Here is a 1,153,433-nt window from a genome sequence, read left to right as displayed (position 1 = left end):
TTGTCGCGACGACTGCCGAAGACGCTAAGACGGATTTACCGGAGAGTAGCTTAACAAAGTTCGCTTGAGAGCGCGACGAGCGAGTCTCCGTCTTATCGGGGACTTGCGTGACTGCGTCGGTTATCGGGCTCTTGGCGGAGTTTACTAAGCGACCTTTTTCGGCAACGATCGCGAAGCGAAACCCATAACACTCCTTTTAGTAAATATGTACGTTTGCTGGCTTCATGCGTAACGCACATCTGTATACGTAAAAGATTTAAGAATCTTAAAAATATATAAACGTAAATGACGTTTACTAAGAAAATTTGTTTAAAATTGATTACGAATGTATCATGCAACGTTATTCGATAAAATATTATGATATCGTAAATTGGATAGTCATTCTGCAAAAATATTCTATAAAGATATAAAAAAATTATGCGTGTTTGTGCAAATTTAATGAAATGCGCGGATGCAAATTAAAATAAACCGAGCAGTCAATCACATCACACGGTATAAAATTTGCGTCTTTGATTATTTGGAAATTTTTAGAGCTGTCGCGATTTCATACATTCTAATAATACCGACGAATTCCTGAATGCGGTCGTTGGGTTCAATTCCGCTATTTTTTCGGGGTCCCGCCGTCGCGATATCTACCACGGGAGAGAAATCAGACCGACCTTTCTCCGTCTCTCTCTTTGTCTCTCTCTTTTTCTCTCTTTCGTCGCTCCTATATCTCCCCGTGGCGCGATATTGCGACCTAGGGGCGACGGTGAGCGTGCGTTTACAGGCTCATCCATCCTACTCTGCGGAGACGCTCCCTTTTGGCGAGAAGTGCGCGACGTACCACGGGCCCGGGTTATAAAAACGTTATTGTTCTTCTCCACGCACATAGCGAGCCATGTCGGCGGAGAATGAGAGAACACTCGCGCGGGCCCCCTTCGGGGATCGTAATGCCAACGGATGCCTTTTCGTCTCGAACGTGATGCTCTCTCTCCCCCCGCGTGCGCGAGTTTTATACGCGAACGCCTCTCGTTTTCCCGGCACTTCGCGCGGCCGACGAAATCGATAGCCACGCAATCACATCCCTTGCGAATTGTCCGCGCATCGACGTCCCTGGAGCACAAACAGCCAAAATAGCGCGGATGTTTCCAAATGCTTCTCTCAAGACGCTTGCTATTTTGCTCGATTTCTCTTCTCGCATAATTGACAAACGTGACTGCTTAATGACTGTTTAATCTCTCGTTTATATACAGTTATAGCAAGTTAGTTTAAACTCTGTTTCTGCTAACCTCCTAGACTAATTATAAATTCCGCTTTGACGCTGCCACAAACAAATTCAATTTCTATCGGTGTAAACAAATGAATATTTATAGGGAAAAGCGATACAGTATAGGTAGGCAAATTGAGAGCGTAGCGACACATATGTTATCGAAACAAACTTAATTTGATTTTTTTCAGAAAACATGGTTTATGGTGATTTTCCGTCTATGTATATATTATACGTACAGAATGTCGGCAGTTGATTTTTGCTCGGCATCTGCATATTATTCCGTACGCATTAAAGTAGAGAACAAACTATCCTTTCAAGACATCTTAACTATGTACCGGCGCCCTGAACCGGCCTCGCAACGCATCGCTGCTTAACGGTCTGGAAAGCGAAAGACCATTACGAGGAATCACACGCTCGATGACACTCTTCTACTTAGGAAACCATATTAGGTCGGCCTGCTGAGTGCTTAAATCACCGCGCGCGATTCTGAGGTGAAGGGTCGATCTGGATTTATGTGCGGTTACCGCGACCACCGTAAGCCGTTAGAGGGAAACTTGCTCTCCCTCCTGTTACACTGTAGCCATGAAAGATCGGTAGATGCCGAGATTTTTTTGAAAGAAGTTACGCCTCGTTGCGGTGGGAATATATAAAACTTTATAAAAAATTTTAGACCTCAAAGAACAATGTATATATTATGAAATTTCATAATTTTTCTTATTAAATTCTTAAAAAAAGTATTGTAATAATTTAAATTGTTAATATAATTGTTAATAAAATTGATTAATATTATTGCGTAGAAATTTCTAACAAAATATATAAATTCCGAATTTAACTATTAAATATAAAATAGATATATAACTTTTCAAGGAGACGCTTTTATAACTTTTTTTCTAAGATTATACCGAGGCTCGATATTCCCCCCGAGTTCATTGGTTCTGAAAAGATATATGATGCGCTCAATATGGTTCTCCCCTAAACTGTTCGACTGTCGTGTCACTTGGTAGATTGCCTGGATACCGTACAAATGCGTATGCGTGACACAATACGAATTACGCGTGTAGTCATGATGTGTAAGAAAGTAATGGGAATTACGAGAAAATATCATGTCGACGACACTTGATTGAACTATAAATTTAGCGTGTTGTATATATGCGACTAGTTGCCGCTGAAACTATCATTATAGAATTTTGGGTCGAGTTCTATCTTTGATCTTTGAAACGTTGATTGCACGAAGAGATGTTACAAATTAATCGAAAGTTACATGACATTTTACTACATCTTACATTACATAGACGAGACGAAAATAGCGCGAAATATCAGTTTTCTAAATTATAGCAATTCGATGAGGATGATTGATCGTCGGTGTCGAATTTAGCGAAGTTATAAATTTATTTTAAAACGCCCCGGTGAACTCTGGAACGACTATTACAAAACGCCCCACTTAATATCGATCTAACTAAGGTTGTAGACTCAAGAGTTCGCATAAGGGATTTCAGAGCGAGTATTGTGGGATATTCTCGCCAAAGATCCGAGACCGTTCCCAACGGCATAAGTGTTGCGGCGCACAAAAACTGAGAAGGAGCGCTTAACGACAATGGGTATGCAGATAGTATGCCCCGGTTTGCCAGAGAGACGATGTAATTAAGGGTGTCCTTTCCGAGAGCATGGACTGCCATTCGTTTTAATAAGATGTTCGCAGAACTTGAGTAAAGCGACGCCTTTTTTTAATTGCTCTCTTTTTGCGCCTCGGTTTTTTTCAAAAATTACGAATGTTCCCTCCCTATCAATGATGAATCTTGAGCGAGTCGGGTCGTGGTTAGGTAAGTGAATAGCCGATATCGTTTTAACTGCTGTAATTACTCCGCGAGGCGATTCGAATGTTTGTTTGGAATCGTGAATTAAGTATGGCTGGAGTTTTTGCGCAGGACGCGTGACCGATAAGTGAATCGTTTAATGGCCTAGCCGGACTTGACTACTGAGCGTATTTAAGGCGAAAAAGCAGGACGATTAAACCAATCGATAGCTTCTAATTAAAAGCGGAGCGACGTAGGGATATAAAATAAATCTTTCATGATATGAAACTGGAGAATTTTGCGAATCATTTCTAATCTTGAAACAAGATTTCTGATATTAAAGCGTCTTCATGAAAGATGACATTAAATCAATTATCTTGCAATATCTATATGTCATTGCAGTTTTCAAAAAGATCTTGATATAGATCTAGATTGCACATTAATATAAAAGATATGCATCTTACTATATAAATTACAATCTCTAATAGCTACGTGTCATTAACACTTCTATACAAATCTTTGATCTTGTAATTATACGAATATATCGTACATCAACGGCGAAGAGAGAACAACAATGTAACAACAATCCACTACCACAACCTACATCGTTGTTGTCGTCGCGCAAGGTTCATAATACGATGCGGAGCATGAGAGTACGACAAGGGTGGCACGCGCGATAAAGCGAGACGAAATACGGCTTTTCATAGGGCAGTGCGCAGGATGCAGATAAAGTTAATGGGATTTTATCGGGACGGGCGGTGCAATCTTAGGTTGCTGACCAGGCTGGACGCGAGCTTGGGGCGAGCAGCCCTTCCTCTTTTCCCTCTTTTTCGCCCTCCCGTGCGCGCGCTCTCGGACGCAATTAATAAAAGGACTCTCTCTTTTTCCATTCTTCCGACGTTCGCATCGTGCGTTGGCAATGGCCAACGTCGGGTAACGTGACGGCAGACACCGCTAATACAATTACGCAGACAGCACCCTATTGGGAAGCAAATGAAGACAACCTGCTAGATGCGTAAAATTGACAATTTTATCGCGAAAAATTTAAAAGTCTTGTAATTAACAAAGATGCGCACAATTATAAATATGTATACAATTTTCTTCTTTTTTTCATTATATAACAAGAGATTAGAAACAAGAAATATCGTGCAGAGAGAAAACATTTTTAAATTCAGATCTTAAATCTGAATTATTTTAAATAAATTCCGTAAGACTTTGATAAAAATCTCTTTTCAAAAGAAAAGAGAATAACTAAGTATTTTTTAGAAGAAAGTTATGCAGTATTTATTTTTTATGACAATTAGTATAAAATATTTCTACTTATGTCTTCTTATTCCTATAAGAAAAATGATACGACCGATCTCCTAAACTCTAATCAAAATTATATTAGTTTTCAATTTTTAATTTCCAACGAATTTTACAAAGTTGCCGCTCGGGATAATTAATAGGAGACTTTGAAAATCGGGATTGTTTATTCAGGCAAGGATTGACCGCTACCCGAAGGCACTCAACTCCCATCGTTCGTTTCGGCCCCGGTCATTCGTTCTCGTTGCGTCCTGCAGATTTCGGCAAAGGGTCGGTCGCCCTCGCAGCGACGAGTCGGAGGGTCGCGTAATTAATGCTGCTAATATACCTCGGATCTCTCTCGCCGGTTTCGACACTTGTGTTCGCCTGTATATATCGAGGCGCGAGGTAATTTTGCGAGGGAGGATGTTAATTGCATCGAACAGTCGTTTCCTTGATTTTGATAGATCGGGCTGTGTCCTAAAGTTATCGTCATCGATAAACCCGAGAGAATAATATCTTGAAACTGTCCGATCTAATCCCGCTTGGCTAAGAGATGTATGATGTTATGACCGCGTATTTACTCCGCATCGTTTCTCTTCGATGTTTACTTCGATGGAGCACTCGGTCTGCATCACGATTTCTCCTCGATAGAGGATAGAGGGAAAAGACACGATCTCTTTAAATCTCGAAAGCTAAATCGAATATTGGACACGATGAATAGTCGGATTCCTAAGCGCGGATTGAGCATATTATAAGATAGCTTAATAAATTTTAGTAAATATGTTTCCCGTAACCTTTTTAAAATAGAAAAAGTGTAATATTTATCTTTAATTTATATTCTTAAAAGAATCATCTCTCGAATTTTATTTGACGGTACGGTATAATTTTCTTACCCCTTGCGTCTTAACATGGAAGGTACGTTATTTCGAAGCCCCCCCATCGCGACGGATATTACAAACGCCGCCCGTAAGCTTGACATAAATATAACAGTGTCGTTAACAGACCTCTATCGTCTGTCAACTGTTTCAACAGAGTAATAAAGGGTGTATTAATAGACCCGGTTCACGGACGACAGGCTGCGACACCTCGTAACAACGTATCCGCGGCTCGTCGTAGCTCATTCGTTTCCTGGTCGGGTCTCTCTCCCTGCTCCAGGGTGAACCCGATGGTGGTGTGGGACGGCGAGGTTACCTTAAATTTCTCCGTAGACATCAAACGCCCATGCCGGGATTACGACGCCCTGCGTGTCGCCCGGCCCTTCGCGCGTATGCACATGTCACTTTGTACATACATATGAACTATGAATGCGGGCGCATGTCGCGTGTTTTGCCCTCTATTTCTCGTAGCTCATAGCTGTTTACGTCTCCGTCATACGACCGTCTCCTCGGTGTATGCGTACGCTCGGCGTGTATTTTTCCGCGGGGGGTCCGTCGCGCCGTCGGGAAAGGAAACGAGGGTGTCGACGGGAGATGGAGAAAAAAAAAAGAAAGGGAGAAGGCAAAAAAAGAAAATGAGAAAAAATATATAACGTACTGATGTATGACGCGCCGTGAATGTTTTCGCTCGATCGACTCCGAGCGCGCATCGATTGGAGTCTCGCGAAAACGAACATGCCGCGGTACGTGTGTACGGCGTGTTACAGCCAGAGATGCCTCCTCTCCCTCTCCATTCGGATGTGGAATTACTTTCGCAGCGATAAATCAGGCTCTCCCGAGCCGACGGTCGGCTGACGGTGGTTTAGAAGTTCGGCGCGACGGCGATAATTCGCGGACAGATTAACCCACCACCGGATACCGGGACGAATCTGCAACTCTCGGGATCAGGCACGTCTCGGCTAACATGCAGGCATGATCCGAGTTTGGGAAAACTTGGTTCGGATTGAGAGGGAGAGAGGGAGGGAGGGAGGAAGGAATGTCCTTCGCTCCCTAAATATATACTCGACTCTTTGAATATCGCAGCATCGACGTCGCGATTTGCGTGCGCTCGCGTCCGTATGACTAACCGTAGATATTTCAACGCGATACGAAAATTGATCCACGATCTTTAAAGTGCACAATCTTGTAAATGAGCGACGAAATATCGCGATTCTGTGACGTTTTCGCGCAAAGTTGCGAAATATGATTTATCCATTACAGAACCCGGGTTAATGTCCGACGCAGGATCGCCATCGCCGGCCCGTAACGACAATTTGCGAAAGGTATTTCATACGGGCGTAACAGCACGTATTTCGATACGCGAGCGGGCAGCGGAGAGCCCGGGAACTGCATGATACAGCGACGTGTAAAGTGCAGGGGTTTCAAAGCGTTATCACGAGTGCGCCGGCGTTTATTGCAATCTATCCGCACGCGTGACGTGCTTTTAACGCTGCCGGATAGAGTTGTATACATTCATCAGCGTTTTTTTAATATTCACCGACCGAGGCGAGCGAGCGAGGGAGACGCGCGCGATGCGCTGTTTCTCGCCTTCTCTAGATACACGATGGGATTCCTTTATCGACAACGACGCGGCTCGTTATAGCTCGCGATTTGCGCGCGAGCAACGTTGCTAAACGACAATCCTCAACGTCGATCGTGTCAATCCAAGTGAGCAAAATGCATGCAATGTGTGTCCCGAAGCGCTGCGTGCAATCGATCCGTCTGCATTCTTTATCATCGCCGGTATCCGTACGCTTTGACGGCGTACGCTACTTGTGACATATGCATTACGGGCTATTGACGTCCGTAGAAACATCCGCCCCTGCGTCCTCTCGTCCTTTCCTCCCGAGAGAACAAAGAAGGTAATCGCGCTCTCTTATGTTGAGCGTGCTTTCCAGTGTAGAAGTGCCACGGACAGGCGACATACTTCGTCATACGACAAGATGTACTTCCGGGGATGGGAAGATAGGGAAGGGAACGTGCATGCGCTCCGATCGTTTTCATGGACCGGCTTTCAACCTGCTCGCATACCCGAGTATCAATGCTTAAACATCGATCCTCGCCAATGACGGTGAATGTCTCATTCAGAGAGAATTGGAGAAAGTATATAATATATAGTTTCGTAGCTAACTTATCTATCTTATTCGATAGAATAACAGGTAATTGAAAAAAATTAAATCGATACAATTTTGCACTCGAATGATTTAATAAATAAAAGTAAAGTAAATAAAGAAAAAGATTTGCAAAATTATTTCCCCGTTTTTTATATTTATACATGTAAAATACTTTTCCAAGATTTTCAATTCTAGAGGAGAGACTATTAAGAGATATCTCATTTGTTATTTAACAAATTCAACATATTCCAGCTGCAATTATAAATGTTTAAAGAGAATGTTGCGTTATATTTCATAACGCTAATGCAGCCATTTGTCATTCTAAAGCAGGATTAACACTAAGCGTAGGCATCTCGTTTCCGGGCTCTAAACGCAACGAAAGCTCGGATATCCTACTGGAAGGATGAAGTTATCGAGTCTCATCCTGTCTCACGGATGGAGTAAGTTAGTACCGGTCACGCTAGGCGCGTTATTACAATGCGATATACAATGGATAGAGAAGGCGCGGAAAAGAGAGAGAGAAAGACCGAGTAGAAATAAAATGGAGGAAACGGAAAAAGAGGGAAAAAGGGAGACCGACGCGGATAGATCGAAAGAAGAATAGAAGAGAGGGGGGTGTGTGTGGGCCCACCTATATTCTCTCTTCTCTTTCTTTTTCATCCGCGCGAGGAACGTATTATGCGAGCAGATCGAATCGCGGTGGCTGCCCCTTAATGCATGACGCAGCTCCGAAGGGTGCGCGCGCTGCACCTTGTACCCTGCTGCATCCTGCACACGTATTCGATTGGATGCGCTGCGTCGCAACGCAATAATATCGCAACGATCCATCACACCTCCACCGTCAATAAAATATCTGGCAGTTTCTACCACCCTCTTTTCTCCCGCCGCTCTTACACTTTCTCCCGGTTTTCTCTCCAATTTTTTTTTGCCATCTATTCCCTTCATCTCTTTCCTTCTTACCTTCATACGCGCGCTTCTCTTCGCGCTTCCATCCCTCGATCTTTCTCTTTTTCCGTATTCGCCACGTCCGCCTATTTGATTTTTTTCTTCTTTTCTGTTCGTTCTTTCGCTCGTCCTCTCTCGTCCCGTCGTCCTTTTTTGCGCGTCTCATTTTCTCTCCTCTCGCTCGCCGTCTCTTTTCCACCCACTCATATATTTTTTCTATCAGCCTTTCTACCGCGTACCCCGTCCATTCGTTTTCCCTTCTGTCCTCTCTATCTCTCTTGCTCGTGTCCCGTGTCTACACCGCGTCGGAAAAAAGCATCCACATCACGAACCCGATCGACTGACTTTTTGTTCCTTTGTGGATCACCGCAGGTATTAATGATTCCGCCCGTGCCACGGGTCGAGACACGCATGCACGAATCTGCCCGAACACGTGCTTATTTGCGCGTCTGCTACCGCGAGAAATCGTGTTCATCGAATGTCAAGCGCAGACACGATCCTCACGTAAATGAGCAGTGAATTGGAATACTTTCGCAAGCGAATACACGAAGAGAATCATGCAATGGGAAAATTTTAAATTACCACAAATAGAGTTAATAACTTTTGTCTATTGTGTTATTGATAAAATATTTTAAAATATATTAACATATGATTACGATATCAATGCACGTGCATATTAATAAATAAATATTAAATTTTGCAAAAGATATTTCTGTTTATGAAAGATATACTCGGTTTACGCCGTTTGGTTATTGCCCGGATTATCGCAGCATGTAATTGACATTATAATTGCAATTCGATAATATAAACGAGTTGCTATCGAAAATATTAGAAATGTAATGAGAACATTTTACTCTTTATGTTTCTTAAAATAAATAATTGTTATTTATAGAGACAAAAAACCTCGTTTTGAGAGTTTTTCATTTACAATCATTTTTAAATTAAGACCATCAAATTTTTCGTCTAGAATTGCATGGGAATAACATCACTTCTCGCTATTAATATTTTGAAATTATTAAATGCTATCCATCTTCTTTTATTGGCATGTGTTAGTTTAACGTTTGTTACTGAAAAGTAGAACACAAGGTAGAAAAAGCGAGAGTTATTACTAGGTTCCGTGGCTTCTCCGTAAGTATCGGCATGACATATCTCATCTTCTACATTTCCGATAGAGGATAATTCCAGAGTGACATGACGAACGGAATAATACCATCTTTACGAGAGGATCGCGATCGCGACAATGTCCTTCAGTCCTTCTCCCTCGCGTTCTTCAAGAATTGTAGGTTCGGGGTCGATGATCCCAGCGAAATTCGCCGTCTAATATGATACGAACGCCTTACTGTGCGGAAATCCTGGATAAAACGCACACAGGAGCGGATAATGATTTTTCCGAAACACGAATTAATAGCTTTTGAACAAGAATATTAAACAAATTATAAGTATTGAAGCAACATACAAAAATGTACAACTCTATCATTAAAAAATTAATAAATGTTTTAATAAAATCATATTCTTGAGAATTTCCTTGAAGGATTAAAACTTCAATTTCATTAGTTTCCATACAGATCCACCCCTGAGAGCGTGTCCTTGAAAGGGACATCTACCGGTGTCGGCGAATGGGGAAAGGCCGGTCTCTCCGCAAGGATTGGATTCTTTCATTGAATTGCAAAGCAGCGTTCGGCAAATTTAACGTGGGGGTCGGGAAGATCGCGTTCTCAAAGATCGTCGTCGACGTCGGTGTCGACGGACGACGCGACGGCCGTGCGAACGTCGATGTCGTTTCCTCTTCGTTCCTTTCGAAGCGCGGCGAGAAACGAGGGTGGAAATTCAATCCGGAGTGCCAATTATCGCGGGGAATCGGATACCGTCTTGACGAACGGTCCGAGGATTGCGCGAGAGGCGGGAACAGAGGAGAGCGTGTTAAGATGACGAAGCGGAGACATAACATTTCGCGTCAGCGGGTCTCGGCGTCGCTGATTACGTATCATATAATACAACGGAAATTATTAATATCTCGTTTCTAAACAACGTATCTGTTTCCTAACGTTAATCAAGAATATCGTCGAGGTAGCATTGACTATAATAGTTTTCTGTCGACGAAAAATATTTATATCGAGAAAGTTATATACGCGTAAAATTCATGCCAAATATTGCATATTTATATAAGATTAGTGTATTATACAATTTCTTGTACAGTTCACTAATTTTCTTCGTTACAAATAACGAAAGACAATTGGAAAAAATTAGCATGATTTCAATTTAGGGAATGATACATAATAACTATCTAATCTATTCAAAATTAACTTATTACGATAAATACCCAGTAACAGCGTAAAAAAAACCATCACTTTCGGTAATAATTAAATTAAAGTACTTGCGTCAATGTTATATGCGACGTGAAGGAGCAGTAAAAAAGGTGGAAAGGTTGTCAGTTATGATTGTAAATCGGCTTTCTATGACGGCTCTCTCGTGTTCGCGACGACTTGTCATTGCGATGTTAATAATAGTTATTATCCGGCTCTTACTGTGTCGGATCACGTACACGTATCGCGACGCGAAAAAGCCCTCTTTAAGCATCACCGCCCGGTTTACTCACCGACTTCATCCAACTGTCGTGCGTACAGGTAAAGGAGCAAGCAGGTGGTAGTAAGCGAAACGGGTAAAAGGGTTATTCATGCAAAGGGCGGGGCGGAAGAGAAAGACAGGGAGAGAGAGAGAGAGGGAGAGAGAGAAAACACGATGCTGCCGACCTTCAGTAACGATGCAATAACATTACCATTGAGGTTCAAAGCCAAATGGATGGATGTATTCCATGTGTGCACGAGAATCCAGGAAGGCGTCCCCGCATACAGCAACGACGGGAGCGTGGAAAATAAAAGGGCGTGCTCCCGCCGCTAGAAAGAGCCACGTAATAGTCTGTGTTACCCCTGTCCTGCCGCTTCTGTCTGCATATCGCGCTTTCTCCGCCACTTTCGTCTTTTCCCTCCCTCTCTCTCGTTTCGTTGACGTTTTCTCCTTTTACCATCTTCTTCTCTTATACCAGTAGTTTGCTTAGCCTTCGTTTCCCATTTGTATGTGCTCCTTCGTCTGGTCATTTTGCCCATGCTCCAATTTATTCTTTATTTATTTTCATTAAAATGATTTAAATCTAGCGAAGAGAAGTGTTATTTTGTTTACATCCACAGTTATTTTATATATTGATGTCATTTATCGTGCTTTCTTCAAAATTTGAAACTTTTAGTGAAACCTAGACACGAGTAGATCGCCATTGATGATTCGAATTTGCCCGTCGATTTATCATCGTTCCAGCGGAATCTCTCTTTTGTCGCGACAGTTTCCTTCTCGCCGTATTGATAACTGAACATGAACATTTGTTGCTAGCGGGAAATCGTTTAGCGTGTGTACACGTCGAATAGTTCTCATTTCACTGTGCAACTGTATCGGGCGATGTGAGTATTTCGGCCGCCATAAAAGCTGGTCATGCATGCTGAATGCAATCGTCGAGGGAATGAGAAAAGCAAGCATGCGACGGTGCAAGTTCTCGGTTGCATTGTGCGCCGAGAAATGGATGCATTTTCTGTGGATGCGGCGAAGAGAATTAAATGATATTTATAGTATATCTTACGCACACGTGTGTTTTTCTAAATTAATACGCCATAGCCCAAAGTATGTATCACTCTCTCTCTCAAGTTGTTTCCTTTATATCTTATTTGACGAAGGTCGATCATGAGAATTTATCTTCACCGAGAACCAGTGATATCTCTCAGACGTTGTTCGTAGTTTTTCCCGTGGGCTCCTTTTATTTCGAGCTTGCGCTCGAGGTAGCTTGCGCTACCTTTGAAGATGTATCGCCGAAGGAAACGCGTCCCGTAGAGCCGCTTTTGCAAATTGTAATTTGCGTAACATCAAGGCGAATGTATACGTACAAAGACAGTCGGTAATGAAAGTGAGCATTAAATGTCGATGAAGAGACTTTTGAGTTACGAAAGAAAAACGAGTAGTAGCAAAAATATTATTCTATGCCGTTACCACCGCGTTTTCTGGTTTTTGAAGGGACGAATGTATTATTGCTCGGCGACGCGGTCAGAAGCCTGTCATTTATAAGGGTCATAAAGGCGAAATTAGTAGGCGAAATTGGAAGCGCGGATTATTCCTCACGGAGGGTCATTTCCATCCGCAAGATATGTCATTAAAGACCATTTCGAATTTTGTTGCGTGCGGCAAATGTTCCGTACGTTACGTATGTACGAAACATCGCGCGTATGGAAAGAAAAAAGATATTCGCGCTGTCTATTGCGGCTACGATTGCGATGAATCAGTTCGGGGAAATATGTGCCGTTTGCTCTTTCGATCACAATCGCACACGCATGCATAATTTTCTTTCGTCGTGCGAGAAACCAAGCCGTAATATGGTAAACCGTTACCCAGAACTCGCCGATAAATCACAATACACACCTTTACGTATCTGACACGATCGAAATTGACTTTCCTAGAATTTCTAATGACGATAGAAATGTTCATCTCACAAGAACATCATGTTATCGATGTTATGATTGCGATTATAATAATTGAGCATGAATAATAGTTGTTTTATCAAAAGATTTAAATGAAGGTAATTTCTGTTATTTTTTTCAAAATAATTATCTTGAATATTAATAATAATTCTTATTGCGTTCATGGTATATATATGTTTATTTATTTCGCGAATTTATTTCGAAAATAAATGCTTGTCGAACGTATAATTCGCCGCATTATGCAGATGCAGACTCTCGTTGGAATGTCACGTATAATACAGAAATATTTCTCAGAATTAATTCCGTTCCTTTTAACGGGAGATTTAATAAACACCCCACCTTGCGTATCACGGTCCCTTTCAATGTAAGTGTACCCCTCGGCGCCGTCCTTCCGCGCCATGGCTTCGAGGGGTTCCTTTAACATTAGAAGTCTTTTTTTTGTGGCGATTTTTATGGCGCGCAACTGAAAGCGAAGTGTGGGGAGATTGAGAATTCTCCTTCGAAGATGGACCATGAAAATGTTACGATTCACTTCCCATTGAGCAATTACGTCATTAAAATGATCTTGGGGGAGCATGATGGAAGATGAATGCCAGTGAGTGTCAATTCTTCGAGTATGCACGGAATGTTCCGTGAAATTGGTGATATATATGTATAATGCAGCTGCCTCAAAGATACGCACATTTATGAATGCAGTTAAAGCTAGGATATATGACATTCATGTTCTAAATATATTTTATTATATTATAATAAAATATATTTATACAATATTATACATAAAATATAAATCTATATAATAAATAAAAATATATATGTATATATTTTCCTAAAATGTGAGAAATATATTGCTAGACAATAATTTAATTCGTTTGATATATAAATATGTATCTAATGATAAAATAAAAAAACATGAAATAAGTAACTGAAAACTTTAGCAAAGTCACTCCTATATATCTAATAGTAATTTTAAATATTCTATATTTCGATTAAAAAAGATTTCAAGAGCTCAACTACCTAACCTCATTGTTTACGTTAGTTAACAGAATAAAATTTGCGCATATATAATATGAGTAACGTACGCGAGTCTGTGTAGTTTCCTGCCGCGACTGAGTAATTAGCCCATGTGCGTTTCATATTAAATTTAAGAAGTGTTAGCTCTCGCAATGCTTTCGTAAGCGCGTTCGGTATCACCGAGTATAATTTACCGATTTAAATATTTAATGTACACAAATGGTACATGCCGGTACTGAATAACCTGTTTATCTTTTACACCATGCCGAATCGAGCTTGCAAACGTTGGAATTTTAGTTTCTCTCTCTTCCCCTTGACTCCATTATTTTTACTCGCTAATGTTAATTTTTCATAACATTTATATATAAACGTTTTTCATACAAACATACGTCAATCAAATTAGCGCTAATTTTATTCCGAATATATTTCACCTCATTATATATATATTATTTTTTAGAGATATATAATTCGAATCTTTTTCTGATCGATTTCTGAAATGTGGATTCGCTCTTTCCCACTTTCTCGCTTTTATTCTCATCTGAAAAAGTGTATAGAAAAAGTGCTGGTGTGAAAAGTCCACTCGCAGCAGTTGCTAGTTGGCATATCAAATATTTCCTTAACCGTTAATGTCAATTATTACATGTCGGCGGATAAGTAAAAAAGCAAATACGCTTTCGCATACAGAGGAAACGAAACGGACCCGGCTTTTTCCGCCGCACTTTTAAAAGCCGATCGCGCTGAGTCCGTCATGGGCTTTTCGTGCGGAAATGAAAAACGAGGGTGGAGAAACGAATTGATAGACTGGCACGTACTGCGTAAAATCGCAGTTCCACCTGACAATTCGAGCGAAGGGGCTAACGAACTGATAGAACGTAAATGTCGTTTGTGCGGTGATCGAGTAATAATTTCATTACATCAAATTATAATTATGTTTTTGAGCTCTTGGTCGGTTCCATTTAATGAAGTCCTGTCTTTAATGGTATCGCTGTCATTAATGATTTTTAATTTTAGCTTGAGCTTCATTGCATTATTATGCTCATATGAGTTTTAACATAGGAATTTATCATAAGAGTATATAATATATAATCACTTAATTTTTTTTAAATGAGGTTAATATTATATATATATTAATATAATTAATAATATCATTTTTTCCAATAATAACTGTATTATTTGTAATTAAATAACTTTTATCGATTGTAGTTTAAAACACATTATAATATCCCAAAGTCACGCCATGTTCCAAATACAAGAATATTTTAATCGCATCATGTAATCGTGACTACGAATAATATCGCGTGATAACGCTATGTTTATTTCGTTTCGAATGAATTACGTGCTCCAATTTGTCAAGCGACAAATCGCTGCCGCGTTACTTAGAAGGATCTTAAATTTTTTATTATTATTCCGGCGGAGCGTAATAATTCGATGCTGCCCTTCATCTTCATGTCGAAAGCGGTGATAAAGCGCAGCGATCGTTGAGACTCTCGCGAAATAAATGTGGTCATTAGGCTTGATTAAACTTTTTATGGGGTGTCAAACGACCGCGTCGCATCGCACAATTAAAACCTATCTTAATGGCGGCTCTCTGTCGCACTTCGATGGTTGAATTATGAGACGCGCTTACAGAAATTGCTTATGAATATTCGAACCCACGACTAATCGATTTCATTCGTAATTTATGAAACGCGGCGTTATAATTTTTTATTTTTATGCCAAACAAAAAATACTAACAAGGAATATAAATTGTTATGCAAATGTGAATCATTGTTCCAGTATTATCAACATATAATAATCAAAGTCAACCTCATTTTATTCGTCGATTAAAATAATATTGCATCGTTATTTATATAATTATCGCTCTTATAATTATATATAATTTATATATTAAGATTATTATTACTACCGTTATTTTTCTTACTTATGCAATAATTGTAAAAATATATTATCATTGCGAAGAAAGATAAATTATCGCAGCGAGGTAGCTATGCTCCGCGGAGGAAACCAGACAGATAGACAGCCAGCCAGCCAACCAGCCAGCGGTATCTCCTACATTTGCAAATTTACGGTGGGATTTTATTGCAACTCGATTTTTGCCGAATTCGCAGGAGCCACTCGCTGGCATGCCGTGGTATCCGTCGCGGTCGACGGAACAGGAAAGAGTCGAGGGCGGTGTTACACGCGCGGCCCGAACCAGGAACTCTACGGCTAAGGGTCGTCTGTGTTAGAGAATCGAACTCAGCAACGCCAGATGTACCGCAGACGGCGACGCATAGTCTAACAGCGGCATCGGCGACAGTAACGAAAGCAGAAACAGCGACACCAGTGACATTACGATCGCGACATTTGATTCTCTCTCGTCCCTTCGAGTCCCACCCTCGTTCGTTTCACCCTCGTTCCGGACTTGCTTCCGACTCCGTCTATTCCACCCTTCATCCCAGTTCCGCGAAGGAAGTCGCTCCCGCGAACTTTGTCGAATTCGCTCTACGAAGGAGATGTGCACCGGTGTACCGACGCGGTGATGTAAACAGAAGCGGATAGAGATCCAAATAAGCGCCACTTGTGTATGAAGTTGGATGAGAGGTGTAGCCGCACCGATTCTCGCGCATAACGGGGAAGCTTGTCAACTCAAACAATACCGGCGTAGCCGCGAGACCATCTCCAAGTTGCACGAGTGGTTGCTTGCGAAGAGCGACATGAGCGGTGCAGAAGAAGCGAGAGTACTTGGCATGATATTTAGAACGAATAAATCTCACGGCTGCCGGAAGAGATGTTATATCATCCATGCAAGATCATAATTTCTTTCGTTAAATGACAATTCGATAGTGGAACCTTAATTGAGGAAAAAGTACTTCGCACAAGCAAATTCATTTGAATTGGAATTCATTTCGAACATGAAAATATAAATATAATTAAAGCTAGAAATAATTGTAGAGTTTATGTGCAACTTTCATATTTTAAATAGATAATATCGTTTAAATTTTTTTATAACTTATACAAAATTGTTATATTTCTTTTCCAATGATGATAAGAAATAATAAAAAAATTTTTTATTTGCAAACTTATAATGCAAACTTAAAAACTACATTATTATAATCATAATACGCGCAGCGACACTTATGTAAATATATCGTGTGCTTTAAAAATACTCACTTATGAGAGAACTGCCGCGGAAAGGACGAAGAGGGATTATATAATGGCAGGGCACGCTCTTTTCTGCGAGTTTTGAAGCCAAGTGGAAGCAGGCACGAACTGCAGGCTTCTGAATGTTTTATTCATCACTATGGCTTCGCAGCGACTGGAGAAAGATTCTTGATGTGCTCGGCGGAAAAAAAGAGTTTTCCCCCCCTCTCCCCCATCCGAGAGGAAAGTTGACTTCGTATTTGTACGGTACATTTGTCAAGGTAGCGAGTAAAGGCGCGTAATACTTAGTTCATGTAGTATATTAGTACAATATTCCCCCGCGCACAAAGTACCGCTATCTCGCGGCACAAAATGCAGAATCGCGGGCAAGTTATGTGTAACGAGCGTGAATATGTAGAATATGGAAATCGCACGGCTTGCATAATGATGCACTCACTTTCTTTCCGCTATCTTTACTTTCTCGCCTTTTCGCGCATTCTGCGAATATCTCTGTGCAATTTTGTACGTCGTGCTTGCGATAATACACAACCGCACCACGCAGTGTAAATATTATGCGTGACGTTAAATATTCAGTAAAACATGAGAATTAGCACAAATATTTATGTATATATATTTTCAGATTTTACTAAATTCCTAAATGAGAAACCTTTTATCAATCAATCGTGTATCAATATTTTCTGTGTCGAGTTTTGGAAAATCCGTATTCAATATATAAATTATGTCTTTTCTTTCGACTTTAATATCAATTATTTTTTATTTTTAGTGTCTTATAAATCGTAATGTATAAAAATTATACTATACATGTATAATACTATATATTTTTCATTAAAACGTTTATTCTAATCGATATAATAATTATTGCATTCTAATTTAGAAAAGTCAAAGAGATGAAGAATTTCGAAATATCTTTGTTGACGGGCAAAAAAATTAGTTTCATTAGACGCGTTGATGTGGTGCTCTCGAGTTCGATAATGACATATAAGGCGGCGTGTATAAAGGTTCAAAAACTATTTCGCGTACAACAAACAAGTATAATCTTGACCTAAATTGCGAGGTACGGTCGATGGTACCTGTTAGTTCGGCTCCTTTGTGTTCTCCAGAAGTCGTCCTTTGTCAAAGAGGCGAACGAAGACGCTAATTACAAAACAGGTTACTTCCTGATACCGTTTGCCCTCGCGCCATACAACACAGAACAGGTCGGGGACTGAAATGTCTGAGGAGGAGGGAGGACTATGCCGCAAAGCGGAGGTCCACATCAGCGGCCGGATGTTACCACGATGGGATGTCGAGATGGCTCGAGTAGCTTAGCCCACCCATCCTCTTCCGGGCTTTGCTCGTCAACTTGCGAACTACCGCGGAGTCAAAGGAAAGTTTTGTTTTAATCATTCTCGTTTATTTTATTCCTACCTCCTGGCTGACACTCTTCCATTTATTAGAAGAACGGCAATTAATCTAGCAAATTAGATTGGGTGAAAACATACGTCTAAAACTAATACTTTGTAAGTTGAAAATTTTTTAATATAATTTAGTTAATATTTGTAGAAAGTTATGATTCGAGTGTTTGGAAAATATATGCCAATTGCAAAGTAGTCTAATCTTTTACATATTTGTTTTTCATCGCTAGTTAACAATCTCAAAAATTATAATTTTATTGACTGATTTTCGTTCAAATGTGTTATCTGATAATTATTAATTTTCATGTTAGAATTCAAAATTGGTCTTTAATATCGATATCATGTGACTGCAGATAACCGAGAAACCTCAATATTTCTATGATTTTACAATCAAATTATTGCCATGGTATTAACTACGATAGCTACTACGCGAAACTGGATATGCCAATCAAAATGAAACCTCGCGTACTCTTCGTTTGATGAATTCGGCCATGTAATGTAGCTCGCAAACAAAATAAATGATATTATTATAGCGGTCTGAATAGCGACGTTCACGTTGGAAAAATACACGATATCGTTCACGTGATCGTGCAATTGAAGTTGAGCACGCGGGTTTGTGGTGCTGCTTGTATAATGTGGCATCACATTATACGAGTATACGCGGTCCAAAGGTTTCCATAATAACTACCGCAACGATCGTATGGCAGTGGTTGCGGGGTCAGAAACACGACGCGGGGAAACTGCACCGCGTTCTTCGACAGAGAAGAACTGTCGAAATAGGAGCGTATACAGGAAATGTTGCGGAAGAATAACGAGGGATCGCGTACGACTGGAAAAGAATCACCTACGTAAACGTACGCGTACGTGTTGTATGAATAAGATTTAATAAGAAGGCAAAACGAAATCACTATCGTCTCCCTGCGTTGTAAGAGAACATCGAAATCATGGCGGCTCGTCCTAAAGAGCCTTTTTGAATTCCACGTATCCCGCGGCTTCTCTGAATTTTCATTCCCTCCTCGTTCATTATCCTGAGAGATGTCGCGAATACTAACTAATGTTAATCAAGAAAACTTAACTCCTTCCGATATTTCTCAAGCGGACGGTGAAGTCTAAAGGAAAATGTGGTATGTGTGTGTGTGTGTGCATAAGCTTCCTGTTTATCTGAGCGTTTATTGATATTTTTCGCGAAAGATAATTATTGTCTTCGTGATCGTTGCTCAATTTATTTTTTATAATTACCATTAAAACGTTATCGGTAAAATTAATTTTTTACGTGTAAATAGTATCTCAAAGAAAGAAAAATTTTAGTCTCGGGAGCATTTCTTATAACAAAATTTTTAATTACGGTGGCGAAGTACAATCGATCACGCGTGCCTAGCTCGAAAACAACGGGATTCCTCGGTTGAGTAAACAATCTTTTATAATTGTATACGGTTTCCCTCAATAAGGTATTCGAGGCGAAATGTCGGCTTGGAAATGTATTGGGTTTCCCACTGGGCTCATCGTCGTTGCTGGTCCCGATGCGCAGCTTCCCAATCACAACGAACATGATTACTACTTTTAGTTACTTCGAGAAACTCTAAAAGTGCTGCCCCACGAGTTTCTACTTATACCAGTCTGCATTCGCAAAAGTTTTCCCGCGCATTTAATGAAGAGCAGAATCGTCTAGGATTTCAATCGCTGCATTAAGGCCCATTTATACATATCCGTTCCGTATCCGTTCCGTATCCGTACCGTGTACGTCAGTGCACGGATGCTAGATTCGATTTCATGTAATCAAATGTAAGTATTTACACTATTCCGTACCGTATCGTCAGTGTCCGTACCGACATCGCCGATATCGGTGGCGACCAAATTTTCACGGAATGGACGGCACTGACCGTATGAGTACGGACATGCACGGACAAGTATAAATACGCGTCCGTACAGCGTCCGTGTAGCGTTTAGTATTTCCCGAGTCTCATTTGGCGTCAGTCTGCGGTACCATAAGCATTCTATTATGGACAACGAAAAATTAATAGAATTAGTAAGACAACACAATGTATTGTATGATCTTTCTCATGCAAAATATCTCGATGGACAATATAAAGAGAAAATATGGAAAAGTATTTCTGAAGAACTTGATCAACCAGGTAATTCGAATATCATATCATGAAAATTATTTTACAAATAATATTTAAGTTTATTAAATATATAATTTTATTTCGAGAAAAAAGTACAATTTTCCATAAAAAGTTTATATACGTGTAATAACATTAATAATTATCTTCATCCAAAATTAATGCTATTACGGCCAATTCGTCTTCTGACAAACTTGCCATGATCACGGACGTCTCAAGACTGACGTATTGTTTCAAAAAATTCACGGATATGATCCGGACATGTATAAATAGTCAATCCGATTTTGCCGGTACGGTACGGATACGGTACGGATACGGATCGGATACGGAACGGATATGTATAAATGGGCCTTTATTAGTTATTCCAATTTATTTGATATTAAATAACTCCGAAATGTACATATATGAATTTTGAATCCTATATATCTGAGATAGAGATGCATCTCGCTTATCATTTAAATTTGATTTCCAACCAAATTTTATGATTTTACTAAACTTTGTGAAACTAACATATCTCGTTAGTAATTTTGAAGCAGTTAAATAAGGGTATACGATGATTTCAAGAAATCAAAGTACACAATATACATAAATGATGTGCCGAGACTAGATTATCGTCGTTCCCCCTCGCAGCAGGGCGTTCGAAAATTCTATCGCGCCGCACTTCATCTTACGCCGGCCCCTCTTTAAGTTTGGCGCGCCAGAGCAGATGTCGAGTGTCGCGACGAAAAGGATGGCCATAAAATCTTGAAAATTTATAATATACACAAGAGTTATTGTATTCGATCGGTGTGTCTTTCAAGAATATGAAAAGCACTTTGTTGGCTCAATGCTTCGCGGTAGTCTCTTTATGAATATAATTCGTTCGTGAAAATATGCGTGCTTATCTTGCAATAATCGCCATAAACTAAATAATGCATATCAGAGATGTGAATATTTTCATATTATTATGGATAACATGTGATTAAACAATAAAAAATTAGAAAAATACTCATTAAAATTTATGTCTGTTATATATGTAAATTTCCTTATAACATTATGCAACTTTTAATGCAATTTTTTTAAAGAAGATTTATTACAAAATCTGTGAGACTACTTCAATATTTCAAATATATGTAAAATATATGTTTTGAAGAATTTAGAATAGCGTTATATATGTATGTGTGTGAATCGAGTAGCAATTAATTTTCTGAACGTGAGTATCGATAGATACATTCGTTCAATTCGCAACTCAGTTAATCAAATTTACTTTTTGTTATGATCGAATATCACATATAAATGTTCGAAATTAAAATATAATAGATAAATAATTCTAATTATATAAACGAGTTGAAATGTTATATAATATCAGACATCAAGTCGATATATGGTTAATTCGAATCCAAAGGTGAATCAACTTTTCATCTCGTCAAAAGACACATCTCTCACTTGTATTACAGATTCTCTTTGGTTAGATTTTAAAAAGCCGCTCTGACACGAAGGCAGCGCGAGAAAATCTTTATTTATGAAATCAAGTTCATACGCCACTTTACTGAATCTATCATGTCTTTTTGCCAAATATGAAAGCAGCAATCACACTGATACACATCAAATATTGTTTCTATACAATTCTCTCTAGCCTAGTTTAAATTTATGCCATTTTACAGTAGCCTAGAAAATTTAGTAGAGATAAATAACTCTTTCAGAAAGTTTTATTTAAAATCTGATTCCCAAAATAAAAGGAACAATAATGTTACTTTTTACTTTTGTAGATTTAATTTTATGAATTACATCTATTTTAAGATTTGTCAAATGACAAACGGAAAGATAACGACTTCCTAGCTTCTTTTTTATTGTGTAATAATTTTTAAATACATCTTATTAAACAAAAAAAATATAAATCTAATATGCAGGAAGATACCATAAACTTACACGTGGGTTCTTATCCATACATGATACTCCCCGATTAAAATATCCAAGGCACTCGTGCGATCCGTCGATCAAATATGATGTATTGGCGGCACGCCAAACTTCTCCCGCATTACACAGGCGCCTGTATCGGGTCACACAGACGGTGCATAGCAGCGATGATTAGGAAGTCACAGTTTCGAAGTACGTGCGTACCATTCGAATGGAAATGATTGAGTTTGATCGAGAGAATTTCCGGGTGCTGGGCACTAGGTAAGTAAATCGCTCGGCCATCGGCAAGAAGATTTATCATGAACAATTCTTTTCACGTGGGATGGAGAAACGCCGCCCCGCACAGAGAGAGAGAAAGAGAAAGAGAGCGAGAGAACAAGTTCGGGAAGAGCAAAAGTTGTGGACGGGAAACGTGATTTCGTGGTTCCAACAGGAACAAACTGTTTCACACGGAGGGATTGCGAGGGAGGAGGCGAGAGGGGAGTCGCAAGAGACGGACAAATATAAGGAGCGGCTGCGGAGGGCTCTCGGATATACGCTCATATATCGGACGTATCGACAAATGGCGTCGGTCGTGTGACCAGAAGCAATATCCATCCCCGATTTATCACGTTACACGATTTTTCAGTCTAGGATAATTAACGTTAACGGTTGCCACTAGAGTGACGCGCTGCAAAATCCTTGGTGAGGGTGAAGCACGCTGAAAAAAATTTACGAGTGAGCTCATGCTCGACATGTGAAACGATAAAGCTTTCGACGGGACGCACGGGAACACCGTTGTTGGACAACGTTGACGTAACGACAACAAATAGTACATTGTGTCGGTAATGCATTTACTGCCGGCTCGCGATAGTTATCCCTATCGGACGAAGCTGTAACCGCTGACATATCTCAACGTAAAGCTCACGTGCGATAAAATGACGTGGCATTTTTAATCGGCAGAATCGCGCGGCGTCACATGGACGTCATTCCCTTATTAAGTTTTCGATTATCCGCAATCGTGGTTTAATACGGTTATTTTTGCGGGATTAGCTCGCGATTGAATGACGGGTAGGACGGACACGAGAATTCGAGCGATTGCAGGGGCGAAACGAGGGCTGTCAGTGGCACGTGCTAGATGAGCTTTGCTCTGATTGGTCATGTCTCTCTTTTCTTCCTGTTTCTCGCTGGGTTTCGCTTTCGCACACGTATCTCCTTTCTTCCTCTCGTCTCCTCTTCCCCTTCTTTTACTCTCGTTATTCCATCTCTCTCTGTTTGGTTCGGCGCACCGAGGCAACGGCCAAGATGAACCAACAAACCAAGCTGTAAACGGAAACGAGGCGAAACCGAAACGGATGATGGTTCTGTAACACGGGGCAGCGGTCGGGGCGTGTTTGCGAAATAAACAATTTCCATGGACTGGCGAAGAATAACACTCGCTCTGTCACGAGCTCTATCTCCGCGAGGGGCTACGTAGCGCCGGACGACGGGTCACACTCTGTTGCTCGAATTTTGTTGTGGACTCTTCGCAAGCTTCGATACTTTCGTAGAATGTACAATATTTCGACTCCAAACGCAAACAAACGTTTCAATACACACGATGATTCAAAGTTATCTTTTCTTTTAATTTTTCAATTTGTAGAAGTAAATAATTCGTTTCGTATTCTTTTTGGAAGATTCAGAAGACAAGCAATTTAATTGTATATGTAGAAAAAAAGGAGTAACACGTAGAAATTAATTTTCGTCTCAAGATTATCATACGCGCTATTTACGATGCTCGGTGTACATATATATGTATTTCTTGGATCTCGAGATGATAGCGTCTCGATCAGCACGTAATTCATCGTCGCAGCTATTTCTATTTTTCCATCATTGATTCTAAGTCGATGTTTGTTTTTCCTTCTCTTGACAAGTGCACTTGGCCGTTCGTGGAACACGTTACTGAACCGAGTGAAAGACCTTTGGCAAGGAGGTATGCGGTCATAGATCACAAGAGGAAAAAGAAGAACGGAAAAGAAAAAGAAAAAATAAAAAGAAAGAGAGAAAGCAAGGTTGGCTGGAGAACACAGTAACCCAAAGTCGTACTTGAGTAATTCTCGGAGCCATTATACCGCACTAAATCGTGAGAGACGCTGGCATGGGATACTGAGAAAGATATGCATCTGTGAATCATTTGAACGCGGGCCGCGTTACGTCACACATTTCGCGAGAGCACACGTACGCCGAATTTTTATGAATTCTCGGAATGCTCCGATATTTAACGGCTGGAGGAACAGTCGGAATCCATTTCGAGATTTAATACACGGGCGTTTAATTTCACTTCTATCATCGCGTGCCACTCCGATGCTAAAATAGCGCGATAAATCGCATCAGGCGTTATAGTGATTAATCTTGAATGCAAGAATCTCCTTAATCCTTTTAATTTTATATATATATATATATAATAGAAAACGTGATTGAAAGAAATAGAACAATAAAATCTATACAAATTCACAAATCTACACAACATTATCAATCTGAAATGGAAGAAAATTTCTATAAAAGAAGAATCAAAAAAGTTTTATATTTATTTAAAATATTTTAAACTTATTTAAATATATGATTTAATAGATTTACAAATATATACCATTATACAAATATATACCATATTTTATGCATATTAAAAACTTTTATATAAAATTTCATATAAAATTCAAATAAAAAATGTAGATTTCCTCTTAAACTGATAAAGTTGAATTTATTTAATTTACTTATTGACCGACTACCAGTTTTATCGGTTCATTTATCTCGTTCTTCTCCATCACCAAAATCACTTATATTCAGATAAAAAAGGAAAGCAGTCAGCAGGAAAAGAGAATCTTTCTTTATCCCTTGAATCGTGACGTCTCTATTTATTTGCAATTATAGCCCGTCTAGACTTTATCTCGTGGGAGGACCGGCACGTTTGTTTAGTTTCGAAGGGAGAGAGAATCATCTTGATTGACGGGTATTTTCGCGACGCCGGCTCTACACGCGGACGCGTCTGCGGGTCATTCTTCCTCTCTCTTTTTCTCTCGTGTACGTCACGGAGTTTCTCGGACCGCGACGGAAAAACAAAACGAGGAAAAAAAGACGAAGGGGAGACATTGTTCGTTCCGCGGCGAAACGCGGATAAATCTGTCTGGAGTCCACGACGGGGCCGCAGATTATGGAAATTCCGAGAAACGGGAACGAGCGCGAACGGACGTGAGACGAAACGACGGACCCCTTCAAAAGCTCCTACACTCTCGGCCCGATTCTGGCACTCGTCGTCGGCATTGTTTGCTCGCGGCGTTGCTTACGATGGTGGCTGTCATCGCGTGAGTGAGCTAGCCCTTCGCTCGTTCGCTTGCTCGCGTCACCTTCTCTTCCCCGGCCTTTTCCCTGGCTCGCTTCAGAGAGACTCGCCGCTTTTTTTACCGGCTATTGTTTGGAGCACACTTTTCATCAACACCCCACGTGTCCTCGGACAATGTCCGACGTAAGAGCGTCATACGCATGTGGATGCTACGATAATACTTTTGCCATGTGACGCGTGACTCTCAGCGCGGGAGCTGTAAGTTCTGTTTGCTAACGTGTCGCTTCAATAATTGCGAACAGTACGGACGTTGTCTCATGGTGGCGCGATAAAGGCTATGCCAGCTACACAAGAGCCTATTGAATCTCAAGTGGTACAGGTTTATTTTTTTACTTTTCAGGAAGCGAAGGTTTGCTGAAAATTCATATATGTGATGTGTGGAAGCAAAACTATTTTATATAAATGTTTCAAGAAAATATCTCAATTTTTTCACATTACCAAAGAAAACGTATTTTAAAAGAAATTTTAAAAGAAATTCCAAATATCTTCGCAAACTGTAAATAAGAATAACCATGTAATTTTAACCGTGTCGTAGATAATGCTGGACTTATGTCACTTGGGAGCTGAGGAAGGTTCGAATTGCCGGTATAGTCGAAAATTTCAATTGTTAATCTCATATACTGTCCGAGAAGTTTTCTTATCTGACTCTAGTCTGTGTATCAGAGATAGGTTCCGATCTGAAAATCCCGGTCTAATTCAATTTGCTTTTCTTTTCGGTTCAGGGGCACGAGTAACCTGATAGTTTCAGAATGGTTCGAAACTTTTGTCCCCTCTTCCCTGAGCTCCCCGTAGACCTGTAGCTTCTATTACAATGATTTGATCTGGCTCGGTAGAGAGTCCGCTTACATAACGAACATAACATGTTCATTCGGAATAATTATCAACATTTCTTATTAATGTCCATTTTTGGAAATAAAGATATGCAATATATATGATGTTTTAGATATGATATTTTAATTAAAAACAAGTTCTCATTATTATTTTTTTAATTTTAATTTAAAAAAAGAAGTATTAGAAATATTTTCCATGGATTGATTTTCACGATTTCTATGAAAAATACTAGCTCGAGTCAGTATTCTCATAAACTTTTCTTTTATTCTATTCTAACTATATCTTTTTTTGAGGTGTGAAAACAATCAACAATCACGATTTTATCTCAAAGACTAAATCTCAAAGCACTAGAAGGGATGCTTCATCCGCTAACGATGAGCTCTTTGAGCGCGGAGTGACATCGGAAGTAGAGACCTCATCGATAGTAAAAGAAAAAATTAGACGTGGATCACGTCGCATCAGCGAGGGAGTGAAATTTGAAGGGATAGATCAAAGAGCGTGCCTTGTTGCGAGGTTACGTGAAAAAATCCTTTCCGCACATTCTTATCGAATTCAATTCGCGTTCTACTGAATCGCATATTATCGTCGTCTGTCTCTTGAATATATTTGCGCAAAATTGACAGCTAGGAATGAAGAAAATAATAGCCAGCAGCTAGCGAATTTATTATACTGTAATTTCTTTTATGTTTCGGTCAAAGGTAAATCTGCTCTATCTGTACATTCCATATACCGTAAAAAAACTTTTTCACAAATTTTGAACAAGTTCGTAAAAAATTTGCACGAATTTTTTATCGATTTCAATTTATATGCAAATGTTATAAAATTTCTTTTTTATGTATATATCCATAATATGTTCGTGAAATATAATATAAACGGTTTAATGAATACTTTTCGAAACCAATTAATACGTGTGATTATACTATCTCCCATGTTACCTGTCATAACTCGGAGCGTTTTGCATTATAACATCAGTATTGGGTCACGTACCTGAAACAAAAAGAACAAATTTAATTAGCACAATGCCACTCGTCGCGATAATCAATTAATCAATCCAACAAAATCAATATGTGTTCAATAAGCAACGACAAAGATACGTACCATAATTATTTTACAATAATATACGATTGAATCAGTAATGGTAAAAATATAAGCTCAATTTGCGCAATTTTTCAACCGGATTAAAAAAGAGAAATTTCTATTGTGTGATTTTTACAAAATCAATAGTTTTCGTTTGATACGTTCCTGAATTCGCTGATTCAATTCAATGATGGATTTAGCGAGAAAAGATATCACGGGTAAAAAAAAAAAATAAAATCCTATCGGGACCCGATACAATAAGAAGAGCTTTGCGCGACATACTGTTTGATTCGTTAGTGAAACGGAAAAGATTACTGACGCTCCGATAGGTTCCCAATGATAAAGCACCCTTCGGGATTACGAATTCACATCCCGTATGCCTTATTTCGTCGGGAGGCTCGAAATTAGTTTTATCCGCGATACGTGCAGGTGTGCGAATCGGCGGCACGCTCCTTTCTCCCTTTCTCGAAAGAAGAAGGGGACACACGTGATACTGAAAAAAGTAATCTACTATGAACATTGGTAATAGCCCCGTATTGCGCACTCGACGCATGCGGATTTGTATGATAGCGCATTGTTAGATACGCGATAGCTACAATTGCAACTATAATCGCAGTGGATAGCAAACGGATATGCTTATCTCACGATACAAAAATGGAATGGAATGCGACCGATATGACTCGGCGTATTCATTCTCGACGACTATGACGGCAGACAACGGCGAGAACGAAGATGACGGCAACGATGATGAGGACCGAGAGGACAATAGCGGAGTACGGTGGTGTCGCGTGATCCGCGGAACAATGTACAACCACCGTTTAGCATTTAGCATTTAACGACCCGTTGCACGCAAAGACCCGGGCTATCCGCACTAGTAATCGAGACAGTCCCCCAGACGAGAGTTAAATCCCTAGGACTTTCACTTTGATAAGTGTGTCTGACAATGTTCACTAAGACTTTCTAGAAGATATTCGGGATAATTCATCTAATAATAAAAAAAGGGAAAGAGAAAGATCAAAGTCGTGTGCAAATGCACACAATTACTATACTACTTTAATATAATAACTATTAAAATAGAAAAAAAAAGAATTGCATTGTAGTGATTCAATTTTCTTTTAAATGAAGTTTTGTGTCATTTTCAGCATAAAATGATTTCAAAATTGTCGCTTTCGAAATTATTATATTTTTCAAAATAATCAAATATGTCTGTATGTGTATGTATGTAACGCTATAACGCTTGCTTATAATTTTTTAAAAATATGAAACATTAATTAAAATATCAAAAATTTTTTAAATATCAAATTAATGCATTTTAAAAAAGAAACTCATTTTTATAAATAAAATTTTTATAAACTGAAAAGATTGTAAGCATGAAGTTACAACACCATTAGTTCAATTCTTAATCAATGTTTATAATTTAATTTGACGTAAATTTAAGCAGGCATCGTGCAATGCGGCGCGAAGCGTAAGACAAAATCCTCAAGGTAAATACTTTCGGGAATGAGCACAAAGGCGTTAGTACTCTCGTCGGACTAGTTCATCAAGAGGATTATATAGCTTCCCCTCGTATCTTCTCAGTCATTGTAAATCCGTCATTTGCAATCCGTCAACCCTTCCTGTTACTATCGAGTGACAGCTCAGCCCCCTCGTGGATTAATGCTTCAAGAATTGTGGATCACTTGTAAAAATTACTCATATTGACAAATTTTGTGGTTAGAGTTTGATGAAAGGAAGAATTCAAGCATTTCAAAGGATTAACGATGAATATTGCGACTTTCTTTAGCATTCAGGAGCCGAGAACGATATTAGAATTAGATGTTTTCCGCGTGTAAAAAGCATTTGCGAAATATATTCCTGAATAAAACTTGAAGATAAAGAATCTGCGATTTAATCGTACATGCGCGCAAGGGACTTAAAATTTCAACTCGTATTTTCTAATGTATTATAATGTATCCTAAGCTACTTACAAGTCGTACACGACATGTCGTTTTACACGCTAAGTGACCCGAATATACGATGATGTACATTGCGACATTTAAATGATTCATTATCATCCGCTCCGCAAATATCTTTCTGTCTGGGAGATTACCATCAATGTCACCGGTAATGGCAAAGCGACGTGTGCAGGGCTCGCAGAAACACCACAAATTACTGCGAGCAGTACGTCTACCCAGATAACGTTCACAGAGGCTGCGCGCCTCGGAATAGTGCACAGAGGGAAACGGAGAACGATGATAGGTAGTGCTTTGTGCTAATCTTAATACCATGAGAGGGCGCGAAAGGCTGGAGAAGGAGAGAAACCGGGCGAAGGGAACGGTAGAATGAGACTAACGGAGGATAGGATGAACACAGAGAGTAGAACAAAGATAGACTATATCGCGGAACTACTTCGGATCATTCAGCAAACCCCCTCCTTTAGTGCTTTCAGCCTCCCTTTTCCATCTATCTGGTGCTCAGTGCATACGGGACCCCAACCACGATCTGCCATTTCGTCGTGGTTTGATCTTTTGCCACCCTCTCCCCCTCATCCGTTTCATCGCCCCTTTCCTCTTCCATTCCAACTTGTGTTACTCCGTTCATCTCTCACCTGGCCCCTCTTACCTTCTGCCTATAACCGCCGTTTTGCGTTCCTTGATCTGCTGGCAGAAGGTATTTCAGTATTTGAGTAATGAGGCGAAGCTTCCACGTGCTAATCCAGACCTCTATCCCCGTCGGCGGCGGCCGCGTGGGCTCGCGAATATCGCGGTAACATCAAAACCATGCGCCCGCAGAGACGGATCCGTAGCTGTAGATAGAGCAACAGATATCTTCGTCCGGAGGATTCCCGGGAATCTAATCCGCAAGCGGGAATTCTGGTCCCTCGCAATTTGCTGCGATTCGCCGTAATGCATAGGCGCCAGTCAAGCTCGCTTCGGCGCGTTTATTTTGTTCCGAATCTTCGGTCGGCCTTGACGTTAAGAGCGGCGCGAGCGCGAGCTTTACGTTCGCTGGATAATCCGTCTCGTATTCGCCAGAAACGAAAATGAGAGAGATATAATGCGCGGTATGCGTACAGAACGATAACGTCTCTCTTTTGTTCTATAGTAGTAGAAAGATATTACGAGCGCGAACGGTAAGAAGACTTTAATAGAGTTAATTTTCCTAATGGAGTTCTCGTAAAGTTTATGAGGCTCGATTAGCGTTAAAATGATTTTAAGCAAAATTATTGTACCTTGAACTTCGATTATATACTAGTTATAATTCAATTATTAAAACGTATAACGAGTTTCGTGTTATATTCTTTTCTTAAAAAATTTTTAAGAAAATCATTCATTAAATTTTAATCGACAAAATTACACGCTTCACGATATTCGGTTCGCGATATTCGTTTCGCTATATATTTTTTTAATCTTCTCATACAACTGTTATTCGCACGAATGCTGCATAATGCCCTTCGATTAAAGTAGGCTTTAGATGCATCGCGAGCAGTGCTCTTCTTCTCCAGCCGCCAACGCGTTGATTTAACATATCTGCCCCGGGGGAGTGGCCCGAATCTCTGTGACAATAAGCATCGGGTATATCTGACTGCTCTCCAGCGATTCGGCCTCGTTCATTACGGCCGGTTTGTTTATCTTTGCATCTGTCCGACCCGGTGAGCCCTTAATAACCCTCGAGTACCTTCGCCCGCTCCCTCTCATGTCCCGGACGAAACCCTTGAACCCTCGCGATCCCGAATTCAGCAGAGTTAACCTCATGGAAAATGCAGTATAATCGGCACTTGCGATGGCGATGTCGACGCGATGGCGACTGCAGCGGCGTCCTCGCCGCGCGGCCATGGGCCGCGTCTAATGGTTGCTTGGAATAAGAGCCGGAAGGGGATGTAAGAAGGGCGGCGGTGCGGAATGGGAGGCCGGTTGGTGCGAGACGCGACAAAGTTGGCTCTGAAATCCAATTAATTCAGCCCCGGTCGTAGACAATGCCGTCGCCATCTTGATTTGGAAATCTAATTTACCCGCTCTTTATTTATGATAACGCCCTGGCACTCAACGTACGTCGCGGCGGGTATAAGGGTTCGACAAAGGATTGAAGATGATAGGAAGAGAAGCCGTCACATTCAGCTCGACGATGCCAGACGCACCTCTCCCCGGCTCAGCTCCGCTGATTCGTTTTGCGCGTGCCGTTATCCGAGCGACAATGCTGCGGTTCGCCGAGCTCGATATTTGTCCTTGAAATACGGCGGATCTGTCCGCAAGCCACAATCACGATCGCGATCTCTCGTTTCACCGAAGCGCCGAAGCAATTTGCGAATCTCCGCACGGGCGCGTCTCGCGACGAGGAATTAATCGGTGTCGGTGTACCGAGATACTTTTGTCGTTTAATTACTCTCACTAGAGAGAGCGAGCATCTTAATTAATTTCGCAGCTCAGAAGTGGCGTTAGTGTCTGGCTAACTTATCGGAGAACAGAGCGCGAGGCCTGACTATAAAGAAGATTTGTGGTCTATAAAACACTCGAAATGACCCAATCGATGCGCAATCGCATTATTCGCCCTTTCGCCCTGCTTTATCTCCTCTGATTCGCCGCGTAGCGTGATCGCTCCAAGCGATCAACGATTAGATCTTATTAGGAACCAACGTTGAAGCCCACACATACAAGCGTTGTATTGACATGTCGAAGTGCGGAATTTTCTCGCCGGAGGGTTGACCGATCGTTGCCGATTACAATAAATGCACTCTTTCGTGAAAGGCGTGTCTGCTTGCGTAGGGTAAAGATTAAGCATCACCCTCCTGCCAACATATATATCATCACACGTAATCATCGTTGATAAAATTATTTTTTTTTAAGATAAATGTTTCTTCTATATAAACATTTGACATTTTGTGTATTAATTATGTTGTAAATATTGTATGCAAATTTATTTTATTTTTAGACATGGTTTTCTCATGATCTAAAAATTTTTAATTTTAAAAGAAATACGATACCATTACAAAAGAAATATAAAATTGTTTCTACATTATCTCGCCCATATTATTTTTATAAGGATTAAAATACGAAACAATATTGGAGTTTATGGCATTTGCTGCATATATCCATAAACTTGTTCAAATTGTTTGCGAATAGCAAATATAATACAAAGAGATTATGTACGTAACCATATCGTCGAATCGGATTCATACGATTATTCACTAAAGGTTAAATCGAAAGAAAGAGAAAGCGAGACGGATTCGCCGATCATTTACATTTTCATCCTTCCATTATTTTTTACGATCAAACGGCGAGGTCAGTTTGACCTCGGAAAATCCGATATGTATAGTCCTCAGGGTAGTTCTTAACTCCGTGCTGAGAGGCAGAAAGCTTTTATGGTGAATCGGTCCATGAGCGAGGCGAGATACTTGCTCCGCTCCTACGGATGGTCAGACGAGTTTAATCTCTTTCGGATTAATCATAAGCCCTCGCCGATCTTCGCTGCCGAGATAGATAAAGACCACCGGAGGTCTGAAGCAGGTATGCCCGACGTAGTGCCGAGAAGGAAGGGATAGATGGTGGAAAAAGATAGATAGATAGACAGAACAAGAACGAGAGAAAAGAAACGAGAAGAGTTGGACGAAGAAACCAAAGAAGAAGGAGGTGTGGAACAAGAAGGAAGAGACAGTGGCAGATGGTAGCGGTGGACGTGAAAGAGATGGTACTATCGGTGGTAGTAGTGATGGTCGAAGAGAGGAGACGCTTCCGGGAGCCAAGAAGTACTTTCAACCACTTGCGTTCAATTACTAGTGCCGAGGTTATGGCGGCCTTCTCGTGTCGAGGCCGTACAGGAATGGTCCGTTCTTCCTCTCCACTCTACGGCGCTTATAGTCCGTTTCTCTTTGTTTCCCTCTCTATCTCTCTTTTTCACTCGCCTCGACTCTCCTCGCGTCTTTGGTTCTGGCCTCTCCTTTTGTCCACGTTATACCCGGCCATTGCGTTCGAGGTATCGTTGGGGGAGCTGTCCAAGTTTGCCCGAGACTGCGCGCCATTTGAAGTACATCTAATTGACCAGGTCTTAATGAAAATGATCCCTTGAGCTATTTCAGTGACTACCTCATCGCGTTCCTTCTATTACCGTGGTGAATTTACGACAGCATGCGCAACATCGACTGTTCAGGTTGACGTGATGTCTGCTAAGCGACTGCACACATCTATTTGTCTCTCTAATGTCTCGTAATAGAATACTTTGCCGACGATCCCCACGTAATGATTGTGCAAAGATTGTGGCTATACATTGCAGGATATTCAGATTGCAGGAAATTCGATTATTATTATTGAGTTAACTTTTCTAACTTCGTTATCGGTCTTCGCATCTTTATCCGTTTTCTCTTTCAAAAATCCTTGCAATTTATAAAATATTTTAAAATGTATCGGAATTTGAAGAGAATCTAAATATATTAAAATTTCGTAATTTTATATCATATTTCAATGGTTATAATAATTCTAAATTTATCTTTCAATTTAGTTGGAAAAGCTATCATTTTATTATTATAAAATATTACGTAATCGATATCAGTTATTAAATAACACAAATATAATATAAAAGATCGTAATATCGATTCACACACACAATTATCGAAATTATATAAAATCTAACACAACTAATTTTTACAATAACAAGTGACACGATGTGATAAAATCCTTACGCTTAGTCGTTGAAAGAAAAAATTAAATATTGGTTTCATTGTTCAATTAAAAAGTAAGCTTCGGAGTTTCTGACGATAAGAATTAATTAAACAGCAGCAAGCACTTCATTATCTGACGCAACGATCGTAAAGTATTAAAGCCCGTTTTGTTGGCGCGAAGGCTCGTTCTGTTGGAATGTTACCAGCCTGAGAAGCCCCCTTTAATTGTTCGAGGAAAGTATTTAATAAAGCGCAGGAAAAACGACACTCAGGGTAAGATCGCGTTCCTACGAATCGCTGCTAACATCGGGGAATTCACAAATACCGGGCACATAAAACCCTCTGTAAGCCCACACCGTCGCGTCGAACGCAAGGTTCGGATTCGATCGGCTGTGCAAAATATACCTGCTCGTTTGAAATCTGAACGTGTCGCTTCCAGGATGATTTGGGCGTGGGGCTCCCGCGCGGAATAAACCGAGGGTCCAAATTTCAACTGTCGCGCGGCGGGAAATGTCACGAATTACAATAATTACACGAACGTCTAATAAGTGGTTTCTTCCACTCAAATTACAGCTCCGACCATCGCGAGCACCTGCAAAACCGCCGGTACAGTCACCAGCTTTTCTTCCTGTGATCGCAATCATCGGCGACCGCAAATTAGACGTTACAACGCGTCGTTAATGAAGCTCGCCCGCGCGCGTCGCATATATATAATATATAATTTATTTTCTTTGGATATTGCACAGACTTTGTATTTATCTAAATTATATGATTTATTTCTCGTTTCGTCAAAAATCATTTTCGAATGTTCAATGCAGAAAATGCTTTCGTTTAAAGTTTCAATTCCACGAAAGATTGTTTCTATAAACTCGTTAATTAAATCTTATGGAAACTTTCTATATACAGGGTGTCCCAGGTATCCCCCGTCCAAAAAAAAGGCAGATTCTCTGGCCAATTTAAAAACGATTTTTCCTCAGCGAAAATGTCGCGGCACTAATAGTTTTCGAGTTATAAACGATTGAAAATAAAGGGTTTTTCGCAAACTAAGGCTTATGGGAATAAAATATTAATAAAGTCACATTCTTTAGTTAATTTTAGGTAGAGTTTACTTTAATAGAATTTTAATTTAAGGCTTAGTTAGAAAGATACATGATGACAAAAATTGGGAATATGCAAAAAATAATGATCTCCCTCGACATTTTCGCTGAGGAAAAATCGTTTTTAAATTGGCCAGAGAATCTGCCTTTAAAATATCAAGTGGTAGTTTCGGGACACCCTGTATATACATATATTGCATATGCTTATGCCATAAATTATTTTAAAACATGGAAATGGTACATTACTGAAAGAATGTCTAAGATACTACAATATTGAGAGTATTAAAATTATTGTAAATATATAATTGTGGTAAAATATTATTTGCGTTTTTTAACGACAATTTTTTAAATTGCACTAGGTGTTTTCACTAGGAATTTTCTACCGTTATTCATATATGCGCATCTGCCATCCGACATGCGAATAGTTTGCATGAGTGGACAGGATGTCGAGCGGTAAGGGAACATTAAGGTTAATGATCATATATGATATTTCTCGGTAGTTGGTTCTCGTAAATCCTCTAATTAGAGATCCTCGGCGACGCCTCTTCGGAAAGCAATTTCTTGCTTCACAAAATCAACGAAAAGGCAGTCGGAAGGTGATGCGTAACGAAGATAGTAAGGACAGGAAGAAGAGAAACCGACGAAAGGAGAAAGGGCGAGGAGAGAGAAGTAAATGCGAGAAACGTCGGGAGAAGGGAAAGGAAGAAAGGATGAGGTAAAACGAGAGGAAGCGAGGAAGCATCAGCCGGCAATCACCGGGGCGTGGGTTCGGACCCTCCCACGAGACTGTAACGTCCAGTCTGTCATTCATTCGGATTAATCTCTTGAATGTTTCACCGACTATCATGCACACCATAAAACTTGCCGCTTTATAACCACGCCGCAAATAATAAAACACTCGAATAAACTCGGTGGACCTGTCGTGCAGCGAATCTGACTGCAGCGAACAAAATCAGCGAGCGAGCCGTATAACGTCGTCGTCATTCGGTATCGTTAGGAGAGAGAGAACGTCATATTTTACGGTTCGTTACAAAATATCGCCAGGGTCGTTTGCGAAATAGAGCGTATAACAGTTAATGGCACGTGACGTCGAATAGAATTACGCGAAGAAACTGTACGACGTACTTGAATCTAAATTTAAATAATCTGCAAGTAAATATGCAGATATTAAGTCATTATCAGGTCGCTTAATAAATAGGTCATATTTATTACATAATCATGCCGTAATTATTACATAAAAAAATATTCGCACGTGGTCGAAACATTCTTGTACAATCAGCAAATCTTAAAGTATTATCTAATATATCAGTTATCAGAAATCGTGGCTGAAGCAAAATGCTAGATAATTCCTTACGCTAATGCAAGTTGATATTCGTTTTCGAGAAGCTTTGAAGATAAAAAGTTAAATTTGTGTACACTTGATTAATAAGAATCGGATTTCACTATAATTATAATATTTTCATTCATGTTTATAAGTATATGATTTAATATGGATCAAAATAATACAAATTTTAATAACGCATTTATTTTATTAAATTACAAATTGATGAAAATATTATTCTCTTTGTCACACAAAATATCGGCGAATTAAAAAAACGCTGATTGTTTATTATCTTTTGCTTACAAATAAAAATAGAAAAATAGAAAAATTGTGTGTAACGATATCCGTTGAATTAATTCTCATTGTTAATCAAATGTATTCGGATTTTCATAATTGATTTTCTTGAAAACAAAACCTTGTATTAAAAAAATTTATTCTATATTTTCGACTTGCATTTACATGAAGAGTTATCTTCATTTCACTCTTGTACCACGATACATCCTATAATCATTAAACATTTCAAAATTTAATTTTTTATTTCATAATTTAAATAAGATAATAATTGCAAAGGATAGGAATTTAAATGAAAACAAAAAGTTCTTTATTCGTCAATCATAGTAGAATATCGTACGAAAAATAAAAGCAATCTTCTCTCCCTTTAGCGAATGTATCTTCGATCGTGTGCAATTTAGAGAAATTAATTGGAATGATTCAGTTGACTTGCTGAAGCCGCCGTCATGCTGACTCTCGAGTAACGGAACTCCACACTCTGCAACGGCAGCATCCCTATCGTGTTATAAATCAACTCCACTGACATGGCTACTTTGACCCTCGCATGGCGCGAGGGTGCCAATGCACTCCAAAACAATTTGTATTTACGAGTTTCGTTCGCGCTACCCCCCGAGTCCAGTAATCCCGCGCAGAATTCATGAAAAATCCCGCGAATTGTCTCGACAGTAGAGTAACGTGATTAATTTGGCATTTTAAGTAGACATTGTGTGAGATAGCGAATGCATAAAATACGCTATTTATTTTATTTCTTGACATCAAAACTGAAATATCCAACAATGAATGTTAACTGCAAATGTTCATTAAAAAAATTATGATGTTACGAAAATTTACTTTTTTTACTAAAATATATAAATATTTCTTTTTGACTTTCGTATATGTTTTTGTATATTTTGCAATATTACATAAATATTACTTATAAATATTATATAATATTACAAACGATAAACAATATAAAAATCTAAGTAATGTTAGATAGACATTTAATTCAAAATATGAATAAACAGAATTATTTACGAATATTATTTATGCATAACATCATGCCAAAATGTGAAATATTAAGTAAATGTTTCATAAAGTTTCCATAAAAGATTCATAATAAGAAATGTCTTCGCAGCTTCGTCCCCTTTCATGATAGATACATACTTATTCGAGAGACATAATGTATCTCATAAAGTCTACGCCCTATTTGTGATCTTACTAAGGACAAATGGGTCTGTAACAATAAAACTAAAACGACATGCATATAGTGGCAGATATACACTTGATCCTTAATCGATGACATGCATAATATAGATATACACTTGACGACAATATGCTGCAAAAATAAGCCGGCAGGAAATAATTAATTTTTAAAACACTCGAGCTTATAGTTGGAACATGACATTATTTGGCCTTCGTTGTCAATAGCGTTTCCTAAAAGATAAAGTTTTATGTCCAACGTTTATATAATAGCGAAAGAGAGAAAACATAAGTTTGGGTCAACGATTTTATTTAATATATAAAATATTGACTTTTTTATTACTTTATATATATATATATATATATATATATATATATATATATATATGTGGGAATATAAAAATTCTCCTCGTGTCATGTAACATTAAACTATCGAGTGACGCGTTAAAGTTACATTAAGAATTTTGATTAGAACGCAATATTTTAAAGAAAGATTTCGGACTTTTTAAAGATACGGTCGTTAAACGTCAAGTTATTACTCGAGTTTACGAAGTTGAATTTTAATTCCTCGAAAGTTCGAACGAGGTCACGAGGGAATACGATGAATTAGTTCGTAATGAACGTTCGATAACTTTAGTATCTACCATTAAAAGTCGTAGTGCTGATATCAAGTGTAACATAGAAAAACTAAAGTGTAAAGACAACTGCACATATTTTTAAGTTTATACAAAAATACGCGCACGCTCTCATATTATTATATAAATATTTTATTTTTTCTATAACAATCTTTTTATTACAATAACAAATGGCTGTATTTCTTGTTTGTAAAGTTTGTAGGAGAAAGAAGCAAAAAATTAAAATACATCAATAAATACATGCGAATATGGTCCCATATAGAATGATTATGATAAATAGATGCAATATAAAACTAATAAAAAGATTTAGTTTCAGTTATGAATAATATATATGTGTGTATATAATTAAATTATTATTTTCATCAGTGCATTAATTAAGTTCCTAAATATTAGGAATATAATTATATTAGATTCCTAGTCGAATATTTTCTTATAAGATATAGCTAAATTCTCTTATTATATTTTCTTATTATTCGCACAGATTATTGCATGTATGTGTATTTCTGAATGTTAAATCTCAAAACAGTAAACAGATCGACTCTCATTCACTTTCAGCAACCAAATGCACAAACAAGGTTTTAAGTCTACCTGTTGAAGCAGCCAGCATACAAAGCGCGGCGCTTTAGGGTTTCGGCTATATTTTATACTTCATGCACTCTCCCAAATTGCACATCGCATTCAGCAACGTGGCGCATGTCGTTCGCATCTCAAAGATCCTTAAGTGCAACAGGGCGTGCGCAGGGAAAATAATATTTTCTAAAAACAGGGCTTGCTTTGTGAATGAGACAGTTTGTAGTGCGTCTGTCAAAGAACAGATGTTAGGGACACACGAGTGGCGTTGAATCATAGATTTCTAGATTACAGGGTGACCAGGGAAAGCGGAAAAGGACTTCGTTGAAACGCGAGAGGAGGATGAGAGAGTGCGAAGTGTGGGCGAAATGAGAGGGAGAGACGGACGTGGAGAAACGGGAGGGACAGAGCGTTGATTTAGCAGGGTCTGTTGCTGACGAGTCGACTCTGTAATTTTGTTACTTCATTTTTCCCGAGGAATGAAATCGCTGGTCGAAGCGAAGGCGCAGGAAGAAGGCGTCGGGAATGTTCTAGATTTGTTCGAACGATCGCCGAGCGAAGGAAATATAGAACATTCAATTGGAACGAGTGGCGTACTGTTTTTCCTTTCCAGCGGCAAATTGACATTTCGAAGCCGTGCCCCTCCGTCTTTTATAATGATTTATTCTAGCAGCGCGCGTATATTTGCGCTTTCAACGAAATTAACGCGATGATACGCGAATGCGAATTAGATGTGCGCTAAATGTATCTTTCGTTTCGGTACTCTCTCGTCGGCATCGCAGTTTTTCGACTTTTCCTCGCTTCAAATTAATGTTGATTAATAAAATATAATTGGATAGCAACAAACGCCGCAGTAAATCTCCATCCACGTATACTTTACGTATAAATGAGATTTCATGTCATATATATGTACCTAACTCCATAAATTTTTTAATAAAATTTATCTCTGACGGTAAAGAGTGACACGGAGCAGCTAGTTTTTATTCTATTAATTATTGGATACCTGAACACCGGACGATTTTATCTGCCATGGCACCCAGGAATTTTAGCTAGCAAGCGTTTCGATACCAGCATATGGCACTTTGCTGATTGCGAAAGACCACAATGGTGAACCAACGTGACTTTTGCCGGAATCGACCGTCGTATTATGATAGTTCTCCGCGAGAAAGCTGAAATATTATAGCAATAAAACTCTCTTCCAAGGGGAAGTGTAATTCCATTGCGCTGTACATTGATAAGGAAATCAATATTTTTCACTAATTTTTATTTAGCGCGAGGTATAAGGGTCCTATCGTATTTTAATTCTCTTGTTTCTCGTAGTTACAATTTTATCTTTTTTTCTGCTTCGTTTCATTCGAATTATTTCAGCTGACGGCGGTTCATAAATAGTGAGGAGAGTGTCGAGTTTCTTTCGCATTCTTTGGCATGGCGCGTCGGACTGAATTTTTAAGCTAGCCTCTTATTTTCAGTCACAACGATTAATTTTCAGCTCCAAACGAGCTGATGAACGATGGAACGAGCGTAGTATGGCAACGAGAAGGACAGCGCGGAAAGAGGAAAGAACGATGACAGCAGCACTTTGATGTCACGAAACTCGATTAAAAATCTCTCCTCCCCTCGCAATGGATTACAGACGCGTGCGCACGTCGGAAGGGGTTTTGGATGAAGTTTATTTCTTCGCATGTTCGCGATGCGTCAGAAATATTTGAATTTATTATGCATATTACGTCTTTTTCCGCATGTCAGCGATAATGATAGGCGAAGGGATAATAGACGAGTCTCAGAAATATCTTATTCAGCGTACGAAATATATTAATGACAATATTTTTTACAAATGTTAATTTAACGTTTTCATCTCAATTTAAATGTACTTTCTCTTTATTATATTTTATAATCATTGCTTAAAGGTAAAAAAATAAATATATCGATAATGTGCAAGAAAAAATATGTCGAGAAAATATCCCATTAAACTAAATCAAAGTTCGAAAAATTGCAACACTGTTTAACAACAACACTATTTGCAATTAATATGAGAGATTGAGCGAGGATATCGCACATTATAATTCGACAATTTTTCAATCGTGCGCAGTTTATTCGGGGGATTTCATCGGTATAATTTTTGTGGCAAATATACGGCGATTATAAAACATATGAAGCATTGCCATTGTATATAATGAATGAAAAATACTCTCGCGCCACTACATACTGGCATGAAAGCGGAGCGTAGCTCGCAAGTGAAGGTACAACAAACGAGCGACCGGCTTCTGTTGGAATAATAGAGAAGCAAAACCTCGTAATTCTGGTCAATGTTATCTCTCAAAGCTTTGTTCCGCGGCCGTAGAACGCCCAAACTCATTTTCATAATTACGTTTTATAATGTATAACTTTTTTTTCAGGTACATTTCTGCCTTTGCGGCTTGCGCCGCAAGACCTGTTATTGTCGCACGTCGCGAGCGTTTAAACATTTTTCATTATTAAAAGTTTTACCCGGCGCTTGTATTACAGACAACGTATCATTTTTTCGTGATATTTCTATTTGTGAGATTAATTCTAAATTTATTCCCCGCTGCTGTGTACATAGCGGCGTACCGTGCAAATTACGCCGGACACTTTAAAACTGTTACATTGACAACTCTCATGCGCGCACGCGATATGTTTTACCTACCTACGCGACATGTATGGGACATATGGGTGATTTACTTTTCATGCATACGAGATCGATAAAAAATTGAAGCGCATGTACGTATCCACTTCCTTTATCGGGTGCTCTCCAGTTGCACCCTTCACGAGGTACATTTACATAAATTTAAATCGCGTTATATAAGACATCCGCGCGCGAGCGAAATCGACGTTGACTGATGGGCGCGATATATTATTTTAACGTTCCGCCGTCACGTCTATAGCACAGCGCGGCGGGAATAATTTCTTTAGATGAAATTATCAAAGTGATTACTAACCAAGTAAATGATTAACGAGCGTCGTTCTCGACAGTCGCGACTGCAATTAGCGAAAAAAGCAAAAAGCGAATAAAACCTCTGGTGATTGTAAATTGACGTTTGACGATCCTCACGATGGCGTTTCGATGGCGATGCACTATCAACGTCGGCAATTTCGTACGCACACTCCCATTTATACGCGAATTTTTTTCGAGAATTATTTTTACCGTAGTTGATGTGCTTCCATGGAAAAATCTTTGGTGTAGCAAATAGATGCCGGAAAATGATTTGTACTGGGTGGCGGATGACACGCGAATCGTGCATTAGGACTGAGTTTATATGTAAACAGCGGTAGGAAGTGGCAGATCGATGCCGGTGTCGGCGGAGGAAGTGAGGGAAATGGAGTTGTCGGGTGTGTTCTAACAAAACTGGCCCGGAACTACTTTCAACCGGGAACTTCGGTGGCCACCGGAAAGATTGGCTTTTACGCGTTCATTGCGAGAACTGTTTGTGCTGAGAAAATAAGTCTCGAGTTTGCGCAGGAGTTCTCGAGTACGCGTCTCTCGGTCGCCAATTCTCAGGAAAGAAAATCTACTTGATTATCCAAATAAAGAGTCATGCGTTTCGTCTACTTTACTCGATATGTTTCGCGTGATTGAATGATGACTTTTATAAATCGCAAAAAAACATTTTTTTGACTGTTTGATCGTACTATTATTCAATTTTCATAAAGTATAACATTTAAAGAAAGAAGCGTTTTTTAATTAATTATAATGTGTTTTTCTTTGTACATAGTCTCGCGCATAATAAAATTATGTACACGACAAAATTGTTATCCGCATCGATAATTTCAAATTTGTTTAGTTAAATATCCATACAAAATCGTGCATTATTAATATTGAATTCCATTTGCGCATATTAAATGTAACGACAATATAATCACTATCAATCATCGTCGTAAAGTGAAATTCAAGTACAATAAAATCAAAATCTCCACGTAGATCCCCGATGCATCACGACCGATGGTGAACGCATCAGTGCCGAATCGAGAGAATCGAACCTCCCATGAGTTTCCGTCTTTTCTCCTCTTCTTCGCTTTTCGTTTTTTTGGCCGGCGTCGCTCGACATTTCCCAATTCGAGTTCGGCTGGACGTGAAAATCTCTGCACGGTCAGTTTATTTTAGACGCGACGGAGTATCGGAGAAGATGTGAGAGGCGGGTGAAGTGGAAGGGTGGCGGAAGAGAGGAAAACGCGGTGGACCGGGGGAATGAGGGGAGAACAGGGGAACGCAGGAGGCGGAGGGTAACGTCGAGGGCACAAGCAATTTTATGGACAACACAGCCTCTCCGTGGTCGTACCAACTGTGTTGGTGCCCAAAGCCGCGCTACCAGGGTGGAAGAGGGTGGTAAAAGGCTGCACAACTACCCCATACAACGCACTTACCCGAACCCGCCCTTCTCTCCCTCCCTCCCTCTCTCTCTCTCTCTCTCTCTATCTATCTTTCTCTCTCATCGTGTGCGCTTGCATCAAGCCCGTCCTGACAGCAACGGTTAAAGGCATCGACGCGTTAACACGCGTGACAATTACGATAAAGACAAACATATTTTGAATAAGGTTTTAATACACTTCCACGGCATCATTTTGAATAAGAGAGAGATGGCGGCGAGATTGTTGTTATTGATAAACTTTTCAAAACTCGTATATTTGACATCGATATCGTTTAAAATGCTCAACATCATCGCGCGACACAATATTTTCATTTTCAAATTAAAATCGCCTGTTGATATTTTTTCAACAGAGTATAGCATCTTTTAATATAGATTTATGTTGTGCACTATTCACAATCACAAATAAAGTTTATATCAACACAAACTAAATAGAATAAGAAATATGCTCGAAACAATGAATGATTAAGTAATAATTGCATTACAAGAATATATTGACATGATAATTGTATTTATCGTTGTTAGGGTTCGTATATTAAAGAGCCACTGGCTAAGCACGGTATTGTTACTTTTTGGCCGATAATGACGCGCACTTACACGTAATAGCGCAATTCCTCTCACAGCTGTCGAGGGCACGAAACGCGATACAATAATGGTCGCGATACAATACTGCGAATTATTGAAAATGCAACTGTAACAAAAATGATTAGCTATTGCATTGTTCCGTTCTGAGTGTCGTTTAGCTCCGTATCCAGGATTGTTCGATTAATGCATCGTCATTGTCATCGCACCGCAAAACATGAATGCGGCGGTCTTTTTCAATCTGGCTTTTACGAATTTTGCTTGTTCTCTCAATGAATTAGCTTAAGATTTTATTTACTTCGAAACTAAATATGTAATGACAACGTATTACATTTGTAAGCAGTATTTGCTTATTTAACGCGTACTTACATTAATCAAAATAGTAAAATTAATATATATTATATATTGATTGACTATTCAATTTTATTTGACTATTCAAAATTAAATATTTATACATTTATTTAATCATAGATAATTATATTTCATACAAGTAAAATGAGCCGACGTTTAAAATATAATATGTAATTGCGTTATTTATGATATATGAGAGATATATTCGTGATAATAATATAATTTTCAAATATATGCTAAATTCATCGCCTGATGAGATTATGCTAAAGTGCTCATACGTCAAAGATCTGTAGCATTTTAAATATTAATTTTTGTCTTTATAGGTACGTAGCTATAAATTATTATTATGATTATTTAAATATACTTAGATAGAGATTTCTCTCCGTTTTCGTTTCAGCATTGAACATTTATTCGATATGATAAATGAATGTATTAAAAATGATCCTCTTTTTGCGATCATTTTACTGCTGGATAAAAATATTAGAATCGATTTATCGTTATTAATGTAAAGTGATATATATTTTTGCGTTCTTATATTAATTAATTAAAATGTAAATATAAGAGCTCGGATTCTCTCTAACGCAGATGATAGTGATATGATAAATAACCTTGTAATTTTAGTTTCCGATGTTTTTTTTTTAACTTATTTATAATGACAATTTCAAACACATAACATGATTAAACTATCATGTCGAGCTGTCATGGTAACTTTAAAAACGATATGCTTTCATGTACATCGGCAAAAGTGTAGCCGAAAATCGTTAAAATCACGCGTGATCAATTGCAAGTAATGCATTAACTGTCGACACCATTTCGTTACCAGCCGCTTCAAATCGATACTTTTGGCCAAGCTTTCACTTTCGGGGCCTTATTGTACCGACAGCGGTGTAATACAATACACATGTGAAATATTACAACGAGGGGACCAATTTTCAGCGTCTCTTCGCCACATCCGCTATATAGGGGTGCATCTGCGGAGCATGTGTTTCCGAGAGGGTACGTATTTGGGCATCCCGTGGCGCTCTCCGCCGTCAAATTTTTCGTGCTCAGAATTTGTTTTGGATTCATTTTCCTTACTAGCTCCAAGTGCTTTGCCCATCTATTAATACATCGATTGCAAATCCCAAAGTTCTGTCACTAACGGTCGCGTACAAGTGCTTTCATTTTTTCTGATGACCATCATACAGATTTTCGCAGTAGGTATATATAAAAGAATAGCACCCCTGTTGTTGCGCGCGCGTTTGTACAAGAGTGTTTTGTCATATGCTTAGATATTGTAGCGCGACCGAGAATAAGTATCAGAATAAAACACGGTAGCGGCGGGAGTTTAATAAATCAAAGCGCGGACTATATTTGTCTTCTCGTGCTTTAAATTGATTTTGACAGAGGTGTGAAAGGATAAAAGTGTTACGCGCGCAAAGATCTTAAATTTGTTTTTCATTTAATTTTTAACAGGCTACAGATAAAAGCATTGTCAGATCTAATCATAATGCATAAGCAATATCAAATCACTTTCGTTAAGAATTTTGTTTGTATCAAATTATGTATAAGCTATCTTGTCTATCGTATAATTATATTAACTTTATTTTGTGCAACTAATTTAACTCGCTATCCCTCTCAAAAGCGCTATTTTTTGCATCTATAGTTTTCATAATGTTAGAGGTGCGAATGTTTTTAACGTTTCACTCTCTTCGTTTTCTTATCGAATAAACCGTACATCCGAGTAACGTTGCATGTGTTGAACCGAAATCGCAATGTTTTCTCTCTGTCGCAATTTTCGCGTATGAAGCGTTGAAAAATTGATGCATGTACGAATTTACAAAATGGCAAGTGAAATGCAGAAAGCAGAAAGTACCTCATACGTTGGTAGTAACTCGGCGATATTTCTGAGTATTTCATAAGCTGGGCACTTTCGGAAAATAAGAGCAGACACGTAGTAAAACATGACGTCACCCTTCCCTTCAGCAAGGGCTCGGCCCCTTTCTCGCCTAAGGTATTAAATAATGAAGCAGGGTGACTTCTTTGAGCTTTCGAATTTTGCCTCACTCGTCCAGACATGTTTTTACACTTGAGATACTAAATATGTAAATGATTAGATATGAATGCTAATATATCGCATTAATATTTGAAATATGTTAATCGTCTCTAATTCTTACAAGCCTCTCTCAAAAAAAGAGAGAAAGAAAAAGAAAGTCGATTATATCAGAGCGACGATTTAAAAAGATTGACAGAAAACATCTGTTTGAAAAGTATTGATTATCATAAAAGTATTCCCCGACTATCGCACGTCGAGATTTAAGAGAGACCGTTTTATTCAAATTTTCTCGCGTTTTTGAAACAGTATCAAAGGACCGATCGAGCGAGAAAGCCGCGCCAACGTCCCACGGTTTTTCCTCGTGCAATTTATATTCCACACCATGCTCGACCAGGCGTCTGCTCAAGTACAGTAACCCAGAAAAACAGTGACGCAAGAAGGCACCTAGGGCATGAGAGGTTCAATGGATTCGTTAGTTCGAACGTGTATTTCGTGTTTTTGTCCCCTGTCAGAGTGACATGTTCCAAGAGGCCATCGTCGCTGTCCATACTTTGCATGAGCGGCAAGAGTTAAAAAGTGGAGGCGATAGAGAGTGGCCTATCTTGTTCGCCTCGTTCGCGTTCGCGTCTTGTACTCTCTCTTCTTCTCTTATGTTTCTCTCTCTCTTTCTTTCCCTCGTGTACTCTTAAAGCCTGTCAGTGCTTGCTGAAAATGACAGGCCCACACACAGAGCGGTGTAAAATGCACTCCAAAGCATTGGCTAATAGAGTTATGAGCTAAAAGCTTCGTCAAATTTTTGTCCAGACACTGACCCGCTCCCCTTCGATCTCGAAATGTTGTTTTAAAATTAAGTTATTTTTCGTTATCGAACGGGCCGTCCTGTCGACTGATCGGTTGCTTCGTAAATATCATTCTACGATGAGTATTTTCGTTCGACATAATCGAAGGTGATTGTTATGATCGATATGAAATTGAATTATTAAATTGTATACAAAAATGATCCGAATTTACTCTTATTTAAAGATAATAAAAATTAATTTTTACTCAAGAGAATATTTGTATAAAGCCAATAGAGAGACGAATAAACTAGCAATTTATTTTAATTTTTTTCAATAAAAAATAGAAAAAAATAAATCTAATAAAAGAATATCTTTTATAAAAAGAATATAAAAATTCATGTAGATTATGCAAATCAACGTAGTCAACTAATACTTTTAAAAAAATTATGCTGATTACAAGTGATTTTAATATTTAAGGCTCCGACACAATGATTCTGTCACGTACTCTTGACACGAAGTCTTCCATTGAGCTAGTGGCGGTCGCAATCGCGAAGAGCTTTACCACACGCAACGCAAAACAAAAGAGCGACCGAGGTAACGGCGGTTCTTTCACGCGGCCGAATCCGTCGACGCGAGAATGCAGAAATATCGAAGTGATGCGCGTTTGCGGGAAGTGCAAAAAGGAAAAGAGAGTCGGTACGGGCTTCCGAGAAAGAGGTGAAACGGGAGAAGAGCGAATAGGCTGTAGGAGTAGCCGCCTAAAATGAAGGAGGAAAAGAGAGAGAAGCAGAAAGAAAGAGAGAGAAGGAAAGAGAGAGAGAGAGAGAGACGGTCGCGGTAACGGCGGCTAAAAGGGAGGTTGGTGCGTTGAACCGAAATGAAAACAAAGGGTCCATTGGGTGGTACGGCGACGCGGCGCGATGACGGTGCGCTTGCATATAATGCGGTTGTGCACCCCCAGCATATGGCCGGCATTGGCCCGGGCAAACAAATACTCGAAGGCTCGTAACCGCGAGGCGAGGCGAGACGAGGCGAGGCGAGGTGAGTCGGGTCGAGTCGAATCCTGTGCCCCCTTTTCCCGCCTTATGGCGCGCGATTTCTAAATCATATTCACAATTCCTCTCGGGAACGGCATATCGAGATGTGCGCTCACAAGCATCATTGTTCGCGCGGTTCTCCCGCGAATTAATTCCCGACGCCGGAATCGCGAACAATCGGGCGCGGCGGGCACGATGCGGCCTATCTCGTCCGGTCACACCTCGCGTGCAACAACGAGATTGCACCGAGCAAGCGATCGAGCGAGCGAGCAGGTACGGCGACCAACAGCGCGCGTTTCTGCATTCGTGTGAATCGCGTGAGAAATAATAATATCTATAAGCGAGTGCGCGGTATATGTACGTTATCGGCGATTTTTAAGTTTGCGAGTCTTCCACTGCTTTTTACAATGCGTCGGAAACAACGAGCGAGCATGTCCTTTGATCATTAAAAATTGTAAATATCAAAAAATAAACTCGGATTCAAATAAGATTATTTTAAATCTATGATGGACGGGACGGTTGAAAGATAGAAAATATTATTTGAGGCTGCTCTAGTTGAATAATTTTATCAAAGTATGCTAATATATCATTAAATAGAGTAATTCAAAAATTGATATCTAATTTTTTTTTAATAGAAAAGAGATTCTCTTTTTGGATCTTGTTGGAAGCGTCATGAGAAGAGACATGAATACTCAAAAGTCTTGATTAGAGAACTTGAGCCAAGGGTGGCTCGATGAATTGCAAAAATGAGGTAAAATTCGGGGGTGACGCAAAGGGTTGAAATCAGCTGGCTGGATACCCATCTTTACAAATTCGGCAGTAGGGGTGCTCTCGGCGTTCTAGCATAACGAGACTTATGAACGGATTCAACGTATATAGAGCGTGCCCCTCGACAGATATTGAATAAACGTTTGAGGGCTTGTAGCATGTTAGTGGTTTGGGGCGAACGAACGACCGGGGTGATGAGAGGGATACGAAGCGGGTAAGGGAACTTGTGTTCATAGGTAGGTAGATAGGTTGGTGGGTTGTGCATAAGGTAGATACGTGGTACACGTCGCCTAACTAGCCATCTATCACATCCTGCTTTACGAGCTACGCGACCGATGCGGATTATATATACATAAGGGAAGAGGGGCAACATAGAGCGCCGAAAATGCGAATAAAACGTGAGCGCCCCAAAGCCGAATGCAAAGCCTTTAACTTTGAGAAGCACTCGACCGCTGGAATATTACTCAATTTAAATGCGGACCGGGAAAAAGAAAGTGCGATGTCAATGAAAGGGACTTTTATAGACAGACAGAAATGGCATCCCTAAAATATGACAGTCTCTGAATTTATCGTTTTATCATGATAGATTATCATTTAAGTTAAATAAATAAAATCTTTCTTTTAAATAGTAATATTAAATTTTCCCTAAAAACATATATTGTACCACAAATTATTGTGATAAAAATTGGTCGAAAAATTTGATAAAACTTAATCATGTATTATATCTATATTCTTGACATTTTCCATTTTTTCACATACAATTGCAATTTTACAAAATCGATATCATATGTAATCGTAACGGTTGAATAATCGTATAAATTTAAAAGGCGGAAAAAATCGACCAAAAGCAAGTAAATTTGGCTACTGCGAAAGTATTAAATTATTCGGCTAATCCTGAAAGCTTAGCCACCAGAGAGATTAGTCGCACGAATTTTACTAAATGGGGCCAAAAAGTATCTCTTGAGTCATGTAACACGACTTTGAAACTTTAAGACTGACGCGGAAAATTTGCACTAAAGAATGCAATCCTAATTTAAACATGAACAGGTCTGAAGGAAGTTTTAACGAACTCGTTGCCGAGGATACGGCTTTACGAAGAGTTTTCGATCGTCACAGACTCTGTGAGCTTAGGCAGTTGGACGTCGACAGACTTTTGAGATAGTGGCATTAATGTTCGTCCCAGTAATGTTTCTAAAGCTTATGTCTATAAAATATTACATACAACATATGAAGCGTATAAAATGAATAGGCATAAAGCTTATATATCTATGTTATAAAATACTATGTATATAAAATACATTCATAAATTATATATTTCATAGATGTAAATATTATCTTATATACATATATGTTCTTTATGTTTTTATAAAACATGGCCTTAGCTTCTGAAATTTTCGATTTTTTATTATTTGAAAAAAGAAGACATATAGAATATATATACAAAGTCTTTTTACACGCACACACACATGCGATATTATATATGGAAATTCATTTACGCGTATGTAAATGACGTAGCACCTATCTATTTGTACATATAACGAAGCAATGCTCCTACTCATCTTGAAGTTAAATTCCCCCTTTGCGAGGATAAAATGGCTTGATGGATGATTGACTGATATCGTACGCACATAACGTTTTGCGATAACGCCCGACATTGTGCTTCCATAGTTCTGGTATTTTTTCATCCTGCTCGATGACTCGTAGTTTCGGAAATTCACTGCAATGCCGCATTCCGGGGTTGTGTGAATGCCGGGAATAGAAATAACGTGAAATTTTTTTCCGCAAGGCATATGACGATGTCTTCGATTACCACAAATAACTGCTAGAAGCATGAAGTTTTGAGAACGATATCCTGAGAGCGAATCTCCCATATCTTAGAAAGTATGATTTTCTCTCTTTCTCTCTCTTTTTCCATTCTCTCAATTAAGGGTGATTGTCTTCAACGATAGTTGGTAATGCGTGAATACCTTACAAGATTGCCTTATAAAAATTCATCTCATTTTTGATAGTACTTTATGTGGCACATGCAATTTATTATGTGCAAAGCGGTTAGCTTTTTAAAAGGAAAATTTTTATCTAAAAGAAAAATTGTGAAATCTCTATTTTACATCACGATTGTGACCAATGATACTTGCAAACTGTATATTGTTGACAATACCGTTGTTTCGAGAATCGCTGTTACAACATGTCTGCGAAAATGCATGCATAACGTTATAGAAGTTTCGAATTGTAAACACTTTGAAACGAAATCAATTTTATGAGAGTTCGATCTTTCCGTGTCTCTTCATACGTTTGTTTCTTCTGCTCGATTCGTATGAACATAGAAACTCGTTGATAGAACGGTTTATTTTCAATATTTTGACATTTGTTCAGGTTTGAAAAAGCAGAAATATCTCTGTCGAAGGAATCTTAGAGGTATAATCAAATCTGACAGGGACCTTGGACCCTCCTTGTCGAATCGTATGACAAGCGCTGATCTGTCGTCTAATCTTTTTATTCATCGTACATATAAGTGTATTTGTTATTGGGATGAGCCTCTTTCTCGAATTCGCTCAGACTCCGAAAGCAGGACCCACGTTTGTTCGCTTGAAAGAGCACGCGGCGCCTTTAAGCACGGATGGAGTGCAACAAAGCCTTTAAGAGCCCGTAACATCTGCTACTTGAAGAAAACACAGTCGTATTGTGTCTCTCACATTGAAGATATACACATCGAGCAGTTGAAATCTTGCACGGAATCATATGATCGCAGCTGAGACTTTTGAATCGATAAAAATATGCGAAAATTATATGGAACGTAATTTAAGATATAGAAATCATTATTTAAAATATATAAATCATCATTTTTATAGACAGAATGTCAATTAATAATAATTGATCGGACTTTTTCAAAAGTAATTATATCATTACTTATGTTTTTATCGAATTTCCACAATTCTTGTCTTTATTTAAACATATATTATTAAACATGATTGCTAACTTATGACGAACCACTCTTGTCGTAGCCTTATTTTTCCTTTGTCATTCGCGTTAAATTGTACACACCACCTGACTACGCCGATTTGTCGCGGTGCAGTCCTGCGTATGCATCTACATGCCTCACGTAGCTCAACGGATGCATATATGCACGTATAGGTGCATGCACCGCTCCGCTTTTCGGCGCCATTGCGCGTGAAAAGTGATTTGCATGCTCGCGGAAGCACGCACGAACTGATGAAAGGCCTATGTTCATACATAAGTATATGACACGCGAGTTTGCGCATATAGATATATAAATACATCAGGTATACTTGTTTTAATCTACACACACAATCAATCGCGATGAGAAAAAAATCAAACATGGTGTACTTAAAATTCGCATTTTGCGTGAAAAGTATAATTGCTTATCATAATCGCGGTTGACGCTAATGTTTCGAGATAATCATTTAATAATTCAATATTAAATCAGATTATTCCGACTTTATACTCGCGCGCACATGTGAAAAATTATTCTAATTTTCCTTCTTATTATTTTTCGATTAGATTTCGCTTTCTTACTATTCGAGTATATATATCGAGAAAAAAATCAAGATGAAAAATCTGGACATTTAAATAAAATGCAAATTTATAACAGTGCAATGTACATTTTATTCGAAGGAAAACTATCAAGAAATTCATCCCGACTACGGGGAGAGAGGATAGGTCAGCCACATTAGAGACGTCTGAAATTTCACTCTCCACGCGGCGTTGCGTCGCGGCGGGAGTTCAGTTGCGTTTCACGCGCTTCTGGATTTGATTACCTCGCGGTACTGACCGGTGTGCCGGTGTGTCTGTGCCTGGGACAAACAGGTTGAACGGCAAAGGGAGTGTCGGCGCGAATATGTCGATGCGAGGACTAAAGGGAATTGCGAATTGCGAACCGGCAATCGAAATTCGACGCCGAGATTTTGGAATAGAGTGCATTAAGATCCTGCAATATAAATCCAATAATATATACTTTCGGTTTAAATGGAGCGAGCTACGTGGGGGATACTACTGCTATTGTGTACGCCGCTCCGTGATTCGACTGTCGGTTCATATTAAACCGTCCCCCTTCCGCTCTTGTGGGAACCGAGCGACGCGATTTACGTGTAGATTACCTATCGGGCATTGATTGGTTCTGCCTCGATGGTCTCTACGTCATTAAGGTGGCCGCGATTGTTGCAATATCGGACGGCAGTGCTGCGAAACGCGTATTATATTAACTTTCACGATATCACGCCGGTATCTCGGTGACATGAACGCACTATTTAATCGACCGCGTCAAAGCGTGCGATGCAGCTTTTGCGTACATGGAGAAATTATGGAGGAATATCTAACTGTTGACATTATGGTTGATTATTGGCACAAAGCATAAACCATCTCATACACGACATGCTTCGATAATTGTTGGGAGAACTTTTTTTTCAGGAAAGAATTGGATGCTGTACAAACCAATAAATCATTTCAACGCAGCAATGGCAATATTTCGCTAGGCTGTAAATTTTTTATGGCTCTCCGATTGTAATTGACATCGTATCCAGAGTCGGCACACTCGAGGATTCAGCTGTCAGTATGAATGCTGCGTGATTGAAGGTGTAATGAAGCGAATTACGAAGCGAACGAACGGAGAGTGAAAAGGGAGTCGAAAATACATCGCGAAATATCTCGTGTAGGCAACGCGATATCGATATTGGTTACGGTGGGAGCAGCGTTTGTCCCGCATAGGGATAGGTATGTTTTTTTTTTACTTCGATCTTTGATCCAATATCAGTAGAAAAGCGTTAAATGGACGATGACAATCTGTACCTGCCCACGACACGATACGAATGAATATTCGCTTATGCTTTGACTGTGTGCGAAAGGATGGAAATAATTATTACATTCAAGGGCCAGAAACAAGCGTATCGCAATATTGGATATTAATGCACTGTTTCAATTTTTTAAGAAACTAGGCAGGTACAAAATGTCTATAAAATTATATCTTATCAAAGTGAAAGTAAAATCAGGATAAGAAAGTAATTAAGATATGAAATAAGATTAATAAGTATACGAATATACAAGTAGGATTAATATGTATATTATAAAATATAAAAATAAAATGGTAGAAAATTTAAAATAAATACTCAGAATATTATATGATATGATATAATATTATATAATATTCTATGATATGAAAAATATAAAAAATCTTAAATTAAGTTCAAAAATAAAAGCTCAATTGTCATGAGAATGCGCATGTGGTTTTCGCGAATTCTCATTCATCTAGTAAACAAGGAACGTAAGTGAACGACGTGCGATGAAAAACCCATCGCTTTTCCGCAGGTGCTCACCTCGCTGGAACGCGAAACATCTCCGATGGGATCCTCATGGCAATGGAGTCCGACGCTTTTCACTTCGCCGAAAAAAAAAATCGCTTTCGGCGCCCCGGTGTGCGACGCGACACCTCGATCGGTCCGGGGTGGCGATCGCTGTTGATCGCAGTGGCGTTCAAAGTCTCGTCACTTTGAATGGTATGTGATTGGACGAGCAATGAAGCGAGCAAGCATAGAACGCGAGAAAAAAGTGAGGCAGCTTTTCGGAATTCTAAGGAGAAAAAAGACGGAATGCGGAGAGAATCCGAGTGTACCACTGATGAAATAGAGACGATGTACGAGTCTCTCTCACCAGTATATAAGATAATATATATTCTTTTCTATCTATCTATCTCTCTCTCTTTTTCTCATTGTTTTTCTTTCTATCTCTCTCTGTCTCTCTATGTGCGCCAATGTATGCGTGCACCTATATACCAGGACAAGGGAAATAGCGCACCCCTACTGCGCCGGGGTTACCCAGGTAACGCATCATTCCTCGTGTACCCATGGTAACCGGGTCGACTCCGATCTCTCGCCCATCAACAAGCCGTTTCGTATGCCAGCTCGATCTACGCGGACGTCAACGACGCCAAAGTGACGGCGGCAGCGATTGGGAAGTCGCGTGTATATCACATGACATATCTCGGGCATCAAAAGTTGCATTTCTTCCGTGTAATGGATTTTTGAGATTTATTGTCGCGTATTGTAGTAAAAGAGGCAAGTGGCACTTTTAAACTTTAGATAATTACATGTCTTATTTGAAGAAACAAGATCTATCGATTAAAAAAGAAATATCTATAAAGATTCATCGACAAACGCGGTATTAATAAAGATTCTTACAGTTCGTAATGTCATCATAATTACAATAAATACAATCTTCTCGGTGTCTTTAGAAATCTCTAAATAAAGCAGTTTACATCTTCGGACAAGGCAGAGTACCTAGATGATTCTTTCATCGATGCGCAGAGATCAAATTTTCAAACAATTACGAATAGTCTCCCGCTAGTTCGGAGAGTAATTTTCTCTCATTAGAGTAATTTTAGCAACAGTCAAACAAGGCATAATTCTACCATCGCATCGTCGCAGTCGAGAGCGCGACTTGATGGAGCAATTATTTTGATATCGGGACCACTCCCGTGTGATGTCCTTTCCTTCTCGTTGCTCCGCGCTCCCCGCGGCGTTTTCTTCTTCTTGTCGTTGATGGCGGCTGCTCGACTATTCCGCTCTTATTCCTGTCGCCGGCGCCAATTCTTCGTTAAATCGGACTTAATTACTTAAATCCCGTCGGGAAATGCTGATGGATCGGTTATAATTAAGAGGATTCTTGCCGGCCGACTTCTCTCCTTTCCCCATCCCCGTTGTTCCTCAATCTTTCCTGTATCCACGGAAGTAGCCCTTTTCCGACCAGGCCATGAGATTCTCGACGATTTCTCGAATACTAACCCGCTCAATATAATGGTTCAGAATGCGATGAAACGAGGGTTGAGGCTTTTTACTCGGATTTTGTTTGTCCTTCGCAACCGAGATTAATCCGATATTATTTTAATAAATTTCGTTGTAAGAGAGAGTAATAGTGTCTTCTTTTATAATGCACGTAATTACATTGAACATAATATTATACAATGAATTAAATTATTTTATTTAAATTAAAATAAATTATTTAAATTAAAATTAGATTATTTAAATAGATTATTTAAATTAAAATTAGTAAATGTGCGTTAATAGGCAACACTAAATTGTATCTTTTTCAATTGGTTTTATCTGCAAATGTTTGTAAATTTCGGATCCTCTAATTTTATGCAAGGTACACACATGTATAATATAATGACGACGAAATGGAATATCTATCTCTATAATAATTGAATCATACCTTTCTTATAAAATTCGCAAATTTGTTGTAAAATTACAATTTGACTTTCTTAAACATAAGTATAGCAAATGATATTCGATACAAAAACAAAATATTGTTCTTGCGCAACATAAGCCCTAAGCATATATTCATAAGCGCGAATAATATTACTGTAGTATATGATATATCTTGAGCCCTTGTATCTTATAAGAGCTTAAGCTTGCTTGTTTAATTGGAAAATGTGGAAATTCTCGGATGGTACGGTAAATCCATCAATGCGAAGAACACGCATCGCAATTGCTGACTGCAGCCGCAAGATAACGATGGTCCCGGGCTCGACGGGATGGGCACGTTCGAACGCATCGAACGGTAAACACACAGATTGACGGGATGCGTGCGCGCATCGTGTGTTCCGCGCGAAACGGGAAACGATTCACGATGTGGATCCATTTTAATTTCAATTTCGATCCCCGCGATATGTGTGCGATATCCGCGCCGGTCATTAACGTGCACGCGCGCGTAACGAACAAACGAGCCGCGCGGGCTTCGCCAATGTAAATCATGAATAAACAGAAGATCGATGCGATTCGCGACGCGTATTTATTTTGATCGCGCGCGATTTAGCCAACGGGCTGTTCTTTTCGGAGCAATGATGAAACTCGTTGCCTGTAATCTCGCATTACGCGCATATTGAAATATCTGCGCGACAATATTCGCGCGCGGGAGATCATTCTCTGACGAGCCTCTCGATATTCATATACATAACTATTGTAAATCGAATCGGAAAATGATAATGAGAAGTGCTACTGTAAATGCGACGAGAGAGAGAGGGAGAGAGAGAGAGAGAGAGAGAGAGAGAGAGAGAGAATAAATGCCGCTTTTATCGCGATATCGATGTAGCGTATACAAGGAGGAATCTCGATTCGATTATATAAGTAAAGCAGAAATGTAATTATCGATCATAATGAGCGTACCGCTATCACGGCAGAAGCAAATAAAATAGCGTTGTTAACGCACCGTAATCCTTTTCGCTTGTTACAGCACGACGGAATCTTGTTTAAATTTGAAAAGCAGTCGCTGGAAGCTCTTGATAGTTATGTGATGTAGCGTGTGCGCTTCTATTACGAAACGGCACTAAAACCAAGTTGTAGTCAATATAGTTGAACCGAGAAAGGAATGGAACGGAAGAGAAAGAGAGAGAGAGAGAGAGAGAGAGATAAAACGAGAGATATAAAGATAGAGCGATATAGAGGCATACAACGAGATTGGAGAGAGTAAGGCAATAGTATTTCCGGTATGGCGTCTATGTCTTCGCAACCTACAGCCAGAGGCTACCTTTCTCAATAATAAGTTTCGCATTATACTGCAACTCTTCTGTTTGCATCTCCGAGTTCAAGGGGATCGTTTTCCAGCACACCTCCTCTTTCTCTCTCTTCCTCCTTCCCTCTCTCTCTCTTTCTCTTTCTCGTTCCTCTCTCTATTCTCTACTTCCTCTTTGTACACTTTTCTCTTTTTCTCTTCCTCTTGACCACTTTCCTCCCTTTCCCTTCGGTTCGTTCAACGCCTCGATCTTTATCCAACTACGGACTAACTTTCACATTGGCGTGACGGAAGGAGAACGGCTCTCTGTTTATAATCCAAATACACGTATAGTTTTTTCTATCTGTTTTCTCTCTCTTTCTCTTCGCGCCCAGTTTTTTGTCCCGCGGCGTGTATCGCTTCGCTTCGCTTTATCATTGCATCGCTATTTTAAACGTGGAATAAAAGGTTCAATATGGTACAAGTATTTCGATAGTATTTGATCTGGCAACCTAGTTTGAAATGGAGTGTGACGACAATGAATCCAGCATGTCGCGTCTATCGATCGCCATGTATATTTCATTTAAATGCATACGCAATAAGTAAAAATGTTGGAAATTTAATATTCCGTACTTATCTAAAATTCAGCAGTAAAACATACTAATGTATCGTTAGTACGAGACCCAAAGCTGAAGTCACCGTTGTGTTTCTACGAGGATCGTGTATTCATTTCGTAGTAATTGTAGCTTTTCCTTCGACGTCCGTCGGCAACTTAAACGAGTTACCGTGCTCGAGGCATCGATTCACGTCGCGGGCAATGAATTACGTGAGGTCCATCTCCAAGGCGATATGCTGAATCGCTCACGATCGCGAGAGAAGTTAGCGTAAGCTCTGGATAGGTTACCGCTGTTCGTCTGGCTTAGCGTGCAATATTGGTTACCGTCGACGTAATATAACATCTTGTAACATGAAATGGATCATAATATTCCCAATGTAATACGGGCCATCTATCTGGATTCTGCCTTCCGCGCACGGCGGTTAATTCAGCCGTGGAATTACGTCCGAGCGCGCTTTATTCCACGATGTGTTCACAGAGTTACTCACGTTAACTCGTTCGAAACCCTAAAAGTCCGGACACGTGGATCGTCTCAAAGGCTTCGTCCACAAACGAGTTGTAATTCGCTAATGATCGCGCGCGCTTTGCCCGTGACATACACATGGCGTGATATAGCGCCGGATAATATAAATGCCAAACTTTTCAGAACCGCGGATTTTGCGCGAAATTTATACCGAACTCACCGACTGAGGCAATATGCCGAGATGAAAGGGTGCCTCGATTCGGTTTCAGACGTTTGATCCTGCACCCAGCACCGATAAAAACTTATAAATGAATTGAAATTTAATTCAGTTATATATATATATATATATATATATATATATATATATATAACGGAAATTACGAAACTTTATTTCGAAACTTGTCCGAGAGAGAAAGGGACAGTGCTATAAAGTACTTTTCCATTATTTTGTCAGACAATCAATCGTTAATGAATCGACTTTTTATCATTATTGCAAGCATACAGTTCTTATATGCAAGGATATTTAATTATATGTATTATATATACACATGTATATATATTTTCGAACTCGTAGATATTGTAAAAATATTTAAGTTTAATAAGCCAATTACATCAAACCTACAATTTAAGCAAAAACGTTATAAAATTAAGAATATGATGGGCACAATATTTAGTAATAATTCGCAGTTATAAATCAGAATGTGGTATTGCCACTTTGATAGAACCATTCCGTTATTTCATCAAAATCCAATGTCACCAGTCTGACTGCACATTTGCATAAAGTTCTGATGCAACTTGGTTCAATGCAAAGGGCGCAAAACAACGCGCGCGCGTCTCGTGCCCTTATTATAATGTATTCCCATCGGTCGGGGGTCAAACTCGCTTCTGTAGGACACGGGTAGGATTCAACAGTGTAACGTTTAGCAGACGGAAGTCCCGTGGGGTTAGCGAACGGTTCCGGACGGTTCCTCGCAGAACTGTAAATACGACAAGACATCGATTTCCTTCGTAGAAAACCGAATTTCCTCAAATCCGGATATTCAAAGACTTTTTATCGGAGACAATATGTGTGTGTGTGTGTGTGTGTGTGTGTGTGTGTGTGCGTGCGTGCGTGCGTATGTGTGTGTGCGTGTGCGTGTGTGTGAATAAGAACGAAAAAAAAGATTATTCTCTTTCTCTCTCTCTCTCTCTCATTTTTTATTTAAAGATTGCAAAAAATGTTTTAATATTTTCCCGCACACATCAATTAGCTCTTCCTTTTTTCTATTTCCATATATATATTTTATCATATAAATATATCAAAGTAAAGATCAGTATAAAAAAAGTGAAAAATGTGTGTATTAAATTTACAAACTCTATACATAAGAAATCTTCATGACGTTCTTCTTCTCGTTCTCACCGAAAACTTGCCTTCTGATCAAATCAATTTTCTAATCAATTATTTTTTCTTTGCCTTTTTCTGCGAACCCATGGTATGCGTTTCGGCCGGAGCGAGAAAACCTGCCCTTAATTAGGTACGGTAATCACGAGAGCCGAAGGGAGCAAATCCAAGTTTGATTTACCATTCACCTGTTTTATCTAGATGCAATTATGCACCCCTCGTGTATATCGGGGAATTCGTATATGGGCGGATTATGCAGAGAGGGGGGGAGCCTCATCATTCGTGGTACGACTAGGAAGGTAGCGGAGTGAAGGGGAGACTTTTCGCGTTTTGTGCCGCTCCTAACTCACGTACAGCTGCATAACTCCATTGTTATATCGATTCGTATGCCATTCTCTCGCCGGGCTTTCCGCTTCATCCCTTCGGCGAAGGGCAGCGCGATGGGTCGGAGAAGTTCGCTTTAACGAGCTTTCTCAAACTCGATTTTGACGGCGAATGCGCGGGGAGGAAACGTTGACTTCGACGAAAAGCATACACCGTGAAATAAACACTCGCACGCACGTATATGTCATCGATCTTGCTTGTCTTATAACGCGCAAAAATTCGCGCGAAAGATCGATGCGCGATATTGATAAGCCGAAAAAGTATTGCAACTGTTGTATAAATTCTATATCGCAAACTCTATCTCGCTTTATATATCTTTTCTCTGAAAACAATTGTTTTTGTAGCTTGTATGCTTTCTGTCCTTTGAAGACCATTTTGGCGTACTAACATACATGTACACGTTAAATTTAATTCTGTTATTTTTGTTTAAAAAACTTTAAAATAACATAGAATGTTATAATTTTCAAATTATTTCAAAGTGTTCTAACAATTAATTAAAAGCAATAAAAGATTTGTTTTATTGTTAATGAATTTTATTAAAAATAAATTATTTATTTATGTTTGTTGTGATTGATTTAAAGTTCAGAGATATGAGATATGTGTTTCTGTCCCTTTTTAGTTTCAGAAAATGGAAATTCTCTAAAGGAGAGACTTCTCGTTCCTATCAAGAAAGGTTGCATGCTTCGTTGACTTTAATTTTAGGGGACATGTCGGAAATATATTAAATATAGATCAAATTTGTGTATATCTAGGGAGTACTCTGATGGGCATATGATGACAGTGGTAAAGTCGGATAAAATTTTCCATCTCCATAATATTTCGGAAAGTATACTTCGATATCTTATTTACATATTCTTTGTATATTAAATTTTAAAGAAGACAAAAACAATGTCAAAATGTCTGACAGGTATTCTAACAAAGGTGTCGAGTTTTCTATCAGACAATAGATGCGATAATTCAATATTGCGATTTTTATGATGCAATAATTCTATGTCGAGATTAACATTTCAAGAGAATTTTCACTTAAAAAAAAGAAATAACCTTGCCAAAGCACCTATATTTGACTGACAGAAGATGCAAAACTTCTGATGTATCCTACATATGGTTATACAACTTATATGTAATACCTACATGTAACATCTTTATGTTTTAAGTTACACATACAAATGATTTGATTTACTAGCGCCCGGTTTACACAATATCTCGTCAAGCGGTCTACAGATGACAAAAGGATAGAGATGCATTGACGGCAGCAATCAATGCCGATAATTTGTCGTCGTTACGTAGATGGGAGATAAAATTTGAACGGGGAAAACGATTGCCAGAGAAACGATGAAAATCGCAAAAGCATTGATGTTTTGTACGTACTTGACACAATGACTTTTATCGACATTGCGTGGTTTTCAAATTCATCATCTTTGAAAAAATATACGATCGGTTTAATAGCAACAGTGATATTACTCGCATAAATATTTCTATATATAAAAGTCATATATCGATTCGCGTCAATCAAACGAAATAAAATTTTCTGATGTAGCAACAAATATTTTTTCATGTCTTGTACATTTCTCCAAATATTTTATATACTATTGATATTGCGGATGTTATTTTGATTTTGTCCATTGATTGCACTTGCTCAACAAAAAAAGGAGAAATTGAAAAATCACAGAGATTTTTTTTCACTTGCTATCTCTCAACGATATACCGTATATCCGGCATATAGAGACCGCCGTGTGCGAGCCGTGTGTTGGGTACGGTCGAGATAAATCGGTGTCCTCGAAATTGCCAGGCGCAACATTTCTGTACATCAAGGCTCGCCGGCGTTTTTCCTCTCGTTTAAGATAAGCCGAGGCACTTTAAAATAATTCCGCGGATCCTCGGGCGGCTCCTAATAGCTCGGAAGCGACGCGTCTCGAGAGACCTCTTACGCGCCGGTATGGGGTCGTGCGTGTGATCTAGATTCCGGCGTATCGCACTCTTGTGAAGGAAAAAAACGGAAGTCCCGACCCGGGTCGTATGCCGTAACGACGTGGAAGAGAAACGATTCTCCGAGAAGCTACTCGTAAATTCGTCGAGTTCATCGGTTTCGAATTTTGGCTGCTCAATGATCTGCCATATGTCAATATCCTCCTCTCTTCCAGGTTCCTACATCGGAAGAATGGAAGGACTGAACTTGTAGAGCCCTTTCAGACGCTCCCACACTTTGCTCGTTTTATATGCAAATTACAGTCTTGATCAATTGTTGAATTAACATCGCAAATGAGTTACTACGCCTGATAGCCGCCTCCTCTCTCGTTCTCCGTATTGTTTTTCTTTCGCTCGTAAAATATTTATGATACATTATTCCTTTGAAGTCACATGTATACATGGGAGCATTTTTCTTCATTTACTTTGATTATACATTCTCATTTGTTTTTTTGAACGGGTTAGTTCTGTATTTACACTTTAATACAAAATAAAATTTGCAGATATTACTAATGTGTATGTGCGTGTATATTAGTAATATATTACAAGTTTCACATATGTTTACAACTCTGTGTATATATGTGTGTGTGGTATTTATTCCTCTCAATAATTATTGTTATTGTGCTCCATATTTTCTAGGATTAATTTTCATCCATTTTTCCGTTCGGTCTTACGGATCAGTTGTTGCAAAACAATGTTACAAATTATCTACATCTCTTTTCCTCTTTTCGCTCTCTCCTTCTTTGTGATCTTTCGTCTTTTTTCATCGCTTAAGTCCTGGAAACGGTGAATACCGCGGCGCCGCGTAAAATAACGCTAATGTGTCTTTATAACGGGCCGAAATTAAGTTTTATTATGACTCTAGATTTCGAATATTCTGCGACTATCCGGCTTTAACATAAACATGTCTTATTATTATCTTTAGTCATTCATTACGAAGCGTACGGATTAAATTCATTGTATGAAATTACAAATTGTTCATAAATGCGGAGCTTTTTCTCATATAAAGTACGCTTTCCGATAAATTACACATGAATCGCCAAGATTAATAAAACATTAAAAAATGTGAATTCTGTTCAATAAAATACAAAACATATATATATATATACACACACACACACACACACACACACACACACACACACACACACACATACACATATATATACATATAGAGCTGCTGTATAATCAGTGAAAACAAGAACTAAGCAATTCCAAGCGAGTCACTATGTGCGGGTGTTTTCGAGCTAGAACGTGAAATGCAAAGCACAAAAAAAGTAACAGAGTACGCTGCATAACAGAGGATAAGAAAAACAAGATAAGAGGAATAAGATAGAAAGACAGAATAGGGAATAGGAAGGAAAGGAATCAGAGGAACAAGAGACAAGCGTGATATTAGAGGAAGAGCTTAATATGGTACTGCTCGATGTAATAGATGAACCAGGCAGCGACTCATCCTCTTTCAACGAAGAGAGGCAATTTTCTTTATTTCACAGCCCGTAATTATATTAAGCAGTAGTGACATCCTTTTCATAAAAGCGAAAATATAAAAGCCCCGAACTTTCGGGATTTCAACATAGACCGGACGATATGTACTCTGATGAAGCTTTTCATTGGATCGGAAAAACTCATGCGAGCCAATCGAGTGTGCCCCCTCGTCGCAAATATCGTTCGCGATGTTTCTCGCGTTTCATGGATTGTTTTTCGTTTCTTCTTGCTCCGTGCTCGGCGAGCAGTAATATCGACTGCGAAAAGCAGTTGATACTCGGCAGTCACGAGAAGGAGGGATTCCTTCGCATTCCCTTCGCATTTCGTTCTCAGGCTTGATAAATCTTCTAATGTCTTTTTCGCTCTTTCTCTGTGCCTCAATTTCTTGCGCCACATTTCTTCTTTCTTATGGTTTTCGTTGCATGTATCGTAACTGGTACGACAGTCTTCTTTTTTCCTTCTTTGAAATCCTCGCATGATAAGTTTGGTCTGAATTGTTCTTACATATATTGTACTGCAAAAAACGAATTTCAATTCTGATTTAGTCGCAACTGAATTGCTGTTAGGAACATTCCTATCGAATTAAATAATCATCGAGTATATCATAACGTTTAATAAACTGTTATATAAAAATTGAAAATAATTCCGAAAGTATCGCGCCGACAGAAATTTTCGTATTTAATAACGTTCTTCGCGTCTGATAATGATTCTATTTTCGGTTATTTGTCTTTCCTGAATTTCGAAAGTCATCTGAGAATAACTTTCTCTGAATTGTTGTTTGAAGAAGGAAGCTCACGAGCTTTGATCTCGTCCCTTGAGATCTTCAGGACTGTACGGGTAAATAAATATCCCGGTAATTCGATGCGAGCCCATTAGGAGAAAAACAAAAGAGTCTGAACGGCATGGAGAAATTTTCCGACAGATAATTGAAACTGGAGACGCATTACGCTTTTTCGAGTACCTTAGCCGGAAACATACTCCGCTTTCTGCGCGAAGTACAAACGAGTACAGGCTGTGCTGCTCGCTAACGGTACTTTTAGAAGTTTCTAAATACAACGATACAACGCGAAACAACAATCCACTGTTTTCCTCGGTGCACTCAGTTTTATATTACTTAGAATCTCCTAAAATATACGTTTCCATCAATTTGCTGTTTTCGTTTACTGTTCGCGAAGCTCTCTGTTATTTCATCAAATGAGCACAAAACTTTTCTTCTTCATCTGTTTGTAGTAATATTGCGAATAAAGAAAATTGCGTAATTGCAATTCTTCTAATTGGACAGCAGTTATGCAACGATGAGTTAAAATAATAATCATCATTTTGAAGTAATTTGTGGATGGTGAACTTTAATAAGCTCTGTAAAATCATAAAAAATTTTTTTTAACTTCTGCATATTTTCAATATTGCTAGAAGTTTTAAATATGTAGAGCTTAAATTGTTTTTGTTTGATAAAAAATTCAATATTAAATATAAAAATATAGTAAATAATGAGTTACTTTTTCTATAAGAGTGTTCGGTTTTTGCTATCAGATTAAATAATTATTTTGTCTTTTTGCGCTAAATGCACGAGTTATCGAACTTGATTTGCGCACAGTGCGCGAATGTAAGATACGTACATACTTGACATAATGCATGCTTTGTGTGCGAAGGCACAGTGCGCATACGGGCACACAAAATGCACAGCGACGTAATGTGTGGATCGTCGCGTCGGCATCAACATTTAAGCGACGTTTTCGGAAATTACGGCGGGATATAGTACGCGCAGGTGAGAAGGTTTTTGCATAAATTGTAATTAACATACCATCAATTATGATTATGACGGACACGCGTGTGGCAAGGCAGATTAATGTTTATGGGTAGCGAGCTTTATGGTCAAGAGTAATGCGAGGCGCGCAAGGTGCCAAACTGGAAATTAGATCGTAGCGCAAAGGATTTACGGTAGCCGGTAACATCAGGTAACAACGGTGTAACACTTGCTATGAAATTAATGCTAAGCTAGCAATCTCTGTTATACGGAATACCTACAGACTTATACGATATATACTTTGTCAATGCTGACATAATCATTATTCTGCACGAAATAATTTGCACGTGAAATAATTCTTAATGTCTCTTTTAAACAATTACATTTATATCTCACATCAAATGTTCTTTCTATTATGTGTCGCTCATAAGTAAATACAAGTCATACAAGATGCACAAAATTACGAATTATTAAATTATACTATTATATTGTTGAAATAATTGTATTGTTAGATTTACTGAATAACAATAGCAATATTGATCGAATAATCGTGATTTATATTTTATTACATATTTTTCGTTAAAAATAGAGCTGCTTATAGAAATTAATAATCAGGTCAATAATCACTGGATACCATCAACTTAATGAGCAACTATAACTATGTTACATCCGATAAAACTGACAGTCAGGCGAGGGACTGAGTTTATCGCGTATTGACAATATTTTACAATAAAGCGGTAATATAAGGGGGGATTTGCTTTATATTTGAAAGTTTCACCGTTATGGAGCGCGCAGTAGCTATTCTTATAGAATGCAAAGTTAAACCCACATGGAGTTCCTAGAGAAAATGGCGCTTCCACTCCTCGATCTCACACACTACCACACTTTATAGTTCATTTACATTGGATACCATGGGGTGTTATTAGAACTTTTCAGTCGTATAAATCTGTGCTCGCGACAATACGACTTCTCGCAAGAATGTTTTCGAGGCTATCGTAAATAGATCCTTTAAAAATGTGCATTAAATGAGACTTGGAAGACTTTCCAATGCTAATAAACTTCTTTACGTGAACATTTACAATTCATATTGGCAAATTTTTTTCATTTGAATACTGTCCTATGTCTTCGAAGAGATTATATTGAAATGTAACATTCACAAGCATTGATCGGAGTAATAGTTTTATGCACGTTTCCTAATACTTGCCGTCATACTTAGCTATCGATATACATATTAACGTATCTTGTACAGTAATTGTATGAGTATACAATACTCCCTTTCCTTTAGAATCTTCTTCGGTAAGGTTCATAATAAATCTCCGTTGGCGTGAGATAATATTGCGAGAAGGCGAGATTCACGTCCGTACCACATATCCGGGAATTTGAGAGCGAATGGTAGGGATTAGGGCGCGCGACCACGCTTTGAAACTTGGTGGTTTTAAGATGGGCGCGCGCGGTGCAAGAGACGCGTCGACCGAACGAATGGTCTTCCTGCTCGCGGAAGCATTTCATGCAAATTTGTCCCAGTGCGATGTCACTCGTACTTTCCAAGCCGCGCGGTAACCAGCGACCTACTTTCCGTTCTTGCGCCCTTCTCAAGAGAGACGCTCGTTCATCGCGCATACAAAGCACACTCCTAACATCGTCGGCTAAAGCGCGTTAGAATTCTTTAGACAAATAATTGAATATTATATTTAGGTTAACATGATTACTTTATCGAGAAGACATTGCTTTAAAATAAACGTGAGCATAAAATCAGGTACATCTCGATACATTTTTGAAATTTTATTCTGTACATATTTTATTTATATATTTTCTGTGTATATATTTTTTTATTTGTATATTTATATATTTATATATTTTTTATATAAATATTTAATTATATATTTTATTTATATCTTGTATATATTTTATGACTATTAATAAATAAATATATCCACATTTAAAATTATAATTAAAAAAATCTCTTTTCTATACGTATTCTTATAACTGCATCGTTATTTTCATTTTCATTTTCACTTTTTTTTTCATTTTCTTCGCATATTCGCGAAGCGCGTGCGTGTTTGCGCGACTTTCAAACTCCGAGTTTCTCTATTTAGCCCTGCTACAAGAATAGCCCGCAGCGTTTACGAGTGCGTCTTGAGAATTTTTCACATGCATAACGAAATAAAGCGTGGCAGGTGCGAAACGTTCCGAAGAGAATGCACGTGCGCGCACCTACGGCCGAAAATACTGCGACCGTATCGCATCGTGTCACGCAAACCGTCCGGATTTTATTAACGCACCGGTGCGGTATCCTCTTGTCGCGCCCTTTTTCCTTGACGAGTCACGAAGTGCGTGCGTGGTAATCTAAAATTAGGATGCGGTATATTTCCCACGTCCTTATCTACCGGTCAATTACCACTCTTGTCGAGTGTTCGATAAGGATTCTCCGACTAATTGCAGCGGGAGGAGCAAGCAAATTTAATGTATCGCCACTTTATAGCTGTTGTTTTATTCGTATGGCCTGAGTCACACTTTTGTCGCATCGTGCTTTGCGCGTATACATATGACTGGAAATGGAATCAGAACAGTTATTGTTTGAAAAACAATTTTATAAAAACACATTTTTATCGCTATTATTTGATAGATTTTCAAATTTGTGCTGTTTAAAAATCCATGCATTGTATTTTCATACAGCAATCGTTATATGACTGTGATAAATGATTATAGAGAATATTGAATTTTCATTTGATATATGTAATCCATAATTTGAATTTAAAATTGAAATATTGAAATGTTTAGACAAATAAGCAGGATACTGGGACCACTTCTCATACGCACAATAAACTGCATACTCAATCAATTCTGTATATTCAATCTTTTCAGTATCATTCGAGGAAAATTCATTTGAACAATTCTTTATAAAAATGATAATTTCTCTCGCTAATGTTATAATCCTTAATACTCTCAATTATAATAATTAGTATTAGATCCAACTAGTCTTACGAAAGTGTATCAAGAGAAGCAAATATCTATTTCTACATATTTTCTTGAACAATACTTCTGCATGTATAAACTGCTTATTTTTTTCCTCCTTTTTTTTATCTATAACTAAGTAGCTCGAAATGTTAAACTCGAGGGGTAAACCGCTGAGGGCATTGCGGTGTACAAATTTGAGGCATTACTGGGCATTGCTTGGGCATTATTAGGTTTTATTGAAGTATTAATGCGTATTATGAACGTTATTAAAGTATTATTAAGTCTTTTTTTCCAAATAATAATTTTAAATTTATTAAAATTAAAATTATTAAATTTTAAAAATTTAGCAGTAATGCCCAGGAATTGGGCATTAGTAGACATTAGTGTACATAATTTTGATCAGCGGTTTACCCCTCGGTTAAACTCTTAAGACTCTTTCAGAAGTTGAACATTTAAAAAGTTCAGAGGAAAAAAAATATTATATATTTATAAAAAAATTATAATTATATAAATATACAAATTTAATATGATTATTAATAATATATCACTATTCATGTTTAATAATTTAGCAAGGTCATCGCGGAAATAATCATGCAAAAACTTTTTATGTCTTGCGAACAGAAGCCGTAATGAGAGAATATATTTCGGGGAATAGAAAACATTTCTACAAACAAGAAAACATTTTAAATCCGGCTTCTCGTCCCGTGAAAGGCGCACCACCGAACGAGACTCGGTTCGGTAGGGCGGGTGGAAAGTTTAAGAGGAAGGGAGGCCCGAGTCGCGCGCAAATTGAAGCTGGGATTAAGACGTCGGGCGAGATTAAGGTTTCCATGTTGATTAATTTAAATAGTTCCGCCGTCGCTCCGCGAGAGACAAAAGCATACCGTAGCTGTACCAGGCGGCCCGAGTACATAGGGAAAGGATGCATGGTAAACAACTTACTTTTCACAGTGTAGAGGCGACCCGGAGAATTAAGGGACGTAATGCAGAGTTAAACGAAGCGCACTTAGGCGAAAGGCTCGGTCGTCGACCTGCTTTAACCAGGAATTTATTTGGATTGAGATGTACTCTTTTTATTTGTTTCTCGTCGTTTATGTAAAATTCCTGGAAAAATTGCGGAATTATTGTCATTATTAAATAGCTGGTGAATATAGTGATCTAAGAAAATTGGCATCGGGAAAAATTTGGTTTGGAACAAAAGATCAAAAGTTGAAAGGAAAGATATTGTATTCCGATATCTTTTGACTAATAAAGGTCCCTCGACGGCGTGCACCATAATTCTACCGTCATTGGACATCTCACTATAAAACTTGCTTTTGATACTTGAAGAAAAATGCGATATTTTTTTGTTCGATATGCTTTTGCGTTCATTGAGAAAAAATTACAATGTCAATTTAATATCTTTTGTTGTATATTTTAATATCAATTAGACTGCATAAGACTAATTCCTTCTCTTGTACATGTTTTTTATATATTTTTTACAAATTATTAAATAATTAAAAAAGTTTTTTTTAATTATTTAATAATTAAAAAATTAATATTTTAATAATTAACAAATGTTTTTATATAAACAAAAAATAATACACAACCGCACATTCAAAATTAAAAAATTTTCCTATTTAAAGAGATTATTTTGTAAAAAAAAATTATGGAATTTTTTGTATTTTATAAATTTAATACTTTTTAAAAGATTAATATTGACAGTAGAGAAAATCGCGCACGCGTAAAATTTAATTATTTTAAGTAACGTCGGAAAAGATAACTACTAAGCACAGTTACCGTAATGTTTTTCTGCGATAATACATAGCGATAGTTTATTTTTCTTATAAAAGTCGTAATATTATAGAGAGCTTCAGAAAAATAAATTCGATGTGATTTCAAAACTTTCTTAAGAACGGCGCTAATTTTTCGCAAGGAACAATGGCCGTCATCCGATCGATTCGCTAGTTAGAGAACGATAGGAAAGATAGCAAAGCGGTAAGAATAGATAAGGTAGAACATTCGAAGGAAAAGTAAAAAGAGGGGTCTGTGAAGCTGGCACGACAATCTACGAATTATAAAAAAATACTAAGAGTTCTGATAGCACTTTTCATAGTTCTATAGTTCCTGATAAAAATTAAAAAGAGTTCCGCATTCCTTATATTAAAAAATCGAAATCGAAAAAATGTCGTGCTAACTTCGCGAATCTAGCACGACACTCTTTCCTCTAAAGTACCAAAACGCGTTGAATATTATTATTTTTAGCAAGAGTTCCCGATAGTTCTGTTCAAGTTCAGCCTATATATGCAATTTCAGATCGATATTTCAAAAATTAATAATTTTTAAACAATTTTTAAGATTCTCGCCCAGCACGACATTCTCCCTCTAAAGTACTAAACCGCGTTGAAAATTATTATTTCTAATAACAGTTCTCGATAGTTCTGCTATAGTTCAGCCTATATAGGCAAATTTCAGACCGATATTTCAATAATTAATAATTTTTAACGAATTTTTAATGTCCTCGACCAGCACGACACTTAGTAAAAATGTGTCGTGCTGATGATTTTTCGTAGTTTTAACGATAGTTCTCGACAGTTCTATAAAAGCTCTATTCTTTGAAAACGTTTTTACGCAGAGTTCCGACCGTTTAATATTTTTTAAACAATTTTTTATTATTATCCAGCACGACACTCTCCCTCTAAAGTACTAAGACGCGTTGAATATTATTATTTTTAGCAAGAGTTCCCGATAGTTCTGCTATAGTTCAGCCTATATATGCAATTTCTGATCGATATTTCAATAATTAATAATTTTTTACGAATTTTTAATGTCCTCGACCAGCACGACATTTAGTAAAAATGTGTCGTGCTGATGATTTTCCGTAGTTCTAACGGCAGTTCTGGACAGTTCTATATAAGTTCTATCTTTTAGAAACATTTTTACGCAGAGTTCCGACCGATTACTATATTTTAAATAATTTTTTACAGTAACCTAGCACGACACTCTCCCTCTAAAGTACTGAAACGCGTTGAAAATAATTATTTTTGACAACAGTTCTCGATAGTTCTGCTATAGATCAGCCTTTATATGCAATTTTAGGTCGATATTCCAAAAATTAATAATGTTTAAACAATTTTTAAGATTCTCGCCCAGCACGACACTTAGTAAAAATGTGTCGTGCTGATGATTTTCCGTAGTTTTAACGGCAGTTATCGACAGTTCTATATAAGTTCTATCTTTTAGAAACATTTTTACGCAGAGTTCCGGCCGATTACTATTTCTTAAATAATTTTTTACAATAACCCAGCACGACACTCTCCCTCTAAAGTACTGAGACACGTTGAATATTATTATTTTTAGCAAGAGTTCCCGATAGTTCTGCTATAGTTCAGCCTATATATGCAGTTTTAGGTCGATATTCCAAAAATTAATAATTTTTTATGAATTTTTAATGTTCTTGACCAGCACGAGACTTAGTAAAAATGTGTCGTGCTGATGATTTTCTGTAATTTTAACGGCAGTTCTCGACAGTTCTATAAAAGTTCTATCCTTTAGAAACATTTATACGTAGAGATCCGACCGTTTATTATTTCATAAATAATTTTTTACAATTATATTATTAATTGTTGGAATATCGACCTAAAATTGCATATATATGCTGAATTATAGCAGAATTATCGAGAACTCTTGCTAAAAATAATCATGTTCAACGCATTTTAATACTTTAGAGGCAGAGTGTCGTGCTGGGTTATTGTAAAAAATTATTAAAAAAATAGTAATCGGTCGGACTCCGCGTAAAAATGTTTCTAAAAGGTAGAACTTATATAGAACGATCCAGAACTGCCGTTAAAACTACGGAAAATCATCAGCACGACACATTTTTACTAAGTGTCGTGCTGGTCAAGAACATTAAAAATTCATAAAAAATTATTAATTTTTGGAATATCGACCTAAAACTGCATATATAGGTTGAACTATAGTAGAACTATCGAGAACTGTTATTAGGAATAATAATTTTCAACGCGGTTTAGTACTTTAGAGGGAGAATGCCGTGCTGGGCGAGAATCTTAAAAATTGTTTAAAAATTATTACTTTTTGGAATATCGACCTAAAATTGCATATATAGGCTGAACTATAGCAGAACTATCGAGAACTGTTGTCAAAAATAATTATTTTCAACGCGTTTCAGTACTTTAGAGGGAGAGTGTCGTGCTGGGTTATTGTAACAAATTATTTTAAAAAATAGTAATCTGTCGGAACTCTGCGTAAAAATGTTTCTAAAAGAGAACTTATGTAGAACTGTCCAGAACTGCCGTTAAAACTACGGAAAATCATCAGCACGACACATTTTCACTAAGTGTCGTGCTGGTCGAGGACATTAAAAATTCGTTAAAAATTATTAATTATTGAAATATCGGTCTGAAATTTGCCTATATAGGCTGAACTATAGCAGAACTATCGAGAACTGTTATTAGAAATAATAATTTTCAACGCGGTTTAGTACTTTAGAGGGAGAATGTCGTGCTGGGCGAGAATCTTAAAAATTGTTTAAAAATTATTAATTTTTGAAATATCGATCTGAAATTGCATATATAGGCTGAACTTGAACAGAACTATCGGGAACTCTTGCTAAAAATAATAATATTCAACGCGTTTTGGTACTTTAGAGGAAAGAGTGTCGTGCTAGATTCGCGAAGTTAGCACGACATTTTTTCGATTTCGATTTTTTAATATAAGGAATGCGGAACTCTTTTTAATTTTTATCAGGAACTATAGAACTATGAAAAGTGCTATCAGAACTCTTAGTATTTTTTTATAATTCGTAGATTGTCGTGCCAGCTTCACAGACACGAAAAGAAAGAGTCTTTATTGTCGGTCGAGTGTAGCGAGTGTTCTTTTAGCCACATCGTTGCAGTTAATAAGCGATAAATACCGTAGAGAAGCGGTTGTTCTTTCGCGTATCTATCCGAAATACGACAAAGACTATATCCGTTTATTCTGGTTGGTAGAAAAGTAAAAAATTTATTGTTTTTTTGATACGTATATAGATCAATATCAAGCCTTTGATATCTTGTAATGAATCATAAAAAGAGAAAAAAGATAAGTAACTTAGTATCAGTGTACTACAATGAATATTTTTCTATCGCGTTCTCGATTAATCGCTTAACTAATCGTCTTTATCATCTCGACACAATAAAAGATAAATGAAAACTATAAACATGAATTCTAACATTTAAAGAGATACAATGACTTAAATTGATTAAAAAATTTAGACATTTTTCTACTAAAAAGTTGCATATTAAAATGCACATAAAATGTTAACCACGTATTTTAAAATCAATAAAGAAAATAAAGCAAAATTAAATATTATATACTGTATACACGTATAATATTTAATTAGAATATAAGCGAAATAAACGAAATTTATTTAAGTTTTCTAAAATATATGGCAAGTACCATCGTTTAGTAATATATTGAGAAAAGTTCGTAACTCTTTTTTGTACAGGCCGAGTTATCGTGACCAGTCTTGGCGGATTCGGTCGTTAGTAGTCTTAGAAGGAAGCTGGAGAAGGCGTAACGGATGAGCAAAAGGAAGGATGGAATGGTATAGGAGACTCTCCTTCGTTCTCTTGGACAAGGGCGGCGCGTGTTCTTTTAGCCGCGTTGCCTCAGCAACAGAGTACCTTCCGTCTCGCTGACCTGCTGTTTCCGGTGACACCGATGGTCCTTCCTTCTCTCGTCATTTTGCCGAGACTAGTACGCGTTTCCTCAAGGAGAAGAAAAAAGGTATACGGCTGGCAAAAAAAAAACTGCAAGAAAGCGTTAAGGGTCGGTGCGATTATCGTTCGAAAACGATATTCTTTGAATTAGATTTTCTGTTATCAAATTCTCTGTGATAATCTCGCGTATCCTTCGCGATTAAAATGGTCACGTAATCACTGTCGACAGATCGTTAAGACAAATTATGCGATGATATATCGGTAGAAGATCTAGACTATACCGAGGTAGAATTATCAAACAAGTGAGCTTTACATGACAGTAATAATGTCTTATACTCTGATATTTTGCTGACAGGGTAGGTAGATAGAATTCAGAATAGAGACGCTGTCGTATAAGTATAGAATGAGATCAATATCCCTGAACGGAGTTCAAGATCCTCAAGAAAAGATCGACGAACTCGCGTGACTACCTATGAATGTGTAATGTGAAACAAGAATCCTACAATATATATATATATACATATGTCAATCACTGCAAATAATTAATAATATATAAGATTATTCGAGACAGTCGTGTGCACATAGCTGTGCAGATATTCATAATTCGAGAGAATTTAGGAAATTAAGCGCGATAAGGAACGCATTAGCAATTCCGGCGAGAGAACCTCTTAATACTAATATACGACATAAATTGGATAATCCAAGCTACAAGCGATGTTTCATAAAACGTCAATATCAGACACTATATAACCGTATCACATAATTATACGATGCAAGTGCTTGTCTTAAGCAATCAGTTTCATATATGATAGATTGCGGTTATTTCTTTCATGATAACGATAGATATGACTTTAAAGTGTTGTATTTCTTTTTGCGAATGATTCAATTAAAAACAAGAACACTTATCGTATGTAATTATAAAATTGATTTATAAAACCATATAGAGTGAAATTGTAGTGAAGAATATTTACTGTATTAGTATGGTGAGAGTCATGCTCAAAAGTATTCCGCATGCGAGCAATGAAATATGAATTGCGGCACGTAGTAGGCCATTAGCTGCTTGAGAAAAGAAAGAAGACGGAATGTTGAAGGACGGCAATGAGGTAGAATAAAGAACGAACTAATTCGAAATTTCGTGCGCGTCACTGACGGCGATCGACCGGCACGCTTGGCGCGAAAAAGGGAGGACGAGGGAACGAAAATGGAAATGCCGAGACCGGGCCTGTTCAACATTCTAAATATTTTAAAAGTTCAACTCATTTGAATTGGAACATCTTTAGACATGTCTCGTTCTCACGCTCTGTACCTCCTACTCCCTCTTGACTGCCTCCCATCGGCTGGTTCGTCGCAGAGTTCCCTGTACTTATCGCGCTTCCTACCGCGCTCTCGACTGCTCGGCTTTCTTCTCTTCCCGGTCGATTGATTTAGATTCTCGAAACTTTTCGCACTCGAGTTTTGTCGCGAAGACATCCTTCGTGACCACTGAGAAAGCTTTTGGCTTGTTTAAGTCGGATAAAAATCGTTACCGAACATCAAACCCGTCTGACATTCTTGTATTTTCATTGCAATAACAATTTCAACATTAACAATGATTGCGACAAATATTTGTCCATAAATTCTGCATTCGTCTTTATAATGGGATTTATTTATTTACCTTTAACCGCGTAAAACCGAAGCTAACGCAATGGTGACAAAGTCTGTAAAGCATTAATAATTTATCGCGACACACAATAGCCGAAATTCAATGCGTTTACAATTTTAAGGTACATCAATCACGATCTATCGGTTCTTCATAGTTGCTGGAGCTTAATTCAACCACATAAAATCCAGCCAGCAGGTAAACCGATAAGGCTCACGCGGATTTGCTGGCCTAGCGACAAAAATCCGCTTATTCGTTCGCGCCCTCGCGAGAATTTACGTTATGTTACGCTGGTTGGAATATGGATGTGTCATATTCGGAGGTAGCATGAGAGACGTCGCATATTCGCGTATACAGATTTGCGAAATTCGCGGGTAGCGTACTAACTCACCTGGTCACGGTTGGCGTGGAAGCTACCCCTGGGGATCGCGCTGGATAACTCCGTGGACTTCCTGACATCAAGTACTCTGCAACATACAGCGAAACGTTTGTCCTTAATGCTCTACTGCATAAAGTCACACTCAGCGATCGGGTAGCGCATCCGTCTTGCATCGGTTAACGGAAATATAGACTACACGCCGTGAGTAACCACGAAGTGTGATTACAATTATACCCTAAAACGCTTTATTCAATCTGTGATATTAATATAACGATTTTTTACATATTGCACACACAAAATTGTGAAGATTTAAAATCTCAGAGACAAGAGATCAAATTGTATCTAAATAATTTCAGCTATTTATCAATTTATATAACATAAAGTATAAAGAGAGATAATTAATAATAAAAATTTTTAAATTAATTTGACAAAAATGACAATTCTCTATATTGCTGTAAAGTGTAATACAACACAAATTCTTCGACGATTTCGAAATTCTTCTACATTCCGAGCGTGTTCCAATTTTCTATATATTTGACTCATGATTGCTGCATATTGCGGCATTTCGCTAAAACATATGCTGTCGTAACTACTGCTTAATTACTTAGACAGGTAACAGGATCTGCGGCGGACGCAGATATTCCTCTACTCTCGGCAACTTGACCTGTGTCATGCAACGAGATAATTGAGTTTATTAAACGCAAATTGTTCTCGTATTCGCAAGTGCTTTAACCCTGTTTCGAGTATGGTGTTCGCGAATTATTTAAACGGCGCGATCAAAACGGATGCGTGCTTATATTATCTATATCTAATTATTACATATGTTTCGAAAAAAAGGTCTAATTAAAAATAAAATTAATTTAAAAATTTGAAAACATATGGAGATAATCGATAATGCTCGATCGTGTTAATTAAGTGTTGAGTATCCTTGTCAGAGATTTGTAGATTACGCGAATAGATAAACCGACAGTGATAAGCGTAAACGTCGGGGAAAGCGCAAATTCGTAGAGATTCCGGTTATCAACGGATAGCGACGCGCACGCGTGCATAATTAATTTTCAAACTTTCTTTTCTGCCCGATGGCAGGCTGACGTTGCTATTCGATTTAGCCTTCGTTCGCCGTGCGTGGTCCCCGATCTGTCGGTTCGTAACGTCATGCATATTCTAGTTGATGGGTCGTCGCGAACTGCCTTCCTTTTATCTGTATAGTTAATGCGCTCATGACTAATGTAACCGTCAGTGACGTTTTGCTATCGATCGCGAACAGTCGTCTGATCCTCGCTTCAGTCGCCGGCACAAGATCGCTAAATCTCTTTATCGAATGATTCCACTCAATTACGCTCAATATTTTCTTTCTACTGTAGGCAATAATATTAGAATTTAAGTCGATTTCGACAGCGGTCGATTAACGAACGTTATTTCGACCGACTCTATTTTGTTTTGGGGCTGGTAGCTCTCTCTCTTTCGGAACGGGAGTTATCTCCTCGAGAGTCAAAACCGTAATATGTCGAATTTGATCCCTACCACCGAGACTGCGACTAATCAGAGCGATAGAATTTAGCTAGCGGTAACAATTGGTCCGACAATTTGTGGTAGGGAGATTCTTCCCGATCGATCTATTTAAGCGATACTTTCGTGAGATCGTTCTCTCTTTTTCGTGGAAGAGCCTACCGAGAGCGATTCAGTCGAGAGGACGATATTTTTGGAGCATTCTCGTTTTCCGCAAAATAAATAATTTTATATTAACCAGGTTTAATTAACCTCCTGTATCCTGACATCCCCGACTAATCATTGAGTTCAGGCGAAGGACTAAGTCAAGCCATCCTAACTGCGACCACACTACAAACACCATCGGCGATAAGTTTTCCCGCGACACTAATTGCGTTTTACATAATATATGTTTATTGTATATGTAATTGATTTTTAATATACAAAAATATTTTTTAAAAATATTTTTCTGCATTAAAAAATAATCAATTGGGTATATCTTATTTTTTTTAATAGAAATAGTATCGAGTTCTCGAGTGACTGTAATGTGAAATAAATGCTTCTCCTACACCGAAAGGAAGACTTTCACACAACGCGAAAATTGGCTGTTGAATCAATAACGAGGCTGAACGGGACTTAGCGAGCGGAATCTAGAGGAAGCGGTAACAAAATATAAGAAAACAAGGATAGTTTGTTCGTTCGTTTACTTTGATATACCGATATACACTACATCGGTTTTAGCCCATAAGGTTCTTTTAACTACCGCTTTCGCCCTCTTATTTCTGCAGCAATTTGTCACTGTCTACGCTCTGAAAATCTTAACTATTTATACAATGAATGTCCGAGTATAACTTTCGAATATATTCATTACTCATTATTAATGGATTTTTTATGCCGATTTCTGCGTTTATATATTTACAGTGAAATATTGCATTATTTGAATCTCTTTATCGATATATAATAAATTGCTATGTTTTTGTAATTTCTTCAATCGTTTAATGTAGTATCGCAGCTATAATGGTAATGGAACAAAGCGCATGAAGATGACGTGCGGCAATTTTGACAGCATACGTACGAGAGAGGAAATGCGTTTTCGCATAAAGCCCCGTCAATCATAAACGCCACCGATCCGACCTTAGACTGGGCATGCTGCGAAATCTATGGAACGGGATCGGAATCGTCGTGTCATCGACACTACCGTGCCATTCGCTAGTCGCAAGCTCAAAGGCTCGCTCGCAACATATAGGACGGTAACGTTTCCTTTGTAATTCTGAGCATAAATTGGCGCGTGTCAGATGCGAATGACTCGATTCCGTTGAACCGCGCGCGTACAGTAGAGTAGATAGGTAGGTAGGTAGGTAGGTACGGAAACCTGTCGACCAGAGAGTCCTGACAGCTGGTAGCACAAAGCGACGGGTTCATTCTCGCAGAGCGAGAGACTGGTTGCCAAGCTGCCGAGGCTTAGCAGCCATCCCGGCTACCGTTTGTTTCATCCGGTAGCCATGGTGATAACACGGAGAAGGTGGGTGCGACTGATCGAGGGTTCTCCGATATCTCGCATATTTTCTAGTAGCTACCCTCTCAGTGAAAGCGAGGCTCCTGGCTCGCCGGACCACCCATCGAGAATATTAACGCCCACGAAGGGATACGCCGCGTGCCTCTGTCGGGGTACTTTCGGAAGAAATAAGCTGCATACCGAGTTGTGCAAGCGCGACTGTAGCGAACATATCTTCGACAATGCCAGCGAAATGAGAGCAAGCCCACCATTGTGTAAGGATTTACTGTATTTTCATATTGAGTCTTCTAAGGAGACAGTAATTCTTCTTTTGTGATCGCACTAACAACGGATAATACGCACGAGTATCTTTTTATTATGAAAATAGAACTGTTGATAATATCATTTTTCATACTAACGTTGACAGGAGTATGATTAATATTATTAATAATATTATTTAATTATATTTAATTATATTTAATTATATTTATTAATAATATTATTTATTAGGAGTATGATTAATATTATTAATAATATTATTGAATATGTTTAAATTTAAAAAAAATAAATAAATATAAATATTTAAGAAAATAAATATTATATAAATATATTAAAAAATGAATAATTATATATAAATAAATAATTATATAAATTGTTGTTTAAATGAAAAAAAATATAAATACTATAAAAAATATACTATATTATATTTAAAATCCTAACACACGCACACACGCATATGCATACGTCATACTGCCAATAGTAACTATTATTTTCCGAGATTACTAATAATATTCTAGAGACGCAGCAAAGTAGAATGCAAATTTAATTATTGAACATCGCATTATCGAAGCAATTGTGAAATAATTTCGCCAATCTCTCTTCCATTATCTTGACATTTTTTGAAGCACGTAAATTTCTTACATGCTAAATATTTCTGAAGAAGCTCAACGAATGAAACGATCAAGTTAGTAATGAGCGATCATTATCGTGCAGAGATTCTCAAGTAAAATAAGAGATTTTCTTTTACAGTCGCTTCAAGGATACTTTCAAAGTCTTTCTTCATTAGCATTTGTTTTGGCCGATTTTAGAAAAATTCTCTTCGGAGCAATCTGCTCAGAAACCGGGCAGAAAACGATCGATTGCGTTCTATCTACGGGAGCTAAAGTCTGGCCGACCCAGCCTTCGTTCGAAAAAGTGTCATTATCTGCTAATGGCGCGGCAGCAACTAGGTTGATGCGCTCGGTCGGTTAATGACGTGACTTTCGCATTTTGCCAATGGACTATACCGATTTTATCTATGTGCTCCAGTTTTACCTGATGTCTTCCCGGAGATTCGCGAGCTCCGCAACTATCCCCCGAGAGGTTATTTAAAGGTTAAGGTTGTTTTTATTGCCGTGCTGCATTCTTATCATTACTTCGTTACATCCAAGGATTCATTCGCTGTAGGGCAAAATATCTCCGAGAATTACGCGAGAGACAAGCCCGCGCGAAATATTCTCGTATAAGAACGCCGCTGACCTAAATACATCGCCGTCAGAATGTCGTCAAAGAGAAGCGAACATTATAGCCGCAGTCATGATAGCCGGACTGGAAATTACGTAAGCCGAATTAAGTAAGCGAGGAACATCCTATCGCGATAAAGTTTTTCCGTGCTCGGGGCGCTGACAGAACGTACCGACTAATAGCTCGCCTAAAAGCGCGCAATTTGGCAAATCGGGTAGCACTCTCGGATCGAGAAGGGCTTCTCCTCCCCGTAATCGAGGGTGTACGATCGATTAGTCAGTTCTTTATTTAATCATTACACACGGTTCTTTTAACAAGGATGGATGAGTGACATACCGGGTGGAAAACTGAACGTCGACTAAGAACGTCGAACAAGATAGTCGAGGGGAAACAACCGAAAATGTGGGCGAATTTAAGAAAGACAACGAAAGACGAAAATGATAACGAAAGTGATAACGAGAGTGATAGCGCAAGAGTGACAAGGCGTAGTTAAAGTGACAGCTGAAAAAGGGACTAGCGAGCGGTTGTAAAAGGGGTAGAAGCAGAGCTAGAAAATGGAATTTGAGGATGAGCCCAGGCGAGGCGAAACGAAGCGAAGATAAGAGCGAAACGCACGTAAAGACAAGAGAAAAAGATCAGAGATAGGTACGTAAGTCTCTGGATGGAGTGGATATAGTTGAGTCTGAGGGTTTCTGGTTGTTGGGTGTTTGGCTGTCGGCCAGAGAATCTTTGGAGCGCGACGGTTACCTTTTTCTCCTCCGGGAGGTTTCTTCGACCTTATACGTACATCACGATGAGCGTATCGTCTTTTCAGAATGTCAACTGTATGAGAGCATGCGAATATATGCGTGCGTCGATATATATTGCCAAAAATTATTATGGCATTAAAGTTCGCATTTTCGCTTATATTTCATTTGATTTTACATTTCACACGTTATTTAACTACACAGAATATATCGCCATTGTAAGTTAAAGCTCACATAATATTTGGCATGACGTATATTTCTTTAATAAAGTTCTCTCTTTTTTATGTGCATTGATTGTGTATCTCATAAATGATTTTTCGAAAGCAATTATATATCTCAAAGCGATATATTAATAATAAATATATGAAGCTACATAAAACTATAAAGCGATATACAGCTAAATTTCTTTTTACGAAGCAATCGCATGTTTTACTCCTTGGACAAGATCAATAGCTTGCATTCTATCGCTTTACGTTATGCGAAAAATCAAAGGAATAACTTTTCAATTTCTTCTACACCAGCCATCCGTATTGTTTCATTCCTTGAACAGAAGATTGAGTTCTGTTTCATTATGTGTTTCGCGCAATCATCTATCATCTGTCCGTGCAAGTTGTAAGTTTTTTCACTCGCTCCGCTTCTCGATGCCGCGTGTTGCAACATATATTATGATATTATCAAAGCGTATAACTGTATACCGAAAGTCATAAACATATATCAGATACTCGGAGCTGCGATTAAACAGTTTTACAAGAACGCTCAAGTCTTTATTTATTTATGAAAAAGTGACGTTGAAAAAGCTAAAGATAAAATTTCCCGAAACCGGAGTTGAGAGAACTAACTTCGAATGCATATATTTAATAGTTCCACGCCTTCGAGAATAAGACATAATAGTATGTTACATTAGCGATGTATATTTCTGGTGTTCAAATCTGACTTGCAATTTAATATCATAATGAATCGAATGACTTTTCGAGAAGTCAGAGGCGCTCATGAGCGAAATATCCCTCAGTCGTATATAAAAATGAAATAAAATATCAAAAGTAGTATAAAATAATATGCGTTGTGTAATCTAATATTCACTCTGCTTTTTATTTCGCGATCGTACAAATATATGCGTATTCCTCGGCACTTGAGGGACGTGTGTAATCAAGAGGTGCGAGAGTAACGGTGTGGGTAAGTCTGCGTAAACACAAAGGTTGATTAACGATAATGGCCATGTGGGGCGATTGCCGATAGTCTGTCTCTTGATCGTACGAAGCGTAGGGGTTCGAGAATGAGGAATACTTTAGCGGAGAGAGACAAAGAGAGAGAGCGAGAGAATGGACAAACTGTCAGCGCATTGTGCAACGTTACGAACGCCAACCCATGGGACACTGAACGAAGGTAATCCAGGGGGATGCGTGCCCGAGAATCCTGATCAGCGCTTTACCTCTTATAGTTCCCGCCAATGTGTTATTACTGTTAACACATCTACTTCGTGTAATGTCGCGCACATCATCGTCTCAACAACGAGAATGACCACGATCTCGATTCGCGAGGATTCGTATTCGATGATACGCCAGTAGATGCGGTATTAACAGACGGCTGTCGTTATTGCTTTCATTCCAAACGTCATACACATGCCGACCATGTCCGCGTTGTTTCAAATGAGAAGATAATATTTGCAAGATATCGCGCGGCGGACTGCAGGAATTGTACACACTCGGAAATGTAAATCGCATTCTTGGCGCGTCGCGTATTGTAAATTCATGGAAATTTACTCTTCACCGTGCGGCGCGAATACAAGAGATAGAGTTGTAAATAATCGAGGCCCGTTGCGTTTCATGTACTTTAATGCGCCTTTACCCCGTCAAAATTACGTATCGATAACGCCGAAACCGAGAATATATCGTTTCAATTTTCATCGCTCGAAATCATGCGAAACGTAATGACCTAGTTCAGTTTGCGCACTCATGGAGAAAGATTCCATGGAATTCCAATATTGCAGCCACATTTAAATGAGTATTTAGGGCTAGTTTCTCTTTCTGTCGAGCATAAATGTGTATTTTTCTGTCCGCGACACATGTATGCGCCGTGCATTGTCATTTACAATAAAGTTCTCGTTATAATGTCTCGATCATTTGTAAAGGGACGGAGTTTCGCTTTGCTCTAAGCAATCTCGACTTATCCTGATCAAACATTCGCCCTCGCAAACATCTCGTAGGCATACTTGGATCACTAATAAGTGTTTGGTAAAGTCACGTGTTAATCTCTAAACAATAAAAGCTTTCTTCAATATTTTTATAAATTTAACATTTATATTTTATAACATCATAAATGTTACAAAATCAAATAAAAATTTCTTGCCTATAAGTATATAAATAATAATGATTTTTCATTACAATATTACATAATAATTTTATATTCCTTTAGAGAATTATGGAATTGTATAATATATAAAATAATCTATCAGAAAATAAATATGTTAATGTCTTAGTATATGATCGATACAAGTTCTTCTCGTTTATCCTTTCGAGTCTTATTATCTAGTACAAACCATCAATGTTGCCAATATCTAGAGGGTTGATCTCGGCTTGGAGGGTAATGAATGTTTATTAGGGTAGGATCCGTTGACGGATCTCCGTAGACTCGAGACGGATCGATATGCGTCAGTCTAGACGTTCGTGCCTCGAAATAATTGGTTGACTCTGATCTTGCATTCTGTGTTCGTGAGAGGTAAACATTTGCGATTATATGCGCTTCAAATACGACGACGTACTAACGTGAATCAATAAAGTTAGTCAAAATTATTTACTCTCTTAAACTGGATTAAAAATGTCATTAATTGAAACAAGATTTTTACTAGTTTTCAGTAAAAACACTCACATTTTGCTCCTCCATTTCATGTCACTGTGATTATGACAGTAAGATTTTGTACAATTAATATTCAAATTCAAAATTAAACTACACTGCTTTATTCTTAAGACATAATAAACAAAAAATAATCTCTAGTCAGAGAGATATTGCTTTAACAAAACATCTTGCTGTGAATTTAATTCATATACATATAATATTATAATAAAGAAAACATTTTTAAACATTATTGATTGAAACGGTCATAAATAAAAAAAAATTGATTCTTTTCAGTGTTTTCAGTTCACTGTTTGCAATGCTATACTTATAAATGCAACCATTGTTTATCAGTGATAATAGATTTGACATCATTTAAGAGAATAAAGTAATTTCTGAATATTCTATATTTAATTCAAATTTCCTCTCTCTTTAAATATTAATAGAAGATAAAAAAAATTCAAAGTTTATATTGTAGAAATTAAAATAATATACGCTGATAATGTAAAATATTTTCATAAAACCTTAATAAAATTTCATGATAAAATATCTTATGTATGTATTATACATAAAAACGTACATTCAAACGTACAGATATTTAAATTTTTCTTTTGAATTTATTTATTAAATTTTAAACTTTTTAAGTAATCTACGCACATGTAAGAATATTTATATTTGCATAAACAATGTACATTCAATGTTTACTATTATGTACAAATCGGAAATAGAAATAGCTAAAATTTAACTAGCTTAGTAAAATAGTCTCGTTTTCTTCATCAACTCTAACTGCAGGAATTAGCTCCTGGCATTTATCCAGATTACTTCTATATCCCTCATATTCGCGTATTTCATCTATCTCATTTGAGATTGTGCGATTTTCATGATTTATTAATCTTGGAAATATTAAGCGAGCGATAAGTAATAACAAAAATGTTTTGGAATTTCAATTTCTTATAATTGATTTCGAAATCGATTTTTTTTCATGATATTCAATTTTTCCTTTTCAGGTAATATTTAATTCATATAACACGATAAATTAACATATTTAATTTTACTTTGAGCGGGCAATATCATCGCGCTAATGGCGTAATTATCCGGTAATGCTTTAACCGAGGGACGACAGAGTAGGCAAAATTACAACGAAATTGCTGTGAAAGAATTGATACGTAGGGCGTTAAATTTAGTTTCACGGTAGTGTCGGTGTACATTACGGCCAGCCGAATTTCTCATATCTGCCCAAATTCGAGTGACCAGGGGATAAATTGTTGCACGCTTTTGGCACAGCGGCTGCCGGAGAATTGTGCATTTGCGTCACGTAACCTGTTTTACGTTAGCGCTTTTGTTCCACATGAATCTTATTAGCGCCAACCATTTTACAGGAAATTGAGTTAAACAGTTTTCTGCATTAAAGCTTTCGCTTTCCTCTTTCGGGTCGCTATTGGCCTAGAGGAAGTCGTGCAGAAGATCGTGATTGGGCAGTTAATATATTTCGTCAATGAAGCAAAGAAGTATAATGTTCAAATTTGTTCGTTAAATATTGAGAAGAAAACATACATAATAGGCTATCATTGTTATATGTCATGGCATTGGTTTATCGGATTGTACACATAAATGTTTGTATGCAAATCACACCTATTATGTAGTAAAATTCTGCTTCAAAAAATCAAATAATATAGATAAAAAAATTATAGGGAAATTTATATATGGAATATAAACTATAAACACACAGATTTCCCGATACAATTTAAAGATAAAGAGCATTTCAAGTAAATATATATAATTATAGTTATATATATTAATATTTATAAAGATTTTATATAATATTATTTATAATATAATATAATATAATATTATAATATAATATTATTTATAATATTTTTTATATAATATTATTCTTTTAATTTATCTTTAATGCATACAAATAATATAAAATAATATAAGAGCTTGAAACATAATAATTTTCTTAAATTAAATGAATCAATTTAATATCCAATAATAACGCAATATCTAATGAGATATTGGATATAATTATTTTACATAAGAATATAATTATTTTTTATCATATATTGCATTAATTTAGTTTATGTTATACAATTTATGTGTATAACAATTACCGACATGTGTAATTATCTCGTTTAATGTTGTTATATTATTAGTGACATGTCTAAGTACTGCGGAGGATAATTCCTATCATCTTCATGAACCGCACGTATTGATCGTAACACGAGGATACGTGTGTATATAGGGTGGTCGGTAAAACATAGGAATAAATAACAAAAATATATTCTCCTCTAAAATCCTCTCTAAAATAATAAATATCTAATTACGAAGTTATGAAATATTGAAAATTAATATCTAAAATTAAATTTTAAGAATTAATAGATTAAAGAATAAAATTAAATTTTAAGAATTTAAGAACTTAAGAACATAAGAATTATGTATCTTATTGTAACTTATATTCTTATTAATGTATGAATTTTACTGCAAAGAAAATTTCAAATAAACTTTATTTTTAATGCAAATAAATTTTTTATCGCAATTGCTAAGACATGTTAAAAATTAAAAAGTTATAATATATGATATAATTGTTGATTAATTTTTAAGAAAAAATTGATTATAATATTTCTTCGAGAATATCTCTTACCTTTAATATCTACGTTCCATCGACTTATTCAATGTACGAATTCATGAAATCCATTTAATATCGAGGTGACAAATATATGCAATATGATTTTTGTTTGCCAAGATGAATTCTGCCGACGGTACAACGAGCAATGGTGGCATGGAAAAAGATTGAACTTGAGAAAGGGATGCGAATTGAAAGGCTCCACTTTAGCATTCCTGTGTCCCCCGTTCCCTCTACCTCCAATACCAACAATACTGCTACAGTTATAGTTGCAGCATGCTGCGACTGTATGGAACGCAAAGACGAAGCTGGGTTGGCGCGTTTTTATTTACGACCTCACCCAATGAAATAACGGCTGCGAAGGAGCGCGCAATTGCCTTCTCATCTCGGCGACCCACATAAGCACCCATCGGCTTTCTCTAAAAACGTTAATTGCTCGGTGTTAATAAAGGTTCATACTGCAACGTTCCGTCTACTCCGTAATTCCGTTCTTGCTTGAATTCTATTAAAAAAAAGGAAAAAAAAATTTTACCGTCTCATCTGGGATCCGAGAATTTTAAATTGCGATACAATTTTTCATGAAGAAGACAAATGAGTCGCCAAATTGTTTATCGTGTTTACGCATTATTCTGTCGAAGAGTCGCGACGTTATGAAGAGAGAATTTTGAACATGTCGCGTCGTTCACGGAGTTCTCCCGTAAGCGCGTCGCTTTTTGGGCTAAACGTCGGAGTTGCCTTGTCCGAAACTTTTCGACCGTGTTGTGTCGCTTAGACAGGTGGTAGGGGTAGCGAATTATTCGACGCTCACCGTCGGACTGTCATGGTTGTTTGCCGAAGTGAATGTAGAACGATCAATGTGAAGCTTCCTGTCCGCTGATGGCTGCACCGTTAGCCATTAGCGCTCTCATCGACACTCAAACTACTCTATTTTCCATCGTTCCTGTGCAATTTTTTGCAATTTTTTTTATATTTTTACTATATTACTTTAGTAGTTTTTAAAATTTTTTATCTGGTAATATGTATACATACCACTACATAATAAAATACAATATATAATTTTTAAGTTGTAAGACTTACCAATAAAATGTTAGTTTTATTTGCTATATGTACAGAAAAAATTATGTTTTTTATAAAATATATAAAAACTTTAATAGTAGTACTTTAATAGTATATAAATAGTTGGCAAATATAAAAGATTATGTGTGTACTTGCATATCACATTGATAAGTAACAAGAGGTATAGATTTTTTATTTTCAATTTCTATTACTATTAATGAATTGAACAATAATAGAGTCATAATAGAATCTATAATGATAGCGGTATTCATCCCGAAAGAATTAATTATAACAAATTATATGAAAAAGGTATACTATCGTATCCGCACAATAATTGCTATCAAGCATAATTTTATTTCAAATAAGAGGTTTAATTCTTTTGCTTATTTTTCAGTTTTTATTAGTAGATATTTTATTTTGCTATATTGTTCTAATTCGCAAATCTGATTATGTAATGTTTCAATATTAATAATATCGATGCATATCTAGTATTAAATGTAGAAAAATCTATATTTTTTTAAATTTCAAATAAAAAAGCACACCATGCGAACAATTAAATAATTTAAACAGTTAAAAAATTTGAGTTGTTTTATATCTTTGCACAGTTCTTCTTTCTCCCATTCTACATATATTCTTTATATGCACCCAGCTAAGCAATAAGCGGGTCCGATCGATTTTCCCAAATTCAATTAGACGCGACATATTGCAGATGCGGATCGTCGACGCGGATGGCCTGTGCCTCGATTCCGCTTCGAATCGCCTCGCGACCGTGAAAACGTTTACACCGTGAAAAACACAGCTGAATTTCGCCTCTCCCCACGAGATTGCATTAATTCCGCGCACGACACGTAACCCTAGCAATAAAGTGGCGTAATTGCCGATGTGTCCGTGCCCTTTGGGTGTCGAAGAGGAGAAAACCCCCGTCGGCATCGGGCGCAGAAAGTACGCGCGGGTGTACGCGAGGAAAGGGGTCGTCGATGTACAAATCCACCCCGACATATCCCACACGCAGGCGGACAGTGGATCGACTTATGCGAGCCACGTGCGCCATTCTAATTTGCTTACGAGCTACGGTCTTAAAGCACAATGCACCACAAGCTCCAGGAATACGTGCGTTGGTCGGCTGCATGGACAATGCACAATGTGCCCTACACTTTCGTCGCGGTATTGTTTCTCGAGTTCGCAGGTCCAATGATATCGCCATAGTTTTGTCATCTACGTCCGCACGATTGCGGTCCATTCTAGTTAGCGGAACTAATGTGAAACGCATGAGAAAGGAATAACTTATTTACGATCTAATTCGTGGTCGAGAGCAGTGACAATCAATTTTCACCTTAATCTCTCAACTATGTCATAAGTTTGCATCGATTTCCTAAGAGATCTTTAATGATTTCAAGAAACGTCTGACAATATTAATAGTAATTTATTTAAAAGCATCTTTCCTTTGTTTATAAAATTATTATGTTAAGATATTAAGATTTTTATATAAATTATAACACGGAAAATGTCATAAATTCATTTAAAAGCATCAATATATGTAAAAAACAAGTACTTTGTGTTTTACTGCACTCCCACGAATAATCGCCTATGAGGCGAAATTGTAAGCCGAAGTTTTTGAGCCGAGAATAGCACTAAGAATTTTATTTCATGTCCTCATTTCGTCCGTAACGTATCTAGTCCAATTTAAATTCCGAGTAAGATCAGCGCGGAAAGCCCGAAGGACCTAATATAATTCTGAATACAAGGGGCACCCGGTACGCTTGGGATCTAACTTGCATACATTTGCCAAATAGGCACGTTAACGTTAAGAATAGTATCTCTGCATGCCTTCTCCCAACAAAAAGAAAAAATATATTTCATGTCAGATATATCTGCATATCATAAAGCATATTATGAATATACACTTTTAAGATAACAGCGTGTTTATTCATATTTTAAAAATGTCTCTTATATTTCAGATAATTAATTCTAATAAGTCTGATAAAAATTAATTACAAATAATTTTATATATATATACACTGCAATAATGCGATAATGCAACACAGTATAGCTTGAAGGGAAATGAAATTTTATGTTTCGATTAGTAATTCCCTAAAGTTATGTATCGAACGGATCTGCAATGCAAATTATGATATTCAAGTTTGTTCGAACATTTTCATTGAATTTCATAGCTGCCTGTGCAGTTTTGAAAAATTATTTTTTAGTCTAAATTATGTTTTCTCAATTTAGTATGTATATATGTACATTAAAATTATAAGAGATTAATAAAAAAATATTTCTCTTTTTCATCAAAAAAAAATTTCCATTATTCAAATGAAATATAATTCTTAATATGAGGAAACCATATAATATAATTAATATAAATTATAAATGGTAGTTATATATATAAAAATTGGTATATGTATATAAAAATACAAAATGCCGTACACGCGATAAATAATTTTTAAAAATTTAGTTTAAATTATAATTAGATTTCTTGTTACGCTGTTTTAATTTCACGTGCAAATATCTTATTCGTTCCACACTTACCAACGCGATCTATGTCTTCTTGCGTATAGTAGTGATGCATCGTGCTGCTGGGTCGGCTTGCGGTAGCAATTGAATCACACGGGCGACAGTTTATGGCTGTACGATGATCATCATGACCAATACAGCGGTCACTTTACTCTGCTATTACTCACTTCCATCTCAAACAGTCGTACAAGCCACCCATTCGCCACTTCCGGCACGGTATTGTATCTACAATTTCGGCCGCGCAGATTCACGTAGAGGCGTGTACGTACACGCACATACACGTAGGATTCTTTTTAATTGCAATTGTTTCAATGTTTTCTTTGAAAATGGCGGAATCCACGTGAAACGAGATCGATATCTCTGAAGGAAAACGTCCTGCGAATATACCGAATGCAATCGTTCGAGCGTGTATTTGACAAAGTTAATCCACTATATCCACGAATTCAAGCACGGACATTCACCTTTTGCACTTCGCGCCATGATTTAACGCCCTAAATATGATGCGCGTAGTTATCTGATTTTTACGCCACAGAATTTGATACGGCTTTAGCGGAATACTTGTTAATTTCACAGTTTCTTTTACCTCGATGGTCACGAAAGAATATCTGTACTTTCGTATCGAAAGAATCTCCGGATATCTCTCGTAGGATGTAATATTTCCGCCTCGGGTGAAAAAAAATTTTTAGAAACTCGAGATGTGAGATTTTATGCACGACCGATATTACTTGCCGATGTTTCCATTATCCTGATTCGAGGTTATAATAGAAAAACAATTGGTCCAGAAGATAGCGCCGATGGCTCACCACAGCGAAACGTCGATGATGCGGTGATCCTCTCCGGAAGAAACGGAGAGCGCGCTTCACTCCGATGTATCTCACGCACTTTGTCCTCCCCCGCGCCCGCTCGTTTTTTCTTCGCTTCTTTTTTTTTTTACTAATCCAACGAAATCAACAACAACGGGGACACGGGGTAAAACGGTAAGCTCGATAACATTGTGGTACAACGCTCTTCCGCAAGCCGATTCTGCGCAGAGTGTCGGCCGTACATTCGGAGAAGCCGACGGCAGCCACGCTACGCGGAGAGGATGCCGGCGATCGTAGCGCCATCCGCGGCGGGAGGGGCGTCGGTGGTCGGCGCGGGGGTGGCACACCGGCTGCCACCCCCGCGACATCCTACCCGCCGCCACCTCTGCCCTTGTCCCCTCGCTTCCTCGTCGTCCTCTCGCTCTCGCACCGTTGTTCCTCCGTCGTCCCCGCAGCCCCATCGACCAGCCGTCTTCCCTGCCGCTGCACCCGCGCAGCACCCCCGCTGCCGCCCTCCGCCCACCGTTTCTCCCTCTTCGCTGTCCTTCTCGCTCTCTCTATCGCGGCAGCCACCACCGGCTGCGGTATCGATTGGCCCAGTTGTCCCTCGTCAGAGCGCGGCAGTCGCTCCAACATCCGAACACGGCCTACCACCGCCTTCTTCACCTTCATAGCCATCTTCACCTACCGCCTCCTGTTTCTCTTCCTTCGCTTCTCCTTCATCTTCGCGTTCACCTCTTTTTCGACGCGCGGTGATACAAATTGCAAAAAGGTTCTCCACGCTACTGTAATGCGGCGGGTTAGTAACGGGCAGATTTTTACGACTATCGCTTTCGCCGTTGATCAGAATGGCATATTTTTTACAAGAAAGAAGGAATAATTGCATTCGCAAAAAGAGAGTATGATGTGAGCGGTAAATGGCGATAAATTGGATTAACGGCCAATCGATTGTTTGGATAACGGGAGGGATGTTTTTATGACGTCGCGAGAACGCAGTAGTATTGATTAACTTCGTGTGGATGATCCCCAAAACTGATAAGAAAATAGGATTAAAAAGCTGTTTCTTTCCGTAATCTTGTTATCATTAGGGAGGAGCGGCAAAAATTTATGTGATCCAATATCCCGAAACTAGAATTATGTTATTATTTTGTAGCTTGTATAAGAGCAGAACGAAGAAAAGCATGCTTATATACTTGTATGGAAAGTGCTATTTGTATATTTATAAGATATTTTCATGTCTAATAAGGCTTAATTAACAAATAGATTCTTAAATTTTTATCAAATTCAATATATGTTATCAAACTAGCTGAAAAATACGATATACAAAATGCAATAAACTCAGCCTCGAAGTGAATTTGGATCGGCCTATAGTATATCTCGATACCGAGTGACCGGTAAGAAAGTTAACGCGCCACGACGGAAATACGAGCGAACAGGGTAATGTTCATCGGCTTTCGTGAGTAGAGCGTGGCGGAAAACAGGGGCGAGTATAAGCGACAAAGGAGCCGGGCATTATTATATGGCGGTGCTCTGAATGCATGACAATGCCAAGTGAGGCTTTCTCTCTTCTCGTCCGCACCCTCTTTGTCTCCCGATCGCGCTCCCGGTTACTCCCGCGGGCACCGCTCAAGCACCGCTGCGGGACCGTCGCTTCACAATGCTACGCTAACAAGGTCAGCAATTAATGAATCGTTGGCAATGCGTCGCCAGAAAAATACGCGCATCCAATGGGAACTGGTGTATCATTAAGAAAATGGCGTGCCAGGGTGAGCCGTCGTTTCATGGATCGTCGCTTCCGTTGGATGTTTCGACATTAGCAATCAGCAGCCTTTGAAGGATTCTCCGCATGAGACTGAATATAGATACGAAATGTGGCACGCGGCTTAAAAAAAATATATCTCGTTTATTTTATCTCTTTATTTTAGTAATTCTTTTTGATAGAGAGCTTACGCTGTAATTTGTATACAAATAATTAACAGTTTGCAAAAGGGTAAATTCTAATTAGAATGTTGACCGCGCGTAGAAAAATAATTGGTAGTAATATTATACGCAAATGTGTTCGAATCAATGGGCATGATGCAAAAGTGAAACAATCAGAGATCGTTTTTCCGATTCGCGTAACTTTTGCGTTGGCAAAACGCGCGCGAAAGCAACGCGTCAGTAACTGAATATTCGCTTTATAGCCTGTTCGCATTGCTATTACCCGCTCCACCAGATGTATGTTTCATAGAAGTTCACAGTTCCACATTTTCGAGGTAGTAATCCTCGAATAAAATTGTCAATGTTGATTCGTTTATGCTTCAATTTTATTTTGATCGTCAGCGAGTAAAAATACGATAGTTTCGACACGAAGAAAATTTAGATGCAACGTCTTTTATTTGTCAGAAAAGTCATTTCCAAGTAAAAAAAACTAATGCAATTTATAATTGTTGAATATGTTTATTGTTAGCTTTAGTTGAGATATAATGACGTTGAATGTTTCGTTTTTTTTTCAGCTTTGTCATATCGAGGAATTAAAAGAAACGCTAGACGCACATTCTCTCTCTCGATGAGATAGAAAGCTAGTAACTAACTATCGAGAAAATCGTAGAATTTTCCCTCAGGAGTACCGCGTTCAAGAAAAGTATATACCTCAAGGGCTCTTACAACGCACTTTTATAGAACGTAATGGCGAACATCGGTGGGCGGTATAAGGTCGAGTTTTAACCTTCCCAATCTTCAGATTGCTTAGCTGCTTTTAGTCGAAGCACTTTTTAGCCAATCACACAGTAGCGCTCTTCGTTGCATTCACCGAGTTCCTTCAGTGTTTGCAAGAGATTTATTGAAAATTCTCTTTTATTTTTATAGATTTTGCGATTTTTATAACGAGCCGCACACAAATTTATATCGATTAATATTTTAATTTCTTATATATATAATTTTTCGTTATATTACAAAAATTCCAATATTGTGCACTATGACACATTATTTTCAACGTAATCGATTGTGCGTAGTTTGCCTCATTCTTATGGAAACAAATGCTGATTTTGTTGAATTAAACGATATATTCTATTCTAGTGCGGATGGGCGATTCTGAAGATGTTTGAATGATGAATCCAATATCATCCCGAGTTAGGTCGCGGCAGAAGCGAAACACACCCTCGGGACAGAAACCGTTTCCCTAAAACAGACCAATGAGCCGTTTCTGCTCCACATACATTGGGGACTTTGGGACCGCGGCATGTGTGCGCATAGCGGAGCAATGCATCATACGTTACAGATTGGTTTTACGTAAAAGAACGCCTATATAATGGTGTGGATGTTTGACGCCGAAGAGGGAAATGGTTGGAAAATAACGAAAGTAAAGCGCCAGCTATCCATTGTCTCGCGCATTGTGTCCCATTCGCGCGATTTTTTATCGCTTCGCAGCTCCACACTTTCATGACCTAAAAATGTGTAGCCTAAAAAGGATCGATGTGGAAAATTGGAATTTAGATCTACATTTTTCGAAAATACTTAAACTTTCGTTTTATCAAAATGTTGTTTTTCTTGCAAATGTTATGTAAAGAATGTTATGTAAAGAAATTGTAAAAAATATATAAAAATATTTTGAATATTATATAAGATGTGCAAGAGAATATAGATGTGTGCATATTGTGTGACATTTTGAAATGTAATGTTAAATAAGTAATACGGTGAATAGTGAGTGGCGTATCTTTGTCACAACGGCGTTTCTTCGTGCTATAATATTTGCAAAGATATGCGCCCTCGGGAAAGCGACCCCCGTCGACGGACGCTGAGAAGTACACAGTCACTAATTACAAGGGACACGAAATTACATAACTTTCACGAGGTTGTATATTCTAATTTGGCGGATCGTTAAAGGTCGGTCGACTTATGCATATTCATTGGACATTTTTTAACGATCGTGCCACCTCCCGGCTAAATCCAGAAGAAGCTACTTCGTATGTCGCACGCTCTAATGACCGTTTTGTAAATTAATGATGGATGCGCGGCGTCATTCCATGGTTCATAGCTATATTACGGCTGGCGTATAATATGTCTACACGGTATCTGCAATTAACGCGCACGGTATTGTTACACATCAATGTACGTAAATAAACGCGGTAATATACATACATATGTTTCTTGGTTATGATCTGTTCGCGGAAGCTTGCAATTGTACATGCCGTTCGTTATACGCGATTCAATGACGGCAAATTATCTTTTCAGACATGCTTCTTTCTTATATATCTCTTTTCTGATTTACAAAATCTTAATATATCTTATAATTTATTTATCTATCATAAAAAATAATTTATTTATCTATCATCAAAATCTTAATATATCTTATAATTTATTTATCTATCATAAAAATCTATCATTTGTTTTATAATACTATTGCATATTCGAAATAATACCATAATATTAGCTAAAGATCGGATGCTACTTTTACGCCAAAATCTATTGCATTAAGTCTGTAAAAATAAGGAAAAAGAGAGTATATAAAAAAAAATATATTTAAATCATTTCTATAAAAATATAAATAGATATATTATGGATTCAAAATTTTTTTATACTTTCTTGAAAAAGTAAAAATCTTATTCAATATTAAATATATTAATTGTTGAAACATATTAAAAATTAAAGATTGAAAAATATCAATGTATTCGATAAGCATGACTATTTTAATTTTATTGTCAGACAGTCAATCAATTAGTCAGTAGCTTTAATTACACGGAAGATATTGTTTATTGCGTTATTGCGTCGGAATCGGCCGACCCAAATAGCGTTTCAACTTGCAATTTTCCGCGAATACACCACTGAACAGCAATCGCTGGAAAATACTCGAGTTATAAAATTCGTGACAAGCAAGGCCGGCCGAGGCTTTGTCGACAATCAAATCTTTCGGCAATGGTCGCGTCAAGGGTAATAGGGTTGATTAAATCAACGAATCGAAACTTTAAGGCGGGCCGTGGTCATTTAATTACGTCGAGTCGGAAAGGTTTTCAGATGGACCCGGCAGCGCTTGTCGCAACGCCGACAGCGCTATCGATGAAAGTTCTTTCCAAGGATAGATGGGAGTGGAAAACCAGCGAAGGGGCTAAGAACGAGAGCGCATCCACCGAATCACAAATGAGTTACGAGACTCGATTAAGCATCTTCTAGATACATTATTAAGAGCCGCAACGGAAGAACAAAGCAGAGAGTTGCGGAGTAAGAGAGAGGGAAAGAGGATAGGTGAGCTAGAGCTGGGAGCAACTAATGGGTTGTAACTAGTGTGTGCAGCGGATTATATCTTCTCGGTCAAGCCGGTACAAGCCACTATACGTAGAAACCTCGAGTGGGTAGATGGGTGCGAGGAAGATGGAGGAGAACGAGGAACGAGACGGAGAGAAGCAGAGAGAGAGAAAGAGAGAGAGAGAGCGTAAATGGAGTATGAGAGGGAAGAGAGAAAGGGCGGGGAGAGAGGCTTAACTCGAGACTTTATGAATGCCCGACTGCAGCGTAGGAGTTCAGGTAAGATAAGGGCTTTCTGCACCCTCTTCATCCCACCGCCTCAAGGGCTACCATGTCTGTGCCTCTCCTTTCGCCTCGTCGAAAACGCTACATCGCCACCAAATCCGGGCAACGGTTTCCCGGGCACGCAGCTACTCCCTCGCCTGCACTCACGTTCCGACCGCTTAACGCCAGATTTCGCAACTTCTGTCACGAGACAGAAACCTCATTAATATTCGAACGGCGATCTTTCATCGTACTGATGTCGCAACGACCTCGATATGCTGCGAAGTTCCAGTATCATCGTAGTGAAAACGGCACTTCAAATGCATAACACATGCTGTCGATTAATCGAAACCCTCTTTCTCGCTCGGAAAGTGACTGCTTCGATCGATTGGTTCAGTTTTGCAACTTAGTGCTGCGAAGTCATAAAATTGAGATCCCGCTGAGAGAGAATCAGGAAATTGCTTGCAGCAAAAATGCATCGCATCATATTTTTTCTAAAGTTTTTATAAAATTGCATGAAAATATAAATTATAATATTTTTAGTTACAAGATGAAAACAGTAATGCAAATTTTTAATAGATTATATTTCAAGTATAAACTCTCTCTATCGCGTGTTAATCGATAAATTATCGCTTGTTATCAATAAAAACAAAATCATGGCAACAAATTATAATGTAATAATTTAACACTTGAAATAGTAAAGAAACGTAATAATATCGCGCGAATGATTCAGACTTCAGCGATTTAAACGATGAATTTAGAAGAGGACTGGCAAAATAGTTCATCGACCGTGCAATCCGTCTCATTTTGCACGAGAGTACCTATAACTTGGACGATAGGTTAGCTCACGAAGGAAAAGTGCGCGCGAATGCCTCCGGAGGAAAGGCAGGATTTCAATTTCATGGCGAGCAAGGAGCCCATTGGAGCCTTATTCCAGCGTATAAACATAAACGGCGCAAAACGATAAAAGTCGCTTGTGCCGCATATAGCGCGGCACGAGCGCGAGAGAGAAATAACGTCGAAAGGAGGTCGAAAAAGAGAGAGAAAGAGAAAAAGAGAGACTGAAAGTGTGAGTGACTGAGCAAAGTAGAAAAGGGGAACAGTGTAGAAGAATTCCAGCGCTCTGGCAGATGCGAAAAGTGTTCGCGTTAGAAGGAGTCGGAAAGAGGAAGGAGGATTTGTCGAGAAGAGATGGGTGCGCGAGCGAAATATATTTCCCGGCGGGACACAAATTACCGTGGAAACGAGAAAAATAATGAAACTCGTTCTGAAATCTGTTAAAGTGAATATTATTTAAATCTGTTGGAGTAACAGGGATATCGCATGAACGATCACCTGCGAGCGAAAGCGATCGAAGGGAGCACCTATGGGACGTTCTTGTTACTGAGTAGCAGTGTCACTGATGCCATTGATAGTCGTATAGCTGATGTTGTAACTGTACGACACGGGTTAGATCCGATCAGAGACTGCTATGAGAATATCACTGGCACTAGAGTCGCAAGTTCAACCCGTTCGCTCCTGACTTGCAGCATCGCCGGCGGATAACCTCCGCTTCTAGTATTATTTCAGGTATGTATATACACGCATACGTTAATACACCGAGATCGGCCGCGTGTGCGTACAGTTGCCCACATATTCTGTCCTGTTTCCGCATGTCCGCTCCGTTTGCCTATCTACGTCCATGTGACCGTACAATCGGCGGTCGTAAAAAGCGATAGCGGCCGACGGAATATCTGCAAAACACGTTCCCGGAGCTCCTGCTCGCTTTTATTCGCATACGCCGACGCCGACGCCGACGCCGACGCCGCGGGGGTTGCCCGATGCGGTTATCTGCATGACGCTCGTCCGATATCAGCCGTGTATAAATGTGTCATTAAGAGAAGCGTTCGTATCGGTTGCGTATAAATGTATCATTAAGAGAACCGATGCGACAATTTACGAGAACATATATTTAGCAATCGCGTTATTTGCGTTACGGCGATCGTGACACGACGGCAACCCTCGATCCGATACCTATTTCCGGACGGACGAACGGCGGTATCTTACACTGCTCATGATCGGTTCGGCGGCCCGGATTATGTAAAATCGAATTTCTGTATATAGCCGCTTCGCGGAATAAGAGATGAGATCTGCCGCTCGTCCGGAATATAGTATGTACGTTCGGTTTTTGCCAGAAAACCGCAGATTTTATCGAGAGAAAAGAGAACATATCGTCACGTAAAATCGCGAAACAAACGAGCTAACGAGAGCAAAGCTAATTTTTCTTGCTGCCATTTCTGAAAAATTATAAAATGTATTGGGTTGGCCAATAAATCCGTACGGTTTTTTCCGACACGTCTTTACAAACACGGCAAAAATTATTGGAGCTGGGCTGGGATATCCTACCGCATCCTCCATATTCTCCAGACCTTGCTCCTTCGGACTATCACATGTTTCGCTCCCTACAAAATTCCTTGAATGGACGGCGCTTTATTTTCGAAGAAGACATCAAACGGCACTTAAAACAGTTTTTCGACAAGAAGTTCTACGAGCGAGGAATTATGAAGATATGTGCGGTATATGGTAAGGATGCCGTGAAAGAACGTGTGTGCCAGAAATGGTTTGCAAAATTTCGTTCCGGAAATTTTTCTATCCAAGACGCACCACGCTCGGGCCGGCCAGTTAAGATTGATCAAGACAAAGTAAAGACGTTAATCGATACCAATAAACGCTATACGACGCGAGAGATTGCAGATGTTCTCCAAATATCATTCCAAATATCATATTCATCATTTACATGTAAAAAAACCGCACGGACTTATTGGCCAACCTAATACTTTGTACAAAAATTCTTTATTCATGAATGCGCTCGTTAATTTTGTACAAAAATATTTTACTTCCAGTATTAGAAATAGCTATGTATGTTTGAACAGTAACTTGGTTAATTTTGTACATTTCGTCGATGGATAAGTTTGTCGCGTGTTGGATTAATTATGGAAGAATGAAGATTCGCAAACATGTTATAAAAAGTTTCACGAAAATAACGATGGATGATTATCACGATTCTGCTGTCGATGGAAATACGTCGACACTCGTAACGATGTTTCGGACATCGCTCTCGCGATATTATCTCGACACCCTCGGGAATTTCTTCTCGCCTCGTCGGGTGCCTTTTATGCCCGTAATATCGGACGCATGTTACGTGGTCCCGACGGCGGCGTCGCACATCGCCAAGATCGCCATTGACCGATAACGATATTCTGTCAATGTAACGCACAAATCGGGGACGAGGGTTGTCGGTTGGTCGTCATGTGCGTGCTACGAAGTAGAGGGACAAAGGGGGATGGAGGGTAGGTCGAAATCTTGATCGCGTCACATCGTCGCCACGTCGAAACACCCGCTATACATGACAGTTATGCACTGGAGATGCCCGATACCCTGTCATTACGCGAGAATAAATCTTTCGGTGGGGCCGCGCGGCTTCCAGATGTTCGTCGAGATCGCGTCACGGATGGACGGCCGCGGTGTCGAATATGAAACGCGACACGATGTTAACCGTGGGAGGAAGTGCGTTATCTGTGAACCGCTCTGCGTCCGAATATCGGTTTGTTTGTATTTATCCGCGTGCTCGATGTGTTGACGGTAATACGGGCGAAATGATTGGTTTGGCGAAGTTTGCATTACCTGGGTTTATCCCACATCCCGCTAGTGAACCGATTAGCCGCATCGTATTAGCAAATCGACACGAGTATTTGACTCGAGTGCCTTTGAAAATATATAGTTTTAGCAGAGATGAGACATAAATATAACAAATTGATTCAAATGCAATTTTTCTAATTATAATATATTCATCTCATTCGTATAATTTTGTCGTAAAATGTTGAATAATCTTTTTTTCTATACTATAAACCAATTTTCTTGTGAAATTTCTTTATTAAAAAAACTTAATTTCTCAACTACTTTTCTTTCTTTTTGTTTTTGATTCCTTACTAAAGCAAAAATATTTTTAAGGAATATATTTACACACGCGAAATAATATTTGCTCTTTGTCCTGCGATTGTGCATGAATCCTGCACCGACGTGAAAAAATCCAGGATATAGCGAGACTGCCCGGAAACACCAGTTACGATCCCGGCAGGCAATTTAGGATAGTGTCGACATGTCCGCCATAACCGTACCGGATGTGTCTGGACATATGGTATGCGCACGATTAAGCTAGGGTGACCAGATCTTCCTCAGTCACACTCCTGTGAATAAAAGTTTTCTCATTTCCTGTCCTCTGCATATCGCTAATATTCTCACGAAAAATGCCATGATAGCGTTAAATAATTGTCATAATTCTCTATTTTTCATAATAATTGTTTATTTGATTGTATGTAAAGTATTCTTATAAATTAGTTTCAATTCCAATGATTTCTAAAAACATTTATTTTTCGATTGTTATTTATTTAGCTATTTCATTTCGTGCTCTATACTTCCTATTAAGAATCTCAATTTTCAATTATTTTCTTTTTTAGAAAACTTATTATTTAACTTTTACTCGGCGCATCAATTTTTATATTTACATTATATTTCTCATATTGATTAAAGAATAAAAAAATAGCTGTATACAATAAATCAAATTTAGAAGTTATTTGATGGTTTGGTTCAAACCGCGTGAATTGGTTCAGTGGAGATGAATAAACGGAAGTAAAATTACGTTCTTTTCAAATACTCACTGAAAACAAGCAATTCAAGACCTATTTTAAAACCGAGTTTCCATCTCATAACGCAAAATTCGATAAGTTACAAGCTCATGCTTTCGAGTCAAATGCAGTCCGAGAAATCGCCGCCACAGTGAAATTACATAACCGCTATTATTTCCTTTATTATTACAGTTTGCCGCTAAACGTTTGCTACGTGTAATTGTGTGTTATTATTACTCTCTAACAATAGCAAAAGAAACAGTTGGCTGTAACTGCAGTGTTTACGCTCATTCGTTTGCCATACAGAAAATATGATGCACGAAACCAATTATGCGCAACTGAGCTTTATTTGAAATACCACATTCCCACAAGATATATAATTTGCATGTATCCTCTATTTAAATGTACGCATCACTGATACACAGATTTTCCTTTCATAATCGCAGAACACGATTTATTTCCCGTGAGAAAAAACTCGTCTTTCAAAAAAAAAAAATAATAATTCACCAAAAAGTCAATTGCATAACGATCGAGAATTGTCTTTATAGTTTGAAATATCAAAAACGAGAGTGAGGGGGAAAACAAATTTCCGTCCTCTGGTCTATAATTTCGCGCGAATATCATCGCCGACTAAAGGAACGATTTAAAAGAAGTGCGATCGTTCGCATATTCATTAAAACACAAATGAATTCCACGCGCTCTTCGTGCTAGCTAACTTGAACGTTTCGTCGTCTCTTTTTCCCTGTCTCTCTCTTACTTTTCTTCGTTACACCTTCGTTATAACATATCGAGTAAACGATTACGTGCCACTCGCGGGTGAAACCGGCATCGGCGTTGCTTCTGTCGCCTGGCTCTTTTCCGCCGACTGTAGACCGATGACGACGTTGTTCTTTGCACGGCAGTCGTTCGGTCTTGCGGACCACCGGAGTAACAATGCCTTTTTTTCCCCCCTCGGCCTTTCCTCGTTTGTCACACGCGCCGCACGATGCCGCGATATAGCTTCGTTTCATTTGCAACCGCATCCATTAATACCGCTCGTTGGCGTGGCCCATAGCTCCTCCATGCCGTGCAAGAAAATCGATGTCCATCGACTATGCCATCTCGGTGTTTCGTTTTTTCTTTCCAATCCCCAGTGAAACCGAGCGAGTAAATTAGAATCTTGAATCAAACTCCCGATCGGCAAGAGGAAATATGTAGCTTTCCAACGGAAGCGTATATTCTATATTTCTTTCAAGCAACCGCATTTGACCACATGGTCAAATATATCATTTCTTTTGTATCGCATTGCAAATTTATTCGCGTCGATACTCGCAAAAACTATGAGATAAATGAGTTTGTATAAACGAATAATTGTTTTACATTATCCTTAATTTAATGGTCGTGATAAAAGTATTAATCGAATCTTTTCTGTCAGCACAATTCAAGCAGTTGCCACAGAAACTAGAATAAATTTCCACGATTCTAGGATAATTCCACGTGAACAATTACACGGAGATAGAAATCTTTATCGCTATTTTTCGTCTGGTCGACACCGGTGTTCGAATATACGTTTTCTCTTTTTGTTACGTGCACCTTCGCCTTCTCTGCCGCCATTTGTCACACCTATCGTACGTAGGCTGCGATAGCTTCGTTTCATTTGCAACTGCGACCATTAATACCGCGCACGTTGTTTTCTGTCGTCCCTCGTGCGTACAAAAATCGATGTTCGCTGACCTCCCTCTTGCGATATACGATGGGTTATGCTTGAATGACGTAAAAACACGTGCGTGTATACGTAGGGTATACGTTCACCACATCTGTTAATGACAGACTCCTTGACAAATTTCGAAGAACTTTGATGAGAAACTATCATGCCGCAACTTTTTAATTTTCGAGATTAAATATCTTGGTAATCAAACTTTAAATTAAATTTCCGCTAAAGTAAAATTCAGTTCCAATTAACCGAAAGATAAGGTGGGTTTATGTTTTCACTTTTGAGAAGCTTAATTCGTCAAAACTTTTGGTTTTTATATATTAAATATATCTTCACAATTCATGCTATCAATCTTTCGTTAAAAAGATCGTTTTGAATTTTGCTGAAAAGTGGTTAGGAAAAAATGCACATCTGTTGGAACTTGTATATAAATCAAGCGAAGGGATTGCACGAGGGTTAATTACTCTCCTGTTATTATGTCAGAGCATCATCTCGATTTCCGGAGAAGTTGCGACGAGAGTAGCAACATTACGCAATACGGTAATACAATTTGAAGATTAATGATCATCTTCGGAAGATTGCAAGAAAAAAATACTTGATCATCTGCTGTCTGCCGCATACTCCGCGGTAAGTAGCAAGTTACTATCTGATTATACAATCTCCTTAATGATAGAAGTGCTACAAGTTTGCAACGTCGTCGTCTTATGATGCAGCTCGTTTAAAAATTCGTTCTCCAGTACATTAAGACTACCTTACTAACTATTAACTTTTTTACTATTTCTCCTGTGATACTGTATGCAGTATGAATAAGTGACTTCTCTTGCGGTATCGCAAAAATTTTACAAAAAAGTAGCGGAAAAAACGAGATGTTGCACGGTTTCGTAAGAGAGATACGACCAACGCGGCACAAAACTCTCTCTGACGAATTTCCCTCCCCCGATTCCCTTTTTCTTCTAATCCCTCTGTCTCTCTTTTGTGCCCCGTAGGATTTCACTAGAAAGAGATTACAGCCACGCGGAACCCGACGAAATACTCATGCCATCGTCGTGTCATACAATGCAGTTGGGTGCATTGTGAGATTGGCGCGTCATAATAGTGCCACCCGGTATTATTGTCGTTTTTTATACTCGTCGTTTTATTGACTTCCGCCAATCGGAAATATGATTTATCGAGACGCGCGTTCGGTGCGATGCATTGTAAGATATGAATTCGTGTTAGTCGATTATAGAACGAGCTAAAAATATTTCATGTTATTTTATTAAAGAAGCAATCGGTGAATTTGAGAACTACGATATTTTCGATTTAATGCATCGGTCGAAACTGTATAGAATAAAACTATTATCTGGAATCGTTTATTGAAAATTTATCGAATTTATATATATTTGCTATCACAAAGCTATTTTAGTTGTGTATGTATGTATGTATGTGTGTGTGTGTACATGCGCGCTTGTGCACGTCATCTTTATAAATATAATATTAATGATATTATAATTGTGCTTTCCTACAAATGTTGTTGATCAAAAAGTGTAATTGAATCATTCGCTGTAAAAAATACATCATTCATTCGTATAAGAATTGAACTATTGGGAAAATTGTCGGTTAAAAATCGATTATCAATTATTAAAACCTTTAATTTTGTCGTAAAATCGGAGCTCGTGCGTGCGATTGCACGATATAACGCGCAGATCGTTTACAACACTTTACAGTTTGCAATTCGCGTCCAAGCGCATGGCGCGCTCGCAATTTTCATAAATAGATTACACTCACGCATTGATCCGTCATTAAGGCCCAATGAGTATTTAACGTTTCAAAGTATCGAAATGTATTTACGTCGAGATTAATGCCAACCATTGTTAATCCCGATGTAATTACCGATAATACGAATCCATTCATTTGTCACGTTACGCTTAGCGAGACGGCCATCATATAACTGTATTCTCGAAATCACGATCGCAGATACGCGTATTAGATGACAAGGAATATAATGATAAATTGTTGGTATGTAGAAAATATGCATTCCGTAAATCGCATATCGAGACAATATTTGTATTACACGAATAATTGAAGAGATTCTATGATTTTTCAGTGACAGATAATATAACTAAGAATGGAATGATAAAATGGGACGCTAATATTGATTTAACCATTAAATGCTTGCGTTCGTTCGCCGAACTTTTTATACAGCGCATGTCGCGCATTAGGTATGCACGCGCAATTTCGTTTATTCTATTTTCGTAGCTCATCCATATATTCTGCTGCCGGGAGACTTGTCATGTCACGCAACGTTATTCGTCGATACCTTATCGAGCGGATCGATCCGCTCGGGGAATGGACGTGTCGTGCGAGCTGCATTATGTAGAGCAGTCGGTGTCGTTTCGTTTCCCATCGCGGATTCGAGAAATTCCCGGCTGGTAACTATCGGGGGCATACACGTCGATACGTAAATTCCGTCGCCTCGTTGACTTTCTAAAAACTTCCGCGATAAGAAAAAAAGAGAGAGAGAGCAAGAAAAAGGAAGAAAAAAACGAAAAAGCGAGGGAGAGATCTCTGCGATGAAAGGCCGCCGTCAGCGAGTTTCCGCTGGGTTCGAAAAGTCGGTCGTTGCTTCGCACGTAAAACCGATCGGACAGTTCGCGAATGCAAGATATCTCTATATGTGTAGATATACATACACGCGCGAGCCGCACGGGTGCGGAAGGAGAAGGTAGGATGGGACCGAGGGATGAAAATATGGGCGGTCATCCCCTAAACCAAAGTAACGACAGCCGACGGCGGTACCGTCCATACGTCTTCTCCTAAACCGGCCAATAAATCGAAGAAATCGATAGCTGATTGAATGGAGCGAAGTAGATTGCCGTACACTTTCTCCGCCTCTCCTCACCTATCTTTATCCTATCTATTTCCTCTCTCGTTACTGGTGCGTTGCTCTTCCTACATCTCGCATTCAAATCGTAAATGCGTAAGCCGCTACTCGAGGCGAAGTGCTTAGCAGTTAAACGCCGTAGAAATTGCGTGCGCCGATCCGACATTCCGAGAGAAATACGACGATATTATTAAGATTTAAGGAGGAGAAGGAGCGCGATGGGGGACGGCTTGTTTGCGGAAAAAAATCTCGCGATATCTCGCGAGAGCATTTTCTGGGTCACCGATCCCATAATTATCTTTGCCGGCTAGTTTATATTTAATCGAACTTTTTAAATCGTCACGTTATCGTGCGACGTCGGCAACGATTACGCGCGGCGGAGCTGCTATAATTTGAGCAGCTAAATGCGATCATAAAATGGTCTCGCGAAAATGAAGCCGCGGAAGCGGATTGTCGCTGAATGAATGCACCTGATTTGCGTGAGTGATTAAAATTATAATGTGTATAAGAAATATATTTCTAGTTGAGATTTTGTATAAATTAAAGCTATATTATAAAATAGCATTCTATTATTCTATTGTTATCTATTCTATAATGAACGCAATTCTATAATGCACACATTAGTGACAAATTTCGATACAGTACTCTATTAGAAATCTTTCTTGATTTCATTAAAATTACACGACACTGTTAATGGAATATAAAACCAAATTGCATTATTAATATTTACGTGAGGTAATTGGTTGGATAAAAGTTGCGGCTCGACCGGTGACCCGTGAGATGTTATTGTACGTCATAGAGCGGTACCGCCAACTTATTAAAAGCACGCAATCGAGTTAATTTTAATTTACGTTGTACGATAATTGAATGTGATTATTAACTTAAGATCGCGACGCACGCGCGACATTCGCGAATCGAAACGGGGGCAATTTCGGTTCATGGCTTCTGGCACTGTAATAGTACGTTGCACGCGATGCGCTACCATCGCCTAAATAAAACAGGACGGGAGCATTATGCGCGAGGGCATGTCAATGTCAACGTCTCCCTCTGGAATCGAAATTAGGAAGGGAGCGTGGAATTTCAAGGGGTTATGCCGATCGGCTGGCTGATCGTTCTATTGTAGCACCATATCGCTATTGCAGAAGACGCGGCGGGATAATTTTGCAGTATCCGACAAGGGTGAGCCTCCGCGCATATCTGTTTTGGATAATGCAACAGGGGGAAAGGACGCACACCGTGCCAACTATAAAGTTAAGAAGATAAGCAAGAGAGAATCGATAGCGCGAATTAAACAGGATTTCATGCGCGTCCATGCTCTTGTGTGGAAAAGTCTTTGAACTTTCGTGTTAGCATAATTGATGGACTATGAAACGCCACGTCGTAATTTATAATTCCTCACACGAATGTTCATTAACGCGCGATTTTTCCAGCAGCGCTGCGAATCCATTTAATAGAGATTGTTTCAGATTCCACCTCTGGCTATGGATCAAAATTATATTTCTCTTCTCTCACGGTAATTTGTGACGCATGCAAAATTGCTACGGAATATATACGCGGCGAAATATCAACGTGTATGCCAAATTCGCGACACGAATTTAGTTCATCTTGTTCCTGCGTTGACCAGCTCTATAGATCGAAATTCGGCGCTAAAGATCGGCCGGCAGGTGTCAATAATCTATACATTGTACGATTCAGCCTGTCCGTTTTTCACCTGAATACTAATGAGCCATTTTCCACGGTCCGCTTTCAGCGGACGAAGGGTAAAGCGGAATAGAGAGATATGTACCTGCCATTCACAGCCTGTCGAAAGAGCTACGAGGATGGCAGCAGAACGAAGTGGTTTTATATATATATAGAACAGAAAGCCTTTTTTATATCCGTTGAAAGTTTTTCATTAAATCGAGATTTACATTCAACGCTTATCTCGCTACTTTTCTCCATTTCCATCGCTTCATTCCACACTCGGGGATGCCGCAATTTTCTTACACTTCAATCATCATTAGTTTTGTCTATTACAAAAACATATCCGCGACGGATATAAATGTGACGGCGACATTACCGTATGTATCCACGTCGTTCGATATTTGCGATATACCTAATACTGTCTCTTGCCTTAAACGATGTATCAATATATTAAATGTATTTTATCAACCGTGCGAACGTACGACCGTAGACATTTATAATATATTGAATTTTATAAAAAATATATATTATGAAATTACAATTATATGACAATTATATTTGCAGACGGATACATCAGACGTTTGATTTTTGTAAATTTAAATATCTCTCTTTGTGATATGCAACAATGATTATTTATATGGTGCATTTATGGTGTCTATTCTCCAGAAATAAGTATAGAAAGCAAATATTATCTACTTCGTATTCTTCATGCTTTCCATCGATATCCTTCCGATCTCGATGTAATATTTCTAAGTTGCAGAAATATATTGCAACAACGCGGTAGAGGCCGGTATCCTATAAACCAGAGCGACTAAGTTATCCAGAGAAGAACGGAGAAAAAGCGCGAGAAGAGATAAAGAAAGAGAGGCAAATAGAGATATCGAATCTAGATCGGGCCAAACAGTACGAGTTGGTTGATATTGAGAAGCAAATTGAATCTGAACGTTGTCGTAAAAGATGGATATCAGTCTGCACGTGCATCGCCCTCCCCCAAATATTGTCTACCAATTCGTTACCAACTTTACTCCAGCCGTACGTTCACTACGGAGCTTTATCAATCTTTCCAGATGTCCAACGGGATTCACGTTGCGGAGAGAACTTTCGGATATTATTGCAAAGAAATTGCACATTGCGAGAACGTGAGATCAATATGCCAAACGATATCGAGATAAAGCTCGAGTACTTTTAAAGCTAAATACGAGAATGTCAATCAAAATAATCAATCAGAAAAATAAATCTATCGGATTAAAAAAATAAATAAATAGTAACTTTGATAATTATGAATAATAAAATATTAATTTTTCATTTCTCCAAACTTTGTAACAATTAATTGCAGTTTAATATTTTACTCTCAGTTAACCAAATTGATATGAAACAAAATTATAAAATATATTATGCATAAATAATTAAATACTTAAAGTGTATGATATCAAAAAATAAAGGATATTTGAATATGATATTTATGAAAACTAATTAATTCATATAACATAAAATATTTTTTGCGATCATAACAATTTTTACGTTAATTTATAAAGTCAAAAAAATTAAAATATCGCAATAAATTCATTTATAAATAAATTCGTAATGTTGTAATACACAGATAAACGCGTGTATCTGACAATAATTATCTGAAATTTATTACTGCACGCATACGTTTGAAAATGATTTTATCTATTTCGCTATTTTTTATGTAGCGCGTGACGTGAGTATAAATATTGTACTGGCTTTATTAATTTTTCACTTCATTAATTATTGTAAATTCTATAATGTTAATCATTGATTTAATTTTATTTACGTTATTATTTCATCTTTAATAACTACATTATGAATTGTGTGAATTTCATTTTTAATAATTATTTTATAAAATAATTATAAATTTCAAATAGTGTTTTTTTTTTACACAAATAAAGTAATATTATCCGATGAAATATTTACATTTATATATACTTTTAATGAAATATTACATTTTTTTTAATTAACAAAATGATGCATGAATGTAAGAAAACGATTGCATCAGATAGCGTTTGTATGATTGCTTTTATAAAAATTTCAACCATGTAGATTTTATTTAATCGACTTTGGTTTGTATTTTGCATGTTTCGGAGAGAATTCCGTGCTTTTAGTGCTTTGAACGATACGACTTTTTGATAGCTATTTTCACGAAAACGTCTAAGCTGGGTTGTTTTGTCGTGGCAAACGCGACTGTAACGTGTCCTGATTACGCGTAAACCACGTTTGCCGTGTACAGATTGCTTGCTCCGGCGATTATACGCGCGCAACGCCAGGTAACTCTGCTCGCGGAATTTCCCGGCCAACATCTGCCTCTCGTAACGCGATATTTTAACACCAAAGGATCGGCGGACGCGCGCTTGAAACGGCGTTGCTTTGTTGACATTAGAAGAGCCGGTTAGATACTCGTACTCATTGTCGTATATGAGATGAGCGTCGTGTAAGAGGATATCAAAATGGAAAACGATCGGTTATCTAGCGCGCGGAGCAAAGTGCGAGGCATTCACATGCGGATAAGTGCCCAGTTGCATCAAATGCACTATTGAGAAGCAAAATAAGTAGTAAAACGATTTCACGATTGACAACAAAAAGAAAAGAAGAAAAAAAAACATCAAATCTATACGAGAAATTTATGTCGGTTAATGATACACACGTCATAGCGCATATATTATTATAATAACAGAGTTTTCTTCGAAACTTTTTAAAATATTTCATAATAATTTTAATTTATATTACTTATTTACACAAATTAATTCATTGACTTTTGATATACATATATCATATACGCATTTGCTCATATCTACATTAGATCAGATGTCATAAATAACGAAACTTAGCAAAAATTGGTCGGAGCCGCGAAGGAATTTTGATGAAATTTCACACGCTTATAACGCATTTAAATGTGTTCCACGTGCCAGCACGCATTCGGTAATGCGCTGGGAAAAGACGTGCGTTCCCGTGACGTACACGCGCACGTACGGAGACGTAATTTATTGTAACATATTTAAAAGAGTACGTGGCACTCACAAGCGGCCCGACACCGACGATTGAAAAACGGTTGCTAGGCGTCCTCTTTTTTTTTCGCGCCATGTCGATGTGTGCCTCTACCGAGCGAAACATCGCTAGGGGGAGGTGTGTACCATGCAAAGCTACCGAAAAAGAGGAGAAAATTAGACTGCCTTTATTACTCACCCCTCGCGTTCGACAAATACGGATGCAAATGTAAAACTGGTTCGGGCTCAGCCAGACCGGAAACCCGTTTCATTCATATTCATCCCGCTCGCGCTCGTACTGGTGTGACGTATCTCGTGAAATTTCTTCCATCACGACAATCACATTCAATCAACAGCGAACGTACATATCTGGCTCGGGTGCGTATGGGACGCGCGCGCCACGCACACACACGCACACGCATGCGCACGCAAATGGGTGCGCATACGTTTTTATCCGTGCGGTTGTCTTCCCTCGCGAATATTTAGCGAAATATTTTACACATCGCGAGATTTTTACGCATAATACGCCCCTTCGGCAATGATGTATATTTATTTCGCTAGTCATTATTATAGAGACGGCGCGGTATATTGCAGAAATCAAATCGCTCTATTAAATACAGCCGCGCATTAATCTTTGTAAATTTGCCGATCGGAATTAAATCTCGCGTGATTTTATTCCTGGTTGGAAATTGTATGCGTGAACCAGCAATAGGTGGTTGTGTTAGAATCGCACGATGCGGAAATTTCGATTTGAATAAATTTAGCTGACAGTAGTTGAAAATATATACAATTTATTCATTTAGTCAATTTGAAATTTATCTGACAGTAGAGACACAGAAAATATGTATAATTTATTCATCTAGTCAACTTGAATGCAAAATAAGGCAAGATATAAATGTTGCAAAGTTGAAAATGGAATGTTGTTATTCATATAACTTACAAAACATATGTAAAGCAGTTTCAACAACTTATTGCAACTTGGCTTTTATAAAAAAGAGATATGGTATATAATTTTTCTATAAAGTATAAGAATATGATTTGTATTAATTATTTTTCAGTTAAAAAGTGAAAAACGATAGATTTTTTTATATTTATAGAAACCGGTGAATAATATACTATAAATAAATATCAATTTCTACAAATAAAACATTAAATTTAAAATACCTACATATTTAAAAATTCTAAATTTTTTATCAAATACTACTAGTAATGAGAAACTCCATTCATAGTACAGTGTAACATAAATATATTAACATATTATTTCCATGGACTATGTTAAATCCGTTTATCTGTAAAATACCTCGTCGTCATTCTTTTCACTCCCTATCTCTATCTCTATCTCTGCGAATGTCGAAAAATTAAATCACCGCTATTCCGAATTAAGTAAATACAGTGGCCATTCACCGTAGTCGAAACGCGCATCGGGATGTATTTTGTGCAACGCTTTACCACCTTTGGAAGGTCTAAAAGCGAGCTTCCCTGTAATTCTCGCTGATCCAATTACAGTAACGCGGGGAATAAGTTAGTGCGCGCGGCGGCGGAGGTGGTACAAGTGTGCGATTTCTAAACAAAGCACGAACCTGGAAGCGGCCGGTGCTCTGTACCGTCCATTCTTAAACCGCATCGAGTCGGCTAATTCGAAGTCAAATAAAAGAGTTCCCGGTAGTGTGCGCTTCGGCAATGGCGCGCTCCCCCTTTATATATCTTTAGCGCGCACCAAACTTTTTCTCCACTCTAAATGTTAGCTAAAGGTTACGCGACTCGGTTCCTTCGCTCAACGCCACCATGTAGACTTATACGTGCTGCGATTTAGCAGCCAATAAACCGACATTTATCGCACGAGTTTAGGAAAGAAAAGAGTTGGAGAAACCGACCACGCCAACGCGCGTTTTCTTTTCCTATTTACGAAAAAAACTTGTTAAATTGAGAATAGCATTATCGAAATCTTCCGAGAGTTAAATCCTTAACTTTTTTATCAAGACAAAATTCTTATTTATGCTGAAAAAAATGCTGAAAAATATTTACAGGTAAACAAATTTAAAACATAGCTTAAAATCAGTGAAAAGATTTTAAATTAGTCAGACTGTATTCATTCGTTTGTACAACATTCTTGTACATTAGATTAGTTCTGTTTTCGAACCACGTGTAACACGCAATGTAACTTGCAAGCATAGCTACAAATCCTGCATGCAAACAAATCGTGGGCTACGTGTACTGTGATCTTGGAATAAATAACGATTACTTACACGTGTATTTACATAACGATTATTAATGTCTGATTTTTAAGAAAAAACAATGTTTAATATTTATTATAACATCGCGAATATGGAGAATATCATCGAGTAATCAAAGTGTTCAATAAATCCACAGTCTGCTATAAAATATCAAATAACAAAGCTCGCGTCATACAGAATTTATGAAAATATTCGCAACGATATAGGATGTTCCATATTGTATGATTGAAAATACGTAAAATTCTCAACATTTTATAACACTTGCACGTATTACACCCAACGTTTGCTTGTACCGTCTCCCTCCTCCCTTTCTCGCGTTCCTCTCTCCATCCTTTATCCCATAAATAAATATCCATTGTTTTACATCATTTGCGGTATTAGTAACGAGTCTAACGCGTCATCGTCGGCGATGTTTTGTTACTTTTTCTCCCCTGCATACGCGCGGAATGAAATGTAACCGGGGCACAATGAACGACTCACGATCTCGTTTTTATTGCATTGCTGCCGCCATGTGTAACCCCCGCGAGTTACGTGTACATGAATACACGTGAACTTCGACGTACGTATACGCGGCGGTCGTAAATCCTTATAAACTTTATACCTCCTTAATCCTCAAGAATTAAGGGGCATATGTCGCCGCGAAGCGAATTGTAAAAAATTGTCGAAACCCCCCTTTGCGCGCGCGCGCACCCTACATCGTCATCGTCCCTACGTCGGGGCCATTTCCTCTATGGTCACCCTTCTTACTCGCATCTCGCGTCCCTGTTTCCATGGTGAACCTCTGTCCCTGTATTCTCGCGTCACATCCGTTTTTACGGACTTCTACATCCAAACGACAAGACAGACGAGACGATGTGCACGCGCGCACATATTCTATATGCGGATTGCCCTAAGAAAAAACTTAATCCGAATAACATAGTATCATTTTCTCGTATAATTTACATACGAATCGCCAAGGATAATGTAGCAGAATGCTCCGTTATTTACGACGTTAAAACAGTGAATAAATATGGCAATTTGAATAAATTGACATGCGTATAAATATAATATAGATTGAGTTTTATAGAATAAATTCAATAGCAATATATATATATATATATATATATATATATATATATATATATCAACAGCAAAGATATTGTATTATCGTATCATGAGAAAGGTATGTGCGCATTATGTATTTAATATATAATTTTGATACGCATCTCCTGTGTTACATGTTCATGTATCATTTACAGCCGGTCAATTATTCGACACTTCGGTTACACCCTCGGGACAAGATACTTTAAATGAATGAATAATGCGAAATATACCAATTGCTCAATGTTACCGATGCTAACGTACGGAATTCGATCTCGATAAAGAAAATACTGAATTTAATGATACGATATACACAAGGATCATATTTAAACGCATGCTAAATAAATATTAATTATAAGCGAACATAATAACTGAAAATTTACTCACCGGATTTGTCGCCATCTTTGTCGTCTCAACATGTTGAATCCTTTGGATCCTCGCACTGGCAAAGGGAAAGTCCTTAAGAAAGCTTCCGATGGCACTCTAATTAATTTCAATTGTCCGTCACTTCACATAAAACACTCCCGTATTGTATGACACATGATATACTTTGGACGAGCAAATAACACGAAACATAATCACTCAATGCTGCGGATGCTCCGTCACTCGCAAGATTCATACTCGACGAAAAGAGCGCGCGTAAAACAGATCGATTCGATAGCGTCTTAATCTCAATCTCGATACCCGGCATTTTACACAGTACTCTCATACGTCCAACGTCCTTTAGACGATATATAACGCAAAATATGCCGCGAAGTATAATAACACACAATGCTGTTGATTAATTGTCCATAAGACTGGAGCTTAACGAGAAAAATGTGCGTAAAATACGGACCGATCCGACATCGTCGAAAGATTCGCTGAAACTGCGAGAAGTGTGTTGTCGATTTGTAACTACACGAGTCAAGGACAAAACATACCGGCTTCGATTATCAAAACACACTGGCTGTCGCGTTTTCGAATTTAATAGATTAAAATAATTCACACACAGATTCATACTCGACGAAAAGAGCGCGAATAAAACACAGACCGATTCGATGGCGTCTTAACCTCAATCTCGATACCCGGCACTTTACACAATACTCCAGTCATACGTTCAACGTCCTTTAGACGAATATATGTATAACGAAAAATATGCCGCGAAGTATAATAACACAATGCTGTTGATTAATTGTCCACAAGACTGGAGCTTAACGAGAAAAATGCGCGTAAAATATGGACCGATACGACGTCGTCGGAAGATTCGCGAAACTGCGAGAAGTGCGCTGTCGATTTGTAACTACGCGAGTCAAGGACAAAACATAGCGGCCGATAACTTTCAATTGTCAAAACACACTTGCTATCGCGTTTTCGAATTTAATAGATTGAAATAAAAATAATTCACACACACAGTCTTACTTTAAAATCTATTATCAATGCGAAATAGTATATTTACGTATAATACGTAATATTCATCGTCCGATATTTTGTCGGCACTCTCGGTACTACACGTTCAATTGTAAATATTTATACTCATTAATTTGAACTCGGATGAGATGCCATTTAATTATGATTGTAACGATCACAGTATTAATTACAACGATTAACTGATTCCGTTTGACTCGCGATATATTTCATCGCTAATATATCCGCGCCACAAACATAATGACCCGTAAATGATCGCACGCAATACGCTGTAGACGGAGACGGCCGAACGTGTCGACTTTCTTCACGATACTCACGTAATATCCGGAATTTCGAATTGATACTACATCATACATCAAGGAGAAATACGAAAAATTAATTATAATTCTTATCACCAATTGTTAACACAAACGCGATACAATTTATATTTAATAATTGATATATATTTTTTATCACTGCTCTTAATATAACAATACAATACTTATAATATATAATATATACGTCCGTATATATATCATAATATGACGCGAAATTCGAACTAACCTTCGCGATAGTTGAAACAAAAAATTAAAAAACAAAGACATCATGTGCGTCGCGAGAAAGGGAAGCGAATCGACCTGTTTGTATATACATAATAGAGCGATTACGACTCTGTTTATTTATATTTTGAAAAGCATCGAAGTAAAAAAATATCTGACTATTTTGTTCATAGTATATGATAGAGTACAATTGTATGTTTATCGAAACGCTTCACGTTTATCGCCTTCCTCATAATTTTTTTCTAAGCTAAAGAAACGCGTTTTAAAGCCACGATACTAAACTCGATGAGAAAGAGAGAGAGAGATTTTCGAATGCATTTGTCTGAATTTTAGCATCATAGACTCGAGGAAAAGAGATTCTCGAAAGCGAATCCTTATAACGTGAACGCAAAATTTATCTCATTTTATTTTATCGCAGAAAAATTTTGATAAACACAATAAATGTTTTTAACAAATACGCTCCGCTTTATCCTTAATAAATTTCTACCTTACTTTTTATATTGTTGGCACCATACAATATATAATATTATTCCGTTTCATTTTTCCTAGAAATTATCTTATCGTTATCTTTTTTAATTCTTTAATCATCTCAGATTAAAAGATGAAGAAGTCGCCGAGAACGAGAGGCAATAATCAAATAAGTAAAACACAATAGTAAAACACCATAAATTATGTTATTTTCCCACACTCGCTCGAGAATCAGTGGACTAGACGTGGACGTTTTACTTCTCAAAACATAGATAAGCGCAGTCATATACTATTACGTGTTCTAAACAAGGGCTCAACTCCTTTTTCTCTTCCTCACGATACACATGATGTCCTTGAATTTATAGTTTCTCGTTTACAATTAGTGTCGTTTTGATTGCGAGGGTTAGTTTGAACTTTTACTCGTTTTTATTCGTGTCACATACGCGGATGCGTTAACACGTAATATTATTATGTTAAGAGTGATAAAAATCAATAATTTAATAAATTGTATCGCGTTTCTATTAATAATTGATGATAAAATTGTAATTAATTTTTCTCCTTGGTATTGTATCACGTAGTACCAATTCGAAATTTCGGAATCGGATATTACGCGAATGTCGCGAAAGTCGACACGTTCGGTCGTCTCCGTCTACGGCGTGCGATCATTTACGAGTCATTATGCTTGTGGCGGATATATTAGCGATGAAATATATCGCGAGTCAAACGGAATCAGTTGATCGTAATTAATACTGTGATCGTTACAATCATAATTATATGGCATCTCATCCGAGCTCAAATTAATGAGTATAAATATCATACAATTGACCGTGTAGCATCGAGAGTGCCGAAAAAAATGTCGGGCGATGAATATTACGTATTATACGTAAATATACTATTTCGCATTGATAATAGATTTTAAAGTAAGACTGTGTGTGAATTATTTTCATTTCAATCTATTAAATTCGAAAACGCGACAGCAAGTGTGTTTTGACAATCGAAAGTTATCGGCCGCTATGTTTTGTCCTTGACTCGCGTACGTAGTTACAAATCGACAACACACTTCTCGCAGTTTCAGCGAATCTTTCGACGATGTCGGATCGGTCCGTATTTTACGCGCATTTTTCTCATTAAACTCCAATCTTATGGACAATTAATCAACAGCATTGTGTGTTACTATACTTCGCGGCATATTTTGCGTTATATATTCATCTAAAGGACGTTGGACGTATGACGAAAGTATTGTGTAAAGTGCCGGGTATCGAGATTGAGGTTAAGACGTCATCGAATCGGTCTGTTTTATTCGTCGAGTGTGAATTATTTTCATTTTAATCTATTAAATTCGAAAACGCGACAGCCAGTGTGTTGATAATCGAAGGTCGTCGCTATGTTTTGTCCTTGACTCGCGTAGTTACAACACACTTCTCGCAGTTTCAACGAATCTTTCGACGATGTTGGATCGGTCCGTATTTTACGCGCATTTTTCTCATTAAGCTCCAGTCTTTTGGACAATTAATCAGCAGCATTGTGTTATTATACTTCGCGGCATATTTTGTGTTATATATTCCTCTAAAGAATGTTGGACATATGACGGGAGTATTGTGTAAAGTGCCCGGGCATCGAGATTGAGGTTAAGACGCTATCGAATCGATCTGTGTTTTATTCGCGCTCTTTTCGTCGAGTGTAAATTATTTTCACTTTAATCTATTAAATTCGAAAACGCGACAGCAAGTTTGTTTTGACAATCGAAAGTTATCGGCCACTATGTTTTGTCCTTGACTCGCGTAGTTACAAATCGACAGCGCACTTCTCGCAGTTTCGCGAATCTTCCGACGACGTCGTATCGGTCCATATTTTACGCGCATTTTTCCCGTTAAGCTCCAGTCTTATGGACAATTAATCAACAACATTGTGTTATTATACTTCGCGGCATATTTTGCGTTATATATTCGTCTAAAGGACGTTGAACGTATGACGGGAGTATTGTGTAAAGTGCCCGGGCATCAAGATTGAGGTTAAGACGCTATCGAATCGGTCTGTGTTTTATTCGCGCTCTTTTCGTCGAGTATGAATCTGTGTGTGAATTATTTTCATTTTAATCTATTTAATTCGAAAACGCGACAGCCAGTGTGTTGATAATCGAAAGTCGTCGCTATGTTTTGTCCTTGACTCGCGTAGTTACAAATCGACAACACACTTCTCGCAGTTTCAGCCAATCTTTCGGCGACGTCGGATCGGTCCGTATTTTACGCGTATTTTTCTCGTTAACCTCCAGTCTTATGGACAATTAATCAACAGCGTTGTGTTATTATACTTCGTGGCATATTTTGCGCTATATATTCCTCTAAAGAACGTTGGACGTATGACGGAAGTATTGTATAAAATGCCGGGTATCGAGATTGAGGTTAAGACGCTATCGAATCGGTCTGTGTTTATTAACGCACGCTGTTTTCATCGAGTATGAATCTTGCGAGTGACGGAGCATCCGCAGCATCGATTGATTATGTTTCGTGTTATTTACTCGTTCAAAGTATATTATATATCATACAATGCGGGAGTGTTTTATGTGAAGTGACGGACAATTGAAATTAATTAGAGTGCCATCGGAAGCTTTCTTAAGGACTTTCCCTTTGCCAGTGCGAGGATTCGAAGGATTCGACATGTTGAGACGACGGCAAAGATGACAACAAATTCGCCTGGTGAGTAAATTTTCAGCTATTATGTTCTCTTATGATTAACATTTATTTTGTTGGCGTTACGCATTTTAAATCAGTCATAGACTTGTTGCGTCCTTGTGTGTATCGGCGCATTAAATCAGTTTTCTTTGTCCAGATCGAAACGTATGCAATTGAGTATCGATAGCATGGATCGTCTCATTTCGTATTCTTCGCTTATTTAATGAACATTATGTCAAACGTGTCATCGGAGTTCTGTTCGAAGTTACAAACGGTTGGCCGAAAATGATGTTCGTATAAACAGAGTGCGTATCAAAAATTAGATATGCGAATGCACATAACCTTGTCACGATACGATGATATGATACGAGAGTACGCAACAAGTTTGTACACGTCTTTACACTGCTCTTGATGCACACACATTGTCATAAATAACTGTAATGCAATCTATACAATCTCTGAGATTCATTTACATATGATTCCATTGTTATTTCTCGCTGTTAAAAGCTTTCGAATTTTTTATTTTAAAATGATAGAAAAATTCAGATTTTTCAATTATTTTAAAATTATCTGTATGTTTCAATTATATGTATAACACAAGTTAGATCGCGTAATATGTTTTTTTTTTTTTTTTTTAATGTGCGCTTTAGATGACATGTGATTATATGTATATCTATAATTATAGAAAAATATAAATATAAAACTATATAATCACTCAAATAAATTTTATTTATAATCTTAAATTTGCATCTTATTTTTCTATAATTATAGATATATAATCATATGTCATCTAAAGTATACATTAAAAAAAAATAAAAATAAAAAAGAATAGACGTATATTACGCGTTCTAACTTGTGTTATATAATTTAAACATACAGATAATTTTAAAATGATTGAAAAATTTGAATTTTTCAATCATTTTAAAATTATCTATATGTTTAAATTATATTAATTATAATATATAAAATTTGAATTTTTCAATCATTTTAAAATAGAAAATTCAAAAGCTTTTAAGCTCATATTGATGCAGCATTTTAATTCGTTTTTTTCTTCATGTGTACATTTCAACTTGTTTTATTCTTTTTTATAATCCCTTAGACAATTTATATTTTCTACACTAATCAAAAGTTACGATAAAACATACTTGCCTTGCAATAAATATATGTATATGTATATATGTTTGTGATAAATATATGTATAACGTGACAATTTCGCAAGAATAATATCTGCATGAGTTATATTTATCACTATCAGGGATTAGATCGAACTTATGAGACACGAACAATTAATTATGATGCAGAGACTACTCCGTTTTGATTATATGTGATTAATAAGTATTGCTCATTAAGGGGGGAAATACATTTACAACTTTCAAAAAATGCATTTTTTTTGCATAATATGTTGGCTTAGCATTTCAAGAATGTAATCCCAAAATTTTAAATCGAAATTCGAAATAGTTTGGAAGTTACAGCTGTTGAACGGGACGCGCCTCTTGAGGCCTGGCAGCGCGCCGTAGATATACGGGCGCGCTCGGCGCAGAGCTCCCTTTCTTTTATTATCTCCGCCAATTAGCAACACTCGTACGCTATCGGGCTCGTGTGCTATCGCATCCCGTCCGGAATGTTCAATTGTTTATGTTTAGCAAGAGAGCGTTGGAACTCGTTTTACATTCAAGCGTCGTCAGTTTCGCTCCAAAATTCAGTCTGTTCAGACGTATTTTTTTAGAATTTTGCCAGATATTTTTGAGTAAATTAAAATGTCGTATCCGAAAGGTAATAAGGAAACATCGGATCGTCCATCAAAGAGACGCAAAAGAATATTTTTCGGTAACCAGTTTACTAAAAAAAGTGATAAAAGTGAAGAGGGAAGTTCAAGCGCGAGTGCTAAAAAAATTTTAACCGCCGATGCCACCGATATTCCGTGGACCCTTTTGCACGGTTATCGGCTAATTGAATTTTACACAGTTTTTGCAGCTTTGACAGAGATAGTTATTTGTCGCAAGTGCAAACAAACTATAAAATTTGAAGAAGCTGCAAATCGAGGACTCGGTTTCAAACTAGTTTTGTTATGCCGCTGTGGACGAAGAGACATAAATTCAGGTCCTTTAATTAATACTGGATATGAAGTGAATCGCCGAATTGTTTTCGTTATGCGTCTTTTAGGCATCGGCAGAGAAGGAATTAATTTATTTTGTAATTTAATGGATATCTGCAGCGGTATAAGCGAGAGCACGTACAACAATATCATCGTGCATATTCATTCGATTGCAGAATCCGTCTTCGAACGCCTAAGCAAGAAAGCTGTGGAAGAAGAAAAAAAAAGGAATGAACAACATGAGCGGCTCATTTTGAATTTAAAAGTGTCCGGTGATGGCTCTTGGAAGAGACGTGGCTTCAAATCATTATATGGAGTAACTACGCTTTTAGGCTACTATACCGGTAAAGTTATTGATTTAATAGTTAAAAGCAGTTACTGTCATGCATGTACACTTTGGAAAAATAAGAAAGACAATCCAGATTATGAAGAATGGTATGCAGAACATGAGGAGGAATGCACGAAAAATCATGAGGGCTCTGCAGGCAAGATGGAAGTCGATGCAATCAAAGAAATATTTTTAAGATCGGAGGAGAAATTCGGCGTAAAGTACGGAAATTATATCGGAGATGGAGACTCCAAAACGTATAAGGCTATATTAGATATAAATCCATATGGCGACGAATTGACCGTTATCAAAAGTGAGTGTGTCGGACACGTCGAGAAGAGAATGGGCACTCGACTTCGAAACGTAAAAAAAACGCAGAAGCTAGGTGGTAAAGGTAAATTGACTGACGCTTTGATAAAGAAGCTCACTACCTATTATGGCTTAGCCATTCGCAGAAATTCAGATAGTGTAGATAATATGAAAAGAGAAATAATGGCTACGTTTTACCACCTATGCTCAACAAATGAAAAACCGCAACACGACTACTGCCCGCCAGGCGAAGACAGCTGGTGTAAGTGGCAAAAGGGGAAAGCAATAGGAGCCAATATGGATTTATATGAGCATCCTCCTCCACTTGATAAAAAAGTTCAAGAATTTTTATTGCCAATCTATAAAGATTTATCAAAAGAAGATTTGTTAGTCAGATGTTTAGGTGGCCACACGCAAAATGCTAATGAAAGTTTCAACGCAACAATCTGGCGCTTGGCCCCTAAACATCTCCATTCTGGACTGAAAATAGTTGAAATCGCTGCCTTTATAGCTGCTGGTATTTTCAACGAAGGCTACACAGCAATTTTGCAGATGATGGCGGAGCTGCAGGTGACGATAGGCAGCCACAGCAAGAGATACGCCGAGGAAGTCGACGACCGCCGGCTGCGTCGTCAGGAACGACGCAGCTCTTTGTCAACAAAGGAAGCTCGAAAAGCTAAGAAGGAGCAACTCATTGAAGAAAATCAGTTTTACGAAGAAGCAGAAGGAATGTTATATGGCCCTGGAATTGCTGATTAGCCGGTGAGTTGGAAAAATCATGTAGTTTTCTCGAGTCAAAACTTTAAACACGTTTTTCTCGAAACGTGATTTTTCAAACTGGCGTGACGTGTAGCTCAAAAACTATTTAACCAATCATTCTGAAATTTTTACCATATCTTTATAATACTATTACCTTATCGATGAACCTAAATGTTTTTAAAGAGAATAAAAAAAAAATAGTTTTTTATTGCAAAAAAAGACAAAAAAAGCCTAAAAAATGAATTTTTATTTCAAACGCATATAAATATTGCAATTTTCAATTTTTTAAATCATATTTAGGTTCATCGACAAACTATGAGTATAAATAATAAGTTTCTTTTTGTTTTTTATGTTTCAGAAGTTTACAACAGGCGGTATGCGTCACGCCGTTTTTCTCCTCCGGCGCAGACCTATGGTATTCACACTCCAGCCAAGCCGCCATTTTTAAAAATAATATAATAAAAAAATTCATGTTTGTTCTTTTATATATGTCTAAATAAATCCCAAAGTTTCAAAAATGTACCCCTCTTTTTTTCTATCCAAAAAAATTCACGAAAATCATGTAAATTTCTAGCTTCTAAATGTATTTCCCCCCTTAATTTCCCATTTGCCGGATGTGTATCTTTAACTGGGACAGCAGACGATACGCCTGTAATTAGGACACGAGCCCGGGCTGGGTGTTCTGCCATATTTTACATTGTATTATGTCGGACTCGGTGCATCGCATGTCGCTACCATGTAACGCTATAACAGTAGAAATAGCACATGGGAATGCGACATCCGTTTCTCCATGGACAAATGCAATCCCGAGTTTATGCGCTCGACATACGATTATATTACGAACAAATTCTTACAATTATTCCACACAATATGTCGTGATTAAATCTGCAACAAAGATACGCGTCCAGTATTTCACAGCTTTATTCTTCGTACACCCATACCGTTCGAAATATTTAGCAAACTTTATTTTGTGGCAACGTGTTTCTTACGACTTGGATTTTATCGTACATCTAATTATTTCTTTTCTTTCGTACCAAGGAAGGGAAGAGGGCGGTGTGGCGTGTCGTTTCGATGTGTGCTCGGGCTTATTATTTTCGCTCGCCATGTCGGAAAAATGATCGTTACTACATCGCGCCGGCAACGGCAAATTACCAAGTATCGTTACGGTCAGGAAAATTCATTGCGCCGTATAGCACGGGTAAATATACTCGTCGCGCGATGAGCAAACACGAAAAAGAGTATTTTTTTGGAGATCAAAGGTTACGCGCAGCATTTCAACTAACCGAATCTCTTTAGTGTACATGAAACGATACTTCAAACACGTGTTTACACAAGCCCGGGGCCCTTTAAAAAAATATGATGACACGCGCTTTGTAGACGCTTGAGCGAAGTACTGTTTTGAACGCATCTGCGATGCAGCAGAAACGGCTGCTGATTTGTTTTCATAAAAGCCAAATGCACCGGGATTGCTCGGAATCGTTACTGTCACTCGCTTACCGGAAGAGTTATGATGTTGTTGACGTAACCGAATGGGCTTGCGAGACGCTCGGAATTCTCGCGTACTCGGATTCGACATCAAAGTTCAGCTAAGTTTGTTCGCCATGTTATCTAACGAAGGTATTTGCATCCCAGGAATTTCAGTAATTATGCATACCTAATTAGCCATTGTGTCCCATCTTACGCTATCTAGTATCTCGTGCGCGACATCTCGAACGTGTGTGTCTCGTGTTGAGTATTCGAGGAACGATCAATTTCTATGAGTAGGACGACTATGCGAGATGCGAGGGAACATCCATTAACATTATCCAAGTTTTAAGCAATTTAATATAAAAATTCCACAGCTTATAATATTATTATATTAGACTGAGTTCATGCAGAAATTATGATGAAATATAAAGAATATTTTATAATCTAGCAAAATATTGTAAAACACATAAAACCGCATCGCGCATCGTGATTCACGTTTCATAATTATATTCGCGAAAATCTTGCATTTAAAGTGTCGAAATCGAGAGAATTCTGAGATTTGTTTTTGCTGCTGATCAACAACGTCGATCATATCGATATCGAATGGCAAAGTTTCGACGGTAGGTGTAGGCCGGTGATCAGTCTCGCTCGAGCGAGTAATAAATTTCACCGCATTTGGTGTACCACGCGTGGCCACGTGACCCCGATCCTTCCCCGTGCCGCACTTCTCAGCACTTCCCCCATAATTCATCGACCATTTTATCGTGCGCGTCGAATATATATTCACGAAAATCCACGGTAATCGTCCCCTCGTAATTCCCATCACGACACTCGATCGAGTGAGAGAGAGAGAGAGAGATGCGGCGATCGATCGGACCCCCTCGACGTACTCGATAGGATGCGGGGGCTACATCGGTGCAGCGAACCGAGCATAGATTAGGATCCGGTTTCAGATTTGACCGGGATTTAGATCATTATCCGTCGACGGGACTTGGGAACACGTCGCCGCGTTGCACGATGTGTTCTTTGACGCGCCGCAAATCCCCGCGCGAAACAATTAACCCTTTGCACTGGCGTCACCGCTCGGAACGCGTGTAGCCGGGTACGGAATGATACGCCCTTCCCCTCCTCCTCGCAACGAGATAGAACTTTATGCGCGAGAGCGTCTGCATTCGTTACATAATCCTTTGTGACGGAGAATGTTGCGCGCTTATATTTTTCACATCATCTCAAACACATCGCTTTCAACGTGTTTAAATAAGCGACGATAATTATGTAATTATTTTTATTGATATAATCTTTCTATCTGATAAAGTTTTGAGATATTAAATTTGATATTATACAATTAAAAAGGAAAAATCGATAGCTTTTGATACGAATTATTATTTAGCGAAATACGTACGTCATTAAAGTGTTGTTCTTTTTAGCTGCTTTATTTTGAAACTTGCTTAGTTAGTGAATTTATATACACATATATGTATGTATAATTTTAATTACATAACTTATACTCTCGGATTTTGCTCGAGCAAGCGCTTACTAAGCGCGAAGTGACTTTCTGTTGTAAACGCTATCTAATATTCCACTATCTTGTATCTTGTTTACTCGGTGGACAGCATGTTTTCAGCTTTCTACGTACTTAGGTACGCTAGGTAAGCGTTTATGGTCGTTGCCAAGTTGTCGCGAGAGTCGGTCAAGTAGTTGCAAAATATTCACGCGTTCGCTGCGAGCAGGAAGAAAAAGGTTGATTGAGTCTAGCGAAAGTGTATTTGTACTCTGACGCGATGTAATTATCGACGAGCTATTGTTAACATTTATAATCTTTTTACGGATCGCTTTAACAAAACTCACGAGAGCGTGAAATATTGTCTCGAAGCGATCCCGGCCTCGAGATAATTAATACGAGCGGTGTTGTACGTTGAATCTGCCGGGCCGCGCCTCGTCAGGACTGACCAAATTACTCTCAAAATTGGCTTCGCGTGACGCGCCGCATTACGACATTCTGATATAACCCCGTTTGCACCTAACTACATTAAATTCCAAAACAAAATGCGCGAACGAAATTTGCATTTCCCCTCTGGCGCACACATCCGCGCGGCGCCGTTGGGAGCAACTCCCGGATAAAACGTGTATGACGCGCGCCGCGCGGTCCGGCAGCGCGGTTCTGCGCGGCATTAAAATTACATTATTTCGCCAGCTTCGAACGTACGCGAAGTATGCACCACGTTGATTATGAGTTTTAATGAATTTCTACGGGATCATTATAAAGCCGCTCTCGGAGCTGTGCGGTCGCACACGTGGCCTCGCTCGCACACGACTCGCGCGTCCGCGTGTTTGTGAAACACAGCACGGCGCCGTGTGTCACGACGATCCGGCTCTCTTTATCTCTCTCTCTCTCTTACGCGCGCGCACCATTATTGCCTCATGTACACGCGCGACTGTATTATATTCCCGGGGCTTTTTCACAGATAGAGTTGTACAGGTTAGAGAACTGACAAATGGAGCCGACACGTGTCACGATGCTAATGCGCGGTGAAAAATTATTTCGCAATATCGAACGATGCGACACACCCTTTTGAGTTGCGAATTATATCTCGCCTCGCCTCGCGTTGCCAAAGTCTGTTCCTTGGCTATTAAGCAGCAATAAAACAGTCGGAGGTCCTCCGGGGTAAGAAATAAACGATTACTTTTTCATTACGATCAGCGCTCCCTCGACGAAAAGTCTAATGATTTTCGGAGATCATCAGTTTTTTCCGCAAGATATTCATTATTTATTGATGTGGAAGGTAACTGTCGACGTATGTGGATGAGCGAGGGGAAAAGCTTATTTAGCGAACGAGAATGTATTATATAATTAATTAAAATGAGAGAGGTATATGAATCGGCAAAAATTAATTATTAATAATATCTTGGTATCAAGTTAATTATTTTAGCATAATAAGGAATTATAGATTTTATTTTTACTGTCGACGTCGTAAAAAAAGATCAGCGTAAAGTGGATGATTTTGAATAAACGATTAATTGAGCGAATAAAAATGAATTTAATTACGCGATGATATTATATGCAGATGCATTGAATCTCGACATGCCCTTCGATTTTATTCGAATAACAATCGTCATTAATAATCATTAACATTTTTATTTCTCATTGTTATTTATTTCGCGATGATATTTGACATTATTCTATATTACGTATTCAAACAAACTGTGAGATAGCGATAACAGTAATCGGAGTACTTGGGAGGGTGGCGGACACGACGTGTAAAGAAAAGGGATGGAGGGCGCGTGAAAGAGTCGGATCGTAGGGAGAACGAAAGAGAATGGCATTTGCACTGGCTCTCAGCCAAATCCCACCTCATCAAAATGTCGGAAAGACGGCTCGAAACGAGTCAAGGCAACACGGTCTGAATGTCATCCCTTGAGGAACTATCTCTGCGAGATTCGGCTTGGGTGACGAGGGGTGACCTCCACGACTATCTTGATATTTTTCGATGTAGTACGTAGGGCGGAAAGGAAGACGACAAATGCGAGGCAAATGCGGAAGTCATCGCTCATACTCGTGTAATATATGATACTCTGATCATCATAACTCAGGATCAACAGTTTTATCCCTGGTCCCGATTAAACTGACGAACGATCGTGGGCGATTCGAGGGGAAGCAATCGTCGACGGTAAATCATGACGATAAATTGGGTTATCAACAAACCAGCTAATCGGTTTTTATTATGCATTGTACCGGAAAAATTGGATTATTTCCAAAAGAAGTTAATGTAATTAAGTGCACCGAACGGGGAAAAAGTTTGAATAATAATTTAAATAATGAAATAACGCGCTAATTAAAGACATTTTCAATGATAGCGGTATGAAATACAACAGTATTTTCGTATTAATAATCATTGAAAAGTGAAATTGCTAAAAGGAAATTTGTATCGAGAGAAAACATTTCTTTTTTTCCCTCGAATAATCGAGAGTAATGTTATCAATAAAATTTCTCTGGAAATAGACGGTTGCATAGTACACAATAAATATTCTTCAGATTCTTATAAAAGAAATCTACAAGATAAATAAGTATTTTCAATTTACAATTATATCAGTCAAGAATTTATCACGAGACAAGCGACTCGGTTTTTCTTGCATTATGAAAAAGATTTTATCCGTGCTTCGGAATTTTTAATCTCTTTATAATCATCGGATTCTCTGATGAAACGAAACCAAGAGTATCCATAGTTCAAATCTACAAGTAGCTTGATAAAAAAAGAATGTAATTTATACTGTTGATATAGTGCGATTACTTGCTCTATGTTAGATAGTACATATGCATAAGGATGGTATCTTAAATGAATGCGTGCTGGATAACAGCGATTGTTTGCTCCGAACTTTTTTTTTACACGCGAGTGAAATTCACTCGAACGGCGAACCGTTATCGGATCTTTTTGAGTGTGTTTTGTGGCACGCAACGACATGCCCATTAAGAAAGCTCCATATCGAGATCTAGATGGGGTTCCCTGCAATTACCTTCACGTTTTTCGTCCGAGCGGCTTCTTTTATTTTGACCATATGATCGCGCTAGCATCTATCCGATAAATCGCCAGTTGGCCGTGACTGCAAAATCTGAGGCTTAAACTTCAGTTTTTCGCTCGATATCGATGAGATGGAAAACCTCTATGAATGTGAAAAAGGTCAATAATCAAAGATATTTTGTTCGAAACGATATTTTTGGCAATATTGTTTTTCCACGCTATTAAAGCATGCGGTGAAACGTTTGATAGGATACATGAAAATCTTGTTCGATCCCTCGTTCCGAGTTCGTGCATCGCGTTACTGTTCGGTTATCTTCCAATTCGATTCTGCAAACTTATGTTGTGACTAAAAGAAGTTAACGCAGATGAGGTAGAGGAGGCAATTGAAAGCAAATTTCAATGTAAGACATGTTTTTATGTATTTGTCAGAAATTATAGTTAGTTATCCTTAAATTTCAATAATTATCTAAGAGTCTATGGTTTCACATAATTATATAACTTTTATCTTCTAATTAAAGTCATGAAGTAAGTTTATCAACAATGAAAATTAAGCTCAAGCAATCATAAAAAAGAAACCAACTAAAAAAAAATACTTTAAAATGTTATAACAATAACTTAAATTTAATTTCATAATATAAGACGTAAAGCCTTTCTAAATAATAATGGTCATAATGTGATAGGCTTCACAGCTGAAAATTAAAAAGAATTAATTATCTGTAAGAGAGGTAGTTATTAGTTGACTCGAGAATAATACGATTGTATATGAACATAATGCTATATTGGCAAGCACCCCCTCTCCCTGTCGGAGGGGTCTGCACATGGCAAACAATGGATATCAGTCGTATAGAGACTGTTCCTTCTATGATTGCTCAGAGTCGAACTGGGACTCAACACCTTGCGGCAGAATACAAGAGTCGAACTGGGACTCAACACCTTGCGGCAGAATACAAGAGTCGAACTGGGACTCAACACCTTGCGGCAGAATTGAAAGGCTAAATTAGCCTTGGAGAGAGATATCTCTCACTCTTCCACCTTTCGGCACGTTTCCTCAGATTGCCCGAGAAAACTCAAAGTATAACTCACAAACTTGTCCCCAATTGGACTCGTATAGAGTTTCAAAATTCGGAAATTCACAAGTCTCGCGAGACACGTGTCGTTACGACCCAAAGACAAAATTCAACATGGCTTCCGTCCGACGCAGCCACGATCCTCCTCCTCGAAGGGAGCGGCCCCGCCGGGACTTGTCGCCCCGAGCGCTCTCTACATAGATTTAGCGTCGGTAATACAGTTCGTTTTCTCAACAGTTACAAAGGATCGATAATATGTAGTTAGCGATTCCCCGACACGCGGAAAACTAAAGTTTAAGCCATTGCATTAGGGAGAAATTGTCTCTTACATCTCTTCATATTTTGCGACGTAACATCTTATCTTTTAATTAACAATAATTTTTTCCTCTTAATCTTTTTCACAGTTTTAGATTAATTTTTAAACTCTCGTATTAGTTGTGCCGATAAATTAGCCGCTACGACCAATCGGTCGATCGGTGTTGAAAAATTTCCAGACGATCGGAATTCCCGTGGCTTTAAACCCGTCGACGGATAACTGCACGCGTATCGATAGCGTTACGTTAAAAAAAAATGAGAAGCCTGCGCAAACGAAACGCGCTATTTAATTCCAACCAACTCGCGCTCGCACGCCCCCGATTCACGCTATCGAGATAGCAGCCGTACGGGAAAAATTACGCGGAAAAATGAAACGGTTTAGGAAAATTTTCCATGCGGCACGACGACACGAGTCCCGCGGAAACCAATTTCGAAAAATGCAGTCGGATATCACCGCGATGGCATTCGCGACCGAGAGCGCTACGGGGGAAGGGAAGGGAAGGGAAGGACAGGAATATCGGCCCTTTACTCCATCGTGGGTGCCCATACGACCGCTGATACGCCGGTCGGTCGCTCTCGCAGCGAAACCCAGGTTGCCCATTACGCAGCGGTTAAGCCGGATAATCGATCGGTCGACGGCGACGGCGGCGGCGGCGGCGGCGATGGCGGTGGCGGTGGCGTGGCGGTGGCGGTGGTGGTGGTGGCGGCGGCGGCAGCGGCAGCAGCGACGACGATAGCGGTGGCAGCAACGGTAGCGGCAGCGACAGCGGCACACGCACCGGCACAGATAAATTAGACGGGCTGCCAATACCGCTCATTAGCGTGCCAGGCGCAGAAAACGCCGCAGGCCAATTATGAAAAGCGAATTTCTACCGACGGACAACCGCGGCACGACGGCGACCGCGGCGTTCTGTTCCGACGAGACGAGCGAAGCCCGACGGGAAAAAAAAAAGAAAGGAAAAAATGCATTGCCGCGCGGAAAAACGATTGGAACGTTGGCACGGGCGACCAATCGCGAATGAGTTTTGCGGTTTCCTCGCGCGTGTGTATGCGTGTGCACGCGTGCACACGTATAATATGACGCGGCGGGGAAGCCGCACGTTCGAACGGACGGATGTCAAAATGCGAGCGCGTTGCACGCACGCGATGACCTATCGCGACGCGTCCAACTATCGCGTTGTCGAAAACCGCTGTCCTTTTCACGCGTCCGACCGCCACTGCCGGCTACATCGAACTAATTGTTATCTAGGAAGCGGGGAAGAGGGGACGAGAGTTACGATTAACACGATAACAGCGAGCTTTCGCGTAATACGCGTCGAGAAAGGAATTAGGAATTGTTGGCTTACTCGTAACAAATTACTCGAGCAACTTAAACTTGAAGATAATACACTGACATAACATTTCATTATACCGTTACTTTATTCGCATAATTTCCGCCAACTTGCACAGTTCGCACTAGGCAACTCGAGCGAGTATTTTAAGTAACTGTTCACGTTCTAGTTCATTATATACCGTAGTTGGTTGCAGCAATGTGTACTTCCCGTAGCCAGGGCGAAGAATGCGTCGGTATCAGTTACAGAAACCGCGGAACTCAACATCGGCGTTTTTCATGGCATCGCCGCGGGTAATTTGCGCAAGCATGCGTCCGCGTGCGTTTGCGTACGCGTGTTCGGTCAACGTGTATATCGCGCCAGGTTCGCCGGGAATCTCGCATTAAATTCGCACCGCGCGGCAATCAGTCGCCATTCTACCGGCGTTGCGTCGCTGTTACGTGCGACGCTTACATACGTTATTACGCGAATATGTGACCACTGGCGCTCATCGTCGCTACCTTTTCTCAGCGCATCGCAGACGACACGTACGCTTAATTAAACCGCCATCGTCGTCCCCGTCTCCGCCGCCGCTCCATTTTATACGCACGCACGTGTCATCGCTATCGCAGAATAGCGGGTAAAATTTCTTGACGCGCGAATCGAAGGAACCCGAGCGTGTACCGATCGTGCGCCGTATGCGAATGTAGCATGGCTTTTGAGCAAAATGCTCGTCACGGTTGTGAATGTAGCTAATTGAAAATGAAAAGGGTATTTTCTCGCGACTTCGAGAGAGAGAGAGAGAGAGAGAGAAGCGCGATACTTTCGACAATTTTTTTATATTATAAGATTAAATTTAGAAATTGAGTTAAAAATATTTGGCTTACACCCTCGCCGAATTAAAAATTTAAAAAAAATCATACGCAACAAAGCTTTGCGCATTTTCAGGAAACGCGATATATTATTATAGTTTCTAACTAAAACCGTACAGTTCACTTGCAACGCTTTTACGAAGCGGATTAAAAGCTTCCGTGTAAGAATACGTTAAATTCGTGCTTGTTTAACCCAGCTTCTCTTACGTACTTCCGCTTTACTCAAAAACATTCTTTTTGGCTTACAATCTTCCTTCATTCTTGGCTTTAATTGTCTTGACTGCTTTTCATCGTACGTTTATTATTCTAGAAATGAAACAGTACGTATATGTGTGTGTGTGTGTGTGTGCGCGCGCGCGAGGACGATTCTTTTTGTCTTAATACACACATACATACATTGTACTTTACATTTAATTACTAATTTTCTCCCTTCATGTCGCAGTTCTTATTATTGCATCATATAAATATTATGTAGAAATTTAGCGTTAGTCGATTAATTTTAATAACGGTTTGACTTTGTAACGAAGCGTTTTTCACGCAGAAAGCAACGTTTTGCTAGTTATTTCACTATTTTGTAACAAATTTATTTTATAACGATGTTATTTTTTTATAACAAATATCCGGCAATATACTTGAAAAATGATGTTAAAAAAAGAGATACTGTCACCGCGTGCGCGTATACATTTCCATTTATATATGTTGGCCATTTATAAATGCACCAGGCGAATCGAGGTAGATGATACAACGAATCTTCTATTGAAATTTGTATGCGGTTATGTAACATATATTTTTGTATAGCTTCGTTACAGAGTTCATAGCTTCGTTACGAGAGTCAGGACGCCGACTCTTGTGAACTTGTTGGCAACAATAACCGTTTGATAGCGTCATGAATTCGGCATTCGATATTTTTGAATCGATATGCGATCTCGCCAATCCCGTCCATCCAATCATTACAATAAACGCTCGAATAATCACCGTAGAATCACTACAATATGCTCTGTTTTTAATAATCGACCGATAAAATTTTTTTCTTTAAGCGAATACAATACTTTTACTTTTTATCAGGACTAGTTTGCATCCGATTTGATTACTTATGGTGATAAAAAAGGGATTTTTTTTTAAATTTAATTACGAATATTATTGATTTCAAAGTCTGAAAATAACATTTCGGAAGAAAATGAATCGCAGCCAGAACCTCTGTTGGTAGAACAAGATCCTTGATGGTTGAAAGAGGGTTTCATATGACGAGGTTAAAGAGGCATCAGGGATCCTTCTTTCTTCGACAAGAAAGCAAGGTTGCCGGTAGACGCGCACGCCGAGCACGCCGACGATCCCGCTGTCTCCGTTCAGCACCTCGTGCATCTCGCACTCGGCTTTTTATCCGCTTCGCTGCGAGCGTCTCCTCCGTGCTTCCGTTCCTTCCGTTCATGTTTATGGTCCTCCTTCGGCTCGCTATCACATTTTCCAAGCGGTGTTCTTCTTCGAAAAGCGCTTTCTTATTTGCGACAACGCGCCGCACTTGCTGCCTTCTGCCCCCAAACGATGTACTCGAACGGCAGCTATAATTGAAGAATATTGCCCCGCATGGATCGCAAATAGGACGCGACTCTAATTTCATTATTCGCGAAAGAAGCGTGCATTTCCAGAGAGAATATCTTACGAAGGTGACTTTGCCTATGAGCTCTTCTTGTATTGCTATTAGAGCATGGAGATGAGATAACGAGAAAAAACTGTCACATGCCACTCCATAGAAAATGTATGATGCGATATACTGAAATAAAAAAAAGTAGTTTTAATCGAGCGATAGAAAGGAATCAATGATTGCGACGTAAAAAATTATCATATGAAAAAATTTATTTTATATAAGCGCACACACATTTTTCACTTAAATTAAATCACGACTTTTAATATTCAATTTGTTTCATAAAATTCAAATTAGAGACTGAAATAGAAGGATCAATTTGAGAATAAAGTATTCGAGAATAACATTATTTCATATCTAGAAACTCTTTCGTTATTATTTAAATCTCGTCCTCGGGGTATTCGTTTTATGAAAGTAGAAGAAGCAGTATAATTGATACTCGTAAGGCATTAAAAATAAATTACGCTCTGTTGCGCGTTACATTAATTCTTTTTCTGTACGTTCTGTAGCTTTCCTCGTTATCTCTTGAACGTTCTTTTACGAGACGTGGTTGCCTATAAAGCTGCAAATCGATATCTTTCTTCGCTCGACAAAGAGACTATTTACCGTATTACTAAACTTATATACCGAATGCTTCGCTACGATCTGTAGTATTAACTTTCTTTCTGTAACGCTTGTTGTATTTCGCACTCGATTTCACTACTGATGGATACTTTTATCTCGAGTGTTCGATTGTTAAAAATCGTTGCATACTATGAACTAATGAGCAATTGACCTAGACCGGCAGTTATATCACTTTCAATAAAAACTTTGTGACGTACATCGCGGAGAGGTTATTTTTTTCGGTGAAAAAATATTTTTTATATATAAAATACACAAATAGCACATGTGCACATTCCACGAACACATTCCCCAATTATATCTAGTTCAATATTGGTTTGACGGTAAATTCACCTCCATTTCGATGGTGAACTCGAGATAAATAAATATCGTTGCGTAAACACATATTGACTAATACGAATACACGCTAGTGCTTTTTATTCGTGCGTTATTAAAGTTTCATAAACTGTTCTTCTAATAAGCCGTTTAAGCTTTGTGTCAAGTAAATAATCATTTAATAGTTGCAAAATGCGCAGAATAGTTTTTGCAACAGTATATAAGCGAGTATATAATACACCTGAGATTACCTGCATACACTGAGAATCACGGTATAGCGCCCGCGTTCATTAAAATTAGCCGCAACACGATAATGATGACTGTATCTCATACCAGCGGCGTCGATTTATTTCCCGCCGACGGCGAGACGGAAGGAAGTATAGTCATCGATGGAAAACGGCTGTCGTCTGCTGTCTCCGTGTGTATCGGAATATGTACCGCCCGTGATGCGATCACACGAGCCAGGAGCGCGGACATTTACAGGCATTTAACCCTTTGACGAGCGGAAACACGCACGGCAAATCAGCGTCGGCGCGAGCGTTCGCGGTATACGCATTCGGAGCATGCATCACCATCCAATTATTACAGCTCGCTGACGCTAATTTCGAGCATTCAGATATCATTTCATCCGTCAATGGCGGCCTGATTATCAATTGTATAACTCTTTTTTTTTCTGCAACTCGCTCGTTCGGTCTCTCCCTCACGTCGGCACAATAGCCGCTTTCGGGCCGATCGTGCGGTCCGAGAGTGAATGCTATGCGCGAGCACGACGGCATAATATGCTTCGGAGGATGCCTGTCAATTTTGCAGCCCGCGGCCGTAAACACAGCCATTCTATCGGAGATAAAATTTCAACGTTCGTCAGCTAATTTACCTTGCGCGCAGCAATGACGAGGTGCAAAATTACATTACGTTAACGTTTTAGAGAACGCTTTGCGTATCTGCAAACGGTTTATTAGTTGATAAAAATCGCAACGTAATTAAACGTGGTTGCATATCGATTGAAAATGTGAACGGCATAGATGAAAAAAGTTTGCGTGTCTTTTTTTCACAATTAATGAAAGTTATAATCGAGCGACAGTAATTATACATCCTTTACGTGTAGTTTGGTTAAAAAAAGAACAATCTCTTGTATACAATAATTAAAAATTTTTTGAGATTCCTTTATTTTATTAGAGATAAATATATTTTAAATATATTTTATTTCAATGAAATTTTTTTGTACATTCACCTGAGTTATTTATCATATTTTTTTATGTGGTTATAAATTTTGTTAATACTTCTGCTTCAAATTGCAGTATTATAAAAAGCGCGTGTATGTAAGCGAAAAATTTAATATTATATAATCATAAGTTTCATAGAAGATCGGCCTGAAAGGAATAACGCGTTCTAAAGTTTGCGGTAGCTATTGTATGCGGCAAAAGGCTTGCATAAACTTCGTAATATTTTAAACTTTTTATTTTATATTGATAATAATGTTGCGTTATATATTTTAAAATTTATTATATATGGAATACATTTCATTATATTTTATTATATATATACATCAATTCATTACGCATAGAATAAAAATCGTAAATATCTCTAGAAATTGATTGATATTAAGTATAGTAAAACTAGTGTTATTTGCATAATAATATGAAGATTCGAAATATATAAAAGATTGCATATAACAAAAAATAATTTTACATTTCAAATCTCTAGAAAGTGAATTCCTCTTATCATCACATGAAGTTTGCTACGGAACCAATGGGGAAATCATCGCGCTATGTATATGCACAATGTAACAGCCGCACTAAGTAATGTCTGATTTAGGAATACGATCTATAGTAATGTCAACTTTACTGCGCCACATATTTCATTACATTAATATCGACCAGTATTTCAACTGTAGTATATTGCAGTATTCAATATAATTCATTAATATGAGAGATAGATATCTATATCTAAATACACATTTAATCATGCGCGTATTGATATTAATCCGTATAAAAAAGTAATATAGGTGACTTTGTAGATACTTTACATTAAAAGAGATACATGTGATTTTGACTTACTTTTTTCTTCTTTCTTTCTCACATCTCTCTATCATTTCTATCTTCGCAATCTTATTTGCCGCTATTTTTTTTATTCACATGCATATATATATATATATATATATATATATATATATATATATATATATGTCTCTTGCGATCGTTGGTCGTTTGATCACAAGCATTTCCGACACAAAAATTTCGCATGTCAGTCCATGCAATACGCAACCATCGGGCCAACCCATCCTCGCCGGCTTCCGCACTTATTTATTTTCACATTAATCTATTTTTATTTTATTTGCCGACGGAAATCCCGACTGTCGCCGGCTGTGCCGCAGCCGCGTCGCAACGCGACGCGACGTCAACTGTAAACAGAAAGCCATGCGGCATTGTGGCAATCCTATCACGTATGCGCGTGTCTACGTGCACGCGCCGTTCATATGCTCGTCGGAGCAAATATGGTAATGCATTCACGCGAAATGTTTTCACGGGGATTTCTCGAAATACCAAGTTCGCGCGAGGCCTCCCTAACGGTTTACAAACAAGTCTGATCGTTCTAGATGGTGGCGAGAAACCCTCATCTCCGCAACGTATTTTCCGTACCGCATGCATATACCGCGAAGCGTTGCAAATGCGCGCATGTTTGAGAAGGGTGAGGCATATATTATACTTAAAAGCCACGTCATTGCTTAATAATTTTTTAGGATGTTTGTTCAAAACTAGTTACGCGAAAATTAATTTTATATAATAGCAAATGATATATGATAAACTGTATGTTAATGCAATGTAGGATTAAAAACAATAAATTCGCGTACGTGTCGCGTAATCTTTTTTATCATATTTACTAATACAAATTTTTGAATTTGTAAAGAAATATTTGCTCGGATATTCAGCTTAATTAAAAATAAAAGTAAAAGCTTAACAAAGCTTTCGTAATTTTACAGATTTGCAAATTTAAATATTTTGCAAAGTAGATTGTATAAACATTCCACGAATTCATTAATTTTGTAAGCGAATCGATTCCCGAGAACCAGCTAAATTTTCGCGCCACGTTCGTCAAATTGAGACTTCGTAGTTTTCCATTAAATTCAACGGCGGACAATAAAGTAATGTCAATATTACCGCCGCTATTATCCTAATCGATGTTCGTGATAGTAGCACCGAGGGCTTACACGGATCCGATGGGAGATCCCATCAGGATGGCTCCGTTACATTCATGACCCTGGTGCGGCGATTACGGTCGATGATCCGTGGCGAAATAACCCCCGGTTCCAATCATTTCTCCACACCGGGACCGCAAGGCCAGATGGGTCGTGGTGGAGTCGCGAAATCCTCGGCTAAGCCGCGATCGGGGCCACGCGTTTGAAGTCGCAGACCGCGCGAACCGATCGGGCGGCGGGCGGGCCGAATCCAAGATTCACGGGCCATCTGTTGTTAACCGGGGAAAACCGCGCCGTCCCTCTATCTTGCATTACGAAATCATCGATGACGAAATCCTCCGACGCAATTAGCTGGAAAGCGGCACAAATCGTATCGCGGATCAATACTCCCTCTGATATGGTATTAGCTGTGGGATTTGAAACTTCTCATTCACAATGATATCTTCCTCTATAGTACGGATAAATGTTATGATTATCGTCATTCGTGTGCACACTTGGAAAAATATTTACAGGTATTTATATACCATGTTGTTTAATGTGGTTTTTATAAAGTATGATACCTTAATTTTCAACAAGCAATCATGTTGGATAGTTTCTAAAATTTATTTTTAAAAGTTTAAAATTTATGCTTCAAAGATCATTCCGTTAAATAAATAAATGCATGGATTAAATTCTTAAATCAGAGAGACAGTTTCATTTACTATTAGTGGACGTTTTTATTTTACTTTAGACGGCAGGATTGCGTATTTTTGAAATTTCACTTGTCAGTTTTATCGTGTCGCGCATAATTTTCGTTACGGGATATAGCAACATGCGTTCGCAAAACTTTACGGGCATATCGTAGTCGTTTATCGATAGTGAAACGGCCAGGCGTAAACGTCGTGATCTCGCGTCGCGCGCATTCGCGGGAAGGAGATAAAGATATCGGATGCGTATCGCACGATATTACATCGCGATCGACGCGATGGATGATGCACCACGCATCGTTACCGCCTTCGTCATCGCGCCGCACGGTAAATTCGAGCGCATCCGCGCGCGTATTTACTTTCGGAAGCGACGATATCCGCTCACGAGCGCGACACGCTCGGTACGTTCTGATTATCAACGAATAATTCCTGCGAGCGACGCGCTGTAGCGTGCAAATTTCCCGTCAGAGCGCCGCGCCCGCCACGGCCCATCGAAAATTGTTCCGGCGACACGCGGGGGGCAGGAGAGGAGGAGGGAAGGAGGGACGCGGCCCCGCCGAAAAAAAAGCGCTTTTCGCTTATCCCTTGAACTTTGATCCCCCGTGGCGTGCCACTGACAGGTTGTTCAATGTTTGCCCGACCGTTTGTCCTGTAGACCGGTATTTGGTTAATCAGCGAGTTAGTTGTCCATGGTCGAATTCCCGTCGTCGTTTCTCCCATCGTGCTCGGCCCGTTTACACGTAACGCGCGTTTTCTCTCGATTTCTCTCTCACTCTCCACCTGTCCGTTAGTTTGTTTATCTCTTTTGCGGATGGAGAGAGGCAGTCTCGCTGAATTCCGGCTGATCGGAATTTATCGAACGTGTTCGTGCGTTCACGTGTGCAAATATCCGGTGCGCGTCGAGCGAATCGGTCCACACTTCAGATGGTTCCCCCTTTTGGTGATATGAACGCCGATAGAATTTTCCTTAGAGGCAGTGGTCACGCGGAATGTAATTTATCCAAAGTTGGGCAAATCTCGATTATCCATCAGAGTTTTCGATAAGCTACATCTTCCGACTAATTAAACAAATTATATTGTTAGATTGTATCATTGTGCATACGCTTCTCTAGCGATCTGATAACTTATCTTTTAAATGCGTGGATTTTCTATTCGCGCACGAAAGAAATAGTTGAAGCGGAAAAGTTCTAGAATTCATGCGCGATGCTTTCTAATCCCTGCGAAATCTAAATAACATAGCCGACATTTGCACGCTCAGATAGATAACCTAATCCGATCCCCTACGACTACGCCGCGTATATCGCCCGGTTTCCCTGTCCGCTTGAAAACCGAGCGCGTCCTCTCGGCTTCCGTCGTCTCCGCGTCCTTCGATGTGTGCACGAAGTTAGTGAGTTTGCGTAGTTAGCGTTACTTGTGCATTAATTGAGGATTACAACAGCAACGAGATATGGGAGGGAGGAGCGGAGGCACCGGCGGGCAGGTTGTATAGCGTGAGGTGGAGTTGGCGGGAGAAGCCAAGGAAGGAATTGCGAGGACGAAGCGACGGGGAGGATGGCGCGCGAGCACAGGGGTTGAAGCGGATGGGATCGAGAGAGGAAGGGGGTAGGGAGAGGGGTAGTGCCGCGTCGGGGGGGGTTGAATGCGGCGGAGGAGTTGGTCGACAAGCGTGAGTACAAGCTCAAGCGCAGGCTTCGGTCTCAGACTCTCAGGCACATGGTAACTTTCCTAATCATCGTACGAAGCCCCGAGGTAGTCATCCGCTCAGCCATCATACCGCCATCTAAGTACAGCAGACACGAAAGCTCGATTAGAGACGTCGAAATCGCGTGCGGCATACGCGAATACCCTCGCTAGATACGTACACTTATGTCGATCCAAAGCCCAAAGTTCAAGCTCTTCGCGATCGCTAGCACGAACACAAAAGGAGACCGGCCGCGGACAGTTAATATGTGTCTCTGATTCAGCGGAGCGAACCGATTCGAGAGCACTCGCGAGCAAACGTGCTTTCCACACAACGCTTCGTTCGTGAGCATGTATGTTGCATTGCGTTTCGTCAAAGCTATTTCAACGGAAATTTGTATGCTTCACAGATTGCCACTGTTCCTTACCGCTGTTTAGTCTAGCTTGCACTGGCTCGCGTAGGTCACTGCGCTCTCTGCCCTCTGGTCTCTTAGGACATTAAATAAGTAAGTTAACCAGATTGAATAGCGTCGAGTTAATCCTTCGTCCCAATGCGATTTGTGATATAGTATTCTCAAAAGATTTGCTTCATTACGCTCTCTTGATAAGATATAGAGAGAGACAGAGAGATTGATAAAAAATTTATAAATTTTTGTACTTAAAAAATGATTACTTATGACTTTGTTTTCGATTGCTAAAAAATTTCTTATTTCTTTAAAATATATATCATATTATAATTTAATTTTACACATCTCGTAATATACTTTCAATTATTCAGATAAATATTTTTTTGAATAACTTTAAGAGACATAAAAATTATATCGTTTAAGCTCAAGACAATATTGATAATATAACATTGATATATCATAGAATTTTGATGAAATATATAATGGTCGCAATTTATTCTAATGTGAGAAAACGTCTGATTTCTTATAGTTTTTTCTACTTGAGATATATTATAGTTTTCCAAGTTTTCCAGTACATCTTCGCGCACATATAAAAATCTTACAAAAATTTCTTCCTATTTTGATTAATTCTAACGTCCAATCATATGCTCTAAATGTTGAAAAAACAATAGTATAAAGACACAAATAATCGAACCTTTGCGAAGAAATAATAAATAAGACAGAGCAAAAAAGATAATAATATTGAATCTTTCTCTAGGAAAACGATGATTAATTAATCATTATGATAAATATTCTTATTCTTTATTCCTTAATGAGTTTTAATGAGAAAATTTGCTGATTTTATTTAATACGTTATTACTATTATTATAACTTATTAATCTGACTGTAAAGCAAAGTTTACTGTTTGTACCAAACGGCACGAGATGGCTTGTTCATAAAATAATGACTGCTTCCTTTGTGCTATTTCTCGACCTCCTCTGCGTTTCAGTATTTTGAGAGAAAGAAACAAAGCACTCGTAATAACTAAGTACTTTGAAAGTATGAAGATAATATTCGCAACGGAGACAAAAAGGACAATATATCCGATACAAAACTGAAAGAGGACGAATCGTTATACTCCGAGAAATATGAAATAGGGAGAGACATTGCGTTTATATAACCATCTGCATTAGTTCTTAAAACCGTTAGAGATGCGGAAGCTCTGAATAGTTGCGTTAAAATCATACCAAAGTTGTGAAGTTTCAAGATATTTTATATAATGAGTCGTGGCTGTGTGCATTACGGTAAGCTCAGCTTTAAACTTTTGGACATGCTTACGAACATCTAAACGATATTACGTAATGCGCTGTAAAAGCACTGTAAAAATTCTTTTACACTAGCGATCGTCGTTTGAACGAACGCAAACTCTATAAACTTAAAATAGGTTATTTAATATGTGCGACCTGTTTCTAAAAAAATATCAAAAGCATTAGAAAATCACTGGTATTAATTTTGAACGACGAATATTTTGACTAACGATAAGTTGTGTGAAATCAATTTTTTTCGTAACTAATTTCAAGAACAACGAAAATCGATTTGTTAAAATTCAAATTCAGATTCGTTGAAATTCGAACATTATATATACGTGTATTTGTCGAAATGCAATAAAACTGATATAATGTCGAGAGAGTTTTCTATTGGCGCAAGATTTATAGAAAAGAAAGGTAACATAGTTTGATTTTTTTAAATATGATACTCGATGCCAACTTTAACCAATCGAATCTTCGATAAAGGACTTTTACCGAGTTTAGAGGTAAAGGTAAACGTTACTTTTGTCTCGAGAAAATATAATCTATTCTTTCCTTATTGCGTTCGGCGCAGAAAGAGATTTTTAAATGTAGCTAAATGCAGCTATAATGGAAACCATTATTCTTATATTCTTATAATGTGTGTCTTTTTAGATATAATAGGAAATGCAGATTTGATTGCATCTCTTTGAACATACTAATCATCCTTACATGTAAATTTGCTCGTATATTTTCTTGTAGATTTAAAATTTATAAAAATTATGTTTACTTTGCTGAGAGAGAGAGAGAGAGATATTCTAAAATTTTATCAAAATTAAAGTATAACAAAGATGAAATTTTTTGAAATTTTTAAACATTGTCTGGAGTTTTTTAATATTATTTATCGTTATTTTAACTTATATATATTTTTTATTAAACTTAATTATAATCGCCTTTATTAAAGAGATGTATTTAAAATGACACGCTGCGCTCGTATTTAAAGAAGCTTTTGATTATCGTTTCTCGCACCGTCGATTATCAGCTAACTCGCAGGAATATGAACGGCTACGTGATATCGTAAAACCGCACACAGCCCGTACCGAAGCCGCCCGTGCATCCACTTTATTCATGAAGCGACAATCGGTGGAAACGGAGGCATGCCTGGCGACGCTATCGTCGAAAATCGTTCTATATAAACACGGACTCTCTCTTAGCCGTTCCCCGTATCCCGCCGCCGGTCGGTCACCCCTTTCCCGATACAATGTAGCCGAGGCGAGATTGACCGGGGTTGAAGGGGGCGAAGCAGGGCGGTTGGGTAGGGTTGAACCACCGTGCTCCAGCATATTCATGAGCGCTGAGTGCGCGGGGTCTGAACCAATATACCGCCTCTGTTCTGCTCGTATGCATGCAGGCGCGTATGCATGTGTGTACACATACGCACGCGTGTACGTGTGTGTATACAGGTATGTAGGTATATGTAGAACGGCTAGTTTGGTGCCGTAAGTAAGGACGAACCGTTTATTCAGCAGCTTTTGCGCGGTTACGCGACAAGTCCGAAGAGATCTGAAAGGACGACGTGCCCTCCGGGCTTCCTTCCACGATCTAATCCGTAACACTTTGCAATTTTGCGAAGTCAAGCTTTCGAGCTCGCTTCGTGATGTAACACGTCAGTGGGGTCGAAGTTTAGATAATGACTTTGCGTTAAATTTTAAGTTACATTGTGTTCATTCTCTTATATAATTTCTACTTATTTTCCACATTTCGCTTACTATATTTTTTACAATATAAGATTTAAAGATATATTTTAATTAGTTATAATTAATTTCAAAATAATTTTTTTCTATATATTTAACGGATATTATTATAACCATAGAAAGTATAATTAGAGGTTTACTTTCGTAAATATAATAAATATATAAAATAAATTAGAAAAGTTAATGTTGAGATAACAGATTACAATTGTAGATATCACTTTAAATATTAATAGAAAAAAAATAAATAATTTGAAAGATATTGCGACATTATGTCCTCTCTATATATTTTTGATAGAGATACACAATATATATTATATCATTAATGTACTTCCCGGAAGCAATTTCCTCGGAAAACGTTTATTTTATGAAGCATCGAAGCAGCACTGCAACGTCAACATAAAATCGATGCGACTCGTATGACAATTGTACGAATGCATTACGATCGTTTGGAATGCGATTCTGACGAAAAAAAGAGAATGGTATTGAGATAGAGGATGTGTTCCGATGGATCCGTATATCAAATCTGACGTTTCGCATTTTACGTGGAACGGGTGCTCGCGCGCGCGTATCAGCCGCGGGGTATGTAGGGCATTCCATCCGAGGCAAAATCGGTCCAATTACACATCTATCGGATATGTGATTACTCAAAAAATATTTATTGGTGCCTATTCGCCGTTTCCCATTCGTACATCAGTATCCGGATTACATTTTAAAGGCAATTTTCGCAATTCCGACCCGGGCTAATTCACTCTTGCCGACACATCGCGCACGAGTGGGAAAGAAGCGAGAGAGGACCAAATTGATGGCAATATTAAACTTCCCGCACGAAGTATCAACGTTACTCTCCCACTCTTCACCACAGATATACACATATACACGCGCAAATACATACATACATGTACATAGGATTGTCTCGATTTTCATGTGTAGATTCGATAGCGGACACTCGCTGGAGGCACTTGTTTGCAGTGTCCGTCAGCGAGGGGGTATAGGATGAAAGTCCATTCGGGGTAGCTTGATGCAGGAATACCTATTGAAATTCTTTAATTAACCCTCACGGCGTTTCCTTTCCCGTATCGGTGCGCAGCTCGTTCAAAGGAGCAGAAGGACCGAGCGGAGGATTGATCGTGCTCAAACGATGTGTAAATTAGTCGTTTGCAAGCACCGACGGCGAATATCTCCCGCTTGCACAGGCATAATGCGAGCTACTGTGAACTTTGATTGCGCGATGTATGTATTTATGATTATTATTACGTAAAGGTATATTCGTGCGCCATCCGTGAATTCAAGGAATGAGTAATCTCTGATTACGACGACAATTGCTGAAATTCAACTATACACGTCAATGTATTGCTGTCATCTGTAATTGCGCGGACGCGATGATTTAATAGTACGCTCGTTCGGGTTACTGGATTTCACGATGCAGTCAAATTTTATAGTTTGCACAGTGGGGCGATATTTCCGTCAATATTAAACGTCATTGCAGCTTCATTGGCATTAACTAATGTTTGACGACATTAATCTATTTTAGGTAACCGCAGACCGTAGCAATCATAAACCATTTTGCATACAAACCATTCGCATTAGCGGCTGTTTTGGAATCGTTTCGTAATTTATAACATATGACGAATGATAGGAGGGTTTCACTTACGCGAGGAAGCAAGCACGCGTTGATTTATTACTAACATCTCTATTCCGGTAATTTATATCCATAAGCAGTGCTTTTCGAGATTACACTAGTTAAATTTTTGTAATTATCGTATCAAATGTTAAATAGATACAAGAAAGATAACAATCTTTATTTTTCCGTTTACGTATTTATTAAACTTGCGTTAGAGAAACAATGAATATAATATCGTAAACCTACACTTATAGATTAAAATTAAAATTAAAAAAAAAACGTATATGAATTAGAATTAAAAGAATATAATCTCGCTACCTAAAACGTCTAAAGCAAAAAAAAAAAAAAACAAGTGGAAAAGACGAGGCAAACTATACGAGGAAATCGACTGGCTGAGTGAACAAGCGGAAGAAATCGGCGGAACGAGAACCGAAGGAAGACGGATAGTTTTCTTTCGCGCATCTACCTTTGTCGCTACCGTCAAAGGAGCTATCGATCTAAGTCGGACAAAGGAGCTACTTTAATTATCGGCTGTGTTTCGCGCGCTGGCGCATCTACTTGCCTGTTTGGTGTCCTTTGTAAGAACCTCGAGCGAATGGGTGAGACCGCGCAGAAGGGGACGAGTGTATCTCGGGGGGCGGGAGGAGAGGATGGATTCACCCTAATGCTGGTTCGCAGACAGCCCAGTAAAACAATATGGGCCAGCCGGCAGGCAAAGCTTCGCACGCGCGACTAATAAGTAAATATGAATTAGCATTCCGAGTTCTTCGGCGATATAAATCAAACGAATTAATTACGAAGTGGAGACTAGAAAGCAGCGCGGTATGCTTGTCTCGAAGTAAAGAACGCAATGCGCCATCATCTGCTTTGCATATTGCTCAACGTAAATACTAATAAATCCCGGCCCGGTGCTCACGTACGTACGTCCAGCAAATTAAACGCACGCGACAGATACGCGAATAGCTCGATGTGCTCGATTGAGCGTGTCTCTTTTGTACGATTCGTTCCCGGGAAGAAGCGCGCAATGTTCGCGATGAAGACGTTACAGAGCCTTTGATCTTGCGATATCGTTTTAATTCGTTCGCTTAAACGGATATTCGGACATGCATAACTGCATCTACGCCAACTTGTTTATTTGCATCACGTAACACGGCATTGAGATATCGACGCGATGGGATATCAACAAGTGAAGCGTTGACTCTCTTGAAGAAACCTGCGCTATACATTGCAACATATAATAAATTTATGAGATTGAAGATATATAGAAAGAAAATTTAGTTTTTATAATTATTATAGAAGAATGTTTGAGCGTATTTTTTTTCTCTTATAGCACTTATATTACAGGAAAGATTTATAATACATATATCTGATTGCTGTGACAGGTGAGTATCCGTATAATGCTCATCTATGTCTGTGGATAATAGATCCGCTTTCAAGTCCATTAGGAAAATGCGAGGATGCGCATGATCCATGACGGATGCGCCGATTACAAAGGGAGATCCGCGTCGGACGGCGGATTACGCGTGCAATAAAGGGCGCGAAACGCACCGCTTCGCCGTAAAACGATTAATTCGCGCGCTGCCGGCTAGCCCCGCGGCGCGACTACTAAACGACATAAAGATCTTGCTACGTGGGATACGCAACGATTAATCCCATCGTCGAATAAACAGGGCACTGACGTTGCTCGTTTGTGACAAGCCGGCGTTATCTGTCATGTACACGCGCTGATAATGCCCGGGCCTGTATGAGTGCATTACGCGCAGGACGGTGCATAAACGGCTCTAGGAGAAACCGAGTGGAGGATAGGCTTTTCATTACTGTTTGGTATCGTGTTTCAGCCACCCTAACGAGTCGAATGAAGGGTTGTCGCGTCGCTCCGCGCGAACCGGCTGCGGCGGGCGTGAGGGTGGCAGGCTGAGGGACGATGAAGGGATAGAGGGGAGGGGAAGTGCGAGAGTCGGGGTTAAACGGGGATGAACGAGAACTGAGACGGGGTTGTTTGCAGTTTCCCTCTAATTTTGTTGGAAACATCGTTACACCTAGATCGTATCATCTTGTTTATGGGCTTATACCTAGATGCCGTTCGACGCTGCCCCTTCCCCCTCCTCCCTTCTCCCGCCCCGCATGTCGACCGCCATTTTATTATCGCCGACTAAAACGACGAACTCTCATCCCATGAGCGTTATTCCAAATGGGCTGTCTGCGCGAAAATGCGCCGATAATGTGATTTTTATTTGCGCTAGTAGAAAGAATGGTTTGTGATTGAATCTCGTACGAACATTGTACGAGCAATTTATGTGTGTTGATATACTACGCAAAATTATTGATGCAATCACGGCTTTTTGCAAAATATAGATGCAAATATCAAACATATGCAAGAATAAATATTTTTCTTTGATATCGTACGCAAATGGTAATTGTCTTATTAATACGATTGAATGTAAAGTTTCTCTGTAATTAATTTTTTCATTACCTGCTTAAAGATGTACCGCTACGTTTGCAACGTATCTATATGAGATGCTGGTTGATCTTCAAATTCTTTATCTATTTTATTTTCGTACAGTCCAAACCATATTCTTTCATTTTCTAAAGAATTCTAATAATTAATAGCGTTAATTAATTTCGTCATTAATTTTCCCTTTATTCTATATAATAGCACTTGATGAGATCTCTCTCTCTCTCAACCGAATAACGATATACTCATGCATATTTTTCGGAAGAATATCTTTGAAATGAAATTCGCCGATTGTGCAATGTTTCACTAGAGTGGAAAGGCATGCAGCAGAGTTTCGATTGTTACGCATGGCGTAACTAATTACCGGCTAATTGTAGACAATGACATTTTCCCTTGTACTTTATTTCGCGTCGTTGTTATCGCAAATGCTTGCAAATTAACGTTAACCTACGTATCGGAACCCAATTTCGCTCAATTAAGCAATTAACGGCCTTCGAGTATCAAATAACGCTCGCTTTTCCGCCTCACGCGCAGGGATCTCTTCCATTATTTGTGTCTATTTTGCTAGCGATAACTATCGCTGTGCGTTACGTTAAAAATTGTCATGCATCATATTTATATGATAAACTGGAAACAAAGTAAAAACTAAATTTGAAACTCGTTTTTTTGTTCACAGATTATATTATAATACAAAAAAAATTATATCAAATACTTAACTATTTTCTTTTTACATTTTTCTCACGTGCTTAAATTTTTTTCACAAATTCTAGACTATGAATAACATACATTGCTTCGGATCGAAATTTCGTTCATCTTACGTACTCACATTTTATTCACGCATCCATCGGAAATCACACACGCGTTGCGCATGATCCGCGTATAAACATAACCGGTGACACGTCCGCATACGCGTGTCTACGCACGTTTCACGGAGTTGTCGTGATTCGTTTTGCGTTGGTAGCAACGGCGGCGACTAGCACGTGGGAAGCGCGACGTACGTAGCGCACGTGCGGAAAAATAAATCTTATTGTTTCTAGAATCGAGTTTACCTGGGCGGTCCACCTGTCACGCTCGTCAGGCAAAGCGACAAAAAGTTTAACGACGTTATCGCGTTATCCAAACACGGCCAGTCCCACGTGAGCGCGTCGCGGCGCGCGCACGTGTGTACGCAGGGTACACAACGCGCGCGATGCACTCGTCATCGTCGATGCACGCGCGTGACAGACGCGTAAGTCTGCATACTGTTTACAAAAAAAGGGAAAAAAAAGGAATGAAATGACGAAAGATAAAGTGCGAGCGGGATACGGAGACGGAGGGGATGGCGTAAAAGTGAGATGCGCGGAATTTTTGCGATTCCGCTGACGAAATTGCATCCGTTCGTGCGCTGATGACGCGCATCGTCGCCCCGTAGCCGCTCGCTTTGTGCATGCGTGCACCCCGAAATGCGGGATCGATTCGAATGGAATTTCACGCAGTCAAGAACCTCGCTATCCTCCCGCCGCTTTTTTTCCGATGTTTTTTATACAGCCTTTTTCATTGTCACTCTGGAGGATTGTAGATGAGATTTTATATTAATCGTAGAAAATCCTATCTCTTATTCTGACACGGTCAAAAACCGATCGAATCATTGTCTGTCTGCTGTTAAAAAACTTCGGTTTTATTTAAAACCAAAATTTTAAACGGAAATTCGAAATTAAAACACGTTAAATTTTCTAGTTAATATGTAGATATTTTTTTAATGGGTGCTATATACATGAGAGAAAATACTGCGAAAATATTCGCTGAAGATAAAAGCACAGAGATGAGTTGTCCACACTTACATATAAATTATTTAATATTAGATATAATTTTTTAAAAATATAGAGTGTGAAAAAAACAATACATATTTATTATTGACGGAAAAATTTTTTTTGTTACGCCGCGCGCGCGCGCGCATATATATACGTAATGTGTGTATGTATATCTATTTAATCAATGCGAATGCTAAAACGCTCTGTGTCTCTCTCTCCCTTTAACGTAGAGATATAAATTTTATCGAGTGCTATATGCCGCTACACGCGCACGTTTTAAATAGTATTATTGTACCAGCATTTGCGGAACATGCACGTTCTGCAGATTGCATTTTGCGGAACTTCTATAAATTTGTTATAGTTAAACGACGAAGTAAACAGAGGCGTATAATGTGTTTCGTGCTTCTTGCGAACTTTTTCTTCTTATCTTCACAGGGTCAAGAATAAAGTAAGAACTCTGATTTAATGCAATTTTATCCGTTCATATTTATTTATGTGTACTATGGATTTTTACTCAACATTTACTATCGACATTTCTTTATGGTATGCCTCTGTAAATTTCATTCTAAATTCTAAATTCTATTTTATATATATATATATATATATATATATATATATAGCTTTTCGTATTATATATTAATTGCTCTATGCCCTCACAATGTCCATTGCCAGATCATCTCGTTGAAATTATAAATGGCACAAAAAAATTGAATAAAGATGTTGCTTTAAATGCACGTCAACTTTGCGAAATATCCTATAATGCAAACGCAACATCGCGCATTCTCGATTACATAGCGCAGATTACATATGCATGAACGTAGTATTAAATACGACGCAGCATATGGCATTGTATTAAAGTATATTGCATATATGTGCCTGGATTATTCTATTGTAATGCTCTCGACGCTCTATCCGCGTTGTAAATTACACGAAATTTGGAAACTTGAGATTTGATGAACATTACTTATGTCTCGTAAGTTTACTTCGACGAGAATCGAGAAATAACGATATTATATCGCGATTATACATCTTAACATGTGGGTCCGCGAATTTACATCACTCTTGAAACATACCATTTTAATGAAGGCGAGAGAATATCGAGTTTTGATAGAGTCTAGCGCGTATCTCGCTGGAGATTACATTCGGTGACGTTTGTTTGATATATGCATTGACGATATTGCCGTAATTTGTGCTACATAATGTATTGTTACGACACGGCGGCATGCCATGGAACGTACGTTGCATGTTATAGCGCTGGGAATAATCCGAAATTAGAGAATGCCGAGATTAACTCGCTGCGGGGCATCCACGCTGCGAAGAGTTACATTGTAAGGCACTATACAAAATAGCGTTTCCCGGATAGGCGATTATGGCAAGTGCGTTAAAACTTCTGTCATTATCGTGCTTATTCGAGATGATACCAAAGACAAGCGATTTCACGCTGTTATTCCAATGTAAAACTCCATCAATGTGAATATATCTGTACAAGGAATTTTCATGCTAAAGAGACTATGTTGCATATTCACATCAATTTCGTCGTCATATCGTGATAGTTTAAGAAATGTTGAATATTAAGTATCCACTTGACGAACATAATAGTCATATAAAAATAAAATCTATCAAAAATATGTTAATGAAACATACGCGAAATGATTCAATAAGCTTATTATATTTGATATTCCCTTTGGTATAGACGCAGAAAGAGTATGAGTATTGTCGTGTCGCGATGCTAGAAATAGAATTTGGATTAAAAGGGCATTACCCACCTATCCGATTGAAGAGTCACTGAAAAGGGAGCATTTTCAATGCCGTAAAACCCGATTTAAAGCTGTCAGTTCAGTGTATATATAGTCTGTATGAGGGGATTAGTAATGAAGGGCCATGTTACGTTACAATCGCACCGAACAAGTACGAAATACGCCGATAATAATTTCAAGAATGACAATGCATTCAGGTTCTCTTAGATATATGTAATTCGATCATGATGAATACAGTGCATCTAATACAGTACAAAAGTTTGCTTAAAAATTGAATAATTATAGCATAATTTCGATAAGTATTAAGAATAATATTAAAAATAATGATTTTTTATTTCTGTTTTTTTAATCTCTTATTTTTAATTTCTTTCTCCTTTAATTATAGCAAGAAAAAGGATAAATTTAAAAGTTTCGAGCTGTAAAATATGATATACGATATAATTCAATTCATAATTTCGAAATGTTCTCCTTTCTTTAAATAATTTTGGTTTTATTTAAATTTTTACTTGTCTTTCTTTGCTTGCAAAAGATGGTCTTGGTGCAAAATATGAAATTTAAAGATGGTCTTTGGTGCAAAATATGAAATTTAAAGCAACATTATTAATATTGATTCTGCAATTCTCTTATTTCTCATTTTTGCTAAATTAAAGTTGAATTGATTCTTTAAAGACTTTCGATATCTCTACATTCTTATAAGCTTTCGTCTTATTCAATATATTATGCAAAGTGTCAAATAAATCTGTTCAATTCATCACCTTGCTCGGTTATATTATACGATCCAATTAACAAGGATCTAAGGACAAAAGACGCATAATTCTTGTTAGCTCCTTCACATTTCATTGCTCGTTATGTGAGCTAATTAACTGCCCTTAGACAAATGGCTATGCGTAAAGTATAGCCACAGCCATCCATATTTTCTATGACTCTTTTGCATAATATTAATTAATACTAATTACATATTAATTTTAGTACTTACATATAGTGATTTCTATTTACATTTTTTATACCATTTATTATGTATGATGTACCACTTTTTTATAAATATATCACGTTTATTGAATTATTTTAAAAAAAGTAGAATTTTTTAAATATTAAAATATAGTTTTATAATTATATTGTTTTAAAAGAAATTTAATAAGTGGTCATCTCGGGCTTCCAGACAACAAATTTTTTCGGAAAGGTATTCAACCCATTGCGGCAATGTTGCGGAATTATCTCAAGATAATGACTCATCTTCAAGTGTTCGGTAGTGTATTATGCCAAAGTCGAAGTGGATGGTAGCGAGTCGCGCCTAAAGAGGATTCTGTAGAGGAAACTTGACACTTCACGTTGCGAGGTCTTAACGTCTAGATGATCGAGAGCCATGTAAGTAAATGTATAGAGCGTATTGCACCGAAATGGGTGCAGCTCCGTGACGTCAAGGGATCCTTCAAAACTCTCCCCAACTCACCGTTTTCATCGTCGCGTTTCCGTGCTGCGAAACACGCGTCTCGAGAGTCCTTAGCGAAAGTATCGACTTCCGATCGCAGCCGCCGCGTTGTTTAGCACGTCGACGTTCGTGTCGACGATTATACGATGATTGAAATTCTAACCAATATTACGCAACGAGTAAGAGAGAAATTGAAAGAAAGAGAAAACAAGGTGCGCACATTCTATTTTAATATACGCTCGCAATTTCAGCTCGCGGCTCGTCGCGATGTGTGCGGCTGCGTTTGTATCAATTAACGTGCCGCTACCGTGGTAGTTCACGGAGAAAGTGCGCCAAGAGGGACAATGATAAAGAATGGATAGGATATGATTTTTCGTGCCGGTGATACTGGTCGCGATGGAAGAAATAATCTTTGTCAAAGAAAAATACTCTGATTCTCTCTCCGTTCTTTCTTTTGTTCCCTTCTCTTATTTCTTTATCTTATTCTTACAAGAATGCGGCATACTTATTACTAGATTAATACGGCGATGTCCTTTCATTTACTTTAATCTCCCCCAAGATTTAACCTAAATTCAGCGTTAAGAATACAAATTGAAGTGACAACATCGTTTCTAATGGAGTTCTTCCCCTTTTCGCTTTCATCTTCGCGATCGTTTTCTTTTATTTCCGACTGCTTCGCTTTTTTCTATCTGTATCATGTCCGCACAGCACACGCATACATATTTGTATCCGTTGTGCGTATGTATGTAGCTATGCGCGATGGCACGGGTCGGAGGACTCCCGTGGGTGCGATTGTCGCGGCACAAATTACCATGCCCGACCGTCGGCGGGGTCAAACCTTCTAACCGTGGCGTAGTCACATGAGGCCCGGTCACCGTCGTTGCCAAAGGGTCGTTCCACGCGCACCAATTCCTCCCGACTGTCGTCGTTTTTTTTTCTTTCTTTTTTTTTATCCGCTCGCCTTGTTCGCCCCGCCGACGAAACGTTCGTGGTAGACATACCTTTGCCGCGTTGTAAAAATACCGGTGATGGCGCGTATTGTAGCGACTGAGACTATGGTACCATCGAGGATATTTAAAGAGACCCTTGATGGTGATTAAGAACGAAGCTTCACATTAATATAGCAGTAATGTTGAATCATGAGCAATTGAAATTTTATGCTACATTTGCTACTTGTAAGAATTTTTATTTCACGCTTCTATTATGTAATTGATGACAAACAGAATAAGTGAAAATAATTGCTTAAAAGAAGATATATATATATTCAATCTGTGCTATCCTATCGCTTCATAAATGTTAGGTGCTTTTTAAATTTTTCAATCGTAATTTTGTCTTTTGCTTATATTAATAAACTATAATGGCTGTGTTTAATAGTAATTGATACATATTTACATAGTTAGCGAAAGCGAATTGAATGAACACACATTATTGCGCGTTTGCTCCATTTTAACATACGCGTTGAATAATTGTAACTGTTGCATAATCGTTCGCGATTCTCGATTGCAATCGTCGGCCTTTTATATGTTGACACATTTGCACGAGCGCCATTGAAATGTTCGTATCCGAGTTGCGCGCATTTTAAACTGCAGTACACGCATACACGCGCATACACACGCATTCATACTACATTGACGCGCAACGTAAAAGGCAGAAAGACCCTTTCGCGAATAGTAATTTACGAATTTGTCGAGTATGAATTTGCCACGCTCTACCATGAAGTCAAGTGTTTTGCGAGGGAATTTGTCGGTGGCGCGCGAGTCCGATCTGGTGTAATGATCGTCGATGGTCATTGAACCTGCGAGTGAGTTTTCCGAGCATATTGCCGCGTTGCAAAATAATTGTTTGGTGCCGTTTCAAACATGAACCCCATTCTAGGATATATTAAAATTCTCTTTTTATTATAACATTTGTATCGTATGCTATTTTATGTGACATGTTTGTGTTCAAATTATTTGTACATATTGTAAAATATTTTCTCAATTTTTGCACCATCGAATATTAAGTGCGAGTTTTCTTCAAAAAGAACAATCTGTAAAAATTCGTATGCAAGTGGTGTATGAATATATATGCGGTAAAAAAAACACACATATGCTTATACACCTGTGAACACGGCCTACTCTTCATTACCGAAGTTCTCATTGCACGGTGCAAACGTAGAATTTCTCTGCAAAATTCATGCCGCTAAGTACGTAACCGCGCGGGATGCGCGCGAATACGAGTCCCAGCAAGATAAAATTGCTCCCGCGGGGCTCGCGGACGAGGCAAAAATTTGAGACTATTCTCGGAATGCAATCTCAAAATGTGAAGCTAAAAATGCGCCCTCGCAATTTCACACATATTACCGCAAGAATGCCATTGCCGTGGGGTGTAGGGCGATAGGGTTGTCGACGGTCAGGGGAGAGCACACGCGTTTTTACATTTCCCAGTCGCTGTTAAACGTAATGCAGCTCGCAAAAAGTCACGATCTCTTAATACCGCGGTTTTACGCATTTTTTCATTTGCACGTTGTGACTGTGTGGTGTGTCAGCTGCATGAATCATATATCGATAAGTATCATTGATTTTTGAATTTTAGATTAAAATCCTCTTGATCCAGATATCGTGTATAGAAAGAGAGAGAAAGAGAGAGAGAGAAGAGTACATTACATTGTTGAATAAATCGATATTCGGTTTAATACATATAATAGAATATAGCATATAAAAATGGAATTGAGTACTATCGTTTGACTGTGGACTTCTATCGTATACACCGCATGTTAAGATACGTTTAAATGTATTTACGACAACTTTTGTGATCCTATAATCTAAAGCAGTTTTTATATATTCTTACGGATTTTAGAAAATCATAATTTTTGATTAAAATTCAAGGATTTACTTATCGTTTTACTTATGCTTTAATTAAATTATAGTAACAATCTTTAGATTTCTAGTATATTTCTCGCCATGTAAAAAAAAAAGGAAAATTTATTTATATATACATCAGTGTTGGGGTTATGCGCGAAGATTATCAAAGAAAAATAACAATGTAAAAGAAGGGCATACAAAGAATTTGAAGTTTAATCACAGGCAAGGCATCGCCTTCTCGAAGTTTCCTATTAAGGAATGCTCGTTGTAACGACTTGGAAAGTTTGGGTTCCGGACGCAGTTACGTCTTCAGGTATTTTTATTTCCGCCGGAGGGAACCGCGTCTCATCAACTACGCTGTCTAACAACGAAGACGGAACATCCCGAATGAACATCTCATTGCTGGTATGGCAACATGACCACGCTAAAAAGACTTTGCCACTGCCTAATGACTGCCTTTTTTAGGCTCGTACTCTCATAACAAGTTAAAACACGAACAATAACTTTTATATTATACAAAGTTAGTAAGATTTAATAATCATCACAACATGCTGTAATTTAAAATAATTGAGGCGAAAACTTTATATAAAAATATTAGAGGTTCGCGAAATTATAAAATATTTCTAAATCTGTTTACAGTAAATCACTTATAATAAATGTTTTTACCTCTTATACGATAAAAATATCCCCCTAAGAATTCTTGTTTCTTGAGCGAGAATAAAATCTTCAAGGCCTATTTATTGTTATTTATCCGGTAAAACAAGTTGGTTATTTATATAGTATGATTATTGGTTACTTATATAGTAATTTGTATGGATATTATTTGTATGGATATTGGATATTTATATAGTAATTTATAAATGAGTCATTGTATAATAAATTAAAGAAATTTTTTTTATTTTATATTTTATTTTATTTATTTATTTCTCTCTCTCTCTCTTTTCTTTTTTTTCTCTTGAAAAAATTGTAATAAATCATGTAATAAAATTTTTGCAGTTAAAATAAAATTAGACTTAATATTATCCAGATAATTTTTAATTAGATAATAAAAATATTATTATATCATGTCATGCTTTTAATTTTTCGCTTATTAATACTTTCGATGGCTAGTTTTAGCTTCATGCTATTCTCATTCGTGTCATATACGGACACTTTACTCACATAATACTATCAAGAGCGATAAATTAATTATCTAATGAATATTGCCCGTTTGTTCATAATTAGTGATAAAAATTATAATTAACTTTCTGCAATTCTTATTATTATACCTTGTAATACAAACTTAACGGAATCAAAAATCGAGATGTATAGTCGTCTTTACCTACAAAGCATTTCTTGTAATTATTTATGATGTCGGGACGCTTGTAATGTAGATATAATAGTAGATATAATAAATGATCGTGAAATGATCGTGTGAATGAAATCAGTTGACCATTATGATTAATGCTATGATCACTATAATTATATTATGATATCATATATGAGCTGTGATTTTAAAAAGTTGAAGAAGTGAACATGTGTCAGAAATCTCGAAAAATGTATCAGGCAACATATCGTATTATGCATAACTGCAATATCTCGTATTAGTAGTGGGAATGTATTAAATTTAATTAAGACGATGACTAGCTAATTTTATTCTATATATCAAATTCGAAAATATAGCAATTGTGCCGCCTATTATTTGTTTTTTGTTTTTATTCACGTAGTTATTTTATAATCCAGTAGTATTGTAGCGTACTTTCTATAATTCGTACATTATCGGATTGTACCGTATTTTAAGCGTATTTTTGCCGAGATCGAATCCTGTGAGCGATTGAGCATCGGTAGCATCGTATGCGATCTCATTGTATTTTGCTCGTTTAAAGTACATTGTGTATCGAACCTATAACCATTCGGAATGCCATACAAAATGGCGAATAGTTGGCCAGCGCAAATGATGATAGTGTATACGAGACGCGTTTGAAAAAACATTTTAACTTTTTTATTTTCTTTTTTCGCAAAATTTTTTTAACCGTGTTTGTATTAAGATTTATTTAGCGCCTTAAGTGTTTTGATTTAAATTGATATTTTTTTAATTTTAATTTTATTTATTTAAAATAGTAGATTTTTATTAAAATAAATTCATTTGAGTTTGCAATCTTTTAATGTTTAGTATCTTTTAATGTTTTTATTTATTAATTAAAAAAAAAATGACTTTATATAATATAAATATGATAAAAGGAAATAATAGCCATTACACTTTGCATTTTTATGATACTTTCACAACAGTTCAGGTGAGATATTTTTTCCATCTATTTTTGTATCGAGATTGTTAAATTCTAATATAGATACAGTGAATACGATAAATCCCGTTAGCGTGGGCGTGCGTATGTGTGTGTGCCAAAATCGCCGACAGGCAACAATAACGCAATTTCCGTGGATCCACGGAAACGTTTTCGTTGAAATGTTTGAATAGATCACAGCGGTGGTATTTACGCAGAACAATGATAGAACAAAGTACAATATTGCTGAAAATCTAAATTAATTGTGCTTTTCTACTATTTGCTTTTCTGCTATTTAATATCGATATTGTTTGCTTCTAGTTTGTGTACGTATTTTATAAAGCTGTCATTTCTATAATTAATTATATACAATCTGTGCCGGTAATTAATTATCATATTTATTATAATACATAAATGCACTCTTTTTGTGTTATGCTCATTATACATAAATATATATCTAATGAATCAACAATTTTTTACGTTATGGTAAATATTAAATCGTATAACTACATTTTATGATACACATTTAATATAGTTTATATCGGTAATTATTAAAACATCATATTTAGATTGGTAATTTACGTATAATAATTTATTTTATGGATATCTCTGTTGCCAAAATTTATGAAATATTTTGTATAAGGGCAATGAAATATTATATTCTAATAATATTGTATAAATATATTCAAGATTTCATTATTATAATTACATTATTATTTTATGACATTGTTACAAAAGCGGAATCGCAACGATTGATTATCGAAATATTGGAGAGATTTGATGAAAATACGATATCAGCGAACAGTTAACGTTTCCTGGGGAAGACGAGTAATGTTTCAAGTAGTATCCGAGAGCTGCCAGATCAATTTCGTCCGATGTTACGCAAATTGTCCTGATCCTGGCGACGTTCTCATATTAATCATAGAAGCTACCCTCCGTTACGGCGTGAGCAACCGCTCCTCCAATCTCGAAATTTGCTTTCTCTCCCTTGAATTCTCGATCTACCCTCCTATACCTTGGGTTTCGTCCTTCTTCTCTTCAGTCCATATATTCTCCTTCATCTAGCGGGGCGCATGATATGTTTAACGTTGAATATAATTCGAAAGATAACCCAGCTTGCTTTTTGGCGTTTCAAAATTATGTTCGCAGGAATTTTCGGATTGGAAGCATTAGCAGGATTTATATATGCAAAATACAACGCACTGATATATTATTGACATTCTAACTAAATAGAATATATTATTGACATTCTAAATAAATAGAATAGCTTTCGAAATTTATGACATAATGTTATATATTCGCAACAATTTTATTTTGCGATTGTGCGATATAAAAAAACTTTATAAAAATTCTTGTATTTAAATATGCATTAAATCTTTAAGGAAAAAAAGAACAAGTTACATAGTATATATTTGATTCTCAATTGTTGTCAAAACTTTTTTAAATCGCTTACATTCACAACTTACAGTCACAACTTTTTTAAATCTTATACATCTCTCTTTGGATAGAACACTCGAATCGATATGCATCCTTAAGATTTTATCGGTTTTATTACGTAACCGATCGAGGTCGCTCTGTATAATCGAAAGAGTTCTTATGAATGCATATACATACATAGCAACTTGCTTTATCCGGTTTCTATTGTATATGCTATGTGCTTCTTTCTCTTGTTGTCTTTAATATGCATAAAAGCTACAATTTGAACCGCTTGTACTACTTATATTTGTTGCACGAAATTGAATTAATTATCTCATGTCAGTCTTAATAAGCATTTTTTAATGATATTTAAATAACTTTACATATATTGATGTAAATATGTTTACGAATTATATATGTGCGTTTCAAATTTAATGCTTCAGTTAAATTGCTGGCTGATGCGTTATAATAAAAATACATTTTTAGATAATATGACCATAAAGTATAATAACATAATAATTGCGATTAAAATCCAGCATAAAAACAATGTAAAAGTTTCGTATTTTTTACAACGTAAATGTTTTATAATATAGTATTTTTGTCGATATCGATATTAATAGATAATAATGATATCGATTAATAATGATATCGATATAAAATATGCGGACTTTAATTTAATTTTATTTATTTCGAATAATTATATATTGATTATAAGTAAAGAAAAAGAAAATATTAAAGCTCTCTTCTAAAGAGAGCTTTAGTATCTTATTTCTCTCTTAAAGAGTTTATAATAATTTTTATATAATATTACATTGCAATGCTGTCTACATTTTTTTGTAAGGAAACCATGCCGCAAAGATATGATTTGTAGAAAAATAACGATAAAAGTAATTGTTGAATTAATTATTCATTACCGAAAAGATATATTGAAATTATTAGTATTACAAATTTTACAACACCATTATCGTCATAGTTAGCGAAACAATAAAAATTATAATTGTATTGATAATGGCATTATAAGTAATCTGTTATTTTTCAGCTTGAAATAGCTGTATAATCTGATATTGTATACAGTAGTTGCGTTCACACCGTTTGCAGTCAAGTGCGTCCGTTTATTCATGATCGTATCTGCGCCCTAACTTTAAGCGTTACGTTCGCACAAACCCCCTATCACGTCTATATTCTATCCCGGACATCCAATACCCGAGAGTTTGTGGCACGGGTTGACCCAATCTGGCGACAATTTCGTGAGATTTTTATAGCGATAAGAATTCGAGCAATTTTATAGATTTTTGCGTGCAAATAATATTATTGTCAGTTGCAATGATTTTGCAATATACAAAATTAAACTTCAGAAAGATTCATAAAGACATCAAGACAAGCAATAACACTTTTTGATTAAATTCGTAGTACTGATAAAAATAAAGAGATGTTTGTTAATTATATTCTTTAAAGTTACGCGTAACGTTTTACGTCAGAATAAACATAGAAGAACATCAATGACAAATATTAAATATCTCACGATTTTAATTTTACAGAAATGGGTGGTGCAACGGTAATCAATGAAATATCATCAACAGAAAATCCGGAGAGACAATGGGATTTTATATCAAACAATATTCTGCGAGAACTAAACATTGGCTCATTTTTTTTTCGGTAAGTAAATACTGTCATGACACCAAACGAAACACAGAGATGGTAGATTCGAGGCAATTATTTTTAATACACTTAAAATTTAAAGCGAGAAAGGGTTATAGTGAGAGAAGGGTCTCGTTTCGTCTTTCTCTCTTTCTCTTTCTGTTACTCTCTTCCTGCTCTAGCTTTATCGTTTTTTTTTGTTCGTAAAGTATACAAGCGCAACTAGTTATCTCTACCCTTTCTGCCGTTTCCTGCGGGCACACGAATGGAAAAACTGCTTCGTGACGGCGCGGGCAGGCAGTGATTCGTCACTCGCCGAGTAGCCAGCTGACGCACATTCAGTGATTTCAGTTTGGAAATTATTTTAACATCTCGCAGTTTGCCGATGGCGATCCTTTTGTACTTTACTATTAATTTTTTATCAAAGGATTTAATACCTCTTTATATCACTCCTAGAAAATAACATTTTTAACTACAATCGAAATAATGCTGCAAAAAATTATTAATGTGTATTTATTTCTCATTATTAATTTAAACGTAAAAACGAAGGGAGATAACTATTTATAATTGATAAATTCGAGTAATTAGTCGAGTAATTTTTCCCATCTACGGAGCACATCTGCATTAACAATTTTTAAATCATTATTGAGCGGATTTAAAGATCATATTTTATGAATGATGAAATTAAAATGCGAATATGTTTTTTTAACCCGGTAATGAACAGGCAATAAATATTATCATGTTCGAATGAATGAATTTTAAATAATACTTAATGGCATCTCGTAGTACTTAATTAAGATTGAATATTATTGCAACAAAATACCATTAAAAATGTCTTTATAATGTGAAAATTTGTTCTACAACATAAAAAATATATTTTATTATGTATATTTGCTTTTACAAAATATTTTAAGATTAAGTTGAAAATATACATATATAACTTATAACTTTTACATATATATATATATACATATATGTATATATATATATATATATATATATATATATATATATATGATGTATGTATAAAATACATATATATTGAAGAAAACTTATAAAAACAATTTATGAGATCTGTCATTTGATAATAAAAATGTTAAATCTGATGCAGCTTCTTATTACACGGTACGATATATTGTTTGAATCTTTATTGTATGTCGAGAGGGTTCTATTAATTTAATCATTGCGCTTTTTAATTTGTGGGGGGAGATCTCCCCATGCAATGTCCTGAATTGTATGTCGCGCTGTAGATAATAAAATCTGATAATCTATTTATTAAATTTCGAATAAAATAATTCAACTTCCCTTCATTCTATTGATAATAAGAGTTTTTATTGCTAAATATCATGTTGTTTATCACGCAATATCATCTGGAAAGGCGTCGCGTAATGAAATTTCGCAGATGTTAATGTCATGCGCCTGACAATATTAACACAGCTAATAAAATTGCATTGTTTACAAATAAAATACAGTTTGAATTTGACATGAGAAATAATGAGTATGGGGAAAGTATGTCTATAAAGATGTACATATCAAATTAAATATATTGTACTGTTAATAAAATACGCATAAATTTTTCGATGTAAATTTATTGTTTTCACGTTTTTATTACACGTGTATCTAATATTTAATATATATGTGAGTGAGAGAACAAATACAAACATTATAAGAAAAAATTACATATTTTTATCAAAAGTGACAAAATAATTTTTTTTTTAAATGCATATTGCTCGCATATTCTTAATCTTAATTGAATAACATAAGATGCCATTAAGTGTTATTCAAAATTTATTCACCTAGAAAAAGGAAGAGAAAAGAAGAGAGAAAGAGAGAGATATGTGTGTATGTATGTGTGTGTGATTATATCTTATCTATTCATTACCAAATTACAAAATACATTCGCATCAAATACACAGTATTCTTTCGAAATTATCATTCAGAAAAATCAAAATACGAAATTACTTTGAAAAAAATTAAATTTATTCTAATTTTGTAAATTTTATAATTCTGATATACATACATACAGAGACAATACGTGTAATGGTAGGGGTAGTCAAAAGAATATACGAATTTAATAATACTTTTACACCGGCAAATTACGATCGTACCTCATCTCTCTTAATGCGATCCGCGTCCGTTTATTGCCGCATCGACTTTCCCCACCTGTCGCGAGTTGACACACCACGAAGCCATCATGAATAGAAGCCGTCGCACTTAGCACGACGATCGTAATCTCTCACCTCACTTTTACTGCCGCAATGAAAAGAATAGCGACCATCGTTCTTCGCACTTCATTGTCGCCGTCGCTAGCTAGCTAGCTAGCTGGGCTAGCTAGCTGGCTGGTTGGCTGGCTGGCTGTCTAGCTGGCTGGCTGTCTGCTTCGCTTACGTTGCAAAGGGAACCTGCGGAAAGGACGATAGGGCGCGCAAGGCGGGAAGGCCCAGAAGCCCTTCGTGATTTCCTATTAGCACAGATATTGCTTCACGAAGGACGAAAGTAATAATTTATCCGGGCGTAGGGTCGCGCTTTCCTCTCTCGCCCTTTTCTTTCTCGCTCTATTCATTTCTCATACTTCGCTTCTCTCTTTCTCTTCGTGATACCGCCGCTAACCGCCCCCGAGCTTAACCCACCGCCACGTCCGCCTGGTTCATTGTAGCGCAAAAATAAGTGAGTGTATGATGCACGGGCGTAGGGGGAATTATATGCTCTGTAAGTGGAAAAGGAAAAAGGGGGTTGCCACGGACAGCTCTCCAGGGGAAGGGGGAAAGGCTGAATACTTTACCGCGGCGACGCACATACGACGGAAAACGTGAATTCGTTCGTTTTCCTGGTAACCACTCTCTCTTTCTCTTTCTTTCTCTTTTTTCCCTTTAGGATTTCTTTTCCGGCTCCATTCTTTTTACATATACCACTTTCTTTCCTACATTCTTATTTCTGATTCTCTTCTTAATCTACTTTCTTCCTTCGCTATGTCTTTTCTTTTTCCTTTAGCGTACATCCTACTAGGCTGCATGCGGAAAAGAGAACTCATGTGGAATAGACGGACAGAGTTAATCCTTCGTGCGCGAGAGAAGCAAAAGGCGAGACTGCGCCGTCTCTTGAGTTTTACAGCGCTTTGGCGATTACGCCGGTAAAAAGAGGATCGTCTAGTCGAACCTTCTACAAGCGATTGTTAAATATCCAGATATGAGTAGTTTGAACTATATATATAGCGCGGGAATGTTCGCGCGCGCGCGCGCGCACGCATACACACACACACACACACACACACACACACACACACACATTAACGACAAACATTGATATTAATCTTAAACCTAAACTTCTTCTATTGTATATTTCTGTGAATTTTATTTAGATTATTTTTTGTTGTATCGGAAAAAGATTATTAAAATTGAAACTCTCGTTTTTTAAATTATAAAATTAAATTTTTTTCACTTATGATTGTTTTTCTAAATGTACTTTTGATCACGTTCTATCGATTACTTATCGGAGTTACTCATTGGAGTTCAGTTAATGTTCATAGCTAGAGAGTAAAATGCTGAGAAAATATCACGGAATTAAAGGTATTACGGAATTAAATGACTTTTCCCTACCAAGAAATCAACAAAGATTAAATATAATCCCAGACAGAGTTATTTGTCGATTTTTGTTTGGATTGCCTAAACTTTTTTCCGCAACTATAACACAATATCAGCAGAATAAATCTTTAAAAATATTAGAAAAATGTATATACTAGCATGTTTAGTAATATAGTTTCTATCGCACATTAGAAATAAAAAAATTACTATTTTAATTGCTTCATAAAATTATATGCTCATCTTTCCTTTGGAAATTAAACATTTGTTTAATGCCGCAAACATCGAAGGAGAAATATTGCAATATCATTCCTACGCGTACGCGTTATCTCGCATTTTCATCAGAAACGGCGCAAATTAATTAGCATCTTTCCTAGCACTTGATCGCGGCAACCTACTCCTCGAGGAGCAGTCTTGAATCCGTATGAAAGTTGTTCGACTTGTTAGTTTCGCGCGCGTGATAAACTGCGATTCGCGCGTTTCTTGAAATAACAGGTCGGAAGAAGGGAGAGAGGGGGTAAGAGCACAGGGGTTAGCGCGATAATTATTATTATCCAGTTTGTCAAACGGTTGGGGCAGATGTCGTCGTTCCGTGTCTCGCAAATGCGTCATGGATCGCGCCGGCTGCCTGAAGATGTAAATCCCATTAGCGAACTTGACGCGACTTCCTGGCCCGAGTATCTCGACGCAATGCGAGGTATAGGCGATGCGACGACGACGACGACGAAGGCGAGGGCGATGATGACAGCGCGATGGCGCTGACAGAATATACGTGATAACGATTCGCTGCACGAAATCGTTCGCTCCACCGTCGTTACGTGAAACAATATTTATGTTATAGTTGGCAATACAGTTTCTCCGCGCGGACTCCTTGTATGAACAATACACAACGCAAAATATACCATAACCAGGAGAACGTGCCGAGTTTCGAAACGTTACGGTAGGACAACAGTAACCGGATACATTCCGGAAATTGAGAGAAATGAAATTCCCTATGCCTGTGCGTGCGTTCATGTAATTTCATTTCTAGATATCCGTTACTTTCGAAGTATATAGACGAATTAATGAGAACAACATTCGTGCGCGCAGATAAATACCGGATTATATTTTCAATGAGATACGAATGATAATCAAAGTGAGGCCATTACTTTCGCTACAAAGTTAAACGCGGTTCGCAAATTAAAGGAGCACTTCGCGGATGCAATGTGAACATCACGGGATTTATTATATCGTTAGAGCGTGAAGCAGGGAATATTTCTCTCCCGGTACTGCCTAGGGGATACGTCACCCCTCTGGCCCGACACATCCCAGTCTTCCCCCCTTTATTTTATTACGAACGAACGAACATGTCGTCGACCCCGCAGTCCTAAAATCTGCAAATACATTACAGATAAAAAGGAGTGAAAATCTAAGAAAAAAACAATTTTATTTTTATCGTTTTATTTTTATCGTTTTATTCAAATTGTAATTTACAACATTCAAAAAAATATTTTGTCAACGTTGTCGCGTAAAATTTATTTGTGGGCGCATTTCTTACGGTAATACATTGTACAGCATTTTAAGAACAATATACATAGTGCAACACAAAAGCTTCGATCGTAATGTTCGTAATTGATCATGCGTTTCCGAGGGAAGATGAACGCGACGTCGAGCGTCAAGGGGATAAAATCTTACACGGTCGTAACTCGCTGTGCGCGTTACGTCGTCGTATTCCCGCGGCAGCGCGATGGATACGCGCATGTAACACACGTGTATCTGGTGCGCGCGAGAGGCGAATTTGCATGCCAATATCTTTCAAGAGAATAAATCCATACGTATGAGGGAAGAAGAGCTCCTTAAATTGGTAATCGCGGTCTACGAAGCAGCCTCAACGTTTATCCGTCACAGCCTAGGCGGAGTTACGCAATAGTACGACGTCTTTCGGTGACAATGCGTCGCGCAAACATTTGGTAACTCGATACTGAACGTTTCGTGTGTATAGAAGTATCTGTCTGCGCCGTGTTTTCGATTAATTTGTAAATTTAAATGCACGCACACCCTCCAACAATTGCGAATTGCAAAAACAATTGTTTTGAAGAAATTTTACTACGCATAGAAGTATGCCAACTTCTTGACGCTGTCTCTTTCATTAATGTTTCCTTAATATTTTGCGACTTATGACGTAATATTTTATTTATGATGTGATAGATTTGAAAGATTAATCGAGGATATTTTTTGTTCTAGCAAAATATGATATTTGCACACATTAATTGAATATCGTGCTGTTTAACAATATTAATATATGGCAGGTGATGAGATTTATATTATAATTATTGTTATATATTATTAAATATATTAATAATATATGTTAATATTTATTAATAATATGTATATTAAAACATGTAATTAAGTTAGGGTGTAGATATATTCAATATTTATTCTATGTTTTATTTAATAATGGATAGAAACATAAATATGTATGTTTTGTTTTATCATCTTACAATTGGGATAGCTATATAACGTAATTTCTATTATATATGTTATAACATATTATATATACATATTTATAAATTTATAAAAAAAAATTATTATAGCATAGTCAATTTGCAATTTTTTTACTACGCTATATACATATATATGAAATTACATATATGTACGTATCTACAATATGGCTTCAATATATAAGCGTACGTTAAATGCAAACTAATTCATAATTCTCGCAAAGGATGAGAAAGGTCATTACAAAATCGGCAATATTAACGTAACTCTGTACGATATACAAAGTTTCTAGAAACTAGATCTGCTATATGAGATCAGCTACGAAAGAACTGGGGGATTGAATGTAGCTCGTAAGCTGAGCCAGCGATGCTAACACGTATCTACGTAAAATTAGGGCACATGGCTAAAGCCTGTAAAGCGCGCATCTCTCTTCACTTGTACATGAAAATTTACGTCTGCATTTTACTGGAAAAGCCATTTGAAATAACGGCTTAAACTAATCATTTTGTTTTTTTTTTGTTTTTTTTTTCTAAAAACCATTTTAAATTCAATTTTTTATTAACGGAAAATGCACGACATATGTATATGTATATACGTGACACACATAAAATAAATGGAAATATTAAAATATATAAAATTATTTCGCGTGTTTATATAAGTTAAAATCAATTTTCAAATACATTTTTGCATGTTTTTTACGCATAAGAAAATAGAAATAGATGATAATAGATCGTTAATATATGCATATATGCATATATGCAAGAAAGAGAGATTTTGGTGTTAATCTTTCGCTCGCAAAGGTGCAGCTCTTTCTATAATGTCGGCACGCCGGAATCTATTTGCATAGAGACATCTAACGCGTCGAGCGTAGCAAGTTGCGAAAATTCTCCGATGTGTCCTCCGTAAATATTCATTAAAAGGGGGAGGTAGACTACTCCCGAGTCGCGTTGACAGTAACGTTAAAGAGGTTCTCTCGGGAGAAGCTTGTCGCTCGTGGTCCTGGTTGCCGGTATTGTGGAGAAGTGTGCCGATACCTTATTTCGCCGAGACGGCGAAATAATCTGCTATGCATAGCTCTGCTCTCGCCGCGCGCCACACACACATTGCCATTATATTTTAACCTCTACACGCCAACGGCCGCGCAACCGACGGTGCTAAATTCCGGTGGCAGGCTGCTCGGTAACGATCGTATCCCGGCAAACAGGCAGTTTCGGTCTCCTCGAATCCCTGGCGGGTCTTAGTCGGGAATCGAACGCGCCTACGCTGCGGCCTCTTTCCCTACCCCATACCCGTACTCGGCTTTTTGATTAACCTATGCATACTTGAAATCGCCTCGGCGCGATTTTCCGCGCATGAAAATTTAAATGGACTACAGTCCGAAAAGGAACCGCGCCGTTTTCTTCCGAAATGTAACTTTGCCGTCATCCCTAGCGAAGCAGACGGTCGTGTAATACGATATCAAATAATTATTTTTCGTGAAATTCAATCCGACAAATCAATAGGCAGCAAATCGGTAGGCAACATTATCTTGGTTTATATCGAATAGAGGTCTTTTTGAATCGTTTAAAGTTTAAAATCAAATTCCGTCAAATACAAACGCTGAAAATCAAACGTTATTTTTTCCAATTTTTTATTTTTCCATATCCATAAAATAATGAAATTTAAGAAAATATATAGAAAGTATCTACCTGCAATTTATTTGTGACGATCAGGTCATTAGTTTACCCGTAGCCTAATGAGCACCTTGGAGACGAATTGCGTCGACCGGCTGAGATATTGATGGAGGGCGTTCTTATTCTAAGCGATCGTGAAGCGGACGAGGAACATCAGCGAGGGTAGTAATCGATAAAAGGGCGTCTCCTCGTTAATACTGTTCGAAGCTTAGCTCATTATAAGCTTGCACGTGTTACATGTATAATGGCTGCAGAAATTAGCGAAATTAATGGTGCACCGAGTCCGCGAAGTATTAAATAAGTAGATTACTTTAATGGCCGCTACACGACGATCCGTTTAAGCTTCTTCCCGAATGAATTTTCATTGTTCAGTGTAGAAAAGGCGAAAATGGTGATTTTTCGAATATTTTTCAGAGGACAAAATTCGAGAGAAAGAAAAACGCCACGCGAATGTTTTATTGATTGACTTTTAAACAGTTACAAAGTCGATATTACATTTCCAAGCAAATTTCACATAATCTTTGCTTGAATGTTTGTCAAATAGTCGAAGTAGCAAAGCAAAAATTGCATAACGATCGAATGTCGTGTTCATATAGGAGGAAATTACGCGTACATACCGTGGAAAATTGCAGAAACGTGATTGCAAAAGAACCCTTTAATCGACGAGAGACGAAAGAGTTCGCGTATGTAAGGGGGATATCTAATAATACATTAATGAAAGGTCAGCCGCCGGTATAGTTAACCAGACTTGCAATAGAATGAAAAGAAATAACGAACAATAACGGTAGATCGCGTTCTTCGAATACTCCTGGCGGCTCAGATTCTTCGCGTTTATCGCCCCCGCGATTATATAAATATAATGTACTATATAAATACTTTCGTCGCCCGCGCAAGAAAGAATGTGAGGAGGCCGTATTCTGCAGTTTAGCGCCATACGTTTCGCAATTATTATCGCGACGATGCCACAGATATTTTTGCTAATTATCGCGCGCGATGCGGCCAATAGCATAGCACGAGACACACACACACACACACGCACACACGCACGCGCGCACACACACACACACACACGCACGCACGCACACACACGCACACGCACACGCACGCACGCGCGCGCGCGCGCGCACACGCACACACACACACACACATAGAATGGCCTCCAGAATGTGAATAACGGGCAGGGGAACTGTCGTCGGGAATAATATGAAGAAACCAGCGGGTGCGCGGCGAGGGTGTACGACGATTGAAAAGAAAGTGAAGGAAGAAGGAGAAAAGGAGGGATCGTGGGATGAGGACTGCGCGAGAGGACAATTTGCTGAGAATTTCAAGAACGCAACATTTCGATCGGCGCGAAATGAAATAAGCCAACGAATATTAATTCAGGACCGTTCAAGGGGAATCGCAGACGTGAACGCTCGATACAGATTATTTGACCTGCCTTCCGAACGGGAGAGATTTTCCGCTACGGAATCGCGTTCCCGAGACCCCGCTGCACCGTTGCACTGGTATTCTTCGATATTTGATATACAGTCACAGCCGTTGATATATAGATTGGTATTTAATAAAAAATTTTGTTCCTCTGATAATTAATTTACGCATTAATTTCCCCTCTTCGTAGTTATATCGATCTTTGTAGAAAATACATTTTTTCACAAATACCTTGATATTTACTTGGTAAATATTTACTAAACACTCATTTATTGATTTATAATTTATATTGATTTCATATTTTAACCTACACCATAAAACGGCAGCGATAACGTAATTTTATGTAATATAATATTCAACGGCGGAAGACCTTTGTTTCACGCAGCTACGGGAAACTTTATATCCCATTCCGCTAAATCGTAATGCGCATTCGCTCTCTTCACAGCGCTTTCAGGCATCGCGCGTAGATTATTCGTGAGTAGGCAAAATCTTTCGCCCCCGCAAGCGTGTTTTCGCGCAAACGAAATTCGCGCATAAAGCCCATCTGTAGAAAGCGGTTCGAAGCTCACTGAGCAACCGCGGAACTTGCCGTGTCATGTGTATGCGCGTGTATATGTATGTGGGCATATGCACGTTGATTTGCACATATGGGCGCACGTGTGGCACCTAGTAGTATAACGTGGTATGGTCACGCCATCGCCTCTGGGATTCTGCCGGTTTCCCGCATGCAACTTATGATCGTTACTAACGGAACATTATGTAACTCGCGATAAGCGCGTAATAGTTCATTCTAATCGTTATTTAAAACGCGCCCCCGTATCGTGCTGGACCTGTTAACTCCTCTGTAATCTTCCTGAAACGTTACTAATTGTATTAAGTCGACCCCTGGTCCCGAGACTGCTGCGCGTAAATTTACTACTCATCGTAAAAAGGAGCAGATCCTTTTACATAGCACGTTCGTACGCGAATATTTGGAGTTATTCGTTCCAATTAACGTTAAATAACACTACGTTCCTTCATTAACGTATGAAGGAAAATGACGTGTTGTATTAAACGGTTGGATCAATTCCCGGGGACGAACCTTGCACACGTCTAAAGCCGCGCACACGTTGGATGATTCATTAAAATTGTACGCTTTCCGTTCGATTAATGCATTATCGAAAGTATATTGTTGCGTCCTGCGCGAGATTTTACGAAGATGAGAGCAAAATCCGTCGTTTAATGTTTTACTCTGCAAGTTATAACGTCGCAAACTTTATTCATTGACGTAAATGATTCCCCTAAATTGCATTTGCGGATTTGCAAACAAAAGTATATCAAGAGACGAGGAGTTCTCGTAGGGGTTTATAAACGTTCAGGCAGCGAGAGGAATGGAGAAAGATCGAGTTATTAGTAATTTGAATATTTATAGAGCCGCGTGAGAGAGAGTTAACCGCGGATTTTTTTCATTTTAATAATCACGAGTCGCAAATTTAATTTCTGTTGTCTTCAGTGGTTACAATGAAACCGCAGCAACGCTCTGCTTAATGTATTTCAAAGTTATTCCGAATAATCAATGATAAGTGAATAATTTCAAACGGAAGCATTTGCAGAACGATGATCGTAAAAACAGTATCGTTTGACTCTTTACTATCGTTGCTATTTGCAGATATTACTCACATGGGATGGCGCGAAAACTCCGCGGATAACTGCACGTTTTTATTCGAGCACCGTATAGACGAAGAGAACCGATATAATATTGCGAACGACCGGGAAAGTCCTATTACTTTCTCCGCTATTACATAAGGCGTCGGCACGTTCGTATTACGATTCGTTTTGCCGGCTCATGTGCATTCAGCTATATGCCAATATCATAAGCTTCGAATTTACCTTCTTCGTGAAATCGGTACGCAATTTCGATACGGAGAGAGAGCGAGAAGGTAGATTCTATATGTATAACAGTTGGCCTGACGTGACTTCTTCTGCTTACTCGATAAACGTTACTTCTCTCGCATCCGCGCTCTAAATTGTTAATGTTGCATTAATCTTGCTTCGCTTAATCGTAATCATTTGGTAATTTGGATCATTACGTTGCATTTATATATACATTGACCGAACTTTTACATTCCTAAAAATTACCAAGCGTCATGCAAAATTAAAATCGACATCAACAAGTGTCATGAAGCATGAAATATTTTTGGTTTTATCAAAATCATTTATAGGACACAAATATACTTCGAATATGAAATCACGATTGTTTCAATGTACGGTAATATGATGAAAATAATTTGAATTGAGTTTTCTGAAATTTAAATTTTTGAGATGTAACCGGATAATTTAATTTTTTTTATTATCAGGGCATTCATAATACAATTGTAGGACAAGAGGCAAATCTTTATGCTTTCAAAAATAGAAATAAATGTAGAGAAATGATCACTTTCTAAATGGTGGCGTTAATGAAAATTAATGTTCTCTTTCAGACCGGTGAGTTTTCTATAGCTCCAGTTTTCGTCGTTTTATAATGCCATTCACGAAGGCATTTTAACGAATGGGATAGCTATTCTGCAATTTTTGAGGCAAACTGAAGAAAAACCATTATTCAGCTCTTAATATTCTTGCCAGAGATTGTTTGCAATATTAAAACAGCAATATTAAGGCATGTTTTTCTTTCGCGCTTATTGTCATGCATTTTGCCGATACTTGTTCGATACACAGTGAGTTTTAAGTTGTTACTTCAATCTCTAACGTCTCTTAATCTCAAATTAATTGTGTAATAATTTTTTGCTCTTTTATTGCTACAATATCGCATTTTCTTATTATTGTCTCATTCAGTTTCGTTTTCGTCGATTTTCAATCGGTTATTGAATACAGTTATGAATTACAATCAGTTATGAAACGCAGTGTCTAATTAAACATTATAATCATATATCTAAAAGAAAACATAGCGCAAAAATTCGATAAGATTTTCGAGGAAATGAAATATATAACGTTACTTACAGTTAACAATTGACAAATATATCAAAAATATTTTGGCAACGATAAATCGAAAGCGACAGGATATAAAAATTCAATTGTCTCGTGTATTTTTTTTCTCATTGAATGAAATATTTCACAGTAAATTTGCGATATGCTCATTTTGCCCGATTTAAATCCTAGTGCGAATTCCTGTTTCGAGCAATAAATCGCAAACGAGCGTCTTGCCCGTTAATTTATCCATCGAAATTCGATTATCGCGTATTTTGAATATTTGCGGTCTTTGCTCCGCGGAATATCGGAGTTTCCGCGCTCAAGGGATGGTCGTGAAGCTCGGAAGTTGGTTATTATATTAAGAAAAAGTCTCGGTTAGCGGAAATTGGATTTCACTTTTAACCGCGAGATGGAGGTTGCTTAAGAGTCTGCTTCGCTTGCTGGATTTTGATTGTAAACTATTCTATCTCGTTCCGCGGGCGGACCTTCTCGTGCCATCCGGCCGCATTCGAGCCATAGGCAGTCGTTTTCTGCGTACAGATATTATTGGAAAAATATATCGACGCTATAAAAGCCGTGGAAGCCTTTAAGCTGAAAATTGCTTTTAGTCGAAAGTGGGTGTTCCGCCGCTGCAATATTTTTCCGGAAACTAATATTCAATTCAAGGCGTAAATTCGATAATCGCGACGCGTAAGCGCACCGCATTAAATGTGGCATTAATGCCACCCCCGCTATTTCCGTATCTCTCGCAAGAGTGTACGCGTTACTGCATTTATAACATATAGCGGCATTATTTTTATCGTTATTTATTGATCGAAAACAAATGAATATAATTCGATGATCACAATTAAATAATTTCTATGCAATAGCCGACAAACATTTTTAGCTAGTCAAATTTACATTTATATTGTATTTTGTGGAAGCATAGAGCAAAAATTTGATATTTTTCATATTTTTTTCCTTTTTGTATATCTATAGATAAAAATTTCGTGACACTTGATACACATTATCGCGGGTAAAGCTCTCGTTTTAGTCCGCGGACATCTTATAAATTTTCAGACAAGTTAAGCGGACGATAAGTATTTCAGTTCTCTCAAGCAGCAGCGCTATTGTTGTCCGGACGATAAGATCTCGCGCTAAATCCAAGCCTGGCATCGGTACCACAAGGACAGTTTGAGTTATGTCGCTTGGTACCACAATGAGGAAACTCGGTAGGGATGGTTAGGTGGACGAAGGTTAGGGGAATATGGTGGACGAAGAAGAAAGAAGATGGAGACGGAAGAGAAAGAGAGAGAGGAAGGTAGTAAGGGTAAGATCGAGAATTTATAGGAAGAAACGCCTTACGCAAGTATACGAATATACCGTTAGACCTTGCATGGGGTATGTCTGAAATGCGACTGCTTTGCTCAAATGTTTGTCTTTAAAGTGTATACACAGTTCCCCTCTATACAAAAGGAATGTATTATTAATTTCCGAAAGTTATAATAGATTGGATATAACTAAAAAATATATTTATAAAATAGTGGATTAAATAACATTAAATTTGGTAAGCTTGTTACAAGTCTTACACCTGTCACACTTTTGCCATAGTGTTCTATACATAATCTTCTGCGAAATCATGAAAAGTTGCGCTCTCACATTTCATTATGTTTGTTACTTTCGACGCACACATTTCGTAATAATGGATAATCAATGAATGGAGTCGGTCCTATCTCTTCCGCGGCTTCCCGTAGAAACATCCGAGTCCGGTCGATATTTATCATAGGCTATAATTCTTATTAAAATAATACTGGAAACTTTCCGTTCCCGTATTCAACCATACATACATACGCCTTAGTATAGGAGAGCTTCTCTTCCTCTAAGTGTTGTTTCTCTTTTTATATGTGTGTATATATATATATATATATATATATATATATATATATATATATATATATATATATATATATATATGTCTGCTACCAAATTCCGAAATATCTCTATTTAAAGCAAAATAAGCAAAACGATGTAACCGTGGATGTGTGCGGTGTAGGTAATCAGCAGTGGCCGGTGGCTGCAAGAACGACGGAAATTGCGCGAAACTAGTGCGGGCCCTATACCGCCGGGATTAGTCTGTCTAATGCGCGTCCACCGTTACAGAAGTTCACTCGGATGCTCTGAAATATGAAGTGGCTTCTGCGCGGTTCCATGTTTATTCCACCGGTTATATCTATCTTATGGTCGAAGTGGTGCACCGGACGCAACTACATACAACATCGCGTTTGTCCGCTTTGAAAGGTCGTATCATTTGACGGGATCGAGTTAATCTCGTACTACTTCTCAAAATAACCTCCTTAGCTGTTTTAGCAATCTAGCATGGCTAAATATTGATTGCGATCGCCTCCCGCGCGCTTGTCTGCAGATTGAGAAAGCTTATATGTATTTTATTAGACGGATTTTAGCTTAGAGTTTGATACAAAATAATAAAATTTCGAAAATATATTGGTATCACAGTTAAAAATAAAATTTCGCAATAGTAATTACTAATTGTATGTAAAATCATAATGCAATTTTATATGCATAATTGTGGCAATATCTCTAGTCTACTCTGGAGTGCTGATAATTAACGCGGCATTTTTTTATGAGATCTTTCGAATAAAATATATGAGTTAATCAAATATTTATAAAGTAGAAAAGTCCATTAAATATAATTTTCTCAAACAGAATGACAAATTGAATAGATTGGTACAAAAATACATATATTAGAGAAATATACTAAAGAATTAATATATTAACTTATCATGTCTTATTCAAACGAAGAGAACATTGATTTCTTGACTTCAATTTTTTTATTATTCTTTATTAATGCATAGCTTTTGAGTTTTAATGTAAAATTATATGAAAATTATAAACATTTAATATTTGAATTAACTTGCCAATAATAACTACAATATTTAATCTGTAATTATGGCAACTTTAAGGTAAATACTGCTGAATTTTCAAGAGCGTTTCGTTTTGGTAAAGTGAGAATTTAATAGCCGATGAGACTGCATGCTCTTGTATGTTACTCCTATAACATCCTGAACGTTCTATAAATTGTGGAAAAGCGTCCTATTATATTCTCGTCGCTGGTGTGCTCGTTTTACTTATCGCCGGAGATGTATCTTGCATCCTTAAGCCGCGCAATAGGTTAAAGGCAATTTGTCACGGTACGCGTTATCGCCGTCGTAAACTTTCTTCTTTCATAGTAACTACACGCGGAAGCGGGCGTGCCTTTAAAATACATTTGCTATAAATTTCATTATTAACTTATTAAAAATTTAAACGTCGCATCTTTCCTTTTGATTAAATATGAGAATGTAACGCGCATTCATTATTCGACAATAGCGTGTGAATAAAACGTACGGAGTAATTTTTTGAGCTCCCGTGATACCTAGTATGCGAGGCGTAAAGGGACAATCTGGATATGAAAGAGGATCGATACGCGTTAAAGGCTCGAGAGGATCGAGTTCGAGATCGCTTCAATGTTCTTGCTAGCGCCGTTGCAAGATATGTATAATCGACGGCGTAACGAAGTTGCCTTGGAACGACGCTACGATGTAAGTACTCGCTCGAAGCGGAGCGATAATGGCGCGACTCGACGTGGCGTGCGCGCCAGTCTCTAATAAATAGTAATTAGCGAACCGGTAATTAATACAGAGCGATTCTAGCAGGCAGGCACAAAGCATCGCGCAGTCTTTGCACCCCTATCTGCGATCGACTCCCCGGTCAACCAATCAACCTCAAGGCCCACCCGCTATTTTCCGCACCTTCTCTCGTTCCCCTTCGTATTTTCCATCTTTCTCTCTCTCTTTTTCTCTCGTGTGTGCAATGACCTCGGTGCTAATGCGACGATTATACTAATAAAATTTCCGTCCACTTTACGACGCGCGGCGTCTATGCTGGGGCGAGACATTAGGAAGCGAGGAACCCCAGAAGAAGGCAAACATTTGCCCGCCTTTCACCCTCGCGCGAGCAAACAACGGCTCGTAGATCGAGTTCATCCTTCACAGGATGCGAAAGTTCGAGGAGGAGAAGGAGCGGTAGTAGAAATTCCTGTTGGAACTCGAAACGATTAAAGAGGCCCTTTGAAGCGTCATATCGCGGTGCGGCGCTTTCTGGGAAATCAGCCAGGATAAAGCGGCGTATGACGGTCTCCCTTCGTAGTAGCAGCTAATGACCTCGCGCTTAGTTTCGATGTAATTCGCGTTCAGTTTGATATAGTACGCGAGGATTATCAAACGACGTGAAACTCATTTTCAAGTTTGGTTGCTACTATAATACTTCACGTTTCCATTAACTAATTTCATTATTATTAGTTTTGGATTTTAAATTTTCGCGACAAGATGGCAATTTTTTCTATTTGATAATATAAATATGTCAACTAGTCTTGTGAATATATAGAATATAGTCTGCTATTATAAATAAAAATTATCGCATCAGTGATATATTTTATATTTAAAAAAAAATCCAAATGGAAAGTTTTATGTTCTATATACATATCATACATTCGATGCGCCGTCTTATTTGTTGTAAAGCTATTGGACTAGCAAATTTGATCTGGAATTGTATACATAATTATTTTAACAAAAACCTATTAACGAGAGAAAGAGATGCGTGGAGAGACCAAGTGAATATTCGCGTGCGCTCCGTAAACTTTACAGAACTATGGTGGCCACTTGTACTTAGAGCAAAGTTATGAAGCGTCATTAACTATAACTGTACGTAACTTCCTTAGTTTGGGTGCGTCTCCAATCTGTTCATTACATGACTTTCTCTCGCTACATTTACTTCGCCCTTTGTAAGCATAGTTACGTTATTCTAGCTCTATGGCAGCTTCATCTCTTGACATTATACCGCGAAGTGTCATGTATTTAGAAATTATATAAATTTTTTAAAATCAAATTGAATATCTTTTATTATGCACGGTGCATAACTAGGGAATTAATAAAACCGTTATCCTTATTTGATACAAATACAATCATTGTTATGGGGAAACCGTTTCAAGTCTCCCCGGAGTAATCCATTGTTACTTACTCATGTGAATTTTGATGAGCATATAAAAGACATTGAGAGAGTTATCTGTTATGCACGGCATCGCCATTGCGCGACACCGTTGCTCCCTGAGGTGCAACAATAATTATTTCTAATTTCCAGTTATGCAAAAATACGCAAAGCTTAAGTACTCTAGATAATAATATCGGTCTCTTCCTAGGTAACTCCCGGAAGTAACGTAAATTTTCTCTCACGAGAAAATATCTAGCCGACTATTGAAAGAAGAAATAATTTCGAAACATTTTCAATATAAGTCGAGACTATGTGATTTCTTATTTTTTCATCACACGTTTTAAATAATTCTTCCGATTTGAGTAAAATTTATTTTTGCAGTGGAGACACGCTCATATTTAATAATAGCGAAAAATACTGTGCTCTATTTGCAGATTTCCAAGAAATTATGTATGTGCATGTCTGCTGATACCGACCGTGAGATAATAAAGGATAAAGTTTCACATGCGTAATTTAGTATACGTAAAATACGAAAAATCTGATTAAATACACATGTATTGTAATTGTAACGAAAAATACGCTTAAAAAAATGCGCAGTGAAAATCGAACAATATGTACTGGCGAAAGATACTGTTTTAAAGTCGCAAAAAATATTATTTATAATATTTGCATAAGGATATTACAATATTCATGTCATAAGTCACCTCTTCTCACGATTATGATAATATCTGGAAAATATTGCATTTCACGTAACTTTTCGAACGTCACTATTCCTTCTAAAGTTTTAGTACTTCGACACAGTTCGACAAACTTGAAACAACGGGATTATAACATCGCCCCCATTTGTGTGCGTATATATTATCTATCTCTAGTGTGTATCCAGTGTCGTTGCACTGTGTGTGTATGTGTGGACGTGTGCGCATGAACGATATAACTTTCAATAATTTCCCGAAATAACAGCAGGTTTGGTATACTATGCTTCGAACGACGCATACATATTTTATAACGTGGGGTTACATTATATTCACATAAAGCACAGCGCTATCCCAAGCTTTGTCTACATATTGAAGTCTTTATAGCAGCAAGTGGTTTACATCAATTAGTAATTGGCATGGAAACCAATATGTATTATTAAATCGTGTTGCATCGAGAGCGCGCGTATTCTTTGCGCGAGAGAGAATCGCTGCCCGTTTGGCCAAAACTTTGCGCGCTTTCCGTTAAAACGATCCGGATTATCGAGAATGCATTACAATAAATTCCCGTGTAAGCATAGTGAGCCATGTGCACATTCGATATACTGGCGAAACACTTCGCGTAAAATCCGAGTGATCCCGTGGAAATAAAGTGCGCCGGATAGCGTTCCGTTGTATTTCCATCAAAGACCACGGGTTTACGCATTTTCAGACTATTTTTTTGTCCTGCACAAACTCCGCGATGCCAGCATATTTTTCAGTATTCAAATAATCCGTTATTCAAATTCATACACGTAATATATTACAACGATATATTATAACGTACAATTTTTTAGATGTGATTTTAAAAAATTGGATGCATATGTAGTTAACTTTTGCTCGTGCGGGAAAAAAATTACACGGGATAAAATACAATCGAACATTGCAAACTACGGGGTCGGCGGTCTCATTAATTGCCATCGCGCACGAATAATCGCGCTTGTCAATACCGCGTTTCTATTATTATACAAGTGTTTAGCGCAGCGGTACGCTGAATCGAATGCGATCGTACGTTAATCGCACATATGTAATCTTCATGCACATGCGCGCAGCAATGTTCAGGATCGTCACGACCAGCACAAACGATGTTTAGTCGTAGCAATATACTAATGGTATGTACATAGAAATATAGAGAAACGAATATACGCTGAGTATATTTACAATGAATTAACGGGTGCTTTAATGCAAACCTCCCCCTTTCGCCCCTTTTCGCCCCTCTTTTATGGTCTACAACCCATTAGTTTAAACAGATACCCCACACTGTCGCGCTCGCATCTGCACATCTACATAATCGGTACCGGAGTATGCACCAAATTAAACACTCTCCGTTGAAAACTGAACTGTGTTATATAACAGTATCCGCGGGTTAGCAGAATAGATTATATTACGATTCGATTTTCATTACGTTGCTCTTTTCATGGGGCGCTCGAACCATCCGCGTTTATATTAAATTATGAAGGAATAAATACGCACTCGTGCGAGTTTAAATTTTAAATTTTAAAGAGATTTCTTTTATAAAAGTGTGTGCACATATTTTATAGATATATTGATAGAAAATAACGTATAAGAGTAATCAAAAGTGCTATATAATTTGGGCAAATGTTCTTAGAGTATCAACTTGCAGTATCGTTACTCACCCGAATATGTCTCGGTCGGCATTTGATCACTTGGCACAGTGAAATTTCCTGCGTTTGGCGGGCAACCATTTCGATTTTGTTGCGTGCGTAAAGTATGTGTTGCGTGTAAAGATGGTCCACGTGGCGGTACTTCCGGCGGTGCGGGTTCCGGAGGCGAATCCCTACCAGTATCTGGAAATGCAAGACATTACATTTGTGTCTATCGGATGCAAGTTGTTTCTTGCAAATCGCATTTTTATAAAAAGCATGAATGAAATTTTATAAATGATATATAATAACATCTATATAGAACATTGTTTTTTGCAAACAAACGCGTGCTGTGTAATTGTACCATAGTTAAATTAGATCGAATATATATAGTGTTGAATCGATCATTTAAGAAACCAGATTGTTCTTATTAATATTCAATAAATTTAAAAAAATTTCGAAAATTTTTAACTTTCAAGAAACTTAATTTCATAATTTTAAGATAAGATAATTTTATATAGATTTGGTTTCTCAAATAACAGATTTATTTAACAAATTGATAAATTCAAACTATTTGTTTTTTTGTTTATCTTGTAGATTATTAATTGAACGATTGTATACGGTGTAATTCCATTCATTTTGCTACAGTATTCTCTTTTACATCGGATGGCATTCGCGAAATTCTAGCCTGGCTACATTAGAAATTCTGCGAGCAATTAAGCGGCATTAATAATTAGGCATCTTCTCGCTACATTTTATACATGCAAATTCAAAGAATCCATCTGCAATTGCACGACGAAATTGATTAGCCATTATAAGCGAAGGAGTGTACAAGGAAATACTGAATAATAATGGAGTACTATAATTGGGATATTAATGGCGTATTGCAATACTAGCATCATTAACCATAAATGCACATTAAAAGCTATGACACAATCCGTTATGTATGTCTCGTTTAGCAGATGTCAAGTAATCACGCATATATACATATATACATATGAGTTAGTATAACGGATGTATTTTCTGGGAATTTTATAAATTCTTGTGTTTTAAATATAAACTAATTAAGACAAGCTTTAACAGCAATAGTAAAAATTTTCCATTTCTAACGCCGTCTTCTCACCGTTGGCCCTTCGGGGCTCAGTGTTACGGGTTCTGCAGTTAAGTTACTTATAAAGTTGCTCAAACTTGAAAGGAACTTCACCAAAGAATAATTAAAGTTACCTAAACATAAAGAGTACAAAAGAACCCCTACCAGGCATGTCGAGGGCAACAAAAATATTTGAGAGTATACCCACGAAAAGTTCGTGCTTAGAGAGAGTCGGTCAGCATAATTGATATTTAAAAATAATAAAACATCGATTTAAATAATGCTTAATTAATATATTGAATATATTCGCAAAATAATGATTTTAATTTTTATATCATATATATATATATGTGTGTGCGTGTGCGTGTGTGTGTGTGTATTATCTTGACTTGACACATTTTAATATTATTTGTACATGTACCAGTTATGGGAATTAACCGAAACAACCGATAGTGACGCAATAAACCGATACTATGTTGAACATATATACATAATTGGAGCAATGTATAACCATTAAAGGTTGTTAATGTTACAGAGCACATTATTGTAAATCAAGTTTAACTGCAATACAGTGGTCTATCGCGCTTTCGTGAAGCTACGTAACTTGGTTGCGGTAACTCGGATGTGGGATAATGGAATTTCGGTCCCTGGTCCTGCGGATTAAAATCTATTAAGCGAGTCGTTATAACTTATGGATGTATGTTGTAGATGTCAAGACAATTACTCGAACCACATAGTAAACAGTAGTGAGTTTAACATATAATTATCGCAATTCTTTACATTAGCAAACAAACAACTTTGTTTAACAATTAACGAGCAGAAGTTTAAATAAATTTTTGCAGGAGCAATAATATACAAAATATATGAAAGATATAATCTTTTGCAAAATTATATAAAATAACGAAATGTTTTCATCTCATATTTCCTCGCGTCATATTTGCGTGATGCGATATTTTTATATAACGCTTATAAAATGCTAATGCACATCAATTTAAACAATAAAACTATATTTTCTACTGACCGCTTACATACCTGTAAAGTAAATAGGCCTGGGCAGACCTGTGTGCCAAGAAATGTGCAGAGAGAAAAGTGCATTAGTGCGGCGAGATTAGCATGTGCACATGTGAAAATTTCGACAAAAAATTGCATCATGCAAATGATATAATTTGCCAAAATTTAACTTTTCATATACAATAGATATATTTACATTACTGTACTAGCTTATGTTTAGGCAAATTTTCACTATAGAGTATTTTGAATGAAGAATTATTCAATCTCCCAATTATATGTATACTTGGGCATTTCATTAAGATTCTGCAAATAGTAACATTAGCTATCAATGTGGGATAACAAGTAATATTAATTGGTGATTTCTCGTCGATAGAATTATGGAGTTTCCATTAATTAATTAATGCGCAAAGTGAGATAGATAGGAAGGTGCTATTTCGTGATTAATTTAATAAATTCACGCGAAAGATGAAATATATCACAAATGCATATCAGAATGCGATTGAACCGAATGACACCGAAGGTTAATGCAATCGTCATGTATGCACGTGAATCATACAATAATGATACGAATGCAATGCGCTCTTTCGCTTCTTGACAACGCTTTGCATCGAAATTATTCAGATTTTTCGACAATTTTCGTTATCACTTGGCCAAATCGAAGTCTAATTAATCGCAAAAATTATAAACGCGATAGAGGAATTATTTCTGCGAAGTCACGTGGGAGCTGCATCGATATTTTCTGTAATAAGCAGTAATAATCGCTTAATTAAACCGGACCGTGAAATGCGCAATGCGTAGCTGTCATCGCCAGCCGCGTCCGTCGCATACCTCGGACAACTTTACCGTCGAAATATACATTTGTTCCAGTTATATTGAACAATTTGCCGGCACCGTTCGAGTGCTCGAAACACCTGTAACGCTCAATTACAAAGTCGATATCGCATCGACGATAGAAAAAATCTCGGCGCCGCGATGCTATATCGCAATAGGAGGGCCACGTTCCCCTTTGAATCGTGTTACTTTGTGCGACTTATACGCTTCATAACGATGTAGTATAAACTACGGAATACATTTCCGCTTCGTAATCGTTACACCGTTTTACATGCGTACGCGGCATGATGTAGTACCGAATTAAAGCCCGGGTAAAGGTACATATTTGAGGAAAATTCTTCTAAAATTGCGAATACGCTATGAATATAACGTTAAATCGCTGGAGTGCGGGCGAAAGAGTTAAAAACGTTTGAATTTATTTTGCCAAAAATATTTAAATTGCCAAAAAGAAAAATCTCAGCACCGAGTGCAGCGGAATTTTATGATTGAGTGAATTTTTTAATAAATCAATTATATCAACGACAAATATCTTTTTTTACGTATTCATGTCGATGTATTTCGATATTCTATCTCCCTTTATTTATTTCACATAAAAATTAATAGATTTACAGATTTTCACGTAAATTCTACTAAATGACTTATTGTGCTGTGTATGTAAATTTGTCAGCATAGCTAATTAAACGCAGCAAGGATAGGAGATAACATTGCCCGCATGTGAAGGTTAGATCAATACGATTCCAGCCAATTATGGCTAATACTGGTACATCATTGATCAGTGGTCAAACCGCGTTACTGTCTCTCATAAAGCATAGGTTAGCGTTTACATAACGCGCAAAATAAATCATGCAGTTTCTGATGGCGATAGGCGCAGCGCAATCTAATTTTGCAAAATGATAAACATGATATAACTCTATAATATAGATTTCGCTATTAACATCATATAGCCTATGATTGAATTTACATTTATTACACTCGGATTAAAATTCATTCATTTATTTATAAATTTAAAAAGGTTTTCTTTTTAGTTAAAAAAATTACTTTTCTTATTTTATATTCAATAGTCGTAACATTTAAACAGTTTTAATCACATGTTAAGTAGTTGTAATTATTATTAATTTTACTCATGGTAATTCTTAAATTTTCTTAATTTTTAGAGATGGCTCTATATATAAGTAATAAAATATATCAAAGCACAATTAAATTACTTTATATATTTTGTTTAAACATTTTTCAATTAAAAACTCTTAATTTTATTGATATGATATTTAGCGAAATTTACCGATATTGCTTTGGATTGTTATTACAGACGTGACACGCGTACACACAGAGCTATTTGGCGTTGGTGCGACACCTAATTGGACATATTATTGAGCAATATAACCGTCGCCGGGGCGGTATGTCTTGGCCAATCGTTGGGAGCCAATTATGTAGCGTGCGCATCACCGATACCGAGTTGAACCGAGTTACCTCTTGTCCGCGAGCAGCGAGAAGGGTTAGTCAGACAGTGCAAGGGGATGCAAGGTAGCCGACAGTGACTTGATGCGGTTAGCGATTCGCGTCTGTAATTCGATTTGTCGGTCTAACGCCTCCGCGTCGGAGAGTACACATTCATGTAAATACGAATTATTTGCCGACACTATACCAGAGCGCAGAGTATTGCCGCGATGGTACTAGGTGCTGTCCGATGACCAGTCCGACGAATCGTTCCGGCTTGACTCCTTCCGGACCAAACAGTCTAATAAACCGAGTTAGCATTCGTGAATGCTTCGTCCGAACTGTCTCGTACAATTTCTGCGTACCGCGTTCGTCGCCTTCATTCGCGCAGAACACACAAAATTTCAGCCGTCAACTACCATTTATGTACCATTGCTCAATCGCTGGAGCATAACAATCTTTTAACAATTTTTAACTATTTTAACAAAGTTTTTAACGATTTTTTATTGTATTTTCAGACTTTCAATATGAAAGTGACGTCGTGTTAACTCCCCTGTGCGTTTCACCAACGAAAGAGCCTCTAAATCTTTTTTTTTCTAGTTATCAAAAAAATAATCAAATATATTCGAAGTAGCATAAAATTCCATCCATAAAATAAACTTTACGACAATGAATTCACGAAGAAAGCTCATAAATATCACGTCGCTTGGAATTCGAGCATTATACGATAATTTATGACAATTAAGCTCGCATCGATCGATTATATTCTATTTGAATTATTTACTTTAACGTATTGCGCGGTGATAGTTAAAAATAATGATTTTCCAAACCAACTGTTGTAATGAAAAAATCATCTATAAACCTAACGTCTCGCGATTTTATTTCTCGCACATTTTTTTCATCGTCGCGCTCTATCTATATATTTTTATAACATAAAAAAATAGCCATTATTCCTCTTTCTATTATAATAATTAAAAGATTGCATTGCAAACGATTAAATGTAATAATAGATTCGCGGTGTCATAGACATAGATATTCAGCTCGGAAAAAGGTAATCTAAAAAGGAAAGAACGATAACGGTAATGGCGAACACGGACTATTGGCATAGTTCGCAAGTGGTGCTTCAAATTATTCCTATTCGGCGAAATCTGGCATTTATCCAGCACACTTGCATATAGCTTTCTGAATGGTCAGTGTAGCAAAAAAGTATTCGATTATAGTTAGAATTGTGATGGGAATTAAATATTCTTGATTAAATGTTTTCTTCTCAAGCAATGAATTATTTATTCTATCGTATTATCAATCGTTTATCAAATGTACTGGCGCGCATTCGTTGCGATGCATGGTTTTTTAAAAACTTTTCCTCGACTATATGAGTCAATTGATTTCGCGCGGATTTATTCCGTTCATATATATATGCAGCACATACTGCAAACTACCTACATCAATCGGACGAATTGATAGCATCAAGCTTGCTGGTGCGCGTGATTCGTTCCACGGCATTAAATGCAACAACCCGCATCAGAGCCCGTCAAAAATTACCAACCATCATTGAACGATTGCGAAAACTCGCGGAAAATTTATTTTTCACCGACGATGATTTGTTTTTTTTGCGTACATTTACGTGGTGTGCAATTATTAATTTTTATAAAAATTATACTTTTTTTACTAATTGATATAATTGCATATGTATCCTGAATTTAATAATTATTTGATATTCGGATGAAGTAATACAAATTTAACAAATAGTAAATTGTAATGAAATCATTTAAATATTATAACGAGATATTTTATTATATTTATTTATTTACTCAATCTTTTGTGTCTCTAATATCTATCAATCTTTATATATTTTGTACAGAATTAACGCTCATGAAGAATTATAGTTGTGCATCGTGTTAATTTTTTATCTTATGGCTATAATATGCTTATTTAACGAGGGCGTTTTATGTTTTGCGATAGTAAATTAATGTAATGTAATGTTATCGGCTTTCACACGTTTCACCAATTCAATAATGCGCTCCTAGACTAGGTCACATTAGACTACGGCGGTCTAATGTAATATCAATCGTCTTTCTGGCGATGGCGCGCACGCGGGGTTAACGCGGGTAAGCTCTGACCGTTGGGAGCCATTTGCTAATAGATGCCGCGACATGCCTCCATTAGACCGCAGGGACATACTGGCAAGCAATATCTCATCGGAGATTCAGACTCGAATTACTGCTTACGAGATCCTGGTAATTATACGTGGGATCTTGCCGCATCTTATATAACGCTGCTTGTCATCATCGGCATTCTCGTCCATTTAAGTCATGCGTACGTCGGATAGTTATATTGTGCGTTAAAAAAATTAAAACAACGTGGAAAAACGTGTCAATTAATTAATATTTCATTAAAATAATTTTGAAATGGTGATATTAATTGAAAATAAAATAAATAAATCTAATTCTAAATCACGCAAAGAAAATTAGAAAGGATGAAATATTTTTATTAATGAAATTATTTTTTAATGAAGAACCTCTCAAGACTATTCCATCTTTATGCATGATATGGTATATCCTTTCATATACTCATATATATATACGATATAGCTTTATTAAAACGCACGCGTTGCAAATGTCCACGAGTGAACGTCAGGGGGGGGGGGTTAATTTCGCATCGCTAATTTCTAACGCGTAATGCGATCGCGCACTCGGGCGGATGGGAGAAATACGGCCTTCGAAAGCTGAAATTCCAAAGATAACCATCTACGAGGTGCGGTGGAAGCTCGCTCCTTATCTCTCGCCTCTCGCGTACGCTTGCCAGCTTTCCATTCGACTACCCTTCAGCGTCCTTTCATCCACAATCTCGCCGTCTCGCGATATCGGCGAGACTAATTGGCAGCCAGCATCCCTTCGAAGCCGACGTGACCGCCGTCGCCGCATCGACGTCGCGTCGACACGAAATGAGATCCGGCGAAATTTCATTTAAAACTTAGCCGACGAGCGTAAGCCGCTCTCGTCGACCGCGACCACCGTGCCGGGTCCTCAAAACCGCAAAGCTACTTTCTCTCGTCTCCTGGCGGTCGAGAGTCGCGTTCTACGATGAGACGACGCTAAGATAGCGCGCGCGCAGACCGGCAACGATCTAAAATACTGTTGACGTTTCGAAACAATATAGTTGCTAGGGTCACCCTAACTTCGACAGGTAGCCCTATGCTCTCTAACTAACCGGGCTCAGGCGCCAACTGTTAATTCCGTTAGTCTCGGGCTCGAATCTTTCTCATTCTCTCCCGCGTTCGCGTTGCGCTCCCGTTGTCGTAACTGTTACCGACATTGTTGGTGTTGCCGCTGGTATATTACTGGTATCGGACAACAATGAATTTAACTGAGAGGTCCTATGGTTATTTAATGAGCCGGCACATAATGTAGTTTGTCGATTACAGCATTATTCGCTGGACGATAATACGGATTTCGGAAACGTTTGCCTTTGCCAAGATCTTTCGCCTTTGGCCGTTTCGCCAAGCTTCGCAGTTGCATGTCGGTGAAAAGTACGAGACAAGGGATGCTCGTAATGAGGTCAACATTCGTAGTTAGAATCGCGGCTATATACGCGTAAATATTTATAACTTTAGGACGAGATTAACAACAGAGATAGCACGTTTTTTCGCACGCTCTTCGAAGTTATTGCTGAAATAATCGTTGATGAGAATCTGTCATGATTAATAGTAATAACTATGTACATCTTGCACGCGGAGTTTATAAAAGATCGAGAGATTGAAAATGTACTCTATCTGTAGTACTTTGTTTCGTTGCAAACATACAATCTCGAATGATTGATGACGCTTACATAAGCGAAAGTCTTGGAAGGTACAAGAAAGTTTGAATATCGAATTCTACGTGTAATTTCTTTTTTTCCGCTCACGTTTCCGAATGACTATTAATATTAAGCTTTTAACGAGGAACACGTTTACTCGAAACCCGATTTAACTTCGGCCAGGGGCTCGATACCAGCTAGTAACTCGATTAGTCCGATAATCACATTTGAGGCATGGATCGTTAACTTATCGCACCGCGGCAAATTTTACGTCGTGATTTAAAGGGTCGATCCACTCAGGGCGATCGGTAAGAATTTATTCTAATTTTTCACAATCGAATGGATTTTTGTTGTTGAAATCTTTAGCGTAACATCAGTTTATACTTCTCGGTTTATTGAGATTCAATAATTACAATAATCGTCTAAAAACAATGTTACGAATGGCATGCAATATGAAGCAATGGTCATGCGTATGAGGTAATAATTGTGCAATAATACGCGCGAAGGAAGCGCGAAATGTTGCCTTACCATTAGTAAGATGTATGCGAGTGTGTTCATCGGGGAAGACAGTTTCAGAACGGTCACTCGCAGTAGAACTACTGCTCAAAGCGCTTGCGTGACCTCGGCGTGTTCTTCGACCTAAGGTACCACCGCCGGAAGCCGTCTTTTTTGCGGGCGCCGCGTAAACGGTATCTACAATAAAGAAGATACGAATATTTTTAAATAGTCGGATATATATATATATATATATATATATATATATATATAACCTAAAAGAACTTTATATATATATATGTAAAGTTCTTTTCTTCAGAAAGCGTCGGTTTTGCTAACGAGCGAGACTCGTGCCGCTTAATTCAATCTTCCATTAGCGCGAGGACAAAGAAAATTCTTGAATCATTTAATCCTTTCGAAATTACTTTTAAAAAAACGAAATTATTTGTAAGATTAAGCGAAAGCGCACATTTTTCATGTAAATTTACTTGTAACTTTCAACAAGTATATTGCGCCTTAGAATCATACTCTAAAATTTTTATGTGATACAATGAGATGACGTTAAGTATTTATATATATGGCAACATCTTTTAACGCAACTAAAAATATACAGTATTTAAAATAAATACGAAATATCATATTGGAACGTTAAATATCTATATATATGGCAACATCTCTTTTAACGTAACTAAAAATATACAGTATTTAAAATAAATACGAAATATATTTTAACGTTAATTATCTATATATATGGCAACATCTTTTAACGTGGTTAAAGATATATAGTATTTAAAATAAATACGAAATATCATACATATTAGGACGGGTTAAAACTGTAGCTGTCATATATTGTGTCATATCGATGTCATTTTAAATTGTCTCTCTCTCCCGGAACGAGCTCATCTTGCACGCATTACAGTTTTAATGTACAGTATAAAATTGCATTTGATGAGATTCATCTTGCGATGAGCCCATAAGTATCATCTTGCGTGCACATCAACCCGTTCACGGTTCTAATTAACTCCCTACCATTACCGTTGCGAGATCTCTCGGAAGATATGCTGCCGTTATAATGATGCCGGCGAGAGTTTGTGCTTTCGAGGGGAAATGGAGAAGCTTGCCGATGATTTGGTGTCAAGGTTGGGGGCGGTGTTGGGTTGTCCGTGGTTGCTGCGCCTTCCGTGTCGGATCCCGTACGGTACGATCTGTCTCCCGCATCTGCGCATAAATTAATCGCACGTTAATGACGCTCATTTTTATTAGCTCGATCTTCTTAACAAAATATATAACATATTCTTAAATTAATTAATTAAATAAAATCATGTTTTTACAAATGCGTTAAATTTTTTATCTCCAATACGGAATTTGTCGATAGATTAAACTTTCATCGTGTTTTATCTATTTTAATTTTTAATTCGTTAAATTCTGTTATCCTGTTAATTCGTTTTATCCGAGATTATATTATTTGTAAATGACATATATGAACGCACAGCTCACCTATCTTTTCATCTATTTCGAGAACACAAGGCCCTTTATAAACGTAACTATTATTCTCTGTTTTAAACAGATCCTCTACTGTGATGTTACCAACTATACCTCGCCTCTATCGCCAGTTCTCTGTCAGATTTGAACATTTCGTCGCGCGGCGCTACTCTGATCTGCATTTGCTTAAGTTGGCAGACGTCTAAACTTTTAAAGGCATTTGTCACCCACATAAAATTTACTCTGAGGGAGCGTGCATTACTCGGTGCGATAGCGAAAGATAAGAAATGTGGAATAGAGGAGACTTCTTTACTTTATAAGAAATACGGTATGTCAGTGCGCATACGCACGATGCGTGTTTGTATAGATACAGTTGTATTTTTAACTATGTTTACAAGATATACCGAGAGTTATTTCTTTGAGGTATATTCAAGGATACGCAGGGATGATGCTGAGAAAGATAGAGTGAAGCAATATAGTTAGCCGCGCTGAAGAAGGAATTTCTCTGTATGACGTTACATTTTCAATCACCCCTCTGTCGATGATAGAACGCTATCGTGAAATTACTTTTACTTCCAATTTTCAGAATTTATCTTTGCCGTATATATTCGATGAAAGATTAGTAATTAAGAAAAGTAGCGTCATACTTTGTAAGACATCCGTTATGGATATATATCTTTTTATTAGAAGCAAATGACTTTGCGATATTGTGTTCAGTCTGTTAATTGGCAGATAATTGCCGGTTGCAGAAATGCACGTTCTAATTCACTATTAAACTTCGTTGTGGCGGACAAAGGGGTAAAATCATAGTGAGAAAAGGTTGGGAGTTTTGTATGGAAGGGAGGACGAGATCGAATCTTGTCGGTAATTAATGAGTAAAGTTTTACAAATAGCCGAAGGCATAGTCACTAAACGCCTTAGCGAGCTCGTGAATCCCATTCACAAGCAGAGTACGCAAAAGTAAGTTTTTAATTGATAATTATCCTTTCTCGTGTGAGGGGAAAAGATAGGCAGCATCGAGCGATTCCGTTTAGTTGATTAAAAACGGGGGATGAATAAAAATATTTTGACGTGCAACAAGAGATTATGAAATTAAAAGCAAAGTATGTATCAAAATGTATCTACCGATGTAACATAGGATATCATTCAACTATACATATATTTAGTTAGTTATTTAAACTCGAGACATTTTGCGATTTAATTAAGCGCAAATGAAAAAATCGAATATACAAAATTGACAACCTCGTACATTTTCCATCATCTTTTGTTCCATCATTTCTCGCGATAATGAAAATCGATGTTTGAGCGATAGAAGAGGCTTAACAAGGCGTTAATTACATTTTCGCGTTGCGTTCTAAATGTTCGCATCGAGATGAACGCGTTCATCGGAAGTGACGCGCCACCGCGGATTGACAAATCAGATCGAGCGGGAACCTACGCGCGAGCGCGGAACAAGCTGGAGGCGACTCTTGCGGGTTACCTCGGGACATCAAAGATTCGAAGTGCTTTCTGCCGTCTTCTCCCTTCTCGAAGCCGTCGTTGTAAGCGCACTCACGATATAAAGAGAGATACGGCCAAGATGGGCACCCTGATAGCCGAGACGTCTGAGAGTGAGTAGCCGAGGGCCGGGGCAGTAGCGCTGATATTGCTCGCATTAAACTTTCATATTCAATCTTGCCACCCACCATTGGGGCCCCCTTTCCCGCGGTCCCCTCCTCTCGTCCCGCTCTGCCGTACGAAGAGCCCGGCATCAACCCCACATGTAATTGTGTTATGCCCTCTTCTCCCTCCGTCATCTTCCTCTCTCTCTCTCTCTCTCTCTCTCTTTCTCCCTTTCTCTCCCTTTCTCACTTTTCAGTAAACCCCAACTCTTCCTCCTCCTCCGACCTTTCCTCTTCTCGTCTACCCATTTCCCTTCGGCACGACCTCGGTCACCCTCCCGCTCACGCGATTCCGCTATGCCCTCGCGATGCTCTTCCTTTCTATATTGGATTTTCTAATCCATATGGATTCGAAAATGTCGCCGTAACGTTTAAGAGGATACGTCGTCGCGTCGCTCCTTTATCGGCCGCTTGCTCCATCGCTTTCGGACCGGTGCAACAAATGATTGCGATTACTATTTCTTTCGATTCATGTTCTTCATTGAGATAGCGAGATATTGGCAAATAGTAAAACGAAACATTTCGCAGACATATATATCATATCGCATAATAAAAACTGATAATCGACTTACATTTTCTACGTTTCTTTTAAATAAAAAGATATAATTTTTGAAACAATATTAAACGGATTAAACATGATACTCGATGTGAGAGCTTCGCGTAAACGCTATTAGTTTTAGTTTAAATTAAATTCTAAAATCGCATTCTCTCGGCTTGAAACTGATAATCAATATTTTGTAATAATAGTATAATAATACTACTTGATAATTATTAATTACGGCAGCGTTACAATATCTAAACGGAAACTCTCTCAGCATTCATCGATGCACTCGTGCAACAATGTGCATGCTCTCATCGATCGCGCGAGAGCGTTAACCACGTAACAACATCTCGCCGGCACGTCGACGTAGCAAAACGAACAGTCGGCGCTTATCTTTAATCGACCGTTAATCATCGGCGCCGATCGCGTGCTCACCGGTGTCCCCTTTCGACACTCCCGGCAGTCGTGCGAGTGCACGGGCTAGCCGGACGATTTATCTCGCAAAGCACACGGGGACCGCCGCCGTCCCCTCCGACACTCGCTCGGAATTTACAGTCGTGTCTCGTCCTGTCCGGTGGCATTTCTTCACCCCGGCAACGGTTCCTTCCGTGGCGACTAAACGCGCGGCGGGTGGGCACCGGCGCGACAAGGAAAACCGTGGCATGTCGTGTGCACACGATGCATTTTGTTTGTAGGGGATTGTTGCCATGGCAGCGAACTGCGAACATCGAATGCACTTTGCCCCGGCGCGGCGCGGCAGCACCGACACGGCTCGTAGACCACGAGCGAGCTTGCGGAAGTGTAAGCCTCCGGCTGCTTTCGCAAGCTCCGCGCAACGGCCCGTGTATACCTGGACACGGTAGACGACGCAACTTCGGGCGCGATGCGCCTTAATTTTCTCCATAATTTCGCTCGTGAACGGAGATGCGTTGCTATCCATAGTTAACACGCGTCTTTTCCTTCTTTAATGATTTTATATCGTGTTAAAATACGCGAATACAGGCTGTCGTATCAGTAAGATATTTTAGATCGCGAAATAAAACTCCATGTTATATCGTATTTATGCAGACGATAACCGCAAGCAGAATAACTCATCAACAAATGATATAGTCTGATATAGAAGTGCATTAGATATTATTGCAATATACAGTTTCTCTCGTAAATGCACCTTACAGGAACGGACATTTGTGACACACACATAACGTTGACATAAATTCTCTCTGAATATCATTTCAATATGCAATAACATTGCAATTTTCTTAGATTTTCTATTCAAATATTTTTCAACGTAAATTAATATTTGTATTGAATATTAAATCTTTTTTTATTTATGATTATAATTTATATCTTCTTTGTCGATTTTGGACACATTTCTATGCTTTTTAGTATCAGCTGTTACAAAAGGTGTACATGTGTCAAAGAAAAAAAGAAAAAAAACAAGGGATGCGAGACGCGTTTTTCGAACAGCTGTCGCACGCACAAGGAACAATGGGATACCTACGTCGCGACTCATATCGAAAACCAATTTCCGAGACGTCAACGAAACGAAATCGGATGCTAGAAGAGGGGGAATTTGTCGACGTTTTTCTAGTAACTGCCAGAGGTTGGAGATCACTTTGAGCGGGAGAGTTTGGCAAGATCGAGGAGTGGCTGTACCTTCAACAGGTGCAAAGTGTCTCCGTTGAAAGGGCCACTCTCCGACTGCCTCCATGCCTCTAACCGTCTCGCTCCGCGCCTCTTCCTTCCGCTTCTTAAACTGCAAGCTCTTTGATAGAAAGGCTAAAGCGACCCGTGTACTCGTACACTAGGGTGAGACGAGACGTATATACAATTACAACGGCTCATAATAAGCCGATGCTCCGTTTGAGAAAATAACGATGCTCGCTAATGAAGTAAGCATACTCGCCGCGCTTCGCATTCCGTTTACGACAGTGTGTTCCTTTATTGCGGAATATTTCGAGTCTTCTTCAATGCGAATAATTCTCCCTTGTAGCAAGAGCACGTCGTAGGTATACATCGAGCTTGTGAGAAATACGATGTGGTGGAAATTGTCGTAATGATATTACTTATCTCTCGCACGCGTTTTGGATATCGATATTGTACACATAACGTGTTCGAAATTTAAAGAACATTTACTCTCTCGCTTTACTATTTTTTTGTAGAGTTAACTGAAATATATGACAGATATTTAATTATTAAAGAATGAAAAGTATTATATTACAAAAGAATTATCAATTATATGAATGTTATCAGTATGTATGATTGTATGATTAAATAATTAGTATAGAATCTTAATAATATCTATCGATCTCATAAAATGTGTTTCTTTTTATTTTTTTATGAATATTATATAAGAATGGCTAAACTGCAATGATCAAAATTATTCTGTCTGTTTATATAAGATTAACTTGTCATAAAATATTAACTTCAGAATATTTCTTATTGAAATATAACACATAAAAAATAGATATTAATAAAAGTTAAAGTATATTATTATACATAAAAAAGTACATAGTACAAAGGAAATTTAAAAAAGCATTTATTATTATATTTAGTCCAGAACAAAATATAATTATTTTATATATATATATATATATATATATATATATATATATATATAGATGCAGAACATAAATACAATGCTTGAATATGTGTGATTTTTATCATAGAGATATTCTTGATACAATAGGTATCAAACTGGGGAAAATTTCATTGTTTCGAAACTATGTATAGCGAACTTAAAAAGGCATTAAAATTTTATCTTAATGAATAATTTCGTCTGCCGTTTGCTAGAAGCGACTGACACAATCAGACAGTTATGGAATGATATATATAATTTTAACACAAAATAAAATTTAAGCCATAATGCATCCAAGTGATCTAAACAATTAAATGAAACACGGATCAGAAACGCAACTGCTGTCACTGGTAACACTGAACATTGAAACGGAGAAACGAAGATAGAGAAATTTCACGGAATCCTTGAATAACGATGCCTAGGAGTTTTACGAACTTAAAAATTATAGTACATGTGATACAAATAATTATTCAAACTTGCTATAATTATCTAAGGTTTAAAATATTCGTTATTTTACATTGTTATTTTATTGTTATTTTACATCTATTAAAAGTCTTATGATCATAATTTGATCATAAAATATAGAAAAAATATAAGGAGAAAAATATGAATTATGACGAATATAATATACGATACAACTTCCACATTAAATAGTTCTATTCAGGCGAAGGGAAATATAAGCGATGGTCGATTTTTTCTCTATATCATAAAAAAGGAGAGTTTTCATGTTAAAAACGTTGTAAAGTAACTTTGTATTTGTCTGAAAGTTCGGTCAATCGAGGAGCGTACGTAATTTTTCATCTTTGAACTTTCGACGAAAAAATACCGGCGATTATATAAGCATAAATGGAATCTGCGGTTCGCATTCTATCAGTTTTTCACGCGTATTCGCATATCTTTCCATTAATTTATCTCACATACTCTTTATTATAGAATATTCTCTCTTATTAGATAAATTTTTTTGATTTTTTTTTATTGAGTAATAGCACCTAGAGAGTGCATGAGAGTTAAATAACAAAAATATTCAATTTATACATATATTATCAGTGGATATATTATAGATTTATAACAATTTTAGCATGCAAACTTGCTGAATTTACAAGAGTATAAAAAAATAAATTTTAATTAGATCAAATTATGATGAAATATTCAGAATAATTCTATTATTTACGCAATAACGAATGTACATTATTGATATGAAAATTTTATATCAATTACTTGTGAAAAAATAGCCTAAAGTCTAATATTCTAATATCTGTTAAATTTTTCATTGTGTCCTTATAGAAAACAGAGTCGTAGTTGACGACGAGAGGGTTCGAAGTTCAATGTTCTCTGCAGTATTCCTATCTACTTAATGTTTTGTTTTTCTCATGCGACCAGCAACTACGTTGAATCCCCCTTCGGCAGTAATGAATAGTATCCGTTATATAGTTTATGAACGACATGAGAACTTTTCTCATCATCCTTGAAACTAGGAATTACATATCGATATCTTTCGTTATTGACGACGTTGGCACAGAATAGCATACCATCGGTAGAAGATCCTTTAGCTTCAAACTTTCGATCACGAGATTTCCTTCGCGTTTCTCTTTTTTCTTTAATTTTTTTCTCTGTCACTAATTTTATACAAAATAAAGTAGTCTTTTAACGTAAATAAAAATTGTAATAAACACAGTGTAACAGTGCATCATATTCAATAATAATAAATATGTAAATATTTCTCAAGAGTTGTAAAAGTTTCATAAATAAATATATGTTGAAATATTTTAGCTAATATGCAACATTACTAATGCATAGTTAAATATTTCTATACTATAAACATATTACGTTATATTATATACTTAATACTCTTGTTAGAATGACAATTAATTAATTATAAATTGATTACTCATAATTTTATATATAACATTGCGAAATCAACGTCGAAATTAAAGTACAAAATGATGATGGTAATATTTTAATTGCCATGGATACAATGTTAAACTGTCGATTCGAGCAAATATGTGTATATCTCGTACTGAAAATAAATCAACGCTGTTTATGTATAGTGAATTCATTTGATATGCATTTATATTACATATGATTTAAGTAATCGAAACATCATGCGTAGAAATATGTATTTTTCCTGCTTTTCTCATGCATTTTCGAAATTAACAGCTCAATTTAATCCGATCGACTAATACGCACACGCATCCACGCACAAAAATTAATATATTGAAGAATAATATTAAAAATTATACATAAAAATTATACATTTTGTTATTATAATTTACACTCTCAAATATGAATAAAATAATAGAAAATAACTTTTTATAATCCTAATAAAAAATTTTACAAAATCACTGAAAAAACAAGAATTTAATGTATATGTATTGCAGTTCCATTTTCGAACATGAAATAATCTCAAGTTTTCTGGCAGCAAGCAATGTGTCAAATAGATAATAGAAAATCTAAGCCTCGAGTGCTACGCTGCGGAAACGCCGAGTTCAAAACATATTTCACCGGGTTATCGTTAGTGGCGAAACAGCGGCGCGATAGTGAGATGCGCATTGTTAAAGACCGACTGCGGTAAATTCATTACAACCCTAACTACTTGCACAGTCTACTGTTTTTTATTGCAGTCTATCTGACATTTTGTTATATAAAACTTGCTGAAATTTTTCAGGAGTATATTTCATGGCATTCATTAAACTGTTGTATTAATAAAGAATTATTCTAATATTGAAGCAAGAAAGTAATGAAAATTTTATTTTGCAACTTGAAAGAGGAAGGAAAAATATTAAATTATGTATAAAAATAAGATATTCATATGTACTTTTTCTTGAATTCCAAATCACGTGATAATAGTCTGAGATATTAATTTATTCCAACCATACATTATATATGTATTTTTAGTTAGCATATGTCAATTTAACTTGTGTTAGCTGACATTCTGCGAACATATATCCGGCATATTTAAAGCAGCATTTAATGAATATTTTGTACTAAAGTTAGCATATATAGAGTTACTTCTATCGATATATAAATTTAATATTGGCCATTAATATTTTCAGTTTAATAGGATTTCTTACAGTTCGGATTTGAAATAATAAGTGATTGATAAGAATTACATGGAAAAAATATATACATGTGCATGTGAGAGAATTCAAATTTAAATACATTAAATTTGAAATTTAATCAAAATTATCTCTTATCTAAATACATGATGAAATTTCCGACGTTGAAGCGACTTTACTAACGAAAATTCTCTCACACATTTCCCTTACGTCAAATAGATAAGGGTACGTGAGATTCTTTGAGTGATATTATTAGCAATAGCCGCCGACATCTTGGTTATTTTCACGCGAGACGTTAAAACCTTACGCCCGAAATTATGATCCACGAAGCGTGAATAATTCCGTCTGGCCACCATTCATTCCGCGGTTGGTGTAAATTATTGCAAGGAACGCATTAATTTCCTTTGCGAATAATTAACAACGTACCGGACAACGAAACCTTCGCGCACCTCCTATGCTTTTGCAATGGTCAGTCCTTCCGTCGGTACCCTCATACTCCGGACGTCCCCTCCCGACGTACTTCCCGCCATCCTCCCCCTCCCCCATTCACCTCAACCTCTTGGTCGACAACTGAAATATTAATCATGACTTACACATGGTGTTCCGGGACTAGGGGCATTCTCCATCTGCATTATTAAGTGACCTCGCGCACGAGTTACGCTAGGTAGGCTCAGCCCTTATTCCGCAAAACGAATATGGATGTGCGGTTTGCGTTGTTATTATTCCAATGTAAAGGTCTGTTGCAATATTTTGCCGATGTTCACCGAGCAGGTCGCGTAATCGCACGGTGCGAAGCTTTACTTCGCGAGCATACGTTCTACTAGCTGTGTACGCATAATTAAGATGCACGAATATAACTTTGATAAAAGTTGAATGAGAAATTGATTCATACACGCGCACATATGAAAAATTACTTTTATAACATGGGAATTATGGTATGAATTTTCAAAAAATTAGGAAAAATATTTGCATTTGTCATCACAATAATCTGATGCGTGTGTAATAATATATTCTTAATTTTTAATCTTCTTACAATCTTCATTAATTAAACATTTTACTGTTATATTTCTCGGTTTCTTTATGACTCGACAAATAGATTCAAAACGAAAGTAATAAATAGCGACGTTCCAACTCGATCCCGCCGTCTCTTTTACGCGAAAATAAAATTGTTATTCTTGTATTCCCAAAGGTTCGCGCGGAAAAATGAAAGTTCATTAAAACCAGTATGGTTTATCGGCTTTTCGCTCGGATTTCTCGGGTCTCTGGAGTGTTCTCGTTCTAGGAAGCGATTTATATCTCTTTTTTTTTCCTTTTTCCCCAGTGCAACGATACCAACGAGATAGTGGCGCAGACATACTCGAGTATTTCGATATCGCGTAACGTTTGTTCGATACTCGCGAGTTATTCCGCTCCGAATCCATTTGGACGGCGGTAATGCACGTTAAACGTCGTAAAATTATCTCGATATAATTGTTCGCTTTAAATAACGACGATTGCACCGGTAGTTGAGCGCCAGACGCGGTATGTATCCTTTCAGAAATTAATTCAGTATTCAGATAAGGATTACATCGCGACATCAAAGCGAGCGATAATAGGTGCGCTGCTTATACGTCTGACGAGGTATGCGACCGCACAAGTAGATACGATGATTATAAGTGATAAATCGACTCGCGAAGTAATAGAGGATGATGATGCGACGGACGATAGCAATCGATTTATAGATGGAAACAATGTACTCGCATATAGTACCCGTTATATTGTTACAATTCGACATCTCGATTAATGTATAGCAACTTCCTAGATGATTGCCACATTGATATCGATTCGTTACTTCAACTACCAACACATGCTTGTTTATCATTATGGATCAATATGAAAAGTGGTATTAATTTAAATTGCGGCGTATTACAAGTCAGTATCAGTGTATCTTTACTCCGATACAATAGTCACGAAAATAATTGTACGAAAATGAAGTTTGTGCCGTGAATGTCATTCGCGAAAATCTTCATGCTACAGAGATAATCCAAATTCTGTATATTATTATGAGCGTCTCACAATAGCTTTTCTAGAATTAAATCCGACCGCGCGCCACAACTAAGTTACACCTGCGCGTCATTTCGTGCGCCGCTACCTTCCTTGGATTCGATCCAGACGACAGAGGAGATGGCAAACTGCTAATAGGAGGGGAGTTTTAAATGCGCGTAACGTAATAACGCGTGCATTAGGCGACTACTATGGCGTCGGTGGCGTCTGCGGCGACGACAACGATAGTAGACCCATTCTCCGTAAGGGGTAGTTTGCTTGACAACTCGATTATACGATACTGCAGGGCTGAGTGGCAAGTGGTGATATATGGTGCGCATATACACGCCGGGCTGCCTCTGAAGTCACTTAAAATAATGAGAAACCCGGTATCGGGTACCACGCGCTTGTTTTCCCCTCTTTTTCCTTTTTCTTTTCTTCATCGACGGCATTTACTCGCGAGTATCGGATGCGACAAACAGAGTGACGGACTGGCTCGCTCGGCGAAACTTCGCCGTTAGTCTTTATACGCGTGGATATAATCGACGATCGTTTAGATAATCAACAGAGTGACAGGAAAGAATGAGCGTTTTTGCACCGAACATATGACCAATATTTTATTTTTGTCCACGATGCTATCGGTCGTACGGTTAGTTATAATTTTATATTCGATGTGTGTATATAAGCAATTTTCAATATTGAGTGGTCATATTGCATTTCTCTTTCGCTCTGTCCTAACTCTGCGAATGCGTGGTTTTCGGATGGACATTTAGATATTAACATTGAGGATCACGAAACGTTAATATACGCATTTCATGAAATCACATATATAGATCGTTAGTCAATATTAATTGTTTGCAGCGAGGTGCTTGACACTCTGTCTCAATTTCTCTTATAACTAAATAAGCGATAGTGCTATATATTCGTTACACTATCGAATTTTGCCAGTAGTTGATAGTTATAATTATATCACACAAATCGCATGTAAATTAAACATCAAAATATCATTATGATCTTCTCAAATATTGTTTTCCATTCCGATTATTATCTGTCTCATGTAAATGTCATTTACACAAAATATGGTGAAACAACATACAGCAATGTATTATAAAAATTACCGTTAAAAATCCAACGTTTGCAGGAAATAATGCCTTGGAAAGTTTACATACATGCAATATGCACATATACTAAGATTATTCTATTCTATGTGAATAAAAAAAGACATGACTTGATTATACCGATAATAATAAGTATAGGAAAACATTTTTAGTAGATCAAGGGGCACGATTCCCTCGTTAGGGTAACTTTACTTCCAACGTGTTTATTTTGCCGATGAGAAGCCGCATCTACGTAAAATGAGAGCGATATTTACGACGGGGTCGCTCATCAGTGCGTAATCCTAAAACGAGCTCTATGATCAAGCACTACAGTATAGGAGGAAAAGGAATTGGTAAGAGGAGATACGTATCCAGTTTGTAATTTGTGTGTAGTCAGTAATTTGGTTGCTACATTGAAAACAATGGCCCAATATTATAACTATCATTACTATCTAATTATTCATTACAGTTTTGATTTAATATATCAGACAATTTTAATGAAAACCGCGATTTTTAAAAACTTTAATTTGTATATATTTCTATCAGAACAATAGATTGGAGCGAAAGGAAATTAGACAATTGGATAACGTCAAAAGATGTTCTAAATCGAAATTATATATATATTTCTATTGATAATTGATAATTGATAATTTGACGATAGATCAAACAATTAAAACTCTTAAACGAAACAAAAAGAGGGAAAGATATGAATCATGGTTTACAAGTATAATCTACATATTGCTTTACATATTGCTATGTATTTTTTTACTTACATTTTACTCTTACACGATATATTATAAAAAATATGTAACATTAAGAACAATTTTGAACAATAAATGTAAAATTATGCGATAAATAAAAATATATAACATTTTATTATTTATTATTTATTGTGTAATTTGACACAATAATATGTTCTAATGTATAACATTTGTATGTATAATATTATTTATTGTATAATTTTACACTTATTATTTATATAATTTTATATACTGAAAGTTTTCTATTTTTGGAACGAATATTAGTATGATCGAACACTGACTCGCACTACTTGGGCTTCGTTTGCAGAACGTTATCTGTTATCAATTGATATTGATACTGACATGAATAAGCAATAATATTATTGATATTGATATTGATATTGACATGAATAAGCAATAATATTATTGAACATCTTAATAGTATTGAATGTTGAAGCTAATATGAAATATTTTGAATAAACATTTTTATGCGTATATATTGTTAACATTGTATTATTAACATTGTATTGTTAACATTGTATTATTAACATTATTTATTATTTATTGTTAACATTGTATTGTTAACATTGTTAATATTATACATGTATGCGTTAACAATAATTATATGCTTCACATAAACAGCAGTGTTAAGAACGAGACAACAGATTATTGCGTGATAGGGAGTTAGAAAATAAGAGAGATTTATACGTAATTTACGTACGAAAATTTATTGGTAATATATACACGTACATATGTACTGGCACAGCGTGGCGGACCATGTTGCGGTGGCGCCTGGTGCAGGATATAGAGCGAGAACATTCAGTCAAGCACACAAGCCCGTATCCTGGTACTTACGGTCATGTAGGCCTATATCTTACGTACCTCTTCAATCTTGATTCTACGTTATGCGAATATTACCGAACCTCTGGCTATGTAATGTTAACACTTTGTACACAGTATCAAATTACACGCTATTACATGCATAGTCGGACATATGATCGTAAGTGAAAGCCGAGGATAAGTGATTTTAATTATATCATGATATACTTAGAAAAATATATATAATATATAATAGTAAAGAATATTGATCACTATGCAAATGATGTTATAAATGGAGATTCAAAACAATATAAATTTAATGAATTCAAAAATTCTAGATATGACAGATATATCACAAGATGATCTAAAATTTTGTTCACGTACACAGAATTGTTCACATACAGAATAGAAATGCAATACATTATGTATAAGCTATATTTTTTCTGCAGGTATTTTATATCGATTCTATTTTTTGATTATAAGTAAATGGGACAGCAATATAATTTTTATTATGAAACAGTATGCATTATAACTTCGCAAAAATATGATTCTGAACATTAATGAATACAAATGTATGTCAAAAAACATTTCGTGATGTTTAATGCAAACTTAGTTTGTACACGAACGCGATCAGCGACTCTCTCAACCACCGGCAGCAAGTTCATCGACAAGATTTATTAGAATTTATCGGGATATTCCCGTTACGTTACGCAATTGGCGCGACAGGAATTCGATTCGCTGCATTTTAATGAACCATTTGTCGGCAATAGAGTGATTTAAATGGATTGACTGTCTGTAACGCAATTATTCAAGCGATCGCACGAAGAGAGAACCACCTTCCCCCTCGTAATTTGACGTTCAAAGCGATTCCTAGACATGTGAATTTCGATCATGCGATCCGACATCTTTAAATTATTCATTCCTTCTGATAGCTACTAGCTCTGACACTCGCTAGTGTGTGAGTTTCTCATGTGATAGAATAAGTAGAGACGTGTAGATCGTTGTTTTCTTTCTTGGTGAAACTTTTGCATTATCTTCTAATGACTGCTGTTTTAACCTATTTTCCAGACTCGTTACAAGAACAGATATCTAATCCTGTACGTTAACATCTTAGAGTTTCCAACGCACATACACACACAAATATATATAAATAATATATATGTGTATGCCGACTCGAGTAAGAATTTCATTATATAATCTTTGTATTCGTAGTTAAAAGTCTTAATAACATTTGTGCAAAAATAGCAATTCGTAGAAAATTAGGAATACCAAGTCAATCCCATTTTAATTCGTTTCTCGTTCAAAATAAGGAAAGATATGCTTTAAGAATTTAAATATTTCGAAACTTATTAATCTATTTTATATCGATATAATATACTAAATTAATATTACAGTTAAAATAACATTTTTTTTAGACGATTTATGTCGAGAAAATTATGAGTTTTTTTTATTGAGACTCTGTCATGCTCTAGCGCTATAATGATTTGGTTATATCTTCGTGAATTCCGAACTAATCTCTCTATCCGATATCTCGCGTATACCATACGATTACTTCGCGAAGCTGGAACTTCCATCTGACCATTAAAAATTTACTCATGGCTTAACCTCGTCTTCTGAAATCCTTGAGAATACATCGGAGCTAAGTCCGTGGTATGTAGTAACTTGAAAATGCTCGGAGGCCAGATGGAGAGCTCAAGCGCGGTTAGATCTCGAGTCTTAGCTAGAAAAGCAGTCGGCTTTTAGTTCTTGCTACCGCTTCCATTAATACTAAGAACACGCTTTGCTACGATATCTTCGTTTATTTTATTCATGTCGGTCGTGACACTTTTTGCAACCAATCGTTATTCGCAAAACCTAACAGGATGTGCGATTTGTAAATATTTGACACAAATATAAATACATGATACGTCTTGCGTGATTGTAATCTCAAGATTCGCGCTGTATCGGCTTATAAATGACAACAAGCTGCGCACACGCAGCTTTCGATCGATTATACGATGTATCGATTCTAAAACTTATCGGAATGGAAAAATGACTCGAAATATTGAACAATAAACATATATGAATCAAATGTATCAATACCTCTCTTCGTATACTGAATAACGTATAAACAATATTTGATTAACGCGAATGAAACGGTTCGATAAACAGATAGGCGTGCACTCGCGCAATAATCCCGGAGACTGCTATTGTATATATATATTTCATCATATCAAATTATCAATTTATATAATCTCTGGGGGTATAACGCAACACCGTATATGGTGTCATCGTATTGTGAGATTTCTGCGCACATTGTCATTTCGGTGGACAACATTTTCCGGAAGGTAGTAAAGCGTGATATGAACCGTTGCTGGTAATGAGCTGGCAATATAATGTCTAAGCCGACCTGGTCCAGCCGGGTAGCTTGGAGATAGGACTCCCACGCCTGGACATCAATATATTGATGACTGTGCGGACGGAGATTAAGAGCTGCCATCTATATCGACGCTTGGGCCCTCTTGTAACATGACACATCGGATGCCATTAATAAAGAGACGGTACTTTCGTTCATGTCTGATGGAAAGCTATAATAGGTATTTTGATCCTGGCTAAGAAGGCATGGGAACGAGGAGAGATCTTTTTCCATTATATCATAGAGATGATAATGACATGTATTGAGGAATCATAAAGAGGGTGAAACGTGAATATGATTTAGCAAAATATATTAAAACTGTTTTAATTTATTATCACAATACACTATCGGTTATATGAAGTGATTTTAATTATCGGTTATATGAAGTGATTTTAATTATCGGACTATTTTTATAACAATTTATTATCGACAATAAAGATCATAGACTAATGATTAAAATTTTAATATCTTATGACTCGAACCATACAATCGATATTACAAATGAAACCTCCTTGATCGTTCATTAATTAAAAAAAATTGTGAGCGAATGAAAAATGAATTAATAAACGATGAGATTTTGAAACAACATCCACGCGGCCATCCTTTCTAAAACGGGAAACGTCGGAAAGCTGCATAATATCGATTTACGGTAAAGTGCGTATCAAATGGGCGGACGAGAAGACGGCGCGCGGAAACAGAATTGAACAAGCAGGAGAAGCTGCGGGCGAGTAAAGGCGAGTCGTTACGTTGTCAGTACATCGCCTCTTTCGATACATTTCGAGTGCGGTTACGTGACACTACGCCGTGCCCACGAGTCGAGTGGTAGATGGATTCGAGGGAAGGGGTCGGGTGAAGATACAGGGCAGAGGAAATGGGAGAATAGGGATGAAAATGGGGTAGAGGACGACGACATGGGATCGGGACGAGGTGGACTCGGCGCGGAGAGGCAGCGCGGTAATCGGCAGCAAGTGAATTGGAACAAATGCAGACAGACGTGAGGTGGACTGCTAGATATTCTCTCTCCCTCTTTCGCTCTCTTTTCCTCTTTTTCTTTCTTTCTCGCTTGATACCACAACCAAGAAATATAGTATAAATCGAAGTATCAGTATTAATTGAGTTCGTCCCTATCGTCGAATGTACGCGCAGCGTTCCCTACTTTGTTCGACCTCAAGACGAATCGATGAAACGTGGGAATCGAGGTGCGGTGAGGGAAATGACGAAAGAGATATAGGGGAGCAGATAAGGGAATACCATATGAGACAACTTATCCAGGCTTATTGTATTATTCTTTGGAGCAGAATTCGTTGTATCATCGTTTGAGCTGAAATGTGTTTACATTGTACGAGGCACGTTCAGGATACACGGTAATATTTGTATAACCAGAATGTACGAAAGGGTTAATTTGTTGTTTCGAGTACATAATATGTATGCGTGAGTTATTGTTCGCGAGGCTTCATTTACTTTTCAAAGTGCTCGCTTATTATATTAGATATTATATTAGAAGAAGGTTACACTGTGCGCGCGCGCGCGGCAATCTTGATTTTGGTCTTCGAACGTAATATCCGGCAGTGCTTGTAGACGACGCGAGGAAGTAAAACTAATTTCGTAAATCCTTTAATCTACGCGTTTGGTGGAAAGCCGAGGCGAGATTAAGGGAAGCGATTTGAATGGGCGAGCTCCTGGGTGTTTGATGGAATATGATGAACGAGGTACGTAAAACTTGGTTATTGGTATACCGGATCAAATAGAGGAAAAAAAGCAACTTTAATCTGACGCGCCGCAATTAAAACAGTTGCTAAAGCTACGTCACGCAATCGTATACAAAAACGGGATAATCGATAGTATTTATTTATTATTTATTTATATGTTGCATTTATTTATATATATGCATGAAATCTAGTATTGAATTTCCACGGTCCTTGTTGAAATACACAACTCATTAAGTTTAGAGATTTTCCTCGTTAATGCTCTTTTAAGTCGAGTTTCAGGATAGTCTGATGGAATACAATTCAATCGAAGATACTTCAGGAAATATAAATTATTACATCAGTTGTACTTAAAAGCCCTTGACAAAATATTGAAATTATTCTTACACAGTAAAATTTACATAGTAAAATTAATTTATGTTATAAAGATTTTGTGCTTTGTTTAGCGGAAATTTAGCTTTATGTCAATATTAACGTAGCATATTTCTAGTTATTATGATTGAAATCTATTGAAATCTATTAGTTTGTATTATATCTGTTATTGAACTAATTATTTGATTTACATTTCATAATATTAAACGTTAAATAAAGGTATTCTCGAATATAGTAAAACAAGTAACTGGTTGTATCGATATATTAAAATTACAACTCGAAAAATCATTATATCGGACAAATATCATAATATTACGTCACTGGAGTTGTGAAAATAGGATCAACCGTAAATCAAAAATAGATATCGATAAAAAAAATCAACAACGGCATAGTGATGGCAGAATCACGTTTTCGGTACAGATTGCAAATATATACATATCGTTTCGTTTGAACATAACAAACACGGGACTATGACAGATTTATATATAATATGTAGCAAATATAAATGTAACTCGTATCAATATAACGTGTCTATTTCCTCGTCAGCTTATTCACATCAGCACGTGTTATTTTATATCGAATGCAACATAAATTTAAAACTAACGAAAAATAAGGAAAGTAAACGTATTTCAACACATAATATAATAATAAAATTGCATAAACATTTTCTGTAAATATCCGAGTGAAGATATGGACTCACTGTGCTAAATTTGTCAAAAAAAATTAAGTTTACCGAAAAAATTAGACTTCGTTACTTACTGCCGTATTGTTGTGCCAAAATGGAGGCAAGGACTTGACCGGGACTACGTGCGCCTCTTGCAACAGATGAACTCGACACAGACCCCACTGCGTGACGTGCGTTATCTTCATCATCGCTACTGGATTGAGCACTAGCTCCATAACCGCGCCGTTCTCTCCATTCCAGGGACCGTTGACGGCGCAGTCCACGGCCCCCATTTGCATGACCGCGGCCCAAAGTACCCTCGCTGTCCATCACTACAGCATCTGCAACAAGTGAGTGACAGCAGTTAAAGTATCAGCAAATATTAAATGCTATGAAAAAAGTATTAAGATTAAATATACGCGCATGTTCCTACAGATTTTATTATACATAAATAACCACGGCTTGTATGTGACAGCTTTTTTACAACTTGACATTTTTAGAAAAGAGATAATGTAGAGTAAATTTTACATTTTAAATTTCACATCCAAGCTATAGTAAAAATTGCAAAAAGGACATATGAAACTTTTAATACAGCTTCTTGTGCATTAGAGAATCTTAAGGTTTATATGAAAACGACAGATGATGAGCCAAACGCAACATGAAAATTGTATAGGGAATAACAATGATGCTATCCGCGCAACACCAATAGTAGTACGTCAGCGTTGAACAATGGCTCATTAGGCATTCACGGTCGTTGCTCAGAATCATTCAGGGACGAATGAAATCGAATTGTATATTCGACATTTGCTGATATTCAACGCAAATAATTCTGACTCGGATACTGACAAGCTTGTTTACGTCTGAGCCATAGAACGTTGATATTCACTGTCAGTTCTAATATATAATGGAGATAATATGGATATTTTTCTTATTCCGATAGTGAAAGAGAATATCTGATAAGCGGAAAAGCAGATGATATATTTCATATAAAACTATAAAATCGATTATCAGTTATTCACAGCAATTTTATTGTATTTTTAATTCGCGGTTTTTGATTTTGATGTAATATAATTAGCAATCATTCATCATTCGTTAATATTAATTCGTTAATAAGTTTTTTATATTTGTTAAAGCGATCCTAGATTTACGCAGAAATTTCCTGTTGACCCTCTCGTTCGAGTAGAGACCTCTATAGATCGATAAGATCTCGAATGTGTATGGTGGCAGATAATTGAGTGGTGGATGCCTCTCGAAATTCCCATGGAGACGTCCTCTCGCTTGCCGTTGCTCTCCCTTGATTGCAGGGGTTGCTGATTGATGCTTCAAGGTAGAATCGAACAGCGATGTCTTAAGATCACTCACTGTTCCTTGGACTATGAAATTTCAGTTTAGAACTGGTATATATACGTATATTACAAAAGGAATGGCCGTGTTACGTTTTCGGTTACGTCTTCGAAAAACAGCATTAATGTTGATCCATTATCGTTGTTATTCTCGAGTATAGAAATAAAGATAGCATGTCGATCATATTTTTACACAATTAATGATACACTATAAATGTAGACTTTGAAACGTGTTATAAATATGAGTCCGGTAAAAACAATCTCATGAAATGATTCCGATTCAATAAAAGACAATAAATACGGCCGTTTACCAATGGCTGTATCCGATAGAATTGGTCAGGGAATTTGTTCGGCAAATATTATATGAAAATTGAATGAGATTGAAGTAAATTAAATTCTGTATATATGGCAAACACACACAAAGTGCACCAAATCGATTTCGTAAAAGTACAATAACGATTGTAATACACACATATTACAAGTTTATCATTCATATTTGATAAACAACGCTTTCGCGCACACGTTCTAAAAATGAATCGACGAGCACCGTAATACTTAAATGCCGTAAATAGAGGAAACCATGCTGGGAATGACGAGCTTTATTCCGCTGTAATCCCGAATCAGAAGCTAAATGCGATGGTTCATAACCACGAGCATATCGGCACGAATTCCCAGAAATTTGCAACCGTGAAATTTATGGAGAGACATCCAACGCGTCAGGCGTCGCGTTAATAAATCTCAATGCTTCGCAAAGCCGGGCGAGAGATAAGCCATCCTCTGGAAACGCGCCCTTATGCATCGTCAGGCATCTCTCTCACAGCCACTTTTCTCACTTGCTTCAATAGCGACTAACAGGTTTCATCCTCTCTACACACCAAGGGTACTTTACGATGTGTGTTTTGTTTTGTCGGCCCTTCGCGCATCTTCCTTCGTTCGCGTAAGTGCGTCGAGAATGTGGGCGACTTGTCAAACCGTAAGTGAATCTCAAAACATCCGTGGTGCGAGTCGAGTTAACGAAGAACCCGCAAGCGCAGTCGAGTGCCTCTTTACGAATAAAACGAGAGGACTCCTGTCAGTCTTCGTGATTTCACGTTATTGATCGATATTTTTCATAACTCTGATTCTTAACTAACCGTAATGAAATAATTTAAACGACGCGTAAAGAGAGTGGCACTCCACATCACTCGTAAATGTGACACTCATATCCTGTGACTCTCTTTATTATTTGATGTGAATATAAGTTCGTTTCTCCGTAACAAATTTTATTTTATCAATCAATCAGAACAACGGAAGAGAGCTATTATAATTCTGATAATTTAAAATATATTAGTATCAATCAATGGATCTCGAAACTATTATATATCTACATATTGTTCAAGTATCTGATTTGAGGCGACGTTTTCTACTTATCTATTTTGAATTGCTCATTAAATAAATATTTAATTATCATGGAGCGCTTTTGGATTATAAACTGTCGTTAGCGTAAAAGTTTTCATTCCTTATTCTCGATAATCAACTTTAGTTATATCATTTCAGCTAGATAGTCTTGAATAAACGGATGCTTCAAAATTAGTTTCGCGAATAAACGATCGAAGAATAATCTTCAATTTACGTGCATGATTAGCGAAGTTCGAGATATAGCTTTTTGTGTCATCATAATAAAAGGAAAATTTCACGGTGAAAGAAACTAAATATAATCTAGCGCACTACGCTTCCATATTAGACAATGTATTGCCTATTTCGCAATAATGAACGGCATTTGTCGTTTTAATAGAAAATTTTTATAAGAGGTCGTAAACATAAAGCAGACCATCCAGCCGTGGGGAGCTCTTATTGCTATAACTTATAACACACATAGCTGATAACATAATGGGCTTGTGCAATATAAAGCGCTTTGCGAAGAGGGCTATCACGGATTTGCTGACTGCGAGTTTAGTATGATTCTGCTATTATCGCCTACATGTTTTTTTAACATAAAAGTTTGACATAATGATTTTGTGAAAAGGAAAAAGAGAATAAACTTATTGTAGAATAATATAATAAACATTAATTCAATGATCAATTTTCTAATTTTTCATTTCTTTAATTTTTTAATTTAATTAGCGAGAAAATAATTTTACTTTTTTGTGTAGATTCATTTATTGGAAAAGTAAAACTATCTTAATATAAAATCGGTACTAAATGCGGGAAAGTTTTATACGATAAAGATAATAGTTAAACCTCTAAAGAGAGAACGGATTAAATGTTACACGTTAAAGTTTTATCATTGCTAGTTATCATGATTAATAAGATGGCCGAAATGTCTCGGCGAATTTCAACGGGGCAAAATTGGTGCCAAAAATCATAATCTTACAAAGCAACGCGGTGTATGGGGAAGGAGAATATGTTGGCTGTATCCGATGTCAGATATAGAATGAGCAGAATAAAAGTTCTCAATATTGAGGCGCGTCTCTCTCTCACACGTGTTTATTATTGCCAAGAAATTGTTACAGTTCTGTAATAATGAACCAACGGAAATGCGAAAGTTTTTTATTACTTTCCAACAATAATACCAGCTGTTCTCTTGTAAAAGCAACAAACGGACACGGTTCTAAGTGGTACGCATCGTTTATTGTATTAAGTAAAAGAAAAGTTTTGTGTTCCACGAGGAAACGTGAAGAATGCGTCAGATTTTACGATACACTCGTGTGTGCATATATTCTTCACTCGGTAAATATAAATCTGCACGTGTCGTACGTAACCTCTTAGAAAGGGGTTAAAAATCCTCAGCCGCGCGCAATGTATGTGTAACCTGCACGAAAAGTCGTTTCGTAATATCTCCCCGTACTGAAGAATATAGTAGCACTCCGACTTTCAGACCACGAATTCAGTCTTAGAGAAGGCATACCATAAAAGGCTTTAAGAGTTTCCCCGTGTTCGTGCGAATTGAGTGGGATTTGCATACCACACCGCTGCGGAAATTTCACGAGAAATGTGGACCGGGTTTTTAAACGGCATCTAATGAAGGTAACAGTAGACGACATGGTTCAAGTCCACCACGTTGCCATTCGCCTTGAGATAGAATATAAGAAGGTCATCTGAATGCATGAAATATAAACTGGCAGTTGTGTAGTCAGATATGATTCGAGAAAGACTTTTGCATATTCATCGGGCTCGCGCGATACGCTTGTTCGTCAAGGGGACGCAGTTTTAAATATTAGTTCTACTCATCTAACTTTCCATTATGGATCACTTCTACTACCTCGATATCAGCCGGATAATTATGCAGTTTTAATCTTAATAACGTTTCCGAAACGCGCCCGTCGAGCACTCGTCGTCCAACTTTGATGATTGAGATTTGAATACGCGTTAATTATGGTACACATGTAACTATTTATAATTTAATTAACGCATAAATAATTTAGTTAACGTATAAATAATTTAGTTCATGCATACCGCAGCTAGGAATGAATTTACTTAATGTCCGGCGCGTGAATTTCTCAACGCTTTGAGGTATTAATTCAAGAATTATATTAAATGTAATGTGCCGAATAAAAGATATTACTTGTGCACTGGTTTAACATAATATTTTCGCTCTTTCTAATATCAATATAAAAAGATTATCAATTTTTTATTTCTGATTTTTGGCTCGAATATTCTCGTCTCGACCTGTATTCTTTAGGTAATTATTATTAGTCTGTATTATTAGTAATTATTAGTCTGTATATTTACAAAAAAAAACTATGATAACATGTATTATTTCTTCGTGGTAAATATTAAAATTTAAGAGAGTATGTGAAAATGTCGGCACACTTGACTGAAATTGTTCTAAACGCGGCTGTCAATCATCGCTTGACATCAGATAGATCCACGCGATGAAGAAAATTGCACGGTAGCGGCGGCTTCCGCGGCATTTTGCGGTGCAGAATGTCAATTAAACGGCGTGGCCGATTAACCATAACCGAAACCTCGACAAAGGCCGGAGCGTGCACGGTTTCGCACTCCGGCGGGTTCATCACGCGATAATTTATATGGTAATTCCAGGGACGTAATAAGTCCCCCTCGGCAAACTCCGGCTGCCACTACACACGATCCTCCGGTACGGCCGCCGCGTTCTGCGTTGACCCCGACGTGGCGTTCCATCGGGAGAGGATGGCCTGCCATGTACACATCATTACTAAAAGCGGTCATCGATTCATCGGAGTTCGACCACCGGCCGATCCATCGAACGATCCACCGTACTGGTGTTGTACGCGTCGGTGCATAAACGAGCTGACGTGTATATATATGTATATGTATTTTATATATATATATATATATATATATATATATATATATATATATATGCACTAGCGAAGGCATGTAGACGCGTCCATTGTCAAATTTTCTCACCCGCGATCGACCGTGCGAGATTTAATTAACACCATCTCGTTAACTTTTGTCGCGACCTATCGTGCTCGCATGACGTTATCTCTCATGAAGATGAGCTGCTTGCTCCATCAAGTGGATCGCTTGTATCGGTGAATTAACTACACACGTTGTTCTTTTTTTCGCGCTGTTCAGTTTGTTCACGTTATCTTAATAATGCACCTCAATAATGTGTGAAATATCACACTACGGAACATGCATTTTTTTCACGCAAATCATTAATTTTTATATTCTACTTATTTTCTAAATAATTTGTTTTGTTAGAAGTATCGAAAGAAATTAGATTAGATTTGAATCGGATAAATTTATTTATACGATATAACTAATATGCATATTGAAGCTTATATTTTGTTAGCTCACAATTTGTCAATTCAAATGAAATTATTTCTAGATAGCCTGTATGATAGAAGACTTCCATACATATTTCAAAATCTGTCACGCGATTGATATTGATCCATGGAGACGAGATAGAAGTTATTAAAAGCGGTGATAATCGATGAGGATGGATGGTATTATAACATTACAGTGAAGCGGTTTACTCATAAATTTTGTTTACTCCGCCAAAATCGAAAAACCGCGAGGCATTGCTAGGGCGTGAATATATTGACACGAATGTAGTTCCAGCATCAGAGCAATATTTATTTTTCCGGAAATTTTTACCACACGGTGAGCGGGTACAAGTATTGAATATCCGTCATATATGTATGTAGCACTCTTTTTGCGGACAAATTACAAATATATCATCTTGAAAATTCTAAAATTACATTTCTGCTCGTTAGCACTAAGTTGACATTGCAAAATATTTTATTATAACATTTATTTCACGGATACGCACGATTCTATTAATATTTCATGTGTATTAAATGAATTTTTACTAGATAATGATTCATTGCAAATTTATTTCTAGTAACAAACAAAGAATCTATTAATAATTTAATTTCTTCCGTAATAGAGATTTTTAAATTCTGAAGACTTAAAGATATATTCTTCTTTAGAAACAATGCAAAGTAGAGTAATGCTCGCGTGATTCTAGTGATGATAAAAAGCGGAGAAAGAGATGCGCTACGAAGGAAAGGTAACGATTTCCGTTTAATTTACCTCGAAAGAGAGCTTCCACGTGTCATAGAACGAGTGCTATCGAAAGTTCAAAGTAGCAGTCGATAGAAAACAAACGGGTCCATCGCCGCGCCGTTTATAGACGTCGCGTTCGAGATCAGAGAAGGAAGGCTTCGGATCCTAACGACCATTCCGTTCGATTGCAGTGATTACAAAGTCGATTGTTAGTGACTCTTTGAAGCTCAATTATTCTTGGTAATGGCTCCTCCATTTAATTACAGATATACATACGTAGCAGCGCCTTCGTACATTGCGATCTCGGAAGCATACTTTAGAGTTGGAATACATAATGCAAATAATTGAGGCAAGTACACTGGCGCAAGTACAATCTCAAAATAAATCTTCAAGCGAGAAATATTACTGTGTGTATACATATGCTATTTGCAATTATAAAGTGAATAAAATTCATGTGCGAACGCGTTCTGTCGTATTTTTATTGAAATCAGAGCAAGTATGATCAGCCATAGTCTATATCGACAGATATATTAAGATCTCGATATTAAGATCTCGAAACTCTCTTGTGTCCTTGCTTCGCTCGCGCTCCGTAATCTACGATGTAGTTTTGTCTTCATTTGCTAAATGATCGGTAAATCCTTGCGACGCGACGTCGTCACTGACTGTAGGAAAGATGGTTTAACATCACGGCATCCAACTATCATAGGGACGTTACGATGAAACTTAACTGCGATGTAAACCTACTTTGACTACGCTGGATGCTGCTAGATGAACATCGTTTCTCACTAATACGAAATCGCACGAACCATTTAACGATTCTCCGAGTGGAATTACGTGCCGCGACCATGATATGTTTTTGTAAGCAAATGTGGAGAATTTGTCTCACGACGTTGAACAAAATTTAATATGTCAGTTATAGTCTAGTATTAGTATTCATAAGAAAATAATAAATATAAGTTTTAAAGAGAGAGAGAGAAATCGATCTTTACTTTGTTTTTATATATATACAACACGAATTTATAATATTAGAAATCATAAATTGTATGAATTTTTCTTTTAATTTTTCTTTTTTTAATGTTTCTTTTAACTTTTATGAGTAATTTTTAAATAGAAAAAAGATTTATTTTTAATGCAATAGGCAAAAATACAAATTTGTTACAAAGCTTCATAAGCAAAAATAAATATTTTAAATATACGTCTTCAAATAAAATTAAAATTTTATTTCACGCAACTCTTTTTAACATAAAAATATGAATTCTTGAGATGAAAAAAAAATATCTGATATTGCCAAAAAGGAAGAAGCGCGAGACTTTCAGACTGTCACTTTCCCGACCTGCAGAAAACAACATTCTTGAAACGAAAGACTGGTCGTGGAAATTGGATTGTCCTTCGAAAGCCCCTGGGGTGTCATGCGTAGGAACGCGGGATGATTCATTCAACACTACATTCGTGAAATGTTCTGAAACGCGCGTTCTATAATCCTGTAGAAGAGAGTAAGCTATAAATAGAAACGAAATTTCGCGCGTGTTGGTAGATTCTCTCGCGAGAAGATTTTATGGATCGTTTAAAATGCATTCTTGCCATATGAAACATTCAATATTTCTTATCGGATTTATATCGGAATTGTGCATATTCTCATGTGCTCGCTGCAATAATAAGATTTAAATATAATATCATTGAACTTATATTTCTGTTGTTTATTATTAAATTATAGGAATAATCGATGACGATCTAATATCGAAGAAGCAGAAATTACATTTACATTTATTGTACATCAATATCCGGACATACATAAATGATGAACACCTGCTTGCAATTATGTTATACTAATCGAAATGGTGTACATATGAACAAATGTTATTACTAATATTGACACGCGGAAGAATAAATGTCGTAGATATTTTAAATGTAATTCGTGTTAGGAAAATGGAGAAATCCTACGAATACTCACGCGCGCGTAATTACAAATTGCCTCGGCCACTCGAATTTAAAAGTGAAATAACGGAAGTAAATAAAAGTTAGCGTTTGATGGTTGTTTGTTTATATGAACTTTTCTCATTATTTTGTTTAGTAGAACTCTCTCTCTCTCTCTCTCTCTCTCTCTCTCTCTTTCTCTTTCTCTCTTTCTGGCAAAGTTAGATTAAACATTTTAGAAACGCTCTGTATACGCCGGCTAATCATGGATATACATTCAACATTTATTCATGCAATTACAAGGAACAAGAGAAGCTACTCTTTAAATGGATATAAAATTCACGAGATTACGCGATACACAATTGTCACACACACGAGGATTTGTACCTTCTTGTCTCGCAATTGCGAGTAAATGCAATCTTCCGCGGTAGTCCTTTTGCGACTTTGACTTTGCTGCTTCTAATACCGCTACTAGTGACAAAAAAATTTTATCATCTTTCTTTGCTTCTTTCCGACGTTATAGCGCTCGTCGGAACGTACTCGCAAGAAAATACACCGACGGTGCCAGGATAAACTCGCGTCGTAGCGCAAATGTAAAATGACATGAACATTAAATAAAGCCTAGAATAGCGACAACATTCTGCGCGTCCTGCAAAGCCTCTTAGATAGAAGTAAATTGTAAGTCTCTTACCCGACTGGTCAACGCCATAAGCACTTTCGTTTGGTCGGCAAAAACAGCTTGGAGCGTAAGGAGATTAGAGTCGTTATAGCGTCAGCCCCAGAGGACAAAAGTGGAGGAAGTTTCATGCGAAAGTCGCGACCCTTGTCTAACGTTTCACCATCTCTCGCAACGCAAACCGTGCAAAGTGACGGAAAGCCGGCTACCGCTACAAAAGAATCACAGTCGGGATGTACTAAAGTACAAGTTGCGTAACGGTGCAGACGACGTTGAGCTTGCGCGAGAAAGGAATAATTCACGCGACGAAAATGCGAAGAAAGTCTCGCCGTGTCGCGGTGTTATACGGCAAAAGAATCTCGTCTGTGACGATGGAACACAGTCCGGATTTTTCTCTGCGTCTGAATGAAAAATTCTTTGTTAACTATTGTAATTATTGAAATTTGTGGCAATTAATATATAAATTAATTCAACGTTATATTTTCTAACATGGGATTATTCTTCGAAAAATACATTTCATTTCTAAGATTAATGTTAAATGAATACTAAAGATATATTTCAGATATATTGTACTTACAGTGATGCGTCAGACTGGTGGTCAAAATCTGCTTATTAGGCTCCGCGTATTCAGCAGAGCTGAAAACAGGAAATAAGACAATTTCAAATATTTGTTGATATTTGTAATTAATTCAAGCGGAAGTACCATTAATCGTCGATGTAAAAATCTTTTTTTTCTAAATAATTTCCGTCACATTAATATTAGTTATATGTGCAATAAAAATAGCTTAATAATTATGAAATTTCTCAGTACAGATAAATCTCAGTTTATACGAGTCTCGAGGATTAATGCAGCTACTTTTCTTAGAAAGCACGGTAGGAATGCTTGACTAGATATGTATGCAAAGCGACCCGCATTTTATTTTAGATGTCTGTTGCTTCTACACGCTATGCAGTAATCTACATAAAGATAATTTTAATATGTAAAACTTTTCGCGCGCGCGCGTGCACGTGTTTATCTTTACATAGGCAACGTATAATTTTAAGAAAGCGAAATAAAAGATGATAAAAACATATGCGCATAAATTTTTTACGCGCTAAATCGTATATTATACTAAATTATCTTAATTAAAAATAATGAACAATATTGTCGATATAATTACTCTGTTAAATTAAAAATATAAATATATAACGTATAAAATTAATTGCTGCAGAAATATAGAAAAAATATAATCTTGTAATATTTGAATAGGGTTTTTTTAATAATCCGATACATGATATAAATGAGAGATATATATCAGATTTCCAAACGGATGTCTCGGCTAACTCGTTTGTACCGGTGGTGCATGTTTGATGCCGGAAGTGGCTCGACTTCGAGGCCCCACCGTCATCCTCTCGCAGCGGTTTCCGCAAGCTCCGTAGGGTCATTAGCCAACCATTCATTATGCAACTGCGAGGCTGTATTGCGTCAATATGGGGGCGGCAGATTGTTGGCCCAATCGATAACAATGCGCCGTGTTTACCAGTCGAATAATCAACAGATGCAGCTTGTGCTGCCTCGCCTTCGAAGACCAAGCAAGTGGGAATTACGGTCCGCCTCGCTCCGAATGATATTGCGTTCCGGAAGTGTTACCTTTCCTCGTATCTCCCCGTCTGTCGGTGATCCGACGTCGATTGCTGCCGCCTCTCTATCTTGCAAGTGCCTTTTAGCCAGAAGCGAGCACGATTACGAGCTCATCAACGCTAAATGATACACGCGATCGAAAATCTATTTGGATTTGTAGCCGAATCGTGCAGATATCGTTACTTGTTTGATCGAATTATTCCGATATGATTTTCCACTCTGCAATTTACATGGTTGAAGTAATTTGGATGCATACATCGGCTTTGTAATCATGTATTTATAATTATACGGATGAAATGTACTGATTTTCTCTAGAGAGTTTACTCAAAGTGTTAAATGATACGTGTTAAATTACATAGAAAAATATGACGATATGTTAAACGAGATATTTAAACGAGCGAAAGAGCCAAAAATCGTGATATAAATCAGTAATAGTTTTAGAATGATGAAATATTTCACCGAGATTAAACTTGTGTCGTCGTATCACCGACATGACAAGCTATGTATTTTGATGCGTTCGTTATGAGCTTGCTTTAATCGCGATTGCAGGACGGTCGAGCGCGTTCAATCGACGAATCAAGCTGAACTTTGTACACGCCAGCGTCTGTGAAACGACCAAAATGGAGGAAAAGAGAGATGCCGGAAGTACGGGTGTCGTGAGATGAAACGTCGAGCGCGATATTCTCGCGCAGAAGGACGGCTCCCTTTGATCTAAGTTGCCGGGAATGCGAGGTGAAGGGACAGCATGCGTAGCTGCCGTCCAGAAAGTTGAGAGTAATTTGCTTAGTTGGATTAGATTGTGAATTTTGTGCCGCGGTGTTTGAGCCGCCGTTCGTCTCGTCGCTTCCTCTCCCCCAGCTCTGTCTTTCCATTTCTCTCACTCCAAGTCCACCACCATCGGTCCTTGCCCTCTTCTCTCGCGCTCCACCGCGCCGCCGACCTTATAATTACAGTACCATCTTCAGAGATGAGCTTGCCAATTCGTCGCCCGACACAACTACCGCACTTTGATCCAACAAGAAGCGGGTATTAGCCGGTAGAATAGACCATCAAAATTCACGACGATGCATAATATTAAACGTCCCTTGGATAACGCGGATGATTTCTGATTTTCTGCGCTTTGATCTGCTGGGTTAGAACAATCGCGACAGCGAAACCATGCAACTCGGAATACTATTAATCTATCGTCAAACGCGACGGATATAAACGAATCGTGCAACTTTCAGGATCGTAGGAGGATATGCAAATGCCGTCTACTGGAACGAGATGGATTTTACGCGAATAAGAGAAATAATATTTTCCTCTTCTTTCGATACAACGTTAGCAAAAGCTTTTATTTGTGTATTTTTAATAATTTACAATCGAGTAACAAAAAACTTTCCTTCAATTTAATTTACGTTTTATTAAATTTATATTACTTTGCAGCGGAGATTGCAGTGTTCGAATCTATTCCGTGTATAATCTTTGCACGCGCGAATCACCTTTTTTTCAAATAATCGCATGAGGTACGCCATGCGATCAGTCGCTGAGAGATCGGGCCGACCCAAATTCCATTAGCGTCGAATTATGCGTGGAGATTTCGCGTGTAGATCACGATACCGGTAGACGCGTACGTGTATACCCGGCCGGGTGCACGCACGCAGAGAGTCGGATATAATCCCGTCGAAACGGTGGTACGTTCCGTATGCACGCTCGCTCGGTGTGTATCTGTGAACGGCGGCGCGGGGGATACCTAACGGCATTGCGAATCCTATACAAGAGACTTCGGGCACGAATGGCGGATCAATGTTTTATCGATATTGCAGCAGACGCAGCACTGATGTACGTCTCGAGTCGGTGATACGTATATTGCGCGTGCTTTCTACCGTTTGCAAGAGGATTTATGGATTAGCGTTTGTTTATCGTCGCCCTTGCTACCATTTTCCTCGTCGGCCGCTCACGTTTTTTCTACCCGGACGATCCGCAGACGCGGAGAGGGGCATTAAAATAGGCGATCCGAGAAAAAGCGATAGAGACTCGCGACTCGATACGCCGTACACGTTGTGATTCCCCTTCCCCAGTGTCTTCCATTTTTTTGCTCTCTTTTTCTCTTATTAAATGGAGAATGCTATTCTTTATTTGAAAAGATAGATACAGAGGATGAATGTAATCTGTTTTTTAAATTTTTCCTGCAAGTTATCCTTAAATATACATTGCGTATCATTTATATTCATTTATTATATATATATTTATTTATTCGAAAATTTTATATAATTTAATATAAATTGCGAAAAATTATATACTCGATATCGAGTACTGGGAATAAAATGAAACAATTTTGCGATCATAAAATGAGGAAAAAACCGCCTGGCGAGGAAGCAGCAGAATTTCTGTAATGGGTAGAGAAGACATAAACGAAACATGTTAGAGTAGACAAAGAAGCAATGTGCCTAGCTCATGGTTGGGCCATGCATGAACGCGCGCCTAGAATCCGCGATGTCGACAGCAGAGAGAAGGTAGAGACGCCAAGGAGCGGAACGGAGAGGGAAGGCCAGAGAGAGGTTACCGCCGTCAGGAAACTTTTGTTTAAAATTGGAATTCCTTTGCGGCTCGTTGGGACTAGGAATGCAGATAGGGCGGAGGCGACGAAAACCGTGAGTGGGTGAGACGAGGTCGCCGGTGGAACGGAAGAAATGCGGGCGGTTGAAAAAGGCGACGTACGATATTGTTTCATCATAAAGGAAAGCTTCTTGCTCGCGGGGGAAAGCTTTTAAGGAGCGACGCCGTCAAAACTTAAGCGTGCGTTGACGCATGCCTCTGCCGCGTAAACATTTTCATATACACCGCGGATTTTACCCGTCGTGGATTTTCGCAAATTAGATCGATGTGCGCTTCCGCATATCGATCGTATGCAGCTAATAACAGTCGACATGAACGACTAGTAGTAACAGTCACAGCAGTGCCAGACCTGTTAGTAGTAACGAACGATTTTATTCGAACGCTTCGTGTAAAATTTAATGATAATATATTATATGATTTTAAATAAAAAAAAACGAATTATAGAATCATACACCAATACTTTATTGATGTTATATCACTTTTCATATCGCAGTTTTAGAGAATGAATAAGATTTGTAACCTTGATTTGCGTGGAACTTGTATATTTCGAATAACAATTAAGCAATCATGTGTTACTTGGCCCGTTGTATGACAATTGTTTAATTAATTTGCAGATATCTCACGTACATCTGGAATCATGTTCCTGGTACGTGTGCCGCTAACGTGGCTAAACGCATTAACCCATAATTATCGAAATTACAGATCCGTGCGACAACCAACCGAGGAGCCTTCATCCTGTGCCGTCTCCTAAAATTCTCTCTCGCCTGCTGTGCGGCCTACTGCGGATATTCGGGTAAGTACCCCATTTCGCTAATTATGTGAACGTAGCCGCCGTTCTCAAGTCGTTCTTCTTTCTCTCGCACTGGCTTAAGAACCGACGGACTACGACAGCTTGATCATTTTAAGAAAGTCACTCGCGAGGATTTTCTTGACGGTAATCAAGTCACGCTCGCTGCGTCAATTATGAGTCCGAGTCGTTGTTTGCGTAGAGCGAGTTTCAGGAATGTCGAAAGCGCGAGAGTTGCGAATTTTTTACAGAAAGTGGCACCTGGCATGGAAGACGCCTTTAATTTGCAGCTTGTACGACGTCGCGAAGGGGCGGGGATGGAGCGTCTCTCGTTGGAATTTCGCATCGGAATCGATCACCCGGAACTATGAAATATCGCCACCGACGATGACGTATTTCATTTCGCCTATCACTTTTTTTAAAGGCAAGCATCACGGATATCGACGACCTTTCAATGGAATAACGGATCCTCCGCGAAGAAATAAAAATAAAAAATTAAAATTCCGCCATGTTGCAGCCGTAGTATAATTGCGAGTGCGGTAAATACTTACTCGGCGCAGTGACAATGCGAGGAACGATTAGAGACGGTATAATTAAAAAGAGATTCTTTTTATTTTGCTTTTTGTAAAGAATGGAGTTTGTAACATAATGTAGTAATGATGATTCGTTTCGCGCATTGTATTTGTATTGTCTTCGAACAACCCGACCAACAGGATTTCCTCCTCTCCTCTTCCGCTCCAATGCGTATTAAATTAATTTTACGAAAAGATCCACATAAAGTACGAAAACTTAACCGGTCGCCAAACTTTTTCTATTAGGTATTATCTAGATCCCGGAACACCGCTTATTTCCGTCTAGAAAGTGTTTTATTTGTTAATGCTAGGCCGTCTTATCATACTCGTTATTATTCAAGAGTCACGAAGTACTGCGCACACGCGATCGTTACATACCGTAAAATGGTCTCTCGCAACCGTACTTCCTAACCGGATAGGTTTTTTCAAAGTTTGGCATTTTTGGCATTTTTTTTAAGCGTTACTATCGCGGCTAACTATTCTATCCTTGTTGAAAAGTATTTCTCAAATAGAAAATATTACGCATTGAAGATTCAGAAACAATAGGAGAATTATGTGATAATTTGGAGAGAAATGGTAGAATATCTAGAACTTATAAAAAATCACATAAATTACGTTAAACCTGTGATAAAAAGCGAACATAAGTGTTAATGTGTGGAGATGGAATAGTATTTTATATATATAAAAAAAAGAATCTTTTACTATCGCTTTTCCAACTGAAAAAGAGATAGAATTTTACTCTCTGTGTTAACTATTTCTGTCTTCCGACTTTTATCCTGATGAGTACTGGACGGGGTGCGGCTGATTCTGTCAAGGAAATTTAGTAGCGATTGTGGCGTCCAGCAATTAGAGAAAGTAGGTGCATAAAGTTTCTTTGACTCGTAACGAGAGCACTTTTATAACATTAATACGTAAGTGCTGAAAATTACGTGAAATATCTTAATTTTCTATGCTTAAATATTTTACTCTTAAATATTATTTAAAACATATTTTGAATAGAAAATAATATTATTTAGAAGGAAAAATACACTCTTATATAAGAAATATTATATATATATATATATATATATATATATATATATATATATTTATTTATTTATTTATTTATAAATCACTTGTACTTTTATATAATATCGCGCTATTAAAATTTGTATGATATTATTATCATATGAAAACTGTATTAAATTATTTGTTATTTATACGAGACACATATTTATTCTGTTTTGCTCTACTAATCTCAATATCGATGATGATTATTACATGGCGCAAGTAAAATGTTACAATAAAAAAATTATAAACACTAAACAACATTTAATTTCACAACATTAATTCTTATGAATTTTATACAAATTATTATATATGTAGCATTATAAATTCTCTTACGCGATGACATTACGTATTATATCAGTTCTAAATTGTGCTCTGAGATCATTGAATAACATATTCGTGTTCTAATAAAATTTATGTATATTTCGAAAAATTGGTTTTTGAAACAAAGTCAACACCCGGACGAAACGTGGCAGGCAAAACACTGTAATCGCGTAGTTCGCGCGTATGCACACGGAGTTTGACGAAAGTTTGGTTTCCGGGCGCGTTGGCACTCCAACGTAGAACTTTATGCTAATTCGACGCGCCGACTGTACAACATTAATAGGAATCCAACTAGCCGCTGCAACAGCGATTCTCACAATCGTGGATGAGCATTGCGCGATGTCTCTTATGAGGATGATACGGCCAAGTCAAAAGGATGATGCATCGATTGCAATAATTCTCGCATCTGCGATCGCAATTAAGAAACGGCGTGTAATATTCGTAGATTAATATTCCGCTATGCTTTGCGCATAGGAACGATAGGATAGCTCTAAATTGGTGATAACAACCGGCTTGCATCCGCATTGTGTGCATTTTATACATAGAGACGCAAGTGTATACGTGTGTGTGTTTGTTCGGTACCGTCGCGGAGAGAAGCGCGAAAGCAACGAAGCCGGGGGTTCCTTGCTACAGGCGTCACAACTCATCCTAATTACATCTACCCTCGTTTCCGGATTCTAAGGGTTTCCCGTCAGGAGAATACACTAGCACTTAATTAGTATTGCCAACCGGACTTGCCGGCGCGGCGCGCGCTGCAATTGAGACGTTTAACTATATTTCCGTCCCGGAGAATTATTACCTTCTGATTTACGGCCTGCGCAGGCATTGATAAAGATTTTTTTTCCAGTCACAAGCAGGAAATCAGAAAAAAGATTTATGGATTTAACGATATATTTGCAATTTGATTCTGTATCATTGATTCTCAATTTTAAAGGTCCGTTGAAGCATATAACTTTTATACGAATGCATTAATGTAATATTTCATTATTGAACAATGCAGAAATTGTAGCACGTTAATGGCAGTGAAATTGTTAATATCGTTCGTAAAAGCATTGTAAATTTTTCGTAAATTATTTGCTAATTAATCCGTTTCGCATAAATTGATATCGTTTGAGACTCAGCCTACTTTTAAATTTAATTGTAACAAATCCGGTGTGATTAACGAGCAAGTGGTTGTCGGATTGTCTGAATATATATGGTACATCACGAGGAGCATAGCGCTCCGGTTTCGCAAATCATTTATAACCTAGCATTAAAAGATCTTAACGCTCATGTAGCGTAAAAAATGAACAGGCCGACCGAGTCGGGCCCACTAGCAATTTTGTCTCCCCGGGACATTCTTTCTAATTACCAGAGATTTATTAACGTTGTCGCTGCACAATCCACTTCTTGCATCCCGTGCCACCTCCTGCGCGCTTCCCTTAAGCAAGTTCACTCTGCCCTATCCTGTGACGATCATTCCTAAAGTAATTGCTCTTGCCATGGTCTGAGGTAAAAATCAGAGACGCAAAACTTTCGTTAGATAGTCATTTTATTTTTTATCTCTATTATAACGTATCAATTTAATATGGTAATATTTTTCACACTTATATATATTGCAAGTAATAGAAACGTGTAAAAAATATTCTCTTTGACTTATATCTACTATTTTCCATTTGTAAGCATTTTTTAAGGCGTGAAATCTAATTATATTATAAGTCATGAAATTTAATTATGCTTCCACATGCTTATTTATTTCATATTCCAAGTTTGCTTTGTATCATATTTTAAAGATATATTTTGCGATATCTGTATCGTCAAATTTGATCAACCAATCGTGTCTTTATTTGTCGTAATAAAATAATTTACTTTTTTAAAACAGCAAAATTATGATGGTTTATTAGACAGACTGATCTGAATTGAAACGATAAAAGCATATAGCCTTGTTAGTATGAAGAGCGCAAGTAAGAAAGCATCAAGCTAAGTAGGACTAACCGAGCTACGAGGCTATTCCGGTGTAATGGGGCGAATCCTATTTGATATTTAACAACTTCCATGGTTGGGCTTTTCTTTAACTTCCTACTTCTTTTCACTGCATTAACACGCGCGCGCACGAGCATTCTGGAGATTTTAAATTAGCTAAATGTAAAAAAAAACATTCGCGAATTTTCACTTATTACGTTTTATGATATAATAACAATTTTACTTATTCATATTAATAATGCGTTAAAGATTAATTTTGTTTATATACATATGTTTAGTTATGTTTTGTGTTATTTATGCAGATAACATATGAATTGTGTATGTTTTGCAGTACAAATCGTACATTATACTGCATTTGGTATAATCATATTCGATTTAATTTATGGATGCAATACGGCTTGATGATGACATTCATGCTATCATGTCAGCTATTGCAACTAAATTCATATATTATCTTGCATTCATGCATTTGAAATAATTTTCGAAATCAAGAATAAGTGGCTTATTATATTGCAAGCTTATTGAGGCAGAATTATTCTGCTAAAAGTAAGATACGCGTCTTCGTACCACCGAGTTTTCGATTTTAACTCACAGCAGCTCATTGGGATGAGGCCGGATGACGGAGAAAAATGGGCAGCAATTTTCTTCAAGGGTAGTCCGACGAACGCGAAGTAAGAAAGTCAAATTGTTAGGTACGTTCTTAAAATCACGGATGAATCGAAATTGAAGGGCGAGAAGGAAATGAGCGATGACTTCATTAAATAATCTGAAAAAGAGAAGGAACGATTTTTCTCTTCTATATTTCACAAGATAATAACGTAATTCTTGGGGAAATTTCTTTGTCCTTCGAAAACCACAAGGACATGTATGATCAAGATTTTATGATTAATTACATCATTTTCCTTAATTAATTGTGAAATGCATTTGCAACAAAATTTGAAGATATTCTCGTAACTTATAATGGAAGTATAGATTTCTATGCTAAGTTTCTCTCAGTTTGATTTTACAGGTAAAGTAAATGTACAATCATTATTCTTTAATTATTACAAAATTACCTGTCAGTTTCACTTGCGCGATTCATTTTGTGCTACAACTTATTTTCCGTTCGTCTTTCTCTTCCACTTTTCGTGTCCCATCGTCTCTTTACTTCTCGCATTGAGGGTGACTGATTAAAGAAATCCACGTCAGATGCTCGCATCTTGGACAGAACGCCTGTCAAAAGGTTACGTTAATTGCCTCACGCTTGATTGATTAACGTTCTGATCCTATTAACTATTGAAAAAGATTAGAGGAAATCCTCTCGAGCGCAGATAGATAGTCCCAACGTTACGAAATCTGATTTGTTTCTATTGTAAGGTGAAAAATGGTTCTTTGCATCTCGGTAAGCATATTACAACAAATTGTAATGGATTAATCTGAAAATCAGTCATATTAATCTGAAAATCAGTCATATTATATAATAATCTTAAGGAATGTTATTATTCACATTTTTAAATGCTACGAATGTTTGTGTATTACCACCGAAAGATAATTATTTTAGCATTTGAAAAGATTATATAATTATTTAATATGTATGCAAATATAAAAAAATATATTTATAAAATATAAATAGATGTATAAGAAGCACAAAACAGTTACGTTGCAATATAATCAGTAATAGTGAGCAGAACAATAATCAATATGAACGACATGTGTACTTTGCATGAGAATACAATCAGTGCAATTCAGCTGGTGCAGGCACGAGAAGCATATCGCTGTGAAATCAGCTTCACGATGATATGCTTCCACTATACATATACCGCGCATACCGATGGTTAAGTCAACGATTGAGAATAGCAAAGCGCATAGTACTGAGAAGATGTATAAATAGATTCAATTTATCTTATCATATAATTCGAGAATAATTTGTTTTATTATCGTCACGTACAAGAACTTTATAAATTCCGAAGAAGCTCTATTTTTTTTTCTGTGAAAGACCGAAATATTCGAGAGCCGATGTTAATGAACGCAGATATATCGTTATCATAATCGTTGTATTAATAGACAACGGCAATTAAAACTTGCGAAGAATGATTCCGTCGACATACAACGATATGCATCGCGTCTGAACTTCATTCAGCGTATCTGGAGAAGGCTTGAATTCTCGGCTCCGAGTTATGCGAATTGATACCAGTAATTAAAACTTTCTTCGTCGTGCCATGATTGTGCTGTTAGCGCGAATCACATTTATCGGTACATTCGAGATCAGGCAAGAGTTATTGTTTGCGATCTTTATTGATTTTTCTCAAATATCAGATATATATATATTTTTTCTTTTTATTTCATAATATTTTTGTTTGTGTGGACCAAGTATTTAGTTAAAATTGTTATATGCAGTTAAATAATATTTTGATGAAAAACGATCCATTGGCTTCTCAACTATTCATGTAACAAATTATACGCGTATTTGTGCTGTTATACATCGCAAATTTGGTCGAAACGCTTAAATAATGTATTTCCGAGCCCATAAACGCAGAGAGAGGATACACCGATCATAAATCCAATTATAGGTGAAACTGTTTCCGATGACGTCACATCCATTCTTTGGCGGCTCTTTCCCTTAGTCTCGATCGGATAACAATTACGCCCATACTACCGCCTATACTCGCCCAGCCATCGATATATCTCATCCCTTTCCTTCGCCCCGACACTCCTTCGACAACTGACCAACGCCTCAAGAAAGGTCTCTCATTTCGCACTTATGAGACCATGCCTGCGCGCCATAAGTATTTGCTCGTCATTTAAAACAGCAGTAATATTTGATTTTAAAAAGTATCATTTTAATATTATTCACAAATTAAGTTCTACTTTGAAAATATAACACGATTTTCTTCGAATTCTTCCTTCAGAACTTATGTATTATCAATATTACACATATATTGTGTACAATCATTTAAAACTCGCATAATCATCTTGCACGTAGCTCTAAAAACGAAGGATGTATTTTTTGAAATAAAAATTTATCCCGGAAACTTTGTAATGAAAAGCTATTCTGATAATAGGTAAACATAAAGTATCATGTAATGACATGTATAAGACTATATTCATGTTACATGAAATTATTGATAAGACCAGTGAGATTATATTAGTAACTTGACAAAGGACTACTACAATATGAGCCTGTCTAAATATGGATGCAGTAGGAGAATATTGACTGGACTGACTACACGATAATAGACGGGCTGAAACAATATCTAATAGTAGGGATGTACAAAACACTGCTCATGTAACATACACACGACAGTTACGGCAAGAGAGAACTATTAAGTTGGTCATACAAACTGCATGTTTATTACCTTGCGACTATATTATGCTGTTAGCTCTAAATGAGCATGAAAAATTATTTTTAGACGCTGCTGTAAAACGCTATCTTAATTTTATCAACACATCGTATGCATTTTACATGTTATTATTACATGAATGTGTTGAATTACACGAGGCGATTATATCTCGCCATAAAATTGGAATGTATGTGCTTCTTAGCTTCGTTGGGCTTTAGCGGCTAAGAGCGATAAACCAGCGAAACATCACAAATTGGTATTAGCGGGCAATCGAGCACGAAATAAACAATCGTATTTAAACGTACATCTCTGCCATGAGCCGCCATCGTCCATTTGTCAGAGAATATCACATTTTTCCACTCGGCCGGGCACAAGGTACCGAGGACTCCGTTCGCTTGTGTGTGGCCCTGTTATGTGTCGCTGTTAGTGCGCGCGTGTATCATAAAATAAATCGCGGCAAATAAAGAAAGCGTCAAGATACAGGCGACTCTCTTTCTCTCTCTCTCTTTCTCTTTCTTTTTCTCGTTTCTTCCTTTTTTCTCTCGTCGGCGACGTTCCCTCGCGCCATCTCGATTCCGTCGACGTTCCGCGAAAGCCGACTCCTCCGACGACTTCTGGGATACAGAAGGAAGCCGAAGGAAGAGGCGGAAGAAGGACTGGGGGTGAACCTACCTTCGTATCCTTACTCTTTTACTCCGGGATGGATGTGGTATTGTACTCTCTTACGGTATTTCTAATAACTTCTTCTTCTACATTTCTCCCTCTTCTGCTTCTGGCTCGTCCTCGCTGTCTTGTCTATCTTTTCTCCACCTTATCCGCCGTTTCCACTCTCGTACCACTGTTCTTATACACTCCTTCACCCCGGTTGCTGTTTTCTCTTTTTCTTCCCCATGCCTGGACTTCACAATGCCAGTAGTAATCCGACACCGTCGAGTCTCTCTCTTTCTTTCTTCTTCCCTCGCCCGTGCACAACCCTCTTCCAGCTTCCCTTGCTCATCGTCCCCGAGTTCTCTCTGAACAACAATTATTCCGCCATATTGTCCGCTATCCTATATCGAAAGGTTGGAGGTCGAGCAAAACGAACTCGAAGGACGAGAGTGCGATGGATGGGTGGACGGATAAAGATGGAACGACGCGGTAGGATCAAGTTTTTAATCACTCTCCAATGTCAGCGAAAAAAGAAATGAGAGGAGTTTGACCTGCGCACATTCCTGCCCCTTTTTCACTACGACAGGCGAGACATAAGTATCGTCACTCTCTCCCTTTATCGTTTTTTTAAATGTGCAAAAATGGCACGCATGAATTTGCGAGATCTTTTACGCGTTGACATGATTCTGTCTTTTAAATATAATTAACATAATAAAGGGTTGCAATAATTAATAAATATAGAGCCATTCACATATTCCCGTACGGTAATATTAAAATTTTATATCTTTGCATATTTTTCTCTCTGTATTTCTTTCTTTTCGACTTACAATTAGTTTGCTAAATTGAATATTTTTTTTGCAATAATATCAACAACTTTAATTGTCGAATCAAATTTATTACAGAGATAAATGGCATATTTTAGCTCTATTAGTACAAAATAAAATTATCTTATTTCTCTGCATCAGTGACTATAAATAAAATATAAACATATACAAGTCATTTAAGTTATTTGTTTTTATTCTAGTAACATATTATATTTTCATAATATGTACAACAATTAAAATATAGTTTTGTTAAATATTTGATACTATATAATAACGATTTCTTTTGCATTATATAGTCAATACTATTGCACAATACAATATCTCAGAGTAATATCGTTATCGCCTTATTCGCTTGATTTATTTTATGTTTCTATTCATGGATATACTCTGTTACTCTTTATGCCATTCTCGCGTCTTATTTATAGTATATCGAATATTATCTATAAGTAGAAAATGTAATGGAAATGCATTACTTACAATTCATATATTCGCGATATTTGTATAATATAAATCTTCTATTAAATACACATTTTCTTATATTTAAAATGAAAAAGTTGTTTCAGTGCGATATTTATAAGGTATATATTATTAGTTAGACATATATTATAAGTCATATATGTAGAATAGCTACACATATCGCACAAGTTCATTTCACATTGTGAGATTAACAATTATTAAGCGAACCTCACCATATTGCTTATTTTCTTATGCTTGTTTATTTAAAACTAAAATGAAAACGGACCGGCGACATAGCGATGCCATTAAAACTGAACGAGAATGCATCAAGGGAATAACGTCGGTAGGCGATGTGACATGACGAAAGTTATGAAACACGCTGACAAGTATCTCGCAGCGCTTGCATCGTTTACGTATATAATTCAGAGTGTAAGTGAAGACAGAGCGATAATGATAACCCAAGGAATAAGGTAGAATGGAAACGTCTATAATACCGTGGATCTATCCTCGCTTGCGCGTGCACTTGTCAGAAATATCGGCCATTTCTGGCCTTCTGTCATATCTTCTTATTGCAGAGTGTCGGGCCATTATACATAAGAGAAAATGGCTTGGCACGACCGTCACTCACTTTTGACGTCTGACCCGACTTTGTCGGCGACCGTCGGCGGGAAGTGACGGAACCTCGCATTTACGAGTGGAAACGCTGGCACGAGCTAAGACACGTGCAAGAATATCTGCAGCCGTGCAATCGATATCCCGGAACGACGATGTTCGCGTCCGAGCTTTTACGAACAGCAGTAGTAAAATATACCACGCGAAATCACACAGTAGATTCACCCCGTGTTCGACTGATCGCACTCCAAGTGTTCGATATCCGAGAATTACTTCATCAACGCACACATTAAAACATTTATTTGATATAGTCGTTTATTCAATATAATATCAAGTGTAAATTTAAATAATTGGTCATACAATTTATAATATATTAGACAAGCATATATGCTGTGTTGAATATAAAAATTTTCTAATAAGTAATTTTAATAATGATCTTATTGTGATTAATAGCAATTTCATGCGTAGGCTATTATATTTAGAAGCCTCTAATATGGCGAAATATTTCGATGAAGCCTTATCGGCGAACGATTATATCGATAAACTGCAACGGATGTTACCGTTGTTGTTTCGTTACGGCAAAAAACTATCTGACTGGTAACCCCATCGCTCGAGTTTCACCCCAGTGCACAGTTTGCAGAGGATTGTGGAATGCTCCATCGGCAACGAACTACCCTTTGCCGCGAGACTTCCTTACCGACTACCTCGAGTAAAGCTACCCCTTATTATAGGGGTGCAATACCGATGTCGGTACATTGCGGTGCTAGTGTAATTCGCACGGTATTCCTAGCTCTAGTACTGCTTTACCCTCTCAGTAACTGTACATCATAGATATCGATGTATTTATTTAGATATACATTCTTATATCGAAAGCTGAATATCTTTCATTTTATGATATATCTATTAATAATATATATTTCGCTATAATTATATTATTCAAGATCAATCTGATAGTCAATTCTAATTATTTTAGTTAATTTATTATTTTATTAAACTATTTAACGCACAATAGTAATATAATCATTTTAATTATCTTTAAATTTTATCCTTAAATTTTATTCTTTTTAAATTTTTATAAAATACTACTGCTCGAAATATATGTAATGCGAAATGGTACTATTGCCACATACGATCACATTCCTATGTAAGCAACATGGTTTTCAAGTTTTCAGGTCAAGAAAACTTGATGCCTGAGAAGAGTGGCCAATTTTACCACTGATGAGCCACTACGTGATATGGGCTTCTAATACCGCGAGTTCTATGTAGCTACTGACGAGACACTTTTCTATATCGAGAATTTACCAGCAATTCTTTGATTCGTCAGTGATTGTAAGTATTCAAAGTTTCTTGTATATGTCAGATATATTGTTTGTTTTGTCATTTATTATGATAATTATAACAATTTTTTAAAATTGTGAAGTTTCTTTATATATTGAATACTTGATGTCGATGAAATAATACTTCATAAATTAAAATAATTTTTTTTTTAATGTTTATATATATTAAAAGTAAATAATAAAAATGCATGTGCCGGAAAGTATTTAGGAAAACGCATTATATACGTATTAACTCAAAATATTATGCGTGGAATAATAAAGAAGATCAAGAGAATATTACCGTTTAAAATATAATCGTACATACATAAACATAAAAATAACTGAAAAAAAATTAGATCTATTGTAGGAATGAATTTTGTAATATTTGTAATATCGTTAAATATGTAATCTCATATATGCTATAAATCTATTGTATTATATAATACATATATAACTAATCACATTTAATCGAAAATCGTAATCGGCGATTATTTTAATTGGAGAATTGATAATTCGCCAGCTTTCATTCTATTAATAATAGTCATACCAACCATGTATCAAAATCCTATCATCCATGGGGCGTGATATAAATAGCGATTTGGATTTCCATCGAAATGCACGGCGCGTTTACGTAGCATATTCACAGTTTTCGTAATATCGAATAAAGAAGGAAGTTATGTTCGCATAAATATAAATAATGTATCAGTTCAAACGCCTTATCCAATCATCTCGGATGCTGCGGGATGTTTGAAAATCATTGCACGTTCTATCGTTCCATAGAACATTCAGGCTCGGTCATCTAGACTGTCTTTTATAAGTTTCGCATGTTCCGTGTATCTCGAACATCTCAAAAAGCCTAAGGGGTCTACGTTGGCGAATTCGTTTGTATTGCGATGCTCCCACTATCGTTCGGTTTCTATCCGGTTTCATGGATTGTTTTCGGTCAGCCTAGACGGTAGACTGTAGAAAAACGCGCAGACTCGACGCGCCATATTGAAATTTACATACGTATTCGATGTACATAGTGTGCATCTACCTATCTACAGACGTGTGTACCTATATCGGCAGTGGAGTGAGAAAGGACTTAGGGTCTCTATTGGATTACAGAACAAGCGGCTAGCACTCAAGCTTCGTAACCCCCACCGTCTTGCTCGAGGCAAAGTAGTTTAGCTTTGGAGTATAGCCTTACCCATCTAGCCTTAGCTTGCCTGTCCATCCGTTACGTTATGTATCCAGGATCCACCCTAACGTCGTGTCTCGCCCTCCTTCTCTCCGCCGCCTCTCGTTCTTCCTTCCCTGTCCCTTCGTGCGTCGCGGCAACGTGACCGTCCCACGCAGGTAAGGAAAATAAAGGAGCGGCTCTTCTTCGCCTCAATCTGCACCCTTATAGGACATGTGTGTATACGAGCGAAAATAGCCTATCTCGTTGAATCATACATTTTGTTTTTCCGGATTTTCTTCGAGTCTTCTTTCGCAATTTCGCGTTTATAAATATATTATTTTCCAGTTTGTTAAATGTTAAATTTATAACAGTAATAATAAATTATTTCAATTTTTTAAAACAATGTATTTATATTTATAAATTTAAAATATATTTAATTTGGGATCTATTTTTCGAAATAATAACAAATAAAATAATTAAATTATTTTGCGTACATTATATGATTTAAATTATCAAAATAATGTAAACGATCTATGATTAAATTTATTTTAGTATGAAAATATATATGAAGTATTACATTAAATAAAGGATTCTTTACTTAATGAGCAATTTATATCGTTACTCCGAGCTTGCGGTTCGCGATTTAAAGCACATGTACTCGGATATTTCGTGCGATTCGTCAGTAGACGTGCGTCTCGACGTTTCACACCGCAGAAATATTATTGCTCGGGCAAGTAACGAACACCGCGAAGAGAACATCGTGTTGCGCTGTTAAATTAGCAATGCTACTTTCCGTTCCGACAGGGAACAAGTTGCCACGGTTGTTACCGGATTTACGTTTTACAGCCAACACGATACGCCGCGCGTATATACATGGTCACTAGCAAACAACGGGTACAACTTGACCCAAATATTCGAAATCGTTGCCGTCTGTCGGACAGAGGCTGGATAGAAGTTGGCGAACATTAGTACGCCGGTGGGCACGTGTATCCGTGTATATGTGTGTGTGTACGTGTACTTGGATGGTGGTAAACGCGATGTTATTAAAGTAGTAAATTTCATCCTCGCCAGGATATGGATTAGATTCCGCGTATGCTCGCCGGCTCGAAACGACGGTACGTCAGAAAACAAAGTAACGTTCCATTGTTTCAAGGAACAAGAGGGCCAAGCCGGTCTGCTGTGTGCCAGCGGTGGCTATTATTATGCCATGTGATACTGGGTCAGCTTAGAGGGACCTGTTAAAAAGAAAGAAAAAAAAAGGAGAAAAAGGGAAAGAAAGAAGAATTTGCTCGTAATGGGCTAATCCATCATCGGGGAGTAACGAAACGGGAAAGAACCAACGAATACTCCAAATTGCATTCTACAGAAAGGGATTTCGAACGATCGATAAGGTCGCGAGACGATATCAACGTAATACTCGTAATTCCGCTCCTCGTTCTTCGGATTTCTCTGCCCCGGCTGTGTATATATCCTATATCGCATAAACTTGGATCATAGTTTGCGATAGTTTCTAAAGCTCCACGCTCTTATGGGAGAGCCCACGGAAATCTTGTCGCATGTACATCTGCATACTTAATTATAGCATGTATGAAATTTATGTAAATCGATCCAAATTTGAGAAACTGTATTATTATTTAATAGCGAGAAAAGTCGCGCGCATACAATTTTTTGTTCGATATTTTTTAAATGGTATAATTTAAGAAAAAATAGATATATTTATAAGAAATGGAGTTTATATTAATGTTAAATCATAAGAAAAAAGTAATGTATCTTTCTAGCGATATACGCTACGTTTTTTTTCGTCGGTATCGCCAGACGGCGGGTACTTATGCCCAAAAGGCTGAGCAAATTGACTCGAGTTGCAGAATGAGTTAGTCTATCGGACAAGGAACTGGCGATGGGCCAGCTCATTAAGAGTAACATTCTTTTTAGCTCGGACCCTCCGAAAGACCATTTTGGTTCACTAAATATATATGCACATAATCACGGATATAATCGCTTATGCGACAGTCACGTTTAAAGAAATCTTGCACATTTAAAGGAAGGTCAAAGGCAAAATGCCAATTTAATGAGATCAAATTTAGTCCTTAATTATTTAAAGACGCCATTTTCACAGTGTGTAGAATTATGACATTATGAACAATACAATCCATTACAATTCATGGAAAATAAATTCATTTAAAAATATATCAATTTGCTATAATTCCGCCAACAAAAGATAATAATTATAATATTTGGATATTTTTATATGATTTATTATTTAATAACTCGCCTGTCGCTAAGTTTATAAAGTATATCTCATTTAAAATTTTGTAAAGAATATTATAAAGAAGAGAGGGAGAAAAAAAAAGAATCTTTCCGCGAGATAATCTATACAAAAGAAACATTTTGTTTTCAAGAATATTATTATACATATTTTTTCTCAGTATAGGAACTATTTACGTGACGATATTAATCCGCGAAGGGTTTAGACGATAAATCCTCCCTGCATCTCACGAAATCGCGAGGTATCGCGCTTCGATGCGTAGCGCAATAGCGGTGCTTAATGTCACGCAGCGCTACGCGTTTAATCTACAATCACGGAGCGGCTTATCCTCTTAATGCACACGACGTCTGTTGGAGGTCCTAGGACCTCCACTCGATTCGGGATTAGATAACGGCTGACTGCTAACACCTACGGTTACTCGCTACGGCGTTATCCGTAATTGGAAACTTCCGTATAATTATCCGCCCACGGCTTCTTGTCCGTCCGCATACGGCCGCGCCTGCAGCACGATAAAGCATCCTCTCATTCGTTGCCTGTTCTGGTAACCATCATTAATGCGATTCGCTCGGTCGACTACGAGTGTCGTCGTTTCGAGAGTGGCCGTGCGCCAATGTCGACGTAACGCCGCGAACGTGCATTCGGTTCGAGCGCTTTTGTGGCTACTATAGCGTAATCGCTGCCACAGAATCCGATTGTGGTTGTTTCGTCGAACGGAGGCACGTAGGTCACAAGATTCCTGGCACGTTCATAGATTCTATTGATTCTTGGTCATCGCGCTGCGCGACTTTCATTGCTAAAATACAATTGGCCGTTAATATATTGGTGCAATTAATAAATTTAATCTTCCGGCAAATGATCACGAGTCGATGGGGAACAAAAGTATTTTTTATCGAATTGCGTTTAATGATAATTTTATGATTTAATTAAACAATCGATACGTGCGATTTATACGAGAGAAAGAGACGTATGCTCGTAAATTTTAAATATTAAATCGATTTTTTGGATGAATAACAATATCTTACATCGAGATGAATAACGTGCGCAATTGAAGGAAACACAAAACGTCGATTTTAATCGACGCTAGTGCCATTTAATATACACTCTCGGGACCGCACGATCCAGAAGGATATAAAAAGAGCGAGAGCTTTCTCGAGAAAAGCGTTAGCCGTTAGCCGCGGGCCAGATCGGGATTGAGGTTTTATTGATCTCAACGAAGCTGTATTTTCGAGCGAGCTATAACCTAGACAACACACGACATTGCTTTTTACCAGATTTCTCTCCTCGGCGTTCTAGATTCACGCGTTATCCGCTTCCGCGGGCACGATTTATTCGCGGCCTTTTCACCGACAGCAGCAGCGCGGCAACCAACCTCGATCCCCTTTAAAACGGACACGCTCTCCTCCCATCCGTCGATTCCTCGATAAATTCGAGATAACGGTTCATCGCGTTTCGTCTTATAACGCGATTCCAAGAGGTCTATTCTCTCTTCCACAACCCCAACCGCGCAAATCGACCTAGAACAATGTCCGTGGAACGAGAGCCGATAGTCGAAGCAATGGGATTCGTTTAATATTACATTACGTGGTGGCTGCGAAAACATATACTACATATCTCCTCCCGGAAAGAGATCGGAACGGAAGGTATTTTTATTCGCCTCTTACAGTAGGATCCGTTGACGAGAGAGCGCGAGGAAATGTGCACGCGAAACGGAGTATCCGGTCCCCGGTCTCTATATTCCGGTGGCGTTTGGCGATGACCACCCTTCGATAACGTTTGGACACGTCCAACGTCGGAATTCCCGCTCAAGTCTCTTTCCCAAATCGACCGCCATCGCCTCGATATCCAACGTCGGCATGGCGGCAAACCGTTATTTCACGCCGCGAGGGACGACAACGGGGTGGGTGGGGGAGGGAGCGTGGGTGGACGACCCTGTGGCACGACGACGGGCGGAAAAATTCTCTCTCGAGCGCTCCTCGCCGGCCATTAATTCTATTGTCCTTCCGATCACACGGTATCTATAGTCGGGCTTTGTTCTCCGAGGACCTTACGAAAAAGTTGCGACCGAGCAATTCATTCGAGAGTCGGCGGGCTTACCGCGAGATAATAAATTGTACGGCACGGGACACGACACGACGCGGCGCGTCGTTTGCCTTTATTGCTCCACCTCGGTAAGTCGCGCGAAAAAGTAGCGAGTTTTGGGCACGTGCAGGCGCCGCGATTGCTTTCCTTGATACCTACGTCGGCGATCGCGTTTCCGCCACATCAATCGCGTATTTTCTGAATTGCCTTCGCCGCGAGTGCTTTCTTCGAACTCGTACGCCGTCGAAATCGTACGCCAAATGTGCCGCGAAGTAGCAACAAATGTATCGGCGATACTAACGGAATAATATTTAAAGGATAATATATGACAGAGAGAAAAAGAGAGATGTCGTTATATCGCATAATGCTTCTCTTTTTGTAACTATTACATAGTGTTGCATTTTATTATTTGCAAGTTGTAGGTATACGTTAGGTGTACTATTTTCAATCAATTTTACTAAAATTTCAATAAAATTTATTTATGCTTAAAACAACCGTTGATGAAGAAATGCGCGTTTAAATTAATTCGTCGCTAAACTGTCAACAGAGGTTTATTTATTTATTAAATAAAAAAGGAGGAATCGAAAAGCAATGTCAAGTTTTGGCCACAACAATGTTTTTTCACGAACATTGGAAGATAAATGAAAATAGTGAACACGACTAAGCGCATTTATGGCAAGTAATGAAAAAAAACGAGTTTAACGGTACGTTTGTGACCCAATTCCCATTTTACATTTTAAAGCGCCGCGACTCGTTTAACTCCATTACAAGGACGGTATTTAATTAACAGGAAAAAAATGTTGAATAGTTTCGCTGTAGTTAACTCCGAACTTCCTAGCAACGTAGACTGTCGTAAGAACCACGCTCAAGTCAGTTGACTCTTAAAATGTCCGTGGATCGAACTCTTTAAAGAGAGAGATTGGAGAGAACAAGAAAGAGAGAATTTTATAAATTCTTTAGCGATTGTACTCTTACACCGTGTCATTGTGTCGTATACCTCGAATTTTATTTGTAAAACGCACGTTTGCGGTTTTTCAATAGTCGGGAAATCACGCTGACGCAATTCTACAAACCGACATGAAAGTGAGCAAATCAAAATTTTCTTTTGCTTCTTTTTACCAACGCTTTTTGAAATATACTGTTGGCATAGGGAATGGGTGTCTCCCTATGTGTCAATATAACCTCATAGAAAATATGTCACATCTATTTCCAGAAAACATGTAACGAATATTTTTCATATTTTTACCTTTTGACTTAATTAAATAATTGGATTTATGCAAATGTAGCTAATTAAAAATTAATCTCTCATAAGCCAGGAAACACTAATATATTAATTCTAGATTTCTTTCTTAAATTTATCGGATATTCCTGAAATATTTTCTTACATTATTTTTAATTCGTAAAAAAATGTGGAATTGTGAAAATACGCGAAATTAGCAAACGATCCATTGAGAGAAGTTACCATCACCATACTGTTTTCTTCTCTTATTTCTACCAATCAATTTCATTCGTTTCACGCCCGGTCGTTTCTACTCGGCCGAATCAATTTAATTCTGATTAATTACGTTTTAATTAATACAAACGCATTTTCCGAACAATCTTAGGCTGCGTCTGGACCAAGGGAGGTCTGCGAATGTACATCGTTTTTTTCTGCTTAGTTCTTCGCTTTTATCTCCAATGAAATCGAGGCACAATTGTCTCGGAAATCCGAGTGAGAAAGGAAAGTGACTCTTCAATCCGGGGTCGGGTTTTTCCTAGCATAGCAGATTAATAGAAAATAATGACCGGCAACGTAGAACCGCGGTCGAGGAATCTCGTTATTGTGACTATGTCGAAAGACCATCGTTCATATTTATTTGTGACGAAACTATTCCAGTACAATCATATAGAATTCTATCCGATAATTGTCTGAACGCAATGACTACGATCCTTTCATATTGTCTTTTTTGCTATCACCGTAAGACACAAGAGCTACATGTATTAAAGTTAAATCGAGACAAAAATTTAATATTAATACAATCTAGACGAAAATTTTTCTGGAAGAGAGGTCGACGGTTTGATACGGAATATTATGCACTTGAAAGCAAAAGAAATAAGCAAAAATTTCTAAAAAGGAGAAGAGTATAAATCCCGACTGGAAATCTGCTGATAAATTGCTACATGATAAAGCGCGCAGACGACATTGCTTTAAAATTGCAGTTTTTTTGCAGAAAATAAAATCACAATTTCAATCGCAAAACTTTACAAATCTCGTAAATTGATATTGACAATTATATCGCTACTCTATCGAATTAGTTATGTGACTAGCGAAGTAGATATTATTTCTCCGTACATCTTTTTGCGCTTGTGCTTATATTATCGCGAATTTCTTCTGCATCTCATAATCGTATACCTTTTATATGTAACTGTGTGTGTGTGTGTATGTATACGTATTAAACGCGCAATACTCGCTTCTTCATATCCGCGCGATTGCGGGCGCGCTCTTTTCAGACTCGTTTCCCATTTCTCGCATTAGCGAATTTCTCCGCACGACTCGCAGATAAAATCACGTTATAACGATATTCAAAAGTCGAGAGCTCTCCGTGCCGCGGCAATAATTGTTCATAGCGGATGTCCGTGCTCCGTCTCTCGAAAGCGCGCGGACGATTTTCTCTATCTCGAAGGCGGCACGGTCGGTTATCAGAAGAAAACGCGTGCGGCAACTGCTCAACCTCGAGATTTCCCGGGAAAGGCGGAGAAACGCGGAAAAACATTCTCACAAAGAAACTCATCGTTTTGCAGCTGCAGGTAACGTCGGCGGTCCGCGTTGCGGTGTGCCACTCCCAAGATAATGTTAATATCCAGCTCGAGGTTTTGTAATTGGCAATTATTTTAGCTTACTCCGCTCTTTGTTCTCCGACGTTATCCCGGCGACGGTGCTCACCCGGTTTCCCCGAAGAATCCTCGAATGTACCTTGCACGCCACACAGCTGCGCCCTTTACGCAATCATTTCGCAGCTAAGCCGCCACCGACTCATATCACTAGCGGCCTGGAACTTCTCTTAACGCGAGAACGGATGTCTCGTTTTCCGTTGAATTTCTTATTATCGTTGGACGGCGGAGAAAATTCGGGATCAGGATTTTCCGAATATACCTAGGAGCTACCAACTTTTCCGCGAGACTTACGGTAACGGGACAAATATTTTCCAACGTTATTCCGGGCGAATCTTTCGCGTCGCGTCGATGTAAACGCAATGTTTGTTCGCGTTTGCTCGCAATGCGCGTCCACCCACAAGGAAGACTGATAGTCAAAAGCGCGGCATCAGGATCGGGGCGCGTTTTAGCGGTAAACGCGAGGCGTGGCTTCCGGACTTTCGCGTTACGGCGCGCTATCGAGGACAGGCATAAATCCTGAACGTCGACCGGCCGCGAACGAGCGCCGCTGAAGCGCACCCTGTACACCCTGAATCTCTCTTTCTCTCTCTCTCTCTCTCTCTCTCTCTCTCTCTCTCTCTCTCTTTCTCTCTGCGATGTACACGCACACAAAAGCGAAAGGTTATTAACGAGCCCAGATTAAACTCGATAACACGCCGCGACGGTATCTTTCGGTTCATGGCGATGCACGAGGCGCCCTTTGCCAGCGCCACGCGCACCACCAGCTCTCCCTCGTTATCCATTTTCGCCGTTAACGTTTAATGCATTTCCCATGCGGGGACGCGCACCCGCCGTGCCACTCGCAAGCCTCGCTTCCACAAATTTTACAAAACACCGATATAAATCGTTTGATAACGCGCGTTGGCTCCGAGCGTCGATATATACAATGCGGGAGTCGACGGCGGCAAGGGGTGAGAAAGGGTGCGGGAAAAAGGGAAGAGAAAGGGAAGGGGAGGGGGACGGTGGGCTCGCGCTGGAAATTTGGCGATACGCCAGGCGCATCGACGACGCTGCAAAGTGCGCACGCCAGCCGGTGCATCGCGTCGTTCGGCCGGCCGAACGTGTCGGATGACGTAACCGATATCACTAATTGCAAAAACTACCACCGCGGAACATCGCCCGCGGTATCTCGCACCGGACTTTTTAACCCGTGCGCGTCGCCCGGTTTTGAATTCGATACTATCGCGAGTAATTTAGACGTTTCTTTTAACGCGAAACCACAACGCCAGCGATGTTGCTATCACTCGTCGATGCGCGCGGAATTTCGTCAAAACTTTTCTAATATCCATCCACACACACGCACACATACGTATATGTACACACACGTGCATATATATATTTAGAGACGTGTTTTTAACTGCCATTGCCGTGTACCGGACGATATACACGATCGTGAATATTCCGACGTCACTTTCAATTAATATGGATATAGAAAAAAAGAGTCCGCGGATATGTATAAAAAGATATTAAAAAAATTTCAGCTCGCGGGAAAATTCATACGCGCAGTGCGATAGAAAAATATCAAAGTATCAAAGCATCGAATTTATTCAAACGAATAATATAATACGCTTTCTAAGGCAATATTAAATAAAACGGGGGCGCGTGACTAAAGCGTTGAAATAAATTTATATGTATGTACTTTCGTATAAATGTCGACGAAGAATTTCAATCTCCGCTAGCAGAAATCCGCGGTGGGACTTCGTCAAGAAACGTTTCCAAGGCCTGTGCAACGACGCGGACACTTACGGCAATTAAGCATCTCTCCTCTACAGGATCCGCAAACTCTTCGAGAAAAAACTAAATAAATAGAGGAGTTCGCCTTGCAGGCCGCGAAGGACGAGGTCGATGTGGATACGCGGCGGTTGGTAGTGCCAGGGAGCTTGTGCAAACACAAAAGCTCACGGCTGAAGATAAACAGCGAGACTGTAAGCTGCAACATACCTTCGGGCATTGCGCGGTAGATAGGTAGGAAGGATAGAGGTAGGAAGAGCCAGAAGGAGAGAAATACACGGACATTGTGCAAGGTTGTGTGCCTCTTTTAAGGAGACGGGAAAACTAAGACAGGCAGAGAGAAAACTCTGGCGAAAAAGAGCCACCTATAACGTTGACACCTAACAGCCGAAGGTCTCCCCGCCTCTGTAAACTTACGACATTAAACCGTCTGTGGAATAAACTCTCGTTTTAATAGCGTAAATATAAATGACGCGTAATCCACTTTGTCTCTCTGTTGCGGTGTCTCGCGCGAGATTTTTCCGTAACGTGGGAATGTCTCCGACATATCGTGAATCTTTTCAGGTCGCATCCGTTCCGGATTGCGAATTTTGCTCGAATGGTTGTCAGATAAAAGCGTTGTTCGTAAAACATAGACGAGAAATATATTTACATTAAATTTTATATTTTAATACGCAATACATAAATATTGAAATTATACGATGTATAATTATAATCGTGCATTTGATGGGTAATTGACAAGAATAAATCTCTAGGTAAATTTTAATTTGTATGTATGTGTGTGTAAGCAATTATATCAAGGCTAAAATATCTTACCTGATGTGGTTTCCGTTGGATAGATCAGAAATTGTCCTGCAACAGATACAGATATTTTTGCTAATTATTTATTATTAATACATGAACTAATAACAAAAATAATAATAAATATAATTATGCTACTGGCTTGGAAATAATAATATAATTAAATTCATTTACCGATCTGACTTCCTGTTTTGATAATATATAACATGTAAAACAAGGTAAAATGTATATAATATTATAATTGCAAATTATACACATATATTATTCTTAACGCTTCGTCACGTCTAGTATCGATATACATTTATCGTACATTTTCTGCATGCATTAATATAACTACAGTTTAAATCGAGCAATTTAAAGTAGCTTGGAGCAGAGATGGATAAGAGTATATTTTGGAACAGCTAATCTAGGTTCAGGTCTTAACTTGTAACTAGGTTAGTGGACGCGTGCTCATCGTCCGTGACAGAGGTTTGCACTTCAAAACTACGTGACGTGGCTTACGTTCTCGCTGCGTATTCTCGGAAAACTGACGCGTTGGTCATTACTTGCAGCAACGAGTACCCGATCGCAAGGGGAATAATTAATTCGAGCAACGTCATTAAAAGTACCGCGAAAGTTAAAACATGCTAAATGACACGTTTATCATGGTAAGCGTGTTAAAGCGACACTCTCGGCGTTGTAAACTCGTAGAAGGGACGCATGCAATTATACGGAATTAAATAAAACACATGATTTCATAAAGGAACGCTTATGAATCGTGTGCGCGTCTGATCTTTTTCGTTCAACGAACTGAAATAATTAATAAATAATCAATAATAATCGACAAATAATCGATAAATTGCATGGTATTTAAATAAAAGAAAATGAGATAATATAATTTTTTTTGTAGTGCACAGATGATAGCGTCAATAATTATCCATCGAATTTATCACGAACGTATTCTCCTGTGGCCTGCGTGTGTCGAGTTCGCGCATATAATTTATTATCACTTCGCGTTACACTAAAAATGCCTTTACTGATTCATTCGCAGACGCATAAAAACCACGCCGCCATACATTACTCCGTGGAGACCCTTGTACTCCACTTTACGCACACACAATCAACTGCGCTATAAAGCGCACCTCAACCTACCAATATTTTTTCCACTACTTTTGCGTTTTACAACTTTGAGCATGAATATAAGAGGCAACGGAAACTTCATCACTATATTCTTTCATCAACTTATCTCATTCCTAACATTTTACGACATTGTGTGTCTCTATGGTTAATTTTTCTGCACATGCATTACTTGTCACAGAGTTATTATTTTTAACCGAACGTTATCACTACAGATTTCTACTGTCGCGTTTATGATATTCAGAAATTTAAGTATATTTTTTTCTTACTTTAATGCGATTTCACAGATAGAGCTTTTGTTATCATATATATGTAAAGTGGCGTATACAGATATAAATAAAATTCGTTTATAGTATTCAGGGAGGCTAAGAAATTCAAAGCTAACTGAAGTTGTGCCGAGTTCGAAACTTGCTTCTCGAGGCATAGAGGCAGTAAGATCTTACACAATGCGTTACAGACTATAGAGCTCCCTTGTTAAAGATTAGCACGATTCTAGAAAAGCTCCTCGAGAGTGAATGAAAGACACGAACGGGGATATTGTTTTCTTGTCGCGTGCTTCAAACTAACTGCGAAGGATAATAAAGATACAATAGAATAGAAACAAGATATCGCTAAAAGAACGAAAGATTTTAAGAGCAGTAAAAAGAATTTTAATTAGGATCGAAAGTAATAAGATTTATATATATATATATATATATATATATATATATATTTATATATTTATATATTTATATATTTATATATTTATATATTTATATATTTATATATTTATATACACATATATAAGAAAAAGATGTGCGCGTGTATTAAAGGAGGCATTTGAATGTTTATGTTTACCATATGTGAAACCAGGGCATTTTAACATATGAGGAACGTAATAAATATAACGGTTCGACTACCTTTCGAACAACAAATATTTGTTCCATATAATTACAGCAATCTCCTGGGGAATACTTTTTATATTCTGATATACATAAATTGGATAAACCAGGCTCAACATACACATAATCGTTAGTATTTTATATTTTAAATCTCTTACTATATCGCTTGCTAATAAAATGTCAATCTGCCCTTTTTTTCGCCTTTACTAAATATATGTTACAATCTCTTTTGAAAATCAACAGGACAACTAATAAAATTTATATTTTGCACAAAAATAGAAATAAAAATTAAATAATTTTATTTAGTGTTATAAAATATTCGCGGTTACTGTAAAATTTTATAATTTTTATTATGTAAGTTTAATAGATATTATTTTATGGATTTAATTATTTTACAAACTATTTGTACTATTTTAATGATTTTATACTTATCGCAACTCTTATTTATGTAAAATGAAAATAAAAATATTTTTAACAATACATTTGTATTTAGTAATATATACGTACGCAAATGTATTGTTAAAAATATTTTTATTTCCATTATGTACGCATTTTACAAAGAATAATTGATATTGATATTTATTCGGTAATAAGAGCATCGATCGCGTGGCTTGTAATTATGAATATAAACGCTTCATTTATTTTTACCTATATGTCTTTTTCTGCTTATATAGTGCATACTGCAAATCATCCTGCTGGAACGATTAATTGGGTCAAAATCATTATCGGTCTCTCCATTGATATAATTAATGATCACGACTTTGAACAGTTAACTTCAATTATTAGGGATCTGTACCACATTCATTATTACCTACCAACTGTACGTACATACATATACATCTAGACGTAATTTCGTTAATGTTAGAAGGTAATGCTGAGACTGCCCTATTATTTAAGTTGTCAACTCTACAGAAACTATGCAATTTTAAAAATATAGCTTGTGTGCACAATATCATGTATATAATATAAATAATAATTTTTATATTTGGCATATAAAAGAGAATTCATCGAGAGAAACTTGATAAAAATATCTATATCAGTTGTTTAAATAAAATTCAGTTTTATATAGAAACCGTATGCGATTTTGTCTGATAAATATAATAAATATTTAAAACTCCAGAATTTTATTGTATTTTACACATTATTAAATATTTTTCTCTCTTTCGTATGTGAATAGAAATAAATCAATACATAAATCTTCTACTACATTAAATTTGCAATTGTATGAAACACAATTTGTTTCTCGGAGAGATGGAGCATGGTACAGCGTACATGCTTCAAAATTTAATAAAGCTAGAATAGCACGGGAATAGTATAAAACGATCGGAATAAAATGATTTTCCACCAGCTAGCCTGGGAAATTCCATAGAATAGTAGTGAGATTACCAATACATGGAATACGTAACGTATCGCGAGACACTCGCATTAAGAGATCAATATTTGATGTCACGGCAATCGATAATTGAACGTATTGTTTTCCGAAACGTGCTTTCAAACGTTCATGCTTATTTCGTGATTCGTCGGACTTGTGAGCGTTTTATTGTTAAGGGAAATGCGAAAAACTTAAGCTGGTGCACTTTCATTTCACGGATGTCAATGTATGGTGTTATATCCATTGCATCAACAAAAAGAATTCCTTCTAATTGGATGGAATTACATGATATGCTTGTACGCGTTTATCATTTTTGTTTTGGACCTTTTTATTCTACGTTTTACGTTGATACAATCAAAAAAAAAATAGCGCGTTCTGTACATAAAATAAGCTTGTTCAGGAATATTCCGATACGCAGTACCCCTTTACTGAGAATTGGACGAACGTAAATGCTAGGTTTCGTTCGAAGAGGGGTTGGGTCTCCAACAACTTGAACAACTTCACAATAGTCGTGGTCTTTGCACGGCCCGCTACGCGAAATAAACTTTACTCGCCTAACTTTAAAATTGATGACCGCGTTGTGTCGGCACATGTAAGTGTATTCACAAGACAAAAGTACGATGGTTGTCAATGAGAGTTTATCGGGTGCAATTTCAGATGTACGTTCAGCGCGATTTAGATCGGAGATAAGCAAGTCATCATTATCACGCTTATGAGAATTTCCATTCTATTTCGTATGGCTGACGTTATACACAGAGAATATAATTATGTAAATCGCGTGAGAAAGAGAGAGGGAATATGTAATAGAAAAGACTCTCTTATGCAGTCGGGCTCTTCACAACATGAATTCGAGAACACTTTTCCGCAGAACGAAACCAGCTTACATGGCGATTGTAAGCTTCTGCCGATGACTAGCAAAGCGATCATCGAGAAAATTTCAGATCTGCTCGAGCTAGCAACGAACCATTGGACTATGATCTCCATATTTGGTTTGGTTTCATTGTTACGAAAAGGGCATGACTCGCCGCGTTGCACTTATTGTTAGGTGCAAAAACGCGTGAATTTCAATGTGGAATCGCACTGTTTGAATCAAAGGGACTGGAATTTGGGGCGGACAGCCATGCGAGCTGGTATGTAAATGTATCTACTCTTTCTGTTTGCTGTTACACAGATGACATGGAAAAATTGTAGAGATGATTCTACATACATACGCGAAAACACATTTGATTTCACATTTCGTTGTAACATATTTTAAATCGCAAAAATGTTGAAAAAAAATTAAATATTATTATAGATAGATTCAGTTACTTTTAAGCAAAAAAGCTTGTTGTTTAACTTTTAATTTTGTCATGATTGCTAAATTGTTACAAGAAAATCATAATATGTGTTGATGTAAGTTAAATTTAAGAACTTGAAAATTATTATGGAATCTAATATCTATACAGAAATAGCTATATAAAATGCGTCACGATGAAAGTGATAACGTCAAACTTCTAATAAATTATTAAACAGGAGGAAAATATGTAGTTGGTTCTTTAAAGATCTTGTTTTTTAAATACGATGTTCCACTTATATTTGAATATTAATAATAAAATATAACATTGTTGTAAATCTACATCCCAGTGAATAAAACAAAGCTATAAAATTCTTTAATTATAAAAGGAAATATATAACAGGAAAGTAATATTGAAAAAATGTTACGCGCAATATTATATAACAAGGAAAAGTAATATTTTTCCATAATGTACATTTTTATCAAATTGCGTTAAAAGTTTATCAATGCAAGCTTCATATATTTTTTGGTGTAATTACAGTCATTTCGTGAGAAAAAAGTAGTTGTTAAAAGTCAGCCGTGAACGTACGTCAGAAACCGTATGAATGCGTTGTAATTTAAATTACTTATTTCAGATTGTTAGCCTGGTTTGCTTTTCTTCCGCTTTGATTAAATGTTTTAACGTAGCGTGGATATTTATGAGATTACTACGAGCTCGGCCAAGCATCGCTTTAAATGATCGAATTTTCCGGAATGTAGGATACGAAAAAGATAAACACAGAACCGGCCCATAGGAATTCTAACATAATTACGCGGCGAAGCGTGGGTCTCGCTACTACAATAAGTGTAGTACGTGCCGCGTTTGCACAATGCGTATTAATCCAATAATTACGTACTAAAACCTGCGTCCATCCGAGAAGCAGCTCTTACAAGCTACTACATTCTCCCAACATGCATTAACAATCTGAATATCGCGCATATATCGACCCATACATTTTACTACGTATATTTGTTTCCGCGGACCACATACATATTTTACATGTAGGTACTTTTTGCGAATTTTATTTTCTTTAGTCAACATTTCTAATGAATCCATTCATGCGTTATATATCGACCTTTGTTTCTTAAAACAATGTATCAATGAAAAGAGAAAATATCTTTTCACATATTAATGGAATTTTTCTTGCATGCTGTAAATTCGTGATAATGAACGATGGAATATTATTAATGTATAGTGAAAATTTTGATAAGAGAGAGGAAATAAAGAGAAATAATTTTTTAAAGAGAAATATTTTTTAATTTTATAATAAAGATTATTTGCTTTGTGTGTTATCATCACATTTCGGAATCGGTGCATGTTGCTGCGATATAAATATTAACTGTGACAATTGATTTTTCGTTAGTTAGAAAATTTTTTCATTAAATTATGTATCGGTTTTGCGCTGCTTAACGAAGTGAAATGAAGATAATGACAATTGTAGTTATGAATCACAGCGCGTGCATGTACATAGATATCCGAATTCATATTCATCATCAAGAAATTTTGTTTAATCATGTAATAAAAATGCTGAGTGTTTCTAATAATTGTAACTAATGGCTATAATATGCTGAATATGTAGCTTGGATTAAAATCGAATAAAATTATACGTCAATTTACTTTCAAATGAAGTCTGCATTATACATTATCATGTAGCGTGACATCACTCAATTATCTTAGACCATGCAAGGAGAAATTAAACGAGCATGGCGTCGAATAATCTCAGATATCTTCTGCAACATCCAAATGTGACAGGTAATTGGAGTTTATAAAGTAGAACAGTAACAAATTTCGCGCTTTATCTTCTCACGCTCAATCACAATAGGTGCGTTGCGGATTTTTCACTTCTTGCAAATTGCAACTTGTAAATCAGCAAGATGTAGAAATTTTATTAAAGATTTAATCTATTGTCGTGATTTAATTTGTGATTTTGATAATAACAAATAGTATACGAAAATTTTATTAAAGATTTAATCTATTGTCGTGATTTAATTTGTGATTTTGATAATAACAAATAGTATACGAAAATTTTATTAAAGATTTAATCTATTGTCGTGATTTAATTTGTGATTTTGATAATAACAAATAGTATACGAAATAATGAAATAGCAAAGTTTGACAACACGGAATAATGACATGCATATCCTGTATATCCTGCATGTTTGGATAACCGGTTGATTATCCAAATAATTGCATATGTCTATAATGATATATCAAAGCCCGAGATCTGCATTATAGCTGATATAGAGCAGAAACAAGACGATGTAGCCTCTAGTGATGGGCGGCGGGGGAGAGGATAACAGTTACGGCATACGGTAACGCGCCAGTATTGACAAACATCTTCATTAGCTCCAGTTGCTTGTGTACTATCTGCCTACAAACGTTGTGTATATGTGCCACGGAGCTATTCTCATACCTGAGCATACCTGCGCATACCTTCGGAGCTGTAGACACGGACAGTAATTTGCCAGGATTGCTACTTGATGCGAGTTAAACCGACACGTTCGCAGTGTTTCGATCTCTGCTGTATCTTACGGTATATTATCAAGGCTAAGCGAAATCGTTGGCAAATCGTGCAACGATTACGATCGTCCATAAATCGAGAAGCACTTTAATCCTAATTTAAGTCTCGGCACCGCGTATCGCTTATTTTAGAGATGCATTTATAAACTTGCCTCGAGAGCGACAGCCAATCGACACGTGATATCGTCTTTTAAGTTTATAACGATTATCGATAACCAATTAAAGAACGATAATAGGACACAAATATGTATAAATGTGTACTTTTAATTTGAAATATTAATCAATAAAAGATTAATTATTAAACTATAAAACATATATATATATATATATATATATATATATATATATATATGTATGTAATATATGATTATACAATTTAATTTGCAATTAAAATAGTGTTGTTAAAAATAATGTTATTCAAAAATATCAATGTTACATGTAATACGCTTGTTACCAAAAGTTAATCATGCTCTAAAATTGGTAGTATCGATCAGCTGGTGCATATGATAAGGCAAATAATTAATGAGCGCTTGTGTCGTAACAATTTATATAAATAGATCATGCATATTGTGCTTGTGATATATTACCTACAATAATTGCTTCTCATTGATTTTTAATTTATGCCTTATCATATTTATGATATATAAAAAAATTACTATTAATTATTAATAGAAAATATGATAAATAATTAAAAAGTATTTCGAAATACAGCGCGAACGCGTAACATCACAATTTAATACAATTTAAATTTTGAAACTTTACAACTACACCTGCAAGTTTCCTCGCTGTACAGAAACGACTGTGCATATTAGATTGAAATAACGCAAATTGACATGTTTATGCAACTTATTTATGCTTGATTAAAAGATTATTTTATTTATGCTTGATTAAAAAGATATTTCTTCATACATATTCCTTTATTTTTAAGAATCTCTCTGAAACTGTAAGAGCATTTTAGCTGGAATCTCATTTATTTATTAAGCAAATTTCGCGATAGAAATGAAATGTAGATTAAAATTCCGTATATTCAAAGATGAAAGCAATATATGTATAAATCGTTAAAATATACTGTTTAATAAAATATAATGAGATAACGGAATCACACACATATTGGTTTTCATTATGGATATAATGTAAACTCCTGCGACAAATAAATGCTATTACAGTGTAATTAAAATAATAATATATTATCATAAACAGAATAATCAGTTTTTTAATCAGAATATACATGAGTAACAAACATAGAATTACTTTAAATTGATCAATTTTCTGAATAGTATTAAGAGCAAATCGAATCATATTTTCGATACAAACATTTAAATTCGTAATTTAAATAATTTTAATAATTGTTTAAGAAAAGGTGCTCTTTATTGCGTATCTCTTTCAGGATATAATTTTATAAAAGCTCGTATTTTCAGGATGAATCAGTGCAACATATACTGTGAAATACTTTTTTTGTTTTATCTCAAATGATTGCCAACTGTTCAATTTTTAGATGTATGAAATACATTTTTCAGTTTTATTTGGTTCAAAAAATTCCAAAAGAAATAAAAAAAATTGAATGTATATTTTCTCGCGATAAAAACTAAAAATTTGGTCAAAGTTGCTTTAATGTAAAAAATAATATAAGATATAAATAATAATATAAGATATATATATATATATATATATATATATATATATAATATGATAAATGTTACATTAATGCAATATATATACATATATTTATGCTAATATATTTTTTATCTCCATATAATCTCCATATAATTATGTGTATATTAGAAATTCATTCGCAATTTTATCCTGTTATCTAACTGAAAAGACATAGGAGATTCGACGAGAAAGCTATTGTTGCAAACCAACTGAATGTCGAATATGTACGAACGTAACGTATCTGTAGATGCGGTGCAAAGAGATAATGGTCATAATCGTATTACCAATTCTATTTGTCGTAACAAACGAACTCCGTTCGGTACGTGCCGCTGTCGCGCGTGTCTCGCTTATTGTCACTAACACCGTTGCATCCTCTGTTTGAGAAACTGGTCGAGTCCTGTAATAATTAGATTCTCAATACGCGTGGTTTTTTTTAACCCTTAAGCTCTGAGAATTTTCTTTGCAAAAAACATAATTGATAATTACTTTTATGGTTGTATAATAGTTTTGAATTTTTGCGTAAACTGAATATATTTATAAAACAATTATTCACTGCTTACATCTAATTACTTATAACGTTTATTGTAACATTAATAAAAAGAAAATAAGAATGAAAATAGAATTACATTAACCGTTGTGATTATCAATATAGAAAGCGCTAATGTTTTCTCCATAAATGCTCTCGTTTCAATAATTTCGATATTTGTACTATTTTGTACTTTCGAGAATGATTAATAAGGATGTCAATCATAATTATTATCGTTACACGGATCGCTCGCACAAGAACAACGACAATAGCCATGATTACACCGAAAGTAATATTCATGGTATTAATAAATTAGTCGGTGATAGGCAAGCACGATGTAACAGCGTCGTTTATCACGAACTTGTCCATTCATCGTTACGAGGATTAGATTAATTACCGAAAAGCCCGATAAAACGGCATGTCTGACACCTAAGTGCAGCACGGCTCGTCAATCAAGCCGGGAAGTAATTCTTAGGGAAATTCCTACATTAGCAAGCGGCGAATGCAATAAAAACTGCAAATATATAATAAAGACAGTGAATTTAAGAAGATATGCAATGCATTTGACAATCTTGTCGAGTGAAATAAACTTTATAAATAAATCTTACATTTTTTGTTCTTATTTTCTCAATAAATCTCTTATTTTTTATTGTTTTTTTTTATCTTGATATTAAACTGCATAATTAAATGTCACAAATAGTTTATGCACGACACTATCGCTTCGAGCGATTTAATGGCAAGCAAAAAAATACGCTTTATGAAACGATGCAACGCATCGCGCGTTAAATGTCAACATCACGGGAGAGATCGCCCGGATCGGGATGAACGACAGCAACGACATATCGCAACCGCGCATGGTCAAATCTGGATCGGACGCGTCGATAGATGGTGCGGGGCCGTGCCATTATTTCCGAGAATAGAATCATTTTCGATGCTATTACCCTGAGTACGCCCCTACGTACGGCAGTCCGATAGATAGACACAATGGCGATGTTTGCGCCATGCGGGGGTAGGAACATGGCATACGTAGGCGAGTAGAGAGATTAGGCTGATAGGTGGTACAGGGCAAAGGTAGGTCTGGCCGAGCCACGATATGCTTACGAGATTGATAATGCCGACACGTCGAGATCGAATGGCTGCTAGATAAGTAGAACCCGATATATAGATGACGCTCTACTCAAGCGTACATAGCGCTATGCCTAATTGCTCGTAAATGACGGATCACGATGTCAAGTCGGGAGGTCAAGCGACTTCTCTATGGCGTTCCATCCGCAGGCCTCCGTCTCGACTAATCCATCCATCCATATTCTTATCTATTCGATTCTAAAGCCTGAAATCGGGGCGTCGGTTCTTCCTATTTCTCGTTGACGACTATGCTTTCCCTCTCTTTCTCTGTCACTATCGTTTCCAAAATTTAAATGTGGGTCATTCTACCCTTTGTCGATTACGGGCCAGTCGTTTCGACTCAATCGAATTCGTCGGCTCGTGCCGTTGGAAAAAAAATTTTGAAACGAAAAATCCGTACACATGTGTTTGATTATAAGAATGAACGAAAAACGATAATAAAAACATGCTATTAACGACGATTATTTAAATTATAAATATCGTATGAAACAATTAGAAGGAAGGGATGTAATGTTACACACGTATATAACGTAGATTTATAGAGATGGTTCTCTGGTGTTACTTTCATCCCGGTTTTTTTCAGAAAAGACTCGTAATTAACTTCTGTTGGTTATACGTAGCGTAAGAGCCACAACGCGGCGTGACGGGTACCAACAGCGAGAGTCTCTTTAAGAGCATTTTTACACTTTTATAGCGTAACTTTTATAGCATAGACTGCACAGAAATGCACTCTACAAATATCGCGCATATGCATTTTGAGCATGCTTGACCGTGGATAACGCGATAAATTTTACGACCTGAAGCTCGCCGCTCGTAATGGATTTGCAATATGTTGCAAACGGGACGCGAGATAAGCGATGTGTAACGCGAAAAGTGTGACGGTCTGCCATCGGACAAATTAATACAGATAGAATCACATTCGTTATAGAAACCTTTCAGTTCCAACGATACGATCTTATTTCTTGTATTCGTAATCACATGTACAAAACAGATATCAAATACAATTGCAGTTCTTCTCATTTTTTTAGTTTATCCTATTTTTGTTTATATATTACATCTTTCCTTGATTTTATCTTCTTTTCTTGATTAGCATTTGGTGCAAAGTACTATCCGTAATTTTGGAGCAAATAACCATGCTATATTACTCCTCAATTTCGTTCATTTGTATCCTACTACATTACCAACATTACAAGCATCGTCGCTGTACCATATGTAATTGATGAACATGATCGATGCATCAGAAGATTATGATACTCGTTGTACCTCCGATGGTCGTAGCGGAATGTTCAATAAGAGTATCCTTACCGTGAATTGAATCCATCTATCAAGTCCAGCCGTCATGATTGGTGCTTAAGGGTGGTTTGTTGCTCGGCTTAGAACAAGATACCTTGATTGAATAGCGGGTGATATACGAGCGTGGATAACGAAAAAGACGGCGCAAATCTGCAGGCTCAAAAAGTTTAGCCGATAAATAACCCTTAACGAGTATCGCGATATAGATACGAATTCGATAAAGTGCAATGCTCTTGAGATAATGTTGGTATGCGTAAAAAATGTTGTTTCAGTCAGAATTTCAGAAAAATTATTTACGCTAGAAATAAATAAAATATATCTCGATTGTGTAAGATAAATTAAACCTAATTGCATTGATTACATTAAGCTTATATTGAGAACACACTTTGTTAAATGAATAAACTATAATATCTTGGATATCAAGAATATAACTTGTTGAATAAGGAATAGTTTGTTATTTCTGTTAAGACTGAAAAATATTATCTAAGATATATATATTGGCGTTGCGATTAAATTTAAATACAATAATAAAAAGTAGATCAAATCTTTTTCTTTCTTTTTTTTTCTCTTTCTCACATTAACAATTTTTGTTTACAATTCTCGTATGATATATTATCGTTTAAATTTCAATTTAAATTGAATTCACATATTTTAATATTAGCATCTCTGACGTTGTGATAATTTTGATTATGCGTTAATCAAGATTTTTATAAGCGATCATTTTAGGCTTTATTTTTCCTAAAAAATAAAATTAATGTGAAATTAATTAATTTAATGTGAAATACATTACGTGTATTGATATAAGTACTTTATTATTGCATATTCTTACGCATCGAGTAACACTATACATATGTATATCTTTGATATTTTCCCCACTCGATATTAATTGTTCATACTTGTGATAATGTTGACAGCACTGAGAGTCTCGTTACCAAGTGCGATATGGATGCATTATCCTTTGTTCTAGGATAGAATATGCGGCTTTTGGTCCCGACCAGCATGAAGCAGTACATACGTCATTGTCCAACGGATGTTCTGCGGTAGTAATTGTCATTTGATCTCGGTAACCCTCTCATATATATGTAGCACCCGCAGTTCCTACCCGCCTCGCAGACATTCATCATTTACAGACAATTGCCTCAACTTGCCTTGCACGATGCGTAAGCTACTACTAGGTAACCCTAGTGAGACATCCATCGGCGTTCATTGACGCAATATATATTCCGTGTGCGATTGCAATCTCAAGACGACACGCGCATAACCGCGACATGCTTTGAGATGAGGTATCATCACTTGTAGAATATAAATAGTTGACTGCACCATCGATACTGGAAGGATACGATATTCGCGAAAAAAATGCCGCGCCCACATACACAAATAATTATACGTGTTACGGTTCTTTAAATATCAATATATCACTATTATCTTTTTGTGTGGTAAATACATAATATATTCCTGATTGTAATGAATCAAGAATACCGCTGAGAAACTTAACGGAAAACGAATTGAGATTTTAAGAGATCGTTTATTTAGCGAGAAATTTCTACCAGAAAGTTCTAAAGTCACTCACCTTAATATTATTACAAATTAATTGTAGCAGTTAACAAATTTATTTATGATCCAGTTGAACTTATTATCAAGTGGAATATTGAAGTTTTTACTTGGAAGAAAATACAATCAACCAATATATATAAACTTATTAATTTCGTAAAATTAATTAAATGTCGTAGAGAAAAAAGAATTATTTATTTAAACCGCCATCAATTCTTTTATCTTATTATAATGCTTGATAATTTATTCATGAACTGCATCTTACAAGTTTAAAAATTTGTTAATTAATGATAATTTTACAAAATATTAATGTTAGACATTTATTAGCCGTTTATTTTCTAGAGAGAAAGTGATTATAATATACGCATGTTTTATTTTTCAAAAAGGGTATAGCAAAGACAGGGAATCTCAGAGACTCTATCAACAGTCTATTTTATAAAGCTGTTAATTAAGGACAAGACCCATGGTCACGTTGCGCGTTAGTAAGAATATCTCGAAACGCCTTATGAATATTTATATACACATACTAAAGAAGGGCTTCTGGTAATTATACTGGGCGTTGCAACTCTTACCGTTTATGCTAACTGCTTCAAGGTTCGCCATCTTTTAAAATTCTTATTTCGGAATTAAAATATAAAAAAAAATTTATCATTTTTGCTTTGAGTTAAAGTTAGAGAATTATATTGAAAAATAATTTAATGTATACAGATATATTCTTCAAATAATTGATATAAAATTGACGTACTATAAAATAAAACGATTATACACTCACTTGTTAGCAAAAGATGTATATGATGTAAACTCGACGTTCTGAAAAATAACGTATTAAGCTATTGAGTTTAACTCGAGAGTGGAAAAATTATCACGAACAACGTATAATTAGGGAAGTAATTTGAAAGCTGAGGTCATAAAGAGGAAAGAGCAAATTACACGCACTAATTATTTGCATAAATATTTACGGTAGAGTTACTTGCTTGCAAGAACATGTATTTCGTTCGTATACCGGAATCCAAACCGCATATGCTGTAGGTAAATGGAAATTAGGAGAATGTAGTTCTGAAATTTTCGCGTAATAGGATAGCGAAAATCAGCTTACCGCGAAATCACCGTGAGATGCAAATCCAGATTTTTATAGTATGGGGATTTCCCGCTGAGATCTCGGTCCACGCGAAATATTCACCTTGGTGCATTACTAGTCTGACACCATAGATCTGAACGGAAACGCTCCAAGGCGCTAGTCTAAATCTACTGCGGTTTTGCCGTGAATCTCGGAGGTAACATACCGAGAAACTCTGTTTACAGCCGAATCGTGAGGATCGCTAAATCCAGGTTACTCATTTCCTCTACATTGACCTCGATGTACGTAAAGCGCGTTTTAATGAATTTTCCGCGCAAGAGGCGGGCCACTAGATGTGAAAATGTACGAGAACGATGTATATATATATATATATATATATATATATATATATATATATATATATATATATATATGTATTATCTTCAGCAATAATTTTACAGCGAGCAAAACTTATAAGGGTTTATAAGATAACAATTTAAGATCTTTTCGATATTAAAAAACATTAATATTATCATACATTACAATTAATAAGAACAAATATTTTATTATTTATGCGTTTCTTTCAAATGTCAAGTTAAAGAATCATCATTGATTTTGTTTCTTCGATAGCGTGTAACAATAAACTATAAAACTTAAATGCAATATAATGTCGAGGTTGTTGACTCTTTTGTTGCAATTGCGGAATATTATAAGGCTTTGTCCGGTTACGTGTGAAAAGTGCAATGCATAAAATCACTGATTTTCTCATGTAAGCTTATCCGAAAGTTATAAAGCCGGAAGTTATTATAAAGCGGGAACGAGAATAAATCTCAACGTAAATCACGAGCGCGAACATTCCTTGGAATTATTCGCATGGAGGATTATATGCGTTCGGAGTGGACGTACAGAGAAGGAAACTCCTTGCTCTCTCGAGTTATGAGGGCAACTAAAATTCATATCACGTCACCTGCATAATATCGACTGTACGACTTATCGCTTTTCGCCGCAACGCTGACCAACGTAAATACACACGCCCGTATCACCGGACACATCCGTTTCATCGTCCGACCGTTTCTATTTACCTTTAAACGGAGTCAAGAGACATTTCGCTCAAGATAGAGAACGTCAAAGCGTTGCTTTGCTGCGAGCAATGCGAGATTTTCTAAAATCACGACACATGTGACAGATGCGTTAAAATTAAAAGAATCGTATTGTTGATTTTATCAACTATTAGCTTTTTTTTTGCAAGTTTAACATTCCGTCTCAATATTTTTTAAATATAACGTCAAGTTATATATCATGCGAGAAACAGATATAGAAATGAATTCGCGTAATTAAAGAAAACATATACCTCTGCATAATTAAAACAACATCATTTAAAATGTGAAGTATGTATTTGTTGAAAAAAAATCATAGTGACATATAATGTATGCATGTTATGTACGTTATGAAAGAAAACAAGCCCAGAGTTAGCATTGAAATAAAAAAATTGAAAAAAGACCTCTATTCTTATACTGTCAGATAATAATAATCTTTAAATTTAACTATATATATATTGGATCTTATTGCAATTATACGGAATTTTGCAAAAAAAGAAATTTCTTGATGCAAAAGAATAAACATCCGTGTTGTAAAGTAACCCTAGAGGAAATAAGAATTAATAATGTAAAGAATCAACTGCTATTTTACGGTGAATGTATTTTAAAACAATAAATATAAAGCAAAGGCAGAAAAAGTACATATTTTCCATTGTAATATTTTGTTTCGTAAAATTTGTTGTTTTCTAAAAATAAAATATTTATTTCCGGGTTGTCGTTTCAAGATAACGATGCATTTATCTTTGCACGAGTTTTGTATTCTATGAATTTTTGAAAAAATTTCACACACACACACACACATACACACACACGTTTATCATATTTTCATATTTGATATATTTCATTAAATAAAGTCTTTATGTCAAATTATAATACTTTAATATCGATAATCAAGATAAAAAAAATGAGAAACAGCAGTAAATAATCTACACAATATCAATATCTATTCTCAGGATGAAATCTCTATTTGTTCGGAAAATCGATTGTGGCCCAGGCACCGCCACACTCGAACAGTCATTCTAATCTAAATAAAAAAGTCTGCATTGTCGGACTTCTGCTCCTGATATGCAAACATAAGCTCTGGTCAGAGAACTACATGTATATACACATACATATATCTATGTATCTATATATACGATAAAAGGGTCCAGCAGATGCAGGATTACTGTTGCACATTGCAAGAAGACTTACAACAGGTCCCGGAACGGTTTGCTACGGAGAAGAGTTGCCGGTGCTGGTTCGAATCGAAAGAGGGAATGAAATAGCGAGGAGGAACAGCGAGAGGGAAGGAAGAAGAGAGGAAAAGGAATAGAGTACGATTTCATCCGAATGCATCGATAGCACGGTGGCCCAGTTTTCTCTCTCCCCTCCCCCGCTTTTTACCTCCCCTTTTGATTCGTCTCATTTTCTTGCCATCCTCGTCTATCCACCCTCTTTCTATTCTTTGTTGCTCTGTCTACCGACATCTAGTCGCTTTCTCTCTCTTTCTCTCTCCCTTTTCCTTTCCCTCTCTCTCTCTCTCCCTTTCCCTTTCCCTCTCTCTCTCTCTCTTTCTCTCTCTCTCTCTCTTTGTCCTCTCACGTCGTCCTATACGAATTTATAGGTGACCTCGTCGCTACACATCCGCGGTTCAATAGAGTTACGACGATATGGAAGTGATTTCGGAAGTCTTTGAGAAATCGCACGCGAGGTAAATTTTCAAATATTTGTACAGCAAAACTTGTGATATTGTTAAAACTATTGTAATAGTGTTAGAGCGACATCTTTTTTCGAATTATACATTTTTCAGAGATTATATATATATATTACTAGTGTATATTATATATAGTTTACAGATTAGAAATATATATATAATTGACAAAGCAGGTGTTACTGTTCTTATATTAAATTGGAACATCTCTTAACTGTAAAAGAGACAAACATTTAAGTTGTTGCATGTATCGCGCGTAGTAATTGAACGTAGATAACATAACATGCTGTATACAATGACCGCAATGCATACGCTGGAAACACTTGCGATTAGAGTGGAGGTTCGCAATCGCCACGAGCACAGAATTATATTGATTACAACACTCATCAACAATTAATTTCTCAGGTGCTTTATCTATATGCGATGTTAGCACATATACTCCAATATTCCGTAGAGTACACAATTGCAAACCGCAATTCTGGTCTACTGAATAATTCCGGATCGACATAATATTTCCTGGTAATTGAACTTAACGTATGTTTGTACATGTCTTTGCAAAGCAAATATGCATAGTTAAAGAAAATATACGTGCCAGCGCATAGCTAAATAAAATAAAGTAAAGACAACATCATAAGGTATTCAAAAATATTATTTTTTATTAGTTCTTTTTTTAAAATCACAATCGTATTTATTTATTGTAAATTTATATAAATATTTATATTTAGATGTGTTAATAAAAAAATAGAATAAGAGAAGAATTTTATACATCATATATATTATTATAAAAACTTTCTGAAATATTTTTAAGCTTACATAAATGATTTTGAGCAGAAAATTCACAATGTGACTCATTATATTTTTATTCGTACAGGTTTATCTTTTCTTTTAAATATTTAACAAACTCACGTAAATCTTGAATTAACAGCGTAGAGACGAAAAAAAATATATTCAATGTTTTAATTAAAATCTATGACAGTTTGCGAATTTGCATCATAACGGTCTTACTATACGAACATTTGACAATGTTCGATCCGCACGTTGGACCGCAAACCTCGAGGTTACAAATTATTCGCAATCACGCAGAGTGGTTTCCCTATATCCTTCGATGGCATGTTCGTGGAAAATTAATTTGGTTCCTAGCCTTAGTTACAATGCTGTCCAAAGATTCATCGCGGCACATTCAAACTTATATATTAGGATTAATTAAACAACTGCTATTAATACAAGAAAGTTTACAAAAGAAAACAGCTTTCATGGGGAGAGCGTTCTTTAATGAAATCCTTTTCCAAATTATGAGTTAGAGACGATTTAAATATGCACATGAAAAACTCCGACCATCTACTTTGTTCTATTATATCCTCGAGATATTATCGAGACTGCGCTTGTCGTCGACTTTATTTTGCGCTATTCATAAAAAAAAGTGTACAATTTTTCGCTCTCCTTGATACGCATACGGTCAAGACAGCTTATGTCGCAATATTTGCGCACATATGTAGATATCTCCGTCGTATTTTTTCTTTCGTGATATCCGTCCTCTTTAGTGGTATCCAGTCAGCCGCGAGGCAGATTCCGAGGAAAACTGGCATTACCCGGCGCCGTACTTAATGGTTGTACCGAGCGAAGTTCTTCGCCGCCGAAGAAACGACCCGCTTTACTATAAATTCCAGATAAGCCGAGGTTTACGGGCGGTATGCAGTTAAGACGTCGTGCCTGCGCGCGCGAGAGCGAGCGCATCCCGTCCGCGTCGCGGAAAACAAACAGTCCGCGGAATTACTGTCTTCGTTCGTCGATGTCAGATTAGACTCGAGGAATCGAGGATGCACGCTACACGAGGAACACGTACACGGATGCGTTTCGAGTCTCATGATATAATGGCAAGAGACGTGATGAATCAGACAAATACAGTCACACACACACACACACAACGTTACTTTATACGTAAGAGAATTTTTTATAAATTTATATTGAATTTAGAGTAAAAAGTTAATACCCTGAAATTAATACCTGAATATTTCAACAAAAAGAGATGATACATGTATACTTCGTTTCTATATATTTAGATGTAGGGCATCTGAAATATATCATTTTCGTTAAAACGAAATATGTGAAAATCAAAGATAGAATATCAAAATGGAAAAATGCAGTTTATATATTGACCGATGTTTAAATGTTCCAAAATCGAAGACTCGTTAGAAGCAGAATGTCAGAGATAGAATATCAGAGTGCAGTTTATATATCGATCGATATTTAAATGTGCAAATGGCAGTCAAAGAGTCGTGAATGAAAATTAATTTTACCGTCGGCGTCTTTTCGTCAACATCGGTGCAACTTTAATCTAGAGATTTATTTTCGCCGGTGTCGACCGTAGTGAGATTAGTTAATCAACGTTGAAGATTGGCTGTTTCCGTCGCGGGTGGTGCGTCAGGCTTCCTTCAAGTTTTAGCGGCCAACGGTGTCTCCGGGCTACGTTCGCCTTCCCTTAAACCTGAATTTTTCATCTAATTCCAACGGGGGATCGAGCGGGCGACTACGCGTCAATTTTCGCGCGGATTAAATATTAGAAAGGTGAAGCGTCTTTTCCTTGCTTCGCAAGAGTCGCGGATGAAAAAAGGTTGGAGGGATCTGACACCAGAGACGAATAGCCGTAGGATGTACCGTGTGTTAGAAACGATATTCGATGTGAAATGGCGTTTAGAGAGTTAGGATAGTTTTCTTGATGGAAGCGAGAAGTAAAGTGGAGGGGTCCCCCGATGATTTAATGGCAACATAAATATTGCATCTCTCGAAAGTTTCGATGGCGCATCATACGTTATAATTTTTTAAAATGAATCGCGGTATCTCTAATATAATCAGTATTGCAAAATCAAAATCAAAGAATTTCGTTTATCGATAATAAAAATTCGCTAAATTAATATTGCATCGCGCGGAGAATTTTCTTGATACAAATATAATCCTTTCTTTAAATACATTTATTTTTTATAATTACGCAATATTATTTTATGTACATAATGAGTGACAATTTATGAACATGCCCTCGATTGAGAGGCACATTTATAAACTGAATAAATTGATTCAATCAACCGCAACAGTATTTACACGCGTGAAACCGTGCGTTTAACGCGAATTCGTTTAGTTAAGTGTTATTTGTGACATTTCATAATTCTGTCGATAGCTAATTACAAATATCAGCGCTCTGGTGGACACCATCGTGCGCACGTTATTAATTACGCGCCATTTATTGCACGGATATCATAGTGCGGGTGACAAACGACATGGATTTGACTTTGCAGAGTATGATTGGGTAAAACATCGACACGATGATTTGTTTTAGAAAAAAATCTAAGTAATAAAATGCATTGCTGACTGAATAAGCTTTTTAGAAAAGATTTTATCTTCATCTAATAGTGTAATTTAAAAATCGTAGATGCTTATAGTTGCAAAAATTATAAAATGTCCATCGCATTTCATTTGTTTATTGCTAAGATAAGGAAAACATCGACAAGATATTTTATATTTTGTGCTAAACATTCTTTCTTTTCCTCTTTCTCTTTTTTTACCAATGTAATGGGAATGTATGAAAGAGCATGCAGGCGAATCGTCCATCGCGCGTATCTGGGTAGGAGAATTGGTTTTTCCGGGCGGAAGTGAACGCCAATAAACGAAGCACAGCACTCAGTCACTCAGTCGCTGAGCGAAGTTGACCGAGATTCGGCTGGCAAAGCACAATAACTCGCCACATCAGTCCTGGGATTTTGCAGAAAGCGCGCGCTGCGAACTACGCGTGCACACATCTATATCTGTGGCAAGCTCTGCGAGCGTTTTCACGCTCCGACGAATCCCGCAGTCCGATTGAATCGAGATGTTCCCATGGCCATGTTCGTCCCTGGATTCGCGAATTTCCAATAAAAGATATTCGCAAGACAGGTATTCGCGATATCGAGCGAAGTTGAGACGGCGAGATTATTTAAAATCACATTTATATACCACAACATAAGATACATTAAATTTGCAATCATTTAATATATCTCGATAAATCAAATTCAAAATTCTTACATAAATTTAAAAAGACAGGAAGCTTCTCTCCTCTCTAGCGAAAAAATTGTCAATATGCTCGAAGTGGAACTTTTAATACATTTTAAAAAGATCGATATGCAAGATTTGAAATTTGCCTATATTATGGAAATTGTATGTATATGCATAACAAAATTTGACATTTGCATTTTAACCGACATTATTATTATTATATAATGCATATATCAAAACTTTTTAATTATTTATTATACTCTATAACGCTTTCTGTTACCTTACAACATAAACATAAATATTCAAGCTATATTTAATATTTTGCGATACTCGACGGTTATAATTTATGAGTAACGTTTTGTTGTGCACATGTTCACTTCATGGTCTTTTGCTAGAAATGCAAAATTTATAATTATCGAAATCATTTATGACTTTAATTAAGATGTTTTATATATGGCACATGGTATTCAACTATAAAATGTAATACACACACACACACACACACACACACACATATATATATATATAAATTTAATACATTTATTTTCCTCTACATATTTATATGTGTATAAAAAGCGTGTCCTAGTTTTCTGGTTTTTCCTATAAAATTTTTCGCTTTAATATCGCTGCCAATCAAAATTTCACGAAAATAATTGGTCCATTCATTATTTTTGTACGCGATAAATTATATGTATTGTAATTCTTTTATATATCATATTGCATTTAAATCGAGCTTTTTATATTACACTATATACTTTATATTATATGAACATGAAATTATTTTTGGTTATTGCAAAATTTTCCTCGTTACGCATATAATGCACGTTTATTTCAGTAATTCATAACAATGATCGAAGAATCGCGTCATTCAGCGACATTCGACGACACCATATCGTCACTTTAGCAATGGGACTTAAAAAGTTTACACGCCCGAGTATGTATTCGCGCTCAAAGTGCGCAAGGAATAGACGTGACATGCATTCATTACAAGCCGGAATTAAATTTCTTCCTCCGAAATGCTGGTGACGATCGCGCGCGCGGAAATGTTACTCTCGAAAGGGTCAAACAATAAATTACCCCGGTAGTAAACGGCGCTATTAACTTTCCCGTCGAAACGACAAATCCGTTTAACGCGCGGCTACGCCGACTGCATCGGTAATAAGTTTCATTCGCGTCCAGTCCAGAGCCACGGTACTCTCGAAGAGACTATTAGTCGTGCGTTTGTTTTACGGATGCAGATACGCAGGTATTATGAGGTGCAGTTGCGCCGAATGCAGAGAGGAAAATACGATAAATCTAACAGCACTGCGGTTGGAATTTTTTGAACCGACGTATTCTGGTCGTTACAGGATGATGAGACGTATGTGCGCGAAAATGATACGTATCTCGTCATAAAAACATGCATATATAATAACAATGCATGCACGTTGTTTACGGTCGACGAATAAATTTTAATTCGAGTACTATCATATCGAAAAACTGTATTGTCACGAAACACTAATGAGTAACGTATATGTATAAAAGAATTTAAAAGCGAGATTATAGTATAAAATTATTATGTGTAGAATATTGATCGTGCGTTGATAATGATAAAAATATCATGATATTGCTGAAAACACACGTGTTCGTGGCATTTGACGGATGGCATTCGCTATTCAAGGCGCGCGCGATCACTATACGCATTTATATGATCGCGAGAAACTGTGGTGGATTAAACGAGAAACATGAGAGAAACCGACGAATAAGCCGATATAAAATACGAAAATATATTTTCCAATGGAAAGTGGTCGATTCGCGCCGTGGCACGGAAAAAAGATGCGAGAGCAGGTTGAAAAGCAGGATCGATCAGCTGATACCCTGGGGTAAGCTAAAGTTTCGTTTACCGACCCCTTCGCCGATACACTGCAAATGGCGTATCTCTCGTGGTACCCGCGCATACATACATACATACATATACATATGAGCACCGCTCGTGTATATGCCACGGGAAGCAATATAACTTTCTCACCAATTAATTTCATAGCAACAAACCTGTACGATTAATTCGAAGTTAAACGGCGCCGGCGCAAATTCGGATGGTAATGAGGTCAGGGGGATGTTATAGGCTGGCAGTGGAAGGGGAGAAGGGGGTTGTATGCTCGCTTTCCAGATCCATATGGTGCTTTCCCGTCGTTTCGTTCTTCTTTTATCCCGCTCTCCTGAATTCTTCGAGCTCTCTACTCTCTCCTTTTTACCTATTTTCCTCTCCCTCTTCTTTCTCGAAATAATCTGATTTCAGTCGTTGTTAGAAGCTTTTATTCCGGCATGTTCTCGGATCCGTTCCGGCTTGTTTGGCAACTCATGCAACCTATTTTCGAATTGGTGAGCTTCTATCTTGTCAATTTCATTAATCAATATGTAAATTTTTTTTCGTTTGGTGCTTTCCCAGAAAAGATCGAAAACTTACATCTCTCCTGTGCAAGTTACGTAGTGAACAAAATTTGCATATTGCAAATTTGTTGAGCTTTTGTTTTTAAAACTTTTACGCTATATCAGAATCTCTCTTCTAATTGATTATGAATAACGCAAAATTAGAGTTATTTTTTGATGAGTTTTTTCAATTTGTTTTCGATATAAAAACTGCTCCAAATATAACGATAACATGGCTGAGAACTTTCACCAGTTCGCTAATAAAAGTTTCAAGCGGATTCTACCGCAGTGGACAGTGAGGTCCTTGCTTAGAACCACCTCTGCGGATGGCATCCTCGGCTACAACTTTCGCGAAGCCCGGCCTGAATTATTTGCATGGTACACCTCAAAGCCTTGACCAAGCAGTGCTTGCCGTTATCGTATTACTACAACACAGAGAAATAGAGGAAAAAAGGCAGAAGAAAGGCACAAAATTGAATACAAGGATAGAGAGGGATCGAGGCCAGATGGGAAACTTTATTCTCTGCTGATGGCATTAGCTGGAAAACGTCGAGAATCAAATAATCGTGTGCTTTTGCTGTCTTTCTGTTTTAACAGAAAAGCAAAATAGTTCTGAAAGCATTGTTATAATTTCGTAAAAAAATGTTTAGTCATCTATAAAAATATTTATCAACGCGTGTACACGGCTTTGTAATATTTTATATATATTCTTTCTCTTTGAGAGATAATATAAATTAAAATATTCCGAATATATCGCTACAGCGTAATAGTTAGTCGTATAATATACGACATACAGCATTTATTTACAGTTACCTTTAATCGCATCTTCAACTAACGTACTCGTCGTGCCATGTTTGCGTATAATCATTCTCGTACCGCGCACATATACATTTATACCACCGATTGTAACCCAACTCCCCGTCTACTCAAAACTGCAATGCACCTTCGCCGTGTGTTTTCTCACTGGTTCCGATTACGAATCCGGGGAGAAAATGAAAACGCGCGACAGAACGCTTCCCGTACGACGCGTCGACATCGAATCGTTTCTACGTTTCCCGGACTGTTTCCAACGACATCGCCTTATCGCCCCTGGATTTTCCAATGGGAGTGTTTTTGGAGCATCACAAATTTGCCTATCCCCTTCCTTTATTCCCCTGCCGTCTTCTTTTTCCGACGAGATCGGCGAGATGTAAACGACAGCGCCGCGAAACGAGGTACGGTTTGGTAGAGGAGGTCGGCGGTGGAGGAACCAACGAGGAACTTGCGTTTTCAGGAAATTTCCCCGTAGCCCCATGTGCAAATATTTATCGGGAGTATCGGGACCTGTGCGAGTCGCTATATGTATGTGTGCGATCGCGATGCAGCACTCACACGTGCTACGCGCCAAGGCTATAGTATGCATCGGGGAGCCGTGTGAATATATGCATAAAAATGTCTGCTTTCGCGTGTCTGCACCCTCCTCTCGGCATATCCTCCCTCCCTTAGGACCCCTCTCTCGTACCCTTCTGCAGCTGCCGTGTCTATATATCGGACCGACGTACCGCGACGACTACGACGTCGTCGCCGCGCGGCGCGAAAATGTCTTCGGATCTGGAACGTGCCAGCCGAATGTTAACCTTTCCGGCACGTCGCGGAATGATTACGCTCACGACCTACATCTGCGCGCGGTAGTGCAATCATGTATCCGCGCCACCATCCTACCCTTGCGAAAGGTAGTCAGTGCGGATACTTGTTCGTGAAAGAACTCTATAGACTTTGTTCTCGGGCAGGTCTATCTGTCGGATACCGATTCGTGTGACCTCTCACCGCGGAATTATCTGTCAGTAGGAGAAGTCACGCATAACTTTAGAGTATCGCACATATCGGCACCTGAATTTTTAGCTTTACCTTCTGCTTCTCGTCGACGAATATTCCGTAAAGATTCAGGATTCAGGAATCTATACATAATCGTCTATTTTTTAATTATAATATGTATTATATGTGCAAAGATATAATTAAATATGCACATCCTCAATGCATATTTGTCTCAGTTTCGACATTAATTTATTTTCATACTCCCACCAGCAACAAGTTTCTTGAAAGCGTTTCTTATTATTAGCGAATGATTTTATTGCGTGACTTTTGCGATCGTGAGTCATCGCGATTCGCACGGCTACTTGCATTCTACGGTGCAAAGTGATTTCTTATCGCGAAATGAGCATGCAGGAATATAATTTTTCGGCGCAAATTATGGCGTAGGTAGTAAGTACTCTGCATAAAAAACAATCCCTGGTTTTATGAATTCAGATGAATGAGTTGCATTAACTCTTTACTCTCATTATGAAAACTATTTTCGAAACGATATATCATTTTTTCGTTTAGGAATTCTATGTTATATTAAAAATATTATGCATAAATATTCCGTCTTATATAATCAAAGTTAAATAAGAGCTTATTATCCAAAGAATTAAGTTTATATAAAAGAAAAATACTGAAGCTCTTTCTTCAGAAATATTTTATTTAGAAGATAACTTTAGTTTAAATATTATGAGAAAATCTTAACTTTTACGTTGTTAGAACTAGAGTGAATTCAGACGGTGAATACACGCTAGACGTCATCGTGATTTTTCTCTTGCGATAGTTTTGAATTGCAGTGAACGTAAAAAGAGATTATATGATGTTGAAAACTTCTAATGACAATTGTCAGATCCGTCAAGTTCGATCGAATGCAACGAATCGCTACAATAATTTTCCAGCGGATGCTTTGCCGTGATCTGCTAACCCGCTTATAATAATTATATCGCATTCCGCGCTAACGAATCACACTGACACGCGTGCAGCACATATTGAACTGAGAGATGACAGAAAAATATTTTTCGTAATACATTGAAAACGTACTAATTGTTATATCTGTTTTGTACAGGTACTAGCATATCGTACATTCGTTCTTTCATATTTTATAAAAATGCAATTGAATCAAATACAATTAAATTAAAAATACAAATAAAGTTTTATATTATTTAAATGAATTCAAGAACAATTTTTTTCGACATCTTTACTGTTGAAAATTAACAAGTTGTGAAAAAAGAGTTAATTTTTAATTTTTACTGGAGAAAAGATTTATTCCAAGTTCTCCAAAATATTTTCATCGATTTAAAATGCTATAGCATGACTTTGCAGCAGCTTGTGTAAAATTTATTAATTTTTTTATTTTTTCTCTGGACTTTTCTTCCTCTTTTTCTCTTGTTGATCACGCGGCTCCGCGATAATTTTCAAATGTTTCTAACTCTGTGCAAAGTATCAGCGGACTCTATGGGACGAAACGAGACCGATATCGGTGAAACCACGAAAGCCAATCGTATCGTTGGAAACAGCAGCGCCGGGGAACTTTTGAAATGACACATGCACTCGTATTCGAGGCACGTGACTCACATGTACGGGACGAGCCAACTATTGAGAAACGAGCCACGCGCTTAATGTATTGACCCACTTCTCGATATGAATCTTGCCGCGCTCTGGTCGAAAGTCGCTCGTCGTTCGGTCACGTTGGTTTGCCTAGCGACGAGCAAACTCGCGCAATAAAGCCGAGAGAATCGTTCCCCGATACATCAATGACGATGATGCATTGTACGTTAGAGTGTTTCTCAGTTGGAACGAGATGAGCCGTCGTGAACTACTTCCGAGTTTTACGCCGCTGAAATTGCGCACTATTGAACACTCAATCTTCTTTAATTGTCACGCTTCACGCCTTAAATTCGCACTGTCGCAAAAAATACAGTTAAATTACATGAAAATTCGCTTGCCTTGTCGTGTGACAATTCCCACTTTTTCAAATTTTAAAAATAATGTCTCTTACATATAGGTATATATATTGCATTATACAACTGCATGAATCGTGTTTAAATTACTTTTGAAAAATAATTTTAAAAATGCAAAAAAATCGTAGAATTATAAATAAAATGTAATATTTCTATTGTACTTCAATTTTGAGTGTGATGTAAGAATACAAGAAATTTTATTAACAACCATAATTACAATTGCAAATAAATATGAAGCAAGACATTGCCACAGGTGTTCCTTGTGTAGCTTAACATTTAATACTCCAAGCCCTTCAATTAGCGGCGCACCCAACGGAGGGTTAATATCAAGAGCGTATAGTTATATTCTTCCTAAAGCCGACATAGGAAGTTGCCTTGTTTGAGTACTTGGTCTGTTAAGATGTAGCAAGTTAATGCATAGGAATTAATTAAGTACTCTAATATTTGATAAACCGAACAACCGTTCAAGAAAGATATTCTCAATGATGTTTGTGCGTGGAAGTCTGGCTGACACGAGTACTCCATCAATGTCGGCTCGTAAGAAAATAGGGATTTATATTCATGAACTGTTTGCTTCCGCTACATCTCCATGACGCAAGTATATCAATGCGAATGTCCATGCAAAGAGTTACAAATGCGTAACGCATGTTTTAGCGCTGACAAATTAGATTGGTTAGTCTTGGTTATTGTTACTTATTGCTTCACCACAACATTATTTCTGAAAACAAAATGTAATTTTAAATTTCACATTTTTCTGCGTTATTCTAACGTGGATAGTTTTTATATAAAAATTTCTGTCAACTCTTTATTAGAAACGAAAAATAAGCTTAAATAAAAACAAGTTTTTCTCTAGAGAAAAGAATCTGATACTATTTTATATTATATGAATAATAATATAAATTATATATTATATAAATAATTATATGAATAATTTACAGTTCAATAATGCAATTTCAAGTTAATTGTGTAATTAATAAGTATTGGATGTAAAATTCAATTATCAAATAAGTAACGATATTGACTTCTAAGTAACTTGAAACAAATGTAAGATTTTACAATAGATCAAAGAAAACTATACACAAATTCACAACACAAATTCTACATGTTCAATTAGCTAAAAGTTTCGGATTATTTGGCAACGACGCTTCGCAAATTAGTATTGTTATTCGAGTTGCGTAGAGCTCTATGTGCAGCTTCGTTGCAATAGAATGCATTTGCTTTGCTTCGCTTTGCTTCGCCGGTCCTACTTTCTGTGGAACGAGGGTTTCAGCGGGATTAAAGCGCATCGAGGAATCATATCTGTGTAGCAGGTAGATGTAGTCCTATTGTATATCACATTGGGTATACGGCATTGTGACTTGGCTCAAACTGTTTGTTTTGGCTCACAAGTCGCTGGAACCGCGACGATAAACGTGTACCCATATAAGTCAATTCCAAGTTTCGGCTTACTAGCTAACAAGAAACTGCACGAGGTACTTCGATTTATCGTAAACTTGAAGACTAAATTACGATGAACAAATATCACATCGAAATTGAAATTGAGAGTTTGCGAATTATTGTTCAGGTACTTATATCACTCGTTTCGTTTCGAATATTTTTCAATTTATTTTTGCACATACAGAATAATTCATAATACAATAAGAGGAACACGAATTAATACATTGCTTGTTGCTAGTTTTAAAACAACGTAAACTTCGAAGAGATAGCATTATATTTTGGGAATATCTCGAAAATAAAGTCCAACATTTTTAGATAAAATCAATAGATGGGTAATTTTTGAATATCTCTAATTTAAATGTATTCCTTTTAAGACTGTCTCTTCTTTTAACACACGAAAATATATTTCACAACCGGATCATTGAGTCTCATATAAATATATTGCTTTTTTATCTAGTAATATGTCATTATTTAATGTAAATTGCAACTGTACCGACAAAATCGATATTTACCACGATAGAGAATTTATTCCAATATTTGAAGAAAATTGTAAAATCTGTAATTTATTCGTTCAATCTTTTTTAATTGCGTATACTGCTTTTAATAACGCTTAAACGAGAATATTGGAAATCGTTTTAAACGATGTTGCGTACCCTTCGATTTTTATCCATACTTTTGCAAGGGAAGCAACCACGATGCGGCACGTTTCTAGACCGCCGGCTTGTCCCACCCCACTGTTTAGTTCTTCACCTTTTCCCTCGGCTACCACTTCACCTCTAAACTCTTGACACAGTCAAGATGCAATCGATAACTCTTGATATTTTATTCGCAAACATTTTAATTTCCTGAGAGCATCTCAACTGCGCGCCGAATGTCCCGCTTTTAAACGGTCATGCGTAAATATGAGAAACTAATAGAAAAAGAAAAAATTGCAAAATGGTCCATTGAGATTCGCTCGTGGAAATTTATTCCGCCCGGCAGAAAATTCCTACGACAGTTGGCAATCAAATATCGTGCCACGAAGAACGTTCGTTTGTACGAAAAATTCGTAAAAGCTAAAAAAGAATACATCTCTAAGTTTCTACCACATTCATATTGATCATAAAACGTTCATTACAAAGAGCAACCTGCCATTTTTGCAATACGTCGCATTTTTTCTTTTTTTAAATATGTCGTTTAGCCCGTTTACGCTGCGGCGAACGAATGATTGTTTTACCGAGAGACTGGGAAGCGCCATTTTCACGGAGGCAATGCGTGTCACCTGTCATTGCGTGCGGGCAGTCACGCGGAGACTTGTACGGAATAGCTGTCACTCAAGTAAAGCGATTTACTTGGTCGGTTGCTGGTGCTACCATCGGATCCTCATTTTCCATCAGGCGTTTCGCCTGGAGGCATGTCGCCTCCAGCGTCGACCAAGTTCCATACGCTTTACCACTGTCCAGGCAACACATGCCGCGCAATTTTCATTATAAACGGAAATGACGTGAAATGGATCGTCTGGCGACACGCATTTATTGCAAAGTGGCTGCCTTTGAGCGGGAGCACGCGCTTGGTCATGAGAAAAAGGAAAGGCGGAGTTCCAGTTGGTTTGTACAAACAAAGGAAACGTCGGACGCAAAGCGATATGCTTGCTATGTCGTCGTATGTACGTCGCATTCATTCTTCGATGGTCGACATATTGAGCTGTTCCTTTGTACAACGTTATATCGGGAGATTTACATTTTCTTTTTCAAGAGACCTACACACAGGCGTTGTCAAATGAAAGAATTCGAGATTCGTTTCTCAATTGATCTAATTACGCTTTGGTCGAGATCATCTCGCGCATTCATGAATCGTATCTTACCATCTACAGGTATATCAAGTGACCAAATTATTACAAGGATCTCTTGGAGCATTAAATACGCGACTACATACATATATCGCGACTAAGTTTCACAGAGGACGCATAAGCTATGCTTCATGCAAGGTAAAGCGTAAATATTTAAATAGATGTAATATCCCAGAGTAGACATGAAGGATACGTAGCGAAACGAGTTTTGATAGTAAAGTGACTAAAATACGGTCGCGCTGCATGTCGTTTCGCGTGTACCAAGTAAGGTTTTACATTTACGTATATGTAAGCATATGAAAGTATACGAACGTCACAGGTTTCACATTCGTGAATTAATATTTTTCCGATGAAATTATTTGCCTATTACCGCCATGTACAAAATATCATCCGATATGTATTATGCGCAATCGTCCTCTCTTAAAATTAATATTATGTGAAACGTAATATCTGATACATTAATAACTGTAATATCTCGATACATTTTCCGGATGACAACAATATGCGTATTTGCTGGTTCGTTAAAATATATTAGTAATGATACACAGCGTACTCTTCTAATGCAATAAGAGAACAAACTAAAACTTTCTTTTTATAATACGACTAAAGACATCAGAGACTTCGATGTGCTGTATATTCTCTCTACGTTCTTGTACAATTCTATGGGTAACGATACACACGTGAAAATACATACACACAAGCCAGAACATCCGATTACTCGTAACAAGAGGAAAATACCTCGTTACTGCTAATACCGGCTTTATCAATTGTTGTTCGCCAAAGAATCGAACGAGGAACATAATCCGAATCGTTTTTATTGAATCATCGCCACCGACCACGCGAACTGTCCTGTTAAATTTACAACGTTGTCTTGCATGTAATTACGTTGCCCCGCATTCGAGAAAGGGAGCTCGAGCTCTTTATTTCCAAGTAAGTGAAGAAACGCCGAGACACGCAGCGAGCACGCGAAATTTAGCGCGCGTTTAATTCAGCGGGCCGAAATTTAAAAAATGCTTTACATTGTAATGGAACCTTAATATCAATTTATGAGGAGCGAACTAGGATGGCATAATCTCTAGTTATACCGTCGTACACGGTCTACCTAAAGGGCTTACAGTTGCCTCACTTTATTACTGATATATGCGTGTACACGATCAGGCTATTGTTAGCGCGGTTATAGGCAGGCCGAACAGTTTTCGTAAGCATGTGCTAACTACACTTCATCCATTTTACCTAACCGAACGGGATACTACGGGAAACCCCTGATATTTATTCCTGCCATCGCCCATGGTTTTAACGGTGTTACGGTTCGCTACGAGACGCTAAAGCTTTTTAATGCTTCTTAATGGCCTTCTGTTTTCGCGCCTGTTGTGCGACTGCACGATAATATTAGCATTGAATTTCGATGGCAAAATGGAATCGAGCCGGCAACGATACAAAATTGTTTATTCATCGACGCGCGGCGTCGAAATACTTCTTATTCTCCGACAGAAACGAAATGAGGGTAATGTGACGTCGTCGTGTATAAGACAGTATTTTAAAAACATCTAGGAGCTTTTGTGCATTTATCTCGGGGAATCGAGCGTTTTATCGAGCGCACAAACGCGAGCGTTTCATGTCCGGTGATAATACCCGGGCAAATTCGAAAGCATCGATCGCCTTTTAATATCACGAATGGTCACGCGAAGATATTAATACGAGCATAATGCCGGCTGCTGTGTGTGACGGCGGCTACACACGAAATTAAAAATAAACCGCTGTGTTTTTCGTGCGGCGACACCCCCATAATATAAAGCCCGGCGCAACGACACGACACGTATTCAAGTTTTAACAGAAGGCACAATTGCGAACAATGGAATTACATATCTCGCCTCTAGTTAGTATTACATTGCACGTGCGGGACACATGCATTTACATTGTTAATAGATATGCCATATACGACGAAGCGTATATACGTACATCGTCGTAATTTCTTCTCCTAAATTTGCGATCTCATTTCGCATGTTTTTTTTTATATGCGGTCTTTTTTTATACGCGCCTTGTTAAATGTAGGCCACATATTCTATTGGTAGTGATGCAGACGCGAAAAGAAAGTAATTATCTGAAAGCTTTTATTCCGTACGCTAATTAATCAATTATCTAGCGATATTATCGAAAGCTCGTTATCGAAATACGTAGGCGGTCCGATAATAAGGTTACAGGCGTTGATTATACATGATCTGTACGCGTAACCTCGAAGTCATATAAACAATAAACAATATATTGTTACATGGGGCAGAAGACTAGTAGCCGTGCAAACGTTATTATCTTTCATCCATTGATCGAAGTTTGAATCATAATGTAAAATTCATTAAATCAATAAATGTTTATAGCCAGAATATTTTAAGCCGAAAAGAAATACGCATCTTTGAAAAATGTGCCGTTCAACCATCTTTGAATTTATTGCACCGTACGAACATTTCTTTTCGGCTTAAAACATTCTGGCCATAAACATTCACTTGTCTAACAATGAATCTCATTCTGATTCGCGCCTTCTACTTGCAAAATTTTGATAACTGCGCGCAACTCGAAGTTGGAATACTTTTCAATCACATCGGCTATTTCATTCGCTTTCTAAACTATGATCATGGAAAACAATAACGCTTAGACGGCTACTAGCTCTCTCTTCCATATAATAATACATAACCATGACTTCCAAGCTGCCCGAAGATATAGACCACATATAATCAACGCCTATGCCTTTATCAGATCGCTTCATATGTTATCATAAAATGACAGAAAGAAATCATGTATTATGCGATAAAATATTATATATATATACTTGCTTTATATAATATTATAAATCTTTTACATAATGATTTATTTACAGAGTAAAGTAATTTATATAATTTTTTTCTGTAAATGTAAAGATATTAAAATTTTATGCAATAAATAATTAAATAATTTCTAATCCTTCATCCTCGTGAAAAATGTAATTTCAAAAAATCGCACTGATACATATCGAACAATTTATGTTTCAAAAGAGAAGCTTAGCAGAGACTTTCATATTGAAACTGGCATCTGCGCATACGACGTAAAACCCAAATTTTATTCGTGCTCTTTCGGGTTCAGTCATATAGATATATATACTGAATAAACTATGCACATCTGTATACATTATATAATATATACTTGTACATATAGATATATAACATTTACATAACTTTTTTTCGAAAAAAGCATAACGCTAAAGATTCTTTATTAGAATTTATATATATATGTATGTATATATATATATATATATATATATATATATATATAAAATAATAAAGCGTATAATATGCTATTTAAAACAGTAATAATACATTTGCTTAAATTAATATAAAATGTACTTATGATGAATAGATTTTATATAATTAGTAATTTAAATTTACAAAGACTTAATGGACTAATATTACAATTAATAATAATTTTTAATTAATTTTAATATTTTAATTATGAGATCATCTTTTGAAAATAAGAACGTTTTTTCTCGCATTTCGGAAAATGCTTTAGGCAACTATAAAAAATATTTATCAATAAAAATATTTTTTTTTATTATAAAATTTTACGAAATAAATTTTTTTCATATTTTAACTCAATAAAAGTATTCATTAAATTATGTATAAGAATTGGATCTTTCTCTACTTCTTCTTTTAAAAGCATTAATACGTTTGTAATATCTTGACCTTCACCATTACTTCTAACAATGCCTCTTCGCTCCATTTCGCCTTTATAGTTTTTTTATATATTTTGCCCATAGTCTGTTAGAAAGAAATGTTATAATAAAATTAGGCATATTACCCCTAACGTGAGGTATTTTTGCATTTTTAAAGAAAAGTACAACCTCATACATATTCAATAGAAAAAGCATTTGTATATGATTATCTCATCGATTATATTTTATAAATTATACTTTCAAACATATAGTAAAAACATACATAAATATAGTAACAATTACTTTTATGGAATAAAAAATAATTAAAAATATTCACCAACAAATTTTGTAACTTTTAAAAATTATTGATTTTTTGTTAGTGTAAAATCGCATTCAGAACAATTCTGTGCAGTTTCTCAGTTGATGGTGTATTGTCAACTATCCCATTTCAATAACATTTATTGATAAGCTCATTATGTCTGAGCAATGAATGAGGCAGTTTCCTTGTCGGGCGTATTACACAATTTTATTCTATTTTATATGTATATTGTATTTTATAGATAATATTGCATATTATTAATCTGTATATATAAAAAATTATATCAATTTAAGTAATAAATTATTTTTTAATAGCTCTCTGTCGTTTCATATTTTCTTTGTTTTGTTATCTTCTCATTTAAAAGGTACATGAAAAAGAGAGAAAGCAGTAGAATGCATGTTTTTGCGTACTCCTAGTAATTATTAATTCATTATAAATGGAATACATAAAATGTTCAATCAACACTTCTTCTTATTCTTATTTGAACTAATTGTAATTACACAGCTGCGGCTTCGCTCTCTTACTACTTTCTCATGTTCAACTAGAGTAAATGGCGGAAAGAACGCGGAGAAACGGTCTGAAATTGCTGGAGGGTTGGCGTGCAGATAAAAATGTCACACTTGTATCTCCGGGGAGTAAGTGAACCCGTGAGTAACCAAGTGAGATGTAGATAGAAGAGACGTAGGAATAGCAGGGAACCTCGTGTGTTACTCAAGAAAACTATATACATTCGTTGCGTCAGCATTCACATTTGTGTTAACTTTTATACTTCATCTATCTCGGAGTGTGATCTTTCATAATCCTTTGATCCAGTAGTTTGCAAAAAACGCAAACACGTTATTTCATCTTGACTTCATCTTTGTTACCAGATTGCATTTTTCTTTTGATAATCGAATTTGTCTGACATTTAATTTCTTTTAACTAGAGAACTTGGAAGAATAATTTATTTATTACAAATAAATTATATAAATTTTGTAAAAAAAATGTTTTTTTACAATTTGCTAATTATTGTGTGTGTTTGTTATGCTAGATTTTCAGGATTATAATTTTGTTATTGAGAATTGTGATAAAAATTGTTAACGGTACGATTCAAGCGGAAGTTGAAAAGTCTGTTGTAAGAACGGTCTTTAATGACGTAATAAATAAATCACGAAATATCTTTTCGCTAGAGATTTTGCTCGTTTTCACCAATAATTGCATCCGTTTAACGACGTCTCGTTAACGATGGACATCTTCTTTCCCATCATTTCACTCGTTTTACGTTTTGACCATTAAAATTCTTCTCTCTATATATCTATCATACAGAAAAGTATTTCTACATCATTTCTTTCCTGAAGATCCACTGATTGATACGATCGAATAACTTTCTACATCGTTTGCTCGCATTACAATCAGAATTGTTATGGGTAACGCGTGTAATATTACATGGCTTTATTAAAATCTAAACGTGTATATCTCTGAAATTGATAAGTTAACTATAGTAAAGTTAAAATTTATATAGTGTTTAAAGTAGAAGTTTAATTCCAAAATCGAAGTTTAACAGTTTGCGAGAGAGTTCATTAAATATACGCAAGATATTAATACGTCATTATGGTTCTTGGAGTAACTTTGACATGTATAACTTTAAGTATATATTAATTAAATGTTATATATATATATAACAAAATTTATAACAATTATATACATATATAATAATCTTTAAAAAAATGTAAACGTATATAAAATATGTAAGAAAAATATGTTGTCTTTTATTATATTTCTTTAACTTTACTTTTGTTAAATGTATTTGCGCGTATAGACATATATGATGATATATTATAATCACTTCTAATTTCACACTAATTGTTCACCTAAATAGATCATCATAGATTATTTAGATAAAAAGATGTAAATTGTAAAAATCATACGGAAAAATGCATAGGTAAAAACATATGCGAAAGAAAACAGACACGAAGTTAACGTAAGAGCTTTCATGTCAAACGTTTCCACGCTCGCTTGGCTTTCGAAGAAGCTGAATCGCGTGTCAGAGACGCGTCCCTCGCCTCGCCACCACTTTTCACCTACGTAATCCGGTGTTATACGTTATACCACCCACGAGTATGCCTCGTATCAGGTGTATTACTGTTCGTGAAAGGTATAATTACCGATAATACCCGAGAAACTAGATACCATCGTACACGGTAGTCTTAAAGAGCTTTTCAATTTTTACTTGCTTTAAAATATAGAGCACGATAATATTAACTTGACGTGCACTTTTTCGAAATTATAGAAAATATTTTTAGTGCTGTTATAAATATTTGAAAATATAACGACAGACATATGAGAGCTATTAGACATGATAATATTTTAATTTTTACTTTTTAAAAAAAGACATTCTCGATTTGAAAAAAAACTTATATTTAAATCTTCTGAAACATTAAACATTTTATTATTAATGAGTCCAATTTTTAGTACATCTATTAAGACAGTGCTACGACTCTATTAATGCATTATTATAAAAGCATCAGAAAAATTTAATAGTTTCTAAATATTGTATAATTATATTTTCAATAATTTATATTTTTACTTTTATCTCTTAATATCTCTCTTAATAAAAACTCTTAAATATCTTTATTTTTTAATGTAATGTACACATATGAATATTTATATTATACTGTTCTAGACGCAAATTTCAATCTATGAATGCCACAAAATGCAACGATTGTTTAGCAACGGTTGTTCATATATAATATATTACTGAAGACCTTTAAATTTTCAATTTTGATTAACTACCTCTCGAGTATGTCGTTTATAACAAGCGCAATAATATCGCAACCAGTCTGAATCTCGTATCGAATGCGCGGCCTGTATTGCCAGGTATGATCACGTCCCAATATCTCCTTTGGCGCCGTAACACATGTGGTTAATTACGCCGAGAGTGGCGTAACGTCTCGCATAACGTAGCGACTTTGTTGGCGATAATTCATTTGTTATTGTAGCTGATAACGATATCTTTAATATAGCATATTAATGCATATTTAAATAGCTAAAATAAGATAGTAGCAAGTAGCATAAATAAGATGTGCTCCCAATTCTTATTTAATTTGAAAGAAAGAGGCCAACGTCTTTTACATCATCCCGTTTTATACATAATCGATATTTAAATCCGACGTGGATTCCATCGACATTATAAAAGTTGGACCAAACTCGTTACGCGCAAACTCATAATCTCATTACAAATGACGGAAATTTTTTCACGTTTATTCCTTTCATCGCGATATGAATTTCAAAATAATTTCCCTAATACCGTATTACTTACGACCTTGATATCATTATGCAAGCTCATTCTCTCGGATTAATTACGTGCATTCACTCTCGAGCCAGTTTATATGCGGAAACGGCAGATCTGTTGAAGATCAATCGCAAGTTCGCATACCTGCGGTCACTCGGTTCAATTACGGAGAATTCCGTGTAAATGGATCGTATCGGATTATATTGGATCAGACAATCTCGGCAATTAATTTTAGTACAATTTATATTTTGTGCACAACATACATGCAGTTTTTTAAATCGAATTACTTAATAGATTTATATTTAACATGCTGAAGTATTTCTAAAATCGTAATCTTTACATTATAAATTCATGTAAAGATATTTTGCACATATGTATTATATGTGCGTCATCGCGCGCGTATATGCTTTCTCGCGTGAAATTTATAATTTGCTGAATCTATTTATAATTTTGTTCTCTCATAAGGCTTATTTTAGAATGACGCAATTGTCACATTTAGCATTCGCATGAATATGCTTTCCACGTAAAGCATATTCATGCAAATGCTAAAAATGTACTTTTCTTAAATAGTTTTAGACGGCTGACCTTTATTACACCTGAAATAGTAAGTCGCCGTAGCGTGTTAACCGATGCTTAACGCATATTCGTATCTCAATAACGTATCTGACGAGTGCAGGTGTTTCTATTCTTGGGGACCATGCATATTAGATGGGAATCAAAAGAAACTGCGATTACAGAAATTACTTTTAGAGAAACATAAATTTAGCGTTATTTACGTAAAACAAAATTACTGTCTATTGAGAAAAAATTGATTGCTTCAAATTATCAAAGACTAGTTAATTAAAAACTCGATGCTAAGATGCACATCAAATCACTGAAAGTGAACTGGATTAAAGCAATATGCGCGTTTTCTGCATTGCATGCTAGCATTGCATGTCATATGTAATATCGTAGAAAGATAGCGATATTAAAAATAGCTACTCAAGATTGTGTTGGACTAATGTCATTTATCATAATTTCATTTTCCCGTACTTGCTAACGATACTGTAGATATACATGCAAATTCCAACATTACTTACGTATTTTAAAATACACAAAAATAAAGAGATTTTATAAATCTTATTAGAGAGGGAAGTTTCACAATTATACTAAATCACCTCCATCGATTGTAATGTTAGATTAACGCACGTTACAAAGAACTAAACCATCACTCAAGCTAAAAAATTAAAGATACTTTCAACCGATAGTAACGGTATTAGTTATACATTCAGTAAGTGAGAAATGTCGGGTAGCAATATGCAAGTAGAACAATCCGCAAGATTCCGCTGTTTGGCACTCCATTTGTTTCGTTATAGATCGTTCGATAAGGTGTCATTGTATGTTGTAGCTTTATTCACCAGTCAAGCGATATACACTTTTCTAGCTGTCCTACATCGGCAATGAGGGGACTGTCGAAATACATTTTCCCCACGTAGCTGTGCATACGAACATTTTGTCACATTCTAGCACGATGCAAGGACGTGACACAATTCCTGGATAACATCGTTCTCACCACGCGCCCGGTATATCCTTCCGTAAGAACATTTTTCTTCCTGTCGATAGGTTTTAATGAAAACGTTGCAAAGTCGCAAAAACGAGATTATTGCATGTCCCATTATTATTCGCGAAGCGCACGTAAATATCGGGATTATAGGGGAATGCTATACCAATCTATATGTATGCGTGTATTTGTAGACGTATATGTGAAAACGATTTACTGTGATTCACAGATGTGAAACATACACATCATTTAATCATATTGTATAATGATTATTTCATTCATCTTTTTTAGATTTTGTTTAACATTTTTTATCTTTGTAATTATATATGTACGATTATATGATAATTAATGAATTTTGACTTACAATCTCAAATCTCATTAAAAACTTGTAACTTTTTTTAATTTTGTGAATTTTATATGGCTTATTATATCGTCAAAACAATAATTATAAAATTCTGTTATTAATTTTTAATAAAAAGGAAAACAATTTTACATTTAATGAAATGCAAAAATAATTTATTTTACATTGACAGAGTATGTAAGCTATTGATTAAATTATATTCGTCAAATATATTTTATTTGTTGCATCGTGCATCATAATGTTTATATAACAAAATAATAATAGTGCTAATACGACCGATCCTATTACAACTCTATAAGCATTTCTTTGCAAAATGTAATATATTTTTCTCTGTAATATATTTTTCATTAGGGGGCTTTCAATAAGTCAGGACATAATCGAGACAAAACTTGGTGTCCATCCGACACTACCTTGGCAGGTAGTCTTCTCTGGCGTTTCACTATTGATTCCCGTTGAGGTGCGGGGATGAAATCTAGGGACGCGGCAGCGGGAGGAGGGACAGGATAAGGTAGCGAGGCAAAGTGGATGGTGGCAGTGTCGGCGGGGATGAAAGGGGAACGGACCGCGGGAGGAACTCGAAGTAGGGTAGCAAGGGAGACAGGCGGTCGTAGAAGCGCAAGAGAAGCTCGGTCGCCCCAGTTGCCGCCACTAATGTCTCCTCATACTAACTACCTTCTTATCCTCTCTCCATTCTATGCCTGGCTCAAACCGAGTGAGAGAGAAAGAAAGATACATACATATATATATATATATTAAAGACAGAGAAGCAGGCATGCGGAAGAAAGACAGATAGAGAGAGAGGGGTTGAGCGGAGAAAACCTGCGGCAGTTAAGATAAAATAGCTCGGAAGTGGATACTTTTGTCCTGGGGCATGGACAGACTTTTTTGTGGCCGATAGGACCTCACACGTATCACCACCGGCACTGGCGAATCCATGAACGCTGTTTATGAACACCGATTGCCAAGGTGGTTGGTTAATTCTCAAGGAAAAATAGCGTGCTCGCTGTGCGAGTCACCAGGGACTTCTTTCATCGTTCGCGGAAAGGAAACAGTGCCTGGTAGCGGCGTCTCGCAGGATGAGAAAAACAGCTGCATGATGAAGATTGGTTGAATCCAGATAATCAGCCGGGCGATCTCTTTCTTTTTCTCTCTTTAGCTTTTCCATCTCCATTTTTTTCATTCTCATACAACGCGCTTGGTATAGCTGCAAGGTTCGCTCGAGTGGCAAATTGGGCCGTTTTACCGCGTGGATGATTCTGTAATCTCTATCGCTAAGGTGAGCGGTAATAAGTACTGATAATAATCCCCGCGCTTGAATGGGGCAAGATTTTTATAGCGAGATGCAAGGGATGCTTGGGGAATATCGAGATACAAAGGAAACGATGAAGTTGAAATGCGCATCAAATAAAAAAAATGTTATCTTTTTTTCCACGCCAGTGTTTCACGTAATTGATATTAATACGTATCATCGTACTGGATAAAATAAAATAAGTATTATGAAAATGTTAAACACATAAATGTAATAAGCTAAATTGCTAATGTGATAATTTTGCGAATTAGAATCGACTTTGTAGTGACAATGATGAATGCATTTCAACACACAACCATTGATATTATTATCACAATCCGATTAGCGGATTATTAATTCAAGTATTTTTCAAATCTATCTCTTTCGCGGAATATAAAATAAAATTATCAGATGTAGCTGAAATCGTATTCATTTTCAGCGTAACGGTAAAATAGCGCTTGCATCGACAATAAAGCCGATGGGATGCACTTTGCATTGTATACGAGAATTTTTCGATATTTGCTTCGAAGCTTTTCCATGGAAATTAATTATGTTATTCTCGCGATCACAAACAGTAAAAGATATAAACCGAAGAAATATTCGCGCTCTCGTAATTCCTTGAAAAATTATAGTTACAAATAGTGCCGTGCACGAAATTTGACTGACATTGCGCGATTATTATGAAACAATAGAACAAATTGAATAAATTGTTATTGACTTATGGATTTGTAACCAATCGTGAGATTAATTTCAATATTCGTTCGTATATGCGACGCTGTATGGTTTCATCAAGTGCGCAAATCGCTCTACAAATTGAACTTGTAATCATTGCATTGTATAAATTATTTATGACATAATATATTTCAGATTGGTATTAACTCGGTATATATCAACACAACTGCACACGTCACGTTCGAACTGGCACATTGTTTCGCGCTACGCGATTCTGTTTAAACGCGTTATAATTGATTTGCACATTGACCAAGCTGTTGCACCAAAACAACGACCTATTTTCGACCGTAATGCTATATAGGCCCCAACGGATTTCACATAGCTAACCCTCATATCTTATGGCTATTTTCACGTGATAAACTTTAGCTATTAATCATTCTTGTTTCACCGAGCTGCATCACTTGAATAAGTATTATACAATCTTAGTTAACATTAATAAGTTAATGCAGTTAATAAGTATAACGTTGTACGAAAAAATTATTTACGAAAATGCTTGATGCAGATTAATACTTAATACATTAATCTCTGGTAAATATTACGAGTATTATTTGATGACAAAAATCTTAAAATTTAATGTAATTAACTGTAATGTCTTATCACATGATTGGCTACATGTTAAAGCGAAAACAATTAATGATTTGAATGCATCCATGAGCGAAATTTATCTATGTTATTTTTAATCAAACTACATTACATCTTTGAATGCTTACTCTGATACGATACATTTATTTATACTTTGTAAATATCAAGCAAAATCTGTTATCTAAATAAATTTTATGGATACAGACAATTGAATTATATTTTCATAAGTTTACATATATGGTATATATTTTGCAGATATGATATTGATTTATACCCAGAGATGCACAAACATGTACGTTTTAACTTTTAATCCGTTTGCAAGATACTCCATTGCTGAACTGGCTACAACTAGTACATCGCGTCGATCATTCGCGACTAGGACAAGGACGTGTCCTAGTCTTGGCGAAAGATTCAAACTTGAAAACAAGGACAATATGTATGAATGTATGAATATTATTTGCAATGAAACGGATAGCATATTTTGTCATTAACTTTACCAGTCACCGTAAAATACTATTGCAAGAGAGAAATTATCATTTGATATTTTCTCGAAATAAAATCATTCGTTTCAATAATCTCCAATTATTGCGAATTTCTCTATTCTTTATATTATATTAACATTACAATTATTACGAGACTGTTTTTTATATAATCCGTTTATTTATGTATACGCTATACACGTTGCGTTATTGCATATTTATTATAACAGAAAATGTGCAATTGCACGTTTCCTACGACTAATTGTATCGATCCAATCAATTAATAACTTGTTTATACTTAAACTCACAATATCTGAAGTGGGACAGATAAAGTTACCTTGGCGCGCGACGAGATACGTAATCTGGTAATTAACTCGATACTATCCAATATCCGACGCGATATAAACGCGCGATATGACGGTAAATCGAAAATTGTTATCAAAACTATATGTGACACGAAACGTAGAGCAGGCGACAACATATTGTATCGATCGGTGCCAAGGATCACGCTTGATTTAACGCGGCCGAACGCGTCCCGATGGATCGATAGCGGGGTAATCTAGCAGGACACACAAGGATCGGGACCTTTACAGGTCCAATTAACAAACAAACCAATTTAATTAGCATTATCAATGCAATTTCCGCACTGGCATCGGAACTAATATTGGAGGCGGCGGAATCCGCCGATGTACGTACGTAATGTACACGATATTGGTTCGAGCGAGAGGCGACGACGAACGGACGGGGCATGTAGTAATTCTGTAATATTGTGGGTGACGGTGGTTAGCCTTAGGGGATGGGCAAACAATGACATCCAACCTACGCGACTCGATTGCTACGTCGCACCGCCACCGCGTTGGCGTTGAATAACGATAACGTAAATACATCATATAATTATTTGCTCGGTGTTTTGCAAATTGCATACGCTACAAAAGCTCGCGAAAGCAAAAAAAGCAGTATTACATTCAACATAGATGAGTGCTGTTAATCGTAATTAAATCCATCTTTGATCGGATCGACAAAGCTATCATATGTTCATTGTGTATGTCGCATTAATGTTATATATCGCATAAATGAGAGAATATGGATCTAATTGTGATGTTAAACTAGCGTTCTCGGAACTACGTATATAAATAATAGACGATGATGAGGATGTATTGTATGAAAGCATGTTACACGTATCAATGTATGGAACATAATGTTTATTATATAGAATATCGTATGCATTCTCTCTCGTATCTCTACTCAACGTTATGATATTAGACGGGTTTATGCAGAAATTTCATAAGTTATTACAACGTCCATAGAAATTATTCAACGATGTAAAATGGCCATTAACTTCTACCGAATACTTAATCAGCTTTTACTGCGAGGATAATTTAAATATGTAGACACACGTTTATATAAAAGCGAAAGCCGCTCGTTGATCGAAAAAGTGAGTATTATGAAGCTGGAAACACACCATGCCGTGCACGGTAAATCTCACACATTCAAAATACGAGCTACCATTTATAATTATAGGAAATCGTTAAGCCATTATTATTTATTTATTTATCGACCAAGTCGTTAATGGATCAATAGCATTTCATTTTTCCTATTTTATCGCGATCCATAGAACGCGAGCATTAAAACGCATATGTGCGCGTGTGTCACACACATTGCCGGAAATGGGTGCGGTAGCGGCGCCGTAATACAGTCCAAACATTTGCGTTGTTTCATACTGTCCCTCATATTTGTCAGGAACTATCGTTAAACGACAACGTCTAACTCATTTACTGTGTATTAAGTCACACAGTTTCACATAATGATTCATTAAGGGGATTCTATTACTCTCTAAGCATTAATTTCAACATCGTTCTTTTCAGGATAAAATATATGCACACACACACACATGCATGACTATAATAATAATTAAAACAAGATATTATTACACAAAAATCGCGATTTGAATTCTGTGAAAGATATAAGATTTTAAATTTCATTGAAAATAATTTGTAGAGAAGAGAATATAAAAGAGAAGATGCAAATTCAATACTGCCTTTAAAAAACGAGAGAGATGCGTGTGACATTTCACTGGAATAAACTAATTTTACTTGGCCGTTTCGCGCATTCATTGAACATATTCAGAGATTTGATCAAATTTTTTACCCATATAAAAGGACGGGCCATGGAGCCTCGACTGCCATTTTAATTTCCTTTCATTCTGTAGATTTGTTGCGGATTCTCTTTTGTTCTCGCGCTAGCTACCTATGTAATACATATTTTAGCGTACATTATTCTATATTTTTATTTGTAGATAGAATGTATCAATTGACTAGAAAATTATTGTATATTACGAATCGAATCACTATGTGTCATGTGTCATGATATTTTTTTCATTTGCAAAATCAATCGAAATATAAAAATGATCTATTAAATAAAAATTATATTTCTGCTTGAATCGTAGATCATTACTTAATTCAGGCCACCGCGTTAGATTATCCTTGGTAGATTATATATTCTCTTATAATAGCGAATAAGGTCGAGAATAGACGGTTAAACGACACGATCCAAGGATTTCAATATTCACACTGCGGTTAAAGATCGGGACTAATCCAAATGCGATCAAATGCATCACGTAGGAGAAATCGCTATGCAGGAACTAGAAACGTAAATGTTTGTCTGGGACTTTACACATAGGGTTGCATTCGCCTTGAGCGTCGAAAAGGGTAGATGTCTAAGATTGTGCGTGGCAACTAATATATAATCTCAATGTCGTCCGATCAAACGAGAAGGATAACTTGTAGCCGATTAAATCCAGTGAAGTCACGCGCGATAAGACTGACACGTGCAATTGAATAGCAAGCAGTTGCATGATACATCGTAATGAAAAAAAAATTACCATCGTACAAGCTTCATAAAAAAACTACGCGTATTATCGCAATGACAATGTAAACGTTAATAATTCTCATCGAGTAATCTTCACGAAATAATCCTGTTTTGAAGTTTGTCTTTGTCGGAGCGGCTAATAGTTTACAATCTCGCGTTTCCAAATTGCAAACCATCGTAAATAAGCACGCTTATCTCGTCAAGTGTCGTCGCCAAGCTCAGTGCGCTTCACATTTCTGTGCGAATTATTGCATCGTCAAACCGAGTTTGCCCGCTTGTTAAGACGGGCATAGCGGCTCCGAGGATAGCAACGGCGGCGTCGCGTCGTATCGCGAATATGCCCGAGTACCAATGATAATGATTTTCGCTGGGAACTTGTACGAACGCTAAGTGGAGCAGATTAAGATATTGACGAGCGTCGCAGCGACATATATATATATTTATACCGTCTCGTCGTATATTATTCATGCGTTTTTTTTCCATTTGCACCGCGTCGCGTCGTTTCCGCGAATGTCAGAACGCGTCAGGAGGAAACGCGAGCGAAATTTCCTTTCGCGAAAGCGGGACGCGCGAGCAAATAACGGTTTCTTCGCCCTGTCATGTAGACAAGATATTAAGTTGTTGAGATGAAAGTTGAGAGAGCTTTATAGAGACCCGTAAGACTCATCAATTTCCCGGTATTTCCGATCGGTCAATCCTGCAGAGACAGCAACATCATTGCGCGCAATCCCATTGACGGTGAAGAATGAAAACTCCGTTTAACAATATCGCTTATTCAGGCGCGTCGGCACCGGTGCAGACTTTCTTCACCCATGGCGAGATGATCGATTGCATTCGCGCGCACAGGTCCCGCAGTCAAAACTGCACCCGTACTGGGGCGATCAATATACCGTGGCCATCCGTGTGTTTTTCGTATTCCGCGTGACTTCCCGCGGAATAATCTCTCTTGAAAACAACAGCGGCGTTAAAGTTGACGATGCAACGAGCGATTGACAGCGCGCGCTACAATCATTCGTATTCCCCTTGATTACCTCCGCTCTTGATTACATCATAAAACGCGACTAAGTCTGCAGTTATCTCAAGGTTGTATAATTTCGGTGATATACATGCATCAAATGCGTGTTTCGCGAGATCGATGTTATGTACGCGTTATTTTCTGTTTTACGTATGTCGCGCGAATAAAAGTTCCTGATTATTTATTTATAAAAAAGCATAATTTTATTGAAGAACTTGCTTATACGATTTCACCTCGTTATACGAAAACTTTTCGCGATCCTGCATGAAAAAGGATATAGGTAATATCGGGGCAACACGAGTAACAGCTGCAACGACGCGGCGCGTTAGCCGCAATAATTTCCATTTCGCGCGATTATTCGCGAATTGTTCACCCTGGCCGCGCGCGCGCGCATGCACGATAACGACGGAAGAGTTTCTTGTCGACGACGGGCGCGGCGGCTGTGTGGCCCTATTTGTTACCATTTGGTTCGTAACGCTCTGACAAGGCATAAATTTTCCTTTCATCCGATACGTCAGCTAGCGGGTCGCTATGCGCGCGTGGTAACGCGTGCGAGACCGTGCGTGCGTGACTAACCATGCCACCAGATATATCTCGACCACCGCGAGAAAAGGTAGGAGCGGTGTGGTATGAAAACGAGACAGAGAGAGAGAGAGAAGGAGAGAGAGAGGCATGCAACAAATTGCCAATCTCAACCGCGTTAACCAACTGCTAAGGATCTACCTGAGATCTTGCACCAACATTTCTCCCCGCAACAATTTTGCTATTTCAGACACTTGATGTTTCGACTATTTCACTTGCCATAAAAATCTAAAATAATATCGAATTATAAATTTTTTATTACGACACAGATATCGATGGCTATTAATATCAAACTGGAAAATTTCACTGCTGACTTTAATTAGGTATTTTATAATCCAGACTTTATCGATTATTCACATATTGATTTTTGATATCTCTTTTCTTTCACGGTGAACATTTCACTGATACTTTTAGATAACACATTTTATTTAGATGTATATATATATTTTCACTTACTTTTTATAATATATTGTACATTCATACATATTATTTCTTATAAGAATAATTATACATTATTATATATATATATATATATATATATATATATATATTTGTTAATTATGAGATTTAATGTGGTTATCATATTTAAACTTTATTCTCGTAAATTAACATATATATATTGTATATATATTTAACCAAGAACATTTTTGTACAAATTCGTCCAAAAGTTTATTCTATTTTGCAATAAACCTTTCTCCATTTTTAACTCTTGATTAATATTCATATAGTTATCTTCTTTACCTTTGGGTTCCCAGTTAACAGTTACATACTCATTCAAATTTGATGTAGGATTCCTGAAAATATCAACAATTAGCTTTCTGATTTTATACCCGCGATTATGTTCAAATTAATTTAGTAAACCAAAAGATTATTCAATCACTAACCCGTCTTTTGCAAAATTTGCCAGTAATGTGGTAAAAATACGCATCATCTTCTCCGCAGGCGAACCGGGTTGTGGCACATTTTTCAAAGCATCCGAATAAAACTCATATGTCATATCGTCACCATGAGCAACGCCTATGTTGAATAAAACAACAATTATGAATAAACAGAATTAATTAAATTAAATTTACTTACACTGCAGTATTGCGATATGTAATGTAATGAATTGTGATATATGTAGGAGCGAATATAATCTTTTTACAGCATGGAAGTTGTAACTCACCATCCTCTACTTGAAACATAGTTTTCATCATACCGAATGGAGCTTCGTAAGAAAATATATATTCGTAAATTGGAGCCGAAATTCGGGAGCTTAATATATCTAAACTGAGTGCGGTTGCGGCGTCAAACATGATGTCGTCCAACATCTAAAATGCACAAACAGCATTAATATGTACGTCATTAAACTTGAGGAAGGTGGCTGTTTGCACAAATTTTAACGATAGCGGAACCATATTAACGTTAAGTACTCACCATCATGAACTCTTTCGTCGTTTCCGTGGAGATCGACTTATCCCTGAAGTAAAAGCTCTTCAGGCTTTCACCCAATTCGTTCTTCTGCCCGGCATCGGTTACGTTCAAGTCGACCGGCAGAAAGTTCTCGAAATGCTCATTCATCTGATCAATATTGCCAAGCATCACTGGAAACAGATATTATCGTTTACATGATGCCGAGCACGATGTAACTGTCGTGTAATATCACGTTGGTGATTACTCTGCACGAAGAAAGCGGACTCATCGGCCGTAATTCCAGCCATAACGGGCACGTTGGCAATTTTTCCGGATTTCAGAAGCGTCCAAGGATCGTCGGGCAGAAATATCTCTTGTCCTAGATCAACTTCAACCGATGGAAGGAACGCTGCGAAGCGGCCGTTCATAGTGTTCTGCAATGACATAATCGAATGATTACCGGCACTCAGTATTCATTAGTGTAATTAATGCCCGCGTTGACTACGTGCGTACCGTAAACTTAAATTAATGTAATACTACCTATCGTATAGGTACGCGTAACGAGAAATCTAACTTACATTTAGCGAGCGCAATATAACGTTTAATGAATGTTATAAGGAAATTACATACTTCGGTCTTCATTACTTCATTGCTAGCCGTAATTAATTCTTTCGGAGAAAATTCCGCGAGTCTAGAAACCAACTCGGCAGAATCATTCGTCTCAATGTCGAGCTTATCTCCCAATTTGAAGGCAAATTCCCTAGGATTGTAAGAAATTGCCCACGTATTCACCGCGCTTCCGCTCTGCTGAATGGCACCATTGAATAAACCTATAGCGCGATAAATTATACGTTATTTTCTATCGATATTTATGTAATAATTCAGAATTTATTGCGATTAATATATTTCACCGTCCGACATAGGAGACATCATATGAAACTGGACGGAACTTGCACCCGCGTCTTCGCCGAAAATCGTAACTCGATTAGGACAGCCGCCGAAATAATGTATATTGTCCTTGACCCATTTAAGGGCCATTACTTGATCCTTTAGTCCGGCGTTGCCAAGTGCATTTTTGTCACCAGTATTCAAGAATCCTATAAATCGATAATTCAATTCTTATGAATCTTGAATATTTTAAAAGATACAAAAAATTACTTAAACGTAGTTCGATTAATGCATAAATGTTTTATAACATCACTTACCAATTGGACCGAGTCTATAATTAAGCGTTACAAGAATAACATCTTGCTCGATTAAAAAGTCAGGGCCATACAAGAGATCGTCTCCGAGACCACTGTTAAAACCACCGCCATGGAACCATACCATAACGGCTTTACGAGCATCTTTGTCCAACACCGGTGTATAAACATTAAGATACAGACAATCCTCTTCGCCAATCATGTCTTGTTTTATCATACAGAAGAATGGACAAGTCGAACGATGATAAGTTGCGTCATACGTGCCTTCCCAACCATCAGCTGATTCCGGCATCTTAAAAATTTAAAGCTCGAAATATGAATTTATTAATAATCATGGATATACAAGCCTTTCCCAATATTTCGAATCGCATTTTAAATATAGAAACATAATTTACTGAAATATATATATGTGTGTGTGTGTGTGTGTGTGTGTGTGTGTGTGTGTGTGTGTGTGTGTGTATGCAGGTAATTTTATAATTAACTTACCTGGAATTTATGAATACCGACATTCGGTTTTGCGTAGGGTATTCCTTTGAAACTATAGTACGGTTTGTTCTGTAAAACGGTATTGGCTTTTAGACCCTTTAAAAATCCCTGAGGAATTTCTAATTGAATATTCTGCTCGGCAATGGTCCATGCGACCATAAACGCACAAAACACGAACTTGTCAAACCACATTTTAACACTGTAGAATGATTGTTTTGTTGTCCACCTTTTATAACGTCGAAATACATGTTGCTGATCAAAAGAATAGATTATAGCGCGCACTATATTTACGCAATCACTACTCAGAGAATATAATAGCGTGAGCTTATGTGTAGCAATTTACGAGATGCCTTTATAATCTCGCGTGTCAACTATAATCGTAATATCGAGTCAAATAAAATCGTCAGGTCAGGATTTCCTCAATTTGTCTTCAACCTCGATACATAATTTTCATTACGGACTCATATATGCTTTCTGAAATTTATTGTAATTTGCAATGTAAGGTACAAATTGCACGGCTTTTAAAGAATTATAGATAAAGGAGTAAATTGTTCTTTATTGTTGTTTTCTGCAATTAGCTGCATAGATATATAAGTACGACACTTAGTAATTTTCTTTATTTATAAATAGTCTTATCATATTTATTGTCATTAATTCTAAGTAGCTATTATACAATATTATATTTCATTAAACAATATGATTCTCTTTTGCATTTCAAGAAGTATAGGAAAATTTTGATGAATCATCATTAATTATCATGAACCACTCTATCATTATGAATCAGCAAATTCGAAATTTTCCATACAATAACACTTTTGCACTTATCCATTAAGTCTGTTTACTTGTCTATTATCATAAATGCATAAATCTTATAAATTATAAATAGTTTTACAATAATTTTACATTTTAGTTATTTTAAGCATGATTGTGAATGAATTTCGATGAGCGATAACATTATATAATAATATTATGTTTGAATATGTCTCAGAAATACTGAGAGAATCGCAATATTATTGCTATGGCGAAAAATTTCAAATAGAATTTCAAGGCAAAGCATACAAAATGCACTCAGGAAATGAATGAATTCTCTATAACTTACTTTTATCGTAAATAGAATGGCAGATACAGAAATGAGGCGAAATATATATAACGTTGCACAAAATAAGAATTTGAATAGTATGCCACAATAACTAACATTATATACTTGATGTAAATTTTACGAGTCAAATAGTAATTTAAATCGAATTAAAAGGAAGGAATATTGTGGATACTTTGAATCAATGGTCAAATTTATGTATAATTAAAATTTGCGACAGCAGACACAATATATGTCAATTAAGACACTGAAAATATTATCTTATTTTGAGATTGTTTTTAAAATGGAAAAAACCTTTTCCATTGAAAAATTCAGTAACATGAGGATATTTTATTTCTAATGTTTAATCAAGAATAAAGCACCGTCTGTCGCGCGATAAATCAGCAAATGGCGTCGACGCAATTGAAAAAAAATATGAAATCGGAGTAAATCTCGTGCGCGTGATTTTCCGCTTTAACGAACGATCCGACGGTTTCCTCTGACAATCTGTTCGCCGGGGAGAAGAAAGATACGTTCCGTGAGCTATTGCAGAGCCGTCCACCCGGCGTTCCCCCGAGTGAACTTCAGTCTGTTTCGAGCGTGCCATCGAATTTTTCAAACTTCAACGTGATTTTCCATGAAGAGTTCCTCCGTCGACATCGACAATTCTCTTGAAAAAGCGACGGAGCGTTGCTTTATCATAAACGCAGCATCGCATTCAGATTCAACTAATGCAAAACAGCTGATACACACACGGTAGATACTCGATTCACTATTTTTTTCAACTATTTTAACCATTTATTATCTTTTTTTCTTTAAATAAAGTACTGTATAAAAGCATTTATATATTCGTCGATCCGAGAAAAGTGAGTATAGAAATAAATTAGTTTTACATATATTCAAACGAAGTAGATTCATAGGATTTGTAGTAAGGACGAGGACGAGCCGGAGTCGATAAGCAGTTTTATACAATAACAAGGTACCAACTTTAAGTATGCTTCCAATTTTTTCCCTAAATAGAATATCCGCTTACAGCAAGCTGCTTTCAATGGTTGTCGCTAGCCAAAAGACAAAAGGGTAGACATGGGACACTTGCGAAATATGACCACTTTGTCCACGCCCTGGCATCGACGGCTCTCGCTTCTACGCGTTTTCCACCTGAGAAACTTATGGCTCAGTTTCACGTTTCAAAGCAACTTTCAAGTCGAATTTTAATCAACATGCTAATTTTCAAGAAACAAGCGATGTGTGAAGGTAGCAGTTTGAGGAGAACGTTAATGCCAGCATCCGTCTCGAGTTGGCCAACTTAATCCTAGTCTATAGATAAAGATATAACAAAAACTTAAAATATACCATACTTCATCTCTTTTATGTATAATAAGATGAAACGCGTATAATGGCACATTTTTTTTATCGTTGACTGCTTCAAAGAAAAGAGTATTATTCATCTTTCAATTATATAATCAACACACATATGTATAAAATAAATTTGAAAAATTTTTTCTGGATTCATATTACTAACTTTATTTTGCATTCCACAAGACACAAACAGCTTATGAGAAAAAAACGTAATAAATTAATAAACAATAATTTTTTATCACAATATATGCGAGTGATTAAATGCTTAATCGTGCAGACGCGGTTGTACGGTTTGCGAAGCGTATCGCGAAAGTAATAAAAGAGACCCGCACGCGAATTTATGAACGTACGGGCGGACAGTCGTGAGCCGTTTAACCGATCGTTGTATGCTCGAATTACGAGTCACTGACACCGGAAAAATTTCGGATAATACGAAAACAACGCGACAACCGGGCGACCAAATGCCAAACACCGATGCACGAGTGGAATGAAACATTTTTTTTTGTTGCCGCTGCACACACTCTGTCACCATCGCGCGCCATCGACATCATCGCCTCTCCCCTGATGGTTCCAGCGGACTCGAACGGAGGACAAAGCACACGCGTATTTGACACATTTCCGTCGTACGAAAAGCATGTCGAGAGCATATTTTTACATTTTTTCTTCCGACGACCAATTCAACGAGCCGCCGTCATTCAAGTGTGCCATCATCTCTCTCGAGCTTTTCACTTTGTTTTGACCGTTAATTCTTTTGCTCTTTTCCTCTCGCGCTATATCTAGCACTATTTCTCCGTCCATCTTTCTCATCTTCTCTATCTCATTTCACTAGCTCGCTACTTTCATTCTCCTCCTCTCCTCTTTCTCTGTATCCATTTGTCCTTTCGGGCCGCTTCATTCCCCGCGCACTTGCTCTCTCGCACTGTCATTCCATTTTACGCATTTCGTTCGCCCGCAAACAATGTTGCGGCCGCCCTCGTGCCTACGTGCTGTTTTCACTGAATAAATTTAATTTAAATTTTCCTGTCGTTCGGGGAACGTTTATTAAGTAAATATATCACGTGGGAGGGGGAGAGAACAGAACGTTGTACACATTGATATTTTCCGCGGAACTTACACCACCAGAACCGCGAGATACATCGTATTGCATCCTACCATTGCCGTCATGGACGCATACATATGTCCATGATGCACGCACGGAATAACCAGCGAAATGCGAGTTCATGTTTACAGGATTAATTTATTAAGTTTCGCGCGCGAACCCTTTTATCCATCGTTTCATCGCCCCTAGTCGAGAATCGTATGGTATGCGAATTGGAAAATGTAGTTTTGCGTTTTGCTGTGGAATTATATTAAAGCGTATACTGTTTGTAACGCGAAACGCAATATAGTGGATGACATATGATTTTAAGGATCGGAAATCCCTCGGACGAGTTGAAATTAAAATTTTTTTGGAATGTCGATATATATATCATATTTATATCCATAAACATGCAATAATTGGTAAAAATAGATCTTGTTAGTGAAATGCAGAAAGTCGAATATTATTCGGGCAAATATAATACAATTGTGATTTTTAATTATATACACACATAGGCAGTGTAAATGCGTTGGCTTACGCAATAATATAATATTGTCATTTTAGATTGACGCGTTGAATAGATTATAATATAAAAATAAAGATCGAGAGAGGAAAAATATAATATTATCAAATATATGATATTTACAGGTAGAAAATATTTAGAAAATAGTTAACCACGCAAAATCTTTTTATCCACCTCGATTCATATCGAAAGTTACTTGTAAAGAGAGAATTTTGCGTAATATGAACTCTTAATGAAACTCTTACAATGATTTATATGATTGTTTTTCGAGATAGATATATAAAAATTTATCTTTTTACATTTTTCCGCACACATACATACATGGAGGATTGAAAATAAAATAAAATTTTATCCTAGTTGTGTCGAACAAGCGCACCTTTTTGTATTTGAGCAAGATCATACATAGAGAATCTATAAATACGCCGATTAAAGCGCAGTTACGTGTTACATGTGTGTTTACTGACATGCGCCAATATTTTTTAGAAATTGTCTTTCAACCGTAGTAAAATGTGAAAAACATTTATTTTGTCTTGTTTTTATGTCCCGCCATCGCTCGAATATTTTTTGCCGGCCTTTTACTGCGAAAATTAGTATCTGTATTAAGAACGACACACTGTGCATCGCGCTGTCGCTTTAACTACAGAATGACGAGGCACATTTACAATTCCCCTTGTAATAACACCATGGATGCTACGACAAAAATTCAAGCTTAAATCCATCGACATGTACAATTTTATCTAATTACTTTGTATCTAGGAATAAGAATATCGAGCTGATAAGAAAAATAAAAAAAAATAGACGCAGCAAGATGCGACAAAAGGAATTGCCATTGTTCATGGCGTTAAGTAGATAATGGTAAAATATTAAAGTAAAATAGCAAGCAGAAAGTCTGTTGGATTAAACTATCGTTCAGTTGGGATTAAACCATAGCGTAGCGTACCTTTAACCACGATGAGAGTAAAGCACTTCTAGCGGCGGTCCAGACCTTTTGATTTGAATGTAAGAGCGATTTTCCGTGCGAGGAGCTTGAAAATGTAAAAGCCAACCGTCCAAGATTCCTGGTGTGATGCGGAAGAAAGTGGTAGATAGAGAAACAGTTAGAGAAAGAGAGAGAGAGAAAGGGGTGGAAAAAGAGGAGAAGGAGAAGCAGAGGGATGGAGAAGACAACCAGAAGGGTTAGAATATCGCGACTCCGGTTCCGAGAAGAGGACGGAGTAACATAATTGCCTTTGCAAAGGAGGTCACAAATTCGCCATTCACAGTCGGTCAGTGAGGCTGAAAGTGTCCTTTCGAGCGTAAGGTTTTTAATACGAAGCAGAGAGAGTGCCGCTTCTGGTTTTGAAAGCATCTTTTGAAGACATCTCTCCCTCTCTTTCTCTCTCGTCCCTCTCCCTCTCTCTCTCTCTCTCTCCCTCTCTTTCTCTCTCGTCCCCCCCTCCCTCTCTCTCTCTCTCTCTTCAGTTCAGTCCCTTTCGATTTTTCTTCTCCTTGCACTCATGCGGCGCACCTTGCTGGCGTTGCGCGAACCCAAACCAAATCGCCTCTGGTGGAATATCGATTATCGATATTTATTGCCGTGCGGTCAGCATGCGTCGCCTATATATCCGACATTAGCTCGATCAAACGGCAAGATGTACGATTTTCGGAGCCAGTTGGACATCGTCGAGTGCATCGTCGGCTGATCGGAAGATGATTTTCACGTACTGATATCTAAGCTAATGGCGTTTAAGGACGGTATCGAACAATGCATGCGCGGACGCATTTATGCAACAATACGATATCGTTCGTTCCAGCTGCTTCCGCGACAACGCTATATCTGCTCTGCTTTGCATTTGGCGATAATAACGTCACGTGGTGTCAGAACTTCGTGTCGCATTGCCGGTTAAATCGGACATCGTGTTCGATGCATCGATGTTAGGAGAGAATGGCTTTCATAGAAGCAGACTATCTGCCATTATGAAAGAAATGGAAATTCTCAAAGAACCTAAGGCTGATGGTAAGCATATATATAGAGAGGTGTCGTAATCTTTAACATCGCCGTCGTTGATTACAGAACTTTCGACGTTGCTCGAGGCAACGTTACATCTCTTTATGGAAAGAACCGATTGAGATAGCAAACGAAGGAAGCTTATATGCAAAATTTCACAAAATTTAATGGAACACGTTTTTTATCGAAATATCGCCTTGATGCTTCGTCCTTATGCACCCTACGTCAAACAATGAGATATGAATGTTTACGACGCGACTTGTCGTAAGAACCGTAATTTACCGGTTGCATTTTGTAAAATGTCATACACCGCTGGAAACCATCTAAACCGTATGTCTTATGCGCCGTATTCTTTTTGCTCGTAAATGTAGATCGTCCCAGTGGTATCACTCGTCTTCCCTCAGGCTGTCACGGGAAACGTTTTGTCTAGCTATCGAATAATATGCGCGCGAAATGTGCCGAACATAATACCTGTGTAACGAAAACGTTTACAGAAAAAAAATGCGAGAAAGGTGATCGCGGCACTATATTCGATTTCAAGTTGTCTGTTCGCTTGAACATTCCGTTTTATCATCATACAACATGATTTTTACTTGTATCCGAGAAAGAGAAAGGAAGAGAAGGTTCTCAGAGAAAAGGAAGAGGAGCTCCATGCTTGTTACTTGTAAAGTTTTACCTTGATTTCTTCAGCAGTTTCTTGATGTCTAATGGGAGAGTTTCAAACTCAGTACTCATAATTGCATTACTTTAATCGATCATATAAATCGATTCTCACTCCGACGTGTCATTTTCAAAGAAACTGACGCGAAAGCTAGAGCGGAAAAGTGAAGAATGGAAACTTAAATCAAGTAAGTTTATAAAACAGTATAAAGTTTGTAAACCATGTAATAAAAGACGATATAAGTTTATAAAAGCAATATTGCACGTGCAGTGAACGTTCACAAAAAGGATCGCGTGTTAATCTTTGCATTTGCGTTACATGATTGAGTTTTAAGTGCTTCAAAATTTATACTATTAATCGTATTACGTTATAAAGTTTTTGAAGAATTCTTCGACGATATTCTTTATAATATCTTTTATAATAATAAAAGAATATAAGGGAGAAAAAAGCAGTTTCATCTTTTTCAATAGATATGCAAACGAGTAATACAGTCAAGAACTGTAGAAATAACGTCTTATAAGTTAGCGGTACAAAATGGGCGGAATCAATTATAATTGATATTTTTATTTGTTGCTCATTTGTTGTTAAAAAGTTGCCAAAGAAAAAAATTTGTTGCTCTGTAATTTAAAAAAAAAATCATTTTCCGCTAAAGGAAGATTAAGTTAGCGGAACAATATATATAACAACAAAATTATACGTAATAATAATATAAAAATTTGTTGCTAATTTGTTGCTAATTTGTTGCTCTTAAAATATTCAATTTGTTGCTTGCAAAATAAATTTAAACAGCGGAAAACTTTTCACAGCGAGCAAAGTTACAAGAGTAAACTATCAGAAAAAAATGTGTTGCTCGCTTAAATTTGGTATTGAGATATTATTTGAATTTGTTGCTCTCGAAATATCCAAGTTTCGAATTTGTTGCTCGCGCAATAAGTTTAAATAATGATGAGAAACCTTTCACAGCGCGCAAAGCTACAAGAGTAAACTACTAGAAAAAAATGTGTTGCTCGCTTAAATTTGGTATTGAGATATTATTTAAATTTGTTGCTCTCGAAATATCCAAGTTTCGAATTTGTTACTCGCGCCATAAGTTTAAATAATGATGAAAAACCTTTCACAGCGTGCAGAGCTACAAGAGTAAACTGTCAAAAATAAATTTGTTGCTCACTTAAATTTTATATTGGAATATAGGTTGAATTTGTTGCTTTCGAAATATGTAAGTTCCGAATTTGTTGCTTGCAAAATAAATTTAAATAATGATGAAAAACCTTTCATAGCGTGCAAAGTTACAAGAGTAAACTATCAGAAAAAAATTTGTTGCTCGCTTAAATTTGGTATTGGAATATAGGTTGAATTTGTTGCTTTCGAAATATCCAAGTTCCGAATTTGTTGGTTGCAAAATAAATTTAAAAAATAACGAAAAACCTTTCACAGCGTGCAAAGTTTAAATTACATCGAAAACATATTGACTGAATTTTTACTTAATATATTTGGCACAAGTATTCAAGGCCATATAAATCTTATTAATTGTTATTGTATCGTCATATACATATTCTTGTAATTTAATTTGTTTATTATTTATACTTATTGCAACAAATTCGAAACTTGGATATTTCGAGAGCAACAAATTCAACCTATATTCCAATACCAAATTTAAGGGAGCAACAAATTTATTTTTGATAGTTTACTCTTGTAGCTTTGCACGCTGTGAAAGGTTTTTCATCATTATTTAAATTTATTTTGCAAGCAACAAATTCGGAACTTGGATATTTCGAAAGCAACAAATTCAAACTATGTCTCAATATCAAATTTAAGCGAGCAACAAATTTTTTTCTAGTAGTTTACTCTTTTAGCTCTGCACGCTGTGAAAGGTTTTTTATCATTATTTAAATTTATTTTGCAAGCAACAAATTCGGAACTTGGATATTTCGAAAGCAACAAATTCAAACTATATCTCAATACCAAATTTAAGCGAGCAACAAATTTTTTTCTGATAGTTTACTCTTGTAACTTTGCTCGCTGTGAAAAGTTTTCCGCTATTGTTTAAATTTATTTTGCAAGCAACAAATTGAATATTTTAAGAGCAACAAATTAGCAACAAATTTTTATATTATTATTACGTATAATTTTGTTGTTATATATATTGTTCCGCTAACTTAATCTTCCTTTAGCGGAACATGATTTTTTTTAAAAAATTACAGAGCAACAAATTTTTTTCTTTGACAACTTTTTAGCAACAAATGAGCAACAAATAAAAATATCAATTATAATTGATTCCGCCCATTTTGTTCCGCTAACTTATAAGACGTGTAGAAATATTACAGGAAATGAAGAAGAGTTTACGAGGCTCAATGTCTGCAGAGATATAGTGCTATCTAGCATCAATCTAGATATTGTAAATTGCTTTTACAATAACAAAATAAGCACGTTGTTATTCATATGAAACGATAAAATTGTAAGATACATATCGTTCAATTTTTTCTCGAGTTTACATTAAATGAAAAATTGTTAAAAATGTAACTGGTTTTTAAATACATATGCGACTTTTTATTATTTTTTGTAGGGAAATTGTTAATTTTTATCTTGAATTTTATCGTAATAATTTTGATTTCTCTTTAATTGCCGAATAATTAAAACATATCTCGCGTATTTATATAATTTATTTTATATATATGAGAGAAAGGATTGCGAAGCATAATTGGAAAAACTTTAATGCGAAAAAGTATATCGTTCTATAACGTGGTTTCGTGTGAAAAATGTAAAATTGCTGTCCGAGAAGATATCCGAGTGGATCAGATTTACAGACGAAATCCGTATCTAGAGATATCTTTCCCTGGCGACGAGATTCGTGGACGAGGAACGGTACGCGCGAAAAATATACGCAGCACCACGTAGGGAAAATAAATTAGATGCCCTGAAAACGAATCGGGGAACTGAAGGCAGAATCAATTATCGAGGATCTCAGCATTCTCTAGAGACTATCTTTATATTCTAAAATCTCGATATGGAGATCTTATCTTTGCACAATTAGAGCGAATCAGATCATTTAAGAATGAGTTACTTAATTTCAGAAAATTATACTTGGACTAAAACTGTATTCTTTATAAGTATTTAAAACATTCAATATTTGTTATTTTAAGAATGAGAATATAGAATCGATTAATTAATTTATCTTTGTAACATTTCTTTTATTTCATGATCGTGAATGCAATATTACGCTTAATATATCATAAGAAATATCCGATTTGATCAAGGAATAATTTGAAGGACTACATTTCCAGAGAGAAGTCGAAATCTAGGTCGTCTATCTGCATTTGATATGTCACGTTTGACTGCAGAGTCTCGTACAATTGTAACCAGAGACAATTGTGATGTGGTGTCAAAGTGACACAAGTACAAAAGGACAAGCGAGGGTGAGTTTCCGTCTGTAACAGCATTCTTGTACGTGATATCGTGTTACAATCATCTATTGATTTGCTCAATGGTACAGATTACTCCTCATTTTGAATCGAAAATTATAATATTTTATGCAAGCTTACTCGTGTGAAAATCACGTCGCGGAACATTTTAATTTTGCGAAATTGGGTACATAATAAAATAAGTATATGGAAAATAAAAATTTCTATTCAATTTTCTATAATTACATTATGTACGAGAATTTTGTGATCTGCATACGTTCCTCACGCTAACATTTACCCGTGACTATACGTCGTTATCGGATAGACATCTCGTTTGCACGAGCTCGGTCGACGAACGGAAAGTAACATCGGTAAGCGACTAGAAACGCGCCAAGAGATAAAATCCCGTCGTAGCATGTGGACCTGACAGCTTCTTGTTCGTTTCATCGTTATAAATTTAAGATGCATCCGCATCTGCGCGAGCGGCGCGAAGAAGTAGGGCAGCAGTCGCGGTATCCCTTATCTGATTTTTGCGGGGGCAACGTCCATTTTATACCCTCGTATTTTCCGCCTTGACGTGGTAATCAGAAAGATCTATAGTTACATCGCCGCTGAAGTTCTATTCGATCTTATGTACGCTCTGCGATAAATAGACAGCCGAAGGCGATTACACACACTTTACCGTAATGAATTATCGTCGTATTCACGTTTATGCTATGGTTTCTGTGTGTACCATAATCATATAGAATTGAAAATCACGCGACGAGCTTTTCTAAGTTGCAAGCTTAAGTGAAAATACGATATTATAGCAAGTAGAAGTAGAGATTCGATCGGAGAGAGAAGTAGCTCTTAACTTAAACGAAAAGAATGTTTGTATTAAATCTCTTAAAATCTCTGTAAATGATTCTTAAGTTAAAACTTTAAGCTAAGCTTACGTTTCTGATCAATCAATCACAAGCGGCGAAGCGTGGCTGAATTTTTGAGCCGCTTCGTCGTCAAGAGAAGATTAAACGGTCGTCCAGGAAAAACGCACACCCTCTTTTCGAAATCTCGTTTTATCGGGTCAAGGAGAAACCTAATAAAGATTTGCTTGCGAAACTTTAGTTATTGAAAACCGATCGATGGCCGCCCATTTAATCTCGCCGCTCTCAATACACTCTACGAGAAAGACATCATTGCATGATACGTGTATAAATACTCGGGATCACATCGCTCGTGGACGAATGAATCGTTTGCACTGTCGTACATGAATAAATGCTATGGAGATCATCCTCTTCACGCTGTTATCAGCCATCGCATTACCCGCTTTTAACCGCGATGAATTCCGCAAACAGACGTCGAGCTTGAAAGAACACGAAGAGCTCCGCGCGTAAGTAATTACGAGATGTGCGGCGGAACCCTTTCCCAGATTCGCACAACTCCCGGGACGTTAGGTGCACTTTTCGCAGAAATCGATCTCGTATCCTTACTCGTCTGCAACACGGAAACGCTTCTTCCTTGATAAATTTAATTTACATCGGGTTAACTTTGGAACAGACAGCGTACTCTAACTTTCCTCCGAGCGCAATTGACGATTATATCTAGTCTCGACGGGGGATTCTCAGTTTTTCTCTAACAAAGTTTGAAATTAAATGAAAAAAATCGATTAAGTATATTTAATTAAAAACTGTTTCCTGATGCGCGCACAATGAATTTTGCGAGACTGAAAAATAAAATTTGCTTATAAAAATTTCACACTCGTACATCGATGTCGATAAAAGTGCCGCATTTCGTGCATCGGGATGTGCATTTTTAAAGCGCGACCGTTCTCAAAGTCGTTTATCGTCTATAAAAAATTGGCTGCTTCCTAAAATTCAAAACAATTACGTTAATTACATTCTTTCGGATATAACGTAGTAAATGATATAATTTATGGATGCAATTTAGCACGCAACGATGCGTGGGCAAATTTTTTGATCAGTCACGTGAAGCTCATTAACTTCCAGTCCTAACGAGGCGAAAAGTACGCAGAAGCGCGCATTAATTCGCGGTAACGTTCCATTCTTGCCAGATTTTGTTTCCCGCTTCCTAGTACGGGCGACAATTTTTCCGTCCGTATTAGTCTGCCGGAAAAAGCAATAACGTCTCTTTATCTCGACACCGTGAGAGCCGTGAACCATCTTCTCTGCCGCGAGAATATTTTATTCCTTCTATTCTCGAGAGTCCTCGCAGTTTCCGTTTTCTTTACACTGCGTCCCGCTCGCCTTGAATATTCTTTTCTCTTATTTTGCTTCCCGCGTACGTATTTCTCGCGTCCGGCTCTCGTGTGCGTGCTTTTCACATGAGCGTGTGTATACTATCAGCCTTGTACGTGACAGCGTTTACCATCGGGTCGAGTTTAAATCAATAATCCTGAAGACGGTGACATGAGACAGTTTGCCGGTGTAGTTAGCGAGGCAATGCAAGTTGGAAACGTCCACATCTAACCAAGGTAATTGCAACATTAAATTCAATTTGCCTATCGGCGCCCGTAGGGTGTGCGCCGCAAAATTGTATGTGCCCGGGACAAGGTTGATCCTGTGACGTAAGAAGAGAAATAAAAACTTTGTGGATTTATTTCCCATCGTCAAACTTTAAATTAATACTATAAGTTTAAATTTATAAGTGCTTTATTATTCAGACGCCAACGCTCATCACTGTCAATTATTGATGCGTGTTTCTATTGGATTTTTTAATTATAAATAATTAAGAAACACATTTAAGATTGCGAACGTAAGTGCATTCATAAATATTCCATATGGATGTATAATTTTATTTCTGTATAATTGCTTAACACACCGACATTAACTGATTAATGATTGGAGGAAATTATACTTATATGCCAGTAAAAACTAAGTTAAAAATCTAAAATAACAACTAGAACAATTCCGTGCATTGACAGTAAGCCATCGTCCTACTTGTTTTATAATGAACTTAAAGTCTTATTAGCTAACTTCTTCAGATCGGAGTGTCCGTTATTTTTAGGGTGCACTAAAATATGTTATAACGTTCGGTCGCTCAATTTCCCGTTTGAACAAGACTCTCGCGCAATTACCCCCGGTCTCTATTGAACGCACATATAATGGTGCTCGTGGCTTTTACCAGTCTCGAAAACAGGAAGCGTAAAGTTTTCATAATAACGCATCCTCTCCGTTAGATAGGGAGACCCAATTGCCACAGGATGCACACAGGGTCCGCCGGCACAAAGGTTCGCCTTTTTTCCTGCTTCAGCCGCATCTGCACGGAACAGCGAACGCTTATGCGAACCCTTACCCGCAGGGGAATAATTTTAGAAAAGATTTCCTTATTCAAAGGATGAAATAAACCATTTTAAACACTTTCCGTAAAACAAGAATATAGAGAACGTTTCAGCTTTACGCAGGATCCGCCTGAGATTAATCGAAACAGTAGCGAAACTGTATTCATTATGCAAAACTAAATGCAATATATTATGTTTAAGCGCGACCAAATTCCTACTTCGCGTTCCCATATGTTATATCTGCGGAGAAAAGAGGAAAAATATATTTATAGATCGTATTATATAACAAAACACTGAGGTAGAACGCTATAGGAATTGATTTAATCTTGATGAACCGTAAATCTCTTTCTTCCTTAGATTACTACAATATACAGCTTTACAACTATTAAAATACAGCTTTTTTCTCGCTTGTATAATTATAAATAGAATGGTGGAAAGTTTTGCAGAAAATCAGAAATTTAAAAAAAAGGGGAAAAACGCGTGACGTCAGACGGTAAATTATAATTATGCCTCTGTATGTCTCGTCCGGATGGAGACTATGTAGTCGTGCTTCCGCACGCCCTCTCGACAACAGATTTTAAAGTACCGCCAAAAAGAAAAGCTCGCGCCTCTGCGAGCGCGAGTTGCCGCGCGCGCCGGCGCAGCGCGCGCCACGCCACCTCATTGTGTTTTGTTCGCTCGTGTCGACAACGTGTACCGTAGTTATTATTTTCATTTTTTAGTCTCTTTTCAGGCTCTACCCATTAGAATAATGCCTAAGCACAAAAGCGCAAATAAGGGATCCTTCTCGAGGCACTCTAGGGACAGAAGAGCGTCCCGTAAACATTCCTCAAGGGAAAAATCGCGCGAACGTGCTCGAGGAGAGAGACATAGGAGAGAAAGATCTAGGGATGCTCATTCATCGGACAGCATCTCATCGAGGGATTCTTCGGTACGGCGTTCCCGATCCAGGGAAAGTTATAGCGAAATTCTCAGAGATTTTCGAGATTTTCTTGTGCGCCGCAACAGCTCACATAACCTAGACTTATGTCAGGTTAGATCGCCTATAGAGGTTATCCCGCCACAGGATGAGGGCCCAGCATCGCCCTTAGCAGCAATTAGACCAGGCGCCGTGGAGCAGAATACAATAGAACACACGGTCGCACAAGCTGACCGAGGCGTTGTACCAGGTATGTCCTCCTGTTGACCCAGCCCCCCCTCTGCAACTGGCAAAGGGAGGACATAACCGATGTGATTTCTATTCTGTCTCCTTCTTTCCATACATAGATTCGCCGACGATTCCTAGCGTCAATGAGGTGAGTGCCACGCCAACTGGCAGCGTATCCTTTGCCTCCCCTCTTGCCACAGACATTCCGGAATCCCAGGTTCCGGAAGTTGTTCCCGTGGCGTATACCTTGGTTGAGGATTTGTTCGGGAGAACTCAGACACCCCCTACGTCATCCTCCTGGAATCCTACGGTTCTGAATGCAATCCAGACGGAGTCGCGAGGCGGTCTCAATAACGAGGTGCGTTCTAACCTGCTGTCTAAATATGAACCTAAGGGGGAGCTATCATCGCTGGCTCCACCAAAGCTGAATAAGGAGCTAATCGCAGCGCTGACCCCGTCGGTCATTAAACGGGACGAATATCAGTCATCTTCACAGGCACAGGTGGCTGCTTCCCTCAACGCCCTCGGCTCGGGCATGTCGCTCTTGCTGAAGCCGGAGATCTTGCAAGATCTCAAGAATGAGGCAAGGTCGGCTCTGACAAATTTCTCAGAAGGCATTCATCTGCTAGCGGACCACCACTACCGTCTCTCACTGGCGAGAAGAGCTTTCACCAAGCCTTCTCTCAATATCGTTGGCAAAAATGCTGCAGAATCAGCTCCGATCGACGAGTTCTTATTCGGGCAAAATTTTGCCGAAACGCTCAAGGCGGCTCAGGTCTGTGAAAAAACTGCCCGTGATGTCTCCAAATCAGCTCCCCCGATAGGAAAAAAGACGTTACATCCGGTCCGCCAGTCAACACAATATCGATCTCACCAACAGGCGTCTAGGATTTCGGGAAACCGGAAGGCCCCTGCCCGTCCTTCGTCGGCTCGCCGAACAGGGGCTCATTATCACCAGAGCCAACGCCACCGCTCACGGTCTCAGACCAGATCTCGTCGCCGTCACTAGACAACGTAAGTTCGGCCGGTCGCTTACATAAATTCTACGAATCTTGGTCGAGTATCACCTCTGACCCTGTTGTATTGAGTGCCATAAGAGGCTACCGCATTCCTTTCACTATTTCGCCTCCATCAAGGGCTCATCTTTCTGAGCCCAACTTGTCGTTATCTGCTGCGCTAGCCTGTGACTTGGAAATAGATCGTCTACAGCGAAAAGAAGCCATCGCACAGGTTGAACCTAGCAAAGACCAGTTCCTCTCATCTTTCTTTTTGATAGATAAGTCATCAGGAGGGAAACGCTTTATTTTGAATCTGCGAGACCTCAACGTATACATCGAGCCTCCACACTTCAAATTAGAGGATTGGCGTACTGTGGTTCGCCTCATGCTTCCTGGAACGCATATGGCAACCCTCGATCTGGAAGATGCTTACCTGTTAGTTCCAATTTTTGAGGGCCATAGAAAGTTCCTTCGTTTCCAATGGCGCAATAAGACCTTTGAATTCACGGCTCTGCCTTTTGGCTTGTCCACAGCTCCCTACATATTCACAAAGATTCTTAGACCTGTATTTACCTATCTCCGTAAAAAAGGCTATCAATCAATAACTTACCTGGACGATTTTCTCCTCTTAGGTTCGTCCAACGAAGAATGTCGGGCTAACGTCAACGCTTCAGTTAACCTTCTTCACTCTTTGGGGTTTGTGGTAAATTACGCTAAATCGCATTTGGAGCCATCAAATAAAAGCAAGTATTTAGGTTTCATCTTCGATTCAAATGAGCAATCAATTACGATCCCTCCTTCACGTAGAGCAAAGTTACTAAGTTTAACAACATCGTTGGCCCTCAGAACAAGATGTTCCATTCGAGAATTTGCCAGCCTTATCGGTTCTCTCGTCTCAGTCTGCCCTGCAGTTCAGTACGGACTTCTTCATACGAAGAGATTTGAAAGAGAAAAGTTCTTAGCTCTTGTCAATAACAATGAGGATTACTCAGCAGAAATGGACATTTCTTCACACTTCCAGGAAGACTTCAGATGGTGGATCGACATCTTTTCCAATCCCAAACAGACGAACAAAATCCGCTCAGACAGATTTGTGCAAGAAATATTTACGGATGCATCTTTGAACGGCTGGGGGGCTTCTTGCCGCGACAGGCGCACTCATGGCTGGTGGTCTGAGTGTGAGAGGACGCTTCACATAAACTCATTAGAGCTTAAAGCGGCCTTTAACGGCCTGCTTTGTTTTGCAGCAGATCTTCACGACTGCAACATCTTACTCCGCATTGACAATACTACTGCTATAGCCTACATCAATAAGTTTGGCTCTATTCAATTTCCTCATCTCTCTGAAATTTCTAGACAAATCTGGCGTTGGTGCGAGGATCGCAACATATTCGTTTTTGCCTCTTATATTTCATCTATAGAAAACTCTATCGCGGATGCCGAATCTAGAACTTCGGATCCTGATACGGAATGGTCTTTATCGGTTACAGCATTTCGTCGAGTGGCAAGGGTCTTTGGTCCCTTTGATATAGATTTGTTCGCGTCTTCAATAAATAACAAATGTGATTTGTACGCTTCCTGGTATCCTGACCCGGGATCAATCTCTGTAGACGCGTTCACTTTTTCGTGGGAAAATCTAAACTTCTATGCTTTCCCACCTTTCATTTTACTACCACGTGTTCTCAGAAAGATAATTGACGACGAAGCAACGGGAACACTGGTAGTGCCTTGGTGGCCCTCACAGCCCTGGTTCCCGTTGTTTAGTCGTCTTGTGATTTCCGAACCATTAATCTTACCTCCTAATTATTCACTCTTATCGTCACCTTTCAGGACCTGTCACCCATCATGGAGGTCACTTTCCCTGGCGGTCGCGAAGTTATCAGGGAGGCATTCAAGGCTCGCTTAGTACCAGATACAGCAATACCAGCTTTACTAGCCTCCCTATCGGAATCGACTATCAAACAATATTCCTACCCACTTCGTGCCTGGTGGAAATTTTGCCAGCGTCATAGGTCACCGCTCTACTCACCGTCGGCTGCTCAGACCTTGCAATTTTTAGCCCAGGAGCTACCCAAAATCTCTTCCTATTCATGTCTGAATACGATGAGATCAGCGATCTCCTTAATTTCGCAGAACGAAATCGGCAATCATCCTATGGTTAAACGTTTCTGTAAAGGCGTTTCGGTAATCAAACCGCCCCGTCCGCGATACGATTTTGTCTGGGACCCCGCCCCCGTGATAGCTAAATTGTCCTCTATTTACCCATATGAAGGAGTTTCTTTGAAAGATATCACCAAAAAACTGATACTCCTCTTAGCTCTCGCTACTGGTCATAGAGCGCAAACGCTTAGTTTAATAAGAGTGTCGCAGATCTCTTTGGAAGAGAAATTGATGATTCGCGTTCCAGATCGGATAAAAACTTCAGCACCGGGTCGCTCTCAACCCTTTTTCCTTTTTTCACGCTTTGCAAACCATGAAAATCTTTGTGTTGTTCGCCTCATGGAACATTATATAGAGCTTACCAGGGAGTTACGCCCTTCTACATGCGATTTTTTGTTTATCTCTTTTTCTAAACCCCATAGGGCGGTTTCGTCGCAAACTATTGGTCGCTGGATTCGTCTGGCTTTGGAGGAATGTGGCATAAATACTTCCCTCTTCTCTGCACACAGTACGCGACACGCTTCAACGTCTCAAGCAGCCGCTAAGAGAGTCTCTATCGAGATTATTAAACGCGCGGCGGGTTGGACCGGCGAGTCCAGGGTCTTTGCAAATTTTTACAATAGGCCTCTTATTAACCCTGAGGATTTTAGCGATGCGATCTTAAAACCCTAATTACTTCTACCATGAGATCGCTACGTAAGACCATGTTGTCATTAGTCTTAGAAGTTTATTTTAATTTTAAGTTTATATGGCTCTTAGAACATGCTATTTTAATTTTTCTATAAGACCACAGCGTACTTTTTGTATACTTAGATCTATAAGACACTTTATACTTACACATCTATCTATTATTCTTAGATAATATATAGTACTCGCTCACAGTCTCTCATAATAATATTTATATTACTCCCACTGGCAAATCCCTAGTCTATAAACAGCTACATAGTCTCCATCCGGACGAGACATACAGAGGCATAATTGTTAGATTGAACGAACTTACCTGAAGTGAAGTTCGATCATAATTATGCCCTTTGTCTCGTCCGGATGGACACCCACCCATCAATTATTTCCCACTCCCAGGAAGGGTGATTTGCCGAAATGATTGGAACTTATGAGGTGGCGTGGCGCGCGCTGCGCCGGCGCGCGCGGCAACTCGCGCTCGCAGAGGCGCGAGCTTTTCTTTTTGGCGGTACTTTAAAATCTGTTGTCGAGAGGGCGTGCGGAAGCACGACTACATAGTCTCCATCCGGACGAGACAAAGGGCATAATTATGATCGAACTTCACTTCAGGTAAGTTCGTTCAATCTAACAATTTTATCTTGCATTTAAGTACATTGTAAAGCTTTTAATTACACGCATTTTTGTTCATCGCAACTGCACTTTAAATACAGCCTTTTCTTGTATACAACGTTAAATAATGAAAATGTATTAGTATATTAAAATTATTAAATTTTGAATTATATAGTGCAGATATCATTTACGGATATGGTTTATCTACAATCCATATGCAATCAACTATGATAAATTTTGTAAACCTATAAAATAAACATTGTATTTTATGAGCGAGCTTAAATATTACTTGTCATTTCCAAAGCATAAATTTATCCGCAGCAAATATAGTCGCATATATCTATTTTGCCAAATTCATAATATTTTAAACTATACACGAGCTTATATCTACATATACACATACATGTATATACACACACGCACACATCAAAATATTGTAGTCAATATCATGTCTAAATTTTCATATCAATTATTTTTAGATTTTTTATCAAATCCACATAAAAGCGAGATAAAATCGCACGTTGCAACGTGATAAGATAATTTCTTTTTTTTAATTTAATAGTTTTTATAAAATGTATACGAAATATACTTACATGCATATATATATATATATATATATATATATATATATATATATATATTCGTAAAAAGAGAAAAAGTTTCGTTAATAAAATATTTCTTGGAAAATGTCCAGGCCAATTATTTTTGTGCAGGCACGCGTAAAATATTGTATCACTTTTCAAAGCAGACTCTATATTGTTGTATATAGCAGTGTATAAATGGATAGCTATAGTTGTATAAATTTCATTTGATATGTCGTGCACCTGGCTAATATACTTCATGGATTATTACTTTTATTTTCAGCATTCGAGCATCACGGCTCGTCAATACTGATCCAGATGAACGAATTTTACCGATATTAAATTTACGGTCTCTTTATTAAAACTTTCGACGACACATACAAATTTAATGTAATGAAATTGGATTTCATAAACGAAGCATTACTGTATGGATCTTGATGTTATATCAAAAAACATTCATTAAAGCATGCTCGTTAAACATGCAAAGTCTGATAATATCCTTTCTCATATGAACGTATATCCACGTGTACGATTTTAATAGTACAATAAATACAAGCAAATGAACCAAATGCAATAAGGATCACACGTGATAATAAAAATGTACATTAATTATATTATATGAGCAACGCATAATTTATACTTTTAAGTAACACTAATAGGAACTTTTAGTTTCGAATCAATTTTTACACAAAACCGATATGAATAACAATATCACATTTTTAATAATGAAGGAAATGAATAAACCAACGATTCCGCGCGGCAGAAAAACATCATCTTGCATCAAGTTAGTGCGCGAAACTGTTTTTTGGATTCATCCGGTGTCATTTCCCCGGCAATCTGCCTGGCTGTGCAAATACATATTTTTTCCTCGCTGGATTAACTTTGCCGGAACGTAGGGTAGAGCTATCGACGATGCAATTTATATCGCGTGAACTACGACCATTTTGAAAAGCACAGTAAGCCTGTGATGCAATAAAAACTTTAACGTGGAATATTACGTACGCGTTTGAATCAATTTTTTCCCGCAAACTTGATGTCCTCTTCTTGCTCCAAACATTTTTGCATTTTCTCGAAGCCACCGACCTTATATTCGCATAATATGCTAATATCTCAAGGGATGCATATTACTCCGGGCTAGGACGCGCCCGTATTCATCGAACGCAGAAATACGAAGCGTATTACCGTTTGCAGAAATTGCCTGACCGATCAAAACTTGCACTTTGAATGTCCTTCGGGGTCGCATGATGATTATGCCCGAAGGCTCACTTCGCTGTGGTGGAACGTCAATTAGGCAAATGTGAGAGAATTTCACCGCAATCAGATCTATTGGGAGAATATCGATACGCTGATTTAATCGCGTAACTACTTTTGATAAAGCGCATCAATATTTTCATATTATTTTATAAACAGTTATATTGTGAAATATTTAACATACATTTTTATCATTATTATGCCAAAAATATACATGGTATCCCAGGATTTTCCGGATTTATCTTACCTTGCAGTCATATTAAAAACAAGACTGTTATCTTCTGTTCTTTCTTTTATATTTCATATTTTTGTTATAATTTTATAACAAAATAACCTATACATGTATATACATATAACGATTTATGTTCATATGATGTTCTTTTGTTATTTCTAATCGTACAACATACTAATGATATTTGACTGGAAGAACCTAAGACACTCTGTATATATATGTATTTATAGATAGCCTCTAATCGTTTATCCATCTAACTCTATTCCGATTACACACTAACCAGAATAATACACGCGAACATCGGCATACCAGAACGGCGAGTGCATCACTTGATGCCAAAAAGAAAACTCAAGTGCTGCGAAAGGAGCCGTAGTGCTTTCATCGAGGTTTGCTCACTGATCGATGGTTGTAACACGGTCGAGCATCATAGCGGAGGGCTTGTGGACGACGCGGCGCTTTGTGAAAACGTTCATATTTCTCGTTTGGGGATATCGTGGCTTCATTGAATTCGGTGCGGTGATAAGTTCGACGAAGAAACGAGGACATCGAGCGTAGGCGGAGATAAGTATACGAGGGGAGATCCGCGCTATCCTGAGGTCGACGGTCAGGTCCGAGCGACGCCGTGGCGATGACAGCGCGATATGTCAAACCATTGTCCCCCTTCGTTCTCTCGTTACGTCCCTCTTGTCGCCACCGTTCTTCTTCGCACCACGTAAGACCGACAAACTAACTATGCACATTGCTGCATGTGACAATATGATTGCGTTTCGATTTCCGATAAGATATGTTGTATTATTCGCAATGTTGCAATTATCACCGTCGATAGAAATTTACTTATGCGTTCTTCAAAGAAATCTTCTATCATTATCGGTAACGTTATATATATATAGGCAGTAGATATTTTAGTCGATTTAAAAAAAAATTCGTTTAACTGTATGATTTATGCTTGAATATTGTATAATAAATATAATTAATATAATTAATACCCTGTAACGTTATTATTTATACAAGATAAAATTTATATTGTTATTATCGGTGTCAGTTTTTATTGAAACAAATTTCAATTTATATTCATGAAACATACGAGATATGTATACGTAAAATTCATATTCGAATCAGTTTTTTTCACGGTAAGTAACAAATAAATTTGATAAATTTGATTTTTGGCACTTTTATTTTTTTCCACGAATCGCATCTATAAAGCTTTTCATCCTTCTGCTGTTTTCGCAATGAACGTTTATTTCGTTTTTAAAAGAGAGTAATTTGGGAAATATGACTTTTGCGGTAAGTTTTTTAAAGTTTTACAAGCCTCATGAAAGGTCGACTAGGATCAGCGCTAGGATCAATGTACTTTTCGAGCAATAAATAAGAGGCGGCCAGTTTGCTTAGAAATACGTAGCAGGGGTCTGAAAAGTTTCAACGAGCGGCGAAATGGTCCGTGGTAGAAAAGGGGTGTAGTTCCGAAAAGGTCAAACCCCCGATTTTGCTGTCATCACGTATACTTACGTATTTTGATGCGCTGATTACGAAAATGATAGTTAAAGTAACACGGAAAATAAATTCGTACGACTATCTGTTTTTATTGATATGATATAATCTTGGCTTTAAATATATAAAAAGAAATCTTGTGCATATATATTTAAATTTATTAGATTATGCGAATCTCTCTAACGAAACATGCATATTTAGAATATTATTCTATACTTTTAATATTAAATTAAATTAAATATAAATTAAATTAAATATTTTTAATATTTATTCGAATTAATTATTCCTGTGTTAGAGAAGTTAGATTAAATAGATTGTAACTAAATTACTTTATTCGACTTTTAATAAATTTCGCACGATAGCAAGTCAACAATAATAATCCATTAGATGGCGTAATCGGAAACGCACTTATAGCGCATGAAAGTGTAAAAGCCAGACTAGCTCTTCTGTTGGCAGGAAACGAAAGTTAGATCGAACAAAGCAATTATAGTCTTGAAGTCGCTTCGTACACTACCTGAAAGTTCTAACCGCATCTGGTATTCATCCGAAGGGACGTAATAAAGGAGAGAGTAAGACGGGCAGTATGCTTCGAGAAGTTGCAAAACTTTCTGTTCCCTCGTCGCATCGGCTTAAAAAGTCACCGATTGTCGATCGTTGAACGTCGCCTAATATTTGCCAACTTCGAAGGGAAGAGTAGCATGTTCTCGTTACATATTTACCGAAGTAAGACGACCTATGCACGCCGAAACACATGCTCGTGAACAAGACATGACGATGCTGTCTACGAAATTGCGGCGGAAGATGCGGTGCTTGTTCTGCCGTAAAACTTCCTTGCTTCTCGAAGCGTTATTAATTTTCCGTGATGCGTAAAGTAATATTATAATAGCTGCAGCACTTTAGTCGCAATATTATAATTAAAATGTTTCTCACTTGTTGAACTTGATGAATTTGGTAGACACAGAGTTTAATTCTTACTTCAAATTTATCAGTGATGATGATATTTGAAATTATTCAAATGCTAAATAAACTCAAAGATGTTGACGCTCTCTATTTTTTGCGAGATTACCAACGTAATGTATTTACGCATCTTTCGACAAAGAAGCATGTTAATTTTGGAAACCACTACGGTCACGAGAGTGCTTCCGCGCTTCAAGACACTATAATTATATTTTCCGCGAGGAACCTCGAGGTAAATGAAAGTTAAATCAAAGTCTTAGCTTGGGGCACATTGGTCGAGGAAAACATTGAGATAACGGAAAGTCTTTGCTGTAAATTTTATATATCGGTGTTACTTATAACATAAGTTACGAAATAATCTAGATATACGAGAGATTAAACAGAGTTTGTTAGCATATCGCAAGTAATACAAGATTGGATTTGTATGTTTGGAGATATTCAAATTAAGCTAGAAAAGTATATGATATATATATATATATATATATATATATATATATATATATATATACACACATTTATAAAATGTCATGTCAAAATTAATACCCTACGTTTCAAAATATTATTTTGCATGCATTTTGAAACGCTCTCAGTACTTTCATTTCATAACTGCATTAAAATAAAATATTTCGTTGTAAAAGCAAAATTTATATCATGTTTTACTACACAGTTACTTTGAACGTTTTATATATGTAATATATGTGAGAAAAACCATTTAAAAAATATAAGAGTTATATTAAAAATAAAAGTAATTATTTAGAGATTATTCGGGTTTATTCATTAATTGTGCTAAGATTTGAAAAACAAAGTTGAATGTGCAGAGATACTAAACCACAGTGTCATAGCGAAAGTTCGTGATGCAGCAGCCGCAGATAAAGGCAGCTATTTGTTACAATTAGGTTCTCTTCCGCGGGCTGCAGACGGTGTCCCCAGGTTGCACTTGCTCACTTCACCCCAGGCACTTCTTGTCACCGTCCTTGCACTCTGCACCCTCGTATGCATTCAAGCGACTCCGTCACCTCGAGCGTCTCAAATGGAATTACGTGAAATGGCGGTCGCGTTTTCGTAATATTCGGTGGCACCCTCATTCTCCTTACGCGACTTCCATTGTACGTTACCAACGTCGAGTACGTGCATATAATTGCTGAGTGTCGAGAGCAAGCTCTTCTAATATAGACGCAATTTGTTCTTCGAGATGTAGTCTGAACAAATGCCATTAATTTTTCATATAAAAGAATGATAAGTTGTATTGCTAGTAATATTTATTTCCTATTATCTTTGTTTCTGATATTTATTTTCAAATTATTTCTATCTTGCAAATAACACGTAAAAATAACACGAGCATATTTAACCGTTTATTCGCGAAGAAAACTTTGCTTTCTTTTTTTTTCATTATCTATATACTATGTATACGATTAATAAATTATTATTAGGAAAAATTATGCATTAGTGTGAGCAGATAAGTGCAAAATATATAATTTTTCATTCGACAAATCTGATTTTTCCCGATCAAGAAATTTATTCATTAATGTTATTATTTAATAATTTTATTAGACTATATATTAGATTATAATGCAATCTTAAAAGTGTAAACGTTAGAATAAAATATTTCTTTTATATCTTCAAATGAGTAGTTTTAGTAATCGTTTCAATAACGCTACTCCACTAACCCCAGCTTTTCTGCTAGCTACTGGACATATCGGCTTTCAGCTCAAAAGGCTCAATTGGCTTCGGCCCGAGCTTCCTCACACCACAGCATTCAAACACAGGATCATATCTGTCTATATTCATGAGCAATACCTATACGGAACAGAGTAAGATGCAAATGTCGTGCGTTTCCGCCTCAAGATCCGAGTACAATTTTCGCGGAGCCCATGGGAGGACATACGTTTCCTATCCTACGTCCGAATATATATTATAATGGAGCGTAAAGAAGGATTCCTTTCCTTTGCAGATTCGATTCCGCTTTCAAATGCAAAAATTTCCTGCTCGACACACTTCCGCGATTTTTATTTAGAGTTCTCAAATAACCATATTTGATCATTGATAATGATGGATAATTTTGTCGCTGACATTAATATATCTTTTTATTATTATAAAAGAAAAAATGAAAAAGAAGATAAAAATAAAATTCGTATTTCTTATCTATCATACATATATATATAATCAAGTTATATAAGATGTATTTTATTGATATATCGCGCAAAGTGGACAAAGTTTCCGACAAAATTCGAGAGTAAAGATTTTCTCGAGCGTGTTTGGCACTGACACTGAAGATCTCAAATACTGTCATTCGCTTAACAAAAATATCGGTTCTGTAAACATCTTTGAATGTGGTTTCTGTACATGAAATTTCAAGCAAAAATTTGTTCGTATATAGTTTGTAAAATAACTCGTATAGTTCGTATATAGTTTCATAAAGTAACTTGTCAATAAAACTAACCGTATATCTCAATAATCTCTGTCTCGTTATATCCTATATTTGCAATCTTGAAAATATTAGGAATTTATATCATAGTTCGTGATAAATAAAATATATAGGTGTATGTGATACTATGTATATATCCATTGATTTAGATCTTTCTCGCGAAATCTAAATCAATGACTATTTTTTATAACAGGCTCGCACAATGTATATATTCTCTTCAATAAATTTATCTTTACTCGATGTAATTCAACATGTATTGAATTTTATGATCGTTATTTCGTAATTCAACATGTATTGAGTTTTATGATCCGACAAATGATGTAGGATTGACGTGAGATTGTGTATGCAGAAATATAAATACATAGGAAATAAAGGATACTTCAAAAATGGATAACTGCATTGCCAGTCGCTATCGCAATGCTCTGGGATGGGTGAGATAACGTTAGCTATAATAGCAGGAAAACTGGAAACTGGTATTGGGGTAATCTCCTGTTCAGGAAATTTATCCGCCATCTCGGCAGCTTCCGCCTACATCGCTCTTTCCAACTCCCTGTTCGGCTTCGCCATTTTGCTAGGATTAATACTTATGTCCTATGGTACAGCTTGCTGAAATTTACTGCAAGATAAGACCGGTAAGATAGAGTTGTTCGTATAGTTTAGATTACATTATGCCGATATGATGCCACGTCAAGATTAAATCGTATTTAGGTAACATGATTGTACCATTTTCAAGAAGATGCTTAGCACAAATTAGTATTGCACTGCAATTTTGATACATATGCATAATGTAATAATACTATGAAGTATAGTATTAAAATATAATATTAAAGTATCAAAATAGCATAATTAAGTGGCGTAATTTTGATGATATCAATATGTTACATCGAGCCAAATAGCCTATCATGAATAATAAATTTCAACACTTTTACAAAGTTATTCATGCGAGGAATAATGACTCTCGAAAGATGAGTAGGGGAGAACGATTAATTTCCAGCCAAGTAGCTTAATAAACCTTGTCATCCAGTTGGAGAAATTATTAGGCATGCTAGGAATTTAATTGAATCTCAACCGTACAATTTCTACCTTCGAGATCTGCACAAGACAAGACAGATCCGTTATCTAACTGTGGCTTAAGGAAGTAAAAGGACATGCCGAATTATAAATTTCAATATCTTCTTGTTATAATACAACAATTATTCATAAATATTTAAGGAAAACTAAGAATATAAAAATATATTTTACAAAAAAAACTGTGCTGAAAAGACATTTCGTAAGCTTACATCAAATACCATTCCATTTTTATCACGGTTGAATATTGCAAGTCTTCGAAAAAACGTTGAGAGTCTTTTCCAACGTCTGCTCCCCGAGAATGTTAGGTATTCTTCTTACCTCTCGAAGACTGGTACTCAGAATTGCTGCTGCGAAAAGGTGCAGAATCCATCTAACATCGACAGAGAATAATATCACTATGGCCACTTGAATCGTTCAAGTACCGTGGTATTCTCGGATCATCGCTCTCTTGTCGATGAACAGATGAGAAAGAAAGAGAGATTTCCACAGAAACATCGGTGGTGATGCTACACGGTGATATTTGCTATCGACGTATCGACATCGTATAGCACCAAGTATAGAATAGACGTACAAGTATAGAATTACAAAGCTCATATCGCCGTCTATACTCAATGTTATTCTTCGAAATTACTTTAAAAAATAAACTTAGCAAAAGATGATTGAGATATACGACCAGTTTATTAAGATAACATCCTTCGCTACATGAAGGTCTTATATGTTTGAATCAAATTTTGTACATAGAATATATATCTTTGTTCTTATCGAAGTGTTAAAAGTGCACAAGGTAAAGATTAAACAAGATAAAATTTTCAATATATAATCTATTAAAAATTCTTTTAATAACTTTATAAATTTAAATATAAAATAAATTTATATTATGAAAGATAAAAAAATGTATATGTACAAAATTAACTTAAAAGGATCATAAAAGCAAACAAAATATATTAACACGTAAACCCCGCATATGGATGACTACACAACCATCGATAAAAGTACCCTCTAGCTTGAAGTAGCACGTTCAGAAAGCCGAACAACGCATACGTGTGTGATAGACGATAAAGTGTAGTATCGTAAATGTATACACAGGCTGTGAAGACCCGTGTAACCAACGATCTCATTGGATACCATAGAATATATTGCGATAGCTTTTATATACATATATATGGGGATATCTTTTGTCTACTTTGAAATTCGTCTATATTAATGCACGAAAAGTACAGATAGCATAAATAATCCAGTTGTATTTATATCATTCTGCTAGTACATCCTAAACTTGATAAACTTTCACACACACATTCTTTCTCGTCTATTCTATTTATTCCACCTCCATTTTACGGCAATTTCCACAAATTCTTTAGATTTCCACGAAATTACTGTTAAAGTAATTTATTTCGCCAAATCCGACGCAATTACTTATCCATTAATCTTGCAGTATTGTCGCACTCCGAACGTACCGTTGCACTGTATCGATTTGTTGGCTCCGTACAATACGCGGGACATTTTTGCATACGCCTTGAACCTCGGATAGCCGATATCGGAAATCTACGAGAAGAATCTCGCTCGCGTTCATTCCTGTCGTGGAATTATTCCGCCGCGCGCTCATCCCGGTCGTTGCACTTCCTAAGATGCAACTCGCACGAAAAGGAGCAAGAATGCGGCGCATCGGCGCGATTCTCGGAAGAGCCAAATTACAATTTAGACGCATGAATAGTTACAAACGCGGTCTAAGGCGCGGATTAACGATCCTCCGGCGCAAAGTCATACCGGCACATTCCAGGGAAGCCACTACAGGTAGATCATTAAGTCTTCGAGCTGCTATCGGTCGTAATACATACTTGGTACGAGCGCTGGAAGGAGCACTGCTAGCCAGCAACACCAAAAAAGCTCGCTCTGAGGAAAACGAAGGCAGCAAATGCCGGTAAAGAAGAAGTTAAATTCATCGAGATGATTGATAGTCGCAGCCATTAGTTATGATATGCATGTTATCATTACGTTCTCCCTGGTGTTTCTATCCCGCTGGTCTTTCTACTGAATCTGAAAAACCTGGCGCAAAATGAGCTTTGAAAATCGATGATTTGAACCGGTACAGCTTGTAGAAGGAGATTCGCGCGGCATTTGACGGTGGGCGGATAGATTGGTACGTGGATGATAGGGAGTATGGGGAGGACAGAGGAACGGCAGGGAAATGGGCTCGGCTGTCACATACACGTACTCCCCGGAGCTGCAAACTGATAGTGGACAGATACTGCGCATTCGTGGCGCACGGTTAGAATTAATTGCCAATGTTTGGCCCGGTACGTGGATATTGGGATGAATGTTCGTTAGCGGGCACGGTTCCCCCGGCATTATCCCGACAGAACGAGTTATCCTGTCAGACCGTCGGTACTTATGTTGGTTCTGATGCTCGGAAACGAGCATCGTGTTCGTTAATAATAGGACTACGATCATTAATCATATCTCATGTTTAATCAATGCAGGATTAAAAAAAAACTGATGAATCGGATTTTGAACGACAGAAAACGTTTATTCTGATAAGTACATTCGATGGATCTAATGGTTACAACACGTGACTTTATTGTTTGGGGAAATAACGTTTCGAGTAAACTGTCTAAGCGAGGCTATTGGTTAAACAGTTGCTTAGCATGATACATTCATCGCATCAGTGAAATAATATTGCGCGATTTATGAATGAATTTTTACATAATAGTTAATAATTCGATAGTTATTAGCGGCCAAATAAAAAGATATTATATTTCTTTTTTAATATTAGAATTGATGTCACTGTATTTTCATCGTTTTATGGTAAAATTTATTATGACTCGATAAATTGTTTTTGAGAATTCATGTATCTGTAGTAATAAAAATTCGCAGTTGACGTAATCATGCGCAAGATGAGATGATTCCTAAATATGCCGCTAATTGTCAAATATTACGCCGCAACGACGTAGGCAGATTCTTGAAACGATTAAGCTTTAACATTCTTTGCGTCATAATCTCTTTCTCCCTGCAACGTAGCTAAATTTCAGTCAGATAACGCGTGCGGTAGGATCTAAAACGCGCGGCCAATTTGAAAGTTAACGACATCACCTTATATGCGAAGATTATGTTAATGTGGCATTTCGGTAGATACGCTTCTCGAGCCAGACAGGCGGACGCGGAGGACTCGGCCTACTCTCATGCACAGACGCGGGCGACGCGCCTTTTGCGAATATATACAGGTGGACGCCTTAGACAGGGACAACCCCGCGAAGCCATAGAGTGTGGAAACGATTATTGCCCCGGGTATAAAACGTAACTACTTCCTTCCGTGGCGCGGCAAAGTGCGACAGTTTTGTAGTCACCCTCGGACTCTAACGGCTCGGTATAATGGTAAGTGAATGAAGTCCACGCCCAAGCGCGTCATGGTCGGTTTTAAATAAAGAAACCGGACGACGTAACGTGATTTCTCGACGCCAACGTGAGCCAACGAACGAGGGAAAGAGAGCTCGCTTTTATCCTCGCTTAAGGGGTCGTCGTAGACGACGACAGTACCGTAATTGCATCGTAATCCACGTTAACGTGCAATAATTGGCGAAGCTGCACGATGTCTTTCCAGTCGAACGCGAGCTTCGAATTTTCTGTTGCACGTGGAACGCGATCCGCTCCCGGCATGCCGGAATTCTCAAAGAAATTCCGTAGACTAGTCGGGCTTTTATTTTCGAATGCGTCGTTGGCGCGAGATATCCGATCGACGTAAGTATCCAATAATACGGTCGTGATTTACGGAATGCACAAATAACGTATATACCCCCTTTATATACCCCCGGTAAGGCGTATAATCCTGCGAAGAGTATGAGCTGCACAATAAGACTAAGAAACGAGATTTTCTATTTTTTCTTGCCTTTATCTAAACTAAAATTTCCGCTTTAATTATTTAAGAGAAATAAAGTTTATTTTTGAGTTCCCGTTTAAGTTTTAAGTAAATTGTTGCGTAACTTAAACTTACGGTGTCGAATAGAGATATAACCGAAAGGATTCCCGCGAAGTATTCTCGCCGTCGACGGAATTCTTATCTTTCGCACTTATTCTTTATCATTTCGAAACTTCTGAACTTTATCTTCGATGCAACTTTGTCGCCGATGTAAATGACTTCATTTTCAGATTATCTGGAACTTACCTGAAATTAAAGAAAAAAGTATTTTTTAAGTATTCGTTCTCTTAATGAATGTGAACTATAATTTGAGAAACATTAAAGTCAGAATAATTTTTTTAACAGATCGAATGCAGATACAGTTTTATGTGCATTCAATATTATTCTTATAAAGGACAAAGAAATGCAACTGCAAAAAAAGACTAATATTTTCATAAAAGTTGTTCTTAAAGCATCCTACAACACACGCAATATATTTCTACAGCTTCATCGACGCATGTTAAGCAGCTTACGTTATTTTAAATATTGTATAAAGATTATAATAATATGGGGTGCAAAGAAGAGATGACAAAGACTTTTTAAATCAATCTTTTTCCTTTATAAAGTTAGAGTTTTGTTCAACGAGTTTTCCGTCTGATATAAGTATCAAGTTAACAAGCATTGTGTATAGGGACTATATAATGCTGTATAAACGATAGATACAATGAAACGAAAAAATCCTTAGAATTTTTTCTTCAATAATAAGAAGGTATTTGCTGTTTAAAGCAGTTTATGTATTCTAGTGAAGATTAAAAGCAACAAATATCCTATTTCCGGACTTATTCAGAAACTAATGAATGTCAAGAAACTAATAAATTTTTTTTACGGAATGACGTATTTGATCTCCTTTTAACGACAATCTCCTTATCAACTTGAATCTTAATACACAAAAAATCGTTCAAATTAATCAGATTACACTAATTGATCATAAAATAAAAATATGAGAATTCTGCCAAAATTAATTACATTTAATTAATATTATCAATTATACGAATAAATTTTCTTCAACAAAGCATGCAAAAAGATGAAAGCATTTTTTTCATAATTGCTAATTAATATAAACAAATAGACTTGTCCGTTGTCAGCGTCTAATTATACGGATGCGCGATGCGCTGGTGTACGATTCTACTAACTGCCCAAGAAATTACACGAGCCACGTGCAACCTCGTTGGAGCCGACTGTGTTTCGTCTTCCTGCGCGTAGACGTACAAAGTTTCGCGTCTTGGCCGTAACAGTACGTATCGTCCCAACTGTAGGTTATGACTTGTGCCAGAACACATAATTAATCTGTCAGTTACGAGGAGGTAACAGAATGAAAAGACAGGAAGGAGTGCCTGGTGTATAATGGCTGAAGTGTTGGGAAAGAAGCTGCATCGGTCGCTGGCAGGCTACTTACAACTTCACCTGCTACTTCGTACACGAGAATGTAGAAATACAACATAATAAACGATAATCGTGAAACGCACGTTAGAGAGCGGATCTTGCGGCCTTTATTTTCTCCTTAAATGAATATCGTGCACTTATAAAAAAACGTATTCTCCCTTTTTGCTCCCGTTCTTGGCTTTTGTTTCCCCTATGGGGAAGCAAATGACCTTTCTAAGTCCATCACCGAATTCTCGCCCAACTAATTTGGAATGAATATTTTATGGTCGTGGCTTGCGAGATTCTTTTCTTTTGTGACTAGATAAAACGCGAAGAAATCTCGTTTAACTTCGTTGCCGCGTCAACAGGGAAAAGCCGTACTTGCCGAGAATTCATTCGCGATAATCTCAAGTTTATTTTGTTAAGTTGTAGAAAGATATTCACCGAATGAGAGTCCTAAGATTAATAAAAATTAATTTTTTCGTATATAATCATTTATTTTCTGAAAAAAACAATGTAGTCAATAATATTAGTTTGTTAAAAAGATTACATCACGTTAAATTTCCATAATTAATGCCTTATGAAATACTTAGAAAAAAGGAACAATAATAGTAATAAAATTATAGTTGTAAAATTATATTTTCCTCTTTTATTTGTTCTATTATTTTAACGGAAAAGTAAAATGTAGTAATATTTTTTATTATTTATAATTCACAGTTGCATTCATATAATTGATTACAGAATTCACATTTCATTGGTAATAAATACATGAATGTATTAATATAGTAGATCCGAAACGGATATTAGCGTGATTTGGTTTTGCATTTCTCATCACTTTTTGCGGTTAAAAGTAAATTAACCGAGCATGCATTCGCTGTTTTCAACATTCTTCTAACGCAGTAGGATTTCTGTCAGACAGCTTGATGTTTAACCTATATTTCTGAGCAAATGCGTGCTTTCCTTCGTTGAAATATGCAGCCATTAGTCAGTCAACAGTCTTTTTTTTATTGGTCATTTCAGACAATTTAATTTAATCATTATTGCTCCGAAATGTCGCACATCCGTAGTAAACGAATTAAGGATCGCAAATTTAATAAAAGTAGAAAATGCGTATATTTCATCCTGATGTTGGAACATTTGCATTTATTATTAATGGAAAATTATGTTTATATATAAAAATTCTAGTGAACTAAAATTCAACGAGGTACGAAAGAAATCGAAATAATAAATTTATATTAAGTGAATTTAGATGGCGAAAAAGAGAAAGATAATTGAAGATATAAATCTGAGCATTTTCGTGTAACCGATGTGTATTCCCTTTTAGGAACGAAAACTACTACTACTGTTGCTTGTTAGCGTCACGCCTGAAAATCTCAGGTCATACACAGAGGTGTTATAAAAAATCTTTAACCTGTCCTATAAGCGAGTTTGCGTCGCAGTAATTTCCACTTGGCTTCTTTCCACCCTTAGACCACCCCATTGACCCAAGGATATTCCCTTCGGTGTTACCTCTCATGCTGACCAACTCGTGTTTTTTCTCACCCTTAACCTGAGGTGAGAGCGTGAGGTTAACCGTGAGGGTAGAGGTAGAACAGAGTAAAAGGGAGGTCGTCTGACCGAAGCGAGGATAAAACGTGGATTCGGAGAAGAATTGGTAGAATCAACAAAGAAATGCCCTCACAGCGGACTCGAGGAAAAAATTCGATCTCTACTTTTTAAACGTACCTCATAAAAAAATTATTTAAAATATCCTCGATATATGCGTTGCAAACAACTATAGAGGTCATGTTCTACAGCAATTAATTAAATAGTGCATTGATAACCTCTGCAAGATGGGCGCGCGTATATAAATAATGTAAGAAAGTAGAACAAAGTTGAATAATGTCTACACTTTTCAGGGAGGAAAAATATTCCATGGTTTATGACTGGGTTTACGGCTGCAGAATGTTTTATCGATTCCCTTTTGCAATACTGTCGGAGACGGCAACGTAACATTTCATTCTAGTGTCATGACATCTAGCATTTTATTACAGTCGTCAAGCATAAACATTAATGCAATTTTTTGACTAATAATCACTCATATAAAAAAGCTCTTGTAATCTCTATGAATATATTTATAATGGCATATTATTTTTAATAAAAGAATATAAGAATTTTATAGAAATTAAAGAAAAAAGAAATATTAAAGTATATGTTGCATAAAAATGTATAGATAATAGTATACATATTTATCAATAAAATATTCTTTTTTAATAAACTTATTATAATTTAAATGGCTCTTCCGCGATGCTTTTATTTATTATGACATTGTACTAATGTTAAAATTTCGCAATATTGGAAATGAAAGGAGGAAATACTTTAGTGACATATTCCAAATGGATTGCATCTAATGCGAAGCAGATATATTTGCGAGATATTTGAGTCGACAGGTTTGATCTTCGTGGCCACTTAGAAAATGTCAGGCTTTTACTTTACAGAATTCAGGCCTGTTAGCGCTAAACGCTTACGAAGCACAAACTCTTATTAAAATTATATTGATGTATAAATAGTTGCAGATTTAACATATTATAGATGATAATAAAAATATTGTTATCACTTCTTTTAGTCGAAATTTTGTTTACATAATCTAGGGACATGTTATTTCGATATTATTCGATATAATTATTAATAAATAAGTATGCTTCGCTCAGGAAAAACAGATACATTATTTAGATGTAAAAATTAAAATATTAATTTTTTTATTTATAAATAGAATTTTGTGTGATATCGTCAGAGTAATATGTGTTTCATATATTTTTTTAGCTTGAGATTCTAAACATTAAAAAAGATTGTTTTATAAAAATATATATACACTCAGGGTCAACGTTGATAACTTGTATGACTTGCACGTGCGCAATAGAATCTATTTCTGTATTAAACAAAAAACGACGTTGCTTAATAGGTCAAGGTAAAATCGATAATTGTAGGATGTTGAAATGTGGACAAAAAGACAAAGCTACATGTACTCTTACTGTTTGAACATATTATGAAAAAAATCTTCAAGAAATATATATATCTTGCATCTCTCTTATTACGTCCCCAACAATTATATGTAAGAATGGTCATCTTCAAACATTTCCTTGGCCCTGTATTCCAACTCTCTGTCATCTTTCTTTTTCATCCGTAATTTTTCACCGACATCCTTTACGTCGGGCCTAAGATCGCGGCACACGCCATAACGATATCGCAGCGGCCTTTTTTGTCGGTAAAATTTATGGCGAGGTAATAGAGGGCAAATTAGAACCACATGACTGGCTACGCCATCAATCTCCGCGCTTCCCTCTCAGCCAATGGCCCTTCTCCTGACGCCGAATAAACTAAACCTAGCCGTCGCGTGCTTAGTTTCGTTGAATTCCTTGCAATTCTCAGCGAAGAGTTTAAAATCGTTGAACTTGCTAAGTGTTCCGCAAAAACATGAATTTGAGTTCTACGATTCCTTAATTAGGTGCCGAGCAGATTGATGCAAAAAGGAAAAATTCTGATTCAACAAACGTTGAATTAAGTTTAGTCACGATATTTTATACAATTAATAAATGTTAATATATGTTATTTTATCTTAATTGCGTGATTAAAATTCATTATACAAAGTATTTCTATAAATATATTTGTAATGCTGAACGATATTATTTGAACGATTATCAATTTTAATTATTGTAATTGATAGAGAAAAGATAATTGTTTTGATATTTCATCGTTCTGTTAAACTGTATCGATTAAGATTGTTAATAAATTTCATTAAGAAAATTATTTCGTACATCATTTTAGAGATTATTGTTAAAAAAGATTAAATATCTTGCACATTCTCTATTTTCGCGTCTTTCTCATTATATATTCTATTCCATAGCTTTTTACCAAGCAGTAATACCACCATATAAAGTGAGATGAATTTTCCGCTTTGTTACGTATGCATGAAAGCTGTGGCTCCTCATGGACGCATTAGTCGTAAGTAATAATTAATTTTTTATCCATCGTGCTATATACGAAAGAAAAAAAGAACTAACCTAAGTTAACGAGCCACATACTTGCGGTTAAAGCCTCTGTGGAATAGAGGAAGAGAGATTGCACACATATTATATCAGAACTTAAACATCATACAGGAACAGCTATTTACAAGAAAAAAATTTACAAAATATAAAAAAAAATACTCCCCCAATTATAGCCGATGTGATTTGACTACGTCTCTCATTATTATGACAAATTATATTATTTTTTTTTAAATTGAAAATTTAATGCAGAAGAAATGAAATCCACGCATAGCATAGAAATAAAATATCTAAATACCCAAGATAATTGCCTGATTATATAAAAATTATAATTCGAGAGAGAAGGTGAGAGAGATGGAGACATGTTTGGATTGTTGCAAAAAATAATAGCTTTTTTAAACGATTTTTTTTTCATCGAATTATTAATAACAGTAAATACTTCATCGCCAAATGTAATCTGTCTGAATAATGATTGAAAATCTATCATCATATCGTTAAAAATTGTTTAAAATTTAATCTTATATTTTGTTTATCAATATTTCATTGTATCTGATTGCAGAAATTGAAACTGCGAAATCGCTACGTATTTATATTTTCATAAAACTATCGATCGAATTGAATAAATATATAATAAACTTCTGCAAAAAAAAACGAACGAGCTTAATATATTCGCAACTATGCTGAAAATCTTCAAATAGGCGTTGCACGATATCTAAAAGTTTCACCATAGCTTCCAGGAGGATGAGCTTTATCGATCCAAGAATCTGAACGGCATGGTACCGTGGATAAATTTTAACTTTCCTCGAGAGCAGAAATGAAAATTAAGCGCGGGACGTAATCCTCCTACAGATGCGAAGGGCTGATAAGACCGCGCACAATTTAACTCGTTAGTTTGAAACAATCACTGTCGAATTGACAATTCTATATTTTTGCAGTGACGGATTCTGTGCTCCTGCTAAATACTCCGCAATTAAGCTCCCTCGGTTTATCGCGAAGAAATCGCGCGAAAACTATTTCTTTTACGTCTTGCGCGAGCTCGATAAATAAATATATCTTCTCTCGCGCTTTAGATAGCGGTTCGAAGGAGAGGATATATGATAACGGGAGGATTATATGATAACGGATAGCAAAAACTTTATACTTGTAATGTGCTCGATTTGCATCGACAATGAGAGGCAATTATCTTCGGAACAAAGGAAAACTATCCTGTAACAGAATCTTCTTCACGGGAGCCGTAATGCACTCTACACTTATTAATAGCGTCGTAATGGGAACTGCCGGGCGCATGAATGCAACTGCGCACGCAGCCGCGAATCATTTCGAGATGATGGGTACCAGGTTCTCCTTTTCGTCTTTCTTTTTTTCGAGGTACCCTCCGCGTCTCGTCTGACACTCTGGCCTAACAAACTCCGATGTACGGACCGCTGTGAGCACAAATATAAATTACATACGTACGTATGTACTTATGTATATGCATCTTTGCAGAGCTTTCCGATATGCCACGAATACTATAACCGAGACTACAAGTGACTTTTCTGATTTTCATCAAAAATCATGACGCCTCGCACAATGACAATAGCATCTCATGACGCTCCTAAGCGGAGCAGTAGATACATTATTATTCGATGTCAAATGGGATGTTCGCGAAAAAGAAACTTGCCGTAATGAATCTCTCGTCCTGAATGAATCATTCGCGAATAACATCGAAGTGTAACGAATTGCACAAAGTGGCAATTTGCATGATATTTGACGACACGTAAATTATGGAGCCGCTCTTTTGTACGAAGTAGTTACTTCCACGTGGCAGCGTTACGCTTAAGCGATCGCCTGGAAATTTCATTCGTAAACGTATATACGCGTGCCTACAGTGCGATGTAATGAAATATGCTTTCCCGATATTCCAATATTGCCGAAGAACAATTTATCTCCTTACGAATGCCCGACACGTAATGTGGATAATGAAAAAATCCGCTATAAAGCACCCCGAACAGTTGCAAATTTTTTTTCTATATATAAACTTATCTGGAAACATAAACAAGTGAATTATGCATATGCTTGAAACGCACAATTCTTTGGTTATAGCAAAATATATCTTATATCTCAACTTACTCGAAAATCTTTTTTTCTCTTGGTTTCCTCTTAGGAATAGATCCACACGTAGGTGGATACAATACTCGTAGTAATATCTATATTGTCGATATCAATCAGAAGTTTCCCAGTATCACTCAACGGAGATCCTCCTCGTATCCGAATAAAAAAAGATTTCGTGACCATGACCCACTTCAGGGCCTGGGATTCGGATAGTCTCTCGTTCCATTAGAGGCAAAAATTCCCAAGAAATGTTTCGATTTCAGATAGTGTTTCCTTCGTGGATAGTAAATATCCGTATCGCGCGCGCTCTCGATACTTTGCCCAGAGTTTCTCCGATATGCCAGACGATCCGTGCCAGACTGCGTAGAATGGTACACGGGAGGATACGAGGGGGAAAACATTTGGGAACGAGGTAACGCTGCGAAGGCATCTTACGAAGGAACAGACGAGCGCACTCAGCAAGGGATAGGTACCAGGCTGTCTCTGATCTGACACGACGGGATTACCGTCGAAAGAGGAAAAACGCGTACGCGCTCCTTCAGAAAAGAATGAATGGCAAAAATAGACTCCGGCTTCTACGGTCGGGCGGACTAAAACACGGAGGGAAAGTTACGAGATATATATATATATACGAGTGCGCGCGTACCTGCACGATAGATTACGCGCGGACGCATTATCCGTCGCGGAATATGCGCATAAATATGCATGCACGAACGTGCGGAGGATTTAATCCGGACCACCGAAAGAAAGGCGATGCGCGCGAGACGAGGTAATCGCTGTGCGGAACGTTGTTTGAATTTCGAGAAACCGACGAGATTCATATTTTCACGATATATTTCGAGTCAATTTAATAACGCGTTAATATCGCGTAAATAATCGACAGCTTGTGCCACGTAAAAGCTGCATACTCTCTTAAATTGAAACTGAAAGTGAAAATTAAATCTGTCACTGATTAAAGCAATGATTTCACCAAAGATTTAATTTCATTGATTTTCAGTGAAAATACTGATATTTTATTCTTCTTATATTTCATTTAATATAACAATTTATTTATGCATTGTAATTATTGAGGCCACATTAAAAAATCAGCCATTAACATTAATTTTTCTCAGTGACATTTCGCTGTTTCCAGTGCTATACTTATAACTGAGAAACCAGTGTAACAATAATATACTGATTCTATTTAAGAGAGTATATATGCATATAACGGCGTGCAAGGAAACTCTGTTACTGTTTTGAATAAGGATGCAATTTTCGTAGAAAATCGTTTATACAATGAGTTTGATTAAATCTGATTAAATTCATACTTCGACCCATTGTCACCGATAATTAATTTCTCATTACATTATTTTCATTAATTTTCCGCTACTTTCAGGCAGTTCTATTAATAATCCCCCTGCGAATTGGTGGTGACATGTCCCTTAAACAGGTTGAAACAGTGCAAGCAATTATATTGAGACTGCATATAATTTGAGAGAGAGACTTCTTTATCGAGAAACTAAAATTGCACATTGGAATATAATTACTTCGACGAGAACACACATGTGTACGATAGGGAAAGAATACGAATGTATGCAAAATTAACAAGCACCGTTAAATTGTTCGATTAAAATGATAACGTTAATCCGTTTGAAATTGTCTTGATTAAACGATGTAAATTTTGTAATATCGATGATATTAAATTTTTTTTGTGTTCACGCGCGTAAGAATGTGTGTGCAGCAATTATATCGCGTCGAAAATTTTACTTCTTTCTATTAACGTTCGATAACGAGCGGAAAAGGAAAGCTTTGACCGTACAATCGCACAAGTGTTCATATGGACGTGCACATGGTTGTAAAAGAGACTACCGTATACGCGCAGGATTACTTTTTATTGAAACCATACTGAACGAGCTCACCGCGTGCGCGCGGTATAGCGTGCAATGTGATATTTTACGCGAATTCTCGAGAGCACGGAATTTTATTTCTCCCGTTATATTATAGCTAATAGTAAACTCGTTTTCCCAGCTGTGTATTAAATTAATATCGCGCAACGTTATTTCACATTATCCCGGCTATGCACTTGTAGCAACGAAACATCTATATTGTAAACTACAATTTTCATTGTTCCATTAATTATTCAAGAAATAGATATATTCCTGTATATATATATGTAACAAAAAATAATATTTTATTAAAAAAATAATATATATTATTCAAGAAAACAAATATATCCCTGCCTATATTCGTAGCAGAAATAATATATATAGCGCACCTGTATATATCTAATCAAGTTACACCGCTCGATTTGATTATCCAATCGTACGAAAATACAGTTTTATAAATTTTTAATTAGACACAATGCTACCGTCGCGCAATCACATCACTTCGCCTCTAAACCGCGCCATCGCTTTGCCGAATCATCCGGCACCTTTCGCCATCGGAAACTATTCTCTTTCTGCGGTTCCATTCGCCGCAACAAGCTTTAATCTGCTTAGCCGCATTCAGACTACGTGGGAAACTGCACTCGTGTAACTAGATTGTGAAATCTAGTGTGTCCCTAAAATCGAGGCCGTGTTCCTGTCCCGGTGAGCTATAGCACCCTGTCCGCCCTCGACGTGTCTACAATCCTGCGCTACAGATTTAAATAGTTTGCGCGCCACGTGCATCGTCGTATTTTACGTTTTTCTTCTCACTAGGACTCTTGTAACTTCACGCTTAAATATCTGTTTATTCGTTCTCGAAAAAGTCTCACTAAAAGTCGTTTAATCCATATGAAACAATTAAAAATTGCATCGCTGTTAATCATCGTGCTCATAACTTATTCAGTGCACATGATGATTTTGCTGTGATATGTAACCGGAAATCGAAAATTTTGATACGAAATATTTCCGTTTTATCATGTAGCAATAAACATGAAAATCAGTTGTTATTGACAATCTGTTTCTTACAATAACGAAGGTACGATAAAGGAATATGGATAATGAAAAGTCAAGAAATATGTCTCACTGTATAAGATTGTTCTGGACTTGTCGTTTAATATATACTGTAGTTTAATTAATGCCTGCATATTTTCTTTAAAAAAAGGAAGTCCTGATATGAGAGATATTGTAATGCTTGCGATAAATGCGATTCTATTCTAGAGGAGAGATCTGGTACAGAAACTCTCTCATTCATACATGTATCGAAAGCAAATGCGATACGCTGCCCGACATATGTTCTCCATTATTAAATGCTTTAAGAATAGCATACAAAATATGTCACAGAAAATAATTGAATTCGGTGAGACTTGATTATACAGATAAGTTATGATATTAAGAATAACTTAAATTAAATGAAAATTGAATTGAGAATTATATAAAAGAGTAGACGTTGTATATTGTGACTCTCGATCAAATTTTCACGAGTTTTTCATTATCACAAAAATACAACGCAATATCTGATAATACTGTAGTTCTCAATAAATAGTATATTAGAAAATAATATTTTACGAAGTATGTCGTCTATCCAATACGGTGATGAAATACCAATCTTGCCACGACTCGCTGATTCAGAACGTCGAACTAGTAAAAGTGGTGCAAACGTTTCACGGATGAATCTACCAGTACACACGCAGGATCCCGACGAGCTTTAAAACTCGACTCAGCCCGGTCCAATCACCGATCGTTATTTCCTCTAGGGCTCGACACAGTGGATACATTCTCAACGACTAATCCAACGTCAATCACGTATCGATTTCTCGCTGACGTGGAAGCACGCCAGGTAACTCGATCGACGAAAATGCTTGAGACGTACCGAGTGCGATATGTAAGGTCATCAACTTTTCTGCACTAATACCTGCAAATTTGCGTTAATATTTGAAAATACGCCAACGTTTCTCTAAACAGTTGAAAATAACTCTATCATGAAGAAGAAAATAGCAGATGCATGACATAGAATAAAAGTTCGTGGCAAAATTTCAACTTTTTTTAAGGAAATGTAAAAATTTTTAATGATGCGGCGAAATCTATAATATATAATTTTTGTGCATATAATTTTTCTATCACATATTTTTGCACACATAAAAATCTTTATATTCATGAGAAAATAAAATTTCCAATCTAATTTTAATCAGATTTACTATAGAGTCTATTTTGTCTATTATGTGACACTTCCTTTCAAATATTTTTATCTCTAATATTGTCCGTCTCGGGTTTTCCTTCACGAGTACCTCCGTCTTTCGACCAAATGCAGTTTTTGCCGGGACACAAGTAAGATGTTGGCAACCTAAGAAGAACATAATACCGAACGCGGCTTATCCGAATACTGATAGAGCCCGGAAGGGAATCCTTCGTAAGCGCGGCCATACGTAGGCTTACCGCGGCTTACGAAGGGATGCTTCCTTCTCTTTCTCTCTCTCTCTCTCTATCTTTCTCAGCAGTCTGGCGTCCCGTTTCGCGAATTTCGCGAAATTCAAAAGGCTATCATCCGAAGGCGGAAAAATATTTTGGTCGATCGCACCGCGGAGAAAACGCACGATCCCGTGAATTCCGCGAGATGATGTAGCAAACGGACGTGAATCTGGCAAAATAAAGCGCAACTTAATAAACTAACGCTTCGAGTTAATTAATGCTCGATTAGGTTATTCGTATTCACTTTTTGCTAGAGTTTCGCACAAAACTTTCGAGCTAACGATTTCGAAGCTCTCGATACATCTCGTTTGACTTACGAAGACTGCCGCGAAAACTTACGAAAGTGTAGCGAGCATTCGTAAATCTGACAACTTTTTACGCCGTGTATTTATATCTTCTTTGATCTTTTAATCTGGATAAAGTGAATCGCGTACTCTGTTTATTATTTATAATCTCGAATATACCGTAGATTTAAGTCAAAGAAATTTTGCTGCAGAGCGAAACACAAAGAATTGAAAATAAATTCTATAACTTTTTATAACTTCAAATTCTATAATTTTTTATAACTCCAAATAATTTGCATTAAGTTACTCATTGTTACATCATGTATTCAAGGATTCGAGTAATATTTATAATATTTTATTTTTTTCTTACGGAAAGCACAAAACTAGTACAAAGACGATAATATTGCAAAAAAAAAGAAGCAAGACGCGCATCTATGTTTGTACTCATTATTTCTATATGTAACTTGATACAAGCGTTAATCGTCTTATACCCGTTTCAAATGGAAACTCGCGACATCCCAAGTTAACAGTCCATTAGCAGAGGTCACGCTGCATCGCGCATGCTTCACGCGATGCACAACGCGGAAACAGGCACAAGACGAAACTGCATTATATATTCCGGTGATTTGCAACACGCAATCTTCGCAGAAAGACGTATTACGGTCCACGTGTGTACGCGTATATAGATTATTTATAATAAAATATATATATACATATATCGTTAATAGAAATAATATATCTTACTTAATAAATTTAGACATGTATATATTTTGCATAAAAGTAATATTTGTTTGAAATTTCGCCGAATCTTTGATGAAATCTTAATTTGAGGTAAAACGTGGTATTCATGCTGCGGTATGTATCGTCGCGCTATTCCTTTGAAACAAGAGAAGCAAGAATCTTCGTCAAACCACTATAGTTCATTACGGTTAGTACGGAGCTGTGTTGATGCTGGTATCGTGCAAAGTGAGACGTGCAGCAGATATGAACTCCGGTACGATGACACGACGACATCGAGGCATACGTCTTCCTGCGAATTCATCGTGCCACACGCGCGACAAGATTAATGACCGGAAAGAGTGTGGGTCGTGCGAATTCACACTCGATAAAATTTGCAACGCCTCACCGTCCCATTTGTACGGCGTTCATGCTCTTCCTCTCTCCTCTTCTGTCTCCCTTTCTTCCTTTCTTTCTCTCTCTCTCTCTCTCTCTCTTTCTCTCTCTCTCTCTCTCTCTCTCTCTCTCTCTCTCTCTCTCTCTCTCTCTCTCCTTTTCTGAAAATATAACACCCTTGCCAGAATTCTCCCGTAAATATGCGTATTGGAAATCTCCTTCCACGCACACATCCAGCGTCCGTCCGTTCCATTTCCAGCCAAAGAATCGACGCGAGCGCACCGGGACGCCTCGCGCAAAATCGCAAAATTTGAAAGCACTTTTCCAGCAACACGTAAATACAGCCGTGCATGTATTTCCGCGTCACCCCCATTTACGTGCGACTACCGCGGCGCGGTGCTTCTCGAGATTTGCGGCAAACGGCAGCGAGAAGATGAACCCAGCTTTATCCGGCGCAATCGATGAGTTTCTGCGCCGGGAATGTGATTGAAATTTGCCATGCAACGTGCCGACCTTAATATAACGTCAGGGAAAGCGCGTGCGAAATTCTGTATCGATTATTAGTTTTTCCAATTACGCCGCGGGCGCTGCTGTTTGAACGTGTATTGTCACGTTAACAAGAACTGAATTTCACTTTGAAATTCGTCGTTGTCTGTATTATGCTTGTTATGCATGCTTATTATTTTACACTGTAATGATTCCGAATGCAATGTGCCTTTGAAAATTAAATAGTTTATTTCTTCAACTCTTTGCGATCGTAAGCCAGAGTAGAGTTAAATCGAGTTGATTCAAACATCCCGTATTACTCGCAAATAGATAATTAATCTCTTTCAGAGATGTTGTATTATGATTATCGAGCAAAATTCACGTGTATTTCTGGAATTATAAAAGATCTGGGACATGCATGCGAGAGATTAGCAGTAAAATTACTAATAATTCTGTGAAGGATAATTGCTAGAGTCGTTGCATGTATGGAGATCCATAGACGATTTGAAAACTTACTTCCAAAGTGATATATGCAACGCATTCGGTATGCCACATAATCCGGAAAGTTATGAAAGTTCGGGCAAGATCGGGCTATCATTCGATGGTTCAACCATACCTTTATGTGAATACCAACACATTTCAAGTTAAATGGCGCTACTAACAAAATAGTTTGCACCTTATTCGGCACGAGTCTCGAGGCCTGCACACAATCCTCAAGTTATGCTCATCCATACTGCTGAGGAAACTTTTTAACGGCTTGTGGAACTCTGTGCTTCGAGCTTTCACGAGGAATCTAATAGCGCTCATACTCATTCTAGACGCATACAAAAGACAATACTCAAGCTTGAATTGCAACTGATTATTACATATTCTATCGTTTAACTACCGTTAAAAGTAGATGTTATATTGCAGTTTCTGTGCGAATGTGCTCAAAAGATGATAAATTACTTTTAAAAAAATAAGATATACATATATTAAGAATATGTAAAAGGGACATGAAGTATGAAATATATTCAGCAAATCGTTGTTACATCATTCAAGATTTGAAAGATTTTGTCAACTAAGTATCTTGCTCTACCTTACTCCAGTGTCTGCCTATAAGTATACGACTGTCAGATGCAGTAGGTAGAGCCGGTAGAGAATTGCAATCATTCTATTAGAGAATAATAATACACGCGTATATTGGTGTAGATAGACCTGCCGGCAGTTCTCCGTCAATTCGTTTGTGAAAGCTTCCAACATCGAACAAAGGACATCGTTTTGCGAAAGCACCCGATAACGGACAAAGGATCTCACGAATAGCGTAGATATCGAATGAATGGATACACTGCGAATTGCTGTGCGCTATATGCCCTGATTGAAATGTAATCGTACATAAATTAAGGTAATCACGATGAAAATACGACAGATATTCTTGCGTATGATTCCCATTTTTTTCACATAATTATAAATCAAATTAAGAGCGCTGCTTTTTGCTCGTTCTTAATTTTCATATAATTGTCAGAACCCAATCCAATAATTTGTATCCAATTTTTAGAGAAAATTAAATGAGACAAAATACAGAATCAGATGAAAGTATTCCGCTGCTAAATATACGATAAGATTATGAGGTAAATATACCGTCCCATCGTGATATAAAAGTAAAGGAAATCGGTGAACGGATAAACCTTTCCATTAAAGAAAATTACCATATGATAGGTCCTATCAAACCAATATATCCTCGAATCCCCAGCATTCGATCGTCGCTCATTTCATCTTATTTTCAGTAGAGAACTCTTTCTACTTTTCCTACGTCACCCCGAGATTAAATGTAAAAGAGGGAGGATCCCGTATACTCTTTATTTGCGCTTCGCACGTTACTCTAAGTTGCAGAGAGCAGCGGATTCATATGATCAAATATGGGATATTTGCACCTTCGAGTGCGGATATTCGCTTTGATTTCGCGTTATCGACACGTCAGCTCATCGATCCGTGAATTCATTTGCTCGTAAAGGTTTTACTATTCCGTCGGGCTGAGATGCGATGGAGAGGTTTTCTTCTCTATGCGGTTTAGTAGCGTCCTTTTTATGTCTGTGCCAAAGTTTTATAACTTTGAAGAAATGAAAATGGAAAACTACAGTGACCCTATGTCGATCTGAGATTATGATATTGTTAGATTATTAATATATATGGTAGCCATTAAGAGAAGTGATGCTAAATAATTGACTAGTATATACATATATATGTATATAAATCGAACTATAGAAAAATTGTAATGATCCGACCATTACATAGTCAACAGCTCGTTAAAAGAATAAAAGCTTTTAAAAAACCTACGAATTTAGTAGATTTTATATAATTTCCCTATGTGTGTGGAAAGAGAAAAATATGAAAAAATATAACAATCATTATTTTTCAACATTATTCGGGAAAAATAGCCATCAGCAAAATAACAAATATTTTTGAAGTATCACAATGATTAATAAAAATTAGTTAAAAGGCTACAAGGACCAACGCAATGGTGGAAATATGCAAAAAATAATAAAACGGTTATTACAATAAAATAACCATATGAAAATGTTTATTTAATTTGAACATGACAAACGCCGCGTTTCAATCCAATTCGGATCCTTTTCAATGTCGACTAACAAAGTGAATAATAAACATTAAGATAAAATTAAAATTAACGGTCATAGGAGAAATGTATCACAATGATTGTATTGATACAAATATAATTGTTTTAATACAAAAAAGATTCTTGATAATATAACGAGTGTGCCTATATATATTACGCATATCATATTTTTGTACGCGCTTTTCGCACGGAAAACAAAATTTACATAACGCAAGCTTAATATAATTTATTAAAATGCGCTTACGTGGCGAGATCGGTATTAATTAAAATTATGAGATTTGCATTGATTATAATGTGCCACTAATTGAAAGCGACTTATCTGCACATTGTATTAAAATGTAAATCAAATCTCTGGCATCATAGACATTCACCATTTCGTGCTAACCAATAAAGAATGCGTAAGGCTATAACATACGCAAAACAAGTTTATCAAATTGTCCGAGTATATATGTATATATTTTAATGGAGATACGAAAGACAGTACTTTCTTTATTGGAAATTTTATTGGACATCGATGATACAAACGCTATTTATATCTGCATTATAGAAATGGGATGGAGAGAGAGAGATGTCTTCCAATCATAATTATTTTTTATTTTATTTCCAACCGATATACGGATATTCAGAATTCATAGTGTTCACAAAAAAAGAAATGAGGGTATAATTCGTTTGTAACAATGGAACTACTTTTTGTTGACTCAATCGATTGAATATCGACTTTATATGTTCAGATAAATTTTATTTCTATCGTACTTTTATTTCTGTCTATACTTTCCTACCCTATCGCATATTATACAATCGCGTTCACCGCATAAATGAAATATACTCTCTTTCCTCTACATTTAGATATTTGATGAACGCGATTAGATTATGATCGACCTCCGCTTTATTTAATTTTTATTAAGATAAATAGCTAATAATTGCCGCTCGTTTCAATTATGATGTATTTTCCAGCAGATTGTCGCGCAATCGCGCAAAACTCAATGATTTATAAATTTCACAAGTTGACGATAATCGTATTAACTTTCACAATGCTGCTCTTTGAAGCAATAGACCTGACGTTAAACTGAAAGTTTCATCGCGCGTATTCAGATGACTTTTAAGCTGTTGCAAAAGAGGAAGTCCGCAGTTGAGAAGGTATAATTCTTCGCGGAAAGTCAAATTGAATCGGGCAAAATCAAATCTCATGCCGGTACTTATATATATATATATATATACTATGCCGGTTCCCAGACCAGCCGAGGGAAAAGCAAAGATTGACCCCGCATACCGCATAAACTTCGGACACTACGCACAAATATCATCCAGACAACCGCACCAGCTCCCGATATTGCACGCTTTTACGGGTTTTAGTTACATGCCAAATACACACGAAAAACACGTGCATCCGATGTACTTTAGCGACATTTCTCGCTAAGGAAAGAACGTTCATTCGTGGACTTTAAGATGACGTGGCAATGCACCCAAGTTCGGATATAAAAGGCTCTCGGCTTCCACTCGCTTCGGCGGAGCGCGACACGGAGAAAAGATTTCTCGATGTAAAAGGACGTCCACGTGTCTATTCGAGTATTCTCGGCGAGCTTGTTACAACTAATGTTCTGAAGATAACAGACAAATAGTATTATGTACAACAAAATTATAATGTTGATAAGAATTTTATGTTTTTTCATCCTGCACAATTTTATTATATTTTTTAAATTAAATAAAAGATTTGCATTTTTTGCAAAAGAATAATTATTTAAATCCTAAATATAATTTTTATTTGATATATATAAAGAACAACTAGACAAAATACTGGAGTACATAGGGAATATATTTTTACTCCGATTTTCGTATTTTCTCGGATACTGTGAAATTAAAACGTATGATATATATATTTATCACGAAAAAAGTGGAAAAGGAGAACTTTTTTGTGCATATTTATTTTCCACCATTAAACAGAGAAAAACTCTCGTATATCCGAAAAAGTTTGTGTACGATGTACTGCCATCATCGCCAGGCAGTCGAGCGCCGTTTTAACTAATACATTCTCTTGAACTCCCCACGAGTAATCTAAGTGAATACGATAGCTTATTTAGCATATATTCATTTGACATGCTTTGCCGTCGAGCTGAGGCTAACGTTTGTTGATAGTCATGGAGTGTCGACAAGCAAGTTTGACGCTCAAAGCGTCAGAAATTGTTATTCATAGAGTATAACGATGCACCTCTAAATTAATATGGTCACCGTGAAAATTTATCTCGGATAAACGCAATTTTTCACCCGATATGATAGGCAAACAGTAGCTGTTCTTTATTTTGCAATCGATAGAAATCGAATAGAGTGAAAACGAACGTTCAGACTATATCTTGCTGGGATTTTATTTCGTCAACAAAGTAAGTTGTTTTATCTTACGAGCGACTGCCTGCGAAAAATTTCATCAGAAATCGATCGACCGCGCATCTACACCAGTCGCCGTTTTGTAATTATGTAAATCGGCTTTCCCGTCGTTATTTCACATATATTTTTTTCCGAAGGGAAAGGAGTAATGCTTTCATAACCAGTGACCGGTAAATCAATAATTTAAGAACTGCAATATCCTTTAATATTATTGAAATATACGTCGATTTTGACAACTATTCGATAAATTAAAAACGATTTTGATTGTAAATATAGTAATATCAAGCTCTTGTCTCCAGTATTAAAATAAAAAATATTTGAAATGTTAAAAGATATATCAACGCATGTACTTAATATCCTGAGAAATAACTGCAAAATATATCTCTCTCTTTAAAATATTTATTACATATATGATACACTGATTATATTTAACAACTCAAGAATTCGTTTATCTACAAAAATTTATGACGCGTGCGATATTGATGATTGCATATTTTACAGTGCTTCTGATATTATAGTAATAACGAGAGAGTGAGTGTTTCGAAGGTCGTATAACGCGGATGCACGTTCGTATACTACAACATAACAGAATCCTATAGGGCACTAACTTACGGTAAGGGCTGTACGCGCGCCATAACTCGAAACTTCGTTTATTCGAAGGCGTCCACGGGGACACGGTAGTGTCAGCGATGCGAACCTAACATTTAACTAGATATGGTTGCAATTCAATTTACAGGCACAAGCTTTGCTTAACCCGAACATTACGGATACCGAAGCTAGTTCAATGTACTCGCAGAGACCTTTGAGTCAATTCGAATAGTGCGCGTTGACAGTTAGTTTAATAAATAACTCTGAGAGTGCACGTCCTCTCGTGTACGGCTCTTTAATAACGACAACCTGACGACTACTAACGCATCGTGGCATTGAAACCGCTCGACTGTATTTAACGAACGCAATATAAACGATCGTTATCATGAAAAGATCACGCATATCTGGGTGATTCGCGATTGCTCATAAATTCGATTCTATTTGCACTAAATTGATACATTTTTTGGCGGATGTGATCGTGAAAGAAACAATGATTGTAATTAATTGATAGCGAATGGGATATATATTCTAATGTTAATAGCACTAAACGTTGTCGCGAAAATTTTCGACGGAATAACTATGATCTAATGCATCCCGCGAGCCGGTTCATGCGTATCTCTCGATCACGCTGGCGTAACTGTCGTATAGCGTAATGCATGCGCTGTGCATGGTTCAATATAAAGGATTGTTATTTACGGCACGGTTTATATTTCATCGGAATATAATGGAAAATGGACCCGGTGTTAGGGGCAACGCATAGTTTGCCGTATATATATTCTTCATCTCTATCGTTTTGGCTCGCACCCAGCACGGATGCCTTTTGACATTTGTTTGTGGTCGAAATACGCAAAATGCACATATTTCTGTAATTATTTGAACGTTATATTTCATATGCAAGTTGTCAGCGTCTATCTCGATTTGATTCATCCTGCGTAAACTGTTTATATTTACGCTGTCAAATTTTAATACCGAAGAGCGATAGAATGTCATCGTACTATAACAGTGAAATATTTAAGCTTTATCTATTGATCACATTGTATTGGCATAAATCATACGAACGATCAAAATTGATTATTATATTTCAAAAATGATCACTTTAATATTAGAGTAAGCTATTATGCAATAACGCTTGCGCGATGACAGATTAGCACAAGTGCAGCCCGAATGTGAATTATCATACTTGGAGCCGAGCAAAATTCATTCATTCTTAATTTCAGCCTTACTTCGCTCCTATGCGTCATAACTTTCCAAACTAGTAGTCTGGGAAACGGACAAATATATCTTCCGACAACATGGCTAAACGGCTGTAACTTTCTTTCCAAACTTTTCTCTACGCGTGGCATTTACGACCAGCTCAAAAGACAAGCTCTACTGCAGTGTATCAATTAACTTGACTTGATCGCTTTGGTAAACCTCATTTTATAGTGTTAAACGTTACACGTTTTTCCGCGAGGCAACGCGAAACAGAGCCAATAATCTAATCACTCGGAGATATCGAAACGAAATATCCGCGCACAACAATAACAACCAACCATATGTTTCTTGTGGTTTAGTGAAATTTCGCTCACGCCATTCTCGGGTCAACGGGACGTCGTTGCATCGTAAATGAGCTCGTCCGATGACACCGTCGCATTCGGTCTTCTCATGCTGGGAGATTTTTCAAACGGACGTTGCTCGCAACTTCAAAGATCGTCCCGTCCGGACGGACACGTCGTATACGCGAAACTTTCGCCGACGCGGTCTCCCACATCGTTCTTACGTGCTTCCATCTCGGGGGAGCAAAGTCCTACGTGCATGGATTTTTACATACCACTCTTCTTATCCCGCGGACAGAAATATGCAAGACTGCAAATACGCACAATCTCATCGGTCTTTTATCCGCGCGAGCAAATATCTCAAGCGCGCTATATGTAAGATTTACTCGGTGTAGACGCAAGAAGAATTCTCGCAAATGGACGTGGAGGAGAGAAATTTTTCGGGTCGCAAGTGGACAGACTCCGAACGGGATTCGGGGAACGGAAAAACTCGCGGGTGCTGCAGAATGCAACGAAAGGAAGGCTGAGGCAAAGGAGAAAGAAGAGACGGGAAGAGTACGAAAGTGGGTAGGAATTGTTACGGCAGCGGGTTTACGAGGTCCCGGTGGACAGGATGCCAAGCAAAAGGAGAGAAAGGGGATTGGGGGGCGCCTCGCTTCTCTCCGAAAGGGAGAAAAGCGTTATCTTGCCGTGTGTGACTCGAATAACGAGAATAAGCCTTCTCTTCGCGAAGTCTGATTCAAAATCGAATGTTCTATCGCGTAAACGTTAATACGATTCCTACTCGCGTGATTCGCATCACTATTCGATCTCTCGTCGATCAATTATAATCTGAGAAAGCATATTGATCTAAAGTGATACCTTCGTTAAGAATATCTACGAGAGGAATTTCACGTCAGAGAGTACAATTCTCTCGAAAAACGAAACTGCGCGGTGCTGTATGATAACATCTGTTTAATCCACGTTATCATACATCGTGAAATAAGCAGTAGCTCTGTAATAGGATGTGAATAATGATAGACGTCAAATGACTTCGTACCTGAAGCACAGCGACGGTTAATTCCAGAATGTCGAGAATGTCTCCTATATTGTAACTAAATAGACAATTTAACTAGCGTGGTGGATTTCGCTGTGAGCACTGTTGTATTACATGAACGTTTACAAATGTTGCAAACGTATATGTTCTATATTTCTATTCGGAATGTTGAAATTGACCGACAAAAATTCATAATTTGCTAAAGTTTTAAATATGAAAAGAGGAAAGATATATATTTTGTTAACAATGATTAAACAATAATTTATTATATATTATGTATTAAATTACCATATATAAAATTATTTCGAAGAATTAAACTTAAATTAATTCTGATGTCACAAGATGAAAAATATATTAAGAATTCTAAACATTGCTAGAAATAATAAACTCCACACTCGTAATCTTTGTTTATCATCATTTTGCAATCTTGATAATATTATAATGTTTCGATCACAATTATTTTAAATAATTTCAACGACGATTATTTTATAAATAATGCTAATCATTGAAGCAGTTCTCCAACACAAAATTAAGATTTATACATGTATTACAAAATATATATTTTTAATTAACATTTAATTGTTATTTTTGGCTATTACATATTTCATTAATACGTATATTTCATAATGGAACTATAATTGTTGAATGTGAACATAATGCGTTCATCAATATGTAGTTATAAAATAATCAATAGTTATTTAATAATACATAAAGGTATGATATAAGAATAATATATAAAATAGACAATAAGACACATATCGGCTAATGCATCATATATATAATCTGTATAATGAATTTTATTTATATAATTTTATGAATTATTTATTTGAAAAAAAACGCGTTAATTCCATAGAGCGAGAAAATAAAAAAATTAATGCTAAACATATTTCTTTTTCATAATATATTATATACATATCTCAAATGTGTGTCAAGTTGAAAGTTCCCGTAAACTAACAAATTTCTAATTAAATTTCCTACGAATTGCTGACATATAATTATACAAGATAGAAACATACGATTCGAGTAGAAGTTTAGATCAAAGTCTCTAAATGATTTAAAGCACAGTCGAGTTCGTTAAATAACGAAATAGAGAAACGAGGTAATCTGTTAATGTCTTGTGATGGTATTATATCTAATTACGTATACTAAAACGCGATTACTTTATTTATAAAAAATATAAAATTATTTATTTTTATTGAAAAGTGTGTTGGGAAATTTTATCTTTTCAAATTATAATTTCAATTACTGCGTGAAATATTATATAAAGAGAGAGATTCGATTAATTGTGATCAGTATTAATCAGTTCAATGAAAACTAAGGTAATCAACTTTGATTCCAATGCAAATAATTACTAGATTTGCATCATATAAAAAGTAAGCTGAAGCGCTTTTAGTATTAATTCCAAATGATACGAGTTTCACATGGTAACTCAACTGTATTTGGTATATTTACATTTAATCTCCGGCAAAATGATGGTTAGTCGCGTAATTAGCAAGAATGATTATCCGCTGTCAATACGTATATCAATCGTTACAATTATTTTAAAAACAGATTTGAAATGCGAACTATAGATCTAAAAGCCTTGATTAACAGTAAAAATTTTTTATCTATATTGTTAACGCTTTTTCTTTTTTTCTTTCCGTCTTTCTTTTTTTTTCTTTTTATTTTTCTTTGCTAAGTTATTATTTAACTGGACCTAAAATACTTTACGAAAAAAAGAGAGAGGAAAATGAGATTTAAATGAAAAATATATCAAATATAGAATTAGATAGATTTTTGCGAATTAAATATTGATATTTGTTATATTTTCTGATAAATTTTTTCTTGCCATTTAATATACATGATTAAAAATGCATTCTCGGTTTCACATATAATTATGCATTATTTATAATTTTAAAATTAAATAAATGAGCAATTTAATAGAAACTATTTAATTAAAGATATTTAATTAAATTTTAATTTTGAAATGCTGTTAAAATGATTGTATCAAATTGCATCGCAATAGTTGCTTACAATTATTATACCGGTTAGGGATTAACGACGTTAGAGATTATCTAACGAACAGCATTTATTAAAGAGTCGAGCAAATTCTAAATTTTGCAAATTGATTTTCCTATTTTCGTACACTCTTTATATGACACGTATTAATAAATTTTATTCTTGATTATCTGATATGAAGTAAATGATGACTGTTTGAAGCTGCTATATATGTTAATAATTTTAATGCATAAACTATGATTGACATTTCCGCGCTCTCTTAAGATTAAACTATTTTTTCGCATACAAATAGCGGATATAAGTTAATGCTGCTTACAACAGTATCAGAATTGTATTTCTGTTCCCACCATAAATTAGAAACATTTTTTCGTGGTACGCGAGACAACGATATTAAAAGCTTTACTGCAGATTTTTAATATTTGTAAATACGATGATAGCATATTTTTTTCGCACTTTCAGAGCTTTCCCAGCATAGCTTGACGAGTAATGGATCGCCAAAGCGGTAGAGGTGTTGTGATAAGGGTTGAAAAAATATGGACCGAGGTCGCGGAAAATGAGCCCAAAACTTTTACGGCAGATGCAAAGCAGCGCAGCTTATCGCGTGAATGTTTGTATGGTGATCTATCCTCCAGGAAGTCAGAACCTCCACCCCGCTTGGCCTACATACTGAGAGTTATGGCCGCAGCCGTGTCATACAACCGCACGAAGTCTCCGTGAGGCGTATAAGGAAATAGGAGCATTGCCTCCGCCAAGCATTATAACGTTCGCGCGGCTGTTGCAGTACGAAACAAGCATCGCTTTTGCACCGAGCGAAAATATTACGCGGCAACTGTAACATTCGATTTCCGTTCGTCTGCAATGAAAACATTGAGATCGGAAATAAAATGCTATATACTAATAACGAGACAGCTATTCACCGAATATATCGCAATAGCTTTTTTATAAAATATACATCGAGCGAAAGGAAGAATATATATCTCTCTGTTATAAGGGATGTAAATATTTTCGGTTTTAATCCCCCCTTCCTTGTTAATTTTTAACGTGCGCTTTTATTACTTGGATAAAATAAATATTCGCTATATGAATCTTGCTAAGTACATGTTTAGCATTTGTTAGCAGTATTTAGCTTAAAATATCGTCGTATGCTAAATACCTATGGAGAGTATATAGTCGTATCTCATGAGACAGTATGCGACAACCTTAATTCACACATGTGCACTTATTATGTACATATAACCCATAACAATGAGATATATCATTTGGATTGTGCGAATGTATTCAACAATTTGCGTTCTTGTTGAATGATGGCTACATATCGACTTAGCGGACCTCAACACGGGTGCATACGAGAATTTATATTCGCGTTGAAAGAAATGTTGTATGTGAAATTCAAACAAATTTGCATACACGAGAAAATCCAAAATCAAAAACCAAGAATTTTTAAATAAAAAATTGTACAATGTAGCCATCACATAACAGGGATACTGCTATTCTTATTAAATAATAACTTGACAATTATTAATAATATCAGAAATATAAAAAAAATGGACTATAGAATTGAATGGTATATACTGAATAGAATACACTCATAGTATATATCATCAAGTGAAGAGGTTTGATTATTATTTAATAAAAAATATATTTGTATGATCATTATACCAAATATCTATATAATATAATAGATATGTCAACGGGTCTGTATAACCGCTGTAACCTCTTCATCGGTGTGAAAATAACGATCGGTATAACGACTACCATGTGCGAAGCATGTAATTTTAAGGGGAAATGAAGACATGCGTTTATAATTCGTTGCTGGCAGGCAACGAACGAGTGAACGAGATAACGAGACTCATTGTCTCATTAACAGTCGTACTTGTTTTCAAAGAAAATCTTCGCTCGAGTTTTCTCATTCTACATACGATCTTGCGCCGCGTCATGGATGGCAAATGAATCTTCCCTCTGTACGCGGCGAGCGACGTTTGTAATTTTAGTTAGTCGTCGACAATTAGCGTAATTTCGGTATTTAAAAGACACATTATTTTTTTTGTGACACGTTCATATTTTATCACGTGTTTCTCGTCGTTGGCGCGCGTAACATGACTGTGGTGTACGAGCACGGTCATTTTAATCGATAAGCCGGGATATTAGCGATATTAGCGCACTTTTCTCTTTTTTTCCTCGCGGAGGGACCACTCATCTCTCCCTTCCTCTACATGACCGTAGCAATCTTATAAAATTTATGATAATTTCCGGTTACACGGTGACCTTTCTCTCGGCTCGTTCTCGGCTCTCAGTGGGCCACGGTTGCATAATTTTTCATCGCTATGGCGTCGCGCTAATGTGCGTAGTAATTCTTCGACTTTACTGGTACGCGAATAACGTCACGATGTAACGCTGAGAAACTGATGTTATACAATACGTATTATGTATTATGAGTTTAAACTAATTTTAAGCCGACATATTACACATGTACATACTCCGTACTTTTTGCTAATTAAAATCGGCTTAACGAGAGGAATGTAGTTAAAAGATTATACACATATGAAACAGATAATATTATTTTTTATATTAAAAAAGCTGAAGTAAATTGCAAAAGGCATGAACCTTTTAATAATATCGTTAAGGTAAATATGTAAAATGCAATTTGTAAAAGAATATAAGTATAAAAATGCAGCACAAGGAGAGAGATTATACAAACTATTATCCCCTTTAACAGAGTAGAGATAACCGCTAACCACCCCGTGCGGGATCGCATTTAAGAATGGTATCACGTTCCATAACTACCTAGTATACTACATATAAACATATGCTCAGGAAGAGAGGAGGGTGAGAATAACCAGATAGGCGTACCAAATAACGTACGTACTTATCTGAAACCATGTACTTTTCAGTGACAAGGGGATATGATTTATTGCCTACAAGCTTGCTACAATGACTCCGGTACGTGTTAAACTGACCACGTTCATCATTAAAATTAATGGGTATTGGATACTGCCCGGGGTAAGCGAAAGGAGAGAGGCAGAACGACTAAAAGTGTCGGGGAGTCCGATAGCCGAGGAAAACGTTGTTATTGTTCCAGTTCGATATTTTGTAGTATTTCGTAATAATCATCGGAGGAACGAAATATCGATTTTCTTTGCGATTTTTTTTTTATTTTTGCTAATAAATAATTAAATGAGTTTTACACATTAATGTTAAACGTAACAAATTTATCCGCATTTATTAATTTAATATACAAGGGATGTATTCTATTATATATAATCTGCGCAAATATCGATTTTCTTTGCGATTTTTTTTTATTTTTGTTAATAAATAATTAAATGAGTTTTACACACTAATGTTAAACGTAACAAATTTATCCGCATTTATTAATTTAATATACAAGGAATGTATTCTATTATATATAATCTGCGCATTCCATCTCGAAAACTGTAATTTTATAAATCTATGTAACCAACGGTCTCTCCGAGAATGATGATGTCCAGCGCATGCAGTAGTTACGTGCATTTTCACGTGTTCTGTAATTGTTCTGGGGTGTCTATTGTGCGGATGAGTGTTAAGTCTGCAGCCCGACATCCATTAAAATTAATGGGGATTGGGATAACGGGGACAGTCAGGCATGATACCGAGCGCGAAGTGAAGTGATGCATCATTCACAAAGAAACAATGTGAATAATTCGATAATCGCATTATAATTCATACGTTACAATATACGCATTATTGTTAAAGCGATGATTATAATATTCCGATTAGAATGTTAATGCACGCTTGATATTCATAGTATTCAGCATTAAATTTAATCAATCATTTTTCCATATAGCTATACTTGCTCGATATCAAATTCAGATTGACATATTACGCTCTTAGACACCTATTTAGATACTTACTAGTGCTTTATGTGTGCTTAGGACATTTTTATTTTTCTAGTATCTGTAATTCTAGTATCTGGAATTGTATGTATTTCAAAGTACCGCGATAATGGCTATCGCTAGTCAGGTGCACATGCAATAATCGCTTACAATCAATTCTATTTTGTGGAAATAAATGGTATTATAAATCCGGTAATCGATCCGATTTACAGTCAAAAGCGAGACTAGTGGCATTGCATTCGATCAATTTATCTATTTGTACATTTACAATGCCTTTATTGCGGTATAGAATCGCATTACCTATTGGCAGCGTAACAAAATATAATCGTATAAAAATTTCTTTCTTCTTTTTCCAGATGTCGACGAGAGAAGAATGTGAGCGAGTGCGCAGGCTCGCCGAGCAAACCAATCGTCTATCATCGATGGCCTTTGCGGGGAACGATAGATTGCGTTATCGTTAATGACATTTCGCGGCCAGTTTTCGCGGCCAGCTTTCCCAGCCGTCGAAGAATATGAGGTCGGCGGCGAGACAAGAAGGCAGGTCAGGCAAATCGATCTGTCGGCGACACGTAACGCACAGCTAAGTAACACGTTAAAACCCCGCGAGCGTCCCGACTATGCTTTCAGCATATTTGCATAGGATTCTCCTCTCTCTGGTGGCGCGGCAGCCAGCTACCTATCCATGGTACACACCCGCCGAACGTTTACGTAGCTACGCAAAATGACAGCGCTACCATTACGCATACCCGGAATGGTCGGGATATTTAATCGGTATTCCGATTACGCCTATGCACGTCGGAGCGTATCTTCGAATCGCGTCCGGCCGATACGCTGCATGTAGAACGAGCCTGGCGATCCTTAAAGCGATGGAGATCAGACCTCTCCGCTCGTCGACTTATGTCAAATATGTGACGTGAATGCTAATCACCGATTTGAAGGAAATTTATTTCAGTACCGATTTTTATTTCATGCGTATGTCTGTATATATGTATATATATATATATTTATGTTTCTTGCAACAGAATTGAAGCAATATTACGATTGCAACATTATTACGCTCATTCTTGAGAAAAATATCGCTTTACGTTACGCTGCGCTCGCGATGTAAGATTAAAATATTATTGTCAAAGATTATCGATGACAGACAAAACAAATTCGCTTTGTAGGTCCTTATTTTTTGTAGCTTATTCTCAATTTGAAAAACAATTCATGAAGTAATATCGTGTGTTGGAGCAAAAAATGTTTGATCAAAGACGTAAAAAGTTTCATTAAAACTTCTTTGATCGCTGAAACAGGTAAAAACAAAGTATGCTGCCAATTATGCACTCCAGTTACGCAATGACCTACTGATTATTAAGATTAAAATGTTGCAATTATGCAACAGAAGTAATAAATTTTAATTTTACGCGAAAACACTGCCATTATGCGCTAACACGTAGACTACATCCATTTTTATTTTTATTATATTTCATACAACTGTTGTTACCAATATTTTAGCATCAAATATTGTCTATTTTATCTTTTTTACGCTTATAAAAATGTATAAAGATCTTAAAATCCTATTTTTTTTAAATGAAGATGCATAAAGGGAATTAAAAAAAGAGAGGCGCACATAGAGTCGCGTATATTGTAATCGTCTACGTCGTAGCTTCACATAATATAGAAGGCATTCGTACATATCCAACAAGAGTTGGATTCTAAAGTACGAAAAGTTCCCGAGTTTTCTTGAATTTTCATTACGTACCATCCGGGAGCAAGGCGGAAAGGTCTCTAAAGGGGAGTCACGGTAACACCAGAAGCACAAGCGCCTCAGGTTCTATCTCTGCAGCGCGTAATTCGAGATCCTGCCCGCTGTTCGATTATAATTTCATTTGCACGGAAACTCTCACGATTAATGTGGCGGTGCCAACCTATTCCCTCTAATTAAATCCTATGTACCAACCGAGGTATTACGTCTAATTTTAGAATCGGGCACCAGACTCGGGTATCGAAGATGTGTACGTAGTGACGGTACGAGAATCGAACGAGACTCACCTCAGTTCGATGCCTTGGCTACGCTTGTCATTTATGCTAACGATCACGTCGCGTGGCTGTATCTTCTTATCACCGTTGCACTTCGGGGTAGTCACTTTGCCGCGCGAGTGTACGTCAGGCACAGACGATTACTACGTACGTTCACACATGTACACCTTGCCTGACGATAATGATGTAGTGACACCCGCTGATGATGAGATCAACGTCTATCTCTATCTATTTCTCCCTCTCTTTATTTCTTTCCGTCTTTCTGTGTATTCATGCGATTCAATTCACTGCAACGTGAGAGTTCCGCTCGGAGCACCGATGTGCATACATACGAGCAAACTCGGAGTTAAGTCAGTCACCTATCGTTGCAACTTTCGTCGCACACTGCTGCACTGTCACGGTTCCGCTGCTTTTCTAGCTCGTCGTTTTAGCGAATCCACGGCGATCTTAATCTCTCAATTTCTCGCGAGCGCGCACATCAGCGTGACTACCACAACGCGACTAAATCGGAAACACGGAACTCTTGAAACGAATTTACGTAAATTCAAAACACAACGGTCCGTAAAGTGTCACACGAGTTGACGCAAGAACGTCAGTCTAATGTCTCTCTAATTCGCGAACGAGCGATACGTCGAGATGTTTAATAGTTTAAATTTCGGAGATTCTGCCGTCGAAGGCGCGTAGTTTTTTAGACGCGTATTTGATCGCGATCACAAGCTTGGCTTCGCGAAATTGTTCTTTCACATTCGTAGAACGCGAGACATCACTCGCACGACGCGAGGCGAACAAGCGTCCAGCTGATCCACGCCGATCGAAAGGAGAAAGGAGTAGGAATGCGTGGGATAGAGCTACGAGTCTCGCGACAACGTGCGTGTTTACCCGCGCGACGACGTAAACACTCCGCACGAAAGCACTCGACTGCTCGGCAGGGGTGGCTGAGCGGCACAGTTCGGTTGCTCGCGCAGTAGCTTGGTAACGCGGCGCAACAGTGCGCAAGTTGTGCTTTTGTGCGGCGAATGCGGACTCCGGTACGGGGGCTAGCACCTATGATCTCGCTCTCTCTATCTTTCCCTCTTTCTTTCTCTCAATCTCCCCTTTCTTTCTCCCTCTGCACTTTTCGTGCTTTCCGCCCTTTTGTCTTTTTTTTTTATTTTTTCTTCCTTTCTTTTGTATGCCACCGTTTTCACCCCTTTTCGCTCTCTAGTCGCGTTTTCTTTCCCTCGCTTTTCTACTCTCCCACCGATTCTCTCCTACACCCTTTCTCTCCGTCTCACCAACTGACTAACTGACTGTCGTCCGTCTGTCTACCTGCGCCGCGGAAGAGCGGCCACGGTGAATCGCGAAAAGTAACTGGCGAGCCGGCCGACCCCGATTGGCTCGAGTCTGCGCCCTAGCGACAACTCGGGTACACCGGATATAAAATATAGACGCCTAGTGTGTACGTATACCTACGCGCCGCTCTGCGCGGTACGCGGCAACACGGGGGTTGAAAAGGAGGAAACTCTCCTCTCCCTGCGACCCCCACTGGGTCTCGTCCTCCCCGTTACCTGGTCTCCTCTTATTCTATTTTCACTCACTGTACCAGTAGTCTCTCTCTCTCTTTCTCTGTCTTTCCTCGTCCCTCGTATTCGTTCGCTACGCGCTTCATATTCTCTCCTTCCTCTCTTCGTCTCCTTCTCTGTCTCTGCGCGTTCTCTCATGTCGTCTCTTCGCTTCCCTCTCGCTTCACTCATCTTGTTCTCTCTCTCTATCCTCCTCTTTACTTGCTTCATTCGTGACTATGCGTCTTGTATCGCCTGCCGCAGCGGCGCCGATATACTGTTGCTAGTACGTTGTAACTGCTGATGAAACCTCAAGGTGCATACGTATCTGCATGCGAAAGAAAAGGACGCAGGACGCATGAAACACGAAGGCGAATATTTGTCTTAATTCAGGATACACATTAAATGGGTACTGAAATTACATTGTCTTGCAAAAGTATCATTAATAACATTAACTGCCTCGTTGGAAATGCCTTCGCGATAAAAAATAAATATGACATTTTTCTAAGCATTTATGTGCATATTTTTATCGCTGCAGGTCACGTGGATTATTATCACATATATCACAGGTAAGGTAAAATATAAGTAATGTGTGGCAAATATACTCCTAAAACTATGATTAAATTTGGTGAATGTTCTTCCTAGCTACGTATTTTAAGTTTAAAGTCTACATTGCCTATTTAGGGACTAATTGCGCGCTTGTTTCTTCACGGGAAATTACCTTGCGCTTAGACGGTATATCGATTTAGTGATACTATATATACGTGTATAATGACAATGTACATTAAGTATATGTATGTATTATACTTACATATATATATATATTTATTTATATATATTTTTTTTTTAATTGGCTATAAAAATATTGTGAAAATAAAGATATTTAGAATGTGTAACTTTCTTTAAGAAGCAGTTTAAAATGATACATCTATTTACATTGCACATAGATTCGTAATGTATGCTAGTCTAAGCTGAAATGCGCTGTTATGATAATATTTCTGAATATAAAAAGTTTTATGTCATGTTTTCGTTAAAATCACCAGTTGCGTCTCACTGTATTGTTTCCGTTGTGTTTTCAAGAAAAGAATAACGATTTTTCAAAATAATTAGATGAAAAACACTATCGGCAAAGTATGGGAATAAATCATATCTCATTAAGCACATGTATTTATTTAACAATTTGTTATCTACTATTATCGCAATTAATAAAAGCATCACCTGGGGCGATAAATTATATATTAGCATATATAAGTTGTTTTAATTTTGTATCATGCGATTTTTCAAAATTTGCATAATCATATTAATACGCTGCTGTTACTGCCGACAAATATCGACAGAATTTTTTATAGTTTTCTATATCGACTATCATATATATTATTGATTTCTAGAATGTTACATATTTTTGAATTAAACTATATAATTATATAATATAATTACCTGCTACTTTATTTGTGTATAATTAAATCCATATTCTATCGACAGTTATTTAATTAATTTAATTATAGATTATCGAAATATTGATTTCATCATATGTTATAAATTTTTGGAGCTATTTAAAATATAACAATCCGTTATCTTATTTTTATAGATTAAATTCGCGATCATTTATAATTGATGAAACTTGATTTTCTTTTGATTAAAGAGATCCTCTGATGCATCCTCAATATAAGATTATATTGTTATTCAAGAATAGAAATAGCAAGAACAGAAATAGTTTTACAAAGTTTGTCGCAAAGTCCAGTGTCTTAAAATATAGCGATAAAAATTTTAAAATTGGACAAGTCTGTCGATAGTCTAATTATTCATTAGAAGATTAATGTGATTCGAACATTATTCTAACAATAGCCAAAAATTTGGTGGCGGCTATTATAGCTGTTCGTATAATAGTTGTGTTTTCACGGCTGCTTTAACCAGACACGATAACAGATTTTAAGGCCCCGCGATTTCGTCTAAATTATACGCTATATTAAATTATACTCGGTCCGCGTCACCATTACAGTTTGTCGCTCAACAAAGTAGATGTGCGGAACTATTTCTGTTGGATCATTACCGTTATTTAATGGGCGCAAAACCACGCAGAATTCATACGTTAGCGAAACAACTATGTGCGCGCTGTGACACTTTGCATAACACGTCCTGATGATGTTTACATCCGCGCAGGCTCTTGCGTTATTCGCTGCTGCGTCAAACGATTTTGATTATTATACTTGATTTATATACTTTTCGAATTTTTCTTCAAGATATTTCTATATAAAATACATCTTGTAACATTTTTGTTGAAAAATAATATAAATAAAAAAATGAAAATGTATTCTATATAATATTGTTATACAAATTATACTTCTTATTTAAATACAAAACACGAGGAATAAGTTTTAAAATATGCATCAACTTATTATGTATTATGTGTAACATTATGTAGACACACGTAGACGCGCTTTTTCCCCTAACTCAGAGAAAGAAACAGTGCTCTCACGCAGATGCGAATCTACTCAAGTATTCTCGGGGGCAGAGATAGTGTTGATCATGAATAAACGATCGTAATCCTTCATTCAATCGTCCGTGCTCCACGCTCGGTGTAACGTAAGTATATTTTTTGCATAAAGAAGCAAGTAGCGAATGCTATATACACGTTTGCGTTACCGCGGATTCCAAAAGCTACGCCGGCGCACCTGTAACGGCTTGTACTACTGCGAAACAAAGGTCGGCTGCAGATGTAATATCTATCACGCTAGTCATAGAAGATAGCGCCTTACCAGAAGCAGCAGTACATCTTCCGCTAATTAGCATTCATCTAGCCGCGGTGAGCGCCGCGTAACGCGAATACGTTAATTCCGCCAACTTACTATCGCGTTAGCTTTGCCCCTTTGCTGTTTCGCCGAACCGTATTCCTCGATCGCACAATGTAAACGGAGCGCCAGCATCATTTCGATGCATCGAGTCTCGTGCCCGGAGAACAGCCTCCGTGCGTAAGGAATAGACGTGTTCATCGTGATAACCTGCCTCTAGGATGTATGGAATTACTCGATAAGCTCGCGTTCTCCACCAGGCCGGAGCCAATTCTAGATTGCGCGGGGGAAAACATCTCTATGCTGTCAGCGTTTCCCGAGAGAATTTAGAGTAAACAACATGACTAATGATAATGGTGATGCCCCAGTGTAATTTTATAGGATTAAACCATGCCGATAAATGCTTCTATAATAAAGCACAGTTAATTATCTATATCTATCATATAATAATTAGGAATATATTTATTTGTTGATTATTTTTTATAATGTTGAATTAATATTATTATTATCAATATTTAATCGTTAAAATGTATCAGAGATTATAATATAAAAATATTCTATCATTTTTACTATATACATACATATATATGGTGCGTTCAAATAAAATAGAGACTAAGATTTTTTATGGAACAATAATCTGTAGTACACGTTTCAGTTAAATGTATCATATGCTATACATTTTTATATTATATACATATTGCATATTATTTTTGTTTTCATTTATTCACTTTAATTCTTAATCTCTACATAGTGATATTAAGCTTGTCTGTTTTATTATAAAATATTTATATTTTTCATTTAAAATTCCTATCTAATACAAATTTTAAGGTTTGATAATGTACGTCAGATTTACAACACTCTAATTACATTAACGTAATCATTTCTTATCCTTTCATCTTATATTCTTAATTCTTAATTTAAATCTTAATTTAATAATATCTAAATTTTTCGCTGAAAAGAAATTATTTTTTCGACTAATATTTAAACTTGAAGAAATATGAGATCGTGGAATTACTTTTGCGATTGTATCAATCTTAATATTAATTTCAATAAGAAACTGCCTGTGTGTGTGTATTTCACACATTGTAATTATTTATCCTTCCTTTTCTTTTACAGCGTATTCGTTACTTATATTAATTACTGTGTATCTTTGCGCAATAACTATTATTTCTGTTTTACCTCGAGATAATTTGCCTCGACGTTACCTCATCCGAATTAGAGTTAACGTGAAATAGCTTGAGCATTTACGACTTGGTTTTTACGAAAGGAGGGTAAATAAAATATACTGTAATTTTCTTTAACGTGGAGGACGATGATGCCTACAACAGTCTTTGCAGACATGTGTAAGAATAATATTATATAATATATAGTATAAAATAATTTAATAAGGCTTCGAGACAAAGATATTAATGCACACTTTCTATTATTAGAATCATTTAAAAGACTTTATAAATATAAAAGAAGATTTACACGAAAAACAGTAACATATATAAAAAAAACAATAATATATTCACAATTCTTAACTTAAATATTTACAATTACAAAAAATTATGTATTATATTATTAAATTATGTATTATGCAGAAAATAGCACAAATCTTATAAATATATCGGAAAGCGGATTTTGTAAAGTTGAATCAGCAAATATGTTACTGTGATAATTAATCAAAGAATGTGCTTTGTAATACTCAATGCACACGATATTCAATACTCTCTGTTCGTTGAATCTGCTATCTTCGTTAAATTTCGCAGCACGTACTGCAAAGCGACGTGTTTATTATATTCGTGGAATAACTCACCCACCTGTGCGGATTATCCGTATGTAGTTGGAAGAGCTCGCATAATGTTTGAGTGAACGTCTGACCTGACATTTTCATAATATCTCTATTTGGATTGTCATGTTGAAGGAATTTTAGGAGCTAAATGAGAAAAGACAAGCATTCAACTCAATAATACATATATATGTATAATCAATTAACCTTAATATCTAACTGATGTCCCATCTTTTATTGGAAAATTGAGTATATATATAGCTTATATTTAGTTATACACAAATATTATTAGAAAAGAAATTGTTTGAGAATATGTCTAGAAAAAGTAGCTGTCAATAAAGAGAAAGAAATATAGGCCCGTATTTCTCTTTCGTTATAGTTAAGAAATATGATTGTGATTGCGTCTGGCGCAATAACATCCCTTAGACAAGTCGTGCATGGCATAGAGTCGGACTAGTCACTTGTTATGCATGATATATTGTGGCATGCTTTCTACGTGTCTTCGTTATATCCCTGTTCATATCTTCTCATCGTGCGATAGCACACTCTATTACGTGAATATTGAGAATAACATATCTCTTATCTCTTTCTCTTTTTCTTTTTTTTCCCCTTCTCTTTCATGTAACTAATATATAAACATTGTGGAATACGAGATGTGTTAAAAATATATGATAGGTAAATCCCATAATAAAGACGAGTTTTCATCAAGTTATATTAAGTATAAATTTAAGAAATTTCGTGCACGTCGATTATTGTCTGTCCGTTTATTTGAATCATTAACGAATAAAAATACTAGAAGAGAAATATTGAATAGTTTTAGTACATATTTGCGTTTAATTAAGATAACTTCTATTGAAATATATATTATGATCATCAAATAACATCAGTTACGTCACCTGAGTAAATGAAGGCAAACAACTACAGGCTCGTCCTACAATTTGCGTGCAGAATGGTCGTTATATACATGTATTTACGCTTTCAACGATGCTTCATAGAACTCGGATATCGATATAACGAAGAGATTGTACTTGTGTAAAGTATATATAGACAGTTCGTAATATTGCTCGTAATTATTATAGATAAAATATGAAATACATTGATTATGCTCGAAAACACAAATTAATTAGATTAAATATAACACAAATATCGGATTCTCTCTCGCAATGAATATATATGATGATATGTATAAATAGCAACTAATCAAATTAATATTTTAAAATGCTACATAGTTATACACATACATTTAAGTACATATTTATAAATACTAATGCAAATAAATGTAATCAAATGAAATTAAATGAAATATATGGAATACGTGGCGGTTTATTGCAATTATATCTGCTCCTCGCGTTTCTCTTTTAGTATTTTAAGTTTGTTTACCCTAACTTTAGCACAAAGAATGCATCAAGTGTGTACGATCCGTCTCAAGAGTTTTACGGCATCAACTACCACCGTTCGCTTGAAATACTCTGATTAAATGTCGACTGAATGTTTCTCTTCTAGTGTAAACAATAAACATTTCCGCGAGATGAAAATTATATTCTATGTTACGCTTCTCTTCGTGAAAATGCTGTTTTATATCTACTATCTTTCTTCCCCCCAATCGTAATAATAAACAGAAAATATATTTCTCCCTGAAATTTTTATACCGTTATTTATACATATATATTATTCTTTACAATAATAACAGTTCTATTATTTTTTTACATATTAAATAGATTGTGGGAGAAAATATATTTAATTCATACATATGTACATATGTTGATAAAATATAAATAAATCTTTATGTGTTCTACATTTGTATTCAATAACAACCTGTCATGGCGGAATTCGCGCGACACACAAGTCTGCATACATATATACAAAATACGTATAACAAAAGTTGGAAACTTATAAGACGTCAGAAAGTTTCTAAGATAATACAACAAGACGCAAACGCGTTCTGGCAGCGTCGGCAGTACTACAACTTTCCCAATTTGCTATCTATGACTACAACTGCAGATTCTAACTCAATATGCGCCCCTTAATATTCATCAAATTGGCCAAGCGTATAACGTCTTTAAGGCGTTGTCCAACTTAGCCTAGATCAACTAGATAATACTTGTGCGCTAACTTTTCCAACTAGACACATTAGACATACGTGACGTAGTTAGTTCGGAAGATATCGTAACGTTTTGCGGGAGAGATAATACAAGTTACGTAATGTAAATTATAACAGCGCTGTTCCGAGAAATTTCAATATTACGATCCGTTCGTCTCTCGATATGAACTGTACTCATTTGTAATTATAAATCTACTTCTAATTATCCACTGCAATTCGCACGACGCTTAAAGAGTTTGCCTAAATATAAAGTTAGATTGGCTTCGTTTATCTAGCCATGAACTTAGCTTTCAAACTATTAAATTCGCGAAGATTATGCCGCGGAAACATACCAAGTAAGTTTCTTTGCTTATGCCTGTACAGAATAAATGCATTCTCTGCTAATGGTTTTCGTTATGACATAATGCAATGAATATCTCATTACAGTGCGCATGGTATTATTGAAATCGATATCATAATCGATATACCAGAGTGAGAAATTCCGATATCAATACAGATGCTGAGAGAGAAGCACTGTAAATTATATAGAATGTCCTAAATATCGTCCATTTAGCTGCGACTATACTGGATAAACTTTGTGTCATCTATTTCAGTATTGTGTCATCTATTTCGAGATATTAATAATTTATAGAATGTATATGTGTGTAAATAATACCGAAATAAAAGCTCTCTATATATATTACACATAGTAATTTTCTTAAGTACATCATATTTCAAAATTTTCAATTATATTTTTAAATATTATTCCTATTATGGGACATATTATTACATTAATTCACTTGCTTTAACAGTGTGCTGTTCTAATTAAGAGTAACTACTATTTAATCAAAGTTGACTCTCTTCAAGAGCTTTTTGCCCGCGCATTGTATAGCGAATGCATCTCGCTGGATAGTTTTTAATTACGCGAGTATGCGAAAAGCATCGCGCTTGTACTTTATTTCAGCGGTCCTTCATGAAAGCATAAAGTATCCTGGATATATCATGAAGTTTTCATAACTCACGCCACTTACCGTGAATATATGTTCAGCTTGGCCGCATCACTGATATTACCCCTCGCGTTGCGCGACACTTTAGTCTACATTTATGATCACTATAAGCTAAGATCGTTATTCCCGTAGCCATATTTTTCATCATTATTGACTAATAGGGTCATAAATCGATGGACGACATGAATGAAAAAGTGTAGTGGCCACATGTCGTTATCGCGCGATGATCCACAACGAACTAACAAGAAATGCCAGTCGATCTAAATTTAAAACATTAGATTTTATAATCTTAGAATCAAAAGAATTGTTTTACAGAGTGATATAATGCATCGTTCTTTTCGCGTCTCTCTTTCTCTCTTTCTTTTATATATATAAAATCTTAATAAGTCAAAATGGCTCAATAAGTCAATTAGTGTACATAAATAGACACGACGATGACCATTATAAATGTAAACCCCTAGGAACGTCCGATATTCCAAGCGCAGTGAAATAAATTATGAACCATATTAGGTACTGAAATAGAGAATTAGCCACCGCGAGCCAGATAATCACTATTCATCGTTTACATCTAAGATTATAGCAGTAATTAGCCGCGCCATTCTCTCTTTTTCTTTCTCATTATTTGCTCATAAGAATATAATCGATATAATTAGCATCATGATAAGTTTACATACCAAATATGATAGAAATTGTTATCAAAATTATACGAACCATAATTTAATACATAATTAAATTTAATGGCAACAAATTTAAAAGCGAGTTACATGTATATATATATATCATACTTCTTTTATAATTATTCCAAATATATGCAATCCCACAAACGAAAAATATTCAATATCATGCATTAAATCGTGCAAGATATTCACGCATCATCTTCGTCTGATCGCACTGTCAATGATACATCGATGTACTTATCTCCTTACAGACGAGGTCTTAATCTGCTTTAAGTGCACTCCAACGTTCGGCGATTTCGTTTGAATTAAGACACGCAAGAACCATCGCCGAAGTCTGTTTGTCGCTACGACAGTGAAATACAGCGGACCTCGTTAGCCAAATTTCGGTATTATCAGCTCATTAGCATATCGTATTCGGGCCGAGATAGAGATATAAAAACGTTAATCCCCGTTAAGTGCACTCAAGTCCGTCGATTCGTTCGAAATAATGGCGGGGCGCGGATATACCCTCCCGTTCTCGTCCAGTCACGCCGCTTCCTGGTGCTTTGTCTTTCAGGCACCCGCTGGAGAATACCGCAAACGTTGCCCACGGCGGCTGCGGTACGGTTCACGATCCTGCACATAACGGCCTGCGCTTTGACAAGTTTACGACGTTTAACGGGATGCAAATGCCATGCGGAGGCGCGTCCGCACGCAGGTCCAGCCGGACACTAAAGAATGGAATACGCGAAATGTCGGGGAATAAAATGAGAGAGATGAAATTAGTGGGGGAGAGAGTGGGAGGGCAGGGAGGGAGAGATCGGCGTAATTACATGTGTACGAGAGAGGGGGAGCGCAATGTACTCTAATCCTCGTATAACGGACAAGAAGAGAGGCGCATCGGCACCGGAGAATGCTGGCCAAACGCCAACTGCTAGACAGTAGAAACGGTTGTTTCGGCTGCGAACTATATCACCGCGGTAATTCGCCGCGGATGTGACGCGTATGTGCGCGCGATGCGCGCGGAGAACACGCGGAAGCGAGCGTAAGTACTTACGGCCACCAGTTGCCTCTTCTTTGTCGGTTCCCGATAATTAATAATAGAGATTACCCGTTATAGATCTAATAACTTTATTACTGTAACGCGAAATATTATAAAAAATAATCGAAAACTTGGCCAAAATATTGGGAAAAGATATTTTTTGCGATCATAACTCTATTTTCACTCGAACGTAGAACTAGAATAGCATTTGAAAATTCATAGATTGAACTTGAAAATCGTTTTTCATTTGGCATCGCATGTGCATAAGAAAACAATGCAATATATCAATTTTAACAAAAATTTAATTATATATTAGACATGAATTATCTTGATTCTATTATACCTTCATAGCGCAATCGCGTATAGAGTAAAATAATATTAATACACACATCTAACTATTTTCATATAATTAAAGTTTTGAACTTTTATTTGATTTATTGCTACATTATTCAAACTATAATTACTTTATTATTTTATTAATATTTAAAATACGCAATTTCAAAATGCTCCACATTCGTGTAAAAATATAAAACCCCGTTCGATCGTAGCACTGCGCAAAAACCAAAGTGCTCGAAAATATTTACGGAGCTGTGTTTCCATAAGCGACCGATAGCGATGGCTTTTGGAATTGCAGCTACACATCTCTCTCTTACCATTTGGTATATTTACGCCAGTACTAGAGACCTTGCAAGCGAGTGTTTTCGTCTCGCTGACTATATCGTTGGCAGCTCACTGCGTATATACGCGGTGAACCCACATGTATGTAAGTACTTACGACCACCAGTTGCCGCCTCTTTCCCTGGCATTACATCCATCGAAGTATAAAGCGTCGTTCAGCAGCGTGGACGAGATGGTTTATTGATCATTGCGGCGGAAGCAAGAATTACCTTCGTTCGCGCTCTTATGTCGTAAATATAAAAGGAACATCACGGTTCTGACAATTGCGTTGAAACATGGTCTGTCAGAGCGTAAAATTAAAATTACCTGTATGAGTTAACATATGTAAAAAAAAAACAAAATATTGTAATAAAATATTAGGTATGTACGTACGTTCAACTGAAACGTGAACTAAGATTGTTCCATAAAAGTCTCAATTCACGTTTCAATTTGATCTAATCATATATAAAGCATCACACACACTTTCTCATATTAATCTTTTACGTTAGACTTTCGTCATCTCTACAGGATTGTCTAACATAACTATTAAATGCAATCCATTATTATATTCATTAAATAAGATACAAAAACATTTTCAAATTTATCTTGTGTCACAAAGTGTTGCAATGCTATTTGAATAACTCAATTTCGATCATAATCATTCTCTTTATTAGATATAGTGGCCAAGCGCAGTGATCTGTAAAACCTCGATATCAGTAACAACGAACGCTTATATACGTGCTATAATAATGTATCAGTATATTTTAGATAAATGCAATTTAGATTATTAGAGGAATGTAGGATAATATACTTGTAAAGTTTCTATTTTACACTGTAAATTTCAATCAAATTTTGATGCAATTATAGAGCTACGAATCAAAGCCCGTTATGCGTACGTAAAATGATGCACCTCTAATGAGCAACGAAACGTAAATAGTTATCAATTGGTAACTAACATGTACGCATGCATTAGAAATCCTATTTAATGATGTAAACGTTTCCGTCAATCCCTATCTACATAGTTGATACAGTAATTTCGCAATTTACAGCAATGTCTCTACGCAATTCAATAATTGATTACATTTCCAATAAAATATAAAACGATTCATTTCTAACACCGCTATTTCGATTATTTCAAGCTCGCTTTTCGGGGGAATGGTGCTTATACAAGATGAATTCATTATAATTTCGCTGGCCTTAATCCTGAGAAAAATGGACATTTCGCTTTTCCAGCGTAGCCTCTAACGAGATATTGATACAACAACGAGACTATCTATAACTTTCCCTAGGAACGCGTATATAGACTCTCCATAGTCACTCGTCGTTACATGGAGAATGGGCCACTGTAAATCCACGTTAGTATGTGCGGAGGGTTGTGAACGTACCCTGAGTAACCACCCTTCTTGTTCTCGAGCACCGTCTATAACATCGTTCCTGAGTTCCACAGAACATCGCTGGACGACTTGAAAATTTATTACCAGGATAGGAGGGAAAAAAGCTGCGGAGAACCCGACTTCCTGGCGATATACTTGCCTGCGCGTCTGACCCTTAATTCCCTCGGGACGGACAGAAGTAGTGACTTTAAATTGCGTACACCGCTTAACCGGTAGATTTTCCGGGAGTCCATAAAATGTTTCCTGTGATACTTCTTTAGTTTCCGACAACGATATCTGCGTAAGGAACGTCGCGTCCGAAATGCTTGAGAAAGTTCTTTCGTATTTCGTTTGTAATAGTTGCATTTGCGATATCGATACAAAGATATAAATGTTAAGTGTTTTCTCTTTGCGAGGCAAGATATTTCTTTCGTTTTTACTCATTTGAATAAGCACGGTTATAACTGTTTGTCTGTGGATACTTTTATTCGTGTATAGAAAGCGAATAAAATTGTCCATAAAATCTCGTCGTTACATCGAGAATTCAACGCATGAAATATATACCAAAAGGTTGTCTTTATATGCGGTGCACGCAAAGGTCTGAGCCCTCATAAAGCCGACTTGTATAAAGTGTTACTTAAATGTACCGTGAACAGATCATCCATCCTGCGAAAGCGATCCGCGATCTCCGTTTTGGAAGATACTTTACCATGATAATCCGGTCTTGTAGAGGGATCGATGGACATATACAACAAAAAACTCAATATGGTAAAAACAATCATGGATAAACATGTACTATTTCACTTTATATAATAATATTTATTATATTAACACTATATATAATAAAGAAATATTATACTATTATATATATTGTCCATTTATAACTTGTTGAGAAAAAAACATTTCGCTCTCGCATATAACTAGTTCAATATTTTTATATTTCGTGGAAACTAACTGTCAGTTGCACTAAAAATAAACTGACCATACTAAAATTCACCGGTTGTGATCTATACGACTCGCAAATCATACGGGCAATTATTCACGTCTCTATGAACTAAAACGTATAAAAATATGATGCATCTTGCATTTTGGATAATATTAATTTTGAAATAGACACGCAAATTAGTAAATGCATTTATATGAATCACAAGTGATTTCTTCACAAATTGCTTCAATAATGTACATTTAAATGTCATCTAGACTTAACTTTTCAAATTTAATCGACTTTAATAAATTATAACAATCGAAAATTTTTATATATACATACATATATGTATAATTTTACAAATCTTTTATATAAAACATATATAATAGTTTAGTAAAATTATATCTAACTTGATAAGATATCAAAAATAATATGCTTATATATCTATGTTTAAAAAATTGAAACAATATGATATTTAAATTAATTAAAAATATATTGCGAACATTTAGAAATTTCTTCATTATCAATATGATTAATCAGAAATAAAGTGCTGTCATCGTAAGGCAAAAAACTACACAACAAGCACAAATAACAAAATCGATCAAATGTTACCAGCAGACATTCTATTACATATCTCTGTTTCAACAGAAATTATTAAGTACGGATGTCATCTTACCATTTACAGATTAAAACGAACATCTTTTCTCATTCGGACAGTTTCTCTTTCAGAGTCTCTGGCCGATACTGTATCGTACGAGAGACTGAAAGAAACCAGAACGGGTCTGATCATCCATCAGCATAAAACTATGTACCGACTGCGTCGACTTCTCCATGAATCCGGCATGAAAGAGCACCGACTTCTCTTGCATCCAAAGAGATGCCGCCGGTGCAAACGATGTACGCTTGTCAAACGTACTTATAATGACATTTCTGTAATTAGAAATGTATATTTAGCAAATTCATTCTTTTTTTACATTGCCTTCAATTTCCATCACGTAACGATTCCACGATGCTTCGTGTGGAGCATGAATGTGAGCTCGAAGACACACACGAAGATGTACTCTTTCTTCCCGATCGCAGTTTCTTCCAAAAAGCCCTTGATGCTTTGCGTTATTTGCTAATGGCATCAGACAAAAATCCAGGCGCCCGCAAATATTTACGCAGTAGAGCTTCCATAATTTGGGAAAAACGACGGCATTTGCGTAATTATAGATATATTCTCCATCCATTCAGTATGTTTAGGTATCTTTATATATATATATATGTTTTATTAAAACAAATTTTTCTCTATAATGTGCCTAATATATATATTTATGTAATGTATATTCTCTTGAATAAAATATTAAATTAAATCAGATTTTTTTCTAATATAGATTTTGCTGGGATATCATAATGATTTTAACGATAACGTGTTTGCTACTGACTGTTCCGTATTATGCTGCCTTCGAAATAAACAAGCGTTCGCATAATTGGACAATTTTCAAAAATTTCCTGCTTTTTCTTTGTTGCCTGGATATAAATATTAATTTTATGACAGGGTAAATATAATTTAATTAATAAATATAAATAATCTGAATTTAATTTAATGCGTATCGATTTTTCTACAAATTAAAAATTAAGAATTTTATTCGTTATTGGACAGATATTTTGACACGATGCATCGCATTGTTGTGATGGAACCGAAAAAGATAATGAAGAGATACATGAAACACGGCATCTTTTTTTTGGATTTGCTGGGCTCTTTTCCAACTGATATCGCATTCGTTAAGATATGGCAAGAGTATGCAGTTACACGCGAGTTGATGTCTCTGATGTGTGGATTTCGCGTTTTTTCTCTCGCTTCTTACATGAATAAGATTGTCCACGAGTATAATGTTTCATTAGCCCTCTACGAGGTCTGCATCATGATATTTTGGCTAATAATAGCGTTCCAATGGCAGTCTTGCTTTTACTGGCTGGTGCCAATAGCGACGACTTCTATGTCTTTACCGGAGCGTCCCAGCAGCGACTCCTGGATGCACGAGTTCGATCTTTGGGAAGAATCTAAATCTCGACAATATCTATCCAGTCTCTTACGCGCCCTCACCGTTTTCCTTTCGTCGGGCTTCCTGCACAGAAAGCCGAAAAACGAAGCGGATCTCACGCTAATGATAATCTTACAAATATTGGGAAGTTTAACTATTTGGATCTTGATAGTTCGCGTGAGGCAACTTTATAAGGGTGCTAATAGCTCCAAGATCAAGTATCAAGACATCATGGCACAGCTCAAACAATACATGAAGCATCGGCAGCTGTCACATGCGACTCAACATCGTATCATAACCTACTATGAGTTTTGCTTTCAACAGCGCTATTTTCGCGAAACCGAGATCCTCAATACCCTATCCACATATATGCGCCAAGAGATCAGCATGCACGCCTGCCGCAAACTTGTGGAAAATGTTGCGTTCTTCAACAATCTGCCGCTTTCGTTACTGGCGCGCATCGTCGCTCTATTAAAATCTGAGATATTTCTGACGAACGACGTGATTGTACGGGCCAATCAGCCGGGTGATTGCATGTATTTTATCGCTAGCGGTACAGTGGCGATTTATACAGGTACCGGGAAGGAGATATGTCACTTGGACGATGGCGCATATTTTGGGGAAATCGCCCTAGTTATGCCTGACGAGCGAAGAGTGGCTAGTGTCGTCGCTATTGAAATATGTGAATTGTATCGTTTAGATCGAGCTGATTTTGCCAGAACGATTCATCCGTATCCTATGCTATGGGAACAAATCAAGAAAATAGCCGTCAAGAGACACGAAAGGACAACAATACTCAATACACAGTAAATATATATTGTACAAGTAAATATATATTGCACAAGTGAATATATATTGCATAAGTTATTTTACTCGGAAATATTATTTTTACAAGATGCGCTTATTTTTTTAAAAAATGGCACAAAATTTAAATTTTTGTACAATTTAAAATTACGATGTCAGATTATTGCTTTTAATATTGGTACTTCTTTAATTATTAAAACCAATATTTGTCTAATGACACGCTATATCGGGAGTAAATAACATTGAAAATTGCTCTGTGATCGTTATAATTATATTATTAAATTGTAATTGAACGCCGAACGTATTATTGAAACAATTGATCAAGCGATAAATTTAAAAAAAAACTCGATTATTTATCCTTGCAACGTAGCATTAGGATCCCGGATTTATCGATGAGATCATACTTTGGAACAATGCGTTCGCAATTCGTGCCTCATCCATAGTTGGTTAACAGATATAATGTGTTCTAAACTTACTGTAGCGCACTAATGTCAGGTTACAAGGACTGCCGTTGTTAGTATTAAAAGAATTGTTAATGATCGTTGACGATAATAGCGGAAAATTGTTAAAGAACCGATAAATTTCAAGACTCCGATAACTGTTTCTCGTAACCCAACATTAGGGCAGATTTATTACCCTGGACGTGGATCAAGAAGATCGCGATCGTGCGCCGCGGAAGACTACAATTTTCAATGTACTGTAGATCATCGGTAATATCATGTAGCAAGAAGAGAATACGTGATCACTTCTCTTAAGATGAATTCGCGATAATTACAGTTTAGCGTCGCGCATCGCGTTCGGTACTCGGGCTTGTTGTTTTGCGAACGTCAAAAATCAAATCCATTCGAAATGCATCGTGCGTATCAAATGTATCGAGCTATGAATCGGCAAGTGGAACACTTAATGTAATGAAACGAGAAACGGAAGGACGTTTCCCTTTGCTTTGTGGTTGTGCATCGATGTGCAACTAGCTCGCGCTATTAATACTTATCGGGATCTGGGATCATTATCTTTAACGCTGGTTGTAAGATCCGTAGTTGATTGTAGTCAATGTCCCGGGATATTACATTAAGAATAGGCGTGTAACGAGAGAAGGTCTGATTTACTTGACGATGCGTGCTTATCTAAGAAATTCGCGTCGAGTTAGTCCGACCGGTTCTACCTGAATATCTCCATGACACGATGCAATGATACGTTATCCGTTATTAATGAATGCAGTTTTCACGATAATTGTTTTTTGTCGTTCCAGGACGGACTTGTTCTTTCATCGGACGAAGAATTTCTAAGCCGGAAAACTTGGATGGTATGCATAAATGATTGGTATGCATACAGGCGTAAAAAAAAGGAATGTCATCGGAATTTTTTATTAAACGGTAGCGCGATAACAAGTTTGTCCCGCGATGATATATCTCACTTCTCTGTTATTAAATGCGACGAATATGTATTTTGATTATCCAGCGTTTGCAAAAAGCGACATAAATTACCGCAAAAGAGAGGAATAAATCCTGACTGTCGCGTATCGTCATAGTAGTAAAAACAAAACAAAGCGTGGAAATCGCGGACACACAAAGTGTCCAGTAAACATACATTAATTATTTTTTTAAGAGAGACAAAAAATATGGCGAATATATCAAGAAAGACCGATAGCTTAATTATGCGCAAACTTAACGACAAGTTATATTACCATTGCAATAAATACGATCGACAACTTGTACGAAGTGAAATTAATGTAAATAACTAATCGATAAGCCGGGCTATCAGATTTATCGTGTTAATCTATGAATTCTAACGAAAAGAGGGGGAGGAGAATTGCACCGCTAGATAAAACTAATTAATATACGCTACCAAGAACGATTATAGGCCGTCGACCGCGCAGAAATTCACGCCTCGCCCGATCTCACCGTGGAAACGACTCGGAGGCGACGTTATCCGACCACGGCGGGTGCGGCGAGCCGCCCATTCGACGAGAAACAATGGTTTGTGCGCATCGACGCATGGGCAGAGAGAACGCCGATGACAATGAAACGTTTAGGAGGGCTGGCCATTGTAATAGGCCGACGATGCGCCTGCTTGGTAGCTTCCAAGCGGTAGCGTACACGCACCGGCGTATCCCTACCGCCGCGCGCGCACCGGCTTCGGGTAGAAAGGGATTGCCGGGCGTTAGGATAGTACAAACGAGAAAGAGAGAGCTCGCTATTGTTATCAGCACGGTCGGTCGGCGAGAACGAGAGGAAACGTTCCCGTGGAGAACGAGTGACGATGAAACGAGAGGAGAAGCCGAAGAGAGACAGAGGACGAGGAGCGAGAGGGAAAGTGAAGGAGATAGAGAGAGAGAGAGGGAGAAGAAAACATCGTTGTGGCTATGGTTATATGGCCACACCCCATGGAGCCAGCCAACGAGCTCTCCACCGACCGACGACCCACCTGACCCCACAATGGGCAGATCCACGTAGCTACGCTCGGTGGCTATGCCATGCATTGTTCCCCTCCTGTGCGCGTCAAGTGATGTGCACGTCGTGGAAACGGGACGGAAATGCGCGGGTGGACGAGGTGTGCGTGAAGAATGGGAACGAGAGGGAGAGACGACGATGATGCGGCCGAAACGAGACCTCGGCTGAACACGTCATTTACGGTACGCGACACGATGACAACGTCGAAGACGCTGAGAACACGAAGCGTAGCAGGCAGCTTGGGATCGTTAACGCGTTTAACGGTGCATGAGTGATGCGGGATCACGATATGTTCTTTAGAATATACACCGAGCATGTCGCGGATAATTTGACTCGGTTGCTTCCATGACCGCGTACTTTCTTCTCTAATCACCTCCCTATCGTGTCTTGCGTGCGCATTTGGAGGATGAGGCGGAATACGCGTCAAGGGAAGAAGCGCGGAGACGTTGAGTTCGTTGCCCGGGATGCTTCAGCGAAACGTATACTTGAAGAGCGTCCGCGGTAGCGAATGTGAAAGTCCATAAAATAAAGATAATTTCAAGTTAAAGAGACATTAACGACTTACAAAGCTGTGTAAATCTTACATTTACGTATATTCCTGTTAATGGCTCGTATACATGTGTAGACGTATCTGGAGATGAAAATAAAAGCACGTAAACGGCGTATCCAGTTGCAGTCATGTTAGACGAGTAGTAAATCTCGAAGATTGAATAGCATCTATGTTGGAGAAATTGCAAAACATTCCGATCTCGACGGAATTAAAGCGTGGAAACGATTCGGGCTCGTATCGCAACGGCGTTGCAACGGCGAGATCGAGTCCCTCGTAGCGTCTTCGCGCACAGATATCTGGATAGACAGATACGCGGAGCGTGTACACACCTACATCAACAAAACCCGGCGACGTCGACCCTGGCGGCTGCCTTCTCCTCCGCGATGGGTCGATACTCTGCGAGCCGCCACCCTCCCCCGCGCTATCCTCGCTCCGCGTCTCGTGCCTCCTCTGTCTTTTGCCCCTACTGCCGCTGTTTCCGTTCAACCCCTTCCATCCTTCCTCTCACATACCCATCTTCACCCACCATCGTACCGTTCTCTCATCCCTTGTGCTTCCTACCCCTACGTCGTCCTCCGTTTCCACTTCCTCCTCCTTCACCTCCGGCCATCTCTACCTTCCCGCCGTTACCACCGCCGCCTCTTTTACCCTCGGTGGCCTCGTCCATAGGTGTACTAGTTGATTGATCGTTTATCGATACGCAGAGGGCCCACCCCGGCGAGTTGCGGGTACGTCCTACACCCGGTCCCCCGTCCCCGCGCTCCGACTGTTCCCGCTTTCAAGTATACGCATTACACATTTATAAGGGCGTTAAACACGAGCCGCATCGATGGCATAGAACGCTATACAAGGGGTATATATGCGTATTTCCCTCTCATCCTCTTGCACGTCCTTCCCTCTTCCGCGCCTCTCCTGATATTCTACTCCGCGCTACTCTTCCTACCTTTCGTTTCTACCTCTCTTTCTCTCTCTCTCTCTCCCTGCAAAGCCAACCGGCCGCCTGGCCAACGAAGCCCCCCTACATTGGTTTTGTGTAGGAAGAGCCATGCTCGATTGGTGTCGGTGTGTTTGTAAGCGCGCCGGGCAACATCAATGTTTCGAGTCGAGCGTCCGCCCCCATTATTTTACCCCCGGCCTTGGAACCGCCATCCCATCGACTAGCTGCTCTCTATATAACCTCCGCACGGCGCGGCATCTCCCTTTCTCCTCCTCTCTTCCGCTTCCTCCCTCTCGTGTTCTCCCTCGCTCGCTCGCTCGCGCGCACAGATCCCGATGCACACAACCGATACTTATTGATATGAGCTTCCGTTTACCGTTGACTACATACGTGACTTAACCGCCGGCCCCGTGCACTTCCGAAACTACTATATCAATTTTTAACTGCGCAGTCGGATTTATCGGAGCTTATATTCCACCCAGACGACTGCGCTTGTGCAGCTCCGCGAGTTTCCACATTCTTGTATCTTGTTTCGGTCCCATTAGATTCTTATTCCGTTCTTCTTCCTTAGTCAGGCAGAATATAAAATATATTATAAATATATATATATATATATATATATATATATATATATATATATAAATTTAATGTTTCCATATGTTTTCTGTCTTTCGAAAGAACGCTAATATTTGTCTCTTTTTAAATTGTTACATAATTAGTTACACAAGAATGAAATATATTATTGATATGTTTGCACTTTTTATTCCTTGTCAATTAAAAATAAAGCTAATAATGTTGTTCGTTAACGAATTAAAGCAAAATCGCAGATGGGAGAGGGGAGGGTGAACCCAACCCCTATCGAGTGTTGGCTTTCAGTCGTGACATCGCACCACAGTGTTGACTGTCCGTCACACATCCCCGAGCTCGAATGACGACGTTTATAAGCTAGTGTCAACAACGGTGGGTAATGATGTGCGGTCCCCATGTTCAGCAACCATAGGAGCTTCCCGGCGGGCGGTCGGGCACCCGCAACGTATCATCCCGTCACGCTACATTGAACGTCATTGTCCGAACTAAAGTCGCCGTTTATCGCTCAACGGGTGATGGTACGCGAACAGAGAAACTGAATACGCTTTGCCCGAATACGTATCGTTCGTTACTTCGCGGCAACGATGCAAAAAATCACTACTCAAAAAAACGGCGCATCGATTTATGCGTATCCCTAATCAAAGATCGCTCGTAGCTTCTATCAATTCTTGCTCCGAACGATTTATGATATGCGTGTATAATATAACAAACATTTATACTTAATAACATTTCTGTACTTTATACAAAGTGATTATTTGTAGCTACTGTTTTTTGAATGCGCAACAATATGTATTATTCTATAATTTTAAAATTATGTATAGCTAAGAAGTTAATGTGAACATTTTACATACACGAGATATATATAAATTTCAAAATATTTTGTATAATAATCCATAAGATACAGAAAACAATCTATGACGACGAAAACGCGCGTTTCTAACCCTCTGCACTTGACAGCTGATTTACATAATTCGTCATTGACTTCACTCGCTTTTACAATCACCCCTTGACTAACGAGACTACCCCAGCAGGGGGGATGTTTCTGCAAATTCACCTTCGCCCCGCGTTATACACTGACATTCGATTATCTTCGCATAGTTAAAGCATTCACTGCAACTCGTAGATAAAACGGAAAATACGATCGTGGCATGAATTGCAAAAGTTATTTAACTAGAAAAAAGTGTTATTAATCGACAAGCGTTGAAATGTAGTTTAGCGATAATCGTGTATTGACGATAATTAACATAGTAATGTGCACAGTTATCATATTGAAAGAATATAAGTTATTTACATCAGATGACGGTAGCCTGTCGATATCTGTTAGCAATAAATTTCATGATTGAATATGTGCATATCTTAGAAAAGGCACAATGAACTTGCTAAAATATGAATATATAATCAGCGATGCTTCGAGAGGTAGATGAAAAAACAAACGGAAGAAAATTGTAAGTCAATGCCTGATCATAATGTGTATGTGCCAAGTATTTATCTATGATAAATAATAACAATATATGATCGCCTACATCACAAAGTGTTACGTGTGTTCAATATGTATTCAATACGTACGTTCGACGTTATATAATGTACGTATTTTTGTTAACATTTCTCAAAGAACGAGTAAATGCGTTGTTAGATGCAAATTTAGTTATAAATGTTTTATGCAGCATAGATAAATATTGAAAAATTACAACATTAAAGCGCTACAAATATGATGAAAATAACATTGCATTCGAGATATTGATTCACATTTTTTTATTCTATAAATATAAAATAAATGCGAAAAATTATGGCGTTAAATTATTGCAACACGAACGTGATTAAAATTAAGGAAAGAATATAAAACAAGTGCATAAATAATCATTTGATCGACAACTCGCAGTACGTAGTGGAGGAAAGCAGGAAAAGTGTACCACGCGAGTCGGCGCAACTATACATATATATATTCAATACTGATTACTTTCATCTCACGTAGATCGTTTCGTTTCAAACGTGACAGAAATTACCCGGGGTGCTAGATTTCGCTTGCGCTCAATAGGCGTCCGGGTCTTTCGATCAACAAACGCTACAAATGTCGGAACAGCTAGTAAAACGGAAGGAAGCCGAACATTCGCAAAATTTATAATGTTTCAGAGCTGTAAAGGCATTTCTCTTTTTTATCATAGGCAAAGATTTGGATTTTCGTCGCCTAATGTATAATGAAAGCTTCTTTCTCCCCCGAATTTTCGCGGCTTTTTACTAACTGTGACTTGCACATGAACACCCTCGAAACAAATAAATTGTCGTCATTACAAATGGATAAAGTTTCAGTGGAATTTCCTTTAACTCATTATCAACTTCTTCGAAAAAAGGCCCTTCTAAACTAATTGACTCCTGTAATTTCTAACGCTAAAAAATACCTACACAGAGATAATTGTTTCACTTGCTTCATGATAGATCAACGTCCGTTAATGTAATAAAAAATGCAACTTTTATAATGCTTTAAGTATAAAAAAAATTTCATACACACGGAAAAAATGTCAATTATATTTATTATTTTAATAGCACACTTGCATATCGAATTTAAACTATTTGTGATTGAAATGTTTCACAAATTATTTAATAATTTATCGTTACCGTTATTTTGTAATTTGTATCATATTTCGCATCAAACGAGAATAACGAGAAAAATAAAAATAAAATGTCATGATTATGGTTATATTTCAGAGAAATATACCAGTTATAAGCTCTGCATATTTCACAAATTATAACGAACAGTTAATTAATTTCGGTTTAACCTTCGTCATGTGCATGCGGAGTTTTCTTTCATCGATGTACGACGTCCGGTGGGTTTACATAATTTCTTTCGGCGTATATGCTCTCTTATATCATTTTCGAGGAGAGCATGCAGCGAAACGGTTTATCATCCACCGTGGGTCCGAACATACCAGCGGCTGTGTGTCGATAACGATGCTCGAGGTGAAGAGAAGAATCGACTCCAAGAGACGGTGGTAAATCCAAGGCTCTTCATCGCACTCGTGCACGAAATCCAATGTTTCGCCATAAAGGAATTCACGATCAAGTTATGAGACATTTATCATTGCGATAATAACCAAACCTAATTACTTAGCCACTGTAAACACATCCTCCACAATATTTTTAACCAGAAAAATAAATGTTTGTTTTGTTAATGATAAATGCGAAATGATTGTCGTGAATATATCGTAAATGTGCAAATAAGTTAAAGTATCATAAAACGTCGGCCGTTATTTTTGTTGCGAAAACTTGTTCAGTTGTTGCACGAAGCAATAGCGTAAACAGATTGGTTGCGATTTATACAAAGCTCATCTAAACGAACCTGTTTTCGTAGAAATGTGGAATTAACCGTTACGATAGACCGAGTCGTATGATAATGAGAGAAAGAGAGAGACAGAGAAATTTCTCTTCAGTTTAGAAAATATTCGTATCCACTCTACGTATGTTCGTACACGTAACGAAACTACTGCCGGTCCCATACTGTACATTTTGCCCGGGTGAAGAAGCTTTCGATAAGCCCGACAATACTCGATTATTTAACCGACATGTACGACAAGTTTTGCGCAAATAATGTACGTAATATTGATTTGCCTGCGACGGCTTTAGCTAGGATTTTCGCGGACATTTTTCTATTGAAATAGTTAAATTTCTCGACTGTTATGCAACATTTACTCGATCATTTACAATACATGTAACATATATCGAATCCCGCGTATTTCTGCCTACGAGTTGCCACTAAATAACATCCATTATTCAGAAATTTATTCGTAGATTTACAACAGAATACCGATATTACGAAACGATAGACAAGCATCCTCTTTTATAGATGCGAGGGGATATGTACCTTGTTCCAGCTAGGATACTTTCAACTAATCCTCGACGGCTATATACGCGGATAAGAACATCCACAAACTTCCGTATTCATAACTATTCATATACGCGCAGCGAGAATATAGCTTACACAACATGCGTGTCTACAAAGGAATTTAAAAAGATAATTTGACAAACCACGCTTGTAAAAGATACAAAATACCTCTGTTAAAAATATAAATAAATAAAAAGAAATATTCAAAGGTTGTAAAATCGATGATTAATGTCGAAGATCAGAAATCCGATTTTGCGTAACTATTACTTGATTGTAATTTCAAATTTTATCTATTTCTTTCTATTTTCTCTCAGAATATATAAACGACGCGCGTGCAAATATATCCACACCCCGTATGTCGGTGCCACTATTTTGTAATATCGTTAGCTTTACGAGCAGATTTCCAACAAGCCTTCGCGAGATAACCCCTGCTGACGATGATAGTGTTAAAGTGGTAGCGTGACTGCTCGCCGCTTTCCCCTCCCCGTTTCCTGCTGCGACGAAAAAGCACCGGATTGAGAGAATCGAGCGAAGACACGCCGAGGCCGCGCGGACCACCCGATGTGCCGGGTATCTGAATTAATTATTTGTTTTAATATAAAATCCACGGGGTGTGATTTAGTTCGCCGCTACGGGGGCAAGTGGTCGGAGAGACGGGAGCGCATAAACAAGTCGCAGCGATCGGGACCCTATCTCTTTGCTCCTCACGAATGCGTTTCGCACCGACGAGAGAAGCGTTTGGATGCGTATAAGTGTGTATGCATGCATGTGTGCATATATATATACACATATATATATGACGTATACGCACTACGTGCGCGGAAAAAGGAGAGAGCCGGGCTAACGAGTCGCCGATGCCGCTGCAGTCACGCAGACTTCGCTGCAGCACGAGGAAAATTGTGCACGCTCGCTCGGAATCGGCGCGATGCCGATTATCGATGGCGCGATTTAATCAAGCATGTCGATTGCTTCTCGGCGTTTATGGCGAATTTCACTCTCTTCATGTCCACTGAATCATATTTTTTGTCGAGAGCAGATTGGTTTATGTAGTACGCGCACCTGATACGGGATACATCGTGTCTGACCGTCAGTATATTGGTTCCATTTGAGAATTTTTTCGTCCGGTGTATCACTTTGATTAGATATGCGACTCTAAAATATCGTCATATTTCTGCTAATAACGTCGTATATTTTCTGTATCCTCAGTTGTTCTTTTTGATGTTTCGTTATAGAGGGACAGAATTACTTTAACGATTGCGAATTCTCCGCTTAACACAAATACATGTGTGTACCATCTCGAATATGTAAATCTTCTGATATTTGGATTGCAAAGAAGAATACAAATGAATTTTTGTGACTTTAATCAATGTACGAGAGAGCGTAAGACATTTTATAATAATTACATATCATAAATATACCAAACACAATCAAGCAAAGTAACTCGTTATGATGATAAACTTAATTGTTAAATCGTATATGTCCAAGTAAGAATTTATTCCTCTTAATATATGACATCCTATAGCATCTCATCACAACAGGTTTCACACGTAGCCATTAATAAGGCTATCAATGCAACAAGTCAAGACTTTTAATTGCAAGTGTCAAGTGGATTAGTATAAGTAATGATTTTTTTTTATAGCCATTAATTGTACCTGATAATCTTCTTCGTGCAATATTTTTCAAAAAGAAAAAATATTCATTATAAGAATTAATTATTTCTAACACAACAAAAGCTCGGAATCTTATTATAAATAGAGAGAACACATAAAAAATATAAGAGCATATAATACACTATCGGCCGTATTCATAGATCTTCCTTGAGGAATAAGGAATCCTTATTCGCTATGAGTTTCATATTGTTTCGTGAAATGAACAAGAAACAGAGGAGCAAAAATTTCAATGTAGAATTCCAGTAAACTATATGAACGGATCTCCGAGAGATACCCTTTCATGTCATCCCTTTGTACCATGTCATTTCCGATTGTTTCTTTCATTAGTCTTTGTACTCAAATACTCGCCCATCTTTCCGTTTATTTAAAATCGCGTAATCTTTATTAATCTCCTATTAAATTATCTAAGAAAGTAAGACATTATTTTAAATCGATATCGTCTTCGACTATGATCGTGTTGGTAAAATTATTTAAAACATGCATCTCTAATAACGCATAACATGTATTTTATAATTATATTTTTCGTTCGTTACTTGTCCGGACGATTACGGACAGTGAACGAAAGTTCATAGATCACTTTGTGGGTTCTGTAATTCAGAAAACTCTTAACATCGTTTACGCGACTCGTCTGCGAAATCAAATTCGTTCCGGAAAATGAGCACCTCTACGGAAGATTATTTATTTTCATGTTCTTGGTAATCGGCGACGCGCAGGTAAATGTTAATGAATAAGCACTGACAGTAAATTGAATGCGCGCGATGAATCGATCCGTGGCGATGCCACGTGCGTTTCATTCGACGTGGCACTCCATCACTCGCTGACCTATCAACTTATCGTGCCGCACGAAAGAATGACAAGGAAACCAAGTCTCAACTGTTACAGACTGCCGCGGGTGAGCAATTAGAAATATTCAGCGCTTCGCATTTATAGAAACGATTCCATCGACGATGAATTATCGGACCCAATCACACGAATATCTGTAAAAGTTAGTTACATAAGTACGAACCTCCCGCGAACAATTAAACATTACGGTAATCACACATAGTGATACGATAATAATTACAATATTCTATTAATTAATTAGACTCTCGCGAAAATATTTTTCCATGTGATTTATAAATAATCGACGATCTATTTTCTCAATTATCTTCATTCGAATATTATAATTAATATATATATTCCGCCCAATCGAGGAAAGAAACTCGGATTTATTTTATCGCACAAAGACTGCCTGGAAGGATCTCGAAATTGGGTTACCTTAATTGGAGGCAGAAACGAACTCGCATGCCAAACCGTCCTCGCTTCGTCTGTCGCATTTCCGTATTCACGTGATCGGGGCGTGAATTCCACGTATTTAAGTGTCCATTGCGCCATGGTGCCTTTCTTTACCCCCGGTAATGATCCCTTTGTCCGGCGAGTGAGCGCGACTTTAAGTGAAAACGTCCATTCAAGCAGCGACAACGACGGTTTGCGCCCTGAATATATTGCACCGATTGCGAGGGGAAGATAAGTATACGGGGAGACTGAGATCCGTCGGTTCTTAGCTTCCGACGACTCCGACCGAAGGTGCTTCTTTTTCTTCGACTTGCTCGAGAAAAGGAGCTTACAGTTCGCTTTCACGCGGTCGAGAAGAAGGAGTTATTCACAAAGATAAGGACGACGTCGTCATAATACGAACTCACTGTTGCACCAAATTCGAACGAAGCGGCTCGTAATAAAGGGCGGCAATTATTCTTATTCGTGGAACTCATGGAACCCGTCCCATTCGTCGCCATCGCATTTTTCTCTTAACGCGACATCCATCGATGAAGCGACACGAAAGACCAGTCAATGTGAGAGCAATGCTATTATCGTGAGATTCTGTGAAATGCCAGCTTTATTGGAACAGCGCGTCGTAATAAATCGCAATCGTACGTCGGTGCTTATTTACACGCGCGGATGAATTTGACGGGCGTCCGTGTTGGACGCGAGCAACGAAATGCGCTTAAGCCGCATCGATCCGTCTTAATCCATGTGAATATTAGGGCACGGGATGAATGTTTTCGCGTCCGGTATCGGCGGAGATTTTCACCAACTCGCCTCGATGTGTTTACCGCGATATGCCCGGCGCGATTTTTTCAGAAAATTAATTAACACCCCTGGCCGCGCGCGTAAGCCGCTTATTTCCTCGATAATAATCCGCGATAGACGTTAGAATCGCAAACGCGTTAAGCGCTAATAGATGCAGTCGAGTCGCGCTGGAGTTCCAGTAAGTGTACTCGCCGAGAGTAAATAAGCGTATCTCAAGTGGCTCTATTAATAGGTTCCTGTGAGCTTATAAGCCGGAATATATTTTTTTCCGGGACTAGATATCGCGCGGCAATAACACGCGCATCCAGCGCCGGTCGTTTACAAAGCCGAAGGCACGTCGATCCAGAAGCCGATCTCTCATCGAGATAATAACAGGGAGATCGCCCTATGGCAGGCGGTTAAAATGTGGCCGGCAATAGTCAATGACCGAGATTGTCCTAAACGATCTTGACCTATCGATCGATTTCGCGCTCGTTTGCACGCGATTCTTCTAAAAAGATGAGTAATTTTTCCTGAATTAAGTTTTACAATCAAACTTTCTTTCTCTAACTTTACTTCCGTGACAAAGCGATATTTTGCACGTACTTGTAAATAACAGTTTTTAAGCCTGTACAGTATTAAAAATAATATCGATTAAGTTCGAAATTTTATTTATTCATTCTAGCACAAAAAGATTTAATTGGACAAATTTCGTGGACTCTAAACATTAAAGAGAAACGTTGGATTTCTTGTACGATCACGCAAGTTTCTTCAAGTTTCAACGAATTCCGGTTGGCACAAGGGACGTTGGAGAAAAACGAACATCGTATCTTGTGCAGGAATCATGGCAGAAGCGAATGTTAATTTGCGTTTCCACGGCACAAACAGTACACGGATAACGAAGGTCTATTAATATAGAAAGCAGTGCATGCCAGAAGGCGACTGTCCCTCTTTCAGAAACCAACCCGCGGCGGGATACTGCCACGCTATCACATATTTGCACGTACTTCGCAAACAGATAGGTGCTCGAACGAGTCGGTAATTATGGATGTGGCTCAAAATAATGAAAATCTATTAGTTGCTACAGCGTTTAACAGCGATGCTATCCGTTTACGAACGAGCACCACCACACATACACGTGCATGCTCGGGAATGGAATCTCACTCTAGGACAGGACGAATGAAATCCATCTTAGAAGAATGCTCGAGATAGAATGAAGGCTGCAGCGATAGGTACTTCAACAAGCTCTATTTCGTGTCTACCGGATCCTTGCAAAATTAATAGGCAAGAAGATGCTTTCTTCAAGATAATTTTAAACGTCTTTTATCTCTATCGGGTCTAGTTTAATATAAAATCGAGCAAAAAAACGTGTACTTTCTTATCTCATCTTTAAAGAGGAAATTATAAAATCTGTTATACAAGTCGACAGATGTTAAGAAAACTATGAAAAACTTCAAGTATACAACCTCATACTAATAATTAACTCGAAGTTAATGGTGGAGAAGAGAGAAATTAAAAATTTTAAAAAGTAATCTGTTTGTGTATGCGTGTGTGCGTAAGTGTGTTTAACATCGAAGCAAATTTAAGTGCAATCCATTTTTCCTTCGCTTACAATCATGTATGAGGTGAATCTAAATAAGTATATGATGCATACCGATGTATTCATAGTCAATACGAATATCTCTCTTTAAATATCTCCCTAAATATATATTAAAATTAAAATGAACATCTTTAATCGCGAATAATCAAATTTCCATATTTAGAAAAATATTAATAAATAAAACAAATAAGATAAGGAGGAAATAAAATTTACTCGAGGATCATACCTCCGATTACAGAAGCACCCAGAGCACATCGCGACGGGCACAGGGAGCCGATTAGAGCATAACGATAATAAACGATAATACAGTGTACGAAGAGAATAGATACACACAGAGAGGGCACCGTCGATGACTCGGATGCTGCGTAGAGGATCTTCGCGCGAAGTGAACGCCGCGTCTCACATCGGCCGGCTGGCCGGTCGGTCGGTCGGTCGGGGTCGCTGACTCGAACGGTTGCCGATCCGTCAGTCGATTACTCCGGGGATCTTACGTGAACATGGAAACAGGTTCTTGGAATCCGGTTCTCGATTCTACATACGACTCTAATCAACGCGGCTAGATTGCTGCATCGTATAGGTACATACGCTGCGCTGGACGCTCGCTCGATCGCATGCGTTACCTCGTTATTTCCTTCAATGTAACGCGCGTTGTTTGTTCGATTGGCGACGGTCGTCTTTCGTCCGATGCGTTTAGGACTGATTTTGTTATAATTTCTTTATTCGCGGTTTAACTCTGTCACATACACTCTCCGTTTCTTTAAATGATCAACGTGTACCCCGAGCGAGATTGACAGATATATATTGATGCGAATAGTAGAACCCTCTTGCGCGGGAGTGATTATAATATAAATGACTAGCACACTACAATTATGCTGGAGAACCAATTCTCGATTAATTAAAGAGAAAGATTTTGTCGTTTAAAATTTACATATTGAAATATAAATCATTATTATTACCTTATTGTTGAAATATACAGTGACAGTTAATCTCCTTAGTAATTTTTTTTTTTCGTTTAACAATAATATCCACGGCTAAATTGACATCGTTTCAAAGACGTTCTCAATTTTGATCATTTGCCTAAATGGACTTTCATAAAGCCGGACAAACAAGGTGTGATTTGTTCTTTGTGTGGATTGTCACGAAGATGTTTCTGTCTCGGCCTCTACTTATGATATGAAGCATACGATTACTCGAAATCGTCGCGCGGCATCTCACGACTCGATCACTCGAAAGCGATCGCGGTGCGTGTGCGACCCGAACAAACGACCAGCAGCTGGTGACTTTGTTTGCACACGTGGAACAAAGTCGGACATTTGCGTGCGCGTCAATGGCACCAGGCCGGTCTCTTTCGAATTGCGTCGAAAGGTCCGAAACGAGCAGATCACGCTGCGGGTACCGATTTTACACGGCCACGCCACGGTAGCTGCCAATTATCGTTAATTGAGATCCTGAAATGCAACGCCTCGCTGGCAGCTGCCGCGACGGAAACGATCCCCGTGATCCCCGGCGAATTTCGCCGGAGACAAACCGAGGATTAGGACAGCCGGGGTTCCTTTTAACCGTCGGATTCTCTCGCACGTAATAAGCGTCATTTTATGCGTATAATAGTTTCTTTTCAACTAAATATCTTAGGTTACACAATAAAAAATTTGCATTATTCTCCTCGACTTCTGTGCTTTGCATTCTACAAAATCGGAAACGTTCACGGCTATTAGAATGTACCTTGCTAGCGAAGCGCGACTAATAAACGCAACTAATTTCTGCGCATTATAATTTACATTCAGGTTGATATTATTAAAAGTGATGTTTTTTTTTTTCGTTATAGCACCTGAAAGTATCGAGTACATCGACAGGACTGGCAAACTACGAGAAAAACACGCCAATACAAGTTCGGAAAATTAAAAAAATAAAATGGAAAGCTAGAAACAGAAGCCGAAAAAGAGAAAGCAAGCAAGTATCACGATAGAAGATCTTAAAAGAACTTTCCATAATGGAAATTATTCCAAGTGGTTTACTCGCTACTCATAAACTACGTGACTAAACGCAGGCGCGGTAGGCTCGAAAAAGAATAATATCGGTTTATCGGTGTCAATGAGATGCGCGGGACCAGAGTCCTGGACCAAGGTCGTCCACCTGCCAAGTTATCTGTCCCGCGCGATCCAATGTCTCTCCAGCTAGTCCACGCTCTTGGAATACGACGCATGTTTACAACGAGCGAGCGAGAGAAGCGGGTCCTCTCGTTACGATGCTACCGTCGTCGAGAATGGAGACATCATCCTCGATGATGCCGCGGAATCCGAGCGGAGATTTCCTCTCACGGGGCCACCGCTCGTTCCGGAAGCGTTGTTCGTACATCTGACGTTCACTCGTCAGTTATCGATAGATATTGTAACGAGCGTTTCGCGACACGGAAACAAAACTCAAGGAAACGCATTATTTAAATATACCAAATTTGCAGCACTCTTCTTTCTCGTCGAGAAAGGGAAAGAAATAATAGACTTTAAAAAATTATCTCCATCCCTGTAATAATTTTAAATTTATATAGTGTTGCTCTTGTACATACATGTGCACAATTTTGTGATTTTTTTACATTTTACCTGAAATTTCTAGTATAAAATCTTGCCATGTATATTTATTTGCTAATTAAAATATGTTGCAAAAAAGATCGCAAAGTAAAGTTCCACATGACGAGACGCAAAAAGACTATTCTTGCCAGCAGAATTGCCGACGACCTTTTGCTTTCATCTCCAGCCTGCGGTTTTGGTATAAATACATTGCGCTTTCGCAATACTAATAAATATAAAATCACAAAGATTTTGTGGCGCACCGACAACGGCTAAAGGATATGAATGAACCGCGAAAAGAACAATTAATTTTCGTGAAAACGCCGCAAAAGATGCTACTTGTGTAAACCCTCTAATGTGCTATATTAGAAATGAAGAGGTTTACACAATCATCGCCATCCATAGCATCTCTACCTCGGTTCATAATTGACATTAACATCTTTTTGTGAGGTCGCCGCTTAGACAATTTTCATATATCATTCTCAATGTATGATTTTTCTAAAACTCTGTAATTATCATTGCATGTTGAGAATTTTTATGTGAAAATATAGTTTCTGCTTCTAATTAATAATTTATTTATAGCGTAAATTAATATAATTATATATGTATATATAAACATTCATACGACTCAACAAATATTGAAATCATCTTCAATTACAGAATATACCTCCTTGAGTGATTGGAAAACATCGGAATTCTGCCAGGAAGAAAAAATACTAGCAAGAGATACGTCTGTCAAGCTTACAAACTTGGAGGTTGCAGCAAAATAAGATCGGCTATCGGTTGTCCGCCGTACAATATTTCTCCATCAGAAGATAATCCCGTTGGGACAACGGAAAAAAATGCCGATAGCCAAATGCCATCGCTGCATCTCCTGACACACATACTGCGGAATGAAAATTCGTGCCAAGTCTGCAGTCGAGTAAGAAACAAGTAAAATGCACGTCTGATTGGACCGATCGGTACATATGTACAGATACATACGCAGATGCACCGGCAGGTGTTATCGCAATTGCGGGACCCAAGTTGTAATTTTCAAGCACAAATAATCAAGCAAATAGAGAAAACGATTGCAATGAATATACGCATATGTACATATGTGCACATTTATTGTGCGCACGTACAAAAATATATACTACATTGCCAGTTTAGACATCTGGAACGACATAAATTGCACGCGAGCTAGTTAATGCGATTATCCGTGCTTACTACCTAAATCATCGTACACGCCGAGATTGCTTTACGATTGTATAAATTCGCTCGCAAGCTTTCCTCGATTTCGCGTTGACGCGTCTTCGGCGTCAATTTAACGAGATTTTTGCAGAAAAAACGCTTATATACATGTATATACTTTGACGCTATGCTTTATGTATGCGTATTCGCGAAATTTACACGTTACTTTCTAAAACTCTCTCCAATGTCCTCTACCGTTTGCCATCGCGGGTAATTATTAGTAACCGCGCGACGTAAATGTTTGCACGTTCACAAAGCACTCGCTCCGAGAGCAGTTTGCAATTCGCTAATCACCAATTCGTCGGAGCAACCATTTAACGACTGTTATCCTGTCTCTCTGATGTTTCAACTTTCGCTAATCTGTTTAAATAGATTGCTATGTCGAGTCATAACATTATTTAATAATAATGGTTATTTTCTCTATCCAGTCGCATCTTATTATTGCATTATTTTTGTTTTTTTTTTTATAGAACTATAAAGCTTTAAAATTGAATCGTATATTAAAATCCCGTAATTGCAAAGTGAAAAGGCAATTACGAAATGTCAAGATTCTTCTTTTTTGCATCTGATGCATTCAATTAAGAATTACCTAAAAAATTGAATGGAAAGTTGAATTGAAAATATAGAGAATACTAAATGCAAGGAAGAATCAAACAAATTGATTCTCCTATCACATTACGAAACTATGAGCCATAAAGCTCAATGAAGCTTCATATACGATGCAGTCTTTTGCTAGAACGTTACATTCAACATTATTACGAAAATATATAATGCAAGAAGATGTAAAAATGTCAAGTCTATCATAATTGCAAAGGACTGCCTATACATATGCATCGAATGCCACGCAAATTAAAATCTTCAAAAAGAAGAAATATCGCAATTTTGATTTCGCTTCCCTATTTCTGTCAAACTTTGATTAACCGACGGCATAAACGGCGCTTGCGCGCGCGCATGCCGGCGTAGTATCATGCGAGGCTCGACATCGTCCGCGGAAACGGCCAATTTTGACGTGGCGTAGGAGGCTTCCGACACGACCCCGGGTCACACGTAACGCTCGAGTAAACACGTGCGCGCGCTGTCACGGGCTGTCACGCCGCGAAGCCTTGGCGTATCATTCGCGTATATATCTGTAAGGGAAGATAGACAATAACAGGCGGTGTACATCGGTGTACACCGCGAGGATGTTCGTTCGGAGCAGCCGTGGTATGTCGCGCACAGTCAAGATGAAGAGAGCGAGAAGCGCCGAGGCTTCGCGAAAGAAAGACGGGGACACAATTGTGATCCTTCCAGCGCGCGACAGCGCGAAGAGAAAGAGAGACGTGCCGAGGGCGAGAGGAAGAGGGAGAGGTCGCGAGAGAACCGACGGGGACGGCATCGTGCGTTCGAGCCGGTGGGAAAGAAGAGCCCGAAGAGTGGATCGAAGATGTAAGGAGGTCCGTGCATCACCTGTGTCGGCCCACGGGTATCGCCGCTGGCGTGCCGGTGTACCGTGGCGGGATGAAGGAAAGGGGAAAGTGAAAGAGAGGGGAACGTGGGGTGAAGGGGGAGGGGGAGGGGGAGATCGCGGTCGCGCAGGTAGGGAGAGCGTGGGCCTGACGCGCGAGGATAGACGCGGATGAGGAGCACGGCGGCGAAGATCGGGAAGGAGGGTTGGATGAGCCGCGTGTGTGACAAGTGAGGCTCCGGGTGGTATCGGGCAACCACTACAATCACGTGGACGACGCACATGTGCCCGTTCGCGGCGAGCAACGAACGGAGAGCGATCGACCGACGACGACGGTGAGAGACGAGTCGGATCGCACTGTGAGCGAGAGGGGAGAGGAAGCTGCGGCTGACGGCGGGAGGGACGGCGTATTCTCTCTTATACCGCGAGGGCAAAGACGGGAGAGGGCCTTCTGGAAGCGAGAGAGAAGTTGCGCGCGGCTGCCCTCCGGCGCTCGTCCGACGGCATTCCTTCCACCGAGCGAGTCGTCTCTTCATTCTTCTTATCGACTCCTCTCGCTCCCGCCTCTTTGTATCGCCGTGCGTCCTCTCCTTTCCTCTACCCTGATTCCTTTAAATCCCTTTCCCACCCCCCATGCTGGTCGTCCGGCCCCACCTGTCAGTCGTTCGGGTCCCAATTTTAGTCTGGAAAGACGCCTAAACACCCGACTTTGTCACCTGCCACGGCCCTTGAATCTCGCCGCGCTTTCTCTCTCTTTCTCCCTCTCCCCCCTTTCTTTTTTCCTTGTCTCTCTTCTCTTTTTTCGTCGTTCGAGAGGACGACATGCGATTCCACCAATATGATCAAAAAGAGATCCCTATTCGCCTCTCGTGTGAGCGGACCCATTGTTCCTTTTGTCATAAGCGCGACTCAGGCATCAGGTAACGCGAGTGCGATCATTCCGATCAATCGAATACCAAATGATATAATAAACTAAAAAAAGGAATCTATGAGTAAAGAATATTTATATTATTTATATGTCATGATTATTTATAAGAGAAAATCTGTTAACGGAAATGATACATCGTCGACATTTTAACTACGTGCGTTAATCGTCGCACTTGAAGTACACCTTGAAGATATAAGAAATTGAAAAAAAGCAGTTTTCCTCCATACGTTCGTTAGTATAGAAACGTGTTGGCGCGGATAAGTATGTTCATCATTGATATATAAAATCTGAGCAACGCGTTCGTGTAAATGAAGATTTTCACGGTACCGCGCGTCCGCAGGTAAACGGTATTTTCGCAGCAATTAAAAACGGTCGGTAATTTCCTTAAGCATTCCCCTCCCCTCCCCTCCCCCAGGTGTAGCGCCTCCTCCTTTTCCTTCGCTCGAACTAAATTTCAACGCCGAGATAACATCATGCCCGAGCGATAAGTTACGCGAACCCCTAACCGCAGAAAAACAAATGCGTTTCTGACGGCAGGATCATTATACGACGCGCGTTATTTATTCTTGATGATCATGAAATACCGGTTCCCCACGGGGCACGGCCGGCCGCGTACAATAATTAACGTACGATAGCAATAACGATAATTCGCGATCTCGCGCAGCATTCCGGCGCTACCGGACACAAGCGGTGCGAGGCTCGAGCTTCATTCATCGATCTCGCGTTTATACTCCGGTTCGGCTCGGCTCGACTCGGCTCGACTCTCATCTCGACATCCGTGAGTCCGTGAGTCGATCCAGAACATGGTATCAACGCCACAGTGGCGCGTTTCGATTCGGTATTATCTAATCGCAGTCGGCGTGCCCGAGCTACCGCTGGATCCCACTCCATCCTTTTTGCACGACCGGCATGGTGTGTAGCGTACTTACACACATGTTACGTATGCGAAAGTGTATTTGTACACGCGTACGAATATTGTCATGCACACGTAGCTCGTAAGACGAGCTAGCGCTCGCGCGCGCCGCGGGTCATTCTCTCTCGGCAGATTTTTACTCGCGGCAAATAATAAATTATCGAGCTGGCCCTCGTGCGTAATCGGTTCGGAATATAATCTGCGCATGGACAACCGTATCGCGCTGCGGTAGCAACGGAGGCTCCCTCTTAGCCTACAATCTGTCTTACATATTCATTATAGCTGCAGGGTGAGCAGGTATTATCTTAGATGGTCGGTTTGGAACACAACGTGTAGCTTGTAATTTTCAAGGGGCCTCTCTCTTTCTCTCGAACCTCATCCACTCTCTGCCCCCGCACGTTTCTCCATCCGTCTCTTTCCCTCCCCCGCCCTCTCTCTCGCCCTCGTCCATCTCTCCTACACCTCTCGTACATATATCCCAAACGTTTCTCTCTATTCCAGCATTCGCAACCTTTCCTTGCCTCGGCGTCGCGTATCCCCGATACCCGATCTGACCATCGTTATCTGCGGTGTAATGACAGTTCGGTACGCATGTACACGTGTACGTACGAACGTATGTGGACGCCTTCGCCTGATAATATTGCGGTCTGACCGTAATTGCCACTCGTGAGCTCGTCCTGCCTCGCCACAATGGTTCAAGTGACGATCCTGGAATTCCCGGAACCCCGAGCGGCGCCTTCTCTGGAGAGGAATCGGCGGCATTCGTCGTCTTGTTCTCTCGTCGTATTACGCACCGACATGCTATGGATACATAACGCCTGAATGCATCGACCATATTTGGTTGGAAGAAGAAAAGCTTTCTTATTATTCTCTTTTTATCGATTTTATAATAAAAAAATATTAAAATTAATAAGATGCTGTTGACAGTTCACTCTCTCTCAAATATTTTTCACTGATAAATTTTGTAATTGTTTCATATATTCTACTTACATTGATCGCGTCACTATTACCTTCCTTAATGAGAATAGCGGAAATCGTGGTGAAATTTTTCATTCCCTAACAAAATTGCAAGTTTTCTCACACTTCTTGATGTAAAGTTTTATATAAAGTGATCCGCGAAATAAAATCTACCGTGTGGCGGTTGAGAGTAGCGAAAAACGAACAGCAGTTCTCGGAGACTTAAGAGCGACGATTCCTTCGAGACTTCCCGAGCAGGATTACCCTTCAATTTTCAAGCTTCAGGTGGCGCATTTTCTTGACACTCTGGCAAGCATACTCGGCCGTTATAGCGGCACTCATATTTGCGCTTACCTGCTCTTCTCTTCAACAGCAGGTGTCAAGTAAAGTGAATGACTAGTGCAGTTATGACGGTGCCGAAGGTAGAGAGATGAGGAGAAAAGGGGAGTAAGATGGTTTAGCGAGAGCGAAGTGTGCGAATCGTGTGGGATAACGCGAGTTTGGTGAATGAGGCGAATGAAGTGAAACACGAAGTCGACGGCGCGTGCAATGAGTGGGTGATACGCTTTCTAATTATCGGAATTAACTCGACGGGAACCTAGACGGGCGTGCGCCAGCTTAACGCGCTTCGAGCCACACCGCGCGATTTTCCCCTTCCTGTTTTATAACGCGAAGACACCCACGCGCATATGTAATTTGTTACCGGTTTGATTTTTACCATTTTTCCCCGTGAAATAACATTAATTATATGTCAAAGGAATAGCGTTTTTAATTTTTCCGCATTATCGACGTTCTGTTTTAATAGCATAAATAAGTTGATTAGCATGAATAAGTTGATTAGCTGTATTATAAAATAATTAGTTGTCTAATTGTTGAATAATGTTGTATGTTGTTGTTAATTTTATTGCTTATAAATCAAATGTCATATTTGCGAGATTAAAAATATAACTTTATTTTCACATTATTATTACATATATTATTAACCTATATTGATTTTTATTTTGAATAAATTTTTTTGTACGTATTTTTATTAATGTGAAAGAATAAAACGATTTAAATGCTGATAAACTGGATAACAACGATTTTCGAAGCGAAATCCTGAGAGGTTCATCGATTCTGCCGGGTAAACGGCTGGGAAGGCGAGCCCCCGGAATCGGGGCACGCTTGTCGTACGTTAAGGCGGGGAGGAAAATGCACCAGCAACAATAATCAATGGAGTTACTGCATTGGGGTGTGGCGCGCAGTACCGGCGCCTCCTTGCTGTCCGACGTACTTCGATCGTACCCCTTACAACCCTGTCTTCCCCCTCCTCCTACGGTGACTCCCTACTCTCCCTCTTACCTACCCTCCCACCACCCTTTTCCCGTAACTCACTCGCTACCCCTCCGGCGTCGTAGGTAGGTAGGTAGGTAGGTATCGACATCCCGTCTTATGTCTCCTCTTGCTCCTACTTAGATACTCCTGTCTTACGGTCGAATTATTATAAAAGGAAACGCTTATCTCTGATACAGAAAAGGATCATCCTTCAGAAAGAGTAATTACAGATATCGATTTCTGGCGTTGAATTTAAAAGTTTCGCGTGTCAATAATCTTTATAAAATAGTTCTTATCTGACTTTTTGTTCTTTTGTTCACCTTTTCCTTGTTCTGTAATAAACTGGCGCAACTTTGATTTGTCAATAGAGAGAGAAAGGGAAACAAGTTGTACAACAGATAATCAAGATAGATAATTGTAAGCTGTCATTGCAATGATAAATTTGACATTTCGATATTTCGACATGATCGAGGCCCGGGCACGCACGGTGCTGCTTGGATCAGGGATTGGTTCCAGTATCGAGACATGGAGCGTGGGTGGAGCGCAGCAAGACGCAGTAGCGCGAGCACGGTACATTGCAGACTGCAGGTGCATGCGGTGAAAGAAGTAGCGTTGCGCTGGTCAGCGCTGACACGCCCGGTTGCTCATGCTTCCGGCGCCCTCGTCGAGGCGAGTACCCTCGGTCCTGAGCGGCGCCACGGAAATCGCACCATCTGCTGAGCTACATATTGCTTTCCCGTTGTAACATTTGTCAAATATCTGTTTCTCATTTATCATTTCGTCAGGAATGCCGCTCCCAATCGGATGATGCAACGCCAGCAATAATGCACGAGTGGTGAAGTAACATTTGTTGTATTCGATACCAGTGATAAATAATTTCCTCGATCAACAATAAAAAAGTTTGATATTTTTCAGTGTCTTGATGTGACACTTGAACCAAATCTTACTGAAGCAATTCTCCCAAGATTATATCTTGATAAACAAGTTTAAATGGCATACGAGAAATTAAATTTTTAAATACAAAAGATCGAAAATAATAATATAAAATACTAATGTTTATCATGGTTGGAATAATTTAGTCAGGCTGCTGATTAATGATTCACAAGATTGGGCGGTGCCTCATAAGTTATACAAACGGTTCTGTTTCAGTGCGCTATGACAAATTAATAATTTAATGGTAGACACCTATTTACGGAGAATTGCAAGCGACGGCGATAGAATAACATTTCGCTAGTTATAACTGTCGCGCATTTCCGGTGTCATTGACCGGAATGTACGGAATCGTATGAACGTCTCGAAGAATTTAATTCTCATCCTCCCGGCAGTTACCGATACTGGGGAGAGGATCGGTTGAATATTCTCTTACGGATATACATCACGTTCCTTAGATAATATATACGCTCAATGTAAATAATGGCGATAAAATACGCCAATGGTTGTGCGCACCAGCATAGTACGCTATTTGAGGGATTGTACTTTTTGCATTACTCGTAATTTATTCCGGTAGCAATTACCGCTTGCTAAAGCTATATTTTATGATCGCTAATTGGAAATCGACACCGTGCGACATTTGAAAGATATCGTCTCTTTTAACTACTGCGTTAATCATTTTAATCGCGACTCTCGATAATTGGCACTAAGTGCTGTAACTTTTCCTGTATAAATTTTTTCCTCCCCTCTCCTTTCTTTCTCCAACTCTTCTGTCATTAACGCCACTAAACGCAGACGATACGGCTCTACGATAACGATGACTTTCAGTGTAGTCACTGTCAAGTAGTCGGCGCACCGCTGGTCGTCGATATTTAAAGCAGCATCGTCATCCCTCGGCCGGTCCACATAGCTCATTCATGCTCGCTCTTCATTCAATCCTCCGAACAGGAGCCACCTGATCGCAGCTACCGTTTGTATCTACTACAGACACGGAATATATCGATGTTGCATTATTTATAGACTTCTCTAATCGTCTTACAAGTCTCGCAGCGTACAGTAGGAATAATCCTGGTAATCAACAATATCTTAAACATTGGCATTAGTTACGGCATAAGAATGCACCAATCGAAAAATATTTCGATTGGCGCGGGAAGAGTAAGCCTCGTCATCGATCAATCAACAAACATATTCGCAACGTCATGAAGTGTACTTTATTTCACAATCAATCAAGGAAAGTAAAACCGCACGGACAAATGCTCGTCTAACTAATTAAAACGTACAAGTTTCGATCTATCTATTTATCACGTATCTTTGTACGTGTATGCCGTTTAAATGTTTCTGTAAGTGTACTGCAGAGCAAGATCTTAGAGGCAGTCATTAAGAATTGCAACATGAAAGAACATATAGTTATTGTCCCCGCGTACATAGGTGGAAACTCGTTATAAAGCACTTGTTACGCATGACGCAATCTTCAATATGAGCTATATGTCATAGCACGGACGTCAATGCAATTCAATGCGGTAAAAGTCATTATTGAATGATATATAGACAGTCTCGCGGCTAACAAAATGGGACGTCTTACATCATCTCTCGCAGCAGAGATAATAATGATGTATTATTAAACGCGCATGTTATAATGACGAAAATATTATTTGCACATACATGCTCTGCTTCTCTCATAATACATCTTTTGATGCCCTTAGCGTATGTCAATTAGTTTGAAATTAGTCGGTATGTATTCCATAATTTGCATGCTAAGTTTCTCGAGGGAGTTACTAATCGCATTTTTTTCTCCTGAATTTCATTCCAATTTTTTAAATCAAAATATTTGTCGATGAAACATTTTGTATTTATAATCGAAAATATGTATCATTAAAATCTGCTATAATAATTTTTAATTATGATAATCAAAAAAGAAATATATCTCTTTGACATATATCGTCAAATTTAAATAGCTACAATTTTTGCGTGGATTAGCTCACCGTAGCTGCGTTAAAACCGATCATTCGTTATCTTCGAGACGATCGGAAAGGGGCAGTAATCCCGTAGGAATATTCGGTTAGAATTCAAAGCGTGTACAGTTCCCACGAGGACTCCAGGGACTTTTTCCGATTCACGATGAGTCGCTAACCTAAATGCTCAGTAGCCCGAGGATCCAGATTGTGCAGCTCGAAGGCATTATGCCATCCCGCGCGCATTGTGTGATTGAATAAAGAATATTTTTAGACACCACTTAGGGGTGACACGCAAGCACAACTCATCCTCGTTTAACATCTCTTCTTCCATTGTTGCGGAAGATCTTATTGTTTGGAATGCTTTTAGCTGACTAACTCATGCTAAAACTACAAATGGATATCAGAAAAATGATCGAACGTCAAAAACAGATGGCTGACAAGATATCGCAAAACTTTCATAATTATTTAAAAATATATCAAAGATATATTATTTCGGTTTAAAATAGCGCTGGATATACATATAACACGTTACGAAAAAAGATGATATGTACAGATGTAGTTAAGAATTGAGTTTGAATACGATTAAATTCTCCTAAATTTTATAATGCAATTTTCCTTATCGCGAGATAGAGATAATATATAATTAGAGGTAATGACTTTGATTGGTATATATTTTGATCACACGTCTCGTTAATTACACATTTAATGAAATGATTAGAATCATTACTAAAGATAGACGTCAAAGATAAATCATTTATATCGAAGATTATAGTTCAATTAGTGAATCGAAATACGAATATCACAGATAAGTTATAACGACAATTTTAGCTACATTGGATAAATTGTATTGACATCAGTAATTCGATAACATTGCACATGAGCGAGCATTTTAATTTGAATTAGAATCATGATATTCTGTTTCAAATAGATTGTCTCAGTTTTTCAATATAGTTTAAGTTAGATTTTCAAATCGTTTTTAATAAAGCAAAATAGAACCAATTTTAATATAGAGAGATGAATTATATTTTTGATATATATTAATTTATTTTTAGTCAAATATTGCTGCATAATCAACGAGAATATTAACTCCTCTAATATACAGCTATAAATGATTTATGTAAATATGCAACATCATGTTTACCAGCGTCGGTTCTACTTATATGTATTTCAAACTTTGAAATAATATGACTATACCTGGCTTACCGAAAGAATCGCGATATCGTGATATCGCGAGCCCGAACGCAAGAAAAACTCGAATTTCACGTTTTATTGCTTAAAATTATCTCCGCCGATGCTGATCAACGTCATTCCACCGCGAGCGCTCGGCGATACATGGGAGATTGTCAATTCTCGAAGAAAACCTGACGATAAGAACGCAGTAAAGCGATACGGTCGAGAGCTGCCGCCAGCTAAAACTTCGTTTAGCATCGCATCGGGGTGAAACAAACCGGTCGCGTGCGTGTTGGCTGCTTGCGACGAATAGAGGGGGCAGAGGGTCAATCTCCTCGCTTCTTCTTCTTGTTCTTCCTCTTCATATTCTTTCTTTTCCTTCCGCGTATATATAACCATTTCCTTTTTCTTTTTCATTATCTTCTTCTTCTTCTTCTTCTTCGCCCGTCTAACTATTCTCTCTTCTCCGCCTCCGTTTTCTTCGCGGCAGCATCCTTTCTCTTTGTCCATTTCTTCCCGCCATTATAATGTACCAAAATATCAAGTCGCTACCACCGCTAGCTTAAATATATCGTAAGGATAATATCATTTGTATTTTCCACTTTAAAGCGAAACCGAGCATCTCTCACGTTTACGTTATCACGAAAAGAGAAAACGATTCATCTCTCACTATTGAATAGTCGGTCTTGTCTAGATGTTTTATCTCTTTACGCATGGAACTGGTAAGCCATTGTGATGCCATGGAAGAACGGCGGTAACGGCGGAGTTAAATCGAATTACGCGCAAGCGTATTTGTACAAGGAAAACGTTTCATCTGGCCGCTTCTCGCTTTTATCGTATCCATCTCGCGATACAGTTTCTCAATCTCGAAGAGCACTATGTATAAGTAAAAAACGTTAATAAAAGCTACGCTGAATTTTTTGGACAAATATTGCTGTAGTAAATTGATGCGATCAAATTATTGACTGGCTATCCCAAGAGAGTTTATCGCCGTGAAACTAATCTGAGCTGAGAAAAAAAAAGGAGAAAACCAATACTCTTGCTTCTCGAGAGTAGAGAATCCTCGCCGCGCGCAACGTAACTTTAAACTTTATTAACGCTCATTTACGCGCTCGATCCTACGGCTTGTAATAGCTTTTAATCATCGATCGACACGACTTATCTCCAACAATAGACAGGGAATACCTCGTAAGACCGTTCCGTGAACTTTAAACGTGACGCGATACGCCGGCGCGACGGCTGCATGCACGTGTGCACGGCAATCGCCGTGAAACGCTAACGTTATAATAACGGTCGTAACAACAGCAAGAAGTCGTAATTTAAATTGAGTTTCTCGCTTGTCTACCCGTAATAGCTCTATTGCACGCCACTCGAACGAGAAAGAAAGAGAGAGAGAGAGTTCAAAGTAAGTGAAACAGCGAGTAAAACACAGTGATTCAGAGAGAAAGAAAGAACGAGAGAGAAAGATAGACAGAGAGAGAGAGAGACGATGAGAGCGAGACGCAAGGAGCGCGAGGGAGCAAGTAAGCACAATCAAGTGTCGGGTGGGTGAGTGGGTGGGTGTGAGAGATCTCTACGCTTGCGGCTGGGGCGCGTTGATCTAATTGATGCCTGGAGTTGGGGACTCAGAGAGCCAGGATATGACGCGAATCCATTGTGGCTCGCTCTCGCATTATTATAATATATATATATTGTACACATATATTCTCCACACACCACTGATACCGTCGCGAGAGAATGGCGTGACAACGAGAGCGGTGCGAACGGCGAGGGAGAGAGGCACGCCGAGGAAGAATGGGGACGGAGATACGAATGTAACAATCCGCCGACATTGTTCGGTCAGCCAGTTAGGGAGTGCGGTTAGCGGGAGTCAGACACTTTGCTCGATATATCGGCAATGATTTGTAGGATCAATAGTCGCGGTTTATGTGCGTAAGATTCGACAGTTTGGAAATCTGGAGAGGGAGGATTTTTTGCGAAGCTAGGTCTAGTGATCAAATGAAGAGTGTGACAGCCATGTGATTTTTACAGACTGAAAAAAAAACAGATAATTATTTATTATTGAAATTGCTGAGAATCGTGACAAATTAATTTAACGATAACGATCTATCTATATTTTATGACATTGTGCTTATAACGATAATAAAGAGCATTTGATGATTGACTCTTAAAATTTAATAGTTTCATTATAATATTATTATTTGGAGCACTATAAAGATTCTTAAGCAACGCGATTGGAAAGAGAAAATTCCTACGAAAAAATATTTCTTCATGCCGTGGGGTATCGATAAAGCTGTAACCGATGGTCCATCTTTCTGGCAATTCATTAAAGGAGATATTGGTAAGTCGTGCATGCTGTACAAGTAGCGAGTGAAATTGCCGGACGAAAACGAGCGCGGTTAACCGCGCTCTCGTAAAAATGTCTCAGTCTCCTTCTTGCGGATCCTCTCCGCCGCTGCATCGTTTCCAGACTGCACTCTCAAACTTATAATGAAGAAAATCCTCGAGACGCTTGTGTATAAGGGAGCGTCGATATAAAATCATTAAAGGAACCGCGCAAGTATTCTTCCTCTCCAGCCAGCGACATCCCTCCGCCCTCGCAGCTCTCGAGCGAGTCGATATTCAAAGTGTCCCTCTCGTTTCAGCCATTTCAGTGGATACCACTTTGACTCGTCCCCGCGATAACATCTAACGTTTAATTGCATTCGACTCCGCCGCCGGATATAACTTTACTACCGGAAATTAACAAACTTTGACTATCGGTCCCGCCCGAGCGCATGCATGGGCGTGCATTTAAAACCGGGAGCAAACGCGCCTGCGAGAGCGGCCCCGTTTGCGATCGCTCGCACGCCCGCTATTAGCGGATCGAGCCGAGCGAGACCGTCGCGTAGACCGATAATTAATATCTCGATGTTAAGGTGAGCAACGCGCGCCGGCAGTCAAAGTTATTACCGCTTATGCAACGCAATACCACGCGCGCGCGCCCGCTTGGTAGATCCTAATATTTCGTCTCTCGCTCGCAGCGATTCGGCCGCTTATTTCCGAGTCCCCGCGATCGATCATCCGGCAACGGATGCTCCTTCAATTTTAGACTTCCCGACCGAGAGAGAGAGAGAGAGAGAGAGAGAGAGAAAGGGAAAAAGAGAGGATTAAAGATTACGCGCTCCCGGGCGTTAAAGCGCGAGAAGCCCCGACCGATCGACCGCAGTCACGTAGCTTGTAAAAACGCGTCTCTATCTTATTCCCCGAGAGTTATTTAAAAAAATTGGAGAATATTCCATGAGCGCGTCACTCGTCGAGCATGATACTGCCCGGTCGTATCATTCTCGAGATCGGCAGCGAACATGACCGCGAGCGGTGGCTCGAACGGCGCGCGGTTCGAACTTATCGGACACCCGATGGGCACGGCCGGGGCCCGAAATAATTGCCCGCAGTGAAATATAAATGATACCAAGATTGTGGAGCGTCCACGGGAGAGAAGCGAGCGAGCCACGGCGTCGTCGGTGCGCGTCTTCCACATCGGCGGGTGTATGCGTGCATGCGTGCACGCGTGCGTGCGTGAGTGAGTGAGTGAGTGAGTGAGTGAGTGAGTGAGTGAGTGAGTGAGTGAGTGAGTGAGTGCGTGCATGCGTGCCTGCCTGCGTGCGTGCATGCGTGCCTGCGTGGCCCGTCGACCGGCTACTTGGTACGCGAGACGTACGCGCACGTAATTGCGTGCCCGTCCTGAAATTATTCATCTCCCCGACCGCGACTGATCCCAGGCGCACCATCGCACCGCACACGGGCCCCGGCCCCGGCCCCGACGCAGCCAGGCCCCAGCGGTATGATAATGCATAGAAGTGCCAGTCATTATACCTATACGTACCCGGTGTATCCAGTGCCCATCCTACCTACTCGGTACGTAGATTACACCACCTCGAGAGCCTCCTCTCCCCCCTACCCTTATCTTCATCCTCCTACCCTCTTTTCTCCCCCATCGCCAATCCACCCAGTGACTGCTTTCGCCCCCCCATCGTGCCGCATACACACGCATACGCGGTGCAACGCGCGCGAGTTACACCTACCTATCTCCCGCCGACCGGTATGCGCGATGCGCGTAAAAGCCTGGGCGCGAACGCGAATCTACCTCGCATACGCGCGCGTCGCGGGAACATTAAGGATTATCGCGAGTTGCGAGAAAATCGAGGAAAATTGGATTTCCAGGTAACACGCGATGAGAAGAGCGAGATGCGCGACTGGTTGATTGTAAGACGCGATCCGGATGCGCGTCGTTTAGAGGGGCTTATCTTCTTAGAAGGGGAGAGGGACGGAGATGCGATCTTAAAATCGACAACAAAATATATGCAGCGATTCGTGCCGAAAATGCCGAAAGAAATTCCAAGTTGCCGATCCCAGTTAAATCTCGTCATCTTTTTTCTTTATTCATCTATAATAATGGGATGAGCACGTGAGAACGTTCGGATTTCATTTCGCGGAATAGCACTTACCCGAATTGCGCCGAACGCGCTTTATGATTAACCGAATTCTACTTTAAAGTTATCTCCGGGCAGAGTCGCTTGCATTCAAGCCTTCTTACATGGCAGGTAAATACCATGCGTAAGAGGTTTTGAATCATTAAAAGTCGCTTAGGATAATATCCGGGCGATTCGCTTTTAAGCTGACTTTTTCGAGCAATTTATCTCGTATTTTCGCGAGCCCCTACGATGCCCCATGGCTGTCAAAAATGAATATTCCGGTACTCCCTCGTCGAATATTTCATGAATTTTCAAAGGTTTTGTAGCAATTTAAATTTTACCATTATCAAATAAATGAAAGGTACGCGTTCTATATACTATTTAACCTCTTTCCCCTTCTCTTTAATTGCATAATACGAATATCATTAGAATTAATGACAAATGTAGAGCCGGTTATAAATTGTTATTAAATTATATAGGTGGAACTGAAAAAAATTTGGGAAAAGGATATTATTTTCTCAATTCGCATAGTTTCAAATGGTACATATCTTGCAAATATTCCTTAAAGGAAATTAATGAAAAATCTTGTTATATGAATATCAATCAATTTTTTGAATTAAAAAAACATAATGTCACGTGTTTTTACAATGACGAAGATGACGATGTAATCATCATAAACGTCTGAAAATATTGACGTCATCCTTCCCGAAATTATCTTGATGCAAATATCGCGAGAGCGAGATTAGCTCTCGTTGCACGAAAGCAAATCACACCGAGAATGTCATTACGTCGCGAAAGAAATCTCGATCATAAAAGAGGGGAGAAAGAACGTAAGGCCTTCGCGGAACGGAAGTTCGCTCGATTCGCGATATCCGACGCCGCGCGCGGCCGCTCCTTTCTCTCTCTCGTCCGCTTTGTTTCTGGAGCCCCGAAGATAATGAGCACAATTACGGTGGGGTTTTTGTTCTAGAAATTACACAGTAGTGTGCGGATGCATGTCTGTGGCTGATTGCTATGCCCCCGCCGTCCCCACGGCGCGATACCTCGCGTTAAGCGCCCGTCCGTGTATATCGCGCGCGTGTATTCGTGTGTACCTGTTGCGGGAAAGGATCTTGAGCGCGAAAGGATCTCGGAGATTCGCGCGTGTGCGCGTAACCATCGTGCGTTTGCGAGGAAGTTGAAGGGACGACGTGGTAGCGCAAGGCTCAAGAAGCGGGGGCAGGGACACGGAGTAAGCTCTAATTGCATTCAATAAAGCAAATAATAGCAAGCTCATTAGAGCAGAGAGAGAAGCTGGCGAGTTGACCGCGGCTCGTATGCCAACCTGCCTACGCTACGGACGGAGGAAGAAGAGAAAGGGGAAGAAGAGAAAAGAGAAGATGGAAGACGCACGGAGGGTGAGACTCCGTATCGCCGAAGGAGGAAGGACTGGCCGCGGGAGGGAAGCAGGAGAGGACAAACCGGGCAGAAACCGGCGATCGTGCCGTCGCATCGTCGCGAGAACCACGGCCCAATGTCATTTATTGTCCGCGGTAGACGCGCCGTTCACCGGAGAACGCATCCCCCGACCCTTCCCCTCCTTCTCCTTCTCCTTGGATTCGCCTGCTTCATATGAATGGGCCATAGCCATGCAACCTCTTCGCGTCCTTCGTTAAGTATTTATCCCCGTTTATTATTATTCGGTTGTATCCCCTCGCATACGCACGACGTATTCACAGTGCTGCATCGGCGAACTCTATGAATTACGTTTTGCACATGCAATAACATGTCGTTTCCATCCGGCAATTGGCACTATTTTTTGGATTCATTCTTTCACTCGAAAATTACAATCGCGCGCGTTAAGATGCGGTCGTGCTAACAGCTTGCATTCCCTCGTTATGCGAAATAAGCAATGGAGTATCCTTTGCGGTTTAAGAGTTCTGAAGATTGCACTTAATTAGTGATGTACAGAGAGAGGCTTTGGCAAATTTACCAAGATCGTTATCAGAGTCATATTAAAAGACACAATGAGCTACGCCAACAATTACCATACACGATGAAAAGTATTCAAAGATGATCAATTTTAATGCTACATTTGCATATTTCGAGATATAGCAGAGTGCACAACGGTCCGCTAATCGTCTCGATCAGTCTGCAAATTATCATCAAAAGGAACAATATAGCCGTTAAAAGTGCATCGTGAAATCCGCAGCAGTTTGCAGGCGCCAACATTGACAAATCTGCTCTCCGCCCGACGATCCGTCTCTTCAGGCGCTCTTTCACTTATTCGCCTTCGTTAAGCGTGGCGTTGACTATGTTAATTCATCAATCCACCGCGCAGCATCTGCATGCGGAGATCAGCGTCGGCATATACATCGTAGTGTCCTCGATACAGGCACGATAAATAAATCAATTCTGTATGCCGGTGCAATTAATTTACTTTTCTCTTCTCGTCCTAAATCTAACGAGCAACGCGCGAAACGATTTCTGTATCGCCTCGTGTACAGATCGCGGGCACGCGTCTCAGGGAAAGACGAACGATGGACCATCGACGAGGAGCAGCACTACCGAGCGCGCACGATCGTCGGTGGTAGCCGGGGGTGAGGGGGAAGGGGAGAGGGGAAGAACAGCCGGAGAAGAATCGTCCGCCCCCGAGATGCGAGTAAACGTCGGTAAGAATGGCGATTCGGCTAATGTATTCCGCGGATATGCGCGCTCATTATTCAGCGATAATTAATTGACGGCTATAAATAAGCGGCGCGTCCGGGTACCGCGTAAATAAATGGTTCGCGCGCTGCGGAATGGTAATGGTGACTTTGACGGACCGTTTAAACTGGAATAAAGCAGGGTAACTCGTTTCCTCCGGGCACTCCCCGGGTCCGGGTCTGCCCATCGCCCGGTAACGAATATAACTCACCTGCCACCTCGCCGCGCCGTCTGTATAGCGGCTGTTCGAGAAGAACTTGCGACCCTCGCCTGGTTCCGGTCCACAGATACTTACTCCTCGGGGACTCTCTTAAACTTATGCTCCCCCTCTCCCTGAAAACTTTTAGCCCTCTCGCGTTGCAGTCGCCGCGATCACGCGCATCAGGTTGTTGTATTCATTTCAAAATGATACCACGCGTTGTCTTCTACAATTTTGCCTAAACGTTGAAAACATATGATTTACGGCCATTTTCACATTAAACTATTGTTTTTCATGTATCATGAAGGAAATAGAATGTCTCTCATTGCCATCAATAACGTATAAAATATTTAATTATGATTTTATCATACTTAAATAAACCAACACCATAATGTATATAATATTGTTAGCGTTCGAGCGTCGTAATGACTGGAGACTTCTTCCCTCGTTCACGCCCACAGTGCATTATACAATGCACGATTAATTTCGATTGTAATAAGTATTAACGAAGTTGTTAATCTTTTAATTAATCCATCACATGCTTATTATTGATTAAAGTTGTAGCTAAGTTTATAGATCTGAATTTATTTACAATTGGAATCTATCTCGTCATTTTATTCGACTTGTAATTTATATAAAAAAAATGTCTTTTAATTGTATCAGTTCGACGCGCACGATACGCAATAGACATACATATAAGAAAACGATTAACTTTAATGAATCGCTTTACGTGAATATTAGCTTTAATTATAAATAAAAAGAGAAAATGAGATTATAGAATGCACTTATTTTAATGTTACTAATGCTATAGGAAGAGATCCCTGTTTCTTGTTTATCATAATATTTGAAATCGATGAGGAAAACGCAATCATAATATAGGTTGTAATATCTCGCTGGAGTCGCGCTGAATTAAGAAGATGGCCGCAATGACGAACGTGTCGTTGAACCAGAAACGCGCAACCGAAGCGACGTAATTCAAGTTCTTACGACAGGTAGCGAGATACGCAACCGACAGCAAAGTCCAGGAGCCTCGGGCTTTAATTGCTACGGCGACGCCATTATTATTTGAAAGCATAGAAATTATAGTGTCTCCACGCGACAGATCTCGTAAACGAGCGCTCTAATTCTCGAGAACCTATACTTTAAAAGAGAGCCGTTCCCCCCTATCGAATGAATATAAATCCGCAACAATGTATGCCGCGCTAGCCACGATGCAGGCAACATCCTGCACTTGATGCAAGTTAATGCGCCGATGCACGCGCGAGGGACGAACGTCGGTTATTAGAATTCAGAAAGCAGCATGTTCTTACGCGTGTATTATTCCTCCCATTCGGGTGAAACACGAAGGCCGATCGAGATATCCTTGGAGTAAAGTAAAGATCATTCCGCGAGTCCTTTTAATTGGGCGCGCCGCTGCGTCCGCTGAACTTTTACCGCGTGTAGCCCATTTCGATGGGAGAAATAATACAATGTACCGATGATTCTTATCGGCCGGCATCTTCGGCGAACATGGAATCCCGTCTAATAACCTTCACGTCGATCGACATTGTTATGGCGCGGTCATTATGGAGGCGCGTTCCCAGTGGCACCCAAAAAACGCGGGACGCACCGTCCGTTTAACGGCCCTTACGCCGTCGGGTCTCATCGGCGCGTACTTATCTTAAGGGACTTGAAAATCCGGTCGCATTAAGATATCTATCGGAACAACGGATGTGCGCCATTAAACTTTTACTTTATTTAGTGCTCGGAGGAGAGCCGCGATCTGCACCGACAGTCTCGGCAGAAAGGAGAGGAGAGAGAGAAAAGAAGAAGAAGGAGAGAATGTGACGGTACGTGCACCAAGTTGCACATCGTTGGTCCATCAGTAACGTCTGCAGGTAGAATTCTCTTCTTCACGACTGTGTGATTGTTCTTCAACGTGTAATTATTATTTTCTGTTTAATGACTGTCTCTCTCGCTTTAGAATTGCTAATGCTTAAACGAAGTCGCTGTCAATAGACGGTAAAGCAATGCGCATAAATCTAGTCAATAGACCTAACTAATTGGATGCATTAATAAATTATATATCTAAGATCAACTTGGGGAACATGAGAAAACATTTTTAGAAATTCGCGTATCCTCGAGTCCATGATAATATCGCTTCAAACTCGAGAAGGCATTTTTCTTAGATCTTAATAATTTTCTTGTGTAACATTCGCACAAGGATCTTCAGTAGAAATCCGAATATTTTGCACGAATAAAAAGATTAACGTTTAACGACGATTATGATCGGAGAAACGGGCGTCATTCTTGCCGCTCTTCCTACATAAGCGATTGTTAACTGGTTATTTCCTCGGTCGTGAAGCTGGATGGTTTAAACAGAGAGTTACGACTTTGGAGCTCGTTATGCATGCATAGGCGCGAGCATAAAACACCGGAATTGCGCGAGCGAACGAACGCAAGCGAACGAATGGCACGCCAATTTCGATTCGTCGTTGCACTTTCATGTCCCTGATTTTCTTTTTTTTTGTGGTTTTGGACGATACGACGACGATATTCTTGCCCTTAACTGTGACTCGAACACCCGTATTCTCCCCCGTTTTAAAGGTGTCGCGGAACCACAGAGGCGAGAGTATCTCGCCTCGCGGCTACAGAGAACGTGCATCGAGAAGACGACGACGGGCGTCGTTACTCGCGCTGATTTAGTTGAAGACCGTGGATTTACGGATCTACCCTTGTTGGCACGTACGGTACGTGCGAGCCGCGCCGAGCCCTTTCTCGTTAGCCGCCTACATTATATTACCCATCGAGAGACGTACATCATTCCCTCTTTATGTAAGTATCTATAACAGGCCGAGAAACATTCGCAGCTCGCTCGCGCGGGACGCAAAGGTACGAAATGGAACGGCGCGGCTGCATCGCGTGGGCTGGGTTGGTTGGTGCCAGCGCGGGTGAACCGCTCGCGACCGCCGTGGAATTGATGTACTGCGTCCGGGGAACAATGCCTTGTACCGACGTAGAGACGCATCGCGGTGCGAGCTTTTCGCTCGCCGCATCTACGCCCGAGAACGTTATAGAAGCGCCCACGTTTAGGCCAAAAATTAAGGACAGGCAAGGAAAAATCTGACAAATGTGATTTACGACTCGTAAACGTTTCTCATAATAGCCAGTTAGGTGTATATTTAGTAAATTGACAAGACAAGTCGTCAATAATTTTCTCCATAATTTATATATGCTAATTATTATATAATTATTTATCAACGGATTTTTTCATGTTATGCTATTTAACATGATTTTGTCATGTTTGCTACTTAGTGGTATATTAATCTTGTTTAATCGCGACTGATACATATTCATTAACAATGGTAAATTTAACTAAATATCGAATTAAAATTTCGCGCAAAGATAAATTATAAATTCATTTATGAATTTATTAGGCGGAAATTACCCCGGGAATCGTATATATTCAGTACGGTGCATTGTTGCACACTGGTCAAAATGTTATCATCCCTTGATATTATCGTGAATTGTAAAACACCGCCGCGGCTCGCGGATGAAAACGGAAGAGATCGAAGAAATGTTCCACGTAAAATATATGTTCACTGGTCTTCTTTTATCTGGTCGATATCTTGTCGTTACTGTCGTTCAGGTAATTGTCTCTACTCAGATCCAGTCCAGCTGCTCGATGCTTAATGAGACGTCCGATTGCTCCCAATTTAGTATCCCTCGATAACGAATTGTCAGAGAGCGTAGCATAAATCTGCATCACGCTTCGTTTAAGCTATCAGGTTGCGCGAAATTTATGCGCGATAACAGTATTCATATTTATATGTCAAAGATCAGAATCAGAATCGATACTATATATATCATAATGAGGATTGTTGTTTTCAATTCGAAAATAATGAAAATATTGCCAACGAAATTTGCAATATTCTCTCTCTTAATAAATAATTTAAATAGATTTATTATTTACGAATATATTTTAAAAAACAGAAATTATTTCCTTTTCTCTCTCAAATTTATCTTACAATAAGTGATTTAAATATTAATTAGAATAACAAGCCAAATTGATATGGAAAGTACGATAAATTCATTCTCTCTCGAGAACCTTATGTAATATCCATAAACGCTCGGAGCATAAAATCAACACCATAAGACTTCGAAACTGGTATATCCCGAAGCATCGATTCCATCAGATGCATTAGCCGTTACTCAGAGCATTCACGTGACGTCCGTGTTATCTCATTATATATCGCGAATCGACGAGAGTGGGCACGCACGATTCGAAGACAAGTCGCTCAACGATATCGATCCCAGCGCATCAAACTTGGGGCCAGAAATGGTGCCTTATATCTTTTTACAAAGACAAAGGTAAGTGGCAGCAATGGCACGCACGCACGCACGTACGCACGCACGTTACCCCTCGGCTAGGAGGTAAAATCCTCCAGCGAATCTTTCGTCGTCGTTGCGTAGAAATTTATCGTCGAGCACGAAATGCATCTTATTGCAAGAGGCGTATTCGCGAACGACAACAACGAATAGGTACTTAAATCCTGTAAGATGCTCGCTTCGAGAACAAGCGTGGATTCTACCGGTTCTTAATAATTGTACCTCGTCCCCCTTCCTCTCCCTTCTCTGTCTCTCTCTTTCTCTCTTGATTGCAAAGCTTATCTCCGACTTCAAAAGCCAGTCGGCAACATGGTAATACCGGGATAGTCCTTGCATACCATTGACCGATACGCTCTCAACGTGCGTCTCGACGAGACAACAAAGCTATTCCGAATGCATTAGCGTCTTTTCAATATCTTTTGTAACCTATAATATTTGCAATTATATTACATGGTTATAATTATTAAATCACAAGAAAAAATTCTTGAATCATTTATTACAAAGTGAATTATTTTTTTATTTTATCGTACATTCGCCAGTATGGCATCATATTATGCAATTCTTAACCGTTATATATATATACGCAGTGTCATAAGCCACTCATTAATCACTCATAAATGGATATTAATAAACAGTTTATTAATATCCCGCATAACTATCAGCGACTTGAACATGTCAAGACAAACTGAAAATTATGGTATGATAATATTATTCACTTACGCGGGCATGTCTCGAACAGTTACACGTCATGATCTTATTAATCGTCTATCAATTAGATAAAGCGCGCCGTGACGAATTATCAATATCTCGGCGGCAAGTAATCTCCGCATGAGACGGACAAAATCGACAGCTCTCGGACAGTAGTATTTTTATCCCGTTCGCGCGGAGGGCTAATCGCGTCAGTCACGAGACGAAGGACCTTTTAACCGTGAAGTCCTCTCAGGTTGGAGAACGAGATAGAACGGCCGGCCGGGAACACGGAAGACGGGTAAAGAAAGAAACGGCGGGAAGGCGAGAGAGAAGAGGGAGACATGGAGAAGAGGTGGAGAGTGAGAGGGGCAGGAGACAAGAGACAAGAGCAGAGGAGTTACGAGAGAGTCCCGGTCCGTTTGACAGTGAGGTGTCGGGTGGTCGGAGCCCGGCTTGCCGTCAGCTTGTCAGTCTGTCAGCCCACGCACGTTGGCACCATGGCGACCGGTCTCGCGTGTAGATTCACATACCGACACCTCGCATCGTAGCCGCACACTCGACGTGCATTGTTACATCGCGGTATTCCGTATGCGTATGGAAAGTGGGAAAGAGTTCGGGCTGGAACGAGCCCCAATTCCGCGGGCATCATTAGTCGCAGAATCACTTCTGTCAATCCCGAGTTTTATCATAATTTATTCAAAAAAATGCTTTGTACGGTTTTTGATCAAGATTCTACAAATCGTACTTTATATCATGATAATGATGTCGATAATTGCAATTACACCTGCGCTATGTCAATCAATGAAATCACCTGTTCTGGTAGCACCACTTTGATTCCAATAATACAAAAACAGCGAAAGAAATCTTTTCTTTATATATTCACTGGTTATGGTGAGGCCTAAATGTCTTTGTCCGAGCGATCGCGCATGTGTCAATCCTCGACAGTCCATTCTATTCATTCGCTTTTAACGAGCCTCGCAGGCAATCGAGTGGACTTCCACGTTGACAGACAGGTGCTCCCATCGGATACCTTTAGGAAACTGAAGGTGAAGGGACAAGATACACTCGAGAAAATACAATCATTTTGAATAAATTTAATCGTAGAATTGCGATAATCTTACAGGATTCGCTGGATTAGATTCTTATTCAATTGTAGTTTTGACAGAAAATGATCGATTTTATGTAGTCATTAAAAAAAATATTAATCAGAAAATCAAAATTTATCTAATTTGAGAAACATTATTACGCGGTTCAGGATCGTACATAAGAATTTTTAATAATTCTTTCTTTAAAAGATTTCATAAATAAAAATTCATAAATAAATGCAAGATTTGAAACTGTCGAGATATATAACTATCTTTAATAATTGTTAAAGAAATAGCAATGTATAATTTGAATATAATTTTTATTTTTTCATAAAAAATTCTTCAGGTCTATCTTTTATATACATATATGTAGAAGAGACTTTAATTTACATCTACTTAGGAGAAAGTGTAAATCGTTTTAAGACACCATATTACAAATGCAGGAAGGGAGCGAGCGAGCATATCAGAATTACTGATATTATATTCGATACTCCAGTTGTTATCGTGATATTATACATTGTATCCGGCATGAAATTAATACTTCACCTGCAGCCTTGTTATCGCCCGATCAATCTGCATTTTTGTTATAATTACATATATGGAATGTATGATTTCTAGTTTCTCCCTAGCCGTTCTGACGTCAAGCATTTCTTATTCTCATTGTTGATACAACCGGTTTCAATATTACCGTGCCGAAATACATAGCGAAAGAAACACTGTTGCTAATTCTACAGGGCTAAATTGCACTTTCATTACAATTATCGTATGTTGCTACCGCAACCGGATGGTTACGCGCTACTGTCCTGAAAGTATATAATTTGTCTATATAGTAGGAGGGCGTAGCTCGCGCGAAAAACGTTTACTTACGATAGCGAAACGTTATATTTAAGGGAATGTTCCATAATGATAAAGACTCGTTCGAAATTGTCTCGGATGAGTATAAGGAATTACGGAGGCGAGTGCAATTATCGATAGTATATCTCGATTATATCGGAGTCGACGCATTATCATGTACGTCGGTGTAAAAGAGCGCAAAACGACGTTGCATTCCACCCAGGGAGATTCCGGTCATTATGCTAGATTTTCTGCCATTAAGGTTCAATCTTCCAGGCAGTAGAGGGAAGGATCATAGATCGTACCACGATGGCGCGCCATACGGGCTGCGACGCAAAAATCTTGCCGCGTCGCCATTAAAAATTCCTATTAATTTACAGCATATCCTCGGCAATTAATAGCGCTCGAGGTAATTAACAGCCCCATATGGCCGCTGCAACGCGACTCGATTCGGCTCATGGCGTCACGACGTATCGCCGTAAATTCTTCCACACATGCTGGCAAATCGCACGCGATTCCCGTTGTTTGCACGCATTATCGCGATGAGGCATTTTCGCGGGGCGCGCAGGATCCGGCTAAAGCTAAATGCACACTATACGTAACATCATCGTCGCTTCAATGTAACTGTCAAATACTTTTATAATGGCTCTCAATTGCAGCAATATATGCTGACCGCTACTTAAACACAAACCATCGCCGATATTTAAAACGCATATAAGAATTTTTGACATTTTTTGCATCGACATGACAGATGATATAGTACAGTGTGCATCTAGCTTAATCCGCGAGCCGGATTCTAAGCCGCAAGATCGCACGCAACCCCCAAACGTATTATTATCCGGTAACCCATCTTAATTGACCTCACCCTGAGCACACGGTAATCGGCGCGATTAAATCGGCTCGACCGCCGACGCGGGGAACGTATATGATAATTCAGTGGGCAGCCGAAGCCGGGGCGGTCAATGGTCGCGCACCTGTTCTCTAAACTATCTCCCTCTCGCTCGCCGCGTCTCCTTCTCGCTCGCGCCACCTTCTCTCTTATTATAGGCGTATGTATATTCGTCCCTCTCCTTCCCCAGCATCTCTCGACGGTCCTCCTTCTCCGGCGGGTCAAGGCACGTCTAGGCTGTTGGAAGGCCATTTACCCCTTAGCCCGGTACACAACACACCCGCGGTTCTCCTCTTTCTCGAATGTGTTTGTGTGTGAGTTACTTCGTCTCGTCATTGTAAAATGATACAATGTACGATAGGCATTGTGATTCGAGCGTGACATTTAAAAAATCTCCGCTTCGTTTTTTATAAGTCAATTAAAACATGAAACTATACCAATAAAATTAATAATATCGAGCCATGATATATCGAGTGTGAAATGCGTCTTCTGATATTTTCACTTTTTAATTGCATATAAGTCCGATGATAATAATTTGACATGACGGTTCATACCGAGTGGTAAAGACAAGTCGAGAAAATGACGTTAGAAAGCGATAAGAGTAACCAAGTACTCGCGACGGTACCGACTCACTCGAGGACTACCGTGCAACGCGAAGAGACGGACAATTTGTCAAACAACTCCGTTAACTTACGTAACCACTCGTATTATAGATCTTATAAGCTCACACACACACGCGCGCGCGCGCGCACACACATATATGCGCTGATCTCGCCGATCGTAACTATCGATGACCTTTCAAGCGGTATTTGACGGATCTAATGAACAGATTTCTATCGATATCGTATATACTTATGACGTTTCGCGTTACAGGCTTAAACAATCGAGGAACAAGGCGTGGGGCTTTTTACGTTATGTGAAAATTATATCGTTTCTGCTACACGATTGCGTACGCAAATGCATATTCACGGATACGCACACTCACGTGCGCGAATGTACACTTACTGATTAACATGTTGCGATAGACACGTTAACAACGTCACCGATGTCGACGTAACGCGTATAAGTATGCAAGAAAGCAATCATATGCCCTATGCAACTTCGGTAGGCATGCGCACGATTAATTATCCTTGTCGAACGGTTTTCACCGATGCATCGGCCAACTGCTAAGATTAATTGCCTCGAAACCAACTTTCTAGCGACAAACGGCGCTACGTCGTTAACGCGAGAGAAAAGATCTTCGTCAGATGTCCAGTTTTTCAACTATGTTACTTCTAACAATAATCGCGATTATCAATCATTCAGGAAATTTCTGAAAAATCAAAGAATCTGAAGCGAAAGGAAGGCTGTACGCGATACATCCTATATAAAACGAATCTCCTATACATCTTGCACATTTAATAAACATTAATATGCATTATACATATATACATGCATGTATCATCAATATGTATATACGATCCATTTATATTCCAAAAAACGTATATTCACTTTAATAGATACATACATGTATAAAATCGTTCTCCCAGACTTTATTCGGGAGTCGACGTACGACCGGCTATATCAATTTGTATAGACGCGTGTGCACGTACGGATCGTGTGTGCGTGAGCACAGGCAGGTAGGACGCGAGCACGCGAGAGAGAACACCTACACGATATCGTCCGGTTGCGCGCGGATTCGAGACCCCTTGTAGTCTCGTACTCCCCCCCTTGGCCCCTCTTCGCTGCATGCGTTATAATCTCGATATCCCATATATCCACGTACAAGACATGCCTCCCATTTTAAATATACCATCGTGTAATTCATAATAAATGACTTATAAATGCAATGTACTTTTTGTGCCGGAGCACCGCGCGCCTGTTGCGCGAGTAGCGCGTCGGCTCCCCTTCCCCCATTGCACGCACACGCGTGCACACACGTGCGCGCATACACGCGCGGTGGCGCACGCATGTCGGATCCCGGCACCAGGATCCCGGTCGCATCTGCGTGTTCCTGTTTTATTATGTGTAACACGCGTTATGCGAACCCTTGCGCACCGCAGCCCTCGCGTCACTTCTCCTCTGATTTAGATAAATCGAAGATAGCCGTGGCGGAGGTCAGGCCTCGCATACCTCATCTCACGCCGTTCCATTTCCGAGAGTCGCGCACCGCTAAATCTCGCCGCTCTGTAGCCGCGTTGTAGCTCTCTTCGAGGTGTCGCACAATTCAAAAGCGTCGGGTCGCGACCGGCTGCCAGGGGCGGGTGTCGGACAATATACGACACTCGAACAAGGAAACTCGTTCCACCGTATCCGCCAAGTCCCTCTCTCCGTGAACTATGATCTTTGCAATGTTGCAATTCAAAATACAACGCGTAATCTATAGAACGCGGGATATGAATATTTTATTTTCAAATATCCAGCGAGAGAGCGCGGAGGAAAAACGTGTAGTAAACGAGTCGCGCGCGAAAGGAAGCGCGAAGGGCAAGGCAAATATCCCTCATCCCTCACAATTGCCGTGTCATGTCGATTTTTGATGCGCACAAATTACCGTGGAGCCAGGGGGACGTTTGTTTTTTCTCGTGTCAGATTTCTCACGAAACGGAAGGCGCTGCGTGACCAAGGCCCGCGGTGAAAGAAACGCGGTAAGATTTATCGAAATCCGATGCGGTCAACCTGCCGCCGATATATATGTCCCGGACTCTGCTCGAAAACGCTCCGAAGAATCGTCCGATACTAAAAATAAAGGATCATCATCTTTTTCTCCCTCTCTCTCTTTCCCCGCGCGTCGACGATGCGATAGTCCGTACATACGCAGGGAGTCAGCGAGAGAAAAAGAAAGAAAGACCGGGAGAGAGAAAGAATATGCCGCGTAGCAGCAGGGGTGCGATTAATCGTCGTAAGCAATCGCTTATATTCTGGAATTTTAATTCGCAGTCAGTTAAGACCGCGCTTGTAGCCGCTAGAGACGAACAAAACGTCGTCCGCCTATATTGCGAAAAGCGGGATTCAAACGGCAAGCGCATCCGAGACAAGTCACCGATACCTAGCCGCGCGCCCATACTATGTGTACGCGAATATATTCTGCCTACCTACGTTACCACTTATATATACCTGGGTACCTACACTTGAAATCCGGCTAGTGCGGCTCCGGCACCTGCGCTCGCGAGCGCGACGAAGCGGTCGTACCAGTCGGCGATTGTAAAAGTGTCAACGGCCGCGTGCACCGAGTTAACTCGCGCGCACCATCACATCGCCCGTAATAGCGTCCCCCGCGTCCCTCGCGGTTTTTGAAGGTGTTAACGACATCACGAGCGAGAAAGTCTCTCGTCAACGAGCCGGATACGAGCGATTTTCAGCGCGACCGTGTTGGTCCACCGCGGTCGTCATCGTCGTCATCGCGTTACGTCGGTGCATCGCGCTTCTTTTTCACGTGACACTCGATTCACGTGAAAACGCACGCACGCTACGCGTTATAATAGATGGACGCGCGCGTGTAAGGCGCGCATGCACGGCTACATATCGCGGCAAGACGCCGCATCTCCCGCAGCGGGACGTCTCGCTAAATAATGCAATAACGTAAGAATTATAGTAACATAATGATATTTTATGTATAATCATGCGCTTGTGTACATTACAGAATCCTCGTTTTTGCTCGCGGATGGCAGAACTCGTTGCTTATTCGGATTGTAAATAGTTATTCGCACGCGGATGCGGTTTTCTTTTCTGCAAACAGGTACGCTGTGCGCATTTCGATGTCATCGTGTACATTGTAGATTACACTAGGAGTATAATAATGTCCATTTTCATAATTTTTAGTTTTGATACCTTACAGGGGACTAATGGATCCGCAAAAAATGTACTACTTTGAATAGTTTCACATATATGAAAGTGTATATAGATATATACTGTCAATTCTGATGAGAAATTTTGAAATGTATGGCTTACGGCATGTGGTTTACGGCAAGTCGGAATAATGACTGTGCAATTACGCGTAATGAAACAATATTACTTTATCGCCTAAGAGAATACCGCGGTTTATTAATTTTTATGAGATAATTTCCGAAATACCACTCATGCGTTTAATATCTCTCTCGCGAATCCATATAATTTGCCGCCTATCTTGGCTACCATATTACAAAGTCTCAAATACATACATGCGAGAACGAAAGGAGGCTTGGTGCGAGTGTGTCACGCAATGTAACGAGTGGCCGCCCTTCGAGGCTTTGATGAGTCCACCGACTTTGTGCGCCTTTTCACGCGAAAGGAAGGCCGGGAGCGGTTAATTTAAAACATGTTATATGCAAAGTGGTAATGGTCCCAACACTCTGTCGCGACCATCACTCTCGCGCCTTAAATATCCGCCGATGCGTGTTTGTCGTTTCAAAGGGAATAGATGTGTTTTATTCGCCGCTCCCCCCAAAAAAAGAAAATTGAAACGCATGTATATCCGCGAAATGTTTTATCGCGAATATATTCATTCGGATCTGTGTTTATGGAACGTTAAGACGTTGAACCGCGCGTCGATGCATCGCAGAATCCCGCGGTTAAAAATGGTTAATTGCTAAATTAACGGTTGCTCGCACCTGCGGAGATTTGTAATGCAATCAGTGTCGTCGGTCCCGCGTCTTCGAGCGACCCGACCCGATGGCAGCCGACCTCTGACTCGGCAAACATATTGATTTATTAAAGTGCACGTGCATACGTACGCATTACCACGATATTCCGCCACTGGCCGTCATGCCAAGGATATAATGCGCGGTTATTTTCTTAATAGATTTCTATTGCCCAAAGAAATGTTTAACCGGCTCGCCGGATGCCACTGTCCATGTGGACTGTCGTTTCAAATTGCAGCTTGTTCGCGGTTACAAAGTCCGGCTTATTGGCGCTCAATTGCTCCGGCCTGTCCGTTTGAAAGCGACGATAACGAGGCGGCGTCGTTCAAAAGTTTGACATAGGGATTGTTCATTGTTGAAATAATTTCACCGAGTTCATATTTCGATGCTACAGAGATACGCGAAAGTGATCTCTATTTTTTGCGACAATAAAAATGTGGTAGTTACCGCTCACTATTGAAAATATTATCGAAATTAGATCAATTTCAATCTTTTGTTTGACAAGATTTTATCAAGATTTCGTGAGTGGCCGAAAGTACGGGAGATGATCTTGGAAAGGGTTGATGAAAACAAGGATCGAGGGGAGCGTGAGAGAGGGTGACTCCAAGAGAGATTGGTAATTTATAATGTGTAATATGTAAAGTGGTAATGGGGGGGGACGGCTGATTGTAGTAGTTCGATGCAAACTGGGATTTCAAGTTGAAGGCGAGCAGAGCCGGGAAACCGGCCGCGAAGATGTTGTAAGGGGGCACCGTAGAGCGAAAGAGCGAGAGGGAATTCTCAGGGGCGTCGAATGGAATACCCGGCCCCAAGAGCGCGACGGCGATGGGGATGGGGAGAAAGAAACAGAGATGGCGAAGAGAGAACGCGACGAGGAGAAAGGGAACGCGAAACAGAACAGGAGAATGAAGAGGAGGAAGGGGGAGTGAGAGCATCTCAGAGCCGCCACTGCTTGCGTGTCGAGTCTTAATGAATGCAAACCACGATCCGGAGGCAGCCCGCTCGACCTGTTGTTTTCCAGTCCAGATAGCCTATAATTTTTATTGTCACGGGAGAAATAGCAGCCTGATGGAGGCACGGCTTATCTCCTCGGTCCTCGTTTTGCGTCCCAGCCGTGTTCCGTGCGTTTTGTTGCCCTCTCCTCGCAGCATCCTCCCTGCTACACCCTTGCCATCGGCTTCCCCTCTAGCGTGTCGCTCCGCGCGGTTTCTCACCCTCTTCCCCGCCTTTCCGCGAGCCTCCTCTCACCTCTCTCGCCATCTCCGCGATTCCGATTTCACATCTCGTTCTCGATCCTTCTCGATCAACACCACCGAGGGCGTTATGCAGGTCGCATATACGAAGAATATGATGGCGTATTACCTGCTCTATATTGCTGTGGTATGTGGTACATATGTAATATACACATCGCGTTCGCGTACATGGATGCATGTGAATTCGCCGAGGAACAGCCATCATAAATGATCGTTGCAACGATTCTCCGGCAGATGAAACTGCGCGTCAAGTAATAATTTGTTAAATTAATTCTACGGTAACAGGATGGAACGTTTCATGTTGCGATTTCAAAAATATTGTCATCGCAAACAATGTAATTAAAACGCGACGCGTAATTAACGACCATAATTACGATGCGTGTAATTAGAGTCACGTTTCGACGAAACTGTGACAAGTACCCGTTCGTCGTAGTCAGTTAGGGAGAGAGAAGTCGGGATATGGACCATCCTCCGTGGTTCGAAAGTATGTAATCGTTTCCGAGGAATCGCTTGTAGGTAGAATCGATGAAGACACGTCAGATCGCCCATAACGATTATCCGGCGGCAGGAGACCATTCCCGGCATATAACGACCCTTGTTATATAGCATGCGCCGATGTATTGTCAGCGTACACAAATGGTTTCATGGAATCGTACCACATGGTAGCCAACGATAATAACGACGTACGCGAACTAAATCGCGGGATGCGCGCGAACCTTTTTCAAAGAATTCGATATTTACTGCGTCGACAAAGTTGCGGTATGTAACGAGATTCGTCGTGTAATTCGAGGGAAATTTGTGTTGATCGTGCTGATTTAAATTTGATCACGTCGCGTTAGATGCGTCTTGCTTTTCGCATAAAATGAATCGCCATTATCCACTCACAGATTCATTAACGGCGCGAAATCACGGCGCACAATAATCTTAATAAAATAACCCACGGGATCGCGCCTAATAATAACCTTACGGTCGAAATAATCGGTCAAGGTAACCGTTAGCCATTTACTCGAATTTTTACGAGTCAGTAATGCGGTATAAATCTACAAATCTCCCCACTTTCGCTCAAAAAGAGTTCCGATCTTACGACGTCATTTGTGTATAACTTATGCTATTTAGATAATGGAATCCATCCGAGGTACACGAACACGAAACGTCCAACGCACATATCTTTTAGACCACGTTCTAGCGCAAGTGCCCGCGCGCGTGCAGAGTCCATTCCGCGAGGATCAGCGTCATCATCATCATTATCGTCATCATCGTCGGCTTTTCCACGCGTGTGTTCCCTCTCTCTTTCTTCTTCTTGACGCGGCAACAAGAAATTCCAGCGGGTGAACGGTATAGCGACCGCAGGGCAATCAGCGTTAACAATGTTTTATTGTTACGTCACGGATCGGGTTGGCTGTACACTTATACACGTACAAGACGAGCGGACAGGCGTGCATTAAAGCTTATCATAACGGTTCGCCGTTAAGTCGCCGTCAGGGCGATGCCGGAGTAGTTCGCGGACGGAAAAGAAAAAGGCAGTTCGAAAGTTGGACCCGACACGCGTTGTTGGGTCGAAGCGGACAATGTTCCGCGTGTCGAGATCGAGACGCGGACCGCCGAGAAGTCGTGGATATGCCAGCGTGAATATGGCGTATACTCGCGCTACGGGTACGCTCGATTAAAGGCGCATATTTACCGAAGCCGTACGAAAATAAGCCGCATATTCCCAGAACGGAAAACTATTAATCTTCCGTGGTACACGGCATTGGTTTGTGGCACCTTAGGTATGCAGAATATGCAATGAAGTTGCGTATGCATACGTTAAGAGTTAATCCATGGTACTGATTGCGGCTTTATCTAAATAATACAGATAGCCTTAACTGTATTATTATCAGTTATTTCTACATCTTTCGATATATTGCTTAACTTTGTATATTAAGTGTTGATAAAATTAATGGAAAGATACATGTACAATTTTAATAAAAAATTGTAAAAAAAGAAGCGGAAAACATTACATACGCGTACAAGATTAATTAATTTGTGCGCGTATTTATTTTTATGCACGAGCAGCTTGTATTAAGTAATCCCGTGTATCTGATACAACACTTTTGCAAACTGTACACGAGAAATTTGCCGCTCATTCTCTCATACAGGCTAATGTATGGCGTACGAGGTGAGCAGAGGTACGCCAAGGGAAAGGTGGGGGAGATGTATAAGGGTAAAGATGTAACGGGACCCCTGGCGATCTACGTATTCATCATGCGCGACCTTAAGCGAGAAAAAAAGTGACAACCAATTTATAACCGAGATAATTACAATATCAAGTATTGGACTTTTAATACATGCTTAATAACTGATAATGAGCGCATTGGTCGACGCACGTATTCGTTTTACGAGGTACCCGCGTTTCGGAAAAGGAGACAAGTGTTTCATTCTTCTAACTAACTATTTCTACATTTGAAGAACCATTTCAAGATCCTACCGACCGATATAGGACAAAGTACGAATGACTGGTACAACGCGTTAACAGTATAATTCACACGAATGGACGAATCCCACGGCGGAGGACTAATTGACAAACATTGACGAACGGTATGTACGGTGGTAGCGTGAAGTGTTGGAAGTGGCCTTTGTTGACAGGAGGACCTGTGCTTGGGCGACACGTACGGTATTTCCCACAAAAGCCCCGCTATTTCCACTCAATTTGCTCGTACGAGCTCCAGCGCGGATCGGATCGCTTCGCACGCACACGAGCGCGCTTATTGCTATCGGAGAAATTTCTCTCTGTCTACTTTATTGCGGACGATCGAAATGATTATAGCTCTTCGCGAGTTCTTAATTAATCGCGATAACTTTTCTCGTAACCGTTAATTTATTGCGCACGGCCGTTAATTTTCCGTATTAAAACCGGAAAGGCTTAGTGAATATCTGAACGCGCCTGTTCGTTTATAATCTTCCATCCTGCAACCGTTTCTCTGCTTACGTGGCAGTTCGAAGTTGCCCTAATATCGAAAGGAAATTCGATCAGCGTTTCGTATCGACGGCGACAAGCTTGCCAGCCGCGGCAGAGGAGCATTTATTTGCATAGGCGGCGAGTGCTATCAGCAAAGGATTTCTGTAATCTCATGCAAATTGTTAAAGTTGAACCATTAGCGAAAATTAATGCGATTTTCTCCGAGCGTATGGGAGCGGATGAATGTAATATTGATGGGTTTGACACAAGAGGGGGAGGGGGAGAGAGAAAGAAAAGAAGAAGAGAACGTTCGATTGGGGTGAGAGCGAGAAGAAAGCTCGCACCTCTCTCATTATTCATTAGATTAAATCATCGCTACGGAAGTGTATAAGCAAGTATCGTGCGTGGTAAATTCGCAAAAAAGTTGTAATATCTCTTTGAATTGTTTCCTTATATCGAATGCATTATACAAAAACTATAATCACTGAGATATAAATAGATTTTTAATTTCTTTGCCAGTAAAAGGTATCGCACTCATTCCGGTTATCGTTCTACATTATCGTGTTCTAGCCTTATTGCATTTTACATGTAATGTCGAAAATAAGTTATGTCTTTTATTAAATGCTTGAATGTACGTAGCAAGATACGATCTTAATAACAAAGTGGAAAAACCGCTCGACCGAAAGCAAAATGGATACTTTGCTTCAAAAAACAAGCAAGGAAGTTCGTTAAGAACTCCCGCGCTTCATCAGCAATCATAGTTTATTTTCCATCGCTTCTCAGAATATTATATGTTCCTGCACGGATACTATCAATCATCTATTTTAATTGCTAGACAAATGGACGTATATATACGTCTCGGGAGTATAAATAGTATTCAACTCTCAACTTTCCGCGGCACGCTTAATATTCTATTAGCTTAGTCGCGAGCCATCTTCTGCCCTCCACCTGTACTTTCCATCTCGCGTTTGCCAGTTAGTTTAGAACCTGGTAGAAAAAGAGACAGAGAGAGAGAGGGAGAGAGAGAGGAAGAGAAAGAGAGAGCGGTACTCTTGCACAACATCAAGTACAATAGTTTTGTTCAGTAGCCTTTCTTTTTCTCCGTCTCCTTTTCTCTCGTTTGACCGGCGTGCTCGACGAATCCAGGAATCTTTATGAAAGGCATAAACGGCTATCTTCCCTAACGGTATCGTCGAAAATGGTATTCATAATTATACAGTTGCGACATACACGCATTATTTGTTCGGAATTGTAATGGCCGCGAGTACTCCTTTGGCTGAATGAGCCTGCGAGCGGTATAAAACGTTAATCGCCGCGCCACGGAAAGATGTCTTTTACGACCGATTATAAATCGTCGCTTTCTCACTGCATTACTCTCGTCCAGTCCGTCAGAATAATTATAACCTGTAGCACGAACGGGTTAATAATCAGACACGATGATAAACTGATGGTCACTGATTGATCTTAACAAGCGGGTATTGTGATATCCTGAAGATGTTCGCGGAATGTATCGGCCAGCGGAATTTTCTCATTAAACGGCGTGATTACAGAATTTACTTCAACGCGATTTAATGCGGATGTAAAATAAATTGTGCTATATATGTATATATAAGAAGCGCTTTTCTCTAAGCGCGCTACGTCAATGCTCATTTCTCCCAACGTTTCATACGAGAGAATTCGTACATGAATTCGTACATAAATATTTTTACATGTATATTGAAAAAGTTGTCGCAATTATTTTAATTTTTTTATCTTTTTAAAATTAAAGAGAATACTCTTTTCTCCATTATAATAATTTACTATCATTTAAATTCTATATAAAACGCATTGAAAGGCCAGAATGTAGCCGCAAAATAAGAATGGATTATTGTTGCCAAAACCTTTTAGAATTCAGCTGGAAGCGAATGCCCGCAACGTTTCCGAGAACAGGTCTAATAACAGTGTATCTCCTCGTCTTTCATCGCCATCACGGCGCTAATGCACGCGTGCAAAGCTCCGCCGCCGACGACAAGCAGTCGTGCCTTTTCGTTCCGATATCATCGGTCCGGCAATTTTGTTGTCGATCGAGCCCAACGTCATTACCGGCCCTGCCGCGCCGAAAACGGTCGGCGTGAAAGAGTTGCGCTTCTTCTCGCAAATAATGCAGGTTCGTTGGCCGACATTCTCTCCCGTCCCATCCGTTCTCGCTCTCTTTCCCCTCAGCATCCCTTCTCTTTCTTTCTCTCTCTTGTTCCCACTTACGCTCCGACTTGCTCTCCGCGCCAGAGAACAGCCGTGTTTTTGTCGCCCCATTGTGTCAGCCAGGGTTGCTGCCTCTTCTGCCCGTCCATTGTGCGAATTCATCAACGTATTCATTCATTCCGCCAGTATTGTCTCACAGCTGCTCTCTCTCGCGTAAGGTTCGCCTCCCTCTCCGCCAACGTTTCTTTCCATCGCCGCTGATCGCCTTCGTCGTTATGTTGCGCATTAATGGCAACCTTCTCGCGGAGAAAAAGAAATAGAGAAGCGAACAAAAGAAAAGTTCAGATTATCAAAAGAATAATGAACGCGCCATGGAGCGCGTGGCGTAGAACAAAAGTTACTTCGGGCATCGTAGCAACCAATGCCATTCGTCGCGTAGCTTCGCGAACTTGTAACGCTTCATCTTAGCGAGAGAACAAAACGCTTATATGTCAGAACGTCGACTTGGGAAACCCGGCACGGGCCATCGATTTATCGTTCAATTTGCCGTCGCCGAAACGACATTGTCCTAGTTTACTCAATAACCTGTTTCTCGCGCCCCTCGCGTCCGGAATCCCTCGGTTTTCGCCGTGTAGGTAGGTGTGTAACGACGTCCGACGGCAACTTCCTGGGGCGAACTCCATCACCCCGCAAACCAAGCTTCTACGTATGTCGAACTCGTGGAAGGGTCCAAGAAGGGATGCGGGCGAGAGAGCGGCAACAATCGCATTTCCCGAGCGAGAATTATCGAGCCCACGCAATATCGTTGCGGATATTGTTTTCGACGCGAAACAACGCGAGGTTGAGACTAGGGTGGCGACAATGGCGAAAACACCGTTGCAAGGGAGAGATAGAGGGAGAAAGAAAGCGAAAGGGGATACGTGCGAGGGAAAACGAGAGAGGGAAATGTACGCGACAGCGAGTCGAAGGGCTGCGTTATTGTTGTCCACGATGCGGACCATTTTCTCGCGACTAGCAGTCAATCGGATCTCACGCCGGTGGTGCCGTTCGTTCAGTCAGTCAGTCAGTTAGCTTGCCTGCCAGCCACCAGCCGAGCCGAAGTAGTCTCGGTGGTTGCCGACCTACCGAGCATGGAAATACAATTACCACGCCGGGAACACTATGCCTCGCAGCTCTACCATTACGACCGGCAAAAGCGCGACCCCGCTGCCGTTCCTCCGAGTCGTAATGACGCCTGATTGTGTAACGCCGGTGGGGGATATTGGGTTAAATAAACAATATTAGATCCGCAAATCCGTGGGATTCGCGTCCCGTTAGTTATGTCTTGGCGACGGCGACGTTTGCGAGATAGACGGCAAATTCTTACGTTTTCGCGGCTTGCGTCATTTTAGTATAACGCCAAGTCGAACCTAACCGTTAACGGCTAAAACAATAAGCGCGAACATCTCCCCTTCTCTGACGGAATGAATGCGGGGGCCCGGGAAATTACGGCCGGGATGCAAAGGGTTGGAACGCGCCGCTCGCAATACGCTTAACGCGCCAAAGCGGAGCACGGTAATAGCTGCCGGTGATTTATGGGAGCGCACGAGAGGGCACATGCAGTTGCACCAATCGCGATTTTCGCTGCGTGGAGGAATGATTTATCAAGTCTCCTCGCGTTAAGTTACAAATAAAAATCGCTGTTCCCACTTATCACCGCCGTGAATCGCGTACAAGTGTACTATTAGCTGTTCCCAGCAATCATTTATCCGTATTTTCCTTAACATGTGAAATTCCGCCTATTAATTTATCCGTAATGTGCATATAAAAATTATTTAACATATAAGATTCCTATCATCCCCATAGATATATATGTAATTAAAATTTTATCATATATTTTTGAGACTATTTGAGACATCATCATTCACATTTACGAGAATTTATGTCCACGCGTGTTGCGAATGTGAAAACCGAATGTAAATAAGAAAGTTTGCGACTGCGTTTTTCAGAATTAAAGTCGACGGACGAAGATGTGTAATGCATAAATATATTAACAGTATCCAAAGAATTCTTTATCGCATAGCTGATAAGTATTCAACTTTGACGCTGTACATAAATTATTGTTAATCAAAGATTTCTATGTTTGTTTCTACAACGCTAAGATTTATCGCCGAATGCACTTAACCTACGATTCCATTAGAAAACACCACAAAGTTCTGGGTGTAAAGGTGTATTGGAAGTAATAGTAGAGACTTATTTTCATGGCGAATTATCTCGGCGTATCCGTCGCCGCGCCTACGTGAATAGAAAATTAATAACAATTTACAGAACCTCTCTCGACGCAGATCGCGACACTTTCGAAACCGTATGCATGCTAAAACAACAACGTACATGTACCGTTTACCTTCTCTTCGAAATGGTTGGACATAAATAAGAATGATAATAACAATTATTGCGGTTGTCCGCGGCTGTTGTTAAGCTCTCCGTTCTCTTCGCGTTGTCGGCATTAATTCCATTTAATTGCAGAATCCCAGACGACTCGAGTGCCGCTGTCTCAGTTTTCGCAATCGTCATTCTCGTTTACGATATTGTTGCCACGCAAAACTATAACGTTGTAAAAGTATAACGTTTACGATGCGGGTTAAATTTGCATATGACGTGTGTTTTGCTTTCGTGTTATTTTCGATCGATCACTACGACAGATGCAAAGTAATTTCGTTTCTCGCTGTAAAGACAGCACTTGCTCGGAGACACGCCGGTGATCGAATACAGAACTCTATTTTATTCCTTTTTCCGGAGCAGACTGACGTGCATCCGCACGCGTTTATTGGCACAAAACTGATAAAGAGATAAATCAAATGAGAGAAAGAGAGAGAGAAAGAAACTCATTTCTATACATGTATATCTTTAATTTTTATCTGGAATTTCATTATCTTTATATATTATCTTTTCGCTCAAGAGTTCGTTGTCCATAAACTTGAACAGAAGTGTCAATAATAATTTTACTCTCATTAAGGCGCGACGGAATTGAAGTACGGCTTCATGTAAATTTTATCGGATGACGGGTGAGCCATAGTTTTCGCATATTTTTCAGTGGCTCGAAGCGAGCGTCATGTCTCGGCGATATCACTATCAATTATTATCAATACCGGGAAGAGCCTCATAATTCGCAGCTGCTCGCAGAGCATATTATTTACGCAAAGCTCGAGGCACTTCGTGATTACGTTACCGCGCGGAGAAACAAAAAAGTCGAAGGACAACCCTTCATTTGCTCGTCTCTTGTAAATAGTTCCTGGCCCCACAATTCGTACGCACCAAAAGAAACTGCATTCAGACACTCTGGTTTATCATCAGTGTAAAAATATTTGAGCGACGTGATCTCTGCAAGCGTTAAAACCATCTTCCTGTCGTAATGATCATAATGGTCAGAAATGTCGGTTTTATTTTAAAGGAAAGCTGTTTTCGAGCCTGAGTTTTCTTTGGATCTGTACAGCAATCTATATTACTCAACTCAGTAATCGCAGAGTCAATCAAAGCAGATTTGGGACAGGAGGTCTAATTATTGCCGACATTATTAACCTCGATGAGAGTGGGGTTCGCGCGGAAGATGAAGGTTGGGTGAATAGGTGTCGGAGGGCGAAAAGGCGATAGATGGTTGCTCGGAGACCAAGGAACGTTCGGGGGCAAAGAGAAGGAAGTCAGAGGCTGCCGGCTTCGACTATAGACGCCGCATTATGTCTTCGTCCGCCTTACTTGCAACGCACCGTGTGACATGACGTGAGTGTTCCAGACAACCTAATTACATCACAACATAGCACACCGTCATGCGCTACCGTCTCGCGCGCGCTGCCTCCTCGTCTCTGCAGTCGCCTTATAAACCACCTTTCCTGCAAGCTACCCTCCCTTTTGCCTCCACCCTTCGGCATCCAATCGTCTCGCGTTCTACGACACCCTCTAACCGACGTGTCTTCGGATGAAACAGTCGCGTATAACGTTCCGCGTTAGACAGACGACATTCCAAATTCCGAGACGTTATCATAGCCTGCTCTGTGCTTATTCAAATATATTCTGTCATCTGTATCTATATATTGAACGTAAAAATATGTATATCATTGTAGATGAGAAATAATGTTTAAAAAATGATAAAATACGTTTTTCAATCGAACAATATGTACAAAACATGTCTATGCAGATGATAATAATAAACTGACATATTAGACACTAGCGTTATTAGTTTCACGGTATGCATATGGCATATTTTAAAAAATTGTTTTCCAATAAACAGTACAAGTCTATCTGGCATTTTGTGGTATATCTAGAACCGATCGTTATGAATGGATTTCCTTCATTTGTACGAGCACAAATGCTACATATGCTTGATAACGAACATTGTATATAACAAGCAGCTATGCAGAAAATAAACACACATCTACCACACGAAGGGGCGTGAATGGAGACCATTCATAATACGAATGATAAAAATGCATCGGGTTGCAGGCTAAGCGCCATGCCCTTTCGTTGCACTTTCACTGGCACTCTAATTGTATATCGAGTCAAGGGCGTTTGCGATAGGTCTAAATCTCGCTAGTAAATTATCACCGACGCTGCAGTCAGCGCCATGGGAAAGTATTCGAGATTGTTTAATATCAGCACAATATACAGACAGAGACTGCGCTCTAAGTCAGTGGTTACACGGCACGCTAATTAACAGCTCAGACATTCAACTGATAACGATGTCGCACAGTCATCCTCTTTTATATTCCTACTTATAGGCTTATCACTAGAGGTTTTGTTACGCACAATAAATTAATGCCCTTTCGCAGCTGACGATCTTATATCGCCGATCTTGAGTCGGCTTCTCGAACGACCCGATAAAGCTGACGATGCGATCGAGAATTTATAACAAAGTAGAACGTGACCTAGCCAATCACGTGAATTGCGATTGATACGTAGCGATTACGTGCCAGGGCTAAGATGATACACCTGCTGTTGTTAAACGTCAATTAAAATAAACCGATTAACGTGCTAATCAATGCACCACAAACGATAGAATAAATATATTCGAAATGATATATACGCGCTATTATAAATGCATTCCGATTACGCGGCGTCCAGGAATTATTCATCTGAAGCCAGTGTGATATCGACTCACAACGATTGAGAAGTAACCGACTGAAATGAATATCCATCATTCTCAGCACGTATCCGATTACCAGTATCTAAGTAAAATTACAAATGCCAGCGTAAATCGTCCTCTATTAATACTCTTCATTGATCTACAAGCTTATCTATCGTTCCTACAAACTCGAAGTTTTACTTCTATGGAAAGAACGTGTATTCTAGGCTGCCTTTATATTGCCATAATTAATGTGTAGCGCAAACGGATAAAGCGCATTAGTATAACTTAATAGTATAATCTTTTATGATTATAAGGTATAGCTTAATGATATTTTATGATAACCCCTATCGTACTATGTTGCTCTTTGCGATTTACTATTACACATCAACGTTAATAAAAATCAACATTTTATTCACAAAAGATATCTTTATAGCGGTAATTTATTGTCAAATAGTTCATAACACATATATTATACTGTTTTGCGATGACGATTGCATCCATGCTAATAAAATTTATCATAATTTATAGATAACTGAAATTGAAGAGAAGTAAAACGAAATAGAGATGACTAATAGCGAGCGGAGACACTTGAAAAATAGCTTGCTTATTGTAATATTTATTTCTATTTGCTCAATGTTATTAAATATCGATATTCGATATCTTATGAGATATGAAATTGTATAAAAGATACTTTGTAATGCGAGGTTATTTTTATGGAGATCTTATCGTGTATTTTTCTTTTTATTTTGCGATCTAAATGGCTACCAATAAAAACGTCTTAACGCATAATATTTCTTCTATCGACATGTTACAAAGCAGTACTTAGAATCGCGAAATGTTATATCATCGTTTAGAAACAGCCTATTAAAGTGATTATTGTAAATGTATTGACCTTTGGTCACAGAGGTGGGACGATTGTGTTATAAGTCAAATAGTCGATTGCATACTATGATAAAATGATAGTTTATGAGAATCTATGCCTAAGTTCTAATCATGAACCATGATGTTATTAAGAATAATTGCATGATTGATATAACGCCATAAATTAAGCAATTGATCATCTTATTAGTTATTTCATTCAAATACAACTTTGTATGCGCGAGCTCCTTAAATTATTCATATTGCGTATATATAAGCATATTTTGTATTTTACGAATAACATCTACATATGTATGCGCGATTCAACCAGAAACAAATCTCCGTAGAGTGCAATGAGGGAGCCTTTTTCGTAATTATCCTAATATTAATCTCAGTAAAAGAGCTCGCGTAGGTACATCGAGGTGAGTACACTCTTTCAACGAGCTATCAAGAACAGCGGAACCTGTTCTCGCAACACGTTTGGCCGACAGGTAGAACAGCCCGTTACTTTGCTTACCTTAATAAAGAAGTTTGCGGCATGTCGTACGAAATATGCGTACGAAATATATCGTTTGCAGTGTAAAAGTTACGCAGTCACGATGAATTTCGATGTGTTTAGAATAAGTCATAGATACTGTAAATATCGGCGACGACCATATAAGAGAAACCGCGGGGCGATATGTATATATTAAAAAAAAATACATTCCTTCTAAATAGACCTTAATGAAGCACTCGAGGCGCATCCAAAAGCGGAGCTATGTCCCACAGCAATCGCCAGAAAAGTATGCACTGGGCACACCACGTTACGTTTTATTTTCACACACCAACACGCAGCAGCGATAATTACTTACTCTATCCTCCATCCACGTGAAGTACATATTTTTCGCATGGAAAATCGTCGAAACGGCGGCCACGGCATATTCTCGGCATCGGCGCGTTCTCCTAACATGGTAACTCTCTTGCAGGTGATCGATGTTCTTCGGGCCGCTGCATATCTCGCCGTATGTCACATTCCGCGAGATCCGTCGATCGATGTGCGCTGAATATAATATGTAGCGCCGTGATCTTTCCCGGGTTGGCTGGGAGTCGCAGGCCGCAAGAAATTGTACGACGCTGCCATTCCAGAATCAGCACTCACGGTAGCCGTACGTCCCAACAGCTTGATTAATAGCTTTAATTAAGCTATTTAATTGCTTGTATTTTTATTTTCTGTCGGTGTATAATGGCGACGTCGCGACAGCGCCAGCGTGGAGAGATCAGGAGATGCGGCGAAGGGAGCGACGACTGCACCGGCTCTTCTGTGTTTGCAGAGGTCTTCTGGAAAAAAATAAACGTCATGTTCTTCAGATACACGTGCATCAACCATTGCGCATTTCGATTGTATGATAATACATTATGATATATTATATATTTCGCTGACACGCGAAATCGTCATGACTATCGCAATGACAATTAATTAGATTTCTCTTTTCTTATTTGTATTAGCAATTTAAATATTTGAGTCTTGCAATTTTCAATTATCAAATTAATGTCTTGAAAGAATTATATTTTGTATTGTATTATCAAAATTATTTTTATATAATCGCAGTATTTTAATTACTATTATTGTGCATAATATCCGAAATTGTTAATTCACTGCTACGTTTGTCGCACAACTGATAAACTTCAACACGTAGAGAGTAGTAGTCGATAACGTCGTAAATCCTTGATCCGTCGTCTGGCGGTAGCTTGGGACAATACGGGTAATCACGTATAAAGGAATCAGTGATTGTTTCATTTTCAATGTGTGAAGAGAGGGTAGGTTGTCCAAGCCTAGCGAGGAGCTAACTCCCAAGCGCGTGCACAGACATCAGTGTCTTCTCTGTCTCTGTCGTTTATCTCGGACGGTCGCCTTCGTGTTTTGTTCGTACACGTACGACGGTACGGGAGGACGAACCAACAGATGAATGGATGGATGGATAAATGGATGAATAGATGGACGGACGGACAGATGGACGAATGGACGGACGGATAGACGGATAAATATGCCAACTCTCGTGGCTCACCAACTGCTTTAGGGGTAGCTTCGTAGGAGTTGTGGGTGGGCGACGTGAGGCGCACGAGCCAGGCGTACGTGTGTGTTTCTGGGGTGCAGAGGAAACGTGTCGGTAGAAGCGAGAGGTGGTGGATGGAGCAGCTCTCAGAATGGAACAATCAGCCGAGAATCAAGCGACCACTTGTTCTATATGCAGGGACGACGGACGCCGGTCGCTCCTCGAAGTACTCCGCTCGGCGTCAACCCGAACAATAGAGACCGTGACAATTATTGCAATTATCACCGAAATTCGTCGGAGAGCGTGCGAGAACGGCAAGGATACACCCGGCGTTAAGCCATGCCATTTCGATGCAAATCTAAGCTCCTCGTAGCTCCTGCGTACAAACAACGTCTTTAGTGCGATCTTTGCATGTGCGCATGTACGAATTTTTATATAACAATAAATACGATCTCTCTCTCTCTCTCTCTCTTTCTATCAAGGATTGAAAGGAATTACACTAGAAAACAAGCAGTTGCAATGGTTTTCAAATAACAAACGTCTAATCACTGTCAATAAACCAGTTTGACAGCTCAGAGACTAGATATGATGTTGTATTCGGATCGCAATATACAAATTATAACATGTCAATATAAAGATAGAGATAGAGATAAACGAAGAAAACTGGTTTTACATATAAATGCCACATCTTATATATTAACCAATTCTAATCAATTTAATTATGAATATTTTAGCAACTTTAAAGTAATTGAAATTTATTCTATCGATAATATTATAAATAATAAATTTCTAATATCAGTTAATCAATAACCGCCTCTATTCGATTTTTCGATTTTTTTGAAGATATCATAAGCTCACTTGCTGATCTTTCAAGAAATAAGTGCTGTGTTTTATAACTGTTTTTTTTTTTTTTTAATAAAACCTATCATGGTTTAATTTATTAGAAATATTATAGATTGCTGATCGCAGTCTGTCAGAAAATGTTCTTAAAAATAATGGAAACATGAGCATGTATATCATATGATAACGAAGTAAGGCGTAAATGATTATAAAATAAATAATATAAAGTATATATAATTTATAAATTAAAAGTATGAGTTGTATTAGAGTAATATAGTAAAAATTTAAATATTTTAGGCAAAATATGATATATTTAATATAAAATAAAAGTCTAAAAAGGATTTGTGTTTTTACTATATTTCATATAAAAACTATGCTTATATAAGTTTTGAGAATACAGGTATTAGCAAACGAATAAATAAATATTTGCAAAAATTTTAAGAAACTTGAGAGAAGTTTACGTGCACCAACTTTTGTTTTTCACATACTATGCATCACAACGAATCTTTCATATATTACGAGGATTGCAACAGTGAAAATGATGTCACCGACGATGACTGTGCCCAAACTACAAAGAACAAGAAATAACGAAAAGCTACGTCGTTGCATCTCTACAGAAACAAAGGGAGAAATTTCTAAAGAGCGCACGTCGATGGTACGCATATAATGTGTCGTCGCGACTAACGATGGTTGAAGAAGGTCTGGTAGAAAGAGAGAAAAAAAGTAATGAAGAAAGACCGACGAAAAGAAAGAGAGACACCGATAGACAGCAAACTCTGTATATAAATGACAATGCTGGCTGCTGGTAGTGCTGATAAAGTGTCGCGTCGCTAACATAAGAGAGAGAGGAGAACGACCCTCCCTCTCTCCCTCACATCTTCGCACGAAGGGCGCCAACAACCCTTCACAACGGTTATTGTTGCGGTTAGCGGCAACCCTCCGACGACGAAGTTAATTGGGCAACGATTGTGCGCCGAATGCGTTGCTTTCTTTTCTCGCAAGGCACGTTGACTCTCGAACAACGAAAGTCTCGTTACGAGAATAAAGATCGTGCCTTAAAAGATCCTTCCTTCTTTCCTGAGGTTTCAGCAAACATCGAGAAATATTTTTTAATTAATCATATCGAAAGAATTTTGATAATTCGACAATTTTTTGAATTCATTCTGAAAATTTATTTATTCCTAACAAGGATTTTATTTTAGATTTTTTTCCTTCTCAAAGAAAATGAGCGTCACAAAAACAGAACATGATACAAATAATAGATATGATTTATTACTACGATTTTACTGGCTATCGATAATAACAAATCATTGATGAAATTATTGCTTGCAATAATCTACTAATGTAGCAGTTTATGGTATTGATTCATTTTTGCAAATTTCCGATAGATGAGTTCTATTATGTGCAAATTATAATTTTATAAACTTTCAATAATACACTGAATTAATCTTGCGAATTAATCCTTGAATAAACAAATATATAACAATAATAATCAAAATTTGTAACAAAATTAATTTATAAGAAATAAAAAGAAACTATTATATATTATAAATTACATTATCATTAACAATTAATTAATAAATAATTTTTAATCTAAATGTATATATTATCGATTAAAAAAAAGAAATTTTAACTTATTCTTGTTACTTTAATTATTAATGGAGATGAATCGATCGCACTGTGATTTTGCTTAAACAAAGTCGGTAGCACTTTTCGAGAACCAAACATAGCATCTGTCAAGCTCGATCGTAAACCTCCAAGCACTATTACTGCTATTGTTTTGTGCATTCAAGGAACCGCCGTCTGTTAACAATATTACTACTCCAAAATTGCGGCAAAGGCGATGCCAAGTGAAAGGCAAGGGAAGAGAGAAAGAGAGAGAGAGAGACAGAGAGACGAAAACAATCCATACATTAAACTAGGCAAACTTGTGACAATCGTGACAAATGACCAAGTGACGACATACATTCGCGGATGCATATTATCATCATAATGAAATACGCGGGCGCTCACGTGCGCTACTAACAAATTCTCGTTTAAATTATATACTTGCAATCCTTCCTCAATTTTCACCAATGGTTTATGCCAGTTACATAACTATCCTTAGCAACTCTTAAGAAACTCATAAATATATCGCCGAGTCATGTTCTTCGTCGGAAACGCATCTTGTTATAATTTTTTATTTAACTATTATCGTGCTCATTATATAATCATAATTCAAAATACAAAGCGACTGAATGTGTTTTCTGACGTTGAAAATCTGTGCACCTGGTAGAATAAAACTCGATATTCGCGAAATGAAATTAAAAACTGTCAAAAAAAAATAGAAGCACGATGATTTCTTTACTGTTTAGAATCACGATATGTTGCTGCATTTGTGATGGCATCATGGCATTATTTCTACTTTTAAATTTTATTTACTTGAAACCTAATAACGTCTTATTATTTTTAAAATATTAATTTCGAAGAAATAAAGAGATAAAATGCAATTAATATAGTAAGTGTAATATTTGTTTTATTATTTTTTCCATTTCACCTATTTCAAATGTTTATGCCTGAGCGATCGATACGAAATTCCCTGTTATTGATTTGTACGTAATTGCATTTACTCGGGCGTTTTCACGAAACTCAGTGACATTGACGTTAGCCCCTGGACTGCTCGACCAATCTCTATAACCCAATAACACTAACCCCTCCCGTCAGCAAGAATGGTCAATGAAAACTGACCTTCCTCGAGTATAGGCATTGTAATTGCCAATGTGTTATATCATTAAATTCAACGATAAATCAACTACTTAGGTAACGTACAGTAAAATACTACTGACAGATTTATTAATTAACGGAAATTAATTCACATGTTGCATAAATCATTATCCTGTCACGTTTCTTATTGTGTATTTGAATTATGGAAATAACTTTCACTGCAACGCTCCTCTCCCTCTTTCTCCTCATCACAAGTACATTCTTTGTTATAAGTAGTTAATATTATTAGATTTATTAAACCTTTTCAGATAAACTTTCTATAAGTTTTTCACAGCTGTGATTTAATAATGCTTCTGAAAGTTTGCATATTCCATAATAGAATAATTTTAAATGGTAAATTAATTTTATATGCTTATAATTATTTCCTTTACGATCATTATCCACAGATATTCAACATATTGTATATATAAGAAAGTATGAAAATTATAACATTTTTAATATTCTGCTTATAATAGCAATATTATTTTTTAAATGGCTTTTGTTATAAACATGTATTGATCATAGCTGCTAATTCTAATCATCATTTCCTTGCCGTACATTTCTTTGCCGTAGAGAAAGCAATTCCGATGAGGAAATGAATGGCTTAATTCTATCGGAAAAATAATAATATAAAACAACCATCGCGAGAATGCTGGCTGTGCTATAAAAACCACCCCATTTCGCTCCCTATATAATGAGATTTTTCTCATAACGAAATAAATATTTTTTTATTCTCGTTATTTTTTACAAATCATATTTTCCGTCTTATTTCATCCAACGTGTTATTTCGAAAAAACGTTAACTTTTAAACGACAAAACAGCGTTTCCGGCGCTTGGACAGAAACAACGATACTCCATCGTGTTTCGGCGAGACGAATTATAGCGACAGGAAGGGTGCATAACGACTAAACGGACAATCGTCGACGCATCCGGACGGATTGCGGATATGATGCGCCGGTATCCGTGGAAAGACGGAGAGAGGCCGAATCATCCAAAGAAGAACAAAGAGGAGAAACATGTCCCTCTCAGCAGGCAGCAGCTCGTTATTCGCGACCTGCGGCTCACCGTCTCGTGGAATCGCGTCTGCGGCTACCAGACACGATTGTACTACACGAACGCACACGCTGGTATATCGCGTACTCTTATATTATTACGTAGCAAATATCGTTATCTCTTTCTCTCTCAAGTTAGCCAGAAATAGCATCGGCAGCACATCAACGCATTACCTCGCTGATTACGATATTATTCCACGTGGATGATTATTTCTTACATTTGCACTCCTAATGTTCTTTTTAAGACTGCCCTTCTAAATAAGATTCATTTTCCTCATTAAAATTATTTAAGACAGTTTAGAGAATGTGTATGTTCGTACACATACCAAGATAAATTCCAATGCTTATATTGCTCGTGTTATGATGAAATCGAAAATCTCAATGATATCTAAAATAAAAATTATTATCGACCGAAAGCCTCCCCTTTAACATTTTCGCAATTAAAATTATGAATGTTTGTTTCGGCAACTGTTTCGGTCCTCGCGCTCACCGATATATCAAAAGGTCCAATTTTTCCCTTTTACGACTTCTTCTACTTTCTACACAGTGCTGGGATTTACTTGCAACTTTCGGCCAGATTTCTTAGCTTACGCCTACTGTTCCCCTCTTACCGCTCGCGCCTTAGCGACCGCGCCACCGAACGCTCGTAACTAAGGAGCGCTCAGGAACGTGCGCGTCACAAATGTAATGTGGCAATCTATCTAAGTTCTCTTTATTGTTTATTAATAATAAAAATAATTATTCTATTATTAATTACGTATATGTTCTGTAACAATTTAAAATATTTGTGTTTTGAAACGTAATTACAATAAAGAGAACTTAGATAGATAAATTGCCACATTACATTTGTGACGCGCACGTTCCTGAGCGCTCCTTAGTTACGAGTGGCGCGAGCGGTAAGAGGGGAACAATAGGCGTAAACTAAGAAATCTGGCCGAAAGTTGCAAGTAAATCCCAGCACTGACTACGTAATCGTCGGACGTCAATTTATGCCGCACGATGCTCCCGTAACGACCTCGAGCCGCGGGGATAAAACGAAACGCTGAAGCATCTCCCATGTTGATGGCGAAAGAAACCCTGTAGCGCGACGCCTAACGTATCTGTGCCTGGAACACGCGTCCCGGGCGCGGGCAATCGTACACGAGCGTGTGCATAAAGTCCCGTGGCGGTAATACCACGGTGGCACGCAAGCGCCGTCCGACGACTCCGCATTGTTCTCCGGGGGGGCCCGCCGCCGCTAATTGCGCATTGTATACCGTTGTTGCTCTCAGCCGGTTAACTCCTATATCGACCTGCTATCTTCATATAAAGTAACGCAAAACAACGTAATTAATTGCCAGTCTCTCGAGCATTGTTAGACGATAAATAACGCGCGACGGTCCTATGTCCAATTAAAATATTCAGCAAGACAAACAACAATGGGGACCTTCCTCCTCGACTCCCTCGACTGATCCTACCTATCCGGCTCGCCGTGGTCTTTCGCCTTTCGTCTTTTCTTCTCTTCCTCGCGAGATCCCTTGCATGCGTTCCCCGGCGGTTAACCCGCGCGCAGGTGGAAGAGATACGAGCCAGTACCTGCGACTTGCACAAAAACGAAACGTGATATTCCGTGCGGCGTAATCACTGTTATCCCCGGGATCGTTGGCAGAATAAGGATCTCCTTTTTATTTGGACGTACATACAATAGCGTACGACGTGTTGTGAGAATCGAAATGCAAGACGACATGTGAGCTTTTTATCGCTCTGCGCGTCACATTAGGCTTTTTCTCCCAAAAGTTTTAGTAATCTTAATTAATTATATTGGTATTACGAGAATTACATTTTGTAAACACGAAAAAATAGATATACAAATTTTTATTAATAATTTAAAGTGGATTTTATCGGATCTCATTCCAATTACACAGGTGTGCTTTCATTATGTTGTAAAATATCACGTTGAATAAACAAATATGATTAAAGTTTTATCTCGCTGGACATTAATGAGAAACTTAGCCTCGCTTATCATGCGTATGTTAAAGAAATTGCGTTAAAGGAAATCTAAAACTGACATCAATATAATTTATAGCTTTAATAATAATTAATTTACTTACGCAATGGAATTGAAGTAATTAGTAGACTTTTTTAGACGGATTTTCACATGCTTGTCTTGATTTACAGGTTGTCTGTCAATATCTTCTAATACGACGTATTTTTTTTTTCAATTCAACTCCGAGTGAAACTCGAAACATAATCGATAAGCGCATACCGTTCGTCGCGGTTGCGTAAGATAATTTCTCTCGATAGCCAGTCCAATATTTTTCCGAATAGTAAATTTTTTCGTATTTTCTGACCAAGTCGCTATGAAATCAAGATTCATTTATTTTTTCGAGATTCGTATCAAATAAAAGATAGATTTTATTCATTTTCTTTCTCTTCTTCAATAAAGATCTAATAACTAAATCATAGTAATTAGTCTATGATTGTGCCGTATGAAATACCGTACATAAGAAACGTTTTCAATGAGTCAATCATAAAATTCATGTCGCCTCGATATAAAGATGCTTCAATCTTCGCACAGCGCGCTTCCAGGGTACGTCCATGGTTCCGTAGCTTCCTAAGAGCGCTGGTCTCGAGCGCGATACGCATGCCGGCGACTTATATCAGCAAGAAATTGCCTTGAGGAAACAAGGCATTCTGCATTCTCGCACGCTCTAACGACGTGGGCATCTTTCGAGACGAGAGCTCGGGCACCTCTACCCGCGGCCCGTCCATCTCGTCCGGATTTACGAAGTAGCGGCACACCGGTGAATGCGCGTACGCACGTACATCCATTATCACACATTAGTGGAAGCTGAGACGTTCGCGGTCAGCCGCGGATAATGTAAATCCGCTCGCTCTCTCGAGCATTGTAACGCGCGCAAGAGGTTGCGGCGCGCTTTCTCTCTTTCTCCCTGTGTCTCTTCCTCTCACTTTGCGCCGCGCGCGGTATATCGCCAGTTCTATCCGCCGCATAATGCAAGCCTCTTCTTTATCTGGCGTTTACTACAGTGTTGGATTGAGCGAATGTGGTGCCCTAAGCGTAAGAGACGTTTACGAGTAAAGAAAATCTTTCCAACTCTTAGTTATTGGGTGAGAAACAATTTGATGATGCTAATATTTTACTTCTTATAGTGTGTATAATGAATTAATCTAAATATATGACATTTCATAAAATTTGGAATATACATAACTGATAAACGTGAATTATATATGCCCCGTGCATCCACATTGACAAATCCGTCACTGGTTTACTTGTTCCTCCATCTGTGCCCTGCAGCCGTTCTTCCGCAAATCTCATCCGCAGTTTCGCGCGTCCTTCGCCTGTTCTTTCCGTCTCTTCTTCCGCTCTTCTTCTTCTCTACCTCTTCATTCTCTTCATCCTCTCCATCCTTTCTTTTAGCGATTTCCTTTGCCGCTTCTGCGTCTTATCCATACGCTTCAGTCTCTCTTTTGCTCACCGACCGAGCGCGTTATTTATTGCCAGCAGCAACAGCCGCAAAACTTAAAGCCCGTACGCGTGTATACACTTTCCGCGCGCGGCTTTTTACACCGTGCATTACAATGCACGCGCATGTACGCATTATACTGTCCCGAGTGATTCATTACCAGCCGATCCTCCGGGCCTCGCTTGAGAAAATACGGAAACTATAATTGTGCGCGAGACTTATGATGCCCGGTACGGGCGTCGAGCTCGTTCTAGGATAAACGCGAACGCGCAGGCGGCATTTATGATCGCCGTGAGATCATATCGCTCAATCTCTTCATTCGGCCACTCCGCCGCCTTCGGCCTTCGACCGTTCTCGTTGAACGCGACGATTTGCGATCATTATTAAATCATACAAATTTTTATGATAAAGCATTTCGAACAACGCTGATAAATGCACGCAAGTATATGACATTATGCACTTGTAGCGTAATGAAAGGCTGTAACCATATATCTCTAGAATGTAAAAAAAAAGATAATCCTAAAATTAAGGAAGAGATGTATAGGTTTATAAAATAAAATAAAAATTCTTACGACTTCATGGATGTTACATGACAAAATACACTGAATACGTAGTGTTTAGATAATGATCATCCTCTTTTTCGATGCTTCATTAACGCTTAACGGAATATTCAGCTTTATAGATGTAATATCTAACTTCTAATATCTATAATTCATGGAATTTTTTCTGACGTAAGACGAGCTTTGTATTTACTACTGATCCGACAAAGTAGATTGGCGGTTCTGTCGGTTCTATAAAAAAAAAGAAGTAGTTCATTCCTGTACGTCACTTTTAATCTCGATCACGCCTATTACACGTAGCTGAGTTACGATGGACCAGCGATGACCTACTTTCTGCCTTCTGATGCTGTTCGTGCTTTGCCTGCGTTACAAAAAACTGGCATGCTATTTCTCGCGTGAATGTTAGATAAAACTTTCTTATTTTAATACGTTATATGTTTTTATTTGGATTAAAAATATGGTTATGATAACATATATATATATAGTTTCAATTATATTTTCTACAATTCTGCAGCTGTTGAAGCTTTAAGACTGGCTTTACTTACACATCTGTTTCGGTGGCACTGTAAAGAATGAAAACATATTTTCAACGAATGACATGAATAAATTGCCTGTATTTAAACACGCGCTTAGATACATCTGCAACTTATGCACGCAGTCATTATTGATATATGTATAAGAGTACAAGAGGATACGATTAATAATAGTCGATTATATATGATAGTAATAAGAGCCGACATGATATAATAGTTTTGTAATAGATTTCTCATTCTTCTTCCTTTCTCATATACTTTCTTTCTATTTTAATTGAATCTCTCTAGGTGGCATTCTTCTCTCAAAAGCATCTGGCTTTCTACATTTTAATCACTCAAGCGACAGAGAAAAAGAGAGAGAGAAAAATATTCTTTGAAATTCTCACGTAACACCAGAGATCTTCGTAGTAGCGACTCGATAGTGTCAACAATAAGTGACGACATCCGTTGATCCCAGCTGGTCGACGCGGCGCACGGTGATTAGATCGTTATTACAACAATTTCCGCACTGGTTTCCTTTCATTTCGCACGAACGGACAGCGTGTGTTTGCGATTCATTTGTGCGAATGCATGTTGGGCACGGATACAACAAACCCGATCTCCTTTTTCCTCTTTCTCTCTCTCTTTCTCTCTTTCACCGCATCTCTTTCCCGCTCATTCTTTCTACATATATGCATACATCTATAACCACCTATCTCTATCTGTTCGCCTCCTTTCTTACTTTCTTAGCTAACATTTCCCGCTTCTCTCTTTCTTTCGTTTTTTCTCTCTTTAGAATCATCAACATTATAATCAAGTGCCGCTACTTATATAACACGGTGGAGTCCATCTCCGGATTCTCGGAGGAAAATCGAATGGATGCAAACACGCACGGCGTTCGAACAACGACGGAGGATACGGCAAGAGTGGTTTCTATTTTCTACCATCTCGGTGTTTGTAAGCGCGTTGTTCGAGCCGATTTCATCGGGGCGGCGGCGCCGCATGTATGTCGATTTATAGCATCGTGGCCCATTAGAGATAATTGTTGTTGGCTGGAACTCGATGCGTGTGTCTCGAATGCAATGCAAAGTCGTTTTTTTCTCTTCCAATATACCGTGTGTACCATGTTGTACCACGATTCGAATATGCGACCGCCTATCCGGTGTAGTTGTTTTATTACGTGCGAAATTTTTCCCCAATCTTTTCCACGCGAGGGTGCGCACGCAGCATACATGTACACGCATATGCCAATATATATTGTATATATATATATATGTACGTATCATCATCAGCGCTCCTCGACTCGCGTCCCCTTGAACGAGCTAGTTTTATAGTGGTTGCTATAAACGCGCGCGCCGGGGGAACCCGGTTAATTGGAATGTTGCTCGTTCGATTAAACTATTAAAATAAAATCTCAATGTATATGGTGTCGGCTCGGGAAACTTCTTCTTGTCTACCTTTCTCGCTTCGCTGCGGTATTCGTGGTATCGTAACTTGCGTTTCAAAGTTTCTCGAAGAGAAATTTTTCCCTTTTTTCTCATTTTCGAGATAGGTATGATATCTAAAATGCCAAAAAAGCATTAAGATATTAGAAGAGCGCAAAAATTTTTCCTTGTCACAAATCACGAATATTCTCTCCAAAATTTTAGAGTATGTTAAAATATATTTAATATATCGAAAAGTAAAAATTTATGATTTCTATCCCTCTGGAAATTTTCCCTCGAGAAACATCAGCTTCAACTTCATTTATTATTAAAATCAGCCAAGATGCTTATTTTGTATCATTTACTTCCTTTTTAACTCGTCTTGTTTACGCAGCCTAAACGATCTATGGCATCCAATGGGGAAATGCAAATCGCGCCGTATCTCGATCGATTTCCTTCTCACTGTTTCCATGTTCTTTTTCATAAGCGAACAGCTTTTCGCTTGCGCGAACACGGCTACCGAGGTAGCGCCCGACGAGATCGGTAATCTCTCCTGCGCTGGTTATAGCGCAGGTATTAATCTTACGCAATTCATCTCGTTGAGCTTGTCTGGCTTATTAATCCTAATAACGACAGTGCGATTCACTTTTCGAGATTCCGCGTGCGGCAACCAGGCTGTTGCCATACATGGCGAACGAAAAATCGCACGCATTCGATTTTGTTGTTTTTGATAATACCGTAATATGCATGCAGAGTTCGCATGGCCGGTATCTTTCCGTAAAACTTGCAAAAGCGTAACGAATTGGCGGTATGCACGTGGCGAGATAAACATTCTTCCTCTTTAACTCGATGCGAAAAGGCGGAGAAGAGGAAATCGTTGCAATTATAGAAAAAAGATGCCAAGATAAGTAACAATCTTACGGAGCGTACCATTTTATATCGCGAGAATCAACAGAATCATCCTCTTATTCCGTACTTTTGCTGAAAGACCGAACTAATAAACGTTAACGTAATAACGCATGAATTACGACTTCCTGCGACTCGCGTTTTGAAACTTCGCACGATCGTCAACTTCGGTAAGTGCATGCGCGTAGATGAAAGAGATCGCAAATGCAAATAAATATAGATAGTATATTTTTGCTTAATTTCGCGATACTCTTTTTACGTGCTTTTCTATCTTCGTTGTTTAGTCCTGCAATATAAGTACTCCGACAAATCGTTGCTAAGAGTATAATTATAAGATAAATTTCTGTCGTTCCATTTACGCAATGATTTTAATTACTTCACGACTTTTAAATTTATAATATAATTAAACATGGATAAATAGTTTGCATTTTTTTCTAAGAAAAAGAACAGGAATAAAAATATTTTGTTAAATTTCCACATAATATATTAATTCTGTCCAACAGTTATAAATATGATTCGTGCATTTCAACATTAGAGTTAAACCGAAGTCATTCGCGCATATGAGAGAATATACAATATCTCGAAAAGGCTACGATAACGCAAATATATAGACACATTAAACCAGGACGCGCGAGCGGAGATCTCCGCATGTATCGCAGTTTACGCTTTCAGCAGGATAAAACAGCTTCCGCGCATCTGCCGGCCGTTTAAAGGCGACTGACAGTAATATTCGAGTGGCCGTAGAGAAAGTGCCCGTTTCCTATTTTCCCCCGTCGCACTTCAAAAGACCAGGCGCGCGCGGCGTCCTCGGTCCGCACTCCATGTGGCCATGTGGTGATTTTACTGTAACAATTCTCTTAAACCCGCGCATATATATATGTGTATGTGTGTGCGTGGGTTTATACATTCGCGATCCCGCACGAACGGGAGCCGGGCTCTAAAGGGGCGTCGATTGATTGATATTCGGTCCGCGTCTGTCTTTAGCCGAAAAGATTTTAACGTCCCTCTATAGAAACGCCGTCTTCCTCTCTCCGCTCGGATGTGGGCTGCCAAGAGGCCGAAATGTGTACTATATGTGCCATCTATTCGCGCGACGAGTGATGCACTCCATGCATTTTCTTTGCCCTCCCCTCTTCCTGCGTAAATATATGCATGATGTACATCGTTCACTGTCCGCTCCAGGAAGAAAGAGAAGCGTGACGCAGATTCTTTTTAAACCCATCCACAGGGGATAATTCTGAAGCGGATGTCCCTCTAATCAGGTCAGCTTGTTTGTAAGATAATGTCCTCGTCAACTGCTCTTAATGGAACACACGATGCTGAAATTTTTAAATTACTCTCGATATAATGAATAAGCATTTCCCATTCTTCCTTTATGTGCAATTGTAATTTAACTCCCTATCACAGTGAGTACTTTGGATGGAGGATCGTATCGAAGAGTTGTTCTCGAGAGCAGTTTGTTGTGCAAAATTGCTCGTGGATTCGCATAACAGTAGCGTTGCATCACCGCCAATCTCGCCACGACCATATACGCTTCTTTGATTCTAGTAGCTTCCTACATCTCGTGATAACGTTCTTATAAGGCTTGATCTTCTACAAACTTGATCGCGAGTCTAGACTAGGCGAAAGAATGCAACTATCGCAAAGTCATCGAACTTGTTACAGATGTAACTGAAAACATCTTTATTCACGACATATAAAAAATGTGTACATCTGTCGCAGGTACATGTAATTCAATAATGCATAATGTACATACGTATGATACGCGCGTAATAATATATTTAGTACGCGTAATTTAATGTTTTTCGTTGTAACAGATAATACCAGTCAATGGACTAATATCATATTACCAGGCATTTAAAATAATGCACAGCACTAGCCAGGACGCAATCGTCGCTTTTCATCTAGATAGCTTTTCGTAGTAACGTTATTTTAATGTCGGGAAGGAGTCGTAAGAGAGCGCGAAGGATATCTGGCAGGCACATTTCCACGGTCGGCAGTAAAGCCGACTAACAGTGGCACACGAAAGTAAATGTTATAACAAACACGGTGAGCAGAGGCCACGACGCCCCGCTATTTAACATTATTTAGTTTGCTTTGTGGACGTTTAAACAGTGCCTGCCTACTTTTTGTATGGATATTTGATGTGCCTCGCTCGGCCTCGAGCCATGGCGTGTGTATATACACGAGGATGCCGTGTTTGTTTTCTAGGTAGCGGTAGATGAACCAAGGATAGTCAAATCGCTCTCGGTGTGGTACATAGCGCATGCACCTAGTAATACGAATTGCAGACTTGCAATATGCTTATTAACGAGAACATCAAGAGAATGTCAAAATATTTCTCGTGTATAAAGTATCGGAGAGCGGAAAGAACGGAAGCTGGTTAATATTGATGGTGCTAATAAGAATGAGGAAATAATAAAATAAATAATAACGATAACTAGTGGCTTGGACGTAAACAAGAGTCGTGGGACAGAGATTTATGTATGTCTTGAAGATTCAGAACATATCAGACATCGCGATTCAGCGCGGTAACAACGTTGATGTAGGTATACATATATAAAGTCGCGAGCTAAAGTCGCGTTCGTATACTCTTGGGAAAACAACGATTCTTCCGATTTCGGTCGATAGCGACATATTTTTCTGCCTGGAAGTAAGGAACAGCCGGCAGGACCGCGCGCGCGAGGATTTACATGCGTATTAAATTACACGCGACTTCGTGACACGCAAAGGTGCTCCTTCCCCTGGGTGGAGTAGTATAAGACAAGGCGCGTATCGTGTAAGAAACCCGCGACTGCTCGTCGGGGCATAGAAATCAAGATAGAAAGCTCTCGTATACCTGCAAACGGTGGAGACAAATGGTTGTGACGTACGGCGTGGATTCTCCCGCGCGGGACTCTCGCTTAAATCACATCCGGAATATTTACGGTACGGCGTATCACGTTTCAATATATCTTATTGTGGTCCGAGCGCGCGCGCGGTCCCGCCGGGCCCGTAATGAAAACGTGTTTATGTAACGCCCGGTATGTCATATTCCAATGTATCAAGCGCGGGCAGGAATCGAATTAACGACGGAGTACGTTAGATTTATCGTCGAGCGCTTTGTTAGTTAATGAGAGAGCCTGCATCTTCCATTGTGGCGTCACGCGGCCGATACAAATGGTCTTGCTCGGGTGACATCGGTATTCTCGGGTGAGAGGAGACCGATTCCGCCGGTTACGTCTCAATGTCATAAATCTATGATTATGCTTATGATTTCGCGCGGAGCGAAAGGAAAATTAACGAACAGCGTTTCTCTCTCTCTCTCTTTCTCTTTCTCCCTTTCTCTGTCTTATCCTGCCATTACACATGCAAATCTTTCGTGTTAATACTTATAGAAGCACATACCGATATCTAACAGACGTCAAGTTATCTTGAATTTTTTCTTTCATCTATATCTTGAAGCGAAGTTGATAGAAATAATTTATTCAACGGAATCTTGGGAATGCCTCTAACATTCGGATATACAGCGTCTGTAAGATGTAACAAATGTTTCGCGCTACGGAAGGAGAATCTAACGAGACAATTTATATCGAGAGTCCTGGTGTGTAAATCGATCCGAAACTCTAAAAAAGGTCGCGATCATTACCAGGTACGAGAACCGCGCGCGCGAGAAAGGAGGCGACACACGTCTTCTGAATTGGAAGCGCGCACTGAGAAAGGAGAAGTACGCGTCACCAGGCTTTTACGTGCGGCGTTATATACCGTACTACCGTAAACGGGGTGCCAGCGAGCCCATTTTCGCGTTACGCAAAGCCTCATTAGACATCCTATTCTCGGACGTGCGTTTTAATCGAGCCGCGCTCGTTTCCCGGCCGCGAGCAGAGCGAACAAGCGAGGTGCAACGTCCTTTAAGCCTCTCTTCGTACAGGTATTCTCTCTTTCTCTTTCTCTCTGTCTTCGAGTTCTCTCCTTCCTCTTGTCTAGATTCATGGCCCGTTTCAGGCTAGCCTGAACAAGAGAAGCGAGGAGGGACCTACTTTCTATCGTGTGTAGTTAGCCTACTGTTACCGCACAACCGCGCGGCTCCAGCATCCGGCAGCGCCCGAAGCGAACCATCACTCTCGCTGTGCGAGATGAGATCTTTGCGAGCCAGGTGTCTACTATGCTTTTTCGACACGATTTTGCCATGTTTATCGCGTACACGTAAGTCGTGACGTTCTCTTCGATGCGCAACCGAAGATCTGATCCTGAATCGAGAAAACAACCTCTGAGGAGCGACCGCACATCGACGTAACTGTCATGCGTTGATATTTCCAATTTACGGGAAATCTCTCGACATTCAGTGGTCGCGTCAGCGATGTATTAGGATATAAAATGCATTATGTAATGAACAGCATCCATGTGACGAGAAACGACTGGTGCTTTCTTCGTGCTTAGTCATCGCGCGACGGTTACTTTTACGGAAAGCATCATATATTTATCGAAGGAAGAGTAGTTGGAAAATTTTGCACAATTTGTTATATATATTTATATTTAAATATAAAATTTGTGCTTATTATTAGTAAACGAAAAAATTAACAAACGCGAAAGAGAAATTTAATCCGAAATAATATTATAATGAGAGAAAGTTATGCAAAAACAAATTCTCGATATCAAAAATTGCAGAAAAATTGCGGAATTCGAAAACATGAAGACATGATAGTACGAGTTTAAATCGCAATTTTGCATGAATAATTAATTGCATTTCTTACTTTTATCTATCGCACATGATAACAGTATCGATACCATTTTCCGCCATATACTCGTAAACAGAATCGAATAACACGCGCATTAGCGGAACCTGCTTCGAGGCGAGTCACAGTATAACCTGATGGAAGATAGTAAAAAAGCTCGGCGAGCGATTTACGCAATTTCCATCTCGCGCGCGCTCCTGGTTTGTCCTCAACGAGTCCGCAAACAACCTCGAATAGGGGCCCCCGTGCTCGTTGAAACGTTAACTCACACGCCCCATAAACACGCAGTAGGCGCGGAATTTGTGGAGTGCAAAGTATCAACGTATGCCGGAGATACATTTACCTGCGGTCGCATGCGTGGTACGCGAGTGCGTGCGTGCGTGCATGCGTGCGCGCGTACGCGGAGGACGCTCGACTGGCCGAAGCGTCAATGTTAACTGCGTTTGGTTGATAGAAAACCGTTGGTATGCCTGGTCAGCCACAAAAGCCATTTCAGCGACCACAATGCGCGCTGAAAACACGCACGGCGTATACGCGTATCCACGGCCATTTAGGCGCATGCAATATACGCTTACCTGCTCGCGCGGCCGCAGAGGCGGGAAAAAAGGCCCGAGAAAAGTACTCGCGTAACCGCACTTATTAAGACGTCGTCGGCTGGGCGGAATTTAAAGTGCCTACCTTAACGTAGTGGTCGAGCACGAGCGGATAGATTATCCCGCACTGGCGTGCTTTACCGTATGAAAGTATCATCTTCCTGGTAGAAGCAGATGTCTGGTAAACGAAAAGAATCGGGGGATGCGAACGTGTAAATGCAAGTGAAGCGATAACGAAACGCAACTTTGTTCATTATATCTCGCATATCTGATACCTCCTGGCAAAGTATGGTAAATCTCATCTCGTTGCGTGTTTTAGTAGAGATGTTGAAAACATTTTGTGAGATTATATGCTTTTTTCTATAAAAAGTTATATATAAATTATTTTTCTTTCTCCTCATTAGGCAGCTAATATCTTGAAATAAGAAAACATAAAGGGCTTCTTCTTCCCCTCCTCTCCTATTTCTTTTCCCAGAAATATGCTTTTCAAAATTTTATATTGTTGAAAATAAACAACATATATTGATTCGCGAACCTCGATTGGGCGAGCGCCTAGAATGAAATCTCGTGCTCCATATGCAACTCCTGAATATTCCTTGGCCTGTCGCATGGTTGCCGCATGAAGTTGTCAGGTAGTGAAATAGAAGGCGGTAGATTGACGGAACGAATGTAAGAGAGAGAAAGATCGGCAAAGTGACGACGAAGGCAAGCACGGGGGCGGGAGTGGGACCAAAGCGTTTCATGGTAGTTCACATCAAAGAGTCGGCCTTAATAGAAAGCCTTAGAGGCGTTTGTTCGAGTCTCCTCATCTGGCTAAATATTCCTGACTGAGGAGATATCGGCGGGCCAAGATACACACAGCACGGTGCGGATCTTACGTATAGAACAAACAGCCCGGGCCCCGGGAATACGCTTCCGTTTCGTGCCTTCTGGGTAACGACCGCGTATTCGCACAAGTTTCCGCGAGTTCCTCGCAATCTGCGTGGATACACATATCGAGTCGTTGACTCCAACGTAATAACCAATGGGCGCGTTTCAGCGCACGCGTCTGCTCGCGGCGTATGATACACACATCGCCTTCTATCGCGCGGAAGAATCGGCGCGCCGCGTTTGGCAGACGACGGAATTCGACTAATTAATATCGGTGTTGACAGTGGGTCCCGACAGTTGCCGCGATGAGAAACTTGCGAAATTTCGAGTGACGAAGGAAGGTAGGAAGGCAGGAATTGAGTGCGCCTCACGGGAAGTTTGGATACGTTTCCTCGGTGCCAACCACGATAGTTTGAGATACGGTATTGGAAACGTCGTCTTCCTCTCTCTTTCCCCTTTTTCATATATTGAAAACTGCGAAAATGACGAAATTTGACTTTCGTTTTACGAGCTCACAAATTTTTCTTCACAAATCTTCGATCTTTTCCGAATTTCACACTGTTAAATCACGCGAGATAAATCTTTTTCTCATTATCTTTGCCTTCTTTTAACTGGTGCAGCTTCTACTTTGAAAACGTCTAGTTTCTAGTTACAAGATTTTTTCAATTTCTATCGGTAGATAGAAAATATAATCAAAGAATATTCGCGTGTGATTTTTAGTAAACATACTAATACTAACTAATCCAATTTCCACTAACACGTTGACATTTAGTCACACAAGCGTATAATTAATCTTCGATTGCATATCGACGTATTTGCTGTGAGTCATTAAAGAAAAAAAGCAATCCGCATGCGCACTGTCGATTAATACCTGCGAATATACAACCGCAAAACCATACGCGCGTTTGATTGATTTAAACAGTCCCCCTTATCCTCTGACAGATACAAATGAATCGGATGCGCCCGTTACTAAGCGCCGTACAGATGTAATCCTTTAAAGGGATATTCGGCCTGCGATTCGCTTCGGTTAAGCTATACAAATAGACGTGGGATGTTCGCAATCAGTGTTGGTCTCTCTACATGCTAGGGTGGACCGGCGCGGCTATTTATAAATGAATCCTCACGCAAAACACACCCTTTGACGAATCAGCAATCTTCCGTTATTATTCCACCATTCAGCACTCACCCGCGCGCACGCCATTATACAAACTTTCAAAATTATATCTAAAAATGTAATATTTTGGAGTGATATTATATTCATTATGCCTTACCCGGCGGACTGTAATTAGCGATACATAATGTTATCTTATGTTAGAGAAAAAATTATTTTTTAGTGATAAAAGAGCGTCTCTGTAATATTTTAGTATTTTGATCAGAATTCTGATGGTTTTTCTAGTCGGAGCGCGTGGCAGTGTCAAATAGGTCAATCTCGCGAGCAGCCTTTGCAAGGTACAAGCCACTAATTACTCCCGTCCCAGAAAGCGAAGCCTTTAATTTGAATATTAACGGGGGAAGAGCAACATTATGCTCAACAATTATTCAGGCGAGAGGCGGGCTCATGAATTAACAAGATCTATCAGTACCTTCTCCTGCCGACCATCTCCCGACACTCCACCCCCTCCCGACAGACTCTCATGGAGCAAGCAAGCACTGCGAATTATCGTGCCAAGCGACCTCGGTAATGACGAGACATCCGTCGTTTGTTTGTACGCTTACTTTACCGGTCCGCCCTACCCGGTCGTTCTCCCTCTGTCTCTCCCCCTCACTTTTCCGGCGTTCTCCTGCACCGAGTCTCTTCCGGCATTGTTTAAATACAATTTTGTCGTTTACTAATTAATGCGCCGTACATCAAAGAAGATGTTTATTGGTTCATGTGATACTAAAGAGACGGTAACGAAGAGGTAACTCGCTAAGGGAGCGGTTGAAGAAACCCGGGAAGGGTGGCCCAGGCACCGGCACTGGTTTGAGAAGCGGTGAACGCCCATGAAAATATCTATATAGACGCAGGAAAAGTGTTCCCTCTCTTTCTCATCTCGCCCCCTCCTCTCTGACGCGTCTCAGTCCTGTCTTTCTATCCGCCTTGCTAGCTTACCTCCTCCTCCGTCATTCGCTTCTCGTTTCTCCTCTCGGCTTCCCTCTTATTCCAGGTTGTTCGCTTTTCTCCTCGACAAACGACGGTAACCACCCACAGACTCATCAACTAACTCTGTTCCAGAGTTACCGGACGACCCCCTCCACCTTCCCTTCGCTCCCGATCCTTTTCTCTCTTTCTCTTTCTGCCTGCCATGTCTCGAGCTTTACGACAAGCCACGCCGCATCGCACAGCGGCACCGAATCAGTCGTAGTTAGCCGTGTAGTTTTCGTCCTCAAACAGAAAGCGGGATACAAACATCCTCACAAACGACTGTGAGGAGTGAGCGGCGAAGGCAACCGTGAAAAGTCAAGTTGTTCGATCGCCGTGATTTGCTCTCTACCTCTAGGTTTGATTGCATAATCTCTCTATTTAGAGGTCACACCATGAAGTTGAATTTTCTGTCTTATCATATATATTGATAAAAGGGTAGATTAATTGCGATTCTTTCTCGCATAAATACTCAATTATTTCATCAATATCTCTATATTTATTTAATTACGAGTAAATTATCGAAGAAGAAACTTTCGCGATTTAACGCGCTTTTTATTCTTGTTATCTTCTAACTACTTTTGAAAAAAAAGCTATGGTATACAACACATACACGGCGTATGAGCGAAAGAGCAGATTACAAAATGCAATCTCTGGGTAATGGGTGAGAATGGAAGCAACACTTCGGCGATAACGAGGGGGGAAGAAAATGCGGGATAATGAATGCAGGATCATAGCGTAGTGGTAAAGAGAAGGTACAAAGGCGGCTTAGAAAGCGCGATGGAACAAAAGCACATCGTGATTGATCAGGGCTCTAGATATAGCCTGTTGATACCGTCATTCGAATCGGTCGATGTAGCTCTCCGACCAAGCCGATAAGTAATAAAAGAAGAGCGATAGAGAGGGAATAAAAATGGATCGAGATACAGAAACGTGAAGGAAACGTGAATAAAATAACACCAATGAGAATATAATTCGCTCAAAAGAAAAGAAAAAAGAAAAATAAAATAAGGAAAACAGAGTTTAATGTAATTAAAAAAATTATTCGCAAATTCGTAGGCTGAGAATGCTCGTATCTTGTGAGAAATAAAACATTGCGAAAAGTCCAAGGGTCAAGAAAAATGGCGGTCGTTTTAATGACTTGTTTATCCGAGATTGTCGTTCCTCTCGTGCATACGATTTATGTTTCCAATAAGCAAATCCCAAAAGCATTCTGGAATTAAGAGAAGGACAAAAACAGGCAGATGAAGTAAGGAGGGGGAAACGCCAACGACAAGCGAGAAAGTGAGATATAAGGCTGAAGAACCGAGGGTCAGGAGACTGTGGGTCCATGTGATAATGTTGTGCTCCGCCGACCGAACGAAAACGGTACCGAAGGGCTCTCCTCGTCCAACGGGACGCATTATGCTCGACAGAACAGGAGGCGCGCGCGTTGGTCGTTCCGTGCCCTTCCTGTGTCAATAGGCTCGATTTCCCTTTCAAGTTGTCAACTCTTTTTGTGTGCCCGGCAAATTGTCGCCGACGATGGAGACGGGAACCGTGGTTGGCGCTCGAGAGAAAGAGAGAAAAAAAGAAAGAGAAGAAACGAGAGGAAAACGGGGAGATAAATTAACATTATTGTTGCGACAAAAACGGGGGGTGCCGAGCCCACCCAGACTGTTCTGTGCGCCCCCCGCGGGAGCCAAAGCTAGGTAAACAATTCCACTTGATGATCGGCTCGTTTGATGTCGCCTGATTACCCTGCGCAAACAATCGTCGATTCTCTCTACGGAATATTGGGATATATTTTCTTTCATTCCTTCCTGACTTTTTTTCTCTGTCTGCTCCATGAGAAAAATGCCCCTTTACACGCTCACTTTTGGGGACTGGACATTACGGATGTAATTTTCGGACAATGTAATAAAGAACTTTTGATTAAATAATATATATGTGAATAATACATGCATTTTTACTATCGATAAAATTGTTTCATACTTTTATGCAATTTTTATACAAAATGGAATGTTATATTTTTTTATTTTTTATAGAATTTTATAGTTTTATAGAATTATATAAAAAACACCGCCCCCCCCTCCCCCCCGTCAGTGATAAATGAAGTCATTGGAAGTTTCACGATTTGGAGATAGCTTTACTACTAAACTCGAACAAAAGTGCTTTTTATACACGTGAATTTATCGTAGATTACCATTGAATTTCCATTAATTTATTTCACTTTTACAACGCGTGCCGGCAAATTGTACGCATGTATTTGTTATCGCAATGTCAATCTGTAACATCATATCGCTATGAAAAGTTTAACGATATCGATCTTATACGATACCGATACGCGTTTTTTGTCGACCGCTCGATGATCAATCTTACTAATTAACACTCCTCAGAGTCAAGCCATCGAGAGCATAGCGCCTCTTTCCTTCTACTTTCCGTCATATTTGACGACGCAGACGATTTTTCCGTTCGGTCCATGATCACAGGGAAAGAAACCACATACCGTTCTGAAAGTCCTTCGACTTCGATAGCATGAAGAGTACCCTCGAGATCTTGGTTGGTCTTCCCGTGCCTACTTACACACGCGCGTCCTTAATTAGAGTGCCTCGCTCGTCCGTAGAATCCGCCTTACAGAAGAAGCGTCGTCGTCGGTTTTCGCGTCGTTACAATAGGCGGCGATGGGCAATCATAAAGAGATTTACCATTTTGGAGACGCGCGGGGGCACGAAGTGTAATCTGAATAAAATATACGATCGGGAACCGATGATAGATAAAGGACAATGCCCTTTTCATCGCGATGCGGAGGGATGCGAAATAGAGCGCGAGAGGAGGGAAGCGAGAGGACCGAACGAACGAGGAACACTCCGACTTTCAGCGCGAGTCGACAAAGAGGCTCCTTCTATGCAAATTAAATGCTGTTTCCATAACCATTCGTCCGTTCCATTGAGTGAGGTTCGGTTCTTTGTCATCAAGGTAAAGGGAACTTTCACAAGGGGCCGCGTTCGCTCGTTCGCTCCGACCAACCAACCAGCTAACCAACCAACCAACCACCCATCCACCCCCACACACACACCCGTCCACAAACTACCCTCTGATTTCAATAACCGAAAGCTTCAACGTTCCTCTGTGTAATACTAATAAAAAGATCTATTTTTTTTCTCGTCAATCTTGATGTCCATTTCCTTCTCTCTATTCTCTTTTTTCATTTCCATTGTGGCTCTTTGTGATGAAACAAACATTTCAGACCACTTAATGTTTGCCTACAATTCACCGCATTCAATATCTATTTTATATTATTAAAGATAGATAACGATAATTCTTGAATTGAAATGATTCTCGATTATGTTGTGTTGTCATCTTTATGTTGAAATAATTTGATGAATTGGATGTGATTATTAATATCATATTAATATAATATTAGTATCAATAGAAATCGCATAAAAAAGGAAAATATATCCTTTGGATTTTGATCTCTCAATGGGATTTGTTTTGGTTTTTACTCAAGACATTAATAAACTCACATTATTAAATTTATAACGTAGCAGAGAAATATCGCGAGTTAACGATCCACTAAATTGTCGCTCGCTTTGGTTCTGTTAGGCAAGTAACCCTATCAGATCATTAAATGCCAAGCCGTTAATACTCATTAACAGAATATTATAATGCTAATCGCAATGAGGCGGAAAAGGAATTAAAGCAACAACGTTATAAACTTTCGAAATTGGATAATATATTATTCCTTTCGCATGCATTGGTGCATAAAACGATTGCATAATCTGTGTATTTTATTTTTGCACATACATTTCAAAATCTAATTATATGTACATAACGCTATCTTTTTATAAACCACTTTAATATCGATAGTAAAAATTTTATACTCCAATTCCTATAGCAACATTAAATTTTTAATTTTAAATTATAATTTCAGTAAAAAAAATGAATTGGTATGTGTGAAATCTCATACAAATGTATTTTTATATAAATGTTGCTGTTGAATAAAGTTTTATATTATTATATTTAATTGTTTTATATTATTATATTTAATTGTTTATATAATTGTTAATTTAGTTGTTTTATATTATTATATTTAATTGTTTATAATCAAAAACCTTTCTTTTGGAACAATCATAATTTTTGTTAGTGTGTTTAATATAAAATTATATATGTCTATCTCACTTACAAATATATAATATTAGCAAATTAATGTCTGCATAAATCGCTTTCGTAATTGTCTTATTTTATTTCATAATTGTTTTATTCATATAATTTACTTTTTAGCTAAAAATAATACTATATAAATTATTTAGCATTAATATCAAAATAATTTGCGCAAACTACAATTAATGCTTAGAAAGATATCGTTTCATATTTTCTGACGATAACATCTCTGTTTTTGAAAGTACATTGTAAGTGAAAAGAAGAAAAAGATAAATAAGCAGAGAAAATCTCAAAATATCCGAAACGTTTACGCGCTCGTTCGAGCAATCGTTAGTCTCTCATTTAACTCGCGCTCGCCGACGTTTATGAGTTCAGAAGTCGGGCATTTTAAGCGCTTGCGTGTTGAACCTTTGCCATTAATAATGCTGTGAGTCAACGAGAGGGCACTCATTTCCTGCCGACGGCTTGGGTGTAACGAGAATCGCGGATATCGCGTCCCGGCCGATTTCGCCGACGATTTGATTCAACTCGACTGACTCGTCTTGATTCATCTCGGAGCAGCGAACGCGCGCCGATAGCAATGAAATTACACTCGGCACAAAGAGCGCCGGCGGGCGCGCCGGCCGACCACCAGTAATGATGTAGCACGTTTATGTTAAGGAAGCACACCGGTTGTATGCCTCCGAACAGAAGCAAGTTGCTCCTACATCTCATCGACTCTTCTATACGTTTGTAATTGTCCGCGCGTGTATGGACACTAACAACATGTGCAACTTATGCTATTCACGAGAGAAGATGCTTATCGAGAGAGCCGCTAATTCTTCCCGATACATATTACAATTATGTTGCATGTAAATGCCGCTTACGCTAATTAAAGTTATATTAAAATATGTAATTTTTATAACATTAGAAAGGTAAAATCAATCGATTTTATTTTGGTTCCTTTTTATACTTTGTCTTGCGAGAGTGTTAAAATAAAATTTTAAGACAAACGTAAAATTTAAAATAATATTCCCGATAATGATCTACCTAACTGGATACATGATTGAGAGAGATAAGCTGAACGCTACTGGTAATTAAACAATAATCAACATCTGATTAAAGTGGTTTTGAGTGGTGAACGAAGGCTACGAAGTGAGAAAGAAGAGAAATGGATAAAGCTCGTTAAATTTCTATCATCTGACTATGTCGAGAGGAAGAACGGCAAGACGAAGGACAAAGCACGCGGTGGAGTTACTGGTGAACATCCGAAGACTATGAGTGGAAACGTATTTAACCTTTCTCACCTACATTAACACCGTGTGTTACGGGGTGGTCTTTTTACGGTGCCAAGTCTCTGTGGGAATGACATCACCACTGCGGAACAGCGTAGAATGTTTTACGATATGCCACATCGTCGTGTATTCGATCATTTATATGATCGTATCTTTATGGGATTACATATGTGTACGAAAACCTGTCATGATTGATTCTATTTCACATGGGATAAGATATTGATGAAGCGAACTGAAACAAGCTTCTTTTACACGTATAGTTTTGGCAAACTTGTAAGTAAACCTTTCATCTAACTTTAGATTGTATTATTAATGTTTTTTTTTTCTTTACGAAAACGTTAAAAATATATTGCGATCTGTAAGACTTCACGTATGATTCAAGATAAATTTTCAAAAATGTTTTGAATTATGATAGAACGAAGAAAGATTCTACGAGGATAGAACAGGATATAAAACAGGATGGCTCCATTACAACGAGAACGTCGCGTTACCGAAGATGATCGCGTGGAAATTGAAGAAAATTATGACTGCCAGTCGTCGACACATGATTTATATTTGCATGTTCCCTTAGCTCGCGGCTCATTCCCTTTACGCTCGATGGTCGAATGGTTTTGCACCAAGGCTGTTACGAGCCTGAAGATGTTATTAAGCACGGCAGCGTCGCACCGAACGCGTAAACTCTCGATCGCGTATCTTATAACCATCTTAAATCAAATATTAATTGTTATGATATAATTCTTCACTTAATTAAATGCACGGCACGAGTTTGCAATTTAATCGCTAATTCGCGATTTTTATATTCAAAGCTAGCCGTAGACAAATTGTATACAGAACCGTTTTGTTTCACAGATCCATCATCTAGATATCATCTTAATATTTTTTCTTTTATTTATAACTCTTTAAATCACGAATGTTTATTCTATTCTATATACATATTATTTAATGTACACATGTACAAATTGCTTATTGTTATATTTATATTGGAATATTAATTTAATAAAAAAATATTAATATATTCACATAACATTTATGAAAGAAAATTATAAATCGTGAAAAGAAATCTATAATTATCGTACATATTTTGCAAAAAGCAACACGACGCCCGGAAAAATACATTATTTTATCATCGATATATCGCATCATGCAAATCCGAAGAAACTAAAATCGACCAAAGTACCGCTACAAAAACAGTCATAACAATATCTGCATAAGACATGCGTTCTACGACGGGGCTAGTTAGCGAGTTGTTTCATTAGGCAGATAAGGCAATCAAGCAACCCGCCATCTCTTATACTGAATTGTATACGTATAAATGAATGTGCATGCATGCATGCAGCGCATATACCGTCACGAATGCATTTTACGTTACTCGTACATACAACGCTTCGTAAAAATATCTATTCTAATAAGCCCCATTAAGACGCAGATCTGTTAGTTGCGGTATTCGCTTACCATACGAAATGTTCATCTCAAAGCGGAAGCCTGCTCTCGTAGGCACAGTGGAAATAAAATCGATATTAAGATTTCAATCTAGCTCTATCGCGAGGGAAATGCATTGACAGCTAATACGGGTATTTTATTCGAAATTTCTATCAAGGGTCGATATAACAATAAAAATCTATCGTATTGCACGCTGTCAGTTTTAAATTCTCTATCCGATATATAGTCGGTGCTTATTCTTTAATTACTCTCGATACGAGAATCCAGGATAACATTTTTAACAAAGACTAACGCGCAACTAAAAATACTTCTGCATCGTATCTCGTTAAGACAGAGATAAATTGTATTATCCCATTTCTCTGGCTCGATAGCGTAGATGCGGGTTATAAATGTCGGAATATCGCTTGCACCTGCTTTAAACTCGCACTTTGCAAATAAATGGCTTCGCTGGAAACGTGTTACATCGCTCGTCGATATCCTTTGTGACGCCTTATTAGGATACGCGTGCCAAATTAGTAGCTAGCTCGGTTATCCGACTAGTAAATGGAATCGCGTGCATTCAGGATTGTCTCGATATCTCGAGCAGCCCACATGAACAACTTGGGGACTTCAGGAGCGCATTACGCACGCCCTACAGCTTGTCTCTCCGCTATCCGTGCAGAGCCAGGATATCCCGTACGTCCCACGTAAAAGATTCAACATCCCGTAGAGACTTTGCATTCCGACGCATGCAAATGTTACACACACATACAAAAATATAATCATACATAATCTTAAAATATATTTAATGCTATAATTAATATTTGTGTGCACATTTCTCTTTTTATCTTATTAACATTTTCATCATAAACTTTTCTCATTTATTAGAAAATTAATGACGATGCTTTTAAGAAAATAATAAAATATAAACATGTTTGAAATATATTTCATTCATAACAGGCGATGCAGCGTATATGTATATTCGTATTGATACGAATCTATAAGTAGTAATAATTATAGTGGATATATTTCATATAGTGATATTGGGGTCGATTGCATGCTTGGTAAGTAAATATTCGCGTAGTCGTTTGAGGCAATGGTAAAATCACACAAAACTAAGACCACCACGACGAAAGCCGGTACTGAGGAATAAATCTCCCGATCGACTACCAGCTGCCATTCGCATACGAGCGAGCGTTCGTTCGTTCGTTTATGCGCACCTCTGTATTTAATATCATAAATTATGATCCGTCCGCGAACAGGCTGCCAACAAACCGGACGATCCGGGAATTACTAAGATGTAATTAAGCGTGAAACGCACCGAGTTCTCCGCGACAGGTTCACCTGCAAAGCGCGAGCGCGTTGCAAAAATACGCGCAATGGAAGCGCGTTCTAGGAGAACTGACTCTATCCAAAGGTTGCACGGTAATAAATGTACGCACCTTCTTGGTGGCCACGCATCGGTAAAGCGATTCATGTTTTCGATACTTTCGAGACATCACATGCAGACAAGACCGAAAAAGTTTGCGTATATCTGCTTTTCTGACTCATTTGCGACTCGTCAACAAATCATCTACTCATTTTTTTTCATGCTAGGCCGTCACACACAGCGGCATTATCTTTTCTACAAGCAGAAGCTATCTCTGTTCCATCATCGATAATAATCCATACATACATTTGCATAAGTTGATATTTACATCATGTTATAATGTATGATATAATAACGAATAATTTAGCAAATTAAATGATTGCCATCTTGATAGCGATAATTCTTTTTGACAATATTTGGATGTTATTAAAGTTTGACAAATATCAGATAATTTAGCGAAAGTAATTTTAAATTTTTAAATACTTAATGTTATTTGTTTGCTGTTCGCGTGAAGCAACTGTTTTGCATTCCAATCGTATCAGACAATAGGAGCTTTCCATTTACATCAAAACTCAGATAAATCTCACTTCTATCTTTCTTTAACATGAATGTTGAAGAAAGACAGAAGTGAGATTTATCTGAGTTTTGATGTAAATGGAAAGCACCTAATATATCTTATTTTAAATCGAAATACTGTATTTAAGTTACAAAAAATTCATTAAATAAATTATAATTTATTAATAAATTTAAATTTAAATTATAATTTAATTTAATTAATTAATTTTTAAATTTAAGTGATTAAAATGCAAAGGAATTAAAATTTAACAAATTATTACAATTTAATAAATTATAATTCCTTTGCATTCCGATCACTTAAATTTAAAAAATAGATTTTGCCACACTGATTTGTTTTAATGCGACAACAAAAGAAACAGAATCGAGCTTATATCGAGTTCATATCAGAGAAACGAGTGGGCCGCGAATTTCACAATTGTTTCACTTTAATCGGAGAGCGCATTCGTGACTCGACTAAATGTTTCTCAATTTCTTTTCGCACCTGACTCACGCCATTGCGCCGATAAATCAGTAAATCACGCCTAGCACGACACATGTAGGCAATTAACGTGTATCTAAAGACGATTAAGAATAACAAGTGCCTTCGTATGTTGCAGCGAAGTAGACGCGTGGGTGAACCAATAAGTCAAGTACGAAAAGGAGACGCGTTAGAAATTGTATTCGTCTATTTTCTTATCAATATATCGTAAATCATAATTTTGTTATCCTCTTATATTTCTTTACATACTCTCTAAAAGTGAATCAGTGTATTATCACTGTAATCAATGCTGTACATATAACTGCTTGTAATCAGCGAGTATTTACTGTTTTTCAGTGATAATACACTGATTCACGCTAGTGAAAGTATAATATTACAGTTATAATATTACAGAAAATAATTGTCTCTATTTATTTCTATTATGATTTAATTACTAGCAAATTTTAAAGAAGCAACGCTTTAATGAAGTTTCACATTTGTCATTTTAATCGCTCTCTTTAATGAATTTGTAAAATCAATAATAAGCATAAATGAAATATATACGATAATCATTGTAATACAGAAGGTAAAGAAATATTTCTGTATGTTAAAATTTTTTTCTTGATTCTAATAGGTCGTTGCTTGTACGGAAATGCTCATTTTAGCGTGACACGGCAAGTACCGTGGAATAATGTAGATACATTGCATACAGGCTTTCTTGAGTTCTTTTTGTACTCGCTGGATTATCCCGCGGCGCCATATTTTGCTTGGCCACGTCCGGCGCGTTGGATCTCCGTATCCAAGGATCTCATTCCGCCAATTCCTTCGTTTCCCATTCGCGGCCAGACAACACAAAGTGAGCGAGCATAAAAGCGCGACTTTCCACTAAACGCTTATTTCTCGTCGCACCCATCGTTGGGGTAGATATGTGTGTGTAAATAAATGTAGATATATAAACGCATATATATTTTCTCCTGATCTGGAAAACAATACACTACAAGAGTGAATTTATATGCACCGCAGTCCGAGGCAATAATTTATGGCGCGAAACGCAGCCTCTCTTCTTTGGTGTTTTCCTGCCTACCCCGGACGCGATCTTCCCTCTAAATAAGGATACGACGGAAATGGCTTCCCATTTCTTTCTTCCACGTCTTTTACGCGGTATCGATAATCTGGCGCCACCTCTCTCTCCCTTTCCGTCAAGTTAGCAATATGTCATCCTACAGATATTTCTAATAGATCAGCGCTTTCATGCCAAATACGTACATTTCTTAAATATCATTGATTTGGTTGTGCGTAAATTTAAAGTTATTATTCTAGAACTTTTATAAAAAAAGAAATTTCTAATACGTGATTAGAGTTACTCAAATTAATTCACAAAGAAAGTTAATTTATAAAAATATATAAAAATACAGTTTTTTTCAGTATATTAGGTATTGCATATGAAAGAATCGTTTCCTGCGGAAGTATTCTCGTAGGCATAAATTTTGATTATTGGCGTTGTTTATACCAGAGATATTCGGCAAACGGCAACGCGATAAATCTCAACACGCGCGTTCCGGCCTGAAGAATAGAGTTTCCCGACAAGCGCCGATTTGTCAAGAAGGGCTTCGAATACCTCTCAATGGCAACAAGCGGAAAGCTCACCCTTCGTGGCATTCCGGAGCCGTACAATGCCATGAATGTGCGTTCCTTATCCCAACGTTGGGGAAACGCTGGTCGAGATACGGCACGGAGGGGGAGAAAAAGGTAGAATAGATCCGTTGCTCTCCTTCCACCGCGAGATCGGAGAAAGCCTACAAAATTTACTTACGGCTCGTTCTTTTTCTCCGCCGGACCCTTCAAAGCGGATAACTGTATTACGTTACATTGTGTTCTCTCTTCTTAGTACCTTCGAGGCATCACCTGATTTCTTGTTGGCTCGGCGATAAAACGCGCGACGTATATCGAGAAAGCTGATCGATCGCCTGTCGAATCGATCATTATGAAATCTGATCGAATCTAAAATATAAAGATGCATTTTTTCTTTTTCTTGGCAAATATAAATATTTGATATTTTTTTATTGACTATTGGTACGTAAATGCGCTAATTTATGATGATAAAATCTCTTAATTAATTCATTTTCTAAATAACATCGATATTTTATCCATATTCATAAAACTTCTTTATATACTCAGCATATCTCGAAAATTGATTCCAATATTTTTCATGCACCGTCAATGACCGCAATTTAAATGGCAAAATATGGTGAAGTATCTATATCGTTATATGAGAGAGAGAAGGAGAGAGAGAGAGAGAGAAACGCATCGATATTTACCGGTCATTAATTACGTGTCAAATCATCGTTCCCTAACAGAGATGTACATACATGATCCTTCGTCGCGATGTGCATCGACGACCGTAAACGGGCGAACGGTTTCATTTGCGTGTCATTGTCTTTTCGATACCTGTCATCCGTACTTTCTCCAATCGATAGTCGATAGCCGATCCGCCGGCGCTCGCGTCCGCATAAGTCCTGTGGCAAGGATTTATCGCGCCCGTCGATCGTATATAATGGGTTGAACGACCTCGACTTTATCTTGAGACTTGAACCTCAGACCGCGCGAACAATCGATCTCGCGAGAACCCGCGGCCCGGAGAAGGACGAGCGCCCATTATAGCCGACGGATAGACCGTGCGTGCGAAAGGTCATGACTGCCGTCGCTTCGAGTACGGCATTTTTACACTTTCTAATGCTCAGATCGTCGGATCGCGGATCTCTCGCTGTACGGGGCTAACGATAGCGGACGATTCCTTCGCTCGCCGCCGTACGGATCCGCTTCGCTTTATTATACGTCATTACGGACGCGGCTCGATACGCTTCCGGTATCTTTCATCTAACATAATATCGCTTCGACCGTTTCATTTTACGCGATATCTTCCGTAAATGACATTCTTAAAAATTCAAAAGTTATCTCCTTTCAGAAACAAATCTGACAATTTATTTAAATTTTATCTCTTAACTATTTTTAATAGTGCAATAAAACATGTATACACTACATTAAATTATTATACACTTGGAAAATGTGTTTGTGGTCGGAAATATGTGTGGCATAAAAAAATTATTGAAAGTGACATACAGAGTTTAGATCAGTAGAAGAATTAATGCGTGATTAAAATTACGCTGTAATAGAGAAAACGAGAAAATCTCTGTTGAAAACACAATAATACACTTGTAGACACTAACGAGCCTCGACAATTTAATGGCATAATGTCGTTACACTCCCGGGGAGGCGTTGCACCGCGATAGAGAGATATAATAGGACTGGCGCTAATTAATAATTAATAACCCGGATCCAAATTAAATGACTTTAAGGGTCGAGGGTGGCCGCCGATACGGAGCGATGAATGCCGCGGCGCGTGGTATATCGGAAATGGCATTGGGGTGCTTCGGGATATGGTAGAGAGCCGAGAGCGACAGCAAAAGATAGAGGGAGAGAAGGGAGAATTCTCCTGTTCCGAAGGGTGTCCCGGGAGCTCAGGATTGCTCCGAGGGGTGTTGCATTATTTATGGCCGCCATCGATCATCGTCCGGCGAAGCAGGACCGTCGCGAACACCCCACTAATCGCCATATGACAACCGTATTTATTTTAAAGTCGCCCACGTCAACATATGATGCATTAATCTTAATTGTTTCATTCGCTCTCGCGACCGTGCCACCCTCGTCGTCGATGAAAAGGATTTTCTGGAATAAAACAGCCAGCGTACGATAAAAACGTGTTCTCGAATTCCCGATTCTAATGTTACGTTCTTCGAAAAATATCGATCTGATGCCTCTTACATATGTTGACATTTATTAATTCATACGCTTAACTTGAGCATGCATTCGTCACAAACAAATCGCTCATGACCCGCCACATCGTTCGAGATGATTTTTACGAGTATTCGCTTCTCCTAGCAGATAAGCTCATTGACCCTCGACCGCGATAGAGCCGCAGGAAGCGTCACGAAGGCAGCCGGAATACGCGAGGGTGGAAGTGCAGCGCAAGTAGTGCTATGAAATATGCATAGAGAGAGAAAGAGCAAGAGGAAGGCTCGGGGTATACCGACGGGAGGGAAAGGAGGAACCGGAGGAAAACGGAGAAGGTGGAAGACGAAACGCGAGAGCGAGGCGGGCGAGAGGAATAGCGGACTTGCGCTGTATTCGAAACCGAAGTCAGACGAGAGAGAGACAAGAAGACCGTTGCATCTCGACGAGCATCAGCGGTTAGAACGTAACGGAAGGAGCGCAACGTAGAGACGAGGGCGGGGGAGGAGAGGGAGTAGAGAAGGGCTGCTGCAGGATCGACGTACAGGAACAGCGTCACGCACGCCTCTGCAAGGGAACGCGTATGATGCGAAAGGAGATGGGTGAGATGAAGAGAGGTACGGGGTCTTTCGCTCACCCCGTGGTTGCGCGGTGACGGCGAGGGTCGTCCGTTGACCTCGTTCGCCTCGCTATTGCTTAACCCGCAACGCGAACCATTATCTTCGCACTGCGCAACGTGCGTGCATTTAAACGCGCATCCGTGTGAGAAAACCCGCGCGCGCACGTACCGATGGTGATTTATGACGCGGACGTCGTCGTCTAAAAGCCCGAAGATTGCAGTTCTAAACAAAACGTCGTGAATCAACGTTTTCTGTCAGAAATCCATTTAGATTTTTTCATTCGAGGAACATTAATAAAAATTCTTGTGGGAATAATCATTACGTAAAAGACACAATTATATTGTACAGTAGTAAATTTTTTTCATGTGCGGTACTTAATCTCTCTCAAAGAGAATATAAATTTATTAATAGTGCATTGTCCAAGTTATAAAAAAATATTGATAAAAAGGATTTTCAATAATATTATAAATATCACAATGTGTATTTTCCAATACAATAACATTTATGAAAGACGACCAGCATAATTCATCTTATCGTAATCTTCGTCGAAAGTGGACGGATATTTACATTCAATCGGTATCTCAAAAAAAAAAATGTCCATTCCCGCTAAGGTAATAATCAACAGGACGCTATAAAAGTCGAACGGAGATGCGCGCGCCGACCCTCGCTAATCCGGATATTTATTCGCAATGATTTATCAGCGGGACATCGGTGGCTAGTAGAGCGAAATCAATTTCCGTCTCTCCCACAACGGACGATCTTTCACGGTCGATCTCGGTGGCCTCTTCGACCGAGGCGTGAGGAGAAATCATACGGACAAGTCGCGCAGCGCTTGCGATATACAACGTAGATGCCAAGACATCCGTATACCGAAGGTTGCGCGAAGCCACCGCCGCCGGCACGAGAGTCGTGTAAGATAAGCACGGCTCTAAGCAGCGAGACTCGGACTGGCATAACTTGTTCAACACGTTCCTCGCGCGATGGGGTCATCGCCGAAGAAGAGGAGATGCTGCGCCGACCGTCGGGGTCATCGCGGGGTTGCGTCGCGGCAGCGTACACGTGGCAGACTGCCGCCGGCAATTCGGTTGCCAGCAATAGTATTACGACTGAGGAATATCTCTCTTTCTCTCTCTTCCTCTCGCGCGCGCGACCCCCCGATATAAATCACCCGAGATAATCATGGCCGTTTAATCGTAGGACACATCACCGACGCGCGAACGCGAGGAGCCCGTTCGATGAGCGCGCGCATGTTCCAGAGTACGTGATCCAAGTCGGCCGATTATTACAGAAGAGATATGCGCCCGCGCGATTGGACGATCGGTGAAAAGTTCAATCACGGCGCTAACCCGACGATACGTTGACCTCGGCGAGCGAGCAGGTGTTCGAGCAGATCGTACGTAGCTGGCAATATTATGTAGCGTGAATCTCGCTAAAAGACTAAAACCAGTTATGTATTCTGGAGGAAAATCCACGATAACTCGTCATTACAAGTAATGATAGTAATTGATATTCATATGGATATAAAATGAAATTTACAAAGTACAGTTATAATGTATCATATTCGAATTCAATAAATTATTACTTTGTAATCCAATGCTTAATCTTGTTTAACCGTGCGGTCAGAAACGCGCAAAAATACTATACATTGCCTGAGCAATTCTTCGCGAAATCAAAGAGCACGTTCAAAGACACCCTGTCCCTACTTGACTCGAATGAAGCCAGATAAGCAAGCCGGCGGGAAGGTGTCGCGATAATGCAGTTTCCACAGTTTCTGCTACGAGCGTGATTCTTTCTAATTTAGTGTCTTCTCCTCTCGTCCCGCGCTTCTCCTTCGCCCGGATAATATGAGAGCGCCCCGGAGTCGGAGGGCGGACGCGCCTCCGTTACTTTTCTAATGACAACGGCGCCAATCGGGGCGGTCCCGCGACAAAAGCAGGGTAATGAGAACAGAAGTAAATCATCGGCCATTGTGAGGTAATCCCCGTGTATTGTCTGCCGGTACGCGCGTGATGTATTATGTTATTGAGGCGAACAAACGAGCGCCCGTTGCAAAGACGCCGGAAGCGTCTTCTCCTCGTCGCCATGAGCGCACGTTTCTTTTAGATACGTTAGCGAGCCTCTGATTTTGCCGTCTTGCCGTCCGTCCTCTCGATCGATAATTCCGCGAATTGCGCAAAGCGATAATCACATTGGTCACGTTTCCCCTCGACAAGTGTTTTGCCGCTTCGAGAAAAAAAGCCATTATCGTACAGCGCCTATAAATCAAATTCAATTCCGCACGATGAAAGGTACTATTCTCGTCTACATGCTTGCCATTAGAATGTGTGATCAATGGGTCGCACAATGTAATTTTTATTGTAAGATGCGCAAGCGACTAGTCACAATATTGTAATTCTCGGCGCGCATTCGCAATCAGGTCGTAGTTCAACGAAGATGCGGAGGACGCTTTGTCGAAATGTTTGAAAAAAAAAAATTTAACCGCGCCGCAACTTGCCGACGTCATTGTTAATAATTTCTCGCGGGGAAATCGCGCGTTCACTCGAGTGTGTCCGCTGTTATCGCAACACGCGGATAGCAAACAAATCATCTCACGCGGGACACCAATCGACGCGTCAATGGTACTCTCAAGAGGCTTCAACCGCATAATGATGATGACATGCGATGAATTAGCGGAGCCTGACAATCAATAATTACTGCCGGTTCGGGAATGTGCCGGAAGCGCTCCCAGCGTTCGTAACCGCGCGGTCGAAGGGTATCTCGCGTCTGCGAAAGAAAGTAAACGTAACGATAGATCGATCGATCGATCAGGAGAGAAACGCGACCTCGCGGCAGCTCGTTCTCGTCGCCGGAGCCGCCTACGTAAATTAGAAATCGAGTCGAATGGGACGTGTATTTTCATGGCAGAGAGTTGAGAACTGTTTCCTTATTGGTTCATTTGCGCGATGCAAAAAACTATGCAGCGAACCATTACAATTCCTTCCTTCGTTACAGCGCGCTGCGAAAAGAATTCCTTGTACATGGACATGCTCTTAGTGATGCCAGTGAATATCTCGGCAATTCTTCAATGATATCAGCTTTAAATTAATCAGCGGATAATTTGCGATTGTGCCAGGACGTTATGACTTTCTGCGTGTTTGACGTCCTCGTTTTGTTTCATTGATTGCGAATGATTAAGGAACGCGGTAGTCATGCGACGTGGATCGTACGATAAATATGTTAACAGAAGATTCGCTGGAACGATCCCTCAACAATTGGCATACCTGTCGCAATCCCGTTACGTCGTGCGCGCGTATTTGATGCACCTATCAGACACAATCATAGATGTGCGATATAACGATCGGAGACCTCTCACTCGCAGAAAGAATTCGTCTGGAAAACCGTTATTATCTCGCATCATCGTCTCTGCTTTTCTCAAATCTGCCGAGTTAGTCGTACTGCCGTGAATATATTTTCTTTCGGACAGAAAGATAATCGCTCGAGGCATTTTGACGATCCGCGCGATCTCGCAAACGACTGAGATAACGAGCGATCGGTCGAGGATCGAAAGTGGAACGTCGAAAAGTATGTCAACGACAAAACAATTCAGTGCACGCATTATTTGATAGGCTTTAAACTTGATTGGCCTCGGTTCATCTCGCACGATGCAATCATTCGGAAATCGAAACCGGATCTTGATTTTTTGAAAATAATCATCTCTTTCTATATTTTTTACGTAGATATAATTTAAAAAATTAAAAAATATAATGTAGAAAATTATATAATTAAAATAATAATTAAAATAATATAATTAAATATGTGATAATATAATTTAAAAAATTTAAAAATATATGAGACTAAATATGTGTATATATCTAAATACATACTCGTTTTGTACCTCTCGTTTTGTATCTATTATATATATCGATAATTGATGTTGTCAAAATTTAGATAACAATTTAAACCTGATAGATAACAATTTCGACCTGAGTAAATATAAAAAGTTTAATTTCATAAATTTCAATATTATGCAATGTTATACCATACAATATTCTCTTTACATTCACTTATGATGATAGACAGAAATAAGACAAAATACATCGTATTTACAAAATGAAAAATCGTGCATCTAAAATTAAATCGAAATTATATCAATTTCCATTCCTCTATATAATTATTTTGGAACAAGAGATTTTTTCGTGATTGTCATATAACGAGAATTTTCTTAATAAGCATAGATATTTCGCGTCTAATGAAATGAGACTTAAATCTTCCAGATAACCAGACAGAAAAGAGATTAAGAGAGAAGATATATACAAAGTGGCGGTGCATCGAGCAGTATATAACTAGAAGAACTCACGGACTGTCACTGGGAGTACAAAGTGTAGGATGGTTGACGCGCCATAAAAAAAAGTCAGGAATATACAGGGTGACCCATTTTAACTTAGGCAGCCAAATAACTCGAAAAATAAGCAAGATAGAGAAAAATGTTTTAGACAAAAGTTGTATGGTTTCGAGGGGGCCATAAGACGGTATCATTGGTTTGACCTTGAAGAGTCATTTGAAGGTCACGTGAAGGTCACTTCAATTTTTTTAAATGGAATATCCTATATATTTTTGTACATTCTTGTAGCTTATTTCGAGAGCTTTCCAAAACACTATAATTAAGTACCTTTCCGTTAAGTACTTTTTGAGTTATGATGCTTGAAATAATTTCTTAATTTTACATAAACCGTAAAATATCTTGTAAAATATTCATTTTTCGATTATCTTACCTTAATACTTTTATGTACAAAATAATGAGAGGAATCAATTGGTGTAAAGAAAACACATAGTTGTTTTTAAGAAAAAATATGGAATTGTTAATTGCAAATTACATATTTTTTCTTCGAAACAACTATGTGTTTTCTTTACACCAATTGATTCCTCTCATTATTTTGTACATAAAACTATTAAGGTAAGGTAATCGAAAAATGAATATTTTACAAGATATTTTACGGTTTATGTAAAATTAAGAAATTATTTCAAGCCTCATAACTCAAAAAGTACTTAACGAAAATGTACTTAATTATAGTGTTTTGGAAAGCTCTCGAGATGAGCTACAAGAATGTACAAAAATATATAGGATGTTCCATTTAAAAAAATTGAAGTGACCTTCACGTGACCTTCAAATGACTCTTCAAGGTCAAACCAATGATACCATCTTATGGCCCCCTCGAAACCATACAACTTTTGTTTAAAACATTTTTCTCTATCTTGCTTATTTTTCGAGTTATTTGGCTGCCTAAGTTAAAATGGGTCACCCTGTATATCAGGAATATCTCGCTTCTCATCTCTTCGCTCCCATTATACTTATACTTCGTCGTTTTCAATGCCAAATTTAATATTGTTTATATAAAAAACTATTTATATTATTAAACCAACTATTAAAATCATTCCAAATACCAATATATATTTTGATATTAATAAATAAAATAATTTCATGATAAAAAATAAATTATATGAAAAAAGAGAGTGAGAGATATGCTTCAAATCTTATAATAAAATACTCAAAAAAATGATTGCTAATCGCATAATATATGTGATGTTTTGATATATATAATAATTTATTGATAGCCATAATTTTCAACGATACTTTATATTCGACCAGTTAATATTACATGGATAAAATGTAATCTTATTTTACAATCGCAAAAATTACACATATCGAATATTAATGATAAGTCTCATTTTGTTTACAATCAGGCATATATAAAGTGGCCAAATTATCTTCTCGCCGATCTTGTAGGAGGAAAACCTTTAGCAGATTTTATTACGCAAGCAACACACTAAACATTTACTGCTCCGGTATTTGCTCCTATTTTCAGCAATGCAAATGACGAAGGCTACTCCAGTTTACTGCTCAAACGCAGTAGTTACATCGGCAATATCGAACGCCTCGTTATCTATTTCGAGATATCGGTCTTGCGCCGATTTAGATTGCCTTTTGGTGCAAAACAAGACACCGCGCAAGATATACAATACCTTGACGTAAAATGAATTTCTTAGAACTGTTTGAACATTCATAAAAACTAGATTATAGAAATATAAAAATACTTTTATTTAATTGAAATTGTAATTTTGCAACTTTTCATGTATATACTAGAATGTATATAGAAATAGCATGTAGTAATAGCATATCCATATTTTTTCAAATTCTAATTCCTATTTGGTAATTTCTTAATAAATTCGTAGATACAATATTCGTAATAAATCAAACAATCCTGTTTCAATGACTGGCGAATATTGAGTAATCGCTTATTTGCTTCGTGACAAGTAAATTCACGAGACAGAAAAAAGGTAAAGGTGAATTAAAACGAAAACGAGTATGCTACCGTTATCGGATCTATGCGAGTTGGTTTTTCTGTGATGCGATAAACTACTGATTTTTTGTATGGTTAACGTGTCCACGGAATACACTCATCTTGGTTTTCATGAGCGAGACGAAAGAGCGAATCTGGTCTTGCGCACGTTCCTATCTATTAGAACATGTGTGTATATGTGTACATGCATTGCACTCAGGTCGATTGAATAAATTTAAACCGATGTTAGAAAATACCGTTACTACTACTTCGTGTCCATGATATAGTCGTTGCTACTGAAACCGCAATTTTGCATTAATATAATGTTTCAAAGAAACCTAGACGCGCATTTTGTTTCCTTTCTCGCATCCTGTATATTCTGTTATCGCGCTTGAAACTTGCTTTGACGTTAATGTTTAAGCATATTCCACGCTTCAGACTTTACGATGATACTCATTTCACTTGTGAAATTTAACAAGGACTCACAAGAATCCTTGCATCCTAGCAAGATATTTCCTTATCTTTACAAAAATTAAATAAAAGATATGAAAATCTTTTTTATCATAAATCTAACTCTGACGAAACTACTTTTATACACTTTTTGTTTTTACGATAAAATAATGTAATTTAACATAATCAATTTTAAAAATCGCAAGAGAGGATAATTTGACAAATCAGCCTAAGCGCGAATTTGCGGACCGATACAAGTGTAATTAAACGAACGGCAAGTTTGTATTTGCAATAAACGGGAAAATAAATTGTAAGAAAACGCAAGGATGGAGTTAAAAGTAAGGATATATCGTGAAATAGGAAGACGGCAGGGCAAACGGCCAGGAAGGATAGAGGCAGATTGGCAGTCAGGCGAAGGCAGAAAGGCAGGGTAGAGGCACGGTGCGGACCCGTAACGTTAACGCGGGCTAAACTACACAGCCTCGGCGGATATAAGTCGGGCTATTATCGGGCTATGCGCTGAGAGCCCTCCGCTTTCATCCGCTAATGGGCAGCTCTCCGCCTGTCTGCTCCTTTACTGCGTCATTAATACAAGTTGCACATGTCGAGAGTCGGTGCGCTACAATAATTTACATGAATGGAATTGAAAATTTTCTACTCTGCGGAAGAGAAAAGAGATGCGAAAGAGTGAGAAACGTCGACGCACCATGATGAGAGAAGAAGAGAAAGAGAGAGAGAAGACATGGATTAAGTGAAGCGATGAAGGGAGAAAGAGAATCAAGAGATGAGGAGGGGTTGTGCGGGCGAGCAAGGAGCAACGGAGAGGGCGAAAATCTTCTGGCATTTTATGTCAGTAATTACATGAAAGATGGTATAACCCAGCCAACCGACAGACCGACAGACCGACCGACCGAACCTACACTCGTCTGACCTCCCCCTCCTACCCGTCCTTCTCGTTTCGAGTCAACCAACCAACGCGCATCCTCCCTTTTCAGCCGCCGGTTGAATCCCCTTTAGCCTCCGTAACTCATCTCTTCGACTATGTCCTCTCTGTCCTTTCGCGGCTTTTTCTGTCTTTCCACATTCGTACAGAAAAACGAATGGCAAGCGTAGAAAACGAGAAAGAGAGAGAGAGAGAGAGTCGAGAAGGGAGAAAGAGCCTTTTTTATGCTTTAATTTGTGCATAAAATGTGTCCAGCTGAATATTCAACTACGTAATGCGGCTGAGTCCACCTTTTCCCTTGAATTCACCTTTACTAACCTTCCAAAGTAACAACCAAGTAGCAATCCTTATCTACGCGGCTTTCTCGGACGAGCTTCCAAGCGTAGATCCTACAAAACGTAATGTGACTACGAGCAAAAAAGCCAAGAGTTCGATCTTATCTATCGTTGACCCTGACACTTTATTATGCACGATGCTATGAGTTAGCGCAAATAATATCGTCGTAAAGCAATCATCCCAGTCGCGATCTTCCTACGCCTACGCGCGCAGACTTTAATACGAGAGCATCGCACAGAGAATGTACAAATGTAAGTATCTGTCTATGCATCGCCAAGATGATATGTGCACGGCATAAATTAATGGAAGCTCGTGAGCTCTATGAAATAAATTTGATTTTTCCTCTCTTCGCGTTCGCGGTCGAGAATTTTTATCCCCTGGCCACGGCGATAATTTATTTGGCCTACTCCCAATTTTTCGGACATCGTAGAAAGAATCTGTCACGTTACACATTGATATTTTCGTAAATAATATCACACCGTATCGAAAGTCGTGATTACACTCATATATAATTCATACCGCTTTAACAATGTGGCAAGGTCTTGTGACCTTTACGATGCTTACTTTCTCGTCTTTGGTTTCGATTATGCGCGGAACGCTATGCTACATTGTGTCCGTCTTTTTGCATGATAGTGGAAGTCACTTGAATACACGTTGCTCGATAAAGGTTGCACGGATAATCTTATAGCACGTTTAGATATTGCGTTTTCTGAGACTAAAATATATACTTCACAATTTTCCGCGACACTTTTGGACTCAAAGAAGGAGTTCCCATGTTACTACGTGAAAGTTGTATAATTTGCAATTCGAAAGCAACCTCGTGTTACGATACCAATCGACAAAATTTGTTTTTCCAAGTTATATTGCAACAATCTCGAAACATTGATCATATCCAGAAAAGTAGTATAGAAACTGTACATGCAAATTTGTACTTCAATCGATCTTTGAAGTCCCTGAGAAGTAATTATAATTAAACTTCTACGTCTCTCGAATGGCAATATAAATATATCATACGCTCTAAATATGCAATCGCGCTTTCGAATTAGGCAAAATAATTTACATATTACAATATATCAAACGGTCAAGAATATTCAAATGTATTTTTAATTAATCTACAGAGTATAAATTTTGTTGTCGAAAATTAAAATATTATTTTATTATAAATTTTATCGCGCTATTTTACACTCCCCTTTCCTTCTTCTTCTTTTCCCATGAGATTGCTGACTACGATTTAACTTTCCTAGCGTCGCAGACTTCGAACACTCCTGGTATAATATAGCAGATCGTTGCCAAGTTCTTCGCCGACATCATCCCTGGCTACTCGGTAGCTATAGCGGCCATACGTCAACGTCCATTACACTTCTACCCCGCTGCTGGCTTTAATGTTTTCGACTCGGGCACTCTTTATCCCACCTTGCAGCTAATTAGCGAGCACAGATACCGGACACACGCTCCCAGTGCTCTCATATCATACGGCATACAACGTTCTCTCTTTCTCTCTCTCTACTCATATCCACAAAGTCCTTCCACATCCGCCGCCCGTTTCCCCTTTATCCGCGCGTCCGCGTCCTTACTCTCACGCGAGGACCTTGTTCCTTCCCTCTCTCGCTCTCTTCCTTTCTCCTCTCTCGTCCTTTCGCGTTATCTGCGGTTCCTTCTCGTGCCCGAGGGACACGTCCTCCTCGTTCTAGCTGTCGCGGAACCGGCCCCGACTCCACGATTATTCCAAACTCATTTTAACTCATTACCCGGGTTCGCCGTTGCAGAATGGCACGCTGACAAGTGCGGCGTACGTGAGCACGCCACGACACGATGCTCGGAAAGCCGGAATATAAATATGAAAATTCGCGCGAGGGCGTCTCCTCCCTTCCTCCCTCCCGCTTCTGTCCTCCTCGCGTTCGTTCGTGACTGCTCTTGTACTCCGTGCCTTCGCGTATATGCGCGCGTGCGACGATTTCATTAAAATTTATTACCGTCGCGGTAGATTTTTGTTGGACACGTATCATAACTTTCGAATCGCTGCGTACCGTACCTCGAATGGAAAAGTGTTAATTATTGAAAAATGTTTTTCTATAAATTAATTGCTCTCATTAATTGAATCGAGTCTATTTTTTTAAACATGATTATTGATTTATAGTTAGTAATTATTACTTGCTTATATATGTGAAATGGTGTTAAATCGTAGGCAATCATTTTGCGAATACAAAGCTCAATTCGTTGAAATAATCGTTGTTCGTGAAATTTTTTATTTTGGCAAGAAGATTACGCGATCAGCTAAAGCGGCATTCAATTTCGATTTCTTCCCAACTCCATTAACTACTTCTCCAAGAGGATACTCCGGCAGGCAGCGATCTTTCCTACAGTCATGGGAGTAATTCCTCTCCGACTTTGAGCGGTGTGTACATGGCGGCCGGGATAAGTTTCGAGCTGATCATTAGGTAAGTTTAGAAAAAGAGCCACTCCGAGGTTTCATTAGGAAATGGATGAAACAGTGGATATACGAGGATTGGAAAGGAGGCGGTTCTGTACGTAACAGGAATGGGTAAAGCTTTGAAGCTCGCGATGACTCGAACTGATAATCCATTAGGATCCGTCTACTTAGAGTATAACATCTATTTGAATGCAAATCAATAGGGAATGGGAAAGGACGGTAGCCAGTAATTGGTCCGGCTTTATTGGAGCTCTCAGTGTCTCAAAGAGCATCTCGTTCGGTCATCTCCTCTCTCTGGCTCAGCTTCAGCGTCTCCTACCATTCCTCTCTCCCTCCCTCCCTCCCTCTGCGCTCGCCATTGCTCCTCTGTCTCATGATCTCTTTCCCTATGCTTCTCCGGAATTGCTCTTCCTCTCGCATTGATTTCACAAACCTCTGTCGCTTCCTCTACGCGCGCTCTCGCCTCACAAAGTATACATAAGACTCAATGGTAATTAACCGAGATCTCGTTCTCTTTAGCCCGCTTCTCTATTGGAGCATTCAGTATATATTTAAACTTGTAATAATTGCAAGTTACTACTTCTCTGGAGAGTAACTCTCTATTACGACTGTTTTTGTTAATGACGGATTGAGTTTGCAGTTTCAACAGCGAATATTGAATACAAGATTATGTTTCATGGCAATATTTTAATTTTCTATCATTATATATTTTGATAATTAAGTTTTAAAGCAGACTAAAATAATTCTCCAAAAATAATATTTCTTAAGTAAAAACAAGATTTTGTTGTATCATTAAAACTTGATAATTGCAACATTTTAAGAGTCAATATTTAATAATTAACGTCAGATTTGTCGTCGTATACTTTTAAATAGAATCGGTGAATTATTATTAATAAGTAATATTTTATAAGTATTGAAAACAATGATATCTCATTGAGAAATATCAATTAGTCGTATAGTGATTTTGAAAAAATCTTACCGCCACTATCAGTAAAACATAAGAAGCAAAGTATAAGTGTTTTATAGATCAATAAAATCAATTTTTGATGAAATATATATAATATTATCATATATTATCTTTGATGACGTATATGTAATATTTATATACTATTTGTTTTTACCAATAATCTTTTCATTGAAACTTTAGTTTAAAAGAGAAAGTAATTGCTCGGAGATTACTAATATCCCATACATAATTTTTCTTTGAAAGGCAAAAAAGATTTCGAAAACATAAAATTTCTAAAACATTTTCAACGTTAATGTTCGAAATGTAATGCTTTTTAGAATTTCGATAATCAGACAAAGAGTGAACTAACGAGGCAAGCGTCACAGTATTCTCGTCTTCGCAGCTCGCAACGGCTCTCTTTTCCTAAGCAAATGCAGAACGATTCATTCCCCGTCGTTGCGTGAGTGCTAACAGCATGGCGCGAGATGAAATTAATTCCAGCCACGTCCGAGCCACTCAATGGCTTCTTACTTTCCGTCGTCTTACCGTCGCGCACAAGTATCGCGAGTTCGGTAATGGCTTGTAAGAGCAAACGCCGAAGATTTATAGATTGCTACAACCAAAGTATGTGTGCGCGAGCCAACAATGCATCGATACAATATATACCAAGAGGGGTGGCGGCTGCCTGTATACATGACCTCCGACAAAAACGCGTACACACAATCGCACCCGACGCGATTGCCAATGGGAGTTTCTTTTCGTTCGACCACCATGATTAACGATTGAACGCACTCGACTTCCGATCCGAGACACTTCGACATTCCCTGAACGGTGAGGAACGGTCGCTTCGTCGCGCTCGTTCTCTCGATCACGTGCACGATTTTTACTTCCCTCTTCTTCGTACTACCCTGCCCGCATCCGCAAACGTTTCGCGCCTTCGTATTCATTGATATATCGCGAGCCATTCATCTCCTGTTTCCGAACAGCATCCCATTTTTCTGCCACAAAGACGAGAAAGGAGAAAAATCAATGCAATTTCTTAGCACGATGATCGTGATGTTTGCGGTATTCAAATATCATCTAAATACACGATGCAAATTTACTCGCCCGAAAATTTATGGTTGAATTTAATCATATCAGAAAAACATTCAATTGCTTATAAAAAATATATATATAATAATAAAATTTCATATATATTTTAAAATTTTCGAGTCAAATAAATAATGTATTATATAAGAATTTTAAAATGCCACGAATGAAACGAAACGTACGTAAATAACTTTCTCATCTTTCTTGTTCAAGATTATCTAAGCAAGATTGGAAGAAGAATAATGAGATCTCTATTAAAGTTCTTTGGACAGCCGAAGATTTAGTGTTTGTATTCTTAGCGTGACGAGCGCGTCTTCACGACTTAATTATGTTTTATTAATAGTTCTGGCGACTTTGTTACGATAAAATTAGAAATCATCTCTCGCACATGCACGTAAATCGGCATTTTGTAATTCCTTCAACTTTCAATCGAATGAAATAAATTGAACCTGCATATTTACATTTACTTATGGAAAAAAAATTAAACATTTCTTTTTTTATACATTAATTATATTCGCTTTAGAAAAATTATATTACAATTTTTTTGTTATATTATTATACCTTTCAATTCGCATTAATGTTCAATATAATCAAGCAAGCATAATTAAAAAATAATGATATTTGACATTTGATATTTTAAAAAATAGATATTGAATTTTTAAATAACTTCTTCAAAAATCACGAAAAATTATCTTATAAGTAGTACGATCACAATATAATGATATATTTAAATATAATAAGTATATTACATACACACACATACCTTCATAAAATTCTTTTTTAACACATCTTATTATAAAATATAATATTGAAAAAAAATTTTGTCTTATTGTTAAATTATATGGAAAAAATTCTTTTATGGAAACAGTGCTATGGATAATAAAGCACGAGTACGCACATGCAATTAAGCTTAATTAGTGTACTGCGAAATTAAGCGACACAAATGTAATTTGCATAAATAACAAACTCGCTAAAACCTATTGCGATTGATTGATATATAATTACCGCGCGAATGACTCGCAATCCAATCGGTTTTCGTTTTGTTGAGCAAGTTACGATCCCGGAATATACGTGAAAGCAACGTTCTCTGTCGATAGTAATTCAATGCTCGTAATAGATCTGCGCGAATACATAAAATTTTTCCTTGAGATTATAGACGTTCTCTCCTCTCTCTTTCTCGCACAACATCGATCTCATCTAAAACTGAACCTGTCGGTTAAATGATTCTTTTCTTATTATTAATATATAAAAGTCTATAAATGCCTCGTAGAGCAGTGTCGATAATTTTATTGGACCATATAGGATTTATTAAGGACAATATAATTAATATGCCAGCGAATAAAATCAAATTGTGCATATTAAAATTTGAACTGATTGTACGATGATGAACATTATTGCGTAAAAGAAATAATGGTTATGATTCTATTTAAATATTTGTAGCTTTCACTACATCATTTTTTTATATATCCAGCATGTGTATTATTTATATTTTCCACTTACTCGTAAAATACAATTTAATAAATATATTATGAATTATTATTGCATATCGCGATAAATTGCATTACGTAAAAAGCAATATTTTTGGTTAAGACTAGTGGTCACTAAATATTTACTTGGCTTGAGCCACAGACAGAATCATTCTCATCTCCGTCCCAGCTTATCGCTTACATTTTCTACTCGACAAAATGCAATATGTTTTCACAAACGTCATCATCGCTTGCCACATTATATTGCTAGTGTCACGAAATATCTATCTCGTTGGCGCCGTAGAATCGTTCTCATAGCAACCTGCTATATATCACTTCTAGTTTCCATGATTCTCGAGCTAATCCCCACAAGAAGAATGAACGAAAAACGAAACGACCGATAAACAATCACGTTATATCCCGCGCTGTCGTTATCTATCTGCCTTTGCCGACTCGCAGATTTCTTCTCGTCGCGATGAATTTACAATCAAATCGTAACGCTAAAGTGAAAGTTCATGTTTCGTGGCGTTATTTTTTTTTCCAGTTGTCTCATCACAGTGTAGAGAGAGAGCGAGAGAGAGAGAGAGAGAGAGAGAGAGAGAGAGAAATTGATGAACATTCAAACATACATCGCAATTGATATCGAACGATCTCTTTCTCCTCCGATATATGTATCCGCGAGATAAATTCTTACACTTCACGTGGCTTGATGTTATATGCTTATTAGTCGACTCTCCGTTCTTTAGTTTCATAGCCTATTCCATTTTGTTCGCGCAATATTTGGCTCGCGATGTGTATAAAGAATCTTCCTCTCTCAATAGTTGTTTCCGTTCCGCATGGATTTTTTTATACGCTGTTCGCTTTATTTTCATGCGACAAGTCTTACTACCGAATGCATCGCTTTTGATATGAATATCCCGCAAGAAGCGAAGTGGTTTCAATAAGAATGCTACAAATCAGGATATCGAACTGGTTTGATGCAAATGTAATCGACATTACATTAGAATGTAGTCAGTAAATATACATTTTAAACCTTGGTGAAATTGTGAATTCTTTCTGCATTTTATGTATGATTAGTTTTACATTACATGCATATTATTTTTTTCACTGTTATTTCAAGTTAAGAATCAAGATAATTAAAATTTTCGAAAAATGTTAAACAATATAAACATTTAATTTTTATAATCATGAAATAATTAAATCGCTTTTCAAAACATATACTCGCTCTGCTTTTTCAGCAACCAAATTCGAAATCATCAGCTGACCAAATTTGAAAATAATTTAGAAGATTCTAACGGGATGCCATTATGTGGTCTCAAGCAAAGCTCGCCACGTTTCGTTAACAATCTCTATTTCGCAACAACGTCCCAATGGAAGTGGCGAATCCCAGTGAAATAAGGTTTTACCGGCTGACGGAGCAATCGTTATACTCACGCTTCTTACGTGCTTTCTCGCGTAAAGTATGCACCCGGCTAATGGTTCCGTGGAGAACAGATATTGCATAAAGACGCTCGAGTCCCGCACAGGTAAGATACTACGGCAGGCAATTAATTCCTCCGGTCAGACTTCCGTATCGGAAAGAGATAAACGTTGAACGCTCTTAGTCAGGAGACTTTAGGATTGTATATTACATCGTGGTTTTTCAAAGCCCTCCTTCCAGCCAACTGTCATACGCTACGATTGCAATTTCGAAAGAGAAATATCCGCAGATCCCATATGTTCTATTTTTTTTTTACAAGGTATGAGATGCTCGAAAGAATATAATCGCTTAATAAAACGATAGAATTTCATATTTGAATGTGTATAATATTATGGTGAAGATATATATATTCAGATTTTAATGTAATTAAATTAAATGTATATATACATATAATTATTTTGATTTGCGATTATATCATTCGCAATTTCGATACATTAAACAAACGTGATAAACATAATTTCTTTATTCAAGAATATTTATCTTTTACTTTGAAAGGAGTAACGATAATTTGTAAAATTCTTGTTTTTCATAAACGACATTTACACAGCAAAATATCTCAACGAAACATAAACGTCTACCATATGCCCTTATATTAATTACATTAGAATCTTTGGATTTATATCTTCGCGGTCATTTATGCGCTACTTCTGCAACAAAGTACGCAGCTAGTTAAATCATACCATGTTACGATGTCGTATCTCGAATGCTCGCGTGCGCCTATTTATAGTCGCGTCCCTTAATCCGTAGCTGTACCTTTACCCAGATACATTATCCGTCGCGGTACGTGTACCTGTACCTGTACATAGTTACTTTGAAAACGTACTTTTACATGTCATCCGGTCGGGATGGTCCGGTTGCAGAACGAGCGGACTGGCGCCAAGTGGATGTCACCACCACGTATTTGGCCTCACAAGGACGCGGCATGTGCACGCGCACATGCGCGCACAAACGTGTCCCGCGTATTCCACCGGATGCCTTAGATTCCATGCGGGTAATTAACTTTGCTTTTTGATGAATCCCGGACTGAATTTAACCTCGCCGCGCGACCGCGAGGCTACAATTATCGGCTTTCCTAGATCAGCGTGCGCGCTGGTGGAGCGGAAAAAAATCAACGCGGTGCTCCTCAGAAGCTGCAGCGGCCATAATTGCTCCGCTCATGTAACGTCTTACTCTCCGCGTCGATCTGAATTACTAATCGTTCTGTTCCTTGAACGAACGAACGAGCGAGCGAGCGAGCGAGCCAACGAATTGGCGACGGTCGAATCATGCGGGAGTCGCTTTTAAGGAGATACGCGTTAGAGGCGCGATGACGGGGTGACAGGCGAAATGGATGGCGCGTAATTGCGTGCCACGATAGCAAGAAGAGAGTAAATTTACGGACGGCCCGGCTGTAAATTGTTCGTCGGCGAATTGTGCGGATGGATGTTGGTACGTGAGAAGTGCCGGTGCGTCAACGAGGCGATTTAAGCGGTGCGACCGTAATTGCTGATTAATGGAAGAGAATCGCCGATTTCTTGCTTTACATCGCTCCAATAATTCTAAATAGAAAGGTAGAGCTAGCGGAACAGTGCGGTCTACTTTTTGTTTGTCACTCAATTAAATAGATAATTCAATCTTATTTTATGTCATTTTTATGACAGTACATGCTTATTATTAATAGCAATCAATAGAAAAGACCTTATCTGACAGGTTAATTATTATTAAGATTCTTTAACGTGAATCAGTTTTGAAAGGGCACTATAAATTCTATATAAAAGAGACAAAAATATTAGAAAATCCATTAGATGTATATCGCTATGTTATATTACCTTCATTTATTTGAGATATTTTTTTCTTTCTTTAAATTAAAAAATCAAAGATAGGATGATATTCACAATTCAGGATAAGCATTCAATAAGATAAATCTCGTTATTTTATCAAAATATAGGTTAATAAGATATCACGCCGACAGTTTAAGATGCTCGAGATAAATATAAGTATTGAAAGTAATATTTAATTTCTTACCGTAATTGTCACTCTTCTTGGAAGCAAATATCTAGATATAAATCTATCAGAGCAAAATTACACCAGTTTGAATCCGTTAATATTTAAATGTCTGAAATTTCGTTTTTCTACAAAGTATACCGCACGATACATTACAATGCAAATAATTTACAATAGGAATCCAGGCAAACAGGCACAATTTAATTTCCATCTCCGTGTGCAGAAAATGAGTCATATATACTCTCTCTCACATCGCCTACACGCGCGCGATATCTTGATCGTGCGTGACACTAACAATAAATAAAAAAAGCTAGCTAGCTGGATTTGACGTTCTTACTGTCAATCGTACGTAGGTGCGCCGAACGTCTGTTAACTCGCGGACGAGTGCTTACGATGTTCGTGACATCCTAGCCACGATTAACATATTAATGTTATGGTAACGGATGCTTCTCGTGCGATTCTTCGAATGCATCTCTCGTTTGAAAACTCTTCGAGTAACGAGCGAGAAAACCACTGATTGACGTGATATATACACGCGTATAAATCATCGCGATAAACGATTCTTATTTATTAGATTTATTAGATAGTGATGGATAAAAAGATACTTATCACAGCTTCATTAAAATTTAGAGCTGTCTTGAAATTGTGTCACAAAAAATATATTAAACCTACACAGATATTCTCGATTAAACAAAGCTTCTGATTTTTAGTATATTGTTTATTTTTATTAAAAAAGATATGTTCGAAAGTATATTATTTCATCTTTATCACGAAAGATACTTGGACGAGCGAGAATTTTAAATATTTTTATTTATATCGCAAATATTTTTACTGTTCCAAAATCTTAACGATTTAATCTGTATATATCAGTATCTAGTGCGACATTATTTTTACAAACATATTTTACGACAAGATTAAAATAAAAAAGAATTTTTAAGACTCACCGGTATGTGATGGGCGACAGCAAGAATTGCAGCACACAAATATTGTACACAAGTTATAGATATTCAATCTGTAACAGAGAAATATACATAAATTATAAAGCAGTGTAAAAATAATTCAAATTTATTCAAAAAGTAAGTATAACTGAACTTGTTATTCAGATATTTAATAATGAAAAACTACACAGTTTGTGAGAGAAAAAAAAGAATTATAAATATAAAAATTTAAACATAAAATTTTATGAAATTTTTATTTTTATTTTATAAAGTTATAAATGCGCTTACCTGACGGTTGTTCCGCCATTATTCGACGTGGCTCTCGGGGCTCCTCCTCCTCTCTGATTCCTTTCATGTCACTCGCGACACATTCGCGGAAACACAAAATAATAATTAACTACGATCGCGCGGCACTTTTCACGGCACTCCCGATATTGCGTATATATTTATAATTCATATTTATTCGCGGAAATTAAACTTTTGAATAACTTTATTTTAATATATTTACGCGCATGAAACTACGATTGCATAAAGTTTTCACGATGATTGTTACAAATGTTCACATTATGGATAGTACATATAATACTTTCCGTACACGACGATCGCCCTACTTTTTTCGACACTCCCGAAGAGAGATATACACTATATGTATACTTGCTTACAGATATTTAGTTTTAGTAATTTAAAGTTATATAATTGAGATGTGATGAAATGGCAAACGATTTCTATGAATAATTGACTGTAATTCCTTTGATACTCACGACCGCGATTTTATCTGCACCATAAGCGACGCCATGAACTTTTACCCGCACAAACGAGACAACTAAACCTAACTTCCGACGAATCATCTTCCACTAGCACTCATTAGTACCAACTGTGACATGTTAATTATTCGAACGCTAGTTATTTTTGTCGACGTGATAATAACACCCGTGCAAATCGAAAAAAACGTAACATTAATACATGTATATATTAAATATAGAACGCGAATATCATAAAATAATTTTTATTACTAATTATTCCTAAGCACCTTAATATATTTATTATTTGTATCTCTTGACACACACACACGCACATACAATACACAATATTATAGATTGTGTAAGTAACGCATGTGAGACTAGCGACAGGTGTTAATTTCGCGATAATCGAGACGATACTGCGTCAAAAACTATGTATTTAGAAAAATATATACATGAAAGAATGCGTGAGAAGGAGAGGGGGAAATCTTCGGAGTCTAGGTGGAGCGCTTTGTTTACAATTCACAGTGACATCATACAACTGCTAATTCTTTCGAAGACAAAGGGAGGTAAGCCGTAAGAAGAAGGAGAGGGGGAAATTTTCGAAGTCTAGCCCAAACGCTTTGTTTACACACACACACACACACACACACACAATATTATTGTAGCGTAAATACAATTGTTAATCTCGAAATGTGCTGACATAAAATAATACATTAAATATGTAATAATGTTTATAATTGAAAAAGGTAAATTCTTTCTCTCTCTCTCTTTCTCTCTCTCTCTCTCTCTAATATTTTTCATAAAATTGGGGAAACATTTTTTTCTTTAAGTGTTTCTGTCCTCTTTAAGACTACACGCTTATCTTTTCCTAGAAAAAAGCACTTACCTCGTTTCACAGAATTACCATGTTCGATGTATTATTTTACGCACTACATTTTTAAACGGATTAGTATTTGTACTCGCGCTACTATACATATAGTAAAAACGCCGGGCTCGCTTCCGAGAATCTCCTCGCGTTACACGCGGCACACACTCGCATTTTTCAGTTTCTTGCTTAGTACTGTCTCGACTATCGCGAGGGTTAGACTGAGTTTTTCGCGTTTCTCATCGATGTTATATCCGAACGCGTTATTCACACGATCTATAATACAGCATCAAGAGTGATAAATCAATTACCTGACGAACAGAGCAACTCGTGTGTTAATGATTTGTGATAAAAGTTAATAATCGTGTTTTATATTCGGCATGCATGTGCGTATGTTTAATAGAAATTCCCGCTCAAACGATTCATATAATGAGCTATGTTCAAGTGTAAAATCTGAACGATGCAATCAGCCTATCAAAATCGGCGAATATGGTGGTTGTCTATGTTTCGCGCTCGTCTATGGTAGTCATATACATCGCGCCCGATAATGCGTCACCGGAACAATGCAACATCGATTAGTGCGGATTTAATCGTGTCCGAATATCGTGAGTGGTGAAAAAAATCAGTGCATCATCATAATCAATGCTGCGATTGCTGTCTATTATCTTGTCACGGTACGATATTATGATCATAAAATCTTATTTCATCTCGCGCATAACCTATCTAACGGTCCCTCTGCTCAGTGATCGATTTTAAGTTATTGAGAGTAAAAATCGTCTAGGGGGGTAAAGATCTTCTATGAATAAGTGTTTAGTATCGAAAATATCGAGAAAAGTATCTGGGAATTGTCGTATTATGTGTTAGATAGTATATTTCGTCGATTGTGAAAATGCGACAATTTTCTATGAAGTGAACTTCGCGCGAATTCGTAATCTTGAAGCATTGCGTGTTAAACGGATAAAGTTTAAATTATAAGAATAGTTTTTACTTCTCAAAATGTGTAATGTTTTGAGAGACTTCATAAAGTTTCTTACATTTAATCGGTTAAATTTACGCTCCACGCACCGCGACAATACTAAAATTTTTATTGCAAATGGTACGGTATATAATATACGCGCGTATTTTAAAACAATTTTATTTTCTTTCTCTTATCTTCTTTGTTTTCCTTTTCCTTTTCTCTCTTCTTTTAGACACAAAGTAAGTGACAAAATATATAAATTAATATAAAAAATAAATACCCGAAGAATGTTATATCCGCAAATTTATATAATTCTGCTAACTATTCGCGTAATACATTTCGTAAATTACGCGTAAAATATTGCGCTTTAATGAATCGCCGATATAAATGTCGAATTTTTGCTATGCAATTGATGGATATATAAAAAAAATATATATATATATATATATATATATATATATATATATATATATATATATATACAGGGTGACCCATTTTAACTTAGGCAGCCAAATAACTCGAAAAATAAGCAAGATAGAGAAAAATGTTTTAGACAAAAGTTGTATGGTTTCGAGGGGGCCATAAGATGGTATCATTGGTTTGACCTTGAAGAGTCATTTGAAGGTCACGTGAAGGTCACTTCAATTTTTTTAAATGGAACATCCTATATATTTTTGTACATTCTTGTAGCTCATCTCGAGAGCTTTCCAAAACACTATAATTAAGTACATTTTCGTTAAGTACTTTTTGAGTTATGAGGCTTGAAATAATTTCTTAATTTTACATAAACCGTAAAATATCTTGTAAAATATTCATTTTTCGATTACCTTACCTTAATAGTTTTATGTACAAAATAATGAGAGGAATCAATTGGTGTAAAGAAAACACATAGTTGTTTCGAAGAAAAAATATGTAATTTGCAATTAACAATTCCATATTTTTTCTTAAAAACAACTATGTGTTTTCTTTACACCAATTGATTCCTCTCATTATTTTGTACATAAAAGTATTAAGGTAAGATAATCGAAAAATGAATATTTTACAAGATATTTTACGGTTTATGTAAAATTAAGAAATTATTTCAAGCATCATAACTCAAAAAGTACTTAACGGAAAGGTACTTAATTATAGTGTTTTGGAAAGCTCTCGAAATAAGCTACAAGAATGTACAAAAATATATAGGGTATTCCATTTAAAAAAATTGAAGTGACCTTCACGTGACCTTCAAATGACTCTTCAAGGTCAAACCAATGATACCATCTTATGGCCCCCTCGAAACCATACAACTTTTGTCTAAAACATTTTTCTCTATCTTGCTTATTTTTCGAGTTATTTGGCTGCCTAAGTTAAAATGGGTCACCCTGTATATATTGTTTTAATTATAACTGTAATTAATTAATCGTTATTAATTAAACGTATCGCTCATTCGTCCTACATACGTGATTTTGTCAGTGATGGAAAAATTAAAAAATGATCGGCAATACTTGTATCTTTAATACCGTGCGATATTACACGAGTAAGGTTAATAACTGGTTAAAGTGTGATGAATCGTTGTGCAAAAATATATACAATAATTGTAGGAAATACATAACGCATTAAATATCTCTTCGTATTTTTGTCGCGTATTTAGAAAAATAAATGCGATATCATACTGTACTAGAATTGATAATAGCTAAGTAAAACACGGTTGGTTGTTCGAAAAATATATAATAAAATCGTAAGCAACAAATGTTTAACTTCCTACTTGTCATGCGATCGTAAATACATTAAAAAAAGTCGAGCGCCGAGTTTTACGACGTAAGCGCCTTATGTTTATATTCGGTCGCTTTGTTGTCATTCGGACGGTGTAACCCAAGTAGGAAACAGTGTGAATCGCTTCGTATCACGTAGTATCATTTTAGACGCGATCGGGACAACTATCGAACAAACAATTATATTCTTTATATATTCTTAGCTTATATATCGTTTTTTAATTAATTTAACATTAATTCTATATTCGTATATATATTTGTATCATAAAATTTCAAGTACATATGATGTTATTTTTTAATTTTTCTATCATTAAAAAATCGTTACATGTGAAAGACAAATCGGTTTTACGACTTTAATTAAGTTTTATTCGTAAGTTATATTCATAATTAACAATGTGTATTTTGATATTTTCGCGGCAATTTTTTTTGTATAGTGAAAACATATTTTCGGGAATTAGATGCTTTGTGTATTTAGTTTTACTTTTTATTATCTTTAATCACTTATGTTATAACGCGAGATACAAAACATAAAATTGTCTTAAAATTCGAGCCTATGTACATTCGTTAACAATGAAAATTTTCGCATATTGTCGCGGTAAATAATGCATAAATTTGTCTACGCGGTTTTGAATATAAGTATTTCGAGTAGAATGATAATAATATTTGCTTGTCTATTGAAATATATAATAAAAAACGCGTCCATTTTCTCGGGAGTGCGCGTACAATTTTCGGGAGTGACGTACAAAGTGACATGATTGTAATAAAGTGTGTCCGTGTATAAAATATTTGTCGCGAGTGTGAGTTCAAAAATAAGATAAAGAGAAAAGGAGGAAGCTCAGGAAGGGCATCGGGCAACGATGAAGCAGCTGAAGGTGAGCAATTTATAATTTATTTTATTTTATTTTATTTGTTTATATTGCGTGTAATTTTATCGCGATTCAATTTTGATATTATTATTATATAACATTTACACAATATATTTATATAATACATTTAGATAATATATAATATTTACATTATTATATAATGTATATGTGTAAAGAATTGTATATCCTATATTTTATTTTAAAATATTTTATATAGTATATCTAATAAAATTATTATTATATATTTAAAATTATTATTGATATTTTATTTTTATAGATACATAAAATTTCAATATTGTATTTGAAATATATATATGTATTTATATAAACAAAAAAATAAATATAAATAAATATAAATAAATTATTTAGATTATTGATATAAAAATATTAAAGTTTTGTTTATTATATAAAAGTATATATCTAAAAGAAAAAATCTTTTATAAACTATGTAATATTTTATTAAATATCTACTTATAAATAAAAAGAATTTTAAAGCTAAGCACAATGCTAATATTTTAAAATTCTAAATTAAAGAAAGAATTGATATAGAAATATACCGGTACATTAAGGGACAGAATTAGGGAAGGGAATTAAGGGACAGAAATTAGAATGGAAGAACGCAAAATTTAAAAAAAATTGATAAATATTATATAGCGAACTAACGTTTAAACGCGCAAGTGAGATTTCGTAATTATGCTGTATAATGTTTATTAATTTCTTATTTTGCAACATATATAAAGTATATAATTAAAAATCATTACATATAAGTAACAATTGCGCTATTTTATAAATATTATATATCGTGCAAAAATTGATATGATATCAGTTATCTCTAAAATATTTGAATGAAAAAAATAATAAAAAGAAAAAAAAACAGATACTTTAAATGTATCTAATATGTTTTAATAAAAAGATACATTCGATTAAAATATTAATTATCTTAAATAAACCGCTTTATAATTTGTATATATTTTTATGTATTACAGATTAACATCATGTATCACAACTTCGCTGTTGCGCATCGTACTGGTGAGTTCTATGTATATTATTTTTGTTTTTATCTCGAGATAAAATATATTTGTGAAATTTATATATCAAATATGTTTATAGAATTTTATAAGAATAAATAACATAAAAATGTATTTATTATTTGTCTTTATATAAATTGTTTGATATCTGAGAGAGAAAATTTATTATTTAATATTTAATAAATAAAAATATTTAATCTTCTGTTTTTGATAATTAAATGTTTATAATTTTGAATATATTACTCAATTAGCAATTTTGCTAGAAATTTAAATAAAGAAAAAAATTTGAAAATATTAGTAAAGCGAAATATTAAGTCAATATGTATAAAATTAAATATCAAATTAATATAAAGTTAAATTTTAATAAAAAGATTGTGAATAAAGAATATCAAGCATAAAATATCAAGAAAACATGCAATAAAAATATTCAAAAAAATTTATAATAAAATTCTATAAACAATATTAAATTGATTTGTAACGAGTATGATATTAACTGATTATTCATGTAATTATATGCATGTGCTGCGGAAAATGGACGATAATAGGAGAAACTCATTTCAGCTGAAACATTTTATGGTAGTTTTAGGATTATAGTAATTAATATTAATTACTAGAACGCATTTTAATGTTAGTTAATATTGAATCTATTTAATTGCGTTCAGGACAGATTTCTCTCGGTACGCGCCTCGATATCATTGATTCGCGCAATCATAAAATGGCAATTAATAACATGAAATAATTGTATCCAATCTGTCACGATAATTCGCGCTCATTATAAACTAGTTGATTTCTTTGAATCTCTTACAATTCACGCATATCACATCATTAATAATAATTAACGTAGGAAAATTTTTTGTGCATTTTTTTCATCACAATGACAAGTGACGCGACAAATGACGAACATGTGTATTAAAAGGAGAGTCGGTATTACACCTGTCTTGTCTCGCCGAATGCAATAACACGGGAATTCCGATTCAACGATCGTGAAAGTATCTTCCTCTTGCGTTTCTCTTGCGACTTGTTGTACCATCGGGAACATAATGCCACGCGGAGCGGATACTCATAACGCCCGGCCAACTTGTTGAGATATAGCCCGGATAGTGTTTCAATCGCCGGGCCCCCCCCAGACCACGAGCATCGACAATGATACGTGCACATATGCAAAACGTATTACAATATTGGATAGCGGGGCTATGCATCACGATAGTCGAAATAAATCACCCGGCAACAAGTACCGACGTGTGGCTAAGGAAGTCTTAAATAATTTAGCAATTTTTCGACGCCACGACCTTAAGGTCACGTCGAGCATCGCGTAAATCCCTTTGGCTGTGGCTCTTAAGGCCCTTCGCTTTTTTCCCTCCTCGCAGCAAGTACTGCGCCGACGTACTGAAAACCGAGGGAAATCGCGTGTTTGCTCAAAAAAGCGCGTATCCCACGTACTTGTGTCCGCGATAATAAAGAGTCGTGCTTCGCATATACCGCTGGAACGCTTCTCGCAAATCGAGCAATAAAACGTCGCGTACTGCGGCGAATATTATGTAAGCGTTTCAGCATGCAAAAATTAAACCTGTCCCTTTGCCTAGTTTACTCCTCTCGCTAAAAGCTCAAAAGCAACGAGAAAAATTTCTATCTTCTTTCACTAAAGAAATTTTAGTTCCCGGCGCGTTTCATCTTTTTTGTTTATATTAAAATTGGAGACACATAAGTTTCCATTTGCAAATGTACAGACTGCTGTCCACTTCGCTAAAATCAATATTAGCTTTTCTTCTCTATGCGTACGTATTAACATTAATTTAAAGGTAAAGCACGCTACTATTAGGAAATTTTAGAAAATATTATATTTAGAAAGAGAGAATATAACGGTAAAAAATCAAAATTACACGATTGAATATCGTTGTTGATTTTCGAGCATGTAATTATCTTACAAACATATTATAAAATAAACAATTATCGTATTGAAAAGCTATAATTTACTCGTTTATATGAGATTGCAACATGACATAACTAACATTGTGTCTAAAGACGATAAAATGCCACTTGATCTCTTGACTATCGCTCACGTGCGTGTATGTACGTATTCTCTGCTCTTTCTTTCTCTTCCTCTGCCTTTCTTCGCTCTCTTTCTTCTACCTACTTATAATGGCCAAACACATAATAAGGAGGGCAAAACGCGAGGCCGTGGTACGCGATATGTAGGACGGACAACAATGGAGCACACCTGAGTACGAGCCGGTGCGTTTGTGATGGCTTTGGGGAGGTAGAAGGTATCGCATGGTGCACCGGTATGAAATTTGGGGTAGGAGGAAAAAGAAAGAGAACGGGAAAAAAACGAGAGGGGGAGGGGGGAGACTTGCATGGAGAAAGGCACAAGAAAAACGTAACAATGCTTTCAGCCTCTCTGCTGCTGCTTCTTTTTCTCGTTTTTCTCCTTCTTCTCTTCTTTCTCCTCCTTTCAACAGCGGTTGATGCTACTACCCCGCGCCCCTTCTCCAGTCTCCCTTGTCGACGAGTTTGGGTGCCAATGCGACGCTCTCCGATTTGTTCGCAAAACACCGAACACAGGCGGTCACCTGGTATGCCCGGCATTGTTCAACACGCGTGTGCGTGACTTGTCTCACTTGCGTTTCTGTGTCTTCTCGCAAAGAGTCGATCTCGGCAGAATGTTGCGTTCTTTTGCGGATGATTAATAAAATTCTTTGATACAGCCACATATATTTTTATAGTAATAAATGTCACTGTATTTAAGAACAAATGAAACAATGGTCTCTCTAAATTTCTACTCGTGTAGAAAATTATTTTACTAAATATAAAAGCTACAAGTACAATTTTTTTTTGTTAAATTCATCTTGACTTCATTTATTTATATTCTTTATCTCAGGAATATCTACCTAATAGCTACGTAAGTGTAGCGTATTTAACTATATGATTCTTTAAATGTATTTGGCGTTATGTCTACAATTCTGCTTGACGCCGTTAATAACTTCCCTTTGATCAATTACTTCTCAAGTACTTTCGACATTAATGTTTTTCCACCGCTGCGAGAGATCATTAACCATTGCAGGCTCGCTGCTCCCGACATTAAAATTTAAAACGGCGGTGATATAATTACGAGCAGCGGCTGAGATTTGCTCTTGCTGAGAATTCTTCTGAATCGCCACTAATACCGTACTATGAAAAAAATTAATAGTTGTGTCTAAAAAAACTTTTATAACATACGGATACATATGTATGCATAGATATGTATGTGTATTTATTTGTGCATACATACATGCATAAATAAATACATAATGAATAAAAAATATTTTATGGGATATATTCGATAGGATATAATATTTTTAATTGTTGAGATTTTTACCGTAGACAAACATTCTGATGTTTACGAAGCATGTTAAAATGTTTATGTATAGTCTACATTCCGCTCTTCAACAACATTGACTATGTAAGAAAAAATTTAGAGAAGTAGAATGTATAGAAAAAATGAAATATCTGCCTTCGTTCGCAAAAGAAACAACTATGTATGCATATTCTGCAATAATATAATCATTATGCATTGGCATATCGTTGTGGCGACTATACTTAATTCTTGTAAATTATATTAATCCTGTTATTAAAGTCGCGGCGAATGAGAATTACTCGCGATGGAATGCTGTTGTAGAAGGAGAGTTCCACACATGCTCAAAGTGTACGCGGGATTCTCGGGCAAATCGTATAAGAGAGACTGGACGTAATCTAAAGTGTACGTAACGAAAGAAGCTTTCACGCGGTATCGGATTATTGCTCGACTAATAACTATCATCGACAAAAACGAACGTTGCTAATGAATCCGAGAGCCTCTTATGAAATCACGAGATATCTCAGTCATTCATAACTTATTCGAATTCAAAAATGAATTTTTTTTATTTGATAAAGGAGCTCAATCCAAGGAAGCTTTGATCCAGATTAAAGTAATAAAATTGTCAATGTATTTGCTTATAGTATAGCTTTTTATCTGCTAACGTATATTACTAGAAAACTTTGTTAGATATCGCTTACAACTGTTCTTTGCGCACGCAAGAATTATAACAAGAGGAAGATAATTAAACCTCCAGAGTCTCTTAAGTGCCGCTCTTTTCCCCGTCTCTTCGACGGTGTCTTCTTCTTAGTGCAGCGAGATAGTTATTTCCTGTCTGTCCATCCGTGCTACGTGACCCTCAAGGCCGACATGGATACGATATGAGTGATCTTGTCGGACGGACGTTTAAGGTGAAAATGCAGCTCCCTTCGATTAATATTTGTTTGTATCTCATGATTCGAAATAAACGCACGTGTTGCGTCCGGTTACATTTTTATCGACGGAAGCTGTTACGTCATGTTATACAATGAATCTATGTATATAAATCGCGTCGTGTACGACTTGCAAGTACGAGTCAAGGGTTATGCGTCAACTACGCTCAAATAAGAGTCATGTGTCGGATCGCGTAACGGTGCTAGTTGAAAGGCTTTCAATCCAAACGTCGTTTACGACAATTCTTTCTTCTATCCAGTCGTAACTTAACAGAATTTACGTTTATTTTAACTTGCGATTGTACGACGACCAATATAATCCTCGAAAAACTGCAAAGTGCAGTTACGATCGGTCGACGACACGGATTTCGTCGGTGAACAATAACGCTACCACGATGCGTATATCGCGTGATGGTACGGTCATAGTTGATAGTAAAAATCGAAGCAACCTGATCCAAGGGACCAAGGGCCTGTTGTATAATGGGAAGGCTGCCCTTAACAATCATGTAAAAAGACGCCGGGCCGTTTTAGATTGAGGAATATTGGGGCATTGTGAGGCCGCACGGTCGACATGCGTGTTCGTATGCGTGTGTACGTTACGTGCGTTGACAATGGGAAGCCCAGTGGGTGCGTTAATCCGGCGTGTGTGAGGCTGGACTGTGGGAATATTTCGTGGAGAGAGAGGAATAGAAGGAAAGAGAGAAAGAGAGAGAAAGAGAATGAGGGCGGCGGCGATGGGATGGGGGGAGGGGGAGAAGGGTAAGGCGGTCTTGGCTCTATTGTTGTATCTCGGCGATACTATCTGCCGGTACACGCGATGCCTCTGTCGGCTCGCCGACAGTGTTGACTCGCGTTTAAAAAGTCTCGTACATTTGTGTGCGAGCACGCTCCTCTCTTTCTCTTTCTCTCTGACGCAGGGCTCGGCCGGCAGTAATTGCCGCGAACGACGTACGGACCGACGAAGAGTCGAGGCAGTGATCGTCTCGCGGACAGGTCTCTCCGTTTATCAAAGTTGCACGGCGCACCTTCATCCGGAATCGATAAACTCATTGTCTACTATAACTCGCGATCTCGACTAATGTCTAATAATGGAAGAGGGAGACTCATCGGAAGCGTCACTTGCGTGAAAAATGGAAGGAAAGGCGCGAAGACAATCGGAAGATGAACGAAGCTTGTGAGTCATTCTATGTGCATGATTTTCTCATCAATATTAAATTTTTTTCTCATCAATATTATTACGTTATCGATTATTTCGCGACATGCTTTCAGCGACATATATCAAGTTATTTATGGAAATTATCGTTAAAAACGGAAGAAATATTATTTGCAGCAAAATTTTTTCTTTGAAGAGAAATTAAGTCCGAGCTAAGAACTCGAATCCGTCACTTTTCTGTTCATTGATAATAGAAATTTTGAATATTAAATTGTGAATTAAAATTTCGTAGAATCTCGGATAAACGAGAGAGAAATAATTATTTCTTGTATGCTATATAATCTTATATTTAAATATGATTATAGTAATATAAATTTACTATTCTAGAATATTATTTTCTCTTTTTGTGCAAATTTTTAACTTTAATTTATTATTTTCATTATAATTTATCAATGAAAAAATAATTTTATATACATGTGTGTAGTTTTTTCAAGTATTAGTCTTTATTTCTTATTACTACAAGCAACTCTTGGCTCTCTTTTTCGACACCGTTTCCTTATCGAGGGTTGCAATTTCATCCTTTTGGTCGAGTGGTTTCGAAATTCCAGCTCTGACGGGCGACACCCAACGACGTCTTCGCGCCTGTTAAGAGTCCCCGTTCTAATCTCGAGAGCGGGTATCGAGTCGGTGTACTATGTCGCCGGTGATCGGTCAGAGGATCGCTCTCTCGGAAAAGTGGCCGGGTATTTTTGTAGCCGTTGAACGTGGGAATGATTTTGAGACAAAAGCAGCGGGTGGGAAAGGGTTGGACGAAGATGAAAGAAGAGAGGAACCGGGCACCTGGACACCTCCCCGAGAGCCAGTCTTCTTGATGCACGAGCGTGCGGGCGAGAAGATCACACATACACGCGTATACAAAGCTCTCTCTCTTGTGACTGCCTACGAGGGCGCTCACGATGCAACACACGTGTCGTCTCGTGTATGCACGTTCATGCAGTTTGTAACGCGCGGAACAGGTATTCCCCCATTGAAATAAGGTAACGTCGCGAATATGAAATATACCCCCTTGTACAACTTGATAATCCGTGGTTACCATAAATCCTGAGTGATTATCCGCGTGTCTATTTATAAGCCTCATGGCGTCGCCCTCACCTTCGCAAGCCTCATCCCGCCTCCCTCGCCGCATACCACGCATCTCTCCCCTGTCTATCTCTTTTCTCTTTGTTCAGCTATTCTCCCGGTATTCTCGTTTTCTTCTCGACGATGTCGAGCGGGATTTCGAAAGAGTTCCAACGTTCCTACGTATGCGCGTGTCATGGTTTCCATAGTGCGTGCATAAGGCTTCGGAGATACGCCCGATAGGATTAATCGGCTTACGACGAAAGCTACGTTTTCGCGTCGAGAAGCGAGAATGATTTGTTGTTGGACCGTTTGTCCGCACCTGCGACAAAAATGTTGGTTGAACGAAGACGTAGCGTGAAGAAATCGTAGTGAAGGCAATAAGAAATAGACAATCATAATAGGCAATAAGAAACGGCGCGTTCTTTTCTCGTAGAATAATGCATATGTGCACGGGGCATAAAAATATGGCCGAGATTAATTGTCCAATTCTAAAGAATACAAGTGAATTTATAGTATGAGGACAGTTAAATAGAGCTGCGAGAGGCGGATATGTCTTGGCGCGAGTTCACAATCTAGCATCACGCGAGGCTAGAGAAAATGCAAGAAAATGTATTGAGTCAGAAGATAATAAATAATTCAGTTTGATATACGAGCTCCAATATCGCGAGATCTCACCGCGTGCCGTCCGTATACGGATATGTGCGAGTGGGTTGTCGCACATTTTGCCTCGTAGACAGATATGTGCATATCGATCATTCTGGATGCATTGACAGCTTCATTCGCGAGCATATTCCGTGGAATTACACCTCCGCATCCGAGTCCCCTTGCTCTCCTTAGAGATTTCAGAATATATTAAAATACCTTCTCTTCCATAAGATGACACAAACTTATCAAAATCAAAACTGTAACAATGCTCGTTTCATTATTTTCTACCATTTTATCTCTACGTGAAAGTGTAGAAAATATTGCTTGTAATGATAATTTAATTTAATTTAAATAATTTAATTTAATTTAAATTTTAATAATTTAATTTAATTTAAATTTAATTAATTTAATTTAAATAATTTAATGATAACAAGAGGTACTTGATACATTTCAATAATTCGAAAGAAATTTTATATAAAAAAAGAGAGAAGCTAGTATCACATTAAGTTATATTTGATATCATGCAATATAAAAATTATGTTCTCGTGTTACATCGAGAGTATTTCATACTTTAATATTACAATATCTAATTCATATTCACTCAAATTGTTGAGTGTGAGAAGATCGCGTAAACAAAAGAAACGTTAATACAAATTGCTAAGTTAATTCGTTTCCATTTATGAATCATTAATTAATATGTATTTTACCGCGCGTTAAAATGCGTTAATATTCAAGATATTACAATGCGAAACTCAAGTGTAACAGCGAATAGTTTGGAACGAGAGGTAATCAAGCGTCGATCTATCCGAGATAAAGACGGCGCTAAGCGCGAAGAATGATTTTCGGTTCGCGTTCGTTGAAGAGGTCAATGCTGAGAGAAGGCGAGGAAACCGGGAGTATAACATCGTCGCCATAGGCACTGTGCGGCAAGCTATTAAAAACCCAAGTTATGAATGAAAGCCGGGGCTGAAATAGAATGGCATGCCGGGTCCCGCCCACAGGAACAGGTACGAGCATCACGACTACGCACAGCCTCGGTTGAGACCAGAGTGTCAAAAGATTCCCAAATAGCTGCAGACGATTACCGAGTGTGATGCGCAAGTCGCCGCCTCGCGCGCGCAGAACCGGTAGTCGAATCTTCGGATAATTTAATTACTATGCACATGTCAAAATCAACTTGTTCACGTCAATACTCGTCGCTGGAGCTCTATAAAAAAAGATTGTACGGTAGAAATGTTTGCATAGGCGATTCATCGATGTGTTAAGAGTTCGTTATACGCTTCTTGACGCGTTTAATATTCTTCGGGAAGACAAATTTATAGAGTAGATTTATGAAGAACTTTGTAATCGAGCGTAAAATATATACACGCGAGCGCATATGAAGTGTAAAATTCTCTCTAAAATAATCTCATTGGAATGTGATTATTAAATACGATATATTTAATAATCACATTTTAATTTTTTTAATTAAAGTAAATTAAAAGCTAAATTTTTTTTTCAATTAAAGTACATTAAAAGCAAAATGTTTTTCAATTAAAGCACATTAAAAGCAAAATTTTTTTCAATTAAAACATATTAAAGGCAAAATTTTTTTCAATTAAAGCACGTTAAATTTTCAATTAAAATACAGATGAGCATTAATTCGGTGATAAATACATATAAAAATCATAAGTTGAATCGAAATTCGACGTTAAGATTTAATTTCTGGAAGGGATGCGATGTCCGACTATCTGTCACATTCTTGACGTTAGCAGCCGGTATCCGGAGAGCCGGTACTCGAGCGTCCTGACGATTCAATTAGGATTCAGGCACGCCAGCGAAGGTCCGGATCTCCTCTCGCCTCTCTCACCATCTTTTTTTCGTGGTATAATCGATCGCCGATTTCACAAGAGATCCGACCGATCGTACGCGTGGCCGTTGATATATGAAGTTTAGGAATCAGATATAAGTTTGCGTAAGATATCAGCGGATTTTCAAAATAGTTTGTGATAAAGTAATAAGCGCATCGAAAAAAAAATGATCTCTCATTACCCACAAATTATTAATTTTAAATATAATTCAGTTACATATCGTATACGTGGATTTTTTAATTATATCATTGATTATCGTCTCAGTTTACGCGAATTTTTTTCTTTTGATTTATACCTACATGTCGTTGCAATGAAACGAACAAGCTCTATGCTACGAGAACAAAGATCTTTAATCGTTGGGGAAGGGATTCTCGCCAATTATCTCGAAGTGTTATGTTTTACGCGCGAACAATGTCGGGAGTGTTACGTTTAATCAATCGCGAGAAGAAAACCCAGTACTACTACGTCGCGCACACAGACGAGTCGCCGACGAGACTAAGGAAGTGGGACCAAAGCATCAGACCAAGGGCTGAAAGCCTCGATGAAGCCATCGTCGAGAAGCGTCGCGGGGACAATGGAGCAATCAATAGGGTAATGTGAGGACACTTTATCGAATTATCGATGCGGTCGACACTGGCGTACCTACGGTCAATGGACACGGGTACCCTGCTTTTCGAACGAACCCTTACTCGCCTCATCGTCTCTCTCCCTCTCTCTCTTGTCTCTCTTTCTCTCACCCGCGTCTATCTCTCTGCCTCGCTCCCTCTGGTCACCCCGTAGTCCTCTCTTTGCTGCTTTCAATCTGTCTATCCGCGTCTCTTTCTCGCTGGTTCCCGTCAATGTTCGGCGACTGATAGAGCCGGAGCATCCGCGCCGTAACAAGCTCAGTCGCCCTTGACACTTTGGGCCGTTAATGTCCGAGAAGCACGCGATAAATCCGGCCCCGAACGAAGGCGTATTTCCATCTTACCGCGGTGCTATCCCGGGAGTGTCCTTCGGTGCAGGAATGAGTGCCTCCGCGGCATATGTCATCTCTCACACTCGCTAAAGATACTGGTTTGTACGCTTGTCCTATTTCTGCACGGTATGTTCCTACCACTTGCGACTCTTGCATCAAACAAATTGCAAAGCCCTCTTTTTCTCTTTGTTTTCCTACCCTTTTAATGAAATGAAAATAATTAATAGTCGTTGCATGTGACACGTCAACCAATAAAATCGATCGATCGATTTGTAAAACTTTATTCTACAAGGTTTATCGTTTCTACTCTTCCAACACACTTGTTCATGTATATAAGTTAATTCCTCTAATCTCCAATACATAAATCTATTTGTCCAATTGACAGGGAATCCGTAATGCAGAAGCGTCGCGGATGACAAGACGCAGCTAGAAAATCCGGTCATGAGTGGGCTTCGCGCCCGAGCGCGGCGAGCGTTAACAGGGACGGTAGTGGGCCGATATTTTTACGCGGACTCGGTGTCACATATTTCACGTCAGTTTGACTGGGATTTTTTCTCCGCGTCTTTGTATTGAATATCATCTCGCGCGTATACGCGTGTACGTGCATGCGCTTGTAATTGCCGCGGCCGGTCTTCGGTGTCCTTATCTTCTTCGCCTGGTCTCGCGTCGTCCCGCGTCGCCCCGTGTCGTGTCCCGCGAAGCACGCTCGATTGACCGCGTGTGAGAACACGATATCGCACGAATGAGTTATGATCCCTATTCGTGGATTTGCATACCGATTCATTATGCGCCGGTGGAACTGAAAATTGGAACGCAACGTGGCGCAACAGAATCGCACGCTGCATGTGGAACGTCGAAGGAGGGCGGCAGCAGAAACGATAAATCAAAGACCTCCTGCCTCGCGTGTCCCTCTCTCCCTTCCTCCGCTTCGCCTCTCCCTTTTCGCGAACCGTATGCAAATCGCGCTCACCTTAATGGCGAACGATGCAGCGGTCCAGGGAAAGAAAGGATGCATCACGCGTCCGAAAAACTTTCCGCGCATGGCTTTTCGCGCATGAGGTTATCGCTTCGAATGTGCGAATTCTCTGCTCGACGAAGGCCGTATGCACAGATGTACTAAATTACGTACAAACAAATCACTTTGGCACGATGTGCGCAAACACTGTTGCGTAACGCTTCGACGTTGGGTAATTCGATTTATATAACGGTAATGCTATTGTCGACGCACGTTGTTCTGTCTCTCAGATTTGGAGGAATATTTGATAATTGTTATTAGTTAGAGCATTTTGTTGCTCCGTTTTTCTTCAACGTATCTTAGCAAAGTTATCCACGCTATATTCTCGACCGCAAGTAGGATCGGGAAGATAAAATTTAATTTAATTATTATTACAAATTATTCTCAACACAATAGCTTCTTGTTTTCTCCAATAATTATCTTTTGCTCCATCAAAGAAATAAAAATAGAGAGAGAGAGAGAGGAAGAGAATACAGAGCAATGGTAAGAATGAGAGAAGCATTTTCGAAAGACGGATGAACGGATTGTCTGAGATAAGAGGAGATGACAGGTGAAATACGTGGGCAGAGACGAGACAGATAGGCCGATATATGATGCTGTTTACGTTGATATTCTTACAGCTATATTTTCTCTTTACCATTTATTTCTTTCATATATATATATGTATATATATGCTCATATTCATTTATGATTCACTAAATCTTAGAAAAATCAAGAGAAAAAGCTATAAAATATACGATCATTTGTGCATCTTCCTTACAACTATCTATTATACATTATATATATGTATATATGAAATACTTGTACACAATTTCTATAAAAAAATTTACTTTGAACATTTTATAAATTTTTAATATCAATTTTCTTTTAATTAGTAATATATTTAATATATTTGCATAATTGTTTATATTAAAAATAAATTAATCGAAATTATGTAGATGATGAAAAATGTTACACTATTCGTTCCATCATTGTCTTGATCCAAGTCTCGTCAGTTGAACGGAAAGCATACATACAAATCAATGAGAGTACATATCATCCGCGAACAATTCGTCATTCTGGCCTAAACGATGGCAGCGTAGATAGAGACAGAGAGATGAGCTCGCGCGACTGCGTTAAAGCGCGCGTATCCGCGGTTAAACAGCAACGGCAGCGGCATCGGCAGCAATACCAGAAGTAGCAGAAGCAGCAACGGACACCCCTCCATGACTGCAGGCTGTCTATCCTTTCGTCTCTCCTCTCTCTTCTCTTACTTCCTCTTCGCTAGCCCCGGCCCTCTTTGCTCTCTCTGTTTTTCTCTCTGCCTCTCTCTCTCTCTCCCTTTCTTTCCCGGCCGATTCTTCGCCTCTCTCGCTCTACCTCGATCTCTCCCCGTCACCGTCTTGCTCTCTCCGTACCTTCTCTCCCGAGTCTCTTTAGTTTTGTGCGCTACCTGCCTGCCTTGTGGCTCGCTCGTATCGTATCGTATGTAAGTGAAGCGAGATGCTGTGGCGCGCGCGCGGGACGAGACGCGGCCGGGGCCCCCAAGACGACGGGTTAGCTGTGTGTGCGGCACGGCATGGCGTTGTCTCCTCGCGTGTAGGCACACGGCTCTCTCACACGTGCTCACGCACGTACGCACATCGCGCGGCGTGGCGCGGCGTGGCGCGGCGCGGCGCGATATAACGGGGAAGACGAAAGCACTCTCGCGCGAGGGAGACAGCATGCCAGAGTGGACGGGTACGGGTCCGTACACCAGGTTCCAGCCGACACATACAGGTGCGTAAACGTGCTCTTCTGCGCTCTCCCGATTCCGCTCTCGCGATCGCGTGAGCGTAGTAGGGTACGTTGTGTGCGCGAATGAGAGAGAAAGGAAGAGAGAGCGCGTACATGTGTGTGCGTCTGGGGTACCGCGATTGTGTGCGCGGCCGGTGCACAAGAGCGTGGGCTCCCCTTCCTCCGAAACCACACTCCACCTCCTCCTCTCGGTCTCTACCTCCTTCTTCTACCTGCCGGCCCGGCCGACACACATGTGTATGTGTACCTTGGTCTTCAGTGTAAGATCTGAACCAGCGGAGAACGCACGCTATTGTTATATCATTATCATTGTCATCGTCTGTGGCCGTTCGTTCGCGCCCGTTTCCGCCGCGGCGGTATATCGTGAATATTTCGCGTCGACGCTCGTGCGGTACCGCGAGGGTGGTTGAGACGAAAATCTATTCCGATCTGGTCCAATCGGTTGGCCACGCGCGCATGTACCGGGCGCCGGGTGTGAGCCAGAGAAACGTTCCGCACGCATGAAACGTGTAGTGAGAGATCCATCGCATCTTCGATCTCGCGGCCGATACGCGGATCTCTGCAAAATCGAATGACGACATGGGATGCGTACTGGTACCGCGTTCTTTGACGGTACGTGATAGTACGTCGTAAACACGTGGAAAACACGACGGGCATCCGTCGATCGTCGTCATCATCATCGTCGGCATCATCGTAATCTCGATTCTATTGTCGAGATTTATCTGCAAGTGGTTTCTTAGGAAAGGACGGCCTTTCAAATTTTATTTTGCGTTAAGAAAGTTTGTAGATTTTTTTGTTAAGAAAGCGGATTGTCGAAGAATATCGTGTGTGTTAGATCGAACACGTTCGTGTCTATCATCCGTATCCACAGAATTCACACAATGATCGTAATCTAAAGCGTCTATCATCGATCGACGTTGAGTTTGTAACTAATCGACAGCGGTCGAATGCAATCGATCAAAAAGTAGATCAGGATTAGAAGGACCCGATGACGGAGAGGAAGCGGAGGAGGCTCCGAATCTTGACAGACGAGAAGGGCAGAATAGGTTGGAAGGAAACTATGGATGATGCTAATTAAAGCGATTAGACTTTGGGGTTAATTGTTCTGGAACGCCAAACTCTTGCATGATCCCACGTCGATGCTGCTGTCGTGCTTGTTATCTTTGTATCCCTTGAAGCAGAACTGAAAGGGCAAACGATCCACAACCGGGCCAATTTGATGAGCCTTGAATCTTTGTTGTTACTTACACAAAGCTGATCTGACAAGATTATTTGATCGTAAACGAGACATTGGGTTTGATATCTACCCAAAAATTGTGGTGTTAATTGCCTGTGTTGTAATGCCATTAGCTTTATTGACAAGAGCAACTGTCAAGAGCTTTCTATCTCGGTGGAAAACGTTATCGATCTTAAATATTTTTCTTTTCTAATAAAATAATTCTATCCAACTATTATATCTATTATATCTACAATTTTCTTATTTTACTATTTATATCTACAATTTTCTTATATAATGTTAATTTCTCCTTATTTCTATAGTGATTAAATTAAAATTGTTAATAATAATTAATCTCTTAATTTTACAATAATCACTTTAATGGTAAACGCGTAAAATCAATTCGATATATTACGCAATCGATATGATCTCGATGATTGCTCAATTAGTTTTAAACGTGAGAATACATAGTGTATCGTGAAAGATTCATCTGGTTTGTCTGGCTTTTTTGTGACCGCGCGTGATTAGTGCGAAATCTGATTGCCCAGAAACGTGAACTATATATATATAGTGTGGGTGAAACACCTTGACGAAAGTGCAGGAGCTTTAAAACTGTGTCAGGTGCCATCAAAAAGAAACAGCAAGCTAGTGCGTTTTATTAGAAATTGATTACGCGGACGAGTAATCGTGATGACGAGTGATTCGCACAATAGATTCGCTTCGCTTGTTCGGAAATAACCAGTTGAAACTGACGGTAAGCTGCAATTTTACTATAATAATCTGGCTTGTAATGAGAAATATTATTTTAAAAAATATCTTTATTTTGATTTAATTTCTTTTTCATATTTTGTTAATTAATACGCGATTTCATATGCGAATAGTAATTCTATGTCTCGTTGCATCACGCATTTCGTCAAAGGTACATTACACGTGAAAGATACAAGAACAGATTAATCTTCCGCAGACGTTAGTAGGAAATTCTTCGTGTCATTATGTCGGGAATAATCTCGACTCTCGTGCGCGAAAAGGAGGCGGTCCCTCAAAAATGTCAATTAGGCGCGAAAGCAATTCGCAGAAGCAGTCGATCTCTCACGATGGCATCTCGCGCGCACGGATTCTCAGGTAATAGGATAAATGGAACGATAAATCCTCCGCGATTGACAAACATCGATAATCGATCGGCGACGCGCACCGCCGTGAAACACGGCGAAAGAGAAACGATCATTGTTCAATTCGATCGGTTATCATGCGCACGTGATCGGCGGTCCGATTGATTCCCGCCGCAAATAGCAAGAATTGCGCTCTCGCTAAACGCGACTCGGTCACGTTTGCGATGTACATAGCTCGACTCTTGACGCGAGACAGATCTCGATCCGCGGCAGCGTTTTTGGCGCTCGTTGATTCGAAACTCGCGAATTATCAAAGTAATCACTTAAGCGCTCTCGCGACCGCGGAATGTCGCGCAAAACGCATACGTCCGTTTCTTCATTTCCAGGAGATCGTTTCTCGTTTTGGTAGACTATACCCGTAATGGGACCCCTATCGTAATACGCTGCTTATTTTAATTAAGAGCATGCAACCGCTTAAACGATCGCGGCTGCTACCGTGTACGGAACAATCGTCAATGGGATTGCGGTTACGATCGCGACGATCTACGCTTCGCGTAAGTGGCTATCGGCGCATCGCGACGCGTTCGACTTTCTCGTATTTTGCGTTTGTCTTCCACGTGCTTGCGGTGACGCACTTAAATCAGCCGTGTCACCGATAGACGTAAAATAAAGAAAACGATGATTACGCTCGGAAAGTTGCATCTGTCGGTTAGATTGTGTTCCTCGAAAGAACCCATAAGAGTTTGTGCTTCTATCGCTGCATCTTCCGCGCAAATTTATTAATATTAACTTATTATTATAGCCACACGTGGAGCGCGCGAATCTTATCTCTCCGCGACCGGACACGTCTGATAGTGATCAGAAAGTACAAGAGAGAGAGATAGGCGTGAAATGTTTAGAACGAGCATACTGGCTAAGAATTATTACGATCTTACCGATTGTTACAATGGGCGAAATGTGAGAAACATATTAGTCTTCTTGCCGCGTGTGTGTGATTACATTTTATAATTCTGGCACAATAAATTATTAATCAAAGCATTTAATTATATGTTCCTAATGCAACTAGAAATTTCCCGAGACTTAACGGTCACTGGAAATCACCTATAGCCCGTGTGTTATTATGTTCCATTACACGTACGCGGATACCCCAGATATAGAATGTGTACAATGTAGTTGCATCGAGTTATTAAGATCCCGTATCGCAGCATTTGCAGCCGGAAATTAGGATGTCGAATGAATGTGACGACGTGGCGTTTTCATTTTACACGTGTTCCTCTTTCATAGGCGCTCATTGTTTTACTTGCCTCTGTTCGTGCCTGGTTTTGTTCTCTTATTTTTTTTTTCAATTTAAATATACAGGTAATATAGTAAATTTACGTATAACCGGATGTAGTTATCTTTGACACCTGCCGCAAGTCTCGTATGAATTTCTTTCTTGCACGTTATACCTGTTGCGAAATCGCGTTCTCTCGCGTTGCGTACAGTTGATAGCGGTCATTTTTAGTGGCCATAATTTTTACTTAAAAGGAGTACCTGTCAGCAGTGATTTGGGTACCGCGTGAAGCGCCGCTTTTATTGTACGCACGGGAGGAGACAGTCCAATTAAGGGCACATTTGTATACTTAAGTGCACCGATATCGATGCATAAATCGGACCAGGCTCGACGATTTATAGCTCCACCGAATGTCGTAAAATGTCTACCGCGAGATACGCACACGGGGAAGCCGAACCTTCCTGTTCTTAGAATCCTCAATGGATACAGATATTTAGGCAGAAGATGTACAAAGCGAATTGCAACGCTTCTTTGATAAATCTATTGAAAGAATGACATCTAAAAATATCTATTTGGTATTAGATAGAAAATTTTAACAATTATCTTTAATATCATAGAAATTTCCATTAAATGAATATATCTAATAATAAATATTTCCTGCATCGGAAAAGGAGAAAAGATATTTTTATATGCACGCTAAATAATAAAAAATCGATTCATGTGTTGAAAAGACGCAAATGGTTTTTTTATGATATATACTAGCTTTTAATTATCTCGCAATGGATACATCTGACAAAAAAATCGACTTTGAATATCGCTAAAAGTTGTCAAGGAAACGTCTCTCGTGTTTACCGCGCGCAAAGCCAACCCCCGAAGCACGCAACGTTAAACCCTTTACGCGCTGCGTCACAAAGGAAAGCGAGTCGTTGGTAACCCTTACAAGATGATTTTCCCTCTCTCTCATTCTTCCGCGTCGAAATGTATGCGCGTGGCCGCGATGTAAAGTATATTTCCCTTGTCGTAAATCTTCTTCGCTTGTTTCTCACGTGCTCTTCAACGATCAGCGTTGAGTTACGTCGGTATTTCTGAGAGCCGTTTCGATGTGTTAGAAGCTCGTAAATGTTCAAAATGAAATCCTTTAAAGAGCGCGGCATATTCATTTTGTACGTAGCAATTTGCATGTAAATCCGCTGTGCTTGAACATAAAGACCATGGGATATCGTAATTTTCCGCATCAAGAGTGACATTTTTCATACATCGAGCAAAGATGCGCCAATTTCTATTGTATGAAAAGTCTATTTCTCTGTAAAAATATTGTTTGTTATAATAAATTATTTAGCCTTTTCACGTTTGACTTAAGAGACTTTAAATATCGAATTGAATTAAAAATTATCGTTTTAAACATTTTACGTTACACATTTTTTACGAAATAATTAAATCAAATGCTTTAAATTTTTTTTATAAATTTTTTAATATATATATAACAATCGAGAGATCTATATAATTTTTTTTTCAACACTCTTGACAGAGCTACTTTCGAATCGATACGTTCGATCAATCATATATACCGAGATTTCTCTCCGAATCGAGCAATATTCTCACACTTGAATATAGCCACGTGTCTGCGCTTCTCCTTTGATTTGTAAAGGCGCGTGCGATTTGATGCCAAAAGCATCGACATCGAATTTTTGCGAAACAGGTGGTTTTATCCATATAACGAATACAATACGGACTTGTCGTTCGCGTATCGCGCAATCTGTCTTCGTAGCGAATCTCGTTCGCCTTGGCATGGAAAATGCACGCATGCCCTAATAGAGTTCTTTGTTCAAAATCGAACTCAATTGTTACGGCTGGTTGTTCAGAGTGGAACAATGTCCGGTCAACCAGTTTGTCTCGAAACGCATGCGTCCTGCGTCCGCTGATCGCGGTATGCATGATCTTATCTCGCAACCCGAAGCGAAATGCAAATTGAAGTTTCTTCGCATAATTGGTCCTCTTTAAGCGCTTACCTATCTGAGAAACGCGCGTGGACGAACGAATTAAGTTTGTCGTCATTTTTATCGAACGTTGACGTGAAATATAAATATTGAAATGCTCAATAATCATAACACCTTCTCAAAGTGCACGCGACAAGTTAATTATCTCGTTACATCGCATGTCCGGTCGCTATTTACTCGGGAAATTTAAATCGAAGTTGCGTGTGTTTGAGGCAGAAAGAATTGAAACGCTTTAAAATAATTATACAATTAATTCAAATTTCAGTCACTTAAATTAAACAATTTTAAATGATGTAGATTGCATTGTATATAAAATATCTCGGAGAGAGCGTTGAACATTATCGAAATCTGAGCGTTATGAAAAAGAAATTTAGTTTTGATAGTTTTGCATGTATATGTTCATCATTTATACTTGGCGAAATGATTCGCGGCAAAGTTACCTGACCCGTTCGCCCACCCGGCCTCATCGAAATCCCCCATTCCACGAAATAAATATAAAAGATCAAAGCAATATTCACGGATTTAATGTCCGTGGGTTCGACCCATAAACGAGGCAACCGATGCTAGCTGGGAAATAAAATGAGGTGGGCATTCTCCCCGCATTCACGATAGCTTTCATATTATAGCCTAAGAGACAACACGCCCACTTGACGATTATCTGAAAACGATTCCGGTTCTCTCGTAACATCCGTATCTAAATTATATCGAGATTAGTGGTAATTAAAATTAAAGTTCTCGAAAGCGCAATTGTGTCTGATTAATGAAGCGTATTTTTTTATCTTGATCGATGATAAAATTTTCTAGTTTCTGTTTTTATATCGAAACACGAGGCGCGATTTTACTCGACGAAATAATATATTTCGCAAAAAAGCGACATCATATTTTACAAAATAAAGTGCAATTTTGCACGGTGCGCGATACACAATCAAATCAGGGATCCGTGAATCTCCAAATGCATCTTCCCATTTGAGACCCCTCCAAATTTCCGTCTAACCCGATGCATCTACCTGCGCGCGCAGAACATAACCTGCAGCTGCTTACGCTATCGATGAAACGGTCATTGACCCGGCGAACAGGTACCCTTCAGCCCTAACGAGTTTACTCCTCGGGCCCCAGAAAATGTCAACGAGAGCGAGTGTCAACGGATCGCCGATTGCGAGCGGTCATTTGTGCGGCGATCCTTAAAGGGCCACTTCCCCCTGCTCCTCCCCGTTTCCATTTTGCTCTTTGCAAAGCACGATTTTTTATAGTGGCGAATCTGGCCTCTGGAATCCCGAGGCATTTATCGGTGGAGTTAATACAGGTGAAAGAAGAGAGAGAGAGAAAGGCCGCGCACGTTTTCTCGTCGTAGTTGCCGTTGTCGTAATGAAGCGAGCTCTCCTTTCCTTTCGTCTCCTCGTCCTCTTTCTCTCCTTCTTTCTCCAAATGAATGGTTGGCGTTTCTCTGCCGTTCGGCGAAACACGTTGGTTTCTCGACGAAGAGAGGTTATTTCTGATGGGTGGAAGGTCGGTATCATCGAAAGGGGTGAGAGAGGGAGGGGAAAGGCCAAAGGAAGAAGGCAGGGCGACGGTGGGCCTAATTAGTCAGGGATATATCTGGAATCTCATGGAGGCTAAGTTTTGTAGACCTCCTTCAGTTTTATGTACGCAGGCGGATTTCTCTCGTGGATTAGCATACAAATCGATTTAAACTCGAGATAAATAGCCACTCACAGGCTCCTCACACGGAGCCGACTTCGGGCATTATCTTGTCCACCGACGAGATTAACGCTTAATGCTTTATACTTTACAGCCGGGGAGTCTCCCCGCGCTGCTTCCTGCGGGTACCACTATATACACTTAAGTACGTACCTGCGTTTTGTCATGACACCGTCAAGTGGCTCTTCATCTCTTCCTCTTTCTTTCTTTCTCCCGTCTCGGTGTCCGCCTCGCGCGTTTCACGCCAATGTTCCTTCGTTACCTCCGCGTCGCGACCGATCGGGCAAACTCGTTTCCGATTAATCGAAACGCCGGATCATCGTTTGTACAATGACGGCACGCCAAGTGCGGCGGATCGTTTACACTTTACATCCCCGATGGATTTCACGGGAGTACCCGCGGACGTTCTTTACGCACGCACGCGTGACGATACTGCAACGCTAACGCCGATGAAATGACTCCAACACATGCTATTATCGTGTTACGCGAGTTTATGCTTTGTCGCGCCGCACTACATTATCTAGTAGACACGCGTAGCGATCGTATCGCGCTAGTCTGATTAATGTGAAGAGGAAGGATAATTTGCATACGTCGAACAGAATTAAAATTCGCCTCGTGAATACGCTTCTCGATACCCTGATCTCGAGTGTCGCGAGAACACGCGGACTTTCGCGAAGTATTATATACATTCGCTAGCATTTTATGACGGTTTTACGCCCGCTTCTGTAGCATTTACCGCTCCTAATCGCCGGCATGCTAATAGTTACATTAACGTTTCGGCGCTTTAATGATTATTATATCCCTCCACTCTCCATAAGCGGAAATACAATGTTCGTGCGCGTAGACGAGTCGTAACTTTTGCATCGCTCGTAACGAAAGTATGTCTTTATTGGATCGTATACCGCGGTTATGCGTTTCAGAAGCATTTACAATTTCGAAAGACAACGATGTTTTTTATTATTGTTCCTCGTGGCGGTTTTATTACTCGGCTGATCAAAATCGCGTCGATTTTATGATTACGTTAAAATGGTCGATTTATGTATTTAGCCTTGAATGAATTATTCGTCGAGTATAATGCGAGCGATGCCGTTGACTTCAATGATAGAAGAGGAACGAGTTTCGATGCCGCGTCCGATTTCTCCGGGATGCACAAGGTGTTCGTTGTGTTTTAGCGGAATATTTCGATTATTCATGACGATTCAAGGTTTCGAATAGCAAATGTCGTTTGGATAGTCATTAAGGAAACGCGGATACACGTGGAGATACGAGAATCGAATTTCCCATGAGATTAGTTGTATCGCCGAAGAAGAGAGAGAGAGAGAAAGAGAAAGAAAGTTGCTCGTTTATACCTTACTCTTTTATACTAATTTATACCGTTATATCTCCTTATACTCGTACGGAACTTGTATTTTTTAATTGGCTGTTGCGTAAAAACTATAAAACTGATTCTCTTCGATCAGTATATCCATTCTTTATATATGCTGTAGCATAAATTTCCTTATAAAAAAAATTTATCGAAATATATGTCATATGTCACCAAATCCATTATTTATTTGATTAAATTAATTTTATCGTTTTCATTTCAAGATTATTATCTTCCAAATTTTTACATTAATTACAATTCTTTTATATTGGCGATACATTTTTATTGCTTTATATCGAAAAGGCAAAAACATATACTTGTAATGTTAAAATATGATATTGTACGATGGTATTTTTTGAGAAAAAATAAGCTAACATTAAGCGAGAGAGGCCGTAAAACAAATCTTGTCCTAACGATTATCATAATTTAGTTAATTAAGAAGAATTATTGGAAACTGCAAATAGCCTAAAGGCTGTTTAGATGATGATATCATGCGGTTATGCTTGGTCGCCGTAACGGAGAAAGAACTTATTAAGCGATTATACCATTCCACTTGCGTATTTAACAGAAAGTAATTTTCGCTACGGGGCACCACTCAGCGTCGTGTTATCTCCGTTGTTTATTCATTTTGCGTTCGTCTGTTGTATCTAATAAGGTTACAATCGACGCTACAATAGAATAGCGTGCGCTTTCGCGGACGTTCGTTAGCGCAACCGTTCAATTAGCGATTACTCTGTTTGTTCCGAAATTATCATCTCGCGTGTCCCGCTGAAATCATTAACGGCCGACTTTTAGCTTCGCGGCAAGCCGTCGAATCGCCCCGATTGATCTAACACGCGATCGTGTTACAAATACCGACCGCGCACATAATAAGAACGGCGGGGCTGCATTCGGGCAATTCGCATGGTATGCGTCGACTAATGAGCTCGCGATACAAAGATTTCTAATGCGATTCCCGATAGCCGGTCTCGGGACAATAATGTCAGCCCGTCCCCGATTGCTTCGTAAAGCGCGCGAGGCAGCCGGAAAGAGAGGCGCAAGTGGGCCACTCTTGAAACGGATGAGCAGGTGAACGGGCGTAAATCAGGGTAGACTTAAGTCACGGTACGGAAGGGGAGAAGATGAGAGATGGCAGAGAAAAGAGAAGGAGAGAAAGGGAGGACAGGAAGAAACGAAGGATAAAGAAAGACGTCGAGATGGTCGACAGAGCGAGAACGACAGAGGACAGAATGAAGAGAAAAAGACGGACAGGAGCAGAGCAGTTCTTACGCAGCACGGAGGGGACAGCAAGATTGGAAGCGTCCGAGGCTGGATCGAGACCAGCTGCTGTCACCGACCTGCCTGGTAGACAGCCGGATTATTGCACGAAGCCTCCATGGACCATGGACGCGCGCTGACTCCGCTACGTGTCTATAGCGGCGAGGATGCTGTGGTCGATTTTGAAAGACGACGTGGAAATCACACGCTTACTAAATCCGGATTTTACGAGTGAAAGCGTCTTTGAGAAATGCCGTAGAATTTGCATATAGAGATTGACCGAGCGTCAAAAGTAGTCTATTCGCGAATATATATTCGTTCCGGACATAAACAATTAAGGCATCTCGAGATGTATCATTTAGTAATTATCTGCAGAAACCTCGTTGACAGCTTGACACGGCAATGAGATGAATATTGCATCTCGCGCTATTAATATAAACTCTTGGGGACATCGTTAAAACCGCGCGCCGATGTACGGCGCCGTAACGTTCGCACCTTGCCGATCGAATTGTTGATTGCCACTTGACCTCGCGGTATCTCGCATCGCTCCCGCGTCGCTAACGATACGGCTCAAAGCCGCAAGTGAGACCAAGTACTTTCAGTACAGAAATGAATGTTGAGAGAAGGCGCTAAAGCAATAGAGAAACCGTCGCGGCTAATAAATCTCTCTGCTTACATTCCCGGCACATAATGCGGCTCCGCCGCGAGAATTATGCGCGATTGATAAGACGCGGCGCAAAAGTGTAATTTACGACATCGTTCGCACACGATGTAATTGACTATAAATGAAATTGTTAAAGGGAGGCTGCGTGCGGTGTCGATCCGTCTCCAAGTCGATACCCAGTCAAACGCTTTGCAAAGTTTTGCACGCGACTTTATCGGCCTGTAATTTAGCAGAGAACATTTCCTCTGACAGGCACGTATAAAATCCTTCATGCACGATAACGTATCGAAGTAGATCTCAATAATGCGAAAATATGAAGCACCGATACAATCTTCCGCGCATGTGAAGGGAATATCTCGAAATATCTCTCGTGTTGTGGACCACGCTTTCGATCGGTAGCGTGTTTCTTTTCGCGTGACGAAGTTTAATTTGGAAATCCCCTTCTCGAATATGGATAATGCGCCGAATCGGTGCTAGGCGGGCAAGGTGTTGAAGCTAAGGGGCTCGTATTTTTGTCGCCGCCAGAACTCGTCGTCGTCGTCGACGCGGCGAGCCCCTTTTCGGGCACGATGGCGGTAAATCCGTATCTTTATGAAACGCCGTCGGACATTGCTGCCTATAGTGGCTTCTTTTGTTCGGTTAAATGTTCCGTAGCTCCGGGCCGGCTGCTCTCGATCTCTCTTTCGCCTCCATCCGTCGATCCGGCATGCCTTCCACCGCGTTTTCTTGTGTAGGCATTGTATTTGAACCGCGCTCTCTCCGACACTTGTATCGATCTTTTTTTTCCGCAGTGCTACACGTGTTGCCAAAATTAAAATTAATTATTCTGAAAAAAATGTGCATAACTCTTAAAAAAATAATTGAAAAAAATGCGTTTGGTGATTTTTTTAACGAACAGATTAGAAGATATAATAATAGGTGATCCTTATTGGACTTCCAGTGTCACTAAGGGTTAATATTCGGAGAAAGTGTACATATTTTATGTGGCATTTAGCAGTCTCGAGAAATCGCGCGCCTGTGGTCGCGAGCGTTTTGCGAGCGATTTTACGGCTGCAGATAAGAGCCGAAAGTAAATCTGACTCAACGACGTAATTATGAATATTTTCGCGTTATTAATTTATTTCTAGGTGAAAGTGAACATTACGTAAACAGATGCTGGCATAGCGTTAATCGAATTATCTTTATCTATCGGACTTTAAATATTCGACAGTAAATATTCTTGCTAAAGATGACATGTCATCAAAAAGAAATTACAATAATACATACAAGTAAATTTCGATCTTTCACTTACGAAAATCAACTCTAGCCCTTTGTGGAAGCTGTTATCCAGCACTTAGATATTTCGTGTATCCATGTAAAGGCCCCGACGATCCAATCTTATCGTGACGAGGGACTCTGAGTTCGGTCGGATCCCATATAAATTATTACCACGAATTTCGAAACACTCCACCTCCATCTCTTTTTCCTCTCTCTTTTCTCTTTCATTTCGAGGCTCGCTGTCTGTTTCTCCAACAATCTGGTAGGAATTTAACGCGTTACGATCGTCGTGGCGAGGAGACACTGGAGATGGGGGAGACGGCACCTAATCAAAGAATGGCGGTAATCACCGAAAATAATGTCCCAACATTTCGTAGACCTTTAAAGCCTACGTACACGGCCGGTTTGAGCAACCGAGACGCGATGGGCAATAAATTGTTGACACCTACGCGCGAATACTGCGTGCTCGCCTCTTTTCTCTCTCTTTGTCTTGTTCCGCTAAGACGATTTCCGCTTTGTCCGTCCTTCTTTCTAGCCTCGTCGGCCGATCACCGATTCGAGACACCTTAAAACAATAATGAGGGGAGAGCTCGTTGTTAATGCGTTGCATTTTTGCGCGAGACATTTTGTGACAGATGGGGATAAATTTACGGACGGATGTGTCGTATCGACGACGTAACTTTCTTCGCGACGATATTTCAATCGCGGGCGACATTGAAATGTACGTGCGCGACATGAAAATTACGTCAAAATCGCGCGATATAAAAGGAAAAAGAATAATCGTCGGTCGAAAAAGCGTTCCGTCAATACGTCGTGTTCGAATAAAAGTTGTTTTTCGAGCAATTGTTAAATACAATGTAGTTTTATGATACAAGCAATGGACAATCGTAAAGCATAATGAGCACATGATGTAACGTTTCTCGAAATGACTATTACAATGTTTTATTCTTACGCTTACAAAGAAATACGCGACAATATATGCGCATATGAATATACAAGACGATTTGAAAAAGATGATATTTTATACCTAATCGGTAAAAAGCTACGTAGACCTATTGTATAAAATACGTAAATGACTCAATGTCTCAATGTCGCGCGAAATATGCATAAAATCATTCACAAAAATTGAATTTGTATTGATAATAGGATATAAGTTAAGCTGAAAATAAATATATAACTGTCAATGTTCACATTGCGTTATATTCTTTTATGCGTTTCCACAGACAATAATGACTGGCAGACGTTTTCATGAAAATTGCACATTTTGCAGACACATCTATACAAAGTAAATGCTTTGAAAGGACACATGAGGCAGTCTATGGATAGAAACAATATTTCTCTTTCAGTCGCTTTCTTTAAGTTAGATCAACGCAATTGAAAACAGACATTCTGTGGCATAACATAGAAATAGCTTTGAATTCTAAATAAATTTTATCAACGTTACTGTGCGTATTATATAATCATTTATTAGAAAAATAAGTAAAAACTGATTCAATATTAACCAGTTCACTGGTACACCCGAAATCAACGTTTTGTGCCAAAACTGGTGAGAGCAAATAAATTCGTATTTTACATGAAAGTTTATCTATAAAGGGTTTTTTGCGTCGCTGGTGACGAATCAAGGGTCGAAATTTCAAAATTCAAAATGGCGAATCCAATATGGCGGACTAATTTTACTTCATTATGGAGAAGATCAAATTCGATATGTTCGCGTTTTTCGAGTCTCTTATGACGAATCTATAGACAAAATTGCAAAATTTAAACTAGCAGATCCAATATGGCAGTTTCTAGTGATTAACTTTGATATTCCATTATGGAAATATATCACACTCGGTACGTTTTTTGGTCGCAGATAACGGATTAGTTCAAGACATTCAAACTTGAACATATCGAATTTGAATCTTCTCTAATGGAATAACAAATATAATAATAGAATAACAAAATTAATTCACCATACTAAATCCGCCATTTTGAATTTTAAAATTTTGATCCCAAATTTGTCATCAGCGACCCGAAAAATGTGAGTGTATCAAGTTTCATGCAAATCCGTTGAAAATTGGCAGTTATTCATAGTGGACATATATGGGCCATTACCAGTTGTGGCACTTTTTTTTGGCCATATATGGGCCATTACCAGTGAACTGGTTAAGAAAATATTGTATAATACTAAAATAATTTCTTTTTTATTTTTTAAACTACATATCCGGTATCAATTAATAATATTCGTTAAATTATTTAGTTTCTGTTTGTGGATTACGGCACAAGAAAATATTAGCAATTATCCAAAGTCGTTGTCTGGAAAGGAAAGCAAATATTAGTTCCTCGTCGCATCGCCGCCACTCGAGAGACGCAATTATCGGATATTCGTAAAAAGACGAAAGAAGAGGGCAACAAGACGGGCGTTGATGCGACCGATACCGTTATAGCGTAGTCTATAATAAAGTAAATAAAGAGTCCAACCGAGAGAGAGACAACTTGACTTTCCGCTAAGGTGAATCGTACTTTTATTTTTCCCTTCGTTCAACGGAGAAGGGACGAAAAGGAATCGCACATCCTCGAACCAGTTCGGAGGCAGCCTATTCGTTCTCCACTCGTTACCCATTATCATTCTTGATATCATTTGTTGATTATGTAATTGACAGCCAGTAAAACTTCGTTCTTCCCTAATTTTATCGGTCACCTGCCGATTCATCGCATGTGACTATTTCCTTTTTACAAAGCTCTTTTTACATTCGAAAGAATTGTCAGCAAATACAAAGATAAAATCATTTGTAAGCATTTTAAATATTCCGATAGAGTTCAGGTTTCATCCCTTCGTTCTTCTTTTAATCTTCATACCTTCAAATGTTTTAATAATTTTTTATAGAATCCGCAAGATTACGAGATCAAAAAAATTTACAAAAAGAATGTGAAAAGATGTATAAATCCTTATTCTTAATTATAAAATCATTAAAATTGCAGGATATTGATCCATTATTTTATTTTTCTTTATGTATAAATCTTGTGAAAAAAACGTAATGTTTATGATACTGAAAATAATATTGCTTTTATAGAGAGATTTTCTTATATCATTTGCCATTTTTCTTTGAAGAAAAGATATGTAAATTGCTCAATCTCACGATATTGTGTGTTTCGTATTTAAATATCATTACAAAGTAAATTATTCATGAACATTAATTTCTTGACATTTCATTGAAATCGAAGTCTTATGTGGCAGGGAAAGTAGGCATTTTCGCGTTACATAAGAATCTATCAAATCTGAAAATATGACTATTTATTTTTACAGGTAATAAATTTCCGGTTTAGCAGCTATTCTATTGCGAATTATTTCCTCTACTTTTCTCATTGATTGCAAATGGTTTTTTTTTATAATAGATTCTTTCTCGAGCATAAAATGCATTACGAGTAGAAACAGCGATGGAAATATACCATTAAAATTGCTCATAAATGCGCGAAATCGTTTTTATAGTGCAAATTTCGTTTTCTTTCAATCTAGTAATAGGTAAAACTATTTTTAATAACTTTTATTAATGCGAGTTTTGAGTATCAATATTTTTTTTTATACAAGAAATTATCCGATTTCAGTAAAAAAATTGTAATATACTATATGTATAAATTGCAATATACTATATGTAAATGTAAATTGTAATATACTATATGTAATTAAACCAATTTTATATCTAACACGATCGCTGTAAAATAGTCTTAATTCGATAATTCAGATCTATAAAGAGATAAACGTCTATTATGTTAATTTTATTATATTACTTGATGTTTCTGGCGAAAAGGCGGAAATGATTATTACACAGTCTGAAAAAAAAAAACATTTTATCTTACACTGGCAACTATTCAGCATCTATAATAAACATAATTAAATATTCAGAAACAGTTTATTAGTCAGGGAAAATTTTGACAAACAATTTTTAAGCCATTATATAAAATATCAAGAATAGTAGATCTATTACTTAATTTCGCCAGGCATTTTTACGATCAAGTATATTGTTCTTGAAGACAATGTGCAATGCAATACAGTTTTTATCGCGGCACACGATTTATGCCAGCTGACCACGCGACGAAACCCCATCAGTATTTGCGTGCGTTAATCGCTCACGTATGCTTCGACGAGAAAGGATTATGGGCATGAGAAGGCCATATCGCATGTCGTCGCTTGACGCGCGCGACAGTTACCCCGTCCAATTATCATCCGAGCCGTGACACACCTGCGGCGAGTCGGACCGCGCCGCCCCGATCCTTTCTAGCGAGTCAGACAGAAGCTACGCGCATTAATATCCTCACGCCCGGCGGCGCATTGTTCTCGTTAAATAGGGCGAGAGTAGCGGCTTCGCGAATCGCGATAATCACCGGCGCGACGGTGCATCTGCATACAAGCTGACCAGCGCCGAGCCGAGGACGAGCGAAGCGAGCGAACGGAGCGGAGCGTCCGGTGACAACGGATAAGGGGATCAGTCCGTAAATGTAAACTTGAACGAGCGGCGCAAAAAGTGCGCGACTCTTCTGCGTCGGGCGAAGGGCCGTTTGTCTGGGTAGAGGCCGGAACGAGCGGAGGCTCCTCTCTCGGGCTCTTCTCTCCCTCGTCTCGACCCCGGTGCGCGCTCTCGGCTCTTGTGCACTCGGTTCCCCGATGCTCTTCTCCACCGCTTGTAGTGTCTTCCTCGCCTTGCTTCCCTCGCGCCGTTCCTCTTCTTCCGTCTCTGCGCTCTCTCCGCTCCCCCTCGCCAATTCCGCCCTCCTCTTCCCTTCCCCGTTGGTTCCCGTCTCCGTCGTCTCTGTGTGTTTCGCTTCTTGCGCCGCTCGTACGCTCATCTCCATTCCGTCCACGCCGCTCATCCTTTTTCTCGCGGCGGTCGTCGCGATCCCGGAAAACGCGCGCGCGTCTCTGAATCGCCTTGCTCGTTCGCTCTCAGCCGCGACCGACGAGGCTTTCTCTACGAAACGTCTGTTTCGAGATCCGTTTAAGGGATACAACGCAGAAAAGACTTTTATGAAAAACATTTTTCTCTCTCTCTCGATGCTGCACGCGTATATACGAAGGAGAATTGAATTATATGCGAAAATTTGTTTTTGTATTTTTTAGTTTAAAAAATGAACATGGGAAAAAATATTGCATATGTGTTAATATTAATACTAAAGGAAAAATATTGAAATTGAAATATTCAGCACATTTCAGTGGTTTTTCGAACCTCATTTCTTAAGCACGCGTGAATAATTAGCTCGGATAAGAAACGAGCATGTTGTCAGTCTTTTCTCTTTACACGCTTTATTAACTCTCTAGTCTAGACATACGAAGGATACGAACACAGAAGAGCTATTGTGCATGTTGTTCGGCATTCAGCTTGTATGCCTCTGTAAGCTTTTGCGAGTGGGCATTTACTCGACAGTGCGCAATCTCGTTTTTAACTTATAATTATGCGCTGCACGTTATAGAAAATAATATTGCTATGGTGTGTGCTTGCTAAAGCAGAATGTGTCAGATCTCTTATCCATCATTAGAAACAAAATTATAAAATATCACGGCCGTATACGACATAATCATATTCGATATGACAATCAAATTGTTGAGAATTAGCAAATACTCTTCCATATAACCAAGTTTAGGAAACTATATATTCGCGGTTTTTCAATATTTTATCATAAGTTTAATTTTTTTAATTGATTCGCTCGTTGAATGTGATTTAATATCGATGTATATCCATGATATATTCCGCGTCTCCTTCCTTGTTTTCACTTTTCTTTTTTTATACGCTACTATTTTTTACATCGTACTTCTTCCGGCGAGAGAGAAGGCAGCAAAAGGCAGCGATGCAGTCGGTGGAGGAAGAGCACATTCGGTGAATTGAATTATTTAAAGCTCGCGCAAGAACAGGCGTCTTTTATGAGTGGCTCCACACAATGCCGGCTTTGTGCCTCTCGGATACACGTGTTGCGTCCGCGCGTTCACGTACGCGGCGCGGCCGCGTCGCCCGGCATGAATGTGCTAATAATGAAGGTAAATTTGTTCCGAGGAGTCATTAATTAAAGTATTTTGTAACAAGGCGACGTCCACCGCCGTGCGCATCGCCGCGGTCTCTCCATCCGGGCTTTCTTTCCACCCTGCGCGCGCGTTACATAACATACGGGGCGGTTGAGAGTTGCCGTTGGAGCAACCAGAATTGCCAGGGTATGGGCATCCCTCGTAACCTTTGGACAGTAGAAATAAATGAATGTACTCTCAAATGGCTACAATGAAGACACATGGAACACGATTGATGGTGATGTTTCTTTGAAAGAAAAATTATTCATATTCGTGCTTGTTTAAAGGAAAAGACCGTAACTCTGAAGCATTCTGTATATATATGTATATGTACGCGTGCTCGTAGGGTGTCTCTCTATGTGTCGTGTGTATATATGCGCGCGAATAGATGAGAGCCGGTGGCACAAGAACGGCGTATAAATAAAAGTGGCGATCGTAGAATTGCTAATGTTTTAAAAAGAGATATTATTCTTTTCAGAAGATGACAGGGCGCGCGTCACAACGCGAGACTTTTCAGAAAGTCGTTAGAAACGGGGTGGTGGGGAACTGAAAAAGGGCGTAAAGATGACGGAAGAACCGCGACGATGGGTCGACGTTGGCGGTGGTGGATAGTGGGATGGCCAACATCTCGTGTTTTCTCTTTGCGCGGACTTGCGTGGATACACGTGTACAAGTCCGCGCAAGCGAACTCGCACCGCCATACTTAAATATTGCTCACCGAGACATTCTGCATATATGTATATGTATATCTATATACACAACGGATACGCGCGCACAGACGGCCACAAACGAGCGAGTTTGCGTGAATACATTATATGTGTCTATACAAAACAAGCGGCCACCAGTAATTCAAAGGCCCCATTCAAGGCTCTGTCTCTATTCTTACTCTCGCGTTTGTAAACCATTTCATTTGCCCCTCGCCGAAGCGTATACTAATAACTAATAAGAAACTCTGCTCCCGGACTTTTAACCGCCAACAACGTATCACGGTGCTGCCTTCATTATACAAATAACCAACGCGCGGCCAACAGTTGCTTTAATATTGTCTCGACCAGCCGGGAAAGCAATAAGGGAAGCGTAGGAAGTTGATTCAAAGTGTAAGACACTATTCACTTTTGCCACGCGATGTTTCATACGTAAGGGCGTGTTCTTGGATGGCGAAAAAACGACAAGGCAATCATAATATAAAAAATTAATGAATTAATTTGATTTGTGGAGAAATATTTTGTGCACTGCTTAGATGTTGATCATCCATGGCATATCATATGTAAAATAGTTTAAAAAATCTCCATCAAACTTTATTACAGTTTTCCAGATTGCTTTGTTTTTTTAGTCTCTGTGATCTAGATGTGTCTCGGCATATCAAACTTAACGATACTCATTATCAATCAAAATTAGGCTTGTACTATACATACATATTTCATTTTTAATCGCTATGTTAAAAATTTTTGTGTTATGCCAATATCTGCTAGAATGATCGACGTTGAAAATACAGCACAAAGTTTAAGATAATGGTAATTTTTCATATAACTTGTATAGGATATGTATGCTTATATGTGTATTTTATATGATACTACTACTTATCAGCAAGGGCGATCTATCATCGACGCCATTAAGATATCTTTTTCGCAGAAAACGCAAAACTTACGACATACATTACTGATGTTTTATTCATAAAATGATCTACAGTCTACTGGTTTTACCAAATTAAATAAATATATTTATTTAATGAATTTTGAGATAAAGAGAGTTTTAATAAGAAAATATATCTGATCTTTTTTACAATTAATGTTATACTTGTTGGCCTAATTAAAGTAATAATGTGCATTATTAGGTATCTCTATAGAATATTTATAAATATTTATGTGTTTCTTTAATTGTTAGATAAAATCGTCTATACAAATACTGAAAGCGTAATTTATATTGCACATGTTGTTAAATTCATATTATATTTAATTACATGGCGTATTTTATATCTTGCGTATGTTATTCAAAATGATAATAAAAAAAGTGGTGGAAAAAGTATTATTTTAAACATCGTTAAGATTAAAAAAGATTTTCGACATTTCATACATTTCAATAATAATTAAATTATTAATAAATATAAATGTAAATAATTGATTACATACAATTAATCTTTTTTCATGAAAATTGATTCTTTCTTGTAAAACTTTTGTAATCTTCTAAAATGTGGAAAGAGAAATATATACGTGCGAGAGTAAGATTTTAATCTATTTTGCTGTCAAAGTTAATAAACGGGCGTGAAAAACGAGCTCATGTAATTACAGTCACTTAATTTGCTCTTCACGGAAGAAAGATTACGTGTCTATTTAGATTGATATCGCGATGAAACCATTGAGTGTCGCGAATATCTCGCGCTCACTTTTCGATAGATATCGACTTAGCGAGTATGCATTCATGTTCCATCGTAAGAGCGAAACTATGGACATCGCAAACGTGAAATCGCGTTGGTATGCGAGTTACGTCATCTGCGACGCCATCAGGTGAAGACACGCTCGGGACGACGAGGTGTCCTTGGTGGACACCTGTCGGGACTCCCCGTCGACGGGACGATTATCGAATGACGAGAGCGAGCACGAGCGCAGTTACGAAGGCAGGGTTTCGGAAGAGCCGATGTGATCTGAGGCAGGTGGGGCAGAATGAGGGGAGAATCACCCTCTTGCACTCCAAGTTCGATGAAATTTCAGTCCGGGCCGAGAGAAGATCGGCCGGTAAATTGACGAAGGGCGAATGCGCCGGAGGCGCCCTCTCCAACCCCCTGCCGCTAATCCACCCCTGCCTCTCCCCCCCGCCCCCGCGCAGAACGCAGTAAGCCACCGACCGACTAGATTGACGTCAGACAGAGGAAACGGCTCCGCGCCTAGTGATTGTCATTTTCCGGCCTGCATCCGGACTGCATGCTTTTTCTCCGTTCGCGCTCTTTTCCTCGCGCGCCTGCTCGTTAATTATTTTTTACGATTAAGTGTGCCGCGTCGTCTGTACGCCCGTTTCGGAACAGGATACTGATTGCCATCCCGCCGTAGATCGTTCTCGGCCTCGGGAATTGTCCCAAGCTCTCGAGTTCGATTTGTATTTCTTTCCTCTCTCGTTCTTTTCACGCGATTAAGTCGATTGCCGGATCGTATAAAGAGTTAAAGGGACGCGTTTCTGTTATTACAGTAATTTTTCTTAATCGCATTTTCTGAGACGTTCCGTGATTAATAAAATTTATAATTATCCGAGGCGCAATGTCTAAAGAAAAAAAAAACTGTCTTTATTCCTCGGATATAATCGCAGATTTTAAGACAGTTTTTTTTTTCTATTTACTGGAAGATAAATTTATCGAGGCTTTTTAGGGTGCTAAAAATACATTAAGCTATAATTCGAGTGCGGTCTGGCAAGACTTCCGTTGCGGAAAAAAGAATGATTCTCTTGGCCGAACGTTTGTTCTTCGTGGTAAAGGAGCAAGCAGTGATCTCTCAATGGAGAGACTCAGCTCCATAAATAACCCTCGCAACAAGGATTAGTTCCCCTTTTTCGTCCGGTTCATTGTAAATTAATTACCTGGAAATGAGAAATCTCCGGTATACATTTTTCTCGGCCGTCGACGCATTCAACGGGAGATAAAAGCCGTTCTTTGAGCCTGATCGCTTTTTCATCTATATATCGCGAAATAGAATCGTTCGCTAAGACTGAAACGGTAAGACCGAAATGTTTCGACAGAGTTGTTGACATGAGATGCACATGTGTTAGGATAAATTGATACCTTTGCATCACACAAATAGCACACACTTCAAAGTCTACAAACCTTTGCCGTCAAATGACGACCTACGAATTTATGTCTCTGATTGAATCAACACAACGGCAGACGCGTCATTTCTAACATCAGTCGGAGTCTATTTCGCTCGAATATTTTTTATCATATTATCTTTGTACATTGAACCGATATTAGAGACACGAAGATACTGGGAATACATATATACATACATGTATACGTAAAGAGATGAAAGAAATTGCGAAGAAAGCGCATACGCGAATCGACGACGGTCGCGACGAAAATTTGCAAGGTTCTACTAATTGAATTAGAGAACGATTGTTACCCGTCCTACGCGACGTATATATGCAGATGCATATACGGAGACGCGATTACGGAGGAGTCTCGCGCGTTTCAACGCACATATCGGCGCCTACGCAACTGCGCGCCGGCCATGGTGGAATTTTCACCTGCTCAAATAGTGCCCGGACCGTCAAGCTCGCCGTGTCATTGTGTTTACATTATTATGTTAATCACAACGTGCGGCAGTAACAATGCGTCAACCTCGATTTAGGAAGCGGCTCGAAAAGGAACATATAGCTGAACAAATATTAACTGAGCAAATCATTAGTTTCCTCCTCGCCTCCTCTTTTATGTCGGACGGCGTTTGTTCGAGGAGTCTCGAGGCACACGCATACATACATCGTGCCGTGCAATACATTGATTTCGAGAGACTCGTGAAGTAGTCGGCCCCATAATTTGCAAATTAAGCTTAGCTATTTGCGATGCCACCAAGTGCTATACCTGTGAAACCGCGGATAATACACAGCTCGGACGATTGCGCAATTGTGTAATTTACACATTTTTATTCTTGTCTACTCTTCGCGAATACAATTCAATACAAAATCAATATTTGAAAACATCGAAAACGTACAGTACCAAGATAAAATAAGATACAGAGAATAAGATGTAGAGAAGGATATTTTTACTCTCTTGTCCGATTCGTATTCGCTTAAGTTCTATTCATATACGTTGGTAAATTTAAAAAAAGAAGATAAAAATAAAATTTTTATTACACAAGAGAGCCAGAATCAATAGCAAATTCGCGAAAAATATGTATGTTTAAAAATAGCGATAAAATCTATAGTAAACACCAATTTTTAACATGTAACAAATATAGTCGAAGATGTACATACATCCGTATAGCGGAAAACCAGCCGCTCGAATAAACACAAGCTATTAGAGCGACGCTCGAACAAATCGCGCGTGACCGGAACACCGCGGTACAATTAAACGAGGCGAAGCCGAGTCGAACGAGAAGGAAACAAGAACGTCGCATCCAACGGCGAAATGGTCCTCGACCGACTAATGACGACGCGCGGCACGCGTCGTCGATACGCCGCGAAAAAACGATATCGATCGTGAATCCACCGATGCGAGACGCGCTCGAGAGACTCGTGGCGCTAATCACGTTAGCATAGCACTGCTGATCGTAGTGCGGCGGCCGAATGAAGGAGCTGAAAAGTGTACTCGGCGGTGGGTCCACTTGGAAGGAGCACTCTATGCGGTACAATACCTGCCGCGAATCTATGATACGCGAATTCCCATCGGCCGACTCTATTGGGATCGACTTTACTATGGCTAAAGCCGCTGATTCGAATTCTGGCTTTGAAAGAATTTTTTATATTTATTTTTATTTAAAAAAAACAGAAAATTGATTCGATACAGTGAAAAAGGTATCAATTTTATTTCATTTGAAAAATAAATATTTCGTTTGTGCGATGTATCAATAATAATAATAATGTAATAATTTTCGTCAGGTATTAAGAGTGGGAGGCATTTTAACCCTTAGGTTTCTCAATGCCGTTGATATTATCGTACTTTTTTTCTCATTCCAACGATAAGTCCGTTCCTCGCAAGCATCCCTCTTTTATCCCCGTCCATCCCGCTGCGACGTGTAACGCAATTACGATTGTTGTTTGAATGAACAATCAAGCACCCTCGAGGCGCGCCTCCAATCATTCAATTTCTGTTCAATCGACTTCTCTGCTCTCGCGCGCGCTGGCAGTCGGTTCCCGCGCCCCTTCCTTTCTCCTGAGAATCATCGCCGTGTCGGAAAGAGACGGAAGGAAAGGAGAGACAGGGAAAAAGGGGTCGGTGCGTCGAAGGATAAAGAGAGAGTGGGCGACGAACGCGCTCGGTCGCGGGGAGGATTGGGGTGCGGGCCCGCGATTATTGTCGCTTTCCCGACTGACAAAGTAACTGCGCCGGAATACTTCTTATTTCCTGCCGCTGACAGGGCGCGTATTACGAGAAAAGAAAGCTAATAACAGCCACCGCGCCGCCGTCTCGTTCGGCTACCTGCATTGACAGGCGCGCCTCGCAAACCCGTCCCGGGTTACATGGCCGTCCCCGACTCCTCGGCCCCCTTGGCCCTCGCTATTGATTTGTGCTGGTGGAATCGGGTACGCGCGTGTGTAGCGGGGACGAGCCTGTGAAACCCGGTTATTAGTTCCCTGCGGGAGAGCGGACTTCTCTCTCTCTTTCATTTTTTTTCGATTCTTGAAGATACCGTACGAAGCTTCTCGAATGAAGATGGAAAAAGACGGAGAAAGGTCGAGAGGCCGCCTATTATTTCATCCATGATGTCACTGCCACAAGCGTCGCGGGATATTAACATGAATGTGACGTCCCAAATCGTCGATAGGCTATTTACGCGATGGTGCTGATATCAGCCGCGGGGAGACACGCGATTAACTTGGCTCGTCATAAATGAAGAGTCGGGCGTGATCTCCATAAAATATGAATAATGAGAGGGAAACAATAAATTTCTTAAATAGGAAAAAACACGGACACGAGCGGTAAATTTTTTTTACTTCAACTAATCTTTCGTAATCTGTATAAAAAAATAGACATTAATCTATTAAATATTCCATTTTTACTTGAATGATATCAGTGTTAGTTTCGCGTCTTGTAACATATTAATTTAACGGGAACTTTGTAATCAAAGATCAAAAAGTAATTATCATATTAAAGCGAAATCGTAATACGATTTGATGTCATAAGACGATTTCTTTTCCGGATTCCGAGATTTATATAGATTTCGATATACGCCGTTAATATCCGTGTCAATAAATCGAAGGTAGATCGACCCGAAACTTGACAAACTCGTTTGAATCATGAGTTTTTATATCGCAATTTAAACAGTTAAAGAAAACTACATGGTATACATGTTTTTCAAGCTTCTACGTTATCGTGAAGCGATATGGTATAAGATATCTCTTTTCTCATTCCGATTTTGCTTTTCTCACATTATATCTTGCGCGTTCACAATTTGTACCTCTTTAAATCTCCAGTAAACATAACGATCATAAAGTGCTAACAACGTTGCCTTAATACTATCGTTTCCACGCTTACCTCATAAACCTCTACGTTTCATGGATTCCACGGAACTTTTACGGTATCGTTAGTATGTCGAATTTACATACGCCTCTATATAATATTCCGCGAACAAGACACAATTTGTCGCGCACGGACCCAATAAACGATAAAAATAAGGTGCAAGAAGTAGCCCTCTCTCGAAGGGGATGCACCCGCATCAAAAACGAATTCTTATAAATTAAAAAAACAAATTCTCGTTCGCGCGAGGTACAGAATGTAACGGGTTAATTATCGTGTTTACACGGGAAGTACAGTAACCAGCGATTCCTTGGAGTACAAATACCGGTAACTTAGTTAAGACGAGCGCTCGCGTTCGGATCTAGAGCGGAGACGCCGGAGGAAGGAGAAAAGGGGGGGAACACCGAGACGGGAGGAGAAGGAGAGAGAGAACGGATAAGAGACGACAGTTCAGAAGAGAGGAAAAGAGATTCGCGACGTTTGTGTGTGTGTGTGTGTGTGTTGTCTATATGAATACCTGTACATGCATACATGTGGCGACCGATGGCGAAGGGGCAGCCGGTAGCGAGGGGGGCGGGAGGGGCCAACGGGTGAACAGGTGAACGGCCTGCCGCGTCCTTGCGAGCCACCTGACCACACCGGCCGTGCCGCCACCACTCGGCCTCTCCAGCATCCTTCCAGCGGTTCGGGCTCGCCTCTTCCAACCGGCAAACCTCGTTCGTCCTACCGGGCTTCTACCTGACCGATCGCATACATTTACGGCTCCTCTGTGCCGATTCCCGCGAGTTCTCCCGCGATCGCTCCTGAATCTTTGACATGCCATTCTGGTTACTCATGACTTGTCACAAGTTTACCGTAATCAGTATCGAACTCAAATGCGGATCTCGTCGCTTGATCTCATCGGTGGATTCTGAAGCTACACTATTTATAATAAATCAACTCATTTTATCTTTCTGAACATCTTTTAATTTTTATACAATTTTTACAAAATATATTTTAACATATAAGTAAGTATAATGTTTATCATAATTCGAGTTTAATATCTGGATGAAGATATTGTATTACAATGATTTATAATGATAATTAATACATACAATAAGTAAATTCTTATGTTCACAACATTACAAAAATTTTGATAACAACAATATACAAATATATATCACAATAATACATATAAATCTTTAACATTTTAAAATGTAAAAGTAATATTCGCGATGCAAAAATAATTTCATTACATTTTTGCAGTCGGTTTCAAGTATTTGTTTCTCGCAACTGTATCCAAAAGTTACCCACCCTTTGTATCGCATGCTTCCTTATTTCCAGAATACGCCCACACATTATTAGCATGTTACTGCGATATCTTACCTTTCTCGGGAACTTCATGTCTGTTTCAACTTGTTTACTTTTTTCATGTAACATGCACGATACAATCTTGTATCTTTTGTATCGTACAATATTGATCGACCATTTAGCATTTATCCGTAGATATTGATTGTTCGAGTCTTTTTACTTTCTAATGAGCTATTTATAAAACACATTTTATCTATCTACGATATTTATAAAACATATTTTATCTATTTTTACGATATTTATGACGCCAAGCGATTTCTACATCTTACTTTACTATATTTACATTATTTAATCCAGTATTAAATTCTTTTTTATTCTCTTTTATCTCTTTTTTATCCGATGTTAATTATTTTATAAATACACCTGGAATTAACATAGTTTTTTTTTATTTTATGTATTATAAACCTATGCAATGTTCCGCTCTTTCTGTTTTCATTAAAAACTATATTCTTCTTGCGTCCGATCCAAAGATATTGACAAAATCATGATAAAGTCAAATAATCTCTATTGTAAATTATTATAATTGCTCGAATCCATAGTAAATATATAATCGTGAAAATTAAAAATAAAAGCGACATCTTTTTAACGAAGAAGAGAGAAAGATGCTTCATAATGTCTTTTCTTTTTACAGCTTATTATTATTTAAAATTTTATAAGGCGCATGTGTTGCGTACATGAAAATACAATTTACTTACATATATTAATTGCTATTGTAAGTAATTATAATATATGCTTCTAAATATTAAAACCGATGTGGGACGAACATTATACATGTAAAAATATTTTTAAAAACTATGTAAGAATTAAAAGTTATAATTCAAAAAGATTTTATATCGTGGTATAGATACATAATTTGTTGCTTTGCGTTTTTAACACGGCGGGAAATAAACTGCGGGATATTTATGTATTCATGATAACGTCTTCTCTCTTGATATGTCGAATCTTCATTATTGCAAAACACTCGCAAAAATATCGCAAACTTTTATGCCTTCTGTGCGTTTATATCCATCCGTTTTCGCGTAATCCAAACTGATTTTATATACGCTCTCGGAACATACCGTATGTCATTGACTGCAATCTTTTCCCTCTCGCAGGCCGATGCTCCAGTACCACTTTCTTACCGGGTCGAAAGTAGCTATTTAGCGTCTTTATGGCTCCTCACTGCCTAGAAACTGTAGTGCGCCTGCGGCTGTGTGGCTTCCACGCTTGCGAATTTATTAGTATTATATTAGCATAGTTCGACCACTTATTCTTATCGTTATTCTTATTATTCGCTGATTATCATACATATTTTTCTACATACATATTTTAATCTTTTTAGTGCATATTTCTTTTCATTTAATTTGTTAGACATATCTTACGTTTCTTTGATTTGTCACAATATAAAGAATATATGAAGAATATAAAAAGAAAAATTTATAATCATTAAAAATCATGAAACGTAAAGTTTTATTGTTGTTATGTAAACCTGCATCAGTGGATTGCAGTTTGCCTGATTTTTAAAGAAAATTAATTTGTGTTACGATTTAGCAACGTCACGATTGTGCGAGTGTTGTTTTTACTTCACGGACGATTGAAACTCAGTTGGACGATTACACGCTTCATGGTGGTATCCTTTCGAAGCATGTAACCAGTATTGGTTCGACAGAGATCGTAGGTTACGGAAAGATCCTTAGGGCTAATGATCCATCACCTCCTGATTCTAAAGTCCAAAGTGGCTATTTAACGACTTTACAGCTGCTTACTTATTCGGTAACGCCCACGTGTCAGGTAAACCACATCGACGCGCTTGCGAACTGATCAGCCGATCTATTAATAGAGCGGGAGCTACCTGCCTATCTTTCGGAATGAGAAATGATACGGGTCTACCTATTTTCGAGAAAAGAGTGGTTAAAAATCGGCAGCTTCCGTTCATCGAATCGCGTGATGAAATATTTTTAACGTTTTTATACGCATTATAAAATCAGATATTTTTTAGTTTGCAAAAAATTTGATAGATCTACCTTTCAAATTTAATTAATATGATAGGTATTATTCAATTATTTTAAATTGGTAAAAAAATCGATCATGACTAGCAATTTGAAGGTTTTAAGATATAACCGCGTGATGATATATATATATATATATATATATATATATATATATATATATATATCATAGATAATGGCAAAATAAAGCATTTTATAATTAGCGAATTATTATAAAAATATCACTGCAATTCTTAATACCAAATATTAAAGAAAATGACATCAAAAAGATTTTCGTCAGATATTTAAATGATCATCACGCGGTTATATCTTAAAACCTTCAAATTGCTAGTGACGATCGATTTTATATATATATATATATATATATAATAGCATAAATAATTGTAATAAAGTATATATATTTTATTACAATTATTTATACTGTATATTTAATGAAATAATTTCAAGCATTTGTTAAATTTAAACACTTTTTTATATGATTATAAATTATGGAAGGGAGAGAGAAATGTTTAGTGAACATTATATTTTCTCAAGACTCCATTTAACATCGTCGGATTCCATGCGGCGGTAGGAATGCCGGCGTTTCAACTCGAAAACATTAAACCATAGAAGCCGTTCGGGAGAGAAAGAGAGAGTAGCGAAGCGGAGAAGAAAAAGACAGTGACGTAGTACCTGCGTTCGAAGGAATCTCGTGTCATCTACCAGGTTCTTCTCTCCTCCTACCTTTGAATCATCGTCCTTTGTCTTTTTCCAGAATCCTTCGTAACCTGTCAGTAACCAACCGCAGATTGCCAATCTTTCGACTTTTATAAAAATGAATTCTAGGTAGCACATTTAATAAAATGTATGTTTTTTCTCATTATGGAATGAAAGTCGTTATGTGGCCATTATGATGCAGGATACACTCGCATTACCTCATAATTGCGAAAATTCATAAATTAATGTAGTTGTAGTATTGCTATAAAAATGCAAATTGCTATAATTTCAGTAGAGATATTGTGGTGCTTTAATTATCCTTTCTTTACTTGTGACTGGATAAATTAAGATTAGGAAGCATTAACACATATTCGTTGCTAAAATTCTTTACATCAGTTTGCTTTTGTTCTTGATGAAACTTCATTTACATTTACTTAATTATATTTCCTTTTGCGAAAAAAAATCTGCAACTTGTAATTCTTTTTTATTCTGTTCCTTGTTAGAACTGTACATTAGGTACAGTATTAACTGTACATTATTAAACACACAGTTATTTTTTCTTTACACCAATTGATTCCTTTCATTATTTTGTACATAAAAGTATTAAGGTAAGATAATCGAAAAATGAATATTTTACAAGATATTTTATGGTTTATGTAAAATTAAGAAATGATTTCAAGCCTCATAACTCGGAAAGTACTTAATGAAAACTAACTTAATTATAGTGTTTTGGAAAGCTCTCGAGATAAGCTACAAGAATATGCAAAAGCATATAGGGTGTCCCATTTAAAAAGTTGGAGGTGACCTTCACATAACCTTGACAACGCTATTCGAGGTCATAATAATGTTGCTGTGTAATGCGCCACATAAAACCCTATAACTTTTGTATGAAACATTTTTTTTTAAAATACGTATTTTTCGAAATATTAAGGGGTTTCCACACTTTTGCTAAACCCTGTATATATGTTAAAGATCCGTGTATAGTAATAAAAAAATAACTAAGTTTACTTTAATATGTAAAATTCAGTTGATGATTATAAAATTTAATATTTGATTATCGCGTACTATTCTTTAACATTAATAAATTTTATTGTCAAGTCAATAGTTTAACGAAATTTAAGAACGAGTTGTGACGACTCGCGCGAGTAATAAAAGTTAGAAGAATATTAGAGAAGTAGAATTGGAAATGTATTACGCGCCAGAGATTCTATCGAAGATTAACCAGCGCGGAATGACGTTTCGCATTATTCATCAAGCTGACCAAGATTTTTTTCTGTCCGCAGGATGGTGCGCTTCCTGATGTTCGCCATAATTGTACGACGGTGGACGGGGTCGATACGGCCGTAAACCCGATCAGCTGGAAGGAGATTCGAAGCCGGTAAGTACAAATGACACCTGCTTATTGTGCTTATTCATTCAGGATGTGGCTATCCAACCGTGTACAATGTGACTTAATGGGGAACCTATAAAGACCTTTAACATTAACTATGAAATCTATCATCGCGTACAGAGTTCAACTATATACCAATGCGATTTATCGGCGATGTAACTTATTCCCCCAGCGATGCATCTCTGCGTAGCATGTTCGTAGCGTGTTCGTACTCGCTTATCGAGCTGTTGCACTTGCATACAAACGCTTGTTACAAGCGTATTTCAATTGAAATCGTGTTAACGTAATGATATAATAGTACTTTAAAACTTTAAAAATCTCAGATACAATCTCATCAAATGGATTCTCATAGAATCTACAACATTTGACTCCGCGTCTTACATTTCTCTCCTCTCAATTTTATTTGCGTTAGACAAAAAGGATTGACATTTTATCTGTTGAAGTGTTAGGGTTATCTTATTCCGTTCTATGAAGTTATTAGATAGAAAAAATCTATAAAAAAATTGTCATGGCGTAGGGAAGAGAGAGAAAGATAGTTATGATATATCACTTCACTGTACACCTTCGGATACTGATATGCTATCGAAATGATTTATACTTTACACGATTACTCTTGCGAGCGATCGATCGAATTGTACGCGATACGCACGTTGTTTGACAATGCGAAACGTGTGAATGTTAATACTTCAGGCGACTAACGTGAAAAATAGAATTTACGTAGAATCGCGCACATGGCAGTATAAATGAGGGACAGAAAAATGCTCATCATATACTTGACTTAATGTTCGAGCTAAGTACATATTCAAACATGCGTGGACAATCACGAACGATGGGACGCGATTTTGCCGGGACAATAAGTCAATCCATTTTCAAGCTGCGCAAGAACTGCCTGACAAAAAAAAGAAAGACCCAAGCTGGATATAGTTATTGCGAGTGCACACGTGAACAGGTCGATCCGGTCGAGTGAGATCAAAAGAGAGATGCGGAATAAAGAACGAAAAGAGAGAGAAGAGTAGAATGGACGCGAGAAAGAAGAAGGCAGGGGGTCTGCGATGGCGACAGGAAAGAGGTGGGAGGGGGGGAAAACAGAAACGTATACGATGGTATCGAGGGCGATAAAGATGTGAGAGAGAGAAAGAGAATACCAGAGACATAGAAAGAGAAAAAGAAAGAGGTGAGGATGTCATACAATAATCGAACCCATTCGTAGCACAATGTTTACAAAAGAGCGATATCTAATCGGCGAAATGCTCGTCGAAAAGTAAACCGAGAACAGGGTGGAGCACAACGTGTCGTCTCCCTTCGTCGTTCACGGCCGTTTTCGTCCATCCGTCTCGCGCTCGCGAGCGCGCGAACGGGTTATGCGCGCCGCAGAACCTCTCCTGATGGCAATACCTGCCGCGCGCGGTGAACAACACACCTCGTTCGGTGATATCTATATATATATACATATATACACGCATTACACTACTTTGTATATCAGTGTGCATGTGCACACGTACTTGACGAGATGCGCGCGCGCGCGCGCACACACATACGCACACTCGCGCCGGTCAGCGCGTATTGGCGTATATACCATCGTCGAGTATTGTATAATGCAGCCATTGATAGCCGTCCTCTCTTTCACGCACGCGATATGCTGTAGTCGTTGCAACCCGTGTCCGGTGACAGCCTCCAGTGTCCAGTCTCCCTCCCGGTGAGTGTCCACAAGATTTATTTTCCCAGGCGATATATACGGGGTGGCGAAATACGTACGCGCTCTCCCACCGCGAAAACGGAAAATTCGGCCCACGATTCAACTCCTTCGCGTATAATCTTAAGGATCAAGCGAGAATAATGATTTGCCACGCGTTGTAGGTTTCAGGACGCAACGAAGAGTGCGATCTAAGCGGAAGTACTATTTAGTGAGGTGTACTTTGTGGGTGGATATTCTGCGTTTTCATTGTGTATCGAACATTGAGATTCTTATCTGTCGTCAAGAATGGAATCGATTAGGTACGTAGAAATCATAGTTTAACTATGCGCGTATTAGCAAAGACGCAAGTTGGAAAAGAAAATTAAATAATAATTATTAATTGTTGCACGTTGAATTTAAAATTTATAGAAGAATTTTGTTTAAAGTCTGATGTAACATATAATGATGAAATGAAATTAAAAATTTTGTATTTTAAATTAAACTTTAAAAGAACAGACGAATCGATAAAATAAAGTATCAGTTCTTAATTAATTTCAAGCAAATTTACCAGCATACATTTAATTTTGCATTTAATGACAAAGATATTTAATGATGAGAATAAATTTTTACTATGAACGATGTATCGTTCGGTCAATCAAAATTGTATGAATGAAAAATGCATTGCAAAAAATCCATCAACAACTGCAGTAATAAGCATATATTTTATACATTGCATGAAACGTTCGGGAAAACGTGTTTTTACTTTACAATTCGCTTTCCAGTCTGGCAATCTGTACTGTATCGCTCCTGTACACGATGAAGCGGAAGCGAGTTACCGTGAGCTTACGCAACGTTCAAGTTCCGTCATTGCTCGCGTAAGACCGACTTGAGGCAAGAAACGTGGCGAGAGTAAAACTCGCGGCTTTCGCCATTAATCGCGTACATCGTCGTTATTTTCTCGATCGCGATTTCGCCGTCTCCCCGGTCATCGTCTCTCTTTCCAGACACTGTCTTTCTCGGGACCCCATGGTACTTAACGAGCAGATCACTTTCAGTTACGGCGATATAACCACGATCGATTTACAAGCCCAGCGAACTGCTGCGATGTCAGGCGCGGAAGATTGCGATCGCCATTGCGATGACCGGTTCGACGAGAGAATCATTCCAACGATCTTTCCTAGGTAAGTGACGAGTTACGATTTGCCGGGAAAATATTGAAAACGATCGGGAACAATCGGGACACCCGTTGAGTCGCCGATCGCTCTGCCGTTCGAAATTGCGTAAACGGAATTGAATTACCGTCCTCTGCGAGAGAACGCGAAATTCGCGTGCACGGTTCGATTTATTGGACGATCGTTGATGGATAGCCACCGAATGGTTGTCATTTTGCGGACAAAAAAAATTGTCGACGAGATCTTCATTCGATGCGCGCGGTGGATGATTTTATCGTATTTTAATTGTCCGCGTTTGTGATTACGTACTTTGCAAGTTTAAAAATATTTACGAATGTTATAAAATATTACTCTCTAAATTTCTTAGAGTGAAATCTAACTCCAAACGAGTGAATATTCACTCCAAGTGATAGTGAAAATACTGCCACTCGTAATTAGTGAACATTCACTTTTCACAAAAGTGAACTGTTTAACTCTGAACGTAAAGTGAATGTGTCACTCGGTTTGAAGTGAATAATTCACTCAATCAGAGTGGAGTCATCACTTTCGTCAAGTTATTTTTCACTCAATTACAAGTGAACAGATTCACTCTTAGGAAGTGAGATTCTAAGCCGTCTTTTACTAATAATAAGATAACACGTTACGTATATGACGTGAAGCTTCGATTAGTTGAAATGAGAAGCAATCATTGCTTTTTACTTGAATTAATCGAAGCTGAACATCGCACACAGCATGTTATCTCATTGTCGGTGTAAAAGCCGATTAACCTCCTTTTTTCTTGTCACAGCTATATAAATATATTTAACGTTACACACACAAAAATATGTTTACATTTCGAAATATGTTAAAATAAAAAGATATATCCCTAAGAAGTTACTTTAATATGTCTTGTATACCAAGTACACGTGCGACGAGTTGGTAACGTCGCGAGACAACGATACGACAGTGTTGCTAATGGCGGACTCATGCGCGTTTCACATGCGCTTTATTCACTCTTCATGAGTGAAAATTTTCACTCTATATAGAGTGAAAATGCTACATAGAGTGAAAATATTCACTCTACAAAATAGAGTATACATATTTACTCTATTTTGCAGAGTGAATTTTTTACTCTACAACAAAAAGTGAGAAGAATTCACTCCTATGAGTGAAAAATCACTCTAACTAGAGTGACTTGACCAGTCACTCAATTTTTCGAGTGCATTTTCACTCTAAGAAATTTAGAGAGTAAGATCACTCTCGTTTCTTTAAATCGTAGGCATTTTCGTACAGTGATGTAATGCGAATTCACAGATTTCTCGAACATCGATTTCCATTTCCGAATACGGATGTCGCATCCGGCGCGATATTGACATGCCGCTACCAATGGCGGAACGCTAAGTAAATAGCGCGCAGCTACGAGTATCGTACTGGCTATGTATCATCGTTCCATCTAGCAATTGTCAATAAACTTGTATCAGCGTATCTCCCAAGCGATGATAAAATGTTACACGGTTTAGCTCGAGATTTTCGACGGTAGGAGAGAGCGCTGTTTAATCTTATCGCAGTTTTTGTGCAAATAGCACAATGATGATTACGCAATCACGCGCATCGCGAATGCCTGATGCGAATCATCGCGCTTCCGCTAATTTCGTTCCTCCGTTTCTTCGAGAAGAAAAGCGGGTCGAAGCGAAGAGTGCGTTAAATTGAGAGTAATTTGGGCGCGACGACACCTCAAAGACAAGTTATCTCGGTATATTCGTATAAACCTTGGCGAAAAATGATATTTTTCTCGGCATTTGTTGGTCGTAACTTTGATTCTCCCTCTTCTACGCGATTATTAAAATTGTTTCGCGTGAAAAGAGAAATCAGGGAAAAGAGAGGCGTAGGAATAATCCACATTCTATCTTGTTTGTGTTCTTTGAAGAGGAAAAGAAGCGTACCGCAGAAATGCAACAAAATGCGCTGCTACACGTGTTTGCGAAACACGACGTGCACCGAAATGACACGGCGAGGGAGATCTTTATTGCAATATTTTTATTTCCTCGGACAAAAAGATATCGCGTCATTCGCGTGCTCAGAAACGCGGGTAGCCAGTCACTGTCGCCCGTTATTATCGATAACTCAAATTTTTGGCAACGACAAGTGCTTTAAGAATATCGGACCTCGATGACACATAATACATGCTCGTATGTTTGAATCTCGATCATCCACAGATAGCGAGTTAAAATAACAACGAATTGAAGATATGCGAAGAACGCATTACGATCATATGTCGTGGATAGAACTGTAGAGACAAACGAGACGGGGAGGAAAGAAAGAAAAAGAAGTCAAGATGCGCGCTTTTGTCGGTACGTCATTACGACATCCGGTCACCGCATGGTCGTTAAAGTGACACAAATGGTGTTTCAAAAAATATCGCAAGCAAAATATGTATTTGATTAAAAATAACATGGCGCCATCGTTATTTGCAATGTCTATAGTTTTTTGTATTCATTACATTTGAAAATTTATTTCTTATCATCATGTTATTGTTGCATATGAAAACATCCTTATTGTAACTTAATAAAACAAAGATGCTAATTACAAATAATAACATGTCATCAAAAATAATGTCCGTATATTATATAATATTTACAATTTGCATGTTATAATTTATAATTTTTATATTAAAACAATTTCTCAAATGCATATATTGTTTACGGTATAATGAAAGAAACTACAAAGAGCATCGTCTTAGTCTCTTCGACGAATAACAACAAGCTGTTTAGAATACCTCGCCCAGGATTAACACACTCTCGCGAGATTATGCAGATCCTGAGAAGCTTGTCTATTTAATTCTCGATTTATGCGGAACTCGCTGGTCGTTCAGCGTGTACCCCAGCGGCCGTTGTCGACTTTAATCGAGGTCTGTGTGCGTGGAACAGCCGATCGTGAATCTGCTGTTGATGCCGAGAAAGCCCGGCTTCTTTGACAAAAAAAAAGTAGACAAGCATAATCGTAAAGTGCGAATGTTATTCTCCGGGCGATGAGCGAGGCCGCGAAAGAAAGAGCGAAGGGGCGATATTTTTTTCGACGCGTATAATGGAACGCCATGGAATAAGAATTCCACGTTTTTCGCAGTCGCGACAAAGATCTCGAGGGATATTCGAACCGGAGCTCGAAACCGACGTAGGTACCGTTACTGCACGAATTACGGTGATTCGCAAAGCGGCAATTAGTATCGCGTAATTAGTCGAATAAATTTTGCTATCATTCATACCGAGAATACAAGAACTTATTTCGTGTAATCGACGGCGAGATAATAATTCTCTCGCTTCAGCATTTTGCACGTCGGGCTGCTTTCATCGTTTCTTCGTTGTATTTGTCGATAAATTCGAGGGAAAGCTAAAGATCGGCGCACCCCTCGGCTCGATGTTCGAGCGTGGCGCCGTGGATTCCATCGAGCACGTCAATTGCGAATGATGGACGAACTAAAGACGACGAAACAGGGACGAGCTCGGTCGCCCGAATTGCACAAGCGGATTATACGTTTTCCTTCGTAATAAAACACGGGAGGTCTCAAAGAGAAAATAATGTCTCCCTGATTACTCGCCTCGATTCAACTCGCTACTCTCCTTTCCCTACCCGACGCCTCTTTCGCGCTGTTTCTCTTTGCAGGGATATAACTTCCCAGTCCTTTCTGTGCCTGGGACTTTGTTGAAATGGGGATTAAAACGATGTTTGCGCGAAATCCAAAAGCATTACCGACTTTATCTTTCGAATTGCACCGTATTACTTTTCCTTTTATCTCGCGACGCTTCTGTGATATTTGTTTTCTTAATTTCAATCGAGGACGACGAAGAAGGATATTCTCGGCTATAAGATTATATTTTAAAATACAAAGTCAGTTTTTACGTCAGTTAATACGCAACACGAATCACGCAAAATAAGATTATTTTTAACATAGAAAATTATATAAGAAAATTATATTTATAATATAATTAAATTTTAGAGTGTGCATTTTTTATCCAAATATCTTATCATAAATTTTGAATACGTCGAATATATCACGGCTTGAATCGATGTCGCGCATTAAATAAATTGATTTCACGTAATAGCCAGTTTTTGCGAAATCTTTTATCTTTTATCTGGCACGTTTCCTTATTTATGCACATTGATGACAATAATATTATAATTATTTAAATTTTGAGTATAACGACTCGAACGTTGGCCTATCGTCCAATAATCACAAACCGGTTGGACGACAATACAAAGTCCTACTTTTTAAATCGGTTCCAAAGAGAGAGAGATCTGTAAAATTTCATACGTCAATTCGTAAACATATAAAAAATCATTTATAAATAATCATTTATATGCTCTCTACGATTTGTGAAGTAGAGATTTTTCTCTCTATCTTTTATAACAGACATATTTATTATAAATTAATATTCACTAAAAATTCATTATTCGTGCTAATTATGCAATGATGATAATGAAAAATATAAACGACTTATAGCCTACTAATGTAGAAATGGCTAAAATAAAAGCATATGACATTTCAGCTTTAAAAATGCGTGATTTTTTAATGTATGTAATGTATACTTAATAAATATTACTGAAAAGTGCATATGATAACTAACAATAAGGATGATTGGTTATTGATTAGTGGCACATATATTAATAATCAAATAATAATGCTAATTAAGTAATCATGAAAGACAACATACGCACAGGATATACTTCTTTGTTCAACTATCATTTTTATAATTAATAAAAATTGCAATGTCGAATTTCGCGAAGCATACTCAACATTCGAGCTGTTTCCTCAAATATTTAAATGAAATGAGGTGGGAAGGACAAAAATATCGGTCCCTAATCCAGAAAGTCACGTGTAAAAAAAAAGAGAAAAGATGCAAGCTCAAGAACCAAACGGTCGGTCGAGGTGGATAGACGTCGCGGCGAAAGCTTGTCCATAATGTATAGAGCCCGCGCGAACATAAAATTCTCCAATTGCAAAATTGATGCGGCTTATGTTACCTCATCTGTCTCTTTCTCTCTCCTTCTTTTTCGGTGTCGCTGTATCCTCCTCATCGGTAGTCACTTCCTCGCGACCCCGCGACAGCATCGCGTCTACGACGATGCCACGGGTCTCGCGGGTCCCTTCCTCGTTTTACTGTAAAGCAACTCCTCATATTGTACAGGGACACGTAATTCATTTTTTACCGGACTCGGCTCAATTATTTATAAATTGCTGCTCCCTCGGGGAGAGGACGGGGCCGACCTGTCGTCCCCTCTCGATGCGACGCGTCGCGGCGCCGCGCTTCTATCTCTGATAGCAACCACACTACTGCGACGCGGAATAAAAAGGAAAAAGTGAGCGCTTTGGAAGCCCCGTATACAACCGGCCGGTAGCTACCAGACACTTGGAGCGATCGCGCGAGAGATGTAATTTGTAGTTTGGCGTGCTTTATTTCATCAAATGTATGCTGTCAGAAGACGCGAGTTTTTATTTTTAATCCGATTTCACTTTTCGATTCGTAATTATCCGCTATATATAATTGTTACGATATCAAGAAAAACTGTAGAAAATAGATTACTTTAAATTGCTCTCAAAAAAATAGTGCTATTATTGTGAGAACAATTACTAAAATATTACCGAAAATTATATTGAACGTGTAAATTTTTCATGTAGTTTGAAAAAAGAAATTTGGAAACTTGTAGACGTATATGATTTTAATAGGTATCTAATTCTTCGATTGCAACAATATTTAAATTAAAAATATATCGTCATTCCAATATACTTACATATCAAATCTATTTGACCGAGACAACATAATCAGATTTATTCAATTCAGGTTTATATTTAAACGTTCATCTCTTTGCGCGTAAGAACTCGCTAAAACCGCGGAGTGGACGGATAGGTCAATTAAACGCGAAGGCAACGTATGACCTCGCGCAGCACGCGCTCACGATCGTAACTTCGTAATTCACGATCTCCTTAATGACGCGCCGCTCTACATAAATTTACATATAATTGCAGGCTTTTTCGCGAACCTGGCAATTTCGAACTCAGGCGCATTAAGGCGCACGCACGCGACGCATTTGTTTAGCGGTAACACCCCCGCACTCGTGAAACAGGCTCTCAAATCTCTCTTATTATACGTTAGTTCCTAGCGGTTAGACGACCGTAACTCAATCTCACTTGTTGTATAGCGGAACTCGTTCCTTATGTGTGTTTATCGGTGAATATTTAAGTGTGTTACTAAATATTTCTAAAATAATTATATATAAAAATTATAGGTAGGACTGAACAAATAGAAGGATAATGTCCTCTTTTCACTTTTAAAGGACATTGTCTTAAGAGAGATTATTCTTTAAATTATTGTTCTTATTTATAATATTAATTCCAATTAAAGCAAGAAATTATCAAGAAATAATCCCAAGTTTCAAAGAATATGATTCTCTTGTTACATATATGTAATAATTAAATTTTTAATATTAGACTATAAATGTGTATGAAAATATTTGAAATGCATATATCAGAGCGAAATGTATTATTAGAGTCCAAACGTAAATTGGTGAATTATACGACGGTAATTTCGGACCTTATTATTCTCGTCGCGTTCATAAGCAACACCGCATCGAACAACGTTCAAAGAGCATCGTTCTTGGTTTGATGCCCAGAACATCATTATAGGGACACCGTCTGCTTTGACTGTTCCCTAGAGAACACAATCTCCCTTTCTGCGTCTCTGTGCTCCATCATCCTGGTTTCCTCTCCCTTTTGACGTGCGCGCGAATGCGATTCGTTGTTTACAAAATCGACCAGAGGACCGGGAGTTTCCTTTTTAAAGAGACCATATGTTTTTTAATTAGTCCCCTTCCGCGCTTGATTTCCTTCTATTCAAGTGAATCGCGAGAAGCATGACAAACTCATGGTTACTAAATTTTCTGAGAATATCTTTTTTAGCAAGTAATATTAGCTAAATTAAATATCGACTAAAATATATGAAAATTTTTATAAATAAAATTCAATATCATTTTCAAACAATATTTTTTTAAATTATTCAAAAGTATTAGATTGATATAAATCCACAATTTGAACAGAACCCAACGACAGTAACACGATACAATGACATGCGATTGCTCGAACACATGATTGTTCAACTATTAATTAAACAATTTATCTCGCTATTATAAATCGCAAGTGTTGCGATAACTGACAACGTATTTCTTAATGCGCGAAAAAACCGATCAAGTTGAATGTGCATCGATGTGTATGTAAATCTCATTTTTATTAAATTATCCTATTGAAATTACATCAAGAAAAAAAATATTCGCTCGACAATTGACAACGTCGTACAATTTGTTATATAATCATACGTACACTATGCCAAACGTGTAAATATTTATCATGTAGATAATGATTGTATTTTTAAATAGGAATAATCGACAAGAAAAAAGAATATGTCCTTGTAGATATTAAAAGCCTCTCCGAACGAGAAAACGTTATTGGAACGATTCGTAATTACATTTAAAATTGAGCAGAAAAAGATAAAACGCTCGATTTTTACAAGAAAGAAATCATCCGCATATTTAAAAAAAATTCGTCAATAAAATATAAATGACGCAAAATCATTCAGCGTGAATCCACCGTAAAAACCATTGTGCGCGATGCACACGAGGCATACGGTGCAAAATGTAACGTGTCATTAGAAAGCGCGAGGTCGTAGCTGCCGGGAGAAATCACCGGGACATCGCGGCTCTTTCCCTGCAATTCGTTAAAAAATCATCAGACGAACGTACGTACTCTGCGGAGAGCGACAAAGTCGGTCGACGTCCGCCGAGGAGCGGCCTTATCCTTCGCCTTCGTCGGACACAATGCTGTACTCTCCCGAGAGCGCGCATCGCGAGACGACAAGGAGGACAACCGCGGACGCTCATCGCGCGCGCGAGCGCGATCGGGGGCTACCCTTCAAACAACCTTGATATTAACCAGTTGTGGAGGGCCCATTGTCGGCTTCGGACTATGGACATTGTGCTCTTTGAGCGTCCCACAAAGAGGCAACGGGCTCGCACGCTCGGTGTGCGTGCGGTATTCAGTCAACGCGCTATCTCTGGTCCCGGGGCGCCCGTGTGCGCGCGTAATACGTGCACACGCATACACGCGCGCGCACTGAGTGCCGTTAGATTGCTGCTAAAAGCGCGGTGCCCGCGAGGCATTATCCATTGTGAGCGTGGCGCATCTCGAAAACATAACGTCGGTATCACAGTCGGCCACCGGTGGCAGGAGCGAGAGACGAGCGGAGAAATGGAGAAGAGGTGATTGTAAATTTATTGATATCGAACATTGCTCCGCGTGGCTAAGTCGAGAGAAATTAAATCGATATTTTTTCCAATAAACTTTTCGTAAAATTATGACAAATACTACAAAAATATAACGAAGCGCATTTAACAATTTCATTTTATTTCCACCTAATTTACATTTTCCAAAGATCCATGTATGTTCTATACAAATTCTCGTCAAACGGACAAATATAGGCACGGGTATCAATCTTCAAAGACGCGGGCCGAAGAAAGACGTCACAATAGATCCGCCGTTTAAGGCGCGAAGAATTTCCGACGGCGGAGATTAATTGATCGCGAGAGGTCGCACGACGACGAGCGATCCAAATTCGACGATATAGCGGATCTCTCTTGCGTGTATAATCGCACACACGTGCATCTCGGGAGATTTACCGGAGGGGGTGGGGGAGGGACGATAGCGCACATCGGTCGTCTACGGTCGCACGAAGCTCGTCTTAAGGCCCTAAGCTCCTTGTCGGAGGACGCGACTACGCATGCGTGCCAAGGACTAACGCACCAGCGGCGGCACAATACCGCCGCGATGAATGTGGGCATTAAACGATTATAGTCAGGGATTTGTATGAACAAATGGATGACAATGGCGTACGCGAATGGCCGCGCGGGCACGGAGCGGCCGGCGACGAGAACCGGCCTCTTGTTCCGCTCCTTCCTCTTTCGAGATTCAATGAGAGGCTAATTGGAGGCTGCGTCGTGTGTGTTGGCGTTGGCTGCATGCGAGCACGGTAGCGCTCCTTGTATCTCTTATACACGCGCATATTATTCTCCGCCTGACCGCCCGCGCTATTACGCAAATTGCGCTCATCGATAAACGCGCTCCTATTATTTTAATCTTCGTTGTTTAATGCGTATTAATGCGAGATGGATACAGATATATGATACATAGTTACCTGATATCTCTCGTGCACCGTCATTGTGTATATATATCGCATATATTATTCTAGATATCGTCGCATTTTCTTCCGTTTGAAAATATTGCGAAATTGGTAGAATTCCGAAAAATATCGCTCGCGTGATAAGCGAAAAGATAAAACATTCTTACGGATTATTTCGGCGCTATCGTATGAGATATCAAAAACACTCGTGTCTATCAATAGATGCCACTTACTCTTCGCGTCGTGTAAATCATATCGGTTCCATAAATCATTGGCTAAAAGGGATCTCTCGAGAAATCGCTTCGCGATTGAAGAAGCCTTATTGGTCCACAATAAGGCGTGACGCATATCGATGAACACTCCCGGCCAGATGTCTCGCAGAAGGTCTTTTTTGGCCGATAAATAAACCCACGCCGAAATATACGGTACATCGAGAAACGCGACATCGTCGAGTCGACACAAACCTCGAATTTCCGCGTGCTTTTCTCTACTTCCGCGAATCGCACGAGTTAAGTCGATAGCGACAAATCTCTAAACCGCGAGCGCGAAAGAGAAGAATCAGGGTCCAGAACCCAGAAGAAAGAGCGTCGGAATCGGCGGTGCCGGCCGGTCGGTCGGTTGATCCAGCAGCTACCATCTATCATGCAGCTGTTGCTTCCATTGTGTTGTTAGTCTTACGTTACGCGTCGCGACGAGAGAAGTCAAAGACAGAGAGAAAGAGAGAGAGAGAGAGAGACTCTCTCTCTTCGCGAGCGAAGGAGCCAGCAGCCGGCGAGTGTGCAACATGTGTTTGTCCCGCGCCCTCTTCCCTCCTCCTCCTCCGCCTCTGTTTCTATTTCTCTAGATCTCCCTCCTTTTTTTTGTTGCGTTATAATATTATTCTTTCGACCTAACTGAGAAGACACTGAGAACTGTGAACGTGATACGAGGAATGTACAGTCACGCGAGCGAAACAATGAATTAAATCTGTTCCTTTTAGTTACATTTTTACGTACATTTTTACGTTTGTTTCTCTACCTTTTTCGTTTTACAATCGTCTCGTTACGTTTTTCATTAAATCAGTGGACAATAGTACGAAACACATTATTATTTTTATAACGTATCAACAACAATATCTTTTCCATGGAATTCGTACTTGAGAAAAAAACCTTTGCGCAGGTAACTTACCATATCGACATTCTTTTGCGTAGATTGCAAGAAAGCGATGTATTAATTTTACGTAATGGACTAGCCGCGTATCAACCGATGCATTCTGTATCAAGGAGTCCAAGAGTAATTTATAAATGGTCATCTCTCGGAACCCCAAAGCCACGCGCGCGGCTTGAAGAGAAAGAGGCGACGGAAGGATGGGAGCGTGGGGTGAAAGGACGAGGAAACGAAGGAGAGAATCGTCGGGGGATACAGAGAGCGAGCTAGGCAGAGAAAGGGCGTAAAGGCCACGGAAAAGGGGCAGAGGGAGGGAGAGCGAGCCCGTGAAACAAGGAGAGAGAAGAAGAGGAGAGAGAATGGTAAAGAGGGAGAGAAAGAGAGAGACCGAGACAGGCAGAAAGATAAGTCTTTGATGTCTAGCGGAGATATGATGATAATCATGATGAAGGCTTCCGCTTGCACGCTACAGTGGAATCCGCACCTTCTACCTCCCCCTCCCCGCCATAAGCCGTCGTGTGCGCGCGCGTGGTTTCAGACCAGGTATCTTGTGTTCTCGCAATCAATATAACGGACGTACCTCGAGACGTTGATATACTCGCGGGTGACCTTACGTTAGCGCGTTACGCCCAAGTGGGATTCCAGATATGCAATGAGTCCGCCGTACAGGTGTGCGAACGGGTTTCGCCGCCGCGGCGTGGCGCGGCGCACATATACCGCCTTTTAACAAGAGGCGGTAGCGCGAAATGAGCGCCAATTAGCGTTAAAATGTTTCATGCATAACATCGGAGAATTATACGCTCGGTGCGCAAAGACAAATAGTGCTGAGTCGTGAGCTTGATCATTAGTAGCTCCAACACAATGAATAATATAGCGAAATTATAATAAGTATGTATGTAGATACATTAGAGCGCTCGAACAATCGAGCGATGAGATTTTAAATTCTAATTAACCGATAATTATCCACAATTTAGTTCCATCGAAAGGAGAAAAAATTTTAAATCGAGAAAATTAACATGATTTTCGAGAAAAACATCGGTATTAAAATAAAAATAGATGTAATGATAACAAGAGCTTCCTGACCTTTGCTACATACGCGATAAAGCCTTAAATTTGGAAAGAGGTAAAACACTTGGATGGTTACATGGATGTATCAGCCTGTCCGGTCAAGAAAACACAACGGGAAGTAGATACGTACAATGAAGACGATGACTCGCGTTGCGAGTATGCGCGCGTATACAAGAAGTGCGTCCTGCTTTCACGACAATCCAATGCGGGCGCGAGAAAGTAGTCGGTCCATCCGCCTTTATACATACCAATCGAATAGAAAGCCAGATAAGCTTTATAGTCGATCGAAATCGTAAAACGGCTGGACGGTAGAGTTTTAACGATATATATATATATATATATATATATATATATATATATATATATATATATATATACATTGCATCGTGACGGTCGCGAGAGACAGTTCGTGCCTCGCTACGTGCGCGATACGCTCCTTGGATGATCGGCGGAATTGCAGTCTTCTCGTTCCGGCGATTCCGTGAGAACGACGTGGCACCTTTTAAACGAGCCGAGTCCGCGACTAATAATAGATCTCATCGTAAAATCTCGAGAATACTTCAAGTATCGCGTAATCCGAGTAGAAACGGGCAAATTGATTCGTGGCACGGTTGTCTACCGGCGCGAAATAAATTCTTTCATTTTATCAGGGAACAGTGGACCGCGAAACGGACATTTTCATCAAATCAATGCTCCGTTCCCGGCTATTTGCATATGTATGGCCGATATATTCTCCGATTGAATATTGCTTGCTTTCTCGTACAAGATTATTCGGTTTGTACACGATGTTTTGCCACGAGTTTCTCCGATATAAAGATTAATATATATGTACCAGCGATAGCCTTATTCGCGTGCGGTATTTGCCAAAAAGAATCGTATATTGTGAGAATATGGTATACGCATACCATTGGTGATATAACAGAGATATACATTTGTATATCGCAAAAACATATCTGGTAAAATAATTTAGCGGCGAATTTTTTTGGCCAATTTAGAATCAATTTTTTGTAAATTTTTCATCCAAATCACACGAAATTGTATACATGTCAATTATGTAAATTATTTTTCAAAGTAGCACATTCGTTGTATCGATATTACACGCCTTGAAAACGAATTCTTTTCCGTCACATTGCATCGAGAAACGAATTTACTTTTAAGTCATCCGACATATTCTCCGATGCACGTGACCCCGGTGGCTGCTCTCCGGAGGGTTTTACCCACGAAATTTTATACCGTAAACCAGAAGAACGACTCCGACAGGGATAGGCGCACGTGCGCCGGACATCGTTACTAAAACATTAGGTGGCGCCGATAAATGGCCGCAATAATCCTGCGGTTCGACTCGCAAGCCGATTGTAGAGTAAAAAGCGACGGAGACTCTTGGCGGAGAGCCTCCACCCCGCCGACATAAATGATCGCCCTTCTTTCTTGGCTGCGTCTCTATACTCCATGGGCCGATAAATACAGGTTCGCCATAGGGCGGAGGCGAGGCTTGGCCCACGAATTATAGACGTTTTAAAAATATTGTTCCATCACTTATTCAAGCGCTCGGCTAAAGTATCGCTTTCCAATAGTATCCTTCGATCACAATTTCCCACCGGCTGTATTATTGAAGCTTACCCCAAAAAGTCGAGCAGTCTAGGTGCTATGCGGCGGATCGTCTACTTTGTAGGAATAGGTTGAGCGGATAAAAGGATGATGTACGATTATGGCAGCCCGCGAGAGAAGCTGCTTTCTATTTTGGAACATTTTAGCGTCGATCTCCATGAATCGAATATCGCGTTTACGTTTTCTTTGAAATATTATAATGACATGTATGGGTTCTGTATTGCTCTTGTATTGTAATTAAATATTATTTATTTATAGATACCACTTTTTAAAATTGAGATTAGGATCTGTTCTCAATGCTGTTTAAAATCGCTGATGTAAGCGAATTTGATTGCGATTTTAAACCGATTGGGAAACGCGTATCGATTATGTCTCTATGATATTTCGTGCAATTTGATTCGTGTTCCATGCTAAATGTGCCGGGGATTATCTTGTAATCTGTCACAAAACCGAAAGTTTTGATGATTTCATTAAAACTTTAAGACTTATTCTCTAAAATTATAACAATCATATATATAAGTATCATATGGAATTTGGAAATTTCAATATTTAGGGTTTCTTGATGAAATCTTTCCGAGAAAGAAAAACAGTTTATATAAGAAAAAAGCTTTAATTGTTATAAAAAATTGTTAAAGAAATTTACAATCTCAAAATAATTAATTTGATTATATTGTATATAATATATTTATATATATAATATATATAATATATATAATATATATATATATATATATAATATATTTTATTTATAATATTATTAAATAGAGCTCCTCATTAAATTTGCTACATATTTTTTATTATATCAAATTTAATATCCACATTAAGCACATTTTATACATATCTAGCTTTAAAAAAAAAATAACATTTCTACACAATTCATATTTCCTCACTTTAAGCGAATTTCACAATTTAAGGGGGACGAGTGACGATATAATTTATTACCAGGCGACGATATAATTTATTTATTTATTTATCTTTATCTTTGCGTAAAGAGAACAAGAAAAAGGGACAAAACATGAGGTCTACATGTGTGTTCACGGAAACTGCCGTACCACATTACGCTGCCCCCTCGCCAATACTCGTCGATTATAGGCTCCGTCCCTCCATTCTCGACCGAGCCGGCCGTTCCAGGCGTTAATGAGGACAGGCGGTCGGCCCCGAGGCATTACGCATACATTAGGAACCGCCGATCAACGGACGAGAGATGCGATCGGCGGGATCGCGACTGCATTCCGCGGGCGTAACGTTAACCGGCGTGCGGCGTCAAGAGTGGTTGTAAGAGCCGACGGCGTCGACGGCAGAAGCCGCCGGGAATGGGAACGAGAAGCTCAAGTGGCGGCGCTTTCAATTATTCTCGCCGAACAATCTCACCGCTTGTTTCCTTCGGCGATTACATCTCCGAGTATTTATTCGCCTCCCTGGTCTCCTCCCCCCCGTGCGCGCGCGCGCGGCTTCCATCGTTCCGCCGTATCTATCCGCTCGCTATCCCTTTGCTCTCTCTGCTCCCGCGATATGCCCTTGCTCGCTGTTCTTCGCTCGTTTCGAAGTGATCTTTACGTAAAAGCTACGGGAAGAGCGCGACGTTGGTCGATCAGGCTTGTCGAGTCGGTTACCGCAAAGCTTTCCGAACTTCGCGGAATGTAATTGCATCGCTGTGCAAACAAATACGTAAATTATTCAAAGAGAGTAAAGTGCATTCGATTGCAACTCTATATTTACAGATGACAAAGTTACATATTTAAGAAAGAGTATGCGAGAAAGGGAGAAATTACTAATACCTCGTTAAAAACGAAATGAATAATGTATGTGCATGTGAAAATTTCTTAAGAAAAATAATAGAAAGAGTATAACTTTTTTGGTAGTACAGTATATACGACAGATTCGTCATGAAACAATCATTACATATATAATCGTGCCATTAGAAAATTTGTGAAATTTGAGTTTAGGAATTTGTTCCGGTCGCTTTTGGTGATTTACATGTGTTGGTTTTAGGTTTAAAGCATCTGGCCGACAGCCTAATCGTTTAAGTAATTTCTATAATAATAACGTTCACTGCTTCATGTATTCGCGCGCAAAAATTACGAGATCGTATCCAACGATTTATGACATTCGGTAACAGTGTTATGAGCATGCACCTCGCATATTAGAGATGATTAAAAATACGAGGCGTTCGAGTAACAAGCAGAGAATCTTGTAGTCGTTAGCTTGCAACAAAAGCGAGGAGAAATTGTGAGTCTCGGCTTCCAATGTAATCATTGCTCTTTAAAGCAACCCATTAAGGAATTGTTCTCCATTCTCCTGTCTGCCTGGCTCGCATCACGAACCATTGGACTTGCCCGAAGATCCGAAACTGTGATTACACGCGCACGAATTATCGAGAGTTAATTGTAATCTTAATTAAGGTCTATACAACGCGACTGTCGGATAAGTTGCTCGATAATTTCTCTCAAGAGATAAATAAATAAATACATAAGGGCGGGATACTTAATGTGTATTTCGACCTACTATCTGTTATCTTTTCGATTCTTTATTTAATTAAACTTATGTTACAAAACATATATGAATAAACATATATATCGATTTATAATTTTTGCTAGGTATAACAATTCGTAAAGTAATAAAAAGTAATTCTAAACTAAATTTTTAATAGTAGCAGTTTTAGTCTTTGTTTATTACGTGTGTAACAGCGGCGGCATTCATAATTATCTCAAACTAAAAACGCAACCGGAAGTATGTGTTGTCAACTCTACCATTATCTCTGAAAGCAGAATACCGATCTTAGGGCGCAACTGCTTCACATTAAGTGCGAAGGTATAATCGAACAGCCTCGTGGCTCAAATGCCTGTTATGTCTATCTATCCTTGAGTTTTCTTCGCGAGCACGTATGGCTCACACGTGTTTAAATTATTATTGTCTGAAATATATGCGTGTATATATAGGTACAAAAGCGACCGTTTGAAACGCTGCTCATGGTTTAGAATTCATTATCTTTTCTACAGCGAGATATATCGCCATCTTACCAAGAGAATTCATTAAAACGATGTGACAATAAATTGGACGCAGCAATGTCATAAAATCACGGGTACATTAATAAATAGTAATATAATCTCACAATTATTTTGTCAAATGCAATTGTGATTTTATAGGCTGTTAACAGTTTCATCTTTAACAAAATTGTGCTACGCAGAGCATTGTGTGATACACATAACTTATGCGAATCATCGCAAACGATGATTGTAAAATTTGTTGGCTACATTTATATCTTTGAAGTAATATTATATGAGACATTATTTATTATGCGCACAATTAATACATACAAATTCATCTACAAATTTCGAGTTTCTCGTATGTCGTAGATTCGGTCACTGCTTCTTCGAAACGATGGCCCTGACCTAGCTCAATCCGCTACTCACTCGGGTTTCTAATTTCGAGCCGGTCGCATCCTTTGCCGGAAATAGCGCACGTGTGCAAGGGCTACTGAAAGATTCCGGAAGAGGGAGGGGAAGAAGGGGCAGGCAGAACATGTCATCGACACATGGATAATTAAGGGCAAGCGTAGGGATTCGTCGCGATTCGTCGATAACGTCACGTGGCGGTCAAAATTCTTTGTCCCCCTACATGTATGTACGACACGAGGATCCGATGACGTACCGGATGTCACCGTGTCGAATCCATACGACGGACGCTATGCGGGTGCATTTATTATGTTAGCAGCGCGAGACCGGTGCGCTCGCTTATGCCATCTCGGAGACGGATGCGCTGGCGCGCTCGCAATCGCTCACTCGTACGCGCGCAAACGCACTCCTACATCCGCGGCTCGTCCATCATGCGTGTATCGTTGCATTGCGCTGAAAGCTAAATTTACATTGTTAAATTGTGCCACCGCTTCCGTCAAGCTTCGCGCGACTTGCCACTTATTTGTATACTTGGTCGCCAAAGTTACAGATGCGTCCTCAGTCTCGCTACTATATTTATCTCGCGCTCCTCTCCTCATAACGTTGATATGCGCTATTAAATTTATTTCGCGTCGCGAGCGGCTGAGAAATTCAGCGAGGATGAAACAAAATTGTTGAAATTGCTTCCATCAATCGCGCGATCGCGGATATTAATCATCGTAAACTCGGCTCTTTATTATATTCAATACGTAATATTATATAAATCCGGCTTTTCTTAAACTGCTCAAAAATTATTCGTATCTCGTAATTATATGTTGGTGCTCTAACGGAATATGAAATCAAGTCATTAGTTACGAGTGGATAAACTCGTAACGTACACTTATAAGATTGCTATTCCATCATTATCACAATTTAAATATTTCTACACTCGATTACTCGAATGCCAGCAACACCTTCAATCTCTCTTCAATTTTCATTAATAGCGCGTAATTTCTGCGTGCGAATTTTTAGCAGCATTCCGATTCGCGATATTAAAATGTTGCCGGTGTAAAAGCCAACGCATCGTTTTACCGTTATCGATCACCGTATATGCGTATAAAGACCGCTAAATGTCTCGATTGCACCGCGTCGATTTTCCAATTATCTACGCACGCGTTCCACATTACGCTTATCGAACAACGGTATACACGCGGCAGCAATGAGGAAATGTCTTCGTAGCACGGAGCACTACTATTACTGTGCGCGCGGAAATGATGATTTCCGTCAGTATGACCTTGGACATGAAAGGAAGTATCGATGCCATGAGAGACGAAAAAGAAACAACGTTGTGGCTTTGCGGATTCTCTCCCAAGCTCTCACTTGCGAGCTACAGGCGCAATATTGCGCCGCATAGCGAATAAATCAAACCGTTGACGGTACTTAATGATCGAAATTATTGATAACGAAAACATTGTTAATCGGATGCCGCCCTTTCACGAGAGAAAGATCTTTCGATGCAATTTAAAATAGATTGTTAAAGAACATTTTATTTGTAATTATATCATTGCTAAGAATCGTGTAATAATGATATATCTCTAGTGTGACAGGCTTTCTTCTAGCTAATTAATAATGAGAATGATGCAGATAAAATACAAAGACTAAATGTTAATTTATAAATGAAAAAAGTTTTTTGTGGAAAGAAATATTATACATTCATTTTTCCTATAAATTTTTCTTTAAATTAAAAAAAAAATATATTAAAAAAGTAATTAAAAAATACATCACTGTCAATCCATCGTTACGTAACTTTGCATGCGCGCGAGAGGATTCGCGGTAAATGAAATCACTCCAAAAATAGCGATTGGCAGAGAATCAGGTGCACCGCTGTTAACGAGATGGAGGAAAGCGATTCTGCTAGATCGGTGCGCTTTCACGACATAATTTCCTAAGTGAAACGTACATTCAAGCGATTCACACAAAAATCATCGCTAGCACGACGGCGTCTATTTTTCTTCCGAGGTGCTTGACCTTACGGGGAAGCAGAGACACAGAGAAAGATCCCTGTCATGTAACCGAGCACCGGAGCTTCCATGCATAGTTAACAGCGCGCAATAGGAGATTCTCTGTCCCCCGAAGCAGATCTCTAAACGATAGTCGTGATTTTCATAGCTAGGAGCGCGTCATAGCGGTAGGAAGATGAAAAGAAAGATATTGTAATGGCCGCCTGGTGGCTACGAAAGCGACAGCCTACGCGAGAAAGAGAGGAAAGGAATGGAACAAAGAAATGGGAGAGAACGTCTCGTCGAGGATGGCACCGCGCAAAGCGAACGGAGACACGACCGAAGATATGGACGAACCGCGCGCGAATACTCGAAGGTGCGAGATTTAATACCTCATCTCTCTTACGCGCGCGAGCGGGTGCTTTAACGAGCGATCGTCAAATTAAATTAAACGATATCGGGAATCGTTGACACGGAAAACGACGGTCGCAGCGTTGACCGCGACGGATACACCGGCTGATCCGCCACGGGCGGCCGATGACGTTTCCTCGTCTCGTTCCTGCGTCCACGGATGATGCGATTGCGAGATGCTGACGTGTCATTGCTGCTGTCTGTTGCCGCGCGACCAATGACTCGCACATATCTGAGACGGGGGAAATAAATCGTGTCGCTTTCGCGAATGTCGCTACGCCTTAAATAAGTCAATTACATCGACAATTCGCGAAGAAATGAAACGTGCATCGCATCCTAACGATGCGGAGCGAAATCCTCGATTGTAATCTTGTAAGACGAGTTTTATATCGTGTCATTCTAAAATGTAAGCTATTACGTGATCATAATTTATTACAATATTATCTTTTTATACATAGCTTTAACAAAAACATAGCTTTATTCAATTTTTCAAGATTACGTGTTAACGATCGTTATGTCATCGATAGTAAATCATTTTTGTCGTTTCTTAAAAACTTAATATTGTATATTACTGTTGATGAATAATTGACGATCAATAATTTCGCGATGCGAGAAACAAAATTGCGAGTACGAAAACATATATACCATAATTTGACAATTGAGAGGAGACAGTCCATGATAAGTGTGCGAGCACAGAAGCGTTGTGCAATTTATACGTACTTACATACTCATATGCGGGATGTTTTGTGGCGGCAATTAATAGTAGATTAGCGGCTCGTGCATGGTGTGTAAAGAGGAGGACGATGAGAGGGTGAGCGCGGATCAAGCGTATTGGGAACGCACGGCAGGGGATGGGAAACAGAGTCCGGGGAAAGGTCGAAACGGGGGTTGCCGAAGGGCCATGGGACTAACTCGAGGAGAGCGAATCTTGGGGATGGGAATGGGGGAGGGATGAGATTACACACGCCGCCTCGGGGATTACCACACTCTGATTCTTCGATAAGAATGTCAAAATAAGCTGCCTCTCACCGCGCCACGTGTAATCTCTCTTCCCGCCCGCTTCTCCCCTCCCCCCTGTCGTTCCATCCGCTCGGTGAACGCTTACGAGCCGCGTAATTACGTTGTAACGAGCCTGGTCGTTCTCTCTACGGCGCTCTGATCCGTCGAAACGATCGTCCTTGCTACGACGAAGCCGTGAACCGTTGTCACGATTCATGTCTCACCATCGGTGATGACTCAAAACACTTCGTATAACTCGCGGACAGGTTCAATGTCTGAACACACATGTATAAAACACACTCGTATATCAATATCAGATATAAGCGGCATATTTACGCGTCGCAAAAAATAAATTAATTTCTTCAAGAATGAAATATGCATGCAAATTTACTTTATTTATAAAACGCACGTTTGCTTATAATATAGAGCGAAACTTGTAAAGATTTTTCATTTGCCTACATTATTTGTGATTTAATGTTTAATTCCAATTTATTGTAGATTTAACGCGCCAGTAATAATGTATTTGTCTTTTCGCGATACAATGAATTCGGCTCTAAGGAAGCTAAAAGTATAAATTACGCTTAACGCACACGCGCGTTCGCTCGTTCGTACGCACTGTCGTGTAAATCAGTCGGCCGACACGAAGGCAACGTACGTCATTGGAATTCTAAGTATCTTCTGAATACCAAAAGGCTCTGTTCAGAGCACGGATATATCGCCGGACAATCCGGAGAGCGTTTGACCACGCGTGTGGACCGGCGAGAGCGTAACGCATAAATTACGGCTTCGGATCTTCACACTAGCGAGGACGTGCTACTTTTCACGGGGTTCCGTCTAACGGTCGCGCGAACAATCCGGACGCGCGAATAAAAGTGAGGAAGAATGGGATCGGTCTGAAGGATTAGCCGCCTTTCAGGCCGACGTTGAAGAAGTACCGCGTCTTCGCCATACGAGGATTAATTCACGACTCTTTCGTGCCGCGAAAGAGAGAAAATCTCAAATGGCGAGCGTCACGGTTAGCCCGTTTACCATATCCGTAACACACAACTCTCACACCACGTTAACACACTTGGCGATTCTACCGCGTATCGTTATCTAAATACAATAAATTATTAAACATGAGTTTTTCTCCTGGTAGATTTCAAAATAAATTCCATTCGCGAAAACTGCAATTTCATAGATTAAAATCGTAGAAAATGTAAATGTTACATGAATTTCTCGTTTAGCTTTATACCCATAATACGTGCGAGAAATTCTACTTGTCGAACGCAATAAATAGTTATAATAGCGCGAACATATATGCACATACGTTATGGATGCGCACACGATCTTCAGCCAGGGGCTTTCGTAAGGAAACGATACAATAGTCGGGGAATGACGATTATTCAAGTCGGGGTGGATTATGAGACATTTATTGAGGCTAGCTCTCTCTCCTGTCCCCCAACGGATAGATAGGTGGAAAGGGGAAAAGAGGGAGCCGTCTTTTTACGCGCGTATGCGCCAACGCGGTATCCAAGTGCGGGGGGGGAGGATGTTGACACTGGCAGATCTGCTCGTGGATTAAAGCTTTGTGTCGTACAAAGCGCCGCCACAATGCACCCCCTGTCATTGTGTACGCGACCTCATATACTTCCGTCGATGCGACACTGCAGGGATGTAATAACTCGATCGATTCCCCATTAAGGTTTCAGGCGGACTCGAGAGACACGAGTGTATCTAGTGTAGTTGGAGAAGAGAAAGAGAGACAGATCTCACTTCGAGCGCTCTCTCGTTTCCCTTCTCTAGTTAGTTGCTTCAGAAAGCGCGTAGAAGTTTCGAACTAGAGTCAAGCTGATTTCGAGTGTCTTACTGTATCGAATGTCTTAGTTGCGTCAAATACGCATTCGCTCGGATATTAATTGAAAGACGCATACGGAAATTTCTCCGTCTTCGATCATTACACAGAACTTGCACAATTTCTGGCAAATATTTTACGAGCCGCAAAAGTTGTACGTCATGAATAATTGCGCCTTACAAGCGATACATATTTTCACGTTGTTTTTAAAAGACAATAAAATCTGTCATCGATGATATTCTAATAAAGAATGATAACCGATTGATCGCAATAGTATACTTTATGTAACTAATAAGAGTAAAAGCCTTGATATTTACATACAAGTATATATAATGCATGTATTTTTAATGATGGGAATTATAAAGTAGAGCATCTCTCGACCTCGCTCCCCCCAGATAGATAAATAGAGGAGAAACGTAACAATTTCTACGACGAGACAAAGTAATATCTCATTTCAACGGACATATAACACCCCGAGTTTACGAGTTTTCTGCGCGTAGTGTGCCCATTTTAATCTCAATCTACGTGAAATCCACGATCTCTTCGTCCTTCACTTAAATTGCGTTAGTGTAGCCCCTCTACGAAGCGAAGACAGCTTACGTCGAGCGTGTTGATCGCCGCTCACCCTCACGACGGGGTGATCTCCGTGTTTCTGTGTTTTTAGTATTTCCCGAAATGAAGTTGCGAAAAGTGAGATGGTCGGACTACGGCGCTACGACGATGGCTGCGCCCGGTGTTGGCGGTAGATAGGTAGGTAGCTAGGTAATATCTTCGTAAGCTCCGTCTTTTATGACAGGACTGGAGCGCCTCTCAAGGATATTGGTAATCTTCGAGCTGGCTGTAGTAATATCGGCGCCGCAGTGATCTCTCGCCCCGAAGACCCCCATCCACGTGACCCTCTCCGCCACCGCCTCTTTCACCACGTTCAACCCTACTCCCCCTTCTCTCCCTTTATTTCCCTTCCCTCCCCTGGCTCTGCGCGCTACAAGTCCACCAACCATCCTTTCCGTATGAGAACGAAGACTTCGAAGAACCGTCTCTATACCTCTCTCCTTGCCGTTCTGCAACCATCTCTTGCAGTTCTTGCTCTCTTCTCCTCCCCCTCTTTCTCTCTCTCTCTCCCTTGCTATCTTTCTCTCTCTCTTTTTCTCTCTATTTCTTTGGAAGGGCGGATGTATTGACGCGGCTTTACAGCCACATTCCGAGATAAGAACGTACAATATATACCCATTTCTTCTCCGGTCTTCTTGCCGATTTTGTTTTCTTATATTTTCTTGTCTTCTCGTCATATAACATAATCGATATCTATGATATTTAATCTTGCCGAAATTTTGCTCGTATATTTCGAGCAATTATGATGTCAGTTTTATCGCAAGATGAATTTAAATTGTATTATGTAATTGAATTTTCAGGCACATATACAGTGTTTGATTTATCACTCGATTTTACATCGCAGATATATGTCTATTAATATATGATATGTTATAAATAGATACTTCAAAATTTATTTCGATTTATGCAACATCACTCATGTCACTATTTGTGAACAGCTATTTGCGATCGGATCAGAAATAATCTGTAAAATATTTTTAATTAATGATTTAAGTGACTTATAAGATCACATCTTTTGACACAAATTCGTCACGCGATCATCGCGAGGAATATATTCGCATTGAAGCGAACACGCGAATACGGTTGCGGAGAATTATTTCTAACGCTTTCTAATCTTAAGCATCGCATAATATCGCGCCACTCCGTGAAGCATATACAAATGCGCTTAGCAATTCATTCTAGCGACGTTATTGCAGACAAGAGTTATGGTTCGGACATAACGAGCCGTCGATCGGTTCGTTACGTGGCCAGCTCTCGGGCGAGCCGAAGATAATTGGATAGCGTTCGATGAATTGCTCGTGCAACAATGGGATAGCAGCAAGATAAATCGCACTTCGGTACTTGCGTTATCTTATACGACGACACAGAGGTGAGCCGCCTCGACGACTACCTCGATTCATTTTGTCATATTCAATACTCCAATTCTTTTTATACATGCACACACTCGTATACAATAAATATGTTATATTTTTAAATTCTATAGAATATTTAAAAATGACCAAATGTCACTTTTTTCTATAGTATATTGAAAAACAATAAATGCATTGAAATATGGAATCGACGTTTCCATCGAAAAAAAGCTTAGTATAGAGCGAAAAATCTATTATAATATATACGCTCGTTATTGCACTATATTGAGATATAAATAAACTTGGCGATAAGCTAACCATTTATAAAAATTTGTGCAACTGCTGTGAGAATCAAAAATAAATTAATCGGCAATATTGGTATTTATTTCGCTGAAAAATAAAAGCGTATTAACAGCGCGATCTAAATATTTGTGTAATTACGACCCTAGATCTCTCGAGAATATTTATTCTCATTAATAAATTTGCTGTCCGCCGACTTGTCACAGTTGTTACTTTAAATCTCTGCAGATTTAGATTTCTACAAAAGCCTTTTCGTTAGCATTCTCCCTTGGGACGGACAGGAGTCGCGACGCTTAATTATAAAAATTAACGCCGGTGCAATATTGCTTCTCGGACAATTGTTGAAAACTAATTAGAATAACCATTTTATAATGCGACGCGTATAATGATCTCGTTCATTTCGTTTGACGCTGGCGCAAGTAGTACGAGTCCATCACGACATATCCTTTTTTTAATCTTGTGTCCGGCTTTTCTCTGTGACCGTACAGCTTCTTCTCGTCGTATTTGGTGCGCGAGCACCGAGTATATAAGCCGGAACGACCTGGCTCCGGTATCGCCCGCGAGAGATTAACGCGCGAGTAAAATAAAGGCCATTGAAATCCCCACGGCTCTACGAACAAAAATAGCCGCCAATGAGAAAGGGAACCTTACAGTTCCTCTTTTCAGGGCTTTCATAAAAATTTCTGAAAACTAATTTTCCTCTTACATACCGGGCGCCAGGCGGAGTAAAGCGCAGGCGGCGAGAGCGCGCTATATAAGGAACGCGGCCTTCGTCTCGGTTCTCTCACCCCTCGCTCACCCTTCGACGTTCGCCACCTCTGGTGTGCTTTCTCTCTCTCTTTTCTCCGCTATATGCGGTTATGTCGGTACATCTCTCTCCTTCAATACCCCTCCTAATATCCACTTCTACCACCGTCGTCGACGTCATCTCTATAGCCTTACTCCCCGGTTCTCTGTTCGCGCTACAGCACTTTTATACGAGGTGCTAATCTTCCAGACAAGCCCCCGCCACCCACGCCACTTCCATCTCTCCGTTCTTGCGATCTTTTTCTCTCGCTCTCTTTTCGCCGGTCTTACAAGCAGATCCCCGCCACTCTCCTCGTCGAAGTCAGTGCCGGGATTATAATATAATATCGCGTTTTTGCGAGGGGTGAGCATCGTCGCATCCCAGCATCAATGACGTTGCATTTCAACGTCAACATACGATTGTATCAATAATCTCTCGATAATATCTGCCAGTTTTTTTTCCTTGCACGAAGCTTATTATCATTTTCATTTATACAATTTGTTACATCGGAGAATATAAACGCGAAATTTCGCCACAAATTGTACGATATCGGTTATAATTATAAATATTTGAGAAAATGGTATATAATATTAACATATGTAATTCACTCTATGTATATATGTATATGCAAAACAGATAATAATTCAACATCAATTTTAGTATGTATTATATTTAAAACATTATTAAATATTTTTAAGAATTTTGAAAATTTATTTTTAAAAATATTTGATTTTTCTACAAAAAATTTTAGGCGTACAACATTCTCCTATCATGATATTTGTCTCTAAGATAAAAATTACATGAGAAAAAGAGAGAGATTTTCTTGCAGAGTATAAATAATTAAAACGATCAAAGAGAAATAATTGCAAAAATTGCTATATAAAGAATCAAGAGAATTTGAACAATAAATTTTTTTAAATAAGTACATGATAATGTATACATTGTATACGTAAATATATGTATATACAGCATAAAACGGCATTACCGCTTCTAAAGGAACGAAAGGCATTGCCATTTGGAATAAGTTGCTCGATAAAAATTTCATTTCCTCGTCGCTCGGGGAAATTCGCATCGCTCCGAGAGCGTGACGCTATTCCGTCGTTCATTATCGCCCGGGTCGCATAACTCGCGGCTGCACCGTCCCATGGGAAAGCGGCGGACGCGCGGGGAACAATGTGACCGTCTTCTGAATTATTCCCTTTGATTGCTCGCTTTCGTCCCGCTTCGTTCGATCCGATCTGACTCGTTGCGACCCCGCGATAAAGAGTTTTCGTGGCCCCGGCGCTCGTGGTAACACGACTCCCGTCGAACCTTGATGCACGGATCGCGGGGGTTGACACCGATTACACTCCCATCTCCCTTTCCCTCTCCACTATCGTTCGTGGTGAAGGGTATAGTGGGGAAAGCCGGGGATCGGATAGCCGGACGGACAGATGGACAGATGAACGGACGGACGGATGGATGGATGGATGGATGGATGGATAGATGGATGGATGGATGGATGGATGGCACGGCAATCAAACTCCCGTTAATACGGCTAAGTGGAAACGAACCTCCGCTGCGTACGTCGGCGCATACTCGTATATATCTGTTTACTCGTTCCCGCCGTGGAAAATTCATCAACCGGCCGATTGTCGACGGTACTGCGACGCGAAGTCACGTTCAACGTCCAATCGTAACGGAAATACAAGACGGTAGTTTTTAATAACCCATCATTGTTCCTTTTCTAATCAAAATCAATTTCTAAAGCTTTACAATTATAATGAGATACACTTAAATGTTTCACAGAGCATTTGCTAATTATAATTATGAATATATTATAGTAAAAAGAAATGCAGAAAAACATTATAAATATAGAATCAGGTTCGATCTAAAGTGCCCCACGTGTGTTAAATTTACACGTGCAAACCGAAACCGTCAATCGCGACGGCAGGCCACTCCGTCATACGGGCCACAAAAAGACCTTTATTGGCTGACACTGAACGTACCTATTATATTAGGTACGCGCGATCCATCTCTTGAGGACAGCTCAACAATAGCTCGATAAGGCTCTAACATTCGAATGGACGACGTCCGCTTACGCGGGGTGAATTGATAGAGGCCAAAGATGCAAACGCGGCTCAGTAGCACATTATTTGTATCTTGCAGATTTTCATTGATTTTCCGTCTCATTCTCTCTCTCTCTCTTTCTCGCTTTCGGCAAATTGCGACGTCGCGATGCGAAAACCTTAAGCCGAGGGGAGGGAACTGATTGAGGAGCGTCCGTCAGATAAGCGCGTAATAAATACGAGCTTCGTGAGTAAGCTGAAAACGCCGCGGGTGAGTCAGCCTTTCATCAAGTTGCCGAGATTTAACACGTTATCTATCGCAGATTGTTCTTTTCTCTCTTGTGCCTCGCAATAATAAGCAAGCAAACTTCTTTTATACACGTCCAGCGTAAAATAATTTACATTATTTTGCATCACATATACCTCTCGGAGAAGAGCTATTTTATTTCCGCATGAGACAAAAGCAAATCGAATAATTCTTTTTTTCGCGAGAAAAAATACGAGATAAAAGGCGAGAATTCGATTCTGTAAATTTGACGCGACGTCGAGGCACCTGAATCAGACCGGAGATGTCGGTTCGCCTCGCGGTGAAAGCGTTTATACGATATTTATTGAATGTTGTTGCCATAGGCGTTCTGACAGTTCGTGAATGGGGAATGAACTGAACGGCGCGAAGGGAGATAAAGGCATGCGGCGGAGGGAGGGGGAGAGAAGTGACGAGAGAACGGGGAATAGGGGAAGCCGGGAGCGAGAGAGCAAGTGAAAGCATACGGTCCGGGCATAGCGCGAATAGGCGAATCAATCATCCCGCGACTCATTAGCCACGCTGGTATACTTTTCCCTCTTCTTCCCGAGCCCCTTGACTCGCTCTGTCCCTCGTTCGCTCCGTTCCGTTCAGCCTCATCTTGCCTTCTCGCGCCAAGAGAGTTCTGTTCTGCTGTTTCTCTCGAGAGGATTTCTCTCTCGTCGCACCCGTTACGAGAAGACGCTCTCCGCTCGTATTGTATAAAGCCTCTATCACGCTCACAATGCGTGCCAACTTTTAAATCTCCTGCGCGTCAGGTAACAAAAAATTACGAAATGGACGGAGAACTATAGCCAAGTATCTTTATCCAAGAACATTATCGATTGCCAATTTTGATGCTAATTTTAAAAAAGAATGCAATTAGCATGGTTTGATTAATTACTCTACACATACGCATATATATTTGTATATTTTTGCGAGATATTATGTTTTTATTGCTATCATCTCTAGCTTAAGGATCAGAACAAATGTTAAGAGAATGAAAGATTAAGAAAAGAAAAGTCTCGAATCGCGAACAACGTGAAAGATCTCTGCATAAGGCGAGCCCGCTGATCGTTGGTTTAATAAAACGTTAATTAAGGGGGAAAGACCGCGCGCGTGAAAGTAGAGACCTTCGCTTCTCGCAATTAATGCTACGGTACATCCACCACTGACCGCGGCGCGGTTCGGCAACGATTTGCCTTCCGCAAGATGAAACGAGTCCTGGCAATACACATACACATACATACATGTAGGTGATTACACCTGCGTTACGTAACGCGTTAAGTTCGACCCGTTATTCCGCGGCGATTTGATCGAGCGAACCGTTTATCGCAAAACCGGTAATTTGCCCTTCTCCCCCCTTTTCGCCTTATCATCTCGCCCCCTTCTTTGTCAGCCTTTCTCGTTCTCTTTTCTCAATCAATTTCTGGAAATCATGCATAACGAACCGACGTTTTGTTCCTATCGGTGCACATACTTGGTCGTTTTGTCAACATCGTATATATTTGCGTGTGTGTTTTTATATCGTGTCTATTACGAAGAAACCTGTGTTGCCTGTCGAGTTTAACGCTTACTTTGTAATCACTAAAGTAGCAACTAAAAATGAGTAACATTTCCAACTAATTTTCCATTGCACAATATTCGAGGTATAATGTATTGTTTTTCCGTGAATAATGATATTTTCTTTTTACGTAACGATTGTATAATCATACATCGACGTTGGAACCAGTTTACATAATTTAGAGGTGTATTCAAGTAAAAAAAAATTTTTTTTTTCGCAACGTAAAATAATAAATGATAAAGTAAAATAATAATTTGCTAAATTTCATCCAACGCGCGCTTGGAACGGTTTAGACATGATCGAGATTATCGCGTGCGGGTCCGCATAGACTCGACAATAACTGCCAATATGCAGCGTTGCATAATACATCGCGTATGACGCGCGTCAAAGCCGCTTCTCTTGGCGTCGAAGTTCCTTCCCCGACATACAGGGACCGGACCCATTAGCAGGATATATCGAGTCCCGTAGGATTAGCCGGGTTGGCCCGCGGCGCCTGCCCCATCAGCTCAAAGGACAAACATAACTACTTTAGTCCCGGCCGCAAACTCAAGGGTTAAGCGAGCCTCCGTTACGCTTTACGCGAGCCCTCCGCACGCACCCCTCTCAGAACACTAAATTCTCAAATCTGCCTCTCGGGCTCTCCAACAGTCCTTCCTCACCTCTCTTCCTCCGCTCTTATTCGGCCCCTCTGCGAGTCTGCCTCTCCGCGTCCATCCAGAGTAGCACAGTCAGGATTGATTCCGCCTGAATATTTCATAGCCATCCAAACCCGAACTTGTTGCCCCTAAAGCCTTCCTCCCCCGTGTAGTTCATTAACGTCATTATTCTATGATGAATTTATCGTCCATCGTTGCCCTTGATGATGCCTGCCATATGGGTTTGCCAAACTTAATGAGCGATCGCTTTGCGATCACTAACGACTTGCTCGGGCATGTACAACTATATTTCGTCATTGATTTTCACTAGATAGATACATGTTTTCTTTGGTTTACTCACTTTTTTTTCCTAAGAACTATACGAGGAATATTAATACTTGCATTATTGTAATTATAGTTAATAGCCGCTCGAAAATGTCGATCAAAAATTATCTCAGAGATTTCTAGATTAATGCTTATATTATTTGCTTCGTATATCTATTTCTATTTGCGCGAATGCAATAGCAAATTAGCGTGATAGATGAGGTAAATTTACAAGGAAGCTCGTGAAGAGCCACAGGATTATTGCGTATTCATTCAAATGTCTCGCGTCATATTAGCGCGGCATTAGTAGCATCTATGGTTATCTTAGCCTGTTCAATTAATCACAACGACGGTACGATTTGGGACACCATGCCAAATAGCGACCTTTAACTGCATTATCGTAGTCGTTTACTATTGGCTACTATATTCATACTAGACAACGTTATACAGACCTAAATATGTAACTTGACGCGATTTTATTCGGTCGACATCGGCACTCGTATAAGAAAAGGGAATACAAAGTATCGCAAAGATTACAATTGACAGGTAATCGCGTGGCGATGAAAACACGTTATCTCTTACGTTTCTCCCGCTTGATTATGATAGTTATTAATGATCGTAATTACAGGAATCAGACATATCGTGTCGCTATATGTATAACGGAAGACGTCGATTATTTCGTATCGCCATGTCGATCGAGCTCCGCAACTCGCTGTTCTAATCAATAGAGTAGACGGTTGCCAGGGTATGGAACGTATAGCTCTGCGATGTCGTAATTATAATTATTAGGTAAACACACAGAGCGGCGTGGCTTGCACGCTGTGTTACACAGATGTATCGTACACGCATGTACTCTCTCTATCGCTCTCTCTATCTCTCTTTCTATCTTCTCTCTCTCCCTCCCTCTCTCTTTCTCTTTCTCTCTCTCTCGTTCCCTGTGTGCGCCAAGCATGGTTTTGGTGTGCCGTGTGACTGCAATATATCCCAGCTATGCATTATGCACGGAATCCTCTCATTGGCTCGTAGCGTGCAGTCGATACTCTGCATTCAATGGATGTCTACAGGCCCAGACCTCGCCCGATTCCACTGCGTTTGTTGCGATCGATTAAGCGAAAATATTCGCTTCGCGAATGCCGGTTCAAATATCAGGATTATATCGGTGCAAACATATGGAATCTATGCGAAAATCAACTACGCACGGTTTCCTATGATTATTAAAACAAATGGCGACTTCAGTGTATGCGGAAGTTACAGAATTCTCATTTTTTCTTTCCTCTTGTTTCTCCTTATTAATTAGATGTTTCGAAAAGTAAGCATATTTTATTTTGCTTTACTTGCCATGTTTATAAAGATCGAGTGCTGTTTATTTAATCCGTTAAAAGCAAACGTGCGGTCATTGACGACTGGCGAACATACGTGAGTCTCTTTTATCGCAGAGTTATAATTTCTCTAGCTAGATGTGTGTGAGTGTGTGTGTATATATATATATATATATATATATATATATATATATATATATTCCACTATAAATGGCTTTCCAATCGCGCGCGAGAAAATTGCCGTCGCTTCTCGATGGCAAATTACAAGTTTCGGAATGCGAGCCGCGATAGGAAAAAGAACGCGATCAGCAGGGAGCGTTAAACTTGCGGCGTACTCAATTTCAAAATGGCCAATAAGAGCGCTCGTCGTCATTTCTTAGGGGGTTTGCCGGTGTAGTCGAAACCAAATACAGCGCAGCTTTTCTCATTAATTTTTTATTTCGCAAGCACGAAAACTCTCGCCGCATGCGAAAGTTCATCCAGCGTCTCGTCTACTTCCCTCGCCACGTTTTCCCGTCCCTCCCATCGTACCCGGGTTCTTAAAAAAAGTGCGCGGACGGGGGCAGATTTCTAGACGATGTCGGAGAAACAAATGCGCGGAGATCAAAGTGCGCCCCGGGCTCATCGGACGGGACTGATTATTTTTATGACATTATGTCACAGGCGCGGGGTTGTCCAGGAGATGAGATGCCTCCTTCCCATCGACGATGTAACGAATCTTCCTCGGGAAAGAGAGCGCGCGATTCAACCCTCCTTGTGTTACTAACAACGACCTGTCACCCCGTGACCGGAATACATCCCGTCGCCTTTTATTTCTCGTCCTTCTTACCTTATTACTTACTGCGAGACGATAGACGACTCGGCGAATTAATGGACGTGGACATTATGAACGAAAGAGGGCACGGAAAAGGGGATGATGGCGATGATAAAGATGAAACGGTTCATGAGATATATATTGAACCATAGAACGTGATTCGAATAAATAATTTCTACGTTATTTTATATCCCGTTTTTCGTTAATTATAAGTATTACCTGAATGGAAGCTTCTGTTGTAACTTTTGGAAAGTACTTGAACAACATAAAATATTTTATTTCTCGTTTGAAGCAGAAGAGATGTCTATTTTCAGCGGTTTTACAATTTTTGTGGTGCAGGCCACGTGTACATATATATTTTTCAAGCTGTCAGTTTGAGACTAGGTCGTTTCGCGTCGATACGTGTGCCTTGTCTTGTTACACAATAATAGAACATTCGACAGGAACAAAGAGCGCCGACAGTGACGGGAATTAAGAGGCCGGGTATTATCGTGCAATGCGCCGTGCGACAGATTGACGGTGTTATTCTTAACCAAATGAGAAACGCGTCGACGAAGCGCGCATGTATGTTATGTGCGCTATGCGAGGATTTTTCATTTCGGTTCTCTCGTGTGTGGCCGCTTGCTTCCTTCGGCGCTGACAAAAAACCACCAGACTTCGAGATATGTGGTAACACTTTGGGATAAAATATACACCTGTACGCAATCGACCGCGAACAAAATGTGAAAGCACCGACAAATGAAGGAAAAATACTCTACTATTTACGCACACTTTACAAATGTAACAATTACCGACAAGTTAATTTTTAATTATTCCGATTAAATTCATACGATGTAACGCTGATTAATAAATAAATGATGCTACGATTAACGACTTGGAAAGTAGCGTCAATTTTACCCTTTTACAGAGAAAATTACTTGTCTTACAATGAACAACGGAAAATAATTGTACATGAAGTTATGAAGTCATTAGAAAGACAATAATTACTTCCCCGTAATCTTCTATGCTGTTAATGTTCGCTAATTGTCTACTATTGTTAATCTGTGCGAGCTTAAAGGCCGCTTGCCAGACTTGTAAGAAGCATCTATCAATCTACCACGTGTGAACGTATGTGCAATATGAGAGACAAAAGAGCAGACACATACGAGGTATTATTAACGTCAAGATTGAATTATGTAATCGGGACAGAGGCCGCTTTTAATGCCTCCTAACGTCGACTCGCGAAGAGGCATTTGTTAGCTCATAATTTCGCTCATTCGACAAAGTCGTGTGAGATTCTTTCTATCATCAACGAAATCAGATAAGACGGGAAAAAATCAGATAATAAATTAAGAAAAAATCAGATAATAAATTAAGCACATAATTTTTTCATTTTTTTTTTAAATTTTATTAATATCTTTTATAATAAAACAGGAAGTGTGATTATAAAATTGCAAACAAAAAGTATGTTAATTGAATTTCATTTTTTCTTCATTTTTATCAACTCTATAAAAGTGTTATTATTTTTTTAGCATTTTTTATCTGAAAATTATACCGTTTTATTGAAATGTTGAGTGATCGTGTTTTTGTCGCGTTAGATTTAAAAAAACTGAGAAAATTCAGACGGACATGATTGACAAAAATGTCTTAAATGATAGATGGGTTAGGAGGCGAATAAATTAACAGTGTCATCTCAACATTTGGAGAAAAGAGAGAAAAATAGGGAGAAAGGAGGAAAAGAAAAAGAGAGAAAAATGAGTTGTGCCTTTCAATACCGTGCCACAGCATCTCGATGTAGATAGATACCTCGTATGCTTATTCGTGGTTGCCCTGTGTCATTTCTAAAACGAAAATAACGTGCGATATTTATAGTTGTTTTGTATGTGAAAAACTTAAGTGCTTGTCGTAAGATTACATCAAGAATACATGCTAACTTAACAATCTGTTTCTCATAAAAAATATGTCAACTAAAAAATAATTTTTTTTTTAAATTACGATACGAATCTCTATCATTTTAACTCAGATATAGATATTAATTTAAAAATCACTCGATCCTTTTTAATAAAAATCTATACATCGATTACATATTGCACTTATACATCTATCTAAGCATAAAAACATTTTTTGTCAATAAATACTGACTCACTAAGAAAGTCGATGTATCGAATTATGTTTCTTTGATTAACATAATTTGATATATCATAATTATATATGCGAATGATATAATATAAAATTATATATACGATATCCAATTTTCGATCATCAACAATTTGTACGATATCAAATTATTTCTTAAGATACTATTCAGGTAAAACTCATGCAACTTTATAAGATTGTATAAAATGATATATGAGCAAAGTATTCACACAGATTCAATCAGTGATTAAAATCGCTGTAATTTTAATCAATTTAATTCTTGATGCTAGTACTGATACTTAGTTATTGAACAGATGATCATTAATTGCTAGGTTAGTGTTTCACGACGTTCTAATTAGAGTAATCATATCATATTTACTTACGATGTTCTTTCTCACTTCTTTTAAATATATATTTTATTTCTTTCAAAAAAACATAATTTTTCCAACATATTTTATATACATAGAAACATCCTCTATATATTACATGTACGTGAAAATTATATATTGCAGTTCATATATTTTATATATCTGTTTAATAAAAAGAACTGATATTTCTAAGCTCAATTTTTTTTTATAATCTATATTATTATCGATAAAATCATAGACATTATTTTCACTTATGTACAACATATCGAATTGACCGAAATTATATTATATCTCAATGCCCGGTTTTAAATACGCGTAGACGTGGAAAGAGATCACAGAGATCCGATACGCATCGTAGCACCGCTTACACACGCGCAATATAATTACAAAGTATATCGCACGCACCCACACGCAGCTTCGTTTTCTTTACGGATCCTCAACAAGACGTGCTTTATACGCGCTTTCCCCTCCCTTATATTTCTTAACGACAAAAGAAAAGGCATACTCGCACCCTCCGGTCGTTTCTTCTTCCGCTGCCTTCTTCACGCCCATTTACAGTGTGTAAGCCATTCCCCCACAAATATATTCACGTATATGTAATGCGTTAATGTGGGAAATTTTAATCGTAAAGGTTGTAATTCCGTAATGTATGCGTCTTATCTATCGATGAGTAAAGAGAATTAATAAACTGACGAGATTTTAATCTAATTTATTAAAGCTGTACTTTTACAAAGAATACTACCACAAAGTGTAGATTAGAGAATGTAAAAATTATACTGAGGTTGTACTCGTCGTATCATTCAATATATAAATTCTCGCGCCGATCATCATATTTGACATACGAAAGAAAAAGGAAACGATGCATGATCGAAGCGCTGATGTAATTGAGCTTGGTCACTCGAGTCAGCCGTCTCGTTTTCCGAGGTCCTCTTCCGCCAAGCACACCCATTTCAGCCGACCATTATTCGTCGCTGCCACTAATATGGACCACGTGTTTTGAATGGCGACTCTACGAAAGACGACGATGGTCTCTCTCTCCACGGAAAGGGACTGTCGAGTGTCGCGCTCCAATGGGCCTGCCGGTTGAATCAGCGCGTGCAAATCTTCTCTGACCTTCGGCATCCTCCTCCACTTCCTCGCGCTTCGCTTCGAACCATCATCCCGACGGCCATCAGCCTTTCCACGTCAAACAACAGTCTCATTGTGACTGGTCTGTGATTTACATACTCGTACATCGGTGCGTATGTGTGTGCGTGTGCGTACATCCTGAAGCAAATGTATCACGCGCCTTATTAATCGCAGTGTACGTGTGATTGTCACGCTTGTGCGCGAGGAGAGAATGATCCATAGTGTAACAGTGTCGAGCGAGTCTGTAAACGCGACGTTGAAATACAAAGTAGTTGAAATAAGATCTGAACCATCGGTTTAAAATATATATTGATATCGCGTTCTTTTGTCATTGATTGATAAGCAATTTATTTATCTAAATATTGATGCACTTATTACATTAATTGCATTTTCGTAATTATAGTAAAGATTAATGCAAATTTGTCATACAGTACATAAAATTAGCAGTGATTGTTTTACCTAATATTGAATAATTGGGCAAGCATTGTAACACCGAGCCTTCCTCGCGATTGCATAAAAGAGGGCACTCCCTTTTAGATGAGAGAGGTACGACCTTTATCTACCTAAGTCGAAGACAGATAGGAAAAGGGGAAATTATTTCTATAGAAACGTTAATAATAATAATCATAATAATTCTCTTCTCTTTTCACGACGTCTGTTCGACGCAGTCTTTTCATCGGAACGTGAATGGGTCGAACGAGTTGAGCCACATCCTCTTCGAGCTCCCTTTTTCCTACCTCCTCCACAACTCCAGCTTCACTACCATCTACCCCACCCCATGCTCTTCCCCTCTCGTCTAAACCCTCTCCCCCATCTCCTCGCAAGGAACATCCATTGGAGACCGCGGTACCGATTGTGCGCTTCTCGTCGATCTAGTAAGTCATGTATGAATAGAGCCAGTTTCCGCGACGTTCCTCGGTGCTCTTATGTGCCAAGAAAAACGCAAATTTGTGGTAGCCGATCGCATAACCAATTCGATACGGTCTATTCAAGTTTTATTCAGGCTCACATCATTATAATATATTTTTAATATAATATATATTTATTTTTATTAGCTTTAATTTTAATTGAAATAAGTTAATTGAAAGAGAAAGAGAGAGAAAGAGACAGAGAGAATATTAAAATTTCATGTCTCTTTTGTTAACCAAAATTAAAGAAAAAACAAGATTGATTGATTAAATTAAAATTAATCTTAATGAAAGCAATCATTGAAGAAGAAAAAATGTCAAGTTTCAAGATATTAATCAAGTTATTAATCCGAGAATAAAACTTGTGTACAGCACAAGAAAATCTTACATCTCAATTATTATATCTACTATAATGTTTTATCCTGTTGATAAAAGTATACACTTAGAAAAAAATCTTAGTTTTCATCTGGAAAGATGAATTTAATAATGCCAAACATCGGTCGTGCGACAACGAATTTTTAATTTTCTGTGGAAATAAAATTGTAAAAGAGCTTTAGTCATTCTCAGCACTATCTAATGTACTATTAATTTCCTATCTTCTTGATAACTAAATTAACTTGAGCATTAAATTATCATACAGCGAGCGACACATTTATAATTTTATTTTGTATGATAAATTGTTAATTTGTTCATTTTGTATGATAATTGTTAATATCATAACTAAGTATATACAGGGTGACCCATTTTAACTTAGGCAGCCAAATAACTCGAAAAATAAGCAAGATAGAGAAAAATGTTTTAGACAAAAGTTGTATGGTTTCGAGGGGGCCATAAGATGGTATCATTGGTTTGACCTTGAAGAGTCATTTGAAGGTCACGTGAAGGTCACTTCAATTTTTTTAAATGGAATACCCTATATATTTTTGTACATTCTTGTAGCTTATTTCGAGAGCTTTCCAAAACACTATAATTAAGTACCTTTCCGTTAAGTACTTTTTGAGTTATGATGCTTGAAATAATTTCTTAATTTTACATAAACCGTAAAATATCTTGTAAAATATTCATTTTTCGATTATCTTACCTTAATACTTTTATGTACAAAATAATGAGAGGAATCAATTGGTGTAAAGAAAACACATAGTTGTTTTTAAGAAAAAATATGGAATTGTTAATTGCAAATTACATATTTTTTCTTCGAAACAACTATGTGTTTTCTTTACACCAATTGATTCCTCTCATTATTTTGTACATAAAACTATTAAGGTAAGGTAATCGAAAAATGAATATTTTACAAGATATTTTACGGTTTATGTAAAATTAAGAAATTATTTCAAGCCTCATAACTCAAAAAGTACTTAACGAAAATGTACTTAATTATAGTGTTTTGGAAAGCTCTCGAGATGAGCTACAAGAATGTACAAAAATATATAGGATGTTCCATTTAAAAAAATTGAAGTGACCTTCACGTGACCTTCAAATGACTCTTCAAGGTCAAACCAATGATACCATCTTATGGCCCCCTCGAAACCATACAACTTTTGTCTAAAACATTTTTCTCTATCTTGCTTATTTTTCGAGTTATTTGGCTGCCTAAGTTAAAATGGGTCACCCTGTATAACATCTTATAACGTTTAATCGCCGACAGAGAAATTTGCGATCGATGGAGAGATATGAAAGAGGACATACACGTAAAAAGAAGGGAATTGGTTGGCATAAAAAGAGTCGCTTCTCGAAATCTACCATGTGCTGGCGTTTCCCTTTCATACCGACTTGTCTGATACACTCTTGTCGACGTATATATCTGTATACAAATTAGTCGCGTGTACGCGCAAGTGCATATATATCGCACGCAAATATTATAGCGCGCATTCCAAGTATGCGTTACATAGATCGCTCGACTCGCGCAGTATGATCCAATCAAATGCTAAAGTGGATACCGACAAAAAGCTATGCGATGATTTCGATTTCTATTCGTTGGCCCAACGAATTTCAATATGGCCTGGCATGCCCGAATAACCACTTATCCCGCGTAGGCAGGTATTCGTACGCGCGACTATGAAAGGCGCGACCGCGAATGATATGAATACCGCGAGCAGCGAGTGCATAGTCGTCTTTTCGAACAGATTCATCGGTGCATCCTCTTCAAAGTATTTTATTATATCCGCGTATCGCAATATAATAAAGTGACAAACAATAAGATCATGTCAAAATTGCTAATGTTTCAATTTCACGCTTTTATTATGTCTTGTTAAAACGCGGTTTTATTACGACGCGATTCTAAATGTCGCATTGTTTAATATCGGAGTGATATTTGTAACAATTTACATATGCTAATCACCCGTTACTTTTCATACGTCAATGTACGACGAAAGTAATTTGCATGGTTATAGGCTATACATTCTCGCTTCGCATTCTCACGATACATTCTGTTATATCGCATTCGTTTTTCCCGCGAGTGATCTCGCAGATTAGAATCATTTGTAATATCTGGTATCATTTATAATCATTAACTTGTCGCATCCGTACTTCGGCAACGATCGTATCTCGACGATGATCGTGCATTCACATGCGTCGCGGACAGCGACAAGGCAAAGATCTTTTTTTTGATGTGTAAGTGAAGATAATGTAATTAATATTCAGGAGGACGAGAACAATCAAGATTATTGATTAACATTCGCCACATGTGTCCTCGACGTTTCTTGATTAAAAACTCAATTTATTTGAGACTTATCTTTAAACTCACTTCGCAATACCAAAAAGATGCGGAAAGTTCGATAGCCTTGAATGGAAAAAGGGGATTGCCTATTTAGAAAACTGATGGCCTAAGGTAGGTAGCGTCACTTATCCGGAAGGAAAAAGACGGCGCTTAAAGAAATACGTAAAGCGACAGTAGAACGAGCAAGAAAATGGGTAGAAAGAACAGATAGGCGGAAAGAGGAGGCAGGTACGATCTTTAGGGGATGACGAAGATGTGTTTTTGTCGACGCAACTGGGAGGGCGAAAAGAGATCGCTTTTTCTTCTCCGTCCTTCTTGAGCAAGCTCTGTCTTCGTTTTTTTCATCGCTTTTCTTTCTCTTTCAAGCTGGCGCGTTTAAGAAAGCCCCACCCTGTCATCCCTCTTTTCGATCTTTCTCTCGCCCTTTCTTCTCTTTTATCGCTTGCACCGACGACGCCATCGTCCTCCACCGTCGTGATCGCCATCCTCTTGATTCACCCCGAAGAACACCGAGAGTGCGAGAACGAGACGGAGGTCCCATGGATGAGAAACGTGTTTGTCAATAGCCTGTTAATGCGCTAAGCCATTAATCATTGCGAGCGTTCGCTCCTGTCACCGCGAACTTAAACCATCCCCCGAACTCATCCCTCCAACGTTGGTAGAGAAGAAGCGAGAGTAAGAGCACGGGGGTGGCTGTGCAAAACACCAAGAACCGACTTGTGCGGTTCTTTCCGAGATCTCGTTTCTGGCATTTGGCCTCTCTCCATCCTCTTCTCATCGCTCGCTGATAAACAGTATTTAACTCCAAAACATTTTTAATCAAATTAGATTTATCGACTCTTAATGAGATGCGAAATGGCAGATGCATTTTAATAGTAAGATTCTATATGCTTTAAGTACTCTTGTTTCATTTATATGCTCAATCTGTAGCTCGAAATATTTACGATTGTCGGAAACATATATCATAACGTTCGTTTTGTGTGAGTACAACATAAATGTCTTGCGTGTCGCGCAGCGGTGACATAAGCACATCGTCCCAGTTAAATATATTTACGACAATATATAGAGTTTGAATATATTTTACAATTAAAACGGATACTCAGAAGAATGACATTCAGCAATCTCATACATGTAATTTCATTAACAATCCAATACAGGTATTTTCGATCTTTCATTTTTCAGTCAAAAAATGATATTGTTTCTCGACATTATATATAATTAATTCTTTATAATAATTCTTCGACATTATATATAATTAATTCTTTATAATAATTCTTTTGTAAAATTTTGCCCACATATTGTATACTAAATAATGGCGCATAATTTAAAATTGGACATTTAACTGCGCGAAGGGACATTCCAGTGGACATCCAAGAATATCCGTGTTGTGAGGCGGGACGAGATGCGCGAAATGTAGCCAGGGATTGACCTTTTCATTGCGACCCGAGTCGTTGTTGCTCTTAATTTCTGTACATTTTCGCAGAGCGCGGACGGCGCATTGGCGGCAACGGAACGCAGCGCGATACACGCTCGTCTTGTCATATCGGAAGGATCTCTGCGCGCGTTAATGTACCGCCACGTAATAATATCTCTCTAGCAACGTGCGAGAGAGCGGAGATTCGCTCTCTGAAATAACCGCGCGTTTGCGGCCGGCGTGCACGCGCGGGCGTAGAGTTTGTGGAGATGATGATCGGAGCGCTTCTGTAGAATGCAATAGAAAAGAGGAGGACGAGGAGGAGAAGAAGAAACAGCGCAAAGAGAGAGGAAGAGAGGAAGAGCGAGCGAAATTCGAGCGCGAAAGGAAGAAAGAGACAGCGAAAGGGAGAGAAGATAAAGCGAGAGCGGAGGATGGAGATGGGGCATTCCTATTTATAGCGTTCTATTCGTTTCGGGTAGCTTGGGATGCTGCACGGATCTGCCATGGCGGAAGGCATTATTATGGTAAACGAACGCACGACGCTCCGTTTATTATCTCCAAGTTTATTGTGCTTTCGCGGCCGATTAACTCGTCTAGTCTCGAGATCGGAACCGCTCGCAAGAGCTCGTGCGCGTAGAGAATCACACACGCATGACGCTCGTGCGTGCAACTCGTGCCGGTATCTTTCGTTCATCGGAGTTTCTCGAAACGTATCGCTCATTTAGAAATAATTATATAGCTTCTTCCATAGTGCAGTCTATAATGAATATAAAGTGGCACATGCTCGATGAATAAAATATGTGAGTAGACTTGGTTCAGCATTAATGATAAATAAATTAATAAGATAAATTAATGACAAATAATAAATAATAAGATAAATTAATAATTAATAATAAATAATAATAAATTAATAATAAATAATAAGATAAATTAATAATAAAAAATATAATGTGGATGACAAAATAATGAAAGATATAAAGAAAACATTTTTCTAAATAAATATACAACAGTTAATCTTAAATTCAAATCAGTATGCGTGCAATGAGCAGTTTTTATTTTATTATCACTCGTGTGACGCTTTGCATAATTGTAATTTGAGTTCTAGCGTTGAAGATTAGACGCTCGGTAACGAACCGCGGATAATAAACGTTTAGCGTTTAACGAGTACAGACACTATAATTCGCTTCGTGAGGCCTGTAAATGAGCGGCTATAACGAGAAATTTGCTCTCTCGCTCCGACGCATATATAAATTAACGTTAACAAGACGCAGTCCGTACGTTAATAGACATGTAACAATACCGTTCAGGTGCAATCTATGCAAGAATTAACGGTGACCGAGCCTCGTAAAACTACCGATTAGAAATCGCGCAAAGGCGAACGTATGTTTTCTTAAAGGTCAGATATCGAAAAGATATTGAATTAATGAAATGATTATCATTTCTAATTGCACAGCTCTATCTTTACTAGCCTATCAGCTGTTCTCGCTTACCATTCATTCGTTCATTCATTATTCCAATGAAACGAGAGACACGTTGGCGAGATTTTCTTCCATTCAATTTTACGAGTCCCTACAAGTATTAATTAAAATTAGGCGATTTTACCCTCGTCTCTTTCTCGAATCATGCTTAATAATATGAAAAAACAGACTCCCGAGGAGGAAGAGTCGAACGCGAGTTAACTTAAACTAATCGCCATGTGGGAACTGCCCGTGTCGTTCGCGCATTTGTACGTCGAGGATACGCGATACATCACCGCTGAGTGCACACACAATGTGCTTTCCCAAGTACAAACTGTTTATTGTTTCTCGAGCGTCGCGCGCGCGCTCGCTCGCTGCTGCGAGGGCTGAGAAGAAGCCGAGAGAGACGATAATAATAGCCATGCGCGCGGCCTCCTCGCTGCCGCGCCACTCACGAGAGCGGGGCCGTTTCCTCGCTCCGGCTTTATGAAATATCCTCGCCATTCTTTCGCGCCTGACTCATTCCTTCGTCCGTGCCGTGCTCCATTCATGATCCGCGCTGTGCAACCACACGTCGCTTTAATTGCGCGTGTACGTACACGTGCCGTCTACAACGGAGGAGATACTTGCGCTCCTTTCTGTCGCGTCGACTTTTCTCCCCCTAACAAACGTTCTCGTTTCTCCAATTTTGCGTAAATACACAACAGTCTAATTAAATTGAATGTTAATGTTTTCTTCAATTCGATCTTTCATGTAATTTTACACCGACGTTGGTTTCTGTATAGCTTTTTTTCTTATATAATATTAGTATTATTTCCGGAAGAGAATTTTGAATCTCCAGGAACAATTGACATTGATCCAGAGATTGATCTCGAATTCCACGGGACGTGAGTTCGCACGATGCGCGTACGTTGAGCGCATTGTAATTTCAAATATCCAATACAAATGTGCGCACGTGCATTGTCGGTCCCGAGTGAGAATCCTATTGTCTTGGCGGGTATCGTTACGAGCAGCGCGTGTTCCCGCAACCGGTTGCGTGCGCAAGAAATCGTCGTTTCGTAGTTATTAGTAATTAAGATTTCGAGCCGCGATGGGAACGGATGCCGTAACGTGAAAAAAAGGAGGAAAAACAAAGGAGGTTCTTTTCATACTAATTTTCTGCTAAGTGGATGATGGGAAGGCCGCTATTATCGGCCGCTGTTTGCGCTCGTTATTTCTACAGAAGTTAATGATACAGTTCTGCTAGGTTGTTTAAGTCGCGTCGTCAATCATCGTATCCCGCGATTAAGCGAGATTTCGCTTGCCGCAAATAGTTTAAATTATATTGTTTAACGCATACATTGTTACGATGTTTGAAATGTTACATAAATCTGCAAGTCTTAGAATATTTATAACAATTTTAATCTTACGAAAGAGATATTTCGATTAGATAATATGACGGAAAATATCTCACTATAAACGGATAATTATTCCGTTATACTATTATTTGAATATTTATATTACTTTTTAAATATAATAATTTATTGTGACGTAGATTTAATAAAATTACTTTTAGTAGATGTTATAAAAAACGGTATATAGTATACACATATATTAAAATTAAATTTAAAAAAATTATTTACTAATTACAATTTACTAATTACAATAATAATCGTACAAAATGCGTGTCCAAGTTTGCCAAGTCGAATATCAAAATCAGGTTTTGTTGCATTCTAACAAGTTATAGTTACATTTACGCATAAGAGAACCTGTTTCGAAACCGCTTCTTATTGTTAGTCATTCCCACTCTATGCGAGATTAGAGTACGTTTCGCAATCGCGAACAGATCGATCATCGTACGGTGTCCCTGAGTGCGAAGCACGACGACAATGCCAGCGCGTTCTCCGTTGTTTGTTGGCCGCGCGCGTCATAATTCACGCCCACGCACGTGCGCGCACATCTTTGACGCGAGAGAGAGCACGTAAAACGTCACCCGCGGGAAACCCATCGCCGTCGTTTCTCCGCGTGCATAAGCGTGCGGTGGCCTATTACGGGCGCGACCGCGCATACGCGGATTTTAATTATTCTCCGGGCCGGACACCTGTCACGTCACAAGCGCGCACGCGTGCGCGCTCTATTTATACGCCGTGCGTGCTTAACGGTCAGCGTTATTTCGCCACGCCACGCCACGCCATGCCACGCATCCGCGAGAGGCGAGAGAGGACGCGGATCTCTCGCGAGGAGGCCCGGAGGAACGCGCCGGCGCGGGACGAGTGTCGGCGCGTGTGTACGCACGCGGTCACTCGCGCGCGGGCACGCGCCCGGCTTTTCAGCCGTGTGGTCATTTTCTGCCTGCCTCCCCCACTCCTCGCCTACCTCCTTCTTCCCCATCGCTCTCCGCATCTTATCTTCTCACGCCAAAGTCTCCTCGATGCAACGACTCGATGCAGTGCGATGCGGTCGTTCGTTGGGAATAAATGCGTCTATTGAATTGCATGTACGATTAATTCTCTCGATTCATAATTCATTTACTTCATCTCATCCAAGGACCTCAAAGTCTGACGTTTTGTGAAAATAGTTTTCAAGTACAAGATATTTAAGAAATATATTGCTAGAGAGATATAAAGAATTGTAATTTGACGCGGTAGAAATTATGTAAGGGTTTGTTCCGAATAATACTGCATCTCGAAGTAGCGGTAGGCGGCCGTCAACGTCTCTTTTCGAGGCTTCTCGGCCCATTATATTCAGAATCTCTTATCCCACGCAACAGTTATTACTTTATCCTAGCTCACGGCAATGTAAGCGTGAACAGTTTAAGTCAGTTTAGAAAATTAATAGACAACTTAATACTGCCGAGCAATTCGCGGCGTGATAAATGCTGGGGCAAATCGGAGCAACTGGAAAACCCAAGAAATATGGGTGATCTTTCTTCAAGTTTTAAATAGAAGATTGTCAATAAATATCTATTATTAATAAATATCTATTCTAATCTATTATTTCCTTCGGATTTTAATATGCAAACGAGAATTAAGAACAATTGCAAATTGAAAAATTCTTGTTTGCGTAAGCGAATTATTCAAAACCGCGCAAAACCCTCGAGGCATCACCGCCAAATGGAGATGCGGAGGCGATGAGAAGATGGAAGTATAAAGAAAAGCGTCCGACAAAGGTTACTATTTATAATCGGCACGGTGTACGCCGCCGGATGAGCGGGCGGCAGTGACGCTCGAGAAAGAAGAAGAAGAAGAAGAAGAAGAAGAAGAGAGCCACGAAGAAGAAACAGGGCAGAAGAGCGGGCGGTCAGGCGCGGAGACGACGATATATTAATAATGGGAGCAACAAAGCGGGGAGGAAGAGAGGAATAAAGGAGCGAAGGAAGTATAAAAAAAAAGGACACTCGTGCGGAGCAAGGGGAAAGAGGGGGAGGGGAGAGTGAGCGATCGTGGCTCCGTTCCCTTCGTTCTCTCAGTTCCTGATCTAAATTCGTCCCAGGCCCCGTTGCGACCGTTTGGCTTAAGGCTAACGGTCCGTCCAGCCTCCTCTCTCTGTCATTCCTTCGTCCTTCTTCGTCCACTTTGCTCGGCACGCTCTACCTCTCTCTCTTTCTCTGTCGCGAGATTGCTACTCGATGACTCTCATTCATGAGAAGAGAAGGACGCGAATAGATAGAGGCTCGATCGGGGTGAAGCTACTGTACGAGGGGGGGGAGAACGGGGCGAAATGAGAGAAATTGCGAAGAAGGAAGAGAGACGGAGAGATGGAGAGCGGCCGGAAACGCCGCTCGCAAGCCAATGTTCATTCACAAGCCACGGCTGCGTTGTCATCCTCGTCGTGTTTTTCCCTTTTCTCTACTTCGGCCTCGCGCGTTCCCTCCTGTCCTCTTCCTCCTCCTACACGCAGACTCTCTCATCCGCGCTTCTTCTTCGTTGTCGTCGTCGTCGCCGTCGTAGTCGCCGACAACCACGACGACGATTACGACTACGACGGCGACGTCCAGCAGCGCGAGCAAAACGTTGCGACGCCACCGACGCCGCCGCCTCGCATAAATCTCGCTTCTCTTTCTTTTACCCTCTTTCCCTGTCTCTCTCTCGCGATCCCAATCGCCTCTCTCTATCTTTCTTTCCCTCTCTTCTACACCCACTATAGTGCCTGGCATACTCTGTAAGAAGATACACGAGCAATACGCGGAACGCGTACAACACTCATTGTTCTTGTCGGCTCCCGCACCCGCGACCGGTACCGGAATAGCATGGTATCTCGCGTGCCACCGCGTTAATACCGCTCTCGTGCAACGCATAACGATGGCCCATCTCGCGTCTCTGCGTTAAACTAACCGCGCCCGCCCGCGGTGGAAAATGTGTGGATTCTGATCTCGGCTTAAACGTGAGATGAAAACGGCTTGCGCACCGTTTCATCCAATAATGCGCAATATTTTACTGTGCTAATATCATTTTACCGAGTGAAACATCGCAACACACATTTCTGAAGTTTGAGATTATAAAGTTTATAATCATAATTAAATAGTTTATACGCGAAAAAAATGCCAATTAAATTTTATTCCTCAATATTTTTTACTTTGATTTTTGTATCAAGCAGATGTAAATTATTTCTTATTATAGTGCTATATAATTTTTTTTTATCATATTAACAACTAGAAAATTTGCATTTCGCACGTCATTTGAAATCCTTATTCAAAAAATGTAATGCAATAGAAGCAAAAAATTTTACGAAATTATGCAAAACGTAAAATGTTATGTTGATTATGACTGCAATGTGAATACTGTGTTTTTATTCTGATTCGAAATCATACGGTACATTATTCATTTCTCCATCCTGTCACGAAGAGGAAATTATCATGCGAAGTAATTACGAGAACGGTATAAATTGACGCTGAACCGCAATTGATCTTAATTGAGAGGAAAAGAACATCGATTTGCGGTCTAACGCGGAAAGGGTCAGACGGGATGCAACGGATGGACGAATTACGCGGTAGCCCCGGCAAAGTACGCTCGGGGGGACGGTAAGAGGCTCTAGTTAAGGGTGCGCTGGGATATTGAGGATACGAAAAAGAAGGGTGAAAGGAAAACATGAAAGAGATACGACCCAATGTCATTTTCTCTCATACGTTTCTTTCTACGGACAACAGTCGGGGGTTGCAAGGAACGCGACGACGCATACATCGACATGTATAACAATGGCGGGTGATGAAAGATCCAAGATTCTGTCAAACTGAAAAGTGCAATTTTTGCAATCTACATCTTATTAAATTTCCAAGTTATTTTTCGATTTGCAGCGCGACAAGTTTATCGATTTAACTACGACTGAGGTAGTAAGATTTATATCTAGTGCTCGCGTATTCGCGCTCGCTATGCAATTGCATAGCATAATGGCGATAAAATGCGTTGATCTCTTCCCGATTTGGGACCGTCTCGAGGATTTCTACCTGGGCGAGAGAACGCAGGGACGATCGGCAAACCCGTGGTGGAAGATGTGGGCGGACAGACCGACGACAACAATGAGCATTGTGATCTGCGCGGGTGTGCCTCGCGCCCCATTGGTCGATTCTCACCACCTCCACGAATCCGTCCCCGAGCTGTAAGCGAGCATGCCGGCAGAGGGTTGTACCGCCGCCTCCGAACCGAACAATACACAATGCGCGCAGCGAACCACCTGAGGCTGACATTGTCGGTGATAGCGACTTCACGACTCGGCGATTTCTGTATTTCTGTATTACTTGGATAATATCGTTTTTTTTTTTACGTTGTGTTTCTTCAGAGTGATACGATTATTTTTCTGCATTAGCCAATTGATAAACAATATTATCGAGTATAACAAATTACCATTTCGAAGAAAGAGGAAAGGATTAGTAACTGAATCGTAATCTGGCAAAACATTAATTAACAATTTTTTTGAAAACTAAGACTCAATTTCGATTATATTTTAAATTGAAAACTATATATTTAAATTAGACTTTACAGTATGCTCCTGTATCTTGACGCGAAAAAAAAGACTGACGCAGAATAATCACTGATGCAAATTTAAGCTGAATTCATTTTAATTGAAAAAACATCGATTTATGAAGAAAAAAAATCACACGTGCAATCGAGAGATCCAATAAATGTGTGTGAATTTTGATATTTTATTTTAATTTAATTTACAGAGACATCAATTAAATTAAATATTTAAGCTCTAAAATAAAAATTAAGATTAATTAACTACTTGTATCGTTTTTATTTTTTTTTCTACTTGACAATTTTAACAAAGTAATAGAATAAAAAAATATCGCGAACGCGAAATGCGTGAAAATAATTACAATGCGTCGCATACTTCGCACATAGATGTTATTTGCGCTCGACCACAGGTCATTTTGAAACGAATGTTGTAGCTACACGGCAGTACTGACAGACTGGTGCATTTTCGCGGACTTTTCGTGAAACGATGCATCCATTGAGTCGGTGCGCTACGCTTTGCTCCGACATCGCGGCGACGTATATACCGCATTCTTGTGCGCCACGTGACGCGCTGCGCGTTAATCTCGTTCTCCACCCGCTTGCCCCCATTGAGCGAGACACGAGATATCCCGGTAGGGGTGGTTCGGGAGAGGGGAAGAGGAGGGAAGGGGGGACAAAAAGGGGAAACAAGCGCAGCTACCGTAACGCGCATAACTGCCCATCCACGGTGCTACTACTACGCCCAACTACGAGTTGGCAGTGCCTCAGGATGGAGGAAAGAGGCCGGGGGCAGATGCACGATAGATTCTACCAAGCGCGCGCACACAGCCGAACGATCCGTCGGCGGCGTCAACAAAGACGACGAGGACGAGGACGTCGGCAAGGACAACGTTGGGAGTCGGCGGCTGGTGGCTGTAGTGGAGGCAACCGGTAACAGTGGTGGTGGTGGTGCTGGCGGCAGTGGCGGGCAAAGCACATCTCGGCGTGGGTGTCGGGAGAAAGGAGGCGGCGACTAGGCTCAAAAAGAGGCGTGGTATGCATGGCGGGATTCGCCGCCACGTACAAACGAGACGAGGCGCCTCCGCAACGACGGTGAGATGAAGAGGTGACGGGAGAAACGGCCGAAGGGGAGGGAGAACAGAGAGCGGGAGAACGAGAACAAGAGCGATAGGGAACAAGAGGAGGGAAGGAGAGGCTCGATAGCGGTCGCTCGGTGGAATAGAGGGAGACGGAACGTGCCGGTAACAACGGCAAAAGAGAGAGGGCTCGCGTCGGAACGATAGGGGACGAGAAAGGGTGCGAGCGGGACGCGAGAGAACAGTAGCGGGGCGCGAAAGCGGTGCGGCGCGCGGGCGCCGAAGCGCCAGCCGCCGCCACCGCCGCCGCCGCCGCCGCCGCCGCCGCCGCCGCCGCCGCCAGGCAGCGCCTTCCGAATCTTATCCCGGTCGGTCCTCGGGGGCTTCAGTCAGTCAGCCGACGCTCCGAGACGCGGTGATTATTTCCATTGTATGCTTGCCGTTCTCTTCGGGAGGGAGGAAGGGGGAGGTTTCCCACCGCACTCTCGCGTTACCTCGCTCCCTCTTCCGCGTCTCTCTTTTTCTCGCACTGACCTCTCCGCTCCCGCTCCCTCGTTTCGCCGCGCGTTACGCCGGAGCAGCCTCCGCGCGTCTCCTTCTCGCCCCCACTGACACGGACCCACTGACGCACCGCGCGACCGCCGAAGCCTTTCCGTCGTGTCGCAGAGCGCCTCGTAGCTCGCGGTAGTGATACGCGAAGCGGAGCATCGCGCCGTTATCGTGATCGAGATACCCGTTACATCTGTTCGCCGTGCGATTCGGCGGCCGGAGACCTCCGCTCGCTCGTCCGCGCGCGTGCATCGTCTGTCCGTGATTGGAGTGTTGAAGTGCGCGACCGGTACTGACGTAACCGGGTCGTGAAGTAGCGTGGAGGAATCGGTGCAGCTTGTCTTGGTGAACGCGACTTCGGTCGTGCGATCGTGTCCGCCCGCGTGCGAGTGTTGGAGCTACCGAGCTCGCTTGTTGTGAGTTACCGAGTGCTGAGAGAGAAAACCGGTTGGTTCCGAGAGAGCGGGTCCGATCGTCGCGCTAGCTGTCGATCTTCCTGAATTTGTCAGTGGCGGTTCTACTCATTGTGCGGAGGTGCGTTCTTTTGATACGTGACAAGTGTTCCGTCGATGGCAACGGGGTAGTCCAGGCTACCAGCGCGCGGCCAGGATGATATGAGCACGCTTGGCAGGTGAGTGAATCGAGCTAGCGTGTGCCCGTAGAATCGAACCACGTGGTTCTCTCGAAGCACGATGCGGGGATCGAGAAGCGGCGGTGAAATTATATCCCAACGTTTTACGTAATCGCACGTGCAAATTTGTCACGAGACACGATTGCTGGATAGAATTGATTTAAATTAACATTTCATTTTCGAATTTTTTATCTGTAAATATTTGTAATTTATACTCGTATATTCTTGGACGCGCAATTGCCAAGTTATAAATCATACGATTTATGAAAATCTCTACTAGCGACATAAACCGTGGAAAAATCATATAATCTGCAAAAGTCAAATCGATTTTAATTAATTCAGTCTATCAGTGCGATTTAAAACGCATTACTTTTTAACACTACGTTACATACATATTATCAGAATTATATAGGTTGAAGAAAATTACGATTATGTAAGCACGAAAATTATACGATAAATTTTTTGCTAATCTAGCGTTGTTGCTACCGATTCAGGGTGACGGTGGCGCGTGCAACGAGCGAAACGGCACGCGCGTGTGCTCGTGTAACGTGAATTACGATCTGTTATGAGCGAATGATACGCGTGTCTATCGGTGCGACGACCGTAAGGCTTCTTTGGTCGCAGCGTCCGCGCCAGGACCGAGCCAGCCGCCGACGCGACTCGAAACGAAACGCGGAATTACGCTTACACGAGCTACAATGATCACGCGTATGAGGAGTTCTCGCCGGTGTGTAATTGGAGTCACGTCGCAACATTGTATCTCGCGATACGCGACCGCCGACGTGATAGCGCGAGGGCGATCGGAATGTATGTGCAACGTATGCGACGACTTGTGTGAATACGTGCGTGCGTGAGTCGTGCTCAGGCGACCGGGTCGTAGGCCTGTATACACATACGGGGCCATGTGTTCGGTACGCGAAGAAGAAAGAGAGCCGCTTCGTATCGGAGGGTTGACGAGAGAGACGAAGAGAGGAGAGGAAATGTAACGAACGAGGGTTGAGAGAGAGAGAGAGAGAGAAGGGAACGTGCTCTTTACGCATCTGACCCAGTGACCCTCCCCGTTGCCTCTTCCCCTCGGCTTCTCATGCTTCTCTCTATGGGGTTCCATCTCTCCGCAGGCTTCCCTCTATCGCGGTATATCCCTCTACGCGACCCCTCTTGAAATCCGACGACAAATTCCTTCTTCCTTCGCGCGAACGATGCGAGAAAGAGCGACCACTTGATGCCCAGCTCGATCAATTAAAGCATACGACATATGGGACGAATTCTTCCAGTCACGAAACGATAAGGCAGAAGTCTTTGTCGATTAGGCGTGTGTACAAAACGGATTTCGTAATGTGGCCGGAAAGAGTGTCTTAATCTGCAATAATATTTACGAAAATTGTTTCTAGTCACGAATAACTCGAATGATGTAAGACGTTACAATTGAGTTGTATAATTGCTGTATCACTTATTACCTCATCGGGGTAAAATACGCTCGCTTGCATGTTGCATTAAGTGAAACATGATTTCGCAGTTTTTATCCCATAGCAGAAAATTCCGTCAATCGGTTATCTAAAGCGAACGCGATTAGGGATTTCGCTCGCAAATATATACTTCCGCATGCGATGTCTCGTTTAATTAGTGGCTCTCGGCATAAATCCTCCCACAAGTACGACTTGATAACGTGGAGGGTTGCTGAGTACGCGTTCGCGCGGAAAAAATATCGAATTGCACCTCGAGGACCGTGATAATAAGCGCGAGCGTACGGATTCCCGAAGGAATCGCATCCGCTCGATGCGGAATTGACACGTAGAAGACTGCATGCACGCATTTGCGTAACAAGAGCGCGTATCACGGAGCGATACGGAATCGAGAGACGGGGCGTTATCGAATTAACGCGCGAATGTTCGCCGCTCGAAGAGAGCATCCGCTTTATTTTTTACCGATTTCCCTGGAGCATAGCGGTCGTTTTGCTTCGGGATTTTGAAAACGAACGATTTTACAGACAAAATTATGATTTGCAACATTTGTCAGACACGAGATCGATTTTTTAGTTACTTTGACCATCGAAGCTATTTAAATTAATCGACAGCGCTAAAAACCAGCGAAAGTCGACTAAATTGCGAGAGTAAATTAAAATATATAATTGATGTTTAATTATGAGGTTTTTGGGGAGATTTCCAACAGAGAGAATTAACGTCACGAATATCTTTTTTCGTGAACGTTTAAAGAAATTTTCTTTTTTTTTAACGTGATTTTATTAATAAAAATATATTATTTATCGCATTCATTTCTACTAAAGATTTTTTTCATCATATATGCTATACTCCGAGTGGATGAAACATTAAAAATGCTATGTACTTGTTAAACTTACAAGAATACATTCATCGGCTTCATAGAATTCCACGTCTTTGACGAGATAATTAAAACGAAGATAGAGTATATTTGATACACATAAAAGCGCTTTGTAGCTAAAGGTGCAGCGTGGGTCATTATATATTATATTTCCGCTAGAGAGAGAGAGAAGAAAGAGATAATAAATTATTTCGAACGAGGTTACATCCCCTCGCTCCCTCCCTCTCTCTCTCTCTCTCTCTCTCTCTCTCCCTCTCTCTCAACTATAAATACAATATGCATTATATCGCATCGCGCTGCATAAAGATATTTCATATAACAATGCAATATCTGTCCGCGGTATTTTATTAAAGTCACAATTGCTTTCTAAGTATAAATCCAGTCGCTTGCTCAACGTGTTAGTGCGGTGTGACTCGAAATACCGGCACGACCTCGGCTGATATATGCAGACAACCCTATAATTGCGCGTGACACCGCTCGCTACGAAATGAATTCGGGTACGCGTGCATAAAGTCGACAATGGAGACATACTGCGCGCTTTGATTGCGTCATTAAACTGCGTGTTAGCGCACAGAGACAAAGCACGATTCTAAAGTGTCAAAACACGAGACGGTCAAGTTCCGACATTCCGACTCATTGGCGAAAAAGAGCGATAGTCTGATTCGCGCGTATTATATCGAATAAGAGTCTAAGTAGCCGGCGTGTATTGCGCAATCTCTAACAATATAAACGACACTGATAAAACTTTGATACTTGCCACGTGTGGTTTCAAACTTCATCTAAATGTAAACAGATTAATTATACAATTTTATAATGTATATTATCAGAATATACATATATATATATATATATATATATATATATATATCATATACAAGTATCATTGCAAATTGTAATTTTATCAGAATATACATATATATACATCATATATAAGTATCGTTGCAAATTGTAATTTTTAAAACGTCTGCTTGACTATTTGTCTAACATTACAGAATCACGGTACATTCACGGCCATTTTTCAATAGTGAAAAATCATATCTAAAATTTTCCGTGTAATTCTTCCTAATTATATACTTGCGCGTCAACAATTGTGATCTAATACCGCTTACATCAACGAAATTGACATACATGAGTTATATCGTTTTAATGATGCTTTCCTATATAACCACAAACGATATCGTACTTGACTTTGACCGATCTAACAAACGACAGGATGTGAACTGCATTTGCATTAGAAAAAGAAAATCTTTACTCATCAATGTGATTGCATATCCGTTAAGGTCAATCAACAAGTCATCAAAATGATAATATGAAAATAAATACGAATGCTTTCTTTTTGTATTCCTTCGCGTGTCCATAAATTCTCCATCTTGTTTTCATTTACCGCTGGGAGATATTAAAAATTTCGAAAAATCCTGGCTCATTATCTAACATAATGCATTTTTAATTATTGAAAAGCTAACAAGATATGTGGCAACAAGATACGGTAAATTAGATGGCTCAGCAAATTATGAATTACTAACTAGCGAACGCACACATAATCACGCGTACACATAATCATTCATAGAAATGTTACGAAAATCTCTAATTTCCAGATATAAATTCGATATAAAAAATTTAATGGATAACAATGGATGATAAGCGTTGGATTTGACACTAACAGTTCTCTCCAAATTTTTTCCAGATATGATCTCGTAACGTTACGTTAATCTTGAGTTTGATCAATCATACATAATGATTATACATACATATATATATTGTGATATTTCTACAATTATTTTCAAACAAGTTTACGCAAAAATAGCTACAATTTTTATCGTGTAATTTTTGTTTGTTGATAATTTTGTATTTTCTTTTATTAGAATTATTTATTGCGTAAATTTTATGACTATTAATGCACAATATTGTTTTCTAATTTTTTTTTCAAAATATTTCTATATATATATCGATGTTTTGTGCTAATTTGTAGAATTATTGCAACAAAAAACTGCGAGATTGCAAAACAAACTGGCACTGAAAATAGATGATAATAAATTATCTTGTTTTCGTTATAATGATACAATAATGTCCGTTTATACTGTACGATATACTTGGTGATAAGATCTACTTCAAGGTTCGACAGCACGCAAGTACGCAAGTACGACACGTGAACTTTTTTAAACAAGCTCTAAATAGATGGATACAATCGTATGACTTGCGGTCATAATCGATTATAATCGCGCGTTCCTTAGAATATGACAATAGATAAAAATGTTAGAGCCGCTTTATTTATTAGCATCTCACGATTCTACTTGCTAATTGGGATACAGAACTTTGTAGTAGGAAATTACAGCGGCAATTAAGCAGTGACATATAGTAATGTACGGTCAGAGAGATAAACAGAGATGCAAAATATATTATCCGCTGATCAGGCAGAACGAGAATATATTGTAAAAATTATCGATCATCAGGCCATCCTCTGATCCCAGGCTTTCCGTGTAGTTTTTTTTATTGTGTTATTTTAAGCGAATGAAACATTATTAAATATGTAAGTTATAAATATTAAATTTTAAAGCCGTAAAACCCTAGGTGTCTATCTATCTAAATTTTGTCGTTTTCTGGCATATATAAAAAACACGCAAGGAAAAATACAATGAAAAAGAACAGAGATCTCATTACTGCGCCACCAGGGTTGGCTTCCACCCCGAGAAAGCCGAGTTCTCGAGTTCGAGGATCGTCGGGGATCCCGCTATTCGCAAACCACACAATGCCCGTATCCCGCCGCGAGAACAACGAGAATTCACGGCGCGACCGGGATTCATCAAGACAGATGAATAGCGGCAGATAGCCGAAGTATGTACGCGGACCATCGCGCTATCGCGCGTGGTCTTTCGCGCACAGGTCCGCGCTTTGTTCGATGCGATGTATAGGGATCGTGTACGCGTTTGAATCCGGGGATGGCGGGCCACGAGAGAGATACAAGCGTGTAACGCACACGGTGGAGATGTCCATGTGTTTTTCGGGGTGGCGCGCCGTCGCGCGTACCCCACGAGCTTTTCTCTTCTTCTCTATCGTCTGGCCTTCCTCTCCTCGTAATCCTCACACTCTCCTCCCTTCTTCTTAGCATTTCTTCGTCGGTTCCTCTCTCAAAAGAACGTGCTTTTCCTCGTGCGTGCCAGTGTACGTGACGGTCCGTGCGTGGGGACGGTTGCGGAGAACTAACGCGTTCCAGATGTTGCGCGCTTTGTTCTCATCGACGCGAGATGCCTACAACTTTTCTCTTTCGACCGAAATCCTGATAAACGCGTACGGCGCTCATTTACATTCGAATGCCTATAAATCTTGTTTTTAACTCTAAATTGTCCAAATAAATATGTACAAGAGGGATTCACGGTGAATTTTTTAATTACAACTGCGATCAAGTAAATTAGATTGTTTCAAGACTATTTTATTGTAAAAAAGCAAAAAACATTCTTTTTTTTATTCATCTTTCGATTCGTTTATTGTAGCAAAGAGATGTATTCAGTTAACGTGCACAAATCTTCTAAATGTCGCCGCTTTTCGTTAGTTTTATAAACATCGCCCTGTTGTTATTTAACTCCAGACGACTATTTGCGTCTTTTGTCTACTTTAGTAGTCTCCCTCGAGAGCGCCAAATAAATTTCTTTCGTCTTGCTTCATCTCTCTCTTCCTTTCAGCCGACCCTTTTTCCTTCGATCTCGTTTATCTGTCTTCCCTTCTGTCTTTCTCTCTCTTTCTCTGTCCCTCACGGGACGGTATATGTATACGCGCATAGGAACGCGCGGTGGGTGCAACGCCTGTAACACGCTCCCTATCCTCTCCCTAACGAACGCCGTTATAATGCGGAGGAGGATCGAGGAAGCGATCTAAGGTCCGAGCAACTTGACACTGAACACATGGCCCCACTTCTCCTTAAACCCACACTCGGTCAAAAAACTCTCCCCCATTTCTATCCGTCTAGCTCTCTCGTCTCCTCAACAGCCTCATGTCCTATTCTCTCTTTCTCTGCTCTTTTTCCTTTTTTTTTTCTTTTATACGTCTCTTGTTCGAGGTCTTGCTTGATCAATCATGCGCTCGTAATCCACATCGATTTAATTTTTAACGAGTTCGTATCGATTATAATATTGTAGAAATTATTATGAATTGTTTTTTGTTTTTTTAATATGAGATAGAGGGAATGTAATGAACACATTATTATTATTTTGGACGTAAAAAGCAAGTATCCAGTATTCGTTATACATCGTGAGATCAAATATGGTATTATTTTCAGTTATTTCATCTCAAATTATTCGCAACACTATCCATACAATCAAAATCCATATAATAAAAATAAAATTGTATAAAAAGCATTGTAAGCCTCCGGAAATTTCTTTATCGCATCATTGCGAAAGTGTTCAATAAGTCACTTCTTTACGCAATAGTTAATCCGTAAAATATACATATAAACATATAAAAAGAAAAGATATAAATTCTGCCTCGCGGAAATAAGAGGAAAGTACAAAGTAACTGTCACAACGGTGAAAGGTCGAACTGATTTGCTAGTATCCGCTATTTCTGGGATTCACTTATCAGCAGGCGTCAAGTGGTTTTTTTCATTGGCACCTAGTAGCTGCACCGAGCAGCTGATCGCTGTGACGCGCACAGACTCTCTGATGTATATAAGTCTCGATTGAACGGCGACGAATCTTGCAAACTAAACGTTCGTTTCTTTTGATCTTGTTTCTCTCTGGGACCCAAGTTCAGTGGTACGCCGTTGCCGCTCTCGTAATCAAGTTACGACGATATTAATTACTCGACGGCTCGATGCGGCGCGTCTGCGGATTAATAATCCGACTTCACTTTCGTTCATTGATTTGCTTTGGCGCGATACGATAGCCAGCATTTTGTCGCCAGGATTGGAAAAATAGGATGTATCGCTGAATGAAAGTTTAACTTTTGCATTATTCATATATTGAAAAAATGATTTGCGTCAGTAAATTATCTATGCAATCTACTATTAAATTACTAGTACTAACATACACTACACATAACAATACACTTGATAATTTCAATCTTAATACATGCAAAAAAATTTTTAGATTATATGTTAGAGGAATAATAAAGAAATTAAAGAGTTTGTTCAAGAAAAACGTTCACGATTCGCATATTGTGCGAATGTTTATCGTCTTTTTGTGATATTTGCGTTATATCATTATGCGATAAAAATTTCGTCTTTAATTTGTTGATTTGATGCATTTATATGCGTAAATAAATCCAACGATATAAGTTTATCCGCGTACTTTCCCTGACTTATCCAAAAATTAATTATAATCTGCGTTATATGCGAAACTGAATTTATCGAAGAATGTTTTTAAGATGCTATTTTTAATGAGAGAAAAAAACAAAAATAATTTCTTTTTTTTTTTGATATTCTACACTTGGAATATTGAAATTCTAAAAAATACATAAAAATATGTACAAATAAATTATATTTATTATACTTCTCTTCTCTAATTTATATAAATATCTTTATTTTTTTTTTATAAATAACAATTTTGGACTTTTTCCAAGAGTCTTAATTTTCACCAAGTGCAAAGTTTTATATTACCATACTTCAAAGCGAAAGCCGCGAGTCTCATAGATAAAAGCGCACATTACATGAGAGGAATGGCAAAAAAATAGATTCGCGGCAAGAGAAGCGATGTTGAGAGGCAAAGACGGCAACGGGAGAGAGGCACAGGAAATAGTATAAAGGGTTAGAACAACTGGGAGACACCAAGAGACGGCTTTCCTTGACCTCTCCGCTGATAACGTACTCTAGAAGACAGAAAAAGAGCAAGAAGAAAAAGAGAGGACCGATGGAAAATTGCTTTTACAGTCCATGCGACGCGACGCACGCCGAGACGGGCTGTCGGTCCCTGTAAATATGTTTCGGTCTAGAATCGCGGCTTACGCTTCTGTCTCGCGTCGCGATGCAAAGGAGAACGGGAGGATTGGACGCGCGAGGAGGACCACTACTCTCTGGGACAGCTGCTATCTCCGGTGGGTGACGGTGGGCTGTTACGTTGCGGGCGGGTGGTTGTGCGGGGTCCGCGCCCGCTCATACATAAACAAGAGATCGGCCGAGAGGTAGCATCAAAAGAAGAGACGCCGGTACCGGGACTCCATTATGTAGAGCGTATCCCACGGTGGTCCTATAAAGAATACTAACGACGCGGCGCTTTCTCTTACCACGTCCAAGATTTTCTCGCGCAGGATCGCGCGTTGAAAATAGAAACAGCTATCGATATTTAGACTTTGAAAACTCTCTCTTTCTCTCTCTGTCTGACAACACTTTTATTTTTCTATATTTAATTATTTTGAACTTTCCTTTAAATATTAAATTTTAACGCTAGAGATGATATTTTAACGTGACATGTTGTGAGAAATATTAATTAATCGTGTGTGTGACCTAAAGTTGTATTTTTTATTTTCTCTGTCTTATTTTTTCTTTTTTAAACCTTTTTATTATTTATTTTTACCGTCTATGATATAATATTGGTGACAAAATTGGTGGAATATTACAGTGCAGCTATCAGCGTGTCAAGGTGCCTGTAACATGAATTGTATAATAAAGTGTTGATGATAAAAGTGTTTAATGATAAAAATTTGGCGGGATCATCGTGTTTTTTCGTATTTGATCTCTCTTACGACAGCTTCCAAAACTGTATGAAGATGATAATGAGAAAAAAGAAAATGAAGAACTGTACATTAATGATTTCTTATCGACGTTATATATTTCAGCCAAGGCTAGTGGTATAAATTTAATTAATAATGTGTATCTGCTTTTTTTCGCATCGTATAATCGACATTGAAACACTTAATTCGTTTAATTGCCCGTTTATAAAATACGAAATGAGATAAATTTATATACATTACGATAGATTGTTATGATTTATAATCTTTCGTTCACTCTTACTTAATAAGAAAAAAACACTTTTAGTAATAATTTATTTATTTCAATTTTTATATACAAATCTTATTGATATTTCGTTAAATAATTATGAAATTGATTTCATCGTAAAAAAGTAGTGTAAGAGAATGCTATTAATGATTTAGAATTATTAATGATTTATTGTTAATAGCCATAAAAATTCCATCTAAAATTCTATTATAAATCTCTTTTACATAACATCTTTTTAAGATCAAAATTATATACGACATAAATTTAACCAAATTTTTACTATGAGCATATTATTTAATATAAAAATTTTAATTAAATTGCCTATAATCCATTCAGCATGTCTGAGGGCCCATTTTTCTCTCAAAATTTCGTCTGTTTTTCACATCTGTTTCTCACAGTGGACCACTCGAAACATAGATCTCGTCCGTCCTATTTGCGTGCGCACTGACGGAAGTCGTAGCTCGCAATATCGGGCAACTTTCCCACCCCGACACTGAAACGCCACCCCTGCTTTGCTACTTGAGCCCGAACAGATGCCGCATCCCTAAAAAAAACCAGATTCCTATTGTGCCACTAATAGAAAGTCAAGCGTCGGCTCACACCCGCGTGGACGCGTGTCATTATGCGTGTAACTCTAGTTGTTGCTCGTGTAAAGATTTGACATTTCGATCATGATCTACGGGAAAAAAACGCAAAATAATCGACAATTTTTTTTATCTCGGAACACGCCTGTTATAAGTTAAATTAATTGAATTCTACATTTTTATGAATCATGATTTTTTGAAAGAAAGAATGTAAATAAAATACATATGTTTTATACATGTAACAGTTTAAATTATTTTGTATGTCGTGATAAATTTAAATATAGTCATAACATTGGTTTCAATGATATTTTATCTGTGAAGTAAATGTAATAATTGGGATGTTCGACCTTCCCGATAAGCAATGGCGGTCAGAGTTAATGTGTGGCATACAGATAATTGTATCGAGCTCTTCGGTGAGTTTATTTTGTGCCTCGAATGTCATAATTTTACGACTTGCATGCGATAATATGCCGCGTTAATTACAGCGTTATTTAAAACGTATACATAGTGTTTTACGCAGCGCATAAGTGATTTAAAAACGTTGCAATTTTTGTAAATCGTTGATAATTCTATCGCCGATGAGCCTTCTGAAATTGATTCTGAATTAGATTCTAATACATTACGTTTTATTTATATTGTATCATCATATACGATATTTTTTTTTACGTTACATTATGCATATATGTTCACAACATACGCGTAACATTATATAGATTATTGTTATAAAGAGTAAAATATCATGTGACTCTCTCATGCATGTAACATGAATTTTTTGCGGATAAGAAGTATATCATGTTGCGCTGCTTAACAAAGTTTTCGATCCACTGACCTTATCAGCAACTTTTCATGATAATAAAACGTATGAGAATTTAATTGAAGTTCGAGTCCAGAAGACTCGACGTCGACGATAGGATTATCAACGATTTATAATAATCACGATTCGCATAGCGGGAGATCGTTGCGGCGCGTGCGCACGAAAGAAAGAAAGAAAAAAATGCTTGTGTAATTACTTATCTTATGAACTTAATGAATCAATAACTGAATGAATAGATATATGAATAGATCATTGCGTGGGTGCGCGTGAAATGCTCATACAGCTGGGGGAGAAAGACTCGTTGTCGATTTATCTCGTTTTAACGAATTTGCGTGCTATCGATATCGATGGTATATTATCGAGCACGAATGAGAGGTCAACCACTACTCAAAAAATGTATGGTGATTACCATTTTTGGCAATAAAATACATTTTATTTATAACACTACATAATATTACATTTATATTGTCATTGTAATGCTTTTGTATCGTTAATAATGTTCGTATTATCATTTTATTATTTTACTGTCAATATTGCCAGTACTGCTGCAGAATTAAAAAGTATATTTCTAGTGCATATTACTTTTTTTCTCTTATATCACTAATATTATTTCAATAGTTATTTTTCTAAAACATGTATTTCCTAAAATTATATTTACTGTACTGCCGCAATATATGTATTTCTAATGAAATGTACAATATAATCGCCATAGTGGTCGACTCGAACTTCGAACTATATTTTGGCCAATTTTGTTCTGAAAGTTTACAAATCTCGAAACACGTAAATCTCGCTCTGAATTTCTTTCTGGTTGTATATACGCTTGTGCTCGTACAAATCCAAATTATTTTTTTTTCGTCATACAATTAATGAATCGTTCGAGACACGCGTTATATAGTATTCGCAGGAAGGGAACCCATCACCACCCGCGCGTTCCTGCACTGTCACTGGCGTTGATGATCTTTCACTATCCTCGTCTGTGATTTCAGTCGGCCGGACACGGTGGCATCTGGCGGTTAAAAATATATTTCTTCCGTGGACGTTCCGCAGGCGCGCGCGCTTTTTGTTCGGTTGTCTCGGTAAGCGAGGCTATAGTCGCGAATCTGTGCTCTTCGCGAAGTAATTATGCCGGGCGGCAAGTCTAGAGACAGAAATACTTCGCGTACCGAGAGCACGGTGAGAGTTCGCGCCGCAACACCAAGAACCAGCGACGGCGTATACGTGTATACGTACAATGTCGAGACGTAGACAATAGAAATAGAAAAGCGGCACGATAAACTCGGTATACGTTCTAGAAAAGAGAGAGAGAGAGAAAGAGAGAGAAAGAGAAATGTACAAAGAGAAAGAGCAACGGACTCTGTCGGCGAGATTTCTTCGCGCCCGATTGGACGTTTGTTGTACACTGACTGATGGCCACGACTGACAATCGTGACTTATGAGATTACTATTTAGCATGCGTAGTTATGCCGGGAACATATCTTTGCTAAGTACGTGTTAAGCTTATTTTAGCAGGCCTCGCCAAACTGAAGCTTATTTTTCGCGAGATTGTCAAAAGCATTGGAAGTATCTGTTTTCTCCTTGCCTCTATAAGAGAAAGCTTTTAGAGACAGTATCTTAAAAAAATGTTACGATTAGAAAATTATTTTTGTGAAACGTTTCGACTACTTCTTGTCGTTTGAAAGATAGTAAAAATAATTCAATAATAATCTATATGTATTCCTAAGAATAAATAAATGTCTAATTCTTTATAAAATTCTGAGATACGTTACGAAAGAAAAATTAGATGTTCGTCGACTTTATCTACGGGGTCATACGGCACGTGATAGACTTCCGATTGTAAAACGGCTCTTCCTCGGCTAGACGGGAAGTGAGTCGCGTCAAAATTCGCATCAAAATCAAATCGCGCGTCGCGATTTATCGTGCTCCGATCTTGCGCTCATATCGTCGTTATGCATAGCACTGGTGACACACGTTCGCGACATGTGCGCTCATGGCAGGCCACAGCACGTGGTCCTCGGCGAGCCCCGATCCGCCGCGACTCGCGATTCGCGCGAGTGCACGTGTGCATGTGCATCGAGCGCGACCGCACGTGCTTACACAATCTCAGCGCGCGCGGGACGTATTGCGCGAGTTCGCGCGTCGCAAAAAATGCGCTCGAAAGCGTGCGCGCGGCATGGATATTAATTGTTACAGCTATTGTAATACGCATTGTAATACGCGCCGCGTCTGTACGCTCCCTCCCACATTATCAGCCTGCTGACCGTTTCGGTCGGTGCTTTTTTGCACATGCGCATAATAGACTGCGATAAGGCGTATCAAACACGACCAGAGAGAGAGGCGCCGGATTAAGTAATTCTGGCTCTCTTGAATTCAACGCATGAATTAAGAGCGACGATATTTTTTCTCGTAAAACAAGGAAGATTATTAATTTGTATAAGTATAAATCTATAGGTATATTTATATCATTTGTTATTACCTATAAGAAAGTGTGTGTGTGTGTGTGTGTGTGGGTGTGTGTATGTATGTATGTATATATATATATATACGCTTTAAATGAAATAAGAAAATATGCGTATACATCCTCAAATACCTCACGCAACGCACGACACACACTATCAATCTCATATAAATATTATCTGTTTATTTTCACAAATATTATTTTTGTCTTAAATAGATTTCTGGAAATGAAAAGTTAGCTCATACTGATTGAAACTACCGAAACAATCCCATTAAAATTTCCTGATGCTTTTTTTATATTATTGGCTAAAAATATATTAATATTCTCGTCCAAAACATATTGATTCTTATAGATTAAGCCATGGACCAATCTAAATTAATGCATATATTGTCACAGATACTGTTTATATTTAATATGTCTCTTGAAAGATTAATCGATCGATTAATCCACATGTATTGTGACGAAGGATCATATAGATCTTTTTACGCATAACGCATCACATAAATATTATCTTTATCCTCGCGATACAGTTACAGCAGGCGTCTAAAGCGACAGCCGATGACAGCCACGGTATCGCATTATATATTTCATAACTTTATGATATATTGCTCCTATGTTCCGAGAAGATGCATGCGGCATTCTTAGCACTGTAAATCGTTTTCCATTATATGACTAACAAATGTCCGCGTAACGCGCAGTAATAAATCTCTCCCTGTAATTATACACATCACGAGACGATTTTGAACGCAAAGCGACATACGAAGCGCGTTTCCGTGGGATGAAAAGCCGTTTATGTCTAAAAGTCATTATCTGATATATATACGTAATGCGCACTTTACCTCTGCACATCAATCGTGCAGCTCAAAAATGTAAATCGAAACGCATTAATTAAGAGACATTGACGCGTTATCGAAGAAAGTGCTCGATTATTTTAGAAGGAACTAATACAAATTTTACACTTTCAATACACACGATATTTCATAAATTTGAAAATTAAAAGACAATTTGGAAAAAGAAATGTTTCAAGAAAAACTCGGAAAAAATCAGGAATTTAACAGCATTAGTTTCTTCCATCAAACAGATTACTTTCGTTGGAAATAAAGAGCTTTTGCCCGTTAAAGTCTGTATACGGCCCGAAATGCGGTTAAGGTTCATCTCACTTTTCATGAGCACCGATAAACGAAACCGCATTCGTTTCTGACCTGGCAATCTCGCTCGCACTCGCCAGTAGAAGATAATCAACCAACATAATTTTCTCCCTTGCTCCCCCTTTCTCTTTCTTTCTTCTTTTTCTTTCTTTCTTCATTCGTCGCGTCTCTCGCGCATTTTCGATCAATCGATTAATGAAATCTCGTTTCGATTATAATGATTATCGTGACACAACAATAATTCCCGCCCGATAATTGCGCTTTATTATTATGCCTCGTGTCCGGTTATGTAACTGTCATTCCTTGGTTTGCCCGTCCGCCGATATCTTCAACAACGATGTTGCCGCCGAATCGGCGGACGATCGGTCGATCGCGCGATTTGGATTTAGATTTGGTAATTTGTAGACGGAAATGAATGGACGAACTTGGGATAGTCCGTGTCTAAATTAACTCCGCGCCAGATGGCAGATAGTTTAGACGTCGCGCCCGCCGGGGACGTCCGGATGACGTAAGGAACAGCGTCGCGTCGCCTCATCGCTCGCTCTGATCTTTCACCTGAAAATGTAGTTTATTCCATTATTCTTTCGCGTTGCCAATAAAAGAAAAATCGGTAAACTGCAATAAGGGTGTACGTTCGATAAATAAAATCTGACATTTTGGATTTTTTTAATGTGTAAAAAAACAAGTTGTATCATCAAGTGTAAAAAGCATTTGAAGACTGACGTTTCTAACGCCAATAATCCTCCCCCCGCCCTTGCTTCCTAGTATACACCGCAATCAAGCAATGGCTGTTCACGCTACGAAAAAGAAAAAAAAACAAAAAAACAAAAATAGACAGCAAAAAGATGAAAAAACTCAGCAGTCTCTTGCTTGTGTTGCAGACTGAGGATGTCCTCAAAGAGGAAGTCGCCACCAACGAAGCTATCGGAGGGCGGGGGCGGTGCGGGTACAGTGGCAGGCGCTAACGAGGAGGAGGAAGACACGACCTCGCCGGTGGCCGGTTCCGGTGGTGAGGCAACCGTCGGTGAGGAGGGTGCCGCCACCCCCGTCGACATCGAAGAGTGCTACTCCCATCAGAGAGGCGGCGAGTGCGAGTCGTCCGGCTGTTCATCACCGGCGACCACCAGCGAGCCGGATCTGCGCGACTCGCCGTCGCCCTCGTTGAATTCCCTGCGGACGGCCAAGCGGCAGAGGCTGCTGTTCCTGTCGAGTCAGGACACCCTCGCGCCGTACCACCACCCTCATCATCACCATCACCACCACCATCATCACCATCACCACACGAACACGTCGTCATCGTCGGGCGGTGTATTGGAACCGGCGAGTTCCTCAGAGTGCGGCTCGCCGCCCACCCTTCTCTCCGTCGACTCTTACTATCCTCATCATCCTCATCACAACAATAATAACAATACCGTCACCCAAAACAACAATAACAACAACAATAACGGCAGCGGCACCGCCGCCGCGGGCAGCAAGAGATCCATGGATGACGTTCTCAAAAGGTTAACGTGCAAGATGAACAGTGAGTCTCTGTCTATTCAGGACGATACCACTAATAGCAGGCGAACGTCACCGCCGCTCTCTTCGACACCAACTGGCCACCACAATGCACATAGGTTAGTCCAGGTGATATTATATGCTGAGATATAGAGATTCTAGGGCAATATACTGAGATTCTTGTTTCACCCTATTCTTAATTGTTCAAATGAATTAAAAGAAAAATAATCATTTTTTATCGCACAGCTTTAAGCAAGATAATGAATGAAGGAAGACAAATGTAATATAGTTCTCTCGTTATATTCGTAAAAATATTTGGATATTAATTTACTATACATTTGTATAACTGTTGAGTTTATTATACATTCGCGTATTAAAAAAATATATATATTTCTTTATCTCATTCTCATTCTAATAAATACGAAAAAAAATTACTTCTATTTTTAAATTAGAATTTTGGAGTGCTTTAATTACTTCAAATCTTTTAATCGTAAAAAAAAATTCAAATTATTTTACGACTCGCGACCTTCTTCCATTTAATATTGGTCCAACTTTTATTAACATAGTTAAGAAATATTCGCTGAATGATAAAAAATGATAGAGCATCTTACTTTTAAAAACTTCTTTCTATTTTCCCGGTTGTTCAATCTCCAACGATTAATGTAATTCATGCGACGTATCTCGATAAGCGTCTCTTACGCAACTTAGTATATGCCATGTTAATTATATTCGATACTTGTTCGATCGACATTGTAACAGTGCACTATTCTGTTGCAATATCATAATGCGCCACCGTGTCGCCGAGGTTATCATATCTCTCCCACTTTACATAACTGATTAATATAATATAACGACAAATCTCAGAGGCGAATGTGGCTTTTTGCAAGCGAGCTACAATTTTTATTTTCGACTAACGTAATTGTTACCGATTATATAATCGAACAATGTAGATATTCATTTAAGTTTTTAATTCACTATAATGTTGATTTTAACAAAGAAAATTTATTTGCAAATGCAATTATATAAATTAGTGTTTATAAAACAACTTTATATTATATTAATGCCTTACATACAATGTCATCTTGATGATTTAATAAGAATATTTTGGAACGTAGTAATTGTTGTTGGGTACATTTCGATTTTTAATCTGTTTGAAAATGTCAAGATCTGAAATGGGAGGTTCAATTTTAGAATAAAGAAATTAAAAAAAACAAATAGGAAAAACACAAGATATACCTAAAAAAAAATCAACAAAGGAAAAATAAGCCGTTTATGTGTATCATAAACAAAGAAATTGAAAAGGCAAAATTTATTGAATGTGTTATAATTGAAAACCAGGTTAACAAGTATATATGTATGAACGTGTACAACTGTAGTTTCTAATATGAAAGAAAATATTTATGTTATAGTTATATGTTAAGTATACAAAAAAATGAAAGCAAATGTCCAAAGAAGTATTAAAATATAAAATATACTCGCTATTCAGACTAATATAATACCTGAAATTAAAGATTAAAATTAGTTGCTGTAAACAGTTTGGTTATAAACTAGTAGTAAATAATAGTAATAATATGTTTGAAAAATCGTATGAAAAAGAGAAAAAAAAGAAAAGAAGCTCGTAATGTATATTCTTATTAATTGAAAGAGACTTGTGTTATTTATATCTCAAAGTATATTCTTGTTTTCTCTCTGGAGAAGTAATACTCAAGAAAAATAGACTTTTTAATAAGACTAAGAATCATGAACTTTGGTCGATAAAGATTATAATAGACGTTTAATTAATGCGTAACGTTTGGTAAGACTGATTCCAATAATCATAAAATGTGGTCCTTATGACACCGTAATAGAAGAAGAGCAGAACGACGGATCACTCTGACCATACGTCCCTTTAGGTATATAGCAAAAAAAGACAAAGAGTCCCTGTGACTTTCGTCTTTGTGTGTGTGTGTATTCGTCCCAATGACCACGACACAATGATCCCAATGATCTACACATATGTATGTGTATGTAGGTGAAACAAGCTTGTTACCAGTGTACTGTATGTTATTATGCACAGTCTTACGATAGCCAAACCATTTGTTGATTGAGGCTCGTGAACAACAATCACTCAAATAGTGATCGCATCGAGATTCCTCCCTATGAGGATTACTGACGGCGTGTTAATGTAAGCAAGCGACTTTTCGTCTTTGTTTGGCAGAATGACACTACTGTGTCTTTATATTCGAACTAAAGAATGATATTCAATGTCCATCTCAATCACAGAATCTAATGTGAACCCAGTGTCCACGAAAGTAAAGAAAACACTCGATAGTTTCGATTAAAAGCTATGCACGTGCGTTGCGACAACGTATCTACTCGCGAGTCGTCGCCGCCATGTTCCCCTTTTTCTTTTTTCCGAAGCAAGGGCCTCCAAAACTCCCGCTACGCCCTCTATCGAGTGTGAGTCTTTTCGACTCCCCACTCTAACTCTCTAGGGTCCTGATTACTGTCTCTTGACCGGGTTTTTTGAACATTCCGCCCGCCTTCGTTAACCTTGGTTGACGAACATAGATGTTGAGTTCTCATCCGTTGGCAGGAGGCAGAGTTTTGTAACAGGTCGCCTCAATTCTGAGATTTGTGTCTTTACAGTTACTACTCTTGTTAGCCCGTCTGGGCCTGGGTGGACCTTAGTTACACGACCCAACGGCCATTTCGCCGGCGGATATCTTTCATCCACTACTAGTACCATTGCACCCTCTTTTATAGGTGGAGTGACTTTATTCCATTTGTATATAGCGTGATATCTTTGCAAATACTCTGAGGACCACCTTGTCCATAAAGAGTCCAATAACTGTCGGAGTAGTTGCCATCGTGATAGACGGGATAACTTTTCGTATTCTAGTGAAGGTTCTGGAATAACGGTTGGAGCACATCCCATGATGAAATGTCCTGGAGTTAAGGCCGTAAAATCGTCTGGATCGTCTGTCAAAGGACATAAAGGTCGTGAATTTAACACGGCCTCTATCTGAGTAAGGAGAGTAGTCATTTCTTCGAAAGTGAGTAGCGTGTCTGCAATGACACGTTTGAGATGAAATTTCATAGATTTTACGCCCGCTTCCCATTTTCCTCCAAAATGAGGAGCTGATGGAGGATTGAATTTCCACTCCGTTCCGTCGTTTGCTAGTAAAGATGCTAAGCGTTGAGATTCAGCAGAAGTTTCTGTCAACAAATTTCGAAGTTGCGTGTCAGCGCCCTTTAGATTCGTCCCGCAATCGCTAGTAAGAGTGGCACACAAGCCTCGTCGAGCTGAGAATCTTTTGTAGGCAGCCAAGAACGCATCTGCAGTATAATCAGTTACCAGTTCCAGGTGTACTGCTGATGATGCAAAACACACAAATAGAGCAACGTATGCCTTATAAGTACGGGCGTTCTTTCCTTTCCAGGTTTTGATAGTGAAAGGGCCCGCATAGTCTATGCCGGAATTAAGAAATGGTCGAGCCGGTGTGACTCTGTTAACAGGCAACTGGCCCATTAACTGTTGTGCTCTTCTTTGTCGGAATCTGGTGCAGATAACGCAATGTAAAATATGTTTTCTTACTGGGGCTCGACCCCCTACAATCCAAAACTCCTCACGAATGAATGAGGATGTAAGTTGTGTTCCGCCATGAAGTGATCTCAGATGAGCGTCTCTTATGATTAAAGAAGTGAATAATGAGTCCCTGGGCAGGATAGCAGGATGTTTAGTGTTCTCCGGCAAGCTCGAGGAGTGTAGACGTCCGCCTACTCGTAGGATTCCCAATGAATCCACGAAAGGTGTAAGTCGAATAAGGGAACTTGCCTTTGATAGTTCTTTGCCCGTTGATAGTAACTGTAGCTCCTGGTGAAAGCTACAACGTTGCACCTCGCGAGTCCAATACTCCTTTGCGTGCTTTAATTCCATGGCAGATATCGGAGTTGTATAAGAATTTGTCTTCTGTTGCTTGAAACGTGTCTTCACTCGTTGGCACATCGCTGTGATACGTAGAAGTTTGGTTAGACTTGAGTAACGCTCAAGTAAGGACCAGGGTTGAGGGATTCGAGCTTGAACGATTGAGACATTTAAAGGACTTTCCTCGAGATTCGCTCCGTCTAATTCTCCTGGAAGAGTTGACGGCCAGAGATGATCTTGTTGTGACAGCCAAGGTGGCCCCTTCCACCAAAGATCCATTGAAGAAAGTTGTTTCGCAGAGAGTCCTCTCGTAGCGAGGTCAGCCGGATTCTCACTACCAGGAATAAATTTCCAATTGGCGTTTGGCAATGACTCCTGAATAAAACACACTCTATTGTGCACGAAGTCCTTCCATCGTGATGGGTGATTATTGATCCACACGAATGTGATAGATGAATCTGTCCATAGATAAATCTTTATGGGACTTTTGTCAATAACCTTAAGTATTTGTAAAATCAGCTTGGTTAGCAGGACAGCTCCTGACAATTCCAATCTTGGAATGGTAAGTCTTTTGATCGGTGCCACCTTAGTCTTCGAACACACAAATTGTGTAAATATGTTTCCGTCTGAACCAATGGACCTGCTGAAGACTACCGCGGCCATCGCCTTTAAAGATGCATCGCAAAAGCCATGGAGTTCCATGGTACGAGATGATTTTGTGCCGAGCCACCGTGGAAACTCAATTTTAGGTACGTCTTGGCAGCTAATAGCAAAATTAGTCCATTCCTCTTCTACACTGGGTGGTAGGGGTTGGTCCCAGTCAATTTTTAAGGTCCATAAACTTTGTAGTAATATTTTGGCGACGACCACCACTGGCGTTAGGAAACCAAGTGGATCGAATATCTTCGCTATCGTTGATAACATAACTCGCTTCGTGACGTTGTTCATAGGAATCGAATCCAGCCTAAATTGAAGACTGTCTGTTGCTGGATGCCATAAAAGACCTAGTGAGTTAACGATCAGATTATCGTCGATATGTACATCTGAAGAGTCCAGACGGTCTTCCTTGGGGATAGAGTTCAGAATTGTGTGGTCGTTGCTAATCCATTTCTTAAGCGGGAAACCGCCCGCCATGCAGATATGACTTAATTGTTGGATTATTATTTGTGCTTGGGCGGTATCGTCCGCACCTCCGAATATATCATCTACATATCTACCTTTCATCATGGTAGCAACCGCTTGTGGATAACGATCACCCTCGTCCACCGTTAGTTGTTGTAAGACTCGTAATGCCAGAAACGGTGCACATACTAATCCGTATGTGACGGTTGTAAGTTCATAGGGAGTGAGGCGATTTTGATCATCCAACCAAATGATTCTTTGGTATTTATAATCTTCAGGATGTACTCTAATTTGACGAAACATCTTCTCGATGTCGGCTGAGAAAACGAAGCGATATTGTCGAAACCAAATTAATACGTCGAAGATATTTACTTGTAGTTTTGCTCCCGCATGAAGGAGGTCATTCAAGGACCGTCCTGTTGTGGTGAGGCTTGACCCATTGAAGACCACTCTCAATTTAGTCGTGAGACTCGTCTCCTTTCGAACTCCGTGATGTGGAAGGTAATAGGCGTGCGATGGTTCAGGTGTTGTGCTTGGAATCTGTCTCATATGGTCTAATCGTTTATATTCGGCCATAAAATCATAGTACATGCGAGCATACTGTGAATCGTTCAAACATCGTTTTATTAACTTGTCGCAAAGAAGGGTTGCTCTATGCTTGGACGTACCTAGGTTATCACACGAATGTTTAAATGGAAGTCTGACCATATATCTTCCTTGTTCGTCTCTAGAATGTGTAGATAGGAAATGAGCTTCACATTCTTGTTCGTCGGCTGTTAATGATGTATTGTGAATGACTGGTACCGATTCCAGTTCCCAAAACTTCTGGATAAGAGTATAAATGTCGTCGTCTACTGAGACACTATAACTCTGCCCAGATTGCGTAGAACTTTCACTAGTAGTCGGACCGAAGATAATCCAGCCCAGTGCTGTGCGTTGTGCTATGGGCGCGTCCGCTGGACCTTTGACGAGTCCTTCTAAAACAATATTCGCATAGACGTCAGCTCCTAGTAATAGATCAATTTTTCCTGAGGTTGCGAAATGAGGATCCGCAAGTTGGAGCCCCTCCAAATGAGCCCAGGAATCTCGCACGATATTCGTTGAGGGTATTTGTGAAGTAATATTAGGTAATATATAGGCAACTATCGTGTCTTCATAATCCGAATGAAAGTGTGGATTGATCTTTAGTTGGACCTTCCCCTTAGTCATTTGAGAAGATTGTGCTCCAACTCCCACCAATGTTACTAAAGATTGAAAACGGTCTAATTTTAGTCGTCGTGCTAAGCGTTCAGAAATTAAAGATGTTTCCGAACCTGGATCTATCAGTGCTCTTGTCTTGGTGACATTTCCTCTTGAAGAGCTAACATGTAATTTAGCTGTAGCCAATAAGACTTGAGGCCGATTGTAAGGCAAGCTTGAATGAGACAATAGCACTTGTGCTTTTGGTGGTTCCTTTGTTGACTTATCTGTTGACTTAGTAGATTCATCTGAGTTTTGTTTAGACACAGTATTCTGAGACATATCCGAATGGATGGTAGTATGATGTTTGTTGCCACACTTTTGACATCTTCTTGTTGAGGTGCAGTTGGAGGCTCGATGTAATCCTAGACAGTTAAAACATAACTTGTGCTTGCTAATGAGAGCGAGTTTCTGATTCCGCGTTTTAGAAGAGAATTGACTGCATGCAGCAGCATGATGCTTTCCGGAACAGATTGAACACGTATAGTTGCTGTTAGGGTTAGTCTCCTTCCCTCGTCCTTGATAATGTGATTTAACCACGATAGGTTGTGCTTTATTATTAAGTTTTCCAGATCGTGACCGTTCAAAAGCTTGGAGCGAACGAAGACGAGAAATCAAGAAATTGTTGAATTGTGTCCATGTCGGCGGTTCTGTTGAAGATCCTAAGTGTTGCTCCCACGCTTTAACTGATTCCGAATCTAATCGTTGTGTAGCGATAAATACTAGGAAATCGTCCCAAGTATCTACTGGCCTTTGTAGAATCTCCAAGGATCTATAGCATTGGAGAAGACTCGTATACAGCTGTTCCATCTCTGCGCCCGACTCCTTCGTCATCCTCTTGAGATTCAGTAAAGAGTGCAGTGCTGTGTTGACCAGTAACCTCTTATTCTCATAAAATGAGATCAGAGCCTCCCAGGATTTTTGAAAGTTAGCAGCAGTGAGAGAAGTATTTTTTAGTAGAGTCGCGGCGGAGCCCGTTATGCTTGTCTTCAAATATTGCAGCTTCTCTACTGCGTTAAGCGATGGATTTGTAATAACCAGCGACTGAAATAGATCTTTGAAGGACAACCAATCCGATGAATTCCCAGTGAATTTCGGAAGATTAATCCGAGGAAGTCGCGCTTGATGCGAACATGATGGTATAACCGCTGGTGTTGAATGTGTCGATTGAACGGAGATCACCTCGTTGATATTCCCGTGATCGTTGTCCAGTAGTGATGTCATCCTTACAACTGCCGAAAGATAATTCTCGTGTGCCACCGTATATAGATTGTCTCTAAAATAAGGATGACTTGTTATCTTTAATCTATCCTCTGTTGTTAACTTGCGTACAGCGATACCCAAAGCCTCATGCACAATGGAAAACTTTTGCCACTCTTCTTTTAATACGTTAAGTGTTGCAGTTATTCCATGAGAAGTTAGAGCAGGAGAGTCGACGTTGAGCAGGTTTACGTATGCGGTGGAGATAATGTTCATCAATTCGAGCTGTTGCTCAATACGAGCCTCGACGTGTGAGAGCCTCATGATTTTTGTGTTTAATATATATATGTATACGGATCCGGCTCGAAGGACCAAAATGTTTGAAAATGTCAAGATCTGAAATGGGAGGTTCAATTTTAGAATAAAGAAATTAAAAAAAACAAATAGGAAAAACACAAGATATACCTAAAAAAAAATCAACAAAGGAAAAATAAGCCGTTTATGTGTATCATAAACAAAGAAATTGAAAAGGCAAAATTTATTGAATGTGTTATAATTGAAAACCAGGTTAACAAGTATATATGTATGAACGTGTACAACTGTAGTTTCTAATATGAAAGAAAATATTTATGTTATAGTTATATGTTAAGTATACAAAAAAATGAAAGCAAATGTCCAAAGAAGTATTAAAATATAAAATATACTCGCTATTCAGACTAATATAATACCTGAAATTAAAGATTAAAATTAGTTGCTGTAAACAGTTTGGTTATAAACTAGTAGTAAATAATAGTAATAATATGTTTGAAAAATCGTATGAAAAAGAGAAAAAAAAGAAAAGAAGCTCGTAATGTATATTCTTATTAATTGAAAGAGACTTGTGTTATTTATATCTCAAAGTATATTCTTGTTTTCTCTCTGGAGAAGTAATACTCAAGAAAAATAGACTTTTTAATAAGACTAAGAATCATGAACTTTGGTCGATAAAGATTATAATAGACGTTTAATTAATGCGTAACGTTTGGTAAGACTGATTCCAATAATCATAAAATGTGGTCCTTATGACACCGTAATAGAAGAAGAGCAGAACGACGGATCACTCTGACCATACGTCCCTTTAGGTATATAGCAAAAAAAGACAAAGAGTCCCTGTGACTTTCGTCTTTGTGTGTGTGTGTATTCGTCCCAATGACCACGACACAATGATCCCAATGATCTACACATATGTATGTGTATGTAGGTGAAACAAGCTTGTTACCAGTGTACTGTATGTTATTATGCACAGTCTTACGATAGCCAAACCATTTGTTGATTGAGGCTCGTGAACAACAATCACTCAAATAGTGATCGCATCGAGATTCCTCCCTATGAGGATTACTGACGGCGTGTTAATGTAAGCAAGCGACTTTTCGTCTTTGTTTGGCAGAATGACACTACTGTGTCTTTATATTCGAACTAAAGAATGATATTCAATGTCCATCTCAATCACAGAATCTAATGTGAACCCAGTGTCCACGAAAGTAAAGAAAACACTCGATAGTTTCGATTAAAAGCTATGCACGTGCGTTGCGACAACGTATCTACTCGCCGCCATGTTCCCCTTTTTCTTTTTTCCGAAGCAAGGGCCTCCAAAACTCCCGCTACGCCCTCTATCGAGTGTGAGTCTTTTCGACTCCCCACTCTAACTCTCTAGGGTCCTGATTACTGTCTCTTGACCGGGTTTTTTGAACATAATCAAATATATTTAAATAAGAAAACTGTATATTTTTGTGTGTGCATTAAAAATATAAATTAAAATCTCTCGGATTAAAAGTTGCATATTTAAGTAATACTTTGAAAAAAAAAAAGAATTGTTGAATTTAGTTTTAGTATTAAAAAAAATTATCGATATTCTTCGAATATAACTTACAATGATATTTCACATTCTCCATCCTATGATATTATTGCCGGAAATTAGAACGGCTATAATTTTGTTTTCTGAAAGAAAAGACCACTGTGTCGGTTCTTGCTTCAACATTCTCAAGGCCTGGTATCTTGAATACGGTAACGTGCAACTAACGATCGGGCGGGTCCTAAAAGGGACTATTGTCCCGAAACCATAAGGCCAATCTAGCGGTCTTTTGAAATTGATCTCTATTGCCATACATTCAGTTGACAATGACCAGTAACCCATGAACAAAAAACAGCATAACGTTAGCGATAAAACAGTTCAAAATGATTATTATCAAATGAAAAATGAAAATGATCAATTTTCGATTTTTATGCTTTGAGCTTAATGAAAACTATTGTACACTGTTTCTACAATTCATGAACAATTAATCTTTTTAGAATATTTTTAATATATTTTCCATCGACGCGTATGATATATTTTTCATCGATGATTCTACAATACATGTTTAAACATTATGCGGATTAAAAAATATCTTGGAAAAATCTACAATATATGTATATGCAGGTGCACGCATATTTTGCATTTTAAACGATCATTTTACATCAATAATAATTGCTCTAGATAATCAGTTTGATCAGAATTGATTCGTTATGTCGACTTATTGATAATGTCAGACAATTTTTTTTATTTTAGTTAACAAATCGATCACACATCGATCACAATGTACAAAGTCGAGAATATAGAGCGTAAATGGTTTGCGCGTGACTAATTGCGATCATTATATACGTCATAAACGATGACATGATAGTATTATGATAGTGAATTATAAAATTATACTTTTACATTTGCTATTATCCGTATTATTGCAACACATGTATTATACATTGTAGAGGTTTGAATCAGTTGTTTTAATAGAGCGTTTACGCCAATCATTTGTGACATAATCGCGATCAAATTGTATTACATACATCCATGTTATTTTTCCTCAATCAAGATTGTCATTATTCACACAAAAAGTAGTTCACATATCTAGTTCGCTGTTACGACAGCAGGTTCGCGTGGAATAATACCTGGCAAAATTACATGGAGAATAAATAACAATAGAATAGCAGAATCATCTTTGCAAAAAGTATCGGACTAGATAATATGCAACGCGGCGCGTCTTATGTTGACACGAAGTCATTGAAAGCAAACGAGTGAACTTGGCAACGTGGAAAAGCGATAGCACAAGAACTGTGCCAGTCTGCTGCCCACAACCGAGCAGAGAAACGGCGGGCCAAAATTCTTCAAAAATTCAGCCAACAGTACAACGTGCACTTACGTTGACGTTCACCTTCTTTTTGGAGCACGTTCAATCTGACTTTGCGTACATCGAAATAACATGAGTGATTTAAAAATAAACGGCCAATACTCGCGATGTTATTATCATGACACATAATTGTATCCGTATAGTATACATGATATATACGTATAATATCAAATACACTTGATAATATCAGACATTAATTTTCATTAGTGATTTTATCAATTTATTGTCTAACAATAAACTAGATATTAATCTTTGACAAATATCAATTTTTTTCTTTTTCGCGAAGCTAACTTGGATGTCGAGAAGTAAGACTAAGATATGGCTTGACGATGCATTTAATTTGTACAAATTTGCGCATTTGCAACATATTCGGCGGAACGTACAAACAACTGCAACAACATTGTTACATAAAACGTCTCGAATCCGTACATCGTATATGCATTACTGACGTATCGCGCGCGCGAATCGTATTATGAGCACGCACGAGCAACATTCGGAGATACGAGTGAGTAGCAAGTAGAGTTATAGGGTGGACGAAAATATCGAGCATGTACATTAGCTCTCGGCTATTCTAAATATAGCCGGTTATTGGATAAAAACCCGTGGAGTAACCGTCGCATTATGGACCGGCGATAACTTCGAGATACATAAAAACTGATATTTTTGGTAACGAAGAGATTGACGACGTGTCGGTAAAAACTTTCATCGGCAGCGAGCTTAATAGCGTAATGCTATTAAGGTGCGGATAATCGAGCAAGGTATAAAAATCTAGAATCATTTTTTTCAAAAGTTAGAAATACAGTAAATGTATTATTAAATCTATTGAATTTATTTGATTAATCGAAATAGGAAGACTTTATTTATTTTTTACTTTAAATAAAAATCGTGACAGAAATAGAAATAAAATATAGATAAACAGATAATTTATTAATTTACATATATAGGATAATTGATTGATTGCATCAACTGATTCTTGCACCGTAAACATATAATTATCGACAGTCATATTTAATGATATCAATCGGAGTTTTGATAAAGTAGTACTATAAATCGAATGAGTTTCTCATCAAGATCTCACGTGTGAATCCTTGCAGGGAATGAGGTGCGAAAATTTCTTTATTCTTATTGATCTTATCTATACGATCCATGTGCCATCAATTTATCATACATTCCGCGTCCGTTAGTCCGCGTATATACATATGAGCGGATTGTGTACGTAGAATGTAACACAAAAGAGATGAGGCGACCATTTATCTTGGCTCGCTCATGAAATTAAACCCTTCAAATGTCTTAATATATGATAATAATAACAAGGAGAAAGCTCTTATTATTTTCAAAACCACTAACACAAACAAAATCCGAGTTGTATTATCATGATCAGACTGAAAAAAGTTCGTGTGGAATTAAGGTTTTCCGCGGAAGTCGGATCCGCGTATTCGTTGGCTGTCCATTGCACAAAATAAAGAGAACGGAGAAGAGAAAAAAAGATTTAAATGCTCAAGAAATATTCGAATATTACAGTTTAATTAGTTTTATGTAGGATTGTCTTTCAAATTAAATTAAGTAAATGTTTTATTATGTATATTTTTCTCTCTTAATACCGCGACTTTAATCATCGGAGGAAAAATTTATTAATGTACATAACGGATTTGATATTTAATATATTAAACCATTATATTTTAATTATTTAGAATTATTTAGACGCAAGTCCTAGTCTGGGGAAATTCAGGCAACATTTATTGAAAATCGGAAAACATTAGTTGACTAAAAATTTTTATTGATTGTTGTAAATAAAGAAAAAATATAAGATTCTCCAAGTAAGATTCTCCTCGGAATGGATGACTTAAACACTTGCTTCGTGTCATACCAGGTATATTGTAACTTTAATCATCGATCCTTGCCATGAGAGTAATCATGCTAAAGCCCGCTGGACTGAAGACGCTGGCCTATATTTTTCGCAGCGCAAGCTTTCTCGTTGTCAACATGGTTAACCCTCGTCCACCTCCTCGTTCGCGCAGTCTTTGTCCGACTTGTGATCTCCTAAGCGCCGCACAATAGGCCTGTATCACTTATTCGCGGACCATTTTCTCCGACATAAAGGCGCAGAGGCTCGAGGCTGGTTCCAGGCGAGCGCTCGAAGGCCGGGATGCGAACGGAGGAACGGAGAGGAGGGGGATTGATGGCACCGGGATATCCCATCACGGACGCAAACACTCGCCCTGTCGAGATTGCGCGGCCGCGACTCATCTATTATTCACCTGGCTTCTAGCATCGCGTACGCGACCATCACCATCCGGTTCTGTCTTAATACTGAAAGCCATTTCCTTCTCTCTCTCTCTCTCTCTCTCTCTCTCTCTTACGTGACGGTCTAGAAACATCTTTTACACGTCAGCGAATATTTCTAATCGATATCTATTTTGGATTTTCTCTTTTATATTACAAAAAAATATAAATATAATAATTATTAATAATATAGAGAACATTTTTTTTTAAATATATTAAGTCAGTTCTTATATTGATTAAAATATATACATAGGCGGAAAGATTTTTGCCTTACTGGCTTCTACCTATTTATTTTAGTAGTTCCAAATATAGATTTTTTCATTTGTCTGGATAATACTTAATACTTGATTACTTATGTTACTATCATTAATAAAATATATTTTTTAATTCTCATAATGTTCGAAATAGAAAAATCATTAGAATTTTATTACGATCAGATTCACATATCTTTTGAAAATTAATATAAGTATTTCATTGAATTCAGAAATAACCTTCCTTTAGAATATTCTCGACTTTTCTGTTTGGTAACTCAATCGCTCACACTAACTCGTTTTTTTGTAAGAAACATATATTATAAACACTCTATCAAAACAAAATCAACCGTCAATAGAATAAACGCAACGCATTGGCATACACGACCGACTGATCGCCAATCAGTTGATTGAAAATCGTATCGCGCATGGCAACTTCGAAATTTGACACGTCAAACCTCATCGGCAGCCTATCATGCGCGGCGCCCTGAGGTCACCGCTAAATTTCAAATTTATTGGTCCACGTGGAAAAGAACCCCGAAATCGCGCTTAATAAAAGGGGGGTGAAAATCCACGTAGACTCACTAATCGCATTCATACTCTCAGCCTCACCGCTTTAGTTACTCTGCTAGAGAACCTTGGTAAAACCGCTTAATTCTTTTCGACGCCTCTCATTCATTTGTACACAGATTCTCTCATACTCATTTTATATTGGAATTTATGACTTCTTTAATAAACTTATTTCTACACAACGTTACGTGTGACTAAGACTTTATTCGCGTACACGTTTCCTCAACTGTTGCGGTACACCGCTGTCTCTCGCGAACACGTAATCTTTTTGTATATTTCTTATACTTATTTTACAATCGTACTTTTTAAACGCTTAAGAAAATATTATCTCAGAACGCCAAATATAAATATATTGCCTTCTCTATCTTTTTGATCGAACAAAATTAACCGTGATTCAAATGCATGTATTACAGCGGAGTCACAACATCCGTGGCAAATAACGTAGCACTTTCGTCCCCGGATGCCGGAAGGATAGCAAACACGGAGGCGCAAGTACAACAAGACGGCGTAGCGGCCCTTCATAGGGTCCTGTGCGCCGAGAGTTTTGCTGAGAAGGAACGCCGATTATCGGAGATGATCCTGCAGCTGCAATTAATCAGGGAGCAACTGCTACAACAGCAGGATCAGTCGAAGGTAAGCAAACCTCATGGTATATAAGAGACGTAATCGAATTATATTATAAATACCGGATTATTATAAGATTATACTGAGTGTCCCAAAAAAATTCACCGCACTACTTTTTTCTACGAATATTTTAAAAAAATATTAAGTTATTTTTAATAAAAATGTTGAAGTGTGCCAAGATATATCGAGTTAAAATTAAAATGAATATTTACAAATTTTCACGGATTAAGCTATGAGGACTTTAAAAAGTAATAAAGTTATATATTTCTACTTATTGCGGAATGTGATCAAAGTAGAAAGTAATGATCGAATGATAGAAGTTGTCGCAACGTACATTATGATACAATTGTGACAGGTGCGCCAATCAACGTATCTACGTTACATCACGTCATGCGAGATATCGTTTACGATTAATAAGGAAAAAAAATAGAACGCGTGCCGTACGCGGCTATAACGGTGACGAAATAGAGAACGATGGATCGAGCTGTGTCTCAATACAAATCGTTAGCTAGCGCATGTTGATTGACGAGGGAAAGTGCATCGATTACTGTGGAATCGTAATTACGCGGTTGAATCGCGGTCGTACAGGTATCACGAGCAACGGCAGAAAAATGAGAAACCCGAGTTTCCTCGAGACGCGATGCGATCGGTAAATGCCGTTACTACTTTAACGTTTTTTCCCGTTTAAAAAGATGCCACGCGCGATGAAGCGAAGTATGCGTGACCACCTCGCGACTTCTAGAGAATCATAGAATAATTCATAATGTTCGCTAATGCACGATGCTATGCCTTTCTCTACAAACAACTTAAAAATTTTACGTGCGTTTCTTCCCGCGTCATTGGAATGTCGGGCCGTATTCTTCCGCTTAAAAGCATCCCTGCGATGTTCCTGACAATAACGTCAAGACCTCCTTCTTTCTCTCTTTCTCTCTCCCTGCGATATTACCGTACTAATAGCGGCGAGTCCGTTACACCTTCGCGAGTAACAGTACACCTTTGATGCGTCTGCATCACGCTAGAATGCAATTCGCGATCGCGCCATCGGACACAAGCGTTGCGGCACAATGGGATCTCATTGAAATCGCTCCGGTCTGCGTATCGGATTCGATAACCGCATCGAGATTAGTATCGTCTTCGCGGCGATGACTCGATACTCTTCGCGCGATCTCAAAAAGCGTGGGTCATCGCGTGGCTGCGGCGAAACACAACAGCCGCAACCACGCCGCTGTCTCCGTCGCCGCTCCAAGGAATCGCGGGAGACCGGAGGAACCTGTCTGCCCGCAAAAATGCGAGCGCGTGCAGATAATGCCCAACGTGTATTACCGTTATTATGCCAGTCATTTACGTGTTGCGGAAAAGATGTTTCTTCCACGATGTCCCGCTAAATTCGCCCGCCAGCGAAATTCTACGAATGCATTCCTGTAAATATCCGTCATGTGCGCGCGGCAGGTAAAGAGGCCCACATACTTGTACATTAATATACGGATTCGGGAGCGGTAACAACATCCGTAGAGCGTAAACAACAGATATTCTTGCGATCTCGCAGGCGGCCCAACACACATGTCACGATTCATGAGGAAGACAGATCGATGACACGTGTATTATATTTATGTGTATACAAGAGAAATGAAGATGTACACAACAACAAAAGTTAAAAATGCATGGATTTTTTTTCCCGACAGACTGGCTATTATGTTGATATATGAATCAATAATTCTTTGGAATTTCTTCAAAATAAAAAAGTTAATGATACAATAATAAATTTCTTTTGTACTAGCAAATTATTCTACCAAAAGAATAAAGTAATTTTTGAATTAGAGATGAATCAATTACAAAAGTTAATAAATCTACTATATTCAACATTAAAATTCTTATTTTCATGAACTTTTTTGTGTAGTTATTATAAAATTTTCATGGTATAGTCACTAAAAAAAGTTAAATTCGATATAAAATAATATACAATTTTGAGATTAAATTATATTCTACAAGATAAATCTTTATTTTAACTTATACACAAATTTATTAACTTTGTATTTATTTATTAGTTTTTTTTATTTTAAAAGGCTAAAACTGCTTTGCACAATGTCAAAGATTCATGAATCTCAAAATATATTAGATTTATTAATTTTTGACGTAGTAATCCGTTCGGTTTTTCTTTAATAAAATTTGATAAAATTTAGTTCTCCTATAAAATATTTTTCTGGATTATTTTAAACATGCTTGGTCACAATATATTATACATTTAACACCATAATTTTTTTAAAAGAGCAAATCCTTGTAAAAGAGAAAATATTTATGAGAATCTAAAATGTATCAATATTCCATTTTTATAGAATCTACGCGATCAATAGTTGAAATTATTTAAATTATATTTGCTATAGCTAATATAGCTTATGTAAGAACATCGTTTAATGTTAGATAATTAAGCACGCAACAAAAAAAGAAAGGAAGATAACGGAATTGGAAATCATTACGATCATCTGCAATTACGCTAATAATTGAAATCCGCAATCGAGATGCACTTTAATGATATGAAAAAGGAAAGCTAAAGGAAGATCGAGAAAGAACTTTTATCCGCGTGAAAAACAATCAATCTGATAATGAAGTTTCCCTTTTCACATTTTCTTGTGATTGATATATTTTGATTATTATACAACAGATTAAATTAAAAATTTTTAATATCTGGAAAAGTTTTCCGAATGAATTTGCAATTTGTCTATTCATATAATAATCAACTAATATATCTAATTATACGATAATTTAAATATATTGATTATGTCGGGGTCGACCATCAAACGTAGATATATGTGTAAAAGATATTATTCGGATGAAAGATCGACTTGATCAATCTTAACAAGAATGTCTTAGACGAATCCATGGTGGAGAACATTCTTTCGTCCGCCATTTCATCGGCGCGGAGTGAAAATGCGTTTGTGTCGGCGGCGTTTGCGCGCCAGGCGCCTCGAGTTAGTCGACATTAAAGCGGAAGTGCATCGGAGGCACTGTGGACAAGCGTAAAGCGGAGGGAAGAGGGACAAGAGAGGTGGGAAGGAAAGAAGAGATGCGGGGGCGGCAGGGACGGGCAGGAGAAGCTTAGGAACGAGCGTGCGAGATAGAAGCGAAAAAGAGGGAGAGGTAGATAGACAAATAGAGTAAAAAGGCGATAGAAGAGAGATAGAGAGACCACGAGAAAACGTAGGAGGAAGGCGGTAGTCTCGATGTTCTCCTCCTCTTGGATCGTGGAGGGCGTATAGTAATGTTCGAGTTGGCAGACTCGGGGTCGAGTGGGGATCTCCCTCTCCCCCTCGCTCTCTCTTTCTCTCTCTTTCTCGTCCTCTCCTCCCGGTGTGTCTCTCCGTTACCTTTCCACCTGTTATGCGACGCCGTGTTACGTTGGCACAGGTGTGCGCGATCGCGTAGCCAGCGACAGAACCCACACGCTCTCTTCAGTCTCCTCAGGCTCTAGTCTCCCTCCTTGCCGCCTTTCTCTTCTACTTTTTTGTACTTTATGCGTGTTAGTCTTTTTCTCTCCCTCCCATATATACAGGGTGACCCATTTTAACTTAGGCAGCCAAATAACTCGAAAAATAAGCAAGATAGAGAAAAATGTTTTAGACAAAAGTTGTATGGTTTCGAGGGGGCCATAAGATGGTATCATTGGTTTGACCTTGAAGAGTCATTTGAAGGTCACGTGAAGTCACTTCAATTTTTTTAAATGGAACATCCTATATATTTTTGTACATTCTTGTAGCTCATCTCGAGAGCTTTCCAAAACACTATAATTAAGTACATTTTCGTTAAGTACTTTTTGAGTTATGAGGCTTGAAATAATTTCTTAATTTTACATAAACCGTAAAATATCTTGTAAAATATTCATTTTTCGATTACCTTACCTTAATAGTTTTATGTACAAAATAATGAGAGGAATCAATTGGTGTAAAGAAAACACATAGTTGTTTCGAAGAAAAAATATGTAATTTGCAATTAACAATTCCATATTTTTTCTTACAAACAACTATGTGTTTTCTTTACACCAATTGATTCCTCTCATTATTTTGTACATAAAAGTATTAAGGTAAGATAATCGAAAAATGAATATTTTACAAGATATTTTACGGTTTATGTAAAATTAAGAAATTATTTCAAGCATCATAACTCAAAAAGTACTTAACGGAAAGGTACTTAATTATAGTGTTTTGGAAAGCTCTCGAAATAAGCTACAAGAATGTACAAAAATATATAGGGTATTCCATTTAAAAAAATTGAAGTGACCTTCACGTGACCTTCAAATGACTCTTCAAGGTCAAACCAATGATACCATCTTATGGCCCCCTCGAAACCATACAACTTTTGTCTAAAACATTTTTCTCTATCTTGCTTATTTTTCGAGTTATTTGGCTGCCTAAGTTAAAATGGGTCACCCTGTATATATATATATATATATATATATATATATATATATATATATATATATATATATATACATATACATATATACATGTCTCCCTTTATTCGACGTATCTCGTTTTCTGGCGAACAAGGAGACCTATCGCGCGTGGGCGGCGAGGATCCCGTTCTCCTCTATCCTGAGGCACTTTCACAGTCCTACCTGTGCGTCCGGTTGCACCTGCAACGGCAGCAGGGATATACTGTCACGCCCAGTAGTTTGATCGTAGTCGACCTGCTGCACCGCGAACTTTCTCCCTTCGGACGCATTCTCTTACGTCGAAGAAGGTAGTTTGGATTGCGCTTTCGCGTAATTCACGTGTGTCGGCATTTTGCTACTTATCGGCAAAATACATTTTCTTTAAACGAGCGATAATGAACGATAAATGATGCATATATCTGTATATAAGAGCCACTCGCGAATGAAAACAATAGTTTTTATTTCACCTGGTTAAAAATATTTGTGAGTAGCAGTCTCTTTTTGAGAACGAAATTTATCCTTCTGCGGGTGTACGCAGAAAGCAAATTATCTCCTCTGGCGTATATTTCTCTGAAATAAATTTTCGTTTCTCATAAATTATCAACCTGCCAAACACGCGACGCAGCTGCGCGTAAAATTAGTACATTAATATATTTTACTGTACTACCTTTATATGTTTTAATCAGAATTATGTGGTTGGCGTGTACTATCAATGAAATATTCACATTAAATTCGTGCGAAAATCTTTGTGATTTGAAAAAAAAAAAACGTTTCTGCAAATTTTATTCCTCGATCTAAACAGTTTGTTTATCAAAAGTGATTTGTCTTTTTCGAAAACGACCACATTTAATTTTGAATTCTCTTACGCAGAAATTTGTGCATTTTTATATGATAAGAGCGTATTTAGCGAATTAATTATGTGTATACTTGATAACAAAGTATGCTTTAAAAATAATTCAAGGAGGATCAGTGACGGTAACATATAATAAGCGTGTCGATAAAAAAGTGCGCGAATGTGCATAGCTTGGGATGATTAATGATATAATTGTATTCGGAACATATTCTCGTGTTATATATATATATATCTCATTATAGAAAGATATATAATTATGTAAATGTTTATGGACTTGTAATTATTATCTGCCAACGATTCCAGATCGTGACATAAAGCAACATGTTTGTTAAATTCATTCAACCCGAGACTCGACCGATCGAACAATCTATTGAGGAAAATATTATATAAATGTGTAATTGAACAAAGTCCACCGATAAATGGGCGTTTTTTTTTTAATCGCGATATAATTTTAGAGAAAACCATATGTAGTGATATACAGTAACGTGTATTGTAAAGATATTCATGTATATATTCATGTATATTTATATATACACACCCACGCATATTTCAATTAACAACAATATCGTTATTACGCGCGACAACATGGTCTACAAAGGCGGGGCAAAGCTATACGCGCAGGAGTATCTCGTTTCGCGCATCAAGAGCGACGGGGGTGACGGGGAAGAACGTGCGTGCGCTGCAGTGTTCCGCGCGTGCATGTGTACGTCCATATCCGTTTGTCCATTTGCGTATCGGCCGGCGCTTTATGGGAATTAGCAGTGCATTGTGGACCGTCGGTGGGCGGGCTGTGTGTGCACCGGTGCACGAGACGCAACCGCAGGCACGACCACCCCCGCGATTCGGCGGGGAGGATTGCAGCGGAATAGCCGAAGGGGATGGCGAGAGATAAAGAGAGGTAGGCGGGAGACACAACGATTATGGATAGTAGGAATAAGAGGGAATTGCCATGATCCGGGGGGGGAGGAGAGGAGGTATTGGGGGATGATTCTTTGTGTGTCTCTCTTTCTCTCGCTTTCTCTCTCTCTCTTTTCCCTTTCTCTTTGCGTACCACTGTTTGTCAATACGCGAGCGATATGATCACCAAGTATAATCACCGGCGGACCCGAGAGAGCGCCGGGCTTTCTGTCAATAGAATGTTACTTTGTGTGACCTCCCGCGCGCCATCGACCTCCGCACCCCTGCTTCTCTTCCTTCTCTACCCTTGTCGTCGCCCCCTTCCCGCGCATCTCACCGCTTATATATTGTATCAAACGCATCCGAGCGTCCGCCCTCTGAAACACATCGCATCGCCGCTCGTAAAATCCGTATCGACCACGGTAATGTGTGTATGCGTATTCACATGTCAAACACATACATATACGGAGATGCATAGACATGCACGAAAGCCTGTGGAAAATGCGTGGACCGTACCGACGAACAAAAGTGTGTCCTCCGTTCTGCATATTTGCGTAACGTGTGTTTTTGTTGCCGTTATATGCATGCACCCCCGACTCCATTTGTTTGTTTTTTTTGCTCGCGAATCTACCTCTTGCGCGAGCGGCTACAAAGAGAATCGCACGATAGTATCGCGACTATTACGATCGGGATATGCATATTACGGCTATGTATGGAAAAACGAGAAAATCAATATAAAATTATTACTTGTGCGCTTATCCGATAATTACGATATAAACCATCTTACTACACCTAATTAGCGATTATTGCTGGTAACGGAGTGTTTGATCTTTAAAAGTCACATACGTATATGGATCATTTTGGTGAATATTCCGAAGGCTTTAATCAATAAAAAATATACTTAAAATTTATATTTAAAATTTATTTATTTTTTAACTTTTATTAATTGCACACCATGTTGTGATCATTTTCTACAGATATCAAGGAAAGTATATAAATTTTTTTCAAGCATTTTGAAATAATTAAAACCGCGACAAGATATTATGATTCATATGTGACGAAGAACGCAGCAAAAAATGTGTGACAAGAGTCTGATTATTTTGCATATCATTAGATACTTTGTTACATGTTTTATTAATGACAAATAATTCGTTTGGATTCTTGAAAAATTAATGAAACACGTCACGATGCTATGACGACAATCACACGTAAATCGCAAAAAAACCCACTTGATTTGTATTACAAAGTAGAAAATAATTTTGCAGACGTGAAACAAGAAAAATTCCGTGTTTAAAAGACATTACTTTTATAATATTTTTATAGAAAATATGAGAGAGAAGAAGAGAGAGGGAGAGAAAGGACTGTTTGATTACTATTTTTTTATCAATTTATTGTATATTTAGCAGATTACCGTCGTTATCTCATCATTAATGACGCTTACAATGTATCCTTCGCTAACGAAGCTTCCGCAAAGTGCGCATTATCACCATGTCGCATCGTCGATTTTTGCAGAGCGCGATTCGGTCTACCGTTAAACAGGCTAAATGAGCGCGGTCGCGTTTCCGCTTTTGCCCCTCCGTTCGCTTTTTGAGCGAGAGACGCCGACTTACGCGAGCATCCGCGCGCGAATACCTATCTTCCTTCCGTTCAGTTCACCCCCGCCTGATTCTTTCGCGCGGGAGGGAGGGGAGGCCGTGCCGCCGCATCGGTCTGGTCGGTGTATCTTTTCGAGCGATCAAAGAATTACCGCACTCGAGTGGCAGGCCGACGGTGTTTGCCGTTTGATCATCGGGCAACGACGCGTAACTTTGCCCGCCCGTGTTACTTGACGTAGTGCTGCGCCTCGAGACTGGCTTCGGTTGAGCACCACGAGACAAACTTGCAAGCATTCTTCCTATTCTGAAACAGACAAAATAAATTTATTGTATTCATCTAGAGAAATTCACTCGAAACAAGCAAAAATGTACAGCAAATTATCTCTGTACAAAATTTATTATACAAATTAAAATTCTTTCGCGAAATTATAGATGCAAAAAATAGTGTTAAAAAGAAAAAAAAATATATATATATATACACTCAATAAAATACTACTTTTTAATTATGAGATTAACGATAAATTTTAACTGCTAAACTAATTGCAATTAATTGTTTTTTTTTTCAATTTTAATAAATATCTAAATATATTTATAAACAGTTCTATAGTTTACTATAAATTTATTTATCACTAAAATAAGTGTCAAAGTTATTAAATATGATGTTGGAATAGGAATTTTGCATTTTATAATGGCAGACTTTTTTATTGTTTCCCAATAAAATTCAGACACTATGATATGTTAATTATTTACGTATTTTTCATGTGTATTCTTTTCTTTCTACTTTTGTTTCTTCTGTTTCTTCTTTTTTCTTGTACCACTCTTTACTTTCTAACAGTCTTTTTCTGTCACCTCCTCTGATACATTTAATATCTCTTTCGGAGACTATATCCTCTTTGTCATATCGTGCTAATGCATATAATTACATCTAATCGCATTAAATTTGGTCGATGGTATTTCTTCAAATCTCTTCCGGTTACTCTTCCGGTTATCCCGATTTTTTTGTAGTAGCTCTAGCCTTTTTCTTTTTTTCTGTATTTTTTCTATATTTCTTAATCCTCGGCGATATTATATTAAATGCTACTCAAATTGTTTTCCAGGATGATAAAGCATTCACAAAAAAATTAAATTATTAAAATTTATAAACTGTACTTTTGGAAAATTACATAAAACTATCGATCTATATTTCGGTCTTGAAAAAATGCAATGTTGAAGGATTTACGCATAACTGGGAGAATACGCGAATGAATATGATATCCAGGTTGAATCCAGGAATATGCGGCTAACGTAAAAATTGAAAATGCCGATGCTGCAATAATTGAAGGTTTCAATCGAGTTTTATTGGCGCCAAAAGCGCGCATTCGGTATCGGATAAAATTGAATTACAGCTTGATAGAAAAAAAAAGAACGACACTCTTGTAACCCGATCGCTACGTTCTAGGTATCGAAAGCTGATCGGGACCATCGGCGTAAAACGCGTTCAATCAGCTCCGTACACGTGCATTCGAATACTCGGCATATCGGAAGTAATACTGCACTCCAAAAATCGACGATACGATTACGCGCCCGTATACCGTACATGTTTTCGTATTTTTTAACCATAAATGCAGCGACCCGATCCGTTATTCAACGTTCGATTGAATGACCGTAACAAGGTGTAATCTCGTTTTACTTTTCAATACGTTGCTGCATATGGTATCTCTTTCGCATACATATAACAGTCTAGATGCGATCAATGTTATTATCAATATAAATGTCAGATATATGTCAGTATTCTCCGGTGATATCGATTAACACACTGCTTTTCCCTTAGTTATAATCGTCACCGTCACATCGGTAGCCATTTGGCATCTTTGTTGGAGTTGTACTAATCCATAAGGATTATAATTAAATATTAAAGTTCTGTAATTAATATAAAAATAATATGTCGCTAAATATAAATATAATGATAATAATTAATTTTGACTAGAGGAAAATTGAAAATACGAAATGGCAGCCTATCTTTAGCTGTGTCTAGATGTCTCTTTTTCTTCGATATGCTTCGTCGTTTAATATAAATATCATTGGCATGCCATATTTAGTACAATTATATTTTTATATGATTCTCTCTTATGATTCTTAAATCACGGCGATTTTTTAATAGCGATGTCCATTTTCTGAGTTTAGAAAATTTTAGTATTTCAAGCATGTGATGCATCGCGATCGTTTGTCACGTGTATTTGTGATATTAATACAACAGACTCTTCTTTTCGCTTTTGTTTCATAAAACTGAAAATTTATCAAATGCAAAATAATCCACAAGACAATCCGTAAAATCGTAACTATTAATTTTTTCAATTTCCAATATATTCTTCATTTTCTGTTCTTCTATTAAAAGCGACATCCACGGCATCTTTAACGGGACGGTTAAACGCGAGCGAGCAAACATTTAAATTACGTGAGTTATTATTAAGTACGCATGCTAAAAGTCGTTTTTCTCTTGCACGTTCCTTGGGAATTGCTTATATCCTTTTGATATTCCGTTGAGTACTCCTAATCAGGTGACGGCTGTTATATTAATTACGAAATAATTATATTGCCGGACGGCTTTAAAGCTGCACCTTGTGTGAAATGTAAGAAACAGCGGACTAATGCATTCAAACAGTTCGTCTGGACCACTCGACTATAACATTACGCGAACCCTCTTACGTGATATTTTTCTTCTTGGCCGTTGCTGTGCCAGCTCCTCAACCTCTGATTTTCCAGCGACAGAGAAGAGAAAGATCTCTCGTAATTATTTTTCTCATTAATGCGCCCCATTGTTCACGCGCGTAGCAGCGGTATCGGTAACTACCACCGCGTCTTAATTAAATCCCCACGCGTGAAACGAAGCGTTAATCTAAAGGCGAAATTTCGTGGACGCTTCGTGGTTAATGAGCGCGGCGAGATCAATATAATCATTACGGATAATAATGTCTATCTGTTCAAAAAGAATTGTCGTATAACGTACTATTATCAAAATTATGAATATGAAGTAAGAATTTTTTTCTGGAGTAACAGTTTTATGATTCTCTTCGCGATACCATAATTTCGTAATAAGAACAGAAATTTACATTTTACTAATAATAGGCGAATATAAAAAGTTCTCTCGCTCGATATGTAATCCTATTAGAGAGAGTAATAAAATGCATATCGTCATAAGCGGGTATGATAATAAATGAGTAATTATCTACGCCGGTTCCTGCTTTTAGATTGTATAAAATCTTCGCGTTGAAAGAGAATGTACCGGAAATATCGGTGGATGATTCGAACGAATCGTCGCGCCTCCGCAGCCTCCGTCATCCTTATCTAAAGGCGGCCCCCACATTGGCGACACGGATTGTTAACTGAATCCGGGAGCCGGCATTGTTCGAGGGTACCGAGCGCGTAACAGTGGCCCATTGTATTCTCTCGGACACATCCGTCGGTTTTTCTTTCTCTCTGTCTCCGATAGTTTTTTCTCTCATTTCACGATCCGTCACCGTCGCGACTGATTGTCTCTCTCTCTCGAGTCTTCACCGCAACTTCGTAGCTCGCGCGTATTGTTGTCGCGGCTGCAATTGTCGGGCGACGCAATCTCCTTGTGAAAAGCTTTACCATCGCCTATTTCAGTTCGCTTCCCGTTGTTCACGCGTGTGCTTATCAATACTATCGGTCTCCTTCGCGAGTGAGCAGACGCGCTTTTAAGGCTCAAGCTCGCCTGAGGTCGTGATGAGCGGATATAACGCGCGTTTCGGCTTCGCGGTGCCGAGAATAGTTCAAAGTAAATACCGTGCTGAGAGAGAGTAGTGCCTTCTAATCTTTTTTCACGGGCGATATTCCGATTGCATTATGACCTAGCTTCGAACAGACGCTTCTCGAGGGGGATATTCTACGCTGATGTAATGCCTGGGGATTGTCATTGATGGTAAGCGTTAGTATTTGGCTAATCGGTTTGTCTCGCGAATGTCATCACGCTGTCAATTACGTAAACCGAATAAAGTACCAGAGAATTTTTCGACAATGAGGCATCGCGAAATTTGGTAAAGAAGTAAACGATTTTTTATATATTAAAAAATTTATACAAAAATATATATACATATATTCTCAATTTTTATCGATTTATCATTTTCTGCCTAGAATTTAAATCAATTTTCGAATTATTATTCTCTAGTAATCCAGGATCTACTTTATTACTTTTAAAATATTATTTTAATCGTTGTGAATTTTAATCGTCGTTCATCTTCACTTACGATGTATTTAAATTTCATTATCGTTATTATTATGTTTATTATCATATCTTCGATATTTACTTTTTAAATGCAAAGTTTACTTGTTGATCTGAACGGGAAGCAAGCAACAATTAGAAGCATAATTTAAACGCATTCGCTGAGATACTTCAGGAACAGAGTAATTGAGCGCGCGACAATAAGTGGGGATTTCGGCCGCAATATTTGAATCTAGATATATCTCGCAGCGATTGCGAGGACTACAGAATGAAGTGGAAGTAGGTACCCGGCGAGCATTGAGAGTGCGGGTTATACTTGTAACTTGGACGGCGACCCCGTGAGAAGGAGAGAGAGAGAAAGAGGAGGAGAGTGAGCGAGGAGAGCAGCCGCGGGCGCTGCAGAGTAGTAAGAATTCTGCCGCGCGCGGATGTGAATGAGCCCCGCAGCTGCCACATTCCTGTGTGCCATCACCGCGGTTTCCTTCCATTTTCTTTACCCTCCTCTCTGAATATTCCGCTTAGGTCTCGCAAAGGAGAGTCTAGATTGTGAATTGCGCTCAAATCTCAAGTTTGCCCGAATCCCACTCGGTCGTACGACATAATTTTCATGGCAATTCTGAATGAGCGAAAATCTTATCGTATCTTAAATGATCAGAGTTGCACATGTATGCATTATACTATCGCAAGAGCGATATTTGGCTGTATCGAATATAGAAAACTCGATATAGCTTGTATTGTTGAAATTAGGATATATGTTAATTATATTAAATAATACAAAATATGTATATTATAAAAATGGGATATATCACTGAAATTTATGTTTCCTGATTTATAGTCTTTTATCTTACTTAATTATTTTTAATAATACACGTCTAACAATACGGATGAACTGCATGAGATGTGAAAAGATCAATGACCGTACATTAATTAAATGCTCTATATACAGAATGTTATTTGTGCAACGGCTGTGCGCCAACTCAATTATTCTAATTTCCAATCGGAAGCTTATTTCTAGTCGATCTTACCGATGTAAATTAATTTTAATCGCAATTAGCTTGCTTTTCGTCTCTTTTCGGTTCTAAAAAGATGGAAAATATCAAATTAAAATTAAAAATAAGGCGAACTCTTAAATGAAAAAGATAAGAATTATATAACGCTTTATATTTAATCAATGTATCTGCAAAATAGAAGAATATACTTTTTAGCAATTGATATTATCGTACCTTGTTATTGTGTATGCGAATATTATCCATAATTTAATTAGTTTATATTTTTGTGAAACAAGATTAATGTGGTAGGTTTTCGATATCTGTGCGTATTTCTGATGTGTCGCGCGCCTCTTGTGTGTCGTCCGAATCTTTATTTCGGTTCTCACGTTTCGGCGCATGCATGGGAACGCGAGATGCAGCGAGAGTGCAGCGTAAGAGCGCCGGGATAAATATTGCACACTTCTGTGGAACGCGCACCGCGCCGTGAAGGTACCGATATCAGCTTACGGTACGTACGTACACGCACTGCGTAAACGAGCCGTTTCGGGGCACGCGAGCGTGCAACTTATTCGTTCTCTGATATAAATTCAGGTTGTCTCGCTTTATTATCGCACTAAACGGGCCTAAAACATACATTGCACGTCGTATTACGTTACATTAAAGATTGCGCATATAATTAAACCGTCGTAACTATTTATTTAAAGATATTAAAAACATGCGACATAAATGTGAATATAAAATTTTCCTACGTACTTACGCGTTTCCATATCTCTATTTGTTTCATACAGATGATGATCGAATAATTTATCGGTTCAAATATATCTTGTTTGCTGCAATTCTTGATTGTCATTCCTGCAGATTAATGATTTTTTAATGGAGGATGAATTAATAAACGATTTAATTTGCCTCGTAATAAGTCTTCGTGACACATAACATCTTTATACGTCACGAGTGTGCTGAATAAAAAATAATTAAACATTATAATTTTTTTAAATACATTTTATCTATTTTTTATCTAGTACACTTGTAACAATTAAATCCTTGTTGCGCAACACGGCTGTAATTAGATACAAAAACGTATATAACTCGTAACATAAGATTCACTGCACATCAGCATATGTGCTTCTTGTATGTACATCTACGTAAAATTATTCCGCTAAAATTATATTCAACAGTATTCATCAATGTGGCACATAATTCTTCCTCCGCAACAAAGAAGTTGCGAAGAATTTCAGTTTCCTTTAGCTCGGAACAGCCCGAGCTAAAGAACGTCCCCACGATTTTATTAATTGCCATAGAATAACTTGATTCCACATCGTGCATTTTGTAATTTTATGTGCATGTCATCTTGGATTCCAAGAACAGTTTTTTATCTTTCATCTGCGAATTTCTCAACATATAATACATATAACAAACAAGAGAAAATAGTATATGATAGATATCAGGTTACATATTATCATGGGGTAAAAAATCTAATTAATTCGTATTAAAATTGTGCAAGATTTATTTCCAGGAAGAGATATCCATTGACAAAAATACTGTTTTATTTAAAGTTTCTGAAAATTCTTTCCTTTTTTCTCTTTCAGTAATATTTAATTTGTGCAAATTGCACGAGTTAATTATTATATTTTTTCGCAAAAAATATACTTAAGATTGTAAATTATTGACCAACTTTTTTTAATTTATTCTTTTTTTTTTAACACAATTATGAATTTTATCAGAATTTAAGTTGTTATGAGCATTCCTCTTTGACAATAAAAATTTTGCACAATCGTATTCACTCGCAATCAGCGGCTAACGCAATGAATTAGAATCGCGGTTGCATCGTTCAAACAAGAGAGGAGAGATGAGGGGCCGCACCGTGGCACGTGCATCGCGCGCATTATTCTCGTTTCTCGAGTGGTCGGGTCTCGGGCCTCTCTGCAAAATGAGCGCAGAAGAAAAAAGCGGATCGGAATGAACGGGAGGATATGTACGACCGGCGCGTGCAAGACTGAGACCGCAAGAAGAAAACGAGATCTTTTGTTATGTGTATGTGTGTCTCATAATACATATAAAATTAATTAAAGTCGACGGAGATGCGAAGGAAATAACTTATTGTACTTATCCCGACTTGGAGAGCATGACGATTTTATGTGGGGTAAGGTAGAGAGATATATGTATTGTGGTATTGCTATTGCAGTAAAGCTTGTCGAGCTTTCATTTTACCTGCGTTTTATTTTCTTTTTTTTCCGTTACATTATTTTATTTCTTATTGGGATCATCAATCAGTGAAAGAGTGAATTGCGATCGGGCCGGTGTCCAGCTTGACTTGTTAAAAATTAATGATGAATTAATACATACGAACATATGCTTACATTCTTTCATGTTACCGCAGGCAGGATGATTTTAGCCGACGATCGATTATGCGACTTAAAGATTTGTGAGAAAATTAATGCGCTATGTTTGACATATGAACGTGACGAAAACGATATTCTTTCATCTCGCGAGCTAGAAACGTTCACACCGCCGCAGTATAAACCAATCGAGGTGTCGAAATGGTACGATGACAGTGTGTCGCGGTTGTCGACTGCCATGCACTACAGATAGAGGGGTCGCCAAGGGATCTCCTCTCGAGAGGGGTGATCGTTGATGGGAACGCCGACAACCGCGATAGAGACAAAGAGAAGAACACGTCAGACGGATAGACTGTGTACCCGTGAAACGAAAGAGGAGGACGTGAGAGGAACATATCTGTCTCTGTCGCTGAAAGAGAGAATCGAGCCGAAGGAAGCGACGCGAGAAAAGAAGATACGTCGGCAGGAAAGTAAGAGGGAACCGAAGGAGACAGCGGCGCGATTGCCCTCTTGCTTGCTTCAAAGTTGACGGGGGTTGCTTCGGACGCATCCCGACGTTCCCCCGGGGTCCCCGGGGATAGTCGCACACCACCTCAACTTACCACACACGATCCTCGCGGAAAGAACTCCCGGCGGGCGTAAGAAGCTGAGGACAATAATCCTGCTGACAGCCGGCTCATCGTCGCAGCTTATTTCGATCCCACGGTGGGCGCTGAGCCGCTAAGAGAAGAGCTGTCCGCGTCTCGATGGTGTACGCTGTCATACATGTAATATCAAGGTTTAATGCCATTAACGCACATTCGCGTATCGACGAATCGAAGACTCGTAAATCGGCTGAAACGCTAAGAAGAATACACCGAAGCTTTTTTGTTATCTCTCTAGCTGTGCGGGAAGATTATTTGCTTGACGCGGAATAAATCTGCAATAATAGCATCTTATTTTGATCAAAGAAAAGTACCAGATGATCGCAACTATATAATTATTAGTAATATAGTTATTGCAATATATGCACAGAGGTCAAGAGATATTTAACGTAGTTGTGAGCAAAGAGATAAAGATATCTTCTTGGGAAAAAAAGAATGGTCATATACAAAAATAAAATTGCTTACGCGAAAGTTTAAGATCTTTCAAGTTTAATAAATGCAAAGTTGTGTTCGATATTTATATGTATGTATTTGCATTCATGGCAAAAATTATTTCATTTTGTGCGCTGTAAGCGCGCTGCAAGAGATTTATATTTATATTTAAAAAGCCGACAAAAAACTTTAATCTCTTCTTTCTCGCTCCCTGGAGGTCTTATGCGGTGGGAGGGGGGGAGGACACCCAACGTTTCGATAACGGGACATTCATATGGCTGCGGGCTATATGTGTTAATGGCGAGAAATTCACCGTGTTTACGACCGATGCATCGTCACATGCATCGCGGTCGAATATTGTGCACGAAGAACTTTCATCGTCAACATTCCCATTGAGAAAAGAAGCAAATTTATGTATATGTGACATGAAGATATCATTTTTACTTATCAAGAAGATTAAACTATCTGACGGTATGTGTATTTTCTAATTGATCATTTATAGATGCAACTATCTTAATCTCTCTCTTTTGGATTCGCACGAATATGATCAATGTTGCGTTAGATATGTAAGTTATTATGGATGTAGAAGAGAGGAAGGTGCATCGTAAAAGATGGAGAAAGACCTGTCGTCGAGCATCGAGTGAAGGTTACTGTGCAATTTAGGGTGATGAAATGTGCTTGCTTATAGAGCATTTCCGAAGCCGTTAATGTCGCACCGCATATGAACTGCTAATGATTTCATATGCACTGGTTGTCTTACGTTTACGAACTTGTTAAAATGCGTGAAGATTCCGATATGTTTAATTAGCATATAGATCGCAACTGATAATCGTCAACACTAATCGCTGAGAGAAAAAATAAATTTATGTATATATGTGACGTGAAGATATTATTTGTAAGTCAAGAAGGTTAAACCGTCTGACAGTGTATATTTCCCCTAATTGATCGTCTATCAATGCAACTATCTGAATCTCTTTCTCAGAAGGAGAATTGTTGAACAATGATCTAACTATTGATCAATGAGAAACTAATGGCAGCGTGTTTATATGAAACTTACGACTAGTAGAAGTCTTACATAGTTAGGCATTATCACAATTGCTCGCGGAAGCGATGATGCGAGTTGGCTGGTAAAAGGAACAAAGTCGTCTTTGTGATGTAGGAACAGGATCGAGACGTACACACAGAAAATGTTGGTCGATAGCGGGCCGTTCATTCGAATAATGTCGGCGAACGATATCGGTTGGGTATACGAGTGAAAGAAATTATTAATATTAGCGCTTTTGCGAGAAACCGACTCCGATGATCGGCCGATTTGTTTATCCGCCGACGTGGAATATCAAAAGGATTAGAGGCGGCGAACAGATAATAAACATCGGCCAATAAAGATAGCCGAAAATAACGTGCTGTGCAACGCGTCTGTGTCTCTACACGAGTCCACCCGGACCGGTCTGATCTATGATTATGGATTCCGCGAGGTCGATACGGCAAACTTGTGTCTTTTGACGATCGCGCGAAATGTCTGCTCTGCCTTCTGCAGTTCCAGGTAGAAAAATCATATAAATCGTATATGATTTTGCCCGATACATGCCGTTGAGACGCACAATATATTATTGTTTTGAATTTCCTTGTGTCGAGTCCTCAACCGCTATAGCTATATCTAAAATAAGAAAAATACTAGAAGAGCAAATTTTGTGAAAATAAATTATATATTTCTTCTATGACAAGCAATCTATCTGCTACGCGAAAATTAAAATTTATTTAATAATTGATTTAGTTTTTAATAGTTTGGCAAAGCAATAATTCAAGGTAGAATTATATATATTTTGAATAAGACAGTACATATAATAATATGTTTTACATGATCTACATTTTAATATCTTTCGTACATATAATTTGATTTGATGTACATAATCTAGCTAATTGTATAATATATAAAAAAACAATGATTTTTACTTTAACTTAGATTACATATATAATGATAGTTTACATGCAGATGATTTTGTCCTTGTTTATTCATTACAAATACTTAAAGCGAAAGAGGAAACTTATCATGATACACGTGGCATAATGAAATTTAATTACGAGGATATAAATAACGTACTTCAAGATCTATCAGATTACTACATTGCGAAAGAAAAGATGATAATCCCGCGTGGATTAATATATACAGTGTTCCACGAAGAAAAATTCATATTTTAACAATAGATGATAATAATTTCTCTATGAGTTTTAATTTAATAAGAATAGTTATACAGGGTGACCCATTTTAACTTAGGCAGCCAAATAACTCGAAAAATAAGCAAGATAGAGAAAAATGTTTTAGACAAAAGTTGTATGGTTTCGAGGGGGCCATAAGATGGTATCATTGGTTTGACCTTGAAGAGTCATTTGAAGGTCACGTGAAGGTCACTTCAATTTTTTTAAATGGAACATCCTATATATTTTTGTACATTCTTGTAGCTCATCTCGAGAGCTTTCCAAAACACTATAATTAAGTACATTTTCGTTAAGTACTTTTTGAGTTATGAGGCTTGAAATAATTTCTTAATTTTACATAAACCGTAAAATATCTTGTAAAATATTCATTTTTCGATTACCTTACCTTAATAGTTTTATGTACAAAATAATGAGAGGAATCAATTGGTGTAAAGAAAACACATAGTTGTTTCGAAGAAAAAATATGTAATTTGCAATTAACAATTCCATATTTTTTCTTAAAAACAACTATGTGTTTTCTTTACACCAATTGATTCCTCTCATTATTTTGTACATAAAAGTATTAAGGTAAGATAATCGAAAAATGAATATTTTACAAGATATTTTACGGTTTATGTAAAATTAAGAAATTATTTCAAGCATCATAACTCAAAAAGTACTTAACGGAAAGGTACTTAATTATAGTGTTTTGGAAAGCTCTCGAAATAAGCTACAAGAATGTACAAAAATATATAGGGTATTCCATTTAAAAAAATTGAAGTGACCTTCACGTGACCTTCAAATGACTCTTCAAGGTCAAACCAATGATACCATCTTATGGCCCCCTCGAAACCATACAACTTTTGTCTAAAACATTTTTCTCTATCTTGCTTATTTTTCGAGTTATTTGGCTGCCTAAGTTAAAATGGGTCACCCTGTATATAAGCTTATTGAGATGTGGATTATTGATAAATATTTATTTCAATTGGAAAAAAATTCGCTTTACATGTCGTAAAATCTATCATAAAATTAATGTGAAGATTTGTAGGATATCTTGTATATAGAAAATCTAAGACACATACAAAATGATGCTTATCCCATCTTATCTGCACGATCTATGCCGATCCGATCCTTGCATTATATAGCGTCGTAGTCGCCAGCACGATATAGTTTGCGATGAAAGAGACGATGGACGAAGAAGACGGCCGCCTTCCGGCCGTGCATCCGCACGATGGACCATCCATACCCCTTCGCTACACTCGAAAAGCGGCGCCACGAAAATACCGCTTCCGGTTGCCCTAGATTCCCGCAATTCACGGGTACCTCCTTCTCTCGCTCTCTTTCTTCTATCGTTGCGGCATCATATGGGACGAGCGCGAATCCCGTTCAAAGCGCTCCAAATAATTTATGTATGCACAGGTCGCCCCCTCTTGTGTGTGTCGTCGGGGAGGCCCGTCTCTCCTTTAAAATTCCATTAAAGAGTGCAGCGGCATTTTTTTGTTCCTCGACTTCTTGTTTCGCGTACTGACCGCGAGAAGGACCGGTTTGCCCTCTTTCTTCTTCTTCTTCTGCTCCTCTCGATCATTTATTTATGAATTTCATAACGCGATATATTTTAAACGGTCGTGGTAAAATTGATATTTGGAGGCAGGAAGAGGTGAAGGGCCTTAATCCTATCTACGTGCGCTGTTCATGTCGGAGTGGTTCGCTCTTAGCAGCGCGACATAATTTTAGACAGTACCCGCAGTGACAGTCTTTATAACGCACGTGAAGTATGAACCACTTCCGGTGGATCTACGTCATCCGGCATATCCCCTTGCACTCTCACTCCAGTGGCTCCGATTCTAAATCTAGACAAGCAAATCTCGTGGCCTTTAGCCTCGCATCCCGCGCGGTGCGTGTCGCGCTCACAAAAATCTGCTCTTCTTCGTGACGCAATGTTGCAAAACGCGCATTGTCCGTGTTTGCCGTTAATCACGTGAAAATAAAGATTACATAATTATTTACTTTTATTAGTTTTACATTATGTTTTATTCAAACATGATGTTTTCTCTCTTTCTTGTTTGCTCTCTCCAGATTCTGTATCAGATCGATGATCTACGATAGATAATCGGTCGAAGAGCGATTATAGTGGCAGATAGGTATGTTTCGGTAATTGCGTGGCTAAGTTTAGGCGGTGCAGTTGGCGTCAATGCGAGGATGCATATTCAGAACGGAGCTCCTCATATTCTTATGCTCACTTACTAAACCGCCGCGTCGCGTGTGGATGTGAATGTGAATGGAACTTGCTGGCACCCCGCCTGTTTATATTTAGCCACTGTGGGCGGTATAGCTGTCACGGATACGTATCATCGGCATAACTGAACTGTGCAAATGAATAATGAAGTTCCAGTTGTCCCTTTCTCTGTCTTTCTCCTTTCTATCCCTCGCTTCTATGCCGGCCTATTATAGATGCCGTGAACCGAGGATGTTACCCGAATTGGCATTACCCGGTCGCGTCTCATTGTCTCTCGGTGGACAATCTCTTCGCGCCACCGAAGCGAACGCGACACATGTGGTCTCAATGAACGCACATGCGTGTACGCTCGCAGGAACATAAACGCACAGTTCGGCAGCCTTTGAGCGGGGTTCGCTGTACCGACGCATCGTAAAAGATTGTAACGTCAACGAATACAGAGAATGAAGAATAGTAATACGATACTCTTAATCCTATAATGACTGCCCTGTTAGTTCCGTGCGGTTTAATGCGACGTTAAAACAACATATATATACTTAATTCCTTGTACATCGAATGTCATTTCTGTAAATTATTAAAAGGAGGAGCGCACTCAGTAAAATCAACATTAACAATATAGATACGCATAAATAAGTACATACAGTAATAAATTTTTATTAAAATGTAATTTTGTAATAAGCAGAATTTTTTCTTGTAATTTTTCGATATATTTCTTGCTCCTTCTTAGATCATAATTTTAATTATAACGTGAAGAAGGAAAAATTAATTTTTTTAATTAATCTTGAATAGCATTAAATATTGCTGCAACGTTTTCTTTATGTAGTTTCTGATATGACTGAAAAGTATATTGCATTGTAATCATTTTGCGCGTCAATATCTACTAGAAAGTGTTGCTTCTACATCTTTTTCTTACGCTATCGTTTTTAACAATCCGCAAAGGCCAATAAGAAGTACTCGGCAATAGCCAATTGACGCGGAAGGTCACGCTTATCACCGCGCGTGCAACGCTGCATGTTTTGCATGGATTTTTAAGTCGCACAAACTTAGTTTGCAGTACCCTGCAATTTTTATTCCCCCCGCAACTATTTATAAGTCGGCTGAATTCCTACGTCGATTCTACGCCTCGGTAATAAAATTCCGAGAGCAAGTCGTGTCACTCGTAGATTGTTTTCCGCGAGGCATCGGATGTCGCGAAATTAATAATCGCGAGATTCGCGGGGAAGGGTGACACGGACGCATCCAGCGTCGCGCGCGCGCGCGCGTGACGTCTCAGCTGGTGCACAGGCTGGATGAATAAACGTCTTCCTTATCGTTTAAAATAAACTGCACGTATCTGGATCGTAGCCAGGATGTAGGAAAGTACAATGATATTCGTCGCGTAAATTGTTGCGTTCCTATGGAGAGTAGATTGGACATATTCCCCCGTCTAAATCCGTAACCGGCTTTATTTAACCAGTTAACCACACACATGCTTTAATGGTATTAATATATAATATTTTAATATATAATATATATGCATTGAAAAATTTTCGCTGGCGATGCATTTGGCCGTGATCTGTTCGATCGTGTTGTTACCACAGTCAGACGTACGTAATCAGAATTTTAATATATTATACACATGTTTACGAGATCTAACATCGTGATATGCAATATATTTCATATTTAAAACGACAATGTCGATAATTTAAAATTTATTAGTGCTTAAAAAACCTTTATATGTATATATTTTATGTTTGTACATTAACATGAAAATATGATGATATAATAAAAATGATGATATAATAAAAATATGATGATAAAATATAATGATGATAATAAAAATTAGAAAAAAAATTTTCCAATAAATACTTATCACTGGTGCGTCACTCTAACTGAGTAAAAAGTATTTAAAATAATTGTAACTGTGGGCTGAACATAGATTCTGCAATTTGTACTATAATATCGATAAAAATTAAAACGCAATACAAAAATATTTTCTTTTTTATTTAATTCAAGTAAAAGAAGTGAAACTCATAAAATAAAAGTTAATAAACAATCTCTTCAGATGTAATTATTAACTATGTTCAACTGAAACATAGACTAAGATTTTTATATTTTTATTTATTAATAATTCTTTTAGTCCACGATTCAATTGAAAATATCTGATATTTGTCAAATAATTGTTGCATTTGTGCGTTGTATTTAAACAATAAATTATCCATCTATAATATTTTTGGATATGTCAAAGGGATGAGAAATAAAAATGATTTCTTTTCAGTGCACAATCTTTTTCATTGAAATATCCATCTAAATATTAAAACATTCAAAAAATAAATTTTATTCGAGAATTCTGCATATAATATGTTTCGTATACATTCAATCGAGATAAAACGAATGAGAGTTTGAAACGATCCTTACACATCAAGTTAGCAACATAAAATGGCAATTGTACGTCGCATAATTTGTTTCATGCATTGTCCTGGCAACGTGTTCGGTGTATTTCATTTGCGGACAAACCACCGAACTGTCCTTCGCAATAGTTTCACGAATTTTCGCTATCAAGTTCCTCGTTATAATAGCCGATGCACAGCGGAGCTTTAATTAGTGGTCCATGTGCCTTTACAGTATCCCGCTCACATGACGGTCGACTCGCAGAAGCAAATCGAGATGCAGCGGCTGCAAACGGAACACTTGAAGCGACAGCAAGAGCACATCATGCAGCATAACATCCAGGAGTTGCAGGCTCAGATGACAAAGAATCAGCTGAGCATGTCGGGACCGCAGTCGTTGATGTTCCTGCCGTTTCTCGAGCAACTCAGAGGGCTACCTGTGCAGTCACCCATGCCTCCGCCGCCAGCAACGTCGACCGCTACCACCGGCAACAAGCACATCAACTCCATCGCCAATGTATGTGATCCCGTGATCCGTCTGATTATCGCAATTTTGACCAGTTCCGTATAAATATAATTGATGTTTTACAAAATTTCAATATCACATTTCACTTTTATGACACCGGTCATTTTAAATGTATTTACTCGTTTTGGGAAAGATATCGAGAGAATTATTTAATTAACAAAATTTAAAGAGAGAATGATCTGACATTTCCTTTAAAAATACGCTCTTGACATTATAATATTATTTCGATGATTATAATGACGATTTGCTAAGCATTATTGGGATGTTGAAGATTTTTGTTTCGTTCACAGATGATTAGCAGTCATCGGGAAGGTCCGAGCTGGGCGACCGCGCATCTCGCGCAGATGACCACGCAGATGGAGAAGGAATCGCCGTCACCGGCGCCAACCTCGTCCGCTGTAGCGCCGACGGCCCCGCCACTTCAGGATCTCGACGCGCCGTTGAACCTTACCAAACCCAAATCGACGTCCTCAGGCGCCACGGCATCCTCATCACCCGGCAGTGATTCGCACTCGACTGGTGCCGGAAGTAGCGGTCAGCAAGAACAGCCGTTAGCGGCGACCGCGCCAAAGCTCTTCCCGCCAGGACTACCGATACCGCGGAATTATCTGCCAACGCTTCCTTACGCCGGCCTACCGCCGCATCTCAGCACACTATCTTCGCCAAGTGAGTGAGACATTTATGATCGTTTGCTTTAACGTTGGTGAAATCATAAACTGAAATTACTTCCACTCTCAAGCTACGATATCGTGCCAAAACAACACGGATGTTTCGTGAAATTGTTGCTATTTATAAGGATTAAGCATATATTATAAGGATTTCCTGCGATGTTGTTACGCTATGCTTCGGAATTACATTTGATATTTTCCTCAAATTAAATGTTATCAGAACTCGCTGTTCTGCTAAGCCGGCTGTGCAACGCGTTCATCTCGCGGAACAAATGCAAATTAGCGATTGCCGCAAATGGGTTCCAGAGAAAAGCACGGTTCATACGCTCCGGAATAGCGATTTCATGCCGGTGATTATATTTAATCATCTTTAAATAGACCAGCTGATCTTCCTGTTGAAATTCTCTGTGGCTAGAATTTTTTCGCCTATTGTTTGTTTCGAAGAACCCATTTCACTTGTCATGGTTTTTGCGTGAATGCCGGCGTGCCCATAATCAATGACGCATAACGCGATTCTTCCTGAGAAGACCGCAACAAGATTTGCACAAGCGAAGAAGGAAAAAAAATCATCGGGATTTTTAGATCATTGTAACATCGAGGACGAATCTCAATCTCTTAATCCATGATATTTATATGGGATGCTGAAAAACATATGTGGATTTTAGAATTGTATTCAGAAATATCGAAAAAGATTCTGGCAAATATAGTTTAAAAAATCATTTTTAAATTATATATAATTGAAAATAATGAAACTTGTAACTTTCTTGAAAATGAACTTAAAAAATTTAATTAGCATTTTTAATTGATATTTAGCATTGAAACTTAATAGGACATTTAAAGAAAGGCGTCAAATAAAATTATTACTAAAACAAGATCGATCTTAAATCGAATATACAAAATTCAAGTATCATGTAGTTTTTCAATATCTTACACATCTCAATTAGATTGTAATTTCTCCTATCTTTTCCATATCTCCGTCGCGCGTCTTTCACGTCGTTTCTTCGTGATTCGTTACAGTGGGCAAAGTAATGGCCAAAGATGAAGCCGGCGGAGGCGGTGGATCCGTAGCGGCCGCTGCAGTCGCTGCTGTAGAAAAGCATTTCGCGATGCATGGGCTGTATGGATTACCACCGAATGCAGGTGCGATGCCACCATCGACCCAATCTCAAAGACCGATCAAACATTCTAGCTCCCGAGAAGAAACGCCTCAGGAGGAGCAGGACTTTCTTTCAACGCCTCACAGTAAGCGAATATTGGAATGAAGGAGCGCGTTAGTCGAAACGAATGTGCACTATAAAAAAGAAGATTGTTTAATATATATATATATATATATATATATATATATATATATATATATATATATATATCGACTTTTAAACATTAATTTTCTTTGACAAGTATGTACAAATATTTTATTTTGTTAGGGGATCAATGTGATTCTAAATAGAACATCCTATATAGATTAAATTAAAACCTAATGAGATTAAATACATGCATGTGGTATATAAAAATTTTACTTAAACTTATAAGAGAATTTCTATTGTTTATAGTAAAAGATTATATATTATATTGAATAGTGCTTTCTATAACGATTCTATACTAATATTATAAAGCATGTATATAATTGCTCTTACCTCGTGTATATGATTCTGTTTCGAAATTGCAGTGTGGCGAGATCCGGCATATAAAGTAGCGGAAGACATAACGGAAAAAGGTAAGCAGTTCTATGAGTAATGATTAGGCTGATATTATGTTCTTGTTTTTGAGAGCGCCAAGTGACGCCCTCACGAAATCAGATTCGTTTCTCACGAGAGTATCGTGAATCACGACGACGGCGTGACATCTAACGCCTCTGTCTTTCTCTTTCTTTCTTCAGCTAAAATGGTGAGGCAGCAGAAAAGGGAGAATGAGAATAAGCCACATATCAAGCGACCGATGAATGCATTCATGGTATGGGCTAAGGATGAACGTAGGAAGATTTTGAAAGCCTGTCCAGATATGCATAATTCGAACATATCAAAAATTCTCGGTAAGCACCTAATCCATATCGCCTTTTTCACATCCGATTATAATCGGTTCATCCTATCTACTAAATTCCCAATCGATCATTATTATTTGTACATAAAATTTCACGTAAATTTACATGTAAAAAAATATGTACTTAACTCGATAATATTACACATTTGTAATCAAGAATATAGTGAGAAATAACAATAAAAATCACCAAAGAGCGCAAAATTACTTTCTTCATCGTCGGTTATAGGTGCCCGATGGAAGGCGATGTCAAACTCGGAGAAGCAGCCGTATTACGAGGAACAATCACGGTTGTCAAAGCTACACATGGAGAAGCACCCCGACTATAGGTACCGGCCGCGACCGAAGCGTACGTGCATCGTGGACGGCAAGAAAATGCGCATCTCCGAGTACAAGTCGCTGATGCGGCAGCGGCGGCAGGAGATGCGGCAGCTGTGGTGTCGCGACGGCAGTAGTGAGATGACCTTTTTGTCACCGGTCAGCGCCGATTTGAACAGTGGCACGCAGCATCACCCAGGAGCGAGTGCCGGTCCGTCGGCGCGACCGTCGGTTTCACCGCCGGCGACGATGCTCAATGGCAGTGGTGGTGCTGGCCCGAGCTCGGATCATCCCTCGTTCTATTATCCACAAGACAGCCTCTCGCCGACGGACATGATGAATTTCTCACCCGAGAATTCCGGTTCGATCGGCGGCTACGACGCGAGTCCGCGGCATCACGACGAGGATTGAACCGTGGCTCCGGGTCAGCCACTTTGGCCGCCCGGAGCATCATCGTCATCGTCATCATCATCGGCAGCAGCTGTAGCGGCAGCAGCCGCGGCGGCCGCAGCAGCGGCGTCCACGTCGAGACTCGCCCATGAGCTCTTTTGGTAAGAAGAATCGTCTGACTCGGTGTATCTTGAATCATAAAACGTCGCGAGCCAATGTGCTCGAACCGCGCTTTTACGCGAGCTGGAAGAGAATGCTATTACAAAAGAAAAGTTGGGTGTCTTGAAACCTCATTGGAGGTTGTGATATATAATCTCTATCTCTGTGCCATCGTACACGAAACGCGAGGGACCTATTCGCGAAGCAAAGGCGCGAGAGCGTGTTCACCTGATCCGTCGTCGTGACGTCGCTCGATCGTCGGTCGTTCTTGTTCTTCGGTACCACTTATCGAAAGGATAGTCACAAATAACATCAGTACAATCTTTCAGTCAATTAGTTCGTTTGATTTATGTGAAAAATGTTTATCGGAATATCTCAATAACAATGTATTGTACGACTAATATAAATCAATAGGCAATAGAACACATTCAGATTCGCATCAAATATTTTGGCAGATAACGACATCATCTGGTTCCGGAAAGAAAAAGAGAGAGATTTCAATTAAATTGTCTTTTATACAGGGTGATTCAAAATAACCTATTGTCCTTGAAATGATACATTCTTGAGTCAATTCTAAGACGATTTTTCCATTGACAAAATTTCGTCCGAAGCTTAGTTTTTGAATTATTAAGAGAAATAGTTAACTTATTACGGGTTGGATACAAGAGGCAGGCAAGAGCCACGCGATTCACCATCAAACGCGGGTGCTTACGCGCCCCGCCTGTTTCGATCAGCTGGTCGCTACATACGATATACACATAAACACATGTGATTACATACATTCTTATTCTTTCTCTCTCTCTCCCTCCCTTTCTTTCTCTCATTTGCTCACTCACTTGTAGTCACTATTACTTTTACTAATTATTACTACTTTTTTCATTTTACTAGTTATTATATCTTTTTTTACGAGAGAGGGAAAAATGCATTTTATGCATACCCATCGGCTGACTCAGTGAGTTATGTGGGATTCGAGTACCAAGTCGAATTACCAACTCGGTACCCACTAAAAACCCCTCTCTTTTGTGAATTTTTTCTGACACTGTCTATTTAATCATCTCACATCTTTGAAATCTGTTTTCACACAACATCAAAGAATAGTTATTATTATTTTGTTCAATGACTTCTGACTATTGCTGTAATTTCTTGAGAAATGATCTATCAGAAAATTTATTTCTCGAGAAATTATAGCAATACATCAGGAGTCATCGAATAATAATAATAACTATTCTTTGGTGTTGTGTGAAAACAGATCTCGAGATGTTAAATAGATAGTGTCAAAGAAAATTTACGAAAAAAAGCGGTTTTTAGTGTGTAGAGAGTACCGAGTTGGTAATTCGACTTGGTATTCGAGTCTCACATAATTCACCGGGCCAGAACCGATGGGTATGCATAAAATGCATTTTCCCCTCTCTCGTAAAAAAAAGATATAATAACTAGTAAAATTAAAAAAGTAATAATAATTAGTAAAAGTAATAATGACTACAAGTGAGTGAGCAAATTAGAGAGACAGAGAGGGAGAGAGAGTGAGAGAGAATAAGAATGTATGTAATCACATGTGTGTATGTGTTTGTATATTGTACGTAGCGATCAGCTGATCGCAGTAGGTGCCCTGCGTAAGTACGCGTCTGACGATGAATCACGCCGCCCTTATCTGCCTCTTGTATTCGACCCGTAATAAGTTAACTACTTCTTTTAATAATTCAAAAACTAACCTTCGGACGAAATTTTGTCGAAGGAAAAATCGTCTTAGAATTGATTCAAGAATGTGTCATTTCAAGGACAATAGGTTATTTTGAATTACCCTGTACATATCAGCTACAACGAGATCTTTTTGCACTTGTATTATTTCGCATCACAATTTTCGCAGTTTTGGCTGCGCAATACAACGCTATTTCAAGACAATCGTAGGTGTGTTTATCCGTTTACAGAGGCAATTTTCTCGGCGGCCGCGATCCATAAAACTTCCTTGTGCACAAACATATTTTCGTTATTCAGACATTTTTAAGAGAATGAGATACTTTTCCAAATATATTTTAAAATCTGCTCAGTTTAAACTGAAACAGTGTAAGAGATATTTAAAGAACGTCGTAAAGCCAGCTGTCTGATAAATATTTCAATCTATCTAATCATGAACATGAAACGTTTTTTTTTGGTAACTTTCTTTCGAGTAACGACGAAGAATGGCGTTTTATACGCACGTCGGCGGTATTCTTTGCATTCTATTGTATATCTTATAATCAAAACTGCAGTTTTCACGAAATTCGATATCATCGGTAGCTAACGTGTAGAGGTACAATTAACCGGCGTTGAACTAACAGCCAAAATACACTCGTTGCACATTCAATATACATGCGCAAAGTGAGACGAAATGCGGAGGTATGCGCGCATTCGCATAATTTTTATAAAACAATCGCGTGTCGACTCGGATCCGCAAATTTATGCCGATCTCCTTATGAGGACTTGAATACGTAGCAAATATATCACATACGCGTTGTGACATGATGCATGGCCAAAAAGTCTTGTTCCTATTCCTTCTAGTGTGTGTGTGTGTGTCTATGATACGCCATTCCGATCGGTCGTATCGAGAAAAAAAAAAAGATGAATGAATAAAAAAACTGGTCTTAAAAAAAAAAGTTACAGCATCTCTCGCAACGATCGCGCGTGTCCACAAACACGTAAATCCACACATGGCAATCTTATCTTGCGACCGCCCCAGTCAGAGTTGTCTATAATATGTACCATCGTATATAAAACGACCACGTTCGATGCGCTGAACGATAGGTCGGAACAGAGTGAGAAAAAGGTAGAGAATAATCGCTCGCGCGATTAAATCCCGGTGCGTAGAGGTGTAATGGTTTCGCTTAATATAAATGCGTAGTACTTATAGTATTTTCATCATTAATTTATTGACCCTATATATAGAAATGGCGATAACTAAGGGAGGTAATAATTGACTGAGCATAGCAAGAAGGGAAAGTGCAACAAGAGGTGAAATAAGATAGACATGAGAAGCGCGAAATGTCGATATATTAGTACAACGTTATGATAAAAGGAACGGAAGAGAGATTAGTGTTATTTATCGAAAAATTAGCATGCATTCGGCGATCGAATCGTGGCGTGCGACACGTTGCATCTATTTCGGGGTGCGATGCAATGGTGCATTACATACGCGTATTATGTTTCTTCACTGTCGAATTATATTGCGAATATAGAAAGGATCAGAGAAGAGGAGGAGAGAGGAGAGATTAGTAGATTAGGAACCCAGGGGATGGGGTCGATGGAAAGATAATTACGGTATCGTATAAACCTGCTAAAAGCGAACACGGTTGTAACGGTAGTCTGTTAGGCGATTGAACAGGGCGATGTATAATGATTTAGAGCTCGATGTGATAATATTTATGTGCCAAATAGCGTTTTCGCGGATGGGGGTTAATCGAATAGGAACCCCTAATCCCGTGTCGCCTCGTTGGCTGGACGTGAAAAGCGAATTTTTGCGTCTCTTTTTTTCACGTTTTTTTTTCTTTTGTTATTTATAATCAGTGCAATTACATACACACAGTACCTAATATAATTTTATAAAGAGAGCCAGTATCCTCGATATATCTGCACCCGTTTCGTTGGGGCTCGACCGGTGTCAGATTAGGATTTAGCTTAATGTTGATAATAATTTATTTTATGTATATAATGGATTTGTACACACACACAAATGTGTCGGGAGATAATCATTGATCACGTGATCCGACATGAGCGTCAATATTATTAATGTACAGTGTAACTATATTGTGATGTATCTACGTAGATATATATGTAATTATTCGAAGTATGTAGATTAATAATGTTAAACAATACGTATTCTTATTTTCATTGTCATTATTATCTTGATTATTATTATTATCGATGACACTCATTATATCATTATCATTATTATTATAAATATTACAGTTATTAATATCATCGTTGCTTATTTAGTACTATTATTTAAGTAATGGCCTTATTATTTTTAGTAGCAAAAAAGGTTGTACGTGCCAGTTTAAACAATAACGGCAAGTAAAAGTTCGTTGTTCGTTAATGCTCGAATACTCAATCAAATATTTTAATGTCATATTACACATTTTCTTTCTCTGAGCTGTTTTTTTCATCTGTGATTTCGGAATACCGCAAGAATTTCAACTTATATCACATTCGTAAATTATATAAAGCTTATTTGAAGTTTAATGTTTTGAAATGTGGTTTTAAAGCATTCTTTTTTGTCGCAAATTAAATTTTCAAAGATAAGCTTGATATATAAAAGAAAAAAAATTATTTTTAATTATTTTACTATTTACATGCTATTATAGCAATTTTTTATTCATAACAAAGATAGTAAATATTTTGGGTGAAAGAGGTCTGCCTATCTTGCATTTTTTTCAATTGTGCCATATCTTTTCATTATCGTGAGCATTAAAAAATTTGTTTTAATGTTTGAAAAATTTTATATAGAATATTTGAGCTATATATATATATATATATATATATATATATATATATATATATAAAATGGCAAAATTACGCGTATGACAAAGTCCAGCCCGTATTTTTTTTTCAAAATTTTATCGTTTTATTTTTCACATGTTTGGTTTAATAAAAATCGGTTCTGCATTCCATCGATTGCGATTTTTATTTATCTGATCATTTAAATTAACAGCGTTAATTATAACATATTTAGTTCGTAGCAATCTTCTTAATTTTGGATATCACGATACGCAATAATCTCAATACACGATTATTATATTTACTGGCCTTTATATGCAACCAATGCGAATGCAAACTGTAAGAATAGTAAATTGTAAATCGAATTACACACTACTAATATTATAGTATATTTAACGTAAAGAAAAAAAGTGAACATTAACACCCGCTCTCAATATTCCAAGCATTCACTTCATTTACATGTACGTTGTTGTTAATGATATAAAAAAATATAATAAAATAACGCTTTACCGAAATTCAATCTTAGTTTTAGGAGTATACTATTTCTAGCTGAAACTTGTATGTATGAAGAATGTATATATAGTTATGCAATACAAGTGCATATGGTGGAAGGGAGATATAGTGAGCAAGAGAGAGAGAAAGAGAATGAATGATAAAGATATACAAAGTCAGATGCATGTGTGAATGAAATAAAATGCTCACGATCATCTTAATACTACTCGTGTCGTGATTATAGTGTACTATTGGTATCAATAGTATAAAATCAAAATAAATATTTAGGATGGTGGGTAAATCGCTACTGATAATAACTACTTTAAATTTTATTTATTGATACATACTCATAATGGAATAGTCTGTTTTCATCGCGGTAGTGTTAAGATGAACGTACAAAGCATACGGTAGAACAAAGGAAAAGTCATACTTTGGAACACACACAGCAGTGTATAATTGTCTACAAATAGTACTTTGCACCGCAGAAAATTTGTATGGAGACATTTTTTTATTAAATACAATTGAAGATTTTAATAGAATATTTCTTATCAAGAACGTACCACAAGTTGGCTGTGAGTCACGGAACTAACTTTTCTTCCATATCTCATTTTTTAAAAGCATATTATTGCTTAAGTAAAAAATATATGAATAAATATTAATAAATTGCAATTATTCATTTATGTTAATGTGACCACCCAAGATGACTTTTCCTCATAGATAGAAACATCAAACGCACTGTATCACAATAGAGAGCAGTACACTATTATAAAAATATATAAATATATGATTATATTTATTATAATAATTTGAAAGCTAGGTACTCTTTGTTGTTTGTATTTTACAAGCGTAATCATTATTATATATAAATAAATATAAACTATATAAATGAATAAATAAAGGAGTCTCATTTTTATATGCGCACATCTTATAAAAAAGACAAGATATTAAAAAAGTAATAGTTTTTTTTATTTAATGATATCGTAAATATATCGTTAGTAAGAACAAGGTTTCATCTATTTGTAGCTCTGTTATATTCAGTTTTTTAATCGCATTTTGCGCCTTCTCAAGCTGCTGAGTTTCAGATGGTGTCATCATTTCTGCAATCTGTAAAGAAAAAAACATTTTATTTAATCATTATTAATTTATAACTTTCTTTTTATTTCTATAATATAAATATATATCGATATTACATCAGCCAATTGTTGTTCTGTAGCGCCATGTTCTTTCATATTGGAAGAAAGTATCTGTACTCTTAATTGTTTTTCTATCATGCGCTTATTATTACTTAATTCATGGTCCCGCCTTTTTATAATATTGTACAACGCTTGACAACAATGTTCAATTTCCATTTGAACAATTTTAATTAGATCAATGTAAAAATGGAAAGGTCCTTTTGTCGGTGCTGCTAAAGTTCCAGCTTTTTTTATCTCTTGCATCTGTATGAAATTTTCTTGTGCCAAAACATATGTTAAGTATTTAGCTTCTTTTGCTGGAATCATTGCCAATTGTTGAATCTGATCTAGGTTAATATTTTTTTCAATACGCACTAATCTAAAAAAATGAAAAAAGTAATTATATAAAAGTATATATATATGATTATATATATTTTGCTCTTTCTTATGATGAAGTAAAACTTTGAATATTAGATATTTATTTTTACCTGAAAATTCTTGCAGCCTTGGAACCAAATCTTTCAGCTATAATATTTTCTATCGTTGCCCATACTAACTGTTTAAATGCATTTTTCATGTTAACACTATATTGCCCTCCACCAGAATCACCAACCCGTTTAATAAATTGACTACTATCTTCTTCTATAAGTCGTAGATACTGATCAAGATATTGTTCAAGCTCTAAAAAACTCAATTTTTTCACTTCCTCTTTTATTTCAGTATATGGAATTGGATTCGATGTAGCTGTCCATGGTGCAGTACGCAAATACATCAAATTAATTAATTGTCTCATTAATTCTCCAGCATTTATGTCAAATCTCTGAGTCATGGCTGATATCATAATTTTATCCCTAATATAAGTTATAAATAAGTTATTGACATTTTCAATAATAATTGAGGCTTAGAGGCAATCTTACCTGAAATCTTGTGTAAATCTGTCAAAATTGACCTTCCAATATAATTTATTATCTCCAGGATCAGCATTTTGTCCTTGTAATATATTAGAAATGGCTGTTATATTGAGATGTGGTAAATTGTATTCGGGTTTTTCAGTATTTTCTTTCATTGTATTAAAGGATATACTATGCATTAAAAATTGGTTTTTTACTAATAACTCAAATGTATTTTTTAAATTTGCGATGGAAAGTTGTTCAGCACCTAAAAAAATATTTAGATTGTTAACACAATACACAATACAAGTCTAGATTGTTAATACACAGATTCTGTTTATAAATATTATTATATTATAAAACTAAGGAAATAATTTGTAAATAAAGTTTCATTATTTCATATATATATATATATATATATATATATATATATATATATAAGAAAAAGAATTATATTGTACATATTTACTTTATTTAAATTATACATACATTTAGAAGGAGTTTCTTCAAGTCGTTTGTATGTTTTTATTATGACTTCAGAAGCTGTGATATATCCATGTTTTAATACTTCTTCTAACATGATTTCACCTTCATCTCTGCAGTAAGTTTTTGTGAATAACATATACCTGTAATATATATAAATAATGTTTTTCATAAGTAATGTATATTTCTAATATTAAACAAATCATATTTATAAAGGAGATAAAAATTTATTCAACTTAATAAATACCTTGGATAACGTAGAAGCATAATAATTTTCTCACAATGTAGGACATAGTGAACACCTTTTTCATCTTGTTGATAAGTGACGAAACCATATTTTATAAGGACACATAGTCCTTCTTTTACCTAAATATAATAAAATTATTTTTAAAGAACATGTAACATCAAAGAGAAATTTTTGATAAATACAAAATATTAATAAATATAAAAAAGATAATATTTTATATAGCAATAATTTGTCAGTATATAATATTTCATAAAAGTTTACTGTACCTTAATTAACGGTAAATTTGTATGAAGTCGTATAACATCTAATGTTTTTCTGCTATGTAATAAACTGTTCCCTATACACTGTACAATATTTCCAAAATATTCTTCTAATAATAACATACATAACTTGCTTTGAAAATCCTTCATCTTTATAATAATTTAAACAAGCAATTTAAACCTTGTATACTCACAAACACCTATAAACAAAAAATAAATACACATATTACATATTGCTTTATGTATATTCCAGTATATTGCATTTGGCGTTAAATAAATTATGATAAGTCAATTAAAAGAAAGAGAGATAAAGAGATCAAGAATTATAACAATATATATTTCATTTCAAAAACTCCTACCGAACCTATTCTTATATGTTATCCGTCAGATCTCTCAATTGAAAATAACGCTCATGCTCGTAAAAATGTGGCAATCTTAATTTTAGGTTTGTCCGTTTCGTTTGAATTTTCTCAAATTTTTCGTCCTTTTCTTCTTCAACTTTTTGTAGCAAGAAGCGGATAGTTTTCTGCTCACGCTGTTACGACTACAGATTAAACAAATGTGACGGGTGCACGTGTTGTGCACTGATTTTAACGGCAACTGGCGTAAACAATGTAGAAGCACGTACTCTTTTGGGCTCCTGTACTCAGGGTGCCTATTACGGTTCTTGAAGCGAGGTGAAAATTACAAAAGTGAACAGATTTACTAGATTTCGACAAGTGAAATTGTAGATACTCTAGTAAATTTCCTCACTTTTGTTATTTTCACTTCGTTTCAAAAACCGTAATAGACCCCCAGGTCGCGGCAACTCGTTAGCCAATCGCGTGGCAAGAGGCAACGCTATAGCCAATCGATTTATATCTAGTCCGTAAGAGCCAAAGATTGATTGGCACATACATCTCACATATTTTAGACTGCTTTGAGTGTGTTCGAAAATCCTACTTATGGTCCCGGGAGGAGCAAGGTGGGGAGAATGGAGTATAAAGTAGCATTTAATTGACCAATCGGGACAAAAGGAACAAAGATTTCTGTGTCTTGATTGGTCAGTTAAATACTACTTTATCCTAATGTCCATTTCCACAAATGTAGATTAATTTTGATTTTGGTTTAACTTACTTTTCGTTCCTTTTTAATTTTTAGAATTAAAATAACATGAAAAATAAGTTAAACTAAGATCAAAATTAATCTACATTAGTGGAAATGGGCATAAGAGTAAAGACTTGTTTATGAGGTCCGTAACTGTTAACTTATGCCAGAACCGGAAATTTTAATACTGAGATGAATTTAAAATTCATTATAAACGAGAGCATTGAAATCCCAATATTGAACTTTACCGGTTCGAACATAAGTTAAAAGTTACGACCTTTATAAACGAGCCTTAAAATTTCCAAGTGCTTCTTGCAAGAAAATATTATTTTTCAAACATGTTTATATATACAATAGTACATAGGGGGATATTTGATAAAAGGTGTCGAGTGTAAAGATATTCGAATAGATGGAAGAAAAATTGAAAAAAATTGATGACCATTTGAAATCTGCGGTACCGTGACAGCAGCACTTCCGGCGGAACAGCATTGTCGCAGATGATCACGTGATCGAAGATCGACTTCTTCGTTTGTGGCCACGAGGTTTTGTGGTGAAAATTAAGTTTACCGGGTGGAAAAAGCCCCCTATTTTTGTAGTTATACAAAAATGCCCTCCAGCAACCCATTGCCACCAAAAGAAAATGCCTTGTTTAAGCGAATTCTGGTGAGTAACGGCCGATGAAAATATTCTGTTTTGGACCCCACTCTCCGGCTAACAGGGTGCACTCTCATCATGCTCTAATGATAAAGCACTCTTCGGGAAAAACGGGAAAAACTCACTGGCGATCGCGAAACGCGGCGCCGTGCTTGACGTTACGAATGAAAAGTCGTTTCGCTCGGCGACAACCCGCGACGATCGGTGCACCGATTTTGCACGAAATACAAAATAAAACTCTTCAAATATCCCTTTTAACCCTGCGTTATATATTTTCACACCACGCGTATTTCTTACAGAGATGCTATGAACACAAGCAATACAAAAATGGGTTGAAGTTTGCAAAGCAAATCCTGTCAAATCCCAAGTTCAGCGAACATGGAGAGACCTTGGCGATGAAAGGTCTCACTTTGAACTGCTTAGGCCGCAAAGATGAAGCTTATGATCATGTACGTCGAGGCCTCAGAAATGACCTACAGTCCCATGTTTGCTGGCATGTCTATGGTCTCCTACAGCGCTCTGACAAGAAGTACGATGAGGCTATCAAATGTTATAGAAACGCACTCAAATGGGATAAGGACAATATTCAAATTCTTAGGGATCTATCGTTGCTTCAAATTCAAATGCGGGATCTGGAGGGCTATAAAGTAAGAAACTTCAAAGAACATATTATTTTGTTTATTATTTTATAGTACGCTGTAATTGTATGTTTTAATCGATTCTTTCTCTTGCTTCTAGGATACTAGATACCAGTTGTTCATGTTACGTCCTACTCAACGAGCCTCTTGGATTGGTTTCGCTATTTCATATCATTTGTTGAAAGATTATGAGATGGCATTAAAAATTTTAGACACTTTTCGAAATTCTCCAATGGTATGTATAATATATATGTAACAATTTTTATATAAATTTAATGACTAATTTTATGCAGTAAAGAAAATATAATAAAAATTTGTGCAGATTTGTTATGATTATGAACACAGTGAATTGTTATTGTATCAAAATATGGTCATCCAAGAATCAGGAGAATGTGAACAAGCGTTAAAACATTTAGACAAGTATAGTGATCAAATTTGTGACAAGGTCACTGTAAAAGAGACTTATGGTATATTGCAATATGGTTTTTTATACAATTTTCTTAATATTTATTACCTATAATCAAATTTTCTGTAATTTTTTCTTTGTTTTTCAGGTAAACTAAGACTTCAATTAAAGCAGTATGCAGAAGCAGAACAAGTATACAAGGAGTTATTAGATATTAACCCCGAAAACACAACATATTATACTAGGCTAGCAGAGGCTGAAAGACATACCTCACCAAGGGAAACATTGCATATGCTCCAAAGATATGAAGAGCTCTTCCCTCGAGCGTTAGCACCGCGCCGTTTACAACTCAATTATGCAATAGAAGATGAATTTAAAGTTTTAGTTGATCGATATTTACGGAAAGGTAATTTTCTTTTTATATAAAGCTATATGACAAAGCTTTTGTAACATACATGATGTATATTTAATTAAATTTATTTATTTTTTCTGCAGGGCTTCATAAAGGTGTGCCACCGTTATTTGTGAACCTTCGTTTATTATATACTGATAAAGAAAAGGTCGAAATCATATCATCTTTACTTATACAATATAAAGAGGCGTTAAAACTTCACGGCCATTTTAGTGATCAAGAAAAGGATAATCCAAGAGAACCAGCATCTGCTTTATTGTGGACATACTATTATCTAGCGCAACATTATGATTATCTCGGTGAAACAGAAAAGGCATTAATTGAAATTGATGCTGCCATTGATCACACTCCTACACTTATAGAACTTTTTGTTACCAAAGGACGCATTTATAAAGTAAGATTTTATATTTGATTACATATTTTAATTGTAAGAAATAATATAGGAAATGTATAATCTAAAAAAATGTTTGTTGATAGCATGCGGGAAATGTTCAAGAAGCTTACAAGTGGCTTGATGAGGCGCAAGGGTTAGATACAGCAGATCGATATATTAACTCTAAATGTGCCAAGTACATGCTTCGTGCGAATCTTATTAAAGAAGCGGAAGAGACTTGCGGAAAATTCACGAGAGAAGGCGTTTTAGCTATGGAAAACTTAAATGAGATGCAGTGCATGTGGATTCAAACGGAAGCAGCAAATGCATACAAACGCCTTGGAAAATATGGAGAGGCATTAAAGAAATGTCATGAAGTTGATAGGGTAAGTTGTATAATATATATTTGAGGTTTACATACATCATATATATGTTATTACGATATTGCTATTATTTGCAGCATTTTTCGGAAATCATAGAGGACCAATTCGACTTTCATACATATTGTATGCGGAAGATGACGTTACGATCTTATGTGGGTCTACTGAGGCTAGAGGATGTTCTTCGAGCTCATCCCTTTTACTTTAAAGCAGCGAAATGTGCAATGGAAGTTTATCTACGACTGCATGATTACCCTTTGCCAGATCCAGCACAGACACAAGAAATCGACACTGGTGAGTTTTATTATTTATTAATATTAAGTATCTTTTTTTATTTTAAGCATTATATAATTTTGCTTCTTTGCTTATCATTAATAAATTAAATTTATAAATTAAATATCGGAGAGAGATATATCTTTTAATTATAATATTAACATTAGAAGAGTTGAAATTATATTTATATCGCTATGTCACTTCTTGAGTAGTCGAAATATTTTATATAAACATTTAATCAAAATTATAAGAATTAATATTTGTGCTATATAAGAGCACTCAATACTATATAAGAGCACGCATTAATTTTATAGAAAGTACAAAAGTATATTGCTGACACATTTGCGGCTTTTAATATTTATAATAATAGAAATCGTATACATGTAGTTTTTTTAATATTGCAATTGAATGTTGTAATTGAATATTGTGATTTTTATTGGCATATTGGTACAATAATTTTCAAAAATATCTTAAATGATATTTAAAGTTTCAAATAATATTAATATGATATAATTTACAGAACATATTAATATATTTTTTCGGGATTATATATATTAATCCATAAAAAATTCTTTAAGATTCTCAATTTTTTTTGCATCGAATAGAGAGAAATTTGCGTCAATATTTATTATTTTATATATCTATTTTATTTATTTTTATTCTATTTTATTTATTTTTATTTGACATTATTTGAGAACAATTCGAAAAAAAAATTCGCAAAATAGCGCTATTATCTGTAATATATATAATAGCGCCATTATTATAAAGTGCATGCATTAGACGATTGACTAATGTTGTAATATAGATATATGTACATGTAATATTTCACCTCTATTTCATCATTAATCACAGACAATGTGCAAATACGCGAAGATGCGCATAACACAATTAGCATACGCAAATGCGATCGCATACCTATATTGTTCTAGGGCGGGAGAATCGGGTTACAATAATAAATTAAGCATTTTTCGTAAAACAGCGTAACTATAATTATCTAACTTAGTCACAATTCGTATTTACAGATATAATAAATATGTTAATACACGTGCGATGATAACATCGCATTGGACATCCGCGAGATTATGGCATCAATGCGATTGCCGTTGAAAATGCACGAAGAGATGCGCACTCAGACGTTAGCTTGGCGCCGTCTTCGTTTCAATAATCTCCGTCCTCTTGGCTTCGGATATACATATCCACTGTTTTGATCTTGCCGTTGCGTGATCGCCCGCGGTGTCAGGAAGTAAAAGTGACCGACGTCGCCGGGTAATCGGTACGCGAAGTACGTCTTCGGATCGTCCGAACGACTGTCCTGCAGCGAAACGGGATCGATGAATTCAGCATCGGGATTTATAGGCGGGCGTGGATTCCGATAGTTGACCTCTATGTCGTCCAGCAGCGACACGGGCTCCTGAATGTCTTCTAGCTCCTCTCGGGACTCGGAGAGAGGCACGAAATTGTTGGTATTTCCATTGGTCGGTTGTATTGTATTTTGCACTCTGTAACGAGAGGTCGGTCCGTGCTGTTGCACTCCTTGATTTTGCAATCGATAGTTATCCGTTTGCAACTCGTAGTTTGCTAACGGCGACGACTGTTTCGGTTGATGTTTAGGCTCGATTATCTCAATGAACTCACTGTCCGGATTTATCGGCGGCAAGGGCCTTCGATAATTCACGAGGGTATCGTCTTTGAGAGAGTAAGGTCGCTGCGACTGATCTCCATAGTGAACTTTGACATTGGGCGTTTTATAAGTCACTGGTCGATCAATCTTATAAACGTTTGACACATAAGCGTTGTGGCCTGGTTTCTCCGTGATACTCGACTTTCCATAGATCGGAGTTGTATTCGGTATTTCGGCCGATAATTTCTTGCCAAAGATCGTAAAATATTCTTTCGTAACATCATCCAACAATTTCTCGTCCTGCGATGTAAAATACGCGTGTTGCGGATTGGACGTCGTGTCTACGATCGGATAAGCGGTACTCGTAGAATAGACTGGATGTTGTATTTTATATGGTATGCGTTTCTGCTGTGGTCGTGATGGCAAATCAATATTTTCGTAATCATACTCTTGATTCGACTTGATGTTCTGATACTTGTTGTATGCGTCCTGTTCTTCTCTACTATGGTACGGTGATCTCTGATTGCCGCCGCGTTTCGAATAATCCGCCACTTGGAAACTATATTGATAGATGGGCTTAGACTTCATGCTTTGACGATAATACGTTTGAGGCTTCGGAGTCGTATAGTACGTTTGCAGCGGACGTGCAGGTACGGGTTGATAATATACAGGCGCTTCGTCGGCTAGCATATGTTGGCTCTGATCCCGCGGCGAGTTGGCATCGAATTTCGAAGACGTGACTTCTGAACTATCAGTATATTGGAACGTGTGCGAATTCTTCACGATGTTACCGATGAGTTTCGTTTTGTAATCTTTCGGGGTCTCGTCCGCCGTGATCGCCTCAACGGTGTAATAATGCTTCTTTTGCTCAGTCTGTCGAGGTCGTGACGTCTCCGTGTCATAGTATGGCGATTTTATAGTAGTAGTCTCGTAATAAATAGGCGATGATCTTGCAGAATTTTCGTCAGACTCCTCATAGAAGTAATAGGACGCATGATTACGAGATCGACCGGGTTGACTAGTAGTGATAATGCTCTTTATAGAAGCCGGAGTCACTTCCACTGATCGATCCAATTTTAGCGACGACTGCGTAGTCGAAGGATAATACGCGAGAACCGGCACTGTCTTGCTGGTTACTAAAGTGGACCAGTCTTTCTGCTGGGTCGTCGCTTCAGATACTTGATTTCCGTTTACAGAATTGATGGTGTATATCTCGGTGTTTTCGAGAGTGTGCGGCTTCCTAGCTCCTGTTGTAACTTTTGTATTAGATATGGTTTTTTGTTTAGGTGTAAAAGTGTCCGACACATTCCTATTCTTTGCACGACCGAAAGACACCTTTGTGGTTATCGATGAAGAAGAAGTTGTCTTGGTTATTGAGGTTGGTAGTATGGACGAAGCTTTATATTGTTTAGTTGTGAACTTTCTCGGTGGCAAATAGGTTGGTCTCGGCGAAGTTGTGGTCGTCGGCCGCTTCGTGTACTTCTTCGTGGTCGTCTTCTTGTCCTCTAGAGCGGAAAAGAAGTCAGGTGGTGGCGGCAATATAATGCCGGGTACTAGCGGTCCTGGCGGTACAGCTGTCGTATTATCTTGTGGATAATAGAAGCTATATGGTGGCGGATAATAAATGGACTGATCTTCCTCGTCGTAATCCGACTGATTACCTGGTGGTGCCACAAAGACCGCTCCAGGAGGTAGAGTGTGATAGAACGGCGGTTCAGGTTGCTCGGATTTTATTCCCTGACCATTTTTACCTCTAATCGATTTCTCCTCAATGGAGAAGTTTTGCGGGGGACCGAAATCCGGGGTGAATATTGTTCCATTCGCAGTGATAGCAAAGAACGGGCCTTCTCCCGGTAATAATCCTTTCGTGTAGAGAGGATCCGTGCTGTAATCGAGGGTGCCGTTGCTAATCTCCTCCGCGGTGCCGTTCGGCCCGATGATCTGTACTGGTTCTCCATCCGCGAGTTGTACCGGAAAGGGCGGCGGTACCTTGGGCCGCGTTGGTATTTTGACCTGCCGTTTGGGCGCCTTGTAATCATCGATAGGCGGCCATTTCGGCTGCGTGCTATCACTGTTCTGTTGACCGTCTTGTTCATGTTCAGGAAATTTCCCGCCTCTCAACACTAGCACGTGATTCTCAGCCAGCCAGATCTCCTCTTCGTCGAGACCACCTAGGTTGTCGATCGTATCTTTCGGCACCTCAGGATTGCCGAGATAGCTAATGATGCCGGGCCGTTTCGGCCGATTGCTGTAAATCTCGTTCTGTATGAGGCCGTACTTGCCCTCCTTGACCTGTTGGGAGAGCGTTTTTTTCTCGTCCTCGTCATCGCCGCTGTTGCCGCGAGTGCTTTTCCCCTCCTTGCCGTTGCCGGCCGCCGACATGAGAATTCCATCGTCCCATAGTGACTCGCCGCCGTCACGGTGTTTCGTATCGGCTCTTAGATGACCCCCAATCAGACGGTGAGACACTTTCCTTCCGGGTTCCGCGGTAATCTCGTTCGTCGTGCTGCTCGATAATCTCGTACTCCGATCGCTTGATGCGTATTCTTTGACCGATCCATGACTAGATTCTTCGATACCAACATGTCTCCTCTCCCTACTTGTCGACGATTCCGTTATCGCCGCGCATGCCGCTATCAGTATTAGAGCTAGTGGCAGCCTCCGTGGAAATAATATCAGACGCGTCATCTGAAAATAAAACGCACTCGTATTATTTATCTCGCTTTTTTTACATATGTGTATTTATTTTTGGAACACGATCAGAAAATAATATTTTTATCCCTCGCGATTAGAGAATAGTTATTTCTATTCCGCGCGCGGAAGAATATAATGGGAAAGTACGCAATCTCGTGTACACCTTGAAATGCATTTTATTATTCAGACTTGATGCGCTAATTAAATAATGCGCTTTATTCTTCATGCTGCGTGAAATGACTTTGCGTTTAATAGGTCAGTAAAAAGACTCGCACACACGATACAAACAGTTCGTTATTCACAATGACCGGAATTGCATATAGACGTAGATATAACGCGCGCTTTCCAACGTATGTCAAGGATCTAATTGCGTAACAATGCCAATTAAGTCATGAACAAAGTATATATTTATTCGCGTTCTAGCCAGATTACTACTGTCCTGCAATTTAATTTCATGGGAACACAGGAATATGATTCTCTATTATTATTTGAAATTGTGTCGCCAGAAATTTTTAAAATATTTCAACGTCTTGTGGATAGAGAATATTAAGATATATTTTAATAAATTAAACAAAATTATTAAAATATTGAATGATTCAAAATTTATTAGATGAATATAAAATGTTAGCGATACTGTCGCGAGATGAATTTCTTGCAAGTCGCACGAGACTTTTTAGTCTTCCGAGACTTTGTTCGTGCATTCGGAGAATTCGTTAATTCCGCCGATTGCAGTGATATGAGAATGCGATATTGTGGAGGGAGGAGGGAGGGTGCCACGCCTTTCCCTGGCGAATAGATCGGTGAACGGTCGACAAACATTCACGGGTCACCGGAGTAGATCAGCCAACTCTCGTAATGACTTGCGACTGAGTAACGAACCGGAGCATGAGCAACGTAGGTTTCAACGTAGGTATATACGTTGTATGTTCGGTTAGCCAGATGCATTAGTGGCATATACGAGCGCATTGCCGCAACATTGCAACGTGGTCGTGCAAATTTGCGGAAGTAACGCCAGCGTGAGCAACACGATAATGCGCTTCCGACAGTTTCGCGGACGTCGCACTTTGCCTATCTCGATACTTTTCTGAAAATTTCTAGTTTCCTCCGACGACTCGTTTATCCAAGGATGCGTCCTACGCTATTTTGATACACATCCAATCAATTATACTGTAGAATTGTTATAAATAGAAAGTCATTATATAAACAATGTTATGTATACAATTAAAATATAAACTCGTAATAGTAGTATAAAGTATTGCACATTAATCTTGAATTTAAATATTAATCAATAATTGATGTAATCTTTAATTTTCATAATTGCTATAACTTTTCAAATTTATATCTACGATTTTGATTTTCTTATAAATTCTAAATCATATTTATTTAATAAACGCGAAAATCAAATTGTACCTTTCTCCCCGCATCCGGAATGACAAACATTTACCAGGATTTCTGGTATGCCGTTGAATTGCTGTAATTGAACTGTCACATGCAATAATACGCTTCTTCCGAGAACTCGCAAGGTGGCTAGTCCAACGATAGAGACATAAAACACCTTACGTGAGTTCACTACTCGATTTCTCCCCGCAAATAACTACTTAATCTACGCGAACTATGTGACGGAACATCGGCGTTTATCCATGCAAGAAGAATGAGTAAAACACAAAATATTCGATCACTGATGTACGTGATCAAAGTCGTCAGCATATCCTTAACATTTATGAAAAGAATTTATCACGTGATTTATCATGAACATTATAACATAAATAGTATAAAACATTAGATATATAATATTTATCGACGATTTTCCACCAATATAATTTTATAATCACACTTTGTTAGAATATCAGTCTTAATTTTCAATGAATGTTCTAATCATTCTCGGATTAGTTAAAATCTCAGAAGGTAGGCGATTTTAAAGTTGTATAAATATCAAAACTCTCTCTAGGGTGAATTTTCATTAGTCATTTTTATTTGTTTTGCATCACACTTTGATTAATTCTGTGATTTAATATATTCACTTTCTGGTATTTAATCGACACTATCCACATTACGAACGAATAATTAATGTTTTATATATTTTATCAAAAATCGCGTCATGATACATTTCACGGATTTTCGATTGTTCTTAATCAGCTCGCGACACGCAATTTCGACATGTATCGTGCAGATAAGTCACGTAAAGTGATTTTCCCACGTTTGAATAAGTCTTCCAATTAATGTCCTTCAATATAAATGCGCGCATTGATCGTCGATTCTACACACTGATAGGCGGCCACGTGTGTTTTTGATATTTCGATCGGTGTGCGATTCGACTGGAAAAACGTGTCGGACTTTGACGGAATTGCGGTATAACCGTTCGTACCGGCATGGTACACGTGACTGACGGATTTTCATCACCCTTTCTCGGTGTACTGGACCCCCCCCAAGGACGTTCGTCGGGGAAGGTGGCATTTCCAAGCGGTAGCGATACGTGTACGCGGCTCGTGTACAATGGAAAGGAGGAAGCCGTGGTCGATTCGTACGATTAACGATCATAATTAGATCGTTGCTTAGTATCTATCTAGCATTATTTCAGCGTCGCTGGTTACACTGTCTTTGCGCGGGGGAGGGCCACGTAACTTCGAAAAGTACAATAAACGCGTAATATCGCGGGATCCTTTCACTTTTGTCGGGAATCCAACTTATTCGACTTGCTTACTTTTTAGAGCGATACTCACGTGACAGACGGCGAAAGAATTGCGTGCATTTGCTCGGATTATCCGCGCGATTGCCTAACCATCCGGTAACAAAAACTTTTTGTACCGGTAATAAGTGCGCTTTGCTCATAAATCACACCCACAATGTATATTCCGTTTCACTGTCCAGTTTTGCTGTCGGCGCAACACGCGATTCTCCTTTATAAAAGTTCGTATGAATAGGCAATTTTTGGTTCATTCACCGAAATTGCGATCTTGAATCAGTTCGCCGACTTCAACGCCCAGATCTGATATTAACATAGAGTTTTGTTGGCATGTTCGAATTGTGTCAGAGAACTTTGAATAATCTTTTTGTCGCTCTGCCTCGTGTATTTCACATAGCATTTCTGACAAAGCGTGTAATGGCTTTGTAAATGAGATTTATTGCAAATGAATAGAGATCATACACGTCGTCAAAATAAAGGCGACCTGGTTTCACGAGATGAAAGTTGAATGATTTTCGAGACATGATGCAAGCCTGCTGCGATCTCTGCTGGCAGGTGCCATTATATATATTATCTTTACGAGACCTGCTTTAGTAAGCGTTTGGAATCAGATTATTATAGTCGCCGTGGCGACTAGTAGAGAGAGTAGATCGTTTCGGAAAAAGTCGAAAACTAGTTTCGAGTAGACGTAATAATTACGTTATAATTATCTTGTCACGCGACAGCTTTAAAATTCGAAAAAAGAAGAATATATATGTTTCTCGATTAGAAATTATTTCTTTATTATAAAATTTATTGTAACTTTATACATATAATAACTAATATATTTATTATGTTATTGTTTCATTTGTTTCTACGAAATATTAAACGTTTTAGCTGAAAAATTCATATTTTATTAATTCATTGACGTATGCAAATCAAATTGTTCGAACATGGAATTTCCCCTGGCATAAATTAAAATCCCAGGATATAACGGAAGTCGGCCTTGGACGCGGACCATCGAAGCTGAGTATTCCATGATAAAACGACATTGAGCCATCGCACTAGTTCCGCGAGAGTGAAAGGTCGGGATGGCGGAACAAGATCTCTTTGCGAAAGAACTTCAAGTTGATTCATCAGATAGTTATCATTGGTTTTGTTAGGCCAATCGTACCGATTGTAACATGATTCACAACTACAATGTTATTTTAGCATCAAGTACTGGAAACATTTCTAGTTGTGTTACTATTAAAAGCACGATTATTTATCTTCGTATATTTTATAATATCTGGAAAATATTGATTTTTTATTAGTCGTACAACTAACATTAATCGACGAGTATCTTGTAACATGAACTTATACACGGACATCATGTAAGAGCCGCGGATCTATCCGTTATTTAATCGAATTTACGCTTTCAGTTACTTTCCTTTTTGTTTCGCGTTGTGCTCGCTGAGCAGGATTAATTTCTCGACGCAACGTCGAGTGATTTTCGGCACGTCGTTCGCTCGCTCGCACAATGATTTTACAACCACGCATAGAAACTTTTGGGGTACACGAAATCGGTCAGGCACACCTTTTTGCTCACAGGAAATCGATAATTGACTTTAACATCCTGTGCGACACGCCCCTTTGGGATACTTCTTTATTTAACAATCTTCTATCAGCAATTTATAATTACTTTATTCATATCTCGAATACTTTATTCATCGCTCGATAAATTACACGATAGATTATTGATAGCTATATAATTTATGTTATTTCTTCTAAACTCCCGCGCATTAAAGCGATAAAATCGGAGAAAGCTAAAACGAATGCGTAAAGTGCTTTGATATAAAGAAAATTATACCCATCACTGTTAGAGAGGCAAGGATAAGTCTGATTATCCGTGTTACCTAGACACTCAAATGGATACGCTGCACTTGATGCCATATATTAATGTGTCGCTTCAAGCTATGAGTACTCGTGAATTAAATTAGCATGTTGTGGATACGTCATTACTCCACTTTCTTCTCTGTATATATGTATAAATTATATTCTTAGATTATTTTCTTATATCTCTAAACCGATACAAAATATATAAATTTAACATCTTATTTGTTGTTCGCGTTGCATGAATTATTTTTAACGTATCAATGATGTGATGTCAATGTTGTATCAATTATATCAGTTTTATAAAAATTAAGTTTTGCTTCTAATGAAAAAATATTAAGTTCATTTATGTATTATCCTAATAATATTCCATTACTTAGCAAATATAATTGTGTGATTGTTCGCACGGAGATTAACACATCGCGCGGTAAAATATTCAATCTATAAATACGCTGTGTCACGTAGCATTCGTGTAGCATCGTATTTAATGATGATTATCGGCGCGTATCGTTCGTTGGAGGTGAATCCCCCGGCTCCATAGCACAGAAGAAATCAGCGCCGTAGAAACGACAGGGAAGAAGTAACACCCGGAGTGGAATACCTTGGCATTGACCGGCTTGCTTCGCCGAGGCAGACCGCGCGCGCTTGCATAATCTGCTCGTCTCGTCTCGCTCATCCCGGAGCACCTCTCACAACGGATTACGGCATCGACCGCATCTCGCAGTAGGCGGCGAGCATCTCGCTCTTGAGATGGCTCTTACCGGTAATTGTTCGCGCAGCGGGATAATCCTAACAGCGTGTATAAATACCCGAATGCAAAACGCGCACGAACGGTATTCCTTCGGGTCGACGACTGGAATTGCGTTGCAAATGAATTCCTCTTCCGTTTATCGGCGGAAAATCTAAAGACGGAACGACGGACGCGATGTCTTTCTTCGTTATTACAAGTTTCGAGGACTCAAAGAAGCATTATATAAGTTAATTGTAACTCTTTCTCTGCAAAGCAATTTCATTTCTTTATTTTGGTCTTATTTATTTGGATGTGATTGTATGATCTATCCTTCAGTATGGAATTATAGTCAAGGCGGGCCGGAAGTTTCCTTAAAGAAAACACTCTGAGATAAATTATTCTTTATTGCTCGTTAAAATAATTATTTATATAGTAATCTTGTGTATATAGATAAAATATTGTAGTGGGATGACATTTGGAGCAGATATATGATGTTGCGAATCGTAGAAAGTAGTAAAATAATATTATATTTTGCCATTTTGGCAGATTATTTGCATTTTTTTAATGGCATTTGATCACTGCTTGTATTTCGCACGTTACCGAGAAGTTATAATTTTCATTTTATGTTCGTCATGAAATTTGCTTGACATCGATAGTCCTTCGATATAATCTTATACGCATATAAATTTTTATAATATATTGTGCAAGAGTGGCAGAATATATAGAGTGCAATATACAGTTGATGGTGAATATGGATAATACCGGTTTATGTTCGTACCTGTCGTTCGATAAGGTTAACGGTCCAATTTCGAGCCACGAAACGATTTCCAACGATTCTTGCCTTGATACTTTCCGATAAACGTAATATTGAAAACTTTGGAATGGAAACTTTAATCGCATATCAAACGATCTTGATAGGTTGTATTTAAAAATCTAGTATAGTATGTATCGACACATACAAATCTCATAAATATTATTACTGATAAAATCTCATCTTTTACCACAAGAAATTACGCGAAATAATTACAAATCGATAGATTCCTGCAAAAAATTTAATTTTCCAGCTTTCACTTTTTAAGAAAAAAATAGGTAGATCATCAATATTCTTAAGTCTATAAAAATCTGCCAAAAATATTCTCAATTTTTAACAACAATGTCCTCTTCGAAGAATTTTTTCGTGCAATCATGACGACCTTCATGCCTTGAGGCAACAGATGACCAAACTTGATTGGAGAAAAACTCAAAGAAACAGGTCAAACCGCAAGTCCTCGAGCGCTAAAGCTCAGAGAATAGCCGCAAACCTTCGTGGCGTAATAATTCGTATAATAAATACGTCTGTGCTAATCTCATCAGTTAGTTAGCCCCGTGTGTTTTCAATTCGCCATTGGTCCGATCGTTCACCTTCAGGATATATAAGAACTGTAAATCTTGCAACACTCTCGAATGTACTTTGCGATGCAAAATTATTATTTGCGTTCCTTTGAGAATAAAAAATTGAGCATGTGAAAAATCATTTTACATCTCTCCATTTTTTAAATAAAAATGACGATCCCGAATTTATAATTGAACATTGAAAATGAAATAAAAAAGGTCTCTAATTTTGAAAAAAATGTTTTGGTCTCTGGAATTTTCATATCTGATTCCACTCTGGAAGAATATAATTAGAAGATTATAATTAGATATATTTCTCCAGTGATAGGTTCACTTTTCGATCGATCGCTTTAACATTGTTTAATTAGCACGTGCGTGTCGCGATTTTATCGTGTTTGCAAAACAGTCGGGCGATGAAACATGATCGTCGGAATTCGCATCGTCGTCATTCGGGATTCCTGTCGATTGTTCTCACGTGTTAATCGGCTCGTTTCTGACGCTAATCGCACGCCGGATTTCAATTCGAACAGGTTTATCCCACGTGGTGAATCACAGTTCGAGCATCCAGACGAATATGATCGCGTGTTGTATATCGTCTATTGCGACTCTTTTATCCGCATTCTTCTACTCGCGTTTCGCACTCGCCTTCATTTCCCACGCTTGCGTCAATCTTTTTCATTCGCTACAAGTTAGACGTTACCTACAATTAAGAACGAAAGGGGAAGCTGACCTGTGCAAGGTCGCGTCCAAGGTTCCGTTTGACGATCCTGTTCGTTATTTATTTGCTCTTCTTGTCGAAGGTCCATGATTAAAATGCACTCGTGAAAAAGACACTGTGCAAGATATTTTATATTTGGGCATGTGTCTTTTAAATCTTTGTTGTCTCTGTGAAAGTAGCGCGAGGTTTGTGCGCGAGACTTTAATTTATAATAATGATTATATTATTTCTCTCTCGATTGTGAGATATTTATAGCGTTTTATAAAAGAAGCATTCAATGCGAATATGATCATTTGCTTTCTCCGATTGCGCTTTACAATCGATAGCTTTCATGTTATTCCGTATGAAATACTCGATTATTTGCCGCATAATACGAATAATACGTTATATTTACGTCAATTTTTGCTCACACCGTACTTATACTTTGATACTTTGTATTCTCAGCGAGGAGTCGAAAAGTTACCATTAGTGATCTCGTTAAATATGCGACTTTCTCTGTATGGTTACTGTTTTTTTCGTTCGATAATTTCACGATTTATACACGAATTGCATAATTTGATAAGCAGCTACAACGCTAGAAATATTGTGCAATCAATACGATGCATTCGACCTCTAATATCTGCGATTCTCGACCTAAAGAAAAATATATTTTTTGCAGAAAAAGATTTAAATGTTCATTTTGTATCACGATTATTTTTGTTTTTGCTTCGCCGTTATTTACGCATTCGCGAAGTTATATAACATTCTCGTAAATGCAAGATAATGCTCTGACCGATCTTAATAATAAATTGTAAATCATTATGTGCGAAGATTATAAACATTATTTCTACCGGTTATATTCTTTTCTTTTGTCGAAAAAAGACGTGCATTAAATGTATAATTAAATAATATCGACACATCTTGAGCAAATTAATATCGATCTTTAAATTTCCTAAGAACATATCATTGCGATCGAAAGAAATGATTCGTTGATCCGTCTTGGATTGTATTTAACTTCCGAATATTTTTTTTGGGCAGACTTATGTCAAAGTGAAAGCGATCAGCTATTGACAGTACGTTATAATTATGAACCGAGATGAAAGCAATTAAACGCATTATGTTATTGCCGCGGTAAAGTCACCGGAAGTTCTAACTTTCGCAAGAGCGTGCTTGACCGGATATTCTGAAAGCCTGGAGCGAAATACGCGAGTACCGCGGGAACCATCAACGGCACCTTCTATTTCGTGGCACGATATAAGCTCGATTAATGTAATTCCGCATATACAAGTACAGAAGACGGTAGAAAGTCGTTTTTAGAAAAAAATAAAATTTTCGAGAATATTTTTTTCATAATTGTGGACATCTTTTGTACATAAAGTACATATACACGACTGTTTTATATTGAAATAAAAATTATAGATACACACACACAATATTTAAGAGTTATGCTTTTCATACACGGACATTAGAGAACCGTCCTCTCTATGGGTGACGATGGATATGCAATAATGACCGACATCCTGGCGCGCATGATGACCGTGCACGTTATAATTAATATTTCTCGGAAGACCTAAACCTTCGTATCGTTTAGATAAATGGCACAGTTACGCATATTAAGTATAAATGTGGATACATTGAGTCAATTATGCATTATCGAGAATATTGCGTAGTTGGAGAACAGATCAATAATTTTGAAAATTTTCATCTATGATATATACGTAAATATTGTTCTGCAATAACTACTTTTTCAATCCTAATTCTTACAAATGAATATATTTCTAGACATCTTCCTTAATATTTTAAAAGGCAAATTTAATTTTGTTCTAAAAGAAAAATAATATCTTATTATTTTTAAAAATAATCAAATTAAAAAGAAATACATATTCTCCAATCTATTGCTTCGCTTGAAAAATAAACACGATTTTATTGTTTATTTAGAATTTTACCTCACACGTGATTAAGTAAGTTACATAAGACTAAATAATTATCATAATGATTCCTAACACTGAGTCTTTCAAGTCAAATATTTTCTTATTGTATGTCAGGAAAATTTTTTTCTCGCGACAACTGCATGAATATGCACTCACGATCGTCTACAATGCCGTATATCGGCGTCCTCGGCTGGAATCTCCCTCGATGCGCTCCGAAACGATAACTGGCTGGTTTAAGCACATGTATCGACGAGTGTACGCGCAGAAGAGATCTCAACGATGACGAAGACTCGCTTCGGCATATATCCCTTCTCCCATAACACACTCTGCTGCTGCGAGTTGTACGTGTCGCGAGATGCATCCACTACACTTGGACGACGATGCACGATAGCTTCCTGCGCCGCGTGACCAGTGATCTTTATATCAGTGGATCCTACTGGCCCTGCGCCAGAGTGTCGTCCCACTCTCTGTGGTCCCGCGATGCGACGCAACCGACGCGATGCGACGCGACGTTTGCGACTCGACAGCCGACACCGGTGCACACCTATGCACCTCACTACTATGTTACCACCACGGTCTGTTGTGTGCCTCGCCGAAGGAAGGGAACGTGCCGCGTGTGCAATGTCGCCGGTCGTGCTTATGACTGCCGGCCAAGCCATCGTCCTGTTCCGTTCGCAGACCTCGCCCTTCCTTTTTCATGTCGGATTCGCGGTCCTCCTCGCGTCTCTTGCTCAGTTTCACCTGCCCGAATCAGCAGGCGCGATTGCGGGAGAGATCCCTTTCGTTACCCACTCTCAGATCCGATAGTTCTCTAGATCACGCTCGCGATGAGCCTGATTGGAGCCGATCAATTTCGCGATGCGTCGCATTCCGATGATCCGAGATCATAGATTAATGGATAGCGTATATCATTGACCTCTACTCTCCAATAAAACGCCATCGTGTTGAATTACTCGCCAATTTTATTTCGTTCTCTATTTGTGTTTCCTTTTCGAAACATCCGATCATATAGCGTTCGCACAGAAAAATAAAATTAAATATAATAAACGTGTATATATTAGGCGTCATCAGAAAAAGATATTCCTGAGATGTATGTAGATATTTATTGCCAAATGATCGTTTAAGCTATAAATATGCATAGATAATTTATTGCTTACACATATTATGCTTGTAAAAATCAAGGTCTCAAGGTTTTTGAACAGTTGTAGACGCTTTATATTATTTTGATGATCATTCGGACAGATGCGTGGTAATTTTTACTCTTCTACGCGAGCGATACGATCGGTCTGCTCGAGACGGAAATGGAAACGGGAAAACCTACTTCTTACCGGATGACGCCGTCTGCGCAAAAAACTGCGTTACGAGCTTAGCTAAAGGAATTTGCTAGGAATTTCATCTCGCTCTCTTTTTTGAATTTTTATCTCCAATTAATTTTTTATTATTAATTCTCAGTAAACGAGATTTTTTTATAGAATAATAAAAATATTTCTTTAGAATGTATAAGTAAGAAATATCACTTGTATTATGTCATAATTTGTTCATTTAATGTATTTATTTAATGTATATATATGTTATAACTTTTAATATCTGTTATATATTACATAATGATTATCTGATATAAATCGTTTGATAAGATGTACATTTAAATAAAAACTTTCTCAGCTTTCACTAAGAAGTCATGGTCCATTAATAGAAAGTAATTTGTACGTACAGCCCTTTTTAATAATAACAATAACAATAGGTAAATGAATTTATAATTGTGCGCATATTACAATTTTATGTATATTTAATTCTTTAATATTCAATACGAGTATCGTATCTAAATTTTGTCCAGAAGCTGATAATGAGCATAGAAACAGGTACAACGAATTTCTGAGTAATGGTGTCACTCATAAGTAATCACCTTGTGTGAACGTGACTTGCACCGATCGCATATCAATTGTCGCTAAAAGAATATTGATATCAAGTTAATTATAAATTACATTTTCACGTATTAGTATCTACATTAATCATAACAACAGTTGATCATAGAACACAAGATAGCAGATAGAATAAATCTCTATATTAAAGAACATTATATGATATTGATTTTTTAGTGATTCGATAATTTCAATTTGTCTGCTTTATTCGATCGTTTTTTCATGCCGTACAATATTTATGTACATTTATTAAAAAAATTTATTTGATTTTTTACAATAGCGAAAAATAATTATTCATTGCTTGTATACAAAAATATGGTATATCGTCTTCTGAAATTTTTGCTTGAAGAATCCTATTGGATATTTAAAGCGAAATCGAGACATTTATAGTAAAATATGAGCCTGTTTGCATATAAAGAACTAAGAAACGATACTTTGTCATTCTAGTCACACGCGACAAATATGGATATGCACGAAAGTTTGATCGGGTCATATGCTAATCATAAAAATTTCAGACTGACCAATATAAAATCGATTGATACTTGCAAAAATTGTGTAGCTAATATATTTTTGTCATATAAAATATATACACATATTTAAATATATATATTTAAATATAAATATAAATAAATAAATAAATATATATATATATATATATATATATTATATATAAGAAAGAAAAGATTGTTCCTATTATACGGTTATTATGTTTTTATTTATTTCTATTGTGCTTCTTGATACAATGCCGTATCTTCTAGATTGAGCAAACCAAATCAAATCGATTTGCTTTGCTCGACCGCCGACGATTATTTGCTGTCAATGCTGCATCTAATACTTTAATTAATCCTTTCACGCGACCAAATTTGTAGAACACGCAAGATCGAGCTTTTCTTGGTGACCAATTATGATTCCTTCTTTTGCGGTTGTTTTACGACGTCATCATTATATTCTCGGACTGTGACGGAATCATTCAAATGTGAGTCGTCACTGTGACGTCTTTTCTGATGCATCTGTCGGTCATATCCTTCCATGATGAAAAGATATTTTTAAGATATACGTTCATTCAAACGTGCATGTTTTTTTTTCCCTACGAATGCTTTGACTCAGCGAACAAGGTCGTCCGCGAGAGATTCGTCCTGAAAAGAGTTCATCTGCACTTCGAAGAAAAATTACCACCGTGATCGTTGAAAATTCTACGTAAATGAACGACGTATTTATTTCGGACCGTCTGACCGCGCGTGACTCATCAAGAGAAGAAATCCGTGGCATTATCAAGGTTGACATATGTCGTCCTTCGCCTTACAAATTTTTAGGCGCCGCATCATGTATTATAAGATCTCCGGACGCAATTTCTTTACGTTCTCAGGAGAACGCAAACATATATTAATCAGAGAGATCCTATTTGGAAAAAAGATGAGAGAGTATATCGCATGTCAAAAATCATCTTATTATGATCGTAATCAATCATTTATTTCGTTAATATACTTTATTTTATAATTTAATCCTGTGCTGCAAAATAATCTATATTTAGAAATATTTTAAAGAATAATTATCGAATTTTTATACACGATTAATTTTATTAACAATGCTAATTGTTTGATGCTGGTTCCATATTTGTGCTTTAATCATCTTGAATATTTTCGTTGCTGTTAAACTATATTCGAATACGATAGAACTTTCTAAAACGGGTAACGTCGATATTAAACGAGACATTTAAATCAGGGCATTGGTCAAAAGAAGTATTCTTTTATCATTCAATCGTGAGATCAAAGAGATGTTATATATCCATGTTAATTTGTTCAATACAGTTCGCTGAATATGGTTTTGAGGTTCACTGACATTTCATGGTTACATTGCTACAGGAGATTTATATGCATATAACGTAAACAACTTTATTAAAGTTAAGAGTTGTTAGTCTTTATTAAAAAGTGTAAACGAGAGACACAAGCATAAACTTTGAAGAAGTATAGGTATAATCTCCCTATTGTTTCAGTCAACCTTAGTTTCGTACTTATTAACACTCGAGGGGAACAATTTCGCTGATGCGCAATCTCGTCGAATTAACTTCACCTTCTAACGTCCCATTGTATTTAATATGATTTATATCGACTTTCCGATCTTAAATTTTAGACTAGAAGCAGAATGCGCTTGGAAAGTGCAAATGGAAATCGCGAGAGAAAATCATTCGAAAGATTTTCTTCTCAAGTACTTCCTGGGAATCGGGTTGGAATATGACACTTCAAGATCATAGTGAAATCGTGACTTTCAATGTCTTCACTTCCCACACCGTCGCGCTTTGACGCGATCATAATTCCTAATAAGTTAATGCGCTATTAATTTAATTATAATATTTAACTTGATCCCTAGCAAAACGTGAGCTGCATTATATACATATCCGTACATATTCGATTTGTATCAATTCTGCATGGTTGTACGAGACGCATTGCATACAAATATAACGAATACGTAATCGTTATGCAACTAAACGTTATACAACTAAAATTATATATCATAATAGCATAACGTTTGACGCACACACACACACACACACGATTTTTCTACTTTCTGTGTTTTCGCTTTTTACTTTATATCAGATTGTATACAATTAAGTTATGAAAAAACAGACACACTCTTTACCCCCTTTTTATTATTAAAATAATTATAATCTTGATATTTATTACAAATTATTAAATTTACCAAATCATAATTTGCAAATGACTCTTTTCCTTTCAAACTTGGAAAGATGTTATCGCTTGTTGTAAATCTATGCACTTTACTCGTTTCGGACGGTATAACACTATACGTTGTATGCTTTCAAACAAGCAATCTGCATTTTTTTGCCGGACATGTATGGCCTATTGTTCGTCATCACGGGCGTCATGCGCCTTTATTTTCCCGCGATTTTACAAGAAAGTGAGAAGGCGTTTTCTCGCGCTTTTTAATGAGCTCTGCTGGGAAGTGGGTCGAATTAATTTCAAGATCACGGCGAAAAGGTTGCTCCTTGTGACCGTGTGCCGTATGTTAAGGCCTTTAATCGAAGCTTTACATCTCTGCGTTATTTATTTGAGACGTCGAAATGTAAAATGAGCATGCGCTCTCTTCACGTTCGTTTTTATTCATAAAGACTTCATGCAAGAAACGAGATCAGCGAGTTTTCACATTTATCTAGCGCTGCAATTAACGCTACATGCCGCTGTCTGGTTTATCCGTTTCGTATAAAAATCGCGTTCAAGAGATACTATTTATGTTCGATGCTAAAGTAGATGTTGCGATAAGGCTAACATTTCAAGTACATTATTATCGAGAGAATTTTTTGTGAGAACTATGCTATCTTTAAATTTCTAATAATTATTTACTACATAAACAAGTGGCATCTAATTAAATGATTTTTTGATTTCTGACTTTCTAATGGAACGATTTGAGAATTAGCGATTTGAAAACTATAAAAAGTATGTCGAATCGTTTAAATTTTCTAACAAGTAGCTAGATCTTGAATTATTACGACACTGCAGCGACACTAGTTAAATCGCAGTTAATCGATTTCAGTAATAATCTTACGATTCGTTAGTTAACAATTGTAAAACTAATTGACTTGTTTAGTCATATAAAAACATAGTTATTGTTTTATTACTGCCTCGATTAGGATAGAACGGCCATTTGCGGTATCAATTTATTAGAATATAATGTTCGCTCATCATTGTTCATTCTTGTGGTGAAGTCACACGTGCCTTTTATGCATTTCTCGAATGATTAGCATTCGCGCAATTATGCGAAATGTGTTTAGAAGAATTCTCGGTAATTGTAATAAGATTAAAGGATGATGCAATATCGGTTTCAACAATTTACTGTGACGTGTGTTTCTATATAGTCTATACAATTTACTATGACGTGTGTTTCTATATAATTTATACAATTTACTATGACGTGTGTTTCTATGTAATCGCAATTACATTCATGTAGTGGAATATCTATTTAGAATATTATGCATAAGCTGCAATAATTATGGACAAAATGTTACGCCTGCGGCATGACACGTGCATCTATTATTTCTGTGACACGATTGATAGCGCAAAGTTCGGTTATCAAGCATCACGTTTCCGTGATTTCGAACGGAAATAGAAATACGATTCAATTATCAAGCATTATTTAGGTTAACACCAGATCGTGCTATTTTTTATCTTGAAAATAGCGACGGATGTCATTAATACACATGTAGGTCATTTCTTTATATTTATATGCATCTTTTATATGTAAATCCAATCGATTTATCGAAAAGTTTCATGCTTGTCACGCTCTCAGAGAGAAATGTTTAAGAAATAAACATTCTTCAAACTCTCATCGATTTCTTTTCTTTAGTTTTTTTTTAAACATTCTAAATATTTTTGTGTTATATTTTAGGGTATATTAATAAAAATATTAGTTGATAGATTTTATTTTTATTTTTCTTTAAATTATTAAAAGGATCATTATAATATCCGGAGTCTGATTATGATAATATGTAAAGTTCCTGTAAAAAGAAGCAACTTTCGGATCCTTCGCAGAAATTTCGAATTGCAAATTTTGTGTAGAAATTCCGAAATTGCATGCTCATCGTTAGCATCGTAAATTTCTTACGGTCGATTTTCCCTTTCGCTCGTGGAATTAGAAATTCGAGTTAAACGTGGCCCGTTTTGTATTCCGCTATTCATTACGAATTCCAGCGGCGCATTGCCAGTATTTTTACACGTGCAATGACCTTCTATAGGGAGAAGAGCATACAGCGAAAGTGTCATCGCCGTCGACACGCTGCACGTCGCTGTCACGTTCGTCGCTTTCCCCGTGATTTCCTGTGGAATTGGTCCTATTCATTTAACTCTCATATTTTTCTCAGAAATTTACGCGTTGATGTACCTGCGAGGAGAATCATCTTCGCGTGCTCCGGAGAAACTGCAATTCTTCATGGTCTTTGTTACCTTGCAACGGTGTCCTTAATCGGAATTCTTATGGAAGTTTTTATTTTATAAATCTATAAATCATTAATTGCAAAATTTTGTGATAAAATGAGTAACAAAAAGTGTTATTAAGTTAATTCAAAACGTTAGTACAATCTTCACTAATTCATATTGCGGTGACTTTACGGAATTTTATAGGAGAATTCATTTCGCGTAACGTTGCAAAAATACAAGTTCCAGAAGAGAAGTCGTTGCGTTAACCGCAATGGGAGAAAAAAAACCCGTTACCGGAGAAAATTGATTCATCCTCGATATCCCGTTGTTGTTGGAGTAACAGTTAAAGAAGTTATTGTCACTTGCGGAGGCGAGTAAGTGCTATGCCTACTATATAAGAAATGCTATTGTGCAGAGATTTGTTAGCTAGTAGTGATTCGAAGTCAAAGTATGTCATAAATTTTCTTAAATCGCCTTATTTTTGAACGTTAAATCGATTTTTTTCGACATAATAATAGAACTTTATGGCGAGAGAACCATCCTTATAAAACAATAGATAAACAGAAAAAAAGAAATGCAATTTCCAACATCACTTTTTTGGAGTGTAATAAAATCTTTTTTTTATAATTTTGATAAGTTTAGAATATATAAGACAGATAAACGTATCTTTTTTTTCAGTGAGCTTAAAACTTATTATAATATAAATTTATTATTTTAGTTGTCCTAGATTTTATTGAAATATATTTATAAGATGTAAATTATACTTAATAGTTAACAATCAAGAATATGTATTGAATTTAATTGATTAGTACATGTTTTATAGATATTTTAAATTTTATGTATCCTATATTTTTTACGTTATTTGAAAACTATATTTTTTCATTTATTTTATAATGTTGTTTATTTTTTATGAAGTATTATTTATAAAAATAATTATTTTCATCTCTTTTATCTATTAGTTTCAATTATACACTTATTCTTCCAAATAAGACAAAATTGGATTTTTTTTTGTTGAACCATCTGACGGATTATTCGCTACCGGTAGTCATTGTGTCATTTCGTAATACTCATTTGGTCGGTGTTTTTGTTGCTGACAAACAGGAAACAGAGAAGAGCGCACGTGTAATGCGAGGTAACACTTCGAAGAAAATGTACACTATGTTCGCATTTATAGTTTGATATTCGTATCGCGTAACCAGACTGCGGATATTAATATTCCAACAAGCCGCTCTTTTTCATCTTCTTTCCGGTAAAATATACTAAGAAAAACATTATGTAGTCTGTAGAGTGAAATATGGACTATAAATGGTCTGATAGACATCCGGAAATATTTTGTCCGGATATTAATCTAATCCACAAGTACATACCATGAAGCTGTGTTTTAACAATTTGCAATTCTCTTGAATCGTTGAGTCACCGCGATATTCTCGACGATCGTAAAATAAAATTTTGGCGCATGTCCGAGACGCCAGCTCGATTATTCCCGAATCTATAAAGATGAAATCAACTCCGGAATAAAACCGGCGCGAATAAATTAAAAAGAATGTCGCGGATGAATTTTAAAGAGGCGGTTCGTCCTGTAATGCTAGATCCGGATTCTCGATCGCGGCGTCTTTGATGCCGTAACCGCCAAAAGGCGAAGCCTTCTTACGAATATTTTTCGTTTGGGGCCTGGCTCGCGAGCTCCTCGCCATGGGAAGTTAGCATTCCGGTGCCGGCGCGTTCGGGCGATGTAAAGCCTTTCCAGTCATCGATATATAGACAGACATAGGAGTGTAACGAGCACGTACTGGCAAAGTGTTGCGGGCACACGGTCCCTTTCTTATTTCTCCAGCCACGCCTAGCCCGTTTGCCCCGTGCAACATTTGCGCGCACCCTTCACTGCAACTTGTACAACCGCCACACACGCTTAGACAGGAAACGTGGGCGAGAGAAAGAGAGATAGAAGGAGAGACTTTGGCATATCGATGTATAACTCGACCGCCGATGGTATCGCTCGTTCGGGCGCAAAAGGAGCGATTTTAGCCGCATTCGTTTCAGCCGATTCCCCGCATCGACGAACGCGCGAAGGCAACAATTTCAGCTTTGCCCGCGTAAGATCGCGCGCGATAATACACATATTGCGGAAAATGCAACGAAAGAGCTATCGCACACATTCGCCGGAATGTTATCATTAATACAGCCTGCGCCTGTTCAACGGAGGTATGAATTAGCAATTAGGCGGTTTCGCTAGCGTGCAGCTTATGTAACGCATCGCGCACGATGTTTAATGATGTTCCGATATTCGGGAGAATTAAAAAAAACTTTCGTACGGCAGGGTAATGATATGTTTACACGTGTCAAAAGTAAAACGCATGCGATTCTTTTATATGATTTTAATGCTCAAAGTATAGGACTTTTCCAGGTGAAAAAGCAATAGCTTTCCGAGTTGTCTCTCTCTCTTTCTCTCTTGTCCGATTATTAGTTTTCGCTCCATTTCCCGTTTTCACTGTCTTGGACGGTTTCATTAGAACAACCGAGTAGTTTTCTCCGTCTAACGAATACTTGGACGTTGATTGTTGCTTCAAAAAATGTTTAGCAGAGATCGAAATGTTTTAATATAAAAAAGTAATTCTATTCTGTAATTGCAATCGTTCTGATTCTGTTTTGAAAATTGCAAATAAATACGAATACTAATACGGACGTAAATATGACAGTTTTTGAATACATATTATAAAGAAAATCTTTTACATATTATTCTTTCATTAATATGCACATCTTAATGCGATTATTTTAATTTAATGTAATTCTTGAATCTCGAAAATATATAAAATATAAATAGTGTATTTTTATATATTCGAAACGTTTTAGACAACATTCCAAATATTTTGGAGCTAGAAATGATTTTTGCTAAGAATTTGCATATATGAAGCCAGATGCTTAAAACGCAACAACGAGTGAGTCACTGATTCTTATTTAAGCAGAGCTCCTTCGTGGAAACACGCGTGTGACAGTTATAAATAAATCAGCTTTTGTTTTTATATGTCATCAATATTTTATAAAGTAACGTTGATATTTTTACATTCTATTTTTCAATCAGAGAAGCAGTACTATAAAAATAACAACGGATTTGTTTTGATATATTTCTATTTCCAAAGTTGTTGATCGACAATCGACGATAGTTCTATTGCGTTTTTTATGCAGAGATAACTGGCTATAATCTATATTTACTCGACGGCTCTCTGATCTCGACCCAGGATATTGCGACAATGATCTCCATTTATCATGCACAGGAAATATGGGGTCTATATATACACATACTTAATCGTATTCAGATTTTCGAAAGAGTCAAATTTCTTCTGAAATCTATACTTAATCATTCTTGGATTACATTGAAATGAATCTGTAAACACACCGAAATAGAATCAAAATTAAAAACAATTGTAGATTTGTGAGTCACGTTTTTGACCGATCTGAAAATGATGTATGGCTCGACATGATAAATAGAGACAGTCGATAAACCATAGATATACTCGATGCTGCTCGCGTGTCGTGTGTAGGCGTACGTGAAGAAATTGTTCTCTGTACCGCGCCTTTATCAATTAACTATGCATCTTGAGAATAATCTAAACTCTATAAAAAAATGCGGCACCCTTGATATACCGTATAATGGACTAACGGAATATTTCGCAGCGTTAGAATTTATGGATCAATTTCTTCCGCGTTTTTTATTGCAAACCACATATCTGTTAGCTATTACTTTCCACTTTGTTCTCTCGTGAATGGTCAATGTAGTATAAATGTGTCTCGGTGAAAGAAATCTTTACAATGCTTCGAAGTAGAATGATGAAAGTATCTCTATTGCTTAAAATACGAAGTCATGGTTATTGCAAAATTTAAGAAGATAACAGAATAAGAATATAAAAAAAATAATTTTTCTTTTTGTGGTGCTTTGATATAGAATAAATTTTAGATATTTCTATAAATACACTTCTTAAGAAAAGAACTTATTATTTTTAGATTCAAGAAAAAGATAATTAGAGTCTACAAATATATTCTTTTAATGATACTAGTGGTTTTTTTTTTAAAGATGCAAATTCAGCTTTTCGAGAAATTAATAGGAAACGAGCGAATTTGATTGTCGAAGCACAAAATACTCGTCTGTCAAGTTTTACGTAATCATTATAAACGTGACTCGCGCGCGCGGGTAATAATAGCGATCGGACTCTTTGATGTAGTAAAAGAGCAAAGACGGTCTCGTATTTTTAATAGCTTGATTGAATTGTAGCGACATGTTAGCATGCGTGGCATATCATCCTTGCGACTGTCCGCTCGTTAAGATGACGTAAGAAGCATTAACGAGTTCGCGATCGACGATCATCGGGAGAATCAAAGCGTTTCATCAAGCGAGATACCGCTTTTCTACGGTATATCCTCATATAGATATTCTTTTGTGCTGTAAAAATAGTCGATGTAACGAAGAATTATTTGCATTTCGCAGCTATTCGCCAGAAAAATGGCAATTATACTGGTACATAACTCCTTTTTTTGCGATTACAGCCATTGCTGGTATTATTGTCGATTATTCTGGCATTATTAATATCATATAAAATATTAGCTTGTACAATTATAAGCTGATTGATTAGATCCTATTATACGATAAAAAATTATATTTTGCCAAATTGCCATATTATTATATTTGCTAATTATCATATTCTACTCATTTAATAAAACAGTCGTGTAATATTTGTGCTATTCAGTGTAATTAATCAATCGATGATTCTTCCTGTTATGCACGTTTTTTATATTGGCTTCGAAAGAATGTAATCTATCGATGAAAAAGTGGAATTTTTGCGAGTGATCTCATCGCAATATACACCGTGAAGGGATTGAACGCGGAACTGTAGATTGTATATGGCTATGGTAATAAATCGATGCGATTCATGTCGCGACGATTTCATGTTGTGAAAACGGTTTCTTGGATGCACTCGTTGAATTTCTGGTTGCCGACTCGAAGAAATTTCGTTGACCAATATCACGTAACATAACAATACATATGTACATTCAATCCACTCATTGACTACGTGAAACGTTTTTGGACTTTCGCTTGTTTAACAATTAAATCCATAGATGTATCGAGAATTTTGATAAAAAAACAGATAAAAATTAAATCATTTTATTCAATATATGTATATTTGCATATATATTTATATATGTATTTATATTTCAATGTGTTGATAAATTTTCTGATCCCCCTCTGTATTGTTTGAGTTTATTATTTATCGATTTATTTTATACACTCGCATTCGCCAATTTTCTGCAGTTTATGTTTTATGTACCAAGTAGTATTAATAAGATCAAGTGTATAACGATTATCTCAATTTCTTCGCCGCTATATTTATTGCACATCTTTATCAGACATGTTTCTAATTCAATGACAAGTTCTAAATATATTGCAAGAGGAAGGTTCTTTCCGCAAGATTAGCATGAGAAAGGACTCACTTTGCGAAATTGAAATGCATTCGAGTTTCCTGCGTGTTCAATTAAAAGACAGCGTCGGCGGTAGATGTCATTTGCGCGCTTTTTCTTTGTCTTTGCGTTCTAATGACGGCGTTTGAAGCGTGGCATCCTTTTCCAGTGTGCCGTCCTTGCCGCCCCCGTCATTTCTGCAACCCTTACGTAATCACAATTGTTTTACGCGGTAAATCCGGCTGAATTTGTTGCACGAAGCCGGTGCATCTTTTGTGCCGACCTCGGCTCGCAAATCGTGCCTTTGTTGAAAAAATCTCCGACGACTCATCTCGCCCACGCGAGATGATAATGACTGCGGGTCGCAAAAACAGGCAATATCTCTGCACGCGATTTCCACATGGAGAACACTTTTGTTTCGAATGTGCGATGAAAAACAATACGATTTACACGCTGCGAATATCCCGGATAGATGAATTCAACAGGATCCATTTGTCATAACATGATGTGATATGGGCTACATAGCAACGTATCGGGAAGACTACAACAGGTTACGTAAATCATCCTGTGGGTGTCATAGAGAAATCATCGATTTCTGCAATGTATTATTATATTTATAAATGAGTTGAACGTCTCTCGAGTTTCTTTCAAGAACTACACATCAGCATTTATTTCTATTTATTTCTATTCAATAAAAAATTACGATTGAGTGTTTTTAGAAGTTGTCGTTTAACTTGGAATATATATAACTTATAAGCTGTTTGTATCTTAAAGATTATTTCTCCATTATAAAATATGAATCTTGTAGATTATTTTTCCATTAAAATACAAAAAGAGAAAATAAATTGTAGAAAAATCAGAAACATGATACTTTCGCCATTTCGATTATTTATCTCGTTTTGAAATCGAATGAGCAATTATTAGCAGCGCGTATTGTGAATATATTGTTCACGTAGATTTGCCCCAGCAATCGCATAGGAGTACAAATCATTCATGGGACATAACGGTACACGTAAAGGTGCAGTTACACTTTGAAGGCGATCGAGGAACCGATTTAATTTTTCGCATGTTACATTGAAAGACCATACAAAAGCGCATTATGTCGCTTATAAATCAGAAGCAATACATCTTGCTTTGCATTGCGCTTTCAAACGTGACTGAAATTATTTGCGAAATTCGTTGCACATAAATTGCTGAATGGACAACATTGCAAGGAAACAATCTTAAGGTATCTTAAGGCTGCAATTATTCCGACAGCACGAGATTGAATCCAGTTTTGTAGATAATTGCGAGGATTTGCGGAAATCTGATCAATGACATGATGATTGAATTTTCATAATAATCGCGAATGATTTTAACGAAGGCCGACGCATTTAATTGTGTACGCATGCGAGTTCATAGAGGGATGCAATTTGCATGAAAGGCTTGCACGCCCGTTGCTCCACATTCCTGAGCACACTCGTAACAGGCGTGCAAGGTCCTTCTTTTTATTTTATCAAGGATGAAAAATCCATCGTTGATCCTTGTATACTTAATTAATAATGAAGGTGATTGCCCCACTATTAATCAAAGTCTTATTGAGTGAACATTAATTATAGGATATTACAAAGTGTCTATAAACTTTGATAAGTTTATATTGCAAGTTCTACACATTCTCATCTATTAAAATGAGATAAGATAATAAGTATTATCATAAAGAAAGATGTATAATAATTTCTACAAAAAATATATATATTTTTTTCGTATATATATTAATTAATTATATGAATAATATCATGGGTAATATGTAGGATAATAGCGATTTGAAATCGTACAAATCTTGCGCACAAATTACAATATGTATATCCAATGCCGAAATAACATGTAAATAATTCTTATGTAAGAGATAAGATGGAATCGCCTTTCAAGGAATCATGTGAATCCTTTCTGAGGTAACACCTACGCTATTTGCGAATTTACGAAGCATAGCAACAATTCTCTACCGCGTTCTAATAAAGCATCGACTAGCCCTTACATAATTGGAAAGCGCTCGTGATATTTTCGCGCTATCATATTAAATTAATACAGGTAATTAAAACGTTAATGCCTACTGAGCAAGCTAAATGTTTGCAGATTAGCGCAACAATCAAAACTTTTTGTCTCACTTTTCTTCATAATGACTAATCATCAAGGCAATTGATGGATAGAAATACTGGAAAACATTAAAAAGGTTGTTTTTTCATCTCTTTCTGATTTTCTTCTATCTTTATATATTCCAAGAATAATAAATCATTTATTATGCAATACTTCAAAATATTTTCACTTGAATATTTTATAATAATATGAGAAAACAGAGCGAAAAAAAGTGAAACTTGTGGCATTATTTTTAAAATATATCGCGTAAGAAGAATTTAAGATAACCTTTTCTAAGAATGCAGGATAAAGCTCTGAGAAATCTTTTGTATTGATAAAGGGGATCCTGCATTATCTTTTAAAGTTCAACAAAAGTGACCTTAACTTATCCGCCTGTCTTGTCATTACGTTTTACCGCCGTCTTACTCAATTACTGGCAGAAAGCCGACGTGATCATTTCCTCGGTAATCGTTTTTCGCAAAATGCTTGGATATATTTACGGTTTTCGGCGAGCGATTACGCAGCTTTGGCGCAAGGGGCTCCTTTCTACTTCTACTACCCGTCCCACGGTATCCGCCAGGCGTGCACGTGACTAAGGAGCACGCGAGGCACGTGCACGCATGCCAGACTTACTGAATAACTATCAATAAGCCTAGCCACGACCGAAGGCGAGGAAAAGTGGAAAAAAAGATAGAAAAACCGGCCGGACCGTATATTTTATCAACCATATCGTGAAATACCATATACAACCTTGTAAAGTACGTCAGCAAAACCGAAGAGATTACGCTGATATTTAAAAGCGATGGAAATTATGTTGAAACTGATCTCTCCTTCGTTTTTTTAAAAGTACCGTATACAATCTTATAAAGTACGTCAGTAAAAGCGAAGAGATTACGTTGATATTTAAAAACAGTGGAAATTATGAAACTGATCTCTTTTTTTTGAAACGGGGGAAAATCTTGCATAACGATGACAAAAATTCAAAAAGATATACACACACGTAAAGAATATACATACACAGAATTCCGCAATTTATTTTATTGAATAATCATGTGTTAAATCATAAAAAGAAATTCTTATTTATTCTTAATTCATTCTTACGTGTATAAATTATTTTGGATTAAATTGTAATATAATAAGTTATAATAATAAGTTATAATAATAATAAGTAAATAATAAGAGATATTTACAATTATGAGATAATTGTAAATATACAAAATTGATTTTTCGTTCTGCTGAATGAATAAATTTTTAAGTTTTTTTTGTCAATTACGTAATTTCTATGCATCTGCGTAGCAATTATTTTTACTAGAAATATAATGTTCTTTTTTTGTTGTGTTATAGAAAACTTGGCGCCATCCGAATTGAAGAAGCTAAGAAACAAACAGAGAAAACAACGCAGAAAGGCAGAATTGGAACGACAACAAGCCGCTCAAGCTCAGGAAAAAAGAGAGCAGCACAACAAATCTCGACAACAAAATGATCCTGATCTCGAACAACCCACACTAGACGAATTAATTCCGGAAAAGCTGGAAAGGGTTAATATCTTATAAGTGATATATACAATAAGTATCATTTCTTTTAATCTAACAGGTGTCAAATCGACGTTATTATTTAAGCGTCGATGATACTATTTAAACGTTGACGATTTTTATGGTAATTTATAAGTAATAAAAATGGAAAATCTATTCAAAAAAGAAATGAATCAGTGAAATTGACTTCGTTATGCATAATTTACTAAACATGCATAACTTAAATTTATTTTTATATATATTTTTCAGGTCGAAGATCCTCTGGAACAAGCAATAAAGTTCCTGCAGCCGTTGCAAGAACTGGCGTCGAATCGAATAGAAACACATCTTATGGCTTTCGAAATATATATTCGCAAAGGTACTTTAGGAATATGTTCAATAGTGCATGCACAAGTCGAATCAATCATTGACGAAAATAATTTTACAGAATTGATTCTTGTTTGGCGCGCAAGATAGTAAATGTCTATTTCTTTTACAGGTCGTACTCTTCTCATGCTACGCTCCATAAAACGCGCTCATAGACTGGATGCGAACAATCCAGATTTGCATACGTGTTTGGTGCGTTTTCTATTGCATACCAGCAAGGTGCCGTTGGAAGGAGCAGTAGGTGAAGTAGTAAAACGTCAGACTGTCGGAATCTTCTCCAGTACAAAGCCGGCTCAATTAAACTCCGAATACTTGAAGAAGAATAGGAATTCGCTGGCGCATCTGTTGCAAGCCGCGAGGATGTTATATGTCCTGGACCCGTCCGCACAGGCAAGAGCGCTATCCCTTGTGACAAACATCGAGAATCTGGAAGGTGTGACGTTGCAGAACTGCACAAAGGTGCTCGAGGCATTGCGTAACGGCGACTTTGGACACTGCGACGATACGATAGCCGATTACATGGCGAAATGTCACGTGCGGTTCCCATTCGCTACCGCGTTTCGGCCGCCTGAGCCGAAAACCAACAATCATCAAGAAAAAGAGAACTCGATTAAAAACTGATCCAGGCACGCGCTATTGCAGCGTCACTGAATCGCTATCGTAGTTAGCGAGTCAATGAAGCAGGTGTGCGAAGCGTCCTAATCTGCGTTAGAGAACTTAAAATCATATTTTAGGTGTCGTGACAAAAAGAAATGAAGCGAAATTGGCGAAATAACCAATCGAGTAAAACATGTGTTATACAAGAACTGGTTCCTCGAGAGTATTTCGCACGTAGTGCGAACAGTGCTAGAACAATGCTGGATAAACAATCTTAATAAATTACAATACGACGCGGACCCATTTATGATTTTTAATGTGGTCCGAAATGTTATGAGGATAAAAAAGGGAAAAGAGGTGACGACTTAGCTAAATATTAGTTAACAATCGAGATCAACTATTAATTTGATTCACGTTCTACTTATTGTGGGTGGCAACGCTAAACGCGAAGAGAGGAATGGAGATCAAAGCGGGAGGGATGTAGTCAACGAAAGTGCATTGTTTTGTGTACGAGACGTGCAGTGTGTAAAATAACGCGTGCGAGACTAACACATTGGTACAAAAAGACAAGACTTGTATACATACATACGCGCGTTCTATGCGAATATTTCTACTCGAGGTTAAGGTGTACAATTTCCAGCGATGCCTACATAATACTCTACTATGTAGAGGCAAAATGATCATCGAGCATCGAGTACTGTACCGTGCATGTCCGTCGCCGCATTTGGATGGACTCTATTCCCACATCGTGTACTAACTTCTGGTTCGCCTCACCCATAAACTTTTGATTTGAATGAACAAAATGACCTAACGCTTTTCCTCCTAGATACAGATATTTTATTCTTGCGTTTTTGCTCAGGGTAATAATCTACGTTTGGATTGGAGCCCTGATATTCCATCGAGAAGTCAATAAATAAGTAGTGTCCGTTTGCGAAAGTCTCCGTGAAAGTTATTATAGAAACGATAAACTGCGTATTGTATACGCCAACTACCAAAGTATATCTTAAATCGAAAAGTCGTTAGTGTGTTGATAACGATTATCATCATACATGTATACATCGACGGATTGCGGAAATTTTAATGAACATTAAAGGTTTAAAGCCTATTGGTACAAGTCAAGGGATATTATAATTACCTCATTTAATTTTCGGAAATAATGTGCTATTTATAAGTTTTCAGTTTTTTTCGTAAAAACATTTTCGATACGAAATGACCATAGGTACTACCGAGCTATTAATAATGTTTGTACATATTTCAAATACTATAAGTGTATATGTCTTACGACTTTCTTTCAATGAGCGACGAATGAATTTGCCGCTGATGAATATTATCTGAATGTTAATCACCTACTCAAACACGTCATAACAATAATCATAAACATATAATAGGTATCTATATTTTATTGTATTAGTTATATTTACCTTCTTATTTACCCGCAAAGTATATCATGCCGGTTATTATCGTAAAACCAGAAGTCGAAAATTGATGGAATAGTTTCATTGAAATAAGATTATATTGGCAATTTATTTTTAAAATATGATGCAAATTATATATATCCACAAAAATTTCGTTAAAAAACGCAATTAGACATCATGACCATATGTGTATCTGTATCGAAAATTTTAATCTTTTTAAATTTGTTTTATTTAGACTTTTTTTTCTACAATGAAGAGTATTGAACTCTGATTCCAAGTGTTCTTGAAATAGCTTACATATTAGTTGCTCCAATCTTTACCGGAGGTTGTTACCTCGATATAAAAACTTTGATCACGTGCATAGACACAAACATCAAAACATAGAAAATAAATAGTACTAATTACGAATTATATTCGAATTTGTCAAGAGCTGAATCTAGATTTGTCTTTTAATCCCCAAACATAATATTGTACTAGCTTGGGTTATTCTCTAGACAATATCTTCTCTCTTTCACTCTCACTCTCTCTCTCTTTCATCTCTAAGAATACAATTGGATTCATCACACAGAATTTTTTAATTATTAATAATCTTTATTAAATATATGACTCGTGCACTTTTTGCGCGCATACATATTTGATTTCATTATTACAATGAATAATTGAACATAAAATTTGTCATGTTATTCTATTTTTCGATATCACAAAAGTCTACATATATATATCTTTAGAATTTATTCAAATATTTTGTTTCATTAAACAAAAAGTGATTGAAAAAAAGTCACATAATAGCATTCATATATATTGTTCACGATATAATGATTGATATTATATAATGTTAAATATATGTCAAAAGTGCAAAAGTACTGATATAAAACATAATATCGACATTTTAATGACATAATAAATAACATTTTAAATATTCATTGATTTGACGATTCACGATGTATTATATGCTGATATGTAATTTTGATATGTAATTTCAATTTTCTGTAATACGAAAAACATTTCTATGTGATGAATTCTCAGATTCCGTAATATAATCATGCTCATGTCTCTAACTTTCCTCACATTATATTCACTGAGGAATAAGTGGAATAGCATTTTAATTGAACGAATTCGAATGTATAGTATGTACATAAAATACATATTAACATACATATATATATATATATATATATATATATATATATATATATATATCAAGTATCCTTATGTTTAACCGTTTCTTTTTATTATATTACATCACCATAATATTATATCATGTAAAACTAATCTATCATACTCCGCTTAATTCAAAGAGAAAATAAACATTGTTACATATTTCTTATTTCATATTTCATTACATATTTCTTATTTCATATTTCATTATGCCATAAGAAAATTATCACTAATTACATTTGTACAGCAGGTAAAATGCATAAAGAGAGAGTTGTGTCATATACTTAATTCTATTTTACAAGGGAAAGCTCAGAACTCAACTTTATCAATTTTGAAGCTTATGACTATAAAAATGAGTTTTACCTGAGTCTAACAATATTTTTATTCACTTTATAATCCTGTCAAGTTTCTTCAAAATCGATGGGGTTTAATTCTGTGCTTTTTCTTGTTAATCTCACTGCAATTGTTTCACTCTTTCTGTATATTATTTTATTTATTTTCTGCATGATCATCTTGTTAAGGCTACAAAAACGAGACTTACCAAATCTGTAAAGTTTGAAAAAAAAGAGCAGGTTTGCTTTGCCTGCATTTGTACCTACTCTTAATTAACTTTTATATGTAAATATTAATGTTTGATCTTTCAGAAAAATCAATATCCAATAAATACAATCACAAGTTGTACTTTTACGTGCTATCTGGTGATTAACATTACTTGGAAAGATTCAACTTATGAAATGTCAAATGAAAAAATAAATAAATGAATAGAAACATGAATAGAAAGAAAATTTGTTTATTGTACATGCAACCATTATGCGTTCTAATAGAAGAAACCTAATTTTTATTGTGTTATTCACAATTCTAAGAGGACTAGTATATTTTTATGTTTTGTACATATAATAAATTTGTTTAGGTAAAATATATTCTATAAAGAAATATATAAAACATATAAAAATAAGATATAATTTCTGTTATTAATGTTATTCTCACTCTTTCTCTTTCATGTATGATACAATTGATGTTTTTGTAATTTTCTTTTTTAATCTTCTTGTTTTGTTGGAGTTTGTGGTAATTGACTCATCTGATTCCAATTAATATCACTAAAGTTAATTTCTATTTTTTGATTTTTTGGAATATATTGCCTAAAAAAAAATTAAAAAATTTTTGCTGTAAAAGAAGATCTTACAATTGTAGTAGTAAATTAATGACAGCCATTCCAATTAACAATACCTATACTTTATACCAGCAGCGTCAAACATTTTCTTTGCAGCTATTGTCTCGACTTTATGAGCATTTTTATCGGACATGTATACTATTGTTTTTATGCCAGATTGTATTATTACTTTTGCGCATTCGTTGCATGGAAACAAACCAACATATATTGTACAATCCTTAACGTCACTTGAATTCTTGTTTAAAACTGCGTTAATTTCTGCGTGACATACTACAATCCAATGCCGTAATGAATAGTTAAATAATATTTATTTTATTATTTAGCTTATTAATATTAATATAAATATTATTAATATTTTAGTTTATTATATATATATATATATATATATATATATATTTGTATAAAAAATATTTATCATATATTGTACCATAAAGATATTTTGTATCTAAATCTCTGTTACGAGAGCCCTTTCCCCATGGAAATTTATCATCATCACATCCCATGGGCATTCCATTATATCCAATGCCAACAATTCGTTTATCATTATTAACAATACAAGCACCGACCTGGGTACAGGGATCTTTGCTGCGTTTTGCGGAAAGGAATGCTATAGCCATAAAATATTCATCCCAATCAATGTACGATGTTCTCTTAGAATTAAAATCTCTATATATAAATAAATAAAATAAGGTATTATAAATGATCGAATATGCTCTATTAATAAAAATTGAGCGTTTCTGTATTATAAATATATGCAACAAAAATTTTTGATACCGTTTGGACGATATTTCCGTCATTGCCAACTAAATCTTTACTAGCTTCACCGAAACACAGAGATTAGAGAATGTTATCAATTATTTAAATAACTTTATGCGTTTAAATATTACTAAATTTAAATATTACGTGAATAATAAAAGTCAAAGCAAAATAAACTTAAAAAACAATCACACCGGTGTCTGTCTAACCTTTAAACTTTAAACCCATACCAGAGAGAAGACTGAGAGATGTCATGGTCTGTTTTTAGATGACCCCTGAAAGCGATACTCCCTCTATGGACATTGAAAACGTGGACATGAACTACAAAGCCAATGTCTATGAATGTTCTCAAAGGGTAATATATAATGTGCACAATTTCTGGTTTTGTTCCGTGCTATGTGCACGAAATGCCAGTAGCACCAGAATATAACAATCATTATTTTGAAAATAATATATAAATATGATAAATAATAATTTTTATAAAAATAATTTTTATAAATTACTTACCTATATGTGTATGTATGTGTACCCATACGTTGTCCAAATGATTTTAAATATAAGAATAGACTATATGAATATCGGCATATGTTACCGCCGGCATAGCTCTCAGGTTCATGAGAGTACTGAAATCTCCTCACCTGGCAAATGCCTTCGTTAAGGCGGAGATACAGGGGAGGAAAAATTGAGGAGGAAAAACTTTTTTATTTATTTTTATTTTTTTAATAGAGTTTTTAAACAGAGAATATAATACATATAAAAAATATATATTACATAATTATAATATATACAACGTAAATTATAATTAATTTGCAATTACATAAAAAACACATTACAAAATATTAAATTATGTAATATAAAAATAATTACATTACAAATATATATATTACAAAATTTAATGCAGAATATATAAAATACAATGCATTAGAAATATGTATTACAAAATATAATACAAATTTAATATAAACTATAATTTTAAACTTAATACAAAATAAAATTTATTACACGAAAGTGTCCAAAGTATACGTATAATATAAAATTTACTAAAAATTTTTACATAGACCAGACAAGACTGATTAGTGATGATTAATTACGCGATATTTATTATTAATAATCGACATAGAATAATAGAATTTAATTAGTTTTATATAAATAACGTATAAACGTAAATAATCATGATCAAAAGAGTCATTAATAAAATTATTGATCATTTCTTCCATTGTAGAACAAAGTATTTGCATTATTGACGCATTTCGTGCAGACCATGAAAAGAAATATTTAAAACGTGTAAAGATAGAACAAGCTTTGATGTAAATCAAAGATTAAAATACAAAATAAATTGCGATTTAAAATTCGCGAGAAAACGCGACGAATAAATAAATCGACAATAATCGAATATTCAATTGCGAGATACGCATAATTTTTATAATATAATAATCGAATCAATAGACACGCATGAGATATAATTATTATCACACAAATGTTGATAGACGAAGATATTTTAGCAAACATTTGTGATCCGTATTGTTTATGAACATAAAATTCACTGTCCGATTTATTTGCGATTAATATATACGCGACTTTATACGAATTTCACGATTGAGAATAAAACACATATCCTATTTCGCGCATGATTAGCTGAATAAGAAGAAATGAGCTCTATAAGCTTTAAAATATAATTAAAAATCGCGTTGTGACCACGTTTAATAGAAAATAACGGAACGAATGATTTTCATTAATATAGTTATCGATCGTCTTTTAAATTATAGAAGAAAATATTTGCACTACCAGCATTTTGCACGAACTATTAAAAACAATATTCAAAGACGTGGAAAGATAAACAAAGCTTCAATGTATAAGTCAACGATTAAATTATAAGATAAATCGCGATTTAAAATTCACGAGAAAACGCGACGAATAAATAAATCGATAATATGCGGAACATTTGATCGCGATACGTATAATTTTTATAATATAATAATCGAAGCTCTCAATAGATACGTGCGCGATATAATTATTATCACATAAATATAGAAAATCAAAAATATTTCAACAAACATTTGAGGTCTGTAATGTTTGCGAATATACAATTCACCGACCGATTTACTTGCGAATTTTTATAAAATAAATCGCGATTTAAAATTCGAGATAAAACGCGACGAATAAATAAATCGATAATATTCAATTGCAGATACGCGAGTGACATACCAGTATTATCCGATAAAAAGAGGAGTGATCTTAAAAATGGAGAACATCTTGTTTCTACATCAGATTTCACAAAATCAATCTGCGAAGAAAAGTTAAGTGATCCATTGAAAGTCGGGAACTTCACTGTAGGAGGGAACGAATCTCGGATCTTCCGGACTATTCCCAATAGCAATGATTTCAGTAATAAATCAACGACAATTCCCTCGTCATTATCTTCAATTCACGAAATTGATATGCACGTCAGAAAACATGTTCTTTCATTACTAAGAAATATATTTTTTTATTGAAAATTAAATGGATATAACGATCTTTTTTATTGAAATGTGATTACGAACGATTATATTTATAAATAATAAAATACATGCATCACTGGAGTTTGTGTTAAATGTGCGAATACATATAATTTGGGGTACCGTTTGCGCGCGCGAGACGAATCGAACCCGATAACAGCAAGATTTAAAAAATTTCAATTCGATTAGTGTGCAAAATAAAATAAATAAAATAATTTTAAATATATAATTAATTCTAGATTAATTCTTTAGATTCTTATTCTTATAATGTTTAAATTAATAATTTTTTTCTTTTAATCAATATCTTGCTGATATAGGGGTACCCATTCGATTCGTCTCTAAATTTTTAAGTATTCGCACATATTATGTAACATTCATGTATAATTTCGCGTATATATAATATATCGTATTAATAAAAATTATAAAAATATTTTGGATACGTTAATTTGTGCATGTATTTTATTATACATATATATAAAATGGTATATATCTAAAAATTCAAACTAATATTCTAAAATGGCGATGGATGTCCAATACCTACAAATAGTTTCTTAAAAGAAACTAAAAACTAATATTAATATCCCCAGTACCTAGAAATAATTAATAATTAATAATAAAATATATTCGTTCGTAATCATTTTTATCAAACAGTTAATAAAAACTATTACAATATGAAATTACTTGAAAAATAAAAATTTATACACAACGCTATATCCATATTTAATCTACTATTAAACCTTTCTGGCATTAGACAATAATAATTCCAATCTTAATAATGACAGAACATATTTAACGAAGAAAAGAATAGATGCATTTCTCTCACATCTAAATATATATTACTTAAATTAATTCGACTTTAAAGAAGCGCATGGCGTTCGTCGTTGAATGACTACCGAAATCATTGCTGTCGGAAATTGCCAGGAAAACCTGGGATTAATTCCATTCTTACAATAAAAATTCCCAATTTTTAACAGGGCACCGAACTAGACGTCGCGAATGGATCTTACAAGAACCGATGAGAAATAATTCTCCATGATGAAAATCGTTTCGACTCCTCGGCGGTATGAGCCACGCAACTTTCATTAACGTTTATCTAACGAAAGGAACAACGATAACTCTTTTATTAAAATGATAATCTCGTCTAAGAACGTGAAAAGAACGCGGGAAAAACACGGTGTTTTCGCAACTGTAATTTATAATTTATTTATGAATATTTTTCGATACGAAATTCGTAAATACACAAATATAACTGTTACGTCCAGACCCTTAAAAGGTCGGGCCGTCTGGAAAGACGCAACCTACTTACCCGGTGACACACTTTTCGGGCGTGTGTATAGATCGGGTCGAGCGCACTGTCAGGGGCCTGGCACAGGTCAGTGACCAGAATGGTCCCTTTAACTCTGTGAGTGTCCCAGGCCGTTACGCTCGTCGGTCCCTTTTCGGTAAGAGAATCGAATCTCTTTTACTCGGGACAGGACCCTGTGCGATTTCGGACTTCAAGGAATGAGAACGGGTAGCAAAATTAAATGAAGATTTTATTATAAATTATCATTTATTCAATAATTAGTCGTTTGAGCGATATGAAATGTTTACATAAAGATCTTTTCTAAAAATACAAAATATAGTTGAAAATTTTATATGTGTGTTGTTTGTATGTGTGAGGGAATTTCCGCGGGTGTTACATTGGTTCGGAGGACGTCAGCCAGGAATAAAAGTGGTAAATCTAATCTTAAGTATTAACCCTGGCTGGAGATTATTACAATTTTGTTACTTTTAATTTAAAATTTGCTATCTAAACAGGTATCGAGTTTATTACTGTCTATACTAGTGGTCGAACGATTTACTGGACCGCCGATAGCCTGAGCCAGCCCTTCTCTTAACCGTTTGTTCCGGCGATTCCGCCAACGCCTATTGTTTGACCGCGAATTATGAGGCGACACTAGTAAAATTTAAGATACGCGATTTAAATACGGTAATTATTGATGAAGATAGATGATCGATCAGGTATATTAGGTCTCTATCAAGAAACGATCTTCAAGGTTTATTTATCGTTCAATCCTTTCATTTGAAATATATCCGATCACAATTTGAAGAAGTAATTATATATATATATATATATATATATATATATATATATATATATATATTTATATCGAGAAGAAAATTAAAGGGAACTAATGGGATAGATTGCTGTAAAGAATCTTTGGAGAGAGTGGGGAAGTATTCGTGAATTCCAATTCTGAAATCTGCAACGAATAGATAGGAGGAATATTCGTGAATTCCAATTCTGAAATCCGCAACGAATAGATAGGAGGAGTATTCGTGAATTCCAATTCTGAAATCCGCAACGAATAGATAGGAGGAATATTCGTGAATTCCAATTCTGAAATCCGCAACGAATAGATAGGAAGAATATTCGTGAATTCCAATTCTGAAATCCGCAACGAATAGATAGGAGGAGTATTCGTGAATTCCAATTCTGAAATCCGCAACGAATAGATAGGAGGAATATTCGTGAATTCCAATTCTGAAATCCGCAACGAATAGATAGGAAGAATATTCGTGAATTCCAATTCTGAAATCCGCAACGAATAGATAGGAGGAATATTCGTGAATTCCAATTCTGAAATCCGCAACGAATAGATAGGAGGAATATTCGTGAATTCCAATTCTGAAATCCGCAACGAATAGATAGGAGGAATATTCGTGAATTCCAATTCTGAAATCCGCAACGAATAGATAAGAGTTATATGGAAAGGGAATTGAATTGTTAAGGATAAATTACTATTGATGGTTATTATGAAATTCTAACTGATCGAGAGTATTATTGATTAAATTTTTATTATTTTAAGGATCTATAGTTCAAACTCTTTAATTACTTAAAGATCGTTTTTGATATCGCCAGTCGAATGGGAAAGAGAAATAGGAACTGAGAGAGAGAAATTTAAACTTACTACTTATTGTGAACGTTGCAAGGTGTTGAAAAAGAAATTTAATCCGACCGGAGCTGAAAGCGCAGGTGGGTGGCTGTTGGTTGAAGATGAGTAGAATCCTCAGTTGATCCAAAGTTCACCTCACTCACTTCACTTACTTATTGACAATGATTGAATTTAAACAGATACTCTGTGCTGCACGAAAGAGGTGTCGTAATTTCTTTAAAATGAACTGTGTTCTATGAACTGTGAACTGAAGTGTGTCCGCGTCTTCGGCTCGCAAGTTTTAAGGATTTTACTCCTCCTCCCTTCTGGATGGTGGGGAATCTTTTTAGGCGAATCAAATGATTTCTATTACTCCCTTCCTAAGGTCAAGGAGCTTGATTTTTTAAAAGGAGAGGGGTCTCTTGAGATTTTAATTGGTTAAGCCCTTTGGCTCGAGACTTAGCTCCATCCAGTAGAGAGTGGGAGTGAGCTGATTATCTTATCGCTTGATGATTTGGCGATTCGGAGAACGCTTGAGGGTGGCCTGTCGAACGAGCGCACGTGCACTATCAATTTCGAAAGGTTTTGTCTTACGTTTATTATTTGTCACTCTTCCGAGGACCAGATCTTTATTTTGAAAATTCTTTGGATAGAGAGGCTTGGAACATAAAGCCGTACCCATAGATACGGGACAGTTAGAATTTCTCATAACAACTTTTCATCATATAACTCGTAAATTTATTTAGAGTTTCGTTGACGCTATCTCGACTGGCCATTCTCAGTATTAGATTTGTTAAAGTTTAATGACGATACCCGCGGGTGAGGTTGCGTTCTTCTAAGTGCTATCTTTATTTCTAAGAAGAATCGCTTTGCATTCCGAATGCAAGTCGATCCTTGATTTCCTTCTTCCACGAAATCGTTTCGAGGAAAGAAAAGAATCGTGGAGTCCACTGGACGTAACATAACTAAAGAAACAAATTATTAAATTCATAATAATTAACTCGCGATTCTATAATATCGAAGGTGATCGTTAAATTTTGTGAAGCTAATATTTCGTAATAATCGTTGACTTATCACATCGAATCTTCACATTCTTATTCCATATTTCTTTATATTTAATTAACAATATTTAGCAATATTATCTGACGAAAGAGATAGCGATAAGATCCTTTATTAATTCAATCTCGTTTGAAAACGCAAAAAGAACGCGGAAAAAGCACGATATTTTCACAATCATAATTTATTAATTTATTTTAGAATTATTTAGTTACGCGCGATATGGAATTTATAAATAGATAAATCTAACGGAAAGCATATCATTAAATTTATAATAATTTGACTCGCGATTCTATAACGAAGGCGTTCGTCAAATTTTGTAAAGCTTATATCTCTTCATTAATTTAGCACCGAATTTTTACATTTTATATAAAAATTTTCCGAATTTATTAATGACTCTTTGATATGAAAATATAAACAGTTACTCTTTTATGAATATTTCAAAAATATATACTATAGAATCAAATATGTTAATTTAATGAAATTACTATTATATCATCATTATACGTATACTTTCGATAATTTTCGTGTAATTTACATAAGAATGTATTTACGTAATTTACAATCGTAAATACTATTTCATATAATATAATTATAGTTATAATTGTATTTTATACGCATTTATGTCAATAATTAAAATATCAATATTAGATTATAATTAATATACAATTATAACTATTTATAATTTACAAAATACAATTTACTAATTACAAATTATAATTTACAAAATACAATTTATGTTATCAATATCAAATAAATGTACTTGATTTATTTAAATGTTTAACATAAATAATTTGACATTGACAGCATTAACATTTGGACTTAATATTATAGCTATATATTAATTTACACATATATACGATATATTTTTAATTTTTAAAATAAAATATAACATGTTAAAATATATCTTGAACATTTATAATTATGCAATTTGTTTAATATTCTTGAAAATAATTTTGATAATTTAAATTTCATTTTTAAAACATTTTTAAAGTAAAAGTAAATTCAATTCGCGCATGATTAGTTAAATGAAATAAAATGAATCTTAAGACTTTACAATTTTAAATATAATTAAAAAATCACGTTGTTCGCCACGGTTTAATAAAGAATAACGAAATGAATGATTTTATCAAAGTCCCTCTCTAATAATTTAACTATCTAACTATATCTCTAACTATCGATGTATTAGTAGAGTTTAATAAGATTTAAATAATGATTTAAACAATCGCGATTAATCATTAACAAAATTATCGTCTTTTTAAATAGTAAAGAAAAATATTTGCACTACTAGCGCAGACTATAAAAGATAATATTCAAAGACGTGAAAAGACAGACAAAGTTTCGACGTATAAATCAACGATTAAATTATAAGATAATATTAAGATAAATCGCGATTTAAAATTCCCGAGAAAACGCGACGACTAAATAAATCGATAATATTCGGAATATCTGATTGAGATATGTATATCTTTTATAACATAATAATCGAAGCTCTCAACAGACACGAGCGCGATATAATTATTATCACGTAAATATAGAAAATCGAAAATATCTCGACAATCATTTGAGGTCTGTAATGTTTGCGAATATACAATTTACCGACCGAATTACTTCCGAATTTTTATAAGATAAATCGCGCTTTTAAATTCGTGATAAAACGCGACGAATAAATAAATCCATAATATTCAAAATATTCAATTGCAGAGGGACAGCGATAAAATTCTTTTGTTAAAACGGAAATCTTGTATAAGAGCGATTAAAAATTTTATATTTGATCACGCGATGTGTATATACTTAATATGTACATACTTTAGACGGCACTCCCGGTTTCGGTACGAGCGAAAATCCCATTTCACTTACGAGAATCAGCTTCGAGTCAATAGGTCGGGAACGCAACGATACAACGAGCAAGGATTAAGTCCAAACCGGAAAGAAGACGAAACGATTGACGGAAATAGAGGAAAATGAAGTTCACCAGCTCTTTTTCGCGCATAATTATCCTATCTCGTATCGAACCTGGACCCGCTAAGCACGATTTCAGGTGCTCCGCCCGGACATATTATGCCTCTCGCGGTTGCTATATGCTACACCAGGCTAGTAGACGGCAAAAGAAGAGGATACCCACATTTTTTAAATGCTAACATTCAGCAATTTAGAAAATGGGGAGGCAACCCCTTTTACCGAGCGAAAATCGTGCCTAGGGGAATCCACTCGACTCCTCGACAGGGTTAACACAGTGCGTGTGGCTGTAGACGAGCAAAGAGAAGGGACCCATTGACGACCATTCCGAGCAATCGATCGAGTTCTAATCAATTCGGGTCGAATCACTTGACGAAGCACGAAGTGCGAGTGTACGTTGCAGAACAACGTGTGCAAACTCGAACATCCCAGTTAATTGGCATCGGAAGTAGAGACTCGTGACAATAAATGAAATTGGGATTTTATATGAAAAGTCCAAAAGTTCCGCGAAAACACGACGACGCGAGAATACTACAACGCGAAAACGCGGTAACGAAGCGCTTGCCGTCCGCGGCACGTTGACGGCATCGACGACGCGAAAGGGTACTTAGCTTCCCATTCAGGCACCTTAAGATTTATCATAAATAGAAAAATTTAAGATAAACCTCAAGGCACCATCCAAGTACTAAGCCCTCCCACCGCGACAAGGTGTACCCCATGGGAGGGTTATATTATACATATATAATTTTATATATAATATAATATATAATTTGAAATTTATTTTGTAATATAGTACATAAATTTAAATTCGCAAATATAAACGATAAATAAAAATATAAAGGATAAGAGAACATCTATTATACAAAGCAATGTTCAAAATAATTGATTTTAAACCTAATTATTGCGCGCAATTAATTTTTACATTTTTACTTTTAAATAGATATATTTTAATATTATAAACTGCGTAATTACAAAATAATTTATATTTCTTAGATATAAACTTTTAAAAATATGATAAATAAAAAATTTCTATTTTTTAATATATGAAGTATTTAAATAAATATATTAATATGAAATATTTTGCAAAATATAAGAAGTATGTGAAAATATTAATTAATAAACATTTTATAAATGTTTTAATTATTTTAAAATAAAATGGAATATTTTTTATAAGTATATGTATTATATAAGTTACACAATTTAAAATCACTATTGAATCACAATCAAAGAAATAAAACGAAACGAGAAATATGTATATTTTGAATATATATATTATTGATAAATAATTTATATATTGTTGCGTCTGCGGAACGCGGTATATATCGAACGCGATATATATCGAATGCGCGCGACACATTCGGCAAAATACATAACATACGCTGACGCTCGTGCACTCGTAAATAATAACGCGATTTAAGGTGCACAAGAATTTTAATAAATCTCGAGTAATATACAAGAATTCAGAATAATCGTAAAACGGATCACAAATAGACGCGCGTCCGCACAACTTGACAGCTGGGCTTAGACTCTCTGACAGTCGTTGTTTATAACAATGAGCCTGTTCTTTTTAGCTACACTGTTGCGCTAGTGTAATTAGTTAGAGTGAAAGAAAGTATGTTTGTCTCTTTCTAACTTATTGCACTAGTGTAGCAGTGCAGCTAAAAAGAACAGACCAAATATCTTGACAACGCGCGCGAAAACAATCTTCTTCGAAAGAATTCAACGGGTGACGAATACATTCAGCGGGACGGGACGCGGGGACGCAACAATATAATAAATAATGAATGTGATAAATAATTTATATTAATGACTTACATCATATCTTATTGATCCATCCACTTCCAAAACCTCCTTTTTTCTTTTGCTTCCTTCGCTCTTTTCTCGTGGCACTTTAATCCTCGTTGCACTTACACTTATTCACGAAAAGTTCCTCGTTGCACTTGCAATTGTGTTTAGAGAAAGAATTTGATAATATATGAAACGTCTCATATCACTACTTCACTGCTCAAGAGCCACTGAGCGAATGATCGTAAGTCAAGAACATTACCGCGGTACTGTTTATATCGCCAGGGTCGACTATGGAAAGAAAGAATTTGATAATATATGAAACGTCACTACTTTATTGCTCAAAGTTACTGTGCGAATGATAATAAAGCCGTGTAACGTATTAACAATAGCGCGATACTGTTTATCAAGGTCGAACACGGTGTTATTGATAATTCTCTCGTTGCCGAAATATTTTCTGTAATATAAAATATTCGCGCGCGGAATATTAAATTATAGAAGTATTTTAATTTATTGATTTAAATTGATTATTTTTTAACAATTTATCATGGAGCCTTTCGTTATGCTATTTATTTGCATCTATAATTCGATTGTTTTATATATATATATACTTTGTATTTTCTCATAATCCAAATTATTTTTAGATTTTCAAGTAGAACGATAAAGTAACACGGATTAAGTATATTTGTGACTCTAGGTATTGAAATAATAATTATTGTCCGTAAAGATCGCAACGATCGAAGCAATTATTTAACATTTTGGATTCCTATAATTTAATCGATTCTCGATTAAATTGTACATTGTTTAGTTAACAAGGATTGTTAAAATTTAAAGTATTGGTCGAAATATAATTAATTCTAATATTGTTAATGAAATATAATAAGCATCAATGATCGAAAGTTCATAACATAATTAAGTCTCTTATCCCCTTTTATGTATATTTTGTTTCAATTTTTAATCACGGTAATGAATGATCGCGATTCGATAAAGATTTATAGTTGCGATACAGTTTCATGTCGTGAATTAATTTTTAATTAATTAATTTATATTAATATTTAAAGCAAATTATGTTTCGATACTAATCGTAATCGTGTTTAGTACAAAAATTACAATATACAAAGCGTTTCTCATCACTACTTTATTACTCGAGAGTCACCGTGCGAATGATGACAAAGCCGTAATGTAGCGCGCTACTGTTTATATTTTATATTGCCAAAGTCGAACACCGTGTTATCAATAATTCGTTGCCAAAATATTTTATATATTATAAAATGTACATTAACGCGGAATATTAAATTAATAAAGTATTTTAATTTATTGATTAAAATTGATTATTTATTAAACAATTTATCCTTTCATTATGCTAATTATTTGCATCTATAATTCGATTGATTTACTTCATGTTCTCTCACAATCCAAATTACATTTAGATTGTCAAGTAGAACGATAAAGTAACACGGATGAAATATATTTGTGACTCTAAATATTATAATAATAATTATTGTCCGTAAAAATCGCAACGATCGAAGTAATTATTTAATATTTTGGATTTCTATCATTTAATCGATTTTCGATTAAATTGTATATTGTTTAATAACAAGGATTGAGAAAATTAAAACATTGGTCGAAATATAGTTAATTCTAATATTAAAGCTTTAACATAGCGCGCTACTGTTTATTTTTTGTATTGCCAAAGTCGAACACCGTGTTATCGATAATTCGTTGCCGAAATATTTTATATATTATAAAATATACGCTAACGCGGAATATTAAATTATAGAAGTATTTTCATTAATTAATTAAAATTGATTATTTATTAAATAACTTATCACGGAACCTTTCGTTATGCTAATTATTTGAATTTATTTGATTATTTTATTTTCAAAGTCAAATTCTATAATATTTAGTTTTGCATTTTAGAAGACTGACTTAGAGCTAGCTAAATAAATAAATAAATAAATAAATAAATAATAAATAAATGATGTTGAGAAGAAAAAGAACACACATATATAAATAAATAAATAATAGCGTGGAAAGAGAGAACATACTAATATTTTTATATAATAAATTATTATTAATTATTATTAAATTATTTATATTTATTATTTTTATAAATTATTTTTATTTATATTATTTATATTATCAGAGAGACATATATGTTAAGAGAGAGAACATTCGTGGACATTGGCTTTGTAGTTCATGTTCACGTTTTTATGTCCACAGAGGGAGTATCGCTTCCAGGGATCATCTAAAAGCGGGCCATGACATCTCTCAGTCTTCTCTCTGCCCATACAACGACTTCATCTCATCTACTTTTGAGAGCTGGAATTATTTAGCCAAAGATATTTTGCGGCTGTTGATAAAATCACTATTTGGTGTGTATCCGTGCTAATAGCACAGACCCACGTAGAAAATTATAAACGGCCCAATACTGAGTCAATATCGCTGCCAGTCGTGCCAGTACCGGCTGCCGGTAGTTACCAATATTGGACAATGAAAGTCAAGTACAGGAGTGTAACACTATGCCATGATTTTTTATTATTATTTTTTTTTTATGGGACATTATAAACCCGAGAATTAACCAACAACGGGACAGCATTGTCTGCCAACGCTTGGCTGCCGATATTAAATCAATATTGGGCCTGTTTTTCAGCATCGGCATTTTTCACGTGGGGACATGCACCAAATAGCTTTGTCGGTAGTACCAAATACTGATGAAATCGTCACATAAATGATGCGGAGGTGGATAAACATAAATGAGCTTTATTTGATTGAGAGACATATACTGTATTCACAGTCCTTCCATACATAATTTATAGTCTTCTTTGAGAAAAACTAACAAAGAGATGTCACCGTTGACAGCGGCGCACCACGCTGCCCCTCCCCTCGCCGCGCGCCGACAAAATGCCTGACACCGTGACAAATATTGGACCGTGTAATAGCTCGAACGGCTGAGCGCTTTTCTAATTCGTTCGATTTTAATATTTCATATTTCTATTATAATTGGAAATTGTAAAACGATATGGGACCTTTTTGTTCAATTTACTGTGCTCTACCTCCTTACAAGTGTTTGTACATAGTGCTCTGGGACATCCTGTATAATGCGATGATATAAAATATATAAAATATATCTCTTTATTATTATTCTGGAATATTTATTTACTCACATAAAATATCAGGAAACAATTATTTTGATTTCTATTATCGCAAAAAAATGCGACCAGTACTCCTATTCTGTAACTTTTAACGATAACATCCCGTATTATAACGCGTCCTTGCATTTATTTTCCGATATGTTTTAATTGCACAATGTGTTTGAATAAGTATTAATATATATTTATTCTGGCAAATTATTATTAATATAATATATAATATATATGTAATATATAATAATGCGTGTTGAAATAATTAATTAAATAAATGTAGAGAGAAGGAAATTATTTATTATGATGATTAGTTGTAGATTATTTCGATAAAATAATTTAAATGATCACATTAATTTAATTAATCACATTTGTTGATATTAATAAGAAATAATGTAATATTTTTTAATTGCTTGTAAACAATACTATAAATAATTAATAGTACATTTTTGCATTTTACATTTTGACTAATTCCACTCATGTCAATTTTATTCTAGAAATAAAAAAGCTTGTAGTAACTTATTATGATTAATAAACTTATTATGAGAAATAGAAATAAGATAATGTTTAAATATTAATAAATATTAATAAATATTAATAAATTGTATTTTGACATTTTAATTACATAACATTATACTCCAGATGTAATATAAAAAATAATAAAATGTAACAAATGTAAGAAAAATAAAATTAGACTTAATTACTAGACTTAACAGTTATATATGCTTCAATAGTCAATTAATTAAATCAGAGACAACACATGTAAAATAAAATAATACATTCTTATGAAGAAGAAAAGAAAGAATCAATTTATCTTGAAATATTTATGCTTTCTTATTTATAACAAATAAAATTCTTTACATGCACGATATAACATGTGAAATCCGTGCACCATATAACAAATAAAAATATTTTACAAATATTGTAACATTTACAAATTTTGCAAAATCGTTGTATTGAATTTCAATAATTTTAATCGTCTTACTTTACAAATGTTTGATTATTCGTGAGCATATTGCGCCATTGTAGAAACAGTTTGACATACGCAAATGAGTTCTGTGTGTGTGTATGTGTGTGTGTGTATAGATTAATATAATTCTGTCAACTTATCGAGTTTCTGGGGACAAGATATCAAAAATAGAAGCATGGTACAATCGATAAACGCTGTAATAATCAGAGCATGGCAGAGCTTAGGACCGAATCTTTAGGCACGCCAACTGGTGACTCCTGGTACCGGTTCATTTTTTAGTTTTTATCCGTAAACTTGAATGCTTTTCCAATGTAGAACCATTATTTAGGATAAAAGAATACTCTTATTCAAGATAATGAATAGTATACACATAGTATTATTGAGAAAACATGCGAGGTAAAAATTATTATATTTTTTATATAAATTTAAAAGAGTATAATATTGAGAGAAAAAGAGAGAGTGTGTGTGTCACACATTGCAGAATAAGATATCTAAAAATATTTCGATTATTGAGAGAGAGAGACTTCTTTCTTTTGTGGAGTGTGTTCCAATTATACCGTTGTTTGACATTGTGATGCCACGATATTATGATTTTCCGCGTATGCACATTTTATCATTCCGCTATTTTGTATCCAGAGTCCATGCAATTTCATGATATACATATACATGTTATTATTTATGATTATAGAGAAAACGCTTTGTTAGCGGAAGAAGGCGTCTCTATCTTTCTGTAAAATGTAGTAACCTTACATTCCTTACATCGAGCACATTTTTCGTATATCCGCTTTTTTATGGTACAGCCCATTTTTATAGATACAATTACATCTACTTTCATATTTCGATTCTATTTTGGTCATTGCTGCGAATGCAACTTTGTCTGGCACTTCTCTAGTCTGATATGTATTAAAATGCATAACGATGCATGCATACGTGGCGTATGCTTATAAAGATACATACAGACCAGGGAAAATAATACATGTATGCATTGTGACTAACTGATCCACTTCCTGTTTTATGAGCAGCGTCGTGACAACCGTTCAGGAAACAATCGAAAACTAGAAATCTCTCAAATAGAAAACATTCATGGAACAACAGCTAATACTTAGCAATCGGCTTCCGAGTTCCGAGTGATTATGCTGCATGTATTTGCGGAAGGAAAAGATGTGTGATCGCATGGAAGTTCAATATTACACGGCATTTGACGGGCTGTTCTAAAGCAGTTATAAGGAAGCGAAAAGAAATCTTTCACGTCAAACTCGTCCTCGTCATCTAACCTACATTCGAGGTATATTTTATGTTTATATAAATTATATAATATTACATTAAATATTAATTTTTTATAATCGAATTGAACCAATATTTAATTTAATAGAATTCAATTTTTACGTAAAAAATTAATATATAAAGTTTAACATAAGAAATATATTTAGGAACATATCTATTAAAAATCATACATCCAATATTTCATAAAGTCAATAGTGCATAGTCTTTTTCTAGCAAATTTTATATTGACTACTTTATGATTATTTTCATGTCAATTAACTAACGGTTGATTCTACGAATGTATTTAAGTCAGAAAGGTCTAACATCTTTTGCACAATCATAAGTGCAATTTCTTATAATATTCACATAATTATGCGCATAGCAAGGATTCATTGCTATTGACATACATGCGAAAGACATATGAAGCTATATGTTTAAGATATTTAAATCTTAGACCCTTCACCTACGTGATCTTTAAACTGCTGACGTTCCTGCGTAGCTTATTAAATACTCATAAACGAACATGTGTGGGCGCGGCATCGTGGGCACGTTTTACAGCTGTATCTGATATTGGTAGGAAAAGGGACCGATAAACGGGTAGCCAATCATAAAACCAGCATGCAATCAACGGGCATTAGCGATGACTATCGATTTCAAATTATTATCTGATCAGTCGTGAGAAAAGTTTTGCCTATGGCAATCGCGTCTGAAATCGTTTTATTTGCGTACAAAGTCTATATTGCATTGCCATTTTTAGGAAAAAAATCTGATGAATATTTTATATATAATTTATAATTATATATATATATATATAATTATAAATCGCAATTATAGACATATATAATAGTATTGTACTTTATATTATTTTACAATATAAATTCGTTCAATTAATTAATGTTTCTAATAAAAATCCCTACCATTAATTGTATTTTTTGGGAAATCAGTAATCAATAATTGCTTGTAATATTTTATTACTAGCATTTAATTGAGGTCGCCGTCACTCGTGAAATCAATGCTTTCTGCACATTTTTCTCCTGCCAACAACATGTCCTTCGTAATAGAAAAGGGTCTTCGATACGAAACCCTAATCTTATCCAAAGATTTTTTTAATCGGGAAAAAAATCGCTTTCTACATAAAAATGAGATAAAATATTGATATTTACCTTTCAAATTTTTAATATTTGTTATAAACACAAAATTATCTTTATAATAATATATGGAATTCTTTCTTTTTTAATATAACACATAATGTGAGTATTTTCATCCTGTTTCTTTAAAATAAGTAAAAAATATGAAAATATGTTTCACAGTCGACTTTTCCTTCATAATTTCATACAATCGATCGATTTAAAAATAGAATGACACAGCTTGGCACTTTTTCGCGCAACGTTCTGTAGTTACATGGACCGTGGCGTCGAATTATTTATCTCTCGACGCGTTGCACACATACAAATCGCCTTTTACACCGACGTCTCGGCGGTTCTTTTGTCTCGACGTATATACATCCTATCCTATTACGAAACTTGCGCGCGGTCCAGAGAGGAGGACCGTGAGGATATTCATGGTCGACGCGGAGGAAGTCGAGTATTGATCAAGGGGGTACGCGCGTCGGGAGGAATTTCTCTCCTCGCGGGTCGGGGCGTCGTCGCTTTTCGTCGTGAATGCACGGGGATGAATGGGCGCGGTGGGGGTCGCCGTTTGCGCGACGGGGGAACCCGAGGGGAATCCGGGGGAGAAAGCGGAATGCACGCATCGAATGCGTCTGCGCTCTGTGCGCGCACGCAGTGCTCCGATGCGCTTGGCTCGAGACGCGCACCGGGTATATTTACGGTTCGCGGTTGCCGGGTCGGTGGCGGCACGCACGTGGGTATCTGTCGGCGAGGGAGGCAGCGAGGAACGGCGTGAGGCAAGATAATAAAACTGACGAGGGAGAATTGGCAGTCCCGGAGGATTCGCGATGCCGATTGATACACTCGACGCGTCGTTAGCCACCGGCGTGTCACTACCCTTCGAAAGGGACTCACTGTAGCGTGAGTAATCGCACGTACTTTACATCTTCTCTGGTTTCCAATTTTCGTTATTATAATACTTTTGTTATTATCTCGTAGAGCAAAGTGCTACGAGTATCAATATTACTCTGCGCTTCGAGAAGATACTTGAGACGTAGTTGCTGCGATATCAAATAAGTTAAGATAGCGCAGCTTATTATAACATTTCTAGCTAATCGGGACTCCTTTAAATTCTCTCTCATATTTTTTGTTCTTGATCACTTATTATTCTTTGTTTTTAATTAATCTTCTAATTAATCTTTTTTCTTAATCATTATTTTTAAAATTATCGAACAAAATATCGAAAGCTTGTTAATTTTAATTTTTAAGTAAAAAAAGTTCTTTTGACATAGATTTTTGTTACACAAGATTTCTCGAACCATTAGTCTTAAAACTCAAAAATAGCTCAAAAAATAGCTACGGACAATACTCAGCTCCCAAAAATTCGAGCTATGCTAGTGTAATCCAATATTTCAGGTACAAAATACAATACAGTAGGGGTTCAAGCGATCCTTTTATTTTAAGGATAAAGTATCTCTAGCCAGCCTGGTCCGTCTTGCGTTTTCGTGCGAGTCCTGTGCGTACAATAGCGGTTGTCAGAATTGCTTTCCGAGCGCGACGAGGTAGGGGCAGAGATCTCTGGCGACGATATCTCCCTCTCCGTCTTTCTCGTTCGCGAGTTCGCTCTCTTGAAGCGCCGGCATTGAAGGGCTGCAGTCGTGATCGGATGCTCAGCGTGTACGGATCGGTCGAAGCACAAGGTGCCCGATTATCAAGTGAATGAGAAAGAATTCGGAGCAGTGAATTCGCGAACGAACGACGCCGATGAGCAATGTTCCTCAGGAGTGTTCCTCAGGTAAGCGACCGGCTATTTTCGCAGACGTGAAATTTCGGTAGTGTTATTTGCGACGCGCGATCTGTTTATTGACATTAGACAGTACACGTAGAACTTATGCACATGATAAGCGAGACTTGTTAGCAGAATAATGATAACGTTTTTAAAAAGGCATTCGCGTCAAGAGTAGATTCTCGCACAAACAATTGTGTATAAAAATATGAAGGATTTTTAACATTCTACGATAAAGTAGAATTATATAAATTATTAACAAATATAAATTATTGAATATCGAAAAAGATGTAAATCTTTCGAGAAAAAGAGCTAATTTAAGTTTAAATAAAAATCTTAGATTGTTGCTTATATTATTGGAGCATTTCTTGCGTACTTTGTATATTATTACAAGTAAACTTCAACATGTGTACCATTAAATGTTATTGAGAGGCAGTATGTCATCTTGAAGTTAATTCGGAAATAATTCCTAACAATGTTTCTGCGATTTATGCGTGACTATTATATTTAATTTACGTATCAATAACTTGATACATAAATTAAGATATTAATTCGTTGTACGTTGTATCATTCTATATATATCTTGGTTTCGTAATCGAATCAATATTTGTATCTCTGCACGTTACGGGGAATTAAGTATCTCTCGATTCTGCGAAAACGATTGATAAGTAGCAGAAGTTGATGAATAATAAAATGATATAATGAATTTTAATTATCGCTTTTACAAACATTCGCATTTCTGTCTCTGTAAGCATAACAAGTGTGAACTTATTGCAACATAATGTATAATAATTTCAAATATATTGCGAAATTAAATTGTTTGTGAAGTATATTACATAATCGCCACATTTTTGTCATATTTTTTTTATTTTAGAAGTATATTTAAGAGTCGGGAACTATTTGTTTATTCTTATCAATTTGAGAAAGTGACAAGCCATGTATTTCAGTAACTAGTATGTGTATTGTTTGGTACTTCCTCATGTTCCTTTAGAGAGTTAATTACTTCGAATATAGTAAAGTTCATTATTCTTCGCAGCCAGTTTATCACTTTCATAATAAAAGTGGAAATAATATTCAGTGACATGTATGAGACACTATTCGAAACACGTAGTTGAAAAAGCATGCCAAGTTCTTAGACATCGTACACTTTCTCTCGATTATAGACTCTATCACGAATTTTTTTCCTCAATCAAAATTGAATAGACTGTGATTTATCTCTTTCTTAACTTATTCATTTTCATCGTTAACTATCTTGCCAATTAATTATCAAGGAACTTGTAACAAGGCAATTAAATTCTTATAAAAGGCTATCTCTAAAATCAAAATTAATTAAAATCAAGATTTTTTTTATATATTTTTAATTCTTAAGTGTTAAATTTAAAAAATTTATAATAATAAATAATTTTTTGCAACTTTTAATGTATCGAGATATTAAAATAAAAATATAAATTATTATAAAATATAAATATATATATATATATATATATATATATATATATATATAAATTATCATTTTTCTATGATCACCAATTATGAAGAACGCGTTTTCTAAATTCTGCATCCTTTTAAAGTCCTTACAATTGCGATAAAAATTTCATGACGATTAGTCTTTTTTTATTGATACGGTTTTATTGATATTCTCTTTGATATAGTTGTCCTTCTTTCTCTTGACATTTTGACGGACAATTGGTGGGCTCTTTCGCAAAACGAAGCTTAAATGACATGTCTCAATGTGCATACACTGCGATATAAAGTCATTAAAGAATTTCTAAGGCGTCAGGCAACAGCCTGCCTCCACGAAACTCATTAGCCAGATGTAGACGAGAGTATATCTGCTATTATACTTCGTGTGTATATATACAATGCGACTCTTCTTTGTCATCTTTGCCGCAATTAAGCTTGCCCTTAAAGTGCGTGCGACGTATGTACGACTTGAAGAAAAATTAGATATCTAAAAACGACAGTGATAAATGTTTGATAATCAACGCTATCGCCGAATTAGATAATTACTATAGTCTGATAATTTAGAAAACTCACGGTTTAAAAAGCACTTGTTTTCAAGATTGTCTAAAGTTCAACTTGTGGAAAGATCCTTTATTTTCAATTGTTCATAAGTGAAGAAGGAAGTTTTCCTCAGGCCTCGTTTTCTTTATTTACGAGCCGCTTATTGCCACGAGCCCGTTAAAACGTATTAAGTACGGTCATTATCTCCTGTAACAGCTGGTAATAATATTACGAAGTGCGAAACCTGTAATGATATCAACGACGATAATATCGAAGGAGCGAATCGTGCCAGATGTATTTTCATTTGCGTGTACAATTTTAAAATCATTTCCCGGAAGAGATGTACCATGTGAGCATTAAAGTGCATCAGCGGTTTTACTAACATTAAATCGCATACGGTGCATTTAATGAATTGCATCGCATTGCTATAGATCGTCGTGACCTAGTTTGTAAAAATATGCTTTATTTTTATTAAAAATATGAAATGTATTTTTTATGACATGTAATTATATATCACGCAAACGTATACGTTAGAAGCATACTTGTAGAGCGAATTAGTCTAAACTACGCGGTACTTCGTATTAGTCTTTTTACCGGCTTCGGTATTAGAGATGCTTAAGATACCCTAATAATATTAATAATCTATCTCCTGATACTGAAATTTTTATTCAAAGCAAATTATTATTATTATCGATTCAGTCGATTAGTCATCAGCTGATTTATACCAATTTACCGCTATCGCTGTCGAATATTTTTTAATCGCGAACGGAAATAAACACACGGCAAGTATCGAATGACTCGGCGAGATTTCCGCGCTATCGCGATCATCATCGCTCTCTTATTCATGATTCCACGTGACTGATGCGAGAAGTAAAGCGAAAACAAGAGCGCGCGCGGCATCCCCTCGCGTGGCTTTCTCTCGCCGGAAATGCATGGCATTGAAGACTTCCCGCTATCGCGTCGACTTATGCTAATCCGCGAACTTTCGCGCCGACGGCGGAACATATGTCGAATTTCGTTTGCGGAGAACCTCCGGTGCATCGCACGCGCCCGTCTATCTTGCCTCTCTCGACGCGGCTCGCGCGCGCGCGCGCGTGATTTTATTACCTGTGGAACTCATGCATGCGACGTACATATGTACAAACACTCCTACGCGCGATGGTCACGCTCCAAAACGATCACTTATTACCTCAATCTTATTATCGCTAACGGCGCATTACCGCGCCTCGAGGGAATCGTTTCTTTTAATCTACGTGGATTGCCGCTCTCGGAAACGCGTTGAAAGGGATCACCAAGAGTCCGCCCCGCCTCTAGAAATACGCGCTCGTAAGAGGTAACTTCCCGTTCGCACAATCGTAAAAGCGCAAAACAACTGTTCTTTATTAGTGCAATAATCGGAGCGTAAAATATCTTATCGCCATCCGCTTCCTAGGCTCGATGACATTTAATTTGTTCTGACGTGTCGTCGTAATTAAACAAATAAGTAAGTTGCCAAGTAATGTGCGATCGTGGTGTAGAAAGTTATGTTTGCTCTATGTTGAAGGGCCAAAGTTCAAATGCAGCGGACATCGAACTTATTCGATTGCTATACCTCTCGGAAAGCAATGACGATCACTAAGAGAGTGTGGCTCTTGTCAAGAGAACCCCTCTAATCTAAACCGTTTGGAAACAACGTAAACTGTCGATTTCCAATATATTTTCAGGACTTATAAAAGGGCGCATTGCAGACATGTAAATATAGAGAGGTCACCATCCTCTGATAAGAGGTACGAATTGAAGAAAAGATATACAGATACACAGATATGCCAGTTTCCATATTCTTAAAAATTACAAAAAAAGCTCTAGAAGTTTTCTCTAGAAGTTTACGATGAATATCACACTAAAACACACTTCTCAATTTAGAGTCAAATATTCTTCCGTATCTTTGGTTACAAATTAATTAATGTGAAAGAGTATTTGACTCTGAATTAAGAAGATCTAATGTGATATGCTCATCGTAAACTTTTAGAAAACCTGCTTTCATTTTTTTTTTGTAATTTTTAAGAACATGGAAACTGACATATCAACTCGTATCTTCTCTTATAAATTCATTAATGAATTAAAATCTTCACCGTAAACTTATAGAAAACTTGCCTTTATTTTTTATAACTTTTTAAGAATAAAAATTATCAAGTAAACATTCATCATAACATCGTCGATCAATTTCATGAAACGTTCCGTATACGTAGCGGCATTTAATCAGTAAAATATTATATGCTAACTGTGAAGCTTTTGATGATATTTTTAAATGAAAATCGATGAATCTATTTCATACATACGAATATCTGTTACGATCGACACATGTCTGAGACGTGTGTAAAAAGAAAGGTGCTTCATTAATCTTTCTTCAAAATATAAAATCCATTCCCTGTAACCGTATGACACATTCATCATTCGTTAAGTGCCACGTGTGTGCAGATATATGCGTGTAATTATGATTAAAGGCAGTGAAAGCCGACGTTACGGTTGTACGGTTGCGTATGAATTTGACTCTCTTATCGATCGAAGCTTCTCTCGTTTATTTCATCGCAAAGCTGTGTGACCCACATGCTGGACTTATTCTAGCTTATCTATCTCTACAGCTTATCTTATCTCTACATTTGTTTTCCCGCATCTTTCGTACAGAGGGAAATCTGTTGTCTCTCGGCATTCTTTAATTGACTTTGTAGGGCAAACGAATGAAACTCAACTCGCGACAGTACTTTTTAAGTGCGTTGGACAAACCAGCCATAGACATATATTCTTCGAGAACCGTAATTGGACGGGCACGCTCTGTTTGTGCGCTTTAATTAACTCGCGATGCACTGCCGACTATATTTTTACACATTCTTTTGATCTCTTTCCTGCGATTGCTATTGAAACGAAAAGTTCCTCCAGTATGATAATTTTTGACGATAATTTTTGAATTATTTTATGGATTTTTATGAATTTTATGGATTCATATCTTGATGCGATAAGATTCCGTCAATTTCTTTCAATAAAATGTTTGTTGATGGATCTAAATATATATGTTATGGGATATTAAAAATTCTTTTCTCATGTTAAATGTGTTTAAGAAATCGTTAATATAAATATGACATTTATGGAAGATCTTGCGAGATTATCGTTAACGAGACAAATACAGGGAAATTCCTATAAATTGTACAAGAAATTTTTGAAACTATCTATATTCGAAAGTTCGAAAGGAAATGATCAAGATATTGACGCGGTCCGCTGCATTCGATGACATTCACTATGCTAATTTTAAAAACATCTATTCAATATTTTCTCATAGCGAAGAATCTTTAATTAGAACCAGTGCAAGCAGTTCTATAAAGTTACTTTCTATCTGATAGGAAAAGAGTAACAGTTGTGCGTACAATTGCGATAACTAATGAATAATTTTGTAGACGCTGCACATACTCATATAAAACATTTGGAACCTGTTAGGTTCGATATTCAATAGAAATAATTGACACAATACGTATGTGAGACATTGGATATCGATTTTCATTAAGTGAGAACCTATGTATGACATATATAATCTAATATATGGAAGCACGCATTGATAAGAATAGGTATATATTCTACATGTTATGTGTAACTAAATGTATAATGTCGAAAGTTTGTTTACGTTATATATATAATACATTCATTTAATACAATACATTTATTTATTTTAAAGTTTTTAATTAAAGGAGAAAATATATATATGTATACCTATATCTGCATATATATACGAAATTTCTGTAATCTGACCAACACAATGATGTTGCTTTTTCTCTTTATGATGCGAGTGACCGCGACTTTATCGGCTCCTTTTAAGGAACATTTTATGACAGTACGTTCTCGCGCGTAACGATCACCTACACGCAGCATTGAGCCATGTGCAAAAAGTAAAACGACTAGAGAAACGCGCCAGAGCTGACCTAGCAAATCTTTCTCTCTTTCTGTGTAAATTTCGCGTAAATTATGTCGGAACTGTAGCTTACTAACATGATCAGAAAATAATTAAGTATCTATTTAAAAAATAATTATCATAATGTTCACTCATGATGAAATATTAATGATAAGAAATTAGCTTTTATACAGTAATTAAAGATAATTAAATGACTTCTGCTGTTAATCAATGGCTTGACAGATCATTAAACTAACGATCGTAAATGAGGCATTGGTGATTAATATCGATAATCAAAAACGAATAAACAAATGGATATAACACTAATACTATTGACGCATGGCAGACATACGACAGATAACTGTTTGAAATATTATTCGAAATTGTCCATGAGATCTGTCGAGGATCATCGTCGAGAGATTGTCACGCGATGTCAGTGTGTTACACGTGTCTTCTCGTAATGAGCAAACGCCCACGCGCTCGTGAGCCGGACGCGCGTTGATGGACGCCAGCTTTTGCCACACAGTTAATCTAGCGCGGTTATATGTATGTGAGGTCTCTAATGGCGATCCAATTCGCCGCTCATCCTCCGATTAAACTCGATTGTTGTCGACGGTCGTTGACTTCGGGCACGTACTTCGACGCATAATGCGTCAATTCGATTTTTTCCGATCGGGTAATGGACCATGTCGCAGTTCATTATTGTTTTATTAACTTCCTTTCACGTACGACTGCATTTTCTCATTCCGATGGCTCCCATTCGTGTTATCGATTTGATAGCAGCGATCAAAAAATGAGACAAATTTTTGAAAACTTATGGAAATTAATACAAAATGTACAGTCTCGTGTATTAATTTAACGTGAAATAGACCGTATTTTTTTTAATGAAGATTTTTATATCATAGCGATGCAGCAAGATATACTTAACTGGTGGCAAACTTTGAAATGCTAACGAGAGTGTATTAATAAATATTTTCTCAAATTATGTGCAACATACGTCAATTAAAATAATCTTGTCAATCAATTCATAAAGTCGCGGTCTATAAATCGAATGATATATTTTTTTTATTAAAATAAACTCTACAGAGCGTTACATATTGTTCGCATATCATTTGCGTAGTATTATTTTTATCAAAATGAGAAACACTATCGACAGTTGCTCATTGAAATTGGTATGGTAATTTCGAGGTAGGTGTAAAATAACGTTATGTTTGCGATAAGTATGTAATTATTTCAAACTATTGGATACATCGAGAGATCAATACTGTGTTCACAAATTAATGCAAAGGTCAGAAACGTATAAAATGATGAAGTTATGTCATCCTGTAGGCGAGCGTTACGTATCCAGAGAAAAATAAGAGCTTGATTAATAGTATCCACGCATCAGTCTCTATCGTTTAGTTTTTTAAGCGATGATGAAAGGCTCTTCTAATCTGATCGATTAATTTTAGAGCGCAATTAAATTGCTATTATATATCTCTACCTACAATGTTATATATATTTACTATAAAATAATAATAAAATAGAATACTTGATATTATATGTATTTAGATACATTTTTATTTTGATGAATTTTATATTAACATATCATTGCAAAATATCTTGCGAGTTGACTAAATCATTCGTTTAATCGTATACTAATAATTGCAATTGCCGGCTTCATGAATGATGTCTTTGAGAGCATCAATGAAACCGGGAAGTGGAGAAGTTTTAAATCATTCGTTAGATCTTATAATCAACGAAATTAGTATGTACTATGTGCTTAAAGGCACGCTTCAGGAAAATAAACTTGTCCAGATTTGGCAGCGGGCTTATTACCTACATGGGTAGACAAATCTTTAGTCAAGGATAACCATGTGTACGTTGCGTTTTCTTGTTGGCTGGTGCGTATAAACAGCGTTCGACTTAAGGAACTCGAGATGCTCAGCGTCTGTAACGCATACCGCTATACTAGTGGTCTTTGAGCTCGTCATGTTGTATACCGTATATAGGAATCTTTACGCAAGGGTTCTTTCTCTGTCCGTTTTTTTTGTGAAAGATTACATAAATCTGACTGACACAATGTAAATCGATCACTCGAAAGACGCTAATAAAGACTTTAGCTTGAGACGTTAAATAAATTCGTATAAATTTTCAGCTTCTTCTTTCGAAAGCGGATGTAATTGTTGTGGTTATAGTAAATATATTGAGTTCTTACTTGAGAAACATTGTCTTACGTAATTTACCTCATTCATATTGATCGAATATCGATTGGGTTTATTAAAAGTTATTGATATACATTTTCTCTTTGATTTATCATATTGTCATTGTTATTTATAATATATAAAGCAGCGCTAATTATTTAATTTTTAATTCTTGAAAAGATTTTAAATATTAAAATATGTAATAAATATATAATAAACGATTGTTATATTATTATAGCAATCTTATAATGTTAAGATAGATATAATGTTTATGTCAGAAATTAATGGAAGTTACGTTGAGATCTTAAAAAGAATTGTTTAGCGTACGTTTTATTTGACATAACTATAATGAAAATACCATTAATAGAAAACGCAAAGGATTGATTTATCGATCAGCGTGTGTTCGCGATTTATGAGGATGTCTACTGTGACGTATTTGAGAAGATATTTCGCGCCCACGTGCCACATGCTGATTACAAGCATCAAGCGCAGTGACAATCTCATCTGTCGATTGCACGCTGAGTTTCACCGGTTTCGCAAACTTGTCATTTCGTCTCGCTAGAAATTTCGATAAGAAAGTCGTCTCTCCTCGAGTGAATTGCTCTTAATACCCACGAATCTAAGAAACGCGTACATATTTCAACGCGGTAATGTATTACGTTACGCTAACAGGATAGAGATAGCTCAAGATATATCGAAGAACGTTCGTAGGTTTGTCCGTGAACATCATGTTGGGCAGTGATTTGTTTTCTTACGAAGACGAGAGATGCTGATGCATATCTTTTACATTAGCATTTTGACATTGATGACGCGATTAATAATTATGATCCTCGATCTCTTGTTCTTGTCGTTTGAAATATTTAAATACATAGTTGAATGTATAGATTTTAACTTTAACATATGTATGTGTCATACTTTAATATATTAATTTTAATATAAAACAAATCGCGCAAATGTATACAGTAATTGGAAGTATTACCATATCATTAAAAAAATGTTTTTTCTCATTGTAAAAACATGGAAAGGCACCTAATTAATTATTGGTGCGTGAGTTGCTAATCGTTCTACGTTTCGAGGTGATATGTTCCTTTGGAAGCGGAAAATAATACTAGCCCCATTCAAAAGATGCTATGTGCTAATATTTTACAGAATCCAAAATGGTATCCACTTCGTATCTTTTAATACAGATGATAGTTCGTATTCAATATTCAGATTTTTTTTTGTTCTTTAACTACTTGATTTTTACATTTTATTATATAGCTCCTTCATAAAATCGAAGCACGTGATAGTAACAGTAAATATTACAAATCATTACATTCGCATATGCAGACTTTATCCTTGTAAAATGATATAATTTTCTAACTAATAATGGATTATAAGATAATTTTTCTCCTTATGTAATTATATTTTTTATCTTTTTGATTTAGTTTTACTTTTACACATAATCGCTTGATCATACGTTATATTTTCATGACTGCTATAAAGTATATACTCTATGTTTAAAGCGATATTTTTCAAGCTATCTTGAGTCTGTGTCTTAAATTTATAGCTCTGAGGATAGCGGACATTTAAAGAAGAGCCCTTAGTCAAAGGAAATGAAATCTCATCGTTATGGTTTCCCAGAGAAATCGTAGAGAATTCATGCACGCATAAATGTGAGGCGTGTTTATCGTTTGTGTATCTCAATTTTTCTTTTTTCTTCCAAGAAGAGTTTTGTGTTACATCTTATCATCGCATTCTCACCTAACCTTCTACTAGCTTTCTCGGATGTCTAGTTTTCGAAAGCGACTCTAACTTGTGATAACGATAATGTCTTCTTGTTTCTCAGGCGCCACTTGATCGCGAGGCGTACGTTCCTGCACGAAGTCGCTCTTAAATAAGCTAGGAACTGTCGAAGAGAGTGAAGTGGGTCCTGGAAGAGGACCCGGATAAAGTGAGGAGAGAAACGTCGAAGGATCCGACGTGCAACGCCAGGACCTTCTACAGGACAGACTCCATGATGTCGTACGCCAACCGATTCCCGTCCTCCCAGCACATTCGTTATCGCAGTAGCTGGGGCCCGTCCTCGGTTTCTGTTTTCAATCGTGCCGATGTGCCACGACCCTCGCCGGAAGAGGAAGAGTTCGAGTTCTATCACGAGCGACTGCACTCAGCGCAAAGTCGTCAGCTGATACCGCTTCAGGAAGATCTGGCCGATTGGATCAACAAGACGTTAAGTGAGTGCATACATCGTTTTATTATAGATAGAGCATATTTCTGCGAGATGAGTATCGATCAGCAAGAAACTTTTACTTGAATGAGCTCGTGACATCGTCAAGGTCGGCGAGCATCGTTTCGTGAGAAATTTCGATAACCATTAGATATTAGTTTCGCTGATTTATGAGGAAAGCGAATAGCTTTTGCGAATTTATAGCATGCGAACTTGCAGGCCGAAATCAGAGCATGAGTCAGAGTATTATATCGACTTTTTCAATAGAATGCAAAATTAAACTTGACATCAATTGCTTCTTTCTAATTAATAGTTTCGCATTTGCATTTTGTCGTTTCGATGTCCGTATCATGCAAACTTTGTTGTGACAGAACAATGTATTGCGTGTTATCTTTAAGATATTATTTTCATGCAAAGTTATCAAGAGCTCTACTTTTGCAATAATCATTATTTGAGAAAACTGATAAGTATTTCGGGAATTTCAAATATTTATTATCATTGAATGTATCAAAAACGCATATATTTAAAAGTAATATATTTAATTTTTTATTTATTCTATTGTATGTATTTATTCTTTCTTATCTTATATTTTTTCGAAAGAATTTAAATAAATTTTTTCGCGTTATTTCAAAAATTTATTTACATTCTCAATATTTTAAAAAATTAAATTGAATACACGAGAGAACGTCACATAAAGCGTATTAGAATTCTAATCTTGCTACTTTTTCCATTTAACTCGATCGTGAATGCCACGTAGATGGTAAGGTGCAAAAAGAAATCAACGTGGCGTAATGTCGTGTAACGATTGTACTTTCGCGCTATTCTTGGCCATCCACCTTTTTTCACGTTGCTAATGTAAAGTCATTTTAAAAAGAACCGGCCTATGTTATACCACAGGATGTGGCGTGCATGTGCATGCCTTACACTTTGATACGTAAGAACCACACGAAAGTTAGCATCTGGCGCGACGTGGGAAAGGATATTCATAATATTTCGTTTTATATCTCATCGCGTGTTGATCAAACGGCCGTACAAAAATGTGTATGCCATATGCGTAAAATTTAGCGAAGCTTATATTGACGAGGCAAAAATTTTCAAGGACGGTGCCAAATAACAGTATATTACTTTACAAAAAATTTCATTACTCTAATCCATTTGACAAGCCATATGAAGGATGACTACATAATGATTTAAAAAATAACTGTAAAAGGAAGAGATGAGATTGATAAGCAATTAACTTATTTCATTGTGTTACGGGTATCTAAAGAAACAAGCCGCATAAAAATTGTGGCATATTTCCTTCAGGAAAACATATTTTATTAATACTAAACTTGAGGAATTTAAAGTAGGTGAAATTTCCACAACTTAAATTACATATGAAGATCGCACTAATTGGATTCCCGAAACGAATCTACAAGGTTAGTGCTATAAAAGTTTCCATCCGAAACTATCTAATCAAGGAATTATTGACAGTTGGTTCTTCAATTTTACCGTTTCGTACTACTATATTCATGACTGAAACTTGTTAGTCGCTTCAATTTGAAATTAAAATTAATCATTTTTATCGTTAATGTAATAATGCATTTTATATCATCATACATTTATGTTTTTTATAATATATTCTATGATTTTATAAGTTATCAAATAGTAAGTGTAATATCGCACGAATGTATGGCATCATATTTTTTTTAAATAGTTATTTGTATTTAAAGGTAGTTTATCTGCCAATGCTTTAAGAACCTTTAATTATATTAAATGCAACAAGAAAGAAAAGTTGAATGATGAAAAGAGCAGTGGTCCGTGATTCTTTTTCTACAAGGAACTGGAAATCGTCCGATGGCTATCTAATTCTAGGCGCGCATATGACCGCCTTTCTGAACTGCTAGTTTCCTAATACGGTACGAATACGAGTTGATGCGTAAAATAGAACTGCTACGGTGTACCGAGCGTCGCAGAAAGTAGCAATTTCGACGCTACGCGGTGTTTCACGTAACAAATATTCGCGACGCAGGCTTTTCACTGAACCATCGATTCTCTACCAGTTGAGAATCGATTCTCTACCATCGATTCTCAACTCTGACTTTACACTTTTGACGAATAATATTGAGAATTGTCACGTATATCTCTCGCGAAAATTGGTTTTGATATTAGAACATGCCAGGGTAAAGAGGATAAAATATTAATATTGTTAGATCGTATGTAATTAAATTGTATCGTGAACGAAAAATTAATAATAAAAGCATTTATTGGATTCGTTTCTACATAATTTGATTCACTTGCGATTGCAATACTTTCACCCCTGATTGCACGTTGTTTCATGTATGCGATTAAGCACATGAATGATCAAAGAAAATATATATAAACTGTATATAAAGTACACTGTCACTGATATAGTTTGCCAAAGGGAATGTGCGAAAACGAGTGTGGTCTTTCACGCGGCCTCGAATAATTCAACTCCAAAATGTGGACCACCCTGAGAGATTGCGACACGAGTGAGATGCAGGAAAAACGAATGATACGTAAACGAACATCCAACGTGTACGTATAATTAGCCACAAAAGAACAAGGTGATACACGAGTATGATTTACGAGATTCGCTTACATTATGTCGCTTAAAATACATCGACTTTGACAGAGATTGTCAGAGATGCTCAATAATATTAAATTAATGTCAAATGATACGTATATCGTTTTTATAATATAATTTTAGTTTGGTAAATACAAAGCTGATATATTAAATGCAGTTTTAAGATTTTCCAGACATTTTCTTTTAAATGTTGGACGACAATGAAAAAATTGAATTTATTTATTCACTTGAACACGAATATGAATATTAATGATATTTAAAGACAAGAGATTTTATTATACATCACACATTTTATTATACATACACAAAGATGCGCGAAGAAACCATATTCCTTCACACACATTATGCGAATGTAATGTGTGTACATAATATATGCGGTGTAATTTTGCAAATTGTTTTCCTTTTCTTTAGCTGGCATATAATTTTAGAGTTCACTCGAGAGAACTTTCCCTTTACCAAAGCATGAATTTATGTATATATTCATATGTATAATTTGCGACAATATCGATTATTTGCACTTTAAGTGTACAAATTAGACAGCTGAAAATTGAGTCCTAAAACGTTTTGCTTTCTTTTTATGAATATCGTTAACGAAAAAAAATTTAATATGTTTTTATTGCTAAATCATTTACGTATGGCATATTGTATCCAATAAGAAGAGTAGTTTCGAGAGAGATACTTTTAACGAGGCGTGAGATCGTAAAGGAAAAAAAACATTTAATGAGTTTCCAAAGACGGTGGAAAAGGTTGAAATTTGCTTGATCGTTCTTAATGTGTTTGCTCATTCGAATTTGTTTGCCGAACAGATTTGCTCGCGCAAATTTTTTTTTAGAAACTCTAGGAAGATCAGAATTTAAAATAAGCGATATATGTGTAAAAAATAATTTTTTAACATTAAAATTTGATATGACTGATTTTATATATATGATTACTCGCGTATATTGATATATTTGATATAAATATTTTACTTATAATGTATATTGAATATACATTATAAGTATTTTACATGTATATTGATTTTTGATATATTTGGTATAAATATTTGATATAAATCAAAGTAAGATTGAAAGCTCGATATAATGTTATTATAATTTACATTCATACAGCTACATATCAGACGAGTTCTTTCTAAGGAATTTATATAAAATGAAAAGAGAGAGAGAGAGAGAGAGAGAGAGAGAAACTTCTTTCATTGAAGCTTCTCATTGACATTCAAAGGTTGCCAAAGTATGATTGGCGACGTGAAAAAAATAAAACGACAGTCTTTCGTTACCCACGCGCGCCCTGCGGCTCTTGACAGTTGCAAAGCCTCTGTGACTCAACCGGAAGCTAGCTGGGCACCCCTCTTCCTTTCTTGCCACTTCTTCTCTACTCCCTTCATCACGGGGCACCCAAAGCCGCATTACGCATAATGGGCGTACGCCTTCCTAATACATTTGCGCATCCGCACGGACAGCGATCGTCGATGTGAGACGTCTTTTAAAGCGCGGAAATATTGCCGTGGCACGCGCTGCGGATGTTCAACCAGCCGTAAATCAGAAAGCGAAACCTCCGGATCGCATCGCGCTAATTTATCGTTGTCGATTATTCCGTCGATATGAACGACGTAGAGGTGATCGCGTTCACGGTTGTGGACTCGGATTTATCGTGGGATCCGGATTGCGATATGCACCGTTTGAGCGGCACGCTTCCGAGCAAATCGTGATCGAGCTTCGTGCCGTTTTATCTTGCCGCCGCTATATTGCGTAGCAAATAGTTTAAAAATGTCCGTTATACCCTCGCTTAGCTCGCCCTATGACACGAGTGAACGGAATAGATACACGTGTTTCGGTGTAATCGTTCTTCGAGAACAATTAGAAAATAAATGCGAAAGTATTGCCCTTAAAAGAAGTCAGTTCGCTATTAAAATAAAACGACAGTGCCATCAAGGATTTAACGAAAATACGGGTCACGGTGCACAATAATTACGTGAAGCCTCAAGTGTTAAGCAATCGTGTGAGGATGAAGGGCGGACGTCGGTACTAATAAAAGTCGAAGGAAGTCCTTCCTTTCGCCGCGGCGTCGTCGGTTATAAACTCGTCGCGAAATTTATGCGCAACCTGAGCAGAGGTTGAACCGTATATCTTTATTCGAGCCAGAGATGCAACACCTTATACTCGCTCGAAACCCAATGATCGATAACTGTGCCGATCAATGCCGTGTAACTATCATCGCAAATCGATGTGCCGGAAAATCATGGTCGATCTGAGGATAAGGCTGTAAAGTTTAAAATAGAAAAGAACCGTAAGGCGATTATAATTGACTATTAAAAAATAATTCTAATGTATATAATAAACTTATTTAAAAATATATATATATATACGCTCGCGAGCTCGTCTATCAACTTTTAATTTTTAATTCTCAAGTTTTATCTTCGACTTTTTACAAAGACGCAGCTCTTAACTCTCGATCTTGTACTTTGAGAGGATTCTCAATTCACACTTTATATTATCATCGCACGAAAATAACGCAAATAACAATGGAAAATGTAAATCGGAGAGATTAACGAGCCTTGGATACCTCTTGTTACAATATCGATGGAACTGTCTCATATTGAGAGCACAACGATCTGCCGGTGCTAGCTATTGTATGTATAGAGTTTATTATCCTGTAACGCGAAACAAACGAGCAATTCTCCGCGATATATAAGTACATCCAAGATATTGTCGAAGCTACATTTGATCATAACTTTTACGTTTAGATATTCGAGGAGAGTTTCTTTGACAACGAGATATCGCGAGCAATTCGCCGCGAAATCGTTTCCTCGATCCCATATGCGAATTCACGTATTGCATACGATTCTTACGGATATTGACCTCAGATCCGTTTGGGCGACGCTTTGGAAAACGATGTTCTAAACTTGCATCGCAGACAGGCAACGACATAATGCTACAGACATGTATCTCAGCCCGGTGACGGGGAACATGGTCGCTTTACGTAGTTCCGGGTGACCGAGTTCTCGCACGGCGGGAACTCTTCGCGCATCCATGCACGTGCTCGAGAGTCCGAGTCTGCTCAATCAATAATTTTTAACCAGTAAAAGTCATCTTCTACCCAGCGAAAATAATTCATTTAAAAATCTATGAAACAATAATTTGATAAAGGATTTTATGTATGATCGTATGTGTAGCTTGGATAGACTACATAAATAAAAAAAAGAACAATTTTACGCGGTATTTTCCATATCAATTATTTCTGATATTTTAAATAATTTTTAAATAATTATATAAAACAGAAAAAGAGAGAGAAAAGGATGCGCGTATCTTTTCAATTATATTATAGAGAATCAATTCTTAAGATTCTGAGATTTAAAAATTGATAAAAAAATTATTAAAAAAATATATTTCCTAATTAATCTTTTTAAATTATTTTATACTTATCAAATTACTTTATTTTTACGGAGAATCGAGATATCGATCCCCTATTCCTATGACTTATTGGCAATCCCGATGCACGTGGTGCCACGTGATGGATTCTGTGCCATAGACCCGCGTTCTTTTCGTCGTGCTCTTGGTGCCAACCCTATTGTTGTTACCAGATCGAGTCACGAGTCTGCGCTTGCGGGTTCTCATTACCATTTATATCTACGAAACACTATCGCTACGCCGGGGCCCAACCTAGTTCCTATTTCCCATCGTGTCCGCTCTATATCTATATAGATGTGTATGAAATCGTGTCGCGGTGACCCTGCGAGTTTTCCTTAGATCCATTTATCGATCGGTGATTCTATATTGGAAGAGAAACCAAAGATTGAGAGAGATATTCGGGTTAATTAAGAGTCGATTCACACTATCGATCCGCTCACGGTCCGATCACGGTCCGATCAAATATTTTTCCATTGTTTATATAAATGTATGTATTTACACTATGGATAACGCTTAGGTCGATAGCCCATAATGTGAATATAATAACATAAACGATGAATAGAAACAATGAAAGAATATTTGATCGGACCGTGATTGAATTGTGAGCAGACCGATAGTGTGAATCGACCTTAAAGTGCCTTTAAAGTCGGAGATTATGGATTATATCATATATATACATATAAATGGAATATAAATAATTTTAAAAGTATAACACTGCATAGTTTAAATATTATTCTTAATATTGCATAATTATTCGTTTATAAATCTCTCTAATTATAAAAAAATTTCTCTCTAGTTATAGACTAGTTATAAAATCTATTTCTCTAGTTATAAAAAAGCGTTTCTCTGATTTAAATATAATTGATATGTTCCGTTTTGATAACTTTTGCTTGTAATTTTCTATAACACATTCACGTTTCATGCTAAAAAATTTCAAATTATGAATGATGAATAATAAAAATAAATCACATAGATACACGTGTGACACGAGAAGCGAAGAAGTAAAAACTACGGAGTATTTTGAGAAAGGAATGATTTGCTTATAATTCGAATCCTGCTTTATAACCGGTGAAATTCAATTGCTTTAGTATCTTCAGCATGATAGATATGTAATCAATATCTCATGCATGATAGATATATAATCAGATCACAACGATCGTAATGTTACTACAATCGTTTATACCCTGAAGACAGGAGATAACGGATCGAAACAGGAGTTGATAATAGATAACGGTTGATGGTGAACGCAAATCGGCGCGCACATATGCTTACTCTATCATTTATGTGTGTGGCTGCATTCATGCATCAACTACTAAAGAATAATGAATGCACACTAGAGATGATAATGCAGATTGTAATAGATAGCATAGGCTCGGATTAATGTATATATGATTAACGAACATGTTAAAACTGAAGAATAGAAGAATAGAAATAGAAGCGTACACCTCGTAGAGAAAATTAAATAATTTTCTAGGACAGATGAAAATTCTCTTGTTAAAATCTGTATTGTAAGATGTATGACATGTATGAGGAGAAGAGACAAGTTATAAGAACGATAATAATAGCTAATCATGAGCACGAATGGATTGATGCACGTAATCAATGTTAAATAAAGAGGCTAAAAATAGAGAATTGTGTAGAAAAAATTGAATAATTTATCTAATTTAAAGATGAATAAGAATCTTTGTTAGAATTTGTTCTGGAGCAAAAAAAAATCAGTTGGTTCATTCCCAGAGAAAGTCAGAGAATTTTTTCATTAAATATCTGTCAGAAGATCTCATCTCTTTCCATTTCAAATGAATATTGGAAAGTCTTATTATTTGGAAAAGTGGAACGTGTGTCCTTGATCTGCTAGTATCTACACACGGCAGTGAACGAAACTAAAATGATTTTACAGTCACGCATGACTCGATCTATCGTGAGAGTATCGGGACCTGACTGCTTTTCGCTTGACCCGCCGTGTCAGATCGACATTCTTGATGCGCTTTCAAAGTATCATCTTTTTTCGGAAATCGTGGGACGTGATGAAAGTCGAGATCAGAATCTTGCAAAAGATGAGTCAGCTTAAGCCGTTGTCTCATTGTCTTCTCAGTCGTTTTGTCTCGGTTGGTCTTGCGATCGCTGATTTTAAACGCGTCGTCCTTGAGGATTGCATGCTATTGATTTATTGCACGATTATTCGAGGTAAATTTGTTTCTTTAAACAGGCCTCTCTTCGGCCGATTAAACCGGCTGGCTGATCGATATCTGATATATAGAATCTGAACGAATCATCATTGCACATCATTACACTTACTATAATAATACTACAATTATGTAGCTTATCGATTGTATCGAATGATTGTTTTTTGCAAATTTCTAAAAAGTTGTCAACTATTGATGTAATTCTAGTTTTATGAATTTTACTATAAAAACTTGCTTACTGTTATTATAAAATATTATAAAATACAAAACATTATAAGTAACGCATTATAATTATAACAAGAAAATAAGTAAAACGCAAAGTATAATAATTTGCAAGTGCAGTTTGATAGAGACTGAATAAGCTTGAACTCGTTATAATGTATCACTTTATTGAGCCACTTGAGTGTGTCATTGAAAGCTACTCGTGTAGTTTATGTCGAGAGTTATATTATCGTGAATGTGCGTGTCTGGATTATTACAGATGCGACAAGAGGAAGAGAAAGAAACAGACTTAATTCTGCAATTTTCGAATTTCAGATGTGGATTATATAACGGGTGACAATTTCTTCGATGTGCTCGATAATGGCGTGATTGTCTGTCGACTGGCAAGGGTTATCCAGGAAAAAGCGAGATCCGCGATAGAAGCTGGACGAGTTAAAGGAGTAAGTATATTACTAGTCATACACTGAGAAAAGTCTCATAATTTTATAAACCAATATTTTATTTTTCTGAGCACACATATTTTTCAGTAATTATATTTTTGCATCAAAACGCATAATGTATTCGTCATAAACAAAACTTCTTTCTTCGATATTATTTTATACAATAATATGACAATAAAGACAATTTTATGCAATAATATTAAATTATTCCTAAAAATCTGTATCGTCAGAATTTGTGATTGGAGAAAATATTTCGATACAATACAAATTCTAAACTCTTTCTATTTTTGCAAAAAAAACATGGAGAAACTATTGTTGCAGTCGGTACCAGTGATACGTGGCCGTTGCTGGGAAAATGCCGCACGTCGCAGCTTCTTCTCCCGCGACAATATGGAGAACTTTATACAATTCTGTCGGCGGCTGGGCGTCCACGAGAATCTCCTCTTCGAAAGTGACGATCTCGGTAAAGTTCGGCACAATTAATTTTAATGCACGCGAATTAAGTAGAGACTCATCGCCGCGCGTCGCTGTTCATTTTATCGGGCAACTTTCAACGAGACACAATTTAAGCGCGTACCCGCTTTTAAGTTGATGGGCGGTAATTAGGAAAAACACTGTAATCGACTCGCGCAATCCTGCGGTGGACGTGCATGTCGTATAAATTATGATCCAGAGGTATGCAAATCCGGAGCGATCGCGAAGCGAGAGTAATCGCTGCGCTGATTGTGCGCGATTTTGAGGAAAGTGGAACGGATTCACGCTTCTTTGAAGATCAGAATGCTTTCTCACTCGATCAACTTTAATTCATCGAAAACAATGCAATTACATAAATGACATAATAGTGTAATTAATAATGCAATAAATAACATAACAAGAAGGTCGCCTTTGAAACGAAAGCTCAGTGCATCTTATTGTATTATTGTAGCAACGTGGTGACTTGAATACAATAATAAATAATTATTAATAAGGATATATGTTAAATATTGTCATTTTGTACGATTAATCTCTTTACAGTCTTACACGGTCAACCACGGAATGTAGTGCTATGTTTATTGGAAGTCGCACGACTGGCGGCTAAATATTCTCTAGAACCACCTGGACTCGTGCAACTCGAGAGGGAAATCGCGGCGGAGCAAGAAAGGGATCTTCACTGTTTGTCTGACAGCGGTATATCTCACAGCAGCCTCTCTTGGCAACTTCAATCACCGTCACCGACCGCTACGCCCAGACCGCCGGAGAAGATCAAACACAGCAGGTAAATAAATCGTATATTTCAAGCCCATATAAAGTTGAAATTTTCGAATATCATTGCTTGATCATTCTAGTATGTAATCCGACAATCTCGCAACTGATCCCATCACGTATCTTCAACGTGTTGCGTACAATGGTAACGGTCGACAAAGCGATGAGAAACCGAAACTTAACCGTTACAGCATGTATAAGTTATTCGCTCGCATAATTTCTGTTTCGCTTACGCGCACCGCATTTGAAATGACGTCCAGTACTTCGAGATATATATTCCGGTTCGTTTACGATAATAGATTTCTTCGTCATGTTAACACCACTGTCTGAATGGGCAATTTTGCGAGGTGTGAGGAGAAGACGGAATCGCGTCGTAATGCAATTCCATAGGAGTGGCTGAATTTTATAGCATGCAAAATATTTTATGATACCAACGTCAAAAGTTGCGATAATTGCCACATTATGCTAGACTGAATAATCAGAATTAATATTCATTTATTGAACTGTTACTTTCCAGTATGGGAGATAAATTTCATCTAAACAGTTCAATAGAATGAATATTAATTCTGATATGTATAATATCTGATCATTTTATATTTTATTGTAGATAATGGAATTTTATTATTGTAGATATTGGCTATAATTGCGATTTATTTTTTACAATGACAATTGACATTTCAACTATCGTTGATATTTTTACAAAATCTGTCTAAAATATATTATTTCTTATCCTTTATATTTTTATGTGATTTCTCTCTAACTCTCAAATCATGTGTGATAATGAACCAATCATTGCGATTTTTATAAATAAAATATAAAAAGATATTCCTGAATTTATTGCCTATATTATGGGACAATTGGAATATTCTGTGGAAGCATTTGAGAGTTTTTTTATTGTGAATCGTAATGTTTAGCTCGGCGTCCGAAGTCGCGACGACGGCCACGCGATGGTTGGATCCCGTGACCGATGCTACGCACGAACCTGAAATGCGAAGATCCGTTAGCGACAATGGTCCGACTGGAAGTGACGGCGTGCCGAGTGACACTACCGAGGACGACTGGTCCCGCGGCAGCGCCGAGGATCCGGACGAAGTTCCATCGCCGTCGAGTTCGCCGTCACCTTCGCCGGCCGAGCCACCGGAGCACACTGGCCCGATAACAGAGCTCGATCGCAAGGTATCATAAGCAAAATGTTCTACTTTCACATGGAAGTTTCAATAGCAGACACTTTGAGAATTTCAAGTTTCGAGCTACAACTCTCTCTGTTTTCTCCATTCGATGATATTATCTTATCATCGGGCCTCTACGTATCGCGTTATATCTATAATAGTTTTCAATAAGAGTACCTCGCGAATAAATAAAATTAATTTTTTCCTCGGAAATAAAATTCCGATATTCAAAGATTAACGCGCGATATATTATGCGGAGACGATGCTTCCTTCACGAAGGAAAATGCACGCGGGTAAAATTGAATAATTTATATCTTCCTTATTAATGTTAATATTACTTCTGTAACGTCCTCGCACGTTGTTTCACTTATATGCTCGCGTATCTCGTGCGTGTCGTTGAGAAAATCTTGGTTTTACGAGTTGTTATACTCCCGTCTCGCGCTGCATTATAATTATTATCGTGCGAGAGGAAAAAATGCATAGTTGGAGGAAGGAACGATGGGAGAATCGGCGTTTTCTCGCGCACGTTTTCCATGCACGCGTGTCAAATACCTTCATGCCTAGCAGCGGAAGTTCCACTACGTATCTTTGACTCTTTTTACTCCTCGCTGCGACGACACGTCGAAGCGATTTATCTCGCGTGACATGATCAATCGCTCTTCGTCCTTACAACAGGCGACAACGAAGGCCTGATGCACAGAAGATCGTCTAAATATACTCTATATCCCTTCATTTTAAATGCAGTATCTTCGGCATCGCATGCTTTTATTTTTCTTCTTTTTGTCTACAGGTGCGAAGAGCTACCGAGGCCATCCAGAGACTCTGTCAATGCCCATCAGGAAAATGCTCCAAACTGAAAGTGCGCAAAGTCGGCGAAGGCCGCTATCACATCGCGGGACGTAACGTCTTCATCAGAGTACGTATATATCTTTTGACATTTTATATATATAAATAATAATTTTATAATATTAAAAAATTACTAAAAAATCGAGAAATTACTATAACAACAATATAACAATTTAAAAACTACTTTTATTCAAGGCGAATTTTACTTCTTCTCGAGTACTATAGCCTCTCGTTATTTAAGAACTGTAGCCCGAAAATCTCTCTCTTCTCTTTCTTTATTCATAACACGTCGCGGTGATCCTATAAACCTGCCGTTAACGACCACGACGCTGACGTGTTCGCAGCTTCTCAAGGGGAGACACATGATGGTGAGAGTGGGCGGCGGATGGGATACCCTGGAACATTTCCTGGCGAGGCACGACCCCTGTCAGGTGAGGGTTCTTAACCGCGAGAGCACGCCGCCTCCCGCCCGCGGCACCAAGCACGACAGCTTCCTGCACATTCGGGCCAAGTATCGCAGCCCGCCGTTGGAGCCGAGCCTCTCACGTCGGTCGCTGGCCTAAGAGCACGTAGTGCCTAATCATGCGATCACGCGACCCCTCGGGCTGCTCGCACGCGTGGCGCACATGCGAAATTGATATCGTGGTTTCCGGCACTCAGCTATCGCATCTTGCCGCGTACATACCATATAAGAGCACTCGATATTCTCAACTCTGATGAACACGTCGATCACTCGGCGTGTTAAATGATGCGACGAAACGTGGCAGCTCGTGTATTACCGTAATAAGAAGGCAATTCACGTGGTTTTCGCGCACGATACATTCCTTTTTTCCAGCATTACGCTCGATGAGCCGAAGGAGATGAGGGAAGAAAGACGCCGCGGATCGTCTCAAGAGCTTGCGGTTGTTCTCATGCACATTCCGATATTCATGTATGCTATTTGCGAGGTATCTTTGCAGGCCGAATCTCTCACCGGTATCGCTCACGTCAGTTTACACAATGCGATACCTCTTTTATTCTCGTATTTGCTATACATCTTCAATTGTGTCACGTGCATATATTTGTCACGCATGTATGTACGTGTTATTTGTAGGTCACGGTGTAAGAGCGCACACGAATCACATTATTTTTATTGTGTACATTGTGTCAGGTGTTTGAAAAGCGTGTCGAAGTATATCCTCGCTGATACGCTGCTGGTTTTTGAAGATGGCAGTGTGATTATGAATAATCAAAGTTTTATATCCAAGATTGTATAATTCCATAACTCGGGAAACTTTGATTATTCGATATTTATCAACGAATATATATATATGTGCTTCCATCTCTTGAATCACTTCTCTTCAGGTACTAACATAATTAACGTCTATATCTGGAAATTCTTCGACAAAGTCTAGAAAGTGTGTTGCACTCGATAATAATAGTGTTAAGAACGCAATGACCAAATTTTATTTTTAGAACTATGTCACATCATGATGTAATCATTATAATAATAATAATAATAAAATAGTGATTTGAATAAATATCCATTTAAGCTCAAACATTGTGCCCTTGTACGTGCAATAAAAAAAACAAAAGTGCAATTAAAGTCTCAGGTAGATAATCGTCTATATAAATGTATCACGCCTTAAAAAAGATCGATAAATTTTTTTCTCGATCAAATTTCTTTTTGCAATATTACTACAGTATTTTTCTTTAAATAATTGTACGAATTTTACAAAATTCTTATAATCATGCTAAGTTGTAAATTTTAATTATTAATAACGTAGTTTTCTTGACATTCAATCCTATTCGGCTTTCAACTTTGGTCATTGCTCTATACCAATATAGTCTTATAATGCACTGTCATATTTTGCGACGAGCACGCAAAATCAGACACTTATACATCGTAACAATCACACAGAATCGGCTAAATTTTTTTTTATATATTAGATTCAATATCTTGAATGTTTATAAGAATTGCTATTATATCTAAACTAATATATTACTAGTATAACTAGTATATTAAACTCGATAAATGAATTGTGCGTTATTATAAGCCGATATTTTGATAAAATTATGTAATTATATGATTATGTCTATTAACACATTTGTATTCCAAATTTCTTAAAATGTACATTATTTCCTTCTTTCTTTTTATTTAGATATAATAATCAATAATCAACTTACAAATCTTATTTTAGCCGATTCTGAAATTTATTGATACACTTTAGCATTCAATTAATATCTAATACAACTTGTATCGCCTAACATGTAAAATGCTTAATTGCCTCAAACGTATATGTTTTGTACTTTTATAAAATATTTAGAATAAGGAATATAATATATATACACCGGCGCATTTTCTGCCGAATTAATTAAATAGTATAATTATTCCACTTACAGAAGTGCAAGAGCACAGTATGCAAAGGAATACCAAAGCAGAGAAACACGCGACGAGTAATGTCAGCTCGTTGAAGCTAATTAAGTTGTGATTCGTTTATTTGTTGCGCTGAAAGATTGTAATTGTGTGTTTCACGAATCGATATCCTTTATGAATTATAAATAATCAATTCTCTCACTGCGTTCAATTATCCTTTGCGAAGCAGAATCAGTTAAATTGTGATTTGCACTGTAAAGTAATAAGCTTAGAATTTAGCGAGCTATTACAGGGCCTTACGTTACATAATATAATTATGTTATATAAACATAATTATACTTGCGAAGTTATTTCTTACGCGTAATTAAATCGCCCTGCCTAATTAAACTAATTTCGCCATATTATGTAATTGTAAATAATTGCCCCGACATATCGATAAATAGCTGATTTAAGTTAATCGTACCTGCTTTATACTGCGTATGTATATTAACGGATAAGTTACATGTTCTATATATTTAATAAGTTGTTTATATATGTTGTCAATGTCTTTTTATTAAAAATTACGTTATAGACATTCGATTTTTTCATTAAATACATGTACTTCGATGATATAAAAGAATATTATATAAATTTAGTTGGGGAAATTATTCTTTACAATAAGATGTTGGAACGATCTAACTGATAAATGTTATTTTAAAACAAGTTATAGTCTGCGTCAGTACGGCTTCGTAATTATTTGGCTATTAATCAGCATCGTAATAATATTATAAATGTATTAATGTAGACTTTGTTTTCGTAATTGTATTAAGCTTTTGTAAAAAAAAATTTTAATATATTGTCTAATATGTATACATTGTATACCACATATTATCTTAATCTATTCAACTAATTTGAAGCTACTATGTCGGTTGTTATATTTTGTTGAACAATAAAATATCTGACTGATATAAATCTCTGAAAATTACATGATTAATAAATTATCAACCATTTGGGTCAAATTCGTGTATTGCTATTCTTTTTTAAACAATCACATGGCGCAATTCAAGAAATATAAAATTATAAATGGTTTTATTTTATGTTGTATTGATATATTGAGTCAATGTAGTAAGTTTCATTTTTTGATAATGATTATTGATGATTATCTGGATAACTATACATGAAATTTTCTTTATTTTGTTCAAGTCTTTATTATACTTTAAAATTACTTATAATTGATAATTAGTTATAGGGAGATATATTTTTTACTTGTGTACTAAATATACATTTCATACAAATTCTATCAAATTTATTACAAATTAATTTGCGAACAAACGTTTGATTAAATATTTTCTTCTTATTGAAATTATTTCTACATAATAGAAAACATATGTGATTCGTATAATCCTTGGAAAAATTTTTGGTATGTATCATATAATATATAGACGTATAATATATATATCGCGCGTTCCCTCCCTCTCCTTTCGATAATATGAAATTTTAGAAAGCGAAAGCTTATGTTTACGATAGTTTCTTTTTTGTCTAACGACTCCTGGTGGGGAAAAGAAGTCGATCAAGTCATATGGCAGTGGCCATATTGAATTTTTGCCCCACTCTAGGTATTGACAGAGAAACTAACACCATGAAAACATGTTCTCTTTCTAGAATTTGTACAACTTTTTAGCTAAACACGAAGTCTATATATTATACATCTATGGCATGTATTTGATTAAATATACTATAAAATATAATAAAATTCAATGATATATAAAATATTTCAGTTATATAGTAATTAAAGTAATAATACTATTATTGAATAATACAATTAAAATGAATAATTATATTCAAATGGTATAAAAAGATGTGTTTGTGATAAAATACTTTTTACTTCTTTTTGCTTTTGCCTAACGTTAACGTATGATGTTGGGGTTGCTGCGCAAATTGCGCTTTTCGTCTATTAAATTCTAGTATATCATCCTCGAGTTTCTTACGACTTTCTTCTAATTTCTTTTTTTCTTCTGTATGATCTTTCTTTAATTTATCAAATTTACTGTGCAGCTAAAATATAATATGAGAAAAATTAGGAAAAAATGTAACAATTAGCAGCTATATTAAGATAATAAATATAATTTGGTGTATACTAATTTAATTAAAAATTTGCTACCTCTTTCTCTGCCTCTTTTAATTCAGCTTCTTTTTCCCTGACTCGAACAACAAACATCTGTCGCATTTCATCTTCTTTTTGTTGCAATTCTTGTAAATGAATGGATCTTTTTGCTTCACATGTCTGTTGAAAACTTACTGGCTTGTTATCACTATCAACGTCGCTGAAACCCATCTAAAAATTCATAACAAGCGGCAATAAGAAAATGTTCTCAATTAAAAATTTTGGTGTTTTCAACTTTTCAATAAACAATATAACATACTTGTTCTAATCTCTTTTTTCGATAAAGTTCATAATGGCGACAGTGAGTTTTTTCACGCATATCTTCCATATTAGTACTTATCAGCATCTCGCGAAGTTTTACAAAGTCACAATGAGATTCGTTTTCAACTGTAATATTAAATAAAGTGTTAATATATAGATATTTCTGATTTTTTCTTAAAAGTATAGACACTGTGAATAAAATTTATTGCTTTACCTTGAACTGTACCCCATGGATATTGACGGGAACGCATCATTTTATTTCCTACGCGAACGAAATCGGTGCTGCCAACAACGGCGAATGGTACATGGGTGTTCATAGTGGTATTTATATCTGATACAGTCTCATCATCAGTTGGAAATTGATAAATGTGTATTCCATTATTTTGCAATTCAGATATGATTTTGCTCTGAAATATAAATGAAAGCTTATAGTTTGCTTTAAAATTTAATAGAAGATTATAGTACAAATAGAATTAAAATAATCAAAATAATCTCAATGGAAATGCAACGTACCTTAAATTTCTGTAATTCAGTCTTTGATATTGTATCTGCTTTAGCAATAATTGGAATGATATTAACTTTGGTATCCAATTTTTTCATGCATACTAAATCAATGGATTTCAGGCTAAAAATATAAGTACATATATGAGATTAAAATAATCCATAATTTATTAATAATAAACCAATTTATGTAAGACTAATAAACTTACCCATGACCAGTAGGACATATGAAATAAAGGCAGACATGGATACGACTATCATGATAAGTTGCAAGATTACGCTTGATTTTTAATTCTTCTTGCAAATAAGCTTCAAATTGTGCATCTATATAATCAACTACTGCCTTGAAACTATCCTCTTTATTGATTTGATCACCATAACCAACTGTGTCAACAATAGTTAGCTTCAGTCTAACATTACTTTCTTGCAACTCATAGGTATGTGCTTTAAGCTTTACTGATGGCAAATTATGAGGGCTAGGACTAGATTCAAAACTTGTATTAAAGAGGGAATCCATAAGTGTGGATTTTCCAAGTCCAGTTTCACCTATTGAAACATATAAATTAATTCTAAATATATATCATATATTATTAAATAGACCTATATTAAATTAAATAAACATATAGCAGAATTATTAAAATCAAATTAATATTTGTCATACCAATACAGAGAATATTGAATAGAAATCCATTTTGTACTGATTTATTCACCAACTGACTGGGTAAACTGTCAAATCCAACATGACCTGATAATTTTAGAGTACGCAGCATAGACTCCATCTAATAATTGAAATTATATGTCATTATTATATTACAAAGAAGTAGAGAAAAACAGAAAGAGAGACAGAGAGAAAAAGAAAGTGTGTCCATAAATGGATGAAATAAATGCATTGAAGGAATGCTCAACTTGATGTACAGTTATGAAATGATTCCAAAGAGAGCCAACACCCTTGAATTTATGACCCACAGCCTTGTATAGATCTAGATATCCTGTTATAGTTACATATAACAATATTAAACATGCTTCAACAAAATGACTGTGTAGAAAAAAAATAAAAAGAAATTTAAATTTTAATTAAGAAATATGGATATCATTCTTTTAAATACTCTTAATACGAAAATGTATTAAATGAGGAGCAATTGCTTGATAGATCACATACATCGACATGATAGTCACAGATACACTCGACCCGATTATTTAACAAAATAATATGATGCTATGTTTGTAGCATTGGCAGAAGGAGGCTCGATGCAAAGATGAGAAAATCTTCGTAGTACCTTAGCACGGTCAATATCTTCTGTCGCCATTTTTCCTGGGGGTTCGTTGCGAACACGACGCGAATGAGTATGGGCAGAAAGAAGCCTAAGAGCGGCCATTCCGGAGCACCCCAGAGATATTTATCAAATCTCGTTTAATACCGCCATCTACATCTATTTCGGAGGCTATGTAGAATTACGTAACCGAAGTTACTTTTCGACACCATCGGTAAAATCATTGTTCGATCTATCAGGATCTATGTAGCACGGATTCACACCAAACAATGATCTTGCCAGCAATCTCGAAGAGCTATCCTAGTTACATAATTCCACGTGGCTTCTAACATGAATGTAGATGGCAATAATAAATGAGACTTGGCAAAATGACTGCTCTCGGCTACTTTAGACTGACATCGCGACTCACAACCAGTTCCAATTTGAAGTACGCATGCTCTTACTGCAGCTGTCAACGCGAAATATTATCAATAAGGTGTAGAGTATTTGTTTAGCGGCAATTAAAGTGGAGTGCGTAAATTGGTTCGATTCGGTTTGATTTGCGCATCGTAAATTCCATGCATCTACGATTTCTTGCCACGATCAGGTGATAAATAATAGCCCGAGATCATTATCGGACTAATTTGCAATTTAATTGTAGCATGAATCTAATGAAAAAATATACATATATTTGAATTTCTCATGTTGAAGAAAGTTTAAAAGCGTGACTTTCGTGATTATTATATTATCAGAGATCTTTTCTTTTTCCTTATACAGGGTGACCCATTTTAACTTAGGCAGCCAAATAACTCGAAAAATAAGCAAGATAGAGAAAAATGTTTTAGACAAAAATTGTATGGTTTCGAGGGGGCCATAAGATGGTATCATTGGTTTGACCTTGAAGAGTCATTTGAAGGTCACGTGAAGGTCACTTCAATTTTTTTAAATGGAACATCCTATATATTTTTGTACATTCTTGTAGCTCATCTCGAGAGCTTTCCAAAACACTATAATTAAGTACATTTTTGTTAAGTACTTTTTGAGTTATGAGGCTTGAAATAATTTCTTAATTTTACATAAACCGTAAAATATCTTGTAAAATATTCATTTTTCGATTACCTTACCTTAATAGTTTTATGTACAAAATAATGAGAGGAATCAATTGGTGTAAAGAAAACACATAGTTGTTTCGAAGAAAAAATATGTAATTTGCAATTAACAATTCCATATTTTTTCTTAAAAACAACTATGTGTTTTCTTTACACCAATTGATTCCTCTCATTATTTTGTACATAAAAGTATTAAGGTAAGATAATCGAAAAATGAATATTTTACAAGATATTTTACGGTTTATGTAAAATTAAGAAATTATTTCAAGCATCATAACTCAAAAAGTACTTAACGGAAAGGTACTTAATTATAGTGTTTTGGAAAGCTCTCGAAATAAGCTACAAGAATGTACAAAAATATATAGGGTATTCCATTTAAAAAAATTGAAGTGACCTTCACGTGACCTTCAAATGACTCTTCAAGGTCAAACCAATGATACCATCTTATGGCCCCCTCGAAACCATACAACTTTTGTCTAAAACATTTTTCTCTATCTTGCTTATTTTTCGAGTTATTTGGCTGCCTAAGTTAAAATGGGTCACCCTGTATATTATACGTATAAACAAATTAAAATATTTCTTGCAGAAAAGATTCTATTTCAGATATGCTAATATAATAAGTATAATAATAGTGTGATAATATAATGAGATGATAGAATGTAGTATATAAATATTCTTTTCAATTTGACCTTTCAGACAGACATGCACGATGAATTAAATTTCAATTAATGTCGATCACTACTGTAAGTAATTATGACATCGACTCGAGTCTATCGCTTTCTTCATAGTTCTCACAACCTGCAATTAAATTTCAATTAGCTTCGAGACGTTCGTTAACGTTTTCCTAGTACTGTGATTTCTATACCGAGATACGAGTTTGTATATTCCGCCGACGCGAGATCGCGCGCGGGCGCGCGCGCGCGCGCGACGCGTCGTTGCGGCGCCGAACGTTGGTATCGCCGGCATGCGCGCGTGTGTGCGGCGGTGTCCGCGGTGTCGCTGCCTAGGAACATTCGGGCCGGCGTGGCTGGCAGACCCCTCACAACAGTGCCCACTTTCTAACATGGCAGATCAATTTGTGTTGTATTATCATGTGACGGCGAAACGCTCCCGTTGATAGGACCGTAACCTCGTGCGAGAAGCGATCGTAGTCGACCGGTTAGCTCGCGAGTGTTGACGCGCGACGCGACGCGGTCGCGTTAAACGCCGTCGCGATGGCGGACCTCAAGAGCCCGCCGTTTAGTGACATCAAGCGGCCCGAGGAGGTGGTTGCGATGGCGATGAACGACAGCCTCAAGTTCGCCGTGCTGATCGGCCTGATCGAGGTGGGACAGGTGTCGAATCGGGAGGTTGTCAACACCGTGCTGCACCTGGTGAGTTGGAGTAAGCGCGTCGACGGACGAAGCGGCGCGGGATGCACCCGGTGCCGTCGTCGTCGTCGTCGTCGCAGCCGACGTCAACGTCGACGTCGACCTCGGCACCGTGGCTTCGCCCTGGCTGCGATTCCCGCCGCCTCGTCGTCGTCGCGACGACCAATCGACAGCAAGTGACAGCGGGCGAACTGTCAAACGCTTGCCCCCCGCGCTTGCGATCGTCCGCGGCGACGATCCGCCGCTTCTCCGGAGAGAATCGTTCTCTTCGATCGGAAAACCGCGGCTTCGATATATGCTCTTGGCCGCGTGTTTTTCCGATTTACCTTATATGTATGTCATTTATAATACGTCGATCGCGTCAGCAGCCAGCAGACCTTGGAAGTTTATTAGCATAGTTTCACCTTTACATTACGTCGATGACGTTAAACTTTTCTCTTTTTAATCCTGCTTCGATTTTATATTTGGGAGAAATATTGTCATTAAGTCTCTACATTTTAGCAGTACATTTGATAATGAATATTTGTTTAATATTTTAATATTATATACATCGTCAATATATGTTTATTGCGATAGCGAAGAGAACTTGGGGTCAATTATTAAAGCGGTAACTTAATGCAAACACTGAAACCCGATGTATTATTCCACCTCAGCGAAGGACCATATTCCGTCACTGCATCGTACATTAAGCCTCAAAATGTGCCGTATGATAATCGATTGTCATAATGGGCAAACATATGCTAGTATTGGCGGTTGCGTTTGCTAAATATGGGAAATGTGTACGGATTCGCATTCGCAACGAGACAAGGACGTCGTACATAATTACGCAAGCGTAATTATCATCGCATTTGCAAATGGATGGATGAGTTGCGAATTCGCGGAAGTATACGACACGCTTATGTCGATTCAGCCTACGTTGTCGCCTCGCCTACAACTTGTCGATTTTTTCGCGGAGAATGATGACATATGTACCTGTCATTAAAGAAAATGCCTGGGAATGCGAATCTCCGGAGGATGAATCGAGGCGTGAATCTTGGTCGTTTTTTTTTCCTTTTTATTGCCGAGAGCGATCGCGCGCTTTATTCGCGTCGCATCGCGTATATTGCCTCGCATTTATTTCAACGGCGTTGCGCGATCACGCTTACGTGGATTTTTACGTGGCCACGTAGAACGACGTGTTCTTATCAGCGCCGCTCGTCAATCGTCCTTCGCGAGTCGGACACGATATACTATCGAGTATTATTATCGAGAGATCGCGCGCCTGTTAAATTACTCGCGACGAATCGCGCCAAGTTTATCCATGTGACAGACGAATCACTCGTCGATGAGCACTTGTGGACACGGAAAGATCGGAGCACTCATAAACGAGCGTACGCGTGAACCCGCGGAACACTCGTCCGCAAATATCTCGCACGTGGCGCCGATTAACGACTAACGTCGGCTCTCTACGAGCTGCATTTAAAGTCACTTATGCTACCATCGGGACTGCCGTTGTTCGAGCACGCGTTTCTTCTCTCGAACTTATAGAGCCTCCCGTAAAATTTTTATATTTATATTTAACCTCGTTCGATGTATGTAGCCTCTCTTGTGAGCGCTTGGAAGGACGTACACATCGTTCGCGTGAACTGGAACACCCTCCTCTGTGAGGGAATACTCGTGTAAAATATACAAAAAGAATCTCCATCCACTTTTTGTCGCGGTTTAATTTTAAAATGTTGCCATTTTTACATAGCTTTCATTAAATTTAACGATGTTTAATTTGCAAGATTAATAACGTTAAAGAATGTTGGGTCACGTAATTTGTAGGTATTTGCTCGCTTCGAATGGATATTGTTATCGTTATTGGTAACTAAAATTGATTCCAACTATTTGGAATAAGTACACACAACTATTCATTCAAATTGCAAATGTATAAATTGTAATGTACGATGATAATAACACGCGTGAGGAATACTGGAATACCTCTGGTAAATTTACTACATTATATCTATTATATGCGCTCGTATATTTCTAAATTGTGTATTACAAATGGAATATATGTATTTCACTCGCAATTTGTATTCTCGTAAACATTCGTATTTCAACATCGGTTGAACATTCCATATTATCGATTTCGGTTATATTGTTATTCTATCTCTCCTCCTCTCCCCCTTTCCCTCTCTCCCCCCTCTCTCTCTCTCTCTCTCTGTCTCTTTTTCTTTCACCTTCAACATTTTTGGGAGTAAGCAAAAATTGATTTCCTATGATAATACATCGTCATCATTTAATAATGTTGCTGTCGCGATTATTAACGATCAGGCAGGCGTGACCATCAAGGCTAATATCAAACAGCAAGTTTCGAATTTGTTCGATCGAATTGGTTAGCAGTTGTCCGCAATCGCGCGGATTAATACCTATTGTATAAGCTGTGGTATTTAATCTTTGCGCGAATATATTTAGAGATTGTAGTAATTAAGTCGTTACATATGTAACATCTAATTGAAAAGCTATCAAATATTTATATTGATATATAATCGATCATTTTATTACATTTCACATAAATTATATAGCTCTTTTACAGTTTTAAAATAACACAGAATTGTTTCTCATAAAATTTTACTTTGATTTTATAATATTGTCATTCAAGTTTTGCATGTTACAGCAATTTAAAAACTGAAAAAATTTGAATGATATTACTTTATCATATTATATATATACGTGTGTGTGTAACGCTGTAGGAACTTAAATTCTATATTTATAGAGTAAATTATTTTATCGGAAAGATTAATATTAGCATCTTAAATTTAATATTTCAATTTCATTATATATTGTATACTTTTCTTAAATGATTTAAAATATTCTTTTGGAACATAAATTTTTTTAAATTTATGAATGTAATGATTTAAAGCTTGATATAATAGATTAACGATATATTAATATCAAATTACTATGTAGTTTATGTTCGCAGTTTGTAACAGTTATTAATGTGAACTGTGATACTTAAAAACATATTGATTTTAAAACGTGATATGTTTGTAAAAATGCTGTCAGGAGATTAAATAAATTTAGACTATGCCGTCAATATTTTTGATAAATGTTTTAGCTTCTTTAATGCTTCTTTGAGTTGTAACGTTTGACTAGTTTTCGTTATATTTGTGAGAGTATTTATATATAAATAATTTATACGTGAAGCAAAACATGTTAGAAAATATTAATTATGATATATATATATATATATATATATATATATATATATATATAGTATATCAATTGTGATAAAAAATTGTATAATAATAATCTATTTTATTCCAAAAACTCACTTTTTTGCAAAATGGCACGGATTTTTCCTGAATCCTATTTTTTTATCTGATGAAAATTCCTAATGGGTCATTGTACCATCAATTGACAATAGCTTCTACAATTGGAAATCGAAGCAATGCGTTTACATAGACGTTTACATATTTGGCATCGATCGATATGATGAATGTCCATGCAATAATCAGGTGCAAATTTGCGATTCCAATTCATCACCTGACATTATTCATACCAGCTCGATTGTGTTCTACATCATTGTTCCACATTACTTTATAAGTCACTTGTAGTAGTCACTTTCTACAAAATATTTTATTTATACTTATGACATAGTTTTGTGCCGTGTGCGCGTAGCTTTGACTATCGTGTAGTCGGTGTTAATCGATTTGACTGCACATATCGTCTACATGCAAGCTTATTTTCAACCTCGGTGGGGTTCGTATCGGTAGCTTCTATTTATTTCCCTCGATTTACCTTTAGCGAAACGTTTTACGCACGATATTCACTTTTGTGTTATAAAATATAAGCGCGTTGTATACGCGATAAATTTTTTTTTACTACAAATAATTAAAGATTTTACTCTAATTAAATCTTTTAATTGTGAAAATAAAGTTATGACATTAGCTACATTTTGGAGTATTTTCATAAATTTGTTTGTTAAATAGAGAGAACGAGGATAAATCTTTTTTCGATATTATATTTGCGGTTATATATATTTTAAAATTTATATTATATATAACATTTCAAAATATTATATGTAATATTTCATTATTATATGTATAATATTAAGTAATATACATTATAAATAACATTATATGTATAATATTTCAATATTAAACAAAACAAGAAAGAGAGAAAAATAATATCAGATTAATAATGTTTTTCGTTTATATGAATATCCTCTAAATTTTTTATGTTGTTTGTTGCGTTTCGTTAAACAAAGAAAATAAAAATGGATAATTTGTACATCCAACATTTTTGTTTGTTTATGATATCTCCAGTATCGCTACATCTTGGCATAATTTTTATATCTTGTTTCCTTTCATATTTATTAATAATTCTTTTAATTAATTGAGCGATAACGAACCGCACAGGTTGCTTGTTTGTTCAGTCCGCGTTTCTCGAATCTCTTAACGTCGAAGCAATGTATTATTCGGTATTAATCGTTTTACATTCGCCTACCGCCGTAATCTTCCGCGATAATAGATTGCACAGGTTGTCGTAGAGAAGTAGTTCCTCGGTCGAATAAGCGATAACCGCGATTTCACGTGCCGCCGATAGTCCGTTGCTAATTGATCGAACAAAAGCGTGATTTTGCAATTTCCATATAAATCGAAATGTAGATTTCGATGCAAGAGCGAGAATATACGATCTATTACCATTGCCTGTTTCTACTTGTATATCGGATGCGATCTATATATTTATCGATCACGGATTTCATTCATACATGCAATGCGACGGACATGCACGCGTTTTGCTCGTGTACCGGCTGACGCAAATTGTCCAATGGGTGTAAATGGTAGAGAAAGATAAATAGAGAAAGAGAGATAAAAGTGTAAATAATGTGCTAAATTTTCAAAATTTTATTTTACGCGGAAATGAAAAAGCGGCCACAAATGCTATAGATACAGACAGAAAAAAGAACGATATTTTATTCGTGAAGTGGAAAAGTATAACGAAATTTTATGATTTAAATTTATAAAATTAGCACAAGTTGCTACAATCTTATCTTTTATGGAATAATACATCAAAGTACTTTGATAATGTAATAATTCCTGCGTCTGTTTTAACATACATTTCTTTTTTATACGCGGTACGTAATTACATTTGTGCAACTGCAGAATCTCATTTAAAAGCGATTTAAAAAAATATACGAAATGCACGTTATATATATCAGTTAAATAAACGTTCCGTATATGTGCGTGTAAATATATCATATTTTACAAGTATAATAGCACGCTATAATAACGTAATATAATTATATATCGTTACATTATTACGATTTAATCAATATTGCAATATGTTAAATTCTTAAAAGAATACGTGGAATTTATTGATTCTTTGCAGTTCTGATACAATGCCATGATAAACGTTATTAACGTTATTAATATATTTATTGTAGGGACTTTACTAAATCGATTTTATCGATCGGTTTTATCGAAGCTTCAGATATTTGATGAGCGTTTGCACAATCTCGTTCGCTTGATATTATTTTTCCTCGTTGGACATACCTGATAGAAGAGCGTTAATTGACGTACGGTCAACGAATAATGTCGATTCAAACACAATCGTCAAATGCACACTGCGCATAATTGAATGTCTGTCTGACCGCTGTATCATTAAGCTCTGTATACACCTCCGGCCGATTCAATTCGCGCAATTTGACCAATACTCGTCCTAATCGTCATTTTGCGGCAACACTTTACGTATCCAACATTAATATATTTTGTGAATCTAATGAATCTTTAGTTAATTCGTCAGAATGGTTATTAATTAATTTGAAGGCACGTTTTTATTTATCTCGCAACACGAAATGATCGACAAGCACAATAGGCAAACATCGGCGTGGGCTGAAGTATCGATAAGAGGAATGTAGCTTTTTTTTAGTTTCTACAATTATATAATATACACATAAGGTACCTTACGATAAGAATAGCATTTATTCGTTTGACGGTTTAAACATTTGGACACATGGTTAAGCTGTACTATAAAATAATACGTGTTCAATTACGTGAAAGTTTCGAAAAAATGATTGCATAAATCTTGAATAAATACATTTCTTTTCTCTCATTTTTTCGCGTCGTTTCTCGAGCTCGATTCAAGCAAATATTGTGTGATATCCAAGCGACATTCACTCTCATATCTGCGGGATATACGATTTGCCTCCTTCCTATGCGCGTGGCTGTGACTTGCGTGTCACACATTTATTGATTATCTCAGTTCGGATCCATCGCGGATAGCATCAATTATGAGGTATTAAAAACGCGCGCATACGGAATGTTTGGAGAACGTACTAGGTGCCGATGGTATCAGCACATAGGAGCAAACAACGAAGGGCGAGTACCGCCTAACGAGTTAGTCTGTAAATTAAATTTTCCTTCGTTCTCTCGTTTTATGATGCACGTGTACCTTTGTCGACATGAAACTGCAGCGAATTCGTTTATATAACGAATAATACTATTACAATGGACCTGAAAATAAAGTAACATACACATGTAACATTATATATCGCGCATTGAAGAAAAAAAAATGCGCTTTTCATTTTTATTATACCTTAATTCATCAGTCATCATTATTTGAACGGGCAATTGATAAATATTGCTGCATGGAGATGAGTTAGAATATCTGAGCACCTAAGCGCATCACGTCAGTTAATTAGATATCCCCAAGAAAAGCGAAACGCGCGGCACGTGCATGCAGTCAGTGACATGACTGGTGTTGGAATGGCGATGACATAACTGCGTCTTAACTTGATAAATTAATTGTGGTTGCGGTAACAGGTTGCATAGCGGACGCCGACCGTGACTCTGTATTCGCAGCGCATACGTCTATACAGGCATTAAGCTATTATCAAATCATAAGCGTCGCGTAACTATAGTTTGGCAATGCCCTTGTTTGTCGAGACAATACTGCCGAGATGTCAACACGCTACACGCATTTCATATGTAAAGTTAGCTATATCGCCCAGTTTTCTGCGCAATGGCGACAGACAATAGCATAATAAATAATAGCTAATAATAGTTAAGTTAATGCGCCGCGATGTGAATAACGATACAAAGTTATAGTTATATAAGTAGTTATATAATATATCTTTTTTTCCTTATATAAAGTTTCTTATTAAAGTTTTTTAAAGATAGTTTTAGAGAGCGCGTAATATTTTTTCACAATAAATATTGCTATGAGTACGCATTTTTGATACGAATGTACTTTATAGATAAAAATTTAATTCGCAGACAAGGTAAGCCTTCTACTCTGATAAAGAATTATTATCAAGCGTGTTTTTTTGCCACAGCCATTCGCAAAGGACTCGTACGATGTGATTAATGAAAGGCATTATTTCCGTCCATTAATTTTCATCCCGCATGTGTATTTGTAGAAGCGCCATTCCAACAATCGCGTTTGCCATAGCGCGAATCATTAATTACGATTTAACGACAACGAACCGTATTTCAGTACGCGATGAGATATCGATAATGGCTGCTCTTATATCGGTGCGTATCTCCCCGGAGGAACGTTGAATGATAAGCAAAGTTGTTATCGACACGTAATCGCGATAATCCCGCGGGACTTAGCGTTGCACGTATACTTATTTTCCGATTTCGTGCAACCGTCTCATTGATAGAGTTGATGCCTAAATATATCACCCTTCTTCGCATGCACTCATCTATTTGTATCATTATATTTATGTATTCATTCACATGTGTATGGAATGACAAAGATTTGCTCATGCAAATTAAGCGCTTAAGGAAAAGCCTTCAATTGTCTACATGAGAGAGCAAATACGTATTAATAGTACCTCATGTTTTTGTAAAAATTAATGATTAATTAATAATTAATTAGTTGAAAATTGAAATTGAAAATTAATGATTAATTAGTTAAAAATGGAGATTGAAAATTAAGATTGATTAGAGAAATTATTATTTTCCATTAATTTGCAGTTGATTTGTGTAAAAACATAATAAATTATTAAGTATTTTTAGTAACCCGCCATGTAGTCGATTCGTTCCTTTCTTACTATTAATCATACAAAAATCACGTAATATCGATTCTGACTATCGACACATGAGCACTTGTACGATTAATGGTTCAAGTTATATTGACGGCAATCGATTAAACCATTATTGTTTTTGTTCTATCATTTGTAAAATATGTTATAATATCACTTTACAGTTTGTAAGATCGGCGACAAAAAAGCGGATGGTTGCAGTTCCTCAAGGAGTTTCTTGAGACACAGAGAGAAGCTCGTTGAACCTCTGCAATTTCCGGCAACATTCGCCGATTATATCAGCGAATATCCTAATAATATCGGTGCCGTCTGCTCGAGGAGGCAGGAAAACTCTCAACGAACGAGAGATAGCAAGCGCGCGGGGATGTAAACGTCTCTGCCTCTCATTGTCGAGAGCGAAAGGGGACGGTGGTAGTTAGTTGCGAAGAGATGAAAGGACTATTGAACGTTCAGCCTCAGCTTTTCAAAGCCGAGAGGCTATTGGCATTACGCGAAACGAGATATCCAATAACTTCGTTTTTTACAATTAACGAAGCGAACGTATCAAAGAATGGTCGGTGATGCGTAAGCTTCATTGATGACGATACTCGCGAGCCAATGTTCAATAACGTGCCATTACTCGAGAACTCGATTCTGTTGTTTCAACGTTCGAAATACTATAGCAACGTCGCGTATATCTAAAAATTATATGTACGCTGTAAACGCTAGCACGCTATTGTATGAAACTAAAATTTTGGCGGTTTGTTTTTTTTTATCGAAATCTCTTTATCTTTTTTATTTTATGTTATTTATTAATTATGTGGAACGAATAAATAATTATATTTATATTTTCTTTTGTATTTATGTGGTAACCCAAGCACTTATAAAAAGAGTTCTAAAATATTGGGACGAGAAGAGAGTGAATATTATGAATCAACTCATATGTTTATTTCAACACGCTTGTCCGCGATAGAGGAAATAGATTTTTATATTTTATTGCTCAAAAAGTATATACATGTTTTTTTAAATATTTCAATATAAATTGTTCAACAATTCATTTTTAAAAGAATATATATCGAAGTTTGTAGGATTTAGATAGAAAAATTGTCAGAGAAATAACAGTGCAGAAGATTTTGGCACCGGTCCATCTGCATTTACTGTGGCCCTTTCATCGTTTAGGCCAACGACTGCAAGGTTCATCAGTAGATATATGCGCAACGATGCATCATTGTGCAATGCGGTTTAGTTCGAATTGCCAGAAGCAATTTTTTCAAGCACTCCAGGTTCGAACTTAATAGACATTTCGAGCGAAGAGCCGCCTTTAAAACTTCAAAACCATTCCATTCTTGATTCCCGCAGAATCCCGAAATGTTTACTGTGGATGACAATATTCCGCAGAACAAAGATGACTTGTGCTCTACCTTAGATTGCTAGATATTATAGAGCATCGATAGATGCTCTTATTAAAAAAGTTCGAAGTTACGTTCGATATCATTGCAACAGTGGAAGTGTTTGGCACACTTCCAGATGAACTTCCTCCTCACTGAAACTTTTCCTCGCTTGTGCGTTTGCATGAAAATTTCAAGGGTTCTTTACCGTGTCATAACCTTTGAAAAATCGCTTTCTCTCATATTATTCGATTAATCTGCACCACTCGTTGTACATTATAGTCTTCAAGAGGAAATGCTAATAATATTATTCATAAGAGTATTAATACTGAAAAGATTATTAAGAACCAAGTCACTTTTTCGATGTTCACGAAATCGATATGACAAGAGACAAGAGACAAGAGATTTCTATTTTCTCGCTATTACATTTTCCTGAATTGACAGCAAAGAGGTCGTCATCATCATGGCAGATTTTTCCAAGATGATTTTGCGGCGATTCCATCGCGTTTTTCTCATAGTTCGTGTAATGCAGAAACGGGGATCAAAGTCAATGGCGCACAACTTCGAGTGGTCATTATCTACCTCGAAAAGATTTCGTGAGAAGATGCGTATGTCCGAGCATGATATAGCGAGCACTTCTAATTCTTATAAGATCACAAAGCATCTTGGAAGATCATAAGAATACTTGAGCTTTTAATTAAATCTTATTATATCTTCTATAATTATACAAAAAGTAATTATAATATAAAACTGTTTTTGAATTATGAAGAAAACAAAAGGAAGAACCATTATACTCTTTTACTTCTCGACACTTTAATTGGTCAGATGAATCGCTTAATCATGTCATACTTTCTTTTTTCATAATGTAAGCTTTTTATTAAAATTTTTTGCAGATTGCACTTTGATCTGATAATATTTTTAAAACTACCATGAAAATTTCTGACACTGCTACATGTACGGTGTTCTCTATGCGTACACATTCTCTTTGCATACACATTAATGCCTCGATTATGTTAACGGATGAAACACGTCTGATGGAATAAAAAGGTATTACATTTTATGCCATTTACGCACAAATAAAAGATAGTCCGTTCGAGAATGTCAATGGAATCCACGATATGGGCGTTCTGATATCTTTATGTTTTATATCTTGTCGTAATTTCTTGTCTGGTTAAATCGAGGACATTAATAATATAGTATGAAAGACGTTGCGCGCGGAAAAAAGGTATCAAACACATAGAAATGAATTATAAATCTTATTGCGAATTATGGAAGCACCATTTAGTTTTTTAGACATTATTTATTGCTAGGATTTAATCCACGAGTCATTGCATTGTTGGATATTATAGAAAATAATTGCAGACAAGCTCGGTATAATAGCGGATATTTTTCTAGAAATGTGCTAATACGCACGCATTCGTGCAGCTATAAACTTATTTTTGGTATTCCATTCGTTCTAGAATTATTTGATTATAAATCTCTCATATTCAGGTTGCATCGTGAAAAAGTAATCAGTGCTGATATTTATATATTATAATTAATAAAATGAGTATTTTTTTCGCATCGATATCGCTAACGCCGTTTTTCGAATATTCGTATTGCATGCGTGGATAATAATTTATTCAGATCATACGCCAACCTTCCATCAATTTGACGTATCCGGCGTATTCAATTAATCATTTTAATGAATTTATTGAAAAACGACATGTCGGTATGTGAAAATACTTATTTGGCATATTCGCGCATCCTAACGCGATACACAGATGAATTTCATAAAACAGTATTAAAATCTGACTGGGCAAAAGAATTCCAGGCTCAATAACAGCATTTTGCAAGTTATCCAGAAACTGCTGTTTGGAAACAGGGCTCTCGTGAATTATAGGGCGGATATGCTATACGTCAATTTTTTAAACGATAATTTACTTCTTTCGCGATTTTTATTACGGTTAGAAAGAGTTATAAGACGCGCCTAGCATCGTTATTTTTATATCTTTCCGGATCAATAGATCGTAACTTTCGCAGTTAGAAATTGCCGATGATGAAATGCTTTTGTATCGTTCCACGACATTGTGATATTGCACATTCTTCGCAATCAAAATTTCGACGATAATGTCTCGTGGCGTAATATATAAAATAATATAAAATATTATATCTCACAGCTCGCAAAAGTCGAAGAAGAGAAAAATGGTCAGACTTAGAGAAGATTCGCTTCTTCATCTCTAAATCACAGAATCATATCCATTATTCTCTGCTTTCAAAGATGTCGATATTATAACAACTAAAGTATTAGTAGCACTAAAATATTACATTGAATGACATTGAAAGTTTTAAATCATTTTTTTTTATACTCTCGGGAAAATATTAAATAAAAATTGTTTCTCGCAATGGCGTAGTTAGTCAAATACAATATCTTGATATAACTCCCGAGAGAAATCGTAATCGCTTTCCGAGTGCGAAGTCGACTCTTGATGTCATGCGGAAGCAGCTTGACGATACGCATACTTCCGGTGGGATATACTTCACATTCGATATACGATGTAAGGAGATTCCGATGTCGCGCGCATAGCATCAGACTGATGTATGCGATGCACCGGCTGTTGCTTGGATAATATTTCGAGAGAAAGAGAGAGACATGTAAGAAAAGTGATGTGTGGAAGGACAAATATTCTAGTCGCTGCATGTACACGCAGAATAACGGAATACAAAATTATTGGCACTGCTGTAATCGCTTATATATACACGAGATGCAAGGCTGTTTCTATGACCTATTTTTCTAAAAAAGCGAATACGAAATATATTTTTCATGTTTGATGTTGAGATATTTCTCTTTTGTGAAAAGTTTGAAGGAACAACGAAGCGGAAATGGTTGGGATTTAATTTCAAAGATCAGATGTGGAAAGGTAAAACTCTCTCTCTCTCTCTCTCTCTCTCTCTCTCTCTCTCTTTCTCTCTCGCTCGGTAATTCTTCGCATAAAGACAGGACTTGTTAAGTCGCATCCCCTAAATATGATGTGTGTGAAGTTAGCATCTCAAGTCTCAGCATCTCACAAATAAACGTCAGATTTTGTTGCATCCAGTATAGTTCTACAGTTCCTGATAGGTTTTAACAATAGTTCCGTCGAATTAATTATAAATATTTAACTTTTAAAAAATGAGATGCCAACTTCCGAAAACATCCAACAGCATCTCATCATATTTCAAATATCTGATCACAAAGCAGTAATATTCCGCAGAGTTCTATCGCCTACGCACATTCTGTCAATAGTTCTGACGATTAAACTTCGTAGAAAATAATTTGTCATCACAAAACATATTTACGCGTACAGGGGTGAGATGCTGGTCGTAAATCACAAGTTCTGACGATTTTAATTGTTTTTTTATAGTAAATTGATACTTCCTCTTTACGGTAGAAAAGAGTTCTCGATGATACAGATCTCGATTAATAATTAATTTTTTAAACAATTTAGAATCAACGATATGCCCGGCCTATACGTGTAGATATGAAATGCTATCCCTAAATCGGCAGTTCTAGCGATCTTAAATAATTTTTCTAGTAAATTAATATTCCCCCTTCACGCTTGAAAAGAGTTCTGGGCGATACAATTAGGATTTAATTCTTTTAAACAATTTAGAACCAACGAGATGCTCAGCCTATACGTATAGGTATGAGATGCTGGTCGTAAATCGACAGTTCCGGCGATTTTAATTGTTTTTTCTAGTAAATTGATACTTCCTCTTCACGGTAGAAAAGAGTTCTCGATGATACAGTTAATAATTAATTTTTTAAACAATTTAGAATCAACGAGATGCCCGGCCTATACATGAGATGCTAGTCCTAAATCGGCAGTTCTAGCGATTTCAAATGGTTCTTCTAATGCCCTGCTTGTGCGAATAGATATGAGAGGCTGGCTATAAATCGGCGATTTTTTAAAACTAGTTTTGCCTTTAAATTAGTTCTGCCTGATAATACTAGACTCTATCACACAAATATGAGAAAAGTCTATACCACACAAATCGTGAAATTTTTCGTCTTATTTCTGTCATTTTCTTATGAATGTTTCATGTAAAATGTGAAACCAATTGTTTGTGATATGCTGTAGCAGATGTAAATTCTAGTTCTACAAGTGCTCCAATCGATTTTCGTACTTGTTTTTCAAAATTTCCTATTGATTGCATATTTATATTTTATTTGTCGGATTGATTTTTCTTACTCTTTGCATGACCCGGAACCAACGACGGGGACGTGATAAGATTTGGCTCCATTTTTTCGTTTTTTTTGTTTTTTATTTAAAATTTTTTTTTGTAATTTTTTATATATATTTTTTTGTTTTTCCTTTTTAGTATTCTTATCCTATGCTTAAATATTTTATAAATTTTTTCTTTGGTTATCTTATAAAAGTTTGCTTTTGCTCTGAAGATATTCACGTAATAAAACTAAATATAGTTAACGTAATAAAACAAAATACATTTGCGTAATAAAACAAAATACATTTGCGTAATAAAACAAAAATTAATAAAAAAATTAAATAAAAATTTACGACCAGCATCTCATACCTATACGTATAGGCTGAGCATCTCGTTGGTTTTAAATTGTTTAAAAAAATTAAATCCTAATTGTATCGCCCAGAACTCTTTTCAAGCGTGAAGGGAGAATATTAATTTACTAGAAAAATTATTTAAGATCGCTAGAACTGCCGATTTAGGGATAGCATCTCATATCTACACGTATAGGCCGGGCATCTCGTTGATTCTAAATTGTTTAAAAAATTAATTATTAACTGTATCATCGAGAACTCTTTTCTACCGTGAAGAGGAAGTATCAATTTACTAGAAAAAACAATTAAAATCGCCGGAACTGTCGATTTACGACCAGCATCTCATACCTATACGTATAGGCTGAGCATCTCGTTGGTTTTAAATTGTTTAAAAAAATTAAATCCTAATTGTATCGCCCAGAACTCTTTTCAAGCGTGAAGGGGGAATATTAATTTACTAGAAAAATTATTTAAGATCGCTAGAACTGCCGATTTAGGGATAGCATCTCATATCTACACGTATAGGCCGGGCATATCGTTGATTCTAAATTGTTTAAAAAATTAATTATTAATCGAGATCTGTATCATCGAGAACTCTTTTCTACCGTAAAGAGGAAGTATCAATTTACTATAAAAAACAATTAAAATCATCAGAACTTGTGATTTACGACCAGCATTTCACCCCTGTACGCGTAAATATGTTTTGTGATGACAAATTATTTTCTACGAAGTTTAATCGTCAGAACTATTGACAGAATGTGCGTAGGCGATAGAACTCTGCGGAATATTACTGCTTTGTGATCAGATATTTGAAATATGATGAGATGCTGTTGGATGTTTTCGGAAGTTGGCATCTCATTTTTTAAAAGTTAAATATTTATAATTAATTCGACGGAACTATTGTTAAAACCTATCAGGAACTGTAGAACTATGCTGGATGCAACAAAATCTGACGTTTATTTGTGAGATGCTGAGACTTGAGATGCCAACTTCACACACATAATAAGCCTCTTGCGTCTGCATAAATCCGGCGTGGGATCGCGAACACGCTAAGAAAGCGTAAGTGAACTCGTTCTCGAAGTGATTCTTGCTTATCTAAGATACGTCAGCTACTCTTTGCTATTTATAGACGATTGCTATCAATTATTTATATAAATATCTAAAAGACATACACGGTTATCTCTTACGTATAAGTATAAATGAGCTATAAACTTCTAAAAAAACAGCAATAATATTTTCAAAATACGACAATAAATATTTAATGTTGTTTTTTCTGTATTCTTTAATATTCTTTCTATTTTGCTTTTTAACATGTTTTATATTTAAAGGCCATTTGGTATTATATTCCATCGCACATGATAAAAGTCACGTTTAATTAAACATTCTGCGATGCTTTCTCGAAGTTTGATCAGCTAATGATGCACGCTAATTAAATATCCTGTACACAAATAACGGGGTATTGACCAAAACGTGCTTAGGAACGATGTGATATGACTGAAAGCGAATTTTGCATGTGGAATGCTGCGCTGTAGATACGAGGCTAGTCAGGCGGATACCGGAGGAACATACATGTTTCATGTGTACACATTAAACTCGCTACAGCGGTTGATCGATCGTCAAGGCACACACGGAACGGAACTGACCGTTGATGTTGGCTGAATGACAAGATGCCCGTTTCATCCGTTGCCAGTTGTAAAGGGCCTGTGATGGTCCTTTGAAGCGCGGAAATTCCAATTTCACGCTGCAGTGCCGTCGTATCGCGACATCCTGGACTGCGTTTGTGATGACAATGTCAAAAAACGGCAACGGCGACATATTTCGTTCTTCGGTATGCTCGCGTTTTCGCGAAGGTACATCCGTTGACGCAGAAAATCTCATTGCACACAAACGTATGCAATGTTGCATCTCGTGAATATAAGTTTTCAAACGGCACGTCGCGCTATTTATGTGCGCTACAGTATTTATGTACTGCAGTTGTCTATTGACAAGTAAAGTAAAAGTTTGATACTTCCCGTGTAGAATCGCGATAGACGTGGCTTTTAGTTTAATAAAATACACGACATATTTCTTAGATCATTACGAAACGGGATGAAAAATCATGCGCGAAGTGCATGTCAGTCGCTGGATCGCTAGAGAAGAGATGTGGCCTAAAAACGAAAAGCACCGTCTAAATAAATAAAACCCGCGTTTCGCTCGACTAAAACTTTCACGTACACAATTTTATCTCGAAATTTTATCAGAATCGATTCTCAATTCTCGGCTGGAATTTGCGACATATATGTGGAACCACAAGTTGTATCTATTGGTGCCATATTGCCGTGGAAAAAAATGGATCGATATGAATGTAATGTAAAAGCTATTATGAAAATTGAAGAAAAATAAACAAGCAAGAAACGTGATCGATACTTAATGAAAAAATATTCTCCATTTGCATTTTCTTGATGGATAATGTTCCTTTTTTTATGTTAAAATCATGAGAAATATTTCGCAGTTTCATGATGATTGGTAAGTTTAGCAATTTGCATAATTTTATCATTAATGGAACTGTTTAATCCTTATGTAATATTTTTCAATTTCTTGAATATATAAATTTTGATGTTACTTTGATGAACGTATCATAGCTTTATTTTAAGAAAATCAATCGCGTGCAGCCTGAGTGCATCTGCAATTCATACATGCAGGAATATCATAATTATAATTCCGACCATTCGCCAATGAAACTAACGCGTATTCGTTTTTTAGCATCCAGTAGAGCAGGTACTGGCTACATTCGTGGCGTTCTTGCAGGTGCCAGGTGTAGTTTTCAGCAAAAAGTAATTCACATGTGGCATAATGCAAACTTTAGCCGTGCCGAGAGGATTTCATTTATGCGCGCGTGTACAATTTTGCATTTTGCATTGTATGTAATTATTGAGACTGTCATATTGCGCGTCTCATACAGCATCTGATATAATAAAATAATAATTCTAATATGATATTTTTTTTGATGATAGCATCAAATGCGTGTTTAATGTAAATTGATATTTAATATAAAGAATTTGATAAAACAAATTCTCTAAAGGGAGAGAAAAGGGAAACTTTTATAATCCATCTTATTTGTCAAAATTTTTAAAATTTTTGTTTGTTCCAAAATAGAATTAGTGGAATTCTAATTATAAAAAAGTTATGATTAAATTATGACTAAAAACTATGGTTAAATGAATGTAGGTGCTCGAAATCGTCCCTGTCCAAAGTTATAAATGTTCTAGATGTAACGTGTGTTAATATTTATGTATGGCTTTACATGTATAAATGTAAACATTTTTGAATGAACTGTACATCATGTGCGCATATAAACTAATTAATCATGAAATTTGACTTTTTTTTAGTGTCTGTGAAGCTGGCACGACAATCTACGAATTATAAAAAAATACTAAGAGTTCTGATAGCACTTTTCATAGTTCTATAGTTCCTGATAAAAATTAAAAAGAGTTCCGCGTTCCTTATATTAAAAAATCGAAATCGAAAAAATGTCGTGCTAACTTCGCGAATCTAGCACGACACTCTTTCCTCTAAAGTACCAAAACGTGTTGAATATTATTATTTTTAGCAAGAGTTCCCGATAGTTCTGTTCAAGTTCAGCCTATATATGCAATTTCAGATCGATATTTCAAAAATTAATAATTTTTAAACAATTTTTAAGATTCTCGCCCAGCACGACATTCTCCCTCTAAAGTACTAAACCGCATTGAAAATTATTATTTCTAATAACAGTTCTCGATAGTTCTGCTATAGTTCAGCCTACACTGAGAAAAAGGAATTGTTGAATTAAATAAATAACTTTAGTTGACTTCTATTTTGTTAATTCAATGCTAAAATTGTCTAAATAACAAAAAATGTATTTTAATTAACAAAATAAGTGATTGAGACACTTGAATCAATTAGTTGAATGGGTATAGTTACATGAACACCATTATGTGTTACTGGAACTAAAAAGATATGTTGAATGAACTGAATCAAAATCTGAGTAACTGCACATATTGTTAAACTAAAAAATTTGGAAAAACAATTTTGGTGGTTTGAAACAATCAAATATTCCATTTTATTAATCTTGTTCGCATGTTACGATGAACTAAATCTTCAGTTAGATACAAGATATATTACAACTAATAGTCTGAACTTGATATAACGAAATAATGATTTGAGAGAAATCATAAAACAATTAAATACAATTTATACATTTAGTTAATTGAATCAATTATTGTATTGAATTTTCTCGACATTGTTGTATCATTTCAAGACCAAAATTAATTGAATTAAATACGATAATATTCATATACTTCCACGAGCTTCACGCCTCGCCTCTAGATGGCGAAAAGGAAAACGCCTAACCCGAAAGTGACATTCATCTAAGACAGTAATATAAGGCCGCGACACAGGTCCCACGAATCACGGCTTATCGATTAAAGAGCGATATTATAGCCGCATCTCCTATAGCTTTTGCAAGGAGCTCCAGAGCTCCATGTAATTAAGCAAACGGTTAATTTTTTTTTAATTCCATCATATATGTATCTATATACAGAGAACATTAAATCGATCAAGTTTTTGAGAAATGACATTAAAATAAAAATTTAGTAGTTAGCTAACTTGACGAAAAATTATTCTGTTTTTAATATATATATATATATATATATATATATATATATATATATATATATATATATATTGTCATAAGGATTATATATTCGCTCAAAACATTGAGACATATACACAGAAGAACAACTCATTTACTTCGCTCAAACAGATTTCTAGTTCTCACTATATCTATTTCAGTTGATCTAAAATAATATTTAGTTCAATTAACTACTTTTCATTATTTCAAACAATTATGTAATCTTATTATTCGGCCTGTATATGCTGTTGGCAGCCCGTGACCGCTGGATTTAGTTAATTCAACAAAATTTTCAATGTTTTTACAAAATTTTTTTCTCAGTGTATATATGCAATTTCTGATTGATATTTCAATAATTAATAATTTTTTACGAATTTTTAATGTCCTCGACCAGCACGACACTTAGTAAAAATGTGTCGTGCTGATGATTTTCCGTAGTTTTAACGGCAGTTCTCGACAGTTCTATATAAGTTCTATCTTTTAGAAACATTTTTACGCAGAGTTCCGGCCGATTACTATTTTTTAAATAATTTTTTACAATAACCCAGCACGACACTCTCCCTCTAAAGTACTAAGACACGTTGAATATTATTATTTTTAGCAAGAGTTCCCGACAGTTCTGTTGAAGTTCAGCCTATATATGCAGTTTTAGGTCAATATTCCAAAAATTAATAATTTTTTATGAACTTTTGATGTTCTTAACCAGCACGACACTTAGTGAAAATGTGTCGTTCTGATGATTTTCCGTAGTTTTAACGGCAGTTCTGTACAGTTCTCTATAAGTTCTATCTTTTAGAAACATTTTTACGCAGAGTTCCGACCGATTACTATTTTTTTAAATAATTTTTTACAATAACCCAGCACGACACTCTCCCTCTAAAGTACTGAAACGCGTTGAAAATAATTATTTTTGACAACAGTTCTCGATAGTTTTGCTATAGTTCAGCCTATATATGCAATTTTAGGTCGATATTCCAAAAAGTAATAATTTTTAAACAATTTTTAAGATTCTCGCCCAGCACGACATTCTCCCTCTAAAGTACTAAACCGCGTTGAAAATTATTATTTCTAATCAGTTCTCGATAGTTCTACTATAGTTCAACCTACATATGCAATTTTAGGTCGATATTCCAAAAATTAATAATTTTTTACGAATTTTTAATGTCCTCGACCAGCACGACACTTAGTAAAAATATGTCGTGCTGATGATTTTTCGTAGTTTTAACGATAGTTCTCGACAGTTCTATAAAAGTTCTATTCTTTGAAAACGTTTTTACGCAGAGTTCCGACCGTTTAATATTTTTTAAACAATTTTTTATTATTATCCAGCACGACACTCTCCCTCTAAAGTACTAAGACGCGTTGAATATTATTATTTTTAGCAAGAGTTCCCGATAGTTCTGCTATAGTTCAGCCTATATATGCAATTTCTGATCGATATTTCAATAATTAATAATTTTTTACGAATTTTTAATGTTCTTGACCAGCACGACACTTAGTAAAAATGTGTCGTGCTGATGATTTTCCGTAGTTTTAACGGCAGTTCTGGACAGTTCTATATAAGTTCTACCTTTTAGAAACATTTTTACGCGGAGTCCGATCGATTATTATTTTATAAATAATTTTTTACAATAACCCAGCACGACACTCTGCCTCTAATAATGTCTATATTATGATAGGGTTTGATCGTGCAGAAATCTGTATGCAGAATTCGCTCCTCTGTGATTATTTATGCGCGTGTATTGGTTACGTGCTCTATATACTAAGCGGTTCAATATAAACCATACTAGGGAGCGGCCAAGCCCTATTGATTCCGAGTGAAACCGGTCAATCAGAGGGGACATTTCTTTGGCGCAAAGCAACCCCTTTGCATTGCTTTATAAAATTGTTGAAGCGTACAAAATAATTTTCATGTTCGTGTGTTTTCCAATGGAATATTTTGACTTTATACATGCAATTCGAAACGTAAATATTTAATAAATATTTATAAAATATATGAATGAGAAAGAAAATTTCTGTTACATGGCAAAAAAATTGAAGACATATTTAGGATTTATCTCGTATAATACATTGAGATAATTTAATATCCAACAGTTTCTCGTATTTTTCATCAGCGTTTTTAATTGCTATGAATCTATTTATTATTTCTTAGTATTTTAAAATACATATATGGCATTTTTTAATGTTATTTAGTTTTAAAAATTCAACGTCAAGTCTTGCACCTCTATGATGCAAACCACACTCTTTTCACTATTTTCTCTTGGATTCGACTTCATTTCTTCGTTTTCCGGAAGCGAACGAAGTGGGGCGATGGAAAATGCGTTACCGGTATAAATTCGATGAAGTGGGAAAGATAGGAATAGAGATAGAGAGGTAGAAAAAGAGTGAAAGAGAGAGAGGAGGAAGGGCTGTGCATGTCACGATCTGTACAACGTTATTTCGACCGTCAATGCGGAAAGCTGTTATAAAATCCATCCGCCTGTAGGGTCCTCATCGCGCCATGCCTTCGATTTTCTACAATAATGTTACTAACGAAAAATTGGAGCTTAAACGTTTGTATTTGCGAATAATTCGTACAACATCGGGATAATTTTAGTAAATCGATATATGAACTTTGAAGGAGATATAAATTTAGAAATATTATATTTTCAATTGTAATTGGTCTTTCTTCCAATAATTGATTCTTTATGTTTTATTTTGATTCTTTATGTTTTATTTCATACTTGTACGTTTTTATTACAGGTTTTGACACTTTTTTGGCATTAATTTTACTTTTAAATTAATAGAAATCATATAATGTAATAATTAAGTATTTCTTTTCTTATCCTTTCTTTTCCGACATTTTTTAAAATTTACGTAAAAGTAAATTATCAACAAAGGCTTTTAATCTGATTAAAAGTTAAGTACAGGAGAACGATGTTACGAGAGACCAGGAAGAAACTGCACTCTCCCACGCTGAAGTCGTACGTGCGATCACAAATTTTCTGTTAATTTTTCATCACGTTTTTTTTTCTACAAAAAATTTGATATATATCAAATAAAATTTATCGAATTTTATCGAATTTATCGAATAGTTTCACAAATGTATTAAGAGATTTATTTCATTTACAAATTATTTCACACATTTCGATAATTATATGTTAATATTTTACAACGTTCCTTCTCATGTCTTAAAGGCGTTGTATTATAGACGTTATGACTGTCATATCCTTAAAGGCGAGAAGTAGAACATTCTCGCTGCCAGATATTAGAAATATTTTCTTTTGACGATGTCTTGGCGGAGAAAGCACTTGTTCAAGTGCTTATGTATCGTACTTTTGCGAAAGCCAGTTGAGAGCTCACAAGATGGCTTTAAAAAGTAGCTTTAAGCTTTCGTAAAGCGTAGAAACTCTTATGTACGTACTCACGACGCGCTGAATGCGAAACAATACTCTGTTGAATTTATTCTGGATATTTCGTGATTTCTTGCTTGTCTGCAAAAGTATGAGTTCCGGAAGAAGGGGCGGTACTCGAGAGAATTTCCGACTGCATTTCACTATTTGCGATTGTAACAACCTCCACGGATCGATGCATAATCTTAACTTCTCCTGCGCTGCGAGAAGGCGCGATGTAGAAGGATTTGTTAATGTAAGGCAGTGCTGGGATTTACTTGCAACTTTCGGCCAGATTTCTTAGCTTACGCCTACTGTTCCCCTCTTACCGCTCGCGCCTTAGCGACCGCGCCACCGAACGCTCGTAACTAAGGAGCGCTCAGGAACGTGCGCGTCACAAATGTAATGTGGCAATCTATCTAAGTTCTCTTTATTGTTTATTAATAATAAAAATAATTATTCTATTATTAATTACGTATATGTTCTGTAACAATTTAAAATATTTGTGTTTTGAAACGTAATTACAATAAAGAGAACTTAGATAGATAGATTGCCACATTACATTTGTGACGCGCACGTTCCTGAGCGCTCCTTAGTTACGAGTGGCGCGAGCGGTAAGAGGGGAACAGTAGGCGTAAACTAAGAAATCTGGCCGAAAGTTGCAAGTAAATCCCAGCACTGATGTAAGGAGTCCCAGGAGAAGGATTCCGCCTGACGATCGAAGCACCGTACCTACTGCCAAGACGGTAAAGCTCTCGGAAAGACTCTTTAATGAACTCCATTTTTCTGATCCTGTTCTATTCGACGCTAAATATTTAGCAAGCGGCACTCAAGTTTTCTCAAAGACGCGATGACGGATAATGAAAAATAACGAGTAATATTTAAGCTGCTTGATGTATAACGTCGATAAAAATTTTCATGAGAAATTTTCAGCGATGCACTCACAGCGTGACACATAATACATGATTTTTCATGGAGAAAGCTTTTACATCGAATATTACTATCGTGACAATAATAAAAGTCCGATTGCATACATAGCTCTTCGCAATTTTTATATTTAGCGTTAGCTTTTCACAAATCGTATTTTTGTACGAAAATACGAATGAGATAAAGAATGTACTTTATTAAATAGCGTGAATCTCTCAAAAAGTGCACAGTTTAATATTCATTTGTTGGAGTCGTTGGCTATTATATTTATAAAGCATGTGCTTACCTATATAAATATTTTTTTCACAACTTTGTCATGTAAACTTTTTGCTTGCCGCGCGCTCTAAGGATCAAAGTAAGCATCTATGAGCGCGCAATCTTCTTCGAATATAAAAATGTAGTCTCTCCACAAAATTCCTCGCGTAGCGAAGAACGACAGAAGCAAAAAGGAGATAAAAATTGCATTTGCATGTGTGCGTGTGTGTATGTATACATATACATACACGATGATCTTTGTGTCGCCATATTAAATTCTCTTTCCTTTTCTAAAGAACGCGAACGTTCTTTATTATTGATACGCGTTATTGTTATGAACGAAGGGGAATTGTAGCTTCTATATTTCGGTATATTCGACTCCGATGAGATAACTGTCGATACATCCGACGCCCAGGTGTCCTGTACAGCAGCCAGCTCTCGACATTATATCTATTCGATATTCCGGCGGGAATGCGGGCCGCATTTGCATATTTCTGCAGCTAGAAGGCGGTCTAATGTCGGTGTGTTGCACTGACTGTGTGGGTCAGTGGCTGTTCTTCCCTTAACACGACACGCTGGGGTGTCGGTTCCCGGTAATCGCATTTACGGTGTTTATATAGAGAACGCGGCGCAAGAATATCGTTGTGGAGAACGGAATAAAAGCGTCGCGGACGTAAAAAAAAAGTCGGCCGTAACCGACTTTTCCTTCGCGCCTTATCGGTTTAGCTTCGCGCATCGGCTCGATAAAGGGCGATCGATCTATCGCTCTTCTCGTTCTCGGTATTGAAACGTTTAATGCGCCGCGCTTCGTCGCTCTCGCAGAAAAATATCCTTCGCCGATGCTGCCCTTTGAACTCGCCAAACGATTTAGCTCCCTTTGAGTTTACTCTCTCATGACTTTACCGCGGTGGATTTTATCAAAATTCGTCCGGCTTCATTGTTATTACCGCTTGTCAAAACACAAACGATTTAAAAACTAGTAAAAATTTTAAAATTTAAACATTTTCAATTCTGACACTGCGAATGGAGTAAACGTCGACAGTTTAAATATTATTTCAGAATTATGTGGATGTTTCGATATACATATAATAAAAATTATTTATTATTTAGTACGTCATTAAAAATAAGAGTTTCGAGATGTCGAATGTAAGATCGTTCTTTCTGTGTTTCTTCAGATTATCAATTTTTATCCTCTTTCATTTTTGCTTGTAAAATTTTGGTGCTTTATCTTGTTTTCTTTCATACTCGATTGTCGGCAATATGACTGTCTTGTATTAAAATGTCATTCCTTTCACGACATGTGGTTTCTACTGAGAGAATAAAATGAAAATTTGCGGATGTGCATCTTTGAGATTATAAAGCAATCGGGGTGACAACGTGCTGCTGCTTTGTGCATCATGTTTCTTAATCGAGGGAAACGAGAGAGCAATCTGTTCTTTGATATTCGTTTATAATTACAGTTTCTGCCATTCAAATTCCATAGATGGGATTCTTGGAGCGATCAGAGATTTGATTCATGTTTCATATAATCGAAAACGAATGGATGCTGACGTGCAAGTTTGATGGAAAGCTGTTTCAAAACAATGTTTTTTCGCATCAGATTCGCTTAACCGAATCGCATCGTTATCCTCGCACAATTGTGATACAGCGTCGAATACAACGAATCCACTCGATCTTGTCGGCCAAAACTGTCTGTCTGTTGTTCTCGATATCCGTTTATTTCCTATTCGGATACTTAGAATTGATATCAAGCACGACGACGCGAGTTTCAATTCCACTCATCGCATGTACGTTAATACGTTTGCCGCTTTGAGGGAATATCGCGCAATGCTGCAGGCTGCAATTGAATCATAATACGCAATTAGAACAAATGAAAAGCAATAAGCAGGGTTTATTGATGGTCTTTGAGAGCTTTTAATGGCGGCCATGTAATCAACAGTGCCGCCATTGAACCGCCGTTGCCAGTCTACGCACTGCGAGCGAAATGTGTCACGGTGCATAGAAAAAGCACCCACCGCAAGCGATCGTCGTGCGAGCTTATTCAAAATCGTAGCAGCGATCTGACGTGAATCCACGCACCCTTCACTCGTGCACGATTTCTTCGTTTTTCCCGTTGCTGCTCCTATTTCACGTAGTCTACGAGACGGTTGTAAAATATGGCATCGAGCTGCATGAAATGTTATAAGAGTATGACCTATGCATTTTTGAGAAAAAGCGCTTTAATACTCATCCGACTGAGATGGATGGTGACCTCGCCTCGTTGTGAAATTGTTCAAGAGCCTGGAAGCGATGGCAGGTATATCTCGCGATAATGAGTTTACTTTAAAGCGGCAAAGGCAATAAGGAACTTTATTGAAAATTTTATGATTTTCGACATCTCAAACATCTATTCTCTGCAAATGTTTCGAATGAGATTGCAATTTACGATAATTTCTCTCGTCGCTTTTCCTAATATATATATTTTTTACACATGATTTTTCCAATTAAATTGTTATGATATCAAGTAATTGATGCAAGATCCATCGTTCACCTCAGGAATTTTTGAAGCTATTGATTTATATGTAGACGGTGGAGCTATTAATTTCATTCAAAGTCTTACGTTACCGTCTTATGCGACCCTCGATGGAAATTTCATCTTGGAAATGAAAGGGCTGTCCCTGTGAAAAGACGAGCTGAGGAAGCCTTCGGCTACGATGACGGATAATGCAAGCACCGGAGCGTCTCGATTGTATGTTCCTCTTCGCTTCGGTCGTCACATACGGACTATGACTAATAGCTTCGGGTAGGATGATCCTGTACTTCCGCCTTCCAACGATGTGTCCACTACGGCGACATGCATCTTGCACTCGACGTGATTAATTCGAGCACTGAGCAGACTTTGCAGGAAAATTGTAACTCGCATCTTGGGAAAATCTGTTTACTTTCGAGCTGCTCGCCGTGAAAATCCTTCGTTCTCGCGTACGTCGAAGCACTACTAATCCGATGTTGTTGACCGAGATGCGGGTTTCATATGATATTAATAATCAGTCACGAATTTTATCATTTATCTATTATAGTTTCGCTGGATCATGTTTTGATAATTAGTATCTACGAATCTCGGAAGGAGGGTCTGAGAAATTTTTCTTCGAATTCGTACCGTATATACATTCATACCTATTCAATGCGCAGCTTATCTTCCCGGCTCTTCTAAAGAGAGTTGCAGAGTGAGCTGCTAAGATTAATTTGGAACGTTCACCTTTTCTCTTCGTGACTGTACAATTTGATTAACGCAGAACGATAACGCCAATATTTTCTCAAAAGCACGTAGAACGGTCGGTTTCAATATCTAGGGACCTATGCTTGCTCTAGAATACAAAGGAGTGAAAAGAGAAAAAAACTATCTTTGATGAGAATTCTTTCGTTCTACAGTACATTGATGCAGTGAACTTTGTTTTCGAACTTCAAAGGTAAAAAGCGACTACTAAAGTTGCGCCCGTAGCCCGGTAAAAACATAAAGTATCTGCGTCAAACAAATGTGTAGCAAAGACAATAAGGTCGCGTAGCGAGAGATGACGTCTGTTTAAAAATCATTAGACGGATGTGCAATCGAGATGCTAAGTTTTGCTCCATCTTTCATGATTACAGTAATCCTTCCTTTCTTGTCATTAGCGTGATGCTTCTTGTATAGTAAGTATTCGAACATATGCAGGCTGAGTCAGACGCCATCGTGTCAAGTCAGCTACTTCCTTGGAGGTATAATCATGTGATAACGACTTGAGAGAAAGGCAAGGATGCAACGTATTCTCGTAATTAACAGCGTAAATTAAATGGTTTCGTATATATTGTCGCTGTTTAAAGTCCTGACAGTAATTATGCGAGAGTTTCAACCTCTCGGTATATTATTGAGAGAGATAATTATTTTGCATAATAGATATGAAAAAAATTATGAGATTGATAAAAGAAAAATTTATTTTCTTTTTCTTAAAAGATTGTTAAATGTCGATTATATTTACTTGAAATGTGATAGCGTGCATCAAAGTACATTATGACATATTATACTGTAGGGTGCCATTTGTTACATCCCACGAGATACATATGCGTAATTACACAGCCGCTACATTTGTACAATGAAATGCGTCATAACCATGAAACATTGCAGACAGGTTTAAGGCTTATAAAAAGAAATATTCTCAAACTCTCGATATTAATTTTAATGACGGATTTTTTGATAAATTTAAAATAGATATTTTTGGAAATAATTCCGGGGTAACATGACAATTTTTGGATTGAAATGGAAAGAAAAAGTTCTGATTTTTGCCTTTTTAGATCATCATACAATTTATATCACATGCGAATATTGTATGGTTTCTAGATGACTTCATATTAAATTACCGATTCTTAAGGTCCTCTCTCTTTTCTTCGCGTGAATAATACATACATACATGACAGACACCATTCTCTCTTCCCTAGTTATTTGTATGTCGACATGCCCTGTTGTACAACTTCATCGTATAATTTTAAGTGTTCTCGCTACAGAAAACCGACAAAAGCCGACAAGCATTTTTTCAACGAAGAGAAATACATCTTCGAGAAGAATATTCACAGTTTCTTCGAAGCCTTCTTTCATCCTAGCTATATCGGATAAAATTAATGGAAGTGGAAACTCGGAACATGAGGGAGCCGAGCAAAGTTTGACACTGCCAAAACTTTAATTTTACGATACGTGGTAGTACGTGTATAGGGTATCAGGTGTCGCTATAACTCTAACATATCTACCCCTTTTATCGTCTACATTATTAATCACTTTTTCCAATATTGCTAGAAATTTATTTTTAATAGACTATTGATTTTCTGTTCCAGTGGCAACTGGCACATATATATACATATATGTGTGTGTGTGTGTGTGTGTTTGCACGTGTGTATGTATTAATTAATAATGTCGATTTAATAAGTATTATATAGTCATTATTATATGTATTATAGAATTAGGACACACACATTAAATTAAAATAAAAATATAATATAATTTTAAGAAAAGAGCTTTTTGTCGTTAATTTAATCATCGGGCAATAATTATTTAACTCAAGATTTTTTTACTTTAATAAAGATGATCTACAAAGTATATATAAAGCAATTAAAAATAACTCCATAAGTTCATATAAAATTTTTTTCTACAACGTATCTCTACTAAAATATTTGTCTTTAAAGTTAAAATTTGAGTAGCATTTTTCTTAAGTAACTTTTATATTTTTCTATAAATTTTAATAATTTATAATAATTATTTTTATGTTATGTAAAGATCTTTAAAATAGCATGATAAATTTCTTGATATCACGTCAAAGGTGGATCATCTACAAGCTTTCCTTAATATATCTTAAATATGTTTCTAGATTTCTATATCTTTTCCTAAAAAAAGGATATTTTTGTTTTATTTTGTCAAAACTAACTGTTTTCGAGAAAAACATTTGATCGATAGAAAATGATGATGATCACAGAAGAAAATTTTATAGGAATTTATACGTGCGCGCACGTGCGATTATTTTTACCCGTTCTACATCCACAAAAGATTGCCTATCTTTACCTCGAATGAGAAATACTGTATAATATAAATTGTCTAAAAAAATATTCGTGACATTCAAATTCTGTCCGCGTATGTTCCTTCTTTGAGAAAATGCTTTATACTTACTTAACTATTTGCAGATATATGTTTCGAAGATTATAAATCATATTATCGATATTTGGGTGCAATCGGAGAGTCATGACCGGAATCGCCAATTCCGCGGGATGAATACCGGATTGGCGTGATAGATAAGCGAGACGGTTGGGAACCATCTTCGGCAAGCGCCGATTCTTTTTCACCTCTGTTTGCTCGGATCGCCCCCGTCGGGACCGCCAGTTACCGCTGTGCTCGCACACGGAATCATTTATATGGAAGATGTATGTGCCCACGTCCGCGCCCATTCTCCGACGCATGTATCTTTCATGGAAGTAAGGTCCCGCGCGCGGAGGCGACTTCGCGTTTCTCTCGATTTCGAGCACGAAGAGCTTTTTCGAGTAATAATATTGATCTATGGCATGTCAAAATATCCAGCATCGTCTTGGGTTAGGCGAACGAATGACGCCCACTGTCTTCTCCGATTCCGAAGCCGCAAAGAACTTTATCCGATGAAAATCCCCGTCTCCGTTCGCTTCTAGATGGAAGGACTTTGATAAGTCCTTTTCGCGGCTCCTATCGGAGCAGATTCCAGGATCCGCAAACACTAATCTCACGTAGTCCGTTCACGAAATTTGCCATGTGAGAGAAAGAAGGTGATCCCCTCCGAGGAAACGAATTCGATCGGCTGCGCTATAATCTCCGATGTTTGCAGACATTTTCCTGGAACCTGTTAAACGTCACGTCTCTTCGTGTGCTTTACGTAATTTTCACGATGTAATTATATTAACAAGCGACGTAGTACTTTAACCTTTGAGTAAGAGGAGAGAGAAGTATGAATTATTACTCTCCTCGTAATTTAAAATTAATAGTCACTATATATTTAGATGCAGGATTATTAAATGAACGAATTCATCGTGCTGACCCATTTCAAATCGAGGTCTAAATAATTCCACTTGATCTCATACTTATTGAACCATTTTTTATAGCAAAACACGAATTGGAATCCTCGAATGTCGTTTCGTATAAGTATAGCGGAGATTCGAATTGCAGCTATATGCTCTGCATACTATGTGTTATTATGAACATAGCGAGAACACATATGGAATGAGGTAATTCGCAGAGAAGCACCGGATTGGTTTGTATAATCTCGGATGCATAGGTTTAATTAAGACGGTGCTAATACACCTGGGCACAAGAGACAGTCGTCCGTATATACTATTTGCCCGAAGGCGTGACCGCTCGCGCTAGTGTGAATATCATTAAACGGTAGGCGTTATGTTTGTTGGGCTTGGCTTAATCTTTAAATTATAGAATGCCTTATCCGTGTTCTAACCCAATTACGGCAAACCTCTATCTTCCGCATAAATCTGTCATGATTACATCGCTGTAACTCTTTCATTATTGATTTTTTGAATATATGTCGTCGATAAAATCTATTCGCTGATCTTTTATACTCAAAAGCAACGTGGCATTTAGCGAAAAGCTCTGGCCTGAATTTCAGAAGGAAATTGAATTAAAATTCAAATTCGTTATATGTCGATAATTTACAAATTTAATATAAAAATGCCATTTCCGTGCAGAGATATTTAATTATTCGCGCAAAAATGATGCAAAAGAACTCGCGTTAAATTGAAATTCAGAGAGACGCGATAAGGACAATGTAATTACCATTTGGAGTGCAACTTAACAACGTTGTTTGTTGCTTGTTTTACCATAGACGTTAATTGCAGCGCGCAGTGTGTTAATTTCTCGGGTCCACCATATCGCGTTGAAAATTTAAAACTGTCAAAGGACGCTCCTCTTTAAACATCTTGCGGAGAAACCTTGGCGTTCTTACATGACGCTCGGCTGGCGCGAATGAAGATAGGCCGCTCCAATTAGCGTCCCGTATTTGTGATCTTCGCGAGTTCTGCAAAACTCAGACGGCGGATTGCATCCGCGTACAATTATCTAGCTCTCTTTTACGAGGAAACCTTGAGTTACTACATCTTTCGTATTAAGACGACTTGTCCAATCTCACGCTGAATAATTCGCTGCAGTGAGAATTCTACCATCTCGCGGTCTTACGTAAACTTTGCAAAGTTAACACAAGTCGAATATCAAATAGCAATCCTGCTTTGATAAAATTGTAATTTAGCGATTGTTTACTTAAATAAATGGCATATATCAAGAGATGTTTTAATAACTTAAAGACCGTTATTTATTGTTAAATAGCGATATTACACTAAATCCTCTCTGATTAAATAATACTTTAACAAATTTCATTAATGATTTTACTTTGTGCTTTAATTCCTTAATTTCTTTGCCATAAATTCGATTAAAAATTACCTGAAGAATGAAATTTGATAAACTTTTGAAGCTTGATGCTAAACTATTCGATTATAAAATTCTACGTAAAGAAATATGCCATAGAGATTTTCTTTGTAAAATTTTAACGGTAAAGTTCTCATGGATCAAATAACGCTCGTATTAAAATATTTTTTTTTTTACGTTTCATTTTTATATATTTTTATACTTTTCCATTTTAAGCAGCCTTAAAATTCTCTTCATCAAACTAGGTCTCGAAAAGTTGGTGCAATATTAATATAGAAACGAGATGTCTTTTTTAGGGTTAATAAAAACTATGCTGTAATAAAGTAATCAGTTTATATTCCGGTTCTTTTCTCGGCTCTCTTTTCTGAAATATGAGAATGTAACAAAGCCAATTCGTTCGGTACGATCGGTTTAGCACTTGCTCAAGTAACTGGGAATCTTATTGGAATGCTGTCGTTGCGTTGGAGTATAAAATCGTAGTGATTTTCACCGAGCTACATCGACTTTAAGTGAGAAACGAGCTAAATGACCAGGTGTTATATCACGTGTTTCTTCGCGCTTGGACGAGATCGCGCACATTGAAGAATACGCGCGATGTAGACTCGAAAAAAAAAAAAAAATAAAACGAACTACGTTACCACGTTGCCCGTGACTCGGTGCAGTAAATAAACAAGCCGACGACCGCTGGAGATTTTAATGCGTCTAGCGGAGATCGAATTCGGTTCGTTTTCGAAACGTCAAAAAGGCTCGTATCGCGACGTCTTATAAGTTAGCGGAACAAAATGGGCGGAATCAATTATAATTGATATTTTTATTTGTTGCTCATTTGTTGCTAAAAAGTTGCCAAAGAAAAAAATTTGTTGCTCTGTAATTTAAAAAAAAAAATCATGTTCCGCTAAAGGAAGATTAAGTTAGCGGAACAATATATATAACAACAAAATTATACGTAATAATAATATAAAAATTTGTTGCTAATTTGTTGCTCTTAAAATATTCAATTTGTTGCTTGCAAAATAAATTTAAACAATAGCGGAAAACTTTTCACAGCGAGCAAAGTTACAAGAGTAAACTATCAGAAAAAAATTTGTTGCTCGCTTAAATTTGGTATTGAGATATTATTTGAATTTGTTGCTTTCGAAATATCCAAGTTCCGAATTTGTTGCTTGCAAAATAAATTTAAATAATGATGAAAAACCTTTCACAGCGTGCAGAGCTACAAGAGTAAACTACTAGAAAAAAATTTGTTGCTCGCTTAAATTTGGTATTGAGACATAGTTTGAATTTGTTGCTTTCAAAATATCCAAGTTCCGAATTTGTTGCTTGCAAAATAAATTTAAATAATGATGAAAAACCTTTCACAGCGTGCAGAGCTACAAGAATAAACTGTCAAAAATAAATTTGTTGCTCACTTAAATTTTATATTGGAATATAGGTTGAATTTGTTGCTTTCGAAATATCCAAGTTTCGAATTTGTTGCTTGCAAAATAAATTTAAACAATAGCTGAAAACCTTTCACAGCGTGCAAAGTTACAAGAGTAAACTATCAGAAAAAAATTTGTTGCTCGTTTAAATTTGGTATTGGAATATAGGTTGAATTTGTTGCTTTCGAAATATCCAAGTTCCGAATTTGTTACTTGCAAAATAAATTTAAACAATAACGAAAAACCTTTCACAGCGTGCAAAGTTTAAATTACATCGAAAACATATTGACTGAATTTTTACTTAATATATTTGGCACAAGTATTCAAGGCCATATAAATCTTATTAATTGTTATTGTCGTCATATACATATTCTTGTAATTTAATTTGTTTATTATTTAAACTTATTGCAACAAATTCGAAACTTGGATATTTCGAGAGCAACAAATTCAACTTATATTCCAATACCAAATTTAAGGGAGCAACAAATTTATTTTTGATAGTTTACTCTTGTAGCTCTGCACGCTGTGAAAGGTTTTTCATCATTATTTAAATTTATTTTGCAAGCAACAAATTCGGAACTTGGATATTTTGCAAGCAACAAATTCAAACTATATCTCAATACCAAATTTAAGCGAGCAACAAATTTTTTTCTAGTAGTTTACTCTTGTAACTCTGCACGCTGTGAAAGGTTTTTCATCATTATTTAAATTTATTTTGCAAGTAACAAATTCGGAACTTGGATATTTCGAAAGCAACAAATTCAAACTATATCTCAATACCAAATTTAAGCGAGCAACACATTTTTTTCTAGTAGTTTACTCTTGTAGCTTTGCACGCTGTGAAAGGTTTCTCATCATTATTTAAACTTATGGCGCGAGTAACAAATTCGAAACTTGGATATTTCGAGAGCAACAAATTTAAATAATATCTCAATACCAAATTTAAGCGAGCAACAAATTTTTTTCTAGTAGTAGTTTACTCTTGTAGCTTTGCGCGCTGTGAAAGCTTTCTCATCATTATTTAAACTTATTGCGCGAGCTACAAATTCGAAACTTGGATATTTCGAGAGCAACAAATTCAAATAATATCTCAATATCCAAATTTTTTTCTGATAGTTTACTCTTGTAACTTTGCTCGCTGTGAAAAGTTTTCCGCTATTGTTTAAATTTATTTTGCAAGCAACAAATTGAATATTTTAAGAGCAACAAATTAGCAACAAATTTTTATATTATTATTACGTATAATTTTGTTGTTATATATATTGTTCCGCTAACTTAATCTTCCTTTAGCGGAACATGATTTTTTAAAAAAAATTACAGAGCAACAAATTTTTTTCTTTGGCAACTTTTTAGCAACAAATGAGCAACAAATAAAAATATCAATTATAATTGATTCCGCTCATTTTGTTCCGCTAACTTATAAGACGTCGTATCGCGCCATTACGAGTGCCCTAGCTGGGCTCCATGTTTTTATCCCGGGGTCTCGTCAAAACACTCGAAATATCGGAATTAATGTTTCGGTGTTACACTATGCGTAACGTCGAAGCGAGACTGCCTAGGTATAACTCCCCCCCCCCTCCCCCGCCGGAATGAAAGTTTGAATTCGCTTCGCGATTTCAAACTCACGGCAAATATGATGCTGCCTTTTCCACGCGTTACTGGTGCCTCTCTTTGACACGTTCACCGTAACACGAATATTCGATTTCCATGGAAATATGGCGACAAGTGGTTTTTCATTCGCGCAGCTATATGTTACATTTGAACAATAATCCTAATATATTTTTAGCGAATCAATCATGTAATTTTATTTTGTCATATATATTTCATCCCGATTCAATTTAGATTTATTCTATTATGAAACTTGAAAAAATATTTTACATAATATGTTTTCCATTTCGCTTAAGCAAATTTTAAGAGTAACGAGTTTAATGTTAAGATCTAAATACATTATTTACCTAAGAGAAATGGATACTTCATTATGATTTCACCGAGCACAATGTAAGCTTCCATCATACAATATTCAGTAAAACGTTCGTGCTGTTATTTCGAGCATTCTACTTTGGGAATTTACAGAATTCATGACGAACATTAATTTCAGCGTAAGAAAATTTCCTCCGCCGTTTCCTACTGCGCGTGACACTTTGAAATACCTCTCAAACTTCCATCTCATTCTTCTCTGGTAGAAGAATCAACGTCTCCTGAAACGGGAAAACTTTGGAATTTTTCGTTAAAAACTTACAACGATGGCTCCATGTGGCCGACCGTGTATGACGATTTTCCATGTCGCTGGATATTCTCCTTGTGTCTTGTCATTTTTTATGGAAACACTAGGGAAGAAAAGGGACACTATTTTTATAAATTATTTACCTCTTTTCCCAAAAAACCGCTGAAGATTGTTGCAGTTCCAGATCTAAATCTCGTTTTCAATTGAAGGGCTTGCGTGTTTTAATAGACATTCAAAGATCGATATGTCTTTCACCGCATTCTGATATAAATAAAGAAAAACGAAAAATGATAGGGACTTTCAAGTTACTAACATAGGCACTCTTTAAAGGCAAGATTTTCTTTGTTATTTTCCGCGCAGTATTTTACAGATCCGATATTTTATGCCGTGTTCACCAGAGAAGCTTTCACAGGCTCCAAGTATATAGTCGCGATGTTGCTCTTTCATTCGTTACCAAAAGTACAAAGTTTCGTAGCTCTACGAGAGAGGCGATGGAAAGAAATAGATAAAGAGAGATAGAGACTGAGAGAGAGAAAGAGACAGTCAGTGAACTAACGAATGAAGAACTTGCAGCTTTATGCAATGCAATCTCGGCATGATGATGCCGGCGTAGAATCTAGTTTTCTCATTTTCTATCGAAAACGAGATTAAGAATTGAGAAATTTAACATTTTATCAGTAAATTCGCTACGATTACGTTGCCGATGAAAAATTAGTACTGGAATTTTATTACATGCTTATCACAGTTTATTTTTACAGCCTAAAATTTCTACGTCGGTGCAATTCCGCTATTGCCTCTGATATCTTGCATTCCACAGTAAATAAATTTATATGCTTCTTCCCTTTCTGTGTTCGCGTTTATGTAAATTGCGCAATTAAGGCATTGAATTACTTCTTTAATTGCATCCAATAATTTTCTCCGATTATTTAAATCCTTTCTAATAAAAGTAGTTATATGGAAATTAGGACGTTTAAATATGTGCCCATTTTTATTTCAATTCATATATATGTATATATATATATATATATATATATATATATAACATACATGTATCGAATAAAAATATTTTATACGGAGGTCTTACCATTCACAGCTATAGTTAATAAATTATTTGCGCTATATTTCGAGATTGGATGCGAAGACTATTTTCGATATATCCAGGATAAAAAGTGGATTTCGAGGTCACGTACACATTTTTAACTCTCAATCATAAATGATCTAATCTGGCCTACATTCTGAGACTTCCTAAACGAGTGTCTTGCGGCAATCGAATATCCGAGAATATCTCTCCGTCGAATTACGAGAAGCGAGTATGCGGGAAACGTCCACGGTTTCGCAATATTACAGTCTTTTTTACAGCTATGTCGTTTCGTCTCCGCGTTCACTCTTTCCCCCTATTTCCCTCCTCTATTTTTGTGCACTGTGCAACGCAACGTGCGCTGGGAAATGAATATTTACGACGCGCATCCCTAAGGCCGGGAGTCCCCGCGAGAAAACCACCCCTGTACCGAATTCACGGCGTTCTCTTGCGCCGCAGTAACTCGCTACGTATAAAGTTACAAATTTACAATACTGCCGTGCCGTGCCGCGCGTGCACATCGCGTTCTCCATGAATGAGAACTGGCCAGTCGGCCGCATCGCCGGCCTGCGCCATGTTTCGTGCACGAGAACTGAATTCGTACGCCTTCAAGGAAGCCTATGGACATTGATTACTCCGTCTACTCTCTCAGAGCCCGATCTCAGATCTTGGAAACTATGCGCTACCACTCTAGGATTGATGGAGCGACGTTTATATCGATGTAAGGGGATTTCAAACGTTGAATTTCCTCCATATTGAGTGAACTTGTGTACATAAGAGATTAAAGCGCAGTATGATTAAAGCGCAATGTGATTATTTGCTTACGAGAGAACTGCTAATCGAGGCAAAATGTATTAATAAACGATATGTAAATAGACTTTATAGAGAGTTGTTATAAATTTAAAAGGTTTTCAATTCTATATTATAACATATATAATATATTTAATCAGAAAAATTATATAAAATTTATCATCATCATCACACATCATATGCATATACGATATCAATAAAGGAGCACGAGATAAAAAGAGAAATCTATAAGAGAGATAAATTCTATGCTTCTTAATCTTCTGTACATTCAAGAAAATATCACGTACGTAAAATGAATCGCACTAAAATTATCGTGGTGCAAATAATTTTTGAGAATAATATTTGTAAAATAACATTTTTTTCTCTTGCACGTTCGTACGTATGCGATACATTGGTTTCCTTGCGTGTAATAAAAAGTATACTATTCCGCATTTATCAGAATTTTTATTGGATTCACTACGTCGTTACTTCTGATTTCTTGTCGTACGCGTTTCTCATGCGCTGCTTTCTCGCGTTCGAAAAGGCTTCGCGTTTATGAAAACTTATGCGTGAGACGTGGTTTCAGGTACCCTACTTGTCCTTATGCCAACCGTGCATAAGGCCAAGTGGTAACGCGCCTCGGATTACGTCGAGCGTATTTTTTACCTTCCAAAGGCTTTACGTATTGATGATTGCATTATGTAATCGAAGTCACGTGTCGGCCAATCGAACCTTGCATGACCGATATTGCAAAAGATTGTTTGTGATATGCTATTAGTAACTTTATATTAGTAATATTATCTATATCCTTGCACACATTACTTGTCTGAATCTCGTAAATATTTTTTATATCGTGCGTCGTTGCGATGTGCATCTTGCATTACAAGTTACATGACACCAGGTTTCCAGTTGCGGCTTTCGATCGATGATACTACGATGTCACGAATCACAACTACGGATGCGTTATAAATGGTTTATTTATTTTTTTCTACTCGAATGTATTAATTTTTTTCTCGCGGACAATATAGCTATTCGAGTAATATTTTTCAAGTTTCGTAAATTTATATTCAGCTTCTCTCTCGTTGAATGTTTGTGAATTTCGTTGAATGTGCAAATCAATCAAACATATATTTTAGAAACGCCGATTCTGCCATGTAGCGATAATGTTATGCCATTTTGCAGCAACGAGGTCACGGTGTGAGTGTAGTGTTGTTTGCCATTCATGCACACGAGTTTGGGACCAAGAGGAGCGTATATCAAACTTCCGGATATTTGCGTTTCCACATATAACATTTAAATGCCGAGGTAAATCCTACGACATTTCAGATGCGCGTCTTTTTGTCGCGGTATCGCTATACGTGTGCATCATGTTAAAAGATTAAAAAGAAGTACATAAGAATTTTCATCACTTACGAAGCAAAATGCATATTTCTCGCATTTTGTTCCAATATTTCATATTCAAACAAATTACGTTTTGAAACCAATAAATATCATGATAAAGCATTTTGATACGATATTCGAAATGATATCTCAAGTGTAATTGCTCGAATATAGACATACGACGAAATACAATAAATGCGTTTAATGGCGAGTGCAGCGAATGAGATACCGAAATGTAATACGAAAGCATTGGGCGTAGTCAAGTTTTCACTTTTGCGACTTAAGTGACAGAGGTTGCTTTAATACGAATTAAATTGTACGGTATGTTCAAAGACCCATTTCACACGTACATAATATACAAGTTTCTCAAGCTATTGTCATTCGTGCGACGAGACCGCTAGTTATAATTTATTCCAGGCGGTTTGGCGAGAATGGCGACGACAACGACGCGCCGATGCCGAAATAAACGAGTGTCCCGTAACGCGTTTCGTAATTCGCCTTATCGTTCGTATCAAGTGCTCTCCTCGGGGCCACTTGTTTCCCTCTCTCGCATTGAATATCGGCGGAGTCATCCGGATCAAAAGCGCATCCAAGGGGTGTCGAGGGTGAGTTGCGCGCACCGCGCTTGTGTCGCACTTATGCGATTCATTCCGGACGGTGCTTGAGTCTACCCGGATGAACCTCGTCTCGGCTGCGGAGGTTGCAGTCGAGGAGACCAAGCTCAATAACCGATGCCGGCGGAACGAAGGACAGTAAGGGAGCGCTAAGAGAGCGAGAAAGAGGCGGACGACCGCCACCGCTGTAATAGCACTGCTACTGTGTGTCCGCACTGTTGGTACGTATGAACGGTGGAACGAAGAGCGGATGAGGGGCAGACAGTACGAGGGGCGAGTCGGTCGATACGCGCCCCTTCGACGCGACGGCGGTGTGGCTCATCCTCCCGACCTGGAGAGGGAATATTCTACTCCCGTTACCGCTCTTATGTCTCTCTCTCTCTTTCTCTATCTGTCTATCTATCTATCTATGTATCTATCTATCTATGTTTATCTATCTATTATCTATCTACGTTATGTTTCGCTTTCTCTTTCGGTCTCTCTTCATAACCCGTTGGGATTACCCTTCATCTTGTCTTCATCAGCTTCGGTGCCTGTGTGATGTATGCGACACTGTCGGGATTTTAGTCAATGTTGATAGCATGCGGCTAATTGGCCCACTACAAACTCTATCCATCAAAGATGCACGCGCGATTGACCGTTCCCAGAGTATGTTAATGTTTAACATCAGTATCCAATTCGGCTAATTAACGAGGGGTGTGAACGCATCATTTGCGACCACACGAGAGCTATATCTATAGAGTTAGATCTTTGTAACATTCGATATTATCGATATTACCTCGTTATGCTGTTATACTGTCAATTTGTATTTTGTTACACATTATTTCTTACGTTCATGTTACACGCGTATATCCTGGCATTTTGCTTTCATTAGATACAATTCCAACACATACATGTATGTGTACTCATACATGTACTCTCTCATTTGCATTAGAAAATCATATTTGGCATGTCTAGCGTCGGCAAAGCCGTTGATATACTTCGTTACATAATCTCCGGATCCACACATATGAGTACCAACCTCTCATCCAGCAGTATCTTCTGTCTCTGTCTCTCGCTCATTTGATTCCTCGACGTACTACACTGCTATGTCGAGAGCTTTGTCGCTATCGATTATGAAAGCTCAACAAATTGATGTTCCACGATATTTTCGATATACTACTCGTATACTCAATTATATATACCATTCATACTATCGATTTTAGCTATCGAGTGCTCTAGAGTCCTTGCACTTTTATAGCGTATTCGAAAAATCTCGGCATGCATCCTATAAATACCACATATATTTCCTCTCAAATAGCTTGTGCACTCAATGTTGCGTGTATACGTCGTATGCTAAACACCCTAAATGTTCTTCATGTCATCCCCCTATACACACGTCACGACGCATATGAAGTTTTACAATACTTCAAACGTACGCTCGATGTATTGATCCGTCCTGTCAAACTTTCGAATAGAGCCACTATTGGATATGTGCATATACTCGTATGATTATGTACTAAAAAATAACACAGTCATGATTCCTATATTCTATCGTTACTAATTTTTACGCTTTAATGATTCTTTGTTAACTGTAAAAATCTTTTGCAAATTACATGTGTGTTATATTTTTGTTTCGTTTTTCTTCCACTCGATTCTTCTTTATATCACGCGCGACGTGATGTGTTGTATTTATTTATGCCAATATCTTTTTAACGTATTTTTTGCTTTAATAAATATATGCGGCGCTATACATATTTATATAAACAGGAGATGTATAGAGAAAATTTTATATTCCGTGATCTCCCTCCCTATTGTGTGCGTCAACATGCCACCCTTCCGTTCATCAACCCTTCTATTTTCAAGGGTTCTCCTCCCCCAAGGTCCGACGGAGATGTCGCAGTACATTTTCTCATTATCGATTCATCTTAATTAGCAACTTTACACTCTTCAAAGTTGCGTACGTAATTTTACGACCATTTAATACTTCGAGAGAAATTGTCGCGATACTTCGTTCGCAGATGCGCTACTACTTCCGTAGTCGCAATCAAGCGAGTATATATGGTGTACCGTGTGTTTCATATCACATTTTACTCGGGAACTTTTTAATCCGACTTTGTGCAATAGGATTGTTTGTGCAACTCAAGCGCAATTTAACAGCAAAACTCGTTAATGCACTTGCGCATTCAACCGCAATATGGGAAATAAGTTGTATAAAATAAAGTTACATAAAATGTTAAAATTACTTTTAAACATTACTTTTCATGTTTTGACAAAAATTGCAATATTTATGACCGAAACATGACCTGCGTGATACATATGCACATATAAAATTTAACAGCAATTTGTCATGCTTGCGGCAAATATTCTTTAATCACAGATGAACTTTATTAAAATCCTCTGCCGACAATTCTCCGCAAGAACAGTCCATTACGTTCGTGCAGAAATTTCCTCTTCGTCTCTTTACGACTTCTGATCGTAATCTGCGGATTCGAGAAAAGAGAGGCGGCAGTGCGGGGAGCGACAGACGCGACGAGAGATTGGAGTAATGCCGACCCCGCTTCTCCACTCGCTGGAAATTCTATCTTACAGTTAGATTGGTTGTTTGCCTGCTTTTCCCACGGTCGACTTTTAAACAGATTCCGGGTGACCGTAACTTCGTATCGATTCCTTACCCACGTTGCATTATTTCACTGTCTCTTTTTCTTTCTCTCTCGTCTCATCGACCATTCTCATTGTTGACCATCTTTTTAATCCTTCCTCGCTTATCATGATTTTCTGTCCCTCCTCTTCTTCTCTCACATATTCTCTTTCTCTCTGTCTCTTGTAATGTCAATACGGTTTACAATGGATTAGTGTTTTATCCGAGAATTGCGAGATTGTTTGCAGATTAGGGAGGTACAAACGCGGATGTTACTTAAGCTGAAAGGAAAGAAAATTGCCAAAGAACAAAAATTCTGAACAAGGGAAATGCGTTGTTTTCCTGTCACATTATACTAACGCTCTCATACGTCATCCATTTTACTGGAAAAACCGAGTACACGGTTTCATACGGTAGTTATTAAGGAAAATGTGGTGATGAACAAGAAGATAATATGTCTTTGACACTTTGCAAGGTCTGAAGAAAATACGTTACATCCGTGCGCGAACATTTGATTACACAATATCATTTTTTTATCTGACAGTTTTTAATTTATCCTATAGACATTTTATAAATATCTTTCTTGATAAAAAAAATATGAATAATGTGATATTTTCATCATAATTTTCTTATACTAATGTAATTACCAATATTTTTAATATTCTTCCGTGAAAAAAGAGCTGTTTACTCTTTAGTAATGGAAAAAATTTTTCTTACAAGACGCTTATATTTAACTTAGCAAAGAAAAAAGCCAGCAACCTTGGGAGAGACTATTGTAAATCAATCAGTTAATTTATACATTAATCAAACGGCTTTTTTCATTGCGATGTCAAGTGAGATGAGAAGTGAGTTTTGATGATTCAAGAAACTTGTTTTATACAGGCGTCAAGGATTTAAATGGCGGCTGTTAACTGCGCGAAATCAATTAGGGGAAAGGCGGGTAGCCCCGGACACTTAAATAAAACGCATAAAATAATATATAATCAACAGATTTTAATTAAATTACTCTTTTGCAAAATAAACTTTGAACTTTTTGGATTTCTTATTAACAAAGAATAGAACATTTTTCTTAAACTATCTTAGAAAAAAAAATCAATAACTTATTACTGCTATTTTTGAGCAGTTAAAAAATGGCGGGTAGCCCCGGACATATATTTCAACAATTATCTATTCGTTCCTTGTTTTTACAAACGTCACAATAAAAATATATATTTGAAGGATCAATGTCTACACATTCTTCGTGTGCCCATTCTTTGCATTTATTACATTGGATCCAGTCTTCTTCGAAGGTTTCTCCGCAAGCAATGCATTGAGTGTCTTGATGTTCGGGATTTTTAAATGCTCTGCCAAATTAAAAGCTAGTTTTAAAAATTCTAATCTAGTCAATGGCATGAGGCGATTGTCCAGATCTTTGACATGATTGTAAAGTTCCAATGAAAAATTTTCATTAAAAGTAGATTCAAATCGGCCTAATTTTGGTTTAAAAATTACTTCTTGACCACTCTTTAATGCTTTTATTCGATCTTGCAAAGTGCTACGTGGCACGTCATATTTTTCAGCAGCTAATCTTATTGTTAACTTCTTTTCTATAACACATATAATTGCTTCTTTTATATTAACTTCATTCCACTTGCCTCTATTGGTAGTCCATCCCTTAAATTTTGGCATTTTTATAATTGTATCTAAAATAAATACATTCATATTATTTAGTACATTAAAATAGTATAAACTGATAATTACAACAATAAAATGTATTATTTTTATAATTTAAAGTTAATAAATATGTCGGGAGGTACCCGCTATATTAATGTCCGGGGATACCCGATTGACTTGATTTAATATATTTATTAATTAATTTGTGTAATGTAAAAAAAATTAATTAAATGTATAAGAATCTTAAATTATATTTAATTATTAATATTAAAATCAATCGGACATGTAACAGCACTTACTTTTAATGAACAATAAGCATCGACAAAATTTGATGGGTGTCGTAATATCACTCTTAACGGGAATAAAATTGATTATAACATCTGATCCGCTTGGCGTACATATTATTACTGATTTGCAATTGTTCATGTGCTGAGACAGACATGTTTTAACGTGTCATTTGTTTTTTTAAGCAGTTTAGTATTAGAGATATTAAAATGTCCGGAGTTACCCGCTGTCCGGGACTACCCGCCTTTCCCCTACTCGTATGGTTTATTGTCTGACTTGATCCGCCTTATTAAACTCGCCCTATTAGATCAAAGTTTTGACAACGCACGCATTGTCTTAATTCTATGTCGCTTCTATTGCGGCGCTAAGCCGATTGGGAACTCCTGCTGTAATACGCGAGTTGCTCGTTTGCAGTGCCATTACAATAATTGTGCGCTGCCTAAGCCATTAAGCCACTTGCCCTGAAATCAAGTGAATTTGTACCAATTAACAGAAAATATATTCCAAATGTGTAGGGGACACGAACCCATTACATTATCATTACCTTAAGCTACACACTTCTGTAGTGTATAAATATCAAATATTCGACTTCATTTAATACATTTCCTATTTAGCTCTACTTAAAGATCACACAGACTTGTTAACAACACTAATAAATACATCATATATATTATTTTTCTTCGAGCTATATATCAACGATGCGTATCAACGATGTTAAAGATATTAACGATACGCAAGGTCGTTCTTTATCATCTTGAACAGCCAGATGGCTGAATGCTTTCAAAGTGCTTTCTAAGTTAATGCAATTCATTAATTCATGGAGATCTCTGTTTATTTCTTTGTACGAATTTCGAAGAATTTTTCTTCATTATTACTGGAGGATAAAAACATAATTTGCGATACTGTTACGACATGTAATAAGATGCATGCAACTGAAATATTGCATATCATACGAAAGAGAAAATGCGACATGTTTCTTGTTTCCTTTTCTCGTTATTACTATCGTCAGATTAAGTTTCTCGTTAAGCGGCTTTTCTAGTTCCTAGTCTCTATACGGACGTTTTCGCATCTACTGACTTACAATACTTACCAAACGTGTTTTCTATCGTTACGCGAACGCTCTCGTTTTCTCGCGACGTAATTGACCGATGCGAGACATGTAGTTTCTTTTTTTCTTATTACTTTTATCTTATTACTTTATATGTATATGTATTGATAGTCGCGTTTAATTGTGTGCGCTTGTAAAAGGATTTTAAACAACATCCACGAGAGGAATGATTCGTCGTTTATATTGAAACGTTGGATATTACGGCGATTTTCATGGAGAACCCTTGTATAGACCGCGCACTCTTAGCCCGGCAAGGAAAATTAATTAGTCGAAACTCACTGGATCGTTACGGGCTCAGACGGGAATAGAGTGGGTGCTCACCGGTTATCCTTTAATCACTTTTCTTTTCCTTCAGCGCCAGATGATATCTTTATCCGTGCATATTTTCCGCTTTTTATCTCAGTTTCTCGATCTCTGTCGTCCGTGCGCGCACACAATACCTGTCGCTTCTGTTCCTCTATTGGGACTATCTCATTCCTTTATGATATGAAGAATATTAATTCGCGATTGAAATTTTTACCCGACGAAAACAGGCAACGATCGTTATAGACGCGTTCTAAAGAGAATCTTTTTTGATGAGATGGAAATGAAACTGTCCAGGAGGCAATTTTAAATTAATCTGCTGTGCCTCACAATTGTGAAATGGTGGAAAATCTATTAAACGATGAATAAACGTCGACGGATTTAATTCACTTCATTATTTTTCGTGTCGCGCGAAATTAATGCTCAAAAAAAATGAGAAAAAAATCGATTATGGAGAAGTCTAGCTAGTGATTACTTCGCAACCTATTTTGTATTCATTAAACGTTAATTTGATCGGTTTTATTAGATATACGTGATCGAGAGCCCCCGCATCGTCGAAGTCACTTGAAACGATCGTCAATAGGGAAAGAGAATGCCTTTTCGATACGTAAAAAGCGATCGATGGAAAGGATAAAAAAAAAGATAAAAGGGAAAAAAATGAGAGTAAGAAAATACAACGAAAGCAATTGGGGCGATCGGGAATGCACAAGGCAGTATTTGCGCAAATAAATTGCGCTCACCATGCGGCTTCATTGCTTTTTCCATTTTCTCCAACGTGGGAGAGGAGGAGATTCGAGATACCGCGCAACCTCTTATCAATTCGATCGCACGGATATTACAATTGTATCGCGTGGAGTGTTCGCGAACGTTGTATTTGAATTTTTCAATCAAAAGATATTTATGATTTTAACGTATATTCTTCTTTCCTCGTAGCGTTATAGTTTTCAAAGATACTAAAATGGAATGCATGTCGTTCTAAGATGAAATCATCGGACTAGGGAGCTTGTTTTTTCCAAGCAAAATATTTGCAGTTGCAATATAATATAGCTGAAGGTTTGTTACATACACATGCACATAACGTTGGAATCTCATATATTTTCCATCAATCCCATGATACTCGACTCTTGTAAGATTCAGATGCCAGCATTCCGGACATAGTTATGCTCTTTCTAGCGAACCTGACATTGTAAGCTTTATCCATTGCAAGAGCTTTTGCAGATGTCCTCAGGAAAGACAGGCCCACGAAGGGTCTGATATCACAGACGTTGTATGAAGATAAATGGCTTTTTTCCTCGTCTATATTGTCGTTGTTACACACGAGTGGAGAAAATGCATTTTTTATTCTTATCTTTCATCATAATCGGAGGAATTTCTATTGTATATAATAGAACGCGTTCATGAAAGAAAATTTTTACTCTTCTATATTAAAAAAATTGTATACAATAGCAAAAAATTAAGTTAAAATGAAAATTAAGAGAGGTTAATTAAAAATAATAAAAATATTCAATTTTCTCGATTATGTTAAAAGTGTTTTGTCGAGTACTTTTTGAACTCATACTATCAAATTTCTGAATTTATTATCTCATTTCTACGATATTACAGAGACGCGCCCTGGGTTGGTTGTGCTTGAGGCTTGTCTTTATGTTACGAGTTTTCTCGCCTTGCTCGCTTTTCTCAGAAACTGAAGCTGCTTACTTTACACAAGCTTGTTCTTTCGTAGATATACAAGCTTACTTCTCTATCAACCGTTATCGCATATGCCTATTTATTTTCGCAGTTACGTGTTTTCAATTTTTCTGCTACTTTTCATCTGAGAACATCTCGTACCGCGGACTTGAGTTTTTCCATTAAAATTGAATGTCTTCCGGGTAACGGAGTTGTGTCGCGCGATTGCGCTATTTCCATCGTGGTGGTGCGAAGTAATCTCGTGTTATCGGATGCCGCATTGTTATGATGTATTTTGATGGAGAAGCGAAAAATGCCTTTCGGTATCGAGGAAATGAATCATTTTATCGGTGCACTTTCTTGTACCATTGGCAAAAGTTTAAAAATCTCGTTACTGCCAATACAGCACTTCTTGATTATTTCTTTTAATATTTACGATTTCTCTTCTTGTTTTTTTTTTTTTTACGCGAAGTGAGAAAATCGTAAAATTAAGTGCAATGTAGGAGGTTACAACAATTAATTAGATAAGAAATTGAAATAAAAAATGTTACGTGATATTTAAATTGGCTTATATGAAGCATGGCATTTTGACATTTCCATTAATGTCAATTGTCTGGCTTTGTGTGCCCGAATCGTTTGAATTCATTCTGCTCAGTAATGTTAAAACACACATTGAATTTGATTATTTACTCAATTAATCGAAATAGAGAAAAGCAAAGTTTTGCGAACAAATTATGATTACAATGGGAGTAGATTGTAACATGTGATTATTACATTTATATCAATAGATAATTGCTCAAAAATATATCGTTTAATTCGTGATATAATTTCAATGTTACATAATAGTTTCCAGTAATATTACATAGTAAAAATATATTATCAAAAAGTAATAATATTATAGAAAACTAGTCTTCTAAATATTTTATTTAATTAGCTTATCGTAATAAAAGTGCTAATTTTTAGAACAATATTATAATTGTGACATTTATATACATATACTGACATTTACATTCATCGTTTATTTATTCAATTGTGACTCTTTTTTATGTCAATTTGAAATCATTTGGACTTCTCTTGACTACAGTTTCATAAACATCATTTTGCTATCTCGAATCTTACACGATATTCCATAATATGATAATAATGATAAAACTATGACGTGCTATAGAAAAACGTGCTGAGCATAAAAAAAGCGTGCTTCTTACGCACATCGCGCGTCCGATGTTCGACAACTTTCCCTGTATTAAATTTTGGAGTTCGTAAAGTTGTATCTCCGCGAGCAGGGAATAAAGTGCGGACCGCCATCGTTCGAGCTATCTCTCGCGCAAGAAGCACGTCTTAGGAAGAGCTAAAGCGCGTAATTTCACTATTCTTCGTAAAGAAACTAAACTCCGAAGTCGTTAAGATCCTTCGTAACTTTACGCGCGCGTAATCCTGGCAAAATGAAATGCGAAAGATTTAAGCCGCCATCGCTACCGCGTTTGTATCGAGCAGATACGAAGCGTGGCTGCCATGCGTTCCGATGCGATCTCATGTATATATATTTATTCGGAAAATATAATCCGTCGCGCATCTGTATGCATCGCGCAATGTAATCTGTGATGAATTGTATTCATGGGGACAATATAACTAGCGTGGCACGAAGTTGCGATATGAGCTGATGTCGCTGCGTGGCCGGCTTGCAAAAACATTAGCGCGCGATATATACAATATTTTGGCCTTTACAGCATTTTCAACGTGCTAGTACGCTTCACAGTCGTATCTGACTTTTATTACGGAAAATGGATTGCCTCTATTCTTCACGTTCTGCTTTAATTAAAACAGAATCGTAGATGTGGTGAGAGAGAGAGAGAGAGAGAGAGAGAGAGAGGGGGAGAGAGGGGGGGAGGGAGAGGAGAGGAGAGGAGAGGAGAGAGAGAGAGAGGGAGGGAGAGAGAGAGAGAGGGGAGAGAGAGGGGGGAGAGGGAGGGAGGGAGGGAGGGAGGGAGGGAGGGAGGGGGAGAGAGAGAGAGAGAGAGAGAGAGAGAGAGAGAGAGAGAGAGAGAGAGAGAGAGAGAGAGAGAGAGAGAGAGAGAGAGAGAGAGAGAGAGAGAGAGAGAGAGAGAGAGAGAGAGAGAGAGAGAGAGAGAGGAAGAACAACAATGTTTTTAACAATTATCTTTAGCAAAAACGTTCATCAGAGATAGGAAGAATATTTTTATAAAGATATTTTCTCTCTCTCTCTCTCAGATATGTTTTCCAATACATTAAATGACTAAAAAATATTACACATTTGTTAATATAATATTTTATTAATATGTATCTTCGATATAAACGTGTCATTACATTTTCCGCTTTGTGCGTTAGAAAAGACAACTGGAAATTAATGTTGTGTTTTATATTATTGCGCTTTTTACTGGCCGCATTGAGGAGAAAAACATGTACATACATGTATGTACATGTATGTTGGTCATTAAATGAAATCCTTCGACGTAAGTGAAACAACGGTTTATAGGACAATGACTCTACATTTACAGATAGAACTGTGTTAGATACGTTTCCATGATATTCCATGCCACCATTTGGCATCAAATATTCGCGGATTCTCGTTTGCCAGTAATACTTTTTATCCAAGTAAATTTCGGCAAACTTTTTGTTTAATAAATCATACAATGTAATGATTTTAGTATAGGAAATTAAAAATTTTTTTACGAAAATATTTTTAATTTTTGTATGTTTAAAAGTTTATATTTTATATTATTTATATATCTAGTTAATATTGTAAATTATTATATTAGTGATATCAAAAAAATTGAATTAAATTGATAAGAAATTCACAATGATAAGAAATTAATTAATTGTCTCATAAATTAAATATATAAAATCATCAATAATAATATTATATAAAAATATTAAATTAAAACAGTCTTTTTCTGATTCTATTAGGATAATTCAATAAATAAAATAATATTAACAACTATACGCATATAACATGTCTTGTTATTTTATTTATTAAATTGTCCTCGTATAAAACATAATTTGCCATACCTTTTTATAATAAAAAATTTGAAATATATGTATTAATTTGTCTAATAATATTATTGGGCTTGTATCAAATCTTGTTGATTTTTCCAAAAAAATTTCTTGATCCTTCTATAGAAAAACGTATTAGCGAAATATGATCATTAGGAAGAAGAATTTGTACGTAATAATTGCTCCTCCGTACTGTGATGTATGCTCGCATTAGCAGTAGAAATGTAGCGCTTTAATTTTGAATAGATCGCGAGTGTGCTCATTGAACATAGCTCGCATTGAAGAGAGCTCTTGAATTCTATTCATCCGCCTCGCTTTTTTTACACTCGTCCTTTCTACTTTGCTTTTCCTTTTCATCCTTCTTGATTTTTTCCCTTTCTTCCGCGGTCCGTATACTTTCTGTTATCGCAGGTCGTTATTACGCGAACAATAATATATCGATGGTAATAAAGATGATTGGTGCTTATATGCGAACCAGTGAAATTTTTTATTTTTTTGCTCATACGCGTTGTCTATATACACATGTGAATTTATTAATTAATAACTCGTGGTTTTTTCTATTGAAACAGAGATTTTTTTCAATATTTATAATTGATACAATACGACAAGAGTTTGATATTTCAAATAACTTATGCTTTTATTTTAATTATATTGTAACTGATTAAAGCTTTATTATAAAATGTTTTCATCATCTGTTAAAGTTTTTCTGCACATAAAACAGAAAAGATATTCTTAGCCAGTAAAAATTTTACTGTTTCTATAAAACTTCTTACAATTAGTGTATTTCATGCCGATTACGTCAGAGCTGTGTATAGCGTTGCAGTCACCTTAGACCGCATTGCATCTCAGTGAAACGTACAGGTATTTTCGCTTCAGCAAGTTACATTGAATAACTAACATTCGTGGTCGTCTATTTGTCTCGCGGATTGTTATGTAACATATTAAAAGCGAGTAACCAGAATGGAAACTGATGGTTTTTTTTAGTTATTTTACAGATACGTATTGATGTGTATATTCTGTGGCAAATAAGAGAATTATTTTTGGCAGTAGAAACAGTAATTACGTATATATTACTGTGACAGGTCAATATTTGCGGTGATAATACGACCTATGGGATTAGTGACAATTTGTCGATCCAGCAATGACTGTTTGATATCTATCCATGATATATGTTATGCATTCGTCCAGTCTATATTTTGTCTCGCACCGAAATATAATTATCGGAAATGTAAGAGCATATGGAAATTTTTTCGAAAAATTTCCGCAGCTACGTGCTCGATGATAAATGGCTTTACTTCGTGGCAATTCAGCAACCGTTACCGTACGTCGCTACTCGGCATTTCTATAAGATGAATTTTTATTGCCGATAAAATTTAACTACATACACGCGAAATATACGATGAATAACAGAAATGTGAAGTAATAACGTTGAGGTGTAAAAATGCTACGGTTTACTTTGCAATTTACATTATGTATATAGTCGTCCTAATAGTATCGTTTTTAAATTTATAATTTCTTATAAGACAAATTTACGCGTAATATTTCAATAAGTCAAGAAAGTTGATGAATATGTCTTCGCTCTAAAAGAATTGAGTCTTCGAAGTGTCGTGAGATTCAAGTGTTCGTCAGCATTATCGACTAAATCCAGAGAATCAGAGAACTCGCTAACAAGTTCGATGTAGCTCTTCAAGCGTGAACGCGTTACATCACGCCTCTCTATAGAGAAAACGCGATAAGCTGCTGCCCGTAAACCAGCGCCCTATCGAGAAGGACATATCAAGGGCGAAGTTGGACGAATTTCACAGGTGGTATTGGTAATTTGTAAGCTGAAATTCTCGTACGTCTTTGCAGTCGAACGGCTGCGAGTTTCCCGAGGGTGGGCCAATAAATTTTCGGAAATCCCAGCTATTAGCCTGAAACAGGCGTCGAGCTACGCCCGTTACGTTGGGATAATTTGGCATAAGAGCAACCGAGAAGGAGGAATATGTGCGAGAGAAAGAGAGATGATGACAAGCCCCCAGAGGGTGAGAGAACGACCGACTCAACCCGGAAGAGCAAAAGAGAGAATATCGGGTTCTTGCGAAAGTGTAGCTACTCGTACCGCCAAAAGCCAATGGGATTCTGCGGACAGAATGCCGGCGGAATGTAACGAGGACACGAGGATTGGGTGCTGGCTAGGAACGAAGGAGAGAATGAAGTAATCCAGGGTATTGCCGCCGAGAACGGAAACGAGAGGAAAAAGGGGTAGTGACCGAGCGTGAATAGCGTGGTGCATTCGGAGGGTGCGTTTCGGCGAAATTTACCTGAGCCAAGATCGTTGCAAGAATCATGGTTCGAGGAACAAAAAAGTTCTGCTGGAAATTAATTCGCTCTAATGTCTACCCTTTGTTTCATTTCTAATTGGCCCGCGAAGGAATTAAAGTACGCCATGTGTTCAGGGGGAAATTCGCGACCTGCTAATTGCATGTAGAAAGGCATTCTCTGCCGAAAATAAACACTTTAGTGATTTTCAGCTGAATTCGGGAGTGATCTTCGTACGATGTTTGCTCTAAGCGCACTTTTGTCCATTTCGTATGAAATGTCATACGGTGACGCAAATACGTTTCTTCGTGTTTACGTTCTATGTGCTTTGTCTATTTATTCGAACATATTTCGGTTTATTCACAGCCGATTCTACCACTATTATTGCGGAATAACCGCACGCGATGTGGACCGCAAGATCGATCATGAAATGGAATTTCTGGCAATTTTGTATTTTATTTTATCCTGCAAATCAAAATTTTGTACTGTGTGTCTTGTTATATTTTAGAATCCGATTTATCGTCAATGATCATTAAAGATCGAAATATATTTAGGAATGCAATTAGAAATGGATATTAAGAATTATTAATTTGGAATTATTATTAGACTGCGAGTTTCTATTAAAAATATTGAGATCCTAAAATATTTTTATTTTTGATATTTTCTTTTCAAGAAATTTTTTCAAATTTTGTTAAATATGAATGCATTAATGTTTGATACTATTAGTCGTTCAATTTGCATTAAAATTGTATCAAAATAGTCTTTGCTGACAGAGACGTGACAAGTACGTGAAATTTTTATGTACGTCGCGTGTTATTAATTTTGATTACATCATCAATGATGAAAAGAGTGTTTTATGAAGGTCGACATTCACATTCGCGAGAGAATTGCATTGATTTTACGGCCGGTCTCTATTCACGCTATGGGCACGTTGTTCTTTCATTTCGACGTGTCGCGATGATGGATACCGATTTAATCTCCAAAGCGTCGCGATAGGATTGTCTTACAAAAGCTATGTATATTTCCATTGATTATTTTGTCTAACTCATCTCTTTTCTCGCTCTTTTATTCGTGCTGGTATCGAGATGATTATCTGATATCAAACATCGGCATTAATCTTTTACATCCAAGCAAAACAATTCCGTTTCATCGTTGTCTCTATTTACACTCTAGGTTTATTGCAGAAACATTAATAAGAGCATTATTAATGTAGCCTTTAGTAACATTTCACTAGCTTTGTTTATATTTAAACTGAAGCATTATTGGTTCACGTATGTAAATCCTTGTATGGAAATCCGTTCAGTTTTTATTTAATTGTCTGAACTCGTTGAAGATAGAGAGAGAGAGAAAAAGAAAGAAAATAACTTTTTTTCGATATACATACACTTCATCAAACATTTATGCTTCATAGCAGAATCCTTATATTTTATCGAATGTTTTCTCATTCGCCATCCATCGAGAAACCATAAAATATTCAGTGGTTTTCTTTTTCGTCAGGATAAAAGCGGATCTTCGTTAGTTGAAATTGTCCCATTTTTGTGGCAATCTCTTTCTCATCATTCGCGTCGTAAGTCTTCCTAAGAAGCGTGGATATACTGTAAGATACCATATCTCTTCTTTACCAAGTAATCGATTGACCTTAAATCTCTCGGTTAACCTGTCTCTTATATATCGAAAATCGATCTTGAACGAAAGAAATAGATTTTCGACAGTGTCTTGCAAGTGATATCATGATCATGATGAGCAGACAATCGTTCTTCTCGTACCCAGCCTGCAATTACATCTTTATATTTCTTAAAAATATACATGACATAATGTGATGCTTTCAAAGATTTAATTATGTAGTTTAAACTAGATCGGACGATTGTTTTGCCAACTTGAAAATATTCTATCAAGTTTTATTGTTTTATTGTAATAATTTCGATTGCATATCATCTAATCTTTTAAATTAACTATAGATTGTATGTGTACTATTTTTTTTAAGTATACATGAGATAAAGAAGATAAAATGCTTGAATAATATTATTTCACTGAAAATATAGAAATATCGTCTCGAAATTATATTCTTCTTATATTCTTCAGAAGTATATGCGTTCTTACATTTATTCATCTTCGGAAAAACTGCATCGTGCATTTTCTGTCACATGAATAGCTAGCAACAAGTAGAACAGACTTCTTTTCCTCGTGTTTTTGTTTTTATATGATACATTGATTATGATTGATTATGATATTAAAGCGTGAATTACTGTTAAAACAGGAAAATTCATAATAGTGAAAAGAAGACCAGTGAAATATCAAATGCAATTGTCAATGGGCACAATTAGTGATATTAGTATAAAAATTCAAAAATATGAAAAAACCGTCCACTTCGCATTCTCTTCAATGTTTGAAAAACTGTTTATTTTTGATCTGTTGAAGAGAAATGAAGTGGAATGAAACGCGATTTTATATTAAAGAGCCACTCTTTTTTTTCACTTTTTAAATTAAAAATATATTCGTTCTAATTTTACGAGATACTTGGTCGCGCGTACGCGTTATGTAAAAGATAATGACAAGCCAATACTATGTAATGAAAGGTCAACACAAATGCGAAACATACATATATGTATATCATTTATAGTTCTGGATAATTTTAGGTACAATGTTTCAAAATAATAGTAACATTTGCCGATTGCGAATGGCAACGCGATGTCCAGACCATACTTCGAAACTATCGTGTTTCAAGGATATTCTAGGCAAATTCCGAACAAATGGCAGTCGGTGGTGACACTTCGTGGTTACACCATTTTTTAGCTACCGCTCGGCGGACATTTAGGCTAATTGCTACACTGCCAAAACGGTGTATCCTATCGACTATTGCGATCGTAGGGATGGATATCCGGTGATTCACAATTCCATACAAGCGTATGCACTCGCATACATACACACACATGCATATATACAGGGTGACCCATTTTAACTTAGGCAGCCAAATAACTCGAAAAATAAGCAAGATAGAGAAAAATGTTTTAGACAAAAGTTGTATGGTTTCGAGGGGGCCATAAGATGGTATCATTGGTTTGACACTGAAGATTCATTTGAAGGTCACGTGAAGGTCATTTCAATTTTTTTAAATGGAACACCCTATATATTTTTGCACACTTTTGTAGCTTATCTCGAGAGCTTTCCAAAACACTATAATTAAGTACCTTTTCGTTAAGTACTTTTTGAGTTATGAGGCTTGAAATAATTTCTTAATTTTAAATAAACCGTAAAATATCTTGTAAAATATTCATTTTTCGATTATCTTACCTTAATACTTTTATGTACAAAATAATGAGAGGAATCAATTGGTGTAAAGAAAACACATAATTGTTTCGAAACAAAAAAATGTAATTGTTAATTGCAAATTACATTTTTTCTTTCGAAACAATTACATGTTTTCTTTACACCAATTGATTCCTCTCATTATTTTGTACATAAAACTATTAAGGTAAGGTAATCGAAAAATGAATATTTTACAAGATATTTTACGGTTTATGTAAAATTAAGAAATTATTTCAAGCCTCATAACTCAAAAAGTACTTAACGAAAATGTACTTAATTATAGTGTTTTGGAAAGCTCTCGAGATGAGCTACAAGAATGTACAAAAATATATAGGATGTTCTATTTAAAAAAATTGAAGTGACCTTCACGTGACCTTCAAATGACTCTTCAAGGTCAAACCAATGATACCATCTTATGGCCCCCTCGAAACCATACAACTTTTGTCTAAAACATTTTTCTCTATCTTGCTTATTTTTCGAGTTATTTGGCTGCCTAAGTTAAAATGGGTCACCCTGTATACATATATATCTTGTAGAGCGGCGGTAGCAGAGCGTAATAGGACCCCTTTCAGAATTGCAACGCTTGTTCGAGTATCCCTGTCTTGCTAAAATTATTTTCTTGCTTTCCGAAAATGTCTTTTGAAAGGGCGACAGCAGCAACCTAACTGCAAGACGAACTTTCGTGAAGACAAGGCTTCTAAAGCACGATCCACTCTAAACCACGTCGCCGCGTTTTACGACGAACTATATTTTTTTTCCAGCAGCGAAACCTACCACCTCGATAAAATATTCCCATACATAGAAAATCCACAGAGAAATACCACCTCTACGGAAATTCAGAATAGTAGTGCTACATTTCGTGATAATAACCGGAATTTTATTCTATTCGCCAAGCGTTCTATTTCTATTGTAATGTTATCATGAGTTATTTTAGCTGACTTAATGCTAAGATCGTGCCGTTGCTTGCATTGCACGATTACTTAAATTAGCGTTATCAAATAAATTCTTGTTATTATTATTTTTTGAATCAAGTTACAGTTATTGAATTATGATTAAAATTGTAGCTATTTTTTTACGACGCAGAAAGTACTTTCGTGGTATTCAACATAATAACTTTATATATTTGTGAATTCAATATAACAAATCGACATATTAATTTAAATACATTGCAATTCAATTAGAGTATGGACAAATTTTCTCTTTAACGAATCGACTAATGGAAAAATAGTTGTTAGATTTTTCGCTTTAGTATATAATATTATACAAATCGTCTTGTAAACTTCGGTGTTGTCGACCAACGCTGCAAACAAGTATGAAAATTCTAACGGTGCTGCACGTGCGAACTTACATCGGTTTGAACATACGAACACCCTCTATCGCAGCTAATATTACACATCGCGTTTCTGAACATGTCTGTTATCTAGATCATCGATGCACGCGATTTAGATCGATGGCCTTTTTCCTATCACGTTGAGTGCCTTGTTTATGAGCACTCTGCCCGCCCTTGAATCTCGTTAGCTCGGATATTACCGCGGCGATAATGTAAAGTGTCTTACAGTAAAGTTATGTATACCAGTATTTCGGAAGCACACAACACTGTCCCGTAAGCACTTCCGATCGCTTAACTTTTGATACACATATCTTACTGACTAATGGATTCCACGTTCGCATTATTTCGGATCAATACAATTGGGCGAATATAATATTGCTTCAGCTGCAAAACTCGATTACTAGATGCACCACGATGTACTATTACATATTCTATCACAAATCTTTTAATGCCTGATCATTTTAAATGTAGGTAAATAATAATATAAATAGTATAAATTTGCAATCGTTCTCTACAACACGTTACTATGATATTAATAAATAAAGACTATCTTTTAACAGATTATATATTTATAAAGAAATAGTAATAATTCCATATTGAAAGTGTATAAAGCGATTTTATAATTTTTTGTTACAAAATTTTTAATCGCATCCATATTTTTGTAACGTCATGTGATTTGCAAACATTGGAAATAAATTTTAACTGTACCCTTGTGTAATACAATATTAAATTGGGTTTTTATTCTTGTGATAAAGTCGCAGGTAAATCGAAAGATCCTCGGGCTACTCTCTCTGCGCTACTGCCAAAAGCTACGAGAATATAATTAGATTCATTAAAACTAACTCTACAGGATTGCTCATAACCGTAATATTCTAAAGACTGACAGTTCATTCTTTAGTGAAATGGAGTTAGATCAACGTAAGTAATTGAGTAGACAACTTTCACTATTAATAGTACTTTTCTTATGTTAGTACTGCACAAAGAATATATTATCGCAAAACTGCATTTTTTACATCCATTTTTTATATACATATTACTTATTATTTAATGATACATCTGTTTCGTATTGTGTGTGTGTGGGTACATATATATATATATAGTATTCATATTTCTTGTTTTAATTTGTGTATATATATTATAACATATTAATAAAAATTAATAAAAAATACTAATTTGTTATATTATCATTATGTTTGTTTTAGATTTTCAACAGCACGGTTTAATCTGCAATAATTAATTATTCTAAATTATTCATCAATTAATTATTCAATGTGTGCGAGAAACATTAATTAAAATATTATTTAAAATACTAATTGAGTCAGTTAAGTCAGGTTTTTAAAATAGACACAAATATAATAGCAAATGTGCAATTAAAAATGTAATTGATTTGAATTAAATTAAAAAATGTTTGGAGAAATTAGTTTTAATAAATGAGATACAGTTTGATTGATTAAGGTATCTCGAATGATAAAAGAGATGAATTTTTTGATTAGTCTTTCTTCAATAAATATTAAAATTCAGAGAGAGAGAGAGATCCTTCTGTTATCATTTTATATCATTAATATATGGTATTTGATAATATTAGAATATTACTAACGTAAGTGACATAAGTTGTGATGAAGGCAATGCTATTGAGCAAATAGAATTCAAAGGAATAAATAGAATTTTAAAAATGGGTTGATATTTTCTTATCTTTGTACTACTTGCATTTCATTAAGTCAAATAAAAGCGATTAATTTTCCTGCATTCAAGCTATTGTATTCAAACTTTCTTTCTTTTTAGATTATAAAGAAAATTCCGAATCTATAGTAATAAATCTATAGTAACTATTTTAAAAATAAATTATTTAATACAATTTCTAAAGTATCTTATATGAATATAACATTGCAAAAAGCCAATGAACAAGAAAATTTAGTAGAAAAATAACGAAGATGATAAAAAATATATGTATGCTTGTATGTTTGTACAATTTTACCTGGTTATGTAAATGCGAATCTAATTTATCAAAAAAAGCTTGTTGTCAAATATTAAACCTATGTGTGGTTTGCAAAAATATTTAAGCATTTTTATTTACCATAGTCTGTAAATATATCATCAAATAGTTTTTGAATAATTAAAACGCTGTATTGTGTTTACATCAGTATAACGAAGTAGTATAATTTATACATTTATAATTTATAACCAGTATAATTTATGTTAAGTGATTCAGAGGAATTGAATAAAATCCATTTAAGAGATTATAAATATTGTATGTAGATATATGATGTGCATATTTCTCACACTTTAAATCGTGTTTTAAATTTATTATGGAAGGATTATGTAACTGCCGATGAAAAAAGCAAGATAAGCGTACACGTATACAAATATAGTTTTCAATGAGAGCTTTCTCGCAAAACAATGCAATCAGATATGAGAGAATACAAGTTATATTTGATTATCTCGTTTATTTATTTTACAATTATTAAGGTGATTGAGATATATCCATTGAGAGAAATGACGAATACACGCAAATAATGCTATTTTTTTATTTTATGTAATCTCTTATAATTAATATTTTATAATTAAAGAATAATTTAAAAAAAATGGTCTATCGCATTATTATTGTATATACGCATATCTTTGTGATAATCTATTATTATTATGAAATATTATAAATGCAGTCTATAGATATGTTGATTGAAGTAATACAGATTTTGATATAATTTGCAGATATGTCAGCCATGGAAATTTATTACGTAAATGGAAATTCTAAACCAAATTAGATTTTGAAACTAGAATTGAATAGGATTTTGCCTGAAGGGATTGCCTTGTTAATTACAATAAATCAAGTTACATCACGCTTTAACGAATTATAATTATATCGCGATCAAAATTGATTGGTTTAACATTCAATACGTAAAATAAATTTGATAAAAAATAAGAATATTGTGCGGTATGTCATTTAATTTAATCAAATATTTGCTATAAAATACACGTTTAATTCCTGTCTTTGACGTATTTCCCCTCAAGAGTTACCTTCGATAAACTGCGTAGAGAAAATAATTTTCGCTGCAATCTGCTGCTGCTGTTTTGTTCTACTCGAGTTTCGCTTCATGCTTACAACTACAATTGCTGGCTAATGACTGGAAAACGTGGAATCGATACTGGAAATATACGAGCCGCGCGGCGTACGAGCCAAATCACAGCGTTGCGCGCATTCGCTATTCTCTCACCTCTAATTTCACCTGGCATCTGTTCGTACAATTAGCAAGATAATATATAAAGTAAACGAGTGTTTGAATATTTCCCAGCTTGAAATTCTGTGTGTTATTATATATGAATATTAATATTCTCTAATATATATACATACACGTATGCAAGTATTATTGCAACAATATGCACACATATAATATTAATATATATTTATAATAAATATTATGTACAATTTTTGCGATCAATTCAAAGGCTTTTATAATAGTAGTTTACTCATTAACTGTAACGAGTCTACATTTAACTAGTATAATTATTAATGAATCTGAGTTCATATCGCGTTGTTACGGATAACAATCGTGAGTGCTATTGAAGAAAAGATCTAGATATTATATTGTTCGATATTATTTATTGTACCGTTGCTTCCTGTTCGTACTTGAAAATGTTGAGACGCCATACGCGTTTATACTACCGAAGCACTAGAGGTAATAGACCATAGGCTCCGTAATAGCTTTGAGATTGTTGCATCTACGAAATTTCTCAGAGTTGAGCATGCACTTAAGCAGCGTGCAAGTATGCAGGTTACGTGAGGCGACAGATTTTCAAAATCACTTTGTCAATATTACCTATTCTTTAAGTAAATTACACATGAAGTATGACATTTAAAAATAACGAGATTAATTCTATAAATGTCATTTGCCGTATTAAGTGAATTATTCGAGTCATTCATAGCTATTTTTAATGCGATTTCGAAATAATTCGTTGAATCTTGATTTTCAAATTTAATTATGAGAAAAGGGAAGTAAGGAATGGATAGAAGATAAGTTTGAAGAACAGAGAAAAGACTCATAGACGAATACCGAGAACGATTTTTAAGATAAAAATTCACAAATTGAAAATGCTGAGAGTAGATGCAATATTACAATGTAAGATTCAATTTTTCTCAATTTCTGCTTTTTGCGTAAAATTGTTGTAGCTTCTATAGCCATTAAGGAGAATATTTCTGTAGTAATGTTATTTCATTGTGTTTATTTTGCTACATATGAGACACATTTCCCAAATGATTTCAAAAAAGAATCAGTATTTTCTTTAACATTATCAGTTTTTCTTTTCCATTTTTATAAGACGAACCAACAATATATTATAATGACAATGAAATGCTTGGCGAATTGAAATTTCTGTTGAAAACAAAAGAGAAATGTAGTTATCAAATTATATTTGTTCCTCTTTTTAGAATATTATCAGTTCTGGAATTATAGAATTAATTTCATTGTTTTTTTGCTACATCTTACACTTATTATTAACCAGTTTTGTAATAAACATATATTTAATAATAAACATATATTTTAACATATTTAATAATAAATTTAATATAAAAAATGTTTAATATATAAATAATGTTTTATATAAGTTAAAAGTAGTTGTTTAATAAAATTTATATAGAATTGCTATGAAAAAATGATTTATTAATGATACATATACACACACATATAGATATATATACAGGGTGTCCGATTCGTGAGGGACCAAACGAAAAGTGATGATAGATTGGGTCAAACTAAGAAGAAAAGTCCTCTACCATTTTGCAAAATTCGCAATAATTATTAAGTAATAAGCAAAAATGTCACATGAAGGTTTAATTTTTTAAATGGAACCCTCTATTTTTTATTATGTATTCTTATAGCTTATCTCGAGAGCTTTCCAAAACACTATAATAAAGTATTTTTTCATTGAGTACTTTTCGAGTTATGAGGCTTGAAATAATTTCTTAATTTTACATAAACCATAAAATATCTAGTAAAATATTCATTTTTCGATTATCTTACCTTAATACTTTTATATGCAAAATAATGAGAGGAATCAATTGGTGTAAAAAAAAAACATAGTTGTTTTTAAGAAAAAATATGTAATTGTTAATTGCAAATTACATATTTTTTTTAAAAAACAACTATGTTTTTTCTTTACACCAATTGATGCCTCTCATTGTTTTGTATATAAAAGTATTAGGTAAGATAATCGAAAAATGAATATTTTACTAGATATTTTATGGTTTATGTAAAATTAAGAAATTATTTCAAGCCTCGTAACTCGAAAAGTACTCAATGAAGAAATACTTTGTTATAGTGTTTTGGAAAGCTCTCGAGATAAGCTATAAGAATACATAATAAAAAATAGGGGGTTCCATTTAAAAAATTAAAGGTAACCTTCATGTGACATTTTTGCTTATTACTTAATAATATTGCGAATTTTGCAAAATGGTAGAGGACTTTTCTTCTTAGTTTGATCCAATCTATCATCACTTTTTGTTTGGTCCCTCACGAATCGGACACCCTGTATAATATGGAAATTAAAAAAGTTATAATTATAAGACATTTTAATCTTTTAATTTAATCATTTAATTATCATTATATATTTTTACTTATTTTTAGTGTTAAATAAAGTATTATGTTATATGTATATATTTTGTTGGCATGGTGTATGTATTTTTATTTCTTAGTTATAAAATATTATATGAATGATAAATGAATCAAATATGATAAAACACAAGAGACGACGAGAGAGATGTTGCATTTATTTTCTTTTATACATGCTTTATACATAGGTTTTTGTATGTAAGCGTATTATGACACGTGAGCTCAAAAAATAATAAGATGATTCCTTTTTTCTCTCTTTTTAAATCTCCCTTACTCTTTAATCCTGTTTATAGCTCGCGATTAAGATAAAAGTGACATTACTTTATCTTGCAGAGAAAAATGACATTATACGTATAGAATAAGATTTTTAGCGTAGCTCTTTTCTCCATGTTTTGCAGCACTAACATTATATCTCACAATTAAAATAAAAAATTACATATACGTTGTTTTATTTTATTTATTATTTAATTATTGATATAAGTTAAAGACTTATTAAGAAAAAACGTGTAGTATTATCATATCTCTGCTGCTCTACAAAGCATCAAAGTAACGGTATCTTAATTAACGACAATGTCGCAGGAGATGCAAATTCCTTTTACAAGAATTTAGTTTTCGCGACAAATATCGTGTCGCCAAATTATGCTAAACAACATTTTGCATCAAATTATCGTCCAGTCATGATATGACTATCATTTATGCATTAATGAAGTTTTATAAGCTAACAAGTTTTTAAGCAGCTTGTTGCTATCAAGCGAACATGATTTTTTACGCACCAATAATAACAAAATTATTATCTAATATTTTCTAACTATGCACCCGGTCGGATAATGCAATTTTGAGTGGAGTACAATTACATTTTCTACGTGGTGAGATAAATAAGATAGACCAACGTGACCAGAATTAGTTTTAGAGAAAATAAATATGTATTTGAAACAGCATATTTCTGAAAGATATGCGCTTTTCTGCAGAGTCTTTCAGCGCATAGAATTCACATTTATTTTTGTTAAAACTAAATATATGAACTGTAAGAAATTCTCTTGTTGTAATAAATTTTCTACTTTTTATTTTCTGCTTTTTTTGTGTCTTAAATTACAATTAAAGAAAAGAAAGCAAATAAGTATACAAACGTGTATAAAAGATTAATAAGCGGGAGAAGGTCAAAATGTCGCTTGGGGCGACGAAAGATCTAGACGTGGTTATGAGCGTGACTTGTGAAGCGAATGAGGTCACGACTTATCCACTTTCATGCTCGTCATTTTCATTGTCACCCTGCGCATGCAAATTATAAACGAGCAGCGTATATACATTAATCCCGAGACATCGCCTACGCGAAAGGCGATGACATAACCGCATCATATTTTCATATAATTCAGATGACAGATTTTTCTTACATAACTCGAGGTCATAGATCGTCATGTCGCACAAGTACTTCTTCGACACGAGCGAAGGAGGCTCGGACGTCTCCTTTTTTTTCGTTCTATCTATCCGTCTTCCGTCCTCTCACCTCTCTCCTTCGTTTCCTTATATCTCTTGTTGCACTACGTGACCGTTTCGGCAAAATGCGCCTCAATTTATCCGATGTAGCTAACGGTAGAGGAAAGATGGATAACATCCGCCGCAACGTATCCCACTTTTCGCGGCGGAAAGAAGTTTCTATTCCTATCGTCTTGGTGAATGCTAAAAGATTCCCAGAGGCGCGATTCCCGAAGGATAGTAATCAATACGAATCCCTTGCCCGATTAAGTAATATTCGATACACATTACCGTCAATATATGTGAAATATACACATCGTAACGTTGCCTCTCTCTCTTTGTTTTAGGTAAGTCCGTATGCCGATGTTTCGTTTGTAAAAGTCTCTCTCGCTGGCGAAATTACCTACTTATGCGGTGAGTATTAAATATATATATATATATATATCAATAAAATAAAATCGAGAATAAATGGCTTCAATAAATGTAAAGCAATGTACAATTTTTAACATTTGCTAAAATATTGCACATTCTGACAGCGACTATCAAGCTTTCTAATAATAACAAAACTTTATATGAAGTACCAATTTCCATATAGAGTACGAGATTGAATAGTAAATCTGAATCTATTCATCAGTTATATATAGAAAGTAAACTTGGAGTTAATACGGTATAGATATCGTTCATTCAAGGGTTCGTGTCATATATTCACACGATATATTATAGAAATCATAACTTTATTAATATGTTCGTATTGGTGAGTTTAGATTAATGCTGGATATATATATATATATATATATATATATATAATAAAAAATATTAATAACAATATATATATATATATATACTTGTGTATATATATATATATATATACACACAAGTATATATATATATATATATATTGTTATTAATATTTTTTATTATAAAAATATTTTTTTAAAGTATAAATAAATTAAAATCGTTATTACATTTTTATTAAAGAATATATTTGTTATTTATAATTTGAGAGATTTTTTATACGCATGCTTTGAAACGCATTTTTGTTGCTTCATATGATTGAAAAAATTCATTTGAGTAAAAAATTAATTTAGTTTCACAGCCAAATGAAGCTATACTTGGTCATTGCACCACATAAACGCGAACTGACCCGCGCTTTTATCTTGGTCTCTCATTGAGTTTCACGATCGATATTTAGTGATATTTATTTGCCCCATGCTAATGGTGGGGGGAAGGGGTGGGGGAGGGTTTGCTAGAATCTGATAAAACTGAGTTTATTGATGTTTACCACCGCACGATATTGAAAAATTTTATGCTTAATGAATATTTAAATTGATATTTTTATCGGGATATATTTATCAGTGTTATTATTGCCAATCTCCAAGTTCGTAATTAGCACATACGCAATTCGCGATTTTGCTTCCATGAATATATTTAGCCATAATAAACTCTGAAACAGGACTTAACAAACGCTTTTGTGCATGCTTTCAATCTTATTATAACATCGCTGCTTGACGTCAATTTTAATAAAAGATATGTGTTCTTGCACAATGTGCTCCATAACTAGAAGAAAAATGTGTGTAATAATATCCATTCTTTCCTCGCATTTGTTGATATCAAGCCATAATAATAAACATATTTAGAATCACAAATCATCATTAATGATCATTAATGTGCTACATGTTTAATTAAACAAAATGTCACACTGTATCAACATAACATTTGAGAGATGTGACAATTGTGTATTTTATTTTGTAATATCATAATTCCAAAATTTATTTTGTAATATCATAATTTCCACCATCCATAATTTACCCTCTCAGGACAGAAACCTTTCGCGTAACCTTTCCTATTTCCCTCATTGTACGTAGTTTTTGTCACAGCGACCTGCATAATATTGGAGTGAAAATTGCCCTTGTTTCGCTCATCGAGCACAAGTGGATCGCGCGCCGGACGATATTGGCTTAAAGTTTAAAGTAGCGATCGAAGCGGGGACAAACACACGCGGAGACCGGGGAGCTCGCTTTATGCACTCTGTGCCCCGCACGGCTCTTTGTGAGAGATGATGCGAAGTAATTAAAAGTCGATAGAACCCAGTGGCCTGCTCTAGTCCTTTCTTTACTCCGCTTTCCTTCCCTGTACACGAGCTATATCACACCTTTTCCCATTTCTCCCAAATTGCATCACCTACGTATGTCAGTCATCCGTGTGTCAGCGGAGAGACATTTGCGCTTTAAGCGGCTTACAAGATTCTGCGGTCCAAATCCACTTTTGCCCGGTTTTTAAATTGGTTAGCTTTAATCCTCTTGGCTGATACATGGATTAATCAACGTGAAAGTAATAGCGTAGAAAATACATCCTCTTCTTGTTGTTTTGCGATATTAATAGAAATGTTGTGAATATGTGTAAACAAGAAAAATTATTCTTTTAATAGATATAATTAATACATATTTATCCCTAGATATTTAAAGAATGTTATAATTATATATAAACAATTTCTTTATTTTTTATTTCTCGATTTTACACTATTCATATGTATATTTCTTTCTCAAATTTTTTAATACGTAGATATTATATAATTACATAATAATTTCTTTTTAATTTAAAATATTTCCTCGTATATATTGTTGTTATTTATTCTTAATCGGATAAATGATTACAATTATATTCATTATATTGTAATCATTTATTTTTGTAATTATGGATAATTTTATAATTATGAATAATTGTAATCATTTATCTGATTAATCATGAGAGAATAACAACAATAAATATATACAAGCAGATATTTTAAATTGAAAAGAAACTATTATGTAATTGTAATATTTACATATAAAAAAATTTCAACCAAATAAATGGTTATAAATATGCAATTTGTTTTTACTATGCGTATAACATAACGTTGTTTGATTCTATATGAATTGTTTGCATAACTTTTTTTTCATTTTCATTTCAAATGTATTTTATGCACGATATATGCTCATGCCAGACTTTGTAATTCGTTGAAAAAGTGCGCCTGTTACACTCTGTGCATTATTTTTCGTGATGTCTGCGACTTCTTTTTTTTCAAGCGGAACGTTGAAACCACAGTCTTCCGTTCCGCTAACGCGTCACGCGCGTATTGATTGCCACAATTGTATGTGTATATGTGTGGAAAACGTCCAAGGTCCTGCATATGACCACCGAGTGTGTATATATCGAACGGACCGGTTCTCAACATAAAATCGATATTTATTCCCAACGCGCTTAATGACATTTAATTACTTTAGTAGGTAGAGCCTATCGACCGCACAGCCACGTGGTTTAAAAAAAGTAGAAGAAAAATAGAGAATAACACTCCTATTGTATAAATTTATTGCAATTATCGTTACGCAAAAAAATGCATATGCGTTGAAATTTGCTTCAAATGGCGGAAGAGTCGCGTAGTTTTTAATTAATAATAGATTTGGCGGGTAATTGAGACACGCGAAACTAACTCCGTTTACTTGATCTCCTAGCAGATTTATATCACTATACATAGAATAAATTTATAGAGCATGTGGAAGCATGTATCGTACGACGGGAATTTATCGTGGATGTCCGGCTTCTCCTCGAGTAACCCGAATAAATTTCACCTGAAACAATCGAATCGCAGAGATTACTCGGTGCTAACGAACCATTTGTTACAGCGGCGGCTGAGATTTTTCATTATTACAACACACCTCGCTGTAATAGACTCTACATTTATTCATAGAAGTATGTGCTAATTAATCTAATCCATTTTTCGATAAAAAGATATTTAATTATAATGTCAAGATTTATTTAATATATATTTAATTATGATGCTTTTAAAGTGAATTGCAAATCTGGCATAATGTTATGTCTCAAAAAGAGAGACAATTATTTTCATATTATTCATTGTTTGCGATACTTTTTTATATTATTTTATATATTGATAATTATAGAATAAAAATTTCATTTATTGGTTTAATGATAAATTTGATATGTGTTAGTGTAAAAGTAGTTTTAATTCCTGCAATTAATTAGTCATGATCTATTTATTATATTTGAATATCCAATATTCATAAACGGCTCATTTATCATGATTCGATATTTCTATCATTTAGCTATCAGATAATTTCATTTTATTCCGCTTAAATTACGTTGCAATATGGTGAATATTATTTGCTTATGTAAAACGTTTATTTTATGTTTCATTATTGTGATAATGAACAGCCTTTACTGAATTATTATATTATATTTACCGTCTCGTTCTCGATGATAGAGAAATAATAATGTAGTACTGCTCCGCAGAGCTCAACTTCACAACATATTCAGAGTGTAATTTATTTAATTTGGGCGTCGTTCCGCCCGTCCAGTCTAGGTGTCACTAGGCACCGTCTCGCCCTCTATATCTTCATATTGTTTTGTTGTGCGACGATTTCACGACGTATTATAGAGTGTTACAGTAAATAGTCAACGAAAACAGGCAATTATGTCAAATACAAGGAAGAGAAAACGCTCAAGATCTCATTCTCGAGATAAATATAAAAGAGAGCGAAGAACGGAAAGACAATTACAAGAAATGCAAGACCAGATCTCTAACCTAACCAATACGGTTAGACAGTTGGCGGAATCACAGTCTAAGAATGGAAAAGAAAATCCAGAGGGTATGTAAAATTGAAACAAACTCTTCTGTTCCACACGAACGTTGAGTTATCAAAAAACCATGCGGTTTTTTTTTTGTAAAAGTGAAACAAACTCTTCTGTTCCATACGAACGTTGAGTTATCAAAGAACCACACGCTTTTTGATACTGAGCATTTGGTAAATAAGTTCAATAAGAACAAGAATTTACAAAAAACACACATTAAAGTATTACTCAGTTTGGTATTTTATTTCACTTACTCCCTCATAAGATGGCAAAAATCCACACGATTTAGTCAGCAAGTAAAAAAAAAAAAAAAAAAAGAAAGCACAAATAGTGCATAGTACAATACAGATGCTACTCCTTATCATTCTCCCATTAAAAGATGTTCGTTTTTTCAGATATGACAATAGAGACAAATACTAAAAAAGTTATTGTGCCTCCTAAAGATACATCTGTTCCCCTCGAAATAGTTGAGCCTGCAGTCGAAGTAGTCGAGGCTGCAGTTGACGCAGATCAAAAGGACATCAACAGAAATGAGATCCAAAAATTTCTGGGAATAGATCCTAGCGAATCTAAACAATTAAAGATAAATTTTAATGAGGAATTAAAAATCACATGGACAAGATGGATGAGAGATGGTCTTCCAGTAGAAAAGAAAAATCGTATTTTAGAAACGTACACACGCAAAGAAGATTTTTATACAGAGGCTCCGAAGATAAATACAGATATTATACCAATTCTAACAGATATTGCCAAGAAAAGAGATCAACATTTTGCGGACACTCAAAATTGTGTCGGAACGGCAATATCAGCGTTGGGAGCGGCAATATCAATGATGTTGGATGAACCAGAAGATGATATAGATCAGGAAAAATTCTCCGATCACTTATGCCATGTAGGCCAACTCTTGGCAGAGATTTTCCACCAACACTCACTCGCGAGAAAATCCTTCATCACTCCCCTGTTAAATAAGTCACTCAAGCCAACACTGGATACAACAATCTCGGACGAGTGGTTGTATTCAGAAAAATTCAGGGATGTGGTTAAAGAAGCAAAAATTATTGAAAAAGCAGTAGTTGGCCTTAAACAATCGGAAAAAACTCATAAGACTCAATCAATCCCTCGTAACCAGGGAAACTGGAAATACCCACCTGCGAATTGGAAGCAGGTGGGAAATTACTACAGACGACCAATGTTCAAATTCAGACCGAGAAACCAGGGAACCAAACGGGAGTCTCAACGGAAACCGGCAGCGAAAACGACGAGCCGCTCATCGTCGAAGAAGTGATTAAAGTAAAAACTATAGCTGGTCATCTCCAATATTTTAGTAACGCGTGGAAAGAAATTACGGATGATAAATTTAGTTTAAAGTGTATTAGAGGATACTCAATCAAGTTTAAGAATAATCCGACACAAGAGATAACTCCGAATGAACAGAAATGGTCAGCAAAACAGAGCGTAGAAATTAAAGTTGCACTGGCCCAACTAATAACAAAAAAGGTTATAGAAGTATGTGTAGAATCAGACGATCAATTCGTATCCCCTTTTTTCCTCGTTCCAAAACCAAATGGCGCTAATAGATTTATTATTAACTTAAAAGAACTGAATAAATTTATAGAGCCAATACATTTTAAGATGGAAGATATTCGTGTGGCTAGAGACTTAATTAGAAAGAATGATTTTATGTGCACTGTAGACTTGAAAGATGCGTATTATTTAATTCCGGTAAAAGAAAATAATAGAAAATTTCTGAGATTTCGTTTCGAAAAGAAATTGTACCAATTTAATTGCTTACCGTTTGGCTTATGTACAAGTCCATATATTTTCACAAAAATTATGAAACCTGTGATTAATTACCTGAGACGCGCAGGTATTTTATGTATTATTTACCTTGATGATTTTTTATTTATAGCGAATTCAATAGAGAAGTGTAGAAATAACGTTAAAAAAGCAGTGAAGCTGTTAGAACGACTAGGATTTATCATAAACTATAAAAAGAGTTCCTTAGTACCTAGTCAAAAAAGTAAATATCTAGGATTCATAATAAACTCAGTAGACTTTTGTCTAGAATTAGATAACAATAAAAAACAAAAAATTTTATCTCTGATAGAAAAATTCCAAGAAAATAAATGGTACAAAATTCGTGAAGTGGCACAATTGTTGGGCACATTAAATGCAGCCTGTCCGGCAATAGCGTATAGTGTCATGTATTGTAAAAGAATGGAAAGAGAAAAATTTCTAGCCTTGAAATTTAATGATAACAATTTTGAAAGAAAAATGCAAATAAAAAGTTCAATGGTTGAAGATCTCCAGTGGTGGAAAAGAAATATCCTAACGGGTTCTAACCCCATTAGAACCCAAAATTATTCGTTAGAAATTTTCTCAGACGCATCTCGGACTGGTTGGGGTTGTTATTGCAACAACATAAGCTCGCATGGTACATGGAACGAGGAAGAAAGAAAACATCATATCAATTTTTTGGAGCTATTGGCAGCATTTTTTGCACTAAAGTGTTTTGCTTCAGAAATTTCGAACAGAGAAATTTTGTTACGATTGGATAACACCACAGCGATCTGTTATATAAATAGAGCGGGCGGTATTCAGTTTCCACATCTAAGTAAGCTGGCGAGAAAAATTTGGCAATGGTGCGAGAACAAAAAATTGTGGGTTAAGGCCTCCTATATCGCATCCAAAGAAAACGTTGAAGCAGATGCAGCCTCTAGAGTCACAAATCTAGATACGGAATGGGAATTATTGGATAGATATTTCAAAAAAATTGTTAAAAACTTTGGAAGGCCTTCAGTCGACCTTTTCGCTTCCAGAATAAATAAAAAGTGTAAAAACTTTTACGCCAGATTCCCGGATCCAGATGCATCAGCAATAGATGCATTTACAGTTTGCTGGAAGAAAATAAATTTCTACGCGTTTCCCCCGTTTGCACTCATTTCACGTACTTTAAAATTATTCTCGATCAAGCAGAAGGGGTGGTTGTAGTACCATTGTGGCCAACACAACCGTGGTATCCTCTATACAAGTCCCTTCTTATTTAAAATTGCTAGTATTTAAACCGAATAAACATCTTCTAATATCACCTTACAGGGACAAGACGCACCCCAGAGCTTCCCACCTTTCCCTGGTGGCAGGGAGATTATCATATCAGCGTTATTAAGAAATGGCGTAAAAGAAGACTCTATAAATACCATGATTGCCTCAATCACTAACTCTACGTTGAAACAATACCAAAGTGCCTTAAAGATGTGGTGGGAGTTTGCCCATGTCAGAAAACTAGATATTTATAATGCCCCAACTCCGGATATATTAAGTTTTTTATCAAAAAGATTCAACGATGGGGCAAGTTATAGTGTAATAAATACAAGTAGATCGGCAATCTCACTTATCTCGTTAAGAGACATTTCTCAAGATGGTCTCATAACTCGTTTTTTGAAAGGAGTCTTTAAACAAAAGCCGACTAAACCAAGATACGCCAGCACTTGGGATACAGCCCCAGTATTAAACTACATTGAAAAACTTCCTCCAATGTCTAAATTAAAGATTAAAGATGCAGTTGAAAAACTAACAACCTTATTAGCATTATCAACGGCACACAGGCTTCAGACTCTAGCGTTAATCAATATTGAAAATATTTCAAAATCCTCTTCGGGAATTACAATAAAAATACCGGACCAAATTAAAACTTCAAGACCAGGGTCTTTTCAACCGGATTTATATCTACCTTTCTTTACGACAAAGCCTAGTTTATGCGTTGCATCTTGCGTGCTGGAGTATGTGGAAATCACAAAACACTTAAGAGATAGAAGTAACAAAAGGTTATTGATTTCGACAATTAAACCATATGGCCCAGCTAGTCCACAAACTATAGGACATTGGATAAAATCTTTGTTATCCAAAGCAGGTATTGATACGGAATAATTCTCAGCGTATAGCACCAGACATGCAGCGGTCTCGGCGGCATTTAATAAAAGAGTAGATATCGCAACTATTAGGCGAACAGCGGGCTGGTCAGCACAGTCTCAGACATTTATGAGATTTTACAACAGACCGATTCAATCATCCAATGATAGCTTTGCGCGCTCTGTATTATTATAAAAAAAAAAAAAAAAAAGATCAGTAATAAAGATTGAGTTATTGAAGACGCTAAAAATCTACATTATTATTTCTCTATCATCGAGAACGAGACGGTAAATATAATGGAATGATCGAACGAGCCCGCCGAAGGCGGGTGAAGTTCGATCGAGATTATATTTACCGTCTCGTTCGAAGATGATCCAAGTCCCCCCCTCATGAACCCAGGTTATTAATACCCAGGATCATCATCAAAAAATATAACTCAAACTTTACTATAATGTATACAAAAAACAATATGAGGATATAGAGGGCGAGACGGTGCCTAGTGACACCTAGACTGGACGGGCGGAACGACGCCCAAATTTAAATAAATTACACTCTGAATATGTTGTGAAGTTGAGCTCTGCGGAGCAGTACTACATTATTATTTCTCTATCATCTTCGAACGAGACGGTAAATATAATCTCGATCGAACTTCACCCGCCTTCGGCGGACTCGTTCGATCATTCCATTATTGCAATACATTATTTATACGGTATATCTGATGTATATATAATATTGCGCTCTTTCTCTCTCTCTCTCTCTCTCTCTCTCTCTCTCTATCTATCTATCTATCTATCTATCTATCTATCTATCTAATGTACATATACATATAATTATATTCCTAAATCAGTAAAGAACGACGTGTATAAAAACAATGCCAGTATCATAGATTTTTATACAAACTTTGGAATATTTCATTTTCATCTAATGATACAGAGTATTAAATTGTGTCAGACATAAATTAGCTTTTTCTTAGGGTGACTGCACTTGGACGCAGACAAAGTACGCTTTTTATCTCCTTCCCCGTGAGGATTAACAGTGGTATATTCCAACGATCTGAAAGTTTACTTTTTAGGTGGATATCTATTTTTCCGTTTGATTAAATCCCTTCCAGCTTTTTGCGTTGCATTTGTCTAGCAAAAAATTTATTTATCTAATTCATCATCTAGGAATATTTTTCTCTCTTCATATAAACTGAAAATTGACATGCATTTCTTCCGTGCATCGGCAATTTTACTTTTAAATAATTTTATATCCGCTTCATAGCTGATTCATAACTGATTCAATATTTTATAAAATTTTAGCTGAATTGCGCGAATGAAGATAAATTGTAATGTAAGCGCAGCTTTAGAGAGTATATCTGCATTTTTGATCTACGGTATAGTTTCATGCATGATTCATAACTTTTTTTTATCGAAACGCGGACCTTGAGCTCGTAACAATTGTCTCACGGAAAAGTCATAACTCGTCTATTACATTTCGTCTTAAAATTGATTTGTTTGCCGAGCATTCGTTATTGCCTCTTCAATTATATATCGCGGATAGCTCACAAAATACTTTTCCGATACGGAAATCGTTCTAACCCATACAAAAGACACAATCTCAAATATATAAATTTTTAGTTATGAGAAGCATAAGTTACAAAGAATTTATAAATTTTTTCACGTGAAATTGTTCTTGCGAAATGTGCGTTCAAAAGAAAAAGTAGTAATATTAAAGCAGAAAATTACAAATTAATCTCTAACTTTCTGACAGTGTTTTTAGTTGTTTGTTGCGTTTAAAACATTTTTTTAAAAACATTTCTTCACTTTACAACAATTTAACGGAAGCGTTTATCAAGACCTACTTCTGTTTCGTCGCTCGCTGAATTTGGATAATAGCAACGGCTCAAAAGTGCGGAGGAGAAAGTATTGTCTTGCTTGATGCGCGATTAGTGTAGCTTTTATGTTAGATTCCTATGGTGATGAGCTGTACGAAAGAGCAAAAGAAACGCAAGAGGATCTACTGTCGTTTTCCTTTTTTTATCTTTCCAGTATAATGCGTGTTGACATTATTACCAAAGTCATTGCTCGTGGCTCCTCTCCTTCTGCTGCTTTAGACAGCTATTGCCGCGTAAAGAAGTAGCACTAGATCCGACTGTTATGGCCAGGACAATAATTTCTGAGGCTGTCGAGATCCTTGCGCTTGACGTAACGACTTTGTGATGTTCCTCGGCTTTATGTAAATAACCATAGGCATCATTCGCGTGTATTGAATAGATACAATCGGGATTATCGATGGAGACGATAAGTATGAAATAATAATTATGTGTTTAACAATCTCGTTTAATGAGTCACAAGTCAGATAAGTTTCAAAAATTCACAATCAGGTTTAAAGGAAGAAAAAAGTTAAAAATCTTTTTCTTGAAAGTACTATTATTTTTTTTACCTACTAATAAACAATTTTAAATTATAATTATGCCTTCCATCTTTCGAGATTATACATGCTGATTATAATGTCGCCATTCTCAAGAAATCTGAGAAAAAAATCATATAATATCATTTATAAGAATATTTTTAAATGTTCATTTATTAATTCATTTATTTTCATTTTCATTTATTATGTTATTCATTTATTAACATATGATATTGTATTAGAATTTATAAATTATGAAATCTGTGCAATACAAACATATAATTGCAATTTTCTTTGTTTTTACTCTTTTTTTATCTATTATAAATATAATAATTCTCTTTTTCACCTGTGTAATTATTTTTTTTGATAAACGCTAATGATTATTGTTTAGGGAGTACACAAAATTGATATTAGTATCATTAAAATTCGAAGTTCATACTGTATACACATAACTGCAAGCATAATCACGCGAGTGCAAATTTGGCTTAGGCAACGATGTAATCCAATATACATCCGTTAAAGCATCTAGAAAGCTATTTGTATATATATATTGTCGATACATAGAGCGATATTAACCACGCCGCTACCAAACGCACGTGCTACATTCATGTCAGGGTATGCACTCGCAGGATAATGCGCAACTGCACCCTCTGTTACGTACACCCAGCTTTATCCGCGACCAACCCTCAGCCAAAATCCATGTTGGTAAAACAGGATAGTTTCCACCCCTGTTTTCCATCCCTATTTTCCATTGAATTTAAGCAACAATTACTTAACATTAATCGTTCCTTCTTTTCTCTAAGAGCCACTGTATACATTTAATTTAATTCTCATTAATTAAAAAAATCTTATATCAAATTCTCGATATATACCATGGCAGAGAGGGTTGTATCCTGTATCCTTTACACAAAAGGTAAGTCGCTATTTGCTTCGATGATATGATAGGTAACTTCACGGTAGATACCTTTCCACTCTTCATTGACAGCGTTATACAGAGCCCTCGTGAAGGTAAGATCAGACAGCTGACCAATCTGTGTTCTTTAACACTAGATGGTGATGAGATTTCGTATTTCGCGCAATCAATTTTTTCGAGTAATACAAAGGTTTTAAAATTTGGATAATTGAACAATTTTCCATTAAATTTTCTTGCCAAAGTTTATTAATAATTATCAATGCAATTTATTTTATTTAAAAATTTTTTAGAAATCTCTTGATTTTATATAATTTTTTGTCTATTCCCAAAATAAAAGGATTAAACTAATTTCGTCATATTTTATTATCATATAAAAAATATATGTATATATGTGTATATATGTATATGATATAAATTTTTTTGTGCTATGTACTAATTAATCTCTTTAATTAATTCATTCTAATACATTTCTGCGAACTAATAATTATGGTCTGTTGCTATTTATAAATATTATTTCTCCTATATCGATAGAAAATATAATCTATTTAGAAAATCTCTATACCTTTGTTTACAATTTCTATATTTAATCGCTTTTGGTATTTTTAGTCATAATATGAACTGCTGACCCTGAAAAGACTAGTCTACATCCCTGCAGAGGGAATACAACCAATTGCAACTCGAGCGATTCATTAAAATCCACAATGCGCCAGATGTGGTACTGTTGGGAAACGTGTTTGTATTTGAAAGCTCATAGTTATGATTACAAAGGTTTTCCGAGTTCTATCGGTAATACAAAGCTCGTATTTGATTATACTCTATATTCCGAATTCTCAATGTTTGGCGATCAGTAGCACACGGGGTGTGTGTGTGCAATCGCACAGGGGAATTGTGGTTTGCGGCATTTCAGTGGTACTTGCTATCATAGAGTGAGTGTTAGCTTGAAATTAGCGTGTCTAATTACGATCCTTTTCCTCAGTGTTACATCAGTTAATATTGCAGTGTTACATTGAAAGCATTCATCTTGGCTATTTCAGGAAGATGAGAATATGGTATAGTTGCGTCATCACAATTTTTTTTTAATAAATGTATAATACAAATTTTTACAATATAATTTTCGCAATAATTTCAATCGCTTCTGATTTTATGTCTTTTATATCTCGTTTATATCTCAGCGATAAAATGAGAATTTAAAAAAAGAAAGTTGCGAGAGTCGAAAATAGATTTACGTTTTTATATTAAATCTGAGAGAAGTGACATTTTTAACATTACGTTTTTTATTAACGATCAATCCTGTATGACCCATTTATATATGTATACAAAATTTTTTAAAAATTGTATCAAATCACAGACTTTGATTAATGTTTACCAAGCAGCTCACGATAAGTTTACCCATCTGTAATCATGTTGATGCTGCGTAACGCTCGGAGGCGTCGAAGACTGTTAAAGTTCAATTAAAGTTCCATAATGAGCTTTGAAACGATCAATAACTGAATAAGATCAAAGATTTGTGTATAAATAAAAATTCAAACTGGGATAGACTCGAGGATAATAGTAAGAGTATGCTACATATGTTCGGTTATATTATTGTTTGGATGTCTATCTATATTCAAGTTTATTAATTAATTTTCAAGTTTGTTAATAAATTCACATTATTTCGTGATTCAATATCTTAAATGCATTGTTTTGCACTTATTTATACATAGTATCCGCTATTTAAAAAGAGATATGATCATTGATACATTATATGTCTTTTCCAAATGAATATTTCTTTCTTAGCTTTCTTGCATGTATCCGGGCACTTTGCATACGAAAACGTTGAATATGATCGCCGAATTCAATGATAATGCCAAGAGCTAACGTGTAAATTCAGTCAGGTATTTGAGGAACGTCAGGAGGCAAGTCAGGAAATCTAAGCGGATTCTCAACTCGCTCTTCCTTCGTGCAAGCGATTTGCAATTCGAAACAGTCTTTATCTTTATGTTCTCTTTGCTCTCAAAGAGATAATGTAAGAGAGCGTTTATATATATGGGTCTCTACTTATATAATTGCTTATATCTGACACGAATATGTAAGACTTTCGATTATATCATAAGTTTCTGCACGATAAGATTTATACGATAAGATATCGATTATTAGATATTGTGTTGCGGCAATTTTAACTCTTGGTGTTTGAAAGATTATTGTTTTTTTCCATCAAAGTTTTTATATTTCTTTTTCATCTGACTGAACCTTCAAAGTTTTCAATCGTCATAATTCCATTAAAGATATAGTTACAGCAAAATGAAAAGTAAACTCTCGCTTACCTCGAACAAAAGTCCGCTAGTAATAATATAATAAACCTGTGTGTGTATGTGTGCGTTGTCCTTTTTATATTTATAAAATTTTGATTTATTTAGGACAATTGCGGTAAAGGGAAGTATAAATAAAATCTTGATCATTTGTTATTGCGTCTTGACCTCGCGAATTTATTCTACGCTCGTGACGGTGCTTGTAAATGCAGATGCGATAACTAACGAGTGGTATACCGAGTGCTTTTCATCCGCTTATTCGGTACCGCGGTTAGTCGGCGCGATACAGCTCGTTCTTTTTCACTGACAACGATGCTAATGAACAACGAACGTTCTAACAAGTGTTGCTCAGTATTACCATAACTCTTTGCTCACAATAACAATTATATGCAAATATAAACAATTACTTGGCCAGCTTCATTATTGTTGATGCCGTCGTTACACTTATTATAGGGGGTTGAATAACGTGGTAACTTGTATTATTTAAAATATATGTACGATATATATTTTATGATGATGTATTTTTAAAAGATTATGAATTCTAACTATGTTAAATATTTGTTTATTCTTCACATATTTGTCGACTTGTTAAGAATCCTAAAACAAAAATAAATGATCAATAGAATATTTTTTTACAATTAATAATATATTTGTGTATCGTGAATAAATGCAAAAAAACACTAAATCTTTTAAAGCATATCAAAGTGAAAAATTATAAGATTTATAAAGATTTATAAAGATATTTATAATTAATTACGTCGCATTTAAATATCATTAAACTTGCAACATTTCTTTGAATATAGTAGTTATACGCGCAGTATAATGATGCAACCGTGTAAAAAGGAAGCAGGCATCATTAGAGAGATGTTTTCTATAAGAAGTTTTCTTTCGTAATATTTTTCTTCAAAGATATTAATATTGAGATATCGATATTACAATGTTCTTGTAATGATAAAATAAATATCATTGCAATTTGTAACGCAAAAATGCATTGTTAGCGCGAATTGGCAGAAAAAACTTCGTTTGAAAAATTTCATATTTTTTGTAAATAAACAGAATCATCAAAGGGAAGGAATTGATTGAATGGTTCGTCGCATTTTCAGTAATATTGACAATAAATATTATTCTTGGCTCTTGTCGTTTCTCGTGTATTCGTAGCTGTTACATGTGCTCTGTGAAACGTATGGCATTCAGTTTGGGTAAAGTGGAGATTGCTTACAACCCTATAGGGACATCCTGAGATAGACAGGATTATGGGACGTCTGTGTTGAGAGAAACCGATTCAATATATCTACTATGCAATTACATAACTTGGAAACGAGTCCTACCAGATGCGGGAATTGTCACATTCGAATTTGCAGCAATAAACTTAAGCGTGTGTAATATTGCGCCGAAGGCAAAGTAGATATCATAATTTAGCGTTTCTCATTCGTGATTATTGTAGCTCTCGGCTATTGATATTATCCAGCATCAAATGAAGCTTGAGTGTGTACAGTGTGAATATATTGAACGAGAATCAAAGAGCAATCCATAGTTAAATTACTGAACTGAAATGATTGTCAAACACTCGTATATCTCGCATATCTCCTCTCGATTTCTCTTTCGAACTTTCGCTAATAGATCCCGACGTGCCCACTTGCATTGATTTTTTAAAGGGCATCATCAAACGCACAGACGGATGAACCGATGCACCTCGGTTATTGCCACGAGCGGAAAAATATCGGGGCTTTCAAGTTTGCGACCAACGCGTAAACTATTGGAAAAAAATGTTTTCATCTGCAAACGAAGTGAAGGGGCAATCTTTTTGCTGATACAACTCTAGTCTATCGATCATCGGGCTTCTGTCATTCGCAACGCGCAGCGTACATGACGCTTGGTTGCAACAATAGGACAACCACCTGCGTCAAATCGGCGTGACATTTTCGAATGCACGTTGGAAATCTAAAGGCAGATTAGTGAAAGCGCGGCGGGAAAGCGAGGGTGATAGGAGGAGGGCGGTGGCAGCGCATATTGTTCTGTTGTAATCTATTGTTTAATACGTCAACCGTGATACTCCGGTCTTTCCGGTTCGCTTCGCTTCTGATCGGTAGTTGTTGACGTAGAACATTGCCGTTGGGAGAACACAGATGTCAGCAAGCGGAATCAACTCTATGAAATATTTGCTTCTAATTCTATATAATTTTGTTTACTCAATTCACTCTAGTCAGTATATAAACAGTTTTATTAATATTTTTTATTCTTTTAACATTGTAGTTAACATAACATTGTAGTTAATATTTTCTGCAATCTATCTTGTTAATTCTTGGTATTGGCTGTATCAAATCTGGATCAAACGAAATTGAAAAGTGTCGCTGATTTATCCGAACGAAAAATTTGTCTAACTCGACTAGAAAAAAAGATTATTAAAATCGCGTGATTTGCTATTTTTTATTTAACCAGATATTATTTCAAATTCTCTTCGGAAAATTTCAATTTGTAGAATTTGTAAAATTTTAATTCGGGTTTGGAAATATTATAAATTTAACGAGAAATATATATTACACAAATGTAACATATCGTATTTTATAATTATTATTTGTAACCCTAATCGTTCAGCTCTGCGAATATTCGTATTCGTGGGTGAAATAAAATTTGTTGACGTCACTGTGACGTATTCTTCCACAACTGGAAGGTACGAAGTGCAATCGGAGGAAGGAGGATTCAAGTATAACCGGGAAAAAGGAAAAAAGCAAATGGCGGAAGAGCGATGAGAGAGTACAATGTGTGAGAAAAGCGAAGAGGAAAACGAGATGGGGGTTTTCAAGAAAGGAACGTGGAGCGCAGATCTCGGGCTTGTCGATATCAGATGCACATTTAACTAAAGATATCGATCCGGTTTAAATATTTCCATCAACCCTCGCGGTCCTCTTCGGTATAATTCATTTGAAAAACGTCGCTTTGCATCGCACGGTTGTAATAATGAGGGCGGCATAATTCTCAACAATTTTATCCGATATTAATTTTCCCCACGAAAAGTCCGATGTTCACGGCTTCATCGTTTTTTGTTTTTTTTTTAATCGAGATTGTACACTTGGACATTTCATATAATCTTATCTGTCGATCTCGACTGTCGATCCGGTCAAGATACAAAATTTAATTTAAAAAATCCTTTATTGATACTCGCGAAGCGCACGTGGTATCTGACAGTTTCTACGTTCTCTTCGAAATTCCTTCCAGGCTATGGATCCTACAGCAGACCACTCTCACGTAGCTGTCCCAGCTCCTCAACTCCTTTGTCGTCTGCTCTGCGCTCTTTAATTACGACGTGCCATCGCGTTTGCTCCTCTTACATTTTCATTTTTCATGTCTGTACTCGAACGCGCAGTAAGTTTCAATGGCGAAAGTTAAGCCGCGACTGTAACTGGCATTGGAATTTACCGCCGGCGAATATTGTCCGTGGATTCTGAACGTTTATTGGCCTTCTTAAATTCTTGCGAGTATTATGGGGCACTTTGAGTAATTGATCGTTAAGCGGAATGTGATTAGCAATTCCAATTCTCACTTTTTCATGAGATTAATCTCTGTTACATGTAACGAGCAAAATATCCCTCGTGTTTTTTTACAGAAATTCATTGCAACACTGGTTTGTTATCGATTTTCAACTCTGCTCACGATGTACTCTTCTCATATCTTTTTCTTCTCGCAGATACTCTTGCATTGATTTTATTGTCCGTGAACACGAAGCTTTTAAACGTTTCCCTTTCTTGACCAGTCGTTTTCCACTGTACTCGTTGAATGAGGCGCTCGAAAGTATATCGATTATATCTTTAAATTCGCCTCTCGGTGCCATAGAAGGTTTCTTCCTCTTATTTTCTTCAAACGCGCCTGTTCGACCGTGAATAAGATCGTTCGCGCCGAAGTCTGGGCATCTTCGATCGAGTGGAGTTCGTCGCCAAGTAGGTGAAAACAATGGCTCGTTCGACGACGTCTCTTATAGAGAAATCAAGAGAGCGAGACTCTCGCAGACACGAATCCACCTCGAAAAAGATAAGGTGCTAGCCTAACCCGAGCTGTGCTTAGCAAAGTCCGAAGTCGCGCGTTACTTTCTTTTAATTCTGTTTCTCTCGAGAGCTCGAGAAAGTTTTCTTGATCCTTCCAAAGTTTTAAGCTCGGCGCGATTACCTCCGAAACGAACTCATTCGGTATGTATAAGACGACATGCGCAACATGATCGATGTGTTTAATGAACCGGTTCCATAAAATTATTAAAATACTTAATCTTCCTTTCCTGCCAAAATTTATAAACACTACACAGAAAATTGATCGTTTCCCATAAGACAAACACTCTCGTAGAATGATTAATATAATGAGCATTTATAATAGAAACTCAAATATTTGACAGAGTCATAAACGTAACACAGGTGATTGCACATGGAAATCAAAGACCATTAATCATTATCTACGTAAATTTTCCGAGGTATTATCCGACATATTATCCATTCCTTCTGCTGGCTCTCTTCCAGACATTTCAACATCCATGATGATAGAAGGTCTTTGACGTCGAGCCTTTCTACAATATCAATGTTCAACTGCAACGCAAAAATGCGAATCAAAACGCAGTGGTGAAAAATAACACGTTCCACCCGCGCAACATCACTAACGGGCAGAGAGAACGCACGAATTTTCGTTCAGACCATCGCTTTCACATTCGTTTTAACTTTTATTATAGCAACTCTTTGTTCGCTCCCCGTGGAAATCAAATCCCTTCTTTTTCTTTGTTTCTTTCGTTTCATCTTTTTTCCCCTTCTGCTTCGATGATTAGGATAAATTGACGCTCGATCGGGAAAACGGCTTTTACTTGCCTTTAGCGCAATTTTGTGTTTTCATCGTTATTTTCCTGCGTATTCTTTTTCCCGACTATCCTCGCGGTAAATTGGCCACGCCGTTCAAAGTATTAGCGAATGCATTCTTGTGTGCGTCAATCGATAAAAGAGACGTTGCCTTATAATTTTATTGATAAGCAACATTCAGCATATAACGTCAATATTTTTTTTCATTACTATTTCTCTGTTCGACTGCTGTGCGCGTTTTTTCTCTTTCACGTTGACACGGCTTGTTCGTATTGTTGCTTGACTTCCCGTTCGTATGCGAAGGTATAAAAACTCGGAAATGCTGCTTGTAACTCTTGGGACAGGTGGCTATCAACGAGGCTCGTAAATTGTGACAATGCGTTTCTGTTTCTCTATAAGAGCGTGCGTTTTTTAATTATATACCGGAAAATATTTGTGAAATTTTGCATATATTTAAAATATTTAAATTTAAATTTTAATATTTTAGTACTTACATCACGTCTAAGTGAAACAAACGGCGAAGAAAAATTATTAGAGCGAATATCCCTTTTTTATATTTTTCGTTTCGTTTATAATTGATAAATCAAGATAAATTAAGATAAATTAAAAACGTATTATTGAGAATAGAATTTATCATCAAATATAATTTGCTTAAATCAAAAGATAAATGCGTTTAAATATTACTTGTTCCTTGAAGAATTTTTTATTATTTATTTATTTATCAGAGAAAAGTGTTTAATTGTCTCAACTTTATCGAAACAAAACAAGAGTATTGCTCAAAACAGAAAAATGTTTTTTTAATTAATATTACTTCATGTAATTTCCAACTTTAATTATTTTTATCAGAAATAATAAAAATATCAGATATATATTATATTATAGATATCAGATATAAATTATTTATTTATAATTAATTAATTTATTACGAAATAGGAAAAATTAAGTATGTGATAACATTTTTTGATACTTTTTTTTTAAATTAAATGACACTTAAATTAAATTAAATGACATTTTTACAGATGAAGCAATTGATTCTAATCAATATCTTAAATAGATTATACATTCATTAATCTTATACAATTTAGACAAAATTAAAAGTAGATGGTTATTTCAATAATAGAATTAATCGAAAAATTTACACGTGTTAATATCCGTTGAAAATATTAAATACTCTGTCTTTATATTCCGTAGCAACAACTGATCCTAAATTTAATCGTTTATATCAATTTATTATCTTTAGTGATTAGTGAATTAACAATTAATTTCGCGACTTAATAATTTTTCCTATCCTCTATTCTTTTCATCTTATTTTTTCTAATCTCTATTCTTTCGATTTTTGTCTCTTTATTGTTATCTTATTCAAAAATATTAATATAATAAATATAATTACGGTATTTCTTTTAGCCTGACTCTTCCTCTTTCAACTATCTGGCAGATGACTCTACTGGAAACTATGTTACTATCGCCGGCTCTCAAGTTTATTACTTAAATCTCCTCATCGGGCCAAATGCCTTCGTTAACATGAAAATACCATTGAGCAACTAAAATTTTAATTTTAACATTCAGTACACGTTTTTCGAATTTGGCAAGAAAATGAAATAATACAAAGAATATATATATATATATATATATATATATATATATATATATATAATATTTAATATATAATATAGAATTACGAAATTAAAATAAAATATATGGAATTAATTATGTTATAAATTTAATACAAAATAATTTATTATGAAATTACGCGAAAATGTCAAAATATTGATATAATATAAAATTTATTAGAAATTAAAATAGTTGAGGTTGATTAGCAACAATTACGCGATATTCATTATTAAAAATAGACACACACTTACAGAACTTAATAAGTTTTATGTAACGTAAACAACTGCGACCAAAAAAGTTATTAATAAAGTTATCGATCGTTTCTAACTGTAGAAGAAAATATTTGGACTATTGACATTTTGTATGCACAGACTTTAAAAGAAAATATCCAAGACGTAAAAAGATAAACGAAGTTCCGATATAAATCAACGATTAAATTATAAACTAAATCGCGATTTAAAATTTGCGAGCAAACGTAAGGAATAGGTAATATTCGTAATATTGATTACGCGATGCGCGTAATTTCTATAAAATCGAAGTAACGCATGCGTATTATAATTACTTTATGTATTATTTTATGCGGAGATATTTCGACACTTTTGAGATTTGTAATGTAGAACGTTTGTGAATTTAGAATCTGTCCGATTTATTTTCCAATACGAGATTTTATATAAATGTCATGATCGAGAATAAGGTACATATCCTATCTCTCGGTTTAGCTATAAACAAGATAAAATGGATCTTGTAAGCTTTGAAAAATATCGTTAAAAAATCGTGTTATCGCGTTTTATAAAGAACAATGGACCCAATATTTTTACTAGATCAAAGTCCTTCTTTCAGGTGACACGTTAATATCCGATAAAGAGAAAAACGATCCTAAAGGTGAAGAACGATCAATGTTTTGCTTCTACATTGAAGCCTGTAAAATCGATCTTCGAAGAAGAGTTAAGTCTAAGATCTATTATATGTCAGGAGCTTTATTGTAGGAATGATTCCAGGATCTTCCAAATTATCCCCAATAACAATAACGAATTGACGATAGTTGCTGTCATCATCTTCAATGCACAAAATTGAGATTTGCGCAAGAAAATGTTCTTTCACTATTAAAAAATATGTCTCTTTATTAAAAAATGAATATAACGAATTTTATAAAGTGTGGTTACTAAATATATTGATCGATAATGAAATATAAGTATCGTTATTGTATTGTGTTAAACGTATTTACAAATAATTTATAGGTATTAACTGCTTGAAATGAATCAAACTCAATAATATGAATATATATATTGTGACCGTTAATTTATTAAGGGCTAATGACATTAAATGACCGGTGATAATGGTCCACGGCACACCTTCGGCGCGGTCTTCTAATATAAAAGAAAAGTGTTTCTTCTCCAAAGTAAAATATATGGGCGCCAGGTGCGGGAATCCGCACCACTCTGATAAAATTTAACGTATCGGCAGTACACACACAAAAAAAATGCAAAGCTCTCAGAAAAACCGCGACGGACGCTCGGCTAGCCCCGTCTCGAAATTGGTAGAGGGGCGGTCCGTTTTAATAATTCACAAGGAAGGATCGAGAATACAAGGGGGCTGCAAATAAAACATAATATTTTAGTAACAAGAATTAATATATTTAACATATGAATAAATTTCAACGGCGGACAGACTCGCGTAGATGTAGAACGATTTGATAATATTGAGTATCAGATTATTAGCCGGCAGCGACGGGCCAACATTCGAGCGCGATCACCGCAGTGTCACGTGTCACGTGGCAGGAAGAAAGCGTAAAAGAAAAGTCCCGGAATTCCGCGCTAAACGAAACTTGTTAGAGTTTCGGCAGCTACGAATTCCCAAATAATTTTTAATAATGAACACCGCGGTTTTGGCTCCTTTAATGACATCCGTCTGTCGCAAATAAAATAATTAATTACTGTAGTAGATCTACTCGCCACACGTACAGTTAACAGAATCGATTATAGATGCGAGTCGATTATTCAGATCTACTGCTTTAACGAAAGAATTGAGCGACTACTAACGTATCTAACATAGACGGTTGAATCTAGACATGAAAAATTATAAATAACAATAAAGTATCAAACGATTTGAGCCTCGGAAATATGCGAACCGATGCCGCGACGTAGTTGCCGGTTATCGGATATCGCAATCGCCTTTGTGTGTGTGAGCTCGTCGTATCGAAAGTTAACAGGCAAAGATTTTCACAAAATCATAATAAACGCAACAAGAAAGACAATTAATTTGACTGTCGGCGCATACTCGGGAGAGAGGGCACTTAATCTTAGGAGAGCTCGAACAAAGTCTTTCGGCCGGCCGTCATACTCTAAGACGCAAATATCGAGAACGCGGGAAAAGAATTTCACAATAAATTTAATGACGGCAGCTATACGGCCCCGACATTGTTCGAGCTAATTCTACCTGATACTCTAAACGATAAACGGCCTGATGGGGTCGACGCTCGTCTCACCGATGACTCCGTGAGGTCCTCGGCGCTCTCGGCATCCGCTTGAGAAAATCGATGGATTTGGGCCGTCGTGCTCCTCGCCAGTCCGCCGAACAGTGACGAGCGGAAGGCCCGTCGGATTCACGCCGGCAAGTTAATGTGTAATTAGGCCACTTGTGGCGCTTCCGCTACCCTCAGGATCGTCACGCGTCTCAATGAATCCTGCGGCCTTCAGGGCCGTATTCGCGCCTGTCGCTCCCTGTCTCTTCTCTGATTATTTTTCTTGGCCCTCCTGTTGAAGCCCGGTGTGAGGGGTTTTTACGGTAGCCGCTCGCCGTAACTATTATGGTTCTTCGGTAGCGCTTAATTCGGCCGCAACGGCTCCGTTTTCGGGGTTCCGGAGTTCGATCTCATTTCTCGGTCGACCTTCCCCGATTGTTCCTCGTACCTGCTGAGTATAGGGAGGTTTACAGGGGCGGCAGCGAAGTCTTAAATTGACGTTACAATTTTAGGAAAGTAGAAAGAGAGGTACTTAGCTCGGCGTTCTCCTTCCGGTCGGCGCCTCCGCTCGTCCCGTATCTCTTGGTCCGGTCTTCTGCGCCGTGTCGAGTCACCGGGTGAGATTCCGCTAGCGTCCCCCATTACAGTAGCGTCTAATCTTAACATTACTATCGCCATAATAAAAAAAATAAATTTTTACGCAAGGGAGGCGGGTTTACTCCCGCCCCCAAAATCCGCTCTCTCTCCCTAAATCAGGGGAGGACGAGGGCCCAAACATTCCTCCCGGTTGGATCTCGCGATCCTTGTGACGTGCCGCCAGGCGTCACGTCACAATATATATATATATATATATACAGGGTGCGCCAAAAGTCTGGATACACCTAAATATCTCACAAACGGTGCATTTTAGAAAAAAATGTTTCAGGCAAAAGTTGTTTGGTTTCGAGGGGGCCATAAGAAGGTACCATTGGTTTGACATGGAAGAGTCATTTGAAGGTCACGTGAATGTCACCTCAATTTTTTTAAATGGCACCCCTATTTTTTATTACATATTCTTGTAGCTGACCTCGAGAGCTTTCCAAAACACTTATTACAAACCCCTTTTCAATAAGAATTTTCTGAGTTATGAGTACTTAAAGTACCGCCGGCATTAGCGTTATCCAAGATGCACCGCGTGGTTGCTTGGTCGGATTTACATCTCGTGTGTGTGTGTGTGTGTGTGTGTGTGTGTGTGTGTGTGTGTGTGTGTGTGTGTGTGTGTGTGTGCGTGCGCGCGCGCGTGTGTAAATAATTGAGCGAGTGAGCAAGCGAGTGAGTGAGTTAGAGAGAGTGAACAAATGAACAAGCGAGTGAATGAGTGAGTCAGTGAGTGAGTCAGTGAGTTAATTAGAGAGTAAGTAAATGGCGAGCAACTGAGTGAGTGAGTGAAAAAGTGATTGAGTATGCGTTTATAATAAATGTTCGAACTGTTGACCTTGTACAGTTTGACAGTGAGCTAATCGTTGATAAAAATTGCTACTAACGTTTTCCAACATATCGATCGTAATTAATGCCACTTCAGTAATAATTCGGTGTCGCAAATAATCCAAATTTCGAGGTTTTGTTTTGTAAACTCGGTCTTTTAAATAACCCCAAAAGAAAAAATCCAAAGGGGTTAAGTCGGGTGATCTAGGTGGCCACTCTATTGCTCCCCTCCTTCCTATCCATCTTTCAGTAAAAGTGTCGTTTAAAAAATTTCGCACTTCTAATCCAAAATGAGGAGGGGCACCATCCTGCTGAAACCAAACTGAATCAAAATTTAGACCGAAGATATTGCGAATGCTAGGAACAATATCATCTCGAAGCATAGTTAAATACTTTGCAGCCGTTAGAGTTCCATCGATGAAGAATGGCCCTATTATGTGCGTTCCAACTATTCCTGCCCATACATTTAGTTGTTGTGGATATTGGGAATTTGTTTCTCTCATCCAATGCGGATTAAAATCACTCCAATATCGACTGTTATGCCTATTTACTGCACCGTCTAATAAAAATGTGGCCTCGTCTGAAAAAACAAATCTTAAATACTAATCTTATTTATAAATTCGGGATGTTCATCAATTTTCTGCATCATAATTTCACAAAATTCTACCCGACGATCAAAATCATCTGCAACTAATTCCTGAACAAGATTAATTTTATATGGGTGAAATTTTGCATTTTTGAGAACACGACGTATGGACGTCTCGCTAGTATCATGTACCTGTGAGGCTTTTCGGGTACAGAGTTTAGGGTCTTCTATGAACGATTGTAATATCTCTATTGAAGAGTCCTCGTTCGTAGCGGTCTTAGGTCTACCCGATCTTAATCGATCTTTAACGCTTCCTGTATCTCGAAAACGCTGACATGTTTTCTGAACAGTGGCTGCAGAAATCTGTTGTCGACCGGCCCGAAACTCAATATTAAATAAATTACGGACATCTCTGAAAGACCGTTCCCGATCTCCGTATCCCCACATCATCAAAATAACTATACGTTCTCTTTCTGTAAGCGCCATTTCAATTAAATCAATGAACTGTAATATCTACATACATATCTCGAAGAGATTGATAAATTCTTTATTCGCAGTCTTTAGCAATCTTAAGCCTACCCGATGATCAAAATCGAATTTTTTACATTTGCTTTACATACATACATACAATTGTAACATTATGATGCCAAAAATTGCTATATCAATTTGCACACACACACACGAGATGTAAATCCGACCGAGCAACCACGCGGTGCATCTTGGATAACGCTAATGCCGGCGGTACTTTAAGTACTCATAACTCAGAAAATTCTTATTGAAAAGGGGTTTGTAATAAGTGTTTTGGAAAGCTCTCGAGGTCAGCTACAAGAATATGTAATAAAAAATAGGGGGTGCCATTTAAAAAAATTGAGGTGACATTCACGTGACCTTCAAATGACTCTTCAAGGTCAAACCAATGGTACCGTCTTATGGCCCCCTCGAAACAAAACAACTTTTGCCTGAAACATTTTTTTCTAAAATGCACCGTTTGTGAGATATTTAGGTGTATCCAGACTTTTGGCGCACCCTGTATATATATATATATATATATATACAGGGTGACCCATTTTAACTTAGGCAGCCAAATAACTCGAAAAATAAGCAAGATAGAGAAAAATGTTTTAGACAAAAGTTGTATGGTTTCGAGGGGGCCATAAGATGGTATCATTGGTTTGACCTTGAAGAGTCATTTGAAGGTCACGTGAAGGTCACTTCAATTTTTTTAAATGGAATACCCTATATATTTTTGTACATTCTTGTAGCTTATTTCGAGAGCTTTCCAAAACACTATAATTAAGTACATTTTCGTTAAGTACTTTTTGAGTTATGAGGCTTGAAATAATTTCTTAATTTTACATAAACCGTAAAATATCTTGTAAAATATTCATTTTTCGATTATCTTACCTTAATACTTTTATGTACAAAATAATGAGAGGAATCAATTGGTGTAAAGAAAACACATAGTTGTTTTTAAGAAAAAATATGGAATTGTTAATTGCAAATTACATATTTTTTCTTCGAAACAACTATGTGTTTTCTTTACACCAATTGATTCCTCTCATTATTTTGTACATAAAACTATTAAGGTAAGGTAATCGAAAAATGAATATTTTACAAGATATTTTACGGTTTATGTAAAATTAAGAAATTATTTCAAGCCTTATAACTCAAAAAGTACTTAACGAAAATGTACTTAATTATAGTGTTTTGGAAAGCTCTCGAGATGAGCTACAAGAATGTACAAAAATATATAGGATGTTCCATTTAAAAAAATTGAAGTGACCTTCACGTGACCTTCAAATGACTCTTCAAGGTCAAACCAATGATACCATCTTATGGCCCCCTCGAAACCATACAACTTTTGTCTAAAACATTTTTCTCTATCTTGCTTATTTTTCGAGTTATTTGGCTGCCTAAGTTAAAATGGGTCACCCTGTATAAGATGATATATCTAAAAACTAATCTACAACTAATATCCTAAACTAATATCCTAAAATGGCGGATCCAGTATCTGTAAACAATTTCTTAAAGAAACCTTAATCTTAATATCTTGAATATCCCCCTAGAAATAGTTTCTTAAAAAAGATAAAAAATTATATTAATTAAAAATTAATAAAATCATTCGTCACTTTTTTATCAAAAAAGTCAACAGAAACAAGCGAACCAATTGCAATTTAAAATTACTTGAAAAGTATAAACTTATACACAATAGCTATGTCCATATTTAATTTACTATTAAAATCTTTTAGTATTAACACAATACTAATACTAATACGACATTAATAATGATAGAACACTTTTAAAGAAGAGAAGAAAATATATCTTTCTTTTAAATATATTATTCAATTAATTTCTTAGTTTGATTTTAAAAAGGCGTGTGGCACTTGTTATTGAATTATTCTTGAAATTTGCATTCAGGAATCATTAGGTTAACCTGGATTTAATTCCAATCCTGGAACGAAAATCTCCAATTTTCAACAGGATTTTGAACTAGATGTCATGGATGAATCTTATAAGAATCGAGAAAAACTAGTTCTCTGCGGTGAAGATCGTTTCGACTCCTCGCCAGTCGAACCACGCACAACTTTATTAACCATTCAGCACACGAGAAAGACAGCAATAAAGCCCTTTCATTAGGACAGCAATCGCACCTAAGAATGTTTTTGCAATGTAATTTATTAATTTATTTTACAAATATTTAGTTCGGATACAGAATTCGTAAAGATATCAATCTAATATTGAAAGTAAATCATAAAATTCAATTTATTTATGATTCTACGATATCAAAAATGATGATTAAATTTTGTGAATGAGAAGCTAATATTTTTAATCGTTAACTTAACATCGAATCTTCACATCTTATTAAATTTTATGTTATATATTTAATATCAAAAGAATTAGCAATATTGCAATTAGCAAATTTGTAATATTTGCATAAAGTTTGAAATATATAAAATTTCTCGAATTTATCAACTTTTTGATATAAAAACAAGAGCAGAGATAAAATTTTTGAATATTTTTAAAATATATATTTTAGAAACAAATGTATGTTAATTTGATGAATTTCTACTATATTGTCATACATGTCTTTAGTATATTTTTGCGTAATTTGAAAAAAGTACATTTTATACAATTTATACATTTATAAATATAATGTTATATAATGTACACATTATATATAAATTATAACACAATTTTTTTTTATTATATTAAAATATTAGATTATAATTATGATAGTATTATAATTATAGTATAATTTATAAATTGATGATGTTATTAATGTCAAATATATGTATTGGATATTGGTATAACATCATCAATTATCCAAATAATAATTTATTCAAATATTTAATAATGCAGATAATTTGATACTGATAACATTAACTTATAGTTAATATTAATTATAATTTATATAATACACATATTTAATATATTTTTATTTTTTTAAATAAAATATAATATATTTTTTTAAACATTCATAATTAAACAATTTTTTAAAAAATAATTTTGATTTTTCTTAAATAGTTTTATAATCTAATTTTTAAAACTTTTTTATAAAAATAAATTTAATTTAATTGTTTAAAAATAATTCTGATTTACTTTTTTAAAATTTCCTTAAAAGTAAGTTTAAATTGGATATTATTTTTATATTTTAATCTTATTTTTAGCTTTTTTAATATCTTAATGATCCTAAGATCCTTAGAATACTTTTAGAATATTAAAGAAATTCTGAGGATTCTTATAGCTTTTATACAACCTATTTGTTTGTTAAGCCAGCGGGAATTCGTTATCATCCGAGATTTGGGGCGCATGCCCCTAATTGCATATTTTAATCATATGCCTTAATCACGTGCCCTAATCGAATGAATTGATAGCATTTCTGATGATATGTGTTATTGCACGTAAATATTTTATAAAATACGTAAAAAGTTTTCGAAAGATATTTTATTTATCTCTCGCTACGAATTTTGACCGCCTATGTTGTGGTCTATATTTATTCTTCGAGCCAGTTGGACTTTTTTTGTTGTTTCTGTCTACTTTCTAGCTCAATCTGTAACCAGAGATAAACACTCGAAAAAAGAGATAAACACTCTTACTCTATCACCGGCTATTTATTATCGTCGGCGAATAAACGTAAAGATTTTATTTACTTTCGTTTACATTAACGGTTTATTAGATGTGTTTAGATTGGGAAAGGAGAGAAACTTTTTTTGCCGACTAATTATCATCGTCAACAAATGAGAGAATAAAGAGGACATTTCTCGTTGACAATCGTGCAATTTTATGATCGTTCGTTAAACATTCATTTGAATAAAACTTTATTTTAACTGAGATAAAACCAAGTTATTAATCAAAATTGACTGATTAAATTTATATAGTAATATATAATTTATAATAAAATAAAGTTAATTCAACATTTATGTGTCATTTATTATTATATTACAGGTAATTTAATTGATTGATCATTTAGCTTTACATTAGTTAAAACAAAGTTTGAAAACAGTGTCTACAAACAAATTCTACAATATGGATAAGTTATAAGAAATTAGGATAAAATCGAGGTTAAGAGTGAGTTACCATCATAATTGGTAAAATCTTTCTCCATCATAATTGGTAAAATCTCTATCTATAATTGATAAAATTACTAGTACTCTTTGTTCATTAAAATAGATAAAATCTGCAAATTGAAAAAAAATATTTTCTATGGGATCTTCCTTCTTTAATTTATATTTTCTATGGAATCTTCCTTCTTTAATTTATATTTTAATTTACTTTTGCAATAAATGCAATGCATATCGAAAAAACTTGGTAGAAGTTGAACATACGCGGTATCATTACATCGTGCCGCAATATATAAGGTGAGAACGTTGTCTAGCAATGTCTCAACGACGCATCTCATTTAGTCGGCATCAGAAGAAACGCGACGACGCGACGCGACGAGCCATCCGAGCGGCACACCGACGACAGAAAGTCGACGACACATTAATGTACGTCCGACGCATTAAATGCGCGTGTCACATATAAGCTATTGTGCGACTCATGGCAATATTGTGCCTCATGCCATACATGAGTCATTCTACACGACTTATGGCGATGCTATGCTAATTGGGTACTTGGGATCCCCTTCACGATAAATCTTTAGGATAAACTTTAAGGCACCGCCCAGGTACTAAACCCTCCTATCATGTCAAGATATACTCGTTGAGAAGGTTATATAATTTTGTGTAATGTAATACATAATTTGTTTATTTTATAATTGTATGAGATTACCTATATTACAACCTTCTTTTTCCTCGATTAAAAGAGATGCGATATAAATATGTTATTAAAAAACAAGTATTAAGTGTCGATTAATTAGTTTTTTAATTAAAAAATAAATTGTAAGATACATTGTAAAATTATGTAAAATATAAATGTCAAATAATTCAAATTGTCAAAATGTTCAAATTGAAATGATGAATGCATTAAATTTATTATTAGTTATTAGTTCGATCGATTGTTACTCGCGATATAAGATTATGTTTGAATATAGGAAATATACGTGAGAACTATTAAATAAATAATGATTGCTTGTAAATATTGTATATATATAACGCAACAGAGCGTTAGTTAATAATTCTCAATTTCTATTGCTTCGATTTCTACTTCGAATGAATAAATTGCGCGAAATGTTTAATTCGATCAGTAACCACCGCTTTTTAATACGTTTATAAGTATTTAATTGTGGTGTTAATTACTTTTTCGGATTGTTTGTTATTATTAATTGTTCATAGATAATGATTTCAAGGCACATTATATAGAGCGTTTCACAATCAGCGTAAAAAAATAAAACTGTACTAATCGATTTATTAGCGTTCTATACATATATATTTTATTTTTTACGAAATATTTATGATTTTACGCAAAACATTTTACTTCTAAATTTCTAATTAATTATCAAACAGTAGACAGTACATCTGATACATATACTTTATAATTGATTTATTACTTATTAGTTATAAGATTAATGGATCTTTTTTCATCTTTACGATAGTAATCTTCTTTATTTATTTATGCATTAAATTATAGTGATCTTCATTATTTATTTATGCATTAAATTATTCAATATATTTTATCTTTAAAAACTTTTAAAATATTTATTTATAGAATATTTGTAATATTTAATAAATAAATTAATTTAATTCTGGCATATCGTATTATACAAGAAAATATTGATCATATATTATGTATAAATATAAATGATATCCTCTATCTGTAAAGCAAAGTGTTCAAAATAATTGATTTTGAAAAACTAATTACACGTAACTAATTTTTTTATTTGTGCTTTACATATAAACAGACATTTATTCTATAAGTTGCATAATCACCAAAAAGTTTTCTTTTAATATAAATTTCTAAAAAGTATGATCAATATAAATCTAATTCTTATATGTAAAATATTTAAATAATTATACTATTGTGAAATATTTTATAATATATATATTGATTGATTGTTTATTGCTGCCCCTCAGGGATTACAAGGCGCTTTTACAAGGAGCGTTCCCGAACCTTTCACAATCCAAAAAATTTACATCCCCCCGACCTGGCCCTTGTGCGACCGCTACATTATAATTTCCCACACCCTCCCTGCGTACCCTCCCCTTCCTTTCTTTCCATCCCTCACCCCCCTTTCCACTCTTCTGACCCTTCTCCTCCCAATCTATGCTTCCTCTCATGCCAGCACCGCTTTCCATCTTCCTCTTCCTCCTCTCCTTTTCTCCTGCGTTTTGCTTTTCCTATCCTGCCTTTCTTCCTTTCCTGTCTCCGTTTCCTTCTGCTCTAATCCTTCCTTTCCATTCTTCTCTCCTTTCCTTTTCCTTCCTGCACCGGACATGCCTGTACAAACTAGACAAAACAAAATTAGTCCAAAAAACAGCGGATATCAACTCCTCCTCTCTACACCCTCCCCTTCCACCCTTTCCCTACAGCCTTCTCTCCTATTTGTCCCCTTCCTCCCTTCTGTTGTATTTCCCTTTCCTACCTTTAACTCCTCCGCCTTCCTATCCTCCCCCCGTCCCTTCATTTTTCCGTCTATCTCCTTCATCCACTTCTTCTCCCCCCGCTTCCTTTCTTTCCCCCCCCTCTACACCTCTTCACACTATGTTCCTCCTTCTTTCCCTCCTCTTCTCCGCCTCCACCTCTCTCTCCCTTTCCTTTCTCTCTAACTCCTTCCTCTCTCTTTCCCTCTTTTCTTCAAATTTCCTCCATGCATCCTCTCCGGCCGTCCTCTTGCCCTCCCCCCGTAGAGCCTCTTCTTTCTCCCCTCCTCTTCCCTCCTCCGCCTTCTTCCTCTTCCTTCTCTCCTCCTGTTCCTCTTTCACCATCTTCCACCAATCTTCTTCTCTCTCTCTGTCCTCTGAACTCTCCTCTCCTCCACTTTCCCTTTCCTTCTCTACCCCCCTCTCCCCCTCCCTCTCTCCTGCCTCTTTCATCCTCTTCCCCTCCTCCCGTTTCTTTCCTTTCCCCCTTCTCTCCTGTGCCTTCTCCTTTTCTTCCTTCTTTTCTGTTCCTCTTCCTTCCTTCCCCCCCTCATTCCACTTGTTCCTCTTCTCCTTGTCTTCCACCCTCCCTCCGTCTCCTTTCTTCTCTCCTGCCTCCTTCCTCCCCTCTGATGTCTTCCCTTTCTCCATCTTCGGCTCCTCCACCTTCGCATCCTTCTCTCTTCTTTCTTCTTCCACTCCGCTTCCTTCCCCTCTCTTCTCTCTTGTCTCCCTTCTCCCCTCTGTCATCTTCCCTTTCCCTGTCCTTGACTCCTCTGCCTTCCTAACCTCCTCTCTTCCTCTTCTCTCTTCCTTTTCTCTCCTTTCTCCTTCCTCTCCTCTCTCCTCTCTCACATCTTCTCTCTCCTTTCTAACCTCCTCTCCCACGTGCTCACGACCGGCTTCCTCTCTTCTCTCCATCCCCCTCACCATCCTCCTCCACCAGCTCTCCACCTTCTGTCTTCCTTTCCATTACTCACTGTGACCCTGTCACTTCTCACTGACTACTCCGTCCACTATAACCCCCCTCATCGATCTCCTCATCGATCTACGCATTGATCTTACTACCTCTGCTTCATTCTTCTCACCCCTAGAGCCATCTATCTGCCGCCCGCATTCTTCCTCCATCCTCTGGCGCCATCTCCACTCACCGTCTCTGCCGCTTCTCTCGCTCCTTCTTCCTGCCTCCAGCGCCACCTTCACTCTCTCTCACCTCTCTCTTCCCGCCTCTCCCACCATCCTTCATATCCAACTCAGCACTTTTCGTCGACTTTTCTCTTTCGAATAACTCCCTGACCTTTTCTTCTCCATCTCTGCCTCCACATCCTTCCAATTCCCTCGTATAACTCCACCTCCTCCTCAACTTTCAGCTCCCATCTCCTCTTCCAACCATCCTCTTTTCCTTTTTCTCTTGGCCCACCTCTCCACACCTGTCACCTCAACCCTCGCCATTTTCCAAGGTTATAATATATATATATATATATATATATATATATATATATATATATATAAATTAATACAAAAATATTTTATTATATTATAGATATTTAAATATTTAAAGTTAAAAACAGGAATATTTTTATATACACTGTAATTATATACTTTTATATTACTTTAACTATAATTTTTTTGAATAGAGCACTATCGCGAAAACGAAGAAAAAGAACGATGTGTGTATTTTGAAAATAATATGATAGACATATACAAACAATATAATAATATATAATAAATTATATACTTACTGCATATCGTTTCTTCGTTCGTTGCTTGATGCTTTTCTGGATCTTCTTTTCCCTCTTTTGTTTCCTTTTCTCTTTGCTGTTTCTTTATAGCACTTATATTTACTCGCGAAAACACGGTTAATTACAATTAGTCAAATATGTAATGATCGCAAGACACTCTCGATTATGGAATAATCACACAAAACGCGCACTTTATTATATTGTGAGAGAGTAACACAAAAAAGTACGATTCGTTCGATATTTGCAGGCTAAAATCACTCACTACAGCAATGCTATTATTATTGTTACTGATATATGTATAGTATACGCACAATAAGAATCGTAAGATCGAAGGTAATGTCGTGATATATAATAATTGTTTAATTAATAATTAATTCATGCTCTAAGTATCATTAAAGATTCGGAAAATCGGGAATCATGTCCCGATACTTCTCGCGATCGCGTTTAGAAAGAAAATTGACGGAGTATCTTATACTACTACTTTCCTATTCGAATATCATCGTCCGAATGACAACAGGACTGAGCATGTAAATAATAGCGCGATACACGCCGCCAAGGCCGAACGTGTTATTGTTAATTCATTCGTTGGGGAACAATTCGTTATCAAAATATTTTACGTATTGTGATATATGTATATGTGCGAAAAATATTAAATTTATAGAAATATATTTTTTTAAATTATAGATTAATAATTTATTAAACTTGATTGATATATCATGAAGCTTTTTATTATATTCGATTTTGCAATTCAATTGTGTTACTGTGCGTTTTTAATCCAAATTATATTTAAATATGGAAAAGTCGGACAAAAAAGCATTGGATAGAACATTTTCAACTCTATGGGTCAGTTTCACCATCTCCGGTTAACTTAATCGGTCGATTAAATTTGTCATCAGAATTGCCAACCACAAGACGTCAACTAATCTACTCTTGTATTTTATAATGCTTTTAATTAATTTTACATACTTATTTAATATTATATGCACGTGGCAATAACAATATTACACACTTGCACTTAACAGCTGCTAATATGTATAATAAGATGTCTATGAGTAAAAATTAGTTTAAGTTTTGTAGTCGACAATTCTTAAATTTAATCGGCCGATTAAATTAACCGGAGATGGTGAAACTGACCCTAAGTATTGTTAGAGAAATAATTATAGTTACAGTTATCGCAATAAAACCATAATTTATAATTTTGATTTTTGTTACTTCGATTTCTACTTAATTAAATAAATAAACCGCACGAAATAAATCTATCGTCCCGATTATGTATCATTTATGAAAGTTCATTAATCATTAATTATAGCTAATTAATTTTTGCGATACTTATCGCGTTTAAAAAAGGAATTCGATGGAAACCTCTCGTATTATTACTTTCTAGCTTGAATGTCATCGTACGAATGATGGCAGAGACATGTAAATATTAGCGCGGTATAAGTCACAAAGATCAAAACATTATTATTACAAATTTGTTATCGAAATGTTTTGCGTACTATGACATATATTGTGTGCGTTTGTGTGTGTATATATATATATATATATATGTGGTATATATTAAATTTTACAGATGTATTATGTATTAAATAATGTTATTAATATATGATTAATGTATCTCTCACGAGACTTTTTATTATATTAATTATTCGAGTCTGCAATTCGTATCTATGCATCTTCTCAATTTGAATTATATTTAAATGGTCGAAAAGTTAAACAATAAATCATCAGATAAAATATATTTGACAATATATATAAGCATTTAAAGAAACAATTGCCGTCCGTAAATATCACGACATATATTAAATTAAACTTTTCATTTCGTTATTGTTTTAATTCCTATTTTAAGTCAATAAGCTGTGCGATGTATCTGCTTGGATTAGTCGCCATTTTGATACGAATCGTTAATAATGAAAACTAAAAAATCACACGTATTAATAACACAGTGAATTGTAGGAAATAATCGTGCAAACTATAGAATTAAAAATAATTTATTTAATTTTCGAAATATTTCGGGAATTATTAAAAGAGCTCGTAATAAACAATTTTTCTGTGCGCATGTTGTTCTATATATTATGTAGTTTTAAATGTACTACATAATACATAAATGTACATGATACAATGATAAATATATTGCAGTTTTTATTTAATTTTATGTCGTGTGTCATTGACGTCTTTTCTGAATCTGCAGCCTTCCCTCGGGTAATTAAAAACGCCAAGATTTGACATAACGTTATGGAATAATAAACGAGGAGCGCTCATAATAGCACTCACGCTAAAACATAAGTGTGTGTATATGTGTGTGGATAGGTGGGTGTATACGAAATGACGATTCCCGTTCCTAACGTCAATTTTGTATCAACTCTGCGACTCTGGGATTGCAGGGCACAATTGCACATAGTTATGTGAACCGAGCAGGATTAGTGCATAAATTTTCACCGCACAGAATGTGCATTAAATGTTACCATTATACAGAACGCGATTATACACTGTATTATGGAACAAAACATTTATTAATACAAAGATATGGAATAATTCTGAGTCACGCTTCACTTTGAATATGCAGATTTGAATTTTGGACAAATAAAAGATTAAATCGAAATATAACATGATATAATAGAGTTATCTATAACATTATTTTCCGTTGACAGACCGAACGATAGGAGAAAAATTATTTATTTTGTCGCATTCAGTTTAGAATATCATTATAAATTAGAATAGCATTGGACACTTCTGAATTACTGTTTACATTAAACAAGATTGCCTTCCTTCGAGTTTCTTGATAAGAGGCGCGTTTTCCCAGACATTACATCTCATGCAAATCAGTTTAACGTGTTTCTGATTAATACAAAATACTACTATGACACTTTGCCGCGATAATGTAAAAATAATTTTGAGAAACAAGTGAAAAATTCGCAATGTATCTCGCTTTAATAGTCTTACTGTCGTAAAATCTGTGAGCATAAAGTACCGCCAACTGTGCGCATCCTGTTCCGCTTGGATTATGACTGCTATCGTGCCAAGTCTGCTAAACAAACTTCTGTAATTAACGAGAATATATAGCCAAGAAGCTTAAATCAGTCCGCTAGAACGAAGGAAGAGCTACTTTGGGGACGTCAATACATATATAAACGCGCTTACATGAATGTGTATAAGGTTTTCTATTTCATTACTCTATAAATACAATTGAATATGTGCAGGATCTTTGTGCTTGTTATAACATATTCTATATTTGTCGTCCAAAATTAAACAACAATTAATAACAATAAAATTGCATTGATTTTTTATTCATATCTTTATCTAATTAAATAATATCGCATTTTTTGATCAAATAATTCGTGTTATCGATGAACCTTTCATATAATAAATACATAATGCATGAAAATGTATTTCTATCTCTGTAAACATTTTGCATCTAATTTATGCACCTCGACAAGCTGCCAGAGATGTTTCGAGCCCTGTATGTTCTATATAAGTATACCTCAGTATACCTGCTGATTTCCGTGACATAACTTCCCTAATTATAGCTGATGGCATACGTATTTCTCAAGGCATAGGTGAGTAGGAGTTCTATTTCAAGAGAATCCTGAATACTGTTAATATGCCTAAGTAGACGTACTCTCTCCTCGGGTTACCTGCTCAGAATGCTTTATACATCTACATATATGTACGATTCTCTCGGACCCTATGTACGCACAAACGTACGTGTACATATACTTCAACACAAGAAGATATCTACGCCCTCGAGATATGGTTGCAGTTTCTACTCGCGTATTCCGCCGACAGGATAATTATCACTGTGATATGCTTGGGCTTCAATTTGAGAAAGCTCCACTTCCGCAACCCCCGCGTGTCGACGCGTTTTCTACGACTCTCTCCCTTTCTCCCTCCCTCTTTCTCTCTTTCTCTCTCTCGCCCTTGTTAAACGAGTTTCAACGTTTCTACCTAAGCGAACAAATCCAATCACTATTTCCGCCGGTTGCCTCTCCGGTTGATTTGCATTACATGCACGTGCACGTGCACGCGTATATACGCATGTATAAGATGGCCCACACTCCTCGAACGAGACGTGGCTGGAGCACGATGCCCCGAGATCGTCTTAATTAATTCTGTCTGCGAAGCCGCGAAGAAGCGATTCCTTCAACCGAGTGACATACGGATTAGGGGTAGACAGCGTTAATTGGCCCTTCCTCCACCGTTATCAAGTTCGCGCAATACACTTCAAGCTTCGGACGTCTTCGACAGTTTCTAAGATTATTTCTTTTTTCTTCCTCGATACTATTCTTGTGCGGATTTTTTGTTAAAAAAATCTCGAAATATATTAAATTCTATATTATTTTATATTAAATTCTATATTATATCGGTGATGATATTTGAAAAACAAAAAAAGAAAAAATGGTACAAGCAAGAGATTTTCTCTTGCGGAAAATATATTAAACCTGTTAAAGTCCAATACCGATGTGCGAATAGTACCCGAGATGGAATTTTATTGCATATCTATGTAAAAGAGAGAAGACTTTGTATAATGAAACTCTTCATGTTTAGTAAAGAATGCCGCTCATACGCGCGAATTCCATTTGAAATATAAAATAATTGGGAATGTACGATATATGAAACGTAACGGATGTTTTGCGAGAAATAAAAGCATTCCATACCTGTGTAAAATATCTGTTAATTTTTTGCATAGCGCATATTCGTTATAATATTTGAATATTTTTTTAAATATGCGAAAAAAATGTATATATTAATATTTTATGTTACTTTTGAATTTTTTTTCAGTACCTTCTGATAAGTCGTTGCCATTGATGTGGATATTGCATTATCATGCTGTGTTTATGCGACAAAAAGTGCGGTGGTCATCAGTCAACGACAACCCGCATCATTTTTCTCTTCCGAAAGCGTCTTTTCGCTGTCAATTTTGATGAGATTGAATAGCGAACGATGCTGTTCAGATTATGGTATATAACGATCACATGTATTCCCTAGCGTCTAAAATTCTTGCCGCTCGATTATCATCCCTCAAACCTGCCATCTTCATCTTTCCAAAAGAAACACATGTACATACATATATATATATACATATATATATATATATATATATATATATATATATATATATATGTACATGTGTTTCTTTTATATATATATATATATATATATATATATATATATGTATGTATGTATGTATGTATGCGTGTATGCGTGTATGCGTGTATGCGTGTATGCGTGTATGCGTGTATGCGTGTATGCGTGTATGCGTGTATGCGTGTATGCGTGTATGCGTGTATGCGTGTATGCGTGTATGCGTGTATGCGTGTATGCGTGTATGCGTGTATGCGTGTATGCGTGTATGCGTGTATGCGTGTATGCGTGTATGCGTGTATGTGTGTATGTGTGTATGTATGTATGTATGTATGTATGTATACATTCCTCTTCCGGCTCTTTACTTATTCAGCAGAATCCAGATTAGGTTCATAATGCGCGTTAATGAGCGTACAATGTGCGTTGATGATTCTAATTATCCCGTCTGCCTAATTGTGAGTAATTACATGAACTTTTGTGAAGAGAAAGAGAGAGAAGAGAGAATTCTGACACATACGACACTTTTCCTAGATGAGTTTCAAAATGTAGTTTGCAGTGAATTACCGGAGGGGAAGCACCAGAGAAAGATTAATCCCGATATGCACATTGCGGTGCCATTTACGACAATTACGTGCAAAATTTTTACGTCGTTCGATCCAATATGTACGTTGGCATTTTAAGCCAGGAATTTCAGAAACGCGAAGCTCATATATGATTGCGCGCGATGTAGCGGCGGTTAATTATTCTGATACGACGCAATCGATTGATAATTTTACCATGCATCTGCCAGCTTCGACAATAGCGTTTCGCTAACGCGAAATCATCTCCTGGTGATTGCGCATTATGTCGCATGTCGCCGGAGCCGCGTATTTAATGTCCACGGGAACGCCGACGTCTAACAACGGCCGGCGAAACGAAGATTTGTGACAGATAATCGCGACTATTGTTTCGTACGGGCTTGATACGATTGGGATCGGCCGGCCTTTGTCCCGGTGTACAAGCACGAATTCAATTTCGGCCAGTGCGCGTCAGGCTGCATTACGATGGAGCGGCTCCGATCGATAGCCGTGTGTAACCATGCCTCCATCCAAGCGAAATGTTGAATTTCTCTCGGTACCTCTGGATCGACGTCGAACGCGATATAAAACTGTAACGTCATGGGATAATAAAGTAATCCCGGACGATACTGTATTTTGCGTGTATTGGCACATTGCTTTCATCTCTACAGATATTAGAGAATAGAAAAAAATAGAATCCATATCCAATGTATCGCGAAGTATTTATAATGCTTAAATTTCGCAAGAAATTATAAAAATTACAAATGGTGTATAAAATTAAATTGTTCCTCTCAATCTATTTGGATTTAAATCGTAATCGATTTTATTGTTAAAAAATCGATTACATTTAATAGATTTGCTTCATATATAACTCGCACGTAATATTTGCATTAATGTATGAAAATTGTAATATTGTAAAACGCACAAAATATGAAAAAAAAAATTTACTGTTAATACGGTTTTAATCATGATCTGATTGTAACCTGTTGTAAATAATCATCGCACATCGGTAACCTGTGTAATTCTCGGTTACGCAATTACGACGTAATTCATCGGAGGTAAATTGAATTTTAAAGTGATGCTAAGCACGCCATGTTGTACCACATCTAGTTATTTGTTTGTTATAAAAGCGGGTTATGCTGTATCTCTTAGCGCTTATACACGCGGTAACATAGGGCATAGTCCACGAGCATGCCGCTCATTAAGCGGATTTACGTTTTCTACTATTAATTACTTTTCGATTCTTATGCAAAATTTTAGAGGCGGTCAGCTTCACAAGAGCCAATTCCATCTGCATGGTATATAATAGTCTGTGATTCGCGTAAAATTTCCGCATTAAAAGCGAGCGAACTGTTTGCATTAAAATATATAAAATCGAGGTATACTGGAAAATCGCTTGAGTAAAAGTTAAAATTGTTTTTGGACTGCGTTAATATTCAACATTCGGAATCATCCAATTTAAAAGTTCAAGGGGGAACGCGATGCATATTATAGAAATTGAATTCTTTTTCTTCTTGTAGAATTTGTTTGAAGTCAAAAGTTTCATCGCGCGTAATCTACAGCTTTTTTTTTGTTATCAATTAATTATACACACACGAGTTGCGTTAAATATTTATTAAAAAATTGATAGTCAGGTGAGTGAAAAATATGAGAAATAATTTGAAACGGTATAAAGAGAAATTTTAATAGGACATCTATCATGCTTATGAATTCTGATGAACGTTATTAGATGATAACAATGTTGCGACGTTGCTATACAATATAAACTAAGGTAAAAACTATAAACAAGATTAAACAAGGCCGGTTATGCGCCTTAATCAGCCCTCCATGTCAATATGATTAATAGTGTTATGCTTAGCTTCGAGATGACAGAAGGGTAGTTGAGAGAAGGATGACGTAATAATTCTTTGCGCCTCGATCCAATCTGCGAGCAATAGCGTCGGGTTGTTAATACCGTAATAAAATTTTAGAATCCATTACGGTGAGAACTATCCAATCGCGGAGGTTATGGATAAATTAAGGGTTGCTGTGTGTCGAGTTTATTAAATTTAATGTCTCCTACATATACTGGGTTCCGGCACGTACTTATCCCGGTAAATCTCGCGATAGGTTATCATTATTCGGTCCCTCTATGTCCTGCAAAAATTTTTCACATATAAACGGTCATTCAATCTATCAATTGTCATAAATCAACTCTACATTTATAATTTTATGTGCTTTGCTTTCTTATCTCAAACTCGAGTTTGATAAAAAAAAGATTAATACACTTTCTATCTTTTTTGTATAATTATTTCTAATGTATTATTTTAACATAAACATATCTTTAATATGATACGATGCTTTAAAGATTGAAAAATACAAGAAAAAATTGTGCGCTGCTACTTGTATTGGTTAACCCTCTTACATTTGAAGCACTTTCTCTGTTACTTCTCGATCACGTTTAATATCTTCACTTAGTGCTTCGTTCACTCTGAGTGCTTGTCCTATTCTCGTTTTGGTCTGGTTGCTCTCTTTCATGCTCTTGCGCTCCCCCTATTTTGCATATCGAGTGAGCTGCATCTTTAATTCGCCGGCCCGTTGCGCATCCCGGAAGGAGTTGCGAGAGGAGACCAGAAATATACGAGTCTCTCGTCGGAAGAAAAAGGAAAAAAATCAAAAGCAAAAATATCAGCGACTTTTCGCGCAGCGGCAAAGCGAGACGTTACTATTCATGGAAAAAGTTTTAATTTGCGTGCTTCGCGCATGTTCGGGTTGGCATCCGGCATTATCGTTGCATCTATGTGACGGATCACACGTCTAAACTTTAATAATGACGTACGAAAAGTTACCAAAATTAATATCATCAAAATTATACCTGTCGCGATATAGGCCATTATTGCTGTAAAAATTTATTCAATTGAGCAATATCATCCATCAACTTCCATTAAGATTAATATACAGGGTGCGCCAAAAGTCTGGATACACCTAAATATCTCACAAACGGTGCATTTTAGAAAAAAATGTTTCAGGCAAGAGTTGTTTGGTTTCGAGGGGGCCATAAGATGGTACCATTGGTTTGACCTTGAAGAGTCATTTGAAGGTCACGTGAAGGTCACTTCAATTTTTTTAAATGGAACACCCTATATATTTTTGCACACTCTTGTAGCTTATGTCGAGAGCTTTCCAAAACACTATAATTAAGTACCTTTTCGTTAAGTATTTTTTGAGTTATGAGGCTTGAAATAATTTCTTAATTTTACATAAACCGTAAAATATCTTGTAAAATATTTATTTTTCGATTATCTTACCTTAATACTTTTACGTACAAAATAATGAGAGGAATCAATTGGTGTAAAGAAAACACATAGTTGTTTTTAAGAAAAAATATGTAATTTGCAATTAACAATTCCATATTTTTTCTTAAAAACAACTATGTGTTTTCTTTACACCAATTGATTCCTCTCATTATTTTCTACATAAAAGTATTAAGGTAAGATAATCGAAAAATGAATATTTTACAAGATATTTTACGGTTTATGTAAAATTAAGAAATTATTTCAAGCCTCATAACTCAAAAAGTACTTAACGAAAATGTACTTAATTATAGTGTTTTGGAAAGCTCTCGAGATAAGCTACAAGAGTGTGCAAAAATATATAAGGTGTTCCATTTAAAAAAATTGAAGTGACCTTCATGTGACCTTCAAATGACTCTTCAAGGTCAAACCAATGATACCACCTTGAAACCATACAACTTTTGCCTGAAACATTTTTTTCTAAAATGCACCGTTTGTGAGACATTTAGGTGTATCCAGACTTTTGGCGCACCCTGTATATTATTATTTATTTATTTATTTATTTATTTCCAATATTATATATCCATATATCAGAATTATATAAAATGGCTCTTCGAGATGATTTTTGTTATTAAAATGAAATTTATTTTTCAGTTGATTTTCTTAATTTTCATGGCTATAGAGTAAAGTGCGATGTACGAGTTTAATTTTGTGGAACATGTTGTTTTTTTTCTTTTTATCGATTAATCAGATATCGATAATGCTACTTAAGCCTTATTCGACTAAACAAGTTACGCGAAACAGCAGATAGAACGATGTTACTATTCATGAGAAAAGTTTTAATTTTCGATCCAAGTTCGCGTCTACACTCAACGACATTCGAAATCGGTTTACAATCTTCCTTATGGATTCGCATACGTCGAACTTGGATGACGACGGATGAAGTTTTCCGTATTAAATCGAAGAACTTGATATTCGAAACTTTTCGATTCTCTAAGAATGTAATAATGTTTGTTATGTGGTTGAGAATAAAAGCGTGATTCTTTTCGCGCATATTCCTGCAGCATCTTTTTCTACCGATTGAACGTTACAAAGTGGTGTACTTTTGTTGAATCCTGCGCGGTCTTCTCCAAGCGTTTAGCACGAATCGATCTCGCCGAAACGAGATTTCCGAGGAGACCCATGTATTTGCGAGAGTTTTTATTTTCGCGCGAACTTTCATGCGCGCGGATCACGATTTATGCGGTTCCACTTGGAATAGTCGCGACTTATTTTTGAAAATCGATGATCAAGCAGAAACTTCCTCTCGTATTGCTTCACGTTCAAAACAAATCTACTATCTCTGGCAACCATACTCGCGGAGAAAACCAAGCGTGAAAAATACATCTTTTGATGCAACTAGAAGCAGTTGACTTGAAATTTTCAAATTTTGATATTGAATGACTACAGTTTGATGCCTGGGATGCAATGATTTAAAAGATTTATCGATCTATTAAAAGACTTGAGAGACTGCAAAATAAAAATTCATGTAAATCAGGAGATTTTTGGCTTCATAAAATTTTCTTCTCAATGCAATTCGATCGCTACATAATTTTGTAGAGGCTGACTGTTTTCTGCATCGCAGACGAATTTTAGAACGTCTTTCCCGTGAATATTACTACGCCATATTCTGACTCTCTCTTTCAAAGCTCTCCAAAAATTTAATTTTATCGCAATATTATCTGCGCGAAGAACTTAAGTATTACCTGTAATTTTCTGCTGCCGCGTCTGTTTTAGCTTTTGCGCAAAAGCATCGCTCGGAGGGCATCGAAGCTTTGATGCGGCGTCGAAGATATCGATAGTCCATGGTACGGGTATAATGCGATGTTAACGGCACTCTGTCTTTTTGCTCACTAACGGCGGAACAGCCGCTACTTCTCCATCCGTCGCTTATTAACCTAATATCGGAAATTCATTACAATCGAACGCGATAAATTAGCGATTGAACCGACATTCTTTTTACCTTTTGTCGTCTTTGCTGTCATGTATTTCGCATTCCATTACAAAACGCCTCTCTCCTTCTCCCCGCTAAAGTTTAATTAGTTTCTTTCCCGGCGCAAGAAAGCAATTCCGTGCACTCTTGTATTTCGTTCCTGTTTTCAATGTGTAATTGGTACGCGAGAGACTGCTGGGAGAAAAGTGGATCGTTAACTTGCGGCTTTTAAGAATCTTCTGTTGCTGTCATTACAAAGACTAAATTCAATCAAAGTGAAACATACTTTAATTACAATATGCAACGACCAAGTTTTAAGCAAGATCCTTTTAATTTTATTTCATATAATTTTTAGAATTTCTTGAAAATTTTATATACATGTATATTTTCTTTTTTTTTGCGCAAGATTTAGTATTCTTTGTGATGTACTGTATATAACTATATATTAGCATCGCAAGCATCGAGAAACATTTAATGACTAATAACGACAACTGATGCAAACAGTTTGATAACTCTAGTTCATTACGACAAACAATTCGGCGTTCGGTGCGACAATTATTAACGCTTATTAGATCGCGATGAAACTCTAAAGACAACTCTTTTGCTCTCGCCCTTAGACAGTCTAGTCCTTAGAGACGTAGAATTTGCCAAGTCTGAGGAAAGGTAGCAAGTTAAGCGATTAAATGCAAACTTTCTGCATCGCGCAATTTTCATTTCTCACTAGATCCTAGGGGATGCAGCCGAGCGGAGGAAAATATGCTTTGTTTCGAGTCTGAATTTCCATCATTCCCCCTTCACTGCTTCACCCATCGCTTCGGCATTCTGGGGAGACCACTTTGCTAAAGCACGAATTAATGAAGCTTCAATTAACTTCGCTTCTCCGTGCTGTAAAACTCTTCCATCCTAGCTATCAGTTAAAGTCCGTCGCTTCGTCCTTGAGCAAGTTTTGTCTTGATTTGTGCAGACATAAAACTTCCTCGGCGCCTGAGTGACCGTCCGATGCAAAAAGGGGGCTTATCGTTTCACCTGCATCGCTCGGTGAAAAAGGGAAGAGTGCGGGAAGAGAGGAAAAATTATGCGCGCGTGTACCATAAGCTGTGTGCGAAAGCGTATCGAAAGCTGTCGCCGGTCGTCGTGTCTCAAAGCGTCGGATCTGCATCGATGCGACACGATGGCAAGGGTAATGCGGTACTAAAAGCGTCGGCCCGCCGCGAAATTTATGGGCGATACTACCGGGGAACGGAAAACCCGTATAGAAGGCGGGGCGGGTTTTAAAGCGACGTTTCTCACGCATGTCAATGAAGATTAAACGACATAGAGACGTAGAGGGCCGCGCGTGATACTACATCGCAACAATGTAGCCCGGGTTCGGCAACGACGTGAATTCCTGTTTTCGAGATATCTCTCAAAAGACGTGACTCGCGTTCGCGTCTCGTAAATGTCCTTCTGCGGTGCTATTGTATCTTTATGTTAGATTCTTGTATGTTCTCAATGGCTTCTTCGCGTTTTACTTCGTGCTCTCTTCTCGACGTTCATTCAAATTCAGCACTCGTTTGAGATTACTCGTAGTTATCACGTCTGAATGAGTATGCTTGCTGTTTTATAGAGACGTTAATTCGATTATCTAGACCTCCATCGCGACAATCGTCATATAACATTATCTTAAATTATTCTTGCTTTCTTCTGCACAGTTTGCGGTGTCGTATATATATCGGTACTTATCTTTATTGCTTCAAAAAGCCCAATCTCTGAGCGCGTTGCATCGACGTTTCCAGACACGTCGACAATGCTTCGACGGGGTCGAGTCATGCGGAGCATATGCTCCTGTTCGAGAAGGCAATTACTATTCCATTCGTGGTTTAACAATATCCTTGATGTCTTCCCCTCGCCCACCGTGAATCTGGGTATGCTAATTAGCCGTAACAAACGTTTAACAGTAGACTACCGGTTAATACCTTAACTTTCGGAATAAGTAAGCGCCCTGGCTGAGAAAAAACTCGATCTTCATAAAGTTACTGCAGCTTGTTTCAAATTCGATATTATTCCGAACGTTATTACGGAATAAGCTACGTGTTTTCCATCAGAGAATACATTACTGAAGCAAATGCAAATTCGATTTTACGCTCGTGCACGGTCTGATCAAATTGCGATGACGCCGCATTAAAAGCGTCGAAGGAGACACGGTATAAGTTTTTAATCTCAGCGAGAAGAATTTTCGTCATATTCTCATTCCCGACATTCTTAAATCCGTTAAAGCGACTTCTTCCATGTCAAACGTTTGAGGAAAATCTCAATTTGCTTGTTTAATATATCATTGTTACATGGATCGGTTAAATTGCTCACGATCTCCGATATGTACATACTTATCAGGTAATTCGTGTTCGTGAAACGAGAGCAAATTATTGCCGGTGAATATCTCCGAGTAAATATCGATCTGCAATATTACATTATTTACCTGACTCGTTTAACGTCATCCAAATGGAGTCGATTATTCTTGTAGATTTTTCAATTTCTTCTTCCTGACAGAGGTCCTCGATCTTCTCGATTTGTTTTTTCACAAACACTCCTCGCCAAGTATTTGGAATTGACATAATCAACTGTAAAGTTACTTGACGCACTCGTTCCTAATATATTATTAATGAATTCATTTCAATAATTAATTCGCCAAGTCAATATTGTAATGGTATACGAAATTCATTGGTCATATCAATCATTCAAGAGCAAATGATGATAATCGAGAGTTCGTGAAATATCCGCGAAATATTGCTCGAATATGGGAGCAAAATTTTTCCACATATAAACGCGAGTTTAATTTCCTTTGATATTTTATATTTTAAAATTAAAATTATGTTTTTTAATATTCCAAAAGCGAATAAAAATCGCAATAAAATTGCGATTTTACTTATCGATTTGTACGATTAGTCGATATCTTTAAATTTCCTCGAGTGAATATCGCGAGTAAAAGATTGAACCATTTCTATTTATGCTGTAACGTTTCAAATCGGAGAGCCCTTCGACAGAATCAGATGAAGACATTTAATCTGCTAAGCCGATATAAACCAGCATCATCTTTGTATGGCTGTGCAGTCGTGCTTGTAGTAGATCCCTGAACCAACGCACTCTGCCTGTGTGTAACATCGATAGGTGCGTTACGTCAGTGCGCATCGTATTGCATCTTCATTAGCGAATGATTGATTATCTATAACGTATCGGATATGTCTGCGTATTTGCCGGTGCGCACTATTATCGTGCGTTATAGAAAGTGGATTGACACGGCATTGGGCGAAGCAGGACCGTAAATCGATGTAAATTACCTCTAAATGACGTTACGAAGTATTAGACTGACGTTCGTTCGACAATTATTCACGAAACTCGACTGTTCTCGCAATTTCGTACTTGTATGGGGCGTATCCCCAATATGGTAGATATTCTTTTGACGGTATTACTATTAGATAAAAAATTGATAGTTTACGATAATTCTATCTGGCAATAATTATTCTATCAACGTTAGTGGTCTATAATTAATCAATACATCAATAGTCGTCTAGTCATTCTAGTCATCTATCGATAATCATTCTATAATATTGGTTGTGTATTCCGTGTATACCGTCCATTGAGCTTTCACTCACAATGGACAATTTATCATAATTATCTCACATTGTCAATAGCAGTAATAATAATGAATGCAGTCATATCGATAAACGCAGTTATTTGTTCATTAAATTACTCGCTATAAAATTTTAATACTGGATCGTTTAATATTATTGTTATACCTCTCAATATTAAGATATCTGTCATTTTCAAGAGTATTTACTTGTGAAATTAAAATTGAAATTATATTTACATTTGTTTTTGATTAAATGTTTACACTCTTTTAATGAAATTGATTCTTTAAATGCAGAGAAAACTAATATTTTATTTGTTTCTTTTTTATATAAAAAAATTCCTATTATTAATATGTTAAATTTATAAAATTACACAATAATATAACATGGTAATAGTCGACATCTACAAAAAGTGCATTGAAATAGAAAAACTTTGCTGAACAAAAATTTAGATACGAGTGTATTCTGCAGTAAAACTTTTACTGAAAAATATGCATCGATGTAGAACTGATGGCTCGCAATTTAGCCTATTGTTTATATTTTCTCGCGTTGGCGTTTCACAACTTTCATTCCAGACTCTATTTCTGCTTCTCGTCTTTCCGTTTCCCTCTCTCGGTCGGATAACAATGAGGTCGGTGAGATACGATTCGCTTGTCTCAGGAGAGAGCATTTTTCTTCTTCCCTCGTCTCGCGTGTTACTTTCGCGTTCATACACTGCGGCTTTGCGTTTGCGCAAAGTGTTAAGACTCTAAAAGATTTTTACAGATAAATTTTATATTAATGTACATAAAATCGATTGTTTCTAGAATTCGCTTTGAATATTCAAATCTTTCACATTTAGCGAGTAAATGAAATTGCAATACGTATGTAGCTATTGCGAATATGGAAATATCTCCTGATAGCAGTCATACGAGAGCAAGAGATTTAAATAACGATCCTCCAAGTGTTCCATGAAAATGTGCGATGCGAGCTTTGTGATTTGCGAAAATGTCGATCCATTGAGGCCGCGCTTGTATCTATTTACCGAGGCGTAACAACGAGCATTGTCGGCGAACTGTTCAGTCCCGTCGTCGCCATTCACCATCACCGACGCCGTGCAGCGACCAAGCGTTTTTATCCACGGCCCTCAATTAATTTCCATTCATATTGGCCGACGAGCCGATGGACGTGTTTACAACGTTCAGTAATTGCGTGATCGTGCGCTGGTCGTACCGCTCGATTGTGAGCACAAATATGAGAGTCGACGCTCATATACGACGAGAGGACACATTCTGTATACTTGTTACTATGTCATTATAAACGCTGGTCGCGAGAGTTGCACAACATCGATCGTGATTTATTAATATAACGATATCAATACGTAACAGAAATTCCATAATGATGGAATGTTCCGAATAAAATTTGATGAATTCCATGTTATATAATATGAGAATATATTAATAAAGTGCAGAGATTTAATATATAATATACGTCCTTTTTAATTTAAAAATGATCAGGTAAAACGCGTTTTACATATAGATACCTACATAAAAGATTCTATATAGGAAAATCAATTTCACAAACATTCATCACAAATCATCTTCACATTCATCAGAGAATATTAAAGAAAAATGATCGATAGACTAGAGAGTCTTTCTACTAAAATTTCAGCGCGTTTTGATCTCATTTATCAAGTTATTTGCGCGAGGCTTATTAAAGGTATTTTTTTGCGTTGATATTACATTACATCGAATGACTCTTTTTACCTTCGTTCTCTTTTGTCTCCTTATTGATTCTCGTTCTGGCTGCTGCACACATATATCTGACTCGCTGGCCGTACGACATTGCTTTTGCCAACGCGATTCTATAGAACGAAACCGGAAATTGGCGACGGTGAAATACAACGTGCACCTTCGGCAAACTCGGTGCTCGCTGTTGAAAGAGCTATTAAGTCAAGAGTGCGTGACGGGAGTAGTATCGTCCTTCTATAGACAGCCACCGATAGCTCGTTCTTGATAGAGAACTTGCATTAGGTTTGACAAGTTGGTTGAGATTTCTGACTATTACAATCTTATAATTAAAGTTTCGGACATATTGAATTGACTCTCTTTGATAATTCTTTGCTCACTCGTGCAACAGATACTTAACTGTACCAACATTTACATGCGATCTCAACATTTTATGTCAACGCATTGTAATGTCCGACTTGATTCATTAAAAATTTTTGTATTTTTAATCACTGCATTTTTTTTTAATTTTATGCAAATCTTTTCTTATTAAATGAAATTGAATAACTCGTTCAAATTGAAAATATATTGTAGAAATATTCTAAAATCTGTATTGACTCGAATTTAAATTGATATTTAATTATTAAACGATTTAATATTGAAGATTAATTGTTCACAGAAATAGACATATAAAAAATTCTTACATACATTTATCTTTTGTATGAGGAAATTTATTTCAAATTTGTGAAATGATATAGACATATAGCTGAAAATGTACGTTAGTTGTGAATCATATTACATGTGTACTAAATTTACATGTATTATATATATATATATATATATATATATATATATATATATATTACATGTATATTAAATTTATACATTATATTTATACATTGCAATTTATTAATAACATGTATATTAAATTTGTACAAAATGCAGCAATTATTTTATAAATACTATATATAAGTCCATTAAAATTCTGTTATACACGCCCACTTAATTTTACTCGTATCCCAGTATCTCTAGCGTTATAATATAAGCGTTATAACGTAGGCGTTAGGCAGCCGGACGTGAACATTAAATCAGTGAATTCAGAGAGACGGTGTTTCTTTCCTATGCTTCCTCCGGGCTTACGTAAATATTTGTATTCCGCTGCTAAGGCGAAAAAGTTATTTTTGAACACTGAAGGCGGATTGCATAAATATGAAATTTATTGTACGAGATTTTATGCCGCGAAAGTGGCATTGATATATAGAATAACGGCCGCGAGAAAAATTGCTTAAGAAAAAACTTAAAAGTGCCTTTTAGCATCGCTGACAGCGAGTCGCTGTGGGGAGTGAATCGCAAGGAGGAAGTGCATTGTGCACATCGCATATTCTTTAATCATAGTAATTTAATCGTGGCAATAGTGGTGAAATTACTATTTGGAAAATTTGTAGAAAGTTGTTTTTGAAACGGCACTGACATACTTTTGTGCCGCGTTTTAAAACGTTTTAGGACGAGCCAATTAAGCGATTCCCGGCCAAGTGTCTTGCAGCGATGTTTTCCCGTTCTAGAAACTTAAAACTTCCGTAGAATTTCTAACCTGGTTCTTCTCGATTTTCTCAATTTCCCTTCACTTCCGTTTTTCTCTTTTTGTTTGGTGCACACCAAACCTTTCGCGCACACCAAGCGCGACGCGCTCGCCCACAAAATTCAAGCACAATTCGGTCGCCCTCGACGTAGTTGAAGATGTCGTAGAGGAAACGCTGCATATTTATCGTGCCTCGCCAATCTTTCTCGTGGTTTCTTAGACTTTAAAGTCGATAGCACGACGTCCGACCAAAATGAATTATACAGAGAAATCTGAATAATTGAAAAACCGGACAACTATTTATCATTGTGCATCTGCAATAGGCAGCAATGATATATAAACTACATAAGAGATTATGGATGATATGTAAAATTTTTACATAAACTATGATAGAAAGCATCTTTTGCGATTCTGTGGTCTTGTCGGTCGTCGTATCACACACGGGGCGCTTGACCTCGTTTCCAGAGGCACAGCATACCCTACAGCGCTTTTCTGGTCGTCCACAAACGAAAGATAGCGTGTATGTTTACTTTTATCTCTCCTTCTTGCATAAGAAAGCCTTTGCAAAGCATAGAATAATCTACATACGACGGTAATTAATTATAAATTCTAACATGCGACGGTAATTAATTATAAATTCTAATTATAAATTCTAATTCTGACATACGTGCGCATATGCGAGATAACAAAATGTCTTTGGCAAACACGAAAGTGATTTGACATTGTCACAACAAACGATAAATATAGCGGATAAATGTATAAAATGAACGATATATTTTTTAATGTAAGATAAAAATATGGTAGCGAAGAATTTGAATATATTATCTTAGAAATTATAAAATATCAAATCCGCTAAAAATTGTCTTTGCATACTGCACGCTTGTATTATATTTCATTCATTTCTACGTTTGAATAGTGATTTTTTTAGAATTATAAGTCTACATTTGAATTTTCTCACTCCGTATCTATCTTCCATTAAGAAAGACCGTAGGGCACGCACAGTAGGATAAACATTCAGGTCGAATAACATCACGATCTATATCTGCGGAATAATTGTGGGTCTTTGAACAGGGGCGAACAATTCAATTAATTAAAGTCTTGCTGTACCGGGAAATTGTCTAACTCGATCACGCCAATATGAATTATCATTATAACTGCGATAAAGAAATGAATATCTTTTTAAGTTAATTATTAATTATTTTTCCAGACGGGATTAAGAATCATGTTCATAATTCATAGCGCTATAGCTATGTTTTATATAATTTTATTTTAGTTTTATAAATGTTCAAATATTTACGATAGACAAAACATAAAAATCAAATAACTAATACGAAAATGTCGAAACATATATATTGTGTCAAAAAGATTTAATATTTTTAGTTTTTATGCTAATGTTCATCTATATTATATGGCTCCATATTCGTGCGCGTATGCTTTTATGTCCTTTATGTTTATGCAAATAGGTAGCTGTGTTTGACAAATTTCATATCGTAAACATGTTAAGCGATAGCTTTCATCGAGATATTTTAAATACCGTGTTTCACATTATCGATCTTTTTACAATGTGCATGATTTTATGTATTATGTGCTTTACGCGCGCGATCGTGTACTTCTCCGTATTCGTGATACATTTTTGTAATTTTGTCGAAATATTTTTAACAAAATACGATACAAAAGCTGCATGTCAAGCTATTCATCTATTTTCAACAAATTTACTGTAATATTCGTTTAATATTCGTACATTTTGCTAATATCAACGGTATTAACTTTGTATTTATTTAACTTCTCTATCCCATGATATAAATGTGTTTGTCGAATTTAATTATAGCTCGTGCATATAGAGCTCTGAATATGCATGCAAAAACGGGAAAATTCCATTTATTAATTTACAATTTCATTTAATTGTATTTCGCGCCTCTTCCTCAAGATCATATTTGTAGTACCTCCCACTTACCACAGTGTCGCCACAAGCTTCAAAGCTAGGGAAAAAATTTCCCCCGCGGCGCGGTCCACGCGCCCTGCGTATATCTATCTATGTTCATTCTTTCGCTTTGTGTCAGTGTCGTTACATCGTTTGCGTAAAATATGGGAAAGAAAGAAAAAAGGAGAAGACCATCGCTCGATGAGGATAAGGAGAACAGAAGGCTTCGACGAAAAATTCAACGATTGGAGGAAATACTGGATCGACAGAAGGAAGAGCGTCGTAAGTAGAGAGCTAACCTCACTTTTACCAGAACAGTGATTACCATAGCGATTTGATCGTTACGTATGAAGCTTTTTGAAAAGCACAATTTCTTCGTAAAAAAAAAAAAAAAAAGGCCATAACCACGCGGGTTTGACTCGTAGGGCCTGTCAATTCTGACACTCCTTGGGAGTGCGTTTTTTCGTTTGACGAAAAACGACAGATTGGATTGAACCCACATAACAAGTTTAACTAACTGTGGTTTCACAGGTGATCGCTCTTTGTCTCGATCGGTGTCGAGACGCTTGGCGTCTCGAAGACGCTCACCGTTCCGATACTTGTCGGGATATTCGCCGCATAGAGAACGGTCAGCACCCCCATACTCGCCCAGGAGTTCAGCAGCTCGATCTGTATTGAGCTATTCGTCAGTTAGACGCTCAAGATCTCGATCTATATCAAGACACACGTCGCCTAGTATCAACGAGATACTAGAGGCGAGAGAAAATATTCTTGATAACCATGAGTCGAGAAGGGACGACGCAACACAGGCTATGGAGGCCTTAGCAGTCGAACCGTCAGATAACAAGACGCCGGAAGCATTATCGGCAGATCCTCCAAACGACGCCCCGCAAGAGATACTAGAGCACGAGATCGAACTTCAACAGGAAATAGTAGACGTGATAGGGGCCCGTCTAGAATCAGACAAAAAGACAGCAGCGGCGGTTCATAAGGATGTAGCTCTTCGCTGGTCGGAAATTGTAAAGAAAGGGCTCCCGCCGGAGGAAGTCAAATCACTTTTGGAAAAGTATCCGATTCCGGAAAATTGCGATTTTATAGCGGTTCCCAAGCTAAACGCTGAAATCACTGCAGCGGTACAAGAATCGACAATAAAAAGAGACAGACGTATTGTTGAGAAACAAGAGCGTGTTGCGGCATGTTTGGGCGCCGTAGGAAAAGCAATTTCAATCACGCTCAAAACGGATATTCCTGGAAAGCTCGAACTACTCGAGAAGCTAAGCGATGGTGGTAGGCTTCTCGCTTCAATTCATAGGGACGAGTCCCTGGCTAGAAAGAACATTATCATGGCCAATCTAAACGTTTCTATGAAAACAACGCTGTCAAACACGTCGGTTGACGAGTGGCTATTCGGAGGTGACTTGGAGGAGAAAATAAAAGTAGCAAAGAACCTCGAAAAAACAACAAAGACCTTAAAACCTCCGCAAAGATCTTCGCAGCAGAGCATCACACAGAGGAACACAAAAAACGTGAAAGGCCCGCCGCGTCAACAGTTACACAAGAGTCGAACGGCGGCGTCCGGCGGGCAATGCAAAACATCCCCCAGCAGCCATCGCAGAACGTTCAGCAGCTCGGATGTGAGGAAGACGTCACATCGCAGGGAGTCGACCAGAGATCGGTACAGGAGACGGCATTAAGAGCATCAGCAAGCGTAGGTAGACCAGCGGGTAGACTAAAATTTTTTAGTAACGTATGGTCAAAAGTGACCAAGGATTCTGTCCGACAATGGATTCAGGGTTATGAAATTCCATTTATGTCCCCGCCGACTCAGAAGAGCTATCCGGTTGAACGCACGTGGTCTGACAAAGAAAAATTATGACTCGATAAACAAATTAATAAGCTAATTGATAAAGGAGCGATTGTAAGTGATTGTTTTCCGTCACAAGGTCAATTTTTGTCAAACATATTTTTGGTTCCTAAGCAGGATGGAACACATAGATTAATATTGAATCTTAAAAAACTAAATGAGTTTGTTGCAGCGGAGCACTTCAAAATTGAAGATTGGAAAGTAGCAAAAAGATTAATCGGCCCCCATGACTATATGGCAACACTAGATTTAAAAGACGCGTACTATCTCGTACCAATAAAAAAGAAGGATAGAAAATTTTTGCGTTTTTTATACAGAGGAAAATTGTTTGAGTTTACTTGCTTGCCTTTCGGTCTGAACGTGGCACCGTATGTTTTTACAAAACTGTTGAAACCGGTAGCAGCATACTTAAGAAAACGCGGGCTTATTTCGGTGTTCTACTTGGATGATATTTTAGTTATAGGAAGATCGTACGAAAAATGTATTGATAATATCCAGAAAACAGCTACACTGTTACAGGAGCTAGGTTTCATAATTAATAAAAAGAAAAGTCTTACGGTTCCTACTCAGCGATGCAAATATTTAGGCTTGATATTTGATTCAGAAAAGATGTCTATAGAGTTACCGGAGGAAAAAATACATCGAACGGTGGATTTATTGAATAAATTTATTAAAACATCGTATTGCACGATAAGAGAATTAGCAGCGTTCGTAGGCACGTTAGTCTCTCGGTGTCCGGCTTTAAAGTACGGGATGATTTATGTGAGACGCTTCGAAAAGGAGAGACTTCGCGCGTTGGAAGAAAATCAGAATAATTTTGATGCAATAGTAAGCCTTTCGACAGAGCTAGAGGAAGATTTTGCATGGTGGAAAAAGAACATTCTACTTGCGTGCGCACCAATGACCGAACCCGTTTATAATTTAGAAATATTTTCTGATGCATCTCTTACGGGATGGGGCGTTTTTTGCGAAAATCAGCGTAGTCATGGGTATTGGAAGGCTGAAGATTTAGGTTTACACATCAATCTATTAGAACTTATGGCAGCGTTCTTTGGTTTGAAGTGCTTCGCAAGTAACAGGCGACGTTGTAATATCATGTTACGCTTAGATAATACATCAACAATTGCATACATTAACCGCATGAGAGACAGTCGTTACGAAGGTCTTAGTTCCCTTGCCAGGGAAATTTGGCAATGGTGCGAGCGAAGGGAAATTTGGATTTCGGCATCCTATATCCCTTCCAAAGAGAACGTTGAAGCAGATTATGAGTCACGGAGACTACAACCGGAAACAGAGTTTGAATTGAATGATAGCGCCTTCCAAAAGATAGTTAAAGTTTTTGGACAACCAGAAATTGACCTGTTCGCCTCAAGGGCGAACGCTAAATGTCGTCGGTACGTGTCATGGCGGAAAGATCCTGGCTCTATCGCCATTGACGCATTTACGCTGGAATGGAAACGATTTCTTTTTTATGCCTTTCCTCCTTTCTCGGTAATATTAAAAGTTTTAAGAAAAATTGAGTATGAGGGATTAAATGGCATTGTGGTGGTGCCATATTGGGAGGCACAACCATGGTTCCCTTTATTTTCATCATTACTTGACGCTGAGCCCATTATTTTTCAGCCGAATGAAAATTTGATACGATCTTCTTACAGAGAAACACACCCTTTGTGGCATCGGCTTTCATTGGTGGCCGGCAAGCTATCAGGGAAGCTTTCATCCGAAAGGAAGTTCCACTGGAATCGGTTGATATATTAATAGCGTCGTTATCAGAATCATCGCTCCGACAGTATGATTCCGGTCTCAAGAAGTGGTAGAATTTTTGTAAAAAAGAAAAAATCGATCCATTTTCTGGTTCCACGAATAACATATTATCTTTTCTTACGGAAGAGTTCAAAAAGAAAGCATCACTCAGCTCACTAAACTGTTATAGATCAGCAATTTCGTTAATCGTGGGACCAGAACTGGGAAAAGACGAAAAAGTTCAGCGTCTTTTTAGAGGTGTAGCAAAATTAAGACCGGCTGCTCCCAGATATGATTCGACGTGGGATCCTAAAATCGTTTTAAGACATCTATCGAGTTGGTACCCAAATAGAGAATTAAGTTTGGAATCTTTAACATTAAAATTAGTGACCTTGCTCGCCCTAGTCACAGGGCATCGTATGCAGACCCTAGCGGTGATCGATATAAGGAATATTTATCGAGCAAACGAAAATACGTTGGAGATAAAAATTCCGGACAGAATAAAGACATCCGGCCAAAATAAAAACCAGCCGGTGTTGAGGTTACCTTTTTTTACGCAGGATAAAGCTATCTGCGCTGCTACAGTATTGTTAATATATTTAGAAAAAACCAAAAATATACGCGGATTGGTAAACAAATTATTTATATCATTCAAAAAACCGCATAAAGCAATAGGCGCGCAGACGATTAGTCGGTGGATAAAAAAGGTCATGTGCAAAAGCGGTATAGATATTAATATTTTCTCGGCGTACAGCACACGCCATGCATCGACGTCTGCAGCAAAACGTCACGGAGTAAATATCGATCAAATACGAAAAACCGCGGGCTGGTCAAAAGACTCTGAAACGTTCGCGCGTTTTTATAATCGTTGCGTCATTGCGGAGAACACGCAATTTGCGGAAGCAGTTTTAGAAACCGAGGCTGTAATATAGCTTGTAAGGTTGCTGGAAATTAGAGAGACTAATACAGCTACAACTTTGTCATTAAGATTGAAAAAAAAAAAAACAGTTTAATAATGTAAAACTATAATTTTTTTGTTTATTTCTTTCTTTCTCCATCCTGGACGGCATTATTTATAATAATGTTTTTTCTATCGAAATACTACTGCCGTAACCGACTTTAAACACTACAAATATGATCTTGAGGAAGAGGCGCGAAATACAATTAAGGATTGAACGAACTTACCTAAGTGATGTTCAATCATGATTGTATGAGCCGCCTCTTCCGAAGAGATCAGTCCCTCCCTCCCATTTATCTCGAGGGAGATACCCGAATAGAAGTTACGGCAGAGCTTTGAAGAATGAACATAGATAGATATACGCAGGGCGCGTGGACCGCGCCGCGGGGGAAATTTTTTCCCTAGCTTTGAAGCTTGTGGCGACACTGTGGTAAGTGGGAGGTACTACAAATATGATCTCTTCGGAAGAGGCGGCTCATACAATCATGATTGAACATCACTTAGGTAAGTTCGTTCAATCCTTAATTGTATTTCATAAAGTAAAAAACTCGACACTAAAGAATTATTAATCTCTATATGATTGTATTGATGATTGATTTTGATACAAAAATATGCAAATATACGAGTATTGATATTATCAGCGATACATATATTTCAATGTAATATTCTTCCTATGTGTAAAGTCCTTTTTCGAAATTTTAAACTTTTAAAACTTTAAAATTTTTAAAACTTATTTTTTTAACGTCCATTCCACGAGCATTTCTGTTGTATATGTTTTGTCTAAAACATTCGTCGTTGCATATTTCACGAAATACCTCTTTTATTTTATTGAGAACATTGTTAAAGAATTTCATGCACGTTAGCAAAAATGGGACAACTTTCTTATGAGCGTACTAAAAATTGCATCTAAGTTTTTTTAATAAATCTCTCAAGCGCAGAAGCTCATTGAATAGGAGACAATCGACGTGTGAATAAAACTAAGAAAGATAATCGTGTTCGACCGCATTTTATCCATGACATTTTTTTTACTATGAAGATTATAATAATGCCTTTCATGAATTAACAGATTTTTCATCTTCTGTTGATTTTATTTTGTTATAAATCTAATGTTATAATTCTGATTAATGTAGAATAAATAGATTATTTAATTAATAGCAATGTTGATTAATTGCACACAATTGTTACGAAGTATTTTATGTATAAAATATCATTTTTTATGAATATATCAAATTACAAAAGAGGTAAAATATGTTTACGCATGTAGATACTTCATTTTATCTTGTTGAAGTACTTATATACGTGTTTAAGAATCGTGTCTCAGTAGCGTATCATGAATATTCAGCGTCCATTTTCTTTAGATTTCCGATTATATATTTCTTAAACAAAATATGAACAAATGTAATGCAGACAGAATAGCATTTGAGAAATTTATACGTTTATTTAACTTTTTATGAAGATAAAATTGTGAAAAATTGTACGTTATTTTAAAACAATAATTACTCAAAACAATAATTTAACTTCTCAGTGAATTTTATAAATTTATAATTTACATTTATTAATTGTTTTTAAACTTATTATATATATATATATATATATATATATATATATAATATACATATATATATTTTTTTTCTTTCTAAGAATATAAAAAAAGAATAAAATTCATAAAGTAAATAAAAATTGTTCACTTTTTAACAATTCTTGTGACGCATTCTTTATCTCCCACACGCTGTTATTTATAATTAGTAACATTTTCTTTTCCTTCTTGCTTTGTAGAAAAATTTCGTGCATAACGAGGTTGGTAATACACCGAGTTGTTGTTTTAGCCATTAACTTCCTTTCTGGATGCTGTATCGTCGTATATACGGCGTAACGTCGGTAGACACTTACTTTTTAATGAGATCAGTAATATCCCAATAGCTTTGTTCCAGAGTTTCGCATATACCAACGGGATAACCTATTGTATCTATTCGCATTTCTACTTTATTGTTTGCAATTAGAAAAGGTAGATGTAGTAATTTTTAATGCGTCATGTATCAACATGAAATACACAAAATATAATTTTAATTAGAATGCGCCTCTCTTTATTTTATAAATTTTACATGTAACTTTAATTTATAATTTTAATATTATGTACAATTTGATAACCAGTAAATGTATACCAGAAAATGTATATGTTAAATATTATTAAATATTATATACTAAATATTATTAAATATTATTTAAAAATCAGTTTGAAATTATAGATAGATATAATCAAGATATTTTACAATATTTACATTAAGTCGTTCAAATGTGAGTTATAATGTTTTTCACTGAGAGGAAAAAGAATAATAATATATTTTAATTTTAAACTTTATATATCTGAAATTATAGAGTTGTACATATAGTCAAAGATATTATACTGTATCAAATAATCGATATTCTCGTATATTATCGTAAATATCGACACAAAGGCTTTCTGCAGTGGATTTAATTGGTTGCGGTAATTAAATCGAGCGATGTTATGATAATCGTAGCTCTCTTTTTAACATAGAATGAACCTTCCGCAGTGAGATACTTGACTCGAAGCTTCTCTTTTCCTCTATCATGGTCCTATCGTTGTATCACCATTACTGTTCCGTTTTATCTGACTTCTACTTCTTCTTCTTTTCGCACACGCTTTATTCACTTTCCCTCCACTATTCGCGTCAGCGTCACTAACTCATTTAAAACTCCGGGGACAGCCCTTTAATTAAAAAAGTTTACGCTTCTTATTGGCGGGTCTCCGCGTCGCATTGAGGTCTAATTGAAATTACTTAAATATTTCATGAATAATTTTACATCATTGCGTATAAATGTGTAATCACATTTTGTGTCTTTGTAATTATTTAATATATTTAAGGATAATTTAATATCTGTGCAATTACACGTGAAATGTTAAAATAACACGATTAATGTGTGTATGCTAGAAATTATAATATTTTTTGCTAAATTAAATAAATTTAAACAAATTTATTGAAAATTAAGTAAATTTATTGCTAAATTAAATAAATTTATTGAAAAAAGTATTAATATTAATATTATAATATTAGTTTTTAATATTGTACACTTTTGATTATTTGTACACGATATTCTTAAGAAATCTATTCGGGGAAACATAAAATGGAAGTGAAAAATTTTTTGTATTGTACTGTTAAAGTAGTTTATTAATAATCCTTTTCTTAGAGAATTTAAAGATGGAGTATATTACACGGTATATTATATAACAGACGGAAATAGAATTATTTAACTTCTTTTCTCGATAAAATGAAATTACTACCTAGCCATTAACGCGAGAAGAATTTCATTACATTCATTCTTCAAAAAGATGAAAAAGCTACAGCAATGACTACGCTTCTCATAGATTTATTTCTCGTTTTCACAAGTACAAATAGCCGTATATAACGAAAGCATATACGTCTATGAATTGAAACATAAATTATCAAATGTACTTTGTGTTCATTTTTTGCAACGCAATCATGACGTATGTCACTTTAAAGGACTGAATACTCTCATACTCATTCTTTTAAGCTGCTTTTAACAAGTACAAGTCTCTATCATTGCCCGTGTCGAGGATAAAGCTTTAAATTCCGTCGGAATAAATTGCGGAATACCGGAACGATTATTCTTATTTTGTTCGCGCGTTTTCACTTTGTTACAGGGCGAATAAGAGTGGCACTAGAATGGTACTGGACAATAGTGACCGCGTATCTTCCGACGAGTTTGAATTTAATTCGTTCCTTGGAGGAACACGCTCTTTCAAATCTTCGTTTATTTTCGTCCGCTATCTTTCTCCATGCATACCTCGATTAATCGCGTGGAATTAAAAGCGTGAAGAGAAAAGAGGAATGTAGGAAAAATATAATAGAATTAATCTTATATTGCACTGGCTTTCAACGACGATAATTATTCGAAAAACGTGAATGAGTTTTTACGAAAGTAAAAACTCTGATCAAAGCATCTACATTGTAAAATATCATATTTCGAAATATTTTATTCGCTAAATTCCATCTTTGAGACTAATAAATTATTGCGATATTTCGTCCATTAAAATTACATAAAAATGCAAATAATATTGAAATATGAAAAATACTTCGCATATGATTTGATCAAAATTAGATTTAAGCCAAATCGTATAATGAAATTTTTTCATAGCCAATATATCAAAATCGGATTAACAGTCCATTAACTATGGTAAAAAATTTATTAAAAATTCAATGCTTTTATTTTAAAATAAAGTGCAACGATAAGCCATGTAATGGAACATCTCTACTATTGCAGATTGACAATTAGATTGAGATCACAGAGAAAGGATAAAGCTTTAGGAATCTGGAATTTCTCTCAACAGCACGTCGAATAATGTTGCTGTGGTTAATGAAAGTGGTAGTGGCCTTAAGCGTACGCGTACACCACACTTCAGTGATGTTGTCAACTTAGCAACTAACGGAAGCTACACATAGGTAGATAAATTGCTCTGGTTTTGGCGCAGCTACGGATCGTTATCTCAAAGTGCACAAAGTGTAGCAACAAATTGACTTTCGTCCTTGATAATTAATGCCAAATGCGCGCCAGATTTAACGGAGTTGTACGTATATATAATATCGGTTTATTAAAGTTATTACCATAAAGTTACATTAACTACGAATTAATTCGTACAGTTTCGAAATTGCACTTAAAGTGCCGACAACACAATCTAACATCAGTGAATATAATTAAGTTGAATGTTTTAATTGGCAGACTCGAATATATCTTTCTATCTCTCTCATTCCAAATTAGGTTTAGAGAGATTATATACGTGTAAAAGTAGTTTTATAATATTTTGATTAAATAGATAAAAGTTATATTTTTTAATTATATGATTTTTTAATTCTTCAATTAAATATATAATATTTGTTTTCAAACAATTACAATAATAATTCTACAACCTTTAATAATAGAATTTTGACTCTTTCCTCAATGAATTTAATCTTTTAATTTAAATAATAAAAAAAATAAAATTACACTTTTATTGCACCGATCAACAAATTGCGATTTTTTAACTGAAACCCCGCATGGTGGAAGTTTTCCGTACTAACTGCAATTTACGGCATAATGAATTGAGAATGCGACGCGGAAAGAAAGCGATTGTAGGTTTTAAACGAGACTTCGCCGGAATCTGAAAACTTCGAGCTCTCGGAGGTTTCTATGAAATTAAATGAGTAGTTTCACGGATCATTTCAACATACCAAATACTTCGACGCAAAATAATCAGTTATATTTAAGTTGCTATATGATTTCGCACATTTATACACATATATATGTATATATTTATATACAGACTTTAGATTTCATCTGTGATTAATTTTTATAACTGAGAAAAAGCATGATCTGTATATATGAAAATATAGTATGTTATACAATATTTGAAAAACAATATCTAAAGAAATTCTAAAGATTAGAATCGAAAATTTTAATACAAAAATATACAATTGTAATAATTGTTGAAGTATAAGTTATAAAAGTTGATTTAGATCAAAAGTTATTAAGATATTTTTTCTATCAAGATTTTTTATTTTTTAATTAATCTCTAATATATATACATATATAATGTAAAATAAAAATTTTAATATTAAGTTAACTAAAAATATCTAGAAGATTTATGCAAGGCAACGATAACACGAGTAACGCAAAATAATATTATCACAAAATGTTTGTGATAACGTGTTAAATGAATCGACGTGCTATTTCCTATAAATCGCATATATTGATCACGATGTGATCGATTAGTTCATTACAATGATAAAAGTCAGCATTTATCGCGTAATTTAATATTAAAATCTTTATAGTTAATTAGAGATTTTAACTCCGTGCGCGCAGAGCAAGAGTAACTGATAATAAGATAACTGACTTAAATATCGCCGATAAGTTCTCTCTTTAGAGCGCATTTTCTATCGTCCGTCGTCTCCTTCCGTCTCTCATTATACCGCGTCCTGTCAAGCCTATCGAGCCGTAATAAATTGCGTCCGGCTCGAAGACGAGCTTGTGATACGTATTGACTAGCGCAATCTTCCTTTTAATCCCATACTCGTTCCGACTTTCGTTGTCGTGTCGTGTCATCGCAGCCGGCGCACACTTTAGCGATCGTTTGGCAGACAATCTTAACTAAGGGAGTGAACAACTTCCGAGGAAGAGAGAAAGAAAGAGAAAGAGAGAGAGGAAGAAAGAGAGAGAGAGAAAGAGATAGCCGTTAAATGGTTTGACCTGATACAATCACCGGTCGGCGTGGAAGTTAACCGACTCCGCTAAACTCACTTGTTCACCATCGTCTTGGAGCTCGACGCCTTCGGGGACATACGCTGGACAAACTTGTCGGGATTGAAAGTTAAGGATGGTTACGATGGAATATAGAGCTCCGTTACCTTCATTTTACACGGTAGTTGCACAGTGAGTGGAAAACCATTTGAGAGATCACTAGAAAATTTTACAAAAGTTGACCTATTTCGGATAGAAAGAGGTTTCTAATGATTCTAAAATAATATTTTGAAATATCAATAAATATCAATAAATTGAAATATCAATAAAAGCGATTTTTTTTATTAATTTCGTTCAGATCCTTAAAATTAATGATCGTTCTTTATCATTTAGATAAAGAAACGTAGATTAAAAAAATATCCTTTTAATACATAATTATTAGATAAATGTAATTGAAAAATTTGTGTTTTTAACATTTTTCTAAAATTATCTACATAAATAATTAGTGATGTAAATATGTATTATTACGTATTGCAAAACTAAAATATTAGATTAATGAAACTGTTTTGTCCGCAATCATAACAATATTTTAATTAGATGAATGTAAAAATATTGTTTGAATAGACAATGCACCAGCTACATATTTTATCAAAAATGCCTAAAAAAAATAGGAATAAAATCCGAACAATGTATTTGTTTACTGTTATAACGATTAGCATGAGATCCGCGCTCGGATCCGCGATTGTATGATATATCATGTTTTTACTGAATAGCTCTGACACATAGAACAGAAGCTATGTAAGCTTAAAAAAAATAGACAAGGTAGACCACATCGTATACATGTGGATACATGTCTTATTCTCGACATAATATACGATCTTCTCCTTTCTTTTGACGTATAGATTACTAAACAATTCCTATGCAATCCTCTTCCGGATATCTGATTTAGTTTCGTGCGGTTTCCTTGTGGTTGCTTTTAGAATCGCTTTTAGAATCGCTTTGAGGCTATTCGGAAAATGAGAATGCCAACAATGGCTGAAATTGTATAAGGAGGGAAAAATATATAAACAAAATTTTATATATATATATATATATATATATATATACGAAATATAACGAAATTTTATAAATAATTTTTTATTTGTTGTTGAGTTATGTTTGATTAAAGTTTCGAAATTGTAATTTATTAGATCTCACTTTACGAGAACAAAAAGATATAAATGATATGAGGTTTAAGAGTTCAGGTATACGTAGTGTATACATACATACATATATATATATATATATATATATATATATATATATATATATATATATACACAATCAATATATTTCAGAGGATAAAGTTTGGTGCACAAAAGAATATAAAAAGTTTTGTTTTCGTCATATTTTTTATATAATCTTTTTTATACATATCTTTCACACACACATACAACACACACAATTCGACAAGGCTAATTTTTCGTAAAAAAATTCTTGAGTATCGACAACGTCAAAGTTTCTTAGATATGTGTGGATATGTTACGATCAAAGTAATCTTTGCAAATGGCGAAGCTGAACACATATAGCGAAGAAAAAAACACAAAATAAAATATTATCGCAAGAAGTTTCGCTACCAGGCAAGCGATTTATATCCGCGGTGTTCAAGAGCCAGAGAAAGCAATTTAAGCGATGCAGGCAAATTTACAATACAAATACGTATACCTGAACTCTCAAACCTCATATCATTTATATCGTATATCTTTTTGTTGTGAAATCTAATAAATTACAATTTCGAAACTTCAATCAAACACAACAAATCAACAACAAATAAAAAATTATTTATTTCGATAATCTAATCATTTAATTGCATGATATATATTTTACGTGATTAAAAAATAATCTAATATTGTAAATGAATCTTAAATTCGAGAGAGAAAGTTATATAATATTTCTGATTGATATACCCTATTTTCTAAGATTTAGAAATTGTAAATTAATCAATTAATAATCAATTAATCATTTGATAAATCAATAAATCAATTAATAAATTTATAATCAATTATTTATAGGAATATAGGGTTTAAATTAATTTATAATTATTTATCGAATGCTTCCATTTTCTTAAACTTTATTTCTTTCGGTCTCTCTTTCTTTCTATCTTTTTTAACATAGTAGTAGTATAGATACCAGTGAATTTCATGAGACAAAAATCTTGGGAAATAATACGTGATTTCAGGTCTTTACAGGATCTCGATAAGTTGAAAACACAGGCACGATAAGTTGAAAATCTTATATTACAAGAGAATACATTTGTTCACTTTAATGTTCCTTTTATGTATTTCATGTGCCAAGGATTTCAGGTTTTTCCTAATGACAAAAATTCTAATAAACTTTTCACGTTTATTTTGAATTTTATCGTTTATCTTGCATTTTGATCTTGTGATTTTTTAAAAATTGTTTCTCACAGATTCTTGTGCGTATTTGAAAGTTTATTTAGATAAAATATATTTCAAGTGCATAAATGTTTAATTCTATATATTTTTTATTAATTTAATTAAAATTATTGATTACTCAATTAATATTTTTAATATTATTTTTGTTGCAGGTATGTATTCAGCGAGTTCTTTTAGCCGGTTATTATTCAAATTTGTGCGTGAGTAAATCATCAATTCGAAATTTTTTATACTGGAACGTTATTCTATCATATTCTATCTCTTCTCTGGGAAAATCTAAATGGTATCCCTATTGTTTCGACTCTTTCACATTTTATCTGTATTGTTGTTTTATCTTTGTGTTCTCTTATCCCCTACATACTTTTTTATTTGACACCATTCGATAAGAAGCTAAAGAGTAAATGTAATATAACAAAAACATATATATATACTTACACATATACATACAAATATACTTTCGTTAAAGCTCAGTCGCCGTGATGTCTAAAGAAAAAAGCTGCGCTGTCATATCCTTTATATAAGGATAAAAGGATAACGTCTCCATTGATGATTTGTATGTTTCTGTCTCGGGATAAAAGCAGAAAGGAACATAATCTCTTCGCTATGAGAACGGTTTGATCCAAGCGAAGAGTCTGTCATTACATAATGTTTCATTTCGTTCCAACTTTACAATAACGTTTCCATTCGCTGTACCGTGTTCGCGACAATCAATCGTACTTTCGTCATCGGTAGTTTTATTGTAACAAATGAGGAAGTTTAATGACGACGCTATTACGTCAAGTGCTTTAATAACATTTTGCAGATACTATTTCCGTCGTGCTTCGCGCTAATTTCGCATCAAACTCTACTGGCGAAACTGAAGTTACCTCGACGCGATTACCTTCCAGAGACAAGGAAAAATACTTTTAAGCGAAATAGTTCTTTCGTTACATTCATCGCGAGTTGCGAAGTACACGTTCTTCAAAGTTCTATCTTTTTATTCTGTAGAACTTAACTTTCCGCGCAATTTTCATATTTTCTATCATTTTGTGCCGTTGCAATTTGCATTGCTCAAGTTATTGTCGCAAGTTTCTATTGTAATTGCGCTAGTATCTATGAGAAAAGAATATTTTTTTTATATTTAGTTACATACACATATATATTTATAATTTATATATATACGCTTTTTATACATGCATGATTTCCTATTTTTCATGTAACATAAAGAATACAGTCACATAATACATACATTAAAAATATTGATTAAATGATTGAATATCTTTAATTTGCAAAGTATTTTAATATTTTATGATGCTTCCCTCACATTCATTAGCTAAACCATCCATTTACGTCCAATATAAGTTATAAGATTGATGGTGTTTCGCGAATTTTTGAATTGTCATTTATCGATTCTATTCTATTATTACACAATTTATTTCTTTGGCAAGAATATCTTACGATGTGTTAATATTTTAAGCGGAAAAAGAGTCAACGATGCGATTTGCAATTGTAACACATTATTAAAAACAATTATTGAATAGTTTAAAAAATAATTTTCTAAATATACGATTTGCTTAATGGATGTTTTGCGCTAACAAATAACTGGGATTTGGACGACGGTCCAAAAATGTATTATTCACTTACTCCGAGCTCGAATGTAATTTCGTACTTGATTCTCTCTAAATTATCGTATCCATTGTATACGGCAATACACTATCGCGTATTTTTATGCATCGCAACATATGAAAACTCAAATAACCGTATTATTGGATACACATGCTATTTATAACCAAAAATGATTCTTGGCTATGGGAAATCATTTATTATATTGTCGGATGTTATATCCGTGCGCACACACACGTATTCTCAAAACGGGATCGTGGAGAATGTATCCACCTCCGTCATCCTTTTCTTACGGAATCGAGTTCTCGAGTCCGTGCCACACTGGTTAGGTCAGATCTCGCTGACGTGCGCTGTGTAACATCGGGATGCACGTTCTACCTGCAGAAAAAAAAAGTGCATAATAAATCTTTCGACCTTTCCGGTGGCACCGACTTCTCAGAGTGCGAGGGTCCGCGGAAAATGAGATTTCCCCGCGGCGTGGCGTGTCTCGCGCTTTCAAAATTCAAAGGACACCGTTGCTGCAACGCTCTATGTCGAGAGGAACACGGTTGGATAGTAGAAGCACGGAAAAGGCACCAAGGCGAAAAGTTGGACAAGGAAAATCAGTTCATGCTTAACGGAGAGAACTCGGCAACCCGTAACACCTTGATGGTGAGCATCTCCTCCTGTTGCTAGACTTCTATGACTGTTTTCGCTATTGTCGTACGTCGAGACCATTTCTTTCCGCATTTTTCGTAAATATAACTACGCTTGCTTACATATTTCCGAGTTCGTGTTTTTCTCATTATTTTCTCGTGACTATTTTAACGATATTAAATACGTATGTATTGCCTTGCCGGTTGACAATAATTTTAAAATTCTCTCTTATATGTTCAGTTTTTATTAGTTAAATGGAAAAAATAAACCTTACATATAAATATATTTTTTGTTATTTTATTAATATTGTTACATTAAATGATTGCATTATTGATAAAATTAATTTTTTATAAAAAATATGAAAAAAGCAAAAATATGTATTCTAATTTTCTCAATATATTAATTTTCTTTTTAAATTTTATTGTAAAAGAGTATTATGATATTGTTATTATTCCTGTCGTGATTGGCATTTTAATAAAATATTTGCCATTTATATGGAAATTGTATAATTTAATATGAATAAGTTTTTCTTTGTATGAGAAATGCATTTTAATAGAACGCCTGGCCTAATTTTATATACACTTTATTATTTTGATTGAAAAATTCAACCGTGGTTGCTATCAAATATTGCAATGCAGAAAATAGCATCTGGTGAAAACGAGAAGAGAAATAACAGATGCGCTCGATAGTGACTATACTTTTCACAAGCGGGAGCAAATATCTTGATTTAATATTGCTGCGACGTTGGAAAAAAAGGAGAATATCTGTCGATTCTTTTTCATTGGCAGAAAAAAATTTCGCGTAACAGAACGTCGCGCAATTTGTCTTGAGTCTGTCTTACGAAGAAAAAGAGTTTAAATAGAAAAAAGACATATTGTTTCCATTACGATATATGTTAGAGTTTCTAATTACTCAAGATATATATATATATATATATATATATATATATATATATATCTTTTATATTCTCACATATATTTTTCTATCACCAAGATAATAAATTGATAAGAATATTATTCTAACTTTTTTATTAATAAAAGTGTATATTTTATCTTATCTGTGTTGTTAAATATATTTGAGATATATTTTTTCTTATATGTATTTATGTATTATAGTTATACCTAAGAATACATCTTTATAGTTGACAATGCTCTATTATTTATTTTTGTCTAATGGATGTAATACAGATTACGCTGGTTAAGCTTAATAAACGTAATGCAGATTTCCTGTCTTTGTTCACCGAGAAAATTTCTCTCGATTTATCTTATAGTTTAATTTGATAGCTTTAATTGTATTCGCATATGTGATTATATATATGCATAAATATACATATATGCGTAAATACATATGCATAAATTACATTTTGCAATTGCAATTTACATATAAATATATATCGTGGTGCATATTATGCTGATAAATATTATTTTTTTTCGTGCGATATAAAAAATTAATATCTTTTAAATTATAATATTCAAATCATTACTCATTTTCCAACTTGTTTAATATTTTCGTGCGCATCGAGCTCTATTATTAAAATATCTATATTTGATATTACTTTGCAATTTATATTTGTCGATAATGTACAGGTTTATGTACAATATATATTTCTTTAATGCAGAAATATGAATCATTTAACGAGGTTTATACTCAGTTATTATACACTGCATATAAAATTATATCATTTGTGGTCAAAATGTGAATATAATGCAGCATATGACCAAATAATGAATTTTAGTAACGAATAAAATTCCAAACTTTTGATCAATTTGTTGTCCGTCATATTTGAAGTTTTTTCATCACATTAATAAAGCAAATAAATATGTAATACGTGGCAAAATTACCTAGGGTTACGATCAGCGAAAACCCCTTTCGGCGTATACATATTCGGAAGTAAGGGAATTTATAATCTAAGTCCTATCATATATTAAGCGAAGTAACTTAAAGTCGTAAATGTCGGAATATATCAATAGTTGAACGGGCTATATGCATGTGGTCGCGCACGCACAGGTAAAGATGCATTTTCGTGCATATATATCAAATGTGTCTTTCTTATAGCTGTGGCAATCTCTACCACAGTTATTGGTGAAATCGTTTTAGTTAGATATGCTGATCTCATTTCGTGACGGATTAGCTAGCCTTAATGCATACAGGGTAAAAATTGAAAGGATAAAAATTAATTATTCTTAAACTTTGTCAACATTGTTCTTCATCGTAGAAATTTCATAATAATTTCATAATAAAATTTTCATTTTGATATAACAGTTTAATGGCGATATATACGCATCTCAGTGCATGGCATAATAGATATTGGCACATTTGGGTCAAGATTGAACATCAATTGTGTCTATCTAATCAGCAAACGGTTGATCAGAGACCCCATGTGGTAATTGATTTAATCAACCCGAATTATATAATGTTCAAATCATATCAAGTACATATTCACTCGGTCATTAAATTAAAAGTGTTTTAATACATGTAGTACTTTATTAAAATTACTTTAGCATTTTACGATTTTTATTTTAAGCAGGATGAAAAAAAAGTAATTCATTAAAAAAATGAATTCTATAGAATAAAAACATACAGAGGACTTCGAAATACAACGTTATTATTCCTGATAATAAATTATTTTCACAAATTCAACGATGATACAATGAACAAAAGCCATAAAGAACAGAATAGTATATAGTAGAGCACTATATTTATGTGTGCCGTTTTCTATCGATCCGACTCGAATAAGCTTTTGTTCTCATAATTAATTATCCTTTTATTCGGCGCACGGTTTTAGCCAATAAAGCAGCACCATTTGTTGTTATAATGTGATGTAAAACTTATATTACGCGCATATCCGTATTCGCTATCTGCATAATATTCTAAAAAACCATTTCAGTTACGAACTACGTACATTTCGACGACACGCTGCGCACCTTAACAAATCTCTATGTCCAACACAGCGAAGAAACTTTCATCGTATTGGTTCGGAGGAAGCGGTGTCGAATGAAAGAGGAATTGAATCTGAATTCATGCCGTGGGATACAATATGCTTTTCGTAAAGATGGGGGCGCTTCTATTCCGAGAAAAGAATTTTGCAACGAGTTTTACATGCCTGCCTCAAACAGCGTTTGATAAGAAAAAAAAAATAAAACGGAAAAGGCTGTCTACTAGACATGAACGTACGTTCGCGAATAGAACTAGCTTTTATTGGAATCAAATATGTATCAAGACTATGTCTATGTATGTGTGCATTTATATATATATATATATATATATATATATATATATATGTATATACGGTTATCGTACACCGTGGGAGGAAGAAGTTAATATTCTTAACATGAAACCATATATAAAATGTGCACTGTAAAGTGATTTACGTATAATCGATTTTCCATTACTGCGAAATTTGTGCTAGGAAATTTGCAAGTGCATAAAGATAAATGCATAAGGTAATGTATCTTCGTATATTTAATGAGTATCTGAAATAATTAGGCGAGATGGAGGTTTGGTCAAACACATTCGCTCGCATAAATCCCCTACTATCGAAAAAAGTAATCATATCGCCGGAAATATGGAGCTATTAGATGGAAGTTGTTAGGAGAGCGCGACACTGGTGACCTTATCTGCTTTTCACAGACACCAATTATCGATTTGTTGATAGCGTGTAAAGCACTGACCCCTACAGTTTACCTGCGATTACGATGCTCCAACATAGTTCAGATTCAAGAAAGGGTCGTTGCCCACGACAAACGTGACGTGTTTATCCGTAAATTCACGCCTTGAACGATAGCCTTGGAATACGAAATGGGATCTGCGTAAATCTTCGAGTCGTTTTCCAAATGAAATAACCGTATCACAGGCACGGCATTTTCCAGATGAGCTGTGCCCGGTGATTTACTGCGACTTTAAATTGCGTTACCGGATACAACAAACATAAAGCAATCAACGCGCCATTTTCATATTGTCGTTGTACTATACTTTTCGCCATTTACTTCTTTGTGTAAACGTAAGATGGTAGAGAGCAATCTAAATAATCCAAGTCTCGTGAACCAAGCTATTCGCAGATAATGTCGACCCATTTTTCATGTATTCAGGAAGAGTAAATGTTCATATTGTTCCTTCACATTTAAGCGTTTTGTGTTTAAATCTTTTGGTGATTATATTTAAGAAGAAAGTTGAACTCTAAACGGCTAAATGATGATATTAAACTCGCTTCTCGATTACCTTCTTTCTCTGTCTTTCTCTCTCCCTCCCTCCCTCTCTCTCTCTCTCTCTCTCTCTCTCAGGTCACTCTTGGGACTACCCTTTTGTGTAAGTAAGGAACAAATGTTGGCCATGTGACGGGATCTCAGGATGAGAAAATTCTCCTCCGAAAAGGTTCTTTAACCGCTTAGCACCTCGCGCAACGGACCGCAATCGTTAATTTCGCGACTTCTCCGGTGTGACTCCCCGAACTTTATTAAAGCCAATTAAACCAGCTACAAACTTGAAATGAACAGTTGCGCCGATGGTATGTACCGTAAATGCAAACTCACAATTTGTCGACCTGGCGCACCTAATCTCGCGGGATATCCGTCGTAAATTCCCCGGTCATGATGCACGAAGTCGGTCGGTGCTCGCGAAAGTTCGTTAAGGATATATGGGCCATTTACCTCACTACGCGGCTTGACAAAAGCTTAAGAGGTTAACGTTCTTACTGTTCCCGTTTGATTGGAGATCAGCAATATATTTGCGCATATCATGCATCCGAGTAACATCTGTATTAAAAATATATAAATTTAATTACATAAAAAGCATATATAAACAGTTAATAATTCCGGAATAAAACAAAATAAAAAAAGACTTGAGAAAGAATTATTAAATAACAGATTATTAAACAGCGTAAAATGTTTACATTTCAACGAATTTAAAGATAATAGATGTATAAATACAGTTAAAAATTAATTAATTTATATTGAATGAATGAATTGTTGAGTGTGAAAAAGTTAGTAGAACAGAATGAAATAGGTCAGACAGACTCTGTGTATGTATGTGGTATACGCGCGCGCGCAATAAATGACAAAGAAAAGAGATAGAAGAAATTCTATAAGAAGAAAAATACGTCGATTTAAAATAATTCTATAGGAATTGCGATAGAGAAATCAATAAAGAATCTTGAGGAAAATAGGACAAGTGAACAAAAAGAGAATAAGCGATCTCGAGTTATAGAACGGAGATTTCGGAATGAAAGCCAACCATTGTACCGCGATGCAGTAGCGCGAATCATACACGATCATCGAAAACTCGAAATTCCATTCGTAATAAGAATGTAATTTGCAAGCCAGACGTGTATAAGATTTCGCTCGGACTTTGATTTCGATTTCGTGGGTCAAGAAGTTCCAGTACAAGAATAGTATGTTCAGTATGTGAATAATTCGCACTTGAACCGTTTAAATATGGATATAACACAGTCTTTTATTCTATATCAATTTTGGTTATAATCTTCGTGATTGTAATCTTTCTTTTTTTCTACAAGTTCATATCTATTAGATCATCTGCCAATGGAGAATAAACCATCCTTTTACAAACATTTCTTAAGAAATACGGATGATGCATTAACGCGATCGTCAGTCGGACGGCACAAGCGCATTCACCTTCTTGAATATATCCGATCTGGCGTAAAAATCGCCGCTGGCTTGTTGCCGGATCAACGGTGCAAGACGGAAGATACGCGATGAAGAAACGCGAAGCGCTCGCGACTTACACGCGAATGACACGAGGAATAAAGAATGCGATAAAAGAACGCGATAAAGCATGGGAGGGCAAAAGAGTTCGGAGTTGAAGGGAAAGAGGGAGCGTAGGAAGCACAAGAAGAGGGATGACGAAGAATAAGACCGACGTCGGTCGGCAGTATAGCCGGGGTGAAACGGCGAATAGCGCCCCGCGGACCAGGGCGGCTAAGAGGTGACGAGGGGGCGAGTGTTCGCGCGTGAGGACACGGGGGCGAAAGGAGAAGGGAGGGGGTAGCCGGTGGATTTTGCGAGAACGCCGCGCGCGGCAGGGGCCAAGGGTGGCGCCGCGAGCCGCGCCGTCGCCCAGCATCCCTCGTTTCCACCCGCCCACCCTCTCTCTTGTAAAGGCGCACCCTCACGCTGAGAGTATCTGCTAGTCATACGCTGGCCCGTTGCGAGCCCGCTGATATAACTGCGCTGCTCTCGTTCCCAGCGAGTTGCGTTTACATTGCATGCGTTCATCGCGATCTATCTCGATCGGATCGAGACGTGCTCGCGAAGGATCCAGTGGGGAATGAGATCTCATCGATCGGATCTCGCATCTTGTTCATCGTTTATTCATCGAAGGACGAACGTGAAAGGCGCGAAAAGCGTGTCGTGTGATTCTCGTGCGATCGTTTCCTGCAACTGAGTACGCGTCTCTTAGTGGCGTATCAATGCGGTTAAAGTAACGGTTGTACGTCGTAATATCCGGCGGACGGTTGCTCACATGGCCCATGTTTTGTTTCTGTGACCACCTTGCAACACAACTACGTGGCTCCCTCTCGATCGTTTCCGTTTGCGGCAACGAGCTGCCATCGTATCTGAAGCGCGCGCTTCAGCGACCTCGTGTGCGAGATCAACGTTCACCTCTTGCGAAAGGAATAGCTTGTGGGACGTCCCGCTAACGCAGGATGCTGGGACAACGGTGGGACCACCAGTGAGATGTCCGCTGATAGACGTAGCGATAGTAGTTGTAGGATCATTGGCACGATTTCCGAGTCCTTGATCAACGACGTGGCTGTCATCGGCAGCGATAACGCGTTAACGTCCGGCGTCTCGAGCGACACTTCTCATGCAGATGAAAGCGTGTGATTGACATTATTCCGAACGGCTAAACCTCTGTAATATCGAGGATTTGCTTCAGATTGCGTTCTCCATTTGCTCTCTCTCTCTCTCTCTCTCTGCCTTCCTACTAAACTTCGACGACGAAGCGAAATATCCGCGGACGGAAGTGCAAACGTTGCAACGTTAAGCTGACGGCGACAGCGTTCGCTGTTACGTCTAGACACGATATAAAGTGCATTTAACGGCTCCGTGATCATTGACAACGTAGGACGTTTTAAATGAAGAAAGAAATAGAGTAGAAACGACATTGAGAGAGATTTTGAGCAAGTTGAGTTTGAGATTTTTATTCCTTGAAATATTATTTCTCACGACATCTTTGACAAACTTACGGTAATTGAATAGGGAGATGGATACGTTCTTGATTATCGGCATCTGTTTCCTCTGCTATGAGATGTGCGATTTAATAAGACGCTATACCGGGCCGCAGCAGGCGATAGAAACGCATCACCCGGCGGAGACGACTGTCAAGGCATCGCCCCCGCAGAAAATATACTCGATTTCTCGCAAGATTCAAGGGCCTCGCGCCTGTTGCCCGCAATAGATCGCGCGTATGATTCTACAATTCGAATAGTTTCATCTATTTGTTTAACATCTGTGTTAGCTCGGGAAACGAACCGCTTTGTGCGAGCTACGGCGAACGAAAAGGATCTTTGCTTGAACCTCAAACGGATATAGAATTCTGCCGAGCTCAGCCCGAGCAAATGGATGGCTACACAAGATGGATTTACAGTTCTGCACAGTGATAACAGACGCTCGTCTCGGAGATTCATGATGTTTACGGAGGTTCAGGGCGGCAACGCGATCGATAATGATTTGTCAGCTGTAACGTCAACTGAAATATAGACCAGCAGATCGACCGGTTCTTAGAGTGATGAATTCATAGATACGACAATCGAAAGCAACAATTTGCAATTTGTGCTGATAAACGTGTCATTTCATTCATAAATGTCGCGAATGAGGCATAGAAGACGAGCACTAAGCTGAATCGATAAAGATACAGTGATAGGATTCATCGGGCGATTTCCTTCATTAACGAGATGTGTTAGAGTCGAAAGTGGTTGGTGTATTATTCATTATTCGCGATATGTGCGGATGTGCAAGCGATGACAATGCGCAACCGCTTGATTTGTTTGCGAATACATAAAAATATCGATAGCATTCTCAGCAACGGATTTATTCGGGTGGAATTGGTCGCTACAACGAACACGATATACGTTGCGCAACATGAAAAGTAAAAAGTAGGCCGTCGTTACGCTTTTGAAAATCGGTAAGTGATATTGATTGAGACATTGTGGTTGACAGTCATACGGAGCGAGAGAAAAGCAAATTTACTCAACGAACTTTTCAGTATGTGCTTGCGAAATGCAAACTTTATGACGAACGTTTAACGCTGAATGTCAGTACAACCGCACGAAATTGCAACGCATAAACAGAGAGCGAAGTTTCTTTTGAGCGTGTTTGCTAAATCGGTGTTGTCGTGTGAATAGCGATATATTGTTTCCCAAAATATAACACGGTATTGTGCCCGCATGTCTAACGTTCGAAGTAAGGAGAAGAGAAGCGATAACATCGTTTAACAGTGATTGTATATATTCACTGCCCGTAATTCAATCTTGACGTGCGGTCGGAAAGTTTCTATAGATTGTAATGAACTTATAATCGCGACTTACAGTCGCGGTTGATGCAACGGCTATGTTATAACAAAACATTTCGTCGAGATTGGAAGCGAAAAGGGCAGATATAACTACAAGTGTGTTAAATAAAATTAAATTATGGAGCGTCACTACATTTTGCAGTTGTTTAGAAAGGTTCAACTGACCTGACCTTTAAGGAACAGTTGTTGTTAATTAATAAGTTGAATATATTCGAAGTGACCCGCTATTAATGAAATGTCTTTCTAGAATTGAAACAGCGCTACTTTTATCTACAAAGTTCAGCGAAAAAGATCCAATTATGTCGAATAAAAAACGTCGAATAAATTAAATTCCTGCGATATATTCTCTCTGATGTCTATAATGTTACTCTTGGTGAATATATCAAAACCTTTTTCGATGATTGCGAGTGTTTTCTGATCAACTCAAGTGGTAGCTCTCATGCCGGAGGATTTAGCGCGACGACGAGAGGCGAGACTTGTTCATCGATACGACGAGGAAGGGGAAAAGACCATGACTAATGTTCAATCTCAACCTCAGAGTTCGATGTTCCGACGCTACGACGTGACCCCTTTTCGGCCGATATTTCGAGAGAGATCGAAACGAGAAAATATCAAAAATTAGAAGACATGGACTCGCTGGAACGTCTCATGAGTTCCCGTTCTCACCATCCGGCTCTCACGGCGGCCACACGATCACAAAACGCCTTTGTACAGGCCAATCTCTGCTCCGTGATAGGCCGTAAAGGACGACACCTCAACGGCACCTTTTGTTTAACCGGGGATACGATGGAAGGCATCATACAATGCCTGGTCTTCCTCAAAGCTTTCTCGGTAAGGGATCCGTTTCTGTTTCACTATGCTCGTCATGTCTGGCAATTTTTTATATTAAGCGATAAGATACTATAAAAGATTTTCTTTCTTTTGATGCCTTTACTTTTGTGATTTGTGTGTTAGAAGAATTGAACGTATTATCCGATGCAATAAATTATTCTCATATTAAAGAAACGATAAATTACGGGTCAATAGATATATGCTCGTGGAATTTAGAATTATTCCAATTATGTATGTGTGCGAACGATATTCTAATTAGATTTTAATCAGAGATTAACGAGGAATGAACGATTACTCATTTAAAATGGTTCGTAGCGAAACAACGCTACTTACACTGATTCTAAGGCAATAAGTTATTCCGGCAATTAATTCTCGTATGTTATCTCGTTGAACGCGTTTAAGAAACGAGGATTGTCTAATTACATACCATTTGTCGCGCACCAAGAGAGAGAGAGAGAGAGAGAGAGAGAGAGAGAGAGAGAGAGAGAGAGAGAAAGAGAGAGAGAGGGAGGAGGACTTAGATATCTTTATTACGTGTCACTATTGTTAACTAGCAATTACGATTTATTTGTGTTCTTTTACTCGCTACACTTAGAAGATTACTTTCAGCGTAATAAATTAAAGCACACTTCGTAGTCCATTCCATTTTGCGATTTCCTTTGCATTTACGCAAGTGCGTTTACAAGTACATAAAAGTGTAAGAGAATTGCGGGAGTTTTATATTGCGATTTACTTTATCACTGAGACGAGGAAATAAATAATTATATTAAGAAAATACTAAAGTAATTTAATAAATTACGATTTTCTACGGTTTAAGCGTTTAGTTCATTATCATAATTTATAATTTATTTTGTAATTTAATTTATAATTTTAAGTTAATTTGTGATTTTATTTTGAAAATTTTTATGTTTAAGCATTATATTATAATCATCGAGAAGTTGTTTCATAAATTTTAAGTATGCTGCAGTAATGTACAAGGAAATATTCTTTGCGCGAAAAGAAGACATGTCTTTGAAAAGACAAACAAGTCGGAGCTTTTATATAATTGATACCTTTTAAAATAACGAGGTGCCTTACATAACCTTCTCTTCAGAGAAGTAGATGAACAGCAAAGAACACACTGAAGCGAAATCGATAACGAGAATTTGGCGTGGAGCAAAATTATCTTGGAGTACCGTTCCAGTCGTAAACTGAAAACTGTCGGTATACTAGAAACAGTTCTCGGTACACAAATAAAAACATAATTTGCAATTCAACTTCTATCAAGGAAAAGTCAATTCGAGCGAAAATTTCTATGTTTGCATACTAGCGATTGTTTATTAGATAGAAGAAAAATATCATGATGATCGCAATTATCGCATGTTTATTTTTTTCTAAAATAAATTGACTCGCTATATATACGCGTCTCTACTATTATTCAACAATATACATCTATATTTTTAGTTTCTTTACTTACTTCAAAGAGCTTGTTGTGCTGTATATAATGAGAAGAAAATATAACAGATAATAAGCGAAAATGTTAAGCAAATATTAAAAATTCTGATATTGTAAAATATGCAAATATTTATCTTAAAAAGTATAAATTAGAAGATAGATTACTAGAATACTGTGAGAAATTAATAAATAAATTATAGTACATATTTATTAAAATAGTTCGAAGTTATCAGCGTGAAGATAATCTATGCTTTACGCGTTCAAAGAGGGAGATTGATCGATTAAACTTCAAATATTCATGAAAAGTGCCTCGTGAAATACATGTTTCCTTTTTATAACTGAATTGTTGATAGACGCTTCCCATATAAAACAGAATATTGTCACGATGTAGCTGCAATGTTTTGTGCTGTATGGGTTTATAGAAAGTTTCGGTCAAGCTATTAATATTAAGGTCCATATCGCGCTAATCGTTAACGTTATAAATTTTGCAGTCGATGTTAGAGTGGGAGGCGGTTTTCATCGAATCGATCTCAACATTGCCTTTCTACTGCGTAAGATTTTCAAAAGCAAGTATTGAAAGACGAGCATGCACTTTCTTGAAGCAATAAAGCCTCGATGTTGTTTTCGACTTGCACGCCGATACCTGGAGCAAAAAGCTTGAGAGTAGCGTCTCGAGAGAAATTTAAACTCGGAATTGCGAAAGGAATTGAGCTTCCCTTTGACCAAACTCTCCGCTGAATTGGCGCATAGTCGAGTCTACGGAACGTCGTTCTGTTTAGTATCGTCTCATCAATCTCAACCTAATTTAATTTACTAGTGCGTCCGTCCGTCTCGTTAAAGCTTGTGCGTTCTAAGTGCCTTTGATCAATCGCAGGAATTAAATAACATTAATAATGTCAAACCGATCCAATCAAACTCGCGCCAATCATCAGAATATTTTTATTTACACATGGAGGTATATATGTGTAAATATACACACATACATGTGTATGTAGCATTTATGGAGTGTTTAAAATGTAATTTAAATTTGCGAACATTTGCGCGACGCAAAAGATTTTCCCGCGCATTAAAATCGATAATTTTGCAAATAGATTAAGATTGAATAATATTTTCTGATGCATATGGATCATTAATCAAAGATTTTTTGCGAATCCATCCGGCTGTTACACGCGGCTGCTGATCGATGCACGCGGATGGCGTAAAAATTTACAACACCTCGAGAACGAACGCTCTTCTCGTCCATCGCGTTTATCGTCACAAGGTTTACGGTGATAACTTTTTTCCTCGGTACCCATGCCGTCCATTGTGGAAGTCTTTGATATGCGTCTTATATAATCTCTCATCGCTTTTGTTATCGACATCGTCGATGACGTGGCCGCTGTAGCATCGCTCTACGTCAAAGCAAATGTCGTTTTCGTCGTACGTCTGAGATGAAGGGCGAGATGAGGATTTGTGATAACATCTCTATGAAGATGCCTATGAATTTTTATCCGACTCACCCGTGGAGAAACGTGGAGAAGAAATAAGTACCTACATACACATTTTCCGATTGTGTTCTTGTGCGATGATATCGATGGCATTGTGCCATAACAAGGGTGTTTTTTGTGATTCTATCCGGTCAACGAGAAGGACTTGAATGTAAAGACAAGATATTGTTAAAGCAAAGAGATCTTTGATATCGTAAAGAATCGTTTCGGTGATTCTGGAAAATTTTGCTATAAGGACGATCTAATTCAATAGCTGAATACAATTATATAAATTAAAGCAGTATAACCATTAATTATGATAAATGATAATTTTGTTTTATTTTTATTATTTATATTTATTAATTATATTATTGCACACTGTTAACTCTATATATATTCGATTATATCAATCTCTCGTAATGATTTTATCGAACGGTCAACAATGCGTAATGAATCTTTAATCATTATCATATTCTATTTTAATTGTAATATATATGTTACACTGAAAGTACTTGCAAATATTAATATTGGATTAAAATTCAGCTTAATTTTATATTATTTTAATGTTAACGAGTCAAATTATATTTGTAATACAAATTAATAAGTCCTATTCAATATGATTTGCATTAGTATCTATTATTTACTTTTTTCTGTTATTATATTATTTTTTCTATTATTATTTACTTTTTTCTAATATTATTTATCATGTCATTAGTTCTGTTTTTACAATACATTATGTGAGAGCATTATAATTTGTATATTTATTAGGAGTATATTTTAAATTTAATCGAACTTCCTAGATCTAGATTTTGCACAAGTTTACATACATGCGAAATCGTTTGTGATTGCAGTGAATCCTCACCACATCGCGACATATCGTCTTGGCGACGATAAGTCTTGGAGGGAAGTTTATGCGACATAAGTTTTCGCCCTTCCGGGAGGAATATATCGGTCTAGCAGAGCTATAGAATATCCGAGGGCCGGGAATACACGGGCTCCAGATTTTCTGACTTCCCCTTGGGTTATGAGAGGATTTCACTTTCCCGAAAACTATTTCTATTAGGTCATGATGGTGTACTATTCGCATTCCCTAACTAAAATTTATCATGCTCTCCGGAAACAATCAATACATCGATATTATCAAAGTATTTCATCTTTCATAAATGATTAAAATCACGGAAACTTTAACGATGATAATATATTATGTGATTTCTGTGCTTTAGATATATAAAAATGTTTTGAGATATTATGATAGATTGATAAATAGAATATCATGTAGTTCTGAGAAACTTTTGAAATAAATAACGATATGTCGTGTGTATTATATATTTATTCTTTCAGAAATAAATAATTTTCTCACATAATTCACTCTAATTATTCGCTTGCATCAACTTTGCTTATCACTCATAATGTTTTACTCACATCAAGAACATCTACGTTACCATCTTTTGCGTGTTAGGTATTACTAATAATAATTTTTGCAATTAAAATTCCGAAAATAAAAATAAGTTCAAAGAGCATCTAGCTTCGAAAGTTATATATGGGGCCTGTGTTTGCTCACGAAATAATCCATTGGTCTATTACCAAGCGTGAATGATATCCTCGTCGACGTGGAATCTCGCTTTTCCAGGAAATCGAATTACACTCCGAAAACTCTCCTCTCACCCGAATATTCGATGGATATATCTCGTACTGTTTGGCGTTTATTTAGGAATTCAAACAACCCGCGTGTATACACATGCACATAAAATGTTATTTCGTTGAATGAGAAAAACTCGCATATTACGAAGAACTGTGTGTGTGTTTATACAACAAAAATTTAATAACGTGTAACAATGGTGAGATTGATTGTGCGAAGAATATCAGATTGGAGTGTGGAATATATCACTTTTGAGATATAAAACATACCTGGACGTTATCTATGCAATAAATAATTTAGAAAATATATATAAAAAAATTATGTGAAGAACAAAAGTAAATATCACTACAATTTAATAAGATAATAGATATAATAGATCAATTTAATTACAATTAAACCTATTTTCAAGATTGTTTTTTGGGCATAAATTAATTAGTATTATATACGAGTTAAGTATAAAATAGTATTGTATATGAGGAAATGGAATATATCACCTTTCAGATATAAAATATAGATATTATCTATATTTTATATCTGAAAGGTACTATATACAGGGTGACCCATTTTAACTTAGGCAGCCAAATAACTCGAAAAATAAGCAAGATAGAGAAAAATGTTTTAGACAAAAGTTGTATGGTTTCGAGGGGGCCATAAGATGGTATCATTGGTTTGACCTTGAAGAGTCATTTGAAGGTCACGTGAAGGTCACTTCAATTTTTTTAAATGGAACATCCTATATATTTTTGTACATTCTTGTAGCTCATCTCGAGAGCTTTCCAAAACACTATAATTAAGTACCTTTCCGTTAAGTACTTTTTGAGTTATGATGCTTGAAATAATTTCTTAATTTTACATAAACCGTAAAATATCTTGTAAAATATTCATTTTTCGATTATCTTACCTTAATACTTTTATGTACAAAATAATGAGAGGAATCAATTGGTGTAAAGAAAACACATAGTTGTTTTTAAGAAAAAATATGGAATTGTTAATTGCAAATTACATATTTTTTCTTAAAAACAACTATGTGTTTTCTTTACACCAATTGATTCCTCTCATTATTTTGTACGTAAAAGTATTAAGGTAAGATAATCGAAAAATAAATATTTTACAAGATATTTTACGGTTTATGTAAAATTAAGAAATTATTTCAAGCCTCATAACTCAAAAAATACTTAACGAAAAGGTACTTAATTATAGTGTTTTGGAAAGCTCTCGACATAAGCTACAAGAGTGTGCAAAAATATATAGGGTGTTCCATTTAAAAAAATTGAAGTGACCTTCACGTGACCTTCAAATGACTCTTCAAGGTCAAACCAATGATACCATCTTATGGCCCCCTCGAAACCATACAACTTTTGTCTAAAACATTTTTCTCTATCTTGCTTATTTTTCGAGTTATTTGGCTGCCTAAGTTAAAATGGGTCACCCTGTAGATATTAGGCCTATATAGATATTATCTATACAATAAATAATTTAGGAAAAAATATACAAAAAATGTAAGGATATTATAATATATAAAAAATAAAAATAAATATTACAATTTAAAATAAAATAATAGATATAATAGATCAATTTAATTATAATTAAATTTATTTTCAAGATACTGATTTTTGGGTGTAAATTTATATTTATATTTAGTATTTTTTTTTATACGAGAAAATAATTTAGAGTCTCGCGAACATAAATCCTCAAAAATTTTCAAGATTAAAAGAGAGATAATTTACATTTCGATGAAAATGTAATCGTAGAATGAATAGAAAGAAACGCGACGTCTTTGTAATATTAGGTGCTTGTACGACAAAATTTTCTTTCACTTACTAGCAATATCTACGATTTTCATACAAGATGCGCGATCCGCTTTATCGTCAACGATCTAAACGAACATACCGGATACGAGGGTAAGTTTTATCGTCATCCCGATATCGGGCATCGTACTTTATGCCAACTTTCAAGTAGTCATGGATCTGGAATTTATAGCTAGTCTACAAAGATGACTCCTATGATATTCCGCATGTTTCCAAAAGGGAAAATGTGAAGCAGTGAAAAGTTAACATTTCTTTCTTGCAAATGATCATATTCGATTTGTGTTTCATAATTTATAATAAAATATAATTAAAATTAATAGTTATTTATTTACTTTACTGTAAGACATATATATATATATATATATATATATATATATATATATATATATATATATATTAAATCACGAGTTCTCATTATTTCTTACAACTGGGGGGATCTGTGCTGACTGGAACGTAACATCAAAACTTTTCTATCATTTCACGAAGTTGCAACACAATAATATCTCATATCCATTCATATTTCATTCTGTCCTTGACTTAGTATAAATCTAGCAAGATAAATTCTATCCTGCAAGTAGAATTAATAGCATAGAACAGCTCACAGACGCTATGGTATTTACACAAATCGAATAATTAATAATCATGTCTCTGTTACTGTATATATCGATGTCAGTTAATATTCTCGCGTTTTTGCCAAAGCGAATTCGCGAAATGTCAGAATATGGGGACAGATGTATATATATGCTGGAAACGGGTATCATGTGATATATCGTCGACACTCTGTATAGACACACTAGAGCTGTTGTTTTTGCTGAACAAATCCGAGAGTTCGCGGTCGGGGTTTCATTTGGCGGGTTGTGCAAATACCGATTCCCTGTCAATAAACGTTTCCATTCCGATGCGAGTACACGAGCACTTAAGTATTCAAAGTCGGCTCGAATTCTATGGCACGTTATCAATGTCCGCCATCTGTTACCGTGAAGACTTGGCTTCGTAGCGGATCATCGTCTTTAAGATCCTCCCCAAAACCTAAATTAATATTCACTCGCAAGTAATTGCGAGCTAAATACGATTAAATTGTACGATGAGCCATAGTTCGGTATGTTTCCCGTAATTAAGTTAACAACAATTCAATATATATATATATATATATATATATATATATATATATATATATATATACATATATAAAATCTCATTTTAATTGTGAGAAAAAAATTTTTTCTGTATGTGATATATATCACATACAGAAGAATTTTTTTCTCAATTAAAATGAGATTTAATATTATCCAATATAAAACTGAGTATAGCTATCCTTTAACAAACTGCAAGCCAATTAATTTACAGCATTAAATTTTTTCTCTTTCAATAATATCTATATTACATATCATAATGTGTGTGTATAAATATAGAAAAATTGATATATTATTTTTTTAGTTTTATAATTAATTTTTATGAAACGTGTACAGTAATATCATTGTGTGCGTATGATTGAAAATATATCAAATTATATCTATAAATTCAGTTAATTAAAAAAGTTACTTTTTTTTTGGCTTTTAAACTTTGTCATAAATTGATATTAAAAATTATTAAATTTTTTAGTATTATTTTCATTTCGTCTGTTTTAATAAAATGTATCAGGATTTTTCTTCTTTCTAAGCGGTAGATTGTTACTTTTACCGAAATATATACGTGAACGCTTCTACATCCGGTATTTTACATATACGCACCATCTGTTCGGAGTTGAGCTTTCTACCTCTATGCCGCGCTTACGAAATATGGAGTCAAATAAACCGCAAAAACCGTCGCGTTATTAACCTCCGAATTATCAACTGAAATACCGATATGTAAAAAAAAAATTTATTTTCGAAAAATATATTAGAAAAAAAGTATGCCCGTGCATTGTAAGGAATTTTATAATAATTTTATAGAGTAGTCTCTCACAATGGCGATTTTTCAATTGAGCAGGTTTGTATATATATACAATATATATAAAAGGATTAATTTTAATTATGTTAGTTTTTTAATTATAGAGTTGAATATTTATTTATCATGTGCTGTTTTACGAATGACGCGAGATTTAAATTCTTAGTTAGGATGGTATGATGTCAGATGTCGAGAGAGTGAAATTATGCGGCATTATTTTTTGTCGCGTATTCTCACATTACATACTGCAGCCGCGATTATTGCGAGAGCTATTTAATTATCGATAAAGAGAAGTCAGAGTTTCAAAAAAAATTTGCATTATCAACGAAGCCATTGTATTGTATTGTCGCGTTATAACGCATTGCGGAAAATGCACTGGTATACACCATTCTGCCTACAGGGATTTGTATACACGATCGAACTTAATTACGAGATATGTACCGCGGATTACTTGCCACTGTGAGCCACGTGGGCATAAATATTCGCTGATGTTTCGTATTATTAATATTTAGGAAAATTAATCATTGTTTCGTGTCAGCCCGATAAAAAAATATCTGTTAATATATTTAACAATACATCGTTAATATAAAGCGTGGGAGCTACGTCAATATTTGCGATGCGTTAATGGGATCGTGAATCTGTTGTTTCAAATTTAATCTCGTTCGATCGTTATCGATCAAAATGTGTGAAAGATTTAATTCGTAATATTACTAATGTTTATATGACTTTAATATCGTGCAAAAGTGCTCGTGTATTGCGAATACTTATGTCTGATATCTACTTTGCAGATTATTTTTTACAATCTTTCTGACATAAATATTTAAAGACCTTTTGTATCGTAACTTCGTATCGAGGGATCATGCGCAATCATTATATCGCGCTGCTATATCTACTTTATATTTTGCGATTGTTAAAAGAATACGCGCGCAAAATTGACAGCGCTTTTATGTCAAGTTGCACATATGCCAGGTGCGGCTCGATATTTCGCATTATCATGACGCGAAAAGGCACATTTAAATTTTAGTAGTATTACCAATATCAACGTATAATCGCACTTTGCATATATTACAGTGTATGCAGGTGGATGATAACCGCATGCTGTTATTATTTGTAAAATATGCACGGTGGTGAGCGTGTGTACGTGACGCAAAACCTGATATCACTCTACACACGTTTACGTTGATCCCAGTGTTGTCTGCTATCAATTTTCGACAATATTCTATGCGTCACTGACGCGCAGCCATTTTCATCTATCTATATATAACGAGAATTATTTCACGAGAACACTTGTGTTTTCCATAAAATAAAATAGGAATTGGAACATGCAGCGTATCAAAAATACAAAACAAAATTATTATTTTGATACTATTAATTATTTTCATTTGCCGACAATAATGATAAATTAAACAAGTTTGAATTTTATCAATACGAAGATTTTATCTTAAAAATATTTCAATTCATAGATATATTATGCATGTCATTTACGATAATTGGTGCATAGCATCGTTCAGAAATTCATCTCTCGGTTACCTAGTCGCGTTGGAACAATACGACCTAAATCATGCCAATGAAGATGCTGATGGAGAAGATTAAGCAATCTCAGGCGTACGACATTGATAGAGCTTACAACCTTCATCGTCTTGAGATAACGCGAACTATGTACGTGATGAGGATAGGAGTCAATAGAAAGGGTGTGATTGTGATGATCTAGAAGGAGGGGGAAAAGAGGGAGAGGGTTGGTAAGATGCATCGACATGCTGCGGTAAGGAATGCTGTTGGGAGTGGCAGTATGAATAGCTATGCTGTTACTATTAATGGGGCACGCTTAATGTCCCTCTTAACTTTCCCGCTGTGGCCCTATACTCGAGATGCCATTGGACAAACCTGTCTGGCGTTGATTAAAGTGCATGAATGGAAAAGTGAATAGTTCTCCGCGTTCAAGGGTAACCCCGCGCCTCGTTCAGATCAACTGTCGCACTAAATGGTTTCCATCTTTCTAATTTTTAAATAGATAAGATTTTTGTTGATATTCTAATCTTTCTATAAATGATTATTCAAGAATATTAATAAGAAAAATGTGATATAATTGATTTAGAATGAAAATCAAAGAGATTGTATATACAATAATTTATAATTGAGCATATTCCGCTAAACAATTTAAGATATGTGAAAACGTAATAGATATAGTCTATTACGATATAAATTCAAGTATGTTAATTTATTTCTATTTCTATCTCTTCAATAATTAATTTATAGTATAATATTAATTAAATAGTTAATTTATATCAAATATTAATTCAATAGTTAATTTATTTCTATTTCTATTTTTTCAATATTATTTTGCGCTGAGAACACACCAATTGATATATATATATATATATATATATATATATATATATATATATATAATTAACCGTTATATATATATATATATATACATATATATATATATATATATATATATATATATATAACGGTTGATTGTTTTCGGTTATACATGCAACGCCAACAGCTTCAGGAAATGAAATTCGTTCATGGAATTTATAGTTTTGAAAGGACAATGTTTGGATCCTTTTAACGCTATCAGTAAATGCGAATTTTTTAGTCACCAGATATTATTCTTCGTACGTTACGTTTGCTATATTTGCACGTAGAAAGAAGACGGATCTACGAGACGATAACAACATGCATCCTCTCGAGTCTCGAATCAAGCGCGAAAATCTTTCTGCACGTTCCCTAATATCCGTATTCGTATCTAAACGTTCAATATGGCCGTAAATATAAATCATATAAAATATCGCTCTCTCGCTGGCAACTCTCCCGACTGGCTTAATCACCGGCGTTCCACTCCGTCGATTCGACGCGATTACGTTTCCATCGAATCTTCAAAATCTGAGCAGCCGTTTTGGTTAAGCTATTGAGCTTGGTTCATCAGATTATGCATTCTTCAGAGTAAAATTGTCGATCTTTCCTCTTTTCGTGAAGGAAAAATGTAATGCAAATCTAATGCTTTTCGTTGTTTTGACAGACACGAACGATGCACGCAAATATCGCGAGATATCAAAAAATTGCTCGAGTGAAATATATTTTATAACTTAAATACTTACTGTATTTATTAAATAAACTTAAATAATCAAATAAACTTGATGAACTTTAATATTTAAATATATTTAATAATATAACTTTAATATTTAAATATTTAATACTTAAATAAGTTTTCTAATATTATACAAATATAATAGTGGCTCTTTTTTCGATAATTTACACATATACATATTAGTATACATTTAATGGCACTTGTTAAATCAGTGATAATTGTTCTGCGTGCACGCTGCACCGCTATAAGCGCATGAAAATGTCGGAGATTTACGCTTTCAATCTGGACCACAAGACCACAAGCACTCGACGCTAGATTTATGATTCCCCTCGGAATACATGGAACCGCCCATTTGATGCTCTTTAGAGTTTAAAAATGAGAGAAACATTAAGGTTTATTATGCGTCGTTAAAAGCAAAAGCTTAGACAATTCTCGAAAAATGTATAGCTTTTGCTTATGAGTATAATGTTTTTTATCCTTAATATAATATTCTGGAACATGCTTTATATATAATATTAACATGCTTTATATGTGTAATATTTAATATTTTGAACATATTTTTATTATTTTATATATTTTTATTTTATAAAACTGTTGTAAATGTTTATCTTTGTTGAGTTTTAATATAATAAGTTTCTGGATCGTACAAGAGAACCACGCATTCCATAAGCGTATCTATTATACCACGTAAGAATTTTATGAGTTTGCGACATATCGATAATCCGATAATGCGTGTCATGCTTTCTGTTTGAGAGACCAATGTTTTAGCGCGTAGGATGAAATGTCAAAGGTAATTCTTATGTTGATTGGTATGAAATTTGTATCATGCTAATGCACACGCATTTTGCATTAATGACATGTTATTGAATATATTTTCGATATAAATTGATGATAATTTCGGACATCAAATTTTATAATAATATAACAAATCGAATATAATATGTATATATATAATATAATATCTAATACAATTTAATAAATTATAGGTAAATTAAATTTACTTATGAATATAATAATAATAATAATGTGTAATATACAATGATAAATAATAATAAGCTGTAAATCTACATAATTTAATAATAATAATAGTTCCCGTTTTATATATCAATTGCATTGTTCTGTATTCAAAACTAAAGATAAATATCATTGCATATTTAGCGTGCAGTATATTAAACTTTTGTCTGTCTGCTTTCTTTTAAATTTCATAAAAATAATACGACGATATATATTTTCTATAAAGGTGATTTTTTGTAAAATTTAATTTAAATTAAATTTTTATCATATTTCTCATATTGCAAGTAAAAGCAATCGATCGTTCATAGCCATAGCGCATGCACAAAATTATTTTTTATAAGTTTAACAAAAATACTCATAATTTAATAAAAATTGTATTCGCGACAGAGATGTATATACATATATTATATTTTATAATTACAAAAATAAAATAGAATAAAGGCAAATGAGCACCAACGCGACAAGTAGAGCGGATATTTTATTCAACTAACAAATTTAATCAATCACAAATAATAACATTTCGGTCTATTTTTCAGGTTATTTTCAGCGCAAATTTAAACAATATCAATGAAATTGCATATAAATATGTTATGCTTTGATATGCGTTGTTATGCGTTTACTCCGATATTTAATTTACGAACTTAATTTTAGAACTTTCATTCTTTGATGATACCTATACATATACTCAAATTTTATATATTACAATACATCCAAACCTTCTGGCTTATCAAAAGAGAAGAACGCATTTCAAGGATTAAATATAATGTTGAATTTTTATTTGCGATTAAATGATGTGAGAAATATTATTTTACTAGTCTATATTTGACAGCTTTATATTTCCGATGATGGACTTCATTTAATTTATTTTATAACATATTTATATGCGATTTCATCATTGATACTGTTTAAATTTATGCTAAAGATAGTCTGAAAAATTAACCGAAACGTTTGTTTGCGATTGATTCAATTTATTAATTGAATAAAATATGCGTTCTATCTATCTCTTATTTGTCTTTCTTCCAATTTATTTTTGTAATTATATTAAAAGAGCTTTCATTTTTTGCAAATTATAATATTTTATAAATTATGTATTTTCTGATATGTGAAGTCAAGCAGTTCTTGTCAACTATATATTAATGTTGATGATAATTCACTAATCCTAAACTTTTTCTAATATTAATATTTGCGCCATACATTTGTGCCCCAAATCCTATCTCGATATAATCGATGTTATACGCAAATACTAAGTGGTTCATGTCGCATTCAGACATGGCATTATGCCAGCAAGACCTCCTACATGTTCGAAGAAGTGATAAATAATTAGCTTTGTAGGTATGATTGGTGCGCACAATCGCGTGAGACATCCGAACATTTCGAGTCGTGGTTTTGCAGAAGACAAAGACCGCTGAAATATATGCTGGGAAATCAAGCAATTTGGCATTGTACTATGCAAAACGTATTTCTCTAAATCGATGGATAATAAACTTGCAGAATATTGGCTCTTTGTAGATTCATGGTTTTGCAAATATTTCTCTTTGACTGTGCGCGAAAAACTTTTCGATAAATATCACTTGCTTGCAAGCAAGCACTCGCGCGAATCTGGGGACGATTAATCGCGAGTTGAGAATTTGCGGTGTAACTCGGAATATTGCAGAGACACAGTAACCTTTGATCTCATCATCTGTTTGGAAATTCACAAATACTCATATCCCCATTTTGTATGCGCACTGGCCAAGTTTGTATATCTGTTTTTTTGCACATATACGCGTTTAAAGCTATCGATGCCGGATAAAAATTCACAGTAGTCATCATACGACAGAAACCATTTAATTAAAGATATCGCTTTCATCGCGCTAAAACAGTTTCGCGAAAGCGTCCTTGTCAACGCTGTGAAATGGAGATGAAACCTCCTATCGAATTGTATGCGTTAAAAACAAATCAGCGATTTAACAAAGAGACGAGATTGAATTATACCGCATCTTTTTGACCATTCCAGCGTAATTGCGATTACCCATGATTTTTTTATCAGCCCATGCGTTAATAAAAAGAATTTTTTTTTTCTCTCTCGTTGTCAAATCAATCAATCGCTGATTAACTAGACGAGTACAAGCCTGAAAAAAATCGATCTGTGTGGAATCGTACTTATATAAATGAAGACGAATCCCGCGTTTTTGTTGGTCATAGTACATCGGATCGGATTAGAGCGCATATACCGTGGAATCAATTGTCAACCTCAATTCCCGATAGCGAATCTGCTAGCGCGCAACTCCGTTAGATATAACGACCGAAATCGTACTAGACACATACCTACAGACTGGCTCGAACCCCTTGATAAAGGGTGTCTAATTGTTCGACCATCGTGTACAATGCAATTGCAATTAAATTCTGGCTACGCAGATATCGGAATTACATAGATTAAAATCGATTTGAAGGGTTGGCAAGTCAAGTAACGAATGGTTTCACACTTCATTAAGAAAAATATGTCAGAATGCTATCATTTGCATTTCTATTATACAGTGATTCATAAATTTGCATAATCCGAATAGTCCCTTCTTACAATTAATGCATTGAGATCACTTATTCTTGCAATTATCACAATTGAAAGACAAATAGGCTTCCTCGTGATGGCGTATTTGAAGTAAAAATGTAGAATAATTTTGTTTTTCTCTTCAAAAGTATCGCGAATGCAAATGCATAAAGTGAGATTTATAGATTTGCAGGCAATTCTATGCGACCTGATAGAATTTTATTATCGGTTAGCTTTTTGTGTGCGCATGAACGAAACTCATTTATATTTTATAAAAGTGTATTTACAAATTTTATAAAAGTGTATTTACAAATATCGTATGTGTAGATTTCTGTGGCGGTTATATTGCGCATGGAACTACAAGCAAATTGTAATTTTCAGTATGAACAAGCCTGTGATTCAGCGTCTCGTTACAATTTGAATTCCAATCTCGCCGTTTGCAACGATCGCTTTACGGCGAGTTAACTAGACCTCGTTCAATTATTGAGAGATGCATTCGTTTGACAACAGCCACATTAACAGTAACATTATACAACACGGGTAAACGTGATGGGAATTAAGGTAAATTCATCGGACAAAAGAGACATTTTATCGGGTGTTTTTAATTTCAAGTGGATGTGCTTCGAGTATGTCTAGCGCTTGTACATAATTATATTAAGGCATTACTATTACTTGGCACAGTCGTTTAGAATCGCCTGAAGACAAATGGACTGGAGACTTAAGATACGGTCTACGAAATCAATTGTCAGCCGCAATTTCCTGCCAGTAACACTGCTAGATTAAGATCCAGGTGATTCGCACAAGATATCGTAGCTACACCGAGAGCATACGGTTGACTGTAAGGCCTCTTTAATTGCTCGATCTTCGATTTCGTAGCAATTGGAACTTATGTTTCGCACACGGAATAATGCTATTGGAAAAGTTTCTGCGAAATTGTACATTATGAGGTATCGCAAAGCCAATTTTGTTACTTGAAAACGTTGTTGAAATTATCCTAGTCGCGTGTATTTTTCAAAAAGTTCTTTATTATTTCATCAAGATTAATGACACATAATTAAATAATAATTGTTAATATCTTTTTGCTATATAATTCTATATGACAACTTTCGAAATCAATCATTCGAAGATAGAAACTCCTTCTGCTGATAAAATATAAATCAATATACGTCAATATCAATATTACGTCAGACGTAAGTTGTGACATCGGAAATCGTTAAAAATTGAAACCAGGCGCCAGGCGATGCGGTAGTAAATCGTCAGGTTTAACACCCAAGATACCATATCGCATGGATTCTTCGTTGCATAAATCTTTCTAGCATGGTGTTTTATGCGGCTAGACTTCACAGTGCATTTTGCTGCAACCATCGATTTATATTGTTCATCGTGAACGTGGTATGTCTCGAGCACAATGCGATGATTCGCTCGAGACGACGATTCGCTGCTCCGACTCATCCGAAAGTCGATCGGCGCGTTGGATGCATCATAAATCGTCTTTCGCGATAAGTTCTTCCCTCGTTGAATGCCTTCGTTCTATGGGGGATCTGGATTCTTTCCGAAAACATTCTCCGGACATTAATGTCTTTCATCCATCAAGCTGCATTGTACGACCAAAGATCGCGAAATATATATCATTTTATTGAATTAATTGTAAGAATGCGAATCATTTGAACCATACAAATTTGATACAATACAATTACTGTGTAATAGAAATGCGAAGAATAATACATATTATGTATATTGTTATTACGTAAATTAACGTAAATTAAATTTAATTTTACAATTTTTCAATTTTGTGTTATCGCAATTATGAGAGAATTAAAGAAAAATGATATACTTAAAATAATATAAGTGAATTATTATGAATATATTTTTCACGAAATTTATATAAGTAGGTCAGATGCTAAGTGATACAAGTTTGAAAAGAAAGTTTTTAAAGAACTTTTGCGTTCGCTTTTATCATGAGTACATAAATGATTTAACTATGAAATCTAATTGACTTTGAAAATAGACAAATTCAATATAATTATTACTGGTTTATGATGGATGGATCGCATTATCTGTACCGCAAATTCGCTAACAAATCGAATTCGCTTAAAATCGAATTTGGGAATTAGACTTGTACTACTTGAAATTTGAATCACTTATTATATTATTAGCCATTATATATGTTGTTATGTTATTTTATGTAATATTATATTAACATTTTGTTTTTCATTATCAACTCTAAAGATATGCTTTATGTTTTAATCTCGAGAGAAAGAGAGATCTCCGTGTTTCGAAGTCATATAAATTTGATTAGATGTAATCAGACCGATAATCAAGGTAGAGTTTCCAAAGGACTTAAATTTCAATCCGTTCTCGAAGCTACCGGGTAGTTAAGGTTAAACGTCCCCCATCATACCCTCGTCTCGGTACGACCAGGTCGCTTCCCGCGATAAGCGATCGACTAATTAGGAACCTTGTTCCGCCGGCGGCGCGACGACGGCATTATGGTGTAATGGCGGCTTCAGCGTAGCAAATAGCGATCTGTCATCGACAGTTCATACGAGATCCAAAACCTTCCGGAAGCGAACAAACCGATTTTGCGGGACGCCACTCGTACTTCAGGATAATCCACCACTAATGAATTCTCTTGTCGTACTTAATCGCCTTTCACCGATTGTAAGGAACAGACAGCGTTCGTTATTGGGGAATCATCGAGCTAATGAATCCAGAGGATACCTAACTTATAACCAAACTAAATTGGCTCACAATAACAGTAAAATATACGAGAACTATATCTTTTCTTTTTTTATTATAGATCGGAAAAAGGAAAAGAGAGAGAACGTAATGGAAAAATTTTTTTTTATATTAAGATCTGAAATACACACATTGTAACGAATTAAAATGAAGTAGCTTGATCAGAATAGCAAGTTATTTTATGTACATATTCGTTATTGAAAATTTAATTTTAGTGAATTTTTATAGATTTATGAACTATTCCTCGCTATATCATTTCTTTATTTCCCTCTTTATACAAGTCTATGTACCTTAAAATCTTTAGTTTCATATGAATGTAATTTATTCTTGATGTTCTAAATGTTTCTTTTATAATTTTGATACTATTCCGATTTAACTAAATATCGATTTAAGCGCACAAGAACAGAATTAGACTTAGCATTGCACTTGCATTGTAACATTCTATTTTATGTTTGTAATTCTCTCTTGCATACTAAAGTCTATTTGCGCTTCGTTACGCTGAATTCATTATGAAGGATATATAAGAAAAAAATTAGAAAAGCTATTTCATTTTTGTTAGAATAATAAAAATTCTTAAGAAACGGTAGTATTATTTCATGCTAAAAGTGGTGAGCTTTGTAACAACAATAGTTACCTTTATCTCGATGGTTTTGCTCGGTATTGTTGTAAAAATCTAAGGTGGACCAATTTGCATAGCTTATTTCCTCCGATTATACGACGAAGGACATTGTTTCACGCCATCGTTCGGAAGAATAAAAGTCGGGTTCCCATCGTTCCGCATAATTCGCTCGTAAAGATAGGAGCGAAATGGTGCTTTCGAATGTCTCATAATGGCAGTTTCGAAGTGGTGCCCGCAGCACCGTTGTGTATTCATCAAATCGCGACACTTTTACGCGTTCTACATACCACTCGCATAAAATATCCTATCCTCTTGACTTTCTTCGTTCCTTTTTATCGTGCCATGCAATAGAATTAAACTGTCGCCTATCACACAGCGAACACACTATAGCTCTTCTGTAAACTTTAAAACTAATGCGTTTTTGTAAATTTAAAAGGCATTTATAAAAAAATATATTTCTATACAACTGTAAATTATTAATCGTAATAGCAGATAATATTTTATCAGAAATACTACTAGAAATACATCTGTTTTAAATTCGCGTAAAAGTGCTTTATGCAAAAAATGGATGACATATATTACACGAATAATAAATTTCATATGTAATATAGTATCGTGTTAAAAAATTCCACATGTTTGTTTGTATTTCCAGATGATTTACAATCATTCGCAATATCGGAGAGATCTAATCTACAGAGTTGTCATTCATCGTGGAACGAAAACGAATTTTAAACGACTATTCGTACAATACAAGCATGGTGATGTTGACATCGCTATAAAAAATTCCATAGAATTTTTAGTTTTCGCTAACGTGACGTGCACGGGAGAATTGTAATCACTCGCGATATCAAGCGCATGCGCCATTTGTCAAGTTGTGAGACGAGAAATTATTCGAATTTTTAACAGTGTTACATATGTATAAAGTTTACGCGGTGTTTCGACATTCTACGCGCGAAATACAATCTGTTTTTTTTTTTAGACCATTTGTAAAATAATTTGTGATATCAAATGTACGTGACGCGTGTAAACTTGAACATATTTCTAAATGTTGTATTATTTCTGTGTTTCAGGTATGTATATTCGAGTCGGGGGATGGCCCGCCGTTTTCACGCCGGATATGACATAATGTGTCGCGTAACGTGAGTATGGTCAGTGTGGTCAGACAGTGCCGAAGCATTAAAACGAAAGCTCTCAGTTAATACTATGTAAACAAAAGTAGAATGCAAATAAATCGTTTACCACACTACTCTTTTGCTCTCTATCTATCTATCTATTTCTCTTTTTCTCTCTCTCTTTCTGTCTACGTGTCTCTTCTTCTGTTTGCATTCTGCGTTTTTTTCTACAAGTTTCACGTTATTAGGTATACGTTACATATTGGATTTCCACGCATGATAATTGGAAATTACTCGGATTATTTATGCACATCGAAGTTAGCAATGTTATTTGAGCTATTAATGCATCTATATTGATACCCCTCGCGCCTCTATTACAGTCGTCATGATTAAATTACATTAATCGAATATTATTTAGAGAAAGTCGAAGAAATCAATTTAATTCCGAGCAGACGCTTCGCACTCTTGCTTCGATCTTTAACGAACTATTTCTCTGTGATACTTGTCGCTGAGCTAACAATCGTATTAGATAGAAATTTTGATGACACTTTGCTCGACTGCTGCTTGCAAAAAAAATTAGCTGCATTTCTCATTACATTGCTTCGCAAAAAATAAATACGAACAAGATTGGAGATTTCTTCAATATCATATTTTTAAATAAATTATATAATTATTTAATTATGATATTGATCTCGCGTACTTCATGAAATATGCTCGAAATGTTATTCTGGAAACTTGCTTCGCCGGGAATTGTTGATCCTCAATCGAATCGAGATAATCAATCTATTGGACGCTTATCTTCTGTCAGCGTGACAAACGCCCAATTTCCACGTCTTGAGCTCATCTATTCTAACGCCATTTGCATTCGTAACACTTCGATTCGCGCGCACGTGTGTGCGCGCGCACCCCCCCCCACACATACATACATACATACATGTAAATGTGCTCACAAATGCGCGTTCGTGTCTGTGTACTTTATCAACTATATCGTCCGTTAACAAGCGAGGTCGCGAGGGAATTAGGACGCGGACCGACAACGGCACGACGAGGGTTTCCCGTATTTTCGCAGGAAAAGGTGATACGGTGCCCCTTAAGTGACTTTATCCGATCCGATAGTCGCTCTCCTCACTCGACCGAAGTCTCGTGCGTTTCGGTCGGATCGACTTTCAGCTCTTGTGGGCCATTGGGAGCAGCGAAGCACGGTTACCGAGTCTTGCAGCGGGCTTCTGCCCTGTGCAGGCTGCTTAGATAAATAGGGTGGATGTACGCTCAATGTGAGGGAACTTTTGAAGCTGAGTGGAAAATAATAGTTATATAGAGCTAACATAAGCGCCACGATCCGAGAGAGTCAAGAGAGAGAAAGCGGAGCAAGAATGGAAAAAGGAGAGAGAGAAAAAGAGAAAAAGATAAAAGAAGTGAGTATAGAAATAAACAGTAAAAAATCGTCAGATTTGATGGCTTAGGACAGAGAGATTTCTCTACTACGGAATAACGAATATATTCTGCTTTTAAGATCAAATAGCGTACCTACTATCAATCTCCGCGATCCACGAAGATGCGGTCTCTTCTCTCAGAAAAATTCCCTTGTCTAGAAAAGCGCCGTTGACGTGATCTTTTTGTTTGTTTTTTTCGACATAATTGCGACAAACCCTGACTCATTGTCAGCGACTCTCGGGTAGGATGATTATATCCCGTTATATCTATAGTTACCGTTTGTGCTTTTTACATCGCCAACCTTTTAAAGTACTTTGCGAGTTTTCCAAGTCATTCTCGTGTCCGAAAATCAAGGATTCTAGATTCGACGCTCTAATGGCTTTCAGTGAGACGAGTATAGATGTTAGATCTAAAGCTGAGCTTACGTGGAATTTGCTTCGCGAGACTGAAATGTAATTCGGGTATTATGCATTGTTTTGGATTGGATCAAACTGTATTGTGTCCAGTTAGGATTACGGATTACGCGGTATACGTTGCCCAATGTACACATGTACGAAATGTACCGAGTATTTTATCTTTAATAAAAAGAGGATCTCCACTGTATCCTGTATTGTAATCGCAAATTCGCGTTTGCGTATAATTTACTCATAACAGAATACAAAACGTAAAATTAAAAATATTTTTGACACATTAATGTAGTTTCAATTATGTAGCTTTAATTCATGTTAAACAAACACGCATTCCGAAGCAAAATAAAAAAAAAATCGGAAATACATTCCTATTAAAAGCTTTATGCTTCCGATTCATTCGATTGACTCTATTTTCTTTCGCTATACAACTAAACATTAATGCATTTCTGTGTGGTCTGAGTGCATTGCGAGCTATTGTTAATTCACAGAGGATGAAACTGCCGCTTCATAGTACGTCCAGTGTACAGTGCTTACCGCCAACATCAGTATCACGACAATGGCGTGCGCACTGAATTTTTAGTGCGACACGAACGCATAGATATCACGTACGCGATACGCCGCTTGCATTAATATCGACTCTGCCGAAGTGTTCGACCGTTCGATCTTCTTCTCATCGTGATGTGTCGATCATCGCCGAAAAGAGAAGCGCATATCACGAGAAATTCCAATAGACCGCAGTAAATTCACTCTAAAAATACCCTGACAGATTACATTGTTCATCCGGTAAAACGAAATTTGATATTTAACTGTGTTTCATTATGTATTAATTTAATCCAATATACTGTAGGTGATATTTTTATAGAATTGCTAATGCTTGAGAGAGCATTTATGAGCATAAATATAAACCTCATAATTATACACGAGAATGTTTCTTTGGGAAATATTAATAGCAACAAAGTATAAACTGAAATCAATTTTTTCCATTATTTTTATTTTTTTAGAAATTCCTGGAAACAATTTTTTTAAATGTACTTTATACGTTGTGTAAATTCGTTCTGCAAACAATTGCTTTATTTGATCTATGTTAAATGTAAAATACGCACATCGTTGGATTCTGACGGAATTTAAATTTAACAACATTTAAAATATCAAGCTCTATTTTTTGTGATTTATTAACTGTTCAAGTTGTTTTTTCTGAAGCACGATTCTTAATGGCTTATCCTTTATTGCATTTAAATTTTGCTTTTATGTAAGTATTTATAAAATTTTCTACCAATTATCCGAAAATTACGCGATTTGCCATTATCTATTTAATTGATGCAAATTGTCATTATTTATTTATAATTTACATTAATTATATTTATTGTATTAAAATTGTATGCTCGTATATTCTGCAAGTAATTTTATTTTATTTTACTTGATAAATAAAGCGGTTTCCGGACAAATGAAAATTCGAATAAGCATTTTTTTTATAAATCAAAAACATGGTCTGATCAAAAATATGATTGTATTGTAAATTATACCGGAAATATATTATATTGGATTACAGTGGAAATTATACGTGGTGTGTCAGTTATGGATTTTAATGCGCTATTCGAATTTTCAATAGTGACGACTAATGCGACGAGAAACGATGTATCGGCGCAAATTTCGCGCAAATTGAAATGGGTATTTCAGTTTGCGGAAAACCTGTGAAATAAATCACGCGGCCGAATTTTCCCGCAAAGTGGATATTTCTGATCGGAATTTATATCGGACTCGGGGACATGTTTCCTTCTCGGCGCATCTATCTGCGTAACGTATATAGTACGTATAAACGCGTCCCGATGAACATTTCCGGTATAAATGGATCGCAGCGACAAGCATTGCGATACACTTACGGTCGTAAATTGAACCATAAGAGGATTCGCGCGTAACCTTCAGCTACAGAAGCCCCAAGCTATTTAACGTTATATTCGATATATTTTCAGTAGATCATATTAACCTCTTGCGTGAGTTTTTTGATATCGGATATCAAGAGCATGATACAATTTAGTGCGCAACATTACACACGGTTTGTATAAATTTGTAAATGTATGGGAATATACAAGATCAGTATTATACGATAAAAATAAATTAAACTAAAAAAATCAAAAAATTAATGATTTAATCATTTACATAATTTATACTGACATGCATGCAAGACACGCTTTTTGGAAAATTAAATACTGCAAAATGTTTATGAAAATTTTACAAGAAGACTGTTTGCAATGATGTCAATCATGGTTACTATGAATGATAACTAGAAATCAGTAACGAGAAATCGGTGAAATATAAGTTGCAACATCCCGTATATTTAAGGAAAATTAAAAAATATGCGTTACATATTTTTTCGCAAAATAAAACGCCGCATGTGCTCCAAAATTATATCTTGAACGAGAGTCACGTCTTTTGCCATCAAAGTGTTGCATCGGTGAAGAAACGGCTAGTCGCGCCCGTATTGTAAATCTCCCGTCGACGTGAGTGTCATTCAAATTGTCGGCGCAATGACTGCATCTCGAGACTGCTGGTTAGCGTTGCATATCGTCTGCATATCACGCAGTTATAGTTTCGCATTTCTCGGTGACGCGGCGCGGCACGAGAGTGAAAAATAAGAACAAAAAATATGTGCGATTTGCTAGCCCGTTCATCGGCGCGACTTTTTATTTTTTTTTTATTCTTCCTCAGCGCCGGAGAAACGTGCGCGGAATGATACGAGCACCACGTTTATCCCATTCGTGCATCCGCGAGACGAGAAGCGCTCTATATGCCACACTAAGCAACACGGCGATCTATAAAGCCCACCCGCACTCGTCATGCAGCTTTTATAGTTCCGCTCGTGAACTCCAACGTATTTTCGCGATTCGACTTTCCGCTGGTGATGCCGACATATTGCTGACAGATGGAAAAAATGTCGATTTTTGCATAGTGTATTTTTTATTTTAGCATTGAGCTGTCCGAAAAAATAAAAAAAAGAAATTTCTCCATAGAATTTTAGATAAAGCTGTGCGAAACAATGCGGTTTCAATCTCAAGAGAATATTCATAGTTAAGTATTATTGTTTGACTTATGGTATCATTAACTAATGCGCGCAGTTGCCAGTGATTTCATTCTGACTTAACATTGTCTTTAATTACTATCAACTGTTATTTTGTGTTAGCTTTATTTATTGATGATCTTTTTTTTATTTCGATTTCTACAGTTTTTAAAAGATACAATATAGGGATATTAATTGCTTAACACATGAATTTAGATATCAAAGTACATGTACAAAATAGATATATGTTTTATTATATGAATGCATACACATAAATTTATATTAAGATATTAATATTCTTGTATGCATCTCTTTTTTAAATGTACATTATTTTATCATTGTATTATTTTTTAAAGATACATTTTTTTTAATGTAAATTTACTGTAAAGATTGAAACTAACAAAAGATCATCGATATCTAATAAAATCAATGCAAGACAAACAATAGTCTAAAGACAGTTATAAGTTATAAAATTATATTTTATCATGTAATGAATTATATCTCAATTCTTTTCCATATATTATAGACATTATTTATGTAAATAGATGTGCAAAAATGTTAATCCTTCCCTTTTCTTAATTTCAATATTGTACATTTCTGATTTATATTTTTTCTTAGATTATTCTGTAAAAGAGGGAAATTACAAATGCCACGATAGCGGATATAAATTTGATTTGCATTAAATCCTCTTTCACGAAGCATGATATCAAGAAAGAATTTTTAGAAAAAAAAGAAAATACAAGCTGAGCTTTCTCTAGAGAGTACAGTTATTAAGTTCGTAACTGCATTACAATCTAAAAGATTTAAAAGTTAGCTGGACATTAATGCCAGTCCAATAAGATATCAGAAATCAAACTCGACTTTTTTATCATTCTATTACATATTTTCATTATTTCATTTTTTACACTACAATAGTTAGTATGTATATAACTTACAATAGTCTCGTAATTCAAATATTGAATAAGGAAAATTATGAAAATGACATTAAGTACTTATTACTTTAACTGTGATCGTATTTCGCTCAGATGCACTCGGGAAATTTGGAACGAATTTATTTGAGATGATTTTTATGATTACTACGACTTCAATTTCCGGTCGATCTCACAAGAAATCGTCGTTTTAGTTACATTTGCTGCATTTTTAGCCATTAAAAGAATTTAACTTCTAATAAATATGAGAAATAAAACGATATACTATTATTATTCGATCTCGGTGTTTGTCGCTGCACATTTTAAATTTATCTGTTATTTATGATCAATATTAATCGTTCAAATTGGATACTAAAGAGAAAACGAGGAAGAGAGAGAGAGAGAGAGAGAGAGAGAGAGAGAGAAGAGAGAGAGAGAGAAGAGAGAGAAGAGAGAGAGAGAAGAGAGAGAGAGAGAGAGAGAGAGAGAAGAGAAAGAGAGAAGAGAAAGAGAGAATACTGTGAGATCCCTCTCTATCATTGATTCTCGAATATAATGGATGAAATATAAATAATGATGAATTAAATAAAACGATGAATATGCTTTTTTTCTTTGAACTATAAAGTAGAAAATGCAAAACAATATATGCATATTTTATATTAAAAGAATTCAGTCTGTTTCATTGTATCAATGACGAATATCTCGCGTATCGAACACACATTGATTACACTTGGCGGCTCGAAAACTTCCACAGGATTTCACAGTTTCACGGCAACTTCGATGAAAGTCACGTGGAATAACTCGATCTGCGAGCAACTTTATTTATTGCATCGGATTATTTTTGAAACTCAACAGCGTACGAAGTCACAATTTTTGGACAAATTTTCCGTGCTATAACTTTATGAAATCTGTAGAAATGACAAGTTTAAATACCAAGTGCAATATATATATTCTCACGCAATTTTTTTCAAATCAAATATCTATCACAAAGTTAGGAGCAAAAATTTGAAATTTGCTGATATCAATCTTGCATAAATAGCCATTTATAATAGAAACATACGGTCTTTCTGATTTCCGACTTTTGATAAATTATTTTTTTTTCTATTGTAAAGAATTGATTGACTGTCACAATAATTAAATTTTTTTAGCATAATTAGCATAAGATACAAGGAATAATAGGAGAATTTCTGATTGTATACATACACATATATACGAGCGAGAATTTTAAATACTTTTATATGTTTTTGGAATATATATATATATATATATATATATATATATATATATATACAGGGTGAGTCAAAAGTATGTTTTAAAAATTTGTGAGCGTGTTCCTGGATAAAAAAGAAGAACAAATGTTCATATGAACATATGGTCGCAAATGCTTTGTTGTCGAGATAATGGACATAAATCAGCAGTATCAAATAATGCTTTATTTTGTTTTTTACAATAACAAAATTGTAAACGTTCAAATAAAGCATTATTTGATACTGCTGATTTATGTCCATTATCTCGACAACAAAGCATTTGCGACCATATGTTCATATGAACATTTGTTCTTCCTTTTTATCCAGGAACACGCTCACAAATTTTTAAAACATACTTTTGACTCACCCTGTATATATATATATATATATATATATATATATATATATATATATATATATATAAATAAAGCTTAAAAATTTAGTTATAATTACTTTCTTGAAATATTATTATAATATTATTATTATATAAATAATATTATTATATATAAATTATAAAACAAACTGTGTCTAAAAAATAAATAATATTTCAAGAAAGTAATTATAACTAAATTTTTAAACTTCATTTTAGCAAATATATAATTTAAAAATTTCATAATTTATAAAAATAAAATTTTTTTATACTTCAAAATAAAATGTAGAATAGTTTATAACTTCATTAAATTGTGTACAATATGTATTACGGATTATATTATAGATATGTGTGTATGTATAAATACGCAGGAAATATAATTCGCGATCGAATTTTTAATGACATATTTTATGACATTTAATGATAATTCAGTTTTTATCCAACTCCGTTACTTATTACGCGCGTGCAATTAATATTCTATAATTTTTACGTGTTTATTATTACCTATATGCACAATATACTAATAATTTGCTATGATTCGGTCAACAAAGTATTTTAACATGATTATATACGCCTAAATATATTATAAAGGAATAATAGAAACGGGAACACTATGTAATATACCGTGAACCTTAGCCTAAATACGTGAACCTTATATGGTTTCAATTTTATATGCTTCCTATTTAAAAAATACTATATAGCGTCTACAATATTTCTGTATATTTTCCGGATTTTTGTTTTGGTTTAGCTCGAAAATGCTATTAAAAATTCGGTCGCGAGAGAGATACTTTATATATATAATTATATATATATTTCTTACCTTATTACGATTGTTCCGCCGTTGCCCAATGCCTCCTCGAGTCTCCTCCTTTATTCTTTGTTGCTTTTCCACTCTCACTCACTCGTAAAAACACGATTAATTACGATCACGCGCGCACTAATCAATAAAATATAAATGATCGCGTAGTACTTTGTACGACACATGACGGCGCAACGTTCGATATGAAAATTCCGGTCAACTTCACACTCTACTTTCAGCGCGGTTAGTTTCACACAATGTCATTCGGTGCTACAGTAATTGTATATGAATAATATCGCATTTTATAACGTTATATTTAACGTCTCGTTTTAGTAGAGATAATACGACGGAGTGTCTGCTTTCTCGCTCGAGTGTCGCCGCGCAAATGACAACAAGGTGACCGTATATGTATACAACGCAGCACGTTTTACGTGGCAAAAATAAACGTCGAATTATACACGTGATTATTGCCGCCATGAAATATTTAACGTTACAAATTAAATGTGTACTTTGATCGTTCAATTTTGCAATGTGTTACTATGTGTTACTGCGTATTAATTCGGAAATAATGTACAAATCTAAATCAGTGAAAATTTCAAAGCGCGATACGAAATAAATGCCAGAATTAAACGGTGATCAAAAGATCGAATGATTGAAATAACAGAAAACCGCGATACATCAATCGTTTGTGAAATTCACGGAATAGAATATTCCGAATAAATTTACTTTATTATAGTATTTTAAAAATCTTTCGTCGCGACATAAAAGATATGTACATAAACAATCACCAAGTATATTTGGTCTTCGTTTTTTGCTAAAGCGCGATATCAACACTCCCGATGCTTATGATTCGTTAATCATTAATTATAATAATTGTAGAGAATAATCGCGTTTAACATTTTCTATTCGTCGCGATCACGTTTAGAAAAGTGTGTGTTACTCACTCGAGCCTCGCGTTATGAATGTCAAGGCTACCTGCGTACGATAACAATACTTGAGCCTACCGCGTCTGTTGATATCCAGTGATGGCAGATTCCGGCCTTCGGTAGCATGCAGTAGCATGGAGGGGATAATAGAAAGAGACAAAACATGATTCTCTCTCCCTCTTTTCTCGGCAGAGAAGAGCGAGAGAGAATCATGTTTTGTCTCTTTCTATTATCTCCTCCATGCTACCGCTTGCTACCGAAAGGCCGGAATCTGGATATCAACAGACGCGGTAGGCTCAAGTATTATTGTTATCGTACGCAGGTAGCCTTGACATTCATAACGCGAGGCTCGAGTGAGCAACACACACTTTTCTAAACGTGATCGCGACGAATAGAAAATGTTATAAACGCGATTATTTTCTACAATTATTATAATTAATGATTAACGAATCATAAGCATCGGGAGTGCCGTGTTAAGTGTCACGTGATCATTTATGTTCTGTTGATTAATGCGTGTTCGATCGTTAATCGTGTTTTCGCAAATAAGTATGAGTGGAAAAGGAGCAATAGGCGAACAAAAGGAGGAGACCAAGGGAAAGGCCAGGCAACAATGGAGCATCTCTATTGGTAAGTAATTTATAACTAATGTAATTTATTATTTTTAAAATTAATAGTTTTTATCTCTTTGCGATTTATTATTATATAATATAATATAAATTATTCTAAATTTTATTTTAAAATAGTCTTGAAATATATTTACTAATATATATTTACAATAATTAATATTTATGTATAGAAATATTGTATATGTATAATACAATATTTTGATAATGCGTATGAAATTTGTAATTATTTTGAGAAAAATTAATAACATTTTTATCTAAAAAATAGATTTTTATTTTTATAAAATGTTTTATATAAATTTTTTTTAAATATTTCTTTTTGTAAATTATGTAATATTTTTATTAGATATCTAGATGATATTGTACGTGTGATCTGTTTATAGATAAAAATTCCATTCACAATTATTATATTTTTAAGATAATAATTATTTAAACATACAATTTTATTTATTTTTTGTGTATATTTCTATGCATATAAAAAATACATGTTGTATATTATAACTTCGTTATTCTTCGCGCATCTCGTATCGGAGAATAAATTATTTTAATAAATAATTTTTTAAGTTGTTGAATTACCTTTTGTTTTATGTTCTCGAATACTTATATATATAAACAAATGAAATTGTTAAAAGTTTATTAATTCAAACAAGATCATTAAAAAACATGTATGTATTATATTTTTAATATAAATTAAAAGGAGATAAAAATTATTACGTTGAATATATAAAAATATTTAAAATTCTCATTTGTGTGCATATATACGTGATTAAAAATTCCTGGTGGCTCTCTGTATTGTATATTAAAAATTGCAAGTACCAGCATTCTTTTAGATCCGCTACGATAGAAAAAAAGATAATTTACCGAGAACTAGAGTTTAAAAGAATTTTGCTTACGTTAGTTCGAAATAATTACGTGTTCTTAAATATATTTTTAAAAATTTATTTAGACTTTTTTCTTTGAGTTTTATGTAAAAATATTTGTTAAAGAAAGAATTCTATTTTATTTATATAAAAAAGAATTTACTTGCAATTAGTTATAAAGTCAGTTACTTGTTTAGGATTGATGAATTTAAGAATTTTAAGTATTAAGTATATTTCAAATTGTGCACAAGAGATAAATTTGCAAAATTATTAAATATTAGTTATTGTAAATTTGTGAATATTTATCAATTATTAAATTGCCACACATAAATCATCGCACTTGAAAAAAGCTTTCTATAAAATATACTTTATAAATACAGATTGTAGAGTTCAATTTTGATTGATATTATGATTGTGCCAAGTTAATGTAATGCATTTTAATAATGCACAGCAAATCTTTTTTCCGAAAATAAGAGCTTTATTTACGCGATTCACAAACCATGCATTATAATTATTTGATTTTACTGAGAATATCTATCGTATTATTTAATAATATATATAATTATTATACATGTATAATATGTGAGCTTTATTGAATAATAATAATATTAATAATATTATATATTATTGATAATTAATTATAATGCAATATCATATATAATTTTAATCAAATTTGAACATCGCAATCCATCGTGAATATGTATTTTTATCTATTTCTATCCTCATTGCGAAATTTAAATCATCATGCAAAGGCAAATTAATTATTAATTGCTATGTGTACTCGTACTTCATCAGTTGTATACATATCTCTTCATCCATATATTGGCAACAGCTTGCAGCCAAATAGAAAGTCCTTAGAAAGAAAAGTCCTGCTTTTTTCCGAGGTAAAAAGCCAACCGTATATCGTTATACACATATATTTCTTCGAGGCGTTTGATGTAGGAAGCGCAGCTGGTGGCGTCTATCGAATGCCAAGCTAAGATAAATTGCTCAGATACATCGGTCTTTCCATTGGCAGTCTGGCTGGTTAACTTATTTTCTCACGTGGCGTAAGGAAGTTCGTCTCCTCTGTATTGTGTCTTTCTCTCCGTTTCTTCTTCGTATCACTCGCTCGCACCGAACCGTAGCTCTTTTCTTTTGTACGTCCATTTCGTGACTCGGGATTACGAGCTTTTACTGCAGCTGCGTCCCGTTCTCGCGCCAACTTCCTCTCTTCGTTCGATGTGTCGCGTGTTTATGAGAAATCGAGACTATCACTCGAGAAGCTCGGAAAGTCACGATCCCGCCTGAGGAGGCTATTATCCCCAAGCTCGTCGAGCAGTAGAGGGTGTCGTTTCAACCGTAGCAATCTGCTTTGCAACCGTTCACAGGTTGATGTATAAAATGGCCCGGAAAAGTAATGAACGTAAGGCGGTAAGTTCCGGTGGATCTCGCGGGAACAGTTTGCTGCGGACTGTGATTTATCGCTGTTGAACTATACACGAAGAAAGAGCACTCATGCGAACAGCAGCTGCGCTATTTATACAGACCTTGCCGCTGACCCCTGTAAAAGTACTCGATCGTGATAGATTCAACCTTATCGCCCTATCATTCGACCGTAAAGACACTAGAAATACATTATTATGTCCGATAATTCAGCATTCGAGCAAAAATATCACAAAAATATTAAACTGCTGCAGCTTGAACAAACAGGTCACGGTTAGTTGAATTTATAAGCATTAAAAACTGTACTCATAATTTATTATTGTGTCTCTTTAATTAATTAGTTTCCACTGACAAATGAAGCAAAATAAGTATAACAAGAGTAATATTCGTTATTCGCTAATTTGGTTAACTCAACCGTTCAACTGTTACTTTTTAATTAATATATATTAATTAATAATTAATAATTGCATTTGTGTATTATTATCAGGATTTAAAAATATAGAGGTAAAAATTGTTGCACAAAAATTAAATCTTTTAATATTTTTACAACGTAATAAAACTTTTTTTTTATTTATTTTAATTAAAATCGCTTGCGATTCCATAAATTTATAGGAAAAATCTGGCGATAAAATTGCGATAAAATTGTCTCTGTTTTAACTCTGCGGTTCATGGTGCGCGTTATAATTTCGAATATTTACGACGGAGTTACTCATGCTACGTGTAAAATCTTAATTACGAAATATTGTGCCCGCGATAGATTTCCTCCTCCACTACACCGAAATCTCACCAGAACGTTCAAGGATGCTGCGTCTGGTTATGCACATTCGCGTTTCCATTAAAACGGGAGGGTTTAACCAACGCGGCAAGCGCATTAAGCCGCGCTATGCGAGGAAATAGATATGCTTAATGAAATGCGCTTTCGGGAAGCACACGCTGCCTAACTCGATTTCTACCGCCGCGGCCCCGCAATGCATATATGTTACAGAATGATAAACATATCACCATATTTCCCACCCGATAAACCACGGAGATTCGATGCTTTGTTAACGCAAACGTATAGCGGTTCGAAAACTGTCTCTAACTTGGGGTATACTCTTCAGGATCGTTGTTAAGTCCGCGAAACAATTTCACAAATTGCAAGCGAGCCAAAGTGGAAATCGGTCGAACAGTCGTAACAGGAGGAAATTGCCGAGTGCAAACGGATATCCGCCTTCGGCGTATAATTAATCCCTTACATTATTCTAATAAAATACGCGAGCGCGGGAAACAGTGGGTCGGTAGGGGCCAGAAACTTAGTTAGGAGAAGTGAAAATAAGCGGATAATGATAATAGTTCTTGGACCATAGATTTTCCTCGAGTAAGATTAGGAGGCGTAACTTCCGGCAACTTTGAGGGTGCAATGACAACGACAGCGACGACAGCGACGATGACAACGAGAATACCGATGGGGGTCGACGACGTTCAATAAAATTTTAGAACCAATAGTTATCGGTTAATGTAATTTCAATGTTTACTTGGCTAGTTATCGTAAACTTGTCCATTTCTCGTGTAGTCGTTAACGCGAGAACAATCAGAAAATGAGTTGCGTTGTATCGGGAAAGAAATGTAGTCGATCAAGGTATTTATAGTCTTGTTTTCCTCGCCATGTTTTTGTCATAAAATTTTATGAGATTCGACATCGATTTTTTATGGCGCCTCGGTAGTAACGGATTATGCAATGTCTTATGACTCCAGTACATTCATTGATTATATCGTTATTCTAGACTACATTGCATCATAAACAGTATATTCAGTACTGTCGATATAGCGTCATGCAATTTTCATTTAAAGTGTAGTCAATTTTACAAAAACATTGCGCAAAATTGAATAAAATTGAATAAAATTATCTGAGATTTTTTAAACAATTTAAATAATAAAAAACAATAAAAAAATTTAATGTCTTTGCATTAATACTCTATAATTATTTCGAGCACGTAAAGAATTATTTGAAATGAAAAACCGAGAAAGATATTAGTACGATTAATTTACAATCTTTGAACAACATAAGCAACGAATGCGACACTTTGTGGTGCGATATCGGCGCTTTAGAATCCCTTAGAACCTCCCAAATCCTCCCATGTCGATTCAACGTATTACCATGACTTGAGATAAGTTAAATCAGAGGTGAAGAAGCGGAAGAATGCAACAAGGAACGAACAAAAGAAAGAAGACAGAGAGAAAGAAAAAGGAAGATATTGGTAAACCATCCCAAAGGAGCGAACAAGAAGCAACGAGTGCAGAAAAGGCGAAAGGTAGATGGATGAGAGAAAAGGACAGAGGAAGGGTACATCTACCCTTGATTTACTCGGAGTTCTTATTGAGCGGGGAAAAAAGGCGGGCAAACAGGTTATCCGAAGCACAGGATTGTCTATACTAGTAGGAGTAGATGGCACGTGACATGAATGCACAACGCCATACCAATACTCTTCGCTTTCGTCTGTGTCCTCTCGACCTATCTCTTGACTATGCTCCTTGCGTATGTGTTCTCCAGAAGAATGCAGTTGTCAGTGGTATTGCTGCGCTGCTACCGTTACCAATGCTATTGCTACCGTTGTTGTTACTGCCACCCGCTACCATCACGTCGCAATTCGCGGCTAGCAAGCTCAAACATCGACCGATATTTCCAGCATCTTCTGTATCCTCTCGATTCATTTCTCTATTTTCTAGCACTACGTGCACTTGTTCCCATGTCCTCGAGATCATTTGACAGTATTTAATGTAATTTTTCAATACACAATCTCGTTCTTTATTTCATTTTCCTTACTGTCCATTTACTTCTTCTCCCCACGGGATTTACGCGAGAGAAAAAGTAAAATATCCGAATCGAACTCTTATAATTAAACTATTTTCTTTCTCTTTTTTTCTTTAGACATAAAGCAAAACACATCATCTATATATTTGTATGGTATTGATCATACTATTGTAATTATCCACTATAAAATCAATAAAATAAATTAACAAAATATATCATTAAAATACAATAAGATCGAATACATACATATGTAGGTTTAAATAACAGTCAATTTTGTTTACAAAGATAATGGGATAATGAGGTGTCCAATTTGTTTATTGCATCAAATGTAAATGTTAAATGTACGTTCACTGTTGGAACCGCTTTTGCAGAGTTTATAAAACAAAGAAGAACGGTAATTTCTAAATTGATATGAGATAATAAAATAATAAATATACATGCAAGGTAGATTTTATTTAACAAAAATATAAATATACATTTGTTTATTAACAACATATTTCTACAATACGTAATATGAAATAAATAATGCTTTGTATGTAGATGTTTTCTTATGTATACACGATATGTTGTAATGAAAGCATCAAAGGAATATATGTATTGGTTCGCAAGATTAATCTTATGAGAAACTTTTCGATGCCAGATTACTTTTTATTTTACTGCATAAATCCATGCAAGTCTGGCGAGATTCAAATATTTGGCGATTTTGCGTTGACTATTATTGATTTATGTCGACAAGAAAATATCGCTTGCAAATTCGCACATAAAGTGAAGAAAAATGGAAAGCTAACCGCGCAAAATAAAGTCATTTTTATAAAAATGGCCACGCGCTTACATTCTTTTCGATTTGGGCGAAATTTCAAAGACATTAAGCTCTATATTGCGAAGTTTTTACAGAAGTTAGTTGCAGAAAGTTTTATCTCAAAGAAAAATCTATCGACTGTAGATCACAGTAATCTACAATTTCACCGATAAAGTTTAACATAAATCGGGAAATGAAATGAAAACCGAAATTACGTTGCCTCTTCTGCAAATATGTAATAATATCTTACCATCAAAGATTATTTCTTAAAATAATCGCGATCGCCTATGAAGAAGCCAATATCTATCAAGGAGCAGGAGGTATTCTATTTCTGATTTCGTGTTACAGATTCATCACGAGACTGCGATCGGTTAAATAAAATTACAACGAACATATTGTAAATTTGTAACAATGAAATTTCTGTATCAGACAATTTAAAGGGTACATTATTCGTTCAGTGAGCGCAATGTCAAATTCTATCATACAAAATTTATATCAACGCAATCTTCCCGTTCGACTTCTCAGGATATCAACTCGATCGATCCGTAAACGCGATGTTCGTCGGGAAAATACACGAGACACATGAGGTTTCTAGGAACAAAATTTAATAAAAGGTATCTCGTTACAGTATGTGGCGTGTGTTCCGGCGATGCTACGAGAGTGTCGGGATACTTGGCACCACTTCGACAAGAATATAAGCCATTACTATTCACAGCCGAGCGCGAGGACACGCTCTTCATCTCACCCTGCTATGACATACAAGCATATATGCATACATATAAATACATATATTTATAGACGTACTCAGAAACACGGTTTATATATGATCTGCCTTGGTTTCTTTTTTTTATCGGATGAATTATTCTGTCATCTTCTTGTAAATAACAATGAAACTAATTTTCATTTCATATGTCGAGCAGTTTCGGATGCGCAGAGTAATGTAAATCAATTATTACAGTAAGCACATAATTTTATATCTGTCGATGGCATGCTTTTATTCTTTTCTCTCTTTTTACGTGCGAATCGAAGACGATTTTTGCCTCTAACAGAATTATCGGCGATTAAAGAATTGAAAAGTTTGAAAAAGGTGCTATTGTAAACTTGGCAGATCGCCAATTCGTATGTAATTTATAAGAAAAATAAGAAGTTTTTGAAATGATTTTAAAAGTGTATATCTACGAGATATCATTTTATTGACATTAGATTTTATTTTGTTTTAGTAAATGATTTATAAAAATACGCGAGAAAAGAGGAGGATACAGAGGAAGTGGAGGGAGGGAAATAAATAGAAAGAGAGAGAAAAAGAGAGAGAATAATTGAAGCTGGCCACGTATAATTAAAGTATACCGCTACCAATATCTTTTGAGATAATTTCACTCTATGAAAAGATAACGAGCGCTGTTCTTTCTGATCAACTCTTTCTGGTCTAACGAAGGCAGTCGTACTAATATTTATTTTTATTTTTCTGTCAAACGGCTTTTGCGTTCAAGTAAATACGCGTTACTGGAGTTACACTCTCCAAGTATTTGCACAAAACAACGAGTTTTTTTGCAAACGTGAGTTTTCTGCTGCTGTGCATTTTTATGTGCAGATTACTGAGAGATGCTCATTTATATCCCAATTCAAACGAATCAATTCATGGAATAAAAAATAATACCAAAAAATTATATATAAAGTTGCAGTTATACATCTGTTTTAAATTGAACATCTCTGTCATGATTAATTATAAGTTATAACTCGACTTTCCCATCCATTATTTTTTCACACGATGACAGAATGATATAAAATAATAGATTTGTATTTAAACTTGTGTCTATCTGTATGCGTAAATATATATATATATATATATTTACGCATACATATATATATATATATATATATATATATATATATATTTACGCATACAGATAGACACAAGTTTATATAATTTAATATTTCTAGTATTATATATACATATAAAATAATAAAAAATAACATTTAATATAATTTTCACCATTGATTTATTAATTTTAAACAAAAGATCACTCTTGTAAAATTATTCATGGAAAATAATTTAAGAGTTTATAAAATGAAATAAGCGCAAGATTAATTTTGTCGCATTGAAATTAATATGTCAAGCTCGAATAAAAATGTCAGATTACGTGTCACTGCGCAAATTTTGATGAAAGATAATCGTAGTTTTTCAACTTGTATCACGGAATTAAACTGACGATTGCCTCTGGGAATGAAGTGGCAACTCATTTACGATGCTAATTACTTTGAACAATTAATTAACTCAGTTATATTAAACTGAATAGAACTTATCGGTCTGCTCGCTTGAAAAGTTCATTATGTATACCTAAGCACGGTGCGTCTTCGGTACTTTGCATAAAAGGGAGTAGCGAGATGCTAATTGCCTTCCTACGTAAGGAAGTTTCGACGGGGAGCGTTGAGCTCCCACGGAAAATATTATTATCCTTAATCGTGGCTCGATAAACATCGTCTCTCTTGCACCGTTTCCGAAGAGAAGAGCGTCTGCGATTAAATGGCTGTGCAACACAATTTCGTACGGCGAAGAACGCGATGCAGACAGATAGTCTATAGGTCCGCTAAAACCTTGCGCGATACAGTAATCCAGTTCCAACACCAACGTCGCGTGGTCTCATTTATTTTCGACTGTCAATAAAACGCAAATAAATTCTCGTTGGTTGCCGAAACTAAATATATTTTGTTCCGAATACCTCCATATCCCTGGTAACAGTCTCTGAGTTTTGTTCGCGGCAAGGGATTACGCATTGAAAAATCCAGCATTTTCGTTTCGCGCTTCGCGCAAACGTGGAAGATACGAGGGAGCACATTTATCGAGTTATTAATAAGTATTATCTGATGACTGTCGATAATCCGTATTAATAAGAATTACGAAATTTTACATTCTATCTAGTTTAGAAATTTATGAACGTGTTAATGTTACATGTCAATATTAATACTTTTCTTAATAACTTTGTTTTAGAGTTACGTATTTAAATTATGTAATTATTATAATAATTAATATAATTATAATAATAGTTATAATATTGTTATATAAAAACTTTCTGCTCTTTTTGTTTTTCTTTTGCATACTCGGAATATCGAGATTAGAAATAATAAATTGCTGTCATATAAATAATCGATAAGAAGATGCAAAAGTACATAACGAAAAGTACGTAACGATATAATATCACTATTTATGAAAGAGAATGACAAGTGTATTTTATGTGTAAGCGTTAAAAGAGAATATATAAATAATGACTATTTCAGTTGTCAATTCTCATATAAATGTGACGTTATTTTATGACAAACTTGCTTTAATAAATGCAATAGCCGTGAATACGTATCGATTTAAATCAAAATAAAATGCCGCTAGGTAGAATATGAATTATATAGTATCTCTGGTATTGCCGTTAGTAAAAATATTGACGATATATAAAACATATATTGCTTCGCAGAAAGAGCTGCTCGTATTGTAATTATATGTGTCAGAAAATATTAACCTATAGATAAAATGCATAAAGAAAATACGCTAGGAGGCTGATTTTTGCTTATGGTGGCTAATCGTTTCCGAGGGAATCTTTTTTTTTAATCTTCTCTCGTCCAGTACATGTCCATGTACGTATACTCAACGATTAAGTATTAGCGTTGTGAACAATATCTATACATTTATTTGTAGCCATCTTCAATTTTTGCATCGTGGCGGGTAATTGTAATGGTTGCACAGCAGGAAGATAACAGAATGTAGGATTAATACAAGTTCGTGTCGCACGACATCCGCACAACGTAGCCTCACGATATGTCCACATTACAATATAATACAGAATGCAGTGCAGCATCTACCGAGAACTTCGCTACGTGATTTGTTAACGAGATGAGACTGCACGATGCGATTTAACTTTCCTACAACGGAGAGATATAATGCAATAGCAATGCGTCATATGCAATAAAATTAATCTGTTCTATATTATATGGGACATTGAAATCAGACATTCCAGGTACATTTTTAATGTGATGCAGATTTCTAGTTAATTTAAAATGCAAAATGTTTCCATTGAAAATTACGTTGCTGTAAAAAGATATCAAGAAGAGTTTATAGCAAAAATTACGGATGTTTACGTATTTGAAATGTTTGTGTAATTTGATGGTAGCTATTTGATGGTAGCTATTTGATGGTAGGTTCTCAAGTATGAACTACGCAGATATTTGCAAAGCTGCGAAATGTATGATAACGTCCGACAAGCGCGGCGAAGCGTACATTCAAACAATTGAAGTCAGAATTAACGTGCTGGAAAATGTTGAAAATCCAGGAAGCATGATGATAAACGTCAATTTACTTATAACGGACAAGCTTTCCTGTTGGTTGCGCCGGAAAAAGATCGTCACTGAGCGATAATGCTGTATGAAAATTCACGGAAAATTAAAAATTCCGTCAAAAGTGCTTTCACGACGTCTATTTGAGTAGAGTTTCATGCACGAGTTTGTATTAGAATTAGAACGTGTCACGAGCTTGGTACAAGAACGTGATAAGAACAAAGCTGCGATAATAATAGAAACTATAAGTTCTTGGGAGACTTGCTCTTGTAGTTAAATAACGAGGCACAGGATTATATAAAGGCGTTCCGGAAACTTTCGGGTTCTCCTTTGAGCAAAGAAAAGGAAGGAATGTGGACAGCGTAAACGAAGGAAATAGAAGGATGCATATTTGTGAATTTTAAAACTGATTTCACAAAGCTGAGATTTCGAAATTATTCGCATTCATTAAGAAATTAAATCATTTTACAAGGAAGGATATTACCTCCGCATCGTTACACTTTAGAGAGAATTTAAAGATATATTTTGTCCTTCTGTATAAATAAATATTATTACCGTTCTTCGTTAACTTTCGAAAACACGACTTAAATATTCTCGTTGTCGAAGATGATAAAAGAAAACACGTCGAATCTCAAGTGTGTACAGATTGAACTGGCCAAAGTCTTTGAGTTTTGGTCAGTTTAATCGATGGAGCTTCTCGTTCTCATCATTTTCAAACTACTCTACGATGGACGTGCTCGTCCACTGCTCCAGGCAACCGCAAAACCGCGAGCGAAGGCTTATCGAGTTAAGCCCGGTCAAAATCACGGCTCGCCGCGTCTCGCCTCGGGCTACGGATATCTTCGAAGATACTACCGAAATATTCGGCAATTCCATCTAAACGAGAGAAAGCCGGTCGACCTTCGCGGCAAAATCCAGTTGATAGGTAATGAAGATAGGAGCGCGAAAGGAAACGCCGAAGGGGGAGAACGTCGAGAATTCTCCAATTAAATCCAGGATGTGCCCTAGCTATATCTATTCCTTCTATTTTCTCTCTTTCTCTTTCTATCTGTTTCTTCCTCCTTTGCTACGAATTGAAACTCTATCCCTCCATGACCTCATTGCTCTTGAATTGTGCCCCTTCGTTCCCTTTTCCCTTCTTTTCTCTTGTTATCCAATACGCTGCCGCCTACGACAGAAATCTAAATCCTTCTTCAATAGCACGAATACTCCGGATAGTAATTCCGGATTTGTAAATCGTTTTACGTGGAAGCGTTTTTATTTCTCGCCACTGGATAAATTGCGTTCAGGTATCTCCATGATCGGATAAAGCAGTTAGAAGCGTTAGCCTTTTGACTATCTCAATCAGAGAAGGGATCAGAATCCTGTTTCTGATTATCTTGTTATTTGTAATTGTTCTTAAAAAACCGCTTGAAGAGAAACTTTAAAATTAAAAATCTTTTGTAAAATTTATTTATATAAATATATGCTATATTAAATAGCACTAATTTAACGATTTAATTTTCATATTCTCGATGTCTTACTCTCTAAAAGTGAATCAGTGTATTATCACTGAAAAACAGTAAATAGTCACTTATTACAGCAGTTATAAGTACAGCACTGTAAATCAGTGATATTTTATTGAAAGAATCAGTTAATAATTTTGACTGTTTCAATCAGTAATATTTCTCAATATTAGTAATATTTCTTTCGTTATTGTCAGTAATATTAAACTACAATTCATCTCTCTATCTGTTTCATATAAACTTAAAAATTTTATTTGTATTTACTAAATATTTATTATATTACAAATTTTATTTTATTTATATTACATGCATATTGAACTTGTTATTTTAAATAGATAACGAACAAATAATTTTCATTAAGTCGCCAGACATTTATTTGTTCGACTTATAAAGATCGATTTAATATCTAAAGCCTCTCTATTGAGATTGTATCAGAAATTAAATCGAAGTAATACTTTTAATTTTAAATGTCGCTCTTTGCAAACTTTATATAATTCTTATGACTGAAATTAAATACGAGAGAGATAGCGATCGTAGCGGTAAACGAACGAACTAGCGATTACTGGTTTTACAGTAAAATTTACTGGTTTTACAGTGAATTTTATTTTAACTGACCATAATCAGTGAGATATAACATAAAATAACAAAAAAATAAGCGTTTCCACTGAAGATCAGTAAAATACTCACTGATCCTCAGTGAAATCTTATTTTACTGTTTAAATTAGTGATATTTTCACTGATTCACTTTTAGAGAGTACATATTTTAAAAAATTTTATAAAATCTATCGCGCGCGCATCCTTGAAACATTCTATTACAAAAATATAGATAATAATAACTTGATGATACTAATATAAACTTGATGATACTTATATCGTGATGCAAAATTAACGTTTCTGATGCATCACTATGTCCTGTGGAAAACAATTAAAGTACTTGAAATGCGGCATAAGTGACATAAATCCGCGGTTCGCAAAATTTCATTTCTGCCTTATGAATGCACTTCCGGGATAATGTGCGCGCTCGCGGGTGGCATGTATAAGAGCGGACCAGAAAAAAAAGGGAGAAACTGATAGAAGGGAAATGGGACGAGGGTGATGGCGGAAAATAGGGAGGACTACGCGATAGGGCCAGTTCGCGTGTGTAGGCCAGGAATCGGGTAGAAAGGGAAGTTTCGAGAGAAGACGGGAGGGGGAGGAGATACAGAACGTGATTAATCGATGTTACCGAACTAGACGAAGCGAAAGAGAGCGCCGTGACAAAGGTCGACTTTGCCATAGCACCTCTACGCACAGGGCCGTCGAATTACCGGGACGGTAACGAGTTAACGACGGAGGCCGGCTCTCGTCGACACGACGCGGGCCATTACCCATGACAAATACTGCGCTATGACGTTGACTTTTTCTTTCCATCCGCTCCGCTTTTCGTTCCCCTTTCCACCGTCCATCCCGTCGTATCATTTCGCGTCAGTCGAGGTGGCACTGGGCCGCGAGAATGAATTTTCGCTCGGCAACGGACTTTTGTGCGGCACGGATGCTAAAGTCCGGCCATTAACGCGACTCGTATATCTCATGCCAGTCGCAGAATGGTCGGACGAGCTTTCTTATAGTATATCTTGGAAACGAGGGATTTGTGCCCGGAACAGTTCGTCTGTTCCTTTTGAAACGGATAGCAATTGCTTAGGATTTACGTGTCGTTTATTCCGACAATGGCAAGTCAGTCACATAGATATTTGAGAAGTGCTTGCAAGAAATGTTCGAAATTATATTTATATTCTTTTGATTCAATTTTACGAGAAATACAGTTGACAGTGAGTCATGCTGTGAGAATTTTTCATTTTTAATAATGAATGTCATGATGTGACTCTTTTATCAGAACGTCTCAATGTTCAATATTGTAAAAAGTACCGTGACATAACGTATGTAAATAAATAGGTTGTCAGATAAATTCATAGAGAGTGTGTTTGAAAATGTCGAGATCTGAAATGGGAGGTTCAATTTTAGAATAAAGAAATTAAAAACAAATAGGAAAAACACAAGATATACCTAAAAAAAATCAACAAAGGAAAAATAAGCCGTTTATGTGTATCATAAACAAAGAAATTGAAAAAGCAAAATTTATTCAATGTGTTATAATTGAAAACCAGGTTAACAAGTATATATGTATGAACGTGTACAACTGTAGTTTCTAATATGAAAGAAAATATTTATGTTATAGTTATATGTTAAGTATACAAAAAATGGAAGCAAATGTCCAAAGAAATATTAAAATATAAAATATACTCGCTATTCAATCTAATATAATACCTGAAATTAAAGATTAAAATTAATTGCTGTAAACAGTTTGGTTATAAACTAGTAGTAAATAATAGTAATAATATGTTTGAAAAATCGTATGAAAAAGAGAAAAAAGAAAAGAAGCTCGTAATGAAAGAGACTTGTGTTATTTATATCTCAAAGTATATTCTTGTTTTCTCTCCGGAGAAGTAATACTCAAGAAAAATAGACTTTTTTATAAGACTAAGAATCATGAACGTTGGTCGATAAAGATTATAATAGACGTTTAATTAATGCGCAACGTTTGGTAAGACTGATTCCAATAATCATAAAACGTGGTCCTTATGACACCGTAACAGAAGAAGAGCAGAACGACGGATCACTATGACCATACGTCCTTTTATGTATATAGCAAAAAAAGACAAAGAGTCCCTGTGACTTTCGTCTTTGTGTGTGTGTGTATTCGTCCCAATGACCACGACACAATGATCCCAATGATCTACACATATGTATGTGTATGTAGGTGGAACAAGCTTGTTACCAGTGTACTGTATGTTATTATGCACAGTCTTACGATAGCCAAACCAGTTGTTGATTGAGACTCGTGAACAACAATCACTCAAATAGTGATCGCATCGAGATTCCTCCCTATGAGGATTACTGACGGCGTGTTAATGTAAGCAAGCGAACTCGCGTCTTTGTTTGGAAGAATGACACTACTGTGTCTTTATATTCGGACTTAAAGAATGCTATTCAATGTCCATCACAATCACAGAATCTAATGTGAACCCAGTGTCCACGAAAGTAAAGAAAACACTCGATAGTTTCGATTAAAAGCTATGCACGTGCGTTGCAACAACGTATCCACTCGCGACTCGAAGCCGCCATCTTCCTTTTTGTCCCGAAGCAAAGGCCTCAAAAACTCCCGCTACGCCCTCTATCAAGTGTGAGTCTTTTCGACTCCCCACTCTAACTCTCTAGGGTCCTGATTACTGTCTCTTGACCGGGTTTTTTGAACAGAGTGCGCTTTTTGAAAGCAATTTCCTTATAAATCTATCGTCAAGATTGACTTAAATAAAAAATATTACTGTGTAAAAATTTGCGATTAAATGCAGCACTTTCAATAGAGAGTTTCTTAGTTGTTCAACGCTACGTGTATATAAGAGCTGCCTAGTTTAGTCAGTATGAGATTATATCGCCAGACGGTTAATGCGAGCCCCTGAAAATCTTGGCGGCGCTATCATGGTAAGCTCATATTATCATCTTTGGAATATACGAGACGAGGGAGGTGCACGGTATAATTGAAAATACCGAAGCGCACTTGAAAATGTCGATAAATCCCTGATACCTCGCCATTCTGGCCGTGGTCGTGACGTGAGCCCGATTCGAGGGATACGGACGAGGTTGAATGAAGCGATCGAGAGCTGGTGGAGTATGATGGCGAACAGGGGATGGTAAAGACTGAATGGGGTAACCGCGCGTAACACGTGTATCGTTGATTGGATGGAGTTTGAGTTTGCGTCACACGCGCATAAATATAATAAACATATACACGGTACATTATATATTTTTTAATTGCTATGTATTATACGGTGCATCGTACTAGTATTTTCTGGTAATGACAGATTCTTTGATGAACGTGGTCAATTTTTCGTTGGTCAAAATTGAACGGGAGAAGCAATTATGGAGTTAGTTAATGTCGGAAATTAAAAGCTTCAGGCGAGCTTGGCTTCGAAGCTCTGAGTCGTGGACAGAAGACTGAATAAATTTTAAATGGATTCTGTTTTAACAAGTATTGGATTCAAGATTTATTTATGCCAAGGTATGTGATATTAAAAACTCAAAAGTTAATTGTCATCACACACACACGAAAAGGAATATATTTTATATACGTCAAAGAATGTGTCATAAGAGAAATAATGATAGGAACTTACAGGATATCTCGCGCGAGTGCTCTACTTTAAATTCGCAATGAAAAACAGGTAGTAGAAATTTTGACTGAAGAAATGAGATAAATAGACGAGTAGAAATTTGCACGTTATTATAATCTGAAAGTAATACCATACTCATTTGAAATATATAAAATATTACATGCAAGAATTTTAATCTTCACACCGCAGAGAGATATATTTTTTATCAAGCCATCAATTTCCTGTTTCAATATACACACGTGCTTTTTTTTAATAAATAAAAAAAATTATCTTAAAAAAAAATGAAACGAGATCATACATCTATATGACGTGGTTAATCATTTACACGTGTTTCGTATTTGTATAACATAACGCACAATCTAACTCGTTTTTAACGTCATACCGTACAAGCTATCCAATGATATTTACAACGATATAAAGCATAGAGGAAAAAAAATGTGCGAGTGACATCACGACCGCAAACCGTCGAGGCTCGTAATGATTTTTTGCAGAGCAACTTGGAGTCATATAGCGCGCGAAAAATGTGGACACTCGCGAGTAGGTACTCGCGTGCGTTTTACGTAGGAGAACGTCGCTTCGTTTACGGATGCAATACCTTCCGTCACCCACTGTCGAGGATATTTCCACGGGCGATTACGAGCTTTGTGGGCGAGATAACGAAGCGCGCAGATAGACGTGGAAAACATGTTTTCTCACTTCCCACGTGCTGTACGAAGGCAATCCCACGCAGAGGTAACACATACACGTGGCTTTTCTATAGTCCGCATAAAAATAGAATCTACAACTGTATCTCACAGTTTTCGTTGTTATGCAATGTTTATTTTGTATTTCGCGCGATATTCTGCTTTAACGAGTATAATTTGTTATTACGTATTTCACTGTATACGATATATATCATACTGTATATTTTTGTTTAAAAAGAAAACTGATAATTTCTCTGTATTATGATATGAATCACGTATAGATAAAAGAGGAAAAAATCTTTTTTTGTAAATTTATCCATGAATTTTTTATCAAAAGAAAGCAAATGTATGAATTATTATAATAAATAACAATTTTATTTGGTTACATAATTTGACTATATAATTTTATTTGACTATATAATGCAAGCTTTTGTTGTATAAAGCAACGCTTCTCGTTAGATATCAATTGTATACGGGATATACATAAGCTAATTGGAATTACATAATTGCAATTACTTTTACAATTCATGCCGTTTGCTTTGTCAACTTGCGCGTAACGTTTCCAAATTTATATGAGTAAATTAAAAAAAAAAAAAGAATTGTGCACGGAATTAAACGGATCGACGCAATGTACAATCGGTTGAGCGCGATTTAAATTGGGACCGTAGGGTTGCAACGATTCGAATTTCGCAACCGGACAAAAGCGATCGCTTGCAACCGACAGGTAAATCGATGGAACGATGCCGCTTTCATTGATTAGGATCCGGTAGTCTATGGCGCGTCCGAATCGGAAGCCGCAAACTCACGAAACCGCGAGCCAAACGAGAGCGTAGCAGCAGCTGTGTGCCCGTTGCTGCGTGTAGCTCTCTCTCGAAACGTATGTCGCAAATAGTGTGTCCCGCATATGTATCAAGCCAGCATTCTACCGGCGTACTCGCTGGGCACCACGCAAAAGTGATACAGATTGAATTGCGGCGGGACATAATTGAAACGTATCAACGGTGCCGCTCTTGAGGGCAGAAGGGGAGGGCCTCACAATTACGGCGCTTTTAAATGCTTTGTTCGTGGACGAATGGAAAGTACACGCGAGCTGAAAGAGGAGGCGACCGGCAAGAGAACAAGATTCACATCGTAGAGGGAATGAACCTTCGTCCGGTTTGTTGTCGCGATATCTTTGTTTATTCGTCCTCCTCTCTTTTTGGGAAACGGTATGTGTAGCACGTATTTCCTATCGGTGTTTCCTATCTCGAACGGTCGTTTTCTTTGCTCTCGAAGAGATGCGTCGAGTCTGATTATGCGGTATACGCGGAGCGAGATGTGAAGGTAGGAAAACCGCTCGTCGCGCTTTACGGTGACGATATTGGCTACTTGATATCGCACATTTGGATAATACTCGTTATTTCAAGATTGATCCACACTCAGAATACTCGGTGGAAATCAACGGCAGTGGTATGATCGCATTTTCGCGTAATTTATATGCATGACCGCGATATCACTCGCGATTCAATCATGCCGCGAAAATAGTCTGACATTACCGTATTTGATGAAGTTCACTGATAGTACTCGTTCCGCACGTGTGCGAATCTAAAGGTTACTGCATAACTAATGTTCTCTGTGTTGCCTTTAATTTGCACTTCCGTATGAATACTGCTTATGAAAAAAGGACAGAAATATATTTCTTCTTGCATATTGAAAATGTTATTTCTTATATTTTTAATCATATTTCGCGTAAAATAATAATATAACGTGAGGTAGCTAGCTCTTTTGAGATAAATAACTCATTAACAAGCATCTTCGCTTGACGTTGCTTGAAATATCGCTATTGTACACACAATATCGTTAACGAGTTTATGAGGCCCGACGATTATTATCTCGCGAATTATTACCATGCTCGTTGAAGCTATCTATGAACCCAATTACATAGCGAGTACATTGTACGGCGGAATCTTATACACGTTCTAAGCCTCCGTAAGTTTGTGCTTAGCCGAAGTACTGACCTATTTCTCTCGAAGCGTTTCTGCACCGTCTCGAATTATATATCGACTTCATTTTGGCGTTTCACAACCCGATAACGTCTGCATCCGGCATCCTTGCTGCCTGGGCGATTGTGCTGCGGAATTATGAAAGACTTTGATGAAAACTTTATCTCGACGGCATACGCGATGGGAATATAAATGCCATTGCGTCCAACGGAAATTTTACGTTGCTGAATAATTCTATTGTGTATTATATTATATATGCATAATAGATATATAAATTATTCAACGCTCTGACAATAATGGCATGACCACGGATGAGAGATTGATTTTTTTCCCACGTAGGGCGATTCATAACGATGATCTTCGTTCGTCTATCGAGAGAAAAATGTTTCATCCGTGTTTCATTCTCCCGACGACAAAGGCAACAAAAGAGAGGACGAAATGCAAGGCGCATACGTACATATGCATCTTGCATATGATCTATTTGAAGAGAAGTGTTCGATATATATGTGTGAAAGCATCACGCGTACTCGCAAAAGTACTTTTCGCTACAGTCGTCAGCATTGACCGGACTAGGTCGAATCTATTCAAATAGCTAGCAAACGATGAAAGTTATAGCGCTCAAATTCAAATGGTTGATTTTTATTCCTGCCGCTCAACTTCCCCCGGGCTTTCATTCGGATTTTTTCTCGTTACTTCGCCGTATGATTGCGAGAGGTGACGATAACGACCTATTGTACCATTCTCTGCTTCGCAGCAGCGAGAAATATATCTCATACGTGAAGCCATTCTTTAGCAGAAGCTTTTAAATATACAGGGTGAGCCATTTTAATTAACGCACGCAATTATTTCGGAAACAAAGCATTTTAGAGAAAAATGTTTCAGACAAAAGTTTTATGGTTTCGAGGGGGCCATAAGATGGTATCATTGGTTTGACCTTGAAGAGTTATTTGAAGGTCACATGAAGGTCACCTTCAATTTCTTAAATGGAACCTACTATTTGTCATTGCATATTCTTGTAGCTTATCTCGAGAGCTTTCCAAAACACTATAATTAAGTACCTTTTCGTTAAGTACTTTTTGAGTTATGAGGCTTGAAATAATTTCTTAATGTTACATAAACCGTAAAATATCTTGTAAAACATTCATTTTTCGATTATCTTATCTTAATACTTTTATGTACAAAATAATGAGAGGAATCAATTGGTGTAAAGAAAACACATAGTTGTTTTTAAGAAAAAATATGGAATTGTTAATTGCAAATTATATATTTTTTCTTCAAAACAACTATGTGTTTTCTTTACACCAGTTGATTTCTCTCATTATTTTGTACGTAAAAGTATTAAGGTAAGATAATCGAAAAATGAATATTTTACAAGATATTTTACGGTTTATGTAAAATTAAGAAATTATTTCAAGCCTCATAACTCAAAAAGTACTTAACGAAAAGGTACTTAATTATAGTGTTTTGGAAAGCTCTCGAGATAAGCTACAAGAATATGCAATGACAAATAGTAGGTTCCATTTAAGAAATTGAAGGTGACCTTCATGTGACCTTCAAATAACTCTTCAAGGTCAAACCAATGATACCATCTTATGGCCCCCTCGAAACCATAAAACTTTTGTCTGAAACATTTTTCTCTAAAATGCTTTGTTTCCGAAATAATTGCGTGCGTTAATTAAAATGGCTCACCCTGTATATTTGACAATAAATATCTCGTTACACAAATTTTTAATTACGGGGAATATTATAAATTAATAGTATCCTCCGTTCCTTGCTAATTTATTTTAAAATAAATTGTTGAATATCTTCATTAAAGGAAAGGTAATGATACTCTGAAATGATAAAAGGTCGACTCTGGAGAGTGACCCATTTGACGTACCACGGGAGAGCAAATTAAATGTTACGCGTAATGTAATGAAACTTTGAGAACCAGATTCCGTGTTCGTTCATAGAACGATCCTCTAAAAGGACAGACTTTCGTAGATGCGGAGGCATGCGGTAGCGATAAAAGCAGCAGAGGAAGTACGGAGAAAGGGGACACCAAAAAGAAGGGAGGTTACGTCTACGGAAATAGTAGATGTAATACGGGATAGTAGCCTTTCGACCCCGGCGCTTCGTTTGATCTTCCCTCAGAGACAAACCGTCGTCTTCCTACGTCTCGTCGACTTTCGAGTGTGGCATCTGCGTCGGCAGATGCAACCTAACTTCCTGTAATTGTGTTTCCTTTTTCTTTTGCTTTCCTCACGAGTTTTACAATTCTCGCCCACTACTTTCGTTGTCGATTTTTTATCATTCTCGCAACTGACGTATTTTATAATGGTTATTACGACAAATCAGGCTACGGATTATTACGACTCATTGCGACAAAAGATGTCGCATGATTTTGTGTGGTATTCTCAAGTATAATCGTTAAATGTATTTGAACAATTTTCGCACGCGGAAAATGCAATTAGTCGCAATCTAACGCAAACTTTACGTACATAACAAAATATTGTGATTTTGAATAAACAAGAGTTCGAAAACACATGTTGCGCGGAATATATTGTATGTAGGCTTTTGCGATGATGTCATTGTAAGAAAGTTATATGAGGGAGAGAGAGAGAAAATCATCATCGGCGAATATATTTCTACGATTCCAACTTATATTATTATACGGACATTTATCATTAAGTAAATCGCACGACTGCGCGTCAACACTAGCACTCTCGTCATTAAATCTGTGATTTGATTTACTTACATTTGCTCGTTATCATTTGTTAGCGCTTCGCGGAATTTTCCACCACGTACGTAGAAATGAAAATGGCATTGCAGAAGCATGAAACTGAAAAGAAAAAAAATGTAGGATAATGGTCGGTACGATGAATATGGCTTGTTTCAGTGTGTTGTTCAGTATGTATGTGACGCTCGTAATTTCTGAGGCGTAATAAACTATCCTTGGTGCATTTTGATTAAATCTACGCATTAACAAAGTTTCCATTATCATAGAAATATGGAGCTATCAGAATCGCAGCAAATTCGACTAATTAGCGTGTATATACGGAATTTCGCAGAATTCTCAGATTTGTGAATGTTCGAAACTTTCCCATTATTCTAACGACGAACCATTTTATAACGGCAATGTTATTAATTTATAACTTTGGAATTTTTTTAATTTTATATTTTCTGTAATTTTCTACGATTTACGATTTTTTTCTAATGTAAGAAATTATGTGTTTCAACTTTTGGATTTAATTCGCTTTTAAATAGCGCAGTTTATCTTCATTGCCTGAATATTATGAATTTAAAAATAGAGATAAGAATTATATTGTATTATTTTAGTTTCTCTCTGGCGAAACATTCGCATTTAAATCACTCGAATAAATAACGCATATATGAATTTTGAGTTTGGGTACACACACACATACACACAATTATTTGCGATAGCTGATAAATAGAATCATATATGCTATGAACTAGACACATTTTAAATGTAAAAGTCGAATAGAATTCATCCTATACTTTGCATTTGACGTTCCAGTAAATACAATCGTTGCGTCCTGAATTCGAAAGCAAACTGTCAGCACCAATATCCAGTATAAACTGGCATTGGACGTACATCCCAGATAAGAACTTGGTTCTCTGCTCGCCGAATCGATCTTGGTACAAGTCCTTACGCAAATAGTTTCAACGCCGCTGCATCATCTCTGCCGATACATCTTGATCAATCATTCGCACGTAGATAGCGAAGGTTGTGATTAACTCTTTGATTGTTCAAATTACGAGAATTAGTAGGCATCGAATAAAGATATTTGATGCTATTTATAAAATGAAAACAAATACATAAATATCATAAAAATTAATATTTTATAATTTGCCTCTTCAATAATATAAAATCGATTCCTTTAGTATTTTAATAACATTAGAAATTTCCCATGTCACACATATATATTTTACATTCATATATAGATATAGATACAATTCTGTTTATTAAGCATAGTCATGGTAATTATAAGTCTTAATAATTATTGTATTTTTATTTTATTGTACGTTATATTGTACATTATATATATAAAAATATCAAACTAACTTTTAAATACATGAAGAAGTAAAAGATATACAGGGTGACCCATTTTAACTTAGGCAGCCAAATAACTCGAAAAATAAGCAAGATAGAGAAAAATGTTTTAGACAAAAGTTGTATGGTTTCGAGGGGGCCATAAGATGGTATCATTGGTTTGACCTTGAAGAGTCATTTGAAGGTCACGTGAAGGTCACTTTAATTTTTTTTAATGGAACATCCTATATATTTTTGTACATTCTTGTAGCTCATCTCGAGAGCTTTCCAAAACACTATAATTAAGTACATTTTCGTTAAGTACTTTTTGAGTTATGAGGCTTGAAATAATTTCTTAATTTTACATAAACCGTAAAATATCTTGTAAAATATTCATTTTTCGATTACCTTACCTTAATAGTTTTATGTACAAAATAATGAGAGGAATCAATTGGTGTAAAGAAAACACATAGTTGTTTCGAAGAAAAAATATGTAATTTGCAATTAACAATTCCATGATTTTTCTTAAAAACAACTATGTGTTTTCTTTACACCAATTGATTCCTCTCATTATTTTGTACATAAAAGTATTAAGGTAAGATAATCGAAAAATGAATATTTTACAAGATATTTTACGGTTTATGTAAAATTAAGAAATTATTTCAAGCATCATAACTCAAAAAGTACTTAACGGAAAGGTACTTAATTATAGTGTTTTGGAAAGCTCTCGAAATAAGCTACAAGAATGTACAAAAATATATAGGGTATTCCATTTAAAAAAATTGAAGTGACCTTCACGTGACCTTCAAATGACTCTTCAAGGTCAAACCAATGATACCATCTTATGGCCCCCTCGAAACCATACAACTTTTGTCTAAAACATTTTTCTCTATCTTGCTTATTTTTCGAGTTATTTGGCTGCCTAAGTTAAAATGGGTCACCCTGTATATGTATAAATCTATATTAAAAAACGCGTTTTCAGGTAGATTTCCGATATTTTTGCGTAAGAAAACGAACATCTCGATGTAAAGCGCTGGCGCGCGCTGGAATTCGACGTCAGGCTTAGATATTCATGCGCGAATGTTTCGCATTCTGAATTGAAGCCCGTCGATTACTCGTCGTATCATGGCTCGTCGGGGTCGATTATGCGATGTCACGCACGACTGCCTTTCGCTAATGCTCCGATCTTGCAGTTTGTCAGAGTGCGATGCCGTAGCCGCACTCAAAGCACGCAGGTCATCAAGAGACACGGTAGTGTTACAAATTACAGGCACCCCGACGCCCGTCGGTGCCCTCATGTCGCGACGTAAAATTATGATCTCCCTCTCACCTTTAATTAAGCCGGCCGCCCACGCTTGCTTCCCTGTCGGCACTCGATCTTCTGAAAAGCACGGCGGGCGCCCTCGTGACGTCAACATGCCGCGGCCCTCAGTTTTGTTTGTCCCGAGATTTCCCCTACGCATATTTTACCGCGTAAAAGACGCCAGTAATTCTGAATCGTTGCTTCAACGTTATAATTCCATGTATTCTCTCTGTGACGTAAGTAATTATCGTTTAATTTTAGACATTGGAAACAATTTTCAAAAATCTACTAATTGACTAACAATAAATCGGATATTTATTTATAAAAATAGTTAATTTGAAATTTCATATAAAAATATAATGTGTAAAAAAAATATTAGATCTTTTTAATTTATTTCAGCGAGCGAAGGAATTAATCTGTACAAATTATGATTAACGCGCATTCAACAAAATCATGATAGAATAATGCAAGGGTTGCGCAGTATAACAACAGACGGATCGATCGAAATGCATATGTGGCCGAGAGGTTTCTATCGGTTGGAAATTGGTCCACGCTATAGGCATTGTACTTCAGAATTAATGATCCATATGTAGCCGACAGTGCTAACAACGAGAAACACAAACAGACCTCATATTGCCTACGGATTGAATCGCTAAATTTCATTGCGTCAAGATGAGTCACTCCAATCACGTTCAATTATGGGCGAAGTACTCGAATGGATTAGATCGATCCGCATCATCATTATCGCTTGATAAGAACGAAGCCCTCGATGAAGAAGAGGAACTGCCAATCTCGCGATATTGCTAGTTCAGATTTGAATTTTGTATTTATGCTATATCGATTAATCCTTCGTGTTTATATAAAGTAAAATACACATGAGTCTATTCAAATATTTATTATATTGCACAGCGAACATTTATGCAATAATTATTTTGATTGAAAAACGGAATTGCGTATGAAAGGATTAAATATTCGATACGTTATTACAAACATCAATTGTATATCCTTTTAGGCGAGTCGTATATAACAATGTCATCGTTCCAAATTCAGTCAGATCAATCATTTTTTGGTTCTCGGAATTAACAAACGTATTGACAAATTGTTAACCATACGTGGGAAACGGACATTCATGAAAACAAGATCAGCCCGATCGATTTTAACACAGCACTCTGTTCTCGATACGAAGCATGCTAACTCACTGTAAATAATGACGTGCACGGTTTTCCGACAATCTGACAGATCTGTAACTGGCACGTTTTTAATTAATCCATTAACTGATTCTCACACATGCACACACACAACACACGCGCGCGCGCACACACACACACACACAAAGCATTGCTAAAATTGTTTGAATAGATAGATTTGTCATTTAGAACCGATAAACTGTAATATGTACTGTAATAACTGCAATACCTCCAAAATATACTTTGATGATGAAAGTAAAAACTCGTATATACTTTATATCAGGCACATTGGTGTTTGTGACACACTAGTAAAGACACCAGTCGAGAAAGATATATCATGTTTAGCCAATCATATTATTGAACGCAGATGTTAGAAGATAATATGACCTAAAAAAAAACTATAAAGTTGACCATTAAAGATATAAAATAAACATATAAAGATGATATGGATTATTGTAAAAAGACTTTGATTCATGTATAGAATAGAAAATAATACAAATAATAATAGTGTTGTTTTTTTTTAATAATTTAGCGATAACAAAATGTATTTGGCATTTTAATTTTATAGCATAAATACACATGAAAATAATTTTTCAGCATTTGATTATATCATTTTATATCATTTACTGTAATGGCTGCCAGTTGATATATTGCAATGAACCAAATGAGTCGAGCGTTATTTGCACTGTGCGTCCACAACGAAATAATTAGGGGGGTGTCGGTCAGTTTTTTTTTTATCTGTGAACTAATTCTCATTAACAACACGAATTCATGTGTGTAATTAACAATTTGTTTAAAGGAATGAGTTTCCGCAGAATTAAACGATAATAAACATAGTATCGCATATATTTTAAATTTTCATTATCTCTCATTAATTGAAATGTTTGTTAATTATGAAAGGCTATATTTCCGAAAACCGACCAAATTCTAGGAAGGATATTACGTTGAGTATTTCCATTGACCTTTCCCTCTTTTATATTCTGCTGAATAATCTCTATGGGTTGCTATAACATTTTTCAACATTTTGAAACTTTTTTACTGCTACCGACATCGGGAAAGAGAGCAATACTTCGTGCTCGAACTCAGCATATTTGGAAACTCCCTCTCGTTTCAGAATGCAACTATTCGTAACTGGACAAGGTATGCAGTGTCGGAAAACTTCAGACTTCACAACACAACGAAGTAATATTTCTCTATATATTGTAGATCGGGTCCAAGTTCTCATTCACGAATAATATACTTTTTTTTTCATTGTTATGCTAAAACTCATTAATTAATCGTACATACAGGCGTTTATTATATTCGTACATGCTGTTAGTTAATTGTGATGTGCATGAGCGTGTTTGTAAAATGTTACGAGTTTTATATATTATGAATATTTTCCGAGATATTTTATATAGTTTGTGTAACATATTACGCCAAATTAAAGTATAAAATATCTGTAAATTATTCAAGTTTTGGTTATCCTACATAACTTTTAATGCTGAATATTACGAGGAATTGATTTGTATAAAAAAATTGGATTGTTTTATTTATCTAAAAAAAATTAGGTTGATTTTTACATAACTTTGACAAATAATTTTAACTTTTCTCTCTCTCGAAAAGAGAGAGAATAAATTATAAATTTTGTTTGAAATATTTTTTTGTATGACGTCAAGTTTCAGAAAAAACACTGTAACGTTTTATGTAAGACATTCTATATATATGTATATATATAATATTTGAGAGAGTGTGATCGGATATATAATATTTTAGTATATAAAGAAGTAGTTTACTGCAGCTCAGATTCGGAATTAATTACAACATATAGAGATTATTCAATAAAAGGGAAAAATCGTTAAAGATATATGTACACAATCTTTCTATTTGGAATCATTATCCATACTTGTCTTGCTAAATACTAGGAACTAATCGCGGGATCAGAGCTTTCATCAAGCACAAAGGAGATCATTACCCCATGAATAAGATCTCGCACAAACAAGACACCAACGCCGTCTGATTTCTCCCGCGACCATTCCCATCTTTGCTTCCTCTTCTGTCATCCTTTTCTCTCTCTCTCGATGACTTTAAACGATTCCATTTCTATTTCTTCTAACCAAGATTACCAATATGAGAGAGAGAGAGAGAGAGAGAGAGAGAGAGAGGAAAGGAGGGGGAGAAAAGGAAAAAAAGAGAGAGGAGGAGACAATAGAACTCCAATGGACTGTCATTATTTGACTTGTTTACGACTTCGTCAATTCTGCGTAGTCTTCTAGTATTCACTTCTAGTATTCTCATTAAAGCCGAAGAAAATACGGCACGCAATCCGGCAGGGTGTCACAAGTTTCATTAATTAAGGGGAGCATTTCTAAGAGAAGTGAGTTGACGTTTGCCGTACACGTCTGACAATGTTAAGTAGCATACAGAATACATGAGAAGAAATTAACATGTCTCAGAGATGATGTTGATAACATCCGTCAGATTAATGTATGACTAATGATTATTGAAGCTGACCTCCTAAATTGTTTACATTTGTTATACAGTTATCCGAATGTCGAGGGAGCAAATATTCAAGAATAAGTAATTTTGAAATGTTAAGTTTAATTTTAATTTATCTCACTTTTTATGCATTATTCACATAATTTTTTAATACATTTAGGGAGAAAAATAATTTATTTTATACATTTTTTCCACATATCATCAGAGTTTGGTTTTTTATTCAGAAATATAACGTAGTTTCTAAAAATTCTGTAAACATAGGTAATACATCTAGATAATTTGAGCATAACTTTAATGTATGTATGTGTGTGTATATTTCAATAGTCGCGTTTACACTCATAGATGAAAGAAAGATAATACCTACGTCATCTAAACGGTGACAGGTGGGGAAAACTGCTTTGTTAATTGTAATGTCGGACATGCGGAAACTCGGTTCGTGATCTCACTTTTGTGACGCTCTCCATGACACGAGCAATGGCATGGTTCAGCATTTACCAAACATGATCTCAACTCGAGATTCGTCGACACGCGGACATTGAGCTAGGAATCGTGAGATTGACCCCGACTTGAACATCGCCCCGAATGCAAATCGGATAGTTTACACCGGTGCAACTGCTCGAGACGGCTTTCGGATTATGCCTTCTGACGCATATTGAAGGACGCTTGACGATGGTACGACATCGGTCCGGTGTCAGTCCGATTTCGAGGATGACAGAACGTTTACGTTGGTGATGCTTCGTGGTCCCAATTACAACGGAGAATTTCTACCATTAATTTCTTCTACGACTCCGAATATCATAGTAATGGAGAATATTCTCAAACGTTGGCTTCAATGCAAAAATTCAATTCAAACAATAGCAAATTATGCGAAATCATAGAGAATTATTGAAATGATTATTATCGTTACTATATCATTAACGTGATTTTCTGTATATTTGAACAAACAATTCGACAGATACGATTCAATCAAACACGCGTAATGAAGCGTGCACGCATCATTACTGTTTATCGCACATAACATTTTCACCTGGATTATGCATACGAGAAAATTTACATTCAAATGTATTCCGATATTTCAAAATTGGTTATGCTATGTATGACCGATTACAGAGCGCATTAATTCGCGGACACGTATACGTCAAAATTTTCGTTTTTCATCGTTCTGCGTGTCCTATGATGAAAGCACTGTCAATAGGATGATTTCCATTAGCTCGCTTGACCTATTCACTAATGACCCTTACCTAACGACGCAATCTATTAACGGGCCAGCGCAGCGAAATCTCTCTATACTGTACATACATAAATGGCTGGCCTCCGTGTTGCGGGAATCTCGACGCAATGTATGTTACTGGATGTTATCGGATTGTTCCGGATAGTTTCAGGAGTTTGTGATTTTGGTTCTCGTAGTGATGTCACGTTTCCCATTCAAGTCAATGTACTGTCATCGACACAGTTGAAACGCGATATGCGTATTGCTAGTGCGTATTGCTAGTTGTTTGTTTATAATTTTTGAACCGTTCGACTACAAACGAAAAACAAAAAGCACTACAAACAACTACAAACGATTCTAAAGAAGACTGCGCAAGCGGATTTGCGATATCTCAATAAACAAAAAAGTTCACTCTTGGCCATTTGTTTAAATGTTTATAATTTTTAAACCGTTCGACTACAAACGAAACGAAAAGCACTACAAACAACTACAAACGATTCTGAATCGAGCCCCGCAAGCGGATTTGCGATATCTTTAAAATTAAAAAAAATTATTTTTTTCTAAATGTTTAAATAATTATTTCTCGGCAACGGTGCAACTACAAACGAAAGCAAAAGCACTACAAACAACTACAAACGATTTTGAATCGAGTCCCGCAAGCGGATTTGAGATATCGCAAAGTCGGGTGCAAGTCATTTTTTAAAACTTTTATATTTTTTACTCCCGACTGCTGCCAACCTACGGTTGGCAAAAAGACGGAGGGAGTATGCGTTTCACCGAGCTCGGATTGTTTACCAGACGTATTCTCGATAACTATAACGTAGTTCGATACCATCTTTTACATATTAGTTTCTTTTTAACCAAGGAAGGTTTCTAGTATATAATTATCATTATTTATTCTATTAATAAAAAGCGGAAAAATAATATTATTCCGTCTATTCGTTCTCTCATTGGCTGCGAGCGGAACTAAGAAGCAAAAATGATTCACCAATAAGATTCGTTCTAAGCATCCGTATAGGGAAATATAGTAACTTGAGTTGGAGACATGTCGAAGTAGCGGGAATAATAATTGACATAACCCTATATGTCAAATTATTGTTATTGTTAACTAATATCAATAAATTGTTGTCAATAGTAATAATAATAATAATAATAATAATAATGTGTTATAATAATTGTGTTATAATTGTGAAGTGTGATAATTGTGAAATAGTGATTTGACAGAAAAACATGGATAATATGGATATATCGGAAGAAAATGTTCCTAAACAGGTCAGCTTTTCTTTCTTTCTATCATTAATAATATTTATTTTTATATTTACAGCATAGTCATAATAATAAATAATATAACATAATATGAGAGAAAATCTTCTGCGTAGCCATATAATTATGATTATATAATATTTCTACAATCATTCTTGGCTACGCAGCAAATATATAAACTTCTATGATTGTAGAAATACTATACAATTATAATTATGTGGCTACGCAGAAGATTCTTTCTCTCATTATGTTATATTATTGTTGTATTATTTATTATTATGACTACGCTGCAAATAAATAAATTTTTTTACACAAATAATATAACATAATGTGAGAGTAAATAATTATGACTACGCTGTAAATAAATAAATTTTTTTACATAAATAATATAACATAATGTGAGAGTAAATAATCTTCCACCTATAATTATGATTATATGATATTTCTACAATCATTCTTGGCTATGCAACAAATATATAAACTTCTATGATTGCAGAAATACTATATAATCATAATTATGTGGCTATGCAGAAGATTCTTTCTCTCATTATGTTATATTATTGTTGTATTATTTATTATTATGACTACACAATAATAAATATAGTAAAAAACAAATAAAATAAATATAAAATAAAAGACGGAAATATATTATATATATATATAAACAAAAAATCTGAAATAAAAAATAAATTTAATGAAATAAGTTAAATAAAAATAATAACAAAACAAAAAAGTAAATAAAAAAAGATAAATTAAGTAATTGTTCTGCTGAAAGCGGGTATTATTAGCTCTTGTATTTTATACATATTTAAAACTCTTATACGTACAATGCATTAACGCGTTGTATTTTTGGCTCTACAGCTTTTAAAAGAATGAAATAAAAAAAGTTTTTTGAAAAAAAGTACTTCCGACTGCTGCCAACAAAAAGTATAAGATAAAAAAAACAAAAATAAAGAAAAAATCTAAAATAAAAAATAAAAAATTAAATAAATTAAAAGAAAAATTAAATAGAAAAATAAAGACAGAACGAAAAAGTAAATAAAAAGGAATAAAATAAAAACAAAAACAAAAAAGTAAATAATAAAAAACAAGAATTTAACAAATATTTAATAATAAAAAATGTAAGATTAAAAAAGTTTGAAATAACATTATATCTATTTGTAAGTACTAATAATTAATAATTAACTTCAAATTAATATTAAATATTACATTAAAAATTTATACATGAGGGAAGCAATAATTATTATTATTTCAATTTATTCATATTTGAATTTACTCTTTCCACATATAATTTATTATTATTAGTTCCACATTTTACAAGAGCAGTCGGGAGATGCCGCGTTAAAGCTCTAAAACATATTTAAAGTTCGTCAAAATTGGTGATCGCACTACCTGATACTCCTCTTGTAAGTGTGTTCCGTATGTGTACATGAGTGTATGCATGTATGTGTGTATGTTTTAAATCTAGCGCGGCGTCTCTCCCGACTGCTCTTGTAAAATGTGGAATTAATAATAATAAATTATATGTGGAAAGAGTAAATTCAAATATGAATAAATTGAAATAATAATATTATTACTTCCCTCATGTATAAATTTTTAAATGTAATATTTAATATTAATTTGAAGTTAATTATTAATTATTAGTACTTACAAATAGATATAATGTTATTTCAAACTTTTTTAATCTTACATTTTTTATTATTAAATATTTGTTAAATTCTTGTTTTTTATTATTTACTTTTTTGTTTTTGTTTTTATTTTATTCCTTTTTATTTACTTTTTCGTTCTGTCTTTATTTTTCTATTTAATTTTTCTTTTAACTTATTTAATTTTTTATTTTTTATTTTAGATTTTTTGTTTATTTTTTTTAATCCATTGAACTACAAACGAAATTAACGTTACTACAAACAACTACAAACAAAATGCTATCATTTTCCATAAAAAAAAATTAATTTTGTAAAAGTCGGGTGCCAGGTTCACACAGGTCTGTGAAACTCGATTTTCACAAGCATTGATGTGTAACGGACATCTCTTTGAGAAGAAAAGCTATCTAACAAAATATATAGTATAGAATTTTTACTGGGCGTTATTTAACAATAGATTTCCGCACTAAAAATTTTGCGTTTCTGAATATGAAGTTTCTTCCATTGTCAATGGAAATAGAATATGTTCACTGACAAGTAGAATACAATTGGATAAAGATATATTTTATAAGAGTTTAAGATAACAGCTGAAGGTTAGCTATCGATAAATGGCCTTAGCCATTTGTGTACAACTTAGATTTTTGAGTTATTATTTACATTTTTCTTTTTCGTATTTGTGCATAAAGCTACAAAGACTGAATATAGCATTGACGATTCATTGATGATTGACCGTCAATAATATAACTCGCTAAGAGAAGAACAATACTTGTGAATCTAAAATCATCCGACATGGGGCAGTATAATTAAAAGCAACGCAACTTAAATATAAAGACCAAACGGAAGTAGTACACAAACGTAAAGAAAAGAGCTGACTGTGGAGAAAAGTTAGTTACATAATTCATTTGGCGTGACTTCCTTGAAAAAAGATAAAAAAACTTCCTTGAAAAGACGAAACTAAAAAGGTTTCTTGAAAAAAATATAAAAAATATATAAAAATTTTATTTTAATTAAAAAATGAAAAAATTCTCAAAAATGGAAAGGCCAGTGTTATAGATAAATGCAAATATTCAGTTTTCTATATATTTTATTCACAGACATTCACAGATATTCTAATTTTAAAACGTAAAACAAAAATTATAAGTGTATATTTACGCAAAAATGTTTGAAAATTTAAAAATGTTTGATTAAACTACAATATAATATAAAAAGTTTATTCTACAAATATTTGATATAGGTACATTATACATTATATTCAACGAGTTCAAAATTTATTATGAAATATTTCTCTTTTTTATTATTTAACATCTACATAAATTTGTATTACTATCTAAATTTGACGAGACTTATGGTTTATATTTCTTGAAGTGGAAATGAATCATAACGCGGCGAAATGTTTAAGAAGGAGCAGCAAAGTTTCTGATTTCTCAACAGAGGGAGAAAAATATTAAAATTCTCGTCTCCCTACGTTATAATCGAATGACGTCAGAACTCGTAAAATAGCAAGATAAGATAAGCGGCAATAGGCACGTGGCCCAAAATTCTCCGGGATACAGTTTGCCCTATTGAAATAACTTCTGGCCTATAGCTTCAAAAGAGAAATCCCCCATGGTAAATCGAATGGCCACGAACCGCGAAGAAAATAACATCTATATATAGTCTGATGATTCGAGTGTGATATATATACGCAATATATATTCCACAGCTTCAATTCTCGATTTCTCACTTTGATGGAATAACAAACTGTCGAGAATTGGTTTGCAATAATATTGAATGATGAAGAACGAGAAGCGATAAAATAAAAAAAATTATTCGAATATGTTACTCCAATATTGATAGAAAAGAACATAAAGGTAGGTTTTGTGCCACATGATTTTTCGCGACTGCATCTGCAACTTTAAATAAAAAATAAATCGCGGAGTTTCTCGCTGTTATATTGCAGTTAGCATGACTGAGATTATTTCGACATGTATATGCAACGTGTATGTCATATGTGCGTCGTCGCACGCGATATTACAAATTCAAATGCAACACTCATATTGTCAGAGTTATGTTTCCCAGCGGTGACTTGTCACAGAGTCGACATTTCAGAACGCGTAACCGTAAACCCCTTACACCGATATGTAAATATTACCAATGGAGATCTCACGGAAGTCTCACCGGAACACACGGAATAGTGGACCGTATCATCTGCCGATTGAAATGCAGATCTCGATGTAGATTAATGACATCCCGAAGTAGATGCATGCTCATTGATCCGCCAGGCGTACTTGCTTACTCTGGCAGAAATGATATAACGGTCGTGACCCTCAGATCTCCCGCGAGATGATATACGTGAGCATAGACGTTGCATAGACGTGACTTATAATACATTTCAAAACGCAAAGTACTTGGTAAATAATCTATACATATTAGTTATTAAATTAAATCGTGTTTTTATTGTTTTATTTTTCATGCATATATAATACATTTATAAAAAAAATTTATATATGTTTATACTAATTCTAAAGTATCATATTTTATAGCAAATAATTTTAAAGCAAAAAGAATATCATATTCTATTTTCATTATAAGGCTTTTGTTTTAAGTTACAACAATGAATTAAGGCCAATACCATGTACAAATATAGAGCCAAGGAAAATACACTTTCAGAGGAAATGGAAGGCATCTTAAATTTCACAAACAAGATTTGTCGCGTTTCTAAGGTAACTCAATAAAGATTTTCTACACAAACAGCACGAACTTCCATTTACCATACTTCGTACGAATATCGACTCATGCAGAACTGACAAATCAATTTTCGGTAAAATTTATTTACAGCTATGCCGCTTTGTATAAAAAATTGTTGAGTTACATAATATAATGAAATAAATTTTGCCAGCAATCTATAAAAGAGCTACAAGCTGAGTTATTAAATTTCAACAGTAGAACACTAAATTGAATGAAATTAATTAATCGAGTGGAAATAATGACAATTATCTCTGTGTTGAATCGTATACAAGATACATGTGAAATATTTGATTCATAGAAAAAGATTTTAATATGTATGTCTTTTAGTGCATAGCAGTAGAAAAGAAGACTTATTAAATATATCATTACCAATTTAAAACAATTTGATACATCTAGCTTTGTAAGTTCGCAATTTTGCTTAATGGATCTCGGCGAAACGCAAGTTAAGTGTACGCTCTGCTTTGCACAGCTGTTTTTGTCAGAAGGATATGCAGGTGTAAAAGCGAGTGGTATCTAATTAGCGGTCAGCTCTGCCAGTCGACCTTAATTCACCAGTTGAGGCTCCCTTTTCGTTCGTCCGTTCTCTCGGTCGTGCGTATCTATAGCATCATTTCAGTCTAGTAGCAAGCGGTATCGTGTTTCAAACGAGCGCATTATGTACTTTGCATAACCGTTCATGCATTGCAAAATAAAAATGAAAGAAATTTTTTTGCTACATTCGACAAGTATGCTAGTGACATGAATTACATAAAAAGAACTTAGAAAAAATAGTTAAAAAAAATAGTTAAAATAATGTTAAATTATTTCATATTTGGATAAGTTTGTCGCGTTAAAGTCATTAAATTCTAGTGCTTGAACAACGAAGGGACATAGTAAAATAGGTACCTATGCGAAATTGCTTTTTCTGAGAAAGGGACTCAATGATGATACGACGACAGAGAATTGCAGATCGATCTCTTTTTACACAGGAAATGTTTTTTAAACGCTCCCTCGATTATCCTTTCGATTCTCGGCACACGGGCTGTTAAGATCCGCGCAAGTGATACGGGTCATCCGAGAAATCGCTTTGGCGGTGTCGTAACCCCTCCATCGGCAATAATGGTACTCCACCCCTTTTCTTCTCTTTTCTATTGCTCAGAGAGTTATTTGCCTCTGGGGATGAACGATTTCCGGCAACGGTCGTTACGTGATAATATAAACTTTGAACTACGCAAATCATGTTATTTCCTATCCCAGTTTTCCCGTACAATGATAAGCGTGCAATATTAATATTCATGAATCGATGCATAAATCTCTCCTCTTCTTGTCAATTTTTACTACTCCAATTACATAACATAATAAATATTTTTTACTCCAAAAAAAGATGCTTTTAATTCATAAATTGCTCGCGAAATATTTTTCCACTATTAAAACGCATGATTAAGTAACACTTTATTTTTAACAGTTTTAATATTTGATGGATAAAATAGCTAGCAACATATACGTAAAATGTAGAAGAATTAAATTAAATTGCCCCCAGACGCGGAAGTTATACTTACTTGATGCATCGCGTACGAAAAAATGTAATTATAAACGTTATAAATAGTTGAAAGCGTGTCAAACGACTGTATGAAAATGTTGCTTCACTTTATACCATTTTAATCCAATATATCTGTTTGTGCACAAAATTATAGCAGCATTCTAATCAGTTATCATCAAATCATTCTCTTGCAGAGATTATCTACGGCGTCGAGTTAAACACGGTGAAATGTTTGTTGAAACTGCCGGGGCTTTTAGTTTCGAGAGTTATGAGATTGAGTGACGAACTTTGTCATATTATTACGCGCAACATGAGCTTTTGCCATCGTAGTAAAAGCGCTAGGGAAAAGCAAGATAGTCCGAGCTGCTATCGAACGCGTTTCTATATAATGATTCTGTTTTCTCAAAGCTAGTTTACATCGGCGCTAATCATAGTATCAGTTACAAGTTTCATAAAAGAGTAAAATTCCTTTGTACGGAAAGTGCGCTTCTAGTCTCATGTGCTTCACAGAAGAATAGTTTTAGGAGTATTCTTTCGGAATGTTACGAAGTCGATACACTCTCTCTTCGCGTAATGCTAGTCGGGATTCAACTTCAACTTTATAATTTTAACAACTGCTCTCGGAAACTGAGATCTCCGGTACCGAATTTGATGAATGCTGTTGAATCGGGATGAGCTTCGTTTCAATTGCCGGCACAATCAATTTTACAGACCTTACTGTGTAAGTTATGAATTTTTACGAGCGATCGACGCTCGTAAAAATTGGTCATGACCCTTCCGCAGACACAGATATGGCCGTTTAAGAAATTCATGATCGATATCAGTACGTACGTCTGGAAGAAGACGAAGCAGGGGAGCAAAGAGAACGAAGGGGTGGAGAGATGCCGAGGATGAGCGCGAGATACTTCTCCGGAAATTACGCTCTCTCCGCGGAGGCAGCATTTCCGGTCCGGCTATATATAAATCGTCTCAGCAAGAAGAATAACCGCAAACGGACATAGCCCGTAAACTCTTCATACCCAAAATGTTTTGTCTGTGTAGTGTAAAAACACATCTTAGATAAAAAACACGTTATTACGCTACACAGTCAATTCAAATATGCTTAAAACTGCGTCAAATAATTTCTGTCTGTATTTTGTCGAATCGTCCGTGCAAATTGCGTGCATATATGATACTGTAAAATATTTACAGTGAGAAAAAACGCAAAACAAAAGCAGCTTTATTCCTTTAACATTAACTCTTCGTGCACAACGTATAATATTGTAATGTTTTTAAAAATATGCAATATGTAGAATTTCCAATGTAAATTTTCGTTTGTTTATGCATGTACTATGAAACGTTAATATTTATTAGTTTTAAGCGTATCGTATAAATTGAATACTGTTTTTAACATTGGACAAATTAAATATATTTAATGAACCGAGAAATTGTATACACAAGAGCGATATAGTATTCTGGTTGAGAAAGGTATGCTCTACCAATTAATATTAATAACAATACTGTCACGAGATAATCGGTGGTTGTTTGTCAAAACAGTATTATTTGTTTCATGCTGCGCATGGCTTACAGAATTTTGATATAACGGAATAACGTTACGTAACCACTCGTTTGACGTACATCCGGGTATCGAACGGGTCTTTCAGTTAGTAACATTTCCGTGATTAAATACGATATATACATTTCTCTCGCAAACTCTGGATTTGCAGAGTTATTATTTATGACTATCTGATATAGTTAAACACACAAAAGCCAATAACATATATTTAGTTAGAATAAACCTTGCTTGTCAGCATTATTACATATAAAACATTGTACGAGTCATGACTATGGTTTACAATTGTCACTTTTTTAACACGTTTTATATTTTAATGTGCAGCTCGTGGGCGGTGAATTCGACATGGAGCTGAATTTCGTGATTCAGGACGCGCAAAACATCAGGCACATGCTGGAGCTTCTCGATCATTGCCCGCCCAATCTCCAGGTAAGTGAACATCGTGACGTTAAACTAGGTCGAATTAATTACGTGCGGAAAATATCTGACGTAAACCCAAGAGGAATGCGGTGGAGAGTACGTGTTAGCGAGTACTTGTCAATATCGTAATATCAGTAATTGAAATTGAAAACCTATTGTATATACAGGGTGACCCATTTTAACTTAGGCAGCCAAATAACTCGAAAAATAAGCAAGATAGAGAAAAATGTTTTAGACAAAAGTTGTATGGTTTCGAGGGGGCCATAAGATGGTATCATTGGTTTGACCTTGAAGAGTCATTTGAAGGTCACGTGAAGGTCACTTCAATTTTTTTAAATGGAACATCCTATATATTTTTGTACATTCTTGTAGCTCATCTCGAGAGCTTTCCAAAACACTATAATTAAGTACATTTTCGTTAAGTACTTTTTGAGTTATGAGGCTTGAAATAATTTCTTAATTTTACATAAACCGTAAAATATCTTGTAAAATATTCATTTTTCGATTACCTTACCTTAATAGTTTTATGTACAAAATAATGAGAGGAATCAATTGGTGTAAAGAAAACACATAGTTGTTTCGAAGAAAAAATATGTAATTTGCAATTAACAATTCCATATTTTTTCTTAAAAACAACTATGTGTTTTCTTTACACCAATTGATTCCTCTCATTATTTTGTACATAAAAGTATTAAGGTAAGATAATCGAAAAATGAATATTTTACAAGATATTTTACGGTTTATGTAAAATTAAGAAATTATTTCAAGCATCATAACTCAAAAAGTACTTAACGGAAAGGTACTTAATTATAGTGTTTTGGAAAGCTCTCGAAATAAGCTACAAGAATGTACAAAAATATATAGGGTATTCCATTTAAAAAAATTGAAGTGACCTTCACGTGACCTTCAAATGACTCTTCAAGGTCAAACCAATGATACCATCTTATGGCCCCCTCGAAACCATACAACTTTTGTCTAAAACATTTTTCTCTATCTTGCTTATTTTTCGAGTTATTTGGCTGCCTAAGTTAAAATGGGTCACCCTGTATATATATATATATATATATATATATATATATATATATATATATAAAGACACATATGTGTGCGTATGTGTGTACATAACGCGTTTTTTATAGAGCACTTCTCAAGAGTACAGCACACACGAAGATAGAAGATAGAAAAGTGATTGCTAAGATCTTTCTCGGATATCACCGAGTAGAATTACATTGCGTTGAAGTCTCAAACTACTCATTTCTCTTCCTGTATTAACGTTTTTTGCAATATAAAGAAAGACTTCAATTTTTTTATATTAATTTGTAAGATTCCTTATACCTCGCATCATTCGAGTCATTTAATCTTTTTATTAGTCGATATATTTTACAAGTAATCGCGGATCACGGTTTACATTGTGCAATAGTTGGCGTGTAATTAAATCTTAATTTAGAAATGATCGATTAAAATATATGCATTTGATGAGAATTGTTCAATTCGCGCGTAAGTGTTTAATACATACGTGATTATTCAAATATCTACGTTCAGCGCAATCAACGTCTTGTCTGTCACTATCGCGGAACTTACTACTTTGGCTATTTTCTTATATTGCAGCAGAGAAATTCTGCTGTTGAGTGCAAATTGTCCTTAACGAACGAACCGATCAATACCATGCGTCTCACGTACGCAATAAATGCGTTAAATAAAATCACGATAATTAAAACTATGCAAAAAAGCATATGATATTTTTTTTACATTGAAATTGTAATGTTGACATGATAACGTACCGGGAAGGAAAACCGTAAAGTAAAAGGAAAACCGTAAAGTAAAAGAACACATATATGAATTTCTGATTCTTTTCTCTTCGCCTTTCTCTCTCTCTCTCTCTCTCTCTCTCTCTCGTTCTTTATTTGATGATAAAAAAGAGCATACCGTGTTAGGATTCGTACAATCTTGACATACAAAAGAATCGGAATCCATTATGTGGCAAATTTTCCTCGGGTATAAAATTTTTTTTCGATCACGGAGCATGAGATTTGTTGTCGCTTTGGAGCATTATTCGTACCCTCTGTTTTTCGTGTTCGTGAAGTATACAGAAAGGCATCGGTTCAGTGACGAAAAAATATGATCTCGCGATTTCGCACTATCGCGATATCGATTGAAAAATAGTCTGGTTTAATCTAATCGATATTGATCGATGTAGACATACGTCGACTACTGACACATATAATAACTGACCAGAAAAGTGATTTGTCAAGATATTATTGACAGAAATAAATCACCCAGTCCATTTCAGCAACTTGGTCATGCAAGTTCTTTGTACAAAATGATGTATTTTCTTCTATCCGATAATTATGTATTTCTGTTAATCGATAATATATTAGAGTTCAGTTGCTCCGTATTTATCGATAATATAATTTATCCTGCGTTTCTGTTTAACTTGATTTTTAACAGAAAGTAAATATTACTAACGAAGTACTTAATTAAAAACAAATATGTAACCGCATAGCTTGTGGAAAATATCTTAATTGGTTTTTTCCCCACTAATGCGTGTATATTTTACGTTTGATACAAACACATCTGTATATGACTATCTCTTGTCCCATTATATTTGGAACAAACAACGTATTGGCCTCGGGTGGCTTCAGCTGCCAAGATTAAAGCAAAAGACTTTCCGCAAAATACACCACCTGCTGTGTATCTTCGAAATTCGTGTACGTCCCGCTTCGTTAAAAGCGATGTACGACTTGGCGAGAAAGGAAAGTAAGGACGATGAACTTTTGTAAATAATAACGGTTCCTTAGTCGCCATGTCGGGTGGAAGAAAATCCGTTTACGCTTTAGTCGCTCTTCGCAAACTCATACACGACACTTGAGCCTCTGCTGCAAACTTTTGGCGTGAAAGTAAATAGAAATTTAAACTAGATGGATGAATAGATAAAGTTATGAACATCCTGTTCTTTCGCTGATCATCTGCGGTCGTTCGTCCTTTTTGTGTCAACAAGAACGACGGATTGTCGTGCAACAAAATGGCAAAATCAAATTCAAATTAGATTTATGCGAGCTCATTACATATCTGACAAAAAAGGCTTGCTTAGCTAAATTTCTAGTCATGCTGCGAAAGCTGGTAAGCCACCATATCTGACACAGCTGTTGCTGAAATGAAAATTAATGTGTACCTTGTATGACACTAGAAACGCTTATTTCAATGTGACAGGATTGTCACGTGTAAATGTTAAGGTGTACAGTTGATGGCAAGCACAGCAGAACTTGAGTTCATCTATTATATACAGAGTGTTTCATTATTTTTGACGCGTTTCTTTTATATATTTTTTTTTTATATAAATTTGTAAAATGTTTATAAAATTTTCAAATTTTAATTGTAAATTATAAACATTTAAAAAATTTTATGTATGTATTTATTTATTTATAACTCTTGACATTTTCTTTGTTAAATTAAATTCATTTGTGAAATTAATTGAAGGGACGTTTTAATAGTGCTTTCTGGTATACATATAATCATAGGGGTTGTATTGGTACCAGTTGATATAATCTGTTACTGATCGGCTCCTGCCTAGCTCTATAGAGTCTAGCTTGAGCAGTCTGAAATGTTAATGCTGTTAAGGGAGTTTCCACGTCGCCTATCCTCGACCGTATAGAGACCCTAAGTTAGCTTGCTTCCGTCTAGCTTCTCTTATACGCGATAAATGACTAGGAAAATACATATGTGCGCGTATATACAGATTATTACTTTAAAACTATTGCTTCATAATTTAATGAAGGCTTATTTAGGCTTTACGCAGGTAAAATTTTGTTTAAATAATGCTTGCTCCAAATTAATCGGAAAGAAGAAAAACATATATATGAATGTTATATATTTATATTTACATAATTTTTTTATTCGTACAAATCTCTTGATTTTCTATTCTCTTTTTTATAATTCAAACATTATTTGATGTAAAATGATTAAAACATCGCGTTATTTTCCTAATATCTGTTGTTAGAATCGCTGGTTTTGAAACTCGTTATATATTTTACTGTATGTTTGTTGGAGCCATCCATCTCCTTGAGATATAAGCCAAGCATAATGGACCAACGTAATGCTCGCGCGTGAAAGCGTATTCTATCTAAATCTCTAGTACTTTTCTGTTAGAATCTTCGAGTAGACGAATATTCTGCAGAAACCGACAAGCATAGCGACGACCGCGTTAAAGAGACACAATGCAGTTTGAAAGTACCATTTGCGACGCACTCGTATTTACGTCACTTTGAGAAATCGACCGAGAGCTTTGTAAATGAAGAGCTTACTATATATATTCTCTCTTCTCTCTTTCAATTAATATCCTGAAAGTTTTCATTTCATGGAGAATTGCGAATTTCTAGGAATAATGTGACGCAGTAATAGATTTTCAAGAATACGAAGTAAGCAAAAATAGCACGATTATCGAACTTACACGATCATTTTGATTACACTTTCAGAAACATTCTTTAAAGAATGGAATAAGATTGAATGCAAGTTTCAATACTAAAGAATAGAGAATCTCTCAAATTAAATTTTCAGTGCCGTAGAGCAATTTCAAATATATATTTCCGCGAAGAAATAAATTAAAATGTATGAGACATCATCTGGAGGGAAAGATTAGATATATAGACATCTTCACTCAAATGTTATTCCAGGAAATAGCGAGAAAATGCAAGTTAAGACACATTTTGACTGTTGTTTGGATTGATTGAATATACAGTAATTCGAATTTTGTGTAATATGTCATCATCTACTTGTTTAATAAAACGCGATCGTTTATTCACCCGTAATAAAACTTATAGCATTTTCCCTCTTTTTTTCCCCATCATATCTGAACGCATAAGATATACAAATGAACATTTTTAGAAAATTATTTTTTATCAATTTATTTTTTGGAAAATTTAGGGGGAATAAAGAATATGTAAAAGATATTTAGTATAATTATATATAGGCCATTTGTATATTTTAAATTTACATTTAATGAAAATCGAGAAAAAAAAAATTTGCTTTATTATTATCAATCTATTTGTTCGAAGAACTGTTTGCGATTTTTATTTTTACTGAATAATGTGCGGATAAAAATATAATCTAGCAATTTTTGTGATAAATTTGCAGCAGGCGTAAACGAGAATATCAGTTTTTCAAATGCAGCGATTTGTAACGAGAAACATAAACGCTCGTGAACTCGATTTTATCCTGGTATTATGTCGCATTGTTATTTTGATGAGATGTAAAGCCGGATTACTGTTGGTGAACATTGCACTCTACATACGATATTTTACGTATATCATAAAAAATCAATGACATATTCTACAATAATATATGTATAGTTAATCGGTACTATACTTCAAGAGGGAAATACTTTAATAAATAATTAGTATATATTAAAATAATAGAAAATAAAGTTAAAATATTGTTTTTTAGCTCAATTAACTGCTTAAAAATTATGTATATTTAAGAAATTCTACATAAATTGGAAAAATTAAAATATTTTTAAGCAATGCCACACAATATGAGCCTTTGCTTTGATGAGACATTTCATTATAAGTATTTTTAACACGTGTACTAATATCCAAAACTTCGTCATCGTTTCTTAAATTTGAGATAAAAAAACGAGCCAAAAATTATTTCTTATATATTTTCTTATTTTTAATATTTTTAAAATTATAATTATTTAAAATTTATACATAAATATTTTTTGCAATAAAATCTTAATAATTATATTGTTTTTTATAATTAAATTAAATCTAATGAAAAATTATATATTAATGATTGATTAACTACTAAATATTACACAAGATTATTAAAGCATAACGTAGCCTTTAGAAATTTGGAGCTATTATTCTCCTATTATTTCCCTATTATTTCTCTATTATTTCCAATTGACAGGCTCCGTGAACTTTCATTACATGTTCCTATATACTGCATTCCATTTAGTTTACGTACTATTAATAGCATTTAAGAGTAATCATATGGATATCGCAGAACTATTTGCAATCTTCATAAATTGCGAGATGAGTTATTACGAGACCAGATATTACAGGAAACGCATATAAACTGTAATTCCTCCGAATATATCATTTCTTTCTTCCTACAAAAAAATATGTCTGATCGGCTAACAAATTAATATTTATCAATATTTCATGAAAAGAAAATCTCCAATGTGCACATATGTTTAGGAATCAATGTAAATAATTTTTGCTGATTTATCGAATAGATATAAAAGGGAAAAGATTTTTATTATGTACAAGAGAATGCAAAATTTTTCAGAGAGAGAGAGAGAGAGAGAGAGAGAGAGAGAGAGAGAGAGAAATGTTTGTATGTTATATACAAGTTAATAAATAAAGTTGATAATAAATTAGTTTTTTTTTAATAAACATGCAGAAAATATTTGCTATATATATTGGATAGATATATAAAATTAGAAAATTATTAATTGTACTTATATATAAAATAAACATTTCTCGAGCATACGATCTATATCTGGCGTTATATTGTATATTCGCGTTTCTATTTAGCTTATGCATATAAAATTCAAGTGAAGCTTCAGATAAATATCATCTGCAAAGTTGAAATCGGTAGTATTTGCTCGTATTTTATGCCAAATACAGACATTATTATATAGACATTTGGAGACTCGTGGATTATTACATTTAATTTATTTATAAGCATTCACAATGACAGTGAGATCAACTAATTGTATATCATTACCGCAGGAAATTGTACATAACTATCTACAGCGAATAATTCATGCTATTCGCGAGAGAGATCCGACGATTTCCGTGATGCAATTTCCACCTACACGCGTGGAGTTGGAGATCAACGGTGAAATTAAATGTCAAATATTAATGCGCGCGATTAGCAATGAACTGTAACACAATCAAGTAGCAAAGATCGCATACCTTGTCTTGTCACGATGCATTTGTTCGAGTTAGATTATGCTCCATTGAATAGGTTACACAAGTTTCATCTATGACAAATTATCAAGCAGTTAATTGTTCGCAGTTAATAGGTTCGATTATTATTGTATCATTACAGAGATATTCTAGTTCAAAGGAAGCATTATGCATATCTAATTTAATAATGCATATCTGCAATTTCCTGGTTTTTATCAAATTATTTGATTGATTATTCGATTTTATCAAATTACTGCTCTGCATCGTTTTACAGTCATTTCACACTAGTATATGTCGAATTATTAGTTATTGGATTGATATCAGTAAAATACATATCGTTTTGATATTGTTTTCCAATATTTGTGACATTTATAATATTTATATATTTTTTATTTCTTTATAATCTTATTTTCGGATAATGTTACATATATGATAGGCATCATAAAATATTATTATATATTTAAAATTAAAACCTATTATTTTAAAACTATTTATGCGTGTTTAAATTCCGTTTCCAAGAGCATTTCATTTTCACGCGAGAGCTCTCCTTTTAGTTATCTTCTTTTTGTAATAGAACTCTCTCGCTTTAAGTTTAAAGATATTTCGATTATCTACATAGAAAGGCAAATTTGCGCGAGAGTTAAAGGAAAGGCTTCATCTTTCCAAAGATAGAATTCTACGTTTATATCCGATGAGAGAAGAAGCATCGACGGGATTAACAAAGGTGTGCCTTTACACATATAGAACTCATTAAATTAGTTATCCGAATTCTCAAATGTAGATTATAGATACTAGACACTCCAGTCAAAGAGTTCCATCATACTACTCGACTGCGCGTGTACGTCGTCTAATTATCATATATCAAGTCGAGCAAAGTATTCGCGATTTTGCGGCGCGGAGGTTTACGATGTGTCGCTAGCGCAGGAAGCTGCGAAATGTTGGTGATCGGATGGCACTTTCTCTCTCTCTCTCTCTCTCTCTCTCTCTCTCTCTCTCTCTCTCGTGGTTATAATTTTCATCCCTGCGTCACACAATTACATTTCCCACTCGTATTACACGCCGACGACACATTTATGCGCATTCCCGTATACACGTGTCGTGCTTGTACGCCCACGTGTATGAATACCTTGGGTTATTAACCCGGGCGGAATATTAATCCTGGTTAGGGGCAAGTGCCGCGATAATGGTGACACTTGCGTCGCGATCACGCCAGAATTTATGCCGACGAATCTCGTGACGTGGCTTATATTGCAGCGAATCGACCGGCGTCAATTAATCGTACGGTTTCATTCCGTTCGGGCACAATTAATTGAAGTTATATGATCGTTTATTTCAGTTTTTCAATAAAATAAATAGAGACGACAATAAATTGATACTGTAATTATTTAAAACAAATATGAGATAGCTAAGAAAAACATGTGTACATATATCTATATATAACAAAATTTTTATATCAATTTATATTTTTATACGATAGAAGGTATAGTGATATTTAATGCTACTAGTCATGACGAATTTTACAATCGCTCTCCCTCCGACATTAAAAATCGAGTCCTATTAACACGTATGGTTGTTGAAATAACAATTGTGTTAGAAAATACACCGCGAGCTTATTGATTTACGAAATCTTGGAAACTACTTTCTTGATTACATTAAATGCAACAAATGCAAATTCCAAATTTAACTTTGTATTGGTCTAACATATTTATCCAACTTAAACATTGAAAGTTTCACGAAAGAGAGTCAAGTTTCTCGCGCTTCTGGAATATATCATTAACAATTGAAGAGGGTTATATGTGTCAAGCTTTTAGACCGGGGAAAGTTTTCGTAACATTTTCCACATAAAGTTACATGTTCTACTGATATTCGCCAGCCGGCTATATTTCTATAAAAATTTCATAGCAAGCTATACTATATATTACGCAGCATGTGCGCTTATATTTTCCTGCACTGCAGCAGCGGCAAGAGAATGATTTCTTGCCGCAACAGTTCTGTGAACCATATAACATCCCGCAGAAGATATTTACAATAAGCTAAATATAGTGAATAGACAATGTTCATTGCGACACAAATATTTTTGAGCGAAGGAAATCTAAAAATTAAAAAGGAAAATGTAATATCCCCTTGTCAAATACAGATTATTCAATATCAAAGTGTAGCATGAATTTTGATCTGTGTCCGATATATTCTCTCTCTTTGCTTATCAACGTCATTCAGAGGAAAACTCCTGTGTTATTGATTTACGAACGTTTGCGCTATAAATCATGGAGATCCGTTTGAACCAATTTAGTAGACGGTCGACAAGTTTTTGAATGAGCACTCTACGTAACAAGGGTACCATTCGATTTCATCCCTCGAGTTTTCATAACTGCACGCTGCTGCATTCGCAGATTCTCTCTTTTTCTCTCTTTCTCTCTCTTTCTTTCTCTCTTGCTGTTTTTCTTGCTCTCTCACGAAGGATATTCTAGTATCGAGCGCTCGCCAATCCAGATGCAGATGTACGCACAGGATACTCTCGAATGATTCGAGTTGAAAATATCCGCGGGATGAAGGCGGGATGAAAACAACGAGGAGGCGATCGAGTGGACATGCTCGAGCGGAGATTCGACGTCGTTACGCCATTGCGTGAGCAGAATATATTGATTTATCACGGCGTCCACCCCGATCACACCGTCGTCTCTTTCCCTCCCTCCCTTTCTCTCTCTCTTTCTATCTATCTCGCCGCCGTTACTACCGCTGCCTCTCTGAATTTCTCTTCGTCACTTCCAACTCGCGCGCCCGACTCTGTCTTCGATTGTGGAAATCCTCGTTTCCCGCCCGCGCGCGCGAGCTGTACTTCAACTCCGATTCACCCCTATCGGCGTTCCGTTCGACATCCGTGCGGAGCATTATTGTCCCTGGTATTGACGATGTCGCCCTTGTTATGTCCGGACTCTGCGCATTGATCCACGCAGAATATATCCATATCTACACACTCGTAGCCTGTCGGTGATATTATGCCGCGTGACGAGTCTTCGTATCGCCGGAATTTCTTTCCACTTGTCGTCGAAAGATATCAAGAAATACTACATCCACTCTCTGTATTACTTGCAATAACGACAAATACGATGGTATAGGAAATCGTCTATCTTGTCTTTCATGTTTACTACATTCTTGATGAAAGATTATTTTAATCAATATAATCGAGTATGGAAAATATTTTTTATGGCAAAATATTTTCTATGGCATTTTTTCTCATAGCATTGCATTCCTTATTTTGCTAGCTAAATAATATTACACAGATACTGTTAATGTGACTTAATTTTTAAATATAAATTAAGAAATAAAAATATAAAGTCGAGACAATAAATATAGATTAGAATTCAGATAATAAATATAAATATACTAATATCTTCTTATCTTATTATAAATTACATTTTATAAAGTTACTTCATATTAGTGATTTTTGCAGTATTTACCGATATCATATCATTAACAAGACGTTTCTTTTTATTTCTAATGTGTTTTCTTGATTGAATGAGAAACGTTAATCTTCCCATGTAGAGAAGATTATAAAAAGAGAAAAAAGCTACACTCAGACATTGATGATTGATGTAATTTACTATGCTGGCATTGCGTCTTAACTACAGTCGAGTGTTATCGCGAAAATTCAAATGGCAGGAGCCCTCGAATTTCAAGCGCCTAAACATTCCGTGGATGTAATCGAGTCGGTGCAGCGGAAAATCGGAAATTCGTGAAACACCACGTGACGGCCGCGTACTTCCATTTTTAGCGTACATATTCTCGTGTAATACGGCCTGAATGATTAGTCGGCATCTCATATAATTCCACGGCTCCAAGTTGCTTATGTATGCGTTGTTTGCCTGAAAGTTTATCTTCATTACTGAAATACCGTTCCAGGATTAATCATTATTGCAGATGTTTAGCGAATTTTATCAGAAACGTGCATCAGAGCTGCTTTGCGTAATTATAGCAGACAAAGAAAGTAATTATATAATTTATACAGCATTAATCAAACACAATGAAAGTAAAAAAAGAGAGAGAGAAAAACGATAAAAACATGTAGTCTTGATGTTCTTTTCTTTTCTCTTAATAATTAGAAAAATAAAGAAAGAGAGAGAGAGAGAGAGAAAGAGAGAGAAGGAAAGAGAATACTTAATATTTTAGAGAAAGGAAAAAGGTAGTCTAATATCATTTGCATCGAAGGACGCGTAATGGCTCCTTGATGCTTTATTAGCGCGCTCAAAGCCCGTTTCACGTAAGTAAGACGAATGAGTATTAATGAGGAACAATTCGTCGTGATTTGCGCATAGTCTCGAAGCGCAGAGGTGGGAAGATAATGGGGCATCAGCATGCGAGATAGTACCGCGATTGCAGCCTCTTTAAAACTAGTTTGTTCTACATCGTGTATAATGCTAGTCTTGGGAAGAAAGCAGAGGCGTTAAAATTTAAAATGCTATGTCAACGCGTGAACAATGCGTAACGTAACAAAATTCATAAGTTATTCACGGATCATGCGTCCTATTTTTATGAGCTAAGCGCTCGAGCAGCTTGGATAAACAGAGAAGAAAAATGCGACGGAAAGAATGTGCGCGATGGCATTTAGGAAGTTGGGATCTCGGTAAAGGGTACGAGGATGAAACATTGTTCGCATAAAACCTAATATAATTTCCATTCATTCAATTATTTCCCATCAGTACGTTTAATAAGATTTTTGGCTTTATGCACATCGCGCAAACATCTTTTTTATGGTTGGCTTTTTAAAAAAATTATATGCGATTATAAGATATACGGAAATACCCTAGAAAGTAATAGACTGCTTTATATTTAATACGAGAATGAACCTATTTTCGCTTTTAATCTTAAAACAAGATTAAAAAGTCGTATAAAATCTACAAAATCTGACATCTTAATCTTCTATAATGAACGATTGAACGTATCGATTTTTAAAGAAAGGAAGCAATTTCGTTTACGATCAGCACGTACATAGCAAGAGGCTAAGCCAACGGTATATCGATATGCTGATGAGGATTTAGTTCCACATCACGCTTCCGTGACATTGTATCCATTGGCATAAAGGGAGAAACGAGCGCGCGGGCGCGCCATCCAGAAAGGAAGCTGTTCCCTGCTTCGGTATCCGACCGGGATGATACTAGGGTATCCTTGCCCTCTTCTTCGCCTAGTACCATCTACTTGCCCTTTCCTTCGACGATAGTTCGCATCGATCCATCGCACTGGAAAATTATTCCATAGAGGGGCCACCCGGGGGAAGCTTTGCCATCGAGTTTCTCGTGACACCGAGATGCGAGATCCCGGCGAATCGGATGAGCGATAACGCGACCCACGTTGACGTCACTGTCGATAACTTAGAAATTCCCGTTCGGGCTGCATGCACAGTCAAGGCACTGGCCCGGAAAAGCGTGAGACAGAGGGCTTTGCAGCGTTTAACGGGGGTTAAAATTATCGGAGCGTCTGCTTCGCTCGCGCTATCGATCTCGCTTGCACACGAAGAACGTACGAGAATAACATCTCATATTATAAAATATGCGAATACCGAGGCTAAACATACAATGTGCATTTTATTTACAAACCGCTCCCACGTTTTCGAGAAACACTGAGCGTTGAATTGTGAAAGAAGATATATGAACTGCGATCTGTCAGAAATGCATTAGGCTGGCTGCATGAGTTATCCTGCATCGTCGATTCTTTCATATTTCTCGACAAATCTAGAAGCGATTTTTCACATTTATGAGAATATCTTGTATAGTAAATATTTCAATATTAAATATTCCGTATGATATATATTTTTATTATTCATAGAAATTTAAAAGAAATTATTTTTTAAAATTTAATGCAGCAGCAATATATAGCGCTTTAAACTTGCAATATGAAAAGCAATATCTCGTACTTTGAAACTTACGCATAGAAATGATATCAAACTTGCTTATATTTGCCTAGGCTGATATTGGCTTTTGGCATTTAAAGCTTGAAATTTTCGACATTTCGTTTCGCGAGGCTACATTACGAGGACATATTTATCGAAATGCTCACGCTATAAAAAGAAATATTACATATTGATTCATAAATTCAATTCAGTCGTTGCGCTTTCCACACGCGCAGCGCCATGAAAGCCTTTATCCATAAAAAACGTGGCCTGAAACGTTCTATTATGATATCGCGCGAAAACATTATAAAGATATTTTGCAAACATGTTCGTCGAATTGAATAAAATATTTAATAAAAGTGCAGCAATCTCTGGTGCAAATTATTCCGTTCATGCTTCATGATATAAAGATAATTAAAAATATAAATATATATCATGACATTATAAATTTCTGTTCCAATAAAATCATAATTATTATTAATTTCGCATGAACAAGATCATGATAAATGATCCTTGTAGTGAGATTAAATGCTTCCGAAATTGAAAATAAGTACGATGAATGCAATCTGATCGCAGTTTACGATTAAGACCTATTAAGATTGATTTATTGAAAATCGTAAAGCTTCAGTTTTCATTTGAAAAACAGACCACGGCTTCCATTTACTTCACCTTCGACGAACGTCTTGACCTGCGCTCCGATCATGCCCGTGTTTTATTGCCAATCAGAGACTAGGAAGAGAAATGGTGCTCGTCAACTCGCGAACGAAACGAAGTGAAAATTCCAGCACGGAAGCGATCTCTACTTTTCTTTTTCTTTTTACGATGCACTTAGAAAAACGACAAATAGTATGGTCTGTAATCTGCTGTAAGGCATTCTTTTAATTAATAAGACTTGATGCGATCAAACTTCCGACACTACATGCAGAAAAAACATCAGAAAAATTGTTTTTAACTTTAATATACACTTTGTGACGAATATAATTTAATTTCACGCAATAAAATTCTCGCGTTTGTATTTATAAAATGATACACACGCACGCACATACACATATCAATTTTCCAATGAAACACGATCAAATGGTTCTCTTCTCTGGATAAAATAATTTTTTACTAATATATATAACACTTTTTTTGCCTTCAATAGTATGCTACGTATAAGGGAACGGATTACCGTGCACGAAACGCCCCGTGTACATCATCTTGCGCGATTTCAATTTTCCGCCCGACCCACAGTACGCTTTTGCGATTTTCCCCGCAACGGCGCACCGCTGATCGTTACGCGTCGCTGCACAAAGAGATCCACGCTGTTTCACTCACCCTTTTATGTTTCTTTTTATTTCCCCGCGAAAGCGTATCTCCATGTTCGATTGAGCCGCGGCAGGGGCAACGGCGATGACTCACCCTGCCGACAACCCTTGATATAGTAGTAGTATGCCGTAGTCATATATCGCGACCTTTATCAGCCCGTTGTCGACGGTAGACTTAATTAATGTTGTTTTATCTCGTCCTGGTGACCGCATACTTTATGTCGGCGTCTGCTTTAATTTAACGTACTGCACTACTCTGACGCGCACGTCTCGGAATAATAATTCATTATACCGAATGGACTGGCTACGAATCGCTCGTTGAATCGAGTACGTTGCCTTGGAGATCATGATCGCAGGAAGGATTTTTTATTATTATTTGCTCGAGCATACCTCTTCCTTCGAACATGGACGCTTCCGTTGGTCGGAAAAGTTTGCACGATTCTCTCGACTACCCCGCGGAAACGATACGAAAAAAACAGAATTGCAATTACAAACATTCGAACGAACGGCAGTTATATATCCGCCGCTGCTGCAATCGATGCGCCATTTAACGATCAGAAAAACAGTATTTGCAGCGTACCGATTTTACGGCATTCTACACATTCCAGAGGGCATTCATAGTGTGTGAATTCAACCGAGCGATTCGCTATTCTCATAGAGGCAGCGAAAAAATTGCGGAAACTTTATTCGCGTAATTAGAAGAACGTATGTCTGGCAGAATTTTATTTGTCGACTTAACTACTTGAATGCGCGAAGAGAAACCTGTATCAAGAGTCTCTTAAAGTTTAAGTATCTCATCTTTTCTTGTCATAAGAGTTTAGTGTAACATAAATCGTTTGTGTGATGACACACGTCCATTTTGGTGAAATATTTCGGAAGACCTATTAGAGTCTAGAGTCCCGTAATTCCATAAAACTGCAGTATGTCAAATTACTGTCCAAGTAACTCGCTGTCGACAGAAAAGAATTTGCGCGTAACAGCGTTACTCAACGTTGCGGTTGAAATTCCGTTGTCGTTGCACGAACGTCATGCTATACAATAATTTAACAATGAAATTGCACTTGGCAGGAATTCATCTAATTCACCCGGAATTATTGCATCAATTGCAGTAACAATAATAAATAACAAAAATGAAAATTTCGAGTGCGTGCAAGATTTGACAAGCCCCCATAGATAGCAAATCCAAAGCTCAAAAAAATTGTCGCAAATTTTGCAAACTAATATATCGATCATAAATCGTAAGTTTTTTTCAATAGATTACAAGGTAAAAAACTAACTACAATAAAAATCTAAGATATTACACATTTTATAATAATAATATTTAATAATAAATAAGCATATTCTGACAGTAATAAAAAATCTGTTTTGCAAATCGTCTTATAAAATTATACTATTATGGCGTCGTTACTGCATAGCATGGCTTATATGCAGACTAAATTATATATGATAACAGGGTAGACATGATATAGAATATGCACATAATTATTATGACGTAATATCTAAAAGCAGGTTAACATTGGATTATATTATATGATGAGAATCTACTAACGTTGCAACGTCTACTTATCTATACCATATACAAATATATTTTAATATGAAATGATAATTTTTTTTATATGGATAAATGAGAAATTAATTTCAATACAGAAATAACTTTACAGAAATCCTCTTATGCGCGAGCAAAATTATAGATAATGATAGTTAATTACAAGACACGGATAATATCCATTAGAAGTAACTTTGACGTTGTTGACGGAGTCCAGTAGACGCTGTGGCTTTAATACCTCTTTAGGTACTCTATCATTGGACCAATACATCAAGCTTGACCTGTTGGAACTTGGGTAGTTCTCTCATTCACCAAAGATGAGTTTGCTCGTTGGGCCATTTGGGACAGAAACTCGTCGCACAGGAAGTTTAAACTGCATCGTGGAGACGTAGGCAGACTTCTCCTGGGATAGCAGTCCCGCGGGATCATTGTTTTATTCTGCTCTTGAGCATTCGTGAACTTACATTTCAATCCAAAGACGGAAGGGCAGTGTCAGGTGAGAAACCCGAAGACGCCCCACCGTGCACGGAACATTCGTCAACGTGCTCGGAATTGCGAACGGCGTTCAATCTTATTGAGTTTATCTCCATAAATCCTCGTTAAATTTGCGCGTGCAAAATCTCAGCGCGTGCGTATAAGAACTGTACACATCCGAGCAAAGTGATACCCAAGAAATCTCCACTCGTCTTAAGATTGACTGAGGGAGGGAACAGCGAGATTTGCGAAACGAGAAAACGCTGGGCAAAAGGGTGGGAAACCGCAACGAAATTTTCTGCTATAGGATGAAGAGGAGCCGAGTGAGGCTTATGGTTCCCTCCTTCGTGTATATCAGTCGTATCCCCAGGATTATAGGGAAAAGTGAGTTTACTTTGAGAAGAAGCCCCTGATGAAGACCTAAGTCCAAAGTCGATCGTGATCGATTCGTCGCCTAAGCGAATGTAGCGACACGAAGTGAATCGGTGTTACTTAATATCGATCGATTCAGTAACAAATATTTCAATATTATAACATCGTCAAATATTTCGTAATCATTATATCTCTTCTAATTATTAATGATTTATTTTATATTATTATTGTTAAATACAGAAAAAAATGGAAAAATATAAAAATGTAACTTGCTTTCACGAAATTGATCTTACAATGTCTGATTAAAAATTTAAAAATATATAATGCGATTTATTATTAGGAAAACATATAAAATCCGAGAACAATATGCGATAAGACGAATATGGGTCAATCACGATTTAGTTATCAACTCTTCTTATTCATCTTATTAATCTGAATCATTTCGCGCGCGACACAAAAATCAATCTTCTGTAAAGTTCTTTGAATTTACGAACCATTAAGTTTAAATTGCTCGAAATATGTTTTACATTTTTATGTACTCTTACGATATCTGAATGTAATAATTAAATGTCACGACAATTATAAAATAATAGAAAATAAATATGATATATATAGGTATTGATTTTATATAGAATTTAGCACAAACTACGGATGTACAGACAAGTTGTCTATTGCCTTGGTTTGGAATATATCACGCAGCTAAGTTTTCGAAGAACGCAATCAATTCATGTCTACTCTCCAGGTACTCCATATATATTACGTTAGTTTGTAAACTCTCTTCACAGCGACCATTCGATAGAGAATCGCCTACAATCCGGTTGCTGGATCATGCTTCTCTAATTAATTATGGCTCTTCCTAATATAAATAAACATAACATTTGCGTCATTAATTAATTCGAATCAAGTAATGCAAATATTAACTCTTAAATATACCATTAAAGCAATATTAATGTTGATGCAAGTAGTAATATCTCGCGTTCGTTTAAAATGATGCTTATGAATGCTATAAAAGAATTATATTGCCCGTAATATTTATTTAATCATACAACGTTCTTTGTCCTCTGCATTCTACTTTGACTTATTAGCAATGTAACACAATTTCACTTTTAGTATGTCGTATTTTCTTCGAATAACAATGACACTAGGCAAAGCTTTTACTTATGCAAATTAAAGTATTCTTAACCGAGTGCTATTTCCGAGAAGTTCTCGAAATAAGTACTTTACGAGAGAGTATTTCGTTCACCCATTGATAACATTTCTCATCAGAAACAATTGTGCGAAATCTCGCACTGGCAAAGTTTTGCGCGTGTTGCGGTAGAAAAACACACTGCAAAAACTTTTTACATACGACATAAATATAAAAGTTTATTACTTCTTTCAAGATATCTTTCAAGATATATTTTATTAATATTGCGTAAAATAGTTTGTATTAAGATGATTATAATTACATTTTTTTAAATTTGCACAATATAAACCGAATAAAATATAAATATATCTTCCTGTTTAGCGTTTTACAAAATGTACTCGGAAAAAAGATCTTAAGTACTGAAATAAAAGAGAGAGGAAGAGATTTTGACTAAATGTACCTGCTGTATTCTGCTTGCATCAGGATCATATTATGTAAAGACGTCAATATGCTTACATACATTTCCTTTTTTACTGTTCTTTTTTCATGGCCATTTAATCTTCAATATTACATCTTTGCCTGCGGAGATTGTCAGATTAAAGTGGATATTCCTTTTCATTTTTCTTCAATGCGCTTCAAACCGTACGAATTTGAAGCGGTAACGAGCGAGATCGTTTTTATTATTCCTGCACGTATCTCAATGTTTTGCGAGCTTGAATGCAAATACATTTCAGATAAGGGGCAGAACTACCATAGTAAATGGCAAAATCGGCGCAAAGTCTCACTTATGGTATTAACGTTGCATTAACCCTTGTATGTCATGCGAATAAGTTTTTAAAGCGTTTCTACGCCTCGGAGAATTTTATGTTTCCTCCTCGTGCAGGCTAAGAAATCCCGCACCGGTTTTTATGGTTCCACGCTTTTCTCGAGTACGCCCCGTGCGAGCTTTCTCATCGAAATAACTCTCGGCCTCTTGTTTCTATCTGTGTCTTTCTCTTTCCTTCTCTTTCTCTCTCTTCTCTCTCTTTCGTTTTTCATGCTCTCGTTTCTCTTAACCCGTTTCTAGTGTGAAAAATTGTGGCTTTTGAGTGATGGAGCTTTTTTTTGGTAAATGGCGAAGAAGCAACTATTTGAGCTGGTCGTAAGATCTCATAGATCTTTTTGCTAAAATGAAAGCAACTAGCTAAGCGATTTCGTGTATATTGTAAAAATTTGATAAATATTCTCTAAAAGTTAGTTATTAATAGTTTTTTCAAACAACCTCGTGAAAAAAGAGAATATCACCTCGTGAAAAAGGAGAAAATATATATCTTTAATTTATTACAACTCATTTATTCAATATTTTTTTGATAATGTAATTATGATATTTTGAATATAATAACAATTGTTATAAATACTGGTACCCGAAATTAGTGCCACGTCGTTTATATTTTATTCACTATTCGCTGAATATTTTAATTTTAGATATTTTTTAAAGTATTTTTAATAATACATCATTTAATCATACATATGCAAACTTACATTGTATATTTGCGTAGTATGTGAGCCACAAAATTTACCTTCTAACGCACACACATAATAGCCATATATGATATGAATACTTGGATTCAAAATATGTACATAGCTACTGAAGCCGCATATTATTTTGTGCGCAAATATGCTGCAGTCTGTGTATTCCAAGATACTCGCGGATTCTGTTTAATTAGCGGTACTAGTTTCATAAACGTCGTAATGACTCAGTGTTGCTGAAACATGACGTGAATTTCACGACTTTCGGTTCGATGGGAGACGGTGCGATGCGCGGTGGACTATCACCCATAAAATTCCCGAAATATTTGCTTGGCCCTCACGAAATATCCTCTACGCGATACGAAAACGGAATAAGTACTTACGCTCTAGATTTTGCCAAGTTGATCATCGGCTCTCATTGTTATTTATTACGCAGGTTCCAATATCGTTGCGGATATATTGCTTTATCGTAGTGACGTTCTACGCATCGCAATTTCCTTTTTAGCGCAGATAAATTCGATATATGAGATCATTGGAAGACAATAACTAAAATAGGCGATCTTACAATCGAAACTTCAATCAAATCCGGAAGAAAATCGAATCTTGTATCCGAACACTCCGACCCGCTTGCGTCACACGAAACTGATAAGATAGAAAGTGACGGGATGATGAGATCAGGACACCGGAACTGGGCAGTCCTGCGTGTGATAGCCTCTCACTCGATTGCATTCTAATCGAAACGGCTCGCCCAATGGCACTGCATGGTGCATTGAATTGTGACATATCGAAAGCTATCAAATATCATCCTAATATCGTTGCTATGCAGAGTAAGCATTCTAGTGAATATTTATTATTTCATCAAATTCTCTTTAAAGAGTGAGACTTTGCATATCATGCGCTTTTTTATTTCTATAATTGCTGCTACACACACAAGTAAAAGTTATATAATTTAAATTATATACTAATTTTCTTATAGCTCTTTTAGAAATGCTTATAGATCAGAATTTGGCAAAGATATAGAAAATAAGAAAAAAGCTGCTAAAAAAACTTTCTGTTATATATTTAATAATAAATAAAAATTGTTAAAAAATATTATTTATATATAAAAATTATTATAATAAATCTTTAAATGTTTACATATAAAAATAATAATAAATTAAAATAAAATAAATATGTATGAATAGTTCGTACGTAGGGCACGTTATGTATTAGTTTTTGGAGTAAAAAAGTATTAAATGTATTTGTATATAAAGGAAATATTAAGGAAATATTAAGTTGTTATGTATATTAAGGAAATATTTTTTTATAACTACTACATATTTTCAACAACAAATTAAAAAAAAAAATTTAACTGTTGCGTATCAATTTATGGAGCCGTTTCCCATGAGTGACCAGCAAATGGTAGAGATTACATTCTTAAATTTTTACGCGGGAGCAATTCTTGGTCGACATCGATTGCATTAAGATAATGGTTGTTACCTATCGTTTCCAGGATTGTAGAAGCATCTTTTCACCTAAAAGTCTATCTTGCTACGATAAGAAGAAGAAACGTCAGCGATCTTGTAGAAAAGCACGAGGCATCTTGTCCTCTATAATCCACAATATTGCTCGTCGCGATAGCCTCCATAGATTTCAGAATAAAATTCAAATTGAACCTTCTTACATTACACTCTGCTTAGCAGCGGAAGGGCTGACATAGACGATCTCTATAAATCTCGAAGAATAGGATAAATTCTAGCTGATCATTTCGCTTATGAAACCACTTGAACGGACGTTTCCAATATGAAACGACTTTTAGGTCGTTTTAACACTTTTATACCCTCACTTTTATCTTCAAACACGCCGCGGTTCTACTATTTTCGATTCCTCATCGCGTACTTCGTCATAAAATTTAACGCCCTTTTTCAAGCACTTTTACGAATGTCAAGATCGTAAGAGATTTCTTTTTCTTGCTTACGATGAGAAACGCGACGGTCAGCACTCTGATTCATTGTTATCGTTTCTCTTTCAACGGAATCGTATCGTTGCATTCGTATCGTGTACAGGGCTACGGAGATACCTATTCGCTTTTCCGCAATGCGCAAGTTCGCGGCAGCCGATTATTCGCGTTGTTCTTGTTTCACCAGAAAAGTTTCATAGTGCTCGAAGAATGTCATATAAATAGATAATTATTGCTCGGCATTGTTCATTATTATAATTTAAGATTCGATGAAGTTTTATTCATACAAGTCATAATATAAATTAACTAAGTAATGTATTTACATTAATTAAGTAGTGTAAATTAATGTAAATTAATGCAAATAATTAAGTATAATTATGTGTTATTTAACATGAAGAATATATCGATATACATAGTACGCGAAAGAAAAGTTTATACATAAGTGGATGAAAATTTGTTTGCGTAAGCTTTTATATTTTTTGTGCATATTAAAATTAATTTTTAGTTTTAGAAAGTATAAAATGCTAATTTTTCTTTTTTATTTGCAAATTAAGATGAAGAGAGATTATTCCTGAGCTTTCTTTATTTCATTGGTTTATGGAAATAGAAGAGATCTTTGAGGTTTCTCAGAGAAGAGAAAAGCTGACAGAAGGATCTCGAATGATTGATCGCTTCGTTGAAAGAAGGGTAATTCGCTCAGGAAACTGACGTTTCGTATAAGAGATTATTGGAAAACAACGTAAAAAAGTATACTATAATTTGCATAACTTATTGATTAATAAAATAATTTTTTATAGATAAATATAATTTACAAAATTATTTCCTTTTAATTTGATTGAGTTTACGATGTTCATCGCATGTGAAATATACACGATTGCAAATTATGTAACGAGTCATGTATACACAATTACGATCAACAACGGTTTGTTACTAATTATTGTTTGGTCCATAATTAACCGTTCCACGTGTAATTTCACCTAACATATTCAAATCGTACGACCAACGATATTTTTTGCGACGGCTTTAATTATAGCGAATCATAATGCCAAATCTGCGTATTAATAGTTATATACATATGTATCCAGAAAAAGTAGACCACATCGATGGAAATGATACTGAAGAAGATGCTTGTGTTATTTTGTGTGTGTATGATATATAATAGAATTTACTTAATTGATTTATTAGAAAGAATTTGTTTTATAATATAATTTATTCTTCTTTTTGTGAGCACTATCTGTGATATTATATATACACAACTCATTTATATATATTTTATGATAAATATGCATTTGTAATATACATATGTGTATATATTTAATATACTATGTAGGCTTAAAAATACTATATAAACTTATGCATGTTTAAACGTCTATTATTGCAAAAGCAGAGGGTTTTTTTGAGGGATTTTTGTACGAGAGAATATCGATTTTTCTTCAAAAACAAAGATAATAGTTCACTAGTCACAGGAATAAACTATCAGAGAAATGACAGCTTCGATTAGCAACGTGACATTGTATTCTGACGAACAAATTCTTCATTTTTTTGCCAATCACATACGGGTGCCAAATTCATACCCGTACATTTTCAACCTTACTAATAAGAATTTCCATTTCGCTCAGCTATGACGGATTTTTTCCCTGACTTGGCAAAAGAGTTTCACAACGAGAAAAGCGGGTGAAAGGGGCACAATCGCGCCCAACAAAGGGGAGAATCCAGTTTCGCGAAAAATCGACAATTCGGTTCGCAAAAACGCGGCATGTAATCTCGTTGCATGTGTCAACTAGGTCGTCTGTGATTGACCGATTTGAATCACCGTCGAAAGTAGCTCCATTATTTCGCGGCACGTATTTCCTTGCTCTTCTGTCGCCGTTCTTTATTCACTATACCGCGCTTTTATCCCGACACACACTTCTCCCTTTACACAGACATATTCGCAAACCGCTCTATTTTCTTCCGAGTTATCTCGTTATCGTTTGACAGGATAGCGTTTGTACTTTTGGCCTCTGTTGGCCTTTACGTGTTGAACATTTCGAGAATTTTTTTTGTGTGATTTCATAACATATAACACATATGCGCAACTCTTTGTTCACAAAGCAACGAAGTCATAAGAAAAAAATTTAGCATATAAAAAATTTTCAACATCAATTCTTCCATTTCAGTTTGCGAAATATTGTATTCAAATGGGAACTGTTTTCTACACAGAAATTAGAATTTAGAATTTAGAATTTAGAATTTAGAAATAGAGAATTGCATTTGATTAAAAATTATTTCTTTCCTCCAAGACATATATTATTCGAGATATTAATTTCCTACAGAGAAACCACATATGCGAACCGATTCACCTGTATAATCTTCGTGAAAGGCTTCATGTCTCTTCACTCTCATTTACCTCCATTTACCTTTGCGTATTGCGAGATGCAATAGCGCGATAGCGGGTGGGTCTGTAAATATATGTCGGCGAGAAGTGGTCCTGGTAATAATCCAATCGGCGTGCGCAGGACGGGCGGCAACGTCGGGATATTTGCAAATTCGCGTAGCGCGATCTCTGCTCATCTCATCCGTGGTAACGTAATGCGTCGGCGGTAACGCGGAATCTCAATTTACGGAGATTGGAAAACCGACAGAGGGTGAGAGTCGCGGAAAATGCGGGGTCGCGGTGGATTCGTGAGAAGAAATGAGAACCGTCCGAACGAAAAGCAGCCCGGGATTTAAATTATATTTTGCTGACGATGGGTTTGGATCGTGTATCATATTTATCTAGCTTGGCGATAACTATAACGACAACGACGACGACGATATACTTGCTAGATAGACAGATTTAGGTAAATTCCGTACATTGCGAATTCACGGATCCGGTGACGCGGTAAAAGAAAATCTGAGATAGATTAATAATTGAAATGGCGATCGCGACGCTTGCGATAATGCGACGTCATTTTCTTCTGTCTTGACAGAAACGTCAATGGACCAAGTTTGAAGACGGATCAAATGTGCATTGAATAGACGTCGCGACATTTTCGTGACGTTATATATTTATTCGCATCTCTGTCTTTCGACAAAAACGACAGGACGAGGGTGGCACAATGATTGTGTCGAGAAGGGCGGGAAATAAAAAACGATAATGTGAATGTCGTGATGAGAGTGGCGGTTATGTAATAGCATTACACGGAACTGTACATTGAGAAAGCGGATATCACCGTAATGAACCCGTCGTTCGTAAAGCTGACATAATTAGAACGTTCTCTCTGATAACTGAGGTAAAAACATTTTCTCAGTATAGAATTCTCTTTGCGCAAGCTAAGCAGTAATAATGCATCATTATTAAATGTTTTTGGATAATCCGTCGCAATTTTTTATTTGTAAAGCAATTATCTAAAGATTATATTAATTGGTAAATTTTTATTGGAAATATGTTTCTAATTAATTTGATAACAAAAATTCCTTGTTTCTGAATTGCAATATCAACCTATAAAAATCTGTTCATCATCTCATTGTCGAAATTTATATTCTGGCGTGCGTACATTTAATATATTTAATATATTTCTTTATTGATTACTTTATAATATACATATAATACACTTTATAATATACATATTTAAAAATATTAGAAAAATATATGGAAGTTACTATCTTTTTTATTTAATAAAGTTCAAAGTATATGATGCGTAGATGGAAAATTTACAAGTCGCGTCATAAAACGACCTGGCATGCTGGCGATTAAATAAGAGCACAGGTCACATAAGCAACTTCAAAGAAACGTCGTGGTTGCCGGAAAATATCTCAGCGAAGATGCACGTTGTGAAAGTGAACGTAAAGCTGTTAGACGACTCGCTCGCATGTCTCGGAAAATCATTTCCTTTCTTCTGGATTACCATTATTCTCGCACAGCCTTCGCTTGGTCTCTTATGTACAATGACAAAGATGCGATAATTTTAAAGACGTCAGATAAATAATGCTGAGAAAAATAAAATTGGAATATATACGTATTCACGTGATAATCGTGAGGAGTGCAGGAATGCGCGGTATGTTCAAGCCAATTCACGGTTGCTTCGAGAAATATCGCAATTGCCCCTCTCCTCTTCCTCGTGCTAACTTTAAGTTATGATACGTAGTAGTATCCCGTCTGGTATTTCATTGTTGTCGTTTACAAAACGAACGTTTTGTAGCTAGGTACGCATTCGCAGCGAAAAATCGCGGGTCACACCATATATATCTTCTCGGGCAAACCTCAACTGGCGATCGCGGCTTTCGTCGGAAATGGTATCATTTATTTTGAAGAAAAAAAGAGAGAGAGAGAGAGAGAGAGAGAGAGAGAGAGAGAGAGATGGTTTATTGAAACCGGGCGAGCGAAAGGAATTTCGTTTTCCGGCGGAAACACGGCTTTTTCGTGCACGACACTCGATGGTCGTGCATTCGTAGATAGTAAGCGCATAAAATCCAGGGATAGGAAGCAATAATAAAAGCAGAGAGATTAAAAATTGACAAAATAAAATTTTCAATATATATCTTAGGCTAATCCCAAAGAAGACATAATTTTTTTAGTAGATACTTAAAATGAAAGAAAGGAAGAAAGAAGCAGATTACTGAAATAGATTCTTGAGAGGAAACTATTCAGTGGGGTTTTAAGATCATTAACGTTTTATTAATTATTTGAATATTTTATACTATAACTCTTATAAAAAATAGAAAAATTGCAATCGGCAATAAATAAATTATCAAGCAACTTAGATACAGAATTGCGCAATAGCGTGGAAAGTCAAAAGTGAAATGTAAACGTCGTTAAAACGAAACAGTCGACATAAAGCAAAAGGCAGAGCATGTCTTGTGGGGTGCTATGTCAATGTTTACAAGTAGCAGAAACTACCGCCGATTTTCCGCTCTACCAATTCCTCGACATTCTCCTTGAGTGCGCTTCGCCATTTGCATATATTTAGGTAACACCGTGTTTCTTTGCGACTCCAAACAACCAAACGTCTGGTTCTCCAGACTCTTGTCTGTCCGTTCTTATTTTCGAGGTTTTCGTTATGCTTTACTTTTCGTATGCTTTACTTTTCAAAAACAGCCAAAAAGATTATCAGCACGAATAAATCAATAATTTAACCTTGCAGTTGCAATTTCAAAAGTGATTCTCATTTCAATTAAAAAAGAGAGTAATGTGCTTTAATAAAATTTAGCTAATTAAAAAAGAGATGACATTATATATGAAATGTATTACTGTAATAATTTATTATAAAAACAATCTCAATAAATCAATGACATTTTAATTGAGAAATTAATATCCTAAAATATAATAGAACAATCCGTTCGCAAAGAATAATATTAGCAATCTATTCTCGTTGACGCTGTACAAGTGTTTGGCACGATATTAGCTGCACGCATTTTTCTTTTTAGCTATCATTTTTATCACAAGTAGTGCTATATTTTTCCCCGAGCTCCTGGGTACTTTATATCGGGAAAATATTGTTTCAGCTTATTGCTAATCTTCACTTCTCATAGTCGCACACGTAAGCCGTGGCGGAAGAAAAACAGACAATTACATTTAATACATATAATGTTAACATATAATAAAATGATATTTATGGGAGATAGATAAGCTAGCAAGATAGATAAATTCTTAATAACCTGAATATTATCATGCGATTTTGCGATACTTAATAATTCTGCATAATAATATAAAATAAACATTATTTTCTAGAATAAATTTATTTATAATTATTATGTGTTTGACATACATATTTAATATTTTTTGAGAAATTTTATAGTTATAATTAAAAATAGGAAAAATACACAACATGTAATTATATTATTGTTTAAAAGTTTTGTAAAATAATAAATAATAATATTTTAGAGGCTGAAAAAACTTGTTTATTATAGTTAATGTTTCTAAACTATTTGTTAATTGGTTTGTCGTGTTTAAATTTAAATAAACGTTTTCACATGGATTGCTACATGAAGTGAGATAACCGTTCTACTTTCGCATACATTTCACCAATGCTTTGGTCCTTGAAGCCTTTTAACTAACTTGTGTATTGTTAATTGTAGTTTATAATTATAATCGGATATAATAATTAAATTATAATCGGAAATTTAATTGTATTTTGCAAATGTTTCGTCTTTATTCGTAATAAATCTGTCCGTTTAATGCTTGGCGAGTTTCAATGTAGTATCAACACTACGTATAAAGGAGTATTATGGGGTCAACGTAAACTATAGCCGCACTATTGTCGAGAAACATGTAACAATGCGAACGGAATGTCAATATCCCAAATCTTGAGCTGCACAGAAATTAACAGGAAGAGAAATAGAGCAAATTATCTGAAATATATCCACCTCTTAACTAATCGTAAAATTTGAAAAAATGAGCATTACGTCGCATAACGAAACGTATGTTAAAAGAAATCGAATGAAAACGTATGCTTTATATTTGTTTAAGTTTTTTCTGGTACATCAGAAGGGGATTGCGATAAATGAAGGGGAAAGTGTAGAGTCTCGGTGAAGTCGATAAAGTCAGAAAGTTGGTCAAAGCATGCCATGACAGTGTACTTCATAGAACGAATTCGGAGATAACATCGGAGAGGGTTTGTCCGTTTCTGCAAATGAACTGACTCTACTCTTCTCCTTATTTCAATAGTTGCTCTTTTCCTACGTGACAGATCTGCTGACTTAATGTTTTTATTACACTCGTTTGCAAAATAAAAATTCGCGCTATTGTATCGCGTTTTTACGACATATACATATGTTTTAAAGCGAAAATATGAAGCGCTTTGGGTTATACGCGAATTAATAAAAATAATCAGAATTTACACAAGTTTTAAGATAACAAACAAATAACATACAAATTTAATTTTAATTGGAGCAATAAATACATACAATGAAATAATGTACATATATTAAGATAATGCTATCTGCTGAAGTTATTTCTTTCATTAATCAATATATTTATTGATTTACATATCTATTTTAAATCTGTTATACACATTTAGCAATTGACAACGAATACTTTCGATTGTCCTTTTTTTATTTTTTCTTCTTATACATGTACTCTCGATCCTTTGGTACAGAATCAAATAAGTGCACGGTTAACCTAATACCACGATTGAAGCCTCATGCTAAACGGATTCAAATTCAATTGAGTTGGCCGCTAACCAAAAGCTGAACCTTTGAAAGACTTGAAATTCAAAGAAGCGATTGAGGAGAGGTCTTTCTGTGGCATAAACACTTTACGCGTCTTTATCGAATGGAACTTCCATTGTACGCATAAGCAGTTTGTGCTCTCGCACAGTCGCCTTTGACCTAGAATCTCTCTTTTTCGACTCTAACAAAGATTACATTCATTATCCTTACTTGTTCTTACAGCATTAAAGTTCAATATAATGACGTTTTTATGCTACGCTCAGCTTATGATCATTTTAATTAGGCGTTAATAATTAATCAACAATCTTTTTATCCACTTCTCACTCAGTTTCTTCTATCCGAGTAGATATTACGCTAAAATAAATAAAGAATTTCATCATATTATATCTGGGAATGCTCACAAAGTAGAAAAGAAATATCATAAATTGGTAAAGAAATAATAGCAGAATGCCAAAAGACATAAATGGAAATTTCATAGAAATACAGATAGAAATTGTAGAATAAAAAGGTGCTAATTTTCTTGGCTCTCATTATGATGCATTTAAGAATTTTTTATCTAAGAAAGAAGGATATAAATAAATGAAAACGCAGCAACAACAATGCAATAGTCCGCGAGCGATAATTTGCGGACAATTTCAAAGATGAAAGACATAGTGATGCAACCATTGCATTCAGTCGTCGTCGTCGTTTATCTTTACGTAATCTGCAATTTAACTCCGAAACGACGTCCGGGAAACTGAAGAAGAATGAAATGAAGAAGATAAATCGGATTAAGTCTCGGAACGGCACAAAATGCTGTGCAAATTGAACGAATCTTGGACGAAAAGCTCTATTGATTCTATAACGAATTAATTAGTTCTGGCACAAATACTTTAGACTCGGTCTTGCTCTTTAACGTGTAGACCAGCTTTGACTGTATTATTTTTAAGTCCATTGTGAATATTTTCATGCCATTCTCTTCGATATCGAAAAAGATAAAAAAACTTTTAAAAGAACTACCATGTTTCTCAACCATGTTTCTCACCTTTCTTTTATACACATTAATTTTTAATAAATTCAAAGTTGCTTTTTTTCTAATAAATATAAAAATTATGACTTACATAAAAATAACTTTGACTTTTGCATTCGTTTCTGGAGCCTGAAATTAATTTATAAATAATTCGAGACCGAAATTTGCGTATATGCGTATGAAAAAATGCACAGAAAGATATTTTTTCATTCGGCAAAGTGAGAAAGTACAGGCTCATGCCTTTTTCTTTCCTTCTTTTCAACATTGTAGTCGCCTTTAAAAGCCATGCTCTGACGGTGGCTTTTAGTGCGGCACAATTGTTGAACGGTACGTACCAAACTGGCGAGTACGTTTTAATGTAGCGTAATGGATGGCTACAATGAAATTGAACGATCCCACAGAAAATGCGATTCTGCGAAACTCCCCGTTAGGACGTCCTAATTTTGGCGGCTCATGAGATTCGTCTGTGACAGCTTAGGAAGAATTAGTATCATTGAGAGGTTGCTGCCGAGGAAAAAATGATGAAATACGATGAAATACGATAAAATACGATGAAATACGTCATATCTCGTGAAAAATCGATAGAGTCTATCCTAATGAATGATTCGCAAAAATATAGCCGAATGAAAGTGACGGTTTTATTTTGCAATAATTGTTTTATAATCAGATATTATAATAGATAGTTTTTAATTTAAATCAAAAGCTGTATAAATGTTAATTAAATCGATATAACATGGATGCATATTACAAATGATAAAATTGTTGTCTCGCACGATTTCGCATTTTTCATGTATTTTTTCATGATTTCTTACACGATTCAATGTTAATGACAGCTTTTCCTGTATAGAGATGATTAGATTCCCGATGTTGCAACTTAACGATGTTCGCGCGTGCAGCGAATTATTCACGGCTGCGCCAGGTACTCGGATTTTAAAGGTTCGCAAGCCCTGATATTATGCAGGATTATCTTATCCCACAGTATCCGCCCCAAGGATCACGCCTGAAACATTCACGGAAGTAGAGACTCATGGGAAAACCGCGTATAGAGTCGCCCTTACATTTTCTCTTAAATGCTATCAGAAACTACCAACGATAAAACCGCACAAATTATGGTCGAGTGATTACATTTATACATAAGCCTCTTGCTTTTTGCTTTCATGTCAGATATTTATGATTTCAGATATTTTGCATTTAATATGTTACTCATTGAACTGCTTATAATATGATAAATATATAAATGAAAATTTAATTAATTATAATAAGACTCTCTCAACATAAAAAGTCTCAAGAGTATTTGTTTTAGAAATTAAATAATTCTAAAATTTTTGTTTTACTATAAAGAAAGATATTATCTTTGAAAAAATATAAATTTTCTAGGTTGTGATAAACTAAACATACTATTCGTGCCATACGCGTCGATTTTGTGCGTCAGTAGTTCAGTCGCGCACATAGTCAGCCATTAAAATCCTTTCGGTGGGCCGTAAAAGATCTAGTTTACGTCCATTAACATCCTTTCTATAACGGATGAACTATGACGAAATAGTTTCGTTTTGCAAAAATCGGCTTTATTTATACTTTTTAAAAATGTATTTCTTATGTGAGCAGAACTGACAAAAACACTATAAATTATGAAATAACAGTTTTTTTTAGAAGAACATGTAATAATGTGCTATTTTAGCATTAAAAATTTTTGTAAGTAATAAATATTCGATAAGATTTAAATATGAAATTTTAGCTTTATAATTTTTATCATAAGTGTATTTAATAATTACCTTAAATTTAATTATGCTTAAAATTACATTATTTTTTGTTTGATATATATTAATTTAATACACAATAACATCTTAAATGATAAAATCCGAAATGTTCTATCTTGCATTGATTAATGGACTTTCGTATATGTACAAAGTTAAATGAGAAAGTTCAATGGATTTAAACGAAGCAAGGTGATTAATTCTAAAGCAATATGTATTTTAACTCCTCCATTTCCAGAAGTAATTATTTTAACATTTTCCTGTATTATTTCTAACTTTGCAATATTTTAAAGAATTAATTATATTATAAAGTATATAATATGTATATTTGAAAAATAATCACATTGCACATACACACACACACACACACACAATCAGAAATATAGATGAAATAATCAATATCGTAACAGCTATCTATTTTTTGCCGTTTGAAAAAACAGGACTGAAAGTAAGTAATTAAATTTTTGGCAATTTCTCTACATCAAAATATATTTATATTTCACTCAGCGAATACACGGGAACAATTTCGACATTGAATTTATTACATGGCGTTTGCTATCGAGATGACGTACTGCTCAAATTAAAATATTATTTCCCATTTATTTAAATTTTTTCGAAAAAAACTTTTCGATAAAATATGTGAATATATTATTTAATTCTTAGAACAAATGTATAATATAAAAAAGCATGATAGTTATATATAAACAATGTGAGATACCCAGATTACAAAATGCTGCGCAAATTAAATAAATCTATTTTGAATTTCGATTCTTTTAGTAATCAATTTGTATATACTAACTAAATTAGTTTAAAAGTTTTAAATTTTAATCAGAATATTTTGCTAATAATATATACAGAGACTAGGAGAATTAAATGTTTCTTTTTCTAACGTCTATCACATTTTAGCGTCCGGCAGACTTTTCTGAGTATATAGGCAGACAAATCGACTGTATCAGTTTGCATGGCTAGTCATTTATCACTTTATTACCATAGTGAAGAGAGAGAAAGAGACAGAGAAAAATAAAAGGCGACTAATCAAAGCCTGCATAAAAAATGACAAGCGAAAATGCGCTTTATTTAACGCTGCACCGGTGATTTGTTAAAGTTATTAGCTTATATATGGATGGATTACCGTATTGCATCCACAATTACTTACGAGTATGGTGCTCGCGTATCTGTTATATTATATATGTTTATTTATATACGAAATAAGTACATGTACATGTATTAAGAAATAATAATAATAATATTCTCACACATAGAAGAATAATAATTAATTCATCGCTGCAATTATCTTGTTAACTGCATCGAATGCTATGTTTTTTCAGAATCGAGGAATTATTATTATTATTATTTTATTATTATTATTATTATTATATATTTCTATTGACTTAATTTTAAGCTTTGTCGAATGTAAAAATACACATTGAAGTAGTGCGCGACTCGCAAGTTGTCAGCAAAAATATATTTTCCGTGGATGCGATCTCATAAAATAACGTTGTAAAGCCGACATTAATATTATAGTAAGAAAATGTCTGCGACACCGTCTGAAAGTGCAACATCTAAAAGGACAGATAAGCAGCATTCTTTAGCGCGAAGACGAGATACCTACCTACCTACCCAGCTCCGAAGATCAACTTGACTAACCAGTGCTCTCGCGATTCAGGGCAATTTATCACAGTCGAGCGACAGTTGGAAGCTTCCACGACATTACTCAGGACGACTCTCTCACTCTCCCTTTCTTTCTCCTTTTTTCTGTCGTTTTTTTGCCCGCGCTCCGGCGGATTCATTCGCAACTCCGATGTAGTAAGCCGACAAGGTGTATAGCCGCGAGATCATTACTCCGGAATTATCCGAATGCCCATAACTTCTCCTCGCTAAAACTCCGGCTCGCGGAGCCGAAATTCCGACTGGGGGAATTCCAGCGGCATTTTCGGGATTTCTCTGCTATTCGGCGGTTACCCCGCACCCGTAGTTATCTCGCTTCGTGGCCTACCTTGCATATCAGCAGGGGATTACGCGGGTACACGAACTGCGGCGTCGGTAGTGTGTGGTTGTCCGGCTATCCGGAGAAGTATAATAATTTGAAGATAAACTGTTGCAAAATCATTGGAAGTTGATCCACACTACATAAACACGCTGAATGTCTGTTGTCTGTATATTGAAATAGTTACCGGTTAGTTTCTAATAATCCGTAGCTTTGCAGACTTCATGTATTCTATATAGATATATGGATAAACGAGAACCGGTTATTTGACCGTATTAAACACTTTCCGTAGGAAAAGCTTGTCTTGTTTTGTTTGGAATGTCCAACTGAATTATTCGCAATTGCTTACAAAAAACCTCTTTAGAGCATTAACTTTTTCTTACGGGAAGAGTATGCGGTTTTATTAAGCCATCCTTTATTCGCTTCGAAAAGCCACTACCATTTTATTTAACTTGGACAATTCCTTTTTTAGTTTAGTTTTTGCCTGGACATAATTGACAAACCATTATTTATATAACCAAGATATAACTCGATTTCTATCTATTTATATAATTCGATTAATTGAATCGGTTCAGATAGGTCATATTAAAATAGTGCAATTATAAAAATAGAAGAGAGAGAGAGAGAGAGATGACAATAATTTATTTATATTAAAGCAAAATATTTTCTGTAATTATATAAGATACATTAAAATAAAGTATTTATATAAATTCAAATGAAATAAATTAATTCATTTTGATACATTGAATAATTACCTGCAAAAATAGAATTGCATAATTATATATGAATAATTAGAAGAATACCACTGTAAAATCCTTTATCGATAATTATCATACATATTGAAAAGAGCAGAAGTAAATTATTTTTTTTATAAATTTATTTTTTAATATTATTTATTTCCTAAGTAGAATAAAATATATTGTTAAATTAATTTTTTATAAATAAAATATAATTTCTTTACGCAAGCGCGTGTGAACGCACAAATATATATATAAGTAATATATGCTTTTAATAAATAAGGCAATTTTTAATAAAGTTTGAAGTTAATTACAATTGATTAATATTTTATCAATTATTATCGAATAAAAACACATTTTTGTACAAACAAGCATATAATATAGCATGTAATATTCTTTTAATTAATATTTTGCTATTATCTGGCCATTATATGATTTTAGCAGGCGATGATAACGCACAATGAAATTCCATTTAAGCTAAATTATTAATTGCCTAGCTTACTCGCGAACAAAACATATATCCTCTGATCTCCAACAATTTATTTTTATGTTACACACTTAATAATACAAAATAAACTAAATATACTAAAAATACTTAAATATACTAAAAAGTCTTGTATATTATACTTTTTCTATTATTAGAGCAGTTATTACAATAATGAATGTGTAAAATAAATTATATACATGTGATATTATATTATCAATTGTGTTAGAGAGTTAGAGTGTCATGAAATAAATAATTTTATATATAATATTTTTTGTTGCAGGCCGAAATATGGAGCGTCTTTATCGCGATCTTGAGAAAAAGTGTCAGAAACTTACAAGCGTGCACGGATGTAAGTCTCATAGAACATGTTCTACATCGATTATCTCGTGCAGAAACTGTTGTCGCCGGTAAGTATATGTTCAATATTAAAATCATACTATCATTGAATAAAATATAATTTAATTTTAACCGATAATAATTTAATTTTAACGATTTTAACGATTTCTCTGTATTCTACTCACGATAATAATTACATATCATTATATCATATTACATATCACTACATCATTACATGTTACATATCATTATGTTACATATCATATATAGAGAACATTTTATTACTTTTTTAAGTATATTCTTTAAGACATATGTCATTTTATATTGTGACAGACTTATTAATCGATATGCTGGGAGTGCTAGCAAGCTACAGTATAACGGTGAAAGAATTAAAACTTTTGTTCGGCGCTATGAAAGCTGTTAAAGGAAAGTGGGTAAGAATTTTTAAGATTTTTTTTACAAATTGCATAATGACAATTTGTGTAAATATTATTATAAGGATATATTGATTATATTACGGCCAATATATCAGACACGATAAAATTACCATAAAATAATAAATTAATAATATAAATTTCTCGTAGCCGCGGCATTCAGCGAAGTTGTTAAACGTCCTGCGCCAAATGCCACAGCGAAATGGGCCCGATGTATTTTTCAGTTTCCCTGGTAGGAAGGGGTCGGTAAGTTGGTTTCTTTTCTTGTTTGCCTCTTTCTCCCTTCTTTTACTTTACAACAGATACTTCTTACTTTACGACATCCCAAAGGACGTCGTTCGATTTTAAACTCGATCAAAGTTCCGATAAGAGAATTTACTCTTCCCCGCAAGATTTCGCTACCAGCTTACATTTTCGAAATCAATCACGGCAAGGAACTTCCTTGAACATCATTACTGCATATACTACCAAGTAATATAAGCTTGTTATATATAATATCCCCGAATGTTTTTCAATTTAAATAAGAGAATAGATTTATTAGTATTATTGCTATTAGTAATATATGTAATAATAATCCTTCTCATCTCCTTTCTCTTCTCTTTTCGTTATATATCTAGATCAATTATATTCTGAGAAGAGACAAGTATATATGAGCATATATAAGAATATATGTATAAAACCTCTTGAGCATAACAATATATAACAAGCACTGTTATAATTTTGCTCTTTATTTCATATACAGTAACGATGTTCTAAAATAGTTATGAATTTTATATGATGTTACGATGTTCTAAAACAGCTATGCATAATTAATAATTAAATTATTTATACAGTTCAGAATCTAAAGTTTTCAAAAGCTTATTACATAAAATATCAAGGATTATAATTTGGTAGTAGAGGCAGAATATATGATAATATTTATAATATTAATATTTAGAAATTAAAGAACAAAATTAAAGAAATTAAAACTGAAGTTAGAATATTTTTATGTATAGCGTAATTTTTAATGTATATTTATTGAAAATTATTTATATTTTTATTATTTTTATGTAAAATATATTGTGCAAACTAGAAACGGTATAGCATAATTAAATAACCATCAAAAATTGGAACTCGTTGAATTGTCAATATTTACTTAATCTTTCGATATTTTGCCAAAAATATATTTTTATAATTTGACGAGAATCGTTTCTCGTTTCCCGCAGGCGATTGTCTTGCCGCCGCTTGCAAAGTGGCCACACGAGAATGGATTTACCTTCACCACATGGTTTCGCCTAGACCCTATCAACTCTGTTAATATCGAACGAGAAAAACCGTACCTCTACTGGTAAGTGCTCTCATATCAAGCACCCTTGCGCACTCTCTTCAGATGAAAGAATCATCTATGTTTCTTAACTTTGAAGAAAGCAGAGATTCAAACTGAATTCATTAAGTGTGATTTTGTTTGCATTTCAAAGAAAACAATGTTGATATTTTTTAAATTATCTCATGTTTTACTCCAATTTTATATTTACTTAGCAATAGTTTATCTGTGTTATATATACATAATTATAACTACCTTTTTATATAATAAATTATGTTTTTTTATATCAAAAAAAAAGATAGAAGAACAATGAAAGAAAAGTGAGAAAATAGCTTTTAAATGTAACAAGAAAGTAATATAATATTTTTTCATTATATTTTAGTTTTAAGACAAGCAAAGGAGTAGGATACTCTGCACATTTCGTAGGCAACTGCTTAGTCCTGACGTCTATGAAAATAAAAGGCAAGGGCTTCCAACATTGTGTCAAATACGAATTTCAACCACGAAAGGTGAATTAATAGCTCTATTATACTATTAATACTTTCAAAAATGTATATCTAGCACATTTAATATGTGGAAAAAATTTTTCTATTCTCTAAATTTTTTTATCTCGTAGTGGTATATGATCGCGGTAGTGTATATATACAATAGATGGACGAAGAGTGAAATTAAATGTCTGGTCAATGGTCAGTTGGCGTCGAGTACAGAAATGACATGGCATGTTTCGACAAATGACGTGAGTGCCTGCAAATATTTTCGGTCTTTTCAAGCGATATTCCCTTCTTGCCGATTTGAAAAAAAGAAAAATATTGTTTTACAGCCTTTCGATAAATGCTACATCGGAGCAACTCCCGAACTGGATGAGGAACGCGTGTTTTGCGGGCAAATGAGTGCAATATACTTATTCAGCGAAGCGTTGACAACGCATCAGATATGTGCGATGCATAGATTAGGTCCGGGATATAAGGTAGCTAAATATATTTATATTAACGTTAGAATGAATATATTTATAGGACGCCAGATATATTTTTATAAATTTTCAATTGTGCGATCACGAACTTTACACATATTCATGGACGAATATTTACCATCATTTTTTCGACCCGTGCATAGAGCCAGTTTCGTTTCGACAACGAGTGCTACCTGAATCTGCCCGACAATCATAAAAGGGTGAGTGAGCAGGATCTCTCTACGAGCATGGTGGACCAAAGTATGCAAATTGTAAGCATTTTGATTTTATTTTCCCGTTAACATATGATTTGTACTTTGTTAATTATTCTGTTACTGCGTTCGAGTTCACCTGAGGTAATTAATCAATTACGATCATATTTTCTTGCCGGCTGTTGCAACTGAGTTTATTATTTTGTTTTACATTATTTGTCTTGGAAAAACCGGTATTGTTAATACAAAACATACATTTTGTACTATGCCTGGTATATTATGAATGTATATATTTGTGCGTATATATATTATATTTGTTTCCGTTGCCAAATGCTTATCTTTCTTAATTAGCGAATGCCATTTTTTGCAAAAACTAATTTTTTGTTATAAGCATCGCTTTGACTTTATATATAATATATCACAAAATTTTCTTATATTACCTGATCCTTTTATGGATATTTTGTAGTAGCAATATAATAAGCAGTTGAATCATTGATTATTAGTTTTAAGCGAGATATGTATGTCTTTTCTGTGTATCTTTTATTATTTAGTTAGAAAAATTCGAGATGCTTATATGCTGGTAAGAGATTAAACTGATGTAGTTCATTGATGTTATGTATTGTAAAATATTTACAATAATTTAATATCTTGAAAACTTTAAGGAAAATTTATAATTTTGTTAATTTTTTTATTTTATATGATATTTTAGGTACTTTATGACGGAAAATTGTCGAATGCAATTGTGTTCATGTACAATCCAGTAGCAACAGACTCACAGCTTTGTCTACAGAGTGCACCGAAAGGCAACGTCTCCTATTTTGTACATACACCACATGCCCTCATGTTACAGGTATAGTTTATTATTTATTATTTACGGCTTCGAGAATAAAGACAGATTTAACATTCGCACCATATAGTTATGCGTTTTTTATTTATTTTTATAAATTTTTTAAATAATTTTTTAATAATGTGCGAACAACACATGTAGAATAAATTCTAGATATAGCACGTAAAAATAGACAAGGAATTGTTATTTTGGTTTTCAGGATGTCAAGGCAGTCATAACATATTCGATTCACAGCACGTTAAATTCGATAGGTGGTATTCAAGTATTGTTCCCATTATTCTCACAGCTAGATATGCCTTATGACTGCATAGCACCAAATGACGTTAAGCGTGATCCCACGTTATGGTAAATCATATTAATCGTTGTAGCTTTGGAAAGACATGTATTTTAAAGAGGCATTAACGAGAAATGTCGACGTCGTTTTTTAGTTCGAAACTGCTCGGCTTTATTTGCGACTTGGTAGAGAGCTCTCAAACAGTTCAACAACACATGGTACAAAACAGGGGATTTTTAGTAATAAGTTTCATGCTACAGAAAGCGAGCCGAGATCATCTTACGACGGAAGTTCTCGCATCCTTCTTGGAGCTCACGAAACATTTAGTGACTTGTCTCAGCGCAAACAGCGATTTATTATTGAAACAGGTACCGATCTATTAATTAATAATCTATTATTACTTTGTTAGAAATTAATGTAAATATTTCGATAAATATAGTTATAATATAGTCTATAATAGTATAGTCATAGTACAATTATAGTTAAGATAATGGTGTTTTATTTTTGCCCTTAATTCGAAAATAATAAAAATAATCTTAATTCGAAAATATACAGATATATACAGATATTAAATTTCTTAAATATATTTTTTGTATTTTTGCAATTATTTTAATTGAAGTAATATAAGATGCTTACATATAGATTTAGAAAGATTGAGGAAGAATGTGAAATTAAATGACATTTGTGATATAAGAAATAGATTTAAAAACATTTTCTATACATAGATTAGGTAGTCTCAAATCGAGAATACATAGATTAGAAAAATAAAATTATTAGTAGAGAAAAGATATTTATTACTAGATATTTATTGTGATAATTATAAAATATTGTGTTGTTTAATCATATCCTAGCAGTCATTTTTTATTTAAATAGTAACATTAAAGAAAATATTAAATGTCCAGCATACATCATCATTTGTCGATTTAATTTCTACATAATTTAAAACAAATCTTTATCCATAGATGTTTTTTATTTTTATATAATTTTTATTTGCCTTGTGTATGTGCTTATTTGATTTAAACAAATGCATGTGTGGATTATATTGAATTTATGCTCAATAAATATAAATGCATTCTCTTCTATTAATTTATCTTGTCTATATTGTGTTATGTAATAGCTTCCATGCTTTCATCACACTTGCTCTTATTAAAATGTTTGCAAATATCCTATTCATCCATAATATATGTGTATGCATTTTATTTTGTATCCTCCATATTCTCTCAAGAATTTGCCAACAAATCTGTTGAGCATGCTCACTCATTTTCTTGGACCGTTATTACATTAATCAAACTTCGGATCGCATGCAATCTACCGACTTTTAAGCTTTCTGATTTGAAAAAGTGGCTACGCAAAATTTTGTTTATAATATGTCGCTTTTATTTCAAAATTTATAATTCTTATTTTGCAACTTTAAGAATTTTCATCTATCCCTTGTGCTATCATAAAATTGATTATGCATTTTTTCTAATACGCACTATTATCAAAATCCTGTTACATGGCACATTATTTTTGATTGTCATATAAGTGTTTTCCAAATCAAAAAATTAATTCTATTTTTCAAATATCAAACCACACGTTTAATACACATATTAGATTTGTTTATAATTTAATATAAATTTACAAGATCGATGTTTCTTCTACATACATTTAACATAAATTTATTACAAGATCGATGTCTCTTCTACATCACTTTTTTTAGAATGCAAAATAATTACGTTATTAATTATACGAATTTGACGGTATTACCTAACTTGCAAAATAAGTACGCGTCTATGTATGTACAGCCCTCTAAATTTACGTTTCTTAATATTATTCTTCAAAATTTCTTCCGATCATATATGCACGAATATTTATCCACATCGTGATATTCTCTATATCCATCTCGTAATTTTTTTATAATAAATGTTGTTACAAAAATACCATCTGCATATCGTTTTCAATCATATGCTTAATAATTCATATGTTTGCGTCTATTATTTCTTCATACAATTATTAAATCTACAATGTTCAGATATTTCTAGCATCTCTCTCATAAGTATAAATTATCAAAACTGAAAATAATAATTTAAAACTCTTACTCACATATACTTGCATAAATTGTCAAAGTTGAAAATAATAATTTAAAACTATCGTGAACAATTCTACATAAAAATATACATGCACATCTCTGAAGTAACATTTTATTTTTCATTTGGATCAATACCTTTTGGACAATTTAATCACGCTAATTACACAGATTAAAGTATCAAGATAATAACATAAGATAGGGATAATATAAAAGTCGGCTAGATTGGTGTGTCCGAAGAACAGGCAGATCCATGGTGATGTAGTTGTTTTATTTTTCATTCCTAACATGGCAGCTACTGGATCACGTTCTTTTTAATCCTGCTCTGTGGATATATACGCCAGCTCCAGTACAAACACGACTTTACTCGTATCTGGCCACGGAATTTCTTAGCGACACGCAAATATATTCCAATGTAAGACGTGTATCGACAGTTTTGCAAACAGTACATACACTGAAATATTATTACTGGGTAGCTAATCCTCGAGCTAAAAGCGGAATAACACCAAAAGGAGTTGGTATGTTATTATATTTAATCAAATATCAGCCATGGTAATTTTATTGCTAATACGTAGAGAATACAATAATATTTTATATTAATCAATTTTTCATAGATGGACCGCGTCCACAACAAAAAGACATTCTTACAATTCGTTCTTATATCTTATTATTTTTGAAACAATTGATAATGATCGGCAACGGAGTGAAAGATGACGAATTACAAAGCATCCTTAATTATCTGACAACAATGCACGAGGTAATTCTAAAGAATGATGCATCATGCATGATAATAATATGAAAAAGATATTTCTTAAATTCCGTGACAATTTTTAGGATGAAAATTTGCACGACGTCTTACAAATGCTCATATCTTTGATGTCGGAACATCCATCATCAATGGTACCTGCATTCGATGCGAAACAAGGCGTACGAACCATTTTTAAACTCTTAGCAGCTGAAAGCCAGTTGATACGTTTGCAAGCGTTAAAACTGCTAGGATTCTTCCTTAGCCGCAGTACACACAAGTAAACAATCTTTTATAAATTACTTACACTTACGTGAATAAAATATTTTTAAGAAATTTAATATTTCTATATAATGTACACAGAAGGAAATACGATGTCATGAGTCCACATAATCTATATACGTTATTAGCTGAAAGGCTCTTATTAAACGAAGAAACACTCTCATTACCAACATATAACGTTTTATACGAGGTATTTACACATGTTACGTTTTTTAAATTATGTTAAAAACTTTTTTAACATTTATATGTAAAAATTTTAATTTTAATTTCAGATTATGACCGAACACATCAGTCAACAAATATTGTATGCTAGACATCCTGAACCTGAATCCCACTATCGTTTAGAGAATCCGAGTAAGTAATTGATTTATAATTATGTAAATAAATAAAATATTGTCTCCATACTAATATATTAAAATTCTTTTAGTGATTCTGAAGGTGGTCGCGACATTGGTTCGGCAATCCAAGCAAACAGAGCAATTGTTAGAAGTGAAAAAATTATTCCTCTCGGATATGACACTGCTCTGCAACAATAATCGAGAAAATCGACGAACGGTTTTGCAAATGTCTGTATGGCAGGAATGGCTTATCGCCATGGCTTATATTCATCCCAAAAATACGGAAGAACAGAAGATATCCGATATGGTGTATTCCTTATTTCGCATGCTTCTTCATCACGCTATCAAGCACGAATATGGTGGTTGGCGTGTATGGGTTGATACACTGGCTATCGTGCATTCTAAGGTAAGTTTGCATTCTAAGGTAAATTTATGATAACTTAAAACATTAATGTTTTCTTACGACGTCGATTGTGCAGGTATCCTATGAGGAATTCAAACTTCAATTTGCTCAAATGTACGAGCATTACGAGCGACAGAGATCCGACAATATTACAGATCCCGAGCTAAGACAGCAGAGACCGATTAGCACGATTTCTGGATGGGATCAACAGCATTCCGGAAGCAATGGCTATAACAGACCAGCGGTGTGGGGAAATCAGCAAAATCACGAGATACAACACATGGAAAGGAATTACAAGGTAATTTTAAAATTCGTAGAACTTTTATTAAATTTTGATATAGATTTTTGTTGTTTAAAATTTTTCTCATGTATAATCTCATGTATATTTTAATATTTTTTATTGTTATAAAATCTACATATGCAGAAATATCAGTGACATATTAATTGATTGTCATATCTTGTATTATGATGCAGGAATTCGATGCATCCGAAGCAAACGATCGATTAGAAGAATCTTGCAGTTGCGATCTCAATTCAATAGACAACACCGAAAGCGACGGTAGTCCAGCTATCGTGAAATCGCGCAGCGAGACTTTGGATACTCTACAATCATGCGAGGTAGTGTCGTTGGATTCTAGATTAAGCGACAAACCGGAAACACCGATCACTGCGCGCGAGACTCACACAGAAACACCGACTATCCTCGAGGAAGCGAATAGCGAGGCTGTCTCGCTACCGACCACGCAGGAGACCAGCGAGGTGATATCGATTGAGAGTTCAAGTGACTTCTACAGTGAAGTGCACAAAATCGAGAGTTCCAGTCCTGACTCGATGATTGTTCAGGATACACCGAAAAAAGAAAAAGATGCAACTTTGGAAAAAGAACCAGTTGCTGTTACCGAATCCTTTTCGACTGAACAGATTAAGGAGAACACGGAAGTGACAGCTGTCGAATCGAATGATACGACGGAAACTACAGAAGTTACTAATGTCTCAGATACAACTTCTACAGCAGTGGATAAAGTTGAAAATATTTCGGTAACGGATAAAGAAACAAAGGATCAACCCATCGAAGAAAATAACGTTGCAACCGATGACAGTAATACACCAACTAACACTGAAGATTCTGACAAAACTACGACAGCAATCGAAAACGCAGATGAAACTTCTGTTGTTTTAAAGACCGATATCGACACTGAAGAAAATATTGTGCCAATTGTCCCTTCTGACGAAACACGAGAAGCATTGACAGTTAAAGTTATTGAAAAACTTCAACTAGAGAATGATCGTGAAATAATTGATAGCGATACATCAGAAGCATATTTAACGCCAACCGAGAATCAGGAAATCTCGTGTGAGATGAGAAGCAGAATGTCTGAAAGTGAGAAAATCGATGATGATATCGTCGAGAAGAAGGATATTTCCGAAGACGGGGACGTTACCGCTGAGACTGTTGAGAGCGACGAAGGGAAAACCGAAAAAAATCATAATTGCTCAACTAGCGTAGTAGAAAACGGCGAGACTTGCGCGGAGAAGGCAGTAGATCTAGAAAACGAGAAGGTGGAGACAGTAATAGTGAATAGTGCGTTAAGTAGTGATGAACGCGCCGTGGATTCTTTAACGGAGGACAAAAGTGCTGTTATTAATGATAGCGAAAACGCGAAGGTAAATGAGGAACACTCAAGGGAGCCGTCCACTATTTCTACTAGCGTAAGTGATAATAAGTCAGACGTTCCGGCGACGACCGGCGAGGTAGAAGTAACAGATAGTGTTTGTAGTAATAGCGATGTTCAAAGTTCTGTAGATAATGTGACGCAAGTGCCAAATCCTAAGCAGCAAATCCCAACAATATCTACGGTCTGTGATGCAACTAAAAGTTTATCCGACGGTGTGCCTCAAATCGTTAGTTCTAATATGGTTGCCAGAGACAATGCGTTATCGAATGACTTACCTCCAGATCACGTAGACGCCCATCGCAGATCCAGCCTGCCGATCGTATCTTCGGAAACGGTCGCGGACGATAATGGTCACGAGCCACCCTCCTTGCCTGTGCCCTTACGAAAGACATCGTCGCCTCAGAAACGACCAAGGAGTGCCTCAACGTCCACGCAGGTGGATCCTAATCATTTCGGTGCGTTACAAAATCAAAATTGATTACTCATTATAATTTAATTTAAATGTACTTCTACTTTTTTTGTTCCTGTATTTTTTTGCATTATAGAAGCCAAAAGATCGAAGCAAGGAAATCCTTCCACGCGACCAATGTTTAGTCCAGGTCCGACGCGACCTCCATTCAGAATACCGGAATTTAAATGGTCTTATATACATCAACGGCTACTATCGGACGTTCTATTCTCCTTGGAAACGGACATTCAAGTGTGGAGAAGGTAGGAAATACAATACTGCATACTAACGCAATGTTTCAACTTTGTTGGAATTCTATGTTAATCTCTGCATTGTAGTCACTCGACGAAGTCTGTATTGGATTTCGTGAACAGCAGCGAAAATGCCATTTTCGTAGTGAATACTGTCCATCTAATTTCGCAATTAGCCGACAATCTCATAATAGCTTGCGGTGGCTTGTTGCCCTTATTAGCGTCGGCTACCTCGCCGAATGTACGTCAACTATTATCGCATTATGCATCATAAAAAATTTTTACAATTTGTTTTTAATTAATATCTGTATATTTTTAGAGCGAATTGGATGTAATCGAACCAACTCAGGGGATGCCAATCGAGGTGGCAGTTTCTTTTTTGCAAAGATTAGTCAACATGGCCGATGTACTTATATTCGCTAGTTCATTAAATTTTGGAGAACTAGAGGCTGAGAAAAATATGTCGAGTGGTGGCATACTGCGACAATGCTTACGACTGGTTTGTATTACTATATATAAGGTATTTTTTGTGAATTCAGAAATGATAATACGTATGTTTAGAATAGATAAATAGTTTTGATTTTATTATTATGCAGTTTAAATCAACAATTTAATCACAAATTATTTGTGTGGATCTATTTAGGAAGATGTACTAATATTTAGTGCATATTTATGTTTAATTTCTGCATTGATGGGATTATAGAATTTATATAACATACAAAAAATTTATTCTAGAAAGAAATTTATCAACAATTTAGAAAATTACAAACATAAAGAAATAGTATGTCAATATAAAAGAATTATTTTTTTTTAGTTTTGCTTTACACGATATGCACATTATGTATGTGATATTTTAAAAAAAATATAAGATATGCAAAAAATATCTAAATATATAAATGATTTAATGTACACGAATAAAAGGTGCAGTTGCAATATAGTATAGTCTGTGTCTATATCTTTATTTATTTTTTTTTAGTGAGAATAGGTGGCATGCACACACAAAACTTAAAATTATATACAATACATCGAATACACTTTAAAAATATAAAATATATCATATATAAAAAAATTTGTATACTTAATCTCATCATGAAAAGAAAAAATTTCAAATTGAATCTTTCGATACAAATTACAATATAAAACTTGATAAAAATAATTAATATTTTATATATAAAGAGAGTTACAATTTAAATAAAATTAAATATTTTATATATTTGTATATCTGATATATTTAAAGATTAATGAATAAATCCGATATCAAATATGATAATATAATGACTTGTTTAAATAGTCATAATTTTCGAAATCATATAGGAAATAATTCTGTATATAAGTCTGTGTTCTTAGCTTCAAAATATGCTACGGTTAAATATTTAATATTTCATTTAATAATTCATCCACACAACATCTCTTATTATATTTATCTAATAAACTGCTTCTATAGGTCTGTACATGTGCCGTTAGAAATTGCTTAGAGTGTAAAGAACGTGGCAGATCGTACAGCATGTTAGGTCGGCAAATTGGTTCTAGTAATAAATCACAGCACATACAATCGCTCATACGCGGGGCACAAACATCACCTAAGGTACGTTTCATCCGATCGAACTTATTTTAATGCTATAATATTGTTAGGGATAATAAATACATTACATTTTTATTGCTTAATTTCTTTTACCAATTTTTAAAGAATTTGCTAAAGAAAAGTTTTGTTCGTGTATGTAGCTCTATTCTTTAATATATTAAATATTATATTAAAATATTTTTTATTTTTATAGAACATCGTGGATAATCTTTCGCATCAATTAAGTCCGGTCAAGGATCCCGAGAAATTGTTACAAGATATGGATGTAAATCGTTTGAGAGCTGTAATATACAGAGATGTTGTGAGTATACGAAATTTTATTGCAATAATATGAGTGGATATATATATAATTCATCAGATGGAAGAAAATTAAATCACTTGTATTAATTTTCAGGAAGAAACCAAGCAGGCACAGTTTCTGTCTCTAGCTATAGTTTACTTCATCTCTGTATTAATGGTTTCGAAATATCGCGATATATTAGAACCACCAATATCGCAACGTCCACCGAGTCCAGTGCAAACGATACAGACAAATGGCGCCGGTCTCAGGCCAGGTAGTCCTTCAGGTGAGATCCTAATATTTTATTGACATAAATAAATAAATAAATAAATATATATATATGTGTGTATATATACAGGGTGTTTCATAAGTGGTGGGCAAAATTTCAGGAATGAATTCTTCATGCTTAGAGAAGAAAAAAAAGTTAATCAACATAGGTCCGGAAATGATTAGTTTTTGAGTTATTAAGATTTTTGTAATACAAAATTTTGTCTCATTTCTCGTCTTAGAAGTCCTTTTACAGGCATCAACAATGTTTTTTAAGTTCAGCGGCCTATGTTTACGTTAGCGCGGTGTATTATTCTTATTCTTGTTTACAATTCCATACATTTCCTCTAATTGTCCAAAATCTTAATAACTCAAAAACTAATCATTTTCGGACCTATGTTGATTAACTTTTTTTTCTTCTCTAAGCATAAGGAATCCATTCCTGAAATTTTGCCCATCACTTATGAAACACCCTGTATATACATACATATATACAGGGTGACCCATTTTAACTTAGGCAGCCAAATAACTCGAAAAATAAGCAAGATAGAGAAAAATGTTTTAGACAAAAGTTGTATGGTTTCGAGGGGGCCATAAGATGGTATCATTGGTTTGACCTTGAAGAGTCATTTGAAGGTCACGTGAAGGTCACTTCAATTTTTTTAAATGGAATACCCTATATATTTTTGTACATTCTTGTAGCTTATTTCGAGAGCTTTCCAAAACACTATAATTAAGTACCTTTCCGTTAAGTACTTTTTGAGTTATGATGCTTGAAATAATTTCTTAATTTTACATAAACCGTAAAATATCTTGTAAAATATTCATTTTTCGATTATCTTACCTTAATACTTTTATGTACAAAATAATGAGAGGAATCAATTGGTGTAAAGAAAACACATAGTTGTTTTTAAGAAAAAATATGGAATTGTTAATTGCAAATTACATATTTTTTCTTCGAAACAACTATGTGTTTTCTTTACACCAATTGATTCCTCTCATTATTTTGTACATAAAACTATTAAGGTAAGGTAATCGAAAAATGAATATTTTACAAGATATTTTACGGTTTATGTAAAATTAAGAAATTATTTCAAGCCTCATAACTCAAAAAGTACTTAACGAAAATGTACTTAATTATAGTGTTTTGGAAAGCTCTCGAGATGAGCTATAAGAATGTACAAAAATATATAGGATGTTCCATTTAAAAAAATTAAAGTGACCTTCACGTGACCTTCAAATGACTCTTCAAGGTCAAACCAATGATACCATCTTATGGCCCCCTCGAAACCATACAACTTTTGTCTAAAACATTTTTCTCTATCTTGCTTATTTTTCGAGTTATTTGGCTGCCTAAGTTAAAATGGGTCACCCTGTATATATATATATATATATATATATATACTAACACTAACGTAAAAAATAATCAAAATAAATATTATTAAAGCAAAAGATTTATTAAAGTTAAATTTATTTTTAATAAAATCTCACGTAGATAATGAGAAAGGTAAAAATTATGTTATTATGTTATAATTTATAAATTATTGTCACAAGGTATATATACATATATAGGCATATATACATATATGCAAAATTATTGTTTTAGCCATAATTTTTACAAATTCTATTACAAGATCTACTACTGAGAGTATATGCACTCTGCAAAGAACTTATAAATTACAGAACAAAATAATAAAAAAAAGAAACAGAGAGAGACAGAGAGATAGAGAGAGAGAGAAAGAGAGAGAGAGAGGGAGAGAGAGACAAGAGTAATACAATAATAATATGCTATTTTATGTTGATTAGCATGTATATGCTTTTATACTATAATTTAAGGTTTTTTAAATTAATAATTACTTGCTATTTTTAATTATACTTAGATAATCTATTATTTACTTAAGATATTATAAAAGATTAAACCTAATAATTTTTCTAGTAATCTTTATGTTACTTTATATACTATAATTTGCACGTTGACCATTTATTCAAAAAGGAGTATCATTTCCCTAAAAATATTGAACATTTTTAAGGAATTTTCTGTTTACTCAAAACTCTTACGTGTCAGATATATATTCTCTTAACTTTCTTTTTATATATATAGAGAGAGATCGTGGTATATAAATTTAATTCAATAAGTGAACGTTAATGTTTTCGATATAGCATGTCTGCAGCTATACAAAATGTAAAAGAAAAATGTATCTCATAAAAACATAGCTATATACTTACAATTAGAAAATGTAGAATTGTTTTTTTCAAAATTTTAATTAATATTATTATTAAAAAATTACTATGCCATTTTTTAGTAAATTTTTAGCTAACTAAAGAGAGAAAATTCTATGTTACAATAATACTACAAATGAATGAAATATGATGAATGGTATAGCTTATATGTACAAATATGTAGTTATTGTGTTAAACACTGTGCACCAAAACAATGTAGCTGCAACTAAAACAACAGCACATGACACCAGTAGAACGCATGTGTTATTGCACTGTATGAAATAAACATCTTATATGTATCTGACAGTGAGAGTTTTGATGTTTGCCGAATGTGTTTGCACTTTTACGTTATACAATTGTTATATCATTATGTTTGTATTCTTGTGGATGTGGAACTTCTTTTATGTGGGAGATTTTAAGAAATAAATGTCTCTATATATAATTGCTACGTTATACGATTATATAATATTTAGATGTTTAAAAAACTAACAAATTGTCATATACATATATATGAGAGAGAAAGAAATAAGTTCTTTTAGAATGTTATACTCCCCATGCTTATTACAAATATTATTATAATAATACGTTACAAATATTGATATTCTTATTCTTATTATTATATATATCATTATTCTTTCTCATATCAATTAAAATTTACATTATGGAACAAATTAAAAAGTTGTATCATTAATCTATAATTATTTAGAATTTACAAGATACTTTACAAGATAATATATGATATTATATGATCAAAATTTTTTTATATACTGAATTTCACTCTATGATTTAATAAAACATTTAAAATTTTTTTAAAAATATTTTTTTTCTTTTCTTTTTTCAAATTTTCAAATGCATACAATAAGAATAAGAATTTTTTAAATAGCTATTTATAATTTATGTAGATACATTGAAATATATTTTAAACACACACATATTTATAATATATTTTGTAGAAATGATTTTTCTAAAGAGGCACTTAGAATTATATATACTGAAAGAAAATGATATCAAGATTATTTTTAAATTTGATATAGGAAACTTAATATTTGATATTGTTATTAATCTTTCGCAAGATATCTTTTTACAAGAGTGTTGACACGATTCGCATAATTTCGTATTTTCAAATACCGATCGTGATTATACTGCTTGGTCCTGATTTTATTCATCGAGCGCATAGAGTGAAAGACAGTATTAAGAATATGCTATGGATAGTGCAAAAGATAAAGATGATAGTGCACACAATCCGATAACGTGGTAAATGTGGTTCCTCGGCAGATGGGAATGGTGGTGGAGAAGGGCGGCCCCTATTTCCACAGTGGTCTCACCACGTGTACCCACAGTTCCTCCCAGGATCTCACCCTAACGCCAATGCGAATGTCAATGCCAATCACCACATCAACCAGCACCATCACCAGCACCCGCTACCGGCTGCCAGGCACTCTAATCGCCAGCCACCCTCTAATTATTATCTCCCGAATCATCATAACAATCACTACAACCATCATCCGAATAACCATAACTATCATCGTCATCATCACTATCATCATCACAATAACAACAACCATCACCATACGCTTCAAAAGCATATCGATCAGCCCCGAAATCTCTGTCATAGAAACTCCGGTGTCGGTCTGCAAGGTAACTCGAAAACCCGAAAGTTGTTTCACAAAATGCTCGAGTTCTTTTGGCCTGATTTATTGCGCAATTTCCTGTTTGTTCGCAATCTGCATGACGCTTATGGTATGAATGAGTTTTTATCCCTCCATGCGCAATTTCCTTGATGTTTTCTCTGTTATATAAATCTTGCAGATCCTTTTCATATAAGAACCTATTGAAATTATCTTAAGAAAAAAGTATATACTAAAAAAGTATATACTCAAGTATATAATCAACTCGAAAAAGCAAGAAAAAAATTAATTAATTAATTCTTTATTTCAGAAGGAGATTTTTTTTTATATCGAACGACTAGTTGATCAATTATTGGGATTATTTTTATTATATTGTTATTAAAACTAACGATATTTTATTTATACTATTTAGTTAAAAGTTAGAGAGATACGCACAGCATGTTAGCACAAGCAGTTCCTTACCTTATTGTTGTGAAAAAGAAAAAAATTTTATAAGTGTCATATAGCATGTACTTTAAATGTGCATTTCTATTGTGAGAAATATTATGTTTATTATTTATTTATTTATTTATGAATAAATACATGAATATATACAAAGATATTGCCTGCAAATTAATAAACAATTAATGATGCGAATAAATACGCAATTATTCAAAAAATAATTTATTGTAATTAAATAGTTTTATATATGTCAAAAACAAATTTTACTTTTGTACAATTATTTAATCTGTGATTGTATTTTTTTAAGTCTTATATGTTTTTCGATAAATATAATTCAAAATTTGAGGAACATTGACTGTATTAAAAATAAAGATAAAGATATTTATATATATGTAAATTTATATTCTGTTAAAAATACATTAAGTATTAAGAATATATTATAAATATATTAAATATAATAGTATATAAAGATTGCTTCCTTATTCTCATTGATTGAAGAACAGGAATGCTTTTATAAATATTGATTTTATGATTTAATTTAATGAAATAATTTTGCGTTGCTATATCTTTGTATTCATGCAACATCAATGTAAAAAATACTTTCTTATTTATTGTATATAAATAATGTAATCTGTTAATCTTATATTTCTTATACATTTCTTTATATTAACGAATTGTGTGAATTCTAAACAAGATAATATTATTTTTCACACATAAAATGTGAATACAAAAAATATTACTCTTTTGAAATTGTTAAACGCATGTGTATATGGATATATTGGTTTTGTAAAAATGAAAAATTATTTATATTTTTCGATTTTTAATATCATATAATCCTCGTGTTCTCAGGTAGCGGAGGTATAATGAGTCAATCAGGTTCTCAAGATGACGGAGAATACGAAGTAATCATCGTCGACGAAAATAATTCTTCGATTCTGGCTGATCACGACGTTACATCGTCAGGCCCGCCATCGACCAAGGTAAGTTAGCGTCGCGAAAAGGTCGCAATGTTATTCGAAATTTCGATACGATCTGAAAAAATGCGACAGACAGTTGTCCTCTGACCGAACAAATTCGAAAGAAGTGTACAACGAGAATTATAGAACCGAAAATCTCAGGTAAAAATCTTGTAAATTCCGTCACGTATGAAACTCAATTGAATATAGTGACAGCATATATATATATATATATATAAACTGATTGATATAAAACAGTATTCGGCTCTACGAAGTCATGATTAATAATTTTACTTGAGACTGCATGCATTTCGATAGATCGATAACGTAGACAAGATGTTTCAATTTTTACACAGCTCTGAGTAGCGAGTGCGGGTCTTTTTATAACGTTATAAATTAAACATCTATTTCTTTCAATACTGTCATAAGTATCTGTCTTTTTATGTTCGATAATTTCAAGTGATATTGATAGCAGCAAGATTATTTTTTTTTATCACGCACGATCTTGCGGGGTATTCACCGTAGTAATGATCAGAGATATTTGTGCCATCGCACAATGCTTTGCATTAGTTTATTACATGGATTGTTTGTCACGCGATAATGAGTTACAGAATTTTTATATCAAATTATTTGATATACTATACTATGCAATTACAATAGATTGAAAATAGTTATATTAGATTTATATAAAATTTGAGGTAAATCAATAGACGCACTTTTACTATTGAATGTTATGTTAGGTTTAAAAAAATATTTAATTTTTCAAATTAACACAGTTTTATATAATTTTCTTTATTATCTATCAACCATTCGAAGCGTTTTTAACTATCTGAGTTTTAAGTGTAATATCCTATGAATTAATCCTGATACAATTAATAATTAATATTACTATTAATTGATTTGTTGGATTAATCAAAATTTTGTTTTTCTGAAATTTATCGTAGAAGATTTCTTGCAACATCCAGCATGTTGTGTTTACTTATCAATTGGTGTCTTGCATCTACGTAGTCCCAACGTAACAATCGTTCTATTAATTACAATCTCTCGTAACTATCTCTCTCGCACGTAATATGTATCTCATTATAAACTATGAAATTTAAGCGAGTTTATATATCAAACCGCGACTTTCGGGCACACATTTGCACCACCGAAACGTTCGTATCACATATTTATCTGTAATTCTATCGAGCATGCGATACTTTGACTCTCGAATTTCTCTGATTGTTAACTTCCTCTGCTTGCATTGCTATGCGTACTAACTACTGGTTCTGAAGGGAGGTCACACTGGTGTACCTCGGCCGCGGACTATTCTCGAGGATTACACCTCATCAGAACCAACGCTTGGCACTTCTACAAGGTCCGAACCACTGCCACGAAATCTACAGGTAAAATTTGATTTGAGTACAGATCCGAGGAGACGGGAATTCGTTTCCCGCATTATATCGTCACACGATCGGCCGTATTTTGGGAGTAATTAAAAAAAAAATATTTTGCAATTTTCTTAAAAGAAAAAAAATTGTAATCCTACATCGACAATCGTATAACAGAATGCGAGAAGATATATAGCAATGCCCATTTGACGGGTGTAATAAAGAGAGAGCGATACACTTGACTTGATTTTCTCTTTTGATGCTTATATACGTAACGTTATTATAATATGATATGTAGCGGCTCTTATACGTGTACAACTATGTGGTCTTAATTTGCGTAGGATCACTAATTTTGCTATTGAAGCTTACATATATGAATAATAGGCTTGGTTCTTTCTTTCTATGATACATTAGTTGATTGCTTAGTAATGGTATACTACTAATTGCATGTAATAAAGTAAGTACATGGCACGCGAGAGTTTATTATGAAGTATGATTGTATGAAATTATCTTATAAAACATTTCTATAAAAATATATAGCTAGGTTTTTGTTAGTAAAAGACTTCAATACCGTAGTGATATTAGTATTCCTAGGCCTGAAAGTATATCTGAATAGTTTTACACAATGTAATTAACATTAGGAAGTTTAATAAAATAAAATTCAACAACGCGATAAATAAAAAAATCTTGAATATTTTAATATATGTACAGATTAACAAAAAATAATTTATTGAAATTTTATCTCATCTATTTTTCAATTAACGTTTTTTATTTAAAATTCTAATATTCTTCTAACGGTTTATAGTTAATCAAAGTTGGTGTAGAAACTTGGATATTTCATGTTTCCTTTTTTGATCGACTTTCTCCTAGAGCAACGATTCCAGCGAGGAAACAGTACATCGCAGCAATATCACCGCGGACGCGAGTCCTTCTGAAATTACTACCGATAACGAAAATAAACACAATTCGTCGGAAGAAGCCTGGACAGACGTAAATCTCAATGAAGATGGCGATACGATGCCGATTACGAATCCAAGAGAAGACCCGCGAAATATTCACAATATCGCCCATTCGCGTGGTAAGAGTTAAATCAATTATAGCGCCATCACTTGCGTCTAATAAGGGAGCTTATTAAATGAATTAATTCGTTATTAATTTGTTACGTAAAAGCAAAGATGCATAAATATTGTGAAATTCATAGGTGACATGCAAGACAGTGAGGGCAATGTTCTGGAACAAGATATGCTTGGCAACGCGGAACGGGGAGAGAAACCATCGGCGGAGATCTCGGTAGTTCGAGTTCCTGATCGACTGGTGGTAACCGCGGCATCTCCGAGAGCCGAAGAATTACCGATCAAAGGTCTGGTCGATCACTTACCGGTACCAACACCTTCCCGCGAGGCTTCGCTCACACAAAAATTGGAAATGGCCTTGGGTTCGGTTTGTCCTCTCCTACGAGAGATCATGGTGGATTTTGCCCCCTTCCTGTCCAAAACACTCGTTGGCTCCCATGGTCAAGAATTATTAATGGAAGGAAAAGGTACGAGCTGTAAGGGTATGTCGAACGTGCGGTCATTTTTCTATCTTCAATGTGTGCATGAATCTGTTAAGGAAACATCTCTATTCCGAGTAACCAAAAAAAAATCATTTTTCAAATTCATTGATTTTGAAACAATTTTTATAAATTGCTTCGATAATATACGGGGACATTATTACACGCTTGTAAAATCAAATAAAAAAGAAACACGTTCTGCGTTTTATGCGTATTATGGAATATCTAAAAAAAGCTCGATAAATAAAAAGAACATATTTTAGATTTTATTATACGGGGAATAGTCATAATATGGTCTGTTTTCTAAGATGCCGAGATACATATATCGCGCTTACAAATAAAAAAGGAATTGTAAAGGTTAGGAAATTAAGCTTCAGATATATAGGTAGATTCATAGATACAATATATTATATATTTTCCGCGAAATATTATATAAAATTATATATATATTTTTATTATGTTTTATTGCTATATTGAAATATTTATTATTGAAATATTTAAAAATATATATAGCTCATATTTTTTTTTATCTCTTACACTTTTATTGATCATTTCACATAATTATCATTTCTGAAGTTCTACCTCAGTTCTACCTCACACTTTGTATTCTGAAAAAAATTATTATTTGAATCTTAAACGCGCGCGTCTAAAAAAACATTTAAAAAAACGTAGAAAAATCTCCGTAATCGATGTATTATGTGCTCATTAGTAGATAAAAAGATCATAAAGATAAGAATTCAATTACTGCCGTGTAAAATATTTAAAATTATGCATTTAAAAATGCTCGCGTGATAAATAAAAATTTAAAATCTGCTCGCATAGATGGGCGTATTTGGCGAAACTTTCGTCACTTTTATGGATTAAATATTTCTGCCATCTCACACCGAGTATTCAAATTAGTCACTTTATGATTTCACTTTAGGAAGATGGCCAGTGTATTCCGAGTTATCGCTCACCATTAGTATTCAACATGTAGAAAGTCGTGATGACTCTCGCAGATTTTATATTCAAGGAACGTGGCATTTGATAGTTCTACAACGTATCGATGCACTTTATTTTCAACAACACTCGATGCACGATTATAATGACGGTCTTTTGTAAATCACGACATTGTCCATTTTTTCGTTCGTCACATTTCTTCACTATATCTCACTTTCACTATCATTGTTATTTATCTACATTGTTACTTAACGTTCATTCATTTAAAGATTTCCTATTTTTAATTTGCCAGGTTTGACAACATTTAAAAACAGCAACTCCGTCGTGGAATTGGTTATGCTCCTCTGCTCTCAGGAATGGCAAAACTCTTTGCAGAAGCACGCGGGTCTTGCTTTCATCGAGCTCATTAACGAGGGAAGGTAAGACGTTTATTACTGCTAGAACGCGTGCAAACAAAACAAAATCAAACTCTTCTCGTTTCCCTTCATGAAAATGCTTCCTTGCGTTTACACAGATTGCTATCTCACGCTATGAAGGATCACATAGTAAGAGTCGCAAACGAGGCAGAGTTTATTTTAAACAGGATGAGAGCGGATGACGTGCTGAAACATGCTGACTTTGAGGTACTGCATTTCTTCTCTCGCAATTTTATTTCATTGTAAATAGATCCAACCAGTTTTTGTTGCCTGAAGGTTCGCGCGCGAGTTTTTTAATACCGTAAATACAATAATCCTTTCGTGTAATTATACATTTGATTAATTATAGAAAAATGTTATAACAAGTAATATGTTTTTTGTGGTTTTAGTCACAATGTGCTCAGACATTATTGGATCGTCGAGAGGAAGAACGTATGTGCGATCATTTGATTACCGCAGCACGAAGACGCGATAATGTAATCGCCAGCAGGTTGCTAGAGAAAGTTCGTAATATCTTGTCCAATAAGCACGGTGCATGGGGATACATGGATCCAATGGCTGCAAAGTAAATGCAAACATTATCGTTACTTTAAGTTATCTCTTAATTCTACAACAAATATACATTGCGTATTTTACCATTCACAGATTAGCCGAGTATTGGAAGCTGGACGCTTGGGAGGATGATGCACGTAGACGCAAGCGTTTCGTGCACAATCCACTAGGCTCGAGCCACCCCGAGGCTACTCTCAAGGCGGCTCTAGAACACGGTGCACCCGAGGATGCGATACTTCAAGCACGTGAAGAATTTCACGCGCATCTCGCAGCCTCGCGTGCACACCAACAGCAATTGCAGTCGACGGATCTTTTAGATGACAGTGAATTGCTGTCAGATGACAGGGATCTCGACAACGACTTGACAGGTTGGTCAACGTACTGTTTCTGATAAACGAGGAGCGACATTTTAATGGCATATCACAGGCCAAGCAAACCGGTTTTATTTCGCGATTTTGCGTTGCTTTTTTCGTTGAATTCGTTATTTAAATATCGGTCGTCAATTGTTATTTGTTATTTTAATTTCTGCCTTTAATTTCCAATTTCTATGCGCTATATATTGCGAAAATAGCATGTTACTGATAATTTGCAAGATGTATGAGTTATATATATAAGCAGAAATAAAAGATTTTGATATCCGTATTTTTAAAATTAAATAAAAATAATTTTACACACGCATGCAGGCAGTATATTTTTACAGTATTCGCATGCATCAATTTCATTGCTCATATTTTTACAGGTCCAGTGAACATCAGCACGAAAGGCAGGTTAATCGCACCTGGTATCGTGGCGCCCGGCATCATTTCCGTTACATCTACGGAGCTGTATTTCGAAGTGGACGAGGATGATCCGGAATTTAAGAAAATCGACAATGAGGTAAGTAATTTACTTAAAAAATATTTAAAAAGATATACGATAAATACACACACATACACACACATTATTTAATGTGTTTTTTATACGACACGCGTTGTTTATATAGTCTACAGTAATTAATCGCTTTACCTTGTTTTTTTCTTCATTAAAATGGAATTGGAGCAACTTGATATATTTGCAGTGCTATCTTTTTGAAATGTAGTCACTGCGTGTCTTAACGATAAGATTATTTATTTAATGAAAAAGTAAAAGAGAGAGGTCAACTAAAAAGAAGCCAAAGTCAAGTCTGTTTTAACATTAATGTTTTATAAAGTAAAATACTATATTAAAGAAAGTAATATACTTTTAAAATAAGATTGATAAAGATTCGCTACAAAAGAATACAATTTTCATAATGCATTTATTTAAATTATTTTAAATTTATGAAAATTATCTTTTTTTTCTTTTATTTTATCTGTTCTTCCAATTTTTTCTATCATCTATCGTGGATGTATCTTTATCACAGTGCATGCATTAACACTGTATCTATAGTTTAAAAATGTATGTACTAATAGCGATGCACATTATTTACATATTAAATGTTTGAGATAATATTTTATGCTCCTCTTTCTTAAACTGACGAACGCGAGAGCCTGAGGTAGCCGCTCATAACGAGGAGTATCAATCATTTCGGCCGTCGTAGAATTTGAATAAATGTGCGTCGTAAATGATGAGACGTGGCGAAAGCTTCTACAGCATCAATGGTGGAGGTAGATTCTGGTTAGAATTAGTTCGGACGTGTCCCTGTCTATCAGTGTTTATAAGGCATCCTATATTCGTGAAGCTTACACAATTAAAAAAAAACTGAGATAAAACTAAGATAAAAAACATGAAAAGTAGTCAAGAAAAAGAGAAAGAGAGAGAGGAGAACTGGAAGAACTAGAAGGACGATTATCATATATCGGTCGTAGATCTCGCGTTTGTATAACTAGGGAATAAAACAAACAGAGGAGGGCCCCATGGGGTCGACCGATCTTCAGGGTCGGCAATTATGAGCCCCCCGCGGGGCCCGATATCTGCCTGCCCGCTCTTCCGTCTCTTCTCCTCTCTATCTTCCATCGCCTCGCCACGCACTAACCACGCATCGGTGGCATAGGTGAACAAACAGCTTCTCAGGAATGTACTGAAACTACCACACTTTCCCACCTAGTCGAGATAAACATCACGCAGTAAAGTCGCGTCGTGGAATCTGAGTCTCGATGGCGCATATCAATGATGTAAATACGTAATACGTTGCTCGATAGATCTAATCATATCTTAGGAGCAACGTTAACATTTTCCAAACTACCAAAGAAAGAAAATTCTTGTGCATTTTTATAATAAACATTATCACAAATAATACGTTGCTATAAGATTGAATTCTTTTTTGACGCCTGTCAACACTGATGTCTTTAGTTATGCAATGTGAATATGTGTCCTCTGAGAATTTCAATAATCGTCAACAATCCTACTGTGTTTTTCGGGGGGTCATGCCTAAAGATTTTACCGTGTCCACCTGTCGTCCCCGTTACATCTCGACGGACTTGCTCGTGAATAGAACGTACGAAAACTCATTCGGGTTCTCTTAATTGGAATCCTTTTTAAGAAAGAAGTTGAGCGCATCTGGAAGTGAGGAGGAAAAGAGCGTAAAAGAGAAAGATAGAGAGAGAGAGAAGGGAAGACAGGAGGAAGAGAGGCAGAGAGAAAAGAGGAGGTGAAGATGAGGATAACGGAAAGAAGGAGAGAAAGAGAAAGAGAGACCGGTCGTTCACGATCGAGACACGCTCATTAGTCGAGGATGTCCCGAGGGTAGGCGGGAGGCTTCGTCGAATTCGTAGGCGATGGATCACTCGATAGTCGAGCCGAGACTTAAGCGATCGTAATGCGCGGCCGCAGAAGAGGATGCATCCAGGAGTGGCCCCAGGAGAGACTGCATATCGGGCCGCGCGCTGCTGCACCCCCTTTGTGCATATCTCTCCTCCGCTGACCCTCTCCTCGCCGCGATCGCGTCGATTCCTCCCCGTTCTTCTTCCTCCGCCTTTTATAATGGTCCAGGCAAACGTATTTATCGTGATTTATCGTTTACACGGGTCTCTCCTTCCTCCCCCCTCTCCCTCCTTCTCCCTCTCTCCGTTTCGTCGTTTCCCTTTCTTTCTCCTTTTCTTTGTCTGTTCTGTAGCATCGTAAAGATGGAGGATGCACACCATGCGATTACGTCGAGAATGAATTATTGATAGTCCATAAGGAGTATTCATATCTAAAATAAGTAATTAACGATATAATATTCCACCAATATAGTGCATAGATTTCGTTTCAAATTTGATGAAAAAATCGTGCAGTTCTTCTGCAAAGCAGATACATAAACTTACGCAGTAGTGCGTTTACCTATGGGCTTTTGGGGCTGGAGCCCTAGGGCGCCAAAGCGCCAGGGGCGCCATAGCTTTAAAAAATGAAAAATTAAAAATGTACGTTTCGATCCTTCTTTCGGATCATCCTCAGCAAATTGTGAATCGGATCAAGTAATGATGTATATTTTTGTATGTAGTTTTTGTAATTTGCTTTGAGCCCCTGAGCGCAATTTTTATAAACGCGGCCCTGAACTTACGACTATATCTCGTAGTGAATAAATGGATTATTCATGTCGAGCATCTCATATGTATTATTTTGAAAAGATTTATGTCATGTAATTGCTCGTAATGATGTGTAATAACGATATGCCGTCATCGCGCATCTGCATATGTTAGAAATTGAGTCGCCATTCGGGTTATTCGTGGAGACAGCAATTCAGTATCAAATCGTAAAAATAATGATTGATTTTTTGCATTCCTTATTAGCATATGAGCTCGGAAGCCGTATATCGTAAGATGTATATCGGTTTTATCAATGAAACGTGTAGATACTTAATATGATGTGATAGAAAAACATTTAGTTACATTATTTAGTCTTAAAAAATTACATTTTCAAATAATATATTGTTAATTTTGCGTCTCTTTCATGTATATTCTATGGATATATTTGATTTTATATTCGAAGAGAATAAAGCAGATTCGTCTTTAGGTGAATCTAACGGATTGTTCGTCGCTTCGGGAAGGGTAGGTCACACGGGACATTAAACTCTGCCGTGTCGCAGTGGATCGGGTAGCTCGCATTTTTATGGAAACCTGCTCTGTGGCGCCTAAAGTCCCCCTTTCCTACGTGGTATAGTTATCGCAGACACATGCTGCGAGTATCCCTATGGGACGCCCGGTGGAAGAGAGAAAGAGAAAGAAAGAGAAAGAAAAAGATAAAGAGCAAACAGGAGGAAAAGAGCGAGGGATACAAACCGGACAGGTGGTCTGTGCTATACGTTAATGCACGCTCATTCGCAAAGAAGATACCATTAACGAGGGATATGTGAGCGCTGTGAAAAATCCGAGACATCGGGCCGTTTATCAGCGATCGCAAATAGAAACTTCCTCGTAGATCATGCAGAGCCAGAGATTTCCAAGTTCACATAGCTAGAGGTATTCCTGTGACTCACTTTACACTCGGGATCATTTATATCATATTATTATTCATACGTAAGTGCACATTGTGTAATGTATGATTACGGAGCCGATATGATCTCTTTCTCTCTTTCTCTATGAGATGTCGATGTAAAAAAATTTTCTACGCGAAGCAATACATGTGGAAAAGATTAAACAAGAATGACAGGAGGCCGGACTGCGACCGAGCATCGGTTGATTGTTATGCGGCCTTCTTAGATGATGCATATGTATGATATCGTTTTAATATAGTACAAGTGACGTTATAATAATGCAACTGTAATTATTTTGCAGTCTTGTCGCCGCGATATGTCGTACGACAGCGTAAAGTTCCTGTTCACCTCGCTTTAAACACAGCCATTGGTATTTCTTTCCATTAATTTTGCCGCGTTATCTTTGCATCTTGCGATTATAAACACGTGTCAATAAATAATAAAGCCTGTCAGAAGTACTTGCGGCAGATTGCCATGCTGTCAATAGCGTCTTCGATAAAGAGAGAGACTCGCTTCTCCTCTCTCAAACGTGATACGTTCATAGTCATTCTTTGAATTATGTATCGCGAATTTTTCGAAATAATAACTCTTGTCGAGTTTGATAAATAAGCTTATAACTCTCGATCGAATCTAATGTCTTGTGCTCGCATATACATCACTAGCTTATTATTAATAAAAACGGCACGAAGACTCGAAAGGCAATAATTACTCTTCCAACAATCTCGTTGCATTTTCTGCCGATCGCTCAGGGTACGTGGATGCGTACCCTATCGATACAAATTTGCATATTCCGCATAATTTAATCGATCCACGCTTTCGATGAGATTCAACGTTGTAGTAGCCAATGACCAGGGGGCAGTTTGCGCGAAAAGGATGCAGTTAGTTTGGTAAACATTCATCAATTCATGGGCAGGGTACAGCGCGAGGTAGAACGAGGCAGAACCCGAAGAGCAGGCAGGCTGGAAGGAGCGGGCGGGTTCATTCTCAACAAGGCAGGGGTAATCACTGCTATTAGTGCAGACATTACTCCGGTGGTCCGCCAATCTCCGTAACACTCCATCATATCGGCCGCAAGATCTTTCAGTGGTATAGAAAATGGATTTTCCTACAGATTATACGGATCATCGTCGCGCAAGGTTTTATCAGCATCCGCATAAACTACTCGTAATTGCGCGAAGATAGCTTCTGTTCCGAAAAAGTAGCTCTATAGTATTATATTATTATATATAATTAGAATGTATTAAGAGAAGTAATCATACGTATAATTATAAGCATATTTAATTAATTAATTGAAGCATTTATTTGAAGTTTGATGAATGTATCGTAATTATTTATTCGACTCTATTTTAGTTTAAACTATGCGTGTACAATAGATGTATATATTTTTTCATCGGCGACTTCGATGAATCGCGGAAGTCAAAACGTGTCATCTTCATCCATAAAAGTGCTAACGACACAAATGAGCATCCGAAATCTCTCTTACTATAGCAAATGATTTCTCTCGCGGTGCCGGTTTCTTCGGCGGTCGTTATAGGCGTGACGACCGATTATCCTCGAAAGGTATGATGATGGATATCATAGGCAACTGTCTCGTGCCACATCAGTTCTGTCAGCGACTGCAGGTAGGCGGAAAGCTCGTGGGTGTATCCGTTCTATAGATACGCGAACCCAGCTCAGTGTTGAGAGTTTGCCGGAAGGTATATATATATAGGGTGTCTCAAAGGCATTACTTTACCTTTTAATAACAGGTTTTCGCGTACCGAGTTTCAATCCCATACATCGCTGTTTGCTCATGTCACATGTATAATTGCTAAGAATGCGTGCATTTCATCTCGCTCTCTGTACTGATATAATACAAAGCTGTTGCATATTCCTCTTGTTTTCTTTTCATACACCCCATATATACATACGTACAATACGTATCAAAGGACGATGTTGCCACAGTGTTAGACGTTGATCAAGAATGGCGCAATTTAGGCAGTCGCGTTATGACTAAGAATGTGAGAAGTTAATTACTGGCTTCAGCGACGTCGACTCAGTCCAAAGAGAGCATACTTTTCAATTCTTTTTAGGAAAATAATATCATAACGTTATTTTTGACCAATATTAAAAAGAGTCGCAACATCATAATATCATCTTGAATAAATATTGAAAATCTTTCGTTGCGTTGAGCCGAGACGTGTAATCACGAATCGAATTATGTCGCCGATTATACAACACTTGCCATTCTGTGGATCACGGGTTCCTTCGTTGCCCCATCAATACGGACCTGGAAGAGAACTAGTCGCTGGCAATATAGGCGGGGCAAGGCTGGATCCGATTCAGAGTGTGACGGATGGCGCCCACCTGTGGATTCATTCACTAATCTGCTCGCTAAGCAAACAGCCTGAACACACCCCGTCATTATCGCTGACGGCGTAAGTAGCGCCCGATCTCGTCCTTACCCGATATTTATTATGCCTTCTCCGGCTCTCTCTCGTCTCTCTCTCTTTCTCTCTTTCTATTTATCTCTCTTTCTCTCTTCACTTCCTGTACGATCCCCTACAACCGGGGATCGAGCCCATTTTCGCATCACCCTTTCGCCACATTGATTTTCGAGCTCTACGGGTGCACGTTGCCTCGCAATTATCGATGGGCGCCCGGTGTATCAGTGGTCGCGTGTGCCATCTGGATACGTGTCTGGAATGGAATTTCAGGGCTATACGTCGCGCAAATAGCTACTTTTGATTCCGCGTGTGCATGGAAGCGAGCTCGTCTATCGATCGTTTCGCGATACGTGCACATTCACGTTCTTCTCCTTATAATCTGCCTGAAGATTGTTTTAAGATATCCATTCACCTATCTATTAGAAAAAAAATTTATATTTATTAATTTATTATAGATATTTATAGAATTATAAAATTATTATAAATATTTATAGAATTATAAAATTATTATAAATATTTATAGAAGAAATATTTATAGATTTATAAATATTTTTTATAGAATACCTGTTTATAAAAAACCTGTAAATTATTTTCAGATTAATATGTACGAGTTAAATTTATATTTATGAAAATCCATCTGTTTAATCTATATTATTTTAGTAAAAATTATCTGTAAGAAAGCTACTACTAACTAAGTAAAATTAATGACCGTAATTTTCATTCGCGGAAACAAAATGAATAATTAACAGATGGTTCATGGTACGTGAAAATGTTCTATGTTTCGCGCAGCATACGTGTTTCTACTATTACTCTGCAGAGCTTAACGAGCATCGCGCATAGTAATCTTCGAGAGGGAAATTCAGCTTCTTACGCGCGCCATTAAAAGCGTACCACAAGTGTGCAAAAATGGATAAATTTCACCTGACAATTTCCTTGTCACATGCGTGACGGCGGTATTTAATTACTGCATTTAATTACCTCTATCTCTATTGTCAGGAACCATTCGCGATGATAAGTAAGGCCATCATCGCGCCGAGCATTTCGCGACGTGTCTTGTCACAGCATAACGACGAGCAAGCAGAGATAAGGGAAAACCTCTCTACCTAAGGCCCCGTATGCCTCTTTCCCGCCTTTTCTACCATTAATCACCGGCGTGTCTAGCACGAGGACACGCGACGGGGGCCCGAGGCGCATTTTCAAGCGCGTTGCAAAATAAGCGCGAGCCGCGTCGCTCTATACGAGTCGATTAATATTAATGAAATTGACAACGCGAGCGCGCAAATCACGCATCAAGGAAGATAAGCACGACAAAAACATATTTATTGCATAATATTAATCCCAGGTGATGATCGCCATACATTATTTCATTCGCGCGAGAAAAAAGCGCCAGAGATGACATTATTCGGAGCGAACTGGTCGTATCGATTCATCAATTACGCTTCGTCGATCATGACGATATCGTGTTGCCCTAGATCTGACGAACAAAATCTGTAAAAGAAGACGCGAATAAATGCTTCCCATTAGACTCCGCGTATTCGGTGCGTGAAATATATACACACACTGAAGTCGTCCAGACATAAATTTGTACTATACGTTATCGAGATGCCTTTTCGACCGTTTCGCGGAGTATTTGGCCGATAAGCGTGAGAGAAAATCTGCATACCTGGAATAATCTTAAATTGGTCATCACATTGCCTCGATAGAAGGAGATACGGACTGAGTGTAGCGTGAAATCATCGGTATTGCGTATCCGGTTTTGCCTTTAGAAGTGCTGTTCGATGAAGCGTGTAATTTGTTGCTCGCGGAGAGACAGGTTTTATTTCTCAATTATGCAAAAATGGGACCGGATAACAAGGAGAAAGGATCGATAATACGGGAGGAAATAGCCCGCCGATAAGTCACCGTGTTTAATCCGTTGATGCGCGATAATTGCGTAACGTGTCGTTGTCACAATTATATTATCTCCATCGCATTCCGTGCTAAATCTAATCTACAGGCTGGAAGTACTTCCCGTTAATTCCGATCTATCATAACGAGCGAAGTGACGAAAACCACAAATCCCGAGTTCCTGTTGTCATCGCGGAGAAACTGATGAAAATTAATGATCGCACGTTCGGTCGTGTGCCCTGTCGAAAATTTCGAAATAAACTATTAATGCGCGTCGCGCACGTCGATCGCTCACGTCCGAGCAATTTTTATTGTCCCATTAATCATGCATAAACTGATGACGTTGGGAATGGGCGCGTCAGCTGTCCCACACGATTTTCATTCACGACGTGCGTGCCTGTCGATTCGTGTGCGGCGAAAAGAACGCTGCAAAAAGAAAGAGAAACTGAGAAGGCTAGTTATATATCGACGAGAGACCAAGATGGGACGAGCGGATAGGCAGGAAACGGGAATGTGTTACTGACCCGGGAGAGCGGGCTGGTAGTTAAAAGTGTATGCATCCCATAATTTAGCGATTATTTTGACAAGGGTATGATCTCCTGACAGGTTGTTGGCCTTATGGCTACGCTCTGAAATATAGCTATTTAAATGGGCACTTAGAGATTCCATAACGAAATCCATACTTTCGAGGGAAACGTCGCGAATTGTAGCGAAATGACCGCATCTTTTTTAATCCTTGCTGAATATCTTTATTTAGAAAAAGAATTATTGATAGCAATTGAAGAGAGAAAGAGAGAGAGAGAGAGAGAGAGAGAGAGAGAGAGAAAAGACAAACGCTAAAATAATGTTCGCAGAATCAGTTAACTCGTGAAAGCAATGTAAACTGATGAATTAGCAGTTGATTATACACATATACAATTATCGATAATTCACGAGAGCGTGCGTGAAGTAATTTATAAACTATTGCATGTGTTTCGCAAGCTCCGTGTAGATAATGACACGGTTGATTACGGTCGCGTGACCGAAGGTAAGGAGTGAGAAAACGGGCAAACGCGCAATGAAAAAAATGCGCAAATTATTATTCTAAGCATTATTCATGATTTTTCAAATACAGATGAATAGATAATATCCTTGAACATGTTCTCTTACCTGAATGGATACATGATTTCCCGATAGTAAGTAGGAGCAAAATCGAAACGTTCTTATTAATTTCTAGTCTACATTTAATCCGCTTATTTGCTCCTATAAATCGACAATGAGAGGAGAAATATAAGAGTGTGCAATTCATGTCAAAGTATAATACGGCTTACAATTGTTACGCATCTCACCTTCGATTAATTCTCGTTACACGGGATTATTCTTGGCTGATGTCGTTTTAAAACGGCAATCGCGAGCGAATTAATATTTGACACGCATAAATCATACATTGTGCGTATACAAGGAGATACGAACGGCAGGCAGGCGATCTCGCAAAGGAGTATGTACATACTTCTTAGCGGCCATAAAAACGCCATGAGCCATACCGCTCGCAGATTATGGGATTTGTACTGAAGTCGTTTAGCGCAGAACGGTGTAAACGCGTGATGAAAAGAGAGAGGAAGAGAATGAGAGAGAGAGAGAGAGGGAAAGAGAGAGAAGGAAAGAGGGAATTTCGTTGGACTTTGCGAAGAGATGCCGGTTGAGCAAGAGATTGCCTCTCAGCTCCTACGGCAACGATTATACGGTTGTTGGTCGACCGCACGAATCGATGGAAGAGAACGTTGTTCTCTGAGTCTGCTTTCGGCAGGCTGTCATGCAATATGCAAAATCAGTTTTCTTCGACCATGAGTCAATTTAATGCAATAATCGAATCTCCATCTCATGTCTTATCCATGATACATAACTTTCTCTATTTGCATTGGCTTTATCGAATCTGCGTTATTGAATATCATTTTATTTAATCTGTTTTCTTATTTAATTCATTTATTATAATTTACGCTAAATACTTGAATGGCCAATAAATCAAAATCCGAGCATCGTATATTACATTATTCATATTATATCGCTGCATCATACATGTGGATTTTGTGGCGACAGACCGCGTTTTACATCGCTACGCGTATTCGGTAAACCGCCGAACGGGTTGCGGCATCTTTATTCATGCGCGTCGTTACAATGTTTGCTTTTAATGGTATTTGAAGGAGCGGTAATATACCACACTGTAAGAGCAGGTCTACATTTGTGAATACACAAATACCTTCCCCGTGAGTGTAAGTGCATGCGTGTAGAAGAAGGGAGGTCCGCCCGCGGCTGGAGGCGCGACGTATGCTGAGTTATGGCGCAGGTTAATTATACAAAACATTCAATTATACTTCCCCACGAAACCCACACGAGTTGGACTCTACACGGATTTTTGCACACCGACACGCGCGCGTATCCCCAAACCCCACTTGGGCAGATTGGACGACATTATAGATTCGCAAAAATCGAACCGGCTGTGCGAAAACAGATGAATCAAATCGCGATTCTTGAACTCTGTCAACTGCAGGACCACTATCGGCGAACATCGAACTCTCGAAAATCCCACCTTCCTACCTCTTCGCGTCGTGTCGTCTTAAAAGCGCCGAGAAAAAGCGTGGCGGATCCCATCTCGTTTTTCGCTCATCTCGGGAACCGATCTCGTTCGAGGCCGACGAATTCTGTCGCGGCCGGGGAACGTGTCGCCGTGTCGTTGCACGTAGTTTATCGATTGATCCCGTCCCAAAGGGTACCATTTATCACGACCGCTAGATCCTTGGGATGCCTTAAAACAAAAGCCACGGAGGAGTAGCGGCGTATCTTCCAAGGTGGAGGATGACGAGGCGCGCGAGAGGCGAGGTGGCGGACCGAGGTGGTTGCCGGGCCTCGACGTGGTGTGAGGCCCCACGACCGGGTCCGGTCATCGGCGGTGCGCGGCAAGGGGGAACTCATAACGCAGAGATTTTACGCGCCGGCGCCGGCGCCCCCCGCGGTCTCAGACACCGCGATCATAATGCCGAAGCCGAACCAACTTACGAACGACGGGTATCTCCGAGCCTATCACTGGTGCTCCCCGAGGGCCAGCTTCTCTCTCTTCCTCCAACATTCAACAATATATGTTTATATATCGATATGTTTGTTACATAATGTTCGTATCGCGGGACTCTAATCGAGCTCGCACCAGTTCGGTGAAAATAATACATTTTCGCTAATTTAATTCATTTAACAAAATTAATTAATTAATTTAATCCATTTCATTTTTAATTAATTAAATTAATTAAATTCATTAATTTAATTCATTTAACAAAATTAATAACGCCATTTTATATACTTCCAATCTCTTATTATAATCTTATTTTTCGACAAGTTTTTATTTTCGATATTTTTTATTGCTCAAAATAAAGCACTGTTCTGTGATTACGTGTGAACGAAACTATCTTCCTTGTTGAAAATTCTTTAGAATACCGATCACACGGCATGATCGGTTGTCATATATCTATCGATCGTGCATAACGGTCCGAAGGAATCGTGTTTGAGAATGATCGTGGTTGATCATTAATTATCTGAGTTTATTAATGGTATGCGTGAGCGGTATCATTGTACAAATCGCATTACGACTGGTTTTCTTGATTATACGATTGATTTATTCTTTGACCTTGAATTCTTTTCATGTCATGGTAAGTCGGAAGAACATGAAGCGTTCGGCATAAGTTTGGTCGTTGTTGCCGTGACTACTGGATTCGAAGAATGGTTACGAGACAAAATCTAATAATAATCGATCATAAACGCGCTATATTAATATTAATCGTTTTTGCACCGTTATATATGGGTTTAATTAATAATATAAAAACATTTTACAAAACTAGAATGGTTTGGTTCGCGAAGGTGGGCTAGCATTACTGAAGATACTTCATAACATCATCGAGAACATTATAAATTTTGTAAAATAGCATGTGTATATATGTGCATGGTAATGTCAGAAAATTATGGACGCAACTCTATCCCGAAAAATTATGATATATACATATGCTGTATGTCTCCTTAATTTACCGCGAAGTTCTTAGGAATCCCGCTATCAAAATATATCTTCGTCGCGTCGCGCGGACGCAAAAGCAGATAAATTGCATTCGCTCGCAAGACGGAAGATTGAGGATATTAATTTCGCAAACGAGAGCCCGCGATATAAAATTTGTAAATTTGTAAACGTCGGCACGATACCAACGCAAATTATCACGCAAATCTCCGCCGATAGACCATTATGTATGTCCGTTCTCCGCTCGTAATAAGAATATATTCGCGCGGCGTGATTCGCGATTCCGGATCAAGTCCGGATAAGGGATCGTCCTGGGAATCTTATACCTACAACCGAATCGTCAACCGTAAACTATGTTTTCCGAGCAGCGGCCGTACATGTGTGCTCCGCGACCAACGGGCCTTGTTTTCGCCTCGATTTGCGCGCGGTCTCCACCCATTACCATGAAACATTCTCCGTCTGAAACAGGTAGAATACTGGCGAGGAGATACTCTCGACGCTCGAGAGGGTCGATGTGTCTCGGGTTTCCGCAGGCTCGGAACAGAAACGGGTCCTGAGAATGGACATTCCCGGTTGTCCGACCGGAACGCAGTGCTCGAGGACTGACGCAATCGCGCGGCATCGCGTGGGACCCACGAATCAGCGGGGCAGCTCCCCGTACGCAACCCCGACACCGTAAACATGATATATACCGCGGTCTCGGACACCGATATGCCAATGACGACGATGACCAGGGCCATCTCTGCGCGCGGATACGATTTCCCCGTATCTTCTCCTCTTGGCACTCTCGAAATCTACCTACCTCATTGTTTTATAGGAATCGTAAAGATGTCAGGCAATTAAAAGATTCGCTTGATTTGTTGCGTGGGCGCGACGGTGTCGACAGTAGATGCGGCGTCTCTCGAATAGCGACGATGATGATGGTGGTGGCAATGGTGGCGATGGCCGACGTGTGGGTGGATAGTTCAAGTAGGCAGACGAGTGCTCCGAGAAAACGATGGTGTCCACGTGTACGGAGTGTCGCGAGGACACCTGACATTGTACCGACGTTGTTCTACAAAAGATGCCTTCAGCTACGCTCATAAACGTTCCCTTGTGATATATCGCGAGTTGTCTGTTATGCCCGTAACGTACAGCGGTTTCGAGATAAACAACTATCGTCACGTATATTTCGCTTTGATATTGCTTATTATTTTTCGCGGGCCACGCATTCGATCACAGATTCCTCGACGCGAACGCGATATAATAACGAGATAAGCGGCGAGATTCTCTAGCATTTTCACATCATTTCATTTACGCACGCTCGTAAAATCATTAGTCAGCCATTAAATGATAATGAATAATAAATACACTCGGATGTGTAGATTTTGTATTCTTTTTTGGCTATATTGAAAATATAATTTGCAAAAAAATTTTATTACGCGCGTGAAATTTGCATTTATCAAGCAAAATCTTTTCATGAAATATGACTGAAATTCCATTACGAGCCATTACAGAAAAGTGATATAAAAGTTTTTAATGAATCTTCCTGCAAATCTTTTTCCATCATTTCAATCTTTAATGATCATTAATAGTTCTTATCGTGATACCAACACGGATACTCCAATATCGCGGGAACCTCATAAGTTCCCATGACCAGATTAGGTAGAGAGATCCCGTGACCAGACCCGCCACGTCGCCGACGAATGAAACCATCGCGTGGCTTATTTAATTCTCGGATGGCGACGTAATCAATCTCCGCGACGGACAACAGGCCGCATCTTTGCCTGCCACCGATGTCTCTAACCAGAAACCGCCGATGGTATCTCACAAGAGTTCGTGGTTACTCGTCCGCCGTCGGCGACGACGGGGACGACGAGAACGACGGCAAGATAGCGAGGTTGGTCGCGACGATGTAAGCTGCATAGTAGAGAAAGCCCGAAGAAGGAGAACAAGAAAGGAGGGACGACGACAACGACGACGATGACGATGTTTTGGTAGGAGATTAAAACAATGCGGTCGGTCAGAGAAAGAAAGAGAAAGAAAGAAATAACGCGGGTGTGACAGCTCTGCGCTGTATCCACGGGCCGTGGACTCGGATGGACCTTAACGAGAATCTCCTAATAAATAACCGGCAAGTTTGAGCTCGTTTTCGTTTCCTTTTCCTGCGCTACATGTCTCTCTCTCTCTCTCTTTCCGTCTCCTTCTCTCTTCGAACTCCTCGTGTTTCGAGAGCCGCACGAGGATGGAAGGCCGAAGGGATGGAGCCAAACAGGCCCCGAACATGAAGATGGATGTGGTCCGAGGCGCCGCCGTCACCTGGCAGGCCTTCCACCAGACTTCCAGTTGTACTTCATGGCAAACGAAGAACAGCTTAGCTGCGACACCTCACCTCACATCGAAGGAAAAAACTGTGAAATGTGTTTGAACGTTCTTAGTTAGATTCTTTGGAAATGCCGATGGACGATGTAAATTAAGAAAAAAAAGGAATTACTACTTCTTAGAGTCGCTTCTCTTTGCTTAGAACTTAACAAATTTTTTCATCTTTCATCCTTTTTCACGGATAAATTCTATATAAAATCCGCGATAAAAATGTTATTGATTTTTAAATTTATGACGGCATCTCATTTATTCTAAGCAAAATTATTTAACTATTAATTGTACTTAGTCTTTTTCCTTTTTCCTCATCGACGTTGGCTACTGACGATGTGCGTTGTCGGTGCATTTTCGATACCTGCTTGACTCGGTAACCCAAGGGATTCACTTATCTTCCACCCGATCGTCTTCACGCATATTACACTCCGAGGAAAACAGCGCGAGTAAAAAAAAGGGAACGCACATCCTGCACGGCAACTCGTGAGTTCTGCCGCGCGAATAACAGGATCAGGTTACTGTGTTGGAAAAAGGAAAAGGGTCGAATGGTGTTTCTTAAGAGATCCCGATTGGCGGTGGTAGCTCAAAAAGATCTTGGCAAAGAAAGGGTTAACCTATCGTTTTCCGCGAGATTGCACGCGAAACATTTCTCGGTACATTTTCTTTCGCCCTTCGTGTGCGTCTCTCTCACACGCTATAAAGTAAACGCAGGATTCGCAGACAAGCGTTTGACAGCGTTGTATCGTGTCCATCGCGATGCGTTGCTTAATGGCTTGTACTGTGAAGTAAATTATATAGTAACAACATTGAGATAATCATTTCTAAACAGCAAAGGAAATAATTATCGGACAAAATTAAAAGGGAAAATTCCTAAAAAGTATCTCGTTCCTTTCGAAGGGTGACTGCATCCGCAATTCCGCGGCACACACCGCTATTAAAAATCATGTCTCCGTTTCGGGCCCACCCTGTCTACCGATAGGAAGCATAAATCTTCGCCGGATCGGATGATTGACGTCTATTTAATAGAAACGCAACTATACAAGGATGATGTGGAATAACATTAACTTGTCCGGGAGTCGAGGGGGCTGGTCTCGCCGCGACGGGTGGTCATTGTACTTCGTGGACCCCTGCGAGCCTCGGCCTTTCTCCCATTCTTATGCCTGCCAGCTCCCTCGTAAAGTCAAACGTTGACACTAGCTGCGGGACACCGACTTGGCTCGAAACTCTTTCTCTCTTTCTCTTTTTCTTATATCTCTCGTGTACTTTTCTTCTGTTATTCCTTGTCGCGCGAGTCTTGTTCCACCCGCGAACTCTTTCTTTCTCTTTCTCTCTTTCGCATGTTATCCTTATATTATTATTATCAAACTCGCGAGCGCGACATCGCTCCGATTTACGATAAAGAATCATGGATTATTTTAGTTGTTTGTGTGAAAGAATCGCTCAGATATTATTAAAAATATATAAATATATATTATATATTTATATTAATATATAAATATATAAAATATATAAATAAATATATAAATATTAAAATATATAAATATATAAAAATATATTAAAAATATATTTCTTAACAATAATAAAACTAATAATTATTAGAAAATATATTTAATAATATAAGGAATATAGAAACACATTCTGTAGTTATGGGAAATAATATTCCGTTGATTTAATGACATGTAAAATAGGCTCTTCGTGTCTATGCATACAAATTGAAGGATAAGCAAGAATAAATAAAAATTAGAAACACTGAGATTGCGTGTACTTTGAGTTTACAAGTTGCAAATTGCAAGAATAATTTTAACAGTTAATAATAATTATGCGAGCGATTTTTCTTTTGCGTGCCGTCATTACATTGTTCGCAGCGTTTTATTAATATCATTTTCTTGATTCTATTTTTACCGAGTGTTATTTTCCGTTTTATAAATTGCAATTGGTAAACGCTGCTATAAAAACGGCATGCAACTTTGTGTGCGAAACTTTGAGAAAATTTTAAAAATAAATCGCGGTTGGTTTGTCGCGCTCCGCACGTGAATGAGGCACTTCGGCATCGTTCGTAAAATTAGAAAGTTTACGGGTGCATTAGCAAACTTAACGACCTAATCAGAGCAGTGCGGCATCAGAGGAGCCGCGATGGAATTGACGTGAGCATCTTGACGCGGGCTCGACGCCTCGGGCCAAGCCAACAATGTCTTTTATCTTTCCCGATCCTTTATACCATCCTGAAAAATTATCTTTTATAAATGCGGCTCAAAGCTATATCACGGTCTCCCATTTTTTCGTTGAATCGTAAAAATTTCTCCAAGTTAAGGCGCGTCGTTATCAAGTAATTGAAAAATACTCCTCGAAAAAAACACGCCTCGAATTTAATATATGATATATATTCGCGCGAATATATATTATTCGCGTGTTTTATGCGCATTCGAAAAAAATTTCTCTCCTTCTCGTACCTGCTCCAATAAAATACTCCGTAACATGATATCGGTCAACGTGGTTCCGCGTAATCCAAGTTGTACTTTAACGTCAGCTGCCTGGCCCGGGGGAGCTGCGGGCAGGAGAATGGAGAGAGCCTTAAAAACAAGAGGAATATGAGATGCGAATAAGACGAGGCGAAGAGGTAAAAGAAAAAGAGCGCGGCCGAGGAGGAAGCGAAGGAAGGGATTTGCTTTTCGCTTCGTCGGCGAGATCAAGACGGCGCCACGCCTCCGGACCGCCTCCTCTAATCATCGACTCATTACTCATTAGTGCTAATGAGCCACGCGTACCATCCATAGCCTACCTGCCTAGGTACAACACATCTAGGAAATCGTTCGTGTACCTGGCACAATAGCTCCCGCCGGAGTAACCGAGCCACGTCTGGGAGCACCTTTCTCTCGTCGCGCGACGATAACGTGCACGCAACCCGGCTAGAACATGCACGATCCATCCTCGGGGATCGATAAGGCCGCAACATCGGTTACGTCGTGAAATGGAGCCGCCTCGCGGACGGTCAGGTGACGATGATTAACGACAACGCTAATGGAAAACATCTCCGTCGGTTTATTATGGAGATCCGGTCCGGAGACTCGATATCCGTGCGTTTCAACGCACGCTCGAAATTCCTGGGGAGATGATCGCGGATATGGTTCTCTAAAACACGTATGACACTCGTGTAAAATTTACCGATGATTCAGGGTCTGAAGTAACATGTGAAGGGTCTAGAGTACCTGTGAAAATTTGATATTTCGTGAGCGAAGTTATTTTTCGAGATCCATATAAACGCACGCTTCATTTATACAAACATTAAAAATAGAGATACAATTTTTCGAATTGGAAAAAATTTTTTACATGCATTTGCACAATATATTTATAAGACTAAATTTGTTACATTTTGAAAGTTTTTTTAAGACAAGGTGATCTTTTTATAAACTATAAATTAATGTAATGTTCAAGTAAATGAGTCATTCTTTATAGAAGTATGTATTTACTCAGAATTTGTTTTTAATCTTGCGAGTATACGCGTGATCCTTTGCTGCGTGACACGACGAAGGGGATGATTTTTGGTCCTCCCATGCTCGCAACATCCCCGGTTTCCCATAAAACAAGCCGTGACATCGTGCCCAGCGAAGCGACCACGTGTGACGAACGCTCGCGCAGAATGCTCTCAGAGCTGCGTCTCGTTACATCCGTCACAGCCGTCGGTCCGTAAAATTGGCGCCACCTGCCCACCCTCTCAGAATCCGGCCTTTCGTTGCTGGTGGAGATTCTGACTCATCCCATCGCCTCCAAGTATTTAATGCATTTATAATACGCGACTTAATGATCCTTAGCCTAACCCGTCATCTTCAGCGAAATTTATTACGAATCCAACAACTGCCTTGTGCGCGCAAGGAACTCGCTTGCGTTATTCATTGATTCCCCCCCCGTTTCCTCTTGTATGCCTTATGGCTGGCGAAAATCTGTGATTTCTTTTTTCACTTGAGAAATATGTGTGCGCGATCATTTTGATCTATAGCATCAAGAATCGAATGTGATTCTCTGATTAAACGAAAAAGGCAAATTGTTGAAAAGAAAAGAAATTTTTGAAAATAAAGAAAGAGTTTTTATGCTTTATCTTAATGCAGGAAACGACTTAATTAAAGTAACCGAATTTAGACGTTTATTTGTTCCTAGCTTAAAGGAATAAGGGATCATTACATTACATTAGTCCGACCAGTCGGAGGGGAATCTGATGTCGCGAAGTTGTGAGGGTAGATGGGACTTGATGTACAAAATATAATGTGATTGTTTCCGAACCAACGGCTGAGCTGGGGATGCTCTGCTGATGACTTCATCCCCCACCCCATCTGATTGTCATTTTCTGTCCATCTCGGAAAACCGTACGCAGTGGACCGATGCTAAAAACGAAAGAAGGATAATAACAAAATTACTTCAATCACATAAATTTACACGAATTTTACAATATTGAAACAATATCTTATGCATAAATTGTCGAAAAATTCAATACAACAAAAGAAATAGAAAATAAAATATTAAATATTAAAAATAAAAAATATAAAAAATCGCATGCATATTTATTTAACCGTTTATTTAATATGATGTTTTATTCTACATTTTACATTTGACAATCGTTTTAAATGTTCGATATTAAATCAGTACCGGAAGCGTGATGCTCTTAGAGCCTCGCGATGTACAAATACATGTATAAGTGAAGCTAAAGAGAGCCCAACTAAGATCGGCAAGAACAAAGCTCGCAGATAGGCTTGTATTGTCCCATGGTTATTTGCGTCCATTTGTCCCGGAGCAGACGTCCGGCACGCATTGTACCATTCGATGTTCTCGCCGTGCATTGGTTCCTCTCGCCAACTGCGAGGAAAGGATTACTGGAGAAATCCTTTAATGGCATTGTTGGCATTTGAATAACACGAAATATGATACGAGATCAAGCCTAGATCCGCGTCCGCCTCTCCGCCTTCCGCTTCTGCTCTCTAAATTCGAGCTTGGGGGTTCGTGAGTATAGGGTTACACTGCTCTAGGTTGTTGTTCGCCTGGATTAATTGTTGGCAGCTTGTCCATGAACGTCGTCGCAGCATATAATGGTGGAAAATATTTGTGCAACGTTAGCAAAATACTAACATTGATCGGTTGGTCGCGATAATACAATGTATTTCTATAATACATGAGGAGTTAAAAATTCTCTTACAACAACTCGATAATTATACACTCGTCAAAAAAATTATCGCAACACGCAATTAATATTAAAATTTCACCTAAATTCAAATAAGCGTATCTCCGCGAAAAATTATCGCATTTGAAAAATTTTGTTTTTGTTTTAAAGGGTAAAGTCTCCACTTTAAGAAACTTTCGTTAAATTTTGATTTCATTCTCTCTCCCTCTCTTCATCCCTTTAAAAGTAAGGACGTGTTTTTTTTTTCAAAAAATTGCAAAGTTTGACGAACTCTACGGGGTGTACTAAATTTTTTTCGTCAATATCATCATAACTATCATAAAATATGGACTTTTCTTTACAAGTTTAAAAAAAAATTGAAACCCGTGCGATTTTCTTTCGCGGAGTTACGGCGTATCAAAATTATCTATGCATTTTTGTGCAACTGCCAACATTTGTATTAACCGATGGGCACCACGGGGAGGTTGTTGATCGGATTTTGCCCATCATGTGTGTGTGTGTGTGTGTGTGTGTGTGTGTGTGTGTGTGTATGTGTGTGTGTGTTGGAAAAGGGATGTATGTTGTATGTATTTAAAAATGTGTATTTCCGCCTCGTCTTCGGATGACCTCTTGCAGGCGCTCACGCATATTAATGCAAGCTCTAATTGTGGCCTGCGGAATTTCGAACCAAATTCGCTGTAGAGCTGCTTCCAATTGCTGGAGATTGGTTGGCTGCCTCTCCAAATCACGCAGCCTTCTTGCCATTATATCCCACAGATGTTCGATGGGATTTAAATCCGGGCTCATCGCTGGATGTGGTAACACCTCGATGTTGTTTTCTTCGAAGAAGTCAACTGTAATCCTGGCAGTGTGTGGGCGAGCATTATCTTGCATTAGAATGAAATTGCGCCCCATTTGACGACGCATCGGAATTATGTGAGGACGCAAAATTTCCTCCACATAGCGTATCGCTGTCATTCCGGGAGGTACAATTACGAGATTTGTGCGTCTATGTGTGGATATTCCACCCCATACCATAATTGAACCACCACCAAATGCTCGAACAGGTTCGACGCAATTCTCTTCAAAACGGTGTCCCTGACGACGCCAAACACGAACTCTTCTGTCAGAACCGAAGAGGCAAAATCGCGACTCGTCAGTGAACAATACGTTGTTCCATTGTCTTGCAGTCCAGTTCTGATGACTGCGTGCATATTGTAAACGATTACGTCGATGAGCCACAGACAACATTGGTACTTGAGCGCGAACTCGCGAACTGAAGTTTCTTTCGTGCAGACGATTCCTAATTGTTTGATCGCTTATTCGTCTGTACGGCAGAATGTCATTAGCGATTTGTCGCGCAATTATTACTGGATTTTGTATTGCCGCGTTTACGATGAGACGATCTTCTCGAGCTGATGTTGCTCGTCTTCGACCTTGTCCTCTTCTCCGACGAAATCCGCCTGTTTCTTCATAACGAGCCCAAACTCGAGATGATTGAGGCCCGATGCACACCCATTCGCCTTGCAACATGTGCCTGACTTGCCCCTTCTTCCAAAAGAGCAATAATTTGCGCACATTGATTTTCGTTTAAACGAGGCATTTTTGTTTCCCGAATGAACAACACAGTGTTTTTAATACTATGAAGTTTTGTACGTACTGAAGTAAGTACAGTACATAACTTCACAGTGTATACTGTGTGAACTTCAGTATTGTGAAGTTATGTACTGTAAGAACTTCAGTACTGTGAAATTATGTACTGTAAGTACTTACTTCAGTACGTACGAAACTTCACAGTATTAAAAATACTGTTGTTCATTCGGAAAACAAAAATTCTTCGTTTAAACGAAAATTAGGAGTGGAATATCCACATATAAACGCACAAATCCCGTAATTTTATTACCTCCCGGAATGACAGCGATACGCTATGTGGAGTGGTCCCCGTGGTGCCCATCGGTTAATACAAATGTTGGCGGTTGCACAAAAATGCATAGATAATTTTGATACGCCGTAACTCCGCGAAAGAAAATCGCACGGGTTTCAATTTTTTTTTTAAACTTGTAAAGAAAAGTCCATATTTTATGACAGTTATGATGATATTGACGAAAAAAATTTAGTACACCCCGTAGAGTTCGTCAAACTTTGCAATTTTTTGAAAAAAAAAACACGTCCTTACTTTTAAAGGGATGAAGAGAGGGAGAGAGAATGAAATCAAAATTTAACGAAAGTTTCTTAAAGTGGAGACTTTACCCTTTAAAACAAAAAAAAAATTTTTCAAATGCGATAATTTTTCGCGGAGATACGCTTATTTGAATTTAGGTGAAATTTTAATATTAATTGCGTGTTGCGATAATTTTTTTGACGAGTGTATAATTAATTAAACTCATCTCAAATGCAAAGAAATTTCATTTAATCCATCAGTAAAGTTGAATCGAACGTTGGTAGAAATCGACGTTAATTTAATCTCTTGTCGCCTCAGGCTCCATTTCGCCGCGTACCGCCTATTCTTTAAAGAATAATACTAATGTTTTTATAATATACGTTCATTTAGATTCTATCCAATGGTTGAACTTTTATTACACGATCCTTTGCCACACCTAATCTCGCAAATAATAATTGGTTAAGAGGGTATAATTTATATTTAATTTAATTGAATTACAGTTTTTACTCCGTCTGGAACTATTATTTCAGTATAACGTATTATTGTATGCAACGTTGTTTTTTTTAATTATTGTACATTATAAATTTAAAAATCTTTACATTTGTGTGTGTGTATATATGATTTTTTATAATATTTATATAATAACATTTTATGGATAATACATGTTTTGTTAGTAAAAAATTTTAATATTGAAATAATTGACAAGAGAGATCATACATGAAACGAGTCACGGATTTGATAAAAGTTTGCGTAATCAAAAGTCTGGCTATTTAAATTACTTGCAAAGCAGCATTAAGTTGTAAACGTCGTTTCGTACGTGAATGACTACTGGTCACTCCATCGCATTCTGACTATTTTTCTTAAAGAACGTTTATAAACCGGACACTTTAAACGTCTAGCAGGTATCACGATCTGTTTGGTATTCACAATGTTGTAGAACGTGCAAACGTGAAACGAATAATCCATTGTGATTATAAAGTTTATTTTTACTAGTCACGAGAAAGGATTGATGAGGTGACTCGCGTTGAAAGACGTATCTCGTTGAAAAGGTTACTCCAATGAGCGACGCGTGTGAAATATTTTAGAGATGGAAATTCACGACTTAAGTCTCTATCCAAACACACACTTATACTATAAATTTCAAACAAATAATTTAACAAGTAGTTTGTAATCAAATTTAATAGAAAACCATCACTCAAATTTTATTTTTTTTCTATTTGCAGGTGAGTACATAGACATATCATACAGCAATCAGTCGTTCTCTCGAGCCCTGTTCTCTACAGCTATCGGTGAGTACTTTACTTATCGCAAAACGAGGCGACGATAACAACGTAACGCTAGTCGCAACGCGTAAAGAAAATCATGCCATGTGTGCTACGCAGTTATAACCGACACTTAAAGCACAGCCAAGGCATGTCCTTGCAAAGGGTGTTTCATAAAATAGCTCAACACCCGCCGTCTTTGAAGTTATGAGCGTAAACAGACGATACACTTGACATTATTGGAGAATGGTAGCCGGACGAGGCGCGAAAAGTAGAAAAAGACGAAAAGAAACGAGATGAGGGGGTGGAAGGGGGACGAAGAAAGTCGTAGGACCTATGGCAATAATTCAAGCAAAAGGATGCATCAATCCTACGGGCCCTTCGCCTCTCTCATCCCGTGGCACTCCCCTGCCCAGAAATAGAGTGATGTTCGTGAACGTTCTGTTTCTCTCGCCTGTTCTTTCTCTCGTCGGTGTTCCCACAAACTCGCACTTCCCACTCTCCCTCGGGAAAAGCCGGCTGACTGCCGATTTTTCCCGCCCCCGCTCGGCCGCGGAACATCCCTCCCTTCCGCTTCATCGTGCAACGCGCACTTTACAAACATAAATCTCCGCTCGCACGCGTAGGGGTCGACGCCACCCCCGGAAACTAATCGAATTCGGATTCGCGTCGATTTGACGTGATGTATCCCGGTTCGTTCAAACACGACAGGTTGCCATAGATTTTGCAAAGAAAAAAATATCATTACACATGCGTCCAAATTATGAATTAAATATTTTAATTAACACGATTTCTTATACATGATGATATATATCCTAATCTATCACTAAACTCAAGAATTGTTTTGTGTATAACCCGTATTATTAGTGAAACATCGCATTTAATCAAAAATAGAAACAAAGATTGAATTTCTAGGTTGATAATTTTTTTAGGATATTTCAGAATTGAATGGCATAATTGAAAAGTAAATTGATTTAATGCCGGCGACGCGAGTTAAGAGAAATTAATTTATCGCGATGATAAATTGTGTCTCGCGTGCACTTAGACCGTTCTTTACCCCTTTCAGTATTAACGATATTACAGAGGTCGCAGTAGTCCGGGGAGAACGATTAAATTTCTTCCCTCTGAATTACGGGTAAAGACGCAAAATGTTTTAGCAGAATGTCTATTAACGTCGCAAATATGAAGCCCCAGTATATTATAAATATACTCTGTTTTGCGGAATTATTTATCCTTTAATCTCGCGTGAAAGCTTTGCTTATTGGCAAAGTACTCTGTGTGATAAAACTTTTCTCGTTGTCCAGACCACCATCATAACATTTTTGTCCCCGGATACGTTTTATCGGATTGAGAGAGTCGAGGTGGCGATCATTTGTATCAATTTGCCGCGACTTACAAGAATTTGCTCCTGAAATATAGCTATCATGGGTTCCTTCAAGTTTTTATGGAATTGCTTCTTCTAAAAATTACAGAGGCACGTGACCAAGTTTATAGTTTCTCTTCTGTATTCCTTTGAAAAATTAATGTATTCGGTAGTCGATATAAAAAGTGCAAAATTTCTAAAATGAATCACAAATTATCGCTGAAAATTTTTTTTAACACTGAAGATGTCAAACTTTAAGGACGAAGTGTAAAATCTTTGATTTTAATACCGCTACTCTCTCAAGTAAAAGGGAAAAAAGAAAGAAGCGGCGATGTGTTTCTTTCGGAAGTAGCAGCACTTAATAGCGCGTACGGTTCGTTCGGGAGGTCACAACAAAGTTACCACTTACAGATTTAAAGTCAGCATCCGGAGGTTCTCGCTTTCCATCCTCCCATTTGATTTAAATGTGTCCCAAGACATTTTCGGCCTAATACATTTCGGACACGGCAATGCATATAGTAGAAAAAATACTCGAATCCATAGAAGAAACCACTTCTCCTAGAACAAAGTTCGCCGCCTTTATAGGGGCATTGGAGATCTTCTGCATTCTCTCTCTTCCTCTCCGTTCAAACGAATGGCTTTCTCTCCTTTTCCCCTCCCTCTCTCTCTCTTTCTCTTTCTTTCTTACTAGGATGTTAACCAGATCACCGGATGCCCGGGACACTTTTCTCACCCACTCGACGTCGTTATCTACGCCATTGGAAGCGGGATGGCTATAAAATGAGACCTGTTTCGTGCCCGGATCTTATTGAAAAGTCTCATTAATTTCGCATTCCTTAGAGCAATAAAGAACACATCTATCGACGAACCAATTTGGTATAACGTACCTATTGCGAGATAGACCCGGGACGCAATAAGGAGGAAAGGAACTGACATCGATGGACCGCAAGAAAGTCATTTATCGCGGTTACTTTGTAGTTTTGCCGTCCGGCAACTCTGTCTCGCGGTAACCGATGCTCGTTAAGTCCGTACGCAAAGTGGTGCGATTATTGCTACCGCGATAACGCCTTCCGTCGAACTTCATAAAGAAGAGATTACCTAACGGCTTAGCATATTTTATTAACTCTCGATATACCTTCCGTCGCTCGTTCTGCTTATCTTCTATGTTAATATCGAACCACTTACATCAGATGCAAATCTCTCGTCGCTCTCACGTGTATAGGTGATTATGCGTTTCTCGCTGTATCTCTGCGCGTAAGAGGGTGTAATAACGTAGTTACAGTAGCGTAAAAATGGATTTTAATAGTCAAACATTGAATTCTTTTTGTTGGATATAATCGATGATTTTCAAAATTCAGTTTCAAAGATTAGTATTTTGCGTTTTCAATTTTTTTTTCACGAACAGATCTATCATTACATTAAGAATCATACAAAACGCAGGATTTTTAATAACGAGATCTGCTTGTGAAAAAAATCACTTTGTGTTTCCTTAATCATTCGTAAAGTCCTTCCTGCGATTAGAGAGACTTGTTCGGATTAGACACATGTAGACTTACGTAAGGAGCGCGTCGGATTCGTACCATGATTCCTCGTTGCACGAAACGCTACCCTTCGCGGTGATCTCGCGTGCCGACGACGTTGCGACGCACATTCGGGGTGTGCGATGGTTCCCTCGCAGTCCTCATCAATGTTGCAGATCAGCACGCAATGGCCCTAGCCAACACGGTCGCGATACACTAAGTGGTTTTGCTCATAAAGCTGTAACGGTTCCATAAGATAATGCCGTTAGTAAGTGCTCCTAAGTACGGGAGTTAGTACCACGGGTACAAGAGCGCACATGCGACCCGGGAAGAAGAATGTTTCAATCGAGATTACTTTCATCGCAAACAAGTCAGGCTGCTATGAATCTTTACGGTTTAATCATTTTACAAAATAAATCGATCGATATAAAAATTTTCGGAAATTAAAAAGAAATATATATTGGAGAAGAAAGTATTTATATGATATTTTCCTTTATTTTTAAACGCGATATTTAAATTATTACATGGTTTATTTTTTATTATTTATTATGCTTCATTTTTAGCATCTTTTTTTTATTAAACCTGCACGTGCAGCTAATTTTAATCTCGTTACTTCACGTACAAGATTTATCGTACTGTGTTAATAGATTCTTTGGTCTACGTCGTCGCTGAATTTCAAAATTTATAAATAATTTCTATAAATGTGCGTTCAACGTAAATACATTAGAGAGTAACAGCTATTCGTACACATTACTAAAAAATATCTCAGGGGCGATAACAATCTATAAATTCGAACGATTTATGCAAAATCGTTTTGATTCGTCGTCTCTTCCGATGTAAATTACGCGATCTTCTACAATTTATTAAATGCAGAAGAATACTTCACAATTCCCCAAACGATAAATACATTTTTCTTCTGACGCGATTTGCGAGCGCAGCTTAGATGGGGTCAACTAACGCTCTCGCGTTATTTTTACAATCTCGTTTCGGCGCCTACATCGCGACAGTTCTCGTGGTGTCTTACAAACTCACGCATGCATAAAGAGGAGAAAAAGTTCGACGGGTGGTATCGCGTTACCGGTAGGTAAGACGCTTTTCTCTACCTTTTTTTTCATTTTGAAAGGAACGCTCGATCGAGGGTCTAATAAAATTGAGACATACCAAGAGTATGATAAATAATGGCTAAAAAGATTCGAGCTAATATATAAGATCTCATGCTTTGAAAACTGAAGTATAAAATATAAATGATTATATGTACCTTTCGTGAATTAAGAATTCCAACTTCGTTAAAAAAAATGAAAAAGAAATGATGTACAGAATAGTTGAATCAGACCAAATTTGCACAGGCATTTCTAGTAGTTTCAATTTCTTTCGCGACAAAAATTTGATCGCTTGGGTATTATTTTAAAAATATCATAGAATATAAAGGAAAGGCAGAGAATCGAGTATCATTTGTTCGCCTTCACATCCGTTCACCTCTTGAAAAGAATCTGAAAAATTTTGCATTGTGTACAATCACGAAGAACAAAAGGTACTTCGCGATCTCCAGGGAATTCCGCTTGTTTCTTCCCCATAGAAATCGTCGAGAGACAAACGACGATCGTATGGCGCGTGTACGCATCTCAATGTTGCGATAAATGTAAATTACGGATACATAACGCACAGTAATCTCGCGCGCAACGTCCTTATGGTACGATCGAGTCTATGCAGAAAGGAGATTCTAATGAGAACTCGCTCATTCTCTCGCAAGATAAGCGTCGCGGTTGGGTAGCCCGTAACACGACGCATTCGTCCGTGCATTCCTGTCCGGTTTCCTCCTTTTCTGACCGTCTCCCTGTACCCTTCGTTCCCTTTCGTTCGTTTCGTGCGCCGCAGCATCCACTGCAATACGGCTCTTCCTCATCCTGCCCGATCGCACGGGCCTATCTCTCCAACCTTCGTTTCCTCTCCTCGCTCTCTCTTTCTTCTTTCGTTCTTACCTGAGAGATCCCGCTCCTCTTTCTCCTCGATCCTTCCTTCGCTTCGTCGTCGTCCACCCCCGGCATCTTTTGTCTTATTATTTTGTCGGCGCGCGCGGCCGGCAGGTATATCTCTCCTTCTACACGGCACTTCTCTTTCTCTCTCTCTCTTTCTCTTTCTTTTCTCCGCTCTCCCCGCATATAAACATCGCGGTTTTATCTGAACGTTTTATAGCGTCCCTGCCGACCGAGGGGGCCGGGATCACCCCGAAGAAGTAGGAGGAGGAGAGCCAGATCGGTGCCGACTTTCTCGTAGCAAGCGCGCGCGGAGCGGAGAACACGGATCCGCAGCCTACGCTCTTCTTCAACTTCTTCTTCGCGATCTTCTCTCTGTCCCTGTCTGTCACCGTCTTTCTCTTGTCCCTTGCCAATTACAATGTACGCTTTCGCGAATTCTCTGCCTTTGTCTCGCGCTGCCTGACGCGATCTCCGTTGAATCCGATAAACAAGCACCGTTCGTAAAGGACCCGATGCAATGATAAAGCGTCCTTGCGGCCCCTTGCAGGACATCGCCATAAGAAAAACGAAAGAAACGACCAAAGTCATTTGCATATTGCGGCCGAGTCTCTTTCTCTTCGGTCTGTCCGTTCTTCCTCTATTCTTCTTATTGATTTTTTTCTACATGCAATACTTGAAACGATCATACTTGTCGTTAAAATGATGAGGAAATAATGTAGTGCTATTTTTTGAATATGATAATATTGGTTCAGCGATACAATTGTTTATTTCAAATTGAATTTTATCAATGAAATGCGTAGATTTTTTCGCTGATCATGAATCTCGAATGCCAATTGTATCATTGAGCGACATACTATTTATAAACAGCCATTGAATTGGGAAACTCGAAATCGATCGTGGTTGCAATATATTAATAAGTTCACGTATACCGAATCATTTAATTAATGACGATCGCATTTTATCATGTTGCTAAGAATCCAAAATTAAATTTATCATTCAAGGAAATAATTTATTATAATTATTCTGTTTCTCTAATCAGTGTCATGGTGTTTTTTATTGTTTTTGCGGTTTACGAAGCGGTTGCTTATCAGCTGCCTTGAAAGTTGCAATGATAAGCATGTAAATTCGTACAACTCGTCGTGACGGTCAAGCTACGTGATATGCAATCAGCGCATGATGTCCGAAATTTAAAAACCCTACGTTTGCGCGAGGTGTATTTTTGCAAGATATTTTATTATCTCTCGTTGTGTCGAGAAGCGTAAAATAAATAAATGTAATATATAATAATGCCGTATCTTAAAATATTTATTTTTGTTCCGCATCGATGTATTTAAAGAAATGATACGAAGAGACTTTAATAGAACTGGTAAATTAGTTAAATTCTCGTAAAAATATATTATGCATAAAATTAAATAATTTTTTTTTCTTTTGAACAACATATTTTACATATATTTAACGCATGCGAAATTGTTATCAATGTAAATTTCCTTCCCTTGTATATTATCGGATAAGTCAACATATCTTTTTAATTTGTTTTCGTGTTTTTGAAAGATTCTAGTATAATTTGCGCGAGTGACTCGTTTTACTGGTTTAATTAATGCTTTCTAATTAATTATTCTCGCATTCATTAAAAAATAAAGGAAAATAACTGCATTTTAAAGAACAAGGCCTCATGCTTTCATTCGTACAACTTACATGATTTATGTTTCTCTCTTCCTCTTCTGTCACTCTTTTTATGTAAATAATGTTTTAAACATTACTTAATTTTTCATTCTTATGTATTCGTTTTAATATTTTGTTGTTTATAACTGATATTTGGTTTTTGGTCGCATTGTGCATATGATCTATGCATCTGTTATGCTTTATAGCACAGAGATTAATTCAGGCATCACTATCTCTTAGATCCAGAAATCAGCGCTAACACTAGAAAATTTATGTCAAATAAACGAGAAACTTCGTCCATTACTTAGAGATACTGTCCTCAAAGATCGCGTTCAAAGATGAAGGTATTTGAAGTTTCTTTGATGCCTACAGTAAACACGTTATTAGTAATTGTTGTTGAATGAATGCCAGTTGTATGCTCGTTTATGCCAGTTGAAATGAGTCTTTTACAACTGACGCGTAGTTTCAAATCTATTATGCGTACAAAACCATTTGTTAGTTCCGTTTAGTCTTTGAATAAAGTGTCTGTGAAACATGGTTGTTCACGTTACGCCGTAATGTTCGTTAATTGAAAATGATCCAGGACGAGTCTTACGTTTCATAAACTCGCTACGTTACATGTTAATTATCATTGTGTATTTAATTAGTCGTCTGACAAACTCAATTCTGCTCAAGAGATTGTAATTATTATATTAAAAGAAACGCAATTTGCTTAATAGAAAAATGATTAAATATTCTCGATTATCACTATTTTCGAGAAAAAAACTACATATATATTGCATTTTTATACAGACACACATACATATATTTACATATATATTTGTCATTATCAATTTGAAATCGTTAATTGCAGTGAAATTTAATATAATATCCAAAAAATGTGAAATTGATACCTCAGTATATTTAGATATAATTCTTTTTCGATTCCTTTTATGAAATATCTTTTATTATTTGTATAACAGGGTTTTAGATACTTGCGTTTATAACATTTAAATGTCACATAAAACATTTAAAATAATAATAATAATAATTTTTAGAGGCCCCGTTTAATTATCACTATATTGCATTTTTGTTTGCACAAAATATTTTTGTACAACGACAGTATTCTTCTACATATTAGCAGCAGCTGTTTAAAATCCGTCTGACTCGCCGCAAATTATTACATAGGCCGTCGCGCGTATAAGTAACGTCCGCGGTAAAACATTGAGATAAAATCCAATTAGCTTATCAATAAGAAAGGTAGGTCAAAAACAACGGACAACAGTAATTGCATTTCTGTGTCAGAAGACTATAACAAAACCGACAAAAAGATCGTAAAGAACTTTACGAGTGTATCATCCTTTTGTCACGGACTCATAAATAATTATTTATTAATAATAGCCGGGCTCGGAACAATTTGCATTTGACGCATATCTTGGTGCATTACTTAAACGTGCAAAATTGTTTTCTAAATGCCGTGAAACGACGATAGTGAATCGTCTCGAACAACAGTAAAGTGCGTGAGAACTAAATATAAAAATACTCTGTTCTTCCAGTCCTCGAATGTTAGATCTGCTTGTAATATCCTTACCGTCGCTAGGTTTCGTGACACAAAGAGAAAAATGTGCGTGCATGATGTCGCTTCGCGATTCTCTCTGTCTTGATCTCCAATGGCGATGCGAAGTATAAAAAAGTGCGAGAGCGACTGTAAAATTTATGAGGCCTAACTCGCGTCACGTTCATCGGAAACGTTTAACGATCGTCGCATGGCGACTATCAACGAGATTCGGCAATATTTACGACGACCGATTTTTCGGACAGCACATTGTGTCGGGATAAGGAGTGGGTGTGCATGATGTGTCATCATCCGAACACGCGTATGTATAAGCTTCCATATAAATAGTATTGTATTTCACATTTCGTTACAGTTCAATAAATATCTTTCCAATTTTATTTACATAGGCGGCGGGGTTTGCGCGAGGGAGTTAATAAGAGAGAAACGTCAAACCTTTAACTGTGGTCGCGATCAAACTTTATCAAAATTGTAGGGTAAAATTTTCAATCGATACGTAGAAAGTCTTACGTGAAAAGTGTCATTAATGACACACGAATTTATCTCATGTTGTAACCCTTTAAGTGCTGAATTGACAATGTTTGAAATCACAGATTTGAAAATTCGGGAAATTGTTGAAATATAAAACATTATGCTTAAAAATAACTAAAACAGATCATACAAGGAAAAATTTCTATTATTTGAAATGTGTATTTTTTTCAAATAATCGCTCGATGTAAATTTGAAGCTCTTAAAGAGTTAAACGCAAAAATAATTCTTTTCTTTCACTTAAAATTTGACAAGACTTTTATTATATTAGACCACAGGTTAAAGATTATTTCACACGCATCAGTACAGTATTGTAATCCGACGTTACAACGAACTGGCCATGAGCGATGATTCTCTGTGTGCTATCTATATAATTAACAAATATTTCGCGCCAACAGTAGAAATGAAATTTGTCTCTAACGTCAAAGTATTTATGGCACTAATTCGATCGTCTGCGAGCAATCACGTGTTCACCAAAAACATCACATACACGCGTAAATATTCGCGTGAAAATTGCTGCTGACACACACTAAACATTCTTGGGATACCGAAACGGGATATATGAAATCTCCAAAATTCGGAATTACGCGAAATTCGTAAAAATGCAGATCGAACTTATCGTTGACTTGGCAGTGTGTTATGTATGATGACAACAACAGAAATCCTTTCATATTACTAATCTTGAGTCAACGATGATATTTTCGCGCAGTTTTTACATAATCGTGTTATATGATTAAACATATTTTATTCGCGCGTTGAAATCACGATACTGCAACCGCGAGGAACGTGCGATGAAATTGCAGAGATCAGTTCACGAATCATATGACGAGCACTCGTACCGTCGGTCATTATAGTTTCTCAAGCGCGCGGCTATTCGTCAGCAATTCTCTGGTGAGTCTCCACACTTGCTTCGCAGCGTTCTCCAGACCGCTTGGCGATTTTCCCTTGAAGAGATCGAGATTCGGTAGAAAATAGTGCGGGCACCTGCGGCACTGCAAGCAGGAAATCAACTGCAGAAAGATACCGTTTATCCTCTCGGCCAGGCAACCCTCGTCCCACTCTGCCTCGTGAGGATGTTTCTCGCATTCGTAGAGTAGAAGAGTTTTCATATGATAGCTAGTGACCGGATTTCCCGGCAGATCGAGATGCCGATCCCTCAAAGTCTTCAATATACTCAGACAACGCCTCCTGCTCGCGCCTTGCAACAGTCGATTCTCCGCGTCGATGAATGACAACGCCCAGGCGTCGCCCTCCATGGCGGATTGCTTGCCCTGTAGACCTATGCATTCTTTCGAGAGCATGTCGAAGCCCTCTGCTTTCACTTCGGCGACGATATTCGGATGCGGCCAAGGTATGTGCGCGATAGGCCAGTGAGAGGCCGACCTAGGCCAGAGCCCGGCGCATTTAAAAGCCGGCGTGATCTGTACCACGTAACGCTCTCGTATCCGTAGCTTCACTTCAGTAGTGTCGGCGATCATCTTTACCGAATCCCGATACGTGCACTTGTCGCAGGCCTGCGCCACTAGAGTCTGGAATCTCGAGCGTATCTTTCGGGCCGACAGATAGCCAGACGCGGTGATGAACTCAACCCAGAGGGACATGGACCGTTTGCGGCCGTCGCTGAGCTTCAATACGGCGCAGCCCGGCAGGGTGCCATCGTCCACGAAATTCAGCACGCCCATTTGATTTAAATAGATGACAATCTCGAACTCCGTCGGCGAGATGACATCGAGGCCGTCGAACCGGCCGTTGTAGTCCGTCAGGGACGAGATGAAGCGAGGCTCTTGCACTTCCACCTCCTTCAGAACGTCCTGCACTACTCGGCATACCTCTTGGATGGTCTTTGCCACCTGGCTTTTTCTATTCATCACCCGTTCGCCGAAATACTTGTTGAATTGATAGACCATCCTGGAGTGGGACGAAATCATATCAGGCGGTACCAGCATCGTGGACCGCCTGTAAGTCCACGGATGGTTATTATGCGGCTTTTCAGCTTCTTCGAATCATTGCGTCCTTACATACGAGTCTTCCGTTGCTTCTTGACCCGGATATCATGGAGTAACCCCGTACGATCTATCGTATTACGAGAAATGCGCGAGGTCTGTAGACTAATGTTAGATTTGACCTTGAATGTCGTCTCGTGAGTCACTAGAGGTACAGCAGACACACCGGGATGTCGGAAACACCGACGAGGCGAGAGAAAGAGTTATCACGAGCGTCTCCGTGCAGGAGCGGATTGCCGACTGCGCTGATGTCTACCTTCTCCGCATCATTCACCCTCCGTGGCAAGCACAGGCGTACAACGTTGTTGGCACGCCTTCTCCAACGGATTACGCCTCTCGGCAAGATTTTTAGACCAATCGGAGGCTCGCCATGCTGTTGAAGCGGGGGTTAGCTGTGCCAGACCGACAGAATCGATCCGTCGTGGGCACACAAGGCGCGCTCCGCCAACGTTTATGTATAGTGTGCACGATACAGGAACCAAGGTAACGCGAGGCAACCCTTCGTGGTAGCCCTTCTTCCTCCCCATGAATTATGCAGGAACTGCTTATAGTTTATTTCTCATCCGTAAGGGCTCCATCCCTCCTCCCGGAGCTCCTTTAGTTACTCCGAAATTTTCGACATGGTGGACCGCGATCGTGCCGCCGGATAGAGTTACCTTAAACTTTATCCCGTCAAGATTTTGTCGTATTATTTTGTTTCCATTAGAAATCGATAGCAATAATTATTCTTCGTTATTGTAACTGATTGATTAATATTAGAATTATCATCAAGAGAAATGTTGTCCTGGGGGAGCACATGTATAAATTATCTTAAATATTCCTAGACGCAGAACAATTTCTAGGTGGAAAAACAGTTGATGTAATAAATATATCAATATTAAAAAATTACACATCATTTTCATAGCAACAATAGTTACAACAAATAATATAACATTATTATTGATAATGTCTGTAGAAGAATACTCCATAAAAGATAGAAACGTTAATATCTTAATATACATAATGATAAAAATATTACAGTTTTTCTTACAGTGAAGAATATCCATTAATTTGAAATTCCATAGTCAATAGAGATCTTTACTGTTCGTGTTAGAGTGCAATAACAATTATCGTACGCATTTGGAAGTGGTCGAATGTGTAGTAAAGCAAGGAAAGTGAATGGCACCGGTTAACGAATGTCATCGTCAGGAAAGGAAGACGCGGAACGTTAAGGATAAAATTAAGATAAGGATGTGATATTTTATGTAGGCGTATAATGATTGTCCGCCTCGCTGCCAGCGAGTTATTTCAGGCTCTTATACACAAGCTAAATACAAGTTGGCATAATAATTGTACATTTATTATTATCTGATATATAAACACTATTACGAGAAATATATCTCTGTATTAGAAGAGCGACTCTATAGAAAAATAATTAGAGAAGGGATATGCACATATTTCATCATATATTACAAAATATGGTTTACAAATCATACAACTAATAATTTTAACGTCTTCTCATAAAGAGTTTGTCAGACTAAGTAATATTTGATAAAAAAGAAGTAAAGTGTTTCTTTTTATGATACTACATTAAATAATTTTGATATACCGTAAAAGTATACCGTAAACTAATTATTTATGCCGGATGTAATTAATTAACATATTTTTAAAAAATCATATAAATTCTATTATATCTGGCACATTTTATTAATATTAATGCGATAAATATATATTAAATCTTTTAATTGCAATTATATCAATTCAGAATAGGATAATATGTTTTAAGGATATATAGTTATTTAATTGATAGTGATAAATGCATTTATTAATTATTTACATTTCACATGTTTTAAATAATTGATCCAAAATTATAAAAAAATAAATATTATTTAAAAAATATAAAAGTATCTATACTACATATGTATATGTATATATAATAATGATATACAAATTCCCGTCGGAAGCTTTTTGTTAACCGATTATAAATATTAAATCACGCGCGAATAACAAATTATATAATATATTACATATAGATAAACATAATAATTACAATAGTTAATTAAAATAAATTACTTATTTTATATAATTTTACAAGAAAGTTAAAATACTAAAATGTTACTTAAAATGTGTACATTAAAATATATTCAATGTGTAGAAATTTGTCTTTATAAAGAGTTTTTTATTGTATAGAACATTAAAGAATATCAAAAAATATTGTAAAACATTAAAGAATATTAAAAATTGAAGACATCGTGTGTCTTAAGAAGTTATCTTTTCGTTTTATTGCGATTATAATTTTGATATTGATTTGATTGATTTGTTTGATAATCAAGAAGAAATAATTATTATCACATTAAATGTTTATACGAGATATTCTATTCGACAAAATTAATTGCACAAATCGCATGTATTGCAACGTGACGTATTATAATAACTATCTAGATATGCTACATACTTAACATTTAACTAGTCGCACGAGATAACTATCATGATGCTTATCTTACAGCAATATGAATTGTTTGGAGTAAAGCATTCATATATATTATTTTTGAGAAAAATCTCGCAACTTGCCGAAATCTAAGACGGAATCGTGCTGTACGTATATTTCACGGTATATTCAAATTATTAAATTAATCATAACTTTCTTTTTTTGGATATTTACAATTCGCACAAATCTATTTATCTATGTATATGAATATATACTTAATCCTATACATAATCCTTCTCGTCAATCAATTAAACTATTAAATAATAAATAAATTAATTTTGTTTTATTCCTATAGTTTGGTAAAGTTAAACTTATTGTTAGTTTTATTTCTACATTTAATCGGCAAAATTTTTGAACATAGATAATATAAGCAATTTTAAGAAAACGAAACATAATAGTTTAACATGAAAAAATAGGAAATATTTAATCAATAATAATAAAGTTACATTAGATTATCTGAATATAAAAAAAATTAAATATGTGATTATTTACCTAAGAATTATTATTAATTTGAATCATGATTGTTACTAAAAAAAATGCAAACTAAAATATTAATATATTAAGCTGACAAATTAAGAATTATTTGTAACAATGCACCATTTCTAAGCCCTCGACACAAGCGTGTATTAAGTAATAACTAATTGTTCATGATAGTATCGAATAAACACGTAATATACGGTTGCAACAACGTTCTGTTACACGTGTCATCGAGTGATTTCTTGTTCTTCATTATCGCGCGTTTTCGGATGTTCTCGAGATGGAAAACGCTAAAGTTTCTCTAGCGCGCGGCTGTTTGTGAGCAACTCTCTCGTAAGTCTCCAAACTTGCTTCGCAGCATTCTCTAGACCGCTAGGCGATTTTCCCTTGAAAAGATCGAGATTCGGCAGGAAGTAATGCGGACATCGTCGACATTGCAGGCAGGAAATCAACTGCAAGAAAATGCCGTTGATGCGATCGGCCAGGCATCCCTCGTCCCATTCGGTCTCGAGGGGATGCTTCTCGCATTCGTGCAGCAGCAGTGTCTTCATGTGATAGCTAGTGACCGGATTTCCGGGCAGATCGAGGTGTCGGTCTCTCAGAGTTTTTAGTATACTGAGACATTTTCGGCGACAGCCGCCCTGTAATAGTCTGGTTTCCGCTTCTGTGAAGGATAATACCCAGGCGTCGCCCTCCATCGCCGATTGCTTGCCTTGGAGCGCGACGCTCTCCTTCGATAACAAGTCGAAGCCTTCCGTTTTGACCTCTGCCACTAGGTTCGGATGCGGCCAAGGGATGTGCGGTATCGGCCAGTGAGCGGCAGATCGCGGCCACACGTTGGAACATTTAAATGCCGGTGTAATTTGCACGACATACCGCTCGCGTATACGCAGCTTCACCTCGGTAGTGTCGGCAATCATCTTTACCGAATCTCTGTAGTTGCACTTGTCGCAGGCCTGGGCTACCAGAGTTTGAAATCGCGAGCGTATCTTTCTAGCCGACAGGTAACCGGATGCGGTGATGAACTCTACCCAGAGGGACATTGACCTTTTGCGTCCGTCGCTGAGTTTCAACACAGCGCAGCCCGGCAGGGTACCATCGTCGACGAAGTTGAAGACACCCATCTGATTCAAATAGAGGACCACCTCGAATTCGCCTGGCGAGATCACCTCGAGGCCCTCGTAGCGGCCGTTGCACTCGGTCAGAGAAGAGATGAAGCGCGGTTCTTGCACTTCGACTTCCTTCAGCACATCCTGCACGACCTTACACACCTCTCGTATAGTCTTCTGTATCTGGCCCATGCGAGCCTGCACCCGCTCGACGTAATACTTGTTCATCTGATACAGCATCTTCGATGGGCCACCCATGATATCTTGTGGAACCAGCATCATGACGAAATTGTCTGCTTCCAACGATCCTGAGGATGTTCTTCCGCCTCGGACGAATGAGCCTCATTCTCTCATATGCATATTCACTCACCGATCAATGTACTATCAGGGTGATTGTTATTATTGTCAATCGTTTTTCCGTGCATGATTTTGACAGCTACCGCTTTGATGATCTCGCCTCAATTTTCGAGTCAGGGGTAGTTCGGGGGAGCGTACGAAACTCGCAGTCTTAAAAAAGGTCGCCAAAACGGGTTACGGATAAACGAATCGTGCGTGCCTAATCGTGCGGCAGGTGTTGTACGTGCAACGAGGTATCGGCTCGAGGTATCCGGCGCGCGCGACGACAGAGAGAACGCCGCTGACCACCGGCTGGTTCCACTTCTGTTGTAGTTGTGTTCCTAAAGTCCCGCCTCCAGAAAGACAGAGTCACATGGAGCGTGCGCGTTGGTACCACGCCTCCCTGTACCTTTCCTCCTCCACTGTTCCTTCTTCTGGTCGCTATCGATAGACAGTGATAAACTAAGCTATGCGAGTTGCGGAACCGTCTGATATTCCATCACTAGTAAGTCGATTTGTAGTATATCGATTTTGAGGATATTTCGATCAAATTGTCCTAATTTCCATACAAAATTGCAAATTTAAAAAAAAATAAAATGTAAAAATTATGTATCACGTTACACCCCTAACATCATGTGTAAAGCTTGATGATGATGACGATGATGATGATGCTGATGACGTGTGAAAGTAGCAAAAATATTATAAACTAAACTAGACAATGTAAAATTTTATTTAGATTTAAATTTTTTTATTAGTCAAGATATAAGACAGCAACATAAATTAATATTTTGCAAAATGTTTGCGGTTATTCATTGTATTTAAATCAGTAGTTGGTGTTACTTTCACATGCCATGTATATTGGTAGTTGAGACATTCTCCGCAAATGGGTGAGCCCGATTTCATGGTACGATAATTCCAGATACGATCAAGTGAATAGATACGATAATGCTCTGTTGAAAGGATCATTTGAATATTGAACATTGGCATATGCATACTAATATATATATATGTGTTTGTATATGTATGTATATATGTATGTATGTATGTGTATATATGTGTGTATTTATGAGAAATATGTGTATGTGTGGAAAGTGTCGACGAATGTTTCCTGCTCTCATTCGCGCACGCGAACATAAACGTGCAGCTTCAATTTTGATGAGATGCACACGCATGCATATACACACATATATACATGCACATATATATACATACACATATCCGCAAAGGCAGGTGTGCACGACGAAAAACAGCTTACAAACACGAGATACTAAAGAACCTCCCTTTTATATTACGATCATAAAAACTCATGCCATACAATTATTCACCGAAGAATACCGATCGACCAGTCGGATACGTCAGATATTCAACGCGCAAGATTTCGCCGATTAGAACCTCCATATCTTCGGCAAATATCGTTTCCCGACCGCTCTCGCTCTTTTCAATCCTTTAGGACAGAAAGCAATCGTTGTTGTCAATGTCATGTGTACACAGAGATATTTTTCTATTCGTTAACGTGAAAAATAAGTTATTTAACATTCTTTATCATTTGTTAACTCCTTTTTTCATTTTGTGCTTAGTTATCAAAAGTACAATCTCAAATTTTAACACTAGGAAAATAGCGATATTTTTATTGCATTTGATTTACCCTATTACGTCATTCATCATTGTCCGTTGTTTATGCTCCGATTGCTAAAGCTGCGAAGCGAAACGGCGAGTTATGCCAGAGAGTCGCGCCACGTTCAATTCGTGCTCCTCGTTCGTGGATAATCGAATAAAGCTCGGGAATCCAATCTACTCCAAGTTGAAGTGGTAGATTGGTACCCGGTGGTCCCTACTTCGCTTTCGCTAATACGACTTGATTCATGAGCCGAGCACGTGTGTCGTACTCGCGCTCTCTGTCTCGCTCTCCGTGTTTCGCTCTCCCATCTTGTGTCGGTGAGTCGAGGGGTCAAACGTTCTGCTACATCAGCCCTCGCATTAAGGCAGAACCCGGGCTCCTTCCGCCCTAAATGTGCCTTTCATCATCCCATTTCGACTTAATTCGTTTATCATCTGAATTATTTGTATACCGATGTTCTCGCGGCCTTGCTGAGAGATGACGCTCTGCGAAATTAATTTCGATCGGAATCCATTGGATATCTTGGAAAGATGCAAAATTTACATAACTCGAATATAAATTTGCTAATATAAAAATAATGTTAATTTTTTTCCTTATAAAAAAAGATCGGACTTTATGAGTTTGCATTCGGCGATGACTCGGAATCACCCGAATGTGCATAAAAGAGCAAGTTCGGGCAATCGATGCACGCCAAAATATTTCGCTTGGTATTGTGTACGTACAACAGGCGTAAGAGCACTTTTGGTTTCCATTGCGTAGACTCTCGTGTTTCCATTGTATAATATTTCTATCGGGGATCGTGACGTATCTGACGGTCGCTTTGGTCTATGCAGACGGCACGCCGAGTCGACCTTGTAAATCAGCTCGAATGAACATCCCCGCGTAATCCCGAGTAATCCGGGACTCGCTCGTTGAGCTTCGGCAGCCGGTAGAAAAACGATGGATACCTTGGAGTACGTATTTCACGGTTTCTTTGTCAAATGGCACGGAAAAAAGATCGTTCCAAATGTCGAGATTTCATCTCGAAAAACTCACCCCAATCATTGCGTAAATCCATCACTGAGAGAACTACCCGCAAATCATATGATCGAATAACATAGAATTCGTTTAGAGAATACAACACATATTTTTTATCAAACGTCATGAAAAACGATTACATCCGGTCACATGAGTTGCGATAGAGTTATCATGAATGTTTCAAGTAGTTGAAAACTGCGTAACATTTAAATACCGATCGTTTACCATGCAATTATCAATAGCAGCGATAGCGACGCCGGCTGTAATCTCTTTAGCATACACGGACTAGTAGTTTAGGCGAGCCGTTTGACGCGACAGCCGGCTTGCTCGTTCGCATCTGTTTTACCGGAAATAAGTCGTATTATCTACTGTTTTATGATACCTGGGAAAACCTCGCGGGTACGGGTTAATTAAATGGGAAAAACACATCGTTTCTCCGCTGTATATCGGGCGTCATTAGGCTTTATCGGCTCATTGCCACCGCGTTCCGTTCGTGTTCATTGGCGATTTCCTCGTTACACACGTGAAATATATATGCGTGCGTTGTACTTTTTTATTTATTTTTTTGTTCTCGCTGCGGCAAATTTAATGGAACGCGGGACGAGTCACGCCGCACGATCGTTCTTTGTACATTACATGCCGCGGTGCATTATCTCCCAGCGATGCTGCGGTAATAAAGGTATGAGAACGCGCACGTGTCACGCATAACTCATCGTCGCTTGGGATCGCCGAATGTCTCGAGCATTAGTCGCCACATCCACGGAAACAGATGCCGTCTATTTCCGTCAATACGATCTCGATGAGTATGATTTTGTGAAATTCGATGTTCATTTCCACTGCGGTTTACTTACAACATTGAATTTGCATACACAAACAAATTCATATCTCGCATCTTTAAAACATTGCGAAAAATCTGGATAAAAATGAGGAAAAATTAATTCAATACTCACTATTAATGTGTTTGTATTACAAAGCAAAGATACGATTTACAGATTATTTCATACTTTATTCAAAATATTTTTTAAGCTATTAATAATTATTATACTCTCTTTTATACAAATTATCAATCTAATTTATTAAAAAGACGGATACAAGACAAAAGCTTTATGAAAAATTAGTAAACAACTGAGAAGTATACAAACGTAACATTCTCCTTCATCAATCATTCATGCGTTGCACTTTTGCCGTTTGCATCGTGATTTTAAGAGAAGCGGCACTCGAAGCGGGGAGGGTTCTCGTAGGCGTCCAAGTGAGCCCGACGAGTGGAGCGCGGCGGGTCCATTATTGTCCGGCGCTTAATCTGTTTGTTGTATACCGCCGGCGGGCTGCTAAGTGGTATCCCATTCTATGGTGCACCCCTACGGTGTACGTAGGAGCGGCGAGAGGCCCCCTTGCGAACGCGACACATGTTGTTACATCACGTCGCCCATTGTCGTCGCGATGCAACCCCGGCGCTCCGCTGCGTCCGGGACGGTTTCGGTTGGTGAGAGATGAGCACGGAGACATGGGGAGCTCTAATCGCGTATCACTTGACACTCCACGGCCAGGACCTCTCTTTAACCGCGTGTGGTCTTTGCCACCCGGTCGCTGGTTCCACGTTTTGCGACGTGGAAACGTATTATTTTACGTTCCATCGCATAAGATGCTCTTTTTGAAGTGCGATCACAAGTATGTAGAATGCTGGGAAATGAATATGCTACATATATATGTATGCACATATATATGCGGATGTGCGCGGAATATCTCTCATTTTTTCCGTAAAATCGCAAATACATAATATTTTATAAATGTTTTTATTTTACGTATAAAGAGACAAATAATGTTTATATTTCTACATGTGTGCGCATAATTATCATTTATTCGTTTTTTTTCATATTTTTATATTTCATGTTATATTAAAAATAATTCACAGTTATATATTTCATAAAATATCATAAAATATATGTTTTGTCAAAAGCTATTTAGTAATTCTACTGATTAAACACACATGAATGTCATAAGAAAAGTTTCGTTAAAGAATTATTAGATGTTTCGTTGATTAATGCGATCGCAAGAAGGCGGAACAATACGTTGTATCTTGCGTGCACGGGGGTTAAACGACGAATGAGCCTATCTAATCCGTGACAAGATTTAATGCAGAGTACGTGATATATCTATAACTGCGGCAGCAGGTATCCAAATAATGGATTCTGAGCCGCGACACGGCCGTTATCAATCTTGAACAGTGTTTGCGGAGAGCTTGCGCAGATCGCCCTAGGGGTTGGCTTTGTGCGTTCGCTCCCCCGACTGGTCTCCGACCTTGCGCGTTGTGTTCATCGCGCACGATGCTTTGAGTAAGATCGCATGACTCTAAAAATCGCGAAAAACAAGAATAAAAATGTTCTTTACCTTTAGATAAATATGTTCCATACCTTTTACAATAATTACATTCTCCTTACCTTTAATAATAATTGCAGGAAGCGTTATATCCGTGTTGCACCCCCAATTCTCGCCGACACTCGATACTTTATTACAAATCAATCATGACACTTGTAATCCCGAGAGAGATGAGAGTCCACACATAAGCTGCTTACAAAGCCTACAGATTATAATTTTGACGTGCGTGTGGCAAACCATCGTTAGCGTTTAATATGCAGCTGCTGATTTAGAATATTTTGATATATTTCTCTTTTTCTTTGTTAACGATGTCAAGTTACTTTTCAAATTCATTCAATATCATCATGCAGTTTACTTTGATGACTTAGCGACGATATTTTTGCGTGAAAATATTATAAAATAATGATAACTCGTTATTATTAAAAAGTTCAGAGCAATAAAAATAGATGCTATATAAGCAGGAAAGATAGTTGATAAATAAACATATTGTTATATAACAATGTATTTATTTGTCAACCACTTTTTCTGCTCGTATTGATCTATTTTTATTATTCTGAATTTGTTAAAAAATAAATTAATATAAAGCATGAGAATGTATATATTAAATTCGAGAGTCTTTCAGAGTTGTATGAAATATTGCATTTTATTAATAATATCGTTCTTTATTGATGATGGTTTATCTATTCACTGAAGTTATATTTATTAGAACTATAAAACTGCTTATCAAAATTGAATACTATGTATCTATACACTTATCGCTTTATTAAGCTCATGACTATATCATTTAAAAATTTTAACATTTACTTTATAATATTCTTCTCTTTATAATTTTTATATATACAAATTTTATATATATAATTTTTATATATACAATATTATATATGTGATGCATGCGTCTTTGATTGAAATCTCTGTTCCATCGCTATAAAATTAATCAAGATATTCGTAAAACATATATTTAATTAAGGGTAACTATAAGGGTGACTATCAAATTAAAGAATAATAAAATAATCATATATAAATATTATTATTTAATAACTTTTCAATATCAAAGAGTTTTAATACATAAAGGTATATTTTTAAGATTATTACGATATTAAAATTAATTCCGTAATTGTCATTTCCGTAAACGGATCAACTTGAACAGCAAAAGTATAATTATCTAGTGATTTTATATCTATTAAAAAATATAGACAAGAATAATTCCCCTCAAACTCGGCATTCTAGGTTTAATTGTATTTCGACAATATTTATGATTATTTCATTATTTATTACGATTATTTATCATTTATTTAATCGATATTGAGATATATTCGGCTTAGTACGCTATTACTATTTTTCTTCTTTTTTTATCAAAGCGTAGTTGACAAAAATAAATATTAAGATGTTTTCGAGTATCGATGCCGACATTGATAAATCCAACAACAACATTTCTGTGATTACGTTTATATTTATAATAGTCATGTTTTTATCGCAAAGGACGGCTTTTACAAGATTGTAGATAAGATCTTATTGACATTTTTTGATCACAGACTTTTCATAATCAACTGAATGGTTCATTTCGGCGGATTATTTCGAGGATAATTTCATTCGCCGCGCGTAAGGACATCGCGGCGGCATGGTACGTCCTCATTAAGAGGCAAAAATTGAAGGCCTTGTTAGGGGTAGTAAATCGGGATCCTTTATTCTGTCCCTCTTCTTCCCCCTTTCTCTCTTTTACCGTGTTCGCCGATCTTTTTCCTTCCATCCTGTTCGTTCTCTCGCCGAATCTTGTTCTTTTTGTTCTCCACCTCTCCCTCTTTTGCCAACGAGATGTTCACGACTCGTTCGAGAGCGCAAGTCCATGAGGTCCTGGGATCGATTCTCGGCTCAGCAGGGGAGGCTCCTCCTACCATGACGGCCATCTTGCAACCAGCAAGTCTCACTATATCACATCACACTTCACTGCATCGAAGTTGCATACTTATATCCAGCCATGCGCTCGTATCCTCGGACCATCCTGTTTTGGTCCTCAATCGGCATTTCTGTAGTAATGTCCATGCACACTATCATATCTTTGTCGGAAAATGATCGTTTAATTAAAAAAGGTATTATTGCAAAAAATAATTAATTTCTAAGTCATATAAATATTTTTTAATTTAGCATCTTATAGAAATAATAATAAATAATTCGACAGGATCTCCACAAAGATCGTCTTCGTGAAATATGCAAGTTATAACTGCTACATCTGCAAGATGAATTTAATATTATAAATGAAATTTTGCGTAACACAGTCGTAATACTAGATAGATAAATAGAAAGAGACATAATTATTTGTCTTTTCGAAGTTTGATTTGAAAGAATTGATAAAGAAAGCGCGTTTTTATTTTTGTTGCAGGTGCTGAAGTATTGCGACCATTTGCACGGAAAATGGTACTTTTCCGAAGTACGTGCAATCTTCTCGCGACGTTACCTGCTGCAAAATGTGGCCATCGAAATCTTTCTCGCCAGCAGAAGTAAGTAATTCCTCTCGTTTCGCTCGTCCTCAATCAGCGCGTCGCTTTCGAGAGCGCATTCCATTTCTTGTTCGAACTCCGAGCCCTTCTGCGTTATTTCGCGCGACAACGACACGGTTTAATCTGGCGAATGGCAATGGAATCCCGAGCTCGTCGCAAGGTGTGCGCGCGCGCATTACTTTTTACATAATAAATATCTCGCCCGCATTACGGTATGCTTTTTTTTCTAAGATCGGTTCATTATTCGCTCCCATAAGCGCATCTGCTATCATTGCTATACTTTGCGCAGCGTTACATCGTAAGTGCAGTTTAATATATAAACAAATTTAGGATGGCTCTAAATTTCAGCAAATACCATCTTTAATTAATATAATATGCCGCGCTAAATTTATACATATATAATATTAATTTAATGATAAATATTAAGATGATAAAATTTCGCGTGCTAACAAAGTCATTGAATTCGTATTCACGTATTAATTATCGACAATGACATTTTCGTTAACATCGTCTTTGTTCCCGAGGTAGATCGCCGTATCCTATAACACACCAACTATACACGAGAGAATTATTTATACCTGCCTTTCGAGGACTCCACTATCCCGCTGATTATTTCTCCGGGGCGCAGATAAATTCCCAGGCGTTCCCCGATTCTAATCTGATCTCGACTTTCGATGCGTCGCGCGGAAACGTTAGCGGTGGAATGTCATCCCTGCGAGGAGCCTTCGTCGTTCATTAAAAAATCAGTTGAAATGCGCGTTCATTAGCCCGATGTTGGATCGCGTTTCTTCTCGATAAATCGTCAAATAATAAAATAGAGAAGGGATTACTTTACAACGCGGTCGTGATGTAACTTTTGATTGCTGGATATTTGTACACCATCATCGCCCAAAATTATCAATTATGTATGAAAAAATTTTCTTGTTAACATAGTAAAATTTGTTGATCCAGTAAAACATTTCTTACGATTCTTGCTTTTTGATATACTATACTATCCACTCATATATCTTACGTTATCGAACGTTCGGGATGTCATAAATAAGGAGTTTCTAAGATAAAATGTATGATTGCATTCAATGCTGGAGCATCTGCGCATATTGGCAATACCAGTATGAATTTAAAGAAGAACAGCTGAAGAAGCGCAATATACATGGAATACTTTATAAATAAGCGCGGCCCGCGTGCATAAGAAATATTATAAAAACTTAATATCTACGGAAATATTGGAAAAATCGATTAAATTAATCGATTTAGATTATTCGAAAATGTTTATGCGATATTTATTAAAATTAAGTATAGACTAACATTTTCTACTTGTTAAAAGGAAGAAGAATATTAACTTTATGTAAAATAAGAACATTTGATTTGATTGTTTAATTTACGGTATACATATACTGCATACATATAAGAGTTGAACGATTAAATTTCCTTCATTCTTCATTAAAATTAAATCATATATATTACTTTTATTCAAATAATTCGATAAATTACAAGAAAGTAGTTTATAGTCTTTTTTCTCGGACATTACTCTTCGAACTCTCGTGGAAATATCGCAAAACGCATTCTAAAAAGAATCGAATCCTTTTCTCGTTTTCTAATATTATTATTTGGAAGATACAAATTAATTTATTGCAAGCGTAGTTATTATACAATAAATTACACAATGTTATACTTATTAATTTATTAATTTATTATTGCAGCATGATATTTTAATATTATTATCATAATTATATATATGATTAAATAATGATAATCTGGCAGCATTTAAAAGACTAATATTCGTCAAAGACTAATAATCACTTTATATTTTTGTCATCTTTATTAAAGTATAATTTATACTACATTTTATCATATATTCTCTTTCTCATAAATATATGTCACACTAAGAAATTGAAAAAATAGATTATAATAACAAGAACTCTCTCATTCATTCTTTAAATGATTGACATAGCTAGAAGTCAGACTCCCTTATAATTCGCCGTTTAACGCCTTTTTGTCCACAGCCTCGATCCTGTTTGCGTTCTCGGATCAGGCGACGGTGAAAAAGATGATCAAGGCGCTACCGCGAGTCGGCGTTGGCATCAAATACGGGATACCCCAGACTAGGTAAGCGATAACTGCCTAGAAACGAGAGGAAGGAAGCGTTTCTGTCATTCCATGGTGATCTCGGAGTCTGCTCCCAAATATGTTCGTCACATCCCTCGTTTCTTTGTCCTTTTCGTAAAGCGACTCTGCTCAGGGACGGATTCTCTTGAGAAATGCTTCTTTCTACAAATATTTATCATTTCCGAAATCTACAGTAGCATATAAACGTAAATACGAATGTGAGGATAAATTAGTCACAATCAATAAATCGAGTGAAAAAAAGTTTGAATGTAGAATATTACCTAGTGCTTCTCTCTTTCTTTCTCGGCTACTTTAAAAAATGGCAATAAACATCGGTTATATGTCACTAAAATAAACGATAACTACATTTTATGCATAAAAATATTTTTTACGATATTTTTTTACGATATTTTAATTACAGATGCTGCATATAGATTTATATATTTATATATCTCTACTATATTCTTGTAGAGATATTTTTTGTTTAGCAAGTATTTTTCTACACGCTAAATAATGTATTATTTATTAGCACATATATTATCTCTACTTTGCTAGGCGTTGTTAAATATAGAGATGTATCGCTTTATAAATTAAATATATATTAAGAAATCAAGCTATTTATATGCAGCAACAGCGAAATTTATATCTGTGTCGCAAATTTATATATTATATATTTTCATATTTATTTTATATCTTATTTTTATACTTATCTTATACTTATCTTATACTTATTTGTATTTTCTCATAATACTTACTATACATTTAGAAAAATGCAATTGCAACTATAACAACAATTTTGTAGGTGCGAAAAATTAACTGAGGTAGATAACTGATTAGCAAATATCGCATATGCTTTGCACTTAATCATTCTAAATGACAGAGATAGAATTTACATCTGAACTGTTCATAAAATTTAGAAAGAAAGTCTTTCTGTGATGTCTATCCATGTTAAAGCTAATCATTTATTCTGAAGTTTAACCGTGGTACATAGAAAAATCGTTTCTCATAAAGGTCGCTCGAAGTGTAGTATGGAAATTCATATTTAATTAATACAATGATATTTGGCAATGGGACTTAAATTTGCTAGAAGATATTATTAGAATTTGTGGCTATAAATTCTACATGTTACACACAATATTTTAACGAATATAAAAAATAGTCATAAATTTTTGTTGTGACATCTAGAATTCTACTTACATCAACAAAATAATTTTTTGAGTTTGAAAGAAAGAAAGTATGATAACATATAAGCGAATATAATGAATAATAGCAAAAGTGCGAAATTCGTCCCTGCAAAACGTTCTTATATTGCGAAAGATCCTCGCAGGATCTAACCAAGCCTCCAAAGTCGGCAAAAGTTGGCGGCGACAACAGAGGTTCGCGTATCCTTGTTTCGACTCATCCATTAGAGCTCTCCTATATACGAGATAGTCGGCGAGAAGAATACATCGGCCATAAATATACGACGGCGAACTCCGACGTTTCTGATCTTGAGAAAAGGATTCCTGGTTAAGAAAAAAATAATCTCTCTTTCCGTCGATATATAAAATCCGCGCGTTATAATGCAGCAAAAATTGCGTTGTAAAATAAATTCATAGATAAGAAAAACTTTTTAATTAATATTCAATTAACGTATCGCATTATTTGACATTATTTTGAAAAAATATACTTTTATCGTTCAATTAATTTAAAAATTGCAATCTAATAGAAGGTTCAAGTACGCATAAAATTTTATCATAATCTTAATTATTAATGTATGTTTTTAATATTAAAAATTGAAATCTCATGCAAATGTTGCAAATTAAATCATCAAGTCATAAAAAAAAAGATTTTTATTAAAATTTAATGAGACGAGCATATAAAATGCTCGGCATAAGAATAACAGCTTTCCAATTTTATATATCAGAGCATGTCGATAAGAATTATTCATTACTATATATAATGATAAATACGATATAAATTAATTCATGTAATGACTTCGGGAGAATTATGGAACGTCATGTCGAAAAGTGTAGTTGCTGACATGCAACTGTAAAGAGTTATATTTAATTAAGCTACTGTGCCTTGAAGTCATGAATTAATATACAGTCTTAATTGGTAAAAGATTCTACTACGATTATTATTTATAAAGGGATCGAAATTTTTACGCAACGGAAAAAATATCAAGGATATAATTTCGGTATAAAGCATTGGCGTTTATATCTTTATTTATTAACATCGTAATAAATCGATAGTAATTAGGCATTTCCTTTAGCATATCAGTTACATGTTAATTTACATTTACTGGCCTTGCTGTGAACATTAATCTACTCCACAGGTAGTGCGAAGGATGTAGAATCTTATAATCGAGCCTCATCCAGGCGCGACAACTCGTTGTAGATTTATATACATACTTCATATACATTTATTCCAATTACGTTCGTTTATTTTATGGAAAAATCTAACAAAAAATATACTTGATATCTTTTCACAAGAGAGAGAAAGAGAGATTACATCTCGACAATTATGCTTCGAGAATTGCAATCGGTGTTTCACCGATCGCAATGGAAGTTTTCACGCTTGCATGAAATTTACGCGAGATGCGTCTCAGGAATTGAATTTATGCGTCCGGTCGTCATCATACGTGCTCTTTTAACGCGTCCCAAGGATGGACGCCCGTTAAAGTCCCCGTATAAATCCTAAATCAACGATCTCCGCATTCATAAAGTCGCACGACGAGCTTTATGGCGCGAACGCAAAGTGCGGCGAGCGCGTTCTAACGTAATTGCTCTTACGAATTGAGACCGACTGGTCTTAATTGCGTATCAAAGACGATGCACTGCTCGTTTGATTCGGCAATTAAAACGGCGAGATGCCGAGCAGCGACACTGTGGTCTCGCACTGTGGCCTGCAATTTAGCATAATTATGCCAGTTTCGCGCTAAATTATAAGTCGTTTCGATTATGAACATATACTTCATTGTTAGTGTAGCATCGATGCATTTAATTACATGCGTATGGATGCTCTTATTTTCATGCGCCTACGTAATCTTTTATGCTTTAATGAGCGGACATTTCAGATACAATGATAAAAGTAGGTTGAGATAAAGAGATAAATTTTATATTATTAATAAAAATATTAATTATCAAATTTAAATTTTAAACGACATTAACGATGAAAGACATTGTTATCATTATTATGATAACAAATGATGGAGCAAATGTGTCTACTTGCTTATTACTTCTATTGGAATTGAATATTAACTAGCAATTGAAAAATTATTATGCTTAAATTATTACTTATTTACACTTGCTTTATACATCAATTATATATTAATATTTTAGACATATCAATTATACATTAATATTTTAGATTTGAATATATTATATGGATATTTATAATTTGTAAAATTTAATTTATTTTACAGACGAGCATCGTTGATGTCACCGCGACAATTGATGAGAAGCTCTAATATGACTCAAAAGTGGCAGCGTCGAGAAATATCGAACTTTGAATATCTAATGTTCCTGAATACAATTGCCGGTAAGTATCTTTACATAAATATAAATCTCGATTGAGTGAAATAGTCGACTGATTTCTGTTCGATAGAGAAATTTCGAGCGAGAGTAGCGAAGATGTCGGATTTTTTATGGTTGCACACGGACGGATGGAGACTGTCGCGCCGCATTAGGGATGTTCTCAATCAGCCCTGTGTTCCGTTAGCTACCCCATGCGAGTAATCCCAACCTCGTGGGCCTCGGTAATCCTCTCCCAAGGGACCCACCACCGCCCCTCCTGCCCTGCTTTGCTGAGGGCGCGTCTTTGTTTCTCTTCGGTTTAATATCCGCTCCCTCGCGCGCTCATCGAACCAAATCACGAAATTCAAGATGCCGCCGTCGTTTCGTGCACTTTTTAATGGGACAACTTGGACGCCCCTTCACAGATCACGACGGGACTCAGCCAAGCGCGTCGCCATTCCAATCACCTTGTTGGCATTTCTTTTTTCCATCGAAGCGTGCTCTTTTTCTCGAACGCAACACTTATCGAATATTTAATGATATTTACGTGCAATATAAATTTACTCACGTGGTGCTTTTATCATCTCGTATTTGTGCATGATGGGATAATTTATCTTTACTTTCACGGAAGAGAAGATTCAACGCGCGCATCATTTGTCTTTTATATTACACGCGGCAAACTTGGGAGAAACAAACGTATCATCAAACGATTCTCTTCACGTGCCGCAAGGTTCATCGACTCCCGGGAGTGATCGATCTCTCACTGCCCTTCTCTCCCCGGGCAAAGTTTCTTCGATAATAATCGTCGGCGCGATAGTGCGATCCGGGCGGCACGTCGATCGTCGCTGATCGCAGGGATATTAACCGGCCGCAATTTTTGTAAACAAAAGTCCGGAGGTTTTAGGCCTCTCTCGCCCTTTATAAGTTGTACCGCCCGCATGGGATTTATGCGCGCCCACGCACGCACACGGTGCTTAATGGCGGCGATGAACACGGATGCGTAATTATTCGCATTTCGGCGCAGCGCGCCGCGATGCCCGCGGGGGTGGCCGCGCCGGGTATTTACGACGGTTATATATTAATTGCTTGAATAAATAGCCGTGGGTAACGTTGCTGCCCGCAACGTCGAGAACGGTCGATCTGCCGCCGCAGATCGGCGGAGGAGGTAAGGGAATCGAATGCGAAAACGAACCGGTCGGACGCGCCGCGCCGCATCCCGATCGCGAGGTTTATTTGCTCGCGCCCGCGCATCGGTTTATTAAAAATTAATGACAGTGAATCCGATGTAAATACGATAGCCCGCACGTGTAGCGCAGAGTGGACCGCGAAGAGCGATCGTCGAAGACGGCGGCGATCGATATTTCTCTGTAAGAGAGAGCGTTGCTTGAAACTCGAACGAGATATGCTATCGGAGATAGAATGACAAATGGTTTTTGCATTAAAAATATCTCGACAGATATTCCAGTTTTAATTGTTCCGAGAGATAAAGTGCTCGAGAAAATTAATGCTTGGAGAATATTTTTATAAAAATGATACGAGTACCGTTATATCAACATATATACATTTCAAGTTTAATTCTTTTCGATATTCAGTTTCTTCAGGTGCATTTTGCGGATGCAAAGGTATTTTTAATGAATTTCTTTATATTCATTTTTAAATCTATTTATATTTTTTTCAAATAATTATTAAATAGATAAATAAAAAGTGTAGATATAACCCGGGATATTAATTAATTGATATTGCAACAATGCAATAAATATATTGACGTATACTAGTACTTTTGTATATAACTGCCGCATTTATTTTCCGAAACGTGGCTCTTTTCATATATGCCGAATCAGGGATCTCTTTGTCCCAGGTAGATGCCAACAGGTCGTCGCCTTCGTTTTCGATCGTATCTAGGCTGGTTCTGGTTTGCAGTGAATTATTGCCAAGGATGCAGTGACAGCGCGATAAAACGACCGACCCACCAAACCATTAGTACACACATGTCTATAATTACGATACACAAAAGCAGTTTACTCCAATCGAAGTAAACTCGATTAAACCTAATTTTACAATTCTTTCGCGACTATTCTCGTTAAATTACGCATTGGATTTTACCTTAATTAAAAAAAGAAATTAAAAATATAAATTTGAAGAAATTAAAAATTATTTTGCTTATTGATAATAATAAAAGTTATATGTCATGCGCGAGTTAGATTATTTTGTTTAGTAAAAAAATCTTCCCAAATTATTCATATTTCTTTCGAATCGAAGTCGAAGAGGGGAAAGTAAGGGTAAGATCCGAGTCTCTGGAACGAGAGGAGCGAGCGGCCAGGGGGATGTGTATGTGTCGCGAACATTCCGCTGTCGAGGCGCGTTCCTCGAGCGCTCACTCATGCCGACGCTACCATTAATAATCACTTTGATGCATAACGCGGCCTCGCTATTATTTACGCTCGGCCGTCGCTCGCGCGACCCCCACGATTTACAGGCGTATTGTAGAGACGGCGGGACTTATGCAGCGGTCGGCGCGGTACGACTTTGTCGTTGTATCGTCTTTTTTTCGTCCCAAGAATTAAGTATCCGACGAATTCATTCTTACAATTCAACCTAACAGTTCTCGTCAGTTCGCGATATCGTAGCTCGGTGACAAATACCTACGCAAAATATGTCAATACGTTGAATACGCTCTAATAAAAAAGACAGACGTATTTTAATTAAAAAATATTTTGAGCAGCTTTTTTCCATGAAAAATAAAATAAAAAATTGCACGATGGTGCCTTGAATTTCCTAGACATATCGTATCTCTATTTTCCATTGTACAATATTTATTAAACAATATATTGCATGTGTAGAGAGTCAATTTTTCCGGCTCGTTTAATTACCTAATGACTTCTCTCTCGCGCGATTATCGCGAATAGAATGTTTCGCCGAATAGGATCATTTTTTTCACGAAAGAAAACGAAGTAACTGAGCGAGGGAGGATAGTAACACACGTGTATCCGTCACGAGGGCGCCGAGTGACAAACTCGCTGACGTGCTTTAATTAGCGACAGGGAAAGAGATTAGAACTCAGCCTTGGGACCGGCGTTGCCGTCACTAATGCACCTCGGGATGGGATTCCGTGGAGCTCGGCAGGGAAACGAGCACGAGTGAAACCTCTGGGAGTGACAATTTCAGGAGCGATTAGCCGTCACGCCCTGAGTTATGCGCTTACTAAACGGCGCGCCGCGCCCCATTGAGCCCCGCACGGCGCGTTTTTCTTAAAAATAGAATTACGATCTCGTGGCCGCTTTCATCGCTCCTTAGTTAATGGCGGGGGTGGCGCGGGATGAAGAGGAGTGACCGTGGTTGAGACGCAGGGTCAAGTCGAAGAAAAAAGTAGGCCGGCGATTATCCGCATTAAAAGCCGAATGCGCAATCTTCTCGTCTATTCTTGGCAATACGTATGAGGAATTTAATTTAAGCACTCTTACTATCCGTCTTATGACTTTCTTTCGGTTTTTTCTCTTGCCCGGGATACTGAGCGATGATTTAGACCGTGTCAGGAGGAAAGCACATATGTAATCTTAGCTTCGTTGAAGGGTTGAATGAATTTTGCATTTTTCTGCAATATTCTCCAATATTTGACGACAATGCGAAACAAATTGACCAAATATTTTGATCTTGAATTTTGAAATATACTTGTCTCTTTTCAGGCCGCACTTACAATGACTTGAATCAGTATCCTGTATTTCCTTGGGTGTTGACGAACTACGAAACGAAGGAACTTGACCTCAGCTTACCGAGCAATTATCGAGATTTGTCAAAGGTATAGCTCTTCGCAAATTTACATATGTACATTTCATATGATAATGAGAAAGATATTTTATAGATTTTGTTTTTTTTTCTCACGCATGCCGGACGCAAAATACTATCGATGCCTAAAATATTGTAAAATTTTATAAAAGAATGTCTACGTTTTTTTTACAGCCGATTGGCGCATTGAATCCAAACAGAAGAGCTTATTTCGAGGAACGCTTTCAAGGCTGGGAACACGACACTATACCACCTTTCCACTATGGCACGCATTATTCTACAGCGGCCTTTGTTTTAAATTGGATGATACGTGTCGTAAGTATTTTATGAAAATTATATACGGTTTAAGATAAAACATACATACACACATTGCTTAATTTTGTTTCGCCCACTTATATCTATGAAAAATAGATAGCATATTTTTAATAATCATTTAAATATTTAATCGATAGAATAAATTTACTACATTTGCTAAAATAATAATTGTTAAATAAAAGTACTCTCTAATTGATACTTTTACATCAGTTTTTTTACAAAAATAAAAAAGTTTAATTTAACGATATAAAACCGGATCTTTTTTTATTTATGTAATGGGTGTGTAATTAACATTCAATCGCTGATTTTTGGTCTTTCCATTTACGAAGCGTGTCCAGTCTGCACCATAAATTTAAGCGACACTTTTAGTACTGCGTGCACACTAATTTGGGGTCGTCGAAACGCCCTCGTGCCAACGACGCCCGCCTTCTCGTTAAATATATACATTTGTTTTCTGCTGCATTTCCTCGTTCACTTAAAGTTGAGGACATAACTGGAAAATGTCTTCTTCTTCCTTTGTTCTTTCTAACATAGTATATGTTTGTGCAATAATGTTATTTCGCTTTATAAAATTATCAATTGTCATTTTCATTTATCAATTATGGTTTCATATATCGTCAATTTAACATTAGCAATAGTTTCTGATCATGCCGCTGTTAGATTTATATTTAATCGGCTTTATGTGTATAAATAAACGTTTAAACATGTTTCTACTTATTGCACATATTTAAATGCAATTTAGGTATATTATATATCTAAATAGCATTTAAATGATTAAAATATTGCATTGTAAACAATTTATTTATCTATAATTCCTGTGCTTATGATTTCGCCATTTGTATGCCGGTAGATACGTTAATGACCTTGTTATAGCAGTATCTTGGGTCTCCCATAAAGAAATAGTTTCAAGCTCGCGCGCGGATCATTTCCATTAAATTTCGAAATTCGGTTTTATATATTCGGAGCATAACATGAAAGTGCATTATGTGTGTGTGGTCTCTCACTAATGTTTTCATCTTGTCAATGGAACGGATGACTGACCGGGAACGAGAAGGGCTCCGCAAAAGCCTGTGCAACACAAAAGGTCTACAAAGTGTCCCTAAGTGGCGTTTTAGAACCGCCTTTTCTACGCCTCTATCACACTTTATGCTTTTACGTTTATCGTTATTGACGTTCTGCGGAATTTATATGCTTGATACATTGCAAGAGGCACGATTTAGTCTAAAATATTTTCTCTTGTCTTGTTTATAAATAAATTATTCTTTCGCAGGAACCGATGACAACCATGTTCTTGGCGTTACAAGGCGGCAAATTCGATCACCCTAACAGACTTTTTTCGTCTATCGCGCTTTCGTGGAAAAACTGCCAGCGTGATACATCCGACGTCAAGGTTCGTTGCATTTAATTAAGATACTCGTAGAATTTACATTTTAACCACGCCTCGGTGCACTTAGTCGCATCTCCATTGTTATCCTTATTGCATAAATTTTCTATCGTATGCATTGCTAAACTTGAGATATATGAAGATTTATAGACGAAACTAAGTTCGTCTTTTCATTAACAGGAATTAATTCCGGAATTCTTCTTTCTACCGGAAATGCTCGTGAATAGCAATCGCTATCGTTTGGGCAGACAGGAGGACGGTAGTTCGGTTGGTGATGTTGAATTACCACCTTGGGCTTCGTCTCCTGAAGAATTTATACGTATAAATCGAATGGTATGGAATTATTTCTTAGAGTTTATGTTTAGATTAAATTAATGTAATATATTACAAATTGAGTTAAAAAATAATATTTAAATATGTATATGTATATACTTTTTTTACGATACGTCTCATTAAATCGCATTTTCTTCAGGCACTCGAATCCGAATTTGTATCTTGTCAATTACATCAATGGATCGACCTGATATTTGGTTATAAGCAAAAAGGTAAGATTAATTTTAAAATTGATGATATATATGTGTGATAATTTATTAAATTTTTTATACTTATTAAAAATAACAAGAGTTTGTTCTATAAGTATAGATAAATTCATTACATTGTACGTCGAATACCGAAACAAAGAACATTTCTATCGTTTTATATAAAATGATAGAATTTTATTGAGATATATTTATCCCGATCGCGAAATTGTTTTTGACATCAAGTTCGGACAATAACCCATGAATTGAATCAATGGAATTCGCACAATGGAAGGCGCCGTTCACGAATACCCTAGGATTGCGCCTTGGGTGTTGAGACAGAGGTAGTCGAGTCAAATTAAATTTCCACCGATGGTAATTGCGGATGGCGCCTCTATATCCGGCGCTTCTCCGAAGATGCTGTCCCAACATCGGGAGGGCGCGGGAACGAGGGAAGATGGCATTGGGCGCGTATGGAAGGAATTAGTTTTTAGTTAGCTTCCTCTCTCTCGAGCCATGTCCCGACCAATTAGGCACGTGTGCCGAGCGCGACAATGCGTCCCACCCATAATATGCAACACGTTTACGCGAACAGCCGGTAGCAGCACGAAAGTAGAATCAACCGGAAATACCGGCCACAAGCAATCGCCGGGAGACTCTCTCAGAACCGCTCTTGAGGAATGCATCATGTCGCGCGATGTGACAAAGAAATGAATCATAAAATCGTAACAAAAAGCAACGCGTTAAAATCTTGGGGTAACATTTCGAATATTCTGCCCTTGCAGGTCCAGAAGCCGTGCGTGCGACCAACGTTTTCTATTATTTAACGTACGAGGGTAACGTGGAATTAGACACGATCACCGATGCCATGATAAGGGAAGCTATAGAAAATCAAATTAAGAATTTCGGACAGACGCCGTCGCAGCTCTTGATGGAGCCGCATCCCCCGAGAAGTTCGGCGATGCACTTGGTAAGAGATTTCTTAATATATTACATATATATTAAATCTATTGCATATGTATGAAAAATTTGACGTGATCTTAAAAAATAAAAATATATTTTCAGTCACCAATGATGTTCTCAAGCATTCCGGACGACGTGTGCATGACTATCAAATTCCCATCTAATTCGCCGATCTGTCACATCTCGGCTAACACTTATCCTCAATTGCCACTGCCATCGGTTGTGACGGTAACCACCGGACAACAGTTTGCTGTTAATCGATGGAATACCAATTATGCAGGTAAATTTTCCACACGTTTCAGCATTTAAATCGATTCTGATTATCTTCTGCTTACTGTAATTTTAACTTTTCGTAGCCTCTGTGCAATCTCCGAGTTATGCAGATACACCTCAGGCCCAGGCTGCCAATCAGCCATTATCTATGGATCCCGTTCTCTGTAAATATATATATAAATATCTTTATATATAAATTAAATAATATATATATATATATATATATATATACAATATTGACAGTGCTATTTTATACATTTTTAGCTCAAGCGGCAAATAGCTCAAATCCAATGTTACAACGTCGACATCTAGGCGATAATTTCAGCCAAAAGCTTAAAATTCGCAGTAATTGTTTCGTCACCACTGTGGACAGTCGATTTTTGGTGGCCTGTGGATTTTGGGATAACAGTTTCCGTGTCTTTTCAACCGAGACAGGTGAATCTTGATGTCCTATAATTGATTAATCGCGCTAAATATGCGATAAATGAATAATAAATAAATAGGCAAATAAATAAATAAATAATAATTGCTTGCATATGACAGAACATTAAAAAATAAGAAATTGTCTTTTGTAGCGAAAATCGTCCAGATAGTCTTTGGTCATTACGGCGTCGTCACTTGCTTATCGCGCAGCGAGTGCAACATTACTTCTGACTGCTACATCGCGTCCGGAAGCGCAGATTGTACCGTCCTTCTCTGGCATTGGAATGCCAGAACTCAGACCATCGTCGGCGAGGGTGAAGCACCTGCACCACGCGCCACTCTCACAGGTCACGAACAGCCTGTAACAGCCGTCGTCATATCTGCCGAATTGGGATTAGTTGTCTCGGGGTCGCATTGTACGTATTTAAAAAATAAGGAAAAATAAATCCTAAAAGAAGTAAAGGGAAAATATTTCTTCTAGAAAAATTCTATAATTGTTGATTCATATGCGAACTGTTTAATGTATATATGATTTTGATATCCGGTGTTACAGACGGCCCAGTACTTGTTCATACTACTTTCGGCGATCTCCTAAGATCGCTCGAAGCACCCAACGGATTTTCGTCACCGGAAAACATTGCGATGTCACGCGAGGGTGTCATTGTAGTGAATTATGAGCGCGGACACATAGCGGCGTTTACCATAAACGGAAAGCGTCTTCGCCATGAGAGCCACAACGATAATTTACAAGTAATTTTCGATTGTTAATTTTTTTTATAATTTATGATATGGTAACATTATGATTCTTTTTATTTAGTGTCTACTACTGAGCAGAGACGGCGAATACTTGATGACAGGAGGCGACAAGGGTATCGTAGAAGTTTGGCGAACTTTCAATCTTGCTCTACTTTATGCTTTTCCTGCATGCGAAAGCAGTGTGCGTTCTCTCGCGCTCGCTCATGATCAAAAGTGAGTATATAATTCGATATTTTAAAGATATGTTTTTAAAATTGTTTAATAATGTGACGCAATGTTTGCATATATTTTATTGTAAAATCAAGTGCTATATCTTATCTTTTATTTTATAGGTTTCTTCTAGCTGGTCTGGCAAATGGGTCCATTGTGATATTCCACATCGACTTCAACAGATGGCATCATGAGTTCCAGCAGCGTTACTGAAATTACGATTTTCTCTTCGCCTAAGAAACTAAGGCGTATCCCATAAAACATTAAAACAAGCTTTTGCGCTTATCTTTTTAAATAATATGACAATTTTGAACCTACATGTGTATCTCGGACAAATAGCGCTTTGTTCGTGTGATTCCCGTTGATCGTGAATCACTCACGAGAGTTTACGAATGTGCAATAGAAACGAATATTATTTGTGCGACAATTGTACGGGCCAGCTTCTCGTCAGACATTAGTTTTAGATTCGTCGCAATTTATTCAGTATGCAAAATAATCTGTCAGTCATTTCGGATTAAGTGTAATGAGCGGCAATGAAACGAGTGCTGTATTTTTCAACGTAATACGCTCTGGATCTTAACGTTCAGCAATAAACTCGCTTTCGTGGCTGCGTGCAGTGCTTCCGTAAGGAGAAGCTCGAACGAGAAGGAAGATACAGGGCGCGAGATGCAATCAGATTTCCAAACCCATTATCTCTGCGCGTAATTTTACCGAGTCAAATCCACATTGCAAGCTAATAAAGCGTGAAAACTATACGCGTGTCGCTCGAAACGCTAGTCAATTAACGAAGACTCGGATCTACTTATCTACATTCGCAGCTGTTTGCGGATTGTTCGCGCGGGCGTAAAGAAAAAAATACGCTCTATCGGGGAAAATAACCGTTGATACGAAGTGAGGAACCGCGTCGACGGGACAGCGGAGCTGTGTGAACATACGTTATTTTTATGCCTGAAACTGCACGTGGATTTGGCCACGACACTTTAGCGTTAATGTCCAATGTAAATACGGATATATTCTTCACGTTATATACATATATACATATATTATATATATATACATACACACACGTACATACACATGCGCGCGCTTACTTCCGTATATATCAGAGAGAATGAAGGAGAGAGGCGTATTTTATCGCGAGAGATTTGCATTGTATTCTTCGCAGACGTATTAATATCGCTCATGTCGAACTTTTTGGCTAAGCACCTTGTACGTTCAGTTTGGACTACATGCACTGCGAACGCACTGCGTATCACTGATGCCGATGCGCCGGAATGAATGCTGTGCGGAAACACGTCGGTAATCATTCTCCGGATCACGATATCAGTTCCTGCTACACTTTCTACACCCTAATATTCGCGTCCTTCAAAAGAGATCCTAATTTTTATCAAAGCCGTCCAGCTTAACTTTCGCGAGGATATTTCTTAGTATTTTCGCACGCGACGTATATTAATCAGCAAAGCAAGTTATTTAGGCTAAAGTAACATCCCGAATTCATCCTTAACATTCCGCGATTTGTCAAGGATCGTTTGTGTGTAAATGCATCATCTCTAGGATGACTCGAATGACGATAGAATAGAGTATACGAGAAAGAGAGAGAGAAAGAGAGAATGAGCATAAATGTGAATGAGAAAATGCAGATATACACCTTACATCAAACAACGATGGGGAAGAAGATGCTTGATCATGCATAAGTAGTAGAATTACTGGCTTGATTTTTTCGTTCGTACGTCATCGTAGAACGTGTGATAGCTGTCTTGTAAGCATTACTACTAAATACTATTGTCATTCTGAGCCCTGTTTCGCGAAGAAGTCGTAAAACACGAGATATCGTATAGGTATATCCTTCAGTTGTTTGTACGTATTCTGAATATAGTGTCTTGTCGTCATCTGGGTTAATCTTGTGTAACAAGTAATTATTTATCTACTTAAGGAGAAATTATTCTGTTGTCACTGTTTAATAGCCATATGACTATAACGGATATATTTCTAAAGTTATCGCAATAGTAGTCAAAATATCTTTGTGTATACGAGAGAATGATGAGAGATGCAAGGGCGCGAAGAAAGAAAGAGAGAGAGAGAGAGAGAGAGAGAGAGAGAAAGAGAGGAGAGAGAGAGAGAAAGGAAAAAGAAAGAGGAGAGAATACGATAAGGAAAAAAAGAGAGCATAAATGTAATCTATTTGGAGCGAATGTCTTACGGATCGCAGTTGATTATCGCGATGTTTTAAGAAGATACCGTAAAATAGATTGTATTACATATAATTATTATTATACAATTATATTTATATTATACAATTATATTATAAATTGCAGCGAATGAATTAATCATTATTTGCTGTACTTAATTGAATGGGGATGATCGATTCTAGCAACGATCCAGTTAATTATCGGACTCAAAAAGTAATGTGAAAGAATCTGGAATATGCATGTTGTAATATTAATAAAAGCAGTTTATAGAGTTTTTATAAAATAACCGAAATCTTTCGCATTTTTAACAATTTTCATAAATGTTGAAATTTTTAATATTGGGAAAAAATCAAGTTTTAATGGCCAATATCGAGTTTGATACTACGGCATGAAATAGATTTTCGATACTTTGATATATGTTCTAGTCAAGAATTACCGTCGACTAACCGTCGCGAATCATCTGCGATCTTCAGCATTTATATAGATATCGATACATTAAAAAAAAAATGCCGTACTGTTTATACGTGTAGATGTATAAAGTAAAGTAAAGGCATAGTGCCGTCGTTTTCAAGCGATCAATCACCTTGAGTTTGCGAGATCACGGTAGCGTTACGATTGTAATATCGACTCCTGCTGTGCATCGGACGATCAGGTGGCAATCCGCTTGCACAACCGATAATCGTACAATTTTTAAACGTATAGGAGAATGTTACGTGTGCAACGTGTTAATAATGGTGTATTGTCACTCTCGTTATGGGCGTGCTTTTGCATGATCGTTAATACTGTTCTGTTGGTTTCGTTCGCACGAAAAAAAAAATTAAAATGAATGACCGAGAAAGATGGCAATCAAAGAATAGAACGAAAGGGATAAAAAACCAAGGGTTGAGGGTTGTGTCTGAGTGCTTTCAATAATATCGCTAACTCTGTCGCATATGTGTGGAAAAGAACTTCTGTCATGCATTTAAATGTTTACGTGTATTGATGTATAGACGCTACTCTCCTATCGACATTTTATTTTTATTATAAAATTACAGTTATAAACGCGAAAAAGAGAAGGACATTCCAACTGCATTTCTTGCTTTTTATTAATTTATAATTGCATTTGTGCATATATTCAGATTGATTAAGCTAAGAAAGAAAGAAATAAAATTGGCAAACCGCTCCTCGTTCATAAAGTCGAATTAAAAAAAAAAATAGTGACACATACTTGCAAGTACGATGTGTTCGATTAGACGGCACCCATTTTCTCATTATTATAATGAGCGCGAAGGCAGCGTAATGGGTGAAAATGCATCGGAGTGACAAGAGGTCACGCATAAAAAGAGTTTTTATATTTGTTTATAGATGTGTGAGAATGTGCTGCACTCTTTAAGCAAGTTGTTAGTGAATTCCCTCCATATTGCTAATATATATAAAAGAAGTTAACTCAAATCGATTTCTGTCCGCGTACTTGAACATTTCAGTACATAAAAAAATATCGCTAAATATTTTAAATAACGCTAAGTACAACGCTACAAGAGTTTGCCTATATTATTATTACGATTTATTGTCATTATATTATTATTAATATTCTTATTATTATACGATTGTGTGGTTACACATTAACGTACTTAATACTAACGATTATCTATACAGGAGCATAGATTTGTATATTCGTCGGATAAGGCTCTTAATGTTTGCGTGTTAAGTGATAATAATTTACTTACCTACATTACTATTACGAGGAAGGCGCGAGAAACTGTGTAAAGTTTTATCCGGTTCGTTCACATATACCGAGCTGCCCATAGAGAAGTACTTACATCTAGATTAATCGATGCGTCTTTAATGTTTTATAAGCGTAATCACGGGCTGGAAACGAGAGATGAACGACGCTGCAAAACACACGCGACACGGATATAACACTTAAGCGCTTACTTATTAGGCTCGTATTATCTACCTAAGTCTGGTTTAAGCCTCTCAAAAGGGACTGTTTAAAAATGACGCAGGAGGGAGACGGAGAAAGTAATTAAAGCCATAGCGAAGAAGCTCAACAGGATGGTAAATTGACATCTTGGTCATCTCATGAAAGAGAGAGAAAGGAAGAGAAAAAGTGTGTGTAAAATCAATCGAAAAAGCTTTTGTTATGTACGATCATTTTTTTACATCACACACAAATAGTCAATATACACCCGTAGTCCATGAAAAATGGAGCAACCACGTTCGCGCGGATCCAATGGAGGCTCGCCGTATATCGTTTGTGCCGAATAATGTTTTATAAGCATCGTTGACTCCGAACAAGCGACGCGATCTAACTTTTGCGTCCCATCCGCGCCGCGCGAATCATGGTTGAGCTCTTCCGATTTACGGAACATTAACGTGAGATTACATCACGTCAGGATCGAGCCTCCTGCCGATACACGGACCATTTCGACGGTGAACGTTTTTGTCATCCCTAATTGGAGAGATACACGCACGCAGCGAAAGCACGACCAATCGATCGCGTTCGTGAACGAAATTGTAATTAGAGGCCTAAGATTGTTTTGCCGGTCAAGTTACAACGTGATTTCCGTGACGATTTAATCGGTGAATGTAGGATGGCCAGGGCGTACCGTCGAAAGAGCGTCGACACTTGTTTCGTATGATTTCCGACAAAGCCAAATCACGTAATCACGGGCATCGACGATCACCTCGTCGTTGACGGGATATACACGGTACAGATTTATTCCCGCCACTTTTAAGAAGTACTACTAGGTAGAGAAATACTTAAGTCTCGTTGCTACATACCAGTATAAGCTCTATCGCTTATTTTATACTTAGAAGTATTGTAATGTTTCGATTATAGAGATAACATAATGGGAAAGTTGTATCTTAGCATAAGCTAGAATAATCTGTAAAGATAAGTAGTCAAATAAATGAAAAGTACATTTGATGTTGCAGACGATCCTTTTTCTTTATAACTTTGACCGACAAATTCGATATTTTAATTATATAATTTAATATTATTGGAAATAATTAAACATATATGGAGGTAAGAATGGAACAATAATCTGCCTTGTTACGATTTATTTGTATCATTCACGAACATAACAGAAGAGCACTGTGTGCTCGAATATACAATATAGATATGTACTCGTTAGAAAAGTATACACATCGTCCATATCGGTATTATTGTTACTTGCCCATAAATTAACTACGTGTGTGAGAACACGATCGCGTTCATAATTAGAGTAGGTTTTAAACAAAGTATGTATTCATAAGTTCAAACAATTGTGATAAATTAATTATTAAATATACGTGCATTCATTTATATATAATTTATTTTACGCAAATTCTAAATTCATGATAAATATGTATTAAAAATTTTATAATCCAGCAGGAAGAGAGTTCGCATTTCACTTTATAAATTATAAGTTGTTCGTATTTGAAGTAAATAAAAAGCGCATTTTTCACTTTTTTACAAAGTGTACGTAATAAAAATTGAACGAAAGTTTACTTTAGCTTCGTATCCGGAAGAGATTTAAATAATTTAGCAGCATTAGCATTGGGAGTTCACATTTTAAATCACGTTCTTACATAAGTACAGGTTTCTTCGGATTCGTTTAAGCGCTACTCTCAATACGAAGCAACTGAATTCACTTACTACATAGAGTTTATTTGAGAAAGAGAGCTCAGTCCTGTGGTATAGAGTGATCCACTTGTACAAAAAATACAGCATGTTCTCTTTTTTTCTATTTTTTTACCTCCATGGGCATCGCTGGAATAATGGAGTAGATGAAACATTTTCAAGGATTTAGAAAGATGTTCCTTACGACTTACAGGCAGGCATATAATCGAAATATATTGACTCGAAATATATACTTATTAGTGGGATACTCTAGGATTACTATAGCGAGCAGACTAAAGTTTCTATATTAAGCATGTGTGATTGGAAAATCTATTACTTTTAATCATACTACTGCTGCTACATTGTTATTTTTTATTGGCACATTTTCCATTAATCAATACGTCACTCGAAATATATTATTAGTTTTGATATTATTTTTACCTATATATTTTGTATAATATATAATTCTATATATATATGTAAATTACGTATATACTTTTTCCGTAGTATAACTTATATCTTTCATTTTCTTTATGCGATTGACAAGCGCTCGATTAAATTTAAATTTAAACACATTTCAATATTTTAATGGAAAGAACATAACACATATTGTACTCAAATCAAATCCTTATTTCATAGAAAAAATTGACTTATCCAATTATCAATTTATCTATATTGTCAGCCATTTTCCAGAAACGCCCATATTTCTTATATTCAGATTCCTTCCTGTATATCCCGTATATATATATATATAATCGTCATCAAATAAATGCATTTTAAAATATATTAAAGTACAATTCTTTTATAGGTTTAATCTCGTTAAAGAGACATTCACAGATCCGATCATAAGCGCAATTTTCAAAGAAATTAAGTAGATTTCTCGCTGAAATTTATTTATATTAAATTTATATAGAGAATTATTTTTCGATTATATTTTTAAACATACGCATATACATAAATTATATATTTGTTATATATTAAATTATAAGAGGATTGTGTGTGTTCACACATCGCGCGCGTTTTTGTTCTTTTTTCTTCTACAATATATATAATTCCTTATATGATCTAAATATATATTATTATTTATTATCAGGTTCACAATCCAATAGTCGCATCGATTACAAACGTACATGCGTGTACAAAGCGACTACTGATATATATGATCGTCAAAATCACGTTATATATGTTGCTTATACGTGTATATGTATGTTACATGCCAGATACATTATCACAAATAGTGCCCATTGTCGGGCATTATATCTAAACATGTATCACGTTAATAGAACATTTACGCAGAAATTCTAGCGAGCGTGAAATAATAAACGATGCATGTAGAGATCCAACGCGCGCGTTCGGTATCTGTACTATCTTAGAAATACTATCGATATTCAGTACTTGTACTTTGCTGCTAATGCAGTTAATGATCTGTCGTCTGAATCTTACCTGCGCTCGTTCGGTCTCGCCTTTATCGAGGGTAAGGCCTTATTTATCCTCGCTATATCCTCGTTTATGTGTTTTCTATAAAATATCTGTATGTATACTTATGTATATCTGATTTCTCGCGTATTAATCTAAAAACATTTAAGCTATCGTCATGCTCAACATCACGTATGACAGGGAATTCTACGGGAGTATTGTGAATACAACTTGTGTTTAAAATGGTGCGGGACCAGCCTGCACCCAATCGCGAGCATATTATCACGATAGAAAGATAAAGCAATGCAAATTGATCTCGTTTCCGTCACGATCACCATCGGATCGTTGGAATTGAGCAACGTATGTTTCGCGTATTATCGAGCTTTCTACTACAGTGGATCGTTTATTATTTTATGCCTGTTGCACGAGGTAAGGTTACAAAGCACAGAATTCGCCTTCCGGCCTTTTGAGACAGAGATTGTACTTAAGTCAGTCAAGCGATGTGCATTAAATGACGACAGAAGGAGACAATGTCCAAGCCGACGTCCGACAATATTTGCGAGCTTCCGCAATATTTATTTTCCGTCTCTTGTCTTCATCTGCAACGCCAAGCTTTATCAGAATCGTTGAAAATAGAATTTTATAGTCTTATCGTGCAAGAATTAATTTCCATTTCTACTAACAATAAGAGAAGAGGTGTTAAAACACTTTAATTAACTGCTATGACGCGGATGAGATTTAATTAACTCACCTACCTGTTTAAGCAGCTCAAGCTTACTGGAAGTGCGTCCGAATCCATGGCTGGAATATGGCCAGATATGGTCTCCATCAATGGATACCATTGCGCTACCGGTTTTCTCGGATTATCCAACATCTCTAGCCAGTGATCTCGACCGATCCCAATGAAGCTCGATCCAATTGCCGTACATCCCATCAGTTCATTCGAACCAATCCTAGTATTTAAATTTAATTTTTTATTCAAAAATTTTCTACATCATGTGCCGAAAATTTTCTCTTACCTATCGTAATCGATCACTTTTACTATCAGACTGACGTCCTCGATGTTATCCGCCGGGACATCGAAGACAAGTGCCTCATTATAGATAGGATAAAGAGTATTCTTCTTGACCGTCGTCTTTTTTTTCTTTATCCTTTTACCTTGGCATAGCAGGTAAACTTTCACGTAAGGATCTAACGAAGAGATGAAACAAATTTAATCAATATAAAATATATTTTCTTTTATTACAAAAGACAAGTAATCAATTTGATAATATTAAAAATTTCTGAGAGATTATATTTTATCAATAATGTTGTGAAAGAGGATAAAAGAGGATCAAATTAGATCCGATTTTGTAGGCACCTGATTTGCCTGTTATATCCATCGCTTTAAGATTCCTGGCTTTGACCACGGTTAATGTCAATCGACCGGCTGTTGGTAGATAGCACAACGACAACATCAATTCTCCTAGATCTACTTTTTCCTGTAAGTAATGTTGAAAAAAGTTATAAAATTGCGATCAAAATAACTGCTTTAAAATAATTAAATGTTTATTTCACACTCTGCTTCGGAATAATTAAGTATTTATCTCATTATTATCAAAAAATAAAGCTACCTGCAAGGCGCAGAGAATATCCATCGTATATTCAATTTCTTGTTCAAGATCGGTGCAATCTAAAAGTCCTTTAAGAACTACTTGTCCAATGAGATCGTGACGTGAAAAGCGATCAAAATCGTAGACTGAGAATTGTAGATAACGTTCTCGTAGTTCTTCATATGACACGCTGACAAAATAAATTATACATCAAATTTTTAGCTCCAGTTTTATAATTTTTTTTACATAATTATCATTTAATGCACGAATAAGTGAATGTTATAAATCTTTAGAGATGCATTGCATTGTAAATATATTGTCTTACCTAAAGATGAATGTTTCATTGAATATTGGGTTCAAATTCTTTCGATGTACTTTTGTTTGGAATTTTTTCTTTCTATCTGGCAAGAGATACACCTTGATGTACGGATCACTGCTACCTGTTACATCTTTTATTGGCAATTCACGAGCTTCCAGAACCTAACATCAAAGAATCAAATATCATCAAACTTGATGAGTTTCACATTGAAAAGAATAAAAACAATACCAATATTATACTTTCAAAGAAAGATGCAGATGGAAATAATATTAAATGCTATCTTTACCTTACATATCTAAATTTATACTTAATAGTAAAAAAGATTGATTAATAAAAAACTTGTTACGTCATCGTAAGTATTATATAATCAGAATACAAGACCTGATTTTCTCTTACAAATAAACGTACGCACGACAATTTTAAAATATTGTATTTCTATAAAAAGTTATGTAATGCAAAGAACGCACGGAAAATGTTGATACAACAAAGGCCGATAATAGCACCGTATGTTTAAATTTATCTACTATGAAACATAGCCTGTATATGTATATATGTATAACTAGTCTTAATGAATTTGAATTCGTCACGTACAAGAATAGCTTAATATAACTGACATTACTAATTCGCGTTACCACGCGGTTAATGACAGTAGAGCAGAGGATATGTGTCCATCATAAATGCAATATTCTGATACTTCATTATCGTTATCCAATATCTCTCATTTGTGCTGAATATAACCTAGATACATATTTTCAATTCGCAAACCTAGTTTAAATGCAAACTTACTAATTCGTACGCGTGGAAAATAAGAGATATTTCTATTTATTATTATTTTTTATTAGTTGGCTAAAATTGCATAGTGTTAAGAAAATTAAATCTATCTTCTTTAATATTTTTTATGTCTTTAAATCAATAAATAAAATTTAAATTAAAATAAATAAATTAATTAAATCAATAAATCATTAAATAAAATATATATATCAGTTATAACTTTTTTATTGCCGTGTTATTCGAATAAACACATTCAGTCATATTATTTATAATATACTACCTAATATTTATTTTAATTTAATTGTGCTTTGTGATAGCTCTTAAATATATTAGTCTGACTTACTTTAACAACAAGTCCTTCGATTTCCTTGTCATAGCGAAGAGCGAAATGTAGCTTTCCGGCATATTCCATCTCTGTTGTACTGGAACTTTCAGCACTTTCCTGTCTCACGAGCTCTTTTTTATATAATTCCGGCTGCGATATTAATGGTTCACATCAATATAAAATAAATTATAAATAAAAAATTCCTAATTTTAGTTAACTAAAATATTTATTTCAAATATTTATACCACTGATTATTACCAACAATAAGTAAAAGATGAACAGGAAATTGAACTCTGTATTATATGATAAGCTTGTTTAAAAAAAAATCAAATGGCAATTCATTGATGTTTGCATTTCGATATCTATCATAACAAAAATGGAATATTAGCTAAATACCTTGATAAGACCAAGGCTAGAATCGCTGCGATTTTCGAAGCTACAAATACTGAACTTAATGTTAGGCAAATCAAGGCGATGCGATAGCTGACGTTGAAAACTTTGATGTCTCATTGGTACGATGGGCAGAGTGGTTTGACGCAACACCTGAGACGAAATATTAATATTGAGACAGCCATAAAACTGAGAAATGTTAGAAATGCGGGATGTCATATTGATTCGACTTTGCCGACAATACCTTCTTATTCTCTTTTTGCTCCTGAACATATTCGTGAGTGATCGGTTCCGATTGTAGGTCTGGGAGAGAATGGCTGATTCGGATCGCATTTTGTTGAGTCTGATCGGTCCCAGTATCTTCGATATTCTCATGTCGAGTCATGTTTATCAACCATCGCCAAGTGGAAGAGCATTGGAAACTCACCGCAGCTAAGAGAACTAGACCAACTAGGGCCACTCCTGCCGCTATCAATAGCTGATAGGGAAAATTCTCGCTCCATTCCTCTGTAAAATGGAGCACTTTTTACTAATACTTTGCATTAAAATTAAATAAATATTAATTATAATCATAAAGCAATTAATCATGAAATTATAAATAAGCATTTAATTATACATATATATATATAAAATTGTATTTTTATGATATTATATATATATGTTATGTAATATATAATTAGTGATATAGTTACACGATATAAAATCAGTGTTTGATATATTTTTACTGGCTTCTTGTAAAATGAAAAACCATTTAAACGTTTTCATGGAGTGTTACGTTTGTGCAGACCGTAACGCAGTGAAAGGGTTGAATAAAATATTCACTGCATTCGTAGTGCCATGAAATGTTAAGGAGAGAGCACGTGATTTAAATTTAAGATAAAAAAGTCATAGTTTGTAATTGTTACTAATTATATGGGGGTATCATACTTAAAATCGTTATTTTTTAGTAGATGGAATATCTCTGTTGCTGAAGAGAATATAAAAATCCTGTATGACTTTTATTAAACTTGTGCAATAGAAAAAAATGCAAATAAAACGTAAAGTACGCTTTAAGTAAATTGCGTATATTTGATGGGAAATACACTATTGTGCGCATTCTACGACAAAAAAAGAGGTATTCTTAGTTTGGTTGGCGCAAATGAAGAAAAGCACACCATTATTCTTCGTGGTTGAACGAGCTTTCCGTTCTCGTTTATGTAGGGAACAATGAATGTCCTACTAATGACAAGAATATCTTTGCTTTTACTTTAACGTGAAATGAATCATGAGTTACATGTACATACACACTATATAATGTATTTCCTCTTTTGGAATATTTTATGCTTTATCTTAATATCACAGGTTGTGCACTAATGATGGTCATCATAATTATCTTATATTTTATGTATTGCCTTTTTCTAAAAACAGATAAAATTTTGTGTGCAAACTTAATTTTTAAAAAGAGATGACTTTTTCAAGTTTTTTGTTCTGAAAATATTGAGCATATTCTCCTGTCATGTTCCCATTTAGTGGTATTTCCATTTTCTATTTTGTGACATATTTACCATAGAAGATTATTTTGCACAAGCGAGGCACCACGCGTCAAAGATTGTTGAAAATATTACTACACATGCCATATGGGAAGTGACAGGAAATCGATATGCAATTGATCACACAGGACTTTCGACTGACTAAATTGCGCATGTAGAAGTTCATATCGTGTTTTTTCTCCTTTGTTCTTTTTACGTATCATGATGGTTTAAAAAATAGAAAATGGTACGCAGAGTGTGTCTTTTATCTTTGAAAACAAAACCGGCAAACAAAACAACATACATAGATTTTTGCTTCATGACACTTGCAATGCATACGGAGCAAAATATATAAGAACGACGAATATATAAGAATGCTCATCGGTTTATTGTTATATTGTTAAAATTTTTACTCGTTATTGTACGATAAGAAATATCTTGTATCGAGTTAATTTTTGCATGCGTTGCATCGAGTCATTTTATTAATAATATCCCGAATACAATCGCATTGCAATTCAATATAACAATTTTTTTTTATAAATAAGAATATTTATTAGAGGAGAGAAAAAATATATAAAAGATACTCTCATGAAACTTATGAAAAAACATCTCGCAATAAAAATCTAACAATGTTACAAGAAATTTATCTCTATTTAAATTTTATAATTTAATTTTTTAGTATTTATTTTTATAAATATATAATTCATAATTTAATTTTCAATTTATTTATTGTATATTTCAATATTTTATTACATATATTTTAATAACTGTATCCGAAAAATGTATATCTCTTCATCATTTTATTTTTTATTTTCTTTTTAAAAGCCGTTTTATACAGTCAACAGGAAGATTAACAACAGCTTTTAATGGTGTTGAAAACGAATGTCATCGTAAGTTACTATGTTGTCCAGTGTGTTTTCACATTGTGTGTGTTTACATTGCAATAGCCCATATTCGCGTGATGAACCCGAAGTTTGCAATGCGCGTACAATTTACGAGATACTTCTTCGTCTGTGCCGTGCCGGACGCAACGATGTATACGGTAAAGTGATTGATGAGCTTTAGTGAATTACGGGGTTACTGCCATCACATATAACTTCTAATGCTTGTATCTCGCGATGGTCAAGTAATAACTAAGTTATGTTTTCTTGATGTCTCAAGAGATTTTCCTGCTATAATATTTTTCCCGTATAATAAACAAATTACATTAATATTATATATTTTATATTTTTTACATATTTTATATCTTTTTAAATCTTTAATTTTATATATATTTTATATATTTTATATTTTAATCTTTAATTTTATATAAAAAAGAAAACTTTTATTCAAAATTCACAGTTTTGAAATATTATAAACGTTAATCATCTTTTATATAGACACTTTTAAATTAAAAAAATTATATTCTTAAAAATAAATCAAAATAACTATTAATACAGAATTAATATAAAATTGTAATAAATTATACTATTATTATTATTTTAATTAATTAATTTTAATTAATTGTATTCAAATTGAATTTGAGGAATTTGCCGCCAATTGTTCCAAATCATTAAATTCACCGTTCTTAATAAAAAATGAATTGTTCTTAAATGTATACATTGTTCTTAATTAGAAATTATTAAGACAAATTTGTATAATTTCATTATAAATTATTTATTATTAATATAATCTCTAAACTTTGAATTCTAAGACATAGGCACTTGAATTAGCAATAATTAAAAATAGATTATTATATTTCTTTATTCTATTAATTCCTCTTTTATTAATCGAATTTTCATACATTAATAGACACATTTAATTATCACATCAAAATATATCAATATATTTTTATATTTAGCGCTTTTTCATCTTTTGTACGGGATGCTCACTGACCCTGACCCTTTTTCTATATTGCGAGGGTGATATGGACCTCGAATAATGGTTCGCGTGCTTTGTTAGGATGCTCCTTACAAGGCTAACATGGAATTTACATCCTTTGCCTACGTGACTTTACTGTGATCCCCAGATAAAGCGAACGACGTTAGATGATTCTAAGGATTCCTGTTATTTACGTGAATTCAATTACTGAAAAATTATAGCTTTTTTGATAATGACAATTTATAAAATTGCGTTCAATATGTAGATAAGAGTGTTCCAAAAACGAATTTAATATAATTTATGTAGAAAACATTGCTGTTCAAAGATATTTTGCCGAATGTCAATGTCCTTGACCTTTTCCTTTTATCTCCACCTCTCGTTTCAGAGACTCTTCAGATCCTTTGTGTCTTTTTCTTCTCCTCACGTCTTCTTGTCAAAATACGCTGCTGGAATGTATTATTTCTAAAGTGTTTTGCGCTGAGTTGTTTTTGTATTACTGTTTGTATTACTATTTAATATTACCGTTTTGTATTACTGTTGCTATTTTATATTCATGTACAATAAAAATTTATTTAATCTATTTATTAAAGTTATTCGTTTATTTATTATTTATGCAGACGATTCATGATTATACATTCGAGTTATATTTAGTTATATTTTTGCTGTATATAATACAATATTTTACAATATTTGAAAAACACACACACACACACACACATATATATATATAAAGAATAAATATTAGAACTAGAGAGAAATATTTATTTATGTGATGTGTGTGTATGTGTGTGTGTGTGTGATAAAATTAAAATTAAATTCTGTTCTAAAATCGCATAAATTATCGCATAAATTATATAAATCGCCTAATAAAATAAACTAAAAATAAAAAAAACTAAAATAATTTTATAAATTAACCTAAATTTTCATTTAAAAACAATAGATACTTTTATATATTTGCTGCTTATAATTTCAATTCTCGTCTAAAATAAGTAAATAGCTTCTCTCAAAGGAATTGTCCTAGAATTGGAAATGTACACATGTCTCAGAATCGTATTAGAGAGATTGACAATCCTCATATTTCCTTTGTTTATCTTCCTTATACATATAATCCTCAAGCGTAGCCTTCATGCCATATTCATTAATCTCATTACTAATGATGAACGCATTTGTAATGTTTGACCTGATTTTGCATGCATATATATATATATATATATATATATATGTGTGTGTGTGTGTGTGTGTGTGTGTGTGTGTGTGTGTGTGTGTGTGTGTGTGTGTGTGTGTGTGTACATCTTGAAATTAATAATCGAATATTAATTAACATCGGTTAAATCTGGTTTTATTATCGATATAGATATATAAAATATCTTACATTTTTTCTTTTACGTTTTTTAATCTCAGTAGTCATTAACAACTGAGAGTTAAAATCCTCACATTATCTTAAAATGCGCACAATAACAATATTATTATAAAATTCAAGGCACTCTATATATCACGTATGTATGGATGCAATGTATTTTCTATTGGATTGAAGTTGCAACTAGTAATCTAGAAATGTCATTTGTAAAAACATGTCTCGCTCTTATATAACTTTATACCCCAAAATATCATAAAATATTTATATGATATAATAGTTATATATGTCTCGTATTGAACATGAATAGCAAACGAAATACATCAATAATTGAATCAACTGCCGCGGACACTTTGGACGATCTATTTGGTTTCGAAGCAGCTCGAAAACGACAAGAGGATCGTAACTTGAAAACTGAAAATATGAAACCGCATTTTAAGCCCTGGCGTGTTTTTATTAATCATATTGATAGCTATCATGGAAAAATATTAACTGATGTATGTATTTTTAATAATAAAAATATTTAAATATAAAAATTTCATATATATACATTTATTTTTTGTTTAAAATTACTTAAGTTTGTATTAAATGAGCGCTTAGAAGAAGTTATAAAAATAATATTTTTTTTCTTCGTATTCACAGTTTTTTTATATTAATATTATTTCAAAATATCACATATGTAAGTCTGCAATATGTTAATTACATTTCTATATCAAAATCATTTAATGTTTGTTTACTTAATCTCTTTAAAGATTTGTAAATATTACGTTTAATCATTGTTCTTAATATTAGAAATTACTATTTAAGAAATACATATTTTTCATATTTAAAGCATTATTATAACAGTATGTATACATATGTTATCTTAAAAAGAAATACAATTAATAAAAATGATGCTAAATATATTATTTAAAAAATCAAAAGAAAATATATAACGAATAAAGCGATTCTGTAATTTAAAAAGGGATTTGATGATACAATAATGTTTTTTATTATTTTGTTTCGAATCAAGTGTACTTATTAAAATATGCGAATATTGTGATAAAATTACCTTCAAAGATACGGAAAATATTATTTTTTGATGCTGAAAATATAATAAAATTATTATATATAATCATTATATAATTTAATCAAAAGAATACGAATATAGGTACCTTTTGTCTAAGATACATTACAACATTACATGTATGATATTATCCGCATTGATGTGCAATATTCAAAAAGAAAAAAACAATTAGAGAATCGTTCCGCATTTCTGTTTTAATTACAACGATTAACATAATAATGATCATCGTTGTATAAAGCTGCTTTATGCTTTTTGCAAAATATAGAAATTATGTGAGAAATGATCAGATGATCATTATATTACTCTTGCGATTTAACCGAAGAAATTTTTGTAATATTTTCCTGGAAGCTTGTAATTTTTAATCATAATAGTATAGTTTTAGCTTGAAACAAATATTTATGTTTGTTCTTCAGTAATTAAGATAACTAAAAGTATGTCGATAAATTGTATCGTCAGACGATAGATAAATGTAAATATATATATATTTTTCTATATATAATTTCTATATATTCTATTATATATATATATATATATATATATATATATATATATATATATATATATATATATATTATATTTATTTATTTATTTTAAATAATATCATAAATGTGCCAACGATTTTTAAATATAATTTTCAAACATTAATTATATTATATAAATGTTTTTTTTATAAATAACGTCAATTTTTTTATATTAAAACTTAACTATATGATTTAAAAGATGAAACTTTCAGGTATTATCGGATACTATATATATGGATCCGCTGAGTACAGACGTTTTGCCGAACGAAGAAGATGAAAAATTCCAAGATGAATATGTCAAAGAAGAAGAAAGAGAAAAAAGAAACTGGCCCAATAAGAACGCAAAAATTTCAAGAAAATACAAAGTGATCGGTACAGTTTTGGACAGCAAAGTAACATCTTCAAGTTCTTTTAAAATTCAACTTTCAAATTAAAAGTCTTAAATAGTCTCTCCATTTTTCAAGATAAATTTGCCTTAATTAAATATATTGTGTGCAACTGGACGGATATTTTTACTCTATTTATATTTTATAATTTTACTATAAAATCTAAATACTTATATAGGGATTCGATTAATATATATATATATATATATATATATATATATATATATATATATATATATATATATAATAGTATTTTTGCTTGTTTGCATTTATTATATTTCTTTGCAAATCTTGTGTGTACGTGTATGTGTGTGTGCATACGTGCGTCGCGTGATGCGAATATCAGAATAAAAAGAGAGAGAAAATGCAAAAAATAAAGGAACCTTACGAAGAAAAAGCATATCAGATCTTTTTGCACATATATTATTTGATTTTTGTCTCTATTCAACAGTATACATGTCCAGAAAATGTAACCATGATTAGCTCGTTCGACAAGGGTCTTTTCTTGTCCGAATTGATGACCTGTGGTATCATTATCTACGACATTACACAGGAGCCAGGCCAAATCAAGGAGATATGCTGGGTCTTGAAAGGTGCATTAATACAAATACAACTTATTTAATACTAAGGTCGTAGGAGGAAAAATTCTTTAAATAATTCATCTTTTATATAATAAAATAGTTCGCGAATTTTATATCAATATAAAGTGCGCATGAAATAAAATTTACAACCTTTAATTTGGAATTCCGTTTCATGCGAATAGCGTCACAAGACAGATACAGAGTTTCAAAGTTGAACTTTTTAATCAGGCAAAGACGGTGTAATTTCATTATCTTCTTCAATTTATTATATATTAACAAAAAGAAGAAAAGTTAGAGTATACTGATTATATTAGAGATCGTATATACATACATATTTTATTAAATATATTTATATAAACATTTTTCAACTAAAAAGGTATGTATCATAATAGAAAGATAATTTCGAAGATTAGAAAAAGTAGTAAAAGTCTCACCATTAGTAAAAATTACAAATGCTTTTAAATTTTTATTTTCTCGTAGGATATCTATATTTTAGCTAATTACTGTATTGTTTAATTAAAAAAAGTTACCCGTGATGCAGTTATGACCGTTATTAAAAAGTAAAAAGTTCGGAAACTTTAAAACTTATGGTCACGTAGGGTTCTTATCGATATAACGATTAACCATTTCCGATTTCCAGAGATCATCCACGTGCTGGAAAATATGGAGAAAAAATCGCCAAAAACTTTCAAACGAAATGAGCCAATACGACACATTATTTTGATCTCCACTATAATGACATGGGCTCTCACGAAACCATTAGATCCGACAGATCCAGATTTACCATTCACGGAAGCCGATTACCGAAAGCGGAAGCCCCATCCGAATTACAAGGAGCACATTCGATGCGAGAGGGAGATCGTTACTGTAAAGATGATTACTAATTTAAAAGACCAATTAAAAACCTTGGTCATTTGTTGCGGTATCATATACGGAGAAGAAGAAGGTCCGCTTCATTATCTTTTTAAAATGGCTTGGCAAAACGCACCTTTTTTACCGGTATTTAGCAAAGGATGGAACAGAATTCCTCTCTTACATGTTCGCGACTTGACTGCGTAAGTAAAAAAAAAGGAGAATATAGACATTTATCTTGCTAGAAAAGTTATGATATATTGGCATTTGTATACTTAATATTCACAGTTATAAATCTTGGTATTGCTAGGATTGAAATTATATAGAAATAACAATACAGTGAAAGTAATAGCAAAATGGTTTCTCAGCATTATCTTCATAGTTTGCATCATGTTTTAAAATTCTACCCTTTCTATATAACCAGTAAAAGTTTAATATTATATCAAAGTATACATGCCGATATTAATGCAGGTCACTTGGAGCGGGCTGGAATTCTAATTGTTCAGTTGACCGGAGATCCGTTTACCGTTACAGATCATTTAATTTTCAGAATTGTGGTTTCGGTACTACAAAATTGGCCTCCGATGCGGTATATTGTAGCGGTGGAACAAGAACTAATCTCACAAAATACGATCGTTAAGGTACTACAAATCCGTTTACATAAAGCTTGTTTATATATATTTTTGTATACAAAGTTTACAATTATTGACTAAACACACACTAAATTATTATTAAATTTAAACTTATATAATTATATTTTATTCATCATCATATTTTAATCATATTCTTTCTCTCTCTCTCTCTCTCTTTTCCATCAATATAAATTTGTAAAAATAATAGAATTAGAGATTAATAGAAAACTTGGAACAGAATATGCACTTGCAATGAAAAAATAATTGTAAACTTATTATTCTATCACAGATTTTATCATTTTATTATTTTCTTTTTGCATAAATATATCATGACCTTAATTCTTTCGTAATAAATGTGTTGATTTCAGTAATTTGCTTTATATTCCGTTTTACAGGCATAAACCAGTTTTTGAAATATTCTTCGTCCTACTTGTATAAACTGGTTTATGCAAGTAATGTAAAGAATCAAGTATTTTGTGTTGGTTTTTACGAGCACATCAAAAGAGCAAGAATATTAATTCTTCCTCAAAACGTATAAATCCATGTCCTATATTGCAAAGATTAGCATTGCGAATCTGTTTTATAGTAATTTAAAAAATTTTGTAATATTGTATATATATATATATTTTTTTTTAAATAATATCTTTTTTTACTGCATTATCATTTTTTTATGTAAGTAAAAAAATACGCTTTTATAATATTAATTTTATACATATTTATAAATAAAGTATACTTTTAAAAAATATATTGTATATTAAATTAGAAGAATTAAAATTATTAGGTGTATAACTAAGTTCTCGCCGTTTTTTTACTTGAAAAATGCATAAGAAAATGAATTAATATATTAATCAAAATATAATCCATTGTTTTCTATGACTTTTTCCCATCTTTTTTACAAAAGTTGGATTCCGCGACGATAGAACGACTTGTTTTTTGAAGCAATCCATTGATCGACCCATTTTTGGACTTCTTCGTAATTGGAGAAGTGTGTATCGGCGAGCGCGTTTTGCATTGATCGGAAAAGTTGGTAATCCGATGGGGCCAAGTCTGGAGAATAGACTGGTGCGAGGGAACTTCGCATTCGAGCTCCAATAGTGTTTCTTTTACGATTCTTGCAACATGAGGTCACGTATTGTCATGCAAAAGAATTACTTTACGTCGATTACTGCTCTTTTTCGCATCAATCAATCCTCAATTTCGCATCGTTCAATCGGTATAATTGTTGTTAGTAGCAGTCAGCCGTGATTGTTTCAGAAATCAATCGATGAGCTTCAGCTGCAGTTTTATTTAAATCAAAGTAGTGAAGAAGTACATATCGAAAAAAATAACTTATCACGTTTTATTTTAAATCGATTCAAAAAATATCTCTTTCACAAAAAATGAATCTTTGACCACTCAATTTTATTGACAAATGCCTAAACAAATTTTTTATTGACAAATGACTTTACTATATTTGCAGCTAGAGCTATCTAATTATGAGCGGCGGAAGCTTAGTTATACTCCTAATAGATATACTATGGAACGTAAAATATTTTTTATCCCTTAATTAATATCTTTAAACAGAAAATCAGTCAAGGCCTAACTACCGGTAAGATAAAAAACATATCAAAGGAAGAGGCTCTTCTGCTGCCAGAGGTTTCACAGCAGGTATACGATCAAATGACTGTGGACTTAAACATCGATCCCGTATATATCATTGACCGGATACATTGGCATCTTGACATGCCATTTCAAAATGTCGTAGACATAATTATAAAGGAATATAAAGCAGCGCGAAACCTACGTCCAGTGAAAATAATCGTTCTTGGTCCGCCGGCATCTGGAAAGACTCGAGTTGCTCGATATCTCGCGAATCATTATGAAATACATTATATTCATGTGAAAACATTGATTTCTGATACAATTCAGAAATTGGTAAATATATAGACAGAATATTCATATATAGACAGAACATGTTATAATACTTTAATTTGTATAAATTATAAGATGAACGATATCGAAGCTGCAAAATTAAGCAAAGGACGACAAAATGATGATCTGAGAGATATGGCAGCAGATGGCGACGAAGGTGATAAAAAGGATCAAGAAGAAGAGGTAGAAGAACAAGATGAAAAAGAGGTCATTGTAAAGTTGCAAGAGCAGCTTGACGAGATCCGAACCAACATGGCAGCAAATAGTGGTTGTCTCGACGATGCCGTCTTGAATAAGTTATTAAATATTTATACGTCAAGTTCCCTATACGCGCAAGAGCTTCTCTATGTCTTTCCGCAACGATGTATGCTCAAGCAAAATGTCACGAACGTGTACATTTGGAAAGCACTGTTCGCATTGTTACTCGCTTCATTTCCTGCATTGCGGTCGGTGTTGTAATCACATCGACACCGAAACATTATCTGATTTACCAGGTGCTCTTCTGATAACGGTGCAATAGCGTAGTTAATGCTAAAAGCTCAAATAGGACTTGCTTCCCTCGGCACGCTAATTGCATCAAAATCGAACACATTTACGCGCTCTGTTACACGGATTCGTGTTCAATTTGGACCAAAGTGTGTGGTAAAGTAACGTGTAAATTTGTGTTGAATGGACGTGTGTATATCTTCATACATGTTCTCAGTATTCTTTCTCGTCTAAATAGCGGAACACATGCGAGACATTTCCCACATGTCTCATTAAGATATATAACATTCTTTTGTTGTGTATGTGCGAAAGAGTTTCATAATATATATATGCTACATAGATTATGTGATATACGCATCAAAAAACTCCGACGTAAAAAGCGCAACGTTAAACAAATTTTATTATATGCTGCAAACTACTTCATCACAAATTCTTTTAGTCAAATGTAACATTTTAAGAAAGTAATAGAGTGAGAGCTTTATACTCGAAAGTACTAGAATCGTTTTCTTAAAAAATGCTAATTCAATATTTTATTAAAATATAAAAATTTGTAATATTAGTCTTGAAATTTTTAATTAATTGTTTTTTTTTTTCATTAATGAGAGTCTTATCAGGAAATATTGTATTCTTTAAATAATATTAGAGATGATATCAATTAATATTGAAGATTGTTCCTGAATCGATTGAAGTCGAAAGACTGTTTAAACCAAGGATACGTGATGGATGGATACCCGAAAACTATCGAACAAGCGAGAAAGTTATTTCTGTCCGACAAAGAGAATTTAGAGGAAGAAGAAGAGCAATTCGAGGACGAGAATATTGAAATCAGGTATACGATCTTGCCAGAATTGGTCGTAGTTTTGGAAGCGAGTGATGAGTTTCTAAAGGAACGAGTTATCAATCTACCAGAGAAAGAAATACAGAACACGCATTATACGGAGGAACATATGCTGCGACGTTTGAAGGAATATAGGTATTAACGACACATATTCGCGACAAAAAAAAATCAGAAATATTCACATCCTTTTTCTTATGGCTCATAAAAAGCATTGTAATTTATTCATACCGTAATATTTTTAACAAACGAATCGAGATATTGAAGCTACCACGTACAAATGGGATTGTAAAACGCGCGTTAAAGATTGATCACATCCGCAATAAAAAAGAAAATGTAACATTTTTAAAATATGTCAGTAACAGAGAGAAAAAGAGAGTTAAAAGTTAAGTGACAGCAATAAGTTCGTTATCGTTTAAACAAACTTATTCGAGGGATTGTAAGTCGATTAAAGGATTTAAAAGGATTTTCGACTGAGAGAAAGCTTTTTATGTCGAGTCATAATAATACCTATTGATAAGAAAGCTTAGACCCTTATCCTTGCTATAATTGCAAGGATTATCAATATGTTTAGATAAAATAAATTATCATCGAGAGACATTTTTGCCTTCTACATTTGTCAAATAAACAAAACTGTGCAAACGTAGTTTGCTATAAGCTATTATTTTCTAAAATAGAGACTTAAATTTATACGAAACTTATGCAATGCATTGAATCACTTACGCCAGTGCTGGGATTTACTTGCAACTTTCGGCCAGATTTCTTAGCTTACGCCTACTGTTCCCCTCTTACCGCTCGTGCCTTAGCGACCGCGCCACCGAACGCTCGTAACTAAGGAGCGCTCAGGAACGTGCGCGTCACAAATGTAATATGGCAATCTATCTAAGTTCTCTTTATTGTTTATTAATAATAAAAATAATTATTCTATTATTAATTACGTATATGTTCTGTAACAATTTAAAATATTTGTGTTTTGAAACGTAATTACAATAAAGAGAACTTAGATAGATAGATTGCCACATTACATTTGTGACGCGCATGTTCCTGAGTGCTCCTTAGTTACGAGTGGCGCGAGCGGTAAGAGGGGAACAGTAGGCGTAAGCTAAGAAATCTGGCCGAAAGTTGCAAGTAAATCCCAGCACTGACTTACGCAATTCTAGAGAGAGAAATATGGATGACAATACGCCGTTACAATTATTCGACGAAATAGAAATCCACCCACTCATCATTTCTGTAGAAGCTGACACTTGTCCGGATATGTTTCCCACGATTTATCAATGCTTGGAAAAGCTCGGGGAACCAAGGAATTACGGTATGCGCGATGATTCATACCCTCCTGCAATTTTATATATATATCATCTTGACTTTTTCCACAACTTTTTCACGATATGCATGTCAATGTCTTTGGTTCGTTTCAATATTGTTCCACACATAGTGTTACTACGTTCATTTTATTTCTGTAATAGAGGCATTTATAAATCGGAAAAAGGATAAATGTCATAAGGTAAATTTCTTTTATTGTCTATGATGAAAGTTTCTGCAGAAAATTATTTCCTGATAGAGATATAAAGTAGTTCTTTTCAAGTATTCAAGTAATAATTTGGAATACAGTAGCCTCAATTTTTAATATGATATTTCTCGTAAACTAAAAGGTCAATCTCTTTACTGCTAGTAAACTGCAATCTTGGATTGTTGTGTATTTTTTTGTTCATATTATAATTATACCCTGCCATCTACAAAGAGAAAAGATGTTCAGTTAAGTTTAATTAGCGTTATAACCGACATCGAACAATTGATTCTTATATACGGTTTCTATGAAGTATAATAAAATGATAAAATGATATTAAGCAATATAATAAAATAATATTAAGCAATTTGCACAGATTTATATATTATAATGAAGTTAGTGAGAAGAACTTTTTTTAAATAAAGAACTTTTAGAATTAAAAAATTTTTGGAATTATATTATATAATGTGTGTGTGTGTCAAAAAATATTCTTTTAATTTATTCTTCGAAATCCTAACAATAAAATATACTTATTTTTCCGACCAGGACTAACAGCTGAGGAAATGGAGGTGGCACGGAAACGCGCTGAGACGGAAACACGAGCTGCTGAAGCTGCAGAAAAATTACGGAAGGAACGAGAAATTTTGGAATGTAAAAGGCAACGTAAAGAGAAAATGAAGGAATGGGTTCGTAAATTCTCTTTCAATATTTAGAAATCAATTGAACTAATAAATTAGTTAATTATCAAAATTACTTGCATTGATGTTTGTAAGCATCGCATTTGTATATGTATGCCGATAAACAGATTATTACACACATGGACAGAATCAATCTAATAATGATTCAAATTGCTAAATTAATCTTTTGATTGTTGAAATAAATAATAAATTAATTTAATATACATAAATCATCGAGAATATATAATAAATCTATTTTTGCAATAACTAACGATATGACTCATGGGAAAATTCACGTACATCTACTTTCTTGTTTCTTCGATTTGATATGGATTTGGATTACAATACATTGATACGTATCTATCCTGATTTAATTCGTTCGATATGTCAGAATTCATTCGAATTATAAGAGCAGATATGAAATTTCTGCTTAACCGGACGTAATTTCGGAACCAGATATTCTTTTAATGACGAATCAAATTATCCCTTTAAACGTGTTTTGGATTCCAACGAAATTTATACCTGCAATATTGCTTTTATCAATATATATTTCTGTTATAAATTTCCGTTATTGCGTTCGCAATATCCGTATTATGCCAATTACACCTCCATGCAAAGTTTTCAGATACAAAAATTACTTTTAAAAGCGAATTAGTAACTCATAAGCGGATCTGAGGATTAAACGAACTAGATGAGCTGAAGTGCTCGTTTGCAATATTAATCTATTTTTTTGCGTATGTCTGGCAAAAGTTACGCGACTGACCGGGATTAGTCGCGTAACTTTTGAAGTTCACGGAACTTTTTTACATAAAGAACTTGTAACTGCAATACATGTATTAGCAACTCAAGTCACCGATAAATGCAAATGCATATCGGATCACGGTTGGCTGCTTATACGACGACATGCTTTTATACATGCAAAATCATAGACAACTCGACAAGCACTCGACTAGAATAACGTTAAGCGAAGTTAAACGGAGCGCATTAAAAATCAAGAATAAATTTTTGAAAAGAACGTTAAATATAATAAATACACAGATAACACACAGAAAACTTTCTGTTCGTATTAAAAATCTATTTTGCGATATGAATTATTCTTATAAGTCCATAATTCATTGTCAGATATCACTTTTATTCTTAATATAAGTTTATGAGAAATAAAGATGATATTTCTTAAAATGCCATTAAAATTGTAGTAGACTTCAGATTATTAACAATAACACGATATCATAGATAATACAATGGAAAAAATATTATCTTTTACAGACCAATTTGTTGGAAAAGTTGAAGCAAGAAGAAGAGGAAAGACTTTGTATTTTGGCGGAGCCATTGCGACATTATCTCACGAAGTACGTATTTCCAACATTAACAGAAGCTTTGATAGAAGTTGCGAAACTACGGCCAGAGGACCCAATAGATTTTCTCGTTAGTATATCATCGTTTGTTATCTTTTATCACCGCATTTGTATTATTCTCAGAAAAACACTCGCTTATTATTCTCATTTATTATATACACGGTCCATATCGAAAAGAAATGATAGTGAAATATTCACTTCCATCGCACATGTTACCACTTACAATTTCATCGATAGTAATAGCTTGAAATAAAACAACACGTGTGTAAGACAAAAGTAGGAAACCTGGCACGAAACGTGCGGCAACAAATGGATTATGGTCTCTACATTCCGATAATTCCATCAGACTAAACGGATTCAGCCCATTGTACTAAAGCAGCCTGAGGGTAATTACGTCAAGTGACCGGTTTTTAATTCGATTAAATTCACAGTTCGTTTGGCATGTTCGGGTATACGGCGCAATATTTGATAATTATCTCCCGTCAGATGAAACAAAATTAATGCTCGAGTAGTAAGGCAAATTAAAAGAAGTGACAAATTTTTTTTTTCTGATCAGCTTTGCAAACCGAGATAATACTGTTCATGGCAATGCATATTGTGTCGAGTTTCGTCTATCAAAATAATAATAAAAAAATTAAAGATTTGTATATAAAACATTTATTAAGATATATTACTTATTGGTAACAAAGTTATATTTGTATATGTATATTGTGTATGTATGATTATTTGTATGTAAGAATTTAAAATTATCAAATGTGTTATTTTTTTCTATACGAAAGGGATATCTCAGAAAACGTATTGGAAGAGTATTATATTTTAATTTTTATCAGAAATCAGGGGAAATGTCCGAGAAACATCTTAGTATAATATATTTGATATTATAATAATTTGATTAATCATATAACTACAAGCAATTATAAAATAATATTTTGTTAAACAAACATACAAACGTACAAACCTACTTTTAACATTTTATATGTTTTAGAAAAATTTTAAATAAATAATTAATGAATGTAAATGAAATTTTAAACAGCAATTTCAAACAATTCATATTTTATCAGTTGTAATATTTGGCTAGAATAGCGACTTATTTCAACTAAAATAATGTTTGATTAAACTTATAAAACCTTCGTGCAGTATGCACTTGCCTGCACATGCCATCCCTAAAAATAATGATTTGCGTGCGTTCATGTATTAATAATTGCAATTAACGAGAGTGAAAGCGTTAGATCCGAATGATAAATAAAATTCCGTCGCACTTGTCCAATACGAACGTACATTTTAAGGTATCGTCAAGTTGGCTAATTTCATTAGATTTTTGCCACATAGTTCGACAATCGCCGCGAAAGGAACATGTGCGAATGCGAGAACAACTTTCACACTTCGAATCCCGTTCTCGTGGAAATCGATAGGTTGCTGCTGCTCACGATTAGACGCCGTTCCATTCCGAAGCCACGAGAGGAATAGGAGCATGACCGTTCTCTTGGCTCTCTGTCGACCATATCGGGACTGTCTATCTATAATTTCGAGCTTCGCCGATTTTGATCGGTCCGTTATTACGGAGAAACGCAAAGGGCAGAAGCAATTTTTTTCACTATCGGCTTCAGTAATCGTTTTAATTCGTTCTCTTATTTATGAACAATCTCTTTAGAGATTGCTAGTACAATCTTATCGTTTAAGGCCTATCATCGTGAACTTCATATTGATGATTATATTGATATTAAACTTAGTCATATATTTAAGTATACTTTAAAAAAAGATCTTATATATATATATATATCAAAGCTGAGATTAACATTATATAATATAAAATTATATATATATATATATATATATATATATATATATATATATACAAATATATATATATATATACAAATGTCAATCTCAGTGTGATTTTGTGATGTTGCATTATAAAATAATTTATCGACGTAATCTTGAAATAATATGCAATTTCTCTGGTAATAATTTTTGGATTTCATCACATGTCTCTATTTTACAATTTATCGTAACTTTAAAATTGCTTACGTAAGAATTTTTGAAGCTTTGATTCAATAATTATAACAAAGATTTTTATAATAATTTTATAATAACGATTTTTTTATATCTTTTACGAATTCGATACAATATAATGCTAAATACAAGTGCTAAATAGCGATTTTTAAAAATAAGTAATAGTTTGCATTGTATATACATAGTGTCATAAATGGATAGATAAGACGTTAGAGAGAAGCTAAGAATACATAAAGAGGAAAGAGTAAAAGAGAGATAAAAAAGAAAGATACAACGTCGATAAAATAAATTCGCATTACCTTCGAGATCTCCCAATGGATTTGATGAAATTGGTATTTCGTAGTAGTACAGAGCAACGTATAAGTGTATATCTAACCTTCAACATTCATTTAAAAGACAATGAATTCAGATAAATACAATCTTAAGACACATTATGAAGAGAGTAAAGAAAACAACGTGCAGATATTTTAAAGTGTTCTTCAAAATTGATACTTTTTGAAAGACTTATTGTTTTTTGAAGAAATATATTATCGCCCTTTGAAAGACAATATTCGATCACCGATCTTACTTTTTCCAGTAATAAATTGAATTTTTTTCTATTTATGCGACGACTCGACAATGCTCGCTTTCAATATTCAAATGTGATCTTCCTACCTCTTTATATGATCGTCGACTATAAATTTGTGATATGATGACACTAATCTATGTACTAAACTGCTCGAGAATTTCAATAATATCTTATTGTTAGCAACATATATAACAGCATATATAATTTTTCCATCGACAATCCAGACCGATGAACCGGTCTAGATGAAAATGTTGGCTGTCTGATAAAAATTTCATCATCGCATCAGTTCGATCGATCACTCAGATACCAGTCATGTACATTAGTCTCGAAAAAATTATTTTCTCTCTTGTATGAAAATATATTATGATGTGAATATATTTTCGTCAATAGATGTATACATTATATACTTAGTCAATCCAATTCATCATACAAAGTTTTTTTGACAGTCTGATTGTCTTTTTTCATATTCTTTAGATTTTAAACTTATCGCAAACTCGATTTACAGAGATTTACTCGTATCGCGTGTTGTAGATACATTTATGAAGTATTTTTATGTACTATTTCATGTAATTACGAAAGAAACGCGAGCATTAAGATTGCACATGCAGATGTATTATTTTCCAAACGTTGCAATGAGTTTACGCATACTTTGGAAAAATAATATTTTCTGCAAATCATGTACTTTCTATTACATATTACCAGTATGTGCACTGTGATAAAAGCGCTCTATCTATTGGACATAACTAATGTGACGATTTCTATGCAAGTTGCGTGCAAACAAATCAGGATTCTAACGTTGTTTGGAAAATATTGAGACACCAGCGGATACCAGATTGCGAGGTAATAGAACACGATAACGCAACAATAAGCTAGTATCTTTAGATGTTCTTGCATAAGAGCATGCCGATCGCGTAAACCGAGTCACAAAGGAAAATTAATAACGAGGTTGAATGCGCGATATGCGCGACGTCATGACTGTGCTAAAATTACGAGTACAACGTAACATTCGCATAATTACGACATAAATACGACATAAAAACGAGCGACGTAATAAACATTATGGAGTTTCGCAGATTGCATCACTATGACACATCTCGATAATTTTAGCCGGAAGTATACGTATATATAGCGCGAATCGTTTTATAATACTATGCTAATTTTGTTATTTATATTTTTAATACTTATTCCTGTGCAAAATAAGGAATCTTAAGAAAAAAAAGAATAAGAGCATTTCTACATTGTGTGAGGTTTCAGCTTTCCGATCACGTAACGAAGCTCGCCCTGAAATTTAAGTTTGAACTTGTAATAATAACAAAGTAATAGTCGATACGTTCATTAAAAAGTTATTCCGGATTCTCGAGATACCAAAGAAAATTGAATAAAACACATTAAATAGCACATAGATGCTATCTAAGAAAAGTGTGTACATGTATGTTATAAAAAACAAACTTACTTTATCTGATTATTTTTAATTAACATCACGTAGTCACTTTTTTCTATTAATAATTCTTTTAATTTTTTTAGCTTATTCGTGTGTTGTTTGAAATTTTTTTAATTATGTTTGGATTATCCTAATATATGTATATATAATATGTGATATCTCATTAATGATGATATTTGTCACATTTCCATTCGCTAAAGCATATATTTTACAGCGTAGATGCTATATTGGTTCTATTATACTCTGTCACCGCATAGATATTCATATACGTGTAAAATATAGAGACGACGCTTACTATAATGGTAACTAATTTATCGACAACGAATCTCATGCAACACCGGTGTTGATATTTGTGTGTATAATAATTCAATATTAGAACAATACAAGAGCATTATTAAATTCCTATTATTAGTAATTATTAATTATTAAACATGACAACCAGATAATAACTGAAAATATTGAAATTGAATACAGCATTTAGCTTTTTCACAATATAGTATTGCACAATAACCTATATAAAATTATATATATGTACAAATATAATAATTTCTTTTGCGTACACTCTAATAATTTTTAGATACCGTACAGCGTTGATCAAAACTCGCCGTTCCTGCTATTGTCGATCCCACATTAAGTAGCATAACTATATATAGCTGCACTGATAATAGCTGCATTGTTGTGCCAATCATTGTTGCAGCTATGCGGGTTGGTACAAATAACACAACAGCATGTTTTTACGTGATATCTGAAAGATTGAAATCATTCGAAGCAATGCGTATAATGCAAAGCGCGTAGGCTGTCCGATATTACGTTGCGAAAAGAATTCTGCAAAAATAAAAGCAAAATAGAACGAACGATATTAAAAGTGAAAGTGGGTCGTATCGATTCTAGATGGTACATGACCTGTTTCTAAATAGATTATGAGATCGAGCCTACATTCCCCCGTATTCCCGCATTCGAGTGGAGAGTTACACAGCCACAGAAAATTGCACACACATACATACATACATACATACATACATACATACATACGTGTGTGTGTGTGTGTGTGTGTGTGTGTGTGTGTGTGTATAATTAATTTTAAAATATCTACTTATTTTAACTTTTCCTTACAATTATTTATTTTTAATTAAACAATGCTATATTGTGTCTCTGTGAATATATCTGTGAATTGAAAATTAATCTACTAAATACATTATCTTATTTTATTCGCAAAAAATTCGAATACACCAAAATATTTCCTTCATTGTTTCTCGATATCTAAATTTATGGCATACATAAGTATTATATTGTTGCACTGATGCATTTGCATATTCTAGGCCGAGTATTTATTCAAAAAGAATCCTGAGGGAAAAATGTTTGAGCCGGATTATACGGAAACAATGAGTATGCTCTTGGATATTATCGGACGGCAACAAAACGATGTCCTTCCCAAAGAAGGATTGAAAGCTGACGTAGAGCAATTTCTGAAGAAGCAAGATGAATTATCCACCGCGGATGAAATAGAAAAAAGTGAAACGCAGGACGTGTGCGGAGAGATAAAAACGATATCAATCTCTGAGCAGACTTCCGAGTACGAAGAAATTGATGATTTTGAAAAAGAGGAGTTGAATTTTGCTGAACAAATGATCGATGAATTTGGAGGAAAAGCTTAATACATTCGTCAAATCTATTTTAATACAGGAACTTTTTATGAATTTTATGTGAGTTGAAAAAGTATCTCTAATGCTTGTGATATTTCACTAATCATTTTGACTTTACTCTATTTATTTTACTTTAATGCATTTTTACGAATATTTAAATAAGAGACACTCAATGTAAATTCTTCAATATCAACTTCGTGCATAATTGCTTTGTTAACTTAACTGTGACGATTTTTTTATGCAAACGCTTTTTTTTTAACTCAATAATGCCCATGCTCATCCAGACGTAACTTTCTCTTTAGACACGTGCAATGTAAGCTAAATATAACATAATGTATATAAACAATCTTATTATATACTTTTTAAATTAAATTACATTTTTGATACTCTCTCATAAAGCATAATACATAATTGTCATAATCTCTCGTTGTACGGAGCATATAATATTTATTTTATTTTTAATGCGAATGTCTGATTTTGCACTTATATAGGTATTCAAGTTATTCTACTGTGCAACAAGCAAGCGTTTCAAGCTGAACGTTTAAAGTGACGCCCACGATTTATCTCTTGCATCAAGATGGAATCTTACTTGCTGGAATCTTGCCTTACATGCATTATCAGCAAATAAAAATAACAGAAATTTAAGAATCTTCTATCCTTCTTTGGGATATTTTAATATTGTATTTTAGTATTATAAGATAACTCTTTCATCGAAAATTAAATGCGTGAGAAAAGTTTAATTAAAGAAAATCTCTGTTTACAAAAGTTTATAATTTATACACGTGCCATTTCCTGAAAGGGCCTTCAGAGACCAAAGTTTATAGTCCTTGACTAAGAAGCGTAAGTGTGAAAAACACACTTTAATCATGTTAAAAGTTGCTATAAATATGAAGAACGCAACGCAGGATATTAAATTGATCGTTTTATGGAAATCAAAGGAAGATATAATTGTTTTTATTGTAGAAATCAAAGCTTCGATCCTTTAAAAAAAACATTCTGATACAAAAAATCTTATTTTTTCACGGTATTCTTTGATTGTCGTATTTTTATTATTGTTTTTCATATTTTATAAATTTAAATAATAACGTTAATATAATAATATTATGCGATGAGAGAAGAAAAAGTTTGCATTTTATTGAAACTATAGTAAATAATCAAGTGATGCCTCCCGATTGACAGAAGTCATTTTCTAAGTAGGCTTTGAGTCGTATCTAATTTTCAGTTCGTTTAGGGCCTGTTGATATGTAAATATTAGTTCGTCTAGCTTTATTCTTCTCTGCTAATATGTGTCTTTGATCGTGGCTACATTATAAACAGATGATGAATACTTGATTTAACACGACCAACCAGCACATTGCGGCCTTTAATCACATAAATTCTCGTAATGGTTATCATAACGATAACGTGTTGTCCCGATAAAAGCGGAATAATAACTCGTTACTATAAAAATATACACAATCGCCGTAATTGCAAAAGCGGTGCGTAATTTGCTCGTTTAGAGAGTTACATCAATTAATTAATTGATGTCATTATAGTTCAAATTATACGCGTATGCTTTCCACGCGTTGCAGTTTAATTACGCAGTAATATGCTAATATCATAATATAAATAGCAGATTATGCATCACACGAAATTATTCAATCTTTCGATATCTCGCTATCAATTTCACTTATGACCCCTGAAATGCGAGCATGTTTAAGTTTAGTGTCTTTCAGAAAATATTGCGAAAGTTTCCAAACCAAGTACTTGAATAAGACCAAGGGCAAAGATTTCAGCTCCATATCTCTTATTCTGCATATATGTATATATTTTCGGAGATGGCGTCTTTCTCGTACTATTTGTATACAAGCAATATGAATTAAATGTACCTGCAGCAACATGATTTACCACATGATTTACCTTGAAATTAATATAGGATTATTTTTATACCCACGCAAGGTCATAATATAATTCATTACAAAGAGAGAGTTACCTTGCTTTATTATAATTATTGTAATTCCGCAACACGTATGGAAATGCTTTTCTCTTGCCAGAATTAAACTTGTAAATAATTCGAGAAAAATGGGTAAAAAATTATAAGATAGAAATAAATTATGCATTCAAATGTGCCACATGTAAGAGTAAACTCAAAAATTAAGGAAATGTATGCGGCTGATTAGCTTACAAATGTTACGTAGCTTTAATTCACGGCCTGTAATCGATTCGAGCCTTACACCTACCAGTAGAAATTGGGTCAGTTTACAGTAACCTCGTTTTGATCAATATTATGTAATATCCGTATTGAAAGTAGATCCCTGGATCGGAGATGTTTGTTATCGTTGAATGATCGGCAGACAATGTTCTATTCATTCTACCTGTCAATTTCTACCGACTCTATCACAGAACGTGGGCATGGGAGCGAAGTCCCCATATTCTTTGTGAAACTTTATCGCGGCACTTATCGATTCTTACAAATATAAATAGTGCTAAAGTGTCGCTTTTGTATACATATATACTAAAAGCAACATATATGCATCATACAATATTAGCAACACAATGTCGATGATAATGATATATAGCTTTAACTTTGACACATGTCATGGTTTATGAAAATGATATATCAATATGTATTTACATGTATAAATACATTGTATAGCATTCAATTTGTACGCTTTGCAATTTATTAAAACCCGATGCACAATCAGTGATTAGCCACTATATACATACGCGTATCTCGCGATTCAACATCAAATTTCAAAAAACTCTTTGAGAGCTTTCTATGTTTATAATATATGTATTTAGTCTTTTTTAAATAAATCAATTATATTAACGTTTGGAATATTTCATCTATCTTTAATATCAAATAAAAATAAATATCTTAACAATCTATCTCAGCTTGGATCAAAATTTGAAGCTGTTCCACTTATTTAATGCCAATTGATTGATACTGATCCTCTGAGCAAGCCGCGATCATACGAGTGATCTACATAGTTAGCATTCCTTAACGTGAAGCAATAAACCGGGAATTCAAGCTAGCGATCGCAAATATAGTTTAATATTACAACGACGCCGAAGATCGAATTTGCCCGATGGTACTGGCGCATGAAAGCACCGCGGGCTGTATATCTGTATCTCCAAACACCTGTTAGCAGTAGCTCTTGAGTGGGTGGCTCGCCACATCGCCTTTAAACCGGTGGCATCGCGAGCAGTAGGAATTCCTGCGTCCCTCTTAAGCTGGGCGAACGAGCGAACAAACGGCCAGCGACCTTGATGGTTCTGGCATCTGATAGCATCGCTCGTTCTTTTCGCGCGTAAAAGTATATAAATCAATTCACACTTACCGGCGTAACCCTGCAGCGAGTAATTCGCTTCCTCACTCGGCACAACTGTCTCCTCGAGGATGCTCTCCGAGGCCGTCTTTACGATTCCCATCCTCGGTGCACGCCGGATGCTGCGGACTGACCGTATCAAGGGGATAGACACACGATGATAGTTTTTTTCTTTCTCTATCTTAATTCCTCTTCGATCCCACGGCGATTATCACGTCTCGATTGTGCCGCGTTGTCTGGCGTCGTCGGAATGCTCGGCGCCGTTTTGTCCGCCTATTGCGTCTGCGTTCGCGCCTGCGTTCATCCCCCTCGCCGTATCTTCGTCCATCCCCTCGCCTCCATACCCTTCTTGACCCTCGTGCATCCCCCGTTGCCACGGTCGGCACCTCACCCTCATCGAATCGTCACATAGGAGCAAGGCTATTCCTCTAGGCCAGGGTGAGCGCAGTAGGCAGGAGGGATTGTGGCGTAGTGGTGATGATGATATGACAGTGGTAGTGGTGGTGACGGTGTCCTCTTTATATCGTGAGACGGCAGGGGTTGCTATTGCTGCTGTTTTTGCTGCCGCTGCTGCCGCTGTTGCTTGTGACGGCTGGTTCTCCTACCTGCCGCTGCTGTTTGTAGGGCGGGGTGCGACGAGCACACGGCGCACAGGGGCAATGTCGACCTATCTCGGTCTCGGTGAAGGTCTCTGCTGGTTACTCGTGCCGGATAATACTTCCCTCTTGCGCGCGTTGCGTTTTCATCTCACGCTCTTTCCGGCGTGTTCTTTCTCTCTCTCTTTTTCACTCTCTTGTTCCTTCCCTCTGATCTCCTCTCTTTTTCGGCTTTTCCGGCTTTACGGTCTATGTTTTATTTTAATTTGTTAATTCGTATCCTGCTGTTGCCACTAGCCTGAGTTGATTCTTCTCTTGCTGTAGCGTGATGTTATATGTTATAAATTTGATTTTTATACGAATAAAAAAATTTAAAAAACCGAGGAACTTTGCGAATTGCAAATATTTCGTTATTAACTTTATTTTTTTATATTTTTTTCCTTCTTTGTTCTGAGTTTCATCTTTTTCTGCATGTTGGCATTTCGACGTTAAAATGAAGCAAGGGATCTAAATATATAGAAATAATTGTATTATCTTAAATAATTCTATATCTTATAAATATATATACTTTTTATTGCATAAATACTGATTAAACTATAAAAATATTAGATGAAGCTGTCATGAAACATAAAAACATGAAACATATGGAAAATAATATTAACATATATTATATAATATATACATTTGTTACAATTGTAATTCTAATATATATATATATATATATATATATATATATATATATATTAGATTGTACAACATGATTTATATATATATATATATAAACCATGTTGTACAATTCTAATAAAAAAATCTATATTAATAAAAATAAAATATATTAAATATAAATAAATTGCATTCATTTTTTTTCAGGGAATAGTATTCTTTTTATTACTGAAGTTTTCATCATTTTTAGCATTTTAATACTTTATTCGTGTTGATATTCGGCAAGTTAAATAAATGTTGTTATATCTTTTAACCAATTGAATGAATTGTTATAAATTCAGTAAAAACTAAAGAACGAAAAAAATACAGAGAAAAACAGAGAGAGAGAGAGCGAGAGAGAGAGGGGGGGGGGGAGAGAGAGATATTCAGAGAGAAAGGGAGAGAGAGAAATAGGAGGGCAAGAAAGCTTGGATATATCTCTTTATATCCATATGTATACATGCCGAAAATCGGAGCTTTCCGTCGAAACGTTCGCAACACGTGTTTGCCCTTGAAATCTCCCACAACCAGCGCGGGGTGCCTCGTTGAACGCAAGGGGCGATCGTTAAATCACACCCTTTACCATGTACTCGCGCTAGAAATCTCGGAATCCCGACTCGCCCGTTTAACTACGCCACGATGTCTCGAATAATCCCCGCATCTACCTTAATCCTTAGTGTCTCCTCGTACGACTCGCTTTGTTCATAAATGTGTGACACCTGCGTCATAGAGTTTGCTTCCGCTTTATTGAGTGTACCGCCTGTGAGATCTCGGCTAAAGGCTTTTCGCCCCTCCAGACTATCCTTCTAACAATAATTGTCGCAGTCAGACAGCGAATCGGATTCACGCAGATATCTCACGTTGCTAGAGACTTGTATAAGAGTCTTGTTGAGAGCTCGTGACTTATATCTCAATGAATATAGTATCTTGCGACTTGCGATATAATATAGAGAAAGATCGGAGTCTAGAAAATAACGCATCGTATTTTACTTATCAAATTTGTAAATACATTTTATTATATATATATATATATATATATATATATTTAAAAATTCTATAATATTAATTATTAACATAAATTAGATAATATTAAATGCAAAATATATTTATAATAGTAAAAGAAAAAAATAAAATTGATAAATTTCAATTGATTGAGAAATATGTAGTAATATGCAAATGATATATATTCTCACCTATAGTTTCGTTTAAATGTTACATTAGAATAACAAGTTTTCAATATTTCAAATCATGTTAATAATTTGAAATATTGAAATGTTTATGATTAATAATAAACCTTTTTATTATTAATAAACTTCTTTATTATTTTAATCGGTATATAATAACATAATTATAATAGTAATAATTATAATAGTTATAATTATAATAACATAATTATAAGTATCCTGTATAAATATTATTATGAATTGTATTATGTAAATGTATGGATATTTATGTATATAATTTTACATATACAATAAGAGATATTAAATATTCTGTTAATAAAATTAGTTGAGTTAGCAATTGTGCTTTCACGCGTTATATCGATTCGTTAAGACCTTGTTGACTTTCTATTCTATTTATGATAACAGAAAAGAGAAAGAACTATCCCATGCTTTTAAGTCGATTAGACTTTTCACGTACGTGCAACATTTTTTCGTCGTCAAATAATTCCGTTGTCAATAATAAAACAAGATAAGTACATTAACTTCTACTCCAAAGTCATATGTGTAGGATATAGTTATAGTGAAACTTGTTGCATTGCTGTGTTATTTTCACTTGACTATATGTCTGCGAATCGATATCTCGCTTCTATTACGGATTCTAGCTTAAGCCGATTTTCGATTATCATGCTAAATAAACGTGCACATAAATTCTTCAAGAACTTGATAAAATGCGCTAATCAAATATTTTCTAATAATCTTCTATCCCGTTTTTTCAAAAACAGACTTTTTCAAACAACTTGAATTCTTTCGATTATTTGATATCCAAGATTGTATTATTTATTTTATAATATATATTGATCATTTTATACGAAATGGAGCTTATGTAGTAATATTAAGGGATATCATATTAAAGGAATAACATTATTAAATGGTTTTGAATTTGAGAATTGAAGTAACTATGTACATTCCAATAAAATCATATCATATATTATGTATATAAATTAATCGTTGAAAATGAATTCGGAGAACAAAAGGGAAATATTCTATATAAAATAATTATTATAATAAAATACGATAATATAATAACTGCGCACATACGTGGCTGTAATTAAACTTTCAAAATCCAAGCACATCATAAATTATATAATAACAAACTTAATTTTGTATACCATATTCTGCTAAAATTCTTTAAATTTTAAATTTACGGTCATTTATAATGAAGTATTCAAATAGCATTTTAGTTGATGCGTAAAATAATTTAAACTTATAACATAACTTTGCAATGTATAAATTTTATATCTCTCTGATTTTTATTTTTATATACTGCATATATCTATTATATGCATATCTCTTTTATATACTGCATATTTCTTTTATTTTTATTTTTATATACTGCATATAAGATGCAATCATATATGTGATCCGTGATCATACATATTGATTCTTGAATGCTTAATTGTACGCGTATCCCAGGTGGCTAACTAGCGATCGATTGGAGTTTGCTGCATATCTGGATTCAGCAGCATTTCTTTGAAATATATAGAATAATTGGAATAGGACTCAGTAGATATATGTAAATTTGCTTTCATTTCTTATATCTGTACTAAATATCAAGTCTTAAATTGGTTTTTTACGACAATATAATTAGAAATAATATTTAAAAAAAGATGATTGTAAAAGAATTAAAAAAAATTTCGAATAGCATAAACGACAAACATAAAGAAGCAATTTATACGAAATTATCGCAAAATTGCTAATGAAAGAAAAAGTTTAAATAAAAGGATTTATATTTTATATATATAAATTGAAATTTTTTTTTATATTAAAACTCGATATAATTCTTTAAAACGAGCTATTTTTTCTGACCGATATAAAATCTAAACCAATCAGTCTTTTTAAGCCCGTTTAAAGGATTATATCTTTTGGAATGGTCACTGCCGTTATTGATTTAACTTGTTGCACATATAAATATAGATAACCAGTCCAATGTTATGCTTGACTAGCCTAATATAGTTCACACTAAATCATCAGTGTATTTTATCGAGAAATTCAAGCTATGTGATTAAAATGTAATTACTACGTAATTAATATGCGACTATCTCTGAATAAAAGAATAAATATGCGATAAACTGACTAGTTACATATATATAAAAAAAGAATAATTATATATTCAAGTTAGAAATTTCGATTTCAACATCAGGAAACAAAAGTAAATGTGTATAGAATTGACGAACCATATAACATTTTATTTAAACGTACCGTATTGTTATTTATATATTAATAAGTTTTAAATATTTATAAGTGAGTTTAAACAAAGATTATATTAAGTTTTCACAGCAATCTGTCTTGCTTTGTGTGTCGATATGTTTTGTTTTATTTTATTTTGTAATTCTCAATTGCTAATAATTAAATGCGATAGAGCATAAAGGATCCGTTTTGATGGAATATTTATCGCGCGCTTATTTTTTTCTATTCAAAAAAGAAGTGCAAAAGCATTTTTCCCTTGCATATTTGATTTAACGAAGCACAATACTGCATCAGCATATTGTCGACCTTCAAGCATACCTTTTCAGATTTATTTTTCCTATGCACATTTTTCTATCTATTTTCTCAAACAGGTACTATAATATTATATTAAACGCGCCGTTATTTTGTCTCATTTAATATCCAGTTTATAAATATAAATATTAGCAAATATAAATATCTACCATTTCTAATATATTTTATACATCATTATGCGAAAAACTGTATCGCATACTTTATTGTAAATAAAATTGAAGATTAAGATCTCTGCATGAAAAATGACAATATCTACAGCAATATATTAGAGCCAAGTTTGGTCAATGGTTTGCACTATTGATTTTTTCTATTATTATTATTGGATTTTGTAGGAATAAGCATCTTAAAAAAGAATCATATACTTACGTTTTTTTTTCTTTTATTATGAAAAAATATTCTCGTTCGTGTTCCATTTAATTATCAGTGATCAGGGATGACAATAGCACAACATGCCATTATTTGCGCCTTCTTTTATTCATTATTTATATATTCATGTATTTTATTTATTTTATTTTAATTATTTAATTATTATTTATTATTAGTATTATATATATATATATATATATATATATATATATATATATGTAAATGTTAAAAGATTTATTATAAAAATTTTTACTTTATTAAAGAATAAAAAATTTTTAAAATCATTTCTCAATAATATTTTTTTGCTCCTTAAATCTTTTGATCAAATTCTAGTCTAGAAGAATAATCGGCATAGTCTATAAGCCTAATCGATATTATTTTGTTTTTGAGTTCGTTATGATTTATAATTCATTCAAATGGCATTTTTAATATTTCTGCTTAAGTAATTTTTATTTGATTTTATGTTTTATATTCTATAATTGTATGTTCACCAGCGAAAAAAAGGCCGTAAGTGAACGTAGCCATTGATTGATCAAAGATTTAATTTTTCGGTTTTAGGGACAATCTCTAATGGGGTGCACAAAATTACAAAACTTTACACAAAGTTTTATTAACCAATATTTTACAATATGCGACAGCGTAGCTACGCAATTAGTTAGTGTCTGTAGGCGTTTCGTGTATGTTTTTGCTTAAGGCATAGCATAAAATATACTCTCGTAGCATCTTAAATACAGATGTAAGTTAGTAGATGATCATAGATTAAGAAAGAGAGAGACAGAAATGTGTGATTTGAGCAGGTCTATGTGGATTCCCTCGTGGAATTTCCTCAACAATGCGGGCAGCGTATCATACCAAAAACATCACATTTGGCGCACTTTAAGGCAACGAATTCCACTGTAAACTCATTGCGATGTACTGATCTCTTGCTGCCGTGACAGACGGGACATAATAGTCTCTGGAACCCACCACAGTAGGTACAAACGGCGCATGCATCCTTACACTGAAACGTACAAACGTTTTATAATATTTAATTAATCTTCTGATTTCCTTATAATTTTCAAGTGCATATTAAATTTACTGATATTTACTGAGCTTGTGTTAATATATTCAACACAATAACATGTTTAACATGCAAAATATGATTTTTAAAAATGGATTAGATAAATTCTGCGTGACAACGATGTTCGCCCAGCCTTCCATCGAGCCTTATTTAGCGTTACGAAACTATAGTTTTCACTTTCACTTTGACTTGCCACTGATCGCAAGTTTAATGTACTTGAAATGTAAATCAATTTTGCAGAGTATATAAGGAGTTCGTGTAAAATAACGATTACTCTCTAAATATTCGTTTGTCGAATATCTTCGTGTTTATCAAATAAATATCAAAAATCTCCTTTAAATTAATTAAGTATTACTACACCTTTCAAATATTATTTCTAACTATACGGAAATAAATAAAAAGAAAGGCACTAATAAACTATGTAAATTAATCAACGTATCATTAATCCTTTCACTTGCTCGGTAAATTTGATTTCATTAAAAATTAGAAAACTGTATTGCATTATTAATACTTCGTACATTATTCAGAAATATTAAGTCACGTTAATCTTCTATCTATCCTCTAATTTTAATATTTTATGATTTTATCATTGTATTTATGAAGAAAATAATTAATTTAAATCAAAAGAGTGAATAAAAGCGCTACGTACATCTCGTAGAGATCGGTTCGAGGAATTTATACGTATAACAACGCCGTTGGCATGCGACAAAAGTAACAATGGCATATATGTAAACGACCTTTAGTTGCAGCAAGGTAAACCTGAATTGCACGACATCGAAATTTATGATCTCGATGGAAAAGGAGGCGGCAGTTGGAGAGAGAGGGTTGCAGATAAAAGTGAAAGGACCGTACAACCTTGCGTTCACAACTTGTATTGTGTGTAGACGTTTCATCACGGTCTACTGTTCTGTCTACTTTAGAGAGCTGATTCTGCGTATAATAAATGCGAGCGTATAATGTTATTGTACGAATTATTTAAATTGCAATGACACTTTTATGACAGCGCGTAAATTTAGATTAAATACCGATTTTTTATTTCGGTTCTGGATATCAGCATTTATTATTTGTTCATAAAAAATTTATGAAAGACAGTAATAGATAGCGTATCGAAGCTTCTTGTCATTTAAACTTTTTTATAAAAATTTTTAAATTTTATATTTTCAATACAAAATTAATACAATTAATTTGTGTCTGCGTAAAATTGTTACCAGGATAATTAAAAAATGAGATAATATTATCTGCATGTAATGTTAGAAATTACAAGTTAAATCTAAATTTATAATGCAGGCGGAAATTATATATAGTTTTTCGTCTTTGAATTAATTGGTTATGCTAGGTTACGGTTATGAAACCTTACGTGAGTTTATTAATTAATATTTATTACGACTGATAATTATATAATTAGTTATCTGGCTGTGTGCTATTCATTTTCTATGCATTCACGTATAGTTTAATAAAATAATGTTTAACACATTAAATGTAACGTCAATCGATAAATTCCGATGATAAATGATTAATTCTACGCTCTGGGGGGAGGGAGCGTATCCATATTAAATGTATAGCCCGGAGCGATAAAGATATCGAGGCTCCACAAGCTTAACAAAATCAATTCACCTGGTAAGGTTCCAGTATGCGGCGTAATTCTCCCGACTCGTTAAGTCGCTCGACGGTGTCGACACCCTGTAACAAGTAAAAAAAAATTTATGAAATGCAGGCATTTAATGGCATAGTATTTAAACCGTTCGAGCTATTCGAACGCTTTCTTTCCGCCTCGTTCATGTCATCTGTTGCTGACAACAGTTATGCTGCAGAACTTTCCTGCTATGTCGCATACGTTAAAAAGTTTCTGTCGAATAAAAGAAAATTGCAAAATGCGTCTTGCAAGACGACAACATAATATTCTCGACGAGAAGTACAGCTGCGAAAGAATTTTATCATATTTCTCGCTTTTCCTCGTATACATGTGCAGCACGGCTATGCACATCCGCTATAACAGTTTATCACGCATTTTCATGCTAGTGTTAATGAGACTCTTAATATAGCTCGCGATATCTATTTTGCAGGTTTAACGCGCCTCTAATTTATTTAAAAGAGGAAATTTCGTTATATATTTTATCCCAAAAATCTTTCAAATTATAACAGATAATTGCCTAGAGATAACTTACTATGCATCTGATGTTTGACGCAAAATTTTTAAGATTATAGTAGATATTACGGATTCGCAAACGCAAGCTGTAAAATAATGCGACATTCCGAAGGTTCGTCTTATAATCTTATATCTGATGTAACGTAATACAAGTTTTATTGCGATTGTAGTTACGATGGTGTATTCCTTTCACCAAAGACGACGTGGAGCTGTCAAACGTGCGAAGATGAGCAAGAGTGAAAGCAAAGCTATGTATAAATTGATAAAAAAAATAGTAATAGATAAAAAACAAACATTTTTCGAATATTTTCGTTACGAATCGGCTATATCATACGAAATAATTGCATGACGCTGGCAGATTGGAATGCAGTTGGGCTAGCTTTATGTATATACACTTGTATGCTAGACATCAGCCACCTTAAGGCGGTGTAACGCAGGCAATCTTACCTCGCGTTCTCTCCAACGGCCTTGGATCAAATAGCTTGACATTTCACTTACGCATATATTTGTTCTATCCAACTATCGGTTGTTGAGAATAAGTCTTGAGAAACGGACACTGCGACGTAGACGAGAAAATCAATTTATAGCATGACTGACTTTTAGAACTAAAAGTGTGTTATTTACTCAATGTATTTCTTTTTATAAGAAATATATAATTACTATTTTTCTGAGAAAAGTTAATATTATGTGTGTGTGTGTGTGTGTGAGTTTCTAAAAATTTCATATATGTATTTAAAAAAATAAATATATCTCTAGATTGTGTAAAATAAAGATTTAAAAAAGATTATAATTTTATAATATATAAAATTACACACCCTTATGTTTGCTATATTAAAAGATTTTATTAAAAAATTATCTAATTATTTAATTAGATAATTATTTAATTCCATATTGAACAATTTATAATTTTAACATTTCTTACAAAACAGATCAGATTACATTCTATAAAAATTTATTATGCAAAGTATCCTGATTATTGGAAATATATATAATTTATAACTATATTACACACATGTGTGTACATGCGCGTATAATACTCATAACAAGATCGAAGTATATCGCTCATTTCATCATTGGAAAAAGCGTAAACACAACTGAATTATGATTACGAAGATCTTTACTACATTGCAATAAAAGTAACATGCAATTTTATGAAGATATGACGAGATATCCTATAAGATATCTCATCATGTATGATGATACGAACTTGTATTACTTCCGTCGTGAATGAGAGCAATTACGAACTATACACAATGGGAGAATACGTAGGTTTATTATGATCATTCCCAAGTACCGTAACGTTTAAGTGATTACTACGATAATAATTGTTCCTTGTCATTAATTTATACTATCTCATTCTATCGATTAAGTAATCTTTATTACGATTAGTATCTAATTGAACAGATTGATATTGCGCAAATCGTAACCTGATTATACGAGCTTTTTTTCAAAGTGTCTGAATGTTTAATGAAATCAATTTTATCGATTTATATGTATAAACACCAAAAGTTTTATTAATATATATGCATAAACATCAAAAGTTCTATTTTCGACGAAAAAAAATAACGAATTCTCTAAAATTCGATACTTTAGACTTATATAATTTTTTCTTATTATTTCTCTTTACTTAATATAATCTTCTTTCAATTTTACGACAGATGCAATATAAGAAAACCTGTGAAAGACGATATTCTACACCTGAGAATTGCATGCTGAAACACAATACTTTGCTATCTTCCAATAATATTTTATCACTATATAAAAATAAACACTTGTGTTCCAAAAATACAATTTCTTTAAAACAAAAGATTTCACACAATTATTGATTCTGATTTATTTTATTATTCTTATAGTTAATTATTGCGTTTGATTTAATTAAAAATCTTAATAAAATTATATAAAATATTTAAGAATATATGTGTGTAATTTTTTTTTATTGACTCATTCGTCTCTATGCAAATTAGAAACAATCCAATCTCAAATTTTCATTCGTAAGTTTAATTTTCGCTCATCAGTCAATAGTTATATTTGACATTTCACGTTATCCATCTCCCGACTTTCTCGATGTCGAATATTCGATTGCATAATGCTTCGGCCTTGTATAAATTCTTCGCAAGGCGTAACACGATGGATTCGAAAGGATCATAGAGTATTCATAACTTGAATGCTAGTACGTGCGCATTCTCTCTTTTTCTTTCTCTTTCTCTCTCTCTCTCTCTCTCTAACTTTTCTTAATAGAAGTTATTCTATTTGTTAAAGAGAAAGAGAAAAGAGAAAGAGAGAAAAAGAGAAAAAGATCAATATTGCTATTAAGGACAAAATAACTTAGTTGATAAACGTCAAACGCAGATGACGGAACGTTCAACGCCAGCTACTCATGCTTCATTATCTAATCCTCCGTATATAAAATGTTTATATTGAGAATACATATTTTAAAGCGACAACAAAAGTATATCACATACACAATTTTTATATCTAAATCATATGTCTTAGAAATAAAAGAAATAATAAATTAATATCGTTACATACTACGCATTAATGTACTACAATAATAGCCTATAAAAATATAGGTATAAATATTTTTAAGAGAACTTTAAAAGAATCTAAGGTTACGAATCTGCTTATTTTTAGATTTAAACAGAACCTTATGCGTTTTATTATGTTATTTAGCAAAGACTTGGCACAATATTTTCTCATATTTAATTACTTATATATAACATTAACATGTTTAACTAGTAAATATAACTGAAAATTATATAAGTTGCAGTTTACATTCGTAGTATGATTAAAAAAGTTGCGCCATTAATTATCTCAAAGCAAATATTTTCATTAAAAGGTACATTTTACTTGCTATTTCTTCAAATTTATTCCATTGACATATGTTTTCTCTCTTTTCTACAGTTTTAATATGTTATAATTAAAAACGCATACATACCCCGATATGCTGTCCATCGACGAAGAGTTGCGGCAATGTTAAGACTTCCAAATCGATCCGATCCCTGAGTTCGGTCTGTAATTCCGTATCGCGGAATAAATCTGCTTCATCATATTTAACCATGTTCGTCCACAAAATTTGTTTCATCTTCATACAATTAGTAAAGGTTTCTCTAACTATTCCCAACGATGTCGTATAAAGCACCACTTTGCCTTTTTCCCTCTCTACGTAAGCCTGAAACAGAATAAAATGTTATTGAAGATTAAGAAACAAAACTATAAATTTCCAGCTTGAGCAGAATACAAAATGTATTGAGATCTCCTATAATAAAATATTGAGATGATTATTCTTAGGATCTCTTGCACAAATAGCATATCTTCATACTTCATTATGTGAATTATCAATATACTATTGATTAGAAATATATTATGTGTCGTTCTCTAATTACACTGCAAAAGCTTTATGTTGTGTTGTTAGTTTTTCTATGTGCTTCTATGTAAGAAGCAAAAAATACAAAACAAAAAGTGTCATTAAAACCTCAATACCGACTATTTTAATGAGAAATTGCAATTATTTTTCGGATTCGGTCATTGCTTCTTGAAAAATAATATATAACATTTATAATACCACTATATTTTGTAATTAATAACAAGTTTAGAAAAAAGAGGAAGAGAAAAAGTGTATATACATAATTGGAGTACATATAATTGGAATTACTAATTTTATATAGATTAATGTGACAGTATTATAAGCGAGAGAATAATAACAAAATGGAATGATGAATTAATAAAATTTTCAAATTAGCGCTAAACACAAAGTATCCTCTCTCCTTTATTGGCAATCAATTCTCGGATAGACACAGACGACAATTTTCACACGGAAGAGAGTAACTCTTTATGGTTCGACGATTCAATCGCAATCGCCGTTTGAACTTCGGTTCTTGCTTAACAATGCGTGCATTGGTCACTTGTTTCTTTAATATAATCGATTTTATTGGCACGTGCATAACTATCATGCTATATGCATCAAGATATTGCGCATATTTAAGCTTATAGAAAGAGTTATTTTTAACTGTTATAATATTGTTGTCTACTATTCATAGTAGTAAAATACAATTTTTATTATGTTAATTATAATATTTGTGAAAAATTAAATATTTATATTATTATTATATTAGAATAGTTTTTATTCATAAAATCTGTATTTGTTTAATTATTCGATTAAATCGTCTGACTCTTGAAAAGTCATAATTTATTATAATACAGCATCACATAAGTTTCAATAGATCGCTATACTAGAAATGGACACAATCTGTATATTTATAAAAGAGACAAATATTTCTTATTCTCAGATGCAATCTTCGTAATAATCTAGCTGTCTTCTAAATTGCCTGCTTCTCGTAATGCCTAATATACTTTCCAGCTGAATTATGTAATGTCGTTTAGGCAGTTCTCTCGAGAAAGACGAAGAAGAATAAGAAGAAGACGACGGTAAGTGGCAGATGAGACAGAAAAAGGAAAAGGAAAATGTTAAATTAGCTTTCACCGCTCGTGCAAGGTAACTCAGTATCGCAGAATTCCAATATAATTTTTAAGAACTTACGTATTATTATTCTATGCATTCTCTATATTTATTATGTATGATTAAAAAGTCGTGGATATTACTGCGCATTTGAAAAGTTCCAATATAAGCTCTTTACCATATAAGTTTACGCTTTTTACCATAAGTAGTCTGAATATATCAAACGAAAAAAAAAGAAACATTTTACTGTATAAAAACTCTATTATCTCTTTATTAATGTCTCATAAAAACCTCAGAGACTGCCATTTATTACGCTTAAAGCGTAACGCATGAGAGATGCTACACGTAATGTGAAGAATATTTATTAAAAATGTTCTTTGACACAAAGCAATTGAAACTTTTCGACATTTACTTATAGGACATTCTCCTTAAATATGCGGGAAAAAGTTTTATTAGAATTAAATTTTCCAAATTGACGGGATACTCTCTTGAAAATATTAATGTTATATTAAATTAAATTAATTTATATTAAGTTAAATTCAATTCCTAACATTCGCTGAGTTGGATGAAATTTCTGCTTCTCGATATGGTCGTTCCACGCAGAACGATCACGTCCGATTAGCATTATGGATCACCACGTGCTCGCTCGACTGCTAATGAATGTGGGTACTTCAACGGGGAAACCAGACTTGGTGTACCAGGTGCATGATCTGCACTATAAAAGCATGCTACCATTGTGGAAGTAAGATCTCGGCTAGCTATTACTAACTTTTTGCTAACCTACTTGTTCCTACCCGTTACCCTACGCAAATGACACGTATAGTAATTGCCTTCGATCATAATTACGTGCCGTGTTGAGAAGGCAGAACCAATACAGCCACGTACACGCGAACCAGATGGCTTAACATATAGAAAACTTTGCGTCATAAGTTATAAAGCTGAAGAACGAACTTTTTGTATTCCGTGTATCCTGAATGATAAATTAAGATTCTAATTAAAATTTATCATTACCTGATAAAAATTATGATTAATTTATTTAACTATTGTTTTCGTATTTTTATATTAATCAAAAAATTATTTTCTTCTTTGCGAGGCACATTAGGTTGTTATAATTAATTGTTAATACTGTTCACAACATTCCAAAAATTAAATATATATTATCTATTTCTTTCTCTTGGTTTCGTATCATAAAATATATACAAAATGTTGATTAATTTAAAATGATTGTTAATTGTATTTTTACTTATTGGAAATTATAATCTTGTTATAAATGCTTAGTCGTCATTTATAACAAGAGTAATTTAATATTTTTTATTTTAAATGAATATCAAGAATGCACGGTTTTCCTAATATGATCGATGAGAGAGAGGGAGACTTCCAAGAAAACAATTTATCCATCATATATATACTTCTTATAATGGAACATGCGTGAAACCGGTGCGGATCATACGAGGTGAATAATTTTTTGTGCGTCGCGACGATCCCACCGACAACATTATGTCCACGCCCTGTAGATCTTACGATCCCCAATAGAAATCTCTTCGAATAATAAAGCTATGATAAAAAATATACTATAGGGGTTGGGGCAATGGGGTACGAAATCGCATTGTATAGTACTACATATATTGGAACGAAAAGAAGTATAAAAGATAAAAGAAATTATATACTAAAAATTGTTATAATTAAATATTATAAAAATTTTTATAATTAATTATTATAAAAATTGTTAAAATTGTTATATTGAATCTAAAATATTTTGGAAAAAGAATCTTCAAATGTAAAAGATTGTGTAATAAAAAAAAATTATATAAATATATGCAATTAAAAATAAATGTATACTTATAACTCTAAACATTTGTTTTTATATTTCTCCAAAATGATATTAATTTATAATAATTCAAATTTTCTTGTGTGTAAGAAAAATTGTTTCTTTTTAATTTATTACAGAATTAATTTATTGTACAAAATTCTTCATACTTTTTTCTAAAATGTTTTTGTTTTATTTTGCCAATTTTTAATATCTGTTTATTTTTTATTTAACTCTGGGAATGATTTAGATTGCGGAATTGCATATGACTATCATGCGATTAATTAAATGTAAACATTTATAATATCGTACACAACTCAGACAGTTTAATGAGTATCAATTTCACAGTATGATACAGCACAGCTATAGTGCTGTACGTTCTCAAAGACGAGATAATTTTACGAGCGCTTAATGAAAGCTGCACCTAGCCGTACGTGTTACATACGAAACGACGGTATGCTTTGAATCAGCAATTAATTGTGAATGACTCTAGCTGGTAATACAGACAAATCGAGGCGCCGAAGACGATTTCTCCGTAACTGGGGTAATGTTACGAGAGATCAGGTCGCCCACTGACCGGAATTTAGTGTTTTAAGTTTCCTGGCAATATTAAAAATGCATATTACTAGAATAATGAACTCCACACGCGTTGACACATAGCAACTTGCATCATGCAAGAAATCCATTATAAAGAGTTGGAAAAAACGTAAAATTAAGTTAATTAAGTTCTACGTTAAATCCATAATGTAAGATATTTATTTTACACTTCTCCTCATTTATTTAACATTTTTTCTTCAACTTCTATCTAGTATCAAATTAATCAAATAATTGTCAGAAATCTCTCGTCTCGATAAATTGAATCATCGATCAGTCTAATTTACATGTTGACATATCTGTCTTTGCGACCTAGCACTTAATGGCATAATGATGAGAGTGAATGGCTACCGTCGATTGCGGAATTGATGGTAGCCGTCTAATACGATTCAGTTTCTGAAGAAGAGTGGGAGGCGTAATGAGAAAGTCGCGGTGCGTTATTCGTCATTTCTGTAATGATAATTTCATGTGCCATACGGACTTTCACAACGAGTTCATGACGAGAACGAGATTCGAGCCCGGAAAGAGTCAAAGAGAAAAGAATACATGGAAGGGAAAGGGATGTAAAGAATACAGCACGCGATGTAAAACGATGACGGTGCGATTGCGGCAGCCTCTTCAGGTTCTCACGTGCGATATCGTGATTGCACAAGACAATTGGCATCTGCAATCGCGGAGACATCGCGATCGGCAATAGCATATTGACCAGGCAATCTAGGAGGCAAATGTGTGAAAAGGTGAAAGCGTATGTACACCTGCAACTATTCGCCCAAGCGAATCGCCGCAGGACCTCCTGGACAGCGATCCCGTCAAGGAAAGATAAACACTTTTACACAAGGATTGGCACACGCATCTAAAGATGTGAGTTTAATATGACTTCAGACAGATCTCTATCTTTGATATCTCGTTTTATTTCACGTATATGAGTGCCTTCGATTACGTAATGGCGAGTTTCGCGAGCGGATGGCGTGGATAATAATGTAATCAAAGTCACGCGGCATGGATCAGTAGAATGTATGGCGCACGTGACCACTGGATGAAGAAAGAAATCTGTCGTTCCCCTCGCGACCGATAGGACGTCATCCGCGATCCGGCCATTTTCCGCTTCGCGATGCATGACACAAGCGCCGAAGAAAGAATGATTACTTCGTCGCATAATATATTTATGTTGCCGCGTGCATCGCGATGATATCAGATCTGACCTTTGTTGGGATAATTGATGCAAATGCGTCGCCGTCCGATGAATGCATTCTCTCTGCTAGATTTCCCTCTTAAGCTCTACGAATGTGAGCGTGACGTAATTTTACATGCATTTTCCATCGAAGTCGTGACGTGCGATCGATGAGCCCCTCGCTCGAGAGTACATCCGGTCAAGCTCTCGCCGCAACGTGGATCATATTGTCGGCATATAATTTGCCTCGTCTTGCGCTCTTCGGTTTGACCTACGTCATTGATGAAATGTCGACCGCGAATCTATATGCAAGGTTACGTGCGGTTCGTATGGGAGAACCGTCACATGTTCCGGTCGATTATTAAATCGACTAATTGTGGTCGCAAATTGACCAAACGGAAATACGAGACGTTTCTTTTAATCTCTGAATTATTTCGAAATGTAAACTGTCGAAATGTTACATTGGTATCAGTCTCGTTATACATTTTTCGTCTCATTTAAAATGAAAAAGTTGAAGAATTATATAAGCAAAGTAAACACACTGTATATAAACAGTCGCATAGCATAGAAATTTTATTCAGAGCGAACGTTTTTTTCTCTTTCGATTGAATATTGTGAGACTACTTTTCTACTTAAGAAGAATTTCTTTCCTTTTAAACATGTTATATATCTTTTATCGTATATGCTTTTACACAATGCATATTTTTTGTTTTGACAATTTTAATTTATGTATTTGCATCTCTTCCAAGAGAAATTATGATTTACAAAGATTAAATTTAACTTGTATAATTAACAATAATTAATAATCATTAAAAATTTGTCATATTGATTTATATCACATGTTGTTCATCATTCTTATTTCAGTCAAGAAACACTACATATATAAGATAGAATTATCTATATGATTCCTTTCCGCCCCTTAATTGATATTCACGTGCACGAGCCTAAGCACAATGATTGAGCCAACCTGACATCAATTTAATTTCATTGAAATTGAAACTAAAAGCTTTCACTGATCATTATATGTTCAATGTAAAAACACTTGTAATCTCCGCATTAATTTCCGGATCAATTTCCAACTCGTACTCCTTTACTTAATTTTATTATTAAAAAACCTTATTGAATGATAACGTGTAATTTATATGTAATTTAATGTTTCTTTTTAATTATGTTTCTCATATATCTTTTTTAGTTATATTTTTTTGAGAAATTCTGTCTGATTAATTGTAGAGTGAGTTTTATAATGATGCGTTCTTTAATAATTTTTAAATTAAAAATTAAACATTATGATATAGCAAAAATAGTGTATTATTTTATTTTTTTATTTTATGAACTTTTATTATTTTAGAAACTACAATCTTTTAAAATACGATATACAATGACAAGTGCACTTTTAATAATGTTTGTAATCAGTAATTCTACATCTCGTATGCGATGTACACTTCCTGTTTTCCAGCTACTCATTATGAAAACGGGATTTCTCAGTTACTACGTGCTTCTATTTCAAGATACATAGCGAAGCTTAATTATGCGACATTAAACAACACATCATTATAAAATTAACGATGAGAAATCAGCTCTTGCTCATCTCTGATAATAAAATATACATATCGAAAAGCAATAATCATTTTGGAAACATTGGTTACGTGTCGAAACAAAATGCGAATCCGAAGAAGAAAGTGCGCTTTCATAAGTATATTCCATTATTTATGTCCGATTGCAACCACGCGTTTATCGTAGAAATGTCAATGATCTTATGGCTAGAGAGAAATGTCATTGCAGCGTCGATATTTTCACCATAAATATTGCAATATAATGTCAACATTGCGGAAAAAATATTAATTAAAGTAATCAAGGACAAAATTTTGAGTAGAATTTTTCCTATATTAAATTGTTAAATTATATGAGACTACTTTATATATGTATATACACAGAAACGGTTAAGTATACTTTTCCGGTTTTCTTCTTAATAAGGCCATCTAATTATATCGTACTTGTAAGTGTAGCTGCAAGCAAAAGTTACGCACGGATTACGCTCGCAAGGGACTTTTAATTAATTAAAATGGAATCTGCATTCGGAATCTGCAAATGGAATTTGAAAGCTGCAGGTATCGCGGTAGGCAAATGAGAAATGGATCGTGGATGCGTTTTGTGCGAGTTTAGAAATTTTCTTAAACTCAAAGAAGAAAATGAATACATTATTTCGTGTGATAACATTTACTCGCATTTGCATGTGTATTCTTATTTTTCTGCAAACATCTCATTTTAACAATGTATATCAATATATTCTTTAAAATTATATACAAATTATTTAAAGTATGCACGCACACACAAACACACACACACACACGCGCGCGCATAGCTTTTACAGAATATATCTATATACATTGTTAAAATGGGATGTTTTGGATTGCAGAAAAATAAGAATTATGACGTCCACTTAGATTGTGGTAATATATATTAATAACATGCTATTCCCGTTACAGCTTTTGGAATAATATGAGATTTCCGTTATACATATATAGATCTGATAACCGGTTTTGTATGGAAGGAAATTTCCCAAATTTTGGGTTACCCGTGTCACACGAATATGGGCACACTATATGTAAATGCACATCTGTATTTTTCCATCATTTAAGTAACGGTAACACTAATTTTAAATTTTGATGTATCGATCTGCAGTAAAAGAATGTTTCGTTACTGCAGTAAAAGAATCGTTTCGTTACTGTTTCTTAAACAAAATGCACGAAGTAGATTACTCGAAGTAGTTTGAATCAGATGGCTGATGCGATTAGACCCTCCCCACTATTCTGTGTGTGTATGTGTGTGTGTGTGTGTGTGTGTGTGTGTATGAATTACTCTCAAGATAGAAATTATTGTTACCTTTATAGAGAATATTGTGAAACTAGTCATTATTACCGGATATGATTATGATTACGGTTATTGTTGATACACTGAATGAGATTTGTAAGCACATCTATATATAGTATTTTTATCTTTTCGCTTCAGAGTCAAAAACTCAAATACCATACAAATAGTTATATTTTTAATAGGTATATATCACATATCTCTTTCTGTGCAATAAGTTTTATTTTTTTTATTTAACTTTTTAAAATAATTTATTAATTGCAATATACGTATTTATAAAATATTTTCTATGTATATTTAATTATATGATAGCCAATCGTATTAATAATATCTCTCGAGAAATATAAAATCTCAAAATGACGGTTAATAATTTTTTAGTAAATATTATATTACATGATAATTCGAAATAAAATGATTATAAAATTAGTCGTATAAGCAAGTGTTTACTTAATAACTCATTCGTAAATTCAATTTCCGCATTACTTCGTTGACATGAAATGCTTTTGCGCCAATATCACGTGTCCTATTATTAGTTAATTGGAAAACAAGATACTTGATAAAAAAAAAAAAGACGAGATCACGCTGTTACGGTTTCAAATTTCCCGATAAACATAGTGGTCGTGGGCAAGAAACCTTATTTAGAAACCTTTTTTAGAGGTATGTGCAAGAAAGAGAGTGTACGTGTGGGTGTATGATAGACCTAAAGAGAACACAAGACGTACGAAAAACTCGGGTGAGAAAAGAGTGAGAGAAAAAAAATAGGAAAAGATGCTTCGAATCCAAGAGGAAGCTAAAACTTCTCTCTTTGCCGTTGCTGCTGTCACCGTGGTGGCCTCTTTGACCCGCTTTCTCTTTTCCCACCCGATTTGTCTCGTGGACATGTCTACCGCATTTTCTTCAACCGGGAAATTCATGAAGAACGACCTCTCGCTACCTGCCACGGCGGTTAGAGACCTCGATGAATCCATCTCTCTCTAAAATACGCGGAATAACAGACAACATCGTAAAAACGGAAGTCGGCAGACAAAGTAGGTCGTTGGTATGTTCATGACATCAGCATCGCTTCGTTAGCAAAGCTAATGTGAGATATTAATAATTCGGGTATACTTACATAAGTCATTTGCGCGTTAATTTGGAATTTTGAGAATGTTGCGAAAGTAGATTTACATAAAACGTGGTTGCAAATGTACCGGATTTCGAAAGGCTATTATTAGCAAGATGCAACCTACGACATTTCAAACTATACGACAGATGAAATCTATCAATATTACGAAGTCTATCAATCTGATCGACGTACATATTGTACCGTAGAAATCTCTTAATCCCTGCAGCGCAGTTTCGAATAACGTTATATCGGACAGTGAGATTGATCTAGTTATGTCGAGAAATATGGATAAACGTCCAATCGCGACACGATGTTGCGTGAATAATTTTCGTAAAGAAAGAAAGTTGGCTCGCGAAGAAAGAGAGACGATAAAGTAGGTCGTATCTGTGCGACGCGTTTATAATCGGTCATTTCACCTTCTTTATTCAATGGTCGCCAAGATATCGAAATGGGTTGCATGCATGCACGTGCGAATCAGCTTCATGAAAATTTATACTACGAACGAGAGTAATGCTACTTAATTTGCGATTTGCATACGTAGTCGTGGATACCGCGTGCATGAAAAACGAAGCGCGATGAAATTACGTGATGGGCCAGAACAAAATGTAGTAGATGAGTTAAATGTATGACGATGTTATAACATCTCAGCCAACAGAATTTGATAAGAGCTATTGTGGAAAAGAAATAAATTAGTAGTTAAAATATTTCATGATTATTTTTTCTGTCTCTTATGTCGAATTATTGTTAATTATTTATCGTTCTACTTTTATTCGCGAGAAAGTATATATTTTGAGAAAATCAAACGTTCTATATTATTGCTTGAATGCGTCCAATATTTTTCTACATTATTACTCGTAACAACATAAGAACGTAATTATGCAATCTCTTGGTAAAATAGGTACGACCAAAATAGAAAAGAATAATGACTAGTTTTCTTATAAAAAAAATAAAGTTTTATTTTTCATTAATGTTAGTTGCTCGCAAAATAAATAATTTAACTGATTTCACATGTACAATCGCATCAAGATTGATAACTTTAGTTTATATTTATTATATTTGAGAAATTGCCAATCATTACCCGTTATCATCGCGGTTTTATTATATGTCGTGCGAAAATAATATTCTCAGATTCTAACTTAATTATCGTATAGTGCCGTAAGCAACAAATCTCTCTTAAGGCTCTTTCTCTATGAAAATACTTTAATGAAATACACTATTAAAACCAGCTGCTCACCATAATACGGAACCCTAGTCGGAGCATACACCTCTACTTACTAAACAAATTATCTAGCTATTAAATGTGTAACGTTTTAATTGCGTGTACTGCTTCGCACAATATATAATCACTCGTCAAGAAAGCACATGCGAGAAATGTGCACTCGCGCAAGTTTCTATAGATATATGACATGCACAGTTTATTTTTCATATATTAGTATTTATAACATCGTAATCAGTAGAATATAATGTCATTTAATAAGAAAAAGATATTTAAAATTCTATTATAAGATCGAGAGAGAGGATAAGCATGTAAATATATTTTTTAATATATAAATATATAATTTTTTTTAATAATTAGAATATATTTGACAATTTTTATTTATTTGTTATTAAATAATATGTACGTTAATATATGTATAATGTTTAATAACATATTCTTTTTCTTATAATTTATTGAAGAGATGCTAGTTTAATGTAGCATACGAGATTCAATCAACATACTAGGAAGATAGGTACTTTCTCTGTATGAATTTCGTTCTCAGAAGTTATCACGACGGTTTTAGGCACGAATTTCATTATGTCAGTCGCTTTGATATACTTGAAAGAGACAGAGAAAGATAAAAGCTATATTTTGCTGTGTCCTAATTAGACGAAAATAGATAGTCATATCCTGTTGCACGTTTTTGTTTTGAAATCGTCCAAATTTCATTAATAATAATCTTATACTTATCGTGAAAACATGATTTGCATATATCAAAATCTTGGAATATGATGTAAACAAGGACAAAGATCTCAGACTCGGAAATAATTTCACACTGACTATTGCAATTTTGAATATTCGTCCAAAACCGCAAGAATTCTTATTATGTACAGAATATTAAGCAATAGAAGAAAACTGTCGCAAAGCAAATGTCTAGTATAAACATGCCTCTTGCAAGCCAAATTTGCACAATATTTCCGCGAAAGCGATAATTACGTCATATGAAATATTTTGCGCGACATGTTTTATAGAAGTGATCAAGATATAAAAATTAACTTTAAATAATATTACATTATTTGTACAAATATAATATATATAATTAAATAATTTTATACAACTTGAGATATAATTTTTTATAAGAATTATTAATCATGCTTATGTATTAAATCGTTAATTTTAATTAAAATGTTTAATGTGAAAGTTAGTTGTAATGGAAAATTAAACATGATAATGCATCTTTCCTCGTGATACAGTGTACACGCTGAGATAAATCTGCGTGCTTCGGTGTGCAATGAGGAAGTGAGAAACGACTTATATAGGACATACCACACGGTGGTTTACCCCAAAGCGATATTTATGATTTCAGGTCGTAGTGTACACTTACTTAATTTTTTTTTATGTGAAATCAAATTTCTTACATACCGGTCAGTGGCGCGGTCTGCAAAATCAAGCATGACATTTCGGTATCGTAAATTGCGGTCGACTAAACGTGCGGTTAATGTATCAAATCATTAAAAATTTCTATTGGCATGTAGATATATGTATATGTATGGCTGCGATCCATCAAATTATTCGAGCTTGAAGTATACGTTCCGAAAGGGCAAGTTAATTTTTTTTTAAGAATTCGAATGTATTGTCGGTTGACCACTGCATAATTGATTACATTTTCACAACTTAATTTATACAATTAATTCTGAACGCTGTTACTTCGATATTTGAAGCAAACTATGATTCATCTTAATAAACTCTCTCTTTATATATTAAAAAGACATAATAAAAAAATATTATTTCTTCAAATAAGATACTTCTAAAGATCGATTTTGTAAAAAAGTCTTTTCTAACAGTATCAATAATTACCAGCAATTACCAGGAGATGCGATATAGAACGTATCTCATTAAACTGTCATCGTTTGTATCGCGAATGTCGATTTTTTATGAGGGGGGAAATGAGGATAATCGCACACTTGCAGGGAGTTACACGTGAAAAGCTCAATCGAGGCGTGCCATGGAGGTCTCAAAGGCAGATTTAGCCGCGAGGATGTGCGGGATTACTTCTCAGCCGTTGCCAGCGCATTTGCGTGCAAGCGAGGTATCCTCAGTCTCTCTGTAATTTCGCAAAATAGGCCGCGCGAACGGGGTGGATAGCAACACGGGTATCCGATAACAAAGAGGAATACCAAGAGACCAAAATGTTGAACACACGAGGACTTGTGTCTCGCAGGCGATGCATCTCAATATGTTGCATACGTTGCATTTCTTGGTACGCTGCTGTAATATCGTTTTATAGAATCTACCGTTATGTCGATCCGTTCCGCATCGACGGCATGAACGTCATGTACGCACGACGTTCGCATAGCAACACCGGAAATCTCGCAATAAAGACGCCTCTGTACGTGTATATATATATATATATATATATATATATATATATATATATATATATATATATATATATATTATGGTCGATTGGCTTGAATTTGATGAGATCTTAATAGTAGATTTCTCGTCCGAACCGAGACGAATTTAATGCGAAACGCATTATCGAACGACCAGCGGCTAATAAATAGGCATAAGTAAGCCGATTAACGCGACAGAGAAACGCGTTCAACGATAAGACGATAGTAAATATTTGTCAAAATATGCTGCGAAGATATTATCATTCACGGTGAATCGCGCGCCATAGCGTCCCTTGTACTGTCTGAATACATCAAGAAACCTGTTCTGTCTATTTACGTCACTTCTCATGTAATATTTTATAGCAAAAGTATGAAAAAGAAATTCTCCTTCCTAAATGGTTTCGGACGGATTTCAGATTTTCATAAACTTGTACTGCCATATAAAAAAATAAATTAAATAAATTAAATTATTCAGTTATTAATTATTCTTTTCCTTTATAACAATAATACATTTTATTTTGTACAGCTTTGCTATTTTATATATAATGACTGCATTTAAAAAAAAAACTCATATTTACTTTAAATAAATTTATTTTATAAATCAATGATATGTAATATATAAACTGTTTACCTTAAACGTTTAATTCATCGTTATGAATTATTATGGGATATTAAATATCAGAAGCATGGCTCATTGCGTTTTGAAAGATACATATGGAATGCGAATTTGAGTAAAACACATGATATCGTTACCAATCGATGCTATCTGATGATTCAAAGTGGCGAGCAATAGAGGACGGCGCGACTATCTAACTGTAAATCTAACGTTTTAACGTTGACCTGTAGATTATGCGAATCAAGTGCACCTAGTTTGATGTACGGATTTTAGCGTGCGATCTGATGGGCTTGCATCGATACTGATTCTAAGCTAGTCAATACGCATCTCAGGTACTTGCGGTACCCGTACTTGATTTGCATAACAAGTCGACCCATCGTTTATCGAGAATTCAATCCTATTGCATTGTGTTTATTGATCGATATTTAAAATGCAAAAAGTCGCAAATATAAGGAGAACGTTACATAATTTATATTGCAAGAAAGTACCCTTTTTTCTTTAATTATTGTATGTGTAAAATTAAATTGCATATATATTTATAAAACATAATATTTTAATAGAATATTTTTAATAATAATTTTCACATCGATCTCCATTTAAAATTTATGCAATATTTTTATTTTTCATGTATTAAAAAATTTAGCTTTTTATTGAAAGAATATTATTGAAAATATTCCTGAATTATAAATTGCGTTTTTTATCGTAGTAAATGTGAAAGAAATTCAAATATTATTACATTGTAAATTCATTTACAATGCTTATTTATAATGCTCTTCAGCATTATATAAATCTTCCTTTTATATAATATACTAGAAATTAAATTATTGGAACAAACCTTGGAGGTGGGTGATTGCAAGAACGTTGCGATGCCCGCTCGTACTCTATTCTTCACACCACGCACGGTCCCTTTGGCACTTCGTATGGCTTCCTTATCGTGAATTTTATAACCGACGAAACTCTCGTCATTCTCGGCGACGCCATGTTCGCCATTCGAGTTCTTATTATTATCGCGCAGCTCATTCACGTGGAAATTATAATACCTGTCATCCTCGTACAGATACTTGTGACCGGTCGACCGATTCTGAGAGACGTCGACGCACTGCTCCTGCTCTGTCCTCTCCTGTTCCAATTGCTTCCTCTCTTCGTATGTGCACTCTTTGACGACCGGCGATGTCGATTTACCGTTCTGTTCGATCATCGGTTCAGGACTCCTTATCCGCGGCGTCGAGGACGCTTTCGACAGGGAAGACGTACCGGACAGCGACGATGAAATGCTGATCGATGACGTTGGCGAACGTGTCGCGCGATCGAGCTCCGCCGAAATCTGTTGATGAATGTTGCTAGATTCTTCGATGCGATCGTCGATGCTGTTTGTCGAAAGCGTGATCAATTTCTTAACGGCATCCATGTTCGCTTCATCCTTCGATGTCGTCTCGTGTACTCGATACTCGCTTGCATCGCCGCCGTTCAAGGAGTCGCAGCTGATGTTGCTCTCGTTATCATCGCTGTCGACCTCGGCACCGCTGCTGGTGATGCTGCCGGTTCGGTTGTGCGTGCTGTTGGCCAGTATCACCGTGCTAGCGTTCTTCTTCTTCGGCAACGGCGGCGGCGTACCATCAAGGTCGCTGCACGTACCGCTGTCTAAGGTATCGCTAGGCGAACATTGACCGCTCGACATAACCATGCCATTTAATGGATTCTGGTAGGAGTTGTAGTAGAAACAGGCGTTCGTACGGCTGCCTAGGGTGGTCGAGTTCAGAGTCTCCGTAGCACCGCGGTGCACCATGTCTCTGTTGTCGTCGTCGTTACTGTTTCGCTCTTGATTGTCGAACGCCGGGTCACCGCTGAAGACACTGATCCTCACACAGCCCTCACCGGCACCAGCACTCGCACAATGTTGCTCGTTCACGAGGTTCGTCGCACTCACCACTACAGCACCGTCACCGCGTCTGCCCGAGCGCTCGCACGCTTTCGTCTCGACCTCGTCGCGATTCCGGTCGTTTTCATCCAGGGTCAGGCGTACCGTTGATATCACCCTGCTGTTCTTTTCGCCATCCGGATTGATCTTGATCTTCACTATATGCGCGGTCTGCTGCTGATGCTGCGACTGCTGCCACCGCTGTCGCGACGACTCGACAACGTCACTCCGTTCTTCGTAACCGCCGTTCGCCGATTGTACTTCCGGGATTCTTCCCCTGCAGATTGTCGCGGTATCGACGGTAGGTGCGCTAACTCCGACGAATACCGTTGCTCCGGGTCCGGTGGCGAGAGGCGGCGAGACGGAAGGAGAAACGGTCCGGATTGACACAGTCTGCCGAGCGGCCTGATTCGCATCCCGGGCCTGAGTCTTCGTTGGTAGTGGCGGAGGAACAGTCATTGTGGCGGTCTCATCCATACGTGCATACAAAATCACCGTGGCTCGCTCGATAGGCTTCACCTTGAGAAGGAATTTGGAAAGTCAAGGATTAATGTTTTTCTCTCTTTTTCTTCCTCTCTCTCTCCCTCTCTCTCTTTCTTTTTGATACGGATTTCTTTTTCCTCTTTCCTCCTTCTCAGCTTCTTCTTTAAATCGTATTTATATTAAAGACTAACCGCGCCGTTTCATCGAGTTTATCTGACAAAAATATACCTAATTATCTCACAGTCATTAAAGAACGTTAATCGTGCAAATGAAGCTATTTCCTGAAAGAGCCACGTGTTGGAGTGAACGTTTATTGCGATTTGCCGCGATATTAATTCACCGCAAATGCAACGTGGATTGCTCGACCTGAACAACTACAATTTGGAGCAAAATAACACTCGATCAAAGTCGAGTGCCGTTGCAACAGACCGCTTTACATCGACACATTCGCATCGATTTATACTCTCACGGTATTGTACATCGAAGTATTAAACTAATATTATTTTTTTTTATATTAGCCAATTTACAACAAAATTAATACTTCATCTAACCAACTGTTAACTAACTTTTTTCAAAATATGAACTTCATGCAAAGTAAACTTTTTAATTAATTAATTTAAAATTAATTTTGCAGGTAATTTATTATGTGCTAAATGATGTTATCTGCAACACGTCGAGGTTTTTACAATTTTGAAGATATCAATGCGATTACGAATTATTCTTATTCGAATTTGATGGTCCATATTGCACGTAAAAAATCTGTATATATTATATCATAGAATCAATTATATAAATAAAAATTCACAATTGAGACTGCACATCATTCTATTAACGCGCAATGTAGGCGAGCACCAATCACTCCGCGAAATCGCCTAAATTCTGGCAATCAACTGCAACTCGCTGGATCGCGCTCCAGATCGATCGTTCGCAAGGACGATCGCGCGAACGCCGGGGAAGCTTGACGAATTGTTCCGCCGTTCGAATCAGGTCGATCGGCTGAAGAATGTGGAAGGCTCTGCGGATCGTCGAGAAAACGTTAGCACCTTACGCGCACCTGTAGCCATGCGAGATCGCGGACTACCTGCCGAGCGGACGAAAGAGAGAGAGATCGGTGAAACATACGGGACTGGCACGCAAAAAGAGAAAACGATGCGTAGCGTGAAGAGAGGAAGAGGGAGAGAAGGATCTGTTATGGGGGACTACAAGGCAGGATAGTATCACTTACGAAATATAGTATCAAGAGCGGCGCATAGTAAAACTGCACTCGACTCAGCCAACAACGAAGACGACGACGACGATCAACGGGTGATCGTTGACAGTACGGAACGTCAGTAACTGTACTGAGTGTTGCTGACATTCACTCATGCAGTTTCGCGGCCCGGGTGGGGACTGAAGTCGGGCCCCGAGACTATGGCGAAAGGGGGAGTGGGAAATTGTCGGACCGTCTACAGGGAAGAAGGTACGACGAGGTGGTGGTGGAAAGAAGGGGAGAGAGGAAGGGAGAAAGGCAAGACCCGTAGAAGGACGAGAACGGGTTCTCTCGACCTGTAGTCGCCAGACAGGTACCTGTCCAGCCAAGCGGTGGACGTGGCGTCCTCTGCCGAACCACCCGGGATCGACCTCCCTTCCCCCCCTATGTATATCCCTTGGTTCCTTATTTAAATACCTGATTCTTTACCGTTCATCATACCTTTCACGTAGACGTGCCGGTTTTACGTGTAGGTGTACACCAATGAACGTACGCACGCATGCATGATTATCGGTGTACACCTGCCGAAATTTCACCGCCGATGCTGCAAAACGCTCTTCTCTCTTCTCACGGCACGTCCTCGTCGAATCGTTCGCTGTAATGTTCGTGCATAGCCGTATCCCGTGAATGGCTGTGTGAATGGAAAGCGCGGCCGCCCCGCAGGCTACGATACTTACCGAAAATCTCTCCACAATGATCGATAACTCGAGGATGTTGCATGAGTGTTTATTGTACGTAGATGCTAATAAAAAATTTCATAAATAAAAAGAATAAGGAAGATTTGATTGACTTCATTCGTAGTATAAAATATTAAGAATTGTTTGATAATTCCTCATTTTTTATTTTATATAAATACGTCCTACCTGTTTTAACATTTTGCTAACTATGCGTTATACATATCTAAAATCTCTTATATTTGTATATTTTTATATAAATCGTTCAAAGTATTCTGAGAAGTCAAAGAAAATTTCTATAATTTTTATATAGGTAGTTAACAGTTCATTATTTACGATTTTTACGCGACATAAATTCAAATCATTGCATAATGATGAATCATTTGACGTATATATTCATTCTTTGAGTAATGTTATTATAATACTGTAAAATTGGCTACATTAATGGTTTTTTATATTTGTCAGTTAATATCAAGATACAACTTATATGTCATTTCTAAATATTATTTTAATTGCTTTTGTGTAACAAGAAAATTTAAAAAAATATAATGCAAATAATCATGATTATTATGATTATTTAACATCGGATCGAAATAAATGTAAATAGATTTTAATGCATTACTTTTGTAAATTTTTTAAAAACTTAATGAAAGATATAGATTCATCGCTGTTTCTGATTCAGCATTTTTAGAGTCGAATAAAATGCATGTAAGATTCATCATAATGATCTCACAGACTTAAAGAGGAATAGAACAGGTTCCGTTACATCTCTTAGCCGTATACATAGCGCGGATTATCTATCTGGTTATTCTTGTTAATTTTTTCTCAGCTAATGGCAAAACATTTTGCATCTATGACCTCTTCGCTAGAAGCGATTACCGATGGCCTGTCGCACGACACAGGTTGCACAAAACGGGAAAAGAAGTTTTTATTGCCACAATGTCACCAAATAAATAACGATTATATTTGATTGCCTTGTACACTTACAATTAAACAACTTTCAAGTGTCGGCGGTCAGATTTGCTGAAGAACAAATGTAAGAAATTAACGAGATATCCCACTACAATAAACTTTTTATAAACTTTTTTCACATATATATAATCAAATCTATCGTACATGAAAACCGTAAAAGTATTCTTACATGAAATACAGTCATCACTGATATTATCATCATTATTACTTTGTTTCTCTTTGACGAAATGTAGGAATTTTATTTTTCAACAGTATATAAGTCTCAAACTGATTCTTGAAATTATTGCTATAAGATTCATTGCTATAGCGATTTACGATGTCAGCTCTCTTTCCCTAGACAGAAACCATACATTCATAGGCTCGGATTTCCCCTTCATAGAGACGGGACCTCTGTACTCTAGAAGAAATTGTGGGTCTTGATTTTCGGACATGCAGAGATATCTGCAACAAATACAGACATTTGTTATAATCATAATTAATATGTTGTCGTATAATTAATATGTAGTTGTATTATTCTTTTAAAAACTAATATTTGTAAAAAATATTATTTCTTATTTTGCTTTACTTAAAAATACTTTGTGTAATATTAAAATAAATCTTGATTTTTACATATATGTATAAGAAGCTTACACCAACACTTTTTCCGTACAAATCTAGATTGTTCCTGAAGGATTAAAGAAGCCTTTAAAATGCAACTTTACGTCTAATCGAATTAACTCAGTCGTACGTGCCGTGTCGTTTCCTCTATTCGTAATCATTAAAACGTGAACGCTAGCGACGATCGTTGCGCGACTTTTACATGTCACTAAAATTACATGCAAATCATGGAGGTGTTGATAGATTGCTATTTCGACCGAGTGTTCTCAGAAATGGAACGCAGTTGCTTAGCTTCGCGATACAAACGTCGCGAATTGGTTAATTATTTGACAGATGTGATAAACAGTTGTGCAGAAGGTAACAAGATTTATAACATCAACGTCGTGTATACTATGCAAATATTTACGCGTCATCTAAGTGACAAATAGACTAATTACATTTATGGATCGATAATCATTACCATGATAACATCGATGTAATTTTATCAGACGAATATTCAACAGAAAATTCCTAAATTTATTCATAGACGACGATGATGCGAGCATGTATTAACGATGGTTTTATCCGCTAATTTCTTATCTGTCTTTCCACGACATGAATACTTGAAACGTGCAAAGATATCGCAGCCCATTATAATCTTACCGTTACATTAAACTTGCCTAATCCTATCCTTCTATTTGTCTTTGTTTCGCCAATGCCGTTGCGGTAACGGTGAAAAATACCACGCGCCGTAAACGCATCGCCACAAATTCCAGAACAATTTGCATCTCTATTCCTCGCCCGCGTTCCTTCTACGCGGAGAAATATTTTATTCGCGATACGATCGACGAATCACGGTTATTTGACGCTTTCAGCGGAGAATCTCGACAAACAGGACGTGTGCGAGAGGATCGTCATCTCGGCCCTGCGTTATCACAATATCACGATGATGGAGAACGGATCGGTCTGCCTACTCGGCAAATTTCACAACGTTCTTTACGTGGCGGCAAAGCTCTGCTACGACTGGGACATCGGCAACAACGAGATCATCAGCCGATTGCTGAACGACATATTTTATTGTGAAAAGACATTCGAACGATTGTTCGTCGGGGCGATTTTTGGCACGCGCGTAACACACTTCCTGTCCGGGTGGAAATGCGATTTTGATGATCGCGAGGACAATATCCGGGCCCTGGTGTATTTCTTAAATCACGCGATAAGTGGCCGGTTAGAATACCGTTGCGAGTCCTCGTTGATAAAGAGACGCTTCATTGACGTGCCTATGGAGTCATACGGACAGGTTTTGCCTCTGAGAGTTGCAATTCAGCACGGCGCACCGGATATCCTATTAATCATGTTACGCTATGGCGCCTCGATTGAGTCCGATAAACTTGCCCCGTCACCAATGGAGATCATCCTAACGAAACTCAGCGAATTCGAGGTGCAACCTGATCAGAAGGAGATCGTTTATCCGGAACACCTACTAACATGTCTGAAACTGCTACTGCGAACCGTGACCACCGTCTGTGTCAGGACTCCCGATCACATTGCCAATCACATCGGTATTCTCAGTGTGTCCTTGTACGAGCAGTATCCCAATCTGGCAAACCGAAATCTGATACCTCCGGAACGTAGTGGAGTCTGTCCGGCAGAGCTCAAGCATTTGTGTCGTTGCCGAATCCGCGAAATTCTCCACATGAATTGGGCGCTGCCTCGCGGAATTAAAAGTTTGCAAATTCCAGGATCTCTAAGAATTTATCTGGACCTGTTGCAGGATTGACGGAGAATAGCATATGGTGGCAAGATGCTTGCGTTCAATATCGATCATTCATTTCCGCCCTAGTATGGAATCTCAGAAATATTTTATCACACGTCTCCGTGTGCAGTTATGTCCTAGAATTTCACTCAATATGATCGCGCATTTATGTGGAATCCAATAAATGCGCACGTCAAAGTCTTTTTAAAGTCGTCGTGTAAGTTTGAACCATGATTTCTGTCGTATCAATTTTGAAGTTCGATAAATAGAAAGAACGGAGAAAAGCAATAAAACGCAAACTTTGACAAATATGAATTCTATATCTAAATGTCAGGCTTCACGCGGAATGTTTGATATACGAGCTCATACAACGGCGTATAGCATAAGCCATTCAAGTAGGTTTAAGATTCAAGGTTTGAGAAAATGTCAAGTTCAAAAGGTCGACGATGAGCGTCTCATAATAGCGATGCATTTAATGAATCTTGGGAATTAGAGAAACGCTTTGTGAGGGATGCTTGTTCGTCTGTACGCGAATACCAGAAATATTCGAGAATAGCGGAAAGTATGTCGTGAGACGATGCAAATGTATACGTTAGGGAAACTGAAGTTGTGATCCATTAGCAACTTTCTTTACTTTAAAGAAGCGAAAGTAAGGTAAAAGATGCATAATTATGAAAAGGAACTGATAATTTAAACATATTTCTATGTATTTAACAAAATAAAAGTTTATCTATGTAATTATCTATGTAAATATGTGTACATTGTGTGTATATATATGTGTGTGTGTATTTAATGGGATATAATATATTATATATTTATATAATATATTAATATATAACGTATGCTTGGATATAAAATAATTTACCTGTAAGCGTCTTCCGAAACATTGATTTTTCCCGGTTGGCCAGTGGTCTCCGTTCTACTAGTAAGATTTACAGTATTTCCAAATAAACAATAACGAGGCATGCGATGACCAATTACACCAGTAACGACTTCACCACTGTGTATTCCAATCGTAATTTTCTGTAACGTTAATAAAATACAATACAAATATAATACAATAATAGAAACAATAATAAAATATTATTATACATGTGGATAAATATCAAGAATAAATGTAGAAAAATATGATTTATATTTTTCTTTTTTATAATATATGCGATAATTTTTATAGAGAAAATTAGTAATTAGTATCAATATATTATTTAAATTATATGTTTAATTTTTTTAATCAAAAATAAGTATATATATATATATATATATATATATATATAAATTTTTTATGTCAATAATCTTTTTCATTTTATTTTCCTGTGTCTATAACTGTAATCCAAGTTCATTAAAATTACCTCGGGATTAAATCATAAGCCTAGTACCTTAGTCCAAGTATCGTAACTGATCAAATATGTATTTAACATGAAAATCGCATTTGTCTCTGCGAACGAAGTTTAGCTCATTTCGTAGAGATATAAAATTAATATAAACGTGCCATTTGCAAAAGTCTCGTAAAGGTATATACATATATATACATATATATACATATATATATATATATATATATATATATATATATATACACATATACATATATGTATGTATGTATGTATGTATGTATATATGCGTCAGAAGAGATTTCAACTTTCTACAGAAGTCAATGAACGGTTAGCTACCTCGACAATCTCTTTTATGGCAACCCTTCAGACACGGCTGTTATGATGTGCAATGTTTAACGTGCAATCTTTAATTGATTTATTCCACCAGTTCTTTTCGAGAATCACGTTATCGAACCGCTTCACGCGGACGCAACCATAGTTGTTGTAGTAAAATACAGCCAGTAAACAGCTTGTATATGTACATACCACAGGTTCCCCATCGATCTGCACTTCGTCAGCCGCGAGATCCATCATGTCCAGTGCTAGATTAGCGATGCATCGTGCATGGCAACAACAGGGTTCCGGCAATCCACTCACCGCCATGTATTTATCACCGATGGTCTCTACCTAGACCGACCAAAAATGGAATTGCAATGGAAATCTGAGACAAATTCGAGAATATTACCGATACCGATAAGAACAGAAATAATATTTGCGTTTGATTACGTCGAATGCATAAATACCTTTTTGAAGATTTTATTTAAAATATTCATAAGGTCTTTTATATACGAGACAATAATAATCTCTGTTCTTGTCATATACTGTAACTTATTTCTATTATATAAAATAAATATAAAAAGAAAGTTAAAAATAAAATTTGTTATAAACATTTACCTTATAAACATTAGGATTCTTTTTCGGATCAGTTAATACGTCGAAAGCCGTGTACAACTCATTGAGCATGTTAACAATCTTCATAGCGCCATTGGAGTCTGTATGAGCCGCACAGTAAGCTCCGAAACCGACTATCCCGGAGAATAGTAAAGTAACGCAATCGTACTTCTTTGCCAGTACTGGTCTTGAATGTCTGAGCTCGTTCGCCACCGAAATAGGAAGCACCGAGTAGAGTAATCTGCACGCAGAACACAGATGATCTTTTATTCAACGTCGCGCGCGCGCCAGTTTTACCTAATCGGATTAAAAACTGCGCGAACAGTTCTCGGCAAATTGACATAAAAGATTGAATTCGAGAAGTTTCGACGCGAAAATCTCGATGCAGGAAGAATCTCAGGAAAAATTTCTGTTTTATTCAAGCGGAAGAATCGGACGGAAACTTTTCTCTCTTCTCCTATCGCATCCCGTCATAAGTCCATTTCCATTAATTTCCATCGGGAAGATTCTTCGCCACGGAAAGCGACTCGGGGCAGATGGAGAGTCACAGATTTTGTAGATAATCGTGTTACCGAGAAACGAGACGAACGGAGATTCGTCGAATAATCAGGAAACGCCGCAGGCGGAGATCTTTACCTGTCGGTTTTCTGCTTCTCACCGTCGAGCTCGCGATACGTCTGCTGTAACTTATCAGTGAGTAGTTCCAAGTTGCGCGTCAGCTTGTAATCTGCCTCAAATTGCTCCGACATCAGGACCAGATCTCGAGTGGCGTCGTGCAGAGGAACGTCGCTCAAGTACAAACCTCGCCTGGAGCCGAAAGAATAAACTTGACATACGAGACCCAGTGTCCCTTGATACAGAACAATATACATAGATATACCACTCGCGACATCGGATCCTTCATTCCTTCGTCATATCAAATAATATGTTATATGTATAAAACTTTTGGCATTGTCAACATACTTTCAAGTCAGTCAATATGTTTAGTGAGGCTAAAGTCGGATTCAGAAGTCGGTCAGAAACATTAAGATTATTACTAGAAGACGCAACTTTCTTCTCCGCAAGAGAAAAAGGAGCAAGTTTAACGAATATTACAGCATCGAAGTTATGCAAAAGTTTATGGTAATGAGCTATGTAGTTTTACAATCTCGTTATACTTTACGATTCACTGTAAAAAAGCGATTAAAAAATGACTAATAAAATTATAGAAAGCCGGCGTAAATCTTACCTAGTCAAGTCATCAAGATTTATAACACTTGGATAACATAGAAAGATAACTAAATCAGATTCCGGTATGTACAACATTTGACCCTGGAATATGAATTAAATTTTTACAAGAGATACAAACTACGAAAATTTAACTCTATTAATTCCTTTTTACTTTCGATTCCTTCTTAAACGATATACTGACCTTCAAACGAAGGTACGAATATTCCTCCGTAGAATCGATGCGCATAACTCCCTTTTTCGTTCTTAACACGTATACAGTATTAATATGCGACAATATATTCTCAAATGTTAATTCCAGATGTGGTCTGACCTATCAAGATTCAAAAATTATCATCGTAAATTGATCTGCGCATATATGGAAATGCGCATTAGAACTAGATACAGATGTTTCAAATAAATTATTATGTGACACAATATTCGTGACAATGACACGCATAATGCATTCATGATTTTTAAGAGATATTACAATGACGAGCTAATTGACAACATCGCAATTGATACGTATGAACAATAACGTAAATTGTGTTAAATTGCTCGGTTCGGACAACGCGTTCCATGTCAGTCACAATAACCTACATTTGATATACATTCATGTGCTTATAGACATGTGCAATGTAATAATGATCAGCGCAATGCACTGCGCACTAATGTGATTCCTTTGACGCAGGAAACAATTAGTAACACATATTCAAAATTAATCGATACTTTTCATGATACGAATACGAATGTGCATCGACCAAATTCTGCAAATTGCCAAACAAAAATTGTCTGTCTCACAAATCATAGATATACTATAAAAGCGAAAGAAGAAATAGCACGATAAATATAGTTTTCTGAGATTGATTGCAATGATTTCAAGACGCAAGTGCAGATAAACAATGTATTAAGGTGTAGATTTCCTCTCTAACTTGAAAAGTATTCTCTCGAAGTATATTGTTGCCTCTTTTTCGCGAGATTTGCTGTCTCGCTTGTGCGCTGTGATTTGCTTCACTCGTGTTATTTACGGCTGTCAAATCATGCGAATTTTGACAGCTTGTGAAAAAAAATGAAATTAAAGAAAGTTAAAGAAAAGTTAAACTAATTAAAGTTAAAATAATTGTTCATAACAGGAAAAAATAATGGCACGCGTGAAGCACGCATTTTGTAATGTACTATTACAATAAATTATTGACGAATAAAACAACAGGTAGACACAATACATACATTATAATAAAAATATTGCGGTGTTATGCGCGTCAACTCACAGTTAAGAGAATGTCGCTTAGTTTGCAATGACCACTGCAGACGCGCGGTATAACACGTGTTATGGTACATCCGGTTTGAATTATTGTAAGATCTCGATTGAACATTAGATGGAACGGAAAAACTCGACAAAACGTTGTCGGGCTGACCCTTGGTTCTACGAAAATTTATTAAATTTTATTTGATTGCTGTCCTCTCGTAAAAACTGTTTCTTTTTTTAAATAATTAGATATGCTACGTTTAAGCATATCAATCTATTAAAATCACAATTTTATTGTTAAATAATTTATATCGCTTCTCTATGTTGAAGTAATGACTCACCGACGGATAATGTTTCCAATTCAGCAATCATAGGGTTTGTTACGACTCCCGGTCCTGACGTATCAGTTATGAGGAACTGCACGTGATCGCATTCACTTTTCGTCTTCACTATCTGCATGTCAACGTCGGTGCCATGCAATTTTTTCGCGACTGTCTATTTACAAAGAATAGAAATTTTTCTTTATATTTCCATATAATTGACTAAGAAATTCTCATTAAATCATCGCTACGTTTTCTCACATAAAATCCTTTAGAATTTTTTACAGAGTGTTGAATATACATATATTTTTATTACTTCAAAAATATTCAAAGATATTATTATTAAACTTTATAAAATTCTCGAATTTTGTATAACGAATCATATTTATATCATATAAAAAGTCCATAAAAAATCGAATACCTTAACAATTCCAATAACGATGTGTTCCAAACCAGGTCGATCTGAATAATAATGCAAAATAAGCGCGCCATCCTCGGGTCTCTCTGTACACCTAAAAGAAGGTGCTCTCATGCCTGGATATAACGTACCCAAATGATCATGAAGCGCATCCAAATTCTGCAACATGATGCCGACATCATATGTACCCAATATGTACATACATGTTTCCAATATTGAATATGGAATTGTGATGGAATGTACATTTCATCAATTAATATTAATCAATTAATCTCATTACCATAGCAATATAATTGATATAAATATATTTAAATAGATTGTGTTATCTTTTATTGCGCAAATTTCTAGCAATAATTATAAAATCGGACAATAATATATTAAAGTAAACGAAACATCAAAGAGAAAGTAATAAAGATATAATTGCATTAAAATTGATATTAATGTTTGAAACATTTTTATAACGTGTGTATATGTGTGATAATTTTCATTATATTGCAACGTGTAAAACGAAATAATAATAATTTATAAAACCAAGAAATATTGAATTTAATATTGCATTTTATCTAACAATGAGACAAGGTCAATATAAACTTTCACAGATGCACGTGTGCTATAAAATGCTTACAGTACATTTCTTGTAGTATACTTCTCGCTTTCCGTAAGTACCGAACTTGACTGTCTACTTTAGACTCAAAAAGATTTGAATAAAAGTCGAAATTAATATTAAATACTACTTACGACGCTCAAGCCCTCTACGGAGAGCGAGAGATACGAATTCTATATGTAAGAAGTGTACTGTAAATTTATAACGTACATCAATATCTAAAGATTTGTATTAGCTTTCTCGCTTGCTTAAATATTAATTTTGAAATAGCGAACCAAAAGTTACTTTCTATATATTTCTTTTTATTTTTATATTAAATTTAATTGCATGATTCTCTTCTATATATGCGATAAAAAATCAAGAAAAATTAAATTTTTCAGCATAATCGCTGGAAAATAATACGAATTAAAATCGAAGTTTTATTTAATTTTCAATTTTAATATTCAATTTCCTACATTTAATTGTAAATCTATCTACAATATTTTCAAAATATTGAAATGAGAAGGATATAAAATAATATGCGGATAATTTTTATAACAAGATATTTTCTAATGTGTTTGTCCAGGATATAAAAAGAGAATATATCCGGCTCTATCTATGGCTAATTTAGCGAATGATTCCACGATAAATAATGACATATACACCAGATGCGGAATACGTACGACTTAACAAGCTATTCAATTATTAAGATTGCACCTAATGCGAATTTAAAATATAAGTGAAATCAGTTAGCGATCAAGATAAAGATAAGATACGAATTATCAGGTCTACTTTCTGTAATAGCATAAATTAGTAAGTGATTAAGCGCATTAAATCGCACCTAATCTAATTGTAAGAGAGATCTATAATAAATATAATTTTCAAACTTTACCTGCAGAAAATCTCTAGGTGTTGCTCCAAGAACTTGAAGAATCTTATCATAACCGGAATCTTGACAAAACTCGAAAAACATTCGGCCAAATAATTCAAGTATTTCATTGGCAGGAATATCTAGAGAGTATAAGATATATAGAATAAATTTCTCTGTTATAAATAATGTTCAATAATATCACATATTGTTGCGACTATGAAAACATACGTACTAAGTTTATTGACAGCAGCAGATATCAGATTATACGTAATTTCGTCATCATAAATTTGTCGCACCAGAAACTGTCCTTCCATATTAACCGCCGCATCTTTTCTAAATCATCAATACAATTATAAAAATATCACGATAAAAGACAAAATAAATCCATTCCATAAAACAATATAATTCTCAATCAATATAAAACTCAATTAATTATAATTAAGAAGATAGTAAGGCTCTAATATGTAAATATACAAATATTAAGATATCAAAGGCGATAAAAGCCAAACGCGGGTGATCGTGCGACAGTTTCACAGAAAATTAATTTTTCTGTGAAACTAATATTTGTGCACAGGGCACGGATTTATCTTGGTTAAACCAAGTAAAATTTATAATCTCAATTCGAGATTCTTATAATACCCCTCTTACCCTCCAAAGAAGTTATAGGCGAGAAAAATAACAGACCGAAAGTCGCTGAATCGGGAATCAATTAATTATTTTAAGATTTTTCCAATATCTTTACAAAAATATTCGATATTATTTTATATTAGCATAGATTATCATTCTATTATAATTTTTTAATTATTTTGTAACATTCTATATATAAAATTTATTTGCATACTTTTTTAATCTTTTTGAAAAAAGTCTTAAACGTAACGATTTGGTAAGTACTTTTTGTGTGGTCTTGCTACTATTTAATTTACATATCGGAAATTCACAGCTATTCTTTGATATGGATATCAGGTGTCACTTAAAGCTTCCTTCAACGTCTTTTCAAAGCTTAGTATTTTCATAGCTATAGCAATACTTATATCGCAAAGCAACTTATATATTCTTTAGGTATTCAAAAGAGAGAGTATTTTTATAGAGAAATATTAATAACAATTAAAATAAGAGAGCCAAACAAGTGATAATTAAAATAATATTAACAATATATAAATGGATTAATAATATAAAAATAGTTAATAACTTTAACATTATTTATATTCGCGAATAAATTTATATTCGCGAGTTTTCATTTTAAAAGTTCAATCTCTTTTTAAGTAATACTATTAAATATAATATTTTAAATCACTTTTTAGTTAAATGTCATAAGTGACTTCCTAATTGTATTATGATGTTGTTATAAAGTCAGATGATATACTTCCGATATTACCTAATATTATTCTCGATCCAATTTTGCCGACTATATTGCTCAACTTCATTTAGGGCAGGAAAATTGATTGACTTTCTTAGAGATACTTTCAAATAATATTCTAGTTCTTCTCGTAGGATTTCAAGATAAATAAAGTACATTACTTTAGAACATTTTTAGTTTCATATATATTATTATAATACTTAAGGAAAAACATAATTAGTAGAACAAGTTTAAAATTGCAAGAATTATGATATTAACACATTATTTAAATTGGAGTAAACTTGCGCGATGATTAATCGAATAGTTAACTCATTTGTTTGTTTAATAAATTTCTTTGTTTTTAAAAAGTTATTTACAACTTTTTAATTTTTCATTTTTATAAAATATATCAAACGAGAAAATAGAATATAATTTAAATAAAATTATCTATTTTAAATATTTTTAAGCATGACTCATACACAATAACATATATGATTATAACATGACAATAACATAAATAATAATATATACGAGTGATGAAAGAAGAGGTGTAAGTGTAACTTATCTGTATCAGTTTCCAATATTAATGGATGGGGAAGAATCATATTATATTTTATTATATTCATCTTGACTTACAGGTTTGGATATTTAACATAAAAATAATTTAGTATTGCATGGCGCATATATATATAATAAAACTTTATATATCTCAACCTACAATATATCTTTTACAATTAATCCATGTCAACACTTGATTGCTCGTCTGACAATATCCGAGTGAAATGCTGTATGGATCACGCGAAAGTTCACGTAGATATGGCAGGAAAAACGTGCAAGACAAAAGAATAAAAGAAAAATAACAGGAAGATGGGTAATCTATTGTTTTTACCTACTTTATCGTCTCCCACGTCTCGTTGTCAAAGGTCTTCACAACTAAGAGTTCGAGAGCGTAATTCACAAAACCGTACTGCACATATAAAGATAAAAAAGTATCGTAATGTAATTCACCAGAGAAAAAAAATTTATTACGAAATAATGAAACGCGGATGAGCTCGTTATCAACGTTGTAGGTGCTGACGAGTTTGCCTGGTATATCTAATCGTGCAATATCCAATGTAACCGATGCGGTTCTCGAACTCTCAGGTCATCGTCACCTGCTCCAAATATTCGAAATCGCATTCTCGTCAGCATCCACGCATCGTTTCGACTCTTTCGCGCTAACGTACCATGCTGCTGCACTTGACAATCGGATTGCGGGGGTGGCTCGGAGTTGATCTCACTTCTCAGGCGTCATTCCATTCTGGTTGCCGATTGGAGCCGTGTTTACCTCGTGCACACGAGCTGCGTACTGGAAGGCGACCCCGTCGTTCGCCGGTACACGATAAGTATCGATTTTTCGGCCGTCGTTGCGACTGCGCCACCTAGATATCTCCTAGTTGCGCTCCTCTTATATATGAGCCGCCCTCGATCGAGCCGCATACCACCCTTTAGGGTTCTCCCAATCCGCTTTGCTCCGACACGACGGAGCCGACGGTGCTATATAACTTCGCGAATGAATACTTATAAGACTTTCGTGAGATTAGCGCATGGCAACGACTCCTGTCAGCCTAGCTCGGTCGTTTGCGATACGAGCGCGCCTCGTTTCAATGCACGTCGTAATTTTCACACGGCGAAAGAGAATCGAAGGTTTATTTCCATAGCTCGGGGATTTCGACGAAAAAATAGGTATAAAAGTAGGTGCTTTCTTATGTCGACAAACTGATGACGATGAAATGCAATCTTTCAGTGTCATGAATCTCGAAGAATGTCGTTTAGAAAGTTTCAAACTGCAGTATAAAGTTCTTACATATGTTCGGTCTTTGTCAAAGCGATTTCTTTAAGTCAAGATTTCTTCCTCTAATGGTATTGAAATTATTAATTTAGATATCATTTTACGATATGTGATGATTTTTTCTTTTAATATTTAAAAATAAATATATATCTATACATTAAAATTTAGTTTATGCTTAACTACATTGCATATAATCATGTACAAGTATGACTTTAAATTAAAGTCATGCATACTAGAGACAGTATTTGATTTAAATTATAGTTAAGTAGAATTGTTAAGTAGATCTTTGTTACACTGTTTCGTATCACATGTGTTGTATATAACATAAATATTCTATCTTTAGAAAATCTATTTAATGCAGATAATAAATTTAATTGCAACAACATGTATCTTGTCAATTAAATCCGTTTTAAATGAGATATGCGAATTTTATACAATTTCACTTTGATGTCATTAATTTATATTATTAATAATATTGAAAAAAAATTTGATAGAAAGCGTTTATTAATGAGAACAAATATGTAGCGTATATCATTAAGCTAATTAAAATAAGGATAATAACTTTGTTATTTCAACAAAATAGTAATTTTACAATGTGATTATAAAAAGATGCGATCTTATATGTAATGCATAAAGCTAATTAAAATAAGGATAATAACTTTGTTATTTCAACAAAATAGTAATTTTACAATGTGATTATAAAGATGCGATCTTATAAGACGAGTGTTGAAATATGCATCAGTTTAATATCAAGTTTTTTTCCTATCCGTTTTAATATTTTTGTTAATTTAGAAACGACAATATATCTATCCTTATGTATAATTTTCATATTAAGGTTGCAATTTTATCATCAATAATAGATAACTTGTAATAAATAACTTGATGTCACATTGAATCTTCAAATCCGATGTTTATTGATAGAGAAATTGACAATCTGTAGACACTGAAAATTTAAATCTGTGCGTTTAAGAGAGAAAAAAAGCCTTTTCTGAGCAGATTTTAAAAATTGAATAAATTCCACATTAAAAAGTCTCAATTTAGTAAATTCTCGAATTGGGAATTTTCTATAGCAAATATGTATGAAAATATACATCTATATGTACATATATTTTCAATATCTTTGACGTTAACTATTCGAAATGACCCAATTTCATACTGAGGGCTGTGCTGAGTAATGCTATAAAATATGTATGGAAGAAGGGAGTATAATGACAATTTAAAAACGCTTAGTCAGCACACTATAACGTATAGCGTTATTCACAGAGAGAAGAAAAAAATAAAGAAAAGTGTAGACAGATCAATTATAATTTTAAATATAATATTGGCAATGGTATATTTTTATTGGCAAGAATGAAGAAAAGTGTGGACAGGTCAATTATAATCGTAAATGTAATATTGGCAATATATTTCTACTGGGGTATGAATACTAGAACATATTTACTGGCCAGTCGTAAGCCGTAATCGATATTGGCTGTTGACAGGTAGGGAAAAAACGAGATGCCAGATGGAAATATTGCGGGCGTAAGCGGCGCGAGAGCTCAGTTATCCGAAAATTGCGACTATCTATTATTTCATTATCGCTACTAGCAAGGGAATGGGCTATGTTATACCTATTTCCGTATCTATCGCCGCACTTGGCGGAATGCTTTTATCGCTACGGCGTACGTGGCATTCCTAAGGGAGTTGCAGCGACCTCGTTCCCATTGTGTAAAACGAAAATGGTTTCACCTCTCTCTTCTTAGTACTCAATTTTCCAGAAATACGATGAAAAGATCGTTCGTCTTCCTTCTATTGATCTTCTGCCAATCGTATCATTTTGGCGCGTGTAATACATTGTAGAAGCACAACAAATAACAATGGTAAAAATTGTATCGATAAATATATTGCGATAAGAAAAATAGAAAAAGAGAGAGAGAGAGATAGATAGAGAGAGAGAGAGAGAGAGAGAGAGAGAGAGAGAGAGAAAAGCGTAATCGATATAAATAAAGTAAGAACACATAAATGTTATAAAAAGACTCTTGATCGATGCGCCGATTTAAGTCTGTGCTGAAATTATCGATGATGCTCGGCTTAAAGAATGTAAGAGCAACGTGCGGCCTATAAATGAACGAAGATGCACGGCTTCCAATTTCATGAATTGCGTCGTGTTCAAGGGAGCCAATCGTGTCGACCATCAGATGAAACGCATGGCTATCGACCATCAAGATTAAATGGTTCAGAGTGATTCACGAGTGATGGGAAAAAATTTTCTGCGGGTGCCGAAAAATTGAGCGGGAGCCGGTTATTAGAGTAATAAGAATAAAGAACGTATTATATTTTAAAAATATATGCAGAGTCATGAACTGTAATAGTTTAATCTATCGTAAATTATCGATTTCATAATTTGTCCTTTTGATTCCTTTTGTGATTCACAAAATTTAAATTAACGAACTAGTTATAAATTCCTTCTAAATTAATTAATTCCTTTCTTCATTGTAAAATCATTTTTTTCATTAATACTACGTTTTTAAATCTATAAAAAATATATAATAACCTTGACATATCAAATGGTATTTATAGCGTCAACAGTTTGAAGCAAGAGAGCTCAAACAAGTAAATCAATAATCATTTTTAAATTATAAATGCACATGTTCCATTTTAAATTAAGATGATAAACAGAAATTTGGAAATTGCGGTATAATTTTTAAATATTTAATTCTAAATTTTACGAAACATGCAAATAATAAAGAAATAACTCAGTTTCTGAATAATTATTGGATCGCCTACGCTTGTGGTATAAATCGTGTTGAAATAAGTTCTTTCATGACAGTAAAAGTAGTCTCTGATATTTTGCCGCCGACCACTCATTCATGCTTCTCGTAAATTTATCTACCACCCTCTTAAGTATACGTTGTATAAATAAATACGACTCCTAATATACAGTTTTATATATCCTTTGTGATAATTTTTTAAAATAAAAATTTATTAGTTCGTTTAGTCAGATACTTGAAGAATGAATTTATTGGAGAATTAATGATGAAATAAGGAAATAGAAGACTTCGAGAATAATATTTTGTTTATTACATCTCTCTATAACAAAAATGTTTAATTATTTCTCTCTCTCTCACATATGGGAAATATATAAATTCTCTAAATATGACATGAGTGTATTTTTATAAATATAAAACTCAATTTAGATTATGCACGTTTAACTTTGCAAACATGTATTGAGATGCTTTTATCTAAAATAAAAATATTTTAATATCAAAATATTTTAATCCAGCAAACTTGTGCATATTTTCCATATACACTGCAGTCAATTAATCTATTGTTATCATTTTCAGCCGTGATCTCATATCTGAAAGCAGTTAATCAATGACTTTCACGTAGATCCTTCGACCGACCTCGGCGATGATAAATAGCTCTCCGGTCTTAATTAAAAATACCGTCACGCATCGAATATCGATGAGTGGGCCTTCCCTCTGCTGAAGGAGATCGAGAAATGCGTGTACCAGCTGGAGCACGCCGTAATGGTGGCCATAATATAGAAATAACTAACGCCATCGGATGCCTTCAGATGACATTATCGATTTTATATCGCCGACATCATTGTAGAGGTCGGCTGTGGTAGATTCCGCCCTGTCCCTTGTCGATTTTTATAATGAAACGGTACTTTGGGCGAGGAGCGTAGTGATGCTCATCGAACAGCATCCCCGTGCGACCATCAATTTTCCTCTTTTCCATGATCTTGCCAGAGGGCGAAGATTAATGTTGCCTTATACAGTTTTTGCGCTCGCGAATTGCTTGATTTGACTTTTAAGATTAGTCCAATCAAACTGGAATCGCTCGGCGTGCGAAAGACTAAAGTCGAAAGTACAAGTAAGTCAATCAAAGGCGATCTTGTGAAATTTTAAAAGTAATCCCGCTTCTATCTTATAAGCTAAAATATTTTATGAGAAACCCATAAATCCATGCATCCATATGCTTTGCATATCTATACATCATGGATATAAAATTTCCTTATAGCACCTAATAAATAAAACATCGAGAATTAAAGTTCCCTGGATATTTGCGAATGCATTTATATACATTAAATTAATTAACGCTTTAATCAAACTGAAACATCGGTTCGAAGAAATACTCTAAGCTCCAAATTATATGAAGAAAAATATATGTCTCTCTTTAAAGAAGAAAATAAAATTATATAACAAATATAGTAAATAAATCGGTGTAATTCTGAAAATTATATGATTTATTAAGAAAATATTATACATACGTGCAGATAAAAACATATAACTATCATAATTTCTAACGAGAGAATAAAGTGAAAGCTCTTATAGTTAATTAATGTAAAATGACGAAATCTCTCTCTTTTCTGAGATATAAAATCTGTAACCATAATTCAAAGGAATAATACGAAAGTGTGTTCTACATGCTGATTCATATCGCTAATGTTGAAATGAATATGAAAACAATCTCAGAAAATAGTATATCATGTCTTGAATGAAGCTATCAGATGCACGTGTGTAGAGCAAGTTGGAAAAAAAGGAATACAAGGGAGTGAAAATCGCTTTGTTTTGTTCCTATCGAACTACAAAATCTCTGAGAATACAATAAAGAGCTTGTAGTAGCTTTAATGTATGAAATATGTGATTATGTATATTCTCAAATATATTCTCATGTATATTCTAAAGTTATGGGTACAGATACTACCATATATATGGAAATTTTATAATATAAAAAATTATATCTACATAATTTTCTAAAATGCATCATATTTTTTATTTCTAGAACATGCCATTCGATATTATCATGTCGTAATTATTGCAATTATACAAAAAAACCAGTATATGTATAAATAGAAAGATTAATCTATTTATGCTATCGTGAAAATATCACTCGCACTTTCACAGAATTATGCTCGTGCAACGTGTATCAAATGCTTTTCTTCGATATATCGTAATAATAACCAGTTCCAATCCATGATGAGAATATAAAATATTTTGTTGCTATTTTCTGTAAAAATGTTTCATGAAACTCTTAAAGTGTAGAAAATATATCACGAAGTATTTTACACTGCGCGTTTCTTCAGCGAGCTTATTTGTCAGCGAAATTGTAGCAATTTGTAGTTGGTTATAATTGATAATTGAAATTGACGAAAACTAGTTTTTTAGTAAATAGCTCATAATTTTTTACATATTGTACATATCAGTATTGCATTATTCATAATAATATATTGTGGTTACTATAACATTAAACAGATAAATTATTTTATATTTTATAGTTTACATATAAATTTAAAAGTAAAAAAAATAATTTTATTTTCACGGAGGACATCTAAACTTAACAAAAAATAAATCCATTGCTAATAAAAAAATCACACTTTTATCGCAGTATCGATGCGACTCGATAACCTGCCGTCAACGCTCGTAAGTTATTAATCACCAGGCAGTTATTGATCACTAAGTTTTATGAACTTTTGCTCAGAGTAATTTCTGCGTTTATATTGGCTACTATAATTGAGATATACACTCGTCCCCTTTCTTTAAATAAAATTTATGTTTTTAACACAAATAATTAATTATTTTTTTTCCTAAATCTCCTCGTTAGTTTTCTTTATCATTTCGAATATGTATTTTGGTCACGAGAACTATAATATGATAAAGAACTCATCATTGTATCGCGATCCTGGAAGCTGTGGCAATTCGCCAAAAGCTATCAGAAGCTATATTTAAGCTTCTCCGAAAACACTTAACTGCACTCGACCGCTAAGAACGTTTGATCCATTACTATCTAGAATCGTAATGTTTCTTCACACGTATATGTCGATGACAGTTTATATAATTCGCTAAGAAAATGGGATAAGTTTCCTTTCTTTCTAAAAGGAAAGATATAAAACAACAAACACTTGATTAAATACATATTACTAGCTTAGTAGCTATACGGTGCATCTCAGTTGCATCGCAAATGCATCTCAGGATAAATTGAAATTCGCTAAGAATAAAAGAAAATACAGAAACTTAATACATCTCAGTGGCATTGTAGATATGTAAATTACATTTTAAATTATATTTGTAAATTTAAAAGAATTCTGTTACAATTCATTGTTTGAACATTAAATAAATAAACTTTTTTAATAAAAATTACAAGTTTAAGTTTATTTTTATGCACTAAACATATGCTTTTAAGAAAGATCTTTAAAAGTTTTAAAAAATCTTTTGTTTATCTTTAAATGATATTATGCTATTTTTGTATATAGTTTTATAGGTTTGCTTTCGAAACAGTGCACGTTTTATCTGTATAAACGAATGAAGATTTTTCTCGTAGTTGTATAAGAAAACTTGTCTAAAATTGTAAAATTGTACAAGGAAAGAATAATGTCGGCAAAATATCGTAAGCGCAAACTCAGCAAGTAAAAATGTAGACTTCACAGTGAATAAAGTTAGTAAAAGGAAAAATGAAAAATTTCATATCACGAGAGAGAACCCATGAGATGTGATCAAATTTCACATCTGACAAATGGAGTTAATCTGGCAAATGGAAAATATTTTCTACAAATCGCATTTTCGCATCGACAATGTTTCGATAGCCAAAACAGCCAAAACAGTAGCCCAGTTACTAATGATTATGATGTAATGCGATTTTAAATATTAGAGTATTACGTGGTATGTTTCTTTGACCACGAGCAAACCAATTATCTGTGGCTGTTAATGGAATGCATTATATGTATGTCTAATCTATAATATTGTTATCCTCGCCGTCGAAATTTCGTTGCCCGGTATTGCTCTCGATGTCAGCTGATGGGCCGATCGATAATGTCGATCGACCGTTTTGACAGAAGAAAATATTGTCGCTCGGGAGAATAATAAATAGAGAGATAGAAGAAGAGATTTTTAGATTTAAATCTGAAAAGATGAGTTTACGATTTTGATTGCTTTATTATGCAAAATTTTGCGTCTTCGCAATATCGATATCGATAATCTCTCTCTAATCTCTTTCTTATATATACTCGCGTACACACAATAAACGGATACTTTCTTAAGAATGCAAATAACTTTATGCACAGAACAATTACAAAGAATACAATATACACATAATAAAGCAATCAAAATTGTATAAACATGTCTTTTCAGATTGAAATCCAAATCTTTTCTTCTATCTCTCTATTTATTATTCTTCCGGGCGACAACACAATTTTCTTCTTTCAAAGCGGTCGATCGATATTATCGATCGGCTATC

The 1,153,433-nt window shown here is 36.6% G+C and overlaps 24 protein-coding genes and 7 long non-coding RNA genes across 92 annotated transcripts in view; 14 read left to right on the top strand and 17 right to left on the bottom strand.

Moving 5' to 3' along the window:
- Ten-a (Teneurin-a transmembrane protein) overlaps nucleotides 1-357,412 on the bottom strand; it is a 448,925-nt gene extending 91,513 nt beyond the window's left edge. For 3 of the 12 annotated variants that reach the window (XM_083098478.1, XM_083098483.1, XM_083098481.1), the window contains exons 1-9: nucleotides 356,050-357,412; nucleotides 244,896-244,931; nucleotides 218,419-218,477; nucleotides 208,526-208,771; nucleotides 190,327-190,515; nucleotides 189,331-189,495; nucleotides 182,764-182,790; nucleotides 180,675-180,845; nucleotides 76,530-76,605 (exon numbers count right to left, since the gene is read on the bottom strand). In XM_083098478.1, coding sequence (XP_082954604.1) covers nucleotides 76,530-76,605; nucleotides 180,675-180,845; nucleotides 182,764-182,790; nucleotides 189,331-189,495; nucleotides 190,327-190,515; nucleotides 208,526-208,760 — 863 coding nt within the window. In that variant the 5' untranslated portion in view covers nucleotides 208,761-208,771; nucleotides 218,419-218,477; nucleotides 244,896-244,931; nucleotides 356,050-357,412. Of the gene's footprint in view, nucleotides 1-76,529; nucleotides 76,606-90,789; nucleotides 91,770-114,667; nucleotides 114,927-180,674; nucleotides 180,846-182,763; nucleotides 182,791-189,330; nucleotides 189,496-190,326; nucleotides 190,516-208,525; nucleotides 208,772-218,418; nucleotides 218,478-244,895; nucleotides 244,932-356,049 lie in introns of those variants that run through there. The other 9 variants (XM_083098482.1, XM_083098484.1, XM_083098485.1 and 6 more) reach the window with 9 other exon arrangements.
- Nucleotides 118,351-358,341, top strand: LOC145971141 (uncharacterized). Of its 3 annotated transcripts, none has more exons than XR_014438774.1 (4): nucleotides 118,351-119,387; nucleotides 161,079-161,196; nucleotides 222,763-222,853; nucleotides 354,372-358,341. It is a non-coding gene; the product is annotated as an uncharacterized LOC145971141 (long non-coding RNA). The 3 variants fall into 3 exon arrangements; XR_014438776.1 differs by lacking the exon at nucleotides 354,372-358,341 and adding an exon at nucleotides 350,606-350,617; XR_014438775.1 differs by lacking the exon at nucleotides 354,372-358,341 and adding an exon at nucleotides 233,778-233,807.
- On the top strand, nucleotides 121,076-123,366 carry LOC145971140 (uncharacterized). The gene is made up of 2 exons (XM_083098492.1): nucleotides 121,076-122,857; nucleotides 123,213-123,366. Exon 1 carries the CDS (start codon nucleotides 121,121-121,123, stop codon nucleotides 122,852-122,854), a length of 1,734 nt encoding a protein of 577 aa, XP_082954618.1. The 5' UTR covers nucleotides 121,076-121,120; the 3' UTR covers nucleotides 122,855-122,857; nucleotides 123,213-123,366.
- LOC145970011 (esterase FE4) lies at nucleotides 292,828-295,572 on the bottom strand. Its single transcript, XM_083096367.1, has 9 exons — nucleotides 295,362-295,572; nucleotides 294,879-295,167; nucleotides 294,585-294,770; nucleotides 294,304-294,503; nucleotides 293,939-294,107; nucleotides 293,698-293,864; nucleotides 293,447-293,591; nucleotides 293,166-293,298; nucleotides 292,828-293,075 (listed from the first exon to the last, which is right to left on the bottom strand). Exons 1-9 carry the CDS (start codon nucleotides 295,551-295,553, stop codon nucleotides 292,913-292,915), a joined length of 1,644 nt encoding a protein of 547 aa, XP_082952493.1. The 5' UTR covers nucleotides 295,554-295,572; the 3' UTR covers nucleotides 292,828-292,912.
- LOC145970534 (uncharacterized) lies at nucleotides 309,410-315,524 on the top strand. 8 transcript variants are annotated; one of them, XR_014438524.1, is made up of 4 exons: nucleotides 309,410-309,888; nucleotides 309,986-310,880; nucleotides 314,105-314,314; nucleotides 315,179-315,524. XR_014438524.1 is itself a non-coding variant. In XM_083097380.1 (3 exons), exons 1-2 carry the CDS (start codon nucleotides 309,471-309,473, stop codon nucleotides 310,873-310,875), a joined length of 1,308 nt encoding a protein of 435 aa, XP_082953506.1. In that variant the 5' UTR covers nucleotides 309,410-309,470; the 3' UTR covers nucleotides 310,876-310,880; nucleotides 315,179-315,523. The 8 variants fall into 8 exon arrangements, 7 of the variants coding, with proteins under 7 accessions (XP_082953506.1, XP_082953505.1, XP_082953507.1 ...); XM_083097380.1 differs by lacking the exon at nucleotides 314,105-314,314 and having other exon boundaries at nucleotides 315,179-315,523; XM_083097379.1 differs by lacking the exon at nucleotides 315,179-315,524 and having other exon boundaries at nucleotides 314,105-314,368.
- LOC145970535 (uncharacterized) lies at nucleotides 315,225-316,493 on the bottom strand. Of its 2 annotated transcripts, none has more exons than XR_014438525.1 (3): nucleotides 316,394-316,493; nucleotides 315,898-316,218; nucleotides 315,225-315,828 (listed from the first exon to the last, which is right to left on the bottom strand). It is a non-coding gene; the product is annotated as an uncharacterized LOC145970535 (long non-coding RNA). The 2 variants fall into 2 exon arrangements; XR_014438526.1 differs by having other exon boundaries at nucleotides 315,225-315,798.
- On the top strand, nucleotides 328,561-329,804 carry LOC145970705 (uncharacterized). Its single transcript, XR_014438563.1, has 4 exons — nucleotides 328,561-328,834; nucleotides 328,955-329,020; nucleotides 329,101-329,351; nucleotides 329,529-329,804. It is a non-coding gene; the product is annotated as an uncharacterized LOC145970705 (long non-coding RNA).
- A 12,409-nt stretch (nucleotides 358,342-370,750) lies between the features above and the next one.
- LOC145970571 (potassium/sodium hyperpolarization-activated cyclic nucleotide-gated channel 2) lies at nucleotides 370,751-377,214 on the top strand. 4 transcript variants are annotated; one of them, XM_083097435.1, is made up of 4 exons: nucleotides 370,752-371,120; nucleotides 371,252-371,416; nucleotides 371,521-372,708; nucleotides 373,956-377,214. In XM_083097435.1, exons 1-4 carry the CDS (start codon nucleotides 370,888-370,890, stop codon nucleotides 373,990-373,992), a joined length of 1,623 nt encoding a protein of 540 aa, XP_082953561.1. In that variant the 5' UTR covers nucleotides 370,752-370,887; the 3' UTR covers nucleotides 373,993-377,214. The 4 variants fall into 4 exon arrangements, with proteins under 4 accessions (XP_082953562.1, XP_082953561.1, XP_082953564.1 ...); XM_083097438.1 differs by having other exon boundaries at nucleotides 370,991-371,080; XM_083097437.1 differs by having other exon boundaries at nucleotides 371,020-371,110.
- Nucleotides 377,215-479,787: 102,573 nt separating this feature from the next.
- On the bottom strand, nucleotides 479,788-481,714 carry LOC145971319 (uncharacterized). Its single transcript, XR_014438843.1, has 3 exons — nucleotides 481,568-481,714; nucleotides 480,960-481,163; nucleotides 479,788-479,863 (listed from the first exon to the last, which is right to left on the bottom strand). It is a non-coding gene; the product is annotated as an uncharacterized LOC145971319 (long non-coding RNA).
- An 8,927-nt stretch (nucleotides 481,715-490,641) lies between these two features.
- Sox102f (transcription factor Sox102F) lies at nucleotides 490,642-649,386 on the top strand. Of its 5 annotated transcripts, XM_083098862.1 has the most exons (11): nucleotides 490,642-491,010; nucleotides 491,991-492,033; nucleotides 535,150-535,244; nucleotides 603,215-603,949; nucleotides 618,016-618,235; nucleotides 641,657-641,938; nucleotides 642,238-642,613; nucleotides 643,633-643,857; nucleotides 644,282-644,329; nucleotides 644,492-644,644; nucleotides 644,879-649,386. In XM_083098862.1, the coding sequence occupies exons 4-11, from the start codon at nucleotides 603,222-603,224 to the stop codon at nucleotides 645,376-645,378; spliced, it is 2,532 nt and encodes an 843-aa protein (XP_082954988.1). In that variant the 5' UTR covers nucleotides 490,642-491,010; nucleotides 491,991-492,033; nucleotides 535,150-535,244; nucleotides 603,215-603,221; the 3' UTR covers nucleotides 645,379-649,386. The 5 variants fall into 5 exon arrangements, with proteins under 5 accessions (XP_082954988.1, XP_082954987.1, XP_082954986.1 ...); XM_083098861.1 differs by lacking the exons at nucleotides 490,642-491,010; nucleotides 491,991-492,033 and adding an exon at nucleotides 505,091-506,784; XM_083098860.1 differs by lacking the exons at nucleotides 490,642-491,010; nucleotides 491,991-492,033; nucleotides 535,150-535,244 and adding an exon at nucleotides 537,045-537,251.
- A 1,013-nt stretch (nucleotides 649,387-650,399) lies between these two features.
- Polr3c (RNA polymerase III subunit C) lies at nucleotides 650,400-654,287 on the bottom strand. 2 transcript variants are annotated; one of them, XM_083098864.1, is made up of 8 exons: nucleotides 653,895-654,287; nucleotides 653,537-653,730; nucleotides 653,271-653,389; nucleotides 653,030-653,166; nucleotides 652,568-652,808; nucleotides 652,139-652,501; nucleotides 651,669-652,029; nucleotides 650,400-651,582 (listed from the first exon to the last, which is right to left on the bottom strand). In XM_083098864.1, the coding sequence occupies exons 2-8, from the start codon at nucleotides 653,678-653,680 to the stop codon at nucleotides 651,448-651,450; spliced, it is 1,500 nt and encodes a 499-aa protein (XP_082954990.1). In that variant the 5' UTR covers nucleotides 653,681-653,730; nucleotides 653,895-654,287; the 3' UTR covers nucleotides 650,400-651,447. The 2 variants fall into 2 exon arrangements, with proteins under 2 accessions (XP_082954990.1, XP_082954989.1); XM_083098863.1 differs by having other exon boundaries at nucleotides 653,890-654,286.
- Nucleotides 654,288-655,102: 815 nt separating this feature from the next.
- Nucleotides 655,103-691,521, top strand: Naa15-16 (N-alpha-acetyltransferase 15/16). Its single transcript, XM_083098849.1, has 11 exons — nucleotides 655,103-655,279; nucleotides 655,570-655,917; nucleotides 656,009-656,143; nucleotides 656,231-656,375; nucleotides 656,463-656,720; nucleotides 656,810-657,120; nucleotides 657,204-657,485; nucleotides 657,560-657,773; nucleotides 687,079-687,272; nucleotides 687,516-687,624; nucleotides 687,745-691,521. The coding sequence occupies exons 1-11, from the start codon at nucleotides 655,223-655,225 to the stop codon at nucleotides 688,251-688,253; spliced, it is 2,562 nt and encodes an 853-aa protein (XP_082954975.1). The 5' UTR covers nucleotides 655,103-655,222; the 3' UTR covers nucleotides 688,254-691,521.
- LOC145971306 (uncharacterized) lies at nucleotides 657,487-671,919 on the bottom strand. The gene is made up of 2 exons (XM_083098847.1): nucleotides 671,487-671,919; nucleotides 657,487-662,061 (listed from the first exon to the last, which is right to left on the bottom strand). The coding sequence occupies exon 2, from the start codon at nucleotides 662,059-662,061 to the stop codon at nucleotides 658,882-658,884; it is 3,180 nt and encodes a 1,059-aa protein (XP_082954973.1). The 5' UTR covers nucleotides 671,487-671,919; the 3' UTR covers nucleotides 657,487-658,881.
- A 55-nt stretch (nucleotides 691,522-691,576) lies between the features above and the next one.
- On the bottom strand, nucleotides 691,577-692,963 carry LOC145971308 (deoxycytidylate deaminase). Its single transcript, XM_083098850.1, has 4 exons — nucleotides 692,748-692,963; nucleotides 692,401-692,639; nucleotides 692,030-692,243; nucleotides 691,577-691,941 (listed from the first exon to the last, which is right to left on the bottom strand). The coding sequence occupies exons 1-4, from the start codon at nucleotides 692,768-692,770 to the stop codon at nucleotides 691,839-691,841; spliced, it is 579 nt and encodes a 192-aa protein (XP_082954976.1). The 5' UTR covers nucleotides 692,771-692,963; the 3' UTR covers nucleotides 691,577-691,838.
- Nucleotides 692,964-708,124: 15,161 nt separating this feature from the next.
- LOC145970080 (growth arrest-specific protein 2) lies at nucleotides 708,125-736,544 on the top strand. Of its 5 annotated transcripts, XM_083096532.1 has the most exons (10): nucleotides 710,125-710,348; nucleotides 710,892-711,222; nucleotides 721,145-721,532; nucleotides 730,237-730,361; nucleotides 730,683-730,824; nucleotides 731,376-731,616; nucleotides 732,518-732,779; nucleotides 733,563-733,688; nucleotides 733,963-734,049; nucleotides 736,001-736,544. In XM_083096532.1, exons 3-10 carry the CDS (start codon nucleotides 721,313-721,315, stop codon nucleotides 736,070-736,072), a joined length of 1,275 nt encoding a protein of 424 aa, XP_082952658.1. In that variant the 5' UTR covers nucleotides 710,125-710,348; nucleotides 710,892-711,222; nucleotides 721,145-721,312; the 3' UTR covers nucleotides 736,073-736,544. The 5 variants fall into 5 exon arrangements, with proteins under 5 accessions (XP_082952654.1, XP_082952656.1, XP_082952653.1 ...); XM_083096528.1 differs by lacking the exon at nucleotides 710,125-710,348 and adding an exon at nucleotides 708,125-708,340 and having other exon boundaries at nucleotides 733,963-736,544; XM_083096527.1 differs by having other exon boundaries at nucleotides 710,124-710,348; nucleotides 733,963-736,544.
- A 689-nt stretch (nucleotides 736,545-737,233) lies between these two features.
- Septin2 (septin 2) lies at nucleotides 737,234-912,381 on the bottom strand. 7 transcript variants are annotated; one of them, XM_083096523.1, is made up of 9 exons: nucleotides 740,157-740,260; nucleotides 739,786-739,868; nucleotides 739,541-739,658; nucleotides 739,089-739,425; nucleotides 738,892-739,003; nucleotides 738,593-738,785; nucleotides 738,377-738,504; nucleotides 738,115-738,288; nucleotides 737,234-738,008 (listed from the first exon to the last, which is right to left on the bottom strand). In XM_083096523.1, exons 3-9 carry the CDS (start codon nucleotides 739,656-739,658, stop codon nucleotides 737,835-737,837), a joined length of 1,236 nt encoding a protein of 411 aa, XP_082952649.1. In that variant the 5' UTR covers nucleotides 739,786-739,868; nucleotides 740,157-740,260; the 3' UTR covers nucleotides 737,234-737,834. The 7 variants fall into 7 exon arrangements, with proteins under 7 accessions (XP_082952649.1, XP_082952647.1, XP_082952650.1 ...); XM_083096521.1 differs by having other exon boundaries at nucleotides 739,795-739,868; XM_083096524.1 differs by lacking the exon at nucleotides 740,157-740,260 and adding an exon at nucleotides 740,039-740,129 and having other exon boundaries at nucleotides 739,795-739,868.
- On the top strand, nucleotides 740,569-1,073,717 carry Rg (A kinase anchor protein rugose). Of its 16 annotated transcripts, none has more exons than XM_083096508.1 (54): nucleotides 740,569-740,736; nucleotides 741,935-742,611; nucleotides 951,184-951,288; nucleotides 985,733-985,859; nucleotides 986,122-986,222; nucleotides 986,373-986,468; nucleotides 987,428-987,549; nucleotides 987,908-988,034; nucleotides 988,142-988,261; nucleotides 988,346-988,492; nucleotides 988,639-988,695; nucleotides 989,396-989,536; nucleotides 989,733-989,878; nucleotides 989,962-990,175; nucleotides 992,138-992,390; nucleotides 992,487-992,629; nucleotides 992,707-992,897; nucleotides 992,981-993,089; nucleotides 993,172-993,253; nucleotides 993,327-993,643; nucleotides 993,717-993,938; nucleotides 994,115-995,771; nucleotides 995,862-996,027; nucleotides 996,103-996,256; nucleotides 996,335-996,514; nucleotides 997,460-997,600; nucleotides 997,791-997,898; nucleotides 997,992-998,163; nucleotides 1,001,640-1,002,002; nucleotides 1,003,283-1,003,413; nucleotides 1,004,664-1,004,774; nucleotides 1,005,630-1,005,837; nucleotides 1,005,961-1,006,314; nucleotides 1,007,543-1,007,669; nucleotides 1,007,765-1,007,873; nucleotides 1,008,056-1,008,231; nucleotides 1,008,312-1,008,586; nucleotides 1,008,958-1,009,094; nucleotides 1,054,275-1,054,392; nucleotides 1,056,396-1,056,498; nucleotides 1,059,905-1,060,020; nucleotides 1,063,679-1,063,791; nucleotides 1,063,953-1,064,093; nucleotides 1,065,364-1,065,483; nucleotides 1,065,658-1,065,810; nucleotides 1,065,950-1,066,022; nucleotides 1,066,781-1,066,965; nucleotides 1,067,061-1,067,238; nucleotides 1,067,315-1,067,395; nucleotides 1,067,496-1,067,666; nucleotides 1,067,807-1,068,070; nucleotides 1,068,208-1,068,404; nucleotides 1,068,472-1,068,623; nucleotides 1,068,743-1,073,717. In XM_083096508.1, exons 2-54 carry the CDS (start codon nucleotides 742,453-742,455, stop codon nucleotides 1,068,831-1,068,833), a joined length of 9,804 nt encoding a protein of 3,267 aa, XP_082952634.1. In that variant the 5' UTR covers nucleotides 740,569-740,736; nucleotides 741,935-742,452; the 3' UTR covers nucleotides 1,068,834-1,073,717. The 16 variants fall into 16 exon arrangements, with proteins under 16 accessions (XP_082952634.1, XP_082952630.1, XP_082952640.1 ...); XM_083096504.1 differs by having other exon boundaries at nucleotides 740,570-740,736; nucleotides 988,639-988,746; XM_083096514.1 differs by lacking the exon at nucleotides 1,004,664-1,004,774 and having other exon boundaries at nucleotides 740,570-740,736; nucleotides 1,005,961-1,006,299.
- Nucleotides 784,779-790,671, bottom strand: LOC145970081 (uncharacterized). Of its 2 annotated transcripts, XM_083096534.1 has the most exons (3): nucleotides 785,758-790,671; nucleotides 785,297-785,487; nucleotides 784,779-785,148 (listed from the first exon to the last, which is right to left on the bottom strand). In XM_083096534.1, exons 1-3 carry the CDS (start codon nucleotides 785,882-785,884, stop codon nucleotides 785,140-785,142), a joined length of 327 nt encoding a protein of 108 aa, XP_082952660.1. In that variant the 5' UTR covers nucleotides 785,885-790,671; the 3' UTR covers nucleotides 784,779-785,139. The 2 variants fall into 2 exon arrangements, with proteins under 2 accessions (XP_082952660.1, XP_082952659.1); XM_083096533.1 differs by having other exon boundaries at nucleotides 784,779-785,487.
- Nucleotides 809,759-817,930, top strand: LOC145969996 (uncharacterized). 2 transcript variants are annotated; one of them, XM_083096337.1, is made up of 3 exons: nucleotides 809,759-810,487; nucleotides 810,866-811,760; nucleotides 813,567-817,930. In XM_083096337.1, exons 1-2 carry the CDS (start codon nucleotides 810,313-810,315, stop codon nucleotides 811,753-811,755), a joined length of 1,065 nt encoding a protein of 354 aa, XP_082952463.1. In that variant the 5' UTR covers nucleotides 809,759-810,312; the 3' UTR covers nucleotides 811,756-811,760; nucleotides 813,567-817,930. The 2 variants fall into 2 exon arrangements, with proteins under 2 accessions (XP_082952463.1, XP_082952462.1); XM_083096336.1 differs by having other exon boundaries at nucleotides 810,866-817,930.
- Nucleotides 830,098-831,454, bottom strand: LOC145970966 (uncharacterized). Its single transcript, XM_083098076.1, has 2 exons — nucleotides 831,115-831,454; nucleotides 830,098-830,916 (listed from the first exon to the last, which is right to left on the bottom strand). Exons 1-2 carry the CDS (start codon nucleotides 831,406-831,408, stop codon nucleotides 830,896-830,898), a joined length of 315 nt encoding a protein of 104 aa, XP_082954202.1. The 5' UTR covers nucleotides 831,409-831,454; the 3' UTR covers nucleotides 830,098-830,895.
- Nucleotides 859,371-864,010, top strand: LOC145970750 (uncharacterized). Its single transcript, XM_083097673.1, has 3 exons — nucleotides 859,371-859,656; nucleotides 859,906-861,082; nucleotides 862,894-864,010. Exons 1-2 carry the CDS (start codon nucleotides 859,539-859,541, stop codon nucleotides 861,066-861,068), a joined length of 1,281 nt encoding a protein of 426 aa, XP_082953799.1. The 5' UTR covers nucleotides 859,371-859,538; the 3' UTR covers nucleotides 861,069-861,082; nucleotides 862,894-864,010.
- On the bottom strand, nucleotides 981,262-984,761 carry LOC145970768 (uncharacterized). Of its 2 annotated transcripts, none has more exons than XR_014438599.1 (3): nucleotides 984,416-984,761; nucleotides 983,854-984,303; nucleotides 981,262-981,487 (listed from the first exon to the last, which is right to left on the bottom strand). It is a non-coding gene; the product is annotated as an uncharacterized LOC145970768 (long non-coding RNA). The 2 variants fall into 2 exon arrangements; XR_014438601.1 differs by lacking the exon at nucleotides 981,262-981,487 and adding an exon at nucleotides 983,650-983,803 and having other exon boundaries at nucleotides 983,889-984,303.
- On the bottom strand, nucleotides 1,040,278-1,042,747 carry LOC145970512 (protein mab-21). The gene has a single exon (XM_083097352.1). The coding sequence runs from the start codon at nucleotides 1,042,438-1,042,440 to the stop codon at nucleotides 1,041,343-1,041,345; it is 1,098 nt and encodes a 365-aa protein (XP_082953478.1). The 5' UTR covers nucleotides 1,042,441-1,042,747; the 3' UTR covers nucleotides 1,040,278-1,041,342.
- On the bottom strand, nucleotides 1,044,503-1,047,207 carry LOC145970724 (protein mab-21). Its single transcript, XM_083097625.1, has one exon. The coding sequence runs from the start codon at nucleotides 1,046,830-1,046,832 to the stop codon at nucleotides 1,045,732-1,045,734; it is 1,101 nt and encodes a 366-aa protein (XP_082953751.1). The 5' UTR covers nucleotides 1,046,833-1,047,207; the 3' UTR covers nucleotides 1,044,503-1,045,731.
- A 119-nt stretch (nucleotides 1,073,718-1,073,836) lies between the features above and the next one.
- On the bottom strand, nucleotides 1,073,837-1,104,017 carry LOC145970078 (synaptotagmin-10). 2 transcript variants are annotated; one of them, XM_083096518.1, is made up of 10 exons: nucleotides 1,103,722-1,104,017; nucleotides 1,079,450-1,079,712; nucleotides 1,079,212-1,079,358; nucleotides 1,078,834-1,078,965; nucleotides 1,077,726-1,077,880; nucleotides 1,077,422-1,077,590; nucleotides 1,077,169-1,077,289; nucleotides 1,076,828-1,076,999; nucleotides 1,076,560-1,076,761; nucleotides 1,073,837-1,076,407 (listed from the first exon to the last, which is right to left on the bottom strand). In XM_083096518.1, the coding sequence occupies exons 1-9, from the start codon at nucleotides 1,103,810-1,103,812 to the stop codon at nucleotides 1,076,560-1,076,562; spliced, it is 1,452 nt and encodes a 483-aa protein (XP_082952644.1). In that variant the 5' UTR covers nucleotides 1,103,813-1,104,017; the 3' UTR covers nucleotides 1,073,837-1,076,407. The 2 variants fall into 2 exon arrangements, with proteins under 2 accessions (XP_082952644.1, XP_082952643.1); XM_083096517.1 differs by having other exon boundaries at nucleotides 1,076,564-1,076,761; nucleotides 1,103,722-1,104,015.
- Nucleotides 1,084,143-1,101,146, top strand: LOC145970769 (adenylate kinase 7). 2 transcript variants are annotated; one of them, XM_083097705.1, is made up of 13 exons: nucleotides 1,084,143-1,084,424; nucleotides 1,085,727-1,085,906; nucleotides 1,086,352-1,086,493; nucleotides 1,087,122-1,087,536; nucleotides 1,087,884-1,087,974; nucleotides 1,089,529-1,089,879; nucleotides 1,089,952-1,090,172; nucleotides 1,091,030-1,091,335; nucleotides 1,092,358-1,092,509; nucleotides 1,093,251-1,093,390; nucleotides 1,094,648-1,094,806; nucleotides 1,100,078-1,100,461; nucleotides 1,100,893-1,101,146. In XM_083097705.1, exons 1-12 carry the CDS (start codon nucleotides 1,084,230-1,084,232, stop codon nucleotides 1,100,411-1,100,413), a joined length of 2,688 nt encoding a protein of 895 aa, XP_082953831.1. In that variant the 5' UTR covers nucleotides 1,084,143-1,084,229; the 3' UTR covers nucleotides 1,100,414-1,100,461; nucleotides 1,100,893-1,101,146. The 2 variants fall into 2 exon arrangements, with proteins under 2 accessions (XP_082953831.1, XP_082953832.1); XM_083097706.1 differs by lacking the exon at nucleotides 1,084,143-1,084,424 and having other exon boundaries at nucleotides 1,085,810-1,085,886; nucleotides 1,100,893-1,101,145.
- Nucleotides 1,101,437-1,102,966, bottom strand: LOC145970751 (uncharacterized). Of its 2 annotated transcripts, none has more exons than XR_014438590.1 (4): nucleotides 1,102,566-1,102,966; nucleotides 1,102,374-1,102,441; nucleotides 1,102,148-1,102,300; nucleotides 1,101,437-1,102,079 (listed from the first exon to the last, which is right to left on the bottom strand). It is a non-coding gene; the product is annotated as an uncharacterized LOC145970751 (long non-coding RNA). The 2 variants fall into 2 exon arrangements; XR_014438591.1 differs by having other exon boundaries at nucleotides 1,102,621-1,102,966.
- A 5,663-nt stretch (nucleotides 1,104,018-1,109,680) lies between the features above and the next one.
- LOC145969780 (uncharacterized) lies at nucleotides 1,109,681-1,132,296 on the bottom strand. The gene is made up of 5 exons (XM_083096032.1): nucleotides 1,132,139-1,132,296; nucleotides 1,129,348-1,130,949; nucleotides 1,115,237-1,115,470; nucleotides 1,111,770-1,111,835; nucleotides 1,109,681-1,110,095 (listed from the first exon to the last, which is right to left on the bottom strand). Exons 1-5 carry the CDS (start codon nucleotides 1,132,268-1,132,270, stop codon nucleotides 1,109,922-1,109,924), a joined length of 2,208 nt encoding a protein of 735 aa, XP_082952158.1. The 5' UTR covers nucleotides 1,132,271-1,132,296; the 3' UTR covers nucleotides 1,109,681-1,109,921.
- On the top strand, nucleotides 1,129,350-1,132,951 carry LOC145969783 (uncharacterized). The gene is made up of 2 exons (XR_014438243.1): nucleotides 1,129,350-1,131,383; nucleotides 1,131,548-1,132,951. It is a non-coding gene; the product is annotated as an uncharacterized LOC145969783 (long non-coding RNA).
- Nucleotides 1,132,952-1,133,778: 827 nt separating this feature from the next.
- Nucleotides 1,133,779-1,145,795, bottom strand: Gycbeta100b (guanylate cyclase soluble subunit beta-1-like). Of its 2 annotated transcripts, none has more exons than XM_083096034.1 (14): nucleotides 1,145,611-1,145,795; nucleotides 1,145,274-1,145,351; nucleotides 1,143,281-1,143,381; nucleotides 1,143,070-1,143,188; nucleotides 1,141,598-1,141,753; nucleotides 1,141,198-1,141,351; nucleotides 1,140,879-1,141,033; nucleotides 1,139,816-1,139,944; nucleotides 1,139,633-1,139,715; nucleotides 1,139,041-1,139,211; nucleotides 1,138,408-1,138,645; nucleotides 1,138,000-1,138,140; nucleotides 1,137,006-1,137,163; nucleotides 1,133,779-1,134,249 (listed from the first exon to the last, which is right to left on the bottom strand). In XM_083096034.1, exons 3-14 carry the CDS (start codon nucleotides 1,143,360-1,143,362, stop codon nucleotides 1,134,120-1,134,122), a joined length of 1,716 nt encoding a protein of 571 aa, XP_082952160.1. In that variant the 5' UTR covers nucleotides 1,143,363-1,143,381; nucleotides 1,145,274-1,145,351; nucleotides 1,145,611-1,145,795; the 3' UTR covers nucleotides 1,133,779-1,134,119. The 2 variants fall into 2 exon arrangements, with proteins under 2 accessions (XP_082952160.1, XP_082952159.1); XM_083096033.1 differs by having other exon boundaries at nucleotides 1,145,278-1,145,351.
- On the top strand, nucleotides 1,134,565-1,137,271 carry Stops (SOCS domain-containing protein stops). Its single transcript, XM_083096035.1, has 2 exons — nucleotides 1,134,565-1,134,762; nucleotides 1,135,260-1,137,271. Exons 1-2 carry the CDS (start codon nucleotides 1,134,624-1,134,626, stop codon nucleotides 1,136,162-1,136,164), a joined length of 1,044 nt encoding a protein of 347 aa, XP_082952161.1. The 5' UTR covers nucleotides 1,134,565-1,134,623; the 3' UTR covers nucleotides 1,136,165-1,137,271.
- Nucleotides 1,145,796-1,153,433: the final 7,638 nt, after the last annotated feature.

This window comes from Camponotus vicinus, unplaced genomic scaffold (assembly GCF_025532165.1).
Source record: "Camponotus vicinus isolate PSW18456_S1 unplaced genomic scaffold, iyCamVici1.0 SCAF_4, whole genome shotgun sequence".
NCBI classification, from domain to species: domain Eukaryota; kingdom Metazoa; phylum Arthropoda; class Insecta; order Hymenoptera; family Formicidae; genus Camponotus; species Camponotus vicinus.
The sequence above is the reverse complement of the archived record's forward strand: the minus strand, read 5'-3'. Positions and strand labels throughout refer to the sequence as shown.

Coding starts and splice junctions, on each gene's coding strand:
- LOC145971140 (XM_083098492.1), top strand. CDS start 121,121: ATGTCGTATCCGAAAGGTAATAAGGAAACATCGGATCGTCCATCAAAG.
- LOC145970011 (XM_083096367.1), bottom strand. CDS start 295,553: ATGTGGTTTGACAAGTTCGTGTTTTGTGCGTTTATGGTCGCATGGACC. Junction 295,168..295,361: donor TCGGTATTCATAAATTCCAG/GTAAGTTAATTA, acceptor TAAATTTTTAAG/ATGCCGGAATCAGCTGATGG. Junction 294,504..294,584: donor GATGTCTCCTATGTCGGACG/GTGAAATATATT, acceptor ATCGCGCTATAG/GTTTATTCAATGGTGCCATT.
- LOC145970534 (XM_083097380.1), top strand. CDS start 309,471: ATGCCTAAGCACAAAAGCGCAAATAAGGGATCCTTCTCGAGGCACTCT. Junction 309,889..309,985: donor TGACCGAGGCGTTGTACCAG/GTATGTCCTCCT, acceptor TTCCATACATAG/ATTCGCCGACGATTCCTAGC.
- LOC145970571 (XM_083097435.1), top strand. CDS start 370,888: ATGCTTCGTGTGGAGCATGAATGTGAGCTCGAAGACACACACGAAGAT. Junction 371,121..371,251: donor CATCCATTCAGTATGTTTAG/GTATCTTTATAT, acceptor TTTCTAATATAG/ATTTTGCTGGGATATCATAA. Junction 371,417..371,520: donor AATATTAATTTTATGACAGG/GTAAATATAATT, acceptor GTTATTGGACAG/ATATTTTGACACGATGCATC.
- Sox102f (XM_083098858.1), top strand. CDS start 537,958: ATGGTACTTAACGAGCAGATCACTTTCAGTTACGGCGATATAACCACG. Junction 603,950..618,015: donor GGCCACCACAATGCACATAG/GTTAGTCCAGGT, acceptor CATGTATTACAG/CGGAGTCACAACATCCGTGG. Junction 644,645..644,878: donor GAACATATCAAAAATTCTCG/GTAAGCACCTAA, acceptor CGTCGGTTATAG/GTGCCCGATGGAAGGCGATG.
- Polr3c (XM_083098864.1), bottom strand. CDS start 653,680: ATGAAGGATTTTCAAAGCAAGTTATGTATGTTATTATTAGAAGAATAT. Junction 652,030..652,138: donor AAGGCTGCAAGAATTTTCAG/GTAAAAATAAAT, acceptor TCATTTTTTTAG/ATTAGTGCGTATTGAAAAAA. Junction 651,583..651,668: donor CAGAACAACAATTGGCTGAT/GTAATATCGATA, acceptor TTTTCTTTACAG/ATTGCAGAAATGATGACACC.
- Naa15-16 (XM_083098849.1), top strand. CDS start 655,223: ATGCCCTCCAGCAACCCATTGCCACCAAAAGAAAATGCCTTGTTTAAG. Junction 656,376..656,462: donor CACTGTAAAAGAGACTTATG/GTATATTGCAAT, acceptor TTTGTTTTTCAG/GTAAACTAAGACTTCAATTA. Junction 687,273..687,515: donor TTCCGGAAAAGCTGGAAAGG/GTTAATATCTTA, acceptor TATATTTTTCAG/GTCGAAGATCCTCTGGAACA.
- LOC145971306 (XM_083098847.1), bottom strand. CDS start 662,061: ATGACGCGTCTGATATTATTTCCACGGAGGCTGCCACTAGCTCTAATA.
- LOC145971308 (XM_083098850.1), bottom strand. CDS start 692,770: ATGACGGAAATATCGTCCAAACG. Junction 692,640..692,747: donor ACGGAAATATCGTCCAAACG/GTATCAAAAATT, acceptor ATTTATATATAG/AGATTTTAATTCTAAGAGAA. Junction 691,942..692,029: donor GCTGCTGGTATAAAGTATAG/GTATTGTTAATT, acceptor ATTTTTTTTTAG/GCAATATATTCCAAAAAATC.
- LOC145970080 (XM_083096530.1), top strand. CDS start 721,313: ATGATGTCGTACGCCAACCGATTCCCGTCCTCCCAGCACATTCGTTAT. Junction 730,362..730,682: donor AAGCTGGACGAGTTAAAGGA/GTAAGTATATTA, acceptor CTATTGTTGCAG/TCGGTACCAGTGATACGTGG. Junction 730,825..731,375: donor CTTCGAAAGTGACGATCTCG/GTAAAGTTCGGC, acceptor ATCTCTTTACAG/TCTTACACGGTCAACCACGG.
- Septin2 (XM_083096520.1), bottom strand. CDS start 740,255: ATGGCCGCTCTTAGGCTTCTTTCTGCCCATACTCATTCGCGTCGTGTT. Junction 738,786..738,891: donor CTGAATTACAGAAATTTAAG/GTACGTTGCATT, acceptor TTTATATTTCAG/AGCAAAATCATATCTGAATT. Junction 738,009..738,114: donor TAAAAGAGGCAGAGAAAGAG/GTAGCAAATTTT, acceptor ATTATATTTTAG/CTGCACAGTAAATTTGATAA.
- LOC145970081 (XM_083096533.1), bottom strand. CDS start 785,884: ATGAACAATTGCAAATCAGTAATAATATGTACGCCAAGCGGATCAGAT. Junction 785,488..785,757: donor ATGCTTATTGTTCATTAAAA/GTAAGTGCTGTT, acceptor TATTTATTTTAG/ATACAATTATAAAAATGCCA.
- LOC145969996 (XM_083096337.1), top strand. CDS start 810,313: ATGTCAAATACAAGGAAGAGAAAACGCTCAAGATCTCATTCTCGAGAT. Junction 810,488..810,865: donor TGGAAAAGAAAATCCAGAGG/GTATGTAAAATT, acceptor TCGTTTTTTCAG/ATATGACAATAGAGACAAAT.
- LOC145970966 (XM_083098076.1), bottom strand. CDS start 831,408: ATGGCGCTTACAGAAAGAGAACGTATAGTTATTTTGATGATGTGGGGA. Junction 830,917..831,114: donor GTACCCGAAAAGCCTCACAG/GTACATGATACT, acceptor TTGTTTTTTCAG/ACGAGGCCACATTTTTATTA.
- LOC145970750 (XM_083097673.1), top strand. CDS start 859,539: ATGGGAAAGAAAGAAAAAAGGAGAAGACCATCGCTCGATGAGGATAAG. Junction 859,657..859,905: donor TCGACAGAAGGAAGAGCGTC/GTAAGTAGAGAG, acceptor GTGGTTTCACAG/GTGATCGCTCTTTGTCTCGA.
- Rg (XM_083096500.1), top strand. CDS start 884,018: ATGGACTCGCTGGAACGTCTCATGAGTTCCCGTTCTCACCATCCGGCT. Junction 1,063,792..1,063,952: donor ATTATCGAGATTTGTCAAAG/GTATAGCTCTTC, acceptor TTTTTTTTACAG/CCGATTGGCGCATTGAATCC. Junction 1,065,484..1,065,657: donor GTGATACATCCGACGTCAAG/GTTCGTTGCATT, acceptor TTTCATTAACAG/GAATTAATTCCGGAATTCTT.
- LOC145970512 (XM_083097352.1), bottom strand. CDS start 1,042,440: ATGCTGGTACCGCCTGATATGATTTCGTCCCACTCCAGGATGGTCTAT.
- LOC145970724 (XM_083097625.1), bottom strand. CDS start 1,046,832: ATGATGCTGGTTCCACAAGATATCATGGGTGGCCCATCGAAGATGCTG.
- LOC145970769 (XM_083097705.1), top strand. CDS start 1,084,230: ATGAATAGCAAACGAAATACATCAATAATTGAATCAACTGCCGCGGAC. Junction 1,085,907..1,086,351: donor GTACAGTTTTGGACAGCAAA/GTAACATCTTCA, acceptor TCTATTCAACAG/TATACATGTCCAGAAAATGT. Junction 1,092,510..1,093,250: donor CGGGGAACCAAGGAATTACG/GTATGCGCGATG, acceptor TTTTCCGACCAG/GACTAACAGCTGAGGAAATG.
- LOC145970078 (XM_083096518.1), bottom strand. CDS start 1,103,812: ATGGGAATCGTAAAGACGGCCTCGGAGAGCATCCTCGAGGAGACAGTT. Junction 1,077,881..1,078,833: donor TCGAAGGACTTGTTGTTAAA/GTAAGTCAGACT, acceptor CTTTGATGTTAG/GTTCTGGAAGCTCGTGAATT. Junction 1,077,000..1,077,168: donor GGATATAACAGGCAAATCAG/GTGCCTACAAAA, acceptor TCTCTTCGTTAG/ATCCTTACGTGAAAGTTTAC.
- LOC145969780 (XM_083096032.1), bottom strand. CDS start 1,132,270: ATGTCAGCAACACTCAGTACAGTTACTGACGTTCCGTACTGTCAACGA. Junction 1,115,471..1,129,347: donor TGCAATCACCCACCTCCAAG/GTTTGTTCCAAT, acceptor ATTCTGTTTCAG/GCTTACGTAGAGAGGGAAAA. Junction 1,111,836..1,115,236: donor TCGATGGACAGCATATCGGG/GTATGTATGCGT, acceptor TACTTGTTACAG/GGTGTCGACACCGTCGAGCG.
- Stops (XM_083096035.1), top strand. CDS start 1,134,624: ATGCAAATCATGGAGGTGTTGATAGATTGCTATTTCGACCGAGTGTTC. Junction 1,134,763..1,135,259: donor GATAAACAGTTGTGCAGAAG/GTAACAAGATTT, acceptor TGACGCTTTCAG/CGGAGAATCTCGACAAACAG.
- Gycbeta100b (XM_083096033.1), bottom strand. Junction 1,141,754..1,143,069: donor CACCTAGAGATTTTCTGCAG/GTAAAGTTTGAA, acceptor ATCATGTTGCAG/AATTTGGATGCGCTTCATGA. Junction 1,139,212..1,139,632: donor AATCTTGATGACTTGACTAG/GTAAGATTTACG, acceptor TTTCGGCTCCAG/GCGAGGTTTGTACTTGAGCG.